Here is an 811725-nt window from a genome sequence, read left to right as displayed (position 1 = left end):
TTCAGCTCATAGTTACAAATCTTTCCATCTTATAACGTGAACAGCATTAAATGTAAACAGCATTTAGAAGCAAAGAAACTGTCTTCAGAGTGATGTCTGCAAGTCATGAAGAAAAATGCCCTCCTGAGACAACAGTCTTAGCACTCTGAAGGGAGCATGCAACCAACAGAACAAGGAAGCAAAGGAACACATTTTTTTAATTCCAGAAGAAACAAAATCCTGACAGCATAAAATATCTATGCTGCTTGAATAAAACTCTTGAAAGAAACAAGTTTACTTTTCCCTTTGAAAGGTTGCTTTTAAGCCAGTATCTGCTTTTTCCCCTCCCAACGCAAAACTACTCTTCAGCAGTGTTTTCAAAACATTGCATGGCACCCACTAAAATATGCATAGAACTACAACACTGGCTAGAAATCTTTTAAGTGCTCCAGTGAAAAGATTCATTTCTAGGAAATAAGGATCCAAACAAAGATCTTTTAATTAAAAAAATGTGTTTTTTGTTTTGTTTTTAAAGTATTTTAGTTGACATACTAAACAGCTCCAGTTCCTTCAGTCTATCCTCACAGGCCATATTCTCCAAGCCCTTCACAGCCTTGTTGCCCTTCTTTGGACCTGCTCCAGCACCTCCATGTCCTTTGTGTACTGAGGTGCCCAAAACTGAACACAGCACTCGAGGTGAGGCTTCAGCAGTGCTGAGTACAGGAGCAGGATAACTTCCCTAGTCCTGCTCACCACACCATTCCTGATCCAAGCCAGGATAAATGTAATGCTTAGATTTGATGACAACTGCAGATGATATATCCAGAAGAATTAGGTCTTAATGCAGCACGTTCCCTGGAGAAGGGAGAGCCTCTTTCCCCTGAAAAGGCTAAAGCAAAAAATTCTCAACATACGTCAATCTGAAACCCAACTAATAGAACTCAGCTCTTTGTCAGATATAGCAAAGCAAAAGGACCCAGGGCTACTTCCTCACAGTATTCTACTCCCAAACTCCTTTCTTCAACTCTTCTTTCCATTCCTGGTAATGGGAAAGTAGGGCATTTCCTCCTGCCTCTGAGTCCATACTCTACCCTATGTATCTCTATAGCAACAGAAGGCACCTGCAATTCTTCACCATAGAGATTCAAACATAGGAATCGGGTAAGTATATGATGGAAGTACAAGCTGCATTGGACGTGATTCAGAATCAGATGTTTGCTCACCTGAATGACCAACACGTACACCAATGTCTTACTTCATAGAAATTCTCCTGAAGCAGGAGCTACCCCCAGCATCTGTCAATTCCTCAAATCAAAATGAGGAAAACAAAATGAGAGTGAAGACCATCTTTTGACTAAAATGACTACTCCAAACTCTAAGCTGCCATAGACAGCTCCTAGCTTAAAAGTATAAACAGCACCACTTAGTGGTAAAGATGAAATCATCACTGATGTGAATTTAAAAGTTTTATCAGCCTTTTACTGCTGAATATGGACTAAAGTCTGGCCTGTCTGTCAAATATCGTTAGTGTCTTTACTGTAAGAAAGTGTATATACCAAGCTAAAGATGGCCAAGAGAGCTGAAACTCACACAGCAGAACCAAAGGCTGCTGAGCATCAAATAGATGCATTCACTTGGCAAGCATTTCCAGAATCCTACAGCACTTTTCCACATGGCTACTGGTGTCACAGCATGAAGCAGAGTTTAAACAAAGGATCCAGCTTTGTGTTGACTGTATTCAATTAAGAAATATGCTTCTATTTTATATAGGTCTGGGCCATAAATGAATGCAATAAACAGAAAACCAGAAAACCGACAGTAACTGAAACACAGTTTTAAACTGATTGATGGAATAGAAAAACAGTTCTTATAAACTGCTGCTCTGACATGACAAAGTACAACACTTAACAAAACAAAAGCCTTTATTCTGAGCAAGTTAGTATGTCTTTACAAGAAAGTCATGATTTCAACTTACAAAGTCAGCATTAGCAATGCATCTTTCCTGAACAGGAAATCTTTGTTTTTATCAAATGTCAACTGCAAGTATGTAAATAAACAAACAACCAAAAAAACCCACCCAGACCCCCAAGGCTCTATTTAGATGATTTATAACATGTCTTCATAGGTGACATCTGTATCAATTTATACTTCAGGTCCTTCTCCTCCAGGAACCAGCTGCAAAAGAGTAAGGTGATTTTGTCTTAGCACCTGGATTTGAATTATTCAAATTCATATATGACAGTTCTTCCTTTAAAACATTTTAGCAGATAGAGACTTCACAGTAGACCACAAAAATAGTTTTTTGGTTCATTATTGTCTCAAAAAAGGAAGTCAGTCACTGAAAGAGGAGTGCATATCAAAGAGAAACTCCAAAATACAAAGAATACTTAACAATATGCACAAAGGAGTTCCTAAATAACACATAGTATATTTTTTGTCCTTGTTATTCATTCCAAGGTGATGATTCCATCTTGAAACTCTACAGTTTGTTTTTAAAAGGACAAAGAATATGCCTCCTTTCAAGAGCATTTCTTCAATTGCTGATTCTTCTCCAGACCACTGCTATGCTGAGAAGTTGTTTTGCTCTTTCTGACTTTTAGTGATAAGCAAAGCTTCTATACGTATATATGTAAGACTGAACCTTTCTACAGACAGTAGGAAACAAGCCAGCATAGTATTTTCCTGTGAACAAAGAGCTGAAGAGTAAATATAAAAGGAAATATTAAAGAAAAAAAAAGTAAATAAAGGTAAAGGGAAAAAGATCAAAAATCATTTTACTTGTATTTTCTTAACAATGAGCAGCACACTTCCAAAATACAAAAACCTGGGGTGCTCTTGAGACAGATTCAGTAATTTTGTGGCACAGTTTTCTTGACGTAGTAAGATGTACCCTTAAAAGAGGCACAAGATCCCCAGCACAGAAGCACAGCTGGGTTTTGCTGAATATGCATACTGTAAGGATCACAAGCACCTTCTTCAAGGGAAGTATGCCACCAGACCAATTGGACGATAATTATTTTACCCATAAAAGCAAGAAAATGTTTTGAAATTAAGTCAAAACAGCTTTTCCTCAGAAGGGTGAGATAGCAACATGGAGATTATTCCCCATTCACACAGAGCAGACAGACTCAAGTCAGCCCTCCTCTCCTGCCACCAAAACACGAACGCCCTTATGCAGGAAGTCCAGATTTTGCAGCCATCTGTGCAGGTAAGCAAATGAAGCACTCTGAGACTGCTGTTGTAGTAAAGTATCCAAGAAGCTGCAGAATTCACTTAGTGATGCATAACTGCAATATTACTGTTTTAGTACTGATCTACACACATCAGCGAGTAATAAACAAAAAGTGCTTCTGATTTGTTATAGTCCAACCAAGCTCCACCTTATTATTTTTTTCCAGAGTGCTAGACATCATATGATAATGATTAATAATAGCCAAGTAACTTAACAAGCTTGAAAGTATCCAAGCTGCTGCAAACACATCTAGACATAATGGATGTATCCCACTCCAGAACTCATGAGTTAAAAGCCACTGTGTCAACCAGACTCTTCCAAAGATTCCCTCATACACCTTATTAAAACCAAAAATGCATTTACCAAAATAAAATTATCATCATGCTCATGCTCCTCTTGTCATGCATTTTAAACTGTAAAATATATGATATGTAGCAATAAGATCATATTTCCAGCATCATTCAAAAATACATATGCTTTGGAAACTACTTAAGTAGCTTAAGTAGTCGAATTAAATCACAGATTTACAGGTAAAGAAACACGAGCAGACTTTTTGCAGTGATGACTTACCATTGTTATGTTATTTCCATTTAGCAAAATCTGGTCTAGTTTTGTGATTCTTCTGCCTTCAGGCGTGATCTCACTGAAGCAATATTAGAAAAAAATATGAGCATATCATCATCAACAACAACGATTACAGTTTTGATTGCAGCAGTGATGCAAATCCACATATTAAGATGACATTTACTGGGAATAACACTGCAGCATCATCTTGATACACTGACCCCTAGGCAGGGAAAGTTACCTGGCAATTAAATAGATTCGTTGTACTTTTCTATTCAGCACATAAAAACAGATTTGCTCTCTAAAACTTGGCAATTTCTTCAGTAACACTGATACTCAAAACAGGTTTCAAAGAGCAATGCTGCATGATAAGGTAAAAAATATTTAATCCTTCAGTCTGACAACTTATTAAATCTTTAACTAGCCATTGTGGAAATGTAAAAAACAAAACTGGAAGGTTCAACAGAGAACCCATGCAAAATTAAGGTTACAAACTAGAAACTTGGTTCTGCGCATTCACTGAAATAAATCATGCGAAACTACTCTATGATACGGTTGTCCTGAACAGATCACCCTGTATACTTTAGGTCCAGGATAAAAACTGCTTAGTTTGTAAGTATTTGTGATTGTACAGACCTTACACCACATTCTTTCTCAGGAAACCCAAGTTTAAATAGCAACGAGAGGCAAAAATAATACTTACAATTCTGTAACGTCTTCTAACACCATATCTGAAAATTCAGTTTCAAGGAAAATAAGGCCCAGATTTCTTTTCATAGAATGACTTAAGTCGGAAGGGACCTTAAAGCCCATCCAGTCCCCAATAAAGACCAACCCCCTGCCATGGGTAGGCTGCCACCCACTACATCATCCTGCCACAGGGCCCATCCAGCCTGGCCTCATACACAGGAACAGAAGCATCCACAGCTTCTCTAGGCAGCCTGTTGTCAGTGCCTCACCACCCTCTCAGTGAAAAAAAAAAAAAAATCCTCCTAACATCTAATCTAAATCTCCTCTCTTTAATTTAAAACCATGTCCCTTTTTCCCCATCGCTATCAGACTATGTAAAAAGTCTCTCCTGTTTATAAGCTCTCTTCAAGTACTGGAAGGCCACAATGAGGTCACCCTGGAGCCTTCTCCAAGCTAAACAATCCCAGTTCTCTCAAACTTTCCTCATAGGGGAGATGCTCCAGCCCTCTGATCATCTTCACGGCTCTCCTCTGCAGCTGCTCCAACAGCCCTGCATCCTCCCTGTGCTGGGGACCCCAGGCCTGGATGCAGTACTGCAGATGGGGCCTCACAAGGGCAGAACAGAAATGGGCAATTTATTTCTATTTTACACTAAACTATGATTTTAGCTGCCAAAAAACAGAAACAAAAAACCCCACAAACAAACAAAAACCTGATACTAAACAGCTTAATATAGTGAACAATAAACGAACTGAATCTCCCCATGAAGTTGATGCCCACAGATAACATCCACCAAAGGATACTGACAAAGTCATCAAATCCCAGCAGCGTCCCGACAATTTCCTTATCGCTCTTCATCACGATATGGATGCGAGAACCTATACATTTATCCACAAGCTCTGTAGATTTAAAAACAACAACAAAGTGCGTCAGTGTATTTACAGGAAACCAATCAACCCTGTGGTACCCTCCGACGCTCCAGCTCCCACCATCTCCGACTGACCGAGAGGAACGGCTCCCCCACAGCAACGCTACGCCCGCCGCACGTATTTCCCGATTTACGCCCTGTCACGGCCTCCCCCACCTCGGTCACGGCCCTCCTCCCTCCCCGCCCGACCCCGCGCGGGAGCCCGCCTGCAGGGCAGCCCACCGAGCGGCAGGAGCTGCGATGGGTTGGTGCTCGCGTTTGCCGCCATATTGCCGCCAGACCTGGGCAATCGCTGCCGCCTCCCGCCGAAGTAGAGACTGTGGAGGGCGGGACGCAGCCCTGAGTAGCGGCAGGCAGAGTCCTCGTTCACCCGCCGCCGCTCCCCTCTAATGGGTGTTTTTCCAGATTTTCGCATCTGCCTCCTATTTATTTCCAAGGAGGAGTGCAATAACACTGCTCAACAGAGCGATTTCCCAGATATAAAACTGTTTTTCAACATAGTCACCACCATTAGCTGTGCACTTTCCCCGGCCAAGAGCAAGAGCCTGCATGCTATGCTCATCAGAATCTGCCCCAGTGAAAGTGACCCACGGTCACTGCTGCCAGTTTGAAATGGACTGCCTTCTGCTCTGCTGTGCTGACACGGAACCATAGAATCATAGAACTGAGTCAGAAGGAGCCCTTACAGGTTATCTAGTCGAACGCCCTGCAGTTAACAGAGGCACATACAGCTAGAGCAGGTTCCTCAGAGTCCCATCCAGCCTGATCTTGAATGCCTCCAGAGATGGACATCCACCACCTCTCTGGTCACAGAATCATAGAATCATAGGAAGGCCTGGGTTGAAAAGGACCACAATGATCATCTAATTTCAACCCCCTGCTATGTGCAGGGTCACCAACCAGCAGACCAGGCTGCCCAGAGCCACATCCAGTCTGGCCCTGAATGCCTCCAGGGATGGAGCATCCACAACCTCTTTGGGCAACCTGTTCCAGTGCCTCACCACCCTCTGGGTGAAAAACTTCCTCCTAATATCCAACCTAAACCTCCCCTGTCTCAGATTAAAACCATTTCCCCTTGTCCTATCACTATCCACCCTCGTAAACAGCCGTTACCCCTCCTGTTTATGCTCCCTTCAAGTACCAGAAGGGTGCAATACGTCTCCCTGAAGCTTCTCTTCTCCCAGCTAAACAAGCCCAGTTCCCTCAACCTTTCCTCACAGGAGAGGTGCTCCAGCCCTCTGATCATCTACCTTCACTGTAAAAAAAATTTTCCTTATACCCATTTGAAATTTCTCCTCTTTTAGCTTGAAACCATTTCCCCTTGTCCTCTCACAACAGGCTCTGCTGAGGAGTCTGTCCCTTTCTTTCTTATATCCCCATTTATATTGACAGGCTGCTATCAGAGCTCCCCACAGCCTTCTCTTCTCCAGGCTGAATAGTCCCAGCTGCCAATGGGTGCCATTTTCTCCCCATGGAGGAATTCAGTTCCACACCTTTGTTTCACATACACTTCCAGGTCAGATGCCACTTGGTCAGACTGCCCCTCTGCTGCCATCTGTCACACAGCAACAAAATATATTGGCAGGAATATTGGCAGGAAGGTTCAACCCCTACTGCCATACCACTAATATCCACCTCTGATGTCATGGACCAACATGATAAAACAGGAGGCATTACTTTTAGAGCAGCTCTGGTATATGGCTGAATTTTTATTTATATCTATTACATATACATTGAGAAAGAAAACTCCAGTAGGAACTTTTTTTCTAAGAGCTTCTGTTTGATTGCAGCTCTACCCTTCCTTCCTTTTTCATAAAAAAACAACCATGTCAGCTGTGAAGAAGGATGCTGTCAATCAGTTTTCCTGGAACAGGCTCACACTGTTCAATCCAACATTTAACATTTATATTGCCTTAGTGAGAAAGAAAATTTCAAGCAGTGAAAAAAATCCGATCATCTATTCAGAGAAGCAATAAGCCACCATTATTCAGCAGTATCATGGAGAAGCCTCAGGAATGCAAACCCATAGCTGTGAGAGCAGTGCTAGTCTGCCCTTTATTTAATGAACTGAGGATGAATTCTAAGTACTCCCATTTGTCTTCTCTGCTTTATCTCATTTCTGCAAGAGATAATGGATAGGGTTGTTTTTTTTTTCTCCTTTTTTTTTTTAATTACATTAAATATCATGAAAGTAAGTTGCAGAATAAAACCAGTAAGAAATCATTCACTTGCCAGTGCTGGATTGTTCCTTGTAGCTTATCTTTTGCTCCCTAAAGTATATATAATGGAACCTTTGTTGAAACAGAGGAACAATACATAATTACATGCTTTATTGTTATAATTTGAGCCTCTGGGTATTGTGTTAGCAATGAGATTTTCTCTTAGCGCTATTCTTTTATAGTTCTTTTCAAAAAGACCATCTTCCTCTGATTTCCACAGAGGATCTTAGTGACGATGAGCACAATGTCTGCTAAATTCTGTTGGTTTAAACAAACTGAACCAAATCACCAAGGTTAATGAGGGAGCGTGATCAGGGGGCAAGCAGATGAGGATCGTTCATTTTTGCCTCCCTAAATTTCCACTTGCTCTCAGATAAGCATTTGAACCATCTCTCTGGGATTACCATAATACACATTTAACAGCAGAACAGCGTGAGCAGCAGCAGCACAAACTCGATTTTGCTGATTGACGCTCAGCAACCAGTGTGGATTAAATCATATTGGGCTTCAGCTCGGCCTACCTTGAGCCTGCACGGCCTCCACTCGAGACGAGGCAGGCTGCAGATGCAGCTCTCTGCACTGTCACGGGGCTCTGAGTTAAAAGAGAGAAGAGCTCTCTCTCCCCCTTCTCTACCGGCAGCAACCCTGCTGAAATTTTAATAAAATAGCCCTAAATTTTAATGAAATAGCCTTAAATTTTAATAAAACCAAGCACTTTTCCACGTGGGTCTCCTCGGCGAGGCGGCCACACGGCCTCACGCACCCGAGAACCGCCGGGAGCCGGGGGACACAACGCGGCTGGGGGTAGGGCGAGGGGAAAGAGGGCGGCCCTGCCCCGCCTCCTCCCGCCGGGCGCTGCGGAAGCGCAGTCGGCTGAGGTCCGTCCCTCCGATCTTCAGTATCGGGAGGCGGAGCGAGAGCCCGGCCCGGGCGGTATCCTCCGGAGCGGCCATCGCCGGGCTCCATGGAGAAGCGGGGCGCGCCGCCGGCCGCCCCTCCGCGGGGCCCCGTGCTGCACATCGTGGTGGTGGGCTTCCACCACAAGAAGGGTTGCCAGGTGAGGGGCGCGGTGCTGGGCCCCGGGAGCCCGCCCCTGGTTCCGGGCTGGGCGAGCCTCCGCCGGTGCGGGCTGTGGCGTGCCGGGGCCGGGCAGCAGCGTTCCGTGCGGGCCTGCCTGGAGGAGACGGGGCCGCCCGACAGCCGTGCACCGCCAGCGTCCCGTAGGCCCTCCGTGTCCTGTGTTTCGTAGGTGTTTTGTGCCCTCGTTGCGGTTGCGTTTCCTCCTTTGCTCTCCAACTTAATCTTGGCGAGGCTGTTGCAGGAAGGATATTTTTTTTGCATTTGATCCAATTCAAACTCTTTTTTTCCCAAGTCTTACGTGAAGGAATACATCTGACGTTTAAACTTCTGCAGTCGTTGCACGTTCTGTGACAGGGCAGTATCTAGAAACCTGAGGAGATTGTATTTTCTGCTTTGGAAGGCAGTGCCGTGCTCAGGATCAGGAAAGCAAATAGTTTTCAAATGATGAATAACTTCTCATCACATGATTGCTAGTTTGTTTTTAAATGTTGTGGAGCTCCAGGGTAACTCTGGATGCTTGGTCTTTTCATTCCTAAAGTGAACGAAAACCCTCGGAATCAGACTTTGTTGCCCAGCTTGTCTCCAAATGTCACTGTTTTATTATACAGCAGATACTGTAACGTTGGGCTTGACCTGCAGTGAGTCTGCAGGACTAGCAGCCTTTCTTTGAGCAGATGGTTTTTTGAAGCGGTCGGGTATACTTTGGTTGCTGGAGAACTGAAGCAATCCAGTGAAGGAAGCACTGCTGCAGCGATGTGCTTCAGCATTTCTAGAAGTTCTTTAGAGAGTGACAGAAGGCAGACCAGTCTTTTCCATGGAGCTTTCTGTCTTTACAAACATTCTGAAAACATTATTTTATGCTGTTTGCTATCTGAGAATTTGTCCTGATGTGAACATCATATTTGTATAAGTTACCCAAGAGTTAAGTTAGTATTTGTTAATACTTCAGGAAATTAAACAAGCTCAGGATGATAACATGTAAAACAAACTGTCATATCACAGGGGCTAAAGCTTAGGAGTGGTCATTTGTTGGATGTGTTCTTAAATCCATCTTTCCAGGAGATTTGCATGGTTTTATAGTGCATCCTTTCTTCTCGAGGCATCCAGCGTCTGTTTGGGGGATCAGTTTCCAGATGTAATTAGATCACCTCGGGTTGCAAGGTTTGCAATATTTAGCAAGTTGCTTTCTTGCCAAATGCTGCTAAGAGATGAAGGTCCATTGAGTGTCTTAGGAAGAACACCTATAAAGGTGTCCTCGCCCTTACTGTTGGCCACTTAGAAAAAACATAGGTTGGAGACAAAAGTGGATGTAGGTTTCATTATACCTGAGCTTATACTGTTTGTAATATTATGCAGGTTGGATGCAATAGCAAACCAAAACTATAAATAATATTGAATTTTACCTTGATGCCAGTAATATGGTTTTAGAAGTGATTTTTCAAGTGTTGTCAGAAAAATGGGTGGGAAGAACTTCAAGTTTTTTTTTTTTTCTATTTTGAGACATTAATTAGAGAATTTGCAGAGGAAGGTAGTTTGGGAGGGAGAAGAAGTAGCAGTGTCACCAGAGTAAGAGCTGTGGGAATATAAGTACATTTTTTAGAGCCACAAACAGCCTGACTTTCTGAAGGAAAGCCAACTACAGCAGTCTTCAGACACATTAATATAAAAAGAACTGGATGAGGAAAGTTGGTAAGCAGAATGGGAGGCTTATTTCTTTCAGTCATATGCAGATTATTTTAAACAAACCCTTTGTCATCTTTTTCAGTGAAAGTAATGATATCAAGCATGAAAATAAAGATGGGATGGGGAGGCAAAGGCAGAAGTTCCGTTGGCTTGATTAAAGAATTCAGATAGCTCATTTCAGAATTTAGGAAGAATTCATCTGTGAAGCTGGAGTCCTAAGAACAAGGCTTCTAAATGTGTTCTACCTCTGACTGAACAGATTAGTTACTGCAATACATAGAATGTATCCAAAAAAGAACTGGAGGCAGGGAGATGCACAGCCACAGCCTAATGAGCTTCATCAGTAGCATGCAAGGCTCTAGAGAATTTGTGAAGGAAAGAATTTAATTAACAATATGAAAATAAGTAGAGTGAGGCCTATGTGGATTCACTAAAGATAGCTCATGCCTGACTGACCTGCATCTTTTATAAGAATTAATGATTGATTTAATTTATCAGTAAAAGAAAGGTAGTAGCTCTAATCTGCCTTGAATTTGATAATGTATCTTGCAGTACAACAAAATCTTTTTTGAAGCTGGAGAATTAGTACAAGAGCTAGAACTCGGGTAAGGACCAGTATGAAGAAGATCAAGCAACAACAGATTTGTGTCAGAAGAGGAACTGCTGATCTGAGAGATGCTTGCAAGTGGTGTTTCTCAAGACTGACTTGGGGTGTTGTGAGTGGCTATGGCAGCACATACTCAGTCAAATGTGACACTGATTACCAAACTTGGGGAGTCACTGGTAAAAGGAAGACTGGGATGTCATGCAATGACAGGATAACAATGAATACTGCGATGGTGGAAAAGGGATGCATGATAAAGTCATGTAATAGGAATGAATAATAATGATGTATCCTTAGGAATTAACATTGGAAGACCTCTGGAAGAGGAAAAAAGACTGCATGTGATCCAGGATAAACCACAAAAGTGGAGTGATTTCGAGGAAAGGGGGCAACATATGTTTTCCTGTAACATAATATTAATAGTATTAATATGTTTATCATTGTATAAACATTCTGATCCAACCTTTATACAAATGGATTCAGATTATCTCTGCCACTTCCAGAAATGGAAGAGATAGTCCTTGAATTGTCTGTTTTAGAGAAGCAAGATGACTTGGAAGAGGCCAGGTGGGCTAATGAAGTCAGTTTTGAGGCTATAGTCAGATAAATGTTTTCAGTGACTTCAGTGAGTATATGAGTATTCTACCCTTTTTCTCTCTGCCACCTTTCCACTGCTGCAAAGGAGAAGCAGTTCTGTGGTGAATTGAAATGGGGAACTGAGGTGATGAAAAAATAAGCTTTGTTTTGTTTAAGTTGGTTTTCTGCTAGTCAGTTCACTGATTCTGTTCAGAGTTCATCTGCAGAAGACAGCTCTGCTGATGTTCTGAGACTTCTCTTTTGATTATGTTTGCTAATGGTATTTGAAGTACTCATTGCACCACTGCATTACATGTGATTGTATTCCAAGTGAATGTCAGAAAGTGAAAAATAAGGAGGAAGAATGTTTATTTAATCTAAAAGACAGTGCTGGCACAAGAACAAATGGATATAAACTGGACAAGCTATAGATTGGATATGATAAATTAATTATAGAAAAGCAAAGTTATAATGCAGCTTTCGAATGAGAGTAATACAGACCGAACTTAGTGAAAAAATGAGAGATCATATAGCCTGTAATAACAGCAATTAAACTTGTTTTGTTTTGTTTTTTTTTCCCTGAGAAGGGTCTTTTCAGTTCTTTGTTTCCATCTGTGTTCTCTCAGTATTACCAAGAAATGCATACAGAGTTAGGCATTTTGACAGATTACTTCATCATAGGCGTCTTCATCACCTGACTTCCTCAGAAACTCTTGGAAAGAAGTGGGTAGTAATATAAACATGGTGTAAAGTTGATATGTATAAAGAGATGTGTAACTTGAAAACAAGCTGTGATACTGTGGTCTCTGCTGTTGGTAGCAAGTAACTAGGTTCTTAGGCATTCTTAGGCAAGCATTGTTGATTTTGATGTCTGAAGTATACAGCTATTCCTGTTGTTTAACTTACAGGTTAAACTTCTCTAGTGCTCACCTATGCAACAAAGCATTTTGTGTGATTTGGAAATGTATTAGAACATCTTTTTCTTGCATAGGCTTGAAAAAAGTCTGGATCCGTTTGTTTTAAAAAAGTGAAATCCAAGGAATTTGTCCATTTCCATGTGCCCCTTGATTCATAGTGCAAACACGATGTTCTTTCAACACGCCCCTTCCAAGGACACACTGTTATACTGTGGGTCTGATTTCCCTTTGAAGTGTGGTTATGTAAGAAATTTGAGGTTTACCATACATACATTTAGTCTGAGTTCTTAATCTCCTGTGTAATTGTTAAACCTGGAGTTGCCCCTCACTGTGAAGATGGTTTTGTGCTGTGTAAAAGTTATGTATTGCATTTTTAAAGTTAAAAAAAAAAAATAAATCCATTTTAAGAAGTTTTCTCCAGCAAAGCATTGAGTGAGCTTTTGGAGAAGCTGTGTGCTTTTGTTTGGTTTTGCTAGCAAGTCCCTAAGTTCCTCATTTGGTCCTATTAGCTACTGACTTATACTGTGGTACCAGGGAAATATTCCAGAAGTGCTGTTTGCTCATCATTTTGCCAAAAGGAAGATGGAGTTATGGCAGTATGCTTATAGAATGGGAGGAGAAGCTTGGCTGTAATGTAGATCCTTATAGTATCTGACATGCTCTCATCCAGCCCATTAAAGAAGGGAACGATAATTTGCTTGAAGCATGCATTATGATGAGTTTCTTCCCTTTGTAAGTACAGGCTGAGTTGTTATGGGAACCCTTGTCAGAACTTGTTTAAATAAAAGCAGAAATCTTGAAATGTGCAGAGATCTTGTGTAGTATTCAGTTGTGACTTTCATTTCTCTAAAATGAAATGACTGATTTATTTAAAAAGTAGTCCTAAGAAGTTGCCTTATTGATACCTGTTCAGTACTGATAAGAGTAGTTACATCCATTCATTGCAAGTAGTTGCTCACTGTCATCACAAAAACACTCTATTTTGATTTGATAGTAGTTTCTCCAGGCTTCTTGAGTTATACAGGATGCAAATGAATTGAGCCCTGTGGAGGAAAACTTTGCTTCATTGACACAGATACCAGGTCATTGTGATCCCACAAAAAAGTGCTAACTTTATTTCTTTCCTTCTTAGCCTTTCATGTCTTAATAGCAGTTTGTTCTTGATTAGATTGGTTTGTTTAGTTTATTACTTAAATCATACAGGAATTTATCTGAAGATCCAATAAAAATGAGTGGAATGCTATATATATTTCTGCAAGCAAACAAATCTAGAGTCGGGAATTGCAAAATTGGTAACAATTAAGACAAAAAGATTAAATTCCTCAATTGTCTGCTCAGATCATCTTCCCTTCTCAGCTCCTTACTACACAACATGTATTCTTCACGTGTGTGGTATAGTTCCTAGCTATAAGAACACAGAGCAAGATGTCTCAAGATGATTTACAGAAAAAGCCATACAGACACAAGTGGATTCACAGTGTTTTATTATTGTCTTCATACTGTCTCAGCTGTAATAGCTTTGGCCCACAATAAAGTAGTAATCTGTAGATCTTCCAGTAGAGGGTTTGCCACTGACATAAGCCTGGAAGACATGACACTATGTTCCTTACCTGATTAAGAATGGTTTCAATAGTTGTCTGATTAAAAAAAAAAATACTTGTCTAAATGGCCTATGAAATTCAAGTGTAGACAGGGTAAAGATGGGGAAAGGACTTGAGAGAGAGAGAGAGAGAAAGAGAGAGAGAAATCCTTAAAATTGATCATAAAAGCATTTGAACATAAACTGATTATTCTAGAGAGCCAGACAGAAACAGTGTAGTTGGTTTCGGATCATCTGTAGGTCTTTGGTTCATTAGCTGTTGCTGCAGGGAGTGAGTCCAGATCACTGGCTCTTGGTTAGCTCTGGTGATTTCCTACTTCAGTGTAGGAGTATAAGACCTAGATTTCAGGACTGTTCATGCCATTTTTTCTGGAGCAATTGGTACTGAGTTCCTTGGTAGTTTTCAGGAGCTGAAGTGATGGCTACTGATTTGATAGGAAATAAAGGGAAAGGGCTCTGCTGTTACAGTGAGAGATAAAGAACTCGATTTGCCGTTACGTGTCTTGAGTTTTTTGAAAGCGACACAGTGTAAAAAATTCTTATTTACCATATGATAGAAGTCCTTTGTAAAAATCTAATCTGAGCAGAAACTGGTGCACGTTGTGTTGAAGAACATCTGTAGAGTTAGGTGATCTCTTTGTAGAGAGAAGTGAGATGTAATTCTCCACTGGAACTCCTCTGTGCTAGGCTGTTTGTTTGAGCTCTCTGCATCTTAAGTTTTATTTATGTAAGGCAAGGCAGGGAGATAAGGCTGATGATGCAGGAAGGCTTAAAATATGCTAGTACTGTAACAGAATGATTCATTTCGATGGCAAAGTTAAAATGAAAACTGGTTCTTTTTAAAAGGAGAAGAAGATTTCAGCAAAGCTGGAAGAACTTAAAGGAAGGAGTTGCACAGAAGTTGCTGTTAGCCCACTGAAAAGTTTTAAGATCCCTCTACTGCTGCACTACCTAATCTGGCATAAGAAACCTGATCCTCTATTTCTGCTACGAGGCCATGGACTTGCTAAATGTGTGTAAACTTGGTCTCCACCTGTACTGAAGCCTGTAGGCTCTGCTGTCATCAGTTATGGCCTATAATCTACCTTCTCATTTATGAAGCAGTAGGACAAAACCAGGCTTTTCTGCATGCAGTGTCCTGAGCAATTCTGCAAGTCACATCTGTCTTTGTGCAATGAGTGAACATGGCCTAGAGTATACTCTGGAATGCTTGAATATGTTCCAAGTTGCCCTTTCTTACTTAACCATACAAATTTCTAACTGTGCTGTAGAGAAGTACTGTGTATGTCTTGGACTGATCGTGCTACCAGTCACTTCTGTTTGCTTGGGATCTCTGTTCTGCAAAGTCAATAGGTCAGCATAAGCTGCCATTTTCTATACACAGTGGAGAATAGCTTCTTAATGTCACTTAGTGGTAGACAACTGTAAATACAGAAATGCATATGCTCTTGGAATCCCAGTGTTTGTCTGAAAGACCTTTGAAATACTTTTGAGTATTTTAACATCATATAAACCCAATGTTTGCTTTATTCTGAGTATTGTGTGACTTGCATGTTTGTGTGAGTGGTTTTGTGTGGACTGTTTGAAGATCATTCTTCCTGTCTTGACTGGCTGTAAATTCTATTCTTGGTGTGCAAATAAATGAAACAACCAATATGTATTTTTTTTTTTAAGGTATCCGAATATATTTTGATATTATAGAGAGAAGATGATGATGATTTCTTACCTTCTTGAATTATGTATGTTCTCATCCTGTAATTTGAGAGCTTCAAATACTTTAGCTGTGGAAGGTAATGCTTATTGTGATCTGCAGAAATCAGCATGTGCGGTGGCCTGAGCAATCAGTGCGTGTGGCCTGTTTATACTTTTGTCTAGAGAGCATGAGAGGTCAGGTGAATATCATCAGAATTTTTGGCATGTTATATTTGAAGTTGTTTACAGAATGAGGAGTTGTCTAAGGGAAGAGCAAGTTAAACCTGCTGTTTCTATGAACTGGAACATTGCTCGTGTTTCTAGGTTTTTGTATCTTAATTATAGCACTCGATTCCAAGAGAGAATTACCGACCTCTAAAATAGGTTGTGCCTCTATTGGATTTGCTTAAAGCTGTCGTAACAATGTAAGTGCTGCGTGTGCCTTGTCTTCCTCAAGTTCTTGTGTCTTTGGATTTGGGGGTGTGCAGTAAGCACTATAGTGCAACAGGTGATCTTCTGCAGTGGTTAAATAAGGGCCTTTTACAGGAACAACAAAAAAAGAACCTTGAAAAGGAACTTCACTGAAATCTAGTTGAAGGGAGCAGGAAGGCCCTATTCCTCCTAAGCAGTATTAAGCAGTCATAGCTGAAATAATGCTGGTCCAATGGCACAAGGTCACACCACCCACAGCCTGTGTCAGAGCATCACTGCTCTTCCAAGAAGAAATTGCTCCTGAAATCCCCAACCTGGCCCTCACCTGGAGCAAGCTGAGGCCATCACCAGTTCCTGGCTATACAGATGATAGCCTGTAATCATGAGCACAACTCCTTTGTTTCTGTTCCCTGCTTGAAATAGGAACACAAAATGTTTAAGGGAGCATTATGAACATATTATCTGTTATTATTAACATCATTAAACGATTATAAGTATTAAAAATTAGCCTATAATGTGTTGAGCACTAAGTGGAAATACAAAGATTAGCTTATGCTTGGCAGGTAGAAATTCTGACAGAAGCCTTTTAGCTTTATTAGAAAGGCTACTCAAATTAATGTGGGATCCTAATGGTTTTAAATTTACAATGCATTGCATAGTACATGGTGTAGTTAGTATCTGACTCTTTACTTCTGTAAACCATACCACAGATTCTAATCTCTTCTGTACAATTAACGGTGGGAGTCTTTGCATGTCTATGTAACCCATTTATGTAGCATTTTGTATTTGTTGTTCAAGGAAGGTTCCCAGGTGTGATGTTATTTTTTTGTTCCATTTCTTTGTTTAGTTTTTCAGGTTTTAAAGAGAGAGCTGTGTTTTGAGTTATTATCATAGAGAAAATAAAATATTTCTTGTAAGGGTTCCGTAGCATTTTCTCCATAGTTGCCCTGGTATTGCTGAAGTTTCCTAAATACCTTTTGTTAGTTACTTAACACCATGCATTGTCATTTCCTTTAGCTTTCATGTTGTTATCGGTCTGTTCTCTGTATGTGTCATGACATCCATTCCAGTAGCTGTGCAAGTGGCACTCTGTACCTGGAATCTTGACTTCTCTCTTCAATAAATGAACTAATACTGCGTTGGTAAAAGCAGCATTTCTGTACTTTTGTTGCACCTTTTAACTGCCTAATTCAGAATGTTTTCCAGTACTGATAATATGGCCTCTTCCTGCTTTCACAAAGTTGGCAATCTAATTTACATGCAGATACAATAGTTTCCTGTCCTAGCACTGCCTTGTTTTATGGTTTGTGTCCAATTGTGGTAATCCATGCCATCGTTCGTATGTGGTGCCAAAGTATTACATCTGGACAGGCACGTTGCTTCTGAAAGCTTGCTGAGTTGTGTATACAAAAAATCAGAGCAAGTTCCTTGCCTGCTGTAACATGCAGGGTATGGGGCTGCCTGCTTCATTAGTGCTCCCCAGGGCAGAGTATGTTATGTGGTTCATGGTGCTACTGTGCTGTGCTACTTGTGCTTGGTAGAGAGCTGAGTTTGTCAATGCTCAGGGCTAAACCAAATGCTACTACTTGTTAGAAAGGAGCGTGTTAACTGAGAGCTGTTATGGGACCCTCAGACATCCTGTGATAGGGAACCAAAATGCTCACTGGCTTGTAAGACAAGGAGATCGCTCGCAGCAACATGTGCTTTACAGATTAGACATAATGGCTGCTTCTAAACTGAAGAGTAAATATGCTTTTAAAGCATACTCACTGTTCTAGTCCTCGGTTTTCCTAGAAATGAGGAGCTGCCTTAACATCTTAACTTTAGGAGCTGAGGGGAGGCCTGATGGCGGCTGCAGCTCCTCACAGGGAGCGGAGGGCAGCGCTGAGCTCTGCTCTGTGTGACAGCGACGGGGCTGAGGGAAGGCATGGAGCTGTGGTAGGGGAGGGGCAGGTTGGGGGTGAGGGGAAGGTTCTGCACCAGAGGGCAGTGGGCATGGAACAGGCTCTTCGGGGCTGTGGTCACAGCCCCGGACTTCTGGAGTTCAAGGTGTATTTGGAAGCTGCTCTCAGACATAGTGTTTGAATTTTAGGCGGTCCTTTGTGGAGCCAAAAATTGAACTTGGTAATCCTTGTGGGTCCCTCCCAGCTGAGGATATCCTGTGATTCGGTTGTGATCTGCCAGCAAGTGTGGTCTCCCTCCTGCTGGAAACCAGGGCATTCAGCAGAGCTGGGGGGACGGATGCACATCTGCGTCTTGTGAGATGAGCTCCAGGTACGGGCTGGGAGAGAGAAAATGCCACCAGTCCCTGTAGCTGGATGTATTCCTTATTAGTCTGTGAGTGCAACAGGTTGTGTGGGTGGAACAATGAGTGGTGTGGATCCTGCCTAACAGCAGCTGCTGCATTGGGCAGAGGTAGCTTAGGAACAAAGCAGAGGGTTACCCTGTTTCAGTAAGGGAGTTGCCTAGCACAGGCTTCCTTAGCAAGCCTTCTAGACTGGAATTGCTGCAGTAATGTTGTGCTCCTCTTCTGGGAAGAGTGTGAGTTCTAAGGTTTCAGTTTAAAAATTTTACTAACCTAGAGTTTTCTCAGAGCAAACGTGGATGGTTATCTTGTGCATCTGTAGCAATCCAAATGGTGTCTTAGAGCTTGTGTAAGTGATTGCTTTAGAGCTCTGATGTTGGGCCGCATGGAGAAGTTTCAAGAACTGGAAGGATAGAAAATGCAGTGCCCTACTGCTTTCCAATATATTAATTTCTCTCCACCATTTGTGTGTATGCAATATATACACGGACATATGAATACATATATTAAAAAAAACCTTTTGTTAGAGGTCATTATATTACACTGTAGGCATGATTGATTTACAGATAGGCTCTTCCATCTGTAGATCCTGATCTGTTTTTTCTGTCGTGTTTATGGGAAAAGTTTGTCATATAAATCTGATTTAATGAAAGATGAACAGTATGCCTGGTTTTATTTGGCTGCATGCTGCTGTTGTCTCAGTGATTCAGATAAAATCATTGGTTCACTGGTTTTCTCTGCACGTGTCTATGCTTGGTCTAAGGTATCAAGGAAAAACCTTCAGAAATCCTTGCTTTGAGTGAGGAAAAATACTGGTTTATTTGAAATGAAAGGTCAGTTTTCATGTGTGATTTTAATTTGTAGGGTTTTGAGGGTTGGGGGTAGTCATTCCTGCTTAGCAGTATCCTCAGTATTTAATATCTTATTTTTCTTTTTGCTCTTTTCCTTTTTAAGTGAGATTGGAATAGATGATATCATTGATATAGATTGAAATTATTTATGAAGGAAAAAATTCTAAATAGGAATGCAGTGAGTGTTTTTACCAGTTTTCTTCTCTTTGTGTGAAGCAATTATTCTTCCTATTAATGTGATACAAGCAATCAAGAGATCATTAATTTATTCCTAGACTGGAGTGGGTTAACTCCCTGTAATTTAAGTTCAGCAACTCACTAAGAGTATTCTTGTGTCTTAAATAATACTGTTGTTGTTTTAAATATCTCAGATTTTTTAAGAGATCTAAACTTAAATCCACTACCCATTGAATTAATGGAAAAACTTATTAGGATTCAGTTTTTTGGCTTTTTTTTTAATCATTATCATTTGTATTCTGAAAAGAGACCTTTCAACATATTTGAAGAGAATGTACACTGTTAAGAAGAGTTAACCTGTAAATGAATTAGTTCAAACATGTGACTGTAAATGCAATGGGGAGTGTGGGAAGTCTGTAATTTGTACTGACTCACCAGCGTGTTGACTTATTGCTGGTTAATGTTCACTGAAGATTTGACTCTTGCTGTGATTGCTATCACTTAGCAACACTTTGTATATGAGGAAAACAACCTGCCCTAAGTAAAAGTTTGTTGAATATCAGTGAAGACTACCTGTCTAATGTTTGAGTGCGGTAGATGGACATGCACATACCTTTTGGAAATTCCTCTTTTTATCCAAATTTTGTTGATCTTTCTTCTGATTGTGTACTTGTAATCTAGTAGGAGACGATATCAATGCATTTGATCAAAGAAAATCTATCATCTTAGTTCCTAGAAGTAAGAACTGAAGTATGTTTTTCTTTGTTCACATGCATTTCTTACGCTGGATGTTCACTAACCTGCAGAATTTTTTCTGGCTAGGAAATCTCTTGAAAAAGGAGGAATCAAAAGTGTTTGTTGGGACTCTCTTTATTCTTCAGAGGAGAAAAGACTGCTCATCAGTAGCTGCTTTGCTTCTGAACTGTTGGATGCAATAAGAACTGCTTACCAAGAGGTCTGTTAATGTAGCAGAATTACAGAAAGACACAAATGTCAGTTCCAGAAATGTCGTTGTTATTTAGTTTAGGGTTGGGTTTTTTTTTACATTTTATTTTAATTCAGTCATCCACAGGAGCTGAAATACTTTGTGCAATGAAGCCTACGTTTATTTCTCCACTCAGTTGTGTTACAGTATTCTGTATTGATTTTAGTTCTAAAATCTACTAGTAGCACACTGCATTCAGAAGAAGACAATTGGAACAGGCAGAAAACATTGCCATCAAAACTCTTTGACAGTTATAATCAATATTTCCAGCTATAATGACGATCCCTGATACTTGAAAGAGTAAGAAATGAGTGGAGACTCTGGTTCTTTTTTTTTTTTTTATAGCTTCTGCTGAAGTCTGTGAAGATTTCAGTTTTGAATAAGAATTTCACTTCGTTGTGGAGTCTTCTTAAATTCATTTGAAGGGATAAAAACTGTAAGATCTGCTGAGGCATTTAACTCGTATTTGTTCCTGTTGAATACAGAGCTTTGCTATAAAAACTTTTTCTCTTGTTTGTGGATGATTTCTATAATGCATGTATGCATTAGCAAAGAACAAGGAAATTGAAGCACGTGGTTATGCAGCCTGAGAAAATAATTTTGCTATGATTGTTGTTCAAGAATTCAGAAGTGATATAACTGAGATTCTCTCTACCCCATTTACTTTATTTTTTTACATGTGCAATTTTCATTTCCAGATTTATCCAAGAACTATGGTTTGTTTTGTGTGAGGATCCTTGTATTTCTTGCTGTTCTCTGAAACTGTTCAACATTTTATAACACTTCAGTTTTGAAATCACGTTTGTATTTGCAGAACATTCCTAACTGCAGTTTATGCTGTTGTGCAAATTGCTCTGTGGAAGTCAAGCAGGATGCCTAGAAGATAAGGAGCAGTGTGATTTTCATCTGCAAATTAGGCTTCTGAGCCTGAGCTAGCACTCTTTGGAGATGATAGAAAGAAACAGATTGGATGAATCATCCACTGCAGGTGTCTGTTCTTTCTGACTGTAGAACGCTTAGGAAAACTGGCTTGGAGTTCTGGCTTTTTGATAAGTAGTTGGATGACATGATTCCCACCTGCGGTGACTACTTGAGGAAGAGTTCAACTTAACTACTTTGAAATGAAATTGCTCGGAACTCTGAAGTTGGAGGCAGGTTTAGGAGGAAGTTCTCCAGGGCATTGCATGCTGTCTTTGCTGTTGAATTGTCCTTTTTCTTCCTACAGCTGCCACAAAATGCAGTACTTCCCCAGTCTGCAGTCTATTAAGCTACACAAATGGAATTCCTCCTAAGGAACTTGAGAGTTCCCTACGTAGATGATTTTGGGAAAAGAGAGGGGTATTACTACATGTAAATCAGGTGTATCATAACATCCATGTATAGAATAGATTATTTAAGTGCACTTAAGCAATCTTAATTCTGCTTTGTCTTGTGATCTTTTTCTCACCTATATATATTAATGCAGAAATCCCTGTATTAAGATGCTTACCTTGGAAAGAAACAGGCTAATATGAAACAAGATTATCAGTGGTGTCATTAATACCTGTTGGACCTGTAGAAACCTCTGTTGTTTGAGGTATGTGGTAGCACCTGGGCTGTTATGAGCTAGAACCAAGAAGATTAAATAGTTTTTCAGCAAAGTTAATGTTATGAGAAGAACACAGGAGCCAGGTGGCATCAGTTGTGATAAGAGTGACACCGTGTGTTAAGGTGAAGAATTTCACTTCTGATTTTATTTCCTTTTTCTTCAATACTTTCATCTTTCATAATATTGTTATTTTATCATCCTTCTAGCATTAAGGCTTTGCGTGCTTGTTTCCTACAAGTTATACATTTCCATTTATACTTCCTACAGCTGATTGGGTTTTAGCCAAGCGTCTTTCAAGAGGAGGTGCAATATGCTGCAGCAGTTTCTTTTACTGATAAACTTGTGATAAACTTAAATTTTTGTTCGGTAATTTAAGATAAGTATGTCTGGATGTAAAGACTTGTTGAAAGTGGGTGGAAACTCAGAAGTCCGTAGGAAAACAAAACAATAAAGGATGACAGTGTGAAGAGTAATTCTGGGCAGCCATGGTAGGCAGATATTATAATGCAAGAAATAGAGAAGTTGCCACTGATACTAGGAAAAAGTGGTAAAAGGCAAAGAAATGAAAAGTGAAATTGAAAGGCAGGATTTCTTGAAAAGGAAAAGATGACATTTCTAGTAGATGTGGAAAAGTTGCTGCATCATTGAGATCAAGGACATAAAAAAAATCTTTAAAAACAGTATTTTGCTGTTGGTGTATTATTCAGTATCCACGAGGGTAAAATACAGGCTTGCGTGTGATAGAGATTGGCTCATTATGAGGACTCGAGATGATGAAAAGCCAAATCTGATTTCAGGATGTGCCCCCAGCAATGATCCCTGCTGATATTGCAGGGGCAGCAACGGGCTGCTTGCTATGTGCATACAGGGAAGAAGGTGACATCCTCTTCTTAACGTCTGTTTTGTGTATCTCTTGAGGTTGGATATCTCTTAGGCTGGATAGGAGCACTGTAGAAGTCAGATCTTCCTGGGACCTGCCACCAGACTGCATATGAGCCCATCCATGGGTGCTTTGAAGAGAGAAGGAATGCTAGTAGGAAGAAAAGCTTTCTTCCATGCCATTGCTAAAGAAAAATATGCCAGACTCAATTACAGAAGTTTGCTTGTTTGCTAACAACAATCTGTTCTACTTTTGCTTCCTCTTTGTTTCTTTGTTTAGGTTGAATTCTCCTACCCTCCCCTGATGCCTGGAGAAGGACATGACAGCCACAGTTTACCAGAGGAATGGAAATATTTGCCATTTCTTGCCTTACCAGATGGTGCTCACAACTACCAGGAAGGTAAGAAACTTGAGAGGAAGTTGCATGTGTTGAGGCCTTCTACAAGCTTCTACTGTAACCGAAAAAAAACAACCCTCATATCTGAACAGTTGACCAACTATTCTCTTTGCTATTAGAGTTCTTGTACTTCTTGTTTAAACTGCAGAATAATTGATATAAAACTTTGGGGATTCAAATGAAAATAGATAATAAAGGTGTATCTCCTGCATGAAGAAATCAGATGTCAAAAATTCACTTTAGAGGTTACATTGTTCTAATGCAAAAGAAGGCTGCCAGCTTTCTTTTGAGCCATTATCTGAGGCATGAATTAACTCCTGAGTAAAACCTAATCCAGTTTTGAGGTAAGGAAAAAATGAAGCTCTACGATTAAGCTTTGTAACGTATGATGTACTCATTATAATCTGGTTCTTCCACTAACTTCTAGTGATTCTACAAGTCATTCTGTATGACATTTTGACGACTAGCAAATGTAAAAGGCAGGACCTTTAGTGTATTTGTCAGCAGAGTAGAAAGATATAGTGGTACTTTCACTGTGAAGCCACTCCCTAGCAGCCATAAGTGTCTCTCTGCTCCAGGTCATGATTTCTGTTCTCTTTCTGTGTTGCTAAGTATGTAATGAACGGTATGCTACATTCAAAGCTAGGAAAATTATATGTAGCCTCAGTTATCTGTTCCCTATTGGCTCAGCATCATCTCAATTAATGCTCAACTTTGAGCAGTTTCATTGCTGCACTAAGAGATTATCAACATGTGCTTTTGGCAAGAACAAAAAAGGCAAGATGTGACAACAAAATGGGTGTAGAGCCCTGTGGTTGTGGGTAAAAATGCACATGAACTTGAAATAAACAAATCTGCTTCAGATAAATTTCCTGTAAACATAAAATAACTGTTACTCCATTTCTATTTGAAATGGAGCTTTTAACTAACTCCCACTGACAGTTACATTTTTGCAAAGAGGATGGCATGGTACAGAAAATATCTCCACACTTATTCAAGGGAATAGTTTTATAATACACAATTCCTCTTCCCACTGGACTTGATACATAGGAAGTCATCTGTTCTGTTCAGTTTGTTAGAAGCATTTTACTTCCTTTGTGTTATTTGATTTCAGAACAGGTTTTATTCTACTTTTTGAAAGCCAAACAATCATAATATGTATTTTTCCTTTCCTTTACTTATGACTTAGCAACTTTTGGCAGTAGCAGCCAGGTGTATGTGTGTATATATACCTCATGGCATAAGCCTCACTCTTGCTGTTTTTTTTTTCTTTCACGTTACACTTGCACAGTGAAATGTTTTTGTGTTCTGGTGGACAGCAGGTTGAGGGAAGTGATCCTCTCCCTCTACTCTGCCCTGGTGAGGCCACATTTAGACAACTGTGTCCAGTTCTGGGCTCCTCAGTTCAAAATGATACAGATCTTCTAGAAGGAGTCCAGCAAGGAGTCCACCACAAAGATGATAAAGGACCTGGAGCATCTTCCACATGAGGAAAGGCTGAGAGACCAGGGTCTGTTCAGCCTGGGGAAAAGAAGACTGAGGGGGGATCTGATTAATGTTTGTAAATATTGAAAGGGAGGTAGGGGACAAATGGATGAGGCCAGGTTCTCCTCCCTGGTGTGTAGTGATAGGACAAGAAGTAATGGCCTAAAATGTGAATGCAGGAAGTTCCATACAAACATGCAGAATAAATTCTTTAGTGTAAGAGTGACAGGACTGCCCAGAGAGGTTGTGGAGTCCCCTTCTGTGGAGATATTCAAGACCTGTTTGGATGTCTACCCACGTGGCCTACTGTAGGGTCCCTGCTTTAGCAGGGGGGTGGACTCAGTGATCTCTTGAGATCCCTTCAACCCCTGTGATTCTGTGAATCCTACAACTGTGTGAATAAACAGCTTTTACTAGCATAGTAGTCCTGTGCCTTGTATCTACCTTAACAAGGTATCAGCAAATTCAACCTTTTAGCTGTGTATATCCTCCTTGTTTTGTTTTGTTTTCCTACCTTCATTGCAATTAACATCCTAATGGCATTGCAGTCTTGCTGTATGCACTGTCCCACCAGTTCTGTGGGCCTTGACTTCCAGTGCCTTGTCTTTATTCTTTTATACTGAATTGGAAAAGCTGTGTGGCTCTTGGTTTCAATGGTGCTTCTGTGCTGTCAACAGCTGCTTCTGAACATCTGTCAGTGGGCTTATAAAGGAGCTCGATTAGGGTAAATGTGAGGCTGCCATCAGAACATCCACATTAGCAATGCTGAAGCTTCTTCCACAAAGTACCATGCAATTTGGAAACTGTAATTTGGGTGCAAGCATAGCTTTATTGATAACTATTTTTTTTCCCTCCCCAACATCTCAGAAAAGATATGCACCAGTATTTCAGCAGTGACTCTTTTATAAAGAAAGTAATGGTGATGAGAAAGCTACGCTTGTTAGTGACTTATGGGACATTCTTTTCTTTTTCACAGATACTGTGTTTTTCCATTTGCCACCAAGATGTGGGGACCGAACCACAGTATATGGTGTCTCTTGCTACAGGCAGATTGAAGCAAAGGTAACTTTCCAAGCTATGAAAAATATTACTGAAGTAATGGGCTTAATGCACTAATAATTCTGAAATTCAGTGGCTTGTATTAACATCAACATTCAATCTACATGATCAGTTTACTTTTAAAACTATCTATGAAAAAGGACACAGGAGGTAGCTACAGAACTTGAGAACAATTATTTCCTTTATGTCAGCAAGCATATTTTTATTTTTTATTTTTATTTTATTTATTTATATTTTTTTGAAGCACCCAAGGCAATTGATAAATGTTTTGGTTGTTGAGAACTAATCCAGGCATTAGTCCCAAGTAGCAAAACTGACAGTCACCCAGGCTGCCAAGTCCTGTTGCCAGGAAGAAAGTCTCTTGGATGGAAGCAGTTTAAACTTCTCTAGTATGTGACTGAAGAATTTTAGAGTATCTATTGGGATCATGCAAATCTTCACGTACCTCCTTTGCCAAAAAAATGCTTGCATGGTAAATCAAAATCTTGCCATTCATTGTATGCAGCTCTATGTAGGCACCTACTGTTACTGAATTTTTAGCCATAAAGCTAGAAAAAACTGGTGAGAGCTACAGTGTGCATCTAATTTTCAAAAGTAGTAGTGGCAGTAGTCTACATAACTACAACTGAGATGTTATTACAGATTTCTTGAAAAATAAATAACAATCATTTCTTTTCAAGTGGCATGCCAAGAATCTGGAATGCCATGTGGACTTGAGAGCTAAATTAGTTTTGTATTCAGAAGATGGAAATTCTGTACTCTGTCTTTAGCACACCTTAGTTATATTTCACATTTCTATTTATGCTATAGGAGAAATTTTCCATGTGTAGGTTTTAATTCCGCTTCTTTTGAACTTAACATTGATTTTAGCATACTCACTATCTTTCCAGCCAGTCCTCATATTTATTCTGTGATTAATCTTGCTCTATTTAACTGTGCAATTATTTTAACATGGCTTTATTGTGTCTTGATTTCAAGTTTATACTGTTCACTAACGAACTAAAATGGTTGTTTAAATTGTACTCTGTGGAGAAAGTAGAATGCAAAACAGTGTGTGTTTCATATAACAACTTGAGCACCCTTTCCATCTGGCTTTCTGATGTGTGGGCTGCAATCCACACACTCACTGTTTGTGCAGTTAGAAGGATCACTGCTGCATTTCTGCCCTTACCCTTCCTAGTTTTGCTTTTAATTACCTTAGCTGTTTGGTCTGGCTGAGAATGGAGTTCCTTCTGGAGATAATACTTCCTTTATTTTATGGACGGCTTAGAGAAAATCCTTGAGTATAAAGTAAACTATTTCCAGGTGAAGACTTGGCAGCCCAGTTCATTTTCATAGATATTATTAGAGAAGAGCTAGCTGTTGTGGCTGCTTCTCTCCAGGTACATTGCCCTGCATTAAAAATGCCACTGCCTTTTCTGGGGCTGCTTCTGGGCTACTCCAGGACTATTTACTCATAGTAGTGCCTTTCAAACAGTCTTCTGCCTGTCATTACAGCTGTATTTGGATTTATGCTGTGCTCAGTGAGTTGACAACATAACTGCAGAATCTGTTACGACTGTAATAGGTAAAAAATGTGATTTGGGTATTCCACCACTGAAGGCAGGAAATCTTAGGATTTTGTTTGAATAGGGAATATGTGGCATCTTGACCTGTGAAACAGTTGTTTTTGAGAGTGTGTTTAGGTAAATATGCTGTTATACTTCTATTTCCTAGGCATTAAAAGTACGACAAGCAGACATCACCCGAGAAACAGTGCAGAAAAGTGTCTGTGTTCTCAGTCAGCTGGTAAGAGTGTTCAAATCTCAAAGCACTCCTAAGTAACGTGTTAAATATTATTTGTTTTCCATCCTTTTTTCTGGAACTTTTGGCTCTAAATATGTTATTTTTTAAATTGTTGCTGATTCTTAAGCACTACTAATTCTTCATATATAATAGGAGTTTGAATTTAGGTGTTATTATTGAGGGACTGCCTATTATCAGCCATGAAAGAGCTTTTAAGATGATCACAGAAATAGTATATTCTCCCTTTGAGGGGACTTCTTATTAGTTACTTAACAAAAGCTACTACTCCCCAGGCAGGGAGTGGAAATTTTCTTGCTTAAAGCTGAAGGAAGAGCTGCCATTGCAGCTGCATGAGCAGTGTTTTAAACAGGAAAGTACTTTTCTGGAAAGATATCCAGTGTTGGTATGGTGTATATAAGTGGAATCAAAATAGTTAATTATTCTAATAGTATAGTTAATTAATCAAAATCATTTAAAATGAGCACAGACAAAAGATGTTGTAAGTCAGCAACTAAGAATTCAGGTCTATCACTTTCCTTCCGTGAGCTGTGTGTGTAATAAAGTGATTGCAAGATTAGAATAGGAGAAAGCTGATGTTCAAAGCAACTGGACTGATTTATTTTTTTTTACTTGATTTTCTTTCAAGCCTTTGTATGGGTTACTTCAGGCCAAGCTGCAGCTCATTACTCATGCGTATTTTGAAGAAAAAGACTTCTCGCAAATTTCAATTCTAAAGGTAACTTTTAAAGTAAAAACGATACGGAACAAAGCCTGCAGTGTATAGCTACAGACTTCAGTGTTTTTAATTAGGGGTTTTGCTCAGGTATTTCATTTTCATAGGTCATTCAGCTATTCAGCTCTTCCAATACCTTAGAGGACCTATATGACCCTCATGACAGATTACAAATTTGATATGTATTGAAATAGAAGAATGAGCATGATATTCAACCTGTATCCCCATTGACTCTTAATAAAATATGACTTTCTTTCTAGAGTAAGGCATGGAAATCCTTCAGTAAGACAATTTTTTTAATAGTGGATGTTGTACGACTGTGTACCATTAATGACCTCGTTTTATTTTTTCTGTGCGTGTGCTTTTGTTCATACTTTTACAGGAACTTTATGATCATATGAATAGTTCCTTGGGAGGGACTTTGTTAGAAGGGTCACAAGTTTATCTTGGTAAGTGGCTTTTTTTGTGCAAGTGGCAGGGATAACATCGTGCTAATCAACGTGTTCCCTTCCTTAGCTGATTTGCTTATGTACATTAACAGATTAAGCATGGAGCTCAGTGTGCCTGCACAGTATTCTGTTACACTTTTCTTTATGGATTTAAATAAATGTCAAATAAGTGCAGTGTTGCTTTCATAATAGAAGTCAGTTGTGGGTTGAAAGTCATCATTCTACTTGACCTGTCAGTCTGACAAGCGTCTGCTTAGCTGTTTTTGGAAAACAGTACTTACTTAATTTATAGATGATGTTTTGGGATGCTAGATCTTTTGTCTGCTATTTGGGAAATCTCCTGTTTTATTCTGACTCTTATCTATGTTTTTAGAAAGCACAATGTGGGATTTAGTTTAGTGTTTCCAAAATGCTGTTGCAGCCATCATGAGTAACTCAGAGTGTGACTAATCCTGTTATTGTCTCCACTGTCATTTAATTATTTCACCTGCACAAAGGAGAGAAAGTACTCTGACCTCTGCTACTGAAATAACCAAGGTTCACATAGAATGCACAATGGGCATAACCCCTTCTCCTCCAAAAAGTTGACAGGAATTAATGTTAATATCTCTACTAGCTATAAAGTGGAGTAATTGCTGTTCCTTTGGTGTCTCAGGTCTATCTCCTCGGGATCTTGTTCTTCACTTTAGACACAAGGTAGGCTTTTTTTGCTAGGCTTATAAAATACAGCACTTATTTTGAGGAGTAAAATGCTTTTTGAAGAACTGAAAAATGAATGTCTAGACATACCTGAGCTAGAAGTGAGATTGTTCCTTAAGTATTTCTGGTTACAGTCTCTTGATTTTTCATTTCCACCTACAGATCTTCTGTAAAAGTAAGTTCCATAATGAGAACTTTTGTCTATCTTTTGGATTTCTTGTAGGTTTTTAGGTTTGTGTTACAATTCTTTAGTCCTGGCCCAAAGTGAAAGTGGTATCTCAATTATGGTTGTGCTTCTATTTCCTGTGCCTTGTCAAATAAATGTGATGGAAGAATACTGCTAAAGTCATCGCAGACACTTGGGATATTTTTCCCAATATGTAATTTTTGCAGCTCCTGCCACCAAACAAACTAGTAATTTCTCCCATTGGCTTTTCTTAATGGCTGTTGAAATTGAGTTTGTATCCTGTAACTAAGTTACAAATAGCATTTAAAGTCTGTAACTGAGAGGCTTCAAGGAAAGAAATTTGAGGTTCTGCATTTAATGATGTATATGTGCATGCTTAATACACGTTTGGGGTAGAATTTGTTTCACTTCATGTGTGTGCTGGTCATTGCCCCAGAAGTGTCTCCTTTTCTTTGGGTTTCAAGAGTATAGGCAGCTGGCTCTGATCTAGATGTCTTGTCTGTAGATGTCTAACATTAGGGAAGGTGAATGCTGTTCCTGGATAAGTTGTTTGGCTCAACTTATTTCTGTAATTTTGTAAAGGAATTTTTGTGTTTGTGCAATTTTTTTAAAAATTCTAGAATGGCACAATATGTTCTTCCTTCTTTATAAGCTTTGTATGATCTGAATTACCAATCATGAATTTTTTTTTTGCATGAGTTTCAAATGTCATTTCAAAGAGAGCTCTAGTGGAGAAAAGGTATTGAAACACTGGTTGGTTTTTGTTGTTCAGATTTGATCGTTTGACAGTTATGCAGAGAAATTTTCAATAGGATAAACTTGCATGGTAGTTTTGATAAATGGCACTGCCTCATTTACTGTGTTTTTCCTTTGTTTTTCAGGTCTTGATCCTTTTTAAATTGATTCTTCTAGAGAAGAAGGTATCATTTTGTAGGCTGGGGCAGATAACTGAAATAGAAACAGCTTATGTTTTTTTAAATATGAAAATATGTAGAACATACCAGCAAAAGTTAAAGGAAAAAAAAGTTAAAATGGTCTGGATTGATGATCAGCAATTTTACATACATGTGCAGATCAGGAAAGTATGCTCAAAGTAACTTCTGTGTGTTGCTGTATAAATTTGCTTCTGCTGCTGTTATATGCATACTCCACTTTTATTAGTAGCTGTGAAGTAAAATGCAATTAAATGTGAGTGGGAAAACTTAACATCTTATAGAAGACAAGAAAAGATGCATGGGATGCAAGTGTACTTATGCAAAGAAATGGATAGGAAATGTTGAGACCTAAAATGGAACATACAGCTTTACAGCTTACACTAAGTAGAAATTTTGTTCTGTTTTAAATAGACATACCAAAAGAAACCTGTGCAAGGAATGTCTTACAAACCTGAATTGTGTGGACAGCTGTAGGAGACAATGTAAAGAGTCATTTCTGTTAAGTCATGCAGAATTAAGAACGCAGATTTGTTTTAAAACAACCAACAAACGAACAAAAATCACTACTTAAAGTTTGCCTTGGGCTAAATAGATATTTGTTTTCTTGTCTTGGGGTATCCAGAGATAAACAGAAGAACTTTTAGTGATGAGTGTCTATAACTCCCAGACACTTTTTTTGCAGGGACTTTTTGTCTTAATGTTTAAACAGAATTAAAAGAACACTTTCAGTTCCCCCAATGCCATATTCTTTTCTGTGAGGAAACCTGGCTTCTTTAGAGTTGATGAGAAGGAACGTAGGAATTTCCCATTAACTGCAACTGGAAGGCTAGTAGGATCCAGTCTACAAACAGCAAGTAGCTGGGTCTGTGGCCTAGGGATCCTTACTAAGGCAGTGAATATGACCTTCTAAAACAGAAGTGTTTGAATAGAATGTAATTGCTACGTAGTGGGATTGCACATGTAAAAATGTATGTAATCAAGATGGAATAATGCAAGCTTTTTCCCTCAGGTCTCTTCAATACACTTTGTCTACAGTGTGTTTTTTTAAAGCCATATACAACATATATAATGTATGCACTCTTATGTATGTTTATATATATATGTAATATATAAAAAAGTATGCATTTTTTTCAGTTAAAATTTTAAGTATCTCTATTGATGTGCTTAAAAGCTGAAGTTGTAAGTATTTCATCATGACAATTCAGAACTTTTACTGAGCTACAATTTTTTGATCTGATTATCTGATCCTAGTGGGCTATTTTCTGAAGCTCAAACAAATCATAAATGCACAGAGTGAAGAAGAGAGAAGTTTTTCCAAGCTCCCCCTAAGCTCCACCGGGCAGACAACACTCGCTATTTCAAAAGGAGGCGTTTTGGTTTTCTGGCACTGCCTGTTTTCTGACAGATGTTAATGTTCAGAATGACTGGGGAAGTTTCTATGTTCGAAGACCTTAAATATAACGTGCAAGAAGCCTTGTACATTATAGTAATGCCAATTTTCCTTGAGCTGAAAAATGCCTCCCTTCCATGAACTGCTTTCCTGTAACTCCTGGCAATTTGGTTGATGCCTTTCCACAGGCGTTAGAAATGTTTTTGCTATTTGTTTTTTTTCACCTTACAGCTGTTACTGGGCTAGGAGAATTCTTAAATGATCACCACATGCAAGTTTCTGCTGCCAGGACCACCCAGTTTACAGATGTAAATGTTGTAGGTCATGTAATGTAGGGAGGAGTAAAGGAACGTGCACCTATGCAGATGGAAAGATGGCAGAGGGACTTGCTGGAACAAATACATAAAAGTATTAAAAGGCTTAAGTTGGCAGTCCATCCAAACTTAAGATAAGTTTAAGTAAATTTCCTGAAGACAAAGGGCTTCTTTACAGACTTAGTTATTTCTGTAGTCTTAAAAACAAGTTTTGCTACAAGTACATGGCATATGATAACATAAAACTGGAAGGGTGTTGTAGGATTCCTGCTGTAGTTTCTTGCTATTGCATTCTGTGTTTTTCATATTGACCAGCACCTGAAAAGAAGCTAGGAAGTTATAGTCTTAAGTACTTTTCACTAAAGTTAATGTTGATCATGTTTTCTATTTCTGTAAACTCAGGTTTTATCATAGGAAGATAAATGCATGCTGCAGTTATCCTAGATTTCACGTACCTTTCTTTTATTTTCATAGAGAGTTTTTTTGCCAGAATTCTGGAATGGAGATTATTTGGCCTCTTTGATCTATAAGAGACACTTTAATGCACTACAAATTAACAACAACTTATGTAGAGTGCCAGAAACAATTCCTGCCTGTTGTTTAATCAGATTTTTCTAAAGTTGATCCAGTCAGCATGCTGGATCGATAAGATTTCGTTCAGTCAGAAAAATCTGACTATGTGTTATGCCCACAGGCACACACATATAATGTATATGTTAGAAATATTATAAAGTACAAGTATACAATATGCATATTCAAATAGTTAATATGAGCTTTTGTAAGAGCTTTTGTGGGTGAGCTGAATTCCTTTTTTAAAGTAAATTCCTTTAACAGTTTGTGTTCTTTGTTGTCCTCAACTGTAATTTTGATTTATTATTTTTTTTAATTCTCTTTTGTCTACTTCCCCTCTGCTCTCTTGCCCTCTTTTTGTTCTTTTATTTTTTTTTTTAAATTTTTTCCCCTCCTCTTCTGCCACCAGGTGCTGTTTTATATTTCTCCAGTAAATAGATTGGTGGGAGCTCTGATGACTGTCCTGTCATTGTTTCCTGGTAAGAAGAGAACCTTGAACTTCTCAGTTGTTACAGTATGGTTGTATGTACCACCTTACATGGGGAACAAATTATATGAAAACAGAATTGTGTTGAAATGCTGCCTGAAAAACAGGATAACTTGTAGACTTATGTGTGTAGTGTGGACATACCTCCTAATGTTGTTTGCACTGTCTGAATTACTTCTTGTCTTTCATTAAAGCCACTGGATCTTCTTTATTAACTGTGGGTAACGTAGATGTGACTCTGAATTAGCCAAGTTCCTTAAAAATCAGAAATTTTCTGCGTGAACTTCTGAAAACAAAACAGATAAACTCATACATAACCTTACTAATTCTTAACTTACAACCAGTCTTCTCAAAACAAAAAGTTGAGGTAGGCCTCTTTTCTGAAAAGAGGGGTTTTTTTTTGTTTGGTGTTTCTGTTTGTTTGTTTTTTCTTTTTTCCCAAAGTAGTATAGAATATGTGATATGCTGACTTTAACCTGTGATGTCACTTTGTAGGTATGATTGAGCACGGTCTTACTGACAGCTCACACTATAGACCCAGAAAAAGTATATCCGAGGATGCTGGCTTGCAAGAAACTACACCGTGGTTAGATAACTCAACTTCTGTGTCTGCTGGTGGTACTTCAAACACAAGCTTGGGAACAGAGAAGGGAGGCAGGAAGATGGCAGGAAACCATTCGATGGAAGGTCAGAAAGCAAACATGCCTTTCTCCCAGTCAGAGAAGACTCATAATGGAGCTCAGTCCTCCAATGGTACTGTGCAACATTTGGAAGTTCCTTCCCGCACATCTCCAGAATCCTCTGAAAGTGACTGGGAGACCTTAGATCCTAGCATTTTGGAAGAGGCTGGTATGAAAGGAGAATGTGAAAAAGCAGCATCAGAACAGGTAGAAAATCGTCCAAGTGAATGCCTGAGCTCTGAAAGTCTTCCAATCACTGTGCAGCCCCAAGCAAACACAGGACACATGGTGCTTGTTCCAGGACTCATATCTGGGTTGGAAGAGGACCAGTATGGTATGCCATTGGCTATTTTTACAAAGGTAAATAGGTTGTTCATGATATCTGGTAACTCATAAGGACTTGTCTTTGTCAGAGTTGTCTTGTAATTTATGGTTAACTGAACTCCAAATATACATTAGGGGACTACAAAACGTGGAGGCATGGTCTCTGACAAGTGACTGCATGTTCATACGCAGGTGGAAAGCATGCTTGTGTGCCTAAGGGATGTGTGCACATGCGTTCCACTTCTCTTTCATACATATGCTTAGTACTATTTGCAATTCTACAAGATCGTCACCTCTCAACCCGGCATGGTTAATGAATGGTGTGTATCAGTAACTACTGTTTTCTTTTACTCTGGAGAATGGTTGATCTAATCTGTATGGGTTGAGATCAGAGTACTTAAGTGTTTAGATATGTTAATCCAAACTAATTATGAAAGCTGTATCTTATCTGTCACCTAAGCATGCTTTCCTTTTTTTTATGTGTATATTTTTTCACACTTCCTTGTATGATAACTATTCCTGGTTGTGTGTGGCTCTTCCCTGTGCAGAGTGCTGAACTGCTGAGCTTCAAGCTTTCACTAAAAAATGCCTAACTGAACTCCGGGTATTCAAAAGTTTCTTTAGGGGCTCTGATGGGCATTGTTAGTTAACGAGCAGTTTGTCTACTAGGGCTGGTTTTCTGTCTAAAATGGAAAAAAAATGCCTCCCTTTTAAGGGTAGCTTTGTTAGTAAGAGAAGATGGTATATCTTTTTGTTTTCTTTTTAATATGCTAATTGTTTAAGCAGATGATTGAGATGTATCTCTGCAAGTTGATGAGGTTACAGAGGCATTTCTTCCTTTGGAGACGTTTATTTGCATTTTCTTGCAGAACATTTTGTTTAATAATGGCACTTGAGCTTCTTGGAATACCTTTCATTGGTAACAGCACAAACAGAAGCCAAAGTGAGCAACTCAAATGTTATTTTCCCTATATTGCCTCAAGTCACTGCTAGAGAAGGGTTCTCAACACAGAACTACAGTCTGGTGTTTGTCTTCATGGTCTTATCTAAGCAACAGAATAGCCTGTAATTTGTGTTTAGTTTTAGTTCTATTGAAAATACTAGATTGAAAGTAAGAAGCAAGTGATTGATAGGAGGTCCTATGGGTGCAAACTTAGTTTGCTACTAAGCTCATAAAATGGAAAAGCAAACAATTTGAAGGAAGCTGGCATTTTGTATGTTTACCTTCTGTTCCACATAGGCACTTTTCATCTGAGTTCATCTGATGTAATTAAAACAGAAATGGTTCTACATCTCAAACCTACCAGAAAAATCTGATCATAAGTTATAGTTTAACTGCTTACTGGAAGTTGGAATCTTTTAGAGCTCTCTGAACATTTTTCTGCCATGCAATGGAAAGACTAACAAATCTGACAAGTGTGAAAAGGCAGAAATTCTGTGAGATGGTGCAAGAATGGATCCAGGTGCACCGCAGCACAGGGAAACATAGGTTGTGGTACTTGTTTCTTTAGTAGCAGCTCTGTAAGGTCTAAAACCCTTTTTTTTTTTTTGTTTGTTTGAACATGTTCACTGAAATAAACACTGTTAGAGTTATACAGGAAGGTGAATTTTGGAACTGACGCTTGATCTTTTAAATATTGAATGATTTCTAATAGTTACTACTTAAAGTAGCAACTGTTGAAAAGCACTGGTTTCCTTTTCTTGCTTATTAAGCTGTATTTTCAAAAAAAAAAAAAAAGTTTTATGTTGGTGATTCCATCTCAAAACACTGTTGCTCTTTCGACACGCACAGTTTGCTTTCAGTTGATTGTCATCTAGAAAGCCATCCTTGCATCCAATATAACAGAAGGGAGTAGCTGTGCTCCTTTCTTCCATATGTTTTCAGTTACTGTGTGATGAAGTACATGTGCTTTTTAATTCTGTCCAGTATACTGATAGCTCTTCTGGGTTACTACTAGTGAATAACCCACTCTTTGCCATCTGTAGCTGAACAGCTGGAATTAGGCTTGAGTGCTCAACTTCATGGTTTTGCTCCTCCTGTATTACAATTCTCCTTTTAAATAACTACAGCTGCTTCTCAGAAATCTCTGAATAACTCACCTCAGAGCCATGTAACTCTTCTTTGTAAGTGTTTTGGGTTGGTTTTTTTTTTTGTATATATTAAATTGGAGTGTAGAATACGAGATTTACATAAGCATGGAGTAGTTGAAGAGCGCGGCGCATTGCTTTCTATCCTGTTCTTTTAGAGCAGGCATGCGTGTGCCCATCAAAAACTGACTGCTGTCTCTGCACCTGGGAAATTTCCATCCTCCAAATGCAGACAGCAGTTATGTTTCTAATTCTCTGACACTGAGACACATCAAAAGACATCGTGGTATGCAAGCAGAGAGATGAATCTCTGTCTCCACTGAGTTCCCATCTCTTAACTAACCTGAGCCCTCATCAATTTATATTGCTTAATTCACTTGTAAACACACTTGATTCCATTCAATTTGTATGGTATTGTAGTTTCAGTCCTGAGACTTGAGGGCAGCACAACCTCTTGGAAAACTCACCAAGTGTGGAATCTGTTTGCTTTGCTTTGAAGATGTAATATTGTGAAATTATAGTAGCCAGAGTTGTCTGTACTGGGTTCAGTGTAATGGCTTTTATTAATTAGGGGAAAAAAAAATCTGAGTATGGACCAAAAAAAAAAAAAAAGGTTTGTCTTTGTATTAATCCTCTAAATGTCTGTGTTGCTTTAGGGATACCTTTGCTTGCCATACATGGCACTGCAGCAACATCATCTTCTGTCAGATGTGACGGTCCGCGGCTTTGTTGCGGGAGCCACCAATATCCTGTTCCGTCAGCAGAAACACCTGAGCGATGCAATTGTGGAAGTATGACTCTTTGTATTCAAGCTTCTTGAATTGAACAAGAAGGGGGGGGAAAAAAAAAATGTTGCGTTTTGAGTGTATAATTTCATGCCCAAATTTTGAATTACTTCTCTGTGGAATAAGAAATTCTGAAGTTTAGTTCATTTGTATCAGGGTAGGACGTAACTTTACCTGTGCAAAATCGTGTGTCTGTCTTGATGTTAGATATTGTATTTGAATTTGCAGATTATTTTTTTAAAACACTTATTTTGTCACTAGTGTAGTTCTACTTCTGAAGTCGTGGTTTTTTTCTCATGGCTTTGTAGTAAGGTATTCAAAAATCAGTGCCTGCAGTTAAGGAACAGTTGAGAATACAGCTTATTAACGTGGACTTTGGCTTGATTTCATCAACAGGGCAAACAATATCTAAGAAAGCACTGTGTCTGTTCTACTAAGTGAATACAACTATATTATCAAAATTTGATATCCTGAGATAGCTACGTGTTGGTAATCAACTTAATAAATTGAAATGAAAATCAGTGAGCCTCTAAGAAAACACACGTGAGCACCAAACTTCCTCTTCTAAATCTTGTCAAATGAGCAGGCTTTGCTATCTACTAAGAAGATTATCAGTTTCAGGTTGAATTAAAGCAATATCTGACACTGACAACTGTTCATTCAGAATTTCATTGGTCATTTGTTTCTTTTCTGTATTTGTTGAAACTGTTGGGTTTAGATTTAGGTAGGTTCTCAGTATGCTGTGCATGTAAGCAGTTGTATTTAGATAAATTTTTACCCTCGGAATTATTTCAAACAGATAGAAGATGCTCACGTACAAATCCACGATCCTGAACTTCGTAAGATCCTGAACCCTACAACAGCTGACCTAAGATTTGCAGATTACTTGGTGAAGCACGTAACTGAGAACAGAGATGATGTTTTCCTTGACGGCACCGGATGGGAAGGAGGAGATGAGTGGATCAGGGCTCAGTTCAGTGCTTATCTTCATGCACTGCTTGCTTCTGTGCTGCAACCAGGTAGAACAAATGCCTTGTCCAGGGCCTGAGATGAGGGTGGGTTTAAAAAGTATTTGCCCTCTTTTGTTACGTGTGTAGCCTGTCATTGACTATCCCTCTGCCTAAAGTTTCACTTTTAGGCTGTTGGTTTTTTGTTTTTTTGTTTTTTTTTCAGTTGTCCTTGACTCTCTTTGTTGTTCCTTGACAAGATTATTACTAATTCTTCACAGCCTTACAGACCTACTTTCTCTTTGACTATCTCCTTATTGATTTTAATTAAGCTTTCCTTATAAGTAGAATCATATAATGGCCTGGGTTTAAAAGGACCACAACGATCATCCAGTTTCAACCCCCCTGCTATGTATAGGATAAGACTTCTTACAAACTTGGATATCCTACAGACTTCGGTCAGTTTGGGGAACTAATTGGATTCAAGGAGGCATGAATTTAAGTGGCTGTTTTCAGGAAGTTTTACTAGTGTGTCCCATCCCTTTCCTGCTGCTGCTGTAGACTTGAGTAGGGATTCGCCTGAGCTGAAAATGTCAGCTTGAGGTTTTATCAGCATTTGTTCTCTGGAGCTCAACATCTTTGTCTCAACTCAGAGGGGATTCTCTGTGTTCTAGCCTCTCATGCATGAACGTAACTAAAATAATCAGTGGCTTATTTGTGGAAGCTTGCCTAGCACTAAGTCTGTTAACTTCATCCTCTTCATGATTGTTCTCCCTTAACACCAATTCAGTAACTCAGTTCCTGTTCTGTGGTATTTCTAAGAAACCATGGGGTTGACAACTTGAATTTAAAGTTTTGAAGATGCCAAGTTCTTTGGCAATGTCAGTATTGTAAGATGATTATGTGGTTGATAATGAAATGCTGGAACTTTCCTGAAATTTTACTGAACTGTCTGGCTCTAAAGTGGTTTCCCATAATCTGTATTTTAAAGGGGATGAAGGAGATGTTGTGATAAGTTTGTTCCCAGTAGCTTGCATTGCTGTTTTAGAGTGAATTTGAAATTTACTCAATTGGGATGAGTGTTAACACAGTACAGCAAACCATTTTCTATCTGATCAAAACTACTGTAGTCAGTTCCTATGTGGGGGATTTTTTTTTTTCTCCAGCTGAGCTCACTAAGAACTTTGTAAATTAATTAAAGGGAGAAAAAGATTGAGTTTATTATTATTATTTTTTTTTTTTTTGAGTTCTTGTTTTGTCCTGGCTTTGAGAGACTTAATAATAATAATTAAAAAAAAAGTAATTTAAACTTTTTGAAGGGCCATTTTGCAGAGCAAAGTATGATTGGATGAGAGTCTGGAAAATCTTAGCTTTTCTGCAGAAATACAGTTTTTCTTGTATTGCATCCATAAATGAATTGCTACAAGTTAACATCTTTATTTTAATTTCTTAGACAATGACAAGTCTTTGTCAGACTTTGGAACAGCCTTTGTAGCAGCCTGGAAAAATACTCACAACTACAGAGTATGGAATAGCAACAAGCATCCAGCTCTTGCAGAAGTACATTCCAGGTGAGAAACTGTGGGGATTTTTTTAGCATTTCATGTGAAATGCTCCTATTATGAGTAGTTAGGCACACAGTGTTCTGTAGAATCAGTGTCCTGCTTATTCCTGTTACAGAGCCCTGAGGGCTTTGTGACTCTGTGCAGTAAAAGATTCTGTGAATACAGAAATTGAAAATTTCTACTTTTCAGTGCCTTACTGTAATTCTGGGGTATGATTGTATGAAGAAAATTATATCCAGAGACAGGAGAAGTGAAACTTATTAACGTTAATTGCTGGCTATCACCAGCTGTAGAGAATTTGTCACTGTCTTCAGATGATTCTGCTTTTCATTAGTTACTTCCAAGTTTGCAAGGGAATGCATGGGGTTGTCACTGATAGGGATGGAGGGAAGCTGGCTAATTTATGTTGCATGTTCTGTTATTTTGGTTGTCTTGTGTGTATTTCCACTCCAAGATTAGATGATGCCAGTCTTGGTAACACTGTAGGCTCTGCATGTGTTTTGTTTAGCATGCATTTATATTGTACTGCAGGGAGCTTTGTTAGCTTTCATTCTTGCTTTGCCAGCTGACGTAGTCTGAAGAAAGTTGTTTTTCTTTAGACCTGCAAAGCTTTTTTGGTCAGCCTAAGGGATTCTTTTCCTTTTTCCATTCTTTGTCTTAACTGGAAGAAGCATCTGCCTTAATGTGAAAAGCAGGTTATTAATACCTGATGTGAAAATAGGAGGCAGCTTACACATGGATTGTAAGAAAGCTAAGACTGAACAATCAGTACTGCCTAGCCTTCTGGAAAGTGGTACAGTACCCCATCTGTAAGAGACTGATTATTTTTTGTAAGCTACAGGGACAGGTACAACCAGGAGTTGAAGTTGCTGTAGTATGGATTTATGGTAGAAAAATACTTAATGTTTTCTTGGGTTTTTCCTCCTCTCCTAGCCATCCATTTCAGGGACAATACTCTGTGTCAGACGTTAAATTAAGATTGTCACAGTAAGTATATACTAGTTTGATATGTATTTTTAAAAATGCACAGGCAAATATTAATAACAGCTGTTACAGTAATGGCCTAAACAAAATAATGGCTTAAGTTGGCCATGTACACAAAAGTGCGTTCAAAGTTCTCCTGTAAAAAATCACATGTGGTGAAGTTGTTAAGTTTTATATAAATGGGCTTATAGGCCTGAAGTGTGGACTTGAATGTTGCTGTTTAAAACTGAATAAATTTTACTTTCAAGTCATCACTCATGCAATGGAATTGATTTGCTTTTGGGTTTATCCTTTCCAAGTTAAGGAAGTGTCTTTTATTCTTTTGCATTTTTAACAGAAATATGAATTGTACTTGATAAAAAATTCTATGTTAGAGCAAGATGCAAAGCAAACTCTATTTGGAACAAAGAATAACGACTGTCAAGTAACACTGTTTTGTTTAAAGCTTCTAGATGTGGCTGAAACTTTCCAAAACCTTTGCAGATCTGATTCTGTAAAAGTATTTTGGTAAACATTTAGGAAATATATTAGCATTATGGGGCTTGATTTATTCATTTGCACACGCTTTGTAGATCTGTGTATGGATAGATATTCAAAATAAGTATTTTATTTACACCTGGAGTTCATCGGTCAGTTGACTAACAGTTGTCAGTATCTCTCCTGTTTAGTTCTGTGCAAAACAGTGAACGTGGGAAGAAGATTGGAAATGTGATGGTGTCTACCAGCCGAAATGTTGTGCAAACAGGAAAAGCTGTAGGTAAGAAATTTGTTCTAAACTGGTTTGAATCTAAGCAGTACCTTCTATTAAGGAAGCATCTTATATCTTAGTTTATTTTATTTTAATCCAAGACTACTTTATAATATTCATGCAAAACAGCAACTTTACCACTCAAAATGTTGCTCCGATTTGAGGCTCTGTGTGTTGCATAACAGTGAACTTAAACAGGAGCACCTTGCTCACATTGTCATTTTCCAGTGCAAGAGAATGGAAGATCACCAGTTGGAAAGTCCTACAGTTGCGTCTGTGGTTGCTTTGCCAGAAGTTACTCAGCTTGTTTTTTCATTCTGTAGAAGTCTTGCTGCTTTTTTTTTTTTTTTTTTTTTTTGCTACTGTGTACTCTGGCAAGGAACTCTTTTCAGCAGTAATCTAGCCAGCCTTCCAAGGAGAGGGACAGCATGGTCCATTTCCACTGAGCTTCTGCGTTCAAGTTCTTTTAATGTTTTCTGACACATTCTTCAAGCTTGAGTTTTGAATTCTAGAAATTCTAAATTGGGTAGCAAATGATTTGAATTCTTTTTTTTTTTTTTTTTCTTTTTTACTGGTAGTACTTTTTAAGAAGCTTAATAAAGGTAAAATTACACTGTTATTTTTTTGTTTTGTAATGCAGGTCAGTCGGTTGGAGGAGCCTTCACAAGTGCAAAATCAGCCATGTCATCATGGTTTTCCACTTTTACACAGTCAAACCAAAGCCTTGGGGACTAAGTGATGGCTTTGCCCAGTGCTGCTGAATATTTCAGGTGCAATGGTTTCTCTGAGCTGTAAAAGGACCGCTCCAAAAAGTAGGAGTGAATACTACCTATCCAGGACCAAAACAAGGCATATGTTGCTTTCAAGATGTGGAATGTTATTCAGTTTCACTAGAAGTATAGAATGGTGAGTGCCTCCATACGATGAGATGGCATTTGCTGGATATAGGTTATGTTTAAAATGACTACTTCAAATCTGAGCCTTTATAAAGACATTAGCAAACAAGGCTTGCTGCAAGCCAAACGTGTTTGACTTTAGATTTGTACATTTTCTTGGATGTTGAAGATATTTATGTAAAGTAGTTATATTTTTCGATCCAAGTAGCCAAACGGTTGTGAATCTTCTTTAGAAATAAGCAGAGTGTGACTACTGATTCATCTTTCAGGTTGGGTTAGAGAGCATGTCAGTAACAGTGATACGGGTGGAAGCCCAATAACGGCTCAAAGCCAGGTAGCACTTTGCTGGTTCCACCTGCAGAGTAGAATCAGCAGGGTGCAGAATAAGACTGGCTGACGTTTGAGTGTTTCTCCTTTTTCATCTATAGCCACACACAGTCTTTTGCATTAATCTCTCTAGCTCTCTTTGTGTCTGCAAGTCTGTGTAACAATTGCAAAATCACTCTCGTCTTGGTATTACACAGTAGGCCTTCGTAACGGAATGTTTTGGCAGTGTTTTACCCCAGGGTATGAACAGGATTCCAGCTGGAGAGATTTCTTCATGAAAAGTATTACAAAACAATACTCCAAAATTAGGATTGAATCATAGACAGTTTTCTGAGGTCTTGCTCTGTTAGGATATAATTACACCATCAATGTAATTATTATGTATATGAATACTAAGTATTAAAATTACCTAAGCTAGCACAGTAGCATACTGCGTATTTTTTTTGCCAGTGAAGTTATGAAGACTCTTCCAAACGAAGATTGGCTCTACAGATTTTTCTTTGCCTACTCAGGGAACATTCTATTTGGATAACTATTTTTTTCTTAAGGAAAGTAACAGCAGAATTGAGGGAGTGACTGAAACAGTTCGGTTCTTATCCTTGCATGAAGGAATATAATAGTTTATATGAAGAGATGTGACATAATGTTGTACCTCATATGAAAGGTGCAGGCAGTGGCTTCTGTACGTGAACATGTTCCACATTGTATGTTTCATGCTCCTGAAACAGATGATTTGCTGTTAGTTGCAATGCATGTGCCTATTCCTTCTAACATCCCCACACGGCGACGTTTTCTGTGCTGCATTATCAGATATTCGAACTTCTCTGTACTGGAACGCTCTTAGTTGATTCCCTTATCAGTATCTTATCAGTTCTGCCATGCTTTTTTCTGGGGCCAAGGTTTCAAGTCGTGGTTATTTCTTACATTCCTCAAATAAAATAGCTGTATGTGAGATAAATTAGACGGTTCTAGTGTAATTTAACAGGTTCTAATTTCTTCAGGTGCACTGCAAAAGCTAGTAGAAAAGGCACAGCTGCATCTCATAGTTACTGTCCAACAGTGTAATTTTCAGTGTTATTGGTACAGTTAGCAATTCAAAAACAGAAAATCTGTTTTAAGGGGTTTATTAAGCTAAATATGTATGACAGCCACAGAAGACCTGAAAGTGTACAGCTGGCTCGAGTGGCTTCATTGGAGAAGGGCAAAAAATGCTCCTAAAGCTCTTCTACATCTCCTGCTTCTGAAATACATCTACAAAACTTTATCTATTGCTCCTGGACTCTATATGTATGTGTCTGTCTTCTAAAACTTCTGATGCTCTTCAATGTCCTACTCCACGACATTCATATCTTTTTAAAGATTATGAAATACCTGTAGGAAGACCTGTGGTGACATAAGAGTAAAGGTGCAGTTATTGGTGATGATTGTAGAGCCTTCTGATTCAGCATGCAGGTAAGAAAATAATGGCTTGCTTCTGTGATCTTTTTCCCCACCACTCTGGCTGTCTCTGTTGTGGACTCAAAAATACAACCAGGTTAAGAGCGTTTTCCTTTCTTGTTTCTCAACACAAGGTTGGATTAAGAAACTTGTGTTTATCTTCAGTGTTCTTAAGAATAAGCTTTCATGCTGGCAAGTTGAGTGGGGATAAAGCAGTGGGTGGAGATGAAGTGATCTTTGTAATAAGTTGTCTTCATTAATATGTATGTTTGCTCTTTGACACTTGTTTAAACGTACTTTTGGTCTGATAGCAGCCACTGACTTTCCTCTCAGTTGATGTAGTCCTCCTCTTAATTTAATGTTTGTGATCTCTTTACGTAAATCCAAAGTGAATGCAGGCTGTTTTCTTCCCCTGTTTTAAAGCATTATTACTTATTCGAAAAGATTTATGCAGTCAACTTCTATTTCAAAGACTCTGACATCTGTTTCTGCATAGCAAGAAATAGAGAGCACTAAATCAACTGGTGATATCACCTCTAATGAGAGTCAACTGTGAAGGTATTGTTACAGCTCAGTCACAATGTACATTGCAAAGGATTTCTGATGGTTAATGTACAGCATGAACTCACCTCTGGATAATCAAGTGTAACAATTCCCTCAACTTTCTGACATCAAAGGCATCAACCTCTGCCATTTGTAGGCTAGCAGTATTTGGGGAGCTGCCTACTGAGCATACATAGACACAAATCCCCCCAGATCCACTAGACTAAGTATTGTTGACCTAATATTTCAATTGGCTAAAATATTCACTGTTTTTCATCACTTTCATGTCATAACCTTAATTCTTGAGCACATCTGGCAGCACTTTCTTCAAATGTAACAATCAGTTATCATTTTCAGATTGCTCTTCTAGTCCATTGCATTTGCACATCTGTTTTAAGCACCTTGTAATGAAATCTAGTATTTTGTCTAAACAAGCTTCTTATTTCCATAGAAGTTATTGCTAAGCAGAGAAACTAAAGTGGCAGTATTTAATTGTAAAAGTGAAGGTGTGAATGCAGTTCTTAAACATAGAAACTATTACTTGATCATTGAAAAATAGAAGCAGTGGATTTGATTTTTCTCGTGCTGCTTGAAAATAAATACAATCAGCCTATTTAAAGCTGTGTCTGCTCCAAAAGCTGTGCTTTGAGGAGGGAATCCCACCAGAACTCACTGATTTTGATATTGATATCTGCACTGCCGATCCATTTGAGACTTGTCTTCTACTTAAACTGATTGTGGCTACTGCTTTTGCAAATGTAGGATAAGGACTCTGCCTGGTACCATGTTTACTGTTCATTGTGAATTTATTTAAAGTCTTCAGTAGGTCACAGGCATCTTGTGCATCAGTCAGAACTTCAGGTAGGGCTGTAATATTCTCAGCTATTTAGCCTCAAAGATTTAGTTTCAAAATGGTGCATGGTTCGTTGGGGTGATGAGATCTAGTCATAATGCAGAGCAAATAATTGCTGCACGTTTCTCTCTCTACAGTAGCAGCCTATTCATTAAAGATTGATTTTAAAACTTCTGCAGTTGCTGCAGCTGCACCAAGGTAAGAATGATTTGACAAGTTACTGCTTCCAGCTGGAAGAAACTAATTGAATAACATTCAGATGTGGATTAGATAAAGTTTCTGTTGGAAAAACTTGAATTTTATTATTATTTTTTTTTTTAATTCCCATATGCAAGTAGTTGGTCAAACATACTAAAAAAAATAAATTCACATCATCTTTTTGCAGCACAGTTGTACTTTGTTTAGCCTTTTAACAAGAAGAGTAACATGGAGAGAATTCATAAAAAGCAGAAATATGACATTGTTATGTAATAGGATGAAAGACAGAAGGAATTCCTTCGTGCTGTTTTTAGTCTTTAATTATTATAGTAAAAGAGAGAGAGCTTAAAAAAAAAAAAAATAGGCATAGAACTTTAGTTCTGTGATGTTTCTGTTCTTGTCCTGTTCTTTATCAAACACTACAAGTACCAGTAGGAGTCACAAACTGGGAGCTGGGTCACTTCTATTAGTGCAGTGTGGTGGTGGATTTAGTATGATTATCTTGTTCCCAATAAAGTGGTGTGATTCATGTGTATGACATGACACAGAGATAGCTTCATCTTGGCTGCAGCGATGTTAAGTCTAGCTGTTTTGTTGAGCTCTTTATTGCTGCTGGGATTGCAAATGATCTAACTGTAGGCGTTTGATAGAAAGTACAATTTTTGTTACTTCGTAGCCTTGATTTACTACAGTGATTACTCTGAAAGTAATGCCTCCTATATTTCCATGGAAACTACAACACAATTACACCATTTGGTAGAGCAGATTCTCAGCTACAAGGACTATTTTTCAGTGTAGTCACCACCATTAGCTGAGTTTTTGCCAGTGATGAACAAGGAAGGGCCTGCATGCTGCACTCATAAAAATCTGCACTTGCTGTGCTCACATCCACTGTTTGGTCTCCAAAAACGTACAGCAAGTGTTGGTGAATGTCAGTGGGTGCCATTTTTTCTGCAGGGAGAAATTGATTTCCACCCCTTTGCTAAGCTGAATGTACTGCCTAGCACAAACCTTTGCTGCTCTTGCAAGTTCATGCGTTTTGAACTGCATGACTGCCCAAGAACTGAAGACACTGCTTAAATTGTACAACTCCTGCATTTTTTTTTTAGAATTTACATCTACTTCAACCAAACCACAGGAGCTTACTTCTCTGTGTTAACGCACAGGCAGGAGGAGAGAAAAGTGCACACAGATACCTTCATTACTGACAGTGATTCATTACAGATTCATTATCCTTGTGCCCGCCCCATCTTTATCATAGGATGGCCTGGGTTGCAAAGGACCACAACGATCATCTGGTTTCAACCCCCTGCTGTGTGCAGGGTAGCCAACCAGCAGACCAGGCTGTGTGAAAAACTTCCTCTTTTCTTCCACGTCAAAGTTCCTGGCTTTATCAGCCTCTTCCATACCTGAATTTGGAGATGTGTGAAGATGTACAGATTTTCTGTGAACTGCCTCCCTGGATTTTATTCAGGCTGCTACTGTGTTCCTCCAGGTTGTAAGCTCTGCCTTGCTTTACAAGTTCTTGATCAATCTGCAGAAGTGATGTGGTAACAAATATGGAGCAGTGAAAGGAGAAATGATGTGAAGTACCAGGTAGAGTTTTAGAGCTTCTTTAAAAAAAATTACCAGTAATTGTTCATGAAAGTTAATTTACCCCTCTTCTGTTCTGTGTACAGTTTGACACATTTGGCTGCCCTAATTTTGACTATTCCCCTTAGAACAAAAATTAAGCTTTCAATTAGGCATGCAGTTAAACAACTGTAGAAATAAGTGGATGCACTAAAAATGTTGGTAGAGAGTGTTCTTTTATTTTTTCAGGTACAGGGAATTGAAATTACACAGGACTTAAAGGTATTTCTATCAGAAAAGAAAAGCAAACTTTTTGCAAATATAGGAAAGCTTGAGGACATAAAGAGTCATTAGAACTTGTATGTAAATGTACTTTGTAGTCAAGTAGAGGTTGAGTAGGCTAGCATTAGGTTGAAGCTTTGTAGTGAGATACTCTTTTAGAACTCTTTGAAGGCTTTAATCATCACTGCTCTATTTATAAAATGAGAACTGCATTTTTTCAGCTGCTGTCTTTGTTCCCACTGCTGTCTAATTCTACCACTGGCGACCATTTCCAGACACATGACAAGGCTTTGCCTGCAGAGTTTCCTCCTCAAATAATGAAAAGGAACAATTCAGACTAGAGACTCGCATTTGCCAGCTGCTTTTGTCTGGGGTCAAATACTGACTGCAGCAACTAGTGGTATAAGTGAGCTGATAGTAAGCATGTCTGACCGAGTCATAAGAGAACTGCTTGACACCTGACTAGTCTTGTCCTTAAGTACTGCATTATTAAAATTAATTTTAAGTAAGGTACCACGCAGGCTTACATCGAACTGTTCTAAGGAGTATAAAATGCAGACTAGCAAGAAGTCGTGTAGTCCTTCTGCATTTCAAAAGATGTTTTTAGTTGGTCCTGTGAAGCACTGAGTGCAAGTCAGTGCACTGTTAGAACCTAGCACACTTTTTTAGGGTAAGAAATCGTGCATCAGATCTTAAACTTTCAATTCAAGTTCCCATTTAACAGAACACACCCGCTGTGCTCCTTCCCTAGCTGCAGATCATCTACACTTGGAATTAAAGCATGTCCTGAGCCTAAGGCTGCTGTAGTAGCCCTTGATGAAGCAGGCTACAGAATTAAGTAGTCCAGTCAGGCTGCAGCAAGCAAGATACCACCACCGTTTTTGCCAGAGGTCTGTGGTTCTCCAAACATTACAAAACAGCAACACTGTTCTTCTAACTTGCGCACCATTGGACCAACCCGTAACTGGTGCTCCAGGTTACAGTAACGCACTATCAGCAGGAGCACAAGTCATTCCTCCTTCTCACCTAAGCAATTCAGGCAGCAGAAGAGCTGATGAAGCAGTAAATGCCAACATGTTATTTGTCACCTTCCTTAAAGTTAGTAGTTTGCCTCTTTCTCTTCACTAGCCATCGTTAGTTGTCCTGTAAATCCTTACGTTCCACAAAATACCATGACTGGAGATGTGTCAGTTTACAGAAGTCTTAGTGGGAGTTTCAAGTTCTATGTAGTGCTGGAAATTAGGTATGCAGGTCAATAGTGATGGCTCCAAGTTTTCCATAGCTTAACTATTTGAAATAGCTTTCAATAAATTAAGAGATACTATTTGAGGGTGAGGGAGAGGGCATAACTGTGTCAACTTCAAGCAGAAAGCACACCCAAACTCAGTTGGATTCAGTCTTTTTTAATAAATTAATGTCATTCAAAATACAGTGCCAGAACATGATGCAACTGAACATGCTAGTAAGGTTTGTCATGAAGCACCTGTGTTCATGTTAGGCTGGCGGTGCCCCGCTACTGCTAGTGGTTCCTGGGATTAATGCCAGAGCAGCACGAGTCATCTGCTCTCCTGCACACAGAGTACAGGATATTCCTGAACTGGTTGCTTCCCCCATCCCCCCCGAAGTAAAAAACCTGATAGCTAAGGGATATCTATACACAATCACACTACAGTAATGCTTGTTATTAAATTAACAGAAAATAAAGACCTGGTTAATCCACACTAAAACTTTGTTTTACAATGGAAAAATACATCAGCAGCAGGAAGTAATATACATGAGCCAATGTTACTGTAATACAGAATGTGGAGGCATTCACTGATTAAAGCTCCACAAAGACCCGCACTATGAGGGCTGACAATTCCTATTGCAAGCCCAGCAACTTAAGTCCACACCTGGTAAACTACCAGCTGCTTGGAAGACCTGTATTCTAAACAGACAGGTTTAAGTTTGTGAAAATAGAGTACATGCACCTAATAGTACAGCTTGACTGAACCTGCAGTCATCTTGCCCTGCACATTACAATACAATGGAAGATCTACCCTTCCTACTGCAGGTAGATCCATGGGATTTGTTTTTGTTTGTTTTTAAATGGCATTACTATACCAACATGGATACTAGTATTAAGTGCAGCACAATCCCTTAATTAGGCCACACTGACAATTATATAACTAGGACTTGATTAGAACACCCAGAAGTAGTTCAAATGTAACTGGAAGGTACTTTCAGAAGAGTTGTGACATCATCCTAGAAACAGTAAATACTTTTTTTTTTTCTGAAGCTATTTTTCCTGAAACAGACTTTATAGAACTAGAAATTAATTCTTTAGACAAGCCAGATGACTAAGATCATGATATACATATATGTTTCTCAATTATCAGATAATATTATTTCAGATTATGGAAGCATACCAGCTTATTTCATCGATTCATACTGAACTGCTGCAAGTATTTGGTAGGGCATAAAAATACAACTCATGAAGGACCGATTGGACATTTTTCTTTCCAGACCTCTCACAATCATTTATTTCAAGGTAACTGTACACTGACTCGATTGTGCAGTCTAATTTGGGAGCTATACAGGTGGTAAGGTAACCATCTCCCCATCCAGCTCAAATTCATCCGCTCCATCTGGTGAGAAGAGATACGTTGGAGGTTTCCATGGGGACTCTTCAAGGCAAGATGGATACAGCTTTCCTACAGTGCACCGAAAGTCCTTGCCCAAGTCCCACAACACACGTTCCGATATGTGCTGTCTTAGAAACCAGCGATCGAGTTCCAGATCGTACTGATAGGTGGCATACCTCGCTCTCTCATTCATGTGGGTTTCTCGTATGAAGACACACAGAGAGTTGGAGATGACAACAGCTCTCACGCACGGGTCAGAATAGCGCTTGGCAGGGATATTAGCCGCCATCCTCCATTCGTTTTTATTCACGTCGTAGATTTCCACAGTTACGGAAGACCCATCTACAGTACTGCTTGGGAGTCTTATACCAGAGTTGCTGGCAATGTGGAGTCCTCCGATGTAGAATATTTTATCTCCAAAAGCGGCAGCTGAAGCAAAACATCTGCTTGTTTGTCGCATAGCCATTTCTACCCAGGCATCTGACCTGGGAAAGTAACAGTACATCAAGTTGTGTGCCATGACATAAATGCAGTTGTGAACTGCTACCGCCGTGCTCCACTGCCACGCACAAGGCAGCGGGCTTACCATGGTCCACTCGTCTTTCTCAGTGTCGTATCTTTCGACAGTTCTCCTGTTGAGCTCTCCGCCGACGCTGTCGCCTCCAATTGCATAGATGTATCCTTCACAGCAGACCAGGGATGGCTTGATACGAACAAAGAGCATCGGTGTCTTTGGAAACCAAGTGTTTTGCTGTGCATCAAACCAGTAAAAGCAATTCACAGTTCTGAAGGCAGCCTGGAGCTTGCTGCTTTTACTGTGATTGGTTTTTGCATTTTTCAGAGGAACTTGCCCCCCTGCTATATAGATATCATTATCAGGAGTTACAAGTGTTCCAACCTTATGCAAGTCAGCAGGAGGGTTGCAGAGCTTGTAAACTTTCTCTGCCTGTGGGCTGTAACAGACAGAAGAATAAAGACTACCGGGGTTTTCAGCAGCAGCTTCAATGAATATCATCATCTCCTCTTTTGTCATACCAAGCCTGGGCTTGAAAAACTTGGGCATAGATTTGTACAGTCCTTGTACCACCACAGACTTATCGTTGGGCGGTAAGCCTTGAAACCAGGCTCTCTGTGTTACTTCTGAAAGTGCATCGATTCGGATTTGGCTAAGAACAGAGGACAAATACTGTGACCGTGATTCTGTGTTGTACTCCAGCCATAGCATAGCAGCTTCACGAACTGTCTCCTCCTTCTCCACATTCAAATTGTCACTGCTTAAAATATCGATCAGTAGATCATGTGACAGCTGCATGAAAGCCTCCTGGTGGTACACAGCTGTGAACTTGTGCTCCACCATTCTCTTAGCACTCTGTTTTAACTCTTCACAGCTGAAGAGATCAGCAAAACTTAACAGGCGCACACAATTTTCTGCATTAATCTTTTTGATTAAGTACTCTCTACACCGTTGTAACACATCATCTACCTGTAATGCAAAAAGAAAATAATTCAGCATTGCCACAGTCTGTTCTTTCGCTTTTCATCAGCAGGTGAAAGTATTTGTGTTTTGGGCTAAACAGCAGAGCTTAGGCCTGGAATAACATAATGTACACAAAAACACAGCAGTGACTCAACGGATTCATGCAGATTTTGTATGTTACATTACGATGGCTGTTTGAGAAAGTAATTAGCCAAGTGCTGCAAGCACGCTGTTCTGCTTCCACCCTCCAGAGGGCCAATAAAGCAAGGAGGGATGTGTACAGGAAACATATCTGGCAGGCAACTGCTGTCTGTGCTAAGTAAATTGAACAAGAGTATTCTGAAGCTTCTAGACCTAACAAGTCAAAGAAGAAACAGTTCCGAAATCAAAGCAGTTACTTCATACTCAAAGTAAAACTCTCCTACCTGTAAGAAGCAGGCAGTTTCATAAAGCTGTTCTACTGTGCTGTCACTTATTGCCAAGTTACCCGTGTATGCGTACGTTATTATAATTTGTAAAGTGGCTGCATCCACATTCCTCAGGTGCACGTGTGTTTGTTTGCTTTCACTTAGCCCACTCATGAACATAGCTCTGAAGAAAAACACACACATTAAGACAAGAACCATCAGTAAACAGTCACTTTGTAAGTCTTCAGCGATTACACTCTAAAAGGTAAACAGGTTTTTTTGGTTGCCTGTTTACAGATATTTAGTATTTTTCCTCAGGCTACCATCCAGTATTAAAGCACTCGTACTGAACATTTGAAAAGTACCATCAGTGCCTTCTGTAGAATTATTTCATATCTAACTATCTATATATGCAAACTAATTTGTGTCAATAGGCAGAGAACTAATGATCGGAATTTCAAACTTTCTCCACTAACTGAAAAGAGGAAAGAAACACACTCCAGCACATGCTGCTTAAAGATAACAGTGATTTTAGATTCTAAAATGAAAAGAAACAGCTCAGTCCATTGCATAAACGTAAGTCGTACCAAAAGCATGCTCCTCTGAGAGGAAGAGAAAGCTCAGGGAAAGGAGCAAGCACTAGCATTCTGTGAAGCTTTTATGTACCATTCACACAGTAAATTCAAGTTTGTAGACAAAAAATTAATCAAGGGCAGGAAAAAAAGATCCTTCAAGTATCTCTTGCACCTTCCCAAAAAGCACAAAGGCAGTTATTAATAGTTATATGATAAATTCAGCTTCGGTTTCTTTATATTTTGAACTTGCAAGGAAACCAGATCTGAGAGGAGTCTGGAGGAACAGTGGTGCACCCTGTAGCTCTGCCTGCAGCTGCAGAGGTGAACGCAGCACGGAGATGCACTCCCCAGGCAAAGCCATTTCAGCAGTACCTGGCACAAAGACAGCACCCACTGCCCTCCTCCTGCCCCAACTCAATCTCTGTCCTCTTCTAAGCTCCTTAACTTGGGCAAGCTTTTGTTTTAGGTGGAATCACTGGCCATGTGAGCATCTCAACTTGCCAGGCAGCTTTTTAAAGGTAAGCAAGATGCTTAAAGAATACCGAAGAGGCTGCTCATCACAGAAACTAAGGGGGCAGCTGTTACAGAACCTGGCTCCAGAGCACGCCTACATACAGCACGTGCCAAAGCTGTGCAGTCCTAGCAGTGCTGAGCACAAAGCTGGAAGGTAAGCTTGCTGCACACAGGATGGCAGAACCACTAAGAGATGCCTTTCGGGTCTTCCCCCTCTCCCCACAGCCTCCTTCAGGACTATCAATTTTTCATAACAAGGCTAAATTTAGGAAACTGAACATCTTTTTGTAAACCAAAGCAGAGGAAAAAAAAAACAGAATAAGACAAAACCACGAGCCTGATACTTCTTTCAACCAGTGCCAAAACCTCATTCCATAAATAATAAACACACGTACGAATAAGAGATCTGACTGCATATTCTAATGCTTCACACTGCATGGACTCGTGACAGCTTTCCAACCTTATGATTAGAGCCACCCACACTAAGTCTGGCCACTCTTCCAATGGCTGTGATTTTATAGACAGTTGGAACCATGTCATCTGCCAACAGCAATAATCATTATCTAGTGATTACAAAATGCTCGCTGCTAAAAATTGTACCAGATTCATCTGAAATGAAGAAAAATGAACACAAACAATAGCTGGGACAAAAATTTGTGAAAATAATTAATCCTGGAATAGCTTCCCAAATTAAAAGCTACACTACTGCATGACTCTCAGGCTTCACTGCTGAGCAGAGGGGAAAAAAAACCAAATGATTTAGAAAAGGAAGCCAGGAGCTTGCACAGCACTCCCTCCTTTCAGCAGACTTCTGCTAAGAAAATACAGACGAATGTGGCAATGAAACTCCTATAGCCAAGTCTCAACGACCTGTAGTCACCTCATCTTGGGGAACAACATGTTTAAGTATGAAGAGTAAGAAGTTCATTAAGATTTAAATCAACTCCCTAAAGAATACTACCATTGCAAATGTGATTTTCCTTTCACTTCCTGTAGAGAACTCCAAAATAAGTCACAAGATGCTGGAAAATTACTCTTCTGATGTCAGCGAGTTATATAAATATATATACTTAATTTTTTTTTAAACTTTCTCACCTCACTCTCTAACATTCTGCAGCACGTTATTTGTTACTCAATTAAACTACACACAGAAGCAGATACCTCAGATTCTCTTCAGTTAAGGAGCCCTGTTTTGAATACTTACCTGAAGTATGAGCTGCACGTTGCAAGAACCATCTTATGGCAGGGAAATTCTGTACCCTCAGCAATCAGTACTATGTCAGTTAGCAACTGCTGTTCATAAAAGAATTTTAACTGCTCCAGCAAGGACACAGCATATTCGCTATTTATCTGCCTCTCGTCCTGGGTAGACATGACTGTATTCCATTAATATTTCCAGGACCAGAGTGAAAAGTGAGGATCTTTTTGCCAGATCAAGGTCAGCTGAACGTTTCTGAAGTAAGTTCAGAAGTGATACCGATCAAACAAAAAGGCAGCGTTATCTTTGCCAGCTGGATCAACGCTCCAGACTTTGACCTACGTTAGGTCATCATTCTTTGACGATGGCACAATATGTTCAGAGACTTTTAAGAGTGTCTGCAGAGCTCCTGGAGAGATTGTAACGATGCAGGAAACGAATCGGCAAAAGCGAAGTCTGAGGTAGGTTCTGTGGTAACATCTCGTGATCAGTGGCTGCACTTGAGGGACTGAAAGCAGGAAAATAAAATTGATTTACACACAAGCACTTTTCCATTTCCTTTTTATAGCTACCCATTAAAATTAATTGTCTGACAGACTGATTTCTAGTTTGTGCATATTGCTTGCATGAAAACAGAAAGGAAACTCAACAAAAATACAGAGAGAAAAGCAGGAGAGCTTGTATATGAATTCTCAAGATCTCAACCCATAAATTAAGATACTTTCTTTTGTCAGCACAGCTTTTAAGGCTAGAGAGCTAAAACAAGGCTCAGGAAAACTAATCCTCTTGCAAGAATCACCCGGTTTTCCCACCAACTCTGCCTGGGTGTTCCCCTGCAGCACAGCTAAGGCAGCTGCTTTACGTGCAATGAAAAAGATGTGGCTATTTTGTGTGTTGGTACATTTGTGTTACTCAGAGCTTATTGGCACCAGGCCTGCTAAGAATACAAACGCCATTTCTTCAGCATCCCATTGCTTCCCAATTGAACTCTCAACATCAAAATCCACCAGTTAACTTTTTCCACCTATCACCTTTGACATTCTACCACAGAACAAGAAACAGAACTAAGGATTTAAAAACCAAACAACCATATTCCCAATATTTATTTGATTCATCACCCTTGTGCAGAAGGGCTTTGTGCATTAATGATCCACTTATTTTTTTCTCCTCCTGCGTAACTTCCAAACAAACAGGTAAGTGTGACACTGCTAGCAGGAGGAAAGAAAAACAAGGAGAGAATGGGAGCAAAGGGATGCAGAGGTCAAAAAAAGTTGGAGCAGTTATAAGATAATGACCACAGGCTACCAAGGTCTGCTTTCCTGTTTGAACATTTCTGTTTCTCTTAAAAAGAGGTCGATTTTTTAATTTTTTTTTTCCTCCTTTTGCCTTCCACCTGAAGACAGACATGCAATAAGGATGGGAGAGCTGTGACAGTGAAATATTACCACAGAGGACCCCAGAGTACCCTATCTATCACATATATACCTCCACATTCATTTAATACTGCACTGTTCTTCTACATTCCCAAACTGAGGCACAACCAGTAACACAGTTATCTAACACCTGGTAATGCCATCACTTTCATGGCAGTTCATGAACAACACATGAAATAACACCTTACTTGAAATGGCACACTTCAACTTCCATCCCAGATGTTGAGATGTAGTGTAAGGTGAATACCTGCCAGCTGTACCAGAGGTCTGCTGCTCCAACAGAGCCCTGCCTGTAACACCACTCGAAGACAGCAGTCTGACAGGTAATTAAAGCCACTTCAATTACTACAAATTTAATGTAGATCTTTTTTTTCCCTCCCCTTAGCAAATGTACACAAACAGGAATCTCTAACTTTTAGGTATCGTTTGTTATTTAACCAGAAAAGTCAAAATAATGAAAACCAATATTCACTGTTTGTCCCAATGAAAACAGTTAATTAAAAAAAAGTAGAAAAGGGGTTAATATTTGGAGGAAATGGAAGGAGTGATTAATTTCTGATGAAATAACTGGTATCATCGTGAATTCTTTACTTCAAATCTTAAATTTGCAAGTGCAGTTCAATGCTGAGGTCACTAAAGCAGATGCATATCACGGAATTTGCTTATCTAAAGCGATGACTTTTTGCCTCAAGTCGTGGCTTCTTTTCACCAAGTTTCCAAGCACTCCATCTGTACATTACTGACCACTACCCTGGTTATGTGATAATAGCTAAACGTGCAACCTAATCCATTGACAGATTCTGCACTGAACTCTAAATGGCTACAGAGACACACAGACTTCCTAAACGTGTCAGGCCCACAGAAATAAATAGCTCAGGGCCCTGCTGGGATCCGGGGTCTCTGCAGCATTGTTTTTCCTGGCTTAGGAGTAAAGTCTCAGCAGTACAGACTGGGGCATTAAGCTGTGCTCAGGCAGAACATCAGTACTGCTGGGCTTTACTCAAAGAAAGTCATCTCTAAAAGCTTCCTGTTCTATGTGATTTTAAATAACAAACCTTCAGGACAAGCAAGGGAAAGAACACAACTTCAACGTGTGCTGTTTCAGTCGTCATGTAACAGAACCCATCCTTGGATCCCATGAACAAGTTGATGTACACCACCCAGTAAGACTAAATACATTTTTGGCAGTGCAGCTGACAGTTATGACTGAAAAAGCAGACCTGTTCAACAGAAGACAAGATGAAACTGTGAAATTAATTACTATAAATAGCTAGAACATTTGAGCATGACCCTCAGTGGCAGAGAAGATTGAGGAGATGGCAGGAGTCTCGTTGCAGAACACATATGTGATCTGAATCACCTTTAGACTGTAAATTCACAAAGCCGGACGCTGGTTTCCAGCTGACCCGGCACTCTCTCCCATGATGTGCACTGGGGGTTCTGTTCATAAAGCACACTGCATACTTCACTCCCAGTTTCTCCATCCATGCTGAGTTCTTGCTGCTAGAGATAACCATTGGCTAAAGAACAAATGTCTGTGTGTGGCACAAGGTCATATCCCACTCCCTCCTAGCGGAACCGTATCAAGCTCTCAGGAGAGCAACTCACCCAGGGTCTAAAGAATCACAGAATAGTTTGGGTTGGAAGAGACCTTTAAGATCATTTAGTTCCAACTCCCTGCTATAGGCTCTACAGCAGGCTGCTCACAGCCCCATCCAGCCTGGCCTCGAACACCTCCAGGGAGGGGCATCCACAGCCTCTCTGAGGAGCCTTCCATCTGACCACCTCACAGTAAAGAATTTCTTCCCAATATCTAGTCTAAATCGACCCTCTTCCAGTTTAAAGTCTCCATGTCCTTACTCTGAATCTCTGTTCTAAAGCGATCGCTACTTCAGTATTCGTTTGCCCAAGTGAAGTGAATTTGTTCAAAATATCCCAGACTACCCAGGTCTGAAGAGTTCAAGATGGTTGTGAGAGATGAATTCACTTCAAAGGTTAAGAAATTGAGACACTGCAACAAGAATCAGCACATCCAAAGGAAAACTTGTAAGAGGCTCCGTCCTCCCAAGTCCCAGCCTTCTGCCTCTATCACTGCACTGAGCTTGGTTGGCACACAGCTCATAAATCACAGCTAACTGAAAAAATGGTCACACTGATGTTATCAGCGTGACAGGATGTCTGCACAACTATCATCCTGTGGTTCCAGCAGCTACACAGATAGGCACTCCTGACTTACAGATGCAAAGATTTACAGTTAAAGTTGGCATACTGCCCTGAACTGAAGATGGCAGAATAGAAGGTCCCCTCAATTCAGCAACGTGACCGTTTTGTGCTGGGTAAATTCTCTGAAGTGAGCTGGCTAAAGCAGGACAGCAGGCGGCTTCTGGAAGGCTGCTGCAGTACTGGACTGCAAACTGCAGCACTTTGTTAGCCAGAGAGCCAGACCAACTCCCTATCAGGCTGGACAGAACCACGGAGCAACAGACAGGTAAGAGGGTGAAAGTAATTATTCTTTTTGCTTCAGCAATTGTAATGAGGTGGCTTTCACACTTGTTCACGTACTTCAAATCTGAGCTGGACCATTTGAAGAGTTAGTCATCAGATGTTAATGAGTTATGGGACAAGCTATTAATTCCTTTCCTGGAATCTGTTTCTCTTCTGAGGTCAGACAAAGATTAATGAACAGACACATCCTGCACTACACACGTACAAATGCTGTCCTACGGTTCAATCTGTATTGTAGGAAAAAATACTAATTTCCAGCCTCACTAGCAGGAAAAAGAATGAGCTATCTAGATATAATATTCTTCAATTAAACTACTTTAGCTTAATCTTCCTTAAAAAAATTGCTCTATTTTCTCCAAATTGCCTGTATATCCTTTTTGCCCTTACACGTACTGCACCCTACTTTCCTGAACAGTCAACTTACTTGACTTAGATTTAACTAATAAAAAGATTTCAATACTATATTTGTGGACTTTCCATCAAATTCCAATTCTCATCTAAGCGCAGCTTCATATAAATCACAAGTAAAAACCTGTCTAATGAAGTGAGTCATTCACTATTTTTAACATAATGAAATGTCAGAATTAAGGACTGCACAACCGTAAGCCAAACTACACAAGCACTCAATTGTGCAGGGTGAGCAAGGGAAGCACTATGTATCAAAGCACCTACACTGGGTTAGGATTAACAGTACACTGAGTTACAAAGTAATGTGTTTTCAAGATGTTTTCAAGATGATTATCCCAATGGCGAAAGGGAATACGAGTACTAAAAATGATTAAAATCAATTATTTAAATCAATACATCTAGCCAACTGATCTCAAAGATAGAAAGGAAAAAAAAAGAGGCGTTGGAAGCTCTGGATTCCTGAGTAATGTATCAAGTTTGCATCCTTGGCAGCGAAAATGAAATAGGTAATTGATGAGGCAAGATGTTTTCCTCTTTTCTAAAGCTATCAAAGTTATCTTTGAAAGCACTGTTGTCCAGAAACCTGAGGACATCAAGGAGATTCTAGTAAGTCAAGAACATGAAATCTCACAAAAACGAAGGACTGATTTATTCTATAGCATTTTTAATCTTGAAAACTGCTGCCCACTTGGAAGCTTGTACTATTTTCCATACATTACCACAGGGAAGCAACTTACAAGTTCAAGGCAGGTGAGCTGTCTGGAACTGGAGAGAAGCTAGAGCCTGGAAGTGCCAGACTCCACACTAACAACACGTCTGGTCACAATGCACTCCTCAGCATCAGTTTCTTTCCTGTTTTTCTGCTCCTAAAGGAAGTCACGCACTAAAGGAAATACCTGCTCAGAAATAAAATTAACACGAGATAAACCAGCAACTTCACTTGGCGACTGGCCTTCTGCGTTGAGCACAGGTAGTTTCCATCCCCAAGGGCATTTCTGTTTCGTGGAAAGACCTCGCCTGTCTCAGAGAATTAACCTTTGAAAATAAGTGGGCCAAGGTGCCTCCAGCAAGGCCAGCCATGTACCACCAGGGTATGGAAGTGTGTTGACATCTCGTTTCTTTTCCAACCCCTTTGAACTCTGCTATGTTTTTCTGAAGAACTGAAACTCCAAGCAGCTAAGTACATCATTCCCTGAATGTCACCATATCCCAGCGATTACTTAACTGCAAACTCAAGCATCTGTACATTAAGATATTAACTCTACTAACAAATGCAGTTCAACTAACCATGAATTACTTCCTGAAAGGCTAGAGACTTAAAACTGATACCTTGTTTAGCCATGTAAAGTTTATTCTCAACACGCAACAGCTACTGAATTAAGGACGAGACATTTTGGGATCATGGCCTCTTTCACGATCACATGACCAATATCAAAATATCTGTGTTATAAAAGGAACCAAACTACAACCACATCCAAAGTTCAATCAAAAACACTAAGCAGCAACATCCTAATCTCAGCTCTGCTCTGTTTCTGTACGGCGCTGGTTGCACAGCACCGTGTATAACCGGCCCCTTTTACTCCACATACAAAAATAATTTGGAAAGACGCGTGACATCTGTAATCTCAGTCAAGTTCTACACACCTGAGTATTCTGAAATATCAAACATTAAGAACTACCTGCTCCCCCTTGTTCAGTTTCTGGTAAGCGTTCTGAGTCGATGACATACCTGAAGGTTTTCTAACGCACATCTTCTTCAGAGAACTCACGTGGACACAGCCCTCGCTGGGCTCACACCAGAGCACAATCTTACAGCTCTGCTACCACCACAAAGCCAAGCCTTAGCTTCGCAGGGAAAGCTCTTAAGGCCGCGGATGCCAACCACAACGCAAACCCGTTCCTACATCACGGTTAGAAGTCGCTCCAGAAGCAGCAGATAGCTCATCACAACAAACGCTGGAAATTCTGAGGCACGCAGATGGCTGATTTCGCAGCTCTTTTACAGTCGCTACTCGGTCCCTATTCAGCCCGTAAAACTTCACCAAGACCCGTTCGGCTCTCCAGATCCTCGCACAGCCGGCCGGAGCCCGGCCACGGTCACGGCAGGTGCTGACACCGTACGTGTGCGGAGCACGGGGCGAGGCGGACGGGCAGGAGGCTCGGGCACAGGGCTCGGGCACGCCACCTGCAGCGCCGTCCGCCCTTCCGAGCAGCTCTGCGGCAGCGAAGCCCCGAACGCGCCCCCCGCCCCGCGCCGGGAGCCCCACAGCCGCGCTCCCCTCGGCGACACCCAGGAGCGATTTATCCCCGCGCGCAGGGCGCTCCGTGCCGCCGCACCACGAGCGGCCCTACGGCCGGCCGCCGCCCGCCTCTCGGCCCGGCCCCGCCTCGCCTCGCCTCCCCGCCCGGGCTCCGCGGCCGCAGCGCCGGCCAGAGCGGCCGAGGGTCGGCGGGGAGCCGCGCCCAGGCTCGCGAGCGCCAGGCCGCCGCGCGGGCCTCCCGCTTCCCGCGGTTCCTTCTCTCCCCCCGCCCGGACCCTGAGAGACGAGAAGCGGCTCGGATACCGCCGTCCCGCCGGACAAACCTCCGACGGCCGCGTCCTCATCCGCCTCGCCGTCCCGAGCGCGGGCGGCGAGCGGGCCGGGGAAGCGGGGGCGGAGGATCCGGTCTCGCCCGGGCTGCGGAGGCGGCGGCCACCCGGCGCGCAGGCGCGCTGCCCTCCGCCGCCCGCCGCTCAGCCCCACAGCATCACCGCCGCTCGGCGGCCGTTACGACGCGCCGCGCGCGGCCGCCCCTGCGCACGCGCAGAGCCGCGAGACGGAGAGGGAGGGGGAGGAAGAGCCCCGAGCGCGCCAAGTCCGTCGCCTCGGCCCGCCTCCATTTCCTGTTCCACTCCTCTGAGCTTCCCCTGCCTACGCGAGCGCCCGCGCACCAAGGCGACCGCGGCCGCCCCGGCGCTTCCACCGCCGAAGGCGCAGGCGCGTTGCGGGCGGGGAGAGGGGTCCGGGGAGGAGCGAGTGCGCGGCCCCAGAGCGAGCGAACGGCGGCTCCTCCTGCTGGGCGCCGCGGGTCGGGCAGGCGGGAGCCTGTGTAGGGATCGCCGTCTGCGAGTGCCGCGGCCGGGCCGACAGCCCTGGCTGCGGGAGAAGCAGCAGGGGCGAGGGCTGGCGTGTGGTCCGCGAGAATAAAACATATCCCGATAGGGAATACGTGGGAAACCAGGGAGCGTCTATGTACTTCATAGAACGGCCTGGGTTGAAAAGGACCGCAATGATCATCGAATTTCAACCCCCCCTGCTGTGTGCTGTATTTATTTCCGTTTGAGCTCCACAGCCTTTACCCACCGAAAGGAAGGCTGGGAATTTCCCTTTAAGGGCGAAAGCTTTTTGCGGTGAATGCATGAGCTGGGAATTCCAAGCATGCCAGATGCACTGTGAGACACACAGGCGACCAACGGTCAGCACATGAAAGCCCCTGTCAGAAACGACACGGTGTGCCTGCTGAGATCAGTCATCCTTCCCATACACAGCCCATGTCGTAGTTCACATCTTACAGCAAGCAGGCAAGCTTAATCTGAATAGTACAGAAACAAATGTTTCCCAGATTAAAAACACCAACTCCCTCCAAGCAGCCATATCTCTGTTTGCCTCTAGTCACCCGCTGCTTGCACACACGCTCCCTGTGCTCCTACCTTCTGCTATCTCTCCCCGGGACCCTGTGTAGGGTATGTTGACCACATCTCCTCTGAGGCCCAGGACAGGGTCAAGTTATAACCAAAATTTAATAATCCACTGTACGTGGTAGATTATATGAAAGGAATAAATGCTTCCCTTGCTCGCACAGAAAGAACACTACATTTGTCAATCCACTTAGCTGTGTTAGTATGGAAGATCATTGTTCCCTTTAGTCAATACCAAGTAGGTGATAAAAATTTACCAAGTAGGTAATATCACCAAGTAGGTGATAAAAAACTTTAAAAAATGGTGTAAATTTTGTCTTGTGAATTCTGCCTTCCATCCTCTTCTCCTCAAAAAACAAAAACAACAACAAAAAACTCTAATAGTAGTTTTAACTGGAAGATTAGTAATACTTCCCTTCAACACACATTATTTCTTAATTACATTTCCAATGCTGTAATTGAGGTATATTGAAGCGGCTTAGGGATGGAGGTTAAATAACTGCCAGATGAGACCACTAACTTTCTTAGAATCACAGAATAATTAATGTTGGAAAATATCTCTAAGATCATCTAGTCCAACTGTCCACTTACTACCAGTATTTCCCCACTAAACCATGTTCCTCAGTACCACATCTACACATTTTGTGAACGCCTCCAGGGACGGCGACTCCACCACTTCTCTGGGCAAACCATTCCAGTGCCTAATATTCAATCGCTAGTTACCTGGGAGAAAAAGCCAACCCCTACCTCTCCACAGCCTCCTTTCAGGTAATTGTTGAGGGTAATAAGGCCTCCCCTGAGTCTCCTTTTTCTCCAGACTGAACAATCCCAGTTCCTCAGTCACTCCTCATAAGGCCTCTGGTCCAAACCTCACACCAGCTTTGTTGCTCTTCTCTGGACACACTTCAGGGCCTCAATGTCTTTCTTGTAGCAAGGAGCCCAAAACTGAACTCAGTACTTGAGGTGCAGCCTCACCAGAGCTGAGTACAGGGGGATGATCACTTCCCTGCTCCTGCTGGCAACACTATTTCTGATACAAGCCAGGATGCCTTCAGTCTTCTTGGCCACCTGAGCACACTAATGGCTCAAGTAGAGGTTCTTTACCTCTGCACTAGAGGTAGCCACTCTGCCCCAAGCCTTTAGCATTGCCTGGGGATGTGACCTCAAAGTGTAGGACCCGGCACATGGTCTTGTCAAATTTCATCCCATTGCCCTCAGCCCAGCAATTCAGCATGTCCTTTAAAGGGCAACACTTCCACCCAACTTGGTGTCATCTACAGACTTACTGAAGGTGCATTCAATCCCCTAATCCAGCTCATCAGTAAAGATATTAAATAGGACCAGCCCCACTGGAGCAGAACACCACTCATGATTTATCGCCAGCTGGATTTAACTCCATTCACCTCCACTCTCTGGGTCCCAGAAGAATATTGTGAGAGACACTACTTTGCTAAAGTCTAGGTAGACTATGTCTACAGCCTTTCCCTCATCCACCAGGCTGATCACCTGGTCATAGAAGGAGATGAGGTTGGTCAAGCAGGACCTGCATTTCATGAACTCATGCTGTCTGGACCTGATCCCTCGGTTGTCCCGCACATGCCATGTGATCTCAAGATGATCTGATCCATAACTTTTCTTGGCACCGAGGTCAAGCTGACTGGCCTGTAGCTCTCCAGCTCCTTATAACCCTTCTTGTAAATTGTAGTCACATTAGCAAGCCTCCAGTCCTCTGGGACCATTCTGGTTACCAGGAACACTGATAGACGATAGAAAGAGGCTTGGCAATCACCTCTGCCAGCACCCTCAGCATCCTGGGGTGGATCCCATCTGGCCCCATGGACGTATGACAGTCCACATGGAGTAGCAGGTCTCTGACTGTTTCCACCTGAATAGTGGGTGGTTTATTCTGTTTCCCATCCCAGACTTCCAGGTCAGGAGTTAGAGTACTCCAAGAATAACTGGTCTGACTTTTAAAAACAGATGTCAAGAAGCCCTTGAGACCTTGAGAACCTCAGCCTTTTCCTTATCCTCAGAGTTCACATTCCCCACCACATCCAGTAGAGGATGGAGATTTTCCTTAGTCTTCCTCTTACTTTTAATCTATTTGTAGAACATTTTTGTCTTTTACTACCATGGCCAAGTTAAGTTCAAGCAGGGCTTTTGCTTTCCTAATTTTCTTCCTGCATATGCCAGCAACTTCTTTGTACCTTCCCTGAGTTGCCCATCCCTTCTTCCACAGGAGGTAGACTCTTCTTCTCCTGGAGCCTCACAAAATGTTCCCTGTTCATCCATGCTGGTCTGCTTCCCCACCAGCACATCTTACAGCACAGACAGCCTGCTCCTGCACCTTTAAGACTTTCTTCCTGAGGAGCAGCCAGCCTTCCCAGACCCCTTTACCCTTCAGAACAGACTCCCAAGGGATTCTCCCCACCACTGCCCTGTGTAGTTCAAAGTCTGCCCTCTGGAAGTCCTAGGCAGCACTTTTGCTGACCTCACTCCTGACTTCACCAAGAATAGAGAACTCTACCATTTCCTGGTCACTCTGGCCAGGACAGCTCCCAGACTTCACATCTCCCACCAATCCTCCGTTTGTGAACAGCAGGTCTAGCGGGGCACCTCCCCTAGTAGTCTCTATTACCAGCTGCATCAGGAATTTGTCTGCCACACTCTCTAGAAACCTCCTAGGCTGCTATATTTCCAGTATACATCAGGAAAGTTGAAGTCTTCCATAAGAACACTGACAATTGCACAACTTCTGCCTGCTGCTCGTAGGATACTTCGTCCATCTCTTCCTTGTTTTGGGCAGTCTATAAAAGACCCCCACCAGAATGTCAGCCCTGTTGGCCTTCCCCCTGATTTTTTACCCACAGAGACTCAGCCTTATCCTTTCCAGCCCTGAGATCAACAATATTCAAACAGTCTCTAGCACAGACAGACACACCACCACCTCCTCCCTCCTTGCTTATCCCTTCTGAAGGACTTATAGCCATCCATTACACAATTCCAGTCACGGGAACAATACCAACATGTTTCTTCCTGCAGGATAAAAGCTTTTACTGCTTTTCCTATCCTTGTGTTTCAGTTCTGCCTTCCATTGGATGGAAGGGGACCCACATCATGGCCAAATGAGCTGCAGGTGGAAGAGGGAGTGGGCAAGCAGCAGCTGCCTCCCATAAAGAGGGTAAGCTGAGGAGGAAGGTAGTTTCTTGCTGGGCTGGAGGTAGCAGCAGCAAGGACATTAATTTTGAGGGGCTTTAGTGGGGGGAGAAGCAGCTTGGCTTTTTGTAGGATTTGTTTTTTGTTTTTTTTTTTAACCTTCTTTTTGCTTTGGCCCTCTTTGGCCTGATTGAGTAAAAGAAGGTTGTAGGTTTTTGGTGCTTGAAAAAGCTGGGCAGACTGTTCTGGATGGAAACTGGAGAGGGCTCCAATTCTCTTGAGGGCTTTCTGAAACTCTAGATCTGAGTTGTATGCTAGTTTGTAACAGGTCAGAATTGTTTTGTTTTGTTTTTTTTAACCTTCTTTTTTCTCTGTGTTTCTTAAGTATTTAGGTTCTGTAAATGTAAATAGCTGAGTAGCTGTCTGTTTCTGTGTAGCCCAGAGACCTTCCTTGCTCCTTGTGTTCTTTTACTCCAGCTTCTAAGCTGTACAATATCACACTACTTGACTGGGTTGGTATGAGTGAATCTCTTAACTGAGGAAATGCCTAAGTATGGGAGTTCTGTTTTGTGAGCCTTGTGTGGCTCTGAATGTGAGCTCATGTGTAGGAGTTTTTCTTAGGATTTTTTTTCTGTTGTTGTTGCCTTAAGCACAGGAAGTGTGGTTTCACTGAATTATTTAACTACTGCTGTTATTGTGTATATTTAATTTAAGAACTCTGAGCCAATAGCTCTGTTGTGATCACAAATACAGCATATGTGATAGCATCTAGAAGTGCTTTCTTTATGAAATACAAAACCTGATTGTTCTCCTTTTTTTTTATCTTTTGCTCAAGACCAATTGGCCAAAAGCTAAACTGGTGAAAATACTACTTATATGTATGCAAGACTACCTTGAAGTTACTGTGGTTTTAAAATGTGTTATGAGATTAACTTCAAGTACTAATATTACAAGTTATATATAAAAGCTTACTTATCAAAAGGCAACTAGAGTCTTTGACAGTAATAACTTTGATAGCACTAGTCTTCTAACTTCTGTACGGATGACAGTAGTCTTCTAAGAAGTATATTGTTTCACTGGGTTAGAAATGAAGATAGGAAGAGAAATGTCTGCTGAATTCTGATAGAGCATAAGAATCATCAAGTCACATATGTTTTACGGTGATTAATCCAAGTCACTTCTCTTTTTTTTTACAGTGTTCAAAAAAAAAAAAATGAATACTGCACCTGCTTCAGAGAGTGGATCGTATTCCACAAACCACTCAAGACCCTTCTTCTATGCGCAGCCAACAGCGCAACAACCTTTTCAACATCCATGGTACCTCAGCCATACGTACAATCCATACTGTGTGCCTGCACCAGGTAAGATAAATGACAGCTATCTGAAGTAGTAAACTACTCCTAGAGTGGAGGAATGTGCTTTTAAAAAGCTGCCTGTGAGTTTAAAGGGGAATTAATGTAAAGATTGTTTTGTTAAGGAACAAATTTCAGAAATGTTAACCAATTGTGGCCTGCCTGTTTTGAAAAGCATTTCATTCTGGAGAACGGGAACTCTGCAAGATAGTAACTGTTATGGATACAGAGCTCTAAATATGACTAAAAATGAATATTTTTGTGTAAGCTTCATACATATGTTTTAGGTATGTATAAATACAAATTTGAAAGAGAACTTACAATATCATAATACATCTTGTAAATAGTATACTTATGTTAATTTCTATCTGGAACTCTGTTAGCAATGATGATGTTATAGAACAATGTATGAAAGAAGGGAGAGGCAACAAGCGAACAAAAAGCAGCAAAATAGCATGTTTCAGGGAGTAAAACTAAGCTCTGTTCTGAAGTATTGTTGTCCAGATAAGCTGTTCTGTAATGCAGAAGACTCTGCGTTCTCTACAAGACTTGCTTCTGGATATTGATAACTGGCGTGCTTTAACTGCCTGTGTGCCTGATCTCATAGCTGTCACAGTGTATGTGAGCAATTACTAATCAGAGTGACTTGTTTCAAAAATAAGGTATTTCTTTTTTGTTTCTAATTATATAGGCTTCCGGGGTGGACATCCATATTTTCCGCTTTATTCTGTTGCACTCCATGAGTACCCTGGATTTTTTGTTCCACAGCATCCAGTGCATGCAAGAATTAACAGAAGGCCTTATTTTAATGCTCCCCCACCCTCTCCCATGTTTTATCATGCAACGCGATTTAGACACTACAGTTCCCCTGGGAGAAAAACAGAGACAAAAGAAACACAGACTGATCCTAGACAGCCTGAAAACAAGCAAAAAAAGCATCAAGATACCCATACAGAAACGAAAGGTTGTGATGCAGGAAATATGGCCTGTGTTTCTTCTGGTATAGGTACAGAGACTGAAAGTACTTCAGAGAAACAAGATCTATCTGGATCTTCCATTGTGGTAGACAGGGAGTTTCATAATAGTCCTTCCAGCTCTACACAGTATAGAAATCTTCCTACTGGAAGCTATGCCTTTGAGAAGGAAGAGGTGAGAATAGAATACGGAAATGGCTCTCCAGCTATTCAACTGTGGAAGTCCTTTAAAGAAACTATTCCTTTGTATGATGTGGCAAGTGGTAAACCAGTCCCAGAGAATGTGGTGCAGCGTGACTTATTTTCTGTTAGCTCATGTGAGGGAATGATATATGGCCCTCATGAAGGGGAGAAATTGGTGCCAGGAACTTACATAGATGAGAGAAAAGCTGTCCTCTCTTCAAAACAGAGCGTTGAAACTATGCAAGAAAAAGATGTCCAAGATAATGAAGTGAAGCTGGATGCAGAAAAGCAGGTGACTACAGGTCAGCGGGCAAAATCCCCTCCAGGTGAAGCCATGGCAGTACAACTAGCAGAATTAGCAAGATCTGTTACCATAGACCAACCAGCAGTAAGACAGGATGTGCTAGTAACTAAGAAATCTAGCTCTAAAAGATCCACAGGTTCAAAAGCTTCTCAAGAAGAGTCCAGCTTTATTCAACAAGCAGGATTGCTTCCATCTAGTATGGAGGTAATGAGTGACTTGAGTTTTCAGCAGAAAAAGCTGAATCTAAGCCATAGCGCTAACAATGAAAGTCAAACAGATAGAAGTATTTGGTGTGAAGAATCAGTTGAGAAGTATGTTCCTTCTAACAGCTGGCTGGCTTGTTTGGATAATATGGATGCGAACTACAGCTATGACATGTGTTTGCCACAAAGGAAACGTCAAAGTGTACTTAGTCTTTCTTCTGATGACATGTCCTCTAGGGAGGATGGCTCGTCCATTGATAACGCCCCAGTGTCTTATTTTGTACCTGACTATGTGCTTCAGAAAAGCACGTACACCTTCCAGAAAAGTACAGAGGGCTTGGAGAAAGAGAAAATTAAAAGTGGTGGGTCCCTCAATGAAGATGAAGTGATAGGAAGGGAGCAGGTGAACAGCTTGAATGGCCAAGATGTCAAAAATTCTTCAACCACGAAGATTAAAGAGGCTTCCAGCAAAGGTAGAAGGCTGAGAGTCCTTCCTAGATCTTCTAGTCGGAAAAAAATCTGTTCTCTCAAGAAAAAAGCTGCCAAGAGTTTGTCAGAAATTGAGGACTCAGAAGAATACTCTATGCAGGTAGAAGAGGAGGATGAAGATGAAGAAGATGAGGAGTATGAAGATGATGATGTGGATGAAATAGAGTATTTCTTTCAAGAAGCTGCTCCATATGGAATCTTGATGCCAAGTAAAGGGAACTTGTACCGACAAGTTGGCCAAAGGATGCTTTGGAAGCCACCAAAAAATGTTTTTCCAACTCACTTAATTAGCTGGCCTGCTCAAGAGAAGATAAAAACTAGGAGTAGGTTTGGTGAAAACATCGGCATTGTTTACAAACCAAAGGAGAAAGAACAAGATGAAGCTGTATATAGTGACTATGGGTATTATGGAAGAAAGAGGCCAATGGCAAGAAGAGAAGAGGTTGAACACAAGCGAACACTTCAGAAATTCTTGGGAGGTAAGATAAGTACTAAGAAAAAGGTGCTTGTTAGTAGAAAATTTAAAGGACACAATTGCAACTGCAAACTGTAGACTGAACCAGTTGGGGGTGGGGGGAGTCAAACGTAATTTCAGTCTGGCTTAGTCAGAAGTACTTCAGAATTATTTTTTAGGCAGATGTTCTTCTGTTTGAAAATTAAAAAATGATAAAGCAGTCAGTAGAGAACTCAGCTGTAAACTCTTTTGAGTTAGACTAATAGGCTTAACTTCCTGACCTTAGTGGTAACTTTTTCATTTGAAAAGCTTAAGGTCAATTTAATTGTACTTGTTTACCATTGTTTAATGATGTTTTTGAAACGTAGGATTTGAATTTAAACAGACTTGACCTTCCATCTCAGATGATGTTAGGTAGATTAAACATGGTTAAATTCCTTGTAATCTGATGACCATGACCATGCATTGTGTAACTTCCCTTCTCTGCAAGAACATCAAACTATTGATTTTTGTTGGCTGCTGTCTTGCAGTTAGCAACAAAGTTTTGCTGTGCTTTTATAAAATCAGTGTGAAACTATTAAACTTGATCTGGGAAAGTTTTATTTACTTAATCCAATTTCTACTAGTATCTACTTTTAATTGGAAGTGAGAATAAGCAGAATTACTGAAGTTCATAACTGGTACACTGAGAGGCTGCTGGTTAGTATAGTCTTACTATGAAAAGCATCTAAAAGAGGATCTACTTCTAGTAGTGTGGGTAATGTTCTTTTTCTGCAATTTTTGTCATGTGGTCTACAGAAACTTATGTTCTTACTTCCGAAAGACTCTTAAGATTCAGTGGCTAGCTTTGCATTCTGGCAAACTGTCTGGTTGATTGAACAGTGTATTAACATTAGCAAGCAAGAATACTGATTTTTGTTTTTTAATCAATTCTTCTATTAGGAAGACTGTTGAGGGAGAGTGTGGGGATGCCACCTGAAGAGTATTGGATTAGAAGTGGTGCTAAACCCAAATTCACTGGACAAATACATGGTAGTATCTCACCCCAAGCCAAGAGCAAAGAACAAGGTACATTTTCTTCAGTGTTTGCTTTATGAAATAGCCAGACAGTGTAGTATAAAACACAGTAAACTTACTGTTTTGGTAAGATTTGAAGATAAGGAAACTAATTCTAACTCTTCTGTTACTGCTGAAGTGTGCTGTCAGTCCAATACATCTCAGGATGTTTCATATCCTTCTTAAATTCAAATATATGCAGATAGTGGTACGTTAGAGCAAGATAATTTAAAGGTACTATGGGAAATATTGAATGTTACGTGGCCAAACAGAGCCCTTATTTGTGCAAAGCTTCTTTGTCATAAACTGGAGTATTAATTTTTCACCCAAATAATGCATCTCTTAAGTGCATACGCAGTGGTAGTTCCTAATCCTGACAAGTGATATTATGTGATTTCTGTACATCCTACTTTCTATCTGCCAGTGGAATAGGTACCGAGTAGTGTATACAGGGGAGAAAGAGAAGCACTAGAAACAATGGAGAAAAGCTGAGCTTAAATTTGCTTTTGTATGACTTCAAGATACAACTGGTGTTTATCTAGGCTGCCCACCTCTGGTTAAACCAAAGAAGAGAATAGGCAAGCCCCCACTAAAACGCAGAGACACAAGATGTGAGGTGGAAGAAGTGGAAGTGTGGGAGATGCCTAAAAGGAGCGTACGCAGAGGTTAGTAGGATTCTTACAAACATTTGCCCATTACTATCTTGGAGTAATGTGTCCATTGATATAATGAGATCACTGGGTTATTTGTGAAATAATAGCAAATAACAAAGTCAATTTAAAGTAAAACTCAAGCTTGGAATGTGAATGTAACTGAATACTGGTTATTGTAGCGCTGACTGAGCAGGTTCCTTAACTCTAAGGAGAAACACTACTTTCGTCTAGTTGCTTTTCAAAGTATTTTATTTAACTCTTGATTCCTGTGTCACTTTTTGCTGTCTTTAAGCTACAGGTCTGTTTCTATCAAAATAGGTATCTCGATTCAACATAAATGCATATAGATCATTCTTAACAACTTTAAGTAGGGACTTGTTGCTAGTTGTAGATTCAATAACCAATATGCTTTTTTTTTTTGCATTTGTTGGAGAGTCCAGAAAGTTACAAATTGAAATGGACCAGTATATACCAAGAAGCCCTCTAAAAGATCTTAATTCCTTAAGAACAGTTTGGCATAACTTAAATATAAGCTAAGCTAACCTAAATGTTTAGTTGGGAAATACTTAAGATGAGACCTTCTTTTGTCAAAGCAAACACAATGTTAAATAGTATTAGAATTCCTTGTATTTTCAGTGTTTGAAACAGATTTGACTGAAATCAATCCTGTTACTCAAAGTTGGTGTCAGCCATGAAGTCTTACTAAACATGGATGTGTAATCTTTAGTTGTTGACCTTTTCCTGAAAGAGCTTTCAGAAAACTCGCGTAATCCTAAATGACCTCTATATTTTTTTTTCTCAGAAATAGTTGGTGAATCTTGGATGCCTTCTGTTCAACAAGAGCACACTGAAAATTTAAGTTTGATATGAAACTCCTGCCTATCTGTTACAGAGATAGGATGCTGGACTGCAAAATGTCTGCAGAATTTAACTTGCTGGGCATTTGAGTATATACTTGTAATTTCAATCACAAGCATCTTTTCCTGCAATAAGAAAAGGCAGTCATCGGTGTCTAGCCTTCCTTTGGAAGCAAGTTGACCTGTGTTACTCAGAGTGTGTGTACCTTAACCATTATTTTTTTTTTTTTCCTTTAGGGCGTGGAGCAAGGAAGTCTCTTTATAAGAGAAGATAACTGCAAATATTGGGGCAGGAGGGGATAAAAATATCATAAGCTTGCATGAAACCAAAAGTAAATTTTCTTGTATATTTTGTAAGTTGCTGTGCACTCTTCAAGGGTAAGAAATGTCCTCCATATTTATGATGCTGCAATTAAACTGTAGTAAGTATTTAACACTAAACTAAGTCACTTTTTGTAACTAATGCATCCACTATTTAAATAATAAACTTAATAGAAGTGCATTTAAGTCTCCATGGAAATAAAAATTACTGATGCATGCATATCCTCATCATACTATTACAACACGCCAGTTACTGCTGCCCTGTCCTTAAGGTCAGTAGGACTACAAAGCCTGTCAGTGTCATCTCATGGTTAGTCTATGTGATATGTGCATAGCTGTAGGTTTATCTTCCATTGGCTGCATATTTGTCTGTTTGCTTTTTTTTTTCTGTGAAAGTATAAAGGACTACAGTTTAAGCTGTATGAAGTCAACTACTGACTTGATATGTAAGTTACAACGTGACTTGCAGTGGCGTACTGATAGATGGCTGAATATAAGCCAGCAGTGTGCCTGGATGGCCAAGAAGGCCAGTGGAATCCTGGCTTGTATCAGGAATGGTGTGGTGAGCAGAACTAGGGAAATCATCCTGCCCCTGTACTTGGCATTGGTGAGGCCTCACCTCGAGTGCTGTGTTCAGTTTTGGGATACCTCAATATACAAAGGAGATTGAGATGCTGAAGCAGGTCCATGGAAGGGCAACAAGGCTTGTGAAGGGCTTGGAGAATGTGCCCTATGAGGAAGGAACTGGGGCTGTTTTAGTCTGGGGAAGAGGAGGCTGAGGGGAGACCTTATTGCTCTTCTTAAACACCTGAAAGGTGATTGCAGTAAGAGCAGGATTGGTCTTCTCACTGGTGACAGGACAAGGGGAAATGGCCTCAAGTTGCACTGGGGAGGTTTAGGTTTGGATATCTAGAACTTCTTTACAGAAAGGGTTGTTAATCACTGGAATAGGCTCCCCAGGGAGGTAGTTGAGTCACCATCCCTGGATATGTTTAAAAACTGTCTGGATGTGGTGCTCAGGGACATGATATAGTGGTGGGATGTTAGAATTAGGGTAGTACGGTTGGGTTGCGGTTAGACTTGATGATCTTCAAGGTCTCTTTCAACCTGAGCAATTCTATGGTTCCTCATCTTATTCTCTCAAAGGTATGATTGGAGGACTAAAGCTAAAACACTGTGCTGATGTTATGTTCCTTCTTCTCTTTTTCTGTAGAGACTCTGACCTGGAGAGATGTTACTGATGACTCTTACTTTGCCCCTAAGTTCAAGTCAGGGAATGAGGCATAACACTGTTCTTAAAAACTCCTGTAAAATTTCATGCTGGCTTTGGCACATTGCTACTAAGTTCTCCAGTAAAACTAAGGTGATAAAACTAGATCTCTTGTTAAACTACTTCTAAATAACTGAAATAGACTAATCATAGCACAAAAATGTCTGAGCTTTTTCACTTCTGAGAAAGCTAGTATTACCTTGTGAGAAAAATAAAACACAAAGCCATTATTGATTCCCAAATAAAGCGGCAGTGAGAAAAAGATAAGGAAACTGCACAAACCTAGAGGGGAGGTCTCCACTACTCAATTGTCCCTTGGCTATTGTTTTTTAATAGCAGTTGTGGAAACCTCTGTTAAAGAGCTACTGTAATTATAGCCTTTACTCCCAAGGTAGTAGGAGAAAGAACTCAGCTGTGGTGCAGATTGCTTTTTGTTGTTTTTCTTTTCCTCTTAAGTACATCACAAGAAAATAGCAAATTTTTATGCTGCACAGAACCTCCATTGCATCAGAAACTCAGTAAATTGGGGGACAGAATTCTTTCAGGCATGGAGCTTCTGTAATACTGTCCCTGCTCTGAAAAGTATGGAAACTTGTGCTCTTACCTATCTAGTATATGAAAGAGGGTTAGACCTTTATTGTGGTGGCAAGAGTTAGCAGCAGAATTACTTCAAGTTGAAGACTAAATGACTGTAGCTGAGACCTCTAAGGTAAAGGTTGACATTTTCCCCTTGAGCGTGGCTTTGAAATTGAGTACTAAGTAGCTTCTGCTGACAGATTTGTTTGCCATCTTGTCTGATAACGGAATACTTGTGACCTGGCAGGTAGAAGGAACTAGTGACTGATATTCCAGAGGTAGTCCCAAAATCATACTAGTCCATCCTTTTACAGGTCTGGTATCAGTCTGTGTGCATTCTACCCAGATGTAAAAAGCAGTTTAGAACTGGGTGATAATGGCTCCCAGGAAGATGTGAGGAAGTAGCAGAAGGGATCATTTACATGGCACTGTGTGGAAAAATAATGCACTAGTGTTATATATGTTTGGTGTGCTGTGCTCCAAAGAACTAGTACTGTGGTCTTAAAACTGTATCTCTTACTTGGCTTTTTCTTCATTTTCTTCACTCAGTGGCATAGATGATCTATGGACTCCGTCTTAAGTCAGTTGGCTTACAACTATATTTAATGTTCCAGTGGGTGAGATGGATGTGGCTTAGAAAAGTTGTGAACTATGAACTGTGTTTTAAAAGGCTGTGAATTGAAGTCCAGCCTTTTTTTTTGTTCAGATAACTAGTCTGTGCTATCTCAGACTCAATTTCTGGTTGTAGATGCATATAAGCATATGTGTCAACTCTGTTCCCTGTGAAGATTGCCTAGTGATGAGTAACTGTGGTGCTAGCACTTCTGTAAGCTTAAAGCCATAACAGTTTTGTATGGCCTCTGAAGTATTCACATGCCTTCTGCAACATCCACTGAAGGACAGCTGAAGAAACTATGTACTTATTGGCAGAGCAGTAGTGAACAGTAGGGGCCTCTGAAAATGCCATATCAGGCGTTGTGTTGGACAGATGTAATGGATGTGACTCAATTTCTAAGTCATTGTTTGTGGCTAAATGCAACCTCTGCAAAGTGGGTGGAATGTGACCATTAAGTGAAGCCAGTGGTTATGTTAATTTGTCAGATTTTAATTCTATATTTTAATTTTAGACTTTATAGCATCTGTGTGGCATAAAGCTTCCACTCTTAATGTCCTGTTTTCTACCTTATACTGGGAGAGATTAATAACAGGCCTTTCTGTTAAAATAATAGAAGGCAGACAAGATTCAGAGGTTAAAACAATTACATTTTAAGGGAGGGAGGAAAAAAACCAACAACAAACCCAATGTTTTATTTATTTATTTACTTAAAAGATTCTCTGACTGACTCACAGCCGTTGGTCATCTCAAGCAGAAATGTTAAAACCTGGGTCATTTCATGGTTAAAAAAATGTGTCTGTATTACCACTGAAGTACTCTTTCTGAAAAGACTGGTTTGGAATATTAATCATATCAAAAGCTGAAAATCATTAGTTGTAGCAGTATTGCCAATGAGTTGTAAATCAGCTTCAGTTCACATTTGTTTAGATCCATGGGATTAATAGGTTCATGCTACTGTTACAACTCAAGTTTCAGTATAACTTTCAAATATAAACACTATAAAGACGGCAGGAATGACTAGGAAATAATTTTGTTCCTTTACTGGAAAATGAATAGTCCAGTGCTGAGATATAAATAAGGCTAGTCCATCTTTCAGGAATACAGATTCCTATCCTGCTTCCTAGAGTTACTTCTGGATTGAACCATCTTCCATTACTAAAACAGGTGTTAGAATTTATCTCTAGTCTACGTATTTCTTAAAGAGCTAGAATCTCTTAAATACTAGCTTTGGCACTGCTTAAAATGTGAAATGATTAAATGCACTATGTTTCTCTCAGTGCCCTCACATTAGTTACTGCTACTAGAAACCTTACCATGTTGAGGGCGTGCTAAATTTTTAACTTTGAAACTGGCCCTCCTTTAATGGTGAGACACTTATTAAAATCTGTATGTTGGGAATAGCTCGAATTTATATAACTGAGTATGATGTGGGGAAAATAACCAGTGTAAGTATTAGGGCAGGAATGTCCGATCTGTGGCCCAGCATGGCCTGCAATGTGGCCACCCCTGTTGTGGCTCTTCCCCGTTAAGTGGCTGGGTGTGCACCCATCACTCACAGCAAGCACAGTGCTGCAAGACTGGCATTGTCTGGGCTGAAACTGGGACACAAGAAGGGTGCAGGGCACTGCTAACACAATTTATGGCAAATAATTGTGTGCAGTTTGATATATTGGCTAAACACAGTCTCAAGAGCAGTGAGAAATATGTAGTTGTGCTTTCTATTTTGATACAAGAATTTGAGAATGGGCTTCAAGAGGAGGAGGGGCGGAAATCAATTTGTTTGCAACTCCATTCCAAGTTGACATAAATGCATTGCTTTTGAAAACTTGCTGGTAATGTATGAAGTTGCAGTCAGATGTTCAATTCAATCTGATTGTTTCTTTACCAGACCTTTATAAGCCCTCACTGATCAGAGAGAAATGTTTCTTGCTTTAAATCACACCTTATTCATGTCATTGCTTTTTGGCAATGTGCATATTTGTGAACAACTGTTAAGGACAAATATGCACAGGAAGAGCAAAACTTCATCAAAAATCTCTGAACACCTTGAGAAATCACTGGGCATTGCAGCCACTGTCATCAAACCAAACCAATGTACGAGTTCCATAAAATGGTCAGATAATCCTCTAGTTTTGTTTCTGTTATTTTTCTTTAATGTTGTAATAAAAACAGTAAAACGTAAAAATGTTTTGTTACTCATATGTTAATTATAGTATGTATTTTAAGATGGCTGCTCTGTAAGTAAAACCTCCTATTTTATTATGTTGGCCCATGATATCAGAGGTGGACACTGGTTGTATGGCAGTAGAGGTTGAACCTTCCTACCATTATCCCATTACATATTGTTGCCATGTGGCAGATGGCAGCAGAGGAGTAGTTTGACCAAAAGGCATCTGATGTGGAAGTGCTGACCAGGCAAAGGTGTGGCAATGAATTCCTCTTGGGGGGGAGGGGAGGGGGTAAGAGGGGGAAGGCACCTTTTGACATTCATTGTTGCTTGCTAAATGTTTAGGGAGGCCAGTGGATGTGAGGCTGTGAGTGGTGCATCTTAGTGGTGAAAGTGACAATGGGTCACCTCTGTTGGTACAGATTTTTACAGGTGTGGTGCAGGCTCTTGTTCATCATGGGTGAAAATGGATAACTAAAGGTAGTGACTGTACTGAAAAATAGGGTTTTGTAGCTAAGGATTTGCTCTATCAAACAGTGTTGCTGTACTCGTTTAATCTGTTATAGGTTCCATGGGAATAAATAGGAAGCATTACTTTCAGAGCGACTTAGCAGCCCTAAACTATTCCTCTTCACTCAGTGCAGCCTAGGCAAGCCAAAAGATTGGACACCCATGAACAAGTGATGTTTCTCTGTTAATTAATAATTAATCTGTATAATCTGTAGGAGGTTCTTGCTGAAGGAAATACATTTTTGAAGAAATGATTGGGTATTTAAAAAAAATCTACTAGGGGTTACTAACTAAAATATAATCTGTGATTCAAAGTACTGTGCTTCAAGCAATCTGATTTGTGTGTGTAGTAACAGAAATACCATTATGGTTTATCCTGCTCTGTTTCTTAAGCATTGACCATGGGTGGAAGAAGATACTGGGTTAAACAGATGTTTAGTCTGATGCAGAGCAAGGATTTGGTATCTCAAAATAAAATGTTAAATTGCATTTGATATGTACTGAATCATTCAGGATTGTTTAAAGTAAGCACACTTGGATTTTGTGTTGAGGGACACGGTTTAGTGAGTAGTAGTGGTGATAGCAGGTTGATTGGACTGGATGATCTTGCAGGTCTTTTCAACCACGGTGATTCTGTGATTTTCGTAGGCAAAATTCTATTGAGCTGACCAAGGGGAGGGACCCATTCCCAACAAATGGGATGAGAAACAAGGGGGAAGTGAATTTGTTCTAATTAAGCCAAGCTCCAGAAGAATCTTAAATGATGAAAGCTAGAGTAACAGAAGACATCTTGGGTTACCCCTGTTCTACTCAAACTCACTAAGAATTCTTTGGAATGTGTCAGGTTTATGCTTTACTTGCTGTGGTTTCCAGCATCTGTCTGATCACCAGTGCTTTCAAAACACGGATTTTCTTAGCATCATATGGAATAAAACGGAGAATCAAGCCATTATAAATCTCTGCATGCATCTGTTAAATCTTCTTTCTGGTTGAAGAACCAGGAGCTTTAAATCAGTTCTCTGTATCAGTATTATCAACTACTTGGAGTCACTTATAACGATGTGGTAAATAAAACTGGAAGACAGAACAACACCAGAACATTCAAGTTCTGGAAACAAACTAAACAATTAAGGAATTTCACCCAAGGATACTGCTTGGGTGAAATTGATACAGGGAACTGTAAGGGTTGGAAGGCACCTCTGGAAATCACCAAGTCCAACCCCACTACCACAGTAACACAGGAAGGTGTCCAGATGGATCCTGAATATCTCCAGAGGAGGCTCTACAACCTGTCTGGGCAGCCTGCTCCAGTGCTCCGTTACTCTGACAGCAAGTTCTTCCTTGTTTGTACGGAACTTCTTGTGTTCCTGTTGCTGCCTGTTGCCCATTATTCTATTGCTGTAAACCACCTAAAAGAGTCTGGCCCCATCGACTTGACTCCTGCAGTTAGATATTTGTAAATAGTGACGAGATCCTCTCTGTTCTCAAGATTGAATAGTCCCAGGTCTCTCAGTCTTTTCTCATACAAGAGATGCTTCAAGTCAATCATCTTTGTGGCCCTCTGCTGGACTCTGTCTTGAAGATCCCTATCTTTTTTGACCTGAGAAGCCCAGAACTGGACACAGTATTCCACAAGTGGCCTTGGCCTCATCAGGGTAAAGGGGGAGGAGAACTGACCTTGACCTCCTGGCCATATTCTTCTTGATGCATCCCAGGATACTACTAGTGTTCTTGGCCCCAAAGGCACACTGCACACTCAGTGGCCAACTTGTTAACCACAAGGGCCTTAAAGTCCCTCTCCTTGGAGCTCATTTTCAGCTCAAATACTCTTTCTAAGGTTGCCAGGATATAGCAATATTTAAATTGCAAGCTGTTCAACTCCTTTATCAATGAATGTGTTTTCACTGACTTTACTAAAGATGTAAAGTCTCAAATGTGATTGAGGGATTTTTTTTTTTAAATAGGTCTTGTCTACCTTACTTTCACTCATATTGTGAATGACTGGCAAGGAATGGAGTTTTGTTTTTACTAAACAGCTTAGATATGCAGAAGGGAAAAAACACATTTTTTAATATGTTCCTGTCTCTCTTTCAAAGTCTTGGGTGAAGGAGGAAAAAACAAACACACTACCAAAAAACTGAAGTGCACTTGAGTGTATGATGTCTTGGTTTTGCTGGTACTGGTTACTGATGTTCACTGTACTTTAATATAAGCATAAATACAGAGACTAAGTTCTGAATGAGATCAGATCTTACCTACTCCTTTCAGAGCAATTCTATTTTTAATTTTGCAGAGCACCAATGAATATTTAGGTGTTCAAGTCACGGCTTCGTACTGCTGTACATTTATCTCTTTCAAAAAGAGAGAATTTACTCTAACAACTTACCACAATCTCAATTGTTCCAGTCAAGTTTATCTTGGAACATCATTTAAAAGAAAGAACTTGTAAGTAGGAAGAAGGGAAGAATACATGTTCTTTGCTACTGTTCTGTAGCTTACAAGCACGTCTGGAAACTTCTTTAGATGTTTATATTCTTCTGGGATGATTCATACAATACTACTACATGAAATAGTTCTAATAAACATACAACATAAGTTGGAATTCACTTCCTTAAGCCTTTTTAAAAGGAAAAAAAAAAATCAAATGTATCAAAACAACTGATACTGAAGTATATGTAGAAATGCATTTTTCCCATTTCCACCATGAATCACCACTCCCTTTTTTAAATAATCAAAAACAACCCCTAACAGTAAAATTGGCATCTAGCATCATCACAGCTGGCTCACAGTCTTAGAGGTTAGGGAATGCTCTAGGTATCATAGAACTGTGTCTACTGCAATCACACTGAGTTTTTGCTAACAAAAAAAAAAAAACTCACTCTGGTTTTGTCTCCAATTCCCTTGATTGACATTTTTCCCCCTTCAGCAGTGTTTGTTATTTCCCCAGCTGCAAGTTAAGTGCAGTGGACTTCAAAACACAGGCAGTATGCAGAAAAAATTAAACAGTACCTTACTGTAAGTGAACTGCCAGTGCAGTGCAAACTGCAGCCCACTTGCAATGAGGCTTTGTATATAATTAAATGACTATGTGGTGAAAACATGCTTCAGCAGACAGTCTGCTGAGTTCTTCCACCATGGTAGCGATGGCTTTCTGCTGGCAGTCACAGCAATTTGACCAAGTTGGATAATGCTTTGCACAAGTTTTATGGTAAAAAAAAAAAAAGTATGGTTGTGTATCGTTCAGTGTAGCTCTCCTTTTTCTGGCTGCAGCACTGCAGAGGGGTAGAAAAAAGAGCCAGTGAAGGATGCTACCTGTATCCATCTGTATGTCTCGGTTTTAAAAAGCCCCTTTTAGTAGTTTCTTCCTAATTCTTTGGATCTTTCTGGGCAGTTCACAAGTGAGGGGAGGTCAATGAGCATACAATGACTGCTATCAGTCATTCTCATTAGATTTAGATTATTTATGCTTTCTCTTCTTTTTCTTCTTCTTTTCTTTTTTTTTCTTTTCCTTCTTTCTCTTTTTTTTCTTGTGTTTATCTGAGGAAGTGGAGCTGCTGCTGTCTTCATCATCTTCATCACTGCTGTCATCATCTGAGGTGGAATCCTCAAGGAGCTGCTTCAGCTGCTGTATCCTGTGTTTAAAAAATATGAGTGAGAATCCTTTCCAGACTCTCCTTGTAACAATTTATTCTAATTTCATCTCTTTCCTTCCTAGCTTGGGAAATGGAAGCTGCATGCAAAGGGCAGGGGAACGTGCACTCTTTTGCTGAATTACAATTCCCATTACAATTTTCAGACTGATGACAACCTCTTTTGAGATACACACGTTTAATTCAACAACTTTCCATCCCATGGAATATCACAAACTAGCATATTTGACAATATGTAAATAAGTCACTCTGAAAATAATGCCTCCTGTTTATTCCCACAGAAACTAACTACAATAAGTTAAAAGGAGCACAATAAAACTATTTGACAGAGCAAATTTTACAAAGCTACAAAACACTATCTTTCAACATAGTCACCACCATCAGCCATTCATTTTTTGCTAGCAGAGAATGAGGGCCTGCATGACACACTCATTTAAATCTGCACCCAAGGAGTCCTAGCAATGATGCCATCAGAGTAGCTGTGAACATTTTACCCACACAGTCCACCTTTCATTAGCCCAAACAGACAGAAATCTGAAGGTGCTAAATCCACACTATATGGTGGGCATGGTAGGACAGACCATCTAAGACTGGCAACATGCTTCATGGTCTTCAAATTGGAATGTGGCATGGTGTTATCATGTTGCAAGACAAGGGTTGTCTTCTTCTCTGGCGTGACTATAGAAGTTCCAGTCATCAGCTTAGTCATCATTACAATATAGCATCAGAGTTGATGGTTGGTCCAGGTCCCAGAAAAATCCAGAAGCTTTACCTATACCTTTCCTATTCCAAAAGACAGTGCATGTCACTTTACCTGCTGACGGCTGCATCTTGAACTTTTTCTTTGATGGGAGTTCACACATCTCTGCTCCACAGACTATCATTTTGACTTAAGCTTGTAGTGGTGTAGACATCATGTCTCATTGTCAGTAATGATGCAATCCAAGAAACTGTCACCTTCAGTCTTGTATTGGTTCAGTAGATCCTGACAAGCTTCCATAGCGTTCTTTCTGTTCCTGTGTGAGCATTCATGAGACTCACCTGATGTAAACTTTGCAACATTCTAAAGTTTCCACCATCGTTTCCAGTGCATTGAAGGCAACGTTCAGCTCTGTACACAGCTCCCTGGTTCTAATATGCCAATTCATGTGGACGAACTGATCGAGATGCTCTTCATTTTGTGATGTGACAGCTGTGCATGGCTGTCCAGAATGCGCCTTGTCTTTCATGTCACCGTCACCACTGCTGAAACGTACCACCTTCTACCTCACTGTGCTGACATCCACTGTTTGATCTCCGTAACCATTCAGCAAGCATTGATGAACATCAGTGGGTGTCAATTTTTCTGCACAGAGAAATTCAATTCCACGCCTTTGCTTCAGATGCATTTCTATGTCAGACCATTTTGTCAAACTGCTTCTCTGCTGCCATCAGTTTCACAGCAACAAAGTGTAATGGAATATCGGTTGTAAGGGTCAGTCTCTACTGCCATACCACCAACATCCACCTCTGATGTTGTGGCCAACATAATAAAACAGGAGGCATTACTTTCAGAGCAGTCAGTGTAATTTAATTAAGCACAGAATACAGAGACAAAAGCCATCACCAAACCACTGTAAGAAGTTTTAACTTTATGCACACAAAGGTGCATACTGGGATTATAATATCAAGAAAGCAATTGTCCTGTTGATAAAGAGATGATGTCAATGAAGCTGCCTGGGCAGATGCAGAGGTATCTTTGACAAATACTCTTTCTTTGAGCTTTCACAAATTCCTGACAAATGTGGAGAGATACTTGCTGTATATACTGAACAATGACCTCACATAAGGAACAGAATTCGGTGCCTAGAGCTAACTTCCTAAAACCATCCTTTCCTGTCTACTGAAAGATTCTTGACATAAAAACAACTAGTGAAGCCAATGAAAAAAAATGTTTTTATTAGACCTAAAACAGAATAAGATCCAAGTACCTAAACGTTATGGTATAAATGAAGGATTCCTCTTTGAATTTTGTTCTGGGAACAAATGTAGAAGCTATTAAAGAGGCAGGAAGTAGGCAGCATGATTACTGAGAAAGCAGAAATGCATTAATCTCTTATAATACAAAGAAACTGTCATTAAAAAATGTTTGGTTGGTGAGGTTAATATATCAGCATTTCAACTACAAACCCTAAATCAGAATCATGTTATCAAATCAAACTGAAAATGCATTTTACTGCAGAGGCACACTTACCTCATTTCTTTTTCATGACGTTTCGTTTCCCTTATTATATCATACATTGGATCTTCATGTGCCTTTAAAATGAAAAACAGGAGCTTCATTAATGTGGACTGATTTTTACTTTCTTACTTAGTTACATCACTGATGAAGGAGGCTCTCCTTAGGTATACTACTGCTTTTCCTCTCCAGTCACAGTTGACTAAGAGGTCCCCAACATATATTGTAGGAATGGCTAGCTAGACACAGAAGGAATACTGAAGTTCAAAACAGAGTATCAAAATTCAAAATAGAGTTCAAAATACAGTACTCTGACAGCATATTTTAAAACACCTGATACAAACACATGGCAATACAGTTGCTATGTACTGGAAATTGGAACTGCCCTTATGTACTATGTACTATTACTATTGCTTCTTAACCAAGTTATTTTTAAATTGAATAGGCATTGCAGCAAAAGATAGTTGTGAAGGAAGATAGCAAATCTTGCAGATATTTAAGGCCAGTTCATGCCAAGCAAGAATGCAACAGAAAGAATTGAGGCTATCATTTCTGTTGGAAGATTCAGCAAACAAACAGACAGAGAAATGGTATCAGATGCTGATCAAGGTGGGAATTTAAATTTCAGTAGCAAATGAAAGATGGTGGGAATGGACTATAATGGGCCTTGACATAACACAACATGCAACAGAGAAGCATGAAAAAAAAAAAGAAGAATAGAGGCAATCTGGTCACAAATATGAGTCAAAAAACTGTTTGCAGCAGCATTCTTACTGGACAGAAAGAGCCTGGATTCCATTTTTCAAAGATAGAAAGAAAAACATAAGACACAAAGCGATGATAACTTAAAATATATTTTAACAGTGCAAAGCAAAAGAAGCCACACTGAAAGAATCTGAAAAACAAAGATGCAGTCTCACATAGCAAAAGATCAGAATAGCACACAATGGATGGATTACACACCTAGACAATAGGCTTCATGATATGGTTGGTCAGTAACAGCAGAAGGCTTGAAACAGCTGTAACAGGCAGCTCAGGCTTTACTAAACATATCTGTTATGTTTTATTACAAAAATTGATGCTGTAAATACTGACTGAATATGACAGGTGAAAGAGGTTCTTGAAGATTTCCAATTTAAATATTAATTATTTTCCTCTTGCAGAATAGATTTTTTTATAAAGCAGCCAAACATCCAACCACATCTGTAGCTTTTTCTTTATTAGGAGATTTTTGGCCTCTATACTGAACTAGAGACAGAGGAAAAGTCCTTAACAGATCATCATCTATCAGGCTTCTCTTCACCTACAATAGTATTCATCAACAATGTCAAAAATACAAGCAATAATAATGCAGCATTTGTACTCACTACTCTAAATTGTTCCAGTTTCTGATTGCCTTTAATAAAGAAAGGGCATTCTTTATCCCCTGTTCTGTGTCCATAGCGTTTACACCTCCAACCTTGGGAAAGAAAAAAAAAAAAAAAAAAAGCAAAAGTGAAGTGCATCTCTGAGCCAGACCAGCATTTAAACAAAACCTAACGAAGCATACTTATGGAAAATATTTTCAGTTTTGGAAAAAAAAAAAAAAAAAGAGAGAGGGAGAGAAGTGTTACATTGATAAATGTAGCTTCCATAAAACAGAAGGCTATTGCATTTATCTGTTCATTGTCTTATATCAACATGATGCCAAACTATTTGGATCCTGTCATCTGTCCACCACACATCCTGCCATCCCTCAGTGTAAAAAGACAGCTATATGAAGATCCAGTGACATCTGGAACATTTTCAGCCTTACACTGCATAACTTTGACTTCTTTTCCCAAAGGCATCCAAAGCCCTTTTGTTGGGGCATGTGCCAGAAATTCTCGTGCACTTTCATTGCCTGGTACATCAGGTATGCAGTCTTCTGGTTTTGTTTCCTCCTCCTATGGAAGAAGATAAAGACAATATCATCACCTTAGCAAACAAACAAAAACAACAACAGGAACAGCCCACCTTTGTAAGAATCAATATTCCAAGTGTACAGGCCTCCATTTAATATGGAAACTATTTTCTCTAACGTTTATTTTTCTTGCAACACAACAAGGGTCTTTCTCCCTGGCCCTTTCCTAGTTCAGATTTTCTGGACATACTACTTCTATTCCTCTCCATTTATTCTAGCAATTTTTTTCAATAAATGATAGAATTGAAAAATTAGCAGAAGCTGAGACTTCCTCTTTGTTGCAACAAAACATAAGAATTAGAAATAGCCTTAACAACATGAAGAAGTATATTGGGGATTAAAAACACCAGATTATGGTTTCATTACATACATTTGACGACGACAACAACAATAATCACTATGAAAGCGTTTTTACACAAGTATTTTGAACATAAGCAATGGAGAAGAATCCTGAAAAGAAGCCACGCAAACTGAAAATACGCTTCACCATCCATGATTTCCGTGTACCCAAAGTACTACATTAGTTTTCTGTTCTAAGATTTTGTGAAGGAACCACTATCATCCTATTTGACTCCGGGCATTTTGCTTGAGATTTAAGGAGTCAAAGAGGTTCGCTTGCAAATAAGGAAGCAATTGTCTCTGTGATTTATATAGGTATCCTAGTCCCTTTAACTAGGATACTAAGGCTAAAAGACAGTCTCTGAAAGTCACCTGTAAAGCTAAAGATGTACGGCAGTACAGGTACCAACCTTAATTAGCCCTGGGGGAGGTTTCTCGTAGCTGAAAAGCAATAGAAATGTTGTTACTCTGTAGCTCAGCACAAACAAATCATTGACAAAATACAGTACCTCAGTGGGATGGAGTTATAATTTTCACCTCCCGTTTTCCCTTCAATTTTACTTCATCAGTAACCATCTGCAGCAGAGCGGGATGCAAGCATGCTGAGACCCCGTGTTCTCAAACTGCCGTGCGTTTGCCATATTGCAGCACTCATCTCCTATGAATGCTTCTGCGGGGAGCTCGGCGCTGCCCTCCGCTCCCTGTGAGGAGCTGCAGCCGCCATCAGGCCTCCTGTCAGCTCCTCAAATAGAACAGACCAGCTTACGTATAAAAACGGGCTCTACAGATCTCCCAGCTAGACACGCGCAGGCAAGCTACCCGTGTATTTCTGCCCTGTTTTCAGCCCCGGGGACCCGAGTTGACCAACTGGTGACAAGCAAAGCCCCCAGAGCAGAGCGCTGGAAAGGTTAAGAGTTGAAAGGCTCGCTCTCACCGCTTTCAGGACCCACGGGGCCGAGGCAAGGAGCCGGGGTTCGGCGCAGCTGCCCGAGCCCCGCAGGAGGGCGGGGTGCCGGAGCCGGACTCCGCCACCCGCCGAGCGTTGGGCCTCGCCAGGCCCGCGCCTATCCAGCGGCAGAACGCTCGCTGTGCCCGAAGGACGAGCCCCGCTCCCCGCCGGGTGGGCTCGCAGCACGGCCTCCCCTCCTTACAAGGACTCCAGGTGCTGGAGCTTCTGCAGCTGCTGCGCCTCCTGCTTCTTCCTCTTCCTCTCATGCCGGCCCTGGCTCCTGCCGCCGCCCGCAGAGTCGTGGAAGCTCCCGTGCCGCGCCTGGCTGCCCCTCGCCGCCCCGTCCTCCCCCTCCTCCCGTCCCCTTCTCGGCCCGTGGGACATCGGCGCGGCGATCAGGACGGCAGTCACACCGCACAAACCCCGCCCCGCCCGCTGCGTATTTCGCTTTCACTTCCCGGGCCGGGCGGGGCGCCCCGGCCAAGCGCCGCCTTCCTCCGGCAGCAGGGCCTGCCTCGGTGCGGTGCCGCTTCGGTTCGCCGTTGGTGCCGAGGAGTCCGCGGACCGGCACAGCACGCCCTCCTAAAAGGCTCCCGCTCGGCCGTGCTGCCTGAGCAGCTGCCGGAGCGCCGCGTCTGTCCGCCGCTTCTGATTAATTCCATCGTAGTGTTTTGCTACCGTGACACTGCTGGTTTGTGGTAACGCCAAAGCACAATTGGTTCCATGCGTGGTCATGTCTTCAAGCAATGAGCGAAGCAGGAGAAATGCTTCCAAGCCCAACAATTATATTTAAGATGTCTGAAAAAACTTAAATGAGACGAAGTATCAATTACTCCCTCTGTTTAGAGAAGTGGCAATAATTACTAAAAGTTACGTACCATCTGGGTTGATGCCTTCTACACAGAGACTTCATTTTGGCAGCAAACTCAAGTGATACAATAGGCATTTTCAGTCCTCCTTTAATTTCAATGATATTTTGCTAGCTTAAATGCCTTTCATTTCATGTTTTCTAACCAATAGATTAGTCAAACTTTGGAACAGCTTTCCAATGCCTTTGGACAGTAACAGAAAAGATAATTAATTCCAAGATGGAGTGTTTCCCATTTATGAATGGTATTGTTGAGAAGGGGGGCATGCAATAAGAAAAAAGAAAGGAGATCTCAGGAAACTACACCAGCCTCACTTTCATGTACCCTTCACTGCCCTAGCTTGGCTGGAATGAACAGAGTTCTGCCAGTCTGGAGCAGATAGGCACCTGGCTTGGAGGCCTGAGGCACAGTCACAGCAGCAGTGGGGGCTGCCAGTGGAAGCAAAAAGACAGACAGTGATATATTGTCCTCTTCCTTCAATTAAATTAGTGATTAGTAATTTAACACTTCATTTGTAGATAACTCCAAAGTTTCTTGTTCTTCCTTTGCTGAGAAAAGCCCTGAATTCCTGTGACTGTTGCACACTAACCCAGTGAGCCAATTGCTTTAGTAAAGGGAAGAACAGAAAGTAGAGAACAGCGAAGAAAGAGGGAGATGAAAAAGTATAATGGTTATATTCAGCTCTGTTGATCGTGGAGCAGAAATCCTCAATATCTGTGAACTGCTTATGTAAAGGGCTTACATTAGCTGAGGCTCTGGTTCTCTGTACTTAGTAGGGTGAGTACTTGAAGATGATATTTTTTTCTTTATTTGACTAAGTTCTTCACATACTTCAAGAAGTTAATTTTGGGGGAACTGTTCTCATGCCGCAACCGCCGACTGTCACAGCACTCTAATTCCAGCCTCAAAGCACTGCAATTGCTACTGCAGTTTAAATTATCTGAAAAGCCTGTATGTTTCACACACTGCGATTGCTGCTGCAGTTTAAACTATCTGAAAAGCTTGTGTGTTTCACAGTACCCATGCCAACTGTATTTTTATTATAAACAACTGAATGTTTGAACTATAAATGATAAGACGAGGGCCAAATTAATTTGCATCTATGTCACCCCATAGGCATCAGTGTGCCTATGAGAGTGTAACAGTGGTGGAATGTCAGCCAATCTGTTTTTCTCCATTTTTGGCTGGCTAGAGCTTTGAGATGGGATCTGTTTCTGATTATATTACGCAGAGGAGAGGAATCCAGAACCCATGATAGCCTCCATGGGAAGTTAAGCACCTCATAATGGGATCCAGAACACACAGCAGCCTGTGCACAGTCTGACTCCAGTGTGGCTGGTGTGCAGCTGTCAAAGATAGCTGATAGAATACATTCAGAGTAGTATGACCCTGGTATCTCAGCTGCTGCACACCTCAGAGAAATCCCCCTCAGGAGAGCAGTGACACTTCTGCCACCTGGGAACCTCAGCTGTACAGAAAGGAGCTGGCATCCTTTCTTGCAGAGAGGTAGAAGGAGGGTTATGTTTTAAGTGTTAGTACTGCCAGTTTATTTTGTGAGAGACTTGGATGTAGTTCCCTCTTCGGTCTTGGTAACGGTGGCTCCTGTCTCACCTGGAAAAAATACTCTAACCCAGGCAAGTCCAACACATGGTCCAGCACAGCCTGTCCTGCAGCATCCCCTGCCCCATACCTCCCTGCTAAGGAGTGCAGCCTGGCCCTGGGCATGCACCCACTGAGCATTTTGTTGCTGAAAAAGAACAATAAATCCACAAAACTAGAGAGATATTAACCATTCTTTTTGTGATACTAATGCATCACTTCAGTTTGACGGCAGTGGCTGCCGTTCTTAGTGAATTCTCAAAGTGCACATCAGAGGTTTTTGATGAAATCTTCCTCTACTTCATCCTCAAAAGCAGTAGTTCCCAAACGTATGTACTGCCAAATGTGATAACATGAGTAAGACGTATTTCTCTGATACCCATCTGCTACGAGAGGTCTTATAAAGATCTGGTAAAGAGATTGCAACTGATTGCAACTCTATGCATTCCATTTGAAAATTCGCAAGTACTGTATTTATGTCGACTGAAAATGGTTTTGTTTTGTTTGTTTGTTTTTGCAATCTCTAAACTTCTCAAATTCCTGTGTCAAAACAGAAAGCAAGGCTGCATCTTTTTCTCAGTTCACAGGACTATGTTTCACCAGTGTATTAAATTGCACACGGTTATTTGCCATCACACGAGTCAGCACAGCTCCCCACGTCCTGATTTCAGCCAAGGCAGTGCCTGTCTCACCATTCTTGAGTAAGTGCCTCTCCTTTCTTGGTTTGTTAAGAGTTTGCACTGGGTCTCCTGTGTCTCCTCCTGGACTCTGCAGTCTGGAAAACTTTGCTTTGTGAGGTGAGAGCTGAGCCCAGGTCTTGAGGCTCAGGAGGGATCTCAGCACATGACTGCTCAGGGCAGGCTGCAGGCGCTGAGTTTTCTCAGCACTGGGCACAGAAGGTCAACAAGGATGTAGGACAGCAGAAGTGCCCCCCGTTCTCACTGTAGTGTGGCACCAAGGGACTGGTAAGGCCTCAGCAGCACCCAGCACCCAGTGGTTGTTACAGGGGCAGTGGTTGGCATATCTCTGCCACTCCGCTGGTAGCCACAACCTGCTTGCTAGGAGCTACCATGTGTGTCCTCAGTGACTGCTGCAGGAACCAGGGTGGCTGCCCTGACATAGCAGCTCATTCAACTTGCCACTGGGACTGATGCAGGCATGTGGCAGGCCGTAGTGTGAACTGTGCTGGGCTGCATATGTTCTGCAGGCTGGACATGCCTGCTCTAACTTATGGCTAATGTGGTGGTCCCACTCTCCATTGGTGTTCCTCTCCACAGAAAAACAGTAAAGGAAAGCTCTTGAGATTCACAGGGCCAGAAAGACAAGTGTCTGAATTTGGCTCTAAGTACACTAGAAGGGGTGCTCATCCCAGTACTGGAAACTGTAATTCTTCATGTAAAACACAGAATCAATGCTATGAGCACCATTACACTGGTTGGTAATATTATGCTCCTGCATAGCATCAGTGTGGTGTTTCTTACCATACATCATTACAGAAAGGGAGTGAGGGAGCAGACTTTTGAATGAACACCTTGGCCAAGGCTGCTTTGGTTCAACTTTGACTCTGTCAGAGTTCAGGACTCTGTAAGTATCTACGGCTGCAATCCTTTTAGGAAAATTGGGCAGAAAGGCATCAAAGCTTTGGTTCTAGCACAGCACAGATATGATCTAGGCACTGAGTTGTTTGTTTCTGCAAAAAGTAGGTTGCTGTGAGTATTCAAAAATGAGCACTTGAAGGAAAGCATTACAGCTAAGCAAGGAGGAGTGTTAGGAAAATAGAATGGGGCAGCAACTGAGAAGAGTTACCTGAACTGCAGTTTTAGGCTGAAGTCCCCTTGTAAGACTACATTCCATTTTAAGCACTTAAGATTTTTATTGGATCTATTAGAAAGACTGGCAAGCTGGTACTTAGTTGTTTTCTTTTTTGTAAATTCTGTTCTCCAAGGCTCTAACAGTTGATTCTATGGATTAGCTTCACCCACCCTTCTGCAGAGTTACTATCTTTTTGATTTCCAGGAGTCTGTAGTGGCAGTATAAGGTTCCATCAGAACTGTAATGCTTACTGTCTTTTCACGTCATTACTTAGTGAAAATGGTCTATCTTCCATCTCTCTTCACTATTTTACCTCACTTAAAACTTTAGAGACATTAAATCACTGAGTTTTTTCACAAGCTTTTGCTCTTGCTTTCTGGTCTTTACAAATAAACATCCAACTGTTAGTATTCTAAGCCATTTTTTTGTTAAGTTTCATTGAAATATTTTCCAAGAACAAGACTTTATTTGATGGACATTTATTTGTGTAGTACACTGTTGATATGACATTGCATCTTGAATTATATACTGAGAACAGGACCCAGATATGTCACTACCGAGGCAAAGTTTCATTCAATCTTCGTAGTAGTTTGCCTCTATAAGGACTGAGCACATTTGTAAACTGCATGCAGTAGGAACACTGAAATGCTAACAGCACATTATGTAACAATAGTGGGGAAGGGAAATTTTGGCTGACAACCCTTGGATGATCTCCCACATTCCTACAAAATATACCATCATTTGTGGGATCGTTTGTGCCCAGGCTGAGTAGGCATGAGTTTGGTTTCATAAGAAACAGGCAGACACAAAGAAATCCACAGTTCTCTATTCATCTGTTTCTGACAGATGAGAGGTTAAGTCAGGATTGCTGCAATTTGAACTCCTTATTAGAGGGATGATAATTCTTCCAGATTGGATGTTCCTCGTGTATTAAATCTATATATATTTCTGCTTAAACCCTAGTGGGTGTAGTCTTACTGTCATCAAAATTAGCAGGAATATTGCTACTGACTTCAGGAGGGATCAAGGCCAGATTCTTTGCCTGGTAGTCTCATTTTTTCATCATTGCAAGAAATTCCTCCTTCCAAGCTTAGGTGATATTCTTAAATTGGTAACTGATCTGTAAGAACTTTTCCCTTGCAAAAGCAGATTCGTTTCCTGAATGTTGCTTCCTGAAATTCTGTAAGATGCTGACTGATAAAACAGTTCCTATTTTAACGATGCCCAGAGCACCAAGCTCAACCTCAATGCCAGCACCTGCTCTTGGTATGTCCCCTGCAAGCTGCCAGCTTTCCAGGGGAACATTGGTTTAGTTGCCTGAAAAGATTCCAGTCTTTTTTAATGGATCACAGAAACTGCAAATTAAATAAGGAAAGAAAGAAATGCTTTCTAAAATTTTAAGGCAGAGATTCTTAGTTTGTTTTGCCACCTCTTTTAAACAGGAAGATGATTTTCTCTTCTTAAAATCACTGATTGGTTAGTTCCATTCACAACAGCTGTACTCATTTAAACCCTAACTCTTTTTCAGAACTATCCAAAGTTCACAGCTCTTTAAGCTTAACATACTTGCCATATGTCAAGCTACCAATAGCTTCTTTCTAGGCAAATGAAAAGAAGGAAATGGAAACTCGCAGCTCTGGACCCTCTCCTTCCCCTGCCCCTGTCAGGAAGGTAATTACAGAAAGCCTAGAGTAGCAGTGGTACAGTAGTGTAGAAAGTGTTAGTTAAGCAAGTGTCTCATTGCCTCAGAACTGCTCTGATGAGAAGAGGAATTCTCATATAGAAATGTTGAAATTCACACCAAACACACAAAAATTCCATTTTAGTGGCACTCCAGTTTTACAGTGAACACCATCCAGGAATGCTCCACTGTAGTGACCTTTACTGAAGATTACTGCCAGCTGTAACTATATAGATATAGAAATGAAAGGACAAATATATCATTACAGACATAGAAAACACATTCTTTCCTAGTCCAGACTGCCTCTGGGCAGATCCATGCCTGTCCTGTGCTCTTATATATCACTCGTGTAGTGTGTAAAGAGTCCAGTTTAGCATCCTCTAATGGGGCTTTCTCCTGTCAGCCTTATGGGTTAATTTTTGATCATGCTTGAATAAACTAAGAAATCAGAGGTGTTCTGCCAGTTATGAAGTAATTTTAATAACGTACCAGCGATACTGCCAAAACAAGTAGATGCTGGCTACAGGTGGCTGTGTTAACAAAACATTAAATCAAGTTTTCTGGAATCGACAGTTTGAAGGTTGTGAGGGGAAAAAAAAGCAAACAATACAGAGGAGTGTATCTTGGGCCTCCAACACAGGTATGACATAACAGTGCAGGCATTAGAAAATTTAAGCATGGGACAATAATGTATTGCCTCCTGCAACATTGAGCCTATAACCCTTCCATTCTGGACATCCCCAGCCCAGGGACAAACGGGTCGGACACACAGTGTCAAGCACCAAATGCCAAATTTAATGCTGTGCAACAAGGGACTTTATACCCATACACCCAACCGCCCCGGAAACCTATGAACCCATCCCACCCATGACCCACATCCCATTACCCACCCAGACTGTCCCACGCCTTCCCATATAATGGATCAGCATGAACTTAACCAGCTGCATGTGAATGGCAAAATATGGTGGTGAGCTGAAAGCCCTCAATTTTCTAAGTCTGACCTAAAACTATTTTTCTGTGCCTAGAAATTGATTATTGGAATATTACTCTAGAACTGTTTGAGAGATGGAAACTTTTCTATCTAAAATTCAGAAAACTAGTGAATAACCAATGTGTTCTGTTTCCAGTTTGCTTAGGTTTGTCTGCTGCTTGCAGCTGCAGTGCTGGTATGCAGGGAGGTAACTGACCTGACTTGTCTCTTTCACATCACCTCTGCAAATAATCCCTTCAGCCAAGACAGCAAAATGAATTTATGTGCTCATTTCAAAACGCAGGCTGGTTTCACCTCTGGTAGAACAGACATCCTTACATTTCAAGAAAGTTTACATAGTTCACTTTGAGCCAAGCGCTTGCAGAGGCACTGTTTCCTCTCCTCCTCCCAACACATACAGCTTCCAGAAGATATTTTATAGACAAAATGTGATGGGTAGAGAATGGGGGAAGCTGTCCTGAGTGGGTTGTGTCTTCTGGGCTGGGAATCACAGTCCACACCTAATTTACAAACCAGCTTTATTTAAAAGAATGCTGGAACAAAACATTATTATTTTTAACTATATTATTTTTAACTATAGACATAACAGTTCCAGCAGACAGAGTACAGATTGGGCATGATAATACTTCAGCATGATAAATTACTTAATTGTGACCAATCGTTTTTCAGACCTTAGTGACTGTGCTGCTTCTGGATTAGCTTTTTAATCTTCAAATAAATGCATAGTGCTTCTACCCTCCTCTTTGATTCGGTGAAAACCTTTTGTAATAGATAATAATGATAAATTTAAGAAAAACAATGGGCTCCTTGGTTGCAGCAACTTGTATCTGCAGCTTGAGTTGTGAGACTGTGCATGCTACATATGAAAGTTCACCATTTTCCAAATTTTGCATGGCACAATATTTACTTTTCTGAGTTTTTTTGGGTGCGCAGTCTCCTACATCTTTTCCATTGTAGATGCAAATCCTCACTATTGGGGAATTTAGGACAAATACAGAAGCCTTCCTCACTGCTCGTGCATAAACCTATAAAAATCCATAGACCATAGGCTGTGGCTTTACTACATGCATCCCTGGTTATGAATATCTAAATCTCTCTGCAACTTAATACAACACTCTGCTGTATACATATACGTATAAATACTCTGAATTTGTGGGTACTTGCAATATATTTAAAGTATATTGCAATATACTGCAATATATTTAAAATATATTAAAGTATGTAAGGCCAGGCTGGATGTGGCTCTGGGCAGCCTGGTCTGGTGGTTGGCGACCCTGCACATAGCAGGGGGTTGGAACTGGATGAGCATTGTGCTCCTTTTCAACCCAGGCCATTCTATGATTCTGTGATTCCATGAAATTTCCCATTTTGCCTCCAGCTTTTGATGTTACGTTAGGTAACTTATGAGCAGACTGCTGACTTTTCAGCTTCTCTGAAAAAGTGAGTTTTAACCTCTATGGTCTCTGTTTTCAAAAGTATTTAAGTTTGAAAACCTGGTTCACTGTGCCCATTCCTTTTTCATGAAACAAAGACAGTGGCATTTCCATTTTTAACACTAACATATACACAAACACAAACATACTTCCTGATAAATGTATGTACGGAAATTGATGGCATTTAAATGTATAGCTGCAAGGAAGGAAGAGTAGAAAAACTCTACTGCCTATGGACTCTTACAGTAGTTTTTGTTTTGTTTTGTTTTTGTTTTTGTTTTTTCCTTTCAGTTTTGCACTGGCACATGAACACGGGGGCCAACACGCAATTGCTATAATGTAATTAGGAAGTACTTTGGTTCAGAATTGGCTTGCTACAATTATGCTTACTGCTGGTGCACAAACTATAGTAGTTGCAATGCGAGTAGGAAGGAAGGCCTGAGTGATACCTTGAAATAGTGCAGCCTAGCCCTATGCTTTTGTCAGCCATTTTCCTTACAGGCATCAACAGTGTTGGTGGAAGACAACAATCAGCTGTAATTTATCTTCATGTTTGTCTGTTGGAAGCTACTACCTCACAGAATTGCAGATTCATAGAATGATTGAACGGCTTGGGTTGGAAGGGACCTCAAGGATCATCGAGTTCCACCCTCCCCTGCCACAGACTGCCTGATCAAGTACTAGATCAGATTGCCCAGGGCTCCATCAAACATGGCTTTTTCTGTCCACCTGGTGTCAATCAGAGAGAGACAGATTTCCTAAATCATTTGGATAATAATTTAATGCAGCACAGTTTCAATGCCGGGCTGATAAGCACTAATTAAAACAGCTCTATTGGTCATGTTAAGCTGTGACCTGCAGCAGGGGCATTTGTGTGCTCCTGCAGGCAAGGCAGATTTTGGGCAATGTGGATAAGATACTGTCTGACACCAGTACTTGATCTTTGTTTAACTTTCCCTTGAGCATCTATAGCGAGGAGTGGAGTATATATACGTGCCCACACCGAAGGCATTTGGGGCTTTGTCTGTCCCTTATGGGTCACACCGCTGGCAGTAAAGTGCTGTTAACTTATGAGTAACTGACAGAACGTATGTGAAAATATTTTTTGTTCAAAGAGCTATTTCTGATTCCCGGTCTGCTGAATTGATCATAAAATGAAACAGTAATTGTTCAAAATGTTGTTTACTAAAACCGTTTTTTTTATTAGGAACATATTATCTTGGCCATATCATTTAACATCTCTATTAATACACTGTGCCTTTGTGGTTGCTTCGTACTATCTGGAAACCTTCACGATCTTTGCATATATTTGGAAAGAGAAGTTATCACTGAGCTACAAAGGGGGTTTTCAATCTCCTTACTTGCTATTCAGCTCAGCAAGGAGAGCACTATGTTTCTTTCACATTTGGTGTGGCTGGAGGCTATTCTCTGAGCAGCCTCTTAAGAGTTCTGAAGTGAGTACATACTGAGAAGAACAGTTGTGGAAACCCGCAGAAAAGAAGAATCATTCACATAATCTCCCTGCAGATTACACAGCCCAAACCAGCATTACACAGTGGTCTTTCTTAATATTGGCTATTAGTTACAAGCAGAGACATTTTTCAAAAGGGGTTTGGTACCAGTTCAAGCTGTGTTTCCCATTGCTCTCAGTTTTGTACTTGCAGTATCTGAGTTCAGAATCTGCCTGTTGTGATTTAAAGACATCTAGAAGCTCCAGCATTTGACATACTCTTTCTAAGAAAAAAAGAACTACCTCTGTTTTTCTTGTTCTATATTTATATATATTGATTTATATATATTGATCGTTTAGAAAACACTGTAAATCCACTCTACGCTTTTCTCTCTGTATGCTACCTTTTTAGAAAACCTCCAGGTCAAATCACAATATATACCTAGGGACTGAATCTTCAGGCTTGCAATCACAGCTCTGTGATGGGTGATTAGAACAGTCAGTGGTTAAGAACTGGATAAGTCCAAAGGCTACACAGCAGAACATTTCACTAATCACAACCCCCCCGTATTTTTGTGAGTGAATGTATTGCAGATGTTTTAGTTTCCATTAGGCCCAGCATCTCACAGCTGTCTCCTGCTCAGCTTCAAGCACATTCCAGGGAACGGAGCAGGATCTCAGGTTACACTCAGGCAGCATCTTGCCTACCTCAGATTCATGCTGAGACTTAATTTCCTTTTCCCATGTTCCCATAAATTATTCTTTATGTGAAATGATTTATCATTTCCTCAATGCTCGCGAGACATGATTTGTACCAGCCAAGTGGGAAGGACTTTTCTTATCTAACTTCTTGCTACTTGAGCTATTGGATGAGCTCAAACAGTAATACTGCTGTGATAGACACAAGTAGAGAATCAGAGTTGGTATTGTTACTTCCTTGCCCCTAAAAAGGCTCAGGAAACAGCATAGGATCCTTGCATTATATTTTAATTTGATATAGCAAAGCCCACAGCTAGAAGTGCTGCAGCCCCTGGAACATGAAGCGCACAGCATCCTACAAAGGGAGACGGTGTGCAAAGGCATGAATCCCAGCAACTTAATCCTCATCTCATGTCATGCCTGCAAGATTCCTGAAAGATAACTTTTTAGAGAGAGAGAATGGACCTTAGCTGCACCTTGCGTTGTGGTCTGGGAAGGATAATCCTTGCTGAAGGAGCAGCGTTTCAGACATGCCTGTGCTTATCCCCCGCTCACCCTGCATTAGTCAGAGCATGCTTTGATTTGGCTGCAGGGCAGGTCATCTGATAATGCTCTGTGTCCCCCAAAACACCTGCAGGGAAGCTGGGTTACTGCTCAAACAAACTGGTGTACAAATAGGTCCTCCCTTTCTGCGTCTGTGTATGCTTTGAAAAAGAAGTGAGCTGCTAAAAATGAATTTCTGAGAAAAATACCCAGTACCTTTGGTGTTCTGCTGCTAGTGTGCTACCTGGATAAACAAGGAGGACAGAGAGCAAGCACATCCACCTGGCTCAGCACTACCACTCCATCTATGCCCACAGCAGGGTGGACAAATGGCTCCCCTTGACATCAATAACATACAGCCATCCTGAGGTAGTGGTGGCAACATCAGAGATGGAGAACTGTTGATGAGAACTGTTGATGAGAACTGTTACCCATCACACAGGTGATGGGTAACAAAACAGTATAAATTGAGCCCAAGGAATTGTTTTAAGTTCATAGAACATAACAAATGGGCATAAATAAAGAATGTGTCACTAGATGGCAAAAGGAATTGGCAAACGTAAGATTTATCTTCACGTTGGTTGTGTCAACATGCTTCAGTGGTGAATTGCGAGTTCTTAAGAAAATAAAGCATGCCCATACAGCCCAACATCAACATGGGCAGCGGTTGCCAGATCATCCAAGCAGCCTGTTCAAAGAGTGTTTCACAGGGCTGATTTAGAATCATAGGAACACAGAATTATTAAGGCTGGAAAAGACTTCTAAGATCATCTAGTCCAACCATCCCTGCCATGCACACCGTGTCCCTCAGTGCCACATCCACGTGGTTCTTGAACACCTCCAGGGACAGTGACTCCACCACTTCCCTGGGCAGCCTGTTTCAAGGCTTGACCATTCTTTCTGAGCAGAATTTTTCCTAATATCCAACCTGAACCTCCCCTGGCACTACTTAAGGCCATCGTCTCTTGTACTAGTGCTAATTACCTGGGAGAAGAGGCCCACCCCCAGGTCCTTTGAGGGAGCTGTAAAGAGTGAACATGCAGCATGACTGTCATTGGGATGAGAATGTGATTGTAACCACAAACCTGGTTATCTTGAAATAGCCACCTGAGCTGCTGACTTCTTTCAGTTAGGTCACCTTGCAAGGTCTTTTCTTAGCAATATGTTAGTGTTATGCAAGAGCTTTGAAAACACGTTAAAAACATTAGATTTGGCCGCATCCCTGTGGGTGCTGTCAAACAACTGTGTGTCAGATGCACGCAGCCAGAAAGAAAGCCTGGAAAAGAGAAGGCTCTAGGGAGACCTCACTTTTGTCCTCCAGTACCTGAAAGGAGCTTATAAACAGGAGAGTGAGACTGACTTTTTGTACAGTCTAATAGTGATAGGATAAGAGGAAACGGCTTTAAACCAAAAGAGGGGAGCTTTAGGTTAGATGTCAGGAAGAAATTCTTTACTCAAAAGGGTGGTGAGGCACCATCACAGGCTGCCTAAAGAGGTTGTGGATGCCTCAGCCCTGAAGGCATTCAAGGCCAGGCTGGATGGGATGCTGGGCGGCCTGATCTGGTGTGTGGCAGCCATGCCCAGGGCAAGGGCTTGGAAATGGATGGTCTTTTCAGTCCTTTCCAACCCCAGCCATTCTTTGATTCTAAGATTCTACTTCAGTAGCTTCCTCAAGTGCTCCATACACATGAAAGTGATGCTTTGCCCTGTATCAGCATCTCACCAGAGGCGTTCTTTAAACAAATGACATTCTTCTGTGCACCTCCATTCCAACCAGCTACCCCAGGGAGGGTGAGGCATTTCTTCCGACCAGGAAACTGCTGCCACAGTGTTCAAAAGGAAGAAAAAAAAAGTTATTTAACTTGTATAAGACTAGGGCTGGGTGCTTAGATTTTCCACTGAGGCTGGTTAGGTTAACTGAGAAACCTAAGTTCTCACAGCTTGCAGGACCAGAGAGTAGGGGAAATGGATGCTCAGCTGCCACGAACGCCCACTTCTTTTGGGCCCTGGCATCCCACTTGGTGTTCGAGAAGTCATTTTGCTGTGCCACCCGCAAGGTTCAGCCGGCAGGGCGTTGCGAATACCTCTACCTTTAGAAGTCAGAACACGCGGGCGGCGATTCCGAACCTGCGCCGTTCCAGGTAACGCCGACCCCGCGGTTCGCCCCGGCGACTCCGGGGTCGCCGCGTCACGCCAGATCGCGGCGCCAGGCGAAGTCCCGGCCGCGGTCCCCTCTCCTCGCCGCGACACGAAGCGGCGGGGCGGGACGGACCCGGGCGGCGCCACGTCGCGCCGGGGGCACCGCGCCGCACCCCCCGTCCCCTAAGCGGGGGCCGCGCCCCGCCCCGGGTGGGAGCATTGTGGGGGAAAGGGGCCGGAGGCGCCGCATCCACGTTTGCAAGTTCTGCCGCCGCCGGAGGAGGAGCGGAGCGGGGCGGGCGCGGCCGGCAGCCTTCCCTCGCCTCCGTCCATGGCGGGGCCGGCGGCCGTGCCTCGGCGGGGAGCGGGCTGCGGCGCGCTGCTGCTGCTGCCGGCGATGCTGGTGAGCTGGGCGGCCTGCCAGGCGCCGCCGGTGCCCGCCGCGGAGCCGCCCTGGGACGGCGCCGACGTCCACGTCGAGCGGCGCTTCGTGCCCGAGCGCTGCCCGCGGGCCGTGCGGCGCGGAGACTTCGTGCGCTACCACTACCTCGGCTCCTTCCCCGACGGCACCCGATTCGACTCCAGGTCGGCGTGCGGCTCCGGCGGCGGGATGGAGGCAGGGAGCCGTCTGCGGGGCGCGGGGAGGAGGTCGGGTGGGTGTCCGGCGTGGGGGAGGAAGGGGCTGGAGGGCTGCGGTCTGGTGAGGGGGCGTCGCTGCGGCGGTCGGACCCGCTTTGGGGCGATTGGAACGCTCCGCTGCGTTCACCTTGCTACCCCAGGGGCTCCGGGACCGTCGGGATGTCCTGGTGGGCAGCGGTGTCCCGTCACAGAGCGCAGGGATTTCCTGCCCGCTTCCTTCCGTGCCTTTCCTCTGTCTTTTTGAAGCTTAGCCCTACCAGAATGCATAGCTTTCAGAGTCGTCGCTAGCAGAAACACAAGAGCAGTGCTCGCTCTGAAACGTTTGTGTATATTATCCTTGAGTCAACGTGGACTGTCTCCAGCAAAATGCCTTCCTCCTGTTGTTTTGGGATCAGGAAACCTAAACAGTGGGATCGGGAGACCGAGAAGGACACCAGCACTGCCCGCTGCCTGCTTTCTTCTCTGTAATCTTGCTAATCTTCCCCGTGCCCCAGGGAAATCATCGTCCTGCAGAGTTCGGTCGTGGGGGTTTTCCAGTGCATTGCAGGATGGCTCTGCTTGAGGGCGGTGTGCTCCCTGCTCACTTGAAAATGCGTGCCATTGTGGGAAGCAGCCACGTGTTCAGAGATGTGTTCCTGCTGGACCCACAAACATCCATCCTTGGTCTTGTGCCTGCAGAGCTCTGCACCACGCTGTGCACCTGGGCCCCATGGCTGAGCGTGTACCTGTGGAGCACAAAGGTGTTGACTGGACTTCGTTCCATGTTTCTGGTGGTGTGGGTGTGAATTGTGTGGGGTGGGGCTGAGTTGTGTGTTGTCTGTCCCCTTGGGTCCTCTAAATGGCAGTGCTGATAGCTGGTGACAGTGGCAGTCTCACCAAAGTCCCTCGGGTCTTGAAGTAAGGGAAGGTTTATTCTGATTCTTCCTCAGCTGTTGAGAAAGGCTTTCAGCTTCCTGCTCTGTGCAGATGCTCCCGAGCTGTAATGCTGCTCCTCTTGCCAGCAAACTACTCCCAGCTCTTCCACTGACAGTGTTTCACGTAATTAACTGATACACCACTTAATTTGTTCGTTTCCACAGCCACAAAGCGATCTGAGTTTTTAAGCTTGATTTTAGTTCTCTATGCATCTGCTGTTAGTGTGGTGAGTTCTGCTGATAGAACCCGATATTGCTGAGCTGTAAAAGATCTGCCAGGTCAGTTATGCAGAGCTGCACGCTCTACTCCCTGCTTTGTTCAGCTCCTGCTCAGCACCAGTGGTTTCTTAATTGCAGGTTTATTTTTGGAAGAATAATAAAAGAAAAACCCACAGAAAAACAATAAAAAAACTTTTTGGTTTGAAGTTCATCCCGAACTCAATGCCCCGCTTTATCGGGAGCTTATTTAAATACTTTCCATCCCTGCGGGCGAGAGAGAATATCTGTGCAAGAGAAAGTGAGTGCTGCCTATAGAGGGCTCTCTGTTTTCAGAGAAATGCTTGCCAGGAAGCAGAGAGCTCCCAGTGAAACATCCGAAGGGCTGCTGGGACCTGGGCCTGCTGAGAGAGCTCGGTGTGTTGTGTGAGTGACACTCACATCCTCCAAGGAGGGTTTGACATCATTTCCCCCACAGCACCGCTGTGCTGGCTGCTCACCAGCACTGCAGCAGAACAGAGGCCTTTTTCTTCTCCACGTTTCTTTCTATCTGAAAAAAAGAAAAATAAAGTCCTTTAAATTGTGAAAGGAATTTGAGAAAGTGAAAGCAGTGAAAGCTTAGAAATAGGCATGAGGCTTTTGAACGCTTCCTGACACAGGTTTATACTTTCCTTAAAAACGAATAGCGGCGGTAAGCCGGCTCCAGCAGAACGCGGTGTTGTGGGGGCCTGGGGCAGCAGCAGGACTGACAAAGCTGGTGTTGATGCTATGCTGTGCTAACACTCTGCTTTCAGGACTGCGGAGAAGGCTTTCTTCAACATTTCAGAACAACTTCTTTCACCTTTCGAGTGTTTGTGTCTTTTTGCAGTGGAAGATCTCTTAATCAGATCGACTGATTTTCAATCTGGCTGACTTGCTGTTCAAGGCACAGCTGTGGTTTTTTTCTATGTATTCAAATCTAAGTGAAATGAGAGCTGGGTGTGTGGTGGAGAAAATAATTAACCGATGGGCAAACCTCACGGTTGGGACTCAAAGGCTCCTTCTTCCCTTTCCCCTGCTCTAGCAGCCACCAAGCACGGTGTCTCATGTTGCAAAGCTTGTCAGTCTTGTGTGGTGTTTTTTAATGTTGATTACCAGCGTTGACATGTTAAGATTCTATTGTGAGAGCAGCCATCCTTTCACATCCTGCAGCAGCATTTACTTTTCTCTTTTGTGCTGAATTTTTCAGCGCTGCTCCTAGCACTGGTGCGTAAATTAATCGTTGGTACGTGTGGGCTTTGGGTGCCTACTGTGTCCATGGCACAGCGTTAAGATGTGTGTCAGGTGGGTGGGGAGCAGCCAACAGAGGAAAGGATGGGCTGGAGTTTCAGAAACACCTGGAATTGATTGCTCCCTTAGCAGCTGCCTCTCAATAAACTTGGGCTAACAGTCAGAGGGGGGATTAGGTACAGACAAGCTCTCAAAAAACAGCAGAAATGTCAGTAAATGAACCACTGACCTTTTCTCCCTGCTTTTCCCTTTGCAGCTATGACAGGGGATCCACTTTCAACGTGTTTGTGGGAAAAGGGCAACTTATTGCTGGGATGGACAAGGCCCTGGTTGGCATGTGTGTCAACGAGCGGCGCTTCGTGAAAATTCCCCCCAAGCTCGCCTATGGAAGCGAAGGCGTGTGTAAGTACAGTGTGCTGAAGGGTGAGCTGGGACGGCACGGGGCTTTCAGGCTGTAGCCATGCTAGCTAGAAATAGCTATTTATTTGCATCTCCTTTTTTTGTCAAATGCTTTTTTGTATTTTGCCATCGTCAATCTGCATCAGGTCTTGCCAGTGACAAAAGCAGCTTTGCTTGCAGAGTCACAGGGATAAAAAGTTAGATCAACGTCACTTGGACAGATAGATGTAGTTGATAGCATTTCATGCTGTCACATCCTCCTCCCCCTGTGCAGCTGCAGAAGTGTTAAGGAACAGAGGGAAACAGACCTGCAGATGAAGATGTTGTGCACCACGGATTGTTTAGGGAACGTGCAGATTGATTCCCTTTACATTGCTGCCTTTAGAAAACAGGAAATAAACTCCATTGTGGTGTTCTGCTTTTTGCAGCTGGTGTGATACCCCCCAATGCCGTGCTCCATTTTGATGTGCTTCTGATAGATCTTTGGAATCCTGAAGACGAAGTGCAGGTTGAGACTTACTTCAAACCTGAGAAGTGCACTCGGAGGGTCCAGGTGTCCGACTTTGTACGATACCATTACAATGGGACCTTCTTAGATGGGACTCTCTTTGATTCCAGGTGTGCAGCTGGGCTGTGTGTGCTGGTGTATTTTAGCAGGTGTCTGAATCAGTCACGTGAAACCACCTTCTTCTCCCACTCCGTTGGTAGAGCAATTAGTTCTATCTGACCAGAAACGCAGGCAGTTTTCCCAAGAAATTAAAGCCAGCATCCTGTAAAAATAATTTATTCAGGCACTATGGGACAGCAGTACTCACTCATACCAATAAAACAGCTATAGAATTTCTGCACAGGTATTAGCAGCCTGTATCTATATTATTGTCTGCTGCAGTAGCTAATAGTTTTATCACTAGTGCAGGATAGCTATTCATGTTACAAACAAGCTTTATAAGTTAAGCAGGCAGAGATTTAAAAGAAATTGAGCTATTAACACTTTTATATTGAGATTTTAAATGCGCAGCTTCATTAAAGTTGTGTGGAAAATGATGCTTTAATAACATCTGCCTTTCTATTTGTAAATAAGCTTTTCAAAACCTCTGCTAGGTTTCTGAGATAGCTGAGTGTTATGGAAAATGCTAGGCAGCAAGACCTTGGTAAATTGATGAGCAATGTTAATGTTAATAACAAGCAGCAAATTGTGACATATATCATGCTTAGTAGTTGGCTGCTGGGGATTAATGCTGTTCCTGAATTGTTTGTTGGCTTTTTTTTGGTTTGTTTATATTTTTAGCCATAATCGGATGAGAACTTATGATACATATGTGGGCATTGGATGGCTGATTCCTGGAATGGATCAGGGTCTCTTGGGAATGTGCATCGGGGAGAAGCGCATTATCACAATACCACCTTTCCTGGCATATGGAGAAGAAGGAGATGGTAAAGTTGTTCCTTTTTTTTTTTTTTTTTTTTTTTTTTTTTTTTAATATGAGCCATCTATATTCTAAAACAAAATCAAGCTTTGAGTATTTTAAATTCATGGTCAACATGACTACTAGTTTCAGACAAAGGGAACAAAGTGATGGAAAAGAGGATAAAAATGTGTTATGTATGGGATGTAACTGATTATAAAATACAAGATTTTTTTTTTTTTTAGCGTGAGCAATATGTTGCTTAGTTAACATGTTGTTGGTACAGATTGTAATCTTTACATACTGAAATCTAATTTCAGTTAGAGAATATCACTTCTAGTTAATAATGGCTCCAAAAAGTAGAAGTCAGGTGACTGCGTAATTCTTCCAAAGACTGCCACCAGGAGCAGAAAACAGAAATACACAGGCTGTGTTATGAAATTTTGACAAGATCTTGAGCTCACTGATTCTCAGACAAAGCAATCCACGTTATAGTTTGTGTGTTGGTGAAGAGGTATTTTTTTACTGAGAGAGTCAATTTATCCATCTTCAGCTTCCATTGTGTAGTCTCCCTGTTTTGGTGTTAACAGGAGAGGAAGAGCAGATGTACCATATCTGTATCCTGATGGATATTTTAGGTACTTTATTCATAAAGTGTGTTGGAAATAGTGGCAGCTTAAAACGTGGAACTCAGGTGGACTTGGTGGCATGCAGTGACTAAGGTGAGCATTACCAAAGAGCCTTGTTTTTGATGAGGCAGTGCCATCACTATAGGAACAGAAGGAAATAACTGAATGGGAGAATTGACACCCCCACACACAGAATGACTGACTAGAAGCAGATTATGGTGGTTTATTTTAGGAGGTGAAGTGCCAGATTTGGCAGTATTTTTCTTCAACAAGAATGCTTAAGCTCCCTGTAGAACACGTGCTCTGTCTTACCAGCTTTCTGCTGTCATTTTCAGGTAAGGAGATCCCTGGCCAAGCTTCTCTTGTCTTTGACGTGGCTTTGCTAGATCTTCATAACCCTAAAGATGGTATTACTATTGAGAACCAGCTTGTGCCAGAATCTTGTGAGCGAAGAACCCAAACAGGAGACTTCATCCGATACCATTACAACGGCACGCTTTTGGATGGCACGCTGTTTGATTCCAGGTAACCAAACTGTTGAGCACCACAGATTCCATCTCCAACTTGGTTCGTCTGCCTTGACCATAATATATGTAACTCTTCACTATTCCTTCCTTTACTGAAATTTTGAATGGAGTTGGAGTCTTCTTGTATTAAAAAAAACCACACAGCTCTTATCAAACTCAGAAGACAGAGGGCTATTTTGTATCTGGGCAGTAACAGAGATGCCATCTAGAGGTTGCCATCCATCTGAGGAAGCTCTACATGCTTCAGACGTGTGCTTGAATCGTTTTTGCTCCACTGAGCTTATATGCCAAGTAGATAATACTACTGAAGAGAGAGAAAGTAAATATGATTCCTATTTTATTTTTTATGTCCTGACAATTGTGGGTCAGTGATCTTGTGCCTCGTTGGAGGTTAATCTCTGAAGCCTTTCTTCTCTACTTGAAAGCTGTCTACATTTTGAAGGCTGGTGCCTTTCAAGACAAATTTACCAACACAGTTTTTTGATAAAGGAGAAGGTTCACTGTCACTTCATATTCAAAGTGCTCTGGGTACATCCACACCTTGTACAGAATTATATGATGAATGATACCCTTGTAACTTACTGAGACATTATTATTTTTTTTTTCTTTTAATGAGCAGTACATTACTTTCCTTCTCCAGCTTTCAGAACACCTTACAAAAACTTGCAAGTTAAGAACTTCTAGGTTATCCACAGTGCACCTGGCCAGAATACCTCTGTTTTTTATTTTTTTTTTTTAGAAGTAAAGGGGTATTGTCTTTTGTGTAGTAATTAAACAATTGTTTTAAATAGTTGTAATATGTTTACTGGAGTTTTTGTCAATAATTAGTAATAAATGCTTTGTAGACAGCTGCCTGTATATCATTCCAAAGAGCTGATAATTGTTATAATATTTATTAAAGTGTCATATCCTGGCTTCCTGCAGAATTTACAAGAAAGGCCATGTCTAACAAGCCTGGGAAGAAATAGAGCAGCTAGCAATAGTTAGTGAAAGCCTTGGAGTTGGCCAGGAGAAAAAAAGTCACTAGTACAGGGAGCATTCCAAAAGCACAGCTAATGGCTGGGGTCAAGATCTCTAATAATCTTTTCATTCATTTCTTTCTCTGCAATATTCAGCTGCAGAAAGTACCTGGGAAGCTCAGCCAAGGCAGTCTGGACTTAGAGCAGTTCAGCAAGCTCACGAATTAACTAAGGTTGTATATTGGTCTCCTTCTGTCCCAGAGTTACCTCGTAAAGATGACTTAAAACCTTTCTGCCTTCCCTTCTTTGTGTTGTGTCTTCATGTAACATGCCTCAAAGAAAGGCAGAAGACAGACACATCCTTTTAGTAAACAATCACCTTGTTTGTTGTAGGCTTGTTTCACTCTTACCTTAGGTGCTGAAGCATATTCATAAACCAGTGTTTAAGCGATTGAGATAGTTAAGAAGGGAGGGATAGTGTTGATACTTTATGTTGTCATGACTCATTTTAATGCTGTGCATCCCAGGAGAACTTATTTATTCCACCTCCTGCCTGTAGCAGTTCAACAGCATAGCTGTGGTTGCAAAATGAGAAAGGTGTCTGACAAAAATGAACCTGAAATATATCTTGCTGAGCACTTACGAAAATAGGGTTAGAGCATGGGAAAATTTAAAGGGGAACACTGATTTCTTTCAGCAATTTGAACTCAACAAACATAATTTGTAGTAAAGTACAGACAAAGGTGAGATTTTTTTCAGTATATAGTAGGGATGCATTTGCAAACAAGCCAGGGTCCCAGTAGTGGCTAATGAATGACACGTATGCATCACTGACTCGTGAAACTTGGTGGCCTACATTCATGATGATTGCATTGTGTCTCTCTGGTGATGGTTAATGACCACGTGGTTGACCTAACAGGTTTAAGAATTGTGCTGCAAGATTCTGTACTCTCTTGAGCACCTGCCAGCGCTAAAAAAGCAAATAACTTTTCCACAGCTACTCACGAAATCGTACATATGACACCTATGTGGGGAAGGGCTATGTGATTGCTGGGATGGATGAAGGTCTGCTAGGTGTATGCACTGGTGAAAGGAGAAGAATAATAATCCCTCCACACCTTGGATATGGAGAAGAAGGAAGAGGTAAGATTGACTTTTCATTCAAGACTTCCATAATTAATGATGTTTCCTTTGCTGTTCAGTGCAGTTGTTTGTAGTTAAGACACATAAAGTATTTTGTTTCAACTTTTTTTGGCCTTCAGAAGGCTTATAAATTAATCTGTTAATTTGTGGGCATGCAACTGACAGGATAACACCCAGAACGTGCAAAATTATTTTAATTACCCAATAGGCAGGACAATAGGAATGCAGGACAATCTCTCATGTAATTGGTGACCTGGAATCATTTGGATAATTAAAGTTTCAGGCAGATTGGTACTTGGTGACCTGAAATCATTTGGATAATCAGTGTTTCAGACAGACTGGTACTCGGGTGCCAGGAACTCTGCAGCACTGCAGAGTCAGATTCCTTCCTATGTGTCTTAACAAGTGCTGTGTGCTAAAGGAATTAACTGTGTTAAGTTTTCTTCCCCATTCCTTCCACAGCCACAGGTTTTGTGGACTCCTAAGCCGCCTCTGTAAACGGATGCATGTAACAGCAAAGTATCTGTGTATGTATAACATACAATTAAAATTCCTTTGGGAGGATTTACTAGTACTAAAAGGATTGCTGTGAGAGGTTGAATATGATAATCCTTCTAGCAAATCGCAGTTTTGTGGCTGGTATTTTAAAAGGTACCTCTGGGGTTGATATTTGGAAAAACTGACTAAGAAGAGAAGCTTTTGTTCTGTGAATACAAATTCTGGGCTGTTGATTTAGGAATGAGGCTCCTTACCAACAAAACTCATTGCTGGCTCTGGATATGCCTGGCATTGCTGGTAATGCAATTATGCATTATTCTAGGTAGGGGAGAAGGAAGTTGCTTCCTATCAGCACGTATTAGGAAAATGTAACCTTTAAGACACAATGGCATTCCTTGAAGCATGAGAAATCCTATGAGAATTCTGATGATCAATACTGAGTTGATGTGTGAAACAAATAGCAGTTTCATTTAGGGTGGTCAGAGGAAAATACATGCTTATTGCTTCATTTCTGAGTGGTTTTCCAATTTGGAATAACGAATATTTTTTCCTTCATCATGGAACTGAGTGCAAACTCAGTGCTTTTCTAATAGTACCCTTTCCTACATTGGATGAAACTTGCATCTATTGCTTGTAGAGGAGATGTAATCCTTTAATTCTGAACAAGAAGAGCAAAATGACACAGTAGTGGACGTGGAGGGAATTAATATTCCTACTGGGTTCAGAACCTGGTCATCATATGACTTTTTGGGTACCATTTCTTTTCCTACTACTTGCCTAATTTGCTTCTTATCTAGGAAAGATTCCTGGATCTGCAGTGCTGGTCTTTGACATTCATGTGGCTGACTTCCACAACCCCTCTGATTCAGTCAGCATTACTGTTAACTACAAACCTTCCAACTGCAGCCTCCTGAGTAAGAAGGGAGATTACCTGAAGTATCACTACAATGCTTCACTCCTGGATGGCACTCTGCTGGTCTCGACGTAAGTATATTACCCATTAAAGAAAATGGCTCTGGCAACAGTGGAGGCAGAGTGAATATCACAGAATCACAGAATGGCCTGGGTTGGAAGGGACATCAAGGATCATGAATCTCCAACCCCCCTGCCACATGCAGGGCCACCAACCTCCACATTTAATACCAGCCCAGGCTGCCCAGGGCCCCATCCAACCTGGCCTTGAACACCTCCAGGGACGGGGCATCCACAGCCTCTCTGGGCAGCTGTTCCAGTACCTCACCACTCTCTCTCTAAAGAATTTCCCCCTGACATCCAACCTCCCCTTCCTTAACTTTAAACCATTTCCCCTTGTCCTGCAGTTATCTACCCTTTCAAAGAGTTGACTCTTCTCCTGTTTGTAGGCTCCCTTTAGGTACTGAAAGGCTGCAATGAGGTCACCCCACAGCCTTGTTTTTTCCAGGCTGAACAAGCCCAGCTCCCTCAGTCTGTCTTCATAGGGGAGGTGCTCCAGTCCCCTGATCATCTTCATGGCCCTCCTCTGGACCCTCCTCTGGAATAGCCTGAAAAGCTATTGCACAGTTTGTATTTTTATTCTGCCTAGGAAGTATAGGAGAAGGAAGACAGTCTATCATAGTGAGAGAACCAGGAACAAAGAGGGTGTAGGAATGTGCTGGAAAAGAACATAAACACTACAGGCAAAGTGATGAAACGAGTTGTCTGCATGACAGATTCAATTCAGGAATTTGAACCCGTTGTACTGGAATGGCACAGGGCTATGTGTGAACAAACCAATTTCCTGGGTAGAGTTTGCACTCTGTTGGTTCGCTGCTCCTGAGAGAGGTCTTGTAGAGGCACTCGGTGTGGTCCTGTTAAAGCTAGCTTCAGGGTGTTGTACAGTAAGTAATCATCATCATGTCTGTACCACGCATGGGTGCTGGTTTTCCTTAGTGCAACTGTACTGTTGGAATAAGTGGCAGTGTGGAGAAATTATCATCAGGTCATTGCTGTGATGATAATGTTCCTCTTCCTGTTGACAGGAGGTTTATGAGGATAGCAGAGACTGCTCCAGTCTCTCATATACAACTAAAGTAAGCCCACAACACCGTTTAGCTGCAGCTTCAATACTTTTGCTAGCTTGTTTCTGTTGTTTTTTGGATGGCATTAGTCATCTAAATAATATTTTATTTTTGGAAGGGAAGTTGGAAAAAGCTATTTTTAAACAGGTTATAATTATTATAGGAAGCCAGTGCATAGTTTTCACAGTTCACACAATAGCTTGCAGAGCTGAAAAGCTGGCTTATGTCGAAGCACATGATATAATGCTGTGGTCAGGTATGTATAGAAGTAACACCATGCACACAAAACACCTTTTATGTGTAGAAATGCACAGTTCTCATTTTGTGGCAGGAGCCAGGGAATGTTGAGACTGTCTTATTCAAAGGAGTTCATAGGGCATAAGAGATTGTGCATCTCACAATTCTAAATTTAAGATGGGACTGCTATTCCACTGAATTGTTTTCTTTGCAAATAACAGTGGTAAAGTCAAGCCAAACAGCCAAGGACAGGAGACTGACAGAAGAAAGGATCCTGCTGATGTGGTGCATACTATGTAATAAATCTTAACACAGGACACTCTTCTTTTAGAGTTACAATATATGTTTATCTTCAGGGTTATCTCTTGATAATTTCTAATTTCAGCAATAAGCTAGAGCTTATTAACAAATCATAATTCGAAAAATGATAATGTTAAATAGCAGTAGTACTCTTATGCTTTCCAGCTGCCTTGATAATTCACTTGTTATGGTGAGTGATTAATATTAATATAATGGCTGATGCATGTGAATGTATCCCAGTCCTCATAGGTTTGTAGTTCTGGGACAAATGTACATCTGGAGTTTTTAGATCTGCTGAAAAAGCCAATGTTGTTAGTTGTAAAGACTTGAGAAGCAGAACATCTTGCTTAGAGATAAACTACTTTGGGGGGTTTAATTGGCAGGATGAATCATTCTAATGGGATTTCTTTCAAGAAACCTAGAATTTTAATACCAGATGACTTATCAACAGCTGGACACTTCTGTTTGATGTTGGCTGTGTCTTGCTGCCTTGTGAAGAACTTCAGGTAACTGCTTGGTAGAACAGAGCATTGGGCATGAAATTAATTCTTGGCAAAGACAGAACACTAATTAGAAACTGCTATTTACGTGGTAGTTCTGAATAATAGAAATTCTCTACAGTATGTTGATTTTTTTTTTTTCTTTTTTTTTTTTTTTTCTTTGGTTCTTTTCCTTCTCCTCTTGCTCCAGGCAGAGTCTTGGCAAGACCTACAACATAGTTCTGGGATCTGGACAGGTGGTGATAGGGATGGACATGGGCCTTCAGGATATGTGTGTTGGAGAGCGACGGACAGTTGTTATACCACCTCATCTTGGCTATGGAGAAGATGGAGTGGGTAAGTGAGACCTATTGCATGTCCACTTAGGATCTCTGGAGCATGTATGCAGGATTTGTTACTTGCTGTGTATTAGGATATAAGGTGAGTATCTCTTAGCTGCTTGAATGTGATTTTTTAGAGTTTGTTTTCATTTCATTATTTTAGGCAGTGCCCCCATTCCCTATTGAAAGGAACATACTGCTTGTGTTGCATTTAAGTCATTTATTGCTGTGGCCAGTGCAGAGAGTATCCCAGTACAAAGGTTAACACATGCTCCAGTAATGTTGCTTTGTCAAAATGGAAAGCTCCAGGCACTCTGGTAGTGCAGAGAGATGTAAACACAGTTCTCACTGATGGGGAATGGGTACTCACTATGCTGTAAAGACAACTGAATTTCAGCACTTGTGTGTTAGAAAATTCAAAGAAAGGTCAAAATTCAGAAACCACTCAGTAATCTGAGAGTAAACTGTGCAGCAATTTATGACCACTGTTGAAACCCCAGCAAGAAAACAAAGCACCTTGGAAAATCCATATTTTAGAGCATTGAGGCTTATCAGTTTTTTAATGACAGGGACAACAATAGAAAGAAGAATATAGAAATGATAAGAACTTTGATAATTAAAGAACTGAGGGAAAGGAGTCTTACCAGGAGATTCCCAAGAGCAAAAAGCTCTGGTTTAATGTGGAAACAGTTGTGTAAGTAGCTATGCTCCTTGAATGTCTCCAGAACAGTTTGTATTTTATAAAAACTGCCAGGCATCAAATGTCAGGCTTAATGGAGAATTAATTTGTGGTAAGTGATAAAAAGGCTTTTATACTTGTACCTGGTTTCCATAAGAATTATGAAGAAATATGAGTATTAGAAATATATGCCATTTTATACTATTCTATCAGATTATACAGTTATATATAATACATTGAAAAATAACTTATACAATGGAAAAAAAATCTGCTATGTTAAAAACCCATTTTGAATATACTAGTGGTATGTGTTTGGCATCACAGTAATTGTATTTGATATCCATGGTTTGAAACATTACATGATTGTCAGTGTTTCAATATGTGCCCACAAATCTGAAGAGTTTCTTGTTGCTGCTGAATAAAAGTTAGAGATGACCTCTGTTCTACTTTTTCAAGGATAAATTGAGCTCCTCCTATAGTTTAATTGAGGCAATATACCCAGCTGTTACAACACATGCGTGTGTATGTGTGTCACTGACACTTTGACCCACAATGCATTTGGTAGATAAATTAATACCCACAATTTTTACTTTTTAATTTAAAAAAAATGTGGATGCAATTTTATTCTGATTTCTTCCTTTATGTTACATTCATCTCTGCGGAAGGGAGCAGGGAGGTTTGGTGGGCTTGGAATCCCAGGGCTTGGGGATCACAATAGAAAAGAACCCATTGGAGATGGAAGAGAAATATAATTATGTATTAAAAGTAAACGTCCTCACTTACACTGAAGAATATAAACCTCTCTTTGCCTTTTGCTGGGACAGAAGGAGAAGTGCCTGGCAGTGCTGTGTTAGTTTTTGACATTGAACTGCTGGAGCTGGTGTCTGGCTTGCCTGAAGGATACATGTTTGTATGGAACGGTGAGGTCTCTCCCAATCTTTTTGAAGAAATAGACCAGAATCACGACGGAGAGGTTCTTTTGGAAGAGGTAAGCTAAGGCAGTGAAAATTCTTCCTATGTTTTTTTCCTGATGCCATCACCAAGGTGCTCAGATATCAAAGAATGGGGTCTTGGCTTCACTTTGCTTGTCTTTTTTCGTATCTTGGGTGTTTTCAAGTTAACAGGAAGCCAGTGTGTCTGTTTAAATACAGTTATTTAGCTCTAGAGAGGGAAGTGAGGAAAGAAACCAAACAGGAATGGCCATACCACTTAAGACTGTGTGCTACTGTTGTCTCCTGCGGTCAACATCAGATCTGTAGGGAACGGGCATAAAAGGCAAGGCTAGTGTTCAATGATCCTTCACTATATCAACCTTCACAGTGTCTGCTCACTGAAGGTTTTTGGTGAAATCTTGAGACAAAAATGAGCTTGCAGTAGTGCATCCAGGAACGGTCCAATACTCCTGGAACCTCCATAGGTGAATGGCGTGCTGTGTAATGAACAAGTCCTTCCCCTCACTTGCTCTTCAAATCTGCAGTGTGAGAATGCCACTGAGTGGAACGTCCCTTCTCTTTGCTATGCCACTTCTGATTATATAAATCTCTGTGAGGTTTTCTTCTGTGTTTTCTCTTAACTGAGGAATTTTGTTTGTTTTTAATTCTCTAGTCTTCCCTTTCATGTCCTCCTGGTCACCTGGCAAGGAGGGGAGGGAGGAGCCAAGGAGACCAGAGGGCACTTTGTCCAAAAGGTGTCAGTGAATGACGAAAGAAGTTCTCGTACTGAAGCTTATTTAGCAAGCAGTGCCATAGAGATCAGCGATCAGGAAAGCTGACTGTGGACTTTCTGTTCATGCAAGTCAGCAGTATGACTTCTGCCAGATGTCTACCTTCAATCACATCATCATATGTGTCAGGAAAGAATTTTTAGGGAAAACTAACCTTTCATCATTCTTCCCCTCATCAAAAGTATGGGAATTAAATACAAGGCATAATGCCTGAAGCTACTTTAACAAAATGCATGGTATCCTGATATTTCAGCTCTCATTTCTGTGTTTCATTCTTTTCTCTTGTGCACGATCTTTTAAGCTGCAGGTGGAGGCTTGTTTTACGATACAAACTTCTTGTGTCAGCACGCAGGATTAGACGCCCTCTCTCTGTACAGAACTGTTCCTAAGTCACTTTTTGTTCACCTCATCTTTCCTACACTCTAAAAAAAAAAAAAAAAAAAAAGCCTGAAACAAAACACTCAAAATGATGAGAAATAACTTTTCTTATTCTGAATCCAGAGATGGCCGGAATAAGTGAGGAAATTCCTCTCGAGCTCCATGTAGTGCAATTTAGTCTCATGTGTCTCTCCTAATTAGTCTAACTTAAGTTGTAAGATTTAGCTCATCAGTTCTCAGTGTTTGTTCTAAATGAGCTGTTTTCTCCTCCTTTCCCACACAGTTTTCGGAGTACATTCAAGCTCAGGTTGATTCTGGCAAAGGAAAACTAGCTCCTGGGTTTGATTTTGAGAAGATTGTCAAAAATATGTTCACCAATCAGGACCGGGATGGAAATGGTAAAGTTACTGTGGAAGAATTCAAGCTGAAGGACCAAGAGGCCAAAGAGGGACACGATGAACTGTAAAGCTAAAAGGAGTGAAGGGAACTGAGCTGGCCTACTCTTAGGACATGTGTACTGGGAGGGGTTTAAGCAAGTGTGTTTCTGTAAGGTTAGTGCTCAGCCTGTGTGTGCCCATGCATGTGTGCTGGGCAGACTGTTGAAACAGGAGGAGATTCTTCAGTTGGAATTGTTAGGTGTATGTAAAAATAAAAAGCAGTCTTAAGTGCCTTAAGAGAGGATGCGTAACCTGGTAGAGTGTACTGCCAAACATCGTGAAGCGTGTGGTCTGTGGATCAATACAAAGTTACCTGGATGTGTGGAGGGGAGACACTTACAGAGTGCCTTAAAAAGAATTTTGAGAAACACGCCGTATCCGAAATATTTCTGCAGGAGAACCAATCAGAAAATATTCCCCATGAAAATAACTAAAAGTTGTCAGTAGTTGATCCCATTTCCTTTCAGAAGGGATGAGCACTCTCTCCAATAACGGAACAAACTCAGAGAAATATTTGCCAGTGGGAGCTCTTGATTTGCAAATTGCAGAACACGTAAATGATTACGGTGCCATTGCAAAATTTCCTAAGCTGTGAAGTGAACAGGCCTAGAACTGTATCCATGTGAGGGGTGGGTTATTACTTCATGAAATGAGTTTGCCACCCTCTGTTATATTTAATAACTTCAGCTTTTCTTGCTGGCCTGTTAAAACACTGTTCACTGTTTTAGGGGGTGATTCCCAAACGTTTATAGTTGCAACTTTATAGTTTTGTTAGACTTTAAATATTTGTATTACGGGGTCCAAATAGTGTCATAAATACTGGATACAATCGATTCTGTGTTGGGCTTCTGCCTCCTATTTTGGGAATTGTTAGGCTCAGGAGCCACGAGGAGCTGGTGCAGCAGAGCAGCCTGGCATGGTGAACAAACAAAAAGACAGTGACAGACTCAAGGAACAGACCCTGTTTACACCTGCAAATGTTCTGGCATATCCCTCGATATATCAGATGAGCCCTGGGAGTGCTGTTTAGATGATGAACTTTTAATACAATCACCCATGAAAGCTCTAAATGTAGCTGTAGCTGTTTAATATAAAAATACACTAAATAGCCTTTTTTTTTTTTTTTTTTTTTCTGGAAAGCTGTATGATTTCCCCCCTCACTACATTACATGTAAAGAGCACAAATAGGTATAGTGCAACACTGTCAAAGACACGTAGAAAGGGAGTTGTGTTTCATTATATGCTTTGTGTCTAGTTTCTTGCTTTTCTTCATCTGTACATCTGGGTTGTAAGCTCCCTGAGATGCTCTCTAGAGACTGATATTTTGATTGGGCAAAAACATTTTGTGTTGGTTTTTAATACAGTTGTTAAAGAAAAAGCAGTGAACTATTTTTGGCATTTGATATCATTAAATGTTGGATAACTGATCTTTTTGTTAAATAAAATGTTGATTAATTATACTTTCTTCCTGGCATTTTGATAGGTGGGGATGGAGTAGAAGCAAATACCCTTCACACAGCACTCTTCTTGTGCACGCAACAGTGTCACTTGTTCAGTGTTACTATTAATCTCAGGGAAAAAATATTTTGAATTAAAATACTTGATTGGAAGCAGTTAAAACCACAACAAAATATTCTGATTGTGTACTTCACAGAAGTGAAGCTAAATCAACTCTCTGGCCTTGCAGGGAGTTCCCTATGTTAACCACCCCATACTTCCATCACTTGGGACCACTGGGCAGGTGATGTTTCTCTAGGCTGGGGACTCGATGTCTCTCAGTTGGAATACATACAGAAGGAGCAGTGTTTAATTCCTCAGTGTAGTGAAAGCAATCCCACTGTGCTTTGCAGCTGAGATTTGATGTTTTCACTTCTGTAGGTCCAGAATTGCATGTACTGCAAGTAAAATGCTGGGAGCCTGGTCAGTTTTGGGGCCAGTGTCAGTTATATGTCAGCTATAAACACTGTGGCTAGCAGTAGATGGCAAGGGAAATGCAAATATATTTTTTTTTACCTGAGCTGCCTCCACAGAAGTGCAAAAGTAGATTTCTTGGAACAGCATTGCACAAACTTTTCCCCCTTCATTTTAGTTGTAGGTAGATTGCTTGCTTGCCGCTGTTGTTCAGATTTACTTCTGTGCATTTATGGAGCTGACGCGGGGAGCTGGAAGCAAGGTCTGATTGAGTGCTGCCAGAAATAGTCCCCAAAATGTGGAAATAATCCCATAATCTCTTCACTATGTACCTCAAAAAGACGTGTTCTGAGGATGGAAAATCTGAGAAAAATCCATCTGAGAAAAATCTTAGTCAATGGGACTTTGTGGAGGATCCTTGCACTCGCTTCCCTGAGGTGATCTGAAGAGTTCCTAGAAAACCAGGAGTGCAGAGCTGTTCTGTGGGTTAGGCTGAGTACAAAGAGCAGCACGGCAGTCCCTTGGCAATCCCTCAGATTACAACGCTGGAATTTTTCAGAAGCAAAGGTCTGTGATGGTGTAACAGGTCTGACTTCACTGCTAGGGTACATCCGAGTGGTAAAATCTTCATTTTACTGTTTCTTAGGGCTTCACAAGTGTGGTTTGTGACTTATCCAAATGATGGTTTCTGCCAAGAGGAAGCTGCTGTTAGCACCCCCTCCCTGGGAGCTGCCGACTCCGAAAGGAGAATGCAGCTTCAGGGATAAAGCAGAGAATAAGCAGGCAAACTTACTGCAAAATAATCATATCTACACTATGTACTTGCCTAGACAAAGGCAAGTAGGACCACATTAAGCTGAACTGCATAAAATTAGGAGTTTTTGATGATTCACATAAACCCTGTGTGTTGCTCTCCTCTCTCTTAGCAGCTTGAGGTTCCAACCTTAAAGGCAAGTTCAGGCCCATCTTTGAGAGGATGTGGTTGTGCTGAAGCTGAATGCATCCACCCCATGCTCCTTGCAGTGTGCAGAGACTCTCCCAAGGCAAGGGGGCTCCAGCTGGGAGCCTTTCTTGGTCCCACCACACTGACCTCCCAGCCTCTGGGGCTTATGGAGTTCCAACATGTCCTGCCCTTGCCATAGAGGGGCAAATGTGAGTCCTGGTTTGTTTGTTTGTTTTCCTGCAGGGAAAAGAAACTGTATTTCCAGATCTTGAAAGGTCTATGGGAACTTGGAGATAGTAGCAGAGAAATAGAAGTGCTCATTATGCACCTGGTGTATTACCAACCAGTTACCAAACAGGTCCTGGGGGAAGGAGTGTGGGCTCAGAGGGTACACTGTGCTGGTGTTGACTGTGAGAGCTGAGCACGGCCACCACATCCCAGCCCCAGCAATAAATAAATCCTGCGACGTCACCATCCAGTTAAAGAGAGTGGCCTGTGGTGGATTTAGAAAAAAAAACAAATATTTTCTATCTCAAAAATGTATAATCATTTTTAAGTGAAAAGAAACTAGATCACAGAATCATAGAATGGTTTGGGTTGGAAGAGACCACCTTTAAGATCATCTGGTTCCAACCCTTCTGCTACAAGCAGGGACACCTCCCTCTAGACCAGGTTACTCAAAGCCCCATCCAGCCTGGCCTTGAATGCTAACCAGGGAGGGGGCATCCACAGCATCACTGGGCAACCCGCTCTAGTGTCTCACCACCCTCACAGTAAAGAGTTTCTGATATCCGGTCTAAACCTACCCTCTTCCAGTTTAAAACCATTGCCCCTCATCATGTTGATACGTGCCCCTATAAGAAGTCCCTCCCCAGCTTTCCTGTGGGCCTCCTTCAGGTACTGGAAGGCTGCTGTAAGGTCTTCTCCGTGCCTACTGTTTCTTGTGTAATATATATGATACTTGTTTACATACCTCACTAAGATAACTTGTTTTGAAAAAACGGATAACAACTCTTTAAATATCATCAATAACTGGATGAAAACAGCCTCGTATAGTCAATGAGAGGTTCTCCCAAAGCCAGGCTGCTGCAGCTCCTCTAATAGCCAGGTGCTACTGGCAGAGCAGCTGTCTCCTATTGTGTCTCCTTGGTGAGAGGGGCAGTCTGCAGTCGAGGTTGATAAATACATACTGGATTGTAACACCACTAATGGAAGAAGAAAGAAATGCAAATGGGCACCTGGAAAAATTCAGGTATTTTGTAAGTATTTTTTCAGCCTTCATGTGAAAGAGAGGCTTCCTGCTGCATAGCTCTGTATGTTCTAACTATATTCAAAACCTCAGAGTTTTGCAATTGTTGAACTCAAATGTTGCATTTTTTTGGTGTGAATAAACATTCAGATTTTCCCTTAAGATTTAAGAAAAATGGCATCTTTAGGTAGCACTGGGTGTAAGTCTTGGGCTCAGCTCAGGACTATTTGTGTTTGTAAGAGGACATCAGAGTTGTCTACAACGCCCAATCAGGTCAAGGAAACATTTTTAGCTAGGTAGGGATCCCAAATACTTGACCTTGGATATCTGCTATAGAAAGAATAGATATTGTGAGTAGAAGGAGAAAAAAAAAAAGTTTTAAATTCACCTAATGTTGCTGCTTACTCCTTAAACTTTAGAATTAGGTTTTTGATGGGAAATGTATGAGTGTGTTTGTATGTGTATATATGTGTGTGTATATATATATATATATATATATACACATACATACACACACACACACACACACACACATATATATATATATATATATACACAAATTAACAAATGAAATATACACTCAGGGCTGTGAGATGTCATTGCCAGAAATCTGATTTAGGGAGACATGTGGTGAATAGCAGACTTGCTGGAGGATGGTTTTAACCTATAGCTGTTGTGTTAATTTTGTTAGCAGTAAACATGGTGTGCTGTTTGCTCATGTTTTTGGAGAGGTAACTGACAGCTCTTATTGCTAGCCAACTTATCGGGGACAGAACAATGGGATTTTGAAAATGTGAAGTGTGTTCAAAAATGCATCTAATGCCTTCTTTTAATTACCATGTAAGTAAGTTAGAGCTGGCAGCAGGTTGTGAGATGATGAAAAGAGATTAATGATCAACAGTATGTAGGTTTTTAAAAGCACACCTCCTAGTTCAGGATGTTCGTGTAAGCACTGTTTTTGTTTCTGGAAAGCTGTACATGTGGCATTTCAAAAGTAAATTCTTTGACTAGCAGACACCCTTTTCTCAGGAAATGGATTCTACCAGGTGATTGTATTTGTTGCATAAACAAATCTTAGTTACTCTGATGTGCCAGCAAAGAGTTGAGCAGGCTCAGTGCCCTAACACAGAATCTGAGACTGGTATGACTTCATGATGGCTTCATGATAGAAGGAAGTTTGCTGGAGAGCTTAACTTACCTGCTTGCTTGCAGAAGGGTAAAAGTCCTTTTAAGTGATTGTCACTTGTCTGTGGACTGAATATTTGGTGAATGACAATTCACTGTCCATCTGCCTGCAGGCAAGGGGTAAGTTTTGCTCACATGATGAGCAAATGGTTGATGGATCCAAAATTCTCTGCCAAGGCAGTTTTTAGTGCCTACATAGGGAACTGAAAGCCAACAGGTGCTTCCCCCAAATCATCAGGCACTTCTGCTACTGCCCGGGCTCTAGCAGGATGCATACTAATTTGGGTTAAGATGTTGTTGGAGGTCTGTTGAGATAATTGCTTTTAAAGATACTGCCTAATGCTTTTCCCTATGGCTTTATTTTCTGTCGTGGTTGGGTTGGATGATCCCATTGAAGGAGTGATGACTTGCTTCCTGTGGGGGTGGATGAGGTTGAGGAAAAGATGTGAAGGAGGTATCTGTGTGTTCATATGAAGACCTGAGGCATGCTGGACAAGAATGTGGGACATCTTGCCTCAGGAACAGGACACCAAGAGACCAGACCTGCTCCCTGCTCAAGGCCAGGTTGGATTGGGCCCTGCAAGTGCCTGGGGGGTTGGAGATTCATGATCCTTGAGGTCCTTCCAACTCTGGCCATTCTGTGAACTGATAGTCAGATTACCAGGGAAATGTTACACTTGGTGCCAGAAGGATCCTGTACTGGTATGTGTGTGTGTTGTGACTCATCTGTGCTGCAGAGCAGTGGTATCAGCTGCCTATCACACAATCCACGTTGCACTATTATCTGCATTCCAAAGGTAACCAGTCAATGGAAAAACGTGCGCTGATGTAAACTTGGAGCAATGCCTGGTAGTCAGCTCCTAGCAGATGGAGACTGGTTGAGTAAGAGGTGCATCCAAACACCTCAATGCTTTGTGGAAGGCCTTTGCCTTTTGGACTTTTACTTGGCAGCTCTGTCAAAAGATTCAATACGATCACTTTAAAAACAAAAAACAAAACAAACAAACAAAAAAAACCCAACAGTTACTCAAACTAAGAAATAACAAAAACTGCCCTGCCTTAGTGTTAGCTCTGGTAGTATAAAGCCTACAGCTGCCTACACACAATATATAGATTGTTAAAGAAATTGCCTGCTGAGCTTCCCTGGAAATACTGCAGCATTCCCTTAGAGCTGGGTGGAGCCCAATGCAGACCAATGGCACTACTGAGCAGGCATCTCACATCGATGTCCTGGAGGGATTCATGCATAGCACTGCCCTGAACTTGCAGTGATAGGAGGTGGCTGCAGGAGACTGCCGCTTTCCTTTCTTCAAGTTTTGCATATCACCACCCTGCTCTACTGTCTGGTCTGGGCAGATGGGCTGGGGAGGGAAGGGCCTCAGGGCCTGGACAGGGTAGCTTGGGGGCACACCCAAGCAGGAGAGGAAAGAGGACACATACGCCTTGCACGCTGAGGAGTGTCTTTGCTGTCCCTAGAGGCTGCGTTATGGGTGCCTGCAAGTCTGTCTTGTCCCAGTGTGGCTGGCGTGTTTTTAATACACATTGTCCTGCTCTCCTGTGACTGCTTGCACAAAGCTGCTCTGTCCAAGATGACGTGCTGCACCCCAAACTTCTGCCCTGGGACTTCTTCGTCCCCCATCCCATCCAATGCAGCAGCTCCCAGATCTATGGCCCTGCTCAGCTGCACTGCCCCAAGTCCTCTTCTCCTTCTGCTCATTCTGTGCACTGTTTCTACCAGTCAGGTCTTTGCTCCTCTCAGTTATGCATCAACAATGGCCTGAGCACGTTTTTTTTTTTTTTTAATATGTGGGGAGAGCAGCAGCTCTGCTAATGCTGCAGCTGTTGGCAGTGCTTTCAAGCCCTCCCTGTTCCAGGCTTTGGCTGGCAGGCTCCTGGCAGGCTGGGCTGCCCTGTCTCCTCGTGTCACTGGCACTGCCAGCCTGCTTTCAGCTCTTCTAGGCCTCCGCTGCTTGAGTAATGACTCAAATGGAAGGCAGCCAGGGCCATATCCAGGCATCTCCTGGTTTAAGCAGTTTTCTGCTCAAATGGATGGCTTCTGAGGCTCCTGTTCTGGGGGATCCAGCTGCCCCCGTGCCAGGAGTAGGGAATTACATGACTGTGTATTGTAGACAAGAAGGCCTGTGTAATTGAGGACACCGAGTGCAAGGTGATTGTGAAAGGCTGCTCGCAGTATGTTGGATTGGGTATCAAGACTTTGCCGTGCATTCAAAGTGGAGGGATAATTGAATTTCAATTTACTGCAGGGGACGCAGAGTCAGGATAAGCAAACAACACCTTGGAAATTTTGCCTTGGAAAAGTTCAAGCAGGTGTGGTAACAGATAGAAGTCTGCTGATTTGGGGAAAAGGAATATGGTTGGTGCTACTTAGCATTTAGGCTGAACAGGAAAGAGTCTTCTTTTTTTTTTTTTTTTTTTTTTTTTTTTTTGTGAGGTATTATTTGCTAGTGGGAGGGAATGCAGATCCAGGCTCTCCCCTAGTTTTATTTCAGCTCCTCAGGGAATGAAAATGAATGGCACCACTCACACTGTGTGGGCAAGTTGTGTGACTGTCTGTATTTTATTAACGAATAGAACTAGTACAGCTTGAGTCCTTAGGACCAAGGTCTCATCACTACCTTTAGCTTCTCCTGCACTGATCAGAGCACACTTCCAAAGCTGTGGCTACGTTAGGCTGTATCACTCTGTATGCAGTGCTGAGAGGTACTGCAACATGTTCAGTACACAAGAAATACTTTCTCAAGATTTGGTAGATGTTTAAACAGATTTGAATACAGCTGGAAGTGCTAGATGCTATACTGACACTTGTGCTTCAAATTTGCAGAGAGCAGAACTGTAACCTAAGGCCTGCAGTGGTTCCTTAATTGTTTCCAATGCACAGAACTTCTGGCAAGAAAACCTGATTTTGCATGATTGCTAAATGAGCTTTTAAAATCCAGGGTTAAGATCTAGCTTTGTTTTGATTTTCTGTTCAGAGCAGGTCACTGAGAATTCGAAGAGAAAGTATTTTGACAAGCTGTGCTAGCTTTGACATGAAGCAGCTGGCTGGGATTAAGAGCTGTACAGAAGTAAGATCTGAAAAGGAGCTGGTGGGTATTACTAGCTGTGAACCACCTGTTGGTAAAAGGTTGAGAAACTTTAACTCAGGTGTACTGACTTAAAACAATATGACTTTCCCACGCCATGGAGATTAAAGAAACATAAGGAGCACTTTGAAAAGAAACATAAAGCACTCTGTAATGATACAGAAATCTGTTAATAGGGAACACTTTGTCTGAATTGGGTGGGTGAAGTATTTTTACTGAAGAAAAATACGTATGAAAAATATGTATGTGACAGTCTGTAGCATACGAGTAGTATCTTTCAAAGTACAGCTGGGAATGGAAATCCTTTCTTTTTCTAACACTGCACTGGAATCAGAGAGTTTTCTTCCCAGACTTTGGAAGACTTTGCCTTTGCTTTTTTCAAAGTGTTAAAACCCACGTATGCTGCTTATTCAGAGCGTCTTCAGTTTTACACAATATCTACATTTACTAAAATGTTCTTTAAAATGCCTGATTAAAAGCCAGCAAACCACAGTACCCCACCAGAAGCAGTTTATCACATCTGCAAATCCAATTTAAATCTAGTTTTAATAGGAGTGTGAGACAATAAAGAACAGCATAACAGCAATAAAAGGAGCTTCTAGTTGACAATGGGTACCATATATACTTCCAAATACCAAAATGAGGATAAAAGTTTTAAATTAAACAGTTCTGTCAATGAATAACAGATACACTTAAGGTGGCACACGTGTGCTCTTCTATTCAGTTGCCTTCTGGAAAGAATGCAGTGAGTTGAGACTGCAATTTACAGGATTTTCTGTAGGATGGAGTTGGCAACTTCCAGGGATTCATCTTTCACCAAGACAATATCGTAAGAGTCCATGTATTTTTCCAAAAGTTCATCTACCTAATTGCAGAAGGGATAAAGAGAGAGATCCACTTAGTTTTAAGATATAAAAATATATAGGTCCTTAAAATATTGCCATCTTTTTCCATCAAATTCAGAGAATAAGCCATGCAAATTATATGTCACTCCTGTAAGGGAATTCCACAGGATGACAAAGAAAGAGAAAAGTGACATTAATTGTATTCACGTTCCAGGATAAACCTCACATTTATTCCAGATCCCCATATGCACAGATACTGAAAACAAAAACAAAAACACCTGCTTTCTCAGTTTCCCTAAAGATAGAGAGAAATAGAAAACTGATTTTTTTTTTTTCTTTTTTCTCATGAACACAAATGGATGTACATTGTAAACTGCTAATAGTTCTGTGTTTCCAAAGGGGGAGGGAAAAGTCATGGACAAAATTTGTTATTTGGAAGATTACAGTTTTGCTCAATTATCAATTTAGTATTAGAAGGTGGGATTTGGAAGGAACTAGAAGTAAAAAATCCATGAAACCTGTTGAGATTTCAAAAAAGTAAGGGCCAAATACTTGCTTTGTTATTTAATGATTGTAATTAACCCGTTGCTAGTTCACAAATACTTCATTCCAAGCTACAAGGATCTAAGGCTACTTACTTTATCATTGAGATAACCAATCTTAAGAATGTGCTCAACGTTTGCTACTCCATCTGCCATACTCAAGTCTCCTTGGGAATCACCCAGCAGTATGATATTACTGTTGTCTTTCAGTTGTTTAAAATACTCAGTATTCTTCAAGGCACCATCATGTTTGTTGTAAACATGAATCAGTTCTCCTTTAAATCCTTTTAATATTCCCTATTAAGAAAATACAAGTTATTTCTAGCGTTGTACAGACAAAATATAATATAGAATGAAGTAGATATTAATCTATAAATACACTTTTAACTATTTAATCTCTAAATATGAACAAGGTAAATAACTGTTAGATGACTGAATGACTGTAATTATTAAGACTAGAGAGGCAGTGATCTTCCCTGCCTGGAGGAGGAGTATTGGTGTGCTGGGCTGATTATGAGGAAATGAATTATATCTTAGTCATATCACTTAAACAGTGTTTGATTTATTACCCTCTGCTTGCTTTTGTGTTTGGGAGAGTGTTGAATATACAATTCTAATTTTCTATACAGCAGGCAGATGGCTACATCTGATGGATTAAAATATTCACCTCGTAGTATATATAAATAGCAACTAAATCCCACAAGCAATCACATATACGTACATTTTCATCAAAATCCATGAAATTGGAAACAACTTTGACATTAGAATGGTAGACTCCAGCCTGGTGGATAACTTCCTCAAGAATATCTCCGATCCCAGCAGAAAATATGAACACAGGAATATTATGTTCACTGAGCTTATCAAAGAAGTTCTCGTATCCTTCCCTGCAACACAGGATGTAAATCGAAGCCAAATTTCAATTTAAAAAAGGCAAAAAACATCAGAGTTTTCTGAAAACATTTACATCACCTTTGGAAAAGAAAATGACAACATTCTTGTCACTCTTTTCTGAAAGGTTTTTAGTTTTCAGTAACCAGGTCATAACTGTGTACAGTATTCCAGGAACAAGATATTATTTCCATACACTTCTCTGCAGTGACACTGAATGGTAGAATTTTACTTTATTATCATGAAAGTTTTGGAGGAAATTTTAGCCTGTGAATGAAGACTCAACCTACACAGACTTAGGCTTTCTCACAGCTGGAGGCTGCGTGCTTGCTGGTTTTGCAAAAGAGAAGAATTTAGTCAATATGGTAAACAATTTCACAAGTTAAATTTTAACATCCTGTTTCACTATTCCAAAATTCACACTGAAGTATTTTAAAACAGTTGGGAGCCAAAGCACATAGTACGTTTCAGGATTTTGCTAGCTCTTAAACTTGCCTTTAGCCACAGAAGAACAATATTTAACACAAACTGGCAATGTGTTCCTCAAGTCACTGCATTTTATCTCAGATAAAACTACTTCAGGGAATGTTTTTACAGGAATAAAGATGCACTCCATATCCCTCTTTAAATAAATAAAAAAAGGCACCAGTGCAATTTTAAGAGGATGAAAGTCTGCAGAAATGAACTTTACTAGAGACAGCACTCAAAAACAAACCCCCAAAAAGTAGTTTCTCATCTCTGGTTTATATGGTGTGATCACCACAGGCCTTTATCTTCATAATATCAATAAGGGATATGAAGAGTTCTCTATATTCCAAGAATAAGATGTCACATTCTCAGGAATTTTTTCCCCCATAAAAACCCACAGTAAGAACATACAGAAACTGTTTCAAAAGAGGATTATTCAAATTACTATTCTTAGTCTGGAGAAGAAGAGGCTCAGGGGAGACCTTATTGCTCTCTATAACTACCTTTGGTAGTAGTTGAGGTAGAGGTTGCAGTGAGTTGGGGGTCGGCCTCTTCTCTTGTGTGACAGTGATAGGTCTAGAGGGAATGGCCTCAAGCTGTGCCAGGGGAGATTTAGGCTGGACGTTAGGAAATCCTACTTCTCTGAAAGAGTGGTCAGGCACTGGAATGGGCTGCCTAGGGAGATGGTGGAGTCACTGACCCTGGAGGTGTTCAAGGAACGGCTGGATTTTGTGTTGAGGGACATGGTTTAGTGAGAGCTATTGGTGACAGGTGGATGGTTGGACTGGGTGATTCTATGCTTCTACGAAATTAAAAGAAACTTACTTCAGCATAACATCAGATTCTCTCACAACTTCTGCAAACTTATCCTTTTGTAAGCCCTGTTCAATGAGTAGTGCATGAGATTTATTGTACCTAGAACATAAAAAATAGGTTGGTCAACTTATTCACATGTCATTAACAAAAGCATCCTGTGTTTTTAATTTTTGTTAATTCATATTAACAGCAAAAGAAGAACAGTAGTGTAACACTCAGGAGATTAATTCAATTAATGCATTAAAGCTAATTACTACCATTAATTTCATTTTTAAAACTTACTTATTTTTAAATCTAATCTATCATTAAGGCTAATTTTAATACAATATGAACACGGGAGGTTTCTCTTACCATTCTACCATAAATGGATATTTTTCTTCAATAGTGAGAGCTGGGTCAATTTCAATAGCATAATATGTTTCTTTCAGCTGCAATAACTGAAGGAAAATAAAACACAGATGTTTAATGTATCTTTATGAAACAGTGCTTGGTATTTAGTCTTCAAAACAACTTTTTAAATTCTAGATATACTATTTAAATAAAAACGTATTTTAAATACTCTTTGTACACATAAAAAGTCAGATTGCACATATACCCCTATGCAAAAAAATTGGATTCTAAACTAAACCATATGCTACTATCAAGAATAGAAGTATTTCTGTTCACTTCTTAGTGACTGGATGCCTTAAAGTCAGTCAGAGAGATCTCAGAGCTTCAAGGATTTGAAAATATCACGTCTCATAGTGCTGGCACACTGCAGCCAGGGATAAAAGCAGTTGTCTGTACAACAAACAAGCAGCTGGTATGTTTTCCATTTACCTTTTTCCGGCATTCCTCTGTGATGAGCTTAGAGTTATCAATGATGTCTGGAGAGGTGGAAAAAAAAAGTGTTAAACAAGACACTACATTTCATTCACTTCACTGTAACAACGCTGTAAATGGCACAGAAGACAATGTTTGACAACATACCATTATGTTTCCTCAGAGTTTTTCTTGCCATCAACCAATAAAAAGCACATTTTTCTTCATAAGCATGATGATGCTACTATCCTCCCCTCATAAGATCAATGACAAATCTCTTATTTCTTGAGATTTAAGCATTTCTGAAATAATTATCAGGCAATCTACGTTTTAAGATCCCTACCTCATTATTAAATTATTTTCATTTGTTCTAGGAGGCTACAGCACAAAAATGAAAGAATTCCAAAGACTTTACTATTTGATTCTTGCACGTGTCAGGACTATTATGGGCTTTTCAACAACAGCAGTCAACCCTACCATATCTAGTCACTAACTTCTTGTAGTTAGATCTTAGTTTCTAATTGTAAATGACAACTGACTTTAATTCACACAGATAGTAATTAAAATATATATGCATACAACACATAGATTCTCACTATAATACTTTACTAGAATGTGCAGCCTCAATAACAAGTCAGATAAAATCTCGTGTGTTTAGAAATAATATAGATAGAAAATTAAATTCTTAGGAAAACTGAAAGGAGTGAATGAACCAATCCATATTAAAAAAAAAAAAAAGTACTCACTATGACAAGTTGGACATCTTTTTCCATTGTAGGAAAATCTACTTAATGTCATATCAAAATCTGTAATAATCTATTTAAGGAAAGAAAAAGCAAAACTGTCTTACAACACAGAGGGACAAAATAAAGAATGGATAGAAATTCTGTTGCAGTTGAGTAGCATATTTTTCACAGAAACCTGTTTTACTATAAGATAAGCCAGAGTATGCCATAATTTTTTTCTAAGAAAATTGTTTGTCTAATTCCTTTGATTGGAGTACATCCTGAAAATACTAAGCTTGCATATTTATATCATTTACTTGACTACCATGTGGCTGAATTACAGTTGGATCAACAAGGCCTATTAAAAGAGTTAACAGATGTCAAGTTTTGGAGATTACCTGAAGGCTGATTTGTTATATATAGATCAGATTTTTTTGGCACGCAGCAACAATCATATGATTACTTTCATTCTGAACTGGTTACACCTTTTACTATTTTTACCTGAAGTTTAGCAGCTCCTCCTTTGATGAGGCCACAAATAATCTCTTCTACTCTCCCTGGGTCCTTAATGTGGACAGTCTTCTTCTGAAATTCTGGCATCTGTGAAGAGTAAGAACAAAAACAGAAATATACCTGCTGGGGAGTGAGTAATCTCAGCTATCCATCAGTCTGGAAGCTCTGCTGTTTCACGTGACACCATTTCATACTCAGGACAGGAAGGAAAGTTAAAAATGACACGAAATAGAAAACTTTCTGCAAGCATTAACTGATGACTGTGTACAGTTTTCGGTTTCAACATGTGTTTTTTTTCCCTTTCCTAATACGTCAAATTATTCAGTAAGCTGACACTTAGAGAAAATAAGTGTATTTGCAGGAAAAAGGAGATGTACGGAAACAGGACGTAAGGATCACCTTGTGGTTGAATTATGTCTCTAGGAGATGGCACATCTTAAAAGCTAGCTTTTTGTGCAATTATTATTAAGAATTAATAAGAACAAACTGTCAGTCAAACTGTAGTTATGGTGTGCTTTAGGAAAAAGATGACATTTTAGTCTCTTTAACTATCGCAAACACATGCATTTGTAATGGAAAAGATCCTCCTGTGTGAGGGAAAAGGAGCTGAAAGTACTGTTAAATATTATCTACCATCCACTTTGCAAACTATTACAGCTACATCATTCTCAGCAGATACTTGTTTAACCCATTCCTCAATAGGTCTACTCACATATCCTTCATTTTTTCCCGAGAAAGTATTCTACTGCTCAACTATCTTTACATCCAGAAAGTTTAGCTTAATTTTTATCAAACACTTCTTCCTCTGATTTTAGCTAATTCAACTTGGAGTCAAGGATTCTTTTTCACAGATTCTCACTTGAGTCCTTCTCCCCTCTTCATGAACTGAGGAAACCTGATTGCTTCAATTTTCTTTTACAGGGCACATTTTTTCCACATCTCTGACAGTTCTTGATTTTGTCCTGGCCCACTTATTTGAATCACAACATTCTTCAGCCCACCTGCATCTCAGTCATCTTTCTGCTCTGAAATGGCCTCAGCTGAAGGGCTACTTTGCCCTTTCACGTAATACCTTTGCATATAAATTTGATATATTTTGTTAGAAATAGAATGATGATATTGACTCAAATACTGTTGGTAATTGCTGAATACTTTTCTTTAATTATGCTTAGCTAGAAACAAGTAGTTGCACAAAGTGTAAATTTTACATTTAGTCAACCTAAGTTGTAATGCTTCTTCCACACCAATGCTACTATTCATCAAATATGACAAATAATTTTAATTTAATAGCCAATTTCTGGCTGATGTCCACAGAGACAGTAATGAAAAAAGAAAATGGAGATCCTTCTACAGCCCTAATTGTGGTTTTCCACCCACCCAAAAAGTTTTGCATATACTTTGTATTTTGCCAACGATTCTCAAGTCACAGCAGGGTATTTGCTACCTCTTTGCTTCATAAGCCTCACAAAGAAAAAAACTGCATTTCTTTTATTCAGTTTGGAAGACGTAGGGCTTTCCTGTTTTTCTTCAGATGTGAGTAATACACAGAAAAAGTCTTTGCCATAGCATAGGTGGTATGTTCTAACCCAAGATAGTTGTTCTCTTCTGTGTAGCTGCAGTGCCTTGTTGCTTTCATTAACACAGCAAACTCAAAAAAGGTACCTGTGGATTAATTTACAGCTGTCAACTGCATCCCAGATTGGGATTCACTGAGAAAGCTAATAAGCACAAAGTATCTTTGTGAGAGATATCTATTAAAGGATTCCCTCATCTTTTGAGAAATATATCTGTAAAGCATTTACAGATATTAATTCCCAATTGTAAGTAGGTGTAAATCAAGTGATCTAGTTGCATAAACCAAAACATAACAACCTTTAAAGGTGTGTTCCAGTACTTCTTTTGTATTTAACACAGTGCTGGTAAACTAAACCTTACCGGTTATTTGGTGGTACACAGTGATTGTTTCCCTATAATGAAAAACAAAGCAATTTGACTGTTTTATAAACCTTTCACTGTGAATTGACTAATCAAATTCCTTGGACTTTCAGGAAGCAAATTATATTTTAGATCTGGAATGCAGAAGTTAAACAAAGTGAAATCTAAATGTTCTTTTTTTGTAAGAAGTAGTTCAAATATTATTTGGTTTACTTAGATACTAAGCAACAGGCTTCATAGTGTACCTAATCTAAACAGAGTAGTTGGTGGAGATGAAGAAATCAGAGGGAGAGACTATATGAGGAAAGCTGCATTGCTTGCAAGTGTTTTACTAGCAGAGACCTTTTGTAAATTTTTGAAACACCACCCTTAGTAAAGAATTCAGCAGGTTATGTTAAGAGATTGCTTAAGATTTTGAGTATGATGAAAGTTTCCTGCTTTGGTGTTGTAAACTTACAGTCCTACTCAAGGTCACTTTTTTTTTTGGTTATTTCTAATACATTTTTCATTTTTATATACAAATTGAAGTCAGTTGAAGAGCCAGTATTTTAATTTAGAGGAAAAAAAAAAAAAATCTTCTGCAAAGAGAATAACCCATGAAATGTCACTACCACAGATATGCTCACTGTCAAACCCAAGTTTTCACTATGGATATAGAATTTGATAAACTCAGTGCCCCAGACAAGTACAGTAAGACAAAAGAGCTGCTTTTGCTTGGTCACTACTTCCTTGCATTCACATTTGCAACTGAACTTTAAGAACAATTATTTTACTTGGGCTTTATCATATTAGAAGTAAGTGGAACTATTAATAAGCAATCACCAGTTTTCTAACAAACTGTCTTCTCCTGTGTCTTACACTTCTGCCCAGTCTTGCTGTTGGTTTTTGTTCTGTGTTTACCATTCTTCATAGTTGAAATAGGCAAACAGATTCAAATTGGATGGAACTGGTAAGATAGATAAAAGAACAAAGTGTGAAATAATGCTAGTAAAAGAAGTGGAAATAACGTGAGAAAACTTGTGTTTCTACAGATTGCTCAATAAAGCTCTAGGATTCAACTCAATGTATGCAGAAGGCCCATAATTGTGATGCAGCAGTTGACAGGAAAGAACGTATATAAAGGGAAGTTTTTGCTAGAGAGGGTGGTGAGGTGCTGGAACAGGCTGCCCAGCCCTGGGCCATCTGATCTACTATCTGATACAGTGGCTGGCAAGCCTGCCTGTGGCAGGGGGGTTGGAACTAGATGATCTTGGAGATCCCTTCCAACCCAAGCCATCCTGTGATTTTGTATGCAGAAATAACCAAGCAAAAATACTCCAGGGCACCCAGCAAAGACAAGAATGCTTATAGGAGCAAGGAGCTTCTATGTACAAGGCTAAAACTACGTAAGCACAGGAAAAGAAATTCGTATTTCATTGAGATACCTGAAAGTACATCACATGGAGGCACCTTTATTCTGTCATTTTATAAGGGTGTGAGAAGAGTTTTACTTTCATATCAAGTACATCAATACATTACTGAAATAGTTCATAGAGACTGGTAGCTTTTGGAAGTCTATGTTAAAAGATGATAACTACCAAAGGTAATTTGGGGCTGGCATACGCACTGGCCACAAACACATTTAAGTTTCTAGTCTCAAAGGTTTTTAAGGAGCTTTCAAAGAGAAGCAACAAGGATAAATCTGAAAATGATTATTTTAAGGCTAAGCTTAATTTGATTTATAAAAAGGATAAAAAGATGGGATTATTTTTGATAGCAAGTAACTGGACTAAGGATGTAGGAAATTCTTTTGTAGTTAACAATGTTATATTCATACCTTGACGAATGAACAATATTGGATTCACGCAGGTGTGGAAATCCCCGTCCTACAAACCACAGAATGGTCATTTACAACAATGCCAGTTCTGAGCATAACATATCTATTTAGTACACGAGACATACACCTATGTAGCTGGGTTAAATTAAGAGGAAACGTACATACTGTGAAGATCATTTTGAATTTTCTTTGTTTTTAATGTTTCCTATGTACAAATGGACAGCAAGTGTGCAAAGAGAGTTGCTTTCATGTTGTATTTGGGTGCTGCTCATATATATCATCAGTATGTGAGACAGTGTATATCTAAGCATATGCAGCTCAGATTATTAAGCAAGAGTTGGTGATAATCTCTAGAATGGTACCCTACCTAAGTAATAACTTATTATGTACACAAGGTATAATTCATATTCTGGAATATACTGAATTTTTGAATCTCTACCCAGTAAAATAAAAATATTTCCTGTGATTAAAAAGAAATTAAAAAAATAATGTCAATTAGAGTAGTAAGTATAAAAATACACTTGATGTGTAGGACAGCTGTGGAACCTTGGGTAGTTTTACTATCTGTAATTTTCAGTGGGGAAGGATGAGATGATGAATGACTTGTTATCTTAAACACATAGAGAGATGGCTTATTTCACAATAAAATTCAGATAAATTGATGGAAATATTACGTCATAACAACTAAAAATATAAAAGATTATCAGTATCAGTCTGCTAAGCAATGCTTCGAACAAGGACGTATAAAAATACTTTGCCTGATTTTTTTTCCAAGTACCCCTGTAAGAACACATGACTTGTCAGATACAAATTTGTCTTGTTTTACAATGACTAATCTAGCATGGATGCATCACAAGAAGCATTGCTATGAAAAACACCCTGCATCACAGGTGGGTAAAATATTAAGGAGAATTTCTACAATTCTCAACAAAGGACAGAGTACTTTAGATGACCACAATGTCATTAAAGTGATAAGAAAATGAAGAAGAACTAGCCACGATACTGCTGACAGTTTGTGAATTGCAAGTATTACGTGATTTTGTTTTAACATCTGTTAGGAAACTTGTCTTTCACTAGGCTCCAAACCAATTAACTTGTGATACAGAGGACACACAAGAACGGGTTGGCAACAAGAGGGATCCATTAGCATTATTTCTGAACAAGAAAAATGCAAATTTAAGTGATAAAATGGGTAAGGTTTAATTATTTGTTAATTTTCTAGCCTATGCTCATTTCTAGCCTGCGGTGACAACTTCTGGGTAAAATGCTATAAATGATGTTTATTTTGGGAACTGCAAATGCCCAATTCCAAGATCTGAGACTAGCTATCACATATACTTACTTGTGGACGTGTACCAAAAAAGGCAGGGTACGGTATCAGTGATAGCTGTGAGATCTGATACCCTGGCAAGTTACAGAAAATTGGATCTTGGTGTTCTTGGTGACAGAAAGTGCACTTGGTGAAATTAGAAAGAAAAAGGGCACATCCCTTAATTGATAGACATATCTTATTTTCCATTTTCTCTTCCCCTTTGACATTATTGCAGAACGCTAATTTTATCTGCTTATTCTAGAAAACAAAGTTTACAAAAAAAAAAAGGAAAAAACAATTTAAAAACCAAGCTAACATTGTGTAACTTCTGCTATTTGCAATATTTGAAATGCAAGAAGCCACACTGGGGCTGGAACAAAAGCTGCAGTAAGGGATGTGTCTGTATCTTTTCCTCCGTCTGTATGTGTTCGTACAGAGCTTCAATGTGCTCAAATAGAAATCACTTTATTTCAGACAACTTGAATTTTGGTTTCTTGGAGTGCAACAGTTTTCTCTCAGCAGCCCCAGCTGTCTTTTAGACAGGAGCACCAAAAGTTACTGCAAGAGAGTGGGGTCTCACTGATCACCCCATTATGTGCAGCTAAGGCAAGAGAATGGCACTGGGGATTATGCAGTCCATTAGCATGACATGAACTAAGGACAGCTTTTTTTAATTTCTGATGACCCAAACCAAGAACATAATGCAGCTCATGTTCATAAGATGTAAACTCAAAGGTGGTAAGAAATCTCCAATAAATAGTAACAATTAAGTTTTGCTATTGGTAGTTTTGCTAAGAAATAGCTTAGGAAAACTTTTACAGAATAAATAGGCAAATGTTATTATGGAAATGGCACAACAGAACATTGAATATTGTCACAGTTGCTTGAAAACGTCCTGCAAAACTAGATATCCCCTGGTTATGTGAAATAACTGTAAGTGGCTTTACTACCTAAGCTATTTTAAGAAGCAGAGTATGATGCACACTAAATATATTTTTTTCCTGTTTTATTTTGTTTAGCTATTTACATCTTTTTCCAATTAATGTGGTAGAATCTGATATTTAGTTTGGTTAGGAAAAAAAAAAACAACAAGACATAAAACATAAAAATCTGACAAGAGTGTTTACAGAAAACATGACAACAGTGTTTTCTCTTGTGCTTTTAAAGGAGAGTACCTGTGCGTTGAGCTTAGGGCACTCCTGATTCTTCTGTCCTTGATTTTGTCCTACTGCAACTGCATAGGTGGCAAGCAGAGTCCAGAGACGCAGGGCTTGCATACAGGCTGCCAACAAAAATCAACCAAATCCTTTTAAGAATTGGTCTGCTATATTACGTGATGTTTGCTATTCCTGCTGTATAGAAATAAAAGCAGACATGCAAGGCACATAGCTAGGCCACTCTGAAAATACCCACGCTTAAAACTACCCTGATACATATTTAAAAATAGAAGAATGTGCAAACTGAGTTATCCTATTCAATAAAAAAACCTGGTAAATATATTTATTCCTTCAACGCTCTTGTCATTTCTAAGCTAACAAATATATATCTCAGAAATACAATTTGTCCCAGTAAACAACCACACACAACGCCTCATCTAACTGGCCTAAAAACGCAGGCAGAAGATAGTCAGTCCTGTGCACACTTACCGGAGGGTTTTGCAGGAGCAGCTGCAGAAGCAAAAGAAAATTCCTCTTGCTTGAGAAGCACTAATATAGCAGCGCAAGGTGCAGTTGAGGGCGTTTCCAAATCCAGCCTGACTAATCCCCGTGCAAAACCCCAGGGTCCTGTGACGCACGTCAGCACTGCACAGCAGTTTGTTATGCTCAGCAGTGCAGCCCAACGGCGCACAGATGATCAGCTGGTGCACCAACAACAAAACCTTTGACCTTCACTGAATGAACAGCTTTCGTGGATGCAGCAGGCAAATTTGGACTGCTGCAACAGAAGAAGGCACTTGTTTCTCAAAGCAAAAGTTTGTTGCTTTTTAACTGTTCTACAGAATTTTTCCGAGTATTTTAGGGTTTCCTGTTGCAGTGCCACAAATTCCTTTCAGCTTCTTGATACGGTGTCACGAAAATTAGCAAGGCAGCGTGCATTCATTTGCTGGAAACAGCAAATTGATCACTTAAGTAACCTCTCTGCTTTGGCTTGAAGTAAGCATGCAATACTGAAACAGGAAATCAAGGAGGTTTGTTTGTCAGGGCTTCTCAGTGAGCGACACGCTGACTCGACATACTTGCAGAAGGTTGTCATTGGGCATACTGCCAGATCAAAGACTGTAACTGGGTGATAAGGAGGATGTATTTTATTTTTAGGAGGACGAAGGAGGTATTTTCTAACCATGCTCCCACTTGTAAAGGCTTGAATGTGTCACAGGAAGGTAACTCCGCTGTTGTAGCAACAGTACAAGCTTCCCTGTGCTATATTTTAATTCATGTTCAACCTTAGGTTTGTGATAATAATTTCAGGCCACGCCACATACACAGCAAACAAAACACATTACCAGGATTCTAGAAATACCTTCAGCTATGAAAATTTCCTTTTAAGGATTACGTGCTGTTTCTCTATATTAAACAAATAAAAATAAATAGATCAATGGCCATTTTCTGATTGGTACAGTGGATCTATACAAGCTTTGTGCCCACATTCCAACTGTAGGTCAGTATGCAGCCTGTCAGGTTTCTCCAGACTGTGACCTACAGAGAGTACCTCCATTTTTTCAGCTGTACACTGTAGCTTGATCCAGCAAACCAGTGAAAACTTCAGCTGATACTGAACACATGACTTTAATCAGAACTTATCCTCTTTGAATTGAGTGAGTTCCTTCCAAATATACGTGTCAAGGACAAGAGAAGAGTTGGAAAGATCTGTTCAAAATGTAAAGTAACCCCTGCAAAGACCACGTGCAATAAGCCAAAATTAGTTGGCACTGGTAACTGCCAGATATCATAGCTCTCATTCCATCTATTCATTATAGCTTATGTACACTGTTGTTATACTAATCACGCAGGTAATATTCCCTTTCATAGTATTTGTATATACAGTTCATATGCTGTTAGCTGAAAGTATCTCCACAGTCTTTGGGAAAGTTACGTATAATGATGCAGTACTGAAAATAATTATTTGGACAATAAAAAGGTGTTGTTTGTACTAGTGTAGGATTTCTAGTTTTAGGTGTAACTCGGAAAGTAGCCATCTTTGAGCTCTTACATATCTCAAAGTTGACAACAGGACTGACATAAGTAAGTCTTGTAAACTTCATAGTTAAGACTGGGATGCGGTGGGTGCTGAGGCTGGCCTGCTGATATTTTGGTACCTAGTAAGAAAATTAATTCTAATGCTATCAAGAATTTAAAGAAAGTTAGCTTGCCGTTTGTGAAAGTGAAAAACAAACAACACACACACATTATATGTATTCCTTTGTCTTTTTTTTTTTTTTTAAATTCACATGAGATTTAATACTGAAGGAAAGAGTTACAGAAATTAAGTCTAACTTTTACAGACTAATTTTGAGTATACCAGAGGAATTAGCATTTAAGATGTACAAAACAAATACGGTATTAGCAAATGTTAGAAAATGATGCAAGATTTCTCTAAGCATTAATACAGCCAACACCTAATTCTGAGAAAAACATCTACGCTATCTCTAATAACAGTATGCTTTCACTTTAATGAAAATACAGTACATGAAACTTCTTAGAGACAAAATAAGGGAAAGAGTATTTGCAGCTCTAAGAAATCTTTGCATTGTGTGCTTTACACAACTGAGAACAAGTGGCTACTACTGACTTTGTTCTGCTAAGAGATCAAGTAGTATTACTGTTTCAAAGAGAGGGAAACAACATCCAGCATGGTATTTCTACTCTTACAATACTGAAGGTCATTTAATTATGTTTTGAGAGCCAGAAATGAAAGAGGTATTGCCATTTCAACAGATAGCTTCTATTTTAACTTTCTTTCTTAGGCTGAAGGCCAAAGGGCCACATAACTCAATTGCAGAATACTGTAAGCAGTAAAAGACTAATAACAAAAAGAGCAAAGCCTTAAACATCGGGTGATTTGTTGGCAATATAAGACTATGAAAAGGTTCTACTTTCATCCGGTGGTGTGCTAAGTGAACTTGGTTTGTAGAGAATCAGGTTGCTTTCAAAGTACTGAAAGTTTTTAGTCTAAAGCTAAGAAAAACTAGTTCTGCCAGTTTTACCTCTGCCCTACGTTCAACCTATTTTCTTGGGAAAAGAAATGAACACAGCACAGATAAGGTATGTAAGCAAATCAGCTGACCTTTAAGAAAAAAGCTGAATACTCCAACTACACTCAAATCAGTTTGGAGAGATCAAGGAAGAAGTCATGTTGAAGTCGTTCCTGTTCTTTAGAATTGACTACAGAAAACAGAGCTGACTGAATGCTTCCACAGGATAAATTTGAGCTTTTCATGAGCTTACTACCTTTCAGTCTTGATTAGTAAGCCTACTACAACTGAATAGCTTTGAATATACCTACATATTTAACGTATTTCCCAATTTTAATAAAACCCTCACAGAATCACCTTTATACGTTAAGGAATTTTCTTCCAATTCCTGCTTTTCTAATAAGTCTTGCCAATGTGCATTTTGCAAATTAGGAAACAGGGAAAACAAATTGAACCTCAGCACTCAAACATTCAAACCGAGCACAAAAAAATACCCAAAAAAGAGAAAAAAAAATGTAATTCAAACATGATTTTTCTTCATGCCCTAGTAAATTGAGTTGATGTGCATCATACTGCTGCCAGCAATTGCTTTTTGCATTTGTAAATAACAACCATACTGAAAATAAGATAAGTGTTCAGCTTAATGAAATTGGGCTAAATAAAGCTTCGGAAGGATGCTTTGTGGGAATCATAGATAAACTGATTTTTCTGGTAGAGGTTTTACTGTAAAAAATGCTAGCCATACTTATAGTTGGTATAATGCAATACAAAGCACTGTATGTGTATGGAAGTGTGTGTATGTATTACAGAGTTGACTTGCAAGGAATGTAGATATGTAAGAGATTGTTTAAACAGAAAGAGCATGAATAGCACTTGCTAGAAAAAAGAGCTCAGAAAGAGATTTTATTCTGGACTGGTAAGGACAAAATGAGAGCCTTCAGAACAAAAAAATCTCAATGTAGAGACTTTTAAGATTCAGCAGTACAGCTGGGGATGAGCGTGTGTTTTGGCTTCATAACTATCGTGTTTCAATAACGGGAGAAATAATGCACACACAGAACAGATGTGAAGAGGTCAATAATGTATCCAAGGACATATTTAGCAACATGATTCAAAACAGATTTTTCTAGACCTCATCCCAACCAATCCTTTTTTATGACACACAAGGTCACCTACAGACTGACCATTTATGATTGAGCTACAGAACGCTATTAGGGCTGTTCTACTCCAGTCACACATGCAACCAAATGTATGATGGACAGCTAAACTTGCAGCTGAATGATCAAATGCAATACAGGACTCCCTACCTTAACAGGGAATAAAGCAGAAATGAAAAAGGTACCAAGAGGGGCAGTAAGAATGAGTGATGGAACGAAAAGCTTACATGCCTTTAATAACTGAATATATTAAAATTCTTCAGTTTGGAAAAGAAATGACTAAATGGCACAAGAATGGCCATTTATACAGAATACAGAAAGATTCCCTGGACCACTGCTAAACAGCCAATATTTGTACCAGGTGAGACCTTTCACAGAAGGTAAGTTAACATGTGAGGGAGAATCATTTGCTGTTCATGACAGTTCTTCAGTTTAATTTCAAGTATCTTACTTATTTTCCATTCTTTGTTTTTTTTCAATCAGTTTTCCTTCAGGGAGCATAAAGACGTAAAATTCATTTAGGAAATGAAAATTTTTGAATTTGAGCTTTTCCTTACTATTGCTATGGTAACAGGATGGATGTTGAAGTCTCACCACTTGAAAGATCCAATTCCCTCTCTTGTTACACAGAATGTAACACTTACTGGAAGAATGCTTACACATGAGGTTGTTGGTAGAACTAATTCCTCTACAAAATATCTAGTCAAACAGTATCCAATCCTAAGTACTGACAGTATGTAGACACGGCCATATATTTATAAATTCTTAATTAGCTATCAGAAGTGCAGAAGCTCAGCTTGCATAATTATATAAGTTTAACGAGCTGTACTTTTACTGTCCAAATTCTACATTTGCATGTATACTTTTATTATGAAATACCCTGTATTATGTCCATGTGTAAATACACTGAAAGAACTTAAAAACAAGTGCTTGCCTTCCTAGAAGCTTCCCACGTAATGTTGTCTAGAATGGAGCTTGCATTAAACCCAAGGCCTGGACTGAAACAGTTGCTGTTGATTCGCCTCTTATCTGCTTGCAAGAAGAAGAAGGAAAAAAAAAAGCTTAGATTCACCAAGCCTAAGAATTCTGTATCTAGATCAAATAAACTCTGACCCTTGAATGGCAGAGTTGCAGGACCCAGACTGAAAGCCAAGTCAGCAGGACAAAGTTTAACCCACAATATATTACCAGACACTAAAATTCTCAGGAAAGAATGCAGTGTTAATATAATACCACAGTTAAAGTTACATGCTGAGACTAAATAATTTATTTTTTTTAATGCTATGATCTCTTACTGTACAGATCTTCATTTAACCATCTCAAAAAAAAAAAAAAAAAATCACTTAATTCTAAGGATGAGATGCAGCTACCACACATTCGTGTTAAAGGTAATAGCACGATGACTTGAAGTGTAATGCATTGCTTTGTGTCTGTGTCTCAGTGCTTCACGAGTGTTTCTGGCTACTGATCCATTCAAAAATACAACAGGACATCTTTTATTTCTTTACCTCTGGATTTGCCCCGTGGGAGGGATACAGGACCTGTTCAAAACACCCTGTATTACTTAATTGCCACTGCTGTGCTACTACTATACAACATCCTATACTACTACTGCTAATGTACTGATATAACTACTGCTTTGTACTAAACTCTACCCTTCACTTTCATATATAACTTTTCCATGGTAACACAGACAAAAAAGAGGCTTTCCTATTACTGATCTACGTTGCAAAGGCAGATGCACCCCCCAGAAAACAACCAACTGTTCATCTCTGCTAAGTCTAAGTTTCCACCAAAGAGTGAGAGCGTTGAAGGAACAAGGTTAATGGTACATTTCAGTGGTACTCATTCTATCCGAGCATCACAGTGGAGAACCACAAATTCTTACATAGAAACAAAAGCTCCAATACATTTGGATTATTTCACTGATCCAATTTACAGAGCAGGCATTGAGTTCCTGGTATAAGAGGGTATGAAGGAAGCTATAGCTAATGGGTGAGGAAAAATTAGAAGTAATTAGTTAGACTGGGAACCCTTCTTGGCAGCAAAACGTCATGGTTTCAGCTGGGACAGAATTGATTTTTTTTCTTCATAGTGTCTGGTAGGATGCTACGTTTTGACATTAGGAGAAAAACAGTGTTGATAACACACCCATGTTTTAATTGTTGCTACACAGTGCTGCATGGAGCCAAGGACACTTCAGTTTCTCACCTGGTATCGACCTGCCAGTGAGGGGTATGGGGGGCACAAGAGCTAGGAGAGAGGGGGACAAAACCAGGACACCTGACCTGAACTGGCCAAAGGGATATTCCATACTAATATTTCATGCCATATGACATAATGTGAGGAAACTACAGAACTGAGGGCAGTTGGCTGTGGGGTGGGGAATGGGACACTGCTGCTGCTTGGGGACAGGCCAGGCACTGGTCACAGGGTGGTAAACAGTTGGGCTGTGCATTACTTTCTTTTTCTCCTGCTTTTATCCCCAGTCCTACTGTGTAGAGGGCGAGTGTATGAAAGACTGTGTGATGTTTAGCTGCCTGCTGACTGAAACCAGAACACATAAGTCTGAAATTTGTATTTAGACACTTTGTGAATACTCAGTGTCTAAGTCTGGGCTTTGCCCTAAACCATTTAAAAAACAACAAACAAACAAAAACCTAGAATAATTCCAACCTAAGTACATTCTTTTTAAAGATTGGAATATATGAAAGCAGAAGCCACATTTCCTTCTACCACTATGTATAATTTAAGTAATTTACATAAACGTTACTCAAAAGTTCCCTTGTATTTATTGTTTGAGTTTAGTTACTTGGTGCAATTCTGACTTTGCTGGCATTACTAAATGTTTGGGAACTGCTGAATCACGGCCTGAACCTCTGATTGACCACTTGAAGCAAGCACTGAGTCAGCCATGGCAGCACAGGTGAAGGTAATTCACCTGTGCTACTGGAAGGGATGGAGCCTGGCTGCACCTCTCCTAGATCCCATTTAAATGCTGACTGCCAGCGAGGAGGGATTTCCTCCTGGAGATCACTCCTCATGGAGAATATTGCAAGCCTACAACATTGGTAAGTATTTTTCACTTATCTTTCCATCGTGATAATCCTACTTAGCCTAAAAGTCTGTATGCCAATTGAATTTATACCTCTGTACACTTATTGATTGTACACTAAGCAAAAAGAATATAGTTATTTCAGGATTTAAACACCAGTGGTGTCACTTTTGACCTGTGAGCTGCAGCCTTAAGTTTATGTCTCCTTCTAGAAAAATACTTTTTTAACACTCAAATAAAAGAGCCTCAATACCTGGGATGATCAAATTAGGAAAATCTAGTGGACTTTCAAGGAAAGATATATGATTGTTTAAACAGTCAGAAACTTTGTCAGTGATAGAGGTGAGCAGTGCAGCAGCCACAGATGCCAAATTAATGGTGGTGCTAGTCAAAGTGCTGCATGATTGCCAAAGGACTAAGAAGCTGCCTGCAGCAATCGTGGTAAGTTCTCTGATGTTTGAAAGCAGCAGATCATTGCTGAGTACTTCTTGGTAAGAGAAAGCAACTGCAACTTGTCAACATGACTGCCATATGGAGACCTCTATCCCAGATAGACCAACCGCTGCACAGCAGTTTGACTGGAAGGAGCCCAGTGGAAAAGGTTGTCACGATAGGAATTCTAAGTTTTGTTCTTCATACCTACAACTACTGTATACTTATACAGCAAATTATTTTGCCCAGACATGTCTGGCCTTATATCTCTCTGCATGCTGGTTAGAAAAGGAGGGTGGGGAAAGTGGTTGTGAGCTATTTCTGCCTCTTGGCTGCTGTCAGCATGTGATGGGAGCAGCCAAGTTTCGGTGCTGAGCATTTAACAGGCAGCAGACATAGCTGCTACTCTGGGCCCTGTGTGTGCAGGAGCAGTTCAGCTGTACATGTCTGAGCTAGAGACAGCAGTGGCCAGGAAATGCCAGTTGTTGCTGGACAGGGTATCTTAAATGACAAGTTATTTGCAATGAGTGTTAATCCACCTTCAGAGAGCTGCTCTGCAATTGATGGGAAGTGCACACTGCAGCCATCTGCTGTTTGGCACTGCCTGCTGCAGCTGCACTTCCTACAAGTGACTGCTTGAGAATTAAGTACCTTCTGACAACTGCACCAGCTTACAGCAATAAGGTCTGTCAGGCTGCTCCTCTCTCATGCTGTTTTTCCTTAAAGTCTCTTCAAGGCTTACTCTTCACAGCCGGAAAACAGTATGCTTGTATGCATGCATGGAGAGAGGAAAGGGGATTGACATGTTGAAGACAATTAACATGAAGTAGAACTAGACAAGACAGAAAAAAATAGGTAATTTGCCTATGAATTATATTCATTCAAGTGCCAGTTACTAGTAAGAAGCAGACATTCACATTTCTTGAAGCAAGGCATTTCAAAAGATAACATACTTTGAAACATTTTCCAGTCCTGTTGTGACAATTTAAGACAAATTGTGTCACTTTTACCTCTACAGCTACAATTAAAATCGCTATTGAATTTCCAGCAACACCTAGGAAGTCTCACACAATACATAAGAGTGTGCATGTTCCTTCCATTCTGCTTTTTGATCCTCGTTTGCTGAGGCTCAAACTCATCTTTAGAGGAAAAAAAAAAAACTTGCCTGACAATTTCACATACTAGCAATTTAGATTCCTGAAGAATAGTGTCATCAATATACTACGTATTATATACTGTTTCATTTCCTTCTCCGCTTGGAGGTCGCTGACTCACAGCAGTGTGAAGGTCTGTATCCTTCACTTGTCGTTACCTTGGTCACCTAGACTGGCGAGTAAAGGAAAATAATAATAAAGCCTTTGCACACAACCTTATGACAGCCATGCTCACAGAATACTTTCTTTCCCTTCTTAAGAAGGGAGATAAGTAACAACTACCTCATTTCTTACTGTTTTTACTTTTTTTTTTTTTTTCCTCTCCAGGTAAATTTGAACCCTGCAAGACTCAGGCATTTCTCTTCCTCTCTCACAAGGCATTAAAAAGAGAAGAGATGCCAGAAGCACCCAGTAGCAGGTGGTTGCAGAGTTTTCTCTAAAGTAGGAAACTGCTTTTTAAAGGGATTTTAAATTTGTAATCATTGAAGCTCCATACAATCTGTTTCATGGAACCTCATGTCTACCTTAATGTTTACTGATGACACCTCTCTTACTTTGAAAATGGAACCAAAGTACATTAATCATTGCCTAAGATAAAATTTCTCAGATGGTCAATGGAAACAGTATTTTCCTACTTGAATTCCAAACTTAAACCTTTGCTTGAACCAAGAAGCAGTATTTTTTTTTTTTTTGAGTATTTATTAAGCTTAAATTTGGGTACCAGGTTGTTTGGGCAAAGAATTCATCTATTGGAAAGTGAGACAGATCTATGAATTTCATTACTTTTTTTACTTTTTTTAATTCAACAAGGCAACATGGTTACACTTGTGTTTTGCACAACACTTGAAAATTTACTTTCCACTAAGGATTCTTGGCAACGTAATCCCTGATAACAGCTTGCTTTACATCTATTCTGTTTGATTCACAAAGGCTGCTCTCCTTTTAGCATTTAAACATTGCTATAGCCCAGCTTTCACTTAAATTCGGTTCTTATATTCACCTAATTGTAACTAAGAAAAAAGTAAAAATTTGCTGTAATTAATTATTATTAAAAGCTATTACATTGGTGAAATATAGTCACCTAACTACAGTACAAACAGGCCGGGATTCCTACTAGTTTTGGTAGAATTTGCAAACCAATGTTCTTCTGAGTCTACAAAGAAAGTGTAACCATCATCAAAGAAAATTCCAACAAAAAAAAATCTACAGAACTGGAAGAGCAATCCAGAAATTTTCAATTTGATACTCGAATGCCAAACGCTGGCCTGGCACAGTAACTCATGTACTATAAAAATGTATTTTAACAAAGCAGTATTATTCTTCCCTACCACGCTAACTCACACTACATTACAGACTGGAAAACTGCACCTTCTCCTCAAAGCTCAAAGGAAGGTCTCTCCCTGATTAAGAAATACAGACATAGCATCTTGTAAATAGAAAATATTGAATCACATCTGCACTGGTGGATAAAACCATTTCAGAAACTTTTCCAGAATGCAAAATATTCAGGTAAAATTAACATTTAGATGCATTTTCTCCCTTATTTGAGAGACTAAAATCCTTGATAGGACGTTCATGTAATTTCCTTATATTGAAGTAAGAGAAACATCCCAGCCTGATTACACATGTTCATGGGAAATGCTTCTTGAAGAAGAAAGACTTGCAGCTGGTGAACTAAAGACAATAAATGATGGAACTGCCAATTCAACTAACAGTTGAAATGACAGCTCGACGAGCAGATAGCATTGATGTATTGCATCTAATCAGTAAAATATTTTCATACAAGAAAGCTGCTATGCTTCGAGCAAGCGTTGCCTTTCCCTTGTAACTTAGAGTTCTGAACAGCTGTGATCCTAAAGGCAGATGTTTTCAGATGTATCTGTTTAGGATCACAGATCCGCATAACTGAAAATGTGATCTGAATTGCTTACCTGAGAGATTTGTTTACCAGAAATCCATTTATCATCGACACAATGATGTTTTGTTTTCTTTTAGTAACACAGGCAAAATTTTTACAACAAATTTAAAAAGCTAATCTTGCTGGCCAAAACATAATCTAAACATTGCACAGACACACCTTTAAAAACCATTAGGCATTTTTTGAACAACAGTGCGCATGTGGTATTGAGGATGGGAGCTGGTGAAAACTATTTGCTCGACATGGATTTACAGACATGGAATGTCTCTATCATAGAATGGAATCCTAGAATGGCCTGGGTTGAAAAGGACCACAATGATCATCTAGTTTCAACCCCCTGCTACGTGCAGGGTCACCAACACCAGACCAGGTTGCCCAGAGCCTATATGACCAGGCTTCCGTGTTCTGTTAATCTATTGCCTCTAAGTGCTAGCATTATCAGTACTAGAATTTAGAAAGAATTGTTTGTAGTTATCCAGTGTAGTGGACAACTACATAAAAAGTGAACGTTTTCAAATGAATATCACCAAGCAATGTGACGGATGACTGCAAACACCACTGAAACACTTTATCCAGCAGCCAGCACGAGGGCTGTGGTTAAGAATGCTCACTGGAATTCTTCTCTGGGCCCACATTTATCAAACACGGCACTGTATGGCTTCTGTTGTGCACCACAGCCAAGCGAGACGCCTCGCTCTGCATACACAGCCCTGCTCTTAGCAAACTCTTCGTGTTTCCGTGTGCAAATCAACCAAAACACCTGAGCTCCTGGTGAGGTCCTGCAGGGAATCCAAGAACAGCCACCGGCCGACACAAAGACGCCGATTTCCGTTCGGTCCTTAAGCACGGTGACAGATAAACGCGAGGTGCGAGGGCTACCGGGGCGTTATGTCCCCTTACACCCAGCTTTACACCAGCGGTCATCTGAAGAACGCCCGACACAACAAATCTACCCAAGCCGACACCGAGACGGCTCAATCTTTGTGCAGTACCCGCACGGGCGCTGCTTGCCAGTGTCACAGAGGCACGACACGCCCGCTGTTGCCCTTCAGGAGCCACAACCCGGAGCCCGGCCTTTCACACGTACCATCTCGATGATCTTCGTCTTCCTGCCCGTCTTCTTCTTCATGGTGAAGATGTACTGTGCCAGCACCACGCCGCCCACCAGGGCGCACACGCTGGCGCTGGCCACCGCCCCCATCTTGGCCACGGCCGCGCGGTCCATGGCAGCACGCCGCCCCCAGCCCGCCCGGCGGGCGCGCAGCACGGCACCGAACCCACGCGGGGCGCTGCGGGCGGGCGGGACCACGAGCGTGAATGGGGGAGCGCGGGGGGACCGCGTGCCGCAGGGAGGAGAGCCGGAGCGCGGAGAGAGAGCTGCGGGAAGGGGGAGAACCCACCGGGAGCTGAGGAAGCTCCGGGGGAACGCAGGCGAACCTCCTCCTTTCCCGCTTACCCCCAAGCTCCCCCGCCCGTGGGTAGAAAGTGGGAGAACCCGGCGCGCCGGCCACACTTCCGGCGGTGCCGAACTACGTTTCCCAGCACAGCCGTGCCGCCCGTTGTCACGGCGACGGCGCTCGAGGTGCGGGAGGAGGCGGGGAAGGGGCCGGAGCGCTGCCGGCCTCCGCGTCCCGAGGGCCGCCCCTGCCTGTGGCCGGGGGTCCCTCCGCTCGGTGCGGCTCTGCTGCCGGCTTGGTAAGCTCCCCAGCGCTTCTCGACGCCCCTCATCCCACTGTGATGGCTGGGTTTTGGGTTCGGGTTCCGGGGTTGGGGCGTCCGTGTGCAGAGCTGTGTGAAGGAGTAGGCATGAAGCAAGAAGGGTTCCGTCTGAGTGCAAGGGAACTCGTCTCCTCCAGGGCAGTCAGCCCTCAGAGAGTAAAAACTCTGCCCAGAGAGATGCCCATCCCTGGAGGTGCTCAGGACCGGGCTGGATGTGGCAGCTGAGCTGGTGGGTGGCAGCTCTGCACGTGGCAGGCGAGTTGGAACTGAATGGGCGATAAGGTCGCTTCCATTCTAAGCTGTTGTATGATTCTAGATCGTCCCCCACCCGCCCCATGGTAGCTACATCTTGTGCGTAACGGTTGAGGTTTGACTTAGCCCTCCAAGCACGGGCAGGGAGCTGTGAGCTTTGAGCTGGGTAATGTTGCTGTCAGGCTGCTTGCAGAAGGATTCTCTGCTCTTGCTTAAAATAGCAGCAGGTAAGGAACGGGAAAGCTGATTTGTGCCCTGTCTGACCGACTTCTTTGGGCACGTCACTGGGGCATCTGCAAGGCGATTACTCGGTGTAGGTTTTGCTGCTTTTTATAGCTTCGTTTGCTTTTCTAATATAAGCTTGTATGGAAGTCCACCATCAGAATCATAGCTTTGTTTCGATTGGAAGGGACCCTTAAAGGTCATCTAGTCCAGCTCCCCTGTAATGAACAGGGACAGATCAGAAAGTGCTTTTTTGTTTTCCTCCTTGATAAAGGAATCTCAGTTCTGTAACTTGAAAAACTTCTAATTTACCTTTTTAATGCTCCTTCTTTTGACTTATAGCACTTTTTAAAAGATGCAGCTTTCTTGCTTTTTCCTATCGCAGTTATGCTATGAACTTGTGACAAGATACTTTTTAAGGACTCAATCAGAAACATCCGAGATTAACATGCATCCAGCTCCCACTAGAGCAACGTGAAGCTAAGAGGTGATATACACATAGTGAAAGCTGTTGTTATTGGAAGAAAGGAGGCTTGTTTGAAGTGATGTGCATGTCAGTACAGGTTTTAAAAAACAATTGGCTTCCTTTTCAGTGAAGAAGAATGTCGTTGTTTAAAGCTCGAGACTGGTGGTCCACCGTACTTGGGGAGAAGGAAGAATTTGATCAAGGCTGTCTGTGTGTTGCTGATGTCGATAACAGTGGCCAAGGTAAATCCAGAATTACTTGACTAATGACTACACAGCTGCAAGTTTGCTGTTACCAGAGCAACATGTAGTGAAAACTTGTTAGCCAGGCTAATTGGCTAGTTAGTTTAAGGTATCTTTAACATGTCTCTGTGGACTTGGTAAGACGCATTCAATTTGTCTTTGTATATCCCTTCTAAACATCTTAATTCTTGCTTGTGTTCAGTAGTAATTTCTCTTGTTTTATTTTATTAGTGGTAGATATTTTCTTTTAAAATGGCTCACCGAGTGCAGCGCAGGAAACAGAACATGAGCAAACACAAAAATCCATGAAAGGACTTATGGAGAAAAAGTAAAAGGAAAAAAAAAGGGGGGGTGTGTGTGGAAAAGGAGAGTGAAAGTTAATGAGAATGTGTTTTAAACGAGCGAACAGCCTTTTGTGCCTGGAAAATATGAGGACATTGAAATAAGTGAGTTAACCCTGCTGTTCTGTGTAGTCACTAATGAAAGTGAAGTATGGAACTGACTTGATGTCTCTTTGAGGCCATATCTACAGTAGTTTGTGATCTTTGCTATCAGTGAGAGTTCATGTTCAAATAAATATTTGGGAACTTCTTATTCAAGACTGTTCATTTGATTCAAGATGTGTTTTTTGCTTACTGTGGGTTCTTGAGTTTGATTTTACTGTAGGCAGACTTTTCTTTTTCTTCCTTTTAGGAGAATTTGAGCTATGTTACTATTTTGCGTGACCTTTTTCAGTAAGAATTGACTGAAGGTGTTACAGATTGAAACTTTCCTTTGTGGAAAAAAAAAAAAATGAAACTGATACAAAAGCAGGGCTTAAGTTGTTTTGTGGGAGAACTTTTCTATTTACTTCTAAGCATTATAGATCATAGAATGACTTAGGTTGGAAGGGATCTTTTAAGATTCTCTTGTTCCAACCTATTGTGGGCAGGGTTGCCTCCCTCAAGATCAAGCTGCCCAGGGCCCCTTTCAACCTGGCTTTGAACACCTCCAGAGATTGGGTATCCTCTGCCAGTGTCTCACCACCCTTTTGAGTAAAGAATTTCTTGCTAGCATCTAATCGCATCTCATAGTTTAAAGTCATTCTCTCTTGTTTTATCACTATTAAACCATGTAAAGTATTGATCCCTCTCCTGCTTATAAGCTCCCCTTGTATATTGCTAAAGCACAATGAGGTCTCCTCAGAACCTTGTATTGGATTTGAGGCTTATTTGCTTTTATGATAACGATGCTGTGTATATAAAGGAAAGAGGTATTGCATTTTATTTATTTTATTTATTTATTTATTGTATTTGCATTTTTCATAGTTATCATGAGAGCTGGTTCTTTTTTTTTTTTTTTAATGAATAATTTTTGTTGCTAGTTTTTTAGTTGTTAGTGAATATTTAGATGTTTCAAATGCTAACTCCAGAAAAAGCATGATGTAGCTATTCCACTTCTCTTTGAAGTAAGCGGTCTGTCTCAAAAGCTAATCTCAAGGCCTTATTTTCTTCTGTTGGCCTGATGTAGTAAATATCTGTATTTAGTTTAGGTCTGCTGATATTTATCCAAATGCAGACATAAATTTTAACAGTTCTGTTGATGCAATATGCATATACACAGATCCTAGATGTTGAAACTAAAAGTTTGAAATGTTAAAAACCATAATGTGAGGCTTTTTTTTCCAAGAAGTGCGGACATCAGTCTGAAAGTACAGGATGGTAACAATAGTTAGTGCTACCACCAAGATGATTGCTATACTGCAGCCTTTGCTGTCAGGTTTAACTGGGGGAATAAACACTAAATACTGTTAACCTAATTACTCTGACATAGAAGACAGAGCATAGTAAATGTTAATCGAGCCACGTGTGTGGGAACTGTTGAGGCCTGAACCACTGATTGATCACCTGAGGCAAGCACTGAGTCAGCCATGGGAGCACAGGTGAAGGCGATTCAGCTGTGTGATCAAAGGGGTGGAGCCTGGCTGCGCCTCTCTTAGACCCCATTTAAGGGCTGACTGCCACTGGAGAAGGGTCTCTTGTTGGAGATTCCCTCTCTGTAGAGTCTTTCCTGCAAGCCTACATCTTTGGATACAGGTGAGTATTCCTTCCCTGTTTGTTTCTTTTCCCACTTTCTCCACGATAATCTTTCCATCTGTAACACCATGTAAATGCCAGTTCTTTGAAGCTCTTCAGAAGTAAAATTAATTCTACGTGCACTGTTGGATTTTGTAATCTCACTTGGTTATTTCTTGTAGATAAGATTATTGTGGGCAGTTATATGGGATATCTCCGTATCTTTAATCCACATCCTGTGAAACCTGGAGATGAAGTGCAAGCTGAGGACTTGCTCTTGGAAGTGCAGTTACGAGAGCCAATACTACAGGTGGAAGTGGGGAAATTTGTTTCGTAAGTTAACAACAGATAACTATTTAAGGCTTTGATGTGGTTTTCTTTTCCTGTTTTGGGTGATGTGAAATGGCATTAGCTTCCACATTGATGCCTGTTGAATGTATTTATGAATATTATAGTATGCATTTGGTTTGCTTCATTGAACCACGGCATTTGACTTAATGCCTAACTAGAGGAAAATCTTCCAGGTACTTATACTATTTTCTTGAAATACCTAGAGCAGGAGGAAAGTTATACTGAAGATTTTGGGGTATTAAGAAAGCATGCCAGTAATACTCTCTTGTAATTCCAGTCTCCTAAGATATAATGTTGCCATTCGGAGGGGGTTTGATAGAGAATTGAAGATCTTTAATGAATTTAGTAGAAATAAGTGGCCAGGTACAGGAGAGAGACTGCTGAAATTTGGAGGAGGGAGAAGATGAGCCTTGAATTACAAGTTTTATGACTTCTGCATTATTGTTTAATTCACATGGGTTCCATGCAGCTAGTACAAAAGTGTATTTTAAAAATAACGCATATGACTGCTGAATAGTATTTGTTTGAGAAAATGATCTTGTTCATTTAATTCTTTAAGGCTTGACAGCACCTTGTTCGGAAAGAATTTCAAGCTGACTCAGGAAAATAGTTGGCATGCTTTTTAAGCATAAATCTAGGGGGGAAAGTGTTCTGTAGGGATTCACCTTAATTTTGCAGCTAGCTTCGAGCACTGAAGTGTATATTTAGGAAGATTAGTACTAGATTGTTTTAGGCTAGCATCTAGCATTCTCAAACCTTAGGATCTTGCCAAAACCTGAAAGTAATTTTGACATATTGCTTGAATTTTTTCTCATGCATTTAACTTGAATTATATCTGAAAACAATACTTTTTTTTTTCTCCCCATTTATTTTTTTTAATTTAATTTTTTTTATAGTGGTACTGAAGGACTTCATCTGGCTGTGTTGCATTGCCGAAGACTCTGTGTGTATGCTGTTTCAGGTTAGTTTACTGATGCAAGGTATCTTGTGATTTTTAAGCACATTCTGAAGTTGGATTAGGTTAAATGCTAAACTCAGTAATTACAGAATGTTTTCTCATCACCCCTGACGATCTGCAGTCACGTTCCCTTTCTCACTCATGTATGAAGAAGAGACACTAGTAATTATGTCAAAATATTTCCTAGTGGCTGATAGATCGAAATAGGAGTTACTGTTCAACGTGCTGATGGTCAAACAGTTGTTTAAGGACAACTTATGTGAAATGTAATTATTTCACAGAATTGAGTTGGAAGGCACCTTTAAAGGTCACCTAGTCCAACTCCCCTGCAATGAACTGGGACATCTGTTAGATGTCTAGATAGCTAGAACAGGTTGCTCAAAGCCTAGTCCAGACTGACTTTGAAAATGTTTACGATCCTTTAATAGACTTTTCATACTAATATGTAAGCATTCATGATCTAATGAATGCTCTTTCTATTATCTAAATTTTTTTATACTTATAAACAAACTCATTCCAAAAATAAAGATCACTACTTTTATGCTTCCACATCAAATTACTGTTTCGTTAAGTGGAATTTTACCTGTTTTATACATGTTGTCGTGTATCAGTTATCTGTAGTGCAGTTTCATTTTAATCTCTCTCCTACTGGACAAATGGAAGCATCCTTCAAGGCTGATTAATGTATGGCATAGGTATTGTACTACAGTCAGTATGCACAGACTTTCTCTTGTTTTTTCTCCTCTGGTGTTGATCTGTAAATACTTGTCCAGGCAGGGCTGTGTCCTCCAAGTCTGTCCCAGTGTTCTCCTGAATGTGGACCTGCTTTCATGCAACCACTTAAAAACATTAGTGGATTTTAGTTGGAGCAATTGCCTGGAAGGTTAGCGTAAACTGCAAATCTTCTCACTTTAAGATGAATGTTGAAATAATCCTTGTGGACCTAAACTTAGGACAAAATTTATCTTAGATCTCATTCACTCAAGAAGTCTTTTTTCCTGAGCTGATGTGACTGTTGTCAAAAATTTTTTTGCTTGCTGTTAGGATTCTCCACGTGTTACTTTACTATGAGTAAGTTTCCTTGGGAATGGGTGGAAAAGACTTTGATTATCAAAAGATGAGCCTTAACTTCACTTTCTTCAATTTCTTCTAGTTCTCTGGAGGGGTCAGGATATTAGTTCATGCAGAGAATATGAAGTGTAACAAAAATCATTTTATAATATTATGTGTATGTGCCTCTATCTTACCAGTATTGATCACTGCACTGAGTTTCAGACTGAGTAAAGGCAAGTGATAAATGTAGCCTACACGTAATATATATATTGGTAATAAATGTAGTTTATAACTGGCTACAGTTCAGTTTGAAACAAGAACCATTACAGCTGAGCCTGCTTTGTTGGATATAATATATCCATTGACTGACTGGAGAATTGTAAGAATTCCACCTTTTTGAGTAGACTTTTTCTGATATTAAAGGTGTGCCTGACATGAAGAAAATTACAGGTAAGTAATAAAATCTCAGCATCTTGCTATTTCTGCCTTCAGGTTTTATTTTTTATTTTTAAGCCAGTAGTGTCAACTCATCTCAAAATCAATAGGAGTAAGCGTTTTTTCAGGTTGCTCTTTAAACTGGTGAACCTTTAACTGTATGGGTCCATGTGTTCTTGTGTACATGATTGCATGAATCAAGGTTGTAAACTTTTTTTGCAGAAACTCTAGGGAATGTAGAACATGGTAACCAGTATCAGATCAAACTGATGTATGAGCACCAGCTTCAGCGAACTGCTTGTAATATGACTTATGGACCATTTGGTGGTGTAAAAGGTAAGCTGCTTGCTGCACGTTGTTCATCACTTGTTGTTTATTTGTGAGCAGTTGAGGATTAGGCTTAAATTTTGAAAGGTGATGTGCTGCTGCTGTCTAGAGGAGATTGTATTTCTAAATGATAATGTTGTATCTGATGCACACAAAAATAAGTTAAAATGAGGCAAGGAGTATTAAGCACAGAACAGTTGTATTCTCTTTGTCTTGAACAAGGAATGAGCTTAGGGTAGTATTTGTGTGTATGTGGGGGGAACTAACTAAACTAAAAAAACCCTTAACTTTCAAAGTAATTGCTTTCTTCTGTGCTTTAATTCTGTTTTGCTTTTTGGCAAGTTTCTTATCCTAGACAAAGAATAGTCAACACTTCTGTTCTCTGATTCTAAAATACAGAGCATCTTTAAAGATGCATAATAGAGGCTTAGGAAAGAGAGCAAACAAAGCTAAGACTGGAAAATGTAACAGTGGGAAGTAATTATTGGTGTACTTTTAGTTTTAAATATATTTACAGTCACTGAACTTCTTTTTTTTTTTTTTTTTTCTTTTTTAATTTGGAAGCTTTTAGATTTGTTCTACATGCAGCACTTTCTCTTCAGAAGGCAAATTTTCCTAGAAGCATTGTGAGATAGTGGTCATTTGCACTAATAATGTTCCTAAGCTTTTCAGACTGATGCCACTTTAATAGGCAAAAAGCCTTTTGAGATAATGTGTCAAATTTAGTCGGGGAACCTCTCAGTTCTGTAGCTGTAATTTTCTAGTAATAATCCTGCAGTGCCTTACCTTAAAGTCAAGCTTGTCCCTGGGAGAGAATTCAGCTGGTCACAATTTATACTGATCAAAGATACCTTTTCCTTCTAATTTTGCCCAAACACTTTGGAGCAATATGTGACTAAAGTCACTAGAATGAGAAGGTAAGCAGTTCTGTGGATATTTTGTGGGATGAATGTATAGAGCACAGACATATTTGTGTTAACATTTAAAAGAGATACTGATTTTTCTCTAAAACTGTGAGGAGATTATAGCTGGATTCTTGACATTCTGCAGTGAAACTGTAGTAGTGGATGGATTGAGGGATCATAAGCTAAGGTTATTAGTAATAAGACAAAATATCCATTTACCACCATGCAGTTCTGCAGAATAAAATCTCTGGATTTCTGTGCCGTGTATGTTTGTTTACTGTAGATATCCAGCAGCTCATACTTGATGTTGGATTATCTTAAAAGATAGCTTATCAAAGCTGTGTGGGATGCAAATCAGATAATGAGGAAAATACCTTTGCAAGCGGGGAAAACCAGATAGTTTACCTCAGAACCTACCTCCCTAGCCAAACACTTTCTAATTCCTAAGAGGGTCAAACTAACAATCAGTGCTGACAGAAAAAACTCAGTAGGAGCAGCAAAGGGAACTCTAGTGTGTTTTGTAAATTTCTCTTATTTTCTAGTAAGATTTTCTTTCCCAGCTTGTCAAACTGCTCTCCTTTTCCTTTGTTTCTCATGTTGCAGTTTGCCCTAGTGTAATCGATGCTGTTGGGAAAGAATTGCCTTGAGTCTTGTTTTGATGTGACAAATGTTAATAAAGAATGAAGGCAGACATTTTTGTTAGTAATAACTAATCCTCATTACTATCATGAGATAAAGAAGCTTTAAGACTTAAATCTAGGAAATGTATGTTAGTCAGTTATCAGGCACCTGAACGTTCTCTAAAGGCAGGTATTGAAGCAACAGAGAAATAGGTGAAGTGGATACTGGAAAATGAACTCAATTTTATGTGGCTTTTACGTGTATTTCTTGGATTTAATATCTTTCTTTGTTGGTTTAATTGAAAATCTGACTAAATTTCTTGTCAAGGCTGTATATTTAGTATTGTCCTAGCCTTTTGCATTGAATCTGGTCCGTATGTTGTTTATTTTGTTAATGTAACATCTTTAAGTATCCCATTCTCTACTTGAGGGTTATGAATGATAATGTCTGTATTTTCCATCTTGCAAGACCAACCAAAGTGAGTTGGTAGAGTGGTCTACCAAATGCTGTTATCTTGAGTAAATGGATAGATGCTTGGCCTGGCCTGTTTTGCTGTCTGTATGTGTGTCTTTGGCAGATGTTCTGTGCTGTGGTTGAGCCATCCGCTGTATAAATAAATACACGTTAGTTTTGACTCTGTGACTTCCACAATTGTGCATTTCTTGCTGGGTATTTTTCTAACAGTCTATCTCCCTGACAGGAGAGGTTAATTCATAATGGTGTAAGTGCTGTAAACGTGCAGCAGTGAGCCTGCTTTGCAGTTTGTGCTCTATATCATGCTCTAAAAGAAGGGAACTAGCTGAAGGTTTTTTATATTTATTGCCTTCTCTGTTACTTGTGTAGCAAATGTGTATCTTATTGTTGTATCCCTGAAACAATGAGAAGCTGGAAGAGGCACTTCGGAGGTCATGTTTACAGATCTACTGAAGCAGACTGAGGAGAAAGGCAGTTGAGCAGAACAAGTACAAGGAAAGCAGGCTGGGGGAGTGTCGAGGAGGGGAAATGTAAATCCCCCAGGAACATAATCTTTCATCTGTGGAAGCAAAGAATTCTGCAGGGGGTGACAGAACGCTCGATCTGTGTTGTTGCTCAGTCTTGGTTAGGTTTCTCTTGCTGAAGACAATGCTGTAGGTTTTTTTTTATATAGAAATCACATTTCTATACCCTTCATGGGGAACGAAGTCATTATGTGCAGCCATACTGGTTCAAAGTGGCAAAAGAAAAAATTCAATTTTTGTACACTGGTTTGTACTGGTGTCCTGTGACTTTTGAGTACTTTCTTTGTACTGGCAGTTTTTTTTTTTTTTTTGCATTCCTAGTTAATTCTGCTTTATGTGGCTTCATTCTTTTGTTATTGTTGTTGAATTGCTTCCAAGTAGTTGCTTGTCAATTTAATGGGAACTGAAGAAAACGACCACTTCACTACTGCTGTCTCATACCTCAAATAAAATACCTCTTGGCATTCAGGTTTCTGCTGTAATAACTTATAATATGATTTCCACTCCTGTGCAGACGCAGTCTGTGCTGTCCAACATGTGTATGTGCTGCTGTAGCTGTGGCCTTAACTCAGATGCAAAGTGCTCTGTTAGTCTCTTGATGCTTTAAGATTGCACAGTCCATTTCTTTAACTTTGTGAATTGCTGAAAATCCTGCAGTTCCCATTGGATCCATTCAAAGGTTGTAGAGACAGATTTGTTAGATTGGTTCGGACCAGAAAAGTGTTGTTTTTAACTTTTAAGGTTGTATTGGGGTGCAATCTGCTCTCCTAGTTTACAAAAAGTGTGGTATTTTTGGGGAAAAACTGCCTGAAATTTTTCTTTTGGGTGTTGGGTGACCTGGAAACCTAACAGGGCTTTTTAGAAACTAAGCAGAATTGAGCTATTAGAAGCAAGTACACTACTGCTGTTTTATGGTTCAACTTGGTTATGAAGCTTCACCAGAACTCCTTCAGCTTTTTGGAGTTAAACATTTGCTTACATAATCCTCTGCCTGTGTGTATTATTAGGGAGTAGGATTTCTCACAGCTTTTGTTAATGTGGTATTTGGGGAAGGATGTCTCTGCAGTCATTTGAAATGTTCCAAGAAAGAATTAGAATTTACTCACTAATTGTATACCACATATTCCCAGTCAGTTTCTTCCAGTGTAAGCTTTGCTCTCCTGTCCCTGCTAGTTTGCATCAGCGTACCCTTGTGTTATGGTTTGATCTGTTCATCTGCTGGTTTGTCTAGGTGAGAAGTGATGGAGATATAAAAATATGAGTAAACTGTTGTTTCTTGATTGGTTTTCTCTTTTTTGGCCTTCCATATGTATTAAGGAAAATGGTATTAGAGACTTCTGTCTGAAGAGAGAACTGTGAGATAAGTAGAAAGCAACCTGGAAGGATAGCTGCTAGCAGCCTCACTGATAGCATTTTCAAATTAAATGTTTGTTAAAATGGTGTCTGAAATGTGGCTAAGTGACCACTAGATGGTCCTCTCCTTACAGTTATTGGTTACTAGGCTGTGTCTCTGCATCAGCCCTGATACTTGTACCAATTCTACAGGTGCATTTATTGCTAGACTTCATGTAGCGTAGGAAATACAAAAGCATTTTCTGTGAACCTTATTATGGTGGTGTTTTTTTTTTTTTAACTAAAACAGAAGTATTCTGTTGCTTGCAGAATTTTGGTAAAAAGGCAAAATGAACTTCTACCTTTAGCTAAGCTGTTAAGGTCTTAAGGTTTAGCTAAGCCAGGGAGTGGGAAGTAAAAACGAGGAGATTCCTTGTGTGTTTAGCTAGTCTTCTAAACAGAACTAGTAGAAATGGTTTAAAAACACAAATGGAAACAAAACAAAGCCTGCAAGGAATCAAATATAATTCAATTTAATTATAGACACAGTTAGTTGTCTCTTACTTAGCATGTGGAAAGCTGTGACAAAGAGAAGGATTGTATTGTAGAACTTTCTTTGCACTTCTTTGATGCTTTAACTTTACATTTGTTTCTTGTTGTCTCAACGCTGGTACTAAAATGAGAACTGTTAATGACTTAGGAAGATCAACTAATTATTCTGTGCTTAAAAAAGACTCTGCCATCTTTAGCCCAGACTTCTAAAAATTGGACTTGATTTTTTCATTACTTTGCTATGTAGAATGTCTGTACTTTTTTTGTTATCATAGAGCTGTAAATTGAGTTTCTTCTGCAATGACCTTGTTCTAGCATATGGATCTTCTTAAGATAATTAATGATAAAATTATGGAAGTTAGTGCTTTTTTTTTTTTTTTAACTAAGTGAACTCTTAACCCAGCCACAAAATGTCACAGCCCTTAAATAATGAACAGATTCTTATGATCTATTTTAATTGAAATATAAGATTTCAAAAACATGAGGTGACTCTAAGCTTTTATCTATTGGAACAAAATGAAATTGAGAAAGTGGCATGTGCTTTTTTCTGATTTGTAGAGGATTCAGTCTACAGAAAAATTTGTTTTGTACAGCTTTTCTAATCATATAACGTAACCTGTCCTTCTATAAAATTATCATGACATCGTGCAATTATGCTACCAAAGATTACTGTGTTAACGATGGAACTTCCGTTGTGAAACGTGATGTTTGCTGACAGCTTACAGCATCTTGGAAAGAGCTTACTGTTTTCACATCTGTAGCTTGCTGATCAGTGTCTTTATAAGATACTTGTGTCAAATGCAAAGTTATTGGGTAGCATCCCATTATTGGGATGGTTTCCATGCTTCTGGTATGTTTTTGTTTGGGAGAGAAGTGCAAAACTTAAACATATGTGCTGTCTCTGGTCACTCGATCCAAAGGTCTACTCTTGACCATCAAAATCTGAATTGAGAGCTCATCTAATATGAGCAAGGATGCATTAACACTTCTGTGGTTGTTCTGTGACGTGGAGGCACCTGTGCTAGATTTGAAACAGTACAAATACTGACGTGCAGCATGAGACTTGCTTGCTGTTTTAGAACCTTAGCTTGAAGACAGAACAGCGTTTCTCAAATGTCTTATGTAAAGTAACAAGGGATTTAAGGTCGAGTAAAATAATGTATAATGTTGTACTGGGCTGGTAAACCCTAAATATTTCAACATTTGTTTGTCTGATTTGAAAGTCATTGCTTCACCTAAGAGCATGCTAAAGTTCCTACTAAAAATGGGAAAAAAATAATGAAAAACACATGATTCTTTCTGTTAAATAAGTTGTAAACTTCGGATTAAAAGAACAGAATGAAGTGGAATCAGTATTGATTTAGTTGAAAATTTCTTTTTTTTTTTTCCTTATTCATTCTGCAGTAGTGCATCTTCATCTCAGTTCTTAAGGCATAAATCCAACACTAGTCTAGAAATAGTGGAGTCTTATTAAGCAATATTCTACGTGTTTTCTCTTGGTGGAAGCTAAAACAATATTTATGAAAACAATGGGAGTATGGTTTTCTCTATGTAGGTGTGAAGTTGATTAGACTAAAAGCCAGCTGTTAAATTTTGATATCACTTGATCATGCATTTTTTTTGTTTGCAATTTTAGCAAATTCACATGCAAATTCTATGAGAAATAACATACTACATCCTAACATTATTTTAATTAAAAGATCTAAAAATGGGTTGAATCTTCTTTAGCTGTGCAGAAATCTTGCTTTCTCTTATCAGCGTTAGCTTCACTTATGTGGAACAATAGCAGTGAACTATTTTTATGTGGTAACACTAAAAAATTTTATAGATGTTAATCAAAGAGAATTATAAACTGCTTACTTAGGAATCTGGTGAATTTACATATTGGTACAGTAGGCGATATGCAGATGGGCATTAAAACCAACTTTTAGCTTAGGGCAAAGCACTAAATTCATATTACTTCAAGTTTTTACAGTCTCTTTCTAATGTGTTTGGATAATTAGTGTCACAGCCATCTTAAAATTGTATGTACAGCATATAGAAATCAACACTTTCCTGTGCTTTGACTTTCTTGTTCATGTCGAGGGTGCTTAAATGTCGTGTGTTGTCTCACCCTGTGCCGCTGTGATATGGAAAATCACTTTTATTCCTACGCTTCCAGTTTCTGTTGGATAGATTACAATTCTTCCAGTTCATAGCCATTAACCGAAGTCCTTCCACACCTTGAGAAAGAGTCAATGTACTGCTTGTGCGCTCTTCATAAAAGGAGAGATTTACTGATGTGTAGCCTGCTTCGTTCTGCTTGTAAGAAATGGTAACGGTGTTCTCTTACAGAGTAGAGGAAGTAACCTTACTATTGCCTTAAGTGTGCAGATCAGGCTGCAGTTTCCATTCTTTGCCTTGTTTGTCTTGAGTCAGATACGTGGCCAACACTCAAGGAAATTCTTTTGGAAGCAACTTCTGCTGAAACTGCATAAAGACTGGAGAAGTGCTTTGTGTAAGAAATACAGTCGCTTGGAGCTTAGGCAGTTTTACAGATTATCACATACATTTCATGTGGTTGTATATGTATTATTGAATGGTGGGACCAGATAGTGATTAATATAGAAACAGCAGTGTGTAAGGAGGTGGAGTTCTGTGCTTTGAAGACTGATGCAAGAAGTTCAGGGTTCCCAAACTACTATCTGGACAGCCTAGGATGTGTAATCACATGTTATAATAGGAACAGATGACCTTTCCCAGCTGAGAACTATGTTCTCAAATATTTTCTGGGATGTCAATGTTACATTCAAGTGGTTTTACAAACGGTCTCAACTCTTCTAATTTCCTTTTTCAGTGTGTTCTACTGATATAGATGCCTTTCACGTAAGAATTGAAGAAACAGCATGTTGGTAGTTAACCAGTGGGATGCACGAACTACTGTATTGCCCTATAATGGAATAGAATATTAATAATGTCTGGTGGCAGAGAGTGAAAGTATAGTTTAGTATCCTAATTTTTTTAGTTACTAAAATATTTTTGAATGATATTCTTTTAGAGACACTAGCTTTCACTGGAAAAGCAGTATTACCATTTTGTATGACTCCACAAAATATAATTGCATCAACTAATAGATGTAACTAATTAGTGAGTTTGTCTTATTCTTACATGACCTATTTAAATGAATTGACAAGTGATTTGAATTTGATTCTCCTAATAATGCACAGGTTTTGGAATTGACTTTTTAAAAAATATTTTAAACTGAAACCCTAATACCTTAAGTTGACTTCCAGGTCAGACTTGTTTCAAGTTGTTTGGTGGATACTGTACCAATAAAAGGAAATAATAAAACAATTGCAAAGGGAAGGTGAAAAAGGAAGTACAACTCTGACGTGAAAAAGTTACAAGTGAAGAAAAAAGTGTGAAAATACATCGAACCTATCTTTTTTTTCTCAGCAAATGGTCTTGAATTAATTTTAATTTTATTATAGCACTGGCCCAGAGGTGAAGTATGTTTGAATGTTACAACAAAGAGGGTGCTATATGGAAGAATTTTTTTAATAATAAAATACAACATATGTGTAAACCATGCAACCTTGTAACAGGAAACTTTATAAGAAGGGTAGACGGTGCTTAACTTTTCCACAATTCTGCAAGAATAAATTTTATTAGGTGTTAGTTAAAAAGAAAAAAAAAAATTATCAGCTGAGTTTTATGCTGTAAGGTTAAATGATTCTTATGGCTATGTTTTAATACAGCAGCAGTATGATTTTGGGCTTCAATTTATTGGCTACTTCTCTTGAGGACCAGAGTGATTAAGTATTACCTTTCTTTTAAATTGCTTCTGGATAAAGAGATGATTTGGAAGAGGCTTGTTCTTCATGAGTTTTATTCATGGAATAAATCTACTGATCAGTCTTTCTAAATGCTTCCTCACATCACTTTTAAAGCCTACTAGTGGTATTTCTTTTTTTCCAAATAACAGAGTTAGAACTTCACTAAAGCAAATTTGTGAATGGGAAAATAATCAAGGAAAAATTTCACTGGATCTTTTACCATCCTGTTTCTTTCACCTTACCTAACATTAATGAACAAGTTTGCAGTGTAACTGAAGTGAAAAATGCTATTGACTTTGGTATGCCAGAACTTTACTTCAATTATAAATTACTGGATATATCACTTAATCTGTTTTTCGCTTGTACAGGGCACTATAATAAAAATGAAATAAAAAAAACTGTAGAAATACCTAAGTTTGGGATCAGTTGTGTGTGTAAGTGAAAGACCACTTAGAGATTTTCATTCTATGCTTGTTATCATCTCTTGTTAAAATATGGTACCCAAATGTGTGCAGTCATTGTGCGTTGGTAGCTTAAGATGTTTTGTATCTTTGGATGTGGGGTTATGGCTTCTGCGATTCTCCTGCCAAGTATCATCCAGTGCCAAGCAGAACAATAATTACCTCATATGTTTTTAATAGCACATGTACAGTAATAATGACCCAATCTTTCATTTGTCACCAAAGAGACATATTGTTGACTCATATTTAATTCATCATCCTACTCTAATCCCCAGATTCTTCTTCTTAGCACTATTGCCTGCTGTTCTCTGATTTCCTGTGAGACAGTTGTCTGAGATCATATCACATGTTTCTCTTAAGCTTAGAGATGCTGTTTCTAAAGTTTAAAAAAATAAAATAAAAAATGTATTACCCTGTGTAACAAATAGTTTGGCATGATGAATTTTCTGTTACTTCAAATATTCTATGTACAGCTTTATTATTTACATATGTCTCTTATTAATCTTCCAGCATTTCATGTGGATGCATCCGTCTATATCAGATTCATTTGCTGTCCTGTATTTTTTTCCTCTAAAAGAATGCAGTTTCATTTTCAAACTAGTCAGTCTTTTCCTCTTCTCAAAGGATCTTTCAGAAATGTGTACACGCAGCTTTTGTTTATTTTTCTGATGTTCATTTGTAACTATTTCTTTACAAAAAGAAAGTCTTTTGTAATAGAAGTTTATTTGGAAGATCACCAAATCCTTGTTAGTTGCTCCCTCTGTTTCCATCAGAATACTTGAATAATTGAAACACATTTTGTACAGGCCTATGATGCTTTCTGCTAATTGCAGTTTAAAACATTTTGGGGGCTGTTTGGAATGATTTCTGCCTACATACCTATTAGAAATCTCTTTACAAGGTGACTCAGTGGAATAGATATTTTGGGTGGTGGTGAGTAGGTCAGAGTGTATCTTCCAATCACAGGAAAAAAAAAAACCTGTAAAACAAAATTAATGAATGTGTTTGCCTGTGTCAAAAGTGACAGGGAACAGAGTAGAAAGAAGAGTTAATCAGTTGAAATGCAGCAAGATGGTTCTGTTTCAGATTAATAAAGACAGTTCAAATTTTGCACTATCCAACTGGTTCTGGCTATGGGATATGCTTTCTCATGGTGACAACTTGTTCTAGTCCTTGTGATGCATGTGTTTTTGTCTCATGGGAAACTTAGCTGTGCTTATGCAAAATAACAAGACTTATTTTAAAATATGTGCCAAAGTGACCAGGGATTCAAGAAGCTGAAGTATTGAAAAAAATCTGGATTTCATTTTTTATATACTTTTTTTTTTAATGAGGCTGCCATGTTTTCCCCTTGATGGAAATGGAAATTGTAGTTGGTGAGACTTCAAGCTTACGTTAGTAGTAGTTCTTGCTAAGCAGCTATACAATACTAAGGTGCTATATGATGTGAATGGCTGTGGTGCTGAGCTGCTGCTGGGTTAAAACACAAATAGTTAACCACAAGTAAATGTGTGATTCATGTAGAAATACGCTTTAAAATATTATCTGCTTTAAAAACAAACAAATACAAAACAACAAAAAGCTATGAACACATATTTGCAAAGCTAGCAGTAAAGCAATAAATTCATGCAAGTTTCTTATATGAGGGAGGATAGAAATGGAGTAGAGGAAAAGATGGGGAATGTTATTGGGTGTCATTGCAATTCTGCTGTTATGTTCTAATTCTACATGTCTGTGTCACAGGTAAAACTTGAAAGATGAATTTATTGTATGATACTGACTTAAGGTCCTATTCATAATTTTTGATCCTACTGAAAGTTTTGCACCTAGGATATTGTGAAATATGGCCAATATTCAACTTTCATGAGCTTAATGAAAGATCTGCTATTAATTTGTGATTCACTTAAAAAAACAAACACACAACTGTTCAAGCAAAGGCTGTTGATTTGAAAGGGCTGACGGTTGACTTGTACTTCATTTCATTTTTCTTTGAGGCAGATTTGCAATTTCAGTAAGGTGTTCTATAATATAAACCTAATGTATGGTAGATATGTAGCTTCAGATAATGGCATTTGACTCTGAAAAGGTTTGCAGGTGAAACTTTCTCTTTCTGCTTTTAAAAGCCTGTTACTTTTTTAGTGCAGCACCTCTGTGAACCCAGAGTCTTGAAAGTAAATGCCTACATTGGCTGGGCTTGAAAAATAATTATATTTGACAAGTTAAAAAGAGAAACTAAATTTAAAGGTAGGATTTTACTGTCCCTTTGTTATTCTGGCTGTATCTGTGTGTACATCTGATCTACCATGCACAGCTAAAGTCTGTACTTTTAAGGTAATGTGCTGTAAATTATACAGCTATATTAGTGAATCTGTTATATTGTAAAGGAACAGCTTTCTGTGATGCTGCTTTCACAACTGTCTCAACATTTTTTTTTTTCTGAGACTACTTGTTAGAGTTAGCAATATTATTGTGTTTTTGCATGCTGTAAGAATTCTCTACTTAATACGAAGTTAAAAAAAAAAAAAAACAAACTAAAATCTATGTGGGGAGGACACCATCTCATGTGTAAACAGTGCCAAATATAAGGCTTCTTTCAGTAGAAACTAGCGTACTGGATTTTGCATCTGTGGCACTTCTGGATCTCAGTACTGTATGCCAGTCTTCTGTGCTCCTTCGAACCATTCGAGTGTTTTTCCTAAGGATCCTTTCACCACCTCAGCTCAACATGAGGTTGAAAGGGATCATTCCCATGTTGCATCCTGTCTCTGCCATCTTCTAAGGTAAAAGTCAGGGCAAGAATAAAGGAGCGTATCACAAGTCTCTAAAGGGTTGATTGTGTGAGTGAGGTCCAAGTTACCTGATTTGGCCTTTGGAGAAACTTCAGTAGTACAAGATTCCCTTTCCATCTAGAATTCTTTTCTATGCTCTATGACATTCAGAAATATGAAAGGATTAGATAAGGAGAACATGATATAATGATTGGGCATAGCAAAAAATTCCATTTCTTACAACAGATTTCCTGATTGCATACTTCACTGTGCCTTAACCAGGAAGAATTCTAATATACTAGGCTGTTGTAGGGAGAGCATCTCTTGTATTGGGACTTGCAAACATATTTTACTTAATAGCTAGAAGTGATTAGAAAATAATTAAAATGAACATGGGTAGAATAAAGGTTTGGTGTTTTTCCTTTTGTTTCTCTTAAGTTCTCATGTACTTCTGTTTTTTTTTTTTTTTTTTTTCCTTTCTGCTGGAGTGGGTTTTTCTTTCAATTCCATTGGGAAGGTAGGTAGTTGGTCTCAGCTGGAACACATGCACCTTTCATCTTTTAGGTTGGCTACAAGCATCATCACTGAGAGATGCAGGGTATTTTTCTCCTTATGTCTACTGGGGTATTGCACTGCCTTGGCAGTGCTTTCAGAACCTTTGGTTTAGAATGAGTGATTGCAGCTGAAGTCCTGAACTTCACTCCCTTCTGTAGTAACACAGTGGGCAGCCACCAGACCACCGAGTTAGTCCATTTGGTGTTACTTCTGAATGTACATTGACATGTGCTTCCTGCTTTGGCTTAGAGAAGTAACCTAAGACTAGTCTTTTACTAGGCATACATTGTTTGAAGAAGTGCCTGATGTATTTTCAAATGGTTTTTCCATTAGTAGGAAGCAATTTGTGGAGTGCTATTCTCACAGTTGACCCACAACTATTTTGTTTCAGGAGCTATGCTCAGAAGCAAGTTAAGTTCTCCAGAAGTGATTTGAACTGGTGGAGGCTTTGCTGTCTATGCTGGGGGGGAGCACATGGGAAGATGGGTCTAAATTTCAGTGATGAAAGAAAATGAAAATGTGTTTTTCTTGCATCAACTCGGGATAGTGGTCTTTTATCCTGTGTGTGGGAGTACAGTTTGTATGCATCTCTTTACTGCAAACTTAAATTTTCTTCAATTCAGAAAACGTTTCCCATGTATAAAACGTCCATAAACCTGAGAGGTTTGTCTTACTAATGCCAATTTATCCCCTAACTTTATTTTCATTGATACTTCCTTCCACTTTAGGCTTTTGACTGAAATTTATGAATACCATGGAAGGCAGGAAAATTGTCTCTGCTGACATATCCCTAAACTCTGTAGCTTGAAGATGCTTATTCTGATTTCTAATTTATCCCATTTGGTGCTGTAGTTTTCATTGCATGTTTTCACATGGTGCCCAGGCCTTCTGACTACATAGTGTGTGTTTTATGAAAATTATTTGGTACCAGAGAAGAGACTCAGAGCAGAGGAAATCACTAACATGCAAAAGCTTAAGCTCCAAAATAATCTTAATTAGAAGCTCATTTGAGAGAGCGACCACCTGCCACTCATTTTGGCTTTGAATTAGCTCTAAAAATACTTTCTGGTTTAAAAAACCAAGTGTGATGTAAATATGTTCTTATCATACTAGAATAATGAAACTACAAACAACAGTAGCTGGACTCCTGCTTGAAAGTAACACTTGCTGGCTGAAGGGCATTCCTCTTGAGGCACGTGCTGCTGAAACTATGTAGAGTCTAAATGATTCCATCTGATCTGCAGAAAGCACTATGGGCTACATTTTCACTTTATAAATATGTCACTGGCAAAGCCAACTGGCTGCAATAAGCTTTTCTGAAATGGACATTTCTGGCTGAGTTTTTGGAAGACGGCATTTCTTAAAGTGAAATATAAAAACCCTATTCACTAGCTACACATAAAAAAACAAATGGCCAAAGGAAATAAGATGTTCTATAAAAAGCTGGGAAATAAAAGTTCATGCACAATTTATTTTTCTTTAATTATGGTTTACGTTTAATAGTTCAGGTAATTGGAGTTTGATTTTTTTGGTTAAAACACAAATTTAAAAATTTGTGAGTAGAAACAACATAAATGAAATCAACAAAGTACCTGGTATATTAAGAAATGTTACTGTGCTCTTAAAGGAGGCACAGAATTTACTCAATTTTTTTTAGTTAGGTAAAGTTTTCAGTGCCTGACATCAGGCGGTATGGTTCAGTGCCACAGTACACATAAAGATCATTGAAATGCTGTAAGGAACTTGCCTTGCTATGTCATAGCATTGTCATATCACCACTGTTAAAGCAGGATATTTTAACACTGATATTTGTGTGAGCATAGTTAGGGACTCGTTATGAATGCTGAAGATGAACATGTCTGTTTCTGATATAATATTGCAAGAAGATGCTATATTTTCTACTGTTCATTATTTTTATGATATAACAAAACTGGTAAGAATTAGATATTGTTAAAATACATAGAAGCTATTACTACTTATTATTACTACTTAAGCAGTAACAGTTCGATTGACCTGTATTTTTCATTTGTTGATAAAAGTGTAATGTGTCTACCAGATAATCAGTGCTGCATAAAGATGATAATATCTGCTGTAATGTTTTGGTTTTTAATGTCATTGGAAGACTAGAAATTAACAACTAAACTGCATTTTTTTATCTAAACTTCTTAAACAAGAAGGTTATAAGTCTGTCTCATTACTATTCATATAACTGGTAGTGCCTGAAATCATGTCAAGAAAGATATAATACAAGATTTCTGAACTATTAAGGGCATTTTCATTATAAGTGCACGTCTCTTTTCATTTTAATCTCACAATTAAATATTTTATTTTTGTGATTATTTTTTTTAATCTAATGACATTTAATCTCATGAGTTCCAGGGCTCAATCCTAGTGCCAGTTCTGTTTAACATTTACACCAATAACCAATTCTGGGTACAGAATTGGAATGTATCCTCAGCCAGTTTGCTGATGATACTGAAATGGGACGTGCGGTTGACTCTTCTTGCAGAGGCCTTGCAGAGAGTTTTAGATAGATTGGCACATGGAAAAATCATTAATGGTATGAAATTGAACAAAGGGAAATATCGGGTTCTGTACCTGGGAATGAGCAATGCCAGACCTAGTCACAGCTGGTGCTCATAGGCTCATCATGAGCCAGGAGTGTGCCCTGGCAGCCAAGATGACAAGCCACATTTTGGGATACATTAAACACACCACAACCAGTATTGGTTGGTGCAACCTCACTTTGCATATTGTGTGCAGTTCTGGGCTCTATATATTTTATATACATGTGTGTTTGTGTGTATGTGTATAAAAAGGATGTTAAAGTGCTTGAAAGCATCCAGAGTAGGGCAACAAGGCTGGTAAAAGGGGAGGGAGGCCTGTCCTGTGGAGAAGGGCTGAGGACAGTTTGATTATCTAGCCTGAAGGCTGTGCTTCCTTTTTTTTTTTTTTTTTTCTTTTGTCTGGAGAACTCAGAACTGGACCAGTACCCTAGATGTGCCCCTCACCAATGATGAATAGAGGGAAAGGGTCACTTCCCTTGATCTGCTGGTGCCACTCTTCCTGATGTAGCCCAAGGTGCTGTTGAACTTCACTGCTGCAGAGGCTTATGGTCTAGCTTGTTCAGCTGAACTCCCTGCTTCTGAGTGAAGAATTTCTTCCTAGCGTCAAACCTAAACCACACTTTCAGGTTAAATCTGATCTCCCTTGTCCTAACCATGCACCAATTGCTGCCTTGGCATTGCCCCCTTTCTTCACAGTCTCCAGCACCTCATGTCACTCGCTGATCTGTGTAGTTATTTTTCCCCAGGTATAGGACTCTGCACTTGCCCCTGTTGAAACTTCTCTGCCCAGCTTTCCATCCTGTCCACATCTCACTGAATGGCAGCTCAGCAGACTTGCTGTGGGTGCTGTCTATCCATTCATTGAGGTTCTTGATGGAAATGTTAAACAAGACTGGACCCAAAACTGACCCTTGGGAAACACGACTTGCTACAGGCCTACACCTAAGTTCTGAGTCACTGATCACAACCCTCTGAGCTCTGCCTGTCAGCTATTTCTTAATCCACTTCACTGTTTACTCATCTATTCTCCTCTTCTTAAGTTTACATATGAGGATATTATGAGAGACAGCGTCAAAAGTCTTGAGTCATATCACTCTTGCAGCTGTCCAAGTCACACCTGACAGTTTGCTAAACTTTAATGAAGTTATTTGTTTAAAAAAAGATGAAATTCTGGCTGACATCCTACCATTAGCTTACAGCACTCAGGTAGGTATGACTGCCTATGTAAGACTTGGCCTGGGACTTGGGAGGAACCATGTATTCTGAGCAAGGCAAGCTAGAGGCTTGGCAAGACAGTGGTGAGTAGGATGGTTCCTTCTAGTATTAGCAGAGCATTAGATTGGTTTTGTTCATTTATCTGTTTGTATATGTAGCGTGTCACAAGTGATACTCTCTGAATTTGCATAGTTGCTACAGTTCTATTAGAAATACGCTTTTTTGAAATTTACACTAATAATGTTTGATAGCATCAGCTGTTAGTGTGACATGGAGGGCATTTAGAATTGTTATAATCTCAATATTAAATAATTTTTGATTTTGTATATGCTTTTTGCTTTGTTTTAATTGAAATGTATGTAAGGTGTTTGTTTACAGACTGTTTTCTGACTAATTTCTGAGTTGTGTTACTAAAAGCATTGCAATGTTTTTGGCTAGCTCTTCAGAAACTCTATAAGCAGCAAACCAAATGTTCATCCTGACTATGATCAGTAGTTACTTTAACCTCTTGAATGCCTGCGTATTTCAGCTGCAGGATGTCAGCTACAAGTTATAAATAAATTAAGCAATTTTGGAATCTGTTCTGTGAGTAACACTTAAGAGGGGAAATTGTTCTCAAATCTTTTAATAAAGGTGCTTTATACGTATTTTGGTAGAAACATATTAGCCATGTTTAAAAGCTGTGTGTGTATGCGTATCTAATGCACACGTGTGTAAACTATGCTTCTTATTTAATGAAGAATGAATTCTAAGATTGAACAAAAGCCATTGACCCTGCTTTATAGCTTAGAAAGTGTGTAAAAAAAACCCAAAGAAAACCACTGCTCAATTGGTCTGTTTGGAAAATGCTTTTAAGGATCCAATGTCAAACCTAATAATTTTCTTAAAACGATTGCATTTTGCCCCAGGAAACATTTGTTCATTGACTTTATGCTGTTAACAGAAGTAAAGTGTGTTTCCTAGAAGGTTGTAGGACTTAAATCTACTAACGGTGGTAAATGTATCCTCTTCTATTTTGGGAACTTGAAAAAAAAAAAAGCCTTCTAAATGTTATATACTAAACTTTGAGACTTAATCATTGTATTGAAGTTGCTAGTGACAGGTGGCTAATAGTTTAAAGAGCTGCTAGAAAGATGATATATTTACATTTTTTCACTTGCTGAGGTAGGAAAAAAACCCCAAAGATGTACTAACTTGCTAACTTCAGTAGCAGATATGTGAGTACTTTTGATGGGTACCTCAGTAGTTTCTTTGAGTTGCTTTTGTCTAACGTTTCTTTCTTAGTACAGATGTAGATGTCACTTGGTGTAGGAAAACTAGACTTTGTTTTCTCAGCTAGGGTTTTTTTTTTTTTTCCGTCACCAGAAAAAGCTTGATTATTAGAGTACTTCATTTTAAAAGGGAATATGGGGTTTTCTAATGTTGATTGAAAATCTTTTTTATGCTTTAATATGAGTTCATCTATTGAAAATACGATTATTACCTTGTTAAGGTAAGATTGAAGTTTGATATTGGCAGCTATCCAAATATATTATCTCCCCAAATATGAGGGCTGCTCTGAAAGTAATGCCTCCTATTTTATTATGTTGTCCCATGACATCAGAGGTTGAATGTTGGTGCTATGGTAGTAGATGTTGAACCTTCCCTCCAATGTTCTGTTAAACTTTGTTGCCGCGTGGCAGATAGCAGCAGATGAGCAGTCTGATATGAATGTGCATATGAAGCAAAGATATGGGATTGATTTCTTCCAGGCAGAAAATGGCATCCACACATATTCACTGATGCTTGCTGAATGATTATGGGAATCAAACGGTGGATGTGATTACAGTGAGGCAATGAGTGGTGCTTTTCAGCAGTAGTGACAGCAATGTGAAAGACAAGCCACATTTGAGATGGCTGTGGATAGCTGTCACACCACAAAAGGAAGAGAATCTCAATCAGCTCATCCACAGGAATCGGCAGATTGTGACCAAGGAACTGTGGATGGAACTGAATATCAGCTTCAGTGTGTTGGAAACAACGGTGGCAACGTTAGAATATCACAGAATTTGCTCTGTGTGAGTCCCACAGATGCTCATAGAGGAACAGAACAGATGCTCACAGAGGAACAGAAGGGAACGCTATTTACCGTTGTCAGGACCAACTGAACTAACACAAGGCTGAAGGTGACAGTTTCCTGGGTTGCAACTTTATTAGTGGTGATAGTGGTGTCACTGCTACAAGCTGGAGACAAAACTGCAGTCCATGGAGTGGCAATATGCAAATTTCCCCTTGAAAAAGAAGTTCAAGATGCAGCCTTCAGCAGGTAAAGAAATGCGCACTGTAGCTTGGGATAGGAAAGGTGATTCTTCTGGATTTCCTGGAACCTGAACAAACCACCTCTGGCTGCTAAATTGTGATATTGTCTAAGCTGAAGGCTCAAACTTTCAGAGACAGGCCATGAAGAAGACAACCTTTCTCTTGCAGCACCTGTCCGTGCTTCTCTCCACTTTGTCAGAATTCCCCCATCAGAATCTGAGTAAGGATTTAATACAAAACAGTTAGTATTGGCTTGAGAAAGTAACGTTTTGTTTGAGAAATAATAATTACCAGCCCTTCTAGAGCTGAAAGGAAGCTGAACTGGGAATTACCTATCCAGAACTGCTTACCATATCATGACTTCTCTGAGAACAACGTGTTATAAACCACATACCAATTAAGTTGTTTAATTAACTAATTATCTATTTGAAGTTTCTTGTAGCTGCTTTCATCTCTGCTGCTTAACTACATTACAATATGGAAATTAAAGGAAATGAAAACAATTTATTAGACAGAATAGAGTAGACAAAGTAAGAAGTCACAGCAGAAAAAAAAAAAACAAAACAAAAAAGCAGGCCACCTGATCATACTTGCAACATGTGGGCAGCAGTGGTGGTAGGTGGATTGTTGGACTAGATGGTCTCAGATCTTTTCCAGCCTTGATAATTCTGATAACGCCAGACCCCATTCCAGTTTGAAGACTGTGGAGGAGAAAATTGCCAATCTTGCTTATACTGTACTATCACTTACTCTGTATAGTCCAGATGTTGTACCTCCTAACTTCTGGACTGTGTGGGAAGCAACATGGCCATAGCAGCTGTGAAACACTGGGTCACTCCTCTGGTGCAGACTTTTATAAGCATGGTGAGCAGTCTCCTGTTCATCACTGGCAGAATTGCATACCTGTTGGTGATGTCTATGTTGAAAAACAGGTTTTTGAGCTGAGAATTCGCTTTATCAAGTAGTGTTATTGTGCTCTTTGTATTTGTTGTAGTTTCCATGGAAGTAAATAGGAGGCATTAGTTTTGGAGATATATATATATTTTTACACACATATATGCACAACATGTTTTCAAGCAGACAATACCAACAATACTCTTGAATAAGAGTGACCTCTAACGTTTTCAGAAAAGGTGTGTGTAGAACATAAGATAAGAAACAGGCATTCATCACAAGCCTTCCTGATACTACATTCTTGATACTTTTTTTTTTTTTGCTCTTCCGTCTTTAAATCTTGGGGAACGATGGGAAGGATTGAAATATTTTCAAAAGTGAATGACTTGAATATAGTCTCTGCTATATGAACAAAATGAACAAAATGAATTACATTTTCAAATGTCTTTTCTTGCTCCTGTTTGGTATTTGCAACAGTCTTGATAGATCTTGACTGAACTACGTGCAGAATTTGGAAAAACAAATGGAGGAATTTGATTTTTAGATTATGGGAAAATCTGAAGCAGTGTGGTGGGAGGTATGGAGGGTAGAGAGGGCGAGTGGGTAAGATCCTTGTTACTCTGAACTAAATCCTGTTTGCTTTAGTCACAAGAACAAATAACACGATGTACTGCTGACCTATTACACTATTTATTTTCAAGTACTTAGTTTCTATGAAGAATCGCAGAGAAACGACCAATACTTTCCACTGTAGTTTACACTTACTGCTTTTTCAACTATTGAGTGTGATCTTGACCTTTATGCCACCTTCGTTATTTAAGTATAAGAAAGAGTATTTGTTCTGTTTTTGTTTTAGTTCATCTTCTTGTGTTGGAAAACGGTCTTAAAGTATTGGGGATGGACTTTGAGTGAACAAGAATTTTTTTCAAGTTCTCCATTTATATACTAGAGCTCTAGTATATACTAGATACGGTGGAGTATTTCAATGCAGATAAATTTATGTTGCATGACATTATTTTGTGTTATGTTTGCCAGATTGGGGCTTTTCTTTGAATTCAGGCAAGATATTTCCATTAACGGTTCCAAGCTATTAGTCTTATTGGTATGGCTTTCTCTTCAAATACATGGAAAACATTGTTTGCTTGGATTACTGCATTGACATATGAAATGCAAAACTCATAATCAGCCTCTGACCTCAGAATGTGTCAAAATGAAGCTTTGTATTTAGCTTGGTGTTTTAGAGACATATCGAGTCATGTATTCAGGCTATTAAATAAGGGCTTGAAGTCGTTTACTCCGAGCTGACTTTTTCTGTTCCTAATATTGTTTGCAACAAATGGACTGAATCTGTTTATTTCTTCATTCCTTGAAGACACAAAATATGAATACAGGCTGTGGAAAACATTGCTGTTAAAAATAGTACTATGGCAATATATATTTGTAGGAATTCTTGTTATGTTGTTTAACTACTCTTGAAAGACTAGAATAGGTTATTTAGTTTTAATTCATGGTTATTATGACTGCTTGTGATATATAGAGGCTTTTCTTTTTTTTTTCCCCTTGGAGTATTGAAACATTTCTTGAAACTACAATTGTAATAGTTATAACATCAGGAATTTTGCTTTAAAATGATTTTTTTTCTTAATATATTCTGAATGACATCCAAAACACCTAATTATCTAGACTTTTTTTTAATACTAAGTTTGTTCTTTATAGTAAGCAAAAAGTAAGTTAAAGTTGGAATATTTAGTATTCTTAATAGTGAACATGAATTGAAATTAGTCCCACTTCTATTAGCGTAAGTACAACTTTTCGTTCTGCAGTTGTTAAAAGTTCAATTGTCTAGTTAATGTTGTTTTGTTTCCTTTATATATCTTCCCTTTGCTCTTCTTTCTTAGGTCGAGATTTGATATGTATACAGTCCATGGATGGGATGCTAATGTTATTTGAACAGGAAAGCTATGCTTTTGGCCGTTTTTTACCTGGTTTTCTTCTGCCTGGTCCCTTGACTTACAGCTCTCGGACAGATTCTTTCATTACAGTGTCTTCCTCTCGACAGGTTGAGAGTTACAAGTATGTGTTCATATTCACTAATTATGGCATATTTTGGTGCTTTTATTCAGTATGTAAACAAAAATAACCACATAATTTTTTTATTATCTTTGCTGAAAAAAGCCAACTGTGTTTCCTGTGTAATTTATAGTCACATTAATTCTATAATTATTCAAGTGTGTTATATTATTGAAGACTCATCACATAGTCCTGCAAGTGCTAGATTCTTTCTTCGGTTCCGTCTAATCTTTCCATTCTGTTTTGTCTATACTGTACTGCTAAAGCAAGATGATGGTCCTTCCAAACACCTTTTCTTTTTTTTCAGTGAAATGTTTTATTTTGCTGCAAATATCTGTTAGTCTTGTTAATCTGTTCAGTTTTTAGAAGAGATTTGTGGTGACACTTTGAACGTGAGATCATCTTAAGGCAATAAGGGCTGGTGGGGAGAAGTGGAGTTCACCTGTCAGTAGAGTCTTGATAAGCTCATGGAGCTCCGGATTGAGGGATAGGTGCCAAATACTTCAAGTAAATGGCAGAATTGGGGTTGAGGGCCAAATGCTTGGCAGGAAATGCTTTCAGAATTCCTTAAAGGAAGTGTGATGAGTGGAGGCCCATCTTAAATGCATGTTCACAAACACTTACAGCCTGGGCAACAAAGAGAAGGAGCTAGAAGTTGTGTGCAGATGCAGAGCTATGATGTTACTGCATTTGGAGCAATCCCTGCTTTGCCTCATCTTTTCTCCATTAAAACTGATAAGGTCTGCTCTTAGGCCTTCTGAATTTTTATGGCTAACAATAAATGCGGGGTGGTGAGTGGTGGTGGAGGATTAGCAACTACAAGATGGATGAAAATGTGACAGAACTGTCAGACTGCCAGAATAGCCGTCGATTCAGACTAACAGCCTTAGATGAATGATGTTCCTCAGGAGATGATACTGGAGCCAATATTTCTTTAACATCCTCATCAAAGACCTGAAATATAAGAATAAATGTCCTGAAATGCAAGGATGATGCCAAACTGTAAAAAGTGATAAAGAAGAAAAAGAAAAAAGAGGGTTAGGGTAGAAGCTATATTGCTTGTCTAATTCTGAATTAAATCTGGTAAGCTGTTGACTATCATCTCCACTACTATTAGTAAATATTTAAATGTGTCTTGAAAGACAGATTGGTTCTGCCAATTTTAAGACTGCAAACAAATGATACTGTGAAATTTAGGAGCTTGCAGATAATGCTTCTTCCTAACAGATATTGTAGCCCTGTTATTTTGATTAACAATACTGATCAGTTATTACTATTTGTCATCTTCCTACCACCAGCATGTTCATATGACTACAGTGCACATTTCTGTACTATGTAGACACATTTTCTCTATGTAGCTTTTGAAGAATATTTTTTTATATTAAAATAAGATACTAGCTGCCTTCTTGATCATAACTGAAAATAACAGTTCTGCCTTTTCAGAAAATGTGTCCATATTACCTGTTTGGGAAAATTATGGCAAATGGCATCTCATTCTTTACTCATGAAGATAATAAATGGATGATGCTTTATTCTTAAAATTCTATTTGTAGCCTCACTAAGTATTGAAGCACTGCTGTGTTGCTTGAACACACGAGAAGGTAGGATCCCACATTGAATCCTGGGATTTAGCGTTTGTGCAAGTCTCCCTGTGGACTTTGTTGCACTGATCACCACCTTCTGAACCTTTCAGTTTGACTAGTTTTGAGTCTACCTCATTGTTGAGTTATGTAGCTTGTACATCAACTTATATATGAAGTTGTTTTGGAGTACGGCATCAGAAGTGCAACTGCAACTTTCTTCTTCAGACCTATGTAACCTTCTGAGTCTCTGGTAAATATTTTGTTTGCTTTACTTCTGGGAATGTCTTCTATTGCTGATTCTGGTAACTATTCTCTGCAGTTGAGCAGTAGAGAACTTGGGAAGCACTCAAAACACTGGTTGTTGCCTTCCTGAAATGTCTTTTAACATCTCTTCCCTCAATGTTACAAAGAGATTGCTTTACTTCATCTCCACTTTTTTTTCTGTGAAGCTGCATTAATTTCACCTTCACAGGTGTTTTTTTTTTTTTTGCTTTCTGGTTTTAGGTAGACTAAAACACTTCACTGAGCAACAGATGCTACTAAAAATTTCAGAGTGGAACAAAAATGTTACTATGCATCCACCTTAGATATCTCTGTGAAATAATGTTGAAATGAATGCAGGGAAAAAAAATTCTTCTACATTTTGTGAAAAAGTTTGAATGCAGTTGTCATAAATCTTTTTCCTGAGTTTAAGTTCTTTTGCTTCCAGTACTAGGAGAGGCCAAGTGTAATGCCCAATCTTTGTTACCCATCATGGCCATTCTCTTTCTTTTGCTTTTTGTTTTCACACTGACTGCAATTATCATTATTCATAGGCTGCACTGGGACTTGTATTGACTACAACATAATGAAAAGCACTTAAGGAACCATTCTAGTACTTTGTTTAGAAGGGAATTATTTGTGAAGTGTAACTTTCTAGAAATATATGGAAACATTGCATTTTTAAATTTCATTTTCTACCTGAAATAAAAATGGTGTTTTTCTGACTTTATTTTATCAGGAGGGCTCTTGCTCGTGGTGTGAAAGGGTAAAGGTGTGTTAATAATTTGGGAGAGGATAGATGGACTGCAAATAAAGGTACTTATCAAATATGATGGAGAGGGCTCTGCAACCATACCAGTCAGCTCTCTTCAGAACCCTGGGATGCAAGTTGTCCCACCATTTGTACACATTCAGCTTCATGAGGTGGTCCCACGTTTGTTCTTCTCGTACAGTGAAGGGCATTTTGCTTTCCCAGCCCCTCTTAGAGATTCAGGAATGTGAGTTTCATGGGTTTGAGAAGCCTGGCTGTCAGTGAAGGCTGAAACAAAGAATTCATTGAGTACTTCAGCCTTCTCCACGTCTGTCAGTTTTCCCTTCCCATTTATCAGAAGCAGTGTACTCTCTTTGGCCTGTCTCTTCTGACCAATGTTCAATCTGTAGAGTCCCTTGTTATTTTTCATGTCTCTCATCAAGTACAGTTCTAACTGTGCCTTGGCTTTCCTGATCCCGTTTCTGTGTGTCTGGACAGTGTCTCTGAATACAGTAGCTTATTTTAAAATTTACTGGGGGATTTTTTAAAATTTTTTTTAATTGCTATTTTAACTTCACAAATTGAAAAGATGCTGATTTCTTGCATCTGTCTCTTATAAGATATTTCCATCCTTTAGTATAGTTAGCTGTTGAATTACATTAATGTCAGAGAAAACCTGAGTAGAACCCTTTTTCTAAATTCTGCCTTACATATAGTTTTTATTCTACAACAGTGTTTATTCTAAGATCTTTGCTGATTATGGCTGTGCTGCTGTAGGCTTTCTGACAATCTTTTTTACATTCTGCTTTTGCTGTGTATGTATACTCACAATATGATAATTCTATTTTATTTTTACTTAGTGTAAAAATAATTTTTACTTAGTGTAAAAATAAAATTACTTTTTTTTTTTAAACTTCCTATAACAGATACCAAGTGCTGGCATTTGCAACAGATGCTGATGGAAGACAAGAAACAGTACAACAAAAACTTAGTTCTGGAAAGAAACTTGTGGTAAATGCTGTTTATTTTACATAACCTATACGGTGGCTTGTATGCACTCAAAAAAGACCAATGCTAAGTAATGAATGGAAACATTATCTGGTGATAAAGAATCCTATCCCATGGCTTTTAAAAGGCAGCAGAAAGTCTCCTGTACATTTCTATTAGGATTTTGTTGAGCCCTAGTTGTTTCAGGTTGGACCTTAATAGTTGCTGCTGTTCTCAGAAAAGCAATAACAACAAAATAAAGCTCTAAAACTGTATACTCTAAATAGCTATTTCTCAGAGCATTATGTTAGTCAACCAAAATCCTATACTTTGAATTAGGAGAAGGCGTTATTTTTTAATAAGAAAGTTACAAGTTTCCTCAAACATACTATAAATAAAATGATTTTTAAAATATGAATTGAGAAGCATACATTGAGGCAAAAGTAATATTTTCTTTCAAGGTGACACTTCCAGTTTTGTATATAAGGTATGCCATTATGTTTACTGACACGTTCTGTTCTTAAACAAAAAGAATGATGCCGTTAATTTAGGAAGTGGTGACATTTGAATGGTTTTTGATTTCAGAAATTCTGAGTTTATTTAACCAGCGTGGCAGTGTCAAAAGCAATTTTTGCATGTGCGAGTCATAATTTTTTCAAAGGAGCTGAAATAAGCTATTGAAAGCTATTAATAAGCAGTAATATTGCTTAAACGTGTAAGAATATAGGCAAGGAAGGATTTTGAAATAGTCCATTATATCAGTGCATGTAGTTGGAAAAGTAGATGTGTTTTCATCCGCAGAACCATTCTTCAGATTGAAGGGTGTACGTTATTGTGTGCAGGTATCTATGTGGGCTTAAATTTTGTCTGTGTTTCCAATTATATTTTGATAGAAAAGGTTATCATCTTTGCTCCCTAACACTACCCTAAGGACGTGTACTGTGGCAGATTTAAATGATTTTATTACTCTGTTTTTGGAGAATTTCAGACCTTGATTTTTCTTTTTCACTTATGCTACTGATACCTGTATAGCTGGATGAATTCTGAGCTTTTTCTGTGTATTTTTGAGTTTTTCTTAAATGTGCATTTGTCAGCTGATCTCTAGAGCGTGTATTTTCTTCTTTCTTTTAAAGGTGGATTGGATTCTCAACATTGGAGAACAAGCACTGGATATATGCATTGTCTCCTTTAATCAGGCAGTTTCTTCTGTTTTTGTACTTGGTGAGAGAAGCCTGTTCTGCCTGAAGGATAATGGACAAATCCGCTTCATGAAAAAGCTTGATTACAGTCCGAGTTGCTTCATTCCTTATTGTTCAGGTTTGTAAAATTCAACCTGAAACTTTTAGCTTTGTCACTTTCGTAGCCTCTTTTTTTTTTTTTTTTTTTTATCCCACTGATGGTGTATTCTTTTAAATGTGCTACTGATTGTAGAAGAGCTACAAAATAATAGCTGCCTTCTTCTTAGATTTATTTTCTAATATTGTTAATCTGAAATACCCTGACTTTTGGAATCTAAATAGCTTATTTTCTCATCATCGAATATGATGTGTTTTTAGTGTTTCAGTAAATTTGCCCAGGCTACCAAGTCACCAAACATGGAAGAATGAGAGATTAGTGTTGGAAAACCTTCTGTTATTCAATGAAAGCTTTTCAGACATTAATATAGAGTAGGTTAACAAGTTCTTAAGACTTGTAAGTTTTGTAGTAGATCTCAATTGCTTCTTGATTGCTTTCTGATTTTCATTATAAATGAAACGTTTAAGTGTATGAATCTTTAATCAGTATTCACAGTTAGTGAATTAATGAAGAGTATAATTAACTGATATTATTAAAGCATGTGTGTTTGTCATACCTGGCATGCCAACATGATAATTTGGGTCCAGTCTTGTTCAACATCTTCATCAGTGACCTTGATGAGGGGATAGTGGCCACCCTCAGCAAGTTTGCTGATGATACGAAGTTGGGAGGATTGGCTGACACGCCTGAAGGCTGTGCTGCCATTCAGCGAGACCTGGACAGGCTGGAGAGCTGGGCAGTAAGAAACCGGATGAGGTTCAACACAAGCAAGTGTAGGGTCTTACACCTAGGGAGGAACAATTGCATGCACCAATACAGGCTGGGGGATGAGCTGCTGGAGAGGAGCTCTGCAGAGAGGGACCTGGGCGTCCTGGTGGATGACAGGTTGGCCGTGAGCCAGCAGTGTGCCCTCGTGGCCAAAAAGGCCAATGGCATTCTGGGGTGCATTAAGAAGAGCGTGTCCAGCAGGTCGAGGGAGGTGATCCTCCCCCTCTACTCTGCCCTGGTAAGGCCTCATCTGGGGTACTGTGTCCAGTTCTGGGCTCCCCAGTACAAAAAAGACAGCGATCTCTTGGAAAGAGTCCAGCGGAGGGCCACAAAGATGGTGAAGGGCCTGGAGCATCTCCCCTATGAAGAAAGGCTAAGTGAACTGGGTCTGTTTAGCCTTGAGAAAAGACTGAGAGGGGACCTGATCCAGGTTTATAAATATCTGAGGTGTGGCGGCCATAGCGGTGAGGCCAGTCTCTTTTCAGTGGTACGTGGAGACAGGACGAGGGGAAACAGACATCAGCTGCAGCACAGGAAGTTTTGCACGAATGTGCGTAAGAACTTCTTCACGGTGAGGTGACGGAGCACTGGAACAGGCTGCCCAGGGAGGTTGTGGAGTCTCCTTCTCTGGAGATATTCCTTGTCTTGCCTGGACGCCTACCTGTGCGACCTGGTGTAGGGAACCTGCTTTGGCAGGGGGGTTGTCTCGATGATCTCTAGAGGTCCCTTCCAACTCCTACAATTCTGTGATTCTGTGATAATTGAGTCTTTATTATTCATATCTTTCGTTGTTAAACCCATCTGGCTAGAACCTTGAAAAGTTTTGGCATGTGTGTTGTTTGATTGGAATTGATATTCATAATTAATTACATACATTCTTGGTTATTGTCAATGTAACTTTCATAATTTTTAACGCTTTAAAATACTATAGATGTATTTAAAACAAGTGATGTCTTAAAAAGAAATGAATGAATAAATAGTTTGGTAGTACGTAACTCCAAAAAGAAAGTAATGGCTTATGATAATAGCTTTCATTTTTAAATTGTTTTTATATTTCTAACAGTGAAAGAAGGAACCATAAACACTCTAGTCGGAAACCATAGTAAAATGCTGTATGTTTATCAAGATATTACACTGAAATGGGCCACTCAGCTTCCCCATGTTCCTGTATCAGTAAAAGTAGCCAATTTACAGTAAGTTACTTGTTGAAGTACTTTTCCAGATTCATTTTTAATAGTGAAATTTGCTTGTAGATGATTCTGAGGTACGTAACAAGTAAGGCGACTTCTAAAATGAAAATTCAAAATGTTTGTTGTGTAAAATATTCATCTCATAGTGGACCTACTAGAATTTCTGTACTGTGCTTTAGACTTTGATTTTCATGAGTAAAAATGGAAATTAATCTCTCATACTTCAAATGAAATAGTTTCTTTGAAAGAATGAAAAATTAAGCTTTGCTATCTGGTAAGATCCTTCCCTGAGACAGAATAATAAGGATGCTCACTGAAAATCTGTTCTTCATTAAGCATTTAAGAGCATATGAATTCCAGACATGGTTTGTTGGAACAGATTGTTCAACTCCAATGTTAAACTATGAAAATTAGTTTAAGAAACTGGTTAAAATGCTCAGAACTGTACTGCAACACACCAAAATTTTCAGGGAAATGTGCTTATGATGGGCAGGACAGGGACAAAACTGTCAGATGCAGGATGAAATACTGAGAAATGATGACAGTGTTTATTACTTGTGCCAACTTTGTCACTGAAATGAGAAGCAAACTACAGCAGAGTTCTGCCAGTGCTTTTATGATCCAACTTATGCCTACATGGTGGTGAATGTACCAGAGCCACGGATGGTACTGGCTTCCAATTGTTTGTGATGATCTGGAAATGCCGTGTCCTTTTAGGGTACATTTCTTCTGATGTCAAGCTTATGGCTGTCATGACAACATACTTTGGATTGTTGAATAGTTATTTGATCGCTAGTTTTCTGTTTTATCACAAAGTCTCATAATAAATGAAAGTGTAACATCTGACTTATACAGAGTAGAAGTTTGTGAGGGATGTTGGTGTTTTTGACATGGTGCCAAAGGTTATTAAATTGTTTTTAGATAATTTATAATTTAAAATTTTAATATTTTTTGAAGACTCTCTGAAGAGAGCTTTGCTGGCTTTCATTCAACAGGTCTTAAATTAACACTGTAACAAATCACATCTGTGATCTAATCAGTATAAAACAAAAATTATGCAGGGTGTTACAGTATAGCTTTTGTAGTTTGGAAGAAATAGTCAGTGTCAGCAGAAAAAATTGAGAAAGACATTGCAGTTTTTTTCGACAGCATATTGTACTATCACTGGTATATATAATTATTTACGTATTATTCAAATACTTGTGGTGGTCCCTTCCAACCTCTACGGTTCTGTGGCTAAGAAGTTTTAGGGATGTGATTTAGTGGGCATAGTGAGGATGGGTTGATGATTGGACTAGGTTATCTTTTCCAAGCCTAATGATTCTGTGATTGTATAGTTCTAAGTTCATGCAGATTCTACTTGTTCTGTGTAATATTTAACACTCAATAGTTTGATCTTGTGGAGAATTTTGAGATCCTGCTGATTTATTCTAGGTTATTTTGTTAGTTACAGGCCCAAAGTTTCCATAGACCTATATATTATTATTATTATTATTATTTTTCCTGTGGAGGATATAGACTGCAGTCTAGTCATACAAATCTCTTTTTATACAGGTACTGATAAATGAAGGACTGTGTATCTGTCTGTGTAGACCCCATGGTCTCTATGGCAGAAGTACAGGGCTTATGAGTTTCAGTGCTATGCTTATAGCTTTCTGTTTGAACATATGCACTTGCTTGAACTATGAATTATGCTTGTATCTCATACTAATATTTAAACTAAAGATAAGCTAAGCAGCAAGAGAACTGCCGTAAAGCTTACAGAGATAATAATTTGGTTTAAACAAAGGTTATTCCTTTAAAAAAAAAAAAAAAAGCAACTTTAAAGAGGATTCTCATTTTATGTGAGTCAGTATAGTAATTTTCCAATACTTACTCCACTCGAGAGGCTGCAGTCTCAGCTGGAGCCTCTGGGCACTACTGTAACATAAATGATATTAAGCCTCTTAATAACCATAGAGTTGTTAATCCTGCACTGCTGAGAGATGGAAGCGCCTTTAAAATGACCTTCGTAAATGAATTATTTTCACATTCTTTCTGCTTTTATTGCAATGCTTGCAAGTAAATGGAGCATTCTGAAAGCAGTTGTCTTTACAGATCATGCTTGTTCATCTGCTTATTGTGTGTGGCTCTGGCTTGTTGGATAAGGAAAGCAGTATTAGAAGATATTTTATGTAAATTCCCTTGGGGCAAGGTTAGTGTGATTGCTTCTGTAATGGCAGTCATGTGCTTAATTCTGTAATCTTAATAGTTTGCCTCTAAGACCAGCTCTTCACATACTTCAGAGTATTCCAAGTAAGTATTATTGTGTAACCCTCCTTATTTTTTATGGTTTTCTTTTTCCTGTTACAGTAACACAAAGTGCAGTATTTCCCTACTGCAGTAGCAGTATGTAAATAATGGTAATAACAGACTACAACCTTTGGGATTGCATTCCAGGAAAAACTGCTTTATTTCTATCATTCCACTTTCAGAAGCATAGAGGTAAAAAGCAGAATCGAAGTGATTACTAATAACATTTTTGCTGAGGTGTGTGCGTAATCTAAAGATGATGTATTTTTGAAGCTGTTGAACTAAGCATTTTGCCTTTCTTCTGTTGTAAAAACCTGAGTGTTATCTGCTGAAGAGTTGAAGATGGAGACTTCCTATAATAACTCTTAATCAGAATTGAACAACAGGCAAAAAATTGAGGTTTTATCTTGCTCTAGGTTTTACCTGAAGATCTCTATAGATATTGCCACTCAACTAGAATTTTCACTTAGATGACTTATTTTTTTTTTTTTTTTTAAAGTTGGGGGAATCTTGCATGCTTAACACTGCCTGGTTTGCTTCATTTGTAACCACTCACACTGAAAATTTGGATTAATTTATACTGCCTAGGACTTTGTGTCAGTGCAAATTCATCTTCCCAATGGTAAGCCTGCCTGGAAGGTTTCATGCACTCTGTTTTTTCTTGAAGCTATGGCTGTTTCAAAGTATTCTCACTGAGGCTGAAACTCTTTGGAAAAATGGTCTGGCTGTTCTGCCTGAGTTAATTTTCAAGTGACAAACAAAGGAAACCCCCCAAAACAAAACAAGACACAAAACAAAAGCAAGCAAACCACATTCTTCTAGAGGGTTTGAGCAGTTGAACAGTTAAACAGGGAAATCACAAGAATTGCAAGAATTTCCATTCCACTCTCATTTTCAGTGTTGAAATAGTAACTGTGAGTGCCAGTTTGCTTGGTAGTTGTACAGATATCACCTTTGCAGTGACTTCAACTCGTATTCCCTTTCTTTTATGCTTTCATTTCCCTTTCTTTGTTTCTCTGGAGAGACCTGTTTTCCAAGACCCTCAATGCACCCGAAGATCTCTCTTGCTGAAGAAATTTCATTAGCAATCTCTCTGTTTTTAGATTTGATTTAGTCACTTTTTCGTGCTTCCTAGGCCAAATCACATTTCCCTCTCACACTGTCCCATAATTCAGGTAGTTATTTGGGGAGCAGGTCCAGAGGAATGTGCTTCTGACAAAGCTGTTTAAAGTTCCTGTCAGCTCAAATGCCTCATATGAAGGTCATTTTTTTTGCTTCTACCAGGGAGTAGAGCCTTGTAAAGTCAAGTGTCTTAATCCTACCCGTACCAGAAAGGTGGGTCATGTTTGTCTGAATCATCTGAAATAACTTTTTGAGGAAATAGCAGAAAATAACTTTTTAAGTGCTTATTAGAGGTCGTATTTGCTTTTCTGTGCCTGAATTATCCTGTCTCTGTATGCTTGACCATAAAAGGTCCTTGGAGTGGATTAAAATGCTTAGACCATCCACTTTCGTATTTATTTGACACTAATTCACTTGGCAAAGCTGATCCTAAGAGTACCATGTTTTAATGGCAGATTGATTGTACTAAGTATTACGCTGACCTGGACGACCTGAAACTAGAACATTGTGTTAAGGTGCGTTCAGTCTGAAGCAAAATAGCTCATGTTGCTAGCCTCGGGGATGTTTCCATCACAAACATCTGAATTGCCACTGTGGGTTCAGTTAAAACCACATAGATAGAGCTTTATAGCTTGGATATGATCTCGGGATTTCTGTTTTGATCACTTCCAAGTTAGAAATCTGTTTTTGCAATAGGAAAGCATGAGGACTCCAAATCTCTGGCTTTGTTTTTGTTTCTGATTTTTTTTTTTTCTGTTGACTAGTCTTGGTTTTGAGTGTTTTATTCATCCTTCACATTTAATCTGATGAGTCTGTGAATGCTGAAATGTGGCTCAATTTTTTTTCTTTTAAATTGAAATAGACTTAGTGAAATATATATATTAATATTTTTCTTTTTTTTTTTTTTACCAAGAAGGTTTTGTTCCTATTTTACATTTTCTGTGCTATCCATCCAGAAATGAAGCCTTGTGGTACCTTTAAGAGGGGGGGAAAAAAAGAGTTGGTTTGATGTGGAATTTATTTACAGACATCCAGTTTTAACAGAAAACCAGCCACCTCTCAGGGTTTAGGAAATGTATTTCAAGAAAGGTCACGTTTTCCCTCTCTAATCTATTTGGACTCTCCTCTAGGCACCAGTTTATCAGTGAAATTTATAATTAAATGAGGGATAATTTTACCTTCAGATTCATTAGAATTTGATTAGAAATGCCCGAAGGAAAAAACATTAGCCTCGCCTTTACTGCTTGTCTGTAGGTTATTGAATGATTTGCATATGATGCCTCTTGTTTTTAGAAGCTTAATTTAATCTGGAGATTATATTATGGGAATGAACTTTATTCTTTTGTGAGCTTTTATACGTACTGTGTCTGTGAGCAAAAAGACTACATTTCATGGAAGAAAGATTGTTGTAGGAAATAACCCACAAAACGGTATGTGTGCCTTGTAAAATATTCCTTTTATTATGAGGGGTTGACAGTTATGGACAAGCTGGTGAAAGTTACTGCAGTACTTGCTTTTACTTTCATTTATTTGGTAGATACGTATCATTTTACTTGCTTATGGAATGTTTTGTGAAGAGGAAATATAAAGTGTATAAAGCAGTCTGGAAAAGCTTTGTTTAGTTTTGTTTTTCCTTTTTAGTCCAGAAATAATTTCGCATCTTTGAAGAATAAGAATCCCTGAGCTTCTTAAAAAATATTACATTTCCAGAAACCAACTTTTTTAGCTAGGGTTAAGCTTGTAAACATACTTTCAAGATTTGAGGTGGGGGGAAATACCTAAATTAAAGCAAAAGTAACTGTTGAAAAGCCAGGAAGCAAAAATAGACTTCACATGTTCAGGAGGCAAGCAGGGTTTCTTAGTAAGCTTTATCCACACTTTAACTCATTATAAATTTCAATTCTACCTATGTTTATACTCAGGAGTGACCCTGTAAAAATATGAGAGGTTTGTGTTTTCACCACTATTTCTGTATTGCTCAGAATTTTTCTGCTGAGTGCTAGGACCATAACTGACTGTGGCATTTGAAATTTACTTAAGTCTTTTTTTTTTTTAATTATTTTTCATGTGTGATCACTGCAGGCTTGACTACATACCTGTTAGGCTTGAACTCCTAACAGTATTGTGAATGACCAGCCCATTAAAACTGTATCACATAATTATGTACTTGTCAGCTAGCTGCTTCTTGGTGTTTTTGTTTCAACTTATACTGTAACTTTTTTTTAATTGTTGTTTCTACTCAATTAGAGACTTTAATAAATTTAAGGTTGTGTTGCACAGGCTTGGATGCAGAAAATGCTGCAGCTTACTGAATCACCTCAAAGCTGTTGACTGAAGATGCTATAGAAGTCCAGGTCTGTTACAATTTGAGAAAAAATAAAGGAATTCAGTATGTGTAAATTTTCTATGTTGTTCTGTTAGAAGTCCTTCTCACTGCCCTTGTGCCTCTTAGGTGATCCTTACAAGACTGTAGGAAATACTGACTGTTTCTATGTCTTTAACCTCTCGCGTATTAGTTTTGAGGAAGACATAATGATTTACACAAAAAATGCTTCCACCAATGCTTGTAGAAAAAAAAAATAATCAGAGACTATTGGACTGATGTAGATGATGAGAATAATTTTTTTTTGTGTGTTCTTGCTTATTTCAATTTTTGTTTTGTTCTGTGTGGTGCTGAAAGTGGTTACTACACTTTCGTGTCTCTTGAAAAATTCCTATTTGTTACAGTTACGTAAATGCACTACAAGGGAGTATTTTACAATATTCTTGAAATATTTTGAAATTTTAAAATCTAACTTTGCAGATAGTAACTTCAAATTTACTGAAACTGTCTTAATATGGGTGAAGTTATACATTTACTCCTAGCTGCCTCTTTCCTTTGAACTATCAATGTTATTTTTACTGGATTTGGCCACTTTAGGATCTTATGAATAGCAATGAGTGTCTGCAAAAATTTTTCTGATGCTGGAACCCTGGATTCAAAAGAATGTTCAAGGAAAGATGTAGTGATTTTTGTGGCTTATCGGTTTACTGTGTATTCCACTCCTTTATTCCTGTCCAGTCTTTCCCTTTAGTCTGCAGCTAAATGGGAGGCTAGTATTGCTCTGATGGTGAGAAGTGATGTCTCTGGCCACAGGTACTGTTCCTACGCTACTTCTAGACTTTATGCCAAGTGATAAGTGCTTCTGGGCTCCAGACTGTATTACAGGCACTTAGAGGTTTGTGTTTTGAAAGGGGATGTTAAACTGAAGAATACACTTATTGCATTTAAAAACCCCAAATGCAGACATTTAAGAACTTTACAGCTATTCCATGTACCCATGAAGAAAATCACTTTTTTTTTTTTGCCTTCTAGAAAAGAGCTTTATCTAATAGTCCTCTTGGATTTTCTAGTTTATTAGTAGTTCATAATATTGGAATGACTAATAGGAAATACATAGTTTGCATGCTTATTTGTCTAATGACTTACAAAGTCATGGTACCCTGGAGACTGTTGCTCACTGGTGTTCACAGAACCAAGACTTCTCTCCCACATATAAGTAATAACTTCAGCTTGACATGGTTAACATGCATCTAACTTTATGGAACTTGGTCTGAAAAAGTTTCAGATAAACTTTCTGATTCAACAACCTATCTCTGTAAAGAAGAGTGCTTGAACCTAGTGCTTCAATTCTTCATTGTTTTGTTAACTTCCCAGATTTGAAATCACATGTAGCCCAACAAGCTCATCAGTTTAATTAAAGACATAAATCCAAAGATGGGAATTCAGAATCCTGGTGTATAACCATTGCTTGAAAATGGGCTTATTTTTATGATGTTTGGGCTTAAGGTATTTTTTATTTTTATTTTTTTAAAGAAAATGGAAATCTGCAGTCAATCTCCAAGTGAGTGACTATCAGTCTAGTTGAAATATGAGCTTGGAATTAAAACTTATTCTCTGGCACAGAATCATAGTACATTGGATGGTTAGGCGAATGAATGCACTTGATGAACCTGCACTTTCCAAATAGTAGAAAGGCAAAAGAAACTGAATTTAACTGGAAAAAATATGAAGAAGTATTATATTTGAAGAAAGAATGTGAGATGCAAAAAGGCTATCTTCTATAGGGAAATAGTGGGTGGAGTCCAAGTAAAACCCTCTCATTGAATTTTTTTTTAGCTATCCAGATGCTAGAAAATACTTTGTTCTTCACTCCAGCCCATCTGTTATTCCTTATTATAACTCACATCACCACAGCTACCACAACTGTTAAAGAATCACCATATAAAAATGGCAGAACTTGCATATAAAAACAGCAAAACTTAGCACTTATTACATGGTTTTATGGAAGGAAAACTGCAGGAATCAAACTTTATAGTTTGTTGAAAGATTTTTCCTTTTTCTGTGTAGTAGTACTGTAATAGAAGCAATGCCAGTTATGACGCACAGTATGAACTGTTCGGTTATATGTGCATATATATATATATATATATATATATAAATTTTTATTTGAGTGCTCTGTAAGAATATGTTGCTTGATCTGAGAAGTTAAATGCAGAAACTTCTACAATCTTACTTAAACATAATTGCATTTTAAGGATATGTTTTTAGGAAAAAGGAAAATGATTGCATCTGGCTTTCATCGCTGAATTTCCACTGCCATTGTCGAGAGATAGCTGTACAAAATATTACAGTTTCTAAAGGTCTTTCTAAGAGAAAATTTTAATGTGCGTAGTTTATGCAACCACAAAATGTGGATGTGACTGCTTTTCCTGTACCTTAGCAGGATTCTGATCCTGCAAAAACCATAGATGTGCTGTGTATCATGTCCAGAATATACTCTGATTCATGACTGAGGTTTTCTAGCAAGTTAAATTTCCAAGTAGTATACAATGTATGATATTAAACATGTGCCCATATTGCCAATTCTCCTAATTTTGTTGCATGTCACTTACTTGCTTTTTCAAAAAGCGTAGTTTTTATGGCCATGTGGTTTTGTAAGGGTTTTGGCTTCCTTTAGAATAACAGGTAAAATATTCCTACCTTCTTAGTTCTAGAAAAAGCGTTAAAAGTGGAAACTCTAACTATTCAAGAACAAGACAAATTACTCCCATTTCTAATATTTAATATAAAATACTTGCTATTAAACAACTACTGTGTTGGGTGTGTTTTTTTTTTTTCTTTTGATTTCTCAGTGCTTGTTCATGCTGTGACAGAGTGCAGATGTAACTCTCAGATTCTGAACTCAGTGTTGGAGTTGGGTGTTGAGCAATAGGCTGGAGCTAATGGATGTACTGTGACACATGTTCTGCTGATGGAAGTGCTGGACTTTTTGACTAGCAGTCATTATGAAGAGTCTGTTGATTTTGAAAGTCTTGAATATTATGCTGTTAAAAGGAATGACTTTCTTTTTTTTCCATACTAGGACTAGCAGGTGGGAAACATATGCTGATCTACGGAGGTGACAGCCAGCTAGCAGTGCAGAGAGCCAGAGTTCCTTCTAAAGAGCAATGGTGCTCTTTACAAGACAGGGTCATGGGACAATGATAAGTGCTGTAACAAGTAATTGTATATGGACTTTTTTGGGCCTGAAGTAATGGTGAATTTTGAGTTTTTCAGGCTCGTCAGCATAAAACTATTTGAGAGGCTGAGGAGAAAGAGATGGAATTTAATTTCTGGAATTTTTTCTTTTGAAGTTATGTAATTATTCAGTCTTCTTAGAGTAAATATTCTGGGATAAAGATACCTCTTTGCTATGCTTATGTTCCTTATATACTCTAAAACTCAAAGCCTGTAATGGTGGGGCACATTTGAAACCAGCGAGTGGAGTTCAGATGCTAGTGAATTTCTTTGGTCCAAAGAGAGTGATTTGCTCTCGCCCTGAGGGAACAGCATCAGAAAGAGAGCTGGATCTGATTGAGGGTGCAGAATTAAAGGGGCACAAAAAGTAAAAGCGGGAGCAGACTTCTTTTCAGACTTGATTAACTGAGTAGCTGTGATAGATTGGCGTGCCCAAAATGATTGCTGGCTAGGAGGCAGTAGGTAGTGCTTTGCATCATGGTGAATTACAATACCGATATAAAGCAGCGATCGCTAAATGATGTATTTATTTGTAAGATGTGTATCTTTCTTTGTTTTGAGCTCATGCCTCATACAAACTGTGACTGAAAGAAACCTCACAAATGGCTTATTGAGGTGTAGTTTTACAGTGCTTAGTGTTATTACATGTCCATAGCTGATTATCTTCCATGACCCCGAGACCTGTCATCATGGTTATTCCTATTAGCCTCCTTGTAGTCTGTTCATAGGTAGCTGTCTGATTTTCCTCATGTGCTGCCTAACATTGAAGAGCTGATGAAGGAAACAGCTAAGGCTAAGCTTTTACTGAAACCATAAACTCAATCGTGTAGATTTTGTCAGTATGGCATCCTGGCATCTCTTACGTGTTCTTTGAACTTGCCTGCAGTGAAATAAACTCCATTCACTACCCTGAACTGGGAAAAGTGAAGGCTTAAATGAAGAACAAACCTGTGAGGCCTACAGGCCCTGTGTTCACTGTGTTGGAGGTGCCACCTTTTGGTGCAGCCTTTGGCGAGCCTCCGGGAGCTGCCGTTCAGACAGCTGCACTTGTCTGCTGGCGAGGGAAGCTGGCCTTGAGACAGTTTTCAGATTGAAGGAGGTGCAAATGGAAAAACAGCAACAGTTTTTGATCTAGATGTTGAAGTGTGTGAAGCCTGGGGGAGTTTGTTGGGTGGCAGTTTAGATAATGCTGCTAAATTTCTTAGGTATTGAACTATGAGTAATAATTTGAAACAACGTGTAGATCCTTGTTGTAAATTTTCATATATTATACTTCAGACTCTCTACATTTTTGCCTAAAACAGGATTGTGTCTTTTTAGAGGCTTGCGGCGTCACTTTGAATATCTTGTTTTTATTCTGCTTTGGGGTAAATACTAATTCAGTTTAATTCTGTATTGTAGTAGCCGGCTATGGAACCATTACTCCTCTTCAAACACTGATTTGATTTGTTTTAAGCAAAAAGAGATGAAGTTGGTTAATCTTAGTTAGAAAAGATTAATTTCCTATATATACGATTTGTAGTATGAACTTACATTGCACAGCTGGGCAGTATCTATATGGTGTGCTCTATACTGTAAGGAATCATAGAATCATATAATACCCTAATTGGAAGAGACCCTTATGAATCATCGAGTCCAACTCCTGGCTCCACACAGGACCACCCAAAACTCAGCCCATACGGATGTGAGCATTGTTCAGATGCTTCTTGAACTCAAGTTCAGTGCCATGACCACTGCTCTGAGGAGCCTGTCCCATAAGGGAGGAGATGATGATGTGGATGATATGTGTGGAAGTCCATGACTGCATATCATGCGTATTGTTGCATACAGTGACCCCTTACATTTAAATTGCTAGGCTATTACACTAACCCTGTTAAATGAATAATTCTGTGGTTCATCTGATGTGACACAGCAGCTTTTAGGACTCCTGCATGAGAGGCAGAGCCACTTGGCTTGTCCGTGCCAGCCCACCGTGCTGACCCGCAGGTGGCAGTAGCGATTTGGCAGAAAAGACCCCGACCCAAACTGCTGAGAAGTGCTGTGTTTTCTTATTTATTTATTTTCATTTGGTAATTAGACTGCTTTTAGCCTTTTAGGCAAAGAATCCCTTGCAAAGGGAGAACTGCACCAGCTCAAGAACTGCCTCAACTTGCCTTCCAGTTTGCTGCTGTGCCGTATGGTGTCACCATGTAAGGGTGACAGCTAGAGTTGTGTGGCTAGTAAAAATATCCTCGCCCTCAAACACAGGGTGAAGGAGTACTGTCTAAGAGATGGGATCTAAGAATTCCATAGGCATTCGAAATTCAAGTGTTTTATTCTGTTCCAACTATTAGAGCTTGTAAGAGGAGAAGGTTTTGACCTGTTATTTTATTTAATTTTTACTTTTTTTTTTTTTGCAAGAATTACAATAAAATCAGTTTTCATTTTCCACTTCCACTTACCTGCTTTTTTCTAAGATCAACAGTGCAAAAATATGACATAAATTGAATGGAAAAACAGTGCATTTCAGTAGAAGAACAGCACAAATCATTTGCTGCTTAATTATGTTTAATAGAACACATGATCAAATAATGATAATTCAATCTTATAATTACACTGTATTTTTGAACGGCCTCTTTAGAGTGTCATACACATACAAGTGTTACTTTTGTGATGTAAAACCGAGTGAAGATTTTTAAAGAAGTAAGGATTTCCAAAGTTACACAAGGAAGATCAAGATGTACCCAGTCAAAGATCAGTTCTAGCAGTCAGTAAATTGCATCAGTGATTCTTCAAACATTCAGCTGAGGGTCTGATTTCTGAGTATGTGTTCAGTGACAGGGTAGGCTTTTGACCTTTACTCAAATAATTTCATGTTAGAAAGTTCTTAATTTATTACAAGTAGTCTGGTCTTCTCTCAGCATTTAATCAACTACTTCACACAGTTACAGACAAAGTGGTCTCAAAATCATAGAGAGACTCAGGATAATTTTTTCCAAAAGCACTAAACAAAGAAGTGCAATTGTAGTTTTGCTATTGCATACAATAAATTACTTTAGAGGATGGTAAAATGAGAATTGCATTTAAAATGCTTGAGCAAAGTTCGGGAATTATTTTCCTAGTTCAGTGGTTTATAAATAATACATTATCAACAAAGGACTGAGAGTTGCAGTGCATAGCATTTATTGTTATGAGTAATATCAATGATATAGATGGCTCCTGAAAGTGCGGTAGAAATTTTAATTGCTGTTTAAGTAATTTAAATAGTAAATATTTTAAGTAGCCAGACCTTGTACGTAGCTTAGCTTGTCCTCCAAGTAGAACTTCAGAGAAGTTGAATCTGTAATTCTAAGGCAATTGTTTGAGTGATCAATTTTGGTATTATATAATCTGAAGCACGCAAAGCATTTTAATTTCTTTAAGAATTGTTGTCAGCAATTTGTTTAGTAAGAGAAGACCTACAGAAAACACATGCCATTCTTATTACCCAGAATCCAATAAAGATAGGGTTTTTTTTTTTCAAATCATTACCATATGTGAGTAGGAGTTGCTTTGTACTGTAAAGTTATTTTAGATACCAGAATAATTTGTTTCATAGTTTGAGTTCCTCACTGTTAAAATGTCCCCTTAGATTTGCTATTACTTTGACTATTGTGTGATATATCGTTTAAAAAAAGAAAAAAGAAAAAAAGAAAGTTTATAATAAAAGAAATTTAACAAGTAATTGAAATTCCAGATCATGTTTAGAATGTGCCAAATAAATAATGGCATTTGCAGGCATATTGCATGAGTGCAGTAGCTGTGGGGAAACTACTATAAAACTGTTAAATACACTCCCCCCTCCCCTTGCCATCTTTAAGCACTCTTATAAAGCCTTGAGAAAATAAAGCAATCTTGACTGGCTGACAAACGTTCCAGCAGAGAAATTAACGTATTATAAATCATATGTAACAACTGGTTAGCCATATTTCTCTTATTGTTGCTATCGATGCACAGATTCATGAAGGATATTAACAAGGAATGATTTGTGAAAAAAGCTTCTTATAATATTTGTATGTCTTGTATTGAACGATCTCTTTTTAGGACCCATCAGAACAGTAACTGAAGCTAAGGAAAATAAGCATTTTTAATGCTGCTTTCTTAAAACAGTGATTTTTGTCTCTGAGCTATTGCAAAGTTAAAGGGCACCGTGGCTAACAGGAAAGTTGGTCAAAGTGTTTATTTTAGAGTGGAGTATTTGAATGTGCATTCTGTAATAGTTTCTTTTTGCTCACATAAACTTCAAGTCATTAAGGAAAAATTGATTTGTACAGGAAAATCACCAAATTGATTTGAGGTGGTTTTATTTGATAGACTGGTTATTTGGAGATGATTGCCAATCGAAAAGATACATAGGAAGGGGACTGTATTTACCAACTGTTTTTTAATATGTTGTACTTTGCTAGTGTATCATCAAAGATTTATTTCTAACAATGTAGCTGTATTGCTTCATGCTCTTTATTCACATTCAGATGTCCTCATGGAGCTTTCCTTTTTCTTAATGGATTTAGAGCCTCAGGAAATGCATATTAAATTTCGGTTGTTGTGTTCAGGTGTCAGAGTTCTCTTTCTTCACTTATGACTGAGCTCATACTGAACTATTTGAGTAATTATTGCAACAATTTTAGACACTATTTGTTGTAACTAAATAACAAATTATGAAATAGTGTATTTTGTAGCATGGAAACTTCGGCTACCCTCATCTTCTTCTACAGTACTCCTTCTTAAAGACTTCTCTGCACCACGGTCAATATGGCAAAGTTCATTGCAAATGCTTGGCAGGCATTAGTTGAAATCTGATGTATTAGGTGTCATTTGCATACCATGCCTTCCTTACGAAGACTGAGATAGGACCCAAGTGTTGACAATAGTCTGTCTCCTTGCAGTGTTTGTATGAAGAGCTCAGGGTTAGCCAGTGTGTTTGTTCCATGTGCCATCACAGGACTCTGATATAGCCCAGATATACGTTGTACAGAGCCTTTTGGGCATAAGAAGACTAGGATGAACAGAGCCCTGTCTGATCAGCTCTGCTCATACATCCAGCAACAGACTCACTCGTGAGCAAGGAAGCCAACTACAGCATGCAGCAAATATTCAAGCAACCAGAGAGACCAGGACTGATACTTAGTTCCACATCCTCTCACTCTGGATAGAGGATTTTCAATTTGTCAGAAACAATTTTGCAAACTCCAAAGATTCCAAGTCACAAACAAGCCATCGCACTTGCACGACAGCTGCTAGCACAGGTATTAGATATGTCAGTTAAAAAAAATCAATATTGTCTTCTAATTTTTTTTTTTCCTTAATCTATTTGTTAGGGTAGACTTTGAATCCTCTGCCTTATGGTTCTCGCAAAGACAGGCTTGCATAGTTTTGTAGTGAATGTTAGTTATTAAAAATAAAAATTTGACAAGATAGCTGGAAGCTTTCTGTGACAGTAGGAATGGTATTTCACAGTCTTCCCAAAAGAGAAGGCTGTTTGTATTTAAGAGAAGTCTATATGGTAAGGGACATGATGTGTTTTAAGTCTCTACTATGTGTATTCTGTTCCAGAAAATACTTTGGTTTTAATGATGCATCTGCAGAAAAAGACAAACTAAGGAAGGATACTTATTGTTAAAAAACAAACAAAAAACACCCACTAAAAATAAAAACACAAAAACCAAAAATCCCTCAATTTCCAGAATTTCTTATCTGCATAGTGCTTACTCCAGTTGAGCCCTCAGGTCTGTACGTAGATTTATTATAGAGTTAGAGTGATCTCAGCTACAGTGAAGTTATTTCCAGAATATTTGATCAGAATCCTGAAACCAACACTTGGATACTGGCCTTAGCATTCTGTATAAAAGCATTTTGGAATGTCCAATTAAAACCGTCAATTGACAAAATTAATCAGCACCACCTGATTTGGCTTCATGATTACTTCACCCTGAAAAACTTTGGACTGAGATTCCCCTTTTGTTTGTACTGGTTGTTGTATTTGTTCAAGACACCACAGAAAACCAGATTGAATTTCATTATTACTATTATTATTTTTAAACTACCTGGTTTTTAATGAGTATTTTACTAGAGGAAATGCTTGAATGACATAAACGTATAATGGTTAAAATCCTTTTTGTTATTTCTTCACAAACTATGGCAAGGACGTTTATATAAGAAATGTTTTATATACATCTAATTAGTGAGATAATGCATTAGGCTTTCTTCTCAAAATTAAGTTCCCTAGGTTTAAGAACTAAATGATTTAATATATATTTGCTTTATATAAGGGCAATTGTACTTGGAACAGAAGCAGAAGGTAATATGTATGGAATAAGAGCATATTATGGTGTGAATACGATACTGTCTTGTGATTATGAAAATAAATATAAACTTCTATTTTAACTGAGTGCCTTACAAATAAAATGAAAAGTTAACTTTCTCCTATTTTTTTGCTGTTAATATCCTTACTAGTTTTTACTGTTTAGTTCCTCTTCTGTTTTTGAATATCCTTCAAGCTGAGCAAAATGTTTGCAGTGCTCTCATTTATCCCATGATTTTTTTAAATACCTATTTAAATGTTTTATGTTCATCATATCTGATGAGATAAAAAAAAAATGTGTGATTTTGGAGGTTGAACTAGTGTTCCCTGGGGAGAAAATAGACTAGGGTGTAGCTAATAAAATAATCATTTGTACCAGTCCAGGGTAGCATAAGGGAAACTTTGGGATCCATATAATCTCCATACAGGTCCATGTGGTTTCCTTCCTGAAAGACAATGCAGGAAGGAGCCAGCCAGGTTTGAAGCCAGCACTGTAGTTTCAGTAGCAGTCAAAGAATGGATAAGGGGTGCTTCTGATATTGTCAGAGTCCTTACTTCATTGAAGACTTCCTGTCTTCAATGTGAATATTTTTTTATCAACCAGTGGTTTGTTCTAAATGCATCCTTTCCTTTCCCTTGTACATCCTTTCCTTTGTACTGAGTTTGTTCAAATTGCTTTTCCATTTAGGTAATTCCTCCTCCTGCATACCAATCTGAATATCTATCGTTAGAAATAAAAACTAAAAAATGAGTAACAATTTGTTGGGGAAAAAAAAAAAGATTACAATTGTACTGTGTATTTAGCTTGTTTAGCTTATTTGTTCTGGTCCTTTCCTTTGCTTGTCTTTTTAAAACAGATTCTGAGATATCTGGAGGATACTTAAGTAACCTTCTATCACAGAATGGTCCTTAAATGTGATTGCAATACAATAATTAACGTATGCATCTAAATTGAAGAATAAAAGTGATTTTCTCTTGGTCAAATAACTTAATAAAACCAGAAAGTCCTATTACATTTGTACATAGACCTGTAAGATAAGGATGAATTCAATGTTATAATTACTCCAACGATTCTTTACAATTTCTTAATGAGCTTTATTTTTTATACAGAGGTCTGAAGGGTGTTATAGTTACTCTGAGTGACAGTGGACATCTGCAGTGTTCCTACCTTGGTACTGATCCTTCGCTCTTCCAGGCTCCTAGGGTTGATTCTAAGGAAATAAACTATGAAGAATTCAATGCTGAAATGAAGGAGCTTCAGAAAATCATCAAGGAAGCCACAAAAACACAAGGTATACTTCTCACGTTTACTTAGTTGTACTTAGTTTAAACTAACCAGTTTTCATTTGGTTGGTTAATAATTTATTTTTCTTTCTGTTTTCGTAATGACTATTGGAACTTACAAGATTTATGTGCCCAATTGCACATAATTATCACTTTTGCAAAGATTTAGAGGAAAAACTGACAATGCATATTCTACCTAAAAGCAAGAAGGTCTCAGAAATTTCACAGCAACAGTCTGGTGTACCTCTGAGGCGTTAGAGAGAACAGAAGTATTGATAAATTCTCTTTTGTTATTTCAATTTTTTTTCTTACACACAATGCAATTAATAAAGAATGACTCATTGAAAATGACTTTTGACTCTTTCAAAAGTGATTGTATTTGAAGAATGTAGCGAAGGATATCAAAAGCGTAATAATCATCAAAATAAACAATGTAATTGACACATATTGCATATACGAGGCACTGGAACAGACTCACCCTGTTGTAGTTTTCACAACATCAAGCCTGCTGGACTTCAAGAAGCATTTGGACAGTGCTCTTGGCCTTAGGATTTGGATTTGGGGTGATCCTGTTTGGAGCCAACAGTTAGACTCAGTTTACCCTGTGGTTTCCTTTCAACTCGGGATATTCTGTGATTCTAATAATTTGTACTGAGTTTGTTCAAATAATGACATGTAATTTCCTACAAACATCCTTTAAATTTTGCGTTTTGTAACTGAGGCATTTAAACGGAGGATCTGACTTGTGCGGGAATTGGAAGCATGCAACTTGACAGAAAATTATGGAAAAAAGTTCTTAGACAAATAGAACCACTTAAAATCTGCTTCTGCTCATAACATGTTCTTAATGTGCATTGAAGAAATAGTTGCTGTTTTCTTGGTTGAAAATTGCTAGAAAATGAGATTTATAAGCTGAAGTCTTGAGCTTGATTCTACAACGCAAAGTTTTTTTTAATGTTATTTTGTTTATTACTGTCATAATAGACCAATATTAGCGTTTTATTTTCTTTTTTCTTTTTAATTTAACAAACCCTGTTATTTAAACATAAACATGTATAAAATTTCATTGTTTTTGCCACAGCTCTTCTAATAAATATTTGACAGTTTCATCTATTATAAGACTGACTATTATAACCAAAGGAAAGACAAGCATGATGAAAGCATCTGTTTGTGAAGTGAATAAACTTTTGTTTATTTGTCTTAAAACATCATGTGGAGAAATAAAAAAACATAACTGTCCTTTATAACTTTCTCTAGTAATAGTATTAGATCTCTAGTGATAGTATGAAATTGACTTGTTTCCTATGAATTTTGCTGACCTTTTATTTTCCTGTTTTGCTCTTAATTTTTTTTTCTTCATCAAGGCCTTTCTAGTCTGATTTAAGATATAAGTTATTTTAGGAATGCTCTCTTCATTGTGGAGATGCACTCTAAGGAGATTTTGCTTTGATGTAACTGGCTGTACAATCTGTTAGAAAGCCTTTGCTGCAAGTAAAACTTTTCACTTAATTATGAAGAATGCTTTTCGTTTAGAATGATTTTGCTTTGTCTCATTTTGATTATTTTAGCTGTCTTTAAAATAACCGTTAATCATGTTTAGTTGAATACAGAATACCTTTGAACACTGCTCACCATTTAGTTCCTCTAGACACGATCTTTAAAATGAGCGATTGATTTTTCTGTCTTGTGGATGCACATGTGTGCAAGTAAGAGCTGGTGTTTTGAAAACATCTACCCTTACATGGAAATATTTTTTCTTTGTTTCATTTTGACTTCCAAAAATGGAAGTCATTTGGAATTAGGTCATCATATAAAAAACGTAGAGCAGCTATTTCCATAAATAAATCGTGTATTTCTGTTCAGTGCTGACCATTAAACTGTTGAACTTCAGTTATTTTATACGTTTTGGAGGAGGTTTTACATTACAAACTGAAGAAAAATTTTAAAACCTTTCTTTTCCTTAACTGTTAAGCTAACGTAAATCTAATGATATTTACATCAGCTTAGTTGACTTAAGTGATTAACCATAGATGTTTGACTCAGTTTAACAGTAAGAAAAAGATGAAGCTTTTACGTAGACTTTGTTTTTGTTGTCTGTCTTATTTCTAACAGAAAGATGACAATATGACAGAAATTGCATCAGACTTCACTGAAGGAGAAATGGTTAAGTAGGGTTAGAAAAAGGAGACCTGTAATCCAAACAAGTAAAAGGGATTTTTCTGTGTGACGTGCAATTGGCAGAACCAGTTGTGTACAGTTGGTATTGCTAATAGGTGATGTTGGAGAAATGTGCTTTGTTTTTTACTTTTCTTATTCCTTGTAGTGAAAGGAAACTTTTTCATGGAGCAGAATGAGAACTTAATTTTTCTCATTTTCTCAATAGAGTTTTTTCCCTTGACTCTCCTGTTAGAAAGAGACATAAGATGCCATTATGACCCACTAGCTGTGAGTCATTTTTGGGACCCTACTTATAATAAAATTCTTGCAGCTTTCTGAATGTGCTCATGTGCTTACTTATGCAATTAATACGTTACTTTCCCCTTTGCATCAAGTTTTCCTGCTGTTTGTTTGTTTGTTTTCCCGGGAATATGAATTTCCTGTTTGGATTTTTTGTTTTTCCAACACATTAGTTTTGAGAGATAAAAGTATATTCCGGGAAGACACAAATACCTTAGAGCTGGCCCTTTCTCCCTCCCTTTTTCTCCTTTCTCCCTTTACCCACTTAAAAATTGTGTGTAACTTTTTGCATTATATAAATGCCTTACTTGTAATTCTTACAAAATTTTTCATGTGTGTTTTTACATTGTGGATATAAATGAGTTTGTAGAGTTCTTATGTGTTAACATTCTTCAAATGAATCAGGTAACATACTGTAAACCAGCTCCATATAACATAAAAATTTTGGTAAACTTTTTTTATGCAAAGGAATTTCTGAAATTGGTTTTAGTGACACTATGCTATCGGACAGAGGGTTTCTGCCAAGCTTTTTCATCGTGAAATTATTTAGATCAAATTGTATCATATGAGAGACGTGTGTATTTTGGGGACAGGGTACTTTATTATAGGTGTACTGTTATATAGAACTGTGGAAAAAAGTTAAAAAAAAAAAAAAACAAAAACACAAAACAAACAAACTTAAGCAAAACCAAAGACTTATAGTTTTCTTGGGACCGTTGAAGATCATGGATAGCATATGTAAAATCCTGTCATAGAGTGCATTTAAATCTTTTTTTTTTTTCTTTCTGTAAATCAGAAATCCAGAATGGAGTCCAGGCTTAGGCTGTCTATAGAAATCTTAAAACAAACAAACAATCTGAAACTTCCTTTGTTCAGAAAACTCCAGACATTGTTGATAGTGCTTTTATAAATGGAGGTGAGAATTTGTCAAAAGAGAGTTTATTGATTTTTTTTTTTTCTCTTGTTTTCTTTCAGATATTTTGCCCCAGTCTGAAAAACACAGAGATCTAATTGTCACTGCAGAAGTTTCACCGGACTTGGATGTGGAGTCTGTATGTACATGGATAAAATAATTGACAACCCATTATTGAGAGCCCTTTTTGCTTCTATTTACAAGCAATGCTACCTGACATGCTTCTCTTTATCTTACAAATGTGCCGGTAATGGATGATAACTTTGCTTTACAGCAAATGTTTAGAGACAACTTTCTAATGCTGTGGAGTTCAGTCAAATTTTCCTCCATCTTTAACAAATCAGAACATTGGGTGAGAGAACTAGAAACTAAGTCAATAACTATAGATATTATTTATGTAGCACATTAGATACTTAAAATAATGTGCAATACTAGGTTATTATAGTTCATGGCTGTCTGTGGGTAAGTGGATGTACGTTGTATACTTCCACATCTTAGGTTTGAAAACAGCAATGAAATGTGAGGTATTTTTGTAGTAGAATTGTGTATATCATAGCCATCGTGTTTATAGATATAATAACTTGCAATGCACATGGTATATTTCTTCATTTTTGTATAAACAGTTTTTAAGACTGTTTGCACTCATACTTGCTATTTGAGGTAATGTCTTCTGCACTTGTTTCTGGCCTGTTTCACAGCTTGTGATATAGCGTAAGCTTTGTATCTTTTTAAACGTAGCTGAAACATCTGAAATAGTGATTACTATTTATTCGTTTATGTTTGGAACTGAGCTTCTGCATAGCATCCAGTTGTCTTTCAGAAATTTTCTTCCTGATCATTTTAACTTAAGTAATTAAAATTACGTTATCTTTTAGTTAGTGACCTTTCCAATTCAATTTTGGCTAAGCAAAAGTATTATTCAATATCCTCTGGTGTAGCAGCCTAGCTAGAGTTTATTGATCTTATATGCAAATATAATTTCTGAAAACCAGTTCAAATCCAAATTTAGGGGAGTTTATATTGTTGGTTAAAGTTTTTTATGTGAGCCTTTCAGGACATGATCACTGCACTGTAACATATGTAACTAATCATTTCTAGCCACTGATTTCTGCAGAAACGATTTTCATGACTATCTACCATTTTAAAAATACACAGGGAACTGCTTTTTAATACTTTTGAAAGTCTATTTGATACCTTTATTTAAAGTCTATTACTATTACTACTGCTGCTGTTGCTATTATTTGATAGACCTCTTTATAATATGGCCCAGCACTTGCCTGTGGAAAAGATTAGCTGGTGAGAAAAAGGGACAGAGTGACATGATCTTGGCTACTGTCATAATCTCTTCAGAACACTTAAAATTGTTGGGCCTGCAAAATGCTCTAATGTTGTACTCATTTGCCCAACCTTCCAGATGCAAGTGGTCTGCTTTGGATATAAGTAACTCAATATACTGAATGAACTACAACCTTTAGTCTTTATTATGTCTTAGCTTCCCAAAGGGAAGAGTTTCTTGGATGTTCCTTCAGTATCCATCTAGGAAGGAAAAAATATTCTAAGACTTATCACAGACAAGGATGAGTAAAAGCAAATGTGAACCATTTTAGAGCTTCTACAGGTTTGCAAACACTATTTCTTCTTGTGTGAGGAGATATAAACTGTGATGTGTAGTAGGAGCAAAGAGTATTTAATGCCATCTCCTAAGTGCAGCCTCTGATTCAGGAAGTCCCAGCTGATTATGGTATGGTATGAGTATGGTATGCCAAGGCAAGGATCAGTCTCTTTGCATCCATGCTATTGTTTCAGGATCAGCCACTTAACAGTAGTCAGAGATGGTTTGCTTGACAAGCCAGTTGTCTAATCCAATATGAAAGTCACTGTGTTTTTACAATGAGGAAAAGTATACAATGCACAAATGAAAGTCCTGCTTCTAGAACCCAGAGGGAACCTACCACCTTCCTGACTTCTTAATAACTTTGCATATGTGAACCTTATATTGTCATGTTGAGGTGGAAAAGAATAGATAAACGACACAAGATTTATTATCATTATTATTTTGAAAACATTGCTTCCATCATAAGAGTGAATTTGTGCTGGGAATTCAGTATTACAGCAGAAATTAGGTATTTCTTTAAAACAAACTAGTGTAGACAAGTAGGAAAACTTCTTAAACTGTTGACACGACCCTGTTCCAAAATTAAATCTGTGCATAAAACGAGATATTAAAACAGACTACAGTGCCAAGATGAATTTTGCATTAGATGAAATTACCTAATGAAATAGAAATAAGCATGAGTAACAAAATGCCTGCCGTAGTTTCTTTTGAAGTTCAAAATATATTTATGGTTTATAAGATTGCATGCTGTGTGCTGTGATTTTATAGTACGTGCTAAGATTTGGCCATTGGTAGATTGGAAGTCACCTTTCCCTAGTAAGTAACAGGAGGAATTTCCAAAATTTAAATAAATATACAGAAAAAGGAAATGTGCCAAGCAAAACAGTTCAAATATTCATATACACATCATACTGTATTAGTTCCTTATATAAACAATATTCATGAGCTATTTCTATCCTTTTTGCTGGCAATTTCGAACAGGCTTTACGTTTTCAGGAGCTCAGAAATGTATGTTGTGTATTTTAGTCTGTCGTCAGAATGATAAGTCCTTTACAGCTATTTCCTTGTTTGCTGTGCTGATGATAGGAAAGCAATATTACATTTATTGTGTTCACTCATTCATGCATAATACTGAATTTCTGTTTTCATCTTTTTCTTCACAGCAAGCCATTGACAGTGAAATAAAAGCAGAGGTAGTACCATCAGTCACAGTAAAGGTACTGTGCCTAACTCAAACCATAGTGAATAATAGTGGCAAATCTTGTAAAACTTGGAGTGTTTTCTGTGTACTTCATTTAAATTACGAAAATGAGTAGAATTGGAACTGCTTCTGTATACTTATTTCTCTTTTCCTTCACATGACAAGTATTTATCTCGCAAGACTTCTGTTGAAGTTAGAATGTTTGGAATTTGGATAGATTTATCAAGAAGATACCACAAAAACAAATAACTAAAAAGGGTGGAGGGAAGTTGTTTTTGAAGTAATAAGAATATTTTTCCAACACTTCTCAGAGCAGATAAATATTTATTTACTCAAAACACAAGGATTGTTACCTTCAGCTGCCTTTTTAGTTGTTAATAAGCAAGAAATCACTTTCTCTTGTAAAAACAATTTCACAAATTTTGTTAGTGCAAAAAAAAAAGCCAGGAAAATCTAATCTGAAAATTGACATCATTGCAATCCTCCCTGAGAACTGTTACCTCTGGTTATAAAGGAAGTGTATTGTATAGGATAATTTTATTTTTTGAGTTTGAGAATCTTTTCTAGGACTACCAGTGGAGGAAAACTGGGGCTTTGTTTTTGAGAAGTTTCTGAAAAATTTAGAGCTTGACAGAGCTAGTAATTGAAGAGAACTTCCTTACATTAATGTAGCTTACTTGTACTTAGCCCAGCATCTTTCTCTACCTTTTCAAGTGACAAAATGAGGGAGGACAAAACCTTAATCCTGGTCAAGTCTGTGACTATGAAACCTCAAGAGTTCAACCTGATAGTATTTGGCAGCTGATTAGGCTGTTTGTGAATATGGGGCTACCTTAAAATACATGATGTAAATAGACTTCAGAGAAGTATGAATTCATCAAACCCCAAACTACAGCTCCTTCAGGAAATTTTTAACAAAACTTGGTGCTTCTGACAAAATTTGCAGTAAGAAGGGATTTGTTTCATTTCAGACTCCTATGTGCAGCTGAAAGCCAAGCAGTATTGAGCAGGTTCTTGAACTGTAATTGAATGCCTTGACTTGTTTGGAGGATTGGGATTTGGGTAGGAAAGATGTAGTCAGACAGAGGGTCACAGCATGAAGTATGTTGGCAACTCTATGTGGTTTATAGCCCTTTCATGCTGTAGAGAGGTGGTTGAAGATCTGACTTTATAAAGTAACCCTATGAATTACGCTTGGTGCTCCCTCTGGAAAATGTGTAGGTTTGCCTAAATTACATTTGAAATGACCAATTAGGGTATAGTAGCTGCTTTAGAAAGTTGATAAATAGTCAGACAATTAGCTTGCACTGAATTTTTTGTGGTTGCAGTCAGCAGATCTGGCAGTGCCCAGCTGGTTGGCTTAGAGGTAACCCAAGTGGGTTTACACAGCTGCATTCACTGAATTACATTGTACCTGAAACAGTTCTGAGCTGAGGGCAAGAATGGGTTTTTAAAACTGTATGCCCCTCTTTTGGGGCTGAGGCACAGAGCAGATAATCTCCAAAAGCAATTTGTGAAGAGCATTATTTTGTTTTTAAAGTAATGCACTGAAAGTTTTGTAGCAACTTCAAATGTCACTGTCTTAATCAAAAATTTTCTGAGATGTGCAGTCTTATGTATTTTGTACTTAGTGAATTTAGCTAAGTCTCTTGATTTCTTCTTCACTGTTTCTTTTATGAAAGTTCTGTTTTCAGAAAATGGAGCTATTTACCTGACGTATGTACAGAGCTCCATCCACAGTGATCCTTCCTAGTTTTATTTGCTGCCATAAGAAACCATGGATGACCTGAGGGCCTGAGTCTGTAGCTCAAACTTATTGCTGTTAAGTCAAATTAGATGTTACTGTTCATTCCTTTAAAGTACTCCAACTTCGTAACACTTCAATTGTTTTATAACTTTAAGAGTATTTTCCTAAACTGATTTGACCTGCCTGTAGTGAGTTAATGCATAGACCAGAAATACAAAACAAATGATAATAAATAGCAGATCATATATGTACAGACCATGTTTAGATGTAGGTCACCACTGTACTTTTTGTTTTAGACCCACTAACAGGTAATCTTTTGATAACCATTCAGTTTGTAACCAGTTCTCTCTCTTAACAGTAGAAACACCCAGTGCCACTCCAGCTGTGTAGTTAGGCCACCTCTTGTAATCTAAAGATTTAGGTGTGCTAGGCATACTGTATAATAAGTTGTAAAATTTGTTTATAGTACAAGATTGAATAGAACTTAATTCTGAAATTATTCAGAAAGCCATTAATTGTTCAGTAGTTAGAGGGAATAATTTCTTAGGTTAGCTTTGCTTTTGTTTATTTATTTATTTATTTACATATATAAATATATATATATATTTATATGTTTATATATTTATATATATTTTTGCTTTAATTATCTAAAAGAAACAATATTTTATTTTTCTTTACATTAAAATAAAAGTAAATGACATTTGCAAAATGTTAACATATCTTAAGTAGGAATTTGTCATTAGATGGTCTTTGTTAAAGTTACAAAGAATGTGAGAAATCACCTCTTTTTTTTTTTGCTACATTTTTTAATTCTTACTTTTCAATTTTGTGAGTAAATAAGAACTGTAAAAATTGTTTTTGTGGTTGAAACTTGCAGTTCTTAAACATTGCTGCAGTGGTCATTGCAGGGTTTTATGGTCTTTTTGCTGGTTGCGTGGTTATGTTAGTTTTCTGCTATAGAAATCAGTTTGTTGTTTGATTTAAATAATTCTGTATTTCAATTGCTCTAGGTAACAATGCAGAGCAAAGTGACTGCGCAGAAACCATACCTGGCAGTGTGTGTCCAAGCTCCATTAGCAGTGACCTGTGACCAGTTCACCTTTAATGATTTAGGTAAGTTATTGTAATACTTTTAAAACTATGGTATCATATTCCTTTTTCTGAGGGTGTTTGTAAGGTGTAGTTGAGCCTCCATCAAGAGAATCATTGCTGATATGCAATGCAAGTAGTTACAAATATGCCTTATGTGCACTCTGCAGCATCTTTCTTCCAGCTGTGGAAAATAACAACAACAAAAAAAGTGTATAGGAGTGGAGTTGCTTCCATGATTACAGTATGACATGTGGCAGGTGAGAAGAGGCAGGGTGACAATTCAATGATGGAGATGGAAAAATCAATTGATTGTCTGGTCTGTTTATGGGGGCTTTTTGTTTGTTTGTTTTTTTTTGGTGGCACTTCTGTCTGTGTAGAATGGCATTGGTGAGCTAAAAGCAGAGACAGAAAACTTGACCTGTTTGCTAGCCTAACATGTTAGAACTTAATAACTTTTGGTGATTCTTCCAATAAGATTGCAGATTGTGAATGGAGCTGAGGAACAAAAAAGTGTGTCCTGTTGCCTCAGTTGGGACCAGTTTTGGATTGAAATGTGGATTACTGGTTCCTATTGAAAGAGGGCTTTACTGACTTGTTCTAATCTGAAGGGACAGTTCTTATTTTTCCTAAACATGTGACGAGAACAAAGGGCTTATTACTTTGGAGGATATTAAGATTGCCATATAAAATAACATTTGCTTTGGAGTTTTCTGACAAGATTGTACGTAGTTAAGGGATAAAGATAAATGAATGGAAACAACTATCCTAATTTTATGAAGTATTTCCTGGAAACTTCCTGGAAATGGAAATTGTATTGCTTTCGTGTGAATGCTCCTATTATTTGATTTAATTGTTTGTTTGTTTTTTAGATCCAGGATCATCTGAAACTGTGGTCCTGTCTGTCTTCTTGAAGGGAAATTTTCCTCCATCAGAACTAGAAGGAAATTGTGTGTTTTCATGTAATACACCAACAGGTAAGGCTTTGAAGATAACAAAATTTTTTTAAGGTCTTTTCTTTACATGTTTTTGTGAGCTTTGTTTTGAAAAACTTTAAAGACAGATAGTAATGGAAGAAATAATTATAGAGCAGATGGCTCTGCTACCAGTCAACAAGACCTAGACAGAGTGAGTTGGTGAGTTGGGCATAGAGGAACCTTATGAGCTTCAACAAGAGGATGTATAGAGCGCTGCACCTGGGAAGGAATAGCCACATGCATCAGTACAGGAGGGGCTGACCTGCTGGAAAAGGGGCTCTGCAGAAGGACTTAAGGGATTCCGGTGAATGTGAGTCAGCGGTATGCCCTTGTGGCCAAAATATCCAGTGGTATACTGGGGTGCATTAAAAAGACTGTGGCCATCAGGTCAAATAAGGAGATGTCCCCCTCTACTCTGCTCTAGTGAGGCCACATCTGGAATATTCTGTCCAGTTCTCAGCCCCTGAGTTCAAGAAAGACAGGGAACTTCCAGAGAGAATCTAGTGAAAGGCCACAATGATATTTAGGGGCTCAGAGCATCTCCTGTAGGAGGAGAAGCTGAGAGACCTGGGACTGTTGAGCCTGGAGAAGACTGACTGGGGGAGGGGGAACTCATCACTGTTAATAAATATCAGAAGTGTGGGAGTCAGGTTGATGTGGCCAAGCTCTTTTCAGTGATGTGCAGCGACAGGGCAAAGGGCAGTAGGCACAAACTGGAGCACAGGAGGTTCCATACAAACATGAGGAAGAAATTTTTTCTTTGGGGGATTTGACAGAGCGCTAGAACAGGCAGCTCAGAGAGGATGTACAGTCTCCTTCTCTAGAGATGTTGAAGACCTGCCTGGATGCTTTCCTGTGTGACCTGCTGTAGAGAACCTGCTTTAGCAGAAGGTTGGACTTGATCTCCAGAGGTTCCTTCCAAAATCTGCAATTTTGTGGTTCTGTGTAATAATGTATATCCAAATCTTGTCTTGCTTTTTTTATTTAATTTTTTTGTAGCATCATCAGGTTATGTGAACAGTAAAATCATTATCTTACGGCTTGGGAAGCAGCTGTACCAGCTTTCCCTCTGCCAATCAATTTCTGTTCTGCTCTTTAAGGGACCACCTCTTGGAGTGAGAAGTTAATTACATCTTTATGGCTATTCAGCCTTCTGGGGCTGCCAGCAACTGCGACAATAACTGCCTCCCTACAGAGGAAGAAAATAAGCATTGGGAGTGATTATTCCTCACTTCCCTTTTAACAACAGCTTAACGTATTCATTCTAAACAAATAAAGTGACCCGAAAGAATAGAAGTTAAGTCATTCTATTTTATAATGCCCTAGTGACTATAATATTAGAATATGTAAATTTGCCCTGCTATCCATAACTGAAGACTAGTTTACTTAGTTTGCTACACACAGCCTCAGGAATATGTGTTAGGCTACATGAAGAGCTCTATTTATGTAGGGCTTCCAAGTTACGTTAAACGCAGCATAGCCCAGTTGAAGCAATCTGTTCTTTCTTCACTTCTCACTGCTTGGCTTTGCACCCGCACCTCCTCCCTTGTTGTGCTCCTACAATCAGAAGTTATTACTCAGCCAGATTTGCTGATTTGGCTCCTTGCGTGCACACAGAGCTGTGACAGTGCTATGGGGAGGGTAATACAGAGTGAGCTAGCATCAAAGAAATGCACATTATCCTATGTATGTTCTTATATTTAAGCATCACTTCTCACTTGAAAGATGGTATTTATGACAATAGTCTACATGGTGTGTCAACTTTATGTACTTCTAGACAAAACTGAAGCTCGTAGTTTTTAAGAACTTAATCTTGCCCTTGTTAGACTAGGCTTGAAGGTATGGGCAGAGGATGGAAGGAAAAGGATATTCCTCCTTTTTTCTTAAAAGTCTACACAAATGGCTTGTACTACTTCAGTCCTCCTGTTTTGTGACTCTCAGACTGCTTATGCCTTGTGAATGACTTGCTGTAACTTCATAAGTGTCCAATTTAAAGTGATATGGCTTTAGACAGCGATGACTATATAGATAGTATTCTCTTGAGCATCTTGGATCCTCTGATTCTGAAAGCATGCTTTGTGTTTTGCTGGTTTTGTGCCTGTGATTTTGCTTTACAAGATGAGAATATCAAATTTAAGTGTTTTTTCATATTGCCAGATGGATGTGTTATTATTTAATTCAGATGATATTAGTTACACCTCTTGTATTTTAGTTATTAGGTTGAATTTTGCGTGTAGGAAGGTAAAGAAACCTATCTTGAATATGTTTGATTGCTTACATACAGTTAAAAAAAAAAAAAAATCCCCAGAAAACATGATATCTAACAAAATCAGTGAAGAAAATTAATAATAATACAAAAAAAAAATTAGTTATAGAATTTACAAAACCTCTAAATAAAAGAGCATAAACATTAAGATCTTACTAAAATTTTGCATATTCATTTAAATTATTAAGCTGAAATTTTTCTGTTTAATTACATAAAAAAGCAGATTCTGCTCGTACAAGGCAAATAAATCCTTAAGTAATATACTGGTACACAAAAATTGAGTGCCTTTGTGACTTTATTTTATCTAAATACAGACCTTCTTCTTCTTTAACATTTCATATTTGTGGCCAAATCAGTCTTCAGTGCATCTCTGTGGGATTCATACAGCTGAATGTTAATATGAGTCACGGAGTTGGACTGAACTGTGCTATTGATGAATGTGGTCTCATGTCTGTTTTCTTTTGGCTCATACTAGGTTTTTATGCATTGTCTACTTAACAGTCATTTCTTTTAAACCTGTTACTACATTTTCTTTTCTTTCTTATTAGAGTAGCATCTTATGTTTTTATCTTTTTTTTTTTTTTCCTTCCCTTTTGTGCTATTGCTGGTTATACGGTAGAGCTCAATCCTGAAGGTAAGTGAATGGAAAAATCAGACGTGAATGGTCTCATGAGTGAGCATATACTGACTAAAGCAGATCTGGAAGTGAGCTATTACATCACCTATTATTTCTTTAAGCTTTCTTCTTGCCTTGGATAGCTGTGCTACAGAAGTGTGAATATCTGAGAAATTTGAAAGTAAATGAGGCTTAGAAATAAGAAAAAAATATTCATGGGAGAACAGAAACTAGTAAAAACGTTTGCTGAAGTATGTCACACCTTAACATATATCATATAGAAATTCTACAATATACTAAATATCTCGTGCATTGAGATGGAAAACACAATCGTATGCTCCTTTGTTATTGTATTTCTAGCTATCTATTCAACCTTCACTAAGAATTCATTGGGTAGCAAAATCACAGCTGTGGTTTTTCGTTTTTTTTCCTGCAACTGAAACAGCCATTAAGGTTTTGTAGCTAACTCTATGCTGTTTGGACAGAATAGCTCTGAGAGTGATGTCACTAACATCCATTCATTCCAGTTCCTTTTGGAATTGTCTTTTTCAAGGCTACAAAGCAACTTTACAACTGGCACAATCAGTGCAGAACTTAACTGTCATTCTGGTAGATATGGTATTTACAAAAGGTTCAGTTAAAAGACAGAGCAGGACCTGAAAGGTGCTTTACATATAAATGGGCTAAAAAGAGGGAAAGGTGCAGTGTAGTTGTGTGCATGTATTGGGTAGGTAAGGGTGCTTACTAACTTAAAAAAGGCACATACGTATTAAATACAAATTCACCCATGTTTGAGGGAAAATTAAGTTGTTTGTCGTGGTTTTAGACTATTTCTTCAGTTTGCAGTTTTCTCCTAAAAATAAGAATGCTAAGATGTTTATGTGTTTAAGTTTTGTCTTTCAATATTGGTGTTCCAATGAGCATGTCAAGAGAAGTGGAAAAGTAGATAACTGTTAACAGTTCTCTTCCTCTTCTGGTTTCTGTGTATTTCAGGTGTTCTAACAGAAATGGGTTCTTGAACCATCTCAGTAAATTTTTTTTCTTTTTTTTTTTTTGGAAAAATAGCTACATCCCTAAGGCAGGTTTTATTCTCTTAAGTAATTTTAAAAAACACTGTAAAAATTAAGTGAATAAAATATTTAAAATGTGTGTGTAATCCGAAAGGAAAGGTTATTTTCTGAAACTGAAGATTCTTTCTTTTAAGAAATTTTTTCTCCATATGAAAACTTGCTGATGCTGAAGGGAATACTGTGGAGCACAGTGAATCTCCCTGGAAAAATCTGTTTAGTTTATTGTGAGGTGCACTGGACTGGTTAAATTCATTTTGTCAGTATCAGAAAAGGCAGATTTTCTGCAGATTTAACATCCTAAATTGGAGATCTGTACTTGAATTCTTTTCTTTTTACAATGTGCATCAGATGTTATGTTGTTGACATGATTAAAATTGGATAAAGAAGTTGTTTGAAAATGAAATTTTAACTATGGTGTTATGTAACTGTTTTGATTGTAAGTGCATAGTATGAGTTAATTCAAATAATACTATTGTTATGAGGTAACCTTTTATAAAATTTCTGTTGCTTTTCAGTTTAACTTCTGTATATGGCAGTGGAAATCCAAGAAAAAAATATATATTTTCAAGTTTTTTCTTTTTTGTTAATACAGTACTAGAATTGTATATCATTAAATGTATCCCAACTCTGAATGAAGGGAAATCCATCACTAGAGATAATATCAAACAACTGAGGAAGCTGTTTTCCACTCATTGTTGCCATTTTGATTATTTCTACTGCCACTTAAAATTACTCTAGCAGTCCTAAAAATCATTGTATTTCAATTGAATACTTCAATAAGAACTTTTCACTGTGGTGATAAATTTTGCTGTAGGTTTTTGTTTTGGTTTCTTATGTATATGGGTTTTTATGGATGATATGGACTCATCAACTAGAAAACTCCATAGCTAGATACCATGTGATTTAGTTTCCATCTGAATTTTCTCTGTATTATTGAATAAACTTTCAATATTTCAGATAGGCAGACTTGTAACAGGCTATCTAGAAGTTGCATTGAAGTAAGAAGAACATAATCTACTAAAATACAAAACCATTTCAAAATTCTTTTGGCTAGTTTTGTTACTAAATTTTTCCTGTTGACAGTATTCCCTAAGCTTAATAGTAAGATGTTTCTAAGATGTTTATATAATGTTTTCATCAAGAAAATATTTTAATTATTTTTTCTATCTGACTGTGAAGATATGATTTGAATGAATCATTCTGAAAGGTCATGGATTTATTTTCAGGAATTTCCCTTGGAACCTAGGGGCATTCTAATTTTGGGACCTGTGTTGAGTTTTCTGCTGTTTCTGTTTCTACACTGATTTTTTTTTTAATAAGTTTCTGCTGAATAGCTACTTGGTTGTGTTATTAGCCGACCAAAAGAGCTAATGAACTAGGAACTGACAACCAGCAGGGTGAATCTCAGCTTTCTGGTAACAACCTCTCTTCCCCCAAGACAAATCCTTGCAGTAATTTTTCTTCGCAAGAGATCTGTGAAGTAGCAAACAAACCAAATGTTAACAAAAAATGTTGCTGTAGATGTTGGTTGAACAGCTGAGCTATGTTTGTATATTAGACTTCTCAGCTTACGTGACTGACAGCCTGTGTAGCTTTTGGTTTCATGACTTTTCTGCCCTGGTATGATCCATGACAGTAAGTTAATACGCTATTGTTAAACCTGTTCTTTGTTGATTTCTGTTGGAGTATTTGAATTTCATATTTTTGGGAAATAGTGAGTGATTATTATTATGATGTTAATGCTATTCTCAGTAAGGTCTCTATAATGATATCTGTACCTGCACAAAACAATGCTAATTAGCTGCTTCATCAAAGAAGTCCCGCTTAAAAAAGCCATACAGACTGACTGTCCAGAAGAGCAAGCAGTCTGTATTTCATGGCCCCCAGCATTTTCATCTTTCACCTAGAACATACTGTGTATCATCTGACATGCCAACCAGTTTAGATAATGCTTAGATCTGTGCAAATCTCACTCATTCTAATTAATGTTTTTGTTAGTGTGAAAACGTCCTCTTTTCTCTTGCACCATTCTGATAAAATTACGAGTCGAATGATGACATTTAATGTACTGTAATGAATAAAAACTCAATATTGAAGCAATTAGGGGCTAACCAGATTGCTTAGGAGCATTCATTAAATCCAAATCTATTATTTTGTAGTTGAGTCTCGTGTGAGAAAGAGGTACATTATAGCAGTTCTGGGATTTTGCATTGATGCCATGAAGGCTGCTAAATGGAGTTGGACTCCCCTTAATATGCTTTTGTTATTATTGATCCTATTATTGAAGTGTATTATTATCAAAATGGTCATAAGTGAATATTCTGATTCAAAAAATAAACAAAAAAAAACAACAAAATTGGAAGTTATATCCAAAAAAATATTTGGAGGCGTTGATTTAAATTAGAAAATGTGGAGAGGTATACAGAGGTAGGCAATTGAGATTTCTAATTCTAGTTTGAAGGTCATTAATTTGTTCTGTCCATAATTTGGATAGAGATTTTTAAGTTATATGTTTGCACCTCTGTCTTGTTTGTCAGAAAGATTGTCATATACAAACAACTTGTGATGCTTTTTGGTGAAGAATGGATACAGTTTTTGTATAAAAATAACAAAAAATAAGACTGTTTGTTCTTATAAGGGAGGTAGTTTGGGAATGTTCCTGATAAAAATACTTATTTCAATTTGGTGTTCAAAGCATCAGGGACAATCGTGCAGCTGTCTCATGTATTGAAATGGAATTGTTTGTTTAAAGAGTTTAAATAAACTGTTACCAATCTTTACTTCATGTTAATTGGTGTGAATGCAGGTATGCAGTGGATTTGGGTAATAATGTTTGCCTCCCATTTACTTATAAATACTCGCTTTGAAAGGTGAATAAGGTGTTCAAGTTTAAAGTTGTTGTACATGGAGTGTTAATTAAAAAAAAAAAATTGTAGGTTTTGTTATAGGATATTCTTTAATTGCATTATAAATACCTCTTAATTCCTTCCAGACAGCAGCATAAAATATCTTTTATTCAGAATATGGGTAAGAAAGATGATTCTGTATGTTCTTCCACTTTAGGGATACCGAAATTTGCCCAGTGTAAATTCAAGCTGCCTTTGCGATTAGTTTGCTTTCCAGCTCAACCTTCAAAATCAGCAAACCACAAGCTAACTATTGATACCAATAAGCCTCCCATCAGTTTTCTCACCATTTTTCCAGGTAGGTTTTAAAATATGCCTCTGACAGGAGATGTATTAGAAACTCAGACAGGAATTGTTTGCAAAAATTATGAAATAATTAACAAAACTAACATGAGAATGTTTAAAAGGTACATATTGAAAAAAATGATGGAATAACATTTAAAAATAGGCAATCAACCTTGTCTAGTATATCTGGTTTTGATTAAAATCTGAAGATTTTTGTATGCAGGGAATGTGAACCAAGATCTACTTTGTATGTATCCAGAAAATAATTTGATACAAAATGCAACAGTGGTGTTTTAATGGAGAGAATGTGGGCATTCATTTTTGGGTGGTTATGTGGGTGGTCATGAGATACGAAGAAGAAACAGGGCAGAGCATGTCATAAATTAGTACAGTGGCTTTGGAGAAATATTTGCAAGAGTAATATGGTAATAGAGGGAATTAGGTGATGTATAGGACTAGTAAAATATGAATTAAATAATATGAATGAGTATTATAAAAAAAAAATATTCTGCTGTAGTTATGTGCTCATGATTTGGAAGAGATAGAAAAGGTGGAAGTTATCACAAGAATATTCTGTGGTAAAATGTTGTATGAGTATAAGTGAACCAGTAGGAAGTTAGGATGGATTAGACAAAATGGTTCCAGGATGGAAACAAGTAAGTTATTATGTGCCGGCATACAGTACTGGATTCTGGTTGCTGATACTGAAAGTGAATTAAAACTCAAAAGTGTAGAAAAGGCTATGAGAATTGCCTGGGGATTTGAAGAAGAGAATTAAAAGAGAATTACTCATTTAGATGAATAAAACACTTGCAAAAAAAAAAAAAAAAAAAGAAGGAAAATGAATAAACAGGGCTTATAAAGTGATAGTGAATAAGTTCAATCTGGCAGTGATTAAAGTTCTGAACTTCAGAGGACAAAGGTTCTGGAACTGTTTTCTGATGAGATGAGTGCTGTGTGGGCCAACAACTTCAATGCAGTGTTTTTAAGGTGGAGCTGCATCTGTTACTGGAAAGATTATGTAGTACAAGGTCTGCTCTGAAAGCAGTGCCTCCTGTTTTGCTGTGTTGGCCCATGATGTCAGAGGTGGATGTTGGTGGTATGGCAGGAGGGGCTGAACCTTTCTGCCAATAGTCTGTTACATTTTGTTGGCATCTGATGGCAGCAGAAGGGCAGTCTGATGAAATGGTGAAATATAAATACAAACATATTATGCTTTATAAGTTGTTTATAATATGGTCTTTGGAGAAACTTTACAATTTTGTTGTACTCCTTAGTAAAAATGGTATCTCTTTTGTTTCCTCTATCTTACTTTTAGGGAGAAGTTAGTAGGACAGATTTCTTGGAATAGTTCTTAAAATGCTCTATATTAGATTTGAACTTGTTGTGGTCTAATAAATGCACTGAAAAGAGATGTTGGCACGCATAGATTTGCTGAGTAACTAATACTAGTAAGTTAGCTGCTTGTTGTCCTCTTTGCTGAGGGATGAAACCAGAAGGTACTTGAACATTATCATGATGATAATTTTTGCTTAGGTGTCTGATAAAAGACAACCTGCAGTGTTGCGTCCAGTACAGGAGGCAGTTTTTACTAGATGACACAGACTGAACCTCTGAGAAAGCTATCTTCTGTTTACCAAGCCTAGGCAATTCCATGTAAGAATTGAGTGTAGCTCAACTTCACATACACAATGGGAACATATAGTAATCTACTCCTGATATACTGTACTTCTCAGGGGGGAAGCAATATCATGCAATTCAGATTGCATGAGTAGTATAGGAAAGGCAAAGGTTGATATGGTCCTGTCTACAGCTTGAAGTTTGTTGTATGTGGGAGCTAAATTATAGACAACGATTTCTTTTTCTCTTCTAGACTTTGCTGATCCATCTGAGGATGACCAGGCAAATGCTCTGGGATTTCAGTTCTTATCAGGTTCAAAAATCACTCTTCTTGCTTCAAAAACATCACGTAAGTGCTATTAAAATGTAGAAGTCTGTAGTCTTGTAAAACATAGTAGATAATAAGTTAATTGGATAGTGTGTGAGCAAACTGAGAATCATACAAAAATGACTAATTATTTGCACAGGAACTTAAAAGTTTTCACTGATCATGTCTTGGCATCCCCTGTCAAATATCTAATAATATTGCTAATGTAGTCACAAAATCTTGAAATGAAGCAAAAAACATACTCAGAATATACTATACAGTCACTGGAGAACTTGTTTTTTCTTTTGTTGTTATTTTAGCAATATTTAAAATCAGGAATTAATACTGTCACTGTGATCATGTAGAAAAACAAACGAACAAAAAAGCCTACCTCTTTTCCTCAAATGTATTTCAAGATCTCTGTTTGGAAGTCATCTACTGGAATTTGTAAGAAGGACTACAAATCTGATTTCTGACTGTCCACTGACTTTCAATAATGCTAGATTTAATTAGGCATCTAACCCTATTCAGGTGCATCTCTAAGTAAATGCCTGTATCAGTAATTACCCGTAAATCGCTAAATTTAGGGCTATGGATTCAACCATGTTGATTCTGTACTTCTTACCATGTTTATGGAATGTGTGAAGATGCATGTAGATATGCTGTTACCTTGTGCAGCATCTAGTGTACAGGACAGTTAGTGAATTAAGTAGTCATGTTTCAATGATCTCTGTGTTTGTGCTCTTTTTAAATTAAAGTAAGTCAGCTTTCATAATTTTGGAGAGTTACAGTCTTGCATTGCTACTCATCTTGCTAAACTCCCTTGTATGTGTGGGAACAAAATCAATTCAGTTATGTTTAGTACTTTCAGTGCCAGTAAAGCAGAAATTCTTCAGTTAATACAGCAGACTGAGAAATTGAAAAGCTAAAATACCAACCACACGTTGCAAGGAGTTCAAATGGAACATTGTTTGAATGCTCTATGAAAACTATTTTGAGTAAGTGAAAAATTAGAGGCTAGTTTGATCAGAAATTCTTTCAACACGAAAATAATCTTCCTCAGTGTGTTTTCAAAATGTAGAATTCATGATTGGTTATATAAATGACGATGATGTCAACTGCATGCTATGAAATAATACTTAATGCTCTTTATAATGTAGTCAAATGTGTTACATGCAGAAACCAGCTGGAAAATAATTATTAAAGGCCTTTCTTTGTACCAAACATCACTTTACATTTCTAAGGCTCAAATGCATTTGCATTAGTTGCTATGCACTGTTTGTGTGCTGTTTCATTGTTAGTTTGTTTTTGACATTTGTTTGAATAGACAGTAGGTTTCAAAAAGTTTGAACTGGCTGGACATACAACGATAGTTTCTAGAAACCGAAGAATTAAAAGGATTTCTAAGTAACTTCTTTTTATGGATTACCATTTAAACCTCTTATTTGAATTATTGCAAAATCTGATGGTACTGTGCAAGGGGAAAAATTTATCTATGTAATGAATATATTTCAACTTCTAGTGAGGTTATAACTTCTAGTTTCTTCATACAAACCCTCAAGTTTTTCCTACAGGTTTCTTTAGTCACTCGCTAAGAATGACGCTTGCAGTCTTAATATAAACTTTCCCACACTACTTTACTTGTTCATTTCACAAAGGAGATTCAAACAACTTTTTCTCTTAGTGTGACTACTCATTTATCTTGTCTGGGAATCTTTGGAAAACAAATGAGTTACGTGATGCCTACTTTCATGTAGTGGTCTGTTTCCAGCATTTCCACATGCACTGGATTGAATTGGTTATGGAATTTCTCGGCATGGGGCACGTATGGGGGTTGCACAGAATATCCATAATCCAAAAACATGCCTTGGTAGACTTTTATAGCATTAGAATTACTGTGCTTGAGTAGGCAGACCCTATGCAGGACTAATAAATGTGGATGAAGTTGTATTTGGGAGGTACTGTTATTTTGCTACCGAAATAATACTGCTGAGTTTTTTACTTGATAAAAGTGATTGTGTGGCACAGTCATTGTGGAAAGGTTCTTCAGAAAGAAAATTGTATATGTGGATAAATAGTGGTAGAAAAAAAATATAAATCATTGGAGCTGGTTGACCCTTGTTCCTTTTTTTCCATGAAAGAAGTTAGTATTGGACAACAGGCACATCTTTGCCATATTCCTTTTTGAATAGACCTTAAGTTCTGGATGGGAAAGGCTGCACGCAGAAGTGAAAGTCTCCAGGTTGGGTTGGGTTTCTGAAGCTGCAGACAAAAATGACATCTGTATTCACATTTGTTTTAATTAACTAATCCATTTTAAACAGCGTAGGAATTGAAGATGTTACTTCAGCTTGTCAAAATGTCTGCTCTAAAGACACCCAGAATCAAGTTCTTTTTCAGTTAGAAGTTAAAATGAACTTTGTGTAGATTAAAGTTTTAATATTTTTGTTGAAATGTCTTTGAAATTGGTTTTAATCAAAGGGTAAAGAAGAATTAACTGCTGCTCGTAATTGTTTTTTCCTCATGCCAAGGGCTTCCTAGCTGAAAAGCAAACTGAATCTTCCAGGCTTCTTGCAGATAAACTACTGGCAGGGCAACTAATCATGCTTATTGCTGGGTGAACTAGTATGCTGTGATGTTTAAGCCATTGTTACCTATTAATGATCCTCTGAGTCTTCCGCTTTTCTGTTTGAGAGAATTTCTGAAAATAATCAATTGTAAATTCTCTGTAAGAAATCTTCTTATTTTTACCAAAAACCTGACACAAATAGGTTAACTATTATAAAAGTTTTTTTTCTATTTTCCATTTCTATTTTTCTCAACATTAAAGCACATACTTAGTACATCTAAGGAATCTCACTTTCCTACAGCTTCTAAATGTAATTTGTCTTTCTTTTTGAGTGCTGGAAGGTCATGTAAAGCAAATGATTACTCAGGTCATGGTAAAATTAGATTTTGTTTGTATTGACTAACAAACAGTACGTGGAATCTAAATTTGCTTTTTGAAGGAAATTATTTTTATCAATTTTAATCATTAATGTATTAGACATGTCAATTATGTGTGGAATGTCTGTAGATTTGGTCTGAAAACATCTGAGCTAACTTCCCTTAAGGAAAAATCACTTAAGGCAAAGTATGATAATAAATTGAACTAAATCCAGCCATTACATTGAGAGTATTTAAAAATATGGGTATTAGGTTGAATGTTATCTTTAGCAGATGGTGTTCTTTTCTTTAACAGACATGTTTTTAAATAAAACTTGCTTCTTTCCTCTTACACTGTAAACAGAATTTGTCATTTTCTATTCAGTGAAATGTGTATCCTGGGAAGGATGCCAGTGGTAATGTCAAACAATTTGAAATACTGATGTTGAGAAAAATTTAAATAGTGCATTCAACTTCTAAAGAATTTTGCTTCGTTTGATATACTGTGTTCCTTATTGATGAGACTGAAAAGAAGAATTTTGTATCAAAAAACTTCAACTCTGCTTCTTCATAGTTGATTTTTTGTCTTTCCCTTCGGATAACATTTATAGATAACGCCAAGAAATAAAATACTGTTAGAAAATGTATAAAAATGTATCTGACAAAAAAAAAAAGAGATACAATTATCCACAACCATTTTTCTTTCAATATTTAATTAATTCTCATATCCTGAAATCGGAAAACAGAACTACACAAAAATGGAGTAGAAACAGAACTCACCCCATTCTTCTGATAACTTGAAATTCACTAAAATGTGATAATGAATGAACTTGGGATAGAGAACGCTAACAGAATCTGTGTGTTTTTTCATTTCAATTGTATTAACATTTTCTACACTAAGCTACATTAACAAAACTATATTGTATATTGGATTGATAAGACACTGATTAATACTATCTGTTAGAGTGAAGCATAGCACTAAGAAAACCAAATATTGTTATCTGTGACTACAGAGTGAGTAACAGATCCCTACTGGAAGATATCATAGGAAATAGAGATGTAATAAAAGTTATATTAGTGAATGTATTGTCCAAGAACTCAAGATCTATGTTTCCAAAAGGCATTCAAGATTTTATGTGGAATGTAGTTGGTTTGATAAAACTGTTATCAGTTGCTGAGGATGCTGTGCTTCTCTCATGATCCAAAGTGAATCGAGCCTGCCTCTGCCTCCAGGCCCAGAAAAACTTGTTAAGGCTGCATTATGCCAGGGAATGCAGGCAGCCTGTTGTTAGGTCTTAATATCATCCAGTAATTCTCATTTCTTTATTGTAGTAGTTCATAGTTATTTGTGCTTTGTAAACAGGCCAATGGTACAGGACAGAAGTTTCTTTAATGCTAGTGAGCACATATCTTCTGTGAAAATCCCTATTACAGACTTTGCATTTATAAAGTTAGTTAAATTCCTATGTATTATTTATGTTGTATAGTGAATATATATGGCTTAAATGTATGTATTGTAAGTCTTGTACTTGTTCTTCTTTTCGAAGAACGATACAGGATCCAGAGTGATCAACTGGAAGACCTTTGGCTAATAACAAAGGAATTAACACTGAGACTGGAAGAACATTTCAAAAAGCAAAATTGCAAAGACTTTGCTTGTACGTTTTCCGGCTCTGTTCCTCTGCAAGAGTACTTTGAACTAATTGATCGGCATTTCGAGGTATGTCACACAGCATATGAATAGCTGCTGCTGTCGTCCAAGTTCAAGATTATTTGTTATGGTTAAGAACAATCCATTTAAAACTGTGATCACAGACACACAAAAATTAAAATGTGAAGATGTATTTGAGATAATGACTTTTTTTCCAGCACTGGGTATTTCTTAAAATTATGAGTTGTACCTTTACTCTCAAATGATCTGATGCTCCATCCCTTTTTTGGCTGGCTGAAGGAGCTGAACTTGTTCAGCCTATGGCTCCAGAGAGACCTCATTCAGACCTTGCAGTTCTTAAAGGGAGCTCATAAACAAGAGGGAGATGAACTTCTTACAGAGTCTGACAGTGACAGGGCAAGGTGGAATGGTTTTAAACTAAAAGAGGAGAGATTTAGATTAGATGTTAGGAAGAAATTTTTTACTCATAGCATGGAGAGACATTGAAACAAGTTGCTCAGAGAAGCTGTGAATGCCTCATCCCTGGAGCTGTTTGAGGCCAGGTTGGATGGGGTCCTGGGCAGCTTGGTCTAGTGAGTGGCAACCCTGCCCATGGCAGGGTTTGGAACTAGATGATCTTTAATGTCCCTTCCAACCCAAGCCATTCTATGATTGTGTGTTTCTCTGATTCTAGTTATAGCATGTTAGCTATACAAATGATATTATTTTGAAGACTGCAGTTTCTGTAAGGGACTTGCTTGTTTTAGAGGTTTGTAACAGAAAATATGAAGCTGGTTATAAAGATAAAACAGAAATTTTTTATTACCTGGGCATTTAATATATGATGTTCAATGTTTTATGAATGTTTCAAGAAAGCTGGTTGCTGTACCTGATAAATAAGAAAATAAAGATGATTTCATTTGAGTTGAATTCAGTCAGTGCAGATTTTATTGCTTTTATTCATGCTTAGAGGAATAACCATTTATTTCTTACAGTAATAACAAGCCTAGTCCACTGTATGTGTGTGTCATATAATATATGAATATGAGGAGAAATCCTGAGATTCTGGTGGTGAAATTTCTTTCTTATTGATAGGCTCTTTGACAAGATACTTATGCATTAATACATACTATATTGGCTGTTGGAAATTATTCTTGACTTAAGTAGCAAATAGTGATCCCTGAAAGTGCTAGTAAGTTTCACGAGGAGTATAAAATTAACCACACCAATGGTATTTGAATGAATAATTGCTCTCAAGAATTTTACTGTTTCTCATTTCATTTTGACTGGACATATGAAATGCACATAACCCTTAATCTGAATTATTGAATATGTTTTAATTGCAGCTACGCTTGAATGCTGAAAAATTTCAGGAGCTGTTGTCTGAAAGGGCCATACAATTCAGAGCTATTGAGCGACGATTGCTGACACGATTTAAAGATAAAACTCCTGCTCCTCTTCAACATCTGGACACCTTGCTAGAAGGAACGTTCAGAGAGGTCAGTACAGTTTGATTACGAACATAATCTTTCTTTATTTTGTTGGTAAAACTTAGCTTCAAGCATATAAGCTATGCTTTCCTGGTTATGTGTACTATACAAGAGTCCAAGGAGCAGTAATTTGTTTAACTTAATATTCCCTGTAAGTTTCCAGATGATTTGCAATAGTTTTATTTAATCTGTTGCCACAAAATTGTTGCTGCTGGGTCACACCAGCTTGATAACACATCACTCTTCCCTAGCTGATGTTGGTAGTGTAAATATTTTATAGTTCATGTGAAAGTATTTTATAGTTCATAGCTTATGTAAATATTTTATGGTGCTGGTGGAATGGTTTGGCTGGTGTAACATTCACAACAAATTTGTCTGAGGCTGTCCATGTCCTTCTGCATGGGGCTTTTATGTTCTTATGATTTCAAAACGCAATCACCATAGAATAACGATGCTTAAAAGGAAAAGAAAAAGATAATAAAAGTATTCCTAAACCATCCTCATGCTGGAAGTACAAGTACATGACAAAGAAGAAAACTGTTTTCTCCCCTTCTCCTGCGTCAACTCCACATCGCTTAAGGAAGAATAGTTTTAATGTCTGCTCTAATGGAGCTGTTCTGTAAATTAGAGAAAAAGTGCCTTTCCTTTTGTGATTGGACATAAGAGAAACACAGTGTTTGCATCTTTACTGTTAATGAGTTAACTATGAGATGATTTTTAAAACTTTTTATGTTGCAAAATACTTTGTCTTGTTAACACACAGATGATTTTTTTAACGCTTTGAAATGGCACAACTAAATAATCCCTACAGATAAACAGAAGTGGGTCTGTTGAGTTTACTTTTGCTGTGTGGAAATGTTATTTTTAAACTTAAAACCAATTGGGAAGAAATTTCCATTTATTATGAATATCTCTGTTTTGAGTACTGTTTGTTTCACTTGGTCTGTAGGACTTGAACTCTATGTGCTGCTTTCTTAATAGAATTACTATTATATATACATGTTTGTGTATCTACATACACAAACATATACACACGTGTACACACACACACACACACGTATATTGAAGCTATAGTGGTGTAATCTCTTCTGGTCTGGCCTGATAGAAAGGTATCTCTTTCTGCTTCCTTTATTTCTTTAAATGAGAACAGTCATACAGAAAATGTATAGCAGTTTTTCTAGTAGAAATATTAGGAGCCATAGTTTTCGTCTTCACAATAAGGGATAAAGATACAAGCAGGCACAGGTGTGTGCAGTGATGAAAGGTTTTCTTTATTTTTATTCCTTACTCCTTTTTAGTATTTTCTCCTAGAATTTGTCTTTATGAATTGATGTATATCCAAGTAGGTTTGAATGAGTATTACAGCAGTTAAATAACAATGTACAGTGTTCTATTTTGAAAGGAAAAGATATTGTATATGTAGTAATTATGTATAGTAGAAAAACAGAAGTGTCATTACTGTGTTAAGACTGATTTGAAGGAAGACCATGTGAAAATCATTGAAAATAAATAGATATTTACGTGCCTGTGAATGATGAATTGTTAAACTCTGGTTTAAAACAAAATTACTGGTGCAATTTGCTCTTACCATGCTATTAGCTCTTGTTCTAAAAAAAAAAAGTTTAGTTGGATAAATTTGTAAGTAGTTGAAGTAGTTGAGATTACATAGATGTTTTTTGATTTAAAGGACTTTGCTGAAATTTCATATTCAAATTTTATGGTAGCTGTTGCAAAAATATGTACTTTTTATGTAACGTTGACTTAGTAGAGACTCGTTATTTCTTGAAAGTGTAATTGAATGATCTTTAATCTCTCCAATGTGTTTTCTGTGATATCAAAAAAAATCATAATTTGGCAGTAGCCTCAGGTACTTGCCTTGGAATTATAACTTTCATGTGTTGACTCTTGACATGTGTTATTGGGATTTCCAGGTACAAGCTGGAATTAACAATAAGGATTCTAAGAATCAGATGATTCCATTATTTTGACTCACATGGATTTTTAACCCAACCAGTCTAAGTAGTACTAGATACATTTAGATGTAAGCTGTCTAACTCAGTAACAGTGTTCAAAAGGTTTGTGCCTTTATATTCTTTTATGAAAGAAGAGAAGGGATAGATATGAAATGTGGGGGTGGAGTTCTAGGGCACTAACTGTTGCTTAGCCAAGTTGAAGTAGTTGAACTGTTCAATCTTGTCTCAGTATATTTAAAGTTAAAAAAAAAAGTGATGACAAAGCAAGCTTCTCTATGTTGCATTGTGCTAGAACAAAACGAAGGAAAATTAAAACAAATCATGAAGCAGATAGGTTTATCTTGTATTGTCATGCTTCCATCATGTGTAATAAACCTTAGCTTCCTTCCCGTTCTTTTTTGCCACTGTTGCACAATGCCATAGATCATCCCATGTTCTAAGGCTTATTCATCACCCCTCTTTAAAACTTCTATTTTGTGTTTTTTAATACTGAAATATCAACTTTTTCTCCATCATCAGTGACAATTTGTGTGCTAATTGTCTAGCCAGTGCAGTAGCCATCCAGACAAGATGGATGATGCCAGAATTCTTGACCTTGGCTCAGTGGAATAACTAATAATGTCTCTCTACACTCCCAGTCTGCTGATTTAGAAAAATATTTAGGAACTTAAAGACTTATGGATCTTCCCTTTAAAATTTAATAGTGGTTGTTGGAAACAACAAGTACATGAACTAGGAATAGACTGTCACGACAAGTCTTGACGTATGGTCAACACAGTTGTGCAAATTGGAAAACTAGGCTTCGTAATTGAATGGATCCTTATTTTTTGATTGATTTTTCTTTATTTAAGGTACTGATTTGTTTTCTTCTATTATCTTTTTAATTTATGTTGTTACTGAAAAGCTTGCCTCAGAAATACTTGGCTGCAAGCAGCATAAAAATAACTTTCAGTGTAATTTTCAGACACTGTCCTGTAAACAGCCAGATGTCTAGTTCATTTAGCTTTCCTTAGTATATAGCCTGTATCTGTATCTTGCATCTTTAGAAATCTGCTTATCAATTGTAGCTTGTAAAATCCATGCATAAAGGATATTTTCATTTAAAACATCTGTTGTGTGAAATGAGAACAAAGTATCCAAGAGTCCTCCAATCTTTGGAGAGGTGAGCGTAGGTTAGTATTTATAGTGAATAGGAAAAAATACATAAGTGCTAAAGATTAATTTCAGCGTTGATTCCTTTATCTGTTCTCCCTTCAGCTTTCCTGTATTGCTTTTTTTATTAATATAGCTATCAACACTGGAAAGTCAGTGAATCTCTTAGAATTGGTCAACAGATTGAACTGCTTCCAGTCAGAGATACCGTGAATTGCCATTTAGAGTAAAGAGAGTAATTCCATCAAGAAAATCCATTTGAATTCTTTACACTGAAGAAAACTGTATAGGAATTTGTCACCAGTGCCCAAGAAAGCTTTATTCACATGTAAGAGTTCCTCTTCTCCTTGAGATATATGAGATCTAACCTGTTCTTCAGACATGCTGTTTTGATCTGTTATTCTTTGGACTTGGTTCCAAACTCACCTGATTAGATTGTCTCCCATTTTTTTTGGCTTAGGGAATTGGAAGTCCTCAAGGCTAGTGACACTGTGGTTTGAGGCTGTTAACTGCTAGATGCCTTAATTCCTTTTGATATTTCCATAGCAGTTTCAGCGCAAGAATGAGGAGTATATCAAAGGTAAACTCCACATTTAGGAAGGCAAAAGCCAATATATAGGCAGTAATAGAAAAGGATATACTTGTGTATGTATGTGTACATATACATAATTTATCATATATTTAGTCTTCAGAATTGTTCCTGAATGTCTTTTCAATATCATATATCATATAAGTGAGAGCCAGCATTTTAGTTCCATGACAGCTGATTGCAGCAGTACCTAATGTGCTAAAGAAATGAATAAACATCTTCCTGTTTCTCTCCATGCTTCACATCCATCTACTGATTTCATAACCTAGGCTCTTAATCTCTGATCTGCTATAGAGGTGTAACACTAAATAAGTATGGGCATTAAGTATATACACGTATTTAGCTCAACATAATTTTATCCTCTGTTAAAAGTGCCAGTGCTGTTTCTGCAGTATTTTAACACTTGCAGTGCATAGAACACTTCGATTTTTAGTGACTTGTGGTCAGTAGCAAATAAAACTCATTATGTTCTATTCACTAAAGCACGCTTAGAGTGTCATTAGAGGTCCATTAACTCTTTGTTCAAGCCCCTTAGCTCCTTTCCTTGTTTATTAATTGGTTGATAAAAATCTCAAAACTGATTTTTAGTGATTGATTATTCACTCTAGAGTTTCACTTCTGACACACATGGCCTCAGGAACTCAACATTTTGAGAATGATTCATTGCTTGATTAGTAAGGACTTTACCTCAAAGCAAAACCATTAGGGTTTATCATGCGTGACTCAAAGGCTATATATCACACCCACTCCTGTAGTAGTCATTTTCCCCAGATAATGTCAGTGAGAACTGCACCCATGGTATAAATTAGCTCTTTTTGCCTTGAATAAATATGCTGTTCTTTGAAGGAGTTACTTTTAACTTCTCATTTTGTAGCTGTTTCTGCTAATGTAGTTGTGTTGTGTTTTTTTTTTTTCATGACCACTAAAGATAGCTTATTGGCTTTTACATGTAATTAAAATTCTCTATTTTACTGGTGTTCGAACAGTCTTATGTATCTGTTTCTCTAAGACTTATTTTGTACTATGAAGGCTCCTTTTTATTTGAAGATGTATTCCAAATCTGTCATAAAGTAGTTAACTTGGGATGTGTTTGAGATTACTGGTGCAACTCTTCTGTATTTCAGTCTGTGGTAGCAATTATTTGCTTCAGTGAGGGACAGTCTTCACATAAGATCAACTAGTTTATGGGACAAACAGGTAAAACTGATGCTACTGTCTTCATCAGTCCTCATTGCCCTTCCTGAGGGAGGCTTAAAGACCCATGTAAAAGGCTGCCACTGTCACAAGAAGAAAGAGTTGGAAGTAAAAAATCTCTGTGTATGTAGCTGAGGCACAGAGCACCTCACCTAGGGTCTTCTGAGCTGCATTCAGCCCAACTGTCATGTCACATTCTCAGCAAAAAAGGGTTTCAGCTTCGCTCAGCCATGTCTACTGAATTTCCCCCCCTGAACTGCTGAATAGCCTGATTTGGAAACTCTCTTCTCCATTCAAATCATCAAAGGGCCAGAGGTGAATTCACCTCCCACCACTGGTCTTGGTCTTATTTTAGAGTTGTTGTCAGAGGATTCCTCAAACTTTGATTCAGTCCTCAGGGATACAGCCAGATTGTATCTTCTTGGTATATAAAGGCAGTGGCAAGAAGGGATTCATCTAATTCACTTTTCCTTAACTAGTGCTTTTTTCAATGGGAAAAATACTATTTTTGCAAGGCTGTGTATTCTATCTTCAGCCTAATGTGATGCAGGCCATACATCCCTTGTGAGATGAGATCCCTCATCTCTCTAGGGACAGAAAGGACCTATGAACACTTGAATAACTGAAAATGGAACCAGTGGGCCACAATTCCCAAGATAAACAAATACAGATGTCTTATTTATTTGAAATGAATCTTTATAGCATCTTTTAATTTGAGATATTGGATACCTTTGCTGAAGCTTAAAGTATTGCCAGACTGTCTCACTGGAAGAAATATACTCTATAGGCAAGCAAGGAATTGTTATGCAAGTAGCATAAGCAAAACTTGAATAAAAAACTGCATGCCATCTTCATAGAAAGATGGAAACTCCTCTTATTTCATGCTTCTCAGTAATTTTTCTTTATTAGCCCTATAATTCTGTGGTACAGTAGCAACTGAGTCATAAAAGCATTAGAGCTGGAAACAACTAGTTATTGTACGTGGTGAAAGATGTAATGGCTTTGCAAGTTTGCATACATGGTCTTTGTGAAATAGCCCATTTAAATTTGGTTACCCAGATGTGATTGTGAAAGCACAGTTTCTGTGCCTTCAGGTAGTTGAAATAACATAGCAAACTAGATCATTTTCTGCTATAGCTTACAGTAAGTTATACCAATTTATTTGATTTACAGCAGATGATAATTGCACATTGTGGTTGGATGACAAGTACATGTTAGTTTCAATTTCTTGCTATGTAAGAGACTTTAATACTCAGATTTAGTGAAATGTTCTTTATGCTTGTGTTCATTGTTATCAATTTATATGTTTACTATACCAATGACTGACTGTATGATAAAGAAGAGAGAGAGAGTACTGTGTAATTTAATAGTATTTTACTCCAAACTCTGGTTTAAGTAAAGATGCAAGATACACACTGAAGACAATTAAAAAAACATGCCTGAAAAACAAAACTTCTTTTGCAAAACTGGGAAATAAATGAGGGCTGAAGTGTGTGAAGTATTTAGCCATCTAATGCTTGAAGATCTTGATGTTAGTTCTGAACTGGAGTTGGTTATTTTCCTATTTTTTTTTAGTGTAAGCCCAGCAGGACCAAGCTATTTTGTCAGCTAACTCAATCTGAAATCATTTTACATCAAGTCCTACAATGACTTTTTCCCATTAATGCGCAGAGAACAAGCATCTTAATTACTATTCTGTTGACCTTAGGCACTCTGACAGGTGACATAAATGACATTTCACTTTGTCATTGATGATGGCTATCCCAGAATGACTCATATGAATCATGCTCTTGACTGATGTCAGTGGACCTCCAGTCATTCGCAGTGCCTGACTCCCACTCCAGAGTATGTCATGCTGCTTACGTGCTCCTTGTGCTTCCACATAGTTAGTATTTATATACTGTGAAGCCTTTAATTATTCTAGTAGAATAATAGTGGATAATTGAAGCCAGTGTGAAAAAGAAAAAGTGTCTAATGCAAAAAGGTGTAATGAAGTGAAGGGGTCAGAAGTCAGGAAGCAAGAAGACAGTAAAGATGAGTATCATAACTTTATAGGCATCATGTTAAGGTTTTTATTAAGTAAAATGTTCCATCACCATGGCTTACCTTTAGCTCTTTGAAGTCTTGTGGTTGCCAGTTTCTTGGTGTAATATTGGTAATTTGGTGTGGATAGAGCTTTGGAGTTATTTAGACATTGTAAAGTTAAGCATCTGCTTGAGCTCTTTGTTGGATGAAGGACCAGCTTGCTCAGATGCTGAGATGGTAAGCTTTGGCTGCAAGTGCTATTCATCTTTTTTTGCTAGACAACTATTGGTCAACCTAGAAAACATTTTGTGTGAGTGCTGGAGGCTGTTTGCTGGTCTCAATTCTTACGACAGGATGGAGAGATGGAAAAAGAAGCATTATGCATCAAAGGAACTGGATGTCTTAAAATGTATTTTTAAAGGAATAGTTCCCTTTCCCTTTAGGAAATCTGAAAGCACTTGGTACAGATAACATATTTTTATCTCATTCATTGTTTATACACTTTGCACCAATCTACTTATTAAAACCCAAAGCCTATTAAAGGCCTTTGAATTCAGAGTCTTTCATGTTACAATGTGTCTATTTACTGCCTTCAGTAGGCTTGTAATATATTTAGCTTGACGAGGTTAACAAGCATACCTTGGAGTGTTACTTTTATTTTCTGTTCTGTGGCACTTAACAAAATCCCATTATACAATTAAGTAGTATTATAATGCTAAAATGTTAATTTGTTCTGCATTCCGTTAAAATTGAATTTTTTTTTTCTTGTGCACCAGTCCATGAGTTTTGTACAAAACCTATAATTTAAGCACTACACCATAGAAATGCCCTAAATTAGTAACCTTTTGCCTTTGGTACCTTAATTACATGTCATTATTTAGTACTTAAAGAGCAACCTCTAGCTATTGGTTAAATATTTGCTAGCTAATTAGATTTGTCATGTTAAAGAAAACAGTAGCCCTTACCTCTGTCCTAATTTGAATTGGGGCTTCAGAGTTTTGAGAAAATGCTTTTTTTTCCCATGCTTTCCTGGAGAAAAACTGAACTTTTTGCATTTTCCATGTGGTTTTGTTTTGTTGTTTTGTTTCCTATTTAGTGAGTGTGTTGTCATGCGTTAGCTATCTATTTCTTCTCAATAAGCACCTGAAAATACAAATTTAATATTTGTATTTTAGAGAGGGCTGGTCTCAATATGTTATGTGTCTTCTGGGTATGTTTACTTCTCCCAGTTTTTATGAGCATCTGATACACTCAATTTCTTTTCTTTGTATTGTGGAAACAAACACAAAGCAGAATATATTTTGACTACTATTATCTGTCTTTCAGATTTTTATTTTTTTTTACCTACTAGTGGAAACAAGTGTGTGTTGTTTGATCAGATTCATAAGGAATACAATTCATCAGAACATCTGCTAAGCTATTTTCTGACATGCATGAGGATTGTCTTTCTCCTATTATTTTTTAATGGGATGTGGGAAATGTACAATGCAAAAATTATGAACAATTTGTAGTTTGACTTTATCTTCAGTATTTTATTTATGTGCTCTGGGTTGCGTTATTTTTGCATTTTATTGTTCTATCTTTTTCTGTTTTATTTCCTTTGTGTGAAAGCATATGAATGTGTCGTAGTTTATGGTTGCAGTTAGATAGGATTCTATGATGTGAAATACCTGTGATACTCAATATATATCTTACATCATTTCCTACTCTGAGGTCCACAGAAAAAAGTAGTGGAAGCTTGTCTACAGTAGGTTCTGTTTGATTTGTCTCCTAGCCAGTCATTCAGATCAATATTTCCCCTTACTCTTATCTAGCTCTTAATTTGTTGTCTGCACTGTCCATTTGTTTTTGGAAGCCTAATAGTATCCAAATAGTTTCTTCATCATTTCTTCACATTTGTTTTATTACGTTGCAGGTTAAAAATTGAAGAGATTGGCACTGTTACAAATTGAAGTTCAGTTCTCCATTTATATTCGTTGTTGTAATGTCACTCAACTTTTATTTTTAAAAATCCGTTGGAGACAAATGGAGAAATTTATGCTGATACAAGTCTTCAGTTTGCTCACGTTTTTCTTCTGTGGGAAGTCCATTTATGGAACAGGGAAACAGCTGATCTGTAGTGTATAACTTTGTTACTATGAAAAGCACTTTTCATTTCTGAAAATGTATAATTTGATTTTTCTTGGGGTAGGGATCGTGGTGAGGAATGCCAGTAGTGCACTTATAGAGAAACTTGTTGGCTGACCGGTCTTGGGCTAAGTAGTTTATTCCATGAAGTAGGTAGTTCCTCTGATAACTTGTTTTCACACTTCCTGTATGTATTTACTTTGTCCTTTATAGATTCTAAACCTGAAAGCTCTGAAATCATTACTTCACTATTCATGCGTGGGTATGAGTGATTTGTTGATTATTGACTGCATTTATTCATGTTTTCAAATTCAACTAGGCAATCTGTAAAGGCAGTGGCTGTCCAAGAGGCTCAGCTCTTTGGAGAGAAAAAAAAGTGCTCTATGGAAACTTTTCCCTTAGAGGAGTTTTGAGATTTATGTGGATTACAGAGTTGTAAGAAGGGTCATTCCTTAATTTTCTTTCCGAACAAAAATGCCAAGACACAATTTTAGCAGGTAATAATAAAAATTGAAAACTGTTTTGTGTTCTGGGAGTGGTGCCAACATATCTGTACTTGCAACTCCCAGGACAGGTCTAAGAGTGAAAGCTTTTCCTCATTGCCCTCAGAAGACTGCTAGAAACAAGCCTGTGACATTACTGTTCCATTGCATCTGTGTTATTTACTTCCCATTTGCATTATTTTCTTTAGAAGTTTATGGTCAATGCAAGGAGGGGAAGAGGAAAGTCATAACCCTTTGTTTTGATCACAGGTGCATTTTTCTAATAGGAAGTCACGTTTCATTTGACGTGTGGGATGTTTGAATGATTCTGTAATAGATCCTCAGCCAGAATAAATTATGGGAGTTAATATCTCTGACTGTGAACACAAACTGGGATCTCTTTTCTAGCCCAGGTAAGTTTTCTTCAGGTTCTTTTAGTGAAACAACTCAGATTTAAAGATTTCCTAAATGGTTATGACTTTCTGAAGAGATTCAAAGTCTTATTTTATTCGTTGAAGCAACTTATGCTGTCTCTTGACATTTTACTATTTGAGCAAACTGATCAAATGGAGAATTTCTGTGTATATATTGCTTTTTTGGAATCAATGTGCTTATCAGACAAGGGATTTTTAAAATGAAGTGTGCAAGTCCAGAGTTTCCTAATCTATATTCCAGAAGACTCTTTAGTGCCTTACAGAGACATTAATTTGTTGCAGCTTTATTGTGAGCAGTGTTGATCACACTGTAAGCCTCTTTGATGCTGCACTGCTGCAAGGGCTCTGTCTTTGAAAATAAGGCATTACTGAGAGAACTGAATATAAATTTAAAGATGGAAATTGTAGTTTGAAAAATTGGTGGGCTGCAAACCTGTATTTTCACAATAAATAAATAGAGATTCGTCGTCTTTTTATTTTACTCTATTTTTTGCATTACATACGGAACAATGCTACTTTCAGTTGAAAAGTGGGTTGTTCCAGCAGAGTGCAGCAAAAGACAATATGTAAATTGTAAATGTGTAAATATGTTTAGTTTTTTTCTCAAGAGATTATATGCTGTTTAAAAAAAAAAAAGGGGGGGGAAGAATTTAGATAAAAGGAGTTTGTAATACATAAAATACTAGATAAAACATGGAGAATCTGCTTAAAAAGATTGCAGTTTAGTAAGATCTTTCTGCACATTTTTCCTTTTGCAATTGTGAGACTTAGACTTTGCTAGAAAAAAAATTAAACATTGAATTATATAGAGAGAACTATTAAGAACTTCTAAGCATGAGTGGTAAATAGAAGCAGAGCTTTCATGTTTGGTAGCTAAATGCTATTGTCTATCTGAAGCTGGACTGTAAACTTGTAGAAATATTAAGATTATAAATCAGGCATTTTTCCCCTCTTCCCATTGCCCATACTTGGGGAAATAGACTACACTGCCTTTCATAATTTTAGCTGCTGTCTTTTCCACCCCTTACTTAACTGCTTAGAATTTACTAAGTCTTATTTTTGGCCTTTGTTTCACCATAACATACAAAAATTTCCTTTAGCCTTTAGAAGACTTAGTTTAAGTGACACAATTACGAAAAGATTATATAGTTACCTTCTCCCTCAAAAATGTAAATAAGAGTAAGTGTGAGAATATTTGGTTGTGGGTAATATATACAATTTAAGTCAGCCTTCTAGTTTACTCTTGGGGAAAATTTCCAATGACACAAAAGGCTCCTTCCTTGTTCCTTATGTGTCTGCACGTTTAAAGTCACTTTAAGATATTTTTTCTTTATATAGGCATAATTTTACTGAGTATTATTGATTAAAGAGCAGTGAAGAGACCACCAAGAAGTATAGTTACTTTTTATTATAACGCTAAAACCAATAGTATTCAGAACCTGAAAAGAGGAAATCTAGTCTTAAAATATGTGCTAATGGGTATAAGAGATACTTAGCTAAGAAAAAGTGAATGTTTGCGTGCATATACAAATTCAAAGATTGAAAATTGTTTATGCACAATATTTTTATGAAATCTCAAAAGAATGTAGTCTTTCTTAATCCATCTGTTAAAATTTATATAATTTGAATCAAGCCGTACATTTTCACGAATGGTTTCTAACGTTACTTCCGTGTCAGAACCTGGATTTAAAGCACTAAATAGGCTTATGTTTTCACTGTCGGGGTTGCAGCTTGATCCCCTGGTTCTCCTGATCCTGGGCTTCAAAATGCCTTATGCTGCCAAAGTTGAAGTGGGAAGTGTTCCCAGGCGAGTTCATTCTCAGCTCATTAATCAGTGGGAACAGGTCAAATGCAACACTAAGGGTCTGCAAGTCTGGGTTTCCCATTCAGTTGCTTGTGGGCACTGGAGATCCCTCGTCTCCCCACACTGTACCCTAAGATCCTTCAGTTGATCCCCTTTCCCTTTGTCAAGAGTGGCCCTCCCTGACACCTCTGACCACCAGAGTGATAGTGCTGCACTAACAGTCCCTTCTTCCTCCTTCCTGCTGACCAAGTTAAGACAACGCTCTGGGGCACCAGGAGGCTACTACCTGGAAAAAACCTTGTTGTGTTGAAGGGCAGGGATGCTGGGCTGGAGAACAATCAGATTAGGCTTGCAGGAGGCTGTTCTGGTATTGCAGTCTGCTACAACCACCAGTTCCCCAATATTCCCATGTGTTTTTGCCTCCAGTAGCTATTGCTAACAGCCACTGATGTATGCTGGCAAAAATCAGAATCTTTAACAGAGGGAAGTAACTCTAAATTGCTGTAGTACCTACAGACTCCAGTTAAGGTCAAGGCACACCATGTATTGGATGCTGTGTAAACAGAGAATAAACTTTGTTTTATTTTCCCCCAGAAAAGATTTTCCTGTTTCAGTAGACCAAATTTCAAACAAGTTTTGAGTTTAATACATCTAAAGATGAAGGTCAGAGTGATAAGAGCATAGGGATATTTAGGAAAGTGGTTATACAACATGATGATTCTGGGTTCCTACTGACTTTTCTAATATTGTTTGTTTTGTTTAAATTATTGGATCTGTCCCAGTCTGTAGTCTGAAGGGAATTATTTACTGACCTTTCCCATACCAGAAAATCTTAGCAAAGCCAGAGTGGCGTTAAGCTCATCTAATTTTTTTTTTCTTGCCTCAGCATTGCGAAGACTTGATTTACAAGAAGACAAAAGGGAATACATTTAAGAATCACTAATCGCTCACTAATGAAAAAATGTGATTGTTGAAGTGGTCCTTCTTGTGAAAGTGATGCTTAGTTCTACAGAGCATGTTGTTAGTTTTGGTGAACTAAGAGAAAATGGTCAGCAAATACAAACCAGTAAGGATCGTGAAGAAGAGTTGTAAACTCTCTGAGTGGAACAGTAGGCTACTTTTAGGATTACTCTACGGTATTCGTTACCTAAGGTTTTCTTTTGTGGTGTAGCCACTCTCAAGTTAGAACCCTTTTGTGAATTTGTCTGCTTGCAGGCCCAGATGTCTACCTGCCAGCTGGACAAGATAGCTGTGTTATGTGTTTTTTTATCTGCAGTTTTATCTGCTATTTCCTTCGTAGATTCAATTCAAAAGATCACCAGAGATCTGAAATCAATCTGAATGACTTGCAGTACATACTAGTGGCTGAGAGGAACAGAGACGAGATCGCAAAAGTTTAGTAATAATAAAAAAAATAAAAAGCATCAAAAAGCAGTGAGCCTGAAGATAGAAGCATAAAGGCCATTTGGGTTGCAGAGGCTTTGACTTGATAATTATGCTTTGATAGTTATCTTGGTGGGAGTCAGTAGCATGGTCCTGCAATTTATATGTGAAAAGTCATTAGTCTAAGAGCCATTTCATCTGAGTGGTAGAACAAAGGTTTGAAAAGTTCAGAAGGGGGAAAGAATGTTAAGGCAGTGACTAGAAAGAGCACATTCATTGTGTTTGGAGATGAGGAAAAGAGAGAAGATGGAGTGATAACTTGAAGCGAATATGATGTGTACCTATGGGTTTTTTGTTTTAATTATGGCACAAGCTCTATGTCTCTGGATTGACCATAGCATGTGAACTGCATGCAGAGAAAGAGAGGAGATTGAGGGCCCCAGAATACAGAGCTGCCTTTGTTGTCATAATACCAGAGCCTTTACAGCCTTCATTATTACTTTTCTGGGCACTGCAACCAGTAGGGAATATTTTTGATTTGCATGGTGTGAATGTTTGTGGTAGTTGTGAAATTCTAGGGAAGGAGAAATTCTGACCCATGAATGGATTTGTTAAGCTTGGAAGAGTTGTGAGTGCAGGCAGTTTTGAAGCAAGATAACTGTGTTGGAAAGCACCCTGCATACTTATCAGTAGTAGGGAAACTATGAATATAGATTTTAGTTGACGGGGAATACATGTGTTTAAATGGTTACTGGTATTGACTAAGAAGATGAGAGTTTAAGGATGCTGGGGGCTGGAGGAATATAATAGGTGGTTTACTTGGAAAGGAAGAGATAGATGAAACAATGAAGAGAGGAAAAGAATCTAGAACTTTCAGAGAAAATTAAATATTTTTATACATACTACTTTTTCTTTCTTTTCTTTCTTTTTTTTTTTTCCATCCAAATAATTGATTTATAGAGGAAAGGATATAAGATGGGAGTTTAGATTTTGCATGTTAGGACTGGGAGGAGACATCAGTTGGGGAAAAAAGGCTGGAGGGTAAGAAAACCCAGAAAGTACAGAAGCTAGTCACGCTTCAAAACAATAATAAATACTTGGTATAGATAAAGTAACATTTACACTGCTTTTGCATTCTTTTTTCACAGTTGATTCTTTTCATCTTGTAAAGATAATAAATGAATAATCTTAAAATGTTGGTATTTGAAAGTTCTTCCTTGGTTTTCATGAAGAGTATTTATTTTCCATCAGTCCATTACAGTGTAACATTGATTGGTGCGTGTAATGTATTATTCATACTGTTCTAGTTTCATCCCATTAGCAATGCCAACATTATGCTGAATTCTGCAATGGAAATCTTGTGTGAAGAGTCTTTGTACACCAACTTCCATTGTGGTTCAGATCCCATTTCACATTTAGTGACAAGACAGAGCAAATAACAGCACCTTATTGATAGTATTCAGACTTCATTCTCCCTTCATCCCTGCCAGCAGTGCAGTGAGCATTGAAGATGTGTTGTAGAGCTATAAACCAAAGTGTGAAAGGCAGAATGTGTTTATCAGAATGGGTTTATTTTTAGTTCTTGTATGATATCTTTGTCTTCCCAATAGCTAGAGTCATCAGGACAAGTAACTAAAACCATCGCATGACAAAAATAACAAGAAAAGAATTAAAAACAGACTTTACATAAAATAGTCTGACTTCTTGGTCTACATACACGGTCCTTTGGGTATACTTTTTGATCTTGTAAATTATGCTGTGCCTAGAGCTGATTTAAATATGTACTAAAGCCAACTACACAGCGTGGTTAACGTTACTGAAGGTCTGCTGAATGCTAGTACAGCAACAACAACAAAGAACATTTTCATTTGAATCACAGCTAAGTTGTACTATAGCAGTATGCTACTTTATGCTGTATTTTATGCAGAAACTTTTAAAATGTTTGCCTAATTCAATGATAATCTGTTAATTGACTCAATGCTTTGGACCTGGCCTTGTTGGCCACGTGCTTAGAATTCCTTTTTTTTTTCCTCCTTACCAATTGACTATTCTCCCTAAAAATTAAGTCCACAAAAAAATGGAATGTCTGAACAAGTAAATAATTCTCAGGGTTTTTTTTATTTGTTTCTGAATATTTAGATTACAGAATTACAAGAAAATAAAATTGAAAGTTTAAAGAATGCTTTTTCACAAATGCTCTGATTTTTTTTTTTAAGCAGCTGTGTAAACAATGAAATAATCTCTTCCTGGCAGAGATACTTTAAAAAATGAACCACAACAATGACAACAAACCCACCTGAAACCCAAACTGTTCTTTAAGGTGGCTATATCGTGAAGGATAAATGGCTGACATCTCCAAAACTGTATTTCTTTGGATTTTGTTTTTGAAGACAGGGAGCAAAGCCAGGAGATCTGTCTCACTGACAGAACTGACTCATGACCCTTTGAAAAAATGAGATGGGGGTAGCAAAGAGTCTGTAGACTTTAAAGGGATAAATAGGGAGAACAAGGGAGGTGAGCAGCTTGAGATACAAAAGAAGTAGATTCAGTAGTCAAGGAAGAATATTCCAAAGGAATTAGGAAACAAAGATTTAAAAGAAAAAAATGATGGTGAGAGAGAGTGAGCATTTCTAGTTTTAAAGAAGATTTTCTCAGCATTTTGGAGAATAAGCCTAGCAGTCTTTAGTAAGCTCGGAGTATGTTGAGAAGTACTTGAATATATACAGACCTTCTCTTTCTCTGACAAGGAAATTTTTGTGCAGCAATTTATGCCAATAGAACATGGATATTTCAGAGCTAAAATGAAAATGAAGAAAATTCAGTTATTTACAGCAATGTTACATCTTCATTGTAATTTTTCTTCTCTGTGATTGTGAGTAAATTTTAGTATAGCAAGGTAAGTTACTGTTTTCAGTAAAAGTTATGGTTTTGGGCTTCCTTAGCTTTTACAATAGTTTTTACAGAATATTTTCATACATTGACTAATGTTTTTGTACATTTTTTCAGAAACATGCTTGAGAGCTGTAGATTGTTTATAATTATTCATCTTCATGAATTATAGCATGCACATATATCATGCGGGACAATTATATGAACATATTTTGAAGTAATTGATCAAAATTCTGTGCATTATCAGATGAAGCTCTGCTTGCAGAAACAGAAAATAGGTTCAAACCAAAGGGTTCAAAAAATGAGTAAACTCCTTCCTGACTGCATTTCCCACTTTTCCTTTTACCTGGTGATATTTGGCATCAGAAAAAAAAAAAAATATTTTATGGTGTCTTGTATGGTATTTGCCCTTCATGAGAGTAGTTACTGTAGAAACATTCTCAATCATTCCTTAATCATACTGAGTAAAATGTAGATATTGTTTTAATTTTGTGAAATTTTTTTCTCATTTACATTTAATTTCGTTTTCAATTTTTTTTTGCACGTTATAACGTATTTATGTAAGGTTTGTGAACTGAGATCCATATTCATTTTTGCAAAATATTCTTTATGTGCCTGTTATTGCTTTGATAAATTTGTTGGATTTGATTATCCCATTCACGAACTTTATCCAGATATTGTTTTTTGCAGTTATCCTAAGCTGTGTTCATCTTAAAAACTTGAGCCATCTCAACAACAACAATAATTATATATAAGCATATATAAAAGCATATATGCCACTCTTGGAACCAGATATCTTTTTGACATCATTTTTCTCTGTTGTATTTCAACCAGATTGGCTTGCTGAATTTAGTTGCTTAAACATTTCAAGTTAAAGATTCTTGAGTTGGAGTCTTATATACAACATCAAGAAAAATAACAGATTAGCAATTTAATCTATGAAATTTGTCCTCTAAATATAGAAACTTAAGATATATTGTTAGTATTGCATTATTTTTTTTTCATGGGATGATCTTTTCCAGCAATGTTGTGCATCCTTTCAAACGTATCTTTCAGCATATGACTCTTACTGTTTCATCATCCAGTTGACTGGTTGACTTTAGTGAAGTCATAAACTTGTAGCCATCCTACAGTGCAATTTCCTGTACCTGTACAGATTTCACATTACAGGCTTGTGGGTTGTTTAAGTAGTGGGGAAAAGAGTGATAGAGAATGATGTTCAATTAAATGTAAGCATCAGTTTTCCGATGTGGCAATCAATATCCCACTCACAGGTGAACACAAGGAGAAAAGTCTTGGTGAGAATTGTTAATAAATCATGAGGAAGTGCTAGAAGAATTGAGCCAAGTTGGCCTATGGGGAGATTAGGGAGCATCTGAGCTTTGGTGGAGACTGGTTACAATTTCTTCCTGCATATTTTTTTTTCTCCTTAGCGTCTGAAGTGCAAGTATACGAAAATATAGATAGAGCCTTTCATTCTTTTGAATGAAATAGTTAGAGAAGTCTAACTCCTCAGTCAATGTTTTCTCTAGTGCTACTATATTGGATGGTTTTCTTCAAGTTTCTTCTCAATTTTATGGCTATATTGAAAGCACACTTAAAAACCTTTCAGTGATTTCGTAGCTCATGTTGTCATTTGAAGAGAATAATTATTAAAATATTTTGAGCCTGAATTGGAAGCCACTTTATTACTTTCATGGTATTTTCTTCTACACTGTCTGTTTTATTAATACCTACACATTGACTATTGATAAACTGCATTTCTCCTGCCACCTAAATCTCTACTGTAGATATGACTTCCTGTTGGCTTGTCTTGCTTTTGCTTTTCTGCTTTCTTTTATTGCATTTTTTCCCCTACACATATAGCATTACTCATTACTGTGAAGTTCACTATATATATTTTCTTTGACTTTTTAGCAATTTTTTTAACCAATTCTCTTTTTATATGAAAGCGATGGTTCACCAAAAGTTCTCAAAATTTTTTCCAGTTGTCAGAATGGTCTATTGAAACACTTTGTATGTGGAGCACTCACCTTTTGAAAACCGAGATTTTGTTTCCATTTTGAGATTTCAATTTGTTTATCTTTCCCTTAAAACCAAACAAGAAAATTGGAATAGTGATAGCTTGAAATTAGGATAAATTAATGTTTCACTAGAATTATTGTTTCCCACTCTTTTACGCTCTTTTTCTCTAAGTTATTTCAAACTTTGCCCATATTCAGAGCATGACAATTTAAAGACTCAAAACCACAAAATTAAATGGCTAAAAAATTGAATGTGTGAAAATTCTACTGGAAAGTTTCAGTATTCTGTGTTTGCACTGAGATTTTAAACTGCCAACTGTTCTGCAAAATGGAATGCTCATCTGCACTTTTCAGTTAATTACACTTTTTCGAGCTATTCCATAGATACATTTTATATTCATTACGGAGATACAGAAAACAATATAAGAAATTATTTCTTGCATTAGAAATATTTCTGAATCCTTGTTCCCAATCCACTATTTTCAACATAGCACTTTTCCCCAGCTAAATTCTAAAGGGATTCCAGATGTTTATTTAAATATTCATAAAACAACTACAGTTGAAGCTGAGAGGATCATAGATACCTGTGTTCATTTCACACTACATTCATCTTGTAGTTAAAAATATAGTATTCATTGCAGGGCTAGCAGATGAGCTCTTTGACAGGAAAATGGATTTTTTTTCTTTTTCTTTTTCTTTTTTTTTTTTCCTCTACAAGTAAGGCATTATGGAAAAGAGGCTGTAGAGCTGTCTTAGAAAATGTAATGTATTGCCTATTGACCACAGCCCCACAGAAGAAGCTTTGTGTGCATTATTTAAATATTGTATTCTTGAAGAACTCTGCATTTATTTGCACTTGCTTTAACACTGGGTTTGTCTAGAAAGGGGATAAAACTTTTTAAGGAGAAAATTGCAGCTTTGCAATTAAGCATGAGCTGAATTTCACATTTAAGACACAGATTTTATTTAACTGTGGATAAGACAGAAGGGCTTACTATCTTTTTTGACATTCAGTGAAGTGAGGGAAGAGTGCTGCCGAATATTCATTAAGTTGTAAACTATCTGAAAAATGTGATTTATTTGCCAATGTTTGCTGACAAACTTTGCAAAATACTGTGATAAAAACCTTAATTTTTTTAACATACCTATTAAAAGCCATGACACTACAGTTCACTTAAAATATTTAGATCAGGGCTGCTTTATCCCTTCAGATATTTGCCCACAAGTATTAGTGGTTAAGGAGGTAGAAATTGTTGTATTGCACATATGTTAATTCTAGAATCCGTACAAGGGAAGATATGCTGTGAATGGAAATTCATGGAGAGAGGCGTGAAAGCCAGAAAGCAGAGAATTTGGGGTATGTGTGCAGAACATCATAAGAAGATACAAGCAGAAGTTGGAATCTGTGAGGTGAAAGAAAGAAGAGGGATGTACTTTCTAGCTATTCTGAGGAAATAAGGCTTCTGCAAAGCTTTACAAACTGGTACAAAGTGCTTCTGCTTTTCATCTAATTACGGAAAGTGAGCCAAAGTCCCAATGAATCTGGCCTTAAAAGCTTTAAAGGAAAAGTAAGGAAGCAGAATTGATGATATTAAAATTAAAAATGACATGTTCATAGTCAGCAAAGATGATGTAGATTGTTCTATCCAAATCAATAAGTCCTGAGACCGTTCTGTTCTTCACTCATTTAAAGATGTACTTGTATGCACTTCACTATCCATTTTGTTAAATTACATATTTAAGATTCCAAAAATGAGACAATTTAGCAAATGGAAGCAGGGGCATTAGATGGAAGTGGCAAAATGAGTATAGACGTGGTTTGTGTATAAATAAGTAGGTAGTCTAAGTTCCATGTAGTTGTAGGTACAAATGGTGCTTTTTCTTTTTTCTCCTCCTTTGGTATTTTCTTCCATCCTTATAGATGTGTTCCTTTTCTGATACAGTATCTAGATTTAGGAGTTTTGGCTTTTCCATCAGATTCAGCTGTTGATGATAAAATGTATTTGCACTCTCAGCTCATGGTAGTGACTTCTTTTAAACGCTGTGATGACAGTGTGAGTGTGAGTGGCTTGCTGTTTGTCTGGCTTTATTTAGAAGATGAGGAATTAATTCTTGAAGGCAACAGTATGTACCATTATTATTTCTAAAACAGCTAGACAGAGATTTGAAATAACACATATTCCTCTCAAGCTGTTGGGAAAATAGTTGAATTAAAGTATGCTTGCTAATTTCTAGTCTTACCAGAGTAAATAAATCATAGAAGTAATAAAACATGAAGGAGCAGAACTCTGAGGTAGTGACTTTTTCATTTAGTTATTGCCATGAATTTTGTAGTCATTCTTGCATGCATTCATGACATTGAGCACCGTAAGGAAAATTATGTTCCTTTGACAAATGTTGTCAAAGCTGAAATCTCAGGAGTCTGAAGACCTAGGATCAACACATAGAGGAAGATAGTGATCACACAAAGTAAGCTTCCACGTAGCGTCGAGGCCCAGGAGGGCACATCAGGAGTAGAATCCACAGATGTGAGAGAGGTTTAGTCCCATCAGGTACTGCATCAAGGAATTGGCTCTGGGGACAGTGCACACCCAGAAACCTGTGCTCTTAGCAGCTCCGGTTCTGTGTGTTGTGTGATTTGAAGCTTGCTTTCTTGTTTCCTGTAGGGAACAATGATAATGGGAAATGCTGGTCAGCAGGGATAAATATTAAATCAGTCTTTGGGCATCCTGCCACGTTTTCTGGTGTTTGGGCCATCTTACATGTAAACCCAAGAGAGTTTAGTAATTATTAGAAGAAAGTGTAATTAATTTATAGAGCTCTAGTTATGTTGCGGAGTACTGTCAGTGGAAGTACAGTGAAGCCTTTAAGCAAGGTCCAGTCACTGTATAAAGCTGTCTTGTGGCTGCTAAACTTTCACATTATACTGAGGTTGGATATAAACACTCCTTTTATAACTTGCATGTCACTGGAGTACGCAGATGTCTTGGCTCTGAAAGCACATTTATGAAACGAGTGCAGTACTGGAGCTGTGCCAGGACTGAGGCTCAGTAGTTTGAGGAGGAGTCCTAATACCTCTCAGGATGGGAGGTCAGCAAAATAAGTGGGCCTCCCTTGTTCTGGCAGCAGAATACTGGCCCTAGGAGAGCGTGCTCTATGCATATCAGATTAATTATGCAACAGTTCCATTTGAAAAATTTGTATTATATGGCTGCTTTGGTCCTCACCAGAAAGAGCCACTGCTATTTAGTGTAGGCAGTGCGCCCTGCTAAATAGGAAAATTAGGAAAAAAAAGAGGGAAATTAATGTAAATTTTAATTAGTATGCATTTCATGACAGTTTTGAGAAAATGCATAGGAAATGCATAGTTCTCTTATGCCTATTTTATCTAGCAGTAATGTGGTTGTACATCTAGTGTGCTGTGTTACAGACTTGGTGTGTGTAAGAATGTATTTCTTTGTCTTATAAATCTACTTTGTAAAGATAACTGCAGAATACTCCAGCAGCATAAATGAAGTTTGATCTCTAGAATGTTTCAGATATTTTACATGGGAATTACTAAAATGTTCATAGTAAAATGAGTGGGGCAGTCTATTTCCATTGCTGAGTTGAGCACTGCACTTCCTTTAGTTGAGATTAATATATTACATAATTTGGAAGAAATGTGATCAGATTTTTTTTTATAATTTGCATTGCACTTTTCATTTGAGACTGAGGTGTGAGATTTTATTCTGTTTTTCTAGCAGATGAAGAATGAATGGCAGAGAGTTAAGTGTTTTTCGACACTGAGATACTTTCCTTCCTCCAGTAATAATGATGAGATGTGAGCTAAAATTAAGATCACAATCATATATCTTACATTTCAGCATTACATCTATTGGGCAAGATCCTTGGCTCAGCAACAATACTGTCTCAGCATAAGAAATGGTCTTCTGAGAATTCTACTTTTGGTAGGGTGTATCTACATGTATATTACAGACAGATGTGAGCTCATTCTGGCTGGGCTGCGATTCTGTAGTCATGCTGGGAAGTACTATGCACAAGTTACCAGGTTCTGATGAGAGACTGGGCTAGTGCTGTGCCAAAAGCACCTTGGTAAAATTTCTGGACTCGAGCTGACTTGTGTCTAACTGCCTTATTTATTTAGTGAGTTGAGAATAGTGTGTCATCTGCGCTTACGTTTTGGGGTCTGTTTCTTCAGATCATTCTATGAGGATGTAGAGATACCAGTGACTTATGAGATTCTTGCAGATGCTGAGAGTATCCCTGAGACTAGATAAACCAAGTCTAACTGCATGGTTCCTGTGACAACAATAGCTAAGTGCCAGTAGCTTGGTTCACTTCTGTTGAAACCTGGGGCTACCCCAAGAGCTGTGCTGTTGAAAGACAAAAGCACCAAGTGCACAAGACTCAGGCTCAAGGGAGAACACAACCCCTTATTTCTCTTTCTTTATTTTGTGGTATTAGTGCAATCTTTCAAGTCCTTAGTGTAATTAATTACCTACAGAAGTCTATTGCTCAAACCGACAGGTCTTGTATAATTTACACACTCTGGCTTATAGTAGTATATAGTAAAAAGTGAAGTTATTTTTAAAGAAATATAAATACTTTGGCAGAAAAGATATTGTTGGCTTTGTTTTTTTTTTTTAAATTTACTGTGTTTTGTTTAACAAAATATTGGTTAAAGTATTTCTCTTAGTTACTAGCAAGTTTTGTTTAAATTTTTTTGTCCATTTTGGGAATACATAGTCCTAATTGTTTTGTACAGATAGCAGAATGGTTATACCACCTGGCTATTGCAATACTTCTGAGTTAAACTGCACAAGCAAAGGATTTGACTATTCCCCTCCCAGCTTGTTATTTTCTAAAACTCAAGCTTGTGTTCTATTTACCTTTTTTTTGCAGGTAACTTTTACCTAATCTGCAGCACAGCAAATGAGACGTAGATGTCAGGAAAAATCTAGAGGGAAAAGCTACGTATGGAATAGCATGGAAATGATGAGTGTCAGTGAACTGAGTCTTATTTCAATATTTAGTGCTTTTATGGCAACTTATTTCCTGCAAAACAGAACAATGTTGTGTTTTTTTTTTAAATATATATAAAGTTTATTTCATATGTGTAAATATGCATATAGTCACCATTTATACTATCCTGCTTTTTGCTTGTTTTTCTGCAATAGCAAAATACCATTGAATTGTTTTCAGGTTTTGATATGCTGTAGAACTGAGATCATTCACTGCAGATCTACTTCATTCCTTAGACCCTCTACTATATTATACAGCTAATTATTTCAGCCTAAATGCAACACTTAATTTTCCTTTGCATAGCAAACTTGTTTTAAGCTATTTAATGCAATTTTTTAAAATTATTTTGAGTTTAATCACATATGCTCTTATGATGTGGTGTAATGCATTGCTGGCTATATTTTATATTCCATGGTTTGTGACTTATTAAAATGTGAAAAGCAATATTCAAGTCAGAGTAGTGTAGTTTACTATTGTATCTTTTCTTACATTTGTGTGATGGTTCACTGATAAACTCTCGGAGCAGACTTCCAAGCAGCATTTACTCTGCAATTTCATGCCCCAAGTGGTAAATTCTTCAAGATTCATTAATTTCCATAGATTCTGAAAGTGCAGTTTTCATTTAATGATTTGAGCAGCCAAAGCAGAATTAGGTGCAAGTTGCTTCCTATATTTTTAATGTGCATAGCTACCAGAAAATGAGTTCACATTTTTTCCCTGAGATATTCACATACAGAAAGGAGTCCCCATCATTGCTATAGTACTCGAGCATCATTTCAAAAAAGGGTGGTGATTGACACCTGTGTCTAATAAATTTGAAAGATGCAGTTTCTGGACGATGTGGTTGTGAAGAAGACAAGTGATTTGTCTAACAATGTAAGATAATGTGAGAACTCAGTAAAGAAACTTCAATCTCTGTTTAATTTAATAATACCAAACACTTTTTTTTAATTCTGAAATAAAAGGACATCTTTAAAACAAACAAACAAAAAAACAAATAACAAACTTCTAATTTATGATGCGGGGGTCATCTAGGAAAAATTAATGTATAGTATATGGAGCTTTGTTGCAGCGAATCCTATACTGGCATGAGAAGTTACTGCTTTTGGGCTCCCCTCTTTATGCATTGTTTCTAGTTTTCTGTGTGATTGATCTTGATCTACTACAAGGATAAGTTATTTTAATACGTACTATTTTGGAATTATAGTTTACAATAAGATGTACTAGCAACTCTTGCATCATCTCATACAGCCTCTCTTTTGAAAGGTGATGGAGACTTCCTTTCGTTCTTTAGAGCAAGGAGAATAAACAGGCTTAATAATCCTGTCCCCCAAAACTCTCATAGCCTTGAAATAGTTTAGCTCTGTTCTGAAAGCTCAGATTCAGGACAGGTGGATGAGGCTCAGCGGTCTTCAAATAAGGATGTGAATGTCTGTGTTTAATTTGATTCAGGTAGGAAACTTTGAAATTTATCCCTCTGAAGTCATAAGTTGAGAATAATCACCGGACTTAAAGCAAGCTTTGGCAGCAATCTGACTTCCATGTCAGGGTTTCTAGAGTGATGAAATAATTCTAGCTGTTTGTGTGACTCTGATAAATCAGTTATGTCAGTTTTTCAGGTAAACCGGTATTGGCCATTATTGTCAAAAAAAGATATCTGTAATAATGAGCAAGAAAAGTCAACACTTTAATATTTTAATATTTTTAATTATTTTGCTTTAATATTTTGCTACAGTTTTCATGAATGCGATGCTTATTCTTACCATTCAGTAATATGTGATATTATGGAGATAGTAGGGCTGTGCTGTTGTAATCACCCTTATTTTCTTCTGATATGCTGATCCTTAAATTGTCTGGTATGGCTGTGGTGGAGAAGTATTCTTTTTGAACTTCTGGCATAAACCTTTATGGACTTATATGAATTATTTTAGAAGAGAAGTATCCTTTCTCTGATAGTCTCACAACTGAAGCAATAGTTTTTCATTACAGGGGAAATATAAGGTAAATATTTCCCTAACTCTGCTGCTATTCTGAAATATTCTTGGACCACAGAGGTGTGGCATATGTATAAACTACTGAGAATACATTCATCTTTAGTCTTTTGATGATTCGTTTTATCTCAGGTTTACAATCTGTTTTTATAATTAACGTTTCTATTACTAATATAAAGCTGACTGTTAGGTATAAACTGATAGATCAATATAGTGTTTTAATAGTCAAAATATTGAGTGTGCAATCGTGTGTTTTCAGCCTTACATAAAGCTTGTAAAAAAAAAAAAAGATATAATTAGCTAGACATATGGATCTCATCTCTTAAAATTTAGCACCATAAAAAGGAGCAGCCTAGCCTGCTTTTAAAGATGTTTTTGGAAGACTCTGCCTTCTGTATGGCTTTTATGAGCTTTGAAGTGAATTTTGCTTTATTTTCAATTAATTTCAAAATTACACATGGATGGATCAATGATCATGTCACAGCCCTTGTTTGTACACTGCCTTCTGGGGATGCTTCAGAGCTTCCTCAAAGGTAGTGCATGGGGATGACATAGAATCATAGAATGGCCTGGGTTGAAAAGGACCACAATGCTCATCCAGTTCCAACCCCCTGCTATGTGCAGGGTCACCAACTACCAGACCAGGCTGCCCAGAGCCACATCCAGCCTGGCCTTGAATGCCTCCAGGGATGGGGCATCCACAGCCTCCTGGGCAACCTGTTCCAACCTGCGTGGACTCTCTGGTGTGCTAAAGGGCACGTGACATTGCTGGCAGCTGGACCTGCCTGCACGTATGGCATGCAGTGTAGCAACTTGTGGGTTCTGTGGGGCAGTCTGGTGGGAACAAGGCAGAGCATGCTGTGCTCACCAGGACAGCATACAGGTTGGACACAGCAGCAGGGAGGCACAGGGCTACCCTGTGTGCTTAGAAGTCTCTGATGCTGGAGCAAGTCCACGTAGGAAGTAATCCCAATTTGGATTGGGTGGCATGCAATTTATGTTAGCAGAATGCAAACATCTGCCTAGTGGTCAGAGTGTGGTCCACAATTTCCCAGCACCTTTACAATGTTGTTGCTAAGCACTACTATCTAAAGTTATATAGAACAAACACAAGAAGAGATAGATGACTGATGGCAACAATAAAAATGAGAATTTAATGATAATAAATGTGAGATGGATTAATAATTTTTTAAAACTTAAAGTGGTAGTCATGATACTCTAATTTATATAGTCTACTGTAAGTTTCTGGCTAGAATATACGTATTCCCCATTTGGAAGTACTGGAAAATATTTGGTACATTTCAGTATTAATCTGTGGTACTTAAATAGCCTATATATTAGTGTTCTGCACTTCAAATATTGCATTTGCCTTATAGAAGTGTTGTTCAAAGAAATAGCTACATTATATTTTTATATTAATTTATTATTATTTCTTGGAGTTGGTTAAAAAATTATTTTCAGCAAAACGTAGAAAATAAAAACTTCTGCTCCAGGAAATTTACTTACTCAAATCTTGCAAAAAGGCTGTTGATGATGAAATGATTTTTTCAGTCCTTTGACTTTTCCAGTGCAAGATGTTTTCTCCGCTGTGTGCTGACATGTTTATTTATTGTTCAGTATTTAAGAAAAGTTTTAGTTCCTCTATAAACTTGTATGACGGCATGAATGAGTAAATGAGAAGTGCTGTATTCTCAATGAGTTAATAATTTGCCACATTCACTTGTTGATTTTTAGGGGGTGCGTATGCTAGCTAGGTTGGTGGCACAGTTAGTTTTGGTGGAAAATCTGAAAGCTGTTTCTGTCTCTTTGCCCCTTTTCAGGCACTGTTTCAAACACCAGAGATAAGTAGTTAAACTGAAAGTTGCAATTAATTGTCCAGAACACGGGAAAGGAATGCTGGTCTAGCATAACCCAAATGAGCTGCACTGAATTTGGCGTACAGCATAAAAGAGGCTGAAGTCACTTCTAATGATATGTCCCAATTCGTAAACAGGTGTTTGCCCAAGGGGAAAACACCAGAGTTGCTTTGCTGGCTTTATGGAAGAGTGAATCACTGGAATATGCGAACATTTCTAAGCCTGCCCCTCCCCCAAGATATATTTTGTCAATCCTTTCAGCAATTAGTGTTCAACAAGGTATTGCTCACAGCAGTGAATGAGATTGGATTCCAGAAATTGTGGTAACTCTTTTTATCTATTAGCTGTTTAATGAAAGATGTTTTAAAATTGATTGGTAACTTCTTTTCTGGTTTTAATTGAATTGCTCCTTCAGCCCACTGTGTTTGAAGGACAGAGCTGTTGTTGAAGATGTCAAATTAGGCTTTTATTGTTTGCTTCCAAGAGGAGGAGAGCTTGTTGATGAGATAAAGGTGTGGAATCAAGAGTATACTTCTTGAAGTACTCATTAAAACATGTTAATTCTACTGACCAAGGCAAAGAGGAGAATGTCCTGTGATGTTATGCTCTTCTCCACTTGAAATGCAAAGAGCTCAGAATATTTCCGTATTCCCTCCTAATAGTTTCTTTAGCCAAGTTAGTAATGTAGTAAGGATTGTCCTGAAAGTGTGAAGGCAGTTAAATGCAAAGAGAAATAATACTTTTAGATTCAGTTCTGTCTCTGTGATAGTAGAGGCACAACCCTTGCTTAATTTCTGTTGAAGGGAAAATATCACCAAATCAACACTACAGAAGGGTATTGAAGGTATTCTGGGGAAAAAATGTTGATAGAGGAGAACAGCTGATAAAGAGTCTGTTTATTAAAATACTTGGTTTAAATTAAGTGGGGATTAGAAGTATTTTAAGGTCACTAGTTGTGAGTTGTCAGACTAATCTGCAATTTACATTTTAATATGCACCAGTGGAAATTGCTTTCCTGAGCTTTTTCAAGACTTTTTATTTGCATGTACATTCATCTAAAAGAAGAGGCCAAAATGCACAATGTACTATTTGAAGTTCACTGACATTTCTCTTGTATATGTATTTACAATCATCAGATCGATGTGTTTGTAGAATGTTTCTTGTCTTGAAGAAGACATCAAAAACAAATTAGAAACAATAAAGGTCCTTTTATGCTGTTAGAAATGTATTTGCAATTCTCATTGACCTCAGGGCCCTGGGGGATGATTGCTTGTGAAACTGTCCTTTAAGGTCTGTATACAGTAGGTTTTCTGAAGGAGTTGCACCTTTTTGACTTCGTTTTGTAAATGTTATCTCTGTCATATACTTAAACAAAATCTGATAGGGTTGTACTTCAGAATAGCCTTTAGTCATGTCTGATGTACATTGTATGCTCTGTGCTTTGGGTAAGTTTGATATTTCCATTTTAAGTCAGTCTACTCTTTGTTAGCAGTTGTTTTAATAAGCTTCTATACAGAATTTCTGGTAAGGAACTGCTACCCCTTGGAATGCAAATGAAGTCACAAAACTGCCCTTAAGTCTTGGTGCTATATTATGTGATAAGGTGAGCTTAAGCAAAATCAGATATCTTACCTTTATTAACAGAAGAACATTAGCTAATACTTAGAAAGTGTAAGGAATCAGAGTAAAAATTTGTTGCATTAATTATTCAGATTTAAGACCAACTAATACACTGTCAAGCAATTACAAATTGGAGTGGAAGCCAGTTCAGCTCACAATGTTCCTAGCAGAAATATGAAAAAAATGATGGTGGTTTACTGCCCTTGCTTTTCTGTTAGTTCTTTAACTAAAGAAATGTATAATTTCTTAGCCTATATAATGGAAAAAGATTCAATTGTTTTTAAAACTGGGCATTTCTAAATTAAAATTACTTCAAGGGCTGCCAAGCAAATAGATTGAGGCTGGATAGACAGTAGTGAAGACATTACAAAGGCAGACGCTTTTCCTGCTACTCATATAGTACGTGTCACCATGGATTAATGTATTAGCTCTTCAATTATGGAGATCTAATTCAAGCCATGTGTGGAACATATTTGTTTTGACAGGTATATTGATGCCTATTGTCAGTTCACCAAGTATTCAAACACGAATAAAAGTAGTTGTAATGGGATATGGAATAAAGCTCTTGACTTGTTTGACTCCTAGGAATGACTAAGAATAGGACCAGACAGAAAAGTCTGATGTTATGCCTGACAATTTCTCAAATTAAATACTAATTTCTTTCTCAAGAGAGTAGTTTTCAGTAGTAAAAATATGTCCCTAAAAAAAGATATCCCTAGTAATATCCTATTCTACACTATATAGAGGATATACGTATTCTCTTTTCTGTGGAGTTATCCAGTTCTATAAGTATCCTGTTCTAAAAATACTTTATCCAGTGTTCTCCTTAGCTGTGGATAATAGAACTCAGGAATCCTTAGAGGTTGAATTCAGCAAATATTTACTTCCATGGCAATTCCTGAATAAAAACAGTCTCTGCCAATTTACAGTGCCATAGATTATAAACAAATCTGGCCCTTACTGGGAAGCAGACAGCTATTGAGTGATGCTGTATTGCTGTGGAATATCAAACCTGCCTGCGTGCTTCTCGTGAACATGATGCTTTAAAAATATAATTGGAAGCTTGACCAGTGTAAAATGTAGAGGTAGGTTTGATTACAGCCACACAAGACTTTATCTGATGCTTGTGGCAAATATACAAACATCAGCATTATAGCCATAAAATTAACTGTTGCTTTCAAACACATTTCACAGTGTGTTTACTTACAAAAATATCTGTATACATACTAAAATAGTTTTCTCATTGTGTGAAATCTAAAAACACACTGCTAGTAAAATCTGTTTTCTGTGTATGTAAACCAAACTTTTTAAAAAACAAGTTGTAAATGACTTTATTGTGTTAACTCCAAACAAATGGTCTGGTATATTTTGCTTAATGAACTTGCAGCATCATCTGTTCTAGAGGCAGAGAGGAATGGAAGGAAATAGAAATTATAATATAATAAGATATTTCTGTTGTCATTATTGTGTTTTGACACAAATAAAGGAAAAGCTGTAAGAATAAGTTTAGTGCATGTGTGAGTGTTCCCTCCTGCAGAGGTATTTCTGTATCTTGCAGCACTTCAATCAGACTGAGAACAGAAGATAGGGATAAAAGATTGCAGCACAATAGAGGAGAAACCTGCTTGATCCCCACCTATTCAAGTTAATTAGTTAATAGCATATTTTTCCTCCAGCCTTCTCCTGATGGATTTTGAAATGCCTGCTGAAGGATGAGGGCCCTTTTCTCAGAAATAGGGAGGCTAAGAACATTATTTTGCATTCAAATTTTCAAGAATCTGAAAAGTTCTATTCATCTGAGATGAGTACATTCATATTTGGATACTTCTTCCATTAGAAGTGTTGCTTCAATTATTTTATTTTCCTGACTGTGATATAATGTGGTAACTTCAAGCAGCAGAACTATTGAATATATATTCTACATGGTTCTAAAGGGGTAAGTTGTGTTCCTATCAAATGATGTAATAAGTTTCCAGTAGTCACTAAGGAAAGTATTAAACATTACTGAAAACCTCTAAAAATCTTCGGCTTAGACCATATATAAAATTTTTAAAGGTTTGGTCAAACAATTTCCTGTAAGGTTATAGGATGTGACAGAGGAATTTGGTTCCAGGGATCTGGATGAAGTTGAAGTTCAGATGACTGAAAAGAAGATTGAGGTAAGTGTAGGAATAGTGGCCTGATTACTAACCTTGGATGAAATAGTAAAATAGCTGAAACTGAACTTTGTTAAAAGTTATGTAAGAGTATAATATAATTAATAATAATCAATATGATTTTACCTAAATGTATAAGATTTTTGTTCCTTTTATTCTATATGTAACTTATCCAAAAATATTCAATTTCTCGATAGTGTGCTACTGAATTTTACTATGCAGTGATTAAGGAAAAAGCTGAGCGTTCAAGATTCCTTTCTGTAGCTACCATAGATTCAATTCTTAGTTTGCCTTTCATTTCTACAGTTTTATCTGTAGGTGGCATTTTGCAAAATCACCACTAGATAAAAAGAAATAAAAGATGTGGTTTTCCTGAGGATAAAACTACACAGTCTAGCAGAGAGCTAGACTGGATTACAGATTCACGTACTGCCTTTTCATAAAATCTGCTAGCCGTATGTGAAAGCTCAATGTAAACAAAGATAAACAGAAAGAGGAGTATTTTGTCATCCTACCACACATATTGTACACTGCTAAATCATTTACCAGCAGAGGATATGGAAAGTGACCAAAGAAAAAAATACCTCTGCAGTATTTTCACAGATTGATAACAATAAATTATATTGTTAAATAAATGAAGAAACGCCCATTTGAAATGTTGAACATTGGAAGAGATCTGGAAAGAAAACAAGTGATTATGGGGGGGCAAGGCTGCTAAATGAAGCGGCAGGTAACTGATAGAGGCAGTGGCTGATATCACACAGGGTAAAACAGATAAGAGGAGCATTTACTAGAAAAGACTCAATGAAAGAGAGCAGTTTCCAATTAGCAGGGGTAATTACTGGCAGAAGTACCCCCTTGCCATTTTAAAAGGGATTTTGTCCATCAGTACTCTGATAATAACTCCTGATAATGGTAGTGATCCTCAAATGTTAAAAATGCTGAATATTATCTTGGATGGGGAAGAGCTTTTTTCATTTAATATGCAGCCAATTTTATTAAGTGAAGTATTACATCCGTGTGACTTGTTGCTGAAGTTTCGGATTGTCTTTGTTCTGTTCAGAGTTTCTGTGAATATTGATTGTTATGAATATGTTTTATCTGCACACAGAGAACAGCTATTTAAGTATGATTAGAATTGAAGGAAACAGATATTTTTAGTTTACATTTTTCACTCAATTCTTCTATGAGTAAAACCTGAGATATGGTGAAATCAATGACAAAGTTTTTCTTTCGATTTAATCAAGCAAGGCATTTTTCTTACATATAGTTGTTTTTTAATAAATGGCCAATAATTAAATTTTACAGATATAACATGAAATAGCCATGGAGCAGAAGTCCACTGATTTGTATTTGTGGAAAAAAAAAAAAGGGGACTATGAAGTTTAATCTATACACACTTTAAGTAACTTATTTGAAGCTAATTTATATTGCAGTGCTGAGAACACACTGGGAGGATGACTATAGGATACAGTGATTTATGACTATTATTTTTTTTATCCCCAACTTTTGTTCTATTTTACCCACATCACAAAGATGTTCTGAAGCAATAATTAATTTGTAATTAGCATATGACCCTTTTTAACACAGTACATAAGCATTTGGACTTTTAGCTACTTAGGGGCTTGGAAGATTCCAAGCAAACATTTTTAGTTCCTTTTTCTTAATACTTTTGTTGCAGTTATAATGCATATTTTAGTTGTCTGCCATGAACAGTAGTCTGTTTCAAGTCTTGCTAACTATTTGAAGCAGCATACTGTTGTTGCCTGTGGAAAAAAAGAAAAAAACCAAACCCAAAAACCTACAGGTTCAAACAGAGAATAATCATTTTTGCAGTCTTAAAATCAGTTTTCTCCACTGCAAAATACTGTTTCCCTGTTATTTATGTATTTATTTAATACTAAGATTGTACGTCTTGTGTGAGAAATAGAAAATAAAATAACTGGATAGTGTGGTGTTTATATGTTGTCTTTGTTCACTTGCTAGCTGAAGCAGTGGAATTTTATTTACTGTGGATGGACTCTTAAGAGTCCAAGCAGCTCTCATGCTGGTCTTCTCTTAAACTGGGTGCTTCGACCTCCTGGCTGCTCCAAGTAAAGGCTACTTACTTGGTTTTATTTAACTGTATTTTACATTTTAAATAAAAGCATGGGGTATATAGACTACAGATTGCTTGCTTCAATGGGAAGAGAAATGTTCTTAGCTGTTTCTAGGCACAGCTTTCATTTACAGCCAGAATTATTTAACTTTTGAGCTGTATAGATCATGAATCCAAAACCAAATATACTAAAATTTTGTTCCTAAGGAAATTAAAATGGCTGTGGTTAATTTAGGTTTGGATCACTTTCTTGGCTGCTTTTGCAGATTTTAAATGTCTTGCTATTCACTTTAAGGGAAAGTCTTGGAAATCTTCTCTTTTTAATACTGTGCTACTATGTGGAAGAAAAAGTTGTGGTGAATGCCAGTACATAACAAACTTGTTACTGTTCTTTTATTCTTATACTCCTTTATCGGCTTGGTCTGAATGTTACGCTTTTGCTATTAAAACTCCTGTCCCTGAATTCATGCCTTGATGCCTACACACCTCAATAGGCTCTTTCTGTCTTCCAAGGGCATGCAGTCATTTACAGGAGACTCAGCTGATGGAGTGGGAGTTGTGGAAATTGGAGCTAACTGTATCATAGATAGCATTATATATGGTCCTAAGGAATGGTATGATCCGTGCCTCCATGCCTGCGAAGCCCCCTAGGAATTTTCCATTTGGAGAAGAGCATAATGTTTGGTTCACATTCTCACTGCACACTGAGTTTTTGTTACTACCTCTTCTCATAGGAATGGTGCTTAGCAAATCTCTCCAGTCCTATCATTCAACAACATGCCAGCTGTCTGCTTTATTACATGATAGACTGAGCTCAGTAAGTTAGTTCTGCACCTGATTCGAGGATTTATCAATTTGTATATTTCATAGTTCATTAATTTTTGACAAGTGACTCAGCATCCCTTTCAGGATGTGGGTTATATAGATCCAATCCACTCAGGTTGAGTTCTGCCATGTGCACTTGCAACGTGAGTCTTGAATGCCATCCTTCTCTATAGTCCTCTAAGCAAACTGCAAGCCATTTTTGGTTATAGTGGAGGTAAGCAGTGGAAATTGTCCTGAAAAGGGGATGAGTATGAACTCTTTATGAATATGAGCTAAAATAGAGAAATGCTTTTTCTCGAGTTCCAACCCTTTTAATAGTTTTATATTCTGCCTTCACTGAGCAGGAATGCTTTTCATTTTTCTTAGCAGAAACTAAGGGAAACAAGAGTTGCTACTCCTTCAGAAGATGTAACTTTATCTTTTAGGTCATATTTCTGAGCTCCACCAACTTGAAACATCAAAGTGAATTTGTTCTGATATTTGGCCAACTTATTTAGTCATCCCTCTAGACAAAACGTTTATCTGGATTTTTGGTCTGTAGTGTGGCTAGGATGTACGCTACCCAGATGTGTTTTCCTAACTTTATGCAATAGAATAAAGCAAACAAATACCCCTTTGAATACATCTCGTTATAACCAATAATGGACAAAACTAAGTTAAAACTATTAGATTTGACTGAACCAGAGCGTGAACTTCAGCTGTATTACATCAAGGGAAAAAGATAAGTGTTTAAATTGAGATTTTTTTGAAAAGAAAATCTTATCAGGAAGCCTATCTTGGCTAAAATCAGTAAGAGCATTTGTTGCTAATTTAGTGGGTGTGTTTGTGTGTGATTGCATATTAGCCTTGAAAAATGAGCTCTTTCCTCTTCTAACATAATTGAAGGTACTATTTGTTAATCCAAATATTATGCAGTAGAGCTATCCATAAACTTTTGCTCATAAAATAAAGATATATATATATATATATATATATATATATATATATATATATATATATATTTCTAGACTTAAAATAAAGAGAGATGCAAGGTCAGTTATCACATTTCAGAGATCTAAGCTCACCCACCTGACAATTGCTCTTTTTTTTCCCATCTATTCTCCCAGTGGAAATCTTAGTCTAGGTCAGTAGGTCCTTGATGGAATCAGCTGCCTGTTAGAATAAAGAAACACAGGGAATGAAAAGTTTGCTTATGGAAAGTTGCAATAAAAATGCGTATATTTCTGTGCATTTGGTGATAGGTTGTTTTACATTTTTTTTCTTCATGGAAGAAAATGTCTGTCTTCTGGAAAATAGCGTTAAATTAAATTTGAACCATTCTGAAGTACTTCCAAAGACTGAGAAAGCTGAGAAATATTGTTTCTCCTTTATGGCCAGGCTGGCCTGAACCATCTTGTTTTTCTGTCAGCATACAACATACCACATAGATAGTGAGACCAGGTAAAAAAAAAAATGTGTTCATCTTCAAAAATTGGCAAGTGTGTCACACAGGTGTTCTTTCAGTGCAGAATTAATCCTAAATTAATACTAGAAGGAGTTTCTTTATTCTATTTATAAGGTCTTCTATCTTTTGGATCTTCATTTACTTTGAGAAAAAGAGGAATGCTGTGGGAAATCAGTAAGTTAGCTGATGTCCTTATTGAAAAATACAAAATCCAAAGACAGGTTAAAAACATTTGCATGTACAACTTTGAACTGTTTTAACTGTTGTGTTTTTTTTCTCTGTAACATTTCTTAAAGGCTGTTTAGAACTTTATTTTGAAATGAATGTTAGGATGCCATATAGACTCACAAATATGTAGAGATGTAAGAGGAGAATGATATAGAAATGTTATGATGAATAATTAAGCTCCAATACTACAAATTCAGGTATGCATACATAATGCCAGCATTTATTTTATTGGATATCAATCCATACTCCGTGGTGAAACAATCTACTGACATAATACTGTATTAAAGTCATTTTTACATATTAAAATAACTTCTAGCTTTGCAGCTTGCCTTAATTTGAACATAAGAAAAAGAAATTTGGGGAACAAGTATTTGTTTTTTATTTTCACTTATTTTCTAATTTCTAGGTTTCAGTGGCACTGTTTATGGTGTGGCTGGGGCAGGTGCAAATGTAAAGAAAACTTCACCTGATTTTGTTCCTGTGGTCTTTGTTCTTGTGAATTAACAGAGCACTTCAGGTGGGAATTCTCCTAATTTCTCAGTTGGAGAAGAGAGTTAGAAAGAAACAAAGAAAGAAGGTGCAGTTGCAGGTGTGCAGAAGAATGGGAATCGTTTGCGTGGTCATTATCCACAACACAATGAAATCAGTGACCTAGAAGCATGCTATTTTGATCACCACCTGGAAAGCTGATGTTGAATAGACTGTGGTATTACTTCAGATGGTTTCTTTTTCTATTTTCTTTTTTTTTTTTTTTCTGTAGATGAAGGATCCCAGGGTTATGGTAACTACTTTTGTTTCTTTATTATGGGATTTATATTAGGATGATGAACGTTGGCATAGAAATCAAATATCTTATGGAATGAGTTGCATGTCAGAAGGTGGTAGGAATTATTTTGGCATTATTATGTTCTCTGCACTTCAGGAGAAATGCAAGCATAATGTTTGAAACATATTCTTTTGGCACCTTGAATGAACACTGAATTTTTACTTACACCGAAAGTCTGGTTTGAAACCTTTCTTTCCACCTTTCTTCTGTTAAAGAACTCCAATCTCTTTTAATTGTGGTCAAGTTTAATGTAGATTGTTTTTTGTCTGAGTTTTACAAAACCTGCATTTCATCACAGTGTTCCTTTGTTTTGAAATGGCTATGCTTCTTTCAGAACAAAAAGGAAGAAATTATGGAAAAACCCTAACTCAAAGACAACGTATTCAAACAAACATCTCACATGTTTTTGGAATCTTTGTACTTCAACTTGAAAAGTTTGCTTTATTTCCAAGTGTACTGGCACGTGTTCTCAAGATTATACCAGCAGAGAAGTCCTACAAAATATCTCAAAACAGTGAAGTATTCTTGAGAGATGTCCTGAAATTGGTGTTGTGGTTAAGAGTTTGAGCTTCTAATTATCCAGCCATCCATTTTCGAGTGCTGTGTTTAAAATTGGTTTCCTGGTTCACTGAAGAAACTGGGGCTGTTTAGTCTGGGGAAGGAGGAGGCTGAGAGGAGACCTTATTGCTCTCTCCAAATATCTGAAAGGTGATTGCAGCAGAGCGGGGTTGGTCTCTTCTCACTGGTGACAGTGTGAGGGGAAATGGCCTCAAGCTGTACCAGGGTAAGTTTAGGTTGGATATCAGGACAAGCTTCTTCACAGAAAGGGTTGTTAAGCACTGGAATAGGCTCCCCAGGGAGGTGGTTGAGTCACCATCCATGGATGTGTTTAAAAACCCTTTGGATGTGGTGCTCAGGGCCATGATTTAGTGGAGGGATGTTAGAGGTAGGGTAGTATGGTTAGGTTGTGTGGACTTTTGATGATCTTTAAGTTCTATACCAATCAGAGTGATTCTATGATTCCACTTTATTCTTTTAATTTAATCATTCTGAGCCTTACTGTTACTTCCAGACAGTGTTAGCAACTACAATTTTTTCTAATCATTTTAAATTATATAGTAGCCAAACTGGATGAGGAATTTTGGATATTCTCTCAGGTTCAGTAAAAGCAGAAGTGCCAAAATTGCAAATGGCATTGGGTGGACAAATGCAATATATTGGAATTTAGCTTAGTGTTTCAGTGTCTTAACTGACTTGCTGATTTGTTCAATATCGATATTGATATTAATGAAGATGTTAGGAGCATAATTTGCTGGAATTACTTTATTACTATCCAAATGGAAGAATATCTCTACAGTGTGTTAGTTGGATTTGTTTTTATTAACTTGTTAAAGATTTGTCTACAACAGGTTTATTGTTTTTAATTTTTATAATAAAACATGGACAAGCCTGATTTAGATACATGATTTAGCATGTAATTTGTGGGAAACAACAATGATTTTTGGATTTATTGTTGATTTCTAAAGCTAGTTTTGTATCAAACATACTGCAAACTTTTTTTTTTTCCTACTAAATGCATGTGACTAATCACACTGAGTGTAGTTTTCTTTAATAGGATGAAATACTGCCCTTACTGAATCAATGCAACATTTCCAGTGGGATGGTAAAGCTTTGATTTTGCCCATTGAGCTTTGCTGTATGTGAATTTTTGCAGAAGTGGGATCTAATGCATGGGTGTCCATCCTTTTGGCTTGCCTGGGCCACATTAAATGAAGAGAAATTGTGTTGGGTTGCCTATACATAGCTTACATTAAAAGTAATGCCTCCTATTTATTTCTATGGAAACTACAACAGATACAAAGAGCACAAGAGCACTATTTGATTGAACAAGGTCTCAGCTGCAAAATGCTACTTTCCTGCCTCCCTAGTGGTGACCCATTGTTGTCACTGCTGAAATGCATGACCCGCTGTGCTCACATCCACTGCTCAGTGTCCATAAATGCCATTGTGTGCCATTTTTTCTACATGGAGAAGTTCCGTTCCACACCTTTGTTTCATATGCTCTTCTGTGTCCAATGCTGTTTTATCATGCAGCCCCTCTGCTGCCATCAGTTGCACGGCAGCAAAATGTAATGGAATATTGGTAGGGAGGTTCAGTCTTTACTGCTATGCCTCCAACATCCACCTCTGATATCCTGAGCCAACGTAATAAAATAGGAGGCGTTACTTTTGGAGTATCTCTCTTAAAATAGACCATGTAGTTAATAATTAATTTACAAAGAGTTTTAATTTTTAATATTTTTATTAAAATGTTAAAAAAAAAAAAAGAGAGAAATAAAAACATAAAACTAGTGGGCTATTTGACATTGTTTTTCTGACACTGATGCCTCAGTCTGGTTTGATGGTTTTTTTAACCATTTGTTTGGCCTCACAGCTTATTTTAAGATGCCAAACATGCAGCTCTGCTGTTTAAAGTTTGTTCCTCAGTTATAAAATATTTTTGTCATCATTACATAATACCATGTATTTAGTGATATGAACCAAGCTCTCCATCTCTGTCTCCATTTAGCTAATGCTTGGCTCTATTTTTTTAATACACTGCTGCCAATTCAACCACAGCTTCACAGTGAAACTCTTGTCTTCAATGTTCATAGGCTATCAGCAATTCTTTGACATATCTGCACATTATTTGGCACATCTGTACACTTAAATGGAACTTTTGTTTCAATGGGGGAAGTAAAGGATGCATTGTAACTCACCGACTTCTTGGGGTTTGTACCAGATGCTAATTCACCCAGATAAGCTACCAATTTTATACCTCCACATTTAAATTTTGATTTACAGTGCAGGACTTGCTTCTACACATGTTGGAAAGTAGCATATATATTTTGGAGTATACTACAACTTTTGACGTTATTTCATGAAAAATATTTTGCCCCATCTTGGTATTCTACCAAATAATAAGCAGTTACTCACATGTAAAACTGGTAATATTATAGATAGCCTATTCAGAGCAGGTGTGGTGTTAGATGCTCAAATACTTCCGTGTTCTTATAAACTTCAATAGTTCATCTGGTCTTTAGAGAAAGAAACTCTTCTTAAAGAAATCAAGCAAGTGGAGAGCAGTAAATTAATCAAATCTAAATATCCTTAACTGGAACCATTGCTTCAGACAGAAGAAATATTATCGGCAACAGAAGTTCTTTTCTGTTACTGTGAATAAGCCACAGTATGAAGTAGCATAGAGAGGTTAAATAAAACCAGTAAACTGGCAAAAGTAATGGAAGAAAGCACTTTTTTGACACTACTAGAAAGAAAAGGATATAGACTTTTTTTTCCTATTTTCAGTTGAATGTTTTCATACAATTTTGACTTTGGATTGTTGCAAAGATAGGGACGTTATCTAGAAATATATTCTTATTAGTATCATTGTCCCTATTTCCTTGAATGAAAGAAACTAGATGCAGCACGACTGTGATAATATTACACTATCTCTTTGGTTTGTTGAGGTAAAACAGCTTTATTATATGTGAAGCTTCAAAAGAGTATTCTCAGTATAAACAGTACATCTGGCTTTCAGAGAGTGTTCGAGCTGTCTGCTGGCTCAATCTGTAATCTGTGTTGTGCTTGTAGGCAATACTGCTGCTTGGCAAGTTCCAGTTTAGGAGAAGGTGCTGATGAGCTCTTAGTGATAATTCTGTCATAGAAATAACATAGAAAAAAAGAAACCCACACAACATCTCCTGCAGCCTCGAGTGTTTCATTAATATGGCTTTTCTAGTTTTCAGAAGCACAGATTGCTGTAGTAACTCCTTATAATGATCAATAATTTCATGCTTGTTTTGGGAGGTAGCTGGGTGCATCCAGATAATGGACCTCATAACGCTGCCTCTTTCATCTCTCTGCTCTCTTCTCAGGGCCGGGTCATGTTGGGCTTCACTTGAAAGTTGAGTATTTGGTGCCGATGTGAACTGATGCTTCGCTGTCATCACAGCGAGAGCTGTACAATGGTTTCAAAAACTTTGGCCATGGTTAGTGAAATTGGGGGCATTCATATCTGAGTGGGATAATTGTGGCCTGAGGTACTCAACCCTGATGCACGTTCTGATTTTGTGCTGTGGGGTTGTGGGAACGCCGCAGTGGTAAAGTGCAGGAGTGACACAGTTATTTGTCCTGGTGACAGAGGGCTAGATAAAGATCACTTTCTGACATGGATCTCTGTGCCTGCATTCCATAAAGCCTCGGTCACTTGTCAAAAGCTGTGTGCACGATGGTCGCTGAGCGAGAAGGGCTGCACTGAGATCCAGTCTGCCAGTCACCATTTGCTTACTTTGCAAACTGCATTGAGAATTGCCCCTAAGAAAATAGTTTACTCTTAAAATAAGGATATTCAGAATTTTATTAATCAAGCTGATATGATTGCTACCACCTTGTCTTATCTGTTGTAAGAGTTTGCTTTACTGGCGCGTTAGCTTTTGTGTAGGGCTGCATACCTTCTGTAAGATAAGCAAAAGGACTTGTAGGATTAAAGAATTGATTTTAAATGCTTGCTTGTTCCATGTGAACTAAGATATGTGATGGAGACCTCTTAAAACAATGAGAAGAATGTTCTATTAGGTGTTGTTATAGATGTAGTTGTTGAATTCTATTTCCTTGTCTAAAATGAATGGATGTAGGAAATGGTGAAGTAGAATAGTGCTATATGTCCCATTACAGTAGGAAGAAACAAATAGTTATGGGAATTCTCAGCTCTATATTTTTTGTGCTTTATGTGCATTAAAATTTTACTTTATGAGGAGTTAGCTTTGCTTTAAAAATAAGCTGGAAGGGACTGGATCAATTAGATACTTTAGAATGAATGATTCCATATTAAATTTGGAACAATTGCCAGAGGAGACCAATGGCTCATGATCACTGCTTTTGCTTGTATAATTCTTCTTTAGTGCAGGATAGCTATGTTCTGAAACTAGATAGGGAGGCTTTGTGCATTAGTTTACTGTGGAGTACATGATAATTGTCTTGATAATTCATCATCCTTGTGTCTGGTTCAAAATAATTACACTTCTGATGCTATTTTTCTTATCTTAACACATTTTGCACAGAAGACTATCTCTTAAATGCAATATGTGAAACATAAAGGGATCCTGTATTTCTTAAGTACCAAATCTCTGCTGTCTTCTGCTACTGATTTCTACTGAAAATAAAGTTGCTTTGAATTTGCTAGAAGCTGAACCCATTGTGTTAGAAATAGATGAGAATAAGAACAGTTGGCTGAAGTTTCCTCCATGGTGAACAGTTATGTTTTTCTTGGCTATTTTCAAAAAGAAAAACAAATTGTCAGTCAAATTTCCTGTTCTCTGTTTTTGGAATCTGGCATAAAACCAGTGAGAGTCTTCAATCCCTATGGCGCTTGGTTCTCCAAGAAAATATACTACCCACTCAAAAGAAAATTGTGTGGAACTTCATGCTCATTCCTGCATTTAAAAAAAAAAAAAAAAAAGGGGAAAAAGAAAAAGAGATTTCTTAAATTTTCTGGTCATCTAGTCGTTTGTAGTTTTGAAATTTTATTTGGAATGAACCTGGGGTAATTATGTTCATGATTGCTTTAGGGAATTTGCCTGGGTATTTTGCAATCTTTTTTTCTAGTGCTGGTGAATGTTAAAGCACTGCCCCCAAAATATCTTTAATTATGTGGTAATAATGGAGAGATGTGGCATTTATTTATTTACTTATTTTTCAAACTTGAATTTCAAATAATTGACAATCTTAAAATATCTACTCAGCAATGAAATAAGTATGGAAAGTCCTTCTGAAAATGTGAGAAATGTCTGTATGTGGAAATATTTGCAGTTATATTAATATTAGTAATAGTGCTAATGGGTGAAGTTCTTAAGAGATTACAGAAACACTTCTAGATTTCAGGCATACTTTTGCTAACTGTGAATGTGAAACTTAATAGAACTCTGTTTAAAGCATGATCTTAACTTGGACAGTAGTTCTTCTCTACTTCTCTTTCTTTTTAACAACGTACTTTCATTAATAATTAGTAACTGACCTGTACTTTCCTGTGGAGATGTGTATTGGAACACAGGGAGAATTTGGTGAGAAGTTGTTAAACAAAAAAAGACTGTAAATGAAAGATACATTTTGGTCAGTTGTAAAAATATGTAACAAATACCATACTTTCAAGCCATTTCGATAGCTTTTAGATTTTTTTTTCTTTCTGCCTCCTTCCTTTCTTCCATTACTTTCATTACTTTCCAAAAGAAGGTTGTAATAACTTGGATATTTTTTTTAGCTAACTTTTTACTTGGCAGCTCTGTGATATTAAAGCACAAGGAGAAAGACAAAGTCAGATAGCCAGCGATAGGCCTCATACGCTATGGACAGTTTCTAGTTTTCAGTTGGACTAATTGTTTGTGTTTAACCTACGCTTTGGGTTGCCACTTGCCATCTATTTCTGTTCCTACCCTGTGAAGAAATGAGAGTATGAAGCCTAGTTATTTTAGTTCTTACAGCCAATCAAAAATGAGCATCTCCTTTGAGATAGAAAGAATGCAAATTCTGAAGTAAAAGAGTTCTTGAAGTAAGACACCAGGTAGTAACTTCTCTTTATTTAGCTTCAACTTTAGATACAACTTTATTCTAATTTCCAGAAACTGTGAATTAATCCATTCTGCTATCTCATCTAGTAACGGTATTTCAGGGACATCATCAGCAAGTTAAGTTCATTGTATCATTATTCCCAACAGTTATTTAACATATATATTTATCTTTAACATTTATATTTAGTAACATATCTGTATTTATGTAACATGTACTTTATTCCCAACATCTTTGAATGCATATTGCACAGGAAACGTGATAAGATATTTGAAGGCTGTTGTTTGGCTGCAGCTAAACTTGTGTGCTGTTGTTGTGTCTTCTGTGAAGATGGAGCTTTGTAATATATACAATCAGTGGCTGTGCTGGTCTCTTGCAGCTCATGTGGGGTGCTCCACAGTGGTGAATTTGTCACACAAAACCACAGAAAAGTAACCATGTTGTGAAACTTCACCTCTTGCAGAATGATGAGGTAGATAGAGCACCAGGGCTTTGCTGGCTGTGATGCTGTTGCTTTCTTATAAGCACCGTAGGTCATTTTGTTTTTTTAATATTAAAGATTCATTTCCCACTTCTTCGTGCAGTTAGCTGGACTTGTCCCTTCCCCTCCCCTTTTGTTACTCAGCTCTGATTTATGCAATGTTTGAATTTGTAAGTGTCCTGTGGGTTCTCCGTTTTATTTGGAAATTTAGCATTTTACAACCTAAAACAAAAGCTATCAACACATTTTGTTTGAAATGCTTCATATTTATAGTTCCCTAAAATTCTCTGTTGCCTTTATCTTCCCAGTCACAAGGGAACTTGGAGGGAACACACACACATCTCTATGGCAGTGTTGAAGATTTAAAAATAGTTTTCCTCCACCAAATGCTAACAGCTGGTTGGCTTTGTTTCCAGGCTAAAGATGCATTGTATAGTATTTTCATTTTCCTGTTGTTGCCAAATGCTAATGGGTCGAGTTTTACTTTGTAAATTCTTTTGTAATACTAATTACACTTCAGCAGTGTTTCTGGGAGGCCTTTCACAACTCCAGTCAAGCACCTATTGCCCCATTTCACAGATAAATACACAGAAGGAGAAAGTGGATGAGGGGAAGTGTATTGAGTTGATTTAAATGACAGAGAAGATAATCTGCGCTGCACAAACCAAGGATTTTTTAGGCAACATGAAGATCTTGGGGCATGCAAGAGAGCAGGTGTCATAAATTGAGCTCCCACTCTACGATAAACCACTTAACTTTCTTCGGTTCCTTTAGCTGAATTAAATCAGTGCAAGTACCATGGGGAATCTACTGTTGGCATACTGAAATGATGGCCAACTGCATATTGAAATCACTGTCATCTTCATCAGTGAGTGGTGAAAAATGTCTAAACATATTTCAAGAAAGAAGGGGTTTCTGACAATGCTTTTCAGAAACATCCATTGTCACAGTGGTGTGAATGCTCATCTACAATGAGAAGTTCTGAAATGAGTAGGATGTTAGTAGCTTTTCTACTTACAACCTCCACTTTGTACTGAAGTACTCACTGATCTTACCATCTTGCAAGAAATGAATCTGCCATTTTGCTTTATTTTTAAAATAATTTCAAAATCTGTGGCAGTTATGTTAAAGCAGTATTGTTGTCATAAATAGGATTCATACTGTTTACATTTTGGCATAAATGCAGAGACAACCCAGTGCGAAACACAGAGAGACCTGGGAGTTAATAAAGTAACAGATGTCTATTGTGTTCATGTGGAAATAATTATATATTGCATTTTTAATGAAATAAAATCAACATATTGTTTTTGATTAATACAGTAGGCTTTCTGGTCATACAGGGATTAGCATCATGTGTGGTATAAACCTGAAAGTTAGTTTATCATGTATTATGTGGTGTGGTGGGGATCAGTTTCAGAAATGCCTCAAGAATACACACTAAACAGAATCCTTTTGACATTGACTGTAGTACTAGATAGATTAATTGTATTGCCATATGGACTTGAAATTACCTTGGGTATACAAAGGAAAAATCTAGATAAATGATAATTCATTTAATAGCCTGTGGTTTGTGTTTATGGAAAACAGAATTCCTCAGGACCTTCTAAAGAAAATAAGAGTGTGCCAAATGTAATTTCAGTGTTGAGTGTTCACGGATGGTAAAATTATACTTAACAGAAGTTTGTAATTATTGCAGGTAATAGCTCTAGCAGATGCAGCAGAAGAAAATCAAGCCAACATGTTCCAGGCATTCACGAAGTTGAAAAGTGCCACCCATCTTGTGATTATGCTGATCGGCCTATGGCAGAAACTCAACGCTGATCAAGTTGCTATTATGGAAGCTGCATTTTTGCCATTAGCAGAAGATACACAAGAGCTGGTAAGAATCTAAGAATCTGTAAGAATTACATGAAAATTGCTAATTTAAAGGAATTTCTCTGTGTTCATTGTTGAGGATTGTTTTGGGGTGTTTTTTTTTTTTAAGTGTCTAAGTAGGTTTCTGATGCAAACTACATCATTTCACAGAGAAGTTGAAAATTTGGACCAGGTAATAGAATAGTTCATGGAAAAATAACAGTTAATTCCTACTTAATAAATCCTTTCTATTAAGACAGGTAGGACTATCTCCCATAACAACTGGCTTGCGTTAGTGCTAACAATTAGATGGAACCTAACAGAATAGTTCTAATTTTTTAAAGATACTAATACAAATGCTACGTGCTATACATACATGCCTGTGTGGTTGCACACACACATTCATAGAATCATAGAATTCTTAGAGTTGGAAGGGACTTTTTAAGGTCATCTAGTCCAACTACTCTGCAGTGAAGAGAGTGTAAGCTCCACTTTAGATACTGATTCCAGTATAACAATTAAAATGAATAAGCATGTCCACGCAGTTGCATGATGTATTCAGTCTCGTAATCAATCGTTGTCCACGCTTTGTTTTTAGTGTTTTTCTGCTGGTTGTATCACTGACAAAATTTATCCAAAGAAATTACCATGCCTAGTTAACTTGCTTATTCTTCTTACCGTAGATTGTCTGACATCATGTAGATACTTTGCAAATTCTCCTCTGATGTAATAAGTGTGACTTTGTGAGATTCTGTAACAAAATTTGGAGAATTTTCTGTGTTTTAAGAAAATTCTCTTTGATATAAGGTCCCCAGCTAAATGATATTACTTCAGTGGAAGTAAGAAATATCAAAGCTTGTAAGAACTAAAGATTAATATTCAGTGAGTTTCAAATCCAGCCATCCACTGGATTCTAGGATAAAGTACTTAAACTATGCTTAAACTTAGAAGATAATCTCTATTAACACACCTCTTAACACAGTTTCTTTTAGGTATCCAAAATTTGAAGTATACTGCATAACTGTTTTTCAAAGACAAAATATAAGAAAAAATAAAAATTGTCTTAGTACACTCTAATTTTAATTATATTGCTCTGCACAGAACTTTTGCAATATGTGGTGAATTCAGACTTCAGTACATACCCAGAATACTTAGAATGGTTTGTGGCTATTTTAGAAAGTTTGTGCTGTGCTCCAAGTGAACTACAAGTGGTCTACAATTTTAGCTGGAAAAAAAAAAGTATGTTTTGGCATTTTACATGATATTGACCCGTAGGAGGCAAAACAAAACAATTTTAATGAGATTTGCTTTGGATTTTGGGCTCTTTTAAACTTGAAAACTGCTGCACAATTGAGGTGTATGTACTCGCATGAATGGTATTGAAAGATGATTCACATGAGTCTCATAAAAGCCCAAACAACCACTTTTTGCATGACCCTCTTTTATTTTGCCATCAAACATTGCATTTGACACATTTTGGTAAATCGTGGTGAAATCGTTTGCATATCTATAATATGAGATACCAGCTCAACATATCTCGATGTCATTTTAATATAGTAGTTCACAAGAACCCATGTTAAAGCTGTAAGACCCCACATAAATACTGTAAAGGTGTTCATCCCTCAGAGCAACCAGGATGAAAAATGTAAACCTGCAGTAACTGGAGGTGGAAATTGAAATGGAACCTTTACAAAGTATTGAAATACGTGCCATATTGAAGATGTTATGGAACTGCAGAACTCTGAATGTAATTTAAGGAGAAGTTGAGTTAGGCAAGGGAGGGAAGGGGAGAAATCTTATGACATAAAAATGGTTTTTATGGACAGAAGCTCCTAGCTGGCGTTCCCGTTTCCTCGCAAGCAGCTGAGTGGAACTGTAATGAAAGAAAGTACTCTAAAGGATTTTATTTACTCAAACAATTCTGTAGAATGGCTTGTTGTATTTTTATTTGGAGGAATGTTTTAGAAGATAGTTTAGGTGCAGTGTAGCTTTCCAGAATATTTTCTGCTTTGTGAACATTAAATTATGAAAGTGTTTTTTTAAATAAAAGGGAAATGTTTAGAACATACTGTTACTGTAAAAAGAAATGCTTCTCTGACCATAACATCAACATTATTCTCATACATACCATTCCATTTAGAACAGATTGCATCTTGTTTTCTTGACCTTGCAGTCACTCCAGTCTGATATTTAGCAAATAGAAAAGAGATGTTTTGAGTTCCCATTGTCAACAGTTTTTTTTAATATAAATTGTCTGTTACTACAAATGTTTTAAAAAATGTAAAATTGTGTTTTATTGTCTACAAAGATAAAGGAACAGTAATAGTACAAGTTTTCAAAATGAGGTACTTAAAATGAAGTCAGACTATTCCTTTGTATTTTAATGATGTGATCTTTAAGCTTCTGGGAATACCTCTGATTTTTCCATTCTGTTGTGTTTTCTAACAATTTAATGCATATTCTAGGAATAACTGATTTTAGGCATGATATATTTTATCTCCTGGAGTAAATTTCTAATTAACGCTTGAATAGCATTTCTTAAATTAAGCTGACTAAAAGGATTGCTCTTGTTTAGTACTGGAAATTTGTGGACATCCACTGTTTTTAGTGATTCTTTCATGAATATCATAGAATCTGGGAAGCAAAACATCAGGAATTGCATGAGATCTCTCAGCTCTCTGCTTTTGTCCAGTGAGTTAAATAAGGAGCTATTCTGTCAAGAAACTTGGGTGTAGATTTGTTCCAATGTACTTTTTCATATATTTTTTTTACTATTGCAGTAGCCCACATTCAAAATATAGAAGTATATACTGCCAGTATTTCTGATCATAGTGTTGCAGTTCCATGCAAACTGTACTTTAAATAGTATACCTGTTTAGAATCCTGTGTTGGTTTCATTAGCTGTTGAAATATCTGACAGAATATGGCAGAGTTATTTTGGTGGCAGAAGAACCCATGATCAATGTAATAATATTGATGGTTTATCAGAGATTTTATTATGCATATAAAGCTGTTTGTAATATTCAGGAGTTAACTCAAAACAGGCTGTGACAGCAATTTGAATTACTAAAAGAACTGAAAATATCAAGGAACATTTTAAGGGTTGTTTTTCAGTCATTTTACTAAGCTGAGTCATCTGAATGAAAAGAGATACTTGAAAAAAATGCAGAGTTTGTGATAGATTGATAGTATGTTAACAGCAGAAAATCCTTATGGGAAGGCAGAGAATTTATTCAAGCTAATTTAGAGGTTTCAAGGGTTCACATCATACATGATAGCTTTGATAGAATGATTGCATGGTGTTTGGATTGACTGATTACTCAGTTGTCTGATCATTAAGCTATTAATACTTTCTTTTTGCTTAACACACTACAAGTGGAATACATTTCTGTTGATATTAATGTTACAATTTTAGGATTGATGGAGTGCCCTCAACAGAATAGCCATCAGTGGTAAATTCACTCAAGAATAAATGTTTTCATAGTTCTCTTGATACTACCAAATAATGCCTGAAATGCTTTTCACTTCTCAGAATCATCCCTTTGTAGTACTATTCATTATACTATAGCTAATAATAGCTATTAATTGGCTTTGAGGAAGCACGCTGCTTTTATTTACATTTGATATCGTAGCAACCAAGTAAATGTCTGTTTTCTATCTTAACTTCTTATTAAGCAGTAATTTGGAAGGAAAGAATAAATGCCTGTGAGTAAAATGCATCTATTTATGTAACTCTGTGATCTAGTTTATTAAACTAGAAGTTAAGGACTATAAATTTACTTCTATAGTGTTGATTGATAACGTAGAAAAATAAACTTTAGGCAATGATGAAAAAGAAAAGCATGAGCAGAAAAACACAAAGTGCCTTGAAGGAGTCATAGGAGTCAGTATCAAAATCATCTGTGTTTTCTTTAAGAAGATGTCCTGAATGTAAATCACCAGAAAAAGATCAGTAATTTGGAAAAGCTGGGTAGTCTGCCAGGCTTTATGCGTGATAGCAAATGGATTTCATTGTAGATTTCTTGAATAACAGAAAATTTCAGTTTGGAGAAAGAATCCTTTACTGACTGAGAATTCCCAAGATTAAAGATAAGGTTAATTCCATAATTCCAGGAGGTTTGATTCTGTCAAGACTAACAGTATCCAACCTTTTTTTTTTTTTTTTTTCCATTAATGTTTATAACTGCTGGGACTTTGAGCCAATGATTACATCTTTGAGAAGAATAATTTTCCTGAACCCTAATTCTTAGAATTTCTAATAAATTGTCGCCTCTCAATAATTCTGTAATTAGAGTATAGACCAAGATAGGTCTTAATCATGGTAAGATACATCTGCAATCAATTTTTATGTCTTATTTTCTATACTTTTTCCGTCTTTTCTAATTACTTTTGAAATGCAAAGCTCCAACTATGAAACAGACAAATATTTTAAAATAGGCTGAGATATTTTAAATTATGTTGCTTGCAATGAGTACAAATTCTCATTTGATACTTTGTAAATGAACAAAAAACCCCAAACTCAACCGACCAAACCAGAATAAAAAACAGCAACAACAAAACCACGAAGTGGTGGGCAGTGACAAGTAGTAATTTGAAAGCATATTTCCATGTAATTGTATCAAGATCCTTTGTTTGCCTTGAACAGACACATTTATAGCAGATATCCTTTTTCCTCCTGTTCTGTCCAGAAACAGAAGGAATGATACAGCAGGAAATACGTAGTTTTTGTGGGAAAAGCATGTGGTATTTCTTTCCTTGCTTTCCAGCTGGTAATAATAATTTACATTAAACTCTACCCATCTATCACTTAAACAAACAAACAAAAAAATTAATGGACAAGTGTTTCCTTATGAAAGCAAAGCCATTTAATGCTATCATTCAAAAAGACATCTAAGCATCCAAGTCTATTAAAGGTTGGGAAAAAATGCTAGTGGGTTTTGAATGCATAATTGACAAAATAAATTGAAGGTATGTAAAGATTTTTGTTGCTAAACATAATCATTTTCATAAAAAGAAAGTCATCCTCTATCTGAAGCATAGTTTTGGCTTAGGACAGCATAAATAAGGGGAAGACGGTGTTGTAGGAATGAGATTTCACACTCTTCCTTGGCAGGGAAGGTCCTGTATGAGGGATAGAGGATAAAAAAGGTACCTGCAGTGCCTGAAGCCTGTCAATATCTTTTGCTTAGGTATGCGCATGTGATCAACTAGAGAACAAGAGAAATAAAAGCATGGCTCATATTCCAACCTTCTTCCTTTTCGAGTATTCATGTAGGAGTTCACCAGAATGCTGAGAAGACCAGTCTGTTTCACTGCTGTCAAAGGGACAGGGCTGCAGAAGAAACGAATAGGCTTAGGGTTGTAAAGCCAGTGAGTAGTGCAAATTGAAGGGTAACCATTTTTACTTTGCTTTTATTTGTGGTCCCTTAAAAACAGGGTTTCAAACTGATTGATTACCTGTGAATTCTGTGATGTTGAGAAACAAAATATTTGTGGTAAATAATTTGTGGTAAAGAATTTGAGTATTGATGTCATCTCACCACTTCTTTATGCACTACCGTAGTTCCTCTAATTTTTGGTGAGTCGTTCTCTTCATGCAGTTAATTTTGCTCAGAGAGAAAAATGTGCAAACCTAGCAACTCATTTTCCATTGCAGGCAATGTATGCCATTGAATAATGATTTTCATTTGTAGCTGAATTACAGCAGTGAATTATATGGGTAGAACAGGAAAGTGCAAATATTTTTTGGCCTTGGTCAAAAGTCATAGGATGACCAATTGAATCTTCTTGTTATCAACTGGTAAAAAAATGCATTTTTGATTCATCCAATCTGAAAGGACTCTCAAAAGAAGGTAAGGCCAGTTGTGTTTTCAAAATCTTACTTTGCCAACTTCCAGATTTTGCAAGAATGGGACATAAATGTTTGATTTTTGAAATCTGTTTTTAAAAGATTTCCTTCTGGTAAGTGCACTGTTTGGAAAAAAAAAAATAAATCTTAATGGCATAAAATTTATTTAAAGAATTGTGCAGAAACAGGTTATGGTATGCATTATGAATCATAAAATTTTAAGGACAGAAAGAATCATTGCATTCGTGTCTTATTTAATTGTATTCCCTTGTATCAAGCTCATAACAAATATTAAGGCTTGGTGTAAAGTTTACATTAAAAAATCTGACAGTTGGTTTTGAGAATTATTTTTACCTAACTTGAGCTATCAGGTTCTTTTTTCTGCAAGTATTAGATTGATAATGAAGTTTATCTTCAGTGGGCTGTCTCAGTTGCAAGCAGAAGCCTACTCAGCTATCTTGCTGTAAATTAGTTGAGGCAGAAGTGTGTTCTGCTGTGATTATTTTGCCTCCAGAATGCATATTCTCTCCTTTAAAACTAACTAGGCTATCATACAAAATACTGCAGTTGTTCCAAGAGATGTATTCTTTGTGTGATAGGATAAGCTTTTGTTATCAGACATCTTTCTCTATGAAATATTGTGATGGGGGGCTCTGAGCTTTCTCTTTATTTGGGAAGTGTTATCTGTCTACCTCAAATACAAAGAGATGCTAAAATATTTCACTGTAGTAGTAATCACTGAATATGTGTTACGTAGCAGGAGTTCAGGTCAGCTGTCATCTGAACTGTTTAATGACAAGAGTGATGCATTACCGTGGTTATAGCAGTGCTGGTCTCCAAAAAGACTTGCAACTAGATATATATGATCAGTAACTCTTTCTTTCAGGTTCTTTCTTTTAAAGAAGCTGATTGTCATGGGAGAATTTGATAAACTTGATAAACTGAAAGATCTGCAAACTCTTGCTGTGGAATAAAAAGTATTGTACTACTGTTTTAAAAACATAGCAATTTTATGTTAGTCTGAACTTAAGAAAAGAAAAAAAAAAAAAAAAAAGAAAAGAAAGAAAAAAAGCCAGCAATGTATCGTAGCATTTTCTGAGAAAACAAAATGGGAATGCTTCCAGTAATTCTATGAAGATCTAGATTTATATTCAACACATGACTTAATTGTATTCAGCTGAATTCATTTCCCTCAGAGGTCAGTCACAACAGTGCAGAATGTTGCCAGGAGGATATACCAAGACCTAATCACCAAACCATCCGCAAGGAGATCGCGGATGTAAAAATAAAACACGTTGAGATGCAGGTGTGTTGACATCTAGCAATAACAAAGCAATAATAGAGCAAGAGTAACAAAGCCCAATTTGTCTTTCCTTTATCAAAAATTATTTTGCTAAACCCCACAGAACACACAGATTTCACTTACACATCCAGCAGTGAGTCTGCCGTATCATTCTTCAGGAAGATGCGTGACTTCTGTTGTATTTGTGTTCCTGCAGACAGCTTTGACAGCATCTGCAAAACCCAAACGACACCTTGGTTTAGCTAGCTAACTAGTGAAAAGCTTTGAAGGAAAGGAAAGATTAAGCGTTAGATGATTTCAGTTAAAAAGCAAAACAGCATGCTCCTGAAGTGGGCTACAAAGAAGACAACCAGTCCGTTCATTAGAATGCATTCAAGAGTTTGTTTAGCCAGTTCCCAAAAGAGGATCGATGGTTGTGAGGAGTCAAGTTCCAAAAGAGAAGATTGAGATAACAAAAAAAATCCCCAATAACTGAAAAACCACCACCACCAACGAAACAAAAAAAACCCTGACCCTCAAAAATTCAGGATTAAGGGATGCTGTACTAAAAGTGTTCTTCTTCAGCATTTAATGGTTTTGGCATGTATTTAAACTTGAGCCAGTTGTCTGGATTTTCATCAGTATTGAAGAACTCTGTCTACAGGATTTTACTGTTTTCCCACTTTTTAATTATTCCAGTGGTGATTTTTTTATTGCTATGATGAGTCTTTCTTTCTTTGTTTGCTAATTTATTTTACTAATTGGCATTTTTAATGCACAAAGTTGAAGAAAACTAATTATGAGAATAATTATTTAACCAGGTTATGTGCATCTTGAAGAATACATTGTCTCATGAAACTCTGTGTTCAAACTTAATACATTAATACTTCAGTAACATGCAAATGTTGCATGCTGTTTTCATGGGTATTCAAGAAACAAATAGACGCATTAGAACTGTAGGATATGCTTAAGGAATGTGAAATAGGATGACTGATAGCATAGCAAATTCTTAGCAAATATTCCTCATGGCTTGCATCAAAGAGTACCAGTTCAGTAGCCTTGGATTAGTGGCTTGCCAAAATTGTATGTGTAACAATAAGATAACTTTTTAAATCACTGTGAAATCAAAGTGTTGAGAGACATGACCAATGTTTCTTATGGGTATAGAACTGTTGTGCTAGGTATACAAGCTTGGTTTTTTGATTCAGGTAAGCATAAATGCTATGGCTTTCTTTCAGTAAGCTGAGTTTCCAAGTATTGTAGCATTTCTGAGAGCTGATGAAATCATTATTGTGAGTAAAATCAAGAAATAAGCCAGGCAAGTTCCTGAGTTAACAGCTGCAAAAATTCCTATCATTTGACTTGCAATAGTTTTGCATATTTTTGCAGTATGTTTTAAATTGCATTTGCATTCTTTCAATACTGGGCTATCGTTGTAGGATAAATATGTAGGCAGTCTGAAAATGACTGTTGCCTTAGGAATAATAACATAAATAGCTATAAAAACTTTCAAGGTAAAGTCAGGCTTTTTGGGAGAGATTCTCCTCAAAATACAGAATCAAATGTTTGGCTCATGAGCTCAATTTAGGAGGAGCCTTGTTCAAGTTTGCCTGTTGTGCCATTAGAATGACTTATTTACACTGAAGACAGATAATGTTAACTTTTATTTTTCTCAGTTTTCATGGTCTCTGAGTTCTGTTAATTCCATAAAGCAGTTGTTCTCAAACTAATCTCCCAACAGACACATTTCTCCCCCTTTCCAAGTTGCTATCCCCATTCTTTCCCTTGAATGTCCTCAGCCCTACAATATTTGAGTTCTTCTCTTTCTTCTTACATCCCCATCTTTGCTCTTCATAGTGCACTGTGTTTCCCCACCCGGATATCCTGTCCAGGTTATTTCAAGGTTGGAGAAGTTTTTTCTTGCATAGTACTATGATTTGTCTTGATCTATTCTTCCTACAATTATGCTGCAGCTTCCTGTCTAACACATTTTCTGTGGAGGGTTTTGGGTGAATATGACTTGACATTATACTGACAAAGACATTTGGCAGCAAGAACCACTGTGAACAGATTTTTAGGTAGCAGAAACAACTATGAAAATGACTGTAACCATTTTAGAAAAAAAAAACCTGTCATAGCAGCTTTACGTTATAAGCAAGCATTCTTTGAGAAGTTGCTGCTCTTCTGCATTACGTTGTGTAAGGAAGTCTCTGTTGTTAGATTTTTGGTAAAAAAAATTCTTTCTTGAAGGTCTTTAACTGGAGTAAAAGGTGCAACAAAGATTCCAGTAACTTCCAGTCTTATCTATGTATTCGATGTAATAAGCAGACTTTCAAGACACAACATTCCACAGTCTATCACAGGAGAAATGATCTTTGATTGTGAAAACTCCCCCATGAAAAGTCTTGTGGCATTTAGATAATTTTTCTTTCTTTTGCAAGCTAAATCATTAAATCATTAACTTTATTACTTATCAAACCTTCTATGTATAATCACCAAGTCATATAATCATATATTACACAGCCAGTGTATGTTGCTTATTGTTTTGCTTTCATACAAGGAAGAAGTTTCCGTCAGGCTGACTTTGAGCAGGAAAGTAATTAACTACACTGACTTAATTTATACTTTTACTGTACTAAGCTTCACAAAATGAACTAAGGTTTGCACTTAAAGGAACCCCTTGTTCATCTCTTACAACTAGAAAAGTACTTGAAGAATAGTAGCTTGGTAAAACCAAGTTAACTGAATAATTGCTATGTTAAAGGAAAAGTCATCGGAGTTGTTTATATTGGGGTTAATTATGAACCTAAATGTTTTTTGGGGGGAGAGGGGTTGTGTAATGATGCAATGTGACAAACTAGTTATTTTCTAACTTTACAGCATAAAACTTCACCTGTTCAGTTTTTTTTTTTGCTTTGCTCTATATGCAAGTCTAGAGCTAGTGTTTAGAGTCTCTGTAGGATTTAAGCTTTGGTGCATTATGGGAATTTATTCATGCCAATTTCAGAATAGTGAAGGAAATGAAAAGTTGTATCATATAAAATCTAAGCATTTGTTTTTAACACACCCCACGGCTCCTTTTCATCTTATGGTTGCCCCTTTTTTTTTTTTTTGCTCATATATGTCTGTTCTCTTTTAGGTCTGAAAATAAATCTGTGTATTATTCACATTTTTTACAGATTTTCATTACTGGGAAAAATCTAGCTTACAAGGACTTTTTGCATAAAAATCTTTCTGTACCTATACATTCCCAATGTAATGATGATTATTAACTTTACAGAACAGGGATTTAACAAAATGTACTTATTGGGTTGTTTCTACAACTAGTTGGTTTAATCTGGTCCAGGTAAAACACTGTGAATATAACTAGTGTTGTCATTTCAGAAGGTGTGTTAATCTAAAGAAAGTGTGGGTTTATCCACTCTTCAGATGCTTAAGATGGTCCTGTAGACTTCAGTTGCAACTCTTTGATTTCACTGCCCAGTGTCTTACACTGGTTAGTCAAATTAATTTGTATCTGGAGATATTATCGGCTAGATAAAGCTTAACTTGGCTGCTTAGATGTGCGTTCACTGCTCACAGTATCAGTGGTTTGCATGTCAAGACCTTCAGAGTGTATCAGAAAAGATTTTAATAAAGTCTGATGTTTCACAGTGTGAAGAAAAGTAGACAACAAACTGAGAATTTATCTAAGTATTGCTTAGAATTTGGTTAAAGTTTGTGAAGTTCTGTTTTAAAGAAATGATTTTATTTATTCATGGCATATGAGGTAAAATGTATGTCTAAAGCATCTACATTCTGTTTTGTTTCAGTGTAATCTGGTAGAATGTACAATATTATAACCCATTTGAGTTTCTCATGTATTTGCTGCATATTGTCTGTAAAGGAAGCAGCTCACACTTGTGAGGGAAAACATGGAACAAAACTGCTGCATCTGCCAGAAATTCCTATATGGTGATTACAGCAGGAACAATTAGATTCTTTTTTTTTTTTTTCTCCAAGTAAAATCACTATTTTGACATTAGAAAATTGACTTTCTCTTTTATTTTTTTTTTTTACCTTGGGCATATGTTTTAAATGGAAGCTCACTGCTGTAAACTTCAGCTGAATAGGGTTTTAACTGAACTTCGAATAAGTTGCAACCTAGCTTAATCAGTACTTCATAGAGTCCCAGAATGGCTTGGGTTTGGAAGGGAGCTTAAAGATCATGTAATTCCAACCCCCCTGCTTTGGGCAGGGTTGCCTCTCACTGCATAAACCTGCTGACAGTATGCTCAATCCAGCTGTCCTGGTCACTGATAAAGAGATGTAAGGGCACTGGTACTAGGACAGAGTTCTGGGGGACACCACTTCCTACAGGCCCCTATCTGGACATAGATATGTTGACCACAATACGCTGTCTGTGACTGTCCAACCAATTTTGTCTTTCACGTAAGGAACTTGCAGTGATCTATGAATGATGCTATAGACGGAGAATCTTAAAAATTAAGAAAATTATGCTTTTAGGCAAGTATACTGTATAAATCTGTTAGTAACCATAAATATAGGAGTAAAACTATCAAATCTGACTACAGTTAGGTTCTATCTCATGCTTCTCCACATGTATGTGTATCTCATTCTTAAGAACAATGTTGTAATGCTTTGAAAACCCTGACTCTATGTGTGACTAGTTAACCTGTTTGTTGACCAGTCAACTCTTGGGAAGTAGAGTCAGCCAAGCGGAAGGCTACAGCCCTGTGCCTTTCCTTGTGTATTGTGTCAGTAGATTAGCACAGTGTTTGCAGCTGGACAATTTATCTACAGCATAAAATTTTGCATGCAGTTTTACTGTCTAGACTTTTAAAATAACGGTAGGTTAATTATTTACCCTGCAGGGAACATTATTGTAGCGGTTTCTTCATATTCAATCAAATGGTAGCACCTTTAAATCTTCATAAGGTACCCCCGTGTGCTCTGAATTAAAGCTTATATCAAAGTGAGATTAAATGTATACTTACTGTCATACTCAGCTACCCTGTGATACCTGAGAAACCTATATACAAAGGGCATATATACTAATGAAGTTATAGTACCACAAATCTGCAAGGGCTGCTCCAAACGTAATGCCTCCTATTTTATTATGTTGGCCCACAGTGTCAGAGATGGATGTTGGTGGTATGGCAGTAGGGGTTGAACCTTCCTGCCAGTATTCCTTTACATGTTGTTGCTGTGTGACAGATGGCAGCAGAGGGGCAGTCTGACAAAATGGCGTCTGCTGTGGAAGTGCATATGGAGCAAAGGTCTGTCAATGAATTCCTCTGAGCAGAAGAACTGCACTCACTGACATTTGTTGACGCTTGCTGAACATTTATGGAGAGCAAACAGGGTGTGAGCTCAGTGAGGTGGGGGTGGTATATTTCAGCAGTGCTGGTAATGACAGTGGGTCGCCTCCTCTGGTGCAAATGCTCATTAGCATGGCATGCAGGCTTTTATTTATGGCTGGTGAAAATGCATAGCTAATGGTGGTGGCTATGTTGAAGAATAGTGTTCTGTAGCTGAGAATTGGCTCTTTGAAAAAGTGTTATTGTGCTCTTTGTTCCATGGAAATAAATAGGAGGCATTAGTTCTGGAACGACATATACACATTTGGTCTTCACATTCATTTCTACAAAGGAAAACAGTAGTGTGTATATGCAAAATATCAAGCTAATTCTTTTTCAGTTTAAAAGTTAAAATATTGAATTAAGAAGTTTTCATATCTGTTTCAGATGACACAGTGTGAAGAATTTACATGATTTAAGTTCCCTTTCTGAGAATACTGGTTCCGTTCTGTTGTGGCAGTTATGGCAATGTTTGCTGGTCGTAGGAAGATGAATTAGTAGTACTGTACTTCTACTGAAGCTGTTCCTTCAGACCTCAAATGCACAGAATGTTAAGCAAAAGCCACTAGTGAATAGTAAAACTCTGGCTATAGAATCACTCCTCGGTGCATTACAGACTAGACCACCTGTATTTCAAATATCTTTTTTCCTTTTTAACACATAGGTGTTGAAGTTTTCTTGTTGCTTCAGTTCTCCCTGTATTTGCACCGAGAATTCTGTCATGTAGTCTTACTTGAAGCCATTAATTCTTAGTTGGATAAAGTCACTTCAACAAAGTTTCTGTTGAGATTTTTGTTCATATGGATATCACTCTTGCGTATTCTTTTACTAATCATAAAGGCTGCTTTGAAATTGAATGGACTTAATAGGCCAAACAGTCTTTAAATTGGAGGAGATAGTTTTACTGTCTGCTGAAAAAATAGTTTTACATGGAAATTACATACAAGAATGAGGGATGGAAAATGTTAAGGCTACAGTACAAAGTGAAACATACCTGTGGGAGCCAGGGACAGAATACCAGCCACTTTTAATTTCCTGATTTCCATTAGTTTGTATTTCAATCTCCTTATTTAAATGCTCCTTTTACATGCTTTTTTTTTTTGTAATTTATTTGGAGAAATATTATTGGCCAGTTTCTAAGCAACTGTATGCTGACATTAGTTAACCATGTCCTTCTTTCACTTTTTGTGAAACTCAAGATTCTTGGGTTTATGTTGTCTTACTTTTCATGGTTTGTTGTATAATTAGGGGAACCTAGCTTGACTCCTTTTGATGCTTTTTAGGTATTAAGTTTCACTGCCCAATATGTGGGAATGTAGACAGCATTTACCAGCTCATTAAACTCATTAAATTGACTGATGAATGGATTATTTCCTGTCACCACCACAGGTTGGTCAATAGATTACACTCCAGTGGACTCTTTCTGGAATATTTGAAAAATGTTAAGCTATCACAGCATTGACTGGCTGGCATGATTATTCTAATTTGGATATTTTGGGGGTGAAAATTTTCTGATTAGACAACAGGTTAATGTTGTTACTGTTTTGAAGTCAGTAAAGGCAAATGTTAAAAACACAAACAAAACCCAACCAAAAAACCTCTAGTTGATCCAGTTCCTCTTCGAAATGTTAACTTTTAATACAAATATAGCATATTTTCAGGACCCTGTTTATGAAGACTAGTGCGTGTTTTGACCAGGGTGAAATATATATAACTGTTTAGTCTCACCAATGTACTTGACAGCATCTAAGAATCTGTTCTTGACCTGTTCTTAGGAACCAACAAGTTCAGGAAGGATGGCTTTTGCTTCTTTGAGTATCAGTGTTAGTATCTTCCCCTCCACAAAAACCCTATGAATCTGAGAAAAGAAATTCAATGAACTTATTTAACAGTGGACTCTCACAAGTGTTGGTTCCATTGTTCTCTAACAGACTAGAGATGTTATGCTCATGTAGTCACAGAATTTTGTTAAGGAGGTGATTTTGCTGTTCAGCTGATCATTTCCACTCAAGAATAATACAGCATGAGAAAGAACTGGGCTAAATGGCCTTCAGAGATCCCTTCCAACTCTAAAGATTCTATGAACTAGAAGACTGTGGTTCGATTAATTACATCTGAATACTAAAGCAATTGTTCTTTTGTTCTACCTGAGTAATTACCACTAGAAGAGCTACCTTGGTGTTGATTTCTGTTAGTTTAGAAGGCAGATTACATTGGTTCGTTCCAGATTGTTGCCTCATCTTGTTAAGTCTATAAAGATTCTTGTCAAAATAAGTCCTACCTAGTAAAGACTGCTGTGAGATAGATGCTAATGCTGTGACAAATTAGTATTACTTCCCTATGCATGCACGTATGTGCAGCACATATATGAAACTTGCTTATGAGTAGCTGAATACTGAGAGATATCATGAGAAATTATCATGAAATTAGCAGACTACAAAGTCTTATCTATTGGTGGCTAACACCATTCAGGCTCTATAAGATTGTAATGAAGAATGAGTCAACTATGTGACTGACTTGAAGACATTCTAAATTAATCACAAGGTCTCCATATTAAATACAGTTTAAGATTACAGAATGCATCAAGAAGAGATGATTCTACATCAAACACTTTATAAATGAAATAATGTGTAAAATTGAGACATTTAATAGCTTTGTAACAAATAATAAGACTTTTGCCATCCAGAATTCATATTCAGAGGAATGTCTTTGGTTTGTTTGTGTTACTGAAAGCCATATTAGAGAGCACAAACTTGATGCTAGTTTTTAAAGGTGCTCCTCAAAGTGCCTTGTGGGAAAGAAACTCAGATCTTCTTTTTACTGGGTGCTGTCTGTATGAGTAAACACTTTATTTTATTTTATACCAACTGTAACACATCTTCCATATGATACATAAAAAGCATTATGTTTGTGTTTATATATTAATTCTGTTCTGAATTCTAAATGTTGTATTCAGGAACTTCTGTTTGTCCACTGTTTTAATACAACTGCTGAATTTAACCATTATCTATTTCAAACTGTCCATGTATTATTATTTAAATTTATTTATCTCTGAATAATATTATAAATATTTTTTCCCCCTTCTGGCTTGCTAGGGAATTTTTTACCTGTACAAGCTGATGGCTATGACTTTCGTGAATCTCCTAATTATATTTTACATATCAGTATTATTTGAAAATTCTTAATCCTTCTTTTGTAACTTTGTATTTTATATGCTCTATCATATTATACATCACCTCATTTATTTTTATTTCCTGTTCCTGAATCCAGGGTTGGGAAGAAACTGTGGATTCTGCCATTTCTTTCTTGCTAAGAACTTGCTTATCAAAGAGCTCTAAGGAACAAGCCCTGTCTCTCAGCAGCCAGTTAAGCATGCCCAAAGATACTAGCAGACTTAAGAAGAATATCAGCCTGTTCTGTGATAGATTGGCAAAAGGTGGTCGCCTTTCTTTAAGCACCGAAACAGCCACTCAACAAGCCACTGGTGTGCCAGGTAAGACACAAACTTTATGTTCATAGTTTAGAACATGTATTTGTATATAAAAAATTTAAAATGATGAATACTTGATTATGTTTGGAGCTTAATTTTTGCTGGTTGTGGAAACCAAACACTGGTTGTGTTGCAAGTTAATAGAATGAGCTAGATAAAACTTTGATTTAAGATTGTTATTGACCACTTATAACTCTTCCTAGAGCACATGCATAGTTATGGAGCAAATGTACCCCATATGGTCGTTTTGATACTCTAAATACTTTATCAGTTTTTTATTTTTAAGCTTTTCAGTTGAATGAACATGTGCATTTCTAACATACGTGATGGAAAGGTGAGGATCGAGAAATTCCATTTTCTTGATAAATCCTAGTTTTTTGATTGAGAATTTTAGTAGTGATGTGCATATGTCAAAATACAAAATAGTCAGTATAACAATGTGCAAGTTTAAGAGGTGGCAGTTGGGTAGATGATTCATGAAGTTAAAGATCAAACTAATCTTGATGTATATTTCTCAATTAGAAAAGGAATTTAGAGATTTCAGTATCACACAATGTTAAAAATGAAAATCTTGGAGTTACATTTTTAAAAAAATGTTATTTGTGTCCATTTTTAAAAGCTATTACTTTTTAGTTAACATCAGGAGCAAAATTACTTTTGCTCTATTTTTTTAGTAGATTCTGAAACATAGCATCTTCTGTTAGGCTGCAAGACATTTTCTTCCTGCCTCTTTTCTCTGAATAAACATCAGACACTCCTCCTGACTAGGCTGCATGGTATTGTTCCAGCTTCCAGCTCTGTGTTTAGCTAGGAAGCTCATTCAGCTTCATAGTCTCCTAAAGCACATGATGTCACTGTGTTCTTTGGCCTTGATGCCCTCCTTCACCTACAGCAGTGATTGTCCCATTCTACGCTGCCCTTGGGAGGCCCCATGTCAGGTACTGCATTTACTGCCTGGTGCCCTTAGAACACAAAAGATGTGAACTGCTGGAGTGGGTCCAGAGGAGGACCAAGAGAAAGATCAAAGGGCTGGAGCACCTCTGCTATGAAAACAGGCTGAGGGAGTCAGGCTTGTTTAGTCTGGAGAAGATCTCATTACAACCTTCCAATATTTAAAGGAAGATTATAAGTAAGATGGAGACCAACTTTTTATATGTGCAGACTGGGAAGAATGGTTTTAAACTAAAAGAGGGGAGATTTAGGCTAGATGTTAGGAGGAAATTTTTTACTCGTAGCATGGAAAGGCACATTAACAGGTTGCTTGGGAAAGCTGTGGTTGCCTCATAGAAGCATTCAATTCCACCAGGTTGGATGGGACCCTGGACAGTCTGATCTAGTGGGTGCAGCCCTGCCCATGGCAGGGGCTTGGAACTTGATGACTTTAAGGTTTCTTCCAAACCAAGCCGTGCTGTATTACAAGTCAGTAACATGATCCTCTTAAAGTAAAACTCTGGCTTTGGGATGTAGTTATATATCTTTAATGATTCCTCTTTGTGTGGATCATTTGGTTGAAATGACTGAGAAACGTGATTTAAGAAAAACTTAGATGAGCAGAATTCAGGGAAGAGCATAACAATTGTAATTAGTCAAAGGTGTTGCTGTTTTTTTTTTTAATTATTTCTATTTAGGGGAATAGGAAAGGTTGAAGAGGGGCACAATAGCTTTCCAGTATGCAAAATGTTCTTATAAGCATTGTCAACTTCTTATGAGTTGATCAGAATGATTGGCTGAATGTGATCATAGGTAACTTCAAGACACATGAGACCGTATCATACACTGTGTTGCCTTTGGCAATAAATAGACATCTGAATGAGGGGAAGGGTGAGGGTCTTGGGGAATGGTGCCAACCCACATGTGAGTCAAAGCCAAGGGATTTTGGAAGGAAGGTGTTGTCGACCACCCAAGCTGTCATGTATTGAGTTTAATGAGTGTGAGAATTCGTAGAATAAGTCCTGCTTACCTGCAGCAAATTAATTCTATAGATTTTAGAGGTCTCTTAGGATGCCTGTGTATTTTTCAAGATTTCTGGTTTGCTTAGGGGACCTTTGCATTGTGCTTTAGCAGGATTTACTTATTTAGATTAACAACATAGAAGCACTGGAGAAACTTGTTATTTAAAATTAAAATCAGTTACTGAGTGCATCATCAATGAAATCTGTGGAGTGCTGATTGTTTCCTCAGTTTGACTGAATCTTCAGAACTGAAATGATAAGGAAATGTAGGAACATTTTGCGTCCAGGAAATAGGATTTGCGGATAGTATTCTGTCAGTGTACTATTCAAGATTTACATGAAGGTAGAGCTAGAAAATACACCAGCTGCCCATCTAGTTCTCTCTTCTGTGCTGCAATGGAGTAAAAGTATCCAGAGCATCCTTGATAGAAGTTTATTTGAACTCGTAAAAAATTTGTACAAGTTTGGAAAATCTCCTTGATAGCCTGTGTGATTGTTTAATTGTCCTTGTAGGAAGGCTTTCATAGTATTTTAATTACACTGTCTTTTCTGCAGATCAAACTGTTTCTTGTGAATATTGAAGGTAGAAGTGGCAATTAATGGTGTCCTTCATAAGCCTTTAAGCTTTGGAATGGTATTACTGTATCCCATCAGAAACTTTTCTCTCATACTAATTGTGGCCTATTTCAGTCTTTTTTCTTTGGATGATTTTCCATTCTTTTCCTTTTTGTTTTCAAAATGGAATACTCTTCCATCAGTCTCTTTCTCTCTTAAAGTAATATATGCTGCTATACTCTGCTCCAGCTCTATTTCCAGATACTTTTCCTACATATTAATTGCCTAAACAACTGTTTCCCATCTGCTCTTATATTTATAATGCTATTTTCCTCAGCGTGGTGGTATATACTTGACTTTGCATTTCATTTTCATAGGATTTTTTAGACTTTTTTTCACAACATTTGGTTAACTTACCAAGTTGATTATAATTTTATTCTGCAAGGAGCTTATAAATGATTTGGTGTTAACTGCTTTGTATAATAACAATTCTATCATTCAGGTTATGAATGGGTAAGTGCTAACTTTAAATACACTGCTTTGGATTTTTTTTAACATGTTATGTATACATATGCTCTCAGAATGTATTTGAAGTCATTTCTTGGAAGACAAAAGCTTCCCTCTTGTGGTTTTTTTTTTCTCTCTTTTTTTTTCCTGAAAGTTGTAAAAAAAAAAAAAAAAAAAAAAAAAAAAGGTATTTTCAAAATCCTGTAGTATTGTTTGAGTGATTTGAAGCTATGCTCTTAGCTGGAAAGGTTGAATACAGCAACATAGGTCATATTTCTTAAGGAACCCTCAGTTGATGTGCTACTATGCATGAGGAGAACATCAGTTGAATATTGGTCAGTACTGATTGATGGAACTTGCAGTCCACTGAGGTCAATGGAAACTTTGACATTGTCCAAATTGGATCCAGCGTTTTGCTCGTAATTTTCATAGTGCTCCTTGCCTGTTTTCACTATTTCATGATGCAGGGGTAATATTTATGAAAGTGCCCTAGGAGTTACCTCGATCACATTTGTATCTACCTGTGATCTCAGGAATTGAACCTTAATAGAATTGACTATTTCTCATTGAAAGTCAGTTTGTTGAGGACTTCTTTTCCTTAAATGTGCCCAGAGATCTTGCAGGCACACTTACAAATCACTACATGTAAATCCATTTGTATTGGTTTATTTGAAAAAGCACTTGAACATGAAATTGACATTAAATCACTTTAAATTTTGCAAAGAAAATTCTAACTAATCTTTTCCAGCTTCCTTAAAATCATATAGGTTGGTAAATATAGTGTCTTGGGAGGCTGATTCCCCCAGGAATTGGGTCATTTATTAAGAGTGAAAAATTAAAATTGATGGTATTGAAAGACTGAATTCTGCATTTTATGCAGAAAGATGATGCGTTTCTTACATTTGTTGGTTGGATAGATTTTTTTTTTTGGTTGAAATGAATGTCTGAATGTGACTGTCACTAAAATATCACATTCATTACTCTTCATTCTCTAAAACACTCAAATGTCTCGTGCAAACATCTGATCTGAAAAATCAATGTATGTTTGCATTGTAACAATTATGTATTTTTTTGCTCTCTTTTTTTGGCCAAGATTTCTCTCAAGAAGCAGCTGTATATTGCAGCAGTTCTACTAGGGTTTGCTTCTCTACCTGTTAAAGATCATTTGCTTTGTATTGAAACTAAAACAGGCCAGCCATCACTGTGTTAATTTTTTAAACTTCCCTTACTTCTCTACCTTAATAAAGGCAAAGGGAAACATTGGGTAAAATGTGTACTTTGTGTTTACTCTCTGTAGGTCTTCTTTCTAGTAAGGCTCCTTCTTACCAGTATGGCTCTTCTTTGTTCAGGCTCTTTTCCTAAATTTTTGTAATTTCTTTTTTTTTTTTCCTTTTTTTTTTTTTTTCCCTCCACTCTGCATTACACTTCATTGCTTTCCTTCCTGTACTATAACTTTTGATGTCCATGCAGCTATATACACAGTTCCTTCACTGTGATAGTCAGGGCAAGTAACTATACTCCCTCAGGTGGCTTATGATAAATACCTCTGATGGTGTGAGGTAGCAATAAAGGGATAGGAAGACCATTTTCTTGGTTAACTGTCAGTCTCAGTGGCCCACGGCAGTTACTGTAGAGAAAACCCTGAGGTATTAACATGGGTCTGTCAGGCAATGAAATTATGGGAAGGTTTGACAAAGGCATAACAGACTAAATCTTTAAACAGCACGATCGTTCTGTGCTTCTGTATCCAATTCTTGCAGGTCTGCATGGTTCAGCTGTTGAGCTCATAACATTCTGCTCTCCTAATTGCAGTGCAGGTAATCATATAAGAATCACAGTAAGAACAATGTTGCCATAACTTTTAACAGCCCATAGCATTGCCATGTACTTCTGCTGTATTGTGTCATGCCAGCTAATAATGAGACTTGATATGGCATAAAATGCAACATGATACAGTGGTGCAAGTTTAGCGTGACTACTAGCTCTCTACTGTTAAAATATTTTGGATGGAATTTATCGGCTGTTCATAGTGAGCACTTCTATCTTAATTCAAAAGGCTAGAAATAAGCAAATAGTAACACTGGATATTTAAAACTAATTATTTGGGATCTATTTTTGAAAGTCCAATATGTCCCTTGCTTCACAAAGCTGATTTAATGAAAAGGAAGGGGAGTAGCAAATCATCAGGGAGAATTTTGGGAGTACTTAGAGCAAAGAGATTTTCTGGTTGCTCAAGAAAAGCTTAAGAATGGCTTGGTGGAGCCAGAAACATTATTTGGCTCTCTGATGTGGTATGTTACTTCTTGTAACTAATTTCCATTGTAACTTCACTCTTGAAAACTTTTATTTCCATTGTTTTAGTAGCTTTAGTAATTTAATTTCATGGAATGGAAAATTGAACTTAAGTGGCACACCCAAGGTCATGCCACGAGCCAGTAACATCTGTATTAGTAGAATTCAAGCGTAATGCCTTTCAGCTTTGTGCTGTAGCACCTACCTACATTTGTTCTTAGGTGTTTTATTATTAAAAGACAAGTTACAGATGACTGGATATTCGTAAGCCAGTTTACCTTGCAGTCTATACTTATATCTATCTGTACAACCAAGGAAATTGGATCATAGGCAGGGGAAGAGAATGAGGAAGAATGACTGATGTGGTCTTCAATTTAGTCTAATTTAATCATGCTGGTTGACAGAGATAATTTTTTTTTTTAAGTTGCTACAGAGGTTGCATAAGTAATGATAAAACATTGAAATTATTTTTAAAATTGATTTTTCTTTTAGAGTCAAAAGAAGCAAAACAAGATGGAAGGGTAGCAAAACAGATTTTTGTATGCAGGGTTGTGAAAAATATTTATTATATTGTTGGGAAAATCTCCCCTCTTCAATTGATATTTCATCTGGCAAAAACCATGGAATGGAGGAGTGCAAAGATTAAGAAGGCTAAAGCAACAACATTTTTTAAAAAATGAATAATTTAAAGAGGAAAATGTCATACATAATGAATAAAAAAGAAATCCCACATGAGATTTGGGATTCATTCATTTGTTATCCTATGAAATTTAGTTGGCAATGTTGCAGTTCCAGCTTGCCTCATCTAAGTACAGCTCGGATCAACACATTAGTGCCTTGTGTGTATAGTCCTACTGCTGACTCTTTGCCTTGAAATCCATTAAATTTTAATGTGTCCTACTTAACCATAAGTGGTCACAAAAGATTTGTAATATTGAGGTAAGCTTTTGGTGAAAAAAATTGCCAGTTGAAATGATTTTCCCTAGTGATCACATTTGTCATTGTACTTTATATTCTGTATTCTTTGTCCTTGAGAGACCATTAATTAAACTTCTAAAATCTGCTCTAAGTGGTTAAGTGCTCAAAGATACAGAAAAGCTGCGTGTTGCTAAAATAGGAAGTCTGCAGCCTCTGGCCTTTCATTTCAGAAGATTCAACACTAGTGAGTAAAACAAACAAACAGAAAGCCCTAGGTAGTTATTTTAAAAGGCTGTAACATGATATCATCTATTTTAAAATAAAGCCTAATACTAATAGTATAGTATAATCCTTTTATTTAATATGTGTTACTATTGTGGAATCTATCTTATTTGTCCAGCCATAGTATGGATTTCTGCTTGACACGTTTGCCTTGACTCCTTCAAGTATTATATTTCTGTGATGTTTTGAGGACCTGTATCGTACAGAGAATGCTCCAGCGTTCACGGATGAGCTGTAGGCATTAACAATCATGATTAGCTCTGTCATTTAGATAGTGTTACTTCTCTTTTTCAGTTCCTATCTAGACAAGACTACCACTTGTCTACTTTTTGTTAGTGCAGCCATGACAAAGGAGGTTCTTCCACAGAATGGCACCAGGAGAGATTCACAACAGAAGCACGGCATCATATATAACTCAAGCCAGAATGTGTCAAAGTTAATGGTTCTTTCAGTTTCATCTGATTGGAGGTGACACCCTTTAGTCAGCAGAGATGTGCATCAATTTTCGTCAAGTGAAGCTGTGATCACTGTCCTAAGCACCACTGCTTGATCATTTTGTATTTACTTCTTTTGTTTTCTGACACCTTCAGTTTGAGTAAACAAGATTCTTCTTTTCTGTTCTCATAAATTAGGTAAATATTAACTGAAATTCGTAGTATTACACAATTCTAAGGTGTTCAGAGCAAGCATGTCCAGAGTGAGATAGTTTATTTGCATGACTTTTTTTTTAATCACTAAACTTGGTCTAGAGGTTTTGAAGGGATACTCTTAGTTCATATTTTACTTGGTCCTGAATTTAAAAAAACACTCGAACTATGATGATATTAGTGTTTTTCCCCCGCGTTCAGGTCTTTTTAGAATGCAATATAAGTGTGTGCGATTGATTTTATTGCTTTTGTCATGAAGGGACTGTAAGTAACGTGTACAAAGCTGTGGAAATCCATGGTAATTAGTGGTGTAACACTCTATGTACATCTCTAACACCAATTATAACGTATTTGATCTTCTACATTACCATAAAGGAGTCTAGCAATTTTAAGCCCAGTGAAAATTGCATATTTTATACATGCAGATCTGATTTTTCAATTACTTCGGACTCTTTCAGGGCCTAATCCAAATCCTGATGAAATCTCTGGGAGTTTTTCCATAGGCTTCAGTAAGCTTTGGCTCAGGCCCCTAGTTTTCAATGTTTCAAATAGATTTGCCAAAAATCTGCAGAGAGCCAGGCACTTGGAAAGTTTACACTTGCAAAGTACAGCTGGTTTTGAGTTGCACACAGGAAAGTTCCCAATGGTTTTTTGAAACAGAAAAAATTAGTTTTAAAGGTCTTACAACTGTAGTAGGTAAAAGATTGTCTCTAATATTTAAAGCCTTGTGTCTTAGTCTAAGCATGACGAATTCCATACTGGAAGGATTATTTTGGAGATATATAAATACATGATAACAAAACTTAAAATTTGAGGGTCTTATTGGAAGTTCAGCTAAAATTTTCTTGGGTTGTGAGTTTCAGAGAGTCAGGACTGTCTGTCCTAATAAACGATAATTTTTTGCTGTGATGGAAAACTACACTGCAATTAAAGAATAATTCCCTGGGGTTAACTACACCTCTTTGAGAGGGAGCACTTGAGATTCAGAGAACATACAATGCAGCCAAATCCATCTGGCAGTGCAGGGTGGGTTTCTCTGCCTCTGGGAGTTTGGATCAGTGCACTCAGCTGTAGTTGAACAGGCTGGGTTTTAGAGCATGGGATGCAGCCTGTGCCTCTGCAGGCATAACTTTTCTTATCAACCTGAATTGAAACCAGTCAAGGGAACATCATGTGTTATGGATGGCACCCAGTGTGGTGTAGAATCTCTCTCAATTTCCCTTATAATTTCTGAGTGATACATCTGGCACAGACAGAATGCAGATCTGGTTGCAGTAAAGTTCCTCAGTAGTGACATTGTGAATTGTACCCCAAGGACCTGATGACTTTTTCTCAGGGAGGAAAGAACTGACCTCGTCCCGAATCCGAATATCCGAGTGTTGTAAAGTTGTGCATCATCAGTATGTCAGTTTTTTGTTTTTTTAATAATTTTTTAAAGAATTGTAGCATTCTTCATTTTTGAAGAGCAGTCATATTTATGTCTGTATCGCTTTGCTTTGTGAACAGTCAGCTGGTGAGAGTCTGCTCATGAAATTGGTATGGATGGTTCAGCCAGTGTTCATGGGGTAAGCCAAGGTTCATAAATTCACATTTCCCTTGCCCCTGTGTTTATTCAGATTCACCTGGCTCTAACACTTTCATCTGGTGTTTCAGCTGGAAAATGTAATGAAATCAAACATAAGGTGCTTCATAACACTGGCAGATGTGAAAATTCTTTAAAATAATTTCTTTTTTTTTTCTTTTTGAATTGTTTCATTGACTGAACCACAAACAGCAGTAATAAAGTGGATTTAGCAAAAATGAAAAACTACTTAAACTTGACTTGCAAAGATTGTTTTCATTCAGTTGTACTTTGAAGCAAAGATTTAGCTCACCTTCTGCTAAAACACTCATAAAAGTAATACTTAGTTAAGCAGATAATGCAGATGAGTTTCTTGTAGGGCTGTGTAAACCTCCAGCAAACTGGTAAAAAATGAAAACAAAAAAGCAGGCTTGATAGGTTACACATGGTTGACGTGGTAGAATTCATCTTTCTTGGGTGTCTGCTGAGTGTTGTAAGTATACAAGTACCACAGCAAAGTGCACTGCCAGTATCTCTCTGTCTTTTAATGAAAGATGTACTTTAATTAATTTAGACTTAAACCAAAGCTTGGCTGTTTTTCCCCTTCAGGAAAACTAAACTGTAAATTACAGATTTCACCCAAAGTGAGATTCCTTTGGAATTGAGATATGATTAGTGGGATGTTCCACTGAATTGAGTTTCCATTTTAATGACATGCCATATTCAATGTAACAATAAGCAGCTGTGCCACACTCTAGATTTCAAAGAGCATTTATTCAGCTCTTACATTTATCATTAGTGATCAAAGAGAGTGTCTGATGTATATGGTTGATGAAGGGTGCCTCAATTCAAATGGGTGGCTGAACAGAAATAGTAAAACTAGTGGGTAATAAATATTATGGCCACCCTTTTTTTAATGTGAGTTATGTGGTGCTGAACTATATTAAATTTTGTAGCTCTACTGAGAAATCTTTCATTATTATCTTAAAACTGAATCAGAGTACTGATAAGCATGCGTGCATTCCAGCACTTACTTCCAAATAATCTTTTCAGTCAAACCAAGATATTTTCTAGTGAAAAAGATTGCTGGTGATATTGATAGAATCATAGAATTGCTGAGGTTGGAAAAGACCTTTAAGATCATCAAATCCAACTGCAACCTAACCATACTACCCTAACAGCCCTCCTCTGAATCGCGTCCCTGAGCACTACATCCAAAGCAGCATAGAAATAAGTGAATTCTTGAATTATATACTGGAACTTGTGGAGAATATTACAGAGTGAAGTCTGATTAATGATCGTAAAATCAATTTAAATATCTATGAATTGATAACTTTTGTTGATCTTCGCTAAAATGGAGAGGATTCTTTGTAACCGAGATAGTGATGTCCCAGCATGCTTAAATGAAGCTGTAACCTGACATTCTCATTTGAATGAGGTGTGATTGATAAAGCAGGCAGTAGTGTTAATTACAGCTGGGAATTAAATTTAATGGAGTAAATTAATGGATATGCCAAGTCTGATTACTTTCTACTGTAAACTGCTGAGAAGAAGGAAATTCTATGCAGCAGTATAAGAGAGTCAGACCGGAATCTAGGATAAAATAATTAGATGTTCAGACCAATCAAGCACTGCATTGCATGTTATAGATAGTAGGATCATGGGAAGATAGGAAAATGCAGTGAACTTTGAGCTGAAAGTTCTTCTGAATGCAAGAAAAATTCTTATGGTGCCCATGGCAATAAATAACTTCTAAACAACTGTTTTTTCCCTCGAAAGGTACTATATTGACAAAATTAATTAGTTTGTGATCTTCTCCAAGTCTCAGAAGAACAAATTAATAAATTTTGTTTATGTCATAGTATTAGTTATTGAGATAAAAGTGCTTGTTCTACAATCTTCTTAAAACAAATTTCACAAACATTTTTGAATATAAACTACCGGTATCTTTCTGCCAAAAAAGAGCCTTTGTTTCAGGTCATTTTTGTAGCACATTAAAAGCAGAGTTTTATTCTAGTGTAATGCAAAATTGATTTTTATGTATATAACTTGACTCCTTCTGGCTACTGAATCACACATACATGGGGTCATTTTGGTTAATACAGTTACGGAGTGTATTACAAATGTGGTATAGAAATATATGTGATGTTTAGTTATACTTTTCATGGTTAGACTACTCTTAATGTCAGTCCATGCTATGTAGGAGATACTCCTTTGAGCATGCGCTTTGTGGTTCACTGAGAAATAGGTGCCTTTCTGCAGCGAGACTGCAAAAACAACAAAACACTTCAGTTCTTGGGTCAAGCATTTCCTAATGCAGGCTGGCCACTTCAGCAGGCGTGAACATCAGTGGTTGGTAATGAGTGGTAGAGAAGTGATAATTATTCATTTGCAGATCAGCAGCAAGATTTATACGCAGGAGAGCTTTGGTCTTTCTGGCTTTCTGCTAAGTTGAAAGAAAGGTCTTTGTTGTGTATGCTGTTTTCTTATGTTGTAATATTTTTGGCAAGTCAATAGTTTACCTTGGTAGAAGGAAAAAGGAATAATTATAGAGGCATATACAATTAAGACTGTGCAAGATAGGTTCTATTTAGAAATTCTTGGCTAGCACGGCAGTCCTTCTGAACAGTGAAATAATTGTCTTGATCAACAAGATAAGGGTGAAATCTTGGCCTCATTGAAGTCGTTGGGAGTTTTGCCATTGCCTTAATTTAGCCAGCATCTCATTTATTTCACACTAGTATATGTTATTGTTTTACTTATATTCATGTAGTAACCTGCACACTTAGCAGAATGCAACTGAAATAAACTTCTAAAAATGCATTCAGAGTTGAAATTCACTTATTCAGGATGGAGTTCCTTCAGTGTTTGGATAAAAAGGAAGGCACAGGTAATGACTGTAATACATCTCAGGTCTGGTTTTAGAAAAAAAGACAAGAGAAACACTGAACTAATATCTGGAAGGAAAAAGCAATACAAAATTAGGGGTCTATAAAGGCCCCGTATGTTTTTCATGCAACTTTGGCACAATTATGGGAATGCTGTCATCTTATCTTCATGACAAGTGCAGAGATAGAGTGATAAACAAAGTATTAAAATTTCATTAATTCATTCCCTTTGATTCGTAATGAATACTGAGTAGCAAATATTCAACATGTAGTACTAATAACTCTACCAAACCTTTTGCGAGGACTGACTTCAGCAGCTGCCAAAAATGTGAATTTGAAATATATTTTCCTTATTATTTTCATTTTGATTAAAATCTTTAATTGAGGAGAAGCTAAGAATCATGGAGAAGAAGATGCAAACAATTTAAATTTAACTTGTTAATTACAATTGCAATTTTACTGTACAATTGCACTTAATGCAACTCAACTACAAATTAACTTTATTGCTTACAACATAAGCTGTAACAGACAAGGGCTTGTCATGTAATGGGCACTTAAAAAAAAACCTCTTGTGTTTAGTTGGTGCACGAAATATACCACAAGCGTTAGAGAGTTCACAGGACTAAATGAATGGTCTGCTGTAAGTACACTTTCATGTTTGAGAAAGTGCAGATGCTGCTGCAAGACGTATTATATTTCCATAATCAGTGATAGATAATAAGAATTGTTTAACAATCCATATCCTTACATGTGCACTTAAGCTATGGGCAGATCGATAAAAAATCATTAAGCTTGGTGCCAGCTGAAGGCATTATACTTACAAGCTATTTGGCTACGGAAACTAGATCTGAATTTGAATACTCCATTTAGACAAATTGTTTTCTAGACAGTGTATTTTTCAATTCCTCTTTACCTTCTGGATCATTTGCAATGGGAAAACTTATATTCAGCTGACGGAGGTTTTTAATATTTTCAACAATTTTTTTTTGCCAGTGTAGGAAGATGTAGCTGGAGTGTTAATGTAGCTATTGTAGTGCTGCCTAGCAATAATATTTTAATCGTTTGAATCTATATTTAATGTTCTTATTTCCAGAGTCTGTCTGTGAAATGGTGGTTCGTATATGTAAAATATTATACATGGGAGTATTCTCAAGTAATTTATCAAGATAGCATTGTATTGGTCTTTAAATAAGACCAATAATCTCTAAGATTATTTAATTAACAGGAATCAGAAGTTTTCTATGCTCTGCCTTGTTGTAACTGTTCACTAAAGAACAGTGGGGCAGAGCTGGGGCATTACTAGTGCTGGTATTATTCTTTGCTAGTTCTCTTTAAGCTTTTCTTTAGCTTTAGCTTCTTTAGTGATGCTTCAGCTTCTTTAGTGACATAGAAACATGGTGAAAGAGAAGCCCGAAAGGGAATAATCTGGCTTCTCACACTTTATCCACATGTGTGTAACTTTTGCTGCAAAAGACAGTAAAGCTTTAAACACTTCCAGTATCCCATATGTGCTCCTTCTAAATCTGAATTTAGTATCAAGGAAATATTTCATTTGAGTCATTCGTTGTTTTTCTTTAGCTTTATATAGGAAGAAAACTTCAGGAGCAAATGTTAAAAAGACTGCTCAGTACAAATAAACTTTCTCAAGTCTTCGTAATCCTGCAATGTATTATCATGTACTAGTATAGCATTGATGGGTCTGTTGCATTTTTGATGCTAGTCTGATTTAATGAATGTCAGGAGGGCGAAAGTCTGCATTAACCTGTAGGGCAATGTTTGAACGTGAAATCATGAACAATCTTCAGTTTCTGATCAGGTCAGAATTGTAACATTTAAAACACGAGAGTGCACACTGAATCCTCAATGTAAACTCATTCACTCTTAGGATGGGCTGCTACTGCTGAACTTGGTGTTGTAGACATGACCAAATTAAATCAAAGGGACAGAGAACACTTCCGTGCCACTTTGTGATACATATTCTTGGCCTTTGGTCATTCAGTGTATGAATTTAGTAAGCTTACTTTTTACATGGAAGGAAAAAAAAAAAAGAAAGCTAAGAAAATACCTGATCTGTTGCAGTCGTTTTGAATAAGCAAAAAAATTGGAATGCAACAGGCCTTCAATGAGCTTGACTATCCAGTAAATTCTTCATAAGAACACAGGTGGTGTTTGTTGTTCTTTAATGCAAAGAACTGAAAAAACATGATATTTAGATTTGTTTTTAGAAGTTACTTCCTATCAGGTTTTTCCTTGTAATGAAGAAACTCAGTTCAGGATGAAATTTTATTTCACTTAGAGAGTGAAAGTTGATCTTAAGTGAGGCAAAAATAGTGTATCAGCCAAAAGGATGTCACTGAATTTTCAAATGAAATATTTCCGATATCTACCGATATAAATGGAATAATATTTGCTAGTATTTTTAGTCTATTTGGTTCTAAAATATTTAGATTATCTTCAAATATTGTGCTCTCTGTGGGAACTAAGAAGTTGCACGTGGTGTTACTAAACTATTTAGTTAAAAAGAACTTTGAAAAGTCAGTGCTCTTACAAAAAGCTCATCAGTTGAATGGTCTTTGCATCGTCTCTCAGGTTTTTTAATTGGACTTGTTAGTTTCAAGTGATGTGCAAGTAGAGAAGTGGCTAAAGATGAAAGAAACAAGAGCAAGGGGTGTAGCAGTAATAGCACTAGCTTGGTAGGGAGAAATCCTCCAAACAGTTTAAAGCATATCCACGTTTACAGGTAGCTAGCTTGATTTGAAATCGGTTTTAGAAAGTAGATGCCAATTTCAAATTATGCTTAACCTGACCTTTCAAACCAATTAGGGTTTCTAGCCTTGAGTTTTTTGTGTCTAGTTCTGTAAAATGGGGTACTGTTATCCTGAGTCTGTATAAACTACACAAGCACGTTTTGAACCTTGGTGAATTTCTTATTATGGTTAGAAACTAACTGGATTGTTTATGGCTTTCTTAAACAAGCCAACCTTGTTGCAGAAAAGCCTCTGTATTGATAAATCTGTCACTTTAGTGTCACTGAATTTTTCTTGGAAAAAAATAAAGATTAATATCGTTATAAACAAGAACATCTCTAAAGCTCTGTCATTTCAATTCATTCTGTCCAGTTACAGGCTTTGTTTAATATTTTATTTCACATTTTAAATTGTGTTTTTGATCCTGCAATCTTCAGATTGCCTTCTTGCAGCTACTTTGAAGATGAGGTATAGATTTCTGAATTGTTTTGCTTAATCTGTGCATTACAGACTGTTAATTTCCCATAAACTTTGTTTAGCATGTAGTAATGTTGTATAAATAAAACAAAGTCATGATTGGAAGAGGAAATGGACTGGGGGCTACCCGTATCTTGTAACTTCCACTTGGTACTTCACCAAGTTTCAGGGGATCCTGTCACAATTACAAAATCATTTTCTAGAATAAGTAACCTTTTATTCCTATCAGGCTGAAAGGTGATCCTTAAAATGTAGAGAACTGAATAAGAGAATTAAGTAAGCATAACAGATAAAAATAGCCGATTGTGAGAGTCTTTATATTTCATGTGCTCTGTCACTCTATTTATCATGTTGGACAGTAGCAGCAACGTCAACTTTTTTAGAAGATGAAGCAGAACAGTTAATCCTCTGCCTTCCCATGTAGAAAAAGCCACTTTGTTTCAGACATGGCATTTTATTATAAAAACAGACCTTACTTTTACTAAAAGGAGGAGGTTGGATTTGAACACAGTTCTAAGCATTCATTATCTTCTGAACATAATTCACATTGATGACATTAAGCAAGTTGAGTCTGAAAAGTTCAGTGCCAAGGTTTTCCTGAGTGATTGGGGATTTTTAGGAGCATAGTTTCTCGTATCTTTAAATACCATGTGTTTGGTAGAAATGCCCTTGGCAGTTTAAAAAACTCAGTTCTCTTTGAGGTGCTTCACACAAGGAGCCAAAGGTGCCTTTTTTGTTTCAGACATACAAAACTTGTGTGGTGATTGTCATTACCAGTTTTATTTCCTATCTGTTGGTCTTAGACCTGCCAAAGTAATGATGTTTGCTTCTGACTTCTACACAGAAGCAGAGGGCTCAGATTTGGCCTCAATTTGGTAATGCTAGGCATCCTCATGATAATTTCATCTTAAAAATCAATTCCAGAGATTTGAGGAGTCTAAAGGGTTAAGCTAACTTGCAATAATGCTTGAATTGATTTGGTCAGTAGCAAATATGGTAAATAAAGTATTAAATACTAATGAAATTGAATTAAATCATGTATGTTTCTTATTGCAGTATTGGAGCAGAGATATTTTATTATCATTTGATTCATTTCTAGCTGCTAGTACAACTAATAAATTCATAGAGTTGATCAATAAGTAAAAGTGAAGTATCTACCAGTATAGAGAAATGTAATGACACTGAGGTCTTGCATGTTACTGACAAATCTAGGATTTGAGCACTATTTACAATACACACACACACACACACACACACACACACACACACACACACACACAAAAAGTGCTGTCTCTGATATATCCAACAGAAAAGCAAGCTTTTCCAGTGAAGATTTTATTTCAAGAAGAGGGGAGATTTAGATTGGATATAATTTTTTTTTTAACGGTAAGGGTGGTGGAGCACTGGAACAGGTTGCCAGAGAGGTGGTGAGTACCTCTGTCTCTGGAGACATTCCAAGGCTAGATGTGGCTCTGAACAACTTGAGCTAGCTATAGGTGTCTCTGTTCATTGCAGGGGAGTTGAACTGGATGATCTTTAAAGGTCCCTTCCAAATAAAATAATTCTATGATTCTGTGATTCCTATTGTGGAAGGAAACTTTTGCAATATAAAAAGGAGAATGCTATTTTTCTCTTTTCAAGCCCTGGGCTGCTTCAGAAGTGCTCAAAGAGTCTATATGCTGTTTAACTTGGCCTGATAAATGTTTGTAGGGTTTATTTCAAGTAGTATTAAAGGAAAATGCTTGTATTCATGGTTTTTTTCATTAATGTGCTGCTTATTTCTAAGCAGTATCTGGAGATGCAGAATAACAGAGACTAACTTATTATTCTCAAAAAAAAAAAAAAAAAGATTATATTTAATTTTGCAACCTGAATTTTTGTATTTTGTAGTCAGACATCTCTCCAAATATAAATTCAGAAGTTTACTCACCAAGTCAAACTTGCCAGAACTAGAATTTTCAGGTGTCTTGCAGTATCACTGTTGTTTTTTTTAATTAAATATTTTTCAATGATAGTTTTGTTCCCAGAATCATTGCAGTTTTTATTTTCCAATATGAACTGACAGTTTGCTCTACAAAACTGAATGAAGAAGGCAAATAGTCTACTTTGTTCACAGCGCATGTCATATTCATTTTGAATTCTGTAGTTACGTATTACTAGATAAATTGATAATGCCTATTCATTGAAATTCTCGTGATCAGATAACTAGTCATAGATTAGATAACAGATAATAGGATAATCATGGATTTATCAATTAGTAGTCTGTATTGTTTCATCCTGTGTTCTTTGTGTCTTCAATATTATGGAGTTGGGGAGGACAGAAGAAAATGTCCCAGTTCACAAGCTCTATCTCTGTGCTAGAATAGGGTAATTTAAGGCCATTTGTAAATGCAGTGTGTCACTTTGCAGTTCATGTTTGGGGGCTGTTCAAAACCTTTGCTCACTGTTGTCAGAAACTAGAAGGTCATAATTACTTTCTGATCATTTTTTTCCTGCGTCTTTTATTTCACCAGACAGTAAGGATTGCTGTCCTAATTTCTGTTGGTAACAATTATTCCATTCCATTTTAATCCTCTTAGCTAAGCAAGGTTGGTCCTCTGCTTTGTATGTCCATAAGTTAGATGATTCCTATTTTATCTTAGTAACTTTCAACTGAATTTTTTCAGATTTATTTAATCTATGATGAGCATGGCAAGAAGAATTGAACACAGATGTCTCACCGGTGCCTTGTCCAATATGATAACTACTTTCTTGAGCTTTTTTTTTTTTTGGAATGTTCACAGGTGGATCTCAGCAATGAATTCATCTTTTTCATGGTTGTTACGCTGGAACCATTTTTTCTTTCTCTTGCCATCCTGTGACTACTTCAGCAGCTATTGTATCTTCTTTCATTTCCATGACATCACTGTTTTTGATAATATCAATTCTTCTCCTAATATTAAAGCACTTGCAATTGGTATTGCAATCTTCTGGACTGTGGCTTAGTTTGATGTTTTGTCTGGTAAGCTGTTTTTAATGTTTCCAAACTGACCAGTACTGCAAACTAGTCCACCACATTGCTGCTGTGAAGTATTACCTTATTACTTTAACTATGCCAGTTGATTCCCAATTACTTATTCAGTTGTCTTCTGTCATCATAGTATATATGATATCGTATCTCTTATCAGTAGTTTCTTTCTGTATTCTTGTCCTTGTTTGTTTCTCCAAAGCAGTCATAGAATACTCACCTTGAAAGTCTTGTGGTACGGTTGTATCACAGAACACGTGGAAACATTCCTAAGTTATGAAAATGCAAGCAAACTGTAAAGGCACGAACAGATTGCAGTTGAACTTTTGATGATCTTTAAGGTCTTTTCCAACCTGAGCAATTCTATGATTTGGGAAATAAATCATGGAAAATAAATTCCATGATTTGCTGTTTTTTCAACTTCTGTCACCAGAGAACGAGGACACGCACTCTTTCTTCGCTGGCAAGATCAAAATTTGTGTGTGCTTATATATTTATATCTCTCTGCAAATGTATAGCATCTGAGTGTCTGCATACATCTTCCCTGTGGAGAATGTCATGTGTGTGCTTCAGAAATATAACAGTGTTTCAAATGAGAATAGGATAAATGCATTTGTCTAAACCTTTTAGATTTCTGAGTGCCAGAAGGGTTTGGTATCAAGATAGCAATAGTAAATTCTAGTCTTTCAGCTTTCACTATACACTGAAGGAAAGACAGTGACTACATAAAGACAATGTTGTGAACATTCTTACAAGCATGCTCTGGACTTCCCAGCTGTTTCAGCAGCTGTGTGAACATTCACTTTCCAGAGTTCTCTTGGAATGTATTGTCAGATAGAAACCAGAACTGGCAGTAGAAATTAATTAGAATACTCATTAAGAATAAGAAAATAGGGGAAGTGTTTATCAAAGGGAACATAACCTAGTTAATTTTTTTTACTGAAAGTTAGTTTAAAAAACCCTCACAATTTTAAATATCCAGAAGCCTCCTCACCATCGTGCATTATTGAAACAATGAAATAAATCCTCCATAGAAGTCTCAATGAAAACAAAATGTTTGATATAAAATGCTTTATATAATCCATATGTACATACACATTTTCTTGTGACACAAAATAAATTTATGTATGTATTTAAAACAGACCAACCAAGCCAGAGCCAATAACGACAGAGCTCCTGCACGTTCACGCTCTTGCTCCCAAAAAGGTAAATGAAAAATGTTGTCCCTGAAAGTGTGTGGAAGACAGTATGTTCTAAGACTTCTGCTGTTGCACTATTTAAGCATTTTGAAGAAAAAGACCTGTACTGTTACACTAAATGGAAGCTGCAGTTGGCGGTACATTGAATGCAGGGAAGAGGCCACAGACTCTAGTCAAAAACAAAGTACCAGGTGTTATGTCAGGCACCATATCCCTAAAAATAGGATTATTTTTTTTTTGTTACGGTGTTTGTTAAGAGTTGATCTCCCCCTTGAAAACTTACTGTTGTAAAGTGATTTTTTTATGCTGCTACACGAAGGCAGATGAAAGTCCTCCAAATGCTACACAGCTCAGTGATAACTACCTCTCCCAGCACACACCAGAACACATCGTGTTTTTCAGCTGGTCTGTGCTCATTAAGTGAATAGGAAGTTGGAAGACAGAACAGATTTGTGTGATTGAAGCACAACTATCATCATTCATCCTTTGTTCCTAGTGAGTAACAAATTACCCTTGCTATGTGTTGGATAGCCTTATACAGTTTAGTGTTATTGCATTCTTAGACCTGTATTAGTAAGAATACCACTGAATGTTAATTTTGATTGTGTTCTTGGCTGAATGTCCAGTAATGCTTTTTTAATGAAAACAGCTGCTAGATCTGTTCTTAGCAATGTGTTTTCCCAATGCCATTCATATTACTTGCATACCACATGCACTGAACCTCATTCTGGAATAATGGCCAAGACAATCTGATGATTGTAAACAGCATATTTCTCCTGTAAAAAGGTACTGCCTAAATGCCCTGAACTTCCTAAGTCAAGATTTTATGGGTTCAGATGTGTTCAAGATATTAGAACACGCTATGAGCTTGAGAAGAAGTCACATGTGGTTGTTGCATGTTATCTCTGCGTAGCTCTTAATGCAAATAGTAGCAATTGCAACACCAATGCAACACTGTAAGACAAACTATTTATGAACTATTATGAATTTATGAACTAGGTCTTTAAGAAACATTTCAGTAAAGCAAGGGTGAAGCAGAATACCAGCCTAGTGTGTTTCTCTGTACTGTCATTGAAAATATATTTGGTGATCTATGGTGACCTTGGATTGCATACTCTGTTACAATAATTTTTCATTAATTTATTACTTCAGAGGAATGCAAGACAGAAATACTTTCCATCATTTCATTGATGCTGGTTAAGTCAACCCAGGCACAAAGAGCAACAATAGAGTTTTGTGACTAAACAATTGTAGCCACGCTATTGGATTTAAATACTTTGTCCTGAAATCTGTAGCTGATTAGTGAGTCTACATTTTGCTAGCAAATGCTTGAACTAGATCTGAGTTGTTTCTGTACTGCAAAGTGCAACTGTGCATTCATTATCAGCAAGACACATTAAAAAAAAAATCCTTCTCTTCCTCTCCTTTTTATTTCTTTACTCTTTCTCCTTACAGATTGAGTATGTTTCATCGAATCATGTGAATGAATATTCCCTGGATCTTATAGTCTCAAATATGTAATGATTTCTTCTATAGATAGTATTGTTCTATCTTACTTCTGGGAAGCAGCAGTACAACTACCTAGGTACAAAGCTTGCAAGCAGTGTTTACCTAAACAAAATGGTTACTTTCTGATGAGCAGATCTCCCCCCCTTTTCCCCCCCCCAGATTTACAGGACTGAAATAAATGTAGCTAATTTTTTAGAGCAAAGAATCTATAATGCTTTAGGCTGCATTTTTAGTGTATACGTCCCCAAAATAATCAACTGAATCTGACTTTACCTATAGTTTTGGAATCTCTGTGAACTTATGTTTCTGTTTAGATTATCTCTGTTGTTACAAAGGCATGCACGTAAATGAAAGACCTGCTAATGACTGAGCTTCTGAGCTTTCTGCTCATATTTTGAATCTCTTACTGTTGAAGGCTGCCAAGGAAGCATTTCTTCTTTCTGTAGTCTCCTGTAAAAGAGTTAATTTCAGAGGAAAATGGAAACTTTATGAATAGTTTAGTTTGTGATTGACTGGAAGAGAAAGAGGAAGCTCAAATGGTCTTACCCTCAAAGTACCTTTTCATTCTTTAGATGTATACTACTTCTGTTTTCCTGTTTTTAAACTTTTGGAGCCATATTAAAATGTGTAAAAACATGGTGATAGGAACCTGTAGGAAAACTGTTAGTACTTAGGGTTTTTTTTCAGTATGCATTATGTTTATGTTTCCTTTGGGTGTGGGTGTCTTTTTCCAACTTAAGAACCAAACGTGTCACAAAAACAGACGTAGAGAAAATAAACAAGAGAAGTTTCATTTCCTTTGGTGAACAAAGTTCATAATTCGCTTCAGAGTAATTTTATGCAAGTTGTACCTTATCAAACAGTTCTGCTGACCACGGCTTTCTTCTTGGATTTATCACAACTGATAAAAGATCTGTGATGTTGGAGAAGAATTTAGCTACACAGAAAAGGGGGAAAGAGTGGGTGAAATGTATTCTAGATGTTATTCCTTCCAAAAATTAATGGGGAAATTCATATTATGAAGCACTGTTTACAGACTGACATCTGGAGAACTTCTCAACTTGGATCATTTCCAGTCTGTAGATTTATGTACTATTCTTGCTTCCCCCCACCTTTTCCTTAAATATTTCACTTTTCTACTTTGTACCATTCACTTAATTATCAATGAACGTGAAAAATTCTGCTGCTGGGACTTCTAGACTCCAGGTAGATAAAAATGCTTGCTAAAATAGGTATTCTGTGGCTACCTTTTGAAATGCATACAAAGATATACAAGAACTAAGAGTGATTTCTTTGACTTAAAGTAAAAATTCTATTGGCCTCTGACCAAAGAAAACGGGATAGATAACCTCAGTAGAACCCCTGCACAATGTAGTTCAGAAGAGCTTAGAGTCCTCATGGGAAAGAGATTTTTTTTCGGGCTACTGGTACCTGTCTCTCTGAGTATTTTTGCCAAATGATGGTCTACAGTGGTGTAAAGATTATATTTGCTAATTCACCTCAGCACGGTGAATACATTTCTGAAGCAATGGTGTTTATAAGACAGATCATATATGAAAGTTATCAGTATCCTTGCAGAAATATGAAATAATTACTTCTCATACTACTAAAAATTATGATGTTACTGTTACTCTGTGTGCTCTGCTTGGACTTTCTTTATATGTAAAATCATCTGTAATTGGTAACGTTTCAGTCCCGACTATTTTCTGTCACGAAATGAAAGTAATGGATAAGGTGAATTTTGCTTTTAATTTGAGTACATTCTGATAGTATCTGCTGACAAGGAAATCTTAACAAATTTAGCATATCGAAATCAAGAGCAGGAAGTCTTACTTCATTTCAGAAAGTAGTGTTATACCTAAGGGCAAATAGACCTTTTCCAACTCTTATTCAGTTACTATCACGGTTGATGACTAATGAAATACTTTGGCATCAAAAGTTGTCAATTCTCAAGGCCATGTAAGGTACAGAATTTCAGACTTCAGAATGAGACTTGTAAAAGTTTATTTCCATGTAGAAATCCAATAGACACTAACTAACTGAGTGAATTTTCACTCATAACGTTAAAAATTTTATAAAACCCTTTAAAACGTATGATACCATTCTTAATAGTTCCCTTGTGGAAGAAACCTTAATTTTGTATCCTGTGTTTACAGATTTCTGTTTAACAGGGTAGATTTTATCTGGAGAATGAAAAATACTTAAATGTTTTCCGTTTAATCAAGTCTGATTTTACAGTTTAGTCATAATTTGCAAATGAGAACAGAAGTATTAATTTACTGATATTTGTTTTCATTTAGGATGTAGGTAGGTTTATATATTATGCTGTGCCACACTGCTGTGGTATTTTAACACAGCAACGTTTTTCTCATTTCCCATTTTCTCCTTTAGCTTCATAGCAGGAACCCTAAATAGCTGAAGCTATCATGGGTAATATACACTGTGGATAAGTTAACACCTAACCGTCCTTTTGAACAGAAAAGATTGGCTTGCTCTAGTCAAATGCAAATCCATAACGTGTGCTACACTTTCTATCAGGGTGTATCTGGAATACAGTAGCTTATGCCTTCCTTAGAAATAAAGGATGCTGTGTCAGTTCTTCAGTTGGTAGGAACGAGTGCCTTCACAGTATTCTGTGGAGCTGCCATGCTCTACCCTAGCTAGACACATTTCTGCAGGACTTAGTGTGTTGCCAGTGCTTCTGAAACTACTTGGGTAGCTGCACCTCTCCTTCTTGAGGATGCAATGTTATTTTTAACAGTCGTTTTATTAGGTTATTAGGTTATTAATTTATTTGTTTATTTTAAGGAGAGAACAACCGTGGTTTGCTGTTTGTAAATGCGTGCTTTCAGAATGCAGTAAATAGGTATGTGCATTTGTATACCTGTTAGTAGTGGTTCTTTGAAAGAGATGCAAATTTATGTCCTGGAGCAACAAAATATTTAAGTAAGAGCTAAATTTGAAAGCAGATGACCATTTGTCTATGGTCATTAATAGAGCATCTACTGCACTGTACTAGATTTTAGTTTGGGTGTTATTTTGAAATTGCTGGGCAGAAGTTCAGGCTTCAACAAGAATTGCCTAGAATAGCTGAAGGTAAGATATAGAAATATTAATCACATGGGAAAAAGTGGCATTCAAGCAGGGCTGAAAAGGTAATACTTTAAAATGCTTCTCCCTGCTTTGAGATTTAAAATGTTCACGATTGTGACAAGCTTAACACGCAGACTGAATCAGCAAAGGATTTGTTGTAAGGCTATGGCTTTTGCTGTGGAACATCAATACGTTCTCCAAAGTCTTGATCACAGCCTTTTGGAAAAAAAAGTCATTACTCTGTTCCAGTGAAAGCTACTGCAGTTGCCTTCAGGTATTAATACTAGTAGATCATTCTCCTTTTCATATTTTAAACATAAGCATTTAAAATCATTGTGCTGTCTTATGAACTATTAAGAAAAGCAATATTGCAGAATTCAAATAATCCGTTATGTCCTGCATCCTGAGATCACTAATGAGAAAGGCACTGCAGTGTAACCGTACAGTGAAAGTGTCCCTGTGTTTTCCTGACTCTAGCATGAGGTAATTAAAAATATTTCATATAAAAACCGATCCAAAAAAATATCATCATATGTAATTCTCTGTGGCAGGCTAACGATCTTTATAAGGTTTGTTGACTTTGTAAAGTTATTTCACGCACATAAAATTACTTGTATTACAGATCTAGCTCCCAATAGTCTGATCTTTAACATGAAACATATTATTTCCAGCTTTTATGTGGAACCAGTTTTAAGTAATCTGTACATTCAAACTTTTTTTTTTAAACTAACATAAGTAGTAGAGAGAAATCATTAAGGCATAACCAGTGTTCTGAACAATGGTAATGGTTTTCTTTCACTTCACAGGACTTTCTTTTTTCTTTTTACAGTTAAGGTTATTTCAGTTCTTGGGATTCCATGTCAGTTAATTTATCACCTCTTTTCCTTAAGTGTGCACTGGTGAGTTTGTTACAAAAAGCACCACATGAAGGTCCTTCCCTTTTCTACTAGGTGGCTGTGCTACAATCCCAGAGTCTGACTTAGAGGAACGAGCAGTTGTACCGGGCTCCACAGCAGTGTTCTCCCATCACAAGCACACTGCAAAGCAGAAATCCAACCCTGGTAAGAAAAGAAAAATTACTTTGTTTTGCTCAGAGATATATAGCTTGTCTTTTCAGTGTGTTTTACGGATCCGCAAACAAATGACATATATTTCAGGATTTGTTAGCATAATTGTCAAATTTTCAGTTTAATAGTGCAGTATATAGGATTCTGAATTTGTTCAGTTACTTCAATTAAGAATCAATAAATTGCAGAAATCAATCTTTGAGTTAAGTAACTTCACAGTTGAGAAGTTTTGTGCAACATAATACTTGAATGAGATTCTTTATGATTTTGTTCTTAACCTTTTTGAGAGAGGCAAAATGAAACCGAGGTCATTTTGGTGTAATAAAGGATTTTTTTTTTCTGCAGTATGGTGGTTAGACTTTATGCCAGCTGATTAAAACATAGTCATTACTTATCTTTTGTGGGAAGACTTCCTAGAATTTCAGAAAAATATTATTGGATATAATAAAATTATAATGGCTATAAAATATGCTGCATATGGTGATGACACATTTTCTGGAAAGACTTCATGCTGCCGGGAACTGTGATATAGTGTTAACATATTTTAAGAGCAGAACTGTAAAGTAAGGCATTGCAGTTTAATAAAGTGCCTGCTAAGCTCTCAGACTTAGACTACAGCAATTTCCCATACTGGTTACTCAGTTGTACCTTCTCTTTTTTGCCCCTTGCTGTATACTATATCTTCCTGATTTTCCCTGTGATATTTGATTTTAAATGCATTTCAGTGTTAATGGTAAATCAGTTATGTTCAATAGAAGTGTCTGTTGAAGTCAAGAATAGGAAAAAACATGGAAGTTGCACGTATCAATATTCAGAAATAGATTATTGGAATTTCCTCATGCATCTGCAGAAAACAGTTAATTATTTGTTTGTAGTGCATCCAACTTCTTGTTTACCTGGCTAATTCTTGCACGTGAGTGCAAGATATGGATGTCACTGAAACATAGAGCTTAATGTGATAGCAGAGTTTACCTGAGCAGCAGGAGAAAGGTACCTTCTGCAGCAATATATAAAGGCTGCTCTGAAAATAACACCTTCTGTTTTATTATGTTGGCCCACAAAACCAGAGGCAGATGTTGGTGGTACGGGAGTAGAGATTGAACCTACCCACCAATATCCTGTTACGTGTTGTTGCTGTGTGAAAGATGGCAGTAGAGGGGTGGACCAAATGGGGTCTGACATGGAAGCACCTATGAAACAAGTCCGTGTCAATAATTTCTCCGTGTGGAAAAAAATTTGTACCCGTTGACATTCATCGATGCTTGCTTGAATATTTATGAAGACCAGTCAGTGGATGTGGGCACTGTGTGGGTGATGCGTTTCAGCAGTGGTGGCAGCAACAGTGGGTGTAGACGGTGACACTGGTGCAGATTTTGATATGCACACTTTGTTCATGGCTGGTAAAAATGCATAGCTAATGGTGGTGACTGTGTTGAAAAACAGTGTTTTGTAGCTGAGAATTTACTCTGTGGAATAGTATTATTGTGCTCCTTGCTGTGTTTCCATGATAGTAAATAAGAGGCATTACTTTTGCGTGATATTCCGTACAGTAATTGCCACAGTGTAACTTAAAACTCCATAATCTGGTCACTAAAACAACCTGACATGTGCATTGAAGGCCTAGAACTCTGACTTTTCCAGAGTGCTAACTACTTGCAGTCCACCTGGACCTCAGGTCAGAAGAAGCTGTCGAAGTTGAAATGTGTATTGCTTAACCTTTGCCACATATATTAAGTACTGTCCTAGTAATGGAGAAGTGTTTCATCTTCATTGTATAGGAGGCAATCCTGATAAAATCCTAATTTGAGGCAACTACACTAAAAAATCAGGAGCATATGGCAGGTATTCCCTCTTCTTTGTCTGATGCTCCATTTTTTTCTGATCAAGCATGCGAGGCAGTAATTTAGAGACTGTTTCTGTGTTCTTCAGGAGATAGCATTCTGTGCTGGAATAACCTCATTGCTAAAAAAGTATCATGAAGGAGAAAGGGTAGAAATGTGATGGTGAACTCCGGAAACAGTGGCATGTTGATCTGTGTATCCCACTGTAGAACTTAGCCTGTGATTTAAAGAGAAAAAAAAAAAAAAAGAGAGGGACTTGCATCACACAACTGGCTGTTGTTGCTTTGTAACTTTCTGTAAAAGGCAGAATGAAAATTTTGAAAGCTTTAAACAAGTCTTTGGGTTTACAGCCATGTGCTGTACCAATGAATTTAATTCATTCACAATAAGAATGACTGCCATCTGCCAGTTAGTGCTGTGATGTAGAGAGAACCTAGAATATTTGCCACTGAGCTGTCTGGAAATTCTAATTGCTACAAGTGTAAGAGCCAAGGGAGCTACTTAAACCATAAGGTAACGCTAGGCATGAAATCACAGCATTGCAGTGTTTTTCTATACATGATATTTTTGGCCTGAGTTCTTGCTCAGACACCAGAGACTGTAACATAGTGAGTAGGCTATGCCCTCGAAGGATATTTGTTATCTTCTGTATGTATGACTTTTCATTTCATTTAGCTATGCTCAACCGATAAGAGAAAAAGAAAGAGAGAAAGTAAAATAAAAATTCTTTTTCTTGGTAGATCTTCCATTTTCTGAGGGTGGTGGTTATAAGCTGAGAAGTTTTGTTTTCTTGTAGATGGTATTTAGTTATTTGTACAAGGGTAGTTGTATTGCAATGCAAAATTGATGCTGGCCAGGTTCCTGTATTTACCTAATGCACTTCGTGGGGCTGTGTCAGTTCAGCTGATATGCCTTTTGTGAACTTGGACACAGTGGTGGAGATGGTGTGGCTGTATTTGCTCAGGTCAGGTGGTGGAGGTCTCCTGAGTGGGCACACAGGCCCTTATTGTGCCTTGAAGCTGAGAGAAGGAGAAGGGTATGGAACATGGGTGTTGTGAGGAGTGGCTGAGGGAACTGGCATTGTTTTGTCTGGAAAAGAGGAGGCTCAAAGGAGATTTCATCACTACCTGAAATGAGGTTGTAGAGAGCTGGACGTTGGCTTATTCTCCCAAGTAACTAGTGATAGGTTGAGAGGAAATGGCCTCAAGTCGTGCTATGGGAGGTTCAAGTTGGATATTAGGAAAACCTTCTCAAAAAGAGTGGTGATGTATTGGAGTGGGCTGCCCAGGGAGGTGTTGGAGTCACTGTCCCTGGAGGTATTCAAGAAATGTGTAAATGTGGTGTTTAGGTGCTTGGGGACATGGTGTAGTGGGCAATATTGTTGGTAAGTGGACAGTTGGACTAGGTGATCTTAAAGATCTTTTCCAACCTCTATGATTCTGTGATTTGATACCACTGAGCAGGAAATATGAAAAGAAATCTCTGTAGCAATAGATATGAATTCATAGATGAAGATGTAAATCAAAGGAATAAAATGAGTCCATCAAGTTGGAGTATTCCTATGAATTCTATTGGTCACTGGAGAACATCATCGCTCAAACTAGTAGGCTATCATCCATCAAACTAGTGAGAAGTGTAGTTATGTACTTGCTCCATCTGGTGCCGGACCAAATCTTAGCAGCACAATTTTGTACGGGTTAAAATCTATTAACACTCATACACAATGTAGTGCAAAACAGTAGTGTAGCTGCCTTGGTAGGAACACCTGTATTTTATCATGAGAAAAAAGGATGAACTCTGATTCCTCCCACTGATACGGTGTGCTAGATTACAACAAAACTGAAGCAGTTTTCAGTAGCAATAGAAAAGCAAAACAGAAGAAAGTGTCTTATCTACTGAAAAGAAACGTAATGCTTGAATTGCAAATTGTTTCACCAGGAAGCATTGAGGTTCCTCATTGAGAAAGTAACAAGAATGCTCTCTGAGGAGCTGTACTGGGACTTCCCAGCTTGTAGTTAAATAGAAAAGTGCTGTTGAGGAGGTTGGAACACAGAGGAGAAATGTGCTGAAGGGGAAATGTCAAGAAGAAGAGGAGTTCCAAATTCTGTACCAGGCTGAGATCCCTTTCAATGTATTTGCAGTATTACTGCTGTGATGACTACTTGCCTGGACAATTTTTCAGTTAGCCTTGAGGTGGCTAACTCCATTAAAGCCAGCAAGCTACTGTGATTCCATACTAAACAATAAGTGAAGTTCATAATGTTTGAAAATGAATACAGTTAATGCAGTTGTATGAGTAGTTTCTTACCAGCAACTTTTGCTTTGAGTGACTACAAAAATGCTTCTGTGAAAATTCTCCATCCCAGTGAATGAAAATTAATTCCTCTTCCTGCTTACCCCCTCAAGTCACTGGGTCTGTGTGAATTGGACTTGGAGGGTGACCTTAGCGTGATAAATCTATTCATGTGAACATTGATCTTGAGGTTTTGGTTTGAGTGAGAACAGAGTAGCATAGGTTTCATCTGGGACTGCAGAACTCTGGTAGAGAATTTGAATGTGATTTGAAGTCCTGAGCCCACTTTGAAGTCCCTGTTGAGACATCATTACTTTTTCCATGAGCTCACAGATACAATACCAATGCAGATACGCTGATCTCTCTTGCAATCACAAGTACAAATGCATGGAATGTAGACTCTCATGCAGATGCCTTTCTGTTTGTTATACTTCATCTGTTGTCTTCCACTTTCTTCTTTTCAAGTCTTGGTTTTCTTACTAGAGTTGAAGTCTGATTGAGAGAATGAGTGGTTTGGTTTCAAGATTTGTGTGTCTGTATGCGTGTGTGTGTGTTCTAGAAGGTAACTGTTGAGTAGAATTCTTAAGATCTCCGTTCTGAAGTTCTTAAATATTTCTGACAAAGTGAGCTGGAAATGTGGTTTGTAGGAAATAACTATAAAGAAGCTCTTGTACGTGCTAACTTTCTAGATACTCTCTGTATTGTATATAATGAACAGCTTTAAAATAACTTTTCTCTGAACAATAAAACTGTTAGACGATGTCAAATGAAATAAGCTTAACTGTATTTATCAGGATATATCCCTTAAATATGAACTTTAAATTCTTTATATGCTAACTACAATGAAATAATTACCTAGGCTGTATTTTTTAACCTATATTCCTATTCAGTATTTTAGATACAAAAGGTCTGTTTGTTCTTTCAATAATAAGGATTTATAAGCCAGTATATGATGAGTAACCTCCAAGAAGCTGTTGGAAAACAAGATGAAAAATTAGTGTGAATCAGAGAATGGTTGGGCTGAAAAATGCATCTTTGCCTTTATTTGTTTATTTATTTCTTTTTGGTGGACCATTAGTGCAGATCACTTTGCAATTGACTTAGTTGCTCAGGATTTTACAACACTGGGAGACAGATTTGTCAAGTTTCATGTCGTGCAGCTGTAGGAATTTTCACAACATGTAAGACCTGATTTTCCTGGCAGAATTTTTTCACCATAATCCAGTAAATCCATCTCATAAATGATCTATCTAAACAAAGAGAATCTTAAAGATTTTAGGGAAATACATGCCTGACTTCACTGTAATAAGTTAGAATAACCATTGTGTCTTTTTGAGAGAGCAACAGAGATGGTGGGCTGGTATTTACATTCATTGCTTAAGTACAAATATTTCAGAGAAGCAATTGGTCAGACCAAAGCTTTGGCATTTGCACTTGCTACTGTTCCACCACTGTTTTCAGTTAAATTCTTTGTATTTTTGTGTCATGTAAATTTTTAGATTACTTGAATATTAATTTTCAAAGTTCTCATCTTGTATGATTAGATTAAGTAAATTCAGTCTCATAGTTAAATACTTATTGCATTCAAGACCAAAAACAAACAAACACAAAAAAACCCCAGCATTTATATAATGTAATGGAATTTAGCTGTCTAATTTGAAGAAACTGGATTATTACTTTAGATAAAATATGCAGACAGTTATACAAAAATGATTGCAAACTTGAGCTATAAATTCTAGTAAAATCACATTTTGAACCAAATTTTTAAAACATCCTCCAGAGTTGCACCTAGACATTGAACAATTGCACATCTTTTCCTACAAGCTTTACTGATTGTATTTTACTTGTTATTTTATGTTACTTTGTCTACAGAATTGCATGATAATGTCCAGGTTGATGTGGTGGGTGCAATTTAAGGGGATTTTACAACTTCAGCTTTCTAATCAAAGGTTACTGTCCTTAATGTGCCTACGTAATTTCAGGAACCATTACATGATTCCAGCCCAAGAGATACTTACTTACTACAACCTTATGTAAACAATTCTTCTTTGTAAAGAAGATTGAAACCATTTTTGAGTTGTCTAATGACTCATTTAAATTTAGGCATGCACTTAATATTTTCTTGTGGATCCTGATTAGTATGAATGCACAACAGTGTGGAACTGCAGTCTACAGAGTAACATCACAAAACGGTGTAATGTAAGATAAAGTTTTGTGATAGTTTCATTTATTTGATTATAGAAAGAAATGTTCTTAAACATTTGGATTGGAGTGCAAGAGCTTTGGGATGTAAATTGTTGCCAACCAGCCACTGGGTCTTTTCATCTTTGTTTTATACCTTTCTTATTATTATCTGTTACCTTCACAAATGAGCAGAGAGACGTCCTTGATTTTGCTTTAGAGAGTGTTTAAACATGCTGTAAAAAACTATAAAAACTGTAGTTCTATTAAAATTTCTATTTTCTTTAGATTGTACACACTTAAGGATAGAATTAATAACTGCAGTAAACTTTCTACAGTGTTAAAGTACAGGTTGCCTAACTACTATTATTGCAGTTATAGAATTTACTATACTGGTAGTTGTTTGGATACTGATATTCTTGCCAATAATAGCAAACGTATTTTCAAATTATGTAGCCAAGCATTTAACTTTTTCAAGTTAGTATAACAGGACAGAAATCAATCTAACAGTATTTTACATCAGAATAAGTAGAAGGGAGATGTATAAATTAGACTAAATATTATTTTGGAAAAATGTGCATGCTCTTTAGGTTGGGATTTTGTGCCTATAATGAGCTTTGAAAATAGTCAGTTGAATGAATCATTCTGAGTATGTTTCTCAGAACAGATTTCTCAGCACTCCATGGCCATAGTTTTGAACCAGTATTGTGTGAAACTTGGCTACTCTATTCACGTGACATAGAGAACAGGTCTGACTACGGGTTTGGCTTTTGGAAATCACTGAAGGACCAACTAGTGGGATTCATCTTAAGTCAGAAGGAATTACTGTGTCTTTGACAGCTCAGTTTTGAGCATTTTAAAATTTGAGTTGCAACGCTGTGTTTTGTCCTTGAGCTTATGAAGAGTCAAGTCTGTACTTGAATCACAAACAAATCTGGCTTAAAGTGCTGAGATCTGTGACAGCTACAGGGAAGTGAAAGCCCCTTCAGGACTTATTAGAAGTCTTATTAGAAGTCCACTTACTCATTTCCCACTTACTGTAGTACTGTGAGACTGTATTCTTGTCATTTCTGTACAGACATTGTTATCTAAAATGGATTCCAGGAGCCTGCAGCTGGGCCTACCTAATACTTTAAAATTGCTAAGCTAATTGTTTCCACAAGAAAAGGTGCAAAGAAAATCCATGGGCTACAAAAAGCCTATTTTTCTGGAGAGAGTTGAAGAGATTTATGGAGGTTTTCTTTTCCACAGAGTCTGTTTTTCTAAAGAACAGTACAGCTTAAGAGATTAATGTGAGAATTCCTTCATTAAGTCAATACCAACTGAGTGCAATTTCTCCTTTAGTAGGGTCTTGTATATACATCACCTGTGAAATGTAGTATTACACATGAGAAACTAGCAAGTCTTATTTATATTCTAATATTTGTAGTTTTGACTATGAAGGCTGCTATGAAAGCAATGCCTCCTGTTTACTATGTCTGTCCAGCGTGTTGGGGGTGGATGTTGGTGGTATGGCAATAGTGGCTGAACCTTCCCTCCAATATTCCATTACATGTTGTTGCTGTGTGACAGATGGCAGCAGAGGGGCAGTCTGACAAAATGGCATCAGACACGAAAGTGTGCATGAAGCAAAGATGTGCCGTTGAATTTCTGCACGTTGGAAAAAATGGCACCCATTGACACTCACTGACACTTGCAGAACTTTTATGGAGACCAAACTGTGGGTGAGAGCACAGTGAGGTGGTGGGTGGTGTGTTTCAATAGTGGCAACAGTGGCAGTGGTTTACATCCACAATTGCAGGCTTTTCTTCATCACTGACAAAAATGCATAGCCAGTGGTAATGACCGTGTCAAAAAACAGCAGCTTTTAGCCAAGAGTTTGCTCTATGAAATAGTGTTATTGTGCTCTTTGTATCTTAGTTTCCATGGAAATAAATAGGAGGCATTATTTTCAGAGCAGCTTAAATACATTTGGTCTTCAGATTCCTGCAGTGCCTTTGATCTGGTTAAAAGAATCTTGAAGTCTCTACTAAACTGTTACCTATAATGTGTATAACATAAAAGTGTATAAATGTGTGTGATGTGTATAATCAAAATATGAAGCCAGTCATTTCCCAATTGATGTTCACGTCTCCTATACTTTCTTGATAGTCTTTGAGAAACAAAAAAACATCCAAGCTGTTGTGGTTTATAACGAGGTATTATTTAAAAGGTAAATAATAAAAGGATAGAGAAACATTATTCAAATGCCCACTTAGTATTCCCGGCCAAGAAGGATTTTGTGACTGCCAAGAATTTTTATTAAATTTGGGTCAGTTGTTCATGGCCCTGGAAAACAATGTTGGCGGGCATAAGAGAATGCAGACACTTCTTGCTTCCACCATCCATCTTTATATAAAAGAGGTGATTGAAAAGATGTTCAATAGCATAAAACAAAACCAAATACTTCACTTTAAGACCCTTTGTGCTTCTGAAAAGCTCTACTGAAAGTTTGAGGAAATCCTGAAAATTCACTGGGCTCTCTAAGGATTTGTTTGCCTGATATGGAAACTTGGGGTTGGAGTTGTATAGTTTATGTTATATATATCAGACTACACAATAAACATTACTTCTATCCACAAGCTTTGGGTTTCACTGCCTTTCTCAGAGTTAGTACTAACCTAATGATTTCACATACGACTATTAGTTAAATGCAGAATGAGCCTGTAAAATGGTTTTCCAGGTCTTTTTTTCCAGGTTACACAAAAAGCCAAGACTCACTTTGTAGCTTGTCAACATTAGCTACCAAAGGGAGATTAGGTCTAGGTCTTTAGGAACTTTTGCTGGAAAAAAAGGCATTGTGGATGAATTAGCAGTTATTTTCCAAAGTATCTTCTAAAAGAAGTAATGTTGGTGTCTCATGCCCCTTTCTCCCCTCTCAATTCCAAAAGGCAGCCATCCACATTATGAGATAATGGCTTAAATTTTCTTTAGAAAAAGAAAAAAAAACAGGTTTTTTTTCTACAAAATTGCATGAAGTCACCTGAAACTGCTATTATCAGTTCTTCCCCAGGGCTGACTTTGCAACCTCTTTTAAAATAAGAGTTTTGAATGGAAACACTGAATCTTCTAAAGAAATACTGGCATGTCTGAAATGAGGGAGCATATTCCCACATGCTCTTTGTTGGAGGTAGTTACTGGAATTGCTAAGAGATTTATGTCATTTTCTGAAAATTATCAGTGCCATTATATCCCACTTAGGATCACAGAACCACCAAGGTTGGAGAAAACCTTTAAGGTCGGTCATCTAGTTCAACTGTCCACCTACCACCAATGTTGCCCACTAAACCATGTCCCTTGATACAACATCTAAACATTTCTTGAAGACCTCCAGGGACAGTGACACCATCATTCCCAGGGCAGCCCACTCCAGTGCATCACCACACTTTCTGAGAAGATTTTCCTAATATCCAACCTGAACCTCCCCTAGCACAACTTGAGGCCATTCCCTCTCATCCTATCTCTAGTTACCTGGGAGAAGAGGCTGATCCCCACCTCTCCACAACCTCCTTTCAGGTAGTTGTAAGGGAGTATCCTCTGAACCTCTTCTTGTCTAGAATAAACAATGCCAGTTCTCTCAACTGCTCCTCATAAAACTTGTGCTCCAGTCCCCTCACTAGCTCTATTACCCTTCTCTGGACATGGCCCAGGGCAGTGATGTCTTTCTTGTAGTGAGGGGCCCAAAACTGAACACAGTACTCAAGATGCGGCCTTACCAGAGGTCGGTCTTCTGGGACCTCTCCAGTTGACCAGGAGCACTCATAGATAGTAGAAATTGGCTTGGCAATCACCTCCACCAGTAACCTCAGCACTCTGGGGTGGATCCCACTGGCCCCATGGATTTATGACAGTCCAAGTGGAATAATAGGAGTCTGTTTCCACCTGAATCATGGGTGGTTTATTCCGCTCCCCATCCCAGACTTCCAAGTCAGGAGGTAGAGTATCCCAAGGATAATTGGTCTGACTTTTAAAAACAGATGTCAAGAAGCCCTTGAGAACTTCAGTCTTTTCCTTATCCTCAGTGGTCACATTCCCCACGTCCAGTAGAGGATGGAGGTTCTTCTTAGCCCTCCTCTTCCTGTTGATCTGTTTGTAGAATTTTTTTTTGTTGTGGCCAAGTTGAGTTCAAGCAGGGTTTTTGCTTTGCTAATTTTCTCCCTGCATAACCCAGCAACTTCTTTGTACTCTCTCCAAGTTGCCCATCCCTTCTACCAAAGGAGATAGACTCTCTTTCTCCTGAACTCTTGGTGAAAGTTCCCTGTTCATCCATGCTGGTCTCCTTCCCCCCGGCTCATCTTACAGCACATGCTATTGGCCTGTGCTGTAAGACCTGCCTGTGCCTTTAAGACATCTTTCCCAAGGAGTGACCAGCCTTCCTGAACGCCTTTACCCTTCAGAACAGATTCCCAAGGGATTTTCCCTATTACTGTCCTGAATAGTTCAAAGTCTGCCTGCTGGAAGTCCAGAGTAGCAGTTTTGCTGATTTGCCTCACTCCTGACTTCACCAAGAATAGAGAGCTCTACCATTTCCTGGTCACTCGGTCCAAAACATCTTGACCTCCATATTTTCCACCAGTTCTTCTGTTTGTGAACAGCAGGTCTAGCACGGCACCTCCCTGGTGGTCTCTCTTATCAGCTGCATCAGGAATTTGTCTTCTGCATATTCAACCTTCTAGATTGCTTCCTCTGTACTATATTATATTTCCAGAATATATCAGGGAAATTGAAGTCCCCCATGAGAACAAGTGCTGGCAATTGCACGACTTCTTCCAGCTGCTTGCCAAATGCCTCATTTGTCTCTCCACCCTGGTTAGGCAGTCTGAAACAGATCCCCGTTAGGACGTCAGCCCTGTTGGACCTCCTACTGGTCCTTATCCATAGAGGCTGTAGTTCATCATTTCCAGCCCTAAGGTCAATAACATCAAAACACTCTCTAACATAGGGAGCCACACCACTGTCCTTCCTTCCTTGCCTATCCCTTCTAAAGAGCTTATAGCTATCCATTGCAACATTTCAGTTGTGGGAGCAATCCCACCATGTTTCAGTAATGGCAATGAAGTCATACCTTGCCCGCTGCACAGTGGCTTCCATTTCCTCCTGTTTGTTGCCTATCCTGTATGCACTGGTGTAGATGCTTTTCAGCTGAACCATTTGCCTCACCCCCAGCATTTTTCCCCTAGGCTCATCTCTAATGAGCCTGATTTTGTCTGCTTCTCCCTTCCTACCTAGTTTAAGTACTTTCAATGAGTCCTACCCGCTCCTGGGCTAGAATCCGTTTCCCCCTTTGAGATGGGTGAGACCCATTAGTAGCCACCAGGCCAGGCACCAAGTAAATCGTCCCATGGTCTAGCCATGTATTTATCAGATGGCTTTTCCTGGTCCTCTCAGTATCCCTCCCTGTCATTGAAGGGATAGAGGAAAAGACCTCTTGTACACTTGCCCCATCAACTATCCACCCCAATCCCCTAAAGTCCCTTTTGATAGCCCTCTGGCTTCACTCAGTGACTTCACCGCTGCTGGCCCAAGCTATCAGTATAGGGTAATAATCAGAGGGTGGAACCAAGCTGGGAATTTTTTTTAGTAATGTCCCTAACCAGGGCCCCAGGTAGGCAATAATTCCCTATGGGAAGGCTCTGGACGATGTATCAGGCCTTCTGTTACCCTCAGAAAGGAGTTGCCTATGATAATTACCCTTCTTTCCTTTTTGGTGGAGGCAGTCTTGAGGCGTGAAGTTGACCACCTCACCCTAGACAACCTCGTGGGTGAACTTTCCACTGCATGCTCACATACTTGTTCCTTGAGATCCAGAACCTTAAACTTACTATTTAGGGGCACCTGGGGAATCAAGGTAGATAGAGAGGGGGTTTGCCCACAACACTGAGCTGAGACCTGTTTTTATTCCTTCCCATCTCTTAAGTCCCCTCTCTTTGCCTGACGGTAACAACGCAGGGGCTCCACCACTCTTTGGGATGTATCAGTGCCTTTGTCCCGGGCATGTTGGGGAGTTACTCCACCAGTCTATCTCCTGCTCGCACTTCCTGATGCTCCTTAATCTCTTTGTCTCCTCCTTGAGCTCTACCATCAGGCTGTGCAGATCTTCCATCCGCTCACACCTCACACAGGTGATATCCTTGCCACCCTCCAGCAGCAGCAACGGACTCAAGTGCTCCCTGCAGCCAGGGAACTAAACAGCTACGTTTCTGGGCAGGTGTTCTGTCTGTGTACCCACATTCTTTTTGGCAAGAGCATTCTGCTGAGTGGAGACCGTGGCCAGATTTGTATTCTGGGAAGCAACTGAGAGCTGAGCCAGACCTATGTGGAGAGGTAGTCCACCCTCCCTGTTCAAACTTGGAGTATTGTTAGAGTTTTATGATTCATCATCAAGGAATAGACACTGGTGCTAATACATAGGATGTACAATGCCAGAGTGTATTATCCTAGTTAAGCAATATTGTGGATAATTCAGAAACATTTTCAGAGTTTATATTAACTTCTTTTTTTTTCCTCTTGATTATTGGAGTAAAATTTTCCAAATGTTGCTGCACCATTAAGGTTCTGCAGCTCAGAGCTGTTATAAAAGCAATTAAATTACCGTAATTATACAGATTGGTGATGTTGTGGTGCTAGGGTTGACAAATCTCAGAAGAGGCTTAAACCACAAATCCTGATAGTCTATTATTGCTCAGTGTTGCACATCAACTCTTAAGCCAGGAAATGTTCTCAATTTGATATGATGGAGCAGTAAATATTTCAGTAGTTCTGGCTGTAGCTCTTAAAACCGGTCACTTAAGATTTTTATCATACATTTTATGATTTGTATGTGGTAGTAAAAGAATCCTAGAATCATAGAATGGCCTGGATTGAAAAGGACCACAATGATGATCTGGTTTCAACCCCCCTCCTATGTGCAGGGTCACCAACCAGTCCACCAAAACAGGGCCTGTGCTTCTTTATGCCATTCAAAATGCTAATATGTGAAAGACCAAGGTGGACAAACAAGGACAGCACATTTCTATGTTCATATAGAAGTTGTTTCTTCCACAGATCTTTTTTAATGATGACGAGACAGGCCCACAGTGTGAACGTATGCCTAATCCACAAGCAATCACATTCTGCTTTTAATAGGAAGGTCTTCTGGGGCCTTTATCCCAGTGCGCTGTCAAAGCTATCGTGGTTGATGGCTTCTCACAAACTCCTTGGTTATTGATTTGTAGGTTATCACCTGCATCTATGAGATGCAATACATGTGACTATGTTGTCCTCAAAACATGAAAGTGTCCTGTATTTCAAACTTCACTGGAGAATTCTGAAGGAAGCATTTTATGACTCAGTAAATTAGGCTATGGTTAATGCAGGTTTTCTGACCCTTTCTGGTTGTGGCACACATCTGTTACAATAACAATATTAAAAATACTAGGCTTTAATAACCGATGCGAGTTCACTGTAATTCAAGAACAGATGGGAGAGAGTGCTTGGATGACTTTCTTAAGGAATAGCAGCATATCTTGGGACAAAACATTTTATTTTAGGATATATTGCATTATATTCCACAAAATGCCCAAGCAGCAGCAGCAAAATATAAGCCTTCTTTATTAAAATCAACAGTTCCAGCAAGGCAGTATTCATTCCTTATCCTATGGAAGTCCTTGTCTGCCTTATCAAATATTTATCAACCATCTCTAAGTACGTTCTAACTCTAGGTTACTCTTGTGTTGTCATATTCCACAGAGTATCCTTGCATTTACTTGTTCACCTGTTCTAGGAATTCCATTCCTGAGGCTGCCATATTCCCCTTACCAATTTAGTATTAAGCTTACTGCTAAGTTTCCAAAAGTAAGATATGAGGCTCAAGTGAAGGGAATGGAAAACAATCTCAGTCTGGAATTTTGTAATAGCTGCTGGAACATAAGACCAGAAAAACTCTGGACCTAAACAATGCTAGTTTGATTGCATAAGTAAGTCAATGCCTACGCTTTAGTGTTAGTAAGCCAATGTATAAAGCTTACTAAGTTTAGGTCTTCAATAACGAGTGATGGATGCAAAATAGCTTATATTCACAAACACAGACTATGGTTATGTATTATGGGTGGAAGTAAAAGATCTTCCAAAATGTTCAGCAACACAGGATGTGCTGTCTGGACTGATGTTACAACTAGGTCTGTTTCCTTTCCTGCCAACCTTAAAACAAATGTGCTGTGCCACTGACTGAGAACGCATTTGCTTTTATCAGCAATAGGTTATTTACACTGCATGCTGCTGCACAGAATGAGGTGGACCTCCAAAGAAACCCTGTGCTTACTTAACTTGCTATATTTCCTGAATAAGTGGAGTTAAAATTGTTGTGTCACCAGTTAGGCCAGATTTTTTTTTTTTTTTAATATTCAATTTATATCTTCTTTTTAGTAAGACTGCAAAAAAAACCATTATTTAATCAAATCTGAATTCTTAATTTAGTTGTCTTTAAAAGGTTGCCCTTGCTTTCATGTTAATAATGAATTTAATGTGTGATTTTGGATGATAGATTGTTGTAATATATATTTGTCTTCACCGAGTTCGTTACCCTGGGTGTCATGGGCAGAATGATGGACCATGGAGCATTGTGCAATACTCTGGCTATGTATTAGAACCCTGAAGACTATGTGAAAATGAAAAGTTAAGCCTGTTTTCTGGAAAGTATCTTTATCAAAATGTTGTAACTCAGTTTATTATTTGATCTCTGATCAGATTCAAGAAAATTGTAGCAATACAAATAATATATGCAGTTAGAGCTTTTCTGTGGCTCTGTTTATCTAGAAATTTTTGCTTGTGTAGCTTTATTCTGGTGCTTTTAATATTCCAGAAATTGTCAGATTTTTTTTTCATGTACATGAGTACTAACAACTTGTGGCTTTGAGATTGGTAGTCAGTAGAGGTTTTCTACTGCAAACACCTGAGCTGATGCACTGCGAATTGGAAAAACAAGCTAAGAAAGTGAGACAGATGAACATAGCACAGTCAAATGTGAGAAAACCAGAAATACACCAAATGTTCCACATCTAAAAGGTATTAGTTCTTTATTGTCACAGCCCAGCAAAGTTTTTATTTGTGATGGAGGATTAAAAGCATTTGCAAGTGACATTAAGCAGTCACTGCAACTGTTCTTCGCAGCATATTGCAAAATGTAACTTTTGTATAGCTAGGCTGCTTGTAGTAGCTAGGTTCTCTTGCTAACTTAAAGCAAAACTGGTCATAGCAGAATGAGCTATGGCATAAATTAATGCTGTTGCCATCACTTCATCTTCTCTTCTTCCCAACAACCAAGTGATGGTGGGAAGAAGAGAAAATAAAGCAGAGGCAACTTTCTTTCTCTGTTCACTAGGGCTGGTACTACAGTTTGTATGACCAGGGAATTGAACTGTTTGAAACCTTGCCCCAAGTTTCAAGTGCAGTTAAAGATGCTTTTTTAGCTTAGTCTTTATTCATTATGGTTACATCACCAGAAGGAAAGGTTATTATTTTGTGGGGTCAGGAAATTGTGACTGGGCTTACACGTGCAAAGCTGCTAGTACTGCTGTGGAGGAGATTGGTATGTGCATTATGATATATGGAGAAGAACGTGACTATCAATTTTGGCAGCTGGCCATATATATGAAATTAAGTGTAATATGAAATAGCATCCTAGCTCTTGACTTGATCGGCTCCCTGGATCATTCACTACACAACTGCAGGAGCATAAAAGCTGGTTCAAGAAGAAAGATGGGAACAGAGGAAACACGAATGCCCAGCTTACACTGCCATGTACCTTGCAACCAGAACAGCTGAAGTATATTCAGAACCCTTACAGGAGCACTGAAGAAAAAAACCCAGAACAGTATTCAGATTTTATAAATTGTGAGCTATGCTTTATTAAGTGGAACTGCAAAGTTACTCTCAGTTTGGTTGCATAACGAGCCATTGCTGGGAAAACTAGTTTATTTTTATGCCACCATGGATGGTGGTTTGTTTATAATGGGGAGCCTCTTCATTCTTGTGTTCAGTGCATTGTGCCAGAATTCATTTATGTTCTTTCCTGGCAATTTTCTCGCAGCTCGAAAACTGTGGACACAGGATCTAATCCAAAAATGTTGTTAAGCACATGCACTGCTAAGTCTATGTAGTCTCACTGAACTCACAAGGGAGAGCAGTAGGCAAAGTGAAAACACCCTCCAGTATTTCTATATCAACTGTATTTGGTCTTTCTCGCTGTAAAGTTGGTTGTAAGCCTGATAGAAATGTCATATTAGGACAGCTGCTTCTTCTATTCTTGTTAGCATTTTGTTGATTTCATCAAATGGAGAATAGGTCAAGGCTCCATCATGAACACGAAGCTAAGCCAACATATAAATACCCTTGAGCAGCAGTTTTAACATTTTAGAATATTTATAGCCAACAGCTAAACTTTAGTATAATAAACTGTTCTTGGGCTGTATTAGTTCATTTTCCCTAAAATACAGTTTTTATTCTGGCTGAATTCCAGACATCTGAGCATGGACTAGAAATCAATCTGAGTGGTCTAAAATTAAATTACCCTTCATTCTTTTCTTTTCCCTTTGTTAAAAGGATTTTTTTCAGAGGAGCTTTTTGATAGTCAATGTAATGCAATAAATGTAACTAAACTAAAAAAATAAAAATATCCAAGAACACCAGAACCCCTATTAAATTTCATTTGATATCTGAGAATTATACACTGACTTAAAGTAGCGTGTCACATCAAGTATTTAAAAAAATTTTTTTTTTGATTCTCATTATTTGATATTTATAATAATGACCTATATAGTGCACTTCAATGCACAGGCAAACTAGAAAACATACACCATTTAGCCAAAACTGATTTATTTTTCCAGTGACTGCATCCAGCTGTCCTTTGGTAACCCATTAGATCTATATTTCAGATTTGTTGGTTTTTTTGTTTTTTTTTCTTTCTGTTGATCATCTTTGTTTTGGATTGATTCCCCTTCTGCTCCCAGTTTCTTCTTTCATTCTCTAATCTTGGAGTCCTGGTTTTCTTTCTGGAGATTAATAAATAATTTTCAGTGCATGGCTTATACTGTTTGATAGAGATGCAGAATATATTTATGGTTATTTACAGTTATGAAGGCAGAAGTGATTGGGACTGCTGGATGTCCTGTCTAGATATCAGGGCCGCCTTGCATATTCTGTTATTTGATTTTGTGGTCTGAAGTTCATTAGGCAATAGGATGTTTCCAAATTTAAACGAACGATCATATGCAGCATTTAAGTTGCTGTGTTACTCATAGAGAAGAGTCATTAAATTAAATGCAAGATGTAATTAATTTGGAGAATGATTAGAGAGTGTTTTCCCCAAACTGAATTTTGCCTTATCCATATTTACTACTCATTTGTTTCTTCTTGCAAATTCAGATTCATTTCTGCAAGACTTTAGGTGAACATCTACCAAAGTCCATTCCCTCCCATACGGAGCAGTGTCTGTCAGTTACTAATGCCAAGAAGAGCAGACATCTGCCAATTAGCATCTCTGAACTCTCTTCCAAAAGAACAAATGAGCTCTAATGTTGATACAGGTAGGAGTTTGCTCACAGGCAGCCATGAATTGGGCAATGTGAACATCAGCACAAGCTGTCCTAGAAGCACTCCTTGGGTTTGTGCATGAAATTGATTTTTGTTATTTGCTCCCTACAGTCAGATTTTAGAGGATCATTTACAAAATTACAGAACAGAAGCAATAACATTAGCTAATGCTATTGTTAACAAATAACCAAAACGTAGCCAACTGAAATGTTAAGTATATATGCTGCTGGCAGTTCAGAGAACTTGGCAGCATGCTCAGACTTATTTCTGCAAACGAGTGAGAATACACTTGTGGAAAGGCAGACTAAAGTTAATTCAAAAAAATTAATACAGGATAAATATTCTTTAATTCTCAAAGCCTTCCACCTGAATTGTTATATTTCAAACACAATTTTTTTTTTTTTTTTTTTTTGCCATCACTTATTTGATCTCTGAGTTATCTGTGGCTTCACTCCTAAACTTTTTATTCCTCCGTGTTTTTCCTACTTATTGTCCTGTAGCTCTGGGAGATACAACCATGACATGCTTCTCCCTTCTCCCTTCTTCCCTTTTTTTTTTTTTTTTTAATTTATTTTTAAAAGGCAATATGAGTGCACATGTTTGTAATTTCTTCTCTGCCGGCTCTTGGAAGTACTCAGTTTCTATGTCAGAGCAGTGTACAGTGAACAGGGCTTTCCTCTTGCATTCTTTTCCCTTAATCCTAAACTGTGAAATATTCAACTAACCCTCTGAAACTAGGTGTCTCAAGAGTGCTCATCATTATCAGTTACCACAGAAGAATGGAGATTGTTTGAATTTCTGAGATGTACATTTGAGATCTGTGGACTGATTTTACTACGTATGCATTATTGTCAGTGCAGAGCCATGGTGGTGTGCTTTGTTCTAAAACAGAACAAAGAAAACCTCTGTTTTTACAACAGAGAGGATGGGTTTTAAAATCTGTTATGTCCATTAAGTAATGCATGCTGCCTGATTTTGCCATAAGTAACAGTTTCAAGGGAGACTGTTCTTGGCAGGCGCTGCTTGAAGTGGAATTAGCAGGCTCATGATGAGGGAGATCCCGAGAGACCTGCTGTCTTTACAGGTATGTAAAGTACCCCACAGCATTTTCTTCAGGAGTCTTTGGTTAGACAAGATATACTGCCGTGTTTTGTGCATCATCAGAGAAAAAACATCTGCCTGACATTCATTTCTGTTCCGTTTGCCCAGTGATACCTGATACTTCTTTCCACCTGCCATCCCAGCAGAAGCTGGAGGCAGTATTTCTAGAGTTCTTCCAGCATGAGGCAGTTTGTCTCGTATTGAGCTAAACTTGAGAAGTTTATAAAAATTTTACATTGTTTTCCAATGCAGGTTTGTGACCAATAGAAAAGGGAACGTCTTGGTAATTGTTTCACCTTAACTAATGGAACAGCATAACACTAATACTGTAGCAGCCATAAATTGCTTTCTCAGCTCTGTTGATGATGAGTGTCATAAAAACATTGGCACTGCCCAGGTAGTTGTGGTATTGGCTCAGCTCAGCATTTCTCTTGCCCAGCTTGTGATGACAATGCCCTATTCAGACTCTTTTAAAGTTAATCTAAGTGAGATCAGAATATCAGTCTTTTGTGTTGCCATTAGATGAGCCTTTTATAAATGCTATCCTGCTGTTTAGCAGTGCTTTAGAATTAATGTTGAAAATTCACCTGTTTATACAGAGATAAGACATACTTATGGAGTTAATTCATCCAGAGGCTAAATACTGATGCACTGTGAATGGATTCTCAGTAGGTTTGAATCTTGTCTAGGTATTGTGTTACCAATACTACTTGGTACTATAGGCCAATGAAGGACTAATAGCATTACAGGGAAATATTCTTTTCCCAAATCCTAGAAATTAAAATGATGGGTTTTAAGTAGCAAAATCCTGACAGTGACTATCATATTCAAGTGTCTGCTCCCCAACTCTACCGAGCAATGTATGTCAAGATAGATCTACTTTATAATTTTGGTATTCTGCTCATTATTTCTACCACGCAGTTTCAACTCATTGTGGGGCCTTTAGATGATGTATTAGAAATGATATATTTAATAGAGAGAGAAAAAATAGTGACTGATTATCTGCTGCACACTTGATGGGAGTGGAAGTTGCTGGCTCTGGCAACGCAACACCAGACACAAAAAATTCAGTTTTGCTTACAAATATGACTGATTAGATTAATTCAAGAGAAAAGGAATATGAATAGGAAAGTATGAGGGTTTTTTTGACCTTTTGGAGGATCTGCAGAGCTCTGTAGTGTGGTTAAGTTGTACATTTGGAACTCAAGTATTTGTTTAGCCAAGCATACAGTGTAATCATGAAAACTGTGCTAGCCATATTCATAAGATACTTCTAACTCTCATCATTATGTGGCTTGTATTACATGTCCTCCCTCCTCTGTCCCTATGATTTGACCGAGCTCACAACAGTGGAATGAGGCAAAGCTGCCAATATCTTACATTTCATTCATCAAACCTTTGAACAAAAATGTCTTATTAAATTATGAACATATTAAATCTGTTCTGGAATTAATTTCTGAGTTATTTTAGATGTTATTAGTTATGTGAAGGTTTGTGCCTGTGTAGCTTTGAATTCCCTGTTGAGATCTGTATGAGACTTATTTAGGACTACTGATACTTAATTGGAATGCTTATCCATACAGTCAGCTTATTGACCTAATTGAATTAGAAAGAAGCAGACTTTTGCCTTTTCCAAATGTCATCCCTACCAGATTCCTAGCATTTATAAAAGGAGAAGAACGGACAACAGGTTTCTTCTGGCTCCAGTGAATCCAAATGTCAGACTTTTGTTCCACTGACCTCAGTATTCACCATCAAGAAAGTAGATGACATCTTTTCTTGAACTGATTTGATTGCTGTTGGTTGCTCTATCGTAACTATATGCTCTATGGTAGTATATAGATATATGCAGTGTATGCAAGGCTATTGATACCACTGGTAGACATTCTTTTTTAATAAAATGCTCTTTGTATCAGGCATAAAGAGCTACGTTTTGTCTGCCTCCCTCAGGCACCTAACAAAGTAATTCAGCATTTGAAAAAGCAAGCATTTGTTTCAAGCTTCATCACTTGTTTCACCTCATCAGCCTCACCTTCTGGTTGGCCACTGAAGAAAGCCAATTTCTCTGAAGAACTAAGTGTAGAACTGATTAAGATACCCATGTTTTTTCCATGGCTGTGGGTTTCACCCTGCTGCCTGCATGTAACAGCACAGTGCTGCTGCTTGCTGTGCAGGGAACCACAGGGAAATGGGAGAAACTCTGAACTCAGGCACTCATACCTGAATGTGTCTGCATTGGGACTTCCCATGCCATACACACACATTTAGCAGTTCCCTGAACAGCTTTGCACAGCTGAAAAAATGTTTGAAGCAGTCCTGGAAAGGTAAAATACGAGGATTGGGAAACTGGAGTTGACTACTGAGGATCAATGCTGCTTATGCTGTTTTATTGTGCTTATAGAAATATAGCATCTGCAGGTTACCTCTGTCCATTTGGTGCTCAGGAGACTAATTGCTGTGTTAAGTTGAGGTGCCAAAAAGCAGGGAGAGGTAACAAGAAGTTCTCAGTGCTTCTTATACATTTAATTTGGTAGTAGTTAAATGGATGTACAGTAAGGATAACTTCTGTGTTCTAAATAGCAGTTCTAGTGAGTATACTAAATAGTCTAGAGCAGAAAAAAAGTCTGTGGAAGGAAAGAGTTTGTTAAGAACTTGATAGAATCATAGAATCATTTGAGTTTGAAAGGACCCTTAAAGATCATCCAGTCCAACTCCCTTGCAATGAACAGGAACATCTGCAACGAGATCAGGTTTCTCAGACTGTGGTCCAGCCAGACCTTGAGTGTCTCCAGGGATGGAACATCTACCACCTCTCTGGGCAACCTGTTCCAGTGTTTGACTACCATATCATAACAAACTTTTTCCTTATTTCTCATCTAAATCTCTCCTCTTTTAGTTTGAAATAATTTCCTCTTGGCTCATCACCACAGACCCTGCTAAAGAATCTGTCCCCTTCTTTCTTATAGACACCCTCTGGATATTGAAAAGCTGCTATCAGATCTCCCCAGAGCTGCCTTTTCTCCAGGTTGATCAACCTCAACTCTCTCAGCCTGTTCTTATAGGGGAGGTGTTCCATCTCTTTGATAATTTTTGTGGCCCTCTGGAGACACACTTGTTAAAGTTTGTCTCTCCCCTGTACTGAAGACTCCACATCTGCACAGTACTCCAGGTGAGGTCTCACTAGCACAGAGTAGAAGGGCAGAATCACCTCCCTTGATTTACTGACCATGCTTCTTTCAATGCAGATCAGGAAATCGTTGACTTTCTGGGCTGCAAGGGCACATTGCTGGCTCATATCCACCAGTATTCCCCAAGTCCTTTTTGGCAGAGCTGTGCTCAGTCCTTTCATCCGCCAGCTTGAATTGGTAGTAGGAGTAGCTGTGACCCAGGTGCAAGACTTTGCACTTTAACTTTGTTGAATGTCAAAGGGTTCTCCTGGGCTCATTGCTTGAGCCTGTTTAGGTCTCTTTGAATGGCATCCTGTCTCTCAGGTTTGTCAAGTATACCACACAGCTTGGTGTCATCCATAAATTTGCTGAGGGTGCACTTGATCCTACAGTTGATGTCACTGATGAAGGTAATAGAGCATCAGTCCTAGTACTAAGCCCTCAGGAACACTACTCATCACTGATCTCCATGTATACACTGACTGGTGACTCCATTCTTTCAGTATGATCTTGCAACCAGTTCCTTGTCCATTGAACAGTCTACCCATCAAATCCATATCTTTCCAATTTAGGGAGAAGGATGTTGTGGGGAACAAAATCAAAGGCCTTGCTGGAATCCAGATAGATGACATCAGTGGCTCTTGTCCACTGTTACAGTTACACCATCATAAAAGGCTACTAGGTTGGTCAGGCAGGACGTGTCTTTGATGAAGCCATGCTGATTATCCTATATCACCACCCTCTCTTCCGTGTGCCTTAGCAGAGCTTCCAGTTCTGTGATATTACTCAGCACAAGGGTGAAGCTGACAGGCCAGTAGTTCCATTGGTCATTCTTTCTAGCCTTCTTAAAATTGGATGCAACATTGCCTTTTTCCTAGTCATCAAGGGCTTCATCTAATCAAACTCTTATATTTCAAGGTGTTTTACTTCTGACTTTCTCTAATCCGGTCCAATGAACTCCATTAGTGATTGAAGTTACATTTTCTATTGTTGCTTCATCTAAAAGAAGGCTCATCTTTATTGTTTCTGACTGTTCCATGACATAGATCTAAGCACAGAAAGTTGGTATAACCTCAGAAACTCACTTCTCTTCCAAACAAAAGTTAATGTAGGTGCACACAATCTATGTAGATGATATTGGCAACGGAATTGTCAAAACGTACTGTTCAATTTTTTGCTCATGTTTTGGAGTCAAGATTTTTGTAATCGGTTTCTTCTTATTCATATATTCATATTCTGGCAATGCTCTTTTTGCTTTAAATGGAATGTATACTTATAGAAAAAATGCTTGCAGGTGCAATGGTTTTCATCTAGAGTATTTGGTTTTCCAGTTCTGTTCTTAACTGGATATTTCCTGTTATGGATCACGAAAGTACAAAGTGTATTTCTGTGCTCCCACATTCAAGTAAACTCAAGGAGTTTATTTTCATCTCAAATCTCAGTATTTGCCTTGCCTATACCTTACATAGGAGTGCTGTTGCTGTTGTTTGTTTGTTTACATTTTTTCTCTTACTGGAATAGGAAATGTTACATTATGAGAACTAAAGAAAATTTTCTTTTGTGCATCTATTAGTACTTTATACTGCTCCTTTGTCACAGGTGTATCAGGTGGATTTTTTTTATGAATTTTGGAGCAGTTTGAGTTTATGAAGATTTCATTATTCTCTAGTAAAGTTTATGTTACTGTGTGAAGAGCTGGCAAAATTTGTCTTTGTCAGTGAAATCAAACGTAAGAGGTATTTCTAAATACCTGAAATGCAATTGCTACATGATCTGTGATCAGCTTTTGCAAAACCAAAGATGTGTCTTCTTGCTAAAACTCATTTCTGGGTATCCTTTGTACAGGGTTAGTTTACCTCTTATTGTCCGCTATGACTTCTCTCATACAAGATTACGAAACAAACTTGGCAAAACTGATCATCTTTTTGTTTTGTGGATGCACAGTGGTGGTTCCTCAGTCAGATTAGGCTGGTCTCTGTGCAACAGTTAGGTTTATGTTTGTTCAGCACATACATCTGTGATAAAAGCAGAACGGAAATTAATGAGGTCACAGACTGCACCATCTTTTTAATGTATAGACCCGAGTACTTCACTGTAGGTAACAAAAATGAGATGATTAAATTTAGGAATTTAGGAATAGTCTGGAAATTTAGTCAAAAGCAGTAAAGTCTTGAAAACCTCACTTGGATATAGCATTGAAGGTAGCTGCTTGTTTTGCTCCTCAGGTGCAAAATCATGTTACACTTCCCCATTAAGGAAATGAACTTTTATTAAAATACTCAGCAGACTTCAGGAGTCATGTGCTGTTTAAAAGAGTGGATTACTCAAATTCTAGAATGCTGCAGGTAGGATGTTGCAATTTTTTTTTTTTTTTTTCCATCATGTTTGGATTTTTCAAGGGTTCTCATTAGGAAAAAAATCAATTTTATTCCTTCCAGATTTTATTTTATTTTTTTTTCCCCCCTAGGGATATTGTTTTCCTGAGCATCTCTAGCATAGATCTGACTTGATGCAATTTACATGGTATCGTTTAATATGAAAGCTGTCCTTGCCTGAGTTTCGTTCATTGGCTTCCAGAGCCATGATCTGTTTCTCTTGAAGATTGAGAAGTGAGACTTGTCAAGTTTCTGTCTACCTGTTCATGTACAGCTCTAATGTCCATCTGCAAAGCAGGCATCATCAGTTCATGTAGGGAAGGGACTAACTGTACCTACTGGTATCTGTGGCTGTTAGATTGCCTCAAACTTCTCTGCTCTGCAATCCCACTTTTTTAGCTGACTTTTTTCCTTTGGTTTCTTCGTGCTTGTGGATGTTTGGGCAAGGTGAGTAACCATTTGAAAGGTTGGTCACATTTGAGTGACATCTACCTGTTTTTTCTTACGTTCACGAGTAGAGAAGGTCATTCTAAAATGCAGTCATCAGAACTGCTTTTCTTCTTCTATCTTCTCCTTTCTGCCTCATAGATTATTAACTGTTGTTTTCTCAGTCTGATTTAAATTTATTTATTTGGACAAGGAAAAAGTACAGCTGTGTCTTATTAGGTTTATACATCTAAAAACCACTCATTCAAACAATTTTTCTTTTCTCTAAACAGAAATTATCTTTGGAAAAAATGCTTCTTTCAAGGCCACTCGCCATTAGATGTTTGCCTGATAAGCAAAGCCTTCTCAACAGAATGATGTCAAAGGCTGAAAAGCACAAAGGCTGAATACCTTTAAACTCACTTTTCTCTTATCTGAAATTTTGTATAGTTTTACATTCTCTCATCTCATCCTGCAGGATCATACACTTATGACAACAGTTTGTTGTGTAAGAAGTGGTGCTATTCATAGACAGGTGGTTTGCAGAACTGAGGCCCAAGCTAGTGTTCTTGTTCTAGTTTTTCTGTAAATATTTATCCTTTGCTTATTCTTTACACATGGAAGTGTTTTATGACAAAGTCCTTGACTACCACTAGAGAGCTGTTTTTAAGATACGTTGTTCTAACCATTTTAAATTTCAGCCTTCATAGCTGTTCTAATACTGAATACCTTGAATCCGTAGTTTCATGTTATGTTTCAATGAAGCATATATATGTTTTTTTTGAACTCAAGAGTAAAATAAAAAATGATAGGAGGGCAAATAAAAGTTCATTCAATTTAATTTTCCTTGAATTTTATGTGAAAAGCATTAACTGTGAGGTGGTCAATTGTGTACTGCTCCACCAATTTAAAAAAACATGTATCTTTTCCTTATAATATTAGATCTTTTTTATATGTGTACTCTTTACCATGTTCAATTATCTTAGTGAATGCTGTAAATGATTCACAGGCTTCACTTGGGCAGAAGTTCAAAAACCTGTGTCAGAAGAAGACCTAGGAAGGAAAAATAGCTGAGTAGACTCCATAATTAATGAGCCTCCCTGTTTAATTCCATAGATCTGATTTAACAGAAATTTGGGATGGATGGTGTTGTTTTGGGGTTGGTTTTTTTTTTTTTTTTTTTTTTTTGGCTACTCCTCTACTTCACGTTGGTCAAGTTGAATAGAAGCATATGTTTGAACTTGTCTGGAGACTTCTAAAAATATTCATAGCTTCAAAAGCAGAGCATATTGCAAGAAAGTAATTTAGTAAAGAGTAGAAGCCTCATTTCAAGTTTTCCTTTGCTCACTTGTATGGATCAATTTGCCTCACTTGGATCAGATCTAATTATAAAGCTATATAGCAAGTTAAAGGAAACTGAAAAAAAAAAAAAAAAAATCATACCTGATACTAATGCACCTTCTCACTTTAAATTATTTTGTTTGTTTGACTCAAATTTCTTTGTAACGGAGAAGCCTTCTGGCCACGAAATATAATAATCTGTTACTTCTCAAGTCTAGGAGTTGCTTTTGAAAGATGGCTTCTAATTCTGTAGGGACAAATTTATACCTGCTATTTAAGAGCAGGATGTACTTTGGAACACAGCCAGCTAGCCACTTGATTGCATGCACCTCCTAGGTGACTAAACCCCTTAATTTGGTCCTCCAATTTACTTCAAAAGTAAAATTCCGTTAGATCGAAATGGTCAAGTTAGAAATGAAAATAAAAATTGTTACTCAGTTTTTGCCCTTTAATATTTTTCTGAAGCTTAGTTTAATGTTGTTTACCAAGCTTTTATTGCTGTCTCCACTGGATTTAGCCTTGATAAAATATAATTTTATTAGTAGATTTCACTGACGTTATAGTCTTTGACATTTCTTATTTTGGATGATAATGCTGTATGAAAAGGTCTCTGTGTGTGGCACATTTAACTGCTTTAAAATTTGACTTTCCATTTGCATTCACATATTTCTATTTTCTGTCATACAGGTGGTGTGTTAAATGGAATAAATGGTTGCAGTGATATTTTCAGAGTTGCAGTCACTGTTTTACTGGTGTGTTTTATGCGTGTTGGAAGTACGTCTTTTTGAAAAGAGAATAGCTTCTTGTCTTCAGTGTGCCTGATTCATAACCCATTATGTCCTGTACTAAACATAGCGTTTCTCATCTATCCTGAGCTTGTTCCAGGAATTTGTTGTGTAACATCTGGCACTGGACAACCAGAGGCCTGGTCCTGAGTGCCTGGAAATTATTTCAGCAGAAGCTGAGATCTCCCAGAACCTCCCAGGCTGTGCTTGGTGCTGCCCGCCATGGAGCCTCTGCTGGCTGCCCATCTCATGTCAGGGCACTTTCACACCAGCCAGGAGCGTGGTGTTAAGCCAAAATTTGCATTCTTCCTGTTGTTTATGCATGTCTGTTGCTCTTACTGGACCAAGCTGGAAAGCAGTTTTCTCCAGAGATACAGAAACAGGTTGCCAAAAACAAATTCTGTATCTTCAGCTTTCTCTTGGATTTACTTTCTCCCTATTGTCTTTCTCAATATTCTTCCTTTCTAACACTTTGTTGCAGATTATTATTCATCAGGCTGCATTATTGCCAATTGCTGGCTTGTTTCACACAGGCAGTGCCATGAACAGTGAAATGGGGGACTGCAGTTACAGATAAATATTAGCTGAGATACCACAGAGAATTTCTTATTGAGACAAGCTGTTGTCTTCCCTTTCTTCTAGTCTCTCTATTTTTCTTTTTCTTACTTTCTAATTTCAGATCTTTATTTTAAATCTCATTCTTTTAAATCTTTTTCTTGCACATTCTATAGTCTGCAGAAGCTAGCTTTTTTTAAATTAAAAAATAAATAAGAAACCCAGTGTTATGATCTCTTTTCCTTACATAACGGGGTATTTTCATGTCTTAAGCTTTTAATGGGTTTTGTCATTACACGCACCAGAAAATGATGCATTGGACTGATATTTTCCAAGAGCAACTTAGGTATTTATTTTTCAAATGAAGATATACAGCAACTTATCTGTTTATTAGATCACAAAGAGTCTTCATGACGCTGTTCTGAACTAGAAATGTGATTGCTTTCACAGTGTCTCTTTTCTAAATGAAAGATTCGAGACACCTGTTTTGGTGTTTAGGGACTTAGAAGGAACGAACAAATATTGTAAGAAATCACTAGAGAGCTTGTGCTCTGCTTTGGCCCTACACGTGCCTTATATGCACCAAGTGACATCTGTTGGACTGAAAGTTCCCCTCGGTCCCCCCGAATTTCACCGAGTCAGTGGGGATGCATCTGATTGCTATGCAAGTCCCTTGCAAAACCTGATCCTTTGGACATTTCGTGAACATTAATAAAATCCACTCATGCTACTTCAGAGCAAAACTTGGTCCTGACAGCTATATATTTTAAGAAAACTCAGGTAGGAGAAGGGAAACATTAAGGGAGAACTCTTCTTATGAAGGCACCTTTTTCCAGTGCAGATCTTGATCCACTCCAACTGGATACAGTTGCTTGGTAGGCAGTTCCCTTTTGATAGAGGAAGAGATGTTGTTCCAACAGATACAAAGCACAAGTATTTATTTATTTATAAGGGAGTCTTTATTTTGAAGATATTTTGTTGTCTCCCCAGACTATATAGACACATGACCAGACTTTCACTTTTTTGGTGTTTTAGCCCCTAAGTTAATGATTCCTAAGTAGGTATTCTGAATTTCTCTTGAAATTCCAGTTCAGCTTTTAGCACATTGACTTTCCATCACGCAGAATCAAATTTAGATTAAATTACCTACTATATTGTTGTCTCTTGTTTTTTCAGCCCGATCATTCAGGCCCAGATTCACAAGTAGGGTCCTAATTTCTCTTGGATTTGAGTTTTAATCTTGCATGTATGCATGGCTGTGTATGTCTGTGGAATGTTGAAGATGTGTTAGAGAATAGGTCTTTGGGAAGGGTCTGAATGACAAGCAAATGGACAACTGGCTCCAAGGGGCTGATGGAGAGAGTCACTTCTCAGAGGTCTGTACTGAAGATGGCAGGAATACAAGAGAGGGAGGGAAATTCTACTTGGGGGTGCGGAAATGAACGGTGAGGGCAGCAGAATTTGTCTGGGAAAAAAATGTGAAAAGACAAAGCCCATATGGATTTCTTTCAGCTTTTCCATTGCTGAGCTCTGCCTTGTTTTGGTTCATAATGATTTTCCAAGTACAGCATGCTTAAAAATAAATCAGTATTTTCATCAGAGTTTATGCATTTGCAATCCTTATTCTGTTTTAAAAATGCAGCTGTTGAGAATCACTCAGGATTGCTTACATTTTTTGTGCTTTTTTTCCTGATAAGTTATAGCTGTCCCTTTTTGCCAGCTAGTTTTCACAACAACTTGAGAATTAGACTTGTAAAACTATTAAAATATAGTTGACAAGCTGAACTAATAATTCTTGTGGTTTTGAACTTGTACCTCTTTTGTTTTGATCTTAGTTCAGACTTGGATTTAGGCTGACTGATCTGCTGTGTAGGCCTATGGATTTCAAAACAAGGCACTTAAAAGCTCTATGGTCATATACAGTGTCCAAAAAAATTAACTATAGTGGAGGATAAACAAAAAGATCTATTGGAAAAATAGTTTGTTTTTTTCATAATCATTTATGGAGCAGCATAAATTAGCTTGAAGATAATAGCTTTTGCAAGCTGTTCTTTGGCTTTTTGTCACAGCTGAAACTATGCTTTTTGATGCATTAAGCACACAATGAAAACCTTGATATATCTCTATAGCTCTGCGTAGTATAACTTTCTATCATGGTCTCTTCATTCTAGATGCATATGTAATACATTACTGAACTGATAGTCTACTTGGAATTAAATACCAAAAAGGAATCCTCTGCTTTCATCTTTTCCTACGTTATACACTATCATCAAGATTATGTGTTTTTATATTTATGGTCTTATATCAGGAAGAGGTCTCTGTTCCTGTTAGTTCAAGGAGTGCTGTACAGTCAAGGTATGTCTTGATGCTGTAGTCTGTTGCAAGAACTCATGTGGTTGAGGCTTGATTGTAACATCTGTGCATTTCTACGAGTGACACCCTCCATGACAAAACTGGAAAAAAAAAAAAAAAAACAACATAATTTGTCTTTAAATTTAGTCTGAGTAAGTAACTAATATTGCCCAGATAAATTACTTTTTATACATATATTTTTTTGAAAATGTTGGTGCAAGATTTGTAGTGCATCGTACTGACTTGAAATTTGAAAAACTGAGTATGTCCTTCTCAGTAATGATGTGTGCCTGGTCTGATTTTATGTACATGTGTTCAACAAGCCATTCTGCACTTCTTGTGTGTCTAAGGAGCCTAAAAGGAAGACTTTGTGATAGAATGTGATGTGTGGCAAAGAAAAAAGGACAAATGAGCCTGCCAGTTTACTTCAAAAAATGTGTCCATTCTGTGTATCCCCAGTAGCTATGGATATTGGAGACTCTGTAGATATCTTAAAATAGCTTGTGTTTTTCTTCATGTTTGGTAATGGTGCAATTTGAAGGATGCATGGCATTGAAACCAGAAGAATTCTCTGTATGTAAAAAAAATGTTGAGTCTTTCATCCTCTTGCTTCAAAACTTGTTCTTTTTTTTTTTTTTTTTTTTTTAGTGAAGTAGAATGCAGTAGAAGCAGCTTACTTTTAAGCCTCATCTGATTGTTAAGTCATCACGCTTCACGTATTAAGTACAGATGTCAATATATTGGATATTCGTGAATATAATGAAAGGGGATATTCCTGAACTGACTGAATTTTGTCATCTGTATGATTGCGTAAGCCTTACTGACAGATATTCCTAAACTCATGATACTGATTCAGTAATTCCTTCTATGGGTGGAAATTTCTTGCGTTTATATTCAACTCTTACGTCAGATGTTGCAGTCACAGCCAAATAAAAAAGAGAATAAACAGCTTTTTACCAGCTAACGATTATGAGAACATCTCCTTTTGTAGTCTAACATTTATTGCGCAAAAGACTGCGGAGCAGGTTTTTCAATCATCCCACTTCATAATGTCACTTAAACCACTGAAGCTGTTGGGCTACATGCATGGGGACACAATTCAGCAGTCATCCATTTTGATTGCAATATTCAGGCAGGCAAAGCCAATGGGTTTCCAGAATGTTTTAATATTAACAGACTGCTAGAATGAACAGGAATGGATTTATGCATGTGGTTATTTCATGCGCTGACTTCGAATTTAAGGCTGGAACAGTTCTTCTGGATGTGCAAGCCCTTTCTATTTGCTCTGCCATTCCAATCTGAATGATAAATACATTCCTACACAGTTGCAGCATTAATTCTATATGTACTTGAAATTATTGGCTCCAAAACAGAGGAAAAGTAGTAGTTAGTTAACAGTAACCTTTGTGTCAGATTGCTTTTCTGTTGTCTGCAGTGTCCAGGGTTCTTCAGCCCCTCTGAACTCTAATATTTGAAGCAACAAGTATGTCAGACACCAGCAAGAATTCATACAGACCCCAAAGATGAGAATTTTCATGTGGAAATTATTTTTCTTCTGTTGATGGGTAACCTCCTGATATCATCCAACACTCGGATGCTCGCAAAAGCCCGTTGACAGCTTCCTGTCAGAGTTCCAGCCCATTGCCTGTCTATCATATTCTTCTGCTAGCACCATAAACTGTCACTGAAAAAAACTTAAGGCAGGGAAGTCCTTTAATGAGAATTTAACCTGAATCACACTGTTCATGACTATGCTGTCTGCTTAAATGTCATGAGTGAGGGATTAAGAGATTTACACTGGCTGTTGCTTTTCACTCTACGGGCAAAATAGAACTGGTTCAAGAAGAGTAGCAGGAAAAGCAGTTAAGCCACCTGCTAAAGTCGTTGCTTGGACCAAGACTTGCAGGGCAACTTCTCAGAATTCATTGCATACTTTCATAAATGATATTGTGTTGACATTCAGTTTCTCAGAAGTTCCAAGTGTTCCTTGGCTTTGCTTTGGGCCTTGCAGCTATTTGCAGCTCCTGCAGAACTTTCCATGGGGACTCTGTGTGTACAGTTCATGCAAACCAGTTTGTGACTGTGAACCCTCTGCTTGTACTTTAATCACTCTGCAAATTTCTTTTCTATTGTAATGCTACTTGAACTTCTATTTTTTCCTGGTAAAACTCCAGCCTTGTGGCATGGTGCTAGCAATGAAAAATTTTTGCATTCTGAGCCTTTCTTAAGAATCATAGAAAAATCACCAAGCTTGGAAAAGATTTCTGAGATCATTCAGTACAAGAAGTTGGTGTTGAGAGGAAAGATGGGTAGTTTGAGAACTACTCCATCCAGTTGTATTGCAAAACTTGTAACAAAGACAAACGCATCTGTTGAAATAAATGGTTTATTCTTTGCAGTACAGCTTTTTTCCCTAGTAGTTTATGATAGACATCCCAGTGCTCCTCTTCTGAATTATTGCAGTTGATGACAATGGGACATTGATAGCTGGGGCTTTAAGGCAGTGACTTATTTCTGTTGCATTTTCTGTTTGTTACTCTTTCTGTGTATGATTAGATATTGTAAGTGATGCAGTGTCAGCCTCTATAAAACTATTAAAACTAGTGATTTCAAAGTTCAATGTAAAAGAAGTGTCTGGACCAACTCTGCCCATTTATCCAACAGCTCCACTGAGTCTTGAAGTTTTGATTTTCCTTTAGACTTTGTAGTTTCTTGTTAGATCTAGGTTCACAATTAGTGCATGCCTCATACATTTCACCCGTTTTAAACTTAAGTACCTTTACAGCTTTTAAAAATAATCTGCTTTTCTCTTTTCTACAATAAGTGCAGCAGGGAGTTAGGGTGTGGGAGCCTCTTTCTTTTCTTCTCTTTTTTTTTTCTTTGCAACTCAAAATCATCTGCATGTTGTAATATTAATTGACAAATGAAGAGCTGTATTTTGGATTGGTTGTTTTTAATTCCACCACCTTAAAAACTACTTTTTCCATTCTTGTCTTTCTGTCAAATCCACTGTTTTCGACAGTACTTTGTATTTTCAGGGATAGCCAGTTCCTTTTTGTAAAAAGTATTTTGTGATTGGAAATTAAAATGTCACTTACATACATTCTTCCTTAGTTGTAATTTGCTGCCATGTTAAAAACAAGCAACAAACAGAGAAAAAAAAATAAAAATCCCTGAAAACCTCTGCAAAACAACAACAGAAAAAGCACTTCTCTGGTCTTTCAACACTGAAGAACTGAGTTACACGAGTAACCTGGAAATTTCTTTCAATCCTACTGTAAAGGAAATAATCTTAGCTGGCTGATTTTACCTGCTAATAACTATTGTGTGTTTTCAGACTTTGCTGTCCATATGTAGGTACTAATTTTATGCAGTGAGTTGTAAGAAATACAATAATCCCAATAGCACATCGTTCTTGATATAGTGCCACTGAAGTCAGTGTAAATCTTTTTTTTTTTTTTTTTTTTCCCTTTCTTTTTTTCAGAAACGAATTGGCAAACATTGCTCTGGATGCTGTACGTTCTTATAACATTTAATAGAGTGGCTACTATAAGTATTTTACAGCTTAAAACAATATTTTACTTTTTAGATCTGCCTGCTGGCTTGGAAATCTGAACCTGTGTTTGCACTGAGTTGAGAAGCCTGAATGTAAGAATTGGTCTTTGCAATAACCTCTGAGTAGCTCATAAACTAAAGCTGAGAGTGCCTCAGCCCTAGTGACAGCATACCAGCCACAGGAATTAGGACTGCTTAGCCTCGGTGTATCCTCTTAAGACTGCTAGCATCTACTGAAGTAGAGGGTGCATTAGGATAAGTAGATAAAATTGTGCATCTCATTGCTGAAGATGGCTGATTGGTCAGGCAAAGGCGTGCTTATATTGCTTTTATATTTCTAATAGAGCTGATGTGGTCATTAATTGATAATTGTCTTATTAGATTTAAAGGTAAAGAGAGACCTGTGGGCCTGTGGTGCATATCTCTTTTAATAAATAATAAGAGTTTGCACTTGTGTTACAGAATGCCTTTCATCTGAGTGACATGAAGATTTAAAGAGGTGGGGAGTTGTACTACATTCATTTCAGTACAGGACGACCTGAGCTATATTGATTCTGAAATAGACTCAAGGTCGTGCAGAAGGTCAGGATCAGAATTAAGCATCAGAGTCTAAACAATTTTCTTAAAATTTTACATCAGGCCAAATAAAAATAGTTATTTTCCCTTGAGAACTGAGAGAAGCTGTACAACTCGTTTCTACCAGTCTTGATGCTGTTGTGCTGCTGCTGACCAGTGGAACTGTGTGTGGGGTAATACTTTACAGGGCTAAAGCTTCCTTCCCTGCAGCAGTTCGGAGTAGTTCCCCATTGACTGCAGTGTATCTAGGATCTCACCCAAATGTGAGTGTGGTTCAGTAAGCTATCTGCTCTGTGGTTTTCAGAAGCTACTGCTCCGTTTTTTTTTAAGGTGAAGATGAAATTATAAAGCTTATCTCTTGAAAAAAGGAGAATTGTTTCCAGAATCATGATATCCAATTATTTTCCATGGTGCTGAGGAAGCTTCCTCTGCAGAATGCATTCAGGTGAATGGTGATTTTGAGTGCTGTTCTGATGCACTTTGTTTCTCAGGCATTTTTAGATAAGAAAATACAAATTAGCAGTGTGTACGATAAATAATCCCCATTTATATTGCTAAATCTATATAAATACTGTTTCTTAGAATCTTTGCAAATATTGGTTTTATTTTAAAGTGGATTGTGCTAAGAACGGGACGTGTGGCAAGTTTGTTAACATTTTTGGAGGGCTTCTAAGGTCACTAGCTTCATTTTGCTTTCTAGATATTATTACTTCTAAGAATTTGCATTGTGCTTTAGAAACATAATCAGCTGCAAATATAGTACAGTGGAGATTGCATTTTTCTAATGCAAAAAGTCTGCACACACCAGAAAATAATGATATATGGGATGTTTGTCATGATCTTCTTGCTAGATCACCTCACATTACACAGCGCGTGTTCTATTAAGTCACCTTTTTATCAGCTGTGGAAAAAGAGAAGTCATTTTCAGTGCTTCCAGAAGATTAATTCCTGGTTTTTGAGGTTTTTCTGACTTCAAGGATGCTTTTTTAATCAGAGACATTTGTGTTAGCATGGCTAGTCATTCAGTTCAGCTGGCTGTTTGTAGAGTGTGTACAAAGCAGAAGATAAAATCCAAGAACCAAATGTTTCGGTGGTTTTTCTGCACCTGGTATTGGTGTCCACTGACAAATACCTTGCTAAGAACATTGGCTTTGGTTGCATGATTTTCTTATTTCTTCTGACAATCTCTTTCTTGTCCTATAGGTAGACAGTTGAGGACACATAAGAAGCTGAAGTTCTGAGAACTGCAGTAATGTTTTGAGATGTCCTTTTATGTATAGAGAATTCAGTATTTTACCTTTTTTCTTTTTAAAATCTCAGATTTTTCTTCTGCTCAAGGTGAAGATTCAAAGCTTTTATAAGCTTGCTTAGATACAATCTTCTAATATTTCCAAGTAATAATCATACTCTCTCCCTTTCTATTTTTCATTCTTTTTTTTTTTTTTTTTTTTTTTTTTCCTGTAACAGTATTTGGAAGCTGGGTACTTTATCAATTCTTTTACAATCATGGAATATTTCCTATATTATATTTTTTCATTTGTTATTTCATCATACCGATCTTTCAGAGAAGTCCCATTCAGAAATTATGTTCTGTTGTGTCTCATTTGCTTATTGTTTATTTTAAGGTTTGGTGTTTTGTTTTTTTTTTTCCTCAATTATTTCAAACTTTTAGTCATTTCTAGCAACGGAGCATAGGAGTCAGGCTGTAATTGGGTTTGTTTGTCAAAGGAGATCCCTTAAAAATGCAAACATTTGCAGATTATAACCTATAATATTCACTTTATTTTGCTGTCCATTGTGATTGCAGGAAGGGTAAATCCAGCATCAGAGCTAGAAAGAGTAAATGGATGAAGGCACAGTAAAAGGATTTGTAAAACTTGCATTCACTGAAGACTGGCCATTTATCTGATTTGTCTCCTTATTTCAAGAAGCTAAATCTGGCTAGGAGATTATATTACTTCTCTCCGTTACAATGCCATTCATTTCTGCCTTTCTGGCTGCTATTTTCCTCATGTGAGGTCTGATTCAGGAAAATCTTCTGCGTGTCTCTCCTTTGTTTATGAATACACCCAAGATGGTGTTTTCAGGAAGACTTACAAGCATATGTTTGAGCCCATTCAGTAGTAATCTCTGAGTGAGAGCCCTGAGAGAAGTTTATCCCTTTTCATGAAAAGCTTGATCCGATGTCATTTTTCCTAATAGGAGCTTTGCTTTTGATTATTGTGAGTGGGATGGGATCAGTGGTCAAATATTTTCTTTCCCTATCCAGTTCCTGAACTCTGAGCAATGCTGAGGCATTGCTTTTCCTTCTCTTCCTCTACTTTTCCATACACTGCAGTAGACCCTAAAGCTACTTTCTTGATTTTTCTGTTATTTGCAGAATTCCACAGTTGCGTGGTCACTCTGCATTGTCCCTATGTGTTTAAAGATATTTCTTATAAACACACTATAAACATATAACATTAATAAAGTACCCACGTAGATGGGATCTTTGTAGTAATTTATTTTAGTTGCAAAGATTATGCCACGAGGAAAAGTTTAAAGGCCGTGTAAGAGTCTGTAAATGAGAGAGGATGTTTCTGGGATGTGTGTACTGGAATAGTAATTTCCTCAAAGAATAAGGCCAAGGACCAATATCACTGAGTTACTGTAGGGATTAATTTGATTTTTTGTTCAGAAACTGGGAACAAATTCATTTCTTTGGTATCTTTGGTGAATATTTGTAATTATATTTTTTTCACACGCATTTCTCTAAGTGCTAAAGAGTGGGCAATGTTTCAAAACACACAGCATTAAGAAAAAAGATATCGAGAAATACATTAGCAGGAATCTAAGATTAAAGTCAACAGGACTGGTGAAACTTCTGTGGAAGAGTGAAACTGTTGGGATAGGCAAGGGGAAAACTCTCTGAAATGGGAAATTTGTTGTATTCCTGTGGCAAAGCTTTACTGATAAAGGGTTAAACAAACTGCCCCCTTGGTGACAGTGAAAATTCTTGTAAAATTTGCTTGTTGATCTGTAACCTAACTCCCTTTACAGACAACAGCTCTGCACACAAACTTTTATGTTCCTTGTGAAATCTTCCACAATAGACATTGTAAAGCAATTATGGAGTGCTGCAGTGTTTTCTTTCAGGGAAGGGGAAAAAAAAGAGAGAAGAGGATGGTGGTTGTAAATAGCTCAGCCTTTAGCAATTTCTAATTGCTTAGTCCTGTGATGAAAACAGTGTATGTGCGGTGACAGCTTAATTACAATAAGATCATCAGTATATTTGGATCATATAGGAACTATGGAAGGCAAGACTTTTTTTGATAATAAATCAAAAAATGTTTCTTCTTGTGCCACATTTACATTCAGTCTTAATTATTCTTGTCCAAAACTGTTCTTCCCTGTAAACTTTTCCAAAAAATAGAAAGATGTCAGTTTAACAAGACATTTGATATCTTGAATTACTATTGAGCAAATGGAAGTATTGCAGAAGAACCTTTGTGTTAAATCGTGTTCTAGCAGCCAACTTGAGAAAGAGCTTTTGTAGGAAGAACTATATTCTTTGTATAGGTTGTATTTCTCTTTGTGGTGTTAAAAAGTCAAAATGAGGAAAGTAGGTAAGTAGGAAGAGACTTGTTTTTACATTGAAATGCTGCTTTAATGCAATTTTAAAATCGCAAAATGTGAAGGAAATGAATGTAAAGCGTTTTTCCATCAGTTTTCTTTGTTGCTGTGTTTGTTTTCTTTTTAATTTTTTTTTAATGGGTTTTGTTTGCATACTGGTCAATAAGAACTAATTTACAGTTGCATAATATTTATGACAGCTACTTTAAAAATCTCTAATAACCTAGTCAAGAACATGGGCACCCACCCATATTACAACCGTGGCCTAGTAAAAACCCTAGTTACTTCTTGATCTCTAAAAGTTTTTTTTACTAGTTCTCTTCTATTTCTTTTTACTAGTTTTGATGATATCAATTAATGAATATCTTTAAATCTTTCTATCAAAGGTACAAAATCAAACCAGACATTTTGATGAGAAGGATATCAGCTGTAAAAGTCATGTAGTGCATGACTGTAAAATGATAAACCAGTATAAGAAGAAGGAACAGAGTGAAGAAACATTTTCTGCTGGTAGCCTTGTTTTCCTATAGGCTATTTGTTATACAATCTCCTTAATGAAAAAGTACAAAAGATGTATATATATGCTTTGTAGTTGCATGAGCTAATGAAAATGCTCCTCTTGATGCTTGTGGCCTCTTGATGTTTAGATCTTTCATAATTTTTCTAATACTTCTTCGGTTCTTGACTCTGGAAGAAACCTTTCTGTGTCGCTCTAAAAAGAGAATGACAGTTATTTTGGTGAAACATCATTCCTTGCAGAAAGTCTTTGTACTAAGGAGTAGCAGCATAAAAGCCAACAAGCAATTAAAATCTCAGAATCCAACTTTGTGAAAGGGGCATTGCTTTATAGTGGAGTATTAAACCAAATAATGGAGTTGGGAGAAAATGGAGTCTTCTACAAGCTGTCATTTTTGTGACCACTCATTTCTTTGACTGTTATTGGTTCTTGATTCTTTTGCTCCTTAGAATTTTTGTATAAGCATCATTGCAAAGTCAAACTTATTCAAGTAAAACGTAATAAATCAGGCAGAAAAATATTGTATACGAGATCAATTTAAATGGTGAAGACTTGCCCATTAAGAATTCCTATGGCTTTGTGACTTTTTTTTAATGTTTGGTATCTAGCTTCCATAAATTATGCATATTGGCTTTTTATTAACATAGAAGGCAAACATAACTCATTGTGAAGAATTTTTTGGTTGGATGAAGGTTCCCGCTTCCTGAATTTTAATATTGATGTTCCTCTTGTTCAAAAAAAATTGAGGAATGTTAATACATTGCACAAAGGCATTTTATGACTGCTGGAGCTCTACAAGGAGCCCACAGAGTGATGTTACCTACTCCTAACAAATGAAACAATAGTTCCTTTTTAATTTTTTTTTTATTTTTTGTATAAAGCAGGAGTCATGGATTGCAATACTTTTTGCCTACAAAAAGATTTAAGAGACTTTTTAAAATTCAAATGTTTTATTTGTAAGTTGAGGGAGAAGATTGAGGATACTAATAAAAAGATCAGATCAAGATGACACCAGATCAGGCAAGTTTCTTTACTGAAGAGCCAGTGGAGTTTTATGGTGGCTTTTTGTGTGTGTGTTAAGTCTGAAAATGGTTTAACATTCATAAAACATTCAATGAAATACGTAATGTGAGGAAATGGTATCTGAGAGAGATATGAAGACAAGGGTGATGGTTCTTACTCTCTAAAACAAAGCAATGGAGAAGGATTGAGTTTCATATGGCACTAGTGCAGGAAGAGAGTTTTCTATGCTGTCAATATAAGAAGAGACTAGGTACAGCACGAGCTTTGTAGATGAAAAATGTCACGTGTTCTAAACTATATGTTATGCAGGAATAAGTCTATGAATATGTTAGATGAGATGGATAATAAAATATGAAGAGAAGATATTGATTTTAATGTCTACATCAGATAATTTTTTTCTTGGTTGGCAAAAGTGCACAGAAAATATTCTTGTTCTGTATATGCAGCATACCCAGTATTTCTAAAATATTCTGATTTCTGAACAATAAGAAAGCAGAATTAAACCATGCACTCCAAAACCAATATTCTTTCTTATTTAGAATAGTAGCAGGATGCAGGCTATCAGGTGTTACTTAAGTCGTAGTAATAAGCCTTCCTAATGCAGTCCATTATATTAATATATTTTTGATTGTGTTATTTAGATAGTAATTGGGCAGAAGTTATAGAATCATAGAATGGCTCGGACTGAAAGGGACCTTAAAGACCATCTAGTTCCAACCTTCCTGCCATAGGCAGGATTGCCAACTACTAACTAGATCAGGCTGTACAGGACCTCACCATTGTATGCATCATTACCTCCTTGGCAGAGCCCTCCCAGTTTCCTTTAGGACAAAATGAGATTTTCTCCAGCTGCTTCCTAAAGTGACAGTGTTCCTTGTCCCTTCTCTGTCACTCAGAAGTACATCTCCTTCCCTCATCAAATTTGGTTTAAAGCTCTGAAGATAGGCTCAACCAGCTTGCTGCCCAGTATAGCCTTGCCCCTTCCGGTCAGTTGTGTCCCAGTCAGCGTCAACATTCCTGGTCTCTCAAAGGTATGTCCAAAGGTCATAGTACCTGAAACCCTGATTATGATACTATCTATGTAGCCATTCATTCAACTTGTCTGTTCTCCTCCTTCTGCCCAGGTCCCATTTTCCAACTGGGAGGATCGAGAACACTACTTGTGTTCCTGATCCCATAAACATCCTCCCAAGAGATATGAAGTCTTTTATAACGTTTTATAATTTCATAGTTGCAGTATCTGCTGACCTGGTTTGAAAGAGTGGGAGTGGATGGTAGTCCTCTGACTTTATCATAACTGACAGCCTCTCAATGATGTTCCAAATGCAGGGTTTTGGCAGGCAGCAAGCCCCTCTATAGAGATTATCTGGTTGGAAAGCAGGTGCCCCTCAGCGTGGAGTCTGCAATTATTATGGTCCTTCACATTTTATGGTGGCAGTGGTTCTGACTCAAGTCCTTGGTTGGACCTTCTTAATGAGGTTGTCTCTTTCTAGTTCTGAACCATTAACCACGCTTTCTTCTCTTTCCATCCCAAATCTTTGTATTTGTTGGTTAGGGAGACCTCAGGAGCAAGGAGGAGGCTCCTCCTTCTGCTCAGAGTTGAATCTATCTCAGCTTACGTGTTTTTGCTGACTGTCTCCACAGGGTTGGAAACTGCTTAGCTTCTTCCCCTTGCAGGGACTAAAGCCTGGGCTGTTGATCTGCCTATGTCACCACACGATACCATGCATCAATCTCTCTGATTGCTGGATAGTTCTCAGCCTGGTGATTTCCTCATGCAACCTGGTGACCTGGCTGCTGTATCATCTCCTTTCTTGGAGATCTCAAGACTAGATAAACACTGAGCAACCTGGTCTGGATTCAGCATTGACGGTCTCAAAGCAGATTGTATGCTGAATCTAGAGTTCCTCTACGAATCAAAGCAATAAAAATTATTGCACTGTATTGCTATTGACCGAGTATGTAATCTAAATAAGATTTATATGTGACTTGATGAAAGAAGTGTGGAAGGTATTAAATGTTTGTAACATAATCAGGGAGTGTAAAATAGCTGGAGATACTATCTTGCGTGTTCCTGTTAGTTTTCATATTAAATGTGCCTAGATTCCATTTCACAGTCACTCAGTGAACATTATCTATTGTTGCATTTCTTTCAAAGTCACTGATATCTCTGTATGCCTTTTTCTTCCTGAGTTCAGATCACTAGAGAATGTGGTCTCAAGTTTTATAATCTTTTTTAAGTCCAGATTATTTCATTATTGTGTAACTGCATGTAATATCTTACTACAAGAAGTAATCTTATGCTGAATAAAATAGCAGTACTATTCCCATTTTTTTGAATGTTCACTTAAATATGTTTCAAATTATACACTCCCAAATATATGTAATTTTAGTTGAACTGAGTCCATCTCTACTGAGTGCAAGCCTGGTATCAAAACCACAAGAATACTTTGTTCTCATGATAAGACTTGATCTGTATGTCATGCTCTCTTTTTAACTATAGAATGAATATTTTATATGTTTAATACTTGGACTCAAACATATAATTCCGAAATGTTTGCATTAATGATGAATTTACTATGTAAGCCCTGACTGACATAAATGGAATGTAATCTTGTGATTTTTTTTTTGTCCTTTAAAACTTTTTCCTGAATAATACCATGGCTTCTGGTAGCAGAATTCAGTGCGTTAATGAGATAGTATTCTTTTACCAGTATATACAGTACAACGCCTTAAAAAAACCTGAAGTTGAAATAAATAATGACATTCTTTCTTGGTAACAATTTATAGCAGTCAAATACTTACTGCTTTATAATTCACCCCTAAGGTTATGTCCAATGAATAGCAATCTTGAGCAAGGATGAGCGTTGAGTTGTTGGTTTTACAATGGAGTTCTTGTCTCCAAAAAAAGCAGTCACTGAAAGGATAATATAAAGGACCACCTTTAGTCTTCTTCTCTCAATAAACAGACCAAATTATGTTCTGTAAATCAAGGTTATTACCAGCAACCTGCCTTATCCCTAACATGAATCTGCAAAATACGAATAACTTCACCTAAATCACTGTTAATGTATATACATTAAACTTATTTTAAACTTATTGCACCAGTTTTCTACATTTCAACACAGGACTCATCTAGAGATAAATAGAAACATTGCCAGATACTGGTTTTGATCCCATATCTTGAAAGGTGGTCAAAGCATGGTGCCATGAAGAAATGCAAACTGCATGTTTCATACTGGCAAAGTGATAACGCTACCAAGTCTCGGATATAAGAAATAGTCACATCCTCTGAAAAATCAAGGTTGAGAAAGGGGAGTTACTGAGTCAGCAGTGAGATGCAATTCATGTGATACATTTTGCAATAGCTGTCTGTGAATGTTGACCTTTTCCAGTTTTTGTCTCTGAGCAGCTTATGCCCCGTGAACTGGGTAAAATGTTGATAGTTAAAGAAGATGGCCTTAACAAGTCCCTCAAATTCTGTAATGGATGATATATGAGTAGTACTGGTAGATTAGAGCGGTAGGTTTATCCATCATTTGTCACATTTAAGTCTCAGCAGTATTGGGAAATAGTGCTTGGCAGGGCCACACTCACATCCTGAAGGAAGTAAGTCAAAATGCTTCTTCAGTACAAATCATTGAACTGCATTCAAACCAATGTAAATTGGCACAACTCTCCTGGCTTCAGATTGACCTAAATTGTCTGAGTCTGATAAAAAGTTGAGTTATGTTATACTGCAAGCCTTTTCTTATTTCACCACCTGCAGTTTGTAACCAAAAGTTCATTTCTCAGAGACTGATTCTAGCTTTTGAGGTAGGTTCAAAGAAGCTCAAATATGGAGGGCAGCCAGGTGAGTGTTTCTCTTTGCTTGAGAAAAGGGCATCTGAAGTATAGCTACATGGTAAGTTGAGTGCTCTGCCTATGGTGCTAGAGCCTTTGGAATTTACTGAAGAAACCAGTTTATGACCAGTTTTCATAGCTACAAAAGCTAATGAACTATTTCTGTACATTGCCGGTGTTAGCTTATTCACTGGTTATTATTGGCTGCTTTTTGATGATGCTTATGACTACTGTATAAATAAGGACCTCAGACCTGTGAAACCCTACAGAATGTCAGAATTTCCCCTGAAGCTCACAGAACTTTTGTCTAAAAATCTATTTTTTAACTGCTGTGTTAAATATATACTTTACTTTAACCTCCTTGTGGTGAAGAATCTAACTGAAATTGATAACTGTTCCAAGTTGCTACTTGGAACAATGTTGTGTGTGTTACTAGCATGCTTTTAACTGCGTACATGCAGGCAGCTATTTGTGTGTATCTTTGCTAAAAATGTTAACTCAAACTGAACCGCTTAACATGCCTAATCCATAGCAGCTGTAATGGTCAGTGAAACTATTTCTGTGAGCTACTTCTATTGGCTTTCTGAACTTCCTTTAGCATTGATTTAATTTTAGTTAACCACTCAAGCTTTAACCAGAATGAGCTGGTGCCAGATTATGCATCAATGACATATGTATTATGTATTCTTTGGAAACCTCACACAATTGCAGATTTTGCTTGCCTGTACAACCACTTTGTAACTAATTAGACTAGACGTGGCACTAAAGAGAAACCACAAACACAGCAGTATGCCCTGATAGATATTAATACAGTCCGGTCTCTTAACAAAGTGAACAATTGCTCAAATAATGATTTCCTGCTGTGGACTTTATGCTTTGTTTGTTAAATCCTATTTTCCTTCCTACTTTCCTGTTGACTATAGCAGAATTGAATTTTATTCAACCCAACTCACCCTGGGTCAGCAAAGCTCTTCACCTTTGTGGAAAAAAAGTTAACTCCTTAAAGGCTGCCTGTTTTTGAACATACCTTATCGGGACACCGAGGTTCTACCCATGACCAAAGGGAAGGGGTTAATAGCACAGTTTATGGAATGTGGGAGAAATGAGGCAGTGAGGTACATATTTGCTAATGTGTTTAAAGCAAAGCCAGAGTTCACTGGACCATGGTTTGGTTTGTTTTCATTTTCCAACTATTCATTCTTTTCTTTCCATAGTATTTGCTCATTATCTCAATGATTTGGCAAAAAATTCTGCTAAACATATTTAATATAATTTTAGCAATGACTACTAGCATTAACATCCCTACAAAAGATGAAGGTTTAGTGGAAAATAATCCTGTGGAATCACATCATTTAAGAGAATGACAGCATCTTCTCTTCACATTCATTCAGCTGGTAGCATGGGCAAACTGGAAGAAAGGTAATTTACAGCATAATTTACAGAATTATATGGCTAAATATCTGTTGATGTGCAGAAAATCTTGCTGTTCCTGTTGGGCAGGAGAAAAATAGTTTACTAATGTTCCGATATTTGTAAGCAATATACTAATGTGGAAATGTCAATTAGGTATATTGGTAGCGCTGCTGCTTGCTATTTTTACAGATGGAAAAGCAAAACAGTTCAGTAGTTTTTGGATGGAATAACTTTCATGACAGTATAGGAAAAGGAAAGGTCAGAGGCGTACATTTTTATCAAGGAGGCTTAATCGAATCTTGATAACTTTTCGTGACCTTCCTCTTTCATAATGAAATCCATGAGCTGTTTTCTTCTAATAGATTGACAAATGCCACACAACCTCTTGTTCTCTTTGATACTTTGAAAATGTTTAATATTTGAAAATATGAAAAGAGTAAAGATTCTATGCTGTTAATTTAAGCCTTTAACTACTACAACAGTTTTAAATTTGAAGTTAGTACTTTACCAGAGTAGAAAATTATCACTGTGGTGGATAGAAAACGCTTCATTTAAAAAGCAGGAAGTTCAAAGTTGCATTTTCTTTGGGAGGGTTTCACTTTGTGGCTTTCTGTAATCTTAAAACCTACCCAAGAGACCTAAATCACTTTCATGCTTTTCCATTTTTTTGCCGTCCTTTATAATACTTTCCTCTGCTCAGGTGGTATTGCTTGAATGCTGGATCTCCTGACTGGAAAAGTGTTAGAGAGGCACAACACAAGGAAACTCACTGATAATGTTAGGAGAAAAAAGTCTAAAGTTAAGCCTTCCAAAATTGCTTTCAATAGAATGATAGTTTGAAGAAGACACTGAACTGGCAATGGCACATTTCCTATATCCTTTACGGAGAGCACTTTGAATGGTGAAAGGGCATGTAGCCTTTTTTTTATTTTTATTTTTATTTTATTTCTGGATAAGCAGTAGTTCCAGTTGCAAATATTTTTCACCTCAGAATCAAGTGAATGTTGTATTCAGTGCATCCCTGAAATTCTTTGCAAGGAAGAATGAAAGTTTTACTGTCCTTTTTTAAGTCTGTCTGCCAAGTACAGATGGCCAGTCCATTCTAATATCTCTGCAACTTTGTACAGGCACCAGAGCAGGATATATTTGGTTGATATTAGCTTTTTGGAATAGTCAGTAAAATCAATTTCTGCCTTTTTTTTCAACTGTAGTTTTATTTGTGCTCCGGAGATGGAGGTGACAGTGGGTGGTGCAGATTTTTCTGAGAGCAGCATGCAGACTCTTGTTTATCGCCAGAAAAAAGGCATGTCAAAAAATGGTGTTTTGTAGCTGAGAATAGGCTCTATCAAACAGTGTTATTATGCTCTTTGTATCTGTTGCAGTTTCCATGGAAATAAATAGGAGGCATTACTTTTGGAGTGACCTATGCAGTTGTACCCATGATGAGAAACCAAAGCAGACACATTACAGGAACTGAAAAAGTTTGAGGGTGAATCACAGGCTAAAATAGAGAACTTTCTTGTCTTGAATCTCATTTGTAGTTTGTTAGATCGTGGTGTTTTTATTCTAAGTGTTACATGTAACAGCAGTCAAATTCACTAGCTGTAAAGACATACTGGGGATTTAGGTGTAACTCCCTGTGAAAAACTTTTTTCAGACATTGCTGGTGAGAGATGGCTCTAATTTTTCTTCAAATTAAGCTCGCAGGAAGAAAAAGAACGTGAGTGATTAATAATAATTAAGTATAAAATCATTTGATGCCACCCTATGTGACTCATCTGACCTTGTGGAAAAAAAAAAAAAGGCAAAAAAAAAATTACTCTTATATTGTAGGTTCCTCTTTTGCAGTCTTCGTGGATCTTCAAAATCTCTCTCTGCCTTTTGTTGCTTCATCTGCTAGTTTTTATTCTAACAACTTGCTTTACTGTTAAGAGAATTTTTCTCTAGTTTCGAGAAACTGCTATGAGCATAAGCAAGCTTCTGCACTGGAATATGTAGCTTTCTTTTCTTTAGCATGAAAAGGAGACAGTTGATGACCTGATGATCTCCCTTTTCTTCCTCAGTTGAACAGACCGTAGGGCTGAAGAGATTCTACCATAAGCTGTTCTACTTCCAGTCACTTGGTGCACTATTCTTCAGGGTTTCTAGGAAAGCAAAATTAGTATCAGGCTGCCAGTATATAACCAAAGCAAATTCAGTTATGGACCAGTTTTTGCTTGTCAGAGAACTCCCAAGGAATTTTGCTAGGGAGGTGGCTATTTTGGATCCAATACAAAGGTCAGACCTAACGTAATCTGTAGAGTAAAGAAAAATCTGTTGCTTCCACCTGAAAAATTTCTAGTTTAGTGCATTGGGTTTTTTCTGTTTGTTTTGTTTTGTTTTGACAAATAATTAAAATATGAGGTTTCAGGGTTTTCATCATGTTTCGTTTATTGTGTTTCATTCAAGACAAAATTTGTGTCTCTAAGTTGTGATACAGTTGGCCTATTTGATTAATATGCAGAACCAAAATCTCCACATTTTCTAGTGAGGTAAAAATTTGCTCTGTAAGTTTGGAGAAAAGAAAAATGATATACAATGGCATCACTAGCTTACAGCCATTATCATTAACAAAAGATTTGAGTCTGAGGTTTTGATGTGCTAATAGATTTAGGAAATAGAAATGATAAGGTCACTAAAAGGTCTGATGTGCTGTCCCTGGAAGCACTGAGGCAGACACATAAACATGCTTTGCATTTCCTGCTCTGAGGTTCTCCAGTAATCCTGCTAAGACATCCTGCTGTGGGCTGGCTGGAACCACCTGATGCTACCCCACTCTACTTGGAGGATATACCAGTATCCCAAATGACATGGTATTTGCTTTTTGTTTGAATTCAAAATCTTCAGACCTCAGTAGCTGGTGAGTTGTACAATATTTTTTCTGGAAAAAGATGCTAACTCAGACCTGCTTTGGTTTCTGTGTGGCTTGTATAACGATCCTGGTGAGACACAGCAGAGTATTTTGCATGACTGTCTAGTCTGGAAATGGCTCTGTGGTCTTTGAATGGTCTGTGAATGGCTCTGTCTATCTTGTTGCACTTGCTGGATTATCCATATAATGATACACCTCTGTTGTATTTCTGAGGTTATAACTTCTGTTGCAAAGAAACAGGACCTTATTGAATCTCAGCTCCTGATAAGACTCAAATATTACAATACACAAGCTCCTTAGATTCCCTGACATTTATTCAAGCACTTTTGCACTCTTGGCAATATTCAGAGCTTAGAAAGAGCCTTGCAAAGGCTTGGCAATCATTACTGAGGCCACGGGTGATCCAAATTAGTTGAGAAACACAGACTTGTATGCAGAATGAACAGGAGCAAAAAAAGTCAATTTCCCTAATTAGATGCTGTAATAGTGTATGAAAATACACAAACATTTTCTTTTAAAATGTGATCAAATCTACAATCTTCACATTTCTAAAAGCTCATTTTGTATCTGCACTGTTTCTTTGATAAAAGAGAATAAGAGAAGCATAAATTATCTTTGAATATTGCAGAAATATTAGAAGTGGGAAACTGGGACTTGTTTCTCAACTTAATTCTGCCAACAAGAAGGCAAGAATTTGAGGATTTTTCAGAAGATTTGAGACCTGAGTCTCAAATTTCATTATCCACAATGGAAATATGCTTGCATATGTATTTTTTTCTTTGATTGTCAAAAGGAAACTGGAAAGGGTTGTGTCTGGTTCTGTAACTCTTCTATTTCCTTTTCTGTAAAAGAGCCATTGTTTTCTCTGCTGCCCTTGCAAATAAAACAATTTCAGTTATCACCAGAAATGTGCAAACTGAAAGCTGAGGAATAAAAAATAATCATCACCTCATTTTTCTTTATCATTGGCCATATTGTAAAACACACTGGTATCTCCTGGTAGCTTGCTCTGAACAAGCAAGTTATGAGGCATTTCTTCAGGATTTTCTGTGGCATTTACATGCAACTTTCCTGGCAAGCAACAGATTAGTTGCATCTCGCCTGTCTGGACATATTTCTTCAAATTGTCCCACAGGCAGTTACTACCTTGCCTGACATTCCAGGAAAAATTTTGCAGGATGAACTTGAAAATAATTCCAAGGTTTTAGCAATTATAACTGAGCACAGAAGGCAGGCTTATTTTTGTTACTTAAATTTTCTTATGCGGCACTAGCTTAGGGAGCTAATTTATGACAGCAGCAAACAACATCAAAAATAGGTCTTTTCCCTTCCCTTCCCTTCCCTTCCCTTCCCTTCCCTTCCCTTCCCTTCCCTTCCCTCTTCCCTTCCCTTCCCTTCCCTTCCCTTCCCTTCCCTTCCCTTCCTTCCCTTCCCTTCCCTTCCCTTCCCTTCCCTTCCCTTCCCTTCCCTTCCCTTCCCTTCCCTTCCCTTCCCTTCCCTTCCCTTCCCTTCCCTTCCCTTCCCTTCCCTTCCCTTCCCTTCCCTTCCCTTCCCTTCCCTTCCCTTCCCTTCTCCCTTCCCTCCCTCCCCTCCCCTCCCCTCCCCTCCCCTCCCTTCCCTCCCCTCCCCTTCCCTTCCCTCCCCTCCCCTTCCCTCCCCTTCCTCCCCTTCCCTTCCCTTCCCTCCCCTCCCACCCCCTCCCCATCTCCTCTCCTCTCCTCTCCTCTCCTCTCCTCTCCTCTCCTCTCCTCTCCTCTCCTCTCCTCTCCTCTCCTCTCCTCTCCTCTCCTCTCCTCTCCTCTCCTCTCCTCTCCTCTCCTCTCCTCTCCTCTCCTCTCCTCTCCTCTCCTCTCCTCTCCTCTCCTCTCTCCTCTCCTCTCCCTCTCCCTCTCCCTCTCCCTCTCCCTCTCCCTCTCCCTCTTCCTCTTCCTCTTCCTCTTTCTCTTCTCTTCCTCGTGGCTGAAGGCAGCACTAACCTGCTGGTGACATTTAGAGATTAAAGCATTTTGTGCCAGCAACAACCAGGAATGATCGCTGCCATGAAACAGCTTATTGAGCTCACTTTTGAGTCCAGCTGGCACAGTTAACAAGTGACTTAACCTCTCCCAGAGGCAGGCCCGTCGCCATGAACTGCTGCCTGCCATCTTTACTGGCTCAGGTGGCCAAATAAAATGGCTCCTAGAGGGACAGGTCTGAGGCCTGTAGCGCCTTGTAATGGCCTGACAGAAGGCAAAATCGTCTTGTGTCTAAGTTGTTAGTGAGACACGAGGGGCTGGATTCAGACTTCACAGAAGCACAACAGTAGTGTAATGTAATTTAAGATAAGCCACCTGGCTTGGTCCTACTACAAGCTGTATGAAGTGTTCCTGGTTTGAATGTACCTGTTCTCTCTTATTCTTGGCCTCTGCTAGCCATTACATTTCCATCTTCTATTCTTAAAAACAGTGCCACAGCAAGGCATTTTCCAAACATCTTCCCGCTCTGTCTCTGTCTTTGGCCAGCCCAGTTGGTGTACCTAAAGGCCTGCAGCCCCTCTGGATATAGCTGTAGATGCCTGTGAGCTTTTGTTTCCATCTGATGCTACTGTCTCCCCTCATTTGCTGAGGGTCTGCTGCTTGTATTTTTAGTTGGCTCCTGAAGTTTAGTTCAGAAAAATGTGATGAAGGACTTTGGTGTACTTGATGTAATTAGAAAGAGAGACATACTGTGTTCCTTTATGATGTATCAGGCAACTAAAGCCAGCAGACCCCCATTCATATGGACCTTACTTTCTGTCCTGCCCTTGAACTTGTCTTTGGTAGCTGCTGTTCTCCCACCATTGTTTCGGTAGCCTGATCGAGCATGGCAGATGAAGATACAGTTTTCTGTAGTCCTGATGTATGTTTTGGACAAATTCTGAGTACATAGAAGATTGGAAAAAGAGAGAAAAAAAGCATAATAGCATGTCACCATAGTTATCTATGCAATCAAATGATGAATAAATATGCAGCTGCTTGAGCTGATTTTCCTTGCAGAATCTCACAATGTTTAGAATCAAGTGGGGAAAACAAAACCCTTTAAATCCTGTGGCTTTTGCTCATTAAGATCTTGTTTGGTAGATGGCATGATATATATATTTTTTTGAGTTCATGACTGGACATTCTGTTCCTTACATAAAAATAGTGTTCACCAGTTATTTAAAGCTCCACTTGCAGGCTTCTGTGAAAGTGGTGGTGGGGACATAGCTAAAAATCATATAGTGTACATTTCTTAATTCTACTAAAAAGTTAAATGGATTATTGTTATTGTAAAAAATGTACAGGTATGACAGATGTGTATTTCAGGTTATTGTATCTCTTGATTGTTCTGCCATTACAGTCACGAGATTCTTTAATTTGTTTTAAAAAGTCATAATGCCATTGTTACGATTGCTTGTATTCTGAGGTAAAGGTGGGCTAGAAGAGGTGTATGCTTATAATAATTTTTCCCATGCATGATTTTATACAGTATGTAAAATTTTACTTTGATGTAATTATAACAAAAAATAGGCTGAATTAATTAGTATTAATTATTAATCATTAATTATTATTAATGATTATAGAGTTTGTAATAAGGATGTGTAATGAAGAATGGTTATAAACTTTTAAAATAATCTTGCTGTGTTATGTTTTCTCTGCTTTTCTGTGTGTACTCAGTTCTCTAACTGTAGAACTCTATATGAGCATGTCAGGAGCCTCTCAAGGTACACATCAGTTCTCATAATGAGGAAAAATGAAAAGTAAATTGAAGTTCCCTGTTGCCATGGCAAACTGGTAAAGTCCGCTTCTGCTGCATTGTTCCTGTCACCAGCATTTATGCTAACCTATAGGGCAGGATGCTGTCACTATCAGGAAATTCCAACACTTTTCACAGTTACCCATTTCCCACAGGAGTTACAAAGAAACTTCTTAAATTCTTCAAGTCTAGACCAAGTTGTAGCAACCAGCTACTGCTGGGAAAACCTTGTAAATGTCAGTGAGGTCCTGTAGACTCCATCAATTTCTGCCTCATGGCTGAAACATAAGGACAGCTTTTCCAATAATGAAGGAGCAAAGAAAAAGCTGTAACCTTCCCTATCCTATCCAATTAGCACCCCCCACAGGTATGTGCAGTGTCAGGGTACAGAGGAAAAGTTTCACTGAGTGTACTGGCATCCAACCCTGACAGATACTTTCTTCCAAAGGTTGAAGAATTCAGGTACAGATGTGCATTGTGTTAGACCCTTGCAACTGGAATGGTTATCACAAGGGCAGAAGATGATGTGGATAAAAGGACAGACAGTTATATAAACTGTTTTTCTTTTGAAGCTCTTAGTTTATACCAGCAGCAGATCTGCCCATGAAGTGCTTTGCATAAATAAAGCAGAATTTCAATAGTTTGCACTAATAGCCATGTAATTCAGTGTAGAAAACTGACATTCATAAATCAGTGAGCTAAACTCACTGAAGAAGCAATTGGGAACTATGCATTACCAAAATATACTTAGTTAATTTGTTCTGGCAGGCCTGCCTGTGGTGGTAGTTTACAGTGCTATAGTGCACTGGGATTCGTTTCACAGGCCGTGACCCTGTGATAGTAGTTGCTGTGTAAATTGTAGGCAGCAAGGCAGGCTGTGCCTGAGCTTTTAGTCAGAGTACAAAACAGGAGGGAGGAAGTGGAAAGAGAGAAGACAACAGTGTACAAGATGACACTGTGCATGCAAAGCAGTATTTACTGCATGCATGAAGACTAGCTCAGCTGCAGCTGAATCTCTTCCCTCAGCGAGGTGGTGAAAGCTGCATACTGATAATACTTCTGGGAAGATTTCTGCTTTTAAGTAGTGACTGTCTAATGCAAATTGTCTGGCATGTCCCAGGGGGGGGTTTCACAGATGGAAATTGTCCTCAGCGTGGCAGTTGAACATTATGAGTGGAGTACATTATAATTTTGTTTCAAGCTAAGAAGAGAATTGATTCCTGTGTCCTACTTCTTACAGAAGTGGTGCATCCTCTAGGCTGGCATTGGAGAAGGTACGTGTGCACATGGGTGTTCTCAGTCATAATTCTGCCAAATCTTAGTAGTTGGTAGCACTACTTGGTGCTACAAGCTTCATTATCTATACTTTTGTAACTAAACTTTGGAAGAATTTGACCCTATCACCACAATAGAGGCTTAATTACTTAACTCTCTTCTTGAGGGACCAACACCAAATAGAGGCAACATAAATTCTCCCTGCACATCCTTACCTTATGAGCTATGTTGCTCAGATAATTCTGAAGTTTTGTGACACGAGCTGTGGTACAGGAGCATAGGTGGAATTTAGGCTGTCTGGAATGATGTCATTTTTTAGTGGTATACTGCCCAAGATAGATATTTGACCCTCCAAGCCTCACAAACTGAGGAACTGAGAACTTCTGTTTTTTCCATTGGAAAATAGGATTATAGAAGCTCTGTCTGCTACAGCTGTACACAGAGCTACCTGTTGAGCTTAGGGTATCTCAACCCTTGAATCCAGGGTAGCTCAGTCAGACCAATGCAGAGAAAATTTGGAGGACATCCTAGACCCACTTACCTGTCACATGAAAGCTAAGGCACACTGCCTGGCACAGGGGATTATTGGTCTCATCTGCCCTAAAAATGTTGTCACAAGACTGTTGATTACGAAGGAGAACTAGATGGAGCTTAACCTCATTGCTGATGGACAGGCAAGGTATGTAGGCAGCTTGAACTCTAACAGAGAAATGGAGATGCCAAATGTGGGTCTTGAAGACATCCTCTGCTTCACACTACTCCCAGAACCTCATACCTCAGGAGAAAATAAACTACAGGGAGGGAGAACTTCAAAGACTTGTCGAGATCACTGTCAAGACTTGTAGGATGGCTTGAGTTAAACAGAGACACCCAAGTTTCTGTTTCTTGTTGGTTTTGTTGGTTGTTTTTTTTTTTTTTTTTTTTGTATATTTGTATTACTTTGTGCTAATACCATAAAGTCCATGTAATACTTTACATAATATCATAAAATGCTTTGTTTTAACATGAGACTCACTATAGTCTCTTACTGGTAAAGCTCTGCTGAGGTGAGCCTGCCTGCATTTTGAGATGCTTGTGGAGGCAGGATGGTTGGGATTAGTTAAGTCGTGATAACTGTTGGTTTTTTTGCGGGATATTTCAGGAAAATCATTAAATTTACCTTTTCTAATTGAATCATTTTTTCATATGTTTTCACATAAATATAATATAGATTTCATTCACTCTACTGATTAATGTATTTGGCACATCCTGATGGTGTGGCAGCTCTGAGATGTTCATTCTCAGGCTCAAAGTGTTAAAATAATTGCACTGCTTTCTCTGTCTCCAAGTGTAATTTTCAGTCAACAATTTACAGCCATGCACTCTGTGAATTTTCATATTAATGAATTGTTTTGTCTGCAAAACCAGATGTAAATGAGTTCTTTGTCTATTTATTCATAGTTCCAATGCTGTACACAGCTTACATATGGCCTGCACACGAGAATACTCTTTCTTTTTGGTGTAAAAGCCAAGTCAAGTTACTGCTCGTACACTTTTTCTAGATTTTATGATAGAGTCATAGTATCATAGAATTAATTGGTTTGGAAGGAATCTTTTAAGATCCTCTAGTTCCAATTCCCATGCCCTGGGCAGGGTTGCCACCCACTAGATCAGGCTGCCCATGGCCCCTTCCAACCTGGCCTCCAGAGTGGGGGCAACAACAACTTCTCTGGTTAACCTTTTCCAGTGCCTCACTACCCTATGAGTTCTTTGCCCAGCTCATATTCCTTGAGACCATGAAATTGACCAACACAAGGTCACTACAGCCCAGGCTGCCTCCACTCTTAACCTATTCAGTGATCTCATCTGCATTAGTGAGCACCAGGTCCAGTAATGTTTTGCCTTTAGTTGGCCTGTCTAATACCTGGAACAGAAAGTTATCCTCAGTGAACTGCAGGCATCTCCTGGATTGTTTGCATCTTGCCGTGTTCTTTTCCCAGCAGATATCTGAGTGGTTGAAATTCCCCATGAGGATGAGAGCCTGCAAGTGTGACACCATGCTCTGGGATAATAGCATTATCCCTGTTTCATGTTGTCCTTTAATATGTGTTAGAAAGCTGTGAGAAGCAAATAAGAGATCTGTGTTGCAGAAATGAAGTAGGAAGTGCTAAGATGTTGTGTTTTTTGTTTGTTTGTTTGTTTGTTTGTTTGTTTTCAATCAAAAGAAATCTCTGTCAAGTATGCCTAATTTGAACTTTTTTTTTAATGGTCAGCTTCAATGGACACCATAAGTTGACCATAGGCTCTGAACAAATGGTGTTTCAAAACCCCATGGGAGTTTCTAATTTAAAGTTAGCTGGAATTCAATATAAAAGAAAAAACATTTCCTTAAAGGCAGAGGTTTTTTGTACTTTAAAGCATAATCACAGTATCATTTGTAGGTTTTAGGAATATTCTACTGAAAAAGTGCAAATCGCATATATAACGATTTTCTTATAAATATATAAAAGAAAACCACTGATATTTTAAATCTCATGCCTGGAAACTCAGTCTGTTATTAAAAAACAAAAAACACGTCAGGTTACATTCTTACTAGCTTGTCATCCATGTATATGTGTGCAAAGTCTGTGGTCAAAATTAGCTGAGATTCTTTCCTATTGAAATTATTCTTTCTGAGAAATTTTGAAGATGTGTTTTTTGTTTTTTTTTTTTGTTTTTTTTTTTTTGTTTGTTTGTTTTTTTTTTTCCCCCTGTAGCTTCTTTTTACTGTGTAGGGGTAAGTGATAAGTTGATTTTGTATGGAAAACAAGCAGATATATCTGAGAAAAAATGCAAGGAAAAAATACCTGTAATAGGAGCAGGTACAAATCTTTTTTTTTCTTTTTTCCTGTGCATGTTGCAAAACTTTTAAAAATTGAAAATTTTAGAATTATGAGGAAATTTCAAATACCATTCTTTCTAGGTTTATTTTGTTGTGTAAGATCAATCATTATTTACCTACTTCCTCTAGTATGAGTTAAAGCTCTCTTTGCATTAGCAAGTGTCTCTTTTTTTTTCTAAAAATCACTTAGCAAAAAAAAAAAGATATGTTCACAAATATAAGATGTATGTATATACGAGAATAATTTCTCTGGCCTCTATTTTTCTAGAATGTATGTTGCAATATGTATTAATATTTTTGCAATCCAGGGTTCACTTGAAACCTTCTGAGTTGCTTCTGCTCTCTTTAGTCATATTTAGTGGACACAAAATGAGAAACTCAAAGGCAGCACAGTATTATGATTTCTGTGTGCCTCCATAATAAACTCTGTCACCTATCTAACTGAAAAATTGGTCAGCATTGGTGTACAAATTAAATTTCGAGCAGAAAATGTCTTCTTTTCATCACTGGCTAAATCAGTGTTGGAATAGCAGATTACCTTGTAGAGTGTCCAAATCATAGATGTTTTCTTGAATTTGTGTTGGGATACCGTTTACATTTCTTTTTTAAAAAGTCTCATTTTCTGTACATTCATTTGTCCCATGATAATATCAGAACAGTTATTCTGTTTCGTGATATGATTGATAACATAATAATGTAGCAATGCTAAAGGTGTTGCTCTGTCAATTAGTTTTCCAAAACAATTACAAAAGACCCTTCACTTTTTTTTTTTCTTCCCCTCATTTCATTCTTCAGTGGTGTTTCCCAGATTCAGGAAAGTAAGAAAGTCTGTTCCTTAATAGTGTTTTTTTAATTCCCCTTTGCTCTCCTTATATTCACCTAATCATAAAAATAAAGTTGTTACCGATTCTTATAATGCAATTATCTCTGTTTTGCTTGAACTGCATTCAAGGAGATACAAATCCTTAATAGTATAAATTTAATAGTGTTGGTTTCTACAAAATAGACAGATACTTGACCTTACCATCCTTTAGCAGTTACTTTTCATGGTTAACCATGCATTACTGGCTGCCTTCAGTTCTGTGTAAAAGCATCTATTATGTCCTTTTGGGAAGGAGAACTTAAAACCTTGAAGTCCCATGCACATACCAAAAAAAAAAAAAAAAAAAAAAAGGTGGGCGGGGGAGGAGGAAAAAAGAATAAAAAAGTCTAGACACCAAGGAGACACTATACATAGTGGGTTTTTTTAATTTGACTGCTCAGAAAGATAAGTGGCTGAGAGAAAGTCAAGTGTTGTTTCTCTATAAATTGTGTGCCAGCAGGTTTATCGCTAAACATTGTAGATTATGTTGAGTGGAATAATCTGAAGGAAGAAAGGGAGGCTAAAAAAACAGACTGGTAGGACTATTTTGACTCCACAATCAAACCCTCCTTGACTTTTGCCCTTTGGGTGGAAAGTGCTTATGTTACAAAACAACGTGAGGTCAGCCTCTCGTTTTTGCTGTCAGTTTCTTTCTTGCTGATCTAGATTGAGGGAGTAGTTGCCTAATGGATTTGTGTTCTTCACTTTTGTGCTAAACACTATGTGCTATGACTTTATGGGTGAGAAGAGTGACGGTCTCTTTCCTGCAAAGTATAAAGGAGAAGCACGCACTTCAAGAATGAAAAACTGCCAAAATGGGATTAAAGAGCTGCATCCATACACTGCAGTAAGACACCCTGAAAAACAAGTGGGCTTCCACTTTTCAAATATCTCCTTCTCTCACAGGAAGTCTAAAGAGTCAGACTATTTTTCAAGTTACAAAAGTTGGTATTAAAACAAACAAACAAACTTGGTTTGGGTACACCCAGTTGAATTAATAGCGTTCCTTGAAAATACTTTCAAATCCTTTTGAAAGTCTGTATTTTTGGTTTTGTCTTTTGTTTTTCTGAGCTCTCATCAGCCTAGGATTACAACTGCGTGGTTAGTGATCCAGTGGTAGGCTGGTGATGTGGAAGAGGTGTGGGAGCCCAAGTGTATTATTTAATGGCTGTGATACAGTGGAGGAGGGCCTTGGCAGGAAGCAATAAAGTAGTTACTAGGTAATGGCTGTGGAGGCACCATATATAAGCTTAAATTGATATATGTAAGTCACTAACTTTAGGATGCTCAAGCTGCCTCTCGGCACCCATCTTTCTTTACATTAGTAGGTATCAAATAGTTACTGTTTTGATAAATGGTATGTAGCTAGCATTAAAGATCTAAAGGGAGTTGAGCTCTTACAGTCCTTTGAAATGTAGTGGAATTTGGACGCCTAGTGCTGTTTCTTTTACAGATGTCACTGGCTCATTTGCTTTTATTAAACAGGCTTTTGAAAATAGTGCAAAGGCTTTGATGTGTTCTATCACAGTATGGAAGTAGTGTAGGCACAGGGTACCCGCACAAACCAGCACATCTGACTTCAAACACTTGTTGGCAGAGGCAGAAACCAACACAAACCAATTGTAAGATGAATTGCTGAAGATTTTTTGCTTCTGTGTCTAATGCCTGTGGTTCATAATGCTGATGGCATATTTTGGACGTTTCTACACAGAATGTATGGGCTAATTTGAACAGAAATGTTCCATGTTGCTCTGTTACTTGGAGTACATAAATATTACTTTTAAAATATATATTATAAAAATGGAAAAAATCTGCAGTTTATTGGAGGTCAGACTCCTGCCAAGTATGCAATACCTAAGTCATCAAAATATATATGAAAATGCATAAGTAACTTTTGCTCTCCTATGTGTTTTGTATTCCTTACTACTCTATCTTAAGAGAATATATATATTCAGCTAAGCTGTTACGCATGATAAAAACATAAAATCTAGTAATAATCATTATTGCCTAAACATAGAATAAATAAAGCATATTCTTAAAACTTGGCTGAAGTATAATTTGAATACAGCTCATCCTGCTCTAGAATTATAAAACAAATTGTAATTGTGTTTCCTCCCAGTAATATTTGTAAAATAATGTGACTTTGTTAGGTTGCAGTGGCAACCATTAGAAAGCTTTTCATGGCCACACCTCAGAGCAATCCTGAATTAAATAAGTATTAAAAACAAAACCCCAAACTCTCAGACATCTGTCAGGCTTCACAAAAGAAACGGAGTTTTCCTTGAGTGTTAGTTTTCATGTAAAATTGTATTGAGTGCTGGAGCAGGTCCAAAGAAGGACAACACGGCTTGTGAAGGGCTTGGAGAATATGGCCTATGAGAAGCAACTGGAGGAACTGGGGCTGTTTAGTCTGGGGAAGAGGAGGCTGAGGGGAGACCTTATTGCTCCCTTCAAATATCTGAAAGGTGATTGCAGCAGAGCGGGGTTGGTCTCTTCTCACCAGTGACAGGATGAGGGGAAATGGCCTCAAGCTGTGCCAGAGTAAGTTTAGGTTGAATATCAGGACAAGCTTCTTTACAGAAAGGGTTGTTAAGCACTGGAATAGGCTCCCCAGGGAGGTGGTTCAGTCACCATCTCTGGATGTGTTTAAAAACCATTTGGATGTGGTGCTCAGGGACATGATTTATCAGAGGATTGTTAGAGTTAGGGTAGGATGGCTAGGTTGAGGTTGGACTTGATGATCTTTAAGGTCTTTTCCAACCTGAGCAGTTCTATGGTTCTGTTATTCTATGGTAAGAAAAATAAGTATAATAGAAAAATAAATGCTATCTGCTTTTCTTGAAAGATGTGTTGAATGAGGCCCCTGCACAGGTTTGCATATAAGCTTAGGTACATTCTACTAGGATGGGTGATCACCAGGGCAACAGACTTACTTTTGTTTGTGAAGATACGTGCAATAAATGCACAGTAGATAGTTGAATGAAATTGTTTTAATGTTGATGTATAAAAGAAACAAGAGCAACTTAGAGGTAATTTTTTTTGCTAATATAATTTATTAACTGTGAGTGCAAATTCTGCAAGTGTTCAGTTATAAGCTTACTTGTAAACGGGAAGGTCTAGTTGTGAAGTTAGGACAGGAGAAGGATCTTAATCAGAGTTGTACAAACCTGTTTAATCAGCATGAAAGTATTTGTTGGCTGCCACATGTGATATATCGTTGCTTTGCTGTGCAAACACAATTAAAGAGTACCTTGGGGACTCTCTCATCAAGACCTTAAACAGGGAAACAAGACCAGCTATAATAACAGTTTGCATCTGATAATGTAATCAATCCAGACAATTTTTCATACAACAAGATTTCTATTTCCTGAAATATGCACTTCAAGAATTTACAAATATAATTGTCTAGTGGGTGTAGGTCATCAACATTTGCAGTCTTTTGTTCTGTTGTATCAGTAGACACTGCAAGTTCTTCAGGGAGCACGAGCTTCCTTTACTGAAATTGCACCTTGAAAAGCATATATCAAATATACCTCACATTTGGCATAGAACTTGAAAAATAGCATTTTATCTTGGGTAATTGCTTGTAGTTATTTAGGTAATTCTTTCTTATGCAGTCTGATTCTAATAGCCTTGAATCAATACTTTCAGGTAACAAGCAACCTACTACTCATGCATTTTTAAATGATACGTCAAATGATCTAGGAAATTTTGTTGATTTATGAATTAATTATAGATGAAACTGAAACTTGCAGAATAGCAGTTTCCAGTTTTATAACATTCGTTGGAATAGAAACACCTTAAACTAGTTCAGATTAACCACGTGTTGCTCTTTAATTACTGAATAATTTGAATTATCATTTGTATCTATTAGTTGCATTGTTTAGTATGTATTTAGTATGCTGCAAACATTGGGGTTTTTTAGTAGTTAATCTCAACAAATTCAGCTCAAAATCTGAAATGCATTTTTGGCAGTGTCTCTTGGAGGAGAAGAAAGATTCCATTTAGTGAACTTGCATCAATTTGATGCAGGCTGTGTTTTGGATTATACAACTCTCTTCCAAGAATTCCAGATGATTGAAATAATTTTTTAAAGTAAACTTTCTTTTTGGCCTGAATTATTTTAATTGTCATCTTTATATCACAGCACAAAATGTTAGGCAAAAAAAAAAAAAAAAAAAAAAAAAAGCCATTCATGTGCTGAATACTAGAGTGCATGCTGGAACATACTGTTCAAACTCTGTCTATTGGATTGGATTTGGTCTTATCATAGTCAGAAGGTAAAAGTCATCTACTCAATAGGGTGTTTGGGTCTCCAAAGTTAGCCAAACTTTGTGTGGTTTTGCATCTAACTTTGAGAAGGGCTAGTCAGTGTTGTTGGAATAATTTGAAATTTGCAGTTTTGGAGAGATGCTCACTTTTTTCTGTATGTTTTACATGCCATGTATCTCATCCTCTTTCACTCATTGTGGTGGTTGTACACAGCTACTCTTGAAGAACTTTCTCCTTAGTTTTTTCCTTATTTCATGTCCAAGCAAGTGGAAACAATGGTTTTTTTTACAATCCAGTGACTAAAATGGACTCTAAATAAGCATGGGGTCTAGCTAACTTTATCAATAGTCTGTTGGCTCTCAACACTGAGCACTCACAGCTCTGCAGCATTATAGTTAACTTATTTTCCTTCTCCATACTGAACTTGATCTGCAGTGATTCTCTAAAGCAAATTTTAATAGCAATTCAACTGTCCTTCTCCCATCCAGAAATTTCCTTTAAAGCAATAAAAATTCCTAATAGCCTAATTCAAATGTGTATCCAGAGTGTTAAAAATCTTAATTACTTGAATGTAAGCATTGTCTACTGTCAGAAATGAAGTCTACAAGCTTTGTAAATTAAATAAATTCTTTTTAAATTTTTTTAATTTTTAGTTTTTCTGATATTAAGAGTGAAAGATGTGTTCGAGAGAGCAGACACTTGAGGTGGTGACATTGAAAGCCTGTTCTTTCACTGTCCCTCAGCCTCAGTGCAGACGATAGGAATTGGTGAGTTGAAACTGTAAGGTATGAACTAAAATGAAAGTTTGAAAAGAAAAAATATACAGAGATGGTGTGTATTTACCTATTTGATTCTGGAAAATAATCTTTAATTTAGAAATATTGTACTGTTTGGGCTTCAGCTGAAGCCTTCATGAGTACTGCAAAGTGATGAAATGTTTAAGGTTTTTGCTAACTCTCCAGGAATATGCAGTAGCTAAAAAATAAATAGCAAATGGTAAGGGAAGGAAATGGATTTTTAAGCCCCATTTAAAATTAAACCTTGTGTTTATTCGTATCAATCCATAATAGTAATACCTGTACTAGAATATAGTGTTACCAACAGGCAACGTTTGGTCTACTTGGACATGCTCTGAGATCCAGGCAGCTGCTGTGGCTGAGCCATTTTTAAATACTTAATAAACTGGCACTCCTAAACCTCACTTATTTATTATTATGGATATAAAATCCCTCAAAAGAAAGCCAGATGTTTAGAGAAAACAGTTCTGTCTCAGGGTTTTGAGCTGTATATCATGCTTTTCATTATAAGATTTCCTATTCCTTCTCCCAGTATTCGTATATTCTATATTTTCTGATAAGGCTACCAGAAACCTCACAGTTCACCCATTCTCCACATACATGAGTTAAATGGAAATCATAGAGAAATAGAATGCTTGTAGTTTAAGTGTTTGCTTCAGGGAACTGTGTGGTTTTTTTTTTAGAACTTTGTTTTTATTCAGCAGGAGCAGAGTTGTTCTTTAGTACTTCTAAAATGATGCTCAGACGAAATCCCAGAAAGGAGGCTTAGCGGAGTTTCAGTCTTAAAAAACACTGCTGTAAATAACGTGTCCTGTAACAAAACGAATGCCATGTGACTTTTCTCACTTTCTGCCTTCAGTTAAACATTGTTTGCATTGTCTCTGAAAAATTCCACCAGCCTCAGCTTGCATGTGTTTCTCATATGTGTCATCCCTTCCTCACTGACAGTGCTTAATGTCTTCATCTTTACTCCTCCTTTGAAATCTCTCTAGCTTTTCAAGGTTTGTGTTTGTGTGAGTTGGATGGCGGCTCTCATTGGAATTCTTTTCCTTCTTGTACTAGGAAAAGAACTTTTCTATAGAGCGGCACATTCATTACATGTGCATCACAAGAAGGTCGATTGTTCATCTCCAGCGTTGTATATCCAAACTGGATCTCGTTGGAAGGAGCCTTATAATATTTAAAATATCTGTTTTTATGCAGTGTTGCAGATGTTCACATGTAAAATGTGAGTTATTACCTCTGTTTGCTTAATGGTAGAAGTTCTGTGGCCTTAAAACAGTCCCGTCTCACCAGTGAAAACTGTTGCCAAGTTGTCAGGCATTTGTCATTCATTTATATCATTTCATTAAATCCTCTGTGTGGTATTCTAAATCAGTGGCACTTGCTAAGAAGTTTGGAAGTTAAAATTATAAATTATGAAGAAATGAGGGCCTCGCAGAAAGCAACTGCATCCTGGAAAAATTTGCTCTTAAATTATACATAATGGTTGTAAATGAAGAAAAATAAAGACAGAAGCAGCTGCTTGAGGAATAAAAAGCCTATGGGCATCCAAATTGATTCAGTCCAGCAAATGCAATGGATTAGAATACTGGAGATTCATAAAACTTCAGGAAAACTAAGTGAAACAGAATTTAGAAAAAGCTTAGGTACATTCATCCCTTGACTTGATCCTTGAGATACCCTGAAGTGCCGTATTTCATGTGGCCTAGGCTAACACCAGCACTTGGGGAGTAGGCATCTCAGGTTAATTTCTGAGAGATTTAATAAGATTGTCACAAGCACTTTTGGTAGCGAGCAAGGAGAGGAGGAAAAATCCAAATAGATAGGATCAGAAAATCGTTTGAAACTTAGCTGACCATTTTACACCTTTGATTAGATTGTTTTCTCGTCAAATTCCAGATTCCTGAGATCTTTGAGACTTGAAGTTGTCTCCATAGTTTTCATTGAACAAGAAAAGGAAGGGAGAGAAGAGAGTGGGATACCATTTGCTCTGGGGGCAGACAAGGAGTCCTTACTTATGCTAAACTTCATCTGACCCTGACATATATGGACTACCTGAAATCTACTGATCAATGCCGCTTTCAGATTCTGGAGCCTAAAATTAGAAAATTTTAGTCATCTTTGGGTGTTTTTTTTTGTGTGCTGAAGTAGTCAGTTTATGTGCATCAGTACTGTATCATGTAGTCAACAATGAAGAGGCTGATATTCACCACATGTGTAATACTTTCTTGTGAAGGCTTTTGTTTTTCTTATTCAGAGTTCCTTCCTCTTCACTTGGCAGCTGCTGATTTGATACTCAAAGCAGAAAGTGCTGTTTACATATGTGTATATATTATTTGTATGGAATGTTTTATGGTGTGTTTTAAAGACTGCAAAGATTGAGGAGGAAACAGGGAACATGGGTTTATTATTCAATACTTGTAATAGATCTTAAGATAAGGTAAAGAAAATAGCATAGCAATTAAGTCATTTACCTTTGAAACGAGCATGAGGAGAGAAGGTTGCTTTTTATTTGCCATGGCAAATCTAGGTAAAATCAAAAGAGTTTATCATAAGAAATGATTACCATTAACAGCAATTTGAAAAAAGCAACACAACATATTCATTCTATTAACCTATTCACTCTTCTTGATGTGTTTTAAAATATATTTTCCAGGATTGATGTTATGAATGCTTCCATCTACAATTCTGAACGTACTCTTATGGAACATGTGGGTTCATGCTCTCATATGTAGGGTCCTTTCAGTGGAATAATCAGTAATTAATAAAGGATTTGATATTATTTGAAGAATACTAACATAAGAACACTTAGTTTGAATACATAACCTGAAGTATCTGTTTCTTTGTATGAAAGGTGGAGTAACATCAGTTATTGAGGATCAGAGGGCTTGACATCATCTCTTTTTAAAGACAGAAGTTCAAATCACTGGAGCATTTCAGCAGCTGATTACAATTTGCTTTTTTTTTTTCTTTTAATTAATTTGTGTAGTCCATGTTTTTGGTATTTTTTTTTTTTCTGTGGGGGTGATACTGCTGTTTTCTGAAAAGGTATAGATTAATATTGTTTTAACATTTCAAAATAAAGCACTATTATTGTAGTGTAAATGGAATTAAGTATGTGCACAAGATGATTTTCATAACTGAAGGTTTTTTCATTTGTTTTTTTTTTTTTTGTTTTTTTTTGTTTTTAATCTTTTTCTCCTCCCACGGTTGTTGAAGGTGCCATCCCTTCAAAAACAAAGGAGTACTTTGAAGGTTATCTGTATTTAGTACTCAGATTTTTTCTTAGTCATATCAGTTGCAAAACTAGATCTTACGATCTGGAATACAGTACTTCTGTGATGAAAGGCACTTCCATATTTACTTGAGTTTTGTTGTCCAGAATTTCTGTTCCAAATCTAAAATTACTAAGAAGAGATCCAAATAGTATGATTTTGTTTGTCCAGTTACCCTGAATATATAAATGTTGCACATAGGTTTATAGGTAGGTTTATAACCTAGATTTAATATAGATAGATATATCAGCCTATGACAGCAATTATACTACAGGTGTACCTCATTAAATTTTACCATTTCTACCATGCATGCCTGTTGATAAAAAATAAAGTAAAATTCAGCATTAGTGGTTACTTCTGAAATAATTAGTGTCTGGGAAAGGACATAATCTACATGTATTTTCTCATATTCACCAATCACACCTCCAGCCTTAACCAAAGGTTTGTTTCAAGAAGAGAACTTGTCTACAGACTCTGGCTCGCACAGGTGTAAATGGAAAGCAGATTTCTGAGCCGTGAGCCCCATAGCTAACAACTTCCTGGCATAGCTGCTCCTGCATTCAATATGGGACTTCCACTTCATTAAGTGCACTCATTGTATGGCAAGGTAAGGACAACTCCCTAGGTGACAGTTTATAACGAATCCTAAATGTTGTACTGACACTCCAAACTAGTACTTAATAGTACTAAGCTCGCATCTAGCAGTACCTAACTAATTACTCATCTTTGCTGGGAACTGGCATGTTTAAAAGGGAAAAACACAAATGTGCTGATTAATATAGTTCCAGAACTGTGCAATTATGGGTTGCTTTCAGATACATGATTAAAAATACCCAGAGTCCAATCAGATCTAAAAAGAGGTTTTGTAGCGTTTCAGGAGGCTACTGAGATTTTTAGGCAAATCTGTTGAGTATGAGACAGTTAAACCCACCTCAGCTTCTATGCACCGATGCACCTAACGCTGATTTTAATCACAATCATAACATTTAGTTTCACTGAAAGTAAGGATTTTTTTACAGGCACAAATGTTCACCTTCCGTAAGATTTTTTTATTTTTTTTTCTGGGGGTGGACTCTCAAGGTCTTTGTTACATTTATTTCCTTTGGACTTTAATGATTATGAAAGCCTGGTTGCTTTCAGCCAAAATTTGAATGTTCTCAGGCACAAGGATATCTGATACTAGATTATTTGGATCAGATTGTCTAATTAGTTGCAATAACAAGTCCAGTACTTTGGCCTGAAGATGAGCCTGCACGAGAGGTGGGTTTGCACCTCTAATCACTGCTTTGAAGTTGAGAAATGCTGAAAGTCTGAAGTTTTTGATTAGATGCATCATTTGTACAGGTTACTTGCAAACAAATCCGGATACAGATTTGCAGAAGTAATTTACAGTCAAGATATAATGTAAATTGTATGAGTTAATGTTTTGAAAATAATTGTTACTATGCTGTTATGTGGTCGATATCGTTATGCAGAGTAAAGCAGTTTGCAAGCCTTAGTTAGATTAATGTGCTTTTCACCAGGATATCAATAAAACACTAATGCCAGCCTTGTCTGTGAATAAAATACCTATAAACACAGTATATAACACGTTTTTACATAGTTGACCTGTTGAACATTTCCACATGTTTTTCATTTATGTAGAATTGTTCTCTCTTACCAAACTTCTTTAAAAAAAAAAAAAAAAAACACACGCAAAAAAACACTTGATTTAAATGAAGCAGAAACCTTAAATACTTAACAAGCATAGCTGACCTTCTTGGGGAATTCTCCAAAAAAGATTGCGTGCAGCTGCTGTTCAAGGTGTGGTTAGATCTATTTTGTGGAATTAATAAGATAGAGGCATCCTTAGAAGAGCTTTTACAAGTGCAGTGTAAAAGCTAGGCACAAGGGATGTATTGGCACTGGTCAAAGAAGTGTGTTAGTGGTGCATGTAATTTCCCCACAGCTATGCTGTAGTGCACTCATATGCACAATATATTGCTTAACTGGTAATAAGAAGCTATTGTTTTCTTTAGAGATCAGAAACACAAACTTCTGGCATGTCATGTGAACATGTGCATAATGTAATAACTTAAATGTGTCACTTTTAAGGTCGGTGTGAAACAAGGGTGTTCAGGGTGGAAGATCCTACAGCTAACTTTAGAGTCCAGTGGAAAGGCAGTAGTGTGCATTAACTGAAAATAGACAGTATAAATGTTTTAGAGGTTGCTTTTGTTCTTTTATGTGCAAAACTAGAAATCTACAATTCATGCTTATTCTATCCCTTTCACTCTTCCCCCCCACCCCCCCCTTCTTTTTTCCCTCCCTTTCTTCTTAATTTTTCCTCCCTCCCTCTTTATTTCCCCTCTTCCTCGTCCCTCTTTTCTTTTCCCTTCTCTTTTTTTCTGGGATCTCTGGGGAAAAATAAAACCAAAAACCTCTGCATAAGTTTTTATTGCTTTTTCTTGTGGTTTTTTTTTTTTTCATTCGTAAAGTTACTTCATAGTTTTTCATGTTGCATTATACATATTTATTAGAGAAAGAATACAATACAGCTTTGCATGTTTCTTCTTAAAAGGAATCATTTGTTTCATATCTGAGACAGAGAAGAACTGTGGAATATTGAAAGTAATAATATTTTCTGTTAAGTTAATGGGTCAAAATATTTTGAGAGTATTAGTCATATTTTGTTATTTTAATCACCTTTATTATGCATGATTATACATCATTACTCTGGCTACTGAAAGTGCCATCTTTTGGCCTGGTGACAATTTGTGCTCTAAATATTAGTCAGTTCAAGGTGTATGCTCATTTCCTTTTTGTAATAGGACCAACTTTCTTTGGCTCATAAATCCCAAAGCAGTTTTAATATAAAAATAAAAGCTAAGCGTGATTTAGCCATGTTGTGACCTTGTTGTTCGTTGGATTCTGTTCCCTTCTTGTAACTAAGAACTTTCAGAACAACAGATGTTTTAAATGTACAACATGAGATTTTAAAAATGAGCAAACCTAAAGAATAAATTACAGATCTGAGGCTCTGTAAACTATCTCTCTGTACTAGAGAAATTATGTTCCCAATCATTGTGGTATAATACATGTCTTGTGCTATTTTAAAATTTCTTCCATCATAGAGTAAAATATTCATAAACACTCATACACAGGTTGTGTCTATGTTGAAATCCTTAGTTTGTAAAAGCCATACGCTTTTTCAATTAAGCTGTGTGCATTTTTTCCTATTTATTTTTTACTTTTTCTTCTTGTTTTGTCTTGTTTTTTTTTTTTTTTTTTTTAATTTTAGACGAAGCTATTGTAAGTAGGAAGTCAGAGCTGATAACTGGCAAAATTTATGTAGAAATGACTCCATGTGTAAAATCATGAACAGTTGGAAGGGAAAGGACGTTTTCATCTGACATTCAAACTCAAAGACTTCTGTTTGCTGTGCAAATCTGCAGAATCTACAGATAAGCCCTACTCCCACCATACTTGTTTGTGAGTTGGCAGTGTAACGGCTCTGTGGAGTGTTCTTCCTCTCCCCAGATGTCAGCAGCATCCGTGTTAGATGTTAGGGCTTACCCTTTATAAGCTATTATTTTGTCTTTAAAATAGTGTCTTATTCTGGCCATAGCTACTGTGAATCGTTTGTTGAACTCTGATGCAGAGGAAGTCTGCAGAAAGTTTGCCACTGACTACAAGAGTCTTTGGATCAAGCTCTGGGCTTTTATGTCTGTAACTGTCATGGAAAATAAACACTGTACTTTAAGGAGCAAGCTCCAAGGTCTCCTAAAAGTAGCTTAAATAGCTCAGAGAGGAGCAGTATAATAACTCCAGCTTTCATATAGTAGATTCTCACTAGTTTCACATCCCAGTGATACTGCTGGGACTCCCAGATCACTGGTCAACAGTGTAATGATACATGGCAAATTACCTAGGTAATGGCAGTAGGATAAATCACCTCCAGCCAGTGCTGGCTGGCCAAGAGAGGGGTGTGCTGTGTGTTAGCTGGAACCAATTCCCTAAGGACAAAATCAAAGGGAAAACAGACTTGAGAATTTAAAAAAAAAAAACAAAAGTTAGTATGATGATTAGTGGTCATTAGTGACAATGATTTATTTTTTGAGTGTAGTGAGTGACTTTAGAAAAGCAAATGTGAATGTGTAACTTCTTACAGAAATTGCTGGAAGGGATCAGTGATTTCACAGCAGTTTTCTCCTTCAGTACAGGATTTCTGTATTCTTCCAATAAAGCAAACCAACTTCGGTGGAAAATATTCAGGAAGTTCTTGATAACTTTCAGTGCTATGAACCAGACATGGTGGCTTGGCATTATCATTTTCATGAGAGAAAAAGGAAATAAACAGCAACTACTCCCAAACCTCCTAAATGTTTTGCTGGGGTGATGTGAAGGTGAAGGTCAGACTGCCACCACTCAGTAGGAATTGAAGGTGCTGAATATGTTACAGGATCCTGGCAGAAGAAAGTGCTGTGATTAGTCTTAGCACAAACCTCTTCAGGAACCAAACCAGAAAGTCAATTAGAGAAAGTCGCAGACAAGTGTAATGTTTTTTTGTTTGTTTGTTTGTTTTTTCATGTCTCTACCCAGAAATGTATGATTTCTAAGTCACACCTGATGCTCAGAGTTAGCTGTGGGAAAAGTGAGTGTAGTTTAGTCTGATGTCAATTTTCAATAATAATAATTTGTATCCTCTTAGAATGTTACTAGATATTTTTCTGACTTTATAATGAATCATGTGCTAGTAAATTGAGCAGTTAAAGGAAGGCATTAATGGCATGGAGGTACATTGACGAGCATTAAGCACATCCTGTGTTAGGCAGTGATGGATGAGTCCATGGTGATATTTTTGGAACTTCCTTAGTAGAGTATTGTTGAGTGTTAGAATTATCACCTCTTTATGAAGATACAGGGCGTGGTGGGGGAGGTAAATGACTTAGCTGTCCCTGTTACAGTGTTCAAGTTATATCTCCAGGTTTTTTAGTCTGGGTATGTGGAAACAAGCCGTAGAGGCTTCCATCGTCTTTTATTGATCATATTGCTGATTTTATACTGCTGTGATTTTAGTGCATGTAAGTGCACTTTATTTTTGAAAATAAGTAAACCCAAGACTCTTGCACTTCTAGTGCTGTGGTTTGCACAGCAAATTTTTTTTCCAAGCAACCTGAATACAATGTGTTAAGAGAGAAGCAGATATGATTAATCATCTACTGTAAAGTGTGGACAAATGATACGTGCATTCTAAAGATGAGTAGAGGTTGGATGACCAAAGATTAGAAGATTAGACTGAAGCAGTACTGGAGAATTCATACCAGCAGCAGAATGCAATGAACCTAACTTGGTGTTCGATCAAAGGAGCCCTTTCACTTCTGGTAACTTTTGACATGGGTAATGCTGTTGATGAATCTTAACCTTCACATGATTTTCCATATTTAAATGACAGACAGACTAATGTGGCTGGAAATTCTGTTGAACTTACAGTTGTGGCACTGAATCCCACAGGCCAGTTGTGTTAATGAAATGAGTTGAAACTCACATTGGTGTTTATCGTAAGGTATAATGATTTCTACTTCTGGCTAAAGAGTGTCCAAATGCTGCAGAGGATTAGTCAGATTTTTATTAACAGTGCAACTAGAATAAAAACAGTAGCATTTGAATCTTGTTTCCATCTTAGGTGACAGTCCTGTTTGAAAGGTTTTGCGGGCTTCAAAATCCTTTATTTTTGCTGAGATTTCGGTATGGTCATGGCAGCCAGATCATTTAACATCAGGTTAAATGTCTGTTACTAAATGTCTGTAGTTTCTTTCTGTACAGAAAAACAGATGAGTGGAAGGTGGTTGAATTTTCTTTTCTGAAGAGGTTTTCTTTATGCCTGGATAGCACACAGTGGCTTCTACGCTTTACAGACTTTCTGTTGCTGAAGTAATTGTCTTAAAAAAGTGACCCTTCTCTCTCACAAGGGGTACACAGAATGCCTTTTCTTTCTCTATGAATTTCATCTCTAATGGTCCTTCTAGTTCCAGCTAGCTCCCATTTATATGAGGATGACTTCTATAGCCTCTTGACTGACTTCTCCCTCCCCATTGGAATATTCTCTTTTTGCAAAACCACCAGAAAGCTCACTCAGAAAGAACACTCTCAGGATACATTTCTCAAGGAAACGTTATGTTCAATAATATCAAAGGGAAAGAAAAAAGGAAAAATAATAGGTTCTTGTTGAACATATAAAGTGGAATACATTATATTGCACTTTGGAGTTGTTACCAGACTGGATTTTTCCTTTTATATAGCACATTGACTGCAATTTTCTTTAACAGCTTTCTTTGCATGATACTGATCCTATAGTCATGCTGAAAAGGGGAAGAGTAAATTTATACTAAAAATTACAAACATTTTTCTACCAAAGTTTCTGAAAAACAGATGCACAACTTGTTAAAATGCAACCTATTTTGTAAACCCAGACAGCTGGCTCGAAGTATCAAAGGGAGAATTTTGACTTCACATCCATGCTTCAGTGAATTTTAATTATCCAAAATGCAGCGTTTACAGGAAGAGAGCAAGTCAGTGGCCTTGGAGGAGCCAGTAGACTGATAGGTAGGGAATGCCCGGGGAACTGGGGAAACAGTAGAACCCAGCACTTGGACTGAAGACTCTTTCTGAGTGAATAATCTGCCCAGAGACATTTTTTACGTCCTTTGTTCCTGTTTTCGAATCTGACAAATTTACATTATTTCATGTTTAAAAGGTAGCTGAAAATGTTTAGATGAGTTCAGAACGTATTTGATCTGTAGCACGAGATCTGAGATTTTAATGCTGCTTTTCTTAGGTTTCTGTCTTTTACCTGATTCAGTGATCATTTTCATTTCTAGGTAGTTTCAACAAAAACCCAATCTTCTAAAATCTTAAGGATTTAGAATTTTTTTTAAAGTAAGTTTAAGAAGTGAAGATTTATTCTGCAAGGCTAGCATAAGGTGGAGCAGCATCCTTGCCAACTACAGAAGATTTGTTAACAATGTTTATTATTATAATGCTAAATGTATGTTATTATAAACTCTGTATGAATAATATTTTTGTGCAAGTTACAGCACACAACAAGGTGTGCATTATTATACAGTTATGTCTTTGGCCAAATGACTAAAGTGGCTTGAAAGCTGGAATTTTTGTATTCATCCACATGAATGTGTTCATACTGTTACAATTTTCCAAAGCTAATTTCTTCTCAATGAGGAAAGAGAGAGATTAAAGAGAGGAAAATGATTCTGTGTGACTCTTTGTGGTGCAAAGAACTTGAAGGTAATGACTGAATTGTAATTTATAATCTGTTCCCATTTTGTTTTGTTTTTTCAAAGCAGCTACATGTTTAGAGTATGTAGTAGTTCAAGAAGGAAGCAGTTCTGCTTTGTGATCCTGAAAGAGCTTATCTTCAGTGATGTGTTAAGAAAAACATTAGTGTTACACATCCTGTCGATTTTCAACTCATACAGTTTCACAGTGTTAAAAGTAATGTAGACTATTAGGCAATGTTAGTACTTTCATAATATATCAAAGAATACTGCTATGTACATTCTACATGATAATTAATTTATCTTTTGGCTCCCGGTATGATACAGAAAAAGAAATATGAAATAATTAAATTAATGCTTTTCATGACTACGGTTTCAAATGTGGTTGTTTGATCAGTGCTAGCTATTTAGGCTCTAGAGTATGCAGAAAAATGGGTTTGGATAAAACATCATCCTACTCTATGATGAATATTTTATATAACATAGTGTATTCCTTTCTGGTTTTGAATTCTTTGTGATCTACATCAAAGGAGCTTATTTTAGTGTCCCAGAGTGGATGCCTAATTTTTGTACTATAACTGTAGGTGGGATGAATCGACTCTTTTTCCCCCTGCTTGTGTAACAAAGACAAGCAATAGGCAGAAGCGAAGCTCATAACAAATTAAAACAGTATTACAGCATTGTCCATGATAGCTGTGAAAGAAATAGTGCCTTTAATGAAAAGCCAGAAATTTATTGAATATCTATAAGCATCATTTTTTCTAAAGTCAAGAGACTTGTGATCATTTACAGGAGCTGAAGATCTGACTTCTGTTCTCAAACTAGTGGGGAGGACCTTTCCTTTTTACCTCTTATTTTATTACTGTTTCAAAAATGCTTGGTGCTGCTATATATTTGTGTGCCAGTCACTTTTTGGAACTGGTGTTCATTACAGTTGCCCATGAAGCACATAAGAGATTTGATAACTGATTATTGTTTGACTCAAAACTAACAAATTAGAAATACAAAGCAGTTCTTGCCAACTGAGTTATTGGCAGGAAGCCAAAACATTAAACTCTTATATATATCTCAAAACTTGACATATAACTATGAAATGTATAGAGAGCTATGTTTTACTAATACTGTGTTGGCATAACAGAGTTCTGCTCTCCATCAAAGGGGATTCGATTTCCTGACATCATTAATGTGAAAAGGGAATTTGGCCTCCATCTTCCTAAGACACCCTGTTTCTATTAATGATAAGCTACTGGTTTTCTTGGTCTCTTGGCTTGAGCCTGAAAAAAGGAAGCTTTCCTTAGAACTGGATAGCGTAAGTCAGTGCTGTTTAGTTGATCCATATTTGCTAGCATAAGAAAATGATGCGATGGATTGCAATGAAGGTAAATTGTCAGATGCTTAAACTGAATGGTTCCTCTTTCTTCTTTTGATTCAAAAAAAAGGTTAAACCACTGGATAAAACTATGTGCCAATTATGTATGAACTTCTTTACACTGGGATAAAGGAAGCCATCATTCTGTAGACTTACATTTTATTGAGTTCATCTGTTTTCATTTATAAATAGAATGCAAGAGAAGAAGAAATCTATACTGGTGGACAGTGATATAATGTGGCTTCTGTACGCTTGCAGTGAAATCAACCAGAACCCATGATTTCTTTCTGTGACATGTTAAAAGAAGACTTAGAAAAGGCAAAACTTTTTTAAAAATGTCAGTCTGGAATGTTGTAGTTGTTAATGTCAGTCTTGAAAAAATATAGTTAATAAATCAGCATATTCAAACTCCACCTTGGAGAGAGGAAATTTGGAAGGAAGAAAATTCTTTTAACAATTTTTCCAAGACTAATTTAGGCCAAGCCCATAAAGCTCCATATTTGGGACATAATTCAGAAAAAAGCTGCCTTTTTAATTGCCTCAGGAATTCCTTAGCATCTAATTTCACTCTACAGAATGTTTGAACTTGTCCTTGTGTGTGGAGCCTTTCAAAATTACAACTTAAATCTAAAAAACAGTAGATATGAGATGTTCAGTGCACAGAAAAAAAGCTGTGACAATAAACCAAGAGATCCAAACAGTACCACGGTTACAATTCTTCTGTTGGATGTCACTCAGACATTCAGAGGCTTGAAAAGGCAAATTTTTTTAAGATAGATTTGTTGATATTAACTTCATGTAAATGATATATATACTGTTAAATCTCTTTTCTATTTGGTGCTCAGCAGTTATCTTACATTACACCAAAGTCTTAAAATTTATCACTGGAGTAAATCATAATTAGGGTAGCAGCTGTTACAAACAGGAATGAAGTATTTAGTACACCTGTCACTAATAAAGAATTAATTTCCGTAAAGTATATTAATCTAAGTATGAACATCCAGCTTGCTAATTGAATTTATGGTATATCAAGTACAGGATGAATATATTCTAAAGTACCTCCTTGGATCCCTGTAAGAGTAATTAGGACTGTAGGGACAACCTTGTGGTATTTTCATAGCATCATTAAAATGAAATGATAAGTTAAGTAGTCTTGTAGCAGAGCCACACTAAAGGAATAGTGTTAGTTAAAAAGGGGAAGCTTTTCTACTTGAAAGAATTAGTAAATCTACTATCAAAATGTTCATTTTTTGCACATGGATGAATGTATCAATTCCATGAATTTGAAAAAGTATTGTATTTTACTAAAACTCAAAGTTGAATAGCATTAATTTAAAGAACATACGTACATATATGCCCTCCTCATCTATGTCCCAGAATATCCTCCTTGATATCTCCATATTTGGTATTTGGTATTTGGCTAATAGTAAAGTCCGGCTGCAATACGTTCAGACTTTCATTGTAAGAGAGTCTGAGCTTCAGTGAACATCTCAGAAGATGGGAAGTATTTTCCAGAATTGGGTCTTTATGTTGTCTCTGGTAACTTCAGTCCAAAATACGTGCATCAGCTTGTTAGCAAGTACTGCATTATGTAGCTATGTGGTGCAGTGTGCATGGTAACTGCTCAGTTTCATTGTTGTGAATTTAGGATGTAATCATGTTTCTCTTGATTTTGCCCAGGTAGCTATTATCTTGGAGTGTGCATAAATCTTGGAGCATTCCTCAGCAATTTTTTCTTTGGCTCTAATAAAAAGAAGTTAAATCCTGAAAATATCACTTCAGTTGTGTTGCAGTGTGAGATTGTTCAGAGTGAGAATTTCAAAAATTCACTGGAATAAACTGGAAAACATAGGGAAAAACTGTGTTTATAGCCAAAATGCAGTTATATTTTACTACTTAATGCTAAGTGACAACAAAGCATGTGTGGGCTTGAGGAGTCCAAGCAAGTAAGTGGACGTGATTTCAGCACACGAAGCTTCACTCTACTGTTGGTAGCACAAGCAGTGGGGTGACACAAGCTTGCAGTCCCCATGAGTACTGAGAAGCCTTGGCAGATCCGTAGCAGATCCATAGTTCACTGTTGCCACTGAGCTGCCTTCACAGAGATGCCCATCAAACCTCGTGGTATGTCTTTCTTCTCTCTGTATGTGAAAGAAGCAGAAAAGACATAGCAACCTGAGCCTTGGACAGTGGTGAGATGCAGAACTGTGAGAATGTGGCCTCAGAAGAAAATAAAGTGTGAGCTCAGATTGGGCCCAACCCTCGTGGAAAGGCAAGTAACCTTATTAATGAAAAGTTGTTTCGAGGAAATACGTGGTTTTTTTCATCATTTTCTGTTTGCCATGGAAATATCTTGAAGATGAAATTTTGGCTTCCTGCTCAGGCCAAAAAATAGTAATGCTACTCAGGCAAAACTCCCAAGAGATGTGTCCAATAAAGATCTATTACTTTCTTGGATTGCCCTTCACAGACTGTTTAACAGAGATTTAGATGACCTAAAGTACCTGAGCATTATAGTTCTGCTTGCTTCTCTGTAGTGTTCAAAATCATTCTTCTAATAGATGTCATAAATTACGTATACTTGTTTAGTGCCCAAAGGGCTGCCTAGCAGCAAGAGTCTATTCAGAATTAGGGCCACTCCAGTTATTTCTCCTTGTTCCTCACCTTGTGACCAGCACATGGGATGTAAGGAAATATAGGATTCATTATCCATGCCCTTGAACACCTGAGAGCTCCTTTACGAAGGTGAGCCATCTGTTTACTACAGAAAATAATTTTTAATGATTGTTTTTCAACACCAGAGTACCAAAGAGCAACTTTTTAAAAGGTCAGAGTGATTGTCTATGTTTCACTGCCATTTGAAATCCATCAGGCAATAATTTAACCTGTCTGCTTCTACACATACATATACAAGTCCCATATTGTATTACAAATCTGTCATCCACTTTGTATTTCCCCAAACAGTCTTTTTTGACTCATAAACTGTGTTTTCTTTAAAACTGTGGCCTGTGTAATTCTCTGTGGACTCATAGGAGAGGGAAAGGCTTGCAGTGAATTGTTTCCAGAGTGCCTATGAGTATAGGGATGCTTAAGAAAGGGAGAGTTAATTTATTTAACATTGAGATCTAAAACATGTATGCCGAAATTGGATGGATGTCCTTGTGGAGGGTCTCTTTCTGAAATTAAGATAGTCGTAATGTGTGCCACCAAGGTCCTAAAAATACTCCCTTCATGAAGTGTAGGAAATAACGTTAATCAATGTATTTATCTTCGTACTTCTTTTGCTGAATCACTCTGACTTTCCTGAATAAGCCCAGATGCGTACAGCTAATCCAATCAGTGGGTCACCGCTCCAGTCCTGTGCCAGTTCTGTCGTGTTTAATTGAAGCTTAATTTCATCATGTGCACAGAATAGTAAGATTTTTTTTTTTTTAATTAGTATTTGAATAGGGAAAAACAAAGAGCAAAACAACATCAAAAAATGAAACTGGCATGTGAGGACAGTTACATTATTCCCATGGCCACTCTGTTAAATGTGCATTGTACACTCTAGCACTTAGGTAGTTTTGCTAGCTTGGGCTTCTGCAATCTCAGCATTATTCTCATTATGCATTGTAAAACTTCATGAGAAAGTTTGGTCTCTTACTAAATGACAAACTAACCTTGGTAACAAAACGTAAAATGGCATTATTTATTTATTTGTTTGTTTTCCAATAACCAGTGCTGTAATAAAATATGAGTAATCTAGTGAATGTCCACCCTTAAAAGCTGCATTATTGATATTTTGAAAATGTTCTGCTTTACTGTCCCTCTCTGAACTGCTAAAAAAAGCCTTCACACAGATTTGTTTCTGCTTTATATTCAGAAACAGAACTGGTAAGGCTGGAGATAAAACACAGAAGTAGCAGTTGCTGCTTTAAAAAGTGTTGTGCACCTTGGCAAATAGTAATAAATCTTAATAATTTTGTCTTGTGGCATTTTTCATTTGTGGTAATTTTCTTCTTCTTAATTCAGGGTAGCCAATGTTTTATGCAAATATAAACCCCTTAACAGGAAAACTGAAAAAGAATGAGATTGTAAGACCGTACTTTTGTATTCTTTTTCCCCTGTTCATCTCATGCTTATTCTTCTGGTTTTTAAACACAGTTTCCAAAATCTTATTGTAAAGCTCATATCCAGATCAGTTTAGCAAGCCATGTTTTTACTTACAAATTTAATTTGGATAATCCAGAGGAGATGTGGCATCAACGTGACAGGTTTATCTCTGTAAAAACGAGTACTGTGTTGCTTGGAGTTTGCAGCTTACCCTGTCTTTGTGCACATAATGAAAAGTGAGTAACAGACTTCAGAACTGTGTAATTTTACACTGCCCAGACAAAACGATCTTATCAGCATGAGATTATCCATTCTGTCAAGATTGTAGATAGTAGCTGTATTTTCCTGTGAAAGACTGGAAGGGGCACTGTATTCACAAAAGCATCTTTGGTATTTTCAAAATGGATGGAGTATGTTTTAGATAAGCCATTTAAATTTACATTCTGCCTTATACTGCTTATGATTTCTGTTGTTGCCATTATTGAACACTAATTTTCAAGAAATAAAATTGATTACATGACCTGCATGGGCATCAGGAAAATGTATTTCTAGTATTGTCATCACTGAAGACTGGATAAGGTTGGGTACATCCAGTTATTTTGTGTTTTCTTTGCATTACTTGAAAAATGAGGATACATTGTAAGATTCATTTAGGATATAGATAGTTTGCAGATTATTGAACTTGTCATTTTAAGGTTTAGTATAAATTCATCTGAATCTGCGTATTTTTTTCCTGTTATACTAATTCATCAAGGACAAATCCATTTGAAAAGAATCATTTCCTCATTTTGAAGCAGTCTTTACTACATGAAAGGACAATGCCAGAACTGTCCCCGTATGCCACAGTAGCTCAAGTGATTAGTATTCACTGTATGCATTACATTTCTGGTAAATACTTCTCCCTTTACATTTAATTTTAGCGTCCCTCTCCCTATTCTGTATTATATTCCTTCTTGCCTAAATACAGGAAGAACTAATTATTATTACAGTGTTTCAGTTAAGTGACATTCTGTATCAAGGTATATTAGACATCTAGGAAATTCCACTGATAGATGGTTGACGGCTTGCGTGCTCTGGAATTTCATTCTTTCAAGTTACATACGACCTTGGCCACCTTCATTTATGCCTATGATCTTTGGGAAAGCTTCTATCTTTAGTCCAGATACAGCTATGATCTTCAAAGAAATTTCAGTCAGTGCCAAAAGGATCAGTTTAATGCAGATTTATAAGGTAGCTGTGCTTTCGTATTTTCTGTTCAAATAATAATGCATTTCTAAGTTATATAAGGACTTAGCCAGAGATGTTTGTGGCTTCAATAGAAGTAGTGCTTTTTAAACCATTTTGTTTTGCAAACTACTGTACTTTTCCCAGAAGAGCTGCAGAACTGTAATAAGAAATTGAGTTTTTTCTAGGTCTCTGAAAGTTAGACTTCTGCTTACATGTTTAAGACACTTATTTTCAAGTGTTATTAATTGTCCTTCCTAAAGTGAATTTATACTCACCATCTGTAAATCTCACACTTTTCGTTTCTTTCCCCTTCTTGTCGTTCAAGGTTGTTATGTTCTGTCATTTTGATTAGGTACTTATAAAATCTCTTCCTTATGGCGTGATCTACATAAGTAAAACAGTTATTCACTCTGGTCATTCATTACCTTTACTGTTATGATATTCTTTTCATCGTGGCTTCCTCTGCATTGTCTCTCCTGATTACAAATTATGCTGATACCTACTTCTATGGTGTTTTTTTCTTTTGAGATTCTGACCATCTGGCTTCTCCTTCACACTACAACCCATCCATCCTCTTGGCCCTCGGCTGTCAAGATTTCCATTGCTTTCCTTCTATCATTAAGGCTGATGCTACCTTCTTATGGGGAGGAAGAGGGGACTGCAGAGGACAAATGCTAGTGTTTGCATTACATTTTATGCAAGGATCACAAGTTTTGGCCGTAGGTTTTGACTGGGCTGTCTCACTATTGGCATAAAGGACAGATGGATCCACCATCCTACATCTACAGAATCTGAAAATATGCTTTGCAACCTCACACGGACTGAGGATATTTTATTAATCTGAAAAAATCTCAGAGGAATGAGAGCATCCAATCCATGCCAGATACAGAGTTATCTGGATTAATATGTGACCAGTCATACTTATGCAGTCCTCAGGATCTAGTAAATAAACATCTCTGGCTCTTGTGTCAAAAGAGTTCTGAAACCCTTGCAATTTTCCTGTTTTATCAGTCAAAATTTCTGGCTGAAAGGATTAGCTAGCTGGACTGGTTCCTTTCAGTTATCATGTCACCTTTTCATGTGTAGAACCAAATTTCTTCATTCTAAGATTCATGACCCACAACAAAATGGTTTTGCTATATTAAAAACTTTATTTGAATGGATATCTAGCTCATGATACCAAGGACTGTAATTCACAATCCAATTTAGAAAATGAGAAACTATACTGCAATAAAAAGTGCTTTGTTCATATGAAGTTTGAAGCTTATTATATTTTTATGAATATATGTTCTCTGGAGTCCATACGGATAACCCTTTTTTAACCTCTAAATATAGTACAACGGTAACACTGAGCATTTCATCCAGGGTACAAGTAATCTAGCAACAAAAATGCCTGTGTTACAAGGTTTGAGTTCAAATGTTCAAGGGTAGAATTGGCTGTAATGGTATATCTGTGAAAAAAATAAGCCTGTGGTGAAGTTGGAACCCCAGTGCCAAAGCACAACATATAATTGGGCCTAATTTTTTCCATATGTATCAACAAAAACAGTCTTTGCTTCCATGAGAGATGAAAGCTTCCCTTTCTGTCATATTTTTATTTTGTATATAATTCCTAACTCTTTATAATTTCATAGGCTTTTTAAAAAAACATGCCTAGATTTAGGGAGAGATGAGCTGTCACCCTGGATTCAAGTTTATATTTCTAATAGAAAAGCCTTTTTTGGTGGGGAAGGGAAAACACAACTCTTTCTCCTCTCCTGCCAAAAGGGCTACTATGTTCAAATCCTTGTGCAGTGCCTGTGGACTATCCAAGTTGGCATGGAACAATCCGTTTGTGAATTGATTTAAATACCTCATTTAAAATAAATAATCTAGTGGAATTAGCGTCATAAATCTTCATAGAATAAGCTTACTATTTATACAAGATCGAAGAAGTGTTAAACACATTTCTGTTCTGTTGACAATGTATGGTGTTGTTTTCCCCTTCTTTCAGTTTTATGGCAAGTCCCAAATAGAAGATGCATATTTTCTTATGCATTTTTCTCTCGTTTGATGTGGTATCTTTGCAAATAATCTCTTTCTTCTCCTGTCTGCAAATCCAGCTAACGTGTGTGTGAATTCTCTAAAGACTGACTGTATAAATTACATTTCACCAATACATTAGGTTGTGTTATTAGTAGGTTATGTAGCTCTTACATAATGTTAAATGTTTACACTTTTAGTGATGGGTTAAGTTTTGCTATCTATCTCTGCCTCTTTTGTGTGTACTTGTAAGCACACACAGGCATTTGTGTGCTGTCATGCATGGTGTACAACCAATCAATCCACCAAACAAAGTGTCCCAAACCTCTTGCAGGTGACATAGTGGTGATGGCTGCTAGATCTAAATGCATTGCTACATACGTTTGTGTTCCTTTCTCCACACCAGTCTTCATTCCCTGCGTACGTTTAGTACCTAAGATGTCAAATGTTTAGGAGAAGGCAGTTAGCTCTGTGTGCTGCTTAAACAGCCTTTTCGTGTGTCTTTTGAGGAAGGAAAACAGTAGACTTCATGGAAATGTCATGCAGAATGCCAGCTGTACCTCACTGGTTTACAAGTTCACCTCACTTCAACTCTAGCTACATCTAGAATTTGTTTTGTAGTTTATTCCTTTCCCGACTGATTCCACGGAAGCAAAAGCATTTTTTTCCCTGGCCTTTCTTCTATACAGAATTTCTTTGTTCTAGTTGTGAATATTTTGCTAGGGCCAAAGCTGAAAATTTCAGTAGCAATGGAAGCTGTTGTCATTCAAGTGACTTCTAAGTTCTCTATATCAACAGCTGTGCAGAACTTACATGGATTTTACATGAATGTAAGCTGAAGCCATCTTGGAAGTATTCCTCACCAGGTGTTACATGTCCAGAGAGACAATGTGCACAATGCAGTGTACCTTACCCAGATCAAATGACTCAATTTCATTCTAGTTCTCTCTGTTGGTGGGGGAGGAAGAAAGCAGGGACTCAAGGAAGAGGAAGAAGTATTCCTCTTCCAACACAGCTTGAAAATAGCCAAAATCAAGGGAAGCATGTCCTGGACATGGTAATGTGTTTCCACAGATCCCTGCTGTGGTAGCAGTCTCACACATTTCTGCTCCTGTTAAGAGAACTCCAAGAAGCAGCAGCCAGCTCAGTAGAATGAAGCAAAGAAAGCTTTCTGCCTTGTTCTGTTTCCAGATCAACCAGAGAAACATTGCTCTGGATGGTATGTGACTCCAAATCCCAGGACCCTCCTGCAGCAACAGAATCCTGCTGTAGCTGCTTTAGACACAGGAGCTGCTAGTTATGATGTATGTAGCCTCAAGGTACAAGTCTTCCTTTTCCAGTAGTCTGCTTGTCACTTGATTTCAAACAGTGACCAGCCCGGCAGCCTGGTTCATCTTACCTTTGGTGCATCTGTTCCCTGTATATAGGGATTTCTAATGCAGATTTCTAAAATCCCCCGCTGTTGTCTCCACCTTCAATCAGTATATCAAGAGTGATGAGCCTGGATCTTATGCTCACTTTAGATTCAAATCAAACACGCTACCCACCTGCTTAGAGGACCTCTTCCTAGAACTCCCTGTTGGTCCTGGACCCCTTCTGACAACTAACAACCTCCTACTTTCTTATGTCTAGTGAAATGTACCTCAAGCTAAATATTTATCTTCTTTCGCTTCCTTTACTGATAGCCACTGGTTCTATTTGCCTTCATTAATGACTGTATCCTGCTTGAATAATCTACATTTGTTCTCTTACTTTCATTGCTTTCACACTATCCTTTCAGACTTTCATCTCTCTGTGTTCTTTTTTTCTGCAGCGTTTCCTCTGAGTTCTCTCTCTCGTCGTCCTATTTTGGCAGTGTGCTTTTATTACAGCCTCTGACTCTCTTCTTCATAAACTCCATCATTTTGGACTCCTTTTACCTTTTCAAAGAGGATGTCTTAAGCCAAAATGTTAGGAATGTAATTCTGGCTCTACTCAAGTCAACTAGCTGAGGATTTTTTCCTCTATCTCTGCATAGTTTTTTTCCCATGCCTTTGGGCACTGTTTGCATATATAACCTTTGCATATGAATCTGTCTCATTAAGGAAAAATAAGCTGAACTTACTCCAGTCTCTGTGTTGGCAAATGATTGATATATGACCAGTATAGACTAACAAAAAGAACATTCTCCAGTGAGCATATTGCTTTGATTACTGAGGTTTCTAGAACGTCCAAACGCTGTACAAAATGAATAACAAACATCAGATGTCTGAAAAGTTAACTCAGTAGAAGTCAAGGAAATAATGCTTAGTAGCAACTTGTTACAAAGAGTTCATATTTTTCTATTAATGGAAAATGACACAAAGATGCCCTTAGGCCAGCTCAGTATTTGTATTAGTAAGTGACCAAAACTGTGTGTCAAGGCACTCACACACATAGTAATCACTGGCGTTTGTAACTGCTTCCTCTGCCTTCCTGCCAAAATATCAGCATTAGGAAATTGTGACTAATGGTAAGAAAAAAGAACATTGAAACACTTATCTTAATAGGCACTATATCAGTACAATCTTTATAGGTGCCAAAGAAGAAAATAAAATACACTTTGATTAACCTAAATAAGATAGAGTGTGAATGAAGGAGGCAGTTCCTTTGAAAGGTAAGCAAAAGTGACAAGAAAAAAGCTCCCACAGAGTTTGCTTTTATTACTTATTATTTTTTATTGCATTTGTTAGGGACATGAACAGTGTATGTACTCATTCCTTCAACACAGAATCAGTTTTGTGCACGTACAGGCATGTAAGAAAGGAACGTATACAGTGCAGTGTTCATCTGTTTTGATTTTTGGATATTTTTACTCTTTTTAAAATCTAATATTTCTGGATAAAATTTACATCCTTTGTTCCCTTGTTTAAAAATAATGGAGGAGAGGGGGATGGTTTGTTTCTTTTTGAATAATTAGTTATGGCGTCTCATTGTATAAGAATTGCTCTATTGTTTGGACAGTATGACAGTCTCTTGTGTTTCAAGGATATTTTTTTTAGGCAAATGGCTTTTGAGAATGGCAGCATTTCAAGATTATGAAACTGCTGCTGATGGTAATGGTTCTGTGATAATTAAACTGTCCACAGCCTCTTTTTTTGGGGACAAAACTGAGACAAGGGTAGTTGTGATTTCATCAAAGGCTTTGTTTGAGCTCTGGCAGCTGGCAATGCAGATCTCTCTGCTAGCAGAACGAGTACCATCCTGAAGAGTTTTCACTGTGCTTTTCCTTCATCAGCTGCATATTCCTCACATTTCATCTTTGCCCATCTTGTAACAAGACTAGTCATCTTCTTGGTGTTCTTTGTTGACAGGATGGTCAGTTTGTTCTCTTAGTAGTAATGTATTAAAACTGGCTTTTGGAGGCTTCTTAACCAACTGTTAGAAGGTATGAAGGGCCCCAAAGATAGGGACCACATTCTCCATGGGAGTTTTCTTTGCATAACTATGTAAGAAAGTGCCATAAACTAGATGTGTCCCAATAATGACAGTGTCCTAAAATTGTAAAATACATCATGTCACTGCATCAAAAATAAAGAAGATTTCTTGTTTTAAAGAAATGTATAACTCATTCTCTTATCAGATCTTTATGCAACTGTGTAATTCTCTGTAATTATATAAGACTCATGAAAAGTTTAAATCTAAGGTTTTCATGTCTGAAGCAAATCTGGAGGTTTTCGCACATGATTTTGTGTGTATGAATTTGTCATGCAGACAATAGCTTATTTACTGCTTCCTAGAGAAGTGTTGCTGTAAATTGAATCTGTAGAGATGAATGGGGCAGAGCTATAGAGTGGTGCATCAGCTTTGTTCAGATCAGTTGTGGCACACTTGTTTAGACTTACATTTATTTACTGCTTGCATTACTAACTCACAGGGGATGATTGGGAATTCAGAAATGTGTTAAGGAAAGAAATGATCATAAGTGGAAAGTAAAATGAAGAAAAAAGGAAAACAGCATTTGTACTTTGAGGAAAAATTTTGAAGGATTTTGGGAAATCATAGAATCATAGAATGGCCTGGGTTTAAAATGGCCACAAAGATCATCTTGTTCCCCCTGCTATGTGCAGAGTCACCAACCACCAGCCCAGGCTGCCCAGAGCCACATCCAGCCTGGCCTTGAATGCCTCCAGGGATGGGGCATCCACAACCTCCTTGGGCAACCTGTTCCAGTGCCTCACCACCCTCTGGGTGAAAAACTTCTTCCTAATATTTAACCTAAACCTCCCCTGTCTCAGTTTGAAATCATTCCCCCTTGTCCTATCACTATCCACCCTCACAAACAGCCGTTCCCCCTCCTGTTTATAGGCTCCCTTCAAGTTCTGGAAGGCCACAATGAGGTCTCCCCACAGCCTTCTCTTCTCCAAGCTAAACAAGCCCAGAAAGGGAAAAGTTAAGGAAAGTTAAAGAGGAAAAGTTTTAAAGATTAGTGCATGGAGAGGAGTGTGATTCAGTTAGGTAACTGGGGAATGTGGAAGTCAGTAAACACTCAATAGAGATTTGTACATGAACTGAATGACACTAAAAACTAAGAAATTGAGAAAGAAAATAGGAAGTCAGCAAATATTGGCAAAAAGTGAGCAAGACAAGTGGTCTTAGGTCTGTTTGAGATAAGGTCTAAAGTGTTTGCAAGTAGAGCACTATGTGAATAGCAAGTATTTCTGGGGAATTGTTGCAACTGAGTAGCTGTGATTCTTACAGTACTTTAGTGTGGAATTATAGGAGGCAACTGATCTAAGATCTATTTCCTTCTGTTCCTTTCCTCCTCTTTCTCCCCAGTTCTGGAGCCCTTTGCCTTGCCTTTAGGGTAGTGCTTTGTTGAGCTGACTCAATTCACTAACCCAGCAGAAAAAAAAAAAATCTATGTGTGTTTTCTGCAGGTTTAGCTTTTCTGTGGGGTTGTGTTAATTTAGTTGTGCAGTCTGATGAGCACCAGCATAAGGATTGGGTGGGAGCAAGAAACTAGAATAATAGAATAGGAGATAAGACAGAAGTGGAGGGGTTCAGCAAAACTTGTCACCATTGTATATTCTTGTCTAAATCCTTAGGGTGCTTGTTTTACCTATCTCTAAGCTGTTGCTGCAGTTTTACAATGATCTAAGTCATTTAAATTCTAGATGATGCTGAAAGAAGTGAGAGCTGTGCTTTCACCTTGGCCATGTACATTCCTTGCCTTATGGTGACACTACCAGAGTCTGTGCAGTGGCATGGACTAAGGAACAGTTTCAGATAAAAAGCAACCCAACAAAACATGGATTCCTCTGGATCCATTCCCTGCATTTGTCATGGCTGCATGAGCCCTGTTCACAGGCTAGGAGGCAGGATGTGCATTCCTTGTGAGAAGCAGCTTGTACTCAGCTTCTACCAGGGGTGAAGCCATGGCTGCTGGCTTTCTGGTCCCCAGTGCCTCAGATTCTGGTCCTGTAATGTGGATATAGTCTTGCCCAGAGGGAAGAAATTTTCAAATAAAGAGGGAGTTCACCAAGATATGGTAAAACTTAAAGTGTTAAGTTCTTTAAGCTTTTTGGATGAAAGGCGTTGTATAAATAATGTTTGCATTAAACTGCAAAAAAACACTGTTTGAAATTTCAGGAATAGCTGTGGGAAATAATTTTACGTCTGTATAAGGAAGGCATGTTATTTTAAAAGAGGGAAAATACAGAGAGAAAAGTTACAGCGGAGCAAAGGACAGTTAGAATAATGCAGTAATTCAAGGGTTTCAGTTACACAAAATAACTAGGTCTGTGTTCTTTAGGAAAGAAGGGGATCCTACTGAGGTAAGAGGGATTCCACTCAATATGTGTGTAATTTTTGAGGGAATTGAAGGAATGGGTCTTTAAAGGCTTTTGGAACCTGTCTAGAGTGAAAGACAAAAAGTTATGAACGAGATGTGTGAGGTGCCATGAATGAAAATAAGTGAGGAGGAATTCTTTCTTGCAAAGATGGTTGTTAATATTAAGCAGCTTCCAGAGCGAAGACGAAGAAAAGTGATATCAGTACTGTTTGGGTATACATTTGAAAGAAAATATGTAGTCAACATGAGTGGATTTAAGCTATGAAAATGTCCTTAGGTGGGTTTTTGTCTTGTCTGGTTGAGAGGAAGACTCTTAGACCATGGTTGTAGGCAACACAAGAAAGGAAAACATTTGCCACACCCTGGTAGAGCCAGTTCACCATGGAAGTTATGGCATATGTTTGTTGACTGCACTAGAACATATACATAAAAAAAGATTCAATGTTTATGGCTGCATTTAAGTGGAATATATTGTATTCTGATCAATCACTGGGCTGAGGTGTTTTTATTTGCTAGCTGAATTACAGTTCCACATTTGAGCAACATTTGATGTATTATGCTCTCTCGCTTCATGCAAGGTATTATTTTGGTTGATGTTATTGTGTTCTGTTAAAAGAACACATATATTCAGTCAAACCCAGCATATATTTTTATAAGCAGATGGCAATTATAGTGAACATATATAGGTCAGAGATTGGGATTTCCTCCTTACAACCACAGCCTTCTCTTTTCCTGGATAGTTACCTCATAACATTGAAGTAGTCATAAGCAGTCATGCATACTTGAGATTAAAAATGGTTTCTCACAGTAGTGTTATACGACTAAATGCCAAACCCCCAAAGTACAGTGAATCAATAAAAATTCCTCTTGGTCTGCACTGAGTAGAGCACTACTGAAGCAAAGTGGCCATACCGTTTTATGTACCCACATCCCTCTGTGCTCTCTTGCAGGTGACGGCGTTGCAGATTTCCTCCCCCCAGTTCCAAACTGTAAAGAAAATTAGTGAGGGACAAATCTCTAAAGATTTGAAGTTCCAGTACTGTAGTTTTTCTGTTTGAGCATATTTATTCATATTGTTTTGATTTGGAAGCTAAGCTGGGAATTTCATGAGAATGAGCATTTTTGTAGGATTTATGGGATTTAATTATCTTCTGCTTGATATATTTTACATGTTGTAACATGATTTTAATAATGCCTCATGTTTGCGTTTTTTAGAACTGCATTTCTTATATAGTTGTCCATTACATGCCATGCAAAAGGCAGCCCTCTGCTTGCATGGTAACAGAGTACTTTGACTATAATCTTTTGGATTTAATTCCTTTTTTTTTTTTTTTTCTTAAAGAAAGTAGTATCTCTGAAGTCTTAGTTTGGATATACCAAAAAACGGTATTATTTCAAGGCCATTCAGACAGACTAAGGGGAAGTCTTATCTCTCAGGGCTCCAAGAGCTCTCGTTTTCCCTGTCTGTAGAATCAAGTTGATGGTACAGCTTATATTTTTCATTTGCGTTTAGGCTTTTTGTTGTTTTTGTTCAATGTATGTAGAGACTGGAGCTAACTCTCTAGTAACAGTAGATTGCTGTGCTAATTCTGTGACTACAGATTCAGTGAAGGTTCAGGAGTCGATTATTTTTTGTCTGTTAAATAAAAATCATCTGTGTAACAGATCACAAATAGAAAGATGGCTATGATCTTTGAGAGCAGCGTGGTCTGAAATACTGAGAAAGCATTTTGAGCAGAGGTAAAGAGGCCAAAAAAGAATGAGACATTAGAGGCATTAATATGTTCTGTCTCATTTAAAATGGTTATTTCAATTGAAGGTGAAGTCAGGAATTGTAAAGATACTAAAATCAAAACAAAAATAAAAAATAAGTGAACTGAAATTGCAAAAACTTTTGCTTTGAGGGAAGATTTATGTGGATTTTTAATTCATCCAAATTGCTCCACCTATCCTCAGAAACGCTAATAGTACTTTGGATTTCTATAGCACCTTTCATCTGAGAACCTCAAAGCACTTTACAGGCATTAATTTAATTAAGTTTCACAGCGCTCCTGTGAGCTAAGTAATGTTTAAGTAAGGATCACTTTGCCCAGCGCTGAAATGGAGCCACCCCTGGGGTGGAATGCGGTAAGTATTTAATAGTACTTAGCAACACTACACAACAGTTCAGGAGAAAGCATGAAGAAAGTACTGTATCCCACTGAGACTCCAAAGTGAATATTGTTAGTCAGCATATCAGTGTTTAGAAGGAAAAGTTTGCTGCTTTTCATTTCTAATAGTAGGTTAAATTCTGCCACCTTTCTGATGAGTGCGAAGAGACTAGAAACTTGCTTTTAGGTCCTCCCAAATGATCTTTGCCTAACTATAACTTAACTCACAGCTCTGAGATGCTCAGTTCAATGAGTTATCCCCTTTAATAAACACAGTCTGTGGTAATTTAATGTCTTGATAGTCAGATGCTTATGCAAAGAGAGGAGCGTATCATCCACTCTGTCATCAGCTGTGGATTGGCGGTTCCTTTTATCCTTGGAAGTTTATCATGCAGGTACCACACTGACTGATCTCAGCTGGGTTTGTAAGCTCAGAGCACAAGAGATTCTCAAATTGTGTCATGTTGCCAAAAAAAATTGACTCCCTTTCTGATGGCTCATTCAGCTTTTACATTCAAAACTCAGCTAAGGCAGACAGTGTTTGAATCAACTTTTATGAAAATCTTAGAACCACAACAAAGTGTTTTTCAATCATCACTCTACAATACATCCAACTTGCTTGCAGGGATTTTGCTGGAAGAGTAGCAGTTTATGGAATATTAACTTTGGACATGGGTAGCAAGACTTCTTACATAACTGAGGTGGAAAGAGTGAAAGGAATTCGTGTCAGTGGTGCTCAGTGATTGCTTTGGGAAACAGCTGGGACATTTGAGCTGGGACATTCATAGGTCAGCAATACACCGGTTATTGAAAGTGGAAGAAATTTACTTTGCACTGTCTGCAATGATGACATTGTCTTGAGATGGGAAGAAATTGCTCTACCTTGTGGCTTCTGTCTTTTCCACCACATTTTGCATCCCCTTTATGTATGTTTTGTTTTATTATCCCACCATGATGCTGGGTGTACATTTACAAAACAGCCGTCTTTTTTTTTTTTTTTTTTTTGCTAGCCCTCTTCATACATACTTACCCTTTCAAGTCACCTTCTCTTTTTTAACACGACATTGAATTTTTATTGTTTTTTCTAAAGTAAGCAGTATAAAGGGAATATAATGAGAAATTCTCTTCTGTCAAAGCCAATGGGCAGGTGGTTCCCATTACAAGCTCAGCTGGGGTTCCCACAACTAAACTACTCCGCTCATCTCTGCCCTTCTTGGTGAGGAGTGTGTAGAGGAAGTGAAACATAGTCCTAACAGATAAGGGATTACCTAAATGGCTTTTGTCTCAGTTTGGGGATTAAGTTAAGCTATGAATCCCATTAACATTGTAAGTCCTGTTCATGCTTGTGACAGTCACAGATGAGGACAGAATTTGTCACCTAAGGAGCAGTGTCTGGAAAGATGCATTCTCATTCTCATTGTAGGTATCAAATGTCCCTCGCTTGAACAATGGGGCCTTTTGCAGACAGAAGTGTTGTCTAGATACATGCTGTCTCCTCCCAGTCTTTCTAGGGGAAGGAAAAGTATGTGTCTTTCTGAGTATGTGTCTTTCTGAGTATGTGCCTTTCTGAGACAAAGACCTAATGGAAACCCTAGAAAACTAGACCCCAGTTTTCTCCAGCAGTGACCACTCAACCAAATCATAGAATCGTAGAATCATAGAATGGCCTGGGTTGAAGAGGACTACAATGATCATTGAGTTTCAACTCCTCTGCTATGTGCAGGTCGCCAACCAGCAGACCAGGCTGCCAAGAGCCACATCCAGCCTGGCCCTGAATGCCTCCGTGGATGGGGCATCCACAACCTCCTTGGGCAACCTGTTCCAGTGCCTCACCACCCTCTGAGTGAAAAGACAAAAATTCCAAAGAAGAAAAAATTTCTACCTGAAGTAGCAGAGTAGTTTGCAGAGGTAATAGTCTAGAGAAGATACAGGGTCTATTAGAAAATGAAGCAAAGAGATGTTGGTTGAGGTCCATGTGGGTAACAAAATAAAAATAAAGAACAAATAAGCTAAAGACCAGATCTTTGCAGTAGCAGAGAGATAAATGAGGCATGATGTGATATGATAGAGGCAGAAAATCTTGAGTGGTATGGAGGAGATCAGGAAGGATTGTTTAGTGATTTCCAAAATACTAAGAGTAGAGCTACTGAGTAAAGTATCAGGCAGCAGGCATAAAAATAAAGTGAAGATTGAAAATTGTAGAATGCCTTCCCATAGAATGTTGTGGAAAAGCAGATTCAAATAGATTCTACTCAAAGTTTGTGGCTTAATTGTGTAGGAAGAACTAATCTCAGGGTTAATAAAAAGTGAGTAAATTAAAATTATAATGACTAAGTTAGCCATAAAATGTTGCAATGGATGGAACTGACTATTTATAAAACAATATTTTAAATTTACAAAATATTTATAATTTCACAGTAGGATGTACAATTATGAGCAATAAAATATGCAATATTATTTACAAGGAAGAAAATAGGAACCACAGTTTTTTATTTCAGCAATGATCTCTTTATGTTGATGATAAAATAGAACACGAGTTCCATCCATGTAATGTCTGAAAAAAAATCTGTTAATTCTTTAAATTTTGTATTTCAGGGCTATTTTTATTCCTGTGTATATATTCATATTGAAGGAAAGCAGTGGAATTCTAACTTCAAACTTTAAGACTTCTTCCCAGGTTAATTTTCTTTATATTCCAGAAATAACTGGCCTCTGGGTCACTGGTTTTGAATGAATTTCCTCTTTATTTACACAGCCATCCTTAAATTTGGTTTTCTATTTCAGTGATGGAACAAATCTTTCTTATTGTTTGAAAGAGTTCAACGGATGCTTCAAACCAGAAATATGGGCTTAACTGGCAACCAACCTGACCTGTGGCTTAGGTACCAGGGATTATATTGCCTCAGCCTCTAGCCTTTTTGGTCACAAACTGCATACTGTGCAATATTCTTGCTGTTACTTGCGGGAGATTGTTTATTTTTATTTTTGCAAATCAAATACAAACCAGGTGGTGAAAGGCTAAATAGCTAAACTACAGTCAGGAAGTGGTTAGAAACAAAGCAACAGTAGCCTGTTGTTTCTCAGCTGGATGACCGGATCGGGAGACCTGGTCCCAGTGTCTATATTTCTAAATTCTGTATTTCTAAATTGTGAAGCCTCTGTCTTTAGTAATGCTACTTTCTGCATAGCAGCTGACAGGAATGGCTTTAGGACTAAAGTCTTCAGTAAAAGATGACATAGAAGTGGATATAACTGTGTTCCTGGTGTTGTTCTTACTTTGTTGATGAATGTTATATTTTTCTGAAATTTAATGTTTGCACCATGAATTCTGCTGCCTCAGGTCAGCCAGAGTCCCACAAATCTGGCTGGAGATTTCATCACCAGCCACTGTCTTTGGTCAGTGCGCTCCATCAGAGGTGGCAGAGATGCCCCTGTATTTCAGAAACAGCATTGAACAGTGCTCTTCCCTTTCCCTCTTACATCACAGCAACTTTGTGCAGCTACATTTCCATAATGCCTGTTTTCCTACCATGTGGGCTGAAAGGCTGTTTTTAGGACACTGCAGAAATGCCCAGTTTATCTTCATCTTCCCACAGAATGCCTTTCTGAGCTGAGAATTTCTTGAGAGAGAAGCTTATTCCACCCTTGTTACTGTGTTATGACAGTAAAGCTGAAGGTTTCTGGGGAAATATTTGCCAGTGCTTTCTACTGCAGAAAACACCCATCTTAATCAGTAGAGACCTTTCCAGTATAAAATTCCAATGTGCAGAGTACAAATTTATAGCTTATAAAACTCAGATTCACTTTGCCAGGACCATCAGCATCTCCACTCCATTCTTCCAATGACTGACATATAGCATGTGACTGAGTTCCTATTCCATCCAGAGAAGCAAATTTGTTTTTAAAAAATGTACTGTTATTTTGTAATGAAAATGATCTGGCAGTAAAACAACTTATTAAAGCAAAGTTTTATGCATGAAGAGAGTCATCTGTCTTTTAAACATATTAAAAAAAAAAGAGAGAAGTCCACCAGACTATTACGTGTCCTGTAGAGAAAAATCTGCTGAAGCTAAATGTGCATTTTTGTCTCCTTAGTTCCATAACTCTCTGACAAATGGGAAAACTATCTGTGCTGGCTATAGTTTGCTCAGATATGTACTTCACCAAGATTTAATCCTTCTAAGTACTGACAAATTGAACTCACTATCAAAGCAGTGACAATTTCAGTAGACAATGTGCGTTGGATTCAAGATCATTATCTCATACTTTGTGTGACACTAGACATGAGATAAGTGATCTGTAATGTGCATATTACAGCTACTTTTTACTTCCTCTTCTGTTTTGTTTGATTTAAAGTAGAGATGAACAAAACCAGATAATGATTTTCAAACCAGTGTATTGCACATGTACACAGCTGGAAAAAAATTGGAACTAGAAATAAAGGGCAATATTTAAAAAAAAAATTGAGCAAAGAGGTATAACTTCCTTAGAGATGTGTTCCATTCTTCACTTCAAGTTTTTACATCAAAAAGCTCAATTTGAAGTTAAGGGCTTGTTGAGTAAATTACTGGGTGAAATTCTATATTCTCTCTTATTCCAGACATCTGAATAAGTTGTATTGAGATCATCACAGCCTAAGCCGTTCCGTTCTCTCAAATCTGTGAGCAGCAGAAGATTGCTGGCATATGTTTTAATGTTACCATACTGCATTTTCTTAACTGGTGTGCCCCATTAAGGTGTAGCACTATAAAGGTTGCTTAATAATACCCAGATTCCTTTAAAATAGTGGAATTGTGCACAATTTAGCTCCAACAGTGTTTTCTGCATGCTGTACGTTCCCGTCAGAGAGTTTCCCCACCACAGAGGTGCTCTCTGTTTAGTGTGCCTGTGTCAGATGCATAACTGTGCCTTCCTTCCCTGCTGCTCCATCAAAGCCTTGCTGTGGTGGTGCAATCTGAGGTTGTGTGGTGGCTGACAGAATCTCCCTCTTCCTTGTGCTTGTGAAGATGAGGTTTCCCAATTAGTACTTCATCCAGAACTACGTATTTAAAAAAATCCTCTCCTGATAATTTCATCTTGAAAATGTGCACCTGTTTTTACACATCCTTATTGTAAAGTGTTCACTCTATGGATTCAGTCTCTTCTCATCACCTCAGAATCCTGGCTCTTTGCTCGTTCTCTCCTGTCAGTGAAAGTATCATCCACTGGGCAAGATTATTCTTGCTGTTCCAACTGAAATCTTGAAATAGCAACTCCAGGTTGCAGCTAATGAGAATTTCCTCAAGCAAAGGTGTGGAGAAAAATCTCTCAAGCTTTGCTTCAGGTGAAGGAATAGAGGAGATAGTCATATACAGCCTAATGTAATGCTGTCTCAAAGACTTAAGCCAGCATTGCAGCTAGGCAGAGGCCCACAGAATTCACCTTCTGCCAGTTTCACATCAACCTTCCCTACGTCCTCAGAGAGGCCTAGCAGGGTTACAGCTCTCTTGCAGGATGGCAGCAGTGAGCTGAGGCATGTGGTGGAGACCCTTGTGCCAACACTGAGTGTGTGCAGAGCTGTGCCCTGGGCTCCTGCCAACCTGTCAGCCATGTCCACATGGGACAGAACTTGCTCTGTGTCACAGAAACCTTGGGATTAAATCAGACATCTCCAGCTAAAGGGCATTTTCAATGTCATCTTTTCAAGTGATGCAATTTTCAATACCACTTTTTTTTTTTTTTTTTTTTTTTTTTTTTTACAGAACAACCAGGGTATTTTTTTCAGAGATAGTGAATTTAGTCCACCTTTTAAAAATTACATTGGCTTTTCGACACATGGCATTTAATAAAATAAATGAGTGGTGCAAGCTATAGTTGCTGTTCTATTCAAATTTAATGCAAACCTCTAAAATAACTATGCTTGGTTATGGATGTTTCTCCAAGCTGAGTATATAACTCAGTGTCACAGTGTGAGCCTTTGATTTTGAGGATGTCGATTCTCAACAATTACTCATTGGAAGCTACTCTGTTTAGCAGGAGGCCAAGCAGAATATGCACACATTGTTATTTGACACAAAATAGAACGTATTTAAATGGAGTATTTGGATTTTCTGAACAGAATTCTCCTAAAATTATAACTTCAAAATATCCAATCATTTCATATCTAAGAAATATTTTCATTTTTTTAACCTTCTTTGAAACCTTGAATCATCATAATATTTGCATTTTGTTCTTCTCTCCATGCCCTTGTTGAACCTCCATGGCCAATTTCTGATGCATTTAAAAGAGAGAGACATATCTCAAAAAATAATTGCATAGAAATTTTATGGAAATTGTCAAGTGATAGTAAAGGTAAAGTTCAGATTTCTAGGGGAAAAGTTCAAACATAAATGTAATAGCTATCTGTTCTATTTGATGTGGTCTTGTGTAAGCACAGCCTTACCTCAAAACCAGCCTAATTTGTGGATCTTGCTCAGGAGGAAATCAGTTGACTTGAAGGGCAGCTGAGGGTACTGTGAGATGAGATGAGGGCACATAGGTGGATTTAGTTGGACAAACTGTGGGAAAAGGAGCATGCAAATCTCTGAAAGAAACACATAGGAAACCTGACCATTCTTTCCGTTGTTCCTCATAACCACAGTTCATTTTACAGAGACACTGCCAAAATGAAACTTCCTAAAAAGGCTCATTTTTTAAAATATTATTTTCTGCATTTTGATGTAGCTGGGAATGAAAACGTGTGATAAAATCAAATCCTTTCCATAAAGCAATCATTCAACTTTCGTAAGTGAGATGTAATCACAGACCAAAAAAAAAAGAAAGAAAAAAGGTGCCCAATTTCATTACATTGCAGCCTCTCTATCCTTCAGAGTTATATAAGGACCTGAAAAGAAGTGCTTCTGCAGACATAGGTTACAGTTCCACTCCTTGGCAAACACAGTTTCGAAAGAAAGCTGTTTGTAGTCTCATTCTCCATTTTATTGTTTAATAGCAGCCAGGAGCCAAATTTAAAAAATGATTGAGAAAATAGATACTGTGAGAGTGAAGGAATGAAAGGTGCCAGAAAATTAACTCATCATTTAATACTTCAAACTGTTTCAAGTTGATTTATAGTTTTTATTTTATCCTGAACAAGTTCAGCTATCAGTAGATTTACCTTGTAAACTCTTGCTTTATCTTTGTTTTTCTTTCTCTTTGCTACAATTCAACATGATGAGATGCAAGCTGCCCTTTTATCTTCTTCTTACTTTTAAATTAGCAAAAAATGAATGTGGTAAAAGTTTTCTTTCTGACTTTTTAATGAATGCAAAGGATGATGCTATCTACTGTTTACAGTGTTAAAGAAAATGGTCTAAAGAGTGTCTTCCAGCTATCAGATCAAATATAAATAATAGCGACAGTGCAGAATTTGGCAGAGTGAATACACATACATATCTACATGATTATCTAATTATGTGCTATCATGTGGGCATATTTACATCTTGAGTTTTGTTTTCAAGTGTAGCATCCTCTAAGATTTCACCAAGAATATAAGAAATTAGAAACTGCTGATTTCAGAAAGTTTTTAATTCTGTTTTCTTATAGGTAACGTCTACTTGTCAAGTAGAAATAATACAAGTAGAGCACAGTTCAGTAAGAAAGTGAGCTTATTATTCTTAGTTTTATCCAAATTGTACAACATGTTTTTTGATGCAATTGAGTGGCCTTGATTTAAGAGAAGTACAAAACTGAATGAGCATAGAGGCCTTATTATTTATTAGTGGCTGAACTATATGCTCAGAATGATGAGAAGCCCTTGTACTGCTTCCCACCTGCTTCCAATTGCCCTGCTTCTATAAGCATTGGCTTTGCCGTAAAAAGCTCTCCTAGAGAAATTCTGTTCTTTCACGTTATGTATAGTTGAAAGGCTGCATATTTCTGCCTTTCACCTGCATTGGTTGTGTAGACAAAAGTTGGGTACATTTTATAAAAAACATTAATAAAGATACTATTGCTTGCAGTCTTCTGGTGTCTTAAATATAGCTTTTTTTCAGGAAAAAAAAAAAAAAAAGTGAGATATTTTGTCCTCAGTAGACTGAGTGGTCAGGACCCCAAGTGTGTTAATGTGCAAGAAGAGTTTGGACAGCACTTTTAGATACATGGTGAAATGCTTAGGTTGATCCTCATGGGTCCCTTCTAACTGGGGATATTCTGTGACTTTATGACTCTAAAATCCTTTGTTATGTTGTATGTTACTCTTGTGTTTTTGCTATTGACCAAAACCTACTTTTAAGGAGAAGTGTGTGTGTGTTTTTTTGTTTTTTTTTCTCTGTCTAATGTTTATGACTGCTTGGTAAATGTTGACTTTTGGGTGTGAGAAGTCTTAAATAAGTTCTGAATTCAGTTCTTCTAAGTTCTAACGATATGATGAGGGATCAAATTCACGTGTTAAGAAAGAGGTCATTCCAGTCCATGGAAAGTATTATTTTCATTGAAAATACATGATCAGACAGACTGTCGGTGATGAGCTTTCCATTCTAAAGATATTTACAAAACGGGGCTCGTTCACCAATTGGAAGGTACTAGCTCAGAGATAAGATTTAGTGAGGGCATAACCATAAATCCTCAGTCTGATATGGCTGATACTCAGCTCAGAAACGTTGAGCACAGTAACCTGATTTTGATGGCTTTGAAACTAACGCAGGGTTTGTAGAGGAGCTGTTAAATTTCAACTCACAAAGTCTGTGTTCAATGTGCAGCTCTGTCCTGGAACTAAAGTTACACTGCACGGACTGGGCATTTTAGATGGCTTTAGCCTGATCTGGGGTTAAAGAAATAAAGTGTGAATGAAGTGCAGTTATCAAATACTCAGTCAAACAAAAAAAAAATAAGGCTTTCTTTTCATATGGTCTTGGCTGGTTCACATATGCCAGAGGAGGAACTTAAGTATTAAGGGTGTTGAAAATAACTCCTAAGGCAGAAGCCAATGCTAATAAACAGTTTTGGAGGTATTGTGAAAGGTTTAAGTATAGTCTGGATTATTGCTATTACTATGTTAAATTGCAGCAATCAAATAGCCAAGCATTGCTTTGAACGATTAAGTGGAATGACCATCAATGAAAAGCCTTCAGGCTCTGCTGCAGACACAGGGATGGGTGTGACCATGGTCAGAGCTCCCAAATGTTACTTTGGATGCTGTTACAGATACAAAGCAGGGTGTTACATGATATTTCCAGAATCTGGCAGATTTTAGTTGGGTTTGGATATTTTTTATGTACCTTGGCAGGCGTGTACAAGCCTGCAGCATTGCTGTACAGCAATTTGCATTAATGGCTGAAGTAACACCTACTGGTGAGGCAGAGGCAATCAGCTACAGGCTGCTGCTGACTTATGACTTCAGTTGACTCATGATCCCACTGAGTCTTGCAGGTCACTTTCTGCTCCCTCCCTGAGGCCATTGCCAGTACCTGTCATTGTTTGAACACACACTGATTGAGAAAGAAGAAAGTTGTGGAGAGATGTGCACATGCCTTTGAGGAAGATATGCAAAAGCCCTATATTATTTTCTTCAGCTTATTAGTTAAAATTATTTGTTCAAATGTATAAAATCTCATGATGGATTGCAGTGTTAGAGCTCAGTGTGTCAAAAGGGCACAGAAGGACCTCACAGAAATCATTAAAGCTGTAGTTAGACTTTGTTATCCTCCTTCTCTTTACTCCATCTCTTGTGAAAGTGCCCGGATAAATAAATAAATGAGATTTGAAATTCATTGGGTTTGGGTACTGTCACATGAAGGTGGCATTTCGTGTGGGATAAAGAGATTTGTAGATCTGTTTTCAAAGAGTGAATAAAGGTGGAGAACATTTTGGTTCTGAAATTTGGAAGGTAAGAAATATTTCTAGGAAGACATTCAAAAAGTCTTGGCTTCCATGGAAAGTGGTGTTGCAACATCTGAGAAGACAGGTATCTTGGTATGGTCCAGTTTTGTTTTACAAGCATTCTGTCATTTCATGTGTCATCTCATTCATGATGTGTGATAGATAGGAGAATAACTTATTGTTTTTTAAATCTGTAATTAGTTAGTTCGTTAGAAGTGAGTAGACATGATTTTCCAAACTACTCCATGAGGACTCGGTCTGGTTGCATATACGGAATTCTTCAGGTAAACTGTATTTTTGAATTTGAATTTGAATTCTCCTCTGTGGTTGAAGAAGATCTGGCCAGGTCGTGTGTGAGCTGGTAAACTGTTCTGCCATGCTTAAAGGGACTTTGTTTTCAAAGCTTCTTGGTAGTCCTGCTGCAGTGCACCAAGTGTTGCTAATACTTGGACCTATTTCAAAAGTGCCCTTGTCTTGCTTGTGAGAGAAGAGTAGATGCTCCCCTAAGTAGTGCATCTGAGACTTTGTGACACGTTGGTTTTGCTGCTCATATGCTTTAATGTTTTCTTGTCCTTCATTTAATGCCATGATTTGATCTTTTCATGCAGAATTGAATGAGTGGCTCTCACACTTTCACAATCATGGATTTCTGCTGGCCCATTTCTTGCAGATGATCATATCTTTGCAGTTCTAGAAAGAACTGCAAGATTTATGTTTATTTTCCTGTTTAATGCTGTTTCACCGGCTGCAGACCATGACTTCACGGATGACAAATTGGAAAACTGTTACACAGCATTGAAAGTAAGGGTTAAAAGGCAAGAGTGGTCTGTAATTTAACTCACAGCTTCTCTCAAAGCATATTACACATGATGTAAATTGCCGTTCTTCCAACAAAATCCCTCATTACAGAAAGAAGAGCAACAACAGCAAATACACTGGGAGAGAAGCAATTGCATACAACCTGTTGCAAGATCCTAGCAGCAGACAATGTGGAACTGCCTCTGCCTACGTTTTGATAAATCTTCATCTACTGTATTTAAATTTCAATTTTGCTGCAAGAGAATCTGTCTCAATAACTTCTTAACTTTTTTTCCCCCCCAGACTATCACCTTGAGAGTCCCCAGTAGGGCTTTTGTAGCTCTGTGTGAACTTTGATGTTAAGCTCTCCCGCAGTGAGAGATCAGAAATACCATGTGTAGAAGCAAAGACTCCTTTGAGAACACTTTGGAGACAAAAAAGCATCTGTTTCTTAAGGAAGTACAAGCAAATTTGTATCAAATTAAATGTAATGTGTGATTAGGTATTTCCTTGGGTGATGTCACTAGGTTCTTTTTAGAAGGGACAGAGGAAAGAATGATACACAAGGCATTATTTAGGAAAGCATTTAAGGCTGTGCTTGGATTCTTTGTTGGGAAAGTGCTTAGGCATACACCCAGCTAATATCATTATTTTCAACACAGTACTGATATGTTTAATTCTGCTGCTCTCAGTTGATGATATGCTTCAATGATTGGAGTCAGCTTTCTGAACTGGAATTGCAGCTGATTCAGTATTGTGCATAAGTGATTGACTGCTCTCCCAGTGAGTAAACATGAGTCTAACAACTCTGGCCTATGAGCTGCCAAGTAGGAATAGATTTATGTTGTTGAGGAAGTGTTTCACTGACTTGAAAGTGGCTTGTGAAAATGTGAATCTCTGCCTTCTTGGGAGGCATACAGTATTGCTTACGTAAATAAGAACAAATAACAGTGGGCTAGATGCTGTCTTCAACCATAGATTTGTGAGCCTTATCTGTATCAAGTATGGAAGAACAGCATTAATTTGGGTATAAAGAAGACTGTTGAGATTCCACTGGCAGGCACGTTACCTTCAAGCATGACTGAACTGTCTTTAGTTTGTCTCAGGTGGATGAGAAGAAGACTAAAGGTAAAGCAGCCCCAAAGATGGCTCTTTCTCTGCTATACAGCTATAGCTGCTGAGTCTAGAAAGCCTGACTTTCAGACTTCAAAAGAGATATTTTCTGGGGGCATTCATTGGCAATAATTGGTAACATTATGCTGCTCATATCAAAATAAAATAGGAAATCAACTAACAGCTTAAAAACTTACTGTGAAAATTAGGCTCTGCTTCTGCAAGTGTGTACATGTTTGAGGACTCCTTAAGTTTAGTGAAATTACTTATACATAACTGCAACGTTTGCAGTATCTGATCTTAAATATATATTACTATTAAAAGTAACTTTCTGTGACATTACACATTAACTGTGTTGGAATTTGACATTTCATTTCTAAACATTCTAAGTTGCTGATTTAAATTAGAGTTGGACTCAGTGATCCTTGTGGGTCCCTTCCAACTCAGGATATTCCAAACTTCTTCCGAAGTTGGAAAGAACTGCGATGTGATTGACGAATTGAAACACTGCACAACAAAGGATTCCTTTCTCACTATATTCCAGTGTATTTTCTGGAAATTGTTTACCACGTTACAACTCCTCTCCTTTCTCAAAGTATCTCTCTTTGCATCTCCAGTTTGATTCAGCCACTCCACCTTATTGATAATATGTAGATAATTTTAACTTTATATAACCACTGAAACAAAATAGCTTGCTCTTTCCTAGCATCACTAGAGTTCAGTTCAAGAAGAAGCCTGTGATCTAAGGCAGTTAGTTGTGTTGCAGTAGACCAACTTATTTACATGAAGCCAAATTTCTTATTTTCAGCATTGTGCTTGCAGTGAACAGTAATTTGAATATAACTTTACTGTGGAAATCCCATTGCAGTTTTCTGAACATTTGCAATACTGAATTGCCTGTCTATAAAAGTTCAGCTTGTTTTCCCTGAAGTCACAGAAAATGATGAAAGCTATATTACTCTCCTGCAGTCTGACTATACTTAGTTTTTATTGCTTCCTGAGTGCATGAGAAAATCCATACATTTAAAACTGTTACTTTCATCATTTCAGGCCTTAGTTGGAGGCATGTTGGCTTCCAGCAGTCTTTCTGGAGGTGCTAAAAGGCTCAGGCCTGCAAAGTGCTACCCTCTCTCTGGTTCTGCCAATTTTGGTGTGAGCATGGAGGGCTCAGAAACCTCTTGTTGTTGTTCAGGAATGCACAGATTTGGGCCTTAATAGGATCGTCAAATTTGAGTTTCTTTACAGCTTTTGTGGTGAGTATTGAAATTGCCATTCTAGCTACTATTATGAAGATAACTTGGTAATAGTAGCTAGACATATCCAGAGGCATAGTTTCCATCTGTATTAGACAAGACTGATATCAGTGGAAAAGTAGTAGAAATAAAGATATTTTAGTATAGAAAGCTGTTAAGGCAATTAAGAACACTTACCAGAATACTTACCAAACTGCTGTCTCATTACACCTCTACTCCCCAAAAATCATCCTTTGCATTTGCAAAGGTAAGATTTCAGAAAAACAAGCAAGTGTGCAGTTAGACAAGAATTTATCTGTTGTTTGAATACAGTCTTTTTTATTTTGTTCTTTTGCTTTTAAGCCAACACTGAGACTTATCGAGAGATTGCACGTGGAAAAAAAAAAAAACTTGTAGAGAATTTTTCTCGTATAGTGTAGCTTAAAAGGAATGTGTGAAATTCAAGTTTGGAAAGTATTACACAAAAGTATTAGTTTTCCTTTGTTTTTCGTTTCCGTCTTCTTTTTTTTCCCCACATTTTCCTTCAAAATTGCCTCTTTACTGAACCCTTTCTCCCACAAGACTCCAAAGGAAAAATGACATCAAAGCATAAAATCCTGTCGTATGTTATTTCCAGAAGAATCTGTGGAAATCTTGAATGTGATTTTATCATTCTCACTCTAGTGTTCCATTGTTAAAAGGAACATCATACTGATGAGTGTTCAGCTGCTGAATGCTTGCTGGTAAGCAAAACTAATGTTTCTTTGAATATTACAAAGCACGTAGGAATCTGTAGCACCTCAGATTTGTTGTATGATAATAGGAATTAGAAGTGGAAAACTCCTGTTATATCAGCTTGACCATCTCCTCGACACTGCCAGATAGTTGTCTTCATTGCAGTATTTGGTCTAATTTGCAAATGTCATAAGTCATATGGCTTCCATCACTTCCCTTGGAAGAATATGTGGTATTAAAGCAAGCTGAATATTCCTTTCCTTGATTCCTTTCCATCTTCTTGATGCTCTTTGGTATCTCTTCATTGCACTAAACAATTCCTAATGTTACTTTGCCTGTAGCTATTTTCTCTTTTGTGTTTTCTGTGGAATCACACAATTACTTGTGCTGTTCTATTTGGATTTTATTCCATTTTGTTGTATCTTTTTGGTACTGAGAAACCATGGGCTTATATGTACTGTTCTCTTGAGACAATAAAGAAAATCTCTACTGGAGAAAGTCATGTTTACATAACTTATTCCGTGGCCATAGAAGTTATACTTGCAATAGAAGCACAGTAAGTCCTGAATAGAAGCAGCAGGTCATAAACACTTGCCTGTATCAGACTCATTATTCATAAAAAAGATGCTGTGATGTTTTTTTTTCCCCATATAAATCCAGAATACTTCTTAATCCACACTTTTCTGAAGTTGATGTTGGACAAAGCCTAATATACTTTGCTTGTACATTTGTTGAAAGCTTCATTATGGCAATTATATCACGAATGAAGGATAACTGTACTGCTTTGACTTAAGACAGAGGCACGTGTAACAAGTGTAGAGCCCTGTGAATGTTTTTAAAAAAAACTCTGACTAAATCATAACACATTGGAAAATGTGTTGTTTTGTGACAACCTCCAAAGATTCATTTAGTTTTCTCTTTTTCTCCTGGAATGAAGTATTTTGCCTAGGTTTGTGATCTGTTAGCTGTAGGAAAAGAAAAATAAAAGAAAGAAAGAAAATTGGGGGAGTTTATTTACGACATTTCAGTGTGAAATGAAAATCCGAAAGATTTTGGAAATATGAAAAGTGCTTAAACAATTTACAGTTTCACAGCCAAATAGATGGGACAAATTCAGCAGGAATCTGACATATGGCTTGTATGACCTACATCTGCATCTTTCAAAGTGAAATATCTCAGCTGAAAAGTTTGCTTAATATTAGCTGAAGTTACAGAGGTAGATGATGAATGATGATATTATCAGGGAGATTGTAGGTCTTCAGATGTCAATTATGAGATGTGGCCGGCCCGTAGGAGTAGAATGTATCTGTAATATGTGTCTCATACCCATGAAGGATCTTAGGTCTTCCTGCAGACTGTTGCTGGGTGGTAGATTCCCTGCCATTCATATGAAAATGGTGGAAAATCTTGCCCTAGAGCTAACTTACTCCTGGTGTTTTGCCTATCTGTCATGGTGATTACTTCTGTGGGGAAAAAAAAAAAAAAAAAAAAAAAAGGTTTTGTTAATAGTCAGCTGTCCAATCTGTCTGTCTGAGAAGTCAACAGAAGAGCACAATGAATCAAGCAGGCAGAAGATCAGCTACTATGGCATTGCTTCTCCCCAGGAAAAAGCAAAGAATTCTATCTATGCTAAGAAAGACTCTGGTTTTAATTTAGTTTAATCCATCAAACCTTAATGTACATAGCCCAAATGTATATATAGTTTTCTGACAGTAAATTATTAAAGAGACAATGTTTCTGAAATACTTGGTAGGACTTTTGGTAGCAGGACCTGCATGGTCAGATATAAACTTAATGAAGAATAAATTTAAGCATTGACATTTGTGTGGCCATAACTAAGTTTCAGTTTTTTCTTGTGCCTTGGTTTTTTCTTTGCCTTAGAATTCACTGGATTAGTGTGCTGCCCTAACATAAGCTGGAAGCTAATTAGAAAGAACAGAGATTTGGCCACTGAAGGACAAACTCATTTTTAGGGATTCACTTCCCAGCAAGAAATAATCTGTTCAGGCTGAATCATAAATGTGACTATTTTTAAATGAAAACAATAAATTCTCTAAAACAATTTACAAGTTTTCATAGAAAAATACCAAAGATTTGGTAGCTGATTGTGATAAGCCAGGCGTTTGGAGAAAATAGGCACCTTTCAGTCAAAATTCGGTCTCCACTGAAAATGCATTTCTCTCACTAATGACCAATTACTTTATTTCACGACAGATAAAACGCTTTTTACACAATTTGTCTCCCTGCAAGCACATTCAGTTTGGTTTGTAATAATTTTTTGATGATTTTTTTTTCCCTAGTTGTTCCTGAATGGAGTTCAGAATACTGTTATTAGAGGGCTGCTTAGAAAGCTCTGTTACTTCAAACTGGCCATCATCCTATTCCTCTAGTTCTTCTTTCCATGTTGATAGTTATGAACATAAGCTAGATCCTTTTTTAGAATATGCTTATTCCCAGGTTAGTATTTATATATATACATATATATAAGTATGATAGTATACATATATGATTGTATACACATGAATAAATAAGTAAAAAAAAAAAAAAAAAAAAAATCACCATGGTTATTAGAAGAACTTTGTTCCTTGGAAATTTTTGGTAATGTTCCTGGTTGGTTTTCCCAGTGTTCAAGTTTTGTAATTTTACAGTAGATAGATTTCATGTGTATTGGGCATTTTCCAAATATAAAGCAGAAAGATGTGAAGAAAGTACAGAAATGTACAGCATTATATAAATATAGGAGTCTGAACTGTTAACCATTTACAGCTTGAGTACTTTAGTAGTCCTAAGATCTGTGACCTGCTGCATACCTCTTTACCTTTTCCAAAAGAGATGGGCAGTAATTCAATCTACTTGTTTATTCCTGCTGGCAGCTCTAATGCTTTTTGGGTGATGTGGTTCTCGATAGAAAACTTTGTACTAGAGATGTGTATGGACATATGTGTGTACAAAAGAAGATGTAATAAAAGTTTAAGGTATCAGTATTGAACAACACAAGCACACCACAGATTATTCATTATCAGGATGAAGTTAATGAAGTTACTGTGACTTTCCCTAATGTGTCCCTTTTCACACTCAGCCTGAATGGCAATAAAGCCCATGTCTATAGAATCTCCATTGAGGATTACAGCCTAGGGACACAAAATGCTCTGGAACTTTGTGAAGTGCTTACAAGTTAATTATAAAATAATAATCCATGAGCATTTGTTAATTGTTGACACTGTTGTTACTTGTTGCCTCCTTGGTGCTTGTTATCTCCCTTGTGTTACAGGGCTATTACGTGTTACACTGCAATGTCAGAATTAAGTCAGAATGACAAAAGAAATTTTAGCAGGGTTTATAAACACTGTTAAACTCAAGGTAAGGGCTACCGTGCTATTTTGCAGCAGTTTGGAAAACTGAGCTGATACTAGCTTTGCGTAAATTGGACCTGTGGTATTGCAGTTAGGAGAGGACGTATTGAAAAGAGAGTGATGGAAACTGCTGTCTCACATTATCCATCCTGTGGTGTATATAGCCCCTTAGGACAAAGAAGAGTTCATCGAATGGACTCCTTGCTTTCAGGCACACTTGCTAAATGAAAAGCAAATTTCTTCTATTTACCCAGTTCTTTAATGAATGACTCAGTTCATGCTTCCCACTCATTTGTCTACCATCACTCCCCTTTCAGATTCAAAAGTCTGATCTTTTCAAAATTATGTATGCAGTGATCAGTGGCTCACTGGTGACTTGAGAGGGAACGGTAGAGCTCACTTTCAGTTTATTATTCCACAGAAAGTGGTATCAAATACTGATCAAGTCCAATTTCTCATGTAGAAAGACACTGTAGGAAAGTTTGTGGCTTGTCCATCATGATGGTCAGTCTTCAGCACTGCATTAAAGTCAGTGGTTTCACACTAATCCCTTTTGCACTCCAGGCTAAATTGGGATAAGCAAGATATTGTTACATTCTTAAACTTTCTGAAAAACCTTTTGGATCGTGTCCATGGAATAAAGATCATATGCTAAGAAAAAGGAAGCTGTATATACTTTCTCAGGCAGTTTATAATGTTAATCACAATTATTAGCAGTGAGAAGATGACATTCTAAGAAGAAAATTATGATTTCTGGAAACATGACTTGAAGGTGCTAGGAAAAATCTGTCTTCTTTTGTTAACACACACACACAAAAAAAAAAAAAAAAGCAAAAAGAGCTATTCACTTTGGCTATTTGGAACTTTATTTTTGCATCCAAAATTTTATGAAGAAGTTACTTGAAAACTATAGTTTCTTCTAAGGCTGTTTTATGTCTGATCTACAAATAGCAAAATTACCCGTCGGGCCATGAGATGGGGCGTTTTTTTCCTCTTTTCTTTTTGGTGGGAAGAGCTGAAGAAAGTGGTGCCTCCCTTCTCTTACTCTGAACTCAAAATAACTTTTTGTTCTCTTGTTTTAACAGCCCTTTTTCTGAGTCACTGTATGAAAGAGAGACTGGGAAGTGTTGAGTACCGTAGATTAAATACTTCAAAGCCAACTTTGAGTTAGTTGTATGCATGCTTCAGAGTAGACTAATGTACAATAGTATCCAAGAAACTCGGCCAGTAATTCATCAGAGTCCAAAATGTTCTCCTTAGGATGAATCATAGCAGCATAAATGATAGGATTGGAGAAGATCCCTTAGGTCATCCAGTTGAAAGCTGTGTATCTTCTTCACTAATCCCCACTAGGGTTTCTTCTACCCTATCTTGACAAACCTCTCAAATCCTTGACTTATCCACCTCCCTAGGTAGTTTCTTCCATTGCCTAATGGTTTAACCTGAACATCTTTAAACCTTACACCATAATGCTTAGTATGAACAATTTATGACTACAGAAAATGATCCTTTTGCCTCCCTTCTGCTCCCTTATTCCGTCATGCTCAAATATCATCCCTCCTTTTAATTTATTTTATTTTTTTTTAATTTCAGGAAGTGTGTTTGGTTTTTTTTCTTCTGTCTTTGGTTTTTTTGGTAACTATAACTGATTTTCTTTGATCTTTCGGTTTTCAGTTTTCAATGGTCAAAAATACATTTTAATCTACAAATGAACTTTCTGTGACTCAGTTATATGTAGTATGCATTAAGTCATGCTTTTTGAAGGGTGAATTGGCATGACTGAAATATTCCATGTCTTTGCTTATAGAAATGGCTTTCACAGGGCTGCTAATGTGCTCTGACTGAGAAATGCACAGCATAATTTGAGGATTTTATTAACTGGATGAAGGTAGACTCTATTTTTAGCTTGAGATACATGCAATCTCATGTTATTTATCAGGACATCAATTTAATCACATGCTTTAAATTTTGAAAACTTATCTCCAAAAACTCTGGGTAGGGGTTGCCTAGTGCACAAGGGTTAAAGTTTATTATGGTTATTTCCAAAAAGCACTGTTTCCCAGTTTGTAACTGTTGAGGTATAAACCCTTTAAAATACATTTTTCTAACTGTGCGTTCTGTTGGGATTTTTGTATTATCTTTAAAATGAAATACTTAGGTTTTTCTAATGGGAAATATGGAGTAAAATGATGAGATAAAGACTTTTTTTTTTTTTTTTTTTTTTTTTTTTTTCTAGTTGAAATAAGATGGAGGAGCCTTCATCTACAGAATTTTTAATTTTATACCAGGTATTTCTTCGGTTCTGCCTAAGCTTGTCAGGATAAACTGATGAGAAACCTCTCTAATGTTAGTCATGCTACAAATAGCATGTGGCTACTTGTAGTTAAAATAATGTAAAATTTATGTTGTTCTCCTGGCTGACTAATAAATGCTGCGTATTGAAAAACATAGGGTAGAGGTGGGAAGGCTCATGATTGCAAGCTGTGTTTTCATATTGCCTCCCATTTTAGAGTTACACAATAAAAATTGCTGCAGTCTATACCTCATCTGTCAGTTCATCTCTCCCACAATTTACTCATGTAGAAGTTCTTCGACTGACGCAGCAGTATTCCAGGTTACCCATAGTTGTATATAGTGCAGTCAGGCAATGCTATGTGATGCTGAAGTCATTCCTGCTATATTGTGTCAGTTTTGCCAGCCCGTGATTACAGCTAACATATCACGTTTAGCTGATCCACTGTGTTTCCCGGACTTGAAAGTAACCATTCACATTCCTCATTTTGGCACAGCAATTTACAGAAATAGACACGGGAATTATTTGCAAGAAGTCCATGTCATGGAAGTAGCAGTCTGTGAAAGGTATGCCAGCTGCTATTTTATGTCCCCAATAATTATTATTCTTGCTTTATAATTTTAGAATTGAATTTTAATTGTTAATCTTATGGCTTTTTTCTACTAAAGGTAAAAATACATTAGGCAATTATAGCCTTTTCACGAAGATTTCTTCTCTCTCAGCATTCTTCAAAGCCTCTCCGCTATTTTCTTCCTGTTTATCTCCAAATGTCCTCTAGCTGAAGTCCTCAGATGCAGTTGTGCACACACTGTGGGCACTGTGTAGTAATTCTGTCTCTCATTTTGAGGCGTGCAACCCAGTGGGCAGTGCTAACACACAGATCGGTGCCTTTGGGTCACTTTGGTAAATCTTTGGCCGTTCTGTTTGGAGACAAACAGCTGACATAAGCATACCACTTTTTGCTGTTTCTTAACTATGTGTGTGTCCAGCTTTCCTAAGAGCGTGCAGAAAGCAGTTTGCAAACTCTTCCTGGCTGTAGTGGGAAAGGAAGGCATTCTCCCGTGTATTTTTACGTAGCACAGAGAGCTGTAAATAGCTGCAGATGTGATTTCAGCAAAGCTACATAGTCAGGAACAGGAACTGAGGGCTCTGCAGTGGCTTCTGTGGTTCTGAATTGCATTGAGCTACGTGGCCCATTTCGCTGTGAGTGCCTGTCTTCTAAGCTCTTTCTACTGTGCTACTTCTGTGGGGCTTTCCTCAGCAAGCATCTGTGTTTAAGATTAGTCCTATAATGTATTTTAAATGGAATCTTATCTTCTCTGAGCCTTGTTAATCTCTCAGGTCCTAGAGCAATAATTCTTTCTCCTCTCCAAAGTGGCTATAGCTCATCAGGGTTTCCTACCTTCCACACATCTCATTATCATGCTGCCAGCCTCCATCCTCTAGATCATTAATGGAACAACATGGGACCTGCTGCTGTTCCCTTTGGTATCCCAGCATGTGCTGTCTCATAAGAGTTTGGAACAAAGGAACTGCCATTTGAGGGTTGACCTTTGTAAACCCGTATCAGCTCTTAACATGGTGTTTTGAATTGTCCTTTAAAAAAAAAAACAACAAACGTCAGTAAGGGGGACCTCTGAGTCCCTTGGGGGGCTTGGGCTTCCAGCTGTTGCTTAAATGTTACTGCTTTAGTCTTTTGTATCTTGGCAATTTTATCCTTGATCTGCTCTGTTAGCCTCACTGACACTTTGCTTCAGTCTCAAGGCTTGAGGTAAAATTTGTTTAACTTACCAGCAGCTATGAAAACCATTCATGCATATGCTGAAATCCCCGAGGATTTCCCTGAAGGACATGGATAGAGCAGATCAAAAACTGAAAGATAAAATAAGAGAAAGCAATGTAGATGTTGTTGTTCACCCGGACTTGCTTGGATCTAAATGACAGCAAATGACAGCCTTTAGTTTATTATTATTTTCTTACATGATGTAGATTGTTCGTGATAAATTCTGTGTGAACGTGATTATGAAGGCATTTGGGCCTACGCACAATGAAATGACCTGTGATCAGAAGACCTGGATAATCAAATTTAATTCTGCTGTTGACCTATTGGATGTGTAGGGATTTAAGCCTCCTGTAGAGATGGCTAAAAGCTGTGTGTTATTTGTATTATTATTCATGTACCATTCGAGATAGTACCAATTTATTTTGGATTGCTTAATGTTAATTATAAAAGGATTTCAGTTAAATAATTTTCAGCCTAAAGTAATAGCGGATATGTAAGAAACTGCTGGGTTAAATAATCACTTTAATGAAGTCATGGAAGTATGTGCATATACAAATTTGCAAGATTATCCACTGTTCCTCTTCTCTGTAGACATTTCAAGCAACTTTATGTGGGTTTCTGCCCACTTTTCTGATTCTTTTAGGCTCACAGTAGCAAAGATTAATATCCAATCCAAGATGAATTAACCTTTGCACAAATACTTGAAAACAAGTATCCTTTCCTGGTTTAAACCAGAAGTTACCTTCTGTACAGGGGTTTTGCTATTTTCCCATTTCCCAAAGTCTCAGTTTTATATTAAAAAAACCTGTCCTTAATAAGTTGATAGAGAGTAATTTTATACTGTTTTCCGTTTGTGTTGCTAATTCTACCTGTAAAAAGATGCAGGCAAAGATCAAGTAGAGAACCATGTGTGTCAGATTGTATGCCTAGTTGATCTCTGCCATTTTTTCCTCACATTTAAGGGTAGTCCACAATTTTATAAGTTAAAGATGGCATTATCCATTGTATACATAAAGGAATTGTTATGAAATTGCGCCTCATTGCCTTAATTTTTATATTCCTAAGCTTGTGAGTTCTTGAATTTGCAAGTTATGGATTCTTATACTGTTTTGCTTGTAATAAATTGTTTCCTCTGGCTATAACCAAAGCTCTTACAAACCAATAATCAATAATAGAGTGTATGCAGTTGCCAAGTACACCGAATTTTTAAGCATCTTCTTTCTCCTTTATAGGTTTGTCTGAGGATGCAGCAAAGGAAGCCGAAAAGCCATGAAATATGAAGACACCCCTCAGGAGGAATTTCTATCTGATATCAAATGCATTTATAGTGCAGCAGTACCGATCCTTTTCACTCTGTATCGATTACAGCCTTCAGAAGGAGAGGACTGTGATAATTTATACAAAAATGTTCATTTCTAATCATTTCAGTTGGATCTTCCTGAGAGCTGCTAGCATTTTTTTCTGTGGGCAAAGCTTATGCACTTACTCAACTGTGGTAGGGATATTGTGTTAAGTTTTGTGATACATCAGCCCTTCCTAAGGATTCTGTTGATTGATCAAAGACTGTTTACATATAGTTAAAAGCAACCTTTGTTTCAGGATATGTTTTATCTGTTTTTTAAGATATTTTGAACTATACCTCCCTTTGAGATTATATTAACATTTGCTATATCACAGCTTTGACAAAAGATAACTATCTCTTTTCCTCCTGTACTAACATTCACCATTCCAGACAGCTGAATTCACCACAAGAAGAAAAACTGGTAATCCATCAACTCTTTTTTGCCCACCCCCACCCCCTCATTGCTTATACAAACTCCTGCTCTCAGGAGATACAGAGTAAAATATGGTTACTGGACGTAAAGGGCAAACCCTTTTGCCATTAACAATGTCACTGCTATGTGAATAAAGTTTACACTTTAAGTACCCTGGGCACAGCAACACATGGATCTTTCTATGGTTACCTGTTATTCCTGCTTTTCTTGTGGTTCAGCCTGTTTTAGTTATGGGTTAGATTTTCAAAACTAGCTAGCAGTTTTTGAGTGCCTTAATTTTAATGAATCCAGTTGGAGGGGGCTTAAAGGTTTCAGTTTTTATGAAGTGCAGAGCACTCACGTTCTGAAAATCAGGTCCACATGAGGTGCCTGAAATGCAACACCCAACAACGGAGACAAGCCAAACACCCTTGTAAACCTTGGCCTAGGGTTTGGAAGAGGCACGCTCATGTCTGACTTCCTGAGAGTGAGCTGAGTGTGGTATCAGAAGAAGATATTTGGAACTGAAAACAAGTGAGACCTGAGTCAAGAGTAAAGACAGACATCTGAACAAGCTCTCTCTTGGCTATTGCTGGTTCATAAAAAAATTAGAAGCTGTGTTTTTTTTTTAAGATTACAGATACAGAAAGCATGGCAGATCTCAGCTTAGTTTCTGCAATGGCCTGAGCTGTGTCCACTTCCCGCTCTCCCACTGTTTTCATGAACTCTGGTTCTAACCATAGAAAAGGTCCCTCCAACTCACTTTTCTACTGCTTTGGCAAGAGTTGTGATAGTTGCTGTGGTCTGTACAAGACTTGACCTATGGATTAAAAGGAGACATTTTTCAGGATCTGTTAAGCCTGCAACTTTCATCGCCTTCATATTTACTTTCAACTTTTTTGCGCCCACCCCCAAAACAAAACCAGTGTGCAACAATTATGGATCTGCTGGTTAATGCTTTGGTCCTATTGTGGCTCAATAAGCATGATAAAACCATATTTCATTGAGCCCTTTTCAACATGCTAGCTATTACACGGAACAAAGTGGACAGGACGCTGGGTAAGGTTTTTGATACCTCTAGAATTGAAGAGATCAGGGCCTCACAATAAAAAAGACTCTTTACCCCAAAAGACCTCAGATATCTGAAGTTGTGGTGCCAGAATTCTTGCTTCTTTCCCAGGAAGGAAAAATCCTACACCCTACTTGTTATGCAGGGATTCTGCTGGTTGAATTTCCTTTGCTCTGATCCCTCCCCCATGGTCTTTGTCAAGAGGGCAGTATCCAAACCATTGTCAAGGTATCCTGCTGCGCTGTGAAAATTACCCAATAAAATAATCTCCTGTAGTTTCTGTACACACCTCAATGACCAAAGAAAATCCATGGAGAACTAATCAATTACTATAGCTATTAGGATTAAACTTTAACTGTAGATCTCAAATCTTCTTTTGTGAGCAGCTGCTAGGTAATCTAGAAAAATCCTCTACGGTCTACTATATTTTACCCATGCCATGTAAGTGCCATTATGCTGTAGAATCCTGGACCAAAGAATCCCAAGCTGTATGTGTATGATATTAGCTGGAAAATATACTACTGTGAGAAATATATTACTCTGCCATAATTATAATTCTTGAATGTGATCCCAATGCTCAGAGCTGCCTCGATTCATCGGGAATTTAGGGTAAACGAGTGGGCACTCAGGTCAGTTATTTCATACACTCTTGTGTTCTGTCATTTTAACATGTAAGGCTCAGACGCACTCTTATTTGTCTTTTCTGCTTGATGCTTTGTAAAATGAGGTCTATGAGAATACCGTTACGGAAAGGGAAAAACATGCTGGTAATAAAGAAAAAAAAAAAAAAAAAAAAAAAAGGTAGAACTGACTAGTCATAATGTATGACCTCTTTGTTGTATATTGTGCTAAATTGTGGATTCTGGTATTATCATCAAGATTTAGGAGATAAATACAGTTGCTTTGAGTAAAAATCACTTTGTTTTCCCCAATGCCAAATAGTCCAGCTAATTCAGGGCAAGGAAGTAGTTGAAATGTAGTCATTTACACACCAGGCTAGGAGGAAATATTGTAAAGTAATTCTTAGCAGTTTTCAAATGTTGTTTGAATTTTTAAGAAAGTTCTTTATGGTTGGGGAAAAAAAAAAAAAAAAAATCAGGCTCCTTGCTGGAGTTTCAAAGTTAGAGAGTTGGCCAACCAAAAAATGTAAGAAAACATTGGAAGGTTAGGGGGTCCAAATGTTCGGTTTGCATTGACAGTGTTTCTGAGGCCAAAAAAAAACATTGCTGACCAACCAAATAATTCTGAAGAGGATTTTAGAGAAATGTCTAATCAACTGTTCGGTTAATCAGAAGATTACAATGTTTTCAGGTAAAGTGGGGTCTGTAGTATAAATGTCATATCTAGAAACCTAGTGTTTTATTCTGCAAAAAAAAAGATTACTCATATAAAAATGTTACTTTCTGAGCTTAAATATGCAGTCTGTTTGAATATTTAGCTATTCAAGGAGAAATTTATATTTTTAGTTGGCTCAAAGATAAAAATTCCTTGATCATTTTATTAATATCAATTTTGGATACTTATATCTAAAGTGAATTTTGTAATATTTTGAAAACTAAACAGAGTCTTGGCAACTTTTTTATTATATTTGTGCTATAGTGCTTTGAAATGTATTTTCTAAAGTAAGTCCTAAACTAAAATATATGCATTTTATTTTTGTTAAACAGGTAAATGTTTCACGGTTGTTGTTTTCTGAATGTTATTGTATAAGAGAATTTTCTTTCATTTTATTTTCATGGTGTTGAAGTTTAGAAAAACAGATTAAAACAATTACTGCTCTGACGACCAAAATCTGGAAGTTTGGGCTCTGAGGGCTCTTTGGGCTTTGAACACAATGCTGAGTTCAGTCCAGGACTGTGTTTTCCAGTCCCAGATTGATTCATCTGTCCAACTATTGTTAAGCACAGAAAAACATTATTCCTTTACTTGCAAGAGGTTGAATTTTGTTTTCATGGTATCTTGTCTTTTCTTCAATGTTTACTGTGCAGACAGTGTTAAGAGATAGGTCTCAATGTTGTTGTATTGTTTATAAAGAACAGTTCACTACCATAAAAAGAAATTTGCTGAGATTGTGTTTGTATGTCAAGTCCTTTCAGCACAAAAAATACAGGTTATGCACTATACTTAACAAGTATCTTTCCTTCTTATCACAGGATCTTGTTAGTAAATACTTCAAAAAATTGTTGCAAAGGTACTGCAGGATATATGGCATACTTCTGAAAGCAAACTTCTTTCTTCCTCCTTTGTTTTTAAATTAACCTGGAGTTTTCCATGGCTTTGGTTGTAGTCAGCCTTTGCTATCATGCTGCTTTGTTCATTCACTGCCTCATAGCACAGGATTCCTCCAGTATTTATGTGATATCTTCATATGCTGTTTGCAGCTGACCTGCTTCTTCCTCTGTAACTCAATGTATGTTTAACTTTGCAGTTTCTTGTTTGTATACGAGCCATGATCCTCTAGAGGTGAATGAATGCCCCCAGGTCACGATGAAGCAAGCGGGAGGCCAAGCCGTGTAGCGTTCTGCAAATTAGCAAAAGTGACCCCAATTAGAAGTGCTATCGAATGCATTGCTTCTATGGGAATTTATTCTAGTACTCCAGTAGACCAAATTCAGCACAAGAATGAGAGTCATATAAAGACTAGAAAACACTGCTTTATTTAGAGCCTGAAGCTCCTCTCTCCTCATCCATCTCCTGTATTGTAAATTCTTACAGTGGTCAGCAGTATCAAGTATTCTGTCTTCCTCCTCCTTCTTTGTATGATGACTAGCAGTTTTCTGTACAAAAGGTGCTAGCCTGTGGGGATGTGCTTTGTACAAGAGACCAGCTGATCATGGCAGAGACATCTAGCAGTTTTATTAGCACTGAATGTGTAGCAAATGATTTAATTAACTGTAGGATGGAAGCCTAACCTAGTTACTTGTATTGACCTGGTATTATCTGACAACGTCCTGTTTGCCTTAAGTTTACATCTGTTGTACCAAGGAGTACAAAGAAAATGCAACATCCGAGCACATTTAAACAAATATATTTGTTATTTTAAAACACTGTGGTATTTTCCAAGAGTTTCATATTGTCAAAAGCAGGAAAGAGAGCAAAACACCATTTTATTTTCTTAAGTACTCACTGTAGGTTGATATTTTCTTCACACGCACCATCATGTGCTTAGATTTACTATGCATGCATGAAGTGTGCGTGCTTGCAAAAGAACATGCTGCATTGAAAATTTTAATATTCATCCTCATTCTTAAAATGAAAGGATTGAGCAAAATTGTGTTTTTAATAGCGGAAAAAAAATAAAAATAAAAAAATCACAGCCCTGGAATAGGTCCACACCCTCAGGCTACAGGATGTAAATTGATGTTAGCTCTAGTGGGAATATTTTCCACCTGATCTAGCGTAAGCATATTGTGTTATTCACTTGTTTGCTACTTTAATACCACTTCAGCAGTTTCATCATAAAAAAATATTCCTTTTGGAAATTATTTTTGGCAAAAGCAATTAAGACTCCTGAGGAAAACGATAACAGTGTTTGATAAGATATTTTGATTCATCTTTATAAGCAGAATAGAAACTTGGAGTGCTTCCTAAGTAGGAGCAATCATTGCGGCTCACAGCCCACCCTCCACTGCAGCTCCAGCTGGGTACAGACTGACAGCACATTCAGCTGCAGAAACAAGATAACAGCTCTGCTCTGATTATGTGAGCTGTTGCCTGATCAGTAATCTTGGAGTTCAGTCATCATGAGTCATTACTGTAACCCGATTAGGTGCCCAAATCTACCTTAATTGAATTTAACTGAGTGTTTTGCCACAGACTGTGATAGGAGAACATCCATACTCCTCTACTGGAGGCCAAATGCCATAATAAGATGACATATAAGCACCATTTAGTCCTAGCTAGCTGATGTAATACCTTATGTGGGTTGCTCCAAGAGGTATTATTCCCCAAATCTGTATCTGCGAGAGTCAGCTAGTCAGTATTAATTAAACAGCTACTATATTCCATCCCAGACGTGGTTGTTTCTCTGTAGAGAGTGATGCTACGTGTTAAAATTTCAAAATAAATAAATTCTCAAAGTACTTTATACAGGTTACTTCAGCCACTTCTGAGGTGAAGTCACTCTCAGGATGATGTATAACAGCTTTCAACATCACAAGCAGCACTATTAATTTAGGAAACCAAGCAATGAGCACCATGCTCTCCTTCTGCTTTCCAATCAAGAGAGCATGGGAAGGATACATTTGCAGGACATGCTCTGCTGGGAAGAATGCACTTGAGTTGGCCCCTTATCAACAGAAAACTTGGCCCTCTATCTGTTAGAAAGTTGCCGCAGTTTTTCTAAACTGATGTTATTGTTACAATTACCATTTCCTCAGTTTGATGTACTGTTAAAAAATTGGCACCTCCATTCTCCTCTCATTATGCTGAGACATTTTATCATTGTTGATGAATGTAACATAGGTGCCATTCTTAAAAACTTCAGGAAAGAGCACCGAGTTGTTTGATCCAAGGACAGCTTGGACCAGTTTTGCTAAACCTCATGAGACAGTATCCCAAAGCCTACAGTGTGTTGGGGAGATAACTAAAATCACTTATTATATTGATTTTATTCATTTTAAAGGATGGACCAGTTCTTCAGGATCTTGGAAGTGATAAAAAAATATATGAAGAAGTTGGTGTATCAGAGAGGATATTCCAGTTCATTATGAAGCAAGCATTCAATAATTAATAGGTACTTCAAGTGCCCACAATATATTATAATCATAGTTGGATTCAATTACAGGAGACATAAAGGGGATTATTGCACTTTTTCTTCTCTGGTGGTATAATGAATTGGAGGCAGTTGAGATCCATAAATATTGGAGAACAGTCAAGTTGTAATATATGCATGTTTTACAGAAACTAGGAAGTGCCTTTTCCAGCTGTTTGAACTCAGTGTCTTCCTTCTGCACAAGCAATGATTGCAGTTAGGAACTGGTGGTAATACAGCTTGGTTAACAAGGTGCAATTGCTTCTGACCCAAGTAGAAACAAAAAGAGTTTGTCTTGGCAGCTTACAGCATTTGGTAAGTATTTCATAGTGGCACAACACACATCTTTTATCATGAAACTGGACAGCTGCTTAGCGTATGTCAGGGTGCAAATCCCAAGCTCAGCTGCAGGTAGAGAGGTACATGAGGTCCATGACTTGTGTTGGGAACGTTTTGCCTATTGCTTTGGGGATCTGGCCCTTATGGCATGATGGGAAAGTAGGGAAAAAGAACCAAGGAGCTTCAGGGTGCAGTTGGCTCCTTGATACCCATTCAAGGATTGTGTTCTAAAAGTCCCATTCCAGCTGACACAGACAAAAGTATCTTCCCTAGATGAAGATGAATCCTGGCTCACGGGGCTAAGAACATCCCCCCAGGATTATTGCATTCAGGAATTTGGTGGTCAAGCAGCAGTGACATCAACCAGCTTGACATCAGTAAGAGAAGACAGAAAACAAAGGTGTTTGTGTGGCCATACAGCCAAAGAAGAATACAGACACAAAGGGCTGACCTTTCAGAATAGCTAAAGATTTATCATTGCTGTGTAGGTGGCACCTAAATAGTCCTACATGGGTGTGAATCAAGAGACAGTCATAGAAAAACGAGTACAAGCAGAGGTGGATTCTGCTTCCTTACTGTAAGCAAGCTGGACTGGAGAAGGCAAAGGCTGATCTTTAGGTAATGACTACAGGTGAAATTAGCAAAAAACAAGAAGGAAGTTGTAGATGTATGGATTGTTATAGATTGTGGATACTAAACAGTACAATAATAACTGATCTTATTTTTCTATTTTTTTTTTCTAACAGTCTTTTCACATTCAGCATTCATTAGCTCATCTCATGGGGAGAGAAGCTCTCGTCATCCACATTTTTGTAGATAGCAGTCACTTTTGCAATTGTGTAATTCATTTCTTTCCCGTATTGCTTCTTTTTCTTTTTCCTTTTTTTTTCTTTTTTTCTTTTCTTTTCTTTTTTTTTACCAGATCCCATTGATCATAAATTGATGATTTCTCTCAGCAGCCACTTTATAAATATGTCCTAAAATCCTGAAAGGAAAAAAGACAACTTGCAGAGAGGAGTGTTTTGGTTAAACCTTTGAAATACAATGTAGCTATTCTTCTCTAAGATGAATAACATTGCTTTCAGCATCAGAAAAATAATGAATGGAAAACCAAATGTGCTCTAGAGAAGTTGAAGCTTTTTTTAAAGGGCTACTGCCCAAGTATGTCATCCAATGGAGGAAAATTGGTAGCTGCATTGTTTTTTTGTAAGACAGCTACCCAGACGGTGATGTGATACCTTTTATTGGGCTAACCAAAGTTAAAATTAGAACTGAGCGAATAAATCCCAATGAGTAACAGCATTAGTACATTTTAACCTTTCTTGCTTCTCACTAAGATGAACTTTTTGAAACCTGGGCACTGATTTTTTGGCTTCCAGTTTCAGGACATGTTGAAAGAGGACCTGATTGCTAAGCCTGGTGAGTTCTTGACAGTTTTGCTGCCCGATCACACAGAAACAAGTAGGCAGAAAGTACTCTGTGGTCCTCCTTATTCAAAATTTTGATTTTGGCCAGATAAACAATTTCTAAAAATGCTTTTCCATCTTTCTGCCATTGTAGATATCCAGAATACAAATCTGGATGCTGAGTGTTTGGTTGAGTTGAACTTCCTTAGGTCTCAAACCACTGGTTACGTCCATCCCTCTGTGGCTAAGCTAGGAAGTGAATTCTGGCATTTGCTGCTCTGTATATTTAGGTTGCTATAGTACAGCTAAGGACATTTCTGAAAAACTGCACACACTGCAACTTTTTATATAGAAAGTTCTTACCAAATCACTTTCATATTGCTTGAAGCTCTCTTTTTCTATTTCTTTCTGGTCATTGTCTTCACTATTGAACATTTTTAGGTACTTCCACTGTCACTGAATTTAAAGACCAATTGTTCCTTCACTGTATAACATTTATCCTACCAGTAGCTACATCTCCTTCAAAGCCAGCTGTGTGCTACCACAGGTGAAATGAGTGGCCCAGCAGTGGTAAACAGATCAAACTACCTGTTAATAGTGAAGTTGTATAACCTGTGCTGATTCAGCATCCAATGGGTGTGGCAGAGCAGTTTCCAAAATGGTAAACTTGCCATGAGTGGCCAGAGGACATTTTTGTTATGGAAAACAAAGCCAGAGGAAATAAGTAAAAGATCTTCATTTCTTACAGCTACGTGATAATTACCTGCAGCAAGATGTTAGTCACAGAACTGCTGTGGCAGGAAGCTCACGGGAACAGGGAGAGCAGAAGCAGAGAATGCTCCACTTCACCTCCAAAAAGTAACTGTGCTGCAGCATAGGTCTTCAGCAGCAGTCGCGTCTTGCAGTCAGGATGTGCCAGAATCCTTTGAGACTCTGTGCCTCCACCTGGCTCATGTCAGAGGTATCAATGGGCCCTTCTTTATATAATTTTCCAACTTTTGTACACTGTAGCATTAGGCAGTGCTTTGAAAATACTCATAAACCAGTATAACAGTTTTCAGTCATAGTGGATCACTTCTCCCTGCAGGCTCCCATGTCTCTCTTCATCTTTGCCATGTGCCCACAGGGGTGTGTTTGTGTTGACGTGCTGCACGTCGTCTCTGTTGGGTTTGGCTCAGTCCCTGTCCTTCCCTTGCAAATGCCTGCATTATCAAAGCCAACTGATAATTTTGATTGCCCTCATTTTTTTAGTTACCCCCAATTAAGCTCAAGGCCTGAGGCTCAGTCTGGGAATTTAAAAAGTGAGACTCCAGATTTTGAGAATTTGGTTGTGGGTGAATAGAGCCATTGTTAGGCTGCTCCCCTGTTCATACCTTTGCAATCTGACTGGATTCTAGTAGCTGTGAAAAAATACTTACTTTGCACTGCACCTCTTCTAGAAGAATATAAAGTATAGCTTTCAGAGCCATCTTTTCTTGCTCTCTTCTTCTAGTTTACATCATGTAAATTCAATCTGTCTTTTCCTAATTCTTTTCTGCACTTGGGCCAGCAGCTGAAAGCTGCAAAAATATGTGCATCTTATCCTCTGTGCATTCTGTAGAAACAGCTTTACAAACCGCAGAGGCTATTTTAAAATAAACGGCCATTTTTTAAAATCCCATCATTACAAAGCTGAGGGTTGATTGTTGTCCTCTGAATGTTTCATAGCAGCAAAATTTCTGCATTTTGGGAATTGTTCTGTCTATTCATCCAACTGGAATGAATCCAAAAGCAAAGCATGGAACTGTTGTTAGTGACTAACTCGTCACTGAATGTTACTTTCTATAATAGATGGCTTGTATTGTCATTTTGTGGAATGCTCAAAAGTCAGTTAATCATCATTTGGAGTGTAGGGATGATTCCTTTTTTTTTTTTTTTTTTTTTTTTTTTTTTTTTTTTTTTTTTAATAGAGATGCACAGGAACAATCTTTAAGAAGTCCAATTACTTCCATTACTTCTGGCACAACAGAACTGAAAGCAGCTCCATCATGAGGCCCCCTGTTCTGTGATTTATTATCTAATGTTTTTCTTCTGGAATATGAAAGTTTATGAAGATAAACATGTGCTTCAAAACAAGTCTATTTAAGAAAATAATTGTGAAAGCTAAGAAATACTATGCTGGAAGATCTGGTAGGTGAAAGTTTGGGTCTTCATCCTGCAGGTGTTCCAGCCTATGCATGTCCTCCATCCAAGCCACACAAGTGGGCAGTGGAGGCACACAGCTGGGTCTCACGACTGGGACAGCTGGCTTGTTGTAGCCTCAAAGTACTGAGGCAGCTCATCTCCTTTTCTCTGAAGGATTCTGGTTTGACTTTTAGGTTTATTTCTGTGATTCTATCAGACCATCTATCTAACCCAGTTTGTGGATTAATTTAGGCCTGGCGCCAATTTGAATGTGAGGACTGAGCGGATGAACTGTGGCTGGGTGGGCTGTCTTTGGCTTGTTCTGGGGCCATGATTGCTTCTCCTAGGCCTGGAGGTGCAGAGCTCTGTGTGCATGGTGCTTGGGGGCGTAGGGCTCTGAAGGCTGCCACTAGGCCCCACGGATGCACCCTTTGGGAGAAGATCCTGTTCCTTGGGTTCCCCAGCACATAGTGAGGCCAAACACATGGCCCCTCTGATGCCGTAGCCACTCTGTACTGAAATTTATCCCAGTTCATGCTATCCTGATTTGTTTTAGAGCCCTGACTCAACAAGGCCCTGCAGGAGGCAGAGCCTTTCTGACAATGATGTGATGATTCTTATCTGTCTCATTTGGGTACTCCGACGTGTGAACATTTCCCAGGGAAGGATCTAAACTGGCACGAGAAATTTCCAAAATGCTTTCAGCACAGTGACATCCATTCTGTTAAAAATAGCTCTCCTATTTATTATCTGGCTCTCATATTGACACAGACTGGATCACAGCTTTACTTACTGACTTCAAGTTAACCAAAATACAATAGCATGAAAGACAGGTAGAATTTTAAGTAACTTGGTAAACAGTTAGTTCTGTGTTGTTCAAGCTAGCTTTGTTAGAACCAAAAGCAAAGCAAACCCTCCAGAGCCCCCAAATTGGTGATGAAAATAGTTCTTCCCCAATCAACATCTGAACAGAAATCATTCTGTGTCAGAATACCGGCCAGCCATTCCCTTGACACTCCAGTTTACATTTAAAGATATCTAAAATGATGTATACCACGTAAATACATATTTAAAATTCTATGAAGCCTTGAAACTGCTGGTTGTTTTCTTTGGTCATGGGTAATTCAGCTGACTCTCTTGGGTTTAATCTGCAAATATATACAAGACATGTCTGATACTTTACCAGGATAAATACTTTTCCCTGTCCCTGTTCACCTTGTGCTTCTCAGCAATATATTTAGAGATATGCTACTGACGGAGAAGCTGGGGCTGGGGCTGAAAGCCCCTGCAGATCTGCATAATGACACTCAGAGCCCACCTCAGGCACATTTAATGGTCCTCTCCCTCTGACAAAGCCACAGATAGCTGAGAGACGGGCAGATGAATTACACTGCCTTACGCAAGTACCTTTTTTTCCTGCTCAAATGGCTGTGGGTTTTCCTTTTGGTGATGGTCTAAGACTAATCTGACTCACATGAATCAGTAGCAAAATGAGATGGGTTTTTAGGTCTTCAACTTTGTATTTGCTAACGTACATTTCTGCCTTTTCTTTAAATACTCTTTGATAGTAGAAAAGAGTCTAATTTTGTGCTTAAGTACATGTAGAATATTTTTATTAATTATAATAAATTAATTTTTATTAATTATAATAAATTATTTTTTCAACCAGATTGCTGAGCAGTTTAGTGTGATATCTTGCAACACTGTTGTTTTAATATTGGCTATATTATTCGTTATGAAACTCTGTAATTCTCAGAAATTACAACAGACCGGTGCAGGATTACCCTGATTTGTTCATGTATGCTGATGAAAAAAAAGTTGCTTATGATTGTAATTTCATTGCCCTATATGTGTGATTCTGTCAGTTGGATAGATTGGATATTGCATTAAGTGGTCATACTTTTATGTAGATTAGAAGCCAAAAAGTTGCACAGACAATTTTATTAAAAAAAAAAAAAAAAAAAAAAAAGGAAAAAAAAAAGAAAGTAATTCTTAAATTACTTGAGCTTTGTATCTGGAAAATAACAATACTGAGGATTTCACTGCAACACTGTCTTTTCTTTTTGCTTCCAGATGGAATAAGGTATGCTGTATTCCTTGCAGGGACAGTAGAAGCAAATGCCCTGTGCATATGAAGCCAGATGTGCAAAAAGTACATTCTGAGAACAATCCAAGAGACAGTTTCACTCGTGTAGCAGCAAGATATTAGCACATATGGATTAGATTGCTGTAAACAGATCTGTGGTTCAGGTTAATTGTGAAAGCAGCCCCATCTCCTCCCTGCCATGCTGCCGCACGCTGCGAAGATCTGGGCTCCCAACAGTGCCATCTGCCAGCAATCGCACCACACAGCACCTTTTCTCTTTTTTCCCTGCCACGGTCGACAAGCGATAACTTTTTTTATTACAGATGTCTTAAAATGAACGGCCCTTGGTGTCCTCTCGCTCGTTGGGTGTAAATGAGGGCCACATGAACTAGAGGAAGCTCCAGCTTGGCAATTTATGATTGTTCCTCAGACATCTGAGATTTAAGTTCTTAAGCCTTTAGCTGACGGAAAAGCCCAAGGAGAAATTCTGCAAGAAAACAGGAATAACAGCAGTAAGAGCACAGCAACATGAAAACTCACATGATAGGGTTTCAATAGGAGATGAAGTGATCTTACTGGATATGTGCAGTTGGACACTTGGCTTTTAGCAAACATTTTACCTTCTTGTGCGTGGTAGAGGCAGCTGCTTTAGAACTGGATCCTCGTTGGAGGGGAAAATCTCACATCAGAATAAGGAAACCTTTTTTTTAGGGGTGTATGTGGTGTGGAACCAAGAATTTTAGAGCATGTAGTGAGGCTCCTGTAGTGTACAGAGACCATCCTCACCTGCAGGCATCAGTCTGCCATGGTACATGGTATTACTCTAATGCTCCTTATTTGTTGCAGTCATCAGCTAGAGTAGCTGGACAAAACGCAGGTTTCATTCGTCTCTCAAGTGCAAAACAAAGGAGTATTTCGTGCATGTCACTCTTTATGTGTTTTAATTAGCTCTTATCATTTCTCAGGCACAGCAGGTGTTCAAGGTAAACTTAACATGAAAACACATAGCTCACAAGATATTTTTAATTATCTATGCAAATGCAATTTTCTATTTACAGCAGCTGAGTAACAAAAAGGCACATGCCAATAGATTGCGTTTGTTTAGCCTGTAGCCTATCTAATAGCTTCTGCTAGGGCTTCCATAGTTAGGACCATCATCATTTTTGTCTTTTTTAGCATACTTGACATAAGGCTATAAAAGTTCATTTTCTCCATGTTGGAGTGATATTTTCTTCTCCCTGCTGCAGTCATATTTATTATTATTATTACTGTTATTGTTATTATTTTAGTTTGGAGACCTTGTGCCATTTACATCCAGTTCAGATTAGATTCTGTGCATTTGGCTTGCGTTTGTAGAAATTTAAATTACAAGAATGATTTTGAAGACTTTTGCAGTTAGAAACTCCTTCTTGTATGGCTTTTTGAGTTCTTAGAAAACATAATTTAAACAGCAGAAGTATGCAAGTTTGACCATGCCAAGATATTTTACGTTAACAAGCTTTTAAAATGTTACTCATTATCTTTATCTTGCCACAAATAAATTAAATACTTTGCATGTTGCAGAGGTTTATGGAAAACTGTCAAAATGATGAGTTGTTTGATGAAATTTATAAACATTTATTCGAGTGAGTCTCACTGTAACTTTCAGATACTCTCCTTTTATTTAAGGACTTGGACCATATGTCATTTTTAATCTTGTTACAGTTTTAAGGCCTCTTAGTATGTCCTCCAGCCCTCATTGGTTTTCTGATTATTATGCTGTAGGGGGACTTTGTCAAGAACACCTCTGAGAAACTTGGGCCAATTATCGCCATTATCTCACGGCGGCGAAGCGGTTACGCGTTTGTTCACACCAGTAGATACTGCTAACTTTAAATCATGATTAAGCACAGAAACGAATGAATGTAAACCTCCTTTTACAGCAAATGCATGTCCCCTTCTTTTTGATGATGTAAGTTGTTGCTGACATAAACTTTCCCATGCAGCATGTTAACTGAATACTTTCTTGCATAAGAAGGGACTCTATGCCCAAGACCTAAAACTGAATTTTCTTAACAAAAGAAAATACTTGTGAATTCTAATGATTCAGTGTGTCCCTTCAGTTCTGGAAGAATTCTCTAGCTCAAAAATAATGGGTGTTCTTGGTATTTTGATGTGCCAGTAAAACAGATGATCATGAAGAAAGATGTGAATGTGATCACTGTCATCTTCTTTACTACTGTTATGTTTAACAAACAGTGAAGCTTTGTTTTTCATTTTAGGTGAGTGCTAAGTTGAACATTTATTGTCACCAGCTAATGGCTGACACTATTAACAATTTATGGCTGACCACTGGGAAAGCACAACTGGAGAAGGAGCCAAATGACGTAAAACTAGGTACTTGTGAACAGCTAGCACTCCATCAATGAACCCAGGCTGACCAATAAACAAAACTAATGAACGTATCCCTTCAACACAAAGTGATACTGTGTGATGCTTATACAAAGGAGGTAAGAATTTTGACGACATATGATTTTGTTATATGCCAGCAGTTATAACAGAAGCCTCTGTGTGTGTCCAACAGCAGGACATGGCTTTCAGTGTGATCCTCTGGCTTTGCTAAGTTACCGCAGCTTTGAATGTTTCTTGGAAAAGTAAATATCTATTCAAACATGGATGCAAGAAGGAATAATACCCAAACTTTTGGAACCGTGCTTAATGTGACATTACTACAAGAAAAAAAAAACACATACCACTGATGTGATAGACTTTGGAGAAAGGTTAAGGGAAAGGTAAAAAGCTGAGCCAAAACTCATACTGTAGCACTGAATGAGTGAAACTTTAAGTGGGAGGATTGGGATGGCAATCCTGTGCTGGATTTCACTTTGTGAGAGATTAAAATTAGAGAGTGATTCCCTGTAGTGTGTCACCACCACCGATGTCAGGAAGCACCGGAATTGCTCCCAGCCATGAGCACTTCCCCCATTCCATGATGAGAGGTAGGTGAGGAGCTGAGCCCTCAGCAAGCTACTCTGCCCAGCACCTGTGGATGGGGGAGGCCCAGGGTGCCATCAGCAGGTGCATCTAATGATGAAGGACAGGGCAAATCCCTCGCCCCAAAGCTGTAGCAACCGCAGCAAAAGGCACAGATCCAGCAGCTCGCCCCAGGGAGCACTCAAAGCATTTTCATCACGCAATGCAGTTGTAGAGGTAAGTTTGGGGCCAAGTCAGTGTGTTGGGGATGCTGCAGCAAATCCCTGTGCCTTGCTGCTCAACTGCCCTGCCTTAGGTATGATTTCATTACTCGTACTTGTGAACTGAATGAGGGACGGCAGGAATTGAGTGCGAAGCTCACTTGCTGTCCCTTCTTGTCTTCATTTGACAGATTGCAACCCTTTTGCAATTGTAGAGTATTTTTATCAGCTCCCTGCTGTTATTTGGATACCTGATTGCTATTTGATGCCCTGCTGATTTGTATGTTTCTCACACCAGGCAGCATTAATACTTAATGAATTTTAGACCTTCACAAAGAGAAGGCTCAATGCACACAGTGATATAAGTACTCTCCTGTGGAATTGTCACTTAAGAAATTATTGGAGCCTATTTTTATTTTTTTTTTTTCCTGTGGCTTTTGCTCTAGAAAGACTGTAGCTGTGCTGGAATTAGAGAAGGGAAACACAGCCACCAATTGCAGATAGAGAAGTAAGGAAGAGCCAGTTTGCCAAAAGGTTCAGTACATCTTTCCATTGGAAAAAAACCATTCGGATAAGTGAGAATCTCTTCTGGAGCAGTGTTTAATATGTACCTCTACAGACTCATTTATTTGTGAATCATTTCCCAGAACAAATACATTAAAGTTTCATGCATTATACTTAGGCACTGTTCCCAATTTTATTTCCATGGAATACAAAATCCCCTCTTTTTATAGCTGCTTCCTTTAACGGCATCAAAACTATCACACATGCCTATGCAGCTCAACCTGTTCAGATTGATATTGTGCAATAGGAAAAGAAATCGGTTTTCTTTTTTCACGGGGAGGAATCTTGCTAGCGATTTCGACAGGCTTACAAATATCAGATTTCTGTGGTCCCGTCACAGGACGTTGGTTTCCCACTATAAAGGTGGGTGACAAATGATGCTGGAAGTGAGGCGTGGGCATCCTGCATCTCACAATGGTGCTTCAAGCTTCCAGCAGTCTGCCGGGCTTCTTTCTAACAACGAACACGCAAGTCTTGCGTCTGAGTGGGAAGCAAACGTCTTTAAAGCAAAAGCAGTCCTGTGCTGCCTGCACCTGATTTGCAGTTGCTGTCAGCTTTCTTGAAAGAACAGCTCGCATTCACCCCCCAGAAAAAGACCGTGCAAACGCGAATGAATCCGAAAGCACCTTTCAGCTTTGTCACCAGAGCGGTTTATTTCTGCGAGCTTGCGCTTCCTTCGGTGAAAAAGCACCGTGGAAGGAAAACGAGTTGCAAAGCAAACCCGGACGATCTCCGCGTAGCAGAAGGGTCACACCGTCAGTGCAGCTCCGCTTGCAGAAGCTCAGCTTCGGTGCGCGCCCGTAGCTCACGCCTTGCCCGCGTCTAGAACTGCGACTTACGGACGGAAGAGCAAAGGGGGATCGAATACCAGAACCTACCGGGCAAGGATGGACTCGCACCGCAGGTCTGGGTAGAGCGCCGTCAGCCCACGGCCGGGGCAGCCACTCGGCTCCGGCTGCCGGAGCTCTGCTGCGGCTGAGGCGATAGGAGCGGCCCCGGCAACGCGGAGGGGAAAGAGAGGGGAGAAGGGAAAGGGGAGCTCCGCGGAGCCGGGCGGCAGCCACTGAGCAGAGCCTCGCAGCCGGTCCCCCGCCTGCCCCGCTCGTCCCTCCTCCTCCTCCTCTTCCCGCTCGCTATCCCCAAGCACGAATGGCCCTGCCACTAGCTGTCGGGCCAGCCGAGGGCAGCGGCTTTCCCTGCCTAGGTACCTGCTTTTGCGCGAACAGCGGACTCCTCCAAGGAGCCGAGCTTCCTCTCCTCCCGGCCTTCTTTTACCTTTCCTCCTCTGCTCCTCGCCACCCTCCCGTTCCCCGCCCCGCCCGCAGCCCCCGACGCCTCTTTGGCCCGGGCGGTGCTGGCGGGGCCGGGAGGGAGTGGCCGGGCACCTCCCGGCGGGGAAGCGGGGTCCGGGCTGGCAGCGCGGCCGCGTGTGTGCGCCGGGGGGAGGCGGCGTGGGGCCGGGGGGTGCTGGAGGAGGGACTATGGGGGAGAGGAAGGTATAAGAAGGGATGCGGGCAGGGGAGGGGGGTGATGGAAAGAGGGGGTGCGGGGCCGAGGGGCCGGCGCTGACAGCTGCTTTCCCCGCACCCGCAGTCCCCTCCCCGGGGTGGGACTCCCCGGCGGGCCGGCATCTCCCTTTCTCCCTCCGACCCCCACCCCCCCTCCGTAACCCAGGGCCGGGGGTCGGCGCGGGCTCCGGCGTCCCGCAGGCAGCGGCACCCGCGGCTCGCAGCCCGGGACCATGCTTCGGTCCGGCGGGAGCCCGGCGGGGACACCCGGCCTCGTCCCGGCCGCTGCCGTCCTCCTGGGCGCCCTCTGCCTCCCCGGGGCGCCGGCCTCCTCCCTGCTCACAGGTAAGGGCCGGGGCTGCGGGAGCGAGAGCGGGTTCGGGGCAGGTGAATGGAAGAGATGGGCTTCCCCCTCTTCCATTTTTCTTTCTTTCTTTCTTTCTTTCTTTCTTTTTTTTTTTTTTTTTTTTCTTTTCCCCTCGAGGATTATATTTTATTGCTCTCTGGGGCGCGCAGGGAAACGCGAATCAATTTCTAGCACGAGTGGGAAGCGATTCCAACATGACACAGTGCCGGCTAATAGGGCCATAAAGGGATTCCTAATTCGATTCCGTCTGACAGTCAGCCCGCTCGCTCCCGCCCCGTCGCCAATTGGCTGTCAGGCGCCAGGAGGATGCTCGGTTTAACGCTTGTGCCGGGCTCCCGGTCCAACACCCAGCTTTGCGCTGATTTCAACAAGCTCTGGATCTGTCATTACGGAAGCGTCCTGCATTGCGTGGAGTACTCATTATTCTCCACACGTCATCCATGAAAAGAAAAAGCTATAAGTGGGACACAAAGCAAGTTGGGTCTGTGCCACCAATAAAGGGACAGTCACTTCTCTGCTCCCTTTGGCATGCTCACCTGTTCAAAATGGACAAATCAGGGCTAAACTTAATGCTGAAGGCTAGGAATGGAGCAGGGGTTAAGTGAGACTGACAAATCATCACCCAAAAACCAGCTGGGGGAATTGAAATACGTCAATATTTTTTTAATTTTTATCTCTCTTTCAGGATCCATTGCAAAATGCGAAAATGAAGGGGAAATTCTCCAGATACCTTTTATCACAGACAACCCTTGTATAATGTGTGTTTGCCTGGTAAGTTTGGATTTCAGATAATAAGAACGTTCAGGCCTGAGCTAAAAGTAACAGAACAAAGAGGGGAATATTTTACGTAATCAAACTTCAGGTGCCTTTGTTGCCTTTACGTAACATGGGGTTATCTCAGCACCGAGCTAATGGAAAGTAACCCAATCCTTGATCTGGCAGTGGTTTGACATTAAAACTCTCGGGCACAAAGTTAGACGTGACTTTAACGTGTCATTGCAAAACTGCGTGTAGTGTGTGAATTTGGGGCTGTTTTCAGGAATCAGAGGTATGCACGGAACCCTTTGGGTGTAGCTCAGCAAATAGGGTGACAAGCAGGGGTAGGAAATGTTGCTTCTTTGAGCTTCCATGTGTTTGGCTTCCTCTCGGCGTGAGGTGTAGGCTGCAAGGTGCTTTCACAGAATCACAGAATGGCCAGGGTTGGAAGGGAACTCAAGGATCATGAATCTCCAACCTCCTGCCACATGCAGGGCCACCAACCTCCCCATTTAATACTAGACCAGGCTGCCCAGGGCCCCATCCAATCTGGCCTTGAACACCTCTAGGGATGGGTGTTCCTCTCTGGTTGCTTTACATGTTGGGATCAGACAACAGCAAAAGCACAAGGGATGCTCGTACTGGTGCTTTGCTCCAGGATGGCACTGCCTGCCCTGCTGGAGATGCAGCAGTTAATAATGTCTTGTGTCAATAGACGTTTTGGGGAGAAACATTCCCTTTCCTTGTAACTTTACATCAGAATTGAGCATTTTGGGAGCAATTCAGCCGGATACGCCAAGGCTTAGGAGTTATTGAAAAATAGTTATTCTAAATAAAACTTTGCACAACATACTTAAGAGAAAGCCATAAACCTTAATGTGCTGTTGCATGCAAAGGGAAGCATAGACCAGCAAGTGCTGTGCTTTATGTTTTGGAAGTTACTGAGTAGTGGAATGCACAGAATGTTTTCTACTTTAGGAACGAAATCTCTAGGCCCCCCCACTTCTATTACTGCTATAAATCTGATTAGCATTAGCCTGCGCTATTATAACCCTATAAAAGACTTAAAGAATTGTTTCAGGCTGAGTTTTAGAAGGCAATTTTGGCAACTGTAGGAACCTGATCTTAAGCCCATTGAGTTTGATGTATGTCACATGGACTTCAGCAGATTTAAAGTGAGGCCCAGCGATAACTTTTTAGCTAATAGTGATAAAGAATAAGTTATTGATTCTTCTGAACAGAGTGGTGTGGGGAAAGGAGGAGTATGGGATGTGGTGAGTAAAGAACTCAAAGGGAAAACAAAAAAGACACGAAGCTGTGTTTTATCATGGATCACCTTCCCAAATATGTCTGCCACCACTCTTGCTAATGGAAGCTGGTGTTAACCAGTGAGGAAGCAATTTATCTGTGAAGGAGCAGAAGTTCAGTCTTGGACATGAGGGCAATAATGCAGGGTAAAATACTTATATTTATAGATCTCTCTAGACCTTGGCTTATTAAATCAATGAGCACCCTTTTAATGCATGAACATGAAGAAGTGCAAAAAACACTGGATATAAGAACTCTAAATCTTTGCAGTTACTAGGGCATATTTTAGAGAAATGGCAAATGATGGCATTTGGTTCCCTTCAGTGGAAGTAAGATACCACATTTCCTTAGTATGAATGCCTAGAAAGTTACTGCTCTGGAGATGCTCTGTTTCATTTCTGCCAAAGGATAATTGTGATCTCTCTTTCTTGAGTGGGAAACTGGGAGGCCAGGTAGAGGAGAAGGAAACTAGTGTGGAGATACTGACTTTGACACTGTACAGCATCCCAAGCAGTGACTTATTGGACAGGCCGTTGCTGAAATCTTTGTTCAGGCCTTACCACAAGGGAAAAGATCAGTTTTAGGAGGTCTGGGGAGATAAGAAACAAAAGATGTGATATGGTGATTTGTTACCAGGAGGGAAAAGAGAACCAGGTTTCCTTCCACCCAACTAGAAATATCAGTTAATAGTGATTCAGTGAGGAACTTTCTCTGGAAGACCAATCATCCTCTACAAGGGTAAACCTGATCTATGTCTGTATCTTAAGAAGAGAGCAACTTAGAAGAGAACTTAATCAGCTGTTCCAGGAAAGAAAGAATTGCTGTCCAGAGAGGACAGACTATTTGACAAAGGGCACTTGTCTTAAGACCAAGAAGAAAGCAGGTAACTGAAATATTGGATTGAATGGTGACAGGTTTCCCCTATCAGCGATGCATTTCCATAGCTGCAAGCTGTCATAAAGAACTGCACAGGTTGTGGGAATCTGAATGGAGTATCTAAATAAAGCTTTTCCATGTCTTTCCCATCTCACTAATGAGGGAAGACTGAACTGAAATGCTGGACCAAATCACCGAGTGCTTTACAGAACTGACTCTGCAGATCGTGTCCTGCAGCACACAGGATTGCATCCTAGCAAGGCAGAAGAAGGGAGGCAGTATGAGCAAGGCAGTCTTCATTTCACAGTCTCTTAACAGGCTGAATAGGTTGGGAGGGCAAAGGAAGACGTATTACTCTGAGAGCAAATGTGGTAGAATCTAGAAACTCAAAGGTCATGAATAAGTTGCCATAATGCAACAGAGGTTTCAAAGAGAAATTACAAATGCAATTTCTCATATAACACTGACAAGCCTTGCTAGAAAGTCCAAAACCCAAAATTTGTCTATTCTCACTGACTGTAGGAGACTAGGTGGGCTGATGTTTGTGATAGGAACATGAACAAAGTCAATAATGTAGACACTGACTTCGGCAGGTGCTGCTTTGCTAAAGCTTGTAGGTGCCAACTGAGAGTTATTGGCAACACAAAGACCTGAACACTGAGGATCTTCTGGAGGCAGCCAAGTGCAGCTACCAACTGAGATGAGTTCATTCATAAGCATCTGCTGTAACATGTGGAAAGAGAAGTTGTAATGATAAGGGAATTCAGAGTGGGGGACATGTGCTGGAGATTTCATATGCTGCACGTAGTAAATCATTCACTTCTCAAGTACAGGTAATATTTTTCTAAGGAAAAGGTTCTATGTCCACCATGAGATAACACTATTGCGGACTTCTTCACTTGTCATACTGAAATGTAGTGGAGTGCACAGAGCCATCCTGGTGCTTGCCTCCTAGTATAAGGAAACAGAGGTCAGACTGGGAGCGTGTGTGAATGCACACTGTAGTTCCATATGCAAGAAATATCAGCAGAAAAAGGCACTGCAGATAATGCTGGATGTTGCTTCTGTGATGTTTTCTAGTGATAATATGGGAGTATGCTTTAGTTATGATATGCAATTCAGCACAGAAGTGATCAGATGATAGTCTGTGGCTAGTGATACAGAGGATATCAGGACAAGAGGATCCTGTGATCCTCCTGTTGTTAAATTGCTATGAAGTTACAGGCCCTAGAAATATTTTCTGGTAGGAAAGATGAGAACTAATAAAGCTACTTTAAGCTTTACACTTTACTTACGGCTAATAAAGTTTTTTTAACTTTTACTTATTGGATGCGATTACTCATTACTGTTAAGTACTAACAAGATCAAAATCTGCAGGCCCTAAAGTTACAATCTATAAGTCTTTGCTTTATTATCATTATAATGCCCATTAAAAATGGTCATTTTAAACATCTGTAAGGCGATAGTTTCAAAGTGAGCTTTTACAATTACACTTCAGTGCTGTTATATTGCTGTCCAGCTAATCATCTCTAAGCACTTAATAAACATGAATGAATTTGATCTCCAAAGAAATGATCATTAATTACTGCTGACTGTAAGGAGTGAGCTTTTTATCTTTTTCTTTTTCTTTTTGCACAGAAAAACATCAAAGTCAAAGAGAGGTTGTAGTTTATCCACAAGCAATTTCTTGTAGGGCTGTGATGAAAGCTTAGGTCTCTTAACTCTTCATCTAATGGTTTGACTACAAAACTACCCATTTTTATTTCACTTGCACTTTACGAGAGGGTGGATTTGAGGTAAAAATATATAACATTAATAATATTCATAATGGAACAATATTGATTCAGTTTAAGAAACTAATTTTTTATTCCAGGTATTAAATGCTTTAAGACTGCTTGGGGTTATATCTAGGCTACCTAATGCAAAAATTCTCCTCTAATAATATTCTCACAAATCTGTGCTAACACGTGTTTATTTCAATCCAGAGGAAGGTTTTATACACTTTTTAAGTTTTGGGGGACCCGAACATGTCACGTCTTCAGATGCAGACTTAAATATTTCAGATGTGAATGTATTATTCTGAGGCTTGCAGAGGCTTGAGTGAATTGGTGTTATGTAGAAACAGAACTTCATAAATGTGAAAATTTACCACACTTTGGTAAGTTTTGGTCTTTTTGTAGTGCAGATATGTTCTGAGGATTTTGAAATGTCAAGAGGAAAATGCTATTAATGGAGAATTGGGGGAACATTTGATTACATTTCTTTTATATGGGTGTGAGCATATAAAATAGGCATGGAATATTTTAAGTTCAACTTTGGTACAGTACAGTAAATGACCAAGTGCAAGAGAGTTTTTGTTGGTACAGCTTTTTGGCTGGAAGATATCTAAAACTCAAAATAGAAGTAGTCTCACACCTGATATTATAGCATTTGCTTTCAAGAAATATACATGTGTGGAAAAGACATAAAAATGCTACAGTCCGACAGAAATGGGTGAAATGAGAGCCTGTGTATAATTTTAGGATGAAAATGTAAAAACCTCCCAGGATCGGCTTAGCCTGAATTAAACTTTGAGTGCTGACTATTGTGAAGGTGAGATGAGCTTGGGGGTGACAGTGCTGATGGGTGGTGGTGAGGAGAGCTGTGCCATTTTCAGCTCACGTATCATCATCTGTGTGAACCCTGAGCATCTTGCCAGAAGCAAGCAGGGATCCATGAATAACCTATTCATTGGCCAGTGGTGGGTGTATGTAATTTTAAAATGAGTGGATCAAAAATGCCAGTAGAAAGAGTAGAAGAGCCAGGAAGTGCGAGGAAATAGATAAGTGCACCTTAGCTAGTGATATCCTGCACATCACAAGAACATATCTCAGTTTGGCAGGAAATCACTCTTATTTTGTCAGGAAGGATTGTATTTTATTTTCCTAAATACTTCAGAACAAAGTGGGTTGTGTCAAGAAACAGCTGATAAAAGCCAGTGGTGATCTTGACAAGCCACATCTTAAACAGTGCCATTCCCCCTACTTTTCCTCCCTTCCCTCATGCCTGAGCCTCAAATTTGCCAAGTGCACCTGAGGAGTGGTAATCATATGTCTCAACCTTTTATCGCCTAAATCCAGAACAGAAGGAAATAAATGTGAGCCAGAAAGTATAACCAAGTGTTGGAAATCTGAGAAAAGTTTGGAGACAGGAGCCCAAGAAACTAGAAATCAGAGTTTTGCTTGGCATAAGTTTTATTCAGCTAGAAACATCATTCTGTAGTTTAAATTTCCGCTTTTAAATCCAAATGCGCAATGTAGAATTTGACCTTTGCTCATAAAAAATTATGTTAAATTTTTCATTATAAGAGCTAGTGTTCTACCTAGCTTGAACCAGTTGAATAGAGAAACCAAGTGCAACAAACCAAAAAATGGAAGAAAGAACCTCTGTTCCAGTTCTTCTTGTTCCTGGTAAGACCCAACTCCATGTTGTGGGCTAAAGCAAGGAAGCTGCTAGATTTGCTGTGATTCTTTACCTATAACATAGCTGATTTCTGTGGCACAATATGCAATTCAAAAGTGCATAGCTAGCCTGAGAGCAAGTGTTTGACACATGTTCAGTGAAGATGGCAGTGTTTTTGTACATCAGGATTCAATTGTTGTTGCGTCAAGGTATAATGCAGTCCAGATGACTTCTAGTGGAGAAGTGCATATTTAAAAAAAAATCATCAAACAATTCTTTCATACCTACTTTATTTAATATAATTTCAAGAGTTTACATACATCAGCTGTAGAATCTACCAAGATTGCATCTTCTTTCAATTTAAATACTCTTGGTCTCTATTACTGCATAATACAATCAGCTTTCTTTTCACCCACAAAAATAACAAACAAAAAGAAAAAAAAAAAAAGCTTAAGATACGGTAGAGTGCTGGTAGTTTTCAGCCCTGTATTACTGCAAAAGAGAACACTGTTTTGATCAGTGTTTGAAGGGTTCCTGGAATACAAACATGCCCCAACATGATGAAAGCTTTATTAGTTTTTATCCGACTTAAAAAAAGATACAGATGTATATGACATCTTTTAAATGAGGAGGAAAAAAAAATACAGTGCTAAAAACAAACCCAGAAAACAAAAACCAGTTAAAACTCCATGTCTGGTGCAACTTGGAGTCTAATACGTACTTCCTTAGGGAGACCAAGGAACAGCATGTGTAGATGAAGATAGTTTTGCAAGTGAAAAGTGAATTGAATCAAGAGCCAAAGCAGGTTAATTATCTGTTATTCAGGTGATGGCTTTGATAGGCTCTTCTAAAAATAATTCAGGTAGATTCTGCTCTTAACTAATGAAATACCTGTGCATAAGGTGAGACTTTGATCTGAGAATGAAACTTAAATAGCTGATGGCAGAAGATGGTGACTCTGACTTGTTCCTCTAGGTTTACGACAGCAGCGTTGAGGCAGTGTTCAAGTCAGCCTAGTCCTGTACACAGATAGGGCCACCCTGGCCAAGTAGCACCACGTGTAACATCTCCAGGTAATTTTCACTTCTGAGGAACGAATACGGGTTGAATAGCAGTATGTTGGGTCTGTGCCATCTGTGGCTCTTTTGAAGTCCACTTGCTGCACATCACTTCACATCCCAGAGCAGTCCCACACCCTGCAGGCTAGATTCCTTTCAGATCAAAAAGTGCTGTGCTGCCATCAGTCCTTCTTTGAGCAGGAGCCCGGCCTGGTGTTCCTGTGCCGGCATTTCTGACTTGTGTGAAACTCAGTTGGAAGAGGGGCTCCAGCTTCTGATGGATGTCCAGCCAGAGGAGCAGGCTGGAGCTACAGGGAAGAAAAATCTCTCCAAACCCCCACGTTGTGGGTGAGATTTATACATCCCTAAATAGGTATCTGTGCCCTCAGCTCATTATGTTTTGTCGTGACATTTATTTTGGAGACACAGTGTGCAATCATATGTGACAGCTTGTGATTAAGCCTTTCTGGAAATCTGTAGGCTTGAAGAAGCTATATCATGGTGTTCTCAGGCCACGTGGGCTAGTGAGGAAATCACTGCTTGCACATTTCTAACATAGAGTCAGCTGTATCGAGCAAGCAGACATATGCACACAGTGCTGAACTGATTATAGTTCTTGGCAAAACCCTCCTGGAAGAGTGCTGGTGATATGTCACTGCAATAATGATGAAGATCCAATACACCAAGTATGGAAATGAGATTCTCGTTGGCGTAATTAATGGATTAGAGAGCTCAAATACAAAAGAACATATTTGAATTGCATAGATAATATGGAGAAAAGTATGAAGGGCACAAAAATACCATAAACTAAATGGAAAAATGTAATATAAATTGCAAATGTCTTTGGAATGTATCTACAATAAGTGCAAAATGGATCAGTCTAAGTTAAGGCACTTTTTTATTGCCAATAAGAAAAACATTATTAAAGAGCTGGTCCAATATCAGAATGGCATTTTAAAAGCATACAGTTACCTGTATATAGTTTTTATTAGCTTTCAAGTTTCTTCCATTGAGTTGTTAACAGTATTCTTAAGAATTATGGTCCTGTAAGTGAATGGTTCACAGTGTCAGTATTTCTGGTGTTCTGCTTTGTGCTGCTATATAAAAATAGATATTTTTTCCCCACAAAATATCTGGTTTTATATCCTCATCATTTTTTAATAGGAATTTTTGAGGGAAGAAAAATATTAACCAACAACCAAAAAATCAAATGAAAATGCAACCTTTATTATATTGAGCTTATGGTCAAATAAAAGGCCATTATGGGGAAAAAAAAAAACAAAAAAAAAACAAAAAAAAAACAGAAACCCACAACAAAACCAACAGTATTGTATAAAACCTTTTACCTGTAAAACTACTATTAAAATGACTATCATGCTGGTATTTGCTCATGTTGTAGCTAGTAACTGCTGTAATTACTTCCTCTGAGACCTCTTGTCCTCTTCATCACATGCATTAAGCTGCAGCTAAAAAATCTCTAGTCTGACCACTTGTCAGATTTAGCTTTGTGCACCATTTTGCATCCATCTGAATCAAGTGCTGAGCTCTCTGTCTAAGTGCAATACGAGCCTCACCCCTTCTTGCCCTTCTGTCATCCTCAGGAGTTGCAGGAGTTGACCTTGCTTACTTTCTGAGACCTGTTTGTTGTTTTTTTTTTGGTCTGTTCCTCCTATTTGACTTCCAGTTTTTGCTGGTTTTTTGGTTTTTGTTTTTTATTTGTTTTTTTATTTTTTTAGATTTTCTTTCTCCTTTTCTTCCTTCAGTTTGCCCCCATGTCTGGAATCCTCTTACTTCAGACAGTGCTCCAAAATGAGCTGTTAGACTAGGTCTGCATACTGCTATCTCAGCAAAAAGATAACGTCTTCATGTGCTGTCTGTGACATGTATCCTCTTTAAGTGTTCCTATGTTCATTTCTACACCTGTTCTACACAACAACCTCCTATCTATGGTCTTCATTTTCTGTGTTGTTTTTTGTAGTGTTCAGGGAGGGAGGCATATATTTGTGCCATGAAGTGCTACTGAAGAAGGCAGTAAATAGTATTAGTGCTGGAAGTCTGTTAGTTCTTGTGAGCACGAAAGATGGATATGTGATAAAATGGTATTTAGAAAATGGATGAAAAAGATCTGGCACTTTCACTGACCAACTGAGGTCCCAGTTTTTTGGAGTACCCATTATAAATAAACATATTCTCAAAGCTTCAATGTTAAAGACTGAATCAGATTAACTCTGCCTTAGAGCTGCATGTGTGCACCTTCTCTCTTGTAGCTGAGATGTTATGTGGGGCATGGAAGCAGAAGCTCTGCACTCCTCCTTGTCCAGGAGAATGCATACTGATGTGTCCTAGAGTTCTGTCCTGGAAGAAGAGATTTCTGACAACTCCTTGGTTAAAAGCATTGTGCTTGTTAATAATTCCTAGCATCTTTATATTCAATTATATTCATAGAATCATAAAATCATTAAGGCTGGAAAAATTAATGGTCAGCTAGTCTAACTATTAACCCATCCCTACCATGCCCACTAAAGAACGTCCCTTAGTGCTACATCTACATGTTTCTTGAACACCTCCAAGTGATTCCACTGCTTCCATGGGTAGTCTGCTTTAATGCCTTACAACTCTATCTGAGAAGAAATTTTTCTGAAATATCCAACTGGCTCCAAAGGGAATTGGGTCTATTTCAGAGTTAGAAACCACCCAGATGTATTCTGATGTCCGCTTAGAGTCATACATTTGCATCTGATTTTCAGGTTTATCTTATGAGTTTAGTGGCTGAAAAACATCAGAGTGGCTTTATGCAACTGAGGCATCTTTTGCAAAAGAGCTGACAAAGCAGGCTCTAAGGATTTGTTAAGATTTGATGGTCCCATTTAGTAAAGCACCTCCATGTTGTGCCGCTTGGGAATCATCGGAGCAGGAAGGAACTGGGTAGTGTGGCTGAATAAAATTATGTTGACAGGCAGAATGCAAAGCGTGCAAGCTTTTAGTCTGTAAATCAAGGGGTGGTGGATGAGCGGTTTGTAAAAGCAGTGGGTAAAAAAAAGGCTGCACAATTGAAATTATGCATTACAGTGTTTTCAGTGTGGTAGTGCAAGAAACCTTTCTAACAGAAGTGTGCTTTGGGCCTAGTGTGTCTGTGATCTAAACACTTTAAGCATTTCTGGAGAAACTTGCTGATGTGGACATACGAGAAGTAACATTATGCACTGATACTGAATCAGAGCTTGTTTGACAAGAAAACATTGAGGAAACAGAAGAAGCATGCAATTTGTATAACTTCTGGAAAAATATCTGTGTATGTCCAATTTAACTTGGCAAAGTTTCCTAATCCTCAAGCAAAATCTCAAAAATCAATCTGTAGTGGAAATAAAAAAAAAATCTGGAATTCTAGGCCATGGTACTGAAAAATTAGAGTGGTTTTATGTACATGTTGTTACAAGAGGGGTGTGGTTTTGGTGCCTAAATCTGTATATAATCATTTTAGTATAGAATTTATATCTTTGATATTATCAGGTTTCTTGGCATAATTAAACCAGTCCACATGGAAACATACAAAGGTGGGAGCCAAAAAAGGGGAAAAAAAAAAAAAGCAAATCATCTACAACAAAAGGGAGGTTCACTGGAAGGCATCCAGCTGAAGAGATGAGTAAGCAGCCCCAGTCTGTTTGCTGGGCATTGCCTCTTCCATGCAAGACAGCACATAAGACACTGCTCCCATTAAAGAATTTAGGTAAATGCACTGAATACTGCTTAGACTGGACTGTTGTCTTAAGCAGTCTCTAAATGTCTTATCTCTTTCACTGAGAAGACAACTTGGAACAGGATTTCTCACAGTCATTATGCTGAGCAGAGAGATGATGGGAGGTACTGACTGCAAGGCTGGACCCTGAACTCCTCTCATTTTTGAGGCTCAGTACCTCATTCTTTGCCATTCAGGGTTCACTGCTCTGACCTGCAGTCAGTCACTAATGGATGACTGGAGCATCTCCTCTTGCGTCACACAGCTTAGTGATTTGAGACTGTGGAAGACAAACAGCTTGTTGTAAAGTACATCAAGAGCAATTGATGGAGAAATTATGGTCAAGAAATTTCTTATCTTCTCTAGGCTAGAGAAGTGTGGACACAATGGAAGAAATGTTGCTTCTTTTCCAACCCAGACTAGGCTATAACTTGGTGACGAGGGCCTTCTCTTATTGCAGAATAAGGTACAGTTAATAAAATCTTAAATTTCTAAGACCTCAGGAGAATGCTTTTCAGTTTTCTTTAGTTCAGCTTCAGGTTCTCATTTTTACATGGCACTTAAGTCTCTCATCATAAAGAGCCCTGCTTATATTGAAGGTGTGAAACCTTTGGGTTTCGGGCCATCTTTCCCCCTCCCTTGTGATTTTCCTCCTGGCTGCCTGGGTAATAGTGCTGCTGCCTAAGTTCTTGCTTTTCAAAGGGAACAGTACTGTCTCACACAATGAAGTCATCTGTGGCTGCATTTCTTAGCACTTCAGACTTCCAGCCAGTCATAATCCCTTTCCTGACATTTGAGTCTCATTAATTGGGTTAACAAGATGCTATCTGCACTCCATACTTATGTAAATATAATCTGCTAGCAAAGATCTTAATGGCACCTGATATATCACACTGCCTTTATTACATCTATCAAGAGGTACCACTGCAGGAATCACTTCCAAAACAGGTTGTGTTCTTTGTCCCATGGGGCTCCTTATAAGCCATGAGAAACGCTGGTGGTCAAGGCCAACTGTTCAGATGTCTTTAAAGTGTCCCACCGGTGACTGAAAATCACTTTGTCAAGATGACAAATGGCTTGCGTATAGCCCATTCACCTCATAGCTTCACTCTAATGTCAGCTCCATTTACTTGTCAGGAACGTGTTTTTTTTCTATTTTCTTTTTTTTTTTTTTTTTAAACTTCCAGCAGTGCGAGAAGGAAGGCATGAGGGGGACATACGCTGAGAAAAAAATCTGCATCTACTGCTCTATTCAATGTATTATTATATTCAAGATTCACCAGCTTTGGACATTCCCAGATCTGTTTGTATGTACATGTGCAAAACAGAAAGAAGGGAATTTGCTTTTCAGAAGTGAGAACTATCCCTGCAGGGCAAAAATTATGCAAAAACTTGTTTTAACCACTGGATTTTTCAAGCAGAAAGTAGTTGTGCAATATTAGTTTCTTATTTTGGACAGCAAACTTCTTTCCAGAGCCATATTTAAAAATAGCTGTTTAATTAACTGGGTTTACCCAGTACATGGGGCATTGTGCATGTATCTGCTCTGAGGAGCTCAGTTCAAACCTCCTGAACTCATGTGGTGGTTTAACTGATGGCAATGGTATTGTCATGCAGCTGAGCAAGCAGGGCTGTGAGTGAGGGTTGCTACATCTGCTACATCTCGCCCAAAAGCAGCAAGGGCCAGGCCGCAAAATGTGGTCAAAGTCAGCAAAAGGACTGCGAAAGTGACTTTGACAGCTTTGACTTTTTGTTTCCTCTCAATGACTTCCATATCACTTCTGCTTAGCTCACAAGTGGAAACGTGCTTTTTCTCCCAGTAACTGCAGCGTTGTCTGAAGCTTTGAAAGCCAAAATCCAAAGCCAGTTTGGACGCAACAAAGGGGAGTTTATTCCACTGTCTTTCTTGTAGCAGTAAACCTTTGTGTTCAGAAATCTGAGTGGATCTAAAGCAGAAACTCAGAAAAGAGATGCGTCACGTAAAACATCATTGTGGCATATCTTTCTCTAACTCATTTTTCCCATGGTCTCAGCTTCTCTCACTAGCACCAACTGGGTGAAGATATTCCCAAATGCTGATAGTGTACAGCAGCTGCAGCAGTGAGGAATGAGCCCCATGATCTAAAGGCAGCAGAAAAAGATCCTGAAAACTCTCACCCACTTTGGACAAGTCTTGGCCAAAATGCTGTTTATTTCTGAATAACCTCTTTTTTTTCTTTTTCCTTTTTTTTTTCCTTTTTTTTTTTTTCCAAATACCAGCACTGTGTAGCACAGGCAAGATCACATGAGAAAACAAACGCAGGGTCAGTGCTCAGCTTACTTACAAGTTCATTAAAACACCAGTGTCCTAAGGCTTTTTGCCTACATAATTTTATAATAGAGAACAGACTTGTTGCTTTCATTTGGGCTACTATTCTTTCGTTGTTGTTCCTCAAGCATTTTGGTCCTAGTTCAAAATTTGCTTCAATTAAATGAAGAGGGGTTTTTTGGTGCTTTCCAGTTTGAAAGTGAAGTTTCTTGGAGTCCTCTGGATTATGAAGCTGGGATTGACAGGGATTTTCCTGACAATATTACATTAAAAAATAATTGTAGGTTGAAAATTTGGAAGAAAACAGAAAATCTTTCCCTTACCTCCCCTCCCCATCCAAGATCTCCTGTTGCTGCTTCTGGCATGCATCACATCTTTGAGGATACTGTATCATGAGAAAACTGTCACTTGGTGATGTATTAGGGTAATATATCATGAGAGCATCGTTTCTTTAGAGGATATGGGCAGTAAAAGACATGATTCTGGCCAGACAGAGCAGCAGGGGACCTTGCTTTTTTTTCCTTCCCTTTTCTTTAATCTAACTCAGTTTTTGTGTTGTACAGAAGTGAATTTCTTCATGGGATATGACTTGTTGCAAAGTTAGGAGGCCCATTGGGCTTTTTAAAGTCTTTAAGAAGTACATTGCCTCAAGGGCTGCTTTGTTCAACATTTTTAGAACAGGCTCAAACCCAAGACCGGTATATTTGCCACTATCTAAATCTCCCGTGTAAAGTCTGAGCAAGCAGACTTCAGACACAGAAGGCAATAAAGATACAATAACAGCTAACTGTTGTTTGGACAACATAGATTTGTAGATTTAGCCCATCAAAATATGATGAAATGATTTTTATAAAATATCAGCCTTCACACCTCTTTAAAATAATTTTCAAATCAAGTTTTAATTTACATTAGTAGAAAAGAAATGACCATCAGTCAGTATTCAGCTTGCAAGAGATACAGTGAACACATCCAAAAATAGGAATTTTGAGCAGATGTACTCAAATTTGGTGTGTTTGGTTTTTTTTTTTCCTTCCAGTTTTTGTGGTTTTGCATTCTGTTGGAAAATTAGATAGACATAAACTATAGAACCAGGATGGAAATAGTTAAGAAAAATAAGTAGCGTGTTGTTGGAGGCTCTTTTGATGAAACTAGGTTAATGTTCATTTTTGAGGCAGGACAGAGCATGACATGGTGGCTTGATCTAAAATTTGTTGAATTCACATGGTTTAACCATCTGTTTTAAACGACTGGCACATCTTGTTTTTCATTCTTCTCTGGGAGAATATATGTGCCTGATTGGCTTCCGTCAAAAGCCAGGCTGGGTTTGGACCATGCTTTTCAGGATCACTCATTTTGCCCATATGAGTTGGGCTGTGATCATCTGAAAAGTTTTGTTGGCTGATCTGAGTGACTGGGAAAGTCCGGTGAGGGGCAAAGCATGAGCTCAGTGGGACACAATCCTTTCTAGCAGCACAGGTACATGTATCCACCAGGAGCTTTAAATAAACAGGTATTGCCTATAACTACTCCTTTTCTTAGGTATTTACATCATCTTTAGCTGGCTTTCATAATTAATATGAGTTCTTTATGGACAAAATACAAATATGTATGCGTATATATATATTGTTGATAACACAGAAAGGGGGAAAAAGGTGTGAATTTTAAATGCATACACATTGTGAAGTGTAAAGGTCCTCTATAAGAACTCCAGAGTGTACCCCTCCCTTGAATCTTGACTCCTGGAAAACTGGGTAGTGTTTTGGACAGCAGTGTAAACTACTGGGAAATTCTGAAGACTGCATCTTTTATTGCTAAAAGAACATCGCATACTATTCTCTTGACACTTGAAGAGTTTTGCCTTTAGCTGTACAGTTAATGAGCTCTAAAGGCTAGGTGACCTAGGTGACACTTAAAGGTGGAGGTGGAAACAGGAAGATGGAGAGCAAGGAGGTCTGGATCCTGTTCTGGCTTTCCTTCTGACTTAAAGTGTGGTTGTGGTCATTTAATCCAGCTGTGTCAGCTTTGTCGACAAACACATTGGAGCAGGGACCTGCTCCTACAATGTACTCAGGCAGTGTTTGATCTTACAGGACTCCGATTCCAGCTGCAATCTATGCAGTTTCATTAATGCAAGCAAATGTAAGGGGAAAGGACTTCCTTTTCACCATGTGATAGTGCAGCAGGCTGCTGTCAGGGAGTATCAGGATTGAAGCGAGCCACAGAGGTCACTTTCCTCATGCTGGTGAACATCATGAAACACTGAAAAAAAAATCTGTTCAGTCTAGAAGGGGTTGTGAGTGATATGTCCTGAATGATTTGCACATACTAATGTGTTTGTCTCAATGGTGAGAAATATCCATTTGCAGTGAAATTTGATGTCATCTTTCAGCAGGACCTTTCCTTTAATCCCATTTCCTAGGGAGTCCGTGGTTGGTACCACCACAGAGAGCTGCAGCCCTCTCTCTGCTCTACATGTATGGTGGCATGGAACTTTAAACTAAAGCAGATAAACCAAAGAGGTTACAGGGATGAGTGAGCGAATCAGAGGCTACTGTGCACACTCCTAAAAAAAGGAGAAGGATGCTCTGTCATCTGCACTGTCATATTTTGTTCCTGATGAAATACTGTCATTTGCATCTGTCTAATGCAATTTGTGCTGAACTTGTAGTCGTGTTGTACTGTGGGCAGGGCTGGAAGTACTGCAGCACATGTTTGGTTGCACCCTTCTGAATAGATTCATTGAAATGGAGAACATGCTTATATTTCATAAGGCTTCTCCCTCTGTATGGTGAAGTGTGTCCCTTTGTGTTTGTGAGTTTACATGGGTAAACAGAAGGAATGGTATCATTTTACAGAAGATGGTCACTGTTTCATAGAGGAATATTTTACCACCCCATACTTAAAAGAACATCTAGCATGGTAGACCATTTTTGTTTTAGCAAGGAAATTTGATTTTGTGCAAAAAACAACACTGGGTAATTGTAAGGAACAAGGGAAATTGGACTTTCTTCTCACTCCCCCTGACTGTGGTCTGAAATGCCTGCAAACAGCTCTCCCTGGGGAGCAGTGTCTCCTCCCTGAGGCCACACTGCACAGATCCAGGTCAGGTGGAGAAATGATCCTTGCAGACAGCAGTCTCACAGTACTTTGCAGCTCTCTCCTGCTAGATCAGCTTCCCCAGTTGCAGGGAAGTTTGCAGATCAGCCCTGAGATGTGAAATTCCAGGCAAGAGTGCCAGAAGAACGGGGGTAGTATTTTCAGAAAGTGCCTCAGGATTTGTCTAGAGCATGAGTTATGCGCGTGCCTGAGCCTGTTCTCGAGTTCAAGCTGGCACGATATGGGGCTGTCTGCATGAAATGGGTGCAGAGCCTGCTCTCCCCAGCTTTGCTGAGGGACAGAAACTGTGGCCAGTGTTGGCCCCTGTGCTTTATGTGGAGTGAGCGTGGCTCTGTGGGCACTGTGAGGCCGCCCTGGCTGTGTGGATGCCTGGCAGAGCTGGCAGCACCAGGCTATGGCCTGCTCCAACCCTGCTGCAACCCGCACTGTGCCTCACCGTGCTGAAGTGACTGGAGCACACAGGCCTCCTTCGTTTTAAATGGCTCTTTCTTCACACTGGAAAGCCCCATCCCAAATTCCCTGGGTGTAGATTTCACCATTGTTTGAAAATCGTTATTGTTTTGGAGGATTATTCTTCTTGCAGGAGCTTCAGGATACTCTGGACTGCTCCAGGAGGAGTATCATCAGTGTTAGTGGTACTGCGATGAGTAATGGTCAAAAGTGAACAGTTTCAGGATGAGCCATTAATGGTAGCTCTTGCTTCTACCAGATCTATTCCTTTTGCTTTTACAACAAGCTCTCTATCGCTTTCTTTGGTTAAATGAAAATTTAAGCAGCATTTATCCTATTCAGTATGAACCTTCGACATCCTCTGGATATTAGAAACACAGTGCTAGTTTTCTAAACACATTTACAAAAAAGAAAAAAAGAAAAAAAAAGGAGATGAAAACCCTGAATTTTTACATGGAAATCTAGCCTCCTGAGAATCCACATCTGCTAGGCCTTCCGCAGCCGGCCGACAGCCAAGGCTGGGGCTTGCAGTACTGCTGACGGGTGCAGCCCTGAAGAAACAAAACGGACTCCCAGTTTTTATCTCTTCCAAGCCACATCCAGGTTGAAAAGAGCCATCCTCCTGGTGGCTGCTGTGAGCCGGCTGGAGCCCAGTGGGGAACCCTGTAAAAGTTGGCTGCAGCTTCCAATCTGTGGTTTGGCACGCATCCGCTCTAAGGTCTTTGCCAAATATTCAGATTTATTTTTAGGGGTTTTTTTTGGTGGTTGTTTTTGTTGTTGATCTTATTTTTTTTTCATGTTGGCATCTTATTTAACTGTAGTTTATAGTTTAATGCCTTTAGTTTGATATATTTTGTCACTAGACAGGGCTACTTTGTGCAGAGATCTTTGTTGGAAGGTAAAAATATGAAGTGTATGTGGAAGTTGAACAAGTTATGTTGAGAGGAGATCGCAATAAAGGTAACATGAAGTGGCACCACCAGTATTAGCCCTGGCTAATATACCTCTCTCGTAGGGAATTTGACATCACCTTTGCAAGCCAGGTTCAAGAAGAAATCTTTGGTTCCCACTGGCAGAGTGTGGGAGAGGGGAGAAATGCGGGCACCTGACAAAACTTTCTGGTCTTCTGCCAGATGCATTAAAAAGCAACTTCTCCACTATTGGGCTTTGTAAGCACAGCAGAGGGGCCCATGGTGATGCTGCAGCACATCCCTACATTTTCCCTTCTGAGGGAGCCCCAAATTTCAGTGCAAGCCCTTTTAACGGGTGCTCGTGGGGAGTTGCATCAGCCGTGGCAGCATTGTTCTGGATCAGCCTAATCTCTTTTAGAAAATACGTATTTTTCCAACACTAACAAAAACCTTAGCTGATCTCTTGCAATGTTCTCTCCCCTTGTATGTGTGTGTGCCTGAGCACTAAATTAAAAAATAGGGGAAAAAAACCCAGATGTGAATCTATAAGCCATCTGTTTAAAATAACTATAGTGCAGGACTATAATTAAAAGTTATTTATTATGAATCTTGGGATCCTATTGTGGATTTTGACTGAGTCCCAGGTTTCTGATTTAGCAAATGGTTTATGTATTTATGAGCCATGTGTCTCTTCCGCACTTCTTGGTACCAGAGTGCATATCCTTTAAACAAAAGGAAGAAAATCCCCCACCTTCTCATAACTGTTGGCTTCTGAATGTTGCTGTCTAAGAAGTTTTCTCTTAAGAACAGCAAAAATCAAAGTATCTGAGAGCTTTCAACAACTCCAGGGGCGCTGTTGACAACACAGATGGAGGTTTGTAATACAACGCTCCTGCATGCAGCTACTTAGCAACATTTTAAATGTATGGTTGGGACAAGTAGTGTAATGTTATGATTACTGGGGATAGGAGGGGGATGCATTTGGAAGGAGAAGGGTTGTTGCTGAAGTCCATTTGCTCTTGCACCCCACTTTGCCCTTGTGAAACAGGAGGGAGTGAGGGAGGCAACAAAATTGAAACGAGCAGATGCACAGTATGCATTAAGAGCAGTGTTTTGGATGACGGTGTGAAAAATACCTGCTGGTGACAATTGCTCTTTGTTTTATCCTTGCACTTTTACACCCTGTGGGCCTGGGAGATCTGGGGTGGATAATGCCTGACTGCAATAGACTAAACAATGATTTACCAGTCCTGTTTTATCTGCTGCTGCTGTCCTATGCTGGATCAGCACAGTATTAACCCTTTCCTCCACATCTTCTGACCTATTTTTTTCCACATTTTGCCTGCACAAGGAGTTAGGCACTTTAGGGTGGCATCTGACAAGGCCAGTTTCTGACCTCCCTGGGGGCTTGCCTGCAGCACCAGCTGCAGAGGAGGAACATCATCTTTGCAAATCCCACTCTGCTTCAAGGCTTGGCTGCCTTTCTCTAGCAAAGGACTGGCTCTCCTTATCTGGGGCACACAGAGCTGGTCCTGTAGGCAGGAGGCTGTAACCTCTTCTTCATAGGACCAAGATGATCTTATTCTTCTCTTTCTCTTTTTATTCTTTTTTTTTTTCTTTTTAAAGTGGCATTAGTTGCACCGTGAACAATTAAAGTGATTTACTTGGAATAGCTACTTAACGTTAAACAGCCCTTGTTCTCTTTGCCAGGTCATGAACTCCAAAATCTTCCATCTATAGCTAGGTTATGACACACTGAGTTTTTCTTTCTCGTTCCAGTTACTTGATCCTCACCTGTAGTGAAGGTCACGAGTTTGGGCTTTAACCACTAGTATTGCTGATGATAAGGGGAGTGAGATCCAAATTTAGTTGTACTCGCTGATTGGATCAATGGCACCAAATTTGTTATTGGCAGAGATTATTTCTTTTTAAGTGACCTAGGCCAAAGTTAGGAACAGTATCTAGAAAGCATCTTCTATTTAAATATGTGTTGGGCTCATCCTTAGGAGGATTTCTTGTAAAGGAATGCTCATGTCAGGATATACGTGAGGGCAGGGCAAGGAAGTTCATGCTTGGGAGAAAGGGGGAGAAGCTGACTGGAAAGTTGGGCTACAGGAGACATTTGCCCCAGGAGTATGGCCTCAAACCTGTTGGTTTTCAAGGAGTGTTTGGGCACTCAGACATATGATTTGAATCTTGGGTGGTCCATTGTGGAGCTAGGATTTGGATGATCCTTGTGGGTCCCTTCCAGCTCAGCTCAGGGCATTCTGGGAATGAGGGATCAAAAAGCTATAGAGATCTCTTCTACTCTTCTTCTTTCAACCTCAATAGTGATTCCTTCCTCAGGGAGTGTGATGGGCAGCTGCCTGCCAAGCCGCATAACATGGGTTCTACCTAGCTAGGTTGACCTAGTGGGACACAACATGTCATACATCCAGTGAGTCCATGATGTGCCTCAGCTAGGTCAATCATGTTCTCCAAAGGAACATACTGCACAATGGATTTTGCTCTTCCCTCAATTTCACTTTCATCACGCAGAAGACTGTTCTGCAGATAGAGGGAATGGTGCCACTACACTTTTTAAATCTTGCATTGGACAAAGTTTTGCTAAAGATAATTGGATCTTATCAGAACCCTTCAAAATACAGCATGTATGTAGTCGATTCAGTACAGTTGTTTCTGCTGTCTTTTAGCAGGCTGAATTAAAGCAAAGTCAGGGGCACTGTGTTCACCTAAAGAAAAGCAGAATTTCACCCTGTGCACTAAAAAGACGTTGCTGAGGCAGTCTTGCTGTTGCAGCTGTTTTGTGCCAACCCAGAACTGGAGCATTCTCATAAATTCATTCTAACTAGACTGTTTACACTGCATGTATGTTTGCTCTGCAATACTTGGAGGAATGCAGAGCCACCAGCATGTATTGGTAACTAGCAGTGACCTGACTCTTCACAGTAGCTCATGTCACTGCAGCTGCATTTCAGCTGAGCAGCAATTTAGAGCCAGATCCTCACTTACTGATTTCACAGTGTCTTGGCTGGAGTTATTCCTCATTTACACTGATAAGATTGAAGAGCCTTTATAGCTCCCATCAGATCAGGCAGTGACTTTGAAGAAAATAAACCTCTTATTTTAAACAAAGGGCTGGAGTGTAATAAAAGCTGTGTGTTATCCTCCACAGGCACCTTGAATGAGGCCACAGGGAGCGAAAGAAAAGAACTGGAAAGCATGGTTTAGTTTTATGATTTACATTTTTTTCTCCTTTGATTTTTTGGTCTCTAATTAAGTCATAAGATTGGGTGAGGTGGGTGCTTGCATCCAGTAATGTCCACCTGTGTCTCTTAATGAACTGAGCTACTAATTACAGGCAGAGATCACTTCAGAGGACTAATTTCAGTGAGGAATTTCAAGTATCAAAATTTGACTGAAAAAAAAACCTCAAGTATTTGTTTTCTGTCTTTATTTATAGGTAGGGCTAACCAGAGTGGTTGACACTAAAGAGTAAAGTCAGGCTATAAATGGAACATTTCTTCTTCTTGCTGTCACACAACCTATATTGACATCCCTTAATATAATCAATGTGCTCTTTGGCCTTCATCATTACTGTCTCTTTACTGTAGAAAGATGACACTGTAATGTACAGTAATTCTACCTGCTTGTATTATTTCATTGATTCTAAGTATTTTGGGGAGAAAGAGATAAATATGAAATTTTCTTTCATAGTATAGTATATAGCAGCCTCTTTCGAAGGACTCCTGCGTAGTCAGGTAATACTGCTAGCTAAAAATGATTTCAGTGCTGCAAGAGTGTTTAGTTTTTTCTAAATATGTCAGCTTTTCCTCAGATGTCTGTCTTATGTCAGTATGAAAAATGACTCCTAAACTGTGTGGTTCATGGGGCTACACCTCAGGACGTCAAGGATATTTTAATAGGCACATCATGCAGCTAGCATGATAAAGTGGATTTCTTCAACAGGGCACACTTTCTGTACTATAATGTGTTGCAGTTATGAATTATTGTCCTAGTAAAACAGTGTTTACACATGCTTCTGGACAATTCAGAGGCTATCTTTTACTGCAGCCCTTCAAGAGCAGAGGGTGTTTTTAATCACAAACACTTCAGAAGCAAGAGAGCAGATTGCTAAGCTCACATTTTATTTTCTGAGTTGCAAGAAACTAAGCCGTGGATGCAGTTTATATGCAGTGTCTTCTATTTATTTGTCTATTTATTTCCAGAATAAGGAAGTGACGTGCAGAAGAGAGAAGTGTCCCCTACTTTCCAAGGAATGTGCTCTTGTCATTAAGCAGAGAGGAGCTTGCTGTGAACGTTGCAAAGGTGTGGTGCTCTTCCTGTTTTTTCTCTCTTTTAAAAAGTGTTACCTGTTCAAATTTATATTGCCAGAGATGGGACAAAGTCAGAAGCCTCTCAGCTAGTCACCTAGCTTCAAAGCTTCAAAAGGACAGTAACCACAATTATAATCCATTTATATATACATATAATCCATAATACATTTAAAAAGCTGATGAAGATAACATAAATTCACATCTTCATTCTGCTATTGTTAAGTCTTGTGCAGTGGCAGTCCTCTAGGAATACATCTTGATTGTACTTCACTGGTATGTTGTCAGTCTTTTGAGTGGTGTCTCCTGTTCTAACTTACTCTGTTGGAAATACTTTACATCAAAATCAATCTGCTTATGGTAATACATCCATAAGAATTTCTTTAACTTCCCATGTGGTTGGACATAGCAGGAATAGTGCTTGCTATTAATAAAAACATAGTAATTATCCATGTCTATTTCTATTTTTCCCAGTACTAGGAACAAATAAACCAAATTCTCTTCGTTTTATCCTGGTTCAAATAATAATATCAACGACACCTTTGTTAAAGCCAAAGTGGGTTACAGTCTGAACACTACGTATGTATTCTTGACCAACACTTTATCCTCGAAGCTCTTTAGAAGGAGCTAAGTGTCAGATATAAAATAATAAATTAATTGTTTAAAATGCATGGTATTCAGTTACTATACTTGCACATGTAAAAAGTGTGAAAATAGATTAAGTTGAAAAAGTCGTTTTTTTTTTTTAATTCTAATTCAGTAACTTATATGCAGTAAAAGTGATTTTGCTGAGAGATTGCTGATGCAGCCCACGAGGTGGAGAATGAGGGATTCAGACAGCTTCACTTTTGCTGTTTCTTTTCTGTGCTGTTTAATTCCCCAGTGGTGTTATAGTTTAGAAGAGAGGTGCGGTAGGATAAATTGTTGGGAAATGTGAGCATTTATTGCCTTCCCAGAGGAAATACAAATGCGGAACAGGTTACATTGAAATTCAGACAGGAGAAACGTGATGGATATATGTTTTTCCCGAGTGACTGCAGGGTTGTGCTAGCTGGTCTTCACTTGTGCTGCAACTTTAGAATAGGTTTGGCAAGTCCTAGTCTGAAAATTTGTCTAAGATTGATACTTAGAAGAAAAGGAAATGAAATGGGGGAAAAAAAAAAAGAAAAAAAAAAGTATTACTGAAAGAGAATTTGTAGTTAAAGTTTTCACATAAGCTAAACGTAATTTATTTATTTTGTCAGATTTTATTTAGTGTCAGACTTATAGCAAAAAATGTCCTAATTTTAGTTTGATTATGCTAATTCTCCATTTTGGAAAAGGGATGTGTAGCTGGTCAATTTCCTGAAAGTTTTACACGTATGCACATTTGTGCATACAAAATGATTCTGCACTAAAAAAAGTGAATGTTTCAAAGATGAGGATGCAGACATTTAAGTAAGTTGAAGATAAATATTACATTGAAAATTTAATTTTGAATTCTTGTTATTATCCTGAATTGATGTGAATATTACATTATACATTATTGTATTGGCTTGAGACTGGCATCTGCAGATTAGTATGTTTGATGTCTCTAATGGGAAAATTAATAAAAGTGTTAAAAAAATAGAATTAAGAGGCACATAGGTAACTTAGTGGGAATAACACTGCCTTGTAAAACTGCTGGAGTCTTTTGAAGGGCTCAATTAAGTATACAGACAGAGCGATCTGGGTGATATCTTCCTGCATTTCTATTGGGCATCCAACAACATTTCCCACCAAATTCTCCTATAGGAACCAGGTAGCCCCAAGTTTGTAGATAAATACTTCTCATTAGCAAAGAACAGACAGATGGAGACAGTGAATGATTGCTTTTGTAATGAAAAAAGGTTACCAGCAGTTTCTTCAAAGTTCTCAACTTGTCAAGATGCTCAAAATGATCTAGCAGAGCCTGAAGTAACAGAAAGATTGCTGATACTGTAGTGTAGCATGAATGCAGAACTGACTGTGAGGAGCTGCAGAGGGTTCTTAGGACATTGGTAACTGGTGACAAAATGGCAAAGGAAATTGATGCCATCAGAGCATCACTTGGCTAGAAGTCTGATTCTAGACAGCAGTTTCTATGTACTTAAAATGCAAGGGCAGCTTTAAATTTCAGAACTAAAAAAAAAAAAAAAAAAGGCTTTTGAGGGCCTAATCTTGCAAAGGGAATGCTAAACTACTGAATACTTTTTTCTGTCTGAAAGGTAAAGCGAAAGGTAAAGCTAACTATGCACTTGTGTAACTGCATCAGTCTCTTGTGTAACTGCATCAGTCTCGATGCCACGCATTTTCACTGGGGTGTTCTGGTCCCATAGAAAGAGACAGATGGAACCAGCTCTCTGGGGAAGCTGCTTGCTTTCCTGCTCTTCCAAGTGCTGCTAGAATTCCCTCTCTATTCTGTGCAAAAATCTAAAACAAGTGTCAAGCATTTGGGAAATGAAGGATATACACACCAGCCTGGCTGTGAGGCTCTTCAGCCCTCTTTGTGTCCCATCAGATCCCCTTTGCTGTCCTCATAGATCCCCAGAACTCTCAGTGCGGCGTTCAGCTGCAGCTGGGACTGACCCTGCAGCATTTGTTCTCAGTTACTACTTTGTCAGACTGCCAGAGTGCCCATAGGGAATGCAGGCAGGAAAAGGGAAGCTGTGATTTTTGCTGGTTGCATTTCTTCTGAACACAAACAAAATGTTACAAAAAAAAAAAAAAAAAAGGCACACCAGAACCTGATGGCTTTTTTTTTTTTTTTTTTTCTTGGCGTAATTCCCATAGCTTAGAAAGGCTTAATCAAGCTTTATGGGTTATTGCCAGCTCCCTTAGATAGCTTCAGGTTTTCATAACTTGTGAAGGAATGAATGAATGAGTGAATAAATGAATGGGTGGGTGCTGTCATTGAATACAGAAACAGGAGGATAACATCAAAACCAAAGAGTATGTTTCCAGAGTGGAAACCACCACTCATGAGTCATTTGTGACACTGCTGCCAGGATATTTTATGCTGAGGAAGGCATGAGGGCTGGGTATATATGCCCAGTATTTCTGATAGCATAAACCATACTGGAATTAAGAAATACTGTATGCCTGCAGTGGTGCATCCAGCTGAGTTCCCATGTTTAGAGCTTTGCTCACTGGGGAGCCTGAATTGCAGCTGGAGAATTTCTTCTGCAAATGACTTCATACTGAGCATAAGTCCTTTGCTCCTGCTTTGGTATTTTTATGCTACTTAGATGATTTTTAGCACTTTCTGTGTGTAAACGAAAAGGAAAAAGAAAACAGCAGCAAGTACAGCTTTTGCAATCAGAAGGAAAAATAGAATGACATTCACGGTGATGGAAACAACATTTTCTCCCTAACACATTAAGAGATTTGGCTTTACTTAATATTTTAATCCTCCAGACCAGCAATGTATTTTAACACTGATCCTGACTTTCAGCACAGAGGACCCTGGATAGTGAAGTCAGTGGGGCAGGGCTCCACTCTTACTGTGTGTTTGTGCAAAGTCTGGAACAGAGAAATGTAGACCTGTGATTATGGCTCCCTGCTGCAAGCAGAATGTAAACAACCCAGCATAATAGAGAAAACTTTCAGTGAGATTACTCTTCTGACAGATACTTACTGTAGTTTATAAAACATACCATACACCTCTAGCATACTATTCATTTTGAAAGAATGAAAAAAATTAAGCCCTCTTATTACTTTAGCGTAGGACAAATGAGCCACTTTTCATCTTTCATTTTATTTAATATGCTTAATGAAAACATATGAGATCACTGAGATTATAGAAATAGATTTGGCAGCATTTTCTTATTTAGTTGGTTGGAGACGTGTCACTTAGATATAGAGCTCTCTGCACCTCCAATAATAAGTTGTTTGCTCTGTGAAGAAGTATTACCAGCTCAGGGCTGTAAAAAGTTTGCATTTCTAAAACCATGCGCCATACCCTACTTTTATCCTAAGAATATGAATATTCCATGGAATTACAAAGGGAAAATCAGTGGGTATTTGTCATATGTATCATTAGCCATTGAGAAATTACTTTCAATTCCTACATGCAATTTTGCTTTCTCTGCGTTTTTTAACTTTTGAGTGTTTTTTCATTCTTTCTTTCTTTCTTTCTTCCTTTTTTCTTTTTGTTTTAATTAGTGAAGTTCGAATTTCACAAGCTATTCTCCATCTATTAGGAGTCCACCAGAGAATGAAATCACAGCCCAGGCAAGGGCATGGCTAGTTCTTTAGAATATCGAATATCCAAAGCTATCACAGTTAATTGTACATTTCTTGGAAAGGATATCATACTTTATGATTGAACTAATTTCCTCTACCAAAGCTGGCTTGCAAAGAAGTTAGAACGAGATTATGAGTTTATTGCTATTGTGACTGCTTTACTAATGCCTCAGCACTTAGTTTGCTTGTGAATATTCCCAGAATGAAATAGATAATACCAGTTTAGTGCCACCAGTTTGGTGGGGAACTTTGTGTGGAGGCATCGATGGGCACTATAACATGCAGCCCATCCTTATATGCCTTAGGGCAAACTCTTAGAGATATGGGTGGATGGAAGGTTATGGGGTGGGAAGATAATCATATATTGTCTTACTAAAAACCTTTTCACCTTCATTTGAATCATCTAATCCTGGCATCTGTCATTGAATGTGGAAAGAGATGGTTTGGGGACCTATGAAGTCTGACTCTTTGGCTGACTTTTCTCACTGCCTCTCAGTCTCTCAGCACTAATGTGCTGCAGTTCTGAGCCAGGAGGCCAGTTTCTTGAGGCTAGGGTTCAAGTTAACCTCAACATTCATTCAGTTTTTAACTTTGTATTTCAAGTAAAGGCAGGGATTTTGTAGCAGTGACAGGTTGCTGCTAAGGATAGTATCATCCCTTTATGGTGTCAGCTTGTGTTACTCCTGGCTATGCCTAAGAAAAGGTCTCTATATCATCACCACTTCCTTTGAGTTAACTCTTTTATGAAGAGATCCCTTTGGTATCTGTTATATACTATGGCCTCAATATAGTGCCTTAAATTCTAGATTTTCTTGTTCACTTGATTTCTTTAATTCTCTATTTATGTAAGAATATGTTTTATGCACTGTGTTGCCATGTTATCATAAATACTTACACAGTCAAACACCAGATACCCCAACCTTAGCAATCACAGAGAAGTTGTTCAGAATTCTTGTATTAGAAAATAGTATGAGATGTCTGTGGTGACACACAGATGCACTGGTACCACGTGTGTGGGCATCTTGTCCAGTGCAGTAAACTAGAAGAAAATTCAAAACTATTGGAGGCTTTCCAATGCTGCTTTCACATGTAACATTGCTCTGGAACTATATGATAAACATTTTAATAGACCTATGACCGGAGTAAGAATTTTGAAATTGTAAGATGTACTGATTGTGAATGATTTGGCTGGTGAGAGAAAAGCAGGAATAAATGATGACATTGTTCATCACACTCCTCACAGCAATAGGAGGTCATGGTTCTCCAGTTGTCAGCCTTGGCTAGCACATTAGATATCAGAACAAGAACAAATAGCAGATCTAACTAAACAGTATTTTAGATTTTAAGGTTCTTATGGACCTCACATAATGACTCTTCCCTACCCCCTATATATAGGCGAAACAGGAGACATTTGGAAAGGCAAAATTGAGTTCCAGTGGGGAGCAAAACCGAAGCACTGGGAGGGGGTGGTGACTTGCTTTCTGCTGTTATTTGTTCAGTGAACATGAGCTGGATTGCATCATATGCTTGTGAGCACTGTGGTCCCGGCATAGCTCACTCCCATGGCCATTTTACTCCACTGTGTTGAATGCCCTTTGTATGGCCCCTGCCTCTCATATCTCTTGGTCGTGATGATTGCAGTGGCTCAGCTGCAAATAGGTTTGATTGTACACAGTTAGATGGGAAAGAGTTGGATTTTCACTGTTTAGAGAATGACTTAATAAGCTTGGGAGATTTTGTATATATTTTTCTACTTCTGTGTTGATGAAAGAAGACCAGGATTACCCAATATGAAGTTTTATTTTCTAGTAGCTGTCAGTGGCTTTGCCATTGTTAAGACATGTGAAAATATATTTTCTACTAAGCGTATATATGATTCAGACTTCACATATTTTTGCCAGCAGATTTAATACTACACAATGTACAAGTTATTTTTTTTTTTTTTTTTTTTTTGTTTGCTTGGCTAGAACTGGTATTTAGTGTTAGCATGCCTGGATCCTCCCTGAGGATTAATTTATCAAAAACTAAATAAAACATGTCTTCTGGCTGTTTTCTTTTTCCTGATGTTTATTTTCCATGTCAATAGAGAGGTTACTTTTTCAAACAGAAAGTGGAGGGAAAGCAAGAAAAATACTAATAGAAGAAGAAAAATGCTGAAGAAATGGGAAATGGGGAGCCAGTCTATTATACTCTATCATTTTGTCTTGCAAGAATACGGAAATGACTTGTCTATAAAATTCTCATTAGCCTAAAATAAGCAAAATTCTCTTCTGGAATCTTATTAGGCAGTGCCAAATTGAGTAACAAAAACTTATTTTTAATGAACTTCTGAGGACACGGGTTGAGTTTTAGCACTACAGACCTATCTTCTCCAGTCAGTTTCCTTCTTTTCACTATACTGCTCTGTGCTTGGGTATTTAGGGAAGAAAGAAGGGTCATTTAAAAATGTTGCAGGATCTGGGATGATAAATGGCTTCCTGATTGTCAGCTTGCCCACATGCCATTAATGAAATCTGCTGTAATTTGCATTTTTTGTTACTTCAGTCCAAATCTGGGTGAGTGCTTATTTGGAATTAAATTGCTCTCTTTAAAATTAAATCAGCCAAAGATTGGTTCATAATGTTTGGAACCAGGGTGCTCAAAGGTGTGTGCAACATTGAACCAGAACAGATAAATTAATAAATTAGAAGAGATTAAGCTTTAGAATTAGAATTAGAACTATTTTATGGTAATTTACTGTACAGGAATGACTTAAGTGTAGAAGATCATTTTGCTTTTATTAAGTCATTGTAATGTAATTAGCAGTTTTCACTGCATATATCACAATTGAGCAACTTCAAAGTGTTTGGTGGTTTGGTTTGGTTCAGATAAGCAACCTTCAGCTTGCATGTTTATCTAGGACTTATCTGAACTACTTGGATTGAAGGTGGTAATAGGAACAAAACCTACAACTGACTTAAAGTTAATATATTACATTAATAAAACACCAGCTGTTCCTAAAGAAAGAAGCAGGAAAGACTAAAAAATTAGGTCACACTTCTTGACTGACATGAAACACATTAGCTCCATTAAAATTGATACAGACCAGTGATATTTAATGTTCTCCTGTATGTAGAATCCTAAAGGTGGGTTGTAAGTCATGAGAATAAAATTACCAGCTCACAGTGGACTAACTGGAATCTCTTCTCATGAGCTTTTGGGGTTCCTCTCCTGAAAACCTTCTCTTTAGTTCTTTCTTCCAACAGTTTTAAGTGTGCGTTCAGTCTGAAGTAAGTGCTTAGCATTCAGTGATTGTGCTAGGCACTGGTCTTTCTTGATTTATTATTTTCTCCCACTCTCCCTTTCAAATGGAGAATGGAGACAGTAACTTAATGTAATAATATTTCCAAAGGGAATTTAAATGGCTTTTAGAAACTTGAAGTATGTTAGGACATACTCTGTTGTAGAAACAGGCATCAGCACCTCCACTGGGGTCTCTGAACAGGAATCATCCAGTGACTGCTGCTTTACCAACCAAGTATGGTGGTGGACCTTTAACCATGGGTGAGTAGGATGGCTAAATCAAGTTGGCACATTAGAGCAGGAAGGTTTCACCTAGCTGAATTTGAATGAGGCTCGTAGACTTCCATGCTGTCATTAAGTGGCTTAGGAAAATCCAGGTTTCAGATGTCAAATGAGAGATTTGTTCACCAAAAGTAAGGATCACAAAAACTGGCTGATATGTAGGCTTTGTTTTCTTTCCAATTTGAAGAAGGGATGGTGGGCATAGCTTTGGTGTTTGCGTGATGCTGCTCTAAATGTTTCATTCAACCTTCTGGCCTGTGCCAATGTTTGGAAGCAGTCTCCATACCTCTAGCTCTTCTTAAGACCTACCCAGTCTGGTTTCTCTTTCAAAATTTTACTTTCGCTACCTGCAAGCTTTCCCTGCCATAGTAACATTTGTTGTGCTGTCAACAAGTGCTGACAACAAACCCCTTGTGTCACCAGAGTACGTGGCTGACGGATGGTGAGAGCTTGGCTCCCATCTTGCTGCTTTATGCAGAGACAATTGCTGGTGCTTCTTGGATAGCTGCACTGCCTTTGTGATTTTGGCCAGACTAATCCTTAAACTGAAAATTTCAGTTTAATTTGCACTTCTGCATGCACAGATTAGCTCAGGGTCATTAACTTTCTTACAGAGGAAACACTTTACATTAAAAAACATGATGGTGAGCAAATATGCGAGTTATTTTGCAGTCAAAAGTGGGTTCCAAGCTGGGCTATCGCTGTGCACGGCGCTGAAGAGTCCAGACCTATATGATAAAACACATGCGTGGATGTTCAGCAGCACAACTTGTTCCATTTTGAGTGCTTAGAGGGCAGGCATGTATTTAAACTTCCTTGAATTGCACTCAGAATCCCAGTATGGCATGTTTTCTGCAAATAGAGGCTGCTAAAATGCTTTGCTTTTGTCAGGGTTTGCGCTGGGCAGTAGGATAATGACAAAATACTGTACATATCGTGGTGGTTTGTTGTTTTTTTTTTGGTACAAATATCAATATAAAAATGGTATTTTTCAGAATGGGACTTTATAATGCTTAAGAAATGTATAGGACTTCAAGTTCCCCATTTGACATTGACTTCCAAGTATGAGTTCTCATACAGAGCTCTATTAATATACTGAAAATGTAAACACTTGATTATTCAAAACACTCTGTAGGTGCTTTGCTACTGGGGAGAAAAAAGTGAGATCGAGAGCTGTATTTCAGTATTTGTCAAGGATTGAGTTATCACAGACAGTTCTTAAGACTGCTGATCCACTCTTTTAAAAACGTACTGGTTTCAACTTAAGCTAGTGAAATTGCCCAATCACCTTCAGAATTCTCTTCTTTTGATCTTAGCACAGAAGAGCTTTTGAATGCTGCAAATACTGCAGTACAAGTCTTCTTCCATTTAAGATCTTAACTAGAGGTAGTCAATGAGTTTGTAAATAATCTTCATACACCAGGTTTCCTTTCAATTTTGGTTTGGATACAAAATAATTTTGCTGGTATTTTAAGCTCCTCAGCCATTCAGAGCCGTTACCCTAAAGTTTTCTTGAACACTGGGGTAGAAGATCTACTGGTGTAGGCCTGATAACTTGTCTTTGTTTTCAGAAGGGTACAAAATGTAGCCCAAAGCAATTCAGGACAGGGCACCCTGCACATCAGACAGTGACTGGTAGAATATTTGCTGAGGTGTGGGTAGGTATAAGGCTCTGTGGCATCATTTGACTGATCTTATTTTTGTGCTTGATGATTCTGTGTCTGGACTGTCACAGTCCAGTCAGGACTTCTGTTTGTTTGTTGGGCTCTTTGATCAAGCCTATTTTCAATAAAGTAGACTAAGAAAAAACCCTTGTAGCAATAAAAGGAAAATGGGCATTTTTTTCTGTAGGAATTGGGTTATGTGCTGCTTTTAAAATTTTTGATCAGATTCACTTTGTCTCTCCAACTAATTAATTTTTCATTGGTACAATTTTACACTGATAAACAAACTTTTTCTTAACAAATACTTTGTTTCCACTTAATAAGTCTGCTATTTTATTTTATTCTTTTTTCTCTCTTTTTTTTTTTTTTTTTTTCCTTTTGCAAAATACCAGAGAACAGTAAATAAGAGTGAGAAGGAAACTAGTAGGATTTCGAATCGAAAATGAGTTTTTTTTTTCCAAAAGGCTTCAACAAAACTTCATTTTGCATTAAAAAAATGTGCACAGAACCTGTCTGTGGGTGAACCAACCTCTTTGCTGTTAATGAAGTTGCAGTGTCACACAGAAAGTCAGACAAAGCTAAACCCTGTGGGGCTCCAGAATGTTCCTACTCACCACCCACATGGAGAGCCTGATGGCTTTTAGTTTACATGGATGTTGGTCTCATGTCACAAAAGTGGAAAGGCAAAAAGAAGAGGGAGTGCCGCCAATGTCATTGCATCCATTCTGAGCTGCACTGTCTGAAGAGCTTTCCTGGGGGATTTGGTAATGGATGGGGACAGACAGTATGACTGACATTTTTGGCTCTTCTCTCATTCTCTCTCCTGTGGTGCAGGGGGAGAGTACAGGCTGCTCGTGAACAGGCCATTGAATTATCAGCAACACACATTTTTAAGCAAATTGCTGCTGATTTTGGTTTATTTGGAATGGTTACAGTTTATAAGCAGCCTGGCCAGTTGAGCATCAGGAGCAGACATCCAGGGGGCTGCTGCCAGACTGCCAGACCTGACATGGCACAATCCTGCTCGTCAGCTCTCAGCTCTGCATCTTCTAGTAACCCCAGGCAGGGAACAGGGCACATTAAGGATGCTGCTTTATGAGCCTCAGCAGCAGTCTTCCAGGAATTGCTGCATTCAGCTGGACTGACGTGTGCTTCTGTCTCTCCCTCCAGACTGCAGTTTTGGAGGAAAGACATACAACAGCTCTATGAGATGGCACCTCCCTAGCAATCCCTGTATTACATACCAGTGCCAGGTAAGCATGTCATAAGTACCACACTGATTGAGTCATGAGCTTTTCCATAAGGTCAGAACCTTTTTTATCCAGTTCCAATAAGCCAAAATATTTTATACTTAAAGCGCAATAAGGACTTTGCATTTAAAGCAGCTGAAATCTATTCAGAAGTGACCCACTGTAACTAGACATCCAGAATTGTGGGTTGTACATGAGCTGAGTACTCTGAGACCCAAACGATGCTGAAAGAGTAGTGCTTGGCTGTGCCATTTCTTTCCGTCTTGACCTTGAAATAATTCCTCTTTTCTCAGCACATTAGGTGTTTTCTGAAATACAAATTACTGTTTTAGTAATTCAGTGCTTTTGTGTGAATGTTGTCCACATACCTGGAAATGCCCTTCAGGAGAAACCCACAGTTATACACAGATCCTCACCCCCAGGTTTGTTGAAATGGACTTTGACTCCTTGAACGAGTAGTACAGGAAATGTTAATTTACTAATACTTATCAGGAGAAGCATCAAAGACAAGCATCTCACCTCTACAAAACAAGATGCTTTTATCTGCTAAGTCTTTTTCCTCTGAGGGGAGAGGGGAAGAATACCTTGTGTCTGGTTCCACTAAAGCTGCATGGCAGATTGCTAAGGCTAAGGATGCCTGATAAAGCAGGATTCCTTCTCCTGAAAAGGTGCTTCCTTTCTTACCTGATGCATTTTAAGGCAAATCCTGCGTCTGGAGTCAGGGAGACTCAAGTGAATCTTTTGGCTGCGGATTAACCTGCATCCTGATACCAGGCAGCAGGGACAGCCTTTGACACCCACCTCTCCACACCATTTTGCCCTTTGCTGTAACTGTACTGTTAATAACTGTGAATGTTAGCTTCTTAAAGCAACCACAACAGTAACAATGAACATGTATGATCTGCTCTTTTGCAGGAGGGAGTGATAATAGAGTCGGAGGTACAGTGTGTTGTTCATTGCAAAAACCCATCCAAAGTTGTGGGGATGTGTTGCCCCGTGTGTCCAGGTGAGATATTCCATGGGGAGATGCTGCTCCGTGCATGTGCATGCAGCTGTTTTTTGTAATGGTAACAAGTATTAACCTGGGAGGTTGATTGAACTCTCGTTTTAAACTTTACTAGTTACCTAAATATGGGCCACTGGCTCATGTAAGAAGCTACATGACACAAGAGAATGCTTAATATTTTTAGTAGAGAACATGTAGCCTCTGGCAATGGCTGCATGTCTTTACAATATTTTCAGAGAGTCAGTCAGCTGTTTTTTTCCTGGCTGATGATCAGAATTTTGATTGGAGAGGAAATATAAGAGTAATCCTAAAAGAAAGTTTGTTTTTTTGAAAGATGACGTGAATGTATTGCCTTTGTGAAGCAGTGGCAAATTAACCTGGTTTTATTGCTAATTTGATTTGAATAGAAATCTTATAGGCAAGTGCAGCTTCTGTTGTGATATAATGGGTTTATTACACTAATTTTTTAAATATCTGCCAATATTTAACATGAACTCAGGGACTAAGAACAAGCAATGAGAAAAAGTAAACAATTTATGAAAATGTTTCAAAGCTGCTTTTAAATGGAAGACTTCATTTAGCCTCAACTTCATTGGTACAGATTTGTCTGCTGTAGAAGAATGCTTTCCCCAAAACTATATTTTGGGATTCTCAAGGCCTTTGTAAGGGCTTCTGGAGTGATTTGTCCCAGAGAGGATGTATGATTTACTTTTCATATTGTCCTGTGAAAGGGAGTGTTGCAGTAAAAAGGCAGTGTGCTATCCTGAGCTAAACTTATTCAAATACTGTTTTCCAGGTTGTATATTTGAAGGGAGGCATTACAATGAAGGAGAAGAATTTAGGCCTGAAGGAAATAAATGCACCAAGTGCTCTTGTGTTGTAAGTATTTGCCTTTTGGCACTGTGTCTCCCTGTATGAACTTTGAAAGGCATGTTATTATTGTCATAACAAAACAAAACAATATAAGGAATTCAGAGTTACTCTTCTCTTGGAGTTAAGATATCTGTTGAAATTTTTTTCCTGTGCTAATACATTATATCACTGATATTCACAGTTTATCACCTTTTTCGTGACCACACACTGTGTGCAGATAGAGCATGATATTTTGGAGTGGGTTGAGGCAGAAAATTAGTGATGTTTTTTTTTTGCAGTGGGATCATGCAGGAGAGAAAAGGCTTTTTGGGTTTCATCTATTGATCAGTTTAAGGAAACATCTAGTAAATGCTGATCCTTCACAAGGATTTCTTTCTGCAACAAGGGCTTTGGCTCTGAATTACTGAGTGAAAAGATGAGGGTAGCCTCCCTAGGCTGTCCCAGGTGGATTTTGACTTGACGCTTAATGAAAAGGTCATATCCTGGATTTCATCCTTGACTAGCAACAATATCGAGAGGAAGTAATAATTGCATCCTCTGGGTAATGAGCACAGGCTTCTCTTTCACTTCCATTAAGTTAAAAGATAATGCTGTATAGCTGGGGTAGATAACTTTGACTTCACTGGTGTGATCTGTGAGACCAGTAAAATGCAAAGCTCAAATCGCTGCTTTTGTTGCAAATGATGGGCTGGCTATCAGCAGAAAATGCAAGATTGGGGAACTTTACTTTTCAGTGGAATGTCACAAAGTTTTCTCAGTACTAGACGTGGCTCTCCTGCATCAGTAAAATAAAAAAAAAAAGGGGGCTGGGGGGCAGGGGAGACTGATAGAATTAAAAAATAAATATGTATTTATACACACATTTAATGAAGAGACTGCAGAGAACTTTTGAAGAAACAAAATTCCTTCTAATCTGTGGAATTAACATACACTAAATCATCGCTGCTCCTGAGGAGATTTGGGCAGCTTGGGGTTGGTATTTTTTTGTTAGTTTTTTTTTTTTTTTCCCCCAAGTTTTCTCCTGTAATAATGAAAATATGTTGTCACCCTTGTCAATGGTGATCTACACCCCTGACTCTGCTGCCTGCCTGCTGTCCTGAGCAGAGGGGCATAGCTCCCTGCATTCTCTTCAGGTCCCTTTGCTCTTCAGCTGCAGAGGTGAGGCAGCAGTTTTACACTGCAGCTTTCCTTGGTGAAGGCAGATCTGAGTGGTTAAGAAGTCTGTGGAGACAGGCTTTAGTCTTTTGGGGCTGTGCATTGTTTTTTCCTAAATTCTAGATGGATAGTGCATATTACCCAGTTGTTAATGTGCCAGTATCTCCTCGATCGACTTTCCTTTATTCCCTAAATAGCAAAAGCAGCTGTGCCTCAAAGAGCACAGTGGGGGAGTGGGATATCTCGGAGGAGAAAAGATAAAGAAATATAGGCATACAGGGTCAGACCTCAGGGCCTTTCCTTGACAGTAACCAGTCCCAGGTACACTAGAGAAGGAAACAAATCAGCTACTGATAGTAAGAGGTTTAAAGCCTGAAGCAAGAGACGTAATGATCCCTTCTGAGAAGGGCAGTGTGATGATTTGGGATGGTAATTATATGTGTATAAAATGTCCAACTCTAAGGCTGAATCTTATAGACAGCAAAAGAAAAGTGCCTGTGTGTATGCCACTCCTGAATTCTCTCTCTCTAGTTCCTTTTTTTAGTACCTCTTGCCCATTTCCTGCAGAATTTGGGCCCATGTTAGTTCTTACATAATTTAAATTGGAAGCAAGTTAACAGAAGCATCCTCAGGCTGCAGTAGCTGTTTACTGCCTGCTTTGCATCCATATTCTTTTGGGAATGAGTTTCCAGTGAATCTCTTATCTAAGCAGTTGCTGGATATGCAGATACCAATCTACTCCTGTGATACGATGGGAACAGGCTTGAGTGTGATGTGCTTTAACTTGTGCAGTGTTTAAAAGATTAAAGGCAGTTCCTTGCCCCAAATTAGATTTCTTCTGCGATGCTTTGCAGTTGTAACTATTTAGTGAATATATTGTGGGAGTGTAATGGAGGAAGTGACACAAATTGCTGTCAAGTTATTTCTGGGATGGTGATGGTGCAAAACACTCACTCAAGCATGAATTCTGGGTTTTGCTTAGGAATGAACTTTTCTAATAGTGAACTATTCTGGGCTACAAAGGGCATCATTGTCCTTGGGGACTGGAGGCAGCATTAAACAGGAAGAAAGCAAGGAGGGATGGCTGTGGTTTGTATTTCTAGAGAAACATAGGGCTGTTCCACACTTAATCACTCATTGTAATGGATTTATTACTTATAAAAGGAAATTTTACAGTTGCAAAATGATGTGCTCAACACTCTACACATGCCAGAAATTCAGGATTGCAGAGCCCAGTCTTCATAAAGCTCTTTGGTTGTTCAAGTCTGTGGTGTTTTCAGCTCAAAGCAGTGCCTAATAGACACTATTGAGCTCCCAAGGAATGTGAAGTGGCCGTTAAGATGGGTTTTTTTGTTGTTTTTAATGTGCATTTTCTGTGCAAATCAAGACAAAGCAGGGCATTAGAGCTTGGGGAGCTCTGTCTCCTTGCAAGCCCCTGGCCATAAAGGATGCGACATGCACTTCCTTCAATCCTTGCCTGCTATGCTATCAACTTGTTAGTGCAGTTTCTGTTTATCACCACTTGTGGTCCTTGTTATTGTCTACTGAGATCCAGACCAAATTCACTGGGCTCATTTCATGTAGATGATTGAAACAACCCATTAGCTAATAACTTTTGGGTTGCTACCAAGCCAGGCTGCCCTCACAGGGGTGAGGCAGGGATGAAAGGCTCCGTATACCATTACCACTTTCCTGAGCGATCTACTCCTTAGGGTGACTAAGATTTCTTGCTGAAAATGAAAATGTATCACCTCTCACTCAATGCATATTGCCTGTCAGGAGTGAATGGGCCGGCTTTTAATGACTCAGTTTCTCTGGGGAGATGCATTTGTGTAAGAAAGGTGGACAGGATAATAGGGATCTCCTCTGGTCGGCTGAAACCCAGCTGTCTCTCAGTAATTCATCTGTCTAGCCTGGTCCTGCTTTTCTTGATAGGCCAGTAGAGTGGTCTAGAGAGAGCCTGAATATTTTCCCTTCCATAAGCACCTACTTAAGTGAAGGACTGACTGCTTTAATCAAGTGTTATTTCTCAGATACTACTTTTTTGAGTCTGAGAGTGTGCTTCTGCTTGCACGGTGAGAGCACTTGGCTTCATGTTTCCTTTCTTACAGCCTGCGCTGAAATAGTCAGACTACGATTATCTCAAATGTTTTCATTTTCTCTTTTGACGTAGCACATTTGAAAAAATAAAAAACAATAGCAAGAGGACCGGAGAGAGAGAGAGAGAGAGAGAGAGGTAGGAGAGGAGGCTCGGCAGGAAAATGACCTTGGGAGTGGTAACTATGGAGAAGCATATCTCTTAATGGTAGTATCCAAACTCATAACTAGCTGCTCTGACCACAGGCACGGTCTCACACTGCCGTTACCCAGACCATGGGCGCTGTGCGTTCGGGCATGTGAGGCATGCAGCCATACGAGGGGCTGCCATGCTGAGAGCATGCTGTGCTATGGAGACGTCTCCGCTGAAGGCTGGTCTTCCCCTGAAGCCCCAGCTGCGAGCAGTGGCTTGTTGCATTTGGGGAACAATCGCAGGCTAGGTTATGGCATTGCTGGAATGGCTGAGGGATGCATGTATTACCAGCTGGATTGGAAACGGGATAGGTTGTGCCGTCCATCTGTCCAGCAGGATGCATACTGTAGGGCTGTCCTCACGGCTGCTCTCCTGAAATGTTGCAAAGCAAGTGAAACTTAAAGGGATGAAAGCAGAGCATGGGGGTTTGGAGAACTGAATTTAAAAGCGGCCTCAGCTCTGTGTTTGTGTGTACATCAAGGGCTTTTTTGCTCCTGCGCAGGGGGACTCAATGTGCACACCACTGCTGGTCTGCAGGTGTACTTGTGGGTCTGTGCAGGAAATGTCTTGTTGTTTATGTTCCCGAGTGTTAGAGTGCAAAAAGTGCATAATGAAAGTTTTGCACAAAGAAAAGGAAATCACACCAAGAAATCTGTTCCTAAATCAATGAGTAACAGACGTTGCAATGGCGATAAATAAGGAGAAACTACATATGCTTGTATTTTGAACATTGAGGGTGGAATTCTTGTCTAGCTCCAGACATTTAGAAAAAATGTGTCTAGTCTGAACTACTTATCTGGGCTCCTCTTCAGCTGATAGGGAGAGAGGTAGGATGGATTACCCTTGCAGATGCCTATCTTTCTCTAGTAACTATAGGGGGAGCCTTTGTGGCTCCCACAGCCCCTGAGATGGCTGAAGATAGCTGGGATGGATTCCACCCCTGCAGTCAGATCGGTGATGGAGCACCCTGATACTGCATTAAAAGATTTACTTTAACAAATATTGGGAGCTGCTGAAGTATGTTCCCACAACAACTCCAGTCTACAGGGAATCTTGTAATTAAACATGGGGAGTGCACAGTTACGTGTATGGCAGTGAAGGCTGGCAGTGCAAATTAAGTCCAAATTAAAATATCCATTCTCACTGCAGTGCCAAATGCCCATCTTTCTGAATTTCCATGTACTTGACATGCTTTGATTCAGTTCCAAATTACAGCAGATGCTTTCTGCCCCTCTTTGAAGTCAATGAGATAGAGACTGAGTTTTAGTCAGGATGAAAAAGTAGAGTAGATCTTTTCGTAAGAATAGGGTTTATTTGCTCAAAGTTAGTGATGTAAGAAGTATTTGTCTTATATGTGGATGAAAGTGGAGAGCAGTAAGCATTCAGAAAAGGGATATGGAGTGATGTTCTGTGTTTCTCTGAAAGCCCCCCCACTTCCAGATTTTTTGCAAGTCCTGAAGGATTGGTTTTCTAGCCATAACATAACCAAAACATAACATAGCCAAAACATAACCATCCAGCTAGGTGTAAAAGTATGGCTGTGCAGGTAGATGTAGAAGGGTATGGACCTGGCTATGCACTGAACTTCAACAAGAAAAATACTGTGACACAGACATATAGCACTGTCCAGTTATTTGTTCTTTATCTGATTTTCTTCAAACTTAGAAAACTATATCTGCATCCTTGGAGATTTATACACTACATGCACTATGTCTGAAATATTAAATCCCATTAACTTTGGAAGCAACAAAGTGAAAATCCAAGGAAATTGTCCAAACTTTGGGCAATTTCTTTAAATATTGATTGGAAAACACTGAGTATTTTATTCTTTTTTTCTTTTTTTTTCTTCCAGTGAAGGAGCTATATAACCATCTACAATCTTTTCTTGATTTGAAAGTGTGTTCAATAAGAACTTAAAAAAAAGTTTAAATAACAGTCATGATATAAATTTAAAAATAAAATTAATAACAGTTTTTTCTGAAAGACAAGTATGCCCTAGACTAGCTCACAATTCAGTGTAATTATTCTGTATAAATGATTTGCTTTCACAGGCACTTTGAATCTCCACGGTCAGATTTCCTCTCTCAGTGGATATCTGAATGTCATCCTACATCTCTTCCACCTGGAGATCTTTCTAACTCACCTGATTCCTATATGCTCCCAGCTAAGTCTGTTCCTGTACTGTTCCTTTGTCACGCTTTTAATTTTGGTGTGGATTGAATCACTCTTTCTGTGCTGCAAGAGCCCACGCCCAATTAAGTCTTATTTCCAGGAGAGCAGAGGTAATGAGCAGCTTCCTAAAGATCCAGGTGACTCTCTAAAGACAGCAGGTCTAAGAAAGATCACATCTTTCTCATATCCCTTCCTTCCTCAAAGACATAGTTTGCCCCTCCTGCCCATCAGAGATCAGTTCAAATGCACCTTCCACACTTCAGCAAGCTTCGTGCTGCTTTGACTTTGCTTCCAGCTGTTCTCCCTTTCCTCCATCATTTCACATAGGTCACATTACCTAGTTCATATTGTTTCTGAGATTGCATCTGTGATCTTTAATCAACGTCCACTGTGTTTTAAGTCTGAAGGGCACAGTTCCCATCCCTATGAGAAGAAAGTGTGGAAGAATGTAAAGAAAGATAAATGGGTGATTTGGCAGATTTCAAGGGGGATATTGTCCATCTGAAGAGTGGAAAGACTGAGGAATTGTGAGAAAAAAAACTCTCATTTCCTCAGGCATGACTTGTTTAAATTTAGACAGAAATTGTCTTTGGAGTTTGATGACCCAACATGGTATTGCAATAATTAATGAATTAAGGGATACTAGAAGATGTGAAAGACTTTAAACTTCCTAAGTACCTGGGGAGCCTAAGTAAATGCTAGTTAACATCCCCTCCTGACTGTGCCCTGCATGCATGACTGCTGTTGCAGTACAGAGAAAAGAGTACAGGACTTATCGTTTAAATGACATGAATGCATACAGCAGGGTGCACGTTGCATTACTAAGGTGTATAAAGAAAGAAAAATAAGTTGACCACTTTTAAATGGTGATAAAAGAAGCTTACACGTTGAGGGTAGGTTGCTGTAGCCCTGGAGAGCAAAGGAACAGAGAGCTTACACTGTCAGGTGTCTGTTCCCTGTCTTGTTAAACTTTTCCTAATTAACAGGCTGAGATCGATTGTTCCTATTGGCAAAGAATTAAGTACACAGAGCTTTAACAATAACAGAGAGCTGTTAACAAGCAGTCTCTGTTGAGGCGACTATTTTTTATTGGCATAGGGCTGCAATGAAGTCTGCAAACATCTCTGCTATAACTCACTCCTTGCAAGGGCAAGAAACTGTCATTTAGCGAAAGCACGGCAGTAAGACAGCAGAAAACAAAGAACCTGGTTAGAATAAGCAAACAAACAAAAACCTTCTGGCCAGCAGGGGATGAAAGGGTCGCACGTGGTTTCGGAAGATTGCACAAAGATTTTATGCAAGCCTGCTACAGCACTTCTTGTAAGCGGCTTCGAATGGGGGTATGCGTGTGGCATCTCGTGGGAACGCTTGTGTGCAAAATTGATTTGGGTCTAAGAGATTCCCACAAGTTGTGGTAGGAAGCAGTAAAAGCAATAGCTCGTCAATTAACGGGGCATTTGTTTGCCAAACATTTTATGAAGAGTCCAAGTCTCTTCTGCCTGGCATTACAATGAGGGAAAGGCTGAAGGGGAGCGCTTAGCTTTTGTGTTTGTCACCCTTTCAGTTTAAATCAACTTGGATGTCACAAGTTTGGGGGCTGTTATCAGGTAACAATAGCTAATGATTTTAAACTTGCACACATCCCTCTGAGTCCCAAGACAAGAGGTTTTAGTAGGTACAATAGTGCTAAATGAATTTATACAAGAGAGTTTAATTAACTGAACAACACCTACCACTCTCCTCTTTTTTTCTGATTAATAAGGGGGGAAAAAAATAAAGTAGGATTGGAGACAATACACTGTTACATGTAGGGCTTCACATATCCCTCCCAAAATGTCCCTTCCCAGATATCCCCAAATACGATATCTGTAGCACTTTGAGTACCGTATTTGTTCATTTGTGCTGTAGCCACTGACATTTTTAATGTCTCTTGTAGAAGACATAAAATGTAGTTTGTTTGATTTGCTGTTGATCGTGATTGCCGGATTCTGTCTCAATTATCAGTCTGCCTAAATTCTCCTTTTGGCTCTTTCCATTGTATCCTTCCACTGACTTCTTGCTTTCTTCCCTGGAAGTTTTAAATGTTGTTAAGAGAGCAAGTTTCCAACCTTCTTGTTACAACTATTCTCCAGCTGGGATGTGCTGTGATTTAAGAAAGCAGTCGTATGGAAAGACTAGTCAAAGCCCTTTGGATTCTATTAACTTTTAAAATGCTAACAAACAAATTATTTTCTTTCCTATTTAATGACAAGAGATAAATGCATGGGATTGTGGAGGAGAGGAAAATGATAGCCAGAAAATTTGATTTTCAGGACTGTGTGAGTCTGAAACTTTATATAACTCATCTTCTTAGGCTGAGAAGTGGTGTAGTCAGACTATCAATATAGGTGTAGGAAACAGAAAATAAAAAAAAATGCTTTGAGGCACAACAGTGATTTACTTATTCTGCCTTTAACCTGTCAGAAGTTAATTTTGATCAGGAGCCAAACTAACGTAATATCTTTGGCAATCAATCTGAAGGAAACATGCAGAAATGCTTGTGAGCAACTTGAGGTGGGAATCACAGCAGGGCTTAAGCCCTCATCTTCCACTGTAGGTGCTTAAATATGAAAGATGGGACCTTAAAAAAGTTTTCTAACCCCGGAAGCTTAAAAATGTTCTCTAACCCTGGTGATAGATGTTGCCTGAATGTCTAAGTCTCTTCCAGGAAGCCCCACTCCCACACTGCCTTAACTTCCATCCCAAACATGACTAGAACACCATAAACCTGACAGGCCCAAGTTTCAATGAAAAAACGAGTTTATAGCTCTATGCCAGAAGCTTTGAATGAAGCACTGACATTTTCCACAGAAAGTAGAGGGTTTTTTTGTTTGTTTGTTTGCTTTTTGTTTTTTTTTTAATAGGAGCATTATGTGATATTGTGTGCTAAAATAATTGAAATGGAAATGTCTTTATTAACTGTACTTGTGTGTCAGAGCCAATGCAATATAAAGCACAAAGTCTGGGTTTTCAGAAGATTCAGATCTGATGTTTGAGGCATCTGAACCCAAAAGCATTTGAGTAGCTTGTATGCTTTGTGTGCTTTCTTTTCCCTTTTTTTCTTTCTCCAGAACACAGCACCAGAAGTTCTTTTGAGTGTAGGACAGAAGCTAATGTGCCCTTGCCAATAATATCTTTCTTCAGAGAAAAAAAAAATTCAGAGCTGGTGTCAGCTCTGAAAGCATAGCAATGAGGGTAGTGTTTCTTTTGCTGTCTTCAGCCCTGCACCCAAATATTCAGCATGCTGGGAAAAAAATATTGTAAATAAAGCAATTTATGTGAAGCCTAAGGATCCTGTGCTTTTCAGTGCTCAGTTCAGTGCTCTTCCTCCTAGTTGCAGCATAACTTTTCTTCTCTTGGATGAATCTGAATAGCAATTCTTAGCAATCACAGTTGCTGATGCACTCTTTGCACTCTGAGCAGCCAACTGAGAATTGCCCTGCTCTCTGGTTTTTGAAGTAGTTTTTAAGATTCCCCTGGGTCCCTGCAATTCCTGTTCTTCCCTCATCTAGGTTTTTATCACTGCACTTAAATGAGCATGGATATGTACACGTCTAGAACCATGCAAGGAGGGAAAATTCTGCACTTACTACCTTTTCTTCTGTCTGCTGCACTTTGTAGTTGACATGGATGTGTAAAATCTCTTATCAGCAGTAATTGCAGAGCATCTGCCACTGTGTCTTTTTGACGGTGAGCCTGATTCTAACACAGCAAGCACTCTGTAAAGTAGCTAAATGGGAATAGGAACCATAAAAGTTGATACCTGGTGGAAACCAAGCCAGGCAGGCATTTTCTTTCCCCTTGGTGTTGTTACATTCCTTGTGGTCAGCAGTAATAGCTTTGCTTCCTGAAGTATGGGCTGTGGGGTTTTATGCTGTGTTCGAATGGGCATCGCTTGAAGCTCAAGTGTTTATGCTGTTTGAAGCACACGTTCTCACTTCCTAAGTATTCAGTGCAGCAGGGATAATAGCAAGCAATTATATAAAGTGAAGAGTAAGTTACAGGAAGGGTGAAGGACGCAGAACAAACATGCTTGTGCATCCAGTACAACAGACTTTTTATGGACTTATCATGTTTGTTATTATCCACGAGATACTTTTTTTGGTAATATTTCTCTAAATCTGGCATGGGGCTAATAAAAATAATACTCATACCAATAGTGACCAAAAGGACGTTTTGCATTTTCTCGTAATGAGTGCCCATGTTTCTATTTCTAAGTATCTTATCATTGCTCTTCGGCTCTGGGAAACCCCTTATCTCAGACTTTCTTCAAACTTACGGAAAGAGAAGATGGCGTAGTTTCCACAATACGCTTGGACTGTGCTTGTTTGTATATGCTGATTATTATTTTTTATTTCTTCATGATACTTCACTTAGGGCAAAAGGTTTCAAACTAGGAGGATGTCCTCTTCTGTAACAAGGCTTAGCAGAAGGGAGGCAAGTCACACTTAGGAAGGGATTTTTTCCTTCATGACACAGGGATTGGAGAACAGTGTGTAGAGCACACGGTGCTCGAGAGGGAGCAGATATGGCTCAAACTCTTGGAGTTACTACAGCTGGGCAAGGTGCCAGCTTGCCCACAAAAACCCAGGGATATCCAGATGGTACAGAGATAAAAATCTGCAGTTCCCAGCTCCCCACTATTCCTTCATCTCTAATGCAATTTTGAGCTCTGTCTTTTTCTAAATGCTTGTGTTTATTAGAGTGGGGAAGTAAGCACGTGTCCTGGAAGTAGGCAGATGAAAGCAAAGGCAACAAGAGAATTCATGATTTCTTGCTCTTGCCAGCAAAGTAAACCAGTAAGACTGGAAGTAGCAGCTTTAAGTCAGTATCACAAAAATAATTCTAAATGCTTATTTGAAATTCGTAGTAACTTTTATCAGATGGAACAATTTTTCACCCACAGAAGGAAAACTTAAAATAAAATGTAACATACCACACGTACTCAGTCAGAATAGCCTGAAATATTCATATCTAGAATGCCAAAAAAAGGTATCTGTGGTTCAACTACAGAATAAATACAAATATGACTTTTATTAATTAAATGTGATTTAAGAACACATTCTCTGGGTAGTGCATAACCTTGAATGTATTAAACTCTGCTTCCCCAAACGCTGAACATAAATTTAGGTAAAATTTAGTCTTCCATAAAAGCTTGTAAAATTACGGGTATAATAAATCAGAATGTTGAAAACATGTAGGAGTGTGACAGTGTGTCTTCAACAGCCAGAACTCCAGGATGAGGATGTGTCAGCCTTATGAAATATTATCAAACAGTGTTTCCTTCTGGTTTGTTGACAGAAATGAAGATGTTTGAAGATTTGAGGCTTGCAGTTTCAATGAAGGAAAGAAAGCATTGAAAAGAACAGGATGTAAATTTTTTATCAGAGTAGCTTATGGTTACGCTTTTAGTTTTGGCTTTCAGATTGAGAATATAAACAGCCTTAAATAAGGCCCTGCTAGATACCACCAGCTTGTACTCGACTTAGAAAGTTTTCCCAACATTGGCTTTGAATCCCTGGCCCTGGGGAAGAAGTTTCTTCTATCTCTTTTAAACCTGATTTCACTTAGACTTGATGTCTCCTTCTTCACCTGAATTAAACGAGGCCAAAGTTAAAAGGTTACACAAATTAAAATAAGTGTGGTTTTCTGAGATAAAATTGAGATAAAGTTGCTCATAAAAATGGAATCCGGGTGCGGGTTGGGTGGTATAAAAATGGGAAATTAATTGTGACCACTGCAAAATTTTATCACTTACTACTAGAACCTTGTCAAAACAGCAGCCTGCTGCCTTTGAAGAATGCTCCTCTCTATCTCTGAATTTTGAAAAACAAAGCTTTTTTCCCTGTGATCCCACAGGATGCTTGATTTCCTGGCTTAATTAGGTTCATTTTAATGGTGTTAATTCAAGGGTTGATTGAATCCTGTGTTTGTAACTTATTGTTTTGATACTCAGGAGAAAATACTGGCAAACTTTACAGAAACATCTTGCGTAACGGCTTGAAGGTCAAACAGAAAATCTAGTCTGGATGGATACTTTTGCTGCATTGCAGAAAGAAAAAAAAAAGTAATATAATTTTGAGCGGGAGAAGTAGGAGAAAGTGTGTGTGTGTTGTTTTGGGGTTTTTTTTTTTTTGAGCTGAAACATCCCCAGTGAAACAGGAAAAACTTGTGTGGGTGCCTCTGTACGTGGTAATGTATATTCATGAGCGTGTGTGATTGTGTGCACGGTGCTGGTGGGTTCATTCTTGTGTGCATCTTTCGCCCTCCTTAACGTGCTCCCTCTGTTCCCCGCCCCGCCGCGTGGGAGCGCTGCCGGGAGGAGGGCGGGCGCCGAGCGCTGTTTCACAGCGCCACCTGGCGGCGATAGGAGGCAAGGCTTTAACAAGGCTAGGTCAGCAGTGCTGCTGATGTGCTCTGTATTAGGTTGTAAAAGGACTTAGGTACAGTCAAAGTGCATGTGCAATCCAAGATCAAAATGTGTACAGAATGTATAAGAAGAAAATAACCATTAATCAGCCACTTTGTTGGAACCACTCAAAATTACACTTCTAAATACAAATGCTTAGTTAAGGGAGTTCAATGAAAGTAGTGTAGGGTTCTCCAAAAATAATTGTTTCTATTTGATTCCATGGAAACTACAGCAGGTACAAAAAGCTCAATAACACCACTTGATAGAGGAAATTCTCAACTACAAAACACTGTTTTTCAATATAGTTACCACCATTAGGTATGCATTTTCACCAATGAAAATGCATACCTTGCTTGTCAATATCTGCACCAGCACTGACATGGGACCTGATGTTACTGAGTTGCAAGAGAAAGGTTGTCTTCTTGTCTGGCCTGATTCTGGAAGTTCAAGCATTCGGCTTAGTCAGCGTTGTGATGTAGTGGTTAGAGCTGACAGTTTGTCTGAGTTCTAGGAAATCCAGAAAGATCACCCCTTTCCTATCCCAAAAGACAGTGCACATCACTTTGCCTGCTGAATCTTAAACTTTATACTGATGGGGATTTCATGTCACCCCTCTATGGACTGCTGTTTTGGGTCTAGTTTGTAGCAGTGTCACCACATCTCATCACTGGCAATGATGTGATCCAGGAAACTTACCTTCAGCCTTTTATTGGTTCAGTAGATCCTGACAAACTTGCAAACAGTGTTCTTTCTGGTCCTGTGTGAATATTTGTGGGACCTACCTGGTGCTAGTTTCCAGCCCCTTATAGCTGATATTCAGCTCCACACACAGTTCCCTGGTCTGCTGACTCACATGGATGAGTTGGTCGAGATGTTCTTCATTTTGTGGTGTGACAGCTGTGCTGTCTGGAGGAACATGGCTTGTCTTTCACATTGCTGTTGTTGTTGCTGAAACGCACCACCCACCACCTCACATCCACTGTTTGGTCTCCATAAACATTCAGCAAGCAGTCATGAATGTCAATGGGTACAATTTTTTCTGCATGCAGGAATTCAGTGATGCCTCTTTGCCTCAAATGCACTTTCATGTCAGATGCCATTTGGTCAGACTGCCCCTCTGCTGCCATCTGTCACATGATAACAGAATGTAGTGGAATGTTGGCAGGAAGATTCAACCTTTACTTCCATACCACCAACATCCACCTCTGACATGGGTCAGCATAATAAAATATGAGGCATTACTTTCAGAGCAGCCTGTCTAAAATCCAAAAAGAATTCCACATGTTGCAAACCTATGAGAATGGAGGTTTTTATTCTTGACTACAACCAAGGCTGGCAGAAGAATATTTTCTTTCCTCTTTCCAGCAGAAAATGTGGCTACAGAAAGTGAAATGTAATTCTGGGCAATACAAAGGAGCAGTTACCCAACTTGCAGTCAGTCCATTACACAGACATACAGGCACTGTGAAGTACTGCAAGAAGCTTCACTGTCCCCAAGTTTATGAACTGCTAAGTAGAAAAACGGCCCATTATGACTAACTGGACAATTAATCTTGATAACAAATGTTTAATAAGAACCATATTCAGAGATTTCATCAACTCCATTTCTGCGTACAGTGAAAATCTCATTTTAAAATAATTCCTTGGAACATGAAAGTACTTGACTTTTTTTTGTGTTTGTGCTAGCTTCCTAGCTGATGATGTTACCATGTATGCATTTGTACCCAGATGTTTGAGTAATGCCTTTAAATAGTTATACTATTCTTTGCTTATATCTCTTCCCATAATCATCTCTCTGGTAATGAAACTCAGAGGTCAGCTGGGGAAAATTCTTAGATTTTATTTCTGGTGACATTGTGGTTTTTGAAATAAACTTTTAGATGTATTAATTGATAACAAATTGGAATACTGGAATGGCAAGCACTAATATATGACGTTCGGGCTTCAGCCTAATTAAAAGGAAAGGAGAATACAGAGGAAGGAAATCTAACAGTTGCATTCTGCTGGGGAGTTAAAAAAGGCAGTATTGAATTGGATTCCACTCAGCTGCAAGTTCAAGTTGTTAATTATTTTCAAAATGAAGATAAACAAAATCACCAACTGTTAGATTACAATATGCAGAGTTCTGAAATCTTTCTGCAAGTGCAGCAAACTTGCAAGAAGCTGTAGCAGCTAACACAGCTGAACATAGCCTGGCATAGCAAGAAGGGTGCAGCCTCTCAGCTGCAGTGTAGCCCATGCTTGGATAACCTTCTCTCTGGTCATTTGGCTTGCAAAGAATGCCTGTACAGTGAAGGGAACTCGCCTGCACACAGGGCAGTAGGAGTACTGAGCAGAGCTCTTCAATTTGGAACTATGGTGGGTAGCCATGTTCCTATGTGGGTGAGCTGGTTATCGCTCAAGTCACCACTGAAGCCAACAGGGAGGGGCAAATGTGTGCTGTAATGCATATTAAGTATGATAACACTCTATTACAAGGCTGAGAAAAGAAGAAGGAAAAGAGTAAAGGACCAGGCCCTTTTCGCAGCCACCCTTGTAAATAGAAAATAGGTTCTCAAGTGGTAGGACCATTGGGCCTTCCTCTTTTAGATCTATGGAGCAGCAGACCCACAGAAGATCACCCTCCTTGCTCTTTTAATTTTATTATCAGGAGGCTCTACCTCCTCAGTTAAATACTTAGCAGACCCCGTGCAAAGTATTAAGACAATTTAGAAGGAGAAGGAATCTATGCCTCAGTAATTTCCATTCACATTCTGTTTACCTTGTGTCTAAAGGAAAAGGAATGGGGGTGATGGGTAGGGAGCTGAGTGTGAGCTCCCAGCCAGTGTGACCTGGTAGCATTGGAGGCCTACAGCATCCATCCTGTATAGGTCCAAGCGTGGCCTGTTGGTCCAGGGAAGGGACTATCTCTCTCATAACTTATTAGACCACATGTGCGTGCTGCATCTAGTTTTGGCCCTCCAATATGTGAAAGATATTGTGTTGTGTTTTGGATGCCGCATCCCTGGAGACATTCAAGACCAGGTTTGTTGGGTTCCTGGGCATTCTGATCTATTGGCTGGAAACCCTGCCCAAGGCAGGGGGCTGAAACGATTTGATCTTAAGTCCCTTCCAACACAAGCCATTCTATGATATCAACAAACTGGAGCAACATCATGGGAGGCCCCCAGGGTGGCCAGGACTGCAACTCCTGCTCTATAAGCTGAGGTTGAGGGGTAGAGAGGGTTCACCCCGGAGAAGAAGTGGCTTCAGTAAGGGCTTAGTGGCAGTTCCTCAGCATCTATAAGGAAGTTACTGACAGGGCGAGCTTCTTCGTAGCAGTGCATGGTAGAACAGTGAGAGACAGCACGCATAACTTGAAACACTGGAGGTTTGGACTGGATGTAGGGAAAATCCTTTCTACCTGAAAACAATTCTGTGTGGGAACAGGTATCCAGGAGGCTGTGCAGGCTTCATCTTTAGCAGACTTGTCTGGATACTGCCCTGAGCACCTTGGTCTGAGCTCTGAGCAAGAAGTCAGACTAGAGACCTCCCACGGTCCCTTCCAATCTGAATTATTCTATTCTGATTAATTTGACAGTATAATATGATCACTCATATACCTATTCCTTAGTTTCTTTGAGTACTCACTTCAGTTGTTTAGTTACAGCTCTTTAAACTGCCCGGTTTAATTCTCAGCTTTGTTTTTTTTTTTTTGAGCATGGATACCTTTGGCAGGACATCTATGTTCCAACAGCTTGTAAGAGTTTGGTTGGCTATATGGTGGGCCATCTAGAGGAGCTTCAGTGGCCTATTAAAATAACTAAGATGGAAAATAGGATCACCCAAAATGTCTCGGTGTGTAGTTTATATGAAGCATGCCTTACAACATAAAAGGCTGTCCCAATTCAAGGTCTGCACTTTTATGTATAACTTTTATAAGATATTTTCCTACTTTTAATAATTCCATCAGTTCTCTAGGTCTGTTCCAGCGGATTCCTTGGGTATTTTCAAGTGCACTGTTTACTTGACAAAGAATCCCAGAATGTACTCCAGCTTTTCAGGAGTGACTCTATAACTCTAGCTGCCTGCATTGTCAATACTTCATTTTTCAGTTGATAATGAAAATGCATTTTTATTGGCTTTCAGGGTAAAAGGAAGAGAATATATTAAAATAAGACAATAGATAAAACACAGATATATTTAAAGTGAAAATTACAGGAAAATCAGTTAGTTTGACACTAAGCATATCTGTATGGCTATTAGGACGTTTCATGGACTTAGGATTGGAGAACATAGCAGAAGCTATAGAGTCTGTCTTCAGGGCATGGAGACAGACTGTCTTAACTTTAAGAGAAGTGCAAAGTGTCTGAGATGTTGGGGCAGCTGAAGGAGATACATTTTTATTTAGGAAAAGCTTAACTATGCATTTGGATGATCTTCTTTGTATCTTTACCACTGCAAGTCTGTTTTTTTTTGTTGTTTTTTTTTTTAAGTGGACTCACCTTTCTAACCTTTGTTTAATCTTGCTGATAGGGCTGGTTCTGAATGGTCATAACTCTTTCAGCATGCTGCTGCAAGGTATCCAAACATGGCACTGCTTGTCTCTGTAGAACCTTCTTGGGTCACTTACAGAGATGCTGTTCTAAGAACTGGAGATGAAGAAACACCTTTCAGTGACCAACAATAACCGAGGAAACTCTCACATATGGCAGATTTTGTAAAGCACTAAATGTGAGGAAGGAATGTGACATGCAGATGTTGAGCTTGTGGTGAATGGCTGCAAGTGAAAGCTGGACCAAAAAAATGACAATTCCTGTGAAGTTACATCCTGCAAGCAGAGCACTGCCTTGTGTTGAAGGAAATGTTCTAGCAGGTATGCTGACTGCAAGAGGAACAGAATTAGAAGTTGTATCTGAATTTCCTTGTGTTTTAACTGTGGGCAATAAAACATAATATCTGTAACTGTTGAAAACAAGATATATGTTTCCATGTTACTTTAGTGATGGCCTTAATGAAGAAGAATTTTAGGAAGTAGGGAAAAATCCTTATGACTTCAACTGCACTATATCCCTGGACTGGTAACACCTTTTCTGCAGAAAATGGGCAAACGGCCAACCAAACTTCAGTATGAGCTCACCTTCCTCTGGGACTGCCCGTCCTGCTTTCCTGAAAAGCATCTGCACACAGGGCTTATTGGCAGTGTTCTTTCCTTGGTTGTGGCTTGTCCTGTTGGAGAAGAAGAGGAAGCTTGATCTGGCTTCACACCTTATTCTTTCTCCCCACATGAAGGTAGGCAAGGAGCCAGAAGTAGTACAGTGAAATACATTTCATGCTGAAACACTTAATCTCTATGCATTTTCCCAGGGAACACGGCTTTTCCCTTTTCTTGCACAGTATTTTTGTGATGCTGAACATTGTCCATTCATCTGATATCCTTGAGAACTGTCAAAAATAGAACACTCGTGTGAGTTATAGGATTTATTTACCTTACTCTAAAACACGGAAAATTCTCAAAACACAGGAAATGTATTAGAAGAATGAACCATTATACAGAGGAATACAGTAAAAGAATAGTTACATTTTTTTTCCCCTGCTGCTCCTTCTGCAATACAGACCATCAGAAGCAATAGCAGAGATGTATTTAAGCAAGCATGGAAAAAGCAGAGCATGAATGTGTTTATCTTTCTCTGTCGGTGGAAAGCAAATCATTTCTATGTAATTTGCAGTAGAGGAAGGGAAATTGAGAGGTGCTGTGTGGTATGGGGTACTGACCTGCAAGGGAGGCAGAATGGGCAAAAGGTGAGCAGTCCAAAATGCATTTGCTTAGGAAGCTGAAAGGAATTTGATAAAAGAAAAATGTAAAGAAGCCAGATAGAGAAATGGCTTCTTATGCTCTTAGACAGGAATTCCCTCTCTTAAAACAGTTCTTTGAAAACTTGTTGGCTAATAAGAGCAAGACAGCATCTCACTGATGTCATGAGAATAGGGGAGAGCCTAAAGAAATCACCAGTAGGAATGTGCAAGTCAGAATAAAATAAGAATTGATTGTATTTTGGAGTGGAGTAAACTACTGTGAGACACAGGCAGCATTAGCAGTGATTTCATGCTGGGTGAAGCCAGCAGTGCCTGGGAGGCATGAGATCAGGATATTTCCAGTCCAGAAAGATTCCTGTTGAACTCTGGGTGGTAAGCAGCCTGGTGCTGCTCTCGTTGTAGAAATGCTGTAACACAGTTTGCATTCTTGGGTTGGATAGACCTGAGACTAAGATTTGCTTTTGGGTTCTGGATTTACTAAATCTGGAATTCCCTGTGTTTTAACAAATGTCCTTCTACTGTAGTAGCATTTTCTTTGGCATGATGAATGGGTCAATGCAGATGGGGTGTGCATGACAGTGTTACTTAGATCTAAGAGGCTCTCCAAACCCTCTATGGTGCTTTAGAAAGAGCGCCAGGCAGTTAATAAGCAATGGTTTGGCCTACATATGGGAGAGCTGCTTGATAACTTATGTAATTACTAGATGGAAAAAAAATTAAGTTTTAAGAACCATGTGTCATGTTCTACGGGGAAGAAAGTCTCTGAGGGAATTGCATCATTATTATCCAACATATACATATTACAGGTAATGCTAAAATGTCATAGACAATATTCTTCTCTGTGCAATTTCCTCTCCTAGTTTTACTGTGGCTTATTTACATTAAAACTTATGATAAAAAAATGAGATGTTTCTGATGTTTCAGTATACTCCAGTTAACTTTTGTGTCCAAGTCAATCTAGCCATGGCAACATAGACCATTGCATGGGCTGACACTGGAGAAAAGAGTGAGCAATTATATTGTCAGCAAATGAGCTTGTGGGAGAGAGCATTTTTCTCTCCTTTGCGAATGGAGACCTCAGCAATAGGCAGATGTTCTCTTTGCTGACAGCTGTGCTGGTTATGATGTTACCATCTCCAGATGCTTGATTTTCCCAACTTGCATACATTCCTGTCTCCTGAGCTCCACCAGTGGAAGGGATCCAGTAAGCACACACCACACACTAAATGGGCTTCAGGCAAAGGCAGCTGTATAATCTCAAGCAGCTGAGATAGGTGGCTTGAGATAACCTGTCTGCCTTCGCCTGAAGCTCACACAGCCCTTTTTCTTGGCATAACTCATAGTATGGGATAGCCTCCAGTTAACAGTGATAAGATCTGGAAGGCAACCTTCAGCTGGTAGTCTTAGATCACAGATGCTGCCTGTATTCACACCTACCCCTTCCCTTTTTTTGGTCAGGAATGAAGTAGATATATTTTTTAAATCATCTTTATGGTCCTTACATTTTTGAATGGAATTAGCAAACCTTGTTTGGAAACCTTTAACTGACCCAGTGCTGAGTACAGAAGATCTCGTGTCAGTAATCAGACCTTGGGAAGGCTGTTTTTTTCTTGCTCTATTTGATGTTATGGGGAATCAATGCTGAGAATTTCCTGTCTCTGTGGTGCATGATCCAAACTTACCTGTACTTGATTTATGTTGGGAAAAGTTTGCTCAGATAGGCTTGTTCAACTATCTTTATCCCAAAAAGAGACCGAGGAGAGACTTCATCTTTCTTTATTAGAATAAAGGGAGAATCTAATGGGGGCATTTCCCCCGTAGGGTCTCTCAACTTATCAAAGATAAATTACCTCTTTTTTCTCCTTCTTCCTGACTCTATTATCACTCCTCCTTTCCTTATTGGCTGAAGTACTTGGAGCTTTCAGACATCCCCATTTTCCTAACACATATTCCCCCTAGTATGTGACCTCCCTGTGTGTCATACGTTGCATGTATGATTAACTTCATGCTGCCCAGGGTAGAGTTGGTAATATTAATTAGCTTATTAAGCCTGTGCAGTAAGCTCAAAGTTCATAAGTTCAAGTTGTTGATCGACCTTTGTAACTGAAGCCTTATGTGGTGAGAGTTTACAGGCATCAAGCAGAGAGGAATTTGCAAACTTCTGTACAAGTTTGTGAGCAAAGACACCTTGTTTGCAAACCTCTCTGCAATTAACTTTGTTTGCAAGGACATCTTGTTCAGAAGCCTCTTCTATCTCAGTTTCCCTTGGAGTTAAATGGATGGCTGTTTACTGGAAAAGATCAGCCAGAAGATTGCTAGGTTCTGCTTCATTGCTATAGGTGTTTGGAGGTGCCCAGAAGAAATCTCCTGTGTACCTGCAAGCAGTTTCCTAATTAAACCTACAGCTCCTACCTCCATGGAGCTGTTTAATGATCTTGACTAATTCAGCTCCTGGGGAACAGAGAGCTGAGCAAGAGAAAACAAAGGTGCAGGGTGGCATGGAGATGGGAAGATTTGGCTGAAGGGCTGGCTTGCAGAGCTGCATGTTGCCGTGTTCCCAGCCCTCTTGTTGCCGTGGCTGCATTAAAGATTCCTGGGAGTCCAGGGGAGAACCCAGCATTGCTGAATGAGTTACTGCTACTGGTGCTCACTCAAGCTTGTTGTTAACAAGCAGCTTCATAGCACTTTCAGTGTCACCAAGGAGGGAAAGGCAACCCAGGAGAGGGGGATTGGATCTGCAACATGAGATTTAAAAGTCAATTTAAGTGTTTCTGTGAAAAACACAGATCTCTGAAGGTGGGAAGGAAAAGAGAAAAGTCTAAATGTGACAGCAAAAAGAAGAGATTCATGGCATGTAGTTGTGCTGGAAATTGTGTTGTTCGATTAGTTTCCACTGGATGCTAGTAGAGTTCTGTGTTCCTGCTTAAATGATCATACCCACAAATAAGTCTTTATCAGGAGAAGTGACTCCTGAGAGCTTTATGATGCATCTGTATTTCTCTAAGCTGTACTCTTTGGGCTATGTATAACATAACATTTATTCCAGGTTTGCAATAATTAGGGCATTTGGCTTTCCAAAAGGGTCTAAGGAACTTAAAGGATTCATTAAAAATTATCTTCTCAACTAAGAGAGAGACATCAAGGATGAATCAGAGAAGAATTTTTGCTCATATTGAAGATTCCTAACAGGGAAGTGCCACAGAAGCTGATTGTTCAGCAACAGCCAAATTCCCAACAGCATGTCTCAGTTCAACTCTTTACATTTTTAACTTTCAAGTTCAAATAAACATTTTCTAGGCAAGAGTTTACTGCTGTTTTCCAGCCTTTCCACTCCATTTACTTCACTTCCGTTTGTTAAATCACTCCACGTAGGGACTATCTTCAACTTGGTTGATTAGAAACATAGAGAAGTGGAAGTTGCAGATTTCTTTTGCTATTACTGATGGGATCAAGAAAAGGGAAGAACTGTTTTTTCCTTTGAAATTTCACAAGTGAAACATTTATTTAAGAATAACTGTTGATTTTATGATGCACTTACTTCTTCTAACTTTTGCTGGAGGAGGGCTTCAGTGCTTATCTTCAACATACACTGTAGGCAAAAAAAATAGATAAATGTTTCTTGGTTTACTGCTTTTGAAAACAGTTGCAAATACCATTTCATTGTATCTCACTCAAATAGCAATCTGAAGCCTTGTTTGCAATTAAAAAAAATTGTCTCTGAGGAGAAAAAGTGCTTTTTCTCTATTTATTGTCATGATTTTGCAAATGGGACAAAACTTATGGTGCAATCTGTAAGGAATTTGCACTACAACAGAAGAATCCCTCAATGAGTGTCTGACATCTGTACAGTTTTATTTTCTTGTCTCCTTCCATTCTCTTTCATTCTTTTAGGAACAAAGTGAATAATTACTTCTGAAAAAGAATCCATTAAAATCACTTGTGTTGAATTTAGTCTTGGTATAAGCACCTGCTATTTCACTGTTCAAATTGCCTGTATTAGAATGGCATTTCCCTCTGTTGTGTGTGAATTTGGCCATAATGCCTCAATTGACTGCTCTGGAAAGCTCCTGGACTCTTCTTGAGAAATCCCTGCTTTAGGAAATATCCTGTCTGAGGCCTTGCTTACATAGAGTCCATTGTATCTAAGTAAGAGCTCTGGTGCTTTTGAAAAATCCGAGTTAATTTTGTGAGATTTGCAGTAAACCTGGAAGGAGGAAATAATAATAAAAAAAAGAAGTAATTCAGACCTGTCATGACATAATGAGATCATTACAGAATAGACAGATTCTTTTAGAATTTCGTATAGAAGAGAAAGAAAGAAAAAAAAACAACACACAAAACACAAAATGCTAAACTTACAGGGAAAAAAAACCATACAAACAAACAACCCACCAAATGTAGCATTATCATGTTAGGAGTTTGTGTAAAATTTACACATGAGGAGTCCAGAGTCTGCTTCAGATACAGTAGTTGGCTCATACTCTACTGTGATAACGTGACTGATCATCCTTCCTTGCTTCCTCTTGGAAAAGGAGGGGAAAGAGAAAGTGGTAATATATCTTCTGTTGCTAGTGCTGATATGTGATCCAAAGGGATTTGAGCCAACTTGGAGAGCTCTTTGAAAGCAGCAGTAAAATTAATTAAGAATGTTTGAGAGGGCCAGGGATGGAGGGGGTAATACAAGGAAGATTTCGCTTAGCTTTGAAGAAGAGCTTTTCCTAAGCAAGTGTTTCACATTTGGGAGGAGAGCTGGGGGGAGGATGAAATTGAAAAATAATCCCTTTTTCTTCACATTAATTTGGGTTTATTCAGATTGCTTAAAACAGAAGAGAGTTGTGGGTGAAAGTCTCACAAACACACACACAAATCATAGCATTTCCAGAAAGAATGCTACATTTTTTTCTGTATCTTCATTTAATAGACAGTCCTTTCGCACCTCTTTCACTGTCGTGGCCCAGGGCAGTGGGTTGGAACTAGATCATCTAAGCTGTACTATGATTCACGAAAGGAGTAGGCCATGAGGGATGGTCCCAGATGAATTACTCTTCATTCTTATTTTGCTTCTTCTATTTCATTTTTGCCTAAGGAAGAAACCTTGTTATGCCTGTGCCAAGCTCTGTGACCTACTCTGCCTCTCCTAGGCTACTTTTCTTTCTAATGTCACCTGGAAAGCACCTGGCACTTGGAAGGTGATAGCTGTCCTCAGTCATTGAAAACCTCTGCAAAACTTTCCTTCCTTCAAAAGCACAGTAGACTTTTGAGTAGATTTGGATTGTTTTCTACTTTGCAAACAACAACAACAACAACAAAAAAACAAACCTAATTAGTGTAGGGGAAGACAGTTTGCACTTGCAGATTACAATCTGGACAACCTTACTGCATGATTTAGAGGCCTTGGGAGAAATGGAAGTCCCCAAATGGAGAATAACCTTTTAATCTAATCTCCTCAAAATATAATCTTTTGCAAATCCTAACCAAGATTTGGCTGAGTTATGCTAACACTTGCAAAAAATTCAAGCTTATCTTCTTCTGCAATCTGAATATTCATGAGAGAAAAAGCATTTTCTCCTAATGAAAACATAAAATTATTTTGAAAATAAAGTTCCTGTAGAGACTTTGAACTACAAAGGAAGTGGAGTTGCCAGTCAGACTCTGTAATATTATTTTAAAAATACCAGCTTGCTGTCAGTTAAAATAACTTTTAAAAAAATTAATATTTGATTGATTCTGAAATTTAAGAGTTCAGAAATATTAGGCATACTCAGTACCATGAGTGCTTGTCACCAACAGGAAAAAGAAAAATAGAGAGTCCATAGCAATGGCTGTCCTAATATCAGTTCAACTTGGAGATAGAATTGCAGAGAACTCGTGCAGACTCACTTGGCAACTCTTGCCTTTTTCAGTCCTCTGTTTCTATCATCCCTTGCTATTTTTAGACCCATCTGTAAAAATATGTTTTTGCCAAAGAGCAAGGGCAAGATAACTTGAAGAAAGTATGTGAGCAAATAAAGAAATCACAAAGCTTACAGGACAGTCGTATGTGCAGCTTTGTCAAGCTGCTTCCCATTCATTCCCTTAGCTTTGTTTCGGTGCTGTCTATTTAAATGTTAAATCTGCTCAGGCAAGAACATTGTCTTTTGGCTTTTTAGTACATGCTTAAATCTCACATCACATACTTCACATCTATATAAGTACATAAATTATTCTTATAGCAGAAGATCTGCACTCCCTCACCCCGAGGAAAGCTGGAAAATTTTGCTGTGTCATTTAGCAGCAGTGCTTTGTACTTGCACCTCTAGCACATGTATGCAGTATCAAGCTCTCAGCCCATGGTCTGCCCTTTCTGGGACATATTACCTCAGGTATGGTACCATGCTGTTGGGCCAGAGAGGCCTGCATGCAAGCCATAGATGATGTTTCATCTCTAATCTGCTTAAAATGGGGAAGGAGATTTGTCAGCAGCTTTCTGTGCATCCATAGTGGTCTTACCATCACTGAAATGTCTGGGATAATAAATGGAGAATATTCTGAAGTATAGATAGCTGGCTATAGAGAACAGCTACTATTCTGGGTAGGACAGCATTTGGTTATTTGTCCTGGGCATTTTATATGCTGTTGAGTAGCCCTCATTGTCTCCAGTGGAAAATCCTTTATTTAATGTTGGGAATATCTTGACTATTACATATGGTAGTGTCTTGGATATTGAAAAAGTCTCAAGTAGCATGGTCTAGTGATGAGTATGTGTATGGGAACTGTTGAGTCCTAGCCTGTACCACTGATTGATCACCTGAGCAAGCACTGAGTCAGCCATGGGAGCACAGGTGAAGGCGATTCAGCTGTGTGACCCAAGGGGTGGAGCCTGGCTGCACTTCTCCTAGACCCCATTTAAGGGCTGACTGCCACTGGGGAAGGGTCTCTTGCTGGAGATCCCTCCTCTGTGGAGTCTTTCTAGTGAACCTACATTTTTGGATACAGGTGAGTGTTCATTTCCTGTTTCTTTCTTTTCCCATTTTCACCACGATAATTTTTCCAGCTGTAACCCCAACTGCAGCACTTAGATATTCAAAAAGTCTCAAGTAGCATGGGCTAGTGATGAGTATGTGACTTTTGTGTGTTTTTCAGTGAGTCTTCTTAGCTAGTGTGGTCCATTCTTACAGTTTGAATTTCCTCTAATTGGTCTTTTGCTCTAACTGATAGATGATTTATCTTGAACTGCTAATGGCAGCAAACTTCTATTAAGCTGTGCAGAGGTTTCATGGTCTGGTTGTACACAACTGTCCTTGAAGAACAGATAAAACTTGACTTGCATTTCTCTGATATGCAATCTGAATCCACAGTGCTCTGCTGTTATACAGAGTAAAGCCTAGGAGGTCTTTTCTGGGTGTAGTGACTAAGTCACACAGTTTCATCTACTATATATGCTACTAGCATTACTGTGTAGATGATTAAAAGCACAACAGATACTGTATAAAATACATGAAAAGGAAGAATAGCATGGTAACTGTGTGATTTAGAAGGCTGGGATTTCTCTTGAATTTTGTAGAGTAACTTTTTTTCCTCCTCTTTCTTCACTACCAGCTACATACAGTTCTTTTGTATGGCATCTTGAGCAACTACCAATTCACAGAGGTGGCGTAGTCAATTGGAAAGGTCCTGGAGGGGAAGTGAAAGCCTTCCTCATCCCACAAGGAGCAGGCCATGGAAAGCAGCAGCTCTGTGTGTCTAATCAGACCTAACACGTGTAGCACCAGTGACATGCTAATAAAACTGTCAGGCCTTGGGATTAGTAATTTACACCCATGTTTTTAGATTCTCTGTAAGAAGAAAGAAACTCTCCTTGTGGATGAAAAATGATGTGTGAATCCGTAAGGCTGGGCTGAAAAGAAGCAGATGCTGACATTTCTAGACTTAATATTTTTGCCTTAAAAACACATCTGTCATCAGCCTCCACTTATAAGAGCAGAGGAGCACTTATCTAAATAAACATGGCAGCTGTTTTATATGATGGGTCTGTTTTTTAAATAGGTAAAATCATTGTATCATTTTGAAAGGTACAGCTTCCATTAGTGTTAACTTAAAATATTAAGTTGGAGAGTGTAGCTGCTCTCTGTTCTAAAATAATTTCCACTGACACTTTCTCACACTATCAAAAAACTTTCCTGAAAGGCCAGAATGAGTAGGTTGAAAGTTAGTAACTGAAAGTGTATGAAGCTGAGAATGCTGCAAATGCTGAAAATTTGCTGGGGAGAAGGCTGTAGATTCAGGAATGTGTTTAAAAAAAAAAAATGAAGAGCAGGGAAAAAAGGCAAGAATGTTTGAAGAAGTGAATTGTCAAAGTTCTCTGCTTACTCTGTGGAGTAAGGGTTACAATAGAAATAATTCACTGTTTTTGAACTGTCTTAGTTTGCTAATTAGCTCCTTTACTGTAGTTCAACAAGTCCTGTGCATAAAAATGTATAATTCTGTTTCCTATTAAAATCTATTATGAGCTACTTTAAATGATTTTTAAGACCATTTTATATAATCAGACAAGTACCAAGAAGACTTACCAGTAACAAGGACAGACATACACTTGCAACCCAAACCAAATTTTATTTACTTTATTAACTCTGTTAGCAATTACTAATGGCTTTTAATAAGGAGGCAGTATATGAAATACAAGAATATGATGTAATTCCCATTTGCAATTGTGTGGGCTATGACCCCCATCCTTAGACTTAGTAAGACCTTCCCCTGTGAGAAGTGCCATGGTTATTGTGCTGTGCTCTAAGCTTCACATGGCCTTGTGATGTAGTTAGACTGAATAGTCTCATATCTGTGAAGATCATGTGAACCTGGCTCAGAGGTAAGTGCCAAATGGCTTGGCTTGTCACTCTTGTGTTGATCCAGAGCAAGAACAGCAGCTGATCTTCAGGCAGGTACAAGAACTGGCCTGGCCAAACTACAACCTGCTTTAGAGTGCTTGGTGCCTAGGTGGTTAGATGTTTATTTGTGTGGGTTCTACATAATTACTCAACTGTCCCCAATAAATATGTTCTTTATAAATCTGGACATCAGCCTTTTACAGATGCACTGCTGCCAATGAGAAGTCAGCTATTAGCATCAGGACCCCGTTCATAAATTAACAATGGTATCTGGGTAAGAACTTTGTTGGGGAAAAAAACTGGAGGATAGAGGAGGCAGGGGTTTATGACGTAGTCCATGCATATGTGTAAAGAAGAAAGAGGACTTCTTAGGGTTGCATCCACCCTCTCCCTGTGCGTGTGCAGATGGCTTGTAAACTAGGAAGAAGGGAAGAACTGTGATTCCCTTCCAGTCTTGCTAATTAGGACTGGAAAGTGTCAGGATTTGGTACCGATGCTTCTGTAAATCATTTTCTCTGAATAAGGGAGAAAGTGGTAGAAGAACTGTGGCTTGTAAATGATTCCTAATTGAAGTGCTTCCCAAGGCTTTTCCTGGAGACCTGCAGATTCCTCAACAGCCTTTCTAAGGCTTGTATTTAATAACAAAATACGTGACTTTTCTCTTAATCCCCAGCCAGAGTGTACCATACACTGGTGTAAAGCCAAGCCATGTCTCTGGGGAAAGGCATCTCTAGTTTAGTACAAAATAGTGGAATTGTGCACAGTGATAATAGAAATGCTTCCATAGATGAGTCTCACTGACCTATGGCAGTCTAATTCCACACCACCTCAGACGGACTACAGCTGTTCCTGTTTCATGGTTTCATAACCCATTGGCTTCATAAAGGTGGCACAATTTTCTTACAATCGTATTTCCAAGAAATCCTCTGACTGGGTTGTGGTTTAACAGTGTCTCCTGCTGAAGTCTTTGTAACACTTAAAGTGTATCTTTAACTCTTTGCGAAGTGCTTGAGACAAACAGAATTTCCTATTAATAAAAACCTTGGCAGCAGAGGGGTAGTCTGACAAAATGACATCTGATGTGGAAGTGTATATGAAGCAAAGGGGCGTCATTGAATTCATGCATGCAGAGAAAATTGTGCCTACTGACATTCATGACTGCTTGCTGAATGTTTATGGAGACTAAACAGTAGATGTGAACACAGTGAGGTGGTGAGTGGTGTGTTTCAACGTGATGTGAAAGGCAAGCCATGTCACACCATGAAATGAAGTGCTTCTTGATCGGCTCGTTCTCGTGAATCAGTGGATTACAACTAGGGAACTGAGTACAGAACTGAATATTGGCTTCAGTGCATTGGAAATGATGGCTCCAGCATTAGAATATTGCAAAGTTTGCTCCAGGAGGAATGTTCGCACAGGACCAGAAGAAATACTGTATGGAAGTTTGTCAAGATCTATTGAGTAAATACAAGGCTGAAGGTAAGCTTCCTGTTAAGATGTGTCAAAACAACAGTCCATGGAGTGATGACATGTGACTTTCTCACTGAAGAAAAAGTTCAAAACTCAGCGGGTAAATTAATGTTCAGCCTTCTGGGATAGGGCAGGAGTGCTCCTTCTGGATTTCCTGGAACCCAGATAAATCATCATATGACTCCTACATCACAACACCAACTAAGCTGAAGGCTCAAACTGCCAGAGTCAGGCCCTACACCACTTTAAAAACTGTGGAGCACATTGCCAGTTTTGACTGGACTGTCCTACCACATTCACTGCATAGTTTGGATTTGATGCCTTCTAACTTCCCTCTGTTTGGGTCAATGAAGGATGGACTGTATGGGTGACTTTTTCCTATAATAGTGATGCTATCTCAACAGCTGTGAAACGTGCCACCCTTGTTTCAGATTTTGACAAGCATGGCACGCAGGCTCTTGTTCACTGCTGGCAAAAATGTGTAGCTAATGATGATGATGACTATGTTGAAAAATAGTGCAAACTCTCAACTACAAACACTATCAAATGGTGCTGTTGTGCTTTTTGTATCTGTTGCAGTTTTCATGGAGGTAAGAGGCATTACTTTTGTAGGAGTGACCTACATACAGCAGGATCGTTATCACAGATGTCCTATAGATATCGGTGTGTTTTATCAATCCCTCTGGCTATGGCATCCATAAATTGTAGAAACTGCCAGTGAAGGATCAAGTCAGCCTCTCCAGTATTTCATTGTCCTGGATCACTGAAGTAGATTTGTTCTTTGTGAACGGTGACTTGGTGTGAATTATTCTGGCAGTTTTTGACTTAGTAACAACACTTCCAAAGTTAGGTGTGCAGGCACCATCTTCGAAGTTGTGCACTCTTTTTCTCTTCCAAGAATAACTTTAGTTGGTTTTATTCATGACCTTATTTAGACATTCACACTTCCAAAAATGAAGCTTTAAATCATGCAACCAAAGGAACTTCAATTGTCTACAAGAAATTATCCACACTGCTAAAAATAAAGCCTGCATTTTTTGGGCAAAATGTCAGATGTCAAAACTTGGGCATTTTGCAATTTAATTCACTCTAGTCTTGCAATTTAGTTCTGTAGGTAACTGAAGGAAAATTATTTAAAACTAATGCTGTAAGGCAAAGCTGTGTGGATATGTCTGTAGAGTTTCTTGTAGTGACCAAGTATTTAAAAGAATGATGATGAAGTGAGAGTCAGAGTTGTCACCTTTCTCAGGACCACAATGATACTAATATTCTGTGTGTACAAGAAACACGCCTGGGACGCTGCAGGGATTTAATAACTGCATATCTCTGCAAACAGATTGCGCTGAAGGAAAAACTGTTCTCAGAGTTGGGGCCAGTGCTGTGCTGAAATGTGGGAACTAGAATTGGGGGTGAAGGCAGCAGTGATAGCTGCCAAAGTGTGGGGTTTATAGAGGTACCTTTTTCTTTAGGACGTAGCAAGGAAAGCTTGTAGGGCAGTATCACAAATCTTACTCTGCGTGCACACGGACAAATGAAAACTTTTGTGCAAATTCATCTTAGGAAAAGCAAGTGCTATTTATCTAAATGCATTGTGTCAGTGGATATCATTTTGCAAGCATCAGGATTGGACTCTGAAACATGTAAATATAGTGATGGTGTATGTACACAACTGTACACCCACTGAACTGTGCTTCATTTGTTCTTGGTGCCAGTGAAAGCAAAGCAGCTTCCAGCTGATTAAGGGGAAAAGTCATGGCTGCTAGAAGCCAGGACCTGATTTAGAAAGCTACTGCTCTGCTTCAAATAACTGAAGTTAGGAAAGTCTTGAATTTAACCCTAACTTTCTTGTTATCAGGAATGGGAGGTGAATAAGCTGATGATTCTTAGTTAGTGGTTTTTAATAGTTTATCTGTCCACAGACAGTTTCCAGAGTAACATGTTTTACTGCAGCTTTTTCACAAAAACAGTAATTTTCAGAAGAGAAATAAATAATCTTATGGCTCACAGCAAAGGTTCTGTATTCACTGTAGACCTCTGGTGTAACAGCTGAATTAATCATGAATAGCTGAACACTCTCTTACAGTAGCGTGCCAGAATCATTTCCTTGCCAGTGTCTTTGCTTCCTTTCTACTGTCCCCCATAAAGCTGCTACTCTCTGCCTCTTCCTGCAGTGTGGGGCTGCCCCTTGCCCAGTTCTACCAAAGTGGTTGTCTTGCCTCGTTTTTTTCAGAGTTGTCCTGTTCAACTTCAGGTCTTGTGCTCTAAGTATTGTTCTCTGAAGCAGACTGACAACCAGTGGGAAAGCTCCCACTGTTTTTTATGGTCTTTGATACAGTCCTTGCCTGCGTACCACCTTGAAATCAACCTCTTGCACTGTGTGCTCATCTTACTTCCTGCACTATAAAAAGGCATGCTGCTCTAGGGTGTGCTGCGTGGAGTGACATCCCTAGCTCCACTACCTCTAGCAGCTTTTGGAAAGATGACTTTATACTATTTGAGTGTGTCCTGGGCAGCAGCTGGAGGGAATCTAGGGGACAAAGCACTGCCTATGGAATTATGGTTGACAGAAAAGACCAAGACTTGTTGGGAGGTTGTGTGAAGCAGTACCCTTAGTTATGGCATGTATTTTAAGTCACTTTCTTAATGAACAGCAAGTTTCAATTTCACAGGTCTGAAGACTTTTGATTTTACTATTCAGCATGAGATATATAAGGTGCAATGACAGCTATTAGTTCAGTGAGATCTGCATCAAAGGAGGAGTTTGATTAGTATGAGAAATGACAGCATGTAATGGAGGTGGTATGAAAGGATTTGGACTAGATAAAAGCTTAATTTCAGATGCTGGCCAAGCTTGCTGGAAACAAATACTGAGCTGGTATGTTGCATTAGCATTATGGGAAGAGCTGAGAAAAGGATGATAGCTTTTTAGATGCTCTCTCATTGGAGAAAAAAGTTCTGAGAAGTAAGTTTTAAACGATGTTCAGGATAACTAAACAGCCCACAAGAGTACTTGAGATGTGCTGTGAATCCAGTTATCTTTGAGCTGTAGAGAGATAGTGAGTTGATTGTTTTAGCTCATTATCAACTAGCAGAAGAAGGAATAGACATTTCTATTACAGAGTTGAAAGCTCTGGCTTCTGCATGTAACTTTAGAGACATTAAAGAGTACCTAATGAAATACAGAGTCATTTGTGGGACACGAATGTGTGGGCTTGCAGGAGAGATTTGTGGAGAGAAACAGATCTACCCCTGGAAATAGACTGAACTGCTGAGGAGAATGATCAATAAAAAATGGATCCCAAAGCAGAACAAGTATATGGGCTCCAGCTGGAAGAATCCATCACTCAATTGCAGGCCAGTCTGGAACACAGGTATCATGAATCTCTGCAGGTACTATGGAAAAAAGAGCAAAGTCGGGAGAAAAATTGCCACACCTCATGGCAGTGGTGCAGTAGGTATCGGGTACAGACCTGCCTCATATCTCATTGCCACTGCTAACCTAAAAATAGAGATGATGTCCTAGGAGTTGAAGTAATTAAGGTCTGACTCCACAGATGGGCTGCCTCTATAGCCCTTGCTCCTCTATCTGCCCCAATGGCAATAATCTGAGCTCTCCTCCAAGACTTGAGCATCAAGCAAAAGGTGTTGGGTCTGGGAGACACTGCAGACAGCCAGCTGCTGCCTAACACTGCTTTCTTGTGTCCCTTCTGGAAAGCAGCTAGGTTTCTGTAGTCTCTGCAGCCATCTGTTTCTAACAGAACATGTAGCAACTTGATGTCCTTGAGATTTTAATATCTCTGAGATTTTTGTTATTTTATCTCTGCACCATTTTCAGTGGAGTCCCTTGGTCATTTGTGGTTGGAGCTGACTGGGGATTCGCAAGCTACAGGTGTGCTTGGTTTGTGCCTGCATAAGCCTTCTTTCTTTAGGAAATCAGCCTGAAAGGAGAACACGCTATAATTAAACCTTTCATGGCTTCCAAGTGAAGAGGGGCTATTTATGATGTTACTTTAAACAGAGCCAAAAGCCCTCAAATTGTAAACCCTGGAGGGGAGAGGGCTGCTGGCTGCTCAGCTGCTAGACTGTGCATTTATGCTGTTGGGTCAGCGAGTAATTTGATTTCAGCTGGACTGTGAAGCCAGATGCAATATAATCTGAGCAACAGTTCTACACAGTGCTATTAGACCAGAGAAATATGACCACGTGCTGGTTGTGCTGAGCCCCCAGCTGAGAGCAGGGCTCTGCCTGACCTTCCCTAAGGAACCCTTCAGTGGTTCCAGGAACTGTGAAATTTTAGCAGCACTGTCTCTGGCTGTATACTGCAAGACAGCTACTGTGCAAATCTTAATTTCATTCTCCAGAATGTTCTTTTTTACCCATGGCAGTAGATACCTTGGTCTTCCACCTCCTCATGCAGGAGAGCCAAACTGTGTTTTGGAACCTGAACACTTGATTTCAAAGTGGAGAACCATACCACAGAACTGCATATTTCACCCTGTGAGAGGATGCTATGATATTCCAAATATGCAGTTGCAAACAAACGCAGCATACCACTTCCCTCTAAAAAAGAGATCTTTTTTTTTCCATCTAAGCAACCCCAGAAAATGTGGCTGTCAAATAGATGGCAAGACTGGGTTGACTTAGAGCTTGTATGAGTCTCTTTGTACACATGATATTTAGTTGATTGAAAGCACGACTATTTCAGAGGCTTCATCCTGCCCTGAACTACTAAATAATGAATAATTTAGATAATTCATGAGCAGCTGGATACAACCACATACTGATTAATTTCCAGAAGAGGAAGGGCCTTTGAATTGAGGTTTTAGGTCAAGATGTTGCAACTATGTGACGCTTTGCAACCACGCTTGCAATTCTCTAGATGCTTGGGTATGTGAATTTGTATTAGTTGAACTAATTGAACTGTATAATTAATGCAGATTCTTGATTATACAAGAAGTGCATCTAATTACTTGTACCATAAAGGGAGAGATGGTGCAGATCGATGGAATTCTCTAGGCTTCTCTTGACTAAGACAAGGAATGTCTTTGATCAGGTTCAAGGAAAACAGAGAAATAGTAGTTTAAGAATTGTACGCTTACTTTGTCAAGAAGTTACTCCAGCAGTTTATTCACTGGAATCTTTCAGTTTGCCACTTCTAATCTATATGGTACTTAGCTAATGTTTAAGAAATGAGGAAGAGTTCTTCAGAGCCTTGCTGCACGTGCCAGTTCTTAGGACACCACTTTAAGCTGTCACTGGAACTTTCTTCTAAAGCCTATCTATAGCAGCAATACCACAGAAAGCAGGCCTTTAACATCTGGATCCAGAGTATAAAAATGAAGTGCACACAAGGCACTTTAATTACCTTTTGTGCTGAACTAAAGTTCAAGATCTCCTTATTCTGAATTTTATCCAACATTTTCTAAAGAGACATTTTTAAAATCCTTGTCTAGACAACATATCAAGCTGCAAGGATGTGGGAAGCTCTGGCTTGTCTGCCTGCCTGTTTGTTGTGCTGATTGATATGCTGTTTGCTTTTATGCTGAGAACTGTTTTGCTGCTTTGTTCGCTTCCCTCTCCAGCGATCTGGGAGTTGTCACTGTGCATTGTGTGGCTTTTGCAGGGACCCTCAAATACTGTGTAAAGATGAAGGTATTCCCAGAGGCTGTCTGTCCCCAGTTATGATATCCTTTCACTTCTGTGTGTAAAGGCTACCTCCAAGACAAATCAAGGACTGTAGACTTGACTGTAAACCCAAGGCATGAGTTTACAAGTGTATGATTCAAGGGGCCTTTTGAAGATGTTTGCATAATATATGTTGCTGACTAGTTTTATTTATTTAATGCATGTTTGGAAGGTAGGAGGAGGTCTTTACTATCACACAGTAATTAATTCATGAGGTGTAGCTCCTGGTGACCAAGAATTGTATACAAGCCACTGTATTATTCAATTCATATAGGAGGTGTCATACCCCTTAACAATTATAATGAAATAGGAGACTGGTATGTCTTCAATTTTGTTTTTCTTCCCTAGAATGGTAGTACTCATCACTATCTGAATCTCAAATGTTACACTCATTCCTTTATCAGCAGATTTCTATTCTTTGCTTTAGTGTCATGATTGTCACAGAAATGATATTCTTTATTATTGTGGCTATAGTCACAAAGAAAATGCTAAAATAGTTGAAAGCAAACAGTCATCCAGGTATGTATTTATTTGGCTTCTCTTCCCAGTAGTGTGAGCAGACTTGCTCAGTGGTTGGTGGTCCTGCTGAACTTTCAAACATATTTTTCATGCTGGTGGTCATTATTCAAAACTGCAGACAATCTTGAATATCTGTCTTAGTTCTTATGGCAACCCTTGTTAAGGCATCACACTTTGCTCTAAATATCTGAAATATGTGTCCTGAAGTTGAGAGAAATGTCATCTTGCTATTTATTTATAAATTCCTTATTTTATTTGATAAGGATAGACTCATTTGGCAAGTGAAACCATTCACGCTGCTAAAAGGAGAGTGAAGAATGCCTTACAATCCAGTTTGGGCTGAATCTAGTCCCAGCACGTAGACATGGTCTTCTGCAAAACTGATGGAAATTTTACTTCTGTGGGAGAATTTGTAGAGCCTTTCAAGCACAAGGTCAACACAGGGCAAAACTAGGGAGGAATCATTTTTAGATGGTTTACAGCTTCACTATTACACAGAGATAAAGCCTGAAAGTGAAATGGAAAACTATACGCTCACAAGAAACATGGCTCTTGATAATAAGGTTAACATTTAATATTGTTTTTATTTGATAACTCACAATTTTATAGTTTATATTATTATGTTATCAGTAACAAACAAATTGATAGTTCTCACATCCTCTGAAATGAGAGAGGCTCTGTCTTTCTGATATTTCATGAGTGCTTTCAGAATCTGATTATGACAAGGGGAGCTCTACTAACAGAACAGAATAATCCAGTTTGGAAGGGACTCAAGGTTAGTTGAGGCCAACTCCTGGCTCCGTGCAGGACTACTTAAAAATTAAACTGGATGTCTGAAGGCGTTGTTCAATGTGATGATCACTTATCTTGCTCTCATTATACAAGAAGACCAAGACTTTTGGAGATCAATGGCAGTAGCTCTTCACCCTGCAAGAGTTTTTGGGCAGACAGTTTTTTTTCTACAGACGTTTTCCTCCATCAGTTCTAGCACACAGGCTACATACACACCATACTTGTGTGTATAGCCTGTCCCAAAACTACACCCTCTCTGTCATCACATGTCCCCACCAAAGTCTGACACAGCCTGGCTGTGTACATCTTGTCTCTGCTGAGTTTCTTGTGTCTCTGAACAGCAAAGCATCATAGTCAGAGTCAGAAGCAAGTGGAAAGACAGCTGAATGGCTCCATGATTCTTTTTAGGAAAGACTAAGGCAGTTCTCTTTCTCAGAGGGGAATTTTATGGGAGAGTTAGTGCTGGTCCATCTTTGCCTCATTCCCATGTCTGTGAGAAAGCTGCTGAGACATGATAGCCCATATTGTCCTCCAAGCCAATTCCAGGGGTCCTCTTGCTTTATTTTGCAGGTACGAGATGGCAGCAGGGATTATAGAGTTATTGCTTGCTTCCACCGTGGCAGGTGACCCTCTGTACTCTAGACCTCAGATTTCTTATGAAATCCATTACCTCCAGAAGACTGTGGACTGCAGCAGCATCCTGACTAAGGCTTTGTGTAACTATCACTCAAGAATTTATTTGCCTAGCTCTTGAATAGTATTTCTCATAGGAAGCAGATGTCGCTTGTACTTTATTGGTCTGCACTGGCTTCCAATTCCAGTTTGATTTTACTGGCAAGTGTTGCTTCAGACCTGGAATATTCTGGCTGCCTGGGAGATGCTACACTCAACAGGGAAATGTGAGCTAAAAGCTGTGCCTGTAGCTGGGAGGTGGAGGAGGCAAGGTGTTAACTATGCAATTCTTATCCTGGTTTATGCTTTCTGGAGCCAATCTTTTTGCTCTGAGGATTTTTTTTTTCTTTGCATTTTTAATGAACTTTTATTATACTGTGTTTTCTGTACCATTCTATTTCATGCCATGTAAGCAACTGGCAATGTTGGGTAATCCTGCTTTGTGAACTAGCACTCTGAATTTTTTAATTTGTGAATATTGGTTACTAAACCTAAATACTTTTAAGGAAAATTTAAGAAAAAGAAGCTGATGGAAATATTGTGTAAATGTTGACATTTCTTTATAGTGTTCAAAGAGTTCTTAGGGCAAGTAGGGTTATTCTTACTTACTTGGTTCTTTCTGAATGTATACCCTGTGATGGTTTTTAAACTTAGAAGAGCATACCTGAGGCAGCAATGAGCTAGAAAGTTGTTTTACTGTTAAAATTCTAGCAGCATTACAATTGGAATTGAGTGTAACAGTGGAGTAAGAAGAGGAATGAAACTGGACTTAGACAAAAGTTCTGTGCAGAGGAGGCACTGGTTCAGTTATCACTGCTGGCATAAAAGGGAGCTGTAAACAAAAGACAGAAATGAAGAAATAGTTCATATTTTTTACTCACTGTTTGTCCTGGGCATTTCATATATATATATGAATATATATATATATTTTTTTTTAAAGTCTATGCTACAGACTGCAAGGCAATGCCTCAGTATTTTGTAAGGCTGAGCTTTGATTCCATCTGTCAGAGAAGCAAGACTCTAGAACGTTTCTGTAGAGGCGTGAGATATGTGACTATTAAATACAGAAGCAGACTTGCAAGAGAAGATCTGCGATCACCTTGTTCTGGAGCACTGCTTTATCATCCCTGGTTGTATTCCTGATTGTGGCACCAGGCTGACTGCGGCCTATTTGCCCTCCTTCATTCACTGAGTTATCACCAGAGTCTGAACTTTGTCTTTTCTTAGCCTTTTTCCCTGAGCAGAATGACCTTGATATTTATTCTCTCATCCTGCACCTGTGTCTCTTCTCACAGAGATATTCCCAGAGCATCATAACTTCAGTGAAGAATTCATTTCATTTTGTCAAGTTTCTGGTCTGACCCTTAATTTAGAGCAGTCGTTTCAGTCTACAATAACCTCTGTGTTTCTGCATGCAGCAGTGAATGAATTATGAGCAGCCCTTAGCCATGTGCATTCAGGATGCTTTGGTAGCCCCACGGGACAGGTAGACTCCAGTGCCTGAAAACTTATTATAGAATGGGGGTACAGTCAGCATGTTGTTTTCTGTGTAATAGTGCGTATGTGGATTTACCCGTATGTAAAAGCTTTTATGTGATTCACTGAGGCCATTAGGAATGGAATGGCATATCATTTTAGGCACAGAGCTCTTCAAAATGAACAGGTTTTTCCATCTTTCCCTAGGGAGCTTCAAGACGCGTCCAGCATGTGTGTGGGAGGAGATTGTTCATAAGCTTTCCATCTCAGCATCCAGGAACACAAAGGTTATTGTTAGGATAAGTGTGGCTCTGAGTGATAAATGAGGCAGGGTGGCTAGATGAAAAAGACTGCCTGCTCTTGCTGAGGCAAATGCAAGCTGATTTCTGAAGTGTAATAACCTGGACATCTCTTACGAGCATTTGAAGCACGTTTTGATAGAGAGTCCTGAGTTGAATGTGGTATTCTCCAAACATGGTGAAGTATTTACGGAACACAGCAGAATGATGACGAAGATCTCTTCTGACTAACTGCAGTTAATCGTATAGAAATATCCTGTGCTTTTCTCTTTGCTGTTCTTTCTGTCTCTCTTTTCCCTGATATTTACTGGCTCATGAAGATGTATCTAGTACAGGTTATTTCTTTAATTTTTGCCACATTCATTCTGAAAATTTCATGTGCTCTCTTGATTTTTTTTTTCAGTCCCCCAAAGAAAACAGGCCTTCTGGGTTTGCATGGTTGGATTGAGTGGCTAACAAAAAAATGTGCTTTCTTAAATTATTTTGGCTTATTTGGCTTCTGAGATCAGGGACATAGTGGAAGAACACCTGCTCTCTAGCTTCAGTACTTAATCCCCATTCCAGACAAGCCTATAAGGGTGTGGCACAAGAGGGGAGAAATAAAAATTGCTCAATAACTTTGTTGAGCATCCGGAAAGGTTCATGGATGGTGGTTTTATTCTTTTTTTTTTTTCCCCCACATCCAAACCAAGAAATAGTTGAAAAAATAGTGTCTATCTGTTACATTCATTTCTTGAGAGAATGAAAAAATCCAAGGTCACTGCAAGTGATGCAGGAAGTGCTAAAGGACAGTTGTACACATTCCACTTGCGTGTGATGCAAGAAGAAATTTCTTTTGGCAAAAAACTGCTTTGGCTAAAGCTTTTAACAGTCTGTGTGGGTGTGTCTACTTGATGTGTCATCTTGACATTTTGCTTTTTCCTAAATGAGCCTATTTTCCTTCAGGGTGGCAGGACCCAGTGCATCCAAGAAGTCTGCCCCATTCTCTCGTGTCCCCAGCACCTCAGTCACATTCCTGCAGGACAGTGTTGCCCCAAATGCTTAGGTGAGTGTTTATATTCCTAGCAATTTTGTAACTTATGTAATTTGTAATATGGTATGTTGGTAATACTGCTAATACTGGTAAATTCTGACAGGTGGAAGAAACAGAGTTGCTCTAATACACAGGCTTCAATATGTACTCAGGGTGTGCGTGTGCAGTTGTGATGGATGGCACTCAGCAAGCAGCTGCAGGAGAGCATTTGAGTGCATGCCAGTTGGCTTGCATAGAGAGACAGATATAGAGATGTTTCCCACCTTCATTACACGTTTTGTGAAGGAGGTTGAGGCGAAAGGAAACATTTCACTGGAATGCACCACAAAAGGAAAGGCCTCTCCCTCTCAGATTTTTGGTTAAGTGCGCATTTGCATTCTTGGCTTTGGGGAAATGCAGGTCAAAGAAAACTTCTGGGCTGAAATTGCGTTCTTAGAAGTTGTTGTCAGAGAGGCCAGAACCCAGGAATTTGCTTTATTGTTGCCTTCTTAAGGTGGAATCACAGTTTCAGCCAGGAATAGTTTCCCAACACATTTCAAAGGGGTAAGTCAGAAACCTCTGAGAAGGTTTAGTTCTTCTAAGCCGTGCCAAGAAGCGCAGCGATTTTTGAGAGCCCTTATTTGCTTGTGCCATTTCATCTGATTAGCAGGCTAACATTTCTCAGCATGTGACCCTCTATTTCATAAGCAAGGTTCACCATAAACAAGGATCTTACCACGTAAATTGGGTTTAATTTGGTCTGTGAGGTTATGAGTAAGCTTTTGCAAATTTTCAGGACTGCTAGTCACCAGTTCTTCAACAGAAACTCCTTAACATTTTGTCCAAATACTTACTACTGTCTCTGGTCTGTTTCTAGGGTTGCAATAAGAGTACGGAGAGCACTGGCCTTGAAGGCAGTGAGCTATAGAAAGTTCCAGTTTCTCAGAACAATTAACACTTTTGACTACTTGAAATAAGCCTGAATTTGCTTGCTTATTTACTAGTTGAGAAACGCTATAATTAAATACCTGCCCAGAACATTTAACCGCAGCACCAGAGAGAAATAGAGTAAGGAATGAAATAGAAGAACAGTTCAAATAGTGAGCTTCTGAGCTGCTTTTTTGGCCGAGGACACTTTTCCTTCTGCAAACTCCCCTTGTCCTCTCCACCTCATGTTTTTCCCAACAGAACCTTCCCCTCTTTGATCTGAGCGTTCAAAAGCCAGCTTTGATATTTGACTGTTTCATAGGGATTTTTGCACAGATTCTTCTTGTCTTTTTTCACTTAGAAATGTCTGAGTTTGCCAGTAACAATGATTTCCATTTTGTGCAGTCATCACATTAAGGTATGTCGGATACCTGTGAGTAGGTAATGTCTACTCACAGTGAAATGTTCAAAGTTCTGGAGCCAAAAGATGCATAGCAAAGGGCACAGCAGTAGGAAAAAAGTAATGTTTTTAGGGATACCAAGGTATGGCTTTTTAAGTATCATGTGCAAGACCTCCCTGCAATTGGATTTCTGATACTCAGCATAAATATGCTAGAAGAATGCAGTTGACTCCACTGAGACTCGAATTATTAGTTTAACTAGTGGTTATGAGCCAGCAAAGCTGACCAACCATTAAGCCAATATCTCCATCACCACATCTTTTTAAGGGATAAGTCCTTTGTCATTGTTTTTTTTACCAACTATTTGAACTGGGTTGGCCACCCAGAATTGTGTTGGGTGGTTTGCAAAGCATGGCAAGACAGCGTGAGAGAGAGCTTGACTTCTGCTCACTTGTTGATGTAAGTTATGAGATGGAAGTCCTGGCCCCACGTCGAGATTCAGATGTGTTGTTACAGATGGGGGTATGTCTTGGCTTTGCCTGTAAGTGGTGCATGGATGTGGAACAGCTCCTTTTAGGGCTACTGAGCATCCTCAACTGATTTCATATGTTTATGAACGTGAGAAATTAAGCCTTTGCTGAAGTATGCATATTTGGTAAAAGAGAAGTTGGTTGTGCATGCACAGATTAGTCCAAGGTACCTAACTTACAAGACAATACATTGAAATTGTCTAACTGAACAACAGCAATTATTTCTTAGCTTTTTAAAAAATAGTTATTTGCATATACATATTTGTGAAAGCTTAAGGCTAATCCAATGGATTCTGCTTACCCTTCAGTCCACTTATTTCTTGGAGGAAGCTTTTTCTTTTAAGCTGCTCTGCTTTTATCAGGACTTATTGGAAAAGAAAGGGATTACAAATTGGAACACAGGGACAAACTTCAGCTATCCCAGCTGCCAAGATTTGGCAGTTCAGGAGCTAGACTATTGGGCTAGCACTTAATGACTTATATTTACTTATAGTGCCCGCTTACAACCTTGGAACTGATGGCCTGTTTAAGATCAGACCTGAGAAATGATAAGCTGGGAGACTGGCAGCCACTTCTAAGAGAACTTATTAGTCAGCTGCCACCAAAAGTAAACAGGAAAAGATATTCTAAACCAGAAAGATAAGTATAGCGATTACAGAGTTTTTTGTAAAGACCCCATAGTTATCTATCATATTGATCACGTGTTCCAAGTTTGATCTTGAAGTGTTTGTAGATTTGCAGGACTTCAGGAAGCATTTGGTATTGATGTTATCTTCCTTGCATAGTGCTCTAAGCAGTGCCTCGCTTTCATGCAACTTTTTTTTGTGTACTGGAAAGTATTTTTTTGTTGTTTCATTCTTGTAAACTATGCAGATGCCTGTATTTCTTGCAACAATGTCTAAACATTGTACACTAGGCTATTTCAATAAGACTGGGCAGCATATATGATTTTTTTTGCATCAGTGTCACTGGATTGGTTTAGTTTGGCTGCTGTGAACCCCTGAGGCAGATATGCTAAAACCAGTTTAGGCTGCTTTATTTGATAAGTTATTACATTAAGTTAAAGGCTGTTTAAACTAGTTTAAATGTACAAACCCTAAGAGTTTGAGTGCTTACTTTTTATTCATGTAGTTGCACTGTGTACTTAATGATGAAGAAAGATTTTTCCAATATAAACATGTCATAAATCATATTAATATTCCCTCCCACAGTAAAATTGTATAGATGAGTGTGTGCTAGAAGAACAGAGAACTGTTAAAAGTACATATTTTCTCATACCAACATGGAAACACACAGCAAATGACATATTGCAGATGAATTTGGTCTAGTGACAATAAGCCCTACTATTTTTGTTGTCAGTGAGGCATCTCCTCAACCACATTCTGTTTCTGTTATTGTTTATTTATATTCAGGACAGAGGAAAGTGTTTGACCTCCCATTTGGAAGCTGTCTCTTTCATAGCAATGTGTATGATAATGGATCTTCATTTATTTATGACAACTGTACAATGTGTACATGCAAGGTAAGTCCACAGTGCTTTGGTATTGCGTGCTGGTTGTCTGACTTGGCAATAGTTTGTAAGGCTGTGGAACTGTAAGCCCTGATAGGGTTCTGCTTTGGCATCTTGTGTGGTCCTTGAGAGTCGGGTCTGAAGAGCTCTTGCAATTGTGCTAGGAAAGTTTGAAAAGCTACTGAGTGCCTCAGTTTAGACATGATGCCTATCATTGTGATGCGAAATAAAGTTACCCAGATTATATGACCTTCTTTGAGTTTGCATTACACTGCAAGACGAGTTAACTCACTACATGGTGAGCTAACAGATGGCTGCTAAAGGGAAGTGATTATTGTATATAGTTGATCTAGCATGACCATGATTACATGCGCTTTTGCACCTATCCAGGGACAAAGTCAAGTGTTGCCAGATCAGAGTCAAGATTTTGCAGGTAAACAGAGTGCTTCACAGACCATAAAAGATTCCATTAATCCAATAAATTATTTTTGTTTTCTCTGAGCTGACTTATCCAAAGCAATTGAGCTCTTAGCTTGCTTGGATGCGATGGCTGAGCAAGCAGAAATGTTTTGATAAGGATGCACAGGAGCAGAAACACCCAGGTGATGGTTTAATGATTTCCTGTTATCCTTTTACCCAGGATTCAACAGTGATATGTAAGAAGAGGTGCTTGCTTTCTGGAGAATGCAATAAAAACCAAGACCACTGCTGCAAGGAATGTGTTTCCTACATCGCTCCTGAAGAAATGAAAGTGTGCAAGTTTGGCAATAAGATATTCCAGGTACAGTTTCAGGTGTGGTTCAAAAATAGATGCTGAAACAACACAGGCTTACTGTAAGTTAGTGTCGTGATTTGCTTTTTAGCAGAATTCTCACCATCATTTTAGATGACAGAACAGCTCAAAGGCAAAGCACAACAAAATTTGCCAGCTGCTATTTTTTTTTTTTTAAATCAGAGTCTCTGCAGATTCTGCTGATATGCAGCAATTAAGACTAGTTCCTTGTTGTGATGTGTGTCTCTCCCAGCTTCTGTTTCAGGACAAGTAATGCATTTTTAGTATGGATTTTTTTATGTTGTGCTTTCCCAAGCAAATGCTGATATTATGGATATTTTTGGGAGATATGTAGGCTTCATCTGCTGAGGCAGACTCTTCCACAGCTGAGCAATAGGAGCTGTGCAAAGTTCATCTTGACTGAAAGTTACTCATTGAAATGTCACAGCTCTGCTGAGGACAGCACCTCTGACATCTCGTATTGGGATAGCCATATAATAACAGTTACCTACTGCGCTCTCACTCAATGTTTTCAAATCACAGGGGATACTCTGCAAAACACTTCTCATGTCACTGAGACCCCGTATGTTTTTCCAAGTGGTGCAGTTTTTTTTAACGCTGTGTCAGAAAAAGGTTTTGTCACCTTATGGGCCATCTGTGAATTAAGAGCCCCTTGAATCAGATCAAATGTTAAATCCCATGTGAATACTTCGTTTGCTCAGCCAGAATTGCTTCCCTATTTTTTTCCATCTTTTGTGTACATAGCTGAAGTGTTTATTCTGGAAATTACATGTGAACCTACTGTACACTGAGACTATACTGGATCTGATTGGAACCTTCACACTGGTACTATTGTGCTTCAAGAACAAGTGCCTGCTTCTTAGGCACCCAGATAAAAACAGTCTGTTTCTCGTGAAGATCTTATTATATTACTAAGCATTATATTGAGTAAGAAAAAAATAGAGGCAGTACATCTATTTGTTGCCCTGTATAAGAAAAGATAGATCTGGTGTAGCTCAGTTGAAGTTAATGGCCTCGTACTAGTAGAGTGGGCACAGGTTCACTGGGAGACTGGGCAGTCAGAACTGTGTTCCCTCCTGTGCAAAAATGGCCGTGAAACAAAAGTCACGGCAGCTGTGTTCAGTTAGTTGTGAAATATTCTGATACCGTAGCAGATGCTTGGAGAGTGGTCAATAGAAGTGCACCAGAATGCATGCTGCCTCAGAAACATGAGGCAATCTTAACATGGCGGGGACATACAGGACAGTGGACAGACAGCCTTTAGCTGTGCATGTTGCACTGAGTAAATTGGACTCCTTGGCACTTTGGATATCGTCTATTTTTCTCTCTGGTCGGAATGTCGTGTTGAGGTGGGTGCATAATTGTTCACAGCTGTTTGGTTGGACTGCCTGTTCTCTGTTCCTGTCAGGTCTATCCTCACCCTTTCTTCACAGAGGTCCAGCAAACAGAAAACATACACATTTTGGCTCTAAGCAGACTAGCACAAGACTGTAAGTGGGTGAGACAGAATGTTTTAGGAACCACACTTGGCAAATGAAGCGCTATGGAGAAATGAGCCAGGGCAGTTCCACAAACAGTCTTTCCCAAGTAAGTGAGGATAAGACCATATTTTGTTCTGCACCTAATACTTCAAGAGCTGTAGACTCTTACCTGCTATGCGTTTGAGGAGTTCAGTCCTGTATCTCTTCTAAACATTTTCAGATGTTTAACAGATCAAGTGTCTATGAAAGTGATGTAAGTAATCTAAATTAGAATTCATTATTCAACCATTCCTGCCTTAAGTCAAACTGATGCTGCATCTGGAAATAAATTCACTATATGCTGACATCATAATCAAATACTTTCACACTCAACAACTTAAAGACATCACTCAACCAAATGAATCAGGTTTTTTCTAATTATGTCAGCTTAAATGAAAACTTGTGGGAGGTGTGATTATATCTTAGATTCATACTGAAGAGAAAACAATGCAAATGATCAGGATGCTGGAAAGTGCCAATGTGATTTGGTTAGCTTTGGAAAAATGTTGGATCTGGAGGGCTGAAGGGAAGAACGCCTCTCTGAATTTGATCTTTGTCTTTAATACAACTGGATGTGGACAGATAACTCAAAATAATATAGACAAAACAATGACATAATGCCAACAGGGGAACTTATCCCTTCTTGTGCAACGATACGTTGCTGAAATAGCTTCCTGTTGCCCCCCCAACTGATACTAGATCATGTTCCCTCTTGCAGGATGGAGAGATGTGGTCCTCTGTGAACTGCACCATCTGTGCTTGTGTGAAAGGCAAGACAGAGTGTCGCAAGAAGCAATGCGTTCCAGTCAGCAGCTGTCCTCATGTGAGTTTTTTTTAAAAAAGCGTGGCTTTCTTCTCTGCTTTTCACCACCATTATGTTTGTCAGTGCTTCTAGGAAGTGTGTGCACAGCACTGGGGCACGTAGATTGGGAAAGTAGAGATTTTTTGGCATATTAATTTAGGCTGGTGTTTTCCAAGTGTGCTATTGCTACTCTGGATAAGAGCTTCTCGCCTCTGTCTTTGCTCTGCAGACTGTGTTCCTTTTCTCCTCCTTACTTTGTCTCAAGTATCTGGAATACAATATCTCTTTCACTTATATTATGTAGCTTTGTAGAGTGGTGAGATGACTGTGAACATAGATTCATCTTGCAGATGTTAAGCATCAAAAGCTAGTACTTCCTTTTTGTAGTGCATATGAGGCTTGAAACTTGGTTAGACAGGTAAATTAAATGAAATAAAATTTCAAACTATGCCACTTTGTCTGAAGTTTCAGCCTGAAAAAAAATTATTTGAATGTCTGAAGTGAACCCAGAGTGTGGTGCAATTATGCCTTACTTAACTGCTTCAAAAATTAGCATATGAAACCTTGAGGTAAAATCAGCTTTTGTTTCTTGGATTTCTGTCACTGACAAAGTACTTTGTTTTAATGGCCCAAGCTTTCAGAAGAGGGAGCTCTAAATAGCACCTCATGTAAGGTCAGATCTTTGAACAGAGCTGCAGAAGTGAGAGCCAAGTGGTTAGCATTATACCTTCTCAGTGTTTCCCTCTCCATCCTGGAAGCCAGTCGGGAAAATGTGAGTCACAGACACCTAGGTATAAAATTTTAAATGACAAACTTTAGTTTGTAAAATTTTATATGTGTGAACTTTTGACAGCCAGAAGCTGTGGTAGAATAAAATGCCTGTACCACAGTGCTCCTGTTTCTGCTGTGCCAGTGAGGAGTGATGTTTGTATCCTCAGGAGAGCGGACAGTCTTCCTGTCACTCTGGTGCTCACTGCATAGGGTAGTTTTGTTAATAGGCCTCATACGAGATACTGCACATGGGAAATAGGGGAAAAAAAAAAAAGAAAAAAAAAAAAAGGGGGCTCTTCTTCTGGGAGCCAGATGAGGCCCGTGGTGATCAGGCTTCCTCGCTTTTCACAGCATAAGCAGGAGGTGAGAGCTTGGACCCTTCCGGTCTCCTCAAATTCTTTGTTATTGACCCTGGCACATACTACATCTCATTTATATTTTCCCCATGCAAGATGCATTTCAAACATTCAAGATGTTTCTGAGATCAAATAACTAGTTTGACAGAATATAATTCTTAAGTGAAATAAACCACTTCAGCGCTACCCAATATGAATTATAGCATTGAGATAATCAACTGAAGTGGCTTCTGTGAATGAATTCACTGTTCGTGAACAAGTTAGTGAAAACAGTGCTGGGTAAAAATTCATCATCTGCAGTCCTGTGGGACCATAACTGACTGATGTGCAAACTGACTGGTGTACCAACCAGCTGATATGTGAACTGTTCCAAGGTTAATGCAAACCCCTTAACTGCACTAAACCTCTGAGTTGATTCTTCAGACAAGGCTCAGCTCCTCGGGGCTAAAAGATCAGATTAAGTTATCCTGAAGAGCCTTCCCTCTAGCATCTAACCAGTCACCCTGTTCCCTCTCTTAAAATGGAGCCCATACCAAGCTGCGTGTGAAACCACCCTCCTCCACAGATACAAGCTATGTTTCTGCTCTTTCAATCTAAAAATTGGAAAGACAAGCAAGAGAAGGAATGTAAACTCCAGAGTGAGATTTATTTTCCTATTGCAAATAGATACCACCTCAAGTAATTTTAAGGCAAATAATGTATGCTCATGGATGTAAATCTTTCACTTTTCATCTGTGCTACGCTCTCTTTGAGGTATACTGTCAGAAATCTATAAACATTAATTAAACACACCATATTAATCAAGATAAAGATCTTTTGGTGATTTTGATACTGAAAGTATTGATATCATGAATATAGGGTTATGCCGCTGTCTCTGAAAACTGTACGGGTATGAACTCCATTTTTTTTTTTCCTCTCTTCCCAATATTTCTGGTAGTAAGCAGTCTCTATTGGCTGCTGAAGGCTGCTGTGGAGTAAAATGCTGTTTACTGCCCCTTAGGGTGTCAGTCTACATACAGTTATCTCATGAAAATTACATTAGGATACACACGACTGAGTGTGAAAGGATTGAAGATTCACAAAGCAGCTTACAACATTGTTTCTGGACTTAAATGTTTTTTGTTTCTTTATTCCTTTGTTTTTGTGATGGAGTATTATTTAATTTATCAACATAGTTTTTAGTCAATTATTTCTTGAAAGGATAAGTTTCAAAGTGACGTTTCAGCAGAAATTCCTAGTACTGTGCCATCACATCATTATTTGTTCTATTGGTGGCAGGCTGCCATATTTTAAGAGACTGTTTCTGCCACTTCTTTAATTTTCTTCATAGAGCTAGGCACATTTTTTCATTGCTTTTATTCTTCTCTTTTTGAAATGTTTAATTCTGTATCAGTAATTACAGGAAGCTTTTTTCTTAGCTTCTTTTATCCGCAGCAGGGACAATATCTCTCTTGCAAATTCAATTGCTCCTGTCATTGTAAAATCAGTCCTTGGGCTTTTAGTGAGCCCTGTGGCTTGTGGTTACTGTTTCTGGCTTTCTGGCAGTTGATTTTATGTTGATCTTTCCTCTCAGTTACCTCGAGCATCAGTCTGCAAAGTGGTGCATGCTAGACCCCATTCAACACTATTAAGCATGTGTCCAGTCTTGCTGAAGGTCCTCCATGTGTGCTTAAACACATGCTTAAATGCCATATAGAAATGGAATCATCTCAACATTTGGCAAGACTGAATTTCAGACATCCATTAGACCTTTTCTTACCTAATTATTATTCACTTGCCTTAGTCCTGCTCCAGCCTCCTGCTTTCTTTGTGCCATCTTCCTTCTATTATCATGATTATCTATTTCCTCCTTGCCTCTTTTCCTTGTGCCTTTGCATTCCCTGCTAATAATGCCTGCTTGTGGAAATGGTCACTGGTCACAGATGTCTCTTTTTGTACTTCTGGAGGAGAGCCTGTTGAATTTTACAGCACACAACCTTTTCTGATGCCCAGAGCTCAAAAGTTAATAGAATTAAATTCATGACATGTGAAGATATTTGCAGAGTTTAATTTTGATGGTAAATTTTGAACCCATGAACTTGAAGAGAGTTGAAAATTTATTCAGAACATGTTCTCCCATCTTTAACACAGGCAGCGTTTAATGTTAGACACATCTGTTATTATTACAAACAAAAAGTTGCTGTTTTTACTCTAGTGCCAAATGAGGCACAAAAAAACAACAGCTGTTGCTATTGCACAACCAAATAACCCCTCAATTAGTCCTGACTTAGAGGAAAAAAAACCAAAACCTCAGACATAAAATTGAAAACCTCATAAAAAAGAAGAAAAATCCCAGAAAACAAATAGACTCAAATGTGGTCTGCTTATAAATATTCATAGGGAAAAATGGGATCACATCTCTTAGCCCACTCCTAAGGGAACCCTCAATGCTAACGAACTCTTGCAGCACATGTTAGCAATAACGGGTTTCCTTATTCTACAAGACAAAAACAGGATCACAGGCCAACATGGTGGCTCAAGTAACCAGCCTCAGCAGGCTGCCTTGGAGATTCCAATTTCACTTGAATTTTTGCCACTTCCAGCTTGGCTGATGATTTCGACTCTTTTATTGAAACAGAGGTAAGGCTACGGTGTGCAGCGTGTGGCGTTCAGCTGCATGTCTTCCTTTTGTACAAATAAATGCTGCCCAGCTCTGTACTTCTGTGCAGTTTTACTGGTTCTTTCTTAAAAGGATTTTGAGGTAGCAGGTGCTTGATAGGTCTTCTCCTTGCAGCCTGGTCCTCAGTTTTCTTTGCTCTGGGGCCTGGTGGTCACAGAAAGGTCTAAGCATTGCCTACACGCTAGTGAAACTCAAATCTATTTCATTTCTCAAGACCAGACATGCCTAAAATCCATTCTTTGGATTTTCACACACTCAAGATCAACCTTACGCTGAACTTTTATGCCCTGATGATGACGATGAGCTCAAGCACACTCATTACCTGGAGCTCATTTCTCCCCATGCATAGTGTCAAAGCTTGGCAGCGTTTTTGGCAGAAAGCAATGTAGGTAGCACTATGGCTTGCAGTCTAGGTTCTGCTTCCCATCTCCGCCTGGACTTGCCACCCCTTCCTTGTGGGCATTTCTCTACTGCTGAGTGTGTTTGGAACAAAGGATATTGCAGCTCCATTTGTTCCCTCTTACTGGCCACTCCTTGCTTGCATGCTTAGTGGAGAACAGGACCAGTGGCCGCACAAAGGGGACTTTCTGTGTTCAACTACAATTCTACTATCGGACTGAAGTGTTGGTGCTTGGGAACAGCACAACTCCATATGCCTCTTCCTTCTCCTTACGAGAATGTGGGTGAGCTCCAATATCACCATTAGTTCTGTTACAACCCCTGCCAGTTTTTGCTTGGAAAAACATATCATTCAGTCTGAAATTTTCCAGGCCTATCCTCTGACTTGGTGGTAAGCTTTTGGGAATTTAAGTAAAATCAGAGAGAACATCTTTTAATTTGAGGATAACTGAAAAAGAGAATGAATTTATGTACAAAGAAGCATGATTCCTACTTCTAGCCAGCCTTGTATAAGACACAACTATAAATAAAACTGTCATGGGCAAAGCAGTGAGTAAATACTTGAGACTTTCGTCCATGATCCTGTGATTAGACTAAATTTTTTATTTTTAGATGTTGCATGTCTTTGGATATATGCTCATTTACTTCATCAGGCAACTTGGTCTGAGATTGCTAATATAATCTGGTAAGAGGTACCATGGGATTTACCCATGAAAGAAATCTGGCCAAACTAGATATCTACTAGTGCCTCCTTCCTTCATTTCTGTCAAAAAATGAATGATCTGGGGGCATGGGAGAGTGCTGGGGTGTGGAGGGCTGCAGATTGCATAAGTGTCCATAAGTACATTAGGAAATATGTGTTTTGGATGTGGGAAAAGGTGGTGATCTTGGTAACTAAACAATTAGTCTGCTTTTAGATATCTGTGAATACATGAGCCCAAAGTTCTCTCACACTCTCTAAAGAGAAAACTGGTAACAGAGAAGTCTTTTAGTATTCCATTTCTAATAAGACTGCCAGGAAGCTTTTTGAATAGTTCTGTCTGTTTTTAGCACCTGATATTTGAAGCTGTAACCAGGGCATTGAGTTCAAACACAACTTAAACTATTTTCAAAAGCTTATCCAGCCTTACAAAATAACACAGTCATTGCTCCAAAAGCTCTTTCATTAAATCGGCCTGTCTTTCTCCCAATTAGGGTAAAATCCTGAACAGAAAAGGATGCTGTCCTATTTGCACTGAAAGTAAGTTCTTTCTTCACATTTTTAAAAATCTTTTCTATTATTTTAAAAAATATATATATATATATATAGTAGAAATGTTTGCTTTCTGCCTTCTTTTTATAGATCTTCTTTTTAAGGGGCAGGTGACTCTTTCTGGCTTGTTTCTTATAAGTCTATGAATTTGAAATAAAATGCCCCAAAAAAGGAATCTATTTCTTTTTTTTTTTTTTTCCCCAAATGACAATATTTGTGCTAAATCTGAGGCATTGCTCTTTGAAGGACATGCTTGGCCTGTGAAATTTGTGGGTAATTAAATAAACAATGTATACAAAGTTGTACTTCTTAGGACTGGGTGACTTTTATACCTGTAAATAACAACCCCATTGTGCAAGAGAGGGGAAGCAGTCAAAGTGTATATATAATTCAATAGCTTTGCATAACAGCAATGGAAAGTGCCGGAGGAAGCTGTTCTTTTATCTTGTGATGTTTAACTCAACCACCACCATTTTAATTCCTTTACTCTTCACTTCAGGAATAATCATCTTTCCATATCCCTTGCAATCTTTCCTAGCTAGCAAATCCTACATGCACAAATATTTACCCTTAAGATTATCCTATTTAAATCAACATGGAGGCCTGTCTTCACTGAAGTTATCAGGATACAATTATGTATTTCCTTCAGGATGTGTTTAAGTATTTTTCTAAATAGGAACTGAATGTTAAAGTGGGGCTCTATGATTTAGGAGCAGGTTTTTTTTTTTTTTTTTAAACAGAATGTTTCCTATTTTTTTTTTTGTCTAAAGTTAAATTGTTTTTACTGATGTACTCATTTCTGGATAGAACATAAAACAGACAAATTCTATAAATTACTACTTTTTTCCCCACTCTTCATTAATTGCTTCTGAATATGTAACTTGTAATAAAATCTAGTTTTGGATTCTTCAGTATCAAAATGAAGTGAAATACAAATGTCAAACTCAAAAAGTCTTGAAATAAAGAATACCAAGAAGGAGAAATGAAAAATTGAACTGACTAGCAGCTGAGTTTATGTATGCTCAGTTTCAAGGGTGAAGACATTTCTCTATCACTCTGCTTGAACATGACATGTTATTAGTGTCCTGAATTTATTGATCGCTGTCTTGCGTCTGCTCTTACATTTCAGTCTCATTTAGCCTTTCTGATGTGCTCTTTTGTAATACGAGCAGTTTACTTTTAGAAAGAGGTAAATAGTGGGGCCATCCATTCCCTCGAAGTGCTGAAGGTCCTCTGTTGTAAGTGGTTATGAAGAAGGCGTTTCCTTCTAGCAGAAATCCTGCTAGAGAACGATAATTTGTGACAACTGTTTCATGGGGGAAGCAAGCAAAAAAATGTTTGTTAAAGGTAAAAATACCTCATATAGGAGCCAGATCACCTTAGGCTCAGAACTTCTTGATGATATAAGAGAGTGGTTGTGCCTTTAAGACATGAAATTAAGGGGAGAGTATCAGCAGCCAGCAGACTATGTTACATTTACATTCCTATTATGAATGAAGTGGCAGATGTTTGATCTTAGTTTAAAAAGCAGTCTTTTTTTTTTCTCTCCACAAACAAGTGTGCAGAGAGAATTCTAGGGATACCATGGGAATTTGGACTCTTGATTCAGCAGCTGTTAGAGCATCTCCCCCAGTTCAAATGCATGGGTCCACTGTGTGAGGAAGCAGTAAACCTTCCTGAAATCTGGAAAGTCTCTAGTACAAAGAAATTGACAAGTCCAGTTATTTTGTGAGTTTTTGACAGTTGAAGGTCTGCAGCCAGCCTCCTCCTTCAGCACCAGACTGAGACTATGATATTCAGCCAGGGGTTTCGAACTACCAGGAATGGAGATGCCACAACCTTTCTGGGTAGCCTTCTCCACAGTTTGACCCATCTCATGGTAAAATTTTATTCTTTATGTCAAGCTGGAATCTCCCTTATTCCAAATTATGCCGTCTGTTTCTTGTCCTTCTGCTGTGCAGCTCCATTAAGAGCTTGGCTCCATCTTCTCAGTAACCTACATGCAGGTACAGTAAGATTACTCTTGGTTCTCCCAAAGCTTTCAGACTAAACAACCCTGTTCTCTTAGCCTCTCCTTATGGGTCTACATTGCACTGGCTCTGTGTATGGCTGGGAGGCGAAGTGACTGTCCTGCAGTGATATGTTCCTCTGTTGCACGTGAAATGGATCCTTTTTTGGAGAGGTGTCTCACTATGGGCACATTTAGCATTTGGAGGAGGACAAATGCTGATTTGATTCTAAGGCTTTATGATTAAAAGTAATTCCAATTAGTTAATGTAATCAAAGACTTTAAATACCTACTCTTGTATAGCACCAGTAGCCATTAGCATTCTAACAGCTGCCATTTGCAAGGAATTAATTCCACCTTTGTGCCAGAAGTGCTGTAAATCTCATCATAGCATTTTGACAGGTAAAATCATAAGTGCTTCAGTGATGATCACAATCGCAGTCCAGTTGTTAGAAACTTTGCCAATTCAACCTATTCCTGATAAGATGCAGATGCATAGCCCTTTCCCCCACCCACCCACTCATACTGATCCTCTCTCCACATGTTGACACACCAGACATATTTGTTGGTCCAGAAGATATTAATTTTCCAAAGTAAAAACAACATAGGAGGTACGAGAACATACTGTACATAGGAGAGCTCTGAGTACAGTTTAAATGCAGCCAATTTCTACGAAGTGGGTCAAAAACAGTCACGTTGTTAAAGGATACATTTTAAACTGGAAAAAAAAAAAATCAAAGGATTATTTTTCAAAGCAGTTTGTTGCAGAAAGAAAAAGTACCTTGTCTCCTAAAGGACTAGGGAGTCCCTTTTGTCTGCTGTTGCTGAAGTTAACTGTGGTTGGTTTTGGCATGTTGCTCCTTAAGCTCCATGGCTGGTGTACAGTTATCACTAATTAAACACAGTGGTCATACCAGTGGAAAATTCAACAGTTTAGTTTATTCTGCTGTAAAAATGTAATGAAATGTACTCTTTTGGACTTGATTTAGAAAAATCACCACTGACGTCAATTCCATAAATTAGTAATCCTGTGTTAGAGCAAGGTCATTTTCATATTAAAAAAAGAAAACACTAAGCCTGAACTCAAGTAATATTAACAGACTGCCCTCAGAGCAAGCTGGGAATTTGCAATGGAGACTAAATCTTTGTTCTTGACATTGAAGAATTGATAGCCTTTGCTGAAATTACAGCATGTAGTAATGCTTCCTACTGTGACTGTGCAGATATATTTTAATCATTATCAATACCTCTAACACAGTCATACCTGAGTCGTTGTTAGGTCTTGTGGATAAGGATTTTTTCAAAGAGTACCGCAGTCATCTAGATTTAGTGGGACGTATGATTAATTTTGTAGTAAAGACTTTTTTTTTTGGTGGGGAGGCAAAAACTTTTGTTCACCAATCATTCAGCATCTTTGTAAATTGACATATAGCACTGAGCCAAACTCAAGGCATTTGGATCCAGCCAACCAACCTTAGGACTAAAAGGTTGGTACTTTCACCTGCTGCTGTGTGCAGATCCTTTATATTTGCATTTATAGAAATACTAAAAAATTGATGACTCTTCAAAACAACAGCAAAAGATTAAAAAAGAAAAAAGATAGCTTTGTAGGTATCTATGACAGCAGGAATCAGAACTAAAGGATCACAAAGTCTGATGGTCCTGTTTCCTGTTATTTCCTTGCCATAGAGAAATACATCAACAAAAAGACTGCAATTGCTCATTCATACTGGAATGCTGTTCATGACTTAGCTCCTCAGTCATTTCAGCTGTGATGGCCTACTGTATAAATATGTATTTGAACAAATTGGAATAGATATTTTATTTATGAAATAGACCATAAAGACGCCTGTGGATTTTTTGACACCACACCTTGTAATGTGTATTATATCAAGCTGCACTATGCAACAGTTATGAGGAAAGTACTCTAAGGCTACGCATTTTTTAAAGAAAAGCTAATGAAATTCTATTATGTGTGTTCTGTAGCTAACTTTCAGAAGTTAATAATGTGTTCTGTTTGATTTAGGGCTTAATTCAGCGTATGGACTAATTGCATTCAAAGTTTCATTTCATTTTTAAAAAGCTGGGATCTTTTTTGAATTATAGATGTGCAACCAGAACAGTCCTACACTGGTAAACTTCTATTTTTTCCTCCTTCTCCGCACTTAGAAAATGTCCAAAACAATTTTAGTTATAATTTAAAGTGTATTTTTCTTGGCCACTCTTAACTAGCTACAAGCCCAGAAGAGTGTGACCAGACATCTGGACATCTTGGACTTCAATTGACTGCTCTGATGTCCTGAAAAAATAAAACAAGCTATTCCATGAGCACCAGAGCTAACAGCCCGGTTTCCTATGGATTTGTGTCCCATTTCCTTTATACCCTAACAAATAATAAACCGAGCTAGAGACAATATATCCTGTGGCTGTTCTGGAGCTAAAAATGTGCTAATTGGCCAGCCAATATGCTCATGCTCTTTGGCCGGTCAGGATGTGTGTGCTGACTGTCTGTCTGGCCTCAACTAAACAGTCTATATATAATTCAGCCTTTTCATAAAGGCCATATACCACCTTGGGGGTAGGGGCATTAGCCTGAAGGCACATAGGTACTTTTTAGCAACCTGTTATTTCAGTAAGTGATTCTTAACTTTACTCAGCATACTATTTACTTGAACTTGAGCATCTCTCTGTTAATTTTTGTTTTAAATTGGCCAAAACCGGTTGTGATTTCATTAACTTTCTTTCCTATTTAAGAGAGTATGTTAAACCTCAAGGAATGCTAAAATGTTCTTTTTCACTGCTGGTTCTTTTTCAGCTTCTTTTTTTTTTTCTTTTTTGTTCAGATAAATGTGTTTTCAAACCCTGTGCTCCTTGCATACAATTACCTTCCCAGTTAGTTACCTTTCCTAATGAAAGTCAGTATTTCATTTGAATTGGGTGCATGATTTGTAACATGCAAGGAGAGCTGGCCAAGAGTTTCACGATATTCGCTTTAGCACCTAAATGCTATTATTACGAGTTTGCAAGAAAGCTATAGATCCTTAGGTGGGAACTAGGCAAACTGTGTGAGTTACATGTGAAGACCATCAAATGTAAGAGCATGCAGTCCATATTTTGTTGTTTAAAAAAGAAACAAACGTGAAAACTGTCTTGTTCCAGAAGTTTATTCAAAAGCCAAGGGTTTTGAAAATTGATTTGGGCACCGAAATGTGGGATTTCCAAAAGGCATTTACAGGTGTTTGCAGCCAGCTTCTAATAGTGTTTAATCAGAGTTGAGTGCCTTAATTGTGTAAGGTGCTTGGGAAATCACAGCTCTTTGTGCATAGCTCTGTGGTGCTTTTAAAGATCTCTGTCTTTCAGGGAAAGGAACATGGGTATATTTGCCTTCATATAAATACGCATGTGTAGATGAGCAGAAGATACTGAAGTTGAGAAATGCCAGGTTTAAAACAAGCAAGAGACAGTAGTTTTTCAGGCACTGTGCCAAAGGATGTTGTGGATGCTAAAAATGTTTCTGGGTCAAAAAGAGACTGGACAAATTCATGGAAAAGAAGTCTATCAAAGGCTACCAAATAAAGACAAACCCTGTCTAGCTCAGAAAGTCCCTAAGCTGAAAATAGTTGGAGGCTGACACAGTCTTAGGGGAGCATCTTATATTATTGCCCTTTTCTAACTGTACCCTAGACATCTGATAGAGACCAGGAGTATCTGCAATAAGCTGGCAAGAAGTTACAGTAGGGAAAGGGATTTGCATCCACAACTCTCTGCTTCAGTAGCACAAGTCACACTGCCATGTTGGGAAGCATAGATTTGGCAATGCAGTGATACTCTCCAATCACTACATCTCATCTCAACAGAGAAGAAATTCACACATGACACTAAGTAGAGAACAAGTGTTTGCAATACATTTCAAAACCAGCCATGCATAAAGGCCTTTTTTATTTCCAAAAGAAAACAAAAAAACAATAATAAAAAACAGAAACAAAGAAATCATAAAACGTGATGTGATTGAAACTCTCTCAAAAGGTAAACAAGTCAAAACCTAAAAATTGGTGGAACACTTTTATGTTGCCTGCCTTTTGCAGTCTTGTTATACCCTGTATTAAGATTTCTTTCAAGGCCAGACAGTTCTTCTTATTTTCAGTGCCCGAGTTATCACGCACACTCTTGCAGGGTGTGGGTTTATTTTTTAAGACACCCAGAATTTTAGTAGTCCTTTCAAGAATGTTTTATACAGTGATATCAGAGAATCAATTATTCGGGCTGTTTTTAGGTAGATTTTCCTTTCCCCACTTCCTTGGTTATTAAAGAAAACAGCAATGTTTGGATCAGGCATACAGCTATCCAATCCAAAATACATTCTTTTTTATTTTAACTGCACTGTATCAAGTTGACATATGACGTGCCACGATGTAACATAACATAAAACAACATTACTCTGCATAACACATTAGAAATTAAAAATAAATATTTCCTTTGGATCCCATTGGTACTATCAATTTTACTTGCACATCTCTGAATTATGTTTGTTCCTCTCTCATTTTTGCTTTTTAGCTACTTTCATAGGTGAAGAACTGCCCTCTCTCCCCCAACATGTGGGATAGCAATGTGTATAACATCTCTACATTCTCGGCCTCTAAAAATGCAAACAAAAAACAGTTCTCATCACTGAAATTTTCACTGGTGTTTGGGCTCATTTTTTGTTGATAGTTTCCTTGCTTTTAGAACAGTTTTCATTATATTTAAAGAAAAATTAAAACCTGGAAAAATGAAATAGAATCTGAGCAGGTAGTAAAATGTATCTTAATATTCATCATGCAGTATAATTGCATGAATACATAAGGAAATCAGAAAACTTATTTGTATGATTTAGTGGCAGTAGTCAGACATTCTCTGTATAAAACCAGGAGATTTTTTCCTGTTGGTGAAAAGTACACTGGTGATTAAAAACTCTATTGTTTCTTTCATTTGAAGTTTGCAAAAAATAATCGTGGATAAATATCAATTAATCGTTTTGTGGACTTTGGAAAGCAGTTACTGATATCCTTATTGTTGGCAATGGGAAAAGGAGATTCACAAAAGCGCATGTTTCTTAAAAGCACATTCAGGCATCTTGGTTTTCTGGCACTGCTTAAAGTCCTTAGGCCCTGACTTCCATAGCAGTTGATCAAATGTGATTCATCAGTGACCTGGATGAAGGGATAGAGTGCATCCTCAGCAAGTTTGATGATGCTATGAAGCTAGGAGGAATGGCTGATGCACCAAATGGCTGTGTTGCCATTCAGAGAGACCTGCTGAAGAGAGACAGGCTGAAGAGTTGGGCAGAGAGAAACCTTCTGGGGTTCTACGAGGCCAAGTGTGCAGTCCTACACCAGGGGAGGAATAACTGCATTCATCAGTACAGTTTAGGGGCTGACCTGCAGGAAAGAAGCTTTGATGAGAAGGATCTAGGTGTCCTGGTGGACAACAGGTTGGCTATGAGCCAGCAGTGTGCCCTGGTGGCCAAGAAGGCCAATGGTATCCTGAGGTGCATAAAAAAAAGCATCTCCTCTTGTGGAGATGTTCAAAGCTCACTTTGACACTTTTCTGTGCAATCTAGTCTGTGGAACCTGCTTTAGCAGGAGATTTGGACTAGGTGATCTCCAGAGATTCCTTTTAACCCCTATGATTCTGTGATTTTGAATTCAAGCGGACCTGTCAACATAATGTGCTTGAGAAATCACAACTTCTGGTCCCTGGTTATGAAACATAGTAAAGAGGCATACTAATGCCAAGAATGGCTTAACTGAAGACTTACTGAAAAAAAAGAATGGATGTGGCAAGTTAAAAGTTCATTACAAATGTTACCCAGGTACCGCTTCTGTGATAGTACTGCACTGTGAGGTGGGGAAGACTGGGGTAAGACTTTTAAGACCTTGCAGTATGGGTCATTAAGAGCTGCAGGAGCTAGTGATGGGATTCATGTTACTCCTGCTCTATGAAAACAGGGTATATATGTATCAGAAATAATGTAGGTATAGGTGATTCTGCATTACAGCTGGAAAAAGGAAAGGTAATGTTTCCTGGGGCCCCCTTCATTCACATCTTCTATACATATCCCTGCACAGCCTTTAACTGAAGCTAGTGAAAACATCAGAAACAATACAGCTCCTTTAGCACAGCACTGTGCCTAGGCTAAATAGGCTGACTGAGAAAGGTATATTGCTTAGTCAGAACTACATTACACTCCATCATAGAAATTCTGTGCTTCTTCTCCATAACATGCTTCCTTTCTTTGTAGGTTTGAATTTTCCCTTTTTGTTTTAGCTGCCTTTTCAGAGAAGACATTGTATGATAATTTTTTTCAGCTAAGAAATAGCATTCTCTGTTATTCTCCATTCCCCTAGGCTGCTGGCTTTTGTTTTGTTTTGTTTTTTTGATTGATGCTGTTCTCAGCTGTCTGATTACTGAGTCACATTTTCTTAGTGTATCAAGCTGTCCCCCTAAAACAGGCATCATCTTTCAATAGCAGCCTAAGCCCATGAGTATTCAGCTGGCAGCAGCAGTGTGCTTTTCTCTGTCCTGAGATTCCTTCTTCCAGGAACAGCGGCAGTGAGATGTGGTTAGGACCTATTGTTATACCCAAAGGAGAAATGCAAATTGCTGCTCTCCTCAACTGCTAAGCAATTCAATCAATTGCTGGATAACTGCAGGGTAACTCAGAATTGTTGATGCGAGTGTGGACAAGTTCTGCCTTTGAGAACTGTGACTTCTCTTGACCAGCATAGAACTGCAAGCATCAATAAGACATCTCCCTCTAATTGTAAAAATGCACATAACTAGCAGAGACACTCTGCCCTTAGATAGTCATTGCGTCATGCTATTCATGTACTGCTGGCTTTTGTTGCGAGGACAATAACCGCTAAAAGTCAGTTTTGTATAAATAACATGTGACAGTTTGTAGTATTAAAAAAGTATGTGTATAGTAAATGGTGATTGCATTTCCTCAGTGATAATTTTCAGCAACTTAATAATGGTACTAGAGAAGATTTAGAAAAAATATGAATACACCTATTTTATATATTTATACATGTGCCTATATGAAATATGGACAGAACTGGGTCCTGCTGAAGTGGCTTGATGGCTTTTAACTTTGAAGAATCACTCTTGCCTAACCTGGGACATTCAAACTAAAACCTCAAAAATGTACAGGTGATATTTTGAATTCTACTTCTGTGATTGGATTAGGGTTTGCTCCCAGACAAAACTTAAGGGTGAAAGTTCATTCTGGTTGAATTTGATTGAAAGGAATGCCTCCAGCTAAGCTCTCGGAGCAGATAGCAGAACAATACAGGCTCCTTTGGAGAGCAACTTCCCACATATTAAAATGCATGTCCAAAACTAGTGAGATGAGAGACTTTCTACTTGTGTTTGTTTCTCTCTGTCAGTAAGAAAGAAACTGGATAATTTGGTCAGAGTAGACACTTCATGCTTGGAAAGCTGGAATGAAGTTGGAAGGCTCCCATCACACATGTCCAGGAATACATGGGCTCTGCAAGACCCTGGGCTCTGCCTGCTCTGATACTGTGAATGAGGCTTGCATTTTTGGCAATGAAGCTGAACAGTCTCCCAGGGCACTGCAACAACCTCTGCTGTCCAGGTGGCACATTATGCTTAAGGGATTAAGATTTGTCTTTGGTTCCTATCTACAGGTTAACTTTCTCATGGTGTCCCAAGGATTGATTGGCATTTAGTTTTCACTTGCTTTGGGAAAGATTTCTGCTAAAACCGTGAGGCTTATACTTTTCAGATAAATGTATTCCTATTGGTCCTCAGAAAAATCTACCCTGTAGGGCAGAAAGATTAGTTGAGAGCAGCATCCTTTAAGTTCTTATCAACTGCTTTTTTCAAGCTTTGATTGATCCTGATATAGCACTTTTGTTTCTCACTCACCTGCAGAGCCTGGAGTTTGCACTGTGTTTGGAGACCCTCACTACAACACTTTTGATGGACGGACATTTAACTTTCAGGGAACATGTCAGTACGTTTTGACGAAAGACTGCTCCTCCTCTGCCTCGCCCTTCCAGGTGCTGGTGAAAAACGATGCCCGTCGGACCCGTTCTTTCTCCTGGACAAAGTCAGTGGACCTTGTGTTGGGCAGAAGCACCATCAGCCTCCAGCAGCACCTCACAGTGAAGTGGAATGGGACCCGTATCTCACTACCCTGCGAGACACCACAATTTCAGATCGATTTGGATGGTTATTTGCTGAAAGTGACAACCAAAGCAGGTAGGGCAACTGTGTGTATGTCTTCTAGAAAAACTTCTCAAATGCAACAAGAACAGTAACTGGTATAAAACCATAACAATGGCAATAAATATATTAATTAGAGATCTGAGTAACCCAAGTACTTGATAATTCTTTCAAAACTCTTTCAGCCTACAAGCAGACAGAAATGCAGCTGTGAGTGAAGCCTTTGCAGAACACTTCCTAGACTATATTTCATTCTACAGTTGACAATTAGCTACCTGCGTAGATAAATGTGTCGTGATTTTCACTTCCAGTAACTAGAGTGGTTTGTTCAGTGTAATCATTTAAAGAAGACTTGGGTACTGAACTTGAAGTTTTACTACTTGATTTTGTGGATGACACTAAGTTAAGTGGAGCTGTTGAATCGCTTAAGAGCAGAGAGGCCTTGCTGAGATATCTTGTGAGGGCTGGGCAGTTTCCAAGTACATGAAACCGTACAAGAGTTAGAGCCAAATTCTGCTTCTGGGGTGCGGCAGCCCAGGACAGAAGTACAGATTTGGGGACAAGAGGCAGGAGAGCCCCTCCATGGAAAGGGATCTGGGGGTTCTGGATGACAGCAAGTTGAATCTGAGTCAGCAGCGTGCCTGGCAGCCCAAAGGGCCAACCATACCCAGGGTTGGTGCATCAGGGTCACACTGCCAGCTGGGCAAAAGAAGGGCTTGTCCCGCTGTGCTGTGCGGCTTCATCCTGAGCATTGCACGTAGTTTGGGCACCATAGTCTAAGAAGTACGTAAAACTGTTAGAGAACATCCAAAGGAGGGCTATGAAGGTTGGGAAGGGTCTAGAGGGCAAGGTGTGTGAGAAGTGACTGAGGTCCCTTGGTTAGCTCAGCCATGAGCAGAGGAGCTGAGGGAAGGCCTGATGGTGGCTGCAGCTCCTCACAGGGAGCGGAGGGCAGCGCTGAGCTCTGCTCTTTGGTGACAGCAGCAGGGCCTGATGGTGACAGCAGCAGGGCCCGAGGGAACAGCATGGAGTTGTTTCAGGGGAGGATCAGGCTGGGGGTTAGGAACAGGTTTTTCACCATGACCAGTGGTCATAGCACCAGGCTGCTGGAATTGAACTCAGTGATCCTTGTGGCTCTCCTAACTTGGGATATTTTGTGATTCTGTGTTTCTCTAATACTTACGGCTAAGACCAGAGATGTAATCAGTCCTTTAACATTCATTTTTTTTTACTGCTGCAGCAACATACCTTGCAGTCTAAGTGAGAGATACGTGGAAAATCATAGTTACTAATGGTTGGATTAGGTTTAAGTTGTCAAATTATGGAAACGTTTTACTGAGGCTACCCACTAAAATGGACATCCTCGTTTGAAAACCAAGGCTTAATTTGCTGTTTAATGCTATTGTTCTGTGCTTGCTTTGTGTTTGGGTAAGAGTCTCTCCAAGTGGAACAAACTTCATAGCCTCAGAAGCAAAAGGGAATGAGAAACTTCGAGAATTTGGCACATTTTTTTGTAGAAAAAGGAGGGAAGATAGCAGATTCCCAAGTCCTTAGAGACGTAAAGAATACATTTATTGTCAAAATTCTAAACCAGAGGACTTACATTTGTTTTGATAAACTATTTTGAGCTATAGTACGCTCGCATAGATAAATACTGAGTGGAAGCTAAGAATTTCCTCATTAGCATGTGTTAGGTAGCGCTGTAGTCCTGGGAGATTTCACTTAAACAGTGAAGTACTGTTTCAGTGAGAATACTATTTACTGTTAATTCAATTAAATGCCATGTGCAAACAGTGAAACCAGTCTTTCTTATAGAGTTGCACGGTCACAAGCATGAAGCATAGTCATACTCATTATCTAGAGTCTTTTTTTTTTTCAAGGGGTACACTAGCACCCACTGTTGAACTGAGAATTTAGACACCTGTTCATATATCCCCTCGAAATGTAAGTCTGTATAATGTGGATCCCAGCTCTGGGTTCATTCCTAAAAGTGGCAGTGTAGATTTTTGTGGCTGTCTGTAAAATGCACACAAGTTGACCATTATTCACAACTTCTAATTAAAAGCATCTTGAGGGTTTCTCTTTGCAGCCAGCTGAACACTATGAATACTGGCGATGTGGATTTCATTAGCCAACCACAGGCCACGGAAAAGTTTTCAGTTGAAGATGAATGACAGCTAATCCCGCTGCTATTCCATTTGTCTTTGGTGCAAGCCTAATAAATGACTGCACACATCCTTGTCCATGTGTTGGCAGAGGGAGTGCAAACATGGCATATGACAACATACCAAACACTGTGTAATCACTGCAAATTATAGTCTAAATAATTCCTCCCCTTAACAGTGAAGGATTAGGTTTCTCTTACTGAAGGCAGCACGATAGGCCAAGTCCTCCTTACCTCAGCACAGAAGACATGGAAAGAGGCAGAGAACAACATGACTCCATTTTGCTGGGAGAGGATAAGCAGCAGAGAGGCTGTACAGAGAAGAAATGTGCTGAGTGGAGCTGTTTTAAAGACAAAATTTCTATTCCACAAGAAATTCCAAATGCCAAGGGAAAATAATCTGAGAATTTTCTGGAACATGGATTTTTTTAAAATGTATGCTTTCTCAACACAGTGGGGGAACAGAGGCAAAGGAAGGAGATAATGAAAAATAAGCAAAGCTTCTTAACTAGAAGAAAAATTGAAGTAAAATTGGTCTGGAAAGTGCAGAGTCTGGTGCTTACAGCTCAGTCAGCATTCCCTTGGTTTTTGGTTTTCCCTTTGCAGAGCTGGGAGCTGAGTCCCGGATAAAACAGGGGAGTCCAATGCATCAGGAAACCTTGTGGTCCCTGGCTACAAGGCAGTCTGCATGGCAGGACTGTCCTGGAGTTACATATCCTGAGAGTCCAGGCTTCCAGACAGCCCACCAGGCGAGCTGGCATGAAACCAGGTTGGAGCCATGCCTGAGTTCTGTTGGAAGTTCATTGAATCTGATATGCCTCCCTGATGCATTTCATTTCTGATGAATTGGCATTTTCCCGTGAAAACCTGTTTTGTTGCTGAATTCCTCACCAGCTGTATCCCTGGGTTCCGCAGCAGCAGTTCTGGCACCCTGAACTTGCAGGTACTCCCAGTACTGTCTGGCATGCTGTTGATTCCTTGTCTACAATGAGTATATTAACATATTAAGAAGACAAGAGAGCTGGTGGTCACAGAGTTGATGCTAATTCATCTGTCCCTCCAATGCAGGAGTGTTTTTAGTTGTTGTTTTTTTTTCTGGGCAGATCTTTTTCACATATCTGGTTCGCTGAGATTTTCTGTTGGCCCTAGATTTTTAGGGAAGAATGATCTGCCAGTTCTTGAGGATGCCTTTACCATGAAAAATCATGCAGAACAATTGATGGGAGTTCCCAGCATGTGAAACTCAGTGTGTGATGTGCATAAATCCAGAAGAATTTCTTTTAAATGCAGTAGAGCACATAGTGTGCCAAGTTAAGAAATCAAGTACCAAGTTGGTTAAGTGTCCTTCAAAGAAAGAGGAAAATTGGAATACACTAAAAAGTAACTCTGAGAATGTTCCTTTTCTGCACATCTCCAGATGGGACAGATGCTGCATCCTTTGGCTTCCAGTCTCACCACTTGGATTCTGATTCTTGTCCAAGCGAATGGGAAACTCATCCATTGAGAGAGAAAGAGAGGGGGTTATAGGCACCAGGAAACTCTTCCAAACAATTTCTGTCTGCCAAGGAGACCATTTTAAACGTTGCTCCATAGCATAATCCCGTCTGTCACAGCTCTAGTTGGTTTACAGAAACCAACTGAATTTTCTGCGTGTGAACAAACGAAAAGGCACACTCTGCATGGTGCAAGCAGGCACTGACAGAGTTCTCATACATGTTAGATTAAATACCCTTCTTAATTACCCCAAATGGAAGAAGCTCCACTATGGACAGAAAACTCTAGACTGTTCATGAAAGCTAGAAATCTTGTTAGTATAGCTAAAGACAACCTGGCATAATGAGTTTACTTGCTATGCTTGCGTCTTAGCAATTACAGCAAATATAGTGTAATTACTTTATATCTAAGTAGGAAAAATACGTCCACTGCTGGTAGTTAAACTGTAACTCTCTTGAATCAAATCCCATAATCAAAGCAGGGACCTCTAGATTTAAAAGTGTGCATTTTTATATGCTGAGGTTAAAAATCAGAATTTTATGTTATTCATGCGTGCATATCTAGAGTTGACAGGACAATGCATGACAAGATGCCAGTGTCTCACCAAGGACACACGAATATTCAAGATTATATTAGAGTTAGCCTTTTGTAATAAATACAGGTGATTTCACTGAAAGTCAGTAATTCATTACTTGAGAACGAGAAAAAAAAAAACATTATAAAAGGAAAATTAGGATTAAATCATTTACCTGACTTTTGGGACTCTACTTAAAGTCAGCAGCTTCTGAAGGAGCTCATTTGGGGAACAAGTTGAAAACTACCTTAAAAATGAAGCTATTTACTGAAGAGAGCTGTCTGAAGACTTGGATCTGGATACTTCAAACTTTCAGAAAGTTTACATGATTCTCAAGTCTGAAATAATCTTGGTTTATACGTTAATGGCAAGTTTTTTTTCTAAATGCCAGCACAGCAGTATTAATCTGGTGTCTGCAAATCAAGCTGTGTTTTGTTTTGTTCAACGTTGTCAGAAGCAAAAACAGCTGGAATTTGAATTTGTCCAGCAAGGATAATGTATGAAGCAGCTTGAAAAGGCAGCTTTCCTTCTTGCCACTGTGCTGGCCTCATTAACCAAAGTATTCTTGCACAATTTCTCAGCTGGTTTGGTGTAAAATGCCTCTGGAGGAGAAAGTGGTCCTATGCATTCTGGGATGATGAAGGAATTTGAAGCTGCTTTCAGGCAACGTCATAGTATATGTATTAGTAGTATCATTGCATATCTATAACAATAAGAAAGCATGATGAAATAGTCTGTGGAGACTGATGCAGAGTTATCTGCAAACCTTGCTGGGTAAATCTTCTCCCAAACACTTGGGGTAGTGTAAATCAAAATGGGACGTGATAGTCTACACTGATGGCAAAGCTCCCCTTCTACAGCCATTGAAGGGCTCTCACAGTTGATGCATGGACTAGATGATGTTAGTGGTTCCTTTTTAACCTTAATGATTCTGTGATTCTGTGATCGTTGCCCATTAGGCCTCACCCTGGTCCTCTGTGCACAGGTAGGAATTGTCATAGGAGACAGTGGGATGTGTTGCTGAACAAAGGGCTCCAGCTTTGAATTGAATCGCTGGTATGTTAATTACTTGCATGAGCACAGAGAAGGATTTGGATTGCACAGTGACAAGTGCTGATTTACAAGAGGAAAGGGTGGTGCTAAGCCAGCCCACAGAGCAAATGTAGAAATCTGGAGCAAATCCCTGGTCCTGCACCACAAAGCAGTGCTGTTTGGTATTCTTGGCCAGACACAGAGGAGAGTGAAATCTGGATTATCCTGTTTAAAAGCAGGTTCCTTTGTTTATCCTTAAATAACTGCCACACATGGGTACTTTATGGGAATAAATTAACATCAGCAAAGTGGTTTGTGGTCTTCAGATGGAGGGCACTTCAGAGATGCAAAGTATTAGCATTCATCAGATGTTGGAAGGGCCATTTTGGGGTGAAAGTTAAGTGATACTTGGTGTTGTTTTTATCACATACAATACCAAAATTGCATTCCTTTATGAGATACGTATGTACTGCTCCGAGGATAGAATTCACTTCATATAAGAAGATAGAATTCACTTCATTATAACTCAGGTTAAAATTATAATTTTAGGCTCCACCTGCTTTCTGGACCATCTATAATGTCACTGGAAACAGAAGGGCATTCAGAAGGTAGTTTATTCCCACTGTATTAGACATCCATGCTGTGAACCCTGAACTACCTATTTTTCTCCATTAAAGAGACCTAAAGCTAGACATTTAGTTTTACATGGGTATAGACATAAAATAGATTTCACACACAGAAAGCAATTTTGATTTTGATGCATTGCAAGTATGAAACCTTACTGTAAAATAGATTGTACCATGACACTCATATCCTGGCCTTTAGATGGATGTTCCATGTCTACTGTCACTCCATAATGCTGCTGACTTGTCAGGTCAACTTCAGAAGATTGATCCATCTGAATGATCCATCTGAATCCATTTCAGAATGCTTTCTTGCAGCAGTTTTACTCATCTGGCATCTTTTTGCTTTCATTTTGAATCTCTTTTTATTCACACAAAGTACTGATTTTGGAATTGTTGTCTTACCCAAGTGATTATCAGCTCTTTAGATAAGAAAGTTTTCACTGTCACTGTCAGATTCCCATAGGGCATGGGCACCTTTTTACACCCATGACCTGTCCAGCAGGTGACAGTGGCTGAAATTGTGGCCCTCCTGAAATCCACTAGAAATTTGCCCTAGAAAATTCAATTTGCTGACTTGATCAACAGCCATCATTCAGTTTTGAGAGCAGTTCTGCTTTGGATCCAGATTTTTTTAGGATGACCCCATCGAATAGCAAGGAGGAAGAAAAGTAAACACAGAGAGGGACAAGTATATTGTAATCAACAGTGATTTAAGAAACACCACACTTGCCAGAGGTGCTTACTGAGAGGTAAATAGAAATCTAACAGTATTATCAGGAGGAAACCAATAGCTTTGTTTAGGTTCCTCTGAACACTGTTTCACATATATACGGTACAGTTTATTATATAAGGTACAGTTTATTAACCTCAATTTCTTCTTTTTTTTTTTTTCTTTTTCGAAACTGTGTTTTTATCTCATCTCTTTCTTTTGTTAGGCCTGGAAATCTCATGGGATGGAGACAGTTTTGTGGAAGTCATGGCTGCACCACATCTGAAGGGCAAACTCTGTGGCCTGTGTGGTAACTACAATGGGCACAAACGAGATGACCTGATCGGGGGGGATGGGAATTTCAAGTTTGACGTGGACGACTTTGCTGAATCCTGGCGTGTGGAGTCTAATGAGTTCTGCAGTCGCCCGCAGAGGAAACCTGTGCCTGAGCTCTGCCATGGGACTGTCAGGGTGAAACTCCGGGCTCACCGGGAATGCCAGAAGCTCAAAGCCTGGGATTTTCAGAGCTGTCATTCAACGGTGGATTACACAACTTTTTACCGGTAAGTGAGGCTTGCTGAGGAGGAGGAAAAAATTATTGTGTGAGGAAAAAAAAAAACACACAAAATTTACCCAATTCAGTAATTTCAGTGCATGTTTTGAGCTGTTTTTGAGCAGTAATAGTAAACAGGGTTACACTTACACTTGCAGGTACATTATGGAACGCTTTTTCTGACACAGGGATCAGAAAATGACAGTCCTAAGCTAATACAGAGCTGAGCAGCTGACAGGGAGAAAGGCAGACTTACGACCACTTAGAGAAAGAAAAGTGCTTTTGGAGACTGAAAAAAGGGGGAAAGTAACAAAAGACTTCAAAACGTTTTGGTAAGCATCTTTTAATTTCAAAGTCAGCTGTAAAGCTTAGGCTGACTTTAATTGCTATTGCTTGTAGTCCAGAGAATTCTTCCCGAAAAGGTTTTGAAAATGACTTAATTAAAGCAGAGACATCAAGTACTACTTCTTCCTCTTGGATGGTGTAGTTTGTGGGTGTGAAAATTTGAAAGGACCGAGTTAACAAAATGTTCAGTCCATGCCCATCTTGCCCTAGGAGCAAACAAAGACAGAAGAGGATCTAGAAGTCTTGTCTGAGGGAACTATTAAAGAGTTTTTATTTTTAAAATGTTTCCAGTCTAAACCACAGATACATCATTTCTGTTCTTTAACTGGCATGAGTTTATTTGCCCCTCACTCAGTAAATAAAATTGGCTTTTCATTTGATTGCCTGACATAAAAGATAAAAGCTAGCCGAGTCACAGTTGTGTGATGACGGATGGAGCTGCCTGCTCTCTGAGCTCCCAGCTTTCCCCACTCACACACATCTGCTCAACTGTAGAGCTTATTAGGAAAAGCTTTCTAAAATGATCCCATTTCCCTCAAGAATTGCCTTTCCTCTTCTTTTATAACGAGGCAGAAAGACTTTTATCTACCCTAGCAGAAGTACTACTACTGAGTACTAGGAAATGCTAAAAGAAATCACACAGCTTGTCTCTGTGTTTCTGCGTTTAGCTTCCTATAGAGTATCCCAGCTCAGCAGCCCAGCAAAAAGTAAAAATTATACCGTGGGTAGGCTGTAATGCTTTGTCTTTTCCAATGGCTGGGGACACAGCAGAGACCGCTAGAGCTGCTAACACATGCACACAGAGTCTGTTGGATGCATTTCAGCAGCATTCCCATCTCACTTCCATCGTTCTCTGAAGGTAAGTGATGACAATACAAATGGAAAACAGGCATACAGAGATTTGTTTCATTTTGCAGTTGATTATTATTTTTTTTTTTTGGTCCCTTTTTAAAAGTAGTTTGTGATTGATTTACTGCAATACACTTTCCTGACACTACAGTGGAAAATGATTTACATTTTGGCTAGAGCAGACAGAAAAAAAATCTTGCACATGAGAATTACCATTAAGCATTTCTGTTCCTTTACGATATTGTCTCCTCTCCTGGAAGGACACTGACATCAAGCAAGTATTTAATTAGATTATGTCCCTTTGGAGAAAAGTTTATTTTTCTCTTAGGAGAATTTACATTGAAAGGACCATCATATCCTGTCAGAAGTGGCTGTTCATTTGCTTCTATTTAAATATCACCAGTTATTAGAATGTTCAGATCCAAATACGGGAGTCACGGATAAAATATAAGTGAGAAATAAATGCAGAGATTTAGTAGGATGTTGCTGCTTGTTAAAAACCGTCAAAGTTGTAACAAATAATTTATTCAACAATCACGGCCATTTTTCATACTAGGAAATTACTCCAAGCAGGTTAACATGCATTTGAGAAAGCTCTGCGAAGCTTTTTATTAGAAATATTTACACACATAATTATACATGTGTGTGTTTACATATAAAATATGAGTACTTCTAGGAGCTGCATTTTTCCTGAATGTTTTTCAGAGACACCACTGTTGGTTTAACTAAATTTTTCCAATTATTTTTTTATTATGAACAACCTTCAGGTAACAAAAGGCAGTGAAGAAAGCACAATGTTGGGGTCAGGTTTTTTCAGCTTCCTGCTTTTTTCCTCTCTGACTTGGATAAATTCTCAGTTTTTACTCTCCAACACATTATGGATTTTTTCCATTTAAAATCCTGCATTCTCAAAGGATTATTTTTTCTTGGTTATTCTTGCCTATATTATCAGCATCATCTCATTTTCACTATGCTGCTCTTCTAGTGACTTACTGCTAATAAGAATTCTCAGAAATAGAAATACACTCAGCAGGAACCTTACAAACTAGGGTGTGTTTTCTGCAAATACCAAAAAAGGCAGCGAACAATGCATTGCAAACATTTGTCTGACATTGTGTTACTGATGCGATTTTTGTGAAGACATCTCAAATTCATTTGAAGTCTCATCCTTTTCACAGCTGTAGTTTCTCCTTTTGTTAGCCATCCAAAAAACATACAGCAAGACTGCCTCGATTGTTAGGTGAAAAGGATACGGTTAATGTTTGAAAGTGTAAAGATCTTCTTGTATGGTTGTTGGGGTGTATGGGAACTGTTGAGTCCCAGACTGCACCACTGATTGATCACCTGAGCAAGCACTGAGTCAGCCATGGGAGCACAGGTGAAGGCGATTCAGCTGTGTGACCAAAGGGGTGGAGCCTGGCTGCACCTCTCCTAGACCCCATTTAAGGGCTGACTGCCACTGGGGAAGGGTCTCTTGCTGGAGATCCCTCCTTTGTGGAGTCTTTCTAGTGAACCTACATTTTTGGATACAGGTGAGCATTCCTTCCCTGTTTGTTTCTTTTCCCATTTTACTTTCTGGCTGTAGCACCAATTGTAACAGGGGTGAAGAACAGCTAAGCGCTTAGTTTGACCTTGATAGATCTTTGATGCTTTATGAGAAATGATGATTCTGCACCTTACCTTTCACCTTTTTTTGATGTTGTAACTTTGGTGATTTGCATCTCTGCAAAGCGCCTGGAAAAATAAAGCATAAAAGAAAGAATTTTGAAATAGTCCAGACTCCAAACTAGCAATTCTGGCATTTAATTTTATACCACTCTTTTAATTCTTTGTATTGTGACTAGACATGTTTTATGGGCTTCTAATTTTGTTTTGTTTAGTTTGAGATTGGTATTTTTTGTTTGTTTTTGATGCCTTTCTAGTTGTTCAGTATTCTTGAGCAATGCTCTAAAAATAATTCTTAGGGTTGAACTTCATGGAGGCAAGTTTAAGTAGGGAGAAAATTTTGAAGGTTTTGGTAAAGGAGGTCTTAGTAAATTCCATGTTAAGAAGAGATTAAGCAGTGATAATCATCACCACTACCTCTGCTCTGTTCTGTACTTATAAAAGTGGAAAAGAATCCTGGATTACACTTTTCCAGAAAATAACCAGTTTTTTTAGAGAAGAATATTTTGATCATGCATGCAGTAAAGCTTGCATTCAGACTTCTGAAACTGCCTTTTAATGTAAGCAGCACAAAGTAAGTAATAAGTGGTATCATCTTGTCACGCTGTTGATAACACAAAAAAACCTCATCACATTATCAAGAATTATCACGGTACTCTTTCTTTAAGCTCCTGAATAAGGGTTTAGGGGTTTGGGATTTGAGGAACAGATCTTTCAGCACTCAGTGAGCCCTTCCCCTAATCTCACTGTGGGTAATTGAGCTGCACAGGAGCAGGGGCATGGAGCTGACTTCAGTGAGCTGGGGGAGCCATATAGCGTTGGGGTCAGCTTCATGGTACAGTCTATGCCTCCTTTGCTCAGCTGTGGCCAGTGCCTCTTGGAAGCCTCTCTGGGAGATACAGGAGCAGGGCAGCACCCAGCAGAGGGTGCAGACACAGGAGTGATGGAGGCACAGCAGCACTGCTCTGCACAGGAGCTGGTTGGGCTGCAGGGAACAGCGTGAAGGGAGACACAGGACTTAATACCCCTAGTAATATCTGCCCTTGTAAGCAGGATTTGTAATGATTCGGTGTCACTGATAGGATTGGAATATGGTATTAACATGATATTAGCGAATCACCCATCTGTAAGGCATGTATATGGCAGCTGAGCTCAGGAATGGCTGGTCAGGCATTGCTCGGGGCCCCTACTACTGACATAGATTTAGGAAAATACTTAATGTCTTGCTTTTGCCATGTAGTAGATTTCTCTACTTGAGATGGGAAAAACTGTGCTTGAGACAAGTCTTTTTTTTATTATTCCTTCTACTGTTAATTTTTTTGTTATTTTTGGTATTAAGTTTTTAACTGTCAGTAGCATACAAAAAAATTATTACTCTTTTAATCGCTCTTTTGTAATTATTGCAAGAGGTGTGTTTTGTTGTCTTAAACACCTAAATTTAATCATATTCCATGTTTTATGATGAACGATGATTAATAATAGCTTAATGATATAACAAAAGGAAATAGTTTCAAACTAAAAGAGGGTAGATTTAGGTTGGATACAAGAAACAAGTTTTTTACCATAAGGACAGTGAAGCACCGGACAGGATGACCAGGGAGGTGGTGGATGTGCCATCCCTGGAGACATTCAAGTTTAGAGTGGACAGGGCTCTGAGGAACCTGGTGGAGCTGTGGATGTCCCTGTTCACTGCAGGGAAGTTGGACTAGATGGCCTTTAAGAGATCCTTCCAACTCAAACAATTCTGTGATTCTATAATTCATTCAGTTGAATCACTCAAAGGCATTTGGGAATTGCAAATCTACTCTGCAATTCTTGTCTTAAATATTCCTTGAGAGTGCTGATTCTATTCCAGTATAATGAATTAGTGAGTTTATTTTGCAGTTACCTTGTGTAGTTAAGTTTTCAGATGCTTAATTTTCCTGAAACTTTCCACTTAACTAGAGAAAACGTTATTGTTTAGCATCAGTGCATCAATTGCAGTGTTGTGTAGTCCATCAGCTCCCTCTTATTAGGTTTGATAGATATGCCGTGAATGGCTGCAGAGAACATGTGAGCTGCAGCATTGCTGAGTTAATTACGAGCTCTATTTAAAAGACACAAGGGTTTGAAGCAACTTTTTAGGGTTTTTTCTCCCATTAACAATGATGTCCTACAGCTGTAAAATTCATGTGGTTATGCCTCTGTGTTCGCTCAGCGGGACAGTGCAAAAGAAATGTCGGCTGAAGAATGACTTCAGAAAGGCCCACTTCATGTTCAAGGAGTGGTTGGAATTAGGATCTCTGTAGCCTTCTGTTTTCTGCCAAGGGTGCATATTGCAAAATCCTCCCTGCAAGGTTTTCTGCTCCCAGCTGTTGATGTGGGCACAGCAGTTTCCTGTGCTGCTCCAGCTAAGGTCAGGCAATTCTGGGGCTCGTGTGGTGGAGTCAAAGGGTGGCTGTAGCCCTGAATGCTGTCTGGGGCAGCTCCTGCCCCTACCCCAGCCTCAACAGCTGTGTCTCCTGCTGGCACAGCTGGCCTGTGCCCACTTCAACTCAGGGCTAGCAGTATTGGCTCAAAATTGTAATGGTAATCTGAAGCTGAGGATGGTGCCCGTGTGGAGACCTTGCTCCTGCTCGCCTTCATGATGAGATAACAATGCTCCTGCCTGACCTCCTTTCTGAATCTGACCCTAATTCTGGGTACTAACAGCAGTGTAACCACAGAAGAGAGGAGCTCAGGTTGAAACAATTCACTCAGCTTCTTGGGCAAATTCACACTGAGCAACTGTGTGGCCCAGGGAGCTTCTGGTTTAGAAGGAATTCAAAAATATTGGACATTATAATCATACTTTTTTTAAGCAAATCTTCACCAGGACTTGAGTTTCCCATGAGCTAGATGCTCCCCTTATTCTGCTCTGCTCAGTGTCTGTGACGCTTTTATCTATGTGAAGTGATCCCAAGTTTTAGCTGCTTGTATTATTAAATGCTTAATAATTCAAGCTTTCTGTTCAGAAATACTCTGCTTTATGTCATTCTACTTACACAAGGTGACTTTTTTTTTGCAGTTCTATATTGGACAAATGTGGAAAAAAAATAAACCTGAATGTATAGGCAACAAGAGAGCTGCTGTTGCCAAGCCTTGCAAAAGTACAGGTGCTTGGGAAAACATTCTCTATCTATCTGGCTGGGCTGCCTTGACTTTGTGCCCTTATAGGAATTGACATTACTCCCAAAACTACTTCTGAATGTCTGCCACCGAGCCACACTTGTGAATCTTGTGGAATGTCATGATGAACTCCCTGACACACAGGTAAGAGGCACCAGGATTGAGTGCTGGTAGCTGACAGCGCTAACAAATAGGAGAAAAGAAACTTTGTGGTGTCTGAACTTTGCAATTCCTAGCAACAAGGATCAAACTTTACTACCTATATTCTGATAAGAGTATTGTAGAAATACCACCTTATGTATACATATAAATCTATAGATCACCACTGTTCTAAGCCTCTTCGTGTAGTATTTCTCATCTGAATTAGCCAAGAGTTAGTGCAGGCTGCCAGAAAAGTACTGCTTAGTTTTAAGGATCAAAAGCTTGGATTTGGACAAATAGGTTGAATGGCCAGGAAAGATAAATCTAAACCGAAGCTGAGCTCGGTTATCTGTGGATCATGATTCCTCTTCATCTTTCTCCCATACCCCTGCCCCTGGTGAGGTATTTTTCACGTAACCAAGCTTCATCCACTTGTCTGTTTAGAAAAAATACTTCAGGAGTTTGGGGCTAGAAAACATTCTTTTCTTTGTATCAGTGGTTATTACAGCTGTGAAATACTGAAGCAGTGCCAGAGGATTCACAGATGTCTCCTTTCCTGTTGAGGTATTGGGAATGGGCAGGGGAGAGAATGAGGGTGGAGAGGGCTCCAAAATCTGACAAGACTGTGGTGTTGGACAGACACCATTCACCTGGGACCATCCATGGCTTATTTCCAGCCAAAAAAATGCATGCTTCCCCGATGACCCACTTTGAGCTTCCCTATATGGAAAGTTAATGATTTTATTTTTTTTTAACACGGAAATATTTTTATAGGAAGACCAGATGAAGCAACATACTATTCTGTGATTAAAACTTAGAGAGTTTTCCTTTGCTTCAAAGGATGGCACGTCTGGAATGTGGCTGTTTTTCTTACCTAATTATGTGATCACAACCCTACCTGATGCTGTCTCTTTACACTGAATGAGATGTTATTTTCTACTGCTTGCAAGTGTAATATGAGGCTTTTTTTCTGCTCCTTGCCAGGAAAGAGCTCAATTTGTGATTATCATGCATGCAGAGGCTTATTACAAAAACCTGCTTCTGCCTAGTAAAACTTCATTTGTCTTTGGTTTATTACCCGTCTCAGTGAAATTCAAGTCAGGTGTTTCATAACAAAATATTGTCTTCTACTTTGCCCTCTGTCTGACAGATGTGAGACTCTCTGTGAAAATGTAAGGTCAACTTGACTATGACAGAAGTGATTGTAAAGTATGGTAGGGAAGGCAGGAAAGGGATAGAGATCTAACAGAACAAGTAGAGTGCCATAAATGCACTTCTCATTTGCCAATATGGAAAGCATTTGCAGAAACTGTTGTTCCTGGGTTGCTTTTAAGAGAAGTCTGATTCTTTTTTCTTTTAATTTATTTTGATTTAATTTGTTTGGCTCATTGACTTTGGTCCACAGTGCCCTGGTGTTGTGGGATAAAATCCTGGTTCATTGAAGACCATGGGAACTTTGCTATATTTGAAGGAAGTGACTTTATCATTGTGGCTGTCCCTGTCCCATGCAGGCTTAGTACACAGACCTGTGTGTTAGTAATCCTGAACTAGCCTTTCTGCCACTTTCTATACCACAGATTAAACTGGTTCAGAGACAGAGGATTCTTTCATTAGTGGAGTAGACAAAAAGTGAAATGCATCCAGGCTAGGGTTCCCAGATCCTGTCTGCCCGCTGCTTGTGAAATCTAAGAGGTGGCTTTGCGAAGCAGACAACATAATTTGGCTGGCTGCATGCAACTCAGAGGTCACTCCTGTTTTTCACTAATTTGAGGTCACTCGTATTTCTTCTCACCTCTGAGGTGTTCGTAGAAGTACTCTGCAACTCCTGGTACTGCCATCCCCCACGTTTTTTCCAGCCTTATCTGCTAGGCTTTTAACAACATCCCAGGCATAGCTTTTATAATACAGAGTTGCCCACCCCCAAGCTCCTTATTAAATCTGCAGTCTTCAAGTGCCACTTTATGCCACTCATGAGCGTGCACTACGACTGTTACTTTTTGGCAAAGCAAAAGCACATCCCTGTTGTGTAAATATTTTCTTGAAAGGGCCCTTTCGCTTTTTGGAAAATATCCCTGATGTCTCAGTAGTATAATACAATGCATAATTTTTAAAAGAAGAGAAGAGCAGGTGTGGGGAGGAACTACTAGAAAAGCAGAGCGGTATCCTCCCTTGTGAAACTGTTTTAAAAGACTCCACCTGTCAGCTAGTGCAACTTGATCCACTCCCAGAGTAAAAATACTTGCTACTCTGAAGTATTCTTTTTAATGGCAAAAGTAAAGCCTGGTTTTGGAGGGATGCTACTCAGAAAAGCTGTCAGCATCATTAGAGCATATTTTGTGCCTCTCTCAGATACTGTAGAATTTGAACTACGGCTGCTACAGAGTCCAAGACCTCTGTTCGATCTCACTTTAATTAGCTTCAGAGAGATGCTCACAGCAAGGCTTTCCTTGCTAGTTGTTTTTTATTTAATTTTAGCTTTTTACGTTTTAATTTATTGCAGTATTGATTTTTAAATAAAAATAAAATGTTGCTATTTCCGTGAATAAATAATTCAGGAAACCAACCCATCACTTCTCATATTCTGCCTTGGGCTGAAGCTAATAATTGTTGCAAGGAAGAGGAAACCCACCCATACTGTAGCTGGCCAACTGTGCCATGTCATATATGGCGGAGAAATCCCTTTCAGGCCCCTGAGATGATCAGTTTACAGCTCATAGCATGAAATTTTAATTACCTTTCTTTTAACATGCATAACTGCAAAGCTACTATATTTCAGCTCCTATTTTAAGCCACCTGCAGTATATCCTGCCTAATTAGACACACAGCATAGATGAACAAGGGTGTTTATAAGCAGGCAAATGAGATGAATTTGTGGGAAACGTTTTAAAAATAAGCTTAACCTAATCCTCCTGTTATTCTTATGAGTTCATTTATGCTTCTGGCAGGATAACCAGACAAAGCAGGACGTGAGCACAAAAAAACTTTTGTAGAAAGTTTGCCTTAGGAAGGTTTTGACAGCCCAGAACAGCTTATCCTGCCTGCTTTTGCTGTGGTGGAGAACTTGTGAAGGGGTTGTTCTTGAGACTTCATACAGGGCTAGACTGAACTGTAATCTTTCCACTGGTTGTCTTTTAGCAGAGAAATCTGTTCCCAGCCTTGGAGATCACTGGGGATCTTTACATTTTGTGAGATTCTTGGTAGCCATCTATAGCAAAGACAATTTATAGTGATGATCTCTCTGCCCTTCCCTGTAAGGACTCAGTATCACAGAACAGTTGAGGTGAGAAGGGACCTCTGTGTCCATCTGGTGCAGCCTTGGCTCCAGTAGAGACACCCACAGCAGGGTGCTCAGGCCTGCATCCAGGTGCTTTTGGAGATCTCCAAGGAGGAGACTCTGCAGCTTCCACACAACCGATGCCAGTGCTGCATGGATGACAGAAATATTTCCTGATGCTCATGTATTCCAGTTCATGCCCACTGCCTCTTTAATTTCCTTGCACAGCTCAAGCTCTTTCAGAAGGCCCTTGCTGCTGCCATTCCACCTGCAGAATGTTAGCTCCCTTGACAGCAGAGCACCAGGAGCAAATGTAGGCAAGTGCCAGGCAATGGAACATGATAGACAGACACAGCCTGTTTTTCTACAAGCACACTGCCGTTGCTGATGAGGTCTTGGGATGCTCAGGTCTTAACACCAGAGGGTTATTGTATTCCAGAGCATCTGAGCAGTGCTGTTTAAAAAAAATAAAAAAAAAAAATTAAAAAAAATGCTGGAAATAGAGCAAGAATGGGTGGAGGCACTTGTGCTTATACAGGAATATGTATTTACTCATCTTGAGATTTACCATCAGAATAACTAATGTTTTGATTAGCTACACAGTGCTAATCAGTTCAGGTTCGCTCCCCTTTTAAACTGTTGAGGTGCTACTTGGCTGAGCTGTGCGTGCGTATTTCTATGCTTATCTGTGCCTCTGGTGAATGCATCAGAGCAGACTTCTGCTAACATGGGGAGAGGGCTAATGGCTGGAGCTTGCTTGTGCCATCTTGGAGCAGGGCAGGAACTAAAATGCCACTGGCTCTGAAATATACAGCAAATTATCCCTTCCTCATCCAAAGGAAGTGAGAGGGATCTATTTGTATCCCAGTGGAGGACTCTGTATGTGAGAGCAGGTACAGAGATTTCACATCTTCATCGTGATATAGAAGATGAAAACTTTTAAGTCTCTCTCTGACTCCACCATTTAAGCCAGTTGAAATTAAAATTGGTGGGGAAATGTGCTGGGGATACTGAAGGGAGTAGGAGCCATATGTTTTCTTGCATTCCTGGGTACTCCTATAACCAATATTCTGTTTGTAAAATATTCGAAAACATAAAAGCTAAAATAATTTCAGCGTGTGAAAATTAATAACTAGTCATTTCTCTTGTGATCAGTCCAGAGGAAGCTCTCGTAAGCGTTGAGGTATTCAGACAGCTGATTTTTGTACATCAGCTCTGAAGTGAGGTATGTAGTTTACAGACTGAGTGCTTAAGGTTATGTACTCTGAGTACATGAAATAAGAGGCTGTTGAGGATGGCGGATGCCATGGAAGCAAGGAAGAAGTTTACAAAGTTCATTTCCTAAGTGCTCCTTCTTAGCACTTTATATTCTCAAATTGCAGTGTAAACATTTAATTCTCACTGCACCTTGGTTTAAAGTTGTTGAAATGAGGAAAGAGTCCTTTGCACAGGAAGCCAAGAGTAGATTTGAGATTAAAATCTGAAAGTGCCTCGTTCTGTGCCTGAAGCTCAAGTCCTTCTGATGGTATTTAAGAGGTTTCACATGCACAGAAAGTGTACTGTCATGTTCTAGTTGAAGTGCACATTCTTCTAAAACTTTCAGAAGAAAGCACTGCTACTCTTTAAGGAACTAGGTCTCTGCTCTTTTAAGGTCCAGCTAAACAACAGCCTGCTGCCATAGACATATTACTGCTAATACTTTGTGCAGTAATGTGTCTATGGCAAGTAAAAACATAATAAAAAGTCAAAACTTAATACCAGACCAAGGTATGGACTATAGAAGGCTTGCTTTTGGGACAGCAGGTGTAAATATACAAGAAAAAACATACCCTGAAACCTTATTCTCTGAAATCAAGGTCCATGCTGAATGGGTTTGAAAGCCTTTGTTATTCTGCTCATCTGTCTGCCTACGTGGTTCTTCTCTGTTGTGCTGATGGCAACTTGACAATGTGAGGAAGGATCACCAAGATATCAGTTGAAGGGCTTGAGGGTCATGTGGTAATCAGAGAAGAACTACGGAGATCTGAAAAACAGGTGATTATTTCATCTGCCATTGGTTTTGTAAATATGCCTTCAGATCCTTTGTGTTAATTATACCATATTTAGTTAGCATTTGAAATGTGAGTTCCTATCACATGCATCCTGATTCTTAAGTTTGCAGGAAGCCCTGTTCTTCACCGCAAACAGCGGCAAAGCTCTAATTTCAAACAAACAAAATACCCACAAGCATAAAATTGAAGTACAGTGCAAAATCATTTCAGCCCGTTAATAACAAGATGTTTGATTTGTATTTTAGCTCTCATTTCACTCACCTGCACTCTGATCTCTGGATGGTTTATCTTTCTGGTTACTTAGAGCTCTGCAAAGTCTTTTTAAGCTGGTGTTCTATCCACTCCCTGTGCATGAGGAAGGCAGATAGCAGTCATCTATGACAGGCACACTATGCATGACTTAGCTAGATCACACAAACCACAGTGGCACAGAGACAATGAGAGGATGACCTTCTCTAACAAGGAATCATCTCGTAAGACCATACTCTCTCCAAAGATCTTTAGACTGCCATCTGAGTTGACGTAATCTATTCCGTGATTGCAGCCTGTGTTACGAGGTAGCCAGGCTGTGTCTCTGGCCAGGATTCCCATCTGGTTTTTGAGGCTAGGAATTCACTTTACGTGTTTCTCTTATCAGCTGCATGCAAACTGTGCTGTCTCGTAGTCCAGAGATTTTCCTTCACCTGTCTCTTTTGTCTCTCAGTGCTATTCATATGCTTTCTTTCTAAATGATAAAGTACTTGGCCAAGAGTGCTTTCTAGTTATGGAATAGCACAGAGATTTCTCTCGACGTTCCCTGTATTTGGAAGCTGCTGTTTTATACGAGCACAAGAAATCTAGCCATGGGACTGGAATTAATAACTCTTGCAACATAAAAAGATGCTATTTATTATCTTCACTGTCCTCACTATCCTTGGAGCAGATGCAGACACTGGGTTCAAAGTCATACCCGAAGTTAAAGATCCTGTGTGTACATGCTCAAAGCGTTGTTGGTGGAATATGTTTTAGTTCCATAACCGTGATGGGCCTGACAGACAGCGGCCTATGCAGAATGCTTAGAAGCTTTTCCATATGACTAGGAAGTTAGGAGTTGACAAATTTCTTCAGTGTTTATAATTAAAGCTCAGAATAAGATCTTAAACAGTTACTGGTTTCTGTTGTGGTCAATATTATGATTTATTGACTTGAAAACCAATTCTGACTGAGAGGAAACTAAGCTTGATTTTTTTTATTTTTTTTTTCCCTAAGGCCTAATAAGTCTGGATGCTGACTGAAAACAGAAGTTTGTTTGATATAGACATCCAATAGCAACCTTTTACAAAGATAGGAACTTGTTTCTCTGTCTTTCAATCAAACTTTGTAACTGGCTTTGCTATAATGCTTGTTATAATACTTTATAGAATATAGCATTACAGTGTTGCTTTAAAGAGCCATTTAATTGTGGCTCTACCCCTCTGAAACAGAACTGGTGGGGTTATGTAGAGTGCATGAAAAATGTTAGACTGGTAGCCTAGGGGAGGAAGTGTTGAGTGGGTACAATATGAACAACAGTAATTGGAGCATCTTATGGTGTCCTACTGTTATGTTTCTATCTCAGGCTGTGACAGCACAGTTCTCTGAAGTTTGCAGTTGGTATGATCCTTATATCTATATGGTCCTTGACTATGTCTTCATTACTGCAAACAGTCTGGGCACTTTTGTGACATAGACTCCTCCGTACTGGAAAGCAAGAAAACACAGCTAAACTCATTCCAGGTCACAACTGTTCTTCCTTTTGTATTTGATGTTTTATCATTTTAAACATCAGGTGTTGGAACACAAGAGAGTTTGTGCCAGGAAAGTCAGAAATCGGAGCCTGATCACATAAACCAACATATTGTGTGACTATCATTCCTACATATGCAGCATATGTATTTTGGCTTGCTTCTGTTGCTTAGTAATGTATATAATTCAGACATCTGAACGCTGCTATTTTTTTCAGTCTCCATGAAATTAATCTCCTGCAGATGCTGGCTTGAGGCTGGCAGCATCGCATCCTTCAAGCTTAAGGTGCTAATAACATTCTGAAGTCCACTTTACATTCAGATGTGAGAAAGCCCTTCGGTTTGACATGAACCAGCTCTTTGATCCATCTTTTCTCAAGTGGTGAGATTGAGTTAGTTCAGCTCTCGGAGCTCTAGACAGAATTGTGTTCCATGAAGTAGCCCATAAGTCATTCAATAGTTAGAGCAGAAGTAGTTTACCCAGGAGGTTTTGACACCTCCCTTCCTTGACAGCCTGGAGCCTGTCAAATTACATGGTCAGGCTGAATTCTGACTTCTTGGTGGCTCAGCAAAAGGATTGTGTTGTGAGCCAAGGGTGAAATGACCAAGAGAGGATTATTTTCCTTATATGCAATAGGAACAGAAACTTTTCTGTGTGGTATTGAGTGTCAACTGCAAGAGAACCAGTTTTAGCTGAAGAGTAATGGTATTGCTGAAAGCGTGCAAAGAGATTCATGGTTTAATTTGCAAGGCTTGTGTTGGTTTGTCCTCCTCTCTTGTAACATCCACTGTCTGCATCTGAATGTTCTGCAAGAGCATCAGTGCTCTGCTGCTCCTTTCGGCTGAGAAAAATACATTATGCCCAGATAGCTAGCATTTCCAGGAAAAAAAGTAGTAACTTCTTACAGAGCCTTCCAGAAGCCAGTTGCCTCAACTTTAAAACTTCTTAATGTTCTCCAAAATATTTTGTAAATATGAATGTTGTCTCTCTGCTCCAGGTCATCAGCCTGTGCGGTAACCCAAATGAAGGTGTGAAAGAATATCTTATTTTCCTTTGACCCATCGTTCTCCCCTTTTGCAGTACAGGTGCGACAGTGATGGAGGAACATATTTACAGGTCTGTAGGGCTGCTGGAAAATGCAGTCTCTCCCAGGGTTGTTCACAAAGTGAATCATTATCCTGACTGTAACAATAAATGCCACCACAGAGAATATGCAAGGATTTATCCAAAGGTCATATTCACCCAGAAGGTTTCTTTGTTGAAAGAAGCTTGCAGCTGTGTTAAGATTAAAGAGTGTCAGAGAACCATAGAGTGTGTGGTTTTTTCACTCTAAGTAAAATATGAGCTGTTTGTCTAACAACCCCAGCTGAGGGATGCTAGTGTCAGACAGCCTTGGGGATGTCATATATATTTCCAGTGGGCTTTTAGAATTCAGGAATAATCTCCTTTTTGATGTATTTATCTGACATGTCCTAAGCTCCTGCTATGCTTAGGAAGACTCTTCCTCCCACCATTGTGCAAAGTTTGATAGTCACTCAGAAAAGGGATCAGCTCAGAAAAATGACTGAGGTCAAAGTCATGTCCCAAAAATGAAAATGGCCCAGACGAATCACTCAGGTTCTCACTTGAATGTGCTTAACGTACAGTGAGCCAGACTGCAATGTGATGAGCATTTTATCTGCAGCAACTGGCAGCCACTTGGCTGAATGCTTGCTGATTGGCTTCAGTGAAAACCCTTGTGTGAGTGTTTGTGCATGCCTGTAAGGTCACAGTCATGTAGTTCAGTGTTGGTATGGAACATTTCTGTGGCTAATCTGTAAACATGCTTTTCCTCCCACTGATAATATTTTTAGATAGCGGGATGAGTTTAATACTGATTTGAACAGGGATGTAAAAGTTTTGTCCTTGGTGGCCTAGATTGCTTTGCAGCCCATGGTTGCATGATGCATCTCTTTTTTTTTTTTTTTTTTCTTCCTGGTAGACAACACGTCTTTTTTTCCTCTCATATTGTTTGCAGGCCTAATTCTTCAGGAAGCACATCTAATGCTTTGAGAACTGCGTGCTGGTGTTCTCAGCTGTGACAGTCCCCAGGGGGATGCCATGGAAAAATGCTATGGTGGCAGAGGGGGACCTGCAGTGGTGCTGTACTGAATGTTCTTTGGGAAGCAATTGTGGTTACCATTACAGTAAACATATTAATCTTTTGACATTGGCATTGCAGAAAACACCGAAGAAAGGCAATGATAAAGTTAAATATAATTTTAATTATCCTTTGTCACTTCTTACCCACAAGCCGTTTATTTAATTCTTTATCAGAGGGTTCCACATTGGTTTTGCCCACCTGGTGGGCATGGAGAGAAGATGGGGTGGTCTCTCCTCCCAGACTTCCATTGTGAGTTAATTTTTTTCTCAACACGTTCAGTCATGTGTTTTTGCTCTGTACTTCAGAGAAGTTTCAAGTGATCACCTCACAAGAAGTATAAGCCCAGGTAGGGTCCACAAGAGATTGTGGGTAAATATTTTGTCAGCCCAGCAAGAGCTCCTTAGTGGCCAGTTAGCAGATTATGTGTGTACAGCCAGTAGGATTACAGGTGACCTTCAGACTGACAGCTCTCTCTGTGGTTTAGCTGTGATAGTTGTATCATCTCTGAACCTGCATTCTGTCATTGTGATCCCACGCAGTATTTATGCGGGCTTGATCCAGTTAGCCACATAGATGATCATGGGTTGTTGTAAGAGATGAGTTTTTGTGTGGGATGATAGCCTTCAAATATAGAACAAGGTAATATATTGCAAGGCCTTCATGAGGTCTTTTGGGCATGGATGCATGAGCATGTCTGAGGTTTGGTCCTAGCTCTGCCATGTATCACATACAGAGTATCCCCTGAGTGACTCCTCAGTCAAAGCCTTAAAATGTGAGTATGTGAGATAAAGTCTCCAAATTCAGAGTGAACCCTCTGAATGTTGTCAGGCAGCTGCAGATTGTCAGTCCAGCTCTCCTAGCCTTATGATGCAAGTGGGTTATCAGCTGTGCAGAACATGGGAGGAGGCTTAAGCTACTTTAATGCCCAACATTGTAAAGTTTTTCAGACGCACAAATTGTACCAAAGGCTGAAAATATGTGCCTGAACCACTCAGGCAAAAAGTACTTCAAAATTTATTTTGGATGTCTTTTATACATCCACCCTTCTTCTCTGTCTGTCTCTGGTACTTTAGCTGTATTGAGGCATGCATGCAAAAGGAAAACCATAACAAAATCTCTTTAGAAATAGATTCTGAAGGAGTGACCTTCTTCTGAACTTTACATCATGGTTTCCGTTGGCCAACATGCTTGGAGCAGTTTGAAATTTCCTGGCTGCTTATCCATTGGCTCAGCAATGGGGTTTTTACTTTGTCCTTGTTGCCAGTTAGTGGGCAGAGAGTAGAAATGTGGTTGTGGAGGGGCTTGCTCTCCTGTGTTTAGGTCTCCTAAGCACCCAGCAGCTTTACTAATGTCAGTATTCTCCATTGAACTTATGGCAGCATTACTGAGGAGCAGGTTTTAAGGAAGGGAAGCTGGAGATGCAGACAGTAGAAATTAAAATAGGCACTTTTTTTTTTTCAGTTTGATGGGTGCAGCATTGAGATCATGCTAGATTTCAGAGTCTTTATGAGAAGCTAATGCTGAGGACAACAGCTGGGTGCTCGATCTGCTCATCACAAGTGAGAGACATTTCCACTTAGCTGATTTCTGGTGTCTGCATTTTTTTTTTTACTTGCACTCTGTGAGGTTCCTGTGATGGTTGGAAACAGTAATAAAAGTGGATTTAGAATGAAAAGGTTCAGTTCCACCACGTGGTCTTTCAGAGTGCCATGAGTTTTCCTATGTAGATTTCTGGGAAAAGGGCTGCTCTGGGGGCCAGAAGTGCTTCCCTAATGTGGTGGGATTTGCACTCCAACCAGAACAACAAAGAGGTTGGAAATTCCCTGGAGATAAGATGGCAAGTGTGACTGACAATGCAATAGGATATCTGGATGGAGAAATTTGTTTCAACTGTTGTTTAAGTGGAGGTCTTAATAGAGACTGTCCATTTGTGTTGCAGGATGTGAGGACAAAACAAGCATCACATAATGCCAGTTGTTACTGGCACCCAGGGAATGAAAGAAAGGCTTTCTTTTCATGCTCTCAATACAATCCTGTGGCCTGGCAATTTCTGTAGCTCTCATCCCCTTCACGTTAGCTCAGGGTCAGACCGTAATGGAACAATTTTCATCTATCTCACTGCAGCTGAGATGGTTTGCTTGAGGCCACCTCAGGAAACTGTATGTGCAGGTTCACGTGTCATTTTAGGAGTAATAGAGGAGCATATTTCAAGCCTAGCCCAGAGTGCTGTACAACTGCATGCAGTGAATCACAGGGCCTGCAACTTCTGCTGTGCAAAACAATAGAGCTATTTCTTTTGATGATAGAACAATAATAACAGCAATCATAGATAATTATAACAGTCAAGAACAGTTGCTCCTTGCCAAGCTCTTCTTTTCAGCCTTTAACCTCACATTTCCCAATCTGCATAATGACTGGAAAAACCTCTGTGTCTCTTGATAGCACAGAACACAGGAAAAAGAAAATATGTACTGGATTGTCATCATGACTGGTGGTGCCTAGTTAGTTTTACAGATTTTTATAAAGTTATAGGAAAACTGCTGCTGTGTTATTTGAGGTTATAGTACGGGAAGCACTTGTTTCTTCTGTTGTCAAGAAGAACTCTCCATTCTGAATATTACCCCTAATGAACCTGTTTTTGACCTGGATAGCTCAGCTCTGACTAATCTGAAATGGTATGTCCAGGACAGTGCATGTCTATGGAGTCTGGAAAATACCAGACAAGTAATCCATTGATAGTGACAAGGCAGGGGCATCTTCCCCAGCTACGTATGTTCCTTGCTGCTCTTGGAAGTCAGATGCAGGAGGCTGTGTGCTGGGCGTGCCCTTGCAGATTTGGAGAGGCCGGATAGCATATGTCTGCGGTACTCCAGGCAGCATCAGAGGAAACTCTAGGAAGCATGTGCATCCCAGAAACATGGTTTAGATATCACTCTGTGGTCACGGGGTGTGATCTGTACATTTTGTTCATCCTCAGGAAAGCATCGCAAGTAAAAATAAAAAATAAGAGAGGCTCTGCCTATCACAGAGCTGATGTGAAGTGAATCCTCCTGTAGTGATGAAGGAAGATGGTGGCAGAGCCGATTCTCCTCCTGAAGAAGTGACTTGGGAGAAATTAATTCTACACGTCACCATTATTTCCGTTCCTCCCCATAACCAATTCCTAAAGGGAAGGTAGGGCTTTCTTAGAGTTGCTTGTTGCCTTCAGATTTGGAGAAGAAATTAGGACCACAGATGTAAAATTACTTGCATTGATGGTTAAATCTCACAACTGCCTCTGGTTTGAGTTGAGCCTGATGAGGAAAGCTGTTTCCATTCAGCGAGCAGTATGCAAGTTGCATTAAATGAAATGGTGATTTCCCTCTATTAGATATTTACATAAATAATTAGCAACTTACCAAGCAGCATCCTCAAAAGAAGCAATGTGAGGATGCTGGGAGTCTTTTCCCCACCTCTACAATGGGATTATTGTCAACACTCTGTGGCAAATGCATTACTTCACTTCTTGTGAAATAGGAGATTTTAATGCCAAGCACTCTCTGCAAGTGCTTCGTAAATATGGTATTTATGGTATTTCACAACTTAAAACACAACTTAAAACTGGACAACCTTTGTAGGAAACACATAAGAAAAAATGGCATTTCAAACTACTTTGACTTGAAAAAAACATTAAGGTATTAGCATGTGAATGTAGTTATGTTTTGGGGCTATGAAGTTTTTTTACGCTGCGTTGACTGTTGGGCTTCAAATTGCCCATGTACTTGAATGTGAAATGAAGTCTGAAAATGGACAGTGGGGAAAATGGAACGCTTCTGAAACTCATGTGCTTATCTCAGGCAATCAGGGCTGCTCACTATCACTGCAGCTTTTAACATTAAAAACACTTAGTGTGTTGGCTATTACCCTCAAACAGTTCATGGTGCAAAACAGACATGTAAGTGGGTGACCCTTCCTTGCTTCACAATTTGCAGTCTTTGGAGAATGTTGGCATTATATTTCTGTTTTCCTTAAATTTCAGGTTCTATTTGAATGGAAAGAGAGGAGGTGAGCATTTTCTGAGCCTGAGTAGCAGGGAACTGAGTCTGGTCATGAGGTCAGGCAAACTCATGGCCTCCAGTGTCCCTAGAGCAGAGGCTCTGCCTTGCTGACCTTCCCAGCAATTCTTGTTCTTCTTGCTACTGTATTTCTAAAATGGTAATTATGCTTTGAACCTTCCATTTTTCATGCTATTTCTGAAGAAAGATGCAAGCTTTGTGAAGGACCAGATGTAGGAGGGATTAAGGGAAATATCTCATAAATTGTCCCTGGTGAGACTATGAATGTAAGTGATATTATTCTGCTGCTGAAAATAAATATAATGTTTTACCACAGAGCCAGGTTTGGAGCTAGGAAAGCTGGGTAGAGATCCTTGCCTTGAGCTCTCTTTGAATCTCTGTTCTTTCTAGTGAAACTGAACTGATTTATGGTTGTGTCTGGAATCTAGCAGTGGCCCAATGTGGATCCAGATCCAGAGGCAAATGCCCTTAAAACTGAGTGTTCCATTGTGCGTATGTGTGGATATGCTTATGGGGGATGGAGAATGAGTTTAGTTTGTTACTAAATTGGAACAGATGTAGGGTCTGGAATTGAAGATTTTGGTTCTCCTTGTCTTGTGGAAACAATGCAATGCTATCATTTCAACTGGTGAGCATATGGCTTAGGTCTCAACTTTGTTACCATCTCTGTTCTGAGTTTTATCTAAACTGAAACACAAAACTCTAATTAGATGGTCTCAGAAAATAAAATGGAATAGATGTCAGTAAGAAATGCTAATATTCCAGTGGACAGAAATCTTTCAAAGTCTCTAGCACTTTCATATACTGTTGGCATGAGTTTGGTGAGGCTATAGGCTGATTGAGATCACGTATCAAAAAGTAGATGGCTGTTTATGCTATTTGTGATGCTATATGTGATAGAAGATATACTTTTCAGTTCTATTTTTAAGAGTTGATCTTCCAATTCACTCTTTTGAAATCTGGTTGAGGAAAATCATATATGAAACATACAAAACTGGCATACAAGGGGAAAAAAACACTAATGAAGGCATATACTGAAAGGGAACATTTAATTCTCCCCAAGTAATTCATGCCATTTTATGGTTTATTTGAAATGAAGTAGTCAGTCCTGGCGGGATAGTAAGTAACTTGGCATAGGTGTTCAGTTGCATCCATGGAGAAAAGAAACAGCTCTTTTTGGAGAAAAATCAGTATGTAAGTATGAGAGAACGTTTTCAGAGCTAGTCGTGTAGGATGAGACGTCAAAAACAGCTGGTACTGGCCAACCTTACCTGGCATTGCAGACAAAAAAACTTCACCCTGGGCTTCAACAGGACAGAGTTATACCAACACGGAGTGTTATTGGAAAATCTTAACCATGAAAGAGCCTTCTTTTCTCAAGCCAGGCAGTGTCCTCCTATAACCAGCTTCTCAGAAGAAGGGAGAAGTTGGTCTGAGGTTAACCACATGCCCAGATGGAACCAGCTCGGACATGATCATTGTAGATATTTATAAAATAGACTCTGTAGATGAAGCTAGAGCTTTTTGCTTCATGTCCAAAAACCCTTAACAATGTCTTAAAAATTCAGTTATCCATTTACAAGTCCAAGCTATTTTTCAATTTAACCATTACAGTAAAAAGCCTTCCTTGCAGGTGGAGAACCTAGGATGCTAGTGTCTAGCACAGATAAGCTCATTTTACATTTTAAAGATGTATATTTCTTTAACTTGGAAGAATTTGGAATGGCTTCTCCGATATAGTTTTATACATCATTCTGCCAGTACGTAACTTAATTGGAACTAGTCTGTTTTGCTGCTGTAATTTCCTCATCAAACAGCTTCCTCCACTAACACTTCAATGTGATTGAAAAGTGGATGTGTTAGGCAGAGAGAGGAAAACATAATGGGGTGTCTGTAATATTTTTCTATCTGCAAGTGACACATTCTTCAGCCTTTCTCCTTGCGCTTGAGTCAAATCCAGTCAAATCCTGCAAATCCAGCAGTGTCAGGATAGAACTACTTACATGGAGTACCCTATGGGGCTGAAAGCACACACAGCAAGAAATTTGTTTTAGAACTTACAAGATGGCATGCTGTCTTGGAAGGCAGTGCTCTAATATAACCATCAAGATGGCTTATAAAAACAGATCTGAAGGAGTACAAAGGAAAGCTATTTGCAGTGCACAGCAATACATTTTATTGAGTGTACACAACCAAGAAAGGTATGCTCTGTACTTCTTAGCACATCTGTATACAACAAGTATGTACTCAAGGAAATCTTCTCTTCCCAGTGTGAAATAAAGACCAAAGAGTAAGAGCATGTGGGCATAAAAATTAATGTTACATTTTGCATAACAAGTAAAGGGGGAGGGGGTAATAGTCTGTTTTAATTTCTAAACATTTAATTCTGACTACCTCGAGTCTTCCTGCACTTTAACTTAACTTACAGCCTTTTTGTCACTTCTCATCATGAAAATTGTTCATTTCTGCGAGATGATAAACAGGTGTTACTTTTCATTCTGGCGGCAATAGCATTTTGGTGCAGGATGAAATAATCCTACCATTAAATAAGAAGCTCACAGTGGTGTTGTGAAGCTTAATTTGTTTGGAAAATGCTTTGCAGTATTCAGATGAAAGGCGCTCTGGATATTCAAAGTATTATTACTGCACAGCTGGTGGTCTACACACTGCAGATGTTTCTTCCATGCTGTTGCATGGTTACTTAAGAGGGCTTCTCTGTGCAGATGTTCACAAGTGAGCATGCACAACCTCCTCCGTCTATGTTTTTTGACACGGATTTTATTGCTGCTTGACTTTTGATCTTAAAAGGAATATTCCTCCACCAGTGAGGCTGCTTTTTTCACTTTTTTTTCCAAGCCTAGTAGGTGCTACATGAGTGTGCGACTACATCCTTGTTGGTTCAGCCCGCATTTCAGATGACAGCATCTGCAGATATTTACTGGGCCTTTCTCTTTAGCCTCCATTTCCTTCTGTGGCTTTTGCTCATTCCCACAGTGTTTGACTCTGGGGACTCTGCCTCTTCTGTTAATGTTCCACCACCATCACTCTCTTCACGGGGACGTGACGATTCCCTTTGTACTCCTCGCCCAGATGGGATCAAGAACTATGTTGCCTCCTGATTCTTTCTTTCCATGGCTGCTGCTACTGTTACATAAAGGGACCTTTAAGACCCTCTGGGTTTGACGTTAAAAATAATATAATCTCCCTAAGAATATGTTAAGTTATGAAGAAACTCTAAATGCATATATGGTGCTATTCTTTACTAACAGAAGTATGGTCTGACAACAGTTGACATCTGTGTGGAGTGTGCTGAAGATGCTCAAATCTCCATGGAAGTGTTATATGATTTCATCAACCTATTTGGTAAGGAAACCATTGTTAAAATTTGTGATCCTCTTGTTGTGCTGTTATTCTAGCAAATGGAAGAATATCAAATGCAACACAAGAAGGGCAACTGAGTAAACGTGACTGTCTAACCTGAAGTGCAGTGCACAGACTATTGTATTACTTACCTAGAAGCAGAAGAGGATCAAATCTGTATACACATACACAAAGTCACAGATGCATGCACACACATACTGAAGTGTTTCTTCTGCATTATTTTGAAGAATAGATCTCTCTAGACAACGTTCAAGGACTGCCATGTTGCAGCTCAGAGAAATGAGTCCTGGCCATTCAGGAGAAACTGAGAAAGCAGTGGTTCAAAGCTGACTACAGCCAGAGAAATCACTTCAGAGAAACCACATTGCTGCCTATAGCCCTTTCTGAAGAATGTCAGGAATCAAATCAGAAGGCACAAACTTTACTGAAGAAAGTTAAGTCTGGAGGTGAGACACCTTGAGGAGATGAGACTCACGTATGATGGGTGTATAACAGCACCTTGCACGCTCCCCTGTGAAAGACTTATGGCACTGCCTCTCATCCAGCTTCCAAGCTTGTTTCCTCTGTGACTGCCTTCCCCTACTTTCAGCACAGCTATTCCTAACAATCAGATGGCCTGCATTACTGAAATGGGAAAAGAGGGAAAGAAGGAAGGGAAGAGCTTCTAGTGCTCTCTTGTTACTTAGTTCATCTCCGTTGACTCATGACCAACACCTCCGCTGATATATGCCTTTGCTCATTCTGGTTAGGTATCTCAGCTGTAATCTATTGATCATACAAATAACATTTGAATGCGTATCCTCTCACTCATTATGATGTGATCCTTTCTGGTTTACTTATTGCTTGGTAATAAACGTTTCCTCTGCACGTGATAAAAAATGTGTTAAATTACTGGCCCCAAAATAGTGGCTGAAAATCAGTCAGGAGAGGCTTTTACTGCCACACTGGCTTGAGATTGAAATGTTTAATACAGTAGCTCTGCTAGGAATAAGTTAGGCTTCCTTACTAACGTAATAAAATGCAGACCATCCTGAGGGGATGAGGGAGTTGCATTCCAAAACTTGCACTGCAAGCAACTGAAGTTTAATGGAAAACTTTGAAAAGATTCTATTAAAAAACAATTTTCCTTCTATATATCATACACTCTGTTTTATGTTTTCCCTGTTCCCTTCTTTTTTCCCCTCACTGGCACAAAATCAGGATCTTTGTTTTGACAGAGCTAATCCACCCGTGCTTTCACATGGGCCCTCAGGCTTCTCACCTGTAGAAAGATCCATGGGAGCAGCAGACTATTGAGTAGATGCCACATGCTCACCTCAGAGGGAAGAAATCTGTGGCCTCCCGGAGGTCTGAACTCCAAACATTGTGGTTCCTGAAGACTCAGGGAGAACGTGAGCTATGAAGCCTGTGTAACCTCCAGTAACAGCTCTTCCTTCTGTATTTCCTTCTGGGATTTCCCTCTCCTGTCAGCTGGGCTTCTCTTTAGGAGCTGTGCTGTGTTGCTGCTTCACCACAGCTGTGCTGCTTCCGTGTTTCTGAAGGCTGAAAGGAGTAGCCAGTCAAAAATTCCTACCCACAGACTTTGCTGGTGAGAAAGCTTGAAAGTAGCTTGAAACCACTGCCAAGTTTGACAGCAAGCTTCAAAACAAACTGGTACAATGTTGAGATCTCTCTGCTGCTTGTGAGGAAAGACCAGGGAAGATGTTACAGAGTGAAAAGTGATGGAGAACGAATTGCTTTATGGCTCCATCAGGCAGTGTGCTCAGAGTGGCTAACAACAGGCACAGACCTTGTTGGTAGAGTCTCTGCCTAGCCAACAAAAAGTAGCAAAGTCAAATTTATATGTTCAGGACTTTTTATACGAAACAAGCCTGAGAAGTAATATAATTACCTTCGGCACTGGTCATCACCAATAAAGTAGCAAGAAAATATTTCAAAAGTGTGGAGATAATGAAATCGTGATCATTTTGTGATAGGGAGGGTTTGCTCGTGGTCAAGGCCAGTGTTTCTCTTTAAAGACTTGCTGATTCACATCAGAGGTCTCTTTGTATTTAGCCGAGTAAATTTCAGTGTTGGCTTGGGCACAGTAAGGTAAGTTTGTCATGAAGGAGAACAAACCTTGGCTCTGTATCCTCACATCATCTCATTCCACCTCACCCAGAATTAGGTCATTCTGACTTTACAACATCCATGTGGGTTCCTGTGGCTCCCAGGCAAGGCCAATATGTTGTGGAGTCACTATGTCTAGTACAGGAAATTTTAATTCACAGCATTTTAATTCAGGAAGATTGAATTTAATGTATAGCCATGCCCTGAAAGAGCCTGGATCCTTCAAAGCCTTGAAGTACAGCAAGAAAGGCTGATGACAGTCTTGGGTCTTAGCTCCTGTGTTGCCAGTAGGAAAATTCCCATTGATTTCACCGGAGCCAGCACTTCACAGTGTTTTCAGGCTTTGTATTTTCAGGCTCCGTATGATGTTTTACAACTGAGATCTTGCACTTAAGAAGATTAAATGACTATGGCACCTTGCAGAGTGCCACTCATCAAAAGCTTTCTAGGCATGAAGTGCAGGCTAAGACAAACTGTTCAGAGATCAGCGATTAGTAGCCAGGTTTCTGCCTCCTGGCTGATTGCTGGGTCGCTATTGAACTGTTACACTCACTCCCTGATCTGTTGAATCTGGAACAGGACCGTGGCAGTGTTGCCACTGCTGTCAGACAGCACTTCTCTGTGCACTGATGCCCTCAGGGTTGAGACGCTAGTTGGGCTTCTGCCTACCATTGCCAATGCCACCTTAGGAAGGTGTGGAATAAAAGCATATGTGTACGAAGAATTGTAAAAGCAGGTACTGTCTCTTTAGTATTGCCAGGATGCCGTGCCAGGGCAATTGAGCCAGGACCAAACTTTTGGAATTGGGTGTATGAGCTCTACCTAAATCATACTTTAATGTGCCTACATCTTCCTATGGGTCTGGGCCAAGACCACACAGGAAGTCATAAAACCAGGAAGAGAGTGTTTTTTTTGAACAAATAAGCTGGCTCTTCTGTCACTTCTTGCAAGTCCCGTTATCTCTGGTGAAGAGCAAAGTGTGAAGTATCTGAGATGAAATGCAATGTGAGTGTGTGACAGGCTGAAAGTACGACATGCTCACTGTGAGCCTGACTGCTGAAATGAGATTTTGGCTTCTGCTTTGTAGAGGAAGCAAGATGAGGAGTTAGGCTGTTTTCTGAGTTGCAGTCTCCTGTCTACTCTTTCTTTTACTCTCTCTATTTCATATTCCATCTGGAGCTTGCAACTTTTTAAATGCTCTGCAGCCACCTAGAGGAAAAATATGCTTGACTGTAGTTAATTGCATATGAGTTAAGCCACGAATTGCAATGTGCAAAGTTTAAGATTACGAGTTTCTAAACTAGCCAGCCTGTTTATTATTATACCACAAGATCTCCTTGGAAATATACACAGTGAATCATCATCAAAAGCTGAAGATAACTTCAGAATATATTTATACAATGGAAATATTTCCTGCATCCTGTTCTTTGTGCTTGTTACTGAGTACGACGTACTTTTATGATAGCGTGGCAGGGCCATAGTATATTTAGTTGGTAGAGAAAAGGAGATTTCCTGTTTTGAATTTTCATTTCAGAAGATTTAAATCTTGTGGTATTTTATGTGGCTACTTCATGACTATGGCAATATCTGGATGGTTTGTGTTGCTCTGGGGCCATGACTTTAAAACCTCTGAATAATTTTTGAGGTTCTGTCAGGGATGTTGGTAAACTCTTGGCAAAACTCTGGTTTTTCTTGGGTGAGAACTGTCACACAGAATACACTAATGGGTACTCTGTCTACTACAGTGAAAGTTAATGCAGTCATATTAGATTCACTTAGCATAGTCCTTGTTCATTTGCTGTGTACAAAACACAAAACCAATGTTTACTGTTGGTTGAAAGCATCACTCAAATGTTACTAAGTCAGATATTAAAACATGTCTGTTCTTTTTTCCTGGATTGACTGTTGTTTTCTCTCTGTAAAGATACGACTATTCAGTCTCCACTTGAAGAACTGAAGACTGGGTAGAATCTTTTTTATAATTTCTTCCTAGACACAGAGAAAAAGAGAAACATTTGTCAGTTATATACAAAAACTGCAAAATGAGATGGATTTTCCAAGTTAGCTACACCAGAGTATACTGAAAATCCCAAATTCACATTAGCAGCTAAGTGCTAAGCTAAACTTGTGCAGGTAGCAAGCAGAATGGAAATTTAAAAGTACTAGTATGCATATTCAGAAGGTCCACTAGGACATTTTTTCTGTATTTTCATCTCGTAAGAGACTTTATATACACATTTGAGTGACATTTGAAATGCTGGTATGATGTGATCAACTGAAGTGGTGTGAATACTGCTGTATTATGTTAAAACAGGATAAATAATAAGAAATCTTACTGGTTTAATAAATTCAAAACATAAGACTGTGAAGTTTGGGAATATGTCTAGGTTGTGGCTCCTGAGAAGACTTGATGAGGTTCTTGAGGCAGAAAACAGGTTGATGTGGTTGAAAGACTCCAGCAGTGTTTACAGCTTTAGCCAGAGAGAATGAGTAATGAGCACATGGGCTGCAGTCCTTAGAACACTGGGGCCATGAAAGTTAGGATTTTTTGCTAGAAAATCCCATAGGAGTTGACTTTGAACATTAAGATGTCAGTGTGCCAAGACTTTTTGCCAGAAAACTTTGCACAAATACCTGATCAGCCGTAGCATTAGATATACCACTGCTGTAATTTTCACCAGTTCTCTGATGTATATTTGCAAGTGGATGATGATGGGTATAAACTAAACTAAGATTAACTAAATAAATACATATCTTCAGAGATCAGGTTCCAGCTTTTGAACCTACAGTGTCAGGTTCTAGGTATTTCTAAATTTTCATCTGTTTTTTTTGTTGTTGTTGTTGTCGTTGTTGGTCTAAACTCTTTATTGCATGTGGCCTCTTTATAACGATTTTGGAAACTCTGTGTTCTAGAGCAGAGTTACGAGGGTTCTTGTTTTTCACAATTAGATGTACAAACTAGGCATACTTTTTGTAGTAACGCCACCAAACAAAGTGGAACAACTTGTTTCATACTGCTTGAGTAAGCAAGAAAAAGAAAGCAATTATTGATGAACATGTCTCAGCGTGATACTGGGCCACTCCTTGAAATGTATTAAGAAATACATGTTGTATGTCTTCCTTTTGATAGTGATTCTGGATGAAAAATTTTGACGTGTGCAGAGAAGTTGTTTTTAACTGTTTCACTTTGAGGCATATGTTGTATAGGAAATCCAACTAGATTCATACGTACAGGTATTTCTCTTACGTGTCATGACTTTAAAAGTTAAACCCTGCGTGGCTCAGCACAACTGTGACAGAATAATAGAAAGGAAAAATTCTTCCTCTTTCTGAAAGTGAGTGGGACTGAAAGGGATCAGTTTTTCCAGGGTTGCAGATGATGCTTCTCTATTCTGTCGGAGTTTTTTGAGCAATAATTTGCTCTCTGTTAAAGTAACAAGTCAGCTGCTCGACTGCACTGTAACCTTCATCTCTAGGAAATATTCTGAGTCATACAGATGCTTCTCAGAGCCCAGCATGGGACTCCATTGTCTTCCTCAGTTGTGGCTCGGCTTTTTCCCCATGGAGGGATTTAAGCCAACCTTTCCATTCTCAGGATCAGAAAGAACATTTAAAGATGCAGAGCCTGTATGGATCCAAGTACAAGATAGAAAAAGACTACTTGACACACACTTGGAGAATTATCATGCAGAAGGAAGTAGGGAGGGTTGGTTTTCTGTTTTGTTTTTGTTTTTTTCCACCTTCTCTCCTTTTAAGTGCCTTTACCCTGTTATTACATAGTCAGGGAAGATTATAAATGGGATGTCAGGCTAGAGGTGTCATTAGAACTTCAATTTGATATCGTTTTAGACAATTTCCTAGAACGTATCATTGTTCTTTTTACCATATTCTTCTGGGTAACGTTGGTTAAGGCAGTAAAGCACAAATCTGGCACAGCATGCTCTTTATATAAAAGTTAAAAATATACACAGAACACTGTTTTTGGCATTTTCAAAAGGCTTTTGGATAATACATTTGGCAGCAAGCAGTGTAGGTTTATTGTGCTATTGTGCAGCACAGTATGCTTTTTCAGAAGTCTGTATGGACCTTCACTTCTTCAGCGTCACTGGAAAATGTCGTTTTTGCTTACCCTTTGTGAGGAAAGTATGGGTTCTGACTTCTTTTAAAGGAGCTGTATATGCAAAGAAATCAAAATTGAATTACTGTCTGTCTCTGCTATGTTGGAAATTACAAACAATAATTATCACTTTCATTTAAAACATCCTTTTCCCAAGTCAACCCTACTTCTCTAAACAACTGCTACAGTAGAGTGCCTTGGCAAGGCAGAGATGGATGTGGATATCTTGTGTAATTCTGTTTAATTGACTCCAAGTGCCAAGTCTATATCTGGAGCAGGAACACTGGCATCCAGTTTAATTAGAACTCTTCAGTGTGTGTGCAAAATGGGGGCCGTGCCCAAAAGATATTAGATCATACAAAGCGTTTTCTTCTTTTGGTGAAGTTACATATTTTATTATTTCTTTCTTCTGGGATTCACACAGCAATGCAATCCACAGTTGATTCAATTTTACAGAAAAAAAAAAAAAAAAGAGGGATTGGGATGAAATTTGAACTCATGGTTCAAATGCCCACTGTTGCGAATTCCTATGCAATCTGCCAAAAATAATGTTGATATTATCAAGCATTATGGCCAGGACTCTTCTTACATGAATGAGATTTCCCCATGGAAAACATATGCCTGCAGTAGATCTGATATGCAGTGCTCACAGAAGATGTGCTGTGGTTTCCGTTTCTGTACCCACGCTTATAGGTTTTATTTGTTTATTTATTGAGCCAGATCAGTGATAGGGGAGTTCTTATACCATGGAAGGGATATCCAGTACAAAATGCATGTAGGTTGCCTGCCGCTTATTCTGGACACTTTTCCACTTAACAGAAAATTGGGTTGAAGCAGTGATGACTTAATGATTTAGATGCCTTTCTTAGATCTCAGATTTAAGGAAATGCTATCATTGTTATAATGTGTAGGAAAAGCACAGAGAATGTGCAGGTACAGTTATCCAGTTATGTGGTCTTAGAAAAATATAATCCATGAGAATGACTGTCCATTGCATGAAACAATCTGTCCCCTAGGCAACTGCTTTGAATGAATGCTCAGCTGATGTAAGGACTTCTGTATTTTCCACAGCCTGCAAAATTACCTCCTTCATGAATTGTCTGCTCCTTTTGAATTAAAGTCAGTAAGTTCTGGAGAAAGTGAGAATGATCTCAAAGCTCTGATCTCAAGCCTCAAAGCTATAAAAAGTCTCCAGCTCTAAATAACAAGCTTCAATACTTTAGAAAGGTTAAACATGCAAAACAGTTTGCAACAGCATGAGCTATTGCATTGTATTTTGAAGTATGGTTCGTTTTCTATTAAAATCACTTCTCTAGCGGGAGAAATAAGTAGTGGCAATTTATTGAAACTTGGTGGGAAAAACAACCCACACAAACTTTCTTGTAACAATGTACATACAGACAGGAGCCACTGGCTTTATTTTTTCCTATAAATGGGGAAAATCTGGGATTAGGAAAAACGAATCCTGAGTTTTGCTCCTGAATTGTGAGCACTCCATTGTGACTTTAGGAATACAACCCGGCTGTTGTGTAGAGTTTGGCTGTTTTCAAAACCAGTGCTAAATTTGGCCAACCTTGTTCTGAAACTCCTATTTGGCGTACTGTACGTTCTTCTAAAACATCTCTCACAGGCTGGTGGGACTGGAAATTAATCCTGCTCTCTAGGCAAATGGCCCTTCAGGCTTCAGAATTTCTAAGCACACAGCTTATTTCTGCTAAGAACAAGCATCTTCAATACCTCATGCCTCAGTTTTCACACACACAAAATTGGGGCAGTGATGCACCCTTTCCAAGAGCTTTTGCAACGTCTGCTGACCGAACAGTGAAGGGGCCATGATTTTTTTCTGCATGGTGCCACTGCCTGAAGGCACCAAAAGGTTTGAAAACTGTACTACACCACATTCTTGCTGAGAAATGAGAGAAACGAAATGAAAAAAAGGCACTGTCCATCCTAACATGGCCCGAGTTGCGTGCACTCCAAAGTGAAGAGGACTGCTGATGTTCAGCATGTGACACCAAACATCTGCACTTTCAATCCTGCATGTCACAAAGGCTGTAGGATTCACTGCCGTGATCTTCCTTCCTTCTTCTTTTTCATGTAGCACGGGACTCAGTTCTTTGCCCTTTGTGGGACTTGGAGACTTTCCATGGTTTAATGTGAAAAAGGGCTGTTGCCAAAGGAGCGTACTCATGCAGTTCACTTTGAAGATGTGGAAGCAGCGTGTGTATATATGTGTCTCCCTCCAAGGTGTGTCCCTCAGCTGCCGGATGCCTTCATTTTCATGGATTTCCCTTTGAAACAGTGATTATAGGCACCAAATTAGCGGCATCTCTAACGCAGACCCTGCAGGCAGCGTAGGCAGCATCAAAAGGAATCACAGCAAGGCTCGTAGTGCCAGTGGAGGATTGAGAGGTTGGCTGTGCTTTGGTATTTATTCAGAGCCAGAACTCCAAATAACATGCTTTTTGAAGGAGGGCTCACAGGAAGAACAGCACCTTTTCCCTAGTTGGACGTGAACAATGTCAGAGCCTTTTATTCATTCAGTGTTCTTGAGTGTTCTCACTAATTATCTCAACTACTTTGCCGAGAAAAGGGCTGAACAGCAAAAGCCTGCTGTTGCACGTGTTCCACATGAAAGTATGTATATGAGTACCTTACTCTTGCAATCGGGATTGATCTTATCAAGAGAGTTTGAATGACAAAATGCTTCTCAATGATTTCACTGTAGGAAGAGTTAAGGCTGCATGAAGTATCCTGTGTGTATTTTCATAGTCAGTAAAATGGCTTCATTTTATAAGTAACTTCCGCTGCAGTCTTCCTGTGGGATTATTTTTTTATGACTTTAATCTTTTGATGTTTTAAATGTACTCTCTCTTAGTTAACTAAAGCAAATGGTGTGGTCTTGGAAAAGTCACAACACCATGGAAGACCCAAAGTTTCCACCAGTGGACAGTATGACACAGTGACAGTAGAGCTTCATTGTCAGCTTAATTCCAGGTTTTTAGTAAAAGCACCTTTTTTTGTTGTTTGAACAGTCAGGTTAGAGTACAAAACCTCTGCATACATGCAGTTACAGTCACAGAATCCGTTTATCAGTTTCAGAGAAGGAATGAAGAGGAGGCAGAATTTAAAGAAACAAAGAATTCTGAAATGTGCCAATACGGAGGTTAAAAAAAATAAAAATGTAGGAATACCAAAGATTGTTGAAAGAGGAAAGGATTAGGACAGCTTACAAGAATAATTTTGCAAATGTATCTTACGAAGAATCCCCTCATAGCACTCTGATTTCAGAAGTGATATAACAGGCCCCCTTTCCTCCCCATCCAACTGCCAATCCATCCACCTACAATTGATGTCAGTGTATTAAACTTGCCACCAATTAATTTCATAAAAAAATATATATATTGACTGACTAAACTTGGTATGGTTTAGTGAATGGTATGATTGGTGAATGGAATGGTATGGTTATAGTTTCTTTTACTATCATTTTTCATAATCATTTACCCTTAAGAGTAATTAGCAGTTGTAATTCATCCATTAAAAAAAAAAAACTGTTGTCTGATGATTTCTCCTTGGCCAAGCCTTGGGAGCGAGCCCAGCAGTGTCACCAGAATAAAACACTTCAGGAGAACAAAAAAAACAATTAGCTAAAAATGAAATGAACCAGAAAGCGCTGAATGTGTCATGCTACTTTCCTTCTTGGACACCCATACTGAACTCATAAGCAAACAATGCTGATCTCAGACAAACTGGACATCTTTCATTCTGGAGACCGTTTGGATGCCCATGGCTGTTTCTATGCCAAGGGCTAATGATACAGCATAGAGTGCATGCAGAGGCTCAATGTGTTTGCTATGCTGCCATCCCACAAACTGTATGCAGTTCCCTTGCCTCTTCATTCTCCAAACCCTGCCCAGGACAGGTCAAAGTGAGTGCTAGCCTTGCCATGAGCATGCCATTAACTAAAAAGAATGAGTGACTGATGTGAACCCAGAGGTTTCCTGACTTGATACAAGAACTTGAGCTAGATGAAGCTGTATAAACTCATTGCAGGGGGTAGCATCCCACTCTGAGTAATGCTGAAAGATGTATTTGTGCTCTCAAAAACAGAGTAAGTACTCAGGTTTTGGGTTTTGTAATTTCTAAGACAGGAATCGTGTGAATGTGTTACCAGGCTGGCGCTGGCAAGCATCGCTAAAGACCACTAAATTTTAGTGGAGAGCCACAAAATGTGACTGATAGATAATAGCACAGAAACAAAAAAAATGATGAAATGATATTTTGATAACTGACTGTGGACATTATTACAGATGTTCTTGGTGATAATGATTTGCGACAGTAGGAAGCAAGTATGTCCTTATCTGTAAAATGAGGCATACAAATCCTAAATGGCATGGGAGCATGAAGTGGTGCCTGCTGTGGGCATAACAGGATGCTGGTAAGAGACTACAGGCATACTGTGCCGAAGGAAACAGTGTGAATTTAGTGTGTCACATTAAAAAAGTGACCCTTTATGCTTACATGAGGTCTTTTATCAGCTAGCAATGACAGTGTCAAGGGCATTGTTGATCCATTCCTTACAGCTGGGATACCCATGCAGCAACTTCTGGTACTGGACAAGATGTAAAAGGACCTACCACAGAACTAAATTGAAGTTCAACTACAGTGTCTTGGGAAAGTTTATTACAAGTGAAAATCACAGGTCTATAGATGCAAACATGCTATAGATTCAATTAAAAGTAATTCTATATGCATATCATGTATGTATCAATAAGTGCAGGACAGCTCTTTTTACACTAGCACTTATGTTGCTTACTCATTGCATTGAATTTTCAGGTAATTTCATGATGGAGATTCATTGAGAGGAAAAATGGTAAAAAGTTGATGGAACCATTGGAACCATCAGGCAGAACTGAATATATGAATATATGAAAAGTTATTGAAATAGACAGGTACTCCAACAAGGGCCCATTGTTGGATGTGAAGAAGCTTGTCTGTGTTTGACAGCAACTAAATGTCTCTCCTAGTTTTAAAGAAAGGGCTCCCAATGACTCCAGAGTATCCTATGGGCACCAGGGCTGTAGATAGATGACTTTGTCTGAAATACTTTCTCCTTTTCAAGCACTGGCTATGGGGAATGTTTCTGGAAAAGGCAGCTCATATCCATCCTTTTCCTAAAGACAGTTGAATCTTTGATCTACAGCAACAGCAATTAATATGGAGAGCTCGCATGCAACTTCAACCCCTAGTTCTAGGGAGGCCTCGCAAGCGTTGTCTTATCCTCTCAGAAATGGATAGAAGACATGGATTTGCAAGGTTCAGGAGGCTCCTATCTATTGACCCCCAGGATCCAGAGCACTCGCAGGAAGGCAGAGGAACCGAGGCTCTGTTTCTCCAAGAGCTGAGTGTGTCGTCTCACACCTTGTCGCTGCCTTCATGCAGAGCAGCAGATACTTGGCAGTTCTGAACTTACATTTCCGTATCTGCAGAATTTTGCATATGCAGAAACTGTCAACTGCAAACCTGCTGTCTCTTGCTAGCTGTATTTTAGAACTGTGCCAAATGGGCATATGCATTCTGGGTGAGCTAACTTGGAGTATAGTGGTGACACACGCTACCAGTTTTGCTTAGGGCCATGTTAGCAGCTTTTCTCCTGCCATGTTTTTATGGTGATTGCATCTTTCACAATGTAAGAAGATGGTGCTATTGACAAGTGCCTATACAGTTTCCTAGCATAAGAACTACTCAGTTATGCTGCATCAGCCCAGCTCCTTTATAAAGTTTGCCATTCAGCAGTACTACAGGTTAGAAAACACATATACACGCTTTGGGGTGTTCAGAGTCAGGAGAAGCTGAAGGCAACCTGGGGAGAAGGCACCAGTTCTCATGGAAGGTCATGTACTCATCAACTGCTGAAGTCACCTATTTAGCACTGCTGTCATAATTACTATTAATTCTATTACATTATTTCTTTCCAGGGAACGAGAAGAATCTTTTACTGTGTGTTGATGCAATTCGTTGCAAAAATGGAGCTTGCTTCCTCCCTCTGTGGTCTTAATGCTCTCTGTCTGACATTTTAGTTATTATTCACACATCTCTCTCTGTTCCTGTGTGGTTCTCTCCTTGTTGCTCTGTAGCTCTCTCTGCATCAAAAAAGAGATGAGCCCTTTGCATTTGGCAGCACAAAAGCATTTACCTTTCTTGCCGCTTAGCACAAATTTGCTGTAGCGTTGAGCTATTGAACTCCATGTGACTGGGAGAGTACAGGATTCAAACCTCAGTGAGATTTCTGCAAAATCTGTCCTTGCTTATTTGTTTTGGGGCTTTGTTCTCCAGGTCATGCGTGACAGACATGTGTGAGTGCCCAGTCCATAAAAACTGCTTCTGCGAGTCGTTCCTGGCCTATGCTCGAGCCTGCCAGCGGGAAGGGCTGAGAGTGCAGTGGATACCTGAGCAGCACTGTGCAGGTAAGCATTTTGCAACTGCCTCTTTGTAACCTTGTGCTTAGGTTAACAGGCTCTTTTACCCGAGGAGGAGGTTCATATATGAACAGGCTAGGACTTTGAACTATCACATATTAGAGATGTTTATTTTGTTGTAAAACTGGGCACTTTTAATCCCATCTAGCATAATTTTACATACTTTCAGAAAGAAATGTATGCCTTTTCCTATTAGGATCGTTACGCATTTGGTTGCAGGTGTTGTTTCTTTGGACCTACTGCTAAATCACAGCTGTAGTTCCCTAGACAACATATATGTATGGTTGCAAAAGGTTCAACAAGGGAAGAAGAAAGAATGTCTTTAACGGGGATATCAAAAGGCAGATAGGTGTGCATTAATCTTGGTACTTGGACCAAATTCTGCATGTGATTAGGACTGCGTTAATTGCAAGTAATTGTAAGTAATTGTTTCCATGAGAAGTGGTCGCATGTGGTCATCGTCACTTGAAGTAAAATACAATATTGCAGATGAATTTTTCCCCTGATGATGATCTCAATAATTTAGGATACTCTATAATGGCCTTGGTATGCCTGGAAATGTATTCAGATTTATGTAAAGCAATTTGAGTTGGAAAAATATGAGAGAAGGATACTCAGTGCTGGTCAAAGAGCACTCTGTGGTCAATTTTGGTGATTGTCTGTGGCTCAGGGTCTACTCTCTCATCTTCAATTTCCTTTCCTGTTGAAGACACAATAGCAGGAATGGGTGAGTGACAGAGCAAATTACATTTGATCGACTGTTCCCAAAAGGCTCATCTTTTCTTATGACAGAACAGAATAATCCAAACAAGGTGTCAGTAAGTGAAAGCACTGTTCAAGGATGTGGTCTCAGCACTAATAATGTAAGCAATTTTAATCTATTGATCCAGTAGCAGATACATGCAGACCTTGAATTGAGCAGCCTTTTTTCCCCTCCCCTCCCCTCCCCTCCCCTCCCCTCCCCTCCCCTCCCCTCCCCTCCCCTCCCCTCCCCTCCCCTCCCGTCTTCTTTCCTTTCCTTTCCTTTCCTTTCCTTTCCTTTCCTTTCCTTTCCTTTCCTTTCCTTTCTTTCCTTTCCTTTCCTTTCCTTTCCTTTCCTTTCCTTCCCTTCCCTTCCCTTCCCTTCCCTTCCCTTCCCTTCCCTTCCCTTCCCTTCCCTTCCCTTCCCTTCCCTTCCCTTCCCTTCCCTTCCCTTCCCTTCCCTTCCCTTCCCTTCCCTTCCCTTCCCTTCCCTTCCCTTCCCTTCCCTTCCCTTCCCTTCCCTTCCCTTCCCTTCCCTTCCCTTCCCTTCCCTTCCCTTCCCTTCCCTTTTCTTCTTCACCAAAGCATTTCAGAAGGACCTCACTGTTGCAGATGATGTAAAATGAATACAAACTCCAGTACTTCCCCTAAGGAGTGTGTAAAAGTGTTGACATATCATGACTTCACTAATTGAGTCTTCTTTTCACATTTTTTCTGTTGTTCTACTAAGGTCAAGAAAAGTTCTTGAGAGAACATTAAGAAGGAATTTAAACATATATCTTCCATTAGAGCTAATGAAAGAATTTTGTAAATTCACCTGAGTTTTTTAACTTTAGTGCAAGCTTATGGAGAGGAAAGGGAAATCTTATTAAGCAGAAAACAGGGACTAGCTGTATGTGATCAAATACCCTCAAAATACTTTAGCATCCAGTGTCAAACAAGTAGCACAGTGTGTTCTATAGTGAGTTGCACAGTAAGCATTAAATTAAATTAAAGTGCATCCACTGCATCCGTAAAATGCATCCTTATGTTACCTGTGTCCAGCACCAAGATTTTATTTTTTAATTTACCTTTTTATTCTGCAGTCGTAGTTACAGTTGTTATGTCCTAATGATGGATGAAAGTTTTTGAGTATGAAAAATATATCCATAATAAAAAGTTAGCTTTCTGTGACTTTCATTTCCTTTTCGACATTTCATAGCTGGTGGGATACCTGGAAGAGCTGTGTTCTGATGGAAATTGAGTATATTTATTAGTAAAGTTAGGTTTTAATTATTCTATTGTGTGTTATAAAACCAGTTCTTGTGTGGTTGCCAGTTCCTGTACATTGACTGCTGTACACTTAGCTCATTTTTATAATCTTTAGAAAGCTTGTGTTTGGATAGTCAGCCAAACAGGATGCTCGGAAGGCTGAATTTCCTACATGCTCTTCCTCCTCCCTCAGTTCAACAGTGTATCCTCCTTCTAAGGCCTTGGCAAAATATTTGAGTGCAAAGCTTGCTGGCCTTTGAGGTTTTCTTGGTAAAGGGAATGCCAGTTGTTGTTTAGCATGGGCATGGCTACACAGAACAAGCACACAGGGACTATAAGAGAGTGCTAAGTGCACATGGTAGCACCGATACACTGAAATGCTCCAACAGCCTCATAAAACTGAATGATTTTCTGCTTTATCCCTATGTGATTGAGGAGGATGAGGCTACACCTGATTTCGACTCTTCTCTCCTGGGTCTCCTACTTTCTGCTATTGAATTTTCTAGCCAGTCACTCTTTCCCTGCTACAATCTGCTTTTCCTTAATGATTTTATTCTGTATGTATTAGAGGGAGAAAGGCTATTCTGACTTTTCAGTGGAAACTTCTTAAGCACTGAAAATTGCAAAGATCAGCACACGTGTATCACGAGTTTAGCACCCAGACCTGTTGCTGAACTTCAGGCACCATGAGGGATATCTAAATTGAATGTCCTTAGAAACACCATGAAAGCCCAAATTGTACAACATCAACAGAAGAAGCTGCAAAAATAGTAGCTCAGGAATTTCTGTGGAAATTTCATTTCAACAGTCCCTGGGAAGCCTACTGCAGAATGCCTTTATTTTTATTTTTTAAACTGTTGATGAAGTGGAATGTTCTAGATCAATCGCACCACATGTTAACAACCAAAGCATTCAACAATGGAAACCATCCAGGGAACTTAAACAGCAGCCATTGTACTCTTCTGATTTTTCCCTTGACAGTGAGCTAATAACACCGTTATGAAGTGACTACAGCAGAGAATAAAGCCATTATATCTTCTACATAGCGTCTCAAATGGAAGGAGGTGTCTGCAATGCAAGAGGGCCTCTATCCACGTGTAGTAGAGATGGGGAGTACTTAGGGGCACCACAGCTGCTGACGGCAGCCTGTCATATATACTCTTCACTTTGGAGCAGAGAGGAGCAAGTGGAAAAGAGCTCTTAAGCCAATTTTCCTCAAACCTCCTGGCTAAGGCACCAAGCATAGCTCAGGTGGAACAAATGGGCTGGCTACTACTACTGTAAAGCTCTGTGGGTTGTGTACAGCCTTAAAGCTTATGATCACAGACCTTTTAAATGAACTCATGTTGTGCTATGAACATCTTGGTCTACTTTTCTACACAATTAATGCATTTACAAAATGCATTAACAAATATGTTTGCAAATCTTCTGGAAGTTCTGTGCATTTTTGTTTCTACTCCACTAGAAATTTAATCTCTTAACACACTACGGAAATGCAGATTTTGCAGTGAATCTAGCAGTGTACTATATGCTCAATTACTGCTTGTATGCTTGTCCAACCTTCTAAATTTCCCCTTTAGTTTAAATTTCATTTTAATTTTTTTATTTTGCTTATTCCCTTCTTCAGTGCACACAGAAGTTATGCAGAGCAAGATAGAAATGTGTAGCTAGAAAAAAATGTCCCCAAAAGATATATACCCCCAAGCAGAACAAGCTTATCTCAAATACTGCTGAAAGATGATTTTCCCATCTTATTCTAGATTGATGTTCAGTAAGAGGTGTCTCTCAAAGTTCTTGAGTAGTTTGTTCTAGAGTTTTCATACACTTACAGCTAGTAAACTTTATTTTCTAAGATCTACCTTATATCTATCTAATATTCATCTCTTTAATTTGCTGTAATTCCAGGATTATTGGCTGCTGTACTATCCATTTTTTGTCTGTGCATCCTGAAAATGTTGCATGCGTTCTTCTCAGAATTCCTTCCTTTTTCAGTGCTCCTTTTTGCATGGGTATAAATGCTGTAAAATGTGTAAGAAGTAAAACTTGCACTGTTTCGAAGATCACTTTGTTACTGATGAAGAAGAAAGAACCCTTAAACTAATGATGCCTTAGCACTAAGACTTCCACCATCCTTCCTGGTACACTTTAAGAGTTCAGTATTTTAATTATTTTAATCTGGTGTTGTTTCTTTTTTCCTGCATATTTTCTCTTTGTGAGTAATGTCAGTGCTGTAGTGACACTCTAAGGCTACTCCACACATTGAAACAACATTTGTGGTGCATAACAGAACTGTTCTTTAACAAAATCTGGACCTCCAATCTCTCTCAAAATTGAAGAAATCTTTCTAAAGTAACCATCTCTCTGTAAATAGTGATAGATGGTTCTGGATGCTTGAGAGCCTGTTACCATCTATAAACTATTTTTTCAGTATTTGTTTTTGCCATCAGCACAGCTGTTAGAAAGAATAACAGGCTTTTATTCACTATTGAACCATGCATTATTCTCCATACTAAAAAGGCAGGATATAAAATGTTAAGAGTTTAAATATTGATCTGGTGGGCTTAGAGTGCTTTTAGCTGAAACCTCAGTGTTCTTTTACGCTGGAAATCCATTGAACTGTCAACTGCATAAATCAATGAAGAGATACTGGAATCATTAAGTATGAGAATCTTCATTCTCAGTGATCCCTTGGTAAAATAGCATGAAGGATGGAAATCATTGATTTATATATATATATGTATATATATATGGAACTGCTGAATTAACAGCATTGTTTTGATATTCTGCAATATGCAATACTGAAAGTATAATCTTAGAAAGTCTGTTGTGGTGAATGACTATCTTTTCTTCCTGTAAGACTGGAACTGCTAAGTGTGTCTAGCCATGTAAATATTTCAGGAATCCTTGATAAAAGGTATTACATATAACAAATATGTAAACAGTGTTAAGCATTAAATAGAAAACACTTCTGCTTCTAGACAGAAACCTTGTCAAACTGCTATAGACTGCTGGTGTTAAAATTCCCAAATATTTCGAGACTGTTAAGAACCTGATGCCTTTTTCATTGGGAAGTTTACTGTCTTTATATCTGCTGTGTTACGTCACATCGCATTTCATGCAGCGGAATCTATTTATAAGTAACTTTTCCTCTAGGTGATCATAATACCAAAATGTTCTTTTAGATGCCTTCAGTAGAAAGTAAGCAATTAAATACATAATGTTCCTTGTATGACTTTATGTAATGTGCCTCTTTTTGTTTCTTTTCACTGCCTTTCAGCAACCCAGTGTAAACACGGTGCAGTTTATGACACGTGTGGCCCAGGATGTGTCAAAACATGTGATAACTGGAATGAGATCGGCCCATGCAACAAGCCCTGCGTTGCAGGATGCCACTGTCCAGCAAATTTAGTTCTTCACAAAGGAAGATGCATCAAGCCAGTCCTATGTCCTCAGCGATGACATTTGTTCTCTCTCCATGGACACTAACGTGGCTGTCACTGACCCATCTGATGCTCACAGACAGCAGAGGACTGCAGCTGTTCGTGCGCAGGTTCTGCAAAGTACAGCTCTACTTACAGAGTGTAAATATGCTCCTGTGTGTATTCGTGTGTGTTTATGTATACACACGTGGCCCCAACAAAGATATATAAATGTATACTGTGTGTATGTAGATACACATATCTATACACAAGTGCCCTAAACATAAGTACGACCCATATATTTATATATATGTACACACACACACAGATATACATCATTTCTATATATCATAGAAGGACGAATTATTATATGTATATTTTTTGCTATAAAGTTTATGTATTATTACTTCTAAAACCCTTATCTGTAAGTCATTGTATAAATAAACCAGGTGTTTTTAATATAATACAGTGGCATGGAAAGATTGGATGACTTTGCCATTGCATGAGTTTGTCGTTTCCAAGGAAACTTTTCTAGGGCTGCAGCACTGCCAGACTGGATTAGTTTCAACACAGAACCCGGATTTACGGTTGTACGGGAAACACATTTCTCTGGAGATGGAGGATTTATCTGGGAATATTTCATGCATACCTTAGAGCTGCATAGTGATTGGTGACAGTGCTTAATCACGCAGAGAAAGCTAGGGATCGGCTTTTACGCCTTACTGAAATAACTGTGCAAAAGGATTTCCAGCGCTGATTGGCCAGGTGCCAGCGGAGAGAGATTTCTTTCTGGAATGGCACCAAAGAGTCAAGGGCCAGATTTTCAAAAGCCTTCAGCACCCAGCAGCCTGCTTTGAAAATCTGACCACTTCCCATTTCATATCCTAAAACCCCGTTTATGTTGTTGTGCTTGGCAGTAGCTGTGAATACACAATAAGGAGCTTGAAGAAAACACTCACACACGTTTTAGCCCCTCTAGCATGTTCTAAACTGCTGGGCTTGTTTCATATTTCCCCCAAATACTATGCAGAAAGCAAATCCCTCTGTGAATTAAAGTTTTTGATTTTGGTGTGCCTTAAAACATGAAATAATACTGCATTTATTAACTAATAATAATAACTAATTTAATTTATCAGCGTGGCGAAGAAGAAAGACAAATTCCCCTTTCCAAAAAACAAACAAACAACAGAAAAAAAAAACAGTAGAGAATGTCAGATACTAATTGGAGAACTGCAGTTTATTTCCTTTCTGGTCTCTTTTACCGATTTAGGAACATGTGGGCTCTGTGAAGTTTGCACGATTTTTGAAGTGTCCCAGGGGAGAAGCAGTAATATGGGATTTCATTAGAAACTGTTTAAAAAGCCATACAGCTTTCTCAAGTCTGAAGGGAGGGGGAGTAGGGGTGTATTTTTCTTCCACTGGAAAGCCTCCTGTAGAACCTGATGGCATGTTCTCCGGAGAGGACAGAAATCTTCAGGCATCTGATTGAAATTTGTAATGAAGTAATATCCTCCCACACAGCTACTTCCACTATTCCATTCGAAACTGCACATTGTAATGTTGTAATGCCTTGAACAATTTTCTCCTTTAATTCACCCTCCAGGAAGCTTTGCAGGATCTGAGTTTGCAGTAAGTGAGTGGATGCAATGCATTTGAGTTACACAGTTTTCTGCAGTCCTATCCTGGAGGAGGTTGCTGAATGAGCACAGGTAGGGTAGGCATCCCACTATCCAAAATGCTGTACCACTATAGTGTTAAAAAGAGCTGGGCAAATAATGCCAGGGGCATTCCACGGATGTTTATCCAAATTTGAATAAAATCAGCTTGCTCTTTTTATGTCCCATTTTGTGTTTCTTTTCTTGGAACAATCAAATAATTCAGTTTTACTGGCAGAGGGGGTTTCAAAGCCGCATACACAAATGTGCTGGAAAGCAGAATTGCAAATGTGCAGATCCTGTCAGAGCAGGAAACTCCGAGGGCTTTATGCGGCTCATGTGATAACTGAATAGTGGAGCTGAAATGTAGAACAATTGCAATTGGTCCATAGAGTTAAAGCATAAAATTGTAGTCGTTAAAATAATTTAAAGCATCGGTTTGTACTGCAGAACATTTCAGCCTGTGAGTTTTAGGTGCTGAGATATGAAGTCTTAACCAATAAAAAGGTTATTTGCCCAGCTCTAGGCTGGGATTGATTTTCATTGCTGATTGATTTTCTTACTTACTGTGTTTCCAAAACAAAAATACATGCACAGTGAATTGCATAGATGAAGAGTATGCAAAGGTGTCCTCTTTTCTTCTCCTGACTAATGAAGGTGAGTGAAAGGTGAAGGCAGAGCCCTCCAGCTCTCTCAGGCTACTGATAGCATTCAAGCAGTGCTTAATTGCTGCCAGGTGAAGAGGTGATGCAGACTATCTGTAGGATGAACTCTTTATTTTTGAAATCCTAAATGCTTCGGTTTGAAACCTGACCTATAGGTCATGTCAAAATGAGGACTCATTCCTCAGCATTGCTTTTCTACATCTGTCTAATTGAGGGCAGCCCCCTGCTTTTTGCTTCAGTGATGTAAACCGGGGAAGAAAAGAAAGTGGTTTTACCTCTAAGCTATCTGATTGTGCCCTAGGGCTGTGGTGCTGGGCTTTTTCCTCTGAACTCCAATTACTGAGGCCATGGTAGAGCTATCATCTGCCTAGCTCATTTGTATTGGATAAGCTAAAGGAGCTCTGCTTTTCTAGAGACTGCTCCCACATTTCAGCTTGGTACGAGATTTTCTATCCCTATCTATGGGTAGTTACCCAGTGCTATTCAGGGTGCACTTGTAACTGAGCTGTTCACGCTGTATCAGTCACAGCTGAGGCTGTCTCACTCTACTCTACTGTTTGCCCATCTTCCACACTGTGCAGAAGCTGGAAGTCTACCCCAATAATAGGAATAATAAAATGGCCACAAACCTCAGAAAGTTTGGGTTACAGCCTATCTTCCTCCTCTATGCAGCATTCTTTCTCATTCTCCTCTCTTGGCTCATGAAATATTATTCCCAGTGTGCTAGGGCTGGAAAGTTCCTGCATGTCGGTGGAGATTTATTTTTGACAAAATTTATTTTGACAAAATTTACTGATACTCTAATTTTAGTACGCTATGGCAAAAATGTATTTTTCATAACAGCATAAGGCTGACGATTCATATGGTATATTCACCATACAAAACAGATGGGTTTTGATCTTGTTTGTGCTCAGGTCAATCTGTGCATGTAACTTTTTGCCGATATAAGTGAAATATATTCGAAGGAGCAGAGGTTCCAACCAAAACCTGATCCAAAAGGGAAGTCTGAGAAACTGTGGATGGACTCAAGGGAAGACTTGGATCAGTAGCTTTGCCATTAACCCGTTATGTGTTCCCCAGCAAGTCATTTAAGACTCTGTACTTCACTGGGAAAAATAAGGTATTTTTGTTTATGCACCTTTTTTCAAGTCTGTAGGTAGAAAAATGCTAAACCTCACTGGGGGAACGTCAGCAAGTATCTTACCGGGCTGTCTAGGTCTGCTTTGGATCAGGTTGTCCCATATCTCCCATATCCCTGTTGCTTCAAAGCCAGCTTTCAGTTAGCATTTGTGGAGGTAAAATACATTTACTTCCTCCTCATTTACTTTCAGTTGTGTCTATTTTTTGTCGTATATATTGAGGTTTACATAACCAAGCAGAGCAATTTGAGTTGTAGCCCAAGACCTTGTAGGTACTCCCACATCTTCCAAGAATGCCTTTCTTCTGCAGAGTTAGGTATGCACTTGGAGTAAAAATGAAAAGATTCCTATATCCTGCCCTATTCTTACATCACATAAATAAACTAAAAGAAATGTTATTCTCATCAGAATCTGCTTTGTTTGAACAGGGGGTTCAAAGGCACTGCTTAGTTTCTCCCTGACAGAAGCCAACGTTTGCAAAAGCTGAATTGATGAGCGACTGCTTAGAGTTACATTTATTTCTCCTTCATGAATAGTTGACAAGGTAACATCAGAGATAAGGGATATGTGAACAATAGCCCATGCGTTTTCAGATGGATGAGTTGGAGAAAGAGGTGCAGTCAATAGCATTTAGCCCAAAGCAGTGAGATGTTACAGGATTTCAACTGTTCCAATGAAGGGAGCATTATTCCGAGGTTTCAGTACTTGAAAAACAGGAACTTTATGTTACGTGTGCTGATCAAATGCTTGCTCTGCTATCCCTGATTTTACCATATTAGAAAGCCCTGTGGTGAGAGAGATTTCTGCCTTTGTACAAAACATCTGCAGAAACACTGCAAAGTTTCAGGACAGAAACCTAACTGCACTGCCATTACAGAATTCCTTCTCTCTCCTGTAAAGGCTGTTGCACAGATCAGTATTTCTAGTGCAATCATCACCGTGACAGCTGAGCACCATGCAGTCTGTAACAGCAGGACAGGGTTCTGCAATGAAGGTGAGGAGGTAACTCTGGATCCTTCAGCTGACCAGGCAGCTGTAGTTGAGTGAAGATGGTACAATAAGGTGAGACATAAACAGGCAGAAGGTCAGAGGCAAAAAGGAGGAAACAGTAATAAGATTTTTACATTTTTGTCCCACGTGGATATTTTCACTCTACAGTGTTAGAACCAAACCGTTGCCAAACAAAGGCAAAATTGGTATGTAGTCCCTGAGCAAAAACAAAACAAAGCAAAACAGAACAAAAAAGCACTAACCACAGTGGAATCGTACGTTCAGATCTGAACAGAACTGGTATATATTGACAGGTATATAAAAGCATAATTAAAATAAAATTAGGGGCTTCTATTCCAACTTCACAACCCCTAAATCACAGTAGTAAAAGTCACCTCAGTTAAGGAAAGGGATCTTATTTCCTGGTCTGAGAGCAGGAACATCTGCAGAATACGGTTCTCTTGCTTCCATGAGCATAACAAATGTGTTTTGGTTTCCTCCTTGATATGTATTATAGCAAGCACACAGCTATTCCCCAGTCTCCAACAGTCAGAACAAAGGCTACAAAAGCACATTTAGAAATAGTCCTGCTCCTACCTGTACGATCAAATTGCAAATTCTACCCAAAATTAAGGAGGCACAAGCTTTCTTTTTGATAACAGCTCTTTCACCAGGCAGCAGCGTTGCTCAGCATCAAGCGATATTTCTTATGAAATGTGACATTTGCCATTAGCATGACTTTACCCTTTTCACTGTGAGCTGCTATGCTAGGCTTGCATACAGGAGGAAGTCAGCTCTAATGGAGTGTGTGCGCATGGGATGGAGCGGGCAGCATCATATAACCACCGTTACCTTTGATAGCGATATGAGCTCCCCGTGGGATGCTTATACTTGAGCATCAGCGTAATTTGGTTTTGCACATGTAAGTGAAGTGATGGGAATGGAGAAATTTCCTGCCCAGACAGGCCTGCATTTTTTTCTTGTGGTGAAGAAATGCTTCAGAGTGTGCTTCAGAAAGTGGTATATAAGCCATGTAACAAACAGCTACGTAATATTTAGCAGTAATTCAGACTTATGCTCTGGAAGTAAGTGGTTGGTACTTTATTGACCCAATCTTTCAAAGCACTTAACTGTGTGCTCCAAGTTTGAATAACTCTGTTTGTTTCAATGGGGTAACATGCATGCTGATTCCTAACCACGTGCTTAAATGGTTTGCTGGGTCAGGGCCAAGGAGTTCAGCACCTGCAGCATCAAATCTTAAATCTTTCAGGATGATATTTTGTACTTCATCATTTCTATAGATCTGTTTTATGATCATGCTGCTATCTGCTATTAGAACATCATAGAAGTCAGTGCTTTCTGGAGACTTCAGAAGATCAGAGAATTATTTTTTTCTACTGATTTCTGATGCTGATGCAGTCATTTCTTACATTCTAATCCCTTACTCAGTTTTATTCCTTTAGTTAAAAGAAAAAGGATGTTTAAAGAAAAGGGACACACTGGAGTTGATTTTATGCTATTTTATTTTATACTGCTGGAAGGAAGGAAGGATTTCAGTGAATTAAATGCTGCTAGCCATACTGGTTTTAAACTGTTTGAGATTTTATAGTTGTGGAAGTAAACTACAATCCTGATGTGCGTGCCCCCAATTATTTCACTTCTAATTGCTTTTAAATGCTGCTACTTGTAGTTCAATATCAATCTCTGATGGCACTGTGCTAGAATAAAAGTAGCTACAGCCTAAATCAGTATAAATAATTATGCTTTTTAAATGAAGGAAAAACATAAAAGTAATTTGTTGCAGCTAACTTGCTTTCACAGATTATGGTAAATAGCATTAACAAGGGGAAAGGAAGAGTGAATATAGAAACTGTTGAAAAAAAAACGGATTTAAAACTGATTTTTAAACATTTTCTTTTATTTTATTTGCATTTCCTTCAAGTATTGGACTGTGTTAACAAGTCCTGAGTGACTTTCAAGACCTGTAGAAACACTCAGCTGGGTTCAACAGAATAGAGATCAAAATCCAGACGTGCTTATGTACTAATGCAGTTCTGCAGCTAAAAACATCCTATGTCTTGAATGAACAGGAATAACCGAGTAGTGTTTGGAGGAAGTTATTTCTCCCATCTCAGACACGTGGATGTTTCTAGTTTGGGGTGTAAATATGCAGGGGTTTGGATCTCCCCATGTATGATGTACCAGTCCTGAATTTCTTCATCTTGATGTGCATCAGGAATAACCCTGGAGGAACTCATAGAATAGTATTTCTGTCAAAAGACATGAGGTTTTTTTAGTTTGGAATGGGGTTTTACACTGTTGGTTTTTGGGGGGGTTTTGTTTTTGACCTCTTGTTCATTATAATTCACTGTTACCCTGCAAATGATCGAGGGGAAGAGAAGCTGCAGGGAAAATTACAGTGTGCATCACACATATTAGATCTTTGAAGCCATTAATGTTCGTGTTGGTTACGTGAGATATTTGATATGCAATTTGTGTAGAACGCTTTGAGGTGTGAAGAGCATCCCTGCAGAATGTTTGCAGTGCAATATTTAGAATTGCATCGTGTATTCATGCTAACTTTTTAAGAGATTTATCCTGAGGTGCATTCATGGAACTATGAAATCTATTTCAGATTTTAACAAACTTCTGTTATCAGTACATCTCAGTTTATACTTGGTTGAATTTAAAATAAATACGTAGTCTAATGTATCTTCTAGAACTCCAAAATTCCAACTTGGACATGACCTGTCTTTGCATGTCTATACAGCTTTTGCAAGAATACTGTACTAATATAATTTTGTAAAAGCAGGTTTGTGATGGATATGTTTGTAAAGAATTTATTTATTCCCTTTAAAAACTTTATTTATTTATACTTAATATTTATTATCTTTATCTAGGTAAAAATTGAGGCTTGATTATTTCATAGCTATCAGTGAAAACAGCTGTTCTGAGTTACATGGTCTAACTCAGAAACACACAATTTTTTCCACACAATGGCTGATGCTGTGTTCTCCAAGAACTGATCTTAAATTCAGTAATTTCCTGGGTGGATGGAGGAAAGAGGAGCCTTTGCTTTTAGGTATACCTGTGATGTAGGAGCTGATACTTTGGCTTCTGGTGATGTCTGGCTTATGTGATACCACTTGGCCAGTTCCTTTACTGCCATTTACCTCTGGAACTGGAATAGTAATGCTTTATAAAACCACTGAAACTTTGGGAGCAATAAATTTCCTAGAAATTCACAGATTTGTGTTTGTGCAAGGCTCCTGTAAGCATCCATGGGGCTATAGATCAGACCTTGCAGCTGCTAAGTAGTTATTGCAAAGAGGAACCTGCTTTACTTTGGAAAGAGCAAATAATTCATAAACCCAGATGGCCAGGACTGAGTAAGAAGAAGATATTTTTGGTGGATTTCACACTTCTGGACCGAGACAGGAAGAGCACAGAAGGTAAGAGTTTGTTTGCTTTAAATTCATAGGTTTACTAGTGCTGCATGCTTCATAGCTATAGAATCACAGAATCACAGAATCCTTAGAGCTGGAAAGGACCTTTAAAGGTCACCTAGTCCAACTCCCCTGCAATGAACAGGGATATCCACAGCTAAATCAGGCTGTTCAGAGCCTGGTCCAGCCTGGCCTTAAATGTCTTCAGGGATGGGGTATCTACTACCTCTCTGGCCTACCTGTTCCTCTGCTTCACCACCTTCACTGTAAAAGACATTTTCCTTATATTCAACCTATATGTCCCCTCTTCTCATTTAAAGCTATTTCCCCTTGTCCCACCACCACAGATGCTACCGAAGAGTCTGTCCTCTCCCTTCCTGCAGCCCCCCTTTAGTTACTGAAAGGCCGCTATCAGGTCTCCCCAGAGCCTTCTCTTCTCCAGGCTGAACAGCCCCAGCTCTCTCAGCCTGTTCTCATGGGAGAGGTGTTCCATCCCTTGGATAATTTCTCTGGATGCACTCCATGTCCCTCCTGTACTGAGGACTCCAAATCTGAACACAGGATGCCAGCTTAAAGGGGCGTGATATGGGTCTCCCTGCTTGGTCTATACTAAGTACACTTGTGTGAAGTCCCCATGACAGGCTTCTTCAGCACAGGGAGTGCTCGTTGTGAGGAGGACAGGCTCATCTTGCCAGTCTTTGTTCCTTTACAGGGATGTGAGGCAATGCAGAGGTGTCACACGCTAAAGTTCACAGGCTGGATGAGCAGGCCCGATAGGTGACTACTTCTGTGGTCACTTATCTCTAACCTTGGTCTCATTGGTGATGGTTCCTCAGTGTTATTTTTCAAAGCTATTTTAGATGTGGCATCCTCACCAAGAATGCTGCAATGACCGTTTTTCTCCCAAGCAAAGTGCAGTTCCTCACCCTCATTTCTCTCTTGCCAGACTTCAGCAGGCTGTTGGTGAGATTAAGCTCAAAAACAGTCAACACCTCGCAACATAAAAGCTTTTCCTGAGCACTTGTGCTATTGCTGGGGCACAATATAGGTCCTACGGATACCTCCAGCTGCTGCAAGTGCTTGGACCCAAGTCTGTTGTGAGAACCACAAACAGTGAAGGCACCCAACTTTACATAGGAACCTCCTGGAAAGGGCCAGGCCAGAATTCAAAGCTTCACTTTTAAGCATCAGGATTCTCCTTCATTGGTTTGGTCAGTCTGTGCTGGCTCTTTTTCTTGCTCAAAAAGAAAATCATCTTTTAAGAAAATATGAAAGAAAGGCCTAACAGAAGCTGAGGGAAAAGAAATGTCTGGCGGCTGTTTTTCATTTAAATGTTTCCTATGTTTATATACTCCTTTCAGGCTTTTCACTCAATTCAGGCTGGTAATTGGAGTGCTTTCCCTCATCACCTACAGCTCATTGTCAGTAGAGCTGCGACAGCTGAGAGCGTTGGTAATAACAGATCTGATAATTAAACTGTACTGCAAAGCTAATATTCTCCATTTAGGATCTTGAGCTGATGTGTAGCTTCTGTTTATATCACTGTCCTGCAGTCACAGCACACTCAATTTGCCCTTGAAAGGCAATGTTTTCTCTTCGGTTGTATTCATCTCATTTTATTTAATACATCTGGAAGTCAGGCTCAACACAGCTATTATTTCCCTGTCTCCTTTGCTGTCCTGACCTAGGACGTGGCGTTGTGTAATGCAGCTTCTCCCCCAAGTGCCTGTTTCAGTCTTTGTTCTGTGTGTAACGGTACAGAGCTAATGAAATTGGAAATACAGAAATGCAGTTTGAACATTCTGCAGCTGAAATAATGTATTTGATAATAGAGAACGTTCAAATAGTTTTTAACTTCATTAAAAGCTGGAAAGAGATTAGCAGGTTTAGTTGCTATATTCTGAATGTACAGCAGATGGTGCTTAACAAATACATTTTAAAGCCAATGTCTGTAAACAGACCGGCAATCTGAAATTTAATCATGCTTCTTGTTTTCTTTCTAATTGAAAAAACAGCCATTTGAACGAAAAGCCCCCAACAGGATTGACTTACTTTAGTGTACACAATGTGCACAATGTTTGAAGGATGAGGATACAACAGCAGTTCTTCCAAAATAGCCTCTGGTGTGCTATAAGGAACTATACATTTGGAAAGGAGTTAGGCAATAACAGGATCGTTTCTCTCTTGATTGTTGCCCTTTCCCTCCAGGCTCATCAAGGTTTACTTAACGAATGGGAGAGATCCAAGCTCCCAAGTACTACTTGCCATGTGGACAAAAGAAGAGGAAGAAAATTATGTGATGAGCCCCAGACTAATGCTGCTGAACACTCACTAGGGAAGCACTGCTTCCTACACCTGTCAGTGATTTAAGGCTTTTTTTTTTTTCCTTCTGGCACCAACAGATCAGCCTGTGCTGTGGCTGTGCGCAACCCAAGTGTGGGTGGCACCTGTCTCATGACTAAGCCAGAACTTGCGTCATTGTTTCTCATCTTGGCATCTCATTAGCAAGATAAGCAAGGTGCTGCAGCTCCGAGGTGTTATGTACGTTCTGCAGTGTCAGAATCTCAAGATGAATCCCTAATAAGGCAGCTGTCATTATATATAAGCAAAAGCTACCCTGAGCAAACAGAATACTGCGACAGTAGGCAATGAGTCAGGATGCAGAGAATTCAGTAACATGCTTAGTAAAGTTTTAACTAAGGTTTACTCTTTCTTAAGTGGTTTTGTTGCTGTTGTTGTTGTTTTTTCCCCAATAAGTTTGGTTTCCTTTAACAATGTTTTTGTTTTCGTTTTGTTTTTCCCCAAAAGGGCTCACAATGAACATCTAGAAGAGGGAGATTCCTTCTGCACTAGTGCTGATAAGGTACAAACAGCAGGAACAGAAACACTGACATCAGTTGCTAGTAGTTGTGTATCATCCCAACCTTGTCTGATCAGCTGCAGACCACGTGCTGTGGAATGGCCATGCAAAGCCTATTGAGAAGACCTTTTATGCCTACAAAACTGGCTTAAACCCCTGGATTTGCACTGATGTGAAAGAATGGAGCATTTTTCAATGCTCTGCTTGCTTGCTAAGCAGCCAGTCAGACTCTAGAACTGCCACAAACTTAGGGCCAAGGCCAGATTCCCAATTAGTGCCACATCTGACCATCTCTGAAAGTCCCAGAAGCAAAGAGAACAGGATACCCATCTCCACATCCTATAGAAGCAGCTGGGGAGGCCATCCTCATCCCTGCCTGCAGTAGTTTGAACAATAAGCCAGCCCCATGCAGCTGCAGGTCTAGTGCTGGTGTTAAGATTCCTTAAAGGAATTGAACATATGAATTGGATGCTTTTCCACTGCATCTGCATAAGGATGCATGTGATGACCTGCCAGTTGAACTTGGAAACAGAAGTCTCACATCTGCAGTATATTTAGTGTGGTTCAAAAACAGAGTGATTCGCAATTTGGGCCTGATCAGATTAACTTTGAAAATACGTGGTGCCATGAGATGTTATGAATCATATCTCTAAATAGAAAAAAAATCAGCTTTGCTGATCAAGCAAAGCCAGAGTTCAGGTTTGAGAGCGGAAGTGTGGGGATGACTCGTGAGGGTCAAACAAAGCCCCAGAGACGTGAGTGAAAGACCAGCTCAGTGAGGAGACTGATGGTCTGTTAGGGCCTTACATGTGCAAGCTGTGTGAAGGGGCCTTGTTCCTTGCTCCAGAGCTGAGGAGGGCACACTGCTGCTAGTGTCTCTGTGGCATGTGATGGCACAGTTGTTCACAGATGACGAGAAATGCTGTGGATGCATCTGAGGCACAGCCAAACTTAAATGGCCGAATTCTCTCTGAAAGCACAGTAGAAGAGGCAGTTGAAGGAGCCTCCGAGCAGTGATCCTACGAGTGTTTTGTGGAGTACACAATTACAGCCAAGATTGTCCGGAGTCCGTATGTAAACATGCATCAGCTCAGCTGCAGCTGCTGGCCCATCTTCTCCCTTTGTTTAAGTTCCTGGTCTCCACGGCAGCCGCAAGCAGATCACAGCACTGCTGAGGCAGCAATCAATGCTGCTCTGAATTCAGCTTACTACTGAGAATGCCAAGTTTAATCTTGAACTCAGTGAAACAATCCAGGGCAACAGAATGAGTAGTTTATGTTGCAAATCATGAATCACTATGAAGCTTTGAGAAAAAGAAGTCGTTGTCATTTAAATGGTGAAGGCAATTTCTCTTTCCTTCTTCTAGACCTCCCAAATCAGCGTATCCCTCTCTAGCATGGAAGATGATGGTGCTTTGCTGCTTTGAGCCTTCCCAAGGCAACCAGGACTAAGTCTCACCTGGAGCCCAAGTCCTCCCTGTCTCCTTCTGTTCCTACTGCAGCCTGCTGCGAGCTGAACAAAGCACACAGCTGGCTCTATGCAGACCTGCTTCAAGAGTGGTAGGAATAACGCAGCTTTAGAATACCTGAGCAAAGCCCTGACTAGACTGAAAGGAGCATGTTTTACAGCTGTGCCTACGGGTACCTGATCAGCATCCCTCAAAAAGGATGCTTAATCAGTGTCACAGCTCCCACTGAGGAAAAAATAATAATAAAATAATTGAGACTGCCTGGCTACAGGTGAAATTTAGAATGGACGTTAGAAGGAGTTTTATTCCTTAGAAGGAAGTATCTATTATGCTTGTATAAATATATCTAGATTTCACAGGTTTACTTTGTTTTTTCAAAAGTGAAAATGGTAACTTGGGGACACCAGTAAGAGTGAGTCCAGGAGCAGATGGCATTGTGGTATATTGTTTAAAGATGTATGAGTTGCTCTTTCTTATCTGTGGGTTTATCTCTATCCCCGAGAACCAACTAGCTGAAGAAAAATGAATTATGTCAGTGAAGTTAAGCAAGTGTCTGCTGGCTTGGAAAAAAATTCTTACCCTGACTGGCTGGACCATTGAACTGGCTCCAGAGGAATCCTGTATGGCAACAGGTGGCTGCTATTCAATTTACATCCAAGCTCAGCTCTCACTGAATCTAAAGGTATGCCATGCACTTATTCAGAGAAAACAGAAAGGCAATTACACATCTTGTTTAATATCATTGGATCAACAGACAGCACAATACCAAGGCACAGAATGTGATGATTAAGGCCTGCTTGAAAGCCAGTAGCAATGATGTGCTGGGTGCACTGGTTTCATTGCAGTAGTGTGCGTGGAAGGAACTGGAAAACGAGCAAACAGCAGGAGAAACCATTTAAGTGTGAAACTTAGAAGGGTTAGAAAAACTTGTGGTACCTGGGCCTCCTGGAAAGAAAGCTTTATCTACACGGAACTGTGTTTAAAAAGGCTGTATTTCTCCATCTTTGTACATGAACAGGATCACTGTATCAAAAGCAGTAGCTCTTACTGCAGCCAAACCAACAATACCAACTTGCTTAGTTGTGCCTACCTGCCTAAGGATTAGCACTTACAAGTCAGTAGTGTGGAACAGAGGCCCAGTACCACAAAGTTCAAAATCTATTCCCAGTGTAGCTTGTGAAACAGTGGGAACCGCACCAGCATGTATCACCAGACACAGCCCTTTAATTCCTATCATTGCAGACCAGCAATTCATTAAAGACACGTCTTAGAAATGCACCAGACTTATCAGAGCAATCACCTTCTCAGGAATCATTAGAACAGCAGAGTTCTAATGGCCCATGCTTAGATCCTGCAACCCTTCCAAGCGCAGGGGTTCCATCAACAGACCCTAATGCTCACTTTCCTTTGTACAGTCCTTCATGATTATCTATCCTCATGGCAGCTAACAGGGTGCTTATTAAAGTCTTCACGATCACTTTAGAAAAAGATTTTTAGAAAAATCAGTTATTAGTCAAATAATCCATTTGCATAAATATTATTTTCATACTTTCAATTACTTTTGTCATTTCTTAGTTAAAGGTGCAGCATCCCATTCAGAAGGAAAGCAGATACGAATTTGCCTTCAAAGGAGCCCAAAACACAGAGCCAGGTCTGAATACTGCTCTGATGATGACTTACAGGAAAAATCGAGCTTACAGTGCTGCAGGGCTGACTCCATACTGTTTTAATAGGCAGCTCTGAACAAAATCAGGAACTGCAGACCCAGCTCCAAAGCTAGCATTTGTTTTTGATACCCTGCTGCTATTCCATAGGCAAGCAAAGCACAAACCTTGGATTCTTCTTAAGGCTGAACACTTCATTAAAAATATTAACAATTGTAAAGAACACACTCTGCATTACGTTCGTTCTTTCTTGTTTTGTACTTTCCAGCAGTCACACTTGCCTATTCTAACTTTGTTAGCTTGTTCCAGAGAGCAGAGAAAGCAAACCAGCTCCTATTTAAAGAGAGGGCACAAACACTTCACACAACTGGGAGTGAGAAAGCACTTCTGAAGGTCATCACAAGCAAAAACTGAATGCTAGGATGACCCTGAACGTTCACCTCCATAGTAGAATGAATAATGATTATGTTATCAGAGCGGCGTTAAATATTGACTATAAACGCATTATAAATGGTTTCCCCTGTAATTATATGGACGAGATTAACTGAAGTTCTACCTGGAAGCTATAATTTTTGTGATACTTTGTAACCCTACTTAATGGAACTCATAATAAATGACCTATACTACCAGAAATACATCAGAACAATTTTTATTTGGACTGCTAAAATACAAGCAGTACATTTCTAGAAAGCTATGTACACATATTTTTAAAAAGCATTTAAAACAATTAGAAATATTATTTAGGTTACTTTGAAGGTAAAAACTTTCTTTACAAGTTGTTTTCATTAGCTGTAAACAAGCTATGCACCATATTTATGCATTTAATTGTACAGAAAGTTTCAATTAAAACAGGCAAAAATTCTTGATAACTTTTCTGGCACGACTTTTGTCCTAAGTATTCCTCTACTTCTTAGCTAAGTAAAACAAACTAACAAAGAAAAAAGTAGATGGCTTAACTTTGCAGACTGTATTTCCACGAGTGCCTTCACTAGTTGTAAATGAGCAGAGATTTTGTTCTGAATGCTGAACAGCAATTTGAATTTTTTGTAAACCAGTTAATTCTCATAATGGACAAGGGTGGTGAACTGTACAAACTAAAGAGACTAAGGCTTATCTTTAGGGGTTCCTGAGGGTTTTCAGCAGGTCTTTTCTCTAGAAATGAATAAATGAAGGATTTTACTTTGAAGTCCACAAGCTTGGGGAAGCAGTTTTGCAGTTTGTACCTGCAGCTATACATCAAGTGTAAGCACTTTTTCTCTGAGTGCTGTCCAGCAGCAGCAGCACCTCTCCTTTGGGTGAGATCCCTCCAGTCCTGTCCCTGCACACACCACCCAATGTTTCACGCAGCACGGCACGCCAGAATCGTGCTTCCCCGCAGCACCAGTGAGGCGGAGGTCCCAAACGCAGGCAGGCGTTGCAGCCACGTCTCTGCAAGGGGCGCGCAGGCTTTCATCCACCGGATGGAGGTGGTGGCCACCTCCACAGCCTCCCGCCTCCGCCAGCCGCCTTCGGGTACTGCCCTGGAGTCAGGCCACGCAAGGTGAGGCTGCGCGCTCAGCGCGCAGAGCCTCGGCGGCGCTTCCAAGTGTGAGAGCTGCGGGCACGGCTCAGAGCCAGGCCCGCCGCGGTGCGTTCCGCCGGCGCTCAGGGGGCGTGCTGCAGGACGAAGGCGCACTTCTTGTAGGCGGCGTACAGCAGCAGGATGGCGCGCATCATCTGCTGGCACATGGCGGCGGCCACCCTCGCTTCCGCCTCCCGCAGCCCGCGGGCCCGCCACCGCCGCGGGTCAACCACCCTGCAGAAAGCCGAGCGCTCCGACACACGCAGGACGCCGATCCGGCGGGGCGGCTGCGCCGTCACCAGCCTCTCGAAGACGGCGTCGAGGCTCTGCAACCTCACGGCTTGCGGCCGCGGCAGCGCGGCCCCGCCGCCTCGCCGCCCGCCCGCCGCCGCCTGCAGGCCGGCCCAGCGGAAGGGGTGCGCCGAAGCGGCGGGCGGAGGCTGCGGCTGCGTTCCCCGCAGCCAGCTCAGCGACTCGTCCAGGGGCGAGGGGGCCCACAGCTGGTAACCGTCCGCCATGGCGCCCCGCGGCCAGCCGGCATCTGCCCGCCGGGCACAGCCGTTGGCCGGGGAGGCCGTCTCCCGGCCGTCTCCCGTCCTCCCAGCAGCCCTCCCGGCACCGCGGTTTCGTCTGCCGTTGTCTCTTCACACATCATCCTCCTCCTGTTAGTGCTTTATTCTGTTCCGCTGTAGGGTGCAGTGGACACACCAGAGGGACAGGATAGCATTCAGAGGGACCTAGAGGACCTAGGCAGGCTTGAGCAGTGGACCCAGCTGAACCTCAGGAGGTTCAACAAATCCAAGTGCAAGGTCTCGCACTTAGGCTGAGGGAACCTCCATTACCTATAAAAACTGGGGGATGAAGGGGTTGAGAGCAGCCCTGCCAAAAAAGACCTGGGGGACTGGTGAATGGCAGGTTGGACATGAGCCAGCAATGTGCCCTCACAGTCCAGAAAACCAGCCAGATCCTGGGCTGCAATCAAAAGATGCCTGGCCAGCAGTGTGAGGGAGGTGACCCTGCTGCTCAACTGTGCGCTGGTGAGGCCTCACCTGGAGTACTGCATCCAGATGTGGAGTCCTCAGTGCTGGAGAGACATGGAGCTGTTAGAGTGCATCCAGAGAAGGACCACAAAAATGATCCGTGGAATGGAACATGTGTCCTATGAAAACAGGCTGAGAGAGCTGGGGCAATGTACATAAGGATTAGTAGGCTTTGCCAGGGACTGCTTCTCTAATTCATGTTCCAATGAATGCTTTGCTGTGGACAGGGATGGTTGTTACTGGGTTTTTTCCTTTTTCTCTGCAGTTGTAATGATGCTTGTGGCAAAACCTCCTGGACAGTGCGATGATCCTCCCACCAGTAAGAAATGAGATGTCACAGAAATTATAGCTGCAGGTGGCAACTACACTCAGTAAGAAATTTGGTGGTGGTCGATTGCCAGACTTCCCTGCAGTAGCTCTGTCTTTCAAGTTGTTGCTGACCTGCTTATTGCTGCAAACAGAATGTTCCTTTTAAATGGTTCTTGTTCGATACAAGGCTGTTGGAATGTGTACATACCAAGAATAAAGGAAAATGTAGGAAGTGTTCCTTAAAAATATCAAAGCAAATAAATATCAAAACATTCATCACTGTTATGAGAACACGTGAAATTCCCAATCCAAAATTGTGTTTTATTATGCTTGTGATGAAAGGAGGGTCCAATGTCACCTATTTAACTTAGCAGAGAATAAGTTTTCGTTTTGGATTAATCTCTCTGGGAATGCATTTTTTAATTCACTCTAGCATCTATGATTTGCATTAATATATGCAAAGCATTGTAACAGCCATACTCCTTCCAAAAGCAAATCTCTTCAGAATTAAATGCTCTGTTTTTCTAGAGGGAATTGCCTTTTGTTTGAAAAAATCCCTAAACATGAATCTTTTTCTGTTGTTCTTAACCAACATACTGAGAGCACAGTACTCTGGGTTTGACAGCAAAATGCCCAGAGCGTTTAGCAATAGTGGTATAAAGGGCTTAATTTTGCCTGTTATAAAACTGGAAAATTTCTTTACAATATATGCATATATGTTGGCTACACTGGAGTGCCTATCCAGTACTAAAAGCATGTGTGGGTGTCTGTATATATGCATAGTATGTGTGTATGTATACATACATATTTTTGGCCTATTCTAAGTGGCAGATCGTGATATTTCATTTTGTGAATCAGGTTTTCAATCCTGAGGTCACTGCTCAGCCCGCTGATTTAGGACAATTTGCTACTGATTTTACAGGGAGATTTGCTTTGTTAAAAGCTGAATAGAAAACTGATGACATCTTCACATTTTCAATCTGAGTTAATGCTGAGTGACTGTGATTTGTTTCTTAGGAGCATAGCGGAGCTGGAAGACCACAGTCTGTTTCTGTACTGTTAATGTTCAGAAATCTACTTGTCCAGCCTCCTGCTTGCTGTGAAACCCTTCCAGGTAATCTTTTTTCAGATGTCAGCATACAGTTGGGTTGTACCTTGCTGTTAATTCCTTGGTCATGAGGAAGTAAAAAGTAATAATTTGGAGATCTGGTAGAGACTCTACCCCACTTCGTTTCTTTAGTTTAGTTTTTGTTCTTCTTATTGTTGTTATTTGTTTTTTTCAGTCTTGAATCTGTGTTAACTGTATAGATATCTTTAAGATACCAGAAGAATGGCTTTTTGGAAAGACAAAAAACTGTATTTAAGGCTGCATTACTTTTCTTTATGTCTTGTTGCTCAGCCATTTTGGTCCCTTTATTTTGTTTTATTTTGTGACTCAAGGCCTAAGATTCGTTGCACCATTTGACACATTTAGCTTCATGCGAGAGCCCCATGGCTTGTAATTAATAAGAGATGCTATAATCATAACCACTTTCTCATGGAACTGCACTATTTTTACTTGGTTCTTGATATTCAGACTTATTAACATGCTGACACGTGTTTTACAACATTTTACAAACTTAGCATCTCTACCGTGCAGGCTGAATAATAAATGCACTTTTCATAGCTTGAATAACTGCTGTTTAATATAAAAAAAAAAAAAAAAAAGATTCCAAATGGTCTATTTCAACCATGTCCCAGCCGTGACCCAGCTCAGCCCTCCCTGCAGCCTCTCCCTGCCATGTGCCAACATGGTGGCAGCTCTGCCCCACAGAGCAGCCTGGCCTGGCTCAACAGCAACTACACAGCAGTGTGTGATCAGCACTGCCCGGGATGACAGGTTGAACCTTCCCAGCAGTATCCCATTACGTTTTGTTGTCGTGTTACAGATGGCAGCAGAGGGGCAGTCTGACCAAATGGCGTCTGACATGGAAGTGCATATGAAACGAAGGTGTGTCACTGAATTTCTCTGTGCACAAAAAATGGCATCCACTGACATTCCTTGACAGTTGTTGAACATTTCTCAGAGACCAAACAGTGGATTTGAACACAGTGAGGTGGTGGGTGGTGCGTGTCAGCAGTGATGACACTGACAGTGAGTCACTTCCACTGGTGCAGATTTTTACAAGCATGGCATGCAGGCTATTGTCTGTCAATGGCAAAAATGCATAGTTAATGGTGGTGACAATGTTGAAAAGTAGTTTTTTGTAGCTGAGAATTTGCTTTATCAAACAGCATTATTGTGTGCTTTGTCTCTGTTGTAGTTTCCATCCACCGGTCCCCATGGAAGTTCAGCAAGCGTCAATGGGCCAGGGAGAGAACAGGCTGAGGACATCAATCCCTAATTTGCCTTCTCATCCTCAGGATGGAGAACCCCAACACCAGGCCCCAAGGACCTCACAGGCCCTCCAAGGAACCCCTTGCAGTCCCAGTACGGCCCAGAAGATGCCAGGCCCTCTCTTCCCCATCGTTCTCCTTTGGGATCAGGGCAGAAGAGATGCCACCCTCTCATACTCAGATGCAGAAGTGAGGGAGGGAAAGGGAAGCTGATGGAACCCTTAAAAGTCAACTGTTTTTTAATGATTGCATATCTTGGCTGCTTGCGTGATGTCAGTATGCTTTGCCTCTTCTCTGCTGCTGTCTGGCACCAGGATGGCTCCACCCTAGGCAGCTGCAGGGTCATTGAGAGCTCCCTTCTCCAACCCTCTTGGTACCTTCCTGCAGCCATCTCAAAGACTGGGCCATGGGCCCCAACTCCAAACAGCCGTGTTTTGTTCACCACAGGACACTCAGAATCCTATTGCCATGGCCACCTTCTGTTTCGAGCCCTATAAATACAGGGGCCCTGCATACAGAACACCAGTTGCTGTGCTGAAGCAGCCAGTGACAGCTTGTGAGAAATATTAAGAAGTTTATTTCCCAGAATGAGGATGAGGAATCCACCTTTCAAGAAGAAGCAGATGATGGAAATGGGCGATGACGTCGAGCCCATGGAGGTGGAGCCACCTGGTAGTGATGAAGAGCCACATGGAGGTGGGTCAACCTCTGGAGAATGACCTGATGGAAGTGGATCCATCTCCGTTGGAGCAGAACAGTCACCAAGCCATCACTGTCTGGCCAACCATGAAAAGATTTGTGCCCCAGAGATTATCATAGGGGTGCTGGGATCAATATGCCTTCCTCCAAACAGCTGCCTCGATGCAGGTGCTGATCCTCCCATCCCGTAGGTTTATCATTACCCAGGAGAGCCCCAGCTCATGGCCATCCTGTGGGCTCACATGGAGCTTCCATTTCCTGGTAATTCTTCTTTTGACAGCCAAGGCTGTTACGAGCCCATCCTTTCTTTCCTCCTTCCTCATCCCTTCTCAAGGGAAAGAAGGGATGAGAAGTGACAGAGGCAGCTGTTCCTGTGTTGAAGCAGACTTTAGTTCAGACAGGAAGAAGCGCTGAACTTCAGCAGGAAGATCCAGTCCAGATGCTCAACTTGGACTTTTTTTTCAAGATTAGACAACCAACAGTTTAAAATAACATAATAAATAACAAATATAAATATAAAAATAAATAAACAAATAAACAATAAAATAACAAAATAAATAATAAAAACACAAAATAAACTTTTTTTTTTCTTTTATTAAAAACAGTAGTTGTCTCTCTCTTTTTTTTTTTTTTTTTTGGAAATGTAGAGTTTGCACATAGGTTCCTGCATCCCCTCCTTGTTTCTACCCAACGGGAACGAACCCCTCATTTCCAGCCTGAGGAAGAACCGCTGCACCACACACACCACGGCTGTCCCCTGATACAGGAATTTGAGAACAGGTTTCAAGATTGAAAAAAAATCAATTTCTTGCTATCGTTGTGACTCCATTCATTATCTGCAAATTTTCAACTGCAGTGCGTAGAGTTGCAATCAGGCATTCAACTCAACAATCTGATTATGTCACTTTCACTGACCATTGTACGCCCTCTCTGACCACAGAGAAATATCCCTCCATTCAGTCACACCTTATTCATGCCATTTTTATTTGGCAGTTCATACATTTGTGAACAACTGTTTTCAAGGATGAAATACAGGAGAGTAACATTTCATCAAAAAAATCTGATGAACACCCTGAGAGCTCACTGAGAATGGCAGCCACTGCCATCAAGCCAGGGTGAGACATCAGTTTCACAAAAACAAAGTCAAATATCCTACTAGTTTTATGTTTTTGATGCTCTTTCTTTTTATGTTTTAATAAATACGTATATATTTAAAAAGAAGTTTTGTTAATTATTCTCCTTTTTGGGGTAACAGGGCCATCCTGACCTGTGCAGGAGCGGAGCAGCTGCAGCTGCAGCCTTGGACATTGGCCCCTGCTGCCTCCTGCCTTGGTTCCTTGCAGGGCAGCTCCTGCTGTCCAGGGCTGAGTGTGTTGGGGAGCTTGCAGAACCCTGCTGAGGGAGAACCATGCCACAATTCTAAAACTGAAAGGTCCTGTTTCCAAAGACTGTGATTTTTTTTTTCCTTCCTAGCTCAGCATACGTAGGTACCAGCATAACACAATTTGAAAAACACTAGAACAAAAGGGTAATGGTTTTCATGTCTTTCAGCTTCAATTGTAGCTCTTGAAAAGTAATCAAAAATCAGAACTTCGTACTATGGTAATTGGCTAATGACTAATGAAGGACAAATGGCTAGATAATTAGCATGATTAAAGACTGAAAGACTCTGGGTTTGACTTTAGGAACATCATTCATTCCTGTGATTGTTTTCTGTTTGCTTGCTAACTCAGATTATCTCTTAATGGTTTATTTTAATCTCTGTTTTGCCATTTTACCTACAGTTCTCATATGAACAAGCACAGCAACTTTTTTCAATGGCTTATGGTAAATCTTCCTTTCCCTTCTAGCCAACCACTGCTGTGTAGGCTCATCAGCTCACTAATGTGAAGTTTTGTGGTTTTAGATATTAATATTTGTATCCTCTCATTTTTCATGGTCAGATAAATTGTGCAGTCTTTTCCTTAGGGGTGACTGGAAAAGAAAGAGATTATGCTTGTATTTGAAATTGAGGCTGAGACAGCCACTGACATGGGAATGAAGATAGTATCTGTGTCTGGAATTTTGTCATCTCATTTTTAAGAGATGGGAAGTATGAGAGATCTTCAAGTGCCAGTGTCCTCTTAGGGTCTTATCTGTAATGGGCCTTTGGCTGTGCAAATAACACTATTAAGTACAAAGTCCTTTAAGATAGGCAAGGGGGTGTGAGATAAGCAAAAAACTGCAGCAGTGCAGGGAAATGGAGATTGTTTCCTGATCGGTAATTTCAGAGAGATTTTTTTGCCTCTTAAATTTTAAGAGATCAGAAGATACTAAGCTTATGTAACCATGTAACCTTCAATGCATTTAGTTTTAGGGGCATTTTCTGTGATGAGATATTGCCGTGCTAACACTGAAATGTCAGTGAACATGGGTATGTTCTTCATATGGCTCTTTGCTTAAAAATAGCCTGTAATTTTTCCTGTTCTAAAAGCATGTCTTAAACTCTATTAAACCGAGCATCTTTTTGAGATGTCACTACTATTCAATCAATCAGCTTGAAAGATGTTTTCAACAGAACTTCGGTCTGAGCCGTAGTTTTACACAACATGGGAAGAACGCAACATATCCATTAATAACTGCCTCCATCGCTTCATCTGGCAGTGATTTGCATGCAGAACGGCTCTGCTCATGGCATGCTTTCCTAATTCTTCTCCCATTGGAAGGGGGAAGAATGATTTAAAATGCTGCTGCAGTTAGAAGGTGTCCAAAATGATCATGCAAATCAATACTGCGCTTCCAGTTAGTGGTGTTGGTTTTGTGCCACTTGTGTCATCATTTGCTCTTAATGAGGAGGCGAAGATTTCAGCAGGAGTTTTGTCTTTGTCTCTGGTCAGTTAAACCGGTCAGAATTTCATCTATGGGCAGTAAATCTGGACAAATAATAGTGCCCGTTGTTCATTCAGAACACGAGTTGCAGAGCAGGGAAGATTACTTATTTCCACAAACCTTCGGAAGATTTTCTCACCGTGCGTTTCTCGGTACTGAACCAATGTCCTTGGAAGTCAGTGGGGAGCATTTGCTGCAATCAGGACAGACACTAGAGGGAGCAGGGATAATGTTTTAACGCTGAAGGAGATGAACAGATCGCATTAGTAGCATCCAGGTGAGCCTGGGGCACTGGGAAAGGGAAGGGCTCCTGGGGATCCAGAGGCTCTTGCCTCCGCTGAGTGCCCAAGTGCCACTCAGTCACCCTTCGGATATCCCACAGGAGTGCTCTCAGTGCTCTGGAGACACTCTGGATAGACAATTTCGAAGAAGGGCTGAAAGACTGTGTTGAAGAGCACTCTGAATGATAAAAGGAACTTCAGCTGCTCTTCCGAAGAACTAAGCGATAGACTAGACTTACTTTTCTTGATGGGAAAAAAAAAAAAAAAAACAAAAAAACACAACTGTATATAAATATATTGTCCTTCTAGTATTCACAAGCAGAGTTTGAAAGCTGAACTTTAAAATTATGTTGGCAGATGTGTGGATATATATACATATATATATTTTCTCCAGTGTTGAAAGAACCTGTAGACTGAAGAAAGGACATAGGTGTCACAATGCCTGAGTTGTTACATGTGTGCCCAGCCTTGGGGTAAAATAGTGTCCATTGTGCAGTGCCTAAACTCAGGGTAAGGAGTGACCAAACAGATCTGTAAAAGTGAGGACGTTGAATAGGAACCACTCAGCAGAGACAGTCAGCTGGGCCGAGCTGGTGGCATGGTGGATGAGTAGCTGTCACTGCGTTTCTTCTCTTTGCGCTTTGTCATGAGCCACAGAGGCAGCGACTTTGAGAAGAGTTATTTTTGCACACCACGTTTTATTTTACTCCTCCACTTCTTTCCTTTCCTTCCATCTTCTGGTAGTTTTGTGAAGTGTGAATCTTATAGACCCACAGCTATAACATCACTTTGGGTATATTCTGCTGTGTTTTTCTTTATAATTCCAACCCTCTGGAATACGATTTTATTAGTATAATACTGAGCCTGAGTAATAGCAATAAATTATTTCACAGGACAGACATTTATACATTTTTTGGCTGTTCTTCTAGGCTAGCAGTCAGAGGAACTGTGTAAGCAGTGATTTAGTAATGTGGAACAATCTCTTTAACCTGTTTAAATCATTACTTGAGCATCTTGTCTTCTGATACCCTTCAGAAGGAGACAGACACTTCAAAGAGGTAGGTGGTCATTCCACAGAACACACGGGAATATTAGGAATAAACACGTAGCTGATATTTTAGAAAAAAACATAGAAATTTGTTTTAGTAGTTGGTTGGTTTTATAACGCAGGAAATGATCAAATCTTCAAAAGCCTTTAGATCAAACTGAAATGAGCTGCTAAAAATTTGAATGATTTCCTCAGAATTTTTTGTCATTTCTCCTTTTTCATTCGCTATCCCATTCTTCCTTGTCTTTTCTTAATTTGATGCCTTGCTGTGAATCCTGTTTCATAATCCGTTCAAAAACCAAAAGCTTTGCTTCCCTTTTTTCCTCACTTCTGTCAGGGCTGAATATGGACCAGCCAGAGGGTCTGCATAGCACTGCTAAAATGCAAAAGGCCAGGATGGCAGGGACCTCTGGGGACTGCATGGTACAAACTCCTGCTGTGTGCAGTGCCTTAAGTTGTGCTTTTCGGGGCCCTGTTAGGTCTTGTTACTTCCAGTCAGAGCGATCCCATAGGACAAATTGTTCCAATCCTTTTTTTGTATTGTTTTTTTTTTCTTTTTTTTTTTTTCTGCCTGCACCATTCCTTTCCTTATCTAGATGGACTTTTAAAGCCGTTTGCACCCACTGCTGTTTTTCTGTCACCTCGTATCTTCGTGGAGGGAGTTCCTACATCTCTGCTACAATTATGTTTCAGGATTTGGAAAACTCTTGGATCCCCTTAAGTCATCTCTTCTCTAGGCTGCTGGATCCCCTTAAGCCATCTCTTCTCTGCAAAAATCCAGTTCCTTTGACCTTTCATCATCTGTGGAGTTCTCCAAACCTCCCATAAACAATATTAATTCAGCTTTGAAAAGAAGAAGGAATGGATGCCACTTTCCAGGTGGCCTTATAAATGTACAAATGTATAAATGTTCTTATGTCAATAACTTATGATCGTAAAGGGAAAGAATGTGATAGATGGGGCAGACAGAACTTAGGCACGGTTATAGTTTGAAGACACTCAAAGAAGTCACTGACATGCCTTGATTATGTGCCCAGAACAGGTCCTGATAAGTGCAAACTGAATTTAAAAAAGGATCTCATCACTGAACATATGTTTTTGCAACTAATTCTAAATTTTCACTCAGAAAGTGAGGTGTCCTAAAATTAAATGGCATTATTGTGTTAAAAGAAAAGTATCACTTTTGGCACAGTTCTTAAAGGGGAACAAAAGAAACCGAATCTGTAGCTCCAAGCCTGCTTGTGTCAGTAATTGCTCCCTGATCGTAAACCCAGTCTGAGTTGAAGGGACTGTAATTTGAGTGTCAGCTCTGTATTTTGTCAGAATTGCTGTATATTTGTTCTCAGAAGTGGAATCCTTTCTGGAGTGTAGCTGGTGTGTCTTTTCTGCAGCCTGAGCATACCTTGTCAATTTGAATAAATGGTACATGTACCAAAAGTATAGGCTGCTGTTAACGTATGGCAGCTTGAAATATCTACCATTTAAATTTCAGTTAGATAGGCTGTCTACTGTCACATTTCGTTTTGTCTGGATGATGTGTGCAGGCAGCAAGCAGATTGGTATGGCCAGATGGCATCTGACTCCCTAGTTTGTTATCAGAAGAAGACTGTAACTTTGTTGGATGAAAGAAACTGGAAGAGAGTTATTCTGTATTTGGAGAACTAAAACAAGACGAAATACAATACAAATATGCCATAATTATTGAACTAATGATGCTATAAAGTCTCTCCGAGGTCTGTCTATCAAGCCTTTGGAGTGGGAGAAGAGGGAGTTACTAGCAGGTCAGAATTTTCATACAGAATGAAAAGCACTAATAGGTAGCAATCATTCTGCAGCCATCTGTGCATAAGCTGTATTTTAAAAAATGAATTTATTTGCTCTGGAACTAGTCATGCATAGAAGCACTCCCTCTCATCTATTTTCAGAACAAAACCATGAGATTATCAAATGCCTAACGCTGGTGCTTTGTGCCTATACTCGTAATTCCTGTTGTAGTTGCTTTCTTCTTTCCCAGCAGATTTAGTTGCTGCCTTCCAGTTCTCCTTCTGGAGAAATGTTTAAAAGGATTGCTTTAGGAGGCTTGCTGTTCTAACAGTATAATTTGTTAGTCACGGTCTCCTCGAAGTTCAGAACAAAAATAAATCTGAAGCTGGTATGGGATGAAAAACTCCTGCTGAACATAAGGATTTTGGTGAATAAAAAGTGCACTGAATGTATTAGTGAACGTTCAAATAACCCAGCAACTTGCAGAATTTTCTTCTTCCTCACAGGCACACACGTGACCATTCTTTTATCTTCCTATAGGCTTCACAGAATCACAGGATGGCCAGGGTTGGAAGGGACCTCAAGGATTATGAATCTCCAACCCCCTGCCACATGCAGGGACACTAATCTCCCGATTTAATTCTAGACCAGGCTGCCCAGGGCCCCATCCAACCTGACCTTAAACACCTCCAGGGATGGGGCATCCACAACCTCTCCGGTCTTCTCTCCAATCCTTCCTGATTCTTCTTTCCACCGACTGGCCCCTTGAGAAGACTTTCAAATTGTTCTTCCCTGTGCGACACAGACGCATGGATGGATCTCTGCCTGAAAATGCATGCAATGGGTTTGTCTTTACCATGAACATGTCTCTTCCCTTGCACTGCACTTTCTTTCAAGGACTTCAGAGCCCTCCTTTTCCTCTCATACGAGCTAATACAATTGAAATAAATCTTTAAAGGCCACAGATATTTATCTAGTATGTCATGGGGCTGGAATTTTGAGTTTATAAAGTACGACAGTATTCAACCAAATACCAATTATCATATATCAGCTGTCTTAATTTCAGAATAAAACACAGTTTTTTTAAAGCGTAGGAAATATGTCATGGCAGTAGTGAAAGGCATAAACTGCCCTAAGTGTGGTAGTGTTGCAGGAGCTGTGTGTAATGCAGTCCTTCATCAGCAAAGTATGCACCTAAGGCTTGATAATAGGAAACAGAAAGTCTTTAAAAGGCATGTTCACATTCATACAGTAAAGCATGTGGGCTTCAGCGTATACCTCATATGTGGCCATCTATCTTACATACATGCTAGGTTTTTGTCTCTTTTTGCCTCCAACATACCTTAAATAATGATAAAAAAGTGCTAAAATGAAATTTCCCAGAGAAGCACAAAAATGTGCAAAATTGTCATATTACCATTGTCATTCATGCCGGAAGAAGAAGCTCCAACAGTAGTAGAATTTGAGCTTTTATAGTCATTGGGAGGGAATATTTTCAGTTCTGAAAAGCCTCTTCAGTTTGAGAATTATGTTCTCCATTAGTTCCCATGCAAGAAGAAAAGGGAAAAATCTCTCAGGCTCTGGGGCACCTGAGGCCATCCCTGCGAGTGGTTTAACTCCTGGAGGACTTTTTGCACTGTTTTTGGATGCCCTTCCTCTGCCTAACCAGGCTGAACTGATTTGGTGAAAGGCTGGATGAGTCAGTGGCCATACAATGATATAGATCAGCTCAAGCAATATTCAGTAACTTTATGACCAGCTGCCAAGCCCAGGTCTCAGGCTTAAGGCTCTGGATTTATGTAGCTTTTGAATAATATCTCTTGCCTGACTTTGTCTCTAAGAAGATAACTATAAGGATATGAAAAGGTAAGCTGAAGGAGCATGTTATTCAAGCACTTATTCATGCTGTTTTTCATGCAGTTTCAGGTTGTTTCTTCTTTTTGATGGAGGACAAGGGTGATATAAGTGTGTGATAAGTGTGCTGTAAGTCCCATACAGTACTGCAACTTGCAAATGAGACTGGTATCTTTCGTGTCCTTAGCAACACTGGGAAAGGTATTGTTTCACAATGAGAGAAAAAAAAAATAATAAATTCTTTAATCTCTCAGCCCTAATGCAAAGTTCATGCAGAAGAATGGATTTTCTACCAGAATGACTTTAATGATCATGCTTTTATATTCTCAATTTCTAATCTCAAGAGGTTAAGTAATTACAATGTCATTTCTAATTGAGATTTTTTTCTTTACTCGTAAATTTAAAACCAGTGAGATGAGGATCAGGAGTACTACAGTCTCTCTTTATCAGCTGATCTTCTTGCAATGAATAATAATATATAACGCAGGGGAGGCATGTAGCTTTCTTCTTAATTTACTGGCAGTAGTTCAGTTCCTGCTGCTTAATAGAACAACATTTACCAGAGAAAAGTAAATGCCTTACAAATTGGCTGTATATATGACCAATTTATGTGTTTGTTGGTTTTTTTTCTTCTAGAGACAGTAACAGGCTGACAAAGCTTATTAAGAAAAATAAAAGTAGCCATGCTCAGAGAAGAAAGTCAGCAGGTTTTTATGTTGACAAAGAGAATTTTAATACATGATGTTGCAGGCCACAGGATCTGTGATACCTCAACTGGAGTATTGTGTCCAGATGTGGAGAGCTCAATACAAGAGAGACATGGACCTTTTGGAGCACATCCAGAGGAGAGCCATAAGAATGATCCAAGGGATGGAACATTTCTACTACAAGGACAGGCTGAGAGAGCTGGGGCTGTTTAGCCTGGAGAAGACAGGGCTCCGAGGTGACCTGGTAGTGGCCTTTCAGTACCTAAAGGGGGGCTGTAAGAAAGAAGAGGGCAGACTCTTTAGCAGGGTCTGTTGCAATAGGATAAGAGGAAATGGTTTCAAACTAAAAGAGGAGAAACTTAGGTATGATATAAGGAAAAAGCTCTTTACAGTAAGAGTGATGGGATACTGGAACGGATTGCCCAGGGAGGTGGTGGATGCTCCATCCCTGGAGATATTCAAGGTCAGGATGGATGGGGCTCTGAGCAACCTGAGCTAGCTGTAGATGTACTGGTTCATAGCAGGGAAGCTAGACTAGATGACCTTTGAGGGTCCTTTCCAACTCAAGTAATTCTAAAATTCCATTCTGCGTATCCTCCACAAATTGATGTCTCCATGAAATTTCAAAAGCTAAACAAGAACACTTACCTTTTGCTAGCACAAAGTTTATGGATGTGCAACTTAAGTGGATTTGGTGGTTGCTCTTGACACATGTGGCTATTAACTAGAGGATAGTTAATATAATTGTTCTTTCTCAAGTGTTTCTGTGAGCTAATAATATAAACTTGTATAGAATTAGAAAGAAGCAAGTGGAAACAGACTGTTTGGCTTTCAGCATTGCACTTGAAAAGAGATTTGAGCCAGCATGTCTGCCTCAAGCTTGCTGCATGTGAGTACTTGGAGTACCATTAAGACTGATAGCATAAGAAAGCACAGCTGAATTTTGCTGCACAGCCACCTCCAGCTCACACGTATAGTTTATGATTGGTAACTTGGCTGCAAAAACAAATTCGGTTATCCAGGAGGAGTTTACTGTCTGTATTCGTGTCTGGATCAGGTTATGCCAAATCCGGAGAGTTCACAGTTTATCATTTTGTTAGGACTGTGCTGTTGGAGGGGAGATGGCTCAATATTGAAAGGTCATTAGTGAGTTTAGATTGGGAGGGTTTGAAAGTGAAAACTTCTGAGTTTGTGCAGCTTTGGATATTAAGTGAAGATAAACTCTGAAGATTGTCTGGAAGATGAAATGTCTTAACAGAGACTAAGCCACCTACAGTAGAACAGAAATATTGCCATATACTGATTAGAAGCATAAAAATCTTGTCTGTGTTTACTGAAGTCTTCTATTGTTGTCAACTTCCACTAATAGTGACTTGAATAAGAAAAAGCACTATTAAAAAAGGAAAAAACCAATATTACATTGCCGCATTTCCTGTATTCTATTAAACTCATTTGAAGAAATGGGGAAGATGTTAACAGTTAAGTAGATCATTACATGATTTATTGTTGTATGGACCTTTGGCAATTAAAGGAGTGGTATGTCTCCTTTCATAGAAAGTGAAGAGTGCCACAGACTTATTCCCCTCTCTGCTCTGAGCTGACACTGAGGTTCCTGTTCCATGTCTGTTAAATGTCCTTTGGAAGAGGCACAGTTGTTTGTTTCCTTAGAAGATTGGATCGGAAACAGAGAAGAAGGGTGAGACCTGTTGGGCATGGAAGGTGACTTCTTAGTGTAAGAGCCATCTACTATCTCAAGGCTCTATAGATGCTGACATCTGAGATTTTCATTAAGAAGATATGAACTTTCTTTCAACTTAGTTCCTTAATAATAGAGCAGTTCTAGAAAAACTTGCTCTAAGGAGAGTCAAAGCCTTTGTCTGTATTATCAAGTCTTACTGAAAAAGTAAGGTAAAATCTATTTTATGAAATATTGTTAAAATTCCTGCAAAAGATTTTTTATCTTGTATTCAAAGATACAATGGACATGATTTTGGGATACACTGATTAATTTAAAGAGTTCTTTTGTTAAAGCTCTTGTAAAGTGTATACTAATACTTCTAAGACTGATGTGCTTCTAGCATCTCTCCCGTGAGCTGGGTGAGCAGTTCAGGTACTGATTATGCAGGAAGGAGGATGGTTACCAGTATGTGGTGATGATTCCTAGACACTGTAAATGCGCTGTGATATTTTAAAATTCTTAGGAAGATCCATTATGGACTTCTGAGTCTTTGCTGACTTGGAAGAGATAAGTGTCTCTTCTGAGAAAGTGTTGGAGCAATGAAATATGTATTCTCACTGATCTCAGAGAACATTTTTGTTATTGCTATCATTAAGTAACATAAATAGGCCATAATATACATTCTCATTAAACTATAATTCATTAAAGTTCTTCTCTCACACTTGAGAAATGCTTCAAATGGTATTTGTAACTACCAAATTGTTCTTTTCCTTATTTATTTGTTTTATCATTACAACTGTACTGCAGCCTTTGGTGAATTGACTTTTTTATTGAAGTAGTACATTGTGACTTCCCAAATGCTGCAGTAATTGGGTAAATTGCAGTTTATCAGAAAATAATTTTCCTACCAGAATGTTGCAGAGCTAGTTGTCCAATTCACTGGCAGGATTAAGGATTAGCATCTCATCATGAACAATATTGATTTTTTTGTTTGTTTGTTACAGCAGTTGTGCACGTGATTTAACACACAAAAATTCTTAAGAAAAGTGAAGACTTTGACTGCTTTTGCCCTCAATCTTTTTCACTACGTTTTTTTTCATTGCTTTCAGTGGTGAAGCATTGTTTGATGCCTCTGCAGAAAAGAGATGTAAATCAAGTGCTCTTCTTGTATCCTTGTAGATTGCTGTACCAATACTTTTTCTCCCCTGTTCTTCATTAATCAGATAAAAAGAGGTTTTGGAAGAGGATTTCTAAATGTTTGGAAATTTCAATCAGTTTAGGTATCTTTCAGCTATTAAAAGTTTATGTATGAATTGCTGAACTTTCAGTAGCCTAACTGTAATGCACCAGCACTGTATGTACAGAAATCAATATAACAGAGGCTACTTTTAGGGGACTCTGAGTTTTGACATCAATGCTGTGTAGATTTCTGCCTGATGTTTGAATTAGTTCTTTGTTCTTCTTGCGATTTCCTTAGTCTTTAACCAAGCATTTTCTTGTGTTTATTTCTTTTCTGATGTTTGTGAGTATCAGATAGACTGTAGCATGCCTTCACAATGGAAGTGTCATGCAGGTGATTTTTAACTGGGAGTTAAGGTGATGATAATTTTGTAGCTAGATGTGCATGCCTAACTGATGTTCCTTGGTGCAGCACATTAAGTGAAATCTTGTCCACATCTTTTCCATATCTTTTTGTTTTGCACAGCTTGGATGTTAGCAGAAATAATAATAATATCCAGGTAAGAAGGACACACACACTGAATTAATAGATAATATGATAATTTTTGGTGAGAGAATACTACTTAGCAGAGCTAATAATATTTTTTACAGCAAGACTGTTTCTGCCCACTTGTATGGTAAGGGCTGAGTCACAGCCTGAACCACTGATTGAGCACCTGGGGGAGGACCCGTCAGCTCTGGGAGCACAGGTGAAGGCAATTGAGCTGTGTGATCGAAGGGGTGAAGCCTGGTTGCACCTCTCTTAAACCTCATTTCAGGGCTGACTGCTCCTGTGAAAGGCTCTCTGGAGATCCCTCTCTTGTGGAGTCTGTATGCCTAGATCTTCAGAGATGGGTGAGCACTTTTTCTTTGAAACACTGTTCCATCCCTACTGGTCCCCTTGCTGTTATACTCCTGTATCGCCCTTCCACTGCGTTAATCTTTCCGATTGTAACACCACTGTTCTTCTAAGGGCTTTGTAAAAAAAAAAAATAAATAAATAAAATTCCTTCTTGTATTTTCCTCTCATCTGTGATTTCCACTGAAGTCTTATGCTTCTCTCTGTTAGTGCTGGAATATAGAAAGGAAACTTCTGTCATATCTGTGATACCATGCCAAAGGACTTGCTCAGGCTAATGAGAGGTTTCTATGATAGAGGTGATAAGCCAGGTTACTTCACTGTGTTTTTGTAAATACCTTAATCCTTTCTGCATAGACCATGTGGGCAACTGCCTCTAGGCATCTCCTCAACAGCAGGAGCAGCAAGCCCAGCATTATCTAGCTCATCTAGAACTAGTATCCCTAACTCAGTTATCTGAGTATTTTATATTATTATACATGAAGTGGGTGATCAGCACATATAAATGCATACTCTGAGTAGCAAAACTTTAGCAATAATCATTGCTTTCATAGATTTGTGGGTTTTGTAATTGGATATTTCATCTGAAGTAGGAGAAATCCTAAAGCGTGGGAAGTCTTCCCCCACTGGAGAGGTGGGCACTGGAAAGGAGGAAGGATACTGTAACTGAAACTACAGCTTTTCCTTCTATCCTATCCACTACTACTGTAGTTTTTATTAAATAAAAAGTGTAAACTTTGAAATGGGGAGAAAAATCCAATGATGTTGGTTGTGTTTTTCACAACTGACAAGAAAACTTTAGCAGTTGACAGCATGCAGGCATTTTTAATTGATCTCTCAGCACCAGGTGCACAACCTCCAGTTGACGAGCGGGATGGTTGCCAAGATCGACAGCTGGAAGGTACCTGTGTTACAGTGCTCAAGTGCAGGAACAGACGGAGATGTGTTTTTAGGAATGAGTGCCTCTGAGCCCACTCATTGTATGCTACTAACCACCACAGGCATCGTCTGGGTGGTATCTCCCTGTTTGGAAGTCTGGCTACTGCCATTTTCACTTTTTTCTTCTCTGTGGCGGTGTCTTGATTGTCTATTGCCTGTCACATTCATTCAGGAATTGAGTTAGGCTCACCCTTTTTAAGACTCAGGTTCTTGGCAGAATGGGACAGTTCTGAGAGGAAAAACTCATCTATCTATATTTTGCTGTCATCTGACTTTTCTAGAAAGCCCAAAGGCATCTCTGCTCATCACTTGCAAAATCCTCGTTATAAAGCTTTTAATGCTCAGTGAATATTCTAGCACTGCACGCATTCACCAAACATGCAATTACAACTGTTTTGTGCAAGTGCTTTGTTTATAAAAAGAATTCTAGTGATCCTTAGAAAATAATAAAAAAAAAAAACCAACAACAAAACCCACAACCTGTTATGCATGGCAACATTATTGAAGTCCCTTCTGGAAATGCAGTGGAAAAGGCCTGCATAGGTTTTTATTATAGTATATAAATTTTATCATGTAGTGTTGTTTTATTATCAAATTCTAACTTAAGAAACTCTTATGCAAAACTCCATTTTATTAATGTTAATTCCAGATGCTGCCAAGCCTTGAAAGCAATTATGTGGAGTGCTTTAGCTTTTTTCCATTCTACTGATCTCAAAACACATCCAAAACATTTTAGAGACTGCAGTCATGTCCTGTGCACTTTGCATCATTAATACCTCACTTGTATTTGCATGTTAAAGAGCCTGTCATGAGGAACAGTTACATTTTTGGGAAATGGATGAGGAAACTCTTTGACCTCCATGAAATAACCCTGAGATGCTACTGTTAAGCAGCACAAAATGATGCTGTGTAGCAGTTGAACAAGTAGATCTGGAATGACGTTATTCAGCATTTCTGTAATTTGAACAGAGTGTGCCAGTATGCTTGAGCTTCTGTTTCATTTTGTACAGCTGTACCATTTTAATTGTCCTAATGGCCTAGTACAACATTCTGGATGTTTGTTGGATCTGTAGGTTTGACAAAGCTTGAATTTAACACAGAGCTATTTTTGATCAAATATAGTCAAACTTCAATCAATCTTTTGTATTAACTTTTTACATTTTCCTCAGCTAGGAAACCATGGACAAATGCTTGCAGATGAAAGTGTTAATAACTGAATAACTGTTACTCCATGATGCAGTTTAATTGGGATTTGGATTTAATTTTCAGACATTTAGGGTTAAATCCATTTTGAAGGGTAAATATTGCTGTCTATGCATATCTATACATGTTTGTGTATATATAACCATTAGCATACATACAGATGTCTCAGTACCTTCTCTTGATGTTAAGTCTTGTGTTTCTACTGTGATGGTGTGAAACAAACATATACTTCTGTATGCCTAGTTAGCATGGGCCCAGCACCATTTCAGCTGCAGATGGCATGCTGTCCCACTGGACTGTTCCACAGAGAGGACTCCTCTAAGAGCAAACCCACAAAGCAATGTCTTCCTCTATCCCACAGATGGAGAAGGAGGAAACAGAACGACATGGTGTGAGGAAGGATTGGCCTATGAAGGAGGCTGTGATTCAGGTTTAGTTTTAAACTCAAAGAGGCCTGGTACCTTTTATTTTCCCTTTTAGAAGATGAGGTTGTATTCTTCTCTAGCTTCTGTTCTTTTATGTACTTGTTTTAGGGGGACTCATAGCTCTTGCAGAAGGATGTACTTGTTTATTATCTGAGAAACACTCAACTACCTCCCTGCATCTAGTTGAGCAGTATGACTCGAAGTCCCTGTCCAGGACTTTGCTGTTCCATGACTGCATTATATCTCACTGCCTGGAAATGGAACGTTCAAACACATGACTAAGGGCCCTAGAATCTTCCATGCTTTTTAATGAGGCTTCTGCAAGGCCTGTGGCAAACCCTCCATCTGGGATGAAAGGAAACAGGCAACCTGTTATCTCCAGCATCTCCTCAGACAGGGGCTGTTCAATCCTCTGGCAGTTCATTGCTGTGGTTCTGTGAGACTGATGGGCACTGGGAACACGGGGACATGAGTGGCATTGAGTCAGATCCTCTTCATGAAGCATACAGAAAGGATGCCAGCCCGCCACAGGGTCTGTTCACATAATCCCCAGCTTTAATTGCTGCAGATGCAGACCTGAATGACGTGGCTTTTTTTTCCCCACTTTTAATTTCTTTCCAATTTTCAATTTCAATTGAACAATGAGCACTTTAGGAGAAGGTCCAAGTTTCTCATGCCTTTGACACTGGTGCAATAAGTTGGCTTAGGAATTGAGTCCTGTGAAGTGTTCTGGAGGAAATTTCAGGCTGATGCACTGCCAAAGGAGGAACAGACTCACAGTATGTGGGCATAGTTTTTGTACAGCGTGAGTCAAAACACTACTGTTTAGAAGTAAAGCAGTGATGTTATTACTAGGGACTGTGATAATCATACTCAGTCTGGTGGTTTGCATCTGAACATTTAAATTTGGATGAAATTTGTGCAGACCCTACCTTGTTGTTAACAATGTCTTAAAATAGCACCTTCATCTGCAGTCCTTCCCTGAGCCTAGTTCCTATAGCATCAGAGTTTGCACAAAGATACATGGGGTTGAAATCAGTGGTTTATGTTATTCATCAGGCACAATCACAGTTCCACCATCACATTTAAGGACAATCCCAGTCAGTCCCTCTTTGTGTAGATCTGTTGCCTCCAGTGTTAACCGCAGGACATTCCATCAGGTTTCACTGGCACAAAGAGTGGCGGGGTGATCCCTGCTGCTTATATGTTCCAAAGTCTGCAGTATGTCAGCCAGTTCTTAGTGTCTGTAGGTGCGTGGGGAGGGGCTTCAGAGCTTGAGCCACTGCCAGGGCTATAGGAGGGCCAAGGAGGGAAGTGGCTGGTATTTACAGCAGTGGTGGGTCTCTAAGGGCATTCATTCATTCAGGCAGTGGCCTGGAACTTTCCCCAAATTCACCATGTCTCAAAGTGTATAATTAGCTTAAATAAAGTAGATCTGCAACGACTCTGAGCTCAGCTCCAGTGAGTCTCGGAATCATTCTCTATCTTCCATATGAGGAATATATGTCCCTGATTCCTAATATGTGTACACACATAGCATAGACATCTGTCAACTGTGTATTGATTATCTCGCAGTATCACATCTGTCAGCCAGATTCAATTGAATGAACACCCTTCCAATTCCAGGAGGACTTTCTGTGCATGCAAAATGCATCAAAACTCAAGTAAAAGGGGGCTTTCAGTTAAACAGTGTTCCCACGTTTGCTATTCTAGAGAGCACAGCTCCATGTGTTTGGAAGTGCTTATAAATATCAGGTTGTACAATGTTGGGCAAGGAGAGGATGCTGGAGTGGGACAGTTGGAAACATTTCTGTTTATTATCTGTTATTTCCTTCTTTTTGGAATTATTTAAAGAAACGTAGTTTAATCGTAGAAGTTTCCTTTAAATCATTAAATGTTCCATCTTTTTAATGACTGAAGTGCAAGGCATGGTATTGCGTGCATGTGGGTGTTTTTGCACTTCATAGTTCAGGGTTCTGGTAAACCACCATTAATTCACAAGGTCATGCTCAGTCTCCAAAAGCCCTTTCCAGATGGCATGAAAGAGGAAACAGCCTTTGCTACGTCACAGGGAAATACACTGCCAGAACGAGGCCTCTTCCTCTTGACTCAACTTTGAAGGTATGGCACTCAGTGCTTTAGCAGCTACATGAGCCATAGTCATCTGAGAATCACTCAGGGACCACAATGTTATCACATGCATTTCATGTGATGGAACATCTGTGGCAGGCTTTCAGTGACCTCAGCCAGCTCCTTGCTGCTCCAGGTGGCCCCTGTGAAGGCCAGCACAGCCTGGCACTCCTCTAGCTTCCAGCAGGTAGGCACTCTCATCTCATGCCTTCACTTCTTACCAAATTAACTTCTGCTTGTACTCTGAAAGGAAGGAAACACAGCCCTGAATGCATGATGAGGTGAGAGCTTAAGGTTCAGCTCCTCAGTGGGTTTTGCCTGATTTGAATATCTGCCTCCATTCAGCGTTATTGCTTTGGACTTTGAATCCTGGCAGTAGAGCAATTCGTGGCAACAATCCCTGATAAGGAACGACCCAGACCTGCACAAATAGGGAGGCAGTCTCTTTATATTTGCAGCTTCTGCAAGGGAATTTGATTCTTCATTGTGTTATGTCATTGGCCAGTTTAACTCTGTTGAACTCCAACTGTTTGCATGGGTGCAAAAATAATGTAATGGGAAATAATGGTCCTAAGTAGACTTGTATTCATGCTGATTGGCATACCTTCTTTGACTTGGTTTCTGTATGACAAGATAAAAGTGCCACATTTCATTAATTGTTATATTTAATTCATTTACATGGGCAGTAGCAGATTTTCTTTGAACAGTCTAACTCAAATACAGATGTTCTGAAGCTCTTTTGTAAAATTAGATTTATAATCTAGAACTGCCAGGTTCTTCTGAGTTCAGGAAAAAAGATTTTGACATCTTATCGTAATATGATCATAATATCCTTCCTGTACTAGATAGGAGTTCAGAGTTTGGCACAGGAACTTAATTATACATTTTCCTGATGGATCAGTCATGAAAAAGTTGCAGATATTCAGCACAGGCATCTCTTTTGAAGAGGAACTTTTGTCTGGCACATTCTTAATAAGGAACTTCCTCAGAGATGAGAACTGTGGAGCAGAGGGATCTCCTGACAGCATACAGTTCTATGGCTACAGCCTGACCAGAATAACAGTGTGAACAGACTTGGGACCCTGTTTTAGACCTTTAGTCTTCTGGTATCAGGTGTAGTATTTCATGATGTTATTTTTAAAGTTCTAGCAGGTGGATTCATACTGCAACATTAAAATCATAATTACAGATGAATTAAAATTGCAATTTTATTTTTAAAATTATAATTATACTTAATGTCCAAAAATGGGATGGGAACTTAAAATCATCACCTGAAACATAAGGCTGAACTCCTTTCCTCAATTTTACCATTTCCAAATATTCCCTCTTTCCAAAACTCTGAAAAGTTTTATGTCAGAAAAAAATTGCTTCATGACTCTTGAAAAATGATTAGGAGAGTTCAGCAGCGCTTCTGATTTTTATCTCACCCAAATCACAGTGGGCAGAGTTTTTGTCCAAACCCTTACCTCTGCCCCAATTATCTTGGCACAAAGATATGTTCATTAAAATGTCCCCATAACAGAAAGCTCAGACACATCACACATCCACAAAGGAACAAAGCCATGGGACAAGCCTTTTGTTGCTCAGCTGAGTTCTCCCACGCTCTTCTCTGCCCTTGCTTGCCACGAGGCTCTTCCAAAAGCCCATGGAGGCTTTTAAAAACAGTGCGATGCCCTCACGTGTTTCCATGTACACTGGGAGAAGTGACCCACCTTCAGCTGTGATTTTTAAGTATGCAATATATTGTTAGGTAATTTCAGAGCAAATTTAACAGGCTCTTGAAATCAGTTTAAGTAGCTGTAACAATTTGAGCTATTGAAAGTGTTATGATGCCTCTGCTGCTTGCGTGTCTTGATGAGGTTCAAAGGCTTAAAATAGGAAACCCAAGTGTTTGTTTGTTTGTAGGAGAAAGCATGTGTTGTGCATACGCTGCTGCTTTTCTGTTTACAGCTGCAGCCCTGAGTAAATTGCTGTTTCTTATAGTCTCCCATTCATGGCTGTGGCGGTAGATTACACATTTCCTTTCTGAAGGGCTAATTAATGTCATCCAAATTTTGAACAGTTAATTTCTAGGTCTCGAGGCAGCTGCAATGTCTCTAACTAAGGAAACACTTCTTACTTGAATAAATGGCCCATACACTCTTACCAAGGTAACCTGGGAAACACAGATGTTCAAGATTCAGATGCTATTCTCTTGAAGGGGGTTCATCTCTACCTGCTTAAATCAAGGGGATTACGCTTAATTTGCCAAAATGTGATATTGAATTCGATGATGCGGTAGGTAAAAGCCAGTTATCTTCATATTTTTCTGGTAGAACTCCTTTCTGATGTTCTCGCAGTCGGTGCAGGGGGAAAGGAGCCATGCTCTCATAGCATTCCTGTGTTTTGCACTTGCACCTCCACGGCCTTTCCGGGCTAAAAAGCAGACCCCTAATTAGAGACTTCAGTTGGGCATCAGCCATTTTCTTCTGATTCTAAACCTGTGTTTTGGGAAGGAGATTACACAGCCCATTTCCTTTGGCAGATGGTTTGCTTTGGTAAAACAGCTGCATCACTGCAGGACAAAGCTAAGATTAACAGAAATGTGCACTTACTTTGTATTTGGATAAACTTAATTTGAAAATTAAAAAAAAAATGTATTTTTATATGAATCCTATAGCCTTTCATTCTTTATTTACTTCAGCACTCTCAACAATGGTGAAGTATCTGCTCCTTCATTCTTATAGCAGACCTCAGTAATTTTCTTGTCTTTCCATCAATATTGCCATGGAATAGACAGGAAACAAGAAACTAGCCAAGCTGGTAAAGGTCTTTCCTTCCAGCAGTTAGCTTTTCTTCTGTTTTTCCCAGCCTTTCAGCTGAGAGATATGCCCAGTTATTGCTTTCCTCTGCTGTCCTGACAAAAATGAGTTGCTGAGATTCCAAGGAAAAGCCTTCCTTGTGTTAGTTATGCATCCAATTTGAATTGTCATCAAGGTTCCTTCCTTTGACTTGAGAGAAAAGCAATTTTGAAGGTGATCCAATGCATCCTGGAAGAGACAGAAAGGTTTGCTCTGAAGTTTTCTCTTTTGTTACTGAAAGCCATGACTGTCTTAATCTAGAGAATGAGACAGACTAAATGCCCTGCTCAGGGGCAATATCTCCTGAAGATGGATGTGTAACCCTATTTGGTCCCTTTGGTGAATCCCAGGGAATGCAGCTTTTTGGGTGAGATTTGTCCTAGCTGAAACCGAAGGTATTGATCTCATTAGTGGAAGAATAAACATCACATTAGGATCAATAAAGCAAGGAAATCTCTATGATTTTCAATTCAAGTTTCTCTCGAGCTTGCACCATTTCATCAGTGCAATTAAAATAGAAATTTATTTAAACTCATCAGCAAGCATATCACAAAAGTCCCTTCAGCACAGAGCTCTTACCCTTGCTCTCTCCTTATGCAAAAGCAGCTTTTAGTGATCAAATATTACCACTATATTTTTCAGTTGTATCAGTACCTGCACTCCCCAGACCAAACGATTAGAGTTGAGGAATGCATTGGGTAATATTTTGTTCTTTTTCAAAACTTTCTGCGCCCTATATTAACAACAATTTCAAATGTTACTGCCGTGTTAAAATGCTCCATTAATACAGAGTAAGAACTGACTGCTATTCATGCAAGTGGATAATTTGAAGCTGAGAAAATACTGCAAAACCATATGAGATATGACAATAGGAAATCTGATAGGTTGCTTCACACAGCTGTAGAGATAACTTCATAGTGAAATGCAGAGACTTTGGCAAAGAATACGCTATTAAAAAAAAAAAAAGTAGTTGAGTCGATTCAGCAGTCTTCTATCGGATGATACAGGGCAGTGAGAGAGAAAAACAGGCATGCATTTAAAATAAAAACCTGGTGTATAGAATGCTTATTCAGCCCTCATCTCTCTGATAACTATGTGTTAGACTTGTGCATAAACTGCCATGATGGAGGTTTGGGCCCGGGCTGCCTCAGAGGTGAGGGAGCCTAGAACTTCTTCCTGCAGTCTGCTATATGAATCTCAAGATTTGTTTTCAGCTCAACCTTTTTCTCCTAGTAGAGGATAGAGGACACTGTAGGGATTAGTAGTTCTGTTGTAGTCATGAAGGTCCTGAGAAAGGCTTTTTTTTTTTTTCTACTGGTTTATAGTTGGACAGATGAAGAGAAATAAAAGCAGAAAGGACTTTGGGGCACACAAGTCCTTGTTTCTCTTTCAAAGCCACACATTTCAAGGTAAATCACTACAGCAGGAATTGCTTTGAGTATAATTTACTTATGGCAGGAGAGCTATGCACATACCTGGCACCAACGAAGAGGGAGTGTTAGCAGTGGAAGAGGGGAAATCTTGAGGCTTATGGCATTATAGGAAGAGAAAAAGAGTTTTTAAGCATAGAGCTTTGGGTCCCTCACTACAAGAAAGACAAAGAGGCCCTGGAGTGTGCCCAGAGAAGGGCAACAAGGCTGTGGGGGAACTGGAGCACGGGCCTTATGAGGTGTGGCTAAGGAATTGGGAGTTTAAACAATTTAGACTGTAGAGGAGGAGGCTCAGGGGAGGCCTCACTGCACTCTACAACTGCCTTGAAGGGAGGTTGTGGTGAGGTGAGAGTCAGCATCTTCTCCCAGCTAACAGCGATAGGATAAGAATGTTCTCAAGTCGCACCAGAAGAGGTTAAGGTTGGAAATTAGGAAAAAATTATCTGATAAAGTGGTTGGGCTCTGGAACAGGCTGCCCAGGGATGTGATGGAGTCACTGTCCCTAGAGGTGTTCAAGGAATGTTTAGATGTTGTACTGAGGGACATGGTTTAGGGGATATTGGTCGTAGGTGGATGGTTGGACTGGATGATTTTGGAGGTCTTTTCCAACCTTGGTGATTCTATGATTCTGTGATTAGCAAGAGATCAGGCATGCCATTTTACAGTGAGTAGTTGCGTGAATTTTTTTTTTGAAGATCTGCGTTTGGTACCCTGGCACATTGCTGATTTCTTGTTTGCAGCAGAAGAACGTCTACTGTCTCTATATGTTGGTCTGCTCCTGGCAAAATAGGGGTAGTTTATTCAGCCCTCCGAGAGGTGGGAATTTGGATACGCTACAGGCCGTGAGTTACGTGCACTGGAATGTCTTGGGTGGATGTTTTTTAAAACCCAGAATAGATGCAGAGGTAATGAAGTGAGCCACGAGGTCTCTGAATAGAAACGTGCTCATCTTATGTACTTGTTTTTCAGAATATGGAGAATTAATGCTTTGTTTTGCATTTCTTCTTACACTGTGGTATATGCTTTATTGACCATTGAAAGTAGAGCGTCCAGAATTCATTAGGTAGCCAGGGAAGGGTATCTGAAATGCAGGTAAGAGGACTGGCATTTTGATATCAGCTTAGTTTAAAATGTATCTGTCTCACTACTAGAGTACTAATATGATGGGGAAATTTGAAGAACAAATCTGAACCTAGTTCTCAGCAAATCCACTTCTATAGGCTGAAATGGATGATTTTTTTTTTAAGAGTCCAGTCTAAAAGACCTTTAGTAGGTAGTAGGCTGTACAAATGTTGGAGACATGCTGCTTCTAGGCAGAACTGACAGAGCTAGTCCTTCATCAGCCAGACTGTTCTGAACAGCTGTGCAGTGAGAAAGCAAGTTGTAACTGGGATATATGCATCTAACCACTTCAATATATTGTTTGTAACTTCTGAAATAACAAAATTGTGATAATTTGTGTGTGCTTTTGCTCTTGCATTTGCCAAGGTTTTGAAGCACGTGGAATTGTTTGGTGTTGAATACTTCGCTTATGAAAAAAAATGTAGTATTTTGTTGATGTTGGGAACAGGGAGGAGTGGGGAGAGGATATTGCCAAGAACTCAGAAAGGCAATCTGATGTTTTTCAAAGACCAACTCTCTGAAAAAAAAAAAAAAGCCATTGCCTATAGGTTATTATGGCATAGCTGGAGATGCCTGTTGTCTCTGACAGAGCATGCTGTACTGCCTCTGTACAGCATCTGTAAAGTGAACTTTTGCCTCCTTCTTAACAATGAGATTAGCATATTAGCATAATGCAATCCATTAATCTTTATCTTAAAGAATTTGTATTTAACATCTTTTAAAATAAGCTAATGTAAGTATTGTGCTCTATTTACATGCTTCTGGATCAGCCTAGAAGCATGGACCTCTATATTTTAGTATAGTCTCAGAGCAAGGTGTGCTGCCAATACAGCTGTTACAAAAAACTTCACTGAAACCTTCTTGCATCAAGATGTCTATTGTTCATTAGAAATAAATGCAATTCTGCCTTCTGAAAAAGATCTCAATCATACTTTGTCAAGTTATATGCTGGTGTAATTGAGCACAAGCAAACTAGAAGTAAACCACCTTTCTCAAATGGTCCTTCTGTGATGCAATCCAAAAACCTGAAGGTATGCATCAATGCCATTAATGAGATACATGGGCACAATTAATGTGACTACCAGTGGAGCCCAGACAATCTACCCTACTTCTGACACCAGCAGGCTAGAAGGCTCTGGGCTGTGCGTCAAGGTTCATGTGATACCCAGCACACTGCAGAGCTGCAGCAGATAGGATAACGAGGCAGGGGCCTCTCCACCTTCTTCTGTGTTTGCAGCATGCCCTGATGGCATTGAGCCAGGACAGGCTGTCATTAGGCAAGTTTTTGGTGATGCTCCATCCAACCTTCACAGCCCTAATTCAGAACCTACTATTTTTAGCATTTGATCACCAAAATGACTGGAGGGATCAACAAAGACAGCGTTTCATTGTCACTTTAATTCAGAATGAAAACAATGATTGACAGAAAATGTGGACAAATTGTGTTCACCACAACCCATATTTTAAAAGTGTTTAGGTACTTAAAGATACAAGCAAGTACTTAGAAGATATTTTCAGAGTAGCAGTATGCTCAACTCCAATTATTTTTAATAAGACATATGTACCTTCTTATTTCAAAGAAGACTGATAGGAACATATGTGAGGTTTTAAGCACGGAAGGACAAATCTGATATGATGTCACTGCTGAAAATGAGACTTCATTATTTAAACATTACAAGACTGCTTTGACATTAAAATGATCTATGGATTATACGAGTGGTGTTGACCTTTAGGTGGTCATATAGCATTCATTTTGAGTAGTCAGTCTGGAAAAAAGGAATATTTTCTGGTTGATCAGAAGGATAATTATATGTTACAGAGACTGATTGGATTTATGTGACTGTATCTGTGTGAGGGATGAGAAAGGGAAATGCATGTTGTATCATTTGAAAGAAAACACCTGAATTTGTTTTGTGAGCACAATGACCTCTGGTTAAATGCTATTGTCAGAGGAGCTGTGGGCCTCAGGTTTGAAGACTCTCCCAGTGGCCTGAAGCTAACACTGAGTGACATGGCCCAGCACTTGGGGCATGAAGTGGGCACCAGGAGAACCAAGGTTTTACCCTAGCACTTGGCGAAGGCCACAGGTACCTTACTGCTCCTTGCTGGCACAGCATCTCCCCTAGAAGGTATTTGGAGATGTCCCACTGCAAGGGGCTAGAAGAAGAGTCATCTTAGCATGGCCAGCCATATGCAACTAATGTATGTGCCCAGCCTTGTAAGCTGTGTACGATTGTGTAGTCAATGGGAATAGGCAGGTCATCAACCAGAGTGGGCAGAAAGTTCTGCATGTACCCTGGACAGAGGACTGTGAGAAGTTTGCCTGTGCTGACCCATATCTGTGGTTCTTTCACTGCTCACGCATACACACGGGTGCACTCATCCTTTTCTCTCTCCCAGGAGCTGCCTTGCATATGGTATTTCTGCTACAGCAGGGAGTGGAACAAATGTTGGGCTGTAAATACAAATGTAAATGCTAGACAGAAAGCTGTGCTGTTAACGATGCCAGTAAACTCTATAGCTCCTCAAAAGCATAAGTAGTTTTACAAATGATAGATGATAAGCAGTTATGGAAGTGGGGAGAAAAGGTAGTTAAAAGCAAACTGTACTGTAAGTAGATAAAAGTGTGAGCATATCTGAGTATATTGCATATGTATTGCATATCTGCAATCTGAAACAAGCAAAGTTATCACAATTCAGCTAACTAATAACACACATGGACACAGGATGTTGATGAAGTTAATGAACGAAATCATAGTTATGATGAAATTATTTATCCAATGAATTACATTGTTCTGATGTGACTGAAGCCATCTGCCAGGTTTTCAACCTCAAATCTATTTTTTCCCCAAAACAGAGAGAAGGAAAGGAACTGAAATATCACCATAGCTAATTATTTATTTGCTACAGATTGCCAAGGATGCAAGATGTGCTCTCAAAGGAATGGTAACATCTGTAAAAATAAAGTTTGTGAGAAGCACTGGATGTGTCCATATAGAGTTTGAGGATTTTATTTTGGTACAAATACGTTTATTCATTTTTTTTAAGTCTATTTTCAGTCTGCCTGAAAGAATCTCTGAAGAAGCCAACGATAAGTATTAGCTGCACAGATAAAAAAAAAAAAAACTTGAATCAAAAGAAGCGTGAATCTTTTTAAATCAAAACATTGCAATACTTCATCTCAAAACAGCATTCTTCTACACTGAGTGTGCACCTTAAAACAGTAACAGACATCTCTCTTTATTATTAAAAAGTTTATTTTTATATGAAGGAAAATGAGTAATATTCATATATTTTGATTTTTTTTTTTTTTTTTTTTTTGGCTTGGCCAGAACATGAAATTCAGGTCTGTGTGTGCTCTAAACATGTGTTTGCAATACCTGAATTAAATCAAGATGATAATAAAAGGGGGCAGTTTTGAAAAGAAAGGTAGCAAGAGTAGATGCTCCTGATGGTTTAACTGATAACTTTTGTGTTTTGATTCCTTTCTGACATTTACTGTGGGCCCACCCTAGTAATTAGCTGTTCCTGGTTTGCTCTTTGTTATCTCACAGGGACTGTCAGTGTAAACTGGCATTTACAAGGGTAAAACATTTCCATAACAACAGTCCAATGCATATTTTTAATGCAATGAAGTAGATCTCCTTTCATTTCCAAAGCACTTTGGAACAAATCATTGATGAAAGATTGTTTATCTCTCTCTATATATGCACACACAAACCCACTATATGCAATAATTAATAGTTTTCCATATAGTTAAAAACAGAGAGTCTCAACATTTGAAAGCCAAATAATATATTGGAAATGAAGTAACTTCAGGCAATATTGCTTGGGGGCATTATGAATGCAGGTGCTACTGGAGGTCACTGCTCTGATGTGCACTCGCATTACTAGTCCAAAACCCAGCACTAGATTTGTTAGAATGCACAGTTTATAAGGACAAGCATTTGCATATTTACCAAAATGCATCCTTCCCAAAGACAGTTATCTCTTCTGCTTGGCAAATTGGAGCACAAAGTGTAGGTAAAAGATCTGTGGTGTCTAAAATTAGAGTTGAGCCCACGATCATCTATCTATATGCCAAAGACAGGGCCTGGCAGTGGCTTTTGAAATGTGGAGGCTTACTTCTGTCTAATGCTGCTGCTCTGACTATCCCTAGCATTCATCCAGAGATGATGCAAAACCAGTATCCTTTTGCTGTGAGAGCAGGAGGTTAACTTCTGTGGCACTGGGTTGAATGATGCCTATGGCCCTTCTCAATGTTGAGATTTGATGTAGTCCTTATGGAATGGGGAGGGATTTTTGACTGTAGTCTACCACTGTAGGCAGATATTTCTAGCAATTTCCTCTAGAAAGTGATTAAGTTCCATCTGAAAATCTGTCTCTTGTGTTCTGCTGGAAAGTAGTTGCACCGTCCAAACATCTTGATGGTTATAATTCTCTTTTTCCATGTTCTGTTTACTTACTGCCATTTTGTATCTTTTTGCTTGTATTCCTATTTCATTTTTCATTTAAAATTTCTTCTTTCTGGTGAAGAGTTATGTATGTCTTTCCTCTAGTGAGATTACTGAAAGTAATCTTATTCCCTCACAGGTCTGCCCGACAACCTTCAACTGCTTGAAATCAGGTGTGATTTTCTATATAAAGCACAACCAATAGGCAATATAATAAATGAGAGGAGCAAAAATATTGGACAGCTCGGTACAAGGAAAGATATATGGTACCATTATGACCTAGTTGATTAGTTCTTCAGTTCCTGGCAAAAAGATTTTGAATTTGGCCGGACTTCTGAGTGGTTTCCTCTTTTCCATCGTCTCTCTCCTCTATCCTCACTCCCCCAGTAGCAATGTGTATCAGGGACTAAAATTGCATTTTTGGTAGCATCAATTAATCACTGAAGGTGCACACACATTAATGTTTTGTTTGAATTAGAGTGCAGTTCTGAAATGAATATCCTGGTTACCTGCATTTATTGTGATTTTGTACTGTGGAGTGGTCTCAGAGCTCATGAACCACGCTGTTTTAAGAGGAAAATGAAGTTGGAAGATGTGCTCTAGTGCAGCACTTCAGCCGCAAATGGCCATCCAGACTGGGAGGCCGGAGTATATTTAGTCTGAAAATAAAAACAAACATAGCATGGTCTGGAAACTGGGTCCTCAGCACAAAGTGTTTCATCCTGCAGGTCTGCCCCTGTGGTACACATGGTTTGCTGTTGTGGACATGAAGCTTTCCTTTGCCCTTACAGTACCTTTGCATCCACTTGTCACATTTGCTCTTCTACAGAGTGTTTATCCTACATCTAGAAAAACAGAAAAAGCTTCCCAGGGAAGACCAGACTATTCCTCCTGTCTATGAATGTGGTCTCACAGACCTCACTGGTAGTCAAGATTAGGAATCAGCAATGCATTTACCTCCTTAAGACAGATTCATGAGTGGTATCCCTTGGTTACCTCCTGACTCATACCAATCTGCATATAAAAAAGACAATTGTATTAGGAAAGTCTATGCGAAGATAGGTAGATTAGCATTTAAAGACCTGAGTTAATATAATAGATTTAGACCCTGTATTTCCACATATTGACTTTTATTTCCTTGGTGCCCAAAGATTTCTGCTTTTAAGTCTTGCTTATTAACCTATAAATGCTCTCTTTTAGCATAAAGATTGCCATGCAAACTGGTTATCTGCCTTTATTTAGGTACAGCTACCAGAGCCTGGAGTAGGAATGAATAAACGTTTTTATGATAACTCATCTTATTCAGAGTAAATTTTGGTTGTAATCCCTTTTGTTTGAAAAAGTACAGAACAAGGCTCATCTGTGATATTCAGCACTAAACCTGTCGAGAAGAGACACAGTCCTATTGCTTTAGATTCATATACTTGAGGTATTCTGACTTGAGAAGGAAGAGCTACATTCTGGAAGGATATTTGAAAGATAGGTCATCTATTAGATTATCATTAGTAGCACATGAATTAGACTAATGGAATCTGTGGTCTGTGCCTATAGCACTGCATGTTTATCAGCTTGCTTTTCCTGTTCGATCTGGTATCCTGTGCTGCAATTGGCATAAAGTTCTTTACTACGAGAGTGATGAAGTGCTGGAACAGGCTGCCCAGAGAGGTTGTAGATGTCCCATCCCTGGAGGCGTTCAAGACCAGGTTGGATGGGGCCCTGGGCAGCATGGTCTAGTATTAAATGGGGAAGTTGGTCGCCCTGCCTGTTGCAGGGGATTGAAGATTCATGATCCTTGAGGTCCCTTCCAGCCCAGGCCACTCTGTGATTCTGTGAGAATTGCCAGCAAGTGGAGGGGATCCTTGTCCTCTTTTCAGGACTACGAAGGTTGCACCTGAAGTGTTGGGTCCAGTTCTAGGCTACTTAGTACAAAAGAGATGTGCATGTACTGCCAGTTCTAGGCTACTTAGTACAAAAGAGATGTGCATGTACTGGAAACAGTCCGATGGAGGGCCACCAGGATGATCCAGGAACAGGAGAAGCTGGGAGAGCTGGGACTGTTCAGTCTGGAGAAAACTTGTGGGGTCTCTCACCAATGTAAATACCTAGCAGAAAGGCATGAAGAAGGTGAGCCAGACTGTTTGTGGTGGTGTCCGGTGTCAGGACAAAAAGCAAAGGGCATGGGCAGAAACCTTGGTTTTGTTTCAACACAAGGAAGCGCTTCTGTGCTGTGTGAGCAGCTGAACACTGACACAGTGTTCTGGGGAACTATAGGCCTGTTAGGCTGACCTCAGTACCAGGGAAAGTAATGGAGCAAATCACCTTGGGTGAGATCACACGGCACTTGCATGGTGTCCAGGGCATCAGGCCCAGCCAGCACGGGTTCATGAAAGGCAGGTTGTGCTTGACCTACCTCATCTCCTTCTACGACTGGGTGACCAGACTGGTAGATGAGGGAAAGGCTGTTGATGTAGTCTACCTAGACTTCAGCAAAGCCTTTGACACAGTCTCTCACAAGCTTCTTCTAGAGAAACTGGCTGCCCTAGGCTGTACAGGTATACACTTCTTTGGGTAAGGAACTGGCTATAGGACCATGCCCTATATAGGCATGTGCCCAACAGGTAGTGGTTAATGGGATTAAGTCCAGCTGGTGACCCGTTTCAAGTGGTGTCCCCCAGGGGTTGGTACTGGAGCCCATCTTGTTTAATATCTCTACTGATGACCTAGATGAGGGGATTGAGTGCACCCTCAGTAAGTTTGCAGGTGACACCAAGTTGGGAGGTAGTGTTAATCTGCCTGAGGGTAGGAAGGCCCTACAGAGGGATCTAGCAAAGCTGGATGGCTAGGCTGAGGTGAATGGGATGAGCTTCAAAAAGGCCAAGTGCTGGGTCCTGCACTTTGGTCACAACAACCCCATGCAGCACTGCAGGCTTGGGGCTGAGTGGCTGAGTGACTGTGAAGAAGAAAGGGACCTGGGGGTGTTGGTTGATGCTCGGCTGAACATGAGCCGACAGTGTGCCCAGGTGGCCAAGAGGGCCAACGGCATCCTGGCCTGCATTAGAAATGGCCAGCAGGAGCAGGGAGGTGATCATCCCTCTGTACTCAGCACTGGTGAGGCCGCACCTCGAGTATTGTGTTCAATTTTGGGCCCCTCACTACAGGGAAGACATTGAGGCCCTGGAGCGTGTGCAGAGAAGGGCAACGAAACTGGTGAGGGGTCTGGAGCACAAGTCTTATGAGGAGCGGCTGAGGGAGCTGGGATTGTTTAGTCTGGAGAAGAGGAGGCTCAGGGGAGACCTCATTGCACTCTACAGCTTCCTGAATGGGAGGTTGGGGTGAAGAGGGGTTTGGCCTCTTCTCCCAGGCAATGAACAGGACCCGAGGAAATGGCCGCAAGTTGTATCAGAGGAGGTTTAGGTTAGACATGAGGAAAAACTTTTTCTCTCAGAGAGTGGTCAGGCACTGGAATGGCTGCCCAGGGAGGTGGCGGAGTCGCCATCCCTGGCAGTGTTCAAGAGGTGCCTAGATGAGGAGCTGCGAGATACGGTTTAGTGCTTGTGGTAGCAGGGGTAATGAGAAGATGGTTGGACTAGATTATCTTATAGGTCATTTCCAGCCTTGCGATTCTATGATTCTATGACAGGCTGCCTAGGGGCTGTGGAGTCTCCTTCTTGAAGACCTTCAAAGGCTGTCTGGACATGGTCATGGGCAAGCAGCTCTGGGTTGTCTTCCTTGGAGATTTCCAGAGGCACCTTCTAACCTCAGCTACTCTGTCATTTTGTGATTTTTTTTCAGGCAGAATTTACATGTGGATCTGAGATCTTGATTCATGAACAGGAGCTGGAGTTACTGGAGTAGTAATGGCTGTATTGTTTCTGATGTTAATACAACAGTATGTACAAGCCTGAAGCAATAGCAAATTATATTTTGCTCAATCTAGCTTCATTACTGAATGAAATCCATCACTTCCAAAGAAAATGAGTCCCAAATGCAGTACATTGTTAGCTGACTGCTAACCCAATCCTTCTTTGCTTCCTTTTATTAAATTCATGGACTTGATTATGAGAAGAGAATGAGTGGTTATGGAGAATATGAGAAAGGAAGGTGTATACTTCCATGTATCTCTTTTCATGTAACTCCTGCAAATGTAATTCATTCTTGCGTGAAGAGAATACACGCTGGATAATCTTATAGCTGCCTGAAAAGTATCTTGGTTGTTATTATTGCCCAAGGTAACATCACAGATAACTTATAGATGTATACAATTCTGTTATCAGATAGACTATGTTGTATTTGGCATGTTGAATCTTAGCAGACTTTACTTCGATGTTAAGGACACTGTATAGGAGAATGAAATCTCATTTTCTTCCCATGTTCATAGTGGGGCTTACAGTAAATTTAAGTGGTCTCCTTAAAGCGAAGCTTAAAATAACTACTCTAGCAGAGAGAGAGTTTAATCAGCAATCCCCAAGAAACTACTCCATTCCACAAATGAATTATATGATGCTTAGGATTTTGGTCAGTGATATCCCATCTTGGGTGAATGATTTCACCTTCTGTAAATCCTAAAGTGTTTCTGAACATGGATGTGAATGTGAATGGACCAAATGCCATGCAGACAGTATTCTTCTTTTGCTGGTGCTTTGCTACTTGATTTCATGCACATCAGTGGTACTATGCATACTGGAGAAAAAGATGAGAGACTTAAACTCTGACTTGACTTTGCAGCCTTGTTGGATGTGGATTTACTAGAGAAGTTACATGCCTTCCCATGGACTACCTTCAGGTTGTTGCATTTCCTTCTGGTTGGCATGCTCAGGTCTACCAAAGCGCTTCTCAGTCACATTGACAAACATAACTGCACAGCAAGGGCAGTGCTGCTGGCATCACGCTTTGGAAGGATCTCACCCAGTCAGCTACCAAGCATGCAGAGCATCAGCACTCACTGCTAAGAGAAGGACAAAGTGAAAAGGAAATATTGTACATGTTGTAGAGTCTTCTCTTCACTCTCTCAGATTTCATGGAGGCTGGACAGATTTTCCTCCTGTTGCTGCAAAGTTATTTGTCTTTTGTTTGATCCTTATCTGGCTGGGAATAGCTTCACAGGAGCTGCACAGCATTGTTCAAGCTGAGATCAGCACACTTTTCCCATATGCAGTTCTGGTTTAAATTAATTTTCTTTTCTGTATGCTTTTTGGTGCAGGCATTATTAATTTGGAAACAAGTCCATGAGAAATTTCTCTTTTATTCTGTTTAAAAACTCTTTTTCAGCTACTATTATTATGTCAGATACAGTTCAAAGGACAGCTTATTTTCTTGCCTACAGAATGCGCTGATAGATATTTCCTCCTTAGATGCTGCTAGGAATTCCCTGAGAAAAGCAGGAAGCAGGAGTTGGGTGGGAGGAAAGAACATGTCAAAAACAGCATCTGCAGCAGAGCCTGACTGACCATGGGGATTCAGCTGGTTCCAGACTAAGGTTAGAGACCTTGAGTGGGAAAAACCCGCTCTTTCACCCAACCACAGTTGCTTTGATATGTGGCTAATCTACTTATGGTGTGTATTTTCTTTCGATTCTGTGATTCTTTCTAATTAGAAAAACTAATTATGACATCAGAACAATGGAGATCGTTGGACAAATTTAAATTTTTGAGAGGAAATCAAATCCAAGTTAACTGGTCTTTGATTCCTCACAAACCTTTTAATGCATTCATCTGTTTCACCACTTACCAAGCGTGATTACTTAATACCAAGGCTAAATGTTTTCTAGGGGTGTATCATCCTGCAGACTTTGTAGAAAGCTTTTCTTTGTGGAAAAACTCATGTACAGCATTCTGACAGGAATACTTCCTTTTATTCATATTATATGCAAATGGACAACCTTTATGGAGCTGCCATTCTTGTTGACCATACCTGTGTTTCAACAAGTGCTGGAACTACACCTTGCTGGAAGCTGGAGGAGGACAGTGAATAAATATTGTTCTGTGCTTGCCACTCTCAGGAGACTATGAGGCCAGGTGGAACTGAAGGCCACTCTTATACATTATTAGCTGATAGAAAATTACGCATCCATAAGAATTTCACTAAATTAGTGGTTCTACCATTCAGAGAATGTAAATTTGCTTGCATCCTCTGTGTTATTGTTGTTAAGCTCATAGGCAAAAGTGGGATTTCTGGGAATTACTTGTGATCTTTGAATGATGTGGGCTGTGCTTAGGGTGACATTTTAAGAAGACTCACTCCTGTAGAACTTCTTGGAGAATTAGACTGTGTAAAAGGGAGAAACTACAGCAGACTTGATCACACTAGGTTTGCTTTTTTATTCAAGACAACTCAGAGTTGGGTCACCAACTCTGAATGACAACTACCTCATGCTTTGTGATCACTTACATAGCATTACCCTTCTGATTACACAGGGCTTAGCATTTACAGAAGTTTCCATGGAGTTCTTGTCATTTATCAATTACTTCACAGAATGTTCCATTTAAAGACTTCACAATAAGCGATTTCTTAACTAAATTGAACTGTCTCTAAGTCTACTTCTTATGTAAGCACACCTGAAAAAGTTAATTCTTTATAATTTTCTATCTTTCTAGCAATTAGCTTGACTGGGTTTTAACCAGCCATGGAGGGGGCTACACAGGGAGACAGAGTTGAGAACTTCTGCTTCAGCTCATTCTGCAACAACATAAATCACAAAATCATATGACTTAATTCAAAGAAAATACTTATTCTACTACAGACTGCTTCCAGGTAGCTCAGGCTGAGAAGAGGAAAACAGAAGTATTCATTTTCCTCCAGGATTCCTTAGACTGACATCGAAATTTCATCTATGGAAGGCTTTCCTCTCTCCCTTGTCACTGTACAGTGGCTTCTGAGGTGTGAAAGAGTTGCTTTTATTTTTTCAGTCCTTCCAATATTTATTTAATCTGGTTGATATCTGGTTGGACCCAGAGCCTTGAATATGACTTTTGTTTGTGTTTGCATTTTCAGTGTTTTGCAAATAAACCCGTGCATTTGTTTTTAACATAGCTATTTTAAGAAAGTTTGTCATATGCTGCTTAGAGGAACACATGGCCCTGCTGTGTAAATCATCTTGCAAAAATGTCCTAGCAAATGCATTTATGGCAGCAATATTCATGGAAGAGCCTGAGCACTGTGCCAAAGACCTGAAGTCATCTGAACTGTGGACAGGGAACAGAGATGTCCCCAGGAGAAGCCACCAGGGGCAGAAAGGGCTTACTCGTGCCCTTGGAGGCCTAGCAGCATCTCTAACATTAGCAGCCCTCTCATAGCAGTGGATAGTTTGGTATTTATGGGTGTATGTGGGTAACATACAGGAAGTAAACAAAGCTGAAAATTGATAGAGAAGTTGGATACTATTAATAGCCTCCCAGATCTAATTAATGCATTGTAGGATGATAGCATATGATAATCTGTCCTTGGAGATTGCTCTTGGCAGGAATGGATGCATGTATCCATAGTCTGTGTGTGAGACAGGACAGGATGAAATAAGTGATGGGCTGCTTATGCGTGATTATATTTGTATTCCTTTGCCTAAGTGTATAAGCCCTTATTTTGAATTTGGCACATCACTAGCATTAAAAATGTACTGTACTTCTTCTCCCCATGCCTTGCTGTTCAAACATTGACTCAGAACAATCCAAAAGTATGCTTAAAGAGCTTTGGCATGCAGAGATGACACGAGGAAAGCCAAGGTGTGGATGGAATCAAACTTGGTGAGGAATGTGAAAAATAACAAGGGATTCTACGTGTACATTGGTCAGAAGAGACAGACCATAAGACTGTATCCCCACTGATAAACGACAAGACACGGAGAAGGCAAGGGTACTCAAAAAATTCTTTGCCTCAGTCTTCACTGGCAGTCAGGATTCCCATGTTTCTTGCATCCTTGAATCTCTAGGCAGGGGCTGGAGAAGCAAAATCCCCCCCACTGTAAGAAAAGTGCAATTTTGAGACTACTTGATGAGACTGAATGTGTACAAGTCTGTGGGGATGGACGACATGTACCCCAGGGTCCTGAAGGAACTGGCTGATTAGTTGCTGAGCCAGTACTTAAAGGCCTTCCAGTATTTAAGGGGAGATTTGAAACAGGAGGGTAACTGACTTTTTACACAGTCTGGTAGTGATGGGACTAGGGGAAATGGTTTTAAACTAAAAGAGGGGAGATTTAGGTTAGATATTGGGAAGAAACTTTTTACTCAAAGGGTGGTAAAGCACAGGAACAGGCTACACTGAGAATAGTTTATTTCTCATCTGGGGCCAGAACAAGAACAGGCATATGGCTCTGTAGCTTCATTGCATATTATGATTCAGACCAATAGTCACCTTTTAGTTGAGTGGGGGATGTTAGCTGACTATTTCTTCTTTTGACTTCTTGTTTATTCCGTTTCACACTGGTTTGCAGCCAGGCATGGAAGTAGAATTGCTCAAACTGCAGAAAAGCCTGCGTTATGTTACCTCCAACAGAAACACCACATTTCTGGCAAGTAAGTAAATGCATACAATATTTTTAGACCATTTTTTCTGTCTTAAGAAGCACAGATGTGTTTGAAGAAATATCCAAATTATTTGAGACATAGCTGAATTCCAACTCTGAAACTCCTGAAATTTCATAGTGATGAAATGAAGCAAGAGGAGGAGGTGCCTGAGAAGCAAGATGTTTTAGTTGATCTCAGCTGTCAGTGCAGTGGGCCAGTGGGAGTGGATTTGTACAGCAAAAAAGTTGATCCTGAAGACCTTGCATTCGTGACATGCGTATTTCAGGAGGATTTTCTTTGGATTGGTTTAGTCTAGTCCTGTGGAGTTCATGTTCGCCAGTGACTGAAGTGTCGTAAGGGCCACTTGTGGGAAGCTTCTTCCAGGTAAGTTCCATTTGAAAGGCATTCACTTTGTGTTCTTTGAGACTGCTCAGCCATATGAACCAAAGCAGGTAAGGGGGTATGACTGGGAGGTTCACTTCAGAAGGATACTCTTGAACTAAAATGTTAAAATGTTAACATAGAAGTGCCTGTAATCCTTCTAGTTCATCCTGGACTTGTAGTAAGTAGATTAGTGGGCTTCTCCGTAAACCTGAAAGCAATACAGAGATCTCACGTTTACTTCTTATCACAGCTCTGGCAAAGGTGACTTTTTTCCTAATCTAAATGTGCAGCCTTGGTTCAAATAGTGTATTTTCTTGTAAGGGCATGTAGTGACAGGATGAGGGGAAATGGCTTTAAACTGGAAGAGGGTAGATCTAGACTAGATATTAGGAAGAAATTCTTTACTGTGAGGGTGGTGAGACACTGGAACAGGTTGTCGAGTGAGGTTGTGGATGCCCTCTCCCTGGAAGCATTCAAGGCCAGGCTGGATGGGGCTTTGATCAAAGGTGTCCCTGCCTATAGCAGGGGGTTTGGAACTATGTTATCTGAAAGGTCCCTTCCAACCCAAACCATTCTGTGATTCTATGATTTAACTGGTGATAAAAACCACTGCATATGCTGGGGTTTGTGAAAAGGCTGTTTTAATGCACTCTAGCAGCCCACACAGAAAAGTTGCTTGAAAGCAAACTTGCTTTTCTTTTTTTTTTTTTTTTTTTTTTAGTATCATTATGGGCATCAGATTTAATTGGGTTTACCTGTAGAGCAGATGTAAAAGCTCAAATACTAGCATTTCTTATTGAAGTTATTCAATAAAATCCATCTATTTTTTGTTGGATTTTTTTTTTTTTTTTTTTTTTCAACTGAAGGTGAGCAAGTGTGAAGTATGGCCTCTTGAACATTTAAGAGATAAGATTGCCAGAGTTTTGAACATGATTGCAGAAGTTGTTTCTTGTGTGTTGTAGCCTGAGTTAAGGAAGGAAGCTGAAGGCAACGCCTAGGAATTAAGAATGTAAAATTCTTTCTCTATTGGCAGTTCAGTAGGGTTTTGGTAATTTCATCCATAAAGCTGGGGTATCATGTGGAAAGTTTGGATTGTTCTGTTACTCTGTAATGACTTAAAGAGGTGAACTTAAGTAGAGGAAAAAAGCAACAGAGGAAATTAATCTAGTTTCCATGCACCTTTTCAATAAAGACAGGGATGTAGCTTGGGTCATTGAACAAGACATTGTAAGGGCTTATCCAGTCTTCTATCGTGACAGATGAACTCAGACTGTCGTAGAAGTCATAGAACTGTCATAGAATTATGATGGGAGTAACAGAGAGCCTAATCTTGTAAAAGAGATTAAAAGAGCATGGTTTGGTTATTCAAATGAAGTACTATCTTGATGGAATTTTATGGCTGGAAATACTTGAAAAAGCTCCCTTTTCAGTCAGAAGGACAGATCCACTTAAAAGTGGAATGACAGGAATGACACATGAAGAAAAAAAAAGTTAATAAACCATGAGGAAATATTCCCTAGAAATTGGATTCCTACCTGTCAGAGCTGTGAGGTCCTGGACCAGCCTTCTGATGGCAGTGGGGGCAAAAAAGCATGTCTAAGACAGAAGTGGATAATATTTCGTTAGGAATAGTATCACATTCTGCCTGAAAGAGGAGTGGACAGGAACTAATTACACTTCAAGGTCTCCCTTCAATTTCTATGCTATGACACTGAGCTGCTGGAACACATTTAACAAAAAAAAAAAGTAAAATTGCAACTTGTGTAAAAGTGGATATTTTTATAAATGAATAACTTTAGTTTATTCCTCAGGATGATGTTGTAAAAATATCATCAACGTAAAGCGTAAAGGCAGCATTCTATTCTTTACTGATAGAAGTACATTTTCCAACATAGAGGCCAAATAATGATTATGTTCTTGCATGTGCTTTAGATTGGGATATATTTCATTCATTTTCACTTGCCTGCAATTTTGCTTGAAGTATATACATCTTGTAGCAGTGCTATCTGTGCCTGCAAGCAGGAGGTCTAAATATTATAGCAGGATGGATGAGGTAATGAAGGAGTGAAATTGGTGAGCAGGCAGATAAAAGGTTAACAACCAGGATTTTGTAGATAAGTAGAAATCCAAGAAAATGCTAGTGCTTGCTATATTTTGTGCCAGGGATGTGGAAGCTGGAAATGTCCAAGTATAGCAATAGGAGACACAAGGTTTGAGTTGGATACATGCTGCTAGTAATGACTGAGGCTCGATTGCATGCTTAAAGAAATTAAACATTCTAATGAAAGGGAAAGTACAGGATGTGCATTTATTGAAGACTTGATTAAATATTTGCAAACAAGAGCTATAATCTGAATTTTTTTCTCCTGGATAGCTACAGCTGGCTCCAGCTAAATGCTCTTTGATCAACAGAACGCGCTAGATGTTGTCCAGACAAGGGCTTTCATGTTTGCCACAATGACTGGATATAGGAAACAGGGCAGTGCAGATGGTCTTGAAGGAAGACTGTGCCTAAAGCAGACTAAGAGTATGGGATCCGTTGTCAGTGGAAAAGGCAGAATTAGTTTAATTGTGGCTAGTGTTGATAATTGTGAGTGGGTAGACAGATTCTGTTACACAGCTTTTGTGGCTTGAAGGACTCCAGAGCACCAAGAGACGTGGGAAAGATTTACACTAAAAAGGAGAATTTAATAATAAGGATTTGATTAAAAATTGGTAATCATTTGATAACACGGATTCAATTTATTAAGAGCAGATTGCACTAAAAAATGGCTTTTTCTGCCCCCTGAGATACCTGTGAGATCTCGCATTCGCCTGCAGCAGAAGGGAATTAAGCTGAATGAAAGAGCATAAATATTCAGTCTACTTTTGGAAAGGTTTTGCTAAATTTCATAGCACAGGTTAGCACATTGTGGCAAGTCATGTTAACAAGCTGTGTATTATATAGTGAACTGAGAGGATTCTTGCTTGCGTGTTATTTTGAGGTAACATATGGCTGTGTCTTTACCAGGATGTGTTCCTTCTGAAGAAAGAGAAATAGTCTACTGACTTGAGAGGGAGAAAAGAACAGCTGGTTGAACAGTACTTACACAATGTTGTTTCCAAGCAGCTGGAATCAGAAACTGGAATCAAAAAACACACTGTCCACACCTGCTACGCTGGGGACTGAAATCTGTACATCCATATTGCTGCTGAGAATGCAGATAAAGAGAACAGCACTGCCTAGCGTGAGAAAGGTATGTGGGGTCCTTGCACCCATGGAAAAAGGAGGGGCTTAGGATCCTGCATAGCTTCTAAGTGCATCTTGGGTGTTCATCAGCACTATAAAATATTTCTTGCATTCTCTTCCAGTCATATGTTCTCAGAATCTTCTTTCATCTCTTAGTGTCTCAAGGGAAGAATAACTCGAAACACATGCTGTGCGTGGCGGGTTGTGCAATGCTGATCCATGTTGAAGAGATCTTTCATAATGTACCATGGAAGGAGTTCAAAAATACCAATTTGAAGCAGGATAATAGCTGTTACCTCTGACACTAAAGGAGATACAGTCTAGCATGTTATATTCTTCGCAGATAAGACTTTAGTAATTTGAGAACAACGTAAACCAATCCAGTAAACCTATTAATGAAAGCACCCCTCTGATTAAAATAGCTTAGTAGGGTGGACATGTGGAAATTTTAACACAGGTTATAAAAAGCAAATAAAGACACAAAACTTCTGTATTGGTTTCAGATGAGCACTGTGCTGGATCTCAAGAGATGGAAGTTTGAACTTGGTGAGAGTGTCCCAATAGGTCCAGTGCAGCTGTTTGACAATATCAATATTTTATTGCAGTGATCTTTCATCTGGAGGATGTTTCCCGGGACAGGGACTCTGAGGGACGATGTTGCCAGAAAGCTGCTGGAGGAGTTGGAGAGTGGAGGAAGCAGCTGGAAAATAATCCAGATGATGAAAAGGCTGGGCTGTGCCAAGAGCTGCTGAGGCAGAAGGAACACTACAACAGAGTTGCCAAGTGCGTTAACTGGGTAAGGCTTCTGCAAGCTGCAAGGCATGGAGCGGTGAAATGTGAATTCCTCATTGAAGAAAAAGCTCAAGACACAGCTCTCAGTGATGTGCACTGCCTTTTGGGATAGGAAAGGGGTGATCCTTCTGGATTTCCTAGAACTCAGACCAACACCACCAAGTCTGATCGCTACGTTGTGATGCTCACTAAGCTGAAAACTTGAACTTTCAGGATCAGTCCAGAGAAGACGACAATCTTTCTCTTGCAACATAACAATGCTGTGCATCTGTTTGAATACCACAGGTCACTTTGCCCATCTTGTCTGGACTGTCCTAGCACATCCACCATGTAGTCTGGATTTGGCACCTTCTGACTTCCATGTGCATGGGCAACATTTTCCTAGCAACAATGCCACCATAGCAGCTGTGAAACACTGTGTCACCTCTGCTGGTACAGTTTTTTAATGAACACATTAAAAAAGGCACACAAGAGCATTCAGGCTCTTGTTCATTGCTGGTGAAAATATATAGCTAATGGTGACAAAATAGAATTTTGTAGCTGATATTTTATTCTATCAAGTGGTATTATTGTGCTCTTTGGATCTGTTGCAGCTTCCATGTAAATAAATAGGAGGCATTACTTTTGGAGCAACCTACATATATCTTATGCTTGAAAATGTATCTTTCTTCTAAAAGCAACCAGTAAAGATGAGTGCCTTATACAGCTATTTTAGGAATGACAGATGGAATGGGGGATATATAGAAAAAACATGGCCACCTTTTGCCATTTTGGGAAGGGAAAATTTTTTCTCTCAGTCCTCCTCCTTGGCCATGCAAAGATAGCAGAAATCTTGTATAGAGCACTGGAGTTCAAAGTATAATGGCCATCACGGATCACTAGTGTCTCGAGACCACTGAGTAGCATTTCAGACCTCCTATACTTTTCAAAAATTCTCATGTTTCTGAGACTATGTAAGCAGGCATTTCTTCCTGTCTCTGATTAATTCATGAAATGATACTTGCAGTGTATATTACAGCAACAGTTAATTTGGAAAGAGCTCTGCAGTCCAGGAAGGCATCTTTTCTTCTTCTTCCAACTTCATTGTATATTATGGAGCATCATGACTTCCTTCTGAACAAAACTTGCACAACCTCTGGGTCACGTAAGCAAGAGTGGTTTGGTCAACCACAGCAGGAGTGAGAATGAAACTCTTGGAAGTCCTGACTTTGGGTTTGTTGGGCTGATTAGGGAGCGAAACTCTGAACTGAGAGCAGTAGCTGTTGACTTTATAATGGGTATTAAAGAAGTGCTGGTCACAGACCAGTGTACATTTTTGTCAGTCTTTAGTCCATAGTGGGCTGGGAGGAGAAAGAAATGGAGAGGAGAAAGCGAGGTGGGAAAAAGCAATATTCCTTTGTAAAGAAATGATGAAACAGTTATGTTTGTATCTCAAGAACTTATTCCAAGATTGATAACTCGCTGGAGGAGAGCTGATGACTTATGGCAGTATTTGAATATTGCACTGAATTTATGTTACTTGGCAACGGTAGCCTGCATTAACAGAGCAGCATGCCTCCTGGCTGGTCCAGCCTGTATCCCTTCAATCAAGCATAGTGACGTGCCAGGCAGAGCTTATATCTGAGGCCTCTATTAAATTCCTTGTAAAATTTCAGTGCAGCTGCTTCTCACAAAGTTAAAGGCTATTTTAACCATATATCTTTTCAGAAATACTCTCATAACTCAGGAAGGACCCTTGCTTCTCCTTCAGGGCCACGAAAGGCTTAGCACATCTGGTGTTATTATACCTCCCTGCAGGGTCCGAGGCGCTGTGTTATGCACAGTATGCCAGAATGGAAGTGAAGTGCTTTTGCTGCATCCCAGGAATTTCTCCTTTCCATCATAGGTGGGGGACAAGTGTTTCTCATAGTGTTAAAGAGGCATACGTACAGAAAAAATCACAAAAAAGAATAGTGTTAACTAGGAATAGCTGATCTTCAACGATTTGTTCAAAAGGCTTTCCCCATTAACTTGCCTGTCTTTCTCTCAGGCCTATTTGCTTAGGTTGTATCTTTTTTAATAATAAGAAATCTAAATAAATGAACAGCAAGCAACCAAAGACCCAGCATTACATTTGCGTTTCACCAGGGACTGCTCAGAACGAAGATAATCAAAGCAGCTCCAGGCTTCTCAGAGACATCTTAAGGTAAATCATAATCCCTCCACCCCTCACTCTACTCTCTCTGTGGTGTGCTGAAGGAAGGATTTGTGTAATGATCATCCCTGACCAGGTTTTGGGGGGCTGGAGGGGATGAGGGAGTTGCTGCAGAGCTGAATGTAGCTCAGACCTGGAGAACACACCCATTTAATCATGTTCACATGCTTCTCCTTCTGAGCAGGGTATTAGAAACAGTCTATGAGAGTTGTTGGAAAGTTGTGCGCTTCTGTTCCTTTCCTGCTGGTGGGAATGTGCTGTTTGAAAGGACAAATGTGTTACATGTGCCACTGCAAATTGGTTCAGCGTGGCATTTAGAGCCAGATTAAAAACACGTACCCTTGAAAAAAAGAGGCCATTAAAATCAGGAGCTTTACATGGTAGCAGTTTTAGAAGCTGATGGTGTCCATGTCAGAGGAAGTAAATGCCCCAAGAACTTCCACAAGAGAAGAGTTACCCTGAGACAGACAGTGCTCATATGAAAGCTTTTGAAAACTGTATTTTCTAAAATCTATTTGATAGTGTTGTGAGCTGAAAGAGGAGAACAACTCTGTTGAAACATAGTAAGGAGTGCAGAGTTGTCTACATCCCTTGCTCTCATGCCATCACGAATTACCTACTTACTGATTAACTCTTATCTATGAATTTTGAGAAAAAAAAAAAAAAAAAGTAGAGAGTAATAATGAAACTGTTATACTGATTTTGGTTGCAAAAAGAAAAAAAACACAATAGTTTGCTAAAGATCGTTTCAGTCATAATCAACCTCAGATAAATTTGCATGACAATACAGCACAACTAGAATGCTTTGCACTTACCCTAACTATATCATGAGAAGATTAATTTTGAGACAGCCACAATCTGAAACTCCGCAGTTACACCGAGTCATAGTTCCCAGACCAAGGCAGTTCAGCTGAAGACTTCTGAATGTCATTCCCATTGCTCCTTCACTGAAAAACCTTGCCTCTTGTTAGAAACAAGACTGAACAAATCATTTATAGAGATCAGAAGTCTGGCGACTCTGAAGGGCTGATTTTAGAGATTCCTGAGTTTGGTTTTGTTTACCCCAAGATGAATTGGGCATGTCAGTTTAACTTAGAAATTGAACAGTTTTTGCTTTTACAAAGAATAAATTACTATTGGCTGCTTGAGTTTTTGAAGATTTTTAGTAAATAAATGACAAGAGTTGCAAAGCTGTAGTTTGAAACAATGTGTTTTTTTTTTTCTTTTGTTTCTCCCTAACTGAACCAGGAGTACAGTGGAAAGAAAATGGAAAAACAAATGCCTCCAAACCTGATGCAACAATAAAAACATGGAAATAAAAAGCTTCTTGAATGTGTTCCTGATATAACAAGTGTTTGTTTGAAAAAACACTGAAAATACGTTTGGACAGAAGACAGGTAGGTGTTCTTTGTTGCATTGCACTTGCCTTAGAATTTCCTTCCAATTCTAAGCTACTGAAGAATCGTATTGAAAGGAACTGGTCAAGAAAATAACTAAAAATACAGTACTTGAAGAGTTAAGATTTAGATTAAGTTTTAAAATTATAATGAGGTAGATTTTAAATTAGTGACAGAAAAGCAATTTACTTTAAAAATAAAATGCCTTCCTGTCAGTCTGTTTTTGCTCTGCTCTTTCACTTTCTTTCTGACTTTTCAGAAAGGAAAAGAGGACAAAATAGGAAAATGGAAGGTAAATAACAGTATATCTTCTTTGAGAAAGGTATGTGTGGGAAGCTGTATTCTGTCTTCAAAGATCAGCTGAGAATGGTTGTCAGGAATGTTCAAAAATGTGTTGCAAAATCAAAACAATTCAAGAAGTGCCATAGAATTACTCAAATATATATCTTTTGCTGGCAAGTGATACTTTGTACATGGGTAATTGCTTATTCTGATGGCAGCTTGCACAGACAGAAATCTGCTCAGAACAGGATCGTTGTGTTTCATGGCAAATGAAAGGTCTCTGATGAAGAGCACTGCAGCTCTTGCAATCAGTGCAAGTTCTGGAAAAATCAAAATGCTACCTGAGCTGTCTTCCCCAGTCAAAAACCTGCACCTGCCTACTTGTATGACTCTCGTGGAAAACTCTCTCTGGCCCCTAGCTAGTGTGAATATGCTATATGGCATGACATACAGTGATAATAATGATGAACTGGCAAGAATGATGTTAGAAGTTAGAACTTTCTGACGTTTATGCCAAGATGTTTGGTGTGGGATATGCACACAGAAAGGATATTGAACGCCAGTGCAGCAGTCGATGTATGTAAAGGTTTTTAAGGGTGATCACTCTTACCAGACAGAGTGAGGCATTGGGTCATTCAATAAAAATGCCCTTTACATCTAAGTGCATGAAGAAGGGATTCTTTGTGCCATCAGAGAATGCAATATCTTGTCAGTGTGTAGTGACTGTACCAGCAGTACCAGGTATGTGATAGAAGTCATGTTTTGGGAATGCTCATAAAGAGAAGAAAATTGGTCACCGCTATAGCAATACGTTAACTAGCATTAAATAGTGATTGCAGAAATGTCAGTGGTTAATTTTGTTTGGTTCTTAACATGGAAAATTAGTACTTATCTGCCCAGTGCTTGTTAATGTTTTAAATTAAAATAATATCTACATGGGGACATGAGAAATATATGTACGTATAAAAGCTGGGAGTGTTCATGGATATAAATCACTAGTAACACAACTGCTGTTCTCCTCAAAAATGACATTGTCATTGTACTGAAACTGACAAGAGATTTTCTGTAAGTTCCAATACAGCCTTTACATTTTGTTTGGTATTAGAAGAGAATTTTGTGTTTTTAGGTCTTCCAGAAAATGTTGTTAATGAAGAGCATGCCAAAACAATCCCCAAACCTTACACATGAAAAGAGTCAGAAGATAAGTGGGGAGTCTGTTTAAAAATAAAGGATCTAGCTGGTGCCATGGATTAAATTAGCTTTTTTTGAATTGGAGGAAAGGAAGTGGTTGTTAAAATTATTTGCTGGAGGATAAAAGACATATGGAAAGATGGAGAATTTAAGAGTAGAATTTATGCCTTGGATGTGAAGCTGGAAGTTTGTTCCATTTAGACCTGACCCAGAAAGTGAATGGAAAAGCTCTAAATTAGGTGCATTTGAAGTGAATGCCTAAAGTAAGGAGAGGAGGATTAGGAAATCCCATCTTCTTCAATTCAAGACAGAAATTTGATATAGAAGGATCAGTATCCTAGCATGTTGCTATCAACAACGTTCCTACTAAAAATGTAGCACTTCTGTAATTATCTCTAATATTTCTGTGCTGCTTCTGAGTGAAAAGTCTCAAGTATGTACATAGGCTGTGACACTTAAATAGGATGGAACCACATATAAAATGTATCTAAAGATGCAACTGGAGAGAATTATATTTTTCCAACTGGAAAATAAAATACAATTTATTGTGTTTTATTAGTCAGGATGCATCAGATATGCTCCACTTGCAGGAAGGTCAACTGCTGAGTACAGTGTCACTTCATCTAGATGATTTCAGTGCTGTTAGGCCTGCCAAGAACAGCTCACTTTTACATATTGGTATAAATAATAAATGAGTGGTTAAAAGCTTCAGATGAAGGCAAGGCAAATCTCATTGTCTTCTCTTTGCAGTGTTGTTTTGTGCAGCTGTTCAAAGCATGTAAAAATAGCTATCATGTAGTCCTTGCTGTGTTTCACATTGCTTCTATAATGGCCTGAACAACTGGTGGAAGGATAATGGCTGATGCTCAATGAGGTGGGTTTCTGTTCATTGCAGAAGGCCTTCTGCAATACTGTTCTGGCTTAGTTCCAAAGTTGCATACAATGTTCCAGGTATCGACAGCCAAAATCTTATGTGTTTCTATGCAGAATTAAGCAAAGTTAAAAGAAATAATTTTAAAATCAGGCTAGGTCTTGCTGCAGCTGGAATAATATCTAGATAAGTACCTTGCATAGGGCAAATGTGCAAAATTGTCCAGTATTTTTTGTCATTAGTTACTTGTTCACAGAAAACTGGAAGCATGCTGGAACTGCAATGCATGAGGTTTTTGTTCCTCATTAATTACAATGTTATTGACTTCAATGGGTGTTGGAACAGTAACCTAAAAATCTTCTGAAATTAATTTAGGGTGAAGACATTAGAAAAGGGATCAGCAGACACCTTAGACAACTTATATATGCCTATATCTGCTGTGAGATACATATTTTGAAACACTTTGAGGGCAGAAATTTGTTCATTTAAGGTTATTTACAGAAAGCAGATTGGACGTTCCTTAACTGCAACCAGAACAGCTGGGTAATTATGAATGTTTTCAGGCATGCTTGCAAAGAACATTATTTTTCTTCCCTTGTAAACTTCATTGGATTCAGGGAGTTCATGTCTGTATTTTTCAACATCTAAGGGATCAGTAGGAGTACTGAGCAAGGGAAAGCTATCAGCAAAGGCTTAAATTCACTGAAGAGAATATAAAGCTTCAATGGAAAACTTTTATGGGCTCTTCAAAATGAAAAAGACCAGTGACTTACATCAAAGGATAGCAAACTGTTTTCACCTTCTGGGCATTTTTCATTCCTTTCATAAGGTTCTGCTTTATTTCTGAGCAAAGGAGAATATATGCTTGCATTCATTACATAACAGAGTTTGAAACTCTATGACTCATTGCTTTGATGACGACCTTTGTGGCCGCTCGGATTCTCTTTATTTAAAGAGTGTGAGTCAAATGCCTTTCATTCCAAAAACACTGCCATATTATAATAAACTGAAGCTGCAACTAATTTAGTGATCGAGGATGTTCTCTGTATCAAAGATTGCTTCTCACAGTCAGATACATCACTTTGCATTGTCAAACACTGATAACATGGCTAGTTTTGCATATTGAGCATGTATGTATATGAATATGAGAATGAAGCCAATGATCCTCTTCTACAAAAAATAAAATCCCACAGAGAGAGAGCAGGTGCGTTTGCATTTGCGTATGTCTTAATAGATGGAATTACCTGGTGGTATTAGAATTCCATTCTAATATAATCTGTGAAAACTGCCTCAACCTATGTCAGCCCCATGCGGTATTTTGTAGACTTTAGGGCATGTAGGCAGTTGTTTCTTACTGCTGAGGTGATAGAATCATAGAATCACAGAATGGCTTAGGATGGAAGGGACCTCGAAGTCCATCCAACTTCAATGTCCTGCCACAGGCAGGGTTGCCAACCACTAGATCAGGCTTTCTCCTCCATTCCTCTTTTCTCAAATACTTTTTACTTAGCTTTTACCCTACAATCAGAAGAAACACATGTGAATGACATTTTGAGAGACCTGCCTCCTATTTCTTTGACAAGACAAATTTATTCCTAAACCTTTTTTGGTGTTTTTTGTTTTTTGGTTTTTTTTTTACCAAATAAGAACCCCTGGGATGGACTTCCATTACCTCTGCAGGCAATTGATCTCAGAGCTTTCCTTCGCCTTGTAGTTATAATTTTTTTAGTTCCTAAAGTGCATGTTAAAATCCTTGCTGCAATATATGTCCATTATGTCTTACCCATCTTATGCCGATGGATTTGAAGACTGTTTCTATGTCTTTCTTCATTCAATTCCTCTCATAATTAAACAGTTTTTCTGTGTCTTTGCACGGACCATATACCCTGAGCTTTTGATCATTTTTACTATAAAGCTTTTTAAATTTATTTCAAATGAGTTAAAAATTAATTATTTGAATAAAATAATCATGCTAAATACAGAAAAGACCAAATCTTAATGGCTTAAAGAACAATGCTTCTGTAAGGAAAGAGATAAATATGGAGATGTCTTTACTAAATGTTTATATTGCCATTATTTAAGATAATAAGCACGCACATATATCCGAAGGCTGCTCTGAAAATAATGCCTCCTATTTTATTTTGTCAGCCCAAAAGATCTTAGATGGATGCAGTAGAGTTTGAACCTTCCTGCTAATATTCCATTACGTTTTGTTGCCATCTGACAGATGGCAGCAGAGGGGCAGTCTGACCAAATGGTGTCTGATATGGAAGTGCATCGGAAGCAAAGATGTGTCAATGAATTTCTCCATGCAGAAAAAACTGCACCCACTGACAATCATCAACACTTGCAGAACGTTTATGGAGACCAAGCAGTGGATATGAGCTCAGTGAGGTGGTGGGTGGTGCTTTCAGCAATGGTAGCAGCAAAAGTGGGTCACCTCCATTTGTGCAGATTTTTGAGAGTACCATGCAGGCTCTTGTTCACTGTGGCCAAAATGCACAGCTAGTGGTGATGGCTGTACTGAAAATTTTTTTGTAACTGAGAATTTGCTCTATGAAATGGTGCTATTGTGTTCTTTGTATCTGTAGTGGTTTCCATGGAAATAAACAAGAGGCATTACTTTTGGAGTGACCTATGTACAAATTAAAGCATCCCACATATATGAAAATCATAGGAAGTCCTCAAAGATAGAGACCAAAGATATGAATTCAGTGTTTAATTCCTGGCTTTCTTGAATTTCTGCCCCAGTGTGCGTGAGAATAATGGGTAAGGGAGGGAAGTTTAGGTGTAACAGACCCTGGAGCCTCCTAAAGCAGATATTCATGAGCCAAAGCACTTTAGTGAGAATTGAAAAATGAATGTTTACAGGAATGCTACTGATTCTATCTGGAATGAATGCTAATAGGATTTATTCTGTCAGTGATATTCATTGTTATCAACTGAGATGTGCTTGAAAACATTGTCTATCATGTAATCTTGGATGGAAATCTTCATGTGTCATCCTCCGTTAGTTCCCAATTCAGCAAATCAGTTAGAACACATCTAATTCTGAATAAAAGTTTAAATTTCACTGGCTTCAGTAAGAAGCAAGTATGTGCTTTGTATTAAGAACTTTTTAAAGGATTTTTGCTAATGTTGCTTTCAACTGGCTTCCTTTTCTTTAGTGTTTGGCAGTCCAGTGCTGTCTAATTTATTGCTTGTCATACAACACATCTTTCATAACTATCTTTTATATTCCTTTGTTGTTCAGATGTGTACTGATGCAATGCTGATGCAATGTGTGAGTTTTAAAGAACAGTTGCCTGTAGCAAATACCATTATGTGTTGTCAGTACATCTGTGAAGGTTAAAGATTAATAATTAAATGAGTTGCTAACTAATATTCACATTATATGTAATATGTCTTCTATTCACTTGCATTATTTTTGCTTTTGCTAAGGGAAAATGTGTTATTGAAGGAGTAACTGCATTAGCTATTTGGAAACACAGAAGAGGGTTTTTGCTTTAGAGCTGCAAAAGCTTCAGGCTTTTAAAGCTGTGACTGTTTCCTGAACAGAGGCAATGCTCTTGTCTTGCTTTGCTCTTGCCTATTGCAAAGTCTCTCTGGGTGGAGAACTCAAGTGGGTATGTGGAATTGCTGTGATGCTCACTACAATTGTAGGAGGGACTATGACTTTCAGGCTTCTGGTAGCTGAAAACAGCATCCTTGTAAATGTAGCTGGGCTTTAGGCAGCACTGCAATTGCTCTTCATTAGCTCGTGTTCTCTAATTCTTCCTGTTGACTTGCAGGATCTGGCTAAAAGCACCTAACTCTCCCAGCACAGTGCATGTGGAGCCCACCTGCTGAATCAGTGCCGTCTGCTGCCTTAGCTGCTGTCATACTGGTGACGGAGGACAGAGATGCAAAAGCTAAGTCCCGATGAATTCATAATTGCCCCAGTAAGTTTGCTTTTATCGCTGTGCTGGGTACAATATATAAATGACCAGATGCTCCCGGTGAAACCCTTCATTTAGGAGACACTGCAATTTATGGTATAGAAAAATTATAGGCAGTAAAAAGGATCGTTAGCGACTGAGATACAGAACTTGAGAAAACAGTTGCTAGTGAAGTAGAAAGCAGGATTCTTTTTTATCAAAAGACAGGGATTTATTTGAAGTACTGGATCTAATACACCTCAGGCTCAGTGTGTTTCTTCTGAATCCAAAGCAGTTCCTGCAGAAACACACCAGAGCTCACAGAGTCTCTGAATTTAGTAAGCCAAAGGCTCATGAATTTTTGGTCCTTGACAGACAGTTGCTCTCTTTGGGCTATTTATCAATTTGTGCAAAAGTTTGGAAAGGCGAATTGGAAGACTGGGGATTGTGGAAGTGAGGAGAAATAAGTCTCCATGAGCTAGAAGCCCTACTTCTTAACTTTCTCCACTTTGAGTTAGGATACTGAAATATGTCTGTGTAGCAGCTGGGAATACCTGAAGGTGCCACTATGTTCCTGGTTATGAGACAGCAGGAAATTCAGTGATACAGATGAACCATGCAGTAGTGTGACTAATACCATGTTGACCTTTATGTGATTTGTTGTTAGTTTTATCCTTCCTCCAAGACTTTACTGAAATTATAAGGGCAGGACTGGTGTGTTAGACACCTGTAATCACCTCAAGAGACCCTTCCTGCAGCCTCTGACCTCTGCGGGGGATTTCCTTCTCATTCCTGTGGATAACACATGGAGCTCTTGGCCCCAGGGGGCTTTGATAAGCTTCACTGTTCTGTGAGAAATACCAGCAAAGCCAGTCTTACTATTTATACAGGATAGAAGGGGCTTACAAGCTGCATATGCTTAGAGAAGAACCCAAATGCAATAGTGACAGATGCCTTTAAAGCTTTTATTTGAAGATGGCTTTTAAAGATGAATAACATTAAATAATGTAGGAGATTCCTCATGTGTGAGCACATGAGTAAAAAGTTCTGTTGCATTTCGCTGTAAAAGACAGTTACCATTTTTTGGCTGAAGAATGACTGGCACCCAGCCTAAACTTGGGGCAACTGGCCATATTTTCTGTGGAATACTGAGCCTGCGGAGACTACAATTGGATGTATAAAGATGGCAGGGGATTATGTGGTCCAGTGACAAGGAGCAGGGTGTGAAAGGGCAGGCAAGTCTGAAATACCCACCAGTAAAAATACAGGGTAATGGCAGTGGAGGAGCTGTGTTGCACACCAAGGCCTGCATTTTCTCCTATGCTAAAGTGAAGTGAGAGGAGGGCAGCTTGGTTTTCCTAGGTGTATGGGAAATACCCCCAAGCCTTCTGAGTGATGTTAATAGGGTAAGTAGTTAATAGAGAAAGGGAAGACAGAAAAAATTCATTTTAGTTAAATCCTAAGATCATGCTCAGCAGACTCCTCTTACCTTTCGGATGGGCCATTCCAGCCCTGGCTCTCAAGGGCCCAAATCCCTTGAAAAAGCCCAGAGCTCGCTGCTCCAGACCAGTGTCATAGAGACAGGATGGCACGTAGATGAAGACTGGAACAGCAGGGTTGAGGGGCAAGAAATGCTTTATGATGTCCTTCATGTGGCAGTTCTCAAAAACTAGCCAGGGATTTCCCCATGGGCCGAATCCCTCAGAATGTGAAATCTGAAAGGTTGCACAGAGGCCACAGGTTTGGATAGATGGGTGCTGTTGCTGATTTTAAACATCAACGTTGTTAATTATCACTTATTTCTCACTTGTTCCTGCAGTGAAAGTAATGGAGAAGCAGTCTTCCTCAAGGCCATCTCTGCCATCATTGATGCTCTGTGAAGGAAAAGGTGAATTTCGCATGGAGTGACATGGTTTAGTGGGCATAGTGGTGGTGAGCCGATGGTTGGACTAGATGATCTTAGTGGCATTTTCCTACCTTGATGATTCTATGATTCTGAGTCTTTGTGCCACTGGTGAACATCTCTACAACAACAGCTAAGGAGTCAAGCCCAGATAAGAAATTATTTACTGAGCGTGGTGAGACACTGGAACAGATTGCCCAGTGAGGCAGTGAATGCCTCCACACAGGCTGGATGGGGCTTTGAGCAGCCTGGTCTAGTGGCTAGCAGGAGGTTTGGAACCAGGTGTTCTTAAAGGTCCTTTCCAATTTAAACCATTTTATGATTCTATGATTCTTCTTTTCTGAGCAGCAGGTTCATGCTTTTTAATGATACCACACAGCACAGACCTCAGCCTGAGTATAGGCAAACCAGTAAGAGGACAGAGCCAGAAAGCCTTATGGCCTCTTGGCTTCACAAATAGCATTCAACATTTTAGCAAAGTTTTAGCTAAAATAAAAGGTTAGATAAGTTAGAACTTCAGCACATTTCTATGGAATATTAGATTTTCTTCATTTTGGAAATCTTGAAATACTGTAGATTTATCTATGCCTAATTCAATTTCAAAAATGATTACCTGACCCAAAGCAAGAAAGCTGAATTTTTGTTTTGATTTTGCCGTACTGGTTAGCTGACACCTCCTCACATCATCATTACATATCATAGCTCCAAAAACTAATGTAGAAGGCTATGTGCATACAGCATGTCAGCTAGGCTGAGCTACAGGTATGCTATGATCTGGAATCATAGAATCACTGAGGATGGAAAAGACCTTGAAGATCACCGTGTCCAACCATCCACCTAACAATACACACCCACCACTAGACCGTGTCTCCTTGTGTCATATCCGCGCATCCCTTAAACACCTCTAGAGATGGGGTCTTCACTTCCTTGGGCAGGCTGTTCTAATGCATGACCACCATGAAGACAATTCTTCATGACAGCCAACCTAAATCTCCTCTGGTGCAACTTGACGCTGTTGTTTTCTATCACTTGTCACCCACCTCACCACTGCCTCCTGTCAGATAGCTACAGAGAGCTACGAGGTCTCCCCTGAGCCTGCTCTTCTCCAGACTGAATAGTCCCCGTTCCCCCAGCCACTCCTCATAGGTCCTGTTTTCCTGATCATTCACTTCTCTCTGCACATACTCAAGCAATTCAAACTCTTCTTGCAGTGAGGGGCCAAAACTGTGCTCGAGATGCAGCCTCACTGGAGCTGAGTACAGAGAGACAAAATCTTCCCTGTTTTTTTTGCTCATTCTATTTCCAATACAGGCCAGGTTGCTCTTGTCCACCTGGGTATATACTGCTGGCTCACATTCAGCTAGCTGTCGACCAGCACGTCCAATCTCAATTTAATTCTGTATAGGCACCCCAAAGGCTTTGTTACAGCTTATTTGATGTAGCTGCTAACCTATGACTGAATATCATGAAAGTCTCAGACGAATTAATATAACATATATAATTTTATTCAATTACAAAAATGGAATGAGGAATCGTACATGTATATTTTATGTATGTATAATTTACTGATCAGCCTTTGAACTCTTATCTGTTTGACAGTCTGGAACAGTGATTTTAAATTCACCTACGCCTAATTATTTGATCTGCTCCCTTGACTATCTTAACCTTCTTCAAACAGAAGGCGTTTATCTTCAGAGTATGTCAGGATTTGAACAGAACAAATTAGATGCTGACATGACATTTTTTGAAGCATAATTAAAATGCATGACAAAGTCACACTTCCATACCTGTAAAAAATGATTTAATTGCATTGAATATTGAATCCAGGACAGTTAATCAATATTTATCTTACAAGACCATGACAGAGACTGTAAAACTCCTGGCCATCGATCCTTTCTTCAGCACTGGGAAATATCTATGCTAAAATGATGGGATTGGATTGCTTATAAAGTTCAGGCCGATGTTTCTTGCAGTTCAGTGGTGAGACATTCCCTGGAATTCAAACAACACGGTAGCTCCTCAGGTTGCTCATGTGCATGAAAATATCCTCCTTTTCTCTTCTTACCTGTGCTGTGCTGTGGGACAGAGATTGTGCCTGCCAGGGTGAGGGACAGCAGTGCTTCTTCTAGTGCTCATCGTCAAGCAGCAAGGTCTACAAGCCTCTGGGGCATGAAAATCCATATAAGGTTCTGAGCTTTTATAGGAGAGCAGCAGTATGTGAAAGGTTGTGAAGTTACTTGTTTGAGCCTGTATTCTCAAATATAGTTTAGAGCTTACTCTCTTTTGCCATTCATCACCTCTTCCCCATATCCCATATGCATTGATGTCACATGTTACTGATCTATTTTTTTTTCACCACAACTGCCTTAAATTTCTGTTTGTGGAGAGAGAGAAGAAGGGGGCTGGGCACCAACAGATTTCCTCTGAGATGCTCTAATAACACATGGTGGTGAAAGTCATTCCAGATTTTCAGACCCTGAGGTAGGGCCAGATTAATTGCATTTTCATTTGAGTTCCTTAAATCAACAGTTTCAAGGCCTGCAAATATATTTTCTTACTTTCCTGTGAGTTAGCTTAATGTCTCATACTGACATTTTCTTGTAAGCTGGAGAGAGGTTGGCAAAATGCACTGTGCCTGAAGTTCACATGGGATTGATAGTGTGGGCTGCTAGCTGTGTTAGATAGCAATATGTCTGGTAATGGAAAGTGCACCTTAGAAAACCTTGGATAAAGATCTTTGAAATGGAAGACTCAGAGTAAAGAGAAGGTTTTCCTTAGTATTTCTCTAATTTTAATAAAAGCACTGATCTTCTTTCACGATGGGGGTCGTTTACACAATTAAACAGCAGCAACGTGGACTGCTGAAACTGCACAGATTGACAGTAAGTCAGCACAGAAAGCCTTGCTTTTTCCTTCCATGAGTGCTGCTCCTCTCAGCAGCCTATCACTGTCCATTCTTCCTTTTTTTTTTTTTTCCATTCCCTTGAATTTTATGTATTTCAGGATAAGCATCGTTTGCACCTGCTGTTGGTTAACTGAGTGAAATATGTTAGATGCTTCCATACCGAATTGTGTGTTCAGTGCAGCCACGGCAGTTCTTCTCATTAGTGACTCCTATAAAGGATTTCTAATTAACCTGCAAGTAGTGACTTGGCTACAGAGAGTGTGTAAACAGTACTTTGCTAACACAAATCCTACTGTGAGAATGGGAAGTTGGATGCTATTCTTGTAATTGCTCAGGGCTTTGGCTGATGGGGAATGCATTATCCTCATACTTAAATATCTATGTACAGATCAAATCCGAGCTCTAAGAAATGAACCCCACCTGTCTACAGTATCTGACTTTTGATGATCCTTCTAGTATCTTTACTTAAGTTTTTGCATTTTCTTATTGAGTTATCCAAGAAGGGAGTCATTAATTATCCTATGAGCCGTGCTTTAATCCAGGCACAAATAGCGTGGATGCATTTGAATGAAAGTTTCATTATTTTTTGGCAAGTGTTCCAGACCAAATATCACAAGTTTCTGTTGTCTTCAATTTGCTGACAGGACAATGCAAGAGCAGAGCACATAATTGAGTTATAGACCGTTAGGCATCGCTGTTCTTCCATAGTATATTGAATATAGGGGATCATTGATCCCACTGGTAGTTTCAGGTTAAATGAATTCACAGCCATGTCTTTAAGCACTGTATCACTTTTTCATCATTATTCTTATCAGATTCAGCAAATATTCTGAGCTGATAATAAGCAGTTCTGCATTAGTGATGTAGAAGTCCAAGTTGTATCAGAGTTTTAAAGAACCCGGGGGCAAATTCCTAAATCTAGCAAGGAACAATGTGGGGGAAAAAAAAAAAAAAAAGAGAGAGAGAGAGAAACCTGCTGAAAATTATGTAGAACTAGATGAAACTTTTTTAACTTTTTTAAATGTATTTTTCATGGTAGATGTTGCCTTGACATTGCTGTTAGGAAAAAAACAAAAACCATCATAGAAGTTGAAAACTGGAAATCTTTGCCAGCATAAAAATGATTGTTTCTTTTTTTCACGCTTCAGCTTTTGATTAAAATGGAGGTCTTTTATGAAAAGAATAACAAAACTTTTCATGAGATGATCATAGTACTGCAAAATACAGGGAGGGCTGTCAACAAACTAATAGGCTTCCCAATCAATTCCACTTAAGGATGGGAAAAATGAAACAAAAGGACAGATCCCTAGTGAAGCTTAAGCAGTATTTCCTTAGCTTGTAACAACAGGTTGTCAGAGTTTTCTAAAGGAGACCCAATGGTTCGGTTTTAGCTGACACTTTGAAAGCATGTTAAAATCCCTTAAGCAACTCCTATGCCAGATAAATTTCTGAAATGATTCCTTTTTTAAAGAAAATGAAATGAAAAATCGTCATACACATTTTATTTCTGTAGAGAAATAAATCAAAAGCTCTATGTATTGTTTTGCTCATCACCTTCCCAAAGAGGAGACACTTTAATTAATCCTTTCTTTCAGAAAGATATTAAATCCTTCTCTAATCCCCAAGCAGCAGTTCATATAAAGACTAGAATCGTTTTGCATCTTCATAACCACAGAAAACATCATATTCTCCTAAAGCAAATTGTGCTACAAAGAATGATGAATGCTTCAAGTGCAAAGATGGTTTGCTTTTCCTTCATTTAATCTCTCCCTAACTTGGTATGTATTTGGATGCATAGCAATGAAAATTCTTTTTCAAAACGTCTTGCTGTTCCAAAGAGATAAACCAAAGAACTCTTCAACAGTTTTAGTCCTTTTAGAAATGCTGAAAACGTGGCTCTGGGCAGCAGGAAGCAACACATATCATGATGATTCCAGGTTTGTTTCTGATGACAAACAACTCACGTTTTGTATGTGCCATTTTGTTCATTCCACTATTAAATGCTGAAAACTTTTTTCACTCCATGTGGATACTTAGCATTTTACTCTATCTAGCTTTATTACAAGAACAATACAACCTTATTCAGTGGTATTTGGACACAGACTTGACATTTTTTATCTAACTATATAAACAGATAATCTGCTCTGCTTATACATATAAGAATTTCATCATGAACATATGAAGAAATCAATAGCCTACCCCAGTCAGCACCGGAAAGCCAGATCAGCAGCTCACACACTAGTGCACAATCTGTGAGCTGAAGAGTGTTGACCCCATTTATTTCCACAACAACCTGGCACAGCCTGCCCATGACTCACTGCAGGTAGAGCAATGTGGTTAGATGGGTGATTGTGCCATCCTGACATCTGTTGAACATTTGTGTTGTGATATACTTACAATGGTGAACAAAGAGTAACTAGCATAAAATACACAAGGCTGTGTGCATCTTATTGAAATGCCAGTAAGGTTAATGAGCTATGAAAGTCTCTTCAAATGTAGAGACAAAGATAATGGGCTGAGTTGACTGACCTAGTTACGACTTGCTGAATGCCCAGTCACTAGGGAATATGAGCACTTACATCAAGTATTTCCAACATTTTCTGACAGTTGCTGAATTTTGTATATTTATTTGGCTTGGTTTCTCTGATCATCCTTTCTGTCTTCAAATTACTGTGGTGAGCTGTTTTGTTTTGCTCCTCTTTCTTCATTGGATCAAAATCAGGAGGTTGGATATTGGGAACAATTTCTTCTCAGAGTGGTGAGAAATTGGAATAATCTTCCTGTGTAGGTGGTAGAGTCACCATCCCTGGAGGTGTTCAAGAAATGCGTAGGTATGGCACTGAGTGACATGTTTTGTGCAAATGCCAGTGATGGGCTGATGTTTGGACTGGATGATCTTAGTGATCTTTTTCCAGCCTTTACAATTCTATGATAATCAAATGGATTTATTTGTTCAGTGTGTTGTAAATCGTGGCCGGTACCGTGCAGGTCTGCTGTGGGACAGATTCCATCTGTGATCAGATTTCATTCTCTCTGCGTGCTCCTTTTGGAGTGGAGGGCCATGGGTGAAGTACTTCTCAAGAGAGCCTTGAACTCTGAGCTTTGGTGAACAAGGAACTTATGCAGCTTAAATTGTCCCCCACAAGCCTGTTAGTGCCAGCAATGCTTTAGTTTACTGCACCTCAGGCATTACTAAAAGGAAGTAGAGCGTAGCCCATTCCCTCTCTGAAGTGTGGTTTACTTTCTTTCTCTCCACGTGTGTTCATGTGTGCAGACTTGCAGGCCATGAGAAACACGCTTGCTATGGCAAAGGATTTTTTCTCTAGCTCTACATAATTTCTTCAGATGTTTTATAAGTGGAAATAAGCTTAAGAGCAGTTAGAATTCAGCTGACTGCTTCTATATTTAATAAATAATAACCCTGCCATGAAATTGTAATTGGCAATAAAACCTCCTGCAATGCTTCTAACAGCTTTCCACCTCCATTGTAAATCTGCACTTCCAGGCTGCTGCTCATCGCCAGAAGACAGAGTGTATTCATTGCTTCAGACACAGCTGCTACCACAGAAATGAGGACTGAAATGTAGGCATTTTAAATTATTTTATTCTCCCTCCTCCTCCTCCTGGGCACAGAGGTTCCCCAGTTTTTTGCCCTCCATTGAGGTTTTTGCCAGACTTTTCCCAATCTTGCAGCATTGATAGTCTGATTTTCCTTGATGTCCCATTCCTCTCTTTGTAGCCTCTGTAGTACCATTTGAGCTGAGAATTATGTTGGTGATGTAGTCTGAAAGTTTGTTCTAATATTTGAGTTTTTTTGTTGCTTTTTGCCAAGTTTTAAACTTTCATTTTAAACTTCATCTAGAACTGTATTTCTTTACATCTTCTATCCAACAGAAATTCAGTGCATAATGTACAGCAGAAGGAGAGAGTGGAGAATCAAGACCTTGCAAAATGCATGATTTTCTTGGTGGTTATGTTGAGGGGAAGAGAATGAAGGGATTTTAAATTCCATGATGCCTGACAGTTCTACTAACATAGTCTGCAGATTTAATGGCATTTCTCTATTCACGTTCTTCATCCACTTGCTTCCTCTCAAAGACATTTCCTTAGGAATTGCTTATTCTTCAAGAGTGTATTTGTAAATACAGATAAATGGCCAAGTATCTTTTTTGTGAAATGGACCACCTTGGATTTAGACCACAAACAGCAATGGAGATGAGAAAAAAGTCCTTCTTTTAAAGCTCATTTATCTATGGAAAAGGAGTAAAGTGCTCATCATTGTGATTTCTGTGATTTCATCACTGATTTCTGTGCCCTTACTTCTTTACTGAGGGTGAAGTTCAGATTTTTGCAAAAGATTCCATCCAAAAGTGCAATTGGTAGAAAGAACCCACTTGCTGACAGTCTGGAGATTTAATCCAAAGCTCGATAGCTGCAGACCGGTCAGAGATCAGGCTGTGCCCATGCAGAGATCTGGCATCTCTTTCCATGACGTCTTTGAATGTATCAAAATTGAGTCTGCACAGATTCTGAAAGAAAGTCAAACAGAAATTTTTCTGTATAAAAGAAAGTCTCTTCTATTCCAGCTGCCAGCCTCTAACTAACTTCAGAACTTGCAAGTTAAATCCTAAAAGATCATTTCCACTTCATGTCTTAAAAGATTTAGAAATTTGATGTTGTCTCTGTCTGGAGTGGCTAACAAAGGTGGTTGCAAATGCTGGGGAAGCAGTTACATGCCAGATAAACAGGCTGACCTTCCTCTTCCAAGGACACTAGATACAGATTTGGGTAATATTTTGACACTTTCCTCTTGGTGCCGAATAAAAGCAGAAAAGTCAACTCCAAAGTAAATTCTCAGTAAAAAAAAAAATATATATATATATAGATATATATATATATATAGCCTTAAGCAGATGTGTGTGTTTTTTTGTTTTTTTTTTCAGATGCATCTGTTTCTTTTAAACAAGATAAAAAATCAGAAGATTCAGATCAGCCAAATCTGGGGAAATTATCAGCATGTTGCACAGCAGTGAAGTGATCTTGCTTTCTGTCTCACAGCGCAGCTGTGGGGTCAAGATGTGCTGCAGGTTTCCCCACTGTGTGCTCTCAAGTTCTCTGGTCCTCCGATTCAAAGCTAGATTTGAGAAACATAATTTTGTGTGGCTTCTGAGACCGAGGTAAAGAGAATGGCCAATGAAGCAGCTTCTTAAAGAAGCCCTCCCTGTTCTTCTTACATATAATCCATTTTCTTTGCTTAAGGATTATCTCAAAGTTGTTTGATCTTTCCTATTTGGGAAGCATGCTTATGCTGTCGTGTGTTGCCAAAGTGAGACTTAAAAGAGAAATAGCTTAGGTTAAGAAAGCGCTATCGCATTTTGTTATGCATTAGAAAAAAATACGTGTTAGAATAGTAATTTGAGAGTATTTTATGTTAAAACAGTGGGAAAACTCAATTTCTCCCTTTGTAAAGCTACCTAAATCTCTTCAAGCTGAAATTCTTAGAGATTTCTGAAAGTCCTGGCTGGGGAAAACAAAGTCAGTTGTAGGAATCAATTCTGCACAGAGGAATTGCTGGGATTTGATCTTGCCTGCTACAGGCTTTTGAGATTCAATCAGAAAAGTCTGCTGTTTCACCATTCATTTCAGAGGTATTCAAATAGCTTGCTTAATACTGGCAAGGGGAGAGGGAGAAAACCCAAAGCATGAAATTTCAGAGAGCAAGCACGACTTTGTAGAGGATTAAAAAATAAGTACTTTTTTCCTAAATAATTAGTTTAATTTTAGACATGGTATCACAGACAGCCCATAGCCTAAGATTCTGAGAATAAATACAAGATAAACAAAACAACAACAAAAAACATTTATAACAAAGCAGCCAACAACAAAGCAGGGCAGTGACAGCGACAAAGAAATACTCAGAGGCAGGAGTGTAAGAACTACTGAGAAGCCTCTTAGCACCTGTGATATGCTCGTGGGGAAAAAAAAAGACAAAAAAACCCCAACCAGTCAATGCAAGAAGTTTTAGCTTATTCCATAAATAGGAGAGAGCAAGGTGAGAGGAGAAAAGAGACAGCGAAGTAGGATGCTTTCAGGAAGCTTGGTTGCTGCCTGAATGCTTCAGAGCAGAGGTTCTGAGCCAACCTGAGCAGTCATTCAGAATGGACTTCAAAGAGATGTCCTCCTCTCTTTCAGATAGTTAATATAGAAGCTACTGTTTTCCCTGTTGATTTCAGCTCAACATGGCTGTTCTGAAACACTATGATTTATCTGATCGTATTCCAATGGATCTACAATTTTCTGTTGTTTAAATATCTATTACTGATGCGTATGGGTTAACACTGGTTCTTTCTCATCACGAATTGTACCAGTCACCTATATGGGCCAGAAACAGAACCTTTCCCTGGCTGGCCCAGGCCAAGGCCTGGACATTGCTGTGACTCCCAGAGGTCTCTCCAGTCCCCACAGGCTCCATCCCTGAAGATAATGTTGACTGCCTCAATATTTTATAGGAATGCACGTTTATTGGGCTTCTGTTTCAGATCAGGGAACTTGGCTCTTCTTGGTTAAAGCTACTTGTGGTTCAGGTAGCATAGCAGCACAGGGCATAGCTGTGAAAACAGATCGAGTTCTGCTTAGGAGTGTATTGCTCTTGGGGCAGAGCAGCCCATGAGGCTGGACAAGTTCTGGATGTGCTAAATGCATGCTTGCTCTCCACACCTATGCTTTTACAGCCGTGGCAGCTGTGGATGCCTGGCAGGCTGAAATACACGTGGACACCTCTGCATGTGCTGACTTCTTACCAGCTGCTGGTCTTGCTGCTGAAAGAGCATGTGGATGTCTGTTGTCAGAGTTGTACTGAAGGAGAGCTCAAAGGGATGACTTTGCTTGTGTTTTTTTTTTTTTCCTTCACTTTGCTTTTTTTCTTATCACTCAGCTGTACTGAAGCCTGATGCCTCTGGTAGCCAGTGGTGGAGCAGTGAGAAGCTGGTATTGCTGCTGTGCTTTTACAGGAGAAGCTTGGCTGCATTAACTCCTAGGAAAACAAGAGCCCAGGCAGCTGGAGCAGAGCCTGGCAATGGAGGTTGGCCCCACAGCAGCCAGCAGCAGCTCCCCGGCTGGCACCGGCTGGCTGGATGTCACTTTTGTCACCTGCACTGACACCGTGACTTTCACCGAAGTGCTGGAGGAAGAGGAGTGGAAATCCTTTTACTACTCCTTTAAGGTACAGCTGGTGCATTGCTTTTCTCACAAGCTTTAGTGCATCTCAGTGCCTCTGCAAGCAGGCAGCTGGGATTATATATGTTTTATCCCAGATATAGGTGGCATTTGCCCTGCGAAGACATCTGACAGTATATGTGAGGCATTTACTGGAAAACAAGGAGTTGCAGGTTTTGGAGTTCAGACTTGCAGATCTTAGCAATCGTATCCCCTTATGAGAGGGGGTGGTAATGTTTTTCTAAAAGTGGCATTGTAGTTATACGTGCATCTTTAATCAAAAGTGTGTTGTAGTTTAACACATCTTTTGTGTAATTTCTTATTAGCCATCTCTTGGCACAAGGAATTTCTTTTCAATTTTCCAGCTGCAACAAACATTGCACACAAGCAAGAGGGTTGTGTGTGTGTGTGTGTGTGTGTGTGCGCTTAAACAACAACAACAGGGATTAGCTCTAATTAGTTAATTGGCTTGGTTTTCTTTTAAACTTGTGAGGAGGGTGCAGGGTAATTGATAGAATGTAGCAGACAAACTATTCAGGATTGAAAGCCGTTGAATGATGTGAGAAGTGTATTCATTCATCTCCCCGAAACAAACATCACCCTCACAGTATGTGATTGTAGAGAGCAGATGAAAGAGGTGCTGAGTTACATCTTTGCTTCAGCTCTCCGTGTCTGTTGTCATTGCTCAGTTTTATGCTGCATGCCATGTGTTATGGTGCTGTAGTGGCACACTGTACAAGTTGTGCTCAAGTTACTAAAAGGAGTTACTACAAGAAGTACCCCGCCTTCCCTCCAGAGCTCAGAACCAAGCAGATCACTTCCAGATGGAAAGATGCAGGCACTCACATCATATGGCAATCTGTTGGAAATCAGGGGATGTATTCAGATGCAATTTTGACTTCCAGGAGGTTGTTAGTACTCTGATACATTGCCCCTGGAGTCAGTGGAATTCTAACAGGGATTCACCTCTTCTATGGAAAAAGTTGATCTGTGGTCCTACAATTCATTAACTGGAGTTTCTTTTAACACAATACTCCTTTCTTCTTCTTTTTTTTTTCTCTCTCTCCATGTTAGACTCTTAAAAGGCTCTTCAGAAAGCAGAGAAGTGAGGAGCAAAACCTTTTTTCTTCTTATCTCCTCTTTTCTCTCCATACTTAGGGCTGTAAATCTGAACAATGTCATGGGAGCAGTATTTTATAATGGTAAAAGTGACAAATTAATTCCATGATTAGAAAGTCTCCAGGCAGAAAAACGCTTCTTAATAGGGCAGATTGAGTAAATTACAATAATTAGGATACTATGGATAGTCATGCGTGCTCGTCCATTGCTGAAGGAAACTCGATTCTATTAGCTGAGAGCTTCTCATTAGACTTGCACTCTGCTGCCTGATGTCTAGTTTTGGCAAATATAAGATGAACTTTGCAGGAGGTTCACTGATTTCACATCAATTACTGGCTGCTGATAGGCATGGAAATATTTTGACTCGGGAGACAAGTGACAGCTGGTGTTGCTGCTGTAGGAAAGGAGGAATAACGCACCTGCTGACACCTACTATGCAAGGCAGGGCTCTCTGCCAGCCATTTCAGCTCACAATGAGAGCTTCGTGCGTGGAAGGTGCTGACAGAGCTGCCTGTGCTTCACCATCCACACTCTGTGTGGTGGCCATGTCCATGTCTGTTTCAGCAAGGTGCCCAGGATCTCCTTTCTTTTCACAAGGCTCTGGTTTGGCAGCTAGAGAAATAGAAGGTCAGCTTGGAACAGGCTGAGTGGATTAAAAACCCATGTCATTTGAAATTGGTGCTCAAAATACAGCTACAAATGGGCTTTGGCCATTAATTGGGATTTTCAGACATGCTGTAGCTGTTGCTGACTGTAAAGAAGATCGACAAACGACCACCATGAAGGTGCAGGTTGACCCCTGTGTGGCCATGAAGCAGAAGTCTCAGGCTGGATGTGGGCTGTGCCTGTGGCTGTGGCATGGGGGAATTGCCACACTGTTGTACATCCAACACAAAACAAGCAAGTGTTCCTATTTCTCTTTGGGAAATACAGAGTTGTGTTATCTATCTTAAGAGATGTAATAGGAAAACATGATCTAAACCAGTAAATGGGGGTCAGGGAATGATGCTCATGCAGTAAATGGAACAGTTCCTACACAAATGACTTCTAACAGTTTTATCCACTGGTAGCTCTGTAGGGTGTCTCAAACACTGCTCAAACTATGGGATGAAAGGAGAATACTGTATTCTTCTTTTCCTCCCGTGCTTCAGAAGTACTACCTGTACCCACCCACTGATAATATCTAGGTTATAGTGTGGTGGCAATGTGACGAAAGTAAAATAATGTCACTCAGAGCATTTCAGTGCCAAAAAAAAGGTCCTATTATGGGCTGAGCTGTGAACGCTTCCCTACTCCCCATTTCAGAACAATTTGAATTTCTTTCCATTCCTCTTCAGAACATAACTAAAAGTCCCATGCTGATTCAGATTAAAAAACATTTTGCCAGTTCAGTTAGACTTTTTTTCCCCTCCTTTTACTTTTTTGAGCTGGGAAAAGGAGCATTTCATCCACTTGGAGGAACATGCTCTTCCCTTCTGTTAGACGTTTTGATAGCTGCCTGGCCAGCTGCAAGATGAGACTTTACCCCCAGGTTTGCTGTAAGGCTGCTTCCATGTGCAATGGGCTCAAAGCTGTTGAGCATCTTTTTGGCAGGACCAGGTGTGTCATGTAGTTTATGAGATGAGCCAGAGCTTTCTGTGGTAAAGACAGCAGCTTGTCCCCGCCTGCAGGTTCTGTGATCACAGAATGGCTTGCATTGAAGGGGATGCTAAAGATCTAGTTCCAACCTCCAAATGGCAAAGTATTGCTGAAAGCTGAGCCTGTGCCTCTGCCTGAGGCCTTTATATGAGGCATGCTGGTAGCTCACCGTCGGGAACCACAAATGCAAGGAATTCTATTGTCTGTGCTGGCATCAAATTCATAACAGATGTGCAAATTGGTATTAATCACAGCTCCAACCTCCCAGGCCAATGGAAAGCTCATTACATCCCTTTACAATCTCCTCCACATGCATTTAGTCTCTGTGTAAGAAGACTCTCTGTGTGTCAAATGCCCTTTGCTGAATACAGTGAGCTGTAGAAGACAGAGATTATCAGAATGCCTGTGGCTTTCCTCTATTTTCAGAGTCCCTCAGCTCTGCCTACCTGACTCATGGGGACCTGAGACATAAGTGCTATCCAGAAGCCCTCCTAGAGAGCCTGGGGAGAAGCCAAAATCTCAGAATAGGTTCATCAAGCTGAGTAAGGAGTCCCTGTGGCCAACAAGGCTAGAATCTTTGTGAAGGCTGGAAGATGCACCTCCCTTTGCACAGCTCCAAAGCTTAGAAAGACTCCAGTAGGACTCGATTCTTATGTATGACATGGCTGTTTGACAATGGGATGTTCTACTTTGATGCAGTAATGTAAAGGTAAGAGCACTCAAATACTGAAAAGTCCCAGACATCCTTCCTTCTTTGGCAGGAATGACAGGTGGTGTTCCCCGCCTTAGAATCATGGAATCATAGAATTGCTCAGGTTGGAAAAGACCTCAAAGATCATCAAGTCCAACCACAACCTTACTGTCCTACCCTAACTCTAACAACCCTCTGCACCACCCTGAGCACCACATCCAGGGATGGTGACTCAACCACCTCCCTACCACCATCTAGTTGCACTTTCTCATTTTGTTTTCTGAGCCTTTATCTGTGCAGCAGCACAGAATTTTGTTGCTCTCCCTCAGGTGTCTTTGGGAATCCCTGTCCCATGCTGCAAGGTGGAAACCCCAACAACAGGACTATATGTTGATGTCTTCCTTACTCCAGCTCCATCAGTCCTGGTCCCTGTGCTGTGCAGCGTCACCCCAGCAGTGGTAGTGAAGGATAAGAGCTGTTAGGAAAAATACTGTGCACATTAAATCCATTATAAATGATTATTTATGAATAGTTAAGATTCCCAGTTTGTTTGCTTTTATTTATTTTTTTTTTTTCCCAGGAAGAACTGTGTACCTGTGGCTATGGTGTCCTCCAACACCATAGCACTGCCAGTACCTGCATGTTGTAGCCTAGCTAGTTCAGATATTAAACAGGACTGTAGAGCCATGCTAGTGTAAGCACAAATACAAAACCACGTGCTTCTCATCTATGGAGTATAATCTTCATTTAAGTCAGTATCTGTGTCTCTATCATTTCAGCCAAATGCAGGAGTCTCTTTATCTCCTGAAAAGCATTTGCCTTTACTATTGCTCATTCTGATTTTCAGGCAGACTGCACAGAGCATCCCATCCCTGAATACATAACAGAAAATATTAATGGGTGCTGTCAAATTTCTGGAGTAATCTCTGCAAATGCAATCATACGTTTTAGGAAAATGAGCAAACCAAATAATTCATAAGTGACTTCGCTATCTTTCATTGGAGTGAGAGGACGAGAATTAAGTCTACGCAAATACAGTGTCAAGAACTCCTGAACGCAGGCACTGCAGCATGCTGTAAGGAGTGCTGCTAGAGCTGAGCTGCTGTGCTGAGGAGGCAATTGCTGCTCACCTTGTGAAACAAAGCTGCAGTGTTCTTGGGTGGGCTGGCTTCATCTACTAGCTTAAATGCAGCGCAGAAGGGAGCTGGCTTGGTAACAGCCAAGCATGTGAAAGCTGTGAGCCAATGAATTCAAGCAGTTTTACACCAGCGTTCCTCACACCTCTGACTCTGTTGTCCATGTGACCCCCAGGTAGAGTTTGTGTCTGTCTGCATCTCCTGTATAAATATGCTTAAAATGTCTCTAGTCTATGAACTGTTTTAATTTCACAGATTGGGCACATTTAATCATCTTACCCTTTTCTGTGATTAAGAAGGAACAGTTTCACAGCTTATAATAGGCCTTTCAAAATCATACAATTATGTATGGGCTATTGAATGACCTAATATTATCTCTTCCTGTTGAAATTATTCTAGGAAAAATAGATACATAATGAAAAATACATAATTCTTGATGACATCAAAATTAAGAAAATCTGTTTAACTCCTTCTTTGGAAGCTTCTATGATATATTTGTTGAAAAAAACAGCCAACTCTGAAATAACTCAATAGAATCATAGAATTATAGAATGGCTTGGGTTGAAAGGGACCTCAAGGATCACCAGGTTCCAGCCCTCCTGCTGTAGGCAGGATTGCCAACTGCTAGATCAAAAACTAGGTTGCCCACCATCCAACCTGGTCTTGATCACCTCCAGAAATAGGGCATGTGCAACTTTTCTGGGCAACCCTGTTTCAGCACCTCACCACCCTCTCTGTGAATTGCTTCCCCATGACATCTAATCTAAACTTTCCCTCCTTTGGTTTAAAAGCATTTGCCCTTGTCCTATCACAGTCTGTCCTATATGTCCCAGTTGGTCACTATCTGAATAGAACTGTCCCTGTTTATTATCCATTTACCAAAGCATGACAAAATGGTGAATGTGAACTATCTGCCAGTAAAACTGAATTCTTACCGTTTGTTATTAACTTTAAATCTTCCCCATCTACCCCAGTCACATCTACGTTCATTAAATGCTGCCCACTGAAGTGACCCTGCCTCAGCCATGATGGTAAAGTGAGAGCTAAAAAATATATTTTTAAAAACTGAGGATTCACAAAAAAAGGTCAATAGAGCATGGCTATATTTTCAGAAGAGGTGAAAATAATCTTACTAACATAATTACTCCTTTCCATCGGAAAATATTCTGATCTAGTGAATAGTTTTCCTTGCAACAGAAATGTAGAAAATATTTTAGATTTTCCTCTATGGAAAACATTAGCATTCACAGACTATAAGTGCAATACCATCCAGATACAAACTCATGCAAAACTACTTCCTAAGTTTGGCAGAATAGAAAACATGATCTTAGGTCCCCTTCCAGCCATGCTGGAATGAAGATGCATGGAGATGTGACTGTTGCCAGAATCTCTGACGTGTGGTGAATGCCTCATGTGACAGTAGATGCCAGAATATCCCACAGCCATGTGCTGGGAGGCTAACACAGCCATCCTGTGAGAAATCATCTCAGTAAAGCGGCCACTGTGCAGGAGATGGGAAAACTATCGGGCATGACAAATGCATCTGCTGAATTCGAAGCTCATGCTTGACTCAGAGGGGCGTGAGATGCTTTCTTTGTTAAGCTTGCTTGGGGATATTGGTGTTTGAAGAGTAACCGCCTAATTAATAGTCAAGGTCCATAGCAGTCAGAGCTGTGTTTTAGCTCCAGGGCTTAAATGGGAAATCAGTGGTTCAAGAGAGACCTGAGGCTGAGCTAGTATTCATGCAGTGTGAATTGGGCTCAATCCAGGCCAAGTTACCAAAAAATTCAACTCTTAAAGGGCTTTGCTGCCTTCCTATCAAATTCAACTGCAATGGAAGAACCTTTAAATAAAAAAATATAAAACTTAGCTTTGAAATAATTATTTTCTCAGTCTTTGCTACCTCATCATAAGTTTTCTTAGAGTTTTCTGATGTCAATCAAATTGCATTCCAAAAATTTTGAATGTCTTGTGTATAATAACAACTTCTCATTTTTGCCTTGGTAGATGGAAAGCATTTAAGAAGCAGAGTGGCGCAGCGGAAGCGTGCTGGGCCCATAACCCAGAGGTCGATGGATCGAAACCATCCTCTGCTAGTAGGTTTTTTTTGCATGGGAGGTTTAGGTTGGATATCAGGAGACACTTCTTTACTGAAAGGGTTGTTAAGCACTGGAGTAGGCTCCCCAGGGAGGTGGTTGAGTCACCATTCTTGGATGTGTTTACAAACCATTTGGATGTGGTGCTCAGGGACATGATTTAGCAGAGGGTTATTAGGGTAGTATGGTTAGGTTGTGGTTGGACTTGATGATCTTCAAGGTCTTTTCCAACTTGAGCAATTCTTTGATTCTATGATTCCAAGGCATAATTTTATTATACGAATGGCCAGTATAATTTCTGCTAGTTGTGACAGCTAGATCATAAGAGTTCACTTATCTTTCAGTTCTTTAATGTGTTTCTTTCTTCTGAAACATAGTTCATCTGCAAATGAATCAAGAGTGATCCAACAATATTTTTGTGGCTTTTCCCCTCCCCACATATTCATTTGAAGTAGCAGGTAGTTTGTATTAATCATCTGAACTTTCACAATCAGATGCTTAACATCTAATGTATGAAGCTTACTTCTAGCCTAAAAATCCCCACTGTTATCTCTCTCTTGATAAAATTATTGGCGCCTTTCATTTTGTCCTCTGACAGTGAGACCTGCTAGCTACTACTAAATATATATAATGCACCTATGGCTTATCATCAAACAGATTTCTGTGTTTTTTTTTTTTTCTCAATCCAAATCGTGGTGGAAGATATACGGATGTTTCCTATTGGCACTTCAACCAAGTTTGTTCTTTTTCATATGTTAAATCACAGAATCAGAGAATGCCTGTGATTGGAAAGGACTTTGTTTCAAATATAAAGCACAGTACACCTCATGCTAGACTTATTGCAGCCTGTGAATTCAGAAATTTTGTTAGAGAGACAAAATAACAAGCCACTTCTGCAAGCAAAGAAAAATGTATGCCGTTTTCAGACAGCTTTCTTGACTTACATTTCACCCATGAGGAGACTTGCTTCATTGGCTAAAGCTGGATTTAATCTTAAAGCAAATTAGCAAAACATGAATATGTGCTCCAGATGTCAAGCACTTCCATGCTTCAAACAGCAGTCTTGTGGAATAGAAGCATAAGCAATGGTAATCGTCAAGCCAAGGAAATCTTCTTGACTTTGATTTGTCCTATAACCTTATTTAGGTCACTAGCATTTTTAATTTTCCTAATATAAAAGAACTGCTGTATGACACTAGTCTCGCTCATGATGTTCTTCTGTAATGTAGTTAGTATACCAATTGCAAAAGCAGCCCTTGCAGAAAGCTTCTACACAAGGAGATGTTGTTATCTTTTTATCCAGTTGTCTGTGTAAGATGTTATTAAACAGTGATTCTCCTTTCTTCTTATAAATCACTTTGCTGAACGTTGCTACAAAACAACGATTTCTGCTTGATGAACATGACGTGAAATGAAACACATCCATTTTTAAGCATGCACACTGTGATGTATAAAACAGAATTCTGGACAATGCAGCTGAAGTGAAGTTCAGGGATCAATCAGCTGTATCTCAAATCTAAGGCTTATTTTCACAGATGGAGATTTCATTGACTCAATCAATCTATACAGGTATTTTGTAAATGAAAATTTTTAAATAGCCATCCTGAATTCTATGCTGAAATTTTGGTTCACTGATTTTAGGCCAATCTGCAGTGGATCAGAAGAATATTTTATTCCTTTTTTTTATTATTATTCCTACAGCCTTATCATGTCTTCAAAGGTAAGCTCATTTATTCCTGGAGTCTGTTGTTTGTGAGATCGAGCAATTTAAATAATTCACTCTTTTTGCTCAGCTGTATCCTCTGAACTGCTCTCAACTCCATACCCTATGCCTCTCTTGAAGTGCAGTGTCCCAGAGTGGACATAGTATAGCAGCTGGGTTCAGTGGAGCAGAGACATGCAACACGTGTTGGTCTCACGGCAGTTACGGTTGTTTTCATTGTAGAACTAGAGAATATCCCAAGTTAGAAGGGATCCGTAAGAATCATCAAGTCCAACCCTTGACTCCACAGAGGACCACCCAAAATTCAAACCTTATGTCTGGGAGTGTTGTCCCCATGCTTCTTGCCCTGTAGTTCCTTCTCCACCTTTGTAGCCGCCCTTAGATTGCAGTGCCCAAACATTCACCCAGTGCTGGAGGTGAGGCCAACTATTCCACTTGCAGGGAACCTTCGCCTGCTGTGTGTTGGGGGTGATGTTTTGAAGGCTCACCCAGCCTGGTATCATTACAACTACTGCACCATACGGTCCTGTGCTGCTCCTTTATTTAATGGAATCCTGTTTTTAAAAGTGTGCATTTCCAGTTCATCAAGAACGTTTTGAATTCCAGTCATAGCTTCTATGAAGGCCTTTATCATGATGAGCATCCTATTAATACCTACAGAAGTTTTCATTCTGCAAGCTAATTCAGACTGATAGAGGCTGCAGTGATTTAAGCTGCCTATTAATGTAGTTCCTTAATCCCCAAGAATGAGATCTTTTTCTCTGCTCTCTGAACAGCAGCTACCACAAATGGATGAATAGAAACTTTGTCTATACGCTTTTGTCTACAGTCTTTCAAACTTAGCTCTCCTTACTCAGCTTTTGCACCTTTTTTGTAATTTTTGTAGATTGGTTTAATTGTACGTTTCTGTACAGCTTAAAGCACTCATTTTAACTTGGCAAGAGGACTGACAATGTGTGCTTACCCCTGTGTGGGGAGGAAGCACCCCCCTAACACAGGCTTGGCTGACACTGAGGTTTTTCTTATGCAGGAATTGCAAAAAGATTTGTGTCAGAGCCTTGTTCTGTTGTTAGCCTTATCATTACAATACAGGAATGCAGAATTTCTTTTTCAAAAATGCTCTCCCAATTTTATATCAGAGAAAATGGAACCAAGTCATGTCCCTAATTTTTTTAACATATGAAAGATTTTTTCTGAAATGGAAAAGACAAGCCAATCCCTTAGGAGAACCAATTGATTTCAAGAACAAACGTGATATGAAATCTTACTTTTTTCCCCCCCCGCTTTATTTATCTTCCAAAAAGATGCCTCCTTCCAATCCCTGTACAAAAAAAAGTGTCCCCATAAGCATAATTTTACCATGTCTCTGCCAAATGTTGCAAAGGGAATTTGCTTCCAAGAGATTCTTAGATTTTAAAACATATTTGTTTGGTGTTTGTTTGCTTGTTTTGTTTTGTTTGTTTGTTTGTTGTCTAAAATTTAAGCACCCAGCCCACACTGGTTGTTTTGTATAGGTGATTCTATAATCAGTGGAGACAGACATCCCAGGGTGGGTGAAATGAATGATGACTCATGTCTGAGATATTACCATTATCTAGACTACAAAGACCATTCAGAGTAGCTGTCTCTCTTTAGAGCTTTAAAGTTAGATGAGGTGACCCAAATGACAGATTAAACTACCAGAAGTTATCGTGCTGGGAAAAATGAACCCATCTAAACACAGCATTCATCGTGTGCTTAAACTAATCCCTGGGCTCAGGCATGGAGCACAGCCTGAAACTGCTCAAAAAGCAAGTGGGTCCTACCTCTTCTGCACAGCCACATAGGTCATGAAGTCTCATTGCTACCAGACTAAAGCAGAGCTGGTTCTACTCCTCAGTAGAAAAGGAACTATGCATGCTGGCTGTCGATTCTGCTGAGCCACGTGGGTATTTTTTTTCTCCCCTTGGCTGTAATAACAACATGTGTATTATCACAGAATCACAGAATCACGGAATGGCCAGGGTTGGAATGGACCCCAAGGATCATGAATCTCCAACCCCCCTGCCACATGCAGGGCCACCAACCTCCACATTTAATACTAGTGATACTTATCACTACTGGATACTTCAGCACTTCTTAATTCTGCATTTCTGTGTTTCTCTGTCGTATGCCCTTCAACGTCTTGCTGTGAAAAATGCTGTCTGTTCTGCTTGTCTTTGCAGAAGAGCAGCAGAATTGTTTTCCTCCTTGCCATACGTGCATTATGCAAGCTAGGTTTTCTAAGTTTGCAGAAATGCTGAATATTTTCTCCAGGCTGACCCCATGCTCTGCAGACTCAGTGCTTCTCAGGCATCATAGCTGGTTGGCTGATGTAAAGAAACTGAATTTTGCAGTCCCACATGGCTAGGAGAAAACTACAGAATAGCACTGAAAAATAACTAACCTGTATTTAGAGAAGACAAACAACGTTTCGGTAGGCCATAAAGGAGGGAGCAAATTGTGTGTGCACTCACATGATGCGAACAAATGTGTGTGTGTATGCCCTTAGTCTTGCAGTCAGAGGATCATAATGCTTCCAGAGTGCTTTTCTTATTTTTCTTTTCTTTGTACACACTACCACTAGGGGACGTTTTGTCATCATGTATTGCGTGCTGCACAGTTTTACTTTTCCTTACAGTGGGTCGTGCTTACCTTTCCATCTTGCTACACATCTAGATCATGGAGTGGGTGTCTGAATTTCATAGGGTTTGTGGATGACCCATACTCAATGGGCCTGGAAAGGAGAGAAGTATTTATTTCCCCCATTTCTCCAAAGGAGCGTGTCTATCAGTATTCCTTGCAAAGCGTGGCAGTTGGTTATTTCACAGCTTGTTGGAGCAACAAGAGAAAGCTGATGGCTGCCTCTCATTTTAGTGTCCAGTGCTGAACACAGGCATTGATAGCAGTTTTGTGAATATAGCAGTAATATACTGGCACTGCAAATCAAACTGGAAGGGACATCACTGGTGATGATGCACATGAGGTATTTTCTGAAAGAACAAGAATATCTTTTAGTCTGTATAATTAAAAATCAATTGTCAAAACTTACATTCCACTCCTTTTTGCATTCTCATCTCGTTTGTCCTGTATTAACTGACTGGCTTAACCCAAATCACTATCCACTCACCTGCCTACATCATTTTTTTGTCTTTCCAATGCAGACAGAGCAGCTGGTGACTCTTTGGATCCTCTTTATTGTTACTATTGCTGGAAATGCCATCGTGCTCTTCTCTACATGGAGAAGGAAGCGGAAATCTCGAATGACCTTCTTTGTTACACAGCTGGCAATCACAGGTAGTGTTTGGGAGGGAAAGGGGCATTTAAGCTTTACAGGAATCAGTATGAAAATGACAAGAAGATTTTGCATAAACAAGGAAATGAAAGTTGAATGGTGAAGAATTCAGTTGCCACCCAACTTGCAGCTGCAGCTTGTCGTAAGACAGATGGATGGGTGCTTATCTTAGGGCTCAGTCTGCCTTTGATCTCAAAAGATGTTGCTAGATGTAGTAGTGTCTGTGTCAGTTGCAGCAGCTGCAACTCATTGTTTTCACTGAATCTTATCTCCCAGTCTGAATTAGCATCCACATTTCCCAAAAGTTATGTTCCCAGCTGTTGTCATAGAACTGTTTAGATTAAAATAGTTCAAGATGAATCTCTAGTGTTTTTCTGCTAAAATCCTTCCTAAAGTACTTCATTACAGTGTTGCTTCATCAATTACACGCTTGCATTGAAGAGTGAAAATAACTTCCTGTGGTCTGGTTTAACCAAGTAAAGGAGATATAAAAATGTAAATGTAGAGAGGAATGTATCCGGGGATTTGTGTGGGGGGGAGGGGGGGGGGGGGGGGAGGGGAATAAGAATTATATGGGAGAGTGTACAGAAACCTGGCTTATAAAATGTCACAATGGCAAGGAATGGGAACAAGAGCATAGTCAGTACTTTGTTTCTCTGTGGCCTTGAATTGCCTGAATTTATGGAGTTTTAACAGTTTCCCAAGGGAAAAAGTGTACAGTTTCTATAACAATGTCCTGCTACTAATCCGTGCTTACAAGACATCTGTGTTGTATTGTCTGTGTATATAGGATGCGCTGATTCTTTTTCTGTTGCTTTTTTTCCCCTTTTTTTGTAAGAAACAGTAGGAATTACACAAATTTTCCACTAAACAGCTATTTAATACATGTTTCCCAGCAATTTTGAGCCCTTCTTTGACATCTGTTGTGTCTGTTTAAGCTGGAAAATCAAAAGAAATAGCAGGATAGTATTGGTCAGAACTAGTTGAGAGACATCTAGTCCGTGTGAGGTACACTAGGAGGAAACTACTACTGGTGTTGTGCTGGGTAGGAGTTCTGTCATTTTGCACCCATAGGAAAGCCTATTTTACTGGACTAAAATAGAATTGGATGGAGAGCTATTTGCTGGGGATTTGAACACAGTCTATATGATGAGAGAAAGGACTGCAAACACAGTTTTGAAGAAGCTGCAATAGTCAGTCACAAAAACAAGGAGACATCCCATTAGATGTGGGCAGCACATAATGTTCTACAGCTGATATTAACATATTGACTAAGGTCAGTATGTTAAACTTGCTAGCTCTTTCGATCTCCTCTTTCCTAAAATCATCCCCAACTTTCAAAATCAGACCCTGAAAGTGCCTCAGTTCAACAGTGTGTTCTATTTCATATTAAATGAATTCACACGGACATCTCACCTGGCACCCACATCTGCAATGTTAGAAGAGTTAACACCACTTTGAACAGCAAGGCTCCTTTCAAGAAGTGTGGATTTCTTTCTTATGATGGAGGAGTCAGACCTCTAATTTATCTTCCCTCACCAAGAGTTCCTGTCAGCATTTTGGCACAAAGAAATGACTTAATTCCTGAAATGGAGCCATTTCACTTCCTTATCTTCAAAAATATTAATAAGAACAAAGCAAGCTGGCAACAATCATCAGCCTTTCACAACAAGTTATGAGGTAGACACAGAACATTATGAAAACACTGGCTTGTCACATTGCTTTGACATGCCAGGCATATTTAAATCCTACTAACTAAAGCCTAATCTCCTGACAATCAGTTTCTGCTTACTCAATCTTACTACTTCCATCTATTTTTGAATTCTTAAAATATTAATTATTTCTGCCAAGGAGCAAGAGAGAAGAATAATGAATACAGTTTCATCAATGCAGGCATTTCTAAGCAGTCATTTGTAAGCCATTTAAAAACTTCTTTATAGATATGTGTTTCATCAGTTGGGTAGCATCCTCAATTCTCACATCCTCCTACTAACATAGTACTAATATAAAATGAAAGTCTAGTTTTTGTGTTATAATAGAAAAGGCATTCAAAGCAAATTGTGCATAATACACGAATAGGAAGTGAGCACTGTTATTCTCCTTGACTCATTGCCAAGCCAGATGGAGAAGAGAACTAACAAACTGGTTGAGGCTTCTTACAACATGACTAAAATTCAGTGGTCTTACTCACTTGGCAAATTCACAGGTAAGACTCATACGTATCCCTCACTACACCATAATTTGTCATGGTGCTGGAGGATGCAGGAATCTGTAGATACATAAAGATCTTGCTAAAGCCTGAATTCAGAGAGTATTTCTTACTAAGTACGTGCCTATGGAATGTCTGTATCAGTACTATATTTATGCCTATGTTTAACTCTCAGCTCATGCATAAATTGCTTTGAAATTAGCTAGGAATTAAGCACTAGGAAATCAGCTAAGAGTTAACAGCTGAGTTGAACAATAGTACTAATCACTCATCAGCTAATTTAGCAAAGAGTAATATTGCTAAGTTTGTCTAGTGCTCACTTTGCTTTTGGGCATATGCTTTTTTTTCAGTCCCAATAAGAAACAAGCTCTTCTGTGAAGACTGAAACTAAAGGTAGGTTTCCTACAGATTTCTATCTCCAAGGCAATTTAGTTTCTCAGAAAGAGTAAGCTTTGAAGATTACCCTGTGGGGGGAGTATTTCTAAACACTTTTTCCTAAGTAGATTTCTTCTGAGTTTAACACAACTTATACTTGTGGCATAGCTATCTCTACTGACAAGAAACCTCTCACATCTCCCTCTATCTGATGCCATTTCACATACCTTGCAGAGCCTTAGAGTCTTTAACATTTTTGCCTCTGACTGAATTCCCCAAGTGGTTCAAGAACAAAGAGTGGAGTGTGACAGACTGGTAAGTTCACAGACACTGATCATGCTGGAAATTTTCAAGTGAAATATGGTTGCACTCAGAAAATATTTCTATTTATTCAGACACTTTACCCAGCTCTACCAAAGAAAGGCCTCCTTAACTGTACTTTCAAAATGTAAAAGCAGCTGACGAGCATACATTTTTTTCTATTAATATCTCAGGTATTTGAATGTCTCATCCCACTCCATGGGTTTCAGGGGAGATGAATCTTTTTCTGTCTCCTGAGCTGCACCTCCCCTAGTTAACAGGGGTTGCTGCAGTGATGAAGTCATCCAAGGTTCAGAGGAATAATACATATCAATTTACTGAGAGCTTTCTTAACAGCAATTAATGCTCTACTTGAAGGTAAAATTGGCTAATTGGCCAATTATGCTTAAAAAGCATTACAGGTAAGACAATATCAGGCAATGGCTACTACAGAGAGTAAAAGAATAAAAGAAAATGAGAAAACGTAGAAAATGGGTAGAGACAGATATACAGATATACAGATATACAGACACAGCAAAGCAAAGAGGTTCACCACTCCTCAACCTAGCAATGTCTTGGTGTCAGGAGCTGACCTTTGGTAGTGGTGGGTCATCCAAGGTTGTGGTGGTCAGTTGACGGCTTACAATGACAGTACTTACTCTTATAGTCCAGAATGGTCAAGCCTGCTCTTTTGGAGTGACAGTTTCTGACTTCGGAGATCTGAGCAGGAACTCCTTTGTTCCCATCTTCCAGGCCTTGTGAATTTAAATCAGCAGGTAAGAGGACACAGGGATATTTCAACTTGTATATGCCTTCACAGGATACAGTGGTGTCATCTCCCAGTCCCTTTTATTAAGCTGGAAACACCTGTTCTCAGGCAAGTCTTGACAGGAAACACTCTTGGGCTCTTCCATTTGAAGGCAAACCACTGCAAAGAAATGCTTTCAACTGCAAAACTATACACAGAGTTTTGGTGATTGCCTCGTGTTCATTTGAGATATTCCTTACCAGTCTCATACATTGAGTGTCATTGGATAAGAAGCATTATATATTACCTAAACAGTCCATTCAACAAAAATTATTGTTATTTGACCAATGCAAAAGCGGATCAAGAAACACAAGATCAATTCTGGCAAACGGTATCCTTCACTCAACTTCAAGCACTACTGTCTGGAGAATGTATTTAAGTTCCTTTTTATGATTTAATCTCTACAGACATGTGTGTATGTATATGTTTTTGTGTTCTATATTTGTTGGTTTTAGGTTATTTTTGGTTTGTTTCTTTCTATTTCCTTCCCAAATAAATATCTAGGAAGTGGGATTTGAAAATATTAAGATGATTTCTCACAGAAAACTCTGAGAGTGGAGACAGGTTGTGCTGATGCAGGAATTATTTTGTTTCTGTGCTGCTTAGCCTCAGACTTCTGAGATGACTTTGGCCATAATGGCTAAAGGCAGAATCTGAGAGTTTCCCTATATAAAACTGGTGCATCTAACCCAACAACTACAACTGCTAAACATGAACAAACACATTAGAAGCTCCCATTCTTTCTGCTTCTTTTTTTCACTAAGTACTTCATCTGCCTACAATAACAGACTCATGGATGGTGGCAACTGCCTTATGAGGCTGGTTACAGCAGTGGCAACAAAACAGCTGGCAAAGAAGGGGTAAACCTATTTGGGCTGCTGAGCTGTGGAAAGATATTGCTGCTCAAATAAAGAAAATGGTTGTAAAGGTGCACCATGTAGATGCTCATGTGCCCAAAAGCAGGGCTACTGAAGAACAACAAAATAACCACCAAGGACATCAAACAGCCACAACTGAGGTGGCTCAAATGGACTTGGATTGGCAAAATAAGGGTGAATTATTTCTGTCTTGGTGGGCCCATGAAACCTCGGGCCTTGAAGGAAGAGATGCAACATGTAAGTGGGCTAGAGACCAAGGGGTGGATATAACTATGGGCACTATTGTACAGCTTATTCATGACCGTGCCACACGTGCTGCAATTAAATAAGCCAAGAGGTGAAAGCTCTCTGGGGGGAAGGGCAATGGCAAAAGTACAAATATGGGTAGGCGTGACAGGTTGATTAAATCACCTTGCCTCGAACTCACGATGGTATGTGTTATGTGCTCACCATGCTGGAGGCAACCACTGGGTGGCTTGAATCATACGCAGTACCCCATGCTACTGCCCGAAACACCGTGTTGGGCCTGGAGAAACAAGTCCTGTGGTGACATGGCACTCCAGAAAGAATTGAGTCAGATGGTGGGACACGTTTTGAAAATTCCCTTGCAAATACTTGGGCCAAAGATCTTGGCATTGACTGGACTTATCATATTCCCTTGCACACACCAGCTTCTGGTAAAATCAAATATACAGTGGGTTGTTGAAAACTATGCTGAAGGCAATGGGGGATGGAACATTTAAGCAGTGGGAGAAGCATTTGGCAGAAGCCACCTGGTTGGCCAGTACTCAAGGATCTATGAACCTAGACCGTCGTAGTGGAAATGCTGATACCACAAGGTATCTTACTGAGAAGACTAAAGAGATTAAATGAAAACTTAAGTCAGAGGAAAGCATTCCAACTCATTGCTCCATCACAACATTGTTTATTGAAAGAGTCACAGAACAACAATAAGACATATAACTTCAGAATTAACTTAAATCTTTATCATGTAAAAGGTCTGCGGGTGATGGTTTCAGAGGGACCTTTCCCAGCGTGAACTTCTTGGCCTTAAACTGCTCCAGCTCTTCGGCTGTTAATTCACTCCTCGGTGTGTGTAACTGGCCTGGTCTGATGCCGTGTGGGAATGCAGAAGGCGCGGACGTGACGCTGTGTCCAGAGGCACCGGCAGTCTGTGCAGCCGAAGCACTGCTTGCGCCCGAGTGAGAAGTTGCTGTGGCTGCCTTGGGAGTTGCAGCACCTGTAAGCGGAGCGGTGCTGGAAGAGTTTGCAGCAGCAGAACTTCCAGGGCCGGGAAGCCCAGAAGTTCCACAGTCGTTCCAGAAGCGTGAAGTGAGAAGGGGGCTGCAGATGGAGCTGAAGAATCCCCAGTCCCAACAGGATGGGGATCGCTGTGGGAGGACATCACCCCAAGTGCAGGAGGATTGGAGGCAGCAGCAGAGCTCCCCAAAGCTGGAGGGCTTCCAGATGGGACGCTGGGTTTGGCCTTCGAGGACAACCTGGCAGCACCGCTGCTGCTGTTCACTGGAAGGCCTGCAGTGAGGAAATGGATGAGAGCACTCACAATGGTACACCTGCCGTACTGAAACACTGCTGCATTTCAATACCTAAGAAGAAAACTTATCAACGCCTGTTTAATCGCTGGTTCTTTATGCAGAGACTTACTTGGGAACCCAGAGCTTGGGGCTTGCTGTCCTCTCAACCCAAGAGAAGGCAACGGTTGAGTGACTGCATTCTTTGTCCGAGACGGATGAAAAAGTTCCAAATACATCCATGAAAACTACATTCCAACACAGGCAAGTATCTTTCAATCCACACTTAAAGCAAAAACCCGTGTGTGCCGTCCAACTGAACGTAACTCTGAGAAACTTAATCAAACACTGGCCACAAGCAATTGCAGCCAAAAAGAAAATGTTCTCAGACTACTGTCTGCAAATACCCTACAAGCAGAAATCTGTTGACTGGTGGGCAAAAAGTAATTGCAATCACCAAAACCTCTCAGAGCTCTCATTCTCCTCTCTCTTGTTCTGGTTTGTTTCATGACTCCATCTGTATCGCTGCTTTGGCTCAGTCTGCTCTCTGAGCGCGGAACAATCATCATCTGTGCTGAAGTCTGAACCCTGGGCTCTGTCTAAATGTGAATCCTAAGAAAAACCTTCGCTCAAGATTTAAGAGAAAAGTAATATCAGGAACAGAAATATTTTATCTTTCCTTAACACTTACCATCGATGCTTTTCTCGAGGCATTTAAAGCCTTCAGCTCCTGCAGCTTGTTTCTCCATTGTTGCACGTACTGATTGACAGCGTTTATCTAAACATAGGGAAAACACAAATATGCTTTTATTAAGCATAACTTTTGGTTTTTTTCTTTTTGGTTTTTTTTTTTTCTTTCTTTCTTTTTTGTTCTGTTTTGGTTTGGTTTGGTTTGGTTTTTTGCTTTTTGTTTAAAAGAGGGAACAAGAGTGATCTGACCTACTGAAAGGAAATTTCAGACTGGACAATTCTGGTTTTGCCCACTTTATGAACAGAAACTCATGCTTTGGATAATACATTTTGTACCTGCATAATTGGTGAGGCCTGTGTCATGCAGTTATCAGAAAGAAGAAGGGAGAATCATAGACCTGTTTGAGTCAGAAGGGACCTTTAAGGCCATCTGATCCAACTCCCCCACAGTGAACAGGGACACCTACAACCAGATCAGGTTGCTCAGTTTTGGCAAAGCATTCAGGCCAGCAGCTCCTGTTGTTTTCTACTCGGTGCACAGAAAAGTGAACATATGAGGGCTTTCTTACGTCCCCCTCGAGTTTGGTATTCACTCAGTCACTAGTGGCCACTTGAAGAACAATAACCACTCCTACCCTGAACCACTCCTAGCCACCAAAGGTCAGTTGTTTTAAATACTTACGTAGTATCCAGTGATCTCCTTTGCACTGCAGTTATAATACTCCAGGCGCACCTCCTCAGGGGAGAACTCTGGAAAGCCTGCAGGGAGGCAAACAATCACCGTGCTCCAAAGGAAATACAACAAAAATACAAAATTGCCCATTAGAGTTACACAAGAAACTGCCCTTGCTGCCTGGGACAAGCCGGTTCTACTTGGAGACACAAACAGGACTCCTGGTGCAACTTTGGGGGTGCAAACACACCAAAGAAATAGTGTAATCCAGTGCCCCTAGCTGTTGCATTGCAAGGCAAGTCATCACCTTGCAGGTGCTTCCATTGAGGCACAGCAGTGTGGACAAGTATAGAAATGCAGTCTAAACAGTAGCAGCACTCAGCGCTCAGCAAGGCTAAAAATGGTACCGACCTGAAACATTAGGCTTGCCCGTCACAGGAGAGTAACACGAGAACATCCACTGTCCAGAAGATTCCCAGGTTGCCATGTCTTCTGCTATACAGTCACTAGAAAACAGAACACAACAGCAAAAGAAGAAATTACGGTCAGAAGCCAAACGGCAAAAAGCAAAGTCGAACTCAAGTAGCCAAAGCCATGCCAATTAATTCCATAGGACGCTGCTCAGAGGGAACAAGTGAAGAACACCACAATTATCTGTGAAAGACACAGCAGTCACTCTGCTGGACACACAGATGTCCCACAAAGCGTTTTACCGTTTCATCGAACTGCAAGTAAATCACATCAGGTCTGGAAGAGAAACAAAACCCCAGTGCTTTCCATGGTTCCCCCCGCACGTCCCAGCTTCCATCCCCCGGAACGCGTCCTCTCCATTATCCAGAGGAAGCCAGTAAGCACTTAAGCAGCTCATTGCGAGCGCTTCCCAGGGGACAGGTCATCACATACCAAAGTCGCTGCTGTCCATCTCTGTGGCCATCACCAGGGGTTGCACTGCTTAACGCAGAGGGCGCTTTCAGCGACGACACCGTGCTTTTCTTGCCTGCTGGTCCAAAACCGGAGGCACCAGCGAGTCCTCCTCCATCACGGCTGCCACCCGATGTGCTCTTGGTGCACACAGGAGGCTGGGCAGCGGCTGCGGGAGTGCCCCGTCCTCCTGCAGCTCCTCCCTTGCGCAGGGACACGGCTGGCCGGAGAAGGTTTATGGCTCTCCGGGCACGAGGAACACATCCTCCTCCATTGCCTCCTGTGTGCTGGATCATGGGTGGCTGGCTAAGGTTTGTGTTTCCCTGGGTAGCAGCACCCAATCCTTCTACAGCTCCTTCTGTGTGCTGGATCACCGGTGGCTGGCTAAGGTTTGTGTCTATCTGGGTTGCAGCATTTGATCCTCCTACAGCTGCTCCCTTGTACTGGAACATGGCTGGCTGGATAAGATTTGTGTTTCTCTGGGTCGCAGCACCCAATCCTCCTCCAGCTCCACCCTTCTGCTGGAATACTAGTGGCTGGCTAAGGTTTTTATTTATCTGGCTAGTGGCATGCAATCCTCCTCCAGCTCCTCCCTTGTACTTGAACACGGCTGGCCGGATAAGGTTTGTGTTTCTTGGGGTAGCTGAACCCAATCCTCCTACAGCTCCTCCCTTGTGCTGGAGCATGGGTGGCTGGCTAAGGTTCATGTTTCTCTGAGTAGTGGCTCCGCAACCTCCTACAGCTCTTCCCATGTGCTGGATGATGGGGGCCTGGCTAAGGTTTCTGTCTATCTGGGTAGAAGCATTCGATCCTCCTACAGCTCCTCCCTTGTACTGGAGCACAGCTGGCTGGATAAGATTTGTGTTCCTTGGTGTATCAGCACCCCATTCTCCTACAGCTCCTCCCATGTGCTGGATCATGGGTGCCTGGATAAGGTTTGTATTTATCTGAGTAGTGTCTCCCCATCCTCCTATAGCTCCTCCCTTGTGCTGGAGCACAGGTGGATGGATAAGGTTTGTATTTGTCTGAGTAGTGTCTCCCCATTCTCCTAGAGCTCCTCTCTTGTACTTGAACATAGCTCCTCTCCTGTACTTCAACATGGCTTCTCTCTTGTACTTTAAGACAGCTGGCCGGATAATGTGTGTGTTTCTCGGGGTAGCAGCACCCCATCCTCCTACAGCTCCTCCCATGTGCTGGAGCACAGGTGGATGGATAAGATTTGTATTTGTCTGAGTAGTGCCTCCCCATGCTCCTACAGCTCCTCCCGTGTGCTGGATCATGGGCTGACTAAGGAATGTACTTGTCTGGGTTGTGGTACCCCATGCTGCTACAGCTCCTCCCATGTGCTGAATCATGGGGGGCTGGCTAAGCAATGTGCTTGTCTGGGTAGTGGCACCCCATGCTGCTACAGCTCCTCCCGTGTGCTGGATCATGGGGGGCTGGCTAAGCAATGTGCTTGTCTGGGTAGTGCCTCCCCATCCTCCTACAGCTCCTCCCGTGTGCTGGATCATGGGGGGCTGGCTAAGCAATGTGCTTGTCTGGGTAGTGGTACCCCATGCTGCTACAGCTCCTCCCGTGTGCGGGATCATGGGGGGTTGGCTAAGGAATGTGCTTGTCTGGGTTGTGGTACCCCATGCTGCTACAGCTCCTCCCATGTGCTGGATCACGGGCTGACTAAGGAATGTGCTTGTCTGGGTAGTGGTACCCCATGCTGCTACAGCTCCTCCCGTGTGCTGGATCATGGGGGGCTGGCTAAGGAATGTGCTTGTCTGGGTAGTGGTACCCCATCCTCCTACAGTTCCTCCCATGTGCTGGATCGTGGGGGGCTGGCTAAGGATTGTGCTTGTCCGGGTAGTGGTACCCCATCCTCCTACAGCTCCTCCCATGTGCTGGATCACGGAGGGTTGGCTAAGGAATGTCTTCATCTGACTATTGTCTCTAGATCCTCCTCCAGCTCCTCCCATGTGCTGGATCATGGGGGGCTGGCTAAGGATTGTGTTTGTCTGACTATTGTCTCTAGATCCTCCTACAGCTCCTCCCATGTGCTGGATTATGGGGGGCTGGCTAAGGACTGTGGTTGTCTGGGTTGTGGTACCCAATCCTCCTACATTTCCACCCATGTGCCGGCTCACGGGGGTCTGGCTAAGGATTGTGGATGTCTGGGTAGTAGTACCCCATCCTCCTATAGCTCCTCCCGTGTGCTGGATTATGGGGGGCTGGCTAAGGATTGTGGTTGTCTGGGTTGTGGTACCCCATCCTCCTACATTTCCACCCATGTGCCGGCTCACGGGGGTCTGGCTAAGGATTGTGGATGTCTGGGTACTAGTACCCCATCCTCCTATAGCTCCTCCCGTGTGTTGGATTATGGGGGGCTGGCTAAGGATTGTGGTTGTCTGGGTTGTGGTACCCCATCCTCCTACATTTCCACCCATGTGCCGGCTCACGGGGGTCTGGCTAAGGATTGTGCTTGTCTGGGTAGTAGTACCCCATCCTCCTATAGCTCCTCCCATGTGCTGGATAATGGGGGGCTGGCTAAGGATTGTGGTTGTCTGGGTTGTGGTACCCAATCCTCCTACATTTCCACCCATGTGCCGGCTCACGGGGGTCTGGCTAAGGATTGTGGATGTCTGGGTAGTAGTACCCCATCCTCCTATAGCTCCTCCCGTGTGCTGGATCATTGGGTGCTGGCTAAGGGATGTGTTGGTCTGGGTAGTGATACCCCATCCTCCTACATTTCCACCCATGTGCCGGCTCACGGGGGTCTGGCTAAGGATTGTGGATGTCTGGGTACTAGTACCCCATCCTCCTATAGCTCCTCCCATATGCTGGATCATTGGGTGCTGGCTAAGGGATGTGTTGGTCTGGGTAGTGATACCCCATCCTCCTACAGCTCCTCCCATATGCTGGATCATTGGGTGCTGGCTAAGGGATGTGTTGGTCTGGGTAGTGATACCCCATCCTCCTACAGCTCCTCCCGTGTGCTGGATTATGGGGGGCTGGCTAAGGATTGTGGTTGTCTGACTATTGTCTCTCCATCCTCCTACAGCTCCTCCCGTGTGCTGGAATATGGGGGGCTGGCTAAGTGTTGTAGTTGTCTGGGTTGTGGTACTCCATCCTCCTCCAGCTCCTCCCATGTGCTGGATTATTGGGGGCTGGCTAAGGATTGTGGTTGTCTGGGTTGTGGTACCCATTCTTCTTCCACGTCCTCTCAAGTGCTGGAGCACGGATGCCCGGACAGCGATTTTGTACCTCTGGATAGCGGCTCGCCATCGTTCTCCGGCTCCTCTGACGGGACCTGCCAAGGCAGAAGAAAGGACGCAAAGCGTTGCAGACGGCAGGCGATTCGCACAACGCCGACCGAGCCGGCAAGAAGTCGGAACCAACACGCACTCCCGGCCGCTCAGCCCGGGCACGTCTGGACCGTAGCCCCGCCGCGGCGTCCCCGTGCCCGCAGCGGCTCGCCGGCCGTCCCGCAGGACGGGAGCCGCTCCGCACGGCCCGGCCCCCGCCCGGAGCGGCGGCGCCCGGAACGGTCGCGTCCACGGGGGTCCGGTCCGGGAGGCCGGCGCCCGCTATCAGCGGCCGTACCGTCCGGCGGAGGAGCCCCGAGCCGCTTCCAAACGGCGGTTGCGGGACACGCGGCCGCGGAGGCGGCATTTCGGGGACGACCGCCGGCGCGGCGCGGCCCGGCCCCGCGCGGCAGCTCCCCGCCCCGGCTCCCCGCCGCCCATTACCTGGGTAGGGGCGCCCCCAGCTGCCGCCGAGACGCACGTTCCGGCACTTGTCGGCGAAGTGGCAGCGACCCTGCAGGAAGAGCTGGGAAACGGGCATGGCTGCGCGCCGACCGACTGCTGCCGCCTGGCGGCGCCAACCGCCGCCTAACAGCCGACAACCGCCGCGTGTCGTCACCCCCGTCAGTGGCGTCGCGGAGGGGAGCTGTGCTGGGTGTCGCCTTGCAGAGCCGCCTGCGTGAGCGTGGAGAAGACGCGGGGAAGTGGCACAACGAGCCCATTGCGGCCGTTTTCCTGAACAAATACCAATATAAATAAATAGCGAAGCCGACTCGTGTTCCAAATGCCTGCAGGAGCAAAGTGCTGAGTGTTTGTGTTTCTGCGTTTCTTAGCTTTTCCAAGAGGATCTTGCTTCACAAACATCACCAACCTAATCTCCACATGTCACCTCCTCAGGAGGCTTTGGGTGACAAAACTGCACCCAAACCGCTGTGTTACTGCTGCTTTGTGGGTGTATGTGTCCTTCACTACTTTTTTCCTTGTCACTTGGAGATGAAGGACTGAAGATGACTCGTTGGTCCCTAATATAATAAAACCATTACCAAAATTAACATCTAGAACAATATTAACAGGTAATTATCATCCAGCTAGTCATCTGGAAAATTGAACTTGTTGTATTTCCTCACTTCAGAGAAATCATAAGTACAAATTCATCAGTTTTACAAGTACCTTAAATATCAAAGTGATAATGAGCATTGGAAGTTAACTGCATAGAGTCAATTAGCTTCTAATTCAGTAAGTCACCTTACTGGAGGCGGACTGTTGGCAGCCAAAGAGCCAGTACAGATCCTAGCTATACCAGATTAACTTGCACTTTGCCAGCTGGGGCTTGACTGGAACTTGCCACTGATTTACTCCTAAGATACAGAAACATAATGTGGAATGCTGAACTTAAGTAGAGTTTATTCCAGCAATCCCCAGAAATCCTTGGCTCTTGTTTATACACTTTTATTTGTGTAAAAGTATTTACACTTTTTATTTTTAGGCAAAAAAAAAAAAAAAAAAAGCCTAAGAAAAAGGGAGAGTTTTTTTTTTTTTTTTTTTCTTGTTTTCTTTTAAGAATCCTTCCTGCAGTAAAGACTTGGGAGAAGTTGCAGTTGTACTGCACAGTTCTCTGATAAATCGAAAGGAAGATGTCGACATTTTTTATGTTCACTATTTCCTAGAACTTCTCACAAATGTAATTAACATATGGTAATGAAACACTTTCTGGTAAGGCAGTGTCTGTGCTCTACACTTCATGTTCCTGTGACTACTGAAAAGTGACGTCAAAATCAGGAAAGAAGAGCATTTGTAAATACTGCCCCAGGCACATACATTGAAATTTGCTGGAGTATCAAAAGCAGCTGCGTTCCACCATTTTGGAAGCAGGTGTTTCTCAGACACCTCGCGTGAAGTCCAGTGGCTCTGCAAGTCATCTGTGTGTGCCTTGAAAAACAGGGGAAGCAATAGATGACACCAACCTTTTCTCTGCAGATTAGAGCAGCTGTGAGGTTTAACAAAACGGCTCGCTTTGTATTCACAGAATAAATGAGAATCAATTGACCAAGAGCAAAAATGATCTCAGGGAATAAGAACAGCAACATTAATATTATTTATTCAGTGCATCTTGTGGAACTAGGTTGACTTTTCTGGACTGGGAGCGAATCAGAAAATTCATTGCATGGTTGCACTGGATGCCTGGAGAAGAAGCAGTCATTTTCCATCCTGATGCTGCCGAGAAGACTAATTCAGTAAGTGGGAAGCTACAAGGGGCTTACTTAGAGTAACTCCCCCAGCGTGAGACAGAAGTCAGGACGAGATAGATGTGGTGCTGTCACTATCTGCATTACCTCATGGCAGCACATGGCAAGCCACATTTGTACCCATTGCCACTCCTGGACATTTAATGCCACCTTGTACAAGGGAAATTCTCCTTTGAACTCTTCCTCCCATCCAAGATGAGTCACAGTACCCTAGATCATCATAAATCACTCAGGCACCGATGTGATGTCACTCCAGTTTTACTGTACTATCAGTTCTTGTGTGGACAGCCAGCAATGTTTCTGATGTGTCTCTATTCTGATGTCTCCAAACCTGATTTTGATGAGGGGAAAAGTGGAATACATGTAGAAGTTGGGAGAAGAAACCAAGAGTGATCTCTCTTGGTAGTGACCACTACTGAGAGACAGAAAGCAGCTTTGTGTGAAGGAGGAACATTGTCTCCGAGGGGGAATATGGAGCTCCATTCCACAGTGTTTGGTCACACAGCCAAAGGAAAATGGTCAAGGAAAATGGTCAAGGAAAATCAAGATGATTTTGTGTTTCACAGGTGAAACTGTGACACTAGAGATGTAACGGAGAGAACCTGGCATCCTGAAAACCTGTAGCTCTAATCTAGTATCAGAAAAGCAATGAAATGGAGACATGCACATGAACAGTCTCATTACACAGCTTCCTTGCAGCTGTAAAGAAGCTGCCTTTGATGCAGAATGAAAACTTTTCCCCCTGAAAAGGTAAAGCTGTGCTCCCACAAGTCTGGGGCTGTAGGAGAAAACGTGGCTTTGGAGAACTGACGTTAATCTTGGTGGACTGGCTGTAGTCTTGGAGAACTGACAGTAATCCTGATGTGCAAGACAGCTGGGTTGCATTTGCCTTCTACATACATGGGCAAGGAATTATGGGGGGAAAGATATATATGGATATAAATATAGATTAGATATAGATAAATATATAGATACAGATATAAATACAGATTAGATATAGATATAGATATAGATAGATATAGATAGATAGATAGGGAAAAGTCATTCAGTTTCAGTTTCCCATACTGAACCAAATACAAAGTGTTTTTTAACCACCCTGGCTCCAGACTTTTAGATTTTAAGTTTTGCCTAATGCTCACTGATTGCATTTTCAGATGCCTTCTTAAAGGCTCACTGGAGAGTTCAGGTCAGGAAACAATATGCCCATTTGCTTTTACTTCATCTGTTGTAGCCCGTTGCAGCAGCAAAAGGTAACACTGCTACAGAAGCAAAAATAACTGAGGTGTTGTATTTCTAACAGTAGAAAGAAATGTCCCTCCCATTAGTGGAAATATAAAGATAATGAGCTCTCCAAATTTGCTACCAGAAGCAAGGATGGCCATCCACTGAAAAACTCCGTAATGACTGTTATTTATACAGCCTACTTTAATCTTAAATGCAGGAACAAAATGTCGGTGATTCATGGTTTGTAATTAATGCAATCACAGCCCACTGAGCAGGCATCCTTAAACCAGCACTTTTCAGGCCATTGTGTCTGAGCAGTGGTCCTCAGATCCATTACAGGTAGCAAAAAAACACACTGCAGCATAGCCTGTATGAGGCACAGTGCCCCAGACAGGGATCAGCCATGAGCAAAGCCATGAACAGCCATATGAATAGCCATTCTTCCCCATGTGCTCAATGCACAGTATCTATATCCTGTGCTCAGCTGCTCTGGCAGGGGGTATTCATGTCACCCCCAGGTGCTCAGAGTGGTGTTTTCACAGTGCCCACTGATAGAAACTGCATCCAGCTTAGGATAAAGTATGGCAGGGTGGCTTTTTTCGTATCACACAGGACTGGTTGGAACCCTGAGAATTTGGTGAAAAGGAGCTGTCTTTGTCTCAGCTGTGTATCAGTCACTGTAACACTGTCAAGTCAGAGAAGACATTTTTAATTTCTACTTAGTGGAGCCACACCACATTTTCAGTATAGGCTGGGATTCCTTTATAAAGAATTTAAGCCTTTCCATAAATAAACTTTTCCTGCTTAATAGCCTTTAGCCCACAAATCCCCCTGCCTGTAAAGCACAGAGAAAAACAGACACCAGTATGCCTGTAGATATTCAGTGCCATACACAGTGACTGGTCCTTTGTATATATATTAAATCATAGCAGGCACCAGACTTCTCTTTCTAAGTCACCCAGTATTGCCTTTAAATATCATCCCAAAGGCTTGGGCCCTTGGACACTGCCACAGTGGAAAAGATAAAATTACAGGTGATAATCAAGTTTCCCCAAATTCACCTCAGATCGTACGTGTTTCATCTGTGGTGCAACAGGTCACTTCTTTGCTTTGCCTGGGTAATAAGTCATATCTGAAAGGATTAAAAAATGATGAATGAACCTCAGGTGCCCTGTCTTTATTCCAAGGCGCCGTCTTCTCGTTTCGACAGATCACAAAGCTGAAACTTGATTCCACTCCCCACCTACAGATTTCCAAGCAGGAGAGCCACATTTTACCATTTATATTCTTTAAAATGAGCTGTCATTTATTCAGAACCTTGCATACCAATGCAGCTCCTGACTATGTGCCTGTGTGACTAAAATTAAAGCGTTTCCTTCCAGCCAGCTTTTGCTGGTGGCATTTTTTTCTCTTTCACTATCAACGTGATTTCTCTAACCCTGTGCTGAGACCTGCACTGTGCATCTAAATTGCTGTGCCATCACAGCTCTGCTGATACGGTAGGAGTGCCTGGAGATCATAAAGGTTTGCCTGGCCAACTACAGCACTTTTGAGGGCCGTAGAGCAAACCGTGGGCTGGGTGTGTATGCTGGAGCAGCCATTTGAAAGGGACAGCAAGAAGAGCAAACACTTTCTGATCTTAGGAGCTTTGTTATTTAGTCAAGTGAAATGTGGCTTAAGCAAATATCTCCAGATACAGCCTTTCTCTTATAACTGGGCAGTGTAATATTCTTTCTCTTATAATTGAGTAGTGTAATATTTTGGTGACAATTCATGTTTGCAAGTCTATGAGCCAAAGAGAGTTTAATCTGTGACCTTTTTCACCTGAGGGAATTACTGTTACTGGGGACATCACATCTTCACCTTTTTTAGGCATCATTATCATGAGGTAGAAGGGAAATAAAATGATCTCTTAGCTTCTTTTCACATAGAGCAAACTAGGGCCAAAGGAAAGCATGAGGCTCAACTTCAGTCCTGAAAACACGGTGGGCTGTAACCATCCTAGAGATAGCTGGGTTAACTTTCATTGCTGCATTCTTTCCTGCTGATTTTCATATTAGGGATTATTCATGCCATCTGTTTTAGGCGCCTCACTGTAGGTATGTCAGATAGCAAGTTGCTTTTTCTGTGATCCATCCGTAGCCAACAGAGGAAAGCTCTCTGAGCTGCCTTTAGGTTTCTCTGGCTGTACAGAAGGATTCAGTTCCTAATTTAGACCCTTGAAGTTGACTGTATAAATCCCTCTGACATTCATACATCATCAAATATGTCAAGATTAATGTTCCTCTCTGACAACTAAGAACCTAATCTTCTCCTGCAAGAATAAGGCCTCCAAAGGCTCTGAATCAAACCCCATCAGCAAATACAAAGCTTTCAAGAGAAAGTATTTTTTTCATCTTTTTTTTTTTTTTTTTAATGCACAGTAATGCATATCAGCACGTTATCTGAAGGAAAACACATCATTTTCAGCCGATCTGTATTTCTAAATAGCCACCTGGAATGTCTCCAGACTTTTCTGGCCTCTTACCAAAAGGCAATTTATTCAAGGAGAATCAGGAAAAAAAAAAAAGCGTATCTTAAATGTTCAGTGTTATTCCAAACCTGTGCAGTAAGGTTGTGGCTGCACAACTAAGCTGAGCAGAACCTCTGCAGACAGATAGATGCAGAAAATAGCTGCTGTGCTCTTGGTGCACTAAGCAGTAAGAGCAGCATGAAATTATAAAGGCTGTGATGTGGGTATGGACATATTTTAGCAGCTCAGCCTATTTCTGCACACATTAGTGCACACCAAGAGGAAAACAAACAAACAAACTTTACAGTGTTAAGCTGAGGTTCACAGTACAAAATTCAAAATGTAGAAGAAATTTGCAAGTAGATCATGTATTTATCCACATCTACTTGACTTATTCAGTATAAGGGCATAAATGGGCAGGTGGCAGCTAGAGAGAGAAAAGGGTGAAGATCTGTTTAACAAGAACAGGGATGTTCAGAACTGGATGGAAATTACACCTGGACAAACCCCCAGGAATTTTTGCTGCTCCTTAAGAAACAAGGCTAACGACACTAAGAAGCAGAAGTGATTGGTTGATCAGACTGACTTCTTAGCTGAGGAGGTTACTGATAATGATACAGGTTTTCCTTCAAAGATATTTGTACTTTTTTTTGTAAATTAGCAAAAGTGAGCAACGGACAAACTATTATCCAAGCATGAGCAAAGCCTGCAGACTAGAATGGTTTACTGTGAGGGGATCAACACATGGGAAATGCTTTGTAGCTCTATGAACCTGAAGAAACATGACAAAAGTATAAATATATACATATATATTTAAAATCATTATACTGCAAGTGTGTGGAAGTATTTTTATGAAGCCATTTATGAATTAATTGCCATTAATGAATTAGGAAATAAAGTTAAAAGCAAAAATTAGAAGCCATTCACTCGCTGTGCTAGGACAGCTTATTATCCTCTGGGTTTTTAATGTAACCTTAACTAAGGAGACTAATACCACATCTCTACATTCCAGGATGATATTGTTCTATGAAAAGTTATGTTCCAGTCTTGAGTGAAGGGGCTGATTTCTACCCACTTCCACATTTAGCTCACAGATGCAGAAATAAAAACAGGTCCTGGTGCTGTGTGAGTGACCTGGAGATCCTAGAATATGTCTTTCCCATGCTATAGAGATACTGATCAAATGAACCCTATTTTTCTAAAGTATTGTGGAGTTACTCCTATGTTACTGCTAAGCCCACAAAACAGTGTCTTAAATATTATTGTTTCATATTGCTCCTTAAGAACTTACCTCTCCAGTGATGTGTGATAAGTCAAATTCAATACAAGAAATGTCAGTTCCTGCCCAGTCTTTTTTGTTTTGTGAAACGTGTGAAGTATTTAAAAATCAAGGAGTCATTCTCTGCTGTTTAAATGACATTGCTCAGTAAGTAATGAAGTGCAAAGCCATGGGCCTTTACTCATGGAAATCAGTTTCAGGTCCCCCCTAAAACATGAAAAGCAAAGGAAGCATTTTCTTTCAGCCCCAGCCTGGAGTCTAAAGAGCATCACCAATTCTGAGGCCAGCTTTGAAACCTTGAGAGCATGAGACTTCTTTGGTGCTTTGACTCGCTCCTCTTAGAAAAAGAAGTACAACACGTCCCCTCTTCCATCTTTCATTTTCACAATCAGTTTGCATTTGAATATGTGGATTTCCCTGGCAGAAGGGCACACAGAAGGGCAGACAACAAGTCTGACACACTAAAATGCTGGGCTGGCACGATGGCACCCATTTGAAGTAAGCCTCACAGTGCTGACTGCAAGAGTGAGAGCCCTCAGGTCTGTACAGCAGCACCGATCCACTCGTATGCAGCACGTGCATTTTCATGCTGATCTTCTGATGAATTTTTACAGCTCTGCAGCACTAAAACCCAACACATCAAATGTGTTTCTTTTTATCAAAGCGTTTTTAGTGACAAATCTCATTGCTCTGTGTCAGAAATTCTCATGAAATGTTAATGCACCACAGGCAACACGGCAAAGAAAACCAGCCACTTGAAACCTTTGCAAAGCAAAATATCTGATCTCATCTTAATACTTAAGGACCAGCTGCATCAGTTGCACATCAAACCAGTTCCCCTGAAGGCTCCTCTCGTAGTATTGTGCTACACAAGCATACCCTCAAACACAAAAGTTTCTGAAATGAATGAAGCAATGGTAAGTCCTGCACCACTGACAAGTTAACTGGAGTAGCATCCGCTCACCACACACGTGGTTTTCATCAAGTACCTCCCAGATACCCATTTTCTTTCAAGGCACTAAATTAACAAAAAAATTCTGATTAAAAAGTGGCATCTTTTACACTCAGGTATTTCCCAAAGTGCTTTTTTTTTATTTTTTATTTTTTTAACAATATCTATTCTGCAGTGAGCACCTGTTAGAACAGAAGTTTTGAGTAGTGTGGGTCTGTAGCACGTTATGTACCAAGGATCTGGATGTGGAATGGGGGGGGACAGTGTCACCAGTCATCTTCTGAGGTCTTGGAGTACATGGGTGGTTGACAGTAATCAACATGAAAGTGTTCTGCACTGTGTCTAGGGTGCAGTGTAAGAGTGTGCTACTTCAAGTATGGATTTTCTGTCAGCAGCAGCATTAAAAACAAGTATTGCTCTCAGGGACTAGTTTACTGTAAGTGCATGCCATATCTAAAGGCACGTACAATTTACTCATTACAAAAGGGAAAGTGTTTTCCACTAAAAAAAAAACAAAAGGAACAGAAAAAAAAAATGATTTGCCAGTAAGGAGAAATCATATGTAAATAGAGAAATTATTATTTGGGATGAAGCTCTTGAGGCTAAATGAAAAAAAAAAAAAATGTTGACAATTTGGTACTAGCTTAGATTAATCCTTATAGTCTTAGATCTTCACCATATTCTGAATCAAAGAATCATAGAATTGCTCAGACTGGAAAAGATCATCAAGTCCAACCACAACCTGACTATCCTACCCTACGTCTAACAACCCACTGCTTAATCACGCCCCTGAGCACCACGAATGGTTTGTAAACACATTCAGGGATGGTGATTCAATCACCTCCCTGGGGAGCCTATTCCAGTGCTTAATAACCCTTTGTGTAAACAAGTTTTTCCTGATATCCAGCCTAAAGTAGGATGTCTTCTGCATCCTTTACAAATGCAAACTTCTTAGGCTACAAAGCCTGCACCCTATAGACGTTATAAATCTTCTTAGCTTAGAATAGAAGTAGGCAAGATAGAAAAAAGATGAAATTAGGGTTGGGAATTAGGGTTGCTACTGAAATTTTCAGCATCCTTTCATTCAGTGCTGTGACCTTCCAGATAAAAAGCTGCTTGCTTTGGAAAGCTGTGTGGTTTAAGAAATGAGCTCAGCTCTTTCATGTAGGTATTGACAGCCCCCTTGGATATCAGCCTGAAAAATGATGTAAATTTCATATTCTGAAGAAGCACCACATGCCCAGCAAGCAGGATCTTTAGGGCAAGAAATATGAAGTCCTTCAGACAAGGAGAAGCTTCCTCACTCCCTACAAGCAAGGAAACAACCGTACTGAACCCATGGCAGATGGAAAGAGTCTCAGGCCTGCTGTGATGTCTGGCAATGCTCATTCAGACCACAAGCTATGGCAATGAGTTATTGCTGCTCTCCTTTAGCTGGGGAAAGCTACAGGCCACCTGCACAGGGTCTGTCTGGGGAGAATGTGAGTCCTCAGACCTACTGCCAGTACTTCAGGTAAAGGATTAAACTCACACAAGGTTTGAGCATCGTGTTTGTGGGCACTGCTGAACAAACAGGAACCGTGGGAGGTGGGAGAACGGCTCTTCAACACATCCAGAAATGGAAGTGATGTGCCCAGTTGTTGGCTAAGACTCTGTGTGCCACCTGCCTCGCACCAAAGTCCCCAGCAAACCATGCTCAGACCTGGACTGACACCTGCACAGATCTGACTGTGAACTGGAGTGAGAATCAGATGGAGCTGGTGACTGACAGGTGGACACAAGCTGTCAGCTGGAAAGCAGTGATGCTGACTCCAGCAGAGCATGTCTCAATATATTACAATGCGTTAGAAGTATTAGAGCACCTCAGTGTGCGTAGTTTAAGAGCACAAAGGGCATTTGCCTTTTAATAATGTTTTTATGAGCTGCCTGAGTGATTTGCAAGCAGTTCAATATCCACACTGCATACCAGCACTGCTGTATTTCTTAGAAGACTGCTTGGATAACACAAGGGAGAAAATGACTGTGATCAAAGTGAAATTACAATACACAATTACATTTCTGTGAGCAATCTGCACAGCTAATACAAATAGACTGGAAAAAATCGATTCTACAGGATCCATCAAAACACAAATAAAACATAAAGAGCCTCTCCCCAAAGCGATGCTTCCAAAACAATACCCCATGAAGGTATGCTAATAAATAACTATTTGGTTTATAATGTCGCCATAAACGTGAGAGGATCTGCAAAAGGAAACGTTTATGAGTTCTTTTATTGGACCTCATTATGTGCGAGTAACAAAACAAAAAAAACAAATTATTTCGCTCTTGCTCAGGACTGACTGGATCATCCTGACATGTCTCAAACAAATGGACTGCCTGCTCTTGCAAGATAGCATTGTGTATTTTCCATCATATTTCCAAATTCTTAAACACTCACTCATTAATACACCATTGCACTTTCACATAAGTACTTTGTCAGGCTAATGTCACTTTCAGCAATGATGCATCCACAACACTTTTTATACTTTGCAGAAAAGTTTTTCAGAAAGATAGCGACTGTATAAATTCACTGGCTTGCTGAATTGATACAGTCTGTTGCTTATGTTATCATTTTATTCTTAGTAGGTGCCTAAAAATGTTCACATCTCTCCTTGGTTGACCAGTCTTTGCTCCACAGAAAGCCACTGTGATCTGCACCAAGCTTTTCCCACTGTTACATTTCTTGTGTGAATTGTAGCTAAATATGAAAGTTCCAATTATCTTCACTACTTCAGAAATCATTCAGATTTCAGTGGAACTTTTCCAGGATGGCACTAGGAAGATGTGGAAAAGGCACAAGTAAACTGATTTTGCTTTTTAATTGTGTTGTTGGTTTACACTCTCTGTGCTCGTCTCATTGAATGACCTGCAGGGAGAACCCAACTTCCTGGATATTCATCTCCACCACACTCAGACCACTTTGGTCAGGAAGAGAAGCAGGACATTTGTAAAGACCATTACCTTTAAGTTTTTAGCATGCTAGGAGTTCTCTTCGGGCTGAGATTGTGAATTCAACCTGCTGCTGGTGGGCCTAGCCCTCAAACAACAAAACACATCTCATCCAAAGGATCTCGATGCTGGTGGGAAACTTTGATTCTGTTTCAGCTGATTTATGAATGGGTCTCAGAAGCATTCAGTTAGTTACAAGTTTGGGAAAAGGGACCAGTAGCACCAGTAATTCTCTATAGCAAAATGTTGGTCCTGTTTAGTGCATCTTTTCATAAAAGACATTCTTCAAAACAGCCCAGTTTTGGGGCAAGGCAGAGTACAAGGAGAAGGGCTGGTTTTATATTCCTGTCACATGCAGTGCACGCAGTCTGGAAACATGAAGGGCAAGAGGTGGGCTTGGGGCTTTCTTTGGGTCCCCAGAGCAAAACCAGGCATTAGGATGGCTGATATTTTGACAGTCTTTCAAACGTCCCATTGGCAGTTCTGAATATGCTTCATAGATACACTCAGCTGCCAGCAGACCGAGCGATGTGTTTTTTACATTGGCAGCAATCTGCTTTCGCTGTGTCAATTTCCGTTGGTTTATCGGAAGATTCAATTCTGGTTTTGACAGCTACAAAATTGTTCTGTGGGCCTGAAGGACTGATTATGGCTTTCCTACCTTCAGCCTGTTTCAGACATTCAAATCCTAATGACAGACGTGCTGCATTTGTTTCTGTTTGTAATAAAAGGTGCTCGCAGCCAAGGTGTGCAATCCTTTGGGTCCTACGTTTCAGCGTTAAGAAAGAAAGTGGATTTTTTTCTGGATTGCCTGGGAAAGGTTGCCTCTAAATTATACAGATTCCTGTTTGATTCCCTGCAGAAATAACAAGCAGGATTGTCACCTGACAGAGGGGATGCTAATTTTGCAGTTACTCTACATGAAGGTTTGGCTTCTGTTGCTAAAGGAAGATGTGTGTGCAGATTTTTCTACCTGGCCTCTTTATATGCCAGCAGCAGACATTAAGAGAGATGACTGCAGAGCACAGGCTGCATTTCATGGTGCTGCCAGCAGTGAGGCTCTAATGAGTATGCTTTCCTAAGAATCATCATTTAGGTTCTCATTAGCTCTTGTTAAAAGACATGACTTTCAACTTTTGCCATTAGATGTACAAGTATATTATTAACACCTTTTAGTCCAACATCTCTACAGCAGCGTTTCTAACTGCAATCTGAAAAAACTATAATGGAAAGAACCTTTGCATGCACTAAAAAGCACGTAGAGCATAAAGCTACATTAAGAAAGTAGGGATTTTTACTATTCCCCTCTTGCATACCAAAGCAGCGACATTTATTACTCTGAATCTGTCTTTAGACAGACTTTTCTCCATCTTTCTGCACACAAAACACCCAGCATTTTCATGTTTCATGCTTCCTCACCTGCTGATTCATGCTACTCGCAATCCCAAGTGTTAAAGTTTTTTTTTTTCTGCAGAGTTACTTCCTTCAAATTCTCTGCATAGCTGTGTATCACATGTTTGCAAAGGTTTTAAGGGACTTTGGATTTGGCATGAAAGATATGAACGTGATGTGTCTGTATGTTCGTGAGGTCCCATCTGCAGTGCTACAGGTCAGGCGGCAGGAGAAAATGTTTTACTTGAAGGGTGGTGAGGCACTGGGACAGGCTGCCCAGAGAAGCTTTGGGTGCCCCATCCCTGGAGGTATTCAAGGCCAGGTTGGATGGGGCCCTGGGCAGCTGCATCTTATGCAGCAGTGTTTGAACTGGGTGGGCTTTAAGGTCCCTTCCAACCGAAGGCACAACTTGTTATGAAGGATATAATGTGCTATCATGGAGACTTAGTTGATCTGATGAGATCAAAAGCTCAGAAATCTGTTATGGCTAGTTTTAGGCGAGATCCAGACGCTAAATAATATTCAGTGCATTCTGGCACTGCAGTGCACTTCATGGAAAGAAGTTCAGCATGTATTTTCATGTGCTGTATTTCCCATGTGATGATTTTACAAGGCAATCCTCCAGGGAATCTTACCAGTATATTTTGTTTGTGTTATCTGCAAATACCAGGGAGACAAAGCAGGTATGAAAATGAGAATGGCTGTTGTCCTACTGCTATGTAATTGTCAGCCTATAGTTAGACAAACACTGAGCTGCAGCTTGCAATATCATGGCTTGAACACCATGGCAATCTGCTTTACAGTTTGAGGTGAGGAAGAAAAAAAGACTATATTCTTACCTATCAACTTAGAAGCTACATCAACAATATCTGAAACAGTAGGAAAGGATTAGAAATGCTGGTGCTCAGTGACAGTAATAATGACCAGAACGTCTGAATTACAACAGTGGAAACTTTTTATATGGATAGTGCACAATTTTTATATGAGAAAATTCATGCAGCTCCTGTTGTGACCAATATATGGATAAGCAGACCTTAAAATACTTGAGATAAAGTGTTGCCAAAAAGGATCAATAAGAGAGACCCAGAGGAAATAACAAAAGGATCTACGGAGAAAACACTGGAGAAGGACAGAATTAAAGTGGACTTGTTTAGTAGTTGACATCCTACAAAGTATATTTCTCCTGAAAAATATTACAGACATAGGCATCACTCTGTATAAATCAAGAAGCAGTAAATTACCAACTGTGTAATTTCTTTGTCCTTTGAGGAGGCATGTCTTTGTTGATCTATAGGAGCTGCATTTACACTCAATGAGGCCAATTTCCTTTGTGCTGGAATTTTCCCTCCTACTGCTTTCATTCTTCCTACCTGTTCTGCTTTGCCTGAAGGAGAGAAGGGGAGTTAATTAATGAGTTGCATTTGAGATGTACTTTCCCAGCAGCCAACTCATAGTGATTATTGTTCTTTCTTAGTTTTGACTGAGATATTTAGGCGTGCATAAGACTTAGGTTCATATACCTAGATTTGCTTGATTCCTATTTCAAAACCCACAGCCACCTCCAAAGCATCCAATACAACTCATGGACGGTGTTGGCAGTGTTTGCCTTTATTTGTTGCTTAAGCAGCTGCTGAAATGTTGTCCACTGCTCAAATCCCTGAGTGGAGCTCTATTCCACAGAAGATTTCTCCTTGGAGCAGAACTTCCCACTGAAGAAAGAAATGCATAACCTCATAGGCCACGCTCTTTTCTGCATGCAAGTAAAACAAGAAGGGAAGCGGGGACACCCAGCACTGCCATCCGCTCATCTCTTCACAGCATTCGTCCTCCACTCAGTTCTCCACTCAGCTCCTCACCCTGGTGGGAGGAACAGGGTTTTCTGGGAGCCTGAGACCACTGCTGACGTGGATGAACACATTCCATAAGCCAAGTTCTCCTTCCCGTATGCTCTCCAGGCTTTTAGCAGGTGCCCCGCTCCACACAATCCCCTTGCAGCCCTTAGTCCAGCTCTCTGTGAGTATGGGGTAGTGTGGGGGTGGGGAAGAGTGATTAGGGAGAGATTTATTAACAAAGGCGAGTTGCTCGAAGGCCTAATAGCCCTTGCAGCTGCAACACATTGCTTTGTACTGTCAAGGATCTGATCTCTTGCTCCCTGGTAAGTGCTGCATCTTTAGAGGTTGATGCTGTGTGGCCTGAGGTTGTCTCAGCCCTTCATTATTTAATCTAGGGAGCTCTGAGGTGAGGCTGGAGCCTCGCTCAGTCCATTCTGATAGCATCTTGCCTGATTCATCTCGGGGGTGGGGGCCCTGAGCACAGAAATGTAAGAAATTCAATAAATATATAAAATGCTCATCTTCTGTAACAAGACTTCTCTCTTCCCATGAACCAGAAGAAGAAAGAGAGAAAAAAAAAAAAAGAAAAAAAAAAGGGAAAAGCATCGCTTCTGCCACTTAAAAAAGTCTGTAAGAGGAGAACTGAACAGGTTCCCTCTCAAAGGTTTTCAAGTGGGTTTTGTTTCATCTCTTACATTTTGCGTTCTGCTCCAGGCCTTAAGCAGAAAACACACAGCTGCAGAGCACAGTGTGTCATCAGTGCTCGTTGCAGAGCTGCAGCCGATCGCCTGCTAAAAGTGCTAAAAACCACAACTCCAGCCCTGCACCCAGATGAGCTGCAGGGCTGAGAGGGGCTGTGAGCAGCCACAACACTGGGAGAAGGGGCTGTGCCCAGCTCCCAGCCTCGTCTTTGGCACTACGCTGTTCTGAGAGCTAAAATGTTGGCACCTTAAATGGCACTTTTAGGTATGTAACAGGTGTCTTGTCTATGATGTGCTCTTTGCACACAGGCAGGTGATGGGAGCATGTGGTGATGTCCCCAGAACACGAGCTGGTGCTCAGCCCTGAGGAAGAACTTGCCTTACAAGCCTTGCCTCAAGTAGTCTGGTGCAGTCAACAAAACAAGACAAGGCATCCCACTTCACAATGAGAATGCTCAGTAAATTACATGAACAGAGGCATGAAATTTCAGTAAGAGGCCCCAGCTACCAGCTTTGTCTAAGAGTCATGGCTCACTACATCCAGCTTAATAGGGCTGCTCTCATCGAGGGAAAAAAGACCAACCTGGGGCTGAGATGACATGTGGAGCTTTTTAGCCCATGGCAGCTTATCAGCAATCTGCTCCTCACTTCCGACAGGAAAAACCTTGAGCATCTTTAGGGGAAATGACTTAAGGGAACGTCAGTGTCAGCACCAATAATCAAATGATGGAGGGCTTTTTTCACAGCATCACTAGCACGGAATTTTGTTTTAACCTCATTGGTCATAATGAAAGAAATATCCTGAAGTCTGCACAAGATACATCCCTTGGGCAATGCCATCAAGTCAATGAATTTCTATAAAAAGATTAACTGGGACAGTTGTAACATGTCTGTATTCCCATGCTAGATCACTAATTACCTCCATTTGTTTTCCATAATGCACTTCAATCTCAGTGGAGGTTTTTTTGCCATGAACATTTTTCTCACTTGCAGCAATTGCAAACCCACATTCACATTTGTCCCTCCAAGGGCAATGCTGTCTTTTTCCCATTTTTCCAGCCTCAGGCTTGTGAGGCAGTGTCTACCACACCAGCTCATGCAATCACTCCAGGAACCAAGTGGATCCTGTACTCAAACAAAATGAGTCAAGGTCTTGCACTCATTTAAACCCCAAAAAGTCCAAAGGGATTTTAATGAGCACAGTGGAGACTTGGGTAAGTACTGGGTTTTTTTTTAGGATTTTCACAGCTGCTTTCAGCACCTGCCAAATTACCCAGATGTTGCAGTGCTATATTCTGTGTGGTTCAGACTCCTTACAGAACAGGCTGCTTCTCAGTCCTTTTCTCACTCTTTTCAATAACTGCTAGTTTAAAAAAGCTGCATGTGTGATTTTGAAACAGTGGCGGATTGATAAGGGCAGGAACTTGCTGTGCCCTGGAAGACCTGTTGTTGCCGTGATGGGGATGAGGAGAAGGGAGCAGAGGGGCTGGGGAGCTGCCTGGCTCATGCAGACTCCATCACTTGTTTCTTCTCCCCCCGCATCCCAGGCAAATCCACCTTTGCTCCCTGCTTCCCTCTACTTTTTCTTATTATTGAAGTCTCATGGATTTCTTCTTTTAAATTACATTTTTAGAAACTCCACCTCCTCTCGAAAGCAAACTGTTACTGCTCCCGTTATATTAGTGCTTCTGTCTTCCCCTTAACCAAGAATCATTTTTTGGTATCATACTTCGAGCGCACTTTTGGATCGTGCTATCACATGATTGCATTTATTTTTTTTACATTTTCTATCAAAAATGAATGTAAGTAATTAACTGATTTTTCTACTATTCTTTCTGAAGAATTAAATGAACCTGTAGTGGCACAGTTGCCTAGCAATACAGGCGAAGAAACGCAGCACACAGAATACATCCTGGTTTAAAAAGTATTAAAAAATCAATGGCAACGACAAGCTAGCATGTAGTTATGAACAAAGGTTGATAAGTGCTGTTTTCAGGAAAGAGGTTGGTGTCATTTGGCCTGGAAACAAAACATCAGTGAAAGTACACTGGTACCTAACATGCAAGCCCCCAGCTCAGTGGGGAGAACTGAAGACACTAGCATTAATCAGGATGCTGGGGTTCAGGGTAATATATCAGCTAGGCTGATCCTCAATACCAACTTTTATCACATGAGACATCAACGATATATTCCAGTGACATGTCTCAGATGTATGGCACTGAAACTGTGCAGAGTACAAAAGATAAGGGAAAAAACTGGCTAGTACGTGATAGAGCAGTGGACATGACATTGTTGTGTGGAGGAGTGTTTCCATAATGAAAGGGAATCGAGAAATCTAATTTGTCTTTATCTGCTTTGGCACACGGAGCTGTGCTGTGCCCGGGGACACACTCTGCTGAGTGTCTGCCCAGTGCTTCCAGAAACTCAGAAACCCAAATATACACCGCCAGACAGGAACGAGGAGCTCCAGCTGCCAGCACAATGCAGCTGCAAAGTTTAAAACTTGTATAAAAAGCCTCTGCACTCACCCAAAAACTTCACTGAAGGGCTTTAAAGGGAGGGAGAGCTCTGAGCTGACTAGAAGTACCTAAAGCTACAGCTATCCTGGCAGGTGCTACAGTGCAGCTGGAGCAGAGTGCAGTGAAGAGCAAGGGAGACAGAGCTGGCATTCACACCATGCATTCGAGGGGGTTGCATTAGATGAGTGACTGCCCCCATGGTGTCTCAGCACTGGCTGACAGCTGCAAGGCACGTGAAGTGGAGAGCAGTTCTGGGACGAGCATCATTTGAAGTGAAGGCTCAATCACTTGGCTTCGTGGCATGAGTCAGAGAAATGGAGACCAACTGCAGTTTAAAAATGCATTTGGAACAAAAACCAAAAATGCTGAGTTGGGCACAGGCTGGAAGGGAGGTTTTGGGTGCACAGCCTGCATCCCAGAGACTACTGACCCTTCACATATGTCCAAGGAATTTCTCAAGGGCATCAGGAAGGGATGACAAAATGCTGGTGTGAAGAGGAAGATGAGAAGATGGCATTACTTTCTGCCTCCCTTCTCCCTGGAGTGCACTGAGATGGGTGGGTGGAAGAGCAGACTGTGCATCCTCCTCTTCCCCAGGGGGATGAGCCCCCATTTACTGCCTGCTTGGAGGATGCTAAGATTGTCAAAAGCTGGAGGATACCCCGAGGTGAAGCTCTATTGATGTGTATTACTTTGAATCAATGAATATTTCATTACTGGAGAGAGAGAATATGAATCAATAATTCAGGAGGAAGGAAAGGGAAAGAGTGGGTTTGAGTCACTGCTAGACACATTTCACTTTAAAGCACTTAAACTCTGTGGTTTCTTCAAAAACCACCTTAATTACAGGCACCTACAGTCTCTTCAATGAAGTCCTAAAGCCAGTAATACTGATCAGAGTATTAAAACCATCCTTTGCCCCCATTAATCTAATCAACAAGCAAAATTTAACATATGGCTTCAAACCAGGATTTTCTGTTGCCTTGAGTGGCTGTGAGAATAGAAAACACAGAAATGCTGCTTAAAAGGACATTCTGGAGACAGAGGGAGAAAGAAGAGAAAGAAAATTGTGTTGGGAAATACTGGGAGAGGAAAGTGCAAACTTGCAATAATTGAAAGATATTGAAATAATTGAAATAATTGCCATGAGATAAAGATGCAAATAGGGAAGCATTGGGTGTACTTGTAGCAGGAATAATATTCCTGTTCTAATTTCATTTTGAACTGAACCTTGATGAGAAAAGGAGATAAAGGATTAGTGATACAGAAAAAAAAAAGAAAAGAAAAAAAAGCCTATTTTTCTAATGAAACAAAACTGGTTGATGCTTCCAAAGCATCAAACTCCATCTGGAAGTACCTGTAATGTGAAAGAGAGTAAAATAAACGAATGCTGCCAAAATCACAGTTATTTGCATGAAAGCACTGGTTACAATCATTTATTACTTGAAAATATATATATATAGTTTTCAAATTGTTCAAATGTCTTTTTTTCCAAAAGCACACATTTTCAAACCAACACTTTCTGATATGGGAGTTATAATGCCTTTATCACAGAAAATATTACAGACAAATTTTAAATGTGTAAAGTGGTGGTATCAGAATAAAGCATTTTATCTCACTGCTCTAATTTTTTTTTTTTAATTGAAGTTATTTTGCTTTTGTCCTCAGAAATTGCACAACATATTTTCCCAGCCTGCTCCCTTCCCTTGTTACCAGTGCAAGAAGAGCAATGTGCTCTGCTACTCTCAGCAGCAAAACACTACCCTGATGGACATCAGCACTTAAAATAATTCTCCTATCCTACGGGGAAGAGCTTTCTTAATATTTTGATTTTAGGTACATGAATTAATACTGCCCATATGCACAGGAGCAGTAACAGCTTTTGCAGTCTCTTTCTAGAACTTGCATTGCTGCAAGTGCTCATTTGTTCAGTAAGTAGCAGAATGGAGACTGGAATATCTCCTCCTATCTCCTCAAAGAATAAAAGATGGCCCGAGGTGTGTGTTCACTTTGGTGTACAGGACTGACCAGGCATAAGTAGCTTAACTTCAAGCTGACAGGGTGGGTTTGCTTATTAAATAATTAAGTATGTGAGTAAAATCCAGACAAAATTCCTGCTAACTTCAGCAGCATCTGCATTTCACCCCAGGTGCTTTCAAGGGATACGCCTTTCTTTTTGCAGTGAAACAAAAGGCAATGAAAACCAGACATTAGGTATCTCAGTTTTTGGAGCAGATGCACCTGGGCCCTCATCTACTTCTTCTCCGGGATTATAATTTATCCATTCCTGGTGGGAAAACTGGGGGCCTTAACAGAGGCAAGGAGTTGGAGGAGAAGCTGCAGGCGCGCTGAAGGACCAGATCTCATCTCTAAGGGGAGGCCTGAAGGGTACACAGGTGTACATTAGGTGTACATTCATCTCACCTTGTCTCTCCAAATGAACAAGATCAAAAAAGTCCAGCTATCCAGCACTCTCTGAGACTTTTCCAGCTCCTTCAGTATCCCATGCTACCAGCAGCGAGGGCTGCCCTGGAGGTGATGGGAGCGGTACATCCCAAGGGCCCTGCCTGCCTCTGCAGCATAACTGCACTTCTTTTCATGTAGTTTCGGTGGCTTTCCTTTGCAGATTCATTCACGGGACTCATAAACATAATGACCGACATCGTCTGGCGCTACACAGGAGATTTCATGGCCCCTGACATCGTCTGCAGAGTCGTCCGCTACTTACAGGTACAGGACCACGTGCTCTCCTGCAAGCCTGAGCTCACCCTAACGAAGTGCTGCACAGATGCTTTGCTTCCACCAGAACTGCTAAATGCTACCAGTAGTCATTTAACATTTAAACACATTTTCTTTCAAACAAATTAAGTCCTTTTCCTTTTGCAGACCAGGAAAAGGTAAAAGGTCTGGGTGAAAATATAGGTCTAACTGTAAGTCCCTTTTTTTTTTTTTTTTTTTTTTTTTTTTTAGTAGTATAAGTTTTCATATATTCCTAGAGCAGTGTTTTATCTGGCACTGATTTCTACAGTAAACATGCCTCAACTACTTTCTTCCGTATCTTCTGCTCTAGGTGGTCCTCCTCTATGCTTCAACCTACGTCCTCGTGTCACTGAGCATAGACCGGTATCATGCCATAGTTTACCCCATGAAGTTCATGCAAGGAGGTAGGAGCATTTGCATACCTTGCTACTGCCATGGATAGTATTGGCTAGCTTCATTTTGCAAAGAAAAGTTTCAAAATTATTAACCCCATTCCCGTGAATTATTAATTCCTGCTGGACTCTGTTGCCATTCTCTGAATGGCAAAGGAGCTGTGATTTCCAGATTTATTAAACTGCACTTAGCCCTCAGCAGTTTTTATAAGCATTGTGTTTGCAAAGAATGAAATGACATTTTAAAAGCACAGAGGTTTTCATTATCTTCCAGCATTTTGAGAAAATTATTATGGGCAAAAGGTATCCCTTACAGCTATACTGACTCTAGGAGCAGCAACGGCTTTATTACCTGTATATTCACATGAAAAAATAATTTGGATAGAGTGCAGTATTGAGAATTGATATGACAGTTTGATGTGAACTTCAAAAACTATAGCAACTAAGTTTGGACATTGATTCTATCTTAAAATGTCTTCAATTTGTCATTTTTGCAGCACTCAAACACACCTTGTACGCTTAGCGACACAATTTAAAGAACACGATTTCTTTCCTACGCAGCTTCAAGTCTGAAGTTATGTATGTTGCACAGGGGGAATAAATAGCAATAGCAGCAGGGGGGAAGGGGATCGGTTACAAAAGAGATGGCAGCTGAAAAATGCACTTCAGTCAGGGAGAAATAGCATCCTTACTTTGGACAAACGACAACTTTTGACAGCCTGCTCTATTCGGGGGATCAGAATAGTGGTCATCTTTGGCCTTAGAAAGCTGTGAATCCATCACAACCCAGGCAGTGTTGCACCCTTGGCAGATGTTAAAGCCTGAAAGCTTCAAATGCTGGTGTGAAGTTCAGCCTAATATCCCCCAGCAGGCAGGCTGGCTTTTTCAGAGTGGGAGGATTGCTACCAAGCTTTTATGAGCAGGCTTTTGGTGTGCAGTGCATGCTGCAGCTCCCACCAGCCCTTTTGGGGTTCCCAAACCACCTGGAGCCAAGCAGGCCCAATGACATTTCTTCTTTACAGTACCTCCTGGGCTTAGCAAAGAGGTTGTAGCAACAACAAAAACCTCTATAAGTGCTTTTCTTTTTTTGTTGCTATGGAAAATTTGCTAGTTTAAAGAACAAATTGTATGCAATATTTTTTTACTCTCATGGGAAGAGTGCTTTCTTTTTTGTGATGCAGGCTCCTTTGAACTCTTCTTACACTTGGTGGGGTGCAGAATATCTCAGCCCTAAGAAATCTCAGTAATCATCCTTCTCCACCACAATGCATGTTACCCCTCATCTGTTCTACAGCGTGCAGAAGCACACCATTCCTCCACCACTCAACACAGGATGGCCAGAGACAGAGCTGCAGTTCATTGTATAACACAGGGATAACGGGTCCAGGATGGCTGAAGGAGTACATCTGTTTCCCCTCATCACATTTACTGAAGCCCAAGTGGTTCAGGATGTTTTTCTAAGATCTGGCATGCTCGTCATGATGAGCACCCTGATGAGCACCACCTGCTTCCAGCAGGGTTGGTACCATGGAGAGATGTCTTTCATGGAGCCGAAATCATGTAACCAGCTGTGTGTGTTCAGTGGGAAAAAGGAGGCAGTGGTAAATTCATAAGAATGCTTAAGAAGGCTTGTTAGTCACAGAAGCTTCATGTTAATGTATACATGTATACATTAACCTTTTGCACTTAGCTGTCCCTGGCAGAGCTTTCCTGTGTACAGCTCTTTGGAGTCTTGTAGAAGAACAAAATGATTTACAAAACTTTGTCACTGGTGATGACCTAGATACTGTCAAAACAGCTCTGAGAGAATCAGTGGCAAGTAGCACGTGTTGTTTCTTTTCAGAATGAGATGCTCATCCCTCAAAACCCTTCAGTCAAGAAACAAATGAGTTATTTACCTTTTTCACAGAATCACAGAATCACAGAAATCACAGAATCACCAAGGTTGGAAAAGACCCACAGGATCACCCAGTCCAACCATCCACCTGTCACCAATAGCTCTCACTAAACCATGTCCCTCAACACAAAATTCAACCGTTCCTTGAACACCTCCAGGGTCAGTGACTCCACACCTCTCTGGGCAGCCCATTCCAGTCCTGACCACTCTTTCAGAGATATACTATTTCCTAACATCCAGCCTGAATCTCCCCTGGTGAGTCTTGAGTTTCAAACAATACATTCACCGGTAGCCTTGAAAATATTACTTTGGAAAAAAAATAAGGTCAAACATTTTCTTTAGAAAATGTCAAACAATTTGTACTTTATTTTTTTAATTGTATGCTTAATTCCTAACCACGAGCTATGTTAAAAAACATTTGAAAGAAGCTGCATTCTTAAAGGCTTCTAACAAGATATACTTGGACACAGTTAAATATTTCATACTTGCTTTGCAAATACATAATTGACCACAGAAATTGCAAGATGGAGAAGAACTTTATATACTATATATACTTTTTAATCCCAGCACTTCTGCTCTATGAGGCACCAACCAACCAAATCATTAAAAAATGTGAAGATTGCCAGCTCAAAGAGAAGAAACTGGGAAGTCACAGAACGCATTACATAAATATTTCACCATTTTAAGAAGATAGGTATGACCAGCATGCAAAATGGCCAACAGCAGTCAATAGAACTGCTTAAATAAAAGACAAAATGGAAACAGATGGAAACTGTCCCTTTTGCAGTTTTGGGGCGCAAACACTGAGGTCCATTAGATCACTGAGATCCTGGAACAGTTCTCTCCAGATTTAAAAAGGCACTTTCTTGGAGGAAGGATTGCACAGCATCGCCATTCACAGTAGCAGGGAGCAAAACTCCGACCAGGAGGTGCCTCCCCACCAGACGTGGAGAAGGGCAGGCAGAGGTACACAAAGCTGTTATCACAGTGTGGATGAAGGAAGAGAAACAAAAGAGACTGAGACTGCATCCAAAGAGAGTGGCCAGTAGGGCAAGGGAAGTGGCTGTTTCCCTCTTTTCTTCCCCTAGAAAGATGGGAAGACGGAGCTGAGCTTGTTCAGCCTGGAGAAGGCCCCTGGGAACCCCATTGTAGCATTCCAGCACCTTGAGGGGAGCTTGTAAAAAGGAGGGGGATTGACTTTTTACCTGGTCTGCTAGAGATAGGCAAGGCTTAGTTCTGAAAGTTCTGAACTAAAAGAGGGGAAGTCTAGGTTAGATGTTAAGAAGAAATTCTTTACACAGAGGGTAGTGAAGCACTGGCACAGTCTGCCCAGAAAAGCCGTGGTGCCCCATCTCTGGAGGCATTAAAGGTGATGGGTGGCAGCCCTGCCTATGGCAGGGAGTTGGAACTGGGCGAGCTTTAAGGTCCCCTCCAACCCAAGCTATTCTGTGATTTTATGATTCTGTGAAAATGACAGTTATGAGAGCCAGTAACCAGAGCTTATGGCAGATTCCTGCGAATGCTGGGTGTTGGTTTTGAACATTCTCGTATGGAAAACTCCCAGTTTAAAGTTCAGTATCATTTTGAAAGGAAAACACAGGACAAATAGAATATTATACAGAATGTTATACAGAGTATTATAAATGTGTTACTTATTTGGTTCCATTTATAACATATATGGTCTAGTTATATCATTTGCCAGCATTTAGAGCATTTACAATGAATAAATAAACTGCTTATGAGGCAGCCAGTTAACATTAATCCAATCAAATAAAAATCTACCCAGATGCTACCATTGCTCTGCAAAGCTTTTAAGACTAGCAAGGCCATATTTTATCAAACACAAGGAACATTTAAATGCAGAAATCAGTGAACATTGCAGCTAATATTTTATAAAACACAAAAATAAAACAACTCTATTGCCAAACCTAAGCTGCCTACTTCCTGTCAAATTAAGGGTGTACAAAAAAGTAAAGTATGTTATCTAACTGTGACCTTTCCACCTTAGAAACAGACTTGTGGGTCCCATCGGGGCTAGTGTGCTCGATTGTGTTCAAGTAGCTTGCTCACAGTCTAAAGCCCTTTCTGTCAGGAAATATTTTGTGAAACTCTTAATATTCCTTTTGCTAAGTTTATTCTTTTATGCTTTGGGAAACCTCATGGTTCTCCTCTTCCAGTGCAATATTTATAGACTTAATCTAACCCTCTCACTTATGTGGTTGTCATCAGAGTTCTCCTAAGCCCAAGATTAGAAGGACTATATTTTGCTGAATGTGGGCAGCATTTAAAGATGAGCAGGATAAATGAATATTTGCAACTGATGTTTTATAAAGCATAAAATTACTTTTAAAATGCTTCACCCACATGCTTTCATATTGCTCTGTGAGCTTCAAGGAAGAAAGTCATACATTTTCATATCCATAATTTAAAGTGATTTTCTATTTCACATGCCACTCCAGGTATTTTGTAGGCAGGCTGGACAGTAAAGTGTTTCAACACTGAATCTTCCCAGATCTCTCAAAAATCTGTCCTCATCTGCTCCTCCAATCTGACTCTGGAGGAATAACTACTGCTGAGGATCACTGATATAACACAGATCAGCTGTTCCTCCCCACACTTTTTATCAAGAGCTACATGGATTTTAATCAAAAGATATATATTTATGAAAACTAAAGCTTCAGGGCTGTTTGCTCCAACCAGTTGATTTTTATAGAGTCCCATAGGTGCCACATGGCATCATTTGGTTATCTACCAGCTCTCCCTATCTGTCGAGGAGGCCACAAGCCAGGTGTAAGCAGTAACACAAATTTGCTTGAACTCCTATTCTTGATCCTTGAACTGCCATTCTTCACCAGGCAGCCTGGCAGAATCTCCTAGCTGCTGGCTGCTGCAGCAATTAAAACTGCTCAGCACTTGAGCGCAAGCCCACCGTAGTGTTTCCTGTCTCAGTTTCCTGCTCACTCTCAGCATCATTGGGCATGTGCCCATCAGCTGGAGGTGAGGTTGGTCCCCACTGCATCGCTGGGAATTGGCGGAGATGTCTGAGCATTCTGGGAGCACAAAGGGCTGCGTGGGATGCTGAGGAGTGCAGACGGGGCTAAAAGCAGATGAATGTGCAGTTTTGACTCAACACTGAGCTGATGAGTTTTTCCTAAGTCTTTTGTAAGTCTGCTCACTACAAAATGCATCAAAATGTTGAACATCTAAGGAGGTCATTTCTCCTTTTCAGCACCTCCAACCCAGTTATGTTTTAAGTAACCCTTCCTGGTCTCAACCTTCCTCTGCTATCTGAAGCACAAGGGCTGCTTCTTTTCCATCTGTTCCCATACCAGCTGATCTATTGCTGTGCCCAGGTACGAATGTGCAGCAGGACAGGTCTGTTGTCCCTTGCACTCTTTCATGAAATTCTCTTGGTGCCCAAGAGGAATCCTTTACATTCCAAGTTTCTGTCTTGCTGACCCTGACCCATGCCTTTCCCCGAGCATTTCAGATTCGATGGACCCTTTTCATTTCTAAATGACAACACTTAAAATACAAGACAATATGGCTTTTTACTGTGAGAAAGAGGTGAAATTCCCACTCTCCTCTGCAGTCTTCTCAGCACTTACTATTCAGAGACCGTCCCCACCGCTCCCTCAGTACTGCTACAAAGGGCCAATCCCACTGCCCACTCTGCTAACAATGTCTGTTTGAATCTGTTGAACAGAAAGACAGGCGAAAGTTCTTATTGGAGTGGCCTGGAGCCTCTCTTTCCTGTTTTCAATACCGACTCTGATAATTTTTGGGAAACGACAGCTCTCCAACGGGGAAGTGCAATGCTGGGCTCTGTGGCCGGATGATTCCTACTGGATCCCCTACATGACAGTGGTTGCTTTCCTTGTGTACTTCATTCCTCTGATCATTATCAGGTAAGCCTGCCATTGGAAGTGCATGGTGAAAGCTGTCAAGCATGCAATCAGCTTAATGCTTTAATTTCAGTCACTCATTATGGTTTCACTTCCACACCTGTCTCACAGTGGCTTTGATTCATATTGCACAGCACACGGGTCGCTGTGCTTGCCTTGCAGTGCTCTCCGTGCAGTAATAGCCAGGAACATTAGTTCTGAACAAGGAGTGCATCTCTAAGTGTGTCCACTTATCTCTGCAGCTTCAGGCTTTAAATAGACCTTTATAAATGCAATATGAATGTTTAGCTTATATGACAAAACGTGAATTTAATAAAAGAACAGAAAATACACTTAGCGCTAATTAAGCTAAAATTAATTTTAAGTGCTCTCAAGCTTCATTGTATTTGAGGAGTGCTTCTTCATCAGGGTCAAAAAGAAATTCCCAATTGTTTGAAGCTGTCAGGCGCTTCCAAAATATGAAAAAAATAATAATAATAATACACTGCAAAGTAAAATTTGAACTGCAAGTATTTCGGATTGATTTGCCTGAGAACACAAAGGTGGTCCACAATAATAATCTGCTATTAAAATGAGCTCAGCAGAAAGAATAAACATAAATAGGCAAAAATAATTCATTTCGCAATCGAAATTATCTCAGAGAATATTGAGCCTGGCTACTGTTTCTGGGGAAGATTTATTCTGAATTTTTTGAATAGTTAGCAATTTGGAAATTCTATCCAGCACCTTAAATGTTTCTGAAGAGAGGCCTGTATCCTGTCAACTCATCAGTCACACAGGTGTGTAAAACCTCCCCTTCATACTCAAATTTACACGTCCACACAATTTCTAGGACAAATCAGCCACTCCTTTTCGCATGGAATATGTATAGGTTTACAAACAACAGAAAAAAAAGACTCAGAAAGTCTTTTTTTAGTTTTCTGACATTATGTTTCCCCTCCTCCCTGTCAAAACTATGTGACTTGACTTACAGCAAATCCCCAGAAGCAAGAAGGCAATGAAAACAGGAGGGAATAGGGAAAGGCAGTGAAGGCAGCATTTCATGAGATTGCCCTGACAGCTGAGAGATGAATAAAACATCCTCAAATTTCCGTGGCTTTAACCTTAAGTGACTTTCACACGAAAAGTTTATGCCAGGGCAGGAACTTAAAACCGTGGCCAGTTTCTCATCTCAGGGTACCTAAAGCAAGTGCTCCCACATCCTCTTCAGCAGCAAGACAAATTTTGGACAGGTCCAAAGTGGTGGCAGGCACATGGAGAAGGGATGTGGTTGGATCACGGAAGGGTGAGTAAGGGCCATTTATTAGTTTATGGCTATTTATTAGCTGGCAGCCCTACCCATGGCAAGGGAGTTGGAGCTCAGTGATGTTTAAGGTCCCTTCCAACCAGAGCCACTCTGTGATTCTATTTTCTTTGTAACAGGGAGGAATGTCTACAGCCACAGAAAAAGATTACCATTAGAACAAAATCAGTAGACACGCTGAACAAATACCACATGCTTTGGAAACAACTGTCTGTTTTTTGAACCACGTTTTCAAGTTTTGGATTCTCAAGTATACAGCTGAAGGTTGCAACATCCCATCTGACACATCTGCCAGACCTCTGTCAACGCAGCCTCGAGGCGCAACACCTATTTCTTTAACACTTCTTGGCAGGCCAGGAGGTTGAGTCTAACCTACCTCATGTGGCTGCAGCATATAAATAGGCAGTTTGCAGCTATAGAGCACCAGGAATGGCCGTTAATTCCTGCAGGGATTCTATTTCCCTTCAAAAGACACGTTCCACAAAGTCCCTTTGGACATTCTGTAGGACTGGTGAGACATTGTTCCAGAAGGGTGAGTGAGGACAGATGCAATGTCCGGATGTAACTGGTGTGTGACGTTCAGTTGAAAGATTAATTATAAAAATGAGAGGTTTTATTTAGTCAAAGAAGTCAGGTATTTTGTGGTTTCTGATTTTAGAGGCTTTTAGGTGAAGGTGTTCCAAAAAAAGACAATCACTTAACAATGGAGAGACAATACATTAATATGCAACTGAAAACTCAAGTAGTAGTATCAATGAAGAGGATTTATTTTTATTAAATTCCTATATGAAGTGAATTCTTGTATGAAATAGAAATTTAATATGAATAAAGCAGCAGCTGGGGTGCATACCACGGTCACCAAGGAAGCCAAGCCTTACAATGCAGGCAGCACATAGATTAAGACTAAGACCTTTTCTGCAATAACTCGTTTTGCTTGCACAGCTTCTTTATTTTCTCCTCCGAAGCACTCCAACCTAACTGCATGGTGGGTGCCCAAAGCAATGTGGGATGTTGCCTGCATTAACTCTCAATTAGTTCTGCCACCTGCACCTGCAGGAAGCCTCACATCCAGAGCAAAGCACTTCACCTAGGAAAGCACTTTTTCTGGCACGGTTCATCCAAAGTTCATGCAAAGAATAAAATCTTACTTTTCAGGTGCAGAATTTAATTCTGCTCTGATCTGCAAAGTTTTCTGTTGCTACAATCCACATATGATGGTCTTTAAGTTTCTGTCATCCATCCCCCAGCACTCAGAGCTGATTTCACATGTTCCCAACACAGCCTACAAGTAACTCAGGTGAGATGCATCATCCATAGAACCACAGCACAAATGATGTGTAATTCAGCTGATAACCCTATAGTCAGCCTGGGAAGCCCTTCCGTTGGTGAGCAAACCCTCCAGAAACAGTGTGAGCAAATTCTCTGGAAACCAGGCCAAAACATGTAAATAATCTGCTCTTCAATTTTGTTAATGTCTACATAAAAAGGCAATCTATGAACAAAACCACAAAAGATTTCAATGCTAGCCAGGTGTGTTTCCACTGCCACTTTGCACAAATGGTGAATTTTTTAACCAGTTGTAATACAAATGAACACGACTGAAATATCAGAAAGAGAATGAAAGCTCTGATTAGATCTTTAATCTAAGTGCTGGTTATCTTTGAGAGCTGAGAAATGGAAAGTAGATTTGTTGTTTTCTTTTTAAAGCTCCCCTCCTCTTTCTTTGTGCTGGTCAGAGAGATCCAAGTGTCCTGCATCACATCCCATTCTTCCTTGCAGCACTCAAAGGTTTGGCCTGTTCTTTCTTCTCATTTGGGCTGCACTACCACTTTTTCTGCAGCTGATATTGTTAACCTACTAAACCCCAAAGAGCACAGAAAAAAAGGAAAAGGGAATCTTCCTGCTTTGTTCTTCTAGGACAAGAGTCCACAGCCACAACAAAAGCCATTTCAGCTACACTGAATAAAGCCAAGTAAATCTCTGAATGATACCTGTGATAGATAGGTGAAGATACTCTGGGGCACTGTGAACACAGGCTAAGCAGGGGCCAGATCAAGATTACAGCTGTTCCTCCTGCAAGCATTTGCACCTGACCTCTCAGGTCCTGTGATAGGGAGACATGAAATTTACTGGTTTTCTCTTCTGCATTGTTACTCTGTGCCACACCATAATTGAGTTCTGTCAGCTGGCTATCCAGAAACTTGGAATTCATAAAGTTTTGTTCTTTTTAGCTGTTCTTCAAGACTGTCAGATGTATTTTCTGTGTTTTAACCTGATAAATACAATACATAAACATTCATCTAGTATAATTCCAAATACAAGTTAAAAATAAAATAAAATAAAATAAAATAAAATAAAATAAAATAAAAAAGCAGAAGTTCCTCTTGAGGTACAGAGGAAAAAGCCAGTCCATCTGGTGTTTAAAATCAGAATTCCAAAAAGAACATTTGCTGTTGAGCAGCAAAAAAATGGTCAGAAGGGAAAAAAAACAGAATCACCTAAAAGGAGAATTTATTGAACTGAAATAAAAGCACCACAATGAAATGATGAGTAGATGAGTTATGAAATTAAATCAAAATAAAATGAAAAAAAAAAGGTATTAATAAAAATCTCAAAGATCTGATTTTGAGTATGATTCAAAGAGAACAGTCATTTTTTGCCTGCACTTTCCATTTCAAAGGAAGAAATTCTAGACCTTGTATATATGTTGTACTATCTGCCTCATTATGTGTGCCTACAGTGATTTGTCTGGATGAAGTTACATACACTTTTTGTCTTTGGATAAACAATGCTGCAAATCAGCTGCCACAAAACATAGTGCAGCTGCACCCCTCTGCACAAATACAGTATGAGAAACAATAGACAATGCTGGAGGATAAATACAAGGAATTAACAGGGAGCTTCAGTATACCTTTTGCCATTGCAATGGCTCATTTTGTTAGTAAATACTGAGCCCAGGTGAGATGCTAACATTATGTAATCATTTATTTTAAAACAAAAAAATAATTCCCATTCTTGAAGAGCTGGCATCTCTAAGATGTTATTATCAATACCTTTACCAGAAGACATTTTATTTTCCAAAACAAAAGTGATGTAGGAACTACCTTAAGTTGGTTATTCACAAGGACAAAAGCTGCCAAAATTACCAATGGAGTCAAATTAACCAACACCATCAACTAATAACATGCTACAGTGAATGTGCATCTTAGTTCTTCAGAATCTGGATCAATCTAAATTGCTTTTGGAGGTGCAATGAATTTAATTTGCTGAGTTACATCCCTAGACTAAATTATGTTCTTGTAATTTCCTGACACTTCTACACGTATGCATCTCCTTGGGGCTACAAAAAAGAAGCACTGCGTTTTCATATGAACAGCATATCCACTTTATCCTAGGGTCTTCATCACAGCCTGAGTGGCTCCTTCTGAAAAAAAGTTTTAATTCTTTTTCCATCTAGATTTTCCACTACATCTGATCTCTTGCCTTTCAATAAGTCCTCTCCTTGTAAGTAATGAGCCATAACAACTTACATAGTATTTCATTATGATAGCATGCATTACTACCATAGCACATTTACATGGCATCCAAAAATCACAGTCGGGTTGCAAGACTAGTACACTAAGTCCATTCAGGCAAAGAAATCCAACAACATCTGGACTTCCCACCCATCTGAACATCAGCTCCTTTGTCCCTCTCTACTCTTCGCTCATCTGCCACTTCGTTTACCATCAAGTGGGAACCTATTCCCATCCTTTAAGACTTCAGCAGAAAGCAAGTGAAGAGCCTGGGTTCCTAATTCAATAGCAGAGGCATTTGGATGGAAGGATGGAAACTGAGTACTTGAAGCTCCTTCATCCTGATACTTGAGCAACTCTGCATGTGTTCTTCTGGGTACACAGACAGATCTGCATCAAAAGGGGTACTGTTCTAATGGCAAATAAAGGAGGTCAGGCTAGAGACAGCAGGATGGAGATAAAATAGAGACAGGTCTTGCAGGAGCTGGCTGAAGTTTTCTCATGATAATAACAGTCATCATCATAATGCATTCTGATTCACTGAAACAATCAAAGGAGAAATGATGCATGAATTTTCAAGCTTTGTCAGAGCAAAGTACACAGAAACGCTCAAGTGGACCAGCTGATAAATAAACAGGCTCTTGAAAAGCCAGGAGATAAAACAAAAATGTTTGAGTCAGCTGGGAGCCATGCAGGACCTTTGAAGGGATTAAGGAGGGCAAGCTGGCAAAATCTTTGCTGGATGAGAACAGTGCTGCTCTGCTGCACAACCTGGTCTGTGTGTAGAATTCCCAGCTCTCATCTTCTCAGCCTGGGAACCAGATATCTCAAGCCTGTACAGAAAGGATACCTACAGGATGCACAAATAGTGCATTTGCAAGCATGGCTAGGAGCTGAGGTGCTATAGGAAAGGCTTGTGTATCAGTCTGAAAGCTCTGGTAATAATAACGTCTCCTCTGACAACAAAAATAAGCTGCATGATAACAAGACCCCTTTTTGGTCTCCATAAAACACCCTGAAATAATTTCCATAGCTGCAGCTTTTTCACAGACATTTTCACAGGCTCACTACTAATGATCAAGCTGCCCCAGGATCACCAAAACTCTGTGGTTTTGCAAATGGCGCACAACAAATCCTGCTGTGATGCTTGATTTTTAGGAAGACATGACAGCTCAAATGTGTTAGCTAAAATAGTTTTAAATTATTTTTATCTCCCTTAGCAGACAAAAGGGGAAGTCGCCAGTCAAAAGCATGCTCTTGCTTGCTGATTTTAGGGCCACTAGGATGATCAGAGGGCTGGAGCACCTCTCCTATGAAGAAAGGTTGAGAGAACTGGGGGAACAGCTGTTTACAAGGGTGGATAGTGATAGGACAAGGGGGAATGGTTTTAAACTGAGACAGGGGAGGTTTAGGTTGGATATTAGGAGGAAGTTTTTCATTCAGAGGCTGGTGAGGCACTGGAACAGGTTGCCCAAGGAGGTTGTGGATGCCCCATCCCTGGAGGCATTCAAGGCCAGGCTGGATGTGGCTCTGGGCAGCCTGGGCTGCTGGTTGGTGACCCTGCACATAGTAAGGGGTTGAAACCAGATGACCACTGTGCTCCTTTTCAACCCAGGCCATTCTATGATAACATCCTCATCCAAGATGTGTGTTCAAACATCTCTTCAGCTGAGAGGAATTATTTTCACCTATTCTGTGTCAAATAAATAGAATCCCACAGTTGTTATCACCTAGGCAAAAGCCTTAACTACTCATGGTTACTGCGCACTAGAGCACTTTCTATCTTTCCCATCAAAGATATAGGCATATTCCTTTCTAAATATGCAAACTGCAACAGATCTGGTTTTGAGTCACCTAATTCTTCCAATCTACCCGACACTTCTGTGGTCCTTGATTGAATTCCCAGGACCTCAAGAGCTGAGTGAGCACTGAGGTCCATTACGTTTTCATAGGTTGTGCCCCAATTCTCTTCCCTGGGTTACCATTTTATTCATCAGCTTCATATTCCCAAAGTAACACCAAAACAGAGCCAGACATACAGCTGAAAAAGCTCCTTCTTCTTGCTTCCTCCATTTCAGAACAAATTTCCTCCTTGCAGCTCCCACATTAAGCATTCACAAGCACATCCCAGTGCAGGATGAGGTGTCTCCTGTCAGGATCTGGTAATCAGACAGTTTTGGCCTCACACAGCTCAAAATCCCCAGCTTTTGCATAGGAGAGGTTGGCCAAACCAACTAACTTCAAAGCTGACATGTGTGAAGCCTGGACAGCGGTAACAAACTTCAATGTGAAAATTCTTTGGGTTGCTCCTGGAAATATTTTGGTAGAGTCATAGTAATAATACTAGAAATAGTAAATTACATATCATTTTTATGAAGTTCTTCCATCTCTGTGGGCTTCTTACACATAGACAAGTATATTCACAGAGAATGAATGACTGAGATGTCATTTAAATTTACCATGCGTCACAGTATCAATGACTCTTCCCTTCAGAGTGTTTTCAAACGCCCTTAGGAAGTTTGAATTTTGCTAAGACCAGAAACCTTGCAAAAAAAATAAAAAAGAAAAAAGAAAAAAAGTCATTCTTCTCACTCAAGAGGTAGATTGTGCACTAAAAACCAACTAGTTTTCAGTACTAGTAGGTATGGACTGTTTTCAAGCTTCTCTATAGAACATTTCACTGATAACAAGCTCTCATTAATTTTATTTATATTTTTTCCTCACAGATTACATAGCCTGGATATGTTGTTTTTCTAAGAGGTGCAAAAAGCCATGTACACATAGTAATTTCCAATGACATTCATTAAAATTCAATTTCTCAGCTTGGATTTCAAAAGTTGAAAAATGTTTTGATAAAAAATGACCTTCTTGTGTGTTCACTATGATGAACCTAATTATTCTCACAGGGCAACATGAACAGCAAATTGTCATGAATAATGAAATCAAGCATATTATTACAATCATGCTGGTATTGCCATTGAAATATGGAGATTGGTTCTCAGAGACATTAGTGAGCCTTCAGAGGAAATGAGATCAACCAGCCTTAGTGTGAAACTGAATAGACTTTGCTTCTCAATTCAAGCCACATTTCATTTCTGAAAAGCAAGTCTAACAGCATTTCTTCTTTTATTACTGAGTCAAACAGAAGAGCAAAATGCATGACTGTATCTAAAGTATCAAAAAGAGGTTAAGGGAATGCAGTATGTAGCTTTCAAAGCCCATCTAATTGAAACGCAGTTAAAAAACTGAACAGGTAGTCTGTTTTGTCAGGTTATATCCTATGTTGTTTTTTTTTTAATTACAGTTGCCAAATCCTTTCAGAAAACATCTCTTCTAACACCACTCCAGTTGTGCTTTTGAAGCTGTGAAGGCCAGCAGTTTTTGCTAAACTGATATTGTTGGGCATATCTGCAATGTTTCTCTTGCTTACAATCCCAAGTGCGGAGACTCATGGATATGCAGCTGCTACAGTGCTTCAGAAAGATCTCCTATACATATATTTCCACTTTTGATTTTAGAGGGCTCAGGTTTTGTGTGCCTAATGGGGCGAGACTTGCTAATATACGAATTTCAGGAAATGCATACACCAGCCCTGCTCTTTCACTGGTTCTACTCTTCTGTCCCCAGATGGCAGAACCTCTGCTGGATACACCAGTCGTGGGTTCATATCCAGAGCAAAAGTGAAAGCCATCAAGTACAGCATTGTAATTGTTCTTGGTAAGTATGAAAAAAAAAAACAAACCCTGCAGCTGGCACAGATGCTGAAGTTAGGGATCTCCCTTCATCACCAGCAAATGAAGTGCATGAAGTGGTTCAGCGAAGGAGTTTTACTTAGACCTCTGATTTGCCTTCTGTCCTTGTCCTCTACCCTCCTATGACTGACAGGATCCTTTTTTTAGGCACCTGATGCATGCAGTGATACACACAGCCCTCCTGCACAGAAAGGAAGTAAAGGAGAACGTTGCCTAAAAGAAACCAAGGAGGAGCTCACTTCCTCTTAATCCAAACTGCTAAAAGACCTGGCAAATGAGTTGTCTTTTAGGTTTAGAGAATACAGGCTGCTTCATTAGGGCAGGAATGGGAAGGAGAAGCAAGGGAGGCAGAGCAATCAAATTTGATGTCAGAAGCACGTTGCCTGCAGAGGTGGGGAGAACAAGTTCTTCTCGCCCAGCCAGGATGCAGATGACTCAGTGCAGGTGTCCTCCGTCTCCCGGGGAGATGACATTATCCTGATGGAATTAGGAGGCTGACATTTAATCTCGATAAATAAAGGCAGCATCACACAGCACTTGTGATTAGCTGACGGAGACAGACAGGGAGGTATCAGAAGCTATTTACTCCCCAGGGCACTGCAAGAGAGATCGCTGCTCTTCCCAGTCCTACACAAAACTCAGATTGATTGATACTGTGATAATAGCTACTACTAGAGGTGCTTAGTTCACTGGTTAGCTGTAGTGTCCTTGGACATGAGAGATGCTGCTGTGATTCATGGCTCTCAGAAATCTGAACTTATCTGTGTGGCCATAAGAGAAAGATTGTGCAAGAAACAGTCACTACCATGATGCCTCCAGATGGCAGGAGCTCACCTAGATGCTCAGTATTTCAGAGGACCTTGACAATATCAGGCACCCAGCATCTCTCACTGTGTGAGAAAGTGAAGGCACATAATGCTCATGGATTTCCCTGAATCCACCTATAGTGGGGGATCTGTAGCCAGTGCTACGATCCACACACTGACAGGGCACGCTATTGTTACCACGGCCCCTGTGTGTGCACACTATTAGGCTGCTTACCCCAGAAAACAGGAGATCTCATCTCTTCCTGGAACATTGGCTGAGCACCCAGCTCTGTGCCCAGCACATTGGCAACCCTATAGCTTAGCTGAGTGAACTGCCTGCCTCAGCATGCTCAACACTCTTTGTGAGAGCAGTTGACATGGGCATTTTTGAGACAAATTAATCTTGTATGCCTGCAAATAAAGCAAAATCCTCTTTTTCTACCCCCTCCGAACAAAAGCTACAAATGACGCAGCCCTCTCAGACTTGTTTCTCCAATAGCAGTAGGGGAATCGTAGAGTCCTCCTCCATTCCCTTACTACAGGGCACCCCCAACCAGCATGCAAAACGGTACGTCAGCCTGCTGTAATTTAGAGTGAAAGTGTCATTCCTTGCTTCTGGGTGCCTAAGAGCCTTTTCTTAACAGGAGGCTGTGATAGGCAGGGCTGTCACAGAGCAGCACTTTGGTGCTGTCTGCGTTTAGACTGGCTGCTCACTCAGGGGACCATTAAAAGAGCGCTTCTCTGTAAGTGATGATGCTCTAACTGGCTACCTATTTACCCTTTATGTGTGTGCAGCGTACAGAAATGCCTCAATACATCTAGAGGGAGCACTCTAAGGACTTAAAGGAGCACACATAATGTATTTTATGGGCATTAAAATAAAAGTGAAGACAAATAAAAACACGATTTAATAACTATCCTCTTAAATAAGACCCTGCGTAGGGAGCAATTTTTCTTGCATGAACAAATACTTATGTGTTATGACAGTCTCTATTTGTTCGTATGTGATTAACTCCCTAAATAACTATACTGCCTAATGTCAAGCTCTTCTGTCTCTCCTGCAGCATTCGCTCTCTGTTGGAGCCCCTACTTTCTGTTTGATATCCTGGACAACTTCAACATCCTCCCCGAGACCAAAGAGCGCTTCTATGCATCCGTGATAATTCAGAACCTGCCAGCCTTGAACAGTGCCATCAATCCCCTCATCTACTGCCTCTTCAGCAACCACCTCTGCACCCCCTTTGAGTACTGTCCCTTTACTCTCACCCTGACTATCCCCAAAAGAGGGGAGAGATAAGCACATGTGCTGAACTCATCCACTATTTGCACCCGTTTTAATCCTAACCGTTCCTTACTTTCCTTAGGGAGAGAAGAACACGAAGGTTGGAGGGGACTTTCCGGGACCGGAGTGATGGAGGGCAGGAGATGCAGGTCCTGTCCAAACCAGAATACATCTAGCACAGGTAACGCCCTCAGAAGCACAGCAGGACCCGTGCTGAGGAGAGCAGAGGTTTCCCCGAAGAACAGACAAACATCAAGCACGTTGAACAGCACAAGCACTTGGGACCAGCACTGCACCTTCAGCTATCACACTCTGCCAGGACCAAGCCAGCCACAAGGGGTTTGCATGCTACTTTTGTGATGGCTCATTTTAGCCATCTGTTTTCAAGCAAGATGTAACAAATCCATACTTCAAATGGCAAAAAGCAATGTAAACAGTGTCTAGTCAAAGCCTTCTCTCTGTTCTTCAAGAGTCTCTCGAAGCCATCCAGTACCATGCAGCTCATAGAACTGGTGAAGTGTTTACAAGTAGTTACAGGAGGGCACCCTGTTTAAAACGAACCATTTTCAAATGAGAACACACCACTGCCACCCTAAATTTGTCTTGGCTCCACGTGCAACCACTGACAATGCCCTAACAGAGAGGAGGGAGCTGTAGGGATGGACAGCTGTCTCCCTCCCACCTTGCCATCCTCCCGTACTATCTGTGTCCTTCATCCTCCCATTTCCTTGCAGAACTTCCCTGCTGTTTTACCTTGGCTCCCCTACCTTTACTTGCCATGACAAATATGGGCAATAATTTCCTTCTGGGATACTGTACAATAAGACGTGAGCTAGCCCATCCCAAATCCTGTTGCTCCTCAACTGCTCTGCTGCTCACATCCCTGGGACAAAAGCCCCAAGCAGCCTTTGGGGGATTCTGCACTCATGCCTCATAAGTAACTTGCATACAGGACACTCCAGCAGTACAGATCAATCTTGCCAGAACGCAGAGATATTTCTCCCTGTCTACATAAGAGATATATCTAGAGGTATTTCCCTCCCTACAAGAATTTCTAATGTCACTTAAATCATAGAGGGAACCATCAACATCTTTAGAGAAGTTCAAAGCTGGAGAAAAGCATGGGTTAAACTGTAAAACTCAAATTATATTTTTGAAAATTATTTGCTGATGTTCCAGTCTTATGAATTCATTGTGGGGTCCACAAAGCACCAGCCACCAGGCAGAGCTTTGTGGCACAGTATCCTGAGCTGCTGGACATTTCCTCCCTCAAAACCTTGGGTTTGAATGCAAACGTTCTCAGTGTTGTTTTAGCAACTGCGTGAAGGATAATATATACATCAGTGCTTATTTTACCTAAGTCAGCTTAAGTTGTTTGCATGATAATGTGTTCTAACCAGCTGCACGGTATATTTTTCTTCTCCCTGTGCAAAATTTGCATGCTAACACGAGTCTGTTTAAACAGGTTTTTTTTATTTTATGATGATCCTTCTCACTGAGTTTATTCCCTGCAAAACAAGAACTGAATAAAATTTATTTAATTACCTATGTTACAAAAATCTCTTTTCCTAAGCAGAGGATATATAAAATCATGTGGCTTTATGTTCTCAGGAAAATGAGTGGGGTTTCTCTTTTTATTATTATGAAGTTCTGTCGCATATAAATTTTGGTGTTAAAACCAGCTTAATTAAAACCATGAATTCACACCAGCCTTTGCAGCCCCTACCTTGGATAGGCTGATAGAACCAGAAAACTTTTTTTTTTTTTGTAGGCATCTCATAAGATTTCCAGAAGTGGGCTGCTTGGTTTATTCTTCATAGTGATGTTGGTTTTTTTTCCCCCCCCACTATTTTTCATCTGATACAATTACACTAGTTCCCTACTTTTGAGCATTCAATGCAATTTGTAGGCTTAATACCTGGAAATCAGATACTTTTTTTTTTTTATATTAGTACTTCGGTTTGCAAATTTACATGCCTCGGTTCTTTCTCCCCTCCCCTCCGGAATGTATATATTTGGTCAGCATATGAGTTAGCCCACCAAAATTAAACAGTCATAAATAAATGTAGGAATCCAGCCTTGAATGAAGTCATTACCCACTTATTTTTCAAAGAGATGGTATATTTCAACCATTACTGTGTCAGGTGCCATTTATTTGCTGTTCCTCTCATTTTGCCTGCGGACCTGACTGCAATTCCCTTCTCCATAGAGACATTTCTCTTTAAAAACCCTCACTTCACTTCTGTCTGCATCCCTTCCAAGCATGTATTCAGAAATAGTTTTTCTGATTTTCTTCCTGCTTCCTTCCTGTGTAGCACAGGAAAGTTTGCTAAGCTTTTATGTTCTTTTTTTTGTTGTTGGAAGATATCGTGCATTATATTTAAAAACTGAAAAAAGAACTGATTTTTGCCATTAGTCCACGAAGCATGTTCACAGTCCTTTGTCTCATGAGTGAATAATTTAGGGGATTTCATTTAACTCTGGTGGATTTCTAATTTCATGTCCACAACCCAATCTTCACCTGTTGACTTAATTGTGATGCAATTGTTAGGAAAGATCCCAGACGAACCAGGAGAGGCAACAAAAGCCAGTGTCAAGGTCTAAGTGCCAAGAGACAGAGTCTGGAACAAAAGAACGTGGCACTCAGTTGGGCTGTTGCCTGTGACACTCTGAGTTGTGTTTTGCATCTTCTCTAACGCTTCAAGATCCATTTGAGAGATCCTTCTGACACATCCACAGTAACCATAAATGTCAACAGGCATGCCTGCTGGGATGTAGAATACCTCATGTTTATAAAATCCTTTGTGATCATACATTCCTAGCAATCATGAAAATGAGTTCTCCAACCCTCAGACAAGTCACATCAAACAGCCTAAAACTCGTATAGCTTTCAAACTAGTCAAGCAAATAAGAAATGTGTTTCCCCACAACGGGCACAAAGAAAATATGAATGAGAAAGCTATTCAACTTTCATTCATTTCTGGATGCAGTTTAAAATTAAGTTCTCAGTCCAGATTTCCATCTGTTGTGAAAAAGTGTAAAGTGGTATTTTGTCCATATTGTTGTTTTAGTCCTTGAAAACGCCATTCACATTTTAATTTGGAAAAAAGCTAAAGCAGGCAAGAAAATTTAAGATCGAAACCACTGGGCAGGTATAATCTGGTAATGGAGTACAGTATTCCACACTGAAATTGTGGAAGAATAACAAAGTGAAAGCCTACCCTGAGGCATTTTGCATCCTCCTGCATGCTTCTGGCTGAGATCTTAGAGCACAGATGTTATCAGCCAAGAAAAACAGTGGGCAGCGTGGCTAGTCAAGAAAAATGATATCCATTGTGGCTGATGGAGCCAGACTCTTTGCAGATTTCAAGGATCTGAACACATAGGTCCCCACGCTCCTTTCACTGAATCAACCCATGCATCCCACAACCACAGGCCATACTCTCACCTCTGCAACAATTTATGCCCCTGGGAAAAGAGAATACAGGTACCTCCTGTCCCTATTCCTGCCTGTTTTCAGGATAGGAGACACAGAACATTTGGTGGTGTTTGCTTTGCAGGGTTCCCAGGAGGGCTAACATTTCTCTTTTCTGCCTTTTTTTTGCGTAATGCCACAACACTGCATTTTTATATCAGCAAATGGATTCTGTAGTACCTGCAGTTAAGCAGATGGACAGCCTTAGTTTTTCTGAAACAAATTACCTTTGGGAAGGGGTAGGTGCACACAGAGTACCGTGCACTACAGCAGCTCAGTGCATTTCTTTAGGAAAGAGATGAGTTTCTAGAATAAAATTCCACCCCAAATCTCTGCCTCTGAGATTCATGTATTTTCTATATGCTTGTCTATTTTTTTTTATTTTACAGCTATATTTCACAGAAGGGAAAAAAGATCTTGTCCTGTGACACAGAATGATGTGTCCCACAGAACAAAAAATTTACAAGATTTACATGGAAAGCATAAATGAGTGAAGGTCCCTGTTCTACAAGTCACCTAGACATCTAAATATGAATTGTTTAATAGAAATCAGGCACCCTTCTGTAGAAACAGGCTTACAAAATATGGCTTTATAGTCCTGGATATTGCAAGCATCAGCCCCATATGGGTTGAAGTCCCTAAGAAGGTCACATAAGCAGAAGCACACGTGAAACTAGTACTTATTTTAGTTCAAACTTTGGTACTTGAATACAGGAACATTTTATGGTTGTCAGGACCTTATTTTCATGACACTACAAGACATCACAGGATTTTGCTGTTTTCCTTTCTCAAGCCAAAGGCCTCTATTTAAAGCGTAGGAACAAATGGCTCAATAAAAGATCATTTTTAACACAACTTCACCACAGAATTTCTGAGGAGGAGTGCTTTAGGGCAACACCAGCCGGAGATTCCCGAGAATAGTCTCTTGGCATTCTCTGAACAGGGAAGGCACTTGTTGGCAAGATGCCTCAAGTTATGAGTACCTTCAGTAATTCCTACCTGTGCTGTTTGTACAGGTTTGCTTCACACAATAACCCAGAAGGCATAACACTACCTGCTACTTCACCTTACCCATCACAAGGGCTGCATGTACTCTTCAGAAGCACTTGATGAAGACAGAAGAACTACAACAGGAATTGCAGAAAGCACAGGGAAAAAAAAAAAAAAAGGATATGTATGTATTGTTGGCATGTCTTTTTTTCCCCAGTGAGAAATAACTCCATGATAAAAATAAGCTACAGTAGAATCTATCAGACTTCACCTTCCAACCAAGAGTCTGGTGTTTACAGAGTTTTCCATTTATTCATCAACCCACAGAAAAATGATTGACTTGGGGAGCAGATGCAATTTTTACTGTAAGGTAACGTGCGTTTCATTTTCTTTTAGCAAACTGCAATTTATTTTGCACAGCATTCAATTTAGATAAGCATTAGAGCTTAATGGTTCATCAGATGTTTTTTGTCATGTTTGATGGCATCTTATTCTGAGTACACATAAAATTTGTAATAGAGGGTTAAACGTACAAACACAGGCATGGGTTTACAAACAGATACTGCTGGTTTCTCATACTGAGTTGCTTAGGCTTCTAATTATGTACCCCTCTAACTGTTAATTTAAACTCAAGTGAGACAGAAGCAAATGGATTAAAATTCAGCAGCTTTAATGAATTCAATAAAAAAAGGACACTGCCATTTCTCATGAAGAGCTGAACGATCTTTAGAACTATATTAGGAGAAATATGACAATGTACAATACTGTGTGCTAATAATCAGTTACCTCAATCATGAGAAATTCTACTATAAACTGGGAGCTCATCAGCTGGAAGTGTCTGAGGAGGAGAAAGTGCTGAGTATCCACAGGTCAGATGATGCCTAGTCATTGACAACAACACTGGGTCAGGGGCTAATATGATCCAATGCATATCCGCAGATGCATTTATCAGAAGACCTAAAGTCCATTAGCATTACTGTGAGCCTTCATTGAGAACATCCTACATAAAGAAAAAGAAGAGACACGGAACAAAGAAACCTGAGGTTATGGCTTTTTGGGGGCTAGTAAAATGAGAAGTGGAGAAGGGGTGTTTGTACAAACTGTTAGCACATCAGGAATGTCGAATGGGGAAAGGACGGAGAGGAGACAACTAGTTAAAATGCGTAACGATTGTGCAACAAATGCCACCCCCTGGAATAATCTTACTGTGAATAAATTTGAATACATTTTAGAGACAAATCAGCTTGCTCAGCAATATTGCATGGATCAGCAACAAGATTTTGGGAGTAAGAAATGTATCCATCTTGCGTTACGGCTGTTTATTGAGATTTAACAACAAGGTAAGGCACAATTCTCTGTGCTTTACAGAGAAGGGAAAGGGAGGAAGCGGCTGGTTCCTTCAGTTTTGCGTCAAGTTAACGGCCCTACCTTTGCAGTGGAGCAGTGAGGAGATCTAATGTGAACACTATCTGTGGGTGACACTTATTCTGAGACCCCATATCTTCTGTAGTCAAACTGGTGGAGCTGGGAAAGCGTACTAACTTCCAGACACATGCGTGCCCTCCCAGATCACATCAGAGGTTTGAGAAAAGTGCAAGGCAGCAGCTGACCTTTTAGCTGACGCTCAGGCTTTCAGGTTGAGCCTCATACCAGCGGTAGCACAGTTATACAAGCATTACTTTTGGAACCTTAATCCCTTTCCTCTTTGCCCAAGACTCCGAGATTCGCACAATTCAACTTCACACAGCAGCCCACAGCCATGCTGGAGGCTTTCACACTGCCTGGCTCCACGGCACCCAGCAGCTGCGTTGCCATTCCACTAACTTCACACGTGCTCATGGTTCTACAAAGAAGCAATTAAGAGCATACAAACTGGCATGCAGTTACACATGGATTGGAAAAGTGTACTTCCTGGGCAGTACAGAGTAATGCCAAAGGGAAAAAACCTCGTGTAGCTGTAAATTAACAAAGTGTCCTTGACTTAAAGGATTTGGGTCCCTTAAATGCATTACACAGAAAATTAAAGTGAAGTCAGGCTCCCTTGGTCATGCTAAAAGCTAAAAGGTACATTATGAAACTATCATAGAGCGAGAAAGAACTTTAAAGTGATCAAATGGGAAAATATTACTAACTCCCATTTGGAGCCTATAGCTTAAGCTCCTTATTTGGGAAAGGAGGATTACTCCAAGAGACTTTCTGAAAATCTAGATAGGGGAATTATTGATGTGCACTGACATCAAGTCAGTGAAAGGTGAAAGACATGTTCATATGGCACCAAAATGATAATTTAAAGGTGACTTTGTTTTGCAGTGTTTATAAAATGACATGAATGTAGGATAATTTGTAGAGGAAAGATAAATGCAGTCACTCTTTTGGGAATTCTTGGCAATTCCCCTGACTGTCCCTCAAAGAATGGGCTATTAATGTGGTTATTCCTATGGGGTAGGGTGTAGAGTCATCTGGGAACGTTTACTGTCAAACAAACTCTTGCAGGAAATTACTGTTTTTGAGATAACTTTGATTTTGAAGGTTTTTCCCTGCAGAGAACATCTCTGGGACCAAACAGAAGGGGGAGGCATCTCAGTAAGTCCACGGCCCTTGAGGTAGTGAGAGCTCCAGGCTCAGCTTGTGACTGCACATTCAAGGGAGTGGACCCCTCCTGGGGCTGCCTTTGCTTTCTCATCCTTTTTTGGTTGCTCCCCTCTTTCTCAGCCTACCTTCCTTTCCACAAGATTTTCATGTGCCTTGGGACTTCTCATTGAGGATGGAAAACTGCAAATTCTTAAAAAAAAACCAAAGTATTCACAGAAAATTTTGGACCCAGGAGTCAGTTATTGTGTCTTAGCACAGCTTTATAACTTTCAGTTGAAAGTATGTTTGTTTTTTTTAAATGAGGTCTACATTCGTGCATCAAGGAATATACAAGAGAATCATTCTGAGCTATGAGCAACCATACAAAACCAGGTATAATTGTAAATCCATAAGAATAATTGTAAAAGATCATTATTCTACCCAGTTGGATATTTGCAGAAGCCTGAAGGCAAGTAGGTTGCTATATTTTGAAAGTTATTTAATCAATTTAATTTGCTTAGATAGCGCAACATGAACTTTAGTTCACATGCTAGAGGATGCCTGTGAGGTGACAAGTGAATATCAGTGATAGACTGACCCATTCTTAGCATGGGTCAGGTAGATTCTTTTTCTGCTTCTAGTAGGAGTTGATGGGGCCTTGTTCAAGAACACAAGACCCCTTTAACATCTTTGCACTTACTATTTCAGTACTGAGCTAATTGAACTGGCATCTCAATTCAAACTGACATTTAAAAAACAGGCCACAGATTTTTCAGGTCAGCCAAGCAAAACACAGAGGAAATAGTGCACACTGACATAGAATCGTTTAAGAAAATCTAATAAATATCTTCAGAGATATCACTTAAATATTGAGAGAACTGAGAAAAGTAACACATTTCCTAGAAGCACAAGTCATTCCTATTTCTTGAAAGATTGTCCTGATAGCAAGAAAACATTTGGAGGATTCAAGTTATGCTACAAGCAGGAAATCATGAAACACTAGCAGCCTGGAAACAGTACAGGGTACTCAGTGGCACTATGGGGACATAGGGCACTCCAAGACTACTGCATCAGCTTCCTGAATGCTCTTGGTATTATTGTAGTCTCAGCAGTGAAATAATATAATTCCTGGTTCACTGAGTACACTTGGAATTATATCTATAGGGACTACGGCTTCCTATAAGCAATCTAAGGGACAATGTAAGCATTCCTAGTCAAGATAAGACTTGCAATGAATTTTGCTCCTTCTCACTCTTAACTGGGACTGAGCAGCACAAACGCCATAGGATCTATTTCAAAGGTCCTAAAAGACAGGAAGTCAGTAAAATTCACTGCCTTGGTTTTAGGCCATGATCAAAATCATCTGACTCTGGAGTATTCCACAGTGCCAGTGCCTTGATGAAGAGTTCAAGGAGTCACTGTTGCATTATCTCATTGCACCAAGGGAAACTGCAGCCTACATCCCAGCCCGGGGAGAGAAGGAAACAGGCTGGGAAAAAGTCTGGGAAAGACTTGCAAGTAAAAATCCATATCCAAGCCTATCAATTGTGAAGCCATCTATATAGCAGCCTTGTACACAGGCAGGGTTGTGGAAACAGACAGGGGCTACAGTATCCTGACAACTCTGCTTTCTTTGGATTTAAAGCTGGTCTACACAGCTCTGCATGCTCCCACACCCTGCAGCATCCTTGGACACTTCCTCTGCATGTGTGCCACGTTTATACTCAGGCCACAGTCAAATCAAGGCTGATGTCTATCTTTTTAACAAAGTGAAGGCTTTTGGATAAAAGACCTGTCACACCTGATTGCCTTGCTGGTTGTCCAAGAGACACAAGCAAAAGGCCAGCTGCAAAATGAAAGCACTTCCCCTGCCAAGACATTGTTTTTTTTGAGATTAGTGATACAGCAATCTTATTAATATTTCTACGGCATACAAAAGCCACTCACCTCTCATCACTGCTTCACAAAGCAAATGTAGCTCAGATAATTAGCTCAAGCACAAGTAATTATCAAGCTACAGGACATTCATGAGCAGAGTCATTAATCCCTTTAAACATATTACCACTGCTCTATTGACTGACATCCCTTACGCGATCAGCTGAATTCAGCTCAATCTTTTCAATCAGAAAATGCATGACTGCAATCCTCCTCCTCTGAATTGCTACATTAGCTTCCTCTGAAGTTTGAATCACGTGGATTTGTGATGTTGCTGCTGCTGTCTATTATAGTGACCTATAGCTCATACTATTCTAGATGGGATATCTGCAAGCAGAGGCAAAGGTGGCACTTCTGTTCTAAAGAGCCTTTTAACTCATTTAATGCATTACAGAACAGGAGAGGGGGAAAAAAAAAAAAAGATATTTCTCATGGAGTGCGACTCCAAGGAAAGTTTATTTACAGAACACTTCAGATGCCAACAGGTCTTAGCATGACATTTGGACATATTAAGCCCCTTTCTCTCCCACATACAGGCCTTTCTGCTGTCACTCTATTACAGACTTTAGAACCCCTTAGGGCACACTGGAAGCTTCCCATCACCTCCTTGTAAGATGTTGTTCACCTGGAGCATAGTATCCTGATAGTCATCCAGTCCTTTCCACTCAGTCCTCTGCTCCACTTGCTACGTAGACAAGGGGACAGACATCTCAGGAGGGAACAAGGGGACTAAGAAGGACACACAGGCTCTGGGCAATTGTTCCTCAGCTAAAGTCCCTTCACCAGCAGTCATATTGCTGCCAAACATTATAGCCTGAAGCCTGTAGACAGGCCAAAAAGGGCACGTAGAAGTGTTGCATTTCACTGTCTTTTCATGTTTCAGGGCAGTCAAATGATTCTGTACACTTATCACTCATTTGGAAACACAAATGAAATCTCTTCTGCTAAATTGTGCTAACGTCAAACAAATAAATACAGAAGAGGGCTGAATCTTCACAAAAAGTCAGGAGATGTGTATTCCATAACTTAGTCTTTTACTGACAAAGTGCATTTCCTATGCATCAAGGGGAAAATATGTCCCCTTTATCTAGGGATAGTGGCTCTGCAGCTGGAAAACCCAAGTCTAGAAAGGAACTAGAGAGTATAACAATGAATTAGCAACATAGCATGAGCTATGTGTGATTAGAGGCTTAGATGAGATCAGGGAAAAGAGCTGTTTGATACCCTTCCATATGCAATGGGAAGAACAGATGTGGATATAATATCTTTTTCAAACACATTTACAAAACTTGTGTAGTCTCTCAGCAGAGAGACAAAAAAAAGTCTGAGGATGGAAGAAAATCAGCTACAATAAGAGTCTTCAGAATCAATCTATTTTGCTTAGAAAAAGATTACCAATGGCAACATCTAAGAACTTTCACAGAGAGAAGAATAAAGTGCCAAAAAATTAAATTTAGTGGAGCAAGGCATGATGTATCAGTAATATAAAGCTGAAACCTACAAATCAAACCAGACATAATGACCTCATTTTAATAGAGAAAATGTTTAACTAGTGGAAGGAATCACCATGAGAAATACTGGATTGCTCATCTTCAATGTCTTTTAATCAAGGCTGAGTTGCTTACATTTTATGAACAGAAATTAACTGCCCTTCCACATTTTGAAATCTTTGAAAGATCAAAGTTACATTCTGCGTGGCTTTGCATGAACTCTTCCAGCAATAGATGCTGCATTGAGTAGTGTAAGAACCAAAGATAAAACAGCTGACTCGTTTCTAAAAGCCCCCAAACCTGATTTTTGTATTCATGTTTTTGGGTAGAAACAAACTCAAAGCACCGATTCTTCTTATTATTATCACTTTTTGTATCTAATGAAAATGAGTAAAATGTCCAGGTATCTTTTAGATAATGTTGTGGTGACACAAAAAAAAAACCCCAGCAGATGGTACTTCCAGTGTGGATAAAGCCAATTCTTGACCTCATCCCAGGAGAGCACAGTAAAAACAGGGCATGTTAAAAGATGGTGCAAACAAAGCAACAGCTGGGTAGCAGGGGGAAGCTTTGAGGCTATGAAGGAGCTATGGCTTCCTGCTGTCAATTCTACCTTTGATTTCAAAATGAACCAGGAATTCACACAGACATTGCTTTGTATCCCTGGGAAAAAGTCAGAATCTGGACAACAAGTGATACCGTTTATGTACTGCTGGGACAAGTGACTTATAAGGAGAGAAATAAGGTACATAAAGCAGAGAGACAGAGCAGACTAGACTCTCCTATTTATTTTATCCCATAACCCAAGAAGAAATATCACTGGATTCAATTACAAAGGCAATCAAACCTGCAAGCAATTATGGTAAATACCATTATGTTAATTAAAATTCTACATTTGAAATTCACTACTCTGTGCTAACACTTAATCAGTTTAAACCTTTTATGAACTCTCCAACACTTTACTGCACAGGAGCAGCAGCTGCAGTTTTGGACACTCTGGATGAGTCTCAGTTTAAAAAAAAAATTGTTTTATTTCCAGGCAAAAATTACCACAGTTCGGATAAGAAATAAAATCCCATTCCCTGTGACATCCAGCTGTGAATGAATGCCCTGTAATTTACTTGTTTTGGGTATATCTTCATGTTTCTCTGCTAATACACCCAGCCCAGACCGCTGTACTGTTACAGCAAGACATAGGTGAGAATGATCTCTTAAACTATCTAAGGATGTCTCTTTCCTCTTCTAGAAACTGCTCTGGCTTGGTATAAAATTTTGCATATGGCACATTGCACAGAGCAAATACGGAAGGAATCATTTTTCATTTTCATCTGTGCAGCAAAATGATATTACCTACCACAAATTTAATCTGCAACGTGAACCTCTTATAGCTCTACAGCTGAGTCACTATGATTGCTTGGGTCTGCTTTCATAATTTTGGGAAGATTTATTTATTTTTTTTTTAAAAAGAGAGAAAAAAAACTGGCTCATAGGTTCTTGGCAAACACCTAAGACTTTTCTGTCCTGAATGGAGGATTAGTGAGTGTTAATCCCTGCTGAAGGCACTATATTCAGTGGATTCTCATGGTCCATTGTGATTATTGAGATGTTCTGCTTCAGAAACAACTTGACAACTGCTTTTTTCTAAATGCCAGAACACCTGCAGCCAAGCAGCAATGGGTCCGGATATCTCTTGGAAGGACCTCAGCACATCACACATGACTGCCTTGAGCAAGAAGAGAAAAGCCAATCCATGAATTGGCCAGAGATGCTAGGACCTCAGCATGCTTGAGCCATGCCTAAGGGAGAGCCTCTCCCCGAAAGGCAAAAGACATGCACCAGTATTTCACAAGTGGGATTACCAATGTGGCACCTGTGAGCACAAGGTAGGCTGGCGACAGCCTTCACAACAGCTGACCTACAAACATTTCTCACTCCACTTCCATTTCATTACTTCAAAGTCTGAAATTTGAATCTCAAAAATCAACAGCAAAGTTGCATTATCAACAGAAATAAAGAATTGGGTTTGTTTTCTTTTCCTCTTATTGAAATAGCGTTACAGCTGGAAAGGTTACTGCAGTGAAAATGAGAAAAGAAACAAAGGAATGCTCACCTGTATCCAAAGATGTATGCTCACAGGAAAGACTCCACAGAGGAGGAATCTCCAGCAAGAGACCCTTCCCCAGGGGCAGTCAGCCCTTAAATGGGGTCTAGGAGAGGTGCAGCCAGGCTCCACCCCTTGGGTCACACAGCTGAATTGCCTTCACCTGTGCTCCCATGGCTGACTCAGTGCTTGCTCAGGTGATCAATCAGTGGTTCAGGCCGTGATCTAACAGATCCCATACACTTAGGAAGGTAATACTATGAGAGTTTGGGGTGTTGTTTGTTTGTTTGTTTGTTTGTTTATTTATGTTTTTGTGTTTTTGTTTTTATATCCTCTGTGCACTAAGCTACATCAAGGCTAAATCCATATTGCTCCCTCTAAATATACTGCTACCTGGAATTTTTTGTTCTGTAAAACAGATGCAGAAATTATTCATTACTTGATGAAACACCATTGACTGAGGAAATGCATTCATGAGTGCTGAAGGGATTTTGTTTGCCTGCATCTATTCGTTGTCAATGTTAACCAGATTGAACGTCTCTTTCTGTCTGGCCGTGCTCCCCTCTCCAAACAAGACGTTTGGAGACATTTTGAAGGTTAATTCAGCATTTCCCAAATGTCATCCAACTCTGAATGATAAAGTTTATCTAATTTCTTTTTCATACTCCATCACAACAAACTGTTTCCAGTAAACTTACTTAACAACTCTTAGGGCCATAGCGTGTACAAACCAAAGGCATCTAAATCACGAGCTGAGCTCTTGGTTATGAAAACAAACAAACAAACAAACACACACAAAAAAAAAAATCACAAAATTTGTTGTTCTTCGGTTTCAACAACTTCATTCTTTTCACAAAAAATGCAATATCTCTTCACACTGCCCCCAAAGTAATCTATCTCACTTTTAACGGCATGCATCTGTTACTGGACCAGAGTACATGACATCCAAATTTGGTGATGAGTTCACTGCATTGACCTAACCTGAACATCCCACTGTCAATCCCGAAGAACAAATTCACTGCCAGTGAGGATGGAGAATTTGGGGTTTGGAGAGATTTGTGCTCTCAGGTTCAGCTATTAGCATGCTCACTACTACATGTTCTTCAGTAGTTGAAGAAGAGCAGGACATCTCCGTTACAAGAAAAAATTTTGGTCTTACTAGGTTTCACAGTGACCTTGAACTAACTTATTCCTCTTCACCATGGAAGAGTGGAGTCACCTCCATAACATGTGGTTAGCATCCAGGGAAGCACTCAAGTCATCTGACCTGAAAAAGATGAGGAAAACTGGTCAAACTGGTTTCATCCATCTACGCATTTTCTGGTAAAATTTGATTCTGACCCACAGATAATTTCTAAATAATATTTTTTCTGCTTTTTAACATGTGTTTGTTTTGTTTGGAAATAGCAGCCAAGAGAGGGTATTCAAAGTTACTAGAAAAAAAATTGCCATCTTCCAAAGAGCTCATGAATTGACTGGGAGATTCCAGTGAACTAAGCAGTGAACTCATCAGTTCGTTGACAATGCAACTATTGCATTGCAATTAGACCATAAACACTATTTTATCTAATTTTCTTGTTAGTCCAGGAAAAGCCTTCCTGTTCACTCAGCCTCCTGCTCTAGAGCTAACCAAACACACCTCACCTGCAGCCTCTGACTGGCCACCCAAGGACAAGCATGCAGGTGATGCCTGCTCTGCTTTTGAAACGTATCAACAAAAATATGTTGGAGACAAAAATGGCCTTAGGAGTATAATAGTTTTAGAGAAGCAGAGGTTGATATTGTCTCTATAACTACACTTAATAGGCACTAAAAGCAGCAAAATGGTTATTCAGCCCTTACGGTAACTGCGCCTCGTAATTTCACAAATTGATAAAAAGACAATATGAAGCACAGGTCATTGCAACAGACACATATTCCACACAACACAGTCCCTTGACATGCAATAGATCAATGAAACAGGCCAAGAGAGGTGGAGACTTCACCACCAGGAAGATGAAATCCAGAGGAGAGGGGTCCACACCATAAGCACTCAGCTCACAGGCAGGGAACTCTATGCTCCATTTGATACAAATGATGGTGATTGGGTATTTCTTGTGCCTGTTTGCTTGCTCTTTTTGGCAGCAAGACAAGGACAGAGAGGGGGAAGAATCACAATTCTGAAGAAAGTTATGCTCCTTCTTGCTGGCATTCTTGCATTCTTCAGAGCAGGCCAGGTGCTGCCCTACTGTAGTTGTATCTCCATTGCCAGCAGGGCTCCGCTTCAGAGAACTTCAAAATACCACTTGGCCTGCTGACTGTGTGTTACTAAAGGTCATACTACAAGCTCTCAGGCCCCATCCTCATGGTCTCACTTAGGAGTTTTCTTCAGGAGAGTGAGGTTGAAGAGCTGGTATGTAGTGAAGCTACAGCATGCAATTAGTGCAATTAGCTGAGCTGTATGCAACAGCATCAACGGAGGGGTGACTCAAAGCACCTCACTAAGAGGCTTCATGCAGGGCAGAAGAAAAAAAGTGCCAATTCGGTATCTACAGAAAATCCTGTAGACCTCCTCTGCTAGCCAGGGCAGAGTCTTTTGCTATACCACCTTGGTTACAATCTATGCAAGATGTGTAGACATTCTCCCTCACCCTTTCTTGTGGCAGTGACAGATTTTCCCAGATGCTTGCTGATCTTGGCTGAGCAGCCGACACAATCATTTCTGCTAATGGCCACCCCAAAAAAGCCATCAGCAAGGCTGGTGCACCTTAACCCACAGGGCAAGAGGGCAGGTCCCACTGCCCCAGCATCAGCTGGCAGTGTGTCCCAGGTGGCACAGCAAAGGTGGCAGAAGGAAAAGGATTCCTTTAGTCAGCTTTAAATACTAGATACTTTTCTGAACCAATTTCTGACCTTTTAAAAATGTCGTCGTTATTAATTCAAGCAACTTGCAATACTAAACTTTAAATATTATTCAGAGCAATTCTTTGTCCTTTTGTAAAATGCCATTCTATTCATCCAGGCACACACATTTTTTATTCATGTGCTTCTTTTTAATTCTCCTTTACTATACTACTGAAAGAGAAGTGCGCAACCTTTGCCTACACTTTGAATTCCTCTTAAATTACATCACTTCAAGGCTTTACACTGCATTTAATTTACTGGAAAGATCCAAGATGTCTTCTTGACACTCTCTCATAATATCCCCAGCTTGCAGGAGGGGTGCAAGCATGGCTGTGCAAGCATGGCATGTGCAAGGTGTCTTTTCATCTGACAGAGAAGGATCTCAAACTCGCCACCACTCAGAGGCATAACTGCATGAATATTCAGGAGCAATGTTGCTGCAGTTACCTGCAGTTACCAATGGCTGCTTTTGCCATTGGAGCAGCTGGGATTAAAGCTTTGCTCCTTTGCTTTTATGTCAGCTATGATCTGTAAATCCCAGCCTGCAGAATCAGTGTATGCTTAACCCCGAACCAACTCATCCTTCTTTGTACCCAGGTAACAGCATCACACCAAGGAGAACCACACAGCTGCAGGATTCAGGTTCACCCTTTTGTCCTCAGCAGCACTGGAGAAAAGAGTGGCTTTTCTAGACTATGGGTAAAAACTGTAGGCATGCCAGTTTTGCATTCAAAACACTGTGGAAATTATTTGTTTTCTTTGTTTGTTTTCCTAGGGAGAGCCCCTGTTTGGTGTCTTGCTTTTATACCAGCATTCCTCCAGCTGAGGCAGTGACTCACTGTTGGTACACAAGCTCAACAATATGTGCAGCGGAGTGAATACAGGAAGAGCTGCTTAGTCACATCTACAGACAACAGAAAGTTGTTTTCAGTTAGTTTACTCCGAGCATTTAAAAATCAGGGAGAAAGGAGAATTGAGATCAATGCAAATCCAAAGAAAAAACAAAAAAGGGCTATTTTTGGAAATGTAATATTCCATTAGCTTTACCTTTCTGCTTAGAGTCAGAATTCAATTCAGGTTCTTATATTAGCATTTCATTTAGTTATACAGCATACAAATGGCAGTACTTTGACGTAGGAAAGTACTTTTACGCTGGAATGAGCAGAGTTTCTGAAGTTTCCTGAGGAAATAATATGAAAAAGCACAAGAGGTTGAGCATAATTTTCAAGAGCTATAGCAGGCACTATTTATATAGATTGCAACACGTCAAACATTCACCTGAAACCAGTCACTTGGAGCCATGGCTGACTACCTTTTGATTGAAGCTAAAGTTGTGCATGCAGCCAGCTCAGTGATTCTGGATTTTTGCTGCATGAAGTTTCATTCCCAGTGGATTTACAGATGCTATGCTGGGCTGTCAGGCAGCGCACTTATTTCAGCATCTACCCATGCTCTCAACCAGGCCACTGTAATTCAGGGTTTCTAGGAGCTAAGTGACCTGTGTGCAAAACTCCAGCAACTCCTTCAGGCTCCAGAGTTCTCTCCAGCAAAACAGGAGGCTATGGATCCACCTACTCAATATGGATTGCTCTTTCTTTTTTTTTTTTTCAGTACAACTGCTAAAAGCCAACAGCTCTGGAATTATTGATTTTAAACCCTGCTGTCCCAGGACAGGCTTTTCAGACTAGAGATTATGGTACTCAGTAGACTGGATCCAAAACCTGTCTTCTGTGACAGGGCTAGCACGTACCCACAGTAGAGCAAAACCTGCTTGTTTTTCTTGTCAAATAAAACCAGGTACTGTGGTCAAAAGACTCGTGTTCATAATTTCTACTAATTTATTTCAAAATTTCCTCCCATTCTCTGATTGTTCAAACTGAAGGTGTGCAAACTCAGGAGAACTTTGCTTCTCTTGGATCTGACATGGTTCAACAACTTTGTTTTTCTTCCTGGCTCTTCAATGTTGTTAGCATTAACTGTTAGCAACACATAAATTGTTCTCACTATTTAAAAGTATTTGTGCATTCTGAGATTTTCCTTAAAGAATCATACAAGAAAACCAAGGATTTCCATTTGTGCTATTCTCTTCATATCCAAAAAAAGCATGGAAAGAGGCTTAAAAAAACTACCAAGGCACAATACACAGGTATCTCAGACACTGATGTATCTTCATGCTACAAAACAAGCTCATGTTATCATAGAATCATAGAATGGCCTGGATTGAAAAGGACCACAATGATCATCCAGTTCCAACTCCCTGCTATGTGCAGGGTCACCAACCACCAGCCCAGGCTGCCCAGAGCCACATCCAGCCTTGCCTTGAATGCCTCCAGGGATGGGGCATCCACAGCCTCCTTGGGCAACCTGTTCCAGTGCCTCACCAGCCTCTGAATGAAAAACTTCCTCCTAATATCCAACCTAAACCTCCCCTGTCTCAGTTTAAGACCATTCCCCCCCAAACAGTCTATCCTTCCAAAGGATGTGATGAGGGACCATGTCAAAGTCCTTGCAGAAGTCCAGATAGATGACACCCGTCACCCTTCCCCCATTCACCAATGCCATGACTCCATCATAGAAGGTCACCAGATTGGTCAGGCAAGATCTGCCCTTGGTGAAACCATGCTGGCTGTCTTGAATCACCTCTTTATCTCATATGTGCTTTAATATAGCTTCTAGGAGGATCTGCTCCATGATCTTCCAGGTGAGGCTCACTGGCCTGTAGCTCCCCAAGTCTTCCTTTCTCCCTTTCTTAAAAATGGGAGTAACATTTCCCTTTTTTCAGTCACTGGGGACTTCACCAGACAGCCATGATTTTTCAAATATGATGGAGAGTGGCTCAGCAACCACATCAGCCATCTCTTTCAGAGCCCTACGATGGATATCAGCAGGCCCCATCTCCCCCCTGCTCTTTGCATGTGAATGCAAAACTGATGATTGCACAAATGGTGCCCTGTATTCAGCATTTACCATAATTACCAGGCACTTCTCCTTCTCCTCTTAATCCAAAACTCTGAATATAAGTGTGAACAGCTGTCATAAAATGCTCATCAACTTTTTATGATCATCACTTAATACATCAGGCTTCAGGGTATCACTCTGGTTTGTTGGGGTGTCCAGTACTGGGCTCACTAAGATGTCCAGTACACAGTTCTCTCACCTCTTGCTCTCATCATTCACTCCTATGCTTGCATTGCACTTTAGAACAGCAAAGGCAGGGGCTGATACCAAAAAGTACCACTGTGTTCACCCTGGATAGCTTTAATTTCAGCAATAAGATCAGATCCTGCACCAGTTCCTAGCGTGGCTGTACAAACACCTAATCAAAAGAAAAGGCAGAAAAAGTGGTAGTTTTTGGTAGTAACAGCAGCTCATGGAACTGCTTGTAGACAAGGCATTGGTTTTGTACCTAGAAAGCAAGAAAGCCAGTCAAATTGTCAAAATCTTCAAAAAAATGTTTAGCAAAGTATATTGTGGGACAAAGTGCATAAGTGCACTGCCAATAAAAATCTTAAGCCAGGAGAATGTCTGGAAGTGACACACTAGCCAGCTATATGCACATACAGTATATGAATGCAATCATATGTATGACTAGACACTGGAAAAGCCCCAAATGTGTCAAACTTAATCCTTCCAAATCTAGAACAAGCCAAAATTAAGGTTGCATGTGCCAATTAATTTACTCTTTCTTCCTGCGTGCAGATCTAATATGATGCAGAAGTAATGTGATAAAAATGTAATGAATTACTACCACAAACATGTTTATTTCATATAGTACACAAAATAGCCTGCCTTGATAAATTTTCATTATTTCATCTTCTCCTAAGTGTTCAGCATACATCCACAGACCTCCTTCACTTCGTGTTTTTCAGATGTGCTGCCCTCAGTGTTCACGTAGCACTCTGCCACACGGCGAGTTTGCTTTAGGCGTGGCAGTGAAATCATCCCCGTTACACCCTCATGAGCCTTCATCCTCCTACTCCAGTCCTACAGGCTGGAGTTTTACATCATCTGTTTTAAATTAATATTTACGGATCAGATCTCCAAATGGCTTCACTAGCAGTTATGTGTGCTCAGCACTCTATGGCAGATCCTTCTTGCCTCAGTGGAGAAGCCAAAGGCTGGAAAAGCTTTGCCATCCCCTCGGTTTGGTTGACTCAAGTCAAACTATCAGTAGGTAATAAAGGAGGTACATTATGGCTCCATTACCTTGTAGGAAATAAGCCTGCAATGTTTCCCTCACATTTCTTCTGAGGAGAGCAAATCCAGCATCTCCTCAGTCCTCAGCTTTTCACAGAAACTCTGTGAATGGTTGAAAGCGACCAATTTATGATGATTTGGTGGGGTCACAGTGAAAACTGTGCTGTCATCAGTGAAGAAATGTTTAAGTCCCAAGTACTGGGAAGGAAAGGACTTGTGAGCTTTTCAGACTGAAAACATGAAAAGCCTCATTTGCCAATACCATGGATTCACCAAAATACAATGCAACTGCAAAACATCTCTGTCAGTTTCTGAATTTCCAGCAGAGGAAGAAGCATTTGCTGTTCACAGGATGGTACATCAGTCGCTCCACACATAAACACACTCTCACAGTATTCTGGTGGGGGGGATGGAGGTTCCAAGAAAATAAGCCTTGGTGATAGAGGAGAAGAGGATGATTTCTGTTTCTGGCTTCTCCCTAGAATTTTAGAGATAATATTTCAGAGTAGTAGAAATATGGATTAAATAGATTTGGGTTATATCCCACTTCGAACTCACAGAATGGAAAGATAAATAAATCAGGATACGATGAATCTATTTATTACAATACATTTGCAGCGTATCTTGTTTTAGCCAGCATAAGCTGCAGGATTAAACTGATGAATAGACCTTTTTAATGCCCGTGTTTGTCTAAGCAATTAGAACTCTTCTTGTATCTTGCTGTCTTTCAGTTCCAAACAGACAGCAACTCTTTTCCTTTGCATTTTTCAGTCACTCTTCTACTTTCACCCATGCTTCATGAGAGATGATCCACAACTGCCTGAGTGCTGCGGGGAGGGGAGGGGAGGTAACCTGCTTCCCTCATTCTTTGTTCTTCCAGACTATAATCTGGCCCATCAGAAACAGGTCAGTGCAATTCTGCAACCGTCAGAAGATACCTTTTGATTTTTTTGGTTACCTTATCAAAGAAAATGACTGTGTTTAGCAAAGCTTTCAATAAAGCCTGCATACGTCCTTTCTGTATTTATTTATCACAGATTTGCTGGAGCAAGTTCCAGAAGGAAAATTAGACATTTACAAAATGGTAGAAGCACCAGAAAGTACACCACTGTAGTTATTTATTTCCAGAATGTAAATAGAGGAGCACAGAGAAGACAGCTTTCCATCATGGTTGCTTGCTTTGCACAGATAGCGTTGAAATCTCTTTAATCGCCCAGACTGGAGCTTTCCATATCACATAAAGGTATTGGATGAAGCACGATGGTAATAAAATAATAGAAAAGGAGTGAAACACTGCATGAGGTAACAGGGGAACACTGAGGTCCTCTTATGCCTCACCGCATTGACAAAAAACATTGCTGCACATGTACTGCTTAGGAAAGTTGAAGCGATTTGGAACAAAAGTAAGCGACACAGCTAAGCTGTAACAGCAATGACATAGAACTGGCAACCACAAATAACTCAAATACTGTGGCTGCAAACCCCCCAGACATGTGATCTCTGAGTCCACAAGGGATGACTGCATAGGCTACACGTACATTAAGCACAGCTCTTCACTGAAGTTTGTCAGCTGAACTGCTTAGCACGGCAAAACAACATCCTTCTGTTTCTCCTTCAGTGACTTGTCTCAATTAGCTGTAACATCAATCTTGGAAAGGAAAAAACAGAGCCTCAGAGCAGGAATGTGTAATTCTTCATGGTGCAGCAAAAAAACAATTTGCACGCTCTGGTCTTAAATTCAAAGCAAAAGTGAGAAAAGGGCAGCTAGACAAAGTGCTCATCAGATGACTTTCTTTTTTAAGTAAAAATTTCTCTCCTGTAATGTTTCCTAGAATTATTGTAATTGCTGTTATATAAGTGCTCTGAAGTAAGCTACTAGGACATGAGATTTTCTGACTCTCTTAAGCAAGACTGGGAGATTAAAGTTTGGCTTTAAGCAGCCAATTCTGAGTGATTGGCTGGACAAATACTGCTTTCCAAAGTAGGATTGCTTTTCCTAGAATGACAGCATATGGAATCATTCATTACTTTTGAAAAGCTAGTCCTTCATCATTTTAGTGCTACAGTTTTTTTCTTAGTGTTCCCTGTGATTGATAATCCGAGTATATTCTTGAAAATCATCCTAATTTTAAATAATCTTTGATAAAGTTGAATCAAAATCAAATAAAAGTATTTTGAATGCAGCAGCTATGGCAGGAGGCTTTTTGATCTCCATTGTGCCCCGTCTATGTTCTTTTATTTGGTTACATACGGAAGTATGTAGCAGTATATGACATTTGTCTGAAGGGCCCTTAAGTTGCAGTCAAAGTACAGATAATTTGTTCACTTGTTCAAATTCTGACAGAGTGCAGATGCCACTTTGATTCATAGTACCTTGAATGAACTCTTCAGTAAAACACACTTTTGGACTTACTAATTAGACAAGAAGTAACACGCTTAGTCTTATCTGAAAATAAAGCAATCTCCTATGAGCTGTGCTTCAATGCCACAAAGAGGGCAACATGTTTTGATCAGAACTGCAATACGTTCACTTTGGTTCTCATCATTACAGCACAGCATAGTGCGTCTGTGGTAATTTATAGTGGTGAGCATCTGTTACAAAGCAATGGGTTGAGATAGCTCCAGGTGGAAGAAAGACATTTTCAGAGCACATAAACAAACACAAATAAGACACACGTGTTTTTTGTCCACTTCTGTTTCTCACCTTTTCTGTAAGGTCTTGATGCTGGTAAGAACTCTAGGATTAATCTTATATTAAGTCTAGCATCATTTAAACTAAGGAATAAATGAATTGCAGGGTGAGGAAGAAAGCGACTACAGACTACACTGGTGCAGGAAAAGCAGCTAACATGGGCAGCTCCTGTCATCCAGATCATTTACATAAGCCAAACTATTTTGACAAGGTTTAGAAAAAACAGTTTATTTTTTGAAGAAACAGACACATTCAGCTAGATTTCAGCTATTCACTTTTGCTCCATTCTATTCTATTCAATTTTATCACATTTCCAAGTATTAAAGGAGTGAAACAGAATCAGATGAAATAGAACACACACAGAAAACAGAAAACGGTGCTCCAAACAAGGTCTGGGTTTATTGAAACCTTGTTTCTTTTTGGCAATGCTGCTGCACCTTGAAGCATCAAATACGTTTTTCAATTTACTTCAATTGGAAATCTACTGCTTCACTGCTTCCTCAGGTGCGAGGATAACCTTATAAAACAAACCGTCAGTGCTGACAAGTTTCTAAATTCAATTATCAATTCAGTTGCATGTTGAGAATTCAAAGGAATGCAGACTCCTAGTCTTTATAATCTCTATTTAGACAAAATCCGAATGGATGATAGAAAAATCCAACTAATAACCAAGACTTCATTAGTTTAAAAATGCTTTAAAAATGTCATCCACTTCAATTACATAAAAACACAAAAAATGGCCAAATCAAAGACCCTGTATGAAGGAGCCAGTAGCATGATTACTGCAGCTGAATCCAGTGAGGATTGAGGACAATGAAAACAAAGGCTAAGGAAAAGCATCTACTCCTCTTATCTTATACAGCTTGTGTTTCAAGTTGAGTGTTTTTTGAGGAATATGAGAATTTCTACTCTACACATCTCACAAGCTTGCTTCTAAAATTACCTACAACTGCTCATAAAAATAAGCTCAACTTCTTTAAATATAGACATGTTTCCATAAGCAAAACTAAAGAAAAGCAAGGCAATTATTCAAGTGCCATCACAAAAACAATTAAGGGAAAAACAGAAGTTAACCTGTTCTGCAGTATTTTCAGACTTTCCTACCTTTCTTTTGCTAAGAAAAAAATGCAAAACTTCGAGAAATAGCAAAACTAAAAGCTATTGTGTCAAAAATATAGATTTTTTCCAGAACTCCAGCTGAGTTATCTACAGCAAAACATTAACTGTGGGACATGGCCACTGTAACTGCTTCTGTCTGTCACCAGGGAGGGGCTGTCGTTAATTTAAACAGAAATGTTTTGCTTTAGTTACGTGTTTGTCCTGACACATGCTAATTTTTGTTCTCAGTTCAAGCATCTTGATTCATTAACCAGGTAATTATTGAGAGGAAGTGAAATACTGTGAGCACTATGATTCTGTAGGACTACCTTTTCTACACAATGGGCTCTTTTCTAGTTTTTTTTTTTTTTTTTCTTTTGACAAGGTGCATGGGAAATATCCCCCACACATAGCAGAGGGTGCTGAGACAGGGCTGGCAATGAGGGCAGCGTGTCCTGCTGTGGGGTACGTTCTGTGTGCGGGAGACAAGGAGGGCATGCAGGAACCCACGTGCAAACTCTAAGGTTCCTGAAGCAGAGAGACAATTATTGTCTTTCTTTTTATAAAAGAGTTAATATTTATATTCTTTTCTGGTTTTGATTTTTTATTCTTTTGTATGATTATTTTAAATTCGTGATTGCCCAATCTTGAACAAAAAGTCCAAGTGGAGCATCTGGACTGAATCTTCCTGCTGAACTGAAATCTGCTTCTGCACGGGAACAGCTGCGTTTGTGTCTTCTGACCCCTCCTCTCCTCCTGGGGAGGGATGAGAGGAGAGGGACAGGAAGGATGGGCTCACGGAATCCTTGACTGAAGGAAGAAGAATTACCAAAAAATGGAAGCTCCCTTTGAACCCATGGGATGGTGCTGAGTTGGAGATTTCCTGGCTAAGGAAAAATGTACGGGATCCTTGCACCACAGTGATGTTTGAGGCCCCTGGCAGTTGAGGTCCCTCTGCTGGACTCCTCCCACTGCCCCAGCACTGCAGCTCAGAAAATGGCAGTCCCTGCCCTGCTCTCTTCCTCAGGACTTGGTGAAGACTTCTGTCTTGGGGAGGGATGAGGGAGGGGGACAGGAAGGACAGGCTCATAGGAGCCTTAGCTGTAAAAAGAATGATGAAGAAATGCTGGCTGTGTGTGAGCTCACAGGATGACTCTGAGCTAGGGCTCTCGGATGGGAGGATCAGCACCAGCATCAAGGTGGCCATTTGGACGGAGGTGGACAGAATCTGGCCAGAATCTGTCATCTCTGAGGTGATCTCTGGGCACAATCTCTTCTGGTTGGCCTGACAGTGATGGTGTGGTGACCCATATGCTCTGATGGAGGTGGATCCACTTCTGTCAGGTCATCCTCCAGAGGTGGATCCACTTCCATGGGCTCCATGTCATCACCCATCTCCACCAGCTGCCTCTTCTTGAAAGGTGGATGTTTCTTCTTCACCCCAGGAAAGACAAACTTCCTGTCTGTCTCATTTGGAGACAAACTGTCACTGGCTGCTTCAGCTCAGCAACTGGGGTTCCAGATGCAGGGTCCCCATATTTATAGGGCTCCATGGCCATGCTGACAGGATTCTGAGTGCTACTTGCTGGCCAATGCATGACAGCTGGGACCTGTCACCATTTCTTTGAGGAAGTGGCAAAAATGTAGCAAGAGGGTCAGTCGGGGCAGGGGCTTCTCAAGCACCCTGCAGCTGCCTGGGGTGGGGCCGTCCTGGTTCTGACAGCAGCAGAGGAGGAGCAAAGCATGCTGACACCCCACAGGCAGCCAAGGGAGAAGCAGTCATTAAAAACAGTGGAGTTTGTGTTTGTATCGGCTGTCCTTTGCCATCCTTCAGCTCTGGCCCTGGAGCGTGAGAAGGTGGCATCTCTTCTGCCCTGATACCAAAGGAGAGAGGTGTGGAGGAGAGGGCCTGGCGTCCTCTGGGCGGCCGCACTGGGACTGCAGGGGGTGCGTTGGAGGGCCTATGAGGTCCTTGGGGCCTGGTGCTGGGGTTTTGCACCCAGAGGATGGGAAGGCTGATTAGAGGCTGCTGCCTGTTCTCTCCTTAGCCACAGAAAGAGTGGGTGGAGGTGAAGCCAGGCCTTCCAGGGCAGCACACAAAGAACAGCTGGCTAGCAGTCATGCCCCCACATATGTAGTTTGGATAGACTCAGCGTCTGCAATCTCTGGTACAGGGGTATTGAGAGCTTAGGGACACAGGTGTGTTAGGTAGCTGTCCCCCATCAGTTGACCCCTATGTGCCTCACATAACATGAAAATGTTCAGATCTCAACAGCAGATGAAGAGGAGGATGGCTGCACAAGGGGCTGGGCCTCATGTGGCCCACAGAGCATGGTTCGGACACAGCAGCAATGATTTATTTCACGTTCTGCCTTAGGCCAAAAGGTCAACTTCTTTCCAAGTAATCAATCAGCATCTTCCCATATAATAAGAAAAAACATTATGAGACATGACTTCCCGAGCATTTCTGCCGTAGCTGGGACGTAACTGTTAATGCCTGATCCAAAGACCAGGGAAGTCAAGCTAATCCCCTCCAAAAGTCCAGGCTGACCTCAGTATGATCTCTATGCTACCACCAATTTCTGCTGAAATGCTGGCTATCCTGCCAAAGTCATTAGCCAGATATGAACCTAATGCTACTCAGTCACTGTGTGATTTCTAGTTATATCTCTTGATCTATTAGCCATAAATGATCTCCACATGCTCTGAGAGGAAGCATTAAAATTGCCAAACTACTGCATGATGAATCCACTCTAACAACTGACAATTTCATAAAGTGTAAGAATTTCATTTATAATAGAGAACAGAAGCACAAGATCAAGAAATAGAAGCCAATATCTGAGAAGGCAGAGATTCTGAAACGAGCAGATGGATTCCATAAAATCACCCAGAAAAGTTAAGTTGTTCTTTCAAGGTTACAGTAGCACTGTTTGACCTTATTCTTCTGCCACTCCACATAAGAGCAGGGAAAATCAGGCTGTGAAACCAACAATGTTTGTTATTCAAGTAAATATCTGATTGCTCATCCCTTCTAGCTATGACATTTTAAGTAACTTAAAGTCTCTTTGAATAACTATATTGAAAACTGGAATTTATCGTGCCTTCATGAGAGGTGAACAGATTACGTATATATTAATAGGAATGGCAGAAAAATACATTTTAGTCACCATAAGCTGCAAAATAAACTGAAGAACTGATAGAGCAATCAGTAAGCCCCCGTACACTGAGACAAAGGTGAAGAACCTGACGTTTGAAAGCCGGTAAGACTGGTCACGTATTTCCTGAAGTGGAAGGAAAATCCTTTACTACTCAACACGAAAGTTTTTAGAGAACCCTAAAAAATGGCTCATCTTTCTTCCCTTGCATTTATCACTTAAGAGTACATGACTTAGTCCATGGAATTTCATTAATGGTTTTCAGTTGGTATCTGCTTAACACAGAAGCCTGTGTGGCCAACCAGCTACGCTCTTGAGACAGCATATGAGCTGGATGACTTTTATTAATGCCCATGTTCAGTTTCTCTATTTTGCATTGTTTCTGGCAAGTTGAGGAAAGTTTAATTCCATCGCTCTGCACAAACTTCTGATGCCCAATCACAACTTTCCATTACCAAGTAGCAAAACTAACTTTGCTCCACACAAGCTGGCTAAAAGCTGTTTCCATGCCACATCTGTAATCCCACTCTCTTCCTGGCACATTGACAAATCTCATGTGGAAAAGCACTGGCATTAGTTCCTATTTTTTGTTTGTCCTAAGATGACTCAGGAGCACCTTATTCTTTCATATTGTTTCACTGCAGTCCTTCACATTTTCCAACTTAAATAACGGCATCTATAAAAACTATGCAACCATGCAATTGGAAAGCACAGGTCCCAAGCCATAATTAACAATTTGTGATTGCTTTCAACAGTCCTGTTTGCTTTTACTGAAGGACTATCTTGGGGTGAGATTTATGCTGTAGGACTTCTTGTCTTAATCATAACAATCCAAGATAGACTGACTGATTTAGTTTCACTGTTTACTGGGAAGAGAAAGAAAGAAACAGTGAGGTCATTTTTTTAAATGGTAGATGAGAGTGAGGACATTCAAGGAGGTACTGAATAGGACTCAACATCTGTGTTTCATTAAGGTGCTTCATTTTGCCTCTCACTAAATGATACGGTTTCCATAATTAACAAAAGTTTGAAACCTGATTGTAATTGTGCCCACTGCATAAAGAACTTCATACATTCAAAGCCAGCAGTATTTCAGATGCCAGTGGATATACCTGTATGGTCAAATACTACTGGAATGCAGTTAAGATTGTTTTCAGGTACTGAAGTATTTCAGTTCTGTGCATAAATTATGCCAAGGTCAGCACACACTTAAAAAGTGAACTCGAATTACATATTTATTGCTCAGGATCTTGCAAACTTCAGTGAACAGTTAAGAAATTTCAAACTTTCCTTATCAGGTTCGATTTGCAGTGATAAGCGTAACATTAACATGGAATCACTGAATATCCTATGTTGGAAGGGACCCAAAAGGACTTCTGGCCCCACACAGGATCACTTATGTGTAAAATGCAGAATTATTTGAACTGAAATTCTTCTCCCTGGAACTGAGAGAAAAGTAGTGAGATAACACGAAATCTCTAACATGACAGATCCAATTAATTTGTTCATGTTTCTTCCTCACATCATATATTGCATTTTACTCTTTTTCCTATTAATTATGTCTTACTAGATTTTATCGTCTTAATACTTGAAACAAGTATTTATATTATAATATTTGGATTTAAGACTGGTTCAAAGAAAAGGTCAGTACAACATCCCTCAACACAGGACAAAATTTTACACAGCAAGCCAGAACAGTCTTGCCATGTACTCACTAAAACCAGCCATCTCATCAAATAAGGTGCATCATTATTTAAGTACATCTTTGAACATCAACTTTCAAGAGTTTCTTCAGTCTATCAGTATAAGACATTCTCTTTTGATTACCTGAGTTTAGAAATTTAGATAAACACCATCCTTTTGAATTGTCTTCCGGGCTCATTTGGTGTCTAAATAGTACATGACATTTCCTCACTGCCTTTCCATATATACCTGCAGTGATATTCCAATTAACAAGGAAGCTGGAAAGAAGTACGTGAGTCTGTTGTAATCATCTGAAAACACTTCCATGTACTGCTTAATTCAAAATTCAGCTTCAATTACATCTGCTGTGCTAACCGTATTAAACTTCATTTTAATACATAAGAGCAGAAATGTAACATCCATTAGAAACATGAGAACAACTTCCATCTTTTTCTTTTTTATTTAACCACATATAAGTACATGTCAACAGTTGGCGTAAATTTCATAAAAATACAGTACCTTTTTGTGCTGTAACACTAGTCACAATGTTTATATAAATATTTTTTTCTCCTTCCTTGAATTCAATTAACATTTTAAAAATCAACTTCCCAAAAGCCCCTTTTTTTGATATTTTCCTTATATAAATTTTTCCAAAATCTATTCTGTAAAAGTTAAAAAGCTAATGTATTTTCAGCCATTCTCCCTCACCCTCTCAATAAGACAGATTTTAAAAAAATAAGAAGTCTTAGAATACTGATTAGCTGTTACACTACAACTTTATCATAGGTTCCCATTTAATTATTCCTTTTATACATATGATAGATGCTATTCCTATAGCATCTAATATTACCAGATGCTATTAGGGCTGTTAAGACTAGCCATGTCAATAGACTGATGTCAGAACAAATAAACAACAAAAAAAAAAAAAAAACAAAAAAAAAACAAAGAGAAACATGAGACTTCAGAAGTCTTAAACTGCAGAATCACCATTACTGTGATACTTCCCATGACAATAAATATACAGAAATTCTATGTCTATTAAAGAACTGACGGGCGTACTAGCTATCTTGGGAAGCAAATTCTAAGTCCTTTATTACCTATAATGTTGGTGTGACACCAAGATGACAGAAAAACTGAAGAACCACACACCACTGTTTGACTATACTCATATCACAGTTGGGTTAAATTCAATTTTTCTTGAATGGTGATGATAAAATCCAGGCAGGATCTAATCAAGGGGGGAAGAAAATAGAGCATAACGTTTGAAAGTCGTTTCTTATCAAGTTAGGCGCTGAAGGTCTAGTTAAGGCAGTGAAGAATTTATTTTAGTATCTTTCTAAGGCTATTAAACAGATTTTTTTCCTGAATAAAGCATTTTCCCTTAAAAAATTCCATTTATATTATGCCAGCTTATTCTGAGTGCATAAGAATGCTAAAAATCCTTAGACACCAAAAAGCTAAACTATTGCTTGCTGCAAATATTACCCTTATTAGTCTTCATTTTTAAAATCAATAAGGTTCCAAGAACATGCACCTAAATAATAAAGTTTCAAATCCACCTACAAACTTTTTCATTTCAAAAGCAAGCTTAAAAGCATGTGTTAAGTGATCCAAAATGACCAATGTTCTTAATTCTGTCAAACAAAAAAAATGAACTTCTCTCCGACATGACTAGTGAAACTATGCAACTTCCAAGAGAATTTCTACTAGGTACCACCTCGCCCAGAAGGGCAATGGTAGCAAAAGGAACATGAGAAATGTGATGCCAGATGCAATAGCACCATTCCTTTGTCTTCAGCTGCTAGCACCAAAGCTTTAAGAAAACTTGCTTTGCTAAGACATTCTGACAGTCCCATTTCACAATATCATTGGTTTTGAGAATGAAGGTACTTTCCATAGCTACTTTTAACTCCTTTTGGATCAGTGTTAAATAAGATGTGCAAACATATAATCATTTGCATAGCAAATCTCAAGGGACTGACCCTGAAATAGAAATCCAAACTGCAAGGTTTAAGATATTTCTATAATCAGAATTCACTTAAAATGGTAAAAAATAAAATACACACTTTTCCATTTTAAGTCTAGTAAAAAAATGTATTTCTCATTTAGAATCCTCATAGTAAGTAGTTTAAAAAGTTGAAAGATCGATGCTTCACTGCATTGAAATGTTACTCATTTGGAATCTTCAAGACTCTGTAATTGCTGTTTTCAAATACTGTGATGAAATATGGCCTGGAATCCTGGCTCATCAGGGTACATAAAGGAATTCGGCCACTATTAGCAGGATCTTCCACATCCCAAATTTCAGGCATACTGCAACCAGGCCTAGAAAATATTTACATGTGAGAAATGAAGAAATGCCATTAGGGGAAAAAAAAAAAAAAAGAAAAAAAGCATTTAAAGTTGCTGACTTTGACTTTTTAAACCAGTCTATGAATACTTACTTGCGCCTTCTATTTGAAGTTTATGTTTATACTAGAAATTCTGCTCAGATTACAAAGTCAATAAATATACTAGTAATTCATTAAATTTGATTGCTTTTGTGGTTACATAATAGCAATGAATTTAGAGGGAACAGCACACACGATGAAAGAATTCCTACTATACAGAATGTATTACCAGAGACCCTTAAAGTTTCCTATTAAATGGAGGGTGTTTCTTACATTCCTGACATATATAAAGAAAACTCACTAAATAAGGCATCTTAATTACATCCCTTTTTTTTTTTTTTATTAAGGCACACAACCAATATAAATTCTCTGCAGTCACCTTTCAATGCTAATATTGCTATAAGCTTCCTAATCTTGGCAATGGTAATACCAAAGAAATAAAATAGATTGATTTCATTTTATCCTTAATGCAAATAAATTCAAGTGACTTTGTCAGAAAGGCTCAGAAGAAAAATTAAGAAAGACAGCATACCTTTTTCTTACAGTCTAAACGTGACAAAATTTTCAGTGAGCACCACCAGTCATAAAATTCTGGTTCTCAAACCATGTTCTGCTCTGCACCTTGTAATCATTCTGAGCTTTTATTATACATTTGTGTCTGTTCTTGCCATCACAGAATGACTGTTTCCTTTGTGAACTGTTGTAATTTACAGTGAAGTTTAAAAATATATAAAACACAGCTTTTCAGGTGCACAGGAAGACCATGAAATTACTGAAGTTGATCATACTTCTCCAGCTAGGAGAAGCTGGAGGAAAATGTATTATGAGCACTTTTAATTAAGCATAGATTAACATTTCAATGCTACTGCCTGATCCAAATCTCACAGTACATATTTGGATGGTGTATAATTCCTGTGAGAAAGGCAGAGATTACTCACTTCTTTCTGCTTACGCACAACGACTCTTCTAGAATGTAGTAATTCACTCCTAATTTTATTAATTCTTTTTTCACTTCTTTTGCAGGTTTTCGGCTGTACATGGAATACACTATTTTAGTTCTGGCCCTTCAAAAAGAGAAACATCATTAAAGTTTAATTAATATAGCAATAAAACTACTCTTTCATTTTAGGTTGCACAGGAAGGTTTTTTATGTCATAAAAGCACTAAAAAAAAAAAAAAAGAAATCCTAAAAAAAAAAATCTGCTTTGATGCAGTGTTTTCCTCACAAATGCAATGACTCCAGAAACAGAATACAGAATACAGAGCCCTCTGATGTTTCTGCAGCAGGAAACAACTATGGTTACTTTGAGTAGAAAATGTAAGAATGTCAAGAGCAATGCATTTGAAATGTAATATTCAAGGCTAGATACAAAGACACCAAAACAAAACTTACTACATAACATGATGCCATTCCTACTGCATACTACTCACATTAACAGAATTAAGGGAATTTTTTTTTTTTAATTAAAAAGATCCTCAACTTTGATATTCACCTTAACCCTGCATCTTCATAATGTGGATGGTTTACAATAGGACGAAATGCTGACAATTTAACACTTGCCATTGTAGGCATTGCTCCTGCAAAAACTGCATCTGAAAAACAGAGTGAAAGGCATGTTTGAAATCAAGATTGAAGCAGTAAAAGCAGAGAACTATTCTTCAGATAACTAAAATAGCAATCCTATAGAAAAGTATGAGGAGGAAAAGTACTTAATCCTTTTGAAAAAGCCTTATACTGCACACACAGTATATGCACAAAATCATTTTTTCTTTTTAATTTTAAAACCTTGATGTCAATATAAGTAAGATAATTAAACATCTAAGATTGGAGTTTTAATATATTTTATTTTTCTTGGATTAGTAGTAAAATGTATAAATTATGAGAATATTGGATTTTTTTTTTTGTCATTTCTTACTTCATTGTTAAATGAGGAATAAAATTGTTAGACTTCTTTGGATTAAGTGCATTTTCTTGCTCTTAAATTTTTTGTTTCCAGATAGCTTTATGACGCTTCTTTTCTCTTTTATACAAGAACAGAAGCAACCACAACACAGACACTTTGAATTATCCCCTAGTAAAATAATGAGCATGGAGCCACATAGAGAACCAGAGTCACATAAGCAAAAACCTCCTTCAATTGGACTTTGCAAAAACAGTCTTGTTGTAGAAGCACTACACCAGTGGCTAGCACCTCTAGACTGGCAGGCTGGAGTCTAACAAAACTAGTTTTTGTGTTTTTTTTGTTTTTTTCTCCCCTCTATTTGAGACAACTTCTATATGAAAGCCATACATGACTTTTTGGATAGTCCCAAGGCACAGCCAAGGACAGTAGCAATCACTTTGCAGATACTCATACTAAGTTCTATAGCTGCACCTCACAGTAAGAAGCAAACAACATACATTACTAAATAGTTTACCTTGTCTAGTATTGACTTGTATCCACTCTAGAAGTTCCTCCTGTGGCAAATTGCTAAATTCTCCCATGATGTTCCACTGAGTCTGAAGATTTGCTGACCCTTCTATTGCCATCAGTGCTAAAATAGCAAAGACCAATGTTCTGGGCTGGATTTTACAGAAGAGCCATCCAAACAACTGAAATACAAGAATTGATTATTTTCTTGAGAACAATTCAGTAATAATGCATGCAGCACAACTCATTTTTATTTCTCCATAAGGAACTTAATATGTATTAGAATGGAAGACACCTCTTCTTCTATTGCTTCTCCACCACACTTCAGTGAAACCTCACAAGAAGTATTTATGTTTACTGTGCATTTATCTTCAATACTACAAAAAGGAAACTTGATACAAGTACAGCTTTTAAAGTTCTAGTCAAAATGTCAAATTCTGCAAGGAGAATTCAATAATGCTAACTGTATTCGTACAGTATTTTATCTTCTACTTGCATCTAGAAGCAAAACCAGTGTCACAAACTTCTGAAAAATACAAATAAAAAAGCAGAATTTGGGCTAATGTTAACTTATATCCTATTCCTCCCTTCTTTGAATTGAAAAGGCTAGCCTTTGCATTTTTCCCTGCAGATTGTTTACTGTAGGCTTTAAGCAAATACACAGACATGAAAGTATAAGCTATTTTTAGCTACTCTGAGAAGACTTTAGATTTCAAAAATATCAAATATTCAGTAAACAAACATAGTTCATTCCACGTACCTTCATCCACTTTTTATTATTAAAATACGAAATTAAAGTTTCACAGTAAGTTTATTACTAGACTATACCAATGAACACGTAAGTTATTTTTTCTTATAAATTAGTCCTACGCTATTTGAAATGATTTTGATCTCCCAAGCCACCTCTCAAAAAATGTACAATGTACTACTCTCATTCTCAAAGAGTTGCTAAACACTCTAACAATATGATAGAACTTGAGTTCAATGGCTTTTCAAATCAAAGAAAACTGCCTTCCTGTCATGCTCTTGTAAAACCTCAGTAATATTAGAATTATCTGAATTTACCACTGTTATGTTTGTACCAAGGGCCCAGAAAGGTTGAACATATCTTCAATTTAGAATCATAGAATCACAGAATGGCCTGAGTTGAAAAGGAGCCAGCCCAGCTGGCACCAACCACCAGCCCAGGCTGCCCAGAGCCACATCCAGCCTGGCCTTGAATGCCTCCAGGGATGGGGCATCCACAGCCTCCTTGGGCAACCTGTTCCAGTGCCTCACCACCTTCTGTGTGAAAAACCTCCTCCTAATATCCAACCTAAACCTCCCCTGTCTCAGTTTAAAACCACAAAAACAAACAAACAAAAAACTTAGGATAGAAGAATTCCCCCCTAAAAGAAGGGGAAACGAATGCATGCAAACAGTAACATCTTTATTGTCAAACAGGTGCCACAAGCCACAGCACTGAGATACTGGAGAATATAAAGGCTCACGCAAAAGAATAAAAGAAAATGAAAGAATAAAACAAAAAATTCCTCATATTTACAGACTATTTCTAGTATCTTTTGTTTGTTTTTACATGCTGACTGTTCACATGTCAGACATCTGCCAGACCAGAAAGAACCTAGCTCATCTTTTACAGGTATCAATCAGCACAAAAGTAGGGAACACGCTGAAGAGGCAAACAACCCTGACAGACAGCAATATAAAGGAGGTATTTTTAGTTCACTTAACTTATTCACCTAAACTGTAGCACTCCTGAACACGGGTATGGACTTCTAAGGCTGAAGATAGGGCCACGATTACAGGCCTTGTCACACACAGTAGACTGTCATTTACTTTCCTCTCTATGAAAAAAATTGCAGCAATTTAAAGCCTTACCTTTCCTAGCATTCAACACCTGTATTTTTTTCAACCTAACTATGACTTTGGGATGCTGAAAAGAAGGAAAAAAAAAAAATGAAATCACTAGACATGAGCTATCCAAAGGGACAGCTCTGCAGAACATTTGCATTGGTAGGTTTCTGAGAATCTTACTGTCACTTTACAGCTGTGGGGACCAAGAGCAGAATGACTAAGGGCCAAACTGCAGTTGGAAGTAGAATATCTCACCTTGCACGCTTGTTCTCTCCCATCTCTGTTTTTAAATGCTATCCTTTCTACTAACAGCCTAGATTACAGTCAGTGGCACAAACTAAATTCTAAAAAACTGAAATAACTTGAAAACAAAATTGTGGTGAAATACTCTGAATGCGTCCTTCCAAAATCCCCATGGTGACAATGCGAGGCATCCCATAAAAACCAAAACATAATGATTACTGGAAGCACCAGATTTCATTAACTGGCCTGATGGCCTTTATTACATAAATAAACAAAAATCTACAATCCAGGATGAATTGCTGTAGTGCAATTACAGAATCACACAACCATAGGAGTTGGAAGGGACCTCTGGAGATCATCTAGTCCAACTCCCCTGATAAAGCAGGCTTCCTGCAGTAGGCTGCAAATTACTCTTAAAATACTTTAAAAAATAAACTGAGAATACTTAAAATAAAATAAAATTCATCAAAAGCAGCCTTTCACTAATATGCAGTACCAATTAACTTGTGATACAGAAGAAGCAGAGGAGGAAACAAACTGATAGAAAACATTCCTCTCAATCATTCCCTGTTGCAAGGTATTTTTTCTATCTTTCAGAGATTATTTCTCCTCACACAGAAGAAAAAAAAAAAGAGTAGGACAAATTTATTGTTCTTCAGATCTTCAGAAGACTGAGTACTGAAACTAAGATTCACACATCAGAAATTTCTGTAAGAGTTTTCAATAGGCAGAAGAGCCCATCAGTTTTCTTCTAGGAAAACACACAGATAAAACTAGAATAATTAAGAACAAATTAATTTTGTACTGAATTCATTTATAAAGTAGACGCTATCTAGAAATCACTTCAGAAGAGAATGACAGACATTTTTCCTTTTCTGTTTTTCTGGCTTTTAAAAAGAAGCTTCATATTTCTTATTAGCACAGTAACTGTCTTCCCCAGCCATTGCTGGTCTCCCCACTTCTCTCCTTTCATCTATATTTTGTCCATAATATTTCTCAGCATCCACAGTGCTCATCTCCCTAATCTGTTCTCTTATTAAATTCAGCTCAGTATTAGTCATCACCTTTCACTCTTTCATGTTGGATACTCACTCTGTATGACGTGAATAACACTTTCCATAGAAGAAAACAGCTGAGGTTGGAAGGGACCTCTGAGGATTATCTAGCCCAAATTAGCTGCACAAGCAGGACCACCTAAATCATGTTGCTGAGGACCGCATCTAGGCTACTTCTGAATAATTCCAAGGATGGAAACTCCACAACCTATCTGGGCAGCCTGTGCCAGTGCTCAGTCACCCTTCAAGAGAAAAAGAGTTTCTCTGTCATGAGACAGAGCCTCCTTTGTTTCTGTTTGTGCCCACACACACACACACACACACACACACACACACACACACACACACGCACACACAGTGTGTAAGATCCCCCCTATAGCCTATTCTTCTCCAGGCAAAACAGTCCCAGCTCTTTCAGACTTGCCTTGTAAATGCATATTCTAGTTCCTTTATCATCTCAATGGCCCTCTGTAGCCTCAGCAGTGCTTAACAGTGCTAAGTATAGGAGATTACTTCCCTTGAAGTGCTAAAAATGCTCCTCTTAATGCAGCCCAGGATACCATTAGCTTTCTTTGCAGCAAGGACACATTCCTGCCTCATGTTCAACTTGGCATCTACCAGAATCCCAAGCCCTTTTCTGCCAAGCTCTCAGCTGGTCTGCTCCCAGCACATACTAGTGACTGGGGTTGTTCTCTCTTAGGTACAGGAGTTTGCACTTCCTTTTGTTAAGCTGCATGAAGTTCACATCAGCCCATCCCTCCAGCCTGCTGAGGTCCCTTTGGATGGCAGCACACGCATCTGGTTGGCATAACAGCCACCCTTCCCAGTTTTGTAACATCAGTAAATTCTGCCTTTATACCACACCTTTAATGAAGATGTTGAAGAGGACTGGACCAAATACTGACATTGAGGTATAGAGCCAGTCAGTAGACTCCAATCAAACTTCGTATCATTAATCATGAGATCTGGGACCCAACCACTCATCCACCTCTCTGTTTGCTTCCCAAATGATTGCTTAACTGTTTCTGCAAATGCAAAACTTATAAAGAAACCATTTAGATACAGATTCAATCAAACTCACATCTCAAAAATACTGATGCTGAAATACTGAAAGTCAATTCTAAGAAATTTCAATCTTAAAAAAAAAACCTAATAACATTTTGTGATATTGGTACTTTGGGCTAGCAAAGTTGCAACTGAGTTAGGCACAGGACTTTTTGATTTTTAAGGCTGAAGTGTTTGCAAGATGTAAGACCATGTAAAACTGCACCTTTAAAAGCCATTCATACACACAAAGCTGTGAGCTCAAAAGGGCCATGAAAGTATAGTGTAAACTAATTCAAACACTGCTTGAATGAAATCAGTAGCTGATCCAAATAGTTTCAAGAGCATATAAGCGAGCAAGTAAAATAAAATGTACAGTACACCTCTCTATGCTCATGCTTAATACAACGCATTAATTTGTATAATAATGCAGTTGGATAAGTTTAAATTTATTTGGAGAGAAGGGAGAACAAAACATCCGTAACCATATTTTTAGACTGCAATTTAGTGTAAATGTGATACTCAGATTCAGCAATTACTCACAGAAATTTCTTTTAGAATAAATATCTAGCTACTAGCATAAATACTGAGATAGCTACAGGACTACATAAAGATCTTACCTGTTTTGAACACACCAAAGAAGCCATAACACATAGATGCGGTGTCAAAAATAATTTTAGTCTCATGATTAAAATCGCTAGGACACTGTATGCCAACAGCTGCAATGCATGGTATATCACCTGCAAAAAAATAAAAATGCCTATATTTGCATAGATAAATACGTATATATTTATATATATGTTTTTATACGTGTATATATATGTGTATGTATGTGTATATACATACTTTTGGTTTGTCTCAAACCAAGAACTTCACTTTCAGTATAGCTTAAATGACAATTTTATCTGGAAAAGAGTCAAGGTGAAAGTAAAGATTGTCACATTTCAGACAGCGAACAGGACATTTTTCTGAAGTATCTACAGGAAGTAGAGGTGAGAAGCAGGATGGAGAAACATCAGGAATAAGAGGAACTGGAGGGATGGCTGGCTACAAAGAAGATTCTGAAACCCAGTGTCCTGGTTTCAGCTGGGACAGAGATGATTTTCTTTACAGTGTCTGGCATGATGCTATGTTTTTGCTTTAGGAGAAAAACAGTACTGATAAAACAACAGTGTTTTAGCTGTTGCTGAGCAGTGCTGCATGGAGCCAAGAACATTTCAGTTTCTCAGCTTCTTGTACTGTCCTACCAGCTAGAAGATGGAGAGAAGGGGAAGAGGGCACAAGGAGCTGGGGAGACAGAACCAGAACAGCTGACCTGAACTGGTCAAAGGTATATTCCACACCATATGACACGATGCAAAAAAAAAAAAAAACAAAAACAACAACCTATAAAGCTGAAGGGAGTTGGCCAGTGGGGCAGCTGCTGCCTGGGGACTGGCTGGGCATCAGTCAGCAGGTGGCTAGCAATTGCTTTGTGCCTCATTCATTTTGTGAAATACATGTATACATATATATGTAATCTTTACTGTTATTTCTTTCTCCCTTTTCTGTCTTACCAAATAGCTTTTATCTCAACCTATGAGTTCTATCCTTTTTTTTTTTCCCCGTTTTCTCTCTGATCCCACTGGGAGGTGAGGAGTGAGAGAAAGGCTGCATGTTGCTGAGCTGCCTGTTGGGTTAAACCACAATGTAGTCAAGCAATAAGAGGCAAAATGTCTTATGTAATCTCTTTACAGAAGTGAAGAGACCTTGCTAACACTTTGTTCAAAGGCCTAAACTAATTAAATATGAAAAGAAAGAGGCAAACAATCTTTGCTACTCACACTACTACAGGCAATTTCTTTAGTATTCTCAAAGTTAAGAAGCAGAGGTGTCACTCAACACTAATTCTACACTGCCTGTGGAAGTGCTTTGGAAAACACACAAGTGTGGAAAATGCATAGAAGCATTTTTACAATCAGTGCTTTAATTTGATTATAATATTTGAATGGTGTGAGATTTTCCTCATGACACAAACCACAATAAACTGCTCTTAAAGTTTTGCTGACTTAACTGAAAATAAAGAAATCCATTAGAAAGCTGCCACTCAACTGTAATCTTTGAGTAATTTTATTAAAAGAATGATATCACAATGTTTTTTTTTTCTATTATGGTTTAAAAAAAAAAGAATATTTAAAGGGGAAATATTCATCAGTCACAAGATTATAGCATGAAACTTATTCTGCTACTCAGTCTACATAGGGAAAGTTGAAGGTCCAGCACAATTTCAGTGTTTTTCCATAGTGTCTAGCAAAAGCCCCAAAGCTTCTTATTTTGCACTGCCACCCCATCATTTGTATATTTTTATTCAGCATTCTACAGTTATTCTTTGGTGACATGCTGGACAAAAGTTAAGACAACAAAAACTGCAAATAACTAGCTCAAAAGAAACCACACATCAGCATCAGTATTAGAATACAGCTTGCAAATGGTTGAATATTCATATATTAACTTATGAATAAAATTATGCAGGAAAAAAAACCAAAAACTTACCTCACCCTGGATAAAACGTTCCTCTCTGAATATTAGAACAAAGAAAAATCATGTGATTTGTTTATATCATACAGCAAATATTGTTACTTTATAGGTATCTCTAGTGGTTTTAAACAAATTAATTCAGTAAGCATGCGTCAGCTCCTGCACAGATTTACAAGGGCTGTTCTGAAAGTAATGCCTCCTGTTTTATTTTGTTGGCTCACTACATCAGAGGTGGATGTTTGTGGTTTGGCAGTAGAGGTTAAACTTTCCATCGATATCCCACTATATTCTGTTACCCTGTGACAGAAAGCAGCAGAGGGGCAGTCTGACCAAGCAGCATCTGACATGGAAGTAGGGATGAAGCAAAGGTGTGCCACTGAATTCCTCCATGTGGAGACATTTGCACCCCCCTGACATTCATTGATGCTCGCTGAATGTTTATGGAGACCAAACAGTGGATGTGAGCACAGTGAGGGGTGGGTGGTGTGTTTCAGCAGTGGCTGCAGCAACAGAGGGTCACCTCTGCTGCTGCAGATTTTTATTAGTGTGGCATGCAGGCTCTTGTTCATCTCTGGTGAAAATGCATAGCTAATGGTGGTGACTGTTTTGAAAAATAGGGTTCTGTAGCAGAGAATTTGCTTTATGAAGTAGTATCATCATAGTCTTTGTTGTAGTTACCATGAAAATAAATCAGAGGCATAACTTTCAGCATGGCACACATGGTTTTTCGTCTTTATGACAAACTTTGAAATACTCTGCAAATCATTACCTATCCTCCATCCTACGTCTACACGGAAATCTGAATACTATTTTTTTCATTACATTCATGAATTATTTCATACTTGGAAAAGCTTATTTGGAGATTGAAATCTTGGTAATGCAAAAGAGATAAAGCAATGATACCAAAAAAAAGTCAGGTACTCATTTATTTAGGTACTCTGTAGATTTTTTATTTACTTCTGGAAAAAGCCAAAACCAAATGTGAATACAGAGAAAATTATGCATACTTGTTTTTATCTGTGAAGGCAAAATGGTGAAACCTGCTCATATCTGTTGAAATTTAAATAAAAGCCATTAAGACTTTGGAAAGCAGCGATGACTGAAATGATTGAGAACAAAAATAAATAAAATACAAAAAAAAAAAAGGGGAGTGAGCAAGAAGATATGTCAGTTAGGGAAATGGCAATATTCCATTGGCCAAATTCAACCCTTTTGAGTACAAGTGATGCCAAATGCCTGTAACAGACAGAACGTGTAATACAGACGTTTAGAAGATAAAGTAAAAACAGCTGGGATCCCTTCTCAAAATGAAACTTGCATATCTTTACAACCTGGAAAAAAATAACAACAATGGGGAGGAAACAGCTTGCATTCACTATTTAAGGGTCTATTCACTTGTCTCCTACAAGTAAATACCAGCTTAGGAGCAGGGCAGAAAAATAAATGATGAAATAGAACATTTGGTAGGATGTTAGTTTAACATAAACATTCTGTAAATATACCAGAAATAGCACATCCAAGACATTCAGTTAGTGAGCTATACATAATCTATGTTTGTCCTTTTGAATGGATAATACAAAATTTTAAGTTATTTAATATATATCAAATCAGATGAACTTCCAGCAGGCAGATCAGCTTTACATTCACAAAGTACACAATATTTACCTTTCATACTGTCCTGGATGAGAAAAGGTCCATCTAAGATATTTAACTGCCTAAAGAAAACAAAACCAACAAATATATGAATAAATTTTCAAAAGCATAAGAAAATACTTCCAACATTTGCTAAATTAAATTACACCTGAGTAATCTCATATTCAGACAATGCTACATAAAATGCTTCTGCTAAAAATTTTTTGAGGATACTTAATTAGCCAGGCAGTCAAAAATCATCCCATCTGTTCTTGTGTAAACTATAACTTATTTTCACACAAACTGTACATAAACAAATTTACCAAAACAGTTGTAAACTTTTGTTACAGTGCTCATCAGCTAAGTGACAGACTTTTTTCTGGTGCTTAATATCAACTCATTGACTCAGGACTGGAACTTTGGTAAATAACTACGCAAAGGAAATTCTGAATTGCATTCAAATATTCTTGAGAAATTCTGTTTTATTAGCTCAAAATAAATAGTGGTCCCTTAACAGCAATGAAAAACACTATTCAAGGAAAATGTGATTCTGTCAGTCAATCACTTACCCTTTTGACAATTACAACAAAGACCACCAGGACAACTGGTAGCAGTAGAGTCTTTATGTACCGTATTGGAGTCTACAGTGGAAATAAACTGAATTAGTTGCTTTCCATTTGTCTAAGGTTACAACGATTGTCATTTTAAAGAAAATATGATATAATATAAAAAGTTCTCCCTTAATTGAAACAAATTTAAACATGTAACAAGAACAAAGCTTTAAGAAACTCAAATTTCAACTCCAACCAGCAATCCCACTCACTAGAGGTCCTAATACAAATGTCATTTGAATATTATCACCCTTTCTTTTGCAAGCTATTCAAAGACTAGAAGCAGGTTGTATCTCAAAAGAATTTGAATACTCTGAGTAACCTATAGATGTTCTGAAGGCATAGCTAGACACTGGTGAACTAGAAAAGTCTACTAGCAGAACATTAAGAAGCTTTGACGTTCATCCATAACCTAAATCCACCACATCTTTGTAGCCCTCATCACATTTTCCCCTCAGTCACTTAAAATCTTAAATGTGCAGAACTGTGACCTTTCACTTATCTGTGAACGAATACTTCTTTTTAAGTAAAGGAAGAATTTTTCTTAGACATGAAATCAAAACAATTACTTTTAGTCCAGTTCAATATTAAAACAATTTAAATTTAGCTGAAGTTCATTAAGTGTCTCTGATTTGACCAGTAATCACTTGGAACTTGAAAAAGAAAAGTCTTATGATGGCAATTATGGTTCACAGACATTTTAAGTTATGAACTGAGATAAACAAAAAAAAGTTCCCTTTTCCATAATAATCTAATTTGATCAAATTACCTCTTTTTCCATGAAGTCAAACTCTGCAGCACAGGTATACATTAATGTATCAAAATCCTTGTAGCCAATAAATTTAGCTTTTAGTATATTACCTATATGTGCCTGGTAGGAAATACAAGGAAAAAAAAAACTGCAGTAAGCAAAAAAAAAAAAAAAAAAAAAAGGACTGTTTTTCTGCAATTAAGTAGTTTAAAAGTATATGAGAAATATGTTTAATTAAAACAAAAGTTTAAATCATTTACAATACTGTTATGAACGGACTTGAGTAGATTAAATAATATATTTGATTGTAACATGTTGGACAAAACAAAAAGCAGAAAATGGAAGAGGTGATACCACTGCAGCTGGGTTCAAAAAGAGCATAGTTTACATACTCATGTTTCAGGATACGAGCTTCCCACATCTTGCCCCTACACCTAAATAAGCAGCACCAGCACAGATTTCATAATAGAAGGAATAACAGATTTTTATAATAGGACTTAAGTGCAGTTAGGAGTCCTAGTTACAAGCATTTCAGAGCTGTCTTAAAAATTAGATTCAGAGGAAAGTGAATTAAGAAACAGAATAAATGAAACAAAAAAGTAGATAGAAGATATCCAAAATAAACAGATCTCAATGAAGCCATATTTAAAAGCTAACACAATATTTATGAACTCAACAGTAAAGACACCTGTCTTCTCATAAACAGGGCACAATGCCTCAATGTCATCATTCATAATGAATAAAAAATAACATACGCAATCCCTATTCCATTTCTGCAAAAGAAATCTCTGAATTTCAGAAAATATATCATTAAGACACTAAAATTGAATACATTTTTGATAAGAGACAGAGGACTTACATCATCGGCTACTCCAAATGCTAAAGATGTCAGGTATTTCAAGGTGACTGTCCCAACTAACCAGGCACATCCTTCAATGACCTCAAAAAGACATTCGGAATTAAATAAACCTCTCTGCAAACTTTTAAGTAAAAATCTTTCTTTTTAAGAAAGCTTATTACATTTAGTGGTTAGTTGAAAACTCTCCCAAATTATCACCACAATCTACATTTTTTTCTAACCGATTACACTTCCCAGATTAGAGGACACTGGAGCTTGTTGTGTTTTTTTTTTTTTTAAATCCTACTACAGCCACTCTGCTATTATCAGTTTATATTACTCTGCTAATCCAAACCTTTGAAGGAATCTGCCTCATGGTACCCCTTCAAGATAACCTCAAGAGAAACCGTTGAAGAGAAGAATTACATACAATCACTATTTTTAGTTGCATATCATCATAGAATCATAGAATGGCTTGGGTTGGAAGGGACCTCAAGGATCATAAATCTCCAACCTTCCTGCCACAGGCAGGGCCACCAACCTCCACATTTAATACCAGACCAGACTGCCCAGGGTCCCATCCAACCTGGCCTTGAACACCTCCAGGGATGAGGCATTCACAGCCTCTTTGGGAAGCTGTTCCAGCACCTCACCACTATCATAGTAAAGAACTTCCTCCTGACATCCAACCTAAATCTTCCCTCCTTCAACTTAGAACCATTTCTCCTTATCATCATAGAATCACAAGGCTGGAAATGACCTATAAGATCATCTAGTCCAACCGTCCTCCCATCACCACTGCTACCACAAGCACTAAACCATATCTCGCAGCTCCTCATCCAGGCATCTCTTGAGCACTGCCAGGGACGGCAACTCCGCCACCTCCCTGGGCAGCCATTCCAGTGCCTGACCACTCTCTGAGAGAAAAAGTTTTTCCTCATGTCTAACCTAAACCGCCTCTGATACAACTTGCGGCCATTTCCTCGGGTCCTGTTCATTGCCTGGGAGAAGAGGCCAAACCCCTCTTCACCCCAACCTCCCTTCAGGAAGTTGTAGAGTGCAATGAGGTCTCCCCTGAGCCTCCTCCAGACTAAACAATCCCAGCTCCCTCAGCCGCTCCTCATAAGACTTGTGCTCCAGACCCCTCACCAGTTTCGTTGCCCTTCTCTGCACACGCTCCAGGGCCTCAATGTCTTCCCTGTAGTGAGGGGCCCAAAACTGAACACAATACTCGAGGTGCGGCCTCACCAGTGCTGAGTACAGAGGGATGATCACCTCCTTGCTCCTGCTGGCCACACCATTTCTAATGCAGGCCAGGATGCCGTTGGCCCTCTTGGCCACCTGGGCACACTGTCGGCTCATGTTCAGCCAAGCATCAACCAACACCCCCAGGTCCCTTTCCTCTTCAGTCACCCAGTCACTCAGCCCCAAGCCGGTAGAGCTGCATGGGGTTGTTGCGGCGAAAGCGCAGGACCCAGCACTTGGCCTTGTTGAACCTCATCCCATTCACTTCAGCCCAGCTATCCAGCTTATCTAGATCCCTCTGTAGGGCCTCCCTACCCTCAGGCAGATCCACACCACCTCCCAACTTGGTGACCAACTTGGTCACCTGCAAACTTACTGAGGGTGCACTCAATCCCCTCATCTAGGTTGTCAATAAATATATTAAACATGTTTATGCCTGTAACAGAAAAATCATGTTCATGTCTGTAACAGAAAAAAAGAAATTCTAGGGCATTTAGTTTTATTTAGTTCCTTTTAAGATTGTCTCAACTAAGTAGGAAAACTTGGCTCAGCATCTTATATCTGACAGGGATCAATGGCAGATGCTTTCAGATGCTTTTTCATCTTTAACCTAATGTAACCAAGGTTGCATTCAATCATCACGTCTAAGGGCTGCAAATGAACACCTGAGAGGCACCTTATCTTTTTCTGACTGCCTCTGGTTTTTGTTTCTTTTTTCACTTCCACAGTATAAAAATTCTCTCTCATAAACTTACCATTGCATACAACATAAAATGTAACTATAATCTTATCCTACTCACTAGCTTCGTCATATTTACATCAGCCTTACAAGATGCAGAATTCTAACTTATTTTAAAACCTCTACTTAGCAATTCTTTATTAATAGTTGTCACCGTATTCTTTCTACTACAATTTAACTTTGGAGAAGACCGCATTTTCCTAAACTCAATTATTTAATTATGTAGATACTGCTTGATGTTACTAAGCTTATTCTAAAATAATGACAGTATAGGACACAGTTTTAATGACTCTGTGAAGCAGTATCTTAATTGTTATTTTTGCAAGCACTGTTACTTCTTTCAACCACCTCTTTTAAACTGTCTTTTGTTTTAAAGAGTTTTTATACAGATCTTAGGTATTGCAAACAGATTTAAGTTGGCAGTATAAAATTAAATGTGCTGCTGTTTCAAGGCTGCTTCAATTTTGTGAAATAAATGTATACTTATACATCTTTTCTTCCTTCAGTAATTTAAAATGAATTCCTGAAAATAGGGACAATTTACTTGAAAAGGAGTAGTTTATCTGTATTTCTTGATTTTCAGCTGCTAGCAAATAAGCTAGATGCTATCCCTCTATTTCACTGAAACAAAACAATAGGGCATAGTTCTTTTTCTGAAATTCAAGATGTATGAAATTCCTTACCCACATGCACACTTGACTTCTGTTCCTTTTAAAGACTCGGGGGGTCAGTTCAAGAATTCCCTAAAAATAAAATGAATGCACACCTCCAGTTAAGATACAGCAACAACAAAATGTTCCAGTAAAAGAAAAAAAATCATCCAGGATGCTAAGTGTCTATTTTAATATGCAACCACTTACTCAAAGCAAACTAACAAAACCCACACACCAAACTACAGAATCAACGCAACCTGAAATACAGATGAATACACAGGACTGTGATTTCACTCTGCAATGGCAAAACCTACCAAAATAAACACTTTTACTGAAGTTATATATATGATTAATGAAAGACTATTCTTCTTTTTAATAACCAAAATTCTGTACTACACAGTTCTATGTCTCCTTAAAGCAAATCCAATGCTAAAAAGATTTCTGAAGAAATTAATAAATTACTAGCAGAATAATAGACAATTTTCAAACAGGACAACAGAATATAAGCAGGAAAATATTGGTTGTTTCTGTTTATCACTGTTTCTCATTTTACAATACACAGAAAACTCACTTTAAGCTGACTTGATGAACAATGTAATTAAGAAAAACATAATTAACTTCACTGCTTTTAGAAGTCCATATGTGGCATAGATTGAGACCACTATATGCAGTAAAGTAACAATAAATGTGCGGGTTTTTTTTTTTCCTAGGCAGAAAACAGACAAACTCCATGTAACTGTAGTTAGGATATAATTACAGAAGTTGCTACAAGCAACTTGAACAAATTTCTAACAACCAAACTTTATTACAGCCACTACCAATAGCGAAGGTAGCTTCATCTTAGCACAGCTGAGAAATTGCCACTAAGTGGCAAACACTGAGCTCCGAATTTCTAGGAGAGACAAAAAGACTGAGGAATTAAGATTTTTTTGTACCACATTAAAGCAGAAAGGTTCACTCAATCTTAACTCCTTTTTCCCACGTACATAATTCCCTTCAGAAAAACCATTCTGAAACTAAAAATCATCAGGGGAGTTGTTTTTTGTTGGTTGTTTTTAAGTTTTCAAGTCAAAATGAAAATAGTGAATCAACACGATGAGCCTTCACCAAGTAATTTCACACTTGGGGTATAGCACAGCAGTTTCAGATAGTCTTAAACCACTGTAATATACGTTGTAGTCATCTGCACCATATTTGCAATTTCACAACGGATAGAAGAGCATTTAAAACAAAACTCCTCCTTGCTCACGTTTTCTTTTTGAAATTACTTTGGTCAAATATTATGACTATGTTAACCATAGTACATATTCTGTAAAATTGAACTTGACCTGAAGAAAGAGAGCTGAGCCCTACCTCAATCTCCCTTATGAAGAGGTTTTGGTGTGGAAAAATACATGCAGTTTTTCAGTTAATATTTATTCATTCACCAAATATATTTAAAATCTGTTCGACACCTGAAAATTTTCTCTAATGCAACAGTTTCACATTTTACAGCAACACACGCACAAAACAGCACAGCATTACATTCTTATGTCTTATGATTTGTTGTCCTTAAACAACTTACCCAGATAACTACTAAAGATGCAGCATAATATGATGTCAATAACATTGAATTACCAAACATCAGAATAAAACACACTACAAGAGATACCTGAAAGAAGAAAAATAATTAAATTTAAAATAGAAAATTATTGCTAAATATAGAAATTACCCTGGATCACTAACAACTTGACATTTAAAGACACATCCCACCCAACAACTGCAAGTTCGATAACAGAGTTGTTCTGAAAACACTGATTATAATGACTTAATTGTGACAGACAGAAAAGTATAGAGCATTATATTAATTTATATTTAAAAGCACATATAGATAAAAATATTGATCACAGGACAAACATCTTAAATGAGATATCAGTTATATTTTTGAAGTCATTCCTAACTTAATGCAATAACTAGAAAAAAAAAAAAGGAGTATCTCTCCATTCTATTATCTATCAGATTCCTGGACAAACAAGTTTGTTGCTTTCTTTCTTGCAAAGTGAGAATCGTAATCAAATGCAGTGAAATTTGATCATGGGCACAGCTATAGCACATTGAAAGCCAAGGTTGAAATACAACTTTTATGCACCACACTGACCTGCTGTGCTTTCTTATTAAGAGAAAGCAAGCTGCATTAATTTCCAAACTTAGAAAGCCATAATAACAATCAATTTCTGCCTTCTCTTTCTATGCACAGGAATAAGTAATAATAGCATAGTTATTAATAAAATATGCAGCCTTTTGTGTATTTTCTTTTTCCACAGTTAGACTTGAATTTTACACAAAAACTAGGGGAGTGAAGAGGTGGAATCATAAAATCCAAGAAGAAAGGCTAGCTGTTTACCCACCCTCAGTAAATTTCTCTATAATACAACACAAATACTTATCCACTGAATTTAGGCTTTTTATGGCACTGTCACCAATATTATACACTTATTGATGTAAGCCAAAAGGTACAAATATTTCATCCCATTTCTGCCAAAAAAATGACTAAGCCAAGATGCTTATTTGCAAATTTTCCTTTTTAAGCATGACTAGGAACACGTGCTTAGTGTCCCAGGCTTAAATTGGAATTAGGCTGTATAGAACTTATTACTGCCTTTCATTTACCAATTACCATATTTCAAAGAGTATGGAAAAAAATATGAGACAGTTTAGCTCAAAGCTTCTTTCATGTGCTAAACATTCGCATTCCGTTTGTTAAGTTTGCATAGCATAATTTTAGCAAATATATATACCTAAAAATAGACACAACTCTTCAAAAAGTTGTTTACATCTTCCTATGTATTTATGACTGTAGTTTCTCTTCAAGGAGCAGGAATTCCTAGCAGCAGAACTCAATCATTTTCTTAACTTAACTTTAAAAACAAAGTTCAGGTATATCATGTTGAAGCTCAGTTGTCTGTTACTTATTGTCATCTCCTGCCTTTCTTGACTTTCTCATCAATTTTACAAAAGGCTTTTTTCCCCCCCAAATTGATACCTTTTTTTTTTTTTTGTCATCCTTTCTAAACAGCTCTCCAAACAGCTCAACCCCAACATCTTTGTGCAATCAGACTTCAGTAGTTTTCAAAACCCACTTTTAGTTGAGATTCTCTAATTTTGACCTGCAAACATCTCATTTATTGTTTCCACTAACCAAAGGCATGAAATGAGTGCTACCTTTTCAACTTCTTATTGCTCATGCTCTATTACTTAGTGTATTTTCTAATCTGCTGTTTGTGATTACATCTTTGAATTCATGGAATAAGCAGAGACAGAAAATAAATATTTTTATAGACCTCTTGGGTTAAAAATGGTTCTGGAGTTTGGAAATTCCAATGCATCAGACAGATTGTCATTTCTGTCTGATATACACATTTAGGATCAAATATTTAAATCCAGGCTCCTCCATCCATTGCTGTTTCCCCTCTTGAGGCAAGGGAGGCCTTGCAAAGGGATCTAAATACATTGGCACATCGTGCAATCATTGATAGCATGAAGTTCAACAAAAGGAAATGCTGGGTTCTTCATGCAAGATGAAATGATTCTCACCACAAGTACAGATGGGAGGTAGGTGCCAGCAGGCACAGAAGGAGGCAGCAGTGTGCCCAGCAGCCAAGAAGGCAAAACACATTTCAGGTGTATTAAAGACAGCATAACCAGTTGGTTAGAAAAAATGATTCTCCTGCTGTAATTAGTGTTGGTGAAGCCTCACCTTGAATACTGCATGCAGCCCTGGGCTCCACAGTATAATAAGGACATTAAGGTCCTTGAAAGCTTCCAGAGGAGGTTACACAACTGATGACTGGGCTAGAAAGAGAATCTGAGGACACTTGGGTTGGACTAGATTTGGGTCCTCCTGGAGAAGAGGCTGAGAGGAGATCTCACCTCTCTCTGCAACTCCCTGAGAAGGGGAAGCAGAGAGTTGTCAGGCTCTGCTCCTGGGCACAGATTCCATGGTGGGAACGGCACAAAGCCATCGACAGAGAGCCAGAGTGGACATTAAGAATAATTTCTTTAGTGTGAGGGTGGTCAAACTCTGGAGAACAGGTTGTTGATGCCCCAGGCCTGCCAGTGTTCAAGATGCATTTGGGCAACACTCTTGTTAAGGTGCTTCAGCTTTTGATTAAATGGCCAGGCTGCTGGGCTTGATGATACTTGACAGTTCCTTCCAAATGAACGATTCTATTCTATTCTTCTATCTTTTCAATCATCTTATAACTAAGGAAAACACTTCAGACATAATGCCTTTTCAAGTCCTGAACAGTTTGATAAGACTTAAGTTGGAAAAAAATATATATACCATATGAACAGAGAGTATCTTCTGTAATTTGCAGGAGTCAATATAACCCATAATACACACAGCAAACAATGAAGCTATCTAGAATCAAAAGCAAAAAAGAAAAGTTAAAACAATCTGCAGTGGTCAAGTTGCTCTAACAGATATGTGTTCATACACAAATGTAAGTATTCAAATAATCATACACAAGCTTTTGTTGCTTTTTTTTTTTTTTTGCTAAATAAATATGTCAACATTTTATAACTGCTTGTTTCAAGAAACATGAATTTTTCTGCTCTTAATAACAGTTATCAAACACACTTGAGCATCCAAGGAGCAAGTATTCAGCATTACAGAAATGTAAGTCATTGCAATACAGCACTGAACACATCATCCATGAGAAAAGAGATTAAAAAAAAAAAAAACAAAAACAAAACACAAACATAAGCATTGATTAACATTATCTAGCCCCACATTTTCAGCAAAGCATGAGAACATCCACAATTTGGTGCTGAAAAAAAACCTAGAGTCACTGATTTGGTAGCTTGTTAAAAACATAAGGAAAAATCATGAAACTATGAGCTAAAACTATAATTTCAAATTTCAAGTCCAGCATCTAAAACTGGGTACAGCAAAGCATTTCTTATAATATTTTACATAGTTAAAAAAATTATGCCAGCTATCACATGCCATGCAAACTTTGCTCTATTTAAAAAATTCTGAAGAGCCAAAAGCAATGCAAGATCAATGCCTTTTTTATTTTTGTATTTCAGTGTACAAAGTTTTCTTATGTTCTGCATTTGTTCTAATGTGATGATCCTATGCTGAAGGTTGCTTTTAAGGGAAAAGGAATTTGTTTAGTCCTCATAAAAAAAAAAAAAAAAGGCTTTTAAATGGAGCAACTTTAAAGACTAGGAAAAAACCTGGTGTGGTAAGTGGGGTGAATCTTCCCTGACAGCAACTCTAGCTGAAATGAAAGCATCAAGATAATTGTATACTCAATGGCTGCCTGTACAAAATAGTCAATTTGCTTAAAGTAAACAAAAAGGCCGTGTAGAGGTGAATATGGTCTTACCTGAGTTAAAAGAACAAACTGAGCAAACTGCCAGGGAAGCATGAAAAAGATATTAGAAACACACAGTGCAATCAAGCTTCCTTTATTAACATTCGGAATCCTTGGGAAAAAGAGACAGAATAGGTATCAGTAAGTTAAACTACACAGATATTTGCATATTATCAAGAAACACAAGAGAATGAATGGAATGAAAACAAAAGTTAACTTGGAAGTTAGCAAGCAATAACAATCTATGCAAAGTAACACTGCTCGAGTAAATTTAGTATCATTTTTCCTTAACTTCCCAAAAACAATAGTGCTAATGTGTCTTAACGATTTGATGAGTCACCCTTTTCCAAGCATGTATTTTTCTGAGAGCATGTAATGCAGGAATTCAAGCTGGAGCACTCTGTGTAGTCCACCTTCTTGTAGCAACTGCAGTCAGGTCACAACTATTTTTATTTCAGCCAGAATCACAATTATTCTCATAGAAGTCTGCATCTGACAGTGATTTCACTCTTTCTTTCTCTCATTTCTTCCGTATTTCCTCTCCACAACTTTTCGCCAGTGGTCCTAGCACAGGATTTCAGGGCAATGACAAATGCACAAAACTCACCTTAGACTGAAAACAGCCTGTTTTCCATCTCCTGCAGAAAAGTGTTTTTTTTTTAATTATTTAACTCTAGCTTAGAGATCATATCAGAAACATGCCATGATTCAAAATTCACACAACGTGGCCTCCAAAAGATTAGGAGATCATAAATATTCTGCTGAAAAGAACCCAAACTCAACAGATTACAGAAGCCTTGGCAAATTCTGTAAAGTTTTCTTCAGTTTCTCCTAAAAAGCCTTGAGATTAAATACTAGAAGTCATGCTGAGCACGAATCTAACATATTCTAGATTCTGTTTCAAAGATAGTTCTACATTTAGTCAGAAGACCAGCATACACGGTTCTTGAAGTAGGAACTCCAGCTGAAAATCTGAAAGTTAAGACTTAAAACATCGCGTCAACTTTTTGAAATCTTTCTGAAATGGCTAGACTAAATACCTTGCTTCTTCATTGGTCATTGGTAGGCACACAAGCTCCATTACTACTTCACACACCAGGATTTGAAGTAGTAGCACATCTATCTAATAAAAAGTGTCGTAGTTACAGATACAGAACATATACACTGGGATCAGTGTATTTAATTTCACTGGGTTTTGTTCCATTTAACTATTTAGCCTTAAATGAACATTTATCATTCAAATAATCTAGCAATCACTCTACAAACTATTCCTAATAATATTTTTAAAAATACTTTTGTATCTTTTATTTTGTATCTTTTTTCTTACCTAAAAAACACAAGATAGTGACAGATGAGAGTGAGCATTTTTGGTTTAATCACCAATAACTACAAGTCAGTATAATCTAATAAAGGAAAATCTGTGGTTATGCAAAGTTCAGCTAAAACATAAATACACTGCAAATCTGATGCAACAGAACTCAGTGGAAAACCCTTAGTATTAACAACCATGCTTATTTTTCAAACCAAAGGCAAGGCACAATCACATTGCAGGCCAGAAACAACCACAGAAAAGCAGGGCTAATGAACTCAGGGGCATCTCAGCATTATTATCGTTAGATTGCTTGAAAGACTGAACTAATAAACACATGAATTGCAAGAACGTAATAGCTCATGGGTGCTATTGTATTCGCCGTTTCATAGCATAAGCTTATTCTAAGTGTAATCAACATACCACTCTCCAAGAGGAACAAAACCAATTCATGGAGTATAGCTTGCTTTCCATGGGATAGAAGTGACATCAACCAAAAATTTTTTTTTTTTTTTTTTTTTTTTTTAATTCTGACACGTGTTTCCCAACATAGTAATTCTGATATTTATTTTAATCATGTCTTCCAAGTTGAAAAAATTTCCTTTTAATAAATGAGTAACATGACTACAGCTCTACCAGTGCAGCATCTGCAATGTAACAGCCACAGGAAAGTTTCTATGTTAATGATATTCCTATAGCATAACAATATCTAAATAAATGCATTTAAATATGTTTCCTCCCACATTCCATTTTTTTTTTTAACTCACTGTAAGAAGCTAAATATAAATTGAGAGGTACCTGAGAATATAGGTCAAAAGTAACATCTGAAGCACAAGGAATGGGTATGAGAAACTTTCACGAAGAGGGGGAGTCCACATGACACGAGTGCACTAAAAATAAGAACTGGGTTAGCTGATAATGTTTGGTGCTATACTTTCATAAAGCAATGCATCTGTATTTGAAAATGAAAGACCAAAAACTCTTCATTAAAGCAAACCCCAAACTACACAAGCTTCTGTGTACAAGCCAAAAAAAAAAAAAAAAAGAAAATAAAAAGCCAACAGCACAATAAACAAATTAAATCAAACAGAACACCCTACAATAAGAAAACCAACAAGACAGGATGCAAAAAAAAGAAGGAGAAAGGATGCAGCTTTAGGACTTGAGGTCTATGATGCACTGTTTAACTAAAAGACAGATTACTACTCTCCCAAAATTAAGTGTGACAGATAGAGAACATCTGAGAAAACAGCCAGGAGAGTCTCTGCTCATGTCCGCTTCTGCTGAACTTAACAAGTCACTCAGGTAACTGGCATTATTCCCAACTTCAGGCAGTCACTTGCTACACTTACATGGACAACGTGAGTGGGGAGAGGAAAAGCCAACATGCTCCTCATCACATTAGATCATTTAGCTTACAAACATTTTACATTTCTAGCAGCAACAAGACAGAAAATTTTATGAAATCTGCTCTCCAGGATAGGCTAGTAAAACCAAACAAAAGTTTACAAAGCTATTCTAAATTGTTTCCTTCACTCTTTAGCCTACTGAAGTTAAAGATAATGCAATTAAATCAACTCAATATCTTCTTCATTAATTTATTTGGGTTTGTGACAAACAGGTCACCTACTTCACTGATATTCTGTCCCCTCTTTAGAAAATGTGTGCACATGGCAATAGTTATCAAAAAAAAATTCTAACTTCAAAGTTAGGAACATTACTTAATACTAATTTTCTATCTTAAATCTATGTTCCTATATGATTAAATAACATCCTTCAGATTATTTCAATTTTACACAGAGTTCTTTCTGATGCATAAGCAGTCTACCAGCAGGAAATCATATTTTAAGTGGAATCTGTTGTTCAAAAAAACAACAAAGGAACACAACACACCAAACCACTCTAGGTCTGGATGAATGAAACACAATCACATTTAAATCCAAGGCTTACAAGTGAAGGTAAGCAAAATCTTTGATTACAACTACATAGCTAGTACCTAGATGGCTTTCACCCAACAGTTAGCAGAAATAGTTTGAACAAAACACATCTTCAAATTGTATTTACTTACTGTTGCAACAGCGAGAATTGTGCTTATCCTACTTAGTGTGCAAAATTTTTGCAAAACTATAAGCATGCTTTGACAAATTATTTCTGTAGCTTTTCTTCCACAAATGTAGCTTACACAATAGTATTAGCCACTCTCCTTTGTCTAATCCCATTTCCTTTAGCGACTTATCACTGTAGGACAAATAGCATTGAACCTGTGTCCAGAAAACACACAAACACAGCCTACAGGAGATAGGGAGATTCTCCTAGAGCCTGAAATTCCATTCTGCATTGTTGCAATCAGTTAGCATGATATAATCTGAAGTAAATAGAGCAACTTCAATGCTGAGAGCACCTAAGCCCCTCTACCTATCTTCTGTTGCATGCAAAACAAAGCTGACTCTGTAAGTAACAAAAGGCAAATGAGAATTAGAATAGGTTTGATCCCCCTTCCTCCCCGCAAAAAAAAAAAAAAAAAATATTTTGATGTAAAATATATATATTTATAATATATATAATATATATGATGGTTAATATATGCTCCTGAAAGGACTGCTAAAAAGAGAGTTGTGTTCACAAATTGCAAGGAAGGTCAGCCAGAAGAGATGCAGAAGAAGCCTGGTAACTTCCTATCTTAAAGGAGGAAAATGAAAGGGTTGGTCCATTCAGAGACTTTACATGAAGGCTAACCAGGGGATAAAATTGTTTTGAGTACACAGCTTTGGACATAAGCATTATGGAAGAAGAAAACATTTCAAGGAGAGGACATTTTTGACATACCAATGGATAGAAAATGATTATCAACAGATTCACACTAAAAATGAGAAAGATTCTTTATTATGAAGGACAAAAACTTAACATAGACAATAATGAATTTATGAAACCTTACAGCACGTTTATACAATCTTGTCCCTTCTATTTTGATTCCCAAAATCTTAAAGACATTTTAAAAATACTGTTTTATCAAAGATATCACCAGAATCAGTACCATTTGATTATCTGCTTATTGTTCTGATATTCCACAAATGTTAAATTAATAGTGTAAAACAGGTGTTTAAAAATGTAAAAAAAATGCAAAGTTGTATGCCAATTACCATCAAAATTAGTACACATAATTGTGAAAGATTTGTGTGTGTTTCCTGTCATCTAAAGAGAGACGTGAGCTCTGTTACAGGGTGTCCAGTAGGACAGTAGAACTCACTGTGCCATAGCGTGGCAAAACAATGTATACTCTTGTCAGAGCTTTCCAGCAAAGGATAAAATACCAATTCCAAATTATCATCAAAAAAGAATGGCAGTAGTACAGGGGTTTATTTGCACTATGTGTATTCAAGAATTTCAGATAAAATACATAGCAATCTAAAGAAAACTTCCACTGTTTCTGAGGCTTATGCACATGATGCACCAATTATGTCCAATTATGTCTGGAACAGGGAAGAAAGATTTTGATGTTCTGAAACTTGAACTTCTTGTGCTAATAAGATGTGAATCTCAGAATAACTTCATACTTCCCTTCTGATTTTTATTTATTTTTTAAATCTAAAGTGATACATTACAGTGCTATCCATCATACAAATTGTAACCTATTTTGCATTCAGTAATGTCTTATTCCTATTAGCCTTTTACATTCATTCTCATTTAGATCAGCAGCATAATTATCTTTAAGGAAATGAGATCAATCTTACTCTTCAAAAAGAGGGAAGAAAAATAAGGTGGTAGTCCTACCTCTCCATGGTTGAAAAAGTAACACATCACGGTAATGAGGCCTCCTAGACGGCTCCCGCTGTGAAAAGAACATGAAATATAAATACAAGAGAACTTCCTAACAGCTGATGCTTCTTCAAAAATGCGGTGCATTTGCTTATAGGTAAGTTTACTGGGGAAAGCAAAAATGCTTTCGGGCACTGCAGAAAAATAATCTACATTGCACAAAAGATATTAAAAGACTAGCTAGACAGCTAGTGTTTACTCCAGAGCAGACACCTCTTCACACATCAACTCTCTTCTGCAGAGCACCAATTTTAATATAAATTATTTGTGAAGTTGCTCTTCTGCCTGTCACAAGCTTTGGTTTAGATCATTACATCAGCAATGAAAATGAACCCTACAGCTTTGACTTCTGGTGTTTAATCTGCTGTACGTAGAACTTGGTCCTAAGAAGTGCAGAGCATTTTTTTATTCATTTTTAAATTCCAAGCAGTATAAACAAAATATTTCTTCCCTAAGACACCGATCAGAAAACTTCAGAACCTTCATGCGCAATCACTCATAGGACTTTGCAAATATCGGTCTGAACTTAAGATCTTATTAGGACAATCAAACCAAGCATGGTAGCAAACATATATAAAAATGAATTCATACAGAAGAGTCAATGTAAGACACAGCCTAATTCTTATGTGCAGTACTGTGACACTGATGTGTAAAAGCTTCTTAAGCCCTTAAGGAATTTTTATAGGTTTCTAAATAAAGCAGATCTACGTGCTGAATAACAAGCAGCATGGAACCAACACTAAAACCCAAGACAGTACTTAGTTTTTCTCACCTGAAAATAGCACAGATAACAAATCTTTTCAAACAGATAAAACCTTATTACCAATGTTCTGTGACACAAACCAAGCAACCTTTTTGTGAAAAAAGAACTTGCATTTCTACTCTGAATTGGAAAGTACTATTTCTGCTGCTTAACAAAAGTATCAGCCAGCTGTTCAAGATTAAGGGGAAAAAAAAAACAACAAAATCTTTACATCCTCTCAGATCCTTCACCCATCACTAATGTGCAGACCAAACAGAATCACTGAGTCCTGGGATTAAAGATACCAACTGAGTGCTAAAACAACCTCCAGGAAACGTGCATTCTTGCATATAAAACGTAACCTTTTATTCTGCAAATACTAAGAGCATCAATACTTAAGCCCAAAATGATTAAATAAATACGCTTAATATTTAAATAAATAAATAAATTTTAGTTTTAGAAACAAAATTAAATGTTTGCTAAAAAAAAAAAAAAGAAAGAAAAAAGCCTTCAAGTTTTCCGCAAAGCTTTGACTGCGATGAAACATCAAAGCTTGGGTATCCAACCTTTCAGCCTGTCTGAGCAAAGAGGAATTGTCTTGGGCCACATATGAAATACATAGTATCATTGATACATGTAAGTAACAAATCTCTTTTTTCCAAACATATACTAACATTTTGAATTTTAATATTATCTGGTTTTGATTTTAACATAGAACATTACGGGATGAGGTTCAACAAGGCCAAGTGCCACTTTGGCCACAATAACCCCATGCAGCTCTACCGGCTTGGGGCTGAGTGGCTGGGTGAAGAAAGGGTGAAGAGTGCTGTGAAGAAGAAAGGGACCTGGGGGTGTTGGTTGATGCTCGGCTGAACATGAGCCGACAGTGTGCCCAGGTGGTCAAGAGGGCCAACGGCATGCTGGCCTGCATTAGAAATGGTGTGGCCAGCAGGAGCAGGGAGGCGATCATCCCTCTGTACTCAGCACTGGTGAGGCCGCACCTCGAGTATTGTGTTCAGTTTTGGGCCCCTCACTACAGGGAAGACATTGAGGCCCTGGAGCGTGTCCAGAGAAGGGCAACGAAACTGGTGAGGGATCTGGAGCACAAGCCTTATGAGGAGCGGCTGAGGGAGCTGGGATTGTTTAGTCTGGAGAAGAGGAGGCTCAGGGGAGACCTCATTGCAATCTACAGCTTCCTGAAGGGAGGTTGGGGTGAAGAGGGGTTTGGCCTCTTCTCCCAGGCAATGAAACAGGACCCAAGAAAATGGCCGCAAGTTGTATCAGAGGAGGTTTAGGTTAGACATGAGGAAAAACTTTTTCTCTCAGAGAGTGGTCAGGCACTGGAATGGCTGCCCAGGGAGGTGGCGGAGTCGCCATCCCTGGCAGTGCTCAAGAGGCGCCTGGATGAGGAGCTGCGAGATACGGTTTAGTGCTTGTGGTAGCAGTGGTGATGGGAGGACGGTTGGACTAGATGATCTTGCAAGTCCTTCCAACACTATGATTCTATGGTTCTATGATTCATTTAACTTATGTTACTTTCATGCCAAACAAAGCAGCCATTAAATACACCATTTGTTGAATCTACATATTCTGAGAAACAGTGAATTAATGCAAGTATAACGTGCACATTCCATAAACCTACCTTAAGCATGCCTGGATTAGCTAATTACCACACATTCAATGAGACGATTATCATTTGTATATTGATTATGTGGTCTTAACAGCAGAAACACTAATCAAATACATATCACTGCACTCTTCCCCCAACAGTATTCCACTGTCATTCACGCTCAAGCTATGCTCAATAAACACATGAAAAAATATTGCTAGAAACCATGTAATAATGTTAAAAGTTTACAATTAAGCAGGCCTGTTGGTTGGACATACTTAAGTCTAGAGTATTATGGATTTTTATTGTATTACGAATGCTTTAGAGCTATCTGCTATTCTACCACATGAGAAGAAATCAGATAATCAGATAATCTGCAGCACAGAATAGGGAAAAGCACCTTGCATCTTTTCCAGAAAAGGAACTGAACACATATAACTCTCTATTTCACAGAGTTCTATTTTGTATAGAGTAAGAATGGTTATTTTCTAAGAGTGCAATGCTATTGCATAGGAGATAAAGTTAATCCTTCCTACTGCCAATATAAAAAAAGACAACTCTTCTATTGAAATTCTCATATCACACTAAACTTGTGGAAGTACTTTCAGAAGGAGATGCAGGAAATTTATGGTTAGCTCCTTGAGATGCAGTATTTCACAATCATTTTACACTTTCTGTCCTTCAACTGCAAGAGCAGAAGGAATGGTAGAGATTCTTACAATTAAATAAAGTGCTTATCATATAAATACCATTCATTTGTCCATTAAAAAAACAAAAACAAAAACAACAATCTCAGAACAAGTTTTCAACATATTCCTTCAATTGTTGTAGGAGAGAATGCTCCTAAATCTGAAGCTGACAAACCATACAAGAAGATTCTGAAGTGTTTTTGACTAAGCAGTGGTTGTATTTCACACCATAGCAAACCCAGCTCATCAGCTACTTCTAAAGGCTCCCCTTCTTAACACTGGCCATATACAGAGTGACTGCTAGGACAGGGACATACAATATCTGGTCATCTTCTAAGCTGGGGATAAAAACTGGCTAGGGGAGTTAAACATTAAAAACAGTTCTAAAACAAACAAAAAAAACTATTGCTACAAAGCCAACTACATTTCTGCTTGCTGAAATCCTTGAACAACAGAGTACAGCATGTATAGATGTAAGAACACAAGCTAGATTAGAAAATAAAGATAAGAAAGTGGTTTTCCGCTAGCCTATCATCTTTCATCACCAGCTATAAGGAGACTAAAGGCAAATCAAGGCTGGAAGAAAAAGATGACATCTCATGAACACATGGGAAAAAAAAAATAGCTACAAAAAATATATAAGCTTGAGATGACTGTTGCTCACAAACTCAGAAATTATAGAATGGCTTCGGTTGGAAGAGACCTCAAAGAACATCTAGTTCAGATCCCATCTACGGTGGGCAGTGTTGCCGACTCCTATAACAGGCAGTAGATGAGGTTGTGCAGAACCCTTTCCAACCTTCTCTTCTTCCAGTTGGACAAGCCCAGCTCCCTCAGCCTATCTTCACAGGAGAGGTTCTCCAGCCCTTTGATTATTTTCACGGTCCTCCTCTGGACCTGTTCTAAAACCTCCACATTTTTCCTGTGTTGGGGGCCGCAGATCTAGACATGGTATTCCAGGTGGGGCATCACAAGGGCAGAGTAGAGGGGGACAATCACCTCCTTCACCGAGCTGGCCACTCCCGTTTTGATGCAGCACAGAATATGGGTTGGCCTTCCAAGCTGCAAGCACATACTGCTGGCTCATGTTAAATCTTTCATTCACTGGGACCCTTAAGTCCTTCTGAAGAGGACTTATCTCATGGAGCTCTTCTCCCAGTCTGTATACATACCTAGAATTGCCCTGACTCGAGTGCAACACCTTGCACTTGACCTTGTTGAACCTTACTAGGTTCAAATGGGCCCAGCTTTCCTGTTTGTCCAGGACCCTCTGGATGGCATCACAGAATTGTTCAGGTTGGAAAAGACCCTCAAGATCAACACGTCCAACCATAACTTAACCATACCACCCTAACTCTAACAACCCACTGCTAAATCATGTCCTGAGCACCACAAATGGTTTTTAAACACATTCAGGGATGGTGACTCAACCACCTCTCCAGAGAGCCCGTCCCAGTGCTTAACAATCCTTTCTGTGAAGAGGTTTTTCCTCATATCCAACCTAAACCTCCCCTGGCACAACTTGAGGACATTTCCCCTCATCCTGTCACCAGTGAGAAGAGACCAACCTCACTCTGCTGCAATCACCTTTCAGGTATTTGAAGAGAGCAATAAAGTCTCCCCTCAGCCTCCTCTTTCCCAGACTAAACAGCCCCAGTTCTTTCAGTCACTCCTCACAGGCCACATTCTTCAAGCCCTTCACAAGCCTTGTAGCTCCAGCGCTTTGATGTCCCTTCTGCACTGAGGTGACCAAACCTCAACATCCCTTCCTTTCGACATGTTAATTGCACCACTAAGCCTGGTGTCCTCTGCAAACTTGCTGAGGGTGCACTCAATCCCATCATCTATGTCACAGATAAAAATGAGTACCAGCCCCAAAACAGACTCCTGGAGGGACACCACACATCTTCAGCCTCCAGCTGGACATAGAGCCATTGACAACAACCACCCTGGCGGTGACCTTCCAAACAATTCCTTATCCACTGAATAATCCACCCTTCCAACTCATATCTCTCCAATCTAGAGATAAGGATGTGGCACAGGACCATGCCAAAGGCCTTCCACAAGTCCAGGTGGATGACATCAGTTGCCCTTGCTTTGTCCATCAGTGTTGTCACTCCATCATATAGGGCCAGTTAGACAATATTAGAGGATGGCTTCTCAACATCAAAAGAGCCAAGCACTACGAGCCAAGTACTTCCAGAAGTCACAAAAAAAACAATAACTAAAGATCATCTTAAGGGAAGAGAGCTACATCAATTCATAAGATTACCTACTTCACCACAGTAGAAAGGCATTGCTCTAGATTCAGTTCCTTTATTTTTTACCCTTGAGAAAAGCTTAGACATTGGCTTTCCTTGGCTTAGAGGAGCCTCTGAACCCATACAATATCTAAGCAGCTATCTAGATCTGGTATCCAAATATAAATGTCTCGAGAATAAATAAGGACAAAATCCTACCTGCAGAAAACTGCAGAATCACTTGTTATTTTTTATAATCCCAGCTGAAAGTAATTTATATTCTAGTCATCTTGACTACCTAAATTGCAGATCACTTATATTTACAATTGACCTGCTTAGGATACTCGAGAATTATCTGAGGAACACATTGCAAAATTAAGATAGAACTGAGTTTTCAATACACAAATATACGTAACATGGCTTTACACACATCTTCCTTTAAAGAAACATGGCAATTTAATGATATTAAGATTCAAAGTTCACCCACTTCCTCAAAAAGCGAGAGGTTCGTTTTCCACATTAGGGAACACAAACATACATTCTTTACCCCAAAATGCCTGACAGTTACACTAGGCAACTTCCTCTTTCCACTGTCGATTCAGCTCCCACTATGTGCTCTTTATCTGAATTTCACCACATGCCTCAGTGAGAGCAAGAGAACGCAAGGCAGTGAAGCCAGGGAAAGAAGAGGAAAAACAATCACATCTATTGGAGGAAAATGTAGCAGCTTTTTGCATTTCTGCAAAATTGGCAAATGAAAATAGAGGTACAATATTTCTGCTTCTATTTCTCTGCTGAACATGGAGCCTATTTTATATACGAAAGAATCTTACAGTTCCTGAAATTAAAAGACAGATACTGAAAACAGAAATCCAGTGAAAAAGGGAAGTATGTCTGCAAAATAACAGGTCACCTTCCAAAACATTTTACCCCTTCCGTTATATTAAAATTGAAGGAAATTCAGTACCACTGGAAGAAAAGCATTGTAAAAACTCCAGTCTTGGTTAAAAGTGCAGTATTATTCAATGTATTTTTTTTAAGCATGAGTTACATTGATAACCTTAAGAGCACAGAAATACAAAAACTGGTTTAAAAGCACCATAGTATATAGTTTAATCCACAACCCAGTGGTATCAACATTATACCACTTCACTGAAATCTCCTGTAAGTTTTTGTAGTAACATCAGCATATATTTTAATAAACAATATTGTTTATCCTAGTAATTTTTAGTGATAATGTAGTAGCATTTTTATTGCAATGTACTGTACAAACAAACAATAAATCCTCAACATATTTTAGCATGTACTTTTTCTTTGTTTGTTTTACTGTAAAAGCAAACTGCTAATATCAGTTAAATAACTCAGTTCAACTGCCTTACCTGAGGTATGTGCCATATATGAAGAACAGTGACATCATCAGTCCATTCAAAAGAAAAATCACAGCAACATAAAAGGAAGCAGGATCTCCCCACCCTAATAAACAAACAGCAAATATACATGAATGGTCATATAGTTTAGAGAACAAAACACAATCATTATAATAAAGAACACTGCTAACTTAACATATTTACAGAAAGGGTAAAAAAAAAAGTCACAAAGATTACTGGAAAGATTAAATGAAAAGATTGCACTCCTAAAAATAAGTAAGTAAATTTAGAAAGGGAGAAAAAGGCATAGTATTTGGGCAGGAGGGAAGCACTGCCTACAAAAAGACCTGAAATGTATAGAAAGGATAAGCATGACCATAGCAACATTCTCTAAGATGTTTTGACTTTATAAAGGCTTTTAGATCCAGTCTGTATTCCCTCTACTCTCACTTCAGGCATAAACGTATCTTTAAATGTATCACACACAATGCTCTGAGCTTTTTCTTCTTTCATTAGTTGCCAAGAGATGTTCTAATAATGCACATCTTTCAATTTACTCATTCACAAACACTTCTGTGTTCACATGCCTATCCTTTTTCTCTTATTATTTCTCCAGCCTCTAATAATTTCTGCACAACAGCTTAAAAAGCCTTGCTTACTATAGAGAAGCTAGCAAAACTTCAGTCTGGTACACAGAAATGTTTATTCAACACTGTTGAAATTACAGCAAGAAAAAAAAAAAAAAGATGATGATGATATGCTCACGAAACTTGGTAGCTTCAATAGCTGTAGGATTTGGTTGTTGGTGGCTTTTTGTGTTTTTACTGTTGCTGTTTTTTAAAAAACACCAGTAACAGTAATTTAATTTTGTCACAAGCAGTAAACAACAAATAAATGTGTAAGTGAACCATTCTGAAGAGAGTTTGTATAGTTTTGTGCAAAGAAGAAAAATATCGATATGTGACCACACAAAGACAGTTGAAATGACAAAATGAAACAACTTTACAAACTGACTGTAGAATGTCTCGACTGTGTTTCTCAGCAAAGTACTTCCATTGCATAACGCTTAGCTTAAAAGACAATGCCTTACACATTCAAAAAAGAATTTTTAAAAAAGCTAGAAAGTGGCAGCATCCAAGGTTTGGTATCAAATCCAAGATATGAAGTCTGAATATTAGGTCACAACACAAAATACTGTCCAAAAGGGAGCCTTGTAGTTATCTTTTTCCCTTCCCTCTCTACTCCTCACATTCTGTTATGAAAAAAAACAGAGAGTAAGTTTTTGTCTTAGGACAAATTGAAGATTCTACAGTAGCTACAGAAATTCCATGCATCCAATTGTAACAGGAGATCTTATAACAGCACAATATTACACAGGCTCAGACTCTATACACATTTGAAGGGCACTATAGGAGTTCAGCCTAGATAGGGGCAACTATCTAACAAACAAAGCCCACATTCTACTCGCTGGTGTTCTTAGAAACTACAACAAAATGCTTGCAGGAAGGAAGTAAATCAAAACGCAACTCACCCTCACAACTTTCAACAGGACTAAGATCTTTTCCTCTGTTTACCGTCCAACACATCTTTGTTGGCACGCCAAGGAAATCCATAACAGCGGTATATATGCGGTACCAGCTGGCAAGGACCACCTAGGTGGGAAAAAAGGATTAGAAGTTTCTGAAAACAACACCTGACACAGAAAACACCAGTATTTTACACACACAGAAAAACTGTGACTCATCTCACAGCAAAGTCATTGGATAAAATTACCAAGATGCTCTGTCAGATATAACAGACTTACAGAGTTCATAAATAAATAACGTGGCCATTCCAGTTAAGCTGCTCTGAAAGTTATAACCCAAAGGTCCCTAGACTGAAAAGATATTTTACCACTGCAGCATGATTGGTCCCAGACAAAAAAAAAAAAAAACGTACAGGAAGTATGATTCCACCTATTCTTTCCCTGCACAACTAATAAAACTGTTATGTCACATCTTTAAGAAGGATACGAAGGGAATACAATACAGGGAATAATAAATTGATCTCTGAGAAAGTGTGCATTAGGCTTATGGAACAAGGTTTTGGTAGCAGGGGGCTGCAAAGGTGGCCTCTGTGAGCACAGCCAGGTAGCTGCCCCATGTCAGATGACAGCCAGATCCAGTCAGCTGCCAGTGAGCTGCCACAGGCCAAGGCTCAGCCAACAGCAGGTAGAAGTGGAGGAGGCAGTTGTTCTTATTCTGCTTTCAGTTATCACTGAAATAGCTACATTTCATTAAATGCTATAGTCTGCTATCATTAGGTAATAAAGTAAACATAGATCATGTTGAAAGTAATGCCTCCTATTTGTTCCCATGGAAACTAAAAGAGATAGAAAAAGCACAATAACACTAATTGATAGAGCAAATTCTCAGCTACAAAACACTGTTTTTCAGCATAGTCACCACCATTAGCTACACATTTTCACCAGCAATGAACAAGAGCCTCACTGTAGGCAGGCTCACTGTATTCACACACTCTGGTCTCCATTAATGTTCAGCAAGCTACAATGAATGTCAATGGGTCCATTTTTTCCACATGACAGAATTCAATTCCACATCTTTGCTTCATACACACTTCCATGACAGACTGCTTCACATAAAATGTCAATTCCCCTCCTGCTTGTACGTTCTCTTCAAGCACCAGAATGCTTGAAGGTCTGTGATACCACAGTGAGGTATCCCAGGACACTTCCCTTTTCCAAGCTAAATAGGCTGAGCTTCTTCAACCTTTCTTCATAGGAGAGGTGCTCCAGCTCTTTGACCATCTTTGGGATTGTCCTCTGGACTCAACCCAACAACTCTGCATCCTTCCTGCAGTGGGGGCCCCGGGCATCACAGTGGCAGAGCAGAGGTAGAGAAATTACCTCCCTCACCCTGATGGCCACTCTTCTTTTGATGAAGCCCACTATCTTTCCAGGCTGCAACAGCAGTCAGGCTGAAGGAACCAGACCTGTTCAATCTGAAGAAGGCTCCTGGGAGACTTCATTATGGCTTTTCAGTATTTAAAGAGAGATTATAAATATGAGGGAAATAAACTTTTTTACAGGGCTAGATAGCAATAAGACAAGAGGAATGGTTTTAAATTAAAGGAGGGCAGATTTAGATTAGATGCTGGGGAAAATGGTGGTGGTACAGGCTGTCCAAGAAGTCGTAGACATCCCATCCCTAGAGGTGTCAAGTTGGAAGGGGCTCTGCATAACCTGATCTACTGCCTGTTTTAGGGCTTAGCAACCTTGTCCATGGCAGAGGGGCCTGAACTAGGTGATCTTCTGAGGTCTCTTCCAAGCAGTCATTCTATGATTCTAAAGAATTCTGAGACAGTTTTCAGTTGCACTCAGTGACAGGACAAGAGCCAATAACCATAAGCAGAAATACAGGACCCTCCAGTTACACATAAGATTTATTTTATTTTTATTTATTAAGATGGTCAAACACTGGAAGCCCAGTGAGGTGGAGATACTCCAAACCAAATCATAGATGGTCCTTAGCAACCTGCTTCACCTCCCTTAAAACAAAGTGGTGCTACTAAGTGATGTTCAGACATCTCTTCATTCAATTTTTCTGCAATTCTATGGTTAGATTATCTTTTCAAACTAGAGCTCTAGACATCATAACTCAATTTGTCCAATTGTCTTCACATTCCCATAATGTAAACCTTGCATATTCAAAATATAGCTACACCTTTTTGTTTAGACCCATACTCCTTGCCTTAACATCATGTCCTGCAAAGTACACCATCCTGAATTCCTGAGGGTTTCCTGAACATCTGTGTCCTGGCACTGCTGATTGTGCATATGTGTATACAAATGAGACACTCACCCCTACTCCACATAAGCAATAACAGGACTTGGAACCAACACCAAATCATTTCTCTTAACACTTAAGTGTGGTTGTACACTGCCAACAGAATGCAAATAGAAGCTTAGAGACATCTGTCCAGCATACTTGCATCACCAGCCCTGAAGCTGACTTTACACTGAGCGAATAAAGCATTCTTGCTGAACAAATCCTGCATAAAAAAATTACAGCTTAATCTTTTTATGTCACAAGTGCTTATGTCAGCTGCAGATGTTATTACACATGAATACTCCCTAACCCCAGCCTCCCCACTCCCAAGACTTTTACTTACTTCATACAAAGAACAGAAACATCTTTGCCAAAAGCTACTTCACATGAACCAGTTCAAACGTGAGCATGAAAATGGAAGCAAGCCAGTAGCACAAAATTGCTAGGTCAATTAGAACACAGTGGCATTTCTGGAATTTGTACTGTATTGTATTGGATAAGTCAGTAAATGCAGAACTTGGGAAAGAAAAGACTGGCTGTTAGACCCAGGATAGCCTCTATGGGCCAGTCCTCTGCTGTTAAAGACCACGTAGGAAAGTTGATCCCTTTTACCAGTTGCCACTGATTAAGACTTAACCCCAATCTACAAGGGTCTTTGAAACACTCATTTCTCCAACTCAGATTTTCATCACTACTGCCACACACAGAAATACCTCCTGTCCTATAAGGGTGAACAGCCAGACAGCAAACTGCTATTAGCATGAAATTAACACATTACCTCTCTGTCACTTTCCATCACTCACTATAAAACTACTGGAAGAGCCTTTACTACTATTAAAATTCAGTTTTAATGCCAGCTATTGCACCAAATAAGCTAGAAAGCTCCTAAAAATTAAAATGGAAGTGAAACACTCCCAAAAAACATAACTGGCTACTGGGTATCAGGAGGAAAAAAAAAAAAATTCACTGTCAAGAGATAAATCCACAAAGTACTTTCCTACCACCTATCACAAGTCAAACTGGATAAATCTGGAGAACAAGCTTTAAAAGTCAAGTTGCTCCTATCAATTACTTTTTAGATGCAGTTACACAGAAACAAGAAAATTCAAGAAACAAATTTAAGAAAAGGGCAGTGAAACACTTGAACAGGTTGCCCAGTGAGGCTGTGGATGCCCCCTCCCTGGAAGCATTCAAGGCCAGGCTGGATGGGGTTTTGAACAATCTGGTCTAGAGGGAAGTGATCCTGCCTGTAGCAGGGCGGTTGGAATTAGATGAGCTTAAAGGTCCCTTCCAAGCCAAACCATTCTGTGCCTCTATGATATCGTGAAATATTTACACAGAAGCTAGATATCAAGTATTAAGTGACTAAAAGGAGCCGAGAGGCCACTGCCTGCTTTTCATGCCCACATAGGCACAGAAAAGATGAATGAACTCGTAATGTATCACCAAATTCAATGTGGCACTAAGAACCTAGAAAACTCCAAATGAACAGACAATCCTACATATTTTGCACAGCAATCTACTAAATGTTTTAACAGAATGTCAGCCATCGTATTTCATCACTCTCGTTTTGCTTTCAGCATCCAACATACCATATTTCATGGTGATACTGAGGATTCTGTTAAGAGTAAGTTCACTTGATCAGTTACCTTTGTCTTTTCCATGTCAGATTGTAGCTGAAGTCAATACATCTTTCTCAGCTAAAGAGAATATATTATTCAAATGCAGCACACATTGGTAACACTGCATTTCAAGAACTGAATTGCAATCCCTTTGGAGTTAAAAACAAACCAACCAACCACAAGACACAACAGAGGATACCAGAAGCATTAGTCTATAGCATTGACTTCTTCCTTAGCAAGGAAATAAAAAGCAAAACAAACTGCTAAATGAGAGTTGCATACATGTATGTTAGCCAGGAACTCTTACACATGTATTTCCTGGAAGCTGCTCACAGAGCAGGAGAATGAGTATAAATGCTAGTAACCAGGCAATTACAGCCACTATTAGTCCCTGATTCTCCAAGAAATAAGTTGTTCCTGACACACAGAATTATATAAAGGAAGATTAATCAGAGGAGTTTCCCCTTTGCAAAATGTTTGAGAGACAAAGGCAACATCGTAAGAGAGAAAAACATTTCTGTAATTACTGACATCTCCTTAGTGACAAAAAAAAACAGACTAAAAGCTTTATCTAATCAGGTAACAAGCACATACAAAACAACTGCAATTAGTCTTCTAAAGAGGAATTTATTTTGTTGTGGAAGAAATTCCCACCACTCTTGGATTTAAGGGCCACAGTAAACTCTGATTAATCATTAGTTCGCTATCCTATACAAAATGCAAGCCAAAACAATCTCTCAGTATCTTTATCCCTGCAGCCATTGTCACATACCACTTTCACTTCATATGTCCTATTTCCTGAAGTGCACAAAGTCAGCAACCTACTTCCAGAGCTAAGAAAACGAGGCTAGAAGTAGAGAGCTGGATTGCAACTGTAGGGCACGATATACTAAAATGGTCAGATTATTCACCTTTGATTTGAAGTACATGACCGTTTGAGAACACTCAATAACAATGGCAATTGACCACAGCATACAAAGTTACTTTCAGATATTAAATTTGAAATACAATATCCCAGCTACACTTTATTATTCAATCTATCTTTACAACTGCACTTTCCACGGTAACATTTCTTATAAATTTATAATCAAGTCTAAAGAAACCAAAGATTTCTCAAATCTTTGAGAATCTTGTTGTTAAAACACAGCTTACCTCCGGGTAAAGATTGAACCTTTGTAAGGTGTTAATCACTAAAGGATATTCAGTTAGTCTGTCATTCATAATTTCACACAGTCCATTCCAAAATGATGGTGCTTCAATAATGATCTTGAAATAGGAATAATAAAGACCCTACAAGGGGAGAAGAATGATTATTTATGATTAGAGAGGTCATATCTGCTTCACAAATCACCATGTACAAGGTTCATTTTTAAAAGGAATTTTGTATTTCTAAGAAGCAGGACAAATTGACCCAAGAAGACTTCCCAATTTACCAAATCCTTTCTATCAGTGTTATTGAAACAACGTGGGTTTCCTTCCATTTTGTTTCATGACACATCAGAATCTCTCATTTGTTTAGTTAACTATGCACTAGCAGTATTTCATAGTTCTCAAAATAAATAAAAGCTGCCAAAAAAAAATACACATATGCAAACATTAATTAAAAATGACTTTCAGACTCTTGCAATGCCACATTTTTAATCAAAGCTACTCCACAAGATATTTGCAGATTTGTACTTTAGATTCTCTATAATCATATTTTTCATTCGTATTTTTAAGCAAACTGTGAAGAGAAAAATTCACAATGACCAGCAGAGAGAAATGTGAAAGTGTAATGTATGTTAGTTACAAGGCAGAAAAATATTTTACTTATCCAGAAGGTATTAAGAAATTTGGTAAAACCCATGATCACGAGATCATGAATTTTTCCAATCATTTCATCTTTTATTAAGAGATAATCTAACCATTTCTGTGCGAAAAGCCATTTCTCTTTCTAGTGTTGACAGGTGAGAAAAGTGACGATCATTTTCAAACAGAGTTGTTATGTGCCACCTGTTTAAATAAAAGCAAAAAACAATGAAAATTCAATGAAGTTTTAGAACCTGTATTAAGTCATATATACTAAAAAAGAGCTGGTAACACATTTACTGAGACCCAAAGTCTGCTTATAACCTGCTATTTTACTCAGATGTCGTATCAACATTCTCTTCTATTCAGATAATTTTAACTAGAAAAAAAGATGAATCCATAGACAACTCATTAAATGCTATTATGGAATTAGTTACCATACTCAAATGCATTTTAACAGAAGTGTAGACATTTAAAGATAAAAAGTGCAATGCTATTCAAATTAGCAGGAATACATTTTAGTAAATAAAATTCAAGTACCTGACAAATAAAAAAGAAGCACAGACTAGAAACTGGTGGAACTACTATGATGCATATGTAAGCAGTGTTCATTTTTTCTATTTTTTTCCATTACTTTTTAATTCAGATATCTGTGATTATATATAGAAATTACCAATGTTACTTAAGTAAAGATGAAACTAGAAAATTAAATTTAAAAAAATAGGAGAAATGCAAATAACTGGAGGCAAAATTTGTCCAAGTGAAGCTTCCTCATTGGAAAGGATGGATTAAAAAAAAAAAAAAGGCAAAGCATTGCACGCAATCCTCCTTTGGAATACAAATTATCAAGAAACAGGCTACCAAAAATCAATAGCTCTTCTTGAGCTAAGAAGCAAAAACACAGTGGCAGAAATTGTTACTTTTTATCTCTACAAAAGCAGCTGGGTGAAAATCACTATAGAAGCCATACTGCTCAAGGTCTAAAATACAAAAACTGAAGGTGACGCTTAGGATGGAACCTGAACCACAGTAATTACACGGACAAAAGTTAGTTCAAAATCAATTTCTCTGTATACAAAGAAACCATTGGCTAGACAAAGGTCAAAGAAAATATAACACAAGACTGAAAAATTAAAGCAAATGTAAATAAGCAGAATGGAGGAGGTTGAAAGGATTTACCTGGACCTTCAAAACCCACTCAGGTTAAAAAATAAAAGTCTGCTACAGGAAATGAAGCTGCTGAATTTGCATAGCTAAGCTATGACTCCTGTCCATCTCTTCCAACTCAAGATATTCTACAAGTCTAATAATTTACCATCTGGAAAGGAGGCTTCACTCTTAGCTGAATAAGCTTAAGGAAGCTTTCAAAACAGCTTCATAAAAACAGAATTACGTATCTTAGAGGTGACAACTTGGTTTTGAGAGGAAAGATCTAAATATAAATTATCCGAATAGCTTGTCTAAATATAAGTCAAAATGACACTTTGAAGTATCACATTACCCTTAAACAGTAAATAGAATCTTACCAATGTAGGACTCCTGCAAAAGCAGCTGTAAAGGAAACAAAAGATGTCAAGTTACTCAAATGTTTAAATCACAGAACATTAAATCATGTTCTTTTAAATAATTACAGTACTACTTCAGAGGTGCTCAGAAGGTACTCAGCCTCCAGAGCAGCAGCAGAATAGGACATCTGAATTAATTTTCATGGGCAGCTCTTTGAAAATCTGAAATCATGCCAATGACATTCAGCAATACGCAGTGTTCCCACCTGTATCATGCATCATTCAACGTGATCCATCAGAATCTAAAATACCCATTTCAGCTATGAAGAAACATAAGGGAGTGATAAGCACGGGTAAGTTATACATAGCATATTTTGAACATTTTTAAGTTGTCAAACCAAGTCTAATTGAGACTGTAATTGCTGAAAATGGTAAGTGCTGCCTGTAATAGCGTTCCATTTGACCATTTTGAGACTATCTGCATTGTTGTCACTTAGTTGCAGAATAAGAAGGTAATCTGGAGGAACAATGGACGTGAAAAATCGTGATAAAGTGGGGGGTGAACATCGTACAACTCTGACGTTCTGAGCACTACAAGATCCAAAGAGATCAGAAACCACTCTACTTTGCATGAGCAGCATTCCCACTGCATCCAAAGTTCACAGTGGAAGAAAACGCAGCACGAGCAAGGAATGAACAACAGACCTCTGTCTGGCACTTCTAGACTGAAGTGTCCTGGTTGCTCCCTGTGCACACAGTGCCTCTCTGCCATAGAAAGGTGAGGCTGACAGGTGGCCTTCAGCCCCAGGCAACCTTTGTGGCTGAGGGTCCCGTTATTTACACGGGTTACATGGAGCAGAGGGGCCGAGAGGTGCTGAGTCCGTGCCTCTCTCCAGGGTGCTGATCCCCACACCTCAGGAGCAGCAGGCAGGAGGGCTGGGCATGGCCCAGGTCGCATGTACAAAGGGGAACTTACAGCAACTACCTCCTCGCTCACAGACACTGCAGTCAGAGAGCTAATGAAGGCACATCTGTTCAGACTGCATAGACATGTACGATGGTTTGTTTCTGGCAAGAAGCAGGAACAACAGGAAAAAAGTCATTTGCAAGCACCAAAACTGATATGGAGAGAGGAGCGGACTGAATATCCCCTTGGTGCCCCAGTATACATTTCCAAGGCACACATTCCTCTAACACAGAGCCTGGAATTGCTGCTGCCATCAGTGGCAGTGCTTGTTATTCTTGTCACTACATGTGACAGCGCAACAGGCTATGTTCACCGACTTCAATTTTAATGATAAAGCTTTGTATACAAAGATAAGTGAAATGAAAATGGGTAAGACAGAAAAAAATTGCTAAGATAAAAAAAAATCCAAGAGAAAAAAATATATTTAACTACCTGCCTCTAGAATCATAAGGGAAAACATTTACTTCAAGCTACATATTTTTACATACTAGCTAACTAACAATACCACTTTTAGACTTTCTTAAAGAGTGTTTCTACTCCACTTCAGTTGTTTTCTCAAATAGAGGCGTGGATACCCATTAAAAAATGAACAGCATAAACTTTCTTTTAGATTTGTATCTTTTTTACATATACTTTCTAGGAAAAAAAATAAAACAACAGAAGGATTTCTCAGTACAGTTCTCAATAAGTGGAATTCAATGTCTTACGCTTTCAGCAGCTGTCTTATTTTTTATACTAAGAATATCTATATTAGTTCCCATGGAGAAGTAGGAAGTTATTTTTTTCAGAAAGGCAGATGATACGTGGAATTTCAGGTAAGCACATTAGCTATAAGAGCAACACAGCAAACCACACTTGATAAACAAGCATGTTTTGCAACAATTATGCAGAAAGAAACAGAAGAGTCTCTACCTTTTACTTATTACCCAGAACCACATTTGCAGGCAGAAGAAATAAGGCATCATTTCACTTCTCAGCAACATTTTTAAGATTCCCAATAAAATCAGATGCTGAAATAAGTTTACATATATACTCACACATACTCCAACTATGAAAAAAAAAAACATCTATTTTGAAACAGATTACATGTTAAGTAAGTATGTGCAATAGGAGTGCAATAAATGCACATTAGCTACTGATACTGTTCATGACCTCGGAATTCACAGTTCCAAATATGCCAAATACACAGTATTTTCAGCTTAGACATAAATCATCTATTTATAAAGCAAATGATATTTCAAACACAAATGTCCACTTATTTCATAGAGAAAACAGTGTGTTCAAATCTTATTCTTCCCTCCTGTAAATGTTGCATTTAAAAAATCAATCCAACAAGCGTAAATACATTCAATCAGAGCTACTTTCTAAGAACACCAAATGTCTTCACAAAACTTCCCACTATTACTCCTTTGTATGTATAAAAAGAAAACCTTCTACAATCACTCAGAAATTCAAGTAATTACTTAGATTTAAAAAGTCAATGCACAAAATTCATAGACTTGCATTACCAGTCCAAATCTACACCTGTCAACAGATGGCATCCAGATGTACAATAAGCTAGTTTCTAACGGAAAGTACACAGATCAGTTCTCTTAAAATTACCATCCTTTGGTCCCACTAATGTCTGGGAAGGGAAGAGAAACTAGAGTCCTAACATTAGAAAGACACATAAAACTACAGTGTACCTGAAGTTGCTGATGCCATTTTATTTCCCTATGTAAGAATCACAAAAAGCAAAGCATATGATCAGATTTTTGTAGGCTGAGGTTATTTTGTAAAATCTGATAGTTCAGTCTTCCTGTGTTTATCTGTATCCTGTGTTTTCTGTTCTAAGAAGGGCAATGTGAAAGACATAAGAGATGCAATCAGGTTTTGAAAGTTGGATACTGAAGAAAGAAGCCATTCTTCAAAAGCTGTGATATACACAATTCATTTCCCAAGAGAACAATAAGCACTAAGACACAGCAATACAAAAGGATACGAAACACAAGTTAAACTGATTAATACTGTCCACATTTCCAAAGGGACCAGTGTAGGAATACAGGACAACAGGTAATAACAAGAACCATCTCAGCATGGGCTGTTTCTGCCCCTTACTCAGGATGTTCCACTCTGAGATTCCACACAATCAGAATTAGGCCTAAATCCAACAGTCATTAAAAAAGCATGGCAAAAGCATTGTAGAAGAATGTTCTTGAAAATCTGACAACTTTAACATGGCACCTATGTTAGACTTAATCTTTAGAGGAAAAAAATGACACTCTATAACAACACTAGCTCCGATTGCAGAAGCTTCTCTTTACAAAACCTGGACCTTGAAGTCAAAAAAACCCAACAAATATTCAAATAGCACTAAAACTTAGTATTTTTACAGCCTTTACTACTGCAAATACCACACTGCTATTTATAACAGACTCACTACTACTGGTCCATTAAAAGGAGCTATTTACAAATAGCTCCCTGAGGCATTCAGCTGGCTACCTGAGTTTTGCAGCCAAGTTCAAACTCCAGAAATTATAAGGCTCTCTACCTAATCTGGTCTCAAATTTCAAACAAATGAAAGCATTCTTCCACTTCTGACCATCCTTAAACGTTTCTGTGTCATACAAGCAACTGTTAGTCTAGGAAATGCTGAATAAACAGAAGTTAGCAAAGCAATTCAGGAGCAGTTTATTCATCAATTACTTTGTACTCTAAGTGTTGCCTTTCTGCCATTCCTTTGCAAGGTAATTCATCAAACTGAAGAAACTCCCTCTGGCAACAAAGACCACTGGCAGTGTCATCAATACTGCCAGCATCATTGGAATTCCTCGACAGTCTTTTAATACACCTTTTAGAGAACAGATAACTCTGCATCTGTTAAATATGCCATTAATAACATCTACTGACATCAGGAATGCATTTTTTATATAATTTTGCAAGCACTTTGGATGCTTTTTTCAAGATTTTGGCCATTAGCCATTTTGCCATTTACTCCCAAATATTCCCAGAGATAACATTTAAATTTACATCCCCTGCCAGCTTTAGGTTCTTCCAGCCTTGCAAAACAAGCTGGTCTGACTAATTACTTACCAACAGGTTTTTTTCTTCGTAATTAAGAACCGCATAGGGGAGATCTATAAATCTCTCGTGAACAACCATTTTCAAGCAAATGTCTTGACATCACATCAACTGCTGTACAAACTTAGACAAAATGATAAAGGAAGGTACTTCCCTTCCCTTTTTCAGGGAAGCCGGGTTATTTTTTTTTCTTTTCAACTCACACTTCTGAATATATTTTGATACAACTTACAGCTGCAGAAAAAAAGGACATGTCTCCACAGCATATTCCTTCTACTTACCCAGGATGAAAGTGAGCCATATCTTGCTGTCAGCTCTTACAATGGCGCCCATTCCATCATTAACAAATGCTGTCAAAAGAAACCAAGTATTTTAAGCATCGCTTGAGAACAGCCTCTGTGAATCGGTTCAAACTTTACAGCGTTAGCGTGCTGCAAAAAGAAAATCTCAACCAGACTTCAGAAGCGCCGCAAGAATTTCATACAGCGAGTATGAAGTCGCTGTGCAAACATCACGGACAGCCTTACCATCACAGGGAGACTATTCGGGAGAACACACGAACCAGCGGGTTTTTAAATCCTGAGATAACTTTTACAAATTAACTGGTGAAAAGGGGAGTCGGGCGCATCCACGATTCGCTCACACGGGTCAGACTTTTACAGCGCGAGCCACCCTCCATCCTTCCAACCCGGAGGCAAGCAGGCAACGCGGAGGCGCTCGGCACAGCCCGTCAGCGGGACCGCCGTACGGAGTTACTCACACGGACAGCACAGAGGCGTCACGGCGGCAAAGCGCTCCTTCCCTCCCCTCGCCCCCATTCCCGCCGACGCCCGCGTGGCTCTGCCCGCGCGAACACGCACAGGGCAGCGGCGCGGGCTGCCGGAGCCCCCAGCCACGGCTCAGCCCCGCCCGGGGGCGCGGGCAGAGTTCCGGGAGGGCCCGCCGCCCCGCCTCACCTCGCAGCCGCTCTCCGTGGACGCGCGGCGGCCGGAGGAGCCCTGGGCCCGGCGCGTCCCGCAGCCCGCCGCCCGCCGGCCCCGCCCTGCCGCCCCGCCGACCGCCGCCCGCCCGCCGCGCGGCGCGGGCCCCGCCGGGAGAGCGCGTCGGGCCCCCGCGGCCGCTCCCGGGACCGGAGCCCGGCGACCACTGCCCGGGCTTGAGCGGCGGCGACTCTTTGTTCCCGCCTCCGGTCGGGACGACCATCTCCGCATAGTCCCCGCCGGGGCCGGGAGCCGCGCCGGAGGGGAGGCGAGGGGGGGGAAGAGGGGCGGCGCTCCGCCTGGAGCTTCCCCCACCCCCGGGCAGGGCCTGGAGGCCGCGGGGCGGGGCCGCAGCCCGCGGGCTCCGCGCTCCGGGCCGAGGGGGGCGGCCGGGCGCTCCTCCGCCGCGCCGCTCCGCTCCCGCTCCGCCCGGCTGGCCACGTGGGGGCGGGGGCGGTGCTCCGCGGCGGGCGGTAACGGCTCGCCCCGCCCCTCGCGCACGCACGCGCCGCCCCGCAGCTCCGAGACGCTCCGTCCCTCCGCCCCTCACCGCGCCGCTCTGCCTGCGGCCGCTGGAGCCCTCGGGCGGATCGCTGTCGGAGGGGGGGGAGCGCGGAGCTTCCTTCTCTCCTCGCCTCGCCCTAGAGGCCCGCCTGCTCCGTGCGAGCTGCCGTTTCCTACTCCTCTTGGTGTCGTTCTCTCAGTTGCCTTTTTCTTGCCCGCAGCTGAACCGTGTTGGTTTTGTGGCCATCGCCTCAGTGAAATTCACATATTCCTCCGAAAAGATGGGAGATCTCTCTGGAATGCTTCACACCCTCAAATACCTGTCTTTTTAACTGCTGGAGGGTGACTTGGCTGTGTATTACCGCGGACCAAAGGCTTCCCAGACACACAAAGCACCTCCTCCTTCCCCCCATACTGTACTTTGAAAGTGGTTTTGCGCTGCCACGTGCTAGATACTCGACAACAACCGAGCTTCCTTCCCCACAAGCAGGGCAGCTCTGCAGGGCTCCCTCCAGCAAAGAAAGGCCACAAGCAGCATTAGCTCCCTCCTGAACACAGCTCAGGGTTCAAAGGTTAGAAACGCATTGAGAGGCACTGATCTGAAGTAATACGTAGGGAATCAAGTACCGCTCTGCACTTGAGATCTAATTTAAGGCAGGCAATCACGTCTTTATTCAGAAACAAAACTCTGTTGCAAGCCTGCAACGGCCATTAGCAGGGGCTGCCAGGCTGAAGATTTTAGTCTCTACATTTATAGCACGAGGTCAGCACTTCTATCAGGCAGCATTCACTCAGAGATGTCAAGGTCTAGGTAGCAGCCCTGCCCTCCACTTCTCCAAGGTTTTTTCACAACGTTCTGAAGCAGTTTTCCTCTGTAAATCGCAGTCGCAATTAGTGCAGCTCCCACACAGGCAACCGGAACTGCTATTTTCTTAAGCAAACCTGCCTTTCCTCCTACCGTGCTTTTCTGCTTGGCACACAGCAGTGGTCGGACAGTGACTCATCCAACAGTGATATCCCAATTTAATTACCACTTTTTGACACTGTTGATTAAACAGAGGAAAGTATACCTCTCCATTACTGCAGCCTCTCCTGTTGGATCCCTTTCACTCTTTCCAATCCTGTTATTTTTTTACGTTACTACTTCTTCCTTCACTGTCTCTTTATTTCCATCCATCTTTATGCTGTTCTTTGCCCTTTTCCTGTTCATTTCCCCAGGGATATTATGTTTACAGACACTTATGACACATTTCTTAGGAAAAATAATTATTTTACTCCTAGGTATTTGGGGGCGGGGGGTAATTACAAACAGCAAATGTTAACATTCACCTCACAAAATAAGCAAGGCAAGGCTTGTGGGGAGAAATATCTTTCATAAAAACAGACAAAATAGTCAAAACAGGCAGTCTGTCAGGCACATAGGCCCTTTTTCAGAGTAATAAGTTTGCAGAGCGTTGCCAGCCAGGTGAAGGAAGTTGTCCCGCTGTGCTCTGTGGCCTCACCTCCAGCACTGTGTGTGGCTTGGGGTGCCACAAAATAAGACGGACATAAAACTGTTGGAGAGTATTCAAAGGAGGGCTATGAAGATGGGGAAGGGTCTGGAGTGCAAGGTCTGTGAGGAGCTGCTGAGGTCCCTTGGTTTGCTCAGCCCAGAGCAGAGGAGCTGAGGGGAGGCCTGATGGCGGCTGCATCTCCTCACAGGGAGCGGAGGGGCAGCGCTGAGCTCTGCTCTGTGTGACAGCAACAGGGCTGAAGGTCGGACTGGGTGTTAGGAAGAGGTTGTTCACCAGAGGGCTGTGGGCATGGAACAGGCTCCCCACGGCAGTGGTCATGGTCCCAAGGGCCAGAGTTCAAGCAGCGTTTGGACAACGCTCTCAGACACGGGGTTGGGATTTTGGGTGGTCCTGTGTGGAGCCGAGAGCTGTACCCAGTGATCCTCATGGGTCCCTTCCAACTTGAGATAGTCTATCATTCAAACATGAATTACTGTAACAGATTAATACTACAATAAACATTTGTCTGTGCTCATTATATCCTAAATATAAATGAAAGTGTAAAAAGAGCACTATGTGAACATTTTAAAGCTGCATACTATTTTCCCAACTTCTTTCTAAGTGGCTAAAAGAGAAAGAGTTCCACAATCTGCTCATGTCTGATTTTTAACAATCAGCTTTGTCATAAATTTAGTAACCAGAGGAGCTGGCTGAGTGGTTGAAATGTACTGTCTTCAGATAGTTAAGGATTTCTGCATTTAACTGGCATAGAAAAAGACTAATATGATCTGTTCTGCTGAAACCTATTTTTAAATTTTGCCAAAATCAATATAGTCAAGGAGCTCTTAGTAACGTGAAGGGTTGAGATTGTTAAGGTTCAAATGATTGCTGTGGGATGGCAAGACTATTAAGATTAACTGGGCCTGCTCCAGCCTGCGGCAAATCGATTACCTTCAGGCTGTTTTCTGCTATTAAAACTCTTCAGGCAATTTATAGCAAAAGATACCACCCACAGAACACGATTACAAAGGCATTTACTACTAAACTAAACAACTCAATTTACAAAGTTATAAGAGCGCAAGAAAGAGCATTACTTTCTTAAATGTAGAGGTGTCTGTTTCCAGCAACTATGAATTGCAAAAGAAAACCTTCCACACTACCTCAAAAGAGCTGCAGTACACTTCTAAAAATAAAATGACACTTTTTTCAATCTTTAAAAGACAGCAGTAACATGAAACAAACACTGGGTTTGCATCATTGCAAGAGTTGTGTCATTTTCTAGGAGGACTGTTTATTTCCAGCACCATTTTTCATATGAAGGAGCTCATTCCTAATCCTGCAGATCACAAAAAGATGAGTGATCCCAGTAAGCTAGCACATGTTATTTAGAACAAGAAGGGGAAAAAAAAAGAAAAAAGAAATGTGATAGCTCCAAGTAAATCTGATTCCTCTTAAATCTTGGTGGTGGCTGAAGAATACACTTGGCCATGAGAAAGACATCATCTTAATCAGCTTATCCTCACTTCTTTTGCATACGAACAACAAAATCTGCAAGATGTCATTCCACGGCTTTTCTGTCCCAAAACAAAGCATATACTGGAGAAAAACATTCGTGTTTCCACTAAGCTTTTCTTATTTACCTGACCTTTCTATGAAGGACCACTGTACTGACCTTGCTAATTTCAAAATCCCACTTTTCAGCAGCCTTTAGATGCTAAGTTGGATCGTGTTTTGGATGCACTCCCAATAAAGATAACTCATAGTCAGTCCTCAAATAAAACACACTGCCTTGACAGTTCCTACATATTCTCTGGCAGTATAAATTCCTTACAACACTGAATGTGCACACTTTTGTCACCACAGCTTACCCCCTTTCTCCTCCACTCACTGTCATCCTCTACTGTTTCTTACCACCAGTTATCTCACTCTCCCTCTTGCCTCAAGTGAGACCTTCACTTTGCAGCTTTTTGTCAGTGCTAACTCTTTCTCTCTCCCAAGGTGATTTGAATGAGAGCGCCTGTTGACAATTCTTTTTTATACTCATAGTAATATTTCTTGTATCTCTCTGCTTTGTTCCAGTGAGAGCATACTGTGCAGATTTTGCAGCAAGAGAAAGGTTAATCTGCCACTGCTAGCTACCACAGGGCTTTGCTTCTATGGAGCTTTCCTTAAGCCCCCACACTTTCACACATTCAGCAGCATACTTAGTAATAGCAGGACTGCAATGTAGCAAGTTAGAGCACTTCTGCCTCCCTTTGCTTGTTTTATTTAATCCAAGGTTAGCACGCAGTGACAGCATAACGTGTGAAGTATGTCTCTTCAGCCAACAAATGTATGGCTGCTGCCTGGTTAGCATTGAACAGGCTATTCTGAGAACCAAAGGTGACATAGCTACAGCAATGTGGAGCTCAAAGCCTCAGGTAAATAAATATCCAGGCAGTTACAGCATTTTGAGCTCTATAACATATGACCATGTCTGACAAATATTAAGCCTTAAGCTTCAGTCATAGAACAGACAAATTCCTACTTAAGGAAAGCACTGAGAACAGAAGTCTCTTCTTGTGAAGGCTGGTTCGAAGGGTGGGAGTCCTAGGAGTTTCCCAAAGCTAAAGGAGCAGGATTGCCTTCAGAATTTGTACATGGAGGAATCCACCAGGGGGAACAAACAAACAAGCAAACAAACAAACCAAAAAAACAACCGCACAACAAAACTGGAATGCAGCAGCAAACAAATCATAGCATGTACCTTGGGCTCTTTGACAATTCTGTGGGGCCAATTCTCTTTCTGCAAAATACAAATACCTCCCTTAAATTAACTGCCTTAAGCATACACTGCATGTATCCTGAAGAGAGAAAAATGGGCTCCTAGTGAGTTTGCAATCTGATCTCTGCTTACTCATCTCTGTTAACTGTCTTCTCTAACCTTTAAAGTTGCACTTGTGTTTTTAACTGGAGCATCTGTGCCTTTATGGCTAGCTTCTCATACAAGCAAAAGCTCATTTCTACCATAAACAAGTGAGAACAATTAACTCAGCTTCCTTCCCCGAAACAAAATCACATTTTTAGAATGAGAGGACCTGAAAACCCTCCTTTCTTTGACACCAAACTTACCTCCTTTATTTCTCTGATTGTGAGTCTCGAACTGCCTGCTCCCACACTGAAGAACATTAGTGACTCAGTTAATTCTCCACTTGGCTTTTTCTGATTTCTCAGCTTTTAGTTTCCAATACCATTTTCATGCAACCTTAAATGCTTCCCTGTAGCTTTTGGGGAAAAAAATAATAATAAAAAGAAAACACAACAACAAAAACCAACAACCTCTCCACAACTAATTAAAGAATAAAGACCAAGTAATACTATGAATTTCAGGAAGAAGATTTGAGCTGCAGTGGGAACTTTTCCAATTACCCTTCCCTTCTTGCTGCAGACACAATGATCGCAGCAGCACAGCCTTCCATTTGCTCTGCCAAGCAGCCGAGTTGGGAGATACGCCAGCGCCCCTTCGTATGACACAGAGTTTGATCATCTCCTCCCAACCAGGACCTGGAATGTTTCTGTAATACTTCACCGTTCTGAGGACTTTTAACTCCTCTGCATGATTTAATCTCCTTACAGCTTTCCAAATGAAGAACCCTTGCAGTACACTCCACGTTCTCGCTGCGTGGCATTTGGCCACAGTAAGTAGTCATGCTAACTTGGCATAGATCAAGTGATTCATAGCCACAGCAACTGCATCTCATTATGCTCTATTTGCAGGAGAAAATTATAGGGCAAGTTATCTGAGGACCACAGAACTCACTATTAAAAGCAGGAGTGATGGATCCAGGTGACTCTAACACAATTTACCAGCCATTGCGCTTTTATTTCTTTTTTGCCTGTGTATGTGGAGTTTTGGTGTGTATTTGGCACACCTCTAAGCAGCTGCTGCCAAAAGATGTATCAGAGAAGACAGAGGAAGCAGCTTGAAGTGACTAGCAGGAGCTAAGTGATAACAGAACGAGATCATACGGACATGGACTGAGCCATTACTATATTTCATTGCGGGTGCCCCCTATGCAAAATTGAGGATGCAAACACCATTTATGGTGGAAATATGGGAAATATGGGAAGGCATGCAGTGGACTTAGAATTTTCTGAGTAACATGACCACAGTGATCTGGAAGTGCTCACAGAATAGCTTTTCAGTTAACAGCTGGCAGAGCAGCCAGACGTGAGAAACAGTAGGGCTCTGACATATGTTGCTGTATCTGTCAGTAAACTTACACTGCTGAGGATTTAGTGGCAAATCTACTTTGGCAAGAGAGCAAGAGAAGCTTGTGGTCCACTGTTGAAACACTTACAGACAGCTGTTATCAGAAACGCTAATAGAGTTGAACCTTGCCTATTCAGAAGTTAGCAAGTTTATTTATGTTTCCCTTTTGCTTCCCTGATATCCATGTCTGTGTGGATCTCATTATGTCTTTTACCTGCCCTGATAAATGAAGGCACAGAAGAGATAGATTAATTATCTACGGTGATAGAAAGTGCTTGTGACAAGCTAACCAAATGGCAGACCAGCCTAGAGGCAGGATGTTCCTACACAAGCACCCTCCAAATGATAAACAAAACCATAACTTGGGAGTGTTGCTTTCTTTCTGCTTCCAACTAAACAAGGGCATTCTCCGTGATAAGCTGAAGTGACTGATGTGATCACTTCAAGAACTGCATCACATCTGCTCTCTTGGTAAGTCCGGTCATTTTGCCAGAGATTATCAAGATTAAATATATATATATATATATGATGCTCCTTAATGTACACCCACACATAACTAAAAACATAATACAAAATGTATATACAAAAACTTTGACAATCCCATATGGACAGCAGCAGTTTATTAGGTCTTCCTCATCTCCTTCCTCAACCTTAATTTCTTGATAACATCCCAGATAGCAGTCCTGACTATTTGTGTGCATTCATCGCACTGTCTGAGACCTTGGTAATAACAGCTTGCTTTCTGTTCTCCATGCAGAGAGTTCCCTTACAGGCATCATGGCACTACACACCCTGTCATTCTGTCCTTCCATGCTTTTCCACATTATCATTCTCGTCTCTTGAGCTGCCATGAAACAGGTAGTGCTCCCTTCCAGTTTGAATACTTTTGCTTGTCTCATCCTCTGTCCTGACGATTAGCTAAGTATTGCTCAGCTTATTTCTGAGGTCACAGTGCCCTCTACTGTCAAAGGCATCGCCTGCATCATCTCGAGAGGGAAATAAATACCTAAATAAATCACAAAACAAACACAAGCCCAGAAACACGCCAATTGTTCATACATACTCACTAAGAAGACATTTTTTCCCCCAGAATTAACAGATGAATTTCTGTTTCAAGATACTTCCATCTAGCCTTGGAGGCCAAATCTCAGTTGTTTTGCTGGACCAAAGCAGGCTGGCCGGGGCATATTTATTTGTTGCTGACCACAGCAGCAACAAGACACTTTGTCAGGGTCACAGTGAATTTAAATTACTGTAATCTCATGAAGTAATCTCTGCAGAGCTTGTCTCACGTCTGACTTGTGAATGTTGAGTAATTCTGTATAAGGAAATGCTGTACATGCAAAGTAAGAAGAATCAGGCCCATGTTTCAAATACAAATTGTAACTACCTCAGTCACGGATCTATGTAGCTCCTAGTGATTATCCTGGCTCTGCAAATAGAAATTACCTATTACAAACAGACGTCCCGTCCCTTACATACTCCTCACCTGTTTGTGTCCGCCTCCTCTGTCTCCCTTTACAAGTGATGTAGGATGCTGCAGAAAGCTTCACTCTCTTGTGGGCATTTGCTAGAGCTCCACACACAATCCTGCAAGTGGGACCATCATTGCCTTCCCACCACCCCACCTTTCCCAAGTAACAATAGACTTCTTCAGACACTCCTTCCCTTACCCCATGTTCACACTACCCCCATCTACCTTCACTCCAGACACCCGCCCATTCCCCAGGAAATCCTGCTTTCTTATGATTTTAGCAGAGAGAAATTAAACAGAAGGAAGAATCAATAGCCAAGAAAAAAATCCTTAGCCAGGCTTCTGAAGAAGCGTGCTGTAGATAGAGCTGAAGGACTGTGGTTTGGAGGTGCAAAACATTTGTTTTTAAAATATACTATTCGTTCTGTATTCTAAGATTTGTAAATCTTTGAAGAACAATTAGTAGTGCTTAGCCAGCAGCAGCTGGCTTACTGTTTCACCAAGCAGGTGTAACCACTCCAGCTCCTGGAGGCACCCCAGCTTGTTTCCTGGTAAGGGATATTGGAGATGATTACCCATAGCTTGACACGTAGGAGTTCAGAGGCTCTTCCTTGATGAAAGAGTACACTGGTTGATATATGTTGATGTATACATTGATGATGGACTAAATCCTGAGTATGGTACGGCACTCATTTTCTCACATTAGTGTGATAGGAAAATGTGCTCACTAAGCAATCCACTTTTGAGTGTACACATATTCATATATACATATATATGTACACAGATGGGTTTGTGCATACATTCTCATGTCTGTAAAATACTAAAAGTCAAACAGCACTACTGGGCAAGTAAAGCATATTTCAAATGTTGCAGACGTAGTTTATTTAGCCATTTTGCCATGCAACTTCCACGTGGTAGAATCCCAAATAATTTCACTGATATTGAGCAGACCCAAGGCTCTACTGCAGGGAAGCCTTGGACCATCTTGCAATCTTGGGTTTCTCTGATTAAATCCTTCACTGGAAGGATGCTTGTAAAAAATTGCCATTCAGTGAATGGAGGAAAGAATGCCAAAGAGCAGAAGAGTGTGCTGGAGTGAAAACAGTGCACTTTTCTGGGACAAGAACTCACTGAAGGATCATGGAGGGGAAAAGAGAAATGCAAAATGGCAATCAGGGAAAGGTGACAAAGTTTTAAAAGATGCTTTTCCTTTAGAAAAGTTTCTTCTTCCCTATCTGCTGAAGCAATACCTGAGAAAATTCTACTCAGTTTTCAAGCAGGAAGAGCCTCGTTGCCCACTAACTCATGGATTCCCTGTGCTAAGTGTAAAGTAACTTCACATTTACATGCCACAAGCAGAAGTGCATTCTGCGAGCAGTGTGAAACCTCCACAACTGCAGCTGATATTACAAAACTTATTACTAGCAGTATTAGAAAAGTTGCAGAAGGAAGAATACAGAATAAACTGTTGCTTTACTGTAAAACGATTAAAAAAAAAAAACAACAAAAAACTCCTGCATTCTAGTGAAAGCAGTCATCATCACTGCACAGCTGTGGGAAAAGCAAGCGTCACACTGGGGTATGTGAGAAGGAGTTTCATATCTCACTCATGAAGTCATCTATTGACTCCAGTTAGTACTTGTAAGATCTTAGTTAAAGGAATGTGTCTGATAGTGAGCACTGCACTTCAGGAAAGATGTAAACCCACGAAGGATAGGGATTTTTCCTCATAATCTCCTTTATCCCTTACTGTCATTCTTGTTTTACATCAGTCACAGTAGTGGCAAAGCAGATTCCTCCCCTCCAAACATATGCACAGAGCAGAAAAACCCTTGATGTCTATACAAGAAGGACGTGAAAAATAGCCCAGAGAAGAGCAATCAGTGGCAATGCAATATCAGTTTTCAGAAAAGGCAAAAGGTTGATGCAAGAAGAGACAGAAGCACTGGATATGGAATGAAGGGCTAAAATTACACTCATGGACACATTAGACATTAGGGCTGATTTCTAGCGAAAGAATAGTTAAGCATCAGACTCTTTAAAGGACCTGTGGAATCTCTATTATTAGAGGCTCTTAAGAACAAATAAGATAAACATCTTTTAGAGATGGTTTAATTATAAACTGGTCCTGTCTTGAGCCTAAGAGATGATCCTCTGAAGATCCTTTCCTGCTCCACTTTTTATTATTATATACCAGCTAATCCTCCAGTGAGCCTTTATGAAAAAAAATTCATCCCAAGTATCCCCTGACCCAGCTGTGAGCTACGGACCACCCAGATCCTCCATACCAAAGAAAACACTAATTTTACTCCGAGCTGCCATTTCATAGCTGTTTGTCAGGAGGGCTCTATGTAACTCAGAGAGAATCACTCATCTGCAGAAAATGCATGACAGTCCCTTCAAATTTTGCCAACACCTGAAAAGAAATTAAAAAAGAAAAATAATTCCAGAAGGAAAAGATCTGGACCAAACCTGCAACGTTTGTTTGAGAAAGCAGGAGAAGAAAGAGGAAACACTGAGTTT

The 811725-nt window shown here is 39.1% G+C and overlaps 14 protein-coding genes, 2 long non-coding RNA genes and 1 other non-coding gene across 41 annotated transcripts; 7 read left to right on the top strand and 10 right to left on the bottom strand.

Annotated features, from left to right (window-relative positions):
• Positions 1 to 1883: 1883 nt before the first annotated feature.
• LSM5 (LSM5 homolog, U6 small nuclear RNA and mRNA degradation associated) lies at positions 1884 to 8371 on the bottom strand. Of its 3 annotated transcripts, none has more exons than XM_085226636.1 (5): positions 8134 to 8371; positions 5269 to 5364; positions 4479 to 4506; positions 3782 to 3854; positions 1884 to 2154 (listed from the first exon to the last, which is right to left on the bottom strand). In XM_085226636.1, exons 2-5 carry the CDS (start codon positions 5321 to 5323, stop codon positions 2122 to 2124), a joined length of 189 nt encoding a protein of 62 aa, XP_085082762.1. In that variant the 5' UTR covers positions 5324 to 5364; positions 8134 to 8371; the 3' UTR covers positions 1884 to 2121. The 3 variants fall into 3 exon arrangements, with proteins under 3 accessions (XP_085082762.1, XP_003207351.1, XP_010711354.1); XM_003207303.4 differs by lacking the exon at positions 8134 to 8371 and adding an exon at positions 5616 to 5717; XM_010713052.4 differs by lacking the exon at positions 8134 to 8371 and adding an exon at positions 5469 to 5578.
• Positions 8372 to 8471: 100 nt separating this feature from the next.
• On the top strand, positions 8472 to 43774 carry AVL9 (AVL9 cell migration associated). 4 transcript variants are annotated; one of them, XM_003207302.5, is made up of 16 exons: positions 8475 to 8669; positions 23262 to 23382; positions 25841 to 25926; positions 27640 to 27711; positions 28355 to 28444; positions 28824 to 28890; positions 29546 to 29586; positions 30658 to 30696; positions 33395 to 33464; positions 33968 to 34512; positions 37221 to 37355; positions 38149 to 38368; positions 39750 to 39867; positions 40795 to 40848; positions 41514 to 41602; positions 42234 to 43774. In XM_003207302.5, the coding sequence occupies exons 1-16, from the start codon at positions 8577 to 8579 to the stop codon at positions 42326 to 42328; spliced, it is 1935 nt and encodes a 644-aa protein (XP_003207350.3). In that variant the 5' UTR covers positions 8475 to 8576; the 3' UTR covers positions 42329 to 43774. The 4 variants fall into 4 exon arrangements, with proteins under 4 accessions (XP_085082757.1, XP_085082756.1, XP_003207350.3 ...); XM_085226629.1 differs by lacking the exon at positions 8475 to 8669 and adding an exon at positions 18633 to 18737; XM_085226630.1 differs by lacking the exon at positions 42234 to 43774 and having other exon boundaries at positions 8473 to 8669; positions 41498 to 41583.
• A 5314-nt stretch (positions 43775 to 49088) lies between these two features.
• KBTBD2 (kelch repeat and BTB domain containing 2) lies at positions 49089 to 61624 on the bottom strand. 3 transcript variants are annotated; one of them, XM_085226634.1, is made up of 5 exons: positions 61426 to 61560; positions 59579 to 59737; positions 54502 to 55003; positions 52228 to 52393; positions 49089 to 51808 (listed from the first exon to the last, which is right to left on the bottom strand). In XM_085226634.1, exons 3-5 carry the CDS (start codon positions 54669 to 54671, stop codon positions 50273 to 50275), a joined length of 1872 nt encoding a protein of 623 aa, XP_085082760.1. In that variant the 5' UTR covers positions 54672 to 55003; positions 59579 to 59737; positions 61426 to 61560; the 3' UTR covers positions 49089 to 50272. The 3 variants fall into 3 exon arrangements, with proteins under 3 accessions (XP_085082760.1, XP_085082758.1, XP_085082759.1); XM_085226632.1 differs by having other exon boundaries at positions 59579 to 61624; XM_085226633.1 differs by lacking the exon at positions 59579 to 59737 and having other exon boundaries at positions 61426 to 61567.
• A 5261-nt stretch (positions 61625 to 66885) lies between these two features.
• On the top strand, positions 66886 to 72706 carry LOC104911574 (uncharacterized). Its single transcript, XM_019616674.2, has 5 exons — positions 66886 to 67037; positions 67720 to 69660; positions 70578 to 70703; positions 71234 to 71356; positions 72439 to 72706. The coding sequence occupies exons 1-5, from the start codon at positions 66890 to 66892 to the stop codon at positions 72474 to 72476; spliced, it is 2376 nt and encodes a 791-aa protein (XP_019472219.1). The 5' UTR covers positions 66886 to 66889; the 3' UTR covers positions 72477 to 72706.
• A 7214-nt stretch (positions 72707 to 79920) lies between these two features.
• Positions 79921 to 87196, bottom strand: RP9 (RP9 pre-mRNA splicing factor). Its single transcript, XM_019616788.3, has 6 exons — positions 86962 to 87196; positions 86221 to 86251; positions 85325 to 85454; positions 84897 to 84988; positions 83545 to 83606; positions 79921 to 81293 (listed from the first exon to the last, which is right to left on the bottom strand). The coding sequence occupies exons 1-6, from the start codon at positions 87141 to 87143 to the stop codon at positions 81119 to 81121; spliced, it is 672 nt and encodes a 223-aa protein (XP_019472333.2). The 5' UTR covers positions 87144 to 87196; the 3' UTR covers positions 79921 to 81118.
• A 12912-nt stretch (positions 87197 to 100108) lies between these two features.
• Positions 100109 to 116644, top strand: FKBP9 (FKBP prolyl isomerase 9). Its single transcript, XM_085226618.1, has 10 exons — positions 100109 to 100560; positions 103270 to 103415; positions 103841 to 104030; positions 104701 to 104846; positions 105783 to 105972; positions 107931 to 108076; positions 109372 to 109558; positions 111838 to 111983; positions 113471 to 113634; positions 115031 to 116644. Exons 1-10 carry the CDS (start codon positions 100307 to 100309, stop codon positions 115211 to 115213), a joined length of 1752 nt encoding a protein of 583 aa, XP_085082744.1. The 5' UTR covers positions 100109 to 100306; the 3' UTR covers positions 115214 to 116644.
• A 7459-nt stretch (positions 116645 to 124103) lies between these two features.
• NT5C3A (5'-nucleotidase, cytosolic IIIA) lies at positions 124104 to 147517 on the bottom strand. 6 transcript variants are annotated; one of them, XM_085226616.1, is made up of 12 exons: positions 135884 to 135918; positions 135413 to 135519; positions 132926 to 132974; positions 131110 to 131141; positions 129163 to 129261; positions 128683 to 128752; positions 127955 to 128001; positions 127487 to 127572; positions 127145 to 127234; positions 125685 to 125847; positions 125060 to 125260; positions 124104 to 124441 (listed from the first exon to the last, which is right to left on the bottom strand). In XM_085226616.1, the coding sequence occupies exons 5-12, from the start codon at positions 129259 to 129261 to the stop codon at positions 124340 to 124342; spliced, it is 858 nt and encodes a 285-aa protein (XP_085082742.1). In that variant the 5' UTR covers positions 131110 to 131141; positions 132926 to 132974; positions 135413 to 135519; positions 135884 to 135918; the 3' UTR covers positions 124104 to 124339. The 6 variants fall into 6 exon arrangements, with proteins under 6 accessions (XP_085082742.1, XP_010711348.1, XP_085082743.1 ...); XM_010713046.3 differs by lacking the exon at positions 131110 to 131141; XM_085226617.1 differs by lacking the exons at positions 131110 to 131141; positions 132926 to 132974; positions 135884 to 135918 and adding an exon at positions 147259 to 147517.
• A 168-nt stretch (positions 147518 to 147685) lies between these two features.
• BBS9 (Bardet-Biedl syndrome 9) lies at positions 147686 to 424141 on the top strand. 8 transcript variants are annotated; one of them, XR_014884013.1, is made up of 25 exons: positions 147686 to 147840; positions 148932 to 149046; positions 151283 to 151433; positions 152348 to 152412; positions 154120 to 154233; positions 175104 to 175278; positions 178797 to 178881; positions 179991 to 180174; positions 181985 to 182114; positions 198515 to 198696; positions 202121 to 202197; positions 204837 to 204890; positions 207632 to 207734; positions 208583 to 208687; positions 211573 to 211587; positions 215703 to 215843; positions 217704 to 217799; positions 222230 to 222402; positions 223680 to 223832; positions 268749 to 268931; positions 284667 to 284889; positions 309471 to 309581; positions 417412 to 417463; positions 417965 to 418034; positions 420484 to 424141. XR_014884013.1 is itself a non-coding variant. In XM_085226609.1 (24 exons), the coding sequence occupies exons 2-24, from the start codon at positions 148941 to 148943 to the stop codon at positions 420491 to 420493; spliced, it is 2706 nt and encodes a 901-aa protein (XP_085082735.1). In that variant the 5' UTR covers positions 147686 to 147840; positions 148932 to 148940; the 3' UTR covers positions 420494 to 424141. The 8 variants fall into 8 exon arrangements, 6 of the variants coding, with proteins under 6 accessions (XP_085082735.1, XP_085082733.1, XP_085082734.1 ...); XR_014884014.1 differs by lacking the exons at positions 417412 to 417463; positions 417965 to 418034; positions 420484 to 424141 and adding exons at positions 339431 to 339614; positions 340260 to 340533; XM_085226609.1 differs by lacking the exon at positions 417412 to 417463.
• A 13051-nt stretch (positions 424142 to 437192) lies between these two features.
• On the bottom strand, positions 437193 to 438040 carry LOC146544169 (uncharacterized). The gene is made up of 2 exons (XR_014884016.1): positions 437767 to 438040; positions 437193 to 437432 (listed from the first exon to the last, which is right to left on the bottom strand). It is a non-coding gene; the product is annotated as an uncharacterized LOC146544169 (long non-coding RNA).
• On the top strand, positions 437328 to 582689 carry BMPER (BMP binding endothelial regulator). 6 transcript variants are annotated; one of them, XM_031554058.2, is made up of 15 exons: positions 437328 to 437462; positions 439119 to 439204; positions 460624 to 460723; positions 471369 to 471451; positions 472364 to 472454; positions 473251 to 473333; positions 511914 to 512013; positions 515251 to 515360; positions 515989 to 516129; positions 518380 to 518484; positions 523843 to 523888; positions 533847 to 534176; positions 540966 to 541302; positions 576670 to 576800; positions 582082 to 582689. In XM_031554058.2, the coding sequence occupies exons 2-15, from the start codon at positions 439190 to 439192 to the stop codon at positions 582261 to 582263; spliced, it is 1854 nt and encodes a 617-aa protein (XP_031409918.2). In that variant the 5' UTR covers positions 437328 to 437462; positions 439119 to 439189; the 3' UTR covers positions 582264 to 582689. The 6 variants fall into 6 exon arrangements, 5 of the variants coding, with proteins under 5 accessions (XP_031409918.2, XP_085082739.1, XP_085082738.1 ...); XM_085226613.1 differs by having other exon boundaries at positions 437430 to 437762; XR_014884015.1 differs by lacking the exons at positions 437328 to 437462; positions 582082 to 582689 and adding exons at positions 438065 to 438411; positions 541451 to 541624 and having other exon boundaries at positions 576670 to 576767.
• A 13697-nt stretch (positions 582690 to 596386) lies between these two features.
• On the bottom strand, positions 596387 to 598328 carry FANCD2OS (FANCD2 opposite strand). The gene has a single exon (XM_085226606.1). It carries the CDS (start codon positions 598187 to 598189, stop codon positions 597755 to 597757), a length of 435 nt encoding a protein of 144 aa, XP_085082732.1. The 5' UTR covers positions 598190 to 598328; the 3' UTR covers positions 596387 to 597754.
• Positions 598329 to 663161: 64833 nt separating this feature from the next.
• NPSR1 (neuropeptide S receptor 1) lies at positions 663162 to 724536 on the top strand. The gene is made up of 8 exons (XM_085227408.1): positions 663162 to 663700; positions 675279 to 675411; positions 707357 to 707460; positions 707801 to 707894; positions 713486 to 713687; positions 722077 to 722219; positions 724125 to 724305; positions 724425 to 724536. The coding sequence occupies exons 1-8, from the start codon at positions 663554 to 663556 to the stop codon at positions 724516 to 724518; spliced, it is 1098 nt and encodes a 365-aa protein (XP_085083534.1). The 5' UTR covers positions 663162 to 663553; the 3' UTR covers positions 724519 to 724536.
• TRNAM-CAU (transfer RNA methionine (anticodon CAU)) lies at positions 670302 to 670373 on the top strand. The gene has a single exon. It is a non-coding gene; the product is annotated as a tRNA-Met (tRNA).
• Positions 680944 to 681750, bottom strand: LOC146544167 (nucleoporin NUP42-like). The gene is given in 3 exon segments (XM_085226904.1): positions 680944 to 681294; positions 681297 to 681512; positions 681645 to 681750. Coding segments are annotated over 3 exon segments (666 nt in total). The 3' UTR covers positions 680944 to 680950.
• LOC109368332 (nucleoporin NUP42-like) lies at positions 682144 to 687682 on the bottom strand. Its single transcript, XM_085226605.1, has 8 exons — positions 687530 to 687682; positions 687026 to 687090; positions 686840 to 686869; positions 684230 to 684310; positions 683778 to 683998; positions 683286 to 683380; positions 682884 to 682960; positions 682144 to 682289 (listed from the first exon to the last, which is right to left on the bottom strand). Exons 1-8 carry the CDS (start codon positions 687624 to 687626, stop codon positions 682182 to 682184), a joined length of 774 nt encoding a protein of 257 aa, XP_085082731.1. The 5' UTR covers positions 687627 to 687682; the 3' UTR covers positions 682144 to 682181.
• Positions 724537 to 738139: 13603 nt separating the features above from the next.
• Positions 738140 to 744054, bottom strand: LOC146544166 (uncharacterized). Its single transcript, XR_014884143.1, has 3 exons — positions 743994 to 744054; positions 740835 to 740967; positions 738140 to 738171 (listed from the first exon to the last, which is right to left on the bottom strand). It is a non-coding gene; the product is annotated as an uncharacterized LOC146544166 (long non-coding RNA).
• Positions 744055 to 753053: 8999 nt separating this feature from the next.
• On the bottom strand, positions 753054 to 801937 carry DPY19L1 (dpy-19 like C-mannosyltransferase 1). The gene is made up of 23 exons (XM_085226604.1): positions 801456 to 801937; positions 800781 to 800849; positions 796494 to 796518; positions 795084 to 795171; positions 794332 to 794469; positions 789262 to 789382; positions 787743 to 787836; positions 781039 to 781096; positions 778066 to 778157; positions 775971 to 776070; positions 774920 to 774997; positions 772160 to 772246; positions 770626 to 770685; positions 767980 to 768060; positions 767139 to 767240; positions 766328 to 766399; positions 765792 to 765841; positions 764142 to 764166; positions 762230 to 762349; positions 757421 to 757595; positions 756496 to 756595; positions 755941 to 756066; positions 753054 to 754937 (listed from the first exon to the last, which is right to left on the bottom strand). Exons 1-23 carry the CDS (start codon positions 801700 to 801702, stop codon positions 754781 to 754783), a joined length of 2265 nt encoding a protein of 754 aa, XP_085082730.1. The 5' UTR covers positions 801703 to 801937; the 3' UTR covers positions 753054 to 754780.
• Between the last annotated feature and the right edge of the window lie 9788 nt (positions 801938 to 811725).

This window comes from Meleagris gallopavo, chromosome 6 (genome assembly GCF_905368555.1).
Source record: "Meleagris gallopavo chromosome 6, MGAL_WU_HG_1.1, whole genome shotgun sequence".
Lineage (NCBI taxonomy): Eukaryota > Metazoa > Chordata > Aves > Galliformes > Phasianidae > Meleagris > Meleagris gallopavo.
The sequence above is the reverse complement of the archived record's forward strand: the minus strand, read 5'-3'. Positions and strand labels throughout refer to the sequence as shown.

Excerpts from the sequence above, each read along its gene's own strand:
- LSM5 (XM_003207303.4), bottom strand. The coding sequence starts at position 5,661 with ATGGCGGCAAACGCGAGCACCAACCCATCGCAGCTCCTGCCGCTCG. Across the intron at positions 4,507-5,268 it reads GGGATTTGATGACTTTGTCA|ATATGGTGTTAGAAGACGTT; the intron begins GTATCCTTTGGT and ends CTGAATTTTCAG. Across the intron at positions 3,855-4,478 it reads TTAGAAGACGTTACAGAATT|TGAGATCACGCCTGAAGGCA; the intron begins GTAAGTATTATT and ends ATATTGCTTCAG.
- AVL9 (XM_003207302.5), top strand. The coding sequence starts at position 8,577 with ATGGAGAAGCGGGGCGCGCCGCCGGCCGCCCCTCCGCGGGGCCCCGTG. Across the intron at positions 8,670-23,261 it reads ACCACAAGAAGGGTTGCCAG|GTTGAATTCTCCTACCCTCC; the intron begins GTGAGGGGCGCG and ends TTCTTTGTTTAG. Across the intron at positions 38,369-39,749 it reads TGCTTCTGTGCTGCAACCAG|ACAATGACAAGTCTTTGTCA; the intron begins GTAGAACAAATG and ends TTAATTTCTTAG.
- KBTBD2 (XM_085226632.1), bottom strand. The coding sequence starts at position 54,671 with ATGTCTACCCAGGACGAGAGGCAGATAAATAGCGAATATGCTGTGTCC. Across the intron at positions 52,394-54,501 it reads ACGTGCAGCTCATACTTCAG|AGCTATGTTCATGAGTGGGC; the intron begins GTAAGTATTCAA and ends GTTTTTCTTCAG. Across the intron at positions 51,809-52,227 it reads AAACTGCCTGCTTCTTACAG|GTAGATGATGTGTTACAACG; the intron begins GTAGGAGAGTTT and ends TTTGCATTACAG.
- LOC104911574 (XM_019616674.2), top strand. The coding sequence starts at position 66,890 with ATGAATACTGCACCTGCTTCAGAGAGTGGATCGTATTCCACAAACCAC. Across the intron at positions 67,038-67,719 it reads ATACTGTGTGCCTGCACCAG|GCTTCCGGGGTGGACATCCA; the intron begins GTAAGATAAATG and ends CTAATTATATAG. Across the intron at positions 70,704-71,233 it reads AGCCAAGAGCAAAGAACAAG|GCTGCCCACCTCTGGTTAAA; the intron begins GTACATTTTCTT and ends GTGTTTATCTAG.
- RP9 (XM_019616788.3), bottom strand. The coding sequence starts at position 87,143 with ATGTCCCACGGGCCGAGAAGGGGACGGGAGGAGGGGGAGGACGGGGCG. Across the intron at positions 85,455-86,220 it reads CTCCCCCAGGGCTAATTAAG|GAGGAGGAAACAAAACCAGA; the intron begins GTTGGTACCTGT and ends CTTCTTCCATAG. Across the intron at positions 84,989-85,324 it reads AGAAGTCAAAGTTATGCAGT|GTTGGAGGTGTAAACGCTAT; the intron begins GTAAGGCTGAAA and ends TTCTTTCCCAAG.
- FKBP9 (XM_085226618.1), top strand. The coding sequence starts at position 100,307 with ATGGCGGGGCCGGCGGCCGTGCCTCGGCGGGGAGCGGGCTGCGGCGCG. Across the intron at positions 105,973-107,930 it reads GGCACGCTGTTTGATTCCAG|CTACTCACGAAATCGTACAT; the intron begins GTAACCAAACTG and ends ACTTTTCCACAG. Across the intron at positions 113,635-115,030 it reads GAGAGGTTCTTTTGGAAGAG|TTTTCGGAGTACATTCAAGC; the intron begins GTAAGCTAAGGC and ends TTTCCCACACAG.
- NT5C3A (XM_085226617.1), bottom strand. The coding sequence starts at position 147,370 with ATGGACCGCGCGGCCGTGGCCAAGATGGGGGCGGTGGCCAGCGCCAGC. Across the intron at positions 127,235-127,486 it reads TATCCATTTATGGTAGAATG|GTACAATAAATCTCATGCAC; the intron begins GTAAGAGAAACC and ends TTTATGTTCTAG. Across the intron at positions 125,261-125,684 it reads TCATGGATTTTGATGAAAAT|GGAATATTAAAAGGATTTAA; the intron begins GTACGTATATGT and ends TTTTCTTAATAG.
- BBS9 (XM_085226607.1), top strand. The coding sequence starts at position 148,941 with ATGTCGTTGTTTAAAGCTCGAGACTGGTGGTCCACCGTACTTGGGGAG. Across the intron at positions 154,234-175,103 it reads ACCATTTGGTGGTGTAAAAG|GTCGAGATTTGATATGTATA; the intron begins GTAAGCTGCTTG and ends CTTCTTTCTTAG. Across the intron at positions 217,800-222,229 it reads TCTTGCTTCAAAAACATCAC|AACGATACAGGATCCAGAGT; the intron begins GTAAGTGCTATT and ends TTCTTTTCGAAG.
- BMPER (XM_085226612.1), top strand. The coding sequence starts at position 438,300 with ATGCTTCGGTCCGGCGGGAGCCCGGCGGGGACACCCGGCCTCGTCCCG. Across the intron at positions 439,205-460,623 it reads GTATAATGTGTGTTTGCCTG|AATAAGGAAGTGACGTGCAG; the intron begins GTAAGTTTGGAT and ends ATTTATTTCCAG. Across the intron at positions 576,801-582,081 it reads ACCTGAGCAGCACTGTGCAG|CAACCCAGTGTAAACACGGT; the intron begins GTAAGCATTTTG and ends ACTGCCTTTCAG.
- FANCD2OS (XM_085226606.1), bottom strand. The coding sequence starts at position 598,189 with ATGGCGGACGGTTACCAGCTGTGGGCCCCCTCGCCCCTGGACGAGTCG.
- NPSR1 (XM_085227408.1), top strand. The coding sequence starts at position 663,554 with ATGGAGGTTGGCCCCACAGCAGCCAGCAGCAGCTCCCCGGCTGGCACC. Across the intron at positions 707,895-713,485 it reads CATGAAGTTCATGCAAGGAG|AAAGACAGGCGAAAGTTCTT; the intron begins GTAGGAGCATTT and ends TCTGTTGAACAG. Across the intron at positions 713,688-722,076 it reads ATTCCTCTGATCATTATCAG|GAAATGCATACACCAGCCCT; the intron begins GTAAGCCTGCCA and ends TACGAATTTCAG.
- LOC109368332 (XM_085226605.1), bottom strand. The coding sequence starts at position 687,626 with ATGCCCGTTTCCCAGCTCTTCCTGCAGGGTCGCTGCCACTTCGCCGAC. Across the intron at positions 686,870-687,025 it reads GGTACAAAATCGCTGTCCGG|CCCCCCATATTCCAGCACAC; the intron begins GCATCCGTGCTC and ends ACACTTAGCCAG. Across the intron at positions 682,961-683,285 it reads GGGCAAGCCTAATGTTTCAG|GCTTTCCAGAGTTCTCCCCT; the intron begins GTCGGTACCATT and ends GCCTCCCTGCAG.
- DPY19L1 (XM_085226604.1), bottom strand. The coding sequence starts at position 801,702 with ATGGTCGTCCCGACCGGAGGCGGGAACAAAGAGTCGCCGCCGCTCAAG. Across the intron at positions 794,470-795,083 it reads TGGCTTTTCGCACAGAAATG|GGTCTTTATTATTCCTATTT; the intron begins GTTAGATTATCT and ends CTCCCCTTGTAG. Across the intron at positions 789,383-794,331 it reads GGTTCAATCTTTACCCGGAG|GTGGTCCTTGCCAGCTGGTA; the intron begins GTAAGCTGTGTT and ends TTTCCCACCTAG.